This window comes from Triturus cristatus, chromosome 4_2 (assembly GCF_964204655.1).
Source record: "Triturus cristatus chromosome 4_2, aTriCri1.1, whole genome shotgun sequence".
Classification (NCBI taxonomy): Eukaryota; Metazoa; Chordata; class Amphibia; order Caudata; family Salamandridae; genus Triturus; species Triturus cristatus.
This window is the reverse complement of record NC_140586.1, coordinates 733,279,454-734,432,886: the sequence shown is the minus strand read 5'-3', so window position 1 is coordinate 734,432,886 and position 1,153,433 is coordinate 733,279,454. Positions and strand designations below refer to the sequence as shown.

The 1,153,433-nt window shown below is 45.9% G+C and overlaps 1 protein-coding gene across 4 annotated transcripts; it reads right to left on the bottom strand.

Annotated features, from left to right (window-relative positions):
- Window positions 1-216,273: 216,273 nt before the first annotated feature.
- RAB3B (RAB3B, member RAS oncogene family) lies at window positions 216,274-1,078,453 on the bottom strand. Of its 4 annotated transcripts, none has more exons than XM_085602629.1 (5): window positions 900,574-900,722; window positions 895,913-896,140; window positions 343,018-343,136; window positions 323,293-323,417; window positions 216,274-220,053 (listed from the first exon to the last, which is right to left on the bottom strand). In XM_085602629.1, the coding sequence occupies exons 2-5, from the start codon at window positions 896,138-896,140 to the stop codon at window positions 219,866-219,868; spliced, it is 660 nt and encodes a 219-aa protein (XP_085458755.1). In that variant the 5' UTR covers window positions 900,574-900,722; the 3' UTR covers window positions 216,274-219,865. The 4 variants fall into 4 exon arrangements, with proteins under 4 accessions (XP_085458755.1, XP_085458752.1, XP_085458753.1 ...); XM_085602626.1 differs by lacking the exon at window positions 900,574-900,722 and adding an exon at window positions 899,086-899,456; XM_085602627.1 differs by lacking the exon at window positions 900,574-900,722 and adding an exon at window positions 1,078,234-1,078,453 and having other exon boundaries at window positions 216,275-220,053.
- Window positions 1,078,454-1,153,433: the final 74,980 nt, after the last annotated feature.

The following is a 1,153,433-nucleotide window of genomic DNA, read 5'->3' as shown; positions in this document are numbered from 1 at the left end:
CTGGATGATGAGTATATTATTTTTGGAGGGGACTGCAATCAGGTTTTTGATCCCATATTAAATAGACACTCTTCTGTTAGATGCATTCCCAATTTACTTCTGCAATACGACGCAAATCCTTGGTTGATATTTGGAGACTTTGTAACCCTGATACTCGAGAATACAGCTTTTACTCTCCCGCTCATCATTCTCAATCCCGAATAGATTACCTCTTTTTTAGTAAATCCTTATCCCAACAAATTTCTCACTCTGAAATTGGAAACATTCTAATTTCGGATCATGCCCCAGTTTTTGTTGATTTTGATTTGTTACCTTCTACTCCGCATACACGCAGAAGGCGATTCAACAATACTCTGTTGTCTGATCTCAACTTTACAAGCCAATTCAGCTCATTTGCCTCCGAATTCTTTTTCCTCAATTCTGTTCCAAACTTTTCCCCAGTTATGATTTGGGATTCTTTTAAAGCAACGGCCAGAGGTTTTATTATAAATTTTGTATCCCGCAAAAAGAAATCTTTTGAAGCTAAAACTTCTCAAATGCTTACAGAAATTAAACAACTTGAATACAATTATTATCATTCAAACTCTGAATCTTCATTAAAAAAACTTATTGACGCAAAATTCAAGTTTAATAAATCATCCACTGAAGCTGCTTCTTCCTATCTTTTAAAGAGCAGTGCCCGTTATTATGGAGGTCAAAATAAAATGGGGAAGTTACTGGCAAACTATTTGAAAGTACGACGTGATCGGACTAAAATAGAATCCATAAGGAACAATACTGGTATCTCCTTATTTAAGGATAATGACATTTTAAACAAATTTGTTTCTTTTTATAAGAATTTATATACTCCTGAACAACAACCAACTTTAACTAATCTTCCTGCCTATTTTGAGTCTATTGAACATCTTCCATCTCATGACACTGACTTTTCCTCTTTAGAATTGGATATCACTCTTTCTGAAATTACTCATGCAATTTCAGTACTAAAAAGGGGAAAAGCTCCCGGTCCAGACGGATTTACGATTGAATTTTGTGCGCAGTTTGCTAATTTACTTCTTCCACATCTTCTTTTACTTTTCAATTCCTTTATTACAAATGGCGCTTCTTCTGGTACATTTCAGGAAGCCTTATTATGCTTAATTCACAAGGATAGCAAAGATCCCACTCTTTGTAAAAATTACCGCCCGATTTCCCTAGTCAATCTTGATTATAACATTTTTGCTAAAATTCTTGCTCTCCGCCTCGACCCTATCTTACCTAATTTGATTGGACCCGAGCAAGCCGGTTTTGTAAAAGGTCGTCTATCCTCCGATAACTCTAGAGTCTTTTTTAACATCCTAAGTAAAGCTCCTTCTCTTGAGTATCCTATCGCTGTCATAGCGCTGGATGCAGAGAAGAGCATTTGACAGGATTGGATGGGATTTTATGTTCCAAGCTCTTAAATGGATAGGGCTTCCTTCTAAATTAATATCCTTTATTTCGTTATTGTATTCAGGTCCTAGAGCTTCCATTTTTGTTAACGGTAAAATCTCAGACTATTTTCCTCTTCTGAGAGGAGTACGTCAGGGTTGTCCCCTCTCTCCTCTTTTATTTATAATTGCTTTAGAACCCTTCTTAACCAAAATTAGGCAAGATGCTCGAATTACCGGTTTCCAGCTTGATACCTCCCATGTTAAAATGTCTGTGTATGCGGATGATATTCTTTTATATTGTTCTAATCCTTCTACATCCATTCCGTCTTTTTTACAACAGGTTAATACGTTTTCCCACTTATCCGGCTACCGGCTTAACTCAGACAAATGTGAAGTTCTTCCTTTAAATATGCTTTGCATTAAGCAAGATTTTATTTCTATTGGTTTTTCTTGGCGAACCTCTAAGATAAAATACCTAGGCCTGTGGTTTTCTTCAAACATACCGGAAACACTCAAACTAAATTTTGATCACATAATTAAAACTCTATCTGATTCTATCGATCGTTGGCATCCACTTTTTCTCTCTTGGTGGGGACCACTAGATTCCATTAAAATGATGCTCTCTCCCATAGTGTTATATATAATTTTTTCATGATTCCTGTACATATCCCTGGATTTTATTTTAAAAAAATTGATACTCTTCTAATGAAATTTCTTTGGAAAAACAAACCTCCTCGAATAGCTTTGTCCTCTCTAAAGAAGGTCAAATCTTCTGGCGGCCTTAAATTTCCTGATTTCAAACAATATCACTATGCGTTTTCATTTAAACAATCTTCCCGGTGGCTTTCTTTTGACCAGACTACAACTCCGCCCATTTGGTTGAATATAGAAAATTCCTTTGTATCACCTTTTCAATTTCACGAATCTCTAACCTTTACCGACAATATCTCATCCTTTCGAACTCCAGTCATCTCTCATACTCATAAACTTCTTGTTCCATTACTTCCATCCTCTTATCCCTCGTTTTCCTCATTGAATCAACAGCCCATCTGGCATAATAGTCTATTACGGATTAATAAGCTTACTTTTTACTGGAAGTCTTGGAGAACTAGAGGTCTGCTTTGGATTTCACAATTAGTACTTAACAACACCCCTCTATCCTTTTCGGATCTTCAGACACAATTTTCCTTACCATCTTCCGGTACAGCTCAATATGATCGTTTATATCCTTCGCTCTGCCAATATCTTCTTTCTTTACCGACTACGTCTTCCCCTTCCTCAAGTTGCTCCAAGCTTTATCCCTTACTATCCAGTTCCTCTTCAGCCTCTGCTCTCTATAATTGCCTGTCTCTTTCCTCTGATAGGAGCAAAACGAAAGTTGAATTGGCTTGGGAGAAAGATTTTCTTGAATGCTGGACAATCCCTCTTTGGGATAAGCTGTGGCTCAAAATTCATAAAACGTCCAGAGCTGCTAATACATCTCAAACCCTTTATTATATTTACCAACGCCTCTTATTTACTCCCGCAAAATTGGCCTCCTTCACTACAGATGCCTCTCCAACCTGTTGGTCATGCTGTGCCACAAATGCTGACTTACTACATATGCTTTTTTATTGCACTTCTGTTAACCGTTTTTGGCAATTAGTTTGGTCTCAAATTAACAAAAATTTTAAAACAAACATTCCTTTTTCCCCCACTAATATCTTTCTAGGCTCTCTTTCACCACTCTGGCCCCAGTCGCCTTCCAATTTTAAGTTGATAGATTTGTTATTGGCGATAGCTCTTCACTTAATAACTTCTAACTGGAAACAAGCCGATAAAGTTACCTTTAGAGCATGGTGGAATGCAGTTTGCTTTCACCACAGACTTGACACCAATTTCAATGCCTGTGTCTCTGTATCTATCAAAAGAGACCTTTTATGGCTACCTATCTCCACATATTTAACTTACATCGCCTCAGACAACACTCCAGTGGTTCTAACCTCTGATGAAGTTCAGAAACCTCCATGATACTCTTGTTGTCTTTTGACTAACTTAACAAATATTTTTATTGATATTCCCTTTGATGTTTTCTCTTATTGCAACTTGATTAACAACATTGTCTTTTTCCATTTACAGGAATTTTTCATGTATACTGTTTTTCTTGAAGTTTATAATAGTGTTACAGTCATAATGGTTTTTCTTCCCCTTGCTCCTCCCTTTCCTTTACCCTCTCCCTCCCCCCTTTCTTGCCCCTTTTTATTGCTTCATTGAATTGTTTTTATTGTTTCTCATTATCACTTCCATGTATTATATCTTATGTACTTGCTGTTTTCTTGCCTTGTATTACATTGGAATTTTGATAAATAAACTTACTGTAAAAACTTTTTTAAAAAAAACAACAACAAAAAACTAAGTGAATACTAGCTATTCGTTTGGAAATATTTGTCATCTATTAATCCCTGAGACATTCCATTACTTGGACACCCAAACATTTAACCAAACTCTTTGCACTCTGAAATGGACAGATATTACTAACTGCTCCCTCGCTCTCCATTAATGACATTATGATTGAACATCTCTAATACAGAACATTATACCTCATTGGAAGCCCCTGTTGCTAGAAGCACCTTGCAGCTATGATCGCTGCTTTCTTCTGTCTTTTGTCTAGAAGTCAGCTATGCCTTAGATCAACACACTTACCTCTGACCATCGCGAACCAATATAAATATCTGGGCTGCTGGCTGCATAACAAAGGAGGGCACCTACTACATCTGAATTCATTAAAACCAAAATTAGCCTCGCTGCATGGTGCTTTTCGAACAATATTCAAGGTCACAAACAAGTTCTCTTTTGAGGCACTGTTGAAAATAGTCTCTGCAAAATTAGTGCCAACACTGTCATACGGCTCAGAAGCCTACACGGGAAAACTGGGGACTTTCTTAAACAGGGCACAGAGCGCAGTGTTCAGGTCTTTATTCCGACTGCCAGGCAACATGTCACCAGCTCAAATCAGAATGGAATTCACACTACCGGATCAACTGCTTGTGCAAAAGGCCTGCATAATAAAATACTTGCATTCCACAAGATCTGCTGAGCAAGGATTGTTAAAAAATCTCATCTGGTAGGGAACTGCATGTCATGACAGCACGAATCATACGAACACCTGGTCGCAAGCCCTAGACGAAGCGCTGACGCATATTGGATCAAGGGAGCTCTGGAACTCCAAATCATCTCATTTTCAGTTTAAAACAGCCCTGAACAGAAATATAAAAATGATATCACGGAAATCTGATCTAAGAGCATTTGCAAAAAGAAAACATGCTTCCCTGGTGCTCAGTAGCTATGACAGAAAAGCCCCACAAACATACATCAATGAAACATTTTCCTCCCAATATAAGATGAAATTTCTGCAGCTTTGTATGGGCTCATCTGTGTCATTAGATCTGTCACCACCATGGGTGGACACACTAGAGTCAAAACTATGCAGACTATGCATCTTTCGCAGTAGTCACTAACTTATCTGCTTTGCATATGCCCTATACTATTGGCAGACCGCAGAAGATTGCTTAGGTCCCTATGGATCAAGGAGGGGACACTGACTTTACCATCAGCCGTCAGTTTCTTATTGAACAATGAGCAGCCGCAAGTGATCACAAAACTGGTAAAATGTCTAGGTTGTGTGGAGAAGCAACTCAAATTAATTACAGAAGCCCAAAACGAAGAAGGGGTGGATTCCTGAATACCAGCAGTCCTAAAAACAAATAGCTTCAACCAGACGGACTGTACTGCATCTCTTTTTTTTTAACCAAAGGCACTTTTATTAAGTTGTTAGCCTTTTATTGAATATTATTTTAATCCATTTTTACCTGTGAGGAATACAAAGGTTGAATTATGAATTGCCTGCTAAATGATTGAGACCTAGGAAAAATTGGAATTACAGCTATTACTCTGATTTTATTTGTAATTGTAGGCACTTCGACAGACTTTATTGTCTAAATAAAGTATTTTTTGATTTGATGATTTGAACACACTCACCTCTGATTTCTCTGCAAACTCAGGGGGCATTCTGGGCTATTGAACACACATGTTGGACTGGGTGATTGACTTCACCGTTCCCTATTGACCTGATTGGAGTTCTACAACTTCTGGACCCATCAGAGAGAGTCCTGCAGCCTGCAGGTGTGGCTCTTGTTTATTGCAAGCTCGCTCTGTGGCCCTACCTCACCTCGCTCCTTCTTGCATCAATGTGGTGCCTCACCAGTTTCCATCTATCTTTCCATCTATCTCTCTTGGGGGCATATCATCAAGGGCCTTATCTCTGCTTTTTTTGCTTTAAAAGCCAGAAAAGCGGAGATAATGTTTTCGCCCTATTAACAAGAGGGTGCTAACATGCATAATCGCATGTTAACACCCTTTTTCCCTACGCCTCCCTTTGCATCTCTAATGTGATGCAAAGTGGGCGTTCCTTCCCAAAATATCTGGAGAAATGTCGCTAACCGACATTTCTCCAATTATCAATGGGCACGCTAACAAGCATAGTGATAAGAAAAGTAGCGCTAACCGCGGTTATCGCTACTTTCCTTACGCCAGCTTTTAGTTTGACCTAGCCATGATATCCAATGGAAGGTGGATATCATGGTTAAGTATGCCCTTCCCTATCAACAACGTAGCACCAAACCTTGTGCGATTATCGCTGGAATCCCAGCGATAATTGCACATTTGGCAGCTAACTCGGTTATTTTTATCGCTCTGGAGATAAGCGTCGCTGATAGCTCGCTATCTCCGCGATAAAAACAAGCGATAGCCGGCGATAATTATCCTAGCGCTAAGTGCGCTTAGCGATAACTATCGCCGGTTGTTGATGATATGCCCCTTAGTGGGGAAGGTGTTAGTTAGGGTTGCCCACTCACATTTCTGCTGCTCACATGTCACAGGTGATCCTGCCCAACAGCCATACATAAATGCAGCCTGGTCCGCCGGCTGTCGCTTCAATACTGGCATCATCCCGCGATAATGTCCTAGCATTGCTAGCACAGCACACCATGCAGGAAGGGGCATTCCCCCGAAATATATGACTGCCGTCCCCATCTCAAGCTCTCTTGGAGTCTTTTAGTGCGTTGAATGTTGCCTGTGTGTAGCATGTCCCATTTCCCTGATTTTATTAGTATCTCATGAAAGGTCCAGAGAGGGCCTGGAAATTGAACTAGAAACATCAAAAGGTCTTGGCCCAGCCTATCGCTCGCTATTTAAGCCAAGGTTTGTGGTTTGCAAGGCATTCTGGTTAAGGAATCTGAGGTGGAGCCATGCAAGTCACACCACCCTGAACAACTGAATGCTGGATTGTTGGCACACAATGAAATATAATTCTAAGCTGCAGCAGCAGTTGGCCTTGGGTAGACCATGTCTTTGTACAACCAACAAACACGTTAGATCAGTGGTTCCCAAACTTTTGACTCCTGAGGACCCCCATTGACTCACAACTGGCAGCCGGGGGACCCCAAGCAATTTGTATGATTTAAATTTCAAACTTTAAAAGAGTAATTAAAAAAAATAAACAAACATGTGCACACAAAAGAAATACTCAAATTACTAAGGATTTAGGTGCCGATTACGATCCGGCAAAAACCGGGTACGAACCGTCGGACGGAGGCTTTTTTCCGTCCGACTCGTACCCGGTCGTAAAACTTTACAAACATGCAAGTACGATTCGCACGGAAACACCATTTCCGTACGAGTCGTACAAAACACCGACCGACGAAAAGATACATACAAATGGGATCCGGGGAATGCGCCGACGTGACGTCGGGACGCTCTCAGGCCGCGTTTCACGACCCAGGAATTACGATTCGAACCGACAGCAGTCCGGACGGCAATATTTTTACGGCACCCAAAAAGTGCCGGAAAAGCGAAGTACGGCGCGAAACGACCAGAGTAGGTGGCCCGGTAAGCGCCGTACCCCCCCCAGCCCCCGCACGTACGCGCTGTACCCCCCCCAGCCCCCGCATGTACGCGCTGTACCCCCCCCAGCCCCCGCACGTACGCGCCGTACCCCCGTGTATGTACACCCGAGTACGTGTCGAACCCCCCCGTGTATGTACACCCGAGTACGTGTCGAACCCCCCCGTGTATGTACACCCGAGTACGTGTCGACCCCCCCGTGTATGTACACCCGAGTACGTGTCGAACCCCCCCGTGTATGTACACCCGAGTACGTGTCGAACCCCCCGTGTATGTACACCCGTGTACGTTCGAGTCGTACCCCCACCCGTGTATGTACGGTGCGTACCCCGGGTACATACACGGGGGGTTCGACACGTACTCGGGTGTACATACACGGGGGGGTTCGACACGTACTCGGGTGTACATACACGGGGGGTTCGACACGTACTCGGGTGTACATACACGGGGGGTACGGCGCGTACATGCGGGGGCTGGGGGGGGTACGGCGCGTACATGCGGGGGCTGGGGGGGGTACGGCGCGTACGTGCGGGGGCCGGGGGGGGTACGGCGCGTACCGGGCACCTGTTTGGACGTCTCCATGGTTGCTATTGGAGTTCGGTGCGGACGGTCTTTTAACCATACGGTTGTACATTCGGACGCCCGGGACGGATCGTGATTCCCCGGTCGGACTTCGCTTTTCACGTTTGTACGGTAAATCGTCTGAGGACGTGTCGGACACATTTTCCGACCCGAGGACGTGTGGGGAATAATTCCCAAGGCGGTTCGTATGGACTTTTTACCATGCGAATCGTGATTGCCAGTTTGTACGGCACTTGTACGATTCGTACGGTAAAAAGACCGGATACGAGTCGTACGGGAATTTTTTTTACCGGATCGTAATTGGCACCATTTTTTTTTTATTGAAAGAGTTTGCAAAAAACTGAAAATTTTAATGGGAAGGTTGGTGCTGCATCTCTGTGATTAACTTTTAAATGGTTAGTTTTATTTTGCAGTACAAGGCTCCTGCCAGGAAACCCAAAGCAGCCATGGCAAATGGTTTCAGACCAGTCCCATACAGTGCATACCAAGTGCAGTGAGTGAGCCAGACCAATACAAAGGGGGCTTTAGGAGGCTCGCCCCCCCCAAGACAATTTAGGATACAATGGTGCATTCTACAACACATTAATCATTGCTTAGCTTATAAAGAATAGTAAATGATGACCTTACTATGCACCAGGATACAACAATCTTTGTTGGGGTTCTTCAATGATTCCCTTATTATCACCCTTCAACAGTGCCTCTCATTTCTCCATAGCACATCTGTTACATGTATTTCATTTGTTTTATAGCATCTCTCATACCATTGTAGGATGTCAGAGTACTTTATATCACACACATATAGAGACAATGAATCATACTTGTAAATCAGTGTACAGAAAATGTTACATAAGGCAAAGGGGACTACAAGGTGTAGGATTCACATGTCTTTCATACTGGTAGGCATGTTTAAAGAGTGCTTGGTCTGTAAAAGCACAAACTCAGCCGCATCAGGATAATGAAAGACTGGGGAAAAACATACGTTTCTAACTTGTACCAAGCAGTGTGTAAGCAGCTCCTTGATGACAGTTTACAGGTCACTGTGCTAGATTAGGATTGTCTCTTATGAGCTGCAGAGTAACAAAAGAATCTCTGTGACAAAAGCAGTAACCCACTGACCTATGCACATAAAATACTGTTTTTTTAAATGCATGGCACACGCTCATTGCAGCAGGCATATTAGCCCTCTGTGCTACATTAGATAATTCAAACCTGCCACTGGACAAAACTCATCTCTCTCCCGCAGGCACATTAATCACTGGTGTTATCTTGACACTTATTGTTGCTCGAAAACTACTAATTCTACAAGGAACTTTGCAGTGCTTTTAAAACTGGGAATGTGTCACAGACACCTGGGGGTCCACGGGCCCCAGTTTGGGAAACACTGCATTAGATCCCTGCGACTACAGTGGTCTGAAAAGATGCAACTTTACGTTTGCAAATTGGCCTTCAGGCAAACAATTTCGGAGGAGGAAAATGATGTTACCTGTTTTAATTTTTTTTCTCCAATTTTTAACCTTCTTTTTTATTTCAAGAATTAGTTTATGTGGGAAAACCATGATCGATTTGCACAAATTACCCCTTACTGAATTCAAAGTTTTGTCTATCTTTAAAAGAAGTATAGCTTTTCAGATTCGCCGATAGGTTTCAAACCTGTTTCCACACCAAACTCCAAGCCAGAGAAGGCACAACAATAATTAAAATTGAGTACCAGTTAGCAAAATGAAAAAACTGTGATTTGTTTACAATTGTACTTATTCCTGAAAGCAGGGAAGATGGTTATCTTAGCAAAGCAAATCTTTGATTTTGCCATTTTTAGAAAGATTCTCTTGCTGGCGCAGGACTTTTCCCCCCATTTTTCTAGCAAAACCCCCTCAACATTTTGCTATATTTTGGCTATTTTTCCAGCACCCATCTAGAGGAATCCATCAACGCTGGGTACCTTTAGAATCCTCAAAATGGGAGAAAAGGGACACAAATGTGTCCTAGACGCCTTTTGTGGAAAAAAGGTTATGAAAGCATGAACGCAAAGTGTCTGAGACATTAAAAAAGGCTCAGCAATGGGGAGGGAGTTGACCAGGGGCAGAGGGGACGGTTTGGCGCATAGAGGGTTGACGAGAGCAGCCACAGCAACTAAGGAGTTCATATTTTTCACAGTTATGTGGTGTTTTATCGGCTAGTTTGGTGTATGTTTGAGTGTTGTAAATTAGAAAAGTGTTTTAAGTTTGTTGTATGTGGAAGTTGACCCTAACTGTGTGAGTTACGTGTGTGCAAACATAAGGGGTATGTGGAACATCCATGTTGAAGTAGGTTGCAGGCTCTGTGCCCTGGGGTGCTGCGGTTTTATGCACTTTTTTTCTGTGTGTGTGGTCTGTTTGTGAGTGTGCAAACTTGTCGTAGTGCAAGCGTTGACGTTCAAGGGTTCCGTGAGGCTTGCAGGTCTTGGGCTGTTGTAAAGGTTGCGATTCACAACTGTTGGTTGCCTTGTGGTTTATGTTCTGCCATGAGGTTTGAGGAGCCACTTTGTCGTTGAAGGGTTGCCAGGTTTTGCGTGACCTGTTGTGGATTTTACCAGGACTGTTTCTTGTCTTAGTGGTCTGCGGGATTGTGAAGGAGACTGTGAAGGTGTGTTGTTGTGTAGCCAGTGTTTTATGATTAATCGATATGTGATCAAACACACCCGGTGGGATTTAGCGTTACCTGAATACTTGCGTTGTATAGGTAATGTGTAACTCAGGGGTGCAGCCATTGGTACAGCAGGTGCAGTGGCACCGCGGCCAATAGCCCTGTGGGTCTACTGAATCCTGTAAGTTGCTTCATTTTACTATCCCAACAGCAGTCAAAGGGACACTTTTTCTTGCTTGCACCAGGGCCCCCGCCATCTTGCTACACTACTGGTGTAACTACGAATAAACTATGTGGTACCTGAACAAGGGAAGAAGGCTTCTTTCAACCAATGAAAGATCCCTGTTATTTCCGGAAGTGAAGGCTGATGCAGTGCCAGATCCAAGCACTTTGGAAGTGCAATTTAAACCTAAGAAGCTTTAAAACATGTACCAAAGAACTGGATGAGGATTGGGGAGGCCAAGACAATGTGTATTAAAAAACTGCCTGAGATCCAGTCTAAAGAGCTCTTATCCAGGAGCTAGGCCCGTTTGCTAAATATATCTGCCTTCCTTTTATGCCTGATGTCTGCTTTCAGCACAAAGCCCTTCATTTCGATTTCCCATGTTCAGACCTGTATTCACAGCACAGCATATGCGCCAGACTGGCATTGTTCTGCTAACAATGGCCTGCTTTATGCAACAAAAAAAGCAGAATAAGACGCAAGACAATGGCCATGTACAATCCATTCAATTAAAGTTGTGTCAGCAGCTTCTGCTGGGAGAATGGCACTGACAAAGATAGTGATGCAATTTAGTGACCAGGGTCCTATACTTGTTTAACTCATAAAAGTGCTACCGTCATTCTGTTCTTATCTTTGAATAACAAACATTTGAATGCAGTTCATTTTCCTCTACGACCTGTAACATCATTATTACTTCAGGCTCATACATTGTTTGCCTGTACCTTTCAACACCTTCAGCTTTGAATTTCTGGATGTATCCATGCATGCGTTTATGTCAATTATTACTTTGACAATGATTAAACATCTAGGCAAAAAATTGCAATTTACTGACAAAGGATCAGCTACAAATAGTTACTCCTGGGCCGTGGTGGCTGGTAACCAGCCGAAGGTTGTCTCTATTCATTAGCTAGTCGCTTCCTTAAAATGCATACGCTCATGTTTTGTTCCCATCTCATCTCAGGGTATCACAGGAACGGGCATGAGATGTTAGGGATTTCCCGTTTATGCCAGCCAGAGCGAATAATCTAGTGACATATCAGAGAAGCCTACCAAATGCCAGGATGGATGGACCCCACATGCCAGGAAAGTCCACACGTGCCAGGGATGCGCAACCCTTGTCAGGCCTACAAGCAGCAGAGTGTGGGGACCATATTTGAGTGATACGTGCAAAATGTCACTGTTGGCCACCATATGTCAGATATGGTCACCACATACTAGGAATGGCCATCACATGTTGAAAATACCCAGCAAATATCACATACCGGGGATTCCTACCATATGCCAGGGGTGGCCATCTTACTTCATAAAGGGGCAACGTGTGTCAATATTTGGTTACACTATGCCATATATGGTCACCTTGTATCAGGAAGGGACATGTCAGGGAGTTCCTTCAGGTGGAAGGAATACCCACCATAATCAGACATGGCCAACAGCGACACTCTCACAGCCGTTAAACATATGCAGTCAGGCACAAATATATGAAATACTCACATTCACACTTTAACTCACACACAGACATGGATGCGCATACTCGTGTGTGTGCGCTCACACACGCGCCTCACAGTCTGCAGTTGTTGCGATGCTCTTATTCAGCTACAGTGCTTGGCCTGGATGGAGGAGGGCTTAGGACGGGGCACTGTGCAGAAGAACTTTCATATATCTAGGGAGCAGAGAGCTGCAGGCTAGCTCGTTTGTCCACCAGGCCTGAGTCAGGAGGGTGGAGGAAGGCAGGAAATAGGAAAGGAGCCCTGGAGTAACATCAGAAAGATGAAGGCAGATGTGAGGATGGGCAGAAACAGAAAATCTCTTCACCAGTACCTAAGGGCTCTCCCTCCACCCCTCAGTCAGTCAGGCTACTTGCCAGGCTCAGCCAATGAGTGACGGCTGTGAGGGATCCATAGTGTTGACAATGCTGGGGGGAGAGGAGACTCAGTACCGCCCAGTGTTGCTAAAATGATTATCCCTAACCCTTAGGGCCCTCTTACATGCACATATTGCATCTGGACCAGGATAACTGACTGTGCCACCAGACAGAGCATGTGCAGTGGGCATGCAGTACAGTTGGCAAAGATTCAATACAAAAGTACTAAGAGACTAGCTACAGTGAGGAAAATGCTTTGATCGTGTTGTTGTTTCCCTAAGTGTACAAGATCAGGTATTCTCCTGCTCATCCATGATGGAATTGTATGTTCTGGCCAGTATCACCTATTCTATTTTAGACTCATTGTAAGCTGTGGTGAGAAATGCTCTATTTTGCAACCAATATCTTGGGGTTGTTGAATGAGGGGCTTGCTGTGCACACCATCAACATACTGAAAGATTTTATGAGTGCCCTTTTAGAACCTTTTGCTTTTTAGCAAATGTATGTTAACATTATTTGTTATAAAGTACTACTAAGCCCATATTTTTTTCTCAGAATTAGTTTGTGTAGAGAACTATGCTGGACCTCACCCTGCCCCTCCCCCACGAAGAGGTTGGGCTTGCTCGCTGCCTTTCGGCTGGATATTTATGCTAAACTGCTTCCAAAGACCACCAGCTGCCAGTGTGCAGTATGTACTGTTCATTGTTTAATAAAAAAGCAATGTAAAGCAACACACATACCAAGACAAACCAACAATAAAGTCCAAGGTGCAAGTAGAATCGGTTGGATTGTTCTTTCTTGTTTTCAGGTCTCGCCTAACAGCGCGCGTGTGCCGTTGCTGCAAGGGGTATTATACAAAGTAAATGGCGTGGAGCTCGCCTATTACTTACCATTTTCCGGCTTGATTGTCATTCTTTTTATCTTCCTCTTAATTGACCACCATGTGCCTCACGCCACCTCCTTTAAGTTCTCCGGAGCATGGAATAAGTACTTATTGATTTCATTTGATTAGTTTCCTTCCACTGCTCGCACTGTGATTCGAGGAACTTTTTTTTCATTTTCTGTGGGTTATTTTTACTTCCATGTTAAACAATTGGGTCGCTTTTAACTTCCTTCCTACAGGTTTGTTTGTTGTTGACATGATTTGTTTTGGATTTCAGCGCTTCCTTTCACAGCACCAAACAAGTAGCACGGATTAATAAGGCAGTTTGTGACTTTGTTTTACAGTTCGGCGCTTCCCTTTTATAGCATCAAACAAATAGCATAGAATATTAAAGCTGTCTGTGTGACTGCATGTGTTTGGAGGCTGTGCCTTTTTCTGCGCGTACAAAGTGTTTGTCTGTTTTGCAGCGTACACTAGACTGAGACTAGACTCACATAGTTGTACCAGACAAGCAGCCAGTCACATGCTTTAGGCTGGGCTGCACTAACAACATAAACATTTTGGACACCCCCGTGCTTTTTAAAATACAATGTAAGTGGCCTTTTAAAGTGCCTCAATTTTGCCGGTGCTGCAGATAACCTATTTCTCCTTATCCTGTGTCCTCAGTATCATATGTATTCCAACTCTTCTTTGCACAAAGTATGTGTCTGTTTCAAGCGCTTCAGCTTTGTGCAGCGCAGCAGTGACTTCATTTCGCCTTACAACCTGTGCCTAAGTCCTCATTCTTATTTGCATTCCACCAAATGCGCTTCCAGGCACCCTTTATGCGTATGCACTTAGGTGCAAGAGATGTAGCCTAATGGCCACAACTACACTCAAATCTACCCACTCCACTCCAATCTACCCCAATCTACTCCAATCCCACTGCAATTTACTCCAATCTACCTCCACTCCAATCCACTCTACCCTAATCTACCCCACTGCAATCTAATCAAACCCAATCTTCCCCACTCCCATTTAACCCACTCTAGTCCAATCTACCCCAATCCACTCCACTTCAATCTACCCCACTCTAGTCCAATTTACCTCAATCCACTCCACTCCAATCTACCCCACTCCACTCCAATCTACCCCATTCAACTTCAGTCTACTCCAATCTACCCTGCTCATTTCCAATCTACCCCGATCTAATCCACTACACTCAAATCTACCGCACCCCAACCTACCCTACCCCACTCAACGTCACCCTAATCTACCCCATCCCACTCCAATATACCACACTCCACTCCAATCTACCCCAATCGACTCCAATCATCCTCACTCCACTCCAATCTACTCCGCTCAACTCCAATGTGCCCCACTCTATCCCACTCCAATCTACCCCACTCCGCTCCAATTTAACCCTCTCCACTCCAATCTACCCCTACCTACCCCTTTCCCTTCAATCTACCCTCCTTCACCCCAATCTACTCCACTCCAATTTACCCCACTCCACTCCACTCCACTGTAATATGCTCCACTCCAGTGTATCTGAACTTACTACACATCACTCCACTTCATTCCACCCCACTCCATGTACCCCAGTCCACTCTACTCCAATCTGCCTCACTCCACTCGACTCCGATCTACCCCACTCCACATCATTCTATCCCAACCCGCTCCACCCCAATCTATCCCACTTCAATCTACCCCACTCCACCCCAATCTATCCCACTCCAATCTAACCCACTCTACTCCAATCTGCCCCATTCCGCTCCAATCTACCCACTCCACTCAAATCTATCCCACTTCACTACACCCCAACCTACCCCACTCTACTACACCCAAATCTACCCAACTCCTATCCATGCCAATTTACCCCACTCACCCATACCCCAATGTACCCCCTTCAATCTATCTACTCAAATCTACTACACTCCACTCTAATCCACCCCACCCCATCCCAATGCAACCCAGTATACCCCAATGCACCCCACTGCACCCAACCCTAATCTACACCATTCCATTTACCTCACTGCAATCTATCCTACTCCGCTCCACCCCAATCTACCCCATTCCACTCCAGTCTTCCCCACTCCACCCCAATTTACACAAATGTACTCCACTCCACTCCAATCTACCCACTCCAATGTACCAAACTCCACCCCAAGGTACAGCACTCCACTCCACTTCAGTCTACCCCACTCCACTCTACCCCACTCCACTCAATTTCACTCTACCGCAATCCACCTCAATCCAATCTGTCCTATCTACCCTCTCCATTCAAATCTACCCCAATCTACGCACCCCACTTTAATATACACAAGTCTATTCCAATATACCCCACTCCAATGCACCCCACTCCAATCTAATCTACCCCACTCCACTGTAACCTACCCCACTCTACTCCAGTCCAATCTGCCTCACTTTATTCTAATCTACCCCTCCACTCCATTATATCCCAATCTACCACACTCCACTCCAATACCCCACTCCACTGCACTCCAATCCTCCTCACTCCAATCAATCTACCCCACTCGACTCCAATCTACTCCACTCCAATGTACCCACTCCACTCTAATCTACTCCACTCCAATCTACCCCAATGTATCCCACTCCACTCCAATCTACCCCACTCTCTCTAATTCACCCCACTCCAATCTGCCCCATTCCACCTCAATTTTACCCTCTACATTCCACTTCAATCTACCCTAATCTATCCCAGTCCACCCCATTTCCCCAATCTACCCCACTGCAATGTGCCAACCTCACTCCAATCTCACGTACTCTATCCCAATCAACCCCACTCAACTCCAATCTATCCAACTACACCCCAATCTACCCAACTCCACTACAATCTACCCCAGTCTAATCTACCCCACTCAAGTCTACCCCACTCTAATCCAGTCTTCCCCACCCCACATTACCCCAATCTTCCCCACTCCAATCTACCCAGCTCCACCCCACTCTACTCCAACCTAACCCACCCTATTTCATGTCAATATCTTCTAGCCATGCTGAACAGCAGGCACTCTGGTGTACAACATGGCTAAAACACATAGTCAAAGCCAATAGTTCTCGTATAGGCGAGAGCTATTCACTTTGCCAATGCTTGTTCATTTTGGGGCCGAAAGTCCACATTCAGGCAACTATAACCAGTGCATGCTTATTTGTTTATTTCATTCCAGCATTCGGGCCCAATTAAAATGATGTCAAAATCTTAATTCTAAATGACTGTATCAGCCTAGAAGTTGTTTACCTAAAGCAAACATACCTGAAGAGAGATTAGAAATATGCATTCTAATTTTTGAAATATGACAATTGGACATTTTTATATTTTTTCAGCTGGGGATGGAATACAGAGATAATTAGCAATCAGGGGCTAAAGGGAACTTTATGTAACCTTAACTATCACAGATTAATTTCTCTGCTTTGTTCACTTCATCTCAATTTCAAAAGCTAATTGAGGGCAAGGGCGGGAATAATAGAAAGAGCTGCAAAGAATGAATCTTGCTGTGCGAGCCCACGGTGGGTGGGCGATTTGTATCCAGGTGTTTCATCAATGCTGTCTCCAAGGCCCACTAATTTCAAAGATGGCGGTACCTTTCTTCTTTTAGAGGGCTCGCTTGGTTTCTGTGGGCGCGGAAAGGGGAGGGTTCAAAGTTAGGTGAGATCTCTTTTTTAATAAGAATTCCGTCTGCTATTTTTATTGTATGGTGAGACTTGCCGAGCCTCCAGCAAATCTCACAAGTTTTTTAATGTTTTAAAGTCTTTCTGGGTGTGAGATAGGATTGTTCCCCTTGAGTATGTCAAGCTTTAGCAGCAAGGTAGCTAAAAGAGCAGCCTCTACCAAGGACCAGATTGAAGGGATGAATTTTCAAGGTAGTGTCCAATGCAAACCATAGACAGTGGTCTGGATTATCCATCTGCACCCTATGCTAGGGATACAAGGGTCTTGCTTCCTCGATCGCCTGATAAACAAAGCATGAGGCAAGCACGTTATCAGTTAGGCCATACTGGAGAAAACCCGGAAGGGTGGGTTGAGGCAATTGGTGTAGGGCAGAATTAACTGCTAATGGTGGGCCTGAACTTTTCCTTAGGTGCTCTTGTTCAGGCATTAACCCTCAGATTAAGACTTGAAGGACTTTTGAAAATTACGTGGAAAAATATATGCAACAATTAAATGTTCAAAATAAAATGGTAATAGAAGCAGACAAGTGAGTGGAAAGGATGCAATGAGAGTAGAGTGGGGTAGAGTAAATGTAGAGGGGTCAGATATTGAGTGAGTAGGCTAGCACGCCAGCATAAAATATGTTTGAGTCAAAAACTGAACAGTAAAATCAGTAGTGTGTCACCTGAGGGTCTCCATTGGAAATCTTTAGATAGGGCAGGAATTATGCGGGATAGGGAGGAGATGCATACAGCATACAGAAAATGGAAAGACATCTTCACCTGGTGGGGCCAACTTCACAGGTTGTGTCAAGAGTAGTTGCTGATACTGTGGAAGGATATCAAAGCTCTCCTCATCTCGGGCTTTGGAGCTGGAATGTTAATTGTCTGAGCAGAAGATTGGAAAGAAAAGGTTTGTTTGAACATGTGTATCAGAAAGGAGGATATTCCATTTTTACCCAATCACCCTACTTAGCGGAGGTGGAAACCTATAAGTGCCTGGTTCGATTGTAGGCAGAAACAATTTTTTTTCCTGCACAGGCAGGGGTGACAAGCGGTTCTGCTTTTTTGCTCAGAAGGGAGCAGGGTCTCAAGATTTGGAAGAAAGCCGCAGATCCATCAGGGAGGTGCATAGGTGCATAGATTGATGCTCAGGGTTTCCACATAACATTGGCAAGCATTTATGGTTCAAATATACAAGTACCATGACGGTATGAGAAGATGTTAGTATTGGCAGAGTACACATCACCTTACTCCCTGGCCAGAAACTCTAACAGGGTTCTGGATGAGTGACTAGATGGAGCCATTTATAGAATCCGCTCTAGAAAGACCAAAACTAGACCTGCATTAAAAAATGTCATGTACAATCGTAATTAAGAGGTATTTGAAAGAAAAGAACAGGAGACACGAGAGGGTGCACCTTTTTACTTTACTAGACACTGCCTGTATTAGACTTTTTCTCATTGAAAACATTTTGAATACCTGGGAAAAATAACCAATTTTGCTGCTTGTTTAAACGTCAGCTGCAATGGCGATTGAAATTAAATTTGTTTAAAAAAGTGTGAATGGGTAGATAATTTTTAACAGAGGAAGGAATTTCAATATACTTACAACAATCTGCTCATCAATTTTTTAACAGACAATTTGGAAACCGCTCAGGAAAAAATCCATAAGTGCATATTGGCTATGGCAATCCGGATGAGCAGGAACTGGCTCAAAGTAAAATGGTGAAAAACAGGGTTTCTCCTCTTTGGCAATAATCTCCTCTTGTGGTCGCATAATTGGTGGCCAATTGAACGCGGTCAACTTCCTATGATATTCTCCTCAGCTAAAACCTAAGTACTTGGATGAACAACATTCTCTCTTTTTCCACGCAAATCTCCAAAGCTCTGGCAACCTGTTTTGGTCTATTAAGATCACTCAGGAAAGTATTGCTTCTCCTTCATAACTCCTCTCCAAGACAGTAGTCCAAACTCTGCTCATGTCCTGCTTGGATTATAGCAACTGTTTCTATCTTATTTAGTCAAACTCTCTCATTAACTGTCTTCAAATCATTCAAATGCCACAGCTAGACATCATCTCAGCATCCTATTACCAATCTATCTCCAGCCACCTGTCAGTTTCCATTGGTTGCCTATTTTCAAATGATCTAAGTTAAGGTACTCTGTTTCAGGTAGAGAGCTCTACATAGTTTTGGCCCCAGATACATGTGCAACATATTACAAGCTCACCAGAAGACTGTGCTCTTCTCATGGCAAACTGGTCCCTGAGGTCTTCAGGACCAGATATGGGGGTAGCATCTTCAGCTCCCTGGCACACAGGCTCTGTTTGACATTCACCGCTCCACACCAGAAGCCATCTTTAGGGAAAAAAGTGAGCTGTTCACCTCAAAACCTTCTCTTTTCCTTTTCACAGTTTTTTAGGTCAGCACCAGGATGCCCCAATGTGGGTAGCAGAGCATTTTTATAAACTCATATTTATTCATTCATTATTCAGGCAGTTTAAACATTATATACGAATAAAGTGGAGGAAGACTTCGTAATGCTAGAAGACTGACTATTGAGGCTGTAGTTAGTGACTCTGATGTAGGAGGAGGCTGTGGGGCTAGGGGGTGTATTTTACAGCAAGTTGTGAGAGATTCTATTCAAAACCAGAAACCTAGGAAGGCAGTTGGCCTGGATGGGCTGTTTTAGGAGATTTATAAAAGTCTAAGAGAAAGTTTAATCCGACAACTAAAATGTATCTTCAGTAAAGGTTTTATTTATCATTGATCACCCACATGTTGGTCAGAAGCCGCTTTCTTAAATTTTAAAACCAGGTAAAGATAGCAAAGAGGCTGTAAAATGTAATGCAAAACATAGTATATATGGACTAGAATGGGTTCATTCAAGGAAGTCATTGAAGGGAGCTAACTCAACATATGATTATTGCAATGCATGTACCTACATCAAATAAAGCCCCCTTGGCTATTTATTTGTTTGATGCAGTTATGGCTTTTGGCCTAGAGATTCAAAATATCTGTAGGGAATTGTGTCCAGGAAGGGGTTCCCAAAACAATTCCTTGGAGCAATCCAGGGCTGCTGCTCGAACTAATCAGGAGCTAACAATGGAGTTTAGCGAAGAATGGGAAATGAAGCAGGAATGCTGCTTTTCCTCCCTCATATTTAATTTATATATATTGAACCTCTGGCATGTCAATTCAGAGTGATGGACAAAACCTCCCTTTAACAAAATAATGGGTTTGAAATCAAGGTTGCTCTTTATACAGATGATCTTGACTTTTTTACAACATTGCCTGAAGTGAACATTTCTAAATTAGAAAATGTAATAGGAGAATGTTCGTATGTGTCAATGTATGAATAAGGAGGAATCTGCGATTATAGTCTGGAATAGTCATTTTTCTCCATGCAAATTGAAGAAAAGGGTTAGATACCTAGGGGTGATGATTATTTCAATTGAGGGTGGAGTGGCACAGGTTTCTCTTATCAAAGGAGACAAGACATTCAGTAAAGAAATTAAGTGGCATCCCTCCGATGTTAATTTTCTGAATAAACATAGCACAAATGATTATCCTCCCTACATACAGGTATATAAGACTATCGCATTGCATTTTGACAGGAAAGAAGCATTGACAGCGCGTGCAACAATGAACATGTTTCATTGGGAGGCAAGTGCATCCGATGGCCTGGAGGAGATGAACTAGGTCTTTGTGGAAGGGGCTCCCCATTCTGCAGTTGTACTGAGATTCAGGTAGGGTTTGCTCCTCAGCCCCTCTAGTCTCTCTGGATTTTCTGGACTCTTCTTCTGCCACCTACAAAAGCGCCTTGTTGCCCAGTTTCGCGCACTTGTCTGTGGATGCATCCATATTTCTCTTGCATCTATGGGGTCTGGTTCTTCTCTAGACCTATGGCCTCTCTGCATCCTGTCTCTGGCCTAACATATTATCTGCCAATTCTTGCTGCACCCTTCAATATGTCCCTCTGTTCTGCTTGGTACCTGTCAGTTGGAAACATGCCTTAGTCATACTGCTGTTAAAAACACACGGCTGAGACTTAGGCAGTTATCACCTCATCTCCTTACTACCTTTACTCACTAATCTCTCGGGAAAGGATGTTAACAAGCAGCTATCTTGCTATTTAGAATCCAACTCTCTTCTACACCTGGCTCAGTCTGGCTTTCCATCCCTCGCACAGGATCAAAACATTCCATACTATCAGTGACTGACAATCTTAGACTAATTTTAAATCGAGGCTGCTCCACCCACAGGGTCCTATTCCATATTTCAGCTGCATTCAGTACTGTCTCAAATACAGCTCTCCTTTCCAGCCTCTATAAGTTAGGTATCTGTAAGCAAGCCCTCAACTGGCTGTGTTCTTTCCTTCCCACCAGGACTCAGTCTGTTTCACTTTTACCTTTTAGTTCATCATCAGTTCCTATCACTTGCATTTTCCCACAATACTCCCCATTAATCCCAATTTTGCTTAATATTTACACTACCCCTATGGCATCCCAGGTGCATTCATTTAGCTCTGAGATCATGTCATATGCTGATGACACTCAATCATTGCCTCCATCTCTCATCATTTGTTTGTCACTCAAGATATGCTTCACTCATGTACGTCCTCAGTGGCCACTTGGATGAAGGAACTGCCTCAAGTATTCCAGTGATGAGACTGGCACTTCTTTTTCTCTTTTGTGGCACTCTGATTTAGGCCTTACCACTGCCTCTGTTGAATCTGCCACAAACCTTTGCTTTTGGAGAAATCGTAACCTGGCACTGTTCTCACAAGTTAACCAGGTTGCTGCTATCTCTTTCTCTATTTTTAGAATGTTGAGGAAAACTTTTCCCTTTCTTACTTAACTTGCCATTGAGATTGGCATTCAAGCTTTGATCACTTCTGGACTTTCTTTTACCCGGGAATACTACAGCATTTACCATTGCTTGCAGATTTTTCAGATTTCTGTGGCCCGCTTGATCCTTAATATTCACGCCTGGCGCGTCTGTTTCCCTTCCTCTTAAGGAGTTACATTGAATCCTGTCCTTTTTCACAAAGTTCTCAACAATACTGATCCCATCTATCATATATGACCATATGATGGTCAGTCCACGTTTCAAACATTGTCACATTGGCAGATGCTCATTTTCCTACTTCGTGAGCAAACACTGGAAATCTTTATCCATCTTAATCCGTCAGATCTTCTGCCAAAGTCAGTTCTAGAAAAAACTAGAACACTTGGCACTTCCAGCAAGTGTGAAGATTCCCCTGCAGTTGCTTCCTTTTCATCAGCATGAGAATGCCCGTTTTGGGCAATATATGACGGTACAACGCATGCAATTACACAACGCATGTTTTTACAACGCAGTCTTTACATCGCAACAACCATTACATTGCATGATATTACAACGCATGCCATTACAACACATTTTTAAAAACTACCAGTACAGCACATTTCATTACAATACATACCATTACAATGCACACCATTACAACGCATAATACTTTTAGGGCAACAGAAGGGTAAGTGTTGGATAGTGTAGGGGTAAAAATTACTATTCCCACTCCAGTGAGTGCAACAGTAGGGTAAGTGTTGGATAGTGTAGGGGTCAAAATTACTATTCCCACTCCAGTGAGTGCAACAGTAGTGAAAGTGTTGGATAGTTTAGGGGTCAAAATTACTATTCCCATGTACCCCAAAATCCATACCCACCCTAATACTAAAAAACTCTATTACTTACCTTATAATAAGTTGTAATGGCATGCGTTGTAATGGCATGCGTTGTAATGGTATGCATTGTAATGGCATGTGTTGTAGTGACATGTGTTATAATGACATGCATTGTAATGGCATGTGATATAAAGGCAGTTGCATTGTAACAGTTGCGTTGTAAAGGTAGGTCGTTGTAATGACTGCGTTGTAATGGATGTTTCCCCTTCTGGGTATCAGTTACGCTTTACAAATTTGATAACATAACATTTTAGAACATTACATACTATTGGGCATATAATATCAGCCAATTTGGATAATGTATTACTTACTGGGGAAAGATAAACCTCCTTTATGGGTACTTAATATGGTTTCCCCTGAAAGGTAGAGAGTCTTTGTGAACAAGTTTGCCACTCCTAAAGATTTTCAAAAAATGTAGGCTGAAGATCCGCAGTGAAATAGCCAAGGCATGGTTAATAATACTAAGGTGAATTGGATCCCTAGACTGCAGACTTACGTAATTCCCCCGATATTCCCAAATGCATATAAGACAGTCTTGTGAGATGGATTAAGCCACGCCCTATTTACAACACTAAGTTAGCATAACCGAGATCATGGTTAGCAAGAAAGCTTGTCGTTACTGCTGCGCTGCACACGACACTGTTGTTATGTGTTATTCATTTTAGAAATGCTGACTCGACTTTGCCTTACAGGATAATAAACTGTTGTTGCACATTCTTAACCGTGAAATGTGCCCTTGGTCTGCACATCATGCAAAGAACGCGTCTGGGTCACTAGACGGTACAGAGTGTTGTGTTTAGATTGATCGTACAACTTGTTAGACATATCATGCATACAGCTGCCAATATTTGAAGGACAAGCGTCTTTAATATTGCAGAACAGTTTGGTTTTACATTCATTCGAACAAGAAGAGCTGATGCATGCTGTGAGAGCTGATCCTTTGATGTGATTCTACTAAGCTGATCTATACGGTATGGGGTCCCCCCCCCCGTTAGCCTAAGAGACCTTCTAATAGTCTAATAATAATGTATTCGATTATAGTGAAAGGAGTGTGGCCGTATACCACTGTCATTAATAGTATGATTGCTCCTTTCATTTTATATGGTATTGTAATAATGCTTATGGTTCTGATCTGTACTGTTAGTCTGCTAGTGTTAGCCAAAATACTGCATCTTAGGACGCGAGGTTTATAAAATAAACTCTTTAAACTTTACCGTGTCTGTATTATTATGTTGTGGACTAACAAATAAGCACGAACAGGTATTTCGGATTCCCACCACTCCTGAGAAATATCTAAGTCGCTTGTTCTGGTTTGTCTATACATTGGGACCGCCTAGCTAGATCTAGGCTAACGAATGGGATACTAAGCTAGTCGGATAAGGGGTTCTGGGTTCTGAGGGGAGTTTTCTGGTACACCACAATTCTCCTGCGCATAGTTCTGTGCAAAAGCAGAATCCCTGCAACAGTCTAAGGCTTTCATTGCAAGTAGGAGTAATTTTAGACCTAATAAATCAGGGGAGTTTAAGTCATGGGAGGATATGATGGAGGGAATATCTGGGGGCACTTACAAATTCAAATCAGCTCTGAGGATAGTTGTGACCTAACGAAATCGGAGAAACATTTACTGGTCTAATGGACTTTGAGGAGGAGGTAAATATTGGGATGCCAAATAGGAAAGAGGTTACAAAGTAGTATTCACTACTACAAGTTGTGGATGAATCCAGCCTGAAGTCCACATGTGTAATCTGGAAATGGAACTGACAAAAGATGGAGGCATCAAACTTTGGCAACAGATGATATTCATATTGTTTGCAGCTGGCTGTGTGCACTGAAGGATTATTTTTGTTTGGCACCTTTCCTACATGGTTCTACTGACTTTCAATTCCTTTTCTAGAATGTTCTGCAGTGTTGAAGAACTCAGCATTGAAACATTTAAAACATGTTATGGTCTTCTCTGCAAACAAATCCGCAGCAAATAATTCAACGACCCCATATTATTGACAAGCAGGGAGATGAAAAAGTGGGGTGAACGAAGTAGTGCGGATCACCAAGTAAGGATGTGGAACCACAAAACTTTCTCCATAACCAATAACAAAAAGCAAACACATCCATAGTTCAGGCTTAGTCTAGTATAGTCCATTAACTTTCCTGGCTGGTGACAATGAGGATCACAGCAACAACAAAAAAACAGCTCCCACATTGTGCTCACTTAAACTCCATCTTCTGCAGGATTTCTCGACTACATTGTATCCAGAAATGTTCCTGCCGCCTCCACTTTTGCAAAAACATGATTCTTGCCTAATATGAGACCCACCACATAGGAGGATACATAAGGTTGATTTGGTGGGGGTGCACCAGGGGAAGAATCTCTTTATTGTTAAAACTCTGTATTGGGGATTGCAGTGACATCACCACCACCTGTCGCCAAACCCTAACAGACAGATGCTTGCAGCTCTTGCTCTGTCCTCCACTCAAACTAAGACTCCAGCTAAAGCACAGATCTTATTGAGCAGTCTTTGAAACCACTGTGAGCCTTGTTTGCCATCTCCATTGTCATCAATAAAGCTACCAATGTTACCACACATTCACCAACAATATCAATTCCTCTCTGTTAAGGCATTTTTCCATTGCCTTTAAAGTACCTCAGAGGAAATTAAAAAGAAGGTAACATTATTTCAGTTTGCTTTGAGGTCCTTTGAGGGCTTGGAGAGACAGAGCGTCACCTCCATCTGAGTTACTACTCCCCATCTCCACATGAAATTTTGGGCATTTTCTCCCCCATTGTCTTGGGATGAGGGCCTTGGCCTGAAGAAATCTCATTTCTCAGTCTTGTTCCTGCACTTGTCCTCCTTCGAAAGTGTCGCAGCCTCAAGAACAAAGCTCCCGCACTCAGAGGGACTCACCAGTAATTATGTGAGCAGCAGGCTATCGATAAGCCAGTCCAGACCAAGGGGGTTACTTACATCTCTCCAGTGACTAATATAACAAATACAGATGTGAGTAACTGAAAGGTGTCCAGTCAAACATTTTTGTTAAAATCTACAGATTATGCAACACATAATAGATTATGTAGCAAATGCAGCAAATTCATAATTAAGTGGAAAACGCTGTCACACCAGAAATGCATAATTCCAGTGGTCTCGCATACAGGAAGTGTGAAAAGAAATACTGTAGGATGTCAATTTAAATTTGTTTCTAATTCACAAAATTAAAATACCTGTGAATTAACCCAACATATAAGATTTTATTAGGATCAAAATAAATCTTGAGGATGCATAAATTCTAAATATTCTATTGTATTCTATTGTATTGCACATTTGTATAATGTTTACTACTCCTATGTGTTACACTGTATAGCTTAACTACATGGGCAGCAAGCTATGCCACTTAGGGTGTTGTGTGGTTAGAAGGGTGTTGTCTTTGTTTTGTGATCCTATGTGAGAAGTGTTTCTATGTAGTGCATTATGACCACTGAGGTGTGGTTATCGTAGCAGTGTGGTGGGCGGTGAGGAGTGACAGACACAAATTGGCAGTCTATGGTTTTTCAGTACGCTGGCAGCTTTAAACAGCTCTGCAGGTCCCATCATGGTATTGCTTATGATTATAGTCAGCTTAGCTGGTTACTGCACTGGGATGTCCTATCAGAAATTGTGGGGCAGATTTAATATATTTCACACAACGCAACTTACTGCGTTGCATGAAAGGCAGACAGCAGAGATGTGCCACATTTAGAAAGATATCACACATTTCTGATGTCTTCTAGCACTCGTGCACTCTGTGCTGCCTATCGCCAATGCAGCCACCTTTAGCACCATGATGCAATAATGGCTGTATTATAGATAGGGTTGTGTTTGTGCATGAATGAACACCTTCCTGACCAAAAACAATCGTTCGAGGTATATTCCTCTTTCTATATGCGCTGCAGAATGCAACACACATGTAATGAGCAAATAAGAAGAAGAAATAAAGATATTTCTCCCCATTATGCCTCACAGGGGAAGGTGCAGAATTTTGATGCATTCCTAGATTTAATGGCATTAATACACCTGTGAATGTGCCAAAATCCATGTGTAGATGCATGGGAATGCCCATTCTCCATCTATGGTACGCCTTCACGATGCAAGGTAATCCAAGGCACTGATACCTGCTGCCTCGCATTACTTTGTATTTACTAAACTGCACAAAGCCACACAAAGTGACTTTGCATGGCTTAGTCAATACCAAACATTATGTGCTGGGGCTGCGTCACAAACATGAATCAACCCCGATGGAAAATCTTATTAAATCTGCCCCTAGTGTATAGTTTTGGACCAGAGCTGCCTTTGTTGGAGGGCGGGAGAAAGGCATAGATCATCTGGGATGAACATTGTTACTGTCTTCTCGTATCTGAAAGCCATTGTGAAATGTAAAGAAGCAGCCATAGTGCATAGATATTTGGGAAAGGAGCTGTAGAGGGATAAAGCGCAGGTTGCCCTCCACTCAAAATATATAATCATAAATACAGAACCTGCTCTACACCGGGACATACATTGTGAGCACTCCCCAACCCATATCTTGGTTCTAATCGTTAAGTACCAGCTACTTAATGCTGTACACACTGGGTGCTCCTATCCCTAATTTAACAAAATGTGTCTGACCCCAATTTAGAGATGGGCTTGTATGTTTCTCACACTCAAAGTTTGCACATCACAATAAACAAAAATGTGTGAGGGTGAAGGAGGCACCTCACGGAAACACCACCATGGGAGCTACTGATAGGTTCTCATCAGTGTGCTCCCATTTTCATCACTGGCAGCCTCCACACCCAAAGAAATAATGTGAAAAAAATGTGCACAAATAAATTGAAAGTGTGAAAAAGGTAAAACACGCACTACGAACAGCATTCACGTGCCAACCAATCCTGACCCCCTACTATCAAAGCAAAACATCCCACTCTTTTTTGCTCTTACAAACTAAAAACGAGCTAAAGAACTGGCACAACCATCAACTTTTAATCACTGCCGTGTGTTTGCTCAATTTAAAAACAGGACTTAATGTCGCACTCCATCATTTCTTATGGAAAGCCAACATGTTTCATTGTCTTTTCAACAAATTTACGCGAATTTCTTCAGGGCTATGGGTCAGTCGTCGTCACACTGTTAATTCAGTAATGTACCTGGGGACAATAGATACAGACAACGCATAACACAAAGTTAGGCACAATGCATGATTAAAATCACTCTGCACAGCGCGTATTTTCATGACTTACTGCTCACATATACAGAATATTTACCCAGTGGTTGCCCACACCTTGCATACGGGCAGCCACCTTTCCGGGTGATGTGTACGCGTCCACACCACCACAACATAATTACTAGGGTTGCTATGTGTCAACCTAGAAGAAACATAGACCGTAAATACTGGTGAATTACCACAGGTATCTCATTCACAGTAAAGTCCAGGATTCACTCCGCTCATATATCAGACACAACTGGGGTGATTGTCTACATGAATATGCCTGTTTGAACACAGACCCCATTTCAATCATCCACTTTCATGAGGAAAAGGCTATAACTAACGTCCCTGTTCCCATGGAATAAGCCTAGCTCGTACTTACACCCTCCACCATGAGTCTGCTCTCCTCCCCGCTTACCGCTATCTTGTTAGCATCTGGCTTCAAAACTCCGCGCTCACCGATTCTGATTCATCTGAGTCTATATACGCATCGTAGCGGGCGCGAATCCATGTCTGCCCTCTTCCGGTATTGCACGGTCACGTGACCTATTTGCATGGGCGCCATCTTTGAATGGGGAAAATATTGCTGAGAATCGATTTTAAGAGACATTCAGTTCTCCCGCGTTATAAAAACGGGGACCAAGCCAAAGTGTATTTTAAAAAAAGACATTTGATTAGTCTACTCTCAAATATTTAAAACACCTTTATTATAGAACGTGCAATATCAGCATTACTCTACCAGGGGTTAACCATAGAGCTTTCTGGTTTACCCATGCATCTCTCATAGTGTGACAGCTCTAGAAGGTTGACTCTACCATTGTGTTCCATCAGGTATGGTGCCGGAGACAATACCAAAGTATGTTTTTACAAAACATTAAATTAGTCTGTATATGATGAAGTGAGCTAAAGAATGATGATGGATTCAATCCAGATCTGTAACTAGGGGTGAGTCTTTGAAAGGTTTCAGCACTCCGTCCATCCTTTCCTTGTGTATGCTTTGTTCGCCCGAAGTTGGCAGGCTATGACCAGACGTGGGTCCTTTGCTCCGTTTGCCACTGGATTCAAGCTAGCCTGGCTGATGAGAGGTGTTACCCCGAAACAGGTCCTAGGATGCTTGTTTCCAATCCAGAGAAGACATGGCTTGGCAGTTCGGGCTGGACTGTTCCCTTGAGGCACAGGGTCAAGACTGATATGCATATAGCTTTGTCTGAACTGGGGTGGCGAAGTGAGCTAAAGAATGATGATGGATTCAACCCAGATCTGTGACTGGGTGTGAGTGTTTGAAAAGTTTCAGCACTCCATCCATCATTTCCTTGTGTTTGCTTTGTTCGCCCTAAGTTGGCAGGGTATGCTCAGACATGGGTCCTTTGCTCACTTTGCCACTGGATTCAAGCTAGCCTGGCTGATATGGGGTGTTCCCAAAAACCGGTATCAGGATGACTTTTTTCTGGTCCAGGGAAGACATGGCTTGTCAGTTTGGGCTGGACTGTTACCATGAGGCATCGGGTCAAGACTGATTTGCATATAGATTTGTCTGAACTGGGGTGGGGAAGTGAGCTAAAGAATGATGATGGATTCAACCCAGATCTGTGACTGGGGGTGAGTGTTTGAAAAGTTTCATCATTTTGTCCATCATTTCCTTTTGTTGGCTTTGTTCGCCCTAATTTGGCAAAGTATTCCCAGATATGGGTCCCTTGCTCACTTTGCCACTGGATTCAAGCTAGCCTGGCTGATGAGGGGTGGTATCCTGAAACCGGTCCCAGGATGCTTGTTTCCAGTCCAGGGAAGACAGGGCTTGGCAGTTCGGGCTGGACTGTTCCGAATGAGTAACAGGGTCAAGACTGATTTGCATATAGCTTTGTCTGAACTGGGGTGGCGCAGTGAGCTAAAGAATGATGATGGATTAAAACCAGATCTGTGACTGGGGGTGTGTGTTTGAAAAGTTTCAGCACTCTGTCCATCATTACCATGTGTTTGCTTTGTTTGCCCTAAGTTGGCAGGGCATGACCAGACGTGGGTCCCTTGCTCACTTTGTTACTGGATTCAAGCTAGCATTGCTGATGAGAGGTGTTACCCCGAAACCTGTCCTATGATGCTTGTTTCCGGTCCAGGGAAGACATGGCTTGGCAGTTCGGGCTGGACTGTTTCAATGAGGCACAGGGTCAAGACTGATTTGCATATAGGTTTGTCTGAACTGGGGTGGCGAAGTGAGCTAAAGAATGATGATGGATTAAACCCAGATCTGTGACTGGGGGTGAGTGTTTGTAAAGTTTCAGCACTCTGTCCATCATTACCTTGTGTTTGCTTTGTTTGCCCTAAGGGGGAAGGGTATGCCCAGACGTGGGTCCCTTACTCACTTTACCACTGGATTCAAGCTAGCCTGGCTGATGAGTGGTGTTACCCCGAAACCGGTCCCAGGATGCTTGTTTCTGGTCCAGGGAAGACATGGCTTGGCAGTTCTGTCTGGACTGTTCCCAAGAGGCACAGGGTCAAGACTGATTTCCATATGGCTGGGTCTGAACTGAGGTGGTGAGGGGAGCTAAAGACCGAAGATGGATTCAACCCAGATCTGTGACTTGGTGTGAGTGTCTGAAAAGTTTAAACGCTCCATCCATCATCTCCTTGTATTTGCTTTGTTTGCCCTAAGTTGGCAGGCTATGCCGAGACGTGGGTCCCTTGCTCACTTTGCCACTGGATTCAAGCTAGCCTGGCTGATGAGTGGTGTTACCCCGAAACCGGTCCCAGGATGCTTTTTTCCGGTCCAGGGAAGACATGGCTTGACAATTCTGTCTGGACTGTTCCCAAGAGGCACAGGGTCAAGACTGATTTGCATATGGCTCGGTCTGAACTGAGGTGGCAAAGTGAGCTAAAGTGAGCTAATGAACGATGATGAATTCAACCCACAATAAATGTGACTGGGGGTGAGTGTCTGAAAAGTTTCAGCGCTCCGTCCATCATCTCCTTGTTTTTCATTGTATTGGAAATAGCCATGTTTTCAACTGTCTTCTGAAGTATATTCACTCCCTGATGCTTCAAATGCTGGCTGGCAGGCGGTTCCAGAACTTGCTGGCTTGTACTGAGAAAGCAATGCCTCCTACAGATTTCTTATGGAAAGGTGGTATAATAATTGCCCTAATTTGTTTGTATTGCTTGAATTCAGCTTAAAGGTATAGCGGTCCTTTTCCTTGAAGGCTCTGTCAACAATTCAAAGTGCCCTTGTTGCTATGGGTAGCCAGTGGATTGATTGTAAGACTGGAGCCATTGGTTCTCTTCGATGAAGGCAGAGAAGAAGTCTTGCATCAGCATTTTGGATAAGTTGTATTTTACGTATGATGAATGCGGGTGCACCAAGGTGTATGCTGGTGGCATGGTCAAGCTTGGAGACTACAAGTGTGGGGATGGCTTGCAGTTACTGTTGTTATCCAAGGTACGATAGGATGTAACATAGTGTTTTCATTGTGCAGAAGTCGCTTTGCTTTAGGTTGTTAACAAGTAGTATCAAATATAGGTCTGAGACCACCGTTACCCCTAGGCTTCTGACTTCACTTCATATTGTTGGAGAGGCCGTGTGTTCCTTAGGCGATATTTCTTTGCAGTATTTAGCTTTAGCTGTTTATTTAACATCCATGTGTTTATGGTCCGAAGACAGTCATCAAGATTTAAATTGTAGAGGTCTTCCAGACCGTTCACTTTTTTAAAATGATTTGGGTGTCATCTACATTGTTGTAACAGGGTAGGTTAAATGATTTAATCAGGTTTGGTAAATATGTTGGGTAGAGGCTGAATAATAGATGTGCTATGATGGACCCCTGTTTGATGCTAAAGTGTTGTCTGTGAGGAGCTGATATGAAAGGTGGTATCAACACTAGTTCCTTGTCACAGCTGAGAGGCCAAATATTTAATGGGCATTGGCTGAACTCCCTTTTCACCTTTCACATATGGAACGGCAAGCAAGAATTTGCTGTGTGAAGAGATTTCATAATTGTACAGTAAGTTATGTTGTTGTTAAGCCAGCACCTTTCTTGACATTTCCTATTCCTGAGACATAAGTGGTTGTTACTACCTAAACCTACCAGTCATTCAGATGCAATGTCCAGTCAGGAAACTCCAGATTCAAATATGGCACGGTGCTTTCATTAGCCTATTGTGCTGGGGCAGAGTTATCACAAGTCAGGTATGACTTACATTTGACTGACATTGCTACAGCCCACACTGGCCTTTTGTGAAATATAGCCTGGTGAGATAATGTTCCTACTCTACAGATTGCTATTTTCTTGCAGGAGCCAGATTGTTTGTTAGGTTAATGTGCCTGCTGCACGGGGCTGCAAACACCATAACTAGCAGTAATGTGAATCTGAAATGACCAAATATAGCCTGCCATGCCACAATGGGCTGCTAAAACAGACTATCTTTCAAAAATTATTTAATATCTAGATAGACCTGCCAGGGTCAACACACTGAGCATTCATCGCCTTAGACCAAATATTGTGAAAAGCATACTCGGAGCACCTGCGGCTGGAAGTATTAGTACTATGAGCTCCAGACATCGCTGCAGAACATCGACTAACATTAAGATTTTTGTATATTGTAATTTAAGATCTGGGTATGAATCTCCTTTTAAATTGCATTGACTCCTTTGAAATTCTGCTTTATCTTCATCTAATTTATGGTCATAGCAAATAAATTACTGGTATGAGGTCTTACTCAATGAATGTACTAAATGCATAATATTTGGTGAACATTTGGGGAAGTCCTTTTATTGAGAGAAGTGTGAGAACACTAGATGGTAGGAATTTTATGGATCCTCACAGATTTCAGAATTTTCTTTCACAGAAATATGAAGAAAATCTGTGATTTAGCCAAATTCTGGTGTTTGCAGGGCATTTTGTGAAAAAAAGGTATTGGAATCCACAAAAGCTACACCACCAAAGACTACCCTAGTTACTTGGTTTTCAGAAATATCTAGGCCTGGCAGGTTTCCCTGGGTGCCGACCGAGCCCTGGCCAAATAACCCAGATACCCACATTGCCAGAGTTGGTCAATTTGCAGGGCAAAATCTGGATCTTTTCATGTGTCTTGTGGGCCTCAGTGAGCCTTTCCTTTCACAGGTGATAGCTCAGTCACACAAGTAGGGTACTATCGCTATTGGGAGAAATGCAGGAACGCTATGTGGTAGGACACTTGTGGATCTTGCAGATCCTATTAGTGTGGTCTGCTTTCAGTTTGTTTTGCTGTGTGCTGTGCATAGAGGGTGTTCCCCCAGTCCTACTTGAGACAGTTGGCTTTCATCCAGCTAGCGGCTTCTGTCATGCAGACGGTGAACTTGTTTCTTGTGTTAGGGTTCTTGTCCGAGAGGGAGAGTATGAGTTGCGTGTGGCTACCTAGCAAGTGATGCTGATGTTATGTGTGGGAATGACACTGGCCAGAGGGATCATGTATGCATTGAAGAGTGTAGGGCTGATCGATGAACCTTGAGTGACTTCGCAGATGAGTTTGTCTGTGGCAGCAAAGAGTACTTTTTCTGTTCTGTGGTTGAACCTGAACCCAGACTGCGTTGCATTGATTAGTTAGTGGTTACTGAGGTGGTTGCTAAAGCATTGGTTGATCAGTTTCTCTAAGACCTTTGCCTCTATGGTAGGAGGGAGATGTCTGTAGTTGGAAAGCCTGGCTGGGTCAGCAGAGGCATAATGGTGGCATATTTCCAGGCGATTTGGAATAAGTCGATGGAGGCATTGAGGATGGGTGTTAGTGCTTCATTGACTGGTAGCAGTCCTTTGGTGAGGGTGTATTGGGGCAAGGGTCAAATGAAGACTCTCAGTGGATGGTCTTCATGGTAGCATCAATTTTGACAGTGGTGATGACAGGCCACGAGGTCAGGGTTCGGTCATCGTCTGTGTTGGAGAGTTGATTTGCAATGATAACGGGGTACGGTTGAGGGTCGAAGCTGCTGTATATGGTGGTGATTTTGTTACAGAAGGATTATGAGAGCTTGTTGCAAAGGTCTCGTGAGTGGGTGACGTTGCTGGAGTTGACAGGAGGCATGGTGAAATATTTGATGATGGTGAAGATTTCCTTGCTGCTGTTAGTGCTGGTGTTGATGTGATCTGTGGTGGTAGCGTTTTGAGGCTGATTTGAAGTTGTCTTTATCTGTGGTGTCTTGACTTGTTCTCCATTTGTGCTCCAGTTGCTTTCAGTGGAGTTTTGTAAGCCTGAGTTCCTCCCATTTTAAATCCCTCTAAATTCAAAATTAGATTGCGAAAAGTTGATTGAGTGTGCCCTCATATGCGCCTTAAAAAATTCACATATTCCTTCTCAAAGAATCACAGTGTTCACCTGAATATTGAAACCAAAATATTGATGGCATAGAATATTGAGGACAGAATATTGAAATCAAAATATTGATAAGTCGGTAGATATAGTCCTTCTATACCGTTCTCCACATGTATGTATCTACGCAATCTATATCATGAAGTTATGTAGACGTGGAGTTAGGAAGGGTAAATCTATAGTTCCCTATATGCACTTACCTTTCAATATTCTGGCCTCAATATGCTTGTGCCATGATATTCTGGGTGTCGCTATTTAGTAGTGCTATAAGTATTTGGGAACAAATGCACCTACAGAGCACAAATGCACCTACAGAGCACAGCTCTAATGCTTGGTCATAGCTGAGGGCTATGCCCCTCTAAAAATATACTTCTGGCTACGGATCAGCATATAATGTTAGTCGCAAAACTCACATATGTTATAAGACGTTGTTCACCCACCTGATCCAGTTTGCAACATACAATTTATATGCTGTTTACCATCAGACCACCAAAAGACCAATGTCTTGCCTTGACTTTTTGATGATTATCATCGAACGTGTTACTGCTGTAGAAGCAGTAGCCTCTGCTTCATCTGCTGTGGAGGACGTTACAAGGCTGCAGGATTGGCACTTTGCAGACCATGCTCCTGCAACAGAGAGTAAGACTTTACCATGTCGTTGTTGCAAAGTCTGTCTATGTATGTATATCCTACCTTTTTAGGTATTCTACCTGATTGGAAATCTGAGTATAATTGCTCCCCCTTTTTTGAAAACTAGAAAACCTTTTCTACCCTTTTAATGGTTTAATTCCTCACTCCATAATTAATTGTATCTATATGTGTCCTCAACATTATAGGATCTACCATGTGCTATGAATAATCTCCCTGTCTGGATGATGACCCTGGAATGATCCAAATAGGTTGAAACGCCGTCGACACTACATGGCAAATAGGCTTCACAGAATTATGATGACTATCTAGGAGCTGATCTGACTTCTGCTAATCAATTGGACTTGGATATGCTCTGTTGGAGTATTAATAACCTGTTTAGTGCGGCTGGCCGCACTACCTCCCCAGAATGTCCATCGGCCATTGGCTGAGATGGGGGAGGCATTAACAGGATCCTCTGGTGTTTGCACTTGAGGATTCTATTTTTTTTTTTTTTTTTAAAGGCTGGGGGTGAAGGAGAACTGCTTCGTTTCAGCCCCTGCCTTCCTGCCCATCTGTGCCTTGCAATGCGCTGTCATCGCGATTCCCCACTGGAGCAGCAAGGGGAAAAAGGTGAGTGTTTTCCACTGCATCTGGTGGGGATTTTACCTCTAAGGCTGCCACCCCAGTTTTGAGGGAGGCCTCTCTAGCAAGGAGAGAATCTCCACATTCTAGCAATGCTTTTCTCAAAACATGTCCTGCTTGCAGGAACCACTACACACCAGAAAGTAATGTCATTTTGGGGGTCACCACCCTCAGACATGGACCAACCCCACTAGGGGCACATTTTGCAAATTTGAGGATTTGTATGGTGAGCACCCCAGGTGTAAAGGTTGGAGGCACTAATGTATTTGTTTTGGGGATCATAGGACAGTATGAGTGCTAAGCCCGATGAGGGGCATTATATTGTATAAAAAATACGATTTTTCCCCCTGGGGGTGTGAACGTGCCCCCGTGGTGAGTGCAATCGTGCCCCCCAGGTGAAAACAAAATGGCGGCCTTGAATTGGGGAATCGGCTCCCATTTGACATGGGCTGACCCCCAACCTCTGGGGCCTATAAATATATTTCTAAATGAATGTATTGTTCCCCTGGGGGGTTTTAATGCACCCCCCTGGAGGGAGCAATGGCACCCCCATGGTCAAAGAAAGTGGCTATGGATAGCTAGCAAGGTTCCCAGGTCCATGCGTGATGTGCTAGTCCATTCCAGGTTTTTTCCTGTGAATTTGAGACTTGCAGTATTGTTTTATAATTGAATAAACAAGACTAAAACTCCCAGAATTCAAAGAAAACAACACGACTGGAGCAGCACATGGACCTTGAAAACTTGGTGAGGCTGCGTATCTGTACGCTCCCTAGTGAAAAAAAAATGTTTGGGTGGGAGGGGGCACGATTGAACACCTGAGGAGGACATGATTGCACTCCGAGGGGAAAATAATGTTCACTAAAAGAAAGAGTGTCCCCCATCATATAGGTAAAAAAGAGGGCCACATTTACAAATTAGGGCAGTTTTGAACTGAAAATGAGACTCTGTGTAAGTGTTTTGCAAGGTTTTGCCTGTATGGATATGTGATTACTTGTGGTAACATCAGAGAAGTCCAAAGTAAAAACCAGCCCAGAAACTGAAAAATACCAGTCCACATACTGACCTGTTAGACCACTCCTTCGGACATTGCCAGATTATTCTACAGGCCAGTTGATGGTATCACTCCCACATCCTGGAGGTGGCCATTCCTGAGGCACATGCCCAAACCACTGGCGGCAAATATATTCTTCAAAATCGTTGTTTTACCCTGGGCGGGGGGCGCCAATGATGTTGCAAATCCTGCTCCCCAGAGAAAATGGCCCTTTATCCACTGGACGCTCAGGGAGTTTGTGGACCCATGTAATGGGAATGTTGAAGTGATTATTTCCCTGTTTTAGGCCAAATATTGCCTGCAGTAAGTACAAATGCATACAGTCTTCTACACCTAATCTTCTTGTCTTCGCCTGTGAATGGTGCACATCATGCTATGAGCAATCCCTGTGCTGCGGTGAACACACATCACCGAGGACACCGCACAAGGCTGGTGGGAGACTCCACTACCTGGCTAAAAGGGGATGATATTGGCCATTGGTGGCAGGGGGTGCCAGGGGCACGGGGTCGGTTTGGGCCCAGGCCCTTGGGCATGCAGCTTGATTCACCATTACTCGCTGGGGCACTATTCCTTATTGGACATGCTCCTTCCACAGCACAGCCCGTCTGGTAACTACTGCTGCTGTCTCCATCTGCTGCTGCTGGTTCCTATGACCCGGAGGTCAGGATTTTGAGGCCCTCCTCCACCCACAGACTCCTGCCTGTACCTCATCCGTGGTGGTCCAGTGGTAGAGCGTCACTGTTCTGCTGTTTGACTGCCCTCCTGTCCTTCTTTTCTGCAGTTTCTGTCCCTCTTTCTTCATTGCTTTTCTGACTCTGACGTTTGGCTTTGTATTATCCTTTTTCCCTTGCTCCTGAGATTCCCTGTGGCCCCTCCCCCCTCCAGTGTCCATTCCCGCTCCCACGTTTTTCGCCTCCTAGCTGTCCAGCACTCCCTGCAGCACTACTTAATGGCAGCCGCTGTTCGGCCGTTTTGCGCCACTGGCGCGCCAAAGACAAGCCCATCTGTGTCTGACCTTGCCCACCGCCAGGGTCCCTGCGTCTCTGAGACGGCACCGTTGTGACGTTAGCACCCACCTCAACTCTGGACACCAAGCTACCTGCCTTCTAGCATCACTGAAGAATACCCTTGGACCCTTCACCTGCCGAAACTGCAACTGCACCTTCTGCCACGCCAACACACCAGCTCCTCTCGCTGCCCAGCCGACCAATAGCGCACCCCGACCTGCTCAATTGCATCCTCCTCAGTGTGCAGTCCCTCAAAAAATATGCCATAGAGATTTGGGACCTTCTCGATGCCACCTCTCCAGACATTGCCTTTTTCACGGAAACTTGGACCAACCTCTGCTCCGGATCAGACATCGCCCAGACAGCTGCAAAATAAACCGCAAGGACCATCCCGACCGCCCGGAAGGAGGCAGTGCCAACGTCCACAAAAGCACACTCCGACTGACCACGCACTCTAATGACCCAACGGTGATCATGGAACACCTCCACTTCCAGATCCAGACGAACCTCCACACCACCCTCCGCAGCACCCTCGTCTACAGGCCCCCGGCCCCTGATACCCCTTCACTGACGCCACCGTAGACCTCACCGCACCCCAGGCTCTCGCATCCACCGACTCCATCCTACTTGGAGACCTCAACTGCCACCTAGACAAGTCCAGTAACCAGAACACCACCTCCCTCCTGGAGAACTTCGCCAACATCGGACTCAAGCAGCTAGTCACTGCACTGAGCCACATAGCCGGACACATGCTCGACCCCGTCTTCTCGGCCAGCAGGAACTTCAAATACAGCCACACCACTGAACTCTCCTACACCGACCATCATTTCGTACATCTCGCCTTCACCATGCCCACCGTACACCACCACCATCCTCATCCCCCTGTCGCAGCTGGATCAAGGCCACTGAAGAACTTCTTGTCAACTCCCTCAGCACCACCACTCCGCCAACGCCCACTGATGGCAACAGCACAGCATGCAACCTCCACCAATGGATCTCCAACTGCGCCGACACCCTGGCACCCCTCAAGAAAAGACCAGGCAAACAACACTCCAAGAAGGCCAGCTGGTTCACTCCCACCCTCCACGAGTCCAGACGCACCTGCAAATATCTTGAGAAGAGATGGAGGCAGATGGAGGCACAACAAAACCCCGGAAACCCACGCAGCCTTCAAATCCACCGTCAATGCACACCACCTCTTCCTGAAAACCACTGAGACAACAGCCCTCCAATACAGAATCAACGCCAACGCACATAACAGCAAGGAACTCTTTGCCATCGCCAAGGAGTTTGCCAGGCCCAACAGCAAGAACACACACTTGCCCTCCTCCCAAGACCTTTGCAACAAACTTGTCACCTTCTTTCATCACAAGATTAGGAAGATCTACGACAGCTTCGACACCCCAAATCCGGCTACCACGCCCACCACCATCGTACACAACCAAGCCACACCCCAACAGACCGTGCTGTGCTGGACTCCGCTCACAACAGGGGACATGCATCCACTCAGGGGCCCCAATGGATCCTTGCGCGTACCCAATTTTCAACAGCACAGCCTCCGCCATCACCCCCCAGCTTTCCTGCGCCATCAACTGCTCCATCGAAACCGCCACCTTCCCTGATGACTGGAAATATGCACTGTTCAACCCTCTGTTGAAGAAGCCATCCTCAGACCCGACAGACCTCAAGCATTTCTGACCGATCTCACTCCTCCCCTTTCCAGACAAGGTCATAGAGAAGGCCATAAACGCCCAAGTCTCAGAGTTCATCGAAGTGAACCACAAGCCTGGACACCTCCCAATCCAGCTTTCAAAGCAACCACAGACAAAGACTGCACTTCTCGCCACCACAGATAACAACAGTTCCCTCCTAGACCGGGGCGAGACCGCAGCCCTCATCCTACTAGACCTCTCTGCCTCCTTCGACACCATCTCCCACCGCGACCTAATCACAAGACTCCCACCGCCGGCATCCGCTAAATAGGCTTTGGACTGGATCCACTCCTTCCTCACCGACTGGACCCAGCGAGTCAGAATACCACTGTTCCTCTCAGAACCCATGGAGATCTGCTGTGGAGTACCCCCGAGTTCCTCTCTGAGCCCCACCCTCTTCAACAGCTACATGGCCCCCCTCACAGCCTTAATCAAAAGCCACGGACTCAACATCGTCTCCTACACCGAATACATCCAGCTGATCCTCTCCCTCACCAATGAACCCACAACCACCAGAACCAAATTCTGCAGTGGAATGAAGACCACTGCTATCTGGATGAAAGACAGTGCCTCAAGCTCAACTCGTACAAGACTGAATTACTCATCCTGGGACGAACTCCTTCAGCCTGGTAAGTCTCCTGTTGGCCAGCCACTCTGGTATCTCTCCCCACTGCAATGTACCACGAACGCAACCTCAGCATCATACTGGACTCATCACTCACTAAAAACCGCCAAATCAACCCAGTTTCCTCAGCCTGCTTCCACACGCTCTGCCTGCTTCCAAAGTGTTGGACCCGGCCTCGAAGAATGGCCCTCCGTGCCCCCGCACCACCGAAACCTGGCGCCTGCAGCCCAAGCACGCGGCCCAGCCGGCCCTTCCCACCAGGACACCCGCAACAACCCCGGACATCCCCGTCCATGGCCTCTCTCCTTTCGGCCACCCCGGGCCCGCGTGCCCACTCCATGCAACAAGATGGCCACCCGGCTCCAGCGCGACCCGGGCCTCGAGGCGCCACTCCGGCTGGAGGACATCACGCTTCCAGGGGATGAGAGAGGGAGGAGCAGTTTCTATCGCACCTCTAACTCCCCTGGGACGATGGGTTTCAATCGGCCCTCCGGCCTCCCTGCGGGCTGGCTCCGTGCCTGCTCGGTGTCTGGGACTCCTCCTGACCCGGCCCTGAAAGGATCAAAAGACAATAGCAGGAAACCCCGACAAGCGGCCCCCAGGTGACAAGACCCCTGCCTGCACAGACTCCGGACATCAAAGCGGGGTCGACCTATAACAAGGGGTGCTCTGAGACTGTCCGGCAGATTCGACGCTGGAACAACGAGAGCTGCCGACGTGGTCGCGGCTCCTGGAACTTGAACCCCACTGAGCCCTGCTGAGTGACTCGCGGCTCCCTGAAGATCGTAAGACCTCCGAACTCGTACCTGAGCCCTGCTGAGTGACTCGCGGCTCCCTGAAGATCGTAAGACCTCCGAACTCGTACCTGAGCCCTGCTGAGTGACTCGCGGCTCCCTGAAGATGGTAAGACCTCCGAACTCGTACCTGAGCCCTGCTGAGTGACTCGCGGCTCCCTGAAGATCGTAAGACCTCCGAACTTGTACCTGAGCCCTGCTGAGTGACTCGCGGCTCCTTGAAGATCGTAAGACCTCCGAACCTGTACCTGAGCCCGCTGAGTGACTCACGGCTCCCCCAGACTCTCACGGTCCCGCCGGACCCCGACTCCGACCACGTATCCCCCGGCTCGAGGATTGTGAGCTGTGCGCCGGATACGTCCCTGCTTTGAACCGTTACCAGAGACAGTCCCGCTACCCCCTACCTTTCCGAGACTCTTGAGCCCGTGCTCCCCTTGTACATATTTGCAGTGATACCTATTTGATAAAGCTTGTTTTCTGAGAATACCCAGTGTGGTCTCTCTGTGTCGTGTGGTGCCAGAAGTACGATCCTAGTTGCGAGATTCCTCCCCCTGGGGAATCTCTCGCCAGTGCCCGGCTACAATACTACACGGGTGGGACTCAGGGAGGTCAGGACCCCCTTCCGGGCTCCTCTGAGGTCGCCGTCTAACATTGGTGGCAAGCGACGGGATTCGGGCCCATCACCTAGAGATCGTACAGAGAACAACGGACGCACGACCAACAAAAATGGCAGAAGGAAGCGCCATGAGCTCCGCAGAAACCAACGCCAACAGAGTGTTCCAGGTGGAGCACCTAGAAGAATACACACACAAAGAGCTAAAGCAATTTTGCAAAGAACTTAAAATCGCTACCACTGGCCTCAACACTAAGGAAGACTTGCAGAAAGCACTGAAAACTTGGGTGGAGACCGGGGCCTCCCGCCCGGAAGGCACGGGGGAGCGCCCCGACGAAGCCGAACCCCCTCCAAGTGAAAGCAGCGACAATCAGGTGCGAGGCATTGTACCAGACGGGGGCCTATCCCCGGAAGAACTCGCGGACAGAGAGAGAAGCCGCAGTCATGAACTCGAGTTAGCCAAACTCAAAATCGAGGGCGAATTGAAGTTAGCGGAGAAAAAGCTAGCGGTAGAGCAAATGCGCGTACAAGGCGAACTGGAAGAAAAGAAGCTCCAACGGGAGCACGAAGGAAGGAAGCTCCAACTGGAGCACGAACGCAGCTTAAAAGAACTCGAGCTCAAGGCCCGAAATGAGGACGGGAGGCCCTCGGGAAACCGAGAGACGGCCCCTCCAGCGGAACAGAAGGTCCACATCCCCAAGGATGTGGTCAAGGAATATTATAAAAACGATGACATTCAGCAATGGTTTCGGGCCTACGAGGTCGCCATGACCTCCCATCGGATTCCACAGAAGGACTGGGGGGCGGGGTTGTGGGGGCGGTTTCTGAGCGAAGGAAGGGACACCCTGCTCGACCTACCCCTCTCCCTGCAGACCTCCTACAGCCACATGAAAGAGGCTCTCCTCACAAGATACGGCCTCACCCCAGAAATGTACCGCCAACGGTTCCGGGACTGCAGGAAGATCCCAGGCACCACCTGGGTGGAGTATGTAAACTTTTTCAGTCGGGCTTTCGATGGGTGGGTCAAGGGCAGCAAGGTCACCACCCTTGCCGAACTCACTGATCTCATGCTATGGGAACATCTGGCTGCGAACTGCTTCATAGAGCTACGTCAACATCTGCTGGATAGCAAGCTCACAGATCCCCGGAAGCTGGCTGTGGAGGCTGACCGCTGGACCAACACCCGGGTCTCCCGGGGCATGGTAGGAGAGTACCCCCGAACCAGTCAGGGACCACCCCGCCAGAGAGGGGGAGGGAACCAGGGAGGGCCGAGAGAGTCCCAGCCTAGCCCCCCGAAGACACCACCTCCACCTTTCCCGGCGCCCCCCCCCACCAGTAACAGGGCCCCCTGGGAGACGAGGACACCGGGTGACCGTCACATGCTTCCGTTGCCAGAAACCCGGGCACTACGCCAATGACCCAGAGTGCCCCATGGCCACCCAAGTCACCCCGGCGAGACAGATAGCCAAAGTAGCCCTGGGGGAGGAGGTTGAGGAAGCCGAGGAGTGGGAACCCGCCGCTATGGCCCTAGTATCCCTGGGAGATAGGGAAATGATCCCTGGTAGCCTCCTACCGTCCAACACACAGAAATATGGGCAGCTCGTCAAGATCAATGGCCACCAGGTAGAGGCCCTGCGGGACACCAGGGCCAGTATCACCGGTGTCCTCAGGCACCTAGTTCCCGAGGAGCAGATCCTCCCCAATGTCTTTTGCCCCGTAATATCCGCAGACAATAGGGAAAGTATGTGTCAGGTAGCCCTGGTGCCATTTGAGTGGGGAGGGGTGATAGGTAAACTCAAGGTGGCCGTAAGAACCTCCCAGCCGGTCGACTGCCTCTTAGGGAACGACCTGGAGAGTTCTCCCTGGAAGCACGTAGAGCGCAAAGCCCACCTAGGAATGATGGGACTCCCCGAGTGGGTGTGTGCCACCACCCTATCTATGACAGCCCGACTCACTCCCCGGAGAGAAGTCGAGGGCACCCCGGTCGAAGAAACCCGTACCGTCCCCGCCGAGGGTCCTCCCGTTCCCCCATCGGAAGGGTCCGTCGCCAGCGACGAACCCGCACCATCCGACCCCGCCCCGGTCCCCGAGTTGGGGGATCTACCCGAGTTGGCCCATTGGCGCCACGAGGGCGGGCCCACCCGGGAAGAATTTTGCCGGGAGCAAGCCACCTGTCCTTCCCTGATCGGGCTGCGGCGCCAGGCCGAGGGCCAAGCCGCCGGTGACCAGACCGGAACGCACCGAATCTATTGGGAGAATAACATCCTGTATAGTGAGCAGAAATCGGTGGAGCTGGGATCCGGACGGGTACTGGTGGTACCCCTCCGCTTCCGAGATTTCCTCCTGGACTTAGCCCACGATGTCCCCCTCGCCGGTCACCTGGGTCAGGACAAGACCTACAGCCGTCTCGTGACCCATTTTTTTTGGCCTAAGATAAAAGCAGCGGTAGAGGCGCACTGCAAGTCCTGCCCCACGTGCCAAGCCAGTGGGAAGAGTAGGGGGAAGCGCAAGGCTCCCCTCCAACCCTTCCCAGTCGTCAGTACCCCCTTCGAACGAGTCGGAATCGACATCGTGGGGCCACTGGACCCCCCCACCTCCCAAGGTCACCGTTTCATCTTGGTCCTAGTAGACCACGCCACCCGCTATCCGGAGGCTATTCCCCTGCGCACCATTACGGCCCCCGTGGTGGGCCGGGCCCTGATGGGGATCTTTTCCAGGGTGGGTTTTCCCCGCGAGGTCGTGAGCGATCGCGGCACTAATTTTATATCAAGGTATATGACGTCCCTGTGGCAACAATGTGGGGTGTCCTATAAGTTCACCACTCCATACCATCCCCAAGGGAACGGCCTAGTAGAGAGGTTTAATAGGACTTTGAAAGGGATGATCGCTGGCCTAGAAGAGCCCCTCCGGCGTAAGTGGGACGTCCTGCTCCCTTGCCTCTTGTTCGCTTACCGGGAGGTCCCCCAGAAGTCCTTAGGATTCAGCCCGTTTGAATTACTCTATGGGCACCCCGTCCGAGGTCCCCTCAGTTTGGTTAAGGAAGGGTGGGAGGCAGCACCCCAGGCCACCCCCCGAGATGTGTTCCAATATGTCCTGGCCCTCCGGAACCAGACCAGGAGGTTCCGAGAACTGGCAGAGGCCAACCTGGAGGCGAGTCAAGAAGAAATGAAGCGCTGGTACGACCAGAATGCTACTCTGGTCGAGTTCCAGCCGGGCCAGCAGGTGTGGGTCATGGCCCCCGTGAAGCCTGGCGCCCTCCAGGACCGATGGACTGGGCCCTACAAAGTGGTTGAGAGGAAGAGTCAAGTCACCTACTTGGTGGACGTCCAGTCGCCTCGGGATCCCCTCCGGGTCCTGTACGTGAACCGCCTCAAGCCTCACTTCGTGCGGACAGAACTGAGCCTCCTGCTGGCCACCGATGACGGGGCCGAAGATGAGTCGGATCCCCTCCCGGACCTCCTGTGTGTCAAGGAGCAGGATGGCTCCGTGGAAGGAGTGAACCTCTCCCCAGCACTCACTGCCCAGCAACAAGCGGACTGCCGCCAGCTCCTCAGACAATTTTCCGACCTCTTCTCCCTGACCCCCCGGGTCACCAACTGGTGTGTTCACGATGTGGACACCGGGGACAGCCCGCCGGTGAGACACCGAGCCTACCGGGTTCCTGACCGGGTCCGGTCCTGCATTCAAGCTGAAGTCTCGAAGATGTTGACCCTGGGGGTGATCGAGCCCTCTGACAGTCCCTGGGCCAGCCCCGTGGTCCTGGTTCCGAAGGCAGCAGCCCCCGGTGTCGCCCCCGAGCTCCGGTTCTGCGTGGATTACCGGGGGCTCAATGACGTTACCCGAGCCGATGCCCACCCCATTCCACGAGCCGACGAGCTCATTGACCGACTAGGGGCCGCCCGGTTCCTCAGCACTTTCGACCTCACCTGCGGCTACTGGCAGATTGCGCTCACCGAAGGGGCCAAGGAGCGGTCTGCTTTCTCCACCCCCGATGGGCACTACCGCTTCCGCGTGATGCCCTTCGGGATGAAAAATGCCCCGGCCACTTTCCAGAGACTGGTAAATAGGGTCCTGGCCAGGCTAGAACAGTTCAGCGCGGCCTATCTGGACGACATCGCTGTCTTCAGTTCAGAGTGGAGTGAGCACCTCCAGCACCTCCGGAGAGTGCTAACCGCCCTGCGCCAGGCAGGCCTCACCGTAAAAGCCAGCAAGTGCCAGATCGGGCAAGGATCCGTAGTCTACCTGGGGCACCAAGTCGGGAGTGGCCAGGTCGCCCCTCTACAGCCAAAGATCGACGCCATCCTGGCCTGGGACCCACCCATCACCCAAACGGAAGTCCGAGCCTTTCTGGGACTCACGGGCTACTACCGCCGATTCATTCGGGGGTATGGCAGCCTGGTCGGCCCTCTCACTGAACTCACGTCTAAAAAACAGCCAAAGAGGGTGCAGTGGACGGCTGCCTGCCAGGAAGCTTTCGATGCTCTAAAAAAGGCCATGTGCACTGCCCCCGTCCTCCAGGCTCCCGACTACACCAAGGAGTTCATAGTCCAGACCGATGCCTCCGAGCATGGCATTGGGGCCGTCCTGTCCCAAATGAATGATCAAGGCCTAGACCAGCCCGTCGCCTTCCTCAGTCGGCGGCTGCTACCCCGAGAACAGAGGTGGAGCACCATAGAGCGCGAAGCCTTTGCCGTGGTCTGGGCACTCAAAAAACTACGACCCTACCTGTTCGGCAACCATTTCAGAGTCCAAACTGACCATCGGCCCTTGCGATGGCTCATGCAGATGCGAGGAGAAAACCCCAAGCTACTGCGGTGGTCAATCTCCCTCCAGGGAATGGACTTCACCGTAGAACACCGCCCTGGTACGGACCACGCCAACGCTGACGGCCTCTCCCGGTTCTTCCGCCTCAGCGAAGAGAACCCCCCAAGGTGATGGGCAGTTCTCTCCGGCTTTCAGCTGGGGGGGACGCGTGTTGGACCCGGCCTCGAAGAATGGCCCTCCGTGCCCCCGCACCACCGAAACCTGGCGCCTGCAGCCCAAGCACGCGGCCCAGCCGGCCCTTCCCACCAGGACACCCGCAACAACCCCGGACATCCCCGTCCATGGCCTCTCTCCTTTCGGCCACCCCGGGCCCGCGTGCCCACTTCATGCAACAAGATGGCCGCCCGGCTCCAGCGCGACCCGGGCCTCGAGGCGCCACTCCGGCTGGAGGACATCACGCTTCCAGGGGATGAGAGAGGGAGGAGCAGTTTCTATCGCACCTCTAACTCCCCTGGGACGATGGGTTTCAATCGGCCCTCCGGCCTCCCTGCGGGCTGGCTCCGTGCCTGCTGGGTGTCTGGGACTCCTCCTGACCCGGCCCTGAAAGGATCAAAAGACAATAGCAGGAAACCCCGACAAGCGGCCCCCAGGTGACAAGACCCCTGCCTGCACAGACTCCGGACATCAAAGCGGGGTCGACCTATAACAAGGGGTGCTCTGAGACTGTCCGGCAGATTCGACGCTGGAACAACGAGAGCTGCCGACGTGGTCGCGGCTCCTGGAACTTGAACCCCCCTGAGCCCTGCTGAGTGACTCGCGGCTCCCTGAAGATCGTAAGACCTCCGAACTCGTACCTGAGCCCTGCTGAGTGACTCGCGGCTCCCTGAAGATCGTAAGACCTCTGAACTCGTACCTGAGCCCTGCTGAGTGACTCGCGGCTCCCTGAAGATCGTAAGACCTCCGAACTCGTACCTGAGCCCTGCTGAGTGACTCGCGGCTCCCTGAAGATCGTAAGACCTCCGAACTTGTACCTGAGCCCTGCTGAGTGACTCGCGGCTCCTTGAAGATCGTAAGACCTCCGAACCTGTACCTGAGCCCGCTGAGTGACTCGCGGCTCCCCCAGACTCTCACGGTCCCGCCGGACCCCGACTCCGACCACGTATCCCCCGGCTCGAGGATTGTGAGCTGTGCGCCGGATACGTCACTGCTTTGAACCGTTACCAGAGACAGTCCCGCTACCCCCTACCTTTCCGAGACTCTTGAGCCCGTGCTCCCCTTGTACATATTTGCAGTGATACCTATTTGATAAAGCTTGTTTTCTGAGAATACCCAGTGTGGTCTCTCTGTGTCGTGTGGTGCCAGAAGTACGATCCTAGTTGCGAGATTCCTCCCCCTGGGGAATCTCTCGCCAGTGCCCGGCTACAATACTACACGGGTGGGACTCAGGGAGGTCAGGACCCCCTTCCGGGCTCCTCTGAGGTCGCCGTCTAACACAAAGACATTCAGATGGATTCCAACAGAATCCAGAAAGAAGGACACCCACGCACTCATCACCACCAGACTTGACTACGGCACTGTACTCTATGCCGGCGTCACCCAGAAACAGCTCAAGAAACTACAGAACATCCAAAATGTTGCAGCCAGACTTATCCTCAACATCCCCCACCGCAGCCACATCATGCAACACCTCCGACAACTCCACTGGCTCCCAGTCAACAAGAGAGTCACTTTCAAACTCCTCACTCACACCTACAAAGCTCTACACGGCGAAAGACCAGTGTTAGACCTGGCTTTTTCAGCAAGTTTATCCCCAGACCTTTTGCCCTTTGGCCTCCCGTTTCTGACCTGTTTTTGTTGGTTTATGACTCTTGGCACTTAACCAACCACTGCTGATCAGTGCTAAAGTGTATATGCTCTTCTTGTAAATTGTTGTTATGGATTGGTGTTTCTATGATTGGCTGATTTGATTTACTAATCAGTCCCTAGTAAAGTGCACTGTGTGTGCCCAGGGCCTATAAATCAGATGCTGCTAGTGGGCTGCAGCACTGATTGTGCCACCCACATAAGCAGCCTGTAAATGTAACTCTGGCATGCCTTTGAAGAGCCTGTGTGCAGTCTAGTCCTGCTCGTGCCAAGCTACCAAGGGGGTGAGCAAGGGTTATTTTAGAAGTGTATCCCCCTTACCCTGACTAGAAACCAGGCTCCCTACTTGGACAAAGGTACATACCTCTGCCAACTAGAGACACCCATTTCTAACAACCAGCATACCTGAACCACCACCTCACATTTGACGTACTCTCTAGACAACTCCGATCCACCCAACTCACCCTCGCCTCTGTCCCCAGGATTCACAAGACCAGAACAGGAGGAAGGTTGTTCCCCTACCTCGCAGCCAAAACCTGGAACACCCTGCCCCTGCACCTCAGGCAATCTGCATCACTGACCCAATTCAGGAAGGACCTCAAGACCTGGCTCTTCAAATGATCCTCCACACAGTCCGACCAGCAGCCCCCAGTACCTTGGAACCCTCATGGGTGAGTAGCTACGCTATAAACGTCCCTGATTGATTTACCTCGGTGCCACCCAATGAAAGTTCCTGGCTAGCATACACCTGAACGGAGGAGAGGGGCCGGCTGGACACACTGCACTGCACCACATGTCATACATAGTGACAGGGCGTCTGGATCAATGATGTGCCGCCTGCACATGGGAGCGGCATCAACACCTGAGCACTCCCCCGTGTCGGTGGACTGAGCAGCTGGGGGTCAATGGCCACCGGGGTAGGTGACAGCAGACACCCTGGACTCCACACTAAACTCTGTACTCGCGGCTGTGGAGAAAATAGGTACCTCCCTCAAATAAGCGTGCACTTCCCTTGACGGCCGCATTGACAAAATCACAGTCGACTTTACGCTGGAGCATCCAGATGATCGCAAGCTGACTGACACGACACACGACATTGAGCAAGAACTGCCCGAAGTCAACCCTATTACCCGGAAAGCAATGTTGGGGGTACAGCAGCTAATGACAGGTGTGAAGTCACTAGAAAGAAGAGCGAAGGATGAAAAGGGATGCACCCGGCAGAACAACATGAGGGTCGTGGATCTGTCCGAGGAGCAGAAGGAGCTGATGCAGTGGCATATACTGAGACATGGTTGCATGACCTACTGACAGCAGGTGCACTCTGCCCATTCGTTGTTGTGGAGCGGGACCATTGAGTGCCGGCGAGCCATCCACCTATGGGGACAGGTCCTAGACCCTTTCTCTTCTGCCTCCTACAGGGATTGTGACACTGTCCTGAGGGAGGTATGCAAGCTGGAGGAGGTGAAAGTGGAATGCTGCAGCAGCAACAGTGACTCCACTGCAACGTGGCCATCCGGTGTGGAGTCCAGGGGGCCCCCGGATGTGACTCCTCAGACAGCAGATGACCTAATTTAAGGTTGACTGGTTGTGCGTCTCTTCTTCTTCCACAGATCCAGACAGCTTTGGAGGGTCTCTGGCTTTTTGCGGTTCCTGGTCTCCAGCTTCTTGTTGCTGACGTTCCAGTCTACCGAGGTCAGCACTTAGAGGGGATCAGGTCCAGTCATCACCCAAAGGGAACTGAGCAGTTGTTCAGGTCAGTGACGCATCACAGGGGTGGTGGTAGTGGTCTCCTTGGTGCTCCTAGCTGGAATTGCAGGAGGTCCATGGCGTTGTTGACCTTGCCAAGGGTGAATTGTGGGAATTCTTCTATTGTCCAAGGACATGAGGCCCTAGCGGCACTTTTGCACCCTGGAGTGCCACTTTTTTGATGTTGCGGTGGTGCAATGTGCCACAGCAAAATTTGCAAGGCCACGTAAACCCACTCCATGTGGCTTTTCATCGCCTTGTAAATATTTGCCCCTTTCACACATGAAGCGGTGTTCCCACACAAAGCCCATGTAATCTGAAGCATTCCCAGATTTACGAGAAACCAGAAACTTTGGAATGCGTCAGAATCTAACACAACCCTAAGGGTGGCATTTGGGAGGCATGATGAGGATGAATGTTTTCATTTCTCCACTTTTTTCCATTTTTCATGTGTGCAGCATTCTGCAGCACACATAGAAAGAGGAAAAAGCCTGGATTGAGTGATTTTGTGCAGGAAGGTGTACCTTCCTGCACAACATCAATCAGCTCTGCAACGTAGGCACCCGTGTGCATTGGCGCACAGAAATGTTAGGAAAATGTGTGTTTTTAGCCAAATTTTGAGATTTACATCAGATTCTGGGTAAAGAAAAACAGGTGAGAGTCACACAAAGCATGCCATCATGGACTCCCCTGGCTGCCTAATTTTTAGCAATGTTCAGGTTTGGTTGGTTTCCCCAGATGTCGGCTGAGCTAGTGCCCAAAATCCACAGCTACTCAAATTGTAAAAAACACGTCTGGTTTTCAGTGGAAAAAGATGACGTGTCCATGTTGTGTGTTGGGCCCTTTCCTGCTGCGGGGGCTAGGCCCACCCACACAAGAGAGATACCAGTTTTATCAAGAGATGCGTGGGAATGCTAGGTGCTAGGACATTGTTGTCTTCCTGCAGATTCCAGAACTTTCCATAACAGAAATGTGAGGCAATGTGTGTTTTCAGCCAAAGTTAAGGTTTGTAGGTGTTTCTGGGTAAAAGAAACCTTGTTAGAACCACACAAGTCACACCTCCCTGGACACTCCTGGGTGTCTAGTGTTTAGAAATGTACTAGGTACGTAGGATTCCTTGGCTCCCGGGAGAGCTAGAGCCCAAATTCTGCAGCCACCTACATTGCAGAAAAGGGGCAGTATTTGTGTCAAAAAATGTCATCTAGCCATGTTGCAGTTTGAGCCTTTTCTTGTTGCGGGCGCTAGGTCCACTCACACAAGTGAGGCACTATTTTTAACAAGAGACATGGCAAAATGATATTTGTAGCTTCCCGTAGCTTCCTGTACTTTCCCGACCAAAAGGGTCTAGTAGAAGTAACAGTATATTGCTTTTGTAATTCGGTCATTGTGACAAGAAGTTATGGATGAAACTTTTGCCAGAAAAGGTTGTTTTTACCTTCTCATTTAAAATATTTTTTAATTCAACAGTTAGTTTCTCTTGGGGTAACCTTGAGGGATGTGCACAAATGTGATGAATTCAGGAATTATGTCTGCTTTTCGGCCATGCATAGCTAATGTAGGCATCACCAATGTTATGTTATTTTATGTTATTTCCATTTATAATACGCGCAGATACTAAAAGGGTGTCCTGGCGCGAACCTTGAGAGATAGAAAGGGCCAGATTAATTGAAAAGGAATGTTTTCAAATTTTTTTTTTTTAAAAGAGTGGGGTCCTGAATGCTACGGAGGGCAAACAGCAGCGAGTTCCAGGCCAACGAGGCTTTCAAAGCAAGTGAGCCACCCCCGTCCTCTGCAATCGGAACCGAGGGACATTGGCCAAATGTTGGCGGAGTGTAAAGGAAGAAACGTTTTTGGAGGTAGATTGATCCCAGGGCATGAAGAGCGCGGTGAGCTATAACTAGGATTTGAATTTCACCCATTCTGCTACGGGCGGAAACTTTCCGAAGAGAAGGATTTCAGATTTCTCTTCGTTGCATTTGAGTTGCGTGGAGGACAGCCAGTGGAAGACTGTAGTCAAGCATTTTTGTGCGGCATCGGTGGAGCCCTCATTTTTACCCCAAGTAAACAGGAGCTGTCAGGATGTGAGAGTGTTATGTTATGTAGGGGTCATACACTGCAAGTGATGTGTCATTAACCATCTTAGATAAAGAAGGAGGTGCTAATTGCAACAACCGTTGTCCGGAAGCAGAACTGAGTATGTTGGGAAGGGGGAGGGGAGAGTTATGACTATTTTAGGGCTAGTTACATGTAAGGGATAGAGCTATGCAATACAATAAGATGATCATAATAAGTTACATATACGAACAGAGATGACCAGAAGCTATTGCAATGTCTTGGTTCGCATATGCAAATCTATACAAATATGTAAGCAATGGTGTATTTACATTTCTATCTCTGTAAATTACTCACTGCATAACATATTTATCATATTACCAAAGATGTTTACATGTAATGATAACCTCAGAGAAGTTGTAGTGACCATAAAGTCAATAAAATATGTTTTTAAAAAAAAGTAAACAGGAGCTGCATATCATCAGCGTAAGCAATGATTTTGTGCTCCCATGTCCACTGCCAGTTGAACCAGGGGAGTAATATAGATATTAAAGAGGAGAGGACTCAGGGAGGATTCCTGTGGGACCCCAGTAGACACTCTCTGAGGTAAGGAAGAGGCTGGAGGGAGCCAGACCTGTTGCGTCCGGTCCTCCAGAAAAGATTTAAGCTAGCCACAAGGAGAGCCAGAAATACCAATCTCAGCCAATCGGGTCAGCAACAGTAAATGGGGAACCATGTCGAATGCAGCAGAGAGGTCAAGCAAAATCAGGGCTGCCCTCCCGCCGGCATCCAGACAGTCACGGATGGCCTCGGAGACTTCAACCAAGGCTGTATCGGTACTGTAATTGGCCCAGAATCCAGATTGAGGCTGGATGTAGCAGGCCCGAGCATTCTATACACTCAGTCAGATGTCTTGTCACCACTTTTTTACACACCTTAGCCATACTAGGCAAGAGGGAGATAGGGCGATAGCTCCCTGGGCACATAGGATCAAGAGAGGGCTTTTTAAAAAGAGGAAGAATCTTGGCCTGCTTCCAGGCTGCCGGGACAAGAGCCTCCTGAAGGGACATATTGATAATTTCTGGCTTAACAGTTTCCGCAACGGCAGCCAAAAGCCTGGCAGCACACAAGTCTGATGGTGAGCATGATTTCAGGCCCTTAAGGATTCTAAGTGAGCTGGATAAGTCAACGGGGGCAAAGGCAGCTATAGTTTGAAGGGAAGGGGCGGGTGGAACCCCTGAAGCCAGGGGGATAGCTGTATCCTTAATACAGGAGGAAATAGACAACCATTAAGTGGGTCGCACACCGCTCGTCATACTAGCAAGTAGCCCCATAGGATTCTGGACAATGAAGTAGCAGCGGCGAGTACACCTATGCTACGAGTGTTAAATAAATGCCATCCCTGGACACGTGTTTCGAGGTAGTTGCCTCTCGTCAGCAGGGAGCAGGTCTGTATGTGGGGTGCCGATAGACTGCCAAATATACAAGGTTAAATACCTTTCACGGCGCGCGGGTCCAGGGATGGCATTTTAAACTTTTTACTCGTGGCTTAGGTGTACCCGCCGCTGTCACTACATTCTCCAGAATCCTATGGGGCTATTTGCTAGTATGACGAGCGGTGTGCGACCCACTTCGCATTTTGTATTTAAAGCTCCCTGAGCTATGGGTTGACGAGCCCGGATCCCGCACCCGCGCGCCGTGAGAGGTACTATACCTGATAATTTTTGGCAGTCTACAGCACCGCGCATACGTACCTGCTCCCTGCTGACGAGAGGCAATTACCTCGAAACACGTGTCCAGGGATGGCATTTTAAACTTTTTACTCGTGGCTTAGGTGTACCCGCCGCTGTCACTACATTCTCCAGAATCCTATGGGGCTATTTGCTAGTATGACGAGCGGTGTGCGACCCACTTCGCAGGAGGAAAAAGACGCTCGAATAGTGATCAGACCAAGAAACCGGGGTGGGGAGTCTCTACCGGATGGGAAAATTAGAGTAGATAGGGTCAAGAATATGGCCCTCTAAATGCGTCGGTAGGCTCACCCATTGGGTGAGCTGGGCGAGGTTAAGTGTATCTAAAAACTCTAAGGTATCTCCCGCAGATGCCTCGTCAAGGTGAATGTTCAAGTTCCAAAAGAACAATATAGGGGGAGAAGTGGAGAACCCGGGGAATGATGTCATCCCCCAGAGCCTTAAGAAAAACCCCTGCCGGACCTGGGGGTCTGTAGATCAAGGAGCTGTTAAATGGTAGCGGCAGTTTCAGTCGATAACCTTTCAAGTATTGCCCGGCGGTAATCGCCTCTCATACCATTCGATAATTTACCAATGAAAGAGGCAGGCGCCGGAGACTGGAAGGCAGGAAACAAAGTTTTTATTCCGTCGGAGCAGAACACATCAGATCAGACAGCAAGGTATCGTCACGAGGTGCTCTAACTGCATCTCTGAGGCCTGGCCTCTTATACACAGGTTTATGACTTTATTGCAGGTTTATAACACATGACACATTCTTGAGATTGTCTTGATACAAGAAAGAACTTCCTCAGAATCCCCACTTCGAGCTCGTTCCCACACATATCTTCAGTGGGAGTCCCCACCCCTCCCACAGTAGGAGATGGCTATCACACAGCTGGACATTCCGCCAATTCCCGTGGGTGTGTGCAACCGGTCGGGTCTCAGGGGGTAGGGGCTTTGATCTGCTGTAATCCCTTTTGATGTGGGGTGTTTTCCTTTCAGTAGGGGCAATAGACTGCATCTGTAGGGCTAGGTGATGGCCTGGGATCAGTTCGGACAATCGGGCGCGGAGGATGGGGGTTATCAGGAAGGATGTATGACCATGTATGGGATGAAAGGAGGTGTTGGTCAGGCACGGGGTGTGATTCCATGGCAGGGTCGCGCAGAAGGAGAGGGTTTATGGCCCGTGTATGAGAGAGCGGGGGTGGCCGGCGCGCGGGGGATGCTTGCAGCGCCAGGGGAACGCGCTGGCGATCGACAATGAGCGGGGGAGAGAGTGGGGTGCCTAAAATGGCGGCCGTGCGTTCGCTGTGCGTGGCGCTGGGGAGAGGCAAGATGGCGCAGATAATGTTCAGTTACAAGCTAAATTTCCACAGTCCTCCCTTTTAACATATCTCGCCAGCTTGCCTGGCCGACATTCACCTTTGTTAACCCTTTAGCTATAACACCGTGAATGTTTTTCATGCATTCCTTAAAGGTACAGAGTTTTTAGGACAGGCAGGAGTAATCTGACACATTTGTACATAGTTACATACAGTTGATAAAGTAGGCGAGGAGGTAGTACATACAAAATTACATCAGCTGTGCCGCATGTCAGGCCCAGGGATAGGAGGAGGGGAGCTTGTTTGAGCACAAACATGATACTGTAAAGCAAAAAAAGAGAAAAATGTTTCTGGCAAAACAAGGGATATTTTGTACATTACTTAAGGCCCAGACTTCGTGTGGATCAAAAATAGTCAGTATAGTAGTGTGCATGGCTGGTGTTGTATGAATGTCATTATACAAAGTTAGATTTTCTTAACTTCTCAGTGTACAGTCGGAAGTGACTGACGCAGCATCATGAAAACTCGATAGGAAGATAGTTAATATAAAAAGGTGGTTGGGAGAGGAATTCAACTTAACAGGAGTTCTTCTTTCCAGTGTCCTATTATAAAGAGCCATCATTGGTAAGCTCTTGTTGTTGTTCTTCTTTTGTTGGCACTGTTGAGCACCGGCGGTGGAGCTAAGGTCCAGCTCAAATCCAATTTCTCACGTGGCAGGGTGTGACCATTCGCTGTTCTCCGATCACAGTCCTGTTCCCTAACACAGTTCATCATAGGTACTTTGAGACAGGGCACCCGCTTTTTGTTCTTCTGTAGTTAAGTCAAATTCAAAATCCATATAAAAGAGGGAGAGAGAGAGAGAGAGAAGGGTGTGACGTGCTTCGGGATGCCGAGGGAAGAGGGGGTGGAGTGGGATCGGATCAAAATGCGGACCAAGGAGAGCAGAATCTTCCAGCACTGGGCCCATCAATCGGGCCCGACGGGTTGGGACTTCAGGCACGCTGGTCAGCGAGCAGGGGGCCTCGAGATAGCCCTTCGTTCTATCGCTTATCATGCTGATAATGGTGCCTCGTCTCACGCCCCTTTTGCTTCGTTGCTTCCCCCTTGGTCGATGCCATGGATGTTCCATGGTTCGCAGCCAGGCTGTGCGTCACGTCCGACCCCTCTCTTCCGATGGCCTCAGGTTATCTTTGAATGAGTACAAGAAACAAAATCTTAGAGAGTTGGCAGGGAAGACATTTACACACTTCATCCTCTCTCCCAACCACCGAGTAGTTGGGGAAATGCTTTTATCGGTTGCTGCATGATTGATGTCTATTAACTCTTACGTCGGTGTGTGTTACTAATCTATTAATCATTGCTGTGGTGCAGGTTTCTGTGGGTGTTCCTGTTCATCGTCTGGCCTGCTAGGTGTCGATTCCTATGCCCTATAATCGTTGCAGGAAGCCTGACATCTGTTGACTTTCTGGTTTATCAAAAATTCGAACCGGCTTCTCCGGTAGAGACTCGTTCATCTTAACACAAGTTCTGTTAATACACATTTTCCTCCGAGGACTGCTAAGTTTATGAAAAGAAAAAAAATGCGAAGTGCTACTGTCATGGGTTCACAGGTATCTATTTCGAGAAGGGACATAAGCTAAACATTTTCTTGCTGGAGACAATAGGTAACCCCCATCAGTTTAGGCAATGTACCTTTAGAGAACAAAGTCATCAGTTGTTTTGCTCGAAATACTCTGGGACGGCTAGTACAGAGCTGGGGTGATTCTGGGAGAACGGGTGCTTGGACATTCTAGTTCGGGACAATTGGGCGGGGGCAGTTCTGGGCGGTGGAGATGGTGTCGTTAAAGCTCTAAGAACGCAAACCACTGACATATAGTCCCCGTGATGAGGGCCAGATTGGGAGACATCAGTCGTCTTACCTGTCCTTTCTTTCTTAGTCAATTAAATTCAACATTTTGCAGAAAGGAGAGGTAGTAACGTGGTAAAGTACGGTCGTTTTTGTTTCTGTCAATTTGTTCAAACACCGCCGTGTTTCAGGCCAATTATACACAGACTGAGGAGGTATGTGTCGTGTAATTTATTCAAAAAGGAAGAGGGCAAGGAAGCCTTCAGTGAGGGAGGGAGAGAGAGAGAGAGAGAGAGAGAGGAGAGAGAGAGAGAGAGAGAGAGAGAGAGAGAGAGAGAGAGAGAGAGAGAGAGAGGGAGAGAGAGAGAGGGAGAGAGAGAGAGAGAGAGAGAGAGAGAGAGAGAGAGAGAGAGAGAGAGAGAGAGACGTGCGCATCAAGTAGGCTATTTGGCATATGTACGACACAAAACGAGAGAGAGAGAGAGACATGTGCACGATAATAGGCTACTTGGTGCGCACACAACATGGAGTAGTATGGGTCGGTTCTATGTAAGAAAACACAAGTGGGGGAAAGACATGAATTCGGTGATCACGTACACACAAATACCGGATAGGGTGTGACAGTACATGCATCAAGCGCAGAAACTTAAGACGGAGACTCAGGGCTACGTTGAGTATGGGGACCTCTCCTTTCCTGTCCTCTTTCCTATGTATGCTGCGTATTTTCAGTATTTTTTGTAGTTTATCTTGGGGAGGGGTGTTGGACCTTTTACTCCCCTCCCTTTGATCGATGGACGAGCACTTCAATCATACGATGACGCTCTCTTCATGCGACCCAAGCATGAAATGCATACACATTCATACCGCATAATCGTAGCACACACGCACAATCATACCATACAGCTTTTCATGTTCCCAATGGTGGTCTGTACTTTGCGCATTATCCCACAACGTTTGTCTATGTTTTTCCCTATATTGAACATGGTGCGGTCCATGTCCACTCCATTCTTCAGTCGGAACTTCGTCGTGACCTATAGAGGGGAAAAAGAGGGGAGGGGATGTGCAGTATTCAAAGTACATTAGCGCGCGTAGACACGAAAAAGTTCTACTTACCGCGTACCAGGCTAGCCGCAGGAGTGGGTAGTACCACAGACCTATTATTCTTTTCTTCCGAGAAAAAGATGCTCTATTTCATTCATCTCCTAAATTCGGGTTCCCTGGTCGTACATGCATTTCTCAATCGGTCGTGTATTATGGTGCAAGATACCATACCTTGCATTCGGCATATACCTTAAGCTATAGTTGACCATTTTCTGACAACTCTTGGAAAAAGACAGGTGTGACGGGTACAAATTCCGTTAATCAAAAAGATTCAGGCAAATGGGGTCTGCATTATCTGTTTTCTATTGATTGGGAGTAACAATCATTTATTCAAAAGAAAAACCTTTACCAACCTAGATGATTTGTCATGACACTGATTCCGTAATTCCTTTAAGAAGCCCTTTATTTAAAACAATGTCAGTATACAAATACGGGCCTACAACCGCTATAGGCCGGCCACGGCGTGAGAGGCATCGAGTATCATGAGCAACACTACTTTAGCATAAAATCGGTACCCTCCCCGTCCCCCCGACCATCATGTGTGGAAAAATCGCATACATATCTCTTTTTTTTTTTTTTTTTTTAACATAAATGTCAAGTAATCGGGACGCCATAAGGAGCTGCAGGCCCCTCCTACATTGGCGCCATTTTGGGGCGAGGTCGGGTGGGTCCAGTGCACAGTCTTTCCACTAACTAGCTGCTGGACCAGAATCTCTTTCGGTAGTTCGAGAATTTTTCGTTAGCGTCAGATTGCGTCAGCATGGCGTCACCGCGGTTTTGTAGCGATGCCGTGGTCCGTCCTTGGGGCGGGGTCAGCAGGCGGGTTCTTCCGCCGTCGCCCTGAATCAGTCTTTCTTTTACGGCACCAAACGGTGGCAAGATGGCTGCCGCCCGGGGCAAGGACAAGTTATCGTGGAATAATCAAGAAGAATAGCGGCGATTGTCCCCACCGGAGGCCCACGGGAGTCGAATGTCAATGACTCCCGTAGAACCTGCAAAGCTGAGAGGGTGTTTTTCAAGGGGTGGGGCCCTCGCCCGAGCAGACAAGCCTCCGAGTCCAGGGCCGTCTCACGGTGGGCTAGGCCTGGATCCGAAGAACCGACCGCCGGAGTCCAAAAGCAGCAGCAGCAGCAGCCCTTCGTTATAGCCACTGGGGTGGGTCCCTTGATCCCTCGGCTGCGGGGGCCCATTTCTCGAGTGGAACGCTGATGGCAATCTTAGTGGATCCGCGCCTGAGTGGCTACCCGGCAGGCAAGACTTGAATGGCTGTCCCGTTGCAGCCGGTCGGTGAGCGCAGGGGCGCCCACTCATCTGGGCGGCGAGTGAAGTGGCTGGGTGCAACTCAGCTGGCCGGCGAGTAAAATGGCAGGGTGCAACTCGACTGGCCGGCGAGTAAAATGGCTGGGGTGCAACTCAGCTGGCCGGCGAGTAAAAATGGCTGGGGTGCCCTCATCTGCTGGTGAGCCTCCACCTGGGGAGGCGGGGGAGGCCCGTCCGCGTCGCTTCCCCCCGCCAGGGCACCCTTCGTTATTGAAGGAAGAAGAAGAAAATGGGAAGATCCGCACGACGTGGCAGACCCAGCTTGGCGTTGCCAGGGTCTTGGCGCCGCATGTGGCTTCCGGACTATTCGCACAGTTGTCCGCCACTGATATCAATGGATTTTTGCATGGCTTTTATAGCCCAAGGCCGACTAAAAGGACCGCCCAAAACAGGCCAATGTTGCAACTTCGAGGAAGGAGAGTCGAGGACGGTGTCACGTGGACGTAAATGCTTTGGGATGCAGGTCGCAGCAGACTGTCATGTAAATAGTTGTTTAAAACGTGTTTTAACCTGTTCATCTTGTCGGAATGTTGTTATACCTATAAGTTATTAAAATGTTTAATCATACTACTTTGTTGGAGTGTTGTACATATTTGCAATCTAGTTACAGTGTAATCGGAAAATGGCATAGTCCAATTGTGCGTGATCCTAGTCAAGTTCGGTGACGTCGATGGTGGGTATCAACAGACTTCCGGTTGTGTGGGATTTCGGTCGTGTTTACTGGGCGGGGTGGGTGGTAGGGCAGACATGTTTAGGCAGCGAGAGCAATGGAGCCGGGCTACCTCGTGGCCGTCTTGACCGTGAGCTTGGCTCCTTCCCGTAGTTCCATATATCCCACAAAGGGCTATTTCCTAGCGTTACTTTAGTTTTGTAGGGTCAAAAAGGATCCCACCAGTGGCCACTGACTCTCGGGGTCCCCCTTTGTATATTTTATGCCATAGCTTGCTACAAACTACGGCGATTAGTTCGTATTTAGTGAACATGTCCTTATTAGGGGTGCCTTCCAGAGGAGCCGGATGGTTCACCTCTAATAAGCGGTCCGGGCAGAACCAACTACCAATCAGTGGGGAGAAGATAGGCATGACGGGTTTCAACGGGGACAAAAGTCAGCACTACCTATCCTTTCACTGCTTGCAAAGACTAGACAGAATATCTCTATTCCTCGTTATTTGTAAGCAGAGAATACCTCCAAAGAACCAATATCGAACAACTAGTGTTCGGACAATCAATCAATCAATGGGGAGATAAAGATAGGTACGACGGGTTACAATGGGGACAAAAGTCTGCGTTACCTACCCTTCACTATTTGCAAAGACTAGACAGAATATTTCTATTCTACGTTATTTGCAAACAGAGAATATCTCAAAGAGCACTATTCTTCAAAACAATCAATGTTCGGACAATCAATCAGTGGGGAGATAAAGATAGGCACGACGGGTTACAACGGGGACAAAAGTCTGCGTTACCTACCCTTCACTATCTGCAAAGGGAGAGAGAGAGAGTATTTCTACTCCTCCCCGTTTGTAGACAGCGAATATCTCAAAGAGAACAATCAATGAGCAATACTAGTATTTCAGTCAATCAATCAATTATTTCGCAATTTGTCGTGTTTCACGACCTTACCCGGACCGCGTGGACAGTTTCTCGTCTTCCGCCTCCAGCGCCCGATCGTCCTCTACTCTCCGTATTTGCCACGGCACTCCTGATGGTTCCCAGTCAGGACCGTAGATCACTCGAGAGAGGTCTGCTCAGAACCAGTGAAGTTCGGATGATCGGCTGCCAGACGAGGGTCTGTCGGGCAGGAGCTCTCCCGATCGTTGCAGTCGTTCACTCTGTCGTCGGGACCTCTCCCACTGGATCCACGTGTCGCTGATGGGCCCCACGCTTGGGACGCCAATTGTTAAATGGTAGCGGCAGTTTCAGTCGATAACCTTTCAAGTATTGCCCGGCGGTAATCGCCTCTCATACCATTCGATAATTTACCAATGAAAGAGGCAGGCGCCGGAGACTGGAAGGCAGGAAACAAAGTTTTTATTCCGTCGGAGCAGAACACATCAGATCAGACAGCAAGGTATCGTCACGAGGTGCTCTAACTGCATCTCTGAGGCCTGGCCTCTTATACACAGGTTTATGACTTTATTGCAGGTTTATCACACATGACACATTCTTGAGATTGTCTTGATACAAGAAAGAACTTCCTCGGAATCCCCACTTCGAGCTCGTTCCCACACATATCTTCAGTGGGAGTCCCCACCCCTCCCACAGTAGGAGATGGCTATCACACAGCTGGACATTCCGCCAATTCCCGTGGGTGTGTGCAACCGGTCGGGTCTCAGGGGGTAGGGGCTTTGATCTGCTGTAATCCCTTTTGATGTGGGGTGTTTTCCTTTCAGTAGGGGCAATAGACTGCATCTGTAGGGCTAGGTGATGGCCTGGGATCAGTTCGGACAATCGGGCGCGGAGGATGGGGGTTATCAGGAAGGATGTATGACCATGTATGGGATGAAAGGAGGTGTTGGTCAGGCACGGGGTGTGATTCCATGGCAGGGTCGCGCAGAAGGAGAGGGTTTATGGCCCGTGTATGAGAGAGCGGGGGTGGCCGGCGCGCGGGGGATGCTTGCAGCGCCAGGGGAACGCGCTGGCGATCGACAATGAGCGGGGGAGAGAGTGGGGTGCCTAAAATGGCGGCCGTGCGTTTGCTGTGCGTGGCGCTGGGGAGAGGCAAGATGGCGCAGATAATGTTCAGTTACAAGCTAAATTTCCACAGAGCCTCCCAGTGTTAAGTGAGCTGAGCTGTTGATACTAAAATCAAGTGATTCACAATCTCCCCACAGTGGGTTTCACATCTCTTTTCACCACAAGCTGGAAGTATGTTGAAAGCACCAAAGATAGTAAAAATAGACTACCTCTTATAGAAATGCTAAAACTGTGTAAAAAAATGTTTTTAGATACAGCTCTGCATGTTCCTATAAGTTCGGAAGATGGTGATCCTAGCACATCAAATTGTTAATGTCATTTTTAGATAGCAAAACAGCACAGCACTTTTTCCCATTTTCCCCTAATGGATATTTTCTCAATGCTCTCCAGGGGAGTCCGGAAACCCTTGGTACCCTTAGAAACCCCCATGATGTTGTTAGAAATAAAACATGCAAATTTGGCGTAGATATCTTATATCTGGAAAAACAAGTGACGGAGGAGTAGGCGAGAAATACCCCAAATAGGCAAAGAAAGGCTCATCACTGAGGTAAAAAAGACTCAACAGTTACGGGGTTAACAACTTCTAAAATGCATGTGCTTTGGACAACAACTTGTTAGGGCTTATAGGGCACACAAACTAGTCGATCTGCAGGCGAACGCCAAACTCGGGCATTTAACGGCTGAATTTTTTAACATAAAAACCGAGTATCTCTTTGAGTCTTTTTGGATGACATACAGCCTCCCATGGCGAGTAAGCTGTATGTCCAGTTCAGAACAGAGACCCTCCCGGTCAATGCTTTCATGAATAAATGGTCAAAAGATACCTTTGTTGGTTGTCCTGCCTGCAACAGCCCTGACGAGACCGATATTCATGTTCTTTGTTTCTGCCCTGGTTATAAATCTGCCAGACGGCGTTGGCTCATACCATTATGCAGAAATATGGGATGCACACAGTGTTTGGAGGTGTAGAGAATGTTAAGATCTGATACGCACCCCCCTATAGTCTTTGCTGTGTCCCGTTTTCTTAATCCTATGTGGCACAGGCAAAGGGCCTTTTTTAACACATTTCAGCGTACTCGTGTCATTTTTAGCCTTAAATGTTAATTGTTTTTATCCGAGTTTGATCATTCTTGTTTGGTATAAAGACACTGGACATGCTAAAATGTTTTTGGGGGATATATTATGTAATATACAATCAATGAATTGTCAAAATCTGTATATCAATGCTATACTTGTATATGAATTTTTACTTTTTATGGCCTTTTATGACCGAAATAAAGTTTGTTGAAATGGAATGGAAAAGACACACAAACACGTGCACGCCTACACACGCCCTTTTTCTTGCCTTTTGTTATTTTCCTAATTAAAAAGAATTTACTTCTGTATATTTCTCTAACAAGGGACCCAATTACACCTTGAGCACGTGTCCTGGGTCAGAACTCCTGGGCAGCAGAGAGCACTATCTGTACCCAGCGGTGCTCATTGTCATTGTCACTTTAAATTCAAGGTATCAAATGCCTGCTCTTAAAAACTCACTGGGTGACAAGAGGGAGACATTCCTTTTCACGTTTCCAACAGAAGAAACATATTAATTTTTTAGGCAGATGTGGTGAGTGCCGAGGACAGTGCAGCGGGCTCGACAGAAAGGGCCGTCCCTGTACACAATGGAAGAGAGCGTGCAGGCAGCGTGCACAATGGAAGAGCGCGTGCAGGCGGCGTGCACAATGGAAGAGAGCGCGCGCAGGCGGCGTGCACAATGGAAGAGCGCGCGCAGGCGGCGTGCACAATGGAAGAGCGCACGCAGGCGGCGTGCACAATGGAAGAGCGCGTGCAGGCGGCATATCGTGAAAGGGCTGGTATCCTGGCCTTTCAACCCTCTAATCCTGTGCTGACACACGCAGATGGCTGGTGGCCCTCTCAGCAGATACTCCGTGACTGAATGATTTCTGCATAGGAGGCCAGTCTGGTAAATGTCAACAAATCATCAGTGCCAGTGGACTTCTGAACGCAAAGCGACACTGCCAGCCGGAGCTGGACTAGGAACCAACAGCTGCCCTGAAAAATGTTTTAATATCAGCCTTGTACCGAGTGAGCAAGCACGTCTGACGTTCTCCAGGATGAATTAAGGGTGGCTTACCAAACCACCGAGCCACCTAAGAAAATATTTGGAAAGAAAGAATGGCACTATTTATAGGTCAAATGTCTTTTGTTTTGGCTAAAACTGCATGGATTTTACTGAAAGTTCCGAAGAGACACCAATCAAGCATTGAAATAATTCAAGGCTTGGCACAGTACACAGGAGCACATTTTCTCTGTAGCAGCAAATCATGCATGCACCTATAAGAATATTGGATGTGACTCCCTAGGAGCGGCATTCAAGACTGACCGGGATCGGGGCCTCTCCACCGATCCAGCTTCCAATAGTCCTGTATGGCCAGTCCTGCCCTACAGGGAGACAGTCCCATCCTCTTTTCCAACATTCCTTAAAAAATAGATTTTGAAAAGCCAATAGGTCTGCCACTGGCTAGCACCAGTCTTTTGGCATTATCAATGCTTATTTTATTTTGTTGGCCGGCTTTAGCAAGGTAAGTGGCTTTTTTTTTTGGTCCTGTCCCTGCTCCCCCCTCACTCCCCCTCCCCACCACCCGGGTCCGGTAGCAGCCGCTACTGGTGTACTGACCTACTGCCTCATGCTGTATGCTGCAGTGGATGGAAGACAAATGGGAATGACCAACTAACAGACCAATGGGTGAAGAGGGCTGGATGAAGGGCCCTCCATGGAAGTATAATATACATATAATAAAATAAAACAGTCTTCGCTAACATCAGACCCAATGAGCAAAACAAATTTGGAACACAATCGCTGTGATAGCTGGTCGTTGCGGTAATCTTTCCATGAATACGTCTTTAACTGTGCATGGGCATGTGTGACCATTTTTTGGGCATATGATGAAGCACGCTGTAGAAAAGAATAGACTGCAAAAGGTTTGAGGGGTATTTGGGTCCAGTTTCTGCCTTACCTTTAATTAAATAGGTTTGTTCTGTTTCCGGTTGCTCTAGGAAATGGGAAGAACCCCTAACCCATTTATTTTAGACACTTGTGAAAGTAATCCTGAGCAATGGATAGTATCATATTTAAGTATTTTGTTGGTGAGATCCCTGGTTGTAGAATCTTTCAAAGTTGGTCATATGAATTTGACGCCGTTTAGTACTTTAATCCATATTTAATTGTATAGGTGACAATGGAGAACTACTTCTACGTAGCTCAGCCAACACGTGTTTCACTCCCTTATGGCCTGCAAGTCGGGGCTTTCTCAAGACGTAAGTAAATAATTACGGTATGTTGTTTCCTAGGTATCAGTGCTTCCAGTAGAAAGGAAGTCCTCAGATAGTTCTCATAGTTCAATTTGTGTTGCATCCGTCTGCCTTCTGATTAGGTCATCTTTTTAGTCGTGTTGTAGTCTGGTGTCACATTACTCTGTCAGACGTATGTAGAAACAAATGGAGTCTGCAGGCTCAGATGGCATTTTTGATGTAGTGACAGCAAAAAATGGCATATGGTCTCCAATCACCTGTTTTGTACACATACTTAAAATACACTAATTTTGCATTACCACTTCAAATTGAACTGTCACAAGGCACTCTATGTCACTGTCCCCTCATATCTCAACAACAAAAACTTGAAATCTGACTTCCATGCATTGGTTATACTCACTGCCAAGATCCCATATTACCGCCTGCACGACTGAGCTGCTTTCTTTAACCAGCCCTAAACCAACTTTTGTCTAGTAGGGATAACACATTGGACTGAAGGAAGCTCTACCTCAATATAAAACCCTCAAACCAGATATGCTCTTAACTTCATTAATCCAAAAGACCAATGTAACCTCAGCAGAACAATTGTCGATAAATACACTTCAATTATTTTAAGGAGTAGCTAACTTCTAAAGTTCCCTCTTATCATCTTCCTTGAGATGAAGCGCAGAAGCAGCATCCTTTATCGCAGGCTTTACACAACTTGACTTGTGCATTCTGAATCCAGTAGTTTCTACAATTCATGTGAATTGTTATTTGTTCATATATTACAACTTGAGATAGTAGTTGTCTCAAGTTTAGGGTCACATTTTATGTAACTTTGCCTACACTTTCAAAACATTTTTGTGGTGGTGTTAGGGGTTGACTAATATTAGGAAATGTGCACCATGCTTACAGAGCTGACCTCCTACTAAGTTATGAAAATCATGATTACAAATACATAGGTTTGGTGCTATTGCATACAAAATAGTAATATGAAAATAAATTATGCCTTCTAAGGAGGAACTTATTGCACTCAGTTTGAGGATGGTTTATCTCTCACTTATCTTTTCTTCATAAAGCTGCTAAGCGCTGCGAACCAAGAAGCATGAGACAACCTCTCTGGTCACTCATGTACAGCATTAATACATTTATTGTACATGAACATAGTAAAAATAGAAACATTCCAACAAAGCGCTACCACACGGTGTAGCATGTTACCTATCTGATGATGCACTTCTTCGCCCTGCAATACGGTATGAAGCAATACAGACATTCAAATATTACTCCTCCTACGACGTATTCTTCCTACAGAGATTGCTTGACAAATAACTCAATTTCTGATATCTCATTTCTGGCTAATCTAACACCCACCAGAAGGAAGAAACATTTCCTTCATTCATCCAGCTTAATATATCTCAACACACCAGATGATTTACCCTGCAATATTTTCATTTATTAATTGAACATTAATTGAAGAAGCAACAAAGATAAACTAATCTGCTCCTTCAAAGATCTACTAGAAGAAATGATGTTGCAATTGTCTACTTACCATGACGATTGCTAAACATGTGTGTAAGAAAACAATGATACAGACTGGGGAGAAAATTAAGGGGCTGATTACGATCTTGTTAGGAAGGTCTCCAAATGGGTTCTGGAAAAAGTAAATCTGATTCGCAGCCTATGTTTCTGACTGAATCATCCCCCTTTCCGAACGACCAAGTACAACGCGATTCAGTCAATCCGAGTCATTCAGAGTCAATCCGTGTAGCTCAATGGGGACGGTTTCCGAACGAGCGAGTACGATGACCGATTTTGATACCCGTACCAACTTGGTTAACCCGAGACGAAACGGCTGTGGAACTCCGAATTTTTTGTTTGTTTGTTTGTTGCTACCCTTAAGCTGCCCCACGATTTTTAGCGTACACCAGCCGCTACTGCCATCTTGGTATGTTGGGACCCACTCTGTGGTCTATCTTTCCCCAGGATGGGCTCTGCTTGGCAGGGGGAGCTGGGCAGATCTAGTGCTAAGTACCCACCATTTCTCACTTTGGTGTCTGCAACACTAAATGACAGGTCACTGTCTCAGCAGTCCAAAATGTGATCCACAGAACCAGGCAGTGGGTTTCCCCACAGTCTCCAACAGCTATTAGCCAGGGCCCCCCGGCAGCAGTCTCCCGGGGAGTCTTTGGCAGGGAGGGCTCAGGTTGCATTGTACCTAGACCAATATGGTGGTGCAGGGCACGGCTCGTTTCCTGCGAGGAGCACAGTCCAGACTCAAGGTGAAGTAAGGTACTGATGCCACTTTTCTGAAGCAGATCTCCCCAGTGGGTGAGGGTCAATGGCACCCGGTCAGCCCTGGCCTTTAGGGTCCAAACCAGCTCCCTCCACTCGCTCTGCCAGCCTTTACCCTGTATCTTGGTAGTCTCACGGGTTTGTACCCAGTCGCCAGTGCCAGGGCCCCACCTCCTGGTGTAGGCATCTATTAGCAGCAACCACCATCAGCATCACCAGCCGCCTAGACTTCAGGGCCCCAGTCTGACTTTCTCTCGGGCCCCCAACACCAGCTCACCTCTCTCTCTGCATCATCTGTAGTCCTAAATCACATGGGAGCCTCGTCTTCGGGCGTGGGGATTGCGTGGCACTTCTCCACAGTAACTCCACTCTCTAGCACCACTCTCTGCCTAAAGTATTGTCTGGTGGGCAGGCAAGAGGTGTTTACCTGCTGCCTGCAACAGGTTGCTGCACCGTCAGGTGCCAGGTAACCCCCGGGAGCAGCCCGATATAAGTGGTGCCGATTTTATCATGCCCTCAGGTCCCCACTGCGGCATGGCACTCCCCTTTCTCCACTGGCTCCTCCACTTATGAGTTAGTCCGATGGCATGTGAAGCATCAATGCCCGTTCCGCATGTGTCTCGTTTCAGGCTATCCCACAATCCCCCATACTCAGCTGTGAAGATCCTAATCACCCACACCTCAGTTGCAGGGCACTTAACCAGGAGGGGCCGGTGAGCAAACCAATTGAGCAAAGCAGTGGGGCCCCCCCACGCACTCACCAATAGTCAGAGTTCTATTTCTTCTGAATTCATACCCCAGGGCCTCCAAAGAAATGTCTTCCCCCGGGGATCTTCGTGCCGGGCCGGAATGTCGTAGTGGGGAGGGGGTCAAGGGGTTGGGTAAAGGGAGGGATTAGGCTGGGCTATAAAGGTGCAGGAGAGGAGGTCTCAGCCTCTTCCTGATACCTGGCACCACCGGGGAGGGATAGTTTAAGTTTCTTATTTTCTGTTACCTGCGTAGCTTAGATAAGGTGGTTTGGTGGGCTTTCGGCAATAGACAGTATTTCAATAATCGGAAGCGCCTACCTGCGAGGATCCAGCAGGAATGGCGATGCCCGATCATAACACAGTAAGGGCCGTGCTGCGGGTGCTCGAGCAGGTGGGTCGCGAAGACCTGTTGCGGCTCGGGATTTTGGACCAGGCGTGGGTCGACACTGTCCAACCCCTGCGGTCGACTTCTGCTGGGGTTGCGGCAGCAGTGTTCCAAGAAGACCCGCCACCCGCAAGAGAATGCAGCCGTTGTAGAACTAGTGAGCTGGGGGCAGGGCAGCTTCCACATGAACCGGCCCAGCAGAGTGCTGGGGCCAGTATGGGGACAAGGGTAGAGGAGCCACAGAGAGAGGATGCCCCTATGGATCTATTGTGGAGGCCTCTCCCTGGGAGCCTGCACAATGGGACAAAGGCCGGCCTGGGCCCCGTGTTAAAGAAGGCTTAAGGGGCGGGGGCCCAGGTGACAGCCCACATATTAGAAGCGGTAGGTAGGAAGGAAGACGGCCGGGTTCCACGTGGTGGGGGGTGATTCTCCCCCCCCCCACCCCGTTTTGCCCAGGTGGGAGGGGCTAGACCTGGAAGCAAAAAACACAGAATAATCCAGGAAACAGAGCAAAAATGGGAGCTGATGTGTGAAGCCAGGGAGAGGAAGGAGGCCCTGGGTTGGGGTCGGGCCCCCCTTGTGGGAAGAAGAAACAGATATAGAACAGGACCCCGAAGAAGAGGCTGAAGGGGGCAGGTAGGTGTGAGTCAGGGACCATCAACAGACAGGGAGGGACAAAGGGACAGCCGGCATGGCGGAGAGGCCTGGTGGTGCTGGGGACCCCTCAGGTTGAAGCAGCCTAAGGGGGGACAAAACCGGCAGGGGAGGCCGGTAGGAGTGGGGTGGTTCCAGTGGGGTGCAAAACATCCCCGGGACGCTGGCCAGAAGCAGCAGGGGGGTCCGCAGCGGTCTACCCGCCAACGAGGGATCGGGCGTCATCGGTGGTGACAGAGGAATACAGTGGTTTGAGTAGAAAGAATGTGAAGGGGCAGAAGAGAGCAGTGCACGAGGAGGTGTAGACGCCAACAGAGAATGAGACTGAACTACTGTTGGATTTCGGGGATGAGAGTGAGGAGTGGAAAGAGGGCGAAGTGCGTGATGAAGAAAATGTGAGTGCGGGGGGCTCTGGGGCACCAGAAAAGGCAACAAAGAAAGTTGGTGTTTGACAGGAGGCAAGTGCGGTTAAAGACAAGTCGAAGACAATGGAGAAGAAGAAGGACAGCAGGAAGGGCAAGAACAAAGATGTCCAAGGAGGTCCAGATGGACAATGCGGAAGGAAGTGAAGGGAAAGAGGACAAAGGGGACGAAAAACACCACAAAAAGCTGCCATACATGGGACTGGCAATGCCTTTGGGCTCGCATCTGTCTGACAAAACAAAAAATAGGATATAGAAGCATGAATACGTCGATGTGTTCAAGTTGCTCCATAGGGAGATTCAGGCAAAGGAGGGATCAAAAAAAGATGAGTGGGAGCTGACGAGGAGACCAAGGGTTCCCATTAATATGAAGAACTGGACCTCAGCTTTACTAATATATGATAGCATTTACTGCGAGAAGCATTTGGACAGATTGATTGCCTTACTGAAGTATATGGATATTATACGGAAGGCACATATGCACTTCGGGGGTTTCGCATGGCTGAGTTATGATGAGCAATTTAAGGCTAGAATCAGTGTCAGGGGGAGGTGGATCAGGAGTTGTGGATGCAGTGGATGTCATCCACGCAATACTCAGCATCCATGCATACGGCCAGCGGCCTGCCTGTGACGTACCAGTCCTTTCCAGAGTGTCCTGCTCAGCCAGGGGTGGGGGGATCTAGTTTTGGGGCGGGAGGAGCAGGAGTCACACTAAAGCAAGTGGGAGTCACCACGGGGGCATGCTAGAATTTCAACAAAGGTTTCTGTTCCAGGTACCCTTGCAAGTTTAAGCATGAGTGCTCCAAATGTGGGGCCGACACCCGCTAACGCAGTGCTTTACCCTGTCCACTCCAGCCGATCAGTGGAGGGCCACTAAGGGCCGAGGACAGTCTGGGCCAAAGGTCTCCTACCCCGGTTCGGATTTTTTGTGAGGAGCAGCGGTCATCGGTATGTGTCCGAATACCTGGAAGACTTTTTGTTCATAGGGGAGGGAACCTCAGGAGACTATGTGAGGGTGTTGCATAATTTTCAAGAGTTGGCACAGACATTTGGGGTCCCCTTAGCCCCGGAAAAAACAGCTCGGCCCAGCTGTAGACTGACCTTTGTGGGCATTGAACTCGACTCGGGCCAATGGGTGACAAGGCTGCCTAGCGAAAAGGTGACAAACCTACCGGCTTTTCTCCAGTGGGTGGTTGGAGAGGAGAAGATTGACCTGAGAACAGTACAACATTTTGCATGCCGAGTGGTGAGAGTGGGGAGAACGTTTTGTCAGCGCCTCTGCATAGCCATGTCGCGGCAGTGCTTCCACACCACAGAGTGAGGATTTCGATGGGGGTCAGGGCAGATTTGAGAGTGTGGCAGACGTTCTTGGCAGATTTCAATGGGGTGTATTTGGATTTTGTGCAAGACAATACAATCTGGCAGGTCCAAACTTTTTTTGACGCAGCAGGTGCATTAGGTTTTGGACTATTTTGGGACGGAGGTTGGTGTGCGGAGCAGTGGCCGGCACACTGGCTGAGGCAGGGATGGAGCAATGCATTTTTGGAGTTTTTTCCACTGTTGGTGGCATTGGCGGTGTGGGGTGCCGAACTGTAGAATAGGACAGTGCTGTTTCATGTGGACTACATGACTGTGGTGGAATTGGTGAACATGCAGAAGGCGGGGGACTTGAGGGTTTTGCGGCTTTTGCGAAGGTTCATGCTGAGGTGTTTGAGTTTGAATGTGATTTTTCATGCCAATCACGTCCAAGGGGCAAATGACATTGCGGATGCTTTGTCTCGTTCGCAGGTTTTGAAGACTGGCCCCCTGAGTGGATCAGTGCAAGACAGACCTGCCGGACGACATCTGGGCCTGGGGGGAGTGAGAATGGAAGGCCTAGTCGAGAAGTCTTTGGCAGAAATCCACAAGAAGGAGCTGAATTTGGAGGTTTAATCGGACAGTCTGTAGCCGCATTGAGCATGGCGAGACAGGACACAGCAGGGAGTGTTGTGTTTTGTTTTACGTTGTATTGACAGGGGTTTGTCGCAGATGACAATAGCAGGAACACTGGCAGGGATATCCTTCTGTAGCTAATTGTATTTAGGTTTTGATCCCGCCAAAGATGAGATTCTGAGCAGAATGTTGAAAGGGTGAGGGTGTGAATGGGAGGTGGCTGGAAAGGGTGCTCCAAGGGAGGCCATAACATTTGAATTGCTACAATGCTTGTTAGGGGTGTTGCAGAGTGTTGTTATGACATATTTGAGGTGTTGGTATTTAGGTTATGTATGATTTGGATGTTTTTTTGAGCTTTTGGGAACAATACGGCAGGCAGGAAGGTCCTATGAGGAGGTGAGACTGGATCAGGGCCTCCTTGGGATCTGGCTAAGTCAATCCAAGACGGATCAAGCTGGCAGGGGTAGATGGGTCTGGTTGAATGAGAGTGCTTGCAGTGGTGTGTGCCTGGTACAGGAATGGTGGGAGTATTTAGTAAGACCAAGACGAACATTAATTGGAATGTTTTACCATGCGTCAGGAGACCGGGTGAAGGCTTTTCAGCTGCTGGCTGTCCTGCGCAGGGCTCTAAGATGTTTGGGCAGGAATCCAGCACGGTTTGGAACTCATTCCTTCTGCATTGGTGCTGCTACAGCGGCGGCAAGTCTAGGATGGTCTTGGGGCAGAATCCGCCAAATAGGGAAATGGAGGTCTAGGTGCTGCAAGAGATACACGCGTAAATAAGGGAGGCCGAACCAAAGAAGGGCGGGGAATAGGAAGTACTAGTACACGGGTAAAGGGGGAACTGTTCGTCTTTATACGCTAATCTATTCCTTTATATCACAGGTTGTGTGAGCGGCCCAGGAGCTAAGATGGTTACCTGGATCGTGGCACTTTTGTTTGTGCATTGGCCAGCCAACTACGCAGATCGGCAGGTGTATCGTCGTAACCTAGGTTTGAGGAGCAGCCACCATGAAGTGTGTTGGTGGGGAAAAGGACGGATGCGATGGAGGGCTTTATTGCCATGGTTGACGAAAATGGTGCTGCAAAGAGGCTGCCCAAACATGTTGGTTCTACACTTGGGTGAAAACGATTTGGTACGGCTATCAGGCCTGACAATATTGCAACACCTTCAGAGGGATTTAGAGGCGATAAAACGCAACCTGGCTGGAACATGCTTCATATGGACTGGGTTTGTGCCTCACAAAGTGTCAAAGGGGGCTGTCAAGCATGCAGCCACTGAGAAAGCTTGCAGGAAATTGAATAGGGCAATTGGGGTTTTCTGCCAGGTGAGAGGCATACAAGTGATTTCTCATGTGGGGCTAAAATTGAAAGAGCCGTTATTGTTCAGAGATGATGGGGTGCACTATTAGCAAATGGGAAATGCCTACTATATGCTGGAGATGCGTGATGTGATTAGTAGGTTGTGTAATGAGTCTATCTGGTGCCACACAAGATACAGAGGGGTGCACAAGAGTTGTGTAACGCCCTGAACGTCTCAGGATCGTTTAACAGACACGATAATGAGAACGCAACCACTTGTGAAGGTTTAGTTATTTTAATGAAGGCAAAAATAATACAAGGAATAAACAAAGGTTATAGTCACTGGAATCCTCCAGGCTAAGTACGTTACCAGCCCACAGCACGGATGGTCCTAACCGTCCTCTGCATATACGCCGATCCCGGCGTATGCTAACAGAGGGCAGAAATGAAATGGCCGACAATGCCAATCGGTAGGCTGTGAGGGGCACGAAGAGTGTTGGGGAGAATCGAGGAGTCAGGGAAACACCCAGCCGGGGTCTCTACCTGAAGGGAGCAGCCGCTCAACCTCTTCCTCAGACTGCACCGGGACGCGGAGTCACCTCCTGGTGATGCGTCACCGATACCCCAATCACAAGCAAAGAAGACTGAACCGAGAGCAGCCGCTCGATCGATCCTGTGGACTTCAGAGTCTGTAACGCGGCAAACACCTCCTGGTGTGCGTTACAGCTGGCAGTCCCTGTATCTCTGGTCGGGCTGGGAGTTACGACTCCAACCAGCAAAAGCGCCACTGCGCTTTGACTCAGCCGAGTCAAAAAGCGAAGCTCAATGGTTATCCGGTAGAGCTTCCGGGTCCTTCACAGGTGACGATGGGGCAAGACACGGCCCAGGGAGTAACGACTCGACCTACCTCCGTTCTTGCCTTACTGGAGCACCACTCCGGAACACTGCTCTTCACTAAGCAGGTACGTCGGTGTAAACACAATATCCGACAGCGTTGTACCTCCCGGTTCCTCCCTTTATAGGGCGTGTTTTCCTTGAGTTATGTAACAGCTCTCCTGTTTACATAAGGGCGTGTTTTCCTTGAGTTATGTAACAGCTCTCCTGTTTACATAAGGGCGTGTTTTCCTTGAGTTATGTAACAGCTCTCCTGTTTACATAAGGGCGTGTTTTCCTTGAGTTATGTAACAGCTCTCCTGTTTACATAACCTCTCAACCGCTAAGCATCCTGGGAGATGTAGTCCGTTTTCGCTGGTTACCGTTTTCCTCCCCTCGCATGACAGGAATTCTTGACAGTACATCCTCCCTCTCAGCGGCTCCCCACGGGTCCAGCGCTGGCAGGAAAACGCCGATGGAACAAGGAGACCAAGCGCGGAGCATGAACCCCTTCAGCCGGTTCCCATGACTGCTCCTCCGGGCCATAGCCTTTCCACGCAACCAGGTACCACAGCTTCCCCCTGCGCCATTTGGACGCCCGTATGCCCGACACTTCATACTCCACCTCCGACTCCACGCATACCGGCCTAGGTGTCCCAGACGGCTTGGAGGGTGCTGGTTTGAGCAATGATACATGAAAGACAGGGTGTATCCGCAATGACTGGGGCAAGCACACCTTCACGTTCACGGGACCCATACACTTGGTAATTCGATAGGGGCCCATGTACTTGGGATGGAACACACTGTTCTTTCGAAACCTCATGTTTCTTGTGGATATCCAGACGTAGTCTCCAGTGCGGTACAGTGGCCCGGGCCTTCTCTTCTTGTCTGCCGCAGCCTTGTATCTTCTCTTGGCCTCTATTAGGACAGCCCTTGAGCGCATCAACGTGTCTTTTATGTGTGCCACCCTGTCCGCTGTGGCGGGAATCCTGTCCTCTCTGAACGGATGTAGAAATGGCAAGAACCTGGGATGTTGGCCATAGTTGCTATAGAACGGAGATGACTGTGTGGAGCTGTGAGTGGCGTTGTTATAGGCTATCTCTGCAACCCATAGCAAGTCGACCCATTCTTCCCTGCCCTGGTCCACAAAACATCGCAGATACTGTTTGAGCGTTTGGTTCAGGCGCTCGGTTTGGCCGTCCGTTTGAGGGTGGTAGCTGGTGGACAGGGCGGTCTTAACATGCAGCGCAGTGCACCAAGTCTTCCAGAATTGCGCAGTAAACTGCGACCCCCGGTCCGACACGATCACCCCAGGTAATCCATGCAGTCGTACCACATTCTTTAGGAGTAGTGACGCCAATTCCCCGGCCGTAGGGACTCTCTTGCAGGGGATGAAGTGCCCCATTTTCGTCAAGTAATCCACCACCACCAGTATTGCCGTCATCCCCTGGTCTACCGGTAGGCCCACCACGAAGTCCAGTGATATGCTATCCCATGGTCTATCCGGGGTCGGAAGTGGATGTAAGAGCCCTTGGGTTCGGCCATGGTCGGCCTTCATGGTAGCACACGTAGGACACTCCTGTCCCCACCTCCTGACATCCACTCTCATGGTTGGCCACCAGAAATGCCGTCCCATGCTAGCCACCGTTTTTTCAAAGCCCAAATGACCTGCGCATGGAGAGTCATGGCACCAGATGAATGCTTGTTTCCTTAGCCTAGAGTGGGTATCAATAGGCACCTGCCCTTCAGGGGTATCCCGTCCTTCAGCTGCCATTCTCTGTGACTGAGGAGCCACCTCCGCCATGCGAATGACCTGATCCCTCTCTTTATTCCCCTCAGGAAAGTATCCGGTTGGATAACCCCCAATACCATCCTCGGGGAAATGATGGAATGCTCGGTCGCAGGCAATGGTTCCTTAACTGCAGATTGACGGGACAGGGCGTCCGCCTTCCGGTTTTCCGTCCCCGGCCGATATGTGATGCGGAAGTTGAACCCCGCAAAGAAGATCATCCACCGCAGCTGTCTGGGAGAAAGGTGTCTTGTGGCCGTCATGAACTGTAGGTTCCGATGGTCCGTGTACACCGATACCACATGTCTTGCCCCCATCAACCAATGCCTCCATTCGGTGAAGGCGTCCTTGATTGCGAGAAGCTCCTTCTCTGCAATATGGTAGTTGCGTTCGGCGTCGTTGAGTTTGCGGGACATGTACGCAACGGGATGAAGCACCCCTGTGTCGTGGTTGCATTGGGACAAGATAGCCCCCAGCGCCACATCCGATGCGTCCGCTTCCACCACGTAGGGGAGATCCGGATCGGGGTGAGCCAACACCGGCGCCTTACCAAAGGCGCTTTTCAGGGCCTCAAAGGCTTTGTTCGCTTCAGGGGACCAGACAAACTCCTTGGACTTCCTCAGTAGCTGTGTGATTGGGGCCACCAATCCTGAAAATCCATCTATAAACCGCCTGTAAAAGTTGGCGAAGCCAATGAAACTTTGGACGTCCTTCACGCTTTGGGGCACCGGCCATTCTTTCACCGCCTTGATCTTTCGTTCTGCCATCTCCTGTCCCTCTGGACTCAGCATCACTCCGAGGAATTCCACGGATGTGACGTGGAAGTCACACTTGCTGAGTTTACAAAACAGCATGTTTTCCCTCAGCTTTTGGAGCACAGCTTTGACGTGGTGTACGTGCTCCTCTACACTGGACGAATAGATGAGGATGTCGTCGATATATACGACCACGTAGATATCCAACTCCTCTCTGAATACCTCATTCAAAAAGTACTGAAAGGCTGCCGGGGCGTTGCAGAGACCGAACGGCATGACGAGGTACTCAAAAAGGCCGAACCTGGTCTTAAAGGCGGTCTTCCACTCGTCTCCGTCCCTCATGCGCACCAGATGGTATGCCCCTTTCAAATCCAACTTGGTGTAGATACAAGCTTTCTTGACCTGTTCCAGAAGTACACTGATGAGAGGCAAGGGGTACCGATTCTTTACGGTTATCGCATTCAATGCCCTAAAGTCCACACAGGCTCTCAGCTCCCCATTAGCCTTCGGGATGAAGAAGAGTGGCGAGGCGGCCGGAGACTTGGACGGGCGGATGAATCCTAGCTTGAGGAGTTTATCCAGGTACCCCCGGAGATGCACGTTTTCAGGCTCCGTCAGGGCATACAGCCTGCCGCTGGGAACGCTGGCCCCTGGCACCAGGTCGATCTGGCAGTCAAACTGTCTATGTGGTGGTAGCACTTCCGCCTTCACCTCATCAAATACATCCTCAAAACTGTGATAAGCCTGGGGGAGAGCCACATCTTTTTCCGCCGCTGTAGCCACCGTCTGACTCCCGCTCTCATCTGCGTCAAGGGATTCCGTTCTTATTCCACAATGCAGGATGCAATACGGTGACGTCAGTTCGATGCGATGTGTTGGCCAATCCACAGAGGGGTTGTGTTTCTGTAGCCACGGCAATCCCAATATGACGCCATATTGGGGCGCTCGGATGATGTTAAAATCGATTTGTTCCAAATGGTTCCTCCCACATCTCATCTGAAGGACCCCCGTGTGCTGCCCGATGGGCCCCGTCACCAATCGCCTTCCGTCTACAGCATAGACGTCTTCGGGTACAGCTTTGGGAAGAAGCACTAGCCCTAGCCTGCATGCCTCGTTGTGGTCCATAAACATGCCAGGGGCCCCTGAATCCACCATGGCCACAACGGGTATCCACTGGTCATGCACTCCCACGTGCACCGTGAGAAACAGGTGTCGTTGTCCCTTAGTGACCGAGTTGGAAAGTGAAGGGATGGATGAGTGACTCCGAGATGCCCCTTCTTTGGTCTGGGAGTCCTCTAGTTTTCCGCCGGTACGTCCACCACGGCTGTTACCGACCGGTTGGCCCGATAACGTGACGTCTTCGGTTTGGCAGGGCATTCACGTACGTAGTGGCCTTTTTTGCCACAATATAGGCACAATCCTTTTTTACGGCGTGACTCTTTCTCCGTGGCTGTGAGGCTCGCTCGTATTGCGCCGATGTCCATGGGTTCTCCCTTGGATGCGGTGGAAGTTTCAGGACTTCCCACTGTCACATAGGATGGAAGGGATTTTCCTTTTCTCCCATGATCCCCCTTTCTTTCACTTAGCCTATGCTCCAGCCGTAATACCAGGTTGATAAGGCCCTCACATGTCTTGGGTTGTGGGTCAATATGAGCCACGGCGTCCTTGAGCTCATCGCACAGCCCGTGATGGAAGAGCGCCGTCTGTTTAGCAACAGGCCACTTGGTTTCCGCAACCAGCCTTCGGAACGCGTTGAGATACTGCACCAGGTCGTTGGATCCCTGTCGCAACTCAAGCATTTCACGGTCCGCCGTGTACGAGTCAGCCCTTCTGTCGAAGACCTTCAGGAATTCCTCGCGAAAAGCACCCCAATCACATAAGATGGGGTCGTCCCTGCTCACCAGAGGTACGGCCCATTGTGCCGCGTTTCCAGCCAAATAGGATATAAGGAAAGCCACACAAGCCTGACTCGTGGGGAACGCCCTTGGTTTGCACGATAAATGTAGCGCCACTTGTGTGAGGAATACCTGCACTGTGTTAGGATCCCCACTGTACCTCTCTGGTGTTGCCAGGGGGACGGCTACCGGCATTTCCACTACTACCGCAGGGGTCTGGTTCGTGAGGAAGGTGCTGGGCGTGAGCGGGTCCAATTGGATAGCATCCAGTCTGGCTTTTACATCGGCTGTTTCTTGCCTGGAGGCAGCCAATTCAATTTGCACGGTCGCTAAAGCAGCCAGCACATCATCAAGTGTTGCCATGTCTGTTATCGACCGGGAGACAGTTAGTGTTATTAAGGTCGGATATTTTGTAACGCCCTGAACGTCTCAGGATCGTTTAACAGACACGATAATGAGAACGCAACCACTTGTGAAGGTTTAGTTATTTTAATGAAGGCAAAAATAATACAAGGAATAAACAAAGGTTATAGTCACTGGAATCCTCCAGGCTAAGTACGTTACCAGCCCACAGCACGGATGGTCCTAACCGTCCTCTGCATATACGCCGATCCCGGCGTATGCTAACAGAGGGCAGAAATGAAATGGCCGACAATGCCAATCGGTAGGCTGTGAGGGGCACGAAGAGTGTTGGGGAGAATCGAGGAGTCAGGGAAACACCCAGCCGGGGTCTCTACCTGAAGGGAGCAGCCGCTCAACCTCTTCCTCAGACTGCACCGGGACGCGGAGTCACCTCCTGGTGATGCGTCACCGATACCCCAATCACAAGCAAAGAAGACTGAACCGAGAGCAGCCGCTCGATCGATCCTGTGGACTTCAGAGTCTGTAACGCGGCAAACACCTCCTGGTGTGCGTTACAGCTGGCAGTCCCTGTATCTCTGGTCGGGCTGGGAGTTACGACTCCAACCAGCAAAAGCGCCACTGCGCTTTGACTCAGCCGAGTCAAAAAGCGAAGCTCAATGGTTATCCGGTAGAGCTTCCGGGTCCTTCACAGGTGACGATGGGGCAAGACACGGCCCAGGGAGTAACGACTCGACCTACCTCCGTTCTTGCCTTACTGGAGCACCACTCCGGAACACTGCTCTTCACTAAGCAGGTACGTCGGTGTAAACACAATATCCGACAGCGTTGTACCTCCCGGTTCCTCCCTTTATAGGGCGTGTTTTCCTTGAGTTATGTAACAGCTCTCCTGTTTACATAAGGGCGTGTTTTCCTTGAGTTATGTAACAGCTCTCCTGTTTACATAAGGGCGTGTTTTCCTTGAGTTATGTAACAGCTCTCCTGTTTACATAACCTCTCAACCGCTAAGCATCCTGGGAGATGTAGTCCGTTTTCGCTGGTTACCGTTTTCCTCCCCTCGCATGACTGGAATTCTTGACAAGTTGGTGGGGGCAGGTAACCACGCTACGGTGGTTCCCTGGTTGGCAGTACTTTGGAGGGATAGTGAGTCAAATATGGGCAGATCCACCACTTGGGGGGGGGGGACAGGTTACTGATGGTGGGGTGTGGGATGCAAAGAGCAACGGAGGAAATTCAAGAGAGGGTGTTGGAGGGAAAGTGAAGCGGAGATTGGGGAGTTAGAGGAGGTCGCAGAGTGAAAGGGGAGGAGTGAAACAGGTGTGATGGTTTGAGGATGGTTTGGGAGAATGAGGGGTATGATGTTAAAGTGTTATACTTGCATTGATGTTTTTGGTTAATAAGGTTAACTGTAACAACCTTGTACTAATAAAATGTTCTTTTACGCTTCAAGTACCAACGTGGAGTGTAGTCATTGCGCGATGGGCTGTGGCAAATCCCAGAAGAGTCATCCGTCTTTACTAGGTGAGAGGCGCAGGATCAATCCCAGGGCCAGGGCACCAAGATCTTCCCAGTCGGTGTCAGTATATGGGTGCAGCAGGCGCGGGGACCTGTGTCAAACAATGCCACCAGTCTTGCAGGCCGTCGTCCCTCAAGTCACTCTCTCAGGGTGCAATCCCCATACTGCTGTGCTGCACATCGCTCTAATGCCTATCCCCACCTCTGGTGCGAGGCAGCCACGTTCCTTGACCTGGAAACCACGCTTCTGCTCTCACCCATGGTGCTGCACAAAGATAAGCAAGCTTGGCCTCCAGAGTGGATTCCATGCTGCTTATTTCACCGCAGCAGCCCCCAGTCCAAATATCAGCTGCTGGGGCCAAAGAGCTTCAGCCCCCACCTATCATGTGTCTCAGCCCGGGCTGCTGGTGTGGGCTCGGCTGTGCGGAGTCTTATCTCCGGTACGCCAGAGTTTTTCTCAGGTCTTTAAAAAACTTTGCATATTCACATACCTATGTACACTGGTTATCGAGGCTTAGTTTTATTTTCTGGTTCCAGTACCCCCTAGGCCCCCACTCTGCCTATTCCTTACATTTGTATTTTACATTTATTGCCGTAGTGTGAGAATGCATTTCATGAAAAGAAATATAAAGTAAGGTTGCCAAAAGAAAAATACAAGCCAATTATTGTTTACAGAGCCTGCAAAAGCCTGGTCTTGACACTAAGGGGCCGATTCCGATCCGGGTCAGAAGGGCACGAACGAGATCCGGCCGGAAAACTATGAGCCATATGCGTGTTTTCCACCTGACTCGTACAGCTGTACGAGCGAGCAAGTACGATGCGAGCTACGTGAAATTCACCGACCGAGTCGTTTCCGGGTCCGAACCGTTCCGTAAGTCTCGGCCGTAAGCTAACTGTGGCGTAAAATGGATGCGATTTACGACCGAGCCAGTACGATGTATGTGTCGGACAGCCGGTGCGAGCCGGAGAGTCCGACTCGCAAAACGTCCGGGAAGTTGCCTTTGGGGGTCCGCGTCGGACCCCCTGTCACCCTCAGCCCTACGACTCGGACACAGGCATGTACGGTGCAGATGTGCGAGACTTACCCATTCAGTCAATGGGAGCCCATGTACGCGTCGTACCGACCGGATCCCATTGACTTCTATGTGAGTCCCACCGAACCAAGTCTGGCAGCATACGGCCGAATTGTACTCGCTCGGTCGGACTGCAGGACTCTGGCTCGGTCGGAAAACACTCTGGACCCGGCTCGGTCAGAGAGCTTTCCGACCCGGATCGGAATCGGCCCCTTTATAGGATTATAAAGAAAATCATATGTATTCTTTTGTAATGTGACTTTTCTGTCTTAGTTCACTTTAATTATCAGTCATGGATCATTTAGGCAGCCCTAGAACACAATTAAAAATGCTTTCTATTTATATTTACTGTTCCAAGTATGCACAGATAAGCGCTGAAAACAGGCTTTAGGTGACTGCTTATTTTTGTAATGTCTGGGAGCTCAATATATGAGCTGGCAACCCTAATCAGAAGACTGGGGGTCATAATCTCAAGAATGTGTGAGAACCATCGCAAAATTAGCTTAACGCAACTCTTCACATCGCAGTCTATCATGGGAAAATAACTCTGTGTTAACATGGTATTCTCAAGCCGGCGTCACCATGCGATAGTCCCACGATATTGCGTCAAATGAACGCATTAAAACCAACGCGACGCCGCAAAAATGTGAAACACGAACACGAAAAAAGTAGGGATGAGGCCAAGCGCGATACAAAAATCACAGATAACCTGCGACAGGCCTGCAATTCCCACGCGTCATGCGGGAAAATGCACTATAAAACAGAACAAGAAAAACACACCAAAAACAAAATAAACTGCGTAGCAACATGGATGCACCCGGACCGAGTGCCCAGGACAACGCAAACCCCACAAGCCCCACAGACCACCAGCAAGGAACCTCGTGCTCGAGGAAGGCCAAGGAAAAGAGGAAGAGGAAGATGGGGTACAGTCCGCATGACAACCGGATCGTCGTCACGGAGGTGACAGAACACTAATGACAACTGTCCGTCACCTCCGCCGTGTCATTGGCAACACAGATGGAAAAACGGCATTCCATCGTGAATGCAGATGGAGTGTCAAGGAGACCAAGATGTGCTGGCATGATGTGAAAAGCCAAACCAAGCAGAAACCTGCTGACAACTGGAAGGCAGCAACGGCGAATGGAGGTGGGAGTCCCTTGCCACAGGAGGAGCTGGAGCAAATGGCGGCCACAGTCATCAGTGTGGAGACGGTGCAAGGAGTCAGGAGCCCGGACACAGCTCGACATGACCTGACACAACATCAACAGGTTGAGTAACGAACAGGGACTGGGGGACGGGGGGGGTTACGGGCACAATGGCACACATGCACAATGACGTGTAGCACACCGACACCCACAATGACCCTGGGTCATGTCCCTGATCCCCGTGGCACACTACAGCACACATAGGCCCCCGTCCACCATGTCCCCAAAGGGGTCCCCCACACATCACCAATTCCACAACACACACATGCACCCATGCGAAACACAGCAAAGATGCGTATTTGTGAGCCATACCGACAATGCAAGTGACACTACATGACGAGCAGCATGGCTGGAGTACAATCACCATGACATTGTGCACGCCACAAGACTGAGGTGGCTGAGTGTGGACCACATCCGGAAAGGAGCAGGTCACACTCTGACACATCCACGTGCACCTACAACCCATGACGTCAAAAACACATCTGCAGACAAACAATGCACAAGAGTGCAAAAACCATCCAAGAGCACAAATGACCCAAGTTGCCAACATCATAGGACCTTAAAAGTCAAAGGCACACTGCCTCCAAGGGATATGGGGCAGCAAAATCATAGCTACAGGGGTGACTCTCCCACAATGCAGCACACACACATAGCAATAACAGCACATCCACATGGACGACAATGTGGTACCCAGTGCAACACTTACACTGCAGAACAGAGGACACAACTGGGTCCGCTTGTGCGTAGAAAAGGGCCAATCACATCTGACATAGCAGGAAACTGTGACATGAAAATGTACGTGTAACAACCTCACCTACGTCATGTAGTCCAAATGTCCACTGTCCCGCATCAAAAAGTCAGCTCCTCCCAAACAGTCACAATGCACATTGCCATGCAGTCTGTATGTAAACTTGAACAATGCGTCAACATTCATGCCAACACAATGTCAACAAGCGTCTCCCCTTCACATTGCAGAGGGACAAACAACACATCCAGCAGAGCAGACCAGACAACTCTACAGTGATGCTGAAGAGGACCTCCACACTTCTGACACTGACGCCCTAGAACAGTTCATGGACATCTTAGGCAATCGACCTCCAGGAGTAGGGCAGCCCAGCTGCATCGAGGATACCTCAGCCATGCACAGACCACACAGCTGGACGCACCCACCACCACGGCTGCCCATGGAAGCCAAACTAGATCACATACGTGGGTGTCTAAGTCCCATCAGGGACTACCTACACTCCCCAACGGAGACACACACTGCGACAGAGACACATGCCTTTGCACATTTCCAGCACTGAACCACACACAGAGCCACAGGATAATCATCCACACCCCCCCGCTGAACTGGCGTATGCCGACCCAGTTCGCCCCTCTTACATATTGAGAGGGGGACTACCAAGCTACATGTGCAAGGTTACACCCGCTGCCTGCGGTGATATGGCTGCATCCGCTGTACACGTCACAATGTAACGTTGTTGGGCCCGGGGGCCTAATGCATACATCATGAGCACACGGACACACTCATATAGTTCGCTGAACTGGCTACGGGCACGTGCGCTCGACACCTTTAGTGCCAGGGTCACATTTACAGTGAAACCTTTGCTGTATGCGTGTGGGGTGAGTGTAAGCCAGCCCTCATGGAGTCATTGGTGCTGGCAACAACTTGAACAGTGATCACAATTTAAGCAGAAACAGAAAACACCAGCATAACAGAAACAACTGTGAAGCATCAAGGTGGTAGCCGAAGAAAGTACAGTGATCACCCAATATGCAACCAGAATGGTCCATGAGGTGTGGTGCACTGAGTTAGTGGCACCTGAAGAGCTGAGCAGGGTATCAAGCTGATGATGGCACCCATGACAGGTGTGAGCAACTCTGATAGTCTGGCAGTAAGACACCTCCGACTCTGGCACCTGTTGTTTGGAGTTGGTCCTGGCGTTGGTGGCGCGTGCATCCTGTGGTGATGCGACGTCCAGGCAGGTCAGGACTCGATTTGATGTATGAGCCCAGGTGGACCGCAGTTGAGGCCGGAGGCAGCAGACAGCGCTGGGCCACAGACACATGGCGTTGATGTGCCCCAGGCCATCAACATAGAGGCCATCCAATATTAATTTAGAAAGAGTCCATGACTTGAGCTGCACAGAGTTAGTGGCCCCGGATGCACTGTGGCCGGCACAGGCATACCGCCACGGGACCATGACTTGCGGTGCAGTGAGATAGGGCCACGCGAGCTGAGCGGGCCTTGCCGATGTCCAAGGTGAATGTAGCGGCGGTTTGCGGGGAACAGTGGAAGGTGTCCTCCAGGGCATGAGGCAGAGGGAAGAAGCTGGCCACAAGCGGCAAATAAAGGAGTGGAAAGCTACAGCCTCGTTTTTGCCACAAAGTCAGTACCACCGACATGATGATGAAGACAACCCCCAGTCCATAGACTCAGTTGCCACCAAAGTTCAACCAGAAAGTGTCCATGAATGTCGGGGAACAGACTTAGTGGCACCGGAGCTGAAAGGGGATGCAGTCTGCGATGAGGCCAGTACAATGATATAACCTCTGCCCTAAATGAATCAAGGCTCAGATCCAAATGTTTGACATACTGGACCACAGTGTAGGCCGGAGGAAGCGGTCAGCATGGGCCCCCAGCCACATGTCGTTGGCTTACGATGCACAGAGTTAGTGGCACCAGAGCAGGTGTTGGTACTGTTCGATCACCTCCATAACGAGAATCCTTTTTCCCTCCGGACTTCACTACGTCTTCCTCTTACTCCTCGCCTTGCATACAATGATATGAACCCTGCCATACACAAATCAAGACTCAGTTCCAACTTTGTGACCTACTCAGCCGCAGTGTAGGCCAAAGGCAGTAGTCAGCAAGGGACCACAGACAGGTGTCGTTCGGATGCAAGGCACGGAGTTGGTGGCACCACATCGAAGGGAGTACAGTGCCATTAAAGCTACCATAAAGTGTGTACTCTGCCATTGCATAATCAAGACTCAGTTCCACATGTGTGACCTATTTGACCACTGTGTAGGCCAGAGGCAGCGGTCAGCGCGGGCCAACCACTGTTCGGCAAGCTCCTCCTAGAACTCTGACACACGACGTTGAAATGGCATGTGTGGATGACTTGGGGTTGCCGGAGGTAGAAGCAACAGAGCTGAGCGGGTGTTTAGCCAGCGAAGATGCCGTGTCCTGCCTGGTACGGACTGGATTGGGTTGGTGTGAGGCTTGCTGGACCGCATTGTAGGCCGAAGGCATTGTCAGCAAGGGGCCACGGACATGTGTGGTTGCAATGCTATGCACATCGTTGGTGGCACCACATCGGAGGGAGTATAGTGATTTGAACTCTGCATTAACATGTGTACTCTGTCATTGCATAATCAAGACTCAGTTCCAAATGTGTGACCTACTTGGCAGCTGTGTAGGCCGGTGGAGTATGTCAACGAGAAAGGAGTACTGCGGGCCTGTGTCGTGGAGGGCCGTGATGGTCTGAGAAGGCTGCCAAGGTCACGGGTCTCGGGCTGGGGCTTGCGCCGGCTCGTGGTAGGCCCTCTTTGACACACGCTGGTGTCGGCAGGTGAGCAGTGAGGCCTGGGTGCGCAGAAATGGGCAAGACAGGTTCGGGGACCAGCGGACCGGGGTGCAGCAGGCGCACAAGATCGCAGGCAACACCGCTCACGGCGTTGGCCTCATGGTGGGCTGGGTGGCACCGCACTGGCAGACACGTTGGGCATTTCGGAAGAGAACCACACCAAGAGCTACATGCTTTTTATTCACACCCCTACGCTGGCCTGGTGTATGCCGGGCCAGCCCACTCCGCACACGCTTACAGGGGGGACGTCACAAGCTACATTTCCGGGATCTTCCCCACTGGCTGGGACAACATGTTTGCGTCCACTGTCCACTACACTCCAAACACCAGCAGTGCATGTAGACATGGATATGTCTGTGGTCTGCATACTGCAGTCTGTCCAGCACATCCACGCCACACTTGTACATGGCTAGCCCAGGTTGCCCCAGTAAGTTGTGCTGTCGTGTCTGGTGGGTGGGCATGTTGTTTGGCATGTTGAATGTGAGTCTGTGACGTGTGCATTTTCAGAGTTGTAAGTTGCATGATTGTGGAGTTGCGGGGTGTGGTGTGTTCAGTTGGTACTTACCAACGAGCAGGGCATTTCCATAGGTGTCATCCTGGAAGCGCCGGTTGATGATGGACTGTCGGAAGATGTATGAGGCATGCACACTGCCTGGGTAGTTGGTGAGGACATTGGTGAAGATTCCCCGGTGGTCCACTGTTGCCTGCACATTGATGGAATGCGTGTGCTTTCTGTTGCGGTAGTTGTGTGCAGTGTCGGCAGGGGACACAAGTAGGACATGTGTGCAGTCGATTGCCCCCAACACTTGCGGGAATACAGCTATGACGTAGGAGCCATGCTTGGTCTCCAGATGTTCCTCTGCATTGTGGGGGACGTATAGGTACTGGGGTACCAAGCTGATGATGGCATCCAGGACAGGTGTGAGGAACTTTGATAGGGATGGCTGAGGGACTCCTCCGACTATGGCGGTTGTTGGTTGGGAGGTACAACAGGTGCAGCACAGCCAGCAGCTTTGTCTGAGGTGGGCTGTTGGATGTCCGCTGTGTTGGTACCGTCAGCCTGTGGGCAATGATGGTCAGGTTGCGGAGGATGGTTGTCCTTTTGAGCCTGTAGTGGGCAATGACATTCTCTGGTGTTGGGTCTGTGAGGCTGGTGCGTTTCCTGAAGGTCTGCTGTCTTGTTCTGCGCTGCCTATGTGGGTGTCCGGGGTGTGGGGGGGGACCTGGGGGTGGTGGCGGTGGGTGTTGTGGCCCTGTTGCGGCTCTGTGCTGCATGATCAGTGGCTCCATGGCATCTGTTGGTCTTCAGGTGTGGCTCTGGGCTGGGCTCCCTTTTCTGGTGCAGGTTGTCATCCGACTTTCCACCAGGTCAGAGCTGGTGTTAATTTCCTGCTGCTAACGCGCCTTATCGCCTGTTTCGTGGTCTTATCGCCGATCTGGCTGGTCGTTGAGAATGTTGCGGTGTAGTGTGGTGTTGCGGCTTTTTGCTCAGGAACGCCTACTCTGCATCTCATTAGCGATAGTTGCCAGGGTCATCTGTGGCGATGTTTATCGCGATTTTGGCTGAGATAAAGTGCCGTTAACTCGGCGATAGATTCTTGAGAATATGCCCCTTGAAGTTTGTTGCAGGATGAGCATATATTTATTTCCTCCACCCTCGATCCCTGAACAGCACCGGACTAGGAACGCAAACCGGCCTTGCCAATTGAGTTGGACCGGATGCGGGGGTGCAGGGTTGCATGGAAAACACTGCAGCTGCTTTTGGTACAGGGGCCGATATTGCAGCACTGCTGCACAACCGGCCCCCTGTACCAAACACGGCCCCCACCGGTCCAAAACTGGCCACAACCCTTACGGCCCACCGAGAAAACGCTCGGTGCTTGCTACGGCCAGTCCGGCCCTGTCCCTGAATAATGCCATAATAGCAATAGTTTAACTTATATCTTAAACCCTACACCAACCATCAATAACCTGCTGAGTAACTTCAAGTGTCTGGGAATGCACCCTGCATTCAGACAACTCACTCCTCATTCTCGCCTTTCAATTTCACACTCGGCCGGCACTCACAGCGATCACAATGCACTCACACTGATCACCATGCACTCACACCATTCACCCTGCACTCACAATGACCACACACCACTTATGCCACTCGCCATGAACTCACACCGTTCTCTCTCCAATTACCCTGCAGTCACATGAGCACACTGCTAACTCTGCACTCACAGTGATCACGCTACACTCACAATGCACTTGTGCTGTTCACCCTGTACCTCACCCTGCAATTACACAAGTACACTACTCACCGTGCACTCATGGGACACTTCACTCACCTGTCCCCTCACTGCTCACTCTTTAATCTCACTCAAACAAGCCCATCACTAACCATACATTCATTCGTCCCACTTTGCACTTACATCCGCACCCAAATTCATATGGTCACATCACTCACCCTGCAGTCACTCCTCTCACCCTACTCTCACACTGTTGCATCGCTCACCGTGCAGTCACATGGGCACTCCTGTCACCCACACAGCGCAGAGGGTTAATGTGCCTGCTACAAAGAACGTGTACCATGCAGATCACAGAACTGAGTGTGGGTAAACTACGAGCAGCGCTATAAAAAATGAAATGTTTGTCAGAAAGAGGAGAGATGAGGTGCATTGCTGGCGAGTGGTAGTGAGGGAATTCATGCAGAAGGAGGAAATGGGGGAGGGGTGCCAAAAAAGACTGTTGCACTGTGCGGAACTAGTGCTAGGGCCAGCCCTGGTTGAGAGTCTTAGACAACCCTCCCCCTGCCCCCCCCAAGTGTCGGGTCTAGTTGCGCTCCTGCTATAGAGCAGTTAGGTGGCCTATTTAAGGGTTTGGCCCTCCAAGGCTCCACTCCGTTCGGGCGCGACATAGGTCCTCCAAGTCTTATCACCGCATCCCTGGTGCAAGGTTGCCTCTCTCACCGGCCTGGGAACCTCGTGAACAACCCCGCCCGTGGCGCCGCTTCACTGCTGCTGCCCCTTGTTGGGCTCACCTTCTGGGGGATTCGGCACACCTGGGGCCTTCAAAATCTCGTCCGGGTGCTGCGACCACTCGTCTGGCAGGGGCGGTGCGTCCATTAGGGCGCTGGGGTGTTGTCCCACCAGCCGCCCGGGCCGCGCCCCCGCAGCTCCCTCGGCGGCTGAAGTAAACTGACAATACATGTCAGTTAGCATGACGCCTGAGTCATGCTGACTGACATGCATTGTCACTGTTAGGCCAGGGCGTGGCGCCGAGCGCACAGCAGCACAAGTGCGCATGCCTCAGTTAGGTCGGAGACTTTTTCTGACCAGCCCAGTCATGCGCACTAGTGTTAGCTGTGGCTGCGCATTAGGAGAGCGAGGATTGATCAACATGGCAACCCTCGGTCTCCTAATGGGCAGGCGTGCGTATAGTAGCCCTGCCCTGCCTGCTAAGCCAATCCTGGCGCTGCTGGAGCAGCGCCAGTATTGGCTGAGAGGGGTGTGACGTGGCTGTTCTCAGTTCCTGTTCAGAAGGCGCCATCGCAGACCCAATCAGGTAAGTTTTCTATTTGTATTTTTTTTTTAACGCAAACTCCCCTGCGCGACCTCTCCTCCCCCACCCCACCTGCGACCTCTCCTCCCGTCCCTACCCCCCCCCACGAGTAGTGCGACTGCGAGCCGTGACTGAGGCAAAGTCTGCCCACAAAGTGCACCCCAAGCCGTATACATTGGACGCCGCGCTCCTCACCGGACTGCCCTCATCTAGACCTTGCACACAGTGGTGCACCCTCCCCAGCAACATCCCAACAGTTTATAAAGTACCGGGCATCTGCACTGGATTAAAGCCCGGAGAGGCACCTCGAGAACCAGAAGCGGGAGAACAGAGGTGCGTCCCTTCACCGTCCTTTCTATCCGATGGCAGCCCAGAAGCTGGAGAAGCAGATGCTGGGCAAGCTGCACTTCTCCACGTGACGCATGCACCGTCCCGTGGTCACCGGTGCCGGTCTTTCCAAATTGCCGGTCAACTGTCATAGCGGGCATCCCCGGACGTATTCTTGCCCCATACTCTCCAGCTCCGGGAACCAGACCTTCTCTCGCATTCTGGTTTTCACTTTTTTTTTTTTTCCAATCTGTTTTATTATTTTCATGTTAACATTTACATTTACATCAACTCAAAAGAGAGCTTGTCGTTTTACCGCATATAATACGGACATATCAGTGCAATACAGTCCGGTTCGGAGAATGGACAGTTAAACAGCCAGACAAAGGTCAGTGTAATGTGCCCGTATACGGGCCTTGGAAGACACGTTACAGGCCGCGCTGCTCCGCGGCGGATAACACACCCAGCCCACGTCAGTGCCTGGATTGGAGACCGCGCCCCCGAGCAGGCGGCTCCTTTTATTATTAACCCCGCAGGCCACGCCTGGCCCGCGGGTGAGGTGTGACGGCCTGACAACCACTAGACCGTGAGATGTTACAGGTGTCATGTTTTTTCCACTGAATAAGGAACCGATTGCGGTTTCACCTTTTGTCGTGGTCAGAATTCAGAGGAATTGATGGCGCAAATGATTAGTCTTTGTGCTTAGAGTACAAAACAGAAACCTGCCAATCAAAACATTATGCTTTCATAGCTAATGATTGAGAGCATTTTATAATTCGTTCTGTAGCGATTTATGTGTAGCCCTTTACTTAGAACTTTATTTTGTATGAACATAGTACTTGCTAATGTTAGGTATTCATCAAGTTCGTAAGAAAGGCTGAGTTGACCTTGCCGGGATTTGAACCCCTGACCCGTAGGTCACATCTTGGTGATCGGCCATGAACCCTCCGAGTTTGATTGAAATATGCATGCTGTCTTCCATGGCAAGATCTCACGTGGCACGTGGCACGTGGCGACCAGCACACGATTCGTACACCTAGAAGCCCAGTCCTAAAGGTTCCTAGGTGAATACACAGCACACCGGACTGTCATGGACTAGATAGAAGCCATGCCCCATCTATATGCTAATTAGCCCCCTTGTGTTTTTTAGGTGCAGGTGGAAATGTTTTGGGACTGGTTAAGTGACACGTGGCTGGATGAGGATTATGTGTGGCGGAATCACAGCTTTGTGTCTGTCATGGTACGTGTCCACCTGTGGCATGTAAAAGATAAAGGGGGTGGGGGGGCTTTGTAAGCTCAAGAACTGTAACTAAGAATCTTGTCCTAGAGGCGAATCTTTGTAATTGAGGGCGTGGCTTAAAGCATGTAAGCTAAAGTAGTGTGCCTCACACATCGTGTCACCTGACAAGTGTTTAGGTATCATTCTGTGATTTTACTTTATTGCATCCAGGCCTATAAAACATAATGGATATAGGTCTAAAACAAGGCAGGCTTATTGGCTTTGGCAATGGCTGTTATCAGTATGAAATAAATGAAGAGCAACAATGATGTTGTGGTAAATAGTTAGGATTGACATATGTTTCAGTTCTGAAAATACGAGATTAAATATTAGACATTTTAAGGTCTCTGGGAGGGATAGTGGTCCTCGGAGATTCTCAATTACTCCCGTTATCACCGTTACATCACTTTCCTCTGTGGTCTCTCACTTTGTTAGATACTTAATACCCTTTTTTCCCCACACATCATTCTGAACTCCTCACTGCATCTTTCACACACCATCTTTCTTCAGCACTGTATTCTCTCACTCTCATTCTACTTGTACGACCACCTATCTCTTCCATTCAACACCCCCTCAGACAGACCCCCCCCACAACTCTCTCCTGTAAGCACCGATTTTCTTTTCTTGGGTGCTGTTAATATTTCGACAACTACTTACCTCTTTCCCACACTTTCTCATTTAATCACAATTGTAAATGGCACATATGTATTGTAGCCATTGCACTCTGCAGAGAGGCCAATGATTGGATGTGCACTTTAGTCTGAACGCTCTTATGACCACTGAAAAGTTGTGAGAAACTTGCACTGCCTTCAGACTGACCTCGAGTTTGCAATAGTGCCCTGTCATAAATACCCACCTACAACCTGAACTCACACCAGACACCTACAAGTGATTCAATTCACAATATGTTGCATAAAAAAAATCAGATAAACAATATCTGGAGAAAGCACATTTGTTTGGGTTATACAAGATGAAGCAAAACATGAATTGAAAACAGGGACTTCACCGCTGCCGTGGATTTCCTCAAATGTTTTTACCGTCCTACATTGGGCTTAAAAAGGACCAATTTCAAAGTCAATTCCTAACTACTGCTGGCTCTAAGACACTGAAGGACCCACCACACTTAAAGTCCTGGCAGGCAGTGAACACTGACCATTCTTTACCAAACTTGAAACACTCTCAGCATGTGAAGGTAAACCCAGGGCTTAATTTGAGCCAGTGGTTTTCCGGTGCGCACTGGCACTTAATTATCAACACGAGCGCTTTTCATGAGCACCAGTTAAGGACACATTTATGTATTTATTATGAGGAGATTAAATGCCCAGAATCACTGGAAGTTGAGCCGACGCCGAGACTCTAACCTGGTTACCCAGCTCCGAAGTAGCCAGCTCTGGCCATTACGCCACATCCTTCCCCACTTTCATCGTTAGTAGTTGGTTCTGTTTTAGGCGGCGCTAACAGGAGAAATGGGATGGTGCAAGGTGCGTCTTGATGAGAGCCGAGGCACTTATTCTTAGACAAATTAACCGCTGGGTAAAATCCACATGAGGAGCACAGCAGCTGATCTCAAGACAGGTGTAAGAATGTGTGCTCCACAGTCGGCATTTACAGTTCCTGGCAAAATTTTCATTACACCGGTATAATCTTACATGTGACTTCTGGCATTTCACGTTATGCTTCTTACAGATAATTCACAAAATTACACCACGCCGCATAATTTCAAATCTGTTAAGGTAAAAAATCTTTCACGGGAGTATGGAAATGTAACCAAACATAAGCAGCTGTTTGCGGCACTTGTGTTCTTGCGCTTTTTTCTGTTTTGTACACACATAAATTTCACTGTAGAATGTAGTGCTAAATGCTAGATTTGCATTTTATGTAACATGTCAATAATTTTGCAAAAGGAAATTATGCAAATTTTGCACACCGCTACCCATGGCTTGGTTGTTGGTTGTAAACTCTTGGTCAATTAGCGCAGTGAAGGTGTGTGCTGCATACACTACTCTAGGGATGTACATTTGGGGCCTGATTTAGATATTGGTGACACGAAGGTGACGGATATTCCGTCTGCCTAAATACAAATCCCATAGGATATAATAGGATTTGTATTTCGACGGATGGGATATCCGTCACCATTGTGATGGAGTAACCAGTCTAGCGCTTATTAAGACTTGTTTCCTAATAATACACAGAAACACTGTGTGTTTCTGTGTATCGAGGACTTTTGATTGCCATTGTCTTAATAAACTAGTTCACATCGCTAACTAGTGTTTTCTATTGGAAAGGGTAGAGCCAAAGCAGTCTTGCTATGTACCCTAGCCCTCTTCAGCAGTCAGACTTGCTTGGCAACCCAGACATTCTCTGAAATAATGTATGAGTTTTCTTTTATAAATGCCTAGATGAACTGAATTTTTAGTCCATTTATCACAGAAATAGTGCTGAAAATCGCACCAAAAAGATGGCAATTTGTAAAAAATTTCTTCAAGAGGGAGAACCCCCCTGTACCCCCATATTGCCGTAGGGGTCACTCGCTGCGCTCGCTCACATACGTTGATTCGTTCTGCATACGGCTCACTAGTTTCAAATTCCACCAGCCGCCACTGCTGTCTGGGCCCAGAGTGCGTAATGCTCTCTGGGTTCTATGAGCTGGCTGCGCCTCGTTGTATCTGTAGGATGCTATTAGGTTGCCATCGCAGCTCATGGAAGCAGAGCTTTGCCATCACCCCTCCTGGCAGCTACAGGCTCTACAGAGATCATCACAGCAGTGGCGATCCTTCTGGCGGCTCTCTGGGTGGCAAGAAGCACGATATTGTATGATTGCCACGGGCCAGGTCGGAGCTCAAAAAAGCTAAGTTCTAGCGGCCATGTTCCCAGGCAAACTGTGTTCATGCTATTTGACAATATTTTAGGGTTGAGAAGTAATCTACAACATAACCACAAGCTTTCTCTCCATGCTGTAATGCTCTTTTTTTTAATCTTTAAAGCAGGGGTCTACACAGTGTAGCTTAAGAGCTACCAGTAACTTGCCAGTTGCCAGTAAGTACCTTGCAACTTCAAGCTCAACTCAGTACATCATTCAGATGGTTTGCATGTTAGCAGAGCTGCCTCTTGCAGTGAGCAGACTCAGAGTGCGGCAGTCAACCAGAAAAAAAACTGAGCAAGTGGTGCTCACACAGCCCGCTACAGGTCGTCATAGCCCGCAGATGCATGATGTGGATACACCGTATGTCCAGGGGCCAGCCACTATATTCCCCTCTACTCCCCCTGGTGGGTTTCCCCCAGCGGAGCGGGTACTACACTGCGAGGGCCCTCCAAGTATGGACGGACCATAACATCACAGAGGTGGAGGCGTTGTTCCAGGAGGGGCAATGGAGGACATACGCACAGCTGGTGGAGTGGTATGACCTCCCCCAGGGACAGTTCCTGCGACACAGGCAAATACTGGAACGTAGTAGCCACTTCTGGAAACTACGTGATGGGGAACCCCCGACGCATCCGGTGTTGCACACGGTGCTGAGAATGGGAGCAGGCAGTCACCTAATTACCTGGCATTATAAAGCGATCCGGGAGCTGGCGGACGTCTCCCTGGACAAAGTCCGGGAAACGTGGGAAGACGATGCAGGCCGAGTATTCAATGACGCAGAGTGGCGCAAAGCTCTGGAATTCCCAAAAAAGGTGTCCAGGAATGCGCGATTCAAAAATATTCAATTCAATATCTTACACCGGGCGTATCTCACTCCGGACAAGCTCCACCGGTTTTACCCCGATACGCGGTTCGAATGCCCCCGCTGTCTACTGGTAGACGCCGACTTCAAACATATGTTTTGGGCCTGTCCATCTATACAACGTTTCTGGGTTGGGGTGCACCAGGCCGTTTGATTTACAACCGAAATCCCGACTGCCGCCACCTGGGAGGAATGTGCGCTGGGGATATCCCTGAGGAAGAAAACCGCGAAGGTGCAATGGAAGTTCATGTCATTGGCCATTCTCCCCGCGAAGAGGAACATTGCGATGCATTGGAGGACCCCAGCGGGGCCGTCGGGTCCGGCATGGGCGGGTGCATTGCTCAAATGAGGAGCGGCAGAAGAAGAGCTGCTGAGGGAGGAGGAGGCGAAGGGTGCCCGCAAACACCCGATATCTATGGAATGGGCACAACTCCTCATTCTTTTTAAGCAGAAGTATGCAGCGGGAGACATTCAGGACACGACACAACCCACCCCCCACGCTTCTTCTGCCTCCCCCGATCACCCCGGACCAATAGAGGACGCGGACGGCTCAATAGGCAGGTAGCACACCTAGATGCGAAGGGCGAGTGCGGACCCCGTCTCCTGCAGCGCGTCTAACGGTAGACCTGCCCCCCTCCCCCTAGTTCGCCCCAGAGCGCGCCAAACGCACTTACCATCAGTCCATGCACAATCCACCACGGGAACTTCCTGTTCGTCAGCCCCGCACCCTTCCCCCACTTCATGATTCACTCCCTGCTTCCCCCTTCTTTCCAGTTTCAGGCTCCCCCCCCTCTCTAGGACCCTTCCCAAGCCACCCCGAAGGTGGCAGTTGCTCCCGTTGGCAGTTCACACGCCGTTGTCCTAGTTGCATGACCTGACGGTTATATTGGGAGAGAAGGGAACGATGCATAGACAAAATTGGGGAGACAGAGCTGACCCCGAACGAGATGGGAAATATAGGCACTACTGCGATGATATGCACAGGGGTCTGTCAGAACACACCTGTGGGAGACATGTTTTTCGGGTCATAACAGGAGGATTCAGTGGCTAATGGACTACGGTACCCACCCACTACAGGCTAAGCAAAGGTTCATGATGATGTGCTAAAATGATTAACTTTTATACCTGTGAAAGTTTAATGTGGTAAAATGCATGCAAAACCCTAATAAAAAAAATTTCAATTAAAAAAAAAAGTGGTGCTCACACAGTGTGACTGGTGGCACCAGGCAGGCAGTGTGACCAATCACCCTGTAACAGAGCTGTCACCTTGTGCACGGGGAGGTCATTACTGGGAATCCTGCTTGGTGTGGTCATTATTGAAACTTGTCACTGTTGTAAAACAGATATCTGTAAGTAGCTTAGGCAGATTTGTTATTGATCTGAAACAGCTTTCATTCTGGAAAAGGTTGGAGACCACTGCTCTAAAGCTGCATTCAAACAATGAATCTGTGGATTCACATTTAAATACTAGAAAGTGGCTCTACTATTTTGTTAGGGTCTCTTCTTTACCTACTTCAAGCAGATACTTTGAGTAATTTATCTTCACCCTGCATTTTAAAACTATGCGTTGCTACTACATGCAAATGAGCTAAAGAGTTTTAGGGATCTGGAGGGGGGAGGCAGTGATTTATGCATAAACAGGTTCTCTGTGGTGAATACATTATGGTCTGTTTGATGGAGAACTGAGCAGTTACTTCTAAAAACCAGGAAGCCCTAGAGCCACCTCCAGCTTTGACTGATGAGAACAGATGAGGAACCCATTAACTGCTTTGCATACTGTTCCAGTGCATGTGAGGGTATAATAGCGTTTTAAAATTCAATAACAGATATATTATGGTTTAATTGTAACAAAGCATTATGGAATTGGCAGCAGGGGCAGTAGGACAAATGCTAACAACAAGGCAGTTTATGTCAGATAGAGCCTCCATAAATGAGTCTAAATGTCTGAACAGCAGGAGGGATGTTTGGGTCCTCAAGTTTGGAGGCAGAGGATTCCCAGAAGAGACCGACGCTCCTCGAGTGGAGCTGAATCTAGACTCCTAAAGCTGTAGATTCTTCTTACTTCTAAATCCTCTGTGTCCTCTCGAGGTATCAAGAAGCTTGACCAAAGACAATGGCGAGTTCAGATGCATGACCTTGTAGGTTGGACAGCTCTGTTTAAATGTACGTTTTTTAAACTTTATTTTGAGGTTTACATCAAACATACAGCTTAATATGACTCATTGTAATGGACACGGCTGCGAGCACAATCATACAGGCAAAGTGGAGGATAGAAAGCTGTAATATTTACAGTCAGGGGGACTAGGCTTTCCACAATAGACACATTTCCATTGGTAAGTACATAACTCGTTATACTGTAATATAATAATCCAACTCCCACGGGTACCCGTAGGAACCTGGATTTACAGCATGAATTTCTGACAGTTGGACCAGAGCCGCAAACTGCCTACAGACAGCTGCACAGCAACACACCAGTAACAATACTGTAAGGGAGAGGCATACTGAGTCCATCACTCATCAACTACATCGGCGGCGGTCTCCTCCGCTGGCCCCGTCACTATGCTAGATAGGTGAGCCTGATAAGGACCCCAAAGATCTTTAGGGCGACTCTGAGGCAGGAGCATCTCTCTGTAGGTGTCAGACTGCGTGTTACAATAGGCCATGTCAGCATGCCAGTCATGCAAGATTGGGAGTGGGCCACGGGCCCAGCGCGTAGCCACCGGGCGCCCCGTGAGCAACAGGCTATGGCCACTAGTCGCCTAACGGTCTACTGATCTTCCCTGCCATATCCCAACATCACCAACAAGGAGGTAGGCTCCAGCGCCTCGCCCGTGATAACGTCTAGCGCCTCGAAAACACCCTGCCAGAACCCCTGCACTCCAGGGCAGAACCAAGCCAGATGTGCAAATACCACTACCCCCCTCGCCGCAGCGCTGGCAATCCACTCTATCACACAGCCCATATTTATAAAGGCGAGCCGGGGTGTAGTACGTATTGTTGATATACTTAAAGTGCAAAAGTCTATGTCTGCTATTCAGTGAGAAAGATTTAACTACTGAACAGCAACACTGCCATGGCTTATCACTGAGGACTACCCCCAGGTCCCTCTGCCACTCGAGTCTAACCTTAGAGATTCTAGGCCTACGTGCCTCCTGCACAAATGTGTAAATTCTAGTTTAAATGTATTTTTGCTACAAGTGGAATCCAATGCAAGTTGAGAGGACAAGGGTCATAGGATTGAATTTCTTGGCTGAGGAAAGAAATTCAGTTGTGGAAAAAGAATTTTCCTTCATTTTTAGGTTGTCTACCTGATCTTGTTGATCATCCAGCATTAGGTCAGTCCTCACCATGCTCTCTGGAGACTCCTGGGTGCAATCATCTGACAGTCTATCTCTTATGCACCTCCAAGTTCCTTCAGGCAGCACCCACTTGGAGTTTAGGCTGATGCCTTGAGATTATTTCCTAAATCAGTATGGTCAAACCAAGGGGAATCTCTGTTCTTGACAGCTCTAAGGCAATAGGAGACAACAGATTTTCTAAGCTCATTTGTCACTGTAGTTTCAACTTCCTACTTGCAAGTGTCTCACAACAGACCATTGCATTTTGACTCAGCACTAACACAACAATCACTCAACATGATCACTGTTACAAAGCTGGTCATCAGGCAGAAGAAGTACAGACTCCAGATGGGTTCAGGTAAGCTTTATTCACAGTCTTCACTGCTCCACTCCTTTCACAGTCAAGGTGCCTCACAAGCATATCTCAACATTCTAAGGTAACCTTGAGAACCCACAGTGGGAATGTTCCACTTAACAATGGAAGGGAGAGGATGAGGAAGATACCAAGTGGGAAGAATACACTTACAACACATCTTTCCCCTTAGGGAAACAAAAGGGGTAGAATAAATAAGGTGCACTGGAAGGAAGAAGGAGGGCAAGGAGAGAAAAGGAGAAAAACGGTAAGATAGCCATAGAGAAGACTGACATATCTGAAGGAAACTATTCAGGTGTCCATGACATAGTCTTTATGCCAGACCGGCATTTTGGTTTCTTGGCGAGTCATGATCTCTGCTATGGAGGCATGACTCCCTCCCACTTGAAGAACTCTCTCTGGAGGGCAATTGACGAGGGTCATGGCGAACCAGTCTGTCCATGCTCCAACATTGTCCATTATCCATTATGGCTACATTTAGTTTAGTTACAGCAGTGCGCATTGCTTGAGAGAATTTGGACATTGACCCTTCACGGCCGATAGGCCTGTTTACATACACCCAGTCTCCTACATCTCATAGTTGACTCATGGTGACATGTTTGACATTGTATTGGCTTTCATACTTGGCTTGGTGGAGTGCAATTTTGTCTCTGGCCAGGTTGGGATCGTGAGTAACTCTATCCCCCCACCCAACCAACCCGGAAACATTTTAGTACAGGGTTTTCTTCCCTTAAGGGCCGTAAAGGGTAAGACTCCACATACAGAGCTGGGAGTGGTATGGTAAGCCCACAACATTTCCTACAAAGCATTTCCTACATCCAAGTGGTTTGCGCAGGCTAACTGGATGCATTCCTTAACCATGCAGTTGATTCTCTCCACCAGCCCATTGGCCCTGGGGCAGTATAAGGCAGTCTTAAAGTGGGAAACATTGAGATGAGCCAGGAACTCCACCATTGCAGAAGACGTAAATTGCACTCGGTTATCTGTTACAATAGTGGTTGGAATTCCTTCACAATAAAAGGAGTCTTAAAGAAACTTTATGATATGCTCAGTGGTGATTTGGTGAACCATTTTTGTAACCACCCAGTGAGAATTGTAATCTCCAATGACTTGAGTGTAGCGTTTGGTCACCCCTGCCCTATTATTAGGACCAATGATGTCTAGGGATACGTTTTCCCAAAGTTTGTTGGGTACCTGTACTGGTGATATGGGTGCACGATGGATAACCTTAGTTTTGTCACTGTTAGCACATATTGTGCAGTCTTTCACCTTGGCCTCGACCATTCTGTCCATACCCGGGAACCATAAGCGCTTCCTACCCGTGATTTGGTGAGGCTTCCACCCAAGTGTCCTTCATGTGCAAGATTGATAACTAGGTCCCTTAACCTTGCAGGGGGTATGATTTTGTTATTCCTGAGTATTAGTTTATTGCTGGTATTTATTTTGTGTCTCACATTCCAAAACGCTTTCACCTCTTCTTCAAACTTGCTCCTGCTTTTAGGCCATCGCTACAGAGCATACGCTTTGACTTTGGCCAGCACACCATCCTCTGAGATAGCTGTATTTCACTCTTCATCAGTGAGGGCCGGAAGATTGATGGCCAAGATCAAGTACTCACATGTTTTGAATTCTTCCATTTCCTCTAAGGGGGATCTGGAGAGGAAATCTGCAGCCTTGTTTTAGTTAACTGGGACGTATTCCAGTTTGTAGCAAAAACTCTCTAGACCTAACACCCATCTAGCTATTGTTGGTGTGCTGTTGTAAGATCCTTTAGTGGAAAACATGTGCATGAGGAGTTTATGGTCTGTTCTGATGTCAAATTGGATGCCCCACAGGAAAAATTTGAAATGTTTGACTGCCCAAAAGCATGCAAGGGCTTCTCTCTCTACTACAGAGTAGTTAACTTCTGATTTCTTTAGGGCACAAGATGCAAAGGCCACGATTCGCTCCTTACCCTCAATGACTTGTGAGAGGGTAGCCCCCAGGCCCTTGCTGCTGGCATCTGTGGTGAAAATCATGTTCCTGCTATGCTTGAAGTTACATAAATATGTGGCAGAAAGAATGGCTTTTTTGATGTTCTCAAAGGCATTTTGATGTTCCTCCGTCCAATTGAATTGTGTATGGTTCTCCAGAAGTTCTGTTAGGTAATGAGAAAGATCTGAACATTTTCGAACATATTTTGTCATGAACTCTGCAAGTCCTAAGAAGGACTACAGCTCCTCCTTGTTTTTTGGAGCGACTGCCTCTTGAACAGGCACATTTTTGGCTTAAATCCGTCCTTTGAAATAGAATAACCCAGGTATTCTACTGTACTCACCCCAATTTGGCATTTCTCTCTACGTAGCATGAGTCCCGCATCTCTGAGTTTACACAGGACCTGTCTTATGTACATGTCATGTTCTTCCTCCGTGGCCCTGTAGATTAAGACATCGTCCTCGAAGCAAAGAGTTTTAGGGATTCCCTCCAGGATGCTTTACGTGATTTTTTGGATCACTGGAACACTGCGGCTGCAGACGCAACATGAAGGATCCCATCGGTGTGGTGAAAGCTGTTAACCACCTGGACTTGGGATGCAGTTCAACTTGGTGGTACGCGCTGGATAGGTCAAGAACCGAGAAGCACACGGCATCGCCCATGGTGCTCAACATTTTGTGGATCCGAGGAAGTGGGTGTCTGTCAATCCAAATGTTACGGTTCAAGTCACGCAGGTCCACGCACAACCTGATCCCTTTACCCTGGTCTTTCTTGGTGATTACAATGGGCGCCAACCAGTCAGAACTCTCAACCGGTTAAATAATTCCTTGACTCTGTAGCCTGCATAGTTCCATCTTCAACGGCTCATTCATGAGGTGGGGAATAGGTCTGGTCTTGTGCACAACTGGTTTGGAGTCTTTTCTGAGTTTCATTTTGGGCTGAAACTCTTTGAGTGGACCAAGTCTATCATTGAATATTTCCAGGAATTCTTCACAGATCCAGTCCCCTGAAATGGATAGACTGATCGATAGGACTTGTTCTGGGTTGTTGGGATCTAGTTTGATGCCCAATTCCTTTTGGTGTTGCCACCCCAATAGGATGGACCCTTCATGGACCACATAGACTTTGCCTACGGTAGAGCGATTTTTAAAGGTGATAAGGGATTTGAACATTTCCTTCCTTGAGTGGAATGGGGTTGCAATTATACCCACTAGTAGCAATGTCCAGGGTTTGAAGACCTTCCTCCTTGGCAATTCTCATCTTGTTATAATCTGCTGAGTTGATGAAGGTGTAGGGAGAGCAAGAGTCAGCAAACACTTTGATGGGATTACCATCTAGGCTGATGTCACAGACTGGGTAGTTGACAGCATGAATCGCTGTGAGGTCTCCCACTTGCAAAAAAAAATTCTTGACCGATTGAGTGACCTCCTCCAATTCTCTAATTTCATTGTGTTTCTGTTTGTGGAAGGAATTCCTGCAGACTCCCGAAAATCCCCCTTTTTGTTGCACTTCCTGCAAGTGGCGGACTTGGCCTGACAAAATGGAGAGTTGGCAAGGTGATTGCTACTCCCACAGCGGTACCATTTAAGTTTACTGTGCTTGCTTTCGCTTTTAGGTCTGACAATACAGTGCAGTGTCTGACCAGTGTGCTATGCTGAGTATCACATAGGCTTACTCACTTGCAGAATGGCATTACATTCACAATTTGAACATTCATTTAAGCAGCTTTTTCCACAGCACGGACACATCATGCGGGGTTAATGCTTTGTTATGTGTGACTCTCAGAGACAGCCAGCAGCATTAACACCAGATTCTAGCTCTCTATCCACTGCTACAACTTCACAGCAGTAGGGAAGGACGATTGTTTACCACTGCTGTGACGCCATTGCTTCCACTGTGCCAAGTGGCACATTCCTTGTCAGGATGGATCGCTACAGACCTGCACTGCGGGGCGATCTTCAAGGCTGCCCTGCTGGGTGGCAAGAAGCAAGGGATTTGTCAATATTTAGGTGGGGGCTAGGGGAAGGGGAGGAATATGCGGAAGGAACACCAGCTTTTCTGGTTTGGATGCGAATAAAAAGCAGGGTATTGTGGCGGTGAGTGGCAGGACGCTACTTATTCTTTTGTATTTAATATTTGGGAGTCGAAGGTACTGCTGAGGATGGTGTGGGAAGGTTGCAGAATGCCAGGTACTATATTTAAAATGTGGGTGTTGGAGGGGAAGGGTTATCCTGGATGGGTTACTGTAATGCTCTACAGGGGCGCTGTCTCAAGAAGCGCGCTCTTTTATTCATCCAAACATACACATCGGCTGGTTTGGGGCTTATGCAGATGAGATCATGGGGATGAAGCCACTTTGGAACTTCACTGGTTGCCGCTGGTCTTCAGAATCCATGTTGAATTGGGATGCTTGGGACACAAATGTCTTCATGTTTGCGCTCCATCTTACTTGAGGAACAAGGTCAACCCTCGTGCGCCTACCAGAACCTCGAAGCCAGCAGGTCAACAGCTGATGGTTAAACCAAAATAGAAATTAGAGAAGAAAAATGGGGTGTTCTTCTATCTAGGTAGAAAAAATAGGGATGCCAGATCTGTTGAAGTGTGTATGAATCAATCGAGTGTCACAAACAGCATGTGCGCAACGCCCATTGGGTTCAAAGGGCTTCACCCCCCCCCCCTCGTCGTGTGTGTCCGCCCGGCTGAGACAGCTGCACCCGAGTACTTCACAGGTCTTTAAAAGACCATTTACTTGCTAACCAGTCTTTCTTGTCTTTTCACCCCTTCTTAGAGCCCCTGCATCTCCACTCTGCATATTGCCGGAAGAATCAGCCCTCCCCCAAATTTTTAGTAGCCCTCCCCCCCCCCGAAATTTGGCTGTAGTTGTGCCTCTGGCAAACAGCACTTAAAGACAGGCTGGCATTGGGAAGGAGCTCGCATTTAAGATCAGTGCCTGTAGAGAACCACCCGGGCTCTCCTCAACAATGTATCAGGCATGCACTCCTTGGGACGGGCTCGACCCGAGGAGATATAATAAACGGCGAGGGACCGCTCTGGGTCTTCCTGCCAGCATAGAACAAACGGTGTGGTGTGTCTCTGTTCTAGCCCTGCGTAGACCCTGTCACTCCCAGGCCCTGCCATGCTACATTGGCGACGAGGCCGGTCGAACTCCGGTGCAGTTCCGTGCTAGCTGCTGTGTGCGTGGAGCCCACCCACGACACTCCTTCACCTGAGAGAAGCTGCAGAGTGCGCGAAGCCCACCCGTGACACTCCTTCACCCGAGGGAAGCTGCAGAGTGCGCGGAGCCTACCCGCGACACTCCTTCATCCGGGGGACAGTGGAACACCGCCCCCTCACGTTCCTACTGTCAGCGGCCTGGGCTGCATCTCCAGTGCCCTGCGCTGCCGGTCTACTGTGCATCCCTTCACCTCCGGCTCGCCTGGTGTTGCCCTGACCCAGCCGCAGTGGAGTCTGGCCCCGTGATGCCGCATTCCAGCCACAGCTCTGCATCCTGCCCTGAGCGGCATCGTCTGGCGCATTCAGCACCCTGCAGGCACGCTTCCCAAAGACGACGGGGAGCGTGCTTGAGTCGGAGGTGCGTGCCCAAGACACGACGCTACACACATGCTCGGGTGAGTCGCCGTTGCAGCGCACTGCAACACAACAGGCCTCAGGCGCCCACTACTTCAGCAGAAGTTGCCCCATGTGGCCGGTGCCCCATAATCAGTGCAGCAGGGGATAGTCAAGCGCCACAGAGGGAGCAGCAGGCCTCAACTGCAATAATCAAGCAAAAAAAAAAGAAAAGATGGCGCTCAGCACACCTTTCAGCATACACCAAGGGGAGCCCTCCAGGCCCAGCAGGCTCCACATTACCCGCACAGCCAGCACACTGCCACAGCCCAGGGGAAGATCACGCAAGGAGACACCCCCCTTATTGCCACACAGCCTACAGAGTTACAGTGCCACCTCGCCCAGGAAGGAGGGACCCCTACATCACACTTCCTCAGGCCCACCAGTCACGTGGCTACACGCCACTTCACACCAGCGGCCAAGGCCCCTAGAGGAGTCGCCGCGCCACCGCAACTGCACCCGAGCACACTGACGCCATGAGCACGCAGTCCACAACAGGTGCTGATGGCCAGCAGTCCGGAGCTAGCGGACCACACAGGGATGATGACGGCCCACCACCAGGTCACAGCCACGTGGTTGTTTCACCACTACAGCCTTTCAGCGAGAACGCTGACCCGGCCACGGCGGCCCGCGATGTAAATCGTGGTGCGGACGATTGAACCACTATTTTAGAGGGCACCAGGGAGACAGACGGCACGGTGAAAAGGTCGCTGCTCATATTCTATGGCGGCGCTGAGATCTACGATCTGTTTGAGACATTGCCCAACACAGGGAATGATGATGACTATGAAGCGGCGGTCGCCACGCTCAACAGGCATTTCGATCCCCAGCTCAACCCTGACTTCGAACGTTTTAAGTTCAGACAAGTGTCACAGTCAGACACAGAGTCTGTGGACATGTTTTATGCACGGCTGCGCAGGCTGGCATGCATGTGTGCCTTCACGGACCAAAGGGAAGAAATACACGGACAAGTCAACCAGGGATGCCGCTCAGCGCTGCTACGGAAACTGATCCTTCGACAGCCGGGGATCTCTCTTGACGAGATCCTTATCCTGGCCAAGTCCCACAAACTCACAGATGCACGGGCGGGCAAAATGGAAGCTGTCCTGCATAGGACCGCTGCAGCGCCACATACAATGAAGTACGTGCCCATTAAGGAAGAGAGGGTCGAGGCCATACAACGACGCCCGAGTACGGCTTGCCCTGCATCGCGGCCATCTACGAGTGGGGCGTGCTGCAACTGTGGGGAAGAACACCCGTCAATGGCAGTGTGCAGAGCAAGGGGGAAGACGTGCTCCCGCTGTAGAAAGGTGAATCATTTTGCCATGGTGTGTAGAGGCGGTTGGTCTCAACAGACCTACACCAGGCCTCGGGGAATGACGCAACGGCTATATCAGGTGCCGTTCGACGATGCACAATCACAAGATGACGAAGCGGCGCGGGGCACTGCCTCGCCCTCGAAGATGACGAAGAGGTGTTTGTCATATGCTTCATCAGCAGATCAGACAAACACCAAAGGCCGCCGCCGATGTTCTCTGTCCTGGTAGGAGGGTCTGCCATCCAGGCTCTCATCGATACGGGCGCATCCGTTAACGTCATGGACTCAGAGCAGTATGAACGACTGTCACCACGACCCCCTCTTGCACCTACTAATGGAGGTACGCACCCTCTGCCCCTCAGAGGAGTCATCGAGGCTGAAGTCACCAGTGATGAACACGTCATGAGGGCCCGATTCTACATCACAGAAGGGAGAAAGGTCACCCTTCTCAGTTGCCACACCACAGAAGACCTCGGTCTGGTCTTTTTCGCTCGTTAAGTCCACGACTCCCATGCTGACGCCATCTTGCATGAATTTCCGGCACTGTTCACAGGGCTTGGCAAGCTGAAAGGGAGGCAGTTCAAACTCCACATTGACCCCACCATGAGGCCTACAGCCCTGAGACACCGGAGGGTGCTGTTCAACCTCCGCCCGCAAGTAGAGGCAGAACTGAAGAAGCTCGAGGACCTCAACGTCATTGAGAAGGTGTCTGGCCCCACACCGTGGATGTCCCCGTTGGTCGTGGCCCCCAAGCCGAAACAGCCAGGTGCCATACGGCTGTGTGTGGACATGAGGCTCCCAAATGTGGCAGTTAAAAGGAACGTCATCTCACCCCCACCATGGATGACATCATGGCGGACATGAACGGAGCCAAGTGGTTCTCCAAGCTGGACCTGAATGCGGGGTACCACCAACTGGAGCTTGAGCCTGAGAGCAGGTACATCATCACATTCTCTACCCACCTCGGCCTTCGGAGGTACAAGAGACTGAGTTTTGGGGTGTCGTCTGCAGCCAAGGTCTTCCTGAATGCCATCCAGGAAGCACTGTCCATCCTGCGAGGCATCATCAATCTGAGCGACGACATCCTGGTGTTCTCGAACACCTTGAAAGAGCACCACACTCACCTCTGAGCCACCCTCCAGCGGCTAGAAGACTGCGGACTGACCCTCCACAGGGCCAAGTGTTCCTTTTACCAGGAGTCAGTCGACTTCTTCAGCTACATCTTCACCAGAGACGGTTTGAGAGTGAACCCCAAGAAAGCGATGGCCATCCGGGTGGCGAGCACCCCAAAGTCCCCCACAGAGGTCCACAGTTTCCTCGGCATGGCCACCCACTGTGGCAGGTTCATTCCGAAACTGGCCTCTCTGTCAGAGCCACTCCGCGCCCTCACCCGCAGTGACCATCAGTGGGAATGGACTGTAGCTGCCAACACAGCATTCAATACCATCAAAACAGCCCTCATGGACAAAACGGTGATGGCCTACTTTCTCCCGGGGTGACGCACAGAGCTAGTGGTAGGCGCCAGCCCAGTAGACCTAGGAGCAGTTCTCCTACAGGAATATGACCGGGAAACATGGAAACAAGTCGCATACACCAGCCGGGCGCTATCAGACACTGAGACCAGGTACGCCCAGATCGGGAGGGAAGCCCTGGCAATAAAGTGGGCGTGTCAGCATTTTCACCTCTATCTGTATGGACAGGGATTCCAGGCAGTGACGGACCACAAGCCTCTGCTCCCACTCTTTGCGGGGTCATCAAGACTATCGCCTCCCAGAATCGAACGGTGGGCCATTCAGTTACAGGCGTACAACTTCAAGGTCGTATTCCGCCCAGGGTCTCATAACCCGGCAGTCTACCTCTTGCGGAACCTCGAGCTGTCGGCCACTCGGGCCCCGCCTATAGATGTAGCATACTCGGAAGCATTCGTGCAGATGGCCTTGTATGAGGCGTGCCCAAAAGTCATGAAGTTGGAGGAGATTGGCCTAACAACGGCAGAAGACAAAACGCTCGCCAGGGTGAAAAATGCCCTACTGAACAACGGGTGGACCCAGTTCCTGGATGGGGCGTAGTCGCTCCGGGTGGAAGATAGCCATGCTCGACAACAGCTCTGGCAGATGCGACATGAGCTGAGCGAAGGAGAACAGGGAGTTGTCCTGAGAGGGCATGTCATTGTGATCCCCAAAGCACTGCAGAACCGCATCATCCAGCTGGCGCATGTGGGGCACCAAGGGATGGCAAAAACCAAAACTGGCCTACGAAACAAAGTCTGGTTCCCGGCGATAGATACCCGAGTGGAGGACATGGTGCGTCAATGTCACTCATGCATCATCACGGGCGGCGACCCGGCACCAGCCCCAGTCAACACTAAAGAGCCAAGCGAACTCCCATGGTCGAAGGTCAGCATCAACTTTGAGAGTTTCCCTGATGGCCGCCACACGCTGGTGATAGTCGACTCGTTCTCAAAATTCCCGGTGGTGGAGGTGGTGGCATCAATGGAGATAACGCACGTCAGGAAAATCCTGGACAGGACATTCTCCCTCCTAGGCTTGCCAGATGAAATCCGTTCGGACAACGGTCCCCCATTCCAAGGCCACGAATTCCAGGAGTACCTGGAGAGCAAAGCGATTCGCCACAGGAAGATCACCCCTCTGTGGCCTCAAGATAACGGGGAGGTGGAATGCTTTATACGAACCCTCAAACACGTTCTGTGAATCGCCGTGGATTGGGGGAAGATGTTGAGTTGGCACTCAACCAATTTCTAAATGCATACCGGAAAACGCCTCACAGCACTACCAGGTGTGAACACCTGCTTTTCAAAAGAGCCCCGAGGGACAGCATTCCAGCCGATCCAGCGTGGAATCCTCCCGAAAGCCACACAGGCTAGGAGGACTGTGACCAACCAGAAGGCGAGTGCTACCAGAGGAGCAAAAGTACCACAGCTGAAAGTGGGGGACAGCGTCGTGGTAAAAGACAGACACCTGGGCTGGAAATTCAGAACGTCGTACAAACCGGAAGAATGGACGGTCGTCAAGGTGCAAGGGACCATGGTCACAGCGCAAAGAGGACAGCAAGTGGTCACCCGGAATGTATCTTGTTTCAAGAGAGCCTGAGGGCTGGACACTGGCTCTGGGGAGACAGAAGATCTGGATAAAGCCCAGTGTCACACGCCCGTCAGCTAGCCGGAACTTGTGACCTTCCCACCGAGACACCCGCAGACAGGAAGCGGAGAAGCTGGGACTGCTGCGCATAGGCCCAGCCAAGACATTGTGACTCAAAATCCCCCGCACACCCAGGCAGATGCAGTGGCCAGTTCCAACTCCCGGAGCCAGAGGTATGGTCGCCGGCTGAACCCTGCACCCAGCCAGAAGCTGAAGGACTTCATGTGCACATCCTCCTAAGCATGCAGACTATGGTGGACAATCACTAAAGAACAGGAGGGATGTAGAGAGCCCCCTGGGCTCTCCCCGACAATGTATCAGGCATGCACTCCTCGGGGCGGGCTCGACACGAGGAGATATAATAAACGGCGAGGGTCCGTTCGGGGTCTTCCCGCCAGCATAGAACAAATGGTGTGGTGTGTCTCTGTTCTAGCGCTGCGTAGGCCCTGTCACTCCCAGGCCCCACCGCACTACAGTGTCTAGAAACGTTTTTGAAGATAAGATACACAGCAGCACAATGTCTTCAATTAATCCCTCAGTTTTCCTCAGTATTTGATTCTGAGGCCTTTGTTCTAAAGGGACACTTTTTCACGCACCCTTGGCATTTTCATGGGTTGGCAAACATAGTCATGGCAGTAGCAAAGCAAGAATGCCATGAGCTTTGGTGCAAGCGAGGAAAATGGCCACTTTAGCTGCTGTTGGGGGTAGTAAGATACAGCAATTAGCAAAATTGGACGGGCCCCTGAAAGCTGTGGGCCCGGGTGCGTCTGCACCGGTTGCACCAGTGGTAGCTACGTCCCTGAGGCATGGGCTTTCTTGATCTGCAGTGTTTGAATGTTAGCTTCAGTCTTCTTCGTGACACCAGTCAGGATTATAAATGAAGTACACGCCTCCCTTCGGGAGCAGAGCGCCCTCTAGTGGTCCTTTCTCACTCAGCCATAACTTGCCTCAGCATTATTCTGCTCTTCCCTGTCCCAGACATCTGGCGTGCAGAAAATGACACACCACTGTGTGTATGCAAGTATCTGAGCAATGAAAGGAAGGACGTACACCGAACGGTGTGACCTGCCCAGACGTCCCCATGGAGATTAAGTGCATGCGAATAACTCTCAGAACATCTCGTTCTGACTTCATGAAGTCTAGACGGGCTTTGAACTCCGTGCCCTAGATGTTTCAGTGCCCTCTTTGCCCTCCAAGACCAATGCAATAGCGCTGGTATTGTTTTGCGATGTTCCACAGTGTGCCGTGTTCGCATCCTCGGCCCCTTATTTCGTTTCCACACACATTTGAGTTGCTTAATTTTTCATGTTCTAAAAAGTTTAAAAAAAGCAAAAAAACGATTTCTTATTTCAAAAGTAATAATATCAAAACGGTAACAGTGATGCCTGATAAGCAGGCTATATTATGTCTTTGCAATAACACGTTATGCCTCTTTTTATCACGGATAACAAACCCTCTTTTGATTGGGGGGGCAGGTACAGTGCAGGACGGGTGGCTGCACCTTGCCGTGCTCATCCATGGTTCCGCTCACAGGCGCTCTTAAGTTTTCCCCTCTCTGCTGTAGCCCCACCACAGACCCTACACTCATTCACACATTCACCAGGTTAAAAATACTCCTGTGCGCCACCTATAGGCACTCATGCTATACTCACTCAGTCTGCCCTAGCAACCGAAGATGCTAGAGCCCCTAAGCGACAAAGGCAGGGAGGGGTCTGCACCCTGCGTTTTCCACACGCCGTGAACGCGCCCAGAAGCCAGCTCATGTCCGTCGTGTCTGGCTCAGCCCTCGCAGGGCCAAGGCAGAGGCGCTGAACTAAAGCAGCCATCTTGGTAACCTGAAAGGATGATTACACTCTGAACCAGCCATCTGAAGGTAGGTGAGTGCTAGGGCATGGCCACCCCAGGAGTCAGGGCACCCAGGGACATGAGCAATTGGGAGGGATAGCTATTACCCCAAGCTCTAATTCACGCTGTGTCCTTTTTCAACTTTCGGGGACAGCCGGCAAATGTATCGATCGAGTAAAGGAAGCTGATTGTGGTCTGAGTGCAGATAATGCAGAGGGAGAGGTGTCAGCCTCTTACTCCCATATGATTCTCCTGGTCTTAGAATCCCTCTAACAGACCTTCTTCCATTTGTAAACCCCTGGCCCGCTCAGCGATAGACACTGCAAGGACTCTGCACACACAGCCTGCGCCATTTCCCTCCTTCCTTCTGCCCTTCTCTCCCTGTCAGCCACAAACAGGACCTGTTTCTTCCACAAATAAGGAAGTAAACAAGTGTGTTCCCGGGCCCAGTCCGAAGGCTGCGGCAGCTTGCACCGCCTCTTGACACTGCCAGTGACAGTAACCCTCGCACTCCTGCAAGTGTGGCGAGTCAGGCCATTCCAGACCCCCGGAGCTATAAGAATGGCTTGAGCGCCAGGTATTATTCATTAGAATTAATAAACAGCTGTGGTTGTGCCCATCTCTAAATTAGATAAACAGCACCACCGTCTGGCAGACTGTCATAAGTGTCGGTGTTGACAATTAAGTGCTGGTGCCAAGCACCAGAATCCACAGACTTAACTTAAGTTTACTTTGTGACCATCACTCCTTGGTCCTTAAGTGTGATCAACTAGTTTCTGCCACGTACCCCAATCCAGTGTGTTTTTTCAGGATCATGATGTCTCTTTTAATACCCTTTTGGGAAAGGGGGGCTGGCTATTTATTTAATCATTCATACCATGCCACACACATACACAGTGCACTACCGTATTAACCATTCTTGGAAGTGGGTCCACTTATTTAGTGGACGCCTGGTGCCCCATAGGGATCTCCGGAGGGAGTGTGCCCAATACTCACACAGTCATCATGGGTCCCCACTCGGCCCAAGACCTATTCACCGCCTCCGGAGCCCAAAAATACTGTGTCCTAAATATCTTTTACAAAAATATTGTCCACTGGAGTTAACATTAGAAAATATACACCAATGAGATGATGTTTAGGGCACAATATTTCTGTTGGGCAATATGTTTGCTAATGCCATTCTGACACACAACCCACAAGAAGCAACAAGAGGGCTCTACATTCCAAATATTTAGGCTAAAGTATAGTCTTGTACTTAGGAAAGGTGGGTGACCGAAAGGCAAATTGTCCTTCTGCCGGGGACTCTTAACATTCTTGCCAGAATCCTCCACATGATGACACTTGAATCATACCACTTGGGGCACAATATGTTTTTCTGTGTTTACTTACCCATTGCTATCACTTGGGATTATTCAGTGAGTAAGAACTGGACTCTGCATACATTTCAATCCAGCTGGTGTTCCTGGTCAGATTTTGTTTCTTTTCTGAAAGATTCTTTTTGGTTCTGTAACTGAAGCATTTTTGGCTTGATGGATACTAGGAATCCTTGTGGCTTTCTGGCAGGCTTAAGGAACCAAATATAAAAGTTTCTGCTACAGCATGAAAAGTAAACAGTTTATTCGTCAAAGCGAAATGCTTGCAGGATACAACCTCCCCTAGGTCATGGCATCTAATATTGCGTACTAGGCACAAACTCAAAGAAAACCGCATATCATTGTCAACTATCTATGAGCCCTTGATCCTATGGCACACATCTATGTAGGAGTATTTCTATAGTGCAAACCTAGATGGGACGCTTTGGAACCTGCTATTACTGACTAATCAGTAAGAATTTATTGTCCATGTTGACTGACATTTTGCACCACACAAAGGTTGACTCACGTGCATTTTTATGGGCTGCATTAGCAGGCGGGACCAGTACTAGTTCCTTCTTAGAAGACGAGAGGAGAAATAGATTCACACTCAAATGTGCAACTGGTGAATCCCACATTCAGGTTCAGGAACATGAGCAAGATTTACAATCCCTCTTAAATTAATGTAGGTGACCCCAACCCTCTCCTCTCTTTCCGTTGATTATTGTAGATTAAAAGATTTCCTTTCTCATAGCTGTGCACCACCTCACTATATTGGAAAACTTTTTTTCATTTTGTAAGTCCACAAATGTAATTGCATCATAGCTATTGTAGTAGTGATCATTTTCAAGTGACAATTAATTAGGGCCTTAGAGATATTACTTGGCTCTTTATTAATGACAGTTTCACAATCCAAAATTGTACTTTCTTATAATGTGGAATAAGATGCATTTTTCACTGAACTGAAAATTACAAAATGTCATCAGATATGAAATGTGACAATTATGTAACATAGGGCAGAAATAGCACGTAATTAGATGGATTTATTTACTCATGTATCTGTTTCAATCTACCAGTATTCCAATTAATTTCCTTAAAGTAACCTTCTTGTATTTTACTTATAATTCTGTTATCTGAAATTTCTTCCTTTGAGAACTACATTTAAAAAAACGTATCAATGTATTTTGAAATCTCCACTTTAATACATTGACCTCATCAACAGGCATATGTCTTTTGTTTTCTGATCTAATTTTTTTGTACTTTATAGTACTTTATATCACTTTTACAGGTTCAAAAATGCCTCAACTACATGGAAACTGTTAGAAAGGCGCTCTCTGGGGAGTCAGAGGGTGTCGGACTGACCACCCCGAGAGCCACTGTTCCGTAGGAAAAATAGCAGAGCGCCGCTGAGAAGCCTCCTGGGCGAGGTCCTTCTCCTATGACCGTACCAGCCAAGCAACCCCCCCACCACAAAGGGACAAAACAAGGGTATCAATTCTCACAAGTCTTTATCGGTATTTAAAAGGCATGTTTCTGTGGCAATATTTACAGGCGGATCGAGGGATCCCAAAGAGTCTCAGGGTCGTTCAGGGACGGGGTAGCGGGACAGTCTCAGTACCAGCCTGGTACGGGAACACCCTGCGCCCAGCTCTCAATCCTCGAGCTGGGGGGTTTCCGGGAGCCGGGGCGTCGTCCGCAGGGCTCGGAGGGTTGCCTCGATGAGGTCGAGCCGCGACGAGGTCAGCAGGGCTCCGATGGTTACTTCTGCGAGGTCGAGCCGCGACGAGGTCAGCAGGGCTCCGATGGTTACTTCTGCGAGGGCGAGCCGCGACGAGGTCAGCAGGGCTCCGATGGTTAGCTCAGCGAGGTCGAGCCGCGACGGGGTCAGCAGGGCTCCGATGTTCCAGGAGGGTCTTCTTATCAGCGAGGGGGAGCCACGACGCAGTCAGCAGGGCTCGAGTTCCAAGTTCCAGGCAATGAGTCTCTCTCCGTAGGGTCAGCCGCGATCCGATCAGCAGGGCTCTCGACTCCAGGATACAACTGCCGTCCTGGCTTTGGGCTGCCCCAGATATAGGTCTGGAACCCTTTGATGTCCGGACCCTCGTGCCTGGGGAGGTCGGAGGGGCCGGGAGAAGAGCGTCCAGACTGAACGAACGCCCAGGGAGGCCGGAGGGCGATTGCAACCAGGCATCGGGGGACGGCTGGAGGCCCCATCGAAACTCTCCTCCTCCGGAATCTGTGGAGTGGCCACTCGACCCCCTCCGGTCTGGTCTTGGTGCCTTGAGGTCAGGGCTTCGCGGGGACCGAGGCCGGGGGCGGGTCGCGCCGCGACGGCTGGAGGGTAGCAGGATACAATCCAGGGGGACCCCGAAGGGTTCGGGTAGCCCCCGTTTAGTCTGGTAGGAGGGTTCGGGACCACGCCACGAGGCCGGGTCCAACAGGCGTCCCCCCCAGCTGAAGGCAGGGAGAGTCACCCATCGTCTTGGGGGTTCTCCTCGCCGAGGTGGCAGAAGCGGGACAGGCCGTCGGCGTTGGCGTGGTCGTTGCCGGGCCGATGGTCTACAGTGAAGTCCATCCCCTGCAGAGAGATGGACCATCGCAACAACTTCGGGTTCTCGCCTCTCATCTGCATTAACCACCGCAAGGGTCGGTGGTCGGTTTGGACCCGAAAGTGGGTGCCGAAGAGGTAGGGCCGGAGTTTCTTGAGTGCCCACACCACGGCAAAGTCCTCCCGTTCAATGGTGCTCCATCTCTGCTCCCGGGGCAGCAGGCGCCGGCTGATGAAGGCCACCGGCTGGTCAATCCCCTCAGAGTTCACTTGGGACAAGACAGCCCGACTCCGTACTCCGAGGCATCCGTCTGTACCACGAACTCTTTGCTGTAGTCGGGGGCTTGTAGCAAGGGGGCGGTACACATCGCTGTCTTGAGGGTCTCGAAGGCCGCCTGGCAGAGGGGCGTCCAGTGCACCTTCTTTGGTTGCTTCTTTGAAGTGAGCTCCGTGAGGGGGCCCACAATGCTTCCATAGTTCTGAATGAACCGCCTGTAATAGCCCGTGAGTCCCAGGAAGGCCCTCACAGCGGTTTGGGTGGTTGGGGGCTCCCAGGCCACGATGGCGTCGATCTTTGGCTGGAGGGGAGCCACATGGCCGCTCCCCACTTGATGTCCCAGATAGGTTACGGATCCTTGGCCTATCTGACACTTGCTGGCTTTTACGGTCAGTCCGGCCCTTTGGAGGGCGGTCAGGACCTTCCCGAGGTGCCTTAGGTGCTCGGCCCAGTGGCTGCTGAACACCGCAATATCGTCCAGGTAGGTGGCGCTGAACGCTTCTAGGCCGGCCAGTACCTTATTCACCAGTCTTTGGAAGATCGCCGGGGCATTTTTCATGCCGAAGGGCATCACTCGGAAGTGGTAATGGCCATCGGGGGTGGAGAAAGCGGAACGCTCTTGGGCGCCTGGGGTGAGCCCGATCTGCCAGTATCCGGCGGTGAGGTCAAAGGTGCTAAGGTAGCGGGCTGCTCCTAGGCGGTCGATCAGTTCATCTACCCGAGGAATGGGATGGGCATCGGTTTTGGTGACGGCATTCAATCCCCGATAGTCCACGCAAAACCGGAGCTCCGGGGTGGTGCCGGGGCGGCAGCTTTCGGCACCAGGACCACAAGGCTGGCCCAGGGACTGTCAGAGGGTTCGATGACCCCCAGGGCCAACATCTTGGCTACCTCGGCGTGGATGCAGGCCCGCACCCGTTCGGGGACCCGGTAGGCTCGGTGTCGCATGGGGGGGGCTGTCTCCGGTGTCAACGTCGTGGACGCACCATCAGGTGACTCCGGGAGTGAGGGAGAAGAGAGCAGCGAAGTGATGCAGCAGTCCTTGACAATCTTGGCGCTGCTCTGGAGTCAGGGTGGCGGAGAGGATGACTCCCTCTACGGAGCCATCCTTTTCTGAGGTTTTCAGGAGGTCGGGCAGGGGCTCGGAGTCGTCTTCGGCCCCATCGTCTGTAGCCATCAGCAGGCTAAGTTCCGTTTGGGCAAAGTGGGGTTTGAGCCTGTTGGCGTGGAGGACCCGGAGGGGATTCCTGGGGGACTCCAGGTCGACCAGGTAGGTGACGGGGCTCTTCTTCTCGACCACCTTGAAGGGCCCGGTCCACTTGTCTTGGAGGGCACAGGGGTCGACGGGCGACATGACCCAGACCAGCTGGCCTGGCTCGAACTCGATGGAGGAGGCGTTCTGGTCATACCAGCGTTTCATTTCCTCCTGGCTGGCCTCGAGGTTGGCTTCGGCCAGTTCCCTGAATTTCCGGGTTTGGTTTCGCAGGGTCAGGAGGTACTGGTAGACATCGGGGGGAGCATCTTGGACGGTGGTCTCCCAGCCTTCTTTGACCAGGCTGAGGGGGCCTCGGACAGGGTGTCCGTACAAGAGTTCGAAGGGGCTGAACCCCAGAGACTTCTGCGGGACCTCCCGATAGGCAAACAGGAGGCAGGTCAGCAGGACGTCCCATTTGCGTCTCAGGGGCTCCTCCAGGCCTTTGATCATTCCCTTCAATGTCCGGTTAAATCATTCGACTAGTCCGTTCCCCTGGGGGTGGTACGGGGGGGTGAACTTGTAGGTGACCCCGCATTGTTGCCACAGGGACCGCATATACTTGGAGATAAAGTTTGTGCCTCGGTCGCTCACAACCTCCCGGGGGAAGCCTACTCTGGAGAAGATTCCCATCAAGGCCCGGCCCACCACGGGGGCCGTCACTGTTCGGAGAGGGATGGCCTCGGGGTATCGGGTGGCATGATCGACCAGGACGAGGATGAAGCGATGTCCTTGGGAGGTTCGGGGGTCCAGGGGCCCCACGATGTCGATCCCCACTCGCTCGAACGGGGTGTTTACTATTGGAAAGGGCTGGAGAGGGGCTTTGACCCTTCCCCCACTCTTCCCGCTGGCTTGGCAGGTCGGGCAGGTCCGGCAATGATTGTCCACGTCCTTCCGCATTCGGGGCCAGTAGAAGTGAGTCACCAGGCGGCTGTATGTTTTGTCTTGCCCCAGGTGCCCGGCGAGGGGCACATCATGCGCCAGATTGAGGAGGAAGTCCCGGAATCGGAGGGGGACCACCAGCACTCGGCTGGCCCCCAATTCTGCGGTCTTCTGCTCGATGTAGAGGAGGTCATTGTCCCAATAGACCCAGTGGGTCCCCGTCTCGTCTCCGGCGGCCTGGGCGGCTGCTTGCTGTCGGATCCCTTTGAGGGAGGAGCAGGTCTTCTGTTCTTGCGGAACTGCTCCCTTGTGGGGCCACCTTCCTGGCGCCATTGGGCGAGTTCGGGGAGGTCGCCGAGCGCGGCGACCTCGTCCGGGGCGAGTTCTGGCGGCCCGGACTCGGCGTCGGCTTCTTCTTCGACGGAGGGAGGTGGTGGCTCGGGCCACTCCGGCTCTTCGGGGGGAGCAGCTACGCTCGGTCGGATGGCCCGGGCGGTCGTGGACCGGGTGGTTGCGCAGGCCCACTCGGGCAGTCCCAGCATCCCCAGATGCTCACGGCGCTCGACGTGGGCCCAGGGGGAGCTTTCCAGGTCGTTCCCAAGGAGGCAGTCTACGGGGGCGTCGTCGCGGACGGTCACCTACAGCATGCCCGACACTCCCCCCCACGCGAAGGGGATCCGGGCCATCTGGCACAAGCTCTCGGTGTTGTCTGCCGACCGGACGGGGCACAGTACATTAGGCATGATCTGTTTGGGGGTCACCAAGTGGCAGCGGACGGCTGTCACGCTGGCTCCGGTGTCGCGGAGGGCTTCGGCCCGGCGTCCATTAATGGTGACCCACTGTTGGTACTTCTGGGTGTTGCTCGGGATGGGAGCCCGGGGCACCATTTCCCGGCTGCCCAGGCATATCAAGGTCATGGCGGCGGGTTCCCACTCGGTTGGCCTGGCATCGTAGTTCTCTTCCTCTTCTCCCCCTTCCCCCAGGGCAGCGGCCGCCAACTGGCGGGGGGGTGGCCCGGTGGTCCCAGCTCGTCGGTTCACGGGGCAGTTTGGGTCACTGGCATAGTGCCCTGGCTGTTGGCAGTTGTAGCACGTTACCGTCGGTCGAGGTCCTGGTCGGGCTAGGGGGGCCCCTCTTCGGGCGAGGGTCGGGGACGTGCGGTTCGGGGGCGGCCCCCGGGGAGGACTCCGGGGCGGCCCTGCTGGGAAGTCTCTGTTCCTGTTCGGTCCTCCTCCGCCACGCTGGCGGGGGGGCCCCGTGGTGTTCCGTTGGTACTCCCCCATCGAGTTCCGAGGGACCCGGGTGTTCACCCATCGATCGGCCTCGGCGGCGAGCTTCCGCGGCTCGGTCAGCTTGCTGTCGAGGAGGTGCTGTCTCAGCTCGATGAAGCAGTTGTTGGAGAGGTGTTCCCATACAATGAGGTCGAACAGCTGTTCGTAGGAGGTGACCTTGCTGCCCTTGATCCAACCTTCCAGGGCTCTGCTGAAAAAGTCTACGTATTCCACCCAGGTGGTACCGGGGAGCTTCTTGCAGTCCCAGAAGCGCTGGCGGTACATCTCTGAGGTGAGACCATAGCGGGTGAGCAGGGCCTCCTTCATATGGTCATAAGAGGTCATCACCGCGTCTGGGAGCTGTAGCAGGGTGTCTCTGCCTTCGCTGAGGAACCGTCCCCATAGGCCGGCACCCCAATCTTTTCGGGGTACCCGATAGGCGGTCATGGCGACCTCGTAGGCCTTGAACCATTGTTGGATGTCGTCGTTCTTGTAGTACTCTTTGACGACATCCTTGGGGATATGCACTTTCGCCTCGGCCGGCGGGCGGGTGTCCCTGTTTCCGGGGGTGCCGGTCTCCCCATTCTTGGACTTAATTTCAAGTTCTTTAAGGCCCCGCTCATGCTCGAGGGTTAGCCTCCTCTCTTCCAGTTCTCGGTGCCGCTTTTTCTCCTCTATTTCTTCTTGCAGCCGCAGTTGCTCTAGGGCCAATTTCTTTTCGGCTAGTAGGAGTTCGCCGTCCAGGCGGAGTCGGGCGAGCTCCAACTCGTGGGTCCTGACCCTCTCCCGTTCTCGTATCTCTTCCGGGGAGAGGCCGGTCTCCATGCTGGTTCTTCTCCCATCTGCCGGGGCTGCGGTTGGTTGCCAGTGCATGTTTGGCACCGGGTTTTCTTCGGTTTGGCGGGAGGCCGCTTTGACTCTACCCAGGCCTTTAGGGCTTTTTGCAGGTCCTCTTTTGTGTTTAATCCGGTGGTCGCGATGCCTTAGTCTTTACAAAACTGTTTTAGCTCCTTATGGGTATATTCCTCCAACCGTTCTTGTTGGAACTCCGCGGTTGGGGTGGTCTCTTGGTTGCTCATGGTTACTCTGTGTCTGGGTAGGTAGTGGGTGAGTTACTCGCTGTACGATTTGCGTCGGGTTCCGATCGCACCGCTGGCCACCAATGTTAGAAAGGCGCTCTCTGGGGAGTCAGAGGGTGTCGGACTGACCACCCCGAGAGCCACCGTTCCGTAGGAAAAATAGCCGAGCGCCGCTGAGAAGCCTCCTGGGCGAGGTCCTTCTCCTATGATCGTACCAGCCAAGCAACCCCCCCACCACAAAGGGACACAACAAGGGTATCAATTCTCACAAGTCTTTATCGGTTTTTAAAAGGTAGGTTTCTGTGGCAATATTTACAGGCGGATCGAGGGATCCCAAAGAGTCTCAGGGTCGTTCAGGGACGGGGTAGCGGGACAGTCTCAGTATCAGCCTGGTACGGGAGCACCCTGCGCCCAGCTCTCAAACCTCGAGCTGGGGGGTTTCCGGGAGCCGGGGCGTCGTATGCAGGGCTCGGAGGGTTGCCTCGATGAGGTCGAGCCGTGACGAGGTCAGCAGGGCTCCGATGGTTACTTCTGCGAGGGCGAGCCGCGACGAGGTCAGCAGGGCTCCGATGGTTAGCTCAGCGAGGTCAAGCCGCGACGGGGTCAGCAGGGCTCCGATGTTCCAGGAGGGTCTTCTTCTCAGCGAGGGGGAGCCGCGACGCAGTCAGCAGGGCTCGAGTTCCAAGTTCCAGGCAATGAGTCTCTCTCTGTAGGGTCAGCCGCGATCCGATCAGCAGGGCTCTCGACTCCAGGATACAACTGCCGTCCTGGCTTTGGGCTGCCCCAGATATAGGTCTGGAGCCCTTTGATGTCCGGACCCTCGCGCCTGGGGAAGTCGGAGGGGCCGGGAGAAGAGCGTCCAGACACCCAGCGGGGGGTGGAGCCAGCGCCCAGGGAGGCCGGAGGGCGATTGCAACCAGGCATCGGGGGACGGCTGGAGGCCCCATCGAAACTCTCCTCCTCCGGAATCTGTGGAGTGGCCACTCGACCCCCTCCGGTCAGGTCTTGGCGCCTTGAGGTCAGGGCTTCGCGGGGACCGAGGCCGGGGGCGGGTCGCGCCGCGTCGGCTGGAGGGTAGCAGGGTACAATCCAGGGGGACCCCGAAGGGTTCGGGTAGCCCCCGTTTAGTCTGGTAGGAGGGTTCGGGACCACGCCACGAGGCCGGGTCCAACAGAAACTATCTGTTATCCATGGTGTTCCTGCTCACCTTTGGTGTCACTGTCTTTTGCCAGATGCACAGACAGGTTTCAGAGACAGGAATAACCTCCACTGAAGGGAAACATCAGCTTCGAGCAAGCCCTGGCAGCTGGGGACGAGAAGGGGGTAGGACCTTGAGTTTTGTAGGGGCAAAGCCACCAGAGAAGGGCACCTTAATGGCAGAGGGAAAAGGAGGGAGAAGAATGTGATAGACAGTTTCTATACCAGTGCGGAAGGGGCGGCACAGAGAAAGAAGGGGTGCGGGGCCTGGTGCTATGTAATCTAGGTTTCTAACAGTGGATATCGATATGGACCAGCACGAGGCAACACCTTCCAGGTGGAAGGTGCTAGAGCCAATGAGGAATTAGAGGAATACTGGCGGTGACAGGCCAGGATGACGACCCAAAATCCTGTAGCTCAAGGGGACCCCGGGCGCCATTCAAGCACTCGGTAAAAGTTAACCCCAAGGAAGTCCGAGCTCAGAGTTTGGGAGTTATCTACTGGGATACAGAAGTAAGACTACAGTGACATCCCTGGCTGTAAAGATTAAGAGTGCGAGGAAAAGACTCATGAACAGGGTATACGCCATAAAGGGGGTGAATCAGTTCATAAACCTTAATAAGCATGTTTGTCCTATCGCTCAGCCTGGCTCCAGGTCTGTCATTGGCCATTTTCCCAGTGAGATGCTGGAAGAGGCGCGGTCCTGTCCACTAGTGGGTTCCCTCTCTGTGCTAAGGACTTACAATGCACCTCTGGGCTATCAAATGCTCAAATGTTACTGGGGTTTTTTGCATTCTTGTTCAGAGGGGGTGTGACCTACCATTTCAGAATGGACTATTCCACTTGTGGCAGAGTTAAGAGTGGTTTGCATATCATTAGTCCTCTTCTGTATTGGCGTACAGAGCAAAAAAAATAAAAAAATACATGGATTGGAATGTGAGCCAGAGGTTCAGATTAATTAACAAATTCCCCCAATCGTATGTTTCTTTTTTTACCTACACTGCCTGCCATTCATTTCTGGGGTATCCTTCCAGCCCTGCTAATAAATTCAAACACCTAAGAATGTAGATTTTCTCAATAAGTTATGACGGAAAGTCCTTATTTTATTAAAGACACGGAGGCGAGTATTATGCTTTCCAATCTTGCTTTAATGTATTAGCAGCCAAGATAAACTTATAAAACTACAGTTCCCAGAAAGCCAATCAACAGGTTGACCAATGGGAAACTATGGAATCAACAACAACAACCAATGAACACACGGCCTCAGGTATAACGACAGCTCTGACTGCGAACAGCCCTCTTTTCTTCAGTGAGCAGATTAAATAGTGTCCATAACTAGAGGAAAAATAGCAAAAACAATACATAAGCCTAAAGTCCAAGTAAAAAGATCTTGACTTAAGTCCAGCAAGGTCGTCCTAGAAGCAGGAGCGAGGGATGGAGGATCACCAATTAATGACGAATCACTACGTAGAGGAGCAAGATCCTTATGAGGATGCTCGATCCGATCAGGAAGAAGCGGGTGGTAAAGCTGGAGTCGCTGTAGGGAGGGAGAAAAACACATATTAAAAGGTGTTGCGGCGGGTTAATACTCACCTCCGTGTCTTTGATAAAATTAAGACTTTCCGTCATTAGTTATTAGGAAAATCTACATTTTATGTCAAGACCGGAGGCTCATATTATGCTTATTCAAAGCATTTCAACAACTAAAGAAGCAGCAGAAATGACAGGTTTGCAATAAAACATTCAAAATACATTGTCGTTGGACCAATCCGCCGATCTCAGAATGTCCTCCAACCTGGAGCCTGCCCATAAAGCTTTGGAGGCAATGGCTCCTCTAGTGGAATGGGCCCCGAAAACAGAAACATCAATACAAGCAAGGGACATAACCCAGCGAACCCAACGGGCTAAAGTGGCAGATGAAACAGGATTATGAGGTTTGTGGAAAGAAACAAGAAGCTGGGAATGGGAGAACGTTCTGAGATCAAAGGTCCTTTGTTCGTACACTTTGAGGCATTGACCTACACATAGTTTAGGTTGAGCAGGAAAATAGGGATAAAAAAACAGTGTTCAAATTAGTTTTTGTACGTCTATTAATATGAAACAACACACCAGAAGGGGTAAACTGTCGAGAGGAAACATCCATAGCCTTGACATCAGAAACAGGTTTGATAGAAACCAGGGACAACAGCATAGTTAGTTTGGCTGACAGCATTTTCAATGAAAGAACTGCATTATCTAGCCAATCAGAAAAGAGCTTGAGTACTAAATTCACGTCCCATAACTTAGAGTATTTTGCTAAAGGAGGTTTAGAAAAATTAACGCCTCTTAGAAGACGACAAATTAGGGGGTACTCACCCGCTGGTTTGCCCTCAATAGGACAGTGGTTAAGGGAAATTGCTGAGCTATACATGTTAACTGTTCTGTAAGACTTACCTGAACTGGCTTCAGAAGCCAGAAAAGTTACAATGTAATTTCAATGTGCTGAAAAGGGATCCATACGTTTTCCCAAACACCAGCTTGCCCATAAAGACCATGCTGACTTGTAAGCTTTAGTTGTTCCTGGGACCCAAGCTCTGCTAATGAAGAGAGAATGAGGTGGTCAGAGTGGTTAGTCCTGAGACCTTCGATGAGGACAGAACGAAGGAATTGTCCAGAATGAGATTGTGTGGTTGACCCAAGGGGTCCAAGAGGAGATTGCTGCAAGAAGAGAGAAGGACCGGGAAGTCAACCGTCATCTCCAGAAGAGATGGAAATCAAATCTGGGACTGCCAGAAGGGGACCACAATTACCAGAGAGGCAAGTTGGCGTCTGATCTGAGCAAGTACCCTGTTGATCATGACAAAAGGAGGAAAGGCGTAATTGAGATGAGTAGACCAGTCTTGGAGGAAAGCGTCTGTGGCGAGAGCCAAAGGATCCGGACGCCAACTGAAGAAACGTGAAAGTTGGGAATTGAGGCAAGAGGCAAAGAGATAGATGCGCAAAGGGCCACATTTAAAAAAAAAAGATTGAAAGACGGATGGAAGAAGCCTCCAATCACTGGAGTCTCGTAGATAACGAGAGTGCCAGTCTGCTATGGAATTGAGATTGCCTGGGAGATATTCCGCACTGACGGAGATCTTGTTGAGAAGACAGAATTTCCAGAGGCCCTTTGCTAACTCCGCAAGGGACTTGGACTTGGTGGCACCTAGATGGTTGATGTAACGTACCGCAGAAACATTGTCCATGCGAAGGAGGATAGAACAGCATACTTTGTTCTTTGCGAGGCTTCTGATCACAAAGGAGCCTGCAAGCATCTCTAAAAAGTTTATGTGCAACTTTGACTCCTCTAGAGACCATGTACCTCCAGTCGAGATTGTGCCACACCGGGCGCCCCAACCTGTCAGGCTTGCACCGGATTCTAATACAAGATCTGGGGCTGAGGCAAAGATGGTTCTGCCGTTCCACATATCTAAATGGTCTATCCACCATTGAAGTTCTAGATGGAACTCCTGATCTAAAGAAATAAGGTCGGAGTAAGCCAGGCCTTGACTCAGATGTTGAATTTTTATGCGCTGGTTGGCCCGATAGTGAAGAGGTCCTGGAAATATAGCCTGAATAGAGGTGGACAAAAGACCTACGATTCTTGCAAGGGACCTGAGGGAAATCGAGGCGTTCCGAAGTTCTGATTTTATAGCTGATACCTTTGACTGAGGGAGATGAAGGGAAGCGGTGGTAGATTCTATGAGAAAGCCTAAAAACTTGATTCGTTGAGAAGGAATGAGCATACACTTTTCAGAGTTTAGAAGAAAACCCAGGTCTGAAAGTAGAGATTGAGTGATGCTCAAATGAGATAACAGAGTCTGTCTGTCCAAGTTCATCAACAGGATGTCGTCGAGATAGATAATTAATCTGATCCCGAGAGACCTCAGATAAGTCACCACCCATTTCATAATCTTTGTAAAGCACCAAGGTGCCGACGACAGACCGAAAGGGAGAGAGCAGAATTGGTAATTCACTCCTAGCCATTGAAATTGGAGAAATTTCCTGTGGGCACGATGAATCGGAATAGTGAGATAAGCGTCCTGTAAGTCTAATCTGACCATCCAATCATTTAAACGAAGGGAATCTCTGAGATGAATGATGGTCTCTATTTTGAAGTGGTGATAAACCACAAACTGGTTGAACCATATTAGGTTTATGATCGGACGCATTTTCTTGTTTTTCTACCGAACCAGAAAGATGAAACTGAGGAACCCTGAAGGATCTAGAGGGGCAATCTGTTTCTGGAGAAGTGATTGAACCTCTATTGAGATAAGATTTGACATATTGTTTGCGAAGACGAGAGGAGGAGGGAAAACTGTCAGGAAAGGTGGAGCGTAAAACTCTATAAGATAGCCTCGGATGGAGTTTAGGACCCAAGGGTCCGCAGTCGGGGTACGCCATTTTGGGAGGAACAATTTTAGACGGCCCCCAACGGGGGGAGGAAGTGAGGGACTTACCTTGTTAGGAATTGTTCCTGAAGTTCTTCTGTCCACGGCCGCTGAAACCTCGGCCTCTTTGGGGGTAGAACTGGAGATGAATTCCTGATAATTGGCATTGGAATTGAACGAACCTCTGGAGCCTTGGTTCTGGAATAAATGGCCGGCAAAGCGACTCCTGCCTCTGCCGGCCCTCCAAAAACACGTTGGGAGAAAACCTTTTTTATAGATTGTTGAGCCTTGTCGATAGATGCAAAAGTTGTGACAAACTTGCTAAGATCCTTTACCAAAGAGTCACCAAACAACTTACCATCTGCCTTAATGCCGCAATCTAAAGTAGCCAAGTTAGCCAACTTGGGATCCAACTTTATTAGGCGGCCCTTGTGACATTCGTGGGTAATTGCTGAGTTGGCATTACCAAGGAGACAGAAAGCCCTTTGAACCCATAAGGAGATATCATGGAGGTCCAGATCTGAGCCATCTAAACGAGCAGATCCGCCATGTCAAAAATACGGGCTAGAGGACCAACAACGTCCAACAACTTGTCCTGACAAGTAGACCAAGCCTTATCCACACCCTTACATGGATCTTTGCCAAATTTGGAAAAGAAAGTTAACAAAGGCTGATCAATAGTCGGAGTACTAGTAATGTTGGAAGAAATGGAAGGTTTAGGGCATTCCGACTTGAGTTTGGACCTGGTGGATTTGTCCAAAGGTAGACGCAGTCACCAACATGGGAAGTGGGAAACCATTCCGTGGAATTTGGATGGTGAATAGAGGTAGGATCAAACATGGGAGTACCCTCCGCATCCAGAATGGGATTGGAGAAAAAAGAATCAGTTTAGCTTTTTTAGGTGGAGGATCATTGGCATCAAAATTATCAAACAAATCATCTACATCACCAAGGTCATCATCAGTGTCCAAAATCTGGGAAATTAACAATTTTTCAGGTACCTCAGTGTGTTTTGTTTTAGATTTGCGTTTGCCATCAGAAACAAAATCTCCTTCTCAGAAGGAGGCCAGGGAGGTACTAAGACCTCAACCTTGCAAGAGGAAACCTCATTCGACATTCGTGGCGCAATGGAAATATCACCATTAGTGCTGGATGGTACCAATTTCCTCTTTCTGCTATCCCCTGCAGACTGGGCCAATGCTTTGGACATAAGTGACAACATTGAATTTGCCATATCTTTGGAAAAACGCTTCATAGATGCCTCAACAGCATGTGCAATAGATACATTTATGAAAACATTCAAGTCATTCTTAAATGCCTTCCCTTTTTCGTTTTGCATATCTGAGCTCTGAGAACTGTCAAGTTCAATAACTGTAAATTATAGAAAATGGAAAAGCAGGCAATGAAGGGTTAAAATAGAGCCTGAAATGAGAACCACCCAGTGGGCGTGAACTCAAATGAAACTAGCCGGGTACACAGAGAGCCACACCCCAAAGGGACAGGACGCAAACCAGAGCAGACGCGTCCACAGAAACCGATAACTGAAAACGCGATGAGGAAAGCGCTTCCGAACGGACACAGATGATGTGACCGAAAATCAGCAAATGGCCGCCTCACGTCCTGTCGAGTCAACCGTCGATGGCTGGGAAATTTCAAAGCTGGGGGGGAACAGCACGAAAAGCGGGAGGTGAGATAGAGGCGCAAAGCGCAACTGAAGGCAACGGCAGTAAATACAATACTGTAACCAAACTAATAGATAAAATCAATAGTACAAAATAATAAAAATAGCAATAACGATAGCGTGTACTTATCTTGACTGCGAGCAGCAAGAAAAGAGTGCTGTTCGCAGTCAGAGCTGTTGTTATACCTCAGGCCGTGTGTTCATTGGTTGTTGTTGTTGATTCCATAGTTTCCCATTGGTCAACCTGTTGATTGCCCTTCTGGGAACTGTAGTTTTATAAGTTTATCTTGGCTGCTATTGCATTAAAACAAGATTAGAAAGCATAATATGAGCCTCCGGTCTTGACATAAAATTACCCTCTCCGGAGCTACAAGGTCGATTCATCCTTCTTCACTACATTTGGGCCCTAATTACAAGACGGTGAACTGGATTTACAAACTAGAATTCCGACCCGCCCAATCACAAGCGAGCCAGCGTTCCCGCACCTAGTTTTCCCAGGTGTGGTCATAGTGGACCTGATTTTACTGGCTGGAAATAACGGCTGATAAAATCACTTGAGGTTTTAGTTGCAATAGCAACTAAGCCTCATTCCCCAGTCAGTCACCTGGTAAAAGAGGGACCACAGAGTTATTCCCCATTTCACCTGGTTTAACTCATAATGGCACAGTACTGGCAGGGTGTTATGGAATGGTACTGATAGTTTACATACTTCTAGTACCTCGCAACCTGTTATGAGGGCCTTGAAAGATTAACAAAATTGTGTTTTTACTGTCGCTATTCTGAACTTGATGCTCTCAATCCACATTTTGACTGTCATTCACAGATAGATTGATTTGTGTTTAACGCTATTTACCATTCTAGTTCAAGATGACAAAAACTGAATAAGCAAGAGATATGAATAAGACACTTATTATGAGTGTCGCTATAAAATGTGGCATAACATGTTGTGCTTGTTGCTTTCTGCCTTCAAATCTGATATGGGCATTTAACCCCGAAACACATCGCAGGTATCACCTGCTGATATGTACCTGGAGAAATTACGGGGGTGTAAACTTCATGACACCTAGTAACTACCAGGTGCAGTAAAATCTGTGAAATGTATAATTCCGCAGCTGGCAAAAATCTTGGTTTGCACAGGATTAGGAATTATACGGTCCATTTATAATCAATTAATTTGGATTTGAAGTGTGTAGATAATCACCTGCGAGGGTCTCCAGGCGCTATGTTTTTGCTGGGATCAGTCGAAGAGCCAGTCTTGAGCCCCTTTCTGAATTCCAGGAAAGATTATGTTGTACGGCAGTAAAGGAATAGGTCTTTGCAGGATTTGGGGACAAGGTAGGAGAAGGATCGTCCTCCACTTTTGCTTTGGCGGATGCGGGAAGTGTGAGCGAGGGAGGCGGAGTGCAAGTGTGTAAAGGGTTAGTGGAAGTTCAGGAGGTGGCTGATGTAAGCTGGTCCTGTAGGAGAGTGGGGTCTGCAATCCTATGATCACCCCAGATTTTTGCTTTTTGCTTCATTGGTTTACGACTTTCCCTGGCTGTGGGCCTGCTAATCAGACCCACAGCCTACCTGTTCTCTCTCTAAATTGACACACATGTACCTTAGGTGCATTTACTAATTGGAACTGGGCCACCTTATCAGTCCCTGTATCAGCATACCTTAGGTATCCAGGGCATAGGTGTACCCAGGGCCTACCAGGGGCTGCAGCATGTATTATGCCACCCCTGGCTGGCCACCCAAATCTGACACAACTGGCTGCACGACGGCTGGGGCAAGGTGGTGTAATCACCCTTTGCTTTAGATATAGTATTCCTATATCTAACCCTAAAATGGACACATGTATTCCTATCAGTCACTCCTATGGCAGGCCTTATCAATCCTGAAGGCAGAGTGCTTGGAATTATGTGAGATGGTGCTCTGGCATGAGCTGAGCCCGTCTGCAGCTTGCGGAACCAAGTCCTAATAGCTGTTCCAGGATAACGCGTACCATATACTCTTAAGTGCACTATTATCCTCGCGGTTATTTGCTAACTTTGGTATTGCATTATCAAAACATGTCGAGTAAGGTGTCATACGAATTGGAATACTAACCCCTCACCAATTCTGGCGCCGGGGTTAGCATTCCACCCTTCTAGAGGGACACGACATGTATGTAACTGTGAACCCCGGTTAAAATTAACTCGAGCCTCAGCATCACAAAATGGATGCCGCCACCACAGACACAAGTCTGACCTCCTGCTGCTGGGAGTCCTTCCAGCAAGGAGAGCTTGGACAAAGGGTTTCCTGTCAGGGGCGGTGCTAGCACCATCCCAGACAGGATTTTGTGTATCCCAGGTAGGCAGGGCTGAGAGGAAGGTGACTGCAAGTGGCACCCCGGTGCCCACTGTGCATAGGCCGGCTCAAACCAGTTTCAGGGGCACCCCAGCCCCTGAGCTGGGAAGAGACCGGACAAAGGAGAGGGGTGTAAACACCCCCCTCCTGGTCCCACCCATAGGCAGGACCTAGTCACAGGCCAGCCCCTTTTCTTAGAATAAAGGTAGGAGCGGGCCCCCTTCCCAAATTGGATCATTCTAAATCTTGAACTACTTTCCACGAAAGGAACTCTTGACTATTCTGAAGACTCTCCCTTGTGGCTAAGGAGTAGCCACCCTGCACCAGCAGGCACCACCTAAGCGCTTGCGGTTTGCTGTACGTCTGTCCTCCGTATCAAGACTGACCAAGCTCGACGAGACCCGGATTCCCTGCCACCTCTGACCTCTACCTGCATCATCAGCCCAGCTGAGATTCGTGGGTGTGACGAGACCTGCGGGACCGGCCATCTTCTGAAACTGCACGACGCTTATCCAGCACGACCGCCGAGGGATCCTCGAGTGAGTGCTTTTTGGGGTTTGAGAAGCCCTAACCCTGAGCAGCCCCAGCACCGAAGTCCAGCCCCCCCCCCAGCATCCACGAGAACTCCGTGGGGGCCCTTCTGCTCTTTGCTGCTCACCGCGTTGTCCGGTCACTTGCCGTTGGCTAGTGGCCCTCCTTACGATGCACCACGACGTTTTCCCCGCTGGTCTGGCTGCTCCAGACTGGCCCTTGCTCCCCTCCAACAGAGGAGCACCCCGGACCCTCCTGGTCCACTCCAGACGCCATCTTGACTCCACCGCGTGGGCTTGCCTTTGCCAAGGCTTGTTGCTCCAATCCTGGACCCAGCATCGCCGACAGCAGACACCTTCGTGGAACAGCTCGCCCCGCCAGCCTGGTCGCCGACAACGCCTCCTGGTCCGAGGGACAGCAGAGTCCAGCGTCGCCCACTCACCTGGCCGAGGTGACTTCCTCCGGTGCCATCCCGGTGCCCACACAATCACTAGCTAGTGATTAAGAACTGAGTCCCCTCTGCTTTCAGGTCATCTCCAGCATCGATCCAGGCTTGGATCCCTCCGAATATCTTCACTGGTCACCTGCCAGCAACTACTTCTTTCAGGCTCCAGAGACTTCAACGAGGGTTCCCGACGTCTTTTGAACCCTATGCAGCCGCAGCCCCTGGGCTAGGTAACCCGAGCATTTCGGTGCTCCAACGTAGGTTCACTATCGAAGTGTCCAGATCCTTTTTCATTTTCAGTCTAGCTGGTCGGATTCATCCGAAAACAGTAACTTTAGAAACGCTAGCGTCCATAGACTTCTTCCCGCATCCCGCGTGAGAGTGCACACTCTGCACCCGATCTCCCTAGGCCTCCTGCTCCTAACCTTAAAGTTCAGTAGTGTAGTCCTAGCGATCCTGAAGCCTCTGGATCTGGTTACTCACCTGCTAGCATTTCGCATTCCACTTTTAGTGTATATGGTTTTTCGTGACCCTCGGGCATTTGTGTAAATTGTGCAACTTGAAGTATTTCCTTAAGAGTTTTGTATTGTGCTTAGCTCCCTGACTCATAAAGAGCCAGGGTAGTCTTGTTATAAATAAATATCCTTTATTTTCATAACAACTTGTGTGGTGTCCTTTCACTTGGTGTTCAAGGGGTAAATATGATGGTAAAACAGCTGGCTTAACACGCCCTCTAGAGATTAGTTTAAAGACTGCTCTTGTCCATGCTACTAGGATAGCTGGTCTATAAGGTTGACTTACAACCAATCATCAATAAGGGTCGTTTGGTATGATACACAGTGATCACTAGAATAGTGAGCACTATATATCAGGCCAACTTCTCACAGGTCCTATGCCATGGAGGGCCTTGTAGGCATCAGTAAGCATCTTGAATTGGCATCTTTGATGAGTCTGGCAGCTGAGTTCTGTATCGTCTGGAGTCTCTTCAGGAGTTGGGTGGCGATTCCTGTATAGAGCATGTTGCTATGGTCCAGCTGGCTGGTGGCTGGCTGGTGACTAGGGCTTGAGTGACGGTTTTTCTGGTTCTGACGGGGATCCATCTGAAGATATTCTGGAGCATGCGGAGGGTGTGGAAGTAGGTGGAGGAGACTGCGTTGATCTTGCGTTTCATGGTGATATTGCTATTCAAGATGATGCCAAGGTTGCAGGCTTGGTCTGTCGGTGGGGGTGTAGGTCCGAGTTTGGAGGGCCACCAGGTGTCGTTCCACCCGAGCGTGTTGTTGCAAAGAATCAGCACTTCTGTCTTGTCCGTGTTGAGATTCAGGTAGCTGGTCTTCATCCATTTGGCGACGCTCATCATGCAGTTGAGAAGTTGCTCCTAGTGGTGGCTGGGTCTTTGGAGAGCGAGAAGATAAACTTGGTTTTGTCTGCATTGGATATGATGTTGAGGACATGGATTCTGACGATATCAGCCAGAGGTGTCATGTAGGTGTTGAACAGGGTGGGGCTGAGGGATAAGCCTTGAGGGATGCCACAGATGGTGCTCTTAGGTTCCGAGGGGAAGGGTGCTAAGTGGAATCTCTGGGATTGTCCTGTGACGAAAGATGCGATCCATTTGAGGGCGTTTCCCTTGATCCCGATTTGGTGGAGTATCTTGATGAGTGTGTGGTGGAATACGGTGTAGAACACTGCTGGGAGGTCGAGCAAGATCTGGGCCGCTGTTTCACCCCAGTCGGGGAGGGTTCTGATGTCGTCAGTGGCAGCGATCAGGGAGGTCTCGGTGCTGTGGTTGGCATGGAAACCAGATTGAGAGGCATCCAGCAGGTTGTTTCTCTCCAGGTGTTCGGTGAGCTGGTAGTTGATGGCCTTCTTGAGGACTTCGGCTGTGAATGGGAGCAGCAAGATGGGGCGGTAGTTCTTGAGTTCACTGGGGTCAACAGAGGGTTGCTTGAGGAGAGGTCTGACCTTTGCGTGTTTCCATCCATCAGGAAAGACGGCCATGGTGATGGATGTGTTAAGGATGACAGTGAGTTGGCAGCTCATTTCCCTGGTCCTGAGTCTGAGGAAGTGGTGGGGGCAGGGGTTCGTGGGTGCTCCGGGATGAATGGAATTCATGATGGCTGTGCTGTTCTCAGTGGTGAGCTGTTCCCATGCGCTCAGCTGGTGGTTGTGGATGGTGTCCGTTGGTGTTAGGAGGTGGTAGAGGTCGGTGGATTGGGGCTTAAAGTTACTGTAGATGGTGGATATCTTGTTGTGGAAATAGTCCGCCAGGGTGTTGCAGAGTTCCTGGGAAGGGGAGATTGTATTCTCAGTGGCTGACAGGCAGGAGAACTCTGGTGAGGCTGAAGTGTTCCTTGCTGTGGTTGGAGTTTGCTTTGATGAGGTCTGCCGGGACGTCTCTTTTCGTTCCCTTGAGACATTGGTGGTATTTGTTGAGGGCTGACTTGAAGGTGGCTTAGTCTGTGGGAATTCCACTGGTGCGTCAGCTCCTTTCTAGTTACTTGCAGTTGCGTTTTATTGTCCTGAGTTCTGATGTATACCAAGTGGCTTGTATGGTGGAACTGCTAGTCTTGGCTGGCTTGATGGAGGCAAATCTGTTAGCACACTTGGTGATCCAGGTGGAGATATTGTGGACAGCCTGCTCCAGGTTGGTTGCAGCATCAGGCTGGGTGGTGGTGAGGGCGTCCATCCATTGGGTTTCTGTCACTTTGCTCAAGCTGCTGTGGGAGGAGCTGGGGGGCATGGTGGTAGTGCATGGGGACCGTGGTCGGTCCAAGTGAGTTTGGTAGTATGACTGAACTCTGCTGCTGATAGTGAAGATAGGGTCAAGGGTGTGTCCTGCGTTGTGTGGGGTTGGTGACCAATTAGGTGAGGCCAATGTTGCTCATGCTCTCAGGAGGCTGGCGGACTTATCGTCTTTGGGGTCGTCGAGGTGGAAGGTGTGGTCGCCGAGGAAGATGTTGTGGTTACACAGCTTGGCATATTATACACGGAAAATTGTCTTCATATGCTACATTGATATGAAATAATAATAATGCATTTTTATATCTGTTATTATTTATTGAGTTCAAGCCATACCATAAAAACAGTTTCAAGGCGATAAGCAAAATAATAACATTATAATTAACATTCTCAATCAAATATCAAAACAAAATTTAAAAAATCGGATTGCAGAGCAAAGTACAATAGGAAGAGAATAAATCAAATCTGGTGTAAAACAGCTCATCCAAAATTATGAATTCATCCCAAACGTCTGCCGCTTCTAAGCGCTGTAAATAACATCTTTGTGTTATCCAATTTTTATCGTTCGGTGACATCTAATGAAAGGTGTACAGAAAGAAGAGATGAGCACACACAGGCGCGCGCTCCAAAGATGTGTTATGCCTTGAGTGAGCGGCTTCGCGCCCTTTTGCCACGTGCGTTTCCCTGGCCACCCCGCTGTCCCTTGAGTTACCCCTTCCTGTGACCTGAACCTGCAGCGACTCCAGGCGCGCACGTTAGAAGCTAAAAAGCCGGGATGCACAAGCTCACGGGTTTGTCAAGTCCATCTTCATTAGTGCTTCACACTGTCTCGTAATTAAGTATAAAAATAGCCTCCATTGCCTTAGAAACATCTCTCCTCTGTCCAGAGTTGCAAAGGCTCTGATTGAGCGACTTCTGAGCGCGCGATGACTCACCTCAGCCAGGTACCGCGCTTTCGGTAAAGGCGGAAGCGATTAGCCCAAGAGGGGTAATTAGGCCCCAAAGTGTCCATCAGTAGAGTGAGATTACAGCAGCGGGACGTGATCGGAGGCACGGTGCATCCAAATTGGCTTGTGCTGCCTCCGTCTGATGTCAGTTTATGTTTTTAAAAGCTCTAGAGTGCTAGCTCTCTGCAGAGATGAGGGCTTTTAAAGCAGGCTGAACCCACCGGAAGTGCTGGAAACTTGGATCCAATCCAGATTTCCGGGGGACTACTGACTAGTAAATGATTCCTAATTAGGTCTTTAGGGCCCATTCGTTTTTGGTGTTAAAAAGACTTCCACAGCTGCTCGTTTTACCCCAGCAAAGCATTCACAAATCGTGATTTTGCAGGCTAAACTCCATTTACTCCAGCCTAAATTGCCCAACTTTTTCACGACACTACGCAGGCGTAAATCCCATGCATGGAGTGAGGAGTGGGCGAAAGGAAGGTCGAGGTTTTGACAGTTTGTGAACCCCACAACCTGGGTCGGATTGGGAACAAGATTAGGCCCGGGCATGAAAAGAAAAAGTGGCCCACATTTGTGGATAATGACCTTTCATGAGAAGTTGCTTAGTATTGGGAGTGATTTTGTAAATTAAGCTTTCACAGCTCATGGGGTCAGTAGCATTGGCCAAGACTAGACGAACTACCAGACTCACCATTGTTATGTTATGTCAAAAATTATTTATAGAGTGGGCGTTCAACAATTGGTTTCTTGGCGCTTGGTCTAGGATATGCTGGAGCTTTGTTAATCTGTCATGCGCTTGATTTAATCATAGGCTTGGGCAAATAACCAGGTCTCAAGACGCTTTCTGAATTTCATGAGGTCCGTGCATGCTCTGATGTTTGATGGAAGAGAGTTCCAAAAGCCCGGTGCCAACACTGCAAAGCTACAGCCACCTTGTCGCTTTAGTTTGTAAGCGGGTGTGGTTAGCAGGTTCACATATGTTGAGCACAAGTTGCGAGTAGGTATATGCCTTTAAGTGAGATTTGAGATGAATTTAGGGCATGGGCCATGTAGGGACTTAAAAATCAAGCAGCCCACTTTAAAAGCAGAACGTTGTAGAATGGGGAGCCAATGTAGCGCCTCATGAGGGGGAGACGTGTTCCCACCTGGGTTGCTGAAAGATCAACCTAGCTGCCTGATTCTGGACGAGCTGCAGTCTCTTAATGAGATACAGTGGTATGCCAAAGTACAGTGAATTGGCATAATCCAAATGAGAGATCACCACGGATAAAACAGCCTGTATTAGTGCTTCTCTCGTGAGGAATCTGCTGATCTTCCTTCTTTTCCTTAGTTGATGATGGCAGGTCGAAGTTACTGATGTAATTTGGGATTTCATTGATAGGTCGTTGTTTATTATCACCCAAGACGTTTTGCTGAGGAAGATGGAATGGGGGGAGCACCCAACTCGTTTGGCCAGAACCGTGGACTCCTAGGGTTCTTGGTGCCTCCTAACAGAATAAGTTCTGTCGTATTCGGGTTGAGTTTCAGCTGATTACTATTCATCCATGCAGCATAGTGGCTTGAAATTCTAATGCCGAGTCAGGGGAATTATTAATGGCAAATATAAGCTGTAAGTCGTCCACATAGTTAAATGTGCACACCTTCCTTTCTTTTAAGGACTGAATCAGTGGAAGGAGGTAAAGATTAAATAAGTGAGGGAACCCTGAGGTACTCCGCAAGTTACACTCCTTTTAGGTTCTGTGAAGTCAGATAAGCGGACTGACTGGGAGCAGCCCTCCAAAAACGACCCCATCCATGTGAGAGCTGAACCCTGAAGACCGGTGGCATGGAACCGATCAATCAGAATGTCATGATCGACCGTGTCAAATGCCGCAGATAGGTCCAACAGCACCAGATCCATTGTCTATTTTGTTCCGGAGTTTGTCCAGGACGGTCAGTATGACTGTCTCGGTTGAGTGGGCTGGGCGGAATCCTGCTTGGTGTGGGTTGAAAAATTCTGACTGTTCGATGAAGGCACATAGACATCTTGCTACATGAGATTCAAGTACCTTAGTCAGGTACGGGAGCAGCAAAATTGAACAGTAGTTGGTCAATACCTCGGGGTCAACCCCTGTTGTTTTTTAAGAGGGGGACAATAATAGCCTCCTTTACGATTGTCGGCACGATGCCCTGAGTCAATGACTCATTTAAAAGAGAGAGTGCAGGCTTAGGAAGTAAAGAGAAAACCTCTTTTAGAACATGAGGTGGGCAGCTGTCCTTCAGGGATCCTGATTTTACTTTGGACAGAAGGTCCAAAAAGTCCAAGCTATCGATCGCTGGAAACTGCTCAAGGGAGTGGGGGTTTTCTGATATAGATGAGAGTGCCCTGGGAGTGGTATGCTTTAAAATACTGTCCTTGATTGAGACGTATTTTATCTACAAAAAAGGTACTGAGAGAGTTACACAGTGCTTGAGATGGTGTGGATTTTACTGTGGCCATAAATCCACTACAACTGACCCAGAGGTCTCCTCAGCTGGTCGTCACGCCAATATATTTCTCTGTTTTTGGAAACAATGGTTCAGGTGTGGCCTAAAGGTCCACGCAAAACTGGCCCTGTGGGGGGGGGGGGGGGGGACTATGATTGAGAGTAGGAAGTTAATTCTTCAAAAAAGAGGGAGCGACAAGTAATATAGAGAGGGACATGTAGGTCAGTATATGACAGAAGTTTATTCCAAAACAATAGTATTCAGGTGCTCACACAATAAGTGACAATTAGCGTGGCGTGCAAAGTGAGGTTGATATTAAAATAGAAACATCGCATTGACAACAGTAGCAGAAACTCCTTTAGAAGATTTTTACAGAGTAAAAGGAGTGCACGTTGTAGTTGGTCAACGGCGTTTCGAACTCCATTATGTGGAGGAGTGTGGCTCAATGGTTAGAGCGGCAGACCCTGAAGCAGAGTTCTGGCCAGGGACCAGGGTTCGATTCCCGCCTCGGCGGGGCTCGGGCTCAATTTCCTCGGACCTGTCTATTCTCGCCTCGGTGCCTATTCTAATCATGGGCCCCACGCTGCAACTCTGGGCAATAGCTTGCTTAGCCTCCACACCGGCCCCAACAGCGCTAAGGATGCCTGGCTTCACCCTGGGGGTGCCCAGGAGTGGACACTTCACAGGGAAAGCAGGAGGGGTTCCACAGCGGTATGAGTATCAGCGCCAGGAAACCGCAAAGGCGACACCGCAAGGTGGCCGTCTGGTGACAGTGCGCTCTATAAGTACCTTGACATTTACATTTACATTATTTGAGTTCATCTTCAGGACATATATAGGTGAGCAAGCTGAATTAGGCTGGAATGCTGTTAATAGGCATCCGGAGTGGCAAACGCCGGTGGGACGCTGCGCTCCTTGTTATTGTAGGAGATTTTGATGCAGAGTCAATTCTGGTAGTGCAGCAGGCCTCTGTATGGCATCGATCAGTGCCTATTAGTAATTTAAAGAGAACACCGGGCACTTAATTAAGACCTGGAGAGGAAAGGCGGGACGGGTCCTGCTGCTGCTGTAGCCTGCGTTGAGTACAGGATTTTGCAGGATTTTGTTAATCACCGATTGGTCCATGTCTGTGCCTACCTCCCCACCACCCAAAAGATGCCTGAATGTCCTGTATTATATCAGGCCATGAGTCAGAGAACCATGTGCATCCTTCATGTCCAGTGGCGTAGCAAGGGGGGGCGAAGTGGGCAGTCCGCCCCAAGCAGCACAAGTCTTGGGGGCGGTGGTCGGCCCCCCACACCCCTTACTTGTAGCCGTCGCAAGGGGCGGCGGTGGCGGAACCACCAGCACCCCCATTTTACCTCCCTCTTAGATTCGACTGCCATGGGCAGCAAACGCAGGGGTTGCCCCCGGTGGCCTAAGGCCTAGCTATGCCACTGTTCATGTCTAGAGGTTTCTGTTCACCCTCAAGGAACCAGGGGTCTTTCACTTTTGGTTGTCACTCAGGAGCCTCTCTGCAAGCGATGTCTTAGGGGATTGAATTCAGCTTCGTACATAATGTCTTTTGTATTGTGCGTAGGTACTGGATTTGAACCTGGAAAAGCTGCAGGAATTCATTCCAAATGCCTTTGTTTCTCTCTGTCTCTATACCCCTTTCTTACTTGCTGTGTACACCTCTCTCGTTCCCGCTGCCACTTTTGTGCCCCGCTCTCTAGTTCTTCCCTTTCCTAGCATACGCCACTTCTTTTACTCTCCTGAGTGTCTGTCATTCTACCTATGTCCTTCACTCAGTCTCTCACATTTTCCTGCTGTATTTTTCTGTCTTTCTCTCTCGCTACAAATACCAGTCTCTCTCCCACTCCTGTCTCCCCTGTAGGCACTTTCTTCAGTTATTTTTATATCTCCCATGCCCTTATTTCTCCTGTCATTTTGCATCTCTCCTTGAAGTTTTATTTCATTTCTCTATTTTGCAAACCTTCCACTTTTCTCCTGTCTTGCTCTCCCCTAGTAGCCCTTTGAATTCCTTTGTACTATACCTAATGTTATATTCTCATGAGTCCCCTTAATTGCTTTGCTGCCGCCTGTAACGGAAAGTCCTCCTGTGCCTGGAGCAGTGTTTAAAACAAAGGAGAAGCCACAAGTGGAATTTCCTTTACCATTCCATCTCTTTGATGAAGGAAATTCCACTGGTGGATTGTAATCTACATTTAGCACTACCCCTGGAATGCCAACAACCTCTAAGCTAAGCGATAGACTGCTGGAGAGAATTAGGATAGTGCATGTGAGTAATAACCATACTTCATTTTTTCTCATAGACCTGGAGATGTTGGACACCCTCTGCTGCTTTCCTCTCCTTCATTTCCTTTATCATTCACTTTTTAGTTGTAGTTTGATATAGCACAAACACTACCCAAAAGTCTCTTCCCTTTGTCATTTTGTCACAGAATGAACTTTTTTCGCAGTAGTGTTTTTTACAAAAAATAATTGTTTTGTTTTGTCAAAAACATTTTTCTTTTTGCTCATTTTGGTTGTTAGCGTTGTTTTTTATTTTCTTTCAGTGGTGAACAGTAGTCACTTGCCAGTTTTTAAGATGACACGGTGGGAGCGGGCACCTGTGGCTCGTCTGTCTGCTGCTGGAGACAAAAGTAGAGCCTCTTAGATGGGCATAATATGTAATCTGTCTGCTTGCACAGCCCCCTTTTACCTCATCCCCAGGTAACACGTGACGCTCAAAAAAAGCACAGCCACTCCGGGTAGCCTCACTGTCACGCTGAGAGACTCGGGACAAGAGGAGACCCCCCACATGCCGTGCCTGCTTAGTTTGGCCCGTTGTCCTACTGCACAAGACAACGAGCCAGCCATTCTCTGTACTTAGTTATAATGAGCTCCGATCTTCCCTCTAAGGCGAAGCACCAGTGGGCAAGACATCCCAGGAGTCTCTGTACTTGTGGCGGAATCTCTGCACTCAGGATGGAATCCCCGCACGGCGCACCGCAATAGTGCGCCGTGCAGAGATGCACTTGTGGTGGAATCTTCATACTTGGGGAGAAACCTCTGTACGGCGCACTGACGAGAGTGCAGCATGCGGAGATTCCACCAGAGGTGTGGAGATCCTGCCCCGAGGGCGGAGACTCTGCACTGGTAACTTTACTACACATACGTCCCTTTGTGAATCGGGCCCATAGTTCACGACAACAATTTTTGTTTGCTCCAAATTAAAGAGGGCTATGCTTTATTTTTAGACCAGGCCAATATAATTGAGCTTCTAGGCACTACAAGAATTCAAGTTACAGCACCATACATCAAATGTTAGTGAATACTAAATATATGTAGAGCAAGATGGCAGATTTGAACAGTGATCATGCCAGTTTCTTCCCACATTTGACCGAGTGTAAATGGGGCTACATTCGAGTGTTGGATTATCTATGCCACCAGGAGGGGGGTCTGAGAACGCGTTAGCAAAACAGACCAAGGGCCCAATTACAAAAATAACTTACAACTCCTCCAAGTTATATCTATATCTGTGCTTATGTTCGAACAGTTGTAAATTATGCCTGTTGGGTAAGGGATCGTTACGAAACACCCCAAACTGCCTAGCTGTATAGAATTACTTACAAAAAACACACAACTTTTTTCTTAGTTCTAAATTGGCTTATTTCACACACTAGTAAAATCCACTAGTTTAGGAAATTTAAGACATTGTCAAATATTTTTTTAATCCTTTCTTCTCAAATTTTAAATACTTTCCCATACCTGTCCCTTTTTCCTCCCCGACCCCTATGAAAATTGGGGTCATTGGTGCTTCCTCCTATACTTTTTTCAGCAAATATGTCGGTACCTCCCACTTGTAACTTAACTGTGAAGTGTGGGAAGTTTCTGGTAAATACCAAAATAGTTACACCTATCCCTATCATGACATACACTTGGGGACACCTGCAAAGGACACTTAAGAAAACATTTAAGTTACACACACCAAAATTACACTATTTTAGATAACTGATTTATCCCAATTGTTTGTAACATTTGTAAATATGGTTTAACTAATTGAAGCACACATTATGGCCATTTAAAGTAAGTCAATCATAACCTTGAAAATATTCTTTGTAAATCAGGCCCTAAACTCACAGCGGATATCCGGTTGAACTTTTAGAGGCACCGGAGTTGATAACGCGCGTGAAGACACTTTGCGAGTGACCATATCTACATGTTCATATCATGATCATATCTGTGTTGCAACAGCCGGGTTGGAGAAAAGTCAAAGGCTTCCTGTGCCTGAGTGAGCGTCAATTCAGCCCTGTCAGGCCAATCATGGCACCGCTCACATCCGGGTATTACCAGTATGAGAGTAGCGCCAGAATTGCTTCCTGGGAGCCTGTGCAGCTTGACCAGCGGCGGAAGAGAATCACCGAGGCAGCAAGCGCAGGACCAGGAACGCTAAAAAAAATATATATATTTTTCCCTCCCCCATCCCCGCGCCTTGCTTCACCACCCCAAAATTGGAGCAGCCGCCACTGGAAAGCAATTTTCTTTCCCTTTGGTTCACTATCAGACTAGGATATCATTGAGCATACAGAGATGGGTTGAACAAGCGAGCATGACAACTTGATTGAAAGTTTCTTACGGCGTTCATTTTTTAAAGACATTTTAAGCTCCGAGATTACTTATTAACTATGGCATTCAGCTTCTTGTGTGTCAACAGATTCATATTCAAGTGTAGTGATAAACCCAGCCTCACAGCTTCCTTGTTCTATTGGATTGCACAGTTGGATTTAGGCTGCATACAGGAATGTTCATTCGATGCTTGGTCCGCAAGGACCAAACCATCCCTGATAGGAGCTATCGGCCATGTAATCTCAATGGAAGAATACAGGGCCGGCTTTTGCACTGGTGGCGCCCAGTGCGACAATGTTTTTTGGTGCCCCCCAATGACCACCTCCACCATGGATTCCCTCCTCACCACCCTTTAACAGTCTCCCTTAACACTCTCAGATGCATTTAATTAATTTTATAGCGTTACTCATAAAAGTGAAGGGTGTCAGAGCACTTTACATAACACACACATTACACAGAGACTATCGATCATAGGTGTGTAGATCAGTGTATAGGAAAGGTTACATAAGACAGAGGACAACAAGGGGTGGATTCGCATATCATCCATACAGGTTGGCAGCATAGTTGAAGAGTACTTGGTCTGGAGAAGCACAAACTATGAATCTAAAATGTAACACAATGGATTGGGGCTCTCTTTTATAACAAGAACTGATTTGTACCCAAATGAATCATGTTTGCACCATTAGAATAATGAAAGTCTGGGGGAAAAAATCCAAACGCTCAAATCTATACTTTGAAGTGTGCACGCAGTTCTTTGACAGTTAATAGCTCACTGTAAACTGCAACTAACAAAAGAAAGTCACTGACAAAAGCAGTAACCCACTGACCTGTTTACATTACATTCACTTTGTGATCTGCATGGTACATGTTCTTTGCAGCAGGCATAGTGACCCCCTGCGCTACCTCACCATGAATCAAAACTTCCAGGAGTCAAAACTACTAGACAAAACTCCAATCTCGCCTGGAAGAACATTAATCACCGGAGATTTCTTGACATATTAATTGTTGCCTGAAAATTGCTGGAGGCCAGGAACGGAGCAGTAGGTGCTTTTAACTACAATATAAACTAGCAAACAGGCGCCCCCATGCAAAGTGAGCACCAGGTGCTGTGGCACCGGCCGCACCGCCCTAGAGCCAGACCTGGAAGAATAGCCAATGCACGCTTCCAACGCCGCTGTAGGGAAACCTGTTGGCAGTTTGAGTAATGATTTCCAATTTTTGTTTCTAACAGCGTCCCAGGCACTCTCTTGTCTTATCAAGTCCCCATAGCTCTGCTCCATATGTGATTTGACTTCCAACCTTTGCTTGGAAAACTTTAGCAAAAAAGTTGGAAACCTATTGTTATGCTTGTGCGCCATCCCCAGAATTGCATTTGCCGCAGCTTCTGATTTGCTTATCGTGATTTGTATGTGGGTTTTCCAATTTAATGTTTTGTCGGTTATTTCTAACCCTAAGTCTTAAAGGCTGCCACTTCCTCCAACGTCTCGTAGTCTATGAAAATGTAACTTGTTTTCACGCTTATTCCTGAAGATCATTATCTGGGTTTTGCCGGTGTTAATTACTAGGTTATTTGTTATACAATAGGTTTCCATAGCTGAAAGGTGGGCTTGCAGGTTTTGGGGGTTTTTGCAATTAAAATTGAGTCATCAGCGTAATGAAGGGCTGGGATCTTGAAGCCGTTGATTGACAGGACATCATTGGCTGCTTTCCTGACTTCTTGATAAAAGCAGGTGATATAGAGGGAGAACAGAAGAGGTGCCAAGAGGCAGTCCTGCTTGACCCCTCAATTGGTAAAGTTTCCTGCTGATGTGTCCTTCCTGGCTATGTCTCACCTGGGAAGGGGTTCCTGTGCACAGCATTTGGATTAGTGACAGGAGCCCTGGCTCTATGCCCGTCGTGCACAATTTTTTCCCAAGATGGATTCTTGAAACCAGATCAAAGGCTGATGAAAAGTCTAAAAATGCCACATATAGGGGCATTTTTGTTACTGTGCTGGACTTATAGATTAACTGTCAAAACGTGAATATCTGGTCTATCGTGGACAGTCCATCTCTGAAGCTTTCTTGCATAGGTGAGAGGATGTTTCCATTGGTTACCCACCTGCCCAGAGCCGTCAATACCAGTTTGGAAAATATTTTACAGTCTATATTGCTGAAACGTATCGGTCTGTAAGACTTTGGGTGTCTTTACGTCCCTTTTTAGGTCTCTGCTGCGACGGCTGCGCTTGCGCAGTCTCGCTCCGAGATTTAATGTGTTCAGAAGAGGGGCTTGAACCCGCCCCTCTTCTTCCCTCTTCTCCATTGGCTGGCCTCTTAATTGCTGGTCAGCCATTGGAGAAGAGCTTTGTCTCTCCAAAGAAGCCCCGTCTTTTTCGGATTCGGGGGCGTGTTTTTTACTTTCTTTCTCTCCTCTGGAATGTAAACATTCCAGCCAATGGCAAGAGGAGAGAAAGAAAAACACGCCCCCGAATCCGAAAACGCCGCTGCGTTTCTCCGAGGCATTTCTGCTTGACCTCGGAGAAAGGCGGTGGTGTCTCCGTATGTTCTTGCTACACCACTATCTGGATTGCTGGAGTGAACCCCCGTGACATTTTCTGCACAAGCCCCCCCCCCCCGTGACCCTGCAGGGCTCAGGATGGTACCGCAGGGCGGACTCTCGCCAGCTGTTGCTGGCCACGCGAATCTGAAACCAGCTGTGCGGAGTCCCAGCTGCTCCTCGGCCTGTCCTTGCTGGCTGTGCCTGTTCTAACGTGCCTATACGGGCCTTTGCGCCGACAAGCAAATCAACTATGTCATATAACGTATGTTTATCAAGAACATGTCGATTGTGAACGTTGGCTTAAAAAAATTGTATTCTATGACGGATGAGGTTTTAACTTTTCACACTCCTCGTTCGTGTAGACGGAGGTTTTCTTTAGTACTCTTTCCGTGTCATTCATACTATGGTTCCTCTAATTTGCCATGCGGGTTGCCGACGAACTGACCCTCGCCTCGCGCTTCCTTCTCTCGATGCATATTTAATCACGTGATGAGGGTTATGCAGACTTCTTCCGGGTGGTGGTGTGAGTTGGGGAGCCTGGAAGCGGTGGGGTTCGGAAGGTTTGGGGGTCCTAGCACAGCGTCATGGTGGCGGGCAGCAGCAACTGGTTGTCGGGAGTAAACGTGGTGCTGGTTATGGCGTATGGTAGTTTGGTAAGGAAAGAACAAAATAGTGGGGGTATTGCAATGCTTGAAAGTTCTTTTCAGGGGAAGAGTGGGTTTTGTAGGTGGATGCACAACATTGTAAAGGCGTTAATGTGTGAGGGAGGGTTTCTCTTCTAGAGATGAGTGTGTCATTAAATTGGGGAATAGTGGTATGAGGTGGTAACGAAGTCAAGTATGTATAGTTTGAGAAATGTGATTGTAAAGGTTAAGGAGTATGAACAGGATTAAGGGATTACCTAGCATGTTATATGTGCTCAATCAGAGAAAGAGCAGCGCAATGTTGAGCTTTTGTACTTCTTGTAATGGAATGAACACGGTGAGGTGTGTTCTCTGTCCTGCAGGAGACGATCAGTAAGGCTGCTGGTTTGTGAGCCGTTGTCATTTGTAACCCCACCATTAAATTATTGCTTTTTAGTCTAAATCACTTTTCATTCCTTTTTGAAACATGATATTAATAGCTAAACTGCAAGTCTCATAACATTGTGCTAGGACACCCGCGAAAATATAATGAACATGAGGAGGGGCGTTCCTGCACTGCAGGAGGCGGCCAGTAGTAATCAAATCATGTCATGTGTAACTCCATTTATTTCTTGCTTTTTAGCCTACATTACTTTGCCTGCTTTTTTCACAAATGATGTTATTATTGAAACTGCAAGTCCCATAATAATAGTGTGCTAGGACACCCACGAAACATTGTTTGGGGCTGCACTGCATTGTGTGGCCGATTAATGCTGTCAGATGTCCATGTAAATGTACAATTGTCGTATGTGTGAATGAGAGGGCTTGAGACTCATATCGGTGCTTCACCACTAGCATGGCCACGGTACTTTAAAAGTGATGACTAGCCTACCTATTGGAGTTATAAAATCGTGATTACCCCCTCTCCCCCGTCTAAACAAAACCCCTAACTGCTAACTAAGTACATTTGGTTACGCTACATATTTCTGTGTGGAGGAGTTCAAGTGACACTCCATATTTATGAGTGTTAAGAGAGTGTTTTTGTCAGTTAAATTAGTGCCTTATTAGCTATTTACATTTTAGAAAGTGAGCTAATACTACTGCATTTTTTTTTTTTTTTTTAATAAAGTTACAAATTCTTGCGAGGTAACTCCTAATCAGCCCTTCCTTTGCCAGTTGGTGTCATTAGAATTATTTTACAAGTAGATCTACTGTTGTTCCTGCTTGATCTGTAGTGTGTTGAAAGCATGCAACGTTTCATTCACATGAATGACGCTTGATGACGAGTGCATTGGTAATTATCAATCCCCTGCGCAAATACGATTTACACGGGTCAAAATTACAAGTTGGTCGGAGTTTACAACGCCCAGAAATTACAGAGTGCAATAATGTCCACATCCCTGGGAAAGCATGTCGAAATTTACTTATCGCTGTAAATGCCTGGAAAATACAAGGCAAGCTGGTTTTTGGTGCGGAAACCCAAGTTTCAGGTACATGTTCCAACTTGCTACGCATTCTCAGGAATGTTTTTCCTTGATTCCTACTACATGTGTGCAAAACCATAGCCCTTGTCCTGATTCCAACTTGCCTCAGCTATAGCAATTCCATCTACTGAGGCCTCCCAGGTTTCCTCCTACGTCGCCTGCAGGTCGTACAGAACTCTGCAGCTAGCCTTAATCATCTTCCCTCCTGTGCATCTTTCTCAACATCTGAGAGATGTACACTGGCCTCCAGTGACAAAGCGCTGCCATTTCAAGGCCCTCTTTTTGATTCATCAGGCATTCCACGAATCTGGGTCCACCTATCTTAAGGTTATGTCCTGCTCTCCCTCCCAGATCATCTTTGGCCTTTCTGGTCAAAGACTCTGACTATATTTATTAAAAACAAAACAGTGATGGTGGGGGTTCGGGGGAAGGAGGGACTTGTTTAACAGCAGCTAAATTTTGGAATAACCTTCCAGCGTCCATAAAAAGATCGCAGAACTTTAAAACATGGCACTTCTTAGGTCTCGGCTGCGAAGGCTGCGCTTGCGCAGTCTCGCTCCGAGATTTAATGTTTTCAGAAGAGGGGCTTGAACCCGCCCCTCTTCTTCCCTCTTCTCCATTGGCTGGCCTCTTAAATGCTGGTCAGCCATTGGAGAAGAGCTTTGTCTCTCCAAAGAAGCCCCGTCTTTTTCGGATTCGGGGTCATGTTTTTTACTTTCTTTCTCTCCTCTGGAATGTAAACATTCCAGCCAATGGCAAGAGGAGAGAAAGAAAAACACGCCCCCGAATCCGAAAACGCCGCTGCGTTTCTCCGAGGCATTTCTGCTTGACCTCGGAGAAAGGCGGTGGTGTCTCCGTATGTTCTTGCTACACCACTAACTGGATTGCTGGAGTGAACCCCGTGACATTTTCTGCACAAGCCCCCCCCCCCCGTGACCCTGCAGGGCTCAGGATGGTACCGCAGGGCGGGCTCTCGCCAGCTGTTGCTGGCCGCGCAAATCTGAAACCAGCTGTGCGGAGTCCCAGCTGCTCCTCAGCCTGTCCTTGCTGGCTGTGCCTGTTCTAACGTGCCTATACGGGCCTTTGTGCGCCGAAATGTTATCTTTACCGCACAGTCAGCTGTTTATGCGTAGGTTTTACTATTAACAGTTCAGCGGCACAGTATGTGGGTTTCACTGTGAAGGGAATCCTGCCTTAAATTAAGCCCCGCCTCCCCATTGGATCCCAGGAGCCCGGCTGGGTGCTGATTATAAAATCCCATTCCACATATAGCGCTATGACGGCCTGTCAGTAAGCACTCTGTATGGGGTGAAGTACACCCTACTGCACGTAATGAAAACACTGCAAGGCACTGCGGAGCTCCATAACCGAGTAGGGTCATAGGGCAGACACTGTATGACTCGAAATATTCACTCTACGCACGATGGGGGTACTTTGCTTCTCATAATAGATAGTCATGTGATGAGCTCCGATCCTTTCTCTACATTTCTACATTTGCAGGGACATTTAAACCACGAGCTGTTTCTGTGTATAAAAACATCTGGGAGTCAGTTACACAGAAACCAGGTACTGGGCATATTTTTGTCAATGGTTTTTACATCTGGAGTCCAGAGCGTGCAGAGGGGGAGGGGTGGTGAACGGGGGTTGAGGGTAATGATCACAGGGCACGGAGTTAACGACGCGGCTGCTGGTACAGGCCGCTAATTAATTTGTTACACACGTCACCCTCCTCCCCCCAGTCTGATGAACTCCCCCGCCTCCCTCCTAATTCAGATACTCTCTGGCCCCAGAACTGGAGCGCCAAAGTCCCCCCCAACGTTTCGTAGAGCTTGAGCAGTGTGTGCGTGATGCATACGTGTGCGTACCGTTGGGGTGCGTGTCTGTGCATATGCAGGTTTGTGTATGCACGAAAAATCTGCAAAGAGAGAATTACCGCGCGTTTTACCAAAAAAAGAGGGGGCATTTTATCAAGCATTTGGATGTAGTCATCGGATTCATGGCTGCTCAATCCGACGCATATAGGCCGAGTGATTTCACAAATGCCCGCCACTGCCTGCCAGTTGTACATTTTGAACTCAGACTGCATATTGGCATCAGATGTTTGCTACCAAAGCCAAACCATATGTCTTCGGACAAATACAGATTTGGGTCTTGGGCAGTTCCAAAATGGGCTCTTTCTGCACATTTTTAGTTCAAGGGAGTGTCCATACTAATTTGAGAGTGATTAAGCTATTGACATTGTAAATAACAATGCCGTTTCTTTAAATGTTTTAAAAACAAAAACATAAACAAAAATAAAGTCATGAGCAATGCCAATAGCTCGAACTTTAACAATGCAGAGACCGTTGCATTGTAAATGCTTGTTATATAATGGTTCAATTGTACCATTTAAACCATGAGTCGGGGCAGCTATGGGTCGCTGCTATTAGCTTGAACACTTCTGCGAGTGTTTCCGCCCACTAGTCTACATCACCAAGACATATCCCGGTGGAATCATGTTAGGACCTGGTGCCTTGCCCTTGTGGAGGCCTTGTATAGCTGCAGTGGAGCACAGCTTGACAACCAACGATCCCCTGTGCACTAAAAATGTGTCCCCTTGCTGAATGAGTTGGGGCTATTGGTTTCCACCATGAAACTATAAGCATTGTGCTGTACAGGCTGTGACACTGCATCCTACACTGCGAGATCCTGCAGGATCCAATCATCCAGAAGGAGAGACGGTGAGGATAACATTCCCTCCTGCACTTTGGGATATAGCAGGAACTCCAACCTTCCTGCAGTAGAAGCAGCGCAGAGGACACTACCCACTGCATTGTGAGATCTTTCTCAACATTCCTGCGGTAGAAGCACTGAAGAGGACACTACCCACTGCATTGTGAGATCTTTCTCAACATTCCTGCGGTAGAAGCACTGAAGAGGACACGGCCCCACTGCATTGTGAGATCTTTCTCAACATTCTTGCGGTAGAAGCACTGAAGAGGACACTACCCACTGCATTGTGAGATCTTTCTCAACATTCCTGCGGTAGAAGCACTGAAGAGGACACTACCCACTGCATTGTGAGATCTTTCTCAACATTCTTGCGGTAGAAGCACTGAAGAGGACACGGCCCCACTGCATTGTGAGATCTTTCTCAACATTCCTGCGGTAGAATTGTAATTGTAATTGTAACTGGGTTTTGTATCGCGCCAACTCACCGACAGGTCTCAAAGCGCTACTGACCAAGTACAGAACAAAGATGGAGTGAGGATATATGGGTATCAGGTCTAGCAACCGACTATTGAAGCGGGAATGCGTCTTTGAAGAGTAAGGTCTTCAAGGACTTCCGAAAGTGGAGAAGGTTGGGCTCTCTACGGAGCACCTCCGGTAGCTTATTCCAAATGATAGGAGCCTGCACTGAGAAGGATCTGCCTCCTTTAGTTGTTAACTTAAAGCGTGGTCGAGACAGTAAGAAAGATCCGGATGATCGCAAGGCGCGTTTAGGTTCGTGGAGTTCCAGCCTTTCTTTTATATAAGCTGGTGCCTGTCCGTGGATTGCTTTGTGGCAAATACACATACTTTTAAACTCCACTCTCTGCACCATGGGCAGCCAATGTAGTCGGTGGAGCAGGGGGGAAGCATGGGTCCTCCTCGGCACTCCAAAGATCAGGCGTGCTGCGTCGTTTAGAATGACCTGAAGACGGTTGATGGAGTTCTTCGGAAGGCCGAGATACAGCGCATTTCCATAGTCTATTCTAGACACTATTGTGGCTAAAACAATGGTTTGCAGCATTTTCCTCGAGAGCAGGGGGGCGAGTTTACGTAGTTGCCTGATCAGATTGGTACAGCAGCTAACTACAGCGGATACTTGGTTGGCCATTGAGAGTTCCTGATCGATTTTCATCCCAAGACTCTTGACATTGGGGCATGGTTTTGGAGTAGGTCCTAGTTCTTGTGGCCAGAACAAGTCGCTCCAGGGGGAAACAGAAGTTGAAATGACAAGGACTTCCGTTTTATCCGGATTAATTTTCAGCAAATTGGATGACATCCAATTCACTGTAAATCGTAGGATGTCTTGAGCCACTGATTGTGCCGATGATGTATTATCGATACTCAGCAATAGCTGAGTGTCGTCGGCATAGTTAAAAACTTTACACTTCATGTTTGCCAGTGACTCTATCAGAGGTTGTAAGTAGAGGTTGAATAGGAGCGGCGAGAGCGCTGACCCCTGCGGGACCCCACAGACTAACATGCCCACCTCTGACACCTGGTCTGCCAACTGGATCTTCTGCGTCCTTCTTGTTAAGAAGGCTGTGAGCCATTTAAGAGCCTGACCTCCCATCCCAAACCCAGCCAATCTGTCCAAGAGCAGTGCATGGCTGACAGTATCAAACGCCGCTGAAAGATCTAATAATATCAGCGCGCTTGGCTTTTTACTGTCAGCCATGCATCTTAGCTCATCCAGTACCGACAGCATTACTAGTTCTGTGCTATGGTGGGCACGAAAACCAGCTTGCCGCTCCTGGAGAAGATGGTGAGATTCTAGGAGGGCTGACAGGGACTTAAGTACGTGCTGTTCCAGTACCTTTGACAGGAATGGCAGCTGGGAGATTGGCCTATAGTTCTTCAGGCTAGTTGGATCAGCTCCAGGCTTTTTTATCAAAGGTCTAACACATGCCTCTTTGAAGGTAGATGGTAAAGATCCAGTGGCTAATGAGATGTTTAAAAGGTCTAGGATCTGGTCTTCTAGAAACGGTATTGCCATCCGAAAGGTGTCAGGCGGACAGGGGTCAGCGGGGGAACCAGATTTGGTAGACGCTACAAGTTTTCTCAGAGTACTAGAGTCAATGTGGGGAAAGCTGGTGAAAGTTGGAGTTAGAGAGTCTGGGAGGGGCAATTGTTCGATGTAAGGGGCTGGGTTGTTCTTCTTGATATCAGACAGGATAGTCGCTACCTTTCCCAGGAAGTATCCTTGAAAGGTATCGCAATCGATCGTGATATCTGTCTTTTCCTCTTTCTTACTTAACTCTTTCAAAATTTGGAAAGTCTCTCTCTGGATGTTTGTGGCGTTATTGATACGCGTCTCATAGTACTCCTTCTTGGCTGATGTAATAAGCTTTTTATATGCTTGGAACGACGTTCGATATGATTCCCTATCAGTATCCTTTTTAGATTTCCTCCAGCATCTTTCGAGGTAGCGAAGCTTTCTCTTTTGTTCGCGTAGACCTTCAGTAAACAAGGGGGCTCCTTTCTCTACGCCTTTTATTTTTTGTACCTTTTCAGGAGCTAACTCATCAATAGATTGCCTAAGGATGGTTGTTATCGTATTGTACTTTGAATCTAGATCGATACTATCAGCAGGGAATATAGAGTTCTGTATGTACTTGGGCATGGTTTTGGCTAGGGTCTCAATATTCACCTTTTTCCATTGGCGCACTTTTTTAGTTTTTAACGGTAGTTTGACCTGGCAGATGTCTTGCGATAAGTCATATGAGATAAGATGGTGGTCTGACCAGAGACAAGGTAAGATACTTGTAATGACCGCTTTTGGTGTCGAAGACCAAATAAGATCTAAAATATGGCCTTTTATGTGGGTTGGAACTGCCACAAGTTGTGTCAGTCCGAGGGTGGTCATGATGGTCTGTAGTTTCTGGGCTGTCGGGTCTTGATTACTTTTATCCCAATGGACATTAAAATCACCAGTTACCAGGATGTTTTTATAACGTGTGCATAGATCTGATATAATTGGATGGAAGAGATCATTGAACACAGGAGTACTTTGGGGTGGGCAGTATACTGTTAGAATAATGAGACAGGAGTTGTTCATGGTAATTTTTATCCCCAGTAGGTCGACAGTATTTGTAGTCTCAGCTAGGATCTTTGTTACCATAAATTGCTTTTTAAAGATCGTTGCTACCCCGCCACCTCGAGTCCCCTCTGGCCGATTGTGCCAGACCATATCATACCCACTGGGAAGGGCGGCGATGATATCCGGGGAAGAGGCGTCGCTCAACCATGTTTCGGTGAGTGTCAGGATATCAATGGTCTCATCCTGTAGCAGGGTGAAGATCTCTAAATGATGTTTCTGCAGTGACCTGGTGTTAAGGGTAGCTAGCTTCAAAGGGGTTAAGTGGCTTTAGTACTTACAGCTAGAGATGTGCAGGATGTTATGTTCCTTGAGTGTAGCACATATACTCGGGGATAAGATATACCTGTCAGAGTTCAGTCCTAGGAGGTCCGCTGAGGTATAGCAGGAGCGTGTGCCAGAGTCCCTGAGCCCTGCGCCCGGTCGTGCGCGGACGGGCGCAGACGGGCAGGACTCTGGCACGACTCCGCGCACGACCGGCGCGTCCGCTGATCGCGTCCGCTGCGCGGAGCCATCCTTGTCCGTTTTTATAGCGCTGACGATGTCCTCACTCACCCAGCCCGACCCAAGATGGCCGCCAAACTCGACGCCCAGCGCTCTCGGCGTCGATACTCAGCCGAGAGCGGGACTGGAGCTGGAGGGAGGGGGTAGGGGTGGATTCTAGGCGCTGCTAAGCGCTGAGGAGTTACAGCACACCAAATGCAATCAGGGTATAAAATTCACGAGAGACAAAAAAACAACAAAAAATAAAAATATCAAAAGTAAACTGTTAAAAAGCGATTTGCGAACAAGAAAAGACAGGAGACCTCCCGGCTTCCGCCTCAGGAGGGAAAGGTGCGTACAGTGTCAGAGTTACTCGTTCCCAACACCTGGCGCCTTTTATAGCGCTGACGATGTCCTCACTCACCCAGCCCGACCCAAGATGGCCGCCAAACTCGACGCCCAGCGCTCTCGGCGTCGATACTCAGCCGAGAGCGGGACTGGAGCTGGAGGGAGGGGGTAGGGGTGGATTCTAGGCGCTGCTAAGCGCTGAGGAGTTACAGCACACCAAATGCAATCAGGGTATAAAATTCACGAGAGACAAAAAAACAACAAAATAAAAATATCAAAGGTAAACTGTTAAAAAGCGATTTGCGAACAAGAAAAGACAGGAGACCTCCCGGCTTCCGCCTCAGGAGGGAAAGGTGCGTACAGTGTCAGAGAAGCACTGAAGAGGACACTACCCACTGCATTGTGAGATTTTTCTCAACATTCCTGCGGTAGAAGCACTGAAGAGGACACTACCCACTGCATTGTAAGATCTTTCTCAACATTCTTGCGGTAGAAGCACTGAAGAGGACACGGCCCCACTGCATTGTGAGATCTTTCTCAACATTCCTGCGGTAGAAGCACTGAAGAGGACACTACCCACTGCATTGTGAGATCTTTCTCAACATTCTTGCGGTAGAAGCACTGAAGAGGACACGGCCCCACTGCATTGTGAGATCTTGTAGGAACTCCAACCTTGCGGCAGTACAAGAAGCAGTCGGCAGTACAAGAAGCAGTGATAAAAACACTGCCCACTGCAGTTGAAGATGCAAAGAGGACACTGCCCACGACACTGAGAGATCCAGCAGGAACCCTAATCCTGCAGGAACTTCAACCTTCCTACAGTAGAAGCAAATGAGAGGGCACTGCCACCTGAAATGTGAGATCCTGCAGGCGTGTTAGACCTGGCATCATTGGCATGAGTCTCTCCTCCATTTTTTTCTGTTTGCCTCCTCTGTTTACGATGTTTTTGCTGGATTATTGCTTTGGGCACTGTGCCACTGCTGATCAGTGCCACAGTGCAAGTGCTCCCTATGTTAAATTGTTACATTGATTGGTGTTACCATGATTGGCTTGGTTGACTTACTGTTCAGACCCTAGTCTAGTGCACTGCGCGTGCCAAGGGCGTGTAAGTTAACTGCTGCTGGTGGGCTTGCAGCACTGGTTGTGCCACCCACAGAAGCAGCGTGCAAAATGTGTCTCAGGCCTGCCACCGCGGCGCCTGCGTGCAGTCCCCGACTGCCCTGTCGACTTGGTAAGGAAACCTACTTACCAGTCTCTAAACCTTCACTTTGCCACATTTCAGACACCTCTATGGTAGGCCCTAGGGCAGGGTGCATTGTTGGTAAAAGGTAGGTCATGCCCTGATGTGTGTGGCATGACCTAATAGTGAATTACAGCCATTTTCGTTTTTCACTATTGAAGGGCTACCTGCCTCCAATAGGCCAGACTGGGCAGACTGATTATTAACTCCATTATAATCTATCTGACTCAGGGAGCATGGTAGCAAGTCGAGTTTAGTATCCCTGAACTCAGAATTTAATAACACACCCTTTAGGATGGATGGTTTTTAAATTCTATGTTTGAAAATAGCACTTTTAGAAAGTGGCTATTTTCTTGTCCAACGATCTACCGGTCTCTGCTGGTTTGGTGTGTGTGTCAGGGGCTGGGTGGCTCCAGAGGTCTGAGTGAGTCAGTGTGGGGTGAATGGGGCGTTTACACGTAGAGTGAGGGAAGAGTAGCCTGCCCTGCCAGTGACAATACTGGCTCCGCCTCCTGCTGGGCGGCTGAGGACTCTGCCCTGCTCAGTGAATAGGCCAGGTGCCTCTGCCTGGCAACACCCACAACAAACCTGAGATGGTGGGAATCGCCCTGCTTGGACAAAGGGAACAAAGGGAAAAAGGGGTATAAGAGAAGGACCCCTGAACCAAGAACTCAGATCACTTCTGACAAGGAAACCTGTACCAAGGACAAGAAGCCTGCTGATCTAAGGACTTGCCTCCCCTTTCTGCCAGAGTGCTGTTTTGCTGTGGAGGAACCTGAAAGCTGCTTCTTTATTTTTGCCAAGGAACAAGGAGAGAGGAACTTGGTGTGTACTCTCTGAACACTTGCTAGAAAATCTCCAAGGACTGGAAGAGTGCCAGTCTCCTGTTGAAGTCACAGGGCCAAAGGACTTCACCATCTACTGAATTGCTGAATTGCTGGAAAGTGTTGTTTCCAGTACACAAGGGAAAATCTGCAGTCTCGACGCCGCCGGGCCCGATCGACGCCAGCAGCAACGCCAGTGAGGAGTGAGTATCGGCTCTACCTCCAAGCGACCCCGTCCCGACGCCTCTGCTGATCGCATCGACTCGACGCCCTTCACGACGCCGTGAGCGCTGCTCCGGCCCGACATCCCTCGACGCCGCTGCGGATTGACCCGACTCCGAGGCACGATCGACGCCGACCTCGACGCCGACATCTCGACGCCGTGGATCGTCGTTTTCTTCGTTTCTCAAGGTACTGTACTTGTGGGGTCTGTTGCGACTCCAGGCTCGACGTAGCGCTCCTCGCGGTCGACGCCGAACCTTGGGAATCTTGTAGACTCGACGTCGTGTGACTCCTGTGGGGGTTACATTGTTGCCAAAGAACTGTGCTCAGAAGAATACTTTGCTAAAGAACTATTTGCCAAGAAGAAACCTTACTTGAACTATTATTTTTCCTGCCAAAGAGTATTTATTAAGACTGTGGTATATTTTTGTCGTTATTTGGTCTTGTGCTAAGCCTTATATAAAAATACTATTTTTATAATAACTTCTGTGTCGTGTCCATCTGTAGTGTATTCACTTTATTACTGTATGTGGTCATAAATGCTTAACACACTGCCTCTGAGATAAGCCTGTCTGCTCTGCCAAGCTACCAAGGGGGTAGCAGGGGTTATCTGAGTGTGTAATCCCCTTTCCCTGACTAGAGTTGGTAGGTCCCTATTTGTCAGAAGTGTATACCTCTGCCAACTAGAGACCGCCGGTTCTAACATTGGTGGTCAGCGGTGAGGATTTGAACTTTGCATTTATGACTCATGTGCAGTGATTAGTGTACGCTACATAGTGAAAGCAGACCATAACGCAGCCACAGTCTGTTTGGTAGGATTGCCTATTTTTGTTCTCCGCTTTCCTGGAGCTTATTTTCTTAAACACTGCCAGTTTTGACCATGGAGAATGCCGGAGCTGCTACACCTGTGGAGAATGTTGTGGGGGAATTCGATAAGGAGAAGATAGATTCCTACACGCTAAAAGATCTAAAAGGTTTTTGCAAGCAGTTTAAAGTTCCTACCACAGGTGTCTCAAAGAAAGAGGGCTTCCTCAAAGCGCTGAAGGCCTGGTTAGAGGCCAGAAATCCCTCTGATCCGGTGGTGGTACCGGAAGAGGAAGAAGAAGAGGAAGAGGAAGAGCCCACAGGTGGGCCAGTGTCATCTCCAGGCAGTAGTGCGTCCTCTAGGAGCCTTTCCCCCGAAGAATTAGAAGACAGGGAGAAGGAGAGGGGGTACAAGTTAGAAATGGCAAAACTTAAATTAGGAGGGCAGTTGGAATTAGAGAATGCGAGAAGCAAGAGAGAAGCTGAAATGGAGAGCAAAAGATTAGATTTTGAGAGAGAGAAATTAGCGTTTGAACATGAGAAGATGGTGAGGGAGATAGAGCTTAAAACTAAGAGTTTAGAGTTGAATCCCTCTGGTGGCAGCACTCCATCCGTGCCTGCAGAAAGTAGGTTTTATTTTCCTAAGGATGTGATCAAAGATTACAGTAAGAATGAAGATATTAGCCAATGGTTTAAAGTGTATGAGTTAGCATTGTTGGCCCACCGGGTCCCTGAGAAGGATTGGGGAACGGGGTTGTGGAGCCGCTTTACAAACGAGGGGAGAGATACCTTGTTGAGCCTTCCTGCTGAGGATAGGATGTCTTATACTCATATGAAAGATGCTTTAATGCTGAGATATGGCTTAACCCCAGAAAAGTACAGACAAACCTTTAGAGAATGTAAGAAGTTGCCTGGTACTACGTGGGTTGAATATGTGTCTTTTTTCTGCAGAACCATGGATGGTTGGATAAAGGGTAGCAAGGTTGATAGTTATGATGCTCTTTATGATTTGTTTGCTTGGGAGCACTTGTCTAATAACTGTTTTCCAGAGCTACGCCAGCACCTTGTTGATAGCAAGCTATCTAACCCTAGAAAACTTGCTGAGGAGGCGGACCGCTGGGTCAGTACCAGGGTCCACAAGGGTCCAGTGGGAGACTCAGCCAAAGGTGGGCAGGGTCCCCAGCAGAAGAGTGGGGGGGACAGGGGTAAACAGAGGGAGTTTCAGAAAGGGCCCCAAAGTAGTCCCCAAGGGAACCAAGGGAAGGGTTCCCAGCCTCCCCCTGTAAAGAAGCCAGAGGCCCCGACAGGTAAACCTGTTCACAGGGGCCCCATGACCTGCTATGCCTGTAAGCAGGTGGGACACCGTTATTATGATCCCCAGTGTCCCATGAAGGATTCAAATGCACCGCCGCGTGCACCCCCTCGTCAGGTAGCGAGTGTAGCCCTGGGAGGGGAGGAGATGGGTGCCCCCGGTGGGTGGGGTCCCGCAGAAATGTCCCTGGTCTCTTTAGGAGACGTGGAAATGGTCCCTCCAACCCCTCTGCCTAGTAACACTAAGAAATATAGGCAGTGGGTGACCATTAATGGCCATAGGGTGGAAGCTCTCAGAGACACCGGAGCGAGTGTGACAGCTGTCAAGTGTCACTTGGTGTCCAGAGAGCAGGTGGTCCCTCATGCATTCTACCCCGTTGTAGCTGCTGACAACTCACAGAGTAAGTGTGAGGTAGCTCAAGTTCCTTTTGAGTGGGGGGGGTCTCAGGTACTCTTCAGGTTGCTGTGAGGCCCGCCATGCCTGTTGATTGTCTCTTGGGCAATGATTTGGAGGACTCCCCTTGGGCTAAGGTGGAGAGAAAAGCGCATCTGGAAATGTTGGGTCTGCCTGAGTGGGTGTGTGCGACCACCCGGTCCATGTCAGTCAGTAAGGGTGTTGATGGGGGCCCGGAGCCTGAAAGTATGGCCCAGGTCCCAACCGTGAAGAGAAGAGGCAGGGGGCGCGGGAAACCGTCCCCCATCGTTCCCGCGGTCCAGGAGGGAGCAGACCCTGAGGGGGATGCCCTGGAACCGACAGGAGAACAAGTGGCCGAACTGGGAGACCTGCCCGAGCTGACCCATTGGCAGCAGGATGGTGGTCCCTCCAGGGAGGAATTTTGTGCTGAACAGAAAGTGTGCCCTTCTCTTGTGGGTATGAGGCAGCAGGCCTCAGCCCAAACGACAGGTGATCAGTCAGGATCACATTGGGTCTACTGGGAGAACGACCTCCTGTATAGCGAGCCTAAGGCTGCTGAACCTGGGTCAGCCCGTGTGCTGGTGGTACCCCAGCGCTTCAGAGCCTTCCTACTGGGGTTGGCTCATGACGTTCCGTTAGCTGGACATCTGGGGCAGGACAAGACCTATGACAGGCTTGTCACCCATTTTTATTGGCCTCAGATGAGAAGGGATTCAGATATCCATTGTAGGACCTGCCAGACTTGCCAGGCAAGTGGGAAAAGTGGGCGGAAGCAGAAGGCTCCCCTCCAACCTTTTCCCGTCGTCAGTACCCCCTTTGAGCGAGTGGGAATTGACATTGTGGGGCCACTGGACCCCAAGACAGCCATGGGCAACAGGTTTATCCTGGTCTTGGTGGACCATGCCACCCGGTACCCGGAAGCCATCCCTCTCCGAACAGTGACGGCCCCCGTGGTGGGACGGGCACTGATGGGTGTTTTCTCCCGCATGGGGTTCCCCAGAGAGGTGGTGTCAGACCGGGGCACCAACTTCATTTCGAGTTATATGAAGTCTCTGTGGAAGGAGTGTGGGGTAACCTACAAGTTTACCACTCCTTACCACCCTCAAGGTAATGGGCTGGTTGAGAGATTCAACCGGACCCTAAAAGGCATGATCATGGGTCTTGAAGAACCAATGAGGCGTAAATGGGACGTCCTCTTGCCATGCCTGCTGTTTGCTTACCGTGAGGTGCCACAGAAGTCTCTAGGGTTCAGCCCCTTTGAGCTTTTGTATGGTCACCCGGTAAGAGGACCTTTGAGTCTGGTCAAAGAAGGCTGGGAGCAATCTCCCAGGAAACCTCCCCAGGATGTATATAGTTACATGCTGGCCTTTAGGAACCAGACTCGGCGCTTCAGAGATCTTGCTCAGGCAAATCTGGAGGCCAGCCAGGAAGAGATGAAGCGGTGGTACGATCAGAATGCCACTCTGGTTGAGCTTCAACCTGGTCAGAAAGTTTGGGTCATGGCCCCTGTGGAACCTTGTGCGCTCAAGGACAGGTGGACTGGACCGTTTGAGGTTGTGGAGAAAAAGAGCGATGTCACCTACTTGGTGGACTTGAAGTCTCCCAGGAACCCCTTAAGGGTCCTGCATGTCAACCGGTTAAAACCCCACTTAGAAAGGTCCGAAGTGGGCATGCTCCTTGCCACAGATGCTGGGATGGAGGAGGAGAGTGAGCCTCTTCCTGACCTCCTGTGTGCAAAAGAAAAAGATGGGTCAGTGGATGGTGTTGTCCTCTCTGACACACTGACCCCTGAGCAGCAGCAAGATTGTCGCCATCTGTTGGTACAATTCCCTGATCTGTTCTCCTTAATCCCTGGTGTCACTCAGTGGTGTGTCCATGATGTGGACACCGGGGACAGCACTCCTGTGAGGCACAAGGCCTACAGGGTGACTGACAAGGTCAGAGCATACATCAAGGAGGAGGTCTCCAAGATGTTTGCCTTAGGGGTGGTTGAGTCCTCTAGCAGTCCTTGGGCCAGCCCAGTGGTCTTGGTCCCAAAGGCTGCAGCGCCTGGTGCTTCACCAGAACTTCGGTTCTGTGTGGATTACCGAGGACTCAATTCGGTCACCAAGACTGACGCGCACCCCATCCCCAGAGCTGATGAGCTCATCGATCGGTTGGGGGCTGCCCGGTACCTTAGTACGTTTGATCTAACGTCTGGGTACTGGCAGATCGCCTTGACTGATGGGGCAAAAGAGAGGTCTGCATTCTCCACACCAGATGGGCACTACCAGTTCCGTGTGATGCCCTTTGGGATGAAGAATGCCCCTGCCACATTCCAGAGGTTGGTTAACCAGGTATTGGCCGGGCTGGAAGATTTCAGCGCCGCCTACCTGGACGATATAGCAGTGTTCAGCGCCAGCTGGGAGGAACACTTGCGCCACCTCCAGGAAGTGTTGTTGGCCCTGCGCAGAGCAGGCCTCACAATCAAGGCTAGTAAGTGCCAGATTGGGCAGGGTTCAGTGGTGTACTTGGGGCACCAAGTAGGGAGCGGCAAGGTGGCCCCCCTGCAACCCAAGATAGATACCATCCTGGCTTGGGAACCGCCCAAAACCCAGACTCAGGTGAGAGCCTTCTTGGGTCTCCCGGGTTACTACAGGAGGTTTGTCAAGGGGTATGGCAACATTGTGCACCCCTTGACCTCGCTGACTTCCAGGAAGCAGCCGAGACTTGTGATCTGGACTGACGCCTGTCAGAAAGCCTTTGACACCCTGAAAACTGCAATGTGTACAGCACCGGTCCTCCAGGCACCCGACTTTTCAAAAGAATTCATTGTCCAGACGGACGCTTCAGAGCATGGTGTGGGGGCTGTTCTAGCACAGATGAATGAGGAGGGCCGAGACTTACCTGTAGCCTTCATCAGCCGGAGGTTACTTCCCAGGGAACAAAGGTGGAGTGCGATAGAGCGTGAGGCATTTGCTGTGGTCTGGGCGCTGAAGAAGCTAAGACCCTACTTGTTTGGGTCTCACTTCCGGGTTCAGACGGACCACAGGCCCCTCAGATGGTTAATGCAGATGAGGGGTGAGAACCCAAAGCTGTTGAGGTGGTCCATTTCCCTACAGGGGATGGACTTTACGGTGGAACACCGCCCTGGTACAGATCACGCCAATGCTGATGGTCTGTCCAGATTTTTCCGCCTTAGTGATGAGGACTCCCTGGGTGAAGGGTAGTTCTCCCCACATTTCAGCTGGAGGGGACACGTGTTAGACCTGGCATCATTGGCATGAGTCTCTCCTCCATTTTTTTCTGTTTGCCTCCTCTGTTTACGATGTTTTTGCTGGATTATTGCTTTGGGCACTGTGCCACTGCTGATCAGTGCCACAGTGCAAGTGCTCCCTATGTTAAATTGTTACATTGATTGGTGTTACCATGATTGGCTTGGTTGACTTACTGTTCAGACCCTAGTCTAGTGCACTGCGCGTGCCAAGGGCGTGTAAGTTAACTGCTGCTGGTGGGCTTGCAGCACTGGTTGTGCCACCCACAGAAGCAGCGTGCAAAATGTGTCTCAGGCCTGCCACCGCGGCGCCTGCGTGCAGTCCCCGACTGCCCTGTCGACTTGGTAAGGAAACCTACTTACCAGTCTCTAAACCTTCACTTTGCCACATTTCAGACACCTCTATGGTAGGCCCTAGGGCAGGGTGCATTGTTGGTAAAAGGTAGGTCATGCCCTGATGTGTGTGGCATGACCTAATAGTGAATTACAGCCATTTTCGTTTTTCACTATTGAAGGGCTACCTGCCTCCAATAGGCCAGACTGGGCAGACTGATTATTAACTCCATTATAATCTATCTGACTCAGGGAGCATGGTAGCAAGTCGAGTTTAGTATCCCTGAACTCAGAATTTAATAACACACCCTTTAGGATGGATGGTTTTTAAATTCTATGTTTGAAAATAGCACTTTTAGAAAGTGGCTATTTTCTTGTCCAACGATCTACCGGTCTCTGCTGGTTTGGTGTGTGTGTCAGGGGCTGGGTGGCTCCAGAGGTCTGAGTGAGTCAGTGTGGGGTGAATGGGGCGTTTACAAGTAGAGTGAGGGAAGAGTAGCCTGCCCTGCCAGTGACAATACTGGCTCCGCCTCCTGCTGGGCGGCTGAGGACTCTGCCCTGCTCAGTGAATAGGCCAGGTGCCTCTGCCTGGCAACACCCACAACAAACCTGAGATGGTGGGAATCGCCCTGCTTGGACAAAGGGAACAAAGGGAAAAAGGGGTATAAGAGAAGGACCCCTGAACCAAGAACTCAGATCACTTCTGACAAGGAAACCTGTACCAAGGACAAGAAGCCTGCTGATCTAAGGACTTGCCTCCCCTTTCTGCCAGAGTGCTGTTTTGCTGTGGAGGAACCTGAAAGCTGCTTCTTTATTTTTGCCAAGGAACAAGGAGAGAGGAACTTGGTGTGTACTCTCTGAACACTTGCTAGAAAATCTCCAAGGACTGGAAGAGTGCCAGTCTCCTGTTGAAGTCACAGGGCCAAAGGACTTCACCATCTACTGAATTGCTGAATTGCTGGAAAGTGTTGTTTCCAGTACACAAGGGAAAATCTGCAGTCTCGACGCCGCCGGGCCCGATCGACGCCAGCAGCAACGCCAGTGAGGAGTGAGTATCGGCTCTACCTCCAAGCGACCCCGTCCCGACGCCGCTGCTGATCGCATCGACTCGACGCCCTTCACGACGCCGTGAGCGCTGCTCCGGCCCGACATCCCTCGACGCCGCTGCGGATTGACCCGACTCCGAGGCACGATCGACGCCGACCTCGACGCCGACATCTCGACGCCGTGGATCGTCGTTTTCTTCGTTTCTCAAGGTACTGTACTTGTGGGGTCTGTTGCGACTCCAGGCTCGACGTAGCGCTCCTCGCGGTCGACGCCGAACCTTGGGAATCTTGTAGACTCGACGTCGTGTGACTCCTGTGGGGGTTACATTGTTGCCAAAGAACTGTGCTCAGAAGAATACTTTGCTAAAGAACTATTTGCCAAGAAGAAACCTTACTTGAACTATTATTTTTCCTGCCAAAGAGTATTTATTAAGACTGTGGTATATTTTTGTCGTTATTTGGTCTTGTGCTAAGCCTTATATAAAAATACTATTTTTATAATAACTTCTGTGTCGTGTCCATCTGTAGTGTATTCACTTTATTACTGTATGTGGTCATAAATGCTTAACACACTGCCTCTGAGATAAGCCTGTCTGCTCTGCCAAGCTACCAAGGGGGTAGCAGGGGTTATCTGAGTGTGTAATCCCCTTTCCCTGACTAGAGTTGGTAGGTCCCTATTTGTCAGAAGTGTATACCTCTGCCAACTAGAGACCGCCGGTTCTAACAAGGAACAACAAACTTTCTGCAGGAGAGGAAGTAAGGAATCTCCTCTATGATCAACAAGAACTCGCTGGATGTTAACACATGAAAGACTGGTCTTTAGTTAATTTACAGTGCCGAGGTCTAGAGCCTAATAAATAGCTCAGTTATTTTGTAGTTTTTTATTTTATTTGGGCTTTTGAAAAGTGCTACTAAGCACTTTGAAGGGGCATCACAGCGCTTTGTGATACGAGTACTGTACAAGCTGGAGTAAAGAGTAGCAATATAGTACAATTGCCAGAGTCTAGTGGTGGATAACTGATGAATGTTCCTGCAGTGATGGACAGCGCCTAGAGATGACCAATCCACCATCTAGGTCCCCAACACGATGACAAAGCCTTGAAAGATCCGAGCCCTGAGAGCCTGTGTTAAGGCATCAGAGCAGAGAGGTCTGCTGCATAGACTAATGTGGGATGACTGCAAAGCAGAGGGTTGAACCAGATGAAATACCTCAGAGGTTTATTGAACTTGATGCACAGATCAATGTGAAACCAGCAAGACAGGTCTGCAGTTTACAGCGTCTGCTCACATTTCTTGTTATTTTAATTACTATAGCAGTGAGTGTACCATGTGCATGGCTTCGTAGCGCCTCTAGTAGTCTGGGAGCGATAAGCACGATGATAGTGTTAACTGTATTAAGTTCCTAGGCACAATTCATGTTGCAGGGTGGGCTATAGAAATTGTCACTATAACTGTGTTTGTTTGGGCGCTGTCTCATGACAATGCACACATTGGTAGCTTCTGTTATTCAGCTCACATCAGAGCTAAGCTTTGCGCCCACACAGTACTGTCCAGTACCAGAGTGAGGCGGTTAACAGAGAAAGGTGATGATGCAGGTGAGTCACATGGCACAGGCAAGAAACAAAATCTAGACCGAGAAAGGTAACACAGGAGGCGAGTCACATTGCACAGGCAAGAAACAAAACCTAGACCTAGAAAGGTGAAAGAGCAGGTGAGTCACATGGCACAGGCAAGAAACAAAATCTAGACCTATGAAGGTGAAAGAGAAGGTGAGTCACACGGCACAGGCAAGAAACAAAATCTAGACCTAGAAAGGTGAAAGGTGACACAGCAGGTGAGTCACACGGCACAGGCAAGAAACAAAATCTAGACCTAAAAAGGTGAAAGAGAAGGTGAGTCATACGGCACAGGCAAGAAACAAAATCTAGACCTAGAAAGATGAAAGAGAAGGCGAGTCACATGACACAGGAAAGAAACAAAATCTAGACCGAGAAAGGTGACACAGCAGGCGAGTCACATGGCACAGGCAAGAAACAAAACCTAGATCTAGAAAGGTGAAAGAGCAGGTGCGCGAAAACCCCTAATATCACACAGCCGACTACGGTACAAGCCCACGCAGGCGGAACCCCCCCCTGACAGTTCACACCTATCCGGGGACTGCTGGGCTCCCGCACCCACCATCCCGATCCATTCACCTATACTGCAAGCCCGTCTGTGCACCCATGTTCTCGGTAGGGGGAGGTAATCGTACCGCTACTTAGTTGCCTGAGGGACCATACGTACCCTAGCCTGACTACACCATCTGAAAGTCCATGACGACCCCTAGTTTGATTCCCACCCCCAGTTTGTTCTTTACTTGGCAAACACCTGCTATAACGCATACAGCATCCACATGAAGTTGAAGTAATTGTAAATGCCTATAATGATACTAGCTGATTGGACATACATGTTTCATGTTAATGTGGTCAAATATCAATATGTAACACCTGTAATAATAAATGCCAATAAAAAGAAGTTTAAAAAAAAAAAGGTGAAAGAGCAGGTGAGTCACACGGCACAGGCAAGAAACAAAATCTAGACCTAGAAAGGTGAAAAAGAAGAAGAGTCACATGGCACAGGCAAGTAACAAAATCTAGACCGAGAAAGGTGACCCAGCAGGTGGGTCACATGGCACAGGCAAGAAACAAAACCTAGACCTAGAAAGGTGAAAGAGCAGATGAGTCACATGGCACAGGCAAGAAACAAAACCCTAGACCGAGAAATGTAAAAGAGAAGGAGAGTCCCATGGCACAGGCAAGACATAAAACGTAGACCTAGAAAGGTGAAAGAGAAGGTGAGTCACACGGCACAGGCAAGAAACAAAATCTAGACCTAGAAAGGTGAATGACAAGGTGAGTCACACGGCACAGGCAAGAAACAAAACCTAGACCTAGAAAGGTGAAAGAGAAGGTGAGTCACATTGCACAGGAAAGAAACAAAACCTAGACCTAGAAAGGTGAAAGAGCAGGTGAGTCACACGGCACAGGCAAGAAACAAAATCTAGATCTAGAAAGGTGAAAAAGAAGGAGAGTCACATGGCACAGGCAAGAAACAAAATCTAGACCGAGAAAGGTGACACAGCAGGCGGGTCACATGGCACAGGCAAGAAACAAGACCTAGAAAGGTGAAAGAGCAGGTGAGTCACACGGCACAGGCAAGAAACAAAATCTAGACCTAGAAATGCGAAAAAGAAGGAGAGTCACATGGCACAGGCAAGAATCAAAATCTAGACCTAGAAAGGTGAAAGAGCAGGCTAGTCACATGGCACAGGCAAGACACAAAACCTAGACCTAGAAAGGTGAAAGAGCAGGTGAGTTACACGGCACAGGCAAGATACAAAATCTAGACCTAGAGAGGTGAAAGAGAAAGTGAGTCACACAGCACAGGCAAGAAGCATAACCTAGACCTAGAAAGGTGAAAGAGAAGGAGAGTCACATGGCACAGGCAAGAAACAAAACCTAGATCTAGAAAGGTGAAAGAGCAGGTGCGCGACAACCCCTAATATCACACAGCCGACTGCGGTACAAGCCCACGCAGGCGGAACCCCCCCCTGACAGTTCACACCTATCCGGGGACTGCTGGGCTCCCGCACCCACCATCCCGATCCATTCGCCTATACTGCAAGCCCGTCTGTGCACCCATGTTCTCGGTAGGGGGAGGTAACCGTACCGCTACTTAGTTGCCTGAGGGACCATACGTACCCTAGCCTGACTACACCATCTGATAGTCCATGACGACCCCTAGTTTGATTCCCACCCCCAGTTTGTTCTTTACTTGGCAAACACCTGCTATAACGCATACAGCATCCACATGAAGTTGAAGTAATTGTAAATGCCTATAATGATACTAGCTGATTGGACATACATGTTTCATGTTAATGTGGTCAAATATCAATATGTAACACCTGTAATATTAAATGCCAATAAAAAGAAGTTTAAAAAAAAAAAGGTGAAAGAGCAGGTGAGTCACAGGGCACAGGCAAGAAACTAAATCTAGACCTAGAAAGGTGAAAAAGAAGAAGAGTCACATGGCACAGGCAAGTAACAAAATCTAGACCGAGAAAGGTGACCCAGCAGGTAGGTCACATGGCACAGGCAAGAAACAAAACCTAGACCTAGAAAGGTGAAAGAGCAGATGAGTCACATGGCACAGGCAAGAAACAAAACCCTAGACCGAGAAATGTAAAAGAGAAGGAGAGTCCCATGGCACAGGCAAGACATAAAACGTAGACCTAGAAAGGTGAAAGAGAAGGTGAGTCACACGGCACAGGCAAGAAACAAAATCTAGACCTAGAAAGGTGAATGACAAGGTGAGTCACACGGCACAGGCAAGAAACAAAACGTAGACCTAGAAAGGTGAAAGAGAAGGTGAGTCACATTGCACAGGCAAGAAACAAAACCTAGACCTAGAAAGGTGAAAGAGCAGGCTAGTCACATGGCACAGGCAAGACACAAAACCTAGACCTAGAAAGGCGAAAGAGCAGGTGAGTTACACGGCACAGGCAAGATACAAAATCTAGACCTAGAGAGGTGAAAGAGAAAGTGAGTCACACAGCACAGGCAAGAAGCATAACCTAGACCTAGAAAGGTGAAAGAGAAGGAGAGTCACATGGCACAGGCAAGAAACAAAACCTAGAACTAGAAAGGTGAAAGAGCAGGTGAGTCACACGGCACAGGCAAGAAACAAAATCTAGATCTAGAAAGGTGAAAAAGAAGGAGAGTCACATGGCACAGGCAAGAAACAAAATCTAGACCGAGAAAGGTGACACAGCAGGCGGGTCACATGGCACAGGCAAGAAACAAAACCTAGACCTAGAAAGGTGAAAGAGCAGGTGAGTCACACGGCACAGGCAAGAAACAAAATCTAGACCTAGAAATGCGAAAAAGAAGGAGAGTCACATGGCACAGGCAAGAATCAAAATCTAGACCTAGAAAGGTGAAAGAGCAGGCTAGTCACATGGCACAGGCAAGACACAAAACCTAGACCTAGAAAGGCGAAAGAGCAGGTGAGTTACACGGCACAGGCAAGATACAAAATCTAGACCTAGAGAGGTGAAAGAGAAAGTGAGTCACACAGCACAGGCAAGAAGCATAACCTAGACCTAGAAAGGTGAAAGAGAAGGAGAGTCACATGGCACAGGCAAGAAACAAAACCTAGAACTAGAAAGGTGAAAGAGCAGGTGAGTCACACGGCACAGGCAAGACACAAAACCTAGACCTAGAAAGGTAAAAGAGCAGGTGAGTCACACGGCACAGGCAAGAAACAAAATCTACACCTATAAAGGTGAAAGAGCAGGTAAGTCGCATGGCACAGGCAAGAAACAAAACCTAGACCTAGAAAGGTGAAAGAGAAGTAGAGTCACACGGCACAGGCAAGAAGCATAACCTAGACCTAGAAAGGTGAAAGAGAAGGAGAGCCACAGGGCACAGGCAATAAACAAAATCTAGACCGAGAAAGGTGACACAGTAGGCGAGTCACATGGCACAGGTAAGAAACAAAATCTAGACCTAGAAAGGTGAAAGACAAGGTGAGTCACACAGCACAGGCAAGAAGCATAATCTAGACCTAGAAAGGTGAAAGAGAAGGAGAGTCACATGGCACAGGCAAGAAACAAAACCTAGACCTAGAAAGGTGAAAGAGCAGGTGAGTCACACGGCACAGGCAAGACACAATACCTAGACCGAGAAAGGTGAAAGAGCAGGTGAGTCACAGGGCACAGGCAAGAAACAAAACCTAGACCGAGAAAGGTGAAAGAGAAGGTGAGTCACATGGCACAGGCAAGAAACAAAATCTAGACCTAGAAAGATGAAAGAGAAGGCGAGTCACATGACACAGGCAAGAAACAAAATCTAGACCTACAAAGGTGAAAAAGAAAGAGAGTCACATGGCACAGGCAAGAAACAAAATCTAGACCGAGAAAGGTGACACAGCAGGTGAGTCACATGGCACAGGCAAGAAACAAAACCTAGACCTATAAAGGTGAAAGAGCAGGTGAGTCACATGGCACAGGCAAGAAACAAAATCTAGACCTACAAAGGTGAAAAAGAAAGAGAGTCACATGGCACAGGCAAGAAACAAAATCTAGACCGAGAAAGGTGACACAGCAGGCAGGTCACATGGCACAGGCAAGAAACAAAACCTAGACCTAGAAAGGTGAAAGAGCAGATAAGTCACATGGCACAGGCAAGAAACAAAACCTAGACAGAGAAAGGTAAAAGAGAAGGAGAGTCACATGGCACAGGCAAGACACAAAACGTAGACCTAGAAAAGGTGAAAGGGAAGGTGAGTCACACGGTACAGGCAAAAAACAAAATCTAGACCTAGAAAGGAGAAAGACAAGGTGAGTCACACGGCATAGGCAAGAAACAAAACCTAGACCTAGAAAGGTGAAAGAGAAGGTGAGTTACACGGCACAGGCAAGAAGCATAACCTAGACCTAGAAAGGTGAAAGAGAAGGAGAGTCACAGGCAAGACACAAAACCTAGACCTAGAAAGGTGAAAGAGCAGGCGAGTCACATGGCACAGGAAAGACACAAAACCTAGACCTTGAAAGGTGAAAGAGCAGGCGAGTCACAAGGCACAGGCAAGACACAAAACCTAGACCTAGAAAGGTGAAAGAGCAGGTGAGTTACATGGCACAGGCAAGAAACAAAATCTAGACCTAGAAAGGTGAAAGAGAAAGTGAGTCACACGGCAAAGGCAAGAAGCATAACCTAGACCTAGAAAGGTGAAAGAGAAGGAGAGTCACATGGCACAGGCAAGAAACAAAACCTAGAACTAGAAAGGTAAAAGAGCAGGTGAGTCACATGGCACAGGCAAGACACACAACCTAGACCTAGAAAGGTGAAAGAGCAGGTGAGTTACACGGCACAGGCAAGAAACAAAATCTAGACCTAGAAAGGTGAAAAACAAGGTGAGTCACACGGCACAGGCAAGAAGCATAACCTAGACCTAGAAAGGTGAAATAGAAGGAGAGTCACAGGGCACAGGCAATAAACAAAATTTAGACCGAGAAAGGTGACACAGTAGGCGAGTCACATGGCACAGGCAAGACACAAAACCTAGACCTAGAAAGGTGAAAGAGCAGGCGAGTCACAGGGCACAGGCAATAAACAAAATCTAGACCGAGAAAGGTGACACAGTAGGCGAGTCACATGGCACAGGTAAGAAACAAAATCTAGACCTAGAAAGGTGAAAGACAAGGTGAGTCACACAGCACAGGCAAGAAGCATAATCTAGACCTAGAAAGGTGAAAGAGAAGGAGAGTCACATGGCACAGGCAAGAAACAAAACCTAGACCTAGAAAGGTGAAAGAGCAGGTGAGTCACACGGCACAGGCAAGACACAATACCTAGACCGAGAAAGGTGAAAGAGCAGGTGAGTCACAGGGCACAGGCAAGAAACAAAACCTAGACCGAGAAAGGTGAAAGAGAAGGTGAGTCACATGGCACAGGCAAGAAACAAAATCTAGACCTAGAAAGATGAAAGAGAAGGCGAGTCACATGACACAGGCAAGAAACAAAATCTAGACCTACAAAGGTGAAAAAGAAAGAGAGTCACATGGCACAGGCAAGAAACAAAATCTAGACCGAGAAAGGTGACACAGCAGGTGAGTCACATGGCACAGGCAAGAAACAAAACCTAGACCTATAAAGGTGAAAGAGCAGGTGAGTCACATGGCACAGGCAAGAAACAAAATCTAGACCTACAAAGGTGAAAAAGAAAGAGAGTCACATGGCACAGGCAAGAAACAAAATCTAGACCGAGAAAGGTGACACAGCAGGCAGGTCACATGGCACAGGCAAGAAACAAAACCTAGACCTAGAAAGGTGAAAGAGCAGATAAGTCACATGGCACAGGCAAGAAACAAAACCTAGACAGAGAAAGGTAAAAGAGAAGGAGAGTCACATGGCACAGGCAAGACACAAAACGTAGACCTAGAAAAGGTGAAAGGGAAGGTGAGTCACACGGTACAGGCAAAAAACAAAATCTAGACCTAGAAAGGAGAAAGACTGCTACCTCTGCCCTTGACCAGCCAGGACACTTTGCAGTTGCGGGAAGAATCGGCGAAGAGGCACAGCAAACGGGACTGCGAGGTCCAGGGTGCACGTCTCCAACCTTCGTGAGCACACCTGGAACCTCTTCCCTGCCCCTGCCCCGCCTTCGCTAAGCCCACGCCTCGCGGCCCCCGCTTCGCGGGTGCCGCTCGGAGGCTTTGACTATTTATTGACTGCTCCTGGAAGAACGTGTTGGGACTGCTACCTCTGCCCTTGACCAGCCAGGACACTTTGCAGTTGCGGGAAGAATCGGCGAAGAGGCACAGCAAACGGGACTGCGAGGTCCAGGGTGCACGTCTCCAACCTTCGTGAGCACACCTGGAACCTCTTCCCTGCCCCGCCTCCCACACGCCCCCTCTCCTATAGTAAGGACCCAGCCCACACGCGCTAGCGGTACGCGCGCGGTCGCAGCTCGGACGAAGACCGGGCAAAGAGCGGGCCGTTTGAGGCCGTTAGAGGACGGGAGAGGTCGGGCCTGGGCCATTCTCCCTGGACTCCCCAGCCTATCATTGGACGTAGAGGATCGCTACTGGCACGTCCCTGCAGGGATGTCGCCAATTGAAACCAGAAGCAAAAGCGCCACGGCCGTCGCACCTACTGCTAAGGGTACACTGGATAAATACTTTGTGAAAGCCGGGTCACTGCTAATAGAGGACATCACGCTCCTGGAAAGACGAATATCCCAAGAGCTGGACTGGGTGCGGAGATCGTCCATGGGCCCCTTGGCCCAGGCAAAATCTCCTGTGGTAAGCTCTGAACTTATTGTGTTGGACACAGGGGTGGATGGCATGAACAATCTCACTGGGTCCCTGGACATATCAAATTGTACTTCACAGTCAAGCAGAAAGGATCCTAGTGATTGTGCTGATTTTAGCATGTTAACTCTCCCGCCTGCTCAACCCCACCCTAAATCCATTAATTTAAGTCCCACGACAGATACAGATAATATCAACTCCAGAGTCGCTAAAGCGAATAAGCGAAAGGGGATTTGGGAAGGAGCTATCCCTAAAAAGAGCGGAGGACCCAAGACCAAGGGTGTGCGCAAATTAACTACCAAAAAACATTGCACAAACCCGTTAACAAGAAGCTCCGATCTGAACGATAGGGAAAAGTTCCAAATGGGTAGAGCTGGGGCCATCTGCCCCAATCTACCAGGGGAGACAAGCAACCAACCCGACTTAAATTCATGTGAGCCTGCTGAGGAGGATATCACCCTTGCTGATATAGGTACCCTCATAAGAAAACTCCTTAGTCCACTGGAGGAAAGGCTAATAAAAATGGAAGCTAGGTTAGTGGTCATTGAAAAATCTACAGTCCAACTAGCTGATAGTCTGAAATCAGCCAGTAAGGGTGGAACAAAGGGTCCCGACAGGGTTACAAAAACAGGTCCCTCACAGCCTAACAATCGGGCTAAAAGCCCCGCACACATAATGCAGCAGGCATTACCCACCTTGCCAACAAATATCAATACAAAACCGAGGGCAGATGCGCAAAAAAACCACACGGACCAGTTTAATCATTTATCTTCCCCTCCAACTAGGGCAGACCAAATTGGGCAAAGTAACCCCGTCCCTACTGACTTACTGAATAATGTGGAGCCAATGGCAGAGGGAGTAAAGAAGAGGCCAAACCCTGGACCAATAAACCTCCTTCCAGAGGCAGCCCCATATACTGTTGTTCTGGTAGGAGTGCCAGAATTGAATGCTTCCTCCAAAGAATCCACTGCCTCCCTTAAAAATAAGGTGATCAATTGGTTATGCACCTATAGACCACTTCCTGAAGGCATATCAAGCCCCGTTCTTATGGTACGAAGGGTCCCGTGGCTGGGCAGTCTAACCAAATCTATTAACGGTGACTGCGTTATAGCTAATTTCAAAGACCCAAGGACAGTCCGTTATATTAGTGGATGGGCTGCAAACGAAGAGGGAACTACCATTCAATCCCTACCCCTCTCCTTCTTCTACCCCCCACGAACACACGACAGGGAAGGTGAGACTTGGGGGACTCAGATGCAAAGATCGGTTGGGTGGGGAGCCCAAAATAAAAGGGGAGTCTTCCATCACCCTAGTAGACAACACCAAGGGCATCCCGACCTCAACACAGTGCACTCATACCCAGAGAGATTGGGCGGGGGTCCACCTAGAGGTTGGAGAGTATCACCCAACCCTCGAAGAGAGGAGTCAGCCCATCATACCCCCAACATGGCTGAAGAGGGCTGGGAAATTTACCATGGGAAAGGAGGCAACTGGGGTGTAGGCGAGTATAATTATCCTTCCTGGAGGCCCCACCAGCAATTCCATCTCCCAACCTGGAATAGCTATAGTATTTTAGACATGGTCGATTGACTGCCCACAGACCCCAGTGGGAAGTCTAATTCTGTAGCACAGGAGATCGAGGATGAAACAAATCAAGAAACAGAGTACCCCACCGACCTGGAACATTATGTGCCCCTGAGCAATGCCACCAGCAACACATCTCAGAATGCAAAGGGGCAAACAAGTATCCCCCTGTCGCACATAGAGACCACGATTAGCAACAAAGAGAATGCTTGCACCCTCAACACCTCCTGGAGTGATAGGTCCCTGCCACTAAAAATATTATCGTGGAATGTGGCGGGTTTGGGAAATAAGTCCGATTGCAATGAATGGACTGAATACATTGATTCCAAAGACCTTTGTATGTTCCAGGAAACCTGGGAGAGAGAGGAGCATGCGAGGCAGGGCTTCGCAGTATTCTCTATCCCCGCCAAATGGGGGGGAAGGGGGCGCCCATCGGGTGGTCTTGAAACATGGGTCGCAGCCCACTTGGGATGCAAAGCAACACACTTCCCAGTGGCTTCAGAAGATATACTAGTGGTTTTATTGGAATGGTCCTACCGCTGCAGACTAGCGGTGGTGAATGTCTATTCGAGACCGGTTGCCACCTCGCAGGAATCCCCTACCATTGACAAACTCACAGATCTTTTAGCTGAACTGCCCTCGGGGTTCCCATTTGTAGTGGGTGGGGATTTGAATTCACACTATGAACCCCTACCTGGTCTTTTAGATGGGGCAAGTCTAGAGGAAGAGGCAAGATGGCAAGTACCACCGATTGAATCCATTTCGCCAACAGCCTGGAGCCCGCTGGCCGTACAGATTACTGCCCTAACCTTGAGACATGGAGTTAGGGCCTGTAATGGGCGAGCCAAGTCTGATATCCCGAGCAAACCTACATTTAATCGGAAGGGCAGGGAATCAAGACTTGATTACATCTTAGTGCAACTCTCTTTATGGTCACATGTCGTTGATTTTAAGGTCACCGACAGAGAAGACAGCGACCATAACGCCCTAGAATTGGACTTTCTCCTCCCCGGTCGGGGTTGTGGGGAAGCAGAACATCACAAGACATACCCTGACCTGGTTGTAGAAAATAACAGGAGAAGAATTAAGTGGGAAAAATTAGTAACATGCGCAGATAAACTGCCCCGGCTTTATAATAGCCTCATTCCCACTTTGGAAAAAATGGCGCTTTTGAGTATTGAACCTAGTACAGGGGCCAACAACAATCAAATATGGCTGCTCCACGAAGAACTTGTAAAGACCCTATCTCCGGAGCTATTCAATAATGGTCCTAAGAGGGGTAGAGGAAGGAATCAGTCCACCTGGTACAATGTGGCGTGCCGTAGGGCAAGGAGAGATCTCTTGTCGAGTATCAAGAACCGCAATAGCAGGTCGGAGATCCAAAACAAGAGACGTGAATACAAGAAACTAATTACTAACGCTAAGATCGACTGGGATCAGAACAAATGGGAAGAACTTGCCAGTGCTCTAGCCTCCATGGACTCGCGGAAGTTCTGGAGAATTGTCAACTCAGGCTCCGAGGAACTTGTCTCGGCAATAGAGCCAAATATTTCTTCTAAGGCCTGGCAGGAGCACTTCCAGTCTCTGTATTCAGAGGTGCCAGGCCACGGTAGCAGCAATACTATCCCGCTGGTCCACAATTGCAAGGAAGGGGATCCATTCACTATAAGGGAACTCCGGCTTGCTATAACAGGGTTGTCAGCGGGAAAGGCACCCGGTTTGGACGGTCTCCCAGGTGACCTTTTCAAGCAGGAGCCAGATATATGGGCCCCCTATTTTATGGTGCTGTTTAATGCGATTCTTAAGGGCATGGAAGTACCTTGTACTTGGCTGGGCGCAGAGGTGGTCCCGATCTTTAAGAAAGGCTCGCCTCTGCTCCCATCCAACTACAGACCCATTAGCTTGATAGATGTGTCGCAAAAACTCTTTGGGAGGGTTATTCTAGACCGTCTGCAGAATTGGATAGAGGAGACCGCTACTATGAGCCCTTATCAGGCTGGGTTTAGAAAGGGGGTATCCACTATCGATCAAATTTTCCGCCTTAGTCTTATTTATTGGAGGACGGCGCTTTTGGAAGGGGGCAGCCTGTACACGGTATTCGTGGATTTACGGGCTGCCTTCGACCTGGTGCCTAGATCAAAACTTTGGAACGTCCTGGGCGATATGGGAGTCCCGCCAGACATCCTAGCCATACTGATTAAACTACACCAGGACAATTTTGCGCAGGTCAGGTGTGGCCGGATGGGGGGCTTAACAGAAAGATTCCCCGTTGATAGGGGGGTGAGGCAGGGATGTGTATTAGCACCTACCCTGTTCTGCCTCTTTGTCAACGGGGTAATCGCCCATTTGTCCAGGTTAAAAGACATCGACGCTCCCAAATTGAACGGCAGCAGGGTGCCTGCTGTAATGTTTGCAGACGACACCCTGCTGCTCTCCAAATCCCCCATGGGAATCCAAAGGATAGTGGACGGGTTTTTGGAATTTTGTACTGAGAGGGGTCTAGAAATTAATGCCTCTAAGACAAAGTTCATGATTTTGAACCCAACACCTTCAACACGTCCAAACCCTCTCTTAGGCAAGGTGAGATTGGAGAGGGTCTCAACATTTGAATATTTGGGGGTTACCCTGAATGAGAAAATGACATGGGGGACCCATTTGACTAGGGCAAATTTGAAACTATCGCAGAAGACGGGGGGAATCCTAAGAATGGCGGGCAAATCTATATATCGCCCATTGGGCCCTATGATACAGATCTACAAATCTCAAGCTCGGGGCTCAGTCGTATATGGGGCGGAGCTCTGGGGCCATGTATCTGCAGATAATCTAACAACAACTGAGAACAGGTTTCTCAGGCAGTTAGTGGCCCTTCCTTCGAGTACCCCATTGCTTCCCCTGAGATTGGATCTAGGTCTAAGGCCAATCGCCGAGGAGCTAGGGCTGAAGCCCCTGGCCCTTTGGCGAAGAATATGGAGTAGCCAGGATCTTGAAGATTACAGAAAAGAGCTCCAAGAGTTCATGGCTCTACCAAATATTTCTAACATTCCTTGGTTAAAATATATAAGGAGTACATGTGAAAGCCTAGGTCTTTCCGAACTATGGATCGACCCTGCTAACTCATGCAAGAGGACCTCTCGAAAGGCACTTTCACAATCCTATTATCAGTTGAAGCTGACAAATAGTATAGTTAACACACGGATGGGATCTTTAACCCACATATTTATACAATTGAAAGATTCCTACCAAATGGAAAGTGTACTGGATGGAATGGGTCCTGTGCTGGCAAGAAAATTATACTTACAATGGAGATACGGATCTCTCCCTTTGAGGGCCTTTACGAGTTCTTGGTCCAAGCCCTCGGGGGTAGAGCTGTGTCCCGCCTGCACATACCCTCATGAGAATGATTTACATGTGGTTCTCTTTTGTAAAGCTTATCAAAGAGCGAGGAGATACTGGCTTTTACCTATTCTTAAAAACATGGGCTTTAGGAACTATCTGCCGGCGTTCAGAATCCTCAAAACTGATCTGTCACCCCCGATCGTTTTTGCACTATCAAAGTATCTAATGGCTATGTGGTATGTTCGATCTCGCATTTTAAAAACAGGGGCCTTTGTTTAAAGTTTTAACTCATTGGTGCATTTTTTATGATTCTCTTAATGTTTTTTAAATGCTTTGAATCATGAAATTTTTGAAGGTTATTGAGTGATTGAACTTGCTTAAAACATTGTTAACTTTCAAAGTTTTCTTCTTAAATAATATATTAAATGTAATGTATTTTTATCTTTGATGGTCCAAGTGACCGAGAATAAAGATTGAAATTGAAAAAAAAATTGAAAGACAAGGTGAGTCACACGGCATAGGCAAGAAACAAAACCTAGACCTAGAAAGGTGAAAGAGAAGGTGAGTTACACGGCACAGGCAAGAAGCATAACCTAGACCTAGAAAGGTGAAAGAGAAGGAGAGTCACAGGCAAGACACAAAACCTAGACCTAGAAAGGTGAAAGAGCAGGCGAGTCACATGGCACAGGAAAGACACAAAACCTAGACCTTGAAAGGTGAAAGAGCAGGCGAGTCACAAGGCACAGGCAAGACACAAAACCTAGACCTAGAAAGGTGAAAGAGCAGGTGAGTTACATGGCACAGGCTAGAAACAAAATCTAGACCTAGAAAGGTGAAAGAGAAAGTGAGTCACACGGCAAAGGCAAGAAGCATAACCTAGACCTAGAAAGGTGAAAGAGAAGGAGAGTCACATGGCACAGGCAAGAAACAAAACCTAGAACTAGAAAGGTGAAAGAGCAGGTGAGTCACACTGTACAGGCAAGACACAAAACCTAGACCTAGACAGGTAAAAGAGCAGGTGAGTCACATGGCACAGGCAAGACACACAACCTAGACCTAGAAAGGTGAAAGAGCAGGTGAGTTACACGTCACAGGCAAGAAACAAAATCTAGACCTAGAAAGGTGAAAAACAAGGTGAGTCACACGGCACAGGCAAGAAGCATAACCTAGACCTAGAAAGGTGAAATAGAAGGAGAGTCACAGGGCACAGGCAATAAACAAAATTTAGACCGAGAAAGGTGACACAGTAGGCGAGTCACATGGCACAGGCAAGACACAAAACCTAGACCTAGAAAGGTGAAAGAGCAGGCGAGTCACATGGCACGGGCAAGACACAAAACCTAGACCTAGAAAGGTGAAAGAGCAGGCAAGTCACATGGCACAGGCAAGAAACACAACCTAGACCTAGAAAGGTGAAAGAGCAGGTGAGTCACACGGCACAGGCAAGAAACAAAATCTACACCTAGAAAGGTGAAAGAGCAGGTGAGTCAAAGGGCACTGGCAAGAAACAAAACTTAGACCTAGAAAGGTGAAAGAGAAGGAGATTCACACGGCACAGGCAAGAAGCATAACCTAGACCTAGAAAGGTGAAAGAGAAGGAGAGTCACATGGCACACGCAAGAGACAAAATCTAGACCGAGAAAGGTGACACTGTAGGTGAGTAACATGGCACGGGCAAGAAACAATATCTAGACCTAGAAAAGTGAGAGCCACATTTCGTACGAAATGTGGCGTGCGAAGTTTTACAATGTATTTTATTTGGAATTCAGCTTCTATTGTATAAAATCGTTGAGGAAGAAACAATTTGGGATGAAAATTTGGCAGCCTATGTTGCAACATATGGAGATGTCGATTTAAAATTTCATTGTTTTTTTTTTTGTCTATTTGTGTTCCCCCTTCTCGTTTGCTGTTTTTTGCTATCTATGTTTTGGTGTTATCACTTGCAATTGTGTGATATTCCTACATTATTGATTTAAAGGATTGATGTATAAATCTTATATGCTATGTACTGAATAATAAAGTATTTTAAAAAAAAAAAGACAACGCCAATAGCTCTCAAATCTGTGAGACATAATGGCTTTGCCAAAGCTTTTTCTAAAAAAAAAAAAAAAGAAAAGTGAAAGAGCAGGCGAGTCACACGGCACATGCAAGAAACCAAACTTAAACCTAGAAAAGTGAAAGAGAAGGTGAGTCACACGGCACAGGCAAGAAGCATAACCTAGACCTAAAAAGGTTAAAGGGAAGGAGAGTCACATGGCAGAGGCATGACACAAAAGCTAGACCTAGAAAGGTGAAAGAGCAGGTGAGTCACATGGCACATGCAAGAAACAAAATCTAGACCGAGAAAGGTGACAAAGCAGGCGAGTCACAAGGCACAGGCAAGAAACAAAACCTAGACCGAGAAAGGTGAAAGAGCAGGTGAGTCACGCGGCACAGGCAAGAAACAAAACCTAGACAGAGAAAGGTGAAAGAGTAGGTGAGTCACATGGCACAGGCAAGATACAAAATCTAGACCAAGAAAGGTGACAAAGCAGGCGAGTCACAAGGCACAGGCAAGAAACAAAACCTAGACCGAGAAAGGTGAAAGAGCAGGTGAGTCACGCGGCACAGGCAAGAAACAAAACCTAGACAGAGAAAGGTGAAAGAGTAGGTGAGTCACATGGCACAGGCAAGAAACAAAACCTAGACCTTGAAAGGTGACACAGTAGGCGAGTCACATGGCACAGGCAAGAAACAAAACCTAGACAGAGAAAGGTGAAAGAGCAGATGAGTCACACGGCACAGGCAAGAAACAAAACCTAGGCAGAGAAAGGTGAAAGAGCAGGTGAGTCACATGGCACAGGCAAGAAACAAAACCTAGACGGAGAAAGGTGAAAGAGCAGGTGAGTCACACGGCACAGACAAGAAACAATACCTAGCCTGAGAAAGGTAAAAGAGCAGCCGAGTCACATGGCACAGGCAAGAAATAAAACCTAGAACATCAAAGAAAATAAAAACCTAACACCAATCCTAATTCCATGGGGACATATGTGTAGCCTTGCATGCCAAAGACAATCTCCCCGGTGAAATGTGTGTAAACAAACTCTCATGGTAGCAATGCCAGTAACTCAATCACCGCATTAATAATAAGAGCACGTGCTTCTTCCAGTCTGGAATACCCGCCAAGCTGAGAAGCTCTTTGATTCTCCTGCGGTCTTGAATCTTCATTTCATTTCTACGAGTGGCCCTCGACGCCCACTATCCGGAAGGCAGCCATGCCAGTCTTCATTTGCATAACATGGATTCCCTGTGCTGGAATCGCACACTGGTGCTGTTTCCCTCTTTTTAATGGTCCCTTATTCTCACAAATGTTATATCTGAGAGATGTGAGTTTGTTAAGGCACAAGGGTGGACAGTGAGTCATCTGTGTCTTAATCTGACATTTTTTGGGAAAAGAGCTTTAAATATTGCCCCGTCTAGTTGCTGTCTTGTTTCACTTAGCACCAGGCATCTTAGGCGGTAAGGATAATTTTGAAGAGCGTGTGTGAGTTTCGGGAGGGGGATCATCTTGAACATGGGATCTCTCCGTGCTACCCTGAGTGGCCCTGTATGTCCTTCTGCACCGGATCAACCATAGATGCATCGTGAGGCTCGGCACCTCTGAGCATCCATGGAGACATCAACTCCAAGGTATATAAATCTATCAACAGCTGAGTGAGTACTCTCAATTCATCTCTCTATTCCACCATACCGCCCCAATGGAATTTAAGCAGGTTTGTCCTAGTTAAATAGTAGCTCACAAGCCCCCCTATGTACCTTTATCGTGTGTTTTTTTTTAACACAAATGACCAGCATTCACTATACACTTCTTAAAAAATAATTATACATTCCATATCATCTGAGTTAAATAATGCACAGACTCCATTCAAGTTTGTTAAAAAAAAGAGATTTTCGGAATCCTTTATTAGTGTCCTTTTTCACCATATTTTCCTTCAGTGTAGGCAATGTAGCCAACCCATTTCGGGGCATATTTGCAATAGGCAGTGATAATTATCGCTGACCTTGTATACCGCATTTTTTCTATCGCTGGAATATTTCGCCAGGCTAGCGTTGTATTAACAACGCTTAGCGCCATTGCGAAGTATATTCCAGCGATAGCGCCCATTTCCATGGAACATCGCTGGTTTTCCAGCGATGTTCCATGTAAAACGGAGATATGCTTGATGATACGACCCTGTGGTCGTATCACATGAATCCACCTCCCATGTTAGGTATGCCTTAGTCAGGAATTTAACAGACGTTAAATTCCTGCGTTAAGGCATACTTAGCGAGATCGAAATAATTGCTTCCCCGCATTGTAAATATCGCGAAGCTGCCTTCGCGATATTTACCCATGTTGTTTCCACAGACACGCCCACTTTGCATCCCATTAGCGATAAGGCGATAAAATTATCGCTGCTTTTCGGATGAAAACGGCCGCAAAAGCGGCGATAAGTTTTTTATCGCCGCATTGTTAATATGCCCCATCGTCTCTTCCCTGAGACTTCTTCAGGGCTTCTCAGTGTCCTCACACCTGTACTTGTTATGTGTGAATAATAGTATATAGTGAGTGTTGGTCGAGTCCCACTTGTTATTGCAGATAATATACCCACCCAAGCTGATAGGTGTGGTTTAGAAGTCTCAGCCTCATTTCGTAAATCACCTTAGCATGTGTATTATTCGGGTCATAAGAATCTCTGGCTTCTGTATAAATAGGAGCAGATCATCCACATCAAAGGTTGCTATGTCCTCCATGCTTTCATTCCAATGGAGGCCCCTTGCCTATGCGTCTCGTCTAACCCACTCGGGCAAAAGCTCAATGAGCAAGGTGACCAACAACTGTGGCAGGAGCTATCCCTGCTGGATAGAAGAGGATAGGGTTCCATTGACTCGTATTTAGGCCCAAGCAGATGTGTATAACGTTTTGACATACCTATGGAAGTGGTGGATAAAGTTCACCCTCTTTGGTACTTGATAAAGGAAAGGCCAGCTCACTGAATCAAAGGGCATCTCCAAGTCAACCATGATGAGAGCACTGCGCCCACCAGCTCATGCGCACTGACCACAATCAGAAGCAGGTGTCAAAGGTATTGACGCACACTATCCCCAGCCGTAAGTCTGTTCTGATCTCTGGGCACTAGCGTACACACCCCTCAACCCAGCTTTCTGACAAAGACTTTGGCAGTCTCGTAACCTCAATATTGATTAAAGTTATGGGGCAGTACAATGCACAGTTGCCTGGAGGTCTTCTCATCTTTGGGTTTACTGATATGAGCGATCCTCCCAGACCTGGCTGTACACAGACCTGTTTGGGTGGCTTAATCAAAGGTAGCCAGCATGTGAGGGGCCAGCATAGATGCAAACTTCCTATTATGCCCAGCAGGACATCCTTTCCCGGTGGCAAGCATCTAAATGCATCAGTGACCTCTTCCAGAGTGAGTGGAAGGCCCGTTGTCTCCCGATCTAAGCTATCCATGGTGCGCACACATAAGTCCCAAATTATGGGCTGTTCCTGATCTCGGGATCTGTCTGGCTGAGTACAGCTGCTTATACTATTCTGCAAATGTATCAGCAGTCACGGGGGAATACACTATTTCTGAAACTGCATGGGTGGGGGGGTCTGAATAGCTTGTATAATTCTAAGGGCTGTGTCATTAGTTGCTATCCAATATAGCAGTGTGCCTGCCTTGTCACCTGTTTCATAAACCCTAATCTGTGATGCCACCCAAGCTACTCCTGCAGCATCCTTAGACACATGCTGGAATTTAAACCTTGCAGTTCCAAGGGGCTAAGCACATTTGCGTCCCATGAGGCTAGCAGAGGTTTCTTTAAGCCAATTATTTCTCCCTACATCTCTAGCATGGCCCGGTCTGCTCTTTGGTCTTACTATGGACCCATGCCAGGACCTTTCAGGGGATCTGTCCCTTGTAGGCTCCTGAAAGCACAGCTGCCGACTGACATGTTTCTTCCTGACATGATCTGTAAAGTCATTATCTAGGAGTCACCAGGTACTTAGGTGCCAAATACCACTCGGTCCCCCTTCACAATTTAAATTCATCTCTATTGCGGAGTGACCAGAGAGGTCACGTGGGAGGATCTGTGCCTCGGCCAGGTCACCCAGCTCCGCTGTCGGTAGGTAGAAGTGGTCTAAGCGGGAGAAGCAATCTTTAAGTAGCTTGCAGCCTCAAGATGCTTTTGAGTTCGGTGTTCAGTTGAGTGGACATACAGTAGATTGTACTACTGAATGGCGACACCAACAATATCGAGATAGATAAATATCGAGGACAGAATATTGAGAGACAAAATATCTGAAGGTACCTACATATAGTGAAGTACATATTTACTATTCTTAAACTCCCCATTTATGTACCTCGAAGAGGTATGTACCGTGTAGGTACATATATGTGGAGTCAGGTATAGGAAATCTAAGCTTACTTACCTGTCAATATTTTATTTTCAATAGTCTGTGCTCAATATAATGTACCATCAGTATTGTGGTTTCGATATTCAGAGTGCACACCCATACAATGTAATATCCTATTCACTAACATGCTGGTTAAATTAAAATGTGGTCGCAGATTGCCTTTCCTACTGACTTCCTGAAAGAGTATTTTCAAAACAGACAATATTCTTCCGTCAAAGGTCTTTCTTTTTAATCTGATGTACTTAACACATTTAGAATGCAAACTAAAGATCTTTAAGAAATGGAGAAGATATAAAGCCTACAATCCAGAGGAGTGATGCGTTATTATTCTATCTGAAAAGATTTTTTATACACACAGATGATCTTTTGTCGTGTAGGGCCTATAAATCTATATAGGTTCTGCGCGTTTAGACAACATACACTGTGGGATTGGTGCCCAAACTGTTTCCAGACACCCCCACCGAGTATGTTCGCCTGTATGCCAGCTAGCTCACAGAGCCTCTAGAAGCCCCTCTTACCAAGGAGAGAATAGTTCTTGGCAATTATCGAACATGACAACTCTGTCCCATCAGGGATCATGGAAACAGTGCGATACGTTTCGCTCAGTCACTCGTGCTCATTTTGTCTCAGAGAAATACACAGAATAAACAGTGGGGGTGTTTTCAATAAGCAGATATTGAACCAGAGTCATTCTAGTGTGAAATAGGTGTGCTGGCTGAAACAACCATTATACAGAAACAGATATGAATGATTATAAGCACCAACAGAGTAAAATGATAGTAGATTTCTACCATAGCGCTAAAATGATGAATACAGGCAGGTATAAAAATACAAGACAATAAAATGCGTACTCCTACAATGTGACCCTAACGAGATGTACCTAGCATGTATGTAGGTGTAAATCCAAGAATCCCTCTAGGATAAAGTCAACCCCATTACCTAAAGTGAGAGACTACTGGACCCGGTCTTGGTCTTGAGATGGACACCGCGCAAGGGATGTCTGACCACTGCGAGCTGGAGTGTCTGCATGCAGGAACCTCAGCATCTCTCGTCAGTGTGTCAGCATGGAAGTCCTTTTTCTCTTCTCCCTGCCTCAGCAAAGATATGGTGTATTAATACCCAATGTGGTACCCCCAGGGGTTCTATCTTGCTGTGTCATGTCGGACTTAGGATGACGAAATGAATTACCCTTATACATAGTTATTATACAGGAGATGGAAGTCCTGCTGAGTTTTCAAGAATCTTCATACATAATGGATGCAGCTAATTTTCAAGGAAAACCCCATGTTCTGTAAGCAGCACTGTAACTAGTTAAAAGGTCAGTTCCAAGAACCGGTATGTAGTGTAATGGTGGGGGAGAATATAGGTGAAAGGTTAGGTTGCCTATATTGGGGTACCTATATGGAACATTACAGTTTGTAGTTCCATTATGATGTTGTGTCATGATTCCCTTACTGCTAATCATAGAGGAGCACGCCTGACGAAAGTATCCAAAGGAAGTTCTGGTGGCTATCCCTGTAAAACGATGTTTGAAGATATGTGGATTCATGGCACATTTGTGCTCCGAGGAAGACTACCACTCAGCGTAAGGCCAGGTTGAAAATGAATGCAAAATGACATTCAAAGTTCCAGTGCGTAGGTGCCAGGGGCAGTTCAAGAATCCAACAGTAGCTTCACAATCCAAACAAATAAATCTAACTCCTCTTAGATAATCACTAACCTGAGGCTTCTGTGGACAGCAAGAAAGGGCTGGAAGCAGTTGGTGAGTACCAAGGATACAAGGACATTCTATGAAGAGTCCCAAGGCTGAAGGAATATCTTTGAAGTGATGCTGCACAAATTCCAAGATGTGCCACAACAGGAAAGTTTCTGAGGTGATGAACTCAGACAAAGTTTGAAGTTTCTCTCAGATGGAGCGCCAGGAACACAGGCGAGGAGCAGAACCTAAGTAGAGGAACACATGTGGAGAGCGAAGCCCAAGGAAAGGCTTCCTCTCATCAATAGGGAAGAAAGCCACGCACCTGGCCAGGCCCAGTGCGGATTTATACTTAGAAGGATCCTCAAATCCTGCAGTAGATCCAAACATCCAGTGGTACATCCCCAAATCATGCAGTCGATCCACAAATCCCATTGTAGTCTGACACATAAATAAAGTATACCGTCACAGCTTTTGGAGTAGCTGCATGGGGACAGGTTTGACGGAGCTGGGATGGACGGGTCATAACTGGGCAGCACACACATGGCAACCACAGTCCTGGTCAGAATGACTCCTGTCACTCCTCCTCTGCAGATACTCTAAGCAAGGGGTGGAAGGGGCAGCCGAAATGCCCATGACTAGATGCGAATGGGACTGGGGGCGGGGGCGGGCACGTGTGGCAAATAATGACAACAGGGACACTAACACAAGAGTACTGACGGGGGCACAATACAGGAGTAATGTCCTGTGGTTACTGCAGTAGTTAATTTGTACAAAAATAAGGGCTCTTGTCAGGAGGCAGCTTGCACCAGCCCATTTTCTGGTTAGTGCTGGCTAAAACAGAAGCAACTACTAACCATGTAAACCATGTAAATGTTTTTTTTAAAACTAACCTTGTCACCGCGGTGTTGCTCCTCCGTGTCAGGACTCAGGAACCAGTAAGCAGGCAAGCTCCTCTGACCAATCACAATGCTGCAATGCAGTATTGTGATTGGTAAGCACCTAGGCTCCCCTAACCAATCACAACTGCAATGTAGCATTGTGATTGGTTCGCCACTCAGCCAGGAACAGTGAGCTTGGGCATGTTCGCACGCAGGCTCTAATGCAGCCTGCATGGAGAACAGGGAAAGTGCGCATGACTGGCCATCCCAAGAGGACCAGCCAAACAGTCATGTACACTTAGTAGGGGGCAAACCACTCCTCTCCTGCCCTTCTCCGAGAGCAGAGCAGCCCTGACTGCAGGAGCAAATAAAATGATAATAACGTTCAGTTATTATCATTTTATTTTTTCCTTTAGTTACACTACTTACAAGCAGTGGGGTGAGGCTCCCGCGCCACAGCGGAGGAGCCGCCACTGATCTCAGCTCTGTCTAAAACCAACCCCCTGCAACAGCCAATGTTCATTTCCAGAATGTGTCTTTTCAGTTTCTAGCACTTTGGAAAGTCACATGCTTTCTGGTTTCACCTTGCAGAACAGTGTGGCTTGAATTAATCAAGAACTGCTGTATGCGTAGAAAAGGGGGGGTCTCCTTCCTCTTGATAGTTGAGTATTTTCCCTCATTTAAGATTAAGGCTCCCTGTTTTCCATTTTTACTGATTTTTACAGATGAATACACACAGAAAACATTCATTTTCTGGTCTGTATTTATTTTTAAATGTGGATAAAAACGGAAATTGGTTTGTTTTTTGAGTAATTCCAAATACCATCTACCATAAGTGTCAGGCCTATAAATGTATGGATTGCTAGAGAAGGGGGTTAAAAAAGAAAGGAATTTTAGTAAAGAGGCTTTAACAGCAGTAGAAACCTGGCAGACATTCAAGTATGAGCACATATTTATAGGTTAAATAAATGTGGAAAAATCCTAAATTCAGCTTACTTTTTCTACAAAACCCAAAATAAATATGGATAAATACAGATAAAATTTTCTAAACATAAATATGGATAAATACAGACGAAAATGTATGGGGGGTGGGCGGCAGATGTTTTGGCCATTCAGTTGGGTGAGAATTACTTGGTGGGAGAGAAGGGTTTAGCTTTGTTGAAGGGCATGAAAGGAAATTTGAAGGAAATATCCAGATGCTGGGCAGAGGCACACATTATGTGGACGGAGGTAGTACCCCGTATGGAATGGCATGGGGCAGAGTGGTCAGCTGCCATAGTTAAGGTGAGAAGGAAAGTTTATTGGGAGTTTAGAATAATTTGTAGGGCGGAAAGTGTGGGTTGGATTGTTCACCAGGAATTGAAGTTTGAGGCAGTGCAATTCTTCAGGTGAGATGGAGTTCATCTGTCCTCAATGGGGAGGGATTTGTACTTATTACACTTACGTGAGTGAACCTTTGTCAGAGGCATTGGGGATTAGGTGATGGTCATTGGTTTGAAAGAGTTTCAGGAAATTCCCCATTTTGTTGCAGGGTCGAAGAAGCTGTGGGGATGGCGGGGGAGGAGGGGCAGAAAACCGCTTGTATAAGTTTTACAGAGTAGGGGTTTGCGGAGATATTTTTTATGGTTTGAAGTGGTTTTATTGCGGCTGGGGTAGGTGATGCAGTTTGAAGTGGTCGGGGTTTGGGTGTAAGTTTACACTGGCAGAAGGCAGGAAGTTAATGGTTTGCAGTTTTAGGAAGAAAAGTTATTTAGTTCAGGATGGTGAGTATAGCTACGGTGACAGGTGGTCTGGGGAATTGTGAGGGGCACAGTTAGGGGCGGGGGTAGGACAAACAGGTAGGGGTTATTGATGTATATTGAAGGGGATAGTTTTGTGTACCTGATCCAGTAAAGCAACCTTTTTTCGCACAAGTTGTCAGTGGTCTGTGTTGTACCCTCTTGCCCAAAAAGGTCTTGGGAGGCAGCCGGCAGGGGACACGTGCCCCCGGGCTATTTTGGGCGATTGGTGCAGTCCAAAGGACTGCTAGTTGGGCTTTTTAGTAGGCGAGGCAAGGCAACATATTGAAGGTGGGTGCGATTGGGCTACCAGCTGCCATTTTCTGTGGGTGGCACTGTGGCTGGTAGTTTGAGGAGGGGTTAGATTTTGAGCTGCTCGCCCATCCCGCTTTAAAAGGGTTCTAAATGTGTATTTGTGGAAAGGGACAGATGCGGATCAGGTGCGCGAGAGGGCGGTATTTCTAAGAGTTGCTGCTGATGGCAGGTGCTGATGTTTTTCATGGTTTTATAGCGGTTTTATTGCAGTTAGGGGTAGGCGACGCAGTTTGAAGTGGTCGGGGTTGGGAGTAAGTTTACACTTCCCGAAGACATGAGGCTAAGGGTTTAGTATTAGAAAAGTTATTAAGTTCAGGATGGCGAGTAGAACTATAGTGACGGTCGATTTGGAGGAATTGTGGGTTCGGGGGATTAAGGGTGTGTGGGAGGACACACAATAGGGGTTATTGATGTATACTAAGGTGGATTGTTTTGTATGGCGAATCTTGCCAAGGGTGTGCACCTAATCCATTAGGGCAGCCTTGTTCACACTACAATTTGTCAGTAGTCTGTGCTGTACCCCCTCGCCCTATATCTGCATAACCTGCACTCACTCCTGAAACAGTGCTTGCACAGAGAGAGAGACAGAGAGAGAGAGAGCGATAGAGAGAGATAGAGGGAGAGAGAGAGATAGAGAGAGAGGGAGAGAGAGAGAGAGAGGGAGAGGGAGAGAGAGAGAGGGGGGTAGAGAGAGAGAGAGAGGGAGAGAGAGAGAGAGGGGGATAGAGAGAGAGAAAGAGAGAGAGAGAGAGAGAGAGAGAGAGAGATAGAGAGAGGGATAGAAAGAGAGAGAGTGGGAGACTCAGAGAGGCAATTTACAGAAAGAGCTAAAGAGGAAAATTAGAATTGACACAGGAAGGATAAGAGGTCATATATGGGGGAAATAGAGGGGAAAAAAAGACTAACAGGGATAGAAGGCAGGGAGATCAGGGAGACTTGCAGGAAGATGAAAGAGACAAGGAGGGGAAAGAGTAATTTGCACATAAACAGTGCATAGAGATGTTAAGGTGGAGAACCAGCAGTCTAAGCTATGCACCAAAGGAGCTCATAAAGGAATATATACTTTTCATTGACAAACTGAAAGTATCCTAATAACTCCCAAGAGACTTGATGATGCTGTTTCTTGTATCTTCCTGTTATGGTGGTAAATTAAGAAACCACCTGCCATGCAGCACATAGAATTATGAGGTTAATGCACCTGCTGTGGTGAACTGTGGCATCAAGCACATTTCACTGTATAATACTAGTAATATAGCTTAATTAACTAATGCCCATATAGCAAAACTGTGAGCAGGCCACTGTTCACATATTTCAAACAGTATAAATACTTCACATAGTTGACATGTTTGCTGCAGAACTCTGCTGCAACCAGGAAGTCACAAAACAGCAACGGTGTTCGTTTTTCAGTGAGTTGTTATGATATTATTATGTTAATTAGTCATTTTAAAATCCTACTGCTCTTTGGTTACCTAATTATGGCCTGGAATGTATTAAGAAAAGAAATACTCCAGAATTAATGCAGTTGCAAGAACCAGCATTGTAGAAAGAAGGACGAGCATGCATTCAGTCCTGTTGCACCAATGCAAAGTAAATGCTCTGAAAGAGTGCAGCTATGTAAGCAGGGCCGGCTCTAGGGCAGTGCGACCGGTGCAGCCGCACTGGGTGCCGACCTATGGAGGGGAGCGCTGACTTCAGGGAGGTGCTGTGTTTAGCAATAACCTATGATTGGAGAGATGAGGGGCACTTTTGCCCCGTAGTAATGAGAGAATCCGGGGAGGCAGACATAGGGTGGCAAAAATGATTGCCACATCGGGTGCCACCAGCGCTAAAGCCGGCCCTGTATGTAAGTAAATGCGCATGGTTATTTTTTATGGAGGAGTACTGCTCCAGAGCAATCAATCTGCATTAGAGCAACAGGAATGAATGCTTACTGTAGCCAGGGCCGGACTGGCCGTAGTGGGCACTGGGCAATCCCCCAGTGGGCCGCACGGGTGGGGGCCGGTTTTGGGCCCCTGGGGGCTGTTTTTGTTACAGGGCCGATTTTGCAGCACAGCTTCAAAATCGGCCCTGTAACAAAATCGCCCGAAAACCGGCCCTGGCAAAGAGCTCGGCGGCACCCCCAAACCCCCCGGGGGGGGGGGCAGCCGAGCACTTTGCCAGGGCCAGTTGTGGTTCCCAGTCCGGCCCTGACTGTGGCCCAGTGCTTAGCCCCTTTCTTAAGCATGCCCTCATTGATGGTTACTGGATGGGGCAAGGAAAAGGTATTTCCAGCCACCAGGGAGGAATCCTCTGTATTTGGCCAGTAGTGTGGTTTGCTCAGTTTCATTTTTCAGAGTGTTTTAACATTTTTGTTGTTTTCTTTTTTTTATTATACACACAGAAGTTCATTGTTTTATTTGAACTAGGGTAACTACGAACATGACATAGCTTCACAAAGCATAGCCTTTTCCCCACCTGCCAAACCAGACCACAGCAGTACTTCAATATTTCTCCAATGTCTTTTGGAGAGCTCTTTTAAAGCAAATGTAAGGGAATTTAGGCTGTAAAATGCACTACTTGACCTCATTGTTTCCAAACCCCACCAAATCCACCTTTGAGTAATACAGGCTTGCTCCCTGGCTGCTTGATACCCTGCACTTTGAACATCGTACATGGAGGCAGTGGGCGCTACTGCAAAAGTAGGCAACAGTAGTGAGGAAAACAGGCAAATCCAGTGGCAAAAATGGGCTGTGGCTTCTTCAACAAAACTTTGGGTACCTACACTTAGTTCTTTATTTTTTTTTTGTGCAAATTAAGCACTGCCTCTGACCTGAGTGCAGCAAAAATGGTGAAAACCAGAGACAGCATGGCAATTGTGTGGGTCACGGCAGAGGGGCGTGCAGACCTCAGGTCGTGTAGAGTCCCTTAGGGCTGCCCTCTTTACCAAGATCTCTGATTCAAAAAAACAGTGAGTTTTTTTTCCATTTGAAATATAGAACCATAATAACAAACAGATTCTGCATCAGTCACAGTGGCTATCAGTGACAATCTGCATTACCCACACTCTTCACCTGTCACACTTTGCCTCGTTCACTTAATATACAGGCCAAATTGACTCATGGACAAAACAATTGCCCAGTAATGTCTGCAAGTCTACTGTTGTGCTTGCTATTAAGACACAATCATCTGCATACAGCTGTACTGGAAGTTGCCTAGTTCCCACTTTAGGAATGACAGCCCCTACTTGCATTAACGAATGTTCAGGCTAGTTAATATTAAGGGTGGGCGGAGTTGGCGGATTGCCACAACCCGGAGCTCCACGGATTCCAGTTACAGGGCCTCGCAAGAGTCCTGTATAGTTATTTTACGTCACTACCTCCCCAAGTCGGGAGTGGGTAATTTTCACGCCTGCTGCCTTCCTTGGATTTGGTAGCTGTTTACGGTCTCCCATTCCGGAATCAAACACTGATTTCCTGTTACCTGTGGTCACCACTGTAGACACGGGAAGTACCATAGAAAGGTGATAGGCAGACATTCTAATGTATCATCACAACCACGGGGAGGTGCGATTGGCCCAGGTTTATCTAAAGACACCAGAGTGGCCAGTCAAGCCTGGATTGGTCTTCGTCTAATAAATGCATGCATCTCAGGTGGTCAGGCTCTTCGGCATGTATTAGCACTAAAATTTCCATAGATATCCAGGTAACAGATAGAGCGATCAAAGGAACCATAACTGATTTAATGAGCCACTCACAGTTTCACAGTGCCAGCAGTGTGCACTTAAACATGCATGGCTTAATGTTTGAGACAAACATATGCTACTGGCTGAATCAACAAGGTAGCCGCACCTGCAGGACGAGATGAGCTGCGCGCTTGTACTGGACCAACCTCTACACCTCTCAGGAGTCTGCTGCAGGATGCCCCTGTTTGCCGGCAGGTGTCTGGGGTGGCCAAAGGGTCGCATGGGCACCGACAAGCTCAGCAACAATGGAAGGGAGAGATGGACCATGGCACAGTCTGACTGAGACACAGGCCTGTATGGCAGGGACACCCCACAAAACGGTTGTTCCAAGCTGCTACAGAGTTCCACTGGGTGTAGAAGGGCAGCGGCGTAGTGTGATGAGGCCTGGACCAGCATGCAGCAGCTGGAACTAGAGTCATCTAACCCCTTCTACTCTAATCAGACCACTAGGAGGGGATGGAATGCTGCCAGGCTGCTTGGCCTTTGCTCTGCTGGGAGGAAGGGCCTATGCCAAAGAAAGACTCTCAAGTTGGACGGTCCCATGCGGGGTGGCTGGATGGACTGTCCCCGAGCAGACCGCCTTTCACAGGGATATGAGGTCTTCTGGAAGGCAACTCAGAGGAAAGGCCCTTCGGACAGAGCTGAAAGGCAGCAGCAGAGCTGGGCAGACAGGGACCCTAGGTTCTTGTCCAAACTAATCCAGAAGAAAGCTTCCTACCTTTCTTGTAATCCGTGTATACTGAGTGACAGAAGGGGACTTTTGAGTAAATGTATTCAACCTCCTAGAGCCCTGACTAGGTATGAAGAGTCAAATGAGCCCTCATCGGGACTTCCAGAACAGCCTTGCAATCTGGGTGCGCCGTTCATTCCTATAGCATGTGCAACCAGATGGCCAGGCTAAGAGTGAGCAGATGGCGGGGCTTGAAGGACGGCCATTTGGTCACACCGTTTCTTATGAATCAAATTCTGCTGCCCTTTGAAAGGGCTCCCCAGGTGGGTTCATGGAGCCCCAGCTAGGCCTCAGGCATGGGGAATGTGAGGAGTCATCATGGAGCTCTGACCCAGGGCCTGTCAGAGCTTTTTTTCCTAGCCAAGCAGGGAAGCCCAGTCTGGACTTGCAGGACCCTGTCCCGGGCTCGAAGTGCCACGGCGGGCCAGAGAATGGAGCCCGGGTCTGAGGTTTCCACCCTGTGGCCAATTAGAGCTCTAACCTGGGACCCCTTCAGAGCTTCTTAACCCAGACAAGTAGGAGAGACCTCCCTGGGCTTGTGGGAACCTTTCCAAGGCACTTTCTGACCAGATGGTTGGAGAACGGAGCCCAGTGCCGGGGGCCTTCACCCCCAAGCCTGCTAGAAGTCAGAGCTGTGGCCCGGTTAGAGCGTAACCAGGGCAGGCAGCGGATGCCTTCCTGAGCCTGCAGAACCCCGTCCCAAGCACTTTGAGACATGGTGGGCTGGAAGGCAGATCCCACGACTGGGGGGCTTCCACTTCACCAGCTGCTCGAGCTCTGACTCGGGCCCGGTCAGAGCTTCTTAACCCAGGCAGACAGTGCAGACCTTCCACACCTGATAGACCCCATCATGAGCTCCAAGTGACACAGTGGGCTGGTAAAGGGAGCCCATCGATGGGGTCTTCCAACAGCAGCATGCCGGAGCTCTGATCAGGGGCGTAACACAGGCCCCCGCAGCCCCCGCGTTGCGGGGGGGCCCCGCGGCTCCAGGGGCCCCCTCAGCGGGAGCCATCAAGCACTACATATCGTCAGGTATTTGCTAATGAAAAATGGTTACGTGCATGGCAGTCGTTCGTTGCACCAGCACCTGGTCCTCGCAGTGGCCTCTTCATATTGGTGCGCGGCGCACACACACGAATGTCTCCGCGGCTGCGCAGTATTCTCCCTTAGGGTAGGGCTGGTCTGGTGAGCGGTATCATGCGCATCGCGCAAGCGTGACTGGTGAGGCGAGGCATCACTGAGTGAGATGACAAACTCTGAAAGGGACCATGCAGCCGCAGGCCATAATTTAATTATTTCTGCCCGCAGGTGAGTCTGTCCATGCATCCACGTCCAAGAAGCAAGGAGTCCATGTTAGAGGGTAGACTGGAATGGGATGCATGGTGGGGCGGGCGGTCGGGCTTAAAAGTGAAACGTCATATAGGCGTTGGTTCCGTTCTGCCAAGTGGAGACGGAGACCGTGAAGATTGCTCCAGTGCGAGTTTTTATTCATGAGGATTCAAAGCTGTCAAAGTTTCAGATTGCTGTGTGTGACATTTTCATAATATCTTTGTAAATATGATTGAAATTTCAACGACTATGCGTGACACTTTCTTACGAGCAAAATTAAGCAATGACGACAAGGGAAATAGATAAATATCAGAAATTACACAAAAAAACTCTGTCTCTTAGATGATCGTGTAACTGCTGTAAAGCACAAGACATGCAAGGGCGCTAACCTGCACCTGGCAGGTCATGAGGTTGAACACAATTGTTAGTCTTACTGTATTTAAACTCAGCCAGCACCGGGAGGCAGCAGCAAATCCCGGGGCCCGGCTGCGGGCATTAATTTTAAATAATTAAATACTTCGTGCCTCCTCAAGCAGCATCACGAAAGTCTGTGATCGTCTGCCAACATAACACCAGACCGGTGAGAGGCCAGGGGCCAGAGGCTTCAATAGAGCATGGAAGTAGCTAGAATGTTTTGTGTGATTGACACTACCCGCCATTCGTTCATCATGCTTCTCCAGCGGTAGAATGTGAAGTCGCCAAAAGGTCACTGACACTGGGGTTGGTGCCAGTTCCTTGCTGGAAAGCAGCAAGTCTGGGAAGGTGCCATCCCCGTCTAAGCAGTGGCATGGACGTTCTGCAGGCCACGTCACTAGGGCAGTCACAGACTGAGGCAGCCAACGAGGTGAGGTCTCAGCTGCTAATGCTGTCAACTGAGACCACTGTGACAAAGTGCCGTGCTGGTGGTAGGCTGTAAAGCGTGCCTTAAGTTCTTTGCAAAAGAAGCAAGCCGTCCTTACCTCCGGCCTCTTCAGGAATTGCGTTGCCCTTTAATTATACCGATTCGCCCCTGCACTGCCATTCTCTGGTGCATTGGCAACTGCTGGAGGTAGCTATCCTTGGGTACTTCGCTAGAGTGACAGTGAGTGGGTTCAAGTGCCTAGCTCCCCAGAAAGGGACTGACACTGTGACACAGTGCCGCAGGCGGTGGTGTGCTGCTCCGGGGCCAACAGGGGCAGAAATTCCGTAATGTGCCTGTCCTGTTCAGAGTTGCCCTGCCGCAGGAACCAGCTGTGCAAGCCCCACTTCAGCTGCCCCAGCCCTCATCATTAGCTGCTGTAAAGGCATCTTTGACGTTTGCAGTCATTTCCCTGCTTTACCCTCAGCGCACAGGTGGTCAGACCGTTAGTAAAGATGGTAAATAATGCATTTCAATGCGGTGATGCGGACCACCACATTAAAATGCGTTACTCTAACGCCTGATGCGTGGTGCTTGGCAGGATGATTAAAAAATGTGATTTAATGCAGCCACGCAACGGTGCAAAGCCGCAACCATAATCAAAGGTGAGAGCATATTATGGGCCTCCAGTCTACAAAGTAATGGGCGGCCGCGTAGTCACCAAAGAAACATACCTTACAGCATACATAGATAGGGGCCTGTGCATTGTGACAATTTCTCTTGTTTTACCTGATTACCGATGCGATAGGCTTACAAGATGTAGCTCTACATCTTCCCTTACTGTTCTGGAAAAAGCCTTTCTCTATGATTTTTGCATTTTCGTGCTCAGAAAAAATAGAATGTGTAGGACTGGGATATGTTCAAAGCCTCATACAACCTTAAAAGTTGGGAATTTTATGTGCACTTTCTTACACTTCTGAGACCACTTGTGTCTAATACATGCCTTTGGTGCCTTGGTGGGCTCTGCGATTGGAATCGCAATTGAAATGTCGCACATCAGCAATCTTAAAAAGTTGGCTGCAATGCCGCAGGTACGTAAGTACATGGTTTCAAGCGCTTGTTGGCAAATGCAGCCGGCTTTCTGGCAGCCGTGCTTTGTTTGTATCTTGGGGGTAATAATTTAAAACGAGTGGGTCTCTTCTGACAGTCATACTAGCTGTTGGTTTTGCCGTGAGCTTACTGCACAGCTCCTGCCTCAGCCTGAGGATAATGCAGTATGGTGCCTGTCCGTGCGCGAGTCAGTGTCACACTTGGGCAGCTAAGATGGATTTGTGTGTTGTAACTGTTCATGTTGGGGCTGCCTCACATCCTGTTGGGTTGGGTCCCACGTGGACAGAGAGGCCCTGGAGTCCTGGTGCTCTCCTGAGTGATTGCTGGCAGGGAGGGGGCCTGGTGTGGGCAAAGGCTGGCAATCTTAGGGGCGCCTCTGCAGCAGGCAGCAAACTTGTATTTCATAAAAGCACATGGGAATGTACAGATTAAGTATCAGGAGGTGTTTTAAATATTCCTTTTACCCCCACATACAACATGGGGGTTTTCATACTGATCATGATGTGTACCACAAGCCATTTCATGTGCTTAAACCGTGTTCCCAGCAGCAATTTGTGTTATAAAACACTCCTAATAACTTTTGTCAAAACACACTTCCGACCCATAGGTTGGCAAAAACCTTTGATTTCTGTTTCCCGGCATGAGGTTTCGGTATGTGTTTTTTATGATGCTTGGCCCCGGAAGTTAGTTTGTATCAAGGTGGTTCTACGTTGCCAGCACTGTGCCCTGTGTATTGCGGTGCAGTTTCAATGCCCTGTAGGTGTGCGTCTTCAAGGATGGCACGGCTTGGAAATGGCCCATTGGCCTCTGTGGAAGGGAAAGACAACACGCACAGTACATAACCATCTACTATGCAATGAGAGGCCATACTGTGCCATTCCATGACTGAGTGCCCTTCCATTTCTGGTGCTTTGCACCATTTCTGATGTTTTACGATCTTCAAGTTTCTTCTTGCTCAAATGGGTGTAATTTCTGATATTTATATGTTTTGATTGTCTTCGTTTCATCATTTTGCTCGCAAGAAAGAGTCACTCATAGTCGTTTAAATGTCACTCATAATTACACTGAAATTATGAAAATGTCACACATGGCAATCTGAAACCTTGGCAGCTATGCCCGCAGCAGCCCCCGTGTTCCAGCCTCCAGGGGCCCCATCAGTGCTGTAGCGCACACAGGCAGCGCTACACTCTCTCGCTGGCGTTGGTTGCACCAGTGAGTTGCCTCATAACAGTCCTGCCTCATAAATTAAATGGTGCGTGCCACGTGTGGTGGGTGCAGGTGACCTGAGCTTCCAGCCCCAGCAGCAAGGGGGTTGAAGGCAACTGCCTTGAGGCCAGAGACCATTTGCAGATTTACATACCTTTGTAAACTGGTTACAGAGGCTTAGTCTTTTTCTGGTTCCAGTACCCCCTGGGCCCCCACTCTGCCAATTCCTTACATTTGAAATTTACATTTACTGCTGTAGTGTGAGAATGCATTCCATGAAAAGGAATATAAAGTAAGGTTGCCAAAAGAAAAATGCCAGAAATGTGTTGTTTAAAGAGCCTGGAAAGACCTCATATTGACACTAAATAGGGTTATAAATAAAGTAAGTATTGATTTGTAATGTGACTATTCTGTCTTTGTTCACTTTAATTATCAGTCATGTATCATTCAGGCAGCCCTAGAACACAATTAAAAGTGCTTTCTATTTATATTTGTTGTTCAAAGTATGCACAGATAAGTGCTGAAAGCTTTAGGTGACTGCTTATTTTTTCCCCGTCTGGGACATCAAAATAATGAGCTGGCAACCCTAATCATAAGACTGGCAGTTTGTTGCAGGATCAGCACATGATTTATTTCCTCCACCCTCGATCCCTGATTAACGCCATAATAGCAATAGTTTAACTTATATCTGAAATCCCTACGCCGCTATCAATAACATGCTGAGTTACTTAAAGTGTCTGGGAATGCACCCTGCATCAGACAACTCACTCCTAATACTTGCCCTTCACTTTTACGCTCACCCTGCACTCACAGCAATCACAATGCACTCACACTGATCACCATGCACTCGCACCATTCACCCGCTCACCCTGCACTCACAGTGATAACTCTGCACTCACAATACACTTGCGCTGTTCACCCTGCAGTCACACAAGCACACTACTCACCCTGCACTCATGTCACACTTCACTCACCTGTCCCCTTCACTGCTCAGTCTGCAATCTCATTTAAAAAAGCCCATCACTAACCATGCATTCTTTCATCCCACTCTGCACTTACATCCGCACTCAAATTCATATGGTCAACTCACTCACCCTGTCATCACTCCTCTTACCCTACTCTCACACTGTTGCGTCGCTCACTGTGAACTCACATGGGCACTCCTGTCAACCACACAACTCATAGGGTTAATGTGCCTGCTACAAAGAACATGTACCATGCAGATCACAGAACTGAGTGTGAGTAAACTATGAGTAGTGCTATAAAAAAAATTAAATGTTTTTCAGAAAGGTGCCATAGAGAGATGAGGTGCATTGTTGGTGAGTGGTAGTGAGGGAATTCATGGAAAAGGAGGAGGAAGGGCGTGCCAAAAAAGACTGTCAGATGCCATCCAGAGACTTTTTGAGGCATGGGCAAAGTGGGCTTTGGCCCGGGGTCCCAGACTTTCAGGGGGCCCCCTGATAGAACCAGCTCTGTTCTGTAGAGCCTTGCCCTGATGGCACTAAATGATTTTTGAACAGATTGTTTTAAATACAACTTTCCTTCACTTTTTTTCAATATTGGTGATGTGTGTCTATTACAGACATTTTGTAGAGGAATGTTTTGTTTCATGCAAAATCCCTAACATTTTCTTTTGGATCAAATCAGGACCTCACACATATGAGAAATGGGAGAGCATCACAGACATTATTTGCAATAATATGCTGCTGTGTTACAATATTGAAAACACGCATCACTATCCCTGATTATTACATGTAAACATATTAAGAATTTGGACTAGTGTGTTTGTGCACTGTCTGTGACTCACCCAAAGGGAGCATGAAAGAGCTGAAATAGGATCATAAATTCAAAACTGTTCTTACAGGGGTCCCCAAAATATGTTTGGCGGTTGGCCCCTAATATCCTTAAGATGTTCCTGGTGTCATCTGCGAATATGATGGCCCTAATTACCACATGGGCTGGCACGTCTAGGTCCATGGAAAAGATATTTATGTATGCTGCTGCTTGCTGTACTTGTTATTGTTTTACAAGTCACTTTGAAATATTTGCACCTTCATACACAAGCACAGACCAAAAGGTCATTGGTTGACTAAAGTGGTTTGATTTTTGTATGTTGCTGCCTGCTGTACTTGTTACTGTTTTGCTAGTTACTTTGAAATATGTGACACTTCAAAAAGGAAATTGTTAGTTAAAAGTGGTTTGATTATTGTATGGTGCTGTAGTTGTTATTGTTTACCAGTTGCTTTGAAATATATGTGCCTTTATGCACACACTAAACGGGGAATTGTTTGACTAACCTGGCCTCATTTTTGCATACTGCTGGACTTGTTGTTGCCATGTACTTTGAATGTATTTTCATTTTGATGAAAGAAAGAAAGTTAATTGTTTTACTAAACTTGCTTGATATTTGTTTATTGCTGGACTAGTGATTGCTTTATTGTGCACTTTGAAAGTATTTGCACTTTTCTTTTGCTTTACCAACTACAGTTTGTATTGATTGTCATTAGGTACTTGCTGATATGGTTTGTTTTTATTCTACATGCAGTGTTATTTATGGTGTTGCTCGCACATGTCTGTAATCTGTGTGCCTTAAATCTTGTGTCAATTCTAATTCAGACCCTTCATGGTTTTTCTACAGCCTTAGGCAGTTCCTGAGACAATAGGACCGCTCTTTGTCATTGTTCTGATTGCTGCCGTTCCTGAGACAATAGTACCGCTCCTTGGCATTGTTCTGATTGCTGCCGTTCCTGAGACAATAGTACCGCTCCTTGGCATTGTTCTGATTGCTGCCGTTCCTGAGACAATAGTACCGCTCCTTGGCATTGTTCTGATTGCTGCAGTTTCTGAGACAATAGGACCGCTCCTTGGCATTGTTCTGATTGCTGCCGTTCCTGAGACAATAGGATCGCTCCTTGGCATTGTTCAAATTGATGTCGTTCCTGAGACAATAGGATCACTCCTTGGCATTGTTCTGATTGCTGCCTCAATTAAATAATCTCCTTCTGACATTATTGTTACAAATGGGGTACCTTATATGTTAAGAGGGTTTCCCACTTCCTAATTAGAACTTTGAGAAAGACTATATAGAGGCATTTCATTTAAATGTTGGAGGTTTCAAATCAAAATATGCCAGATTTTTGGGCGGTGGGGCAAAGTGGTAAGAGGTGAGCCGGGCCGCCGGGTGGGGGCCCCCTCTCTGTGTTTTGCAGGGGGGCCCCCTCAAGTTTCGTTACGCCACTGGCTCTGATCAGAATTTCCTAACCCAGGCAGGTGGGAAAGACCTCCCTGGGCTTGTGGGACCCCTTTGAGATACGGTGGGCTGGAGGACAGAGGCCAGGACTGGGGGCTAACACCCCGAGGCCTGCCGGAATGCTGACCAGGGGCCCATCAGAGCTTCTGACCCCAGACATTGAGACATGGTAGGTCAGAGACTGGAGCCAGGAACAGGGATGATTTTCACCTCAGGCCTGCTGCAGCTCTGACCCATTGCCCAGTCAGAGCTTCTTCTCAGGCAGGCAGGGGAAGCCGCTCCAGGCCTGCGGGACCCAGCTCCGGGTACTTTACGACACAACGGACCGGGGAAAGTGGTCCAATGAAGGGAATTTCTACCTTCGGCCGACCAGTGTTCTGACCCGGGCCCAGTTAGAACATTTTAACCCGGACAGGGAGGGGAGACCTCCCATGCCTTGCGGGACCTGTCCCGGGCACTTTGACACAGGTTGAGTAGGAGAAGAGAGCCCTGCACCAGGGGTTACCACCCCAGTGGCTACTGGAGCTCTGACCCAAAAACCAGTCAGAGCTTCTTAACCCAGGCAGGCAGCAAAGTGCTTCCTGGTCCTATAAGACACAGTTGGCGAGGAAAGGTAGACCAGAGCCTGGGCTTACACCCCATGGGCCAACTGGAGCACTGACCCAGGGCCCGGTCAAAGCTCCTTAAACAGGGCAGGCAGGAAAGATTACCACCCCAGCTTGCAGGGCCCTGTCCCGGTCATTTTGAGACATGATGGGCCGGGGAACGGAGCCAGAGCTTGGGGCTTCTACCCCTTGGCATCTTAACATGGGCAGGTAGGGGAGGTTTTCCCGGGCACGCGGGTCCCCGCGCTGGATACTATGCAAAACAGCAGCTGGAAAAGGGAGGCCAGGGCCTTTTCAGAGCTTCATTACCCAGTCAAGCGGGGGAGCTCTCCCAGGCCCTGCGAGAGCCCAACAAGGGCATTTTGTGACACTGCTTCCTGGAGAAAGGAGTCCAGGGCAAAGGTTTCCACCACAGGGTGAGCTGGAGCTCTTACCCTGGACCCGGTCTGCACATCGAGTGACAAAGGGGGAGATTCAAGAGAATGTATCCAGCCTCCTGGAGCCCCGTCTGAGCTTAAAGCTTCAAGTAAGGCCTCATTGGGACTTCCAAGGCTTCTCAGAATACTGAACAACGAGTCACAAGAACCATATTAGAATGTGCTATTCTGACATTGAGTCGGTGAGATAGTGTGGCACGGAGAGCCACGAACTCAGGATTTTGTATGTTTGGTGAGCTGTGCTTATTTTCCTGCATTCACTCACTCACACGTCCATTCTCTTTCTGGTGCATGTGTCCGTGTCAGTGCTGCTAAGGCTTTACTTTTAAAAGTGAACCTCACATCCTCCCAACCATAACCCGCACAGGTCCTTTCTCCCATCACATAGATTAGTGGAGATGATCTAGTATTCACAGTTCCTCATGCTAGGAGCTGCAAGTGTCCCCACTGGCTACATGTATGTTATGTAGTTGCATGTGTTGTTGCCACCTTGTGTGTGTGATATCTGGCCATGGTTTTATATGTGCAGGGTATGTTTGGTACTAGTGCGGATGTGCCACATGGAAGTCTACGTTAAACATGTTACCTGGGCAGAAAAGACGGAGTTAAGTAAAGTTATTGGCTGAGCAGATAGGTTTTTAAGGATTTGCAGAAGGCAGAGCCAGTTTCTGTGCTTCTGAGTTGGAGGGGGAGGCGGTTCCAGATCTTGGCAGTGCTAACTAGGAAAGAAAACCCACCACGTCTGGGTTTTTTAAAATAGGGGATACCTATGAGGTGAGCTTGCCGGAACATAATTTCTACAGGGTTGGTACTCGATGATTCTTTTATCCAGGTACCGAGGGCCAGCATTGTGCAGTGCCCAGTGTGCTAGCCTAGGGTAAGTGCCTTTAAAGTGACCCTTATTCTGGGAGCCAGTGCAGCGTGGCGAGGAAGGGTGAAGCAGGAGCGTAGCTTGGTAAATAAAATTGGGGTGTGCGAGCTTCAGATTTTCCAACAATCAGGCTGGCATATAAAGTTTAAATACATTATAGCATGGTGCATGAGATGCTTCTGGGGGGCAGTGGAAAGGGAGAGGAATGCATATTTGTAGGAGTACTAGGAGAGAAAACACACTTTTTTGTAGAATAACCAATATTTTTGAGGACTTTCAAAAGAGAGAGTGTGTGTGCGTTTTGTCTGTGTATATGTAAAAATTACCTGACATCTCACAGTACCTGACTGAAAGCACTTATATTCAACTATTTATCAGAAAATGCATTTATTTAGGGGGTAAAACACCCCCCTTGGGTGAAGTGGGGGTGCCTTTTCCCAAGTTGAAAAGAAGGCGCGCTGCCTGTTTTGAACCACTTGCAGTCGCCCAATGAGGTATAAGGGAAGGCCCAGGTAAAAGGTGTTTGCGTAGTCCAGTCGGGAGAGAATTGTGGCACAAACTACCGTTTTGCCGACATCCTTGTGGAGGAGGGGGTGGGATTTCCGGAGAGCCTTGAGGGTCCACATGCATCTTAATGTGGATTCTTTTGCAGCAGAGACACAACGACGGGTCGCTATGTTTTAGGCTATTTTTGTGGCCCATGTTGATGCAGACGGTGCCAGGTCGGGGCAGAAGTGTTTGTTCGGTGAATAGGACAGCAATTTCAGGCACTTCTAAAATGCCGCTCGTTGCACTTTATATATATATATATATATATATATATAAAACAATATTCCACGCCACCGTTTTCCAGTAAATTCTGCACGTATCCTCGCCTTTTAACGAGGAACTCCGTATTTATCATCTGCACTGAAAGAAACTAGAGCGTAGCTTCGTCTGTGTGACCCTTATCAGCAGGCGCACCATTTATTTGTAAAGTTTCAGTGAGAAGACAGAGGCCCACGCAAGAGACACCGTGCACGGGGAGCTCACACTTCTACCGGCGCCCTCTGTAAATGGCTGCAATCCTGCGGTGCAATAAAGTGATGATTAAAGAGCAGTAAACACGCTTCCGCAGAGCACCCCGAAGCAGGCAGCTCTGCGCCTTCTGCGGGATGACGTCACCATTTTTAAAAATAAGCCTCGTTCTTTTTGTTTCCAAGGTGAAGGAGAACCTTTGAGTCCTAAGTATTCAAATGAAATCAGCCTTGAGTGAGACAAAGTGCTTTCTAGCGTGAAACTAACTAGAGGCGCTTTATTTAGAAACAGGGGTTGGCAGCAGGTCAAAACCATTAGCTTCATCTAGTGTTTAATTTGTATAATAACAATAATAATAACAACAACAGGGGCCAAAGTTTCATTAGGAGTCGCCGCCAGCATTAACAAATACGAGGCTGCTTAGTCTTAATTCCGTCTCGTGCTTCCTTACTCCCCTTACACTTCCTGTCTCTTTATCTTACCCTTGCAGGTTCTTTCATCCCTCATTTCTCCCTTTCTCATCAGTTGAAATATTTCTCTTATTCTTCCTCTCTTTTCTGTCTTTCTCTCTCTTGCTCTGGGCCAAATGATTAAAATGAAGCCCTGATCCCCAAAAATAAGGGTCTTTGACCACCACCAGCAGCCCCCGGCACAAGTTAAGCACTGGAATCATTCTACCTGCCAGTATGGTACGTTTGATACACTTCCCCTGCATGGACGAGTGTCTGCCTCGGTCTCCTGTGGACGTTCCAGGGCCTTGTTTTATTATTTACTATTTTGAATCCTCTACTTCAGTTAGGAGGCGGTTTCATTATTCATTCCCTCACAGCACATTTTCGGATGTTAATGCTGTATACGTGAGATGGTGGCCAATTATTTCCTAAACTCCTGCTGGTAAAAGGCTTCCTCTTGTCTTATGTTTTCAAAAGTCTTTGTCATCCGCTGATTATCCCGACTTTCTTTCAGCAAATACTTTTTTCTTAACGTTTGAACCTCTTCTCGTGTAATTTGCACTTGCTTGGTTTGTCTGTGGGTTGTCCCGCTTCTGTCATCTTCCTTGGCAGAACCCCTTTCACAAGGCCACTGGGCAACAGTGGCTACTGGGCCCAATCGTGGGGTTTGATGCCTTTTACTCCTGATGTCCCGGGGTCCGACCTACTATCGATCTGGGGCAACTGGGCCAAGTACCCCTTCTGCACTTGACTCAGGATTAGGGTGGTTCGAACAGTCCAAGGCTCCCTCTGGGGAGAGGTGGATACAGGGTAGTAAACATCGGATCAAAACTCATCGCTCTAGTTATAGTGGTTATCCCCCATTCACTCTTAGAAACATCCAGGGTAAGCCCCACAAGCAATCGGAGTCTCGAGAGTCCACTTTCACTCTAGTGTTTAAGCGCAGCAGCGCTAACTAGCAGTAGGTTCCCCCAGGGCTGACAGGCCCCAAACCAGCTTCACCCGCACCATCAGGCGTGAAGCATTTGGAGTTCCTGAGTAAGCCCAGTCTGTGGGAGCATGCCACGTCTGCAGATGAATTCAGATGAGTCGGCTGCATGTGGCCCAGGCGGCTGCACCCACCGGGTGCGGAGTCTCTCACTCACGGACACGCTCCCGAAACAATGGAGGCTCCTGCAGCTCCTACTGATGGGTAAGTGTCTGGCTCTTTTCCCTGTGGGGGTTGGCTGTGATGATCCCTTCTTGGGTCCCTTGCCTGGGTGATGGTGTGCAGATGCTCCTGCGGTTTCCTCTTTTCTCCCCATCGGCGAGGGGGGCAATCAGGTGGCAGTTCATCATGCTCTCAGTGACCCCCTCAGGAATACTGGATCACTATTCCTCACAGCACATGGGCTCCCGCTAGATCAGCACAGTGAAATCCTTTGAGGGGGCCCTCCTGGCATACAGGGTCACCACCTACTATTGCACAAGGCTACGGTCCTTACAGCATGACAGTCTTCTTCATTGCAGCTCCTCATGGCACACAGGGTTACCGACTTGGCACTACCCTTGGGCTCCGGCCTGATTGGAACAGCGCAGCACACGGCTCATCTACGGTGGCGCTCCTCTGGCATACAGGGGTTGCTGACATTGTTCTACACATGACAAAACCAAATGGGATGATGGACGGAGTGTTGAACATTGCAAGCACTCACCCCCAGTCAACTGATCTGGGTTTAAACCATCATCATTCTTTAGCTCACTCCGCCACACAGCGCACAGGGTCAAGACTGATTTGCATATGGCTGGGTCCAAACTGGAATGGCATGTTGAGCAAAAAAAAACGATGGATTTAGGCCCAGATCTCTGTACTGGGGTGAATGTATGACATTGCTCTGCATTCTGTCCATCAACAGTTCTTTTTGCATTTGTCACCCCGAGTGGGATGGGTATGCTCAGACGTGAGTCCCTTGCTCTCTATGCCACTGGAAGCAAGCTATCCTGGCTGAAGAGGGGTGAAACTCCGAAACCGGTCCTAGGATGCTTGTTTCCAGTCCAGGGAGGACCTGGCCTGGCAGTTCGGGCTGGACTGTTCCCATGGGGCACAGGGTCAAGACTGATTTGCATATGGCTGGGTCCAAACTGGAATGGCATGGTGAAACGATGGATTTAGGCCCAGATCTCTGTACTGGGGTGAATGTATGACATTGTTCTGCATTCTGTCCATCAACAGTTCTTTTTGCAATTGTTCTGCACATGAGCAATGACCCAAGCGGCACAGCAGCCATTTCCAAACACCTCACAAATGGAGCCCACTCGACAGGGTTTGCCACTGGACCTTGTTCACTCCAATGCTCTGCTCTTCCTCACAGGGCACACTGGTCTTGGCAAGCAGGCAGGCACTGGCGCTCCAGGGCAGGTTTTCTTGGTTTACCTGGCTGTTGTCCTCTCACCCAGCGGGCCGTCAGTCCTGGTCAGAGGTAGATGTCTTGCAGAGCTCTCCTCCTCACACACGGGGCCGGACTGACCCTAGTGGGCACCGGGCGTTTCCCCGGTGGGCCGCTAGGGTGGGGGCCGGTTTTGGGACCCTGGGGGTCCATTTTTGTTACCGGGGGCTGCCAATATTGGCCTCCTGTTACAAAATCGGTCGAAACCGGCCCTTGCAAATAGCTTGGCCGCACCCCCTCAGCCAGAGGGGGGCCGGCTGAGCAGTGTGCCAGGTCCGGTTTCGGTTCCCAGTCCGGCCCTGCTCACACAGCCCATCTGGCTGCTTGGCAGATGACAATTTTCGGGGTCTCAAACTCCCCTTCATATAGCTAAATTTCAAACACCAAATGTGATATAGGGTCTGAGTCTTTGAAGTTTTAAGTTGAGGCTCTGCTTCTTTTGAAGTACCCACTCCTCTGCCTTCTTCTTCCTCTGAAAAGCACCCTGTCCCAGCAGGAGCAACTCCAAAGCTGATAGACCCACAACAAAGGCCATGGGAGTGACTAGAGTTCACACCTTGAAGTCAGCCACAGTGATATGTGCATCAAAAGGTCAACCTGTGGCTCCCAGCCCCACTCTTTGTGAATCGCTTATCAGCCCCATCTCCTTCCTGAGATGGGCTCAGGACCCTTACTTGTGACCTCTCACTGAATCAAATAGCACCCTTTGAAGTCTATAGAGAAAGCCTGGCTCTCCCTCCCCAGTGTGTGCCCCAACCCATCTTACAGGAATGCATCAATGCACAAATGTGTCGGGGGGGGGGGTTACACTACCACTCTACTTCGATGTTTTCACCATGCAGACCTGGGTCTCCCAAAATGGAACCCAGGTTCCTTCATGCAATATACCATCTGCAGGCACACTTATACCTAGTGCATGTATAACACATACCCACACTGCACAGTACAGTATCCTCCATGTACTGTACCACTCATAGGCACACATACACCTAGCACATATATTTACCATGCATGCACTGTGCAGCACTGTATCTTTCAAGGGTTGTTTATTTATTTTCAGAGTTTTAAATAGCACTGGCTAGACTCAGAGGTATCAGAGCGCTTTACATGAATACAGTTATTGCATAGTTACATTAGTTACAAGAGCAGAGCATAACACAGAAAAACAAGTCCTAATAGAGCACAGAAGGTAGTGGGGATTAGGGGGTAGAGTCAAGGGGCTGGAAAACAGATAAGATCTCGCAGACCGGCAATGGTAGAAAGTACTTCAGGAGGCCCACAAAAGTCAGAGTTAACGAGCCCACAAATAGGTAGGGGTCACAAAGTCACAACATCCAGTGCCGGATTGACTTATTGTGTCAGATCACCTTGGCAATGGAGCGGGACCACAGGAGGGGGCGGAAAAGGGTGTCTTGCAGGAATCATTCATGGCTAGGAGGGTGTAGGCGTCCTAAGGGGGGTCAAATTGAAGCAATGGGCAGGCAGGCGACAGAAGACGTAAAACAGCGGCAACCAGCGATCGAAGAAAACGGTCAAGGCAGTCAAGATGGAGGACCCAGATCACGGTCACCAAACAACCTCAACACAAAATGGCGGGCCCATAGATCCACAGAAACCCAAACCAAAAACCGTAAGGAAATCCAACCTTCAAGGAGCAGGACTGGATGAGGGAGGCAATCACAGGATCGAGGGGAAGGAAGGCTGGAAGTCGCCGAGCTCTCTCAGGTCGTCAAGAGAGAAAAAAACATCTGGTAGCAGTATCCCGACCCAACATGCTGTAAAGTCAGGGGATATCGGCTTGGGTGCCCAGATAGCAGCCCTGGAAGAGGAAGGCAACCACGGGGTCAAGAGGGCGCGCTCACTCAGATTCCCAAAAGACAACAAGCTCGGGGGCACAGGGCGGCAGCGGCGCTGCATTCTCGTAGCTGCTTTGTTGGTGTAACAAGACACACACGTCCGAGCAGCAGTCCCGGAAAGGCGTAGTGGGATGCCAAGCAACCAAGGCCGAGCCCAGAAGGTAGGTAGGTGGCAGACGGAGGGGTGATCCGCCAGCTCATCTCCTCTCAGCTGCGAAGGCAGTTCAACCGAAGCAACGACCATATTGCAATTGGCTCCACTAGTGTCCATGTAGCTCTCACAGGCACACTGCCAAGAGTTGTTTCCCTCCTGTATTGTACCACTTCCGGGTACACATACACACAGCAAATGCATCCAACATGCACACACTGCAGAGCAATATATCCTTCATGTGTTGTACCATTCACAGGGAAACATAAACCCAACATATTCATTTAACATGTGCGTTCCACATACACACACTGCACAGTACTGTTTAATAAATCACTCATTGGCGCACATACACCTACCACATATATTTACCATGCATTCACTGGGCAGCACTGTATCCTTCAAGTGTTGTGACTCTAATAGGCACACGTAGATCCAGCACATACATTTAGCATGCACACACTGCCTAGAATTGTATCCCTTGTGTATTGTACAACTCCCAGATACACATAAACACAGCATATGCATCCAACATGCACTCACTGCGCAGCATTATATCCTCCATGTGTTGTACAGTTCACAGGGAAACATACACCCAGCACATGCATTTAACATGTGCGCACTTCATAGTACTGCATGATCCTTGTACTATACTCTTCCCAGGCACACACACACCCAGCGCAGATACACCACTCTTGCGTTGCACAGCACCACACACAAAACCTATGTATGTAAAGAGGTGAGTTAAGCACACCGCAGTAGGGGTGAGTTAAGCCCACAGCAGCAGAACTTTAAAGTGAGTGAGCCTGTAGGCTTCATTCCAGTGACATAGGTTAAAAAGGACCTGTTCACTCCTACTGATCACTACAGGGTATGCTGCCACCAATGCGCTTGCGCTGCTTAATAGCTGGTAAAGGCAGTAGCCTTTCACCACCATGAGGGTAGCACTTTGGGCACCCCTCCTGTTCCAACGAGACCATTATCTGCGAAACAGGCCGATGTCATGGTGCACACACATGATACGTGTTTGCTTATGTCAACAGACCTCAGTAGTCCCAAAATGTATTCTGATAACTTTGCCTTCAGTCATGAGCACAAAAACCTTTCTCTATGGCAGTGGTTCTAAACCTTTTGTCTTCTGCAGATCCCCACTTAATCATTACAGGAACAAGGGGACCCCCACTAAATACGGACCTCAGCTTAGCATTTTTGATGGTTTGAACTGCAAAACAATACACGAAAAACACAGAAACAAGAATTAATCAAACACATACACAAATATTTTATTTAATTCACAAACACATTAAAAAACAACATTTTAATGGGAAGGTTGGAGCTTTTCTAAATTCATTTGAGGTCACTCATTGTCCATACTATATGCTATTTGCACTGCTCCCATAAATCAATCTGAGCATAACAACAACTTAACAGCCTCCAATTTCAAATTCCACCACATTTAGAGGGCGTTTAAAAAAATGCAATTTTATATGTTACTTTTCTTTCTTTATTTACTCTTTATTAATGTCATTTAATGTTTTAAGCATTCACTTACCCCCAAGAAGATTTTTCAGACCCCCAGGGGTCTCCAGACAAACAGGTTAAGAAAAGTTGCTCCATGGGATTCACCTACTTCAAGACATATGTTTACTCCATGGGATTCACCTACTTCAAGACATACCTTTACTTTGCTCCCTCCATGTCCCTGTCACATAGTTTTGAAATTTCAAGGATATCAGGTACATAAACCAACATTCTATGCTCCTACTTCTGCTTTAGGACCCTACCACCCATCATCCAACGCTCTTATGGATTGCTGCGCATGCCGTGCACCTGGTGTAACAATCATTAAACTAAACTACAATTATTGCTGATTTTCCACAAGTCATTCAACCTCCTCACGGAACACCAGCGGCGGCTCCTCTGCTAAGGCGGAGGAGCATTGCCTTACCTCTTTAAAGCAGGGCAAAGGAACAAATAAAATGATAATAATGCAACGTTATTATCATTTTATTTTTAGGTTTGCAGTTGCCGCCAGGTTAGGGCGGGGCTGGGCTCCCCGAGTCACAGGGAGGAGGAGTGGCTGCTGTTGCATATAAAGTGCGCATTACATTTTAGCTGGCCATCTTGGGCAGGACAAACACTCATGCACACTTTGCATGTTCTCCACCCACGCTTCCACTCCCTCTCTGAGCGCCGAACCACAGTGCTCAGACCGATCACAATGCTGCTATCAGCAGTGTTGTAATTGGCTAGGGGAGTCTGGAAGCCTGGGTGCTTCCTGTTCCTGCTGAGAGGCAGCGGCTGACGACCAACAGGTAAGATTTCTTTGTTATTTATTTCCTAACCCCCCCACCTTCCCCTGCCACTGTCCCCAACCAGCCACCACTACCTAACACTAACCTTTCCCCACAATCAAGGCAGTCACATTTTACGTCAACTAGAGGCTTTCAGGAGGAGCTCAGTGTTATCTGATAACTAATTACTACAGCTTTAATCAACTGTTCAAAAACTTTCCTTTGTGACCTCAACTTTGAAGGCGAGTTGCAACTCAGAGCATCAAAAAGCATCTGTCATCATTTTGAATAACACCGGCATTAGATGACATGTCACACCAAAAGCAACACTTTGGACAGCTTCTGCTCTTCCCTGGCCTTTCCCCTCCACCACCCTAGATTGGGCAGGCAATGCTCCCCCCCCCCCTTAAATGTACTGTATACCAGTGTATCTCATTGCGGGAAGTCAAAGCATTCTAAGCATCAATTCTACTCCTTCAAAAACGTGCCCATCAACACACTACACCAAGACTTGACAACGTGGATCCCATGCACCAATGAGGACCCACTAATAAAAAGCCAAGTTTCCCTGGTCCGTGCATGGTGTCCTGTTCTAGTCCAGATTTTTTTTCTTTGCATTCTGGGACCTGTAGTTCTGCTTTATAAAGGAATAAATAAAATTACAAATCTCAGAATTCAGAGGAAAATCCTGGACTGGAGCAGCACATCAAGCATGGAAGTGGGGAACTTGGCACGAATGATGCAGTCCATAAGCGTTCCGATAGAGCAAGTGTGTCATCAAGACGCAAGAGAAAATGTAGTAAGTACCACATCTCCTGTATGACCTCGAGGAATTGAAATGAAAGACAGGTATAGCAGCATTCACTCCTCCAGTAGGAGTTCAGCTCTCACTCTGTAACCTCCCCTCCAGTACTGATGGGCCAGAGTTGCCTATCTGTGGCTGTGCCCAACCTGCCCTCAGTGGCCATAGGCAATATTCCCTTAGACAAAGGCGAGCCCCACATGTGCGGCTTGTACTTGCCAAGACCCACTGGAGCTCTTACATCACAATGTCACCACTTAGAACAATGCAAGAAGCCTGAACGTGCTGCAGGAACGGTGCAAAGTGCCGCACGTCAAGTCTTTTCGTGGCCCCTGCCTGGTCACTATGGTAGAATTTATTTTTTAATTAGAAGTATATGTGCTTACTAATATGAGTCAATTTCAACTGAAATTGAATCAAATCAAAAATACGCTTTATTCGATTTAAAAACAATTAAATCATAAAAGCACATCATAAAAACAAAGACTTAAAAACATGATGTATCAATCCATGTAAGAACATCAAAAATACAATACAGATTTCTATAAACATCCCTAACGTGAATAAAATCGAGAATCAGTTACGCTGGGCGCTGATTACATCGAGTTTCTAGATTTACCCACCCCTTTTAAAAATATAGCTATATGGCCAGTACTGATTTCATCATCCAAATATTGTAGTTTAATGAATGCAGGTCGACACTGTCTCAGACCATGTGATTTTAAAATGGGTATGATCCACCTCTTCCTGATTATGATGTAAAACTTACAGAAAAATATGACATGTATTGTCGACTGTGGGGAGATGTCATCGCACGGGCATGGGCACAAAAGATGTGACCAATCATTAATTTGGGGGAATTAAACCATGTTATGAAAATTGCCTAGACCCAAATGCGTCAAAAGCATCCTAGCGTATATACTCAAATTAAAAGACAAATAAGGTTGTAACCCTGGTTCGGTCTGGAGCAGTTGATTAGCACTGACCGTTGATTTCATAATGTTAAAGGAAAATCTAAGCATCTCCAGATGACTAAAACATAGGGACTTTAACTCCTTCCTCGTAATTGAAGTCAAACGGTCAGATTTATCAAAAAACTCGGGATGACCCATGTCATACAGGCTTTTTTTGACATACACCAACCAGGGAATACGTAAAACCCCTTGTAAATTCAGACAGTCGTTTATCACATCCCGGTTGAGACTGGTGGAAATACCATTCCAGACTTTATGCCACAATAATATTGGCTGTATTTTTATTAAGTTCACACATATGGTAGTCCCAGTTCGGCGTGACAAACATACGTAGCGGTGCTGGCTGGGACAGCTAAAAGACATTTTAAAAAACTGTTCTCGATTTTCTGAATAGACTCTACACTTGCATAGCCCCAAATGCCAGCTCCATACAGTGCAGTTGAAATGCATTTGGCCTTGTAAATTGTCAGTAGATCTTTAATGGGACACTTGCCTAGCTTCCTAGCAAAATTTAAAAGAGCTCCAACGGCTTTAGCAAAGAGCAATTTTCTGGAATTGATAGCTGGAGCCCACGAACCCCTATTTTCAAAACACAATACCCAAATAAGAGAAGGACTTGGCAAATTCCAACCTGTTGTTACCAATAAAAAATCACGGCAGTTCGTAGAAGGCTTAGTGCATTTCATTGTAAATGTTTTGGCGATATTTACAGTTAGGTCTAAATTAGACACATACAACACAAAACTCGTGACTAGTCTCTGCAGGACTAGTGGTGTACGAGCTATTAAAACTGCGTCATCAGCATATAAAAGTACGCCAATAGACCGTTTGTCAACAATGGGTATATCTAGACAATCCCTAGCTAGGGTATCCCCCAGGCTATTTATATAGAGGGTAAACAGGAATGGTGCTAGTACGCACCCCTGCCTTACTCCCTTTCTGACAGGGAAATTATCACTGAGTTCTCCTGTTCTCCCATAGCGAACCCTACCCCGGGCATCAAGGTATGATTGTTTTAAGAAATTAATTAAAGGGGCTGAAATTGAAAATACTGTGATGTGCAAAACATTGTTTTCCTGGCCCAGACTACCTAGGCCTCAACTACGCGTTGATTGCATTTTTAAAAGAAGATGGCTGCTCTGCTGTTCCATAATATTCATAGTGTGTTTATATTTTCCCATTGACACTGTACGCAGTAAAAGGTGCACTATTTATTTTGTATGACATGTTGCTGAAGAGCTCTGGCTTAAGCCTTTAGATCCTCTCACGGCTCTTCCTCCCCGCATGCTGTATTGCACACACTAATAAATCTTGTCATTGTTTATGTAACTAGTTTGTTCTAAAACGTCCAGTGATATTAGGTCAGAAAGGCCTCATTATTATTCATGCTTGGGACAGTGCTAGGATGGTGGTATTATATGACGATTTACAGTGGCGTAGAGGGCAAGAGGGGGGGGGGGGCAGGGGAGGCCGCTGCCCCCAAAACTCATGCTGCCCCCACCCCCCCTTGCTACGCCATTTACGATTTATAATGTAGAAAAGTGATTTGCTGTAATGTCAATACTTTTTTCTTTTATCTGTTTTTATTCGATTTTTAAACATTTTTCAAGCATACATGAGCAGTGCATTTGTTCAAACTATTAAGTTACGTAGTTGCTTGTACATTGAATTCCTGGTGAACATTTCGACATTATACATACTTTTCACAGGTTCATAATCAATTTGCCAATAAATTTGCAATCCCGGTTTGCATCGCTCAATGCCATTCACAAATAATAAACTACAGCATAGAATATCAGATGAACACAACCTTACTGAGGTTGTTAAGGCGTATGTTGCACATTCGTGTTTCGGTTGCATACCGCTCGGTACATCTTTTAACTGTGGAGGCGGGATATAACGGAACAGTGGTAATGTCGATCCTTTTGCTCACACCATGCAGACTATGCAGTCTCTATGACATCCTATGGTAAAAGATGTTATAAAAACCCTCAAATCTGCGAATGAGCCAGACCTTTTGGGCCTGTACTAGGGATGGGGTCCGTTTCTCACTCGATTTCCTGCACATTTTGATCATACTCTTTTTCAGAGTTTGCTCATGGCTATCTCTATTTAAACTCTGAGAGGCTTCAAGGCAATTGATTTCTTTGTCTTTTAACTGATACATAGTCACAACTATATTTTTACCTTTCATTATTGTACTTTAATAAACCTTCATGGTTTTTCAAATATTCTGATCTCAAACTCTCTGTTGAGTCCATGATTGATTATTGACTGCATTTTGAAATTCTCTTTGAATCTCATCACTAGGGACCAATTGACTCATCTATTCTTGAGGACAACACAATCCCGACCCCGTGTCTGAGCACTATGACTATCACACAGATTATCTGCGGGATTGCACCCACACTGTTACCACTGGGTAGAGCTCTGTAGGGCCGGAGGCCATCACCTAGCAGAAGAAGAAAAAGTGTGAATAACTTCTTAACGTTCTAGAGTAATAGCCAAGAATAGCGGCAGCAGAACTGGGGCAAAAAGCCTAAGGTAGTGAGTCTTGTGACCGGTGGCATGATAATAACGCTGTGGTTGTGTGTGTAGACTGAGGCTCCATTCCTCTCATGTGAGGTGGTAGTGTAAGATGTAGGTTTTTCAGATTTCCGAAGCTCCGTACCAGGACAGGCTATTGACATAGGACTACAACCCACCCATCAACTCCAAGATAGGACTTCATGTTTACTGTGGAATACAAAGCCTTGGCAAAGTTTGGCTGAAATCCGAGGGTTGTAATAGTTGTTCTTTGACAGATTATGTAGTCCTAGATTGCAGCACACCATTGCTGTGACTACATACCCTGCGTGGCACACTCACCCAGTGCTAACATTTTAGCCAACAGCACTAAGCCTCTTGGGGGGGCAATACTTTTAATGGAAATATAAGATATATAAGTCCCAAATTGCAATTGCTGCCGGCTTAAAAGCAGGACTAGCTAAAGATGTAACACATGACCTGGGACAACATGGGTGCAGCTGGATACATGGACGGTCAAAGATCCTTTATGCTCCATTACATGCCTTGCGCCTTCAGGCTCAAAGTCCACCATCGTATGCTACAGATGCTTCTACTGAGCTGGACCAGGGAGAGACATAAACAGACCCTTACTAACTGTAATAAGTATCTATCACCTGTGGGTTAACAGCCCACACATTCTAATCTCTGGAGTCTTAAGTTTTGCTGAAAAACACAATTATGATAAAGCATCCACTTCACCTCATATCTTCTCAACTGTTTACAATGCGCACGTCTTAAAAATCCAAATAGTAGTTTGGATTACAACCCCTTTGTGAGGATTTGATCATTAAATTGCTCCTTGTTTCCTATGTTGCATTAGCATAGTGTGTGTGTGTATATTATAGCTTTTACTCCATGCTGCTGAAAGCATGCATATGACTGCTGCAGTGCCCTGTGCATTTTAAAATTACACCCTTCATATCTGACTTTCAGTATGCACTGACCCCTGCAGCAACAGCTTTCATATGTGTGTTAACTGAGTCCTCAGCACTACAAGTCTGGGATAGGTTCTAGTGAGATATCCCTGCTCAGACCCCTGGTGAAGGCTCATTCCGCTCCCACTTTCCACCAGGGCTGTTGCATGTCCTTCCGTTCTCCTATTTTACAATACAATACAATTTGTAAAGCACACCGCTGCCTCTGACGAGGCATACCAGCGGTAGCGGCTTCATATTAAACAAGCATTGGCATAGCCAATAGGTCTCGCCTTTGGGACCTTATAAGTGTTTAGCCATGCAACACTTGATGTTGTTGCACCAAGGATATTGTATCCCAAAGGCGAGACTTATTGGCTATGCCAATGCTTGTTTTTTTAAAGGAGGTGCCAAGATCATTTTCCAATAATGGGAGTATATTTCTAATCTTTTCCAGGATAGGAAGTGGTTGGACATCAATTAATGACTACCCTTTAAAATGCATGTTTATGGGTGTGCACAAACACACAGGTAGTCCCATCCCTTGAACTACCACTTCACAGCTACTTCCATACCCTGTAAATAGATTTGCTCACCCAGAAAAATGTTAATGCAAACAAATCCTTTCACGTGTGCAAAACCATGTTTTGCAGGTCTATGTCAAACTTACGTAAGCGCATAGAGTTAAAAATCAAGCCCCTGACATTTTGACTGACAGGGTCTTGCTCAACAAGATGTAAAATGTACACCAGTCACCTTTGATCTAGAGCTTGGATTATGCTCACAGTTATGGCAAACAGGAAACCTGAGGCACAGTGAGATGAAGTGATTTAGCCTAGTATTATGGCAATGTTGCTCAGTGCAGCAGATCAGATTGTGAGCAGTCTTGTTGATTCTTAGCTCGCAATATTAGCACTGGACCACAAATGCAGTCTGGGTTTGTTTACAGTAAACATTTTCTTAAATCGAGCAAATGTTTCAAAAGATGCCCAAGCAATTTAAAATATGCGTCTACAGAAAATAAAGTCAGTAAGGATTTAATAACATGAGTACAACAAGATTATATTCTGAACTTTAGAATAATCAGAAGTCTGACATAATTAAGGTGCTGGGCTGGCACATACAAAGTTCTACAGTAATCAGAACACCGGCCTAAACTGACACTATTAATAAACAGGGTTTCGGCATACTCAAAATCTTGTGGATATTCAAAGATTTCACATGAAAAGAACCCTGGTATGTTCCAAGTCTACTATAATCATAAAGGCGGCATAACAAAAGGCTAGCTACAATACAAACCAGGACAAAACATAATCCCTGGCATAAACCTAGACTGTTATCAAAGTTCTGATATAATGAAAACGGTATCATCACATATCACCTCTTTACATGACACCAAAAGGAACATGTGAAGTTGTTTTATAGTACAAAATCCTGTCACTTGGCCAAGTAAATATTTTAAGAAATTAAACATAAATGCCTTCTCTACAGCTCCTCCTCCAGCTAGAAAACCCTCCCCACAACTGCTTTCCCGGCTATAGAGGCCAGACCAACATCTGCTCAGCAGGCTACAAAGTTCTTCTTTGCAGTTGCTTTCCGGTCATATAACCCATCCCCGTAGCTGTTATCACACCTATAAAGCATGGCCAGTAGACCCTGCACCAACTACAAAGCCTGCATGTCCCCGTAGCTGTTACACCAACTACAGAGCCTTCACTCCCGCACCAGATATCGATCTTACGCCCCCATAGATGCACCATCTACATATACAGTCTGCTCCCTTCTCCTCCTCACTTACTACCCCAGCTGAAATTACCCCACAGCTGATGCCCTGGGGAGCTCCTTCCCAATACATACAGTTCACACAAATGCCACCTCAACTACAACTCTAGAGCTGCTATGAGACCATAAGAGCGTACCGAAAAAGCTAAGCAAGTTACCACACACCCTTGCTGTCCCTGACAATTTTTCCACCCTGTTGCCCTTGCTACAGAGGTTTGCCACAACTACTATCTGACCGCACGTTTCCCACACCTAAAGACAAGTATGTAGAGCCCGCTTGGTCTTCTGACCCATGTTCCACCTACTGCTGTCTTCCTTCTTCCCACAGCTGATGCTCTCACATGTTCGCCTCTTAGCCCACGACCACAGGTGCTGGACTTAGTTTACCCTTCTCCCTTCTGTTGAAAACCCGCTCAACTCCTGTGCCCTCGGTCCATGCCCTCCACACCCCGCTCGTAACTCTGCTTATCCCTCCACCCTATACGTATTACAAGCCCGGTGCGAGCACTTTCTCACATCTTGCTGCCTGGTGCCGCCATGCTTGTTTTTCCTTTCCTGCAGCGTGCGTGTCATACACTTCCGGTTCAACCTGCCGGTCATAAGGAGGGGCGTGGCTTAAGGTGGACAGAACAGAGTTGACTGTGCGAGCCTCTCACAGAGAACAGTAGACTCATCAGTCGGTCGGGCTGCAGGAGATTGTACTTATTTATTTATTTATTTATTTAATACGTTTTTACATAGCGCTGACTTTACCCGAAGGTGTCAGAGCGCTTCACAATAGGAACAGCAGCGTTACATGAGGAGAAAATTACAAGTGAGCATGTTACAAAAGCAAACGTTACATTACATGAGGCAAAAGTGACAAATGTGCATGTATCAAAAGCAAAGAAAATACAAGAAGAGGTAGCAAACTATACGTTACAAGTGGAAAAAGGCAGGGCAACGTGGTCCCGAAAGAGAAAGAGAACCGCGCTGCAGCCGATCTCTTGTCTTTATGGGGCCATATGTTTGAAACACATGGCCCCATAAAGATAAGAAAAGCTTTTACCACAAACGTAAAGCAACCGAGCCAGTCCAACTGGGACGGCTCTAAAAGAGAAAACTGTACATCACTAGACGCTCTTTTCCAATGGCTGGCCACCGTTTAGCATAAACAGTGACGCCAGCCAATGGAAAAGAGGGGCGGGGCTTAAACCCCGCTAGTGAAATCTACCCTAACTCATTAAATCTCGCCAGCGAGACTGCGCATGTCTGCGCAGTCTACGTCAGGCGAGACCTAAAAAAGGAGTTGCAACATTCCCAGACCATGAGGCGCATATATCAAACAGATGGGTCTTCAGGAGTTTACAGAAGACCTGATTCGGTGATCGCCAATTGTCTAAGGCAAGGAGTTCCAGAGTTTGGCAGTGAAGAAGAAAAAGGAGCGACCACCTCTTCTTACCTTGCAGACACTAGGTACTTGTAGAAGTGTTTGTTCATTGAAGCGGGGAGCTCTCCTGATGGTAGGGGTGCAATCTTTTCCTTAGATAGCAGGGGCCTTTTTCTCGCATGCTCTGTAGGCGAATTTTAGAGTTTTAAATTTGATGCGCCTAACAATGTGCAGCCAATGCAGACTGTGCAAGGAGGCCACAACAGAAGAGGGATCCGTAATCTTCAGAATCAGCCGAGCTGCAGCGCTCTGAATAATCTGCAGGCGGTGAAGCAGGTACCAAGGTAGACCTAGGAAGAGGCTATTTGTGTAATAAAGTTTTAATGTTACCAAGGCATAAATGTTTTTTTAGTTTTCCCCAGGATTCAGGTGGACCATTTTCCTGACTGATTTCAGTGTGAGGAAGCAGCTGGCTGACACTGCTCTAACCTGGGGTTCAAAAGATAAGTTGGAGTCAAACTTGACCCCAAGATTTTACTTACTCCAGGTGAAGGAGTGGGCGGAGAGCCTCGCTCCGTGGTCCACCAGTTGTGGGCATCAGGGTGACTGCTAGTGCTAAAAAAAAAAAAAAGAGTATCTGAGTTTTGTCAGAGTGTTGTTCAATTTTGTTATCGTAAGACAAAATAACCCTCGTATAGAAGTAGACTTTCTCCCAGTCCCCTATTTCTCTGTCAGATAAGGGGTTTGCTCACCTGAGGTGGGAATGAGAGCACAGAATAGATAATGAAACCCATTATGACAGTGATTAGAATTACGTATTTCTGCCCAGTACCTAGGACATCAAATAAGAAAAGTTTGAAGTTTGATGAGCCACTGAAGGAACACAGTCTTGTCCATGATGTGAAATGAGCAGGAAGACATTAGACATCATCAAGGCCCACTGAAGCCCATTCCAGCTCTCTCTTCTGCCTCAGTTTACACACTCCTAGTCCATTCAAGGGCCTGGCTCACCTGTTTTTATGATGACTTTGCTCGTCGTCTGTGTGGGGTATCACCCAATGATGTGGTAGATTCGATGTACTTGTCCCTCCTAACTTCAAGGCCAATTCTCACATAGGAACAACTGCCAAATGCATAAACCCATTTGCAAGATGAGAGCTTGGACCAGCTGCACTCGTGGGAAAAGGAAAGATGGTACCCACTGGCTTAATGACCACCAACATTTCCAATCCAATGTGCCCCACCAGCATAAACATCACTGCCACTGACCCTACACCGGCAATCTTCATTTGACACCACCTACAGCAATCAAAGCGGCATAAAGGACCCATTAATGTCAAAACTCCTCTGGAACGTCTAGGTGATCATCACACCAGACTCTTAGGCATTGAGTATATTTTATTCTGTAGTCACACATTTTAGAACATACAATGCAGTGGGCATATCCACCCTTTTGGCCATGAAATCCAAAGTGATGTGAAGATCAAGCAACGCAAACCATGACTGGCGTCTCCGGAAAGGCCTCTCTCTCCTCTTCTCATTTCCCAGATATTTTCTTTATCATTGTATCAGGAATCCAGCAGAATGTTTTCAGCCCAGAGAGTACCTTTAATTTAAATTTTCCCCGAAGAATCTCAGTCTCAGATTATCTCTGTATGTTGTGGAAAAAGGGAGGGAAGCAATTTGGCTCCCATTTTCCAGGCTAGACACCCCACAATAAGTACTATTATTATAGCATCTGAGAAGACTGCAACCATTTATATATCCTGAGCATTTTAACATTTGAATACATAAGAAATATGTTCTGAAGTACTTCCACATTGAGTCTACATTCATTCAATCAGTTTATTGTGTGTTAATCTGCGTATTCTCCAGAAATTGCTTTTATTTTTTTAACCAAAGCACTCTAATACGATTTTTACATAACAGAACTCTCAAGTTTTCCAGTTCCCTGCATGAATGAGACTCGTCCAATCCAGTTTTTTTTAGGGTCAGGCCTAAAGGCAGCTTTGGCTGTCTCACCAGCCTCAGGTATTCTAAAAAATGTCACATTAAAAAAAAATGCATACACCTATGTTTATGTACTGAGGCTTCTGTCTAGCCCACTTCATTCATTGGTTTGTTCAACTCTCATTCACATGTTGCTTCAATCCACCACAGCCTACAGCACGGGGCAATGGATCAGTCCAATACAATCCACTGGCTATACTCACTATGAGTAAAGACATTTTCCTCTTGAGACATGTGCACATCCACCTAAAAAGTAGTCCACTGGAGCATCATGGCTGGAAGGCCAATCTGCTTTCATTTTGTTTTTATAAGTAATGTTTGGAATGGATTATTTATTACATACTTTTTGTTTCGCTAACACATGCATTACACTGTTCGGCGACAATATATATTTGTTTATGATTTACCATACTTTTAATGTTTATTGCTTATGCTCTATCAAAGCAGGAAATAAAACAAACATTGCAGGCTTGCTAAAGGCAGAACCATTGGCTTAGTTAATGCTTGTTTCTTTTATATTCTGCTACTTATAATACTGTTTTAATAACTAGATATAACCTCAAGCCTGAGGATGGAAAGCAGAAATCTGGACTGGAGGAGCTACAGGCATGGGCAAAGGAGACCTGAGGCCTGTGAGTGACATTACTAGAGAGAAAAGTCTCAGATATTACAGTCATGAATCACAATTTTCATTGTGACACAAAATAGAGTTTATGGTTGTACGACTAAGGACACTCCTTTACAACATCATCCAAGCAGAGTTAAAAAAAGAACACAATCTCAAGGACATTTATCACATACATTTCACCATATACAGCAAGTTACGACATCTCTGTTGTAGAGAAACATCTGCGATCGATGGTGCCTCCTGTGAAAGGTTAAAGGTTGGTGCGCTCGGGTGGAAAGTTCACGGGGTGAGGGGTCACTAGCATGCGCAGTTCTGCTGTAATGGCGGCGCGTTCTCTATAAAGCGCAGGTTCTTGCCGCCGCTTCCCATCGGGTGGTCTGAATCGATGCTCTCCGACATCTTCTCACAGATGATATCGACCAGGCGCTCAAAGACCTGCCTCACGTGGATGTTGTCCTTGGCGCTGGCTTCAAAGAAGTCGAATCCTACAGAAAGAAAGATTACTTCAAAACGTGACTTCAACATCATTTTTCGACAGAGTGATTTTGTAATGTCAGGGAAGGTCTGGTTCGTTGCTTAAATGGAATAGAAAAACAAGCTATGGTATACACAGAATCAAACAGTTATGGACCGAATCTGTCCAGTTTTACGAAGTATATTTTGTAAGAAGATTTCATGAGAAGCAATGCAAGCGTGTGCAATAGAGCAAGGCTGAAATCTGCGACCACTAATATTTCGGATCACACAGGGGCAGCACATAATAAAATCCAAGCAGCGTATTCCTGGTTTATCTTTGTCATTTCACTCCATTGTTATGTACGTGTCATAGTGACACCCTATGGAGTGAATACCACATTCTGAATCTGGTTACTCACCTCCAAGACCTAACAACAGTGGTTCCACCAAGAGAAGCACTCGATTTTCCTAAGGTCTCCCACCTGGCTTGGGTTTTCAGGAAACTTAATCAAACAGCAGAATTGCAGAGGAGGGTATTTCTTCTCACCCACCATAGTGACCATGGAAGCCAGGGTGGTGCGGTCCCCCAAGGAAGGGCAGTTGGCCCCTCAAGTAGCAGCACATATATTATTAGGGGGAGGCAAGTGCCATTCTTTGGGGCCACCATTTCTAGAGCCCGCCCTGATGCGCCTTCTCCCACCTCTCGTGTCTCCGCAGACACGTGTGGTGTTTCTGCCGCTGCCTTCGTTGTGAGCTATGCATCTGCCGAGACCTGCAAATGGCAGGGCATCCCAAGTCGTGCTGACAGCAGCTCTCTGGTACGCACCGGGAGTGTGGCGGCTCTTCTGGTGCACAGCCTCAGGTGGGGTGGGGGAGGAAAGGCACAGAGTTGTTGAAGTAGATGGCGGTATACCAGGGACTACTTTTTTCATATTTTGGAGGGGGAGGAGCAATGACGAGAGGGTGGTGGGGTGGGTCAGGATACCAGGTGGTTGTAATTTGGCTTTAACATCCTGCACGGGGCACAGGAACTGTGGCACACCAGCCATGTGATATACCTTCCCTATGACATACATACCCAGCGTTTCTGGGTAGAGGATTTGGGTAGGGGGCATACGTGATCGGCATTTGTAGGTGGCCAACTGGGAATAAGCTGTTGTTTTTAACTCAGGTTTTTGGGCGACATCATAGACAACTCAATCTTCGCTCTCAATGTCTGTTTTAAGCCACTCACCACCTGCTGGCGAAAGACATCACTCCTATGCATAATTACTCGTCTCTAATTGCTTAAATCATCCTTTGACACCTGTGCTGACTACCTATAGAAGAGAGGATTAATTTCAGTACCTACTGCCTAACCTATAAAGCCACCCACCCACCCACATACACATCCCTGTGTGGCCAATCTACTTATCACAATGCGTGGACAATTTGGCATTTTCTTTGGAATGACTCAGACCTCTCTTTGTTCAGTATATTTAGTCTCACTGATCCTTGTAACGCGTCTAATTCTGTCTGGTTCGGTTGTGCTATAGAAGGCTGTTTGACAAACACATAGGTTAATCTTGAAAAAATACCGATCAAGAACCTTTGTGCACGTGCACTCCTCCGTATAGTACCCATGATGCTGCTTCACAAAGTTGACTCATCAACAATGGAAACACATATTGTGAGTGTGCCCCGCAGCAACACACTGCATGTTGGTCCAACTACAAAGAATATCAATTCATTTTACAACACCACTCAAGTCAAGTGTGCCTTACGAAGCCCTGTCGAATATAATATTCCACTGTCAGCCATTTATTTTGCAGTTTATGTGTTTAAAATAAAAAGAGATATTCTATGCACAATGGACTGCATTCGCAAAGCCAGTGCAATTGCTTTGAGAATCGAAAGTATTGAGTTGCAATGCACAGTGCTTTGGGATTCACAACTGGCCTTATGAATGCCCTGCAGACATTGCTGTGCCTATCACAATGGAAAGGGGGCAGCCAAGTGGCGTTCTTCCCCATTGCGACTCTCCATTGTGTCCACCCATGCTTTACCACTGCCATGCGAGAGAATGCAGTGGTCATCAAAAGCCAGTGGAAGGCAGTGACCAGCCACAAAGTGTAGTTCCCAGACAGCCATGGGTGTAGCTTTGGGGGCTGGGGGAGGGGGTCTGGGTTGGGGTGTTACACCTCCCTAATAAATGTATTCTCAAGTAAATAGTATAAGACAGCTGCTTTCAGTAAGTGAAATGCCTGTCGGAGTTTCTTTTTTACCACATCACACCTGCCCTCAGCGGGAGCCCCTCCATTAGGGCGGAGAAGCGCCACCACGTGAAAAATAAAACAATAAAATGGGGTTTAAACCCGTTTTATAATCATTTTATTTTAATCCCCCCGGACCCGCCCCCAGGACTCTGACGAGTCTTGGGGCGGGTCCAGAGGGATGACACTGTGGTGGAGGAATGGTAGCGCACTCCCTTGTCTCTTCCTGGCGCATGAGGGTTTGGCCAGCCTTTTCAGATCAGCCAAACCCTCATGCGCAGTGAAGCTTTCTCCAGCCCCAGCGACATTGCTGGGGCTCAAGAAAGCAGGCTCAGGCTCCCAGGCTGCCCGGGAGCATCAAGTTCCAGCACTCAGGCCAATCCTGACGCTGCTTTGATGCAGCGTCAGGATTGGCTGCAGTGCATTCTGGGAACCTGTTCCCAGAAGAGCAGATGGCGGCGATCAAGTAAGTTATTTTTCTTTATTAATATTATTTTGTACCCCGAGCCCCTCCCCTTCTCCAATCTCCATCTCCCTTCTCTGGCCGACCTCACCACTTTGGCGGTAAACGGGTCATTACTGTGTGCCTTGCCCTCTGACTTAGAGCCTTACTGTTTTGCCTGATTGTTTTTTATTCTCACATATTCTTACTATCGTTTTTGTAGACTGTTAATTGTTGTTACAGCTGATTTCCTCTGTTTTGCCTTATTTTTTTCCCCTTTTGCGCCGTGCCTGCCTCGCCGCTCTCCCTCTTGATTTTTCCGACATTTCTTTTCCTCCGCTTCCTGCCTGCCCCGCCCTCCACCTTAGCACCCCCTCCCTTCTCCCAGGACCAACAAAATGGAGGGTGCAGCGCTGCCATGCAGCGGATGCTTCGCCAACACCCGAAAGGCAAGCTTGTCTGCACCCATCCTGGCCTGGACCACGCCCAACGCCAGAAAAGGTGGCTCTCCCACCCCCCGAAGTTACTCCACCATCGAGCTCCTAGCCCTGGACCCCAGACAACAACTGTTGCCACACATCGCCCTGGTCGACAGTAGGACCCTTCAGTTGCTGGCACTGCTGCTTCCCCTGTAACACTGTAGCTCCCACACGCACAACAAGCTCAACCACACTGATCTGGACTACCTCCGAGCAACTCCACTGCCTCCTGCTCAACACAAGATCTTGCTGCAAAAAGGCCACAGAGACTTGGGACACCATTACCTCCCTCACCCCAACACCATATTACTCACTGAGACCTAGCTCAACCCTGCATCCGCTCCCAACATCGCATCAGCAATGCCTGACGACTACAAGAGAGTACACTGTGACTGCATCAATAAACACGGATGTGGAATCACCATCATCCACTAGGAAACCATCCACTGACAACCACCGCAGACTATGTCAGCCCGATCATGGAACACCTCAACTTCCAACACCTAACCGACGGCAAATCCACCATCAGAGTAGTGGCAGCCGCTGGCTCTGAGCCAGTGGGGCGATGCTCCTCCGCCATTGCGTAGAAGCTGCCACTGAATCAGAGCCACTCTTGTCTACAAACCTCCAGGACCTCGCCCCACTTTCTGCGATATCACTGAATTCATCACACCCCTTGCCATTAACTCCAAACACTACATATTCATTGGCGACCTCAATTTTCACCTCAACGACCTCAGCACCGCTAATCTCCTTGAGAGCATGAACAACATCGGTCTCACTCAACTTGTCACCTACCCCATACACATTGCAGGACACACACTTGACCCTATCTTCATGACCAGAGACAGAGTCAAGTGCAGCCATGTCTCCGAGTTCACCTGGACGACTACACTGTTGTCCACTTCAACATCTCGGGATCCCCCAGCACCGCCCCCAAGCTGCCTAGCACTTTACACCGCAGCTGGAACAAAGTCTCAGAAAGCCCGCCCACACACCGCAACCAACCTGATACAGGCTGGCAAGAACTTCTCCACCTGGCTCACCCACTGCACCGACAGAGGCACCCCCATTAAGCACACCAAACTCAAGAGGTCCTCCAAACAATGCCAGCTGGTACACCACAGAACTAAGACCATGAAGCACAACTGAAATGACTCGAAAGGAGATGGCACACTAGCAAGGAGTCCACAGACCGAGCTACATTCAGGACATCCCTCAACCAATATTAGCAACTCCTAAAATAGACAAAAAGGAGAGCAATTGCCAAATACATTGAAGCAAGTTACAACCTAAGCAACAAACTCTTCAACATCGCCAGAGAGTTCTTCAACCCCTCAGCCACTAAAAATATCATCACCCCTTCCCAGGAACTCTGTGACACCCTGGCCGTCCTCTTTCAGAAGAAAACCTCCACCCTTTACAGAAGCTTCGACCCCAACCCACCACCGACGACATTCTCAGCCTTCTCGCTCCCATAAATGAAAAACCTGATCACCTGCTCACCACCTGGGACAAGCTCACCACATAAAACACCACAGCCATCATGAGCTCCATCCTCTCAGGAGTGCCCACAGACCCCTGTCCCCACTACAACTGCAACCTCGGGAGATAGAAGATCAGCAAAGAGCTCACAGCCTTTTTCAACACATCCATCACCACGCCCTTCTTCCCCGAAGCATAAAAACACGCAGAAGTCAAACCCCTACTCAAGAAACCATCCCTCGACCCCAACAAACTCAAGAACTACCGACTCATCTCTCTGCTGCCCTTTTACACCAAAGTCCTTGAAAAGACCATCACCCACCAACTTACAGAACACCTGGAGAACAAAAGCTTCTGGGCACTTCTCAGTCCGGATTCCGCATCAACCACAGTACCAAAACCGCCCTCATCACAGCCACAGAACAACATCCCTTATTGACCAGGGAAAATTGTGGGCCCTGATCCTCTTTGACCTTTTAGCAGCGTTCAAAACAGAATCTCACCACATCCTCATCAAAAGGCTTCACCACATTGGAATCCAAGGAGAAGCCCTCAAATGGATCGCCTCCATCACTGGAAGAATCCAGAGAATCGGCCTACTTTCCTTCACCCCGGAACCCAAGAACATCATCACCGGCATCCCTCAAGGTTCGCCCATCAGCCCTACTCTGTTCAATACCTATATGACTTCCTTGGCAAATATCATCAGAGCACATGGACTAAACATCATATCCTACGCTGACAACACCCAGCTCATCTTCTTGCTATCAGAAGACGTCTCCGACACACTAACCAACTTCCGCAGGTGCATGACGAGCGTCGCCGACTGAATGAAAGACAACTGCCTAAAACTCAGAACAGACAAGACAGAAGTTATAATCTTTGGGAACACCATCTCCCCGTGGAACGACTCCTGGTGGCCTTTACGCATTCACTGAATTTAATAGTCAACATAGCTAAATCACATACAATGACCATGGGACAGAGACCAAGAAAGCCTAAATCTTTCTATTGATAAGGCGTAGAGATGACTAAGGTGACCTCTTTCACCTATTTAGGGGTACTATTTGATGAAAGGGGCTCCTGGGTCCCCCACCAGAAAGCAAAAAAAATCGCGATGGCTAGGTCTACAGCTGCCATGCATAGTTTTGCTCAGCGACTTGGGGCCAGGCCGATCGCAGCTATGCTTAACATTTACAGGTTTAAATGCATAGCCATTGCAAGGTACGGGTCTACTATTTGGGGTTATAAGTCGGTGGAGGGGTTACAGACAGTTGAAAATAAGTTTTTACGCTCTCTTTTGTCAGTCCCCTAATCTACTCCCACTTTTGTAATACATCAAGAGTTAGGCATTACCTTCATATCAGATTGAATAAGGCTGGCTCCGGTGGTATGTTGGCTTAAGACCTGGAGTAATACAGAATTAACTCTGAACCATGAGGTTGTCAGGGATTGTGTTACCATGGAGAGAGTTAGTTGTATCCCGTGGATACAACATGTCAAGCTATTTTTATATAAACTAGGGCGCCCTGATCTCTTTGATTCTCCGGAAAAAATAAGAAAAGAGGATCTGGTGTGGGTAAAGACACATTCTTTGAATATATTCTCTGTAGAGAGAGAGGCTATTGAGCTAATGAAACCTTCAGTAAAAGCATATGTTTTGCTAAAAACCTCTCCCGATATTGAACCTTATATGACAATTGTCACTAAGCCCTTCCATTGCCTGCTCTTAACTAGATTCCGTTTTAATCTGATTTATTATTTCCTAGCCGACTCTCAAGGGTGGAGCAGGGTGAGTGACTTAGGTCCCTGTACATGCAACAACTTTTCAATCCAGGACACTATGCTCTTTGTAATGTTTGCGACCATTATAGTGTTATTCGTAGCAGGTTTTTACTCCCAATTTTAAGGGGAAAAGGTTTTATAAAGGTTAGACCTACTTTACTTTATCTTCAGATGCTGAATGATCCTTGGGAGATTTTTAATATCGCAAGCTACTTAGTTGCTGCAATTAGAGTTAGGAAAAAACGGTGTCCCTTGACATGTGCATCGATTGTACCTGTATGACCAAATGATTTCCATTTTAATGTTGGCACTTTGTCGCGACCTGTTTTATAATTTGTAGTTTTAGTTGCTAGTTACTATGTGTGTATTAATAGTAAGCTAGGGTTTTAGTGTATCTATGAAATCTGACTATGAAATGTTTTTTAGGTTGCCCATATTTATTGATGAATTGTATTTTAGATGTTATTATCGTATGTTGTTATATGTTGTATGTGATGTACTTTTATGGTTTTTATTAACCGAATGACGTGGTTTTCACTGACTGCCTCCTGGTGGCCTGCCAAACTAGGACCCTCACCCACTCCGACCGACTTCGCTCTCAACCTTGGCATCATCCTAGACAGTAAGCTCACTATGAAAAGACAGATCCACACAGTCTCAACCGCCTGCTTCCTCGCCCTTCGTATAATCTGTAAGATCTTCAAGTAGCTCCCCATCAGCATCAGATGGACCGTCACCCAAGCAACGGTACAGTACACGCGAATAAAAAAAAAAGCTGAGCAGAACAATGAGGGCTGGAGAAAGCAACAAATGATCTGAGCGCTAGGAGAGCAACACAAAGAATGCTGTTCACAGGGGGCGCAGGGGCGAGAGAGCAAAAACACACATGAATTCCCATGGAGTGCTGAAAGCAAAAGAAAGAAAGTAGGTCCCTGAATGTAAGCATTGGAAGGATACAAGCCATCCATTAAAAATGGTGGATAGGAAGATATTCTCCAGGGCAGGGACAAACACAAGAAGAGTAAGCAAAGCCACTGAATAAAAAGTAAGCAAACAAGATAGCCCACTTTTGTGAATTGGCACTGTACACAATAGATCTTTTGACTCAAGACAGCTGAAGCTGTCTGTAGGCAAGACTTAGGTCCTGATTTAGATCTTGGCGGACAGGTTACTCCATCACAACGGTGACGGATATCTTGCCCGCCGAAATATAAATCCCATTATATCCTATGGGATTTATATTTTGGCGGACAGGATATCCATCACCCTTGTGACAGAGTGACTCGACCGCCAAGATCTTAACCAGGCCCTTAAATTCTTAAGGCATCCTATGCTGTTGACTTTCTTTGGCAGCAGAGGAACAGCAATGAGTAGGCCGAATTTATACTGTGTACATTTTAACTATGCTCCACTAAGTCTGATCATACAACAGTGCTGCTGTTACATAGTAGCTAATAATTACTCAGTAGTTACGGTTGAGTTATTTAATAGACATACATGCATTGCACTCATGCACACAAACACACAACTTTGCAGGTCTGTAAAAAAGGCTGTTCGGTTGTCATTGCCTTAGTAATTGCATATCATGCTGATGGTGTAGATGGTTTTATATTAGACGAGGCAATAGCACTTTTGCTATTATGGCTGAGGTGGTGTATATTCATCACAGTGCTCCTAACTCTGACCCAAATCTAAAATCCACACTGCTACAAATACAACATGCATTCAGGATTTAGCAGAGGACAATGCCTTTCCATGATACCACTTGGTTCATGTATGTCTGATTACGCTAAACAAAATGTTACAAAAACTAAATATTTTCATCTATGTTTGATCTTGGAAAGTTGGTTGAATATTTGTCAAGGTTGAATTTATAGATATTTCTATAAGTTGCATTTTTCCACTGAACTTCCCAAATGGGATTCCTAGGAAGCAAGAATGCAAATAAGGTAACCCCAATCTAATAGCTCAGTGAGGTCTACGGGAACTGGTATTTAGCACAAACTGTGGCCTTCAGCTAATTGCTATGCCCAGTTATATTGTGGGCAGTGGTGCTAAGCTAAGAGTCTATCAACAGGCAAAACACCTCTGCTGAATGCCCACTGTACACAGCATCAATTAATGTGATGGTCAAGGCACTGGGCATACCTTGTCCTCAGTGCTCACACAGCACAGCAAGGGTACATGCCAAGTAGATATATGGCTGGAGTATTGAGCACAAGGTGTGACCAAAGGCTGTGTATTACGCAATGTCCATAACGAATGGATGAAGGTTGCTTCCAGTGGGTTCTGAAGCTAACCACCTGGGTAAAGAGTAGGCCTGGGAGGAGTTTGCGCAGTTCTGCCAAACAGAACTCGGCAAAGTGCCAAAAAAACTCCACCACGCTCTGTGGAGTTTAGCAAGTGGTGGAGTGCAGTAAGTCACGCTGCTCGCAGTGATTTTTAGCACCGGAAGTTTGTCACAGGCTGTAAACAGTGCGAAGGGAACCTTGTGTAGCACAAGAGGGCGCTGCTACTTTCTGCACTTGAGTAGATGTTCTACTCGAGTGGCAGCTTCCTCAACACGAGCAGCAGGTTTCTCAACGCGAGCAGTAGTGACCTTCCGTGACCACCAATGTTGAGAAATCTCACGGGAGGTGATCTAGTGTATGATTTCCTCACTTGTGCACGCTAACTTAAAGTTGGCGAGCCACGTGAGAGGAAAAACTCCGCTCCGTGCCGCTTCACAGTGTTTTTCAGAACTTCGTGCTCTAATGTGGAGCGCTTGAGTGGGCAAAACTCTGCGAATTCCACCGGCAGAGCGGAGTTTACCACCCACCCCTCGTACAGATTATGTCCAAAGCCCATACTCTATGCCCACTGAGTGCTAAGGGTAGGGGGTTAAATTCATCAGTTATTGTAGTATATCACCACAAAACCCGCAATCATCACTGAAAACAAAATTAATAAAGGAATGTTTTGCCGCCTACTAATTAATTTTATAAATAGCATTAAAAGTTCATTAGAGGTCATGAAAAAATTTGGTTTTTAAGGCGTTTTACGTTACGAATCAAGTCCCAAAAAACTGTGGATTTCCCCAGTAACGATGAGATGCTCCGCCTTAGTGTGACCGAATGCCATTATCTCACAAATAACATCGCAAGGAGCATCTTCGATGGTATCACTTGGGACGCGTCTTTGATTTGGGACGCGTCTTTGATTTTAGTAACCGCTTCATCCATGACATAAATGAAGCCGTAAAGGTTAGTACATTTTGAAATCTGTTATTTGACAGAGTACATACGGTTCCTTTCTTTCTTTAAAGCATCCCTATGAGGGAACCTAGATGTTGGCAATGGTACAGGACATCACAACTATTCTGAATCTGTTCAACAATATCATTTACGTGCAAGAGTAACTGCAGTAGCCTTTAGTAGAGATACATTTACAGCGAGGACATCTAGTTGTTGATAGTGGCACTGTAGCCTTACATTCCATGTGAAAGATGGTGAGCATATGTATTGCTTCTCAGTGTAACTGCAGCAGTCTTTTTTCTATATTTAATCTCGGAGAGGTCATCTGGTTTATGACAGCGGTGTATAGGCTCTGTGCAGATCACAAGCTGCTGGTAGAATTGATGACGATGGAAGTTGCTGGAAAAATGACACAGTGAATAGCTAAGTGGATGTTTATGCTACAATATTTTGTTTTGCAGAAGGACTAAGTATCTGGTATGCATAAAGGGGCATCTGATTGTTTGTTACGCCTTCTTCTTCACCTGGATGCAAAGGAGGAGGCTGGGGAAAACATCTGGTATCCAACATCCAGGAAGTATACGACATTCAGTGTTCCTGGCAAAGTGAAGAAAATAGGCGAGCATGTACAGACATGCTGGCCTAGGAAGGTATATTTAGATGAGAAACAGAAGACTAATTAAAGCATCAAATGGGAGTTATTTCTGTAGAATGGTGTTCTGAGGAGGAGTGAAACATAATTTGTACCAGTTAGGTTTTGGAAGAGGATGATGGAGTAAGGTCTTGGGGGCCATATAGAAAAGATTGTCATGAAAATGAAGTTGAGAGGGAATTGTTTGCGACTGTCTTTAGCCCGTGGAGTAAGATTGCGCTCCGCGTCATGGCTTATTCCACATATTAGGTTCGGATTCTATGTTTGCAATAGTGGTATTGGATTATTGCTCTAGTTGGCCTGTAGTGAAATTCGTGAGGTAAGTAGAAACGAAGAACACAATTGAGTTTTTAGAGGGAACCCTGTGAGGAAGGGTGTTCCCATGAAACTGGTCAACGAAAAAGGGGAATGCACTTCTAGTAGGATTACGAGCTCTTCATACTAGTAAATCAATGCATTACCCTCAGATCAGTGGCCTAGTGGAGAGGTGGAATTAAGTGTTGGAAGAGGGTATTGCAGCCTTATATTCATCTGCATTTATGGTCTTTAGGCATAGCACGGATCTCAGAATCTTTTGTAAAGCACGGGTCAAAAAATTTTTGGGGGACCCTCAAACTTAACACAGTTTTTCACTAAGGAATTTTTGGGGCAAAGTGAGCATTTTAAAACACATTGGCTGAGTAACATTTGCCAGATCTGAGTAGGCTCTAAAGACTATTCTACAAAGGGCTCTTGGGGCCTACCAGATGGAATATTTTGAATTAGTGACTTTGTTTATTTTAAAACACACTTGTCAATAACATGCAGCAAACCTGAGAGAATTTAAAGAGCATTGGCATGGGGGCATTGTGTTTTTTGTAAAATAAAAGGTAAATTGTGCATTATGAAGAATGGATGCAAATTAGTTATCAGCAGAGGAATTGTCTACTACCCCTGAGTTGCCATTTGGTACCTCTGGCATGACCCTTGCTACCCCTGGTCTCACGGATCAAGAAGGTATTGGAAGTTACAGAAATTAACAGAGCTCTTATGATTTGTTAATATCCTGTAATTTCCATTTTTTGACTTCCATATCCCCTTGGAGGCAAATTGAAAGCTGTTGAGAGGTTCAGGGAGGGAGGGAGGGAAAACAAGCGGAGGGTCAAACATTTAGATGACGTTGGGGGTTAAAGGGTGCGCGATTTCACTACTACTACATCTGGTATTTTGGTGAATTGTATCCATGATTTTACAGTCCATTGATTGATACAGTTTCTAGAATCCCACTTTGCTGAAGGGCATGGTATCCCACCCTTAATTGAAGAAAATTTGGTGAAATGTGTATTAAATGGCCAATGTTAAAATACAACGTGTCGAAAAACTCAAACAATGGATAGGTATGAAAAACAACTCTAAATGTAACTTAGTGCAATAGTGTTTAAAATTGGTATCAGGTAACTGCATAGTTATAATTAGTAAGTGTGACCAGATCTTGAGACGACCAGAGGTATCAATAGCAAGCATCTCAGACAGTGGCCTTGTTTGAGATTACTTTTTGGAGCAGCTCCATATGGAATACTATAATATTGACACATTTTTACCTACACCCATGGGCAAATGGGTTGGTTTAGCTACAGCCTCATGCCTCAGAATAGCCGGTAGGAATGGGGAAAGACTGACATCTGCATTAGTGAACTGATGCTCGATATGTGACAGACCCTGTTCCAGCCCCATTAAGCAGCCTTTACTAACCGTTGTCTGTTTCCCCGTAGATCAATGGATGTGCTGCTGGAGAGCCAACACAGCACACATATTTGACATGAATAATAAATCAGTTTTAATTCGCAAAAATCAACGTCAACGCGCCAGTTTGAATGCAATTTCTTAAATATAAAAAGTCAGTATTCCCAGGGAAGTGTTTGTGTCTCTTGAACTTCTTGTGTCATGTTCAGATAGACATTACTTGATCTGACACAATTTTAGCAGATATCTGGTGTCTATTTTTACGACATAGTTTTTTGTGTTAATCTTAGAGTATTTACCTGGAGATGGGCGCAGCTCCAGCGCTTGGGTGGGCAATGCTAGTAAGCACTCTAGGTGATAGTTAAAATGTTTTAAATATGAACACGCTGAATACTAATACTGTAGGATTTTGCCTGAAAGATACGACTTTGGGATTTAACAGCTGTCCCCCTTCTTCCCACCCAGCAGGGAGTGGAGGATGGCTTTTTCTGAATTGGATCTCCTTTCTTGAGGGATGCTTAATAGGGACACGGCCTCTTTGTTTTTACTGCACTACAGTCATGACCCTTTATATAGGTACCTGTGAACCCCAAGGAGGCAGTTTCCTGAGGATATGCTTTTTATTGTAGACTATTATTATGCTTAGGAGAACATGAACTGACCTCACAAAAAACAGTCCTATCCTCTCAATCGTATTTCAGTAGCAGGGTAAGGAGCATGAACCATAATGGGCCCAACTAGCAAGGAGCATCAATGGCCTCAGGTAGTAATGAGCAACAATAGAGGCCAGGGAGAGTATTGAACATGAATGTCCACAGGCAAAAAAAAGAATCAATATTCACAGAGATTAATAAACATCTAAAGTTCATGCAGTAATGATTATTAATGACCCAAGGTATTAAAGAGTGTTTATGTTCAGGAGGAATAATGAGCCTAAGTGAACCCAGTCAATAATGAGCTCAATGGCCCCAGAAAGTAATAAGCTCCAGTGGTCACAGACTTTAACAAACATTAATGTCCCATGCAATAATGATCTTCAATGGCCTGAAACGAAATTTGCATTAATGGCCTCTTGCAGTAATGAACCTCAATGGCCCCAGGTACCTTGGTGTGTATTGGGGACATTCTGACACCCAACCCTAAGCATTTGGAAAGGTTTGGGTATCTCATTAGTGGGGACACCACACAACATCCATGATATGGGGAACAAGTGCAGATACACGCCTCACTCTGGTCCTTAAGCAAGGCCAGGCGAGCATTGGTGTGGGTATAGTAGCGAATGTGGAGGGTAGGAGCAGCAACACATTTTCCTGTGCAACGCTGGGGAGAATGTATTTGTGGGAGGTAGACAACCATGATAACCCTCTTTAGGCATTAATCAGACACACTGCGGGATAGAATTAAATGGGGGTATCTACATCCCTTCTCAGAGAGATCAAAAGAGTCGGGGTTTAGAGTAAGAGGATTTTTACCCCTTCACCGTGTCTTGGCTAAGTAAGCCGTGTGGGTTTGGATGAAGATCTTTCATTCTTATCTGTCCCTGGCCTGTAGGACAGGCAGAGAGAATGCATACGTAGGCAGGAAAGTGTCCGCTTTCCAGATGTGCTCTATCATTTTATTTGTTTCTCCCAATGGTTGTGAACATAGGTAAATATATATAGGTATATATATTCAGTGAAAAAACAAAAGATTACAGTAACATTATAGTTAGGTGAAAATGTCAGAACAGACCGTTTTAAACGAAAATAATCACTGAAATTCATTAGTTATAATAATCTCAACTATAACTCATGCCCTAAGGTAACTCTAACACGCGGACCACATTGCACAGTTTTGTCATCACTGATGTAATTATAAACATTACAGTACTATTATCAATGATGTCATAGAACATTTCACAAGTGATGTAATATGTGGAGTAATTAGCAGTGCATGGCAAGGGTTACCTTAGGGCACGGCTAGGCCCTACTTCAAACTCCTCACAGGCAGCCAATTCCCTGCTGTGCACGGCCTTTGGACGGGCATGTTGTGGAGGTGTTCATAGAGCCTGACCTGTGGCCACGCCTTGCATCCACACGCCTGTGGATAGCCAACTCCACACTGCGCCTGGCCTCGGCTGCACTGGTTAGCTAACCCTACATGGGTGCAAGCGAGAATATTTTGAATATTGGGGAGGGGGTGCATGTCTCCCTCTTCGAGCCTTTAGGGCCCCGGGGACCCCATTCCCGGGGCCTTTTTATTTAATTAATGGAGGGGAGTGCCCAGCCTTCCCCCTGGAGCATCCTTGGACCCTGTGGACCTCATCCCCGGGGAGTTTTTATTTTATTTTAAGGGGAGGATTCACATGGTCTCCCTCCCAGCACCAATAGTGGCCTCAAGGAACCCATCCCCAGGGGCCTCAACATATGGGGAGTGGGGCACACGGCTTCTTCTCCAAGCAAATAGTCGCCCTGGAGATTCCATCCCTCAGGACTTAAACATATATTTAAAGGGGCGAGGTGCATGTGGATCCCCTCCCCAAGCCACTGCAGGAGCCGGGAACTTCATCTCTGGGGCCTTCATTTTTTTTACAAGTTTTGTGTAAAGTTCTAAATCACATTGTCATTTATTGTATATGGTTCTTTATCATGTTTGCAGTTATTATTTAATGCTAATCTCTAACAGAGTAGTGAATAAAAGATGATTACACATACCATAATCCACTATAATGGTTTTTCTTAAGCTTTTATTTTAGCTTCATTATTACATTCATAACATCTGCTTCATTTGTGTTGCTTTATGGTTGTTTTAACCAGTTAATAGCACTTGCACTGTAGTAACACACACTATTTTCTCTCTTTTTACAATCAGGATCGCCAAACTTTAGCGAGATCAAGCAAAGACCACATGGCAGGGTCACTCAGTACCTTCAATGCAACTTTCATGAGACTCTTGCGGGATTGTACAAAAATGTGAAAATCAGCCAATAGAAAAACTCATACTATTTACCAAGTGATGGTGCACCATAAAAACAGCAGTTGGTCACAACCTAGCCTACTTTTGTAGCTGCCAAAAATCTACCGATTACATTCACAATTGTCACTCTTCCATTTTTTCTCTCCTTAAATAACTCCATATTGCTCCTGAAGCTTACTCATTCTGCTGAGCACTCCTTTTGTGACAGAGATCTCCATACTGCACCATGGATCACCTCTGGATTTTGGGACACAGCTTCATCCACTGGGCTAGAGAATTTGCCAATAATTGTGGCATTGACAAAAATCTTGGATTTCCTCGTTTGGACGTAACTAGAATTGGTCAGATATGAATGGAGTGGCATCAATTGTTACCAATGATTGAGAGCATTTTGAATTGTGAGCATCCTGACCTTATGATAGAGCTCTTTTGTGGAAATGACTTAGGCACAATCACTTGAAATCCAAATGAAGAAGACCTTTTCGTAATTGAGGTCGCTCTTTTCTCACACTGCCTCGTATATTTTAATATATGTCAAAGGCAGAAGTAGCAATGGTCAAAAGAGATTTGTCCTAAGATTGGGAAATCGTGAAAGCATGTCAATAAAATAGTTTGTGCATTTCTTCGTGACCATGACATGGGCTTTATATTTCATTACAACATCCGGTTTGATAAGCCAGGTGTCTATAGGCGAGATGGAGGACACTTCACTGCAGTAGGGAACAGGATCTTCCTTAGTAACATAAAGGAATGCATCCAGTTCTATGTATAACTGAACATTACACAATATAAACACAAAGGCTTTTGTCAGAGCCAATCTACTGCTACATTATGTGATTATTTCACGGTGTAAATCCCTTTTTAGGTAAAAATAATGACACCCACAAGAGTCTCGTGGGAGCACACAAACCACTGCTTTCATTGGTATATTTCTTCCACTCTTGCGAGCATCTCGCGAGCTCAACCATTCAAACTATATTCAATGCATAATAACTATGTATCATAGGGTGTCAGTATTAGAGTGTGCAAACACACAATCCTCTGTGTACTGTAGCCTTTCTCTTGAGAAAGATTTTCTACACCCAACTACGTTTTTTTATGTGATCCCAAGAGGGTCTCGCAAGAGCATAACATTTTCCACTTTTTTTCTTCCCCACAGAGACTGAGTTCCTCAGTAAAACCTCTACACAAGTGTGTATAGTAGAGTGTGGGGAGAGAAAGTCTCTCCAGTTACACCTTGAATCAAGATTGTGTATACCCCACTACTTGTTTTAGGATCCCGCAAGAGTCTTACAAGATGTAAACATTTTAGAGGAAGAATTTACACTTTCCTTTATTACAGTTCTTAAGCCTTACAGTCCCCATTAGTAGTGTGTGGGGAGAAAGTAGACTCTCCAATAATACCTTTTCACAGTATGAAAGCAGTGCATAGTAGTGTGTAAGAGACACTGCAATCTCACTGACACCTCTCTACAGTCTAACAACTCTCACCATGAAGCTAACCAGTGTGTAGAGTAGGGTGTAAAGATACACTGCCTTCCCACTCACAGCTTTCCCAAGGCTCAGCAGTGTGCACAGTAGGGTGGGGAAAGTACACACCTCACATGTAAGACCATAGTTAGTATAACAAGTACTGGCTTCTCCACTGAGACCACTTCCTAGGAAAATAACCATGTCCTCCCTGCTAACACCCCTCTCTCTGATAATAGGTGTGCATAGTAGAGTGTGGGAAGAGACTGTACTTCATTCACAACTCTAACCAAGCCGATGGGCATAAATAGTAGACTCTGATAAGCACAGTCTCCAGTAATAATCCTTCCTACAGTAGTGTGCATACTACAGTATATCTAAAGATCACCTACTCCTTTCTACTTTTCATAATCCTGCAAGAGTCTTGTGAGATTGTAACATTTTTTAAAATAAATATTAACCATCTGCTCATTACAGCACTTACCTCTTACACACTTCCTCTCAAACAGGACTACAATATGCATTCCTAGAAATAGAGCGCACTGAGAACTCATCTCCTAGTTTTTACTATTCACGATCCTGTGAGAGTCCTATGAAATCGTAAAAATTGGTTACAAACAATATACACTTATCTTCACAGTAGCTGTCCCTTAGATACCTCTACTCTAAATCTAGGAGGACAGCATGCCTTTTTGCTGCTCCCTGATGTAGCTTTTTTGCTTTCTTTCCACAACACCTACAATTTTTCACAATAAATAGTAATGGTGGCTATTTAATGTCGAGCCAACCAATCAGAGCTCTATCTCTCACTCTTGCACAAGGGTGAAGGCTCACAGGGAAAACAGGCCTCTTGGCTAATCACAGGACTCCATTTGTGATTTCCCACTCTCGTGGGAGTCTCGCGGGACTCTCGCAAGCCCTACTGCCAAAATATACAAATTATTTTTCACCCTTAATTTCTCAAAAACATCCAATCGCAAAAAGTACAATCTGCGAACCACTATCTAGCTTGCTGGTGAATTTGGCATAATTCCATTCAGCAGTTTTTGCTGTAGCCCTGCCTAAATAAGTCTATGAAAAATGCATAGATATTTTACATTTTGGGACCCCTCTTTTTTCCTGCTCCTGCTTGACGGATCACGCTGAAATTTTCCAGAAAGATGCTGAGGTGGATGAACTTTTATTTTGGAAAGTTTTGTGAAGATTCATCAAACAGGCCTAAGTCCTTAACAACCTAAAAAAAAAAGCTCTTTCCATAGAAAGTCAGACCTAAGTATAACTTCCTACTGGTGAGTCTCAAAACGAAATGTTAAAAAAAACACAAGGGGGCAGGGTAGGAACACCCTGACCACCTAGACATGGTAGTGCTGTCCCACGGGGACCCAGCAGGGGACAATTTTTTTTTTTTAAAATGGATGCAAATTAGTGGTTGATCCGTGGCAAAAAAACTTTTTTTCAAACAAGCGCTGTTTTCATGCTGGTTTCCCCCCCCCCCCCCCCGGGTGGGCCAGGTCCAGGTGGAATTAATGATGCCGATTTTGGCCCCAGGGACCTCATCAGCCAGGGTCCCGCCTTCTTAAAACTGAGAGAGGGACACACAGGCCCCATCCCAGGCCAATTTAGGCCCTGGGGACCCCAAATCTAAGGAGCAAGGGCAAATTTAAAAGGGGAGGCAGCAAGCAACCACCCTCCACGGGTTGATTTCGGCCCCGAGTACTCCATCTTCTGGGGCCCTGCGAAGACAGTAACAGGAAGGGGTCACGCTGCCTCCATTTCCGGGCTGATTCTGGCACCAGGGACCCCGAGGCCCCACAGCCAAAGCGAAGGGGAGGGGGGCAGTGCAGTCCTCATTCCCACGCCATTAATGGCCCTGTGGACCCCATTTCCCAGGGCAGGCTCCTGCTATGTCCCAGGGTGCCTACCCCGGGACATAATGGTTTCCCTGTCCACTGTGGCACATGCAGGGAAACCAGTGTTTGCTCTCTCTTGGCGGGGCAATTTGAAAGCTCCAGCCAAGCAAGAGCAAACACGAAGCTCACTCCCAGCTGGTGGGCACTTTAAAATTGCACCTGCCAGTTGGACTTCAAATCGGTTTCCCTGCCCGAAGTGATGTGGTATTAAAATTGCTCTCACCCACAGGGAGCAGCATTTTTAGCTGCTCTCTGTGGGTAGGAGCAATGCCGACGCCCACTGAATGCTGGGGGCCAGCTTGGGGCTCTCCCTGCAGCCCCCAACGAGGATATGGTGGGTGCCCTGGGTGGGCATCAGGGCACCCACCCTGTAGTCATTGGCTGGGCCTTGGCAGATGGGGTCTTACGGGACAAAAATGGCCCCAGGAGGGAGGCCATGCACTCCCTCCCCTAAAACATTGCTGGGCCCCAGAGGATGGGGTCCCTAGGGCCAAAACGACGCAGGGAGTGGCTGCGTGCCCCCCTTCTGGGTAGGCTGCCTGTGGCCAACCCCCTGCTGCACCTGGCAAAAGGCCGTGCGAGGCTTTGGGGTTGGCTGCACGGCCATGCGCAGAGCTGTTGGATTAACGTATGGTAAATGAACATTAATTTACGTTTAAAAAACCTAGTAAATCACTTTACAGGGACATTATACTTAGGAAATAGCATTAAAAATCTTTAGAAAAAATTTAATTGGAAACTGGACTTTAACCATTACTTTGCCTTAATTTCAGGTTTTTTACTTGTCTTATACCACATCCAAAATATCTGTGCTCCCAAACTTTGAGTGGTCCTCTCCTGCTGTACACTGCCTCAAATCTGGCAAACCTTTAGCATGTTTTTTTATTCTTGGTATGTCAAGTTTTATGAAGAAGAAAATAAGTTGATGGTGTCTGGGATGAATCAAAAAAGGAAGCTGATGGTGCCGGGCTATGTTAATTTATTTTTGTTTTGATTCCGATTCTAAGTGCCAGAGTGTGTACATTGGGTAAGGGGTGGTTTGATGATATCTGTCTTCAGTTAGCTAAACTCAGATTTCAATGTCTAATAAGGAGAGTTTGAAGTTGTTTTCCCTTAATGTTAATGGTTTAAACAATATTAAGAAAAGGCGTGCTGTGGAATTCTGGTTAAAAGCTGAAAATCCTTCCGTTATTCTGCTACAAGAGACTCATATTCCCTCTTCTAAGTTAGATGTGTTCTCAATGTTCAAATCGTGGGCTTTGTTTCGTTGCTTTGCATCATGTGATGAATCTAAGAGAGGGGTGGCGATATTTTTCAATAAGAATATATATCCTGAAATTATTCATTCAGAAGAGGGAGGCTCAGGACGTTGGTGCTGGATCTCATGCAGAGTCAAAAGTAGACAAAGACCCTTTATTTTTGTATGCTGTTATGGACCTTTAAATTATGATTTCAATATGTATGAAGATATGTTCCAATCTTTATTAATGGTGTCAGGCGATATAGTGATTGGTGGTGATTTCAATGTCTTGATGGATCCCAAATTGGATTCATCGTCTCAATTAACAAAACAACTTAAACCTAAAGTTTCACAAACCATTTTTAATTATATAAGATTATTGAATCTCTCTGATCATTGGCGTTTAGATAATCCTTTTAAAAGAGAGTATACTTGCTGGTCGGGTAGGTTTAAGTCCTCTTCCCGTATTGATTTTTTTCTAGCTTCTCGCAAACTTAGGCTTGGTTATCATAATACGGTGCATAATGTATTTTCCGATCATGCTATGCTTATCAGGGAATTCATTCTTGGGGATACTAGAAGGTCCCCTAAAAGATGGGTTCTCAATAAAGTTTATCTTAATGATGAAAAATGGGTTTCCGAATTAAAAGTAGAGATTAGAGAATTTATAACTCGCAATACTGGCACCGCTCCTCTTAGTATCATTTGGGATGCTTTAAAGGCTTTTATTCGTGGAATCTTTATTGGAAAAGACGCTGCCACATCGATCATGGCTAGGGCTACAAAAAAATCATTAGAACATCGTATACAGGTTCTTAGTGTTCAAAGACAGCAAAATCCTTCCAGAATTATTAAAGATCAATTAAATGAAGCCAAACAAGAATTTAGTTCATTTTTATATGAGCAAGGAGAGGCATTCTTTCGTAGTCAATACCAGAAAGTTTACGAAGAAAGCAATTTTACGGGTAGATTCTTGGCCTGGCAAGCTAAAGAACAAGTAGCTTTCAATTTAATTCGGGGGTTAAATTGTCCAGCCACGCTTCAATTTACAACTGACCCGGATGAGATAGGTAAGATAATGCATTGTCATTATCAAAAAATATATAACCATCAGCATAAAATTGACCAGTCTAAATTGAACGCCTTTTTGAGGAAGGCTGCGATTCCTTCCCTTTCCCAATTCGAACAATTAAACATGATGGGTGGATTCTCTCTGGAAGAGGTAGAGTTCGTAGTGAAAGAACTTCCTTTGGGGAAAGCCTCTGGCCCAGATGGGTTACCCGCCAAATTTTTTAAAGTCTTTTTTCCTGCCTTTTCTAATTTTTTTCTAGAACTTCTTAATTCTATGTTGGCAGGAGCTCCTATTCCAGACTCATTCCGCGAGGGTACCGTGGTTAGCTTTTTGAAGAAGGGGAAAGATGCTAGAGATCCCAATTCATACCGTCCAATTACCCTTTTAAATTCTGATTATAAGATAGTTACTAAATTATTGGCTATTCGATTTAATCATATCTCCACGGATTGGATTCACGAAGATCAAAACGGCTTTATTGCCGGTAGACAGCTGATGACCAATACCCATTACTTGTCGGAAGCTTTGGATTATTTTGAGACACAGAGGATTCCCGCACTTATTCTTTTATTGGATGCGGAAAAAGTCTTTGATTTGGTGGTTTGGGAGACACTTTTTATTATTTTGTTACACTTTCATATTCCGCCAAATATCATTAATTTTATTCGTAATCTCTACACAGGTGCAAAAGCAAACATTATTATTAACTCACAAATGGTCGGGTCAGTTTCTGTTAATCGGGGAACACATCAGGGCTACCCCCTTTCACCAATTCTTTTTGCTTTTTTCATCGAACCCCTCGCAATTGCAATTCGGAAGTGTGCTGAGATCCTACCTCCGATTCCTTTAATGTCCAAGATAAAACTTTACACTGACGACATTATGTTACTTATTAAATACGATCTACAGTCTCAGGTTTCTGCATTTCAACTTTTTGAGGAATTTGAGACTTTTGGGGGTTATCGGATTAATAAAAAGAAGACAGAAATATTGATCTGTGGTAATCATAATCCTGAATTATATCCGGACCTACGGGGCAGTGTTAATAATAAACCTAAGGGATATCTCGTTTTTTTTTTTTCATCTTCAGTTAAAGATCTCTACCGATCGAATTTTGATCCCCTTCTTCAAAAAGTTCGCTCAATGTTAACGCGCTGGAATAAACTACCGCTATCAATCTTGGGCAGAGTCGCTTTGATAAAAATGTCTATTTTACCGCTGTTTAATTTTCTGTTTTCAACGATCCCTTGCTTTCTCTCAGGCACATTCTTTACTAAAATGGAATCTTTATTTTCTTGTTTTTTGTGGGCACATAAAACACCTCGTATCGCAATGAGTACTCTTTTTGAGGATTTAGATAATGGAGGCCTTGCACTTCCAAATATCAGAGATTACCACAGCGCTTATTTTGCTCAGTATCTTACCCAATTTAAAGTCCCAACTCTAAACCCAAATCTATACATTAGCTTTATCTTTGACTTAATTTTTTCGGAAAGTCAAATACCCTCCCCTCTTCAAGTACCTATATCTCCTAAATTGGCTAGGTATAAAATAATTGCATGGTTTTTTAGGAAGTGTACCGCTATGCTTAAAAAGATATTCTCTCTCTCTTTTTAATTCCTCTTCTTCGCTTTCTATCTTACTTTCATTTAGTGGGCGGGGCCCAGGCTCTGACTTAATGGCCTATTGGACTAAAGCAGGTTTTAGCAAAGTGGGCGATTTTCTACAACAGTCAAGGTGGATAACCCCGTCAGAGATGCGATTATTACTCTCGGGAAATTTTTTGTTAGTCGGGTCTTATAAAAAAATCTATCAATCCCTGCTGCAGTATGCTCCCATTTCGCTTTCTCAGATCTCCTCATTAAATAATGATCTTTTCTTTAATAACACTCTGATACGGAAACCCGGAGAGTGGAAACGCTTTCTAGCTCAGTCTAGACAAGGTGATCTGAGTTCTAAAGCTGTCAAAAAATGGTGGGAACAAGAAAATCATGTTTTAAGTTTGAGCACATGGCGGACCATTAATAAGTTTAATTTTTCTACATTAAGGGGAGCCAATTGGCGCAAAATGTTATTTTTTGGCAAGTGGCTTTTATATCGCACCCCGGCGGCAATCGCTAAAATGTACAGTAATTATATACCCAATTGTTTCAGATGCCTAAACTTTGCCCCAGCTAATTGGACACACGTAATAATTGACTGCAGTATGGTGAAAGCATTTTGGGAAGACATTTCTGCCTTCTTACGCTTAAATTATCATATTCAGATATTCCTAAATGTTAAACTGATGCTTTATGGTTTCGATCCGTATCTTAATTTCTCTGTATCACTTGCTAAATTGGTTTATATTTGCATGGCAGTGGCTAGATCGCTGCTATTACAGAACTGGCGTACAAATCAGATTCCATCTATGCATGAATGGCTACTCAAAATGCGTAGAGTAAAGATAAGTGAGCGAAGGTATGCTTTGAGGATTGGGGGGGGGACGAAAATTTGAAAAAATCTGGGGGAATTTTGTTTGAATAATTTATTACTTTCTTGTCTTCTGATTTTGGAAACATGTAAATTAATCATATGCCTATACTAGCTGTTGAAAGCAGGGTCTCCAGTACGAGATGCTCTTTGGTTTTTTTACATTTTGTATGTATTTTGATTTCTAATCATGTTTGACACCAATCAATTCCAATAAAAAAAAAGTTTTATGAAGAACAATAAAAGAGGAGCACATTTAAAAGGGTGGTTGCAAAGTTTTCAAATGGTAATAACTTCGGTGCATTATACTAGATCTGCACAAAGTTTAGGAGGCCCTTATCAAGTTAACCTTATACTTGATATATTGAGTTTAATGCAACTCCATCAAGGAGTGTCAAGGTTAAATAGGAAGGCTCAAACTACTATTCATTAGCAAATTATTTTCCTGTGACTAACAAATCTGAAATATATTTCATAAGTTGTTAGCTAGCTGAGACCAATGCAGAATCCAAAATTCAGGCAGATCTGACGCAGAGGCAAAGTTAAAGCAGGGGTCAAATATTATTTTATATGGTAATATCTTTGATGCAGATTCATTGACCAGTATGGAATTAGGCAGAACCTTAACATATTTACCTCACCTTTAGTATGTGGCACAGGGCGCAGTTACCGGCAGGTTGTGAGCAAAAAAGTGTTCATTACTACTAATTTGCTATATTGCTGTCGACTACCAACCACTAATGCGCACAACCTTCAAACATGCATAGCACTCGTGGTAGTAAAGTTCGAACTTTGCGGCAAGTTTGGATAAATCCATTTAGTTGTTTTTCTGTATGAAAGAGCAAAGAACCATCTAAAAATTAAAATAGAAATGTTACTGTTTGATTCTTCGAATGGCCCCAAAGTCATTAAGAAAACAGAATGCCTTCCAATGGAAATTGTGACTCAACCATAACACTGCTTAAGCAACTCGAGTCAGTATAATATAAACTCATATATTACCCAGTGTTGGGTGCAACTGTGTAGTTAGGACCACGTTTCCAAGGAATTTTTTTTTTTTTTTGCTAATAACTTTGGTGCTATATGACGATTCTTCACAGAATGTTCTAAGAAAGTCTTATCCACCTCAATTCCTTCCTGGAAAGTTTTGGGGTGATCCATCAAGTGGGGGGCAAGTCAAAGGTGAGGTCTCAATACACGTTGTCCCCATGCAATTTCCCCAAACCGTGTTCTTTTTTATTTTTTATCTGTGCAGAGGATCTGCAGATATGCAGTAAAAACATTTTAAAAGGCAGGCTCATACCCTTTTGACATAAAAGCCTTCTGGGGTGGACCTGGGCCCAGGGGGCTTTGTGCAGCCTTAATTTTAGGAGAGGACAGCATGTGGCCTCCTTCCCTGAACCATTAAAAGTCACAGGTACCTCATACCCCAGGGCCAATTTAAATTTTACATGGAGGGGCCCACATGCCCCCCTCCCTTAGCCATTAGAAGGCCGCTGGGACCCTATCCCTGGGATCAGTATTATTTTTATGGGGAGGGCGGCCCATGGCCCCCCTGCCTGAGCCATTTTAAAGCCCTCGGGACCCCATCCCCTGGGGCAGGCTCACAGTTGGTTTCCCGAGGACCCCATACCCCGGGAAACTTTTCCTGTCTACAAGAGCATTGTCAGAGAAGACTTCAGAGCTCCCACCAACTGAGAGCTGAAATGATTCTCCATACCTTGGATTCGACAGATGACCATGAGGGAAAATTAAATAAATAATTAATTTTTCCTTGTCGTTTTCTGCTGAAATCCCCCCTATGTGGCTCCACCGCCCCACCGCTCTTACCTGCATGGGCCGCGGGTGCACTGTAGCTTCATGTTATAGTTATTTCAGGGCTCGAGTTATAGTTGCTTCAGTAAACTGGTGAACTTCAGTGGGTTTTTTGGTTTAAAATATTATGTTGCAATTGACATCTGACTATAACATCACTTTAACCTTTGTTTTTTCAGTGAAAGTGTGTGTGTGTGAGTGTGTGAGTGTGTGAGTGTGTGTGTGCGTGTGTGCGAGAGAGAGAGAGAGAGAGAGAGAGAGAGAGAGAGAGAGAGAGAGAGAGAGATAGAGATGCACAAAAAGCAGAGAGGCAGTATAATTCTCAACAGGCATGCATAGAAATAAGGCTGCCATTAAACAATGTTTAAACAAGCAATCATTTGTGGCTTCAATGATGTCATCAATGATGTCATGGGTGATTTGCTCTGTGACATCAATAAGGACATTGATTATGTCATCTGTGACATAATGTGCAAGGTCACGAGCAGTGCATTGGGAAGTCATGTTTGCAAAGCTCTCAATCACTAGCGAATTTCAGACGTTTTTTAGGTTTATGAACAACCATAAAGATTTAACATCACTGTCTTGCAGACAGGTAGCTAGTGTAGCTGGTGAGATGCAGGGGTGATATGGTTCCATTCTTTTTCATCTTTTGATCAACCTTGCTGCTACATAGTGAATGAGCTGGAGGTGTGCACAAAATGCTCTCACCAAGTATCCACACCTGGTGCATAGCCTGCATGCCCCAACCCTGAAGGACACTGTCTTTGGCTGAGTGCAGTGGGCAATAGAGACAGGGCCATGCACTGCACAAAGTCTGTAATGTAAGACCTCGGAAGACACACACTCAAAGCTCTGGCCCCAGAATAAGGCCTTTGGCTACCACCACCCTATACACTAGGTCCCCAGCCCTAGAACACTGCAAAGCATAGCCTGTGGCATACCAGCTTTGGCTGCAAGGCATTGCTTTTAGCTACACCATCAGCCAGTTCACCTGTCCTTACAACCAACAGAGTCCAGCCATTGGCCATGTCCAGTTAGCGAAGCATGACTTCTAGCCACACTAAGTGTCAGGACCCCCTGCTCCCGGATCTCATAGGGAATGGCCATTGGTTATACCCAGTGAGCTCCCGCCATAGGGCATAGCCATTGGGCCTGTCTTGCATTCAATCACCTGTATCAAGAGCTTCCAGAGTACAACCAGTGACCAGCAAGCTTTTGCTACAAGGCATGGCTTAAGCCACACTTACACCTGGATTCACTACCCAGTGCCTACAGGGCATTGAGCTAAGCTCTGGAAACATGATGTGGTCGTCGGCCATTTGCTGCACCTGCCAGCCATGACTAAAACTGCAGGGCATAGATGTGGTTTATGACATTGGGAAATGTCCTGAACCCATTTCTCTACCATCCGAGCCCACTGGGCAGGCACTGAACGAAAAGACCACATCCTGTTAACTTCCATCCGTGGTCATCCCCATCTTGCTAGGCCCAACAACTTCGGTGCATAGGAAGTGGTCTTCAGGATCTCTGAGCATCAGGTTTCCTTGTCTCCAGAGCACTAAGGGCATTGCCAGTGTCCTATTAAGAGGGTCTTAGCTTTGATCTTATCTTTTACTGGGCCCACCTGTTTCCATAGCTCACAGGGCATATGATGTGACCTTAAACGACCGTCTATGCCTGGCCAAAACCCACATGGCATGGCCCTTGGCTACTCACAGCTATGATCAGGTGTGACATTTGGCCCCGCTACTACTGCCCCAGTGACCTAGGGCAGGTCAAAGGACTGTGCCCAGAGACTAGGCTCCCCCAGGTTGATGTCCAGTCAAGTGAGTATGAATTTGAACGGTGTGAGGACCCCTTAAATCCAGCAAAGTCAAGACAAAAAGTGAACTGAAGATATTCCTTCAAATAACATGATCAGTTTGATGTTATTCGAAACATACAGCACAAGGCCCTGAACTGAAACATTCTTAGCAGATAAATGTCAGGAAGCACCAGCATAGGGTAAGGCTTGCCGCTGACGGCTTGGGGGCGACCGAAGCCATACCCCAAACCTGCTCAGAGGCCATCTGAGGGAATTACGGGCAGGAGGTCCCCCAGGGTATCAGTGGGACGCTTTGCGTGTATGGAGAAAGCGCTGCACGTCAGCACTCTGAGGACCATCTACATTTCCTGGCATTCACTGAACATCCGGGTTATTTCCAGACTGTCTGACTTCCAGGCATGACTTCTCTCATGGTGCACAGTGGACTTATGAAGCCACCGAGGGGAAAAGGTTGCTGCAGCCAGCAGGTTGCGTTGCGGATTCAGGATTTCCCTTTACAAAGACCAGTTGCTTCCTTTGGAGTTAGTTGTAGGACAGTCATGAATACAGAGAAGGAGCTCGAGAATCAAAATGTGATCAAATGTGAACTATTTATTGAACATTTTATACTGAACTTTAAAAACAGACTGTAACGATTGATGCATTTTACTTGGGTTGGGCCCTGTGACAGAACAGGACAAGTTCTGGTGACAGGATGTTTTACATGATATGTATTTATGATTATGCAGAAGGTATTAAGAATTCCTAGTAAGGAAAAAATGAATCACGAAGATGAGATTCAAAGATGATTCCAGCTGTTCGTGGCTTCTCAGCGGCAGTAGGAGTCAAGGAGGGGCTGAGCGCGTCTGCCATACAGAGGGCACTGCCTGTCTATACCCACTGCGGCCGCGGCCGCGGTACCCAGCCGAGTGAGGGGATGTTGGTGCCCGGAGTCTGTTTTCTCTCTCGTCCTGCATCCTTCCCTCATCCTCCTGACAGTCCTCGCATAGGTGTATGCCTGTTGTGAAGGGGTGGGGGGGGGGGGGGGGGGGAGACAGAAGGTCGCTTCGCCCCCGTTGATCCAGAGGACGGGGTTCATGCCTTCTGACAGTAAAAGAAGCTGCCAGAGTTTGAGGAAGTCCAGCTGACATGCAAACCTGCCCAGCTGTAAACCCGCGTCTGGGACGGGGACAACAATTCCAAGGCAAAACAGGCTGTGCAGATGATGTGGTACCGAGGCTGAATCTGCAATGAATGTGACTTTAATGTATACACTGATGAAATCTGAAAGACTACAATGGCCAGGACACCCTTGAACGAACTGCCAAATAACCAATGAAACATCTGAGCCAAAGGGCTCCGCTCATCGATCGCTAGAAACATGTCAATGCCATGGCGTAAAAACTGCTTACTTAACCGTTTCGAATTCCTTAATGATTTCTCCTTTTGATGCATAGTTGTTTTTACAAAGTATGTAACTGCCTTGATAAGAACTCTAACTGTAAAGAGGTTTGGGGCCAGGACCCGCGGCTTTGTATATTCAAACACACGCTATTAAAATCTACCGAAGGAATGGGTCACCATGATAATTTGAATTTTTCAGCTAAAGAAACTGCGTGGAACCTGTAGAAGGTGTATCTGCAAATTAGTCGTATGTTTTGTCTGTATGGATAAAAATTAAAGCTCATGTCAACTTTTGTAGAACACATTGCTATGTAAACATAAAGAACCCTTAATGTATAGTATTATGGCATTTTACGTGACAAGTACGGAGCACAGCTGCCCCTCTCCTCCTGCTATTTAGAGACAAAGTGGCCACAACATGTGGAATTCATGCATGGAAGTGGCACGGTGGGTCATGTCCAGACTGGCTTTAACGCTGGTGGCGCCCAGTGCAACAATGTTGTTTTTTTTTTTGCGCGTCCTCCCATGACCTCCTTCTCTACGGATACCCTCACTACCACCTTCCAACAGTGCCCCTCATCTCTCCATAGCTCCTCTCTCACATGCAAGTTTTATAGCGCTACTCATTACAGGGTAGGGTGTTAGAGCACCTTACATTACACACACATTATACAGAGATAATGAATCATATGTGTGTACATCAATCTAGAGGAAATGTTATATGACAATAAGGATTCCAAAGAGTAGGAATCACGTCATCCATACTAGCAGAGAGTATATTATAAGAGTGTTAGGTCTGGAGAAGCACAAACTCAGGATTTAAAGCATACCACAGTGTTTAGGGTTGCTTCTATCAATAAGAATGTATTTCTACCCAAACAAAACCTTTTTAGCAACATTAGAATAATGAAAGACTGGGGAAAATATAGCGTTCTAACCTATACCATGCCGTTTGCATGCAGCTCCTTGATGACAGTTCTTAGGTCACTGTGCTTTATTAGGTTGTAACTTATGAACTGCAAGTAACAAAAGGATCTCTGTGACAAAAGCAGTTACCTACTGAGCTATCTCATAAAATACAGTTCTGTGATCTGCATGGTACACGCTCTTTACCGCTGGCACATTAACCCTCTGAGTTACTTTATGATGAGGCAGAACTGCCACTAGACAAAACTCCAATCTCTCTCCAGCAGGAACATTGATCACCAGAGTTATCAACATTTTTATTGTTGTCTGAAAAGTGCTGGGCACACAAGGAACTTTGCAGAAGGGGGCTTTTAAACTCATAGGCTATGTGGGACCGGCCTCATGGCGTGGACCCCCCTGACCATTAGTCCCCCCCAACCCGACTCATGCAACCCCCCCTGATCCCTGGTCAGAGACCCCCGGCCACCATGTCCCGATGTTCCGATGGCCGACCCAGGGCCCCAGCGAAACCTAGACCTTAGACGCGCCATGCCCGGCCAAGGGAGAAGATACCCCCCCAAGCAAGACAGGGAAGAGTAGTCTCTGTCACACTTCTGACCTCCTCTCAACGGAGGGTTTTGATCGCCCTCCGGGCCCCCAGGGAGCTGGCTCCCCGCATGCTGGGTGTCTGGAGTCCCTCCCGGCCCTACTTCAAAGGATCAAAGAGCCGAACGAAAGGAAATCCCAACACACCGCCCCCAACGCCAAGACCCCTCTCTGTGAGGACGCTGGACTTCAAAGGGAAGAAGGCGTATAACAGAGAGTGCTGAGGGGACTGGGCCAGAGAAGACCTGGAACTACGAGAGCCCTTCGGACCTGGTCGTGGCTCGACGAAACCTGACGGAGAGACGCTACCCGATCCCTGGAAATATCCTGAGCCCTGCTGACGCCATCGTGGCTCCCGAGAACACTAAGAACACTGGAGCCCTGCTGAGAGACTCGCGGCTTCCCCCGACCCTAAAACCATCGAAGCCTGCTGAGAGATTCGCGGCTCCCACCAACTCAAGCCCGGCTGAGCCTGCCAAGTGAATCGCGGCTCCCCGAAGGTCACCCGATCGACAGTTCCTTCCCGCCAGAGCCCTGCGGACGTGGTCGCGGCTCGAGAGCACACTGGTCCGGCTGGACCCGAGACTGCACCGTGTCCCCCGGCTCGAGGATTGAGAGCTGTGTGAAGGATATTCGGCATTGACTCTGAACCAAGAACTGTCCCGCTACCCCAACCAGAGGCGCAACTAGAGCCAAATTTCGGGGGGGGGGGGGGGCTGAGCAAAAATTTCGGGGGGGGCTGAACTTTAAGCAATTGGCAGAGTGGAGCTGCAGGGGCTCTTAGAAGGGGTGAAACAACAGCAAGGCCTCATTAACATGCAAATGGTCGTTTAAAGACCTGTGAAGTGCTCGGGTGCGGCTGCGTTTTTGCCCGGGAAGGTGTCTCATCCTGGGCTGCCGCACACGACGGGGGGGGCTGAAGCCCTTTGAGTCCAATGGGTGTTGCGCGCCTGACCCCAACCCTCCTGTGCAAGAATTACCAAGCTTATTGTACCGACCAAAGACTACCTTGCGGATCATAAAGGTCCAACGAATCTTAGATAAAGATCTTCGTCTACTGAAACCTACTGTGTGGTGTCTCTTTGTCAAGTAGTGCAAGCTCAGCGCGTGCGAGCCTAAGTACGAGACCCCCCTTCCTGAAGGGGCCTCACCGCCGGTGCTCGACCTGGTTCTGGGAGAGGCGGGTCACGAGGTGGTCAGGAACGTGTTCTGTAACCCCCCTGGGATCGCCCTTCCAACAGGCTATTTTTAAACACTGCCCCCCCCCCAGCTCAACGTCAGGTGCTGCTGCGCTGGTTTCACCCCCCTAAAGCCGGTCCAGGCTCATGCGGTTGCTGCACTAACTTGCCCTTAGGCTGCTGCTACAGAACACAGAAAAGCTGCTCATACATTGCCTACCACAGTCAGGAAAAAGAGTAATAAAGTTGATCTCATTATTTAAATAATAAATAAATACATTTCAGTGTAAAATGTCCATAATTAATATTGGTCTGAAACTACTAAAAGGAAATAGTTTATCACATGAACACCTCAAATTAATTGTTTATTAAATATTAAAATAATTTAAATATAATAATTTAATTTGTAAATATTGATTTTAAAAGATTTTTTTCATATTACCTACCCTCACTAATATTTTTATTTCATTTGTAGTAAATTTGGTTAAAAGATGTATTTAATGAATTTGTTTAAATCAGTGTATTTCATTTATGTGGAAATGATCTCTATTATTAAACTTAAAATACTCAAATGTATCATTAATTATACTTTTGTTTATTGTAACCTTGGTAGTGTAGTTTGTGAATTTTAATGGCCTTGCTCTTTTGTGGGTTTGTGTTTCGTATTATCATGTCTATCCGAAACCCCTCCTTAAATTTCCCTTAGTCCCACCCATTTTTGAGGAATTATTATCCATTGTCCCACCAGTCACCTGGCACTGCCCACATTTAATGTAGAAATGTATACCTACATCTGTGGCGGTCCCACCTCCATGATGGAGATCTCAGCACAGAAAAGATATCGGCGGAGGTTGAGATCTCCACTCGTAGGTCTGTGAATTGTATTTTGTAGTAAGTAGTAAACATGCAGTTTGTGAATCGGCAACATCAGTGTGACAGGGCCAACTCAGCTTTTCATCCTTCCGAGATGGATTGTGTACGACTACATTGTAAAAAATGAGACCTACTATTTATAGCACTTAGAAGTGGCAAAATTGTCGTATGAAGGACTACATAAAAATTAATTATATTAAAGGTGATGGGTCTTCTGCGGAATTTATGTTGCTTTTTCACTTCATCAGGATCCTTTATATTTTAGTCAGGACCTAAAATGCAAGCCAGGTCAGTTGACTTTGCCAATTCTTCTTCTTAACTGTTGCTCCTTTTAGAAGAGCTCTGAATTTACATCTCTGATTATCAGATCTGCAAAACATATCCCACTGGGAGAAGATGTTGGCGGTGTATGGAGATGTGACAACAGCAAGAGCGTGCTTGAAGGTGGGGGTGCTTGCATGTCACATCTACCAACCTAAGACCTAATTATTCAAGTTGTGAATTGTGTTCTCACGCATTACAGGTCGCTGCATTTGGAAAGTGTACAACTTGCTCCCGCCTCCGCACTGCGCACCAGGAATGGGAACTTGTGCATGATTAAATCCAGGATGGTGGGGTGCAAACTGCAGCTGTGATTTGCAGCAGGTTTTTCATGGTTCAAATTACAGGGACAAACTCCTGCATCTGGTTCAAAATGGACCCAAAATGTAATCCTGTTTCTGGAGGAATTAGGAGTTTGCGCGCAAAATGGGATTTACAGCCGAATGTTAGCAGGGCCTCCGAAAATACACGAGCGATGGCAAAGCCCCCCAAACTTCAAACCTCATTGTGGGCAACAAGGTATACTTAATCCTATGTTGAAAGCGTATCCGAAGGCATGATACGCTGAAATGAAAAAGAAACGCGTAGAGCTGTGCTGAGTTAAGGGGACTCTCTGATACTAAAATGATCATCTTTTCTTACTTTATGGCGACACCTAGTGGCCACTCACCCTTATTGAAAATATATCATGAAAGCAAGCCGAGACTGCTCTCCGATATGTTAATAGAAATTTGCAGTGGGCTTCAGCACGTGCTCCTAGCTGCCCATACCCCCCAGTTATTGCCCTGGTGTTAGTGCGAGGCAAGGTTGTTGCCAAGGGCGCCCCCCAGCGAGTGGGGATGATTGGGCCCATTAGGGTGGATGTGGCTAACCCCGACAGATTGTTGCACGAATTCCCCAACGTTATCTGAGGAAAGCGGACGCAAAATGCCAGTTCGCTTCAACTATTTTCCATCACAGCACCAAGCGCGCCGTTCCTTCTGTGCACAGCGGGTAAATATGACACAGGTCCGCTTCAAGGTGCACCAACCGGTAGAAAACTGGACGTGGCGGCTTTATGTTATTTCAAATTAATGTCGTTTCTATAGCGCTTATACGGTCAGTAGAATATATGTCGTTACTACGCATTCCGTTGCAACGCATGCCTTTACCACGCATGCGTTACAACGAAATGTTTTTTTCTTCGCATTGCCCTTACCTCGATCTTGCCTTTACCCCGCTTTTTCTTTTTTGGGGGTGAGACCCCCCCCCAAGCCCCCTCTCTTCTTTTTTTTCTTCCTTTTTCTTAGGTCTTCGCAGACACTAACGAAGGACTGACGCTTTTTTTCCGACCAGGAAGACGTTTTTCCGTGATGACGTTGCTTGTGTGCTAAAGACGTCGTTGAAGCATTACGCGTTGTGAAGACTTTTACGAGGTAAGTGTACCATTGTAACCGTAACACGTAGAAAATGCTTCGTGGTAAAGGCTGTTTCCCGGTCAGTATGGTCTCGTGGCGCTGTCTGCCGCCCTTGTGAGTGTTCACTTGAATACCTCGCATTGCACGTAAACAAGCAAAGCTCAGGCTAACCTCGGTTGTGTTTACACCTCCTCCATCTTGTACCTGCGTCACAAAATACCACGTGATGACTGTTGCTGTTAACCCCTTCAGCGCGGCGCGGATTTCCGCGCCACGCTGAAGATTCCGTGCGCGGGCGGGGCCATGACGGAACGGTTCCGTCATAAGCACAGCCCAACCGACGTGCATGACGGAACCGTTCAGTCAAGCGCGTCGAAGGGGTTAATAAAGAATCGCGAAGCTCACACTTGTAAACACAAGAGTGTTCCCAGAGACTCTCGCACTGTCTCTGACCTTTCACCTGTCCCATGCTATTGACAGACAATGTATCCAATGAAACGCTCGAACTCCCTGTGTGAAAGTCTGAAAATCCAATGTATGATCACTATGAGCCAATCTTTGAATGTATGCTGCAGTAAACGTTCTTCGAGCTCGTTCCCTATTGGTGCATATCCTGAGAACCATGTCCTTGCGAAGAATGTATGAAAGTCTTTGTCTGAAGTCCTATAAAAGGGTATGTATTTTCTGCACCGCGGAGCCCCCTCACTCCCCACCTTTATTAAGCAATCGATGCCAGATTTCATATAGAACTGCACAGTTCCAAACTTATGATTTGTACGCTTTGCTGCTAAACTTACTGATGGCATATTTCACGTATCCTGACTATTAACTCTTTATATAAAACGTAAAACTATGACCAGCGTCTGTCATTCTTACAAGAATGTTTCAGCTCAGAATGTATTAAAATTGAAACAGAGACGGGTCCGGCCAGGGCCAGGAGCCCCAAAGTCCGTACAGGGACTGCGCCGCCCCCTGTCCCAGCCACTGGCGTGCGCCATGAGCTGGAATTAAGGCGCGCCAACACCTGGATACATCTGTTTCTGTTCTCGCTTCATCACTGCCATAGAGAATATTACCAGGGGTGCCGTGCAATGAAGTTAACTTCTTTTTAATTAAAAAAGGTTTGACATTTGTGTAAAAAGCCTCTAATACCCGCGCCCACGCCTGCAGCGAGTGGGCTCATAAAGGGCGCAGTTAACCCTGGAGCCTCTTTAAGAGGCTCCCAGCCGTGGCAATATTTTGCAGTCTGTCGCAGTGCATCTGCTTTCAGGCGCTTATTGCTCAATTTGTCGCTTCTTGTGTTAGCCTACAAGCCCTAGATTACATTATATGTACTTGTAAACAGTCACCAGTATGCAACGGATCAATTCTGTGTGTACACAGAGCATGTGGAGAGTTATTTGAAAGTAAGAGCGATGTCTGGACGTAAGTGCAAACCCTCAAATTCCAACAGGCCAGGTTTCAGTACAAGTACTTCCAGGCCCGATTATCCACTTTTCGACTATCCCTCTCCTGTGTATCTTATCTCACAGCTGACCTTCGGGCCCCAGCCCCATATCAGCCACCATCCAGCTCTACTTCATTATTCCCGTAAAAAACATTAGTACAATAACCTTCAAACTTAAAACATTGAATATAGCAGTAAATATAATTAGCACACACTTTCAAATATGTTCCACAGTTGCCCTAATGACCTGATTGCTAATTAAATAAAAACAGAAAGGCAATGACAGGGACGGTTTTATCGCTAGTGCAATAGCCTTTTTTGGCGCCGCACCAATGAACATTTTCTCCGCAGATACCATTACTACCACCCTCCAACAGTACCCTTCATGTCTCTGTAGCCTCCTCTCATATAAATTTCATTTGCTGTATAGCGCTACTCATATCAGTGTAGGGTGTAACAGTACTTTACATCACACACACATTATACAAAGACAAAAAATCATACAAGCATGTAATTTCGTCTACAGGGAATGCCACATAAGCCAATGGGGATTACAAGGTGTAGGAAACACATGTCATCCATACTGGTGAGCAGTATATTTTAAGAGGGTTTGGGTTGGGGAGGCACAAACTCAGGATTTAAAGCATACCCCAGTGGTTGGGGGTTGGCGTTACTAATAAAAATGTATATCGACCCAAACTCTTTTTAGCAACATTAAAATAATTAAAGACTGGGGAATTTCTAACTTTATAGTAACACAAAAAAAGTGGAGTTCTAACTATACCATTCATGTTTGAATGCAGCTCTTTGATGACAGTTCATAGGCCACTGTCCTATTTTAGGATTGCAACTTCTGATCTGCAAGTAACACAAAAATCTCTCTGACAAAGGCAGTAACCCACTGAGCTATCCAAATAAAATACAGCTTATCTGCATTTCAAAACTACCAACAGGCAAAGGACTACTCTCCAGCAGGATCATTAATCACCAGTTCTCTGGACATGTTTTATTGTTGCCTTGCAGCCATGGCCATGATAATGATGTGCCTTGCAGGGCCTGTGCAGATTTTTAAAATAAAAACGAACAGTAACACATTCTCTTACCTACTTCTTGTGTCACAGCCTGATCTGATAAGCAGCTGCAGGAGTCAGGAAAGGTGAATCAGAATAAACAAACTTATTTTCTCAAATGCTGAACAGAAATGGAAATATCCACGCAGCAGCACAGGACGGTAAGCAAAAGTTACTCGGTGTCAAATAAAGAATTTGTTCCCTTCGCCATACCCCTATTGTACTTGCACGACACAGCCCACCGGAGCCCAGGCCCAATAACGCATCTCCCAGAATATGAAGAAAAACAACGTTCGGAGGAACGTTTTAAATTAAAGTACCCATTTTCTATTGGCCTTCATATCCTCACTGCGAGGGCCAAGGCACATGTTTGGGTGGGCCAGGCTCATGCTTGGGTGGGCCTGGCCCACCCGGCCCACCCTCTAGAACCGGGCCTGGTACCAACATAACACCTAGACATCGCACTCCTACAAGTGTGACAATTCAGACTTTTTCAGGCCACACACAGCTATACTAATGGCATGAGAGGCTAGTATGATTCATTTTCAATGTATATTGACTTAATAAACACAGTGGTTGTGCTCATCTCAAAAACACAGCGCCACTATGTGGTGGATTGTCATTAGAGCCAGTGCTGACAATTGAGTGCCGGTGCCACGCACCAGAACCACCAGCACAAATTATGCCCTGGTAGTAGCACTAGCTTTTAAATATTAAGCACCTTTACGGGGCTGGCAACCTTATCATGGATTCTAGTTGACAGCACGTTGCATTCTGGGACTTGAGGTTTTGCTTTTCAGATTGTAAATATTGGATAAACAAACCTTGCACAAAAGGTGTTGTGGGCTAGTAAGCCAAAACTGGATGAAAGTGTCACGTGTGACACGGGGTCACTTGGCAGCATTGGACAATGGCTTAGACCCATCTTTTTGGGGACATACCATTCCCCCGTCTACATAATCTTGTCTGGCCCTCAACTCATCATATTTACCTGAATAGTTTCATTATGTCAATTGCAATAATATTTGGCAACATTTGCTAAAGATTAAATAAAAACTAATATATATGGGGAATGTTTAAGAACATTTTTAGAAAGCCATGTAACTGCTCAACTGAAAAATAATTTATACTCAAAGAAGTTGCTAACACAGACGCAAGCCAGCTTCTGTCTTGCTCACAGCACATTAGAAGTCCTTAAGGCTCCAGTTGACGGCTTGAGAATTGAGAATAATAGAGACAACATAAATGCATTAATTTTAATGGACCTGTTTGCAGCTTTTGACACAGTCAACCAACCCATCCCCGTGAATCGGTTAAGCGCTGCATGCATTTCTGGCATTGCATTGACTTGGTTTACATTGTTTTCAAAAATGTGTTTTCAGGTTGTTAGCATATCTCCATCCAGAGCCTATAAGTACATCTCAAATACGGTGCACTACAGGGAGCTGCATTATCACTGTATATATATAACAAATGCATGCGCTCTTTTGCAAAACTTCCCCAGGTTAAAGGAATGAGGGGCACATTTCTCCATATGTTATGCAGCACAATGCAACAAGCCACTTGACTGCGCTGCGTGAAAGGGAAGGGGCAGGAATGAGCTGTATTTAACGTCTTATGGCAGATTCCTGCCTTTTCCTTGTGCTGATGCACTTCAGGTAGCCTAGCGCCAACGCAGGCACCCTAGCACCATGGTGCAAGGGGGCCTGCGTTGTAAGCAGAATTGTTTTTGTGCAGGAAGGGACAACTTCCTGCACAAAAACAATTCTTGAGGCATCTTCCTCTTTCTATGTGTGCCGGAGAATGCAGCACACATAGAAAGAGGAAAAAACGAGGAGAAATAAAGGTATTTCTCCTCGTTAAGCCTCACTTGGAAAGGTGAAGCATTTTGATGCACTCCCAGGTCTACTAGCAATGGTAAATCTGGGAATGCACCAAAATCAGAGTAACGCAACGCAGCGATTTGCACTATGTCACTATGGATTTATCAAGCCACACAAGGTGACCTTGCGTGACTTGAGAAATCTGACTTAGTATTGTGTCACCTTTGCGTCCCTTTGCATGACGCGAGGGCGGCGCAACTCAGTGATAAATAAGCTCCTAAATCTGTACATGTATGTGGATGATGTAGAGCTGCTTGCACGCCTAGAATGTAAACTTATATCCGGTCATCAGTTTCAGCAATGTATGAAATTCATATGGGAATTGTAGGACTTGGCCTTTTGGGCTCAAGTTCCCCAAACATTTTGCTTTCCCCCTAGACCATTTTCCTGACATAGAGTTGCCAATTTAGATGCTTTGGGTACTTTGTCACTGCTGATCAGTGCAGGGACATCTTAAGGATTTGGGGGGCCCTGGGCCAAACATATTTTGGGGGCCCCTGTTCAGGACACCTTTGAATTTATGATCTAATTTGAGCCCCTTTTTCCCACGCAGTTTCCGCTTCCTCAGCTGCACTAGCGATCCAGTTTGCATCATAAGCATTAGCCTATATATTCCCGATGTAAATAGACATGTGCAGCTTACAGGTGTAGGATTCAGGGTTTCCTGCCCTGCTACTACGTTTTTAATACTTTTTAAATTGTATATGTGTAGCTGAATTACTCTGTGCTTTTTAACAATTTCTCCTACCTATGCGCCCTTGCACTTTACTTGATTCTGCTTGCCAACACCTCCTTAGCTGCTCCGATTCGCATTTCGGTTTTCCTCCAGTCCTGGTCCACTGCTGCTGATACGCCGATTGTGTGGAGGGCTGGGGCTACTATCGGGCTACTCACTTCCGCCCACGCAGTTTCCACTTCCTCAGCTGTGCTAGCGATCCAGTTTGTATCATAGGCATCAGCCTATATATTCCCGATGCAAACGGATGCGCGCAGCTGATACCTGTAGGATTTAGTGTTTCCTGCCCTGCTACTAGGTTTTTATTACTTTTTAAATTGTATATGTGTAGCTGAATTACTCTGTGCTTTTTTATAATTTCTCCTACCTATGCGCACTTGCACTTTACTTGATTCTGTTTGCCCACACCTCCTTAGCTGCTTCGATTCGCATCTCGCTTTTCCTCCAGTCCTGGTCCGCCGCGGCTGATACGCCGATTGTGCGGAGGGCTGGGGCTACTATCAGGCTCCTCACTTATGCCTATGCAGTTTCCGCTTCCTCAGCTGCGTTGGGGATCCAGTTTGCATCATTGGCATTAGCCTATATATTCCCGATGCAAACGGACGTGCTAAGTGGACGTGCACAGCGGGCGCGCAGCTGGCGCCGAAGGTAAGCCTGTCTGCGCCCGGAGGCGTTCGGCGCCGGCCATGCTGCCCAGTTCCCCTCCGGTGAGTTTCTTCCACTATATTGCAATAGGGAAAAACTGATTAGCCTTAGGCGGCTACCATTATGTCACTGTACAGCCGCTGATCCGAGGTTGGAGGTAGACTTTCGATGCAATAAGTGCAACTGGACTCTCCTTCAGCCCAGGAAACTCGCACCCAATATCCTCCCACGCAACAATAAGTGTAAAAACAATAAGAAAACAGAAGACTTAAAGGCCACCCTTTTAAATTGTTCCTCTATACAAAAGCATGAACCATACATTTATGGCCTACTTTTAGACTAACAGTCTGATCTTTTATTTCTCACTGAGACCTGGCTGTCTGAAGCCTCCAACCCTACTATCACCTCGGCCATCCCTACGGGTTATAACATTCTTAGGAGGGACCGATCGACTGGGAAGGAGGGAGGTGTTGCCATAATTTACAATAAAAAACTAGACTGCTTAGGCTTCTGCTGTACCTTATCCCCCCATTATAGCATAGCTGGATTTCTGATTTACAGACCTCCCAGTGCTATTGGAAATGTTATGAATACGCTTAATATAGCCACCACCTCCCTGGCCTTAAAATACAACTGCCTCATTCTGGGATATTTCAATATACATATGGACAATGGAAAAGACCCTCAAACAATTTCCTTGTTGGAGGCGCTGCAGGCCTGCAACATGTTTCCATCTGTTTCTTTGGCCACCCATGAGAAGGGCCATACCCTAGACCAAATCATTCACAACTTTGACATATCAGTAAGCCTACCTCTTCCCATTCCCTGGTCTGACCACCTCCTATTAAAATTCATCATTCCCAACTCTGCCACAGCCCCTTGAGCTAACACAGGGCAGAGGGTCTCTAATTACAGGACGTTCCATAAAATATCCATCCCGATGTTAGCAGACGCCCTCGGTCGTTCCTCACCAGAGCTGTCTGGCTGCCCCGACTCGGACACCCTCTCAATAGATTCATGGCTCCGAACCAACATTGATGCAGTGGTACTGGTTGTTTGCTGCTCCTCAAAGAGGTCAGCCCCACCAGCTCCATGGTTTAACGATTCCCTTAAATCTCGCAACAGAAATTGTGGAACAATTGAATGGAAATGGCGTAAATCCTATCTACCTGAGGACAGGAAGGTGTATAAAGACACCTTAAAAGCTCATTACATTCTCGTGAAGGCAGCCAAGAAAAACCTCTTTCAAACCAAGATAGAAAATGCCCAAAATAAGAGTAAGGAAATCTTTAGCATAGTTAAATCCTTAACTGCCCTGAGAGCCGGCACAAAGGAAGGGCCATGCACTGAAGAATGGTCTAAGTAAATAGTTGAATTCTTCCACAAAAAGATATCCATGATCCAACAAGCCTTCACTAACATCTCAGAGGAAGAACTGGCCTTCTACCTTAGTTCTAATAGCAAATTTCACCTCTTGGATCCTACATCTTTACTAGCTTTCCCTGAGTTTCAGCTTGAAGAGTCACTGACCCCTCTCCAAAGCATTAAGTCTGGCTCTCCTACTGACCCATGTCCAGGGAATATCTTGAACCTATTAGCTCCCACCATAAACCCCACAGTAAACCAGCTTTTTAATGCTTCTCTCTCCTCAGGCAACTGTCACAGGAGAGTGTAGGCACTAACCTTAAGCCGGATGCAGCAGGAGCGATGCTGGACGTAAATAACCTTTTCCCCTATTTGTGTGTTCCCACCAGAGAGTAACGAGATTCACCTCTCCAGGGAAGACCACAGAGAAGGGGGAAAGGGCAAAAAGGGATAAACGAAACAAGAATGCGGTGGCTGCAGGAATCTTGGGAAGACTTCAGGGAGTTGTATCATTCACTCTCTATCGTCCTTCGTTCCTGCAGAAAAGACACACAACAAACTATGAGTGTGGCCCTATCCCTCCCACAACTAAGCCATACCTGTCTCCAGAAAGAATTCACGTACCTTGTGATTCTGCCCCATGCATACAGGTTAAGTAGACTGTGCTCTCCTCTTGCAAGCAAGGACCTGGAAATGGCACCCTCCATTCGAGTACTTCCCCCATCGGGTGTTTGTCAAAGTACTGTTATCCGAGCCTTTCAACGGCTCCTAAGGAATTAGCGAATAACAGAAGTAGCGCTCCTGTGCGCTCGTGTGTTGCCAACCGCCACGTAACGGTATTTGTGTGTGAGTCTGAGCTTCTCACCAGCTCTCTATTGTCTTACAGAATTTAAACAAGTACTAAGCGCTCCTGCGCGTATGGTTGACTCCTCCCGCTATGACAGTGTTTCGAAAGCAACTTGAGAGCCTCTCACAGCTCTCCGTGTAACTGAACTCGCACTCCTATGCGCGTTAGCGGGGAGGGTAGGCGGCCTGAGAGCCTGGGCGTGGATGAATACCCGGCTCCGCACTCTGCTTACCGTGCCTGGGGGCCGATGAACGGGCGGCAGCCCGAGGTATGCTAAATGAGCTTACTCGTACGAGCGGAGATGTTGCGGTATTCAGAAGCCTGCTCCTGCCGATGGAACCTTCAGGGATGTGTCGCGTTCTGAGACAGGGCAAGACCCTGCTTACCGTGCAAAGTTCTTTGGTCGTGCTGGTGTTCGGAATCGCTGGAGACTGGGCTAGTCGGAATCCTGCAACTGACGAGGTCATCAGGTGACGAGCCCCGTGTTCCGGGAGGGAGGTGATTACATAGGGAATCAGCGGAAAGAGAGGTAGGACACCCACTCTCATCAGTGGCAGGCATTCTGGGAGACGTAGTGCAACATTCAGTCCCCCAAACTTCCCTTCTCACCTACGCGCTGTGACAGCAACATGCAGAAATTATGGAAGAATGCTAAGATTCTTCAACTGATAAAAAAGGCTGATGCCAAACCGACGGACCCTGTCAACTACAGGCCAATCTCCCTTCTTCCGACCCTCTCCAGAGTACTAGAGAAGCATGTAAACAAGGCCCTCCAAAAACACATTGAAGATGGGAAGTTCCTTCATGAGTCCCAATCCGGTTTTAGGGCTAACTACAGTATGGAGTCCGCTCTGCTGGAAGTGACTGAATTTCTCACGGGTAAGCTGAACCAGGGAGGCAAGACTGTTCTGATACTGCTCGATACGTCGGCGGCCTTCGATATGGTCCCACATGAGAAGCTCCCGGAGAGACTTGCTAACATCGGTCTGGGGGGGGGGACCGCCTTTACAATGGATGTCATCCTTCTTGGCAAATAGATCTCAGGACATCTGGCTCCCCCCTTTCTCATCCCCAGTTCTGGCCATGAATGTAGGTGTCCCTCAGGGCTCCATTCTCAGTCCCACCCTTTTTAATATATATCTATCCCCCTTGCATTTCTGGTAGAGGAAGAGGGCGCCAAAATTGTTTCCTATGCTGATGACACTCAGCTGATTTTTACGTGTGAAAAAGGAACCGACTTTGACGGGGCAATGATTAGGTCTTGCCTCACAAAGGTTTTTGAACTGGCTTAAGATCAATCAGCTGAAGTGCAATCCTGACAAAACTGAAGTTGTTTTCTTTGGTAATCCATAAACGCCTGACTGGAGCACTTGGTGGCCAAAAGATCTGCCGCCCCCGCCCGCTGAAAAGGAGAAAGTCAAAAACGTAGGAATTGTCATAGACAAGACACTCTCCATGTGCTTTCAAATTCAAAATCTAAATGGCACATGCTTTGGCATACTCTGGATGCTAAAAAAAACTCCTGCCACTGTTACCGCTTGAGAGCAGAAAGATCGTGGTGCAGACTCTGGTGACATCAAAGCTTGACTATGTCAACAGCTTGTACCCTGTCTTCCCAAATCCCTTATCCAGCGCCTACAAGTGGTACAATACGCGGCGGCCAGAGGCATCCTGAGACCTAAACCCAGATCTAGTATGACCCCTATTCTTAAGTCTCTCCGCATAAAAGAACGGATCGGCTTCAAAGAGATGACCATCTTCTTTAAAGCTTTCCATGGCTTAGGAGCCGGCTACATAAATAAGCGCGTTAATCGCTACACAATAGCTAGACCCCTAAATTCTTCCAATGCCAACCTGGCCATCATGCCTAAAATATGCAGTGCCCGCATTGGAGGCAGATCCCACGGCTTTCTAGGCCCAAAATTGTGGAATAGCCTCCCTGAGTCTCTGAGACTAACCACAGACCTACTCTCTTTCATGAAAGAACTTAAAAACCTGGCTTTTTGATAACTGATGGGTCTTTTACGCATGTTTTCCTCCCACTGTCATGCGCCAGGACTCTCTAGTCTGAGTAGATGCGCGCTTTATTAAATACACAATTTCATTTCATTAGGTCCCTGACAGTGCACAGGATCACTCGTCCAAATTCTAAGCGCCTTATTTATGAGGCTTTGCTTCACTTTTATGCCGCTGGTGCGTCACTTCTTGTGACGCACCGGCAGCATAAAATATGTGCAATGTTACGCCCTATTTACAAAGTGATGCATCTAGCCAGATGCGTCACTTTGTAAACCCCTGCACCGCATTATACCTGCGCCAGGCATAATGTATGCAGGGTGGGTGTTGCCCCGCAAAATGCCTCGTAGAAGTGGCGCATTGAAATCTATGAGAACTCAGTGCGCCACTTCTAGGACGCCATTGCGTCAATATCTTACACCTGCCACACAGCAGGCATAAGACTGATGCAGGCCCTTTCACTTGGGGCTTGCCCCATGTGAAAGGACACATTGCTGGAGTTGCGTCTATTTTCAGACACACCCCAGCAATGCATCACTTTTGCGCATACAGATTTGTCAGAAATACTGACATATCTGTAACTCCTTGCGACATGATGCGTCATACAGTAAATATGACACATCCATTATGTCGCAACAAGGGTGCACTAAGAAGTGACGCATCCCTGTTTTCACACAGCGATGCATCACTTCTCATAAATAAGGCCCTGAATGTGTTTACATCTAATATTCAGGGATAGTTATGTGTGTTTTCAATATTGTAACACAGCAGCAGCTCACCAATATTACTGCAAATAATCTCTGTGACGCCCTCCCATTTCTTTTATGTTAGGCCTTGTTTTGATTTAAAATAAACGTTTTTTATGTATATTGCATGAAACATAAACACAAAATTTCTCTGCAAAATGGCTGTACTAGACTCTCACACATCAGGTACATAAGAAATAAATGAAAGGAAAACAGAATTTAAAACAAAATGTTTAGGAAATATTCAAGGTCATTAGGGCAAAACTCTGGAGAATGGAGCTGACTGTCAGGGGGCCCCCCAAAAGGCTGGGGCCCTGGGCCAGAGCCCACTTTGCCCATGCATTAAAACGTCTTTGGATCAGTGTCAAAGTACAAGTGTTCCCTGTGTAAAGTGTAATGGTAATTGGTAGGCCATGATTGGTATGTTTGCGTGGTTTGTGTGTGCCAGGGCTAGTAATGCAAAGGTGCGTGGAGAAGGGAACTCTGGCCTGCAGTGTAGGGCCTGTGCGCAGTTTGCTAAGTTAGCATGTTGTCCTGAAAAGTGCAACCACTTGTCAGGCCCTACTTTCCCTTTTGCATACCCAGTGGACACCGCTGTGGTAGGTCCCAGGTAACCCCTGGGCAGGGTGCAGAGTAAGTAAAAGGCAGGACATATAATGAGGTGTGTGCTATGTCCTGACAGTGAAAAGCAATCCATTTTGTTTTCACTGGTGAAAGGCCATCCTGCCCATAGGACAGAATGGGGGAGGCTGGGTATTGTGTTTGTTAGCCTAGCTTCCCATAGGTTTAAAATGGAGAGGTGAAGTTTATTATGTATGAACTCACAGTGTCATAACACATCTTTCTATGAAAGTGGTTTTGTCACTGTGCATTCAGAAACTACCCTTTTAGAAAGTGGCTGAGTTTTGTGCTTTAGGCCTTTCTGTGTGTCTCTGCTGAATGTGGATTGACTGTCTGGATCTGAGAGGTGAGAGGAGCTGGGGGAGGTCTTGACCCAGAGAGGGGTTGAGATGGCACCAGGCTGACCGGCATCTGGAGAGTAGGTGCTGGAGAAGCCCCGGGAGGTGAAGAGGCCTGGGCTGCTGCTATAAAACAATTGACCTGTTTCCTGCTGAGTGATCAAGGATCCAGACCCCCAGTATCAAAGGGAGAAAGGTGACACTGGGAGGGAGACACCCGGAACTGATTTAGGCAGGGTTCAGGGACCCCTGAGCACAAACGAACTTCAAAGACATTTAGGGGTATAACTATGAGAGCTGATACCCGTGAATGTTGGAATGGAATAGAAATGGATTGAGACTGAAAAGGCTTGGACCCATTCCGTGGTCAGGAGGAACCTCTGCTAAGGAAGGAACAACTGAAGAGACTGCTGGTGAAGAACTGACCCTTGCTTCGTGATCTGGGGTTATTCTGCAGTTTGCTGTTTTAACCAAGGAAGAGGCTGTTGGGACTGTGCTCTGTGCGCTGGGTCCTCCTGCATGATGAAGACTGTGCTTTGTGCTGTGTCTTGTAACCCCAAGGGCCCAAGGTGAGCTGGCTCCCTGTTTGGAAACACAGGAACATAAAAGTTTCTGGAGACGTTTCAAGCGACCCGGTGGGCACGTGTTATGGCAGCTTGAGAACCTCGGAAGGTGTGTCCTCTGATCTTGGACACACGGAGGAGGAGTGAGACTCGGACAAGCTGGGTGCATGTTGTGGTGCACAGGAGGCGTTGGTGAAGAGCACTTGGTCAACGTGTGCATCGGAGGTGAAGCGAGTCTTGGACGCGCTGGGTGTGTGTCGTGGTGCACAGGAGGCATTGGTGAAGAGCGCCTGGTCGGCGTGTGCATCGAAGGTGAAGCGAATCTCGGATGCGCTGGGTGCATGCCATGGTGCACTGAAGGTGCTGGTGAAGAGCGCCTGGTCGGCGTGTGCATCGGAATTGGAGTGAGTCTCGGACGCGCAGGGTGCATGTCGGGGTGCACCGGAGGCGCTGGTGAAGAGCGCCTGGTCATCGAGTGCACAGGAAGAGAAGTGAGGCTCGGAAACAGTGAGCGTGTCGCGGTGCGGCCGAAGGCGTTGGTGAAGAGCGCCTGGATATCGGGGCACCGGAGCTGGAGTAAGTCTAGGTGAAGCAGTGTGCGTGCTTTGGTGCAACCTGGAACTGTGGAGGTGATCGGCTGATGATCGCGTGCACCGGACGAAAGTGAGTCTCTGCAGCGAGGTGTGCGTGTCTTGGTGCCAACTGAAACAACAGGAAGGAGTGCCTGGTGAATGTGCACTCGGAGTCGACGTGAAGTCCCATCAGCGTTGTGTGTCTGGCTTCGTGCCAGAGGAGACCCAGAGGGTGCTGTGGTGAACTAGCACCTGGAGTAACGTAATCTCAGGGGTGTGGTGGGGTATGTGTGCCCTGCGGCCGCCTGAGACCTTCCTAACAGTCGCGGCCCGGCAGCCCCGGAGGAGCTGAGCTGGCAGGCCGAGCCGCTGAGGCTCATTGAGAAAGTTCTACACGGAAGGCCCAGTTCACTGACGGAGGAGAGGAGAGTCGGGTTGCGCCCCCAGGTAACGTGGATCACTACCTGGTTGGGATGCGGGCTCGGAGGGACACTCTCTCGGCCTCTCATTCCTGCTGGCGACGTGAGCCTTTGCTTTGGCTCAGATTGGGGCCCGTACTGACCCAAGGAGTGGCAGTACTGGGGCCCGAGTGAGAAGCCGTACTTTCTGTCATCATTGATACGTGTGGGGGCAACTGTTATCAAAGAGACTGATTGTCATAATACACATTGCCAATATTGCTGCTAATGAACTGCCGGACTGTCTTAGGAAGCCTGACATTATTTCTGCATAACGAAGTACACGATTGTAGCGCTACGCATTGCATTATTTCTCCATTGCAAAGCACAGGATTGTAGCGGCCCGCATTGCATTAGTCCTTCATTGCAAAGTACATGATTGTAGCTACGTATTGCACTATTCCTTAATTGCAAAGTACATCATTGTAGCGGCACGCATTGCCTTATTTCCTCATTGCAAAGTACGTGATTGGGGTGGGACGCATTGCCTGATTCCTTCATTGCGCAGTACATGATTGTAGCAGTACACATTGCATTATTTCTCCCATTGCAAGGTACCGGGGTGTATCGTTAAGCATTGTATTATTTCTCCTGTGCCCAGCACAGGATTGTATCGTTATGCAGGGCACTATTGTTTGTCCATTTCAACGTGTGTGATTCTAACCTTACGACCAGCATAGCGTTTGGAAAGCGGTGGTTGGGATTTGAACCTACCAGCCAGCCGGAACGAATATTACCCGTCATTATATGTTGGCTTTTGTATTGTGTGGTCTGATCGTATATCTTTTTATATAAAGTTTATACTCATTTTATCAAACTTGTGAGGAGTCCATTTGTGGTGTCACCAGTGGGTAGCTGTGAGCTTGGTTGCACATACTGTACACTCGTGCCTTGGAGATAGGCCTGGCTGCTCGTGCCAAACTATTAAGGGGGTGAGCAGGGCTATCTCAAACGGTGTCCTTTTTTGGCCGAACGTTGAGTGAGGAGTCCCGGGTCTCGCATTTGATGACAGTGGTGCGGGACGGGGACTCCGGCTTCCAACAGGAATGGACGTGAAGCAACTTAAAACTTAATGCTGAAAGCCCTAAAAGCTTCTACAGGGCCATATTTTCCCTGTCCGGGAATAATTGAGAAAAAACGATTAACTTCACACGTTAGGGAGGAAAGGCCTTGTGCATCAGCTTTTGGGAGTTTGTTTGTAAAACAACAAAAAAGAATGTATACAAAGTGGAGCCTGCCTGGCTTTTACTTCTGGTGACAGTGTTCCTGCCTTGTTGGCGGGAGTAGCTTTGTCATAAATTGATGGCATATGCAGAGGGGTACTAAAAAAGACTTCACACTGCTGAAGCTCAAATGTACTGTAGTTGTTTTTTTATTTTTATTTTAACAATACCTCCACGAACAGAGGACAATACATATCGGTTCTCCCGCATGTATTCCAAGTTTGTATATAAATACAAAATCCTAACATCGGGAGCGTTTCCCAATGGAGAATATTACCAAGAAATGAAATAAAACAGCGTGACTTAAATCCAGCCAAAACATATCCAAAGCATTCAATGAAGAATCAGTCATGCTTCCATACAAAGAAATCCAGCTGATGGCACTGCTGACGTCACAGTACTCACCTCAGTCACAAGCACCCTGATTGGGCCAAACCCAAAGAATTGGGAGGATTAAATTGAAGACTGAAGTGTCATGCTTTGTTTAATTAATTATACATTACCCCGCGTGCATTCTTATTTTTCTTTGTAACCCTGCTTCCATTCCAGCTGCTTACAAGTGGAGGGGTCTGGAGCTTTTAGCCCGGACACTTGAAGCGGCTGGAGTGGAAGGAAGGGCATCTAGGCTTGAGGCTTGTATTGGTGTTTCAAGATATTTACTTGCAAAGCTCCAGACTTTATACGAAGCCTTGGAAGAGCGCGTTAATGGTAAGTTTATATGAAGGCAGTGCAGGGGCGCCATTGGCTGGTGGCTGCAGGACGTGTGCATACTTTGAGGTATTATTGGTTCACAGTAGGTCCCAGGCCGCTACTGGGCCATAATGCATGATAGTGTGAAGAGTGACTATAGTACCTGGACCCCAATGCCCCACTGCAGGGCCTCCTAGTTGGGCCCTCAGTCTGAGCTGGCCAGAACGCTCCATTCTATTGGTGAGGGGAGATTACAAGTAATGCGGTAAAACCACACTACGAATGTCCCCTACAGATGTTCCATCGGCAAAGTCAAAGTGGAATGTGGAGATAGAAAACGACCTAAAAAAAGAGTTACTTTGGGAATGGGGCAACACCAATTTCCAAGTTCGTTTTCTATTTCTGAGGGTATGATTCACAATAAATGCCAAGAAATACCTCGAAACCGCAGTTCCTCGCAGTTTCAGTAATTCCAATGCTAGAACATTGCATTGGTATTCCCACGCCAATCAGGTGTATACCCACTGCTTAATTTGTGCCGGTGTTGGCGGTGTTTGGAGCCTGTTCCTATTTCTTAACATTAGCAGTTTTTTTTTACAGTCTGCCATATAGTTGCACTGTCTGCCTATTTTTGAACACAGGACATGAGCACAGCGTTTCTCAGTTCACTTTACATTAAATACATTAAATATTCTTACAACTTTTGGTGACTTGATTCAGGCTAAATGGTCACATTTATAGGAGTGTTTTGACATTTGACAGGGGCATTGAGTGGTGCAAACTGCAGTAGCCTCCTGTGAAATACACTGGGCCCTGCGATTTTGTGGTCTACAAATTAAGCACTGAATAAAGTAATTGTAAACCTCTGGTGGCAGCTCTACTACACCATCAGCTGACCAGGCCCCTGACAGTATGGAAAGCCTCAAAAACAGCACCTCCCAACGCTGACGCGGTCTAAAGCTGTAACCCAGATGGAAAAAGCTATACACCCATTCCATACAAAGTTAAACTACACTTAAGCAGATGAGAAAAACAAATGTCACCTTTTAATATTAAGGTACAGTTGTTCTTGAAAGAGGGCAAATCTTTTTCAAGAACTTGAATTAATTATAGAAACAGATTTCAAATCATAGAAACAGATTTCAATGGAGAAGGCAAAACCTCTTAAATGCAGAGAATCCTCTGGCCTAAAAAGAGGAAGTGAGATGATCGAGGTAAGAAATTACCACATCAGATTGTTTTTCTGTTGCCTTAGTACATTTAACATTTGTCTTCTACATCCGCTTGTAAACGTTTTGCAATCATGAAGTAAAGGTTGCATTTGTAATTGGCAATCTGTGCACAGGTGCGCTGGAGTCTACACAATCAATCTGAGCAATCCAATAAATAGTTTTAGGAGATGTTTGCTGAGAAGTTCACCACAGTAACTGAAAGGCAGAATTGCTTTCCATCCACCAAGGAACTCTAAGCCTGGTTGACCAGGTGCCATGGGTGTAGTCGTCCTCTGGTCAGAAGGCGATTCAACATGAACCGAAAGAAAACTGCAATAGATTTTCAGATCAAAACAGTGAAATGACTGTGATGCTTTGCATCCTTCGGGATTGTAATCTCTTTAACACAAAAGGCTTCAGTACCACCAGTGTGAGCCATACTGGTGCTTGGTCATAAGTCCTTCCATATATTATATATGAGTGAGTGCCAGATGTTTCATAGCGTAGCATTTATGGCTAGTCGCTTTCTTCCTAAACCAGACACGACTAGTGCCAAATTGGCCCTGTCGTCTTGTATTTGATTCTTATTCGCCTCCTCTCTCCCGGTTCTGAAGTGGTTGCTATGCGCGTGTTTCAGGGCCTTGGTGGCTAGCATTTTGTACGACTGAGTCAGATATTGTGTTTGAGTCTCCCTGATCTGCTGTTTCCTATTTCTTTGTGCCCATGCCTTTGGGTTTCTCTGCTCTAATACCTTTTTGTTTGGCAATTATTATGTGTCCTGGCTCCCTGTCTCTTGAGACTGTCTCATTCTATTGGTCAGGATCTTCCTGTACCACATCCATGACTCTCGTGTCGAAAAAGGAAGTACCTCGAGCCACCGTATATACAGATGGATATCAATGGTTCTATTTGAGAAAACTTCGACCAATTTCAAATCCAATTCAAAGCAATTACTGAGTTACAATCGGTGCTTAATTTCTAAAAGTATAAATGGCTGGGCCCAAAGTAGTGTTTAGAAGCCCACAACTGGTGCTATCAAACATCGGGGTGCCAAATCCAAGTCTGCATAGTCTTGATAACACTTCATGCCTCTTTCATCCACAACAAAACCTTCCCTGGCCTTCATATCACTTATGCAGGTTCTTTGTCATCCCTAATTTCTCCTACCATCACTAATATTCCATCATATGCTTCCTTTTCCCCCTAATCTGCCTTTCTCTCTCTTGTTCTTGGTCAAAGGTTGCCGATGACAAGAAAGTCCCAATAACCCAAAAGAGTGCTTGTGGGCACCACCAGCTCAAATTAAACACTGCCAGGACAAGCCTATTAAGTACTGCCAGGAGAAACACCCACTCCAAAGACTCAAAGGCCTTCTCAGCATCCAGAAAGACAAAGACTGCCTCCAGATCCGGCCCTATCCTCCACACGACGGCCAACAGCGCCTCTGATTATGTTAGGTACCTTTGCCGGGATGAAGCCTGTTTGATCAGAGAGGATCAATGTACCCATTAGTGACTTGAGCCTATTTGTCTAAATTCAGCATGGATAAATGTTGACACGATATGCATAACTCTTCTTCTTGCCTGGCTCTAACCGTGCTGTTTACACTGACCCTTGTGTAGTATGTGGCCGGCAGCCCTGCTCTAGAGCCACATTATACTTCTCTGGCAATTGTGGGGCCAGTACGTCTTTATCTTCTTTATAAAATGTGGCTGTAAGACCATCAGACCATGGGGCCTTGAAAGCAGCAAATCTTTTTGATCACCTCTAATGCAATTGGATTGAGCAGCAAACCCGTGAAGTCGCCATCTACCCACAGTAGAGCTATCTCATCCAGGGAGAGTTTGAGGGCCTCTTCAGATGGTGTGCCCATAGCCGACCATAGTGATGTGTAGAAACGTGACCTCATGCAGGATAGCTTTTATATCACAGAGTCGATCACCACTGCTTGCTCGGATTGCAGTAACCCGGAAGTTCCCCCACTGGCTGATCACCGCATCAACTAGACTAATGTTCTGTTTGATCTATCTTGTTTTCCATATCTTCTTGCCATTTAAAATACACTTAAATATTGCACGTCTTTATCGGCCTGGTCTGTAGAGGCTAGCAAAAAACGTATTATCTGATTTAGTGTTTCAGGGTTTGCAGTTTCACTATGGAGTTTCCGCATTGTGTCAATTTGATTCAAGGTGTTGCTACTGCAATCTATTGGACTTGAGGACGCCAGAATGCGTTGACATGGCAATGTTTCCAATACAGCCCTCAAAGTCCTCCCATACCGTGAAGTAGTGTGGGACAGATCCTATATTGGTCCAAAAGAATCATGTGGCCGCTGTGCGTATTTCTTCTCAGAAAACATTGTTTATTAGCGCCTCAAATGGGAACCTAAAACCACGTTTCTGAGGTATAGAGGTCATGACCCTCTATCCTCGGATCACCGGTGAATGGTCAAAGGCAGATAACTAAGCATCTCTGCCCGAATAAGTATATCCAATAATTAGTGTACGAGACGGAATTATGAATGGGAGAGTAAAAGAAGTGTACTCACTCTTCGTCCCTGGGTGTCCTCTAGACAGCAACTATATCAGTCAAGTCCACAAGTTTCTGCAGAGCAGTCATGGCCCTAGAGGTGGGAGGTGGCTCATCTGCAATCTGGAGCTCTCAAGTGTCATGTTCAAAGCCATATTAAAAACCCCATAGGACAGTTTGGAGGCCCTGTGTTTCCCATACAATGTCAGTATCCCATCTAAGAATTTTGGGGCGTGCATATTGAAGGCATATATGTTGACAAGTACAACTAAAGCGTCAAAGCAGGCACACATGACCATCAATAGTCTACCACCTGGATCTGCGTGCACATTTTGGAGGAAAGAGAACACATATGTTTAGATTAAGACAGTAACACCCCTAACATACTGACTATAGGAATATATAGAGGTTTGCGGGAAGGTGTGCCGGATGATTTGAATAAACATAGTCTGAAATGGCAGGATGGGTTGGGAGTTGAGGATTCTTGCTTTATGAGATCATTAGAACTGTGGGACACTGTACTGTGCTCTGCCAATCTGTGGGCTCAACATTTTAAGACTTTATTCGATTTATATATTATACATGTGAAAATTGTTAAATGGGGTGGTACTGAGGGGACCTCTTGTTTCAGATGCTCAACATTCAGGGCTGTTTAGTGCATAACTTTGCCACTTGTCCCTGTATAGAATCTACTGGTCGCGAAATTATAAGCTTTTTACAACAGATTCTTAATGTTGATGTTCCTTTGACACCACAGCTGATGTTATTAGGGGTATATGATTCAGCTGGCAATGAAGGGGAAGAACTTATTTTTATAGCTATGGCAGCTCTCAGGTTATGTGTTGCTTCAGCTTGGCATGATCCTCAACCCCCAACCTTCCAGCAGTGGAAGGGACGATTTTTACATATATATAATTTAGAAAAGGCACTTTATGAAAGGAGAGGCAGAAAAGGCAGAATCAAAGGGGATAGGATCTGGGGCCCTTTTTCCTCCTGGGTGGCATCCTTTTTACAAACTGAAATATCCTCCTTAAGCCGATCCTAAAAAATGATGAGTCGAATTAGGTTGCTCTCTAACTTATGATATTTTGGTTATTGTGCATAATGTATCACTCGATTGTTTTCTTTTGAGCAAATGAAAATTAATAATTTATGGTTGGAATCTATGTACAGGTAATCAATGCTGCAATTACACTGTTTTTTTCTATATAATAAAAAAAATTATAAAAAAAGAAAATAAGGAAGTAGGAGTGCGGGGAGGGGGGTGGTGTAGCGTCCCCAAATTAAATGTGCTGAATTTCAGAATGTGAGTGAGCAATAAACATGCCTTTAAATTTTGTTTTATGTTGTTTCATTTGCAATGCCTTCAGAGACAGAGGTCAAATGTCAGGCTAGGTTTTCTGAGAAATTTCTACTTATTCTTTTAACATGTAGATTGGTGGTTTATTTGTCTGCCTGCAAAATTAGATGAATTTGTACAGTGAACTTTCAGACAATGTTGCTGGGGTACAGAGAGTGTGAAAGGAAAGGACACAACATTTTAATAACTGTCAATGAACAGTACCAATATTTAAAAAAAAACAGTTATGAAAGCACAAATGAAGCACATTGTTTCTGTAATTCTGAAGTGTGATGGAAACAGAGATTGAATAGGATCAAAACAATTTAATACAATTTACGTGGTGATACACATGATAAATATTTGCTGCAATCAGATTTCCACACATTATGGTTTGTGCACAATATAGCTTTATCAGTAAAACTGCACATCAATGCAAATTCTGTTGCCATTTCAATGGAAAATATGCTGTCTGTAAATGACAGTGCGCTGTCGCGTCATGCTTTAGCAATATACTTGCAACAGTGTGTTCCAAAATGCACCACAAGCTACATACCACACTGTACCACCCTCCTGCTGAATGGGAGCAGCTCATTTGCTCTACTAGCTCTATGTGTGAAGTTTGGAAGATTCCCCTTTGGGAATGTGTACGGCGTTCCCGCATGGGGGCGATTGGTCTGGGCTGGCCGTTTGGGAGGAGCTGGGCGTACAGATGGTGGGTGACTTATTCAGGGAGGGGGTGCTGCTGCCCTTCCAGGAGTTGCAGGACTCCTACGGGCTCCCACGTGGGGACTTTTTACTCCACGCGGCCCTTGTAGCGAGCCTTCAGAGACACTGGAATGTGGGGCTCTCGGAGCCACCGATCGCTGCAGGTTGCCAATATGTAGTGTTGGCGGCGGGGACGTCCAAGGCCATTACTTGTCTCTACCGCAGACTGTCATCGGAAGGCCTGCTGCCCCTTGCCGCCTTGAGGGGCAAGTGGGAATTGGACCTTGAGAAGCCGATCCCCGAGACTACATGGACCACGTTGGTGCGGCGGGCCTGGAAGGGAACGCGCAATGCCCGGTTTCAGTTGGTTCAATTTTTTACGTTGCACAGGGCGTATTTGACGCCGGTTAAGATATTGCAATATTTTGGGGGTGCGCACTCTCAATGCCCGCGGTGCGGGGGAGAGGGTGCTGATTTTCGTCACATGTTTTGGTCCTGCGTTCAGTTGGGTGACTATTGGGCAGAGGTTATGGATTGCCTGAATCAGGTGACGGACCGCGTTATCGACCCAGACCTGGGGGCCTGCTTACTACTTTGGTTCCCACACACCCGCCGGACGAAGGTCACTAGCAAGTTTTACGACTTAGGGTTGATAATGGCCAAGAGGGAACTGACTATGCACTGGAAGTCCAGGGCGGGGCCTAGCTTCTTGCGGTGGAGGGCGGCGTTTGCGCGATGGGCGGGGGCAGAGGGTACGCTCCGGTTGCAATTAGCTCTTCGGAGGGATGACAAGAAGGCGCTGGCGACGGCCCGAGCGTGGGAGGCGCTGGTGGTGGAACTTCAGGGGCTGATGTCTGACACCGGGAGAGAGGGGGACACCTCTGGCAGGCAGGAGGAGGCGTTGAACGGGGAGTAGAAGGGGAGTAGTAGCGAGCGCTGGAAGCAAGGGTGTGGCTAGGCACGAGGGAAAGCCATGGTTCCCTAGAGGAGGTTGAGCACCCATGCCTGATTTATAGCAGGGAAGGGGCACATCAGGAGCGAGGAGGAAGGTAGGGGGCACACTGACATGGGGTGGGGAGGGAGGGGGGGGGGCCCGCATGGGCTGGAAGTTCATTCTCCCGGATATTGGCTGGTAACAATGTATGTGAAATACCTTCTTTGACGGGGGAGGTAGCGGGGTTTGTACTGAGTTGATGCTATGAAAACAATAAAAAATGTTTCAACAAAAAAAATGTGTGAAGTTTGGAAGTTTCCCACTCCCTGTGACTTCCATGATGTAACATTGATGGCAGCACCCCCAGTCCGAAAATTGTTTCAGCATCACTGCTTAAACATGGGGTTGTAATGTACCATCGGCCTTACTCTTTTGGGGCCATATGTAGATAGCTAAATACCGGTCGGTAACGGCTGAAAATCGGTAATTTTCCCGTTACCGACCGGTATTTAGCCCTTTCTAATGTAGATGGCAGGTTTTAAGGATTCGGTAATTTACCAAATCGGTATTTTAAGAAATCGGTAAAATACCGAATCGGTAAATTACCAAATCCTTAAATCCTATGTAGGGAGCACTCATGTGAATGCATTTTTGGTTTAAGGATTCGTTATTTACCACCAACTACAAGTTGATGGTAAATATCGAATACCTTTTCAAAAGCAATTTTGTGCTTTTTTAAAAGTGCCATGTGGCAGACATACATGCCCTTAGGGCATGTATGTGCGCCACATGTGCACAGATGCACGATTCAGTGGTGCAACAGGGTGTCAATGTGACACCCTGCCACCCTTGAAAATGCTCCCCCTATTACCGATTCGGTATTTACCGAATCGGTAATAGTGAATGGCTTCCCATTCATTCCTATGGGCCTCAAGGCCCATAGGAATGAATGGGAACGTATGCCTTATTACCAATTCGGTAAATACCGAATCGGTAATAAGGAATATTACCGAATCGGTAAAATTTACCGATTTTTTTACCTACATTCTATTTACCGATTCTTAAATACCGAATCGGTAAAATTCGGTATTTAGGAATTGGTAAATAGAAATTACCTACATATGGCCCTTGGTACCTTTGTCTCTGTTCCTTTTGCCCATGGATTCAGGAATCACAAAGGCAGCGCGAGGACCAGAAAGCAAGAGGAATCTAGGAACCATGTGTACTGTATGCAGTTCCATTCCTTGCCCTCCGCCAAAGCCATCAGCTGCAGAAAGGAGACTGTTGAAGGGGTTAGGTGGAAAAGAAAACCACCCTTAGAGGTCAAAGAGAGCATGATTTAATGTCCACACCCCCTGGCATATCGCTGAATCAGCATTGATGTAAAATCAATAAAAGTCAAGTCAACATCAACTTGAAGGACATTAGTTTGAAGCGCAACAACTGTTAGCTAGTAAATTCAACTCTGTCGATGCAAGATGCCAAATTTGAGTTGAAGAAAATAATCAACATTTAAATTGATCCTAGATGCTCCGAACATTGACCTAGAAATTGTTTTTCGAAAAAGAAAAGTGTGTTTTTTATGAATTTCTCTTTGTAGTGCTCAAAATACGTGGCGCATGAAAACAAACTATTTAAAAACACCGTCTGAATGCAGAGAAATAAATGGGATGGAAGAGTTGATCGATAACACAATAGTCATTCTCTAGAATTATATTTCAAGTCGCCCACAATAAGATCTACATTTGTTCATTTTCTTTTGCCACTCTTCCAATATTAAGAAAGGAAGATTGGATCTCTTGCCCACCTGGCACAGTTGCTGCCCCGCGCGCGTCATTCCTAAAGCCCATCCATAGATGCTTCTGTTTTTCTTGTGTGCCGCATGGTTTCTCCCATTCCCACCCCTCCTGCTGTCTCGTAAGTAGCCCTCGTCTGTCTCCTCAATGTTATTCTGCACTCCCATCACTCAGGGTGACAACTAACATGTGGTCTTTTCAGTTCGCCCTGGTACTCTGGCCTCTGTGCCTGGGGCATCATGCTACACATAAACTTGTGCCAGCCCCCTCACCATCGAAGGGTAGTGCCCGAGGCGCAGCCTTTTCGGTGTAAGCCCCGAGGCCTCAGCGGTTTCCACATAGCTTCTACTTGAGTGTGGTTTCCTGCTTCTTGAAGCCGGTGGGACACTGCCCTCTTCCCATTGCCAGTCTGTGCCAGGCAGCACACCTGGCGTCTTTTCATCCCTAACAGTCCTGGCGTCCTCCCTGCGAGGGATGCCCACCGTTTCAAGTCTCTGGGGCTGTCCTTCCTGGGGCTTTTTGTTCTTTCCAGCGTTTCCTTAATCTGAGCCTCCGAGGGGGCACGCCAGCTGTCTCTCCCTCTGCAGCCATTAGTCTTTCCTCTATTTCTGCTACCAATGATCCCTTTCTTCTGGTCGCTCTTTCCATCCTTTTTGTTCATGTCCTTGGTCCCACTCATCCTCACAGGCTCCTTCATAGACAAAATTACCTGTTCTCCCAGGGTGCCCTCTTGCTATGCCCTGCCAGTACTCATTGTGCAGGGCCCCTCAATAGAGGGGCCTGCACCGCCCCACTCATTTCACTGGGACCTGGGGTGCCTCATCGCCCCCTCAGTGGTATCCCCTTGTGCTCCTCCCTGTGCTCCTCCCTTGAAGAGGAGCTTTAAATGCTCAGCTGCTACCACCGTAGACGCTGCCCACTCCAATGTCATGGGGGTAAACTGTATAATCGCCACACTCCACTGGCATTCCCCGGCTAGTTTGAGAACCACAGGGCCCCTGAGATGTCAGTTGTAGCCAGGGGACAAGCCGGGGGTACACGCAGGTACACAGCGTCCACCCACCCTTTTCTCAGGGTGGACGCCGTCCACCCTGACAAGAAGTTGAGCCCCATAGACGTATGTTGAGCTTGTCCCGGTGTAATTTTCAGACACCGGGACACATTCAGCAGCGCATGTGCGTTCTCTGCTCCCCATTCCCAGAAGCAATGTACAGGCAGGAGGGGGGCTTTTTTTCACCCCCAGCAGGGCTGAAGTTAAGGGGCCATCAGGCCTCCTTTTGTTTGAATATCGTGACTGGAGGCGGCCTGGACCTCACACCTAAATGTAAATGCCATGGAGGGGAAACAAAGGTACACAGCCTGTTATCTCTTCACAGGTACTTCAGAGAGACATGCATTGGACTTTGTTCAGTCCCTGTTTAAAGTGCATGCACTGTGAGAATGTCAGATGTGTTGGTTTGTCCCAATATTTACACAAATAACAATTTCTATAGCACTGTTTTAATTCTTCTATAGAGCTACCCATCCCAATGCAGGGTGTCAGAACTCTTTACAAAACATACACATTATACATGGACAATAAATCATGTAAGTGTGTAAATCAATGTACAAGATGAGTGACACGAGACAGGATTACAAGGTGTAGGAATCACATGTCCTTCATACCTCGCTGTGGTCTTTTAGAAGGATTACAATTTATGAACTGCAGGTAACAAAAGGATCTCTGTGTTAAAAGCAGTAACCCACTTACCTAGCTACATAAAATAAATATCTGTAATCTACATGTTACATGATGTGCTTAGCAGGAGATACATTAACCTTCTTCACAAAACACAGATCTCTCCCACAAATGTGTTAACCTCCAGAGTTATCTCATCATTACAACCTTTCCCTAAGATTTACTGGGCACCTATGCAACAGATGCCGTAATCCAATCAAATATACAATACTATAGAAACTTTGGGCCATATGTATGAAACGTTGGTTTTGCGATTCTCAAATAGCAATTTTTAGAGAATCGCTATTTGAGAATCGCAAAATGCTATGTATGTAGGATTTGCAAATAATATTGCGAATCCTACATATTCCTTAATTGCGAATTGCAATTCGCAATTAAGGAATACCTCCCCATTCATTCCTATGGGCCTAGAGGCCCATAGGAATGAATGGGAAGACATTCTCAATTTGCAATTCTCAATTAGAGAATCGCAAATTGAGAATGAACTTTCAAGTGTGCCAGGGTGTCAAAAGGATACCCTGTTGCACCCCTGAAATGAGCATGGGTGCACATGTGGCGCACATACATGCCACATGCCACTTTGAAAAATGCAAAAATATGCATTTTTGAAAGAAATCGCAAATTACCACCAACCTGTAGTTGGTGGTAATTTGCGATTCCTTAAGGCCACTTTTTTGGTGCTTCTTACATTGCATTTAAGTGGTATGTATGAAGGCAAATCTGCGTGCAAAATAAGGAATCGCAAAATTTGCGATTCCTTAAATACAATTGCCAAATAAGGAATCGCAAATTTTGCGATTCCTTATTTTGCACGCAGATTTGCCTTCATACATACCACTTAGCAAAATTGCGATCGCAATTTTGCTTGATACATATGGCCCTTTATTGTTTCAGTTAAAATAAAAACCATAACAATCTTCCAAAAGACGATTAAATATCAAATAAAATATTTTAAAATGCAGACTTTCCTACCAATTACGCAGAACAGATCTACTGCCATGCTTCTCCTTGTTACCAATATCTTTGTGACAGGATTTTTTAAAAAAAAGTATCAGTTGAGGTCCAGATTTTGAGTCAGGATTGCACCACTTTTTTAGCACAACCCGAATGCAAAACCTCATTTGTTAAATCGCATAATGTGCTTAAATGTACTCATGATACACATATGTGTGAGGTCTTAATATCTGATGTCACTTCTTGTTATGTCACTTCCTGTGATGTCACATGCAATGTCACGTGACATTATGCACTGTGATGCCACGCGTCATGCTTTCCCTTGCATACTATCTAACTTGGTTAGTTCCCCCACTTTTGATTTTTAGGACTTGTGCCCTGGTTGGAGCTCTTTCTACAGCTACATTTTTGTAAGCGCACGGAAGTGGATGCTCTCATAAGGAGCTTTGCGCTGACGTGACAAGCACAAGGTCATCCAATCGTTGCTCCCGCCATGCCTTCCTGCCTGCGCAGGAAATACCCTAGGCAGCAAGTACCCGAGCCAGCAAGTGTGTTCCCTTCTCATACGCCCGGGGCCTGCCTTCTCTGCAAAGAAACTTTCAACAAAGCAAACTCGCCCTCTCACACTAAACACCCTCAAGATAGGCATGCAAGTGACAGACAGAAAATCACACCAGACGGCAACCAGTGGTCAACCATACCCTGAACACGTGCATTCGGAAGAAGCACCGCAACGTTTCAAAACATATTATAATACTGCGGCTGAGCTCTTTCTGAGAGGATACGTTTTTCAGGCGGTACCTACCCCACTAACAGTAGAGGAAAAAATAAATCCTTTTCTTGATGGCAGCCTCTTGTTCATAGGTGAGGGGGCAGCTCAGTTCGGGTAAGCAAGCTTCAAGGTCGGACAGTGGCGTGAGCCACGGCTCACCCACTGCATTGTGGGAACTCCCATGCATGGCGGGGGAACGTAATAAAGCTCACTGTGACGTGTTCACTGAAGGGAGCAAGAGAAGTGTCCACTACATGAGATTAATAGGCTACAATTAAATTGGAATAGCTGAGAGAAATATACATTAATTTTCAGAATTCCCTTGACTCTCCTTGGCGCTTTATTCAGTCGAATGAGAGGCACGTCATGAATTCAGGCTGTTAACTAAACACAGGATTATACGTATCTTGGAAGCCAGCTTGGACTCCAGGGTGACAGGTTGGTCGAATGCCCCCATAGCTGGGCATAGTGGATCGGGCGGCCTTGAGGTCGTTATCCCATGCACAGAGCGATGTAGGCGACACACATAAAGAATTTAAACTTGTGATACGTAAAACGAAAATATCTTTACACTAAGTGCGATTAGAATTGTATGGAGGAGATAGTGAGTCTCATTAGGAATACCATGTCCTCCTTTCCATCACCCCGCATAACCTGTTGCGAGGAAATGGGGTGTATTGAACGGTATGGTAGTGTCACCTCACCGTGTTAAACACCTTTTTTACATTTTAATATGTTTCACTCTGCCTTAGGACTCGATAGGCCTGCTGCAGGGGTGACTTACACACATTAAAAAGAATGGATGATGGAGCAACTACAGCCTTGACTCTTTTGGACCTGAGTGCATCTTTTAATACTGTGGCACATACGGGGCTCTTTAGAAGATTGGCAGACTGTGGCATTCAGGGCACAGCTTTGATGTGGCTTCACTCTTTCTTAGAAGAACATTCTTTTCAAGTGAATTCTAAACCTTTTGTGTCCTCAGTTAAGCTGCTACCATATGGGGTTCCTCAGGGTTCCTTGCTGAGCCCCACATTGTTTCATATTGATGTCCGTCCTTTGGCAGCCTTAATAAAAGTTTATGGCCTTAATTTGTTCTTCTATGCAGAAAACACTCAAATTATTGTCTCTCTGCACTCGTTGGACCACTCCATCCAACTTGAGTAACTGCTTGACGGCGGTTGCACAGTGGCTGGGAGGAAATTGTCTTAAGTTTAAAGACAATAAGACGGAAGTGCTGGTTGTGGGAAATCAGTCCAACCTATGGAGCCTGCAATGGTGGGCCACACATTTTGGGGGCTCTCCCATCTCTATCTTGAGAAGTTAAAGATCTAGGCTTCTGGCTTGATAACAAACTGACTATGGAATTTCAAATCAATAAAGTAACCACTGGTTGCTTTGGCCTATTAGGTGTCTAAGGAAGGTGCTCTTGATATTGCCAGTTGCCTTCAGGTCACCATCGTGTAGGCCTTTATTATTTCACGCCTTGACTATGGTAATGTCTTATATTTAGGAGCTACCAAGCCTGCTGTGAAAAGACTCCAGGTTCCAGAGAATGTGGTGGCTCGCCTACTCTGTCATATTCCAAAATTTAAATCAGTTTTGTTGCCTCTCCAGATGCTTTATTGGCTCCCGGTTAATAAGCGAATCATGTTTAAGGCTCTTTGCTACTTGTTAGCGAGCTGGCCCATCCCTATTGTCCAGCACGATCCTTGCGCTCAGCAAGCCATACCTAGCTGTGATCCTCCAATACAAACAGGTAAGGCAAGGGAGTCATTCTTTTGTCTTTCTAGGACCCAAACTTCGGAACTCTCTTCCTCTTAAGCAACTATTGAAAACATGGTTCTTTTAACAACTGTTGCTTGGTCTCGTCTTTTGCTGTAGTAGCGTGGGGAAGCTCAGTCGGAGCAGCCATGCCCTTTATCATTTAATGAAATTAAATTAAAAAGAGAGTTTGGACTTTGCCATTGCTTTTAATGGGAAAGTCGAGTTAGGAGTTTTTCAACTGCCCATACATGCGCAAGTGGCAGACTGGGAGCCATGTTTAACCTTGTCCCCCTCAGGTTGGCACAATAAGTGCTGCAGTCCCTGAAGGAACACTCTAACTTACAGGCCCTGAGTACTCCTGGTACCTTATAATAGGCCAATCAAGCATACAAGTTTAAGGGTCAGGGCACTGCCACTGAGGTCTGGTTAGCAGGCCTCAGTGCACTCTCAGAGTCGAAAAACCAGCACCATCTCTTCAAAACATTGGGGGTAACCATGCAAAAGGCACATTTCCTTACATAGCCCCCTACAGATGAAAGGTGATGAACAACTAACACGTATCCTGGTAGTTCTCATCATCTAAGTGGAAGAACCTGGAAAGGCCATCTGCATTGGCATGGTCATTCCCAGGTCTGTGCTACACCATAAAGTCCATACCCTGGAGGGACGTTGACCACCTCAACAGTCTGGGACTCTCTCCTCTCCTCTGCATTAGCCACCTGAAAGGTCTGTGAGTTTTAAATCTGAAGTGAGTCTCAAACAGGTTGGGTCTCTGCGTCTTCAGGGACCAGAACACAGCAATGGCTGCCCACTCACTGGCACTCCATAAAAAAGGTCTAAGGAGGAGTTGCCTACTGATGAAGGCAACTGGTTGAACCTGTCCGAAATCACACACTTATGACAACACTGGCCCAATTGCATGTTCAGAAGCATATGTATTGACAATTAGCTCCTAACTAAAATCAGGTTCCCTAAGGACAGGTGCTGAGCACAGAACTTCTTTGAGGGTGTCAAAAGCTTTTTGGCACTGCTCAGTCCAGATAGCATTTCTGGGTTGGTTCTTGGAGTTCAGTTCTGTTAGTAGTGCCACTATGGTACCATAATCTTTAACAAACCTCCTGTAATACCCAGTCAGGCCAATAAAGGCTGTGACCTCGGTCTGAGTTTTAGGAACTTCCCAGGGCAGAATTGTCTGGATTTGGGCTGAGAGGGCTGTAAATGATCCTCATCCACTTGGTGGCCCAAGTACACAACAGATCTGTGTCCTATCTGGCATGTACTTGTCCTCATAGTAAGGCCTGACTGTTGTAGGGGCTGAAGCACTTCCTTGAGGTGGACCAGGTGATCCTCCCTGGTGGCACTGAATACAGCAATATCATCCAGATATGCTGCACTGAAACTTTCCAAGCCTGAAAATACTCGGTTCACCAACCTCTGGAAGGTGGCAGGTGTATTTTTCAACCCAAAGGGCATCACTTTGAATTGAAAGTGACCGTCCGGTGTACGAAAAACAGTCCTCTTCTTGGATCCTGGTGTGAAGGCTATCTGCCAAGAACCTGAAGTCAGGTCAAAGGTGCTCAGATATTTTGGAGTCTCCAGCTTATCAATCAGCTCTTGGTATGGGGTGTGCGTCAGTCTTGGTGACTACATTTAGGCCTCTGCAGTCCTCACAGAACCTCATTTCAGGTTTCCCGCCTTTGGGATTGGGTTTGGACAATAGTACCACTGTGCTTGCCCCTAGGACTACTACAGGGCTCTATTACTCCCAACTCTAGCATTTGGCCACCTCAGTCTAAATGCTGGCTTTGACCTGATCTGACAATCTGTAAATGTTGTACTAGACAGGCAAGGTAACACCGGTGTCCACATTATGGGTACACCTAGTTTTCAGACCTAGGGTCAGTGAAAACAACCCAGCAAACTGCTTCAGTAACTGGTTGCAGTCCCTCCACTGCTGGTCAGTGAGAGTGGAGGAGAGAACTACTCCTTCCATCTTACTATTTTGGGCATTTGATAATCTTAGATCAGGGAGATGCTTGCTTTCCTCTTCTTCCACTCCATCTGTCACAATGAGCAATCTCCAGCTTGAGCCTGGTAACATGGATGACCCTATAAGGGGTGCTTGGGGTTCCTAGGTCCTCCAGAGATATGACCTTCCCCTTCTACTCTAGGATAGGCTATGTCGCAGTCCATTTGTCCTGAAGTGCTCTGGGTGCTACTGGCTCCATGACTCACACCAACTGTCATGGCTGAAATTCCATCATTGAGGACGTTTGGTCACACCAGTGCTTCACAAGCTCCTGGCTGGCATCCACGTTTTTGTTTGCCTTTTTCATGTACTCAGCCATTCTGGGACGACGGCCAAATATAGTCTACTATGTCTTGCTTGGGCTCTATAGTGGTCTCTCCCAACCCTCTCACCAAACTTAAGGTACCCTTTACAGGATGTCCAAAGAGTAGCTCAAAGGGACTGAAGCCTACTCTTTTTTGGGAAACCTCCCTGTAGGCAAACAAGAATGTTCCATCGCCTCTTGAGTTTTTCAGGCAAACCCACAATCATGCATTTTATGGTCTTGTTAAATCTTTCAACCTGACCATATCCTTGGGGGTGGTGAACGTATATGTCACACTACTTTCAACCCATATTGCTCTCATATAAGCAGACATACTCTCTATCTATAATTACCTCCTTAGGGAACCCAACCCTGGTAAACATTCCAAGGAGGGTTCCAGCTAATGCAGGATCCGTGGCTGTCCTAAGTGGAACAGCTTCTGGTTATCTGGCGGCATAGTACACTACCGCCAAGAGTCTAGGGGACCAAAAAAGTAAATCCGTACCCTCTCAAAGTGGTCCTCACCACAGGAGTTGGTATCAGAGGAGGTTTTAACGTGCCTTCTGCCTTACCACTGTCTTGACAGGTGACACAGGAGCAACACAACCCTCTCACCTTCTCAGCCCTCTAGGGCCAATAGAAATGATTGACCAGCCTTTCCAGGTCTTAGTATGCTCCAGGTGCCCCGCTAAGGGGGTGTCATGGGCCAGGTTAAGTAGGAACTCTCTGTATTGTTGAGGGACCACCAGTCTCCTGGTTGCCTTTGGTTTGGGGTCCCATGCCTCACTATACAAGAGGCCTTCCTGCCAGTATACCTTATAGGTACCACTGGCATCCCCTAATTCCTGTTTTATAGATAACTATTGCATGTCGTCGAGAGAGGCACACGTCCTTTTTCCTTGCCTCAAGTCCTCTCTGGAACCGTCTCATATGATGCCAGCCAGTTGCCTATGTCATCACCCTGGACATAGCTAGGGGCAATCCCTTTAGACAGCCTGACCCCATGGGCATGCCTGTCAGATACCTCAGCCTCCTTGCTGCTCCTACAATTCTCTCTGGGCCTCTTATTCAGTTTGGTCCTCCTCTTCTCAAGGGCCAGTCTTTTTCCTGCTAGGGCTAAGGTCGTCTCATCCAGTTCTAGGGTTCCTATCTCCTGCTGCTCAAGGAGTTTCTCACACTGATGGCTCTGGAGGCCTCCCCTAGCTTGGTGTTAGGGGCGAGGGCATCATCCTTCCCCTCTGCTGCCTCAATGACAGTTCTGCCATCCTCTTCAATGTCTACCCCACTACTTTGGGATATTTTCTTCTCCACCACAGATGGAGCTCTGTGGGCCTCCTCCAAAGCTGTGAGGGCCATGATCAGCTCATCCTTCCTCGCTTTAGGCCCCATGATGATCTTCCTGTCTGTTCACAGTGCCCTCATCTCATCTCTTTTGAGGGTGGACATATTGACAAGGTAGAGCTCCATGTTTTGTTTGCTCAACGTGACGTCCAGAAACTTCTAAATAACTTTTTGACATTTGTAGGAAGCTTGCTCTGTATATACTATCCCAAAGTAAGGTATAGTGTATACAGTCCAGTGGATCCCCAAAGGCTTACAGAGGTAAAAGTAGATAATACCCTACTCTCTATTTGTGGTTGTGTGGGCGAGCAGCAAGGCTTTATCAGAGAGTGGTGTTAAGCATTTATTGTACAGACTCAGGCAAGAAATGATAGCACACACTCAAAGACTGAACTCAGACCAATTGTCTTGTATACAAATTTTAGTTGTATTTATTTTCTAGAACCAAGCAAGCCTGGCACAGGTAAGTGTAAGTGGTACTTTTCAAGGCAGGTTGAACAATACAAGCAAGCTGCATGATATTACTTTGATACAGGTTTATAAATACTTTGAATACAATTGGAATTACTGTTAGAATACTTCTGATTACTTTACAGATTACTTTTCAAGTTACTTTTTCTACTCCGTGTGATATACCGAAATATCACACTGGGAAACTTCCTAGAGAAAAGGTAAGTAAATCAGTTTTTGTACATATGCAATTTCTTCAGGTTTCATACAATCCAACTCCACACTTAAAACAATTTTTACAAGAAAGCAGTCAATGCAATCCTATGGGAGAAAACATGGTTATTGGTTTAAGTGTAATTACTTAGGTTTGGGAGTTGGTTTTCTGGGGTTAAAAACAAGGGTTCCCCCAGGGTCAAGGATGCACTCTCAAAGCACCCTCAGTGGCTCTCGGGCGGCTGGGTGCAGAGTGCTGAGGCCCAATGTTATCCAATAGGGTTAGGGGGCCTCCAGTTGGTGGCTGCTCACGAGCAGGCCACAAGGTTGTGGGAGCAAAGCTTCTGGACTTAAGCTCAGGGCAAAGGAGGATCCGATTTAGCACACAAGGTGCACCCTCAGCGGTGCAAGAGCAGCCAGGTGCAGGGTGCTGTTTTGGCGTTGGGTGCGCTGTTGTTTCAAATAGGGATTCTCTGGTTGGAACTAAGACTATAGGCTCTGGGACGAAGATCTTCTGGAGGTGACCACTGAATATAGAGGTAAGTTGAAATGTCTTGGAATGTCGGGACACCGTCAGTTGGGCCACCCAAGGCCGTGGGAAGTCAGGTGCAGGGGTGACTTTTGGCGTCAGGTTTCTCTTACCAACTCCGGTCGCGGTTGGGGGGATTCTCCAGAAAGGGGCTGCAGGCGTCAATTGGAGACTTGAGGCAGGTCAGGGATCGGAGGGAAGACCTCCTTCTGGTGTTGGGCCACTCAAACTCGGGCCGTGGGTGTCTGGTGCAGAGTGGTGTAGACTTATGGATTTGGCCGGAGCCAGAGTCTGTGGGTGAGCAAATCCGGTGCTCGCGGGAGACAAAGTCTGGTTTGGGAAGCAGGGCAGGTCCTCCGGGTTCTTGGGGGCTGCTGGCTGCAGGACACAATGGGATTTTGCTGTAGTCGGTCGAGGTCAGGAGAGGCCTGTAGGGCTGGGGACAAGTTAGTGGCTGTCCTCCTCTTCTTCTTCAGCACGGCTCTTCGGTCCTTCTTTTTCATGTTTCTTCTTGTCTCGGGAGGCAAGGGTCAGGATTGCCCCAAAATTCTAAATTTAGGGGCTTTACAGGTAGATACAGGTTGGGACCAATGGGTCCCTTCCTTGGGGTGGGTACACCCCCTATCATTTTGCCGTCCAGTGGGAGGAGGGCATAAGCCTCACTCTGGTTGGCTGGGCCCCCCTATCTTCAAGATGGCGGGGACTGAGAGTTGTGCTTCACCTCGACTCCCCACCTGAGGAGTGGGGTCAGCAAAGTTGGGCACACCTCTCCTCCTAACTTGGTTTTCCTGCCAATTCTCCTGCCCACAAGGGGGTTAGAACTGGTGGGGCCAGTTGCTGGGAGCAGCAAATGGCTGGGTCAGCTAACAAAGGCGGCAAGCCTTTGAAGCTTCCCCTTCGTGGACCATTCCCATCCTGGGGGAGGAGGCTAGGCATCTCATCCCAGGATGTGCTTTGTTTCAGGAACCCGAGAGAGGCAGCTTCTCGACCCAGGAGTCCAGAAACATGTCTGGTGGTGGCAGCTGGCGAGCAGCCACTCATCCAGGACACCAGAGTTAGGTCGCTTTACAGGGGGCATCTCTAAGATGCCCTCTGTGTGCATTTTTCATTAAATCCCACACTCTCATCAGTATGGGTTTAATTTGCTGAGACGTTTGATACCAAACTTCCCAGTTTTCAGTAAAACCATTATGGAACTGTGGAGTTCGTAATGACACTCTCCCAGACCATATACTCTTTATGGCATTTCTGCACTTACAATGTCTAAGAATGGACTTTGACACTGTATGGGTACAGGGCTCATGCACCTGTACCCTCACCACTGGGATAGTGCACCCAGCTAGAGGGGTGGCTTACCTAGGCCAGGGCAGTGGATTGTAGGGATGTGTGCCATGTCGATTATTCACTTTGCTCTGCATCAAAACACGCAGCCTGCAATGGTAGAGTGTGTGTAAAGGTACAGGGCCTCTGAGGGTGGCACAATAAGTGCTGCAGCCCTTAGAGGCCTTCTTTGGTAACAGTGCCCTTGGTACCTATGGTACCTTCTACAAGGAACTTATATGGTGCCAGAGAGTTGCCAATTGGGTTTTGCAACATTACCATTCAGGGAAAGAACATAGGCCCTGTGTACCTGGTTGGAAGGAACCCAGGGCACACTCAGTCAAAGTACATCAACATTAGGCAAAAAGTGGGGGCAACCATGCAAAAACTGGCACTTCCTACAACATTTTTTCAAACTTTTGAAAATCTTGGAAAACTTCATCACAACTTTTAATTCTTCTTTAAAAGTTAGCAACTCCTTCAAAATGGTGACTCTGAGGACTTTGGAACTCAACTACTAGTTGGAAAATACAAGGACTACTTTGTAGGTGTCTTCCTGGGCAGATTCTTTATAGTTTCCATCTCTACCAACTGTATGACATTGCTAAACACAAGTTCTGAATCTCAACGATAGGCACAATGTGGAGAATATGGTGTGGTTGTGTGACCTCACCATGTAATACACTACCAACCCCTTTAGGGGCAGTTAGGTTTTGTTGGTTAAACGCTGGCTCATCCCTGGGTAGCTGTGGCTCTGAACAGTCAGGCTTACACAAAGGAACAAGTGTAAAGCATTTAAACAGCGTGAAAACAATTGAAGAAGAAAGAAACTCAACACTCAAGAAATCCAACACCAATTTTTTTAAATAGAGTATATTTTTATGAATTTATGGACAAAAAATAAAAAGATTCACCACAGGGTTCTGGAGATCTAGATTCTATATGAAAAGATAAATCAGGGCTTTTCACCTAACTGCAAGCAAGAATTAGCAAATTCAACTAATTTGACACTTAGAAACTTTTTCAGGAAAAACGTTTACGGTTGATATGCGGTTACTTAGAGTTACTTTGGGTGACCAACTCTGGCAGAGAGCCAGTCAAGGGGACCAACAGAACAGTTGCCTTCTTAAGGAAAGCAGTCTTCATTCCAGTTCCAGCTTAAGTGGATGCAGGATGCTGAAGATGCTGTGCAGTCGACGGGAGTCTTCCTGGGGATACTGGGTCCTAGTATGGTGATTTTGGACACTGGGGTCTATGTCCTCGAAGTTCTCTCGGGATCAACAGATGTCCAGCTGCCACTGGGCTACTAGTTGCCAGGGGAGATTGCAGTCATTAGCCAATGGGCTACTAGGTTACCTCCCACCTGATGACAACATTCTGTGAAGTGGCATCCAGCTATCGCAGAAGGCTCCAATCTGTCCACTCGCAAGATGGCAGAACGCCTTTTTGGTCCCCAAGAGCTCTGTAGCACGCCCTAGAAGTGTGGCTAATTATAGGGTACCCACCAATGACAAAACCGGTTTGGCCAATGTTTCCTCCTCTCTGGTCCTTGCCAGTCTGCCTACCTGAACAAAAGAGCAGCCCTTCTTGAGTGTGATTAGCAGTTGTCCTTCGAAGACAGCTTCCCCTTTGAAACTTGTCTTTTGGGTAGCACACCATGCGGCTTCTTTCTAGGAGGAAATAACACCTTTTCCAAAGGCAGGCCTCTATTGTTACCTATTGTGGGAGCCGCTTACTTGTCTCCACAGGTGCCCAGAAGGCTGTCTCCTGACCAAGCTCAGTATATGGCCGTTGGGGAACTTGGTCAAAAGAATATCAACTTTCTAAAAGTTGCATGTAGTAACAAGTTACATTAATTTAGACTTGGGCACCAAGTGAGGCTTAATGTAATGAGCCATTGGATGCCTTGAAGTACCAACTTTGGGAGTCCATTCAGACTCTGTACTCATCAATGGGGCTACCAATCACTCTTGCTGCAAAATTGCCTGTTGTAGAGGTGACTCGCACACACTAAAAGGGAGTTTGGGCTTCGCCTACTCACCTCTCAGACAACACTGACCCAATTTCTCCTGGTGACGATAGCTGGGGAAAAATTAAATTGTCTGTACACTCAGTTGCCATGGTGGTATCTCAACGCTCCACTGGCATCCTTCCCACTGCTTTGATGACCACTGGGCCTCTAAGATGTCTGCTTCCGTGGGAGCTCTTTCTGCACCTCCACTTTTGGAAGCACATGTAAATGGATATTCCCTCAGCGCATGCGTGTATACCTAGTTTAGCACTGATTTGACAGCCGCACCATCACCAAATCATTGCTCTCACCTTGTCTGTAGTGCAAACATCTTGAGCATGCCTTCTTCTCCCCTCTAACTTAGGCCAGCAATTTCTCATCAGAGTAACTTTCAACGAAGATAATTCTCTCCCTCTCTCTCACTCAAAACATCCACAAAATAGGCATACAAATAACTAACCGAAACGCACACCAGAAATCAAGTCATGTCAGGTGCTTTTAGAATCAGCCATTCAGGTACCATAGAAGAGCTCATTCACCCCTGCCAATATGCTTTCATTCTGCACTCAAGTCACTGTTGACATTGCACTCACTGTGCAACACACATAATCTCTGTTAGCCAGCCTACATAAGCACACAACAAGCATGAGATGGTGCCCCATATCCCAAACAGAAACTCTAGGAACTACTGGAATCTACTATGACCTCTGCCTTCAGAGGAGACATTTCTTTCTAGTTCATTGCACAAATAACTGAGTATAGGTATTCCCAACTCAATGTATCAAAGGGAATCTCCATGTCAAGGGAGAAGACCAAAGACAAAGACTCACCCTCTATTGGCATCCTTGCCATTGGATGGAACAGTCTTCCGAGGATGGATGAAGTGTTACAACCAGAAACAAAATCGCTCGGTGCAAGGTGTATTAAGGAAGCAATGCGCTCATCATTCTGGTGGCCTAAAGATTTTTAAGGATTTTATAATCCACATGTATCATGTAATATAAGTAACCCTTTGCATTGTAAAACTTACTAGCAGTCTATCCAAGCTAGGAGTGTTGCTCCAGGTGAGTAATATTATGGCTGCTGTGCCTTCAGACTTGGTTATTAGTCCCTCTGGCTATTGCTTTTTACTTTACCAGCAGTCTATGGAGGTAGACAAAAAGTTAAGCAATGGGTTTGCGTGTGGAGTGGGAGGTTGCAAACAGTGAAAGGAGTAATATTCCATAAATATAACATTAACAGTCGAGGCAGGAGAGAAAGTTACATAACTCCCCCTACGTATCGTCAATTATGACTTGGAGGAGTTCTTGCTCAAAGGCCATGAGAGCAACTTCTTCACCTTATCGGCCTCTGCATGCTCTCTGGTGGTTTAGAAATTGAACCTGAGACAGCTCAACTTTTCCTCAAGTGCTGTTTTAACAGCCCTGCATTTCAAAAGTCAAACATCAAGCACAGGCCTTTCACAAACCCAGTCTCCAGACCATGGACGCTCTTCTCTAATCTAGCTGAGTTCCTCAATACCACTTCTTAGGATCACTGACAATACAGATGAAAGCCCTGTGAACCACTAAATTCCATGCCTTCCAGTCAACACGCACTGCCATGAAGTCTTCATTCCTTTTTGGAATAGTCCTTGATTGCATGCATTCTCATCCCCTAAGCTCCACATCCTTCAAACCCATCCCTTGCAAATACCATGGTGGAATACATGTGAGATGCGTACTTGTGTATAGTCAGCAGCAGTTTATGGTTAGAGAGTGTTCTGCACAATCGTTTGGTGTGTGTTGCCAAGCCAACAAGGCCTGCATTTATTAGGAATTTGACAAGTCTTGTGTTCAATGGGCCCTATAAAGAGATGCTCTTTGATTAAGGACTTGATAAAGGTAAGTGTGTGGAGCAAAGTTGATGCAGCAGAGATGAATATCTTTTTAATGATCTTGCGAATTGCCTTCTCGGGCTCAATGGACATGGATGACGAGCTTTTTCACATTTGGCTACAGGAGTTGGTATCAAAACCAATGCCTACCAAAAGAAGCATGAAACAAGCATTGGCATAGCCAATAGGTCTCGCCTTTGGGACCTTATAAGTGTTTAGCCATGCAACAGTTGCATAACTAAATACTTATAAGGTCCCAAAAGCGAGACCTATTGGCTATGCGAAGCGGACGTGCGGCCGCGAAAGTGATCGCGATCAAACATCAAAGCGGCGCGAAAGTGAAAGTAATTGCGGTCAAGCGCGGTGCGCGTGCTCGAGCACATGCACTGTAGCTCTAGGCTGCCTGGTAGCACTTTTTGGAGCCCTCTCAATAAGTCTCGCCAGATCAGCGCATGCGCTGGGTCAGGCGAGAACTAAAAAGAGGCCCTAGTGCACCTTGGTTTTCACTTGAACTTACAAACTTAAGGGAGCATTGCAAACAACTTGAGCGTAAGTGGTGGCGAAACTATAGTCCTAGTAGCTTGGTTTGTTATAAACTGACTGCAAAAGAATATCATTACGTTTTTCAAAATGCTCAATGTTCCTTCAATGCCTATCGCATTCCTGAGGCAGAGAATTCATCAAGAGAGATTTTTAAAATTCTAACATCATATTTGAACCAGATGGCGCATAATTCAACAATCCCGGTTTCCACTAATTTCTGTGAGAATTTATCTTCTTTTTTCAAAAATAAGATTCTTAGGATTCATAAGGGCTTCTTTTCTTCTGCCTCTGTTGTAGCTTTTCTGGGAGCAGACGTTATAGGTAGAAAATCATTTGTGTTGTACTCTCTGACTAACTTGGGGGCTACCTCTCTGGTTCAGTCTTAGCAGGCTCTGCCACAATGCAAATTGGCTCCCACACATATCCAGGCCCTCCCAGTCTATTTATTTTAGATGCAGAATCTACTGCTCCAATTCTTAACATGCTTTTAACTATCAATTAGCATCAGCTGAGGTTCCTGCTTGCTGGAAGAGGGTTAAATGTATTCCTCTTCTTAAAGAACATGTCTGCTGGTCATTCCATTCTGTCAAATTATCACCTTAGCTTTCTGTTCCATGCTGTTGCTAAAATGCTGGAAAAGTTTGCCAATATTCAGCTTTTCAAATACTTGGAGGAGAACAATCTCCTTTACCATTCTCATTCAGGCTTTCGCCCACAGCACAGCACTGAAGCGGCCCTTCTTGAGGTGATGGAAACAATTACATTTGTATTGGATGAAGGTAAAAGTACCACCTTGATTTTGCCTGATCTGTCTACACTACGACCTTTAATACCGTGCTTCAGTCTGTCCTATTTCATTGTATGGCTGAGCTGGGAATTGGTGGTTCAGATTTGTGCTGGTTTGAATCCTTCCCAGAAGGAAGAGAGCAAGAGATCTGGGTTGCACCCCATTCTCCGTCCAGGAGGAGGCTTGGCTTTGGAGTGCCACAGGGCTCTTCGCTGGCCTTCATCCATCAAGCCTTTTATAAGCGCAGTCCTATGTATGTGATTTCCGGGACTATATACAATAATTCTTCTACAACCCTCTGCTCAGCAGCAACTCTGCTTGTAGAGGTCCCTAGCGCTGCTTGTAGAGGTGCCCAACGCTGCTTGTAGAGGTGCCCAACATTGCTTGTAAAGGTGCCCAGATTCCATCGGGCGAGGTCTGGTGGGTGTTCTTTCTTGGTACTCGCCAGCAAAGCATGGAAACAGCTTCCACTATCATTGCATGTCATTTTATAAGAATCTCTATTTAGGAAATTTCTTAAAACCCATCTCTTCTCTCTTAGCTCATTGGTTGTATATACAAATCCTCTGCACACGTTTAAAAGTAAATACATAAAGTTTCATAAAATATCACAATGATGCTTGTCTTTGTATTTTCAGATGTCTTTCATTCAAGATCTTAAGCTTTCTTAGCCAACACGTGTTTCGCCGCTGTTACAGGGGATTACCCCGCGACTTCTTCAGGGCTTAGTTCAGGTGATAATTCCAACCCTGAAGGAGTTCCTATAAGTTCTGCACCAGGAGAGGTAGACTATTTAGTCTTGTGTCCGAATATCTTAATGTTCTTCCAAGTTTAAGGGAGTTTCTTTTAGAGGGTCTGCCCCATCTGGCAGTATTAGGTAGAACCCCTTGGATCACCAGGCCGTGGCGTGTTCGCCGTGCAGATCAGCAGTCTTTCTTAAAACCCACCTCTTCTCTTTTAGCTCATAGGTTGGCCTACAAGTTTGCTGGTACAGCTGTAGTGCTAGGACACTCTCTGGAATAGCTGTGTGCTTTAGAAATCGTTTCACTCGTTCATTCATTCATTTATTCAAAAGAGGGTATGTCCTGTTCCCGTTCATGCAAAACACCACCATTTTGAGGTATTCAGTCCCTATCAATACAGAAGGTCCTCAGGTTGGAGAGCCACGTATTGAAAATTATGATAGGCTTTACGCACTTACAAGCTTATGTACCCTGACGAGCCTGCACCGTCACAGAAACTTATTAGCAACCCATTCACTAACTGTGAGTGACCGACACAGGAATATTTTTTTTTACCATGCACACACAGCAGATTGAAGCTATACATAATGTAACATACCTATTATATTTGCCAAAGACATCCTCATTATATTTCTCAGCCCCAGACAGGGTGTAATTATCGGGGAGCCTGAAATATTAGGTTTTCACTATTGTACTACTGAATATCGACACCAACAATATTGTGACATGCTAATATCGAGGACAGAATATCAAAGGGCAGAATATCAAAAGTTAAATGCATATTTAGTTTAGATTTACTATTCGTAACTCCATATCTACATACCTTGAAGATATATGTACCACGAAGGTACATATATGTGGAGTCAGTTATAGAGAATCTAGACTTACTTACCTGTCAATATTTTATTTTCTATACTCTGTCCTCAATATTTTGTCCCATTGATATTGTTGAGTCGATAGCCAGGGGGGCACACCAGTTTTCCCTACAATGTACGGGTAATCAAACGTCTCCATCGTACATTGACCAGATGACACAACATGAAATAAGAGAGAGACACTCTATTTGTCAATAAATTTACTACCAACACACAGGAGAGTCCTGTAATATCTATACAGGGTGAATGTGTAAATCTCAATTTCTTATACTTTTAGGTTTAATCCGCGCTAATCTGTAATGCGAAAGTCTGGCACTGACTCCAACATGAATGTACAACCCTTGGCAGGATTGGGTTTTGCCATGCGTTTCAATATAAGGGCAGAGTACACTGACAGAAAAGGTCCTCATTTTCTTGCTCACTGTTCTTCCCACAGGTTAAAGAAGGGAGATGCCAAATGGTGACAAAAGCGACCATAGACCCTCAGGTGCTGATGGACTTGGCAAAAGAATCTTGATGGTAAAACATGCTGGCCTGTCAATATAACCATGTCTCAATATGACATAGTATCTTTCGCCATGTGGTAGGTGACACATCAATTAAAACATTGAAGCACACCTTACACACATTTTTAATTTTCAGGTCCAAGACAGTAATGGAAAGACGTCAGCCTACACAAAACACTACAGACTAACAATTAGAGGATGTTATGCCTAGTTCCTAACAAAGGGGCCCGATTTGCAAAGAATAGATGTTCGGCCGTTCCCCCTTTTACTACTCCAGTTTATTGGGGGCATACCTGTGATGATAAGCCCGGGGCACTGAATGATCTTGTCAGTGTCACCCAAGGTTGCTAGTGCTGATGATCTCTTTAAGCCTCTCAGGAACACCTACAACTACTGGCTGGGGTCATATGCTTATTTTACGTAACCTCCATACCTAAAAAGAAGGGAAGAGAGTAAACTACCACAGAGATGGCAACTGAGGTGTGTAAATGGGGCTTGATGAATTAATGACCTGTGAATGGAAGGTGATCCATTTACTTTCCCTCAAGACTATTTGGTGTTAAAACATTAACATCAAACACAACAACAAGATATAGGCAGGAAGGACCTAATAACAGAATACAGAACATGCTCAATTTCCTTCAGCCCATCACAGTGTTCCAGTGACAACTACAGGGGACTGCCCCCTGCAGTCACCGTGGAGAAAGCCACAGTGATATCCAAAGAGTGAAGAGCTTAGAGGGACCTTAGATAAATAAAGACAGATAGCAAGAATACGGAATTGAGAGAGGATCTCCGACAGCCATGCATAAGCCACCATGCCTATGACATACATGCATCATGGTTGAAAGGAATGGAAGAACCCGTAGGGATGAGTGCTCCATGTCCTCCTACAGCTTTACTAATTCATGTTTCCACTTCCGCTTCAGGGATGACTCAACACAACATCCAGCCAATCATTAATGATAAGACTATCTCCTTAGCTGTCGCAGGTGTAACAATATATGGGCTAGGACTTTCAACACAATAGCGCTATCAGAGTTCTATCTGATTTTTTTCCAAAATGTAGGCTGAGTCTCTGTTGAGAATTGGGGTCCCAGGCCATTGCGTGCATCCACCTTGACTTTGGGTTCAGTGTGTTCATTAACCTTTTGCTTCTTTGGAGGCCTCCGTTCCCTTCCAGGTTGCTGTCTGCTGCTGGCCCTATGTGGTCCCCTCTCCAACAAAGATTGGCTCAATGCCCCACTGATTGATGCCCATGAGTCCAGCCATTCACATGCCACAGATGCCTCAGTGAAGAAATGGTCACACCATGTACAAGCGCCGCCACCTTGGCTGGCAACAGCAAAATATATTTTAACAGCGGGTAAGGCAGCTTTCTTTTCACTGTTATGAATGACTGCTACTAGGCTTGAACAGTAGTCAGTAAATATCACATGGGCATTCTCAAGCCAGAGTGGCACCTCTGTTATGCCCTTTGAAGGATAAGAATACAGTCCCTATGGTTCAAGGGTCAGGCTCTGATGGTGCAGGGAAGGATCCCACATGGAGGTGCACCACTGCCCTGTGCCGAAGGTCCTCTGTGAAGAATGTTGAGAGGCCATTTGGTGCCGCTGCCTTGGACATGCAGTAAAGGGAAAGGTCTACACTGGACCCTTCTGTGAGTCTCTTTATCTGGCCCAGTTTTCAAGCTGGTACTCCAGGTACAGAACCCTCTCCTGAAGATCCATTACATGTTTATGCAGCCCTCTGATGCCAGGTTTTATAGTCACTAGAGGTGCCTCAGTGCTGTGGTCATGATGTTGTGCACAAAAAGGTGGCGCACTGTCAGTGCATCCCCTGAGGACAACCCTGTGGAGGGGACAAAGGGGGTACACTCAGTGCAGTCATCTACAGGGGGATCTTTGTCCCCTCATTAAAGTGCAGGAGGGAGCCCCCTCCAAAGTGAAACATGGAATGGCTATTTAAAGCATCTGCTCTGTACTTCACTGAATGCGCTGCCCCTAGGATGCCCCCAGTTCAGGGTTGCCCTGGAGGCAGTGAATTCATTCTAATCAGGTGCACTGTTCATGTTTTAACCCTGGCGAATCCTTTTAAATGTGCGGCATGGGGCGAACATCAACAGTGCTCCTTATATAATACAGCTCCTGGTAGAGCAGATTCTATTATGACAATGCTGGACAGGATTGCTGCAAATACCTCACAGCATTTACCTAAAGTGCATAGAGAGAAAGGAGGGAGACCGCCCACTGTGGTGTACAGTGGATGCTGTATGTACATCCTTTATATAACAAGCACTTGCAATGCAATAGGTCTCGCATTTGTGAGAGTTTGAGCTATTTGCATTGTAAATGACAATGCCTTTTATTTATGTGTTTTAAAAACTTGCAAGCAGTGCATAAACACACACTTTGTACTAATAGTTGTTGCTTACAAGAAACAAAGCTGGATGTAACTGCGCCTCTTTTGCTGTCAGCTTTGCTTTTTGAAAGCAAAGATTATAAGTACAAAGTGCGTGTTTACGCACCGCTTGCAGGTTTTGAAAAAAACACAAATGAAAGGCACTGTCATTTACAATGCCAATAGCTCAAACTTTTGCTAATGCAAAACCTAATGCATTGCAAATGCTTGTTATTTACTCTTGACAAGACTAGACAACTAGTGGATATTCCAATCAAGATTTGCTGTTCGGATTTAATATGAATTAGACCACTAATAAAGATATTTTGCTCTACCCCACCAAAGAACAAACTGTATTTAAATGTTGAATGTGTTGGCCAAAGTCATTCTTGGCAGAGATGTAACTGAACTGTAATTAAAAGCACAAGATAGGTAGATGGCCGAGCAAAGCCAAAGCCACAGGGGCCGACTTAAAAGAAATGTCATTGATTTTCTTGCAAACTGCTGCAGAGAGCCTAACACAAGATTGGAAAATCAAATTTGTTGCGTACAATACAACATATGCATGCAGCTTTGAGCCTAGCTACAAGTCTGAATGTGTCTGGAGGTTCAGCATGAAAATGAGTGATCAGATTCCTGATCAGGGGATATTCTAGGAATGTTCAAGAGAGGGCAATGAATAAGACTAAGATAATTTCAAGAACAGAAGCCCTTGCACCTAAAAAGCCCATTCAACCCAGTGACAACTGTATTACTAACAATGATCCACCCAGGTTGATCTTAACTTACAACAGGCAACATTTGGCCTTGCGTAAGTTAATCAACAAGAATTGGGTAGTGGTACGCAATGATCCAGTCATAGGGGAATCTTGTCCTAAAAAACCTGCTATTACATTTAGCAAGGCACGCTCCATGAGCGATATGTTGGTCAAGAGTAGCCCTGAAATAATAGCTTCTAGAACATTTCTGCAGGACATAAAAGGTTTTCGCAAGTGTGCTGTATGCAAAGCTTGTAAATATGGCAAAAATAAAACAACTTTTATCAGTCCATTCAGTGGAACTCCTACCACCATTTCGAAAAGATTAACCTGTAAGACAGAATACGCCATTTATGTGCTGGAGTGTTCATGTGGCCTGCAATATGTGGGGAGTACCAAGTTGCAGGTCCACAAATGGATACTCCAGCACATAAGGGCAATCAACAACAGTGATGCGGCGTATCCTGTCGCCCGCCATTTCAAAGAATGCCACAATAACTGTCTTGACCACCTCAGTTATTACGTGATCGATACGGTATTACCACTCAGACGAGGTGGTAACCGAGAGGCAATTCTTAGAAAATTAGAGACCAGGTATATCCTGGAGTTGGATTCCAAAGTGCTCAATGGGCTCAATTCCAGTGAAGATCTCTACACTTGTTTATAAAGGGACTATATATGCTTTCTGTAACAATTGATTATGGATTTTTGATTTAAACAATGAGTTTCAACCACCTCCTCAGCTATTTAAATTTTAACATCATGTTTTTTTTTTATGTAGTAAGTGAGTTAATATATAGCTTTAAAAATTGTATAAATAGATTTTTTGCACATTTACACTTATTTTGAAATTTTGAAATTATGGGTTCTTTCGACAACGATTTATCTAATGGCTGAATTGTATACTGCAATCTCTGTAACATACAAAAGATACATATTCTACTTTAATATTACCTTATAGAATGTAGGGATACCACATATAGAATGCATTGGAATAGGGACGCCTTGGTGGATGGCATGTTTAACACATGGCGATTGGTCAAGTGAGATACAACATGATAGCCCACTCGGGCTGGATTGCAGCAACATTGATTTAAGACATCCTCATTAACTTGAGAGGTCCATCTCACCGGTGTGTCCATAAAGACTAAACATTTTTGTCAATAATGATGATACAACACAATATAAATTCATATGATTGTTGTTAATATTGAATGTTAATCTGCATTTAAGTCTTTTTGTGCATTCTATGGGCGGCTGATTGACCAATGTGGTCTTAAACTTACTTTCAAGCTATGACAAAGGATTGAGTTTAACGTGTTTTTTAATTATAATAGACACTGTTTTAAATCCTTGCAACTTTGCACACAATTTGCAGCTATTTGCACATATGCAATGTATATTCAGGATAGCAATATACAAATGTCTAGGCTTCTGAAGTTCTGGTTTTTAACGTGTTTATGAAGTCAATAAACAGGTATTTTAACCAATGCGAATTTGCACAAACAAGAGCAGCATTTTGCACATTTATAACACAATATTTGCACTAGGCAACTTTTATTGTAGATGTCCATAGACCTATAATCTTGGTTTCTGAGGCATTCTTGGTTAATGTATGCAATTTTGCACGAAGAAAAACAGTGATTTGCACATTTGTAAAACTTCGAAGTATTTTGTCGATGTCTATGTACCCATAATCACATGATTGTTGCACTGGCACTTTAAATTCTATGGTCACTCCTCTGGGCGTCATGTGATCAAGGCTTCTTTGAAGCCGAAACGCGTCATGGCGGCAGTGCCGGTTTGAATGAAATAAAATAATTAGCACGAAAATCTGGGTCCGTACCGTCTCTTGTGCAGCGCCTGTGAAGTGGAGTACTGCGACGGATTGCTTGGGCGTCTGTTAACTGATCTGCTTCGTCAGTATCTTACGGACCCCTCCTGAAGTTTTGGGCCAAGCGGCAGGAAGCATTCTTTCGTTCCCCGGAAGAGACTGTGTGTTCCCGTGTGGTTCAGCCGCGGTTGCCCCCGGACAGCTCGACATATCCTACAGAAGTTACAAGGCGATACGACGCGTACTGAAAGACGCGAGCAACGCTGGAAGTTACTATCGAGGTAGGAAGTAAAAGCTTGAAAGTCCAGGATTGGAGTGTGCGAGTGGCACAAGAAGGGACATTGTTTCTGATTGTTTGTGCTTAACTCACTATCATTGAACTTAAACCACTATTGCACTATGTCTGCTGACGTTATGAGGGGTCGCGAGGAGGCGACCAATGAAATGTTCAACGACTCGCCCGTGAGCGAGATAACAACACCTGTAAATCTAACCAATCAACCTGCAGAAAGCACCAGTCTCCGGGAATTGTTCAAAAAATTGGAAAAGGTGATGCACAGCGAGCAATCAAAGTGGTGGGAGCACCGCTCTTTGTCTCGATACTTGGAGGTTGGGCGTATCCCGCGGGGGCTGCGCATTATGCTGGCCACTAGCTTCGAAAATCCAGACCCCAGGATGTTATCCGAGTGGGCGGAATGTAATCTGGAATCCTCCTGCAAACTGGTTAAAACTTTAGTCAAATATGCGGAGAGTGATCGTCTGGTCCTACAAGGAAAAATAGATGACCTTAATGTGGACATAAACAGTCTGGGTCCATCAGATAATGAGAAAAAACTATGCAATGATATGCTAATCAGTTTAAAGAAGGAGGAAGATATAATCAAAAAACGGAAGGCCTTTAAATTCCAGAGGGATAAGCTCGATTATCAGAATGGTCAGGTCTTTACCTTTGCGAAAAAATTTCAATCATTTAAAGGGGCAAAGGAACAATTGGGCAGCACCAGCAGAGCCACTCACCTGATTCAATCATCTACGTCCATATCTGATCTTAGTTCCGTTCCTGGGAGTGAATCAGAGGGAGAATTGGCAACAACATCAGCTAATTTGGGGTTTACAAAGCGGTCCTTGGCGCGGGAGGTGGATTGCCTGCGCCAGGACAGAAGGCAGACCCTAAGACCAAGAATTCAGAAATCATCCAAAGACGGCAAAGACGCAACCACAAGCGTAAGGAACGACGACAAAGCCACAGAAGTAGTAAATGGTGGGAAACCAAACAACAGAAAACCCTACAAGAAATGGAACCGCAAGTAAATGCAGCCATGGAAAATAACCTATTATCAGTCATCAATCTTACAGATATGAAATTAAACGACAATGAACGTAATATCCTAGCATTGGGGTTGTCTCATAGCCCTGCCAGCGATTTCAACTACGTGCAGACGGGCATTGACATATATAAATTTACAAGGAAATTGAAACTACGCAAATTTCATTTGTTGCAAAAGAAGGGTCAACCAAATAAAGAAATAACCACGATTCCTGAAGTAACCAGTCTATCCATACTGACAGTCAGAGATATGGAGCTCCTACAAGATCTACAGGAACTGCGTGAAAAAAGTGCCAGTTCACAGTGTTCCCAAACCAGTGGCAACCCCATGACAGCAACCGCTGGTGTTGCTGGTTTAACGCACTTTAAGGCCAAGTCGACCTTCAATCCAATCATGTTATATGACAACCTGGATGTCTTTAATGAATTATTGACTAACCAGTTGAAAAAACTGTATATCTCCACGCTAAAATCACAGCGCACAATATCAAGGGGCAACAACTGCTATGGTCAACTGGTACTAAAATTACAATTTAAAGACAACATAATTGTCAGACAGGCTGATAAAGGCGGCAATGTGGTCTTATGGCCACGTGAGATGTACTTGGAGGAAGCCTATTGTCAACTAAAAGACAGAGACTGCTACAAAATCAGTGATATAAAAACAGTCAAACAGGCTTGGAGTGACTTCTATATCAAGCTGGTAGGATGGAAAAGTGCTGGTTTACTCAGTGGGGATGAATTTAAGTTTTTAGAAAATGATTATCCAGTAATCCCGGTCATTTAATTCATCCCCAAAATACATAAGGATGCCAACAAACCTCCTGGGCGGCTGATAATTTCAGCCCGTAACAGCATCCTAGAGAACACATCCAGATATGTGGATTTTTTTCTGCAAGAACATGTTAAACACCTGGCATCATACATACAAGATACCAGTGACTTTTTACGGAAGGTCCATGACATTGTGTGGCAAGACAATTATCTTCTTATCACCTTAGATGTTAGCACGCTGTATACTAGCATCCATCATCGTGACGGCATCAAGGCAGTCGATTATTTCCTCAGCAAAAGACCATTATGCATGTTGACCCACAACAGGATGTTGTTGAATATGATTTTATTCTGCCTGACTAATAACTTCTTTTTATTCAGCAATCAGCTTTATCAACAGATGAGAGGAGTTGCGATGGGGGCTTGCTTCTCCCCAAGTTATGCCTGCCTGCATATGGGCCTTTGGGAGGAGCAAGTCCTCAGTAACAAATTTGCGAATGTGATGGCCAATAATGTAATCAGATGGTATCGTTACATAGATGACTTATTCCTTGTGTGGAAAGGTAATGCACAAGATGCCTTGACATTTATAGACAATATCAATGACAATGAGCTTAATTTGAATTTTGTCGCACATGTGAGCAAGGAAAGAGTCAACTTCCTGGATGTAGAGGTTTATACCAATCATGGTAATTTGGAAACTACTCTACACCGTAAGCCAACAGCAGGCAACACAATACTCCACGCATCCAGCCACCCTCCTGAACATCTGATTCGTAGCATTCCTTATGGGGAAATGCTGCGAATCAGAAGAATCTGCAGTGTTGAGTCAGAATGTTCACTAGCACAGACTGAGAGTATGAAAAGATTCCTGATCAGGGGATATTCTAGGAATTTTCTAGAGAGGGCAATGAATAAGACTAAGATAATTTCAAGAACAGAAGCCCTTGAACCTAAAAAGCCCATTCAACCCAGTGACAACTGTATTACTAACAATGATCCACCCAGGTTGATCTTAACTTACAACAGGCAACATTTGGCCTTGCGTAAGTTAATCAACAAGAATTGGGTAGTGGTACGCAATGATCCAGTCATAGGGGAATCTTGTCCTAAAAAACCTGCTATTACATTTAGCAAGGCACGCTCCATGACCGATATGTTGGTCAAGAGTAGCCCTGAAATAATAGCTTCTAGAACATGGCTGCAGGAAATAAAAGGTTTTCGCAAGTGTGCTGTATGCAAAGCTTGTAAATATGGCAAAAATAAAACTACTTTTATCAGTCCATTCAGTGGAACTCCTACCACCATTTCGAAAAGATTAACCTGTAAGACAGAATACGCCGTTTATGTGCTGGAGTGTTCATGTGGCCTGCAATATGTGGGGAGTACAAAGTTGCAGGTCCACAAACGGATACCCCAGCACATAAGGGCAATCAACAACAGGGATGCGGCGTATCCTGTCGCCCGCCATTTCAAAGAATGCCACAATAACTGTCTTGACCACCTCAGTTATTACGTGATCGATACGGTATTACCACTCAGACGAGGTGGTAACCGAGAGGCAATTCTTAGAAAATTAGAGACCAGGTATATCCTGGAGATGGATTCCAAAGTGCCCAATGGGCTCAATTCCAGTGAAGATCTCTACACTTGTTTATAAAGGGACTATATATGCTTTCTGTAATAATTGAATATTGATTTTTGATTTAAACAACAACTTTGAAATGAGTTTCAACCACCTCCTCAGCTATTTAAATTTTAACATCATGGTTTTTTTTATGTAGTAAGTGAGTTAATATATAGCTTTAAAAATTGTATAAATAGATTTTTTGCACATTTACACTTATTTTGAAATTTTGAAATTATGGGTTCTTTCGACAACGATTTATCTAATGAGTGGCTGAATTGCATACTGCAATCTTTGTAACATACAAAAGATACATATTCTACTTTAATATTACCATATAGAATATAGGGATACCACATATAGAATGCATTGGAATAGGGACGCCTAGGTGGATGGCATGTTTAACACATGGCGATTGGTCAAGTGAGATACAACATGATAGCCCACTCGGGCTGGATTGCAGCAACATTGATTTTAGACATCCTCATTAACTTGAGAGGTCCATCTCACCGGTGTGTCCACAAAGACTAACATTTTTTGTCAATAATGATGACACAACACAATATAAATTCATATGATTGTTGTTAATGTTGAATGTTAATCTGCATTTAAGTCTTTTTGTGCATTCTATGGTCGGCTGATTGACAAATGTGGTTTTAAACTTACTTTCAAGCTATGACAAAGGATTGATTTTAACGTGTTTTTTAATTATAATAGACACTGTTTTAAATCCTTGCAACTTTGCACACAATTTGCAGCTATTTGCACATATGCAATGTATATTCAGGATAGCAATATACAAATGTCTATGCTTCTGAAGTTCTGGTTTTTAACGTGTTTATGAAGTAAATAGACAGGTATTTTAACCAATGCGAATTTGCACTAACAAGAGCAGCATTTTGCACATTTATAAAACAATATTTGCACTAGGTAACTTTTATTGTAGATGTCCATAGACCTATAATCTTGGTTTCTGAGGCATTCTTGGTCAATGTATGCAATTTTGCACGAAGAAAAACAGCGATTTGCACATTTGTAAAACTTTGAAGTATTTTGTCGATGTTTATGTACCCATAATCGCATGATTGTTGCACTGGCACTTTAAATTCTATGGTCACTCCTCTGGGCGTCATGTGATCAAGGCTTCTTTGAAGCCGAAACGCGTCATGGCGGCAGTGCCGGTTTGAATGAAATAAAATAATTAGCACGAAAATCTGGGTCCGTACCGTCTCTTGTGCAGCGCCTGTGAAGTGGAGTACTGCGACGGATTGCTTGGGCATATATATATATATATATATATATATATATATATATATATATATATATATATATATATATATATATATTCACTGAAAAAACCATAGGTTTCACACACGTTATAGTTAGGAATTAGCATTTAAAAAACCTTGCAAATTCACTGAAACAACCATAGGTTTCACACATGTTATAGTTAGCTGGACATTTCACTCGTACAAAACCATTGAAATTCCCCCGTTATAGTTAGTTCAGCTAACTATAACTCGCGCGACCGCAATCCACTGCTGATGATGTCACATATTACATCACTCATGACATCACTGATGCGGATGCTGTTTTCAGAATATATTGAATTTCACTGAAAATAGTGATATCAATTGTATTCATCACTTAACAGCGGGCAAAAAAATAAACAATCTGAAAGATTGTTTAAAAAAGCCCTGAATCTATCCTCACTAAAACATACCTTGATAGAAATGTAACATATATATTAAAAATATCTTCTAAGAACAATAACTATTTGCAATAAATAACGTCTGTAAATCTTGTTGCTTAAGCACATACAACAAAATAATATCTGTCAAAGAAGTCCACAATAGAAACATTTACCTTTCCATGAGGCCAAATGGTAATTTTTAAATCCTTTTTAGGTGAAATATCAAATGGTAATCCTATAAAATCGAAATAATGGTTTCTTCAGATGCTGCAATTTGTATCTAAAATTTTGGTTTTAGAAAAATTAAGTAGGAATTTGGTAATTCTGCAGGCAAACATTGCTTGAAAATCAATTGAGAATCATTACACAGTGTCCAGCCTTTTTCACATTTTAGATAAACTGTGTAATGACCAGAAGTTATAGAAGGTTCATCATGGAAAATTATTGCAACTGCAACAAAAGTCTTTCCTGATATTGATAATTGATTTCCTACAAACTTCTTTATTAAAGAGTCCAATTTTGTTCCATCAGCTCTACAACGTTGCATCATTAAAATTATATACTGTCCATATTTCTTTAAAAATAACATTGATAACATTTCTGATTTACATTGAGAACATTCCTTGTTGTGATTTGCATCTTTAACTATTTTACTCTCTGGTAATGTTAAATGTATGAACCTTTCAGAATCAACATTAGTGCTGCATGTTTTCATACAGTTTTCACAACAGTGTTCCCATTTATAAGAGAGACCAAACATATTTTCTATTTCTACCCCTTCATCTTCCAGTACCATAAGCATATACATTAAGAATTCCTGTGCATCTTGCTGGACATTTTGTGTAAACTGTGTACATCCAGAACATACATCTAAAAGATTTCTAACATCAGAAGCACTTTCTATTTTAGTTTTATCATTACTCAACTTCTCATAAAGGAAACTAAGCAGAGAACAAAATCTTTTTTCATGATTTAGTATTATCTGCTCTTGCAAACTTTCAAGATAAAATACAACATTCAGCACTACATTAGCATAGCAGTTGACACCAGAGCTATTTTCAAAATGACAACCAACAACCTCTCCAACATTGTCCTTTTTCTTTTTGCTTGCAATCATATCACTCTCTTTTTGTTTTCTCCTCTGTACATCCTCATCACAGATATTCTCAATTCTCCTTTTCCGACAAACAACATGTTTTTCAAACACAGGATACTGACCTAAATGAGGAGCATAGCTTCTTCTTAATCTATTATACTCCTTTACACAATTTGCATCAGCACTAACTTTTGAGTCATCAAATTCTATCATGAATAAACCAGATAGTTTTTTCACTCGTGACAAAGCAACATATGCCATATCTTCTTTAAACACACTAGATCCAATGTTTACAAAAGCACTATCTACAGTTAATCCTTGAGATTTGTGAATAGTTACAGCATATGCTAGAGAAAACGGAAACTGCTTCCTACGTACATATAAGTCTTTCACAAGCGAAAAACAAACTGAACAACGACTAATGTCTTTAACCTCTTCAATCTGATAAAATTTTATTTTTAAAAATTCAATTCCATCTTTTTTCTGGTAATTAACAAAACCCACAACTTTCCCCATAGCTCCATTCACTAAACCTTTTTCTACATTCAAATTACTTCTTAAAATTACTCGACAGTTCATACATACATAAAGATTCTTTTCTAAACCAGCGGTTTTCGATATGATTTTCTCTAGAGAATCCAATTTAGTTTTCAATTTGCCTGTCAATATAATAGTTATTCCTTCATGCTGTATTTTATCCACGGCTTCCATTTTCATAATCTCTTCATTTTCCAATTTCAAAAGTTCTTCATTGAATATAGAGCATTCATGTAGTGTTGGCATTAAGCAGATTACAGTATTTTTTTCAGCAATTTTCTTGTATATTTTCTCTGGAACTATTTGTTCTGTTGGAAACAAATTACATAGCAATCGACTCTGTAAAGCTTTTCTGCCATGTTCTGTGAGTAGTCCAATTCTGATATCTTTGAGAATACTTGCATAATCATCATCATTTGCTTGCCGCATATTGGTAATGAGTTATTTGTACTCAAAGTATGACCAAATATTCACATTACCTATACTTCCTAATGACTTTTTCGTGTCTTCATGTGCAAGAGTATTAAATACTGGTTGTCCTTTAACTGGAGTGAGCTGCAGTAGATCCCCAAAAACTATAACATGTTTTCCTCCAAATAACACGTCATAGTCTGTCTTTAGAATTTGCTGCATTCTTAAATGCACAAAGGCAAGCATTAAGTTTGATACCATGCTTACCTCATCAATAATGAGACCTTTCATTTTCTTCAACACTCTTGAAACTTCAAAACATGCTTCTCCTGTTAGCTTGTGGTATTCTATTTTGTTCTCATGCTCTACTGGTAACATTAGCAAACGATGTAAGGTAATTCCTTTTATGTTATATGCTGCTAACCCAGTTGGAGCAGTAACAACACAAGACAAAGTTGAATCAGTTTTTTTCTGTAGGTAGCTTCTAATTACTTTAATTAAGAAACTTTTTTCAGTTCCAGCTTGTCCACTCACATACATTCTGATTGGTTCAAATGATGTGCATGAGCACTCTTTATTTTCATGTAGTAATCCATGATCAATTTTTTTTGTGACTTCTTCATAAATTTGTTGTTGTTCATCATTCAGTTGTTGTTCCAAATTTGGTAAGTCTATTAAATCTTCCTGAGCTTGATTCATAGCTGTTTCCACTTCAGTCATGGCTATTGCAGCTTCATTTTCTACGATTGGTTGTCCTAGGGGATCTTGACTGAGCATACCAGAACTTTGACTGTCTTGAGAACTGTCTCTAGCTACTTCAGCTGCAATTGTAGCTTCTTGTTCAATTTCTTCATTTAACATTTGCACATAATTTGTGAAAGTACTGCATTCTATGCTATCTTTACATGCATTAAAGGAATCTTCATAGCTCTGAAAATCTCCAAGTAATTCATCCTCTGAACGCCATGGTTTAAACAGCTGTAAAAGTGCTAAGTAGTAAAATTCCTTTTTGTCAGTAGTGTCGCAACTCAGCTTCCTGTGATTAATCAAACTTCCTTTTGTGTGTTTCACCAAACATCCTTCCTCACCAATGACTTTATATTTTCCATTGTTGATGTCTTCTGTGGCATTCCGTGTAAAAATTTAGTTCTGCAGAACTTCATAGAGACACATGTTCTCAAGATGATGACTTCAGTTTGGGTAATATGTGTCCAACATATTTGTTTTCAAAATGTCTGTACTTTCTGGTTCGTTCTCTGCTAAATATTCAATTTCTCGAATAGATTTTAGTACCCGATTTCGCATTCCTGCAAGGCCTAAACTTACCCAAATTATTCTTCTGGATTTGGAGTACAGACTTGCAGATGATAACCTATCTGAGCATTCATATGACCCAATTTCTCGATGCGATAACCTCTTTAAACTGAAACTGTATAGCTTTTTACTGACAGTCTTCTCTTCCCACATTTCTTTCAATTCCGTTTTCTCAGATTTAGTGATGCAAGATGTGACATACCGAGCAACGGCAATAGAATTGTCAGCTTCATACTGAATATCCATGTTAGCATTCCACATGGATAAAATGACTGGGTTGTAGTCATATATATATTTTGACTCTTCTTTTCTTCTTAGGTTGTAGGTATTTTTCAGAGATTTTCTTGTAAGGGTATGTCGCACAGCTGACATAAAACTGTTTACTTTGAAAGAACAGGTCGTGGAAATCCAAATCGACATTTTGTGTAGAATTTATCTTTACTCTTGTACTTTCGTCGACAGTATTTTCCACACCGATGACTTTGGAAACGTAAAACTTGCTCTTTTAAGTTTTTTTCTTCTGTGCTTTTAGGTATAGCACATGTTGCATATTCTTCAATGAAAGATAAAACTGCATCATCAGAATCTGTTCCAAATTTTGGGGCATCCTTGATCCACAACAGCATACAGCATATGAATATGAGGAGCACCTCTTGCTTGGTACTCTTTTCTCCAAAAGAAATCCACAACTTCTCCAAGAGGTGGATTTTTTTTATTGCAGATGAAGGACATCATAGCCTCAAATCTATGATTGAAATATCTGCAAACATTAACCGGATCCAATTAGCACAATTCTCCTGCTGTCTTGTATTAGATGTTTTCAATATTTGAATTTGCCTCTCGAAGAAAATCCAGTAAATCATCCCAAGCGTACTCAGCACAGCTTAGGGTAAGGAACCATGTAGGAGTTCCTAAATTCCATAACATACATTTCAATTCTCCATGGCGTCGGTACCAATATTCATTAGTTCCACGCTGACAAGCCATCAGATTAATCAATTGAGATTCCAAATGATCATCTCGCTGTTGCACTTTGTTCATAAAATCCTTTGCAGACACATTATGTAGATGTACTCCAGTTTTTAAAATGTGATTTACTGCATAAGATAGTGCAGACAAGTCACTTTCAAATAAAAGATGGAACAAATAAGGAATACTTTGACGAAATCTTGGATCTTCTGCATATAATCTTGTAGTCCGATACTCAGAAGCAGGAATCTGTACTGGACGTTCATCATATCGTCCACCTTTTCCTGTAGGAAACAGCTGGGGAAAACAACGAGCTTCCAAGCTCTCCTCCCATACACTCACGGGAGTTCCTTTTGCTTTTTTCATCTGAAACAGATCAATAGTGTTTCCCATAACTTCTTTAGAATGAAGAGGATGTATGCTGAAATGTTCATACATTTCTTCTTCTTTTGACTTATCCACTTTTTCAATTTGCCCAGTTGGTATTCCTGTGTCTGCTAGTAAAACTTCTTCATCTTCATCCATATAAATTGATTCATAGTACTTATTATTTCTTTTCAAATATAAATTTGCTCTTTGTACTTTTCATACATCTACTAGCTCCTGCCAAATTTTCTTATTCTTTGTAGGTACACCATTAACCAGAATAACTAATGGTTCAGTTTCCAAACTATCTGCATCAATTGTTCCAATATTTTTTTTCAAATCTAATGGCAAATAGACAACTCTTCCTTTTAAACCTCTTTGTAAATCTGAAGGAGGTAATTTACCTGTTTTGGGCTCCATACGAACCATAGTCTGAAACGGATGGACACATTGAATGAGTATAGACTCATACGTATTTAAATCACTAAGTTCTGCAGGAATATCAACCAATTCTAAATTATTATGTACAGCTCTAGCTGGCATTTTATTTTCTTCTAACTTGTTATAACAGTATTTACAAATACGCTGATCTTCACCCAAATCAAAACAATTTTCCAGAAACAAATATGTAGCAAAATCCTTCCACTCATAATTATTTTCTTTTTCACTTTTTTTATAGAGATCAACATTCCTTGTTTGAGTTTTATAATGGCTTCTCCGGCAACAAATATAAGTAATATTTGGTCTTTCATTAGAGATGATAGTAAATCTTGTCATTTGATCTTCAACATTTTTACTAACAGTGGGTTCTACATTCTCTTCCACATTTTCTTCAATAACTGTGTCATTTCCTGCACTTTCTTGTTCTGGACCAAAGTAACAAAACTGAATATCATCAGTAACCTTCTCTACATCTGATACAGATCCACGCAACAGAGCACTATTCAACTCATTTAACTTTAGTGCTGGACTTTTAGCAAAATACAATCTTCTCACAAACTTTCTCATTTCAGTATGATGTACTGCCAGCATCCTAAAATGGTGAAAAACACTTTGACAAACTTTCCTAGAAAGACAAGCCAGAGAATGTCCTTGCAAACCAGTATTCTTTCTCACTCTGCATGGATCTAGTCTTTGAAGCACCATAATCTTCTGTTTAACACTTTTTTTTACTATATTCTCTTAGAAAGTCACGTAATTTATCAATAGATTCTTGTCGTACAGTACAAATACTACTACAATTCCAAGTGTACACTAGGGCTTTAGGACGTTTCCCCATAACCTCATCAGCTAACACTTCTTCCTCATTTCTTGGAACCATTTTCTCCTTTTCCATTACACAACCATCTTTAACTTCATAAGTTCGACCACTGGTGTCAACTGCATGCATTAAACTATTACTTTGAAGATAACTCTCTTCATTAAAAAATGGTTCAGTACTTGAACTATGCTTCCATTCTCCTAAGAACACATTACAAAAGTTATTTTTTTTCACTACTCTTTTCCTTTTGCTGTTTGACTTCATTACATTGACTATTTTATCTAATGTACGGATCCTGTTCAAAATTAAAATGAATAGTTTTCTTTTTAATTCCAAAGCCTTTGCAACACTTGATTCAATATGTTTCTTTTTCTTATAAAATATTGCTTTCTTCCTATATTTTTTCACATCCTTTAGCAAATTGAACACCACTCTTCTCTGAAACATTTTTTTATGAATGTTTTGAAATTCTGTTTTTCTTTTTAAGTCATTCTTTCTTGTTTCTGATTGTACATTAGCATTTAGTATTTTCTTTCTATTGTCTTGTTGTTGTCTTCTTGAAACACTATTTGCAGTGGACATACTTTGTACATTTTTTCTATGTTGGAGGACATTTAAAAAAAAATCCTTAGTCTGCTTACCATAAGAATTTTTCTTTTTTCCAACATGAGGTTCTTCAACTAATGTTTGTTGTCCAGTTGTCTTCAAATATAGATGTTTTTGCTGTTCTTTTCTCTTTCTTGATTTAATAGGCATGTTTAATTTATTTCAGTGTTGTTCAGCAATACCTAAAGGAAACTAAAAAAAAAATGCCTTTATGTAATTTAAATATATTACTATATTTTTTTGAGCTTTTCAAATCCTATCATATGAGCTGCCCCTTTCCTACGAGTGCAAGTCTTACAGAACAAGAGCAACATGAATTAAATCTCTGACAACAATTCCTGTGTGCAGACAGACTCATGGTGTGATTCTAGGCAGAAAACGATATTTGATTGGCAATTTCAAAGCACATTTACTACTGTGGTAGAGCAAGTGATAATTACTGTAACAGCCTGACACATTTTCCTTATAGTTTAGAGAGGCAGAAAAGAGCACATGTCCTAACAGCTACTTGAGACCATGAGCATGTGGAACCTGGGTGAGTGCTTAGACTAGAGCAAAGGAAATGAGCCTTGGTGATGTTGAATGTGTTAGCGTTACACACTGCTATCTGAAATACCACACAGTGCTGAATAGTAAGCATGGGTATGCAGGAGAAGCAGCTGCCTGTGTGCTAAGAGTGTGTTTCTGGAGACTGTGTATTGTCAGGTGCAAGAGAGATCTGCATGGACGCTTGCACAACTGCAGGAAGACTGCAGAGATGTATGAAAGAGCACATGTGGTAATGGTTAATTTGGCTTATGAACATGTAGGAACTACCTCACTCATTACAGTACTGCAAGGAAAATCTACCCTGCTGTTTTCAAATGTGTTAGCATTTGCCTCTCATCTGTGAGATGGTGATGTGTGCTGCATGCTAACCATCACAGTTCAAGAAAACAAGCTGCCCCTTTCCTACGAGTGCAAGTCTTACAGAACAAGAGCAACACAAATTAAATCTCTGACAACAATTCCTGTGTGCACACAGATTCATGATGTGATTCTAGGCACAAAACAGTATTCCTGAGTGATACCAGTACACCTTAACTTATGGTGTAGACATACTCCATAATATTTTACAAGTTCAAGGCAGTTAAATATCTTCCAAAATATAAAATGTAAAACACAACTTTAAAAGAAGAAACACATTTCTATTATTTATATCAAAATGCACCACATACATCCCCTCTCAAATTCATAACTCACCTTTAAAAGTAGTTAGTTGAGAAAGAAATGTGCCACTCACACAGCAGATTATCAGAGCCAGAATCTCTGAGCTGTACTCCTCTCACCAGAACCACTAAATGGCAAAATGTCCCTCTCTTTTTTCACACATATACATGTTAACTTCAAATCACACTGCTTCCCACATTTTTTTAAATGGAAACACACATTTCTATTGGTTGCAAATTTCAACCCTTTCCAAATGATTCCTACCCCCAACATGACTTCTGCCTGCTACCATAGCAACCGATCATGGAACACTGGTGTGAGCAGAGAGGTCATAAGTTCAGCACACAATGTTTTCTAATCCAAAGAGCAAGAGTGCTTGACTTTTTAAACAGCATATCCAAAGTAATCTTCTGTGGGAACACATTTTTCTGAACCAATACAAAACATGCTTTTAAAAATTTAAACATACAGCCTAGTTTTTAGTGTTGAATGGTCTGAAACAGCCAATGAGTTCTTTTTATTAAAAAAAAAAGTATGTAAGCCTCCATTTTACAACTATCTTTCTTTTCATATTGCCATTCTACTGAAAGACACCTTCTGAGTGCATCCAGATCTCCTTGAAAGATGTTCACAGTGTGGATTGTAGGTCATAGCTATGTCCACTGGAGTGAAAAGTATGCGGAAAAAAGAGGTATTGTGAAAGACCTTGCTTTGCCAAATGTAGACATTAAATGGATTGGTCAGAGAGGGTTAAAGTGGCACCAATTAATGCCTTTGGTGAAATCCTTTCTACATCTCCCACAGCCTGACTTTATAATTGTGCACTGTGGTGGAAATGACCTAGGCACTTTAACTGGGGTAGGTCTGGAAATGCTTGTTAAGGACACCTTTGTGCAATTGATGTCACTTTTTCCACAAACTACCTTTGTATATTCTAATATATGCCAAAGGCAAAAGTGGAACTGGTCCAACCAATATTGTCCGCAGATTGAGAAAGCAAAAAAGCACGTCAATAAGTCTGTTTCTGCTTTCCTCAGAGACTATGGTATGGGTTCTATATACCACAACAACTTGCGTTACAACATGCAAGGCATTTATAGAGGAGACGGTGTACATTTCACAGATGAAGGGAACAGAGTCTTCCTCTTGAACTTTAGACTCTGCATCGGTACTTACTTGTAGGTACAAAAAAACACTCAATGAACACAACGGCTCTTTTTAAACCCAACCAACATCTAAACACTTAAACTTGATTTTTAATTCTATTTTTTGCTGAATTTTTTTTGGGGGGACCTTAGGGGTCTTTCATGGTCTCCCTGAGAAGGCCTAGGGGGTCAGGGACTCTCTACCCTGCCCCCTTTTCACGTTCTCCACTTGTGTTTTTAGCTCTCTTCTGCCTCTAAAACTCAAAATGGCGGCTGGGGGGTGCGCGCACCGTGCGCACACCCCGCGATTTTTTGAAAAAAAAGACAATGTTTTTTTCACCCTTCGGGGTCCTTCAGGGACCCCCTGACAAAGGCTAGCGGGTCAGGAACTCTCTACCCTGCCTCCTTTTCACGTTCTCCACCTTTCTTTTTCACTGTCACATACAAAATGGCGTCCGACACTTCCTGATTTCGACCGATTGGAATGTTGACTGACATCTAACCACCACTCAGAATTACGCTCGCAGACATTTGGTGCGCGCCCCTTGCGTGCACCGTGCGCGCACGATGCACGCATATAGATATTTATGTACTTTTAACTGCAATTTTCTCAGGAACTACTGAACAGATTGACACCATATATGCAAAAGGCACATGCCTGACCTGAGGACTACCTCTTTGCCAAATTTCAAGTAATTCTGTTCAGCCGTTTGGGCTGTACCTTCGACTAAAGGTCCTATGGGAAAATGCATGGGGAAAACGCGTTTTGGACCCCCCTTTTTTCTCAGCCCCTGCTTGACGAATCACCCCGAGACTTTCAGGGTAGGAGCTGAGCGGAGCGCCCCATTAGTTTTGAAAATTTCACGCAGATAAGTCAACCGGCGCCAAAGTTATTCAAAATAGAATTTTCAGATTTCCTATGGGAACTCGGTCCCAACTATAACTATCTACTGGCGACCGCCAATAGATAATATATATATATATATATATATATTTCTGAAAGTTATTAACATTTGTAATAGAACCGGTAAGGTCTTACAACACATAATTTAGGAACCAAGCATTTATGCAAATTACTAAGTTCTGATTATGTTATTGTATATATATGCATTTTACAATAAGGTGTTGTTAACTGAGTTTTATTTATATTTATATATTTATACTCTATGATTGTTAGCTTTATGACTTTTTAAGCATTTATGCCTTTATTGTTTAAGTTTTTGAAACATCTTGCAAACTATTCATTGTTTGATGTTTTTTATGTCTATGAATTATATGATTGGATGCCGTCACTTTAAATAGACTAAGCACACGAGGTAACGCTGTCATTTGATCAAGGCAGGGAGCTGTAGAAACGCGTCATGGCGATATTTCTAAAGGAATAAAATAGAAAACGAGCACTTATCTTGGGTCCACTCTCGCTTGTTTGTCTGAAACTTTGTGAACGAGACTGCTGCATATATATATATATATATATATATATATATATATATATATATATTCACTGAAAAAACCATAGGTTTCACACACGTTATAGTTAGGAATTAGCATTTAAAAAACCTTGCAAATTCACTGAAAAAACCATAGGTTTCACACATGTTATAGTTAGCGGAAATTTTACTGATAAAAAACCAGTGAAATTCCCCCGTTATAGTTAGTGCAGGCAACTATAACTCACGCGACCGCAATCCTCTGCTGATGCTAATACTGTATTTAGACACTTATTTGCCCATGTCTTCTTCCATAAATTTTTAGCTATACATATATTACAAATTTTTTTTTTTCATAAAGACACATATGTCATCAGCAGAAGATTGCGGTCGCGTGAGTTATAGTTGCCTGCACTAACTATAACGGGGGAATTTCACTGGTTTTTTATCAGTAAAATTTCCGCTAACTATAACATGTGTGAAACCTATGGTTTTTTCAGTGAATTTGCAAGGTTTTTTAAATGCTAATTCCGAACTATAACGTGTGTGAAACCTATGGTTTTTTCAGTGAATTTGTACGGTTTTTTAAATGCTAAGTTACTTTACGCCATTCGTGGCGTGCGCGCCCACTTAACGCAGTTCGTTCCGTGCGCGCACGGTGCGCTTCGCGCACCGTGCGCGCACAGTGAGCACGCGGTGCGCTTCGCGCACCGCGTGCCCACTTTACGCAGTTAGTGCCGTGCACGCACGGTGGGCACGCGGTGCGATGACAAAGCAAGAAAGCACGTCAACAAATCTGTTTCTGCTTTCCTCCGTGACTATGGTATGGGTGCCATTTACCACAACAACTTGCGTTATGACATGCAAGACATTTATAGAGGAGATGGTGTGCACTTCAATGATGAAGGGAACAGAGTCTTCCTCTTGAACCTTAGACTCTGCATCGGTACTTACTTGTAGGTACCACTAAAAAATCATTTCATAAACACAACGGCTCTTTTTAGAGCCCCCTAATATCTAAACACTTAAATCTGATTTTCATTTTTTTTTTTTTTCTACCGTACGCTTACCGTAAGCTTACCGTACGCGTACCCCGTGATTTTTTTTAAAATCAATAAATGTTTTCTTTGTACTTTACAGTCCTTCTTTGACCCCCTCACAAATGTAAGGGGGTCTGTAACTCTCCTCATTGCCCCCTTTCCTTGTTTTCACTCTTTTTTTTCAGAGTGAAATACACAAAATGGCGGCCGCCGCTTCCTGGTTTCGGCCGATTCGAATGTTTACTAAGATCTAAGAGCCAATCAGAATCGCGCTCGCGCACGCCACCGTACGCTTACCGTAAGCGTACGGTAAGCGTACCGTAAGCGGGCTCAGATATATATATTGATTTAAAGGCTATTTTCTCAGAATCTACTGAACAGATTTACACCAAACCTACAAAAGGCACTTCCTTGACCTAGGGACTACCTCTCTGCCAAATTTTGAGTAATTCTGTTCAGCCGTTCGGGCTGTAGCTCGTTCTAAAGGTCCTATGGAAAAATGCATGGGAAAAACGCGTTTTGGGACCCCCCTTTTATCTCAGCCCCCGCTTGACGGATCCCCCCGAGACTTTCAGGGTAGGAGCGGAGCGTAGCGCCCCACCTATTTTGAGAAATTCGCGAGGATTCGTCGACCGGCGCCAAAGTTATTCAAAATAGAATGTTGAGGTTTTCCTATGGAAACGTGGTCCTAACTATAACTACCTACTGGCGACCGCCAGTAGGTAATATACACATATATATATATATATATATATATATATATATATATATATATATATATATATATATATAGCCGTGCTCAAATATTTAAAGGCAAACTAAACTTTGCTTTTAAGCACATGGACTATAAATATTACCAGTAGAAAGGTGACTTTAAACCACAATCAAACCAAGGGATGGGGTTGCCAATTATTTCGCTCCTATGCGTAGGACGTTGCTATTGTCTATACATACGTGTTATAGATGGGAATAGTATAAGTGATAGTCTTCCTTCATGTTTTAAAAAGTAACTTCCCTCCCAATTAATCAGAGATGGGACATTGTGCCACCCTGTGACTCAGCTATTCACTCGGGTAGGCATTATATATCGCTGACACATATAAATCCCGCCAGAGTGGTGATTGTCAAAGCTGCTTCCTATGTCATCCTGGGAGGAGGTGGCCAGCATTCAGTGTCCGTGTGAGCTTCCCTTGCAGTAGCAGTAGTGTCAGTGCGGCGACGTATGCATTGCGAAACCACACATAGCACGCTGCAAATGCAATCCAAAACAAGATGACCCCCGACGTCCACAGACCCTGCAGGGAGAGGAGGGAGTGCCTCGACGACCCCTGACATCCACAGACCCTGCAGGGAGAGGAAGGGAGTGCCTCAGGAGGTACCAGCGTCGGGGCACAGGAGCAGCTGCAGCCCCTCCCTATGCCAGAGACCTGGAGGTGATTAGGAAGGCGAGGCGGACTCAGGCGCGAGCTGAGGGGAGCGCGCGCCTGCCCTAGCAAACACAGAGTGCTTGTGGCAAAAGTGTATTGTAAAAAACAGAAAGAGCGTGGTGCCCACTTCAGGGACACTGCGCTCTTTCTGTTTTTTGCAGTACAATTTTGCCACAAGCACTCTGTGTTTGCGAGGGCAGGCGCGCGTTCCCCTCAGCCCCCGAATTAAAGTATAAAAACAAAAACGAACGGAGCGCGGTGTCCCTAAAGCGGGTGCCGCGCTCCGACATAAAGCTGAAAATAAATAAATAAACAGAGCGCGGTGTCCCTAAAGCGGGCCGCCCGCCCAACCCATCGTTTTTTGCCCAGCATTCTACATCAGTTTGGACCCAGCTATATGCATATCAATCGTGACCCTGCTCCTCATAGGAACAGTCCAGCCCTAACTGCCAGTTCAGGTCCTCCCTGAACCAAAACACAAGCAACCTAGAACCAGTTTCACCCTAGTAAGACTGATTTGCATATGGCTGGGTCCAAACTGAAGAGGCATGGTGGGCAAAAAACGATGGATTGGAATGTGGCCCAAGTGATTGTCAGTGGTTGAGATTAATTCAAGCATTGCATCAATCACCTTGTTGTTGCAGTTGACTCTCTAAGTGTGATGGGTATGCCCAGACGTCAGTCCCGCACTCACTGTATCACTGGAATCAAGCTATACCTGGCTGAAGAGCCCATCATCATAAACCAGTCCTATGTTACTTGCATTATGGTTCAGGGAGGACCCGACTTGAGAGTTCAGGCTGGACTGTTCCCATTAGAGCAGGGTCAAGACTGATTTGCAAATGGCTGGGTCCAAACTGAGGTGGCATTGTGAGGGGAAAACAATGGATTGGAATGCAACCCAAGCGATAGCCAGTGGCTGAGATTAATTCAAGCATTCCATCCATCACATTTTTGTTGTTGCAGCACATCATTAACATAGCTTTGAGGCAACATTTAGATAATGAGGCAACATTTAGATAATGTGGCATTGATAAGCCAACCTGTGATCGGTGGGAAAATAGTTGTTCACACCTGGGGGGTATGCAGAAGAAACTGAAACTGGTGGTGGGCAATCTACTGCATGTATAGGAGAGACATGAGGGGAAGACCCAGGAAGGGTAGTCCAGGATACCTAGTGAGACAGCAACCCTAGGAAATGAATCTTCTCATTGGTGGACATAAAAGATACATATCATAAGAAGATTATAACTATAAGCAAGCTGGACCCAGCCAAGACTGAATCCCCTGGTGCAGAGAAGCCCATGAGGCTCAGAGAATGAGGCTTTGATATTGACTGGATTTGTGGGCAATATTCCTGGAGATGCATGCAGCTAGGGAAATACTTTGAGTTGATAAGGTGACAACTGTATTATGTGGGAGACACCCCGCCGAACTGAGAGGCAAATTAGAGGAAATATAAGGCTACTATGTACCCAGCTGGCTTATGTACGGCGGAGTACATGCCTGACCTATAGGTGGCCCCCTTCAACTATTACCAGTTATTGCTAAGTATAGATAGTTACTGTGATGCCAAGAGCTGTCTAACATGAGGACTTAAACCATGCTCTACGACACCACACGCAATCCGCGCAGTTTGCACAATACTCCTTCTCTCCTTACCATACTCAAGTGTTCTCGTCTCTGCTCCCTGATTATCCTAACTATTCAACCATGGAGTCCATCCACAACAACACCTTTCTGAGATGTTGGTCCCTTCCTCACAATCTTTGATAAACTCTCTTTTAAGCTTTTTCTGAGTTAGCTCCTCCGATACTTCAGCTGCTCATAGCCTTGATCATAGACAGACACCCCAGGACACACCTCATATGGGAGCCTAAATGTGCTCCCCTTTTCAAAGGGGAAGGGCATCCAAATGAATGACAGTCTACCCACACATCTGACCACTATCACTGCAGACCGACTCCTCTGGATGTCTACTCATGGTGTTCTATATAAAAATGTTTGGGGTTTTTGCTTCTTTTTTTTAACTGGTCACCTCATGGCTGTTTAGCTTGCCTCAAAACTGTACCATAATTTAGTGGTGCAAGATAAAACCGAATAAAATTAAAATAAATAACCCACTAGACCTCATATTAAATTCAGGAATATCATGCAAGCAATTCCAGTTGTGAATATAGTGACAGATATTGCTTTAATACCATTTCAGGATAAAAAAAAAGTAACAGATATTGCTGAGTGAACTAATTTACAGAAGAAATAAGCATTTTCAATGCAATAGGTCTCACATTTGTTAAAGTTAGAGCTGTTGGCGTTAAAAATAAAGTTTTTACCTTTTGTTTTTTATTTACAGTGAAGTTATTATATTTACATAGCACTATAGCCAATGGTATATAAAAGAAAAAGTAAAAATTGTTGTCATTTTCAATGCCAACAGCTCTAACTTTAACAAGTGCGAGACCTATTGCATTGAAAATGCAATTGGTCTCGCATTTGTTGGAGTTGGTGTTATTGGCATTATAAATGCCAGTGTTTTTTACCTAGCCGTGTTGCAGGGTGCAGTACAATGTGTGGCCAAAAGAGGTCCCATGGGACCTCTTTTGGCCACATATAGTAATGCACCATGCAATGTTGGAGTTATTGGTATTATAAATGGCAATGTTTTTTTACCTAGTCATGTTGCAGGGTGCAGTACCATATGTGGCCAAAAGAGGTCCTATGGGACCCCTTTTGGCCACATATGGTACTGCACCCTGCAAAGTTGGATTTATTGGCATTATAAATGCCATTGTTTTTACACCTAGCCATGTTGCAGGCTGCAGTACCATATGTAGCCAAAAGAAGTACCATGGTACTGCACCCTGCAAAGTTGGATTTATTGGCATTATAAATGCCATTGTTTTTACACCTAGCCATGTTGCAGGCTGCAGTACCATATGTAGCCAAAAGAGGTACCATGGTACTGCACCCTGCAGACGTAATGGTAAATCCACCCTACCCATAATGCATTGCATGCAAGCCAGTACCACAAGTACATTCAAAGAGCTATGTCCATATATACAATTAGTAGCTTTGAAATGTGACAAACAAACTATTATATTAATTCTGGATTAGGTTGTACTCTGTGTGGAGCTGATGAAGGGAAACTAGGCCATTTGTAATGCTCGGTGATCAAAACAATCCTTATCCCTCACTGAATGGGAACCGCAAGTCTTCGTAGATCCCATCAAATGAGGGCTGGAACCGTAAATCTTTACAGACCCAGCTCAGTGGCCTAGAGCAGCAGGATCCGTGGATCCCACATACCTCCTCGAAACACTTTTTTTTAAATAAAAGAGATAGATGTACCTGCAGGCGATAGTTGTACTTCTTGAGGCCATACTTCTTTGAACATTTGGAAAAAAGGAAAGAGTTTTAAAACTGGTGCATGTATAAGGTCTGAGATATTTAGTGTTTTGAGGACAAAACAACGGGACTCTCATTAACAGAAGTATCATGTTATTGTATGTGTCTTGCAAAGACAAGATGATAGTATTCTGTTTCCTGGGGCATTGCAAATGGTATCAGCACTGGTTTTTCTATAAGTGCACAAAGTCTGATCCTCCGTGCACCTCAACATTCGAGGACCAGTCTTAGTCTCATTTGTTGCCCACTTCACCTCATTCCCTTGTTTCTACTATCCGTATTCTAATTAGATTTCTTGTGTTTGGATTTTGCTAGTCTTTTCTTCTGTGCTCTAGGTGGAATTCCTATGTTAGGCTTTAGCTTGCTTATTATTTTCCTACTGTTGCTTGTGCACCGTGTAAAGGTTTTTTGTGCAACCTTTTTTGCTTTTTCCTCCCTTAGGTGCCTCCACGTTGTCTGTGCCATCTTGCAGAACTTGCTAAGTGCTTAAGTGCTTTGCTTGGTGTCTCTTCACCTTCCGCTCCATGAAGAGGTACATCACCCTTTTCATCCCTCTGTCAAGAAGAAGGTGAAGCAACTGGGACCTGCAATTAACAATCTGCCGTGTGGGGCAGAAGAAAGCAAAGATGGTGTAATACCGACAGTGAACAAAATAGCCTGGTAATTACCTAACTGATCAGCCAGGTGCTTTCCTTTGTCGGGCGAAATGACTCTCTCATCATCCATGTCGCACTTGTTTCCAACCAGAATCACCTGCGCATTGTCCCACGAGTAGGTTTTGATCTGCGTGGCCCTGGAGTAGAAATCAGAGAAGGATGAGACCTCTGCAGTGTGTATGGGATGAGCAGAAGAGATGGCAGTGAATATACATCTGAAAAGAAATCCCCTGGTGATCCATGGAGAAACTCACCACACCAAATTCACCTGAAATGTAGACAACCATCCCCAGTATAGCCGCACTGTGGATACCTCGGAATGCAAATGAAACTCAGCAAAACCAAATACTTATGGAGAAACTCAACAACACCAAACAAACTCCCATTAAGAAAGATGTTAATGTTTTTAACAAAGGCCCTGTTTTTTTGTTTAAATCTGTTTATTGTATTTTTTTATCATCATTTTAATTGCTAAACAGGCAAATACAGCATAAGTATCACAATACATAAAATCTTCGGCAACAATTATTACTAATACATAGTGCAGGAAACTGAGTGACAAGCCTAACCTCCCAGCTATTGTGTGGCCCGGGTGGGGCCATGAGTCCTCAACCAGCAGGGGGCGACCCGTGGCTTGTTGTTGATTGTCATAGGGAGGTTCGCCTATTGATGGAGTGTGCATGTATTACTATTCTATGATAATGATGGTGGTGGGGGGGGTAAACCATCGGGGGTAACTGAGACTAACTAGGTTAGGGTATAGGTTGGCGGGCACCTCCAAGCAGCCAAAGTGATAGTCGTTGGGTTGTGATGTTTGCTGGGGCTGGCATGCATTTGTTTGCGTGGCGTGTATGCTCTGCACAAAAGGCCCTGTGAGGTGGTTTGCTAAGTTCAGGAAGGCATGTGTCTTTTGCTTTCATTTCCTCTGATTGTCTAGGGTTGGAACGATTAGTAATAAACCATATTCCCAGGTATTTACAGGTGGCAGCTAATTTCATTATCTTATCGTTTATGTGCCATCTGTCCTTCCTGCTGAACCTATTCCCTATGTGCAAAGCATTAGATTCATTGAAGTTCATTGTTAAGTTGTTATTGATACAATAAGATTCAAGCTGGTTCAGTAAATGTTGAAGGCCAATTCCTGTCTGATCAACGTTTACAGTATCATCCCCATATCTTAATGGTTGGATCGGCATCTCACCTAGTTTCGTGGCAAGCTCAGTTGTTGTGCATGTTGATGTCCCTGTCTGCCACATGGACGTTAAAACGTAGCGGAGCAAGAACACAGCTCTGCCTTAATCCTCGTAGTACTGGTTAGTTGGCGAGATCCCATCCCCCTTTTAACTCTAACCCACATATCCGTGTATAATGCCTCAATGGCCCTCGACACAATGTTGCTAATGCCCTTCCTTTCAGTTTCAGCCACAGTTTGTCCCGATCCACTGTATCAAAGGCAGTGCAAAGGTCAATGACGCATGCGAATGGGTCTGGGCTGGTGGAGGTCAGATGCCTTTTGGTTAGCATAGAGAGGGCCATTATGTTTTCAAACAGTGGCATAATGAAACTTGAGGAGGCCACCCTGCAAAGTGCATGGAGAAGGGCTTCCTGACCCAGTCAGGAGCTCTCAGACCAGGGGCCTGTCGCCCCTGCACAGTGCTGGTCAGTGCGCGGTGCATAACTGTGGGTGCAAGCATCAAACATACTGGTCCCAGAACCGGCCAGTGTACTGTGCTTAAGGAGCCCACATGGAGCTCTGCTTCGCCTACCCCCACACCGCGGGGGTGATGTTACGCCACTGTTGTCAAGTTTACCGTGGCTACCTCTAAATCTTGCTTGAGTCCAGGGGATTGATTCACGTTGTTCGGCCCAGATTTTAAGATAATTCAGTAGTAAGTTTGCATACTGTTTGACTCTGTATCCAGCAAGGTGATCATACTGTAGTTTGTTGTACGTTTGTGGGAGCCTTTTCTGAGCAGAGGATAGACCCTAGCCAGGATGGGGGAATCAGGACAGAGAAGTAGCAGGCATTAACTAGTGGAAGCTGCCAGTGGGAACAATAATCTGCATTCAGTTTGTATTATAATTTCACGGGCAGTACATTTGGACCAGGGGCCCCGTCAGATCAGACTTTTTGATTCCAAAGACCACTGGATGTCTTGTGCCCAGGGAAGTCAACTCCCCGAGAGTGACCAGGCCCGATATACGTTCGGCACTGGCTTTCTTACAGGGGTAATTGGGTGTCTGATTGCATCCTTCATTTTGACTGTAAAGAATAGAGACGTGGTTTCCGTGTGCTGGCTAATATGCTGTTGCCCAATTTTGCAATTTCCTGTGAACATAGAATTTATATAGGCCTATAATATCCTGGGGTATTTCTTTTGCATACCCTGAATAAATTCTGAAAATTATTTGCCTCTTTGCAAGTGTTTCTGTTCCCAAAGCCTTTTCTTTTATAGCTACCAACAGGATCTGTATGCTTCAGTAGAACTGAGATTGACATCAGTTCTCATGGCTTTGTACCTTAGGGTAATAGTTCTCTTCTCAGTTGTTTCAACGCTGGGGAAAGTCATAAGTTCTTCCCGTCTTTTGCGCTCTGCTGTGGCTTTGTTGCCCATTATCCATGTTATAGGGCATTAGAGGAGAGGTTACCATTCTCCAAATCAAGGCGGAGAGTTTGCCTCTTTTGGGTGCTTGAGTACCTGCAAGATGGCGTCCTGGAAGTGCCCCATCCTTGTCAGACACTGCATCACTTCTGGTTTGTCTACTTAGGTTGCTAGTGCCTCCCATGCACCATTTTAGCCTTTGTAATCCTCGTAGACCTGAACATTCATCAGTGTGTGTAGTTCTGTTCTTGTGGAGGAAGTCTATTGCCAGGATTGCACTCACTGAAATGGTCACTGTCAAGCAACTGTAGGATTTCATAGTCCCTGATGGATCTAAATAGGGAGTTGTCTGCAAAGGTTTAGTTCAATGTTCTTGCACTATGTTTGGGGAAATTTGTAGGTCTGTCTGACTGAAATCCCCCTTTACGCCATCACACTCCAAAAGTGAACAGGAAAGTTAATAAGTTTGTACTTAAGTGTGTGGTTTTTTGACTCAAAGAGAACCAGTCGGGGATTCCGTTGTGTTGAATTTCAGTGGGCTCACCAGAGAGCAAGCGTGCAATGCCCATAAGGATCAAAGGGCTTCAGCCCCCCCCCCCACATCGTGTGTGATGCCTGGGCTGAGACAGCTTCCCAGGCGCACACACACACAGACAGTTTTTGAGCTGCTGTAGGCTGGCTGGTCTGGCGTCCATCTTATTGCATCCGCAGCCGAGTACTTCACAGGTCTTTAAAACACAATTTACATGTTAACGAGGCTTTGTTGTTTTTCACCCCCTCTTAGAGCCCCTGCATCTCCACTCTGTCTATTGCTGGAAGAATTAGCCCCCCATCCCCCAACAAATTTTCATTAGCCACTCCCCCCCTACCCCCCCCCCCCCAATGGGTCTCTGGTTACGCTTCAGGCTAAAATCTCATGTAAGTAGTAGTTTATCTGCAGCGTATGAGGCCATCTGCTTGCTCAGTTCTTCCATGGTTTTTCTTGATTTGTGCTGCTGGACTGATGTACATATGTATAATGATGATTTGCACCAAGCAGGATTTGTATTTTGTCCTCTTGATGAGGGTTGCCTCATTAAATGGCTGGTTTATCGCAATTTTAGTGGCAGTAATGTTTAGTGAAATGGCGATGAAAGTCGCTAACTTAGGATCTCCTCCTGGGGTGCTGGGGCAAGGATATCCAGCATTGAGTGCATACGTGTCTCCTCCCCCTTGGGCTAGAACATGCCCAGAGTGAAAACATACACTGCCTTTATGTTTCATCTGGAGACCCACAGCAATCACTTGGTACAACATTCGCACATCATGAGTACTTCTGAGTCAGGTAATAAAGACCTTTCTTTATGAGACCCACATGTCAATTTCGTTTGTGAGGTGTGCTGTAGCTATACAGCTAATGCCACTGCCATCCCAGTGGCAAAAATATAAATTAATATATTGTCAGTAATAAGGGTGCTTTACTGATATGAATTACTTACTTATAGACCCTCAGGCAATAATGCAATAAAAGCTCATTGAATGAGGGAGGGAGGGTACTTCTCTGAAGAGGTCAAACATGGTGCATCCCCACAATCATCTATACAGGCTTCCCTTGTGACCCACATGCACTGGGGCCTTCTTTCAGCCTGTCATTAAATAGTAACTATTATTTAGTAGTGATACCCTATTCTGATATCTGAAACTTCTAGCTATTGGGTTTGACTGTTCTCATTGGCGCAGGGTCAAGACTGATTTGCTTGTGGCTGAGTCCAAACTGAGGTGGCACGGTGTGTAAAATAACGATGGACTCGGATGTGGTCCTGAGTAATTACCAGTGGATGAGATTAATTCAAGCATTCCATCCATCACTTTTTGTATACTTTAGTACTATGGTACTCATAGTGCGGCCCGCCAGCAGCCTGGCATGCCTTCCTTGGCGGCCCGCAGACCTTGCAGGTAACGTACCCATGGCATCCAAGCTTTTGTTTAGAGAGAGAGAGTGGAGAAAGAGAGAGAGAGAGTGGGCAGAGAGAGAGAGGGAGAGAGAGAAAGTGGAGAGAGAGTAAGTGGAGAGAGAGAGTGGGGAGAGAGAGAGGGGGGAGAGAGGGAGAGAGAGGGAGAGAGGGGGAGAGAGTGAGAGAGAGAGTGGAGAGAGAGTGAGAGGGAGAGAGAGTGAGAGAGAGAGAAAGAGAGAGTGGAGAGAGAGAAAGTGGAGAGAGAGTGGAGAGAGAGAAACTGGAAAGAGAGAGAGTGGCGAGAGAGCGACTGGAGAGAGGGAGAGAGAGTGGAGAGGGTGAGAGAAAGTGGAGAGAGAGTGGAGAGAGAGATTGACTGACTGAGAGACTGACTGGGAGACTGACAGAGAGAGAGAGACTGGTAGAGACTGACTGACAGAGCGAGACTGACTGAAAGAGAGACTGACTGAGAGAGAGACTGACTGACTGACAGAGAGAGAGAGAGACTTACTGAGAGAGAGAGACTGACTGAGAGAGAGGTAGACTGACTGATAGAGAGAGAGAGAGACTGAGAGAGACTGACTGACTGACTGACAGAGAGAGAGACTGACTGAGAGAGAGAGACTGACTGACGGAGAGAGAGAGAGAGAGAGAGAGACTGACTGCCTGACTGAGACAGACTGACTGACTGTGAGAGAGACTGACTGATCGACAGAGAGAGAGAGTGACTGACCGACAGAGTGACTGACAGAGAGAGAGAGAGTGACTGACAGAGAGAGAGAGAGTGACTGACAGAGAAAGAGAGACTGGCTGACATAGTGAGAGAGACTGACTGACAGAGAGAAAGTGACTGGCAGAGAGAGAGTGACTGACAGAGTGAGTGAGAGACTGACTGACTGACTGACTGACAGAGAGAGACTGACTGACTGAGACTGACTGACAGACAGAGAAGGAGAGAGAGAGACTGAGAGAGAGAGAGAGAGAGAGAGACTGACTGACTGACAGAGAGAGAGAGAGACTGAGAGAGAGAGACTGAATGACTGGCAGAGAGAGAGAGACTGACTGCCTGACTGAGAGAGACTGGCTGACTGTGAGAGAGACTGACTGACAGAGAGAGTGACTGACTGACAGAGAGAGAGAGAGAGACTGACAGAGAGAGAGAGTGGCTGCCAGAGAGAGAGACTGACTGACAGAGAGAGATACTGACTGAGAGAGAGTGGCTGACAGAGAGAGAGACTGACTGACAGAGAGAGAATGACTGACTGACAGAGAGAGAAAGACTCAGAGGGAGACCGACTGACTAACAGAGAGAAACTGACTCAGAGGGAGACTGAGTGATCGAGAGACTGACTGACAGAGAGTGGCTGACAGAGAGAGAGTGACTGACTGAGAGATGACAGAGAGAGAGTGAATGACTGAGAGATGACTGAGAGAGAGAGAGAGAGAGAGAGAGAGAGAGAGAGAGACTGACTGACAGAGAGAGAGACTGACTGACTGAGAGAGAGAGAGACTGACTATCAAAATGTGCTCTTTGTAGTTACATCTGCTTTTGAAATACAGCATTGTCGCATCGTCTGTTTTGAAACAGGGTTTTATTTTTTTACTGTAGCCCTGCCCCCCCACTGACCCCACCCCTACAGGTGCGGCCCTCGGCCACAAACCAAACTGGAATTTTAGCCCTCGACAGAAAGTTTGTGAGTACCCATGCTTTAGTATGTCACCCAAAGTGAGGCAGGTATGCCCAGACATGGGTGCCATGATCACTGTGTCACTGGAACCATGATATACCCGGCTGATGAGTCCATAATAAGGACTAAACCGATCCGGTTCAGGGAGATCCTGGCTAGGCAGTTCAGGCTGGACTGTTCCCACTAGAGCAGGGTCAGAACTGATTTGTATATAGCTGGATTCAAATGGAGGTGGCATGCTGTGCAAAATAACGATGTACTGGGATGCGGTTTCGAAAGAAGAGGACTGAACTTTGTGTAAAATAATCACATGAATTTCAAAACAGATGAAATTATAGGGTGTAGATTAACATTTTTAGGTTTAATTTTGTTTTTATTGACATTCTGTATCAGAGAAACAACGTACATTACATTTAAGGCCTTCTCGGCTTCTGCAAGAGAGCCCCTTTTTACGCAAACCTGTGAACATTTGCCAAAAAGCTAGTAGGTAACACCCCTCCATGCCTCCCCCGCTGTTGGAAGGGGTTCATAAAGTCTCTGAAATGTCCGTTGTCCGCTGAGACTTTGATTAAACAGCAATGTCAAGAACAAAGGAAGAACAAACCTAGAACCCATTCCCCCCTCCCCTTTCTCACAACTGGTGTGCTTAAGACTCCGTTCGTGTCTGGTATCTCTATCCGGCCGGAGCGAGTGTGATGATCATTCTACCGTGATGGGCCCTGCTGGGGCCGTGAGTCGGAGGAGGCAAAGGTACCTTGGGCATGTGACCTCATTCATTTTCTGCTCCAACAGAGAGACCATCGTTTGCCAGACTTCATTGAAGCTTGTTGTGGAATTGGAGAGGGACGCTTGAATCCGCTCCATCCCTAAGATGTGCCGGCCGCATTTGTGTTCCCCAATGGGACAAGATGATTTGGAGTGCTGCTCCCATTACCAGTCCCATCTGTGTCCCCCTCTTGGACCGTAAAGTGTATGTCAAGGGATTGGGGAGGCCTAGCACCCCGTAACTCTGAAACCTTGGAATCTGTGTCTCGAACTGTCGGGCCACGTCGTCTAGGACTGCCGTCCAGTAGCCTGCCAAATCCCTACATTCCCATTGCAGATGCACCAGGGAGCCAGCTAGTCGGACTATGGTCTGGGGTCCCTTAGTTTAAACGGGCTGGCGTCAGGTACCAGTACGTGGCTATCTTGACCGCCGTCTCCCTGCTTACAGTGTTGCGTGCGGTATGATTAGCCCTATAATAAATGTAATTCCATTCTTTTGCTGTAAGGTCCAGACCCAGTTCCTTTGCCCACCACTTCTGGCTGGCCACTGGCGCCCTAGGAGCTTAAGAGCGCAGCATATCATATAGTTCAGAGATCATTTTCTTATCTGTAGTCTTTGTTATTAACCAACGTTTGTATTTGGTCAATTTCCTGCTTACCTGTGGGCGAAACTCAGAGTGGAGGAGCCAATGGCTAGCTGCAAGTAATAGAACCTCTCAGTTTCAGGAATGCCATAGTCCTGGCGCAGATCATGGAATGAGATAATCTCCTCCCGGTCGAAAACTTGGCCCGCTGCGTTGCACCCCGTTCTCCGCCAGCCCATGAACACATTCTCATCCCACCCTGGTGTGAACTCCTTTTTATCTAGTAAAGGAGTCATAGGGGAGGGGAAAGAGGAAAGGCCTCTCTTCTCAACAACCCCATCCCACACCCTTAGCAGGGTGTGTGTTATGGGATAGCCTCGAAGATTTTCGTGCCTGTCCGCTCTTTTTAGGAAAGGGACCTTCCACAGGGATAGTTTTGCTAGCACCCGATCCTGAAACAGCCACCTCTTTTCGGAATCCGGCCTACTCCATTCTACGAGATATCTGAGTTATGCTGCTCTGAAGTATGCCACCATATTCGGGATCCCTAACCCTCCCTCCTCTGGCTGTAAGAAGCCAATCTCCCTACGCATCCTGGGACACGGCCCCAGCCAAACGAACTGCTGTAATGCCTGTTGTATTTTGTGTAGTGTACCCTGAGGGGGCCACACCGGTATGGTCTGGAAGAGACACAGTGCTTTTGGGAGGATGGACATTTTAATTGCTGCTACCCTCCTTAGTAGTGATAGATGGTGGTGTTTCCACGGTTGCTGTTCTTGGTTAATCTGCAAACCATTCTCCTGAGGCGGAGAGCCGGGAGTAGGCTGTGCTTGTTATCCTTTTAAAACTTGTGTGTGCTTTTTAATAAAAACCTACCTGACTGGATCTTGACTCGCCTGGGGTCACTGTGCAGCGATTCTAGCGCTGACCCCGCCGCCATCACCAGCGAGGCCGTTGGCCACGCCCCTTTCGAGGCCACGCCCCCCGCCTACGGTATTTAGCTTCGCTGAAACACGAGCGCCTTAGAAACCATTCTCCTGAGGCGGAAAGCCGGGAGTAGGCTGTGCTTGTTATCCTTTTAAAACTTGTGTGTGCTTTTCATAAAAACCTACCTGACTGGATCTTGACTCGCCTGGGGTCACTGTGCAGCGATTCTAGCGCTGACCCCGCCGCCATCACCAGCGAGGCCGCTGGCCACGCCCCTTTCGAGGCCACGCCCCCGCCTACGGTATTTAGCTTCGCTGAAACACGAGCGCCTTAGAAACCATTCTCCTGAGGCGGAAAGCCAGGAGTAGGCTGTGCTTGTTATCCGTTTAAAACTTGTGTGTGCTTTTTAATAAAAACCTACCTGACTGGATCTTGACTCGCCTGGGGTCACTGTGCAGCGATTCTAGCGCTGACCCCGCCGCCATCACCAGCGAGGCCGCTGGCCACGCCGCTTTCGAGGCCACGCCCCCCGCCTACGGTATTTAGCTTCGCTGAAACACGAGCGCCTTAGAAACCATTCTCCTGACGCGGAAAGCCGGGAGTAGGCTGTGCTTGTTATCCGTTTAAAACTTGTGTGTGCTTTTTAATAAAAACCTACCTGACTGGATCTTGACTCGCCTGGGGTCACTGTGCAGTGATTCTAGCGCTGACCCCGCCGCCATCACCAGCGAGGCCGCTGGCCACGCCGCTTTCGAGGCCACGCCCCCCGCCTACGGTATTTAGCTTCGCTGAAACACGAGCGCCTTAGAAACTATTCTCCTGAGGCGGAAAGCCGGGAGTAGGCTGTGCTTGTTATCCTTTTAAAACTTGTGTGTGCTTTTAATAAAAACCTACCTGACTGGATCTTGACTCGCCTGGGGTCACTGTGCAGCGATTCTAGCACTGACCCCGCCGCCATCACCAGCGAGGCCGCTGGCCATGCCCCTTTTGAGGCCACGCCCCCTGCCTACGGTATTTAGCTTCGCTGAAACACGAGCGCCTTAGAAACCATTCTCCTGAGGCGGAAAGCCGGAGTAGGCTGTGCTTGTTATCCGTTTAAAACTTGTGTGTGCTTTTTAATAAAAACGTTCCTGACTGGATCTTGACTCGCCTGGGGTCACTGTGCAGCGATTCTAGCGCTGACCCCGCCGCTATCACCAGCAAGGCCGCTGGCCACGCCCCTTTCGAGGCCACATCCCCCCTTACCGTCCTCCGTCACTTATAAAAATGTGCGACCTCAAGAAGCGCAGCGGACGAGCGCAGCGGCGCGCCATTTGCGTGCCGAAGGCGCGCCTAAGGCAAGCCCGTCTGCGCCCGTCCGCGACGGGCCGGGACTAGGGGCTATGACCCCTGGTATTACACTTTCTGGTCTACCTCACACTTACTCTAGGGAGGCTCTTCTTAGCCTCAGGCCATCACAGTCTTCTCATTGTACTACTATGAATCCTCATTGTGTTCCTTTAACCTGCTCGGTTTGCTTTTTCCGCCTTACTTCTTTCCCTTCCCTAATCAATATAGCCTTATCTGACTTTCCGCCATCACGCCCAAAACCTTCATCTATTGACCTGTCTCAGACTTGGACGCTGATCAGTTTAAACTGTAGATAATTAGTTAAACATAAGAGAGAGATCTTTGATCTACTCGTCTCGGTGGAACCCGCAGCTTTATTCCTCACTGAGACATGGCTAAAAGATTACTCTGGCCCGGATATCGCTGATGCTCTCCCTGACAATTATACTTATGTTGGTAAAAACAGATTAATGAAGGATGGTGGAGGAATAGCCATAATCTATAATAGACTGTATTCCTGCAAATGGGAAGATCTTGAACTTCCTAACAGTGAAGCCGGTCTCTTCAAACTTTCGCTATCCCCTAATTTCACTTTCTCTGGGATGCTCATTTATCGCCCCCCAGGCCCAGCGAGTTCCTGGGCCACCACCTTTCCTGAGTACGTAGCACCTTTAATTCAGTATTCAACAAACTTTTCAATCATTGGTGATCTGAACCTGCACTTGAACGATCCCTCCTGCTCTACCAGCAGCAATCTTTTACAGGACTTGGCTGCTCTAAATATTATGTTACTTAATTCTGGTCCTACTCATAAAGCAGGGAACCTGCTGGACCCCATTCTTTCTAATTTAGACACCATCACATGTGAGGTTCCTTTACCTATTGTATGGTCTGACCACTATATGGTGACTTTCTCTGTCACTATTGGCTGTTCACCGAACACCCTCCCTAATTTTATAGAATCTAGACTATCCAGAAATTGGAACAAATTGGACGTTAAGAAACTCAACTCCTGTCTAGAGAATTCTAGACCTTTCACGGAAGTCACTAGTATTGATGCAGCTGATGCTGTTAAGGCCTGCTTGGTACATGCTGCCGATGCCTACATACCGCAGCGCATGCAAGGACACAACCCTCACCACCCTCCTGCACCCTGGTTTACAGCTGCGTTAAAAAAAGAAAAAACCATCTGCAAAAACCTCGAGCGCAAATGGCGTACAAAATATGACCTGTGTTCTAAGCAAATTTATAAAGCTGCCTTAACTAAATATCATTCTCTATGCAAAACTGCTAAAATTGAACATGTCAACCTAACTATTCTTGAGGCACAAAATCGCCCTAAAGCACTTTTTAAGGTAGTACAAAAACTTTCGGGTGCACTGTGTCAACCCAAACCACCTTGTCTTGATACCGCACAGTGCAACTCTCTGGCTGAATTCTTTATCACCAAAATTGATAACATATACTCTGATTTTGAAAAACTTGCCCCTCCTCCTTTTCTGTCTCACTTACCAGCCCCTATCACATCCTCTGACCTAGTGACTTTGGATGATAGGTCCCCTACTCCTGCTCAACAGACCCCCCCCCATAGTATCCAACCTTACGACTTCCTGTGATTCAGGGGTCCCACGAGATACCTGTCCTCCTGCTTCACAGTTGATTGACACATGGGATCCTCTTAATATCAATATTTTTTCTGATATTATCAGTAAAATCAAATCCGGCTCCCCATTGGATCCTTTTCCCCCTCAAATATTAAAAATGCTGGATAATTCATCCCTGGAACTTATTATGGACCTTCTTAACTCCTCCCTTAGAGAAGCTACAGTACCCTCTGCATGGAAACATGCGATGATAGTGCCTTTGTTAAAAAAGGCCAATGCCGACCCTAATATTCCATCTAACTTCCGTCCTATTTCACTTCTCCCAATTCTCTCAAAACTTATGGAAAAACATATCAACTCTCAACTCTCTTCCTATGTTGAATCTAGGGGAATTTTACATCCATCACAATCCGGTTTTAGGTCAGGTTTCTCGACGGAATCGACTCTATTGGGGGTCTCTGAAAACATACGTTGCCGAGTGGATAGGGGGGAAACCGTGGCACTCATCTTGCTTGATTTGAGTGCCGCATTTGACACGGTTTCCCACCCCATTCTTATTAATGCCCTTAGATCATCTGGCATCACCGGCTCAGCCCTCAACTGGTTTGTTAGTTTTTTATCAGATCGTACCTTCCAAGTTTTCTCTTCCTCATCTGCTTCTCAAACCTTTAAATCGGCGTACGGTGTTCCGCAAGGTTCCATTCTGAGCCCCTTGCTCTTTAATTTGTATGTCAGACCTTTGGCTGCTATTGCGGAGCAAGCTGGGCTCACTATTTACTCGTACGCCGATGATACCCAGATCATCTACTCTCTTTCTACGGGCTCTCACTCCTCCCCCTCTTCCCTCTGTACAGGACTCAGTAACATTGCAGCTTGGATGTATAATAACAAACTGAAACTGAACGGGGGGAAAACAGAGCTTCTTCTGTTTGGCCATTATACCACCTTATGGGGACCCCAACACTGGCCCTTTCAAATGGGCACTCTACCTACTCCATCTAAAACAGCACGCAACCTCGGCGTCATTTTTGACGACCAGTTATCTATGAAAAACCACGTGGTCAAGACTTCGTCCACTTGCATTACTATCATTAAGTGGTTGCGTAAGATCACCTGGATGCTCCCCCAGGATACTCAGGAAACCGTGGTCCAGGCCTTAATCACCTCCAGACTGGACTACGGGAACATTCTTTTCCTGGGAGCTTGCAAAGAGGTGATTCGTAAATTACAGACAGTCCAGAATATGGCAGTGCGACTGCTCTGTAAACTCCCCAATACTTCCCCTACTTCCTACTCTCTACGCACTCTGCATTGGCTCCGCATTGAAAACCGTACAAAATTTAAGGCCCTTTGCTTCATGTACAGAATAAACGCTGGCTTGGCCCCACCCTATCTTAATTCCTTGGTACAACACTACTGTCCCCCCCGCACTCTACGATCATCTAATCAATTTTTGTTCTCGGTTCCTAGAATCAAAAGATCCAGAATGGGTGGCCGCTCCTTCTCCTGGCTGGCCCCCTCACTCTGGAATTCCCTTCCTCTTCGGTTGCGAACTGAACCTTGCTACCTTAAGTTTCGCAGATAGGTAAAAAATTGGTTATTTAACATGTAATAGCCTTCCCTCTGACTCTCCCCTTTTCATTTGGTTTTAGCGCCGGGAAACCTACGGGTAGCTGAGCGCTTTATAAACTTAAATATAATAATAATAGTTAATTTGGAGTAGTTAAGCTTGACCGTTTGCAAGACGGACGGGGCTATCTCTATGCCCAGATATGGGATGGATGGCCTGCTCTGTATCCCCGAGTAGGGGCCCCCTTCTGGTGTGGACACTGCCCTGTGTTGATTTAACCAGAGAATCATCGATTTACTGACATTAACTCGGAACCCGAAGACGTGGCCAAAGGCCTCCATCTCCTTTAGAAAGGCCGGGACCGAGCGATCAGGGGATTCCAGGGAGGCAATAATGTCATCAGCATACAAACTGATGGCATGGTGCTCCCCTCCAAAGGGAATGCCCAGAATATCCGGGTTATCTCTTATCCTTTGTGCCAATGGTTCTATGTACAAAGCGAAAAAGAGCGGCGTGAGCGGTCAGCCCTGTCTAGTACCCCTCTGGATCTCGAAGGGGCTATAGGATACCTCGTTAACTCTGATGGTCGAAGTGGGAGCACTGTAGCAGCTTGATACCCATGCCCTAAATTTTTCCCCCACTCTGAAATAAACCAGTGTACTATCGAGGAATTCTCAGTCCACCTGGTCAAATGTCTTTTCGACATCTACCGATAGCAGGAGAGCGTCCATATCTGTACGGTGCGCTTTGTCAACCAAGTGTAAAATGCGTTTAGTGTTGTCACTGCTCTGTCTGCTATAAATAAAGCCTGACTGGTCTGGCTCTGTGATGCCCGGCATGAAAGGTCCCAGTCTGGCTGCTAGCACCCCGTTAAACAATTTCAGGTCCACATTAAGGAGCGACACCGGACAATGGAGCTGCATTGTGTTTCCCGGGTTTTGGCAGCACCACGATGGAGGCCGCCAGCATGTCTGGAGGGATCGCTCCAGGTCCTGTGAAGGAATTGAAGAGGCGTGTGAGGAGCGGTGCCAAGATCTGGCATTAAGTTTTGTAGAACGCAGCTGAGAAGCCGCCGGGCCCTGGGGCTTTCATTAGCTTGAGGCGCGAAATCAGCCCTATCACTTCCTCCACCCGAATCGGAGACTCCAACAGTTTTGCGTTTCCTGGGGCTAGGGGCTCTGAATTCACACTCTTGAGATAATCAGTGATGGTTGGGCCCCTGGGGGTTTCCTGCCGGTATAGTTCAGCATATAATGCTTGGAAGGCCATCCCGATCCCCTCGTCATCCTCTACTGTCCGTCCATCTCTCATCCATAGGGACTGAACCTTCATGTGTTGCATGCGTGCTCTCAACTTACTCGCGAGCATACGCCCTGTCTTATCGCCCCCAATGTAATATGAGTGTTTGTGCCTAAGTGCTGCGTAATCGGCTCTGTCTAAACCCAACCCTGCTAGCTGGACCCGTGCCGCTTTCAACTGGCGCCAGACTCTTGGCGCCCCCATCCTACTGTGCACCCTCTCCAGTTCTAGAACCTGTGCCGTTATCTGGTCCCGTTTAGCCTTGCATTCTCTATTTTAAGCCGCTGAAATGGCTATTAGTTCCCCACGTACCACAGCTTTAAGGGCCCCCCACAAAGTGGACAGGGAGATAGTGGGAGAGTCATTCAGTTCCAAGTAATTAGTTATGCATTTGTGTTTCTGGTCCCTTACCATCGCCATGTGAAGCACGGTCTTCCGCAGCCTCCAGACTCCAACCCTGCCATGAGGCTGGGGTACCCCCAAGGTCACCGTCACCGCGTCATGGTAAGATAGTGCCGCCGGGGTCATGGTCACATCTCGCACCAATGCATTCAATTACATTGTACCTAGCATGTGGTCGAGCCGAGCGCAAGTACCATGGGCGTGTGAGTAGAAAGAGAATTGAGAGGTATGTGGATGAGCCACCCTCCAAATGTCCACTAGCCCCCAAGTTTGTAGCCAGTGTTTCCCCTCCATGGACAATTCCCCTGTTTGAGAATACCATTGGCTTAATCTGTCGGTTGCTGTGTCCATCACTAAGTTGAGGTCTCCCCCCACGAGTACCCACCTCTCTTGTGCACTCAAGACCTCCGAAAGGAATTTCTCTTGCCCCATGTTGGGCGCATTAATGGATCCCGCCACCATAGGTGACCCCCCTAGCCAGAATTTATATGCTAAGAGGCGCCCCTTCACGTCCACTACTTTTCCCCACACCCGCCCAGCAAAGCGCCTTGCTACTAGAATGGCTACCCCTGCTTTTTTGTCTAATGTGGATGAAAAAAATTGTTGGGGAAATGCCTTGGACCTCAACCGGTGCCAATCTTTGGGGAGGAAATGGGTCTCCTGCAGAAGACACACATCCTGTCCCAAATTCTCTAAGTAGGACACTATGGATTTCCGTTTATTCGGGCTGTTCAAACCCCTTACATTAAAGATGGAAAATTGTAGCGTGGAGTGTGTCATATGTTGCGAGTTACGGCTGAGAGCCATGTCTGCAAAAGACCCTGCCCCCCTGTGGTCTTGTGCCCCTCTCCGCCCTCTCCCTGGGCTTCCCCACCACTCGCTCACTGAGCTGGACCCCTGACTGTAGAACACCAGTTCCCCCTCCCCCTTCCCCCACACCCCCATGCCCTAGTACTCCCAACTCTGTAACCACGTAGCCCTTCCCATAGAGCCCAACTCCCCCCCAGCCCCCTCCCTAACCCCAACTTAGAGCCCCCAAACTCCCCATATTTTCCAGTGCCCGCAGGGCCAAGTCACGTGCCCCTGGAAGAAAAGGTTAGTTGGGACATAGCATGGTCGAAAACACACAAAAAAAACGCCTCCCCGCTCCTGACAAACACCCCATGTCCCTCTCAGCCCTTATGCTCGTCACCACTCCCCAGAGATCTTGGGCTGCCCTGTGATGCTGTGTCTTTGAGGACTGACTCTATTGTGGCCTGTCGCTCCTGTGCCCTTCTCAAAGAGTCTGGTCGCGGGGGTTCCATTCAACCGGAGCAGCCGCCCGATCCTCTGCCACCCGTCCCTGTCTGGTCGGCGCCCTTGGTCAGTCGCTTCCTTGGAACTCCGGTACATCAGTCATGGGACCCTGCAGGCCTCTTGCTGAGATCTAAGCTGATGAAGCTTTCCTTCCCATTTGAAAATCAAACAAAAGGGGTAGCCCCAGGAGTATGCCACCCCATTGTCTCTGAGGTGTGTGGTCACATCCCTGAACTCTCGCCTCTTCTGTAACATTATGGCCGCTAAGTCTTGGTACAGGGCTATGGAATGAACCAAATATTTGAGTGGTTGCTTCGCTCTAGCCTCCCGGAGGATGCGTTCCTTAAGGGGGAAATCGGGAAGGAAAGCTAGGATGTCCGGTGGGGGCGCAGGAGCACGTCTTTTCACCCCCACTCTATGCGCCCTGTCAATGCGGATTTCAAAGTCCGGGGGAACCCCCAGGATGTCCCTGAAACATCCCTTGTAGGTACAGCACAATGTCCGCTCCCTCCGCCTGTGATGGGGCTTCTCTCACCCTTATGTTGTTTCGCCGCAAGCGTTTTTCTAGATCTTCCGCATGGGAAGACGCCCCTGTTTTCTGCACTCGCCTGCAAAGGACGCCCCCCAGCCTGGGGCGAGTCCGCTTTCACCCAGCCAGAAGGTCACGAGCCCCGCCGGTCTACCTCCACCTCCTTCTGTCCGTATGGGGGGGGGGGGGAGTCGAGTTTCGCGTCACCAGGCCTTGGCCTTCTATGCCTGCCGCGTCGGGCCTTGCCTCTGCTCCTGGCCCTCTGGCTTTCTCTCCCCCTGCGCTCAGGACGGACTCCGGGCCGAGCCCCCACACGCTCCTTCCTCTGGGCTCCTCACCCACCAGCGCCAGTCGCTACTTCTGGCTGGCGTGCTGTTGGGACGGTCAGCCCCCTCTCGGGCCTGTCCGCGCTGCCACGTCTGCTAATGCACGGGCCCCTCCTGCCGACCTAGGCACAGACTGCTCCTTTGAGACCGCTCCCTGTGGGGACAGGATGCCGCTCCTTAGGCCACCCAGATGCCAACCGATTATGTGGCCGATGTCCCTTGCGCCGCAGCTCTGCGCTCCGTTGCCCCGCCATGGTCCGGCTCAGTCACCCCGCTCCGAAGTCCCGGGCTGTCCCCAGGCCGCACTCCCCTTTCCCCGCCAGGGTGGCCGCTTGTCTCCTTACCCCGCTGGGCCCAGCACCGGGCACTGCCTGGGGCCCCTGTCCCGCTCCGCTGCTCCCGCTGATCACTCGTGTGCTGTCCTCGGGAGTGTCTGCGCCTCTCAGGCTCTGCAGTGGGGCCCGACTCTCTGCTTCATCTCGGCCATCCGGCTCCAGGCGCCATTTTCTTCATTCTGGGCCGTGGCCGCTCCAGGTAGAAACGGCTTTAGGCAAGCCCCCAGCCACTTCGTCGCCTTCTTGATTTGCGCTGGAGGGTGTCTCCCCTCGACTTCTGGGCTCTCCGGCAAGGGCCGGTGCTATACAAAGCTATTACAGGCATTCGAGAGCGGGGAGACGATACAAAGCACGTCTTACCCGCTCTCCATCTTGGTCACCCCCCCTAGATTAACATTTTTAAAGCAGAGTTGTGATGGAATAATGAGTATTATAAAGAACTACAAGTATTCGGATAGGTTTCATTGAAAGGTTTCAGTTTTTCAACAATGTAAAGGTAAATTATACATGGGAATCACATTGTAGAATAGGCTAATCAAAAAATTAATTAGTTGGTCTGACAAAAATATTCTCTTGATTGTCAATTTGAAATAATTTGAGTACAAGTTAATGTGTTTCCAACCTTAAAAAAGCAAATAAGGTCGCACAACACGGTACGGCTGGGTAGTACACTTGAACAATTGAAAAAGTAGGGTTGATTTCTTTAGAGCGTCAAGGAGGACTCGGTGGATATAATTTGTGACACATTTTGAACTTTTAAATACAAAGGTGTCTCTTTTTGAAGATCACTTTTCGGCTGTTTCTTATTTCTGTCTGCAGTGTTGCTGGTTCTACTTTAACAGTCTAAACAGTGAAAAATCACAAAAATTAAACATAAGGATGTTGAGCTGACTTCCAGTGTGTTAAATGAGCAGAAACCCCTGAAAATAAGGCAGTGGTACTGACCCTTCGTGCTATCTATTCTTAAAGGATGATTGTCAGCGAATTCATTGAATTCCACCAGTCCTTTCTCCCAAGAGAAAGCAGTAGCAGCGTCCCCCCTCCCCTAGCGCCTTGAGACCCTCACGGGTATGTAGTGCGCTTTATAAATGCTATGATTGATTGATTGATTGATTGATAGTACAGATCCCTCCCAGGGAACCTGCGTCTATGCTCTGACACATTCCCCTTCGGATGCTGCACTCAGCCTCCGGGGGATCCCCATCTTTGATCCTCACCTGGAGGCAAGCTCTGCGGCCACATCTCCAGCCACAATGATGACATCTAGTGCTCATGACGCCTGAAAGAGGATGTTGCCCCAGAATGAGCACCTTCTCATTTTGACATTTTTGAATAGGCAGCAAATTGATACTTTTCAAGTTACCTTTTGATGTGTTGTTATAACTTTCGTGAGACACCATTGCTTTAATTAGAGGGAGCGCTTGACCTGATAATTCCCTATTTCACTTTTTCAATTCTTCTAAGAGTGTCTAGTAGACTTTCTTTAAGGTATTTTTTCAAAATGACAGATCTATACAAACATTCTCGTGCACAAATAAGCTTCCGATTGCTATAAACTATTTCCTGCCTACAACAGCTATGTTCCAAACCATAATTTTTGTTATGTGCAGTTATCAGGCCGATACATTAACCAGCAGGCTTCCAGTACAGGCGTCTCCAATGAGTATCTCATGAGCCAGTGGTAGCTCTCAAGTCTCCTGTGTGAAAACCAACCCACCAAATGAGAAGCGTTTGCTTGGTTGAAATAATATATGTATACCAAAATTGAAACGCATGTATTCTTGACAAAAATGTATGTATACTCAGAACTCATAATCTGAAGTTTTTTTAGAAAAATGGTTGAATTTCCAAAATATATTTAAAGCAGATATTTGAGTTATAAATCATGGGGCATTGGGGAGACCCATTACTGATGGTATTACCAGGTGTGGGGGCACTGGCTATGGCTCTTGTGTATTCCAACTGCTATGAGCACACCATTTATCACCTGTTTTTACCTGGAATCAAGGATATCCATATTGACAGTGCCCGGTATCGCTCACTCTGTATGGTTATTTCCCACTCCAGGGAGAACACTCACAGTTGTTGAGTTTTGGTGAGAGGATGCTGGCAGGAATTGGAGATTTGCGCCCTCTTGAATCCCGCACCAAAATGGGCACTCTGATAACAAGGGCCAGAGTGGGCATACCTCGTCTGCCATGTTTTCTATTCAATCGTATTTTGGAATATTTGAAAGAGACAGTGATGATTTTTTAAAGACTACGACCAAATTGAAATATATAATGAATGAGCCTCGAACTGGATTTAATTTTGGGATTGATGTACAATGATTCATTGCCCTCTTTTTCTCTGCAGTACAAAGTACACAGGGGCTAGCTTGACACCACAAGTTTAATCACTTATTTTGGTACCAGAATGTCGATGACGCCATCTAGGACACAGCAGCGATAGAGGAGACACACAGCATTTGAGAACCAGTGAAGCAGGGGCAGGACTACTAGAAAAGGTGAGTGGCAGGTACCCTTCAATGGCAATGGCATCCTTACCAGTCTTGGACTGAGGTGAAGGATTCTTCATTGGTGATATCATACATCAGAATGAAGCCCATAGCTCCTCGATAGTAGGCTGTAGTGATGGTTCTGTACCGCTCCTGGCCAGCCGTGTCCTGAAACCAAAATTTACATCATGAATACCCCGCTGCAGTTCAATTTCAATGAATAAAAGATGGAACAGTTAGTTGAAGCAACAGGATTACCCAAACTGACTATTGTCGTCGTCCACTAAACTGTTTACAGTCTTTCTTCACTTTCATGACATGGCATAGCCAACTCTATTCTCTTCGAATACAAAGTGGTCCATAGTATGTGAACCTCTTGCAAGTATTTATGATGCAAATGAATATGAAGTAATATTACGTTACTCCAATGGTTGTTAATAAGTGGCAGACAATCATTTTTATGGAGGATAAGCCCCATGCCCCCTTTTACACATACATATACACACGCACACTTTTTTCACTGAAAAAAACTGAGGGTAAAGTAACGTTATAGTTAGGTATAGAGATAAGATCATAGCTTACATAAACTAAATAGAAATTCACTGGAAAAAACAGTAAACGTGACGTTATAGTTAGGTTTTCAAATCAGATAAAAGCTCAAATTTACCCACAACATGCACTGCTTATGACCTTACATATTACATCACTCATGACATATTAAATTATATGACTGATGACATCACTGATGATGTTAGCAATGACATTTCAAATGACCTAATTTCAGGCCCTGTGCTCAAGCCTGCCATGGGCACCCAAACCTTTGCTGCACACGGCCTTTTCCTGTGCACAGCAGTGGTTTGGACATATGACCTCTGGCCAGGCCTTGAAAGAAAACCCACCGCATGTGTCCAATACCCTGCTGCACACGGTCTTCAGCCATTTAATCAAGGCAACCCCCGCTGTGCATGGCCTTTGATGTGCACAGCGGGGGTGAACACAGAACAATATATGTGTGCACTTCTTTGGCTAGACTGTTACCTGGGACACTGCTGAGTAAAGAGTAAGAGAAATGGGATGGACAGGAAATAGTAGAGGGACAGAGATGTAAAGAGACCAGTATAACGAGAGACATGAAGTAAAGGGAGAATGAGTAGAGCTAGAAATTAAGTAAAAAGGTAGGCAGAGGTTTAAAGTAACTAGAGAAAGGTAAGTTGGGCAGGAGGAAAGCTAAAGAGAAGTAGAAAAGGGAAGGTTTTAAAGTGTAGTAGAGAGCTAGAGACAAGGAGAGGGCAAGGTACAGAGAGATGAGGAGGAGTACAGAACTCTAAAGGGTGAGGCAGTGAGAGAGGTGTAATCTAGAAAAAGAGGTGATCTAAAGCGAGGTAAAGTCAGAGAGATGCGAGGAATAACAAGGAGATGCTAGGAAGAGAGCGCAAAAGAGGTTTAGAAAAACGAAAAAGGTAAAGTGGGCAGTGGGAAGAGGGAAATGAGTCAAATATTTAGGATAAGGAAAGGGAACAGAGGTAAAAAGAGAGAAAGTAGAGTTGAGAGGTCAGGTGGAGAACTAATGGTGAAGTAATTGAGAGGTTAGCTAGTAAGAGGGACAGCGGTGGGGTAGAAAGACGTGAGGAGTGAGGGAGATGTGAGGTAAAGAGAGGTGAGGAGGGAGTGGTGGGGTAAAGAAGGTGCTGAGTGCGAGGGGGAGAAGGTAAGGTAATCGAGACATGGGGAGAGAGATAGCGAGGTGCGGTAAAGCTAGAGATGAGGCTGCGTGAGAAGCGAAGTATATGGAGGACAGATACAGGAAGCTTAGATGGAAAAACAGTGGGGAAGTACCCTTAAATCGAATCGAGAGTGATAGACATAAATGTAGGCACAAAAAATGACAGAGAGGGGCAAGGTCATGAGTGAGAGGTAGAGGGGGATTAAGTTGAGTGAGATATTGGGTATATTGAGAGGAAGGCAAAGGTGAGGTAAAGAGAGCTGAGATAGAGAGAAAGGATGAAGGAACATAAAGAAGTAGAGATAGAAAAAGAGGTTAAGAGAGAGAGGGTTAAGGTAGAAGAGGTGAGATTCACGGTGAAATAAGAAGATAGAAACCACACAGAAAGATTAATTTTCAATGTCAGTGTCACCAGCTGCCTGAGAGTGGGAGGACCAGGGCTGGGCAACTAAGGGGTAGATGTATTACTCTTAGTCCAACGCAGCACAGCAAGCAGAGTTGCTGCACAGCATTGCACAAGGAAGAAAAAGCAGTGCAGAGGCACATTTATTAAAGTGGACTGTAGCTGCTCCCTGCTCCTGTGCTGGTGCACAAACAGGTACAAACAGGCTGCCCAGCATCTTGCACAACCTTTGCACCATGATGCAAAGATATCTGTGTGCTTTCTTGCATAGGATTTCTACTGGTGGAATATCCTGTACAAAACACGGTGCCCTCGCAGGCTGCCAGAAAATACCACCTTTGAAAATGTGGTCTGAAATCAACCAAGTACAACCAAGACCAGAGGCAGATCCAGGACATCACACCTCAACACAATCCCATGCTTCAGCAACAGCTTTCCATCACTCGTACACAGTTGCGCATACAAGCAGACCATGGCCTTCTGAGAATGGCACACCATGCAAACATGAGATACTCCTACAGACTTTCCACATTCCCTCCAGGGGAAGCGAGCTCAAATGATGTCCATGCTGAATCTCAATCTTCGTAGACATTCTGGTCGTTTTAGCCGTGGAGGGTTGCTCTTTGCATCAACCTTGTTTTCTGGTGGGCTGTCCACATTCTCTCATAGGTATGTGCACCATGCATTACATGTCAAGGAGGTAAACCTGTGCTTGCAGGCCCTTTAGAGGAGCATTGGGAAGGGGCTGGTTAATACCGCCATCTGTGCTATTAGGCAGTCTGCAAGGTTTGCAAGTTTGTTTGTGTCAATGCAGGTCTGTGTTTGAGTGTGTGTATCATCCTTTGGCCTAAGGGCCAATGGTTGCAAGGTTGGGGTGTTCCTAAATTTGCTTGGCCCATGATATTCTGCCAGGAGGATCTGTGAACTATCAGAAGTTCAGTCTTATCCCAGAGCAGTCAAAGATATTTATTGGAGCACTAACAGACCCACGGAAGGGGCAGGTGTTCTTGCTGGATAGTGGGATTCAATCACTGCAGACAAGGGTGCTCCAGACAGTGTCATTACCAAAGGCGACAGACAGTTAGTGGTTGAAGACCCAAGGTTTGATATCAGCAACTACAGCCTTGGTTCCTCGGGCGCGTCACTATATGAAACTGGTGGTTTATCGTCTGTTAGACAATTGGTCCCCAGTGACACAGGAGTTAGAGCCACTGATTCCAGTGTTCAGGGACATAAACGATGGCCCATAATGGTGGTTGGACTGGGGGAACGTGAGAAAGGGAGCACGAGAACAGAGTTGGCAAAGAGCCCTTTGGACATTTTTACGTAGGTAGAAGGTCACCTCTTGCATTGATGTTCATTCCAGACGAGGAGAATGGTCGAATATGAGACGTTATTTCGCATGCCATTACTTCGCATGCTATTACTACGCGGTTATTACTTAGCAATAACCGTTACTACGCAAGTTTTTACTTCGCATACCATTACAATGAAAGTGTTAATATATGCGAAGTAAAAACTTACCTAGTAATAAGAATGGTATGCGGAATAACGTGTCATACTACCTTACACCTCTAAAACACTACCAATACACTAAAACACTACACTACCCTATACTACCGAAACACCTCTACACTACCCTAAACCCTAAAGCACTACCCCCTGCACAAACATACACATTCCCCTACTCCTGTCCCTACACTCATTCACTACCCATCACAACCCCCCGACACTACACTAAACCCTAAAGCACTACCCTACACTTCACTAACCCCACAACAATACCCTAAATAAACCCTAAAACACTAACCCCAGCACGACCCTGCCCCTACCCCCAATCTGTTCCCTACTCCCAAACACTACCATTTCCGACCCCATACAATACACTACACCCAAATACACTACTTTACACAACCGTACACACAGCTTTACTTACCTCTCATCAGTAGCGCCGACATCAGTACGGAAGAAAGTGGGGAATTGGGAAATTCACTTTCTTCCGTACTGATGTCTGAGCCACTGCTGTTGGAGTAATAATAATCCACATTTGTAAAGCGCGAACAATCACCCGTAAGGGTCTCTAGGCACTGGGGGCTGTCGGGAAGATTAAGCAAGCTAGTGCCCAGAGTCACATGCTGCTGGGCTAATCTGCCGCCGGCACCGGGGATCGAACCGTGAACCCCATATTCCGGAGACAGTCACCCTGGCCGCGGCGCCACACCTCTTCCTCAAGGAAGTACATTTACTGTAATCACTAGTCTCATTACCGATCACAAGTCAGGTAAACTTACGGTGCGATTACTTTATGCCTTACTGACTTCTTGGTTTTGCTTTGTGATTGAGTCTGAAGCAAGTAATGCTTCTTGTGACTTCTTATGACTTATGGCATTGTTTGGTGACTTGGGAGAACCATTTTCTAATGTTGGGTGAGCCCCATGAGTAATATCTACTGAGCCACCCTAGTGGGGCCACATTTATTTATTTTTTAAGTAGCTTCCCATGTGGATACTTGCCCCGTGCGGGAAATGATGGCACATGTGTCATTTCAGGCATGGAGGGAGGGGGGCTGCGAAGTGTTAGCTGACCTCTATCCGGGTGAAACATTCATCACATATGAGCAGGCGTGTGGGGGCTTACAGCTGGGTCAGGGCCACTATCTACATTATACTGGTCTGACGGGAATAGCCAAAGTGACCTGGCCCATATACCCCGATATCCCGCAGACCACCCACACCGTAGATATATTGCTCACCTGTGTCTCTGGGCATAGACTGATCTCTCTCCTATACAATGCAATGAGGATAGATTCAACTGGCCCCCCTCCTAGGTCAGGGGCAGCATGGGCGCTAACTTAGCCGAGCCCCTGGGTGACAAGGCTTGGTCAGCCATAAGTGCACTTACCCATACAGTATACTGTAATGCGAGTTTCAAACTGGTACACTACAACTTCATACACCGTACCTGCAAGACACCAGTTAAAGTTCACCGAATCATCCCGACCCGCTCAGATGCTTGTCCACAGTGTGGTGAGGCAGGGGCTGATTTTCTACACTTAGCATGGAGATGTCATGGGGTGAGCCTGTTTTGGCCCCATAAGATGGGGCTGTGCCCCAGGCTTTCATGTCGATGAGGTGCCACTACACTGTTTATTGGGACACATCGAAAATACCAAGAAATGCAAAATAGCATGGATGGATCAGCGTGCTCCAGATGTGGATGCATGGGATAGGGATGTGCGTGAATGGACACTGGCGGAAGAAGACCATATGAAGTTAAGCTGTAGCGATGACAAGCTGCAAGAGGATCTTGGTGAATGGCGGGAGTTGTGTAATGTCTTTTTGAATCCTGAACTAGATGCGAGTGAACCCCATGAGTCAGACACTAGCGGGGGCACGACTGAAGGGGAGGCGGAGTGAAATGCGCAAAGTGTGAGACTTGTAATTACCATTACAGTAAAATGTACTGTCATTTACTGCTCCGATCCTATTGTAAAAATATTTTCTGCTGTGAACGATCATTTGCTTCGACCTCTGTCAATGTATTATTGCTGCGATTTTGTTAAAAGCGGAAAATAAAGGTAATTCATTTTTTTAAGCAATAGCCAATTCTTTCTTTTGGTGTATTTTTACATTTATTCACATTGATTTATGAAGCATTCTGTGCAGAGTGTAATCATGGCTATGATTAGCATATTGGCATATGGTTATCCTTTATCAGAGTTATTCGGATTGCTGTGGTTTTACTCGTTTGTGATATGCTCACATGATACGTTTATACATTGCACTTTCGGACAATTAATATCTCTTTTCACGTGTTGACATAGGTCTGGTTTGCCACACATAATTGTTTATTTCTCGTATTTGAGGCATACATACCAAAGTTATATTTTCTTTTGTCCAGACTCCACAGGGTTGTTTAACTGTTATCTCAGCAGAGTCCTGGTGATGATCTCACCTGTTAACTAATCGAGAGACCAAAACACGTCGATGTGTTTCCACTACTTGCTACCAGAAAATATTCGATCGGATTTGTTTCATCTGCTGATGTATTTATTAAAGGATAAATCGCTACTAAAGAAATTTGTTTTGGCAGGAGTGGCTCAGCATTCACCTGACTCTTGATCAAAGAGCTGTGTCTAATAGAACGTATTTAGGGTCACCTCAATGTTGTGTGCTAGAATGTATTTACCCTTCATCATCTACTGGATTGGAAATATGTCATGCAATTTTATTGGCCAATGCGGTTTGTTATAATCTGTTGTAATCAGTAAACATTTTTATTTTACATGTTCTCCTCAGGATACTTTTTCCTTTATCTAAATGATTTAACATGCAATCCTATCAAGAAGTGAATGAGTTGTAGATGCTCAGTTCTGTCACAAAAAACCTTTGTATGAGTTGTGATCCCCTTGTTTGTATTTTTTGTTATTGTTGTGTTTTGCAGGTGAATCCTCCCAAAAGGCAGTGGCTGAAGTTGATGTCAGCATTCAGAAGTATGAGCAGGCCTCGAAAAATCATTAAAATGTTACTAGACCTGCAGGTCTAGGGACTTAAATGATCTACTCGACCTATTTGTAATGCTCTTGACCCATAAACTAGTTTCATATGATGTGATTGTGGGCAAATAATGTAATTCATTGAGCCGCCATTTTCTTCAATATCACACATGAGAGCACCGTCAAATGTGTGAGTTCAGCATCTCTGCTGTACGGACAACTCTTGTGATTTAATAGACTAAGGGCCACATGCATCAACGAGAAAACTGCTCGCAAACGGGCAGATTAGCAGAATCTGCCCCTTTGCGACCGGTATTTTTGCATTTGGGATGCATCATCCCAAATGCAAAAATCGCTATTTAAAGAATCTCTAAATAGCGATTCCTTAAATTGCGATTGCATTTAAGGAATCCCAAATTGAGATTCCTTAAATGCAATGCATGAAAGTTTAAAAATTAGCGATTTCGCTAATAGGGGGAGCAAATTACCATGAAGTTGAACTTCATGGTAATTTGCAAAAACTTTGAAAAATGCACTAAAGTGCATTTTTCAAAGTTCCGTTTTACACACACACATGCCCTTGGGGCATGTGTGTGTGCAAGATGTATTCATATGCAGATTTCAGGGGTGCAACAGGGTGTCTTTTTGACGCCCTGGCACCCTTGAAATAGCATGAGCAATTTGCGATTCTCTAATTGAGATTAGCAAATTGAGAAAGTCCTCCCATTCATTCCTATGGGCCTCTAGGCCCATAGGAATCAATGGGGAGGTATTCCTTAATTGCGACTCGCAATTTGCGAGTAGCAATTAAGGAATGTTTAGAAATTGCTATTTTGTAAGCGATTTCTACATGCATAGCCTTTTGCTATTCCTTATTAGCGAATCCTTATTTTTCGCTATTAAGGAATCGCAAATGGCATTGTTGATGCATGTGCCAGTAAAACTTTTTTCTATAATTAATACAAATCTAGCCACATATAGGATACACATGACCCCTGACTTGCCTCTTAGTTCATTAACAGCATTTTCATCAGAGCAGGGGCAGGAAAGGTTCCTCAAAACATGTTTAATAACTATCACTTAATAAATTCACAACTAAAGCATGAAGTGGTAGAACACTGTAATTTGTAATCAGCAGATTTTACATTCAAATGGCCACAAACGTTCCCACTGACATGCAGCTTTACTGATAAAACTATATAGTGTACAAATAATAATGTTTGGAAATAGAGTTTCTGCAAATATGTGCCATTTGCACATCACCAAGTAAAGTGTTCTGGTTTGTTTTGCTGCTATTCAACTCTCTGTTTGCATCACACTTCTTAATTATAAAAGAAGTGCTTTTGTAATTCCTGATATATTTTGAAATATTTGTAATATTCATTTACAGGCCATTTATATAAATGTTATGTGTTAGAGAAAAATAACTAAGATCTTCAGACAGCTCACTTGACAAAAACCTCTAACTCTAGTAAGAGACAGAAAAATAAACCTCACTTTAAAAGCAGCAAATAGTTAAAAGACAAACTGACATTTGACCTCTTTCCTTGAACAGACAGCAAACGTGTCTAGATAAAAACAAGATTTAATGGCATCTTTATTGCTCATTCACTTTCTGAAGGAACAGAACACCTGTTCCTTCCCAGCCTTAGTCTACTCCCTGATGGGACTAGTGGGTGCTAAAAATAGCTCGACCTGATAAAGCTTTACTCCCAATTGCTAGTGTGCGAGTAGATGTTTCGAGGCCTGATGAGGGCATAGTCATAGTATACTCACTCACAGTCACGGTGCCACATTCAGTAGAGATCTTGCTTACCAGCACTCGTACACAACACCTGACCAACAGTAGACTTACAAAGTACTAGCAGTTTATACTTGCTGCTGAAAACATTACTTTGTGGAGATGTTCTTGTCCTAATCCTGCTACTTTGATGCCATTGCCTGCTAATGATGAAAATGAGGACGAATTTGACCATGACTGCCTCGAAGTGACCCCGTTATGTACCAAGCCAAGACCCAATATCCAAGATAACCCTCTGATAGAGCATGATTAAATGTTTGTGGGTGGTACTTGTTTAGGAGATGAATGAGGGATTTTGAACGCAGCATATGCCATTTGCACCTTAGAAGGTATCATGGAAGCCTCCTGTTTGTAAAATATAACCTCTGCACAGGTGGGTGAACTGTTTGCTCTTACTAGAGCCTGTTGTGTCTCGTCAATTCAAGGGTCACCACCTATTCTGATAGCACAGGTGTGACGTAGTTCATGACTTCGGGCAGTTGTGTTCCCAGAGAGGTTTCATGACCTCATCTGGATCCCCTATGAGGAATGGGCACTGTGTCGTGGAATTTCTTGATGCATTGCAAATGCCGGCTGAAGTCGTCTTTGAGAAGTGTGCAGCACATAAAAGCAGGAACGAGTTTGTTACAGCTGGCAACAGATATGCCAACGAGGTTGTCAGGTATTGTGCTCTTGGGCCTTGCATCTTCAATGGGGATTGTTCAAATGAGTTTGAGCATATTAGGTAGATGAGCCTTTAGCTGACTATTGCTTATACAAAAGAAGAGGAAAGGAGATTGCAGGAAGAGGTTCTACGCTGTGACCAGGCGTCCTGGGTCAAGGCAAGGAGTACTAACAAGGAGGATGTAGTTTGGGTCTTTGCAGATGGTCGTCCTGTGTTGTCCACTTCAATGTTTTCCCAATGGCAATTTATTTCCATGGTGCTATCCACATAGGCCAAGACGCAATGGTTCATCTCTTTTGCACATATTAATTTAACCCCAATTTCCATATAGTTGCAGCTGAGTTTTGTCACAAATGTGCCACATGCCAACAGATAAATGCAGGAAAGAAAACAGCAGTCCTTACTAGCCATATAGGTAGATCAGGTTGTCCCTTTAACAGTGTACAGCTCAACTTTGGCGAGATGCCTGTGTGTAATGGGCTCTGTTACATTTCGTGTGGTTTGTCGGTTTCCTGATGGGTGGAGGCATAACCCATAAGTCTTAATCCGTCGTTCAGAGAATTAACCCACCTGGTTTGTGATCCTGGTTTCTCTTTAATAAGATCATGGCACTCCAAGAATGAAGTGATGAACCTTCTGTGTGCAGCTTTGCAGGTGGATCAGAGGTTCCACTGTAGTAGGAGACCTGAGTCTTCAGCCATTGTGGAGCAGATAATGGGGACACTGAAATCCCATCTGGATAAAGGGTGCACATCCACATCTCTAAAGAGGCCAGATTCTCTTCCATTTGGTGCTGAAAAGTTTGAGAACCATTCTGGATCGGAGAACAGGACTGTGCACCTATGAGACTTTTATGGGCAGAGCCATACTGCTGTGCCTGCGACTGCACTTGTAAGTATTACGGATGATTTGCTTCTAGATTGCTGCAAAGGCCTGGTTGATTTGGTGTAGTCTGTGTCTCACCAAGTTGAATTGGCAACTTCACTCCCAAGGCAGGAGCAGTGCCATGACCTCAGTACTGGTGACTGGGTCATGGTGAAGAAGCATGTGATGAAGTTGTGCTTAAATCTCAGATAGCGTGGTCTCACTAGGTGATTCTGGTTACAAACACAGCTGTTAAATGCAGAGGCCTTACAATCTCGATTTATGCACCGCACACTCAGAGAGTGAGACACGCTGAAGAAGATATTGTGATGGCCACTACTGAGAGGCAAAGGCCAAACTCAGTACAACCTGAGAGCTCAGAGGGAGAGGAAAGAGAGTGCGCTCAAGTGCCTCCAAGTCAACACGAGACAAGTGCAGGGCCTGTAGTGAATGAGTCACAAGTAGCCACAATACACAAACTGAAGAAGCTGTACGCCCAAACTCTGAGCTTAGAGATGGTATAAGCAGTGTGACCACAGGGGAGACCAAACACGAGAGGTGGCCGAAGAGGGGAGAAAGATGGAGAGTTTCTGTGTCTGAAGAATGAATTCCAGAAGCCATCATTAAAGAAACAGAGACAAGTGGGCAAAGTGACAGTGAACAGCCACAATTCAGGAGATCAAAGAAAATTCAGTGCCTGGTCGAAGGTATTCAGTTCCTGAGTGGACATATTTTGCTTAAAAGTGAAGTGGACGGGAGAATACATGAGACTGATGACCTCCATCATTAACGTTGCTACATTTTGACTTTGACTGAATTTTGATTCTGACTGAACTTATGTCAACTGACACTTCTGAATGGATGAAATTTACAGTGAACTTTAAAATACCTTTAGGGCCCAGGCTTCTATAGAAGAATAGGGATGTCTTTTTAGAATAAGATTGATGTAGGATTAGGGAATGACATTGAAACCGATGAGTTTGATATTCTCCGTGGACAAGTCAACAGTTTTACAAAATTCTATCCACGAGACGGAGACACTTGTGGACTGCTGGTTTGTATTATTTTTTAGTTTTGCTTTCCCCCTCCAAATATCCCCTCCTTTCACTAAACCAGTGTAGAGCAATAGTGGTCATAGTAGCACTAGTTTGCACTATCCTAATGATATGTTTATTAATAAATTTGAGTTCCCCTGCAGTGTCAGCTATTCCTGAGACTCAATCTACTCCTGCCCTTGTAGAAGAGAGGCATCGATTAAATGATGTAGAAGAGCAACAAGAGTTTAATTTACAGCTTCTGCCTGGGAAACGGTCTGAGGGATATTTTTCAAATAACGTTTTCTTTACATTTTTCCATGGTTATTCACAAGTAATAGACACTAAAGGATGTTTTGTGTGTACTTATGTGGCAACGTCTGTTGCTGTTGGAATGAACTCTCATCAGATTCCACTAACTTATCCCGTAACTTGTAGTATTATCATTTGTTTGTTTTATAGGCGAGATAGCTTAGGTTATCATATTTCGAAACCTATACATAAGGTACCTATGTTTAGGCCATTGATTCCATATGTTGCAGATGGACGTGTAAATGAATGGAGATGCCTCCCTGGATGGTAATATCTCGCTGTCCTATAACAAAGGGAATCTTAGTTGTGAGATGAACGGGGATGAAAAGGATTTATAAAATAATTGGAGGCAAGAATGGAACAGATTGCTAAGGATTCAGTCAATAGCAAAGCTACTAGTTGGGCGAAGGAAGAGCTAAAAGAAGTCAGACTACATCCGAGATTGATTCTGGGTATGGTAAAGTAATTGAAATTAGATTTTATAAGAGAGAAACAATGGGTTAAGGATATACTAGAGGTAAGATGAAGCAGGTGTGTACCGAGAGTATTAGTTAAAAATTGTTGGACTTGGCCCTTTGTGGCTAAAGTTCCTTAAACTTTTTGCCTTCCTCCTAGACCTTTTTCTGACATTATGTTGCCGACTTAGATGCTTTGGGCATTTTGCCACTGCTGATCAGTGTCAAAGTGCAAGTGCTTCCTGTATAAAGTGTTATGGTAATTGGTTGTCCATAATTGGTATGTTTGCCTTACTAGTAAAGTCCCTAGTAAAGTGCACTATGTGTGCCAGGGCTGTTAATGCAAATGCTACTCGTGGGCCTGCAGCACTAATTGTGCCACTCACACAAGTAGCCCTAGAGAGAGAACTTAGGCCTGCCACTGCAGTGTCTGCGCGCTGTTTGCTAACTGCCATGTTGTCCTGACAAGTGCACCCACTTGCCAGGCCTTACCCTTCCCTTTCCATGCACATCAGACATCCTTATGGTAGGTCCAGGGTACCCCCCTAGGCAGGGTGCAGTGTCTGTGAAAGGTAGGACATGTACTGAGGTGTGTACCATGTCCTAACAGTGAAATACTCTCCATTTCATTTTTCACTGTTGTGAGGCCATCTTGCCCATAGGACAGAATGGGCAAGGCTGTGTAATATGTTTCCTGCCTATCTTCCCATAGGCTTAAGATGGAGAGGTGAAATTTAGTGTTCCTGAACTCACAATTTGATAACACATCTTTTTGTGCAGGTGGTTTTTGCATTGTGTGTTTAGAAACCGCGCTTTTAGAAGTGGCTGGTTTCTTTGTTCTAACCATTCTGTGTGTCTCTGCCTGGTTGTGGATTGACTGTCTGGATTTGAATGTGATAGGATCTGGGAAATGTCTTGACCCAGGGAAGGAGGTGAGACAGCAACAGGCTGACCTGCATCTGGAGTGTAGGGGAGAGGAGTAGGCCCTGGAGGTGAAGAGGCCTGGGCTGTTGCCATGAAAGAATGTCTCCACCTCCTTCTGAGAGATTGAGGAACCAGACCCTCACTAATCAAAGGAAGAAGGTGTCACTGGCAGGGAGGCACCCAGAACTGGTTTGGACAGGGGTCAGTGCCCCCCTGAACACAAAGAATTCAAAGACATTTAGGGGTATAACTATGAGAGCTGAAACCCCTGAACATTGGACTGATTAAGACTGAAAAGGATTGAAACTACTTTGTGGTCAAGAGGAACCTCTGCCAAGGAAGAACAGCTGAAGAGACTGAAGAAAAGGACTGACCCTTGCTGTGTGTTCTGGGGCTGGCCTGCAGTTGACTGACTTAACCAAGGAGAGGCTAAGGGACTTTGCTGTGTGCTGTGTCCCCCTGCTTGAAAGGACTTTGCTGTGGGCTGTGTCCTGAAGTAACTTGTCCCCAAGGGTCTGAGGAGAGCTGGCTCTCTATTGTGGAAACTCAGGAACACAAAAGTTTCCAAGTGTGTCTCAGCGGCGCTGTGTGTGTGTGCTTTTTGCAGCCTGAGACCGTCGTAAGCATTGTCCTGGGACTGTGTGGCTCGGAACCCAATCGAGTCTCAGCGACGCTTTGTGCGTGTGCGTGTGCAGCCTGAGACTGCGTGTGGTCTGTGGTGCTGGTTGGAAAGTGCCCCGTGACTGCAGTGGCCCCGCAGCATGAATCATCGTCCACGCTGCTGTACATCCGTTTGTGGCACAAGCCGTCAACGTAATGGAGGCTGCAGATCAAGATCGTCGCAGCCGGCCCAAGCTGCAACGTGCTGAAGGATTTCGTAAAGCTAAGGAAGTCGTGAGGTAATCGTGATCGTTGTTTGCAAGAGGAATTTGCCCAAGATCGTCAGCAACGGAGAAAGGCAGCGCCGTAACATGTCCGGCTACTGCGTCGCCTTGCATCGGAGCTGCGTCGTTATCAGGAGCGCTCCAGCAGGACGTCCGACGAGCGGGGAGAGAGAGAGAGCGAGGCAACGCATTCCCCAGGTAAGGCTTGGACTCCGGTCGGGAGCCGCAAGCGTGTGGGGCCTGGGGAGGCACAGGAGGAGTACAGGAGTGCTCCCGTCTCTCTCCTGCTGCATCGCATTAGATGCGCTGAGTCCTCGAGCGGCACGGACCTGCCCAGCAGGACCGGGGCTGCCCTAGGTAGTTCAGGACTGTTGTCTGTGATTAGGGCCTAGTGGTGCCCGCGCTAATCGCATCGGTATGCCTGGTATTATTCCTGCATTAGGAGCTGCCTTATTACTTGCATTAAGGAGTGCGTTATACTTGCATTACGAACTGTCTGATTATGTGCATTGAGGATTGCATTATCCTTGTATTACGAACTGTCTGATTACGTGCATTGAGGATTGAATTATTCTCGCATTACGAACTGCCTTATTACTTGCATTAAGGAGTGCGTTATACTTGCATTACGAACTGCCTGATTACCTGCATTGAAGATTGCATTATTCTTGTATTACGAACTGCCTGATTACGTGCATTGAGGATTGCATTATTCTTGCATTATGAACTGCCTGACTACTTGCATTGAGGATTGCATTATTCTTGCATTACGAACTGCATTAGTCTGACAATATGAACTGCATAACATTGCATTAGGACTGCATTTGAAGACTGCTCATTAATACCACAAGAACCTACAAATGTTTGTTGGTCTAATAACCGGCAAAGGGAAATATTACGAATACGCATATGTTGGATTGTTATCGTTTGGTCTTACCTTCTTTTTCTTCTTGATTAAGATACCGCTATTTTTATACATCAGTGTGGTGTTCATTTGTGGTGTTATCACTGTGTCACTGGGAGTGTTGTTGCAAATACTTTACACATTGCCTTGAAGATAAGTCTGGCTGCTCATGCCAAGCTACCAGGGGTGAGTGGGGGTTATCAAAGAGGGTGTCCCTCCTTTCCATGACTAGAAACAAGGGTCCCTATTTGGACTAAGGTGGCTGCCTCAGCCAATCAGAGACCCCCCCAGTGCTAACAAAAATGAATATATTCTGGCTGGAAGAGAACTTGCGGTTCCTGGAGTGTATTATATATTTGGGATTAATGCTTATTTCTAGCTTCCATCTAATTGAGCGAGTAGTTGTTACATGGGCTGAGTGTTTCCAAAGGTATATCATATATATGAATTGTAAGACAAGAATGAAGTCAAACATTTTGAAATCTGTTTGTAGTGCATCACAAGTAGTGGGTGATATTTTTGGTGCTATCATTCCTACTGTAGATGTGATTTAAAATGATGTGAAAATTAGAAAGTTGTCCACTTTATCACAGGTGCCTTCAATGCCATAAATTCAGAATTAGTAGCAATGAGAGCCATGGTTCTTCAGAACAGGTTTGCTTTAGATATTTTGCTAGCAAACGAGGGTGGAATTTGTAACGTTTTGCATGTCTAACAATGCTGCTTTTATGTGTCAGATAAGAGAAAGGCAATCAACAAGTATGCAAAGAATATCACAGATCTTTCAAAAGACTTGAAGGAGTTGAAAGAGATAGGTGCCTGGCAAGCAACTTGGAAAGGTTTTTTTCTGCTGTAGGCAAATGGCTTAGTGGGCTTGTAGGCGCTATATTAGAACCTGTTTTGATTATTGGAGTTTGTATCATTTTTTTTATGATATAGGAATTTAAAATGATGAAGAGTGAGAAAGGTTTGAATAAGAAAGGTGGAAGGAAATCAGCTGATGGTAAGGGAGTGAAAAGAAAGAGGGAAGAAACAGACTTGGAGGAGATCCAGTGTGAGTCTATTATGAGTTGGAGGATCTAGATGTAAGCAGCAAGTGACAGCAAAACGTTTCTGAAAGTGTTATGAAGGAATGTGGTAGATGTTTGAGTGATGGCTCCGAGAGCCATCAAAGAGGGGGAAATTGGTGACGCAGTGCCACCGTCTTTTATTTGTGCTTAATAAAATGTTACCTGCAAAACGCATAGCCATTATTTGTCTGTGTGTACATATTTCTTTGCACTTAGATTTAGAGAAATTAGTGATATACATACTTTTTTTAACCATAGTCAGGGTATATGCATTTTAACATTGACACAAGCAAGCCTAGGTGCCCTACCATATTTTGAAGTTAACAGTGTATTTCTGTTTGTTGTGCATATAACTTTCTGTCTGTTGCAGACTGCAGAGTCACTGTGTTCTTGGTAAAATGTGTTTCTTGTTACTTATTGTATGAAAGTCATGTTTACTTTGTATACTTGGTTTGACGATGTTTCTCAGCACCTGCACAAAGGAGGTGAATACTCCTTTGTGTCATTTTGTGAAGGTAGAGGCGATGGAAGAACTTGGCATTGCATTGTCCGTAAGAAGGAGGCTGAGACCAAATAGAGAGAGAACACTGAGTTTTGACTGGTTCTTGTTTGGTGGGAACTGGTGCAATGTATCACTTTGATGAGATTTTATGTTTTAACTGCGTGAAGTTAGTTGGTAAGTTAGAACACATGCCCCTGTCCACCTTTGCAGGCAGACGTCCATTCCTTCATATTGAGACAAATTCTCCCAATTTTTCAGCCAATGGAGTTATTCCCAAGAGCAAGTACATTCCTTCTAATTCTAACCTGAACCCAAATTTGGTTCTCAATGCTATATCCGTTGACACCTGCTGCTTTTGAAATTCCTCCACTTGTCCACCACCGTAGCTTAGTATTAGGGAGTTTCCTTTATGAGAACAAAACATTCAATTTTATTTGCATATGTTGCATTTAACAAATTGTGCAATTGCTAAATTAAATTACTTGAATAATACTCAAATATGCCATATTCAGATGACTATTGCTTTAGCCTTAATTGATTTGATCAGAGATTGTAACTTTAATAGTCTGTTAAAAACCTTTATGGTTTGCAAACGTACTCCTCTCTGCAGCTATTGTGGGGCAAAATCTGCTTCACTATCATTGATATAATGCTGAATATATGATTTTGCCTCGATCCGAGATTAAGGTCTATCAGAGTGGACTAAGAGGAGTCTCAAGTTTGCACTGTGCAAATACCACGCCTAGCTATCCCGCTTGCAATACTAAGCAGTCGAAAATGAAAATCAGAACTCTTGAGCCCCTCTTGAACTAGAGATCTGTGTACAATGGCATCTCGGCCCTAAACAATGTAAATCTCCTTCCTATAGTGTTTGCCAGAAAGTTAACAATGTAAAATCCCTGTAATATTTGCCAGACAGCTCCCAATGTAAATCCTCACCCTAATGTATTTGTCACAGGTTTAAAGTATGCAAAGTCTCTTGCAACTGGGTTTGGCGTGGGGTCTGCCTTACATGTCTCAGTCAGTTATGAGCAATGGAACTTCGCAGCAGGCAGACTAACAAACACAACTGCTGCCCAATCAAATGCCCAGATCAGAACGAAGATCAACCGGCGGGTGGAAGGAGGATCCAGCCAATCAAATGCCCAGAAGGCAGATCAACCTGCGGGTGGAGGGCGGAACAGCCATCTCTAGATTGGTTTTGAATTATTTTTTGTGTTTACTGAGCGCTTTTAAAAATCTAAAGCTGTCATTAGCAGACCTGATAACACATTTTCTGGCATGCCCCAGGAAAGAAAAATGAGTTCACCATTTGGCATGAAGAAGCTACCTGCACACTCATTATTTTCATAAGTATCGGATAACCAGAAGGAAACCTTATTTTAAGCAATTCCCAGGACTCTATACTTGACAATAAAATAATGGGAGTAAAAATGCACTCCAGCAGCGACGCAACCAATGGTAACTGTTGACCTTGATAACAGAAGTCTTCTTTTTTCTGACCTGTTATGGGATGCCAGCCAATATGATTTCGCGGGACAGGCGTGTAGAGAAAAATGAACAAGAAATAATGCTAATTGTCCGTTTTTATATTACAAGCACGCAAGAGGGGAGCGCTGATGCACCAAGGATCAGTTCAATCGTTTAGTGAGTTCAAAGGTCAGCTAGAGGGGGCAGGGGGGTCAAGGCAATCAGAGAGCATCGGCGTCCACGTGCGTTAGAACTCTCCCTTCTGTTCCACGGCCAAAGGCAAATCACTCACATGTCATGGATCCAGACGTTATTATGCAAACCAGGTTATGGTGTGAAGGAAAACGACGACCTCGGGCTCTGCAACTGAAAGGCTATCTGATGGGGAAAAGAAAACATGAGGTGCGGGGTGAAAAAACTCAAAGGCATTTCTGACCCCCGGTGCCCTAGATGTTGTCAGCTCGATGAGAGGTGGAAAGTAACGAGGCAACCTCTACAGTGAAACGGGAATCTGTTGTGATCCGGCTTGAGTGCTTCTAATCAGCCGTTCTTTCACCATGAAATCCTGCAGACTTAGTTGAAATCAGGGCGGATGGCCCAGGTCTGCCAGGGTCTTGCAGGCGGGTGCCATCTTAATTCTTTGCCGCCATTTTGTTTTAGCAGGTTCAAGGAGCCCGGCCAGTGGGCGGGTGTTTATTTACAACACAGGGTCAGTTAAGTATCCTCTTGTCAGTGCTTGATTTGTGCAGGTAGTGGGCCCCGGAAACTCCTTTTTGGGGGACTTATTTTTCATCATCAGCATTTGATCCAGAGCAAGAGAGATAAAGGCACAAAAAAGAGAAAGGGAAATATAGGAAATTAGTGGTAAAGGAAAAATAAACTGCAAGAGAGAGTGTAGAGGTGAAATAGAGACATGAAAACGAGGAGACTAGCCAATTGGGATCCGACAACCCTGGTATTCAGCACCGCCCGTAGCCTGCTCCTAAAACAAACTGTAGGGTCCTGCACTTATTTTTTGCTTACAAATTAAGCTCTTCATTTGGCCGTATCAGAATCAAATTATTCACATATTCAACTGGATCTTTACGAAACAGTAATCATGTTGTCTGTAGTCACTGTCCTTCCACAGACCATCTTTACTACCCCGCCCTGGGTATCACTAGGGTTGGCTTTCCCTCATGTTAGCATATAGACAGAGTCCATTTGGGAGGTGTCCGGATCAAACACAGAGTAGACTTTAACCATGTAATATACTCATTCTATTCCACAGTACATACAGGCCCGGCTCCAGGAATTTTTATTTGGGTGGGCCAAGGGTGCATTCGGGTGGGCCACTGCGGCAGTCATGACCAGCATGACTCACAGGGCGGAGTAGTGGGATGGGCGGGGCCCGGGCAGGGACGGTTTAATTTATTAACATTTATTTTAATAAACCAGGAACAGGAATCCGGCAGCCAGGCTCCCTCCCCTAAGCCACTCACAACACTTAAAGCAGCACTGTGATTGGTCAGGACACCGCACAGCCAGAGGCTTATGTGGCCAAACAGTCTTCGCGCACTCAGGATTGGGCACACCACTCCTTCCCTGCCCTGCTCGCATGTACAAAAGCTATTGTGCAAGACGGTAATAGGAAGAGGTATTCAAAGGGCGTCCCTTCCTAATATCGAGCCGCATTTGTATGTATCATTGTTTTGCGACTGCAATTGCAGTTGCAAAACACTCGCAGTTTACCACCTACTTCAAGTAGGTGGTAAGCCACTCTGGAAGAGGAAGGGGTCGCCAGGGGACCCCTTTCCCTTTGTGAATGGATGCAAAAATATTTTTTAAGAGCAGGCAGTGGTAAAATGAAACAGAAATGCTTCATTTTTCTTTTTGGAATACATCCCATGTAAGGTCCCTTTGATGGGAAGAGGAGGTTTCTGAGGTGGGACTATCAGGCAAGTAACACTACTCAGCCTCCCTCGTTGCCAGCCATCAGAAAGAATCTCTCTTCATTGCTATCTCCACCTGACCCCGGACTCTGCAGCACCCTCCCTTCCAGGCCTGATTATCCATTTTCTACCATCCATGTCTTGTGCACCTTATCTCACAGCTGACCTTGGGCCCCGGCCCCATATCAGCCACCATCCGGCTCCTTTTTCATTATTCTCGGTAAAACAATTAGTAAAATCACCCTCAAACTCAAAACATTGAATATAACTGTAAATATAATTAGCACACACTTTAAAATATGTTCCACAGTGGCTCTAATGACCCGACTGCTATTTAAATAAACAATAACAGAAAGGACATGACAGGGCCGGCTTTAGCGCTGGTGCGAAAGTCTTTATTGGTGCCCCACCACTAACCTCTTTCTCCATAGATACCTGTACTACCACCCTCCAACAGTGCTCTTCACCTCTCTGTAGCTTCTCCCCCTCGAGACCGCCTCAGACTCCCACACTACGGGCCCGATTCACAGAACTAACTTAAGACAAAATTCTAAACTTACTACCATTTTGGTATTCACAGAAGGCACTTACTCATTTTGGTATTCACAGAAGGCACTTACTCAATGAGTAAGTGCCTTCTGTGAATACCAAACAGAGTAAGTGCAAAATGTGAATATCAAAATGGTAGTAAGTTTAGGATTTTGTCTTAAGTTAATTCTGTAAATCGAGCCCTACCACCCTCCACCAGTGCCCCTCGTCTCTCCAAAGCCCTCTCATGACCTCCTCCTCAGATGCCTCACTGCCACCCTCCAACAGTGCCCCTCATCTCTCTGTAGCCTCCCCTAAACACCATGACCACCTCCTCGGATTATGTAATTGACACCCTCCACCAGTGGCCCTCATTGCTCCATAGCCCCTCTCCCATAACCCCCTCCTTGGATTCCCTCACTACCACCCTCCAACAGTGCACCTCATCTCTCTGTAGCCCCCCCTCATGATCTCCTCCTCAGACTCCCTCCCTACCACCCTCCACCAGAAGCCCTCATCGCTCCAAAGCCACACTCCCCATGACCTCCTCCTCTGATTCCCTCATTGTCACCCTCCAACAGTGCCCATCATTTCTCCGTAGCCACTCTCTCATATACATTTCATTTGTTGTATAGTGCTACTCGTAGTGTAGGGTTTCACAGTACTTTACACCACGCACACATTATGCAGAGACAATTATTCATACAAGTATTTAAATCAGACTGTAGGGAGTGTCACATAAGCCAATGAGGATTACCAGGTGTAGGAATCACATGTCATCCATACTGGTGGGCAGTAAGTTTTAAGAGGTTTAGGTCTGGAGAAGCACAACCTCCGGGTTTAAAGCATACCCCAGAGATTGGGGGTTGGCTTTACTGATTAAAATGTATATCTCCCAAACAAACTCTTTATAGCAACATTAGAATAATGAAAGAAAGACAATTCTTACTATATTGCAACAGACACAAACAAGAAGTTCTAATTATACCATTCAGGTTTGTATGCAGCTCTTTTATGACAGTTTATAGGTCACTGTCCTATGTTAGGACTGTAACCCCAGAACTGCATGTAACAAAGGGATTTCTGTAACAAAGGCAGTAACCCACTGAGCTATCCACATAAACTACAGTTTATCTGCATTTTAAAACTACAAAGGAACAAAAGATTGCTCTCCAGCAGTATCATTAATTACCACAGTTCTCTGGACATTTTAATAGTTGCCTTGCAACCATCGCAGAGCCAGTCATGATAATGATACAAACGATTTAAATGAAATATACATGGCTTACACAAAGTATGTTTCTTGCAAGGCCCTCACAGATTTAAAAAATAAGAACAAATAGCCACACATTCTCCAAGCATACACGATGCTCCCACTGCACCGTTGGAACTCTGTGTCATAGCCCAATCTGATAAGCAGCTAATGGGTCAGGGAAGGTTAAACAGCATAAACAAACTCCTTTTCTCCAGCACTGAATAGAGAAGAAAATGTCCATGCAGCATGCATCTGTTACACAGTGCCAAAGAAAGGATTTGCACCCTTCACCATGCCCCTATTCTACCTGCACGAGTGGGCGGGGACACAGCTCACCTCTAAAAGGAGATGTGTGATTGGGGGTGCCTGTGCGGAAGAGCCCAGGCCCAATCACGCAACTCCTAGAAAAAGAAAGTTCAGAGGAACGTTTTAAATTATAGTGCCCATTTTCTGTTGGACTTCTTGAGGTTGCTGCGTGGGCCAAGGTTCATGTTTGGGTGGGCCAGGCTTATGTTTGGGTGGACCTGGCCCACCCGGCCCAACCTCTAGAACCGGGCCTGAGTACATAGGGTGGATCATTCAATAAAGGTTTTTCTAAGGCAGATCAGGCACATTCACAGTGTTCTAAATGGGTACTCTAGCACAAATTAAAAATCCTGTTCTCTATATCCAGTCCTGCATCAGAAAACTCACATAATTGACTGACCAATCACGCTCAAAATGTTTTGTAAGTAACACCCTGGTCTTCTGAAATGTGCTGCAATGCCCACTAGTGGCAGACTGTGTGTCCTCAACAATAAGACTACGCATTCTAGAATCTGCATGTATTTGATGCTGTGAGGTTGGGTTTTTAAGCCTACCGTGACATCATCAAATGAATGCGCACCCCGCCCCTTAAACTGTTAATGCAGCGTATCCCAAACTGCGAGTCAAAACTCACTGGTGGGTTGCAAAACGAGTTTTGGTTGGTTGCAAAAGTAAGAGCAATAAATAAATAAAAATGCATTTAAATTCTTTGTTTATCTTGTCACATTTGTGGTGTCTCAAATACAGATGTTACATGTCAGTCTAAGTCTCCTGACAAACTGCTGCTTATTCTTTTAACATGGGGATTGGTGTTTCTTTGTATTTCTCTGACCGCAAAGTTACAGGAGCGTTTAAAGGGAATTATATGACAATCTTGCTGGAGTACAGGGAGTGTGAAAAGAAACACCTTTTCTATTCTGAAGTGTGCAGTAAACAAAGATTTTAATAGGATCAAAACAAATCAAGTGACTTTACTAGGTGATGCAAAAAAAGATAAATATTCACAGAAATCCGATTTCCACACATTATCATATGTGTGCTATGTAGTTTTATCAAGTGCAAATTTAGTGGTCATTTTCAATGGAAAATGTGCTGTCTGTAAATGACAAAGCGCTACCACACAATCGCCTGCTTCATGTCCATTAAAGCTAAGTGGGTCGCAAAAGCTTGTTGTTCTAAAAATTGGTTCATGGTTCTGAATAGTTTGGGGAGCACTATGTTAAAGTATTGCTACCAAGCAGCAAAATATTTTTTTACCTTTATGCTTTTTGAGTTCTTGTGTGATGCTTGGTGAGCTCTAAAGATTAGCTGGAAACAAAGTTTGGGAACCAATACACATCCCCCAGTAGCATTGGCCAGCTCCTTTAAATTTTAGATGTATTCCACTAGTTTCACCCCATCTTCTCCACTTCAGAGGCCCAGTAATAGATGTACATCCTAACTAGAACGACAGAAGGGTATTTGTTTCTACCTACCAGAGCATTCCTTACAGCCGTGGTCCCTGTAGGTAACATTGGTGGGGCTGTGGGGCCAGGTAAGGGGGAATTTCTAGGGATGATGCAGAGGGAAAACTATTAATTTATTCAATTTTCTCTCTGCATCGTTCCTCGAAATCCCCCCTTACCTGCCCCCCCCCCCCCCCCCCCCGCCGTTACCAGCAGGGACCGCGGCTGATTCCTTATCTGCTCAGTTACACAGTTTCCTTTCGCCTTACTATCAAGACTTCTACCAACAGTAGGTCAGGAAACTAGGCATAATAGAAGTGCATCTATTTCCTAATTATAATATGGGCCATTATACCAATTAAAAATCTCGATTAGACTCATGGACCTGAAAATAAACAAGAATTGAACCAGGACTTGTTTGTGGCAAGGGGATTTGCCCAGCTTGCTATGCTTCCACATTGTGACGGGAAACCTTTAACAAGACCCAAGACTAAACCCAGGTCCTCAAGATGTTTCCTGAGCAGCGATTGATGGAGTAACTATGCACCTTTCCTCACTGGATATAGAATTTACTTTGGTTGCATATAATGATCAGTACTTCCTTACCGCACCTTTACCCAAGTTTTGGTGTATAAAGATGGTTGTTAAAATTAATATATTCTGGTCCGATGGCCTTACAAACTATATAACAATTGCAGAGAGTATTGCAATATTGTAAAAGTACAACATGGTTACAAAAATGTAACTTATAGTAGATATATGTGATCTCCGCATTGGTGTGCACGAGTGGGCCTCTTGCCACATCTCACACCAAAATCCTACACTGGAGCTCAGTGGATAAGAAATGCTGACCTTAGAAGTAGATGGACAGCTGTTTCTAGTGCCTATTAAAAGTGTGTAACAGGATGAAAAATTAACCTTAACTTAAAACTTCCTATTGTTGCTGCTTTTCCCTTGTCTTTAAAATGACTCTCTCCTTTCTTCTCACACCTCCTTTCTCTGAGCACAGCCATCTCTAAGTCTCATGCATCTTTGTCTGAATGTCTACTGTTGTATTTCTGGACATTCCCCTTTCCTCTCCCTCTTTGAATGGTATATGCCTGCAGCATAACAATACCTACCCTCCTCTAGCTCATCACATAACCCCACCAATGAAGCTGCAATTACTCCCATAACTCTCCTCGCCCCCCCTCTACGATCAGACCTTAATCTACCACAAAGAACTGGAGTTGGCTGAAGTATTTACTCGCAAAAGTTTCATTGAGAGCACAAGACTAACCTCAGAAGGCAACAATAATAATCCATAATCAGTGGATTCATCACTAACCATGGGTTAGTGCTGCCCAGTGTAAAGCGGTTAGTGCCTCGCCAAGGGTAGGATGCGCTATATAAATGCAATTACCATACATGATCAGCATGCACACCGCCCAGCAGCTCTTCAACCTACACGTGTCTGAATGGTGAGGTCTAGACATGTCCCACCAGTGAGGATGGGTAAGTTCTGTGCCTTACTAGTGAGAGGATATGACCATTTGTTCTCTGGCACTCCACTGCTAGACTGACTGATCCTCACAACCACCGTACAGCTAGCACCACTTTCAAAAGATGACAAGTGTTGATAGACACGGAATCATTGCAATTATTTCACTCAGTTGGTACGCGGTGGCGGCCAGTGCAAAGCCCCATCACTGCTCTTAAGAATGTACCAGTTCACCAGCACCCAAAGGACACCCTTCATTTACACCTGGCCCTAGGAGTGATTGAACCAGCAGCATGCTGCTTGCCTTTTGCTGAGCAGTTGTTTGGGATTATTGCTTCTTTTGCATGTTCTCCAGTCCATCCCTCCACCACCACCTGACGAGTACCTTTCGGTTAACGATCTTTATCGAAGTTATTGCTATAAGAGGTACATGGCATGAAATAGTCAAGTAAAGAAATTCATCGAGTGACACACAAGTAGCAAACACGCAAGTACAGTCATGATAATTGGATAGAAATGTGAATGCCAACCAGAGGCTTGAGGTATCAGACAGAAGCCTGCATGGTGCTATACCTCGGTCGACAGCAGGTACGTCCAGTGATTCATTTGTAAAATAATAACTTCTGGGCCCAAATGTTTGTTCAGAAGCCTGTGGCTAGTGTTATCGAAAGTCGGGGATACTGAATACCAAAGCTGTGTAGTCTTGATTCCACCTCATGCCTCTTCCAGCCAACACCAAACAATACCTGCCACTCACTCTTTCAGCTTCTTTCTCATCTCTGCTTCCTTTCTTTGTCACTGCTTTTCGGTGTTTCTATTCCTGCTTCTTTCCTCATTTCATGTTTTTCTCAGCCGCTTGCTCTGGGTCAGTCTGATGAGGAAAAATAAGTGTTGGTTCCCAAAAAGGAGTGTTGCAACCACTAGCTCAAATTAAGTACTGGGTACCGCATGCAGATAAAAAAACCCTCTCTCTCACTCCACGTCCCATTAGAGAACCCTGGTGCAGCTGCACTACTTGCACCACCGTAGTCACGTACCTGGCCTGGCCAGTTGCCCCACCTCAATCTTCCTCAAGTACTCTTTTCTTGTTTGACTCCCCTTCACTCCTCTGCACCCCCAATGTCCCAGGCTTGATCTCTCTGACAATAATATACAGAAACGCAATGATGTAGCAAGACAGGTGCAGCTACTCTGTTAATGCGGAGGGGCGTTGCCCCCAGTGGTGTAGCTAGGGGGGGGCGGTGGGGGCGGCCCGCCCCAGGCGGCACTATTTTGGGGGCGACAAAGGCATTCAGATAAGGCTCGGCTTGCTTTCGTGGACATTCGGGAACGGGCAGAGAAAGAATAGGACTCGGGCAATGTCCTCTTCTTTTTTGTGCTGGCAGCTGTCCCCCCCTCTCTTCCTATTATTCCCTCTCTTTCTGTCTTGCTTCTCACTTACTGAAAACCGTAACTTGAAGAAACGGTTCACAACCTCTCTTTCCTTCTTTCATTTAGTTGCTTCCCTGTGAAATGGACCCAAAAAAGAAAAACACTCTTGCGGGAAATGCCCTTTTTCTGACATTTTTCTATTCCAAAGTGCAGCGGGATGGAGAGAAATAGAAGGTTTTAAATATGAAAAATAAATACATAACTAAATAAAGCAAGACAGAGTGGTTGCAAAGTGGCCAGATTGGTTTTATTTACATCCAAATACATCAGCCTCACTTTACAGAGTTTGCCAGTGAAGCGCTACTTTTGTTTTCTCGTCTTTCTTTGAACAGCATTGTTGTCCCCAGGTGGGGAAGTGCACCATTCCTGGAGGTACTGCAATACCTGGTTGATGGGTGGATTGGAAAACAAAATACGTACCATGGCTCTGTTTATGGATGAGGTCTTTTTAAACCATACTGCTTACGTTTTGTAAGGATATAAGCAATGGACATTCAAACGGTTCCCTTCAGGGCCCTGTAGTCATGGCCATAACTTTTCAGGTAAAACAACTCGCTGATTTCTGAATAGTGAGTGAGAGATCGTTAAGGTACCCATGGTATTTCTGCTTACATTTCACATGCTTTACTTAATCTTGCACTCCCTATAAGTGTTTGCTTTTACTTTTTTTTTTCAGGTAGCATATTACTCTTATCAAGTGCATAATTTGAATTGAGCCACATCCAGGGCTGGACTGGCCGTAGCGGGCACCGGGCAATGCCCCGGTGCGCCGCACGGGTGGGGGCCCTGTAACAAAATCAGCCGGAAACCGACCTTGGCAAAGAGCTCGGCCGCACCCCCAATCCCAGCAGGGGGGGGGGGGGGTTGAGCACTTTGCCAGGGCCGGTTTTGGTTCCCAGTCCGGCCCTGGCCACCACATCCAAGTGTTTATAGCGGGCACAATTAGGTTGTGTCTGAAGGCAGTGAGAGTTTCTCTCAGTGGGGCAGTATGGTGTTCAGTGGGGGAGAGGATGTGGCACTATGGCCAGAGCTGTCGAATTTGGAACTGGGGATCTGGGTTCAGCCTTCATCACCAGTCCACCAGACCACTCTACTGAGGGAGCACATTCCCATGCTAGACCTTAGAAGGCCCCACTAGACCTTAGAAGGCTTGATGTCTTAGCACAAGCAGGTGTACCCTAGTGGTGTCAATTGTGAGTTAACCTTGAAGGCCTGTCCACCACAATCCATACTGAAGTTCAGCTCCAGTCTTGCGGGCAGGCCTAAGAAGCAGCACACCCTAGAGCAACAGTGATCCAGTCACTGTGACTCGGTCACTGAGGTCACATGAACTTTGAGCAGGTTAGGGCGGTGCGAACGGTGTGACCGCACTGGGTACCTATTTCGGGTGGGTGCGTAGTGTTTGCAAGTATATTATGGTTTAAAAAAAACTTGCTGCCTCCTGCCTGGCCTCCAGCAATTTTCTGAAACAATATAAATGTCATGATAACTTCGGTGATTAATGTTCTTCCTAGAGAGAGATCCGAGTTTTGTCTAGTGGAAGGGTTGACTCCTGGAAAGGTAGCACAGAGGGTTAATGTGCCTGCTGCAAAGAACATGTATCATGCAGATCACAAAGTGCACTGCTTTAATGGGGGGACCATGATGAATGGTCATTTAATATAAGCTGTAGATGATGGATCCCTGAACAGTGTCATGTATGTGCATGTTTGTATTGTGCTGAGGGGATTACCAGGTAATTGTTCACGCAGGTCTCGTGATGGATGTCACATGCGGTTTTTCTGAGTCCCCAGATAGATCATGCAGTCTGTGTGTTCTCTTTTGTACTGCCAGTCACTGCCAGTCACCGGTGTATTCAACTGTGTAGCCTTGGACCGTGTCATGTATGTGCATGTAACTTGCATGATTGAGGTAACTATTAGCGGCGATACTACTTGTCTCTCGGTCCTCTTTCAAGTGCTTGCCGTCCTTTTCCCCCAGCAACCCCCACCCCCAGGGGCAGCAATCTGAGGGATCGCCCCGGGCGCCACAAGCTCTAGCTACGCCTCTGGTTGCCCCACAAAACAATTACCCCAGAGATGGAAAAATAAAATGGTAATAAAAGTTCATTTAGAACCATTTTATTTTTCATAACCCCAACCCAAGGCAAGCATCGGGGGAGGTGGGGGGCTTTCTGATATCTGCTGCTGCCAGTCAGGCAGCAGTAGAAAGCAGTGATAGGCACGGCACTTGAGTTTAAAGTGCGTGTGACTTTTTGGGAGGCCATGCATGCGCTTTTTAAACTTCTCTAACCCAGCTGTCTAAGACGGATGGGTTAGGGACAACATAGGACTCCAGTGTCCTCAGGAGGGGTGAGAGAGGCCGCTCCCTGCAGTCCTGGCGCCGCTCTCATGCAGCATGAGAGCAGCGCCAGGATTGGATACTTCAGTTTCCTGGAGCCTGTCTGCCTGGAGAAGACACAAGCGAGGAGGACGTCACTACAGGAAGGTAAGTCTTTTTTTAAAACTTTTTTTGTCCTTCCCATTCCTCCCTTCCCCCCACCGCCTTCCTGTAGCAATGGTGTCATGGGACCTAGCAGGATGCAAGGGAATGGGTCCCTGGGCCGCTGTTTGAACTGTCAAATACAGCAAAAATCAGGGTTCGTGGTCACCTCACGCCTCTGGGCCTCGGTGCCACTGCGCCTGCTGCACAATTGATAGCCACGCCCACGCCCCTGGTGGGGCCGCCCATCCAAGATGAGCCCTGGGCTAAGCTCCTGTCTGGAGCCCACTCTGAAAGAAACCCCGGTCCTTGTTGCCCACCCGCAGCACCCCTCTCACAAAGCCCCCTCGACCCCCCCTGAAGCTGGCCCTCCAGCTGCCTGATGTAAAGTGGCTTTTGGATTTCGGTGCTGCGGGCGCCTCACACAGGGCCTTATCTTCAAAGCACACCCCGGCCGGAGCGCAATCACCGCTCTAATTATGACTGCAGATGAGCGCCTTTTCCTGCTTAATCACTGCGCCCTGGCACCCGTATCATCTCTGAAAGGCATTTAACTCCACGCGTCTCACATATGATTAACTGGATGCGATTTTCTTTCAGAAGAAATTCTAAAAGGCCCTCCTTATCGGCAGTAAAAAGAGGCCTGAAATGATTTTCTGCAAAACGAATTTTAAGCAAATCTTAATTCCGTGCGCTTTTTTCATGGGTACATTTTGCATATGTAAGAACTTTTTCCAGTTAAAAAAACCCCAAATAGTGCAGTTTAATGCCACCCATCAGAGAAGCTCTCAGACTGACAAGGTTAACGTGACTGATGCCTTCCTTATATTGAAACCCGTCTTTCATCTGAGTACTCCAGTGACATGCAGTGGACTGCAACCATATTTGGGAAGATCACTGAAAGAGAGGGTGCCCTGCCAGTGGCAAGGGTTACATGTGAGGCCATTGCTGGCAGCTGCCTTACACTGCGAACAGAACAAGGAGGCTGCCAGGAGTGTATGTGCAGGAGGTAGGGTACCAAAGAGGAGTGTAAAGTGTGCATATGTAAGCAGAGACAGGGGCCTGGGTGTGTGTGTGTGTGTGTGTGTGTGTGTGTGTGTGCCTGCGTGTGCGTGCGTGTGTGTGTGTGCGCGCGCTTGCTATTGTGCGTGTGTGTGTGTGTGTGCACACTCAGCAGTTCAATAGCTTCTACTACTTTCGGCATGTTAACTTGATATATTGCAAGTGATGTTGAAACTGAGAAATTCATGGTTAATGTCATAAATGACGTCATCAGGGATAGTATGAGTAAACATGTAACAAATGTATTGATCCATGCATTCCCCTGTTGATCAAATGTAAATCAGTGGGTAAATTAGTTGGGTGCCGGTGGGGCATCTCTCACTGATCTTGAGTGTCCTCTAAACTTGCCGACTGTGGACTGTACCTGGAATGTCTCCCCTCGCGCTCCTTTGAGTTCCAAATTAGGATTAAACAATTATTTCTCTTCTGAATTAACAAAAACCTATGTCCATGAAATATGGTTAGTCATCATCCATTTAATTTTTCTTCAATCAAAGTCAACAATATTCATTGAGGAAATTGATAATCATCCAACTTTAGAAATTCTCAATGCGTTTCGGACCGGTGGTCCTTCATCTGGAGATCACTGTTTTCTGTGGAATGAAAGAAAACTAATATTTAAATATACATGAGTAGCTAATTATTGACTTTAAACCCGAAATTAATTGTTGAATCCTAATTTGGAACTCAAAGGAGTGCAAGGGGAGAAACTGCAGCATTCCAGGTGCAGTGCACAGTTGGCATGGTGTGAGTAAAATAGATAAAGAAAAAGGTACCCCCTAATGTAATTTAAGGTCCCAGAGGAGGGGGAAAAAAGGGCAAAACCTCTATCTGACCTATATTTCTTTACTATCTTATACAAAATATGCTGGACCCCTTCTACAAATTAGAACAATTATTCTGAAGAAATCTTAGATGAAATACATCCATTTTTGTAAAAAACATATTTTTTATTTTTTCATTTTTTACTCATTTTCTAAGTTCATTCATGAAATACATTTTTTTTATATATAAATGTTCATAATAAGGTTTAAAGAATCAATAAATCAACATAATGTGACTAATAGAAAAATATAAAAAATTGTACATTTTTCTAATGAAAAATCAAACCCCTACATACTCAACCGTTAAAAACAACATACCCACTCCATAGCATACCTATCATTCATCCTGTCACCCACAAATGTAAATTAAAAATGTAGCTTATATAGCACATGGAAAGGAACCGTACATGAAATATCTCAACAAACAATTTAGGGGTCGATTCCGATCCTGTATTTTTTTTCCCGTACGACTCGTATCCGTAATTTTTTCCGTACGAATCGTACAAGTCCCGACCGACCCGTGAAGTATGATTCGTATGGGAAAAATACATACGGATCGGCCCGATCCGTACAAATCGTATCGGGAAAAGTTGTACGAGACAGACCCGGACACTTTTCCGTACGAATCCTAAAACTACTGTCCGACCGTACAAGTACGATCCGGACCGGATTTCCGATTTACTAATCGTACGGAAAACGTCCCGTACACGGAGAATGACTTTACCCGCTACGAAGCGAACTTTGTACGACTCGTATTCCAGAAAAAGTTGTTTCTGGGGTGCGAGTCGTACAGGGGTACGAGTCGTACAGTTTCCCCCATGCATATGTACGCACCTTACAACAACATCGCGTATGTACGCACCTCACAACATCGCGTATGTACGGTGCGTACCCCAACATCGCGTATGTACGCACCTTACAACAACATCGCGTATGTACGGTGCATACCCCAACATCGCGTATGTACACACCTTACAACATCACGTATGTATGCACCGTACATACGCAATGTTGGGGTAAGCACTGTACATACACAACGCATGGGGGTGTATGCCTGTACGTCTCGTACCCCTGTACGACTCGCACCCCTGGGAACGTGTCGGAGTATGACTCGTACCGCGGAGAACGTCGCGTATGACCGAGTCGGACACACAAAAAAACAGAAACAAATACAACGAAACGAGTCGTACAAAACCACGGACACTGTAAAACAGCACAAGGAGGGTCTATTCGAGTCGCACAACACCACAAAACACGTCTACAGTGCACAAACATGGAAATGACTGACCTGGCCACATCCAAACAGGCAAACGGAGGGGCAAACTCACAACCACACCTTATAACACACCCACCAAAAATTCAAACTGAGGCCCACCCACAAATGGACCAATAAAAAGGGCGCACACACACAAACCATGAGCCTTTGCAACAGACTCACTGCAGCTAGAGAGCACACAGCAACAACTGCACCCATCCACCTTAACATATACACCTTCACACAACCTCCTTCACACATACCCCCTCTTCACATTCCGACCCACACCTTCACATTCAGACCCACACACCCACAACCATCCACACCCTCACCCCACACCATGCCCACAGACAAGAATCCAAAGTTCACAAGGGAGGAGCTGGAGATCCTTGTCAATGAAGTCATCAGAGTCGAGCCACAGCTGTTTGGAACATTGGTCAGACAGACCAGCATAGGCAAAAAATCACGCCTGTGGCAGAGGATCGTCGATAGGGTGAATGCTGTTGCACCCATCAGAAGGACCAGGACTGAATGCGAAGCCAGGTGGTACGATCTGCGGAGGTCAGTCAAGCGAAAAATGAAGGACGACTACGCCCAGAGCAACATCACTGGAGGTGGTGGGCCCCGCAGACCAGTACATTTCCATCCCTGGGAGGAGAAGGCGATGGCCCTGCTTCCGCCGGTGGGAGTACATGGACTTCAAGTACTTCCAGAGCCTGGTGAGTACACAAACAACTTATGTAACATGGGGGTAATGGCATCCTCACCCCAACTACACAAAATGCACGCAACTACCCCCAAGCCCTCACCGGCCAGAACCACAGTCAAAAACAACGCTAATGCCATTAACATGTGTATGCCCCATTGAGAAAGCAAGGCTATGCTATGTCCCATGCTACACGAAGCACTACCCCAAGAATGGATGTCCAGTATGCTGGGAGGGTGGGTGTCACAAAACACATTGTTGAACTCCAAATCAGACACAATTGCCCTCATGCCATATGGCCCAGGTACATACCCATGCACCATGCGCAATGCACAGGGACTGGGAAAGTACTGACACTTGGCCCTGGTGAAGGCAGCACAAGGCCCTCCTGTGACCAGTGCAAACACAAACACCAAGACAACAAGGTCAGATATCTAGGACAGGAACTCACACTCACTGTCATGGCAGCATGCTCCATGGGGGGACAGCTACATCACCTGGGAGCCCCAGTGCCAAATCACACTACACCCACCAGCAGGCCCTGTCACACACACCCCTTACACAAGCAGACACCCCCGGGACAGGCAATGGATTTACCCACTGTCACAATGGACATGTAACACAACAAGACCAATACATAGCCGAAGAAGCATCCAAGCCAAAAATCTACATGTCAAAGACTCAGGAGAACATATCAATCTGTCCCCCGCAACATACCCATCCACAAGTGAACATTAAGGAGAGTGCTAGGCACATACAACTACCTGGAGGAACAGTGCCAACTTGAATGTGTATGAAATTTGGATGTTGCATGAAACAGCATTAACATTGTCTGTCTCTCACACACAGGGCAACGTAATGAATCTCCCCCCAACAATGGGGGCGAAGAATCACAGTCCCAGGCTCGGGAGGAACCTGATCCCACCGGCAGCGACGCCTCTCAACACTCCGCGGATGACCCCAACCGACCTGGACCCTCTGGTGTCCAAGCCCCTTCAGCACCTGGTTCAGGAACATCTGTGCCAACCACCACCCCCATTCCTGCCACATCCCAGGAGACACCGAGGAGCCGTGCCCGCAGTGATCAACTGAGCCAGTCTGACTAGGAGGGACAAGGTGCGCCGGGCACCCAGGAGGAGGCAGACAACATCGCCACTGCCATCCCTCAGGGGCACCGTAGACCCGATGTGCCCACAACAGCAGCCCAGGCTCGTGTTGGCAGGGGTGGTGGGAGTGTAGGCAGGTGGAGGCGAGAACCTGATCAGCCAGCTGAAGGTGACCGGTATGTCACACATACACAACATCATGGACGCATAGCGGCGTGACACCAGGGAGTTCAGCCAGGGAGTGGGGACCCTCACAGAGATAAAGGGGACCATCACAGAGATGAAGAACCAGCAGGCCGAGCAACACGCCAGTCAACAAGAACACCAAGGACGGATGGAGGCAAGACTGGTTGAGCTCCTGGCGGTGCAAAGGGACATAAGCCATTCACTCCGTCGGATCGCCGACAACATGGGCAACCCTCCCTGTGCCACCAGGCGAAGACCACCACCAGCCACAGGGAGGGAGGAGGAGGAGGATTCGTCTGACAGAGAGTCCCAAGCATCGTCAAGGCCTGCATCTGAGGGTCCACCGAGGAAGGTGGGTCGTCCACGGAAAAGACCGTGAGAGACAGCGGCCCATCCACATCTCCCAAGTCACCTGGCCTGGCACCTGGCCTTCATGTGCGACAGCATCACCTCATTGACTGACATTATCTGCCACATGGACTTGCTGGTCACAGTCTGACCAAACACTGTGGTCTGGACTCTGCTGACTTCAAATGCCAAGGATCCCATCTCCCCCTGTGAACTTTGGATTCTATGGTCCCTGTATTGCACCTTTTTCTTTGCACAAATCACGCCCCAGACCTATAATACAAAAAAGAAGAATTGAAATTATATGTTGCAGTCATTTAGCATGAGTCCACAACATACATGTGGGGATATGTCAAAGTATACCTGAGTGTGGAATTAACTCCAGCCATCCATACACTGGGATCTGAGTCCGGTCGAGGACACACATGGGTCACAATGTATCATCAAATACAGACATGGAGCCCAATACTCACCCGTGATGGCCTCAAGCTGCTGAGGGGGGGGGGCTTGCAATACTGCTTGGACAGACCAATTTGGAAGAGTATCATGAAGGCGTAGAGGTCATGGGTCATGTGGAGGTGCCCGGGGAGGGAGTCCCAGGTCTGTTTGGCGAGATGGGAGAACTATCTCCTGCATGCAGTTGTTCTGTGGATGTAATGAATGGTGGCCAGGGCAAGGTTGGCTGCACGGAGTTGGGCCAACGGGGTGTTGGATGACAGGCGTCCAAGGTCGGTGTTGGGTCTGGGCTTGTGGACTGCCTCCTGAGTGTGGTTGAGGAGTCTGAAGGTGATCCTGTAGCAGACAGTGAGCCATTGTAGTTATCTCAGGTGGACGGTGATGTGGCTGAGGCGGGGGATGTTGAAGATGAGGTGTACGGATGCACCCTGGAAGTGGACAAGTTCTCCTGCAGTTTTGCTGTTGTTCCTCCGTAGAGGGCGGTGCTGTAGTTGACCCGGCTGTTGTCGTGGACCTGGGGGACGGTCTGTCGTGCCTTGGAGTGGATCTATCTGTGGATCATTTGCAGCATGCGGAGGGTGTTGCAGCATGAGGTACAGATGGTGTTGAGTTGCATGGTAATTGTGAGCGATGAGTCCATGATGAACACCAGCTTGCGTGCGTGGCCACTGGGTGCTGGTGCGGTGCCCAGGCCGGTGGGACACAAGGAGTTGACACAGCCGTAAGGGGACAATCCTCAGATGATGACCTCAGTACTGCCCAAGTCCAGCCTCAGGTGACTGATGTTCAGCCATTCGTCAATGGATCTCATGCCTTCTTGAAGGTTGGATCTGGCAATGGCTGGGTCTTTGGTGTGGGTGAGGAGCAGCTGGGTGTCAATGGCATACGAGATGATGATGAGGTCATGTGCGCATGTGATGGTGGAGAGGGGTGTCATGGAGACATTGAAGATCGTCACGCTGAGAGATGAGCCCTGGGGCATGGGCCAGATGACCCCAGTGTACTACATGCTGAAGGGTGGAGGCCGACTCCCTGGGCCTTGCTGGTGAGCTACAGGTTGATTTAATCCTGGGCCCTCCTCTGGATACCAGTGTTGGAGATGTGTGAGCTGACAGTGTGGTAGCACATGTTGTAGAATGCCATTGAGAGGTCAAGGGGGGTGGTCTCACCATTGTTGAGCAGGGCAAAGTTGTCGTTGGTGGTGGCAATGATGACGGTTGCAGTGGTGTGATTACTGTGGAAGATGGTCTGGTGCCGGTTGCCTGGAGCTGTTTGCGTGGAGGAAGTTTGTCAGTTGCTCGTTGAGTGTCTTCTTGATGACATTTGCTGGGTAGGGAAGCAGGGTGATGTTCCAGGAGATCCTGCGGTACTGCCGTCCGTTGTTTAAGAAGGGCCTGGGTCTCTGCATGCCTCCAGCTCCCATGGAATGTGGCAAACTCAAAGGAGACATTCATGATGTGCTAGACGTGGGCTTCAAGGATGGGGAATGATGTGGTTGAGATGTTGTGTGGGAAGGGGCCTGATGGAGAGCCAGAGTGAATGGTGCACATGAGCCAGGTGGTGTATTTTCTGCTGACGGGAGTCCAGAACCTGAGGGGGGTTTGTCCCGCGGATAATAGTTCTGTCTGCCTCTGTGTGCCAAGGCTGTCGTGTATGTCCATGAGCTTGCAGTGGTAGAAAGTTGCAAGGGATTTGATCTGCCTTGCAAGGGTGGGGTGTCTTTTGGATGGAGAGCTGCTGTCAGTTCACTCACAATGCTGATGAGCTCCTTGATGTCGTGTGTTTAGGTGCCTCAGCCCTATCTGAAGGATCTCCACTTGTCCTTGCTGATGATATGGTGATGGCTGTGTGTGGCGTTTTCCAGGGCTGTAAGGTAACTGATGGTTCTTTGTGTTGCAAGGTTTGCACAAGAGTCCGGCTAGATCTGTATGAGTCCAGTAGGTCTGCCTTGTCCAAGGTGGCTTAACTGTTGTTGTGCTTCACAGGAAAGTCCGTTAATGTGGCAAGATTGTTGGATCAGTTGCTGATCCTGTGTGTGAGGTTGCAGGGTGTGGCGGTGGTGTTGGTTCGAGTGTCCCACACTGCTTGTCTGTGGTGACTTACATCAAGCATCTTTGGGGGATCGATAGCGGGGTGGGGGCAGTGTGTTGCTTGTCGGAGACGTGGATGCAAATGTTGATGGACCAATGATGGATGGTGGTGTGGTTCTCCTCCAGCAAGAAGTTACTTGCCCCCAGCCACATGTAGCCTGTGGAGGTGAGGGCGTGCAGGCAGATGTACGTGTTGATGGCTTAGCGGAATTGTGGATGTAGGCCTGGAGATCTGTAGATGAGTGTTACTCTGAGGGTTGCCAGGGGGTTGGTGCAAAACCGGATTTGTGACTATGAGGGTGTACTTGTGAATAAATTGCAATTCTTCCTCCGGGATTGTTTGTGCCGTCCCTGCGGGTGATCTTGTATCCGTCTGAGATGGCAATGAAGAAGTTGTGTGCTGAGGATGCTTTTATCCAGGTTACTGTCATGTAGGTGATGTGTGGGGCTGTTGTGTTGAGGAGGTAACAGAGTCCAATGGCGTGCTGGTGGACGGAGCGGGTGTGGAGTAGGAGGCACATGGCCTGGTTGTTCTGACAGGGTCTGGTAGGTGGGGCAGGGCTGTGTAGGCAGTTGGAGTTGCACACTCAGCATGCGAAGGTGTCGTGTGTGTGCTTAGGGGTTGCCTGATAGCAGGAGGTTGATTGTCTGGTGGACATTGCTTGGAGGGTGGCTGCAGCATGAGCCTGTTGTGTGACGTGTGTCATGCAAGGACCAGAGGGTCGTGTACTGTGCACGTTGCAGGTGCTGACGGTCCTGCCTTTGGCACGGCGTTGGCGCAATAGTGGCACAGACAAGCTGCTGGCTGCATTAAGAATGGGTGGAGGGGGGAAGGGAGGAGCATTTTGGAGGCGTGTGGGTTGCAGAATCAGGGCACTCGGTGGGGCGGTGCCGCAGGTGAGGCAGCAGAAGGCGGAAGGGGTGAGAAACTAGGCAAAAAGTAGCACACAAAGACAAGGAGGTCAGAAAGGCACAGTGCAACAGGTGTATGTAAAGGAAGGAGTGTCAGGTTACTCATGGGTCATTCCGAGAAAATGGATGAACAATCACCAAAAATGTCGGCCACAGGATCAGGCAACAAAATGCCGAGCTGCGCACAGGAGACACACCGCCATCAGGCGTTGACGTCCCGTTGTGGGGAGCAACCTGCACAAATACATACACAACCAGTTACTTCATGCACAATAGAGATTATTAGCCATGAAGAAATGCATGCATGTTGCCGAAGTACACATACACTCATATGCTCAATCTTTGACAATTATGCCATAGATGACGCATGCAAACTGGCAAGAGATCTGCAGTGACAGAGATGAGACACTTTGGATTGTGCTGAACACCTTTATTACACAAACTCACACAAAGGGAAATGCATCCATATGAACAGACTCACAGGTCAGTTGACATAACATGTGGGACATACGCTGGACCCCCCCTTCACAACACGGATGTTGTAAATCCCAATGAACTGGCACACAAGTTAAGGGGATGAGCCAAACACATCCTGCTGCACACGGAGAGGCTGCAATTCCCCTTAGAGCCTGTTGTTGTGATGTCCCAAACTATGTCCACCCGTAGCATCCGCAATGTTTCAGAGGCAAGGTTTACACACATTGATGCCTTCATCAGACTCCACACTCCACTACAGATGACTGTCAAGAAGGGTGGCTATCATGTCATGGGAGTGATGCTACATGTTATATGCTCCATGGTGAGAAGACATGTATGCATGGTACCACAACTTGCATAGAAGCAGTCCCCACACGTATTCCCAACCCGTACCACCACCAAAAAGCCTTGCTGCAATCCTTACCCAAACTGACATTTCCACATGTCCGTGCATGGAACGCTGATTCAGCACACGTTGCAATCCTCATGAGGAATAGCAGGAGGGCAAAGATGACACGAGCAGACAACAGGCGCAAAAACCTGGGAATGACAGACACACAAGAAGTCACCTAAAACACTTCTCACCGCACACATGGTCAGTTACGAAACATGAACAATGTTGGACACATGCAAATTTCAAAGAAAGTCTCTCCGCAAAACTCTCACTCGAGTGACACATCAGAACACACATCAAAGTCACTTTGCATTCAGTCAGCTGGAAACACACATTGCAACACATGCCACTCAATGCTACAAGCTTGCACACTCATACCCAGTGACTCACCATTATGAGAAGAAGTTGCGTATGAGCAGACTCCGGATATCATCCTCCTCCTCCTCCTCATCACTTGCCTCGTGACCAAGCCCTTGATCCTCCACGGGTGGATGTTCCTGCTCATCTGGATCCAGGATGAGTGGCACTGCCTTCTCAACTGCCATGTTGTGCAGCATGCAGCACACGATGAAGATTTTGCAAACCTTCTCCGGTGCATATGGGAGGGACCCACCTGTCTTGTCAAGGCACCGGAATCGGCTCTTCAGGAGGCCAAACGTCCTCTCAATCACTCGCCTGGTCTTCCCATGTGCATTGTTGTACCGGTGATCTGCAGCTGTTCTTGGGTTGCGGAGAGGTGTCAGTAGCCATGGCATGTTGGGATATCCAGAGTTCCCTACATGGAAACATCATGTAAATAAGTGGGTCAGGAGATGCCGTAAGAGCCAAAGATACGGCAACACATAGGACTAACAGAGTATACCCACCAACAAGACATGCTCGTTCGTTGTGCATCCGCAGCATCATTTGTGGCACCCTGCTACACCTCATGATGTAGGCATCGTGTGCTGATCCTAGAAAACGTGCACAGACATGGGAAATCAGCATGTTAGCAAGACACACCACAAGGGCATTTATTGAGTGGTAATGTTTTCGGTTGCGATAGGCTTGCTCCTGTGCCTGTGGTGGTACCAAAGCCACATGTGTCCCATCAATGGACCCAATGACATGGGGCATCCCTCCCAGGGCATAGAAATCACCCTTGACATCTGTCAACTCCTCAGGAGTAGGAAATTTGATGAATTCATCAAGGTGCTCCAACATGGCTGCCAAAACATCACACAGGACACGGCTGAACATTGTCTATGCCATGCCACCAACATCAGCTATGGTGAATTGAAACGTACCTATGGCAAAAAAATGTAGGGCTACCATTACCTTCATCTTTGGGGTCAGCGCAGTAGGATACCTGTGTTGCGGTTGGAGGTGTGGTGCCAGCCTGTCGGTCAAGTCCTCAATCAACTGTTGAGTGAATCTGTAACGTAGGATGCAGGCACGTTCCCTCATGGCAGCCAAGTCGGGAATTGGTCTTGGGACAGGCGGTGCCCTGCAGGACATTGTTAGGAATAATGAAGATTGCGAGTCTGCCAAAGTCAATGAACATAGCACATGCTAAACTGCTACTAAACATCAGGTAACTATGGAGTCTGGTGTGTGCAATACATCCAGGACACATATGCCAGCTTGCTGGCACTCCTACGAAAAGCCAGATATACCTGTTGATTGTCAAGTCTACATGACATGCCCTGAAATGAGCTGGGGGCAAGTCTGAGTGAACAGCCAGAGATATCACCGGAGTGACACACATGCACATAGCTGCATTGGAAGGATGTCATCTCATCCAGACAGCTGACTGCAAGGCACACGCACAGGTCACATATAATGTCAAATGTACATATCAAACACATTGGGATGAAGGGGTACACGTGACAACAAAAAAACACAGCCATTGAGACGACACAGACATATATGCCTGGGAAAATATGATGTCTGATGCACACAGACCCTACAGCCGTGGGAATCCACATGTGGCATGGTGTGCGTAGATGTGTGCCATGCCCATCTGCACACAGACCCATGTTGGATGCACCAACAGTAGATGCAGTTCACAGAACACTAACAGCAAGCTCATGGGAACACATGACACACACCTGACATAGTCACATAGGGGCACGCTGATCGTGACATGTCAGTTGATAGAGTGTCCCTGTCCCTGGCATCAGGAGACAGGTGCGGGTGGTGATGACTGTGCCATCCCACTGCTGCTGTGCATGACACAGTTGGACTACAGACACACATGTGGCAAGTGTCAAGGTGATGTGTGCCATATAGTGCCCCATCACACATGACATGTGTACACAGGTTATCACACATCAATTGTGCAACTAGATGAGATGACCTGTGCAATATCACTGGCTGACACACCTAGGGCCTGCACATGAAAGTATGCAATGACAAGTACTTGATGGACATCCTTGTGCGACTCGTAGCCCTCCATTCCTGGCGTGTGTATGCCTCGTATCACCATTGTAAGCGTGTGAAACGCACCGTACCCCCGCATTCATTGCGTGTGTATGCCCCGTATCACTATTGTACAGGTGGTGTAGGGGTACGTGTGAAACGCACCGTACCCACGCATTCATTGCGTGTGTACGCCCCGTATCACTATTGTAGTGGTGCCGTAGGGGTACGTGTGAAACGCACAGTACCCACGCATTCATTGCGTGTTTATGCCCCGTATCACTATTGTAGTGGTGCCGTAGGGGTACGTGTGAAACGCACCGTACCCACGCATTCATTGCGTGTGTACGCCCCGTATCACTATTGTACTGGTGCCGTACGGGTACGTGTGAAATGCACCGTACCCACGCATTCATTGCGTGTGTACACCCCGTATCACTATTGTAGTGGTGCCGTAGGGGTACGTGTGAAACGCACCATACCCACGCATTCATTGCGTGTGTACGCCCTGTATCACTATTGTAGTGGTGCCGTAGGGGTATGTGTGAAACGCACCGTACCCACGCATTCATTGCGTGTGTACGCCCCGTATCACTATTGTACTGGTGCCGTACGGGTACGTGTGAAACGCACCGTACATGTGTGTGGATTTCAAAATTACATAGGGGACACATAGGGGACAAGTATTAGGCCCAAAATGCATGCTGGTTGTCATGGATACAGATTTTTCAGTTGCAATGTGTCCATCAGGTGTCCTGGAACAGTCAGTTGGCAAAAAAATACAATGTTGCAAAGTGGCTGTTGACTTGACATGATGCTCAAAATTTGAACGATGCGAATGCTTGTAATTGGTGTATGTTTAAAGGGTTTGGAATAAACGTACGATGCGAATTGGTCTGACCAATCACTATGTACTCCTCTAAATGAATGCCCCTCAGCAGGACAGATATAAGGCAGCCAGAACCCATGAGAGGGCACTTGCCTGCACAATTTTCGAGTTGACCACACTGCTGCTGTCTCTACTTCCTCTGGACCATGTCGCCTACTGTGGAGAGGGCCCAGCCATTCACCCTGGAGGAGAATGAGGCGTTGCTGGGCTGCCTCCTCCCACAGTATCCCAAGCTGTATGGGAGACCAGGGGAGCAGGTGAGTGCTGACTCCACTACCTTTGCCTATGCACCTGTTGTGTGACTGTCAATATTGTGTCCAGGTGGGACAGACATGCTATGTGAAACGAAGCGTACACCTGCATTTATTGCGTGGTACGCATCGTACCCATGGTGTCGGTTAAAATCGTATCACTGTTGTAATGTTGCCATAAGCGGTGTAAAACACTACCTTTGACTGTGCACCAGTTGTGTGACTGTCACTTCTGGCATTGTGTCCCGGTGTGACAGACATGCAATGTTGTCTAGAGTGGGTTCCAGGGGGGGGGACATGCTTATGTCTCTCATGCAGAGCATGATGTAGTTCCTGTGTGCACTCCTCACTTGCATTGTGCTTACTGTGACATTCACTGCATAGTGCATGACACATTCAGCCTGGCAAATCCTTGGTGGCTTTTTTTCCTATTGTCCTGAGGTGATTCAGTCGTCCCCCCGGTGTGACAGGTGACTGTACCCACAGATGTGTATGAGTTGAGTGGACGTGTGGTGAGAGTGTCCAAATGATGTGTACGACCTCATGGACAATGATGTGTGTGAATGTTCCTTGTCATGTGGGTGAGTGTCTATGTGAAGTGTTGCACCACAGCTGCATGGAGGAGGCAACAGCTCTACCCATCTGATGTGACAAGTAAGCTGCGCTGTGTGTCTGACTTGCAGAGCTAGCACGACACCTGTGACACCCCACAGGCAAGTGACACATGTGCAGAGTGAGGGTTGTATCCGCTGTTGTGACTGACAGGCGAGTGATCTGTGCCCGGGTGTGTCTGTCTAGTCTGCTGAGGGTGCGTCAGTGGAGTGGGACATGTGACTGCTTGGCACGTGCTGTCCATCAGCAGGGTATGCTCAGACGTGAGTCCCTTGCTCACTTTGCCACTGGATTCAAGCAAGCCTGGCTGAAGACGGCTGAAATGCCAGAAACCGGTCTTAGGAAGTTTGTTTCCGGTCCAGGGAAGGCATGGCTTGGCAGTTCGGGCTGGACTGTTCCCATGAGGCACAGGGTCAGACTGATTTGCATATGGCCATGTCTGAACTGGGGTGGCAGAGTGGGCTAAAGAATGGTGATGGATCAAACCCAGATCTGTTGACTGGGTGTGAGTGTTTGATTGGTTCTGATGCTCTGTCCATCACCACCCTCTTTTGTACCGCTTTGTTCGCCATAAGGTGGCAGGGTATGCTCAGACGTGAGTCCCTTGCTCACTTTGCCACTGGATTCAAGCAAGCCTGGCTGAAGACGGCTGAAATGCCAGAAACCGGTCCTAGGAAGCTTTTTTCCGGTCTAGGGAAGGCATGGCTTGGCAGTTCGGGCTGGACTGTTCCCATGAGGCACAGGGTCAGACTGATTTGCATATGGCCATGTCTGAACTGGGGTGGCAGAGTGGGCTAAAGAACGGTGATGGATCAAACCCAGATCCGTTGACTGGGTGTGAGTATTTGATTGGTTCTAATGCTCCGTCCATCACCACCCTCTTTTTACCGCTTTGTTCGCCATAAGTTGGCAGGGTATGCTCAGACGTGAGTCCCTTGCTCACTTTGCCACTGGATTCAAGCAAGCCTGGCTGAAGACGGCTGAAATGCCAGAAACCGGTCCTAGGAAGCTTGTTTCCGGTCCTGGGAAGACATGGCTTGGTAGTTTGGGCTGGACTGTTCCCATGAGGCACAGGGTCAGACTGATTTGCATATGGCCATGTCTGAACTGGGGTGGCAGAGTGGGCTAAAGAACGGTGATGGTTTAAACCCAGATCAGTTGACTGGGGGTGAGTGCTTGCAATGTTCAACACTCCGTCCATCACCACCCTCTTTTGTACCGCATCTGATAATGATGTACACCCCCCCATTTCTCTGTCCACTGCTGGGAGTCCTCTGCACCCACCTCCATGTCTCTGTCCACTGCTGGGAGTCCTCTGCACCCCTTCCCATGACTCTGTCCACTGCTGGGAGTCCTCTGCACCCACCCCCATGTCTCTGTCCGCTGCTGGGAGTCCTCTGCACCCACCCCCATGTCTCTGTCCACTGCTGGGAGTCCTCTGCACCCACCCCTCATATTGCAGGCCACTGCTGGGAGTCATCTGCACCCACCCCCATGTATCTGTCCACTGCTGGGAGTCCTCTGCACCCACCCCTCATATTGCAGGCCACTGCTGGTAGTCATATGCACCCACCCCCATGTCTCTGTCCACTGCTGGGAGTCCTCTGCACCCACCCCCATATGTGTGGACACTGCTGGGAGTCCTCTGCACCCACCCCCATATGTCTGGACACTGCTGGTATTCATCTGCACCCACCCCTATATGTTTGTCCACTGCTGGTATTCATCTGCAGCCACCCCCATATGGCTGGACACTGCGGGTATTCATCTACAGCCACCGTTATATGGCTGACCACTGCTGGGAGTTCTCTACAGCCACCCCTACATGTCTGGACACTGCTAGTATTGATCTGCAGCCACCCCCATATGGCTGGCCACTGCTGGGAATCCTTGGCACCCACCCACCCACCCCCTTGGAGCAGTACACTGCTGGCAGTCGGCTTTTTTACTAATCTTTAGCAATATTGCACGATAAGAGATGCATCTAAATTAAGCTTTGAACACCCTAAGAGCATAAAATTTTTTTTAGCAAACTATGTTCCTTTTTAATTTTCTCAAACATGACTCATGCATGTTCTGGCCCTACAAAGTGAAGAACAACATTTTGACAAAATGTTCTGTCACTCAACGAATTCTATTTTCCATTATGTTCACAGATAATCCCCCGTCCTACTCTACATTAGCACTGTATAAATTTTGGTCCTGAAGAAGGTGGCCTAAGCTTTCTTTTTTCACCGAAACGTACGTCGACCATTGACTCTAAGGAACCGTTTTACCGGGAAAAAAATCTAAAGAATAAAAAGCAAACCTTAATCTCTAGATCAGGCAACTAAGAAGAGAAATAGTGTTTGTCGGATTTTGATAAAGTTGGAAATTTTCAATATATGCTTATAACATTAAATTGTTTGTTGAGATATTTCATGTACGCTTCCTTTCCATGTGCTATATAAGCTACATTTTTAATTTCACATTTGTGGGTGACAGGATGAATGATAGGTATGCTATGGAGTATGTTGTTTTTAACGGTTGAGTATGTAGGGGTTTGATTTTTCATTAGAAAAATGTACAATTTTGAATTTTTCTATTAGTCACATTATGTTGATTTATTGATTCTTTAAACCTTATTATGAACATTTCTATATAAAAAAAATGTATTTCGTGAATGAACTTAGAAAATGAGTAAAAAATGAAAAAATAAAAAATATGTTTTTTACAAAAATGGATGTATTTCATCTAAGATTTCTTCAGAATAATTGTTCTAATTTGTAGAAGGGGTCCAGCATATTTTGTATAAGATAGTAAAGAAATATAGGTCAGATAGAGGTTGTACATATGGTGTGAGTAAAGCCATTAGTAATGTGATATGTGTAGTCACCACTCATGCCCCTATTATATCCTTGAAGATGTCCCAAGTGATGTCACCTGTAATGTCATATGCAAACTTAAGAGCAGTGCATTAAGGGTGAGGAGACATCCTTAACTGGGGTTTTGTTTTGTGACCTTAACATCACCTCAACTAAGGGTTTATAGTGTGTATATAAGAGGAGGGCCTGACCCAAAAGAGATAGAGCTTTGAGTGGATCATGCTGTCCCTCCCCACACTCAACAATGGAAATAAATAGCATGTTATATTCTGTGCATCTGCATATGTTGCTTATACCATGGCATTTTTTCAAGTTTGTTTTAAAAATATGTTTAACCTGAAAGGAGTTAAAATTGTGCCATAATGTAACATCACATTGAAGGGCCTCTCTAGTGCCACTTATTTTTTTTTTTCCTTTGTAAAATAACTGAAACTTGTAAGCTATGAGGCAGTAAACTGTTTTTCTGTGTTCAGTCCCTGGGTTTTGACGATGCTGGTGTCTGTCATCATCCATTAGAGCACTACAGATATACTGCATTTTCACCACTGCCAACCCATACAATATATACACTGCACGCGCTGGGACACTCCTTGGAGTAACTATCGCGCGTTATAAATTTATCTAACATAACATAACATAACACGTGCACTCTTGATACACGTCCCCTGTACCCTAGCCAGAGCCACATACCTGAAATGTACACAAGCAGCTTACAGTACTAAAAGTTAGGAAGTTAGGAACTACAGATTACCTCTCACAAGTTAATTTAAACATAGCATGTAATGTATGAGATTGCATCAGGAAAGCTTACCACAAAGCTGATGTTTAAACACCATAGTGCCTTAGAAAGCCAAACGATAGAAAAATGTCCTCTAATTCGTGAAATCTCCTAACAGGCAAAGGAACCCTTTCATTTGAATAAATGGTATATGCCCACCTAGGCTGGACTTACAGTTTAGCCTAATTATGCTATGATTTTGAATATTTATAAAGTGACTAATTATCAATCTAAGGAATTCGGACTTTGAGGGAAATTATGCTATGTAAAAATCTTGAAAAAAAGTGACATATATATATTGTCTGTGAATGGGGTTTTTAAATTTATGTAAAGGACAATCGGGTCCCACATATAACCGCGAATCCTGATAGAAAAAAAATGGCCTTTTGTGATGGGACCGGACTACTTGTGCTAAACTGGCTGTTGAATAATCTAGGTAATTGACATGTGTGTGTTTTACAGATTGGGTGTTGGATAGATCCTGTATGTCAGTGGTTCTTAATCTTTTGATTTCTGTGGACCCCACTTCACCATTACTGGAACTTGGGGACCTCCATTGAACCATTATTGGAATCTGGGGGTCTCCACGGAGTCCTTATTTTAATCTGGGGCCTAAGCAATGCTCAGAAATATGGAAACTAGCATTAATCAAACACATACACAAAAGATTAAATATTTTATATAATTCAAAAACAAATATTTAAAAATCCTTTTTCTTATATTAACGGGAAGGTTGGACCTTTTCAAAATTCAATTGAGGCCACCCACCTTCAATATATTTTGCATTTGATGCACTTACACTGCTCCCACAAATCAATCTGAGGATACTATCTTCATTTCTAGCCTTCAATTTCAAATTTCTTCACATTTACAGAACATTTTAACATTTTCAATTTTGCTTATTTATTCATGTACACTTTATTAATCTGTGAATATGATTTATTTCTCTAAGAAGTTGCGGACCTCCTGAGTTGGTGTCGCAAACCCCCAGGGTTCCCCAGATCACAGTTTAATACTACTGCTGTAGGTAATTACAATTCACATAGAACAGACAGTGAAGGCAGATGGCACCTCCCCTCTTGAGGCTAACTGTGATTGAGTGATTTATCCATGTAGCCGATATGCATGGGTTTTGGGCAACAAGGTCTTGTGTATTGCCGGCAACCTGGTGGCAATGAATGAAATGCAGTTGTATCCGAGCATGATACCAATGTGTCGATATATTTTTCCCTGTCTACACAAGAGTTTTTGCCCTGGAGCACATTGGTTAACTGCATGTTTATGCCATGCTAGTGAAAACATGGCCCAGTAAAACATGTTAATTAAAGCAAATGTAGTAACACACCTAAATTCAGACATTAGTACTACAGTGCAAAGGTGAATCCCATATTGTGTCATGGATAATCATATGCCTGATTATCACTGCTTGACACTATGATGCAAAAAGAGAATCTGGGCTCAGGTACGTTTTAAATACCTATGTCTGTAATTGGTGAATATGAAAGAACAGAATGGTTACACCATATATGCAGATACCCAGAGGTGTTATATTACCATAGTTTTGGGAGCAGAGGGGCATCTTGGTTGACTCAAGACATTGTCTCGCATGAGTCATGAACCCTCTCCACACTTTGCAATGCTAATAAATAAACTATTTCACTCTGCAGATATGATATATATTACATGTATGTATGCATTCCCATATAAATTGTCAGTTAAAGAACACTTTTGTCTTTAAATGTAAAAGCCAATGAAATTCACCACTTAGCATGAGCAATTCAGCCATAACTCACTCATGTTTCATATTTCTCCATTCCTATAGCAGTCGCATTACTTTAGTATTGTGTGAAGTTTATAATTCAATACAATTAATATCACAAATCACATAAAAATCTAAACACGGTATACAGGTACTTTTTTTTTTTTAATGTAAAAAACAGTGTAAATGCATACATTATACAAGAGCATGTGAAGTCTACAATTAGCGAGTCTTAACATACGCCACAGTTGACACCTTTTTATAAAATCTATTTGTTGTGTCCTAGATTGCAAAACTCTGGCTTCTTGCTTAGAGCTACTAATGTTTTAAGTCTGTTGCAAACCAAGTCCAAAACGGTTGTCAAGTTTCCAATAAAACTGTTGCTAGCGATGGTTTCCTAAAGGACGGCAGCAGATATGTTCTACGTACGTCACTCAAGCCTGGGCAGATTCACAGGATGTGCTCTTAGGTTTCATGACTAGAATTACAGAAACGCAGGTTTGCGGCTGCCCGCGGCCCCCATAGGGGGCCACCCTAAGCGGGCGGCCACCCTTAGTCACATTTGGGACTCCCCCACTAATACGGGGGACTATAGGAGGAGTCCCCTGGCCAGACACGTCACTTCCGGCACAAAGAGGAGGGGGAGGTATTTATGCCTCCCCCGGCCATCTTGGCATCCTCTTTTGCCCCCTGAAAAGGGCGTGAGTAATAAGGGACCAATGTGTCACATGATCCAGTAAGGGGATCACCCGTGATCCAGTAAGGGGATCACCCCCCATAAGGGTAGCGCTGATTGGTTTCTCCACAGTGCGTGGCTCATCAGGCGGGCAGGGCAGCATAGGTTTATACTGCTGCCTGCCCTTGGATCGCCCGTAAGATAACCCACCATATTGCATACTTTTGTATGGAATAAACCTGCAGCAATATTTTTCCCAAACAAAAGTTGTGTTGTGTATTTATTTATGCATGCATACTCTGTTGTGGTAAGGGTGGGGCCTGGTGCCACAATGGGACTATTTGCGGGTGTTTATTACTCCAAGACCCCTCAGACTGTTTCAAAGGAATATGAAGAAGATGAAATCTTGAAAACTTTTGCTTTATTGAAGCTCCCACATTAGAATTGATGGACAGCGGCCTGGATTCGAAGTAGGAATCCTGTAGATTGATGGGATATAGAAGGGCACATCCGCCGAGTCCCTCATTCAAACCGAGGTGTGGCGTCCCTTTCTGTTGACACTTTTGCAGTTGAATTTCGAACTTTTCAACGATCTTCTAAATAAGGTAAGGTATGCTCCTTGATTGAAGCTTTGACATCAGAAACAGATCATGGGGAAGAATCCAAAGAATTCTTTTCGAGGTCGTGACAAATTGTACTACCCATACTTGAAGTGGCGCACTAACAGAAATAACGTTTTTTTAAATTTTTTATAAATGGAACATTTTGACAGAGGGGCGGTTGAGCTCTAAACAAATCATCGAATCAGGTGTCGAAGTGCAGAGATTGAATAGCGCTCTTTCATGTTGTGTATACATGGTTTCCAGTTTGTTTAGATTCTTTTCATTAAGCGAGATGGACGCACACATTAAAATCAGAACGAGTTTTCATTCGGAGCTCGGATTTTGTGTTGGTTTCTTGTCAGCTGTATATTTGTGCAAACCTCCTTATGGCTTCGGTTACCATAGATGATGTCATCTTTAATTTTGCCAGGTTTACCTGCTTCAGGGGAACAACAAGCAGAAAGACTGCTGACTCCAAGAGGGCCCAACTGACTAAAGTTGAACAGCCCTGCAGGAGACCTGGCTGAAGAGAGACTTGGGGCCCGGAAGCTTGCCATTAGGAGTTGGGGGCTGCAGGACTGACCAGATTCAGCCTGATTTAGAATTCGGCAGATGTGGTTACTTTGTTACAAAATAGACAGATATCACATCCGCCGTATTACAAGCGCCTTATATCCAATGGCACCTGTAATGCCGCAGACAGTATATTCCTCAACTTTGTGACGAATAACCTGTCTGCCGATTTGTAGCTCAGTCCCTAAATCTGAAGGCAAAACACTTCACTGGGACAACCCACTTGGTGTATCTCACCTCCGCCCCTTCGCGGTTGGCCTGAAATTACACCCAGGTCCCAGTCCACCAATTGGTGCTTTTCAATACTGTTTGAATTTTTCTTCTCACTTTTTGCCTTGAATCTTCAAAGATCCAGGTCCCCATTACCTATTTTGATGGTCATGGTGTTTTATTGTTAATATATTTTTCTCTTTTCTTAAATTAATTTGGAAATGTTGTTTTCTTTACTTTGAAATTGCTGGTACCGCTTGAACATGGCAAAAACAACAGTTGATGGACAGAATGCAGAACAATGTCATACATTTACCCCAATGCAGAGATCTGGGCCTAAATCCATCGTTTTTTTGCTCACCATCCCGTTCCAGTTTTAACCGAGCCATATGCAAATCAGTCTTAACCCTGTGCCTCATGGAAACAGTCCAGCCCGAACTGCCAAGCCAGGTCCTCCATGGACTGGAAACAAGCATCCTAGGACCGGTTTCGGGGTTTCAGCCAGGATAGCTTGATTCCAGTGGCATGGAGAGCACGGGACCCACGTCTGGGCATACCCTTCCCACTCGGGGTGACAAATGCAAAAACAACAGTTGATGTACAGAATGCAGAACAATGTCATACATTCACCCGAGTACAGAGATCTGGGCCTAAATCCATCGTTTTTTTGCTCACCATGCCGTTCCAGTTTGAACCCAGCCATATGCAAATCAGTCTTGACCCTGAAGAAGGGCGACACACCCTGAAACCGGTCCCAGGATGCCTGTTTCCGCTCCAGGGCGGACCTGGCCTGGCAGTTCGGTCTGGACTGTTCCCATGGGGCACAGGGTCAAGACTGATTTGCATATGGCTGGGTCCAAACTGGGGTGGAGTAGTGGGCAAAAGAACAATGGATTTAACCCAGATCTTTTGACTGGGGGAGAATGTTTGCATTTTCAGCATTCCGTCCATCATTTTTTTGCTGTACCGCTTTCTCTGGGAACTGCCTACTGCGTGTGCCACAGCTCCCAAGGATTGGGCAGAGATTCTCTCTGGACTGTGATTTTACCCAACTAGAGCTGGTTTATGGAGTTGGTAGGGCTACCTGTCCTCCGCAATCCCTGAATTAATAACCCCATTTCTACCATACGATTCACTGGGGGAAGGTGGAAACATAACCACCAGGGGCACAATTACATGCTTAGGTGCATAACAAAGCTCTGGAGACATGTATAGATAAGGGTAAGGATAACGAGTGCTCCACAGCCACAAATGTATGAGCAACTGTAATTGCAAACGCGTGAGAAGGAAGCATTTTTACACAAAGGTGAATGTACAGGTAAACATGAGCAGGCACTAATCCAGATTCTTTGTGTGCAAAAAAATCTCGAGCTCCAGGGGGAGAAATACAGCTGGTTCATATGCAGGGAACTACGGCTGCGAAGGCAAATAGACACATAGGTGTCAGGACCCAAGTTTCCTAAGTCCATGCGTGAATATCTCTGCCATTCCAGGTTTTCAAGTTGCATGCTAGGACTTGTTGCCCTGTTTAACCCTTTACAAACCAGGACTGAAAGTTAGTCAAAGAATTCAAAGAAAGTAAATGGAATGGATGGGCTGCTCGAACATGGAACTGGGAACCTGGAGTACTCAGAGAAAAAGCACACTTTTGCAGAGCAGATGCACATGTTGTTGGATGCAATTACTCTTTTCTTGGAGAGCCAAACTGTGTATACTGGGTAACACTTGTTGAGAGCCTGGAACATAGAGGTCTGAGAGCACTCACCTGAAAATTCGACCAATCTGTAGTTTATGGGTACAAAGATGAGCACCGTATTTACTACACTGAGGCTTACTCACACGCTAGCATCTGTTATGTTTTATAAGGGCAAGGGACTTTGGCTGCTTCAATCCCTACCAAACCCATCCCAGAGAAATGATCATCAAATCCACATAGACTCATTCTTCACAAGTCAACCTATATAGATATGGACATATATGTTCACCTGATATGTACCTGCCAACACCAGTTTCATTCTAGGGTCGGATTACCACTAGAACTTCCTCTAGGCTCTGATTTTGAAAACTGCTTAATTAATGTTAAAATAGATAAACGCCAAACCAGTGTGGGGTACACGAAGGGGATACCCCTCCCAGTCTACACTCAGAAACTACACTCTCAGATTCTGTCAATGGCACATTTCTTCAGGTGCCCAATATTAGAATGGGCACACAATTTTTTGTTGCCAATTCCTATATGAAGATGTTTCCTCTTCACTCTTCCAACTGCCTCTACATCAGCAAATATCGCAGATTAGTCCACGGCTGGCTTACCCAACAGAAAACAATTGAATCTTTGGAGTAACCTCTGAGTAACATTTAACACCCATGATCACTGCGCCAAGACATGAACATGTGACATAGCAAGAGGTGGCACGTTATAATGGGTGCTCCCTCCACACCAGACCCCCCTTTTCAAGGGTGAGGAAAAGGTCAGCCTGACAGACACTCACCATGCAGGGTCAGGCATCCAGGCACTTTACATGTGCAGACACCTTGCAGCCTGAGCCAAGGGTTGAAGGGGCTGAATATCCCATACCCCTGAAGACAGTGACATCATTAGCCCAGCAAAGCCCCGTGAGGATCCGTCGCCTCATCACAAGGGGGTGCGTCTCTGATAGAGTCGGCCAGGGTGCTTCGGGTTCAAGCCCTGAAGTGCACAGGGCTGACATCTCATATCACCCTTCCCTAACTCCTCAAGGAGTGGGGTGGGATCAGCAAGTCTTCCTGACCTCAGTCCACTCCGTGATGAGTTTGGGAAGGTTCTCCTCTCATTGGCTAACCCTTGATGAGGTTATCCGATGAGAAGAGGTGGCAAGATCTGGCATTTCTACCTTTTCCTGGCACGGCGTAATTTAGTGCTTCACTCATAATCATAAATCTTTATTCGATCTCTTTTTAAAACAGACCATAAAAGCACAATTTCATCAAAGATCATAAAAACAGTATTATAAAACAGCATATAAAAACAGTTATAAAATAAGCAAGATTTTGATGGGATTTCTAGGCAGTAACATCGGTGTGCCCTTGACCACTAAAGATGATACATTTCCGTTTGAAAACCCTTTTTAAAAAACAGTCAGAGTCTTAGTGAGTTTTTAGGGCGCTTAGGGGAACCTCTCTTAAATATGACCCCTTTCGTAATGTTACAACAGTTTCAAAACAACAGACCAGTGGAGCAGTGGAGGAGTGTGGCTCAATGGTTAGAGTGGCAGACCCTGAAACTGAGCTCTGGCCAGGGACCAGGGTTCGATTCCCGCCTCGGCGGGGCTCGGGCTCAATTTCCTCGGACCTGTCTATTCTCGCCTCGGTGCCTATTCTATTCACGGGCCCCACGCTGCAACTCTGGGCAATAGCTTGCTTAGCCTCCACACTGGCCCCAACAGCGCTAGGGATGCCTGGCTTCACCCTGGGGGTGCCCAGGAGTGGACACTTCACAGGGAAAGCCAGGAGGGGTTCCACAGCGGTATGAGTATCAGCGCCAGGAAACCGCAAAGGTGACACCGCACGGTGGCCGTCTGGTGACAGTGCGCTCTATAAGTACATTTACCCCGGGTCTTCCTTTTTCTCACACAGGCCCACAAGTAGCTTCCTACAGCGAAGCAGACATAGGGTTCGTATAAAGCCTGTGGAAAGTAAAGTGCCACCCTACATTGTGCGAAATTATAGCGCCTTAAGAGTGGAAGGTAGAAACTACAAAATAATACTAAGTGTAAATCTGGCTGAGGCGAGTGGTTATCACACGGGCAGGTAGACAAGTCTGAGTGTTTAAACCTCTTCTCAGGGAAACCTAGCATCAATGGCATAAGGTTCCAGCGGAAGCGCAGTAAAATAAATCTATGCTGAACAATAGTGATGTGAGAGAGGTACGAAAATCTCTCCACTACTCTTGTTGGGATAAGATCATATGCGAGGGACGCCTTTTGATGATGGTTCTTTTCCCTCCGTACCGAAATAGCCCTCTGCATATATAACTCAGTGATTTGCTGTTTTGAGACAGTCCTGCAAGACGAGGGGTCCCTAAATACATTTTCCTGACCGATTGCAATCAATTCAGCCCCTACGTATCTGAGCCAGCCAATCTTGTTGTAATGATCCAGTTTCAGACAGTCACCAATAATGCGTTGTGTTAAATTTACAGTGGGTCTACGCCAAATCGAGAGACACAGCAAGATTGGTGCCAGCCTTATGGAATCTATCAGATTGGGTAGCCCTAATTTCAGATGTAAAATATAGTTTGAAAATGAATGGGGTACTGATACCCTATTTTTAAAAAAAATGTCTTCTACAGTCTGGAGTTTATCCGTGTTTGCCATCCCCCATACACCTGCATCATACATTGCCGCTGCCTTTGTTTTTGCTCGATAGATATTTTTAATCGTGTCCAAGGGACTGGCTCGCAACTTCCTGGCAAAACCCATTAGAGCTTGGAGGCTCCGTTCCATGCCTAGTGCTCTTGCTGTCACCAGGTTTGTCCAGGAGGGTTTTTTATCAAATAGGACTCCCAGGTATGAGGAGTCTACTACTTCGATTTTCTTAGAGGCCAGATGGAAAAGGGGGAATTTTGGTCCTCTACCAGCTCCCGCAATGATTATGAAAGATTTTGATTCATTTGCTCTAAGATCTAGTGAGGCCATAAATTAAGCATATGATGTAAAAGGCTTTGGAGGGCAATCCTTGTCCTCGCAATTAGGACTGCATCGTCAGCATAGGCCAGTATTGGAAGAGGGGGGTTATCAAATGTAGGCACGTCCAGTGGTGAGCCAGTCATGGCCGTCCCACCCCATTTGTACAGATGGAAAAAAGAAACAGAGTTAGAACACATCCCTGCCTGACTCCCCTCTCGATCTTAAATGAGCGCGTACATTCCCCATTTGCCCCGTACCTCACGCAAGCGGTGGCATTGGCATATTGATGTTGATTGAAGCAGATTATCAGTGGATCCACCCCCAACCCTTCCAGCATGGGCCACAGCTTCTGGTGGGACACACAATCAAAGGCTGCTGACAGGTCCATGAAGGCCATATAGCTCTTCCCGCCTTTTACTTTGGTATACTTATCTATGCAGAGCGATAGGTTAAGGAATTGATCTACCATCCCCTTACCCCTCGGAAACCCATATTTCATCTCCATCAGAATATTATGTCCTTGGGCCCAATCTTCCAGTCTAGCTAGTAGGAGCCAGCCCATGACTTTGGCAGTGGTGTCCAAGAGGGAGATGGGGCGGTAGTTCTTCGGGCTGGCCCTGTCTCCTTTCTTGTAAATGGGGACTATTACGCTCTGGTTCCAGGATGGTGGGGGACCCTCATCTGCTATGGCATTGAAGACAATTGTTAATAGGGGAACCCACATTTCGTAATTCTCCTGGAAGAGATTGATCGGGACCCCATCTGGGCCCGGGGCCTTTCCTGCAGCACAAGCCTTCAACCCTCTTATAACTTCAGGGAGAGAAAATCTAAGACTACCTTGGGGTAGGAGGGCTTTCTCTGCAGATAATGGCACTGGCGAGGCGTTGGAGCCAAAGATACTTTCAAAATGCCTCACCTAAGCATCCTCATCTATGTGTGAGTCCAAGGGGGGGGGTCCTTGTCGTCTTTAAAATAAGAGACTTTTATAACCTTCCAAAACTTCCTGCTGCTGCCTGAGACAGCAGCTTGCTCCAGATCATCCCAGGCATTCGCCCTGATATCCTTCTCTCTTTTCCTTCTGGCCTGCTTATATTCAGTGCGTAGCAATCTTATCAGTGCTGGGTCTCTATTGTGGGCCTTTAAGGCATTGGTAAGGGCTTTCTTTGCTGCGGAACAAGATTGATCAAACCATCGGCTGGTTTGAATAGAATTTGCCGGCTTGGTACGATTGAGTGCTACTTTTAGTTTCCTTACGAGAGCTCTAAAGTGGGTAACTAATTGCGGAGGGGCCAACCCCTCGTCTAAGCAGTGTAGAATGTCTTCCCTCGCTTGCGCTATTATTTCTTGTACCATTTTCAGCTTCTCGACCTGTACCCATTTTATTTGGTAGCCGGTCTTCCTAGTTAGGGATATGGTATCCACTAGAATTGATTTTTATTCTCCTTTCTGAGAAAGCTTAGGTGGATGAGTATTATAGCATGATCGCTAAAGCATGTAAGTTGGTTGTCAAGATGGGCCACATTCCCACTTATTGTGGAAGAGACTAAAATGAAGACAATCGTTGACTCATGGTTACCCCGTCTAAATGTTTTCCATAACTGGCCTGCTTTTATGTTATTATTTCCAAATTACTCGTAAGTAGGAGGCTATTTAAAGTGATGCCATATTCATTGTGTGAAAAATGGGTGAAGGGGTTGCCCTGACAATCTTTTAGGCCACACACCTTAACCTCTTTATGCGTGCATATTAAAGTCCCCCACCCAGATAATATTAAGTAGGCCCTTTTTTCTGGGTACATTAATTTTCCTTAGTTCTCTGGTTAGATCTTCTGCTGGTACCTTCATATTTCTCCCAAATTCATTGTTATAAAAATTAATTAAAAACCAAGGATCTTCGTTTCTGTGCGCGAGTTGAAAAACCTGGAAATGGGTATTTGGCGTGCCAACCTGCCTCACTTGTCAGGGTGTGGTGTTCGAAATTAAGGTTAATAGTCCCCCCTTCGCTCTGCCTGACATTGATGGCACTGCAGGAGTATGGAAAGTAGGGAACCCTGGTAAAAAATCGTCTCCTTGGCCCATGTTTCTTGGAAACAGATAATCTCCAGGGATTGCCAGAGATTATGCCATTGATCGTCTCCTACCTTTAACACAATTCCTGCCACATTCCAGGATGCTAAATTAATCTTATCTTTACCTGCTATAGTCCGCGGAGTTAGGAAAGTAGGGGTTACCTGCATTCCATGTACTGGAGTAAGTGGTGTGGCTACTCTCCCAGCGGATGGAAGGGTAAGTGGTGGTAGACAATCGCAGGATTCCAGGTCTGAGAGGGGAGCGTATCTATTTGGCAACCTTACCCCCGGAGTAGCATTGGGGCCCTCCACATATCGCGTAAGCGAGTGGCGTACCCTTGGCCTCACACTGTGTCCCATACCTGGCGCTATACCCTGCTTGTAAAAATGCTCTAAAGCTAAAGGGATATTCTGGGTACTCCTAAAGTGAGGAGGTTGCTTAACAAGAGATGGCTCACGTATGGGTTAGTGAAATTTATCACCACACAATCTCCCACAATGGCCTTTGCTGAACCACCCAACCAGCCCACTCTCCTAGCCATAATGATTTTATTTGCCAGCTGATGGTTCGTCAGTCCAGTGCCCTTGAGTTGGTATGAAAGCCAATGCAAGCATTTGTCCATCAGCTGGGTCGTAGATTCAAGCTGGTTTACCCGAAGAGGGGGAACATTGGCGAGGACCAGTACCAGGGGAGGCTGCTGGTGGAGGATGGAGAACAGGTAGAGAATGAGCATCTACCGTCATAGTTGATATGTCTTGTGGGACCCGCCTTGTTTCCTCCCTCGTTAAGGGTACCTGTTGTCGTGTTTCCCTTATGCCTGTGACTTTGGAGGTCTCAGCCTCCTGCTGTACATTGGCATAATCAATGGTTGTAGAAGGCAACCCGCAAACCCATGTGGCCGTACTTGTTGAGGTGCCCTGCGCCATTAGGGGAAGCAAACATTGATCCTCTGTGGCGTGTGCTCGAGTTCCTTCCACAGGTAGACGTACCAGATGAGTTGTGGAGGGCTCTATCCAAGATCGGGGTGGTATCTTAGATAGTTCAAGACCGCTTAATTGCTGTTCTATCTGTGTTAACTTGGTTAGGATAGGGTCCAGTAGTATCGACATTCTTTTACTTAGTTCTGCCTTTGCTAGTAATGAGGGACTTGCTGTGGCCACAATGTGGTGTACACCCCTGGTTTTGGGAACACGGAAAGGTTTAGTTTGCTTGGGCTTGGCGGTCGCACAGGCCCTGCGCTGCTTTGTTGGGGGATCATTTGTGGGATCGATGGATGGGGCAGAAAAGGTAGGAGGTGAAGGGACAAGCTCCCTTCTAGAAGTCTCTGGTGGAGCTATCCATGGCAGCGACATTTCGCGTTGTCCCGGTGGGAGGTCGCAGGATGTTATGAAATGGGGTGAGTGGGTATGTGGGAAAACCGTATAGTCGCTCCCTATTTGTTTCCGCGTAGAAAAAAGGAGGGGTTCAATTGATAGGCACCTCTCTGGTAAATCGATTTCATGGGTGATTACGCTCACTGCTCTAGATAGGAACACATCCAGCGTTACCACAGTCCCTCCTCCCTCTCTTATTGTCCCACAAATAGAAAACAGATTACCTTCAATCAAATGCAGGATGTTAGAGGGGGGCCCAGCCTCCTCCAGGCTTGGACGGGCTTGGACGGGCATGGACAGGCATGGACGGGCCCGCCCTTGGCCCGAGCGCGTCCCCGCGCACGTCCAGTGCCACGGAAGCGTTGCGTGCTCACGAGCGCGAGGGTAATGGTGCAGGGGCAGGCTGGGAGATTGAGTTCCTCTCCTCCGGTATGCAGCAAAACAAAGTGGTGGTGGTCCTCACCCCTGGTCAGCAGGTTTGCGGTGTGCTCCACCCAGTTATATGCAAATTATATACGCAACTCGTATTTAACAATATTAATTTGTGTTCTTTTTTAATAATCAACAGTAGTAGGTGGCTATGTTTACTTTAAAGAGAGCCAGCCATATATCTAATTGAATTATATTCAATGTACTCACATTAAACAGTACATTATATACCTTCCTTAAATGTAATTAATGTATTTACTCTTACAAACTGCACTTGCTTGGAAGCCATTTTGATGTAAAGTTAGCCTAACTTGTAACCAGGACTGTGTAACATGAATGTAATTTTATTAAATGTTTTGTCAGTGTTTTGTTTTCCTCTGCAGGTGTTTTATCGTGTGCCTTATTAGTTAGAATAGGCTTATTGTTTACTGTATTAGACTGATAGGTAACTGAAACTTAAATGGGATTTGACTTGGAACATGGATGGTGGGAGAGGTCCTCCAGTACAAGGCAGACTGGACCGATATTACATCTAAAGTTGCATAGATGGTTGCTTCTTTGTTCAGCGCTGTGAAACTTGGGATTTTTCTGCTTTCAGAGAATGGTGGTTTTCAATTGGTCCTTTTGTTGGAAACTGATACGGAGAGTCTTTCAGAAGTTTCTTTCCTGTTTTAATTACGTGTTTCTAGGAATCGGTTAGCAGATCCTGTCCTGACTTCTCTGAGAGAAGACCTCTTCTCATTTCTGCTGATTTCGAGTGTTGAGCTTCATGCTTGAGTACTCATACTTTCCCCCCTACACCCTTAAAGTTGGTTCATCTGATGCTGACACCTTCCTCATAGAATTCCCCTTACCACTCTCGATGCTTTATTTAAAGTAGGGAAGCCCCTTTATTGAACCTGCTCATTTGATATTTTGCTTGCTGTATGTCGTCATGTTTTGTATCTTTTTCCTCATAATATACAAATTCAGATTGCAGGATCTGCAAGATCATATTAATTTGTATGTTCTTACAATATATTTTCTGCAATTTTGCTGAATGATTTAACTTGTAACCTGAACTAAATTGCAAATAAAACCCCTAAGGACTGGACACCATCCCCTCTGTCGTTTCTGTGGAGCCACATTGGTTTCAGTGTAATTGCAATGTATTGCTGATGTTGGCGCCTTCTTTATGCTTCAAGTCGACAATCAAAGGTGCATACGACCAGTGGGGGATTGTCCTTGATGATTATACTAAGAGAGTGAGATTCAAGTATCCCCGCTCCATCACCTTCCTGAAGCATCCGGCTCCTCATGGGCTGTCGTGCTTCTCTCTCCCATCACCCGCAGGTCCTGCCATCACCGTAGCTGCCCCGTACGTGCCGTATTTAAAGTTTGGGTGCGTGTGTACATGTATGAGTATATGTGTATTTGCGAGCGTGTGCTGTAAATGAGTACAAGTGTGCGTGTGTCTGTGCTTATGAATGGGTAGGTGCGAGTGTCTGTGCATATGGGTGTTTATGAATGGATGGGTGTGGGTTTGTACGTGAGTGTGCGCTTGTGAATGGATGGGCTTGAGTATGTGTGCTTGTGGATGGGTGGAAGTGAGTGTGCATGTGTGGGCACGCCCTACTACTGCTGAAGGTTACCAGCCGACACTAGATGTAGGTTTTAGTACCTTCTTTCTACTGATTCGAAGCATACAATGTGTCTTTTGCTTACATTAGTCAATCTTTTGGCCCCTTGTTGCGTTCTATAACACACCTGGTGCTTTGTGGATCTTTTGATCAATTTCGTAGACATTTAAGGCCACAGATATTCGGATGGACAGCTAACCAATACGCTTTTATTATCCACAGAGTTACTCCAAAGGAACCATTCATTTCTGTGGGATCCTTACCCAGGTTACAGGGAATATAAAGCTGTCCCATGTTTTTCATGCATTCTGGTGACATCACTTCCAAACTTTAAATATCCAGAGCTAATCGTCCTGACCTTTGATCTCTGTTAATAGCAGTATCATAGACAGTTAGCAAGTCTGCATCAATGGTGTGAATCCTCTGGTAACGCCTCTATCCTAATAACTTGACACATTGCTGCTTATGCTACAACTCCCTTCCCAACCACTCTAAACTACGACCATTTTCTTCCAGTGACCCAGCTGTAACCCTACAGTGTGCCTTTTCACACGCTGGCTTGTCTTTTTAAAGATTGTGATGCCTGGCCTCAGACCCTCCGTTCTAGCTCTCGTCCCAGTGGCAAATCTCAAAGCTGTCAAAATCACCCGCCAAAATTCTCAGCCCTGACAAAATAGACCAGTGCCCACTAGCTGCTTCCTACCCAACGAATCCCGCAGAAGCCGTCTATATTCACATACTGAGTGATGCCCTGTGCCATGGGTACTCGCAAACCTCCGCCCAGGGGCCACAAAGAACGGTCTGTGGTATGTCCGAGGGCCGCACTGATGCCCGCAGTTTGGCGGTAGGGGGCCTGGCTGGGTCAGGGACTGTGTAAGACGGTCTAAAAAGGTGTTAAATACACGGGACAGTATTTATTTGCAGGTTAATAAATGCTTGTCCGTTTATTTAACATGTTTTCTGATTAGAGCTCAACAACTAAACATCAGCTCGGGCTGCTGTTCACCAGGGGGGCCGCATGTAAAGGTCAAGAGGGCCGCAAGTGGCCCCCGGGACGTCCTTTGAGTATCACTGCTCTATGCCCTAATCTCCCCAAAAGACCCTGATGTGGAACCTCACGGTGCAGCGATTCCCCTCTGCCGCCTCGTCCTTTTATGCCTGCCTCTGTCTTTCACTGACACACACTCCATCCGCTACACTTCCAGGGCCGGCCTTAGGCATGGGCGAGCTGGGCGGAGGCCCAGGGCGCCGATCTTCATAGCTGTCTGCATTGAGGTCATACAGACAGCAGAGTCCCCGTCGCCTGGCTCCAGTGCTGCACGCGCCGTTTTTAACACCCCATCAGCCTCCTTTCTTCCCTCCATCTTCCTCTCATCCCCTTCTGCCACACACTATTCACCCCACACCCTCCAGCAAATAGCTGGGCACTGTCTGCGGTGCTGAGAGGTTTGTGTTCAGAGGCTGTCACACTTCTGACACAGACAGACAGACGGCCGGGGGACTGACCTCTGAATACAAAAGGGGCTCATTTTATTCACAAGCAGCAGTGAGGCCACCAAACTCTTTACGCCCAAGGCGCCCCCCTGGCAATGGCCGGCTCTGCTTGAAACCCCATATTTGCCAATCACCCTTTCTCATTGTAAATTACATCTCAGAACCTTTCAGTGTAAATATTAAACCCTCTACAGATGTAGACCCCGCTGACAATTTCCACTTCCATCGACATGCGTCCTGCCGCATACATGGACCTTCTCCAAAGGAAGGCCCCCAAAAAATGACTCCAGTTGATTCGGAATGACAGGACACGCGCCAAAAGGCCCATGTGACATCTTTGACTGGATTTCATTTTATTTCATGTGACTTCGATGTGAATTGACATAAACATGTTGATCACTTGGCGAGCCTGCGTGAGATGTGTGCCTAGCCAGTACAGTGGCTCTGCTTCTTTTAATTAGGTCGGGGTTGAGTAATTATCTTACAATAATTACACTAAGGCCCTTTGATGGCTGTCTTCTGTTGTGAGTTACCAGGCAACCAGAGGAAATGTCAGCACACATTGACGCCGCTGGGATGAGCAGACGCGGTGGGTTCACATCCGAGAGGGACTTGGAGGGCCAGAGGGCCTCCCTCCTTCACCCTAAGGCCAGCAGTGTACCTATGTATGTGTATGGTATTTCTATAACGCGCGCCTAGCCAAAAGGCAACTTACAATGTACAGATTACAGATGACGTTTGGACCACAGGTAGTGTTACCGATACCCAGGGAAGAGGATCCCTTGGCTATGGGAGGGGAGTTTACGCCAAGGTAGGGACGGCTCCTTCCTAGCCTGACAGTCTCTCATACTGCTGAGCATGGCCTCCTGGTGCCTCCCCCCAGATGATACTTTAAAGGAACAGGGGTGGGTCCCTTACCCATGAAATATCATAAACCATATTACATAGACATACAATTAAATCTATGCCCAAAATCCAAATGGGAGTTAAATTGCCTTTATTAAAACATATAGTGGATCAATGAGGTGGGAAAACACATAGAGAGTAAGTCAGAAAACTTCTAGGTTCAGACATTTTTCACGTGACTACAATAAGGACAAAAAAGTCAAGTCATATATCCTATAGTTTATCCAAATCAAAGTACATAATAGTCATGTGCCAAACAATTTTATGCTGAGTGTTTCAGGGATATTTTATTTTGGTACAAGATGGCTGGATATGGGTGGTGCTTATTGTGCAGCTCTGGTTCTCCTGCCATCTTTTCTACTTAAAAGTGTCAACCATTTTGAGCTTAAGATCTGGAGCTCTCCTTTTCTTCAGGTAACGGTGCAGCCAGTGCGACAAGATGGCAATACTTATCCATCAAAGTCACGAAGAAGCCCAGATAGAAGAAAGGGTCCGTCTTATGATGGGTTCCAGCATAGTTTCTTATCAGAGTTAAGCTTCCCTACTGTGCATTAACTATCTTAGCGTGGAAGCTAGAATAGTCACAGGACCTCTGCAATGGCAGAAATAGGTCAACTAACATTGTCCAGGACTCTGGAAAGTCAAGCAGTTGTTTAACATTTCCTCACTCACCAGTCAGAAATGTTGTGTCCCAGACAGGGCTCTCATCTTCCTTAGTGGTGTAGCCTGGCAGCAGATCCTGGCAGCTTGCACTTGGCTTCGGGGAAACAAAGATGATTGGTCTTTAATCTTTATGAGGCACTCCAGCTAAGGAGATTTTAAGTCTTCTGTAAACTTGAGAAGACTCTTCAACATTTATGAGGAGATGCATCTCTCAACGGAAGCCACAAGTAGATGTGGTTAACGTCCTCAGAATCCTGCATCTGTTGTAGTGGTTATTGTGGTTAATGGTAAATGCCTCCGAACCCTACATCGGTTGTAGATATGTCAAGTAGAGGTTAGCGCATCCCTTAAGTCCGTAAAGCCACCAACTAGAATTTCAACTTTCCATGTCATCAATGAACTCAGAAAAGAACGAGAGAAACCTCATGGGAAGCGTCATTTGGTGCCACCGTGTCCTGGAACAAAGACAATGCGTATGAGGAATCTAAAAAGCTGGTGAAGGGAAGGGTCTGTTGGCAGGGTTCCAAAGTGTTCATGCAGGGATCCAGAAAAATTCTCACCCTGGGACACAGTTCACAAGTAAAGTTAAGGGGGGAAGGGGGTAGAAAAGAGAACGTTGAATCTGAGAGCGAGGGACTCATATATTCACCACCTGAATACACGCAAAGATGAGTAAACATATGTGAAGCACTTACTATAAATAACATGTCACAGAAAAAGAGCCTTCACTACTACAGTTAGACACAGAGAGGGAGAGCGCAAGTGCACTTTGTTAAATGGTTGAGGAATGCAAGCTTGGAACAAAAATCTTATGAAAAGTGGAAAGAATATCAATGAAGAGGCACATGGACTGAAGATAGAATTCTTATCATAATATGTACATTGTCCTTCATCCCTGACCCACACAAATGCCATGGTCAATCATTCTTTACTGCTACCTCTGGCCACACAATCACTATGGGGCTCTTGGTAGTTACTCATCCAGATGCACTTAATGATTCTTTGTTATTATGTACACGTGCTCCTGAAGAAGAACCTGAAAGTGTGAAACATTGTGTTAAGAGATGCTTGAGGGGGTAAAGCATTGTTAATACATGTTGCTTAAATATACGAAATAAATTCAATATAAAACAGGTAACAGAACTGTTGAACTGAATTGTTTTATGAAGCCACAAATAAACCCCGTTTAATATAAGAAAAAGAACAAAAATTCGTTACAATTTGGGAAACAAAAGTGATTTTCACAAAAAGATGCTCTAGTGCACAAGATTGTCTGGAGGAATTTTTTTAGATGTATTGTCGAATAAACCTTTGACTTACTAAGAGTTGAGTATTACAATTGTACCTAGTGTTAACCCACAAACATATATCGGCCCTCCAGAAAATACAAAGAAAGTCTGACTGATCACAAAAAACCCTCTGTGATTCTAACATTCCATTAGCAACCAACCAAAGCCAGAATATAGGTGAATGTTGGATACATACGTCAAGCGTGCATAGAACAAAATAAAACCATGCCTACCTTTCTACACTCTACGTTTCTTCCCATACTGCCTCGTAGAGGTCCAAAGAACTCTTCTCCCTAATCTCCGGTATGAAACTCCTCACCTATTCTCCATTTATTTCTTCATCCCTTTCTAACCCCACAAAAAATTAAATATTACTGTTCTAATCTGGATCACAATGCTGATGTTGCTCTGGCTGGTGGCATCTCTTACAGCCCGGTGCGGTCTGTGCAAACTTGGCAAGTCTCTGGGGCGTCCAATACAGATATATAGACAGACATATGTTTATTGATTGTCTGGGGGTAAAAGCATGCTGGGAAGCCGTAACTCAAACTCTTGGGGAGATCATGAATCAAACAATCATGAGAAGCCTTAGCCGGATTCTAACGGGGATCGATCCACTTATCAATAGGTGGTTCAGGAAACCTCAGCAAAGACTAGCGCTCAATTTAATAGTGCTAGCAAGGAGAGAACTTTGTAAAACATGGGGGTCTGCAGATCCACCATCAGCCACAGACTGGAATAAATCGGTGGACAATGTGTGTCAAATGGATCTTGCGTGTGACCTGAAGAGTTTAGATTTGGTATGGAATGATTTTTGGATATGGTATTCTGTCCGATAATCACACTTAAATGCTGTGGTGCTTGAGGTTAATTCCAGGCTGATCGATTCTATACACCTCCTGTGAACAACTGGAGAGCCTCACTGATCATGGAAAGTTATTGATGGTTCGATCGTAACCAGTGCTGATGGTGAAACGAGGAGAAAAAAATATTAAATGCTGATCTTGCTATACACCATCCATGCAAAGGGTGTGGACGGCACTTCTTTGTGAACACTTATGTTTACTCATTCTGTCGAAAGGAATGACTGTGATCGTTCCTCTAAAGCGCTTAGAAGGCAGAGTGGAGGCATTATGGTTGGATGGTTTATTTTGTACAGAAATGAATTCATAACATAAAATGAGAAAATAAGTAAAGCCCAAGGGCTCTGTTGTCTTAACAAGAGCTCCAGCCAAATTAGCCTTGGCCAGTGGCAAGAGAGTGAGACACCTTATTATTTTATATTACATAGGAACCTGCAATCCTTATATAAAATCCCTTCTCAAATGTTCTTATAACAGGCAACTTGTAACACACCTAGTCACCTATACTAAAGAAATGATGTAGTTGCGAAACTGTAAGTTATTACAGTTAAGATCTGACCTGAGAAAACATGCTGAAAGAGCCAGCAGCCAATGTGAAAGGTGAGACACAGAACAAAGCTGCAGTTTAAAAACACAAAAACAAAACTTCTACTGTGTTTTTCTAGATCAACAGTGACCAGCAGAAAGGAGATATGTATGACAACATATTTATTTTTTCATGCCCTAGGGAATTACAGAAAAGACAGAATCTCTCAGCCACTGTGTTATTATCTGACTTTTATTAAACTGATTTTAATACCTTTTGCAACAAATATATACAGCTTTTTTGGTGTGTTTAATTTTGCACAAGAGATTTTACTTTTCTTCTTCATCTTTGGAAACATGCCGTCTCTTTCACATGAAAGATCAATGCACCAAGGATGTAAGTCGCTTGTGGGAAAGGTGATGGTGTGACCCTGTAGGATAAGGAATAATGTACCCCCTGTCATGGAACATGGAACACCTCACGTTCAAGAAAACCTCGGCCTCACCAAAAACATTACCGAACCTACCCACACCGCTGAACACCTATTGGACTCAATTTTCTCCTCAATCAGCAACATCACAGTCAAAAAGACAGCAATTATGACCTGGACAGACCACACCCTCACCAGGACTCGGCATACCCATCTCGTTCCACCCCAGACCTACCACTACCAAACTTGCCCACCACAGATGGAAACAAATCACAGAAGAGAAGTGAGCATCCACCCTATCTGCGCAACTTGGAGATCCATGATCTTACAAAGGAACTCTGCCTTCTACCTGCTTATTCTATGTGGTCACAGAACTCCACAGTGACTTGCAATATTCTTATAGTGTACAGCAGGAGGTACTTTATCCCATATATGTTTCTGAACTAAGAGCTATAATAATCGAGTTCATAGTGAAAGAAAAAGAGGAAGTAGTAGGTGAAGTATTTGGCACCGGGTTAAGTGCCACTTAATACTATATGCAAAGTAACTTTTACACGTTTGCAGCTCACTCATCTCATGAAGGCATCCCTTCCACGCTCTCCCATCCTCAATGCAAACATGACAATCCAAGTGCCAATACCTTCATTTCCAAGCTCCTTATTCATTGTGGAAATGACAGTAACTGCTGGCAGGGTGTCAGTGTGGTGTTCCCATTCTTGGGAATCACCTCCTACTTCACGCCATTATTCGTGTGCTACGCTGCACCCACTTTTGGCTCTACTCCTTGACTGGTGGTCATTTGTTTCCACTAACTGATAATACAGGAGACCTATCAGCCTGGGGGGAAAGGTTTATGTTGATGAAATTTCGGAAAATCCGAGATTTTCCATTATACAAATTTTGAAAAAATTCAAGTGATTTTCAATTTTCGGAGACTGGGTTAAGCATAAATGTTTTATGGGAACAGTAACACTGCGGCTGACAGACGTTTTCTCTTTGCACCAACCCCCCGCTGGTATTTTGTGTAACTTTTGAAACCAATATATGCCTGCACATTGTTTTCATGCAAGATACTGGGTAGTACATTTTGTTAAATTTCAAGTATTTTTCATGAAATTTCCTAAAAGAATCACGATTGTTCCAACTCCTAGCAACAAACCATTTCCCCTTACAGTCCCTCAGATAAAACACACACACAAACATGCTCATGTCCCCACCTGGTTAAAAGACTACTGAAATGAATTGGTATGGACTGAAATATGTTACCGTATGATAGCCATGATGGCCTGTGATATATTTCCCTCCTGACCAGTGACCACTCTCCTGTACAGATGACTGTTTCCTGACACGTCCACATCCCTTCCGTTTGCAACATGAAATTGACTGCTTTTACATTGTGTAATTATGTGCATATTTGCATAAAAAATAATCAATTTGATACTAAAATGGTTGGACTTTTAAGATCTGTATAAACTGATATTATTATTAGACCAATGCAGTATGATTCCATTCTTTTAAAGTCACAAAAACATGTAGCAGAATTGACAAGTGCAGTCAGAAATCAGTTGTTTCAATCCGCATAAGAGATTTGTTAACCCAGAGGGACCCAAACTGCTCGTCAACATCAGAAATAATGCAAGGCTAAGGGGGATCTTTGAAGTCTAAATGTACAATGTATTTCCCTTTCTGAAAAACAGTAGCTATTTCTAGGTCATTGAGGTAGGAAATGCTGTACATAGAAACCGCTGTGTTGTGGATCTTCTCAGAATGATGCTGGCGTCTGCCCCAGCACAGAAATCAAATGCACCAACATCCTCATTGCGAGTATGCCATTATAATACCCTAAGCCCCCTACTCAAGTCCCACTAACTCAAAGATACCATCAGCAACACCACCTACACTGGCACACCCATCAGCTACAGGGAACACCTCACGTTCAAGAAAACCCCGGAGACCTCGGCCTCACCAAACACGTTACCGAACCCACACACACTGCTGAACACCTATTGGACTCAATTTACTCCTCAATCAGCAACATCACATTCAAAAAGCCAGCAATTATGACATGGACAGACCACGCCCTCACCAGTCTCAGCATACCCATCTCGTTCCACCACAGACCTACCACTACCAAACTTGCCCACCACAGATGGAAAAACATCACAGAAGAGAAGTGAGCATCAACCCTATCTGCGCAACTTGCCGAAAGCCATCAAGAAGCTCAACAGCTGGACCACCACATGCGTCAATATCCTGGCTCCCTCAAGTGCAACCCAACCTCTAGAGCCTGACCACATGCCAGCTGGTACACAAAGGAACTCATGCTGATGAAACGCCACTGAAAGCAACTGGAACGCAACTGGAGAACAAGTCAAAACACCAAAGATAAAGACTACCATACCTGGCAAGGTCTTAGGGAAACTAATCAACTGATGCTTCACGCACCACCCCAGCGACTACTAGCTCCTTGACGCCACGCAGTCCAGATTCAGGCCCAACTACAGTACAGAAAAATCATTAATCGCCTCCATGGATGACATCCACATGATCCTTGACAGAGGAGATATGGCAGTTCTCATTCTCCTAGACCTCTCTACAGCATCTGATACGGTCTCTCACCCCATCCTTATCCGGCGCCTGTATTTGCTCCTTCTTAACAGATGGAACACATGCTGTCAGCCTGTCACCTTACTCCTCAGAGGTCTACAAACACATCTGTGGAGTGCCTCAAGGTTCAGCTCCATCCTCTTCAAAGCATATATGATCCCTCTGGTCAACATCATCCATGCACACGGCATCAACATCCTTTTCCTACGCCAGTGACACGTAACTCATAATCTCGCTCTTGGACAAGACCCCCCCCCAATACGACAAATAAGTTCACTGCGTTCAGGCCCGAAGTCGCTAACTGGATGAGAGCCACTGTCTCAAGCTTAACACAGACAAGTAGTTATCTTCAGCACTTCATCATTGGACTAGAGCTGGATGCCGGTCGAACTCGATCCCCCACCCACATCCAGCAGCCATGCCAAGAACCTTGGAACCATCATCGATAGCAAACTGGACATGACTGCATAAGTGTACCCCATCACTGCAGCGGTGGAAGATTTTAAAATGACTCCCAAGCAACACTAGAAAAACATCCACTCATGCCCTAGTCACCAGCAAGTCGTACCAAGGAGCACCCTCTACACCAGGATCACCAAGCAACTTATCAGATGACTACAAACCATCCAGAACTCGGTAGCCAGGCTCATCTTTAACCACTCACACAGAACTCACATCACACCACACCTCAGGAAGCTCCACTAGCTCCCAATACACGAATGCGCTCATTTCAAACTCCTCACACACACATTCAAGGCACTACACAACTTAGGCCCCTCCTACCTGAACAAACACATCTCCTTCCAACAATCACTCAGACAACTCCGCTCCCCAGGACTCCTACTCGCACTCATCCTACGCATACACAGAACCAGCTCAGGAGGATAGGCGTTCTTTTACATCGCTCCTAAAGCATGAGACGACCTCCACTCCACTCTTCTTGAATTGTGCAAGAAGCTGAAGACCTGGCTTTTAAATTAACCAACCTATCATAGGCAGGGCAAGGCACACACACCTGCTGAGCACCAGAATACCCTCATGGGTGATAGTGGTTTTTACAAATACATATAACATAACATTCCTGAGGGTGTGAAGGAATAAAGAATATTATGAGACTTGGAGGAATACTTACTTTGCGAGTTCCACATGTCCCCCCCATTATTTGCATCTGTGCAGCATGTAAATTCTCCAGGCAAAATAGTGCCTACATTCAGTGTTCCCACATATCTTATTATTGTAAAGGGGCCAATTATGTGGTCTACCATAATATCATCTCCTTATTATTGACTACCAACATATTGTCAAAGAAAGTAACTGCAGAGTTAAGAAGAGTAAATCGTTGTTTCCCTATTTCTACTTATCTTGATGATCTGTCTGTACATGATGTCCTGGAGTTGATATATGTGCAGGTCAATATCAATGACCTTGACACTGGGACATATAACCACCCAGTAACCCCCTTTACTGGCTGGTTGTTTGTTGTTTTAGTACCTCTCAGGGGTGTCTTGGGAACACCTTTCTGTGATGATCTTGTTCCTGATGGTCATACCCTTTGCAACATAGCTGGGTGACTTGTGTTCTCTTCTTTTCAGCACATTTTCCTCCTGAATGTGTCCTTACAGGTTGGTTCTTAGACCCAGACCAGTGTTTGGTCCTATGAAGACATCATCATTCTACTTGTATCAAGAGGTTGCAGTTTCTTCCTTTTTCGCAAACCAATCCTTGGTAGAATACTTTCCTCAAGACTTGGGTGTTAGACATACCTTAAAGTATGAGGGCCTGGTTTAGATTATGGAGGACAGGATACTCCATCACTAACATGACGGATATCCTGTCTGCCTTAATACAAGTGCATTATATCCTATGAGACTTGTAATTCATGTTTTTGACGGAGTATCCTGTCCTCCAAACTGTAAATCAGGCCTTATTTTCTAGGTCTGCATCCTTCAGTCACTCAAAATATATTTGTCAACTTTGGGCAACCAAAAATGGTCTTAAACCATCCATCTACTGCTACCACTAGCAGGTAGATGAAGAGTCTACCTCCTTGTAATGTCCAAAACCATGCAAGTGACAAGTGCCTACTTACTTTTATGGCTCTTCTCTGCATGCATCCTTTGTGCTGGTAGTTAGTGCCTCCATTCCACTTTTACTTTCACCAACAGGCATAAAGATAGATATGCAGAGTCGTGTGAATTTGACTTCAGGATTCTTACCTCTGTAATGTGAGGTTAAATACATCTGTGCTGCATTTAAATGTTGGTTTGGTGTAAATGTGTTTCTTTTGGTTGTGGTAAGAGCATGCCACTTTGGTGTATCCACATGCAGTACGCACGGACGAAGAAGAGGACGCAGAAGTAATGCTTTGATTACTGTTGATGATGATTAATGCTGATGCCCCACTACCCCAATTCCCTATTTCTCAAATAAGTTCTTACTACTCACCCTGTTGTGCAACTATTGACTCAACAGCTTCACTCTTCTGTAGTTTACAGGTGGAATGGTAGATTTAGTATTGAGGAACAAATGCTCGCAGAGCCGCAGATTCATCTAAAACTGCATGCACTGGGAAGAGTAGGAAGTAATCGGAGTAATGATCAGTGCTTTAAATGGGCTGGTACTGTCCGGTACGGAGTACAGGCACTTTTTTATTTTGAGAAGGAGAGTACCTGCACTTCTCAAGGTAAACAATGTTTTTAATTGGACAATACTGACACTTCTCAGAAACAAGCAGGTACTCTGGGGCAGAGTACCTGCACTTCTATTTTCCCATTTCAGCCACTGGTAATGATGATCAACAGCACGTAATCAATGCAATGCCAGTTCTGGGCTGTATGTCGTTACAACGCATTCCGTTGCAACGCATGCCTTTACCACGCATGCGTTACAACGGAATGCTATTTCCACGCACAACCTCTACCACGAATATTCCTTTACCACGCATACTTGCATGGTAATGGAATACTCTTGGTAAAGGTTATACCCCTCCCCTGTACCCTTACGTGACCACCCAATCATTATTATTACCCCTGCCCGTTACCCTCAATCTATATGTATATATATTTATAATACTTTTATTCTCCTTACCGCTTCACGTCTTCTCCTCGATCTTCTTTGCTTACGTCCTAAAACGTAAAGAGGAAGCGTCATTCCGTTTCCTCTAAAACAACGCCGATTGTCACCACTTCCCTTCGTTTTTACATGTTCTTTTTTTTTTGGGGGGGGGGAGACCCCTCAAGCCCCCTTTTTTTCTGCATGCATTTTTTTTTTTGGGTGGGGAGTCCCCCCAAGCGAGACTTATGTAGGGGCTTCCGAAAATGCTCCCAAAGGCTTCCCAGGCGGATCGGGTGGCTGTTACGCGCACAACCACGCGCATTCCATTTCCCACCAGCTACTTCCTGCGCGTGCGCCGCCTCATGCATTCAGAGAGATTTAGTAAGGGGCACAAGACCTTAGGAATGAGGTTTATGGCCAGGGCATTCAAGCGCGAAGCTGGCATCTGGCATCGGACTTAAAAGCAGCAGACGGCTTTCGCCAGAACTTTTGTTATAACTCACACCCCATATGCTCATTCCCTCCCACCCTTCTTTTGATGTCCGCTTTTCTTGTTGTTTACAAACCACGCCACACACTGCTGCACGCCACACACTGCTGCACGCCACACACTGCTGCACGCCGCACACTACCGCAAGCCACACACTGCTGCGCACACTGCTGCATTACACACTGCTGCACGCCGCACACTGCTGCACGCCTCAGACTGCTACACGAAACACTGCTGCACGCCTCACACTGCTGCACGCCACACACTGCTGCACGCCACACACTGCTGCACGCCACACACTGCTGCACGCCAAACACTGCTGCACGCCAAACACTGCTGCACGCCAAACACTGCTGCACACCGCACACTGCTACACGCTGCACACTACCGCACGCCACACACTGCTGCGTACACTGCTGCATTACACACTGCTGCATTACACACTGCTGCACGCCACACACTGCTACACGCCTCACACTGCTACACGAAACACTGCTGCACGCCTCACACTGCTGCACGCCTCACACTGCTGCACGCCTCACACTGCTGCACGCCGCACACTGCTGCACGCCTCGCACTGCTGCATGCCGCACACTGCTGCACGCCGCACACTGCTGCACGCCGCACACTGTTGCACGCCGCACACTGCTACACGCCACACACTGCTGCATGCCACACACTACTGCACGCCACACACTGCTGCATACCGCTGCATGCCACACACTGCTGCACGCCACACACTGCTGCACGCCACACACTGCTGCATGCCACACACTGCTGCACGCAGCACACTGTTGCACGCCGCACACTGCTGCACGCCGCACACTGCTGCACGCCACACACTGCTGCACGCCACACACTGCTGCATGCCACACACTGCTGCATGCCACACACTGCTGCACGCAGCACACTGTTGCACGCCGCACACTGCTGCACGCCGCACACTGCTACACGCCGCACAATGCTACACGAAACACTGCTGCACGCCACACACTGCTGCACAGCACACACTGCTGTACGCAGCACACTGCTGCATGCCACACACTGCTGCATTACTCACTGATGCATGCTGCACGACACTGCTGCACGCAGCACACTGCTGCACGCCGCACACTCACACTGCTACACGAAACACTGCTGCATGCCACACACTGCTGCACACCATACACTGCTGCACGCCGCACACTGCTGCACGCCTCACACTGCTGCATGCCTCACACTGCTGCATGCCGCACACTACCACACGCCATACACTGCTGCGCACACTGCTGCATTACACACTGCTGCATTACACACGGCTGCATGCCGCACACTGCTGCACGCCTCACACTGCTACACGAAACACTGCTGCACGCCTCACTCTGCTGCACGCCACACACAGCTGCACGCATCACACTGCTGAACGCCGCACACTGCTACACGAAACACTACTGCACGCCACACACTGCTGCATGCCACACACTGCTGCACGCCACACACTGCTACACGCCACACACTGCTGCACGCCTCACACTGCTGCATGCCGCACACTGCTGCACGCCGCACACTGCTGCACGCCGCACACTGCTACACGCCACACACTGCTGCACGCCACACACTGCTGCACGCCACACTGCTGCATGCCGCTGTATGCCACACACTGCTGCACGCCACACACTGCTGCACGCAGCACACTGCTACACGAAACACTACTGTACGCCACACACTGCTGCATGCCACACACTGCTGCACGCCACACACTGCTGCACGCCACACACTGCTGCACGCCGCACAATGCTACACGAAACACTGCTGCACGCCACACACTGCTGCACGCCGCACACTGCTGCACGCCACACACTGCGGCACACTGCTGCATGCTTCACGACACTGCTGCACGCAGCACACTGCTGCACGCCGCACACTGCTGCACGCCGCACACTGCTGCATGCCGCTGCACGCCACAGTGCTGCATGCCTCACACTGCTACACGAAACACTGCTGCACGCCACACACTGCTGCACTCCGCACACTGCTGCACGCCACACACTGCTGCACGCCGCACACTGCTGCACGCCGTACACTACCGCATGCCACACACTGCTGCGCACACTTCTGCATTACACACTGCTGCATTACACACTGCTGCACACTGCTGCATGCCTCACACTGCTACACGAAACACTGCTGCACGCCTCACATTGCTGCACGCCATACACTGCTGCACGCCACACACTGCTGCACGCCTCACACTGCTGCACGCCCCACACTGCTGCACGCCGCACACTGCTGCACGCCACACACTGCTACACGCCACACACTGCTGCACGCCACACACTGCTGCACGCCACACACTGCTGCATGCCGCTGCACGCCACACACTGCTGCACACCACACGTTGCTGCACGCCACACACTGCTGCACGCCACACACTGCTGCACGCCACACACTGCTGCACACTGCTGCATTACTCACTGCTGCATGCTGCACGACACTGCTGCATGCCGCACACTGCTGCACGCCGCGCACTGCTGCACGCCGCTGCACGCCACAGTGCTGCATGCCTCACACTGCTACACGAAACACTGCTGCACGCCACACACTGCTGCACGCCACACACTGCTGCTAGCCACACACTGCTGCACGCCGCACACTGCTGCACGCCGCACACTGCTGCACGCCTCACACTGCTGCACGCCGCACACTGCTGCACTCCACACACTGCTTTTATGCGAGTTTATGCTACTGACATTGTAAATGACAATGCCTTTTATTTGTTTTAAAACCAAAACATAAATAAAAGGCATTGTAATTTTACAATGACAATAGCTCAAACTCCTATAAATGCGAGACCTATTGCATTGCAAATGCTTGTTCTATTTTTACCTTTGAACACACGTCTTCGCCAACATCAAAAACGGACTGAACCGGACGAAGATGAGCAGGATCCAGTGCAGCTTGCGTGGTAAAGACGTTAGTGGAAGGCATACGCGTGGTAAAGACGTTTACGTGGTAAGTGTACCGTTGTAAACATAACGCGTAGAAAAGCCTTGGTGGTTAAGGATGTTTCCCCCAGTTCTGGGATTCTGGAGGCACAGCTGGCCTGCTGTGATCTATTACAGTGGCTCTGTGAGAATTCAGAGCCAATTGGCAATTCATTTAATTGCCTAGTAAGATAAGTTGGCAGTTAGTCAACCCACTCAGCTTCCTAAGAGGACAGCGTAAGGAAGGTTCCAGAACAGTCCAGCGAGTTCAGTAGAAGGAAAGAGAAGTCCCTCCTAGGTAATGGAAGTGTCAGCTACAATGCTGCGTGTTTTACTCAGCCTGACAACAAGTTGCCATGAACAGGCAGGTGTGTCAGACTTCATAAACAGGAGATTGTGCCAACAGACCTGAGACAAAGCTCACAATTCGAAGACCATATTATCAAGGCATATTGTTTTCCCCTATTCTCGTAATGCAGTCTGCGAGCACGCGCCGGTTACCATGGCGCTGCCCGAGGTCCCGCCCGCACTATCCCCGCGAGAGGTGAAGAGTTCGCGCGCGCAGTGATGCTCCTGTCACTCAGCTCAGCCGCCGCATTCATCTACTCGGAGGCCGCGCCTTATCAGGCGCTACTGCCTGGAGATGGCCTTTTATCAGCCGCCACCTCTCTGTTTACTATTCAGAGGCCATTTCTGCTTTTGAAAGAAGAAATTAATTATCAGGCTCCTCGTTCGTGGAGGCACAGCTCCGAGGAAAGAATCAGCGGCCAGGATTACCTCGGCGCGCTAGCAACTGACTAAAAGATGATAAGACATGCATTGCCGTGGTTCTTGTTTCTTATCAAAGCTTAGCTAGCAATATCACATTTGTGCACATAGCAAAAGTACAAAACAAGGGTAGTGTAGTGTTTATCCACAAGTGAGACCAGGACCGAAAGAAAATCCAATCAGAGGTCTTCATTAGGAAACCCGCCTTTCTGCCGTGGCAGCATAGGACAGTATAGCGCCTAGAGGAGGTGCGTGTCTGAGAGCTTTTGGACAAAGTGATCCCTTTTCAGTGGTGGTAACACAGACGCTCGGGACTGTACTACTGGTGCTGCAGATAGGCTGTGCCTGAACGCCCTAGGTGTATTGTAACTGCCTTTGAATAGTGCTTTATACCCCTTAGAAAGCGTTGAAGCATTTTACACCGAGGAGTAAGCATCTCCGGAACCTAAGGTTAGTGGTTAATTCAGTGGTTGTTGGTTGTTGGTTTTGGGGGTGAATCTTGTGCGCTCTTGAAAACCATGCCATGCATTTGTTCCATTGTGTGGTATATTAACGTAATATAGATCCTTCGTGGGATCAGTGCGAGTTGATGCAGATCATTGGCAGGATTATTAGACAGGCTAGAAGAGGGTAGGTTTTAATAATAATAGAGAATACGGCAAACATGTATTTAGAGAAGGCTGTGCTCAGAGAGAGGAGCCATGAATAAGATGGACAAAAAGTAGAGGGCCGTTAAAAAAAAAGGAGAGACAACAAACAGAAGTTTTAAGTCCATGTCAATTTTTCATTCCGCGTTTTAAAAAATATAGAGAAGCCTGAGGGAAAGTGTACTTTCTACAGCACTACATTTAGTAGGAAAGGTAAATCTGCTGCTATCCGACCACTAGACCACCACTTCAGCAAGAAACAATGATCAGCTTAGAGGTTTGAAGCGTGTTCCAGGGATCTATAATGTGCCCAGACCTTTTCCCCATGTCAGAGAAATTGCCATCTGGTGATACTTCTCGTGTAAAGTTCCACCCTTTTGTGAAACCGAGAGCCTGGCACTGACATCCCGTGTGCGTGTCAACAGTGGCGGCTCCTCCATGGGGGCGTGGGGGAGTCGCCCCCCTGCTTTCTCGCAGTACGAGAAGGCAGAAACATAAATGGTAAAACTACCAGAAACATAAATGGTAAAACTACCATTTTATGTTTCTGCCTTCTCGCACTGCGAGAAAGCAGAAGTGCCTCTGTGCCTGGTTGTGGGTGGGCAGGTGGGCGGTCCTGCTAGAGGGCAGGGGGGAGTGGCTTACCCACTGTTGTGGGTACAGACTGTTTCATCGGCCCCAGGGCCGAACAAAGCAGTCATGCACACTCCCCCTTTTTCTCTATGTAGGCTGCTGCATGCAGCCTTCATAGAGAAAATGGCCCAGCTGGGGCGCCCTCTGCTGCGCCTTACCAATCACTACACTGCGCTGCCATTGCAGCGTTGTGATTGGCGTGGGTAGGGGAGGGAAGCTTATAAAACCTACGAAACAATAGACTGGGGGTCTAGGAAAAAAGCACAATAGGTGATGTATGTACTAGTTGAATGATAGCTATTCTATCACCCCTGGCAATCAGAGCCGAGCAGGATTCCCATCAAATTACTTCTTGTAGTAGAGCTGAAGTGTCAAGCTCTGATGATCAATATTATCACGTGGTTATCCGCCACCTCCAAAAGGACAACCCTTTGATCATAAGGATTACCTCTGTGGCAAGCTCATACGCTCTCAAAGAATGCCCCTCCAACCCGAGGCAAACAATAGATGCCAAGAAGTGTTTTAGAGTGATGAAAAAACTAGTGTGATGCAGTGCAAAAAACATTAAAAAGATTATGTGGAAAGACTAGAACATCTAGACAGTATCTCTCTCCTCACACCTAGTAAAAAAGGAAACGAAAAGAAGCAGTGAACTTAAGTCGCCGCTATTGAATCATAGCAGTAAACACAGTGACTGCTAACACATGGTCAACATGTTTCAGCCTAGTTGGAAATTATCCAGGCTTTCTTCAGGACCTATACTCTAATAGCTACTGCATGTTTGCCAATCTCATCTTGCATAAGAGCAAAAAAAGTTAAGAGAACCATACAACCTTGCTTGATGCGAAACCTTCAATCACAGGATGTAATCATCACCTATGGAGATATAAATCAATTATCGTGCTCTGTGCTTGAAACATAGTGAAACATATAGACATAAAGGTATGCCCAATAGAACTGCAATGCTTTGCTTACCCTGCATGACTAAGGCCCAAACCTCACCTCCCTGGAACCTTCCTCAGGTAAAGATGAGGCCCCGTTCTACAGAGAAAAGGGGGGGAAAGAGGGCACCACATAAATCGCGCAGAAGGAATGATAACGACCCTGCCCCAAGTACAGTTTCGTTAGGCATAAACTAGTATACCCAGTGTGTATCCTAAGAATACACACTGACCTACACCTCAATTCTTAAAAAAGACCATACCAGTTCTCGGTCAAGAAAGTCTTAAAAGCTAACAGTGTACATAGCTGGTGGTAGATGAAGTTTGATCCACAGCATTATGTAGAGGCAGTGGTACAAACACAAATTACTGTGTGCATATAGCCCCAGTCTCAATATTAAAGAACACAGTGTTAATGCATTGTATATATGAACCCTCGATATAACAATGCCGGGGCGCAGCTCTTAGGGAAGTATGTGTGAATGTCTTGGTGAAACCTATCACCACGTGCTCATGACACCTATCCCTCCGGAACAAAGATTGCAAATGCCCGGGTGAGTGGATTTCAACAAATCTCAGGCAGCGTGGAAAAACCAAAGGACGCGGCATTAAGTCAAGGCAGAGGGGGATAGAACGCACAACTTCAAGAACTCCTAAAATGAAGTCAGCGAGTAACAGGCCGCTTACATGCCCTAAAAGTATTTGTCTAAACTAGTGCCCAAGTGGCATAGAGAATGTAACCGAATCTAGAAGTGCATAAACATTTACATGGCATTATGTGGTATATAGCGCCGAAGTAAGAGAATTCCACCCCCATCACAAAACGGTCATCGTGCAAATTTCAGGCAGCGTGAAAGAGCCAAAGGATGCGGCCTTGAGTCATGGCAAAAGGGATATAACGCCAAACTTCAAAAACTCCTGCAAAACAGTCAGTGAGTAACATGCAGCTTAAATGCATTGGAAGTGCTAGTGACCAAGTAGCATGGAGAATATGGCCAAATCTAGGGGAGCGTAAGCATTTACACAGCATTGTGTGGCCAATGTAAGAAAAAAACACCCCCATCGCAAGCAGTTATCGCGCCGGAACTAACCTGTCCGTCGGTACCTCTGTGTATCGCCGAGTCAGGGAAGGAGGCACCGAAGGAACAACTTCGTGGATTTAAATACATTCGACCATCTCGTTTTCGTGAAAGTGTTTCCGGTGCCGGATTCGCGCATCACGTGCATTGTCAGGGACACCGTAAGCACGTAGTACTACAACGTCACGTCACGCGCCAGACTTTTGTAGTTCAGAAAGCAAACATTACCGATCTACTTGGTACGGCTGCAATGGTTAAATAAATGCAGTGCGTAAGTAACCAACCAACCATACCGAGTCTGATTAATAAACAAAATCCATCGGATCTTGTTAAGTTCTCAGGTGTCACCCAAAGCGTTATAACCCATAATCACTGCTAATTAAACAATCCATCGTCAGACACTCAGAGAACTATAGTTACATAAGCCTCCCAATTGAGGTCATTCTCTCGCTACTTGGTATAGAGTAGTCGTTCAAAGATTATTCATAGTAGCGTCAAAAGACTGTTATGTCAGCTACTCCGATCAAACTAAATATGTATGCCTCGCATCATACAAACACTGAGCATGCTCGAATCCAGTAATGCTGAATGTCTGTAAAAATGCGTCATCCATCTGTTTTCAGTATTGAACGTAGTATGTTAATATAGTGTACTTATAATGCACACAGAGGTGCATCTGGTGGCATCCATCCTCATAATAGAGATAGCACTCGTATAACCTTCAGGTCCAGGGTCCAAAAGATACCTCCCTCTAGTTGCAGAGGGCAAACCCTACGCCACAGGTTCCAGAAACAGTAAATGTCTAGTAGGAAGCTACTGGTCAGTTGGAGAATGGAGAGTTGCCAAATTAGAGACTCACCCAAGGTATGTCATCGTTAAGACCCAGAGTATCACTATGGAGCTTGTATACCCATCTTTGCTCTTTAATAAACAGATATCTGGAGATGTCACTAACAGATAGAGGTATGCTAGGTTTTTCCAGCACTGTCCATTTGAAATCCTCTGGTCCATGGTGTTCAGAGAAATGTCTCATGAGTCTTGTGGTTAGCTTTTTGCACCTAAATGTGCTTTTATGTTCTAGCATCCGCGCCTTGACTTTGCGAGTGGTCATCCCTACATAATTTATCCGGCACGGGCAGGTGATTAAATAGATCAAATTACTGCTATTGCAGTTGGTGAATTGATATTGAACCCATGGTTTACTGGTTCCTATATCAATCGATGACAAATGGGAAGTCTGTGGACAAATGGAACACTCGCCACATGGATGATGACCTGTGGCTGCTGGTAAACCCCAGAGTGTACCTAGCTGTCTCGGTAACGTTGTCTTGGGGCGTGTATGTACTAGTTTGTCCTTAATGTTGCTGCCTCTTTTGAAAGCAAAAAGTGGCAAAGCAATCTTCTCCTTACTGCAATTTAGCAGGCGCCAGTGATGTCTGATACTCTTCTGTATCTGGTTTGATAATGTACTGAATGTATGTACAAAAGTCAGTCTGTCTAAAGGTGGTTTCTGCATTGGTGGCTCAAGAAGAGCCTCTCGGTGGTTATTAGTGGCTCTCTTTAGACCACGCCTCACCAGTCTGCGGGGATAATGTCTCTCCAAGAGATGGGTGGTCAGCACCTTAGTGTGTATATTGAAGCACTCAGAGGTGGAGCAGTTCCTCCGGACACGAAGGAATTGTCCGTAGGGTAAATTGTCTCTGAGTACTTTAGGATGCTGACTGTCATATCTGAGAAGTGAGTTTCTCGCCATGGGTTTCCGATAAATCTCACTTTCCAAGCCATGTGGTGTAGCGAAAATAGACAGGTCGAGAAATGCCAATCTGGTCTTACTCGACTCAAGTGTGAAATTCAGGAATTCATTCTGTGCATTCAACCAGTGATGAAAAGCAGAGATGGAGTCTTGATCCCCCCCGCCAAATAACCAACACATCCTCAATGTATCGCTTCCACAAGCGAATAGATGAAAAAAGGGGTTGGTGGGAGCTAAGACATGTTCCTGTTCGAATACATGGACATATAAATTCGCCAAGCTGGGCGCGAAGACACTTCCCATACTTGTCCCTGATGTTTGCAAGTATAGGGAGTCTTCGTATTTGAAATTTTTTTCTTTCATTGCCAATCGGGCAAGCGCCATGATGAAGTGAACAGGTGTGATGGAATTCAACTCGGTAGCCTCCAAAATTGACATAACAGTCTCCAAGGTTTCATCTTGGGGAATCGAAGTGTAGAGGGATTGAACATCGAAGGAGACTAAATAGTCTCTCTCCGTGTCGAATTCTATTGTAGGTAGTAATCTTAATACATCCTTTGTATCTTGCAAGTATGTCGGCATTTGTTGTACAATAGGTCTTAAAAAGTAGTCTACAAAAGTCGACAGAGGTTCCAAAATAGAGCCCTGCCCGGAAATGATAGGTCTTCCGGGAGGAGGTCTTTGGTCTTTATGTACCTTTGGAAGAATGTAGAAGTAGGGAGTGATGGGAAATTGAGTTCGTAAGGACTGAGCTTCCTGTGCTGTAATCCACCCTTCGTTGAGTGCCTCTTCACTACATTCCAAAATAGTGTTTTTAAGCCTGTGGGTGGGGTCCTCATCCAGAACTCTGTAGGATTTCTCATCATGAAGCTGACGAAGACATTCAATCCTATAGTCATCTGAATTCAAGATGACTATAGCCCCGCCCTTATCAGCTGGTTTGATGACGATGTCATCATATTTGGCTAAGGCTTGGAGAGCCAGGCGCTCAGAACGCGGTAAGTTATTATAGCTGGTATTCTGCTGAGTGCACAGATCAGTGATCTCCCTCCTTACTGCATTCTCAAATGTCAGAACCTGTGGTGGAACCACATGATCTGGAGGGTTGAACGTAGATTTTATTCTCATACCTGTTGTGAGACCGGCCTCGTGGCGTGGGCCCTCCCGACCAGCAAGTCACACTACAAACACGCCGAACCTCGTGGGCACGGCCTTCCGGCCTCCGTGGACCAACATCCCGAGGGCCGACCAGATCCCCAACACGCATGCCCGGCCGAGGGAGAACGAAACCCCCCCCCCAAACCAGACCGAGAGGCGCCGACTCTGTCACACCTCTGGACTCTTCCCCGAGGGAGGTTTCGATCGGCCACCAGGCCCCCGGTGAGCGGGCGCCTCTCCTGCTGGGCTTCTGGGGTCCCTCCCGGACACATCTGAACAGATCAAGGGGCTGAGCGACAGGAAACCCCGACACCTCGCCCCCCAGGCACGAGACCCCTCTCCGCGAGGACTCCGGACTTCAAAGAGGAGGGGGAGTATAACAAGGGGTGCTGAAGGGACGAGAGGCAGAGAAGACCTGGACTGACGAGAGCCTGCGGACCTGGTCGCGGCTCGATCGCTCACCGAACAGAAGAAACACTATCCGAACTCTGAAACCATCTGAGCCCTGCTGACGCTGTCGCGGCTCCCCGAACGCTGAACCATCTGAGCCCTGCTGACGCCGTCGTGGCTCCCCGAACGCTGAACCATCTGAGCCCTGCTGACGCCGTCGCGGCTCCTCGAATTCTGAACCATCTGAGCCCTGCTGACGCCGTCGCGGCTCCCCGAACGCTGAACCATCTGAGCCCTGCTGACGCCGTCGCGGCTCCTCGAATTCTGAACTATCTGAGCCCTGCTGACGCCGTCGCGGCTCCCTGAACTACGACTCTCCGGTGCCTGCTGAGTGACTCGCGGCCCGCTCCTCCAAGAGAATCGGCAGAGATTGCCGAGAGAAGCAATATCCCCTCAGCTCGAGGATTGAGAGCTGTGCGCCGGATACCTCGCAGAGACACTGATTGAAAGACTGTCCCGCTACCCCTTTTTCCCATCATCACAAGATCGCTGCCGCTTGTGGCATTAATTCTGCACCTGCCTGCCGGATCATAAAGATCCCTGACAACTACTGATAAAAGCTTATTGCCTTATAACGAACTACTGTGTGGTGTCCCTCTATCCGAATAGAGAGTAAGCGCAGCGCGTGCGATCCTAGGTGCGAGACCCTTCCAGGAAGGGCCTCCCTGCTCTTGCTCGGCCTAATTCTGGGAAAGGTGGGCCTCAGGGTGGTCAGGAACCCATTCCGCAGCCTCCCCGGGGAACGCCTTCCAACATTTTGTGGCAGGCGACGGGATCCGAGCCAACACCTAGAGCTCGTGCAGTAGACGGCTTACGCACCACCAAGAAGAATGGAAGGAGAAACTTCCCTAGGTGCCGCAGGCACCAACCCAAGCACGGCATTTCAAAAGGACCAGTTAGAATCGTATACGCACCGAGAACTGAAACAATTTTGCAAAGACTTTGGAATCGCTACCACCGGACTAAGCACGAAAGAGGACTTCCAGGGGGCATTAAAAACCTGGGTCGAGGCAGAAACTCCCCGGTCACAAGCAGAAGGAGAGCACCCCAACGAACCACGAAGCAGCCCGGGGAGGAACGGCGCCCCCGAGGGGGGCCTATCCCCAGAGGAACTAGCGGACCGCGAAAGAAGTCGCAACCACGAACTGGAACTAGCAAAACTAAAAATCGAAGGAGAGATAAAACTGGCTGAGAAAAAACTGGCAGTAGAACAGTTACGCCTACACGGAGAACTAGAGGAAAAGAAACGACAGAGAGAACACGAAGAAAAGAAACTCCAACTAGAGCACGAACGTAGCCTGAAGGAGATCGAGCTCAAGGCCAAGCGGGCGGAGGCCCGACCCTCGGAAACGCAACCCATCTCCTCCACCGTGGAACCGAAGGTCCACATCCCCAAGGATGTGGTGAAAGAATACTATAAGAACGACGACATTCAGCAATGGTTCAAAGCCTACGAAGTCGCCATGACCTCCCACCGAGTCCCGCAGAAAGACTGGGGGGCTGGGCTGTGGGGCCGGTTCCTGAGTGAGGGGAGAGATACCCTGCTGGACCTGCCCTCCACCGTGATGAACTCCTACAGTCACATGAAAGAGGCCCTGGTAGCCAGATATGGGCTCACCCCTGAAATGTACCGGCAACGGTTTAGAGACTGCAAAAAGATACCCGGTACTACGTGGGTGGAGTACGTGAACTTTTACAGCCGGGCCTTGGACGGATGGATCAAGGGCAGCAAGGTCTCCACTTTTGAGGAGCTGTTCGACCTAATCGCATGGGAACACTTGGCCGCTAATTGCTTCGTAGAGCTGCGCCAGCACCTCCTGGACAGCAAACTCACAGACCCACGGAAACTGGCCGTCGAGGCTGACCGGTGGGTGAACACCCGGACCTCCCGGGGCCCCGTGGGAGACTACGGTCGTCACAATCAGGGACCCCCCCGCCAGAGGGGCGGAGGGAACCAAGGCCGGCAAAGGGAGCTCCCGGGGGGATCCCCGCTCAGCACTCCCAGAGGACAATCTCCGCCCTTTCCAGCTCCGCCTCCGGCCAGCACCGGGCCCCCAGGGAGGCCGGGACCCCGAGGGAGAATCACATGTTTCCGCTGCCAGCAGACCGGACACTATGCCAGTGACCCTCAGTGTCCCCTGTACCAACGGACCACCACCACAACCCCGCCGGCTCGACAGATGGCCTCTGTAGCCCTGGGGGAAGAGATGGAAGACTCCGAAGAATGGGAACCAGCCGCCATGGCCTTGGTCTCCCTAGGGGACCGGGAGATGGTCCCCGGAACGCCCCTGCCCGCCAACACGAAGAAGTACCGACAGCAGGTGACGGTCAACGGTCACCGCATCGAGGGGCTCCAGGACACGGGGGCGAGTGTCACGGCGGTCCACTGTCACCTGATTTCCGAGGATCAGATCCTGCCTGACGCCTTTTGCCCCGTCATCTCATCAGACAATTCCGAGAGCCTCTGCCGGATGGCCCTAGTCCCCTTCGAATGGGGGGGAGTCACCGGCAAGTTAAAAGTAGCGGTCCGAACCTCCCAGCCCGTGGACTGCCTCCTGGGCAACGACCTGGAGAACTCCCCGTGGGGACAAGTGGAACGAAGGGCCCACCTCGAGATGATGGGCCTACCCGAGTGGGTATGCGCCACCACGCGCTCGATGACTCTCCGGGCGCCTTCCTCCGAGGGGGGAGAGGCCATGCCCCTGAACACCGCCAACATCCCCGAGAGCCAGGATACACCACCAGAGGCCAACGACCCCCTTCTGGACGAACCAACCGCTCCCGGCGAAGAATCCGGGCCTTCCGACCCCGCAACCCTGACCAAACTCGGGGACTTGCCAGAACTGGCCCCGTGGCCCTGCGAAGGGGGCCCCTCCCGTGAAGAGTTCTGCCAAGAACAATCCACCTGCCCGTCCCTCATTGGACCCCGACAACAGGCCAAGGCCCAAGCAGCAGGCGACCAGACTGGCACCCACTGGGTATACTGGGAGAACGGACTGCTGTACAGTGAACAGAAGTCGTCCGAGTTGGGATCGGCCCGAGTACTAGTAGTACCCCTACGCTTCCGAAGTCTTCTCCTGGGCCTGGCCCATGATGTACCCCTGGCCGGACACTTAGGCCAAGATAAGACATACCAGCGACTCGTCACTCACTTCTACTGGTCCAAGATGCGAGCAAATGTGGAGGCCCACTGCAAGTCCTGCCCCACGTGCCAAGCCAGCGGAAAGAGTGGGGGCAAGCGCAAGGCTCCGCTCCAACCCTTCCCCGTCATCAGTACCCCTTTTGAGCGGGTAGGAATCGACATTGTCGGACCACTGGACCCTAAGACCGCCCAGGGCCACCGGTTCATCCTCGTCCTGGTGGACCATGCCACCCGTTACCCCGAAGCCATCCCTCTCCGCACCGTAACGGCCCCCGTGGTGGGCCGGGCCTTGATGGGGATCTTCTCCCGCATGGGGTTCCCCCGCGAAGTTGTGAGTGACCGGGGTACGAACTTTATCTCCCGATATATGAAGTCCCTCTGGCAGCAGTGCGGAGTATCGTACAAATTCACCACCCCGTACCACCCCCAAGGAAACGGCCTAGTCGAGCGCTTTAACAAGACTGAAAGGGATGATCATGGGCCTCGAGGAACCCCTACGCCGGAGGTGGGACGTCCTCCTCCCATGTCTCCTGTTCGCCTACCGGGAGGTCCCCCAAAAATCCCTGGGGTTCAGCCCATTCGAACTGTTATATGGACACCCCGTCCGAGGACCCCTGAGCCTGGTCAAGGAGGGGTGGGAAGCAACCCCCCGGGGGACCCCTCCAGACGTGTTCCGATACATCGTGGCGCTCCGCAACCAGACCCGAAAATTCAGGGAGCTCGCAGAGGCAAACCTCGAGGCCAGTCAAGAAGAGATGAAGCGCTGGTATGACCAGAATGCTACGCTGGTCGAGTTTCAGCCGGGCCAACAAGTCTGGGTCATGGCCCCGGTGAGACCCTGCGCTCTCCAAGATAAATGGACTGGGCCCTTCAAGGTGATCGAGCGGAAGAGCCAAGTCACCTATCTCATCGATGTGCAGTCCCCGCGGAACCCCCTCCGGGTTCTCCACGTGAACCGCCTCAAGCCCCACTTTGTGCGGACCGAATTAAGTCTACTCCTGGCCACCGACGATGGGGCCGAAGAAGACACCGAGCCCCTCCCAGACCCCCTGGGGGCGAAGGAAACCGATGGATCCGTGGAGGGAGTGAGACTGTCGACCGCCCTCACAGCCCAACAGACCGACGACTGCCGCCAGCTACTTGGGCAGTTCGCGGATCTCTTCTCCCTGACCCCCGGGTTCACCAGCTGGTGTGTCCACAACGTGGACACCGGAGACAGCCCGCCAGTGAGACATCGGGCCTACCGGGTCCCTGATCGGGTCCGGACCTGCATCCAGACCGAGGTGGCAAAGATGTTAGACCTTGGGGTGATTGAACCCTCCGACAGCCCCTGGGCCAGCCCGGTAGTCCTGGTTCCGAAAGCGACTACCCCGGGTGTTGCCCCCGAGCTGAGATTCTGCGTGGACTACCGAGGCCTCAATGCGGTCACCCGAGCAGACGCTCACCCTATCCCCCGTGCCGACGAACTCATTGACCGCCTTGGGGCCGCCTGCTACCTCAGCACCTTCGACCTGACCAGTGGGTACTGGCAGATTGCCCTCACCGAGGGAGCCAAGGAGCCTTCTCCACCCCGGATGGGCACTACCGCTTTAGGGTGATGCCGTTCGGAATGAAAAATGCCCCGGCCACCTTCCAACGGCTGGTGAACAGGGTCCTGGCCGGACTAGAGGGGTTCAGCGCAGCATACCTTGACGACATAGCGGTCTTCAGCTCCCAATGGACCGAGCACCTCCAGCACCTCCGTCAAGTCCTGCTGGCTCTACGCCGGGCCGGCCTCACCATCAAAGCTAGTAAATGTCAAATTGGGCACGGCTCCGTAACTTATCTGGGGCACCAGGTGGGGAGTGGGCAGGTCGCCCCCCTCCAGCCAAAGATCGACGCCATCTTGTCCTGGGAACCCCCTACAACCCAAACGGAAGTCCGAGCCTTCCTGGGCCTCACCGGCTACTACCGAAGGTTCATTAAAAACTATGGCAGCATCGCAGGCCCTCTCACAGAACTAACCTCCAAAAAACACCCCAAGAAGATACACTGGACTCCCGCCTGCCAGAAGGCGTTCGACACCCTAAAGGCCGCAATGTGCCCGGCTCCAGTACTCAAAGCACCCGACTACGCCCAGGAGTTTGTGGTCCAGACGGACGCCTCGGAACACGGCATCGGGGCAGTCCTCTCACAATACGACGACAAAGGCATAGATCAGCCCATAGCCTTCATCAGCCGAAGGTTACTGCCCCGGGAACAGCGGTGGAGCACGATTGAACGTGAGACATTCGCCGTAGTCTGGGCTCTCAAAAAGCTACGGCCCTACCTGTTCGGAACACACTTCCGAGTGCAAACAGATCATCGACCCCTGCGGTGGTTGATGCAGATGCGAGGGGAAAACCCCAAGCTGCTACGCTGGTCCATCTCTCTCCAAGGGATGGATTTCACTGTGGAACATCGCCCCGGGACTGACCACGCCAACGCGGACGGCCTGTCCCGATTCTTCCGCTTCAGCGAGGAGAACTCCCAAGTGGATGGGTAGTTCTCCCCGCCTTTCAGCTGGGGGGGGCACGTGTGAGACCGGCCTCGTGGCGTGGGCCCTCCCGACCAGCAAGTCACACTACAAACACGCCGAACCTCGTGGGCACGGCCTTCCGGCCTCCGTGGACCAACATCCTGAGGGCCGACCAGATCCCCAACACGCATGCCCAGCCGAGGGAGAACGAAACCCCCCCCCAAACCAGACCGAGAGGCGCCGACTCTGTCACACCTCTGGACTCTTCCCCGAGGGAGGTTTCGATCGGCCACCAGGCCCCCGGTGAGCGGGCGCCTCTCCTGCTGGGCGTCTGGGGTCCCTCCCGGACACATCTGAACAGATCAAGGGGCTGAGCGACAGGAAACCCCGACACCTCGCCCCCCAGGCACGAGACCCCTCTCCGCGAGGACTCCGGACTTCAAAGAGGAGGGGGGAGTATAACAAGGGGTGCTGAAGGGACGAGAGGCAGAGAAGACCTGGACTGACGAGAGCCTGCGGACCTGGTCGCGGCTCGATCGCTCACCGAACAGAAGAAACGCTATCCGAACTCTGAAACCATCTGAGCCCTGCTGACGCCGTCGCGGCTCCCCGAACGCTGAACCATCTGAGCCCTGCTGACGCCGTCGCGGCTCCCCGAACGCTGAACCATCTGAGCCCTGCTGACGCCGTCGCGGCTCCTCGAATTCTGAACCATCTGAGCCCTGCTGACGCCGTCGCGGCTCCCCGAACGCTGAACCATCTGAGCCCTGCTGACGCCGTCGCGGCTCCTCGAATTCTGAACTATCTGAGCCCTGCTGACGCCGTCGCGGCTCCCTGAACTACGACTCTCCGGTGCCTGTTGAGTGACTCACGGCCCGCTCCTCCAAGAGAATCGGCAGAGATTGCCGAGAGAAGCAACATCCCCTCAGCTCGAGGATTGAGAGCTGTGCGCCGGATACCTCGCAGAGACACTGATTGAAAGACTGTCCCGCTACCCCTTTTTCCCATCATCACAAGATCGCTGCCGCTTGTGGCATTAATTCTGCACCTGCCTGCCGGATCATAAAGATCCCTGACAACTACTGATAAAAGCTTATTGCCTTATAACGAACTACTGTGTGGTGTCCCTCTATCCGAATAGAGAGTAAGCGCAGCGCGTGCGATCCTAGGTGCGAGACCCTTCCAGGAAGGGCCTCCCTGCTCTTGCTCGGCCTAATTCTGGGAAAGGTGGGCCTCAGGGTGGTCAGGAACCCATTCCGCAGCCTCCCCGGGGAACGCCTTCCAACACCTGTGTTCAGTTCAGTGTCCTCTTCTGTAGTCAAATCCTTAAAAAAATAGTGAAGCCTTATTTTTCTAAAGAATTTGGCAAGCTCGCACTGTATTAGAAAAGGGTCGCCTTCGGAAGTTGTGACAAAGCCAAGACCTCTATTCAGTACTAGCTCCTCATCCTTAGATAAGGTCCGTTTACTCAGATTGACTACTAAGTTTGATTCAGGTTTGTCCCTGCCTGGGCAGAGTTCTTCCTTGTGTTGCTCCTGGTTCCTGTATGTGGACCGGAGGTCTGGTCCCAGTGGACTTGGGCCTGCTGATTTCTTCTTCTGCCTCTGGATCTTGGTGGGTCATAGCCTAAAAAAGACTGGTCGTCATATGTTGATTGATAAGAGGTCACAGGGGTTTGAAAAGGTTGAGGTGGAAAACCCGATGGAGGTGGTTGCCACCATTGTTGAAAATGTGGAGTGTATATGCCTCGTTGATTGTAAGGTCTCATCCCCCTACCTCTGCCTCTATATCTAGGACGTTGGTTGTTGGATTCATCGGTATCACTAGAGGTGTCATCTGAACTGGAACCGGAATAAGTGGATCCGTATCTTTTGCCATTGCTTTTAAATTCTGGTGGTGAATAGTCATCACTAGTGTAGGGATAAACTCTGTCGTGTTTAAATTTAGCTAGGTCTTTTTTAAATTTCTCAATTTTGGTTAATAAAATTGAGTCTTTGAACTCTTTGTTACTCTTATTAGATTCCTCCAAGTTTTTCTTGAATAGGGTTGCTGTTATAGTAGTTTTTATTTGTGCCTCTAGAACTTGTATCTCTACCAGAATAGAGTCAGCAACTTTCTTAGCTGTGCTAATTATTAAAATTAGCCAGTCTCTTGTGCACCGCCAGGCTATCAAAGACCAGTCTTTGCGGAAGGTCTTATCCTCAAGAAATAATCTTGGTGCGTTGGTTACTATTAGCCCTGGGGGGGGGCACAATTTGCCCGTAAATATTCAGCCATTATAGCGCCATGTATTGAGGACCGTGAGTGAGATTTTTTTAAAAGAAGAATTTTACCCCACTCATTGCCAGTGTCTGGCACAGAGGTGCCGGCTACATCCAATATGCTTGGCATATTATCCAAGATTGCTTGATATACTGTGTCATCGTATGCCAAGCCACTAAATTCTGCCATTTCTGCCGCTCACAAAGAACAGACCATTAACTGAGAGAGCTAGATAAAATCTAGAAAAGGGAAGAGGCTGTAGAAAACGTTCCACTGCAACAGTGTGGAGTGGAATGATAAACAAACTACCTACTTGTGTAGTTCTAAACACAGACCCGCAGCTCAACAGCTGCTCAAGAACATCAACAAACCGGTGAAGAACAGGGTCTAAGGGAAACTATATTTAATGACCTGCCCAAGTCCTAATCCCCTACTCCAAACTTATAAAACCTACGAAACAATAGACTGGGGGTCTAGGAAGGAAAAAAGCACAATAGATGATGTATGTACTAGTTGAAGGATAGCTATTCTATCACCCCTGGCAATCAGAGCCGAGCAGGATTCCCATCAAATTACTTCTTGTAGTAGAGCTAAAGTGTCAAGCTCTGATGATCAATGTTATCACGTGGTTATCCGCCACCTCCAAAAGGACAACCCTTTGATCATAAGGATTACCTCTGTGGCAAGCTCATACGCTCTCAAAGAATGCCACTCCAACCCGAGGCAAACAATAGATGCCAAGAAGTGTTTTAGAGTGATGAAAAAACTAGTGTGATGCAGTGCAAAAAACATTAAAAAGATTATGTGGAAAGACTAGAACATCTAGGGGAGACGCAGCGCCGGTCAGCGGGGGCAGAGAGCAGCACAAGCCCAGAGGACCACAAGCCCCAGGAGCCAAAGGGGCCTCGCAGCATTCCTGGTCCCGCTGTTGTAAATTGAAACAACGAAGTGATTAAGCATTTACTAAAGACATTAATTCCTCTGTTATAGATCGTGTTTTCTCTGTTATGTTGACCGAAGCTTGGACTCCATTTTGTATTGTCATGCTTCCACGTGTTCCCCACGAGAAGAGTCCAACCTCTGTGTCAGTTGCTCTTGTAATCTGCCCAGTAACAGTCTATAAATAGCTCCTTTGTCCATCTGGCGCATGCCCAGACTTGACCACATCTGTTATCAGTTAGCCTTGCTTGACCATGTTTTCGCGGGCTCAAGGAGTGCGTTAGCTCCGCCCACATATTGATTCAGTATCGGAAATGACCATAAATGGTAATGTTCTTCGTCTTCATGTTGTACCCACCCACTTATGAGCCCCTCTACTGTGTATAAAAGGGGACCATGTACGAAGGTTCTTTGTGCTACTCTATGCAATACTGAAGAGTGTTGTGTGGATTGTAGGACCACCCTTAAGGGTTAATAAATGCTGTCTTTGTACTTTGCAGTTTCCGTGCCAACTTCCTTATAGATTCCATTACAGGAGAGCGAACCCTTGTGTCCTGCGGGCCTAGCTGGGGCCTGTATTCATCAATTGGCGCCCGTCACGTGGGGCTCATCGGCGACTCGGATGCTCGAAGGATTGGTCGCGACGAAGGTGAGGAATTGGGCCGGGGACGTGATCACTGCCAGCGGCGTCTTAGCCCTGGCATCCCAAGGTTTTTCTTCCTTCCCTTCCGAGCTGACCGTCTGGGTGGCGCCGGTCCTCGACTGAGACCTCTTCTGTCGGTCTTGCCGTGAAAGCCGTTTGGGCGATTGTGGAGCTTGGCAGTTGGAATCTGGACTCTTGATTGGTAAGAACCGGTGTACGGTACTTGCTCCGAGTTTTTGAAGCCTGATCTGGCTATTTGAGTTTGATTTGTGATGACTAGTCATATTTTGGATTTGTCTTTGTGAATATATATGCGTTGCAACACATATAGGCAGGTAATGTGGAGAGATTTCTCCAGAGCTGTGTAACTTTGAACGGCGCAACGATTAAGTGCCATTTTTTATAATATTGCATATTTTGCATTATTTCTGAGCATGCCTGCTTTCAGCGCACTCCGTAAGTGGTGCTGCTGTTTCGGAAACCGGTTGAACCTCGAGGAATCTGCTCCAGCTCCCCCAGAGGGGACTCCTAATAGGGATATGTATGTGAAGCATGGTCTTTCTTCCATAATGTACAGCACAGTATGGAGGAAATATACAAAAAAAGATCCTGAGTTGCGATGGCCTTTGTATGGATCGTTTGATATACGTAAGATTGAGTATGTGGAACAGTGTATGTGTAAGCGGCGTGCTCGTCAGGATATTTTTGAGTGTGTGCGGTTGTGGGTGAAGGAGGTGCGTGAACGAGAGAAGCGTGAGAAAGCGCTGTTTGATAAAGAACAACGGAAGAATGATCATGTGCGAGCACAGGAAGCGAAGCGTCGGGAGGACAGAGAGCAGACGGACAGGCAAGAGAAGGAGCGTAGGCTACAAGTTTCGGGTCAATACGTTGTTCGGCAGCCACTTTATCCTGTCCTTAATAATTCCGATGATGATTTTTCTTTACTAGATCGCCCTCCGCCCCCTTATGTCGGCGCATCTGCTCCGAGGCCGCAAGATTCTGGCCCGGGTCCGGGTAAGGTAGATACGCGGTCTATGTTATCAGCCGACCAAATGGCTGAGCTTCGGCAAATTTCCTTCCGTGCACTTAACGGCAAGATATCTATAGAGGAATTATTTCATACTTGGGGGTCGTGGCAGGAGAGAGATAAATTGTATTTTCTGGGTCATTTCGCGGATGAAGTGATTGATGCTTTCCGGAAACGTTCTGGTGTTTTTGAGCCCGACGAAGTATCATCGGATGCTAAAGCATTGCGTAATGGTGTTTTCTCTTTTTCTAAGGCTCCAGATACGGTTCGGCGGCTGTTCGCCTTGCGGGACGAGGTGCTGGTCTATAAAGAGAAAGCGCGCCAGCGAGCAGGGAAGGAGAAGCAGTTGGATTCGTGCACATCAGAGGGCCACTCATCCACCTCCCAGTCAGATAAGGATGACATAGTGCATGTTAAACCAATGCGAGAGGCGGCGCCTTTGTATGTTCCTCCTAAAGGAGCGGGGACTAGCTCGGACATTACCTCCGCCGATGCTAAGGGATATTTCGTGTATAATTGGGTTTACACTCCATGGCATAGGGCTGATGTTATGGCTTTAAAGAATGCGCTGCCTGACCCTCGCAAGAATCCAGCGGCCTTCTATGAAGAAGTCGAGGGGGCCTTGAATTCTTGCGTCATGACTTTAGCAGACATAGATTTGTTCTTTGGGCTTATTCTACCACCAGACATGTGGCGATCTGTGCGGAAGGTGGATGATGCTGCCACTTTTAAGGCTCGATGGTCTGAACTGGAGGATGAGGATAGGGAGAGGAAGCCTGCGCAGAAACCGCCCCAGAATATTTTAGATCTCCCTGCTGCTATTGTGGCTAAGTTGAAAACAATTATCCCCCCTAAAAAAATTGACTGGAATATGTTAGCTGCATGTAAACAGAAAGTTGATGAGTCAGTTGCGGACTTCTTTACGCGCTTTGAGGAGACGTTTCATGATTTTAGTGGACAGTCGCTTACCGACGATACGGGGCGCCACCTTTTTGCGGATAAATATGTAGCTAATCTGCTGCCGGCAGTTGCGGCCCGTCTGAAAGCGAGTGAAAGTTCTTGGTCCTCCGCTACGCCGACGGCCCTCCTGACTATCGCTCAGTATTATGAGCGTCAGGAGCAAGAAGCAAAGGGCCAGGAGGAAAAGAAATCGAAAGATTTGAAAACAAAGGTGATGTTGGCGCAAGTCTATGGCCCGCCTCGACGGGGTAGTAATAGAGGTAGGGGAGGATCTTATGGTCCTCCCTCGGGCCGGTCTGATTTGAATAGGAATCAATGTGCGTATTGTAAGCAATCGGGTCATTGGGCTAGGGACTGCCCGGTGTTGCATGCATCGCGCCAGGGGCACACCCACGGTGGCCCGCGAGGTAGAGGGGGTTTCTCGAACTTTCGAGGGAATTCTAACGAACAGGCTCGTCTTGAGTCTGCTGGGCAGCACCGAGATAGATCAAATGTTTTCGATCGCCAGCATCAGTATCAAGCATCAGGAATTGACCGGTCGGGGTACCATGACTCTCAGCATGCATAGGATTGCGTTGGATGGGGGTTAGAATCAGTTGAGGTGCCGGTCGATCAGAAGGGCCCTTATGTATCGGCTGAGGTTTTGGGCTCTACTGATCAGTTCCTAGTGGATACTGGAGCGACACGTAGTGCGCTATCAAGCAATTGGTTCCGGGGGCTCCCCCATCCGGCTTAATGGTCACATTGGTAGGGTTTGATGGTACACTCTCCCGAAGCCCTCTTTCACAGCCCCTCATGTTTAAGGTTGATTCTTTTTCTGCACCCTGTCCGTTTCTGCTTGCCCCGTACACACCGGACAATATTATGGGTCTTGATATGTTAAAGCACTTTAGGGCTACTATCCGCTGCTCCCCTGCTGGTGTGCGGGTAATATTGAATGACAATTACCCCCGATCTGAACGGATGTGTACGATGTCAGAGGATGCGCTGTTAGCTACCCTCCCTCATGCTTTGTGGGCAACTTCGGATACTGATGTGGGACAAATGGTGATTCCGCCGGTCCACATTAGCGTCCAGGAGGGGGCGGTGTTACCACGCCTCCCACAGTACCGTATTTCCCAGGAGGGCGAGGAGGCTCTCATACAGATAGTGCAGGATTTGATAACGGTTGGGGTAGTCGAGGAAGTCCCCTACAACATTTGTAACAGTCCGATTCTTCCCATACTGAAAAAGGATACGGATGCCAGAGTTTATCGGTTTATAATTGATTTGAGAGAAGTGAACAAGATCGTGATACCTCAATACCCAGTGGTTTCCGATATCACGACGTTGCTTACCTTGGTCCCGCCTACGGCGACCATGTTCTCAGTGATTGATTTGAAAAATGCTTTCTTTTCCATTCCCATTCACCCTGATAGCCGATATCTTTTTGGGTTTACACTGAATAATAGATCTTATCGTTTCTGTAGGATTCCCCAGGGCTATACAGAAAGCCCTAGCATTTACAGTCAGGCTTTGAAACGACAATTGGATTCCTTTGTCCTGCTCGAGGGTGTCGCCCTCATTCAATATGTCGATGATATCTTACTGGCGGCTGACACCCTGGAGTTATGTGAAAAAAGTACGTTATCCTTACTTTCCTTTCTAGCGTCCCGCAATCATAAGGTATCTAGGAAGAAATTGCAATTCTGTAGACCAAAGGTGACTTGTCTGGGTCACCTTTTGTCTAAGGAGGGACGTGCACTCACACCGGATCGTATCCAAGTAATTTTGGATACACCGAGACCATCCACACAGAAGGATGTGCGTGCATTTTTGGGCCTTGTTTCTTTTTGTAGACAGTGGATATTGGGGTTCTCGCATATAGCTAAGCCATTGTTAGCCCTTTTGACAAAGGACACGCCTATCCCAATCCCTTGGTCAGATGAGTGTGATACTGCTTTTCAGCAACTACGACAGGCCCTTTGTTCAGCACCAGTGTTAGGAACCCCTGATTATGCAAAACCCTTTTCGTTGTATGTGCATGAGAAAGATGGATGTGCATTGTCAGTTTTAGTGCAGATGCACGGTGATAAGCAGCGCCCATGTGCATATTTTTCGGCTGTACTTGATCCTGTTGCCCGAGCATTACCAGGGTGTTTTCGCTCGGTTGCGGCGACAGCTGTGTCAATACGCCAAAGCGAGGGAATTGTGTTATCTCATAAGCTGTTGGTATTAGTCCCCCATGCTGTTGATGCCCTGCTTAATCAAACAAAGACGCAGCATTTGACCAGTGCCCGTTTAACGGGATATGAGTTGATGCTTTTGGCTCCTCATATTACGTTGAAAAGGTGCGTAACGCTAAACCCGGCAACATTGCTGCCATACCCCGAAACCCAGCCTGAGGCGCGGAAAGCGCATGATTGTATTCTCGTGACTGAGGAACAAACAAAGGGTCGTATTGATCTCCAGGATACGCCCTTTCCAGATGTAGATGGAGAACTGTGGGTGGATGGATCCTGTCTGAAGCTACCAGATGGTACGACTTCAGCAGCATACGCAATTACCACATTACAAACGATAGTGGAGACAGCACGCATACCACAGAAATCAGCTCAAGCAGCGGAACTGATAGCATTAACACGAGCATGTGAGCTCAGTACAGGATTATGTGTGAATGTTTATACAGATAGCCGCTATGCCTTCGGAGTAGCGCATGACTTCGGCCTACTCTGGAAGGAGAGAGGGTTTTTAACGTCACATGGAGTACAGATAATGCATGGAGAGTTAGTTCATAATCTTTTAACTGCATTAACATACCCAAAGAAAATTGCCATCGTTAAGTGTAGCGCCCATAGGAAAGTGGTTGATAAAGTTGGAGAAGGGAATGCGTTAGCGGATCGAGTAGCACGGGAGACTGCGATGCAGCCCGGTACTACTGCCATGTATGTAGTGAAGTCACAGGTGGAGAGATGGCATGATGCGAAGGAGGAAGTGCGAGAAATGCAAAGGACCGCTTCTGACAAAGAGCGGGAACTATGGGCTAGCGAGGGGGAACTGGATGACGAGGGTTGCTGGAGAAATAAGCAGATGGATAGATGGAAATTACCCACGGCCTTTGTACAACCTATGGTTCAGATGGCACATGGGCTAGCACATGTTGGAGCTTCCGCAATTGTGAAATTGCTTACCCAAGTCTGGGAGCATCCAGAGATTGCTAGCACAGCAAAGAGGGTGGTGCAGACCTGTATGATCTGCCTGAGGTATAACCCAGGAAAAGGTACTCGAACTCCAGCAGGAGGATTTGTGACGCCCACTGCACCCTTTGAGGTTCTGCAGATGGATTACATCCAGCTTGAGCGCTGTAATAATTTGAAGTATGTTCTAGTAGTGGTCTGCGCTTTCAGCAAATGGGTTGAAGCGTACCCTACGAAAGACAATACTGCAATGACTACTGAGAAGCTGCTGCTAAAGGAGTTTTTCCCCCGATATGGCGTTTGTAGACTTCTGTGGAGTGATAATGGCCCTCACTTTGTAGCGGATGTTATAAAGTATGTCTTGAAGGGCCTAGGCATCACTCAGAAGTTCCACGCCGTGTTTCACCCTCAGTCTGCAGGCCTAGTTGAGAAGTATAATGGTACACTGAAGCTTAAGATCGCCAAAATTCAAGCTTCGACGTCTTTGACTTGGCCAGACGCTCTGCCACTGGCGTTATTGTCAATTAGATCAGTACCGCACTCTCGAACTGGCCTTACGCCATACGAGATCGTTTTTGGACGCCCAATGAATATTTGGGGTCCACCAAGACCTAAGGCTGTGTATGATGTACCTTGTGTAATGATGAGCGATTATCTGGCACAGTTAACGGATAACTTGGTTTCTATCCATCAACAGGTCCGAGAGGCGCTCCCTGATCGGTCTACCGGCGAAGGACATGGTCTCCGGCCTGGTGACCATGTCATGGTGAAAGTCTTCGACAGAACGAACAGTTTGGAACCGAGATGGGTGGGCCCTGAGCAGGTCCTCCTCGCAACGAGGACGGCTGTGCGAGTCTCCAATCGAAAGAATTGGATCCACTCTCTGCACTGTAGGAAGGTGCCGCCCGGACTGGTGGAACCTGCCGTGCTGGAGGATCAACGAGAAATTTTGGCTGCAGAGACAGGCCGTGTTGCGGAGCCAAATGCCATTGAGGAGCTCTTTCCGGACCACGCGACTCCTGGAGGAAGGCGATATCATCTTCGACCAAGGAAGTGAGTTTTCCAGTAGCGGGACATACTGTCAGAACGGCCCTTGGGTTAGTGAAACGGAGAGCCGATGAGGCAAGGGGGGGGGATCAGCCCTGCATTAGTGTAGCGACACCCGTCTTGGCCCGCTGGTGAAGAAATCAACCGCTGCCCAAGGGGAAGAGTTCTGACAGACTTTTAGTTACAGGAAGATATTGGGTTTTATTTTTACCTTGATATGGAGAAAAAGAAAATCCTTTGTGCATTAGGGTTCATGTTAACAGTAGCCATTGTTGGGATAACCACATGGTTCGTGGAGGATGTAACTCCCGCTCGGAAGATTCTTGTGTTGACAACTCCGGTGCCTGAGGAGCACTATTTTTATACATTACCGTATCAAGAGTTGAAGCATCGACAATCTTACTTGAATAACACTTTCATCCAGATGCTGCATCATACCCACGTTGCTACGAATGCTACGAACTGTTGGATATGTGGGATGATGCCAGCTCATTAGAAGAAAGGAGGAACGCCATTTATACCCCTTCCTTTCTCTCATAATGGCTCTTGTAGAGCATGGTATACTTTGCTTTTTGCCACTCGGAAACCGACAGTGGGACGATTGCTTTTTAGACTTAATAAAGAATGCCATCAAGACAAGAATGGGTATCCACAAGCGAATGGGACAATTTGGGAGTGGGAAGAGTACCGACCAGACAATGAATCCATTCCCTACATCTTTACGAACACAAGAGACACTGTGGGAAAAGATAAATTTGTAATTCAAGTAGCACAAGCTCAAGCGGACCTGTGTGTCCAGAGTGTGGGTTTCATCCCTGTTGGTGTCAGTGATTGCATTACTGTTTTGAATATTGATGGGTTGAACAATAGTACCTTTTTAGCCTCCCATAATACGTACTTTGTGTGTGGAAATAAAGGTTATTACCGTCTGCCGGCTGGGTGGTCTGGGGTATGCTATGTATCATTTCTATTACCTCCTGTATTCTTAGCACCCGCATCTTATCATAAGGATTTGAAATTATTAAATAATGTGACTGTAAATAGGTATAAACGTACTTTATCAATTGATGATATAGATCAGACTGACACCAGTCTGCAACAGTATATTGATTTTAACCTAGGACTGTTTTTCTTTGTTGGAGCTGCCCTGAACAGTAGGAAGATCCGAAGATTAACAAGAGTGGTAGAAGCTGTGACAAATCAGACTGCTGCTGCTCTTGGGAATCTTACGGAGGAATTACAGATCACTAGAATTGTTGCATTGCAGAATCGTATGGTATTAGACGTTATGCTAGCTGACAGAGGAGGAGCATGTAAAATTATTGGAAGTAGCTGTTGTGTGTTTATTCCTGATCATATGCCATCAGTTTATAATGCCATCAATAAACTGCATAAAATTGCAGCTGAGATCCATACAGAAAACGGCACTTGGTCTTTTTCTGGATGGTTTTGGGCGTTAATTACCGCCTGGGGATGGAAGGTTCTAACTGGTCTCTGCATTATTGTAGCGGTTCTGTTTTCATGCTGTATTTGTATCCAATGTGGTCCCTTACTCTGCTCATTATGTGTATCATTCTGTATCCCTGATAAGAGAGCTATTGCCGATGTTGCCCACCAAAAGCGTTTAGCTAAAGAAGTTGAAGAAATGATGACAATTGATATATATGATGATTATCCTAACAAACCGGATGTCTTCAGTAAATGCTGAAAGGGTCGTCTGTTGTAAATTGAAACAACGATGTGATTAAGCATTTACTAAAGACATTAATTCCTCTGTTATAGATCGTGTTTTCTCTGTTATGTTGACCGAAGCTTGGACTCCATTTTGTATTGTCATGCTTCCACGTGTTCCCCACGAGAAGAGTCCAACCTCTGTGTCAGTTGCTCTTGTAATCTGCCCAGTAACAGTCTATAAATAGCTCCTTTGTCCATCTGGCGCATGCCCAGACTTGACCACATCTGTTATCAGTTAGCCTTGCTTGACCATGTTTTCGCGGGCTCAAGGAGTGCGTTAGCTCCGCCCACATATTGATTCAGTATCGAAAATGACCATAAATGGTAATGTTCTTCGTCTTCATGTTGTACCCACCCACTTATGAGCCCCTCTACTGTGTATAAAAGGGGACCATGTACGAAGGTTCTTTGTGCTACTCTATGCAATACTGAAGAGTGTTGTGTGGATTGTAGGACCACCCTTAAGGGTTAATAAATGCTGTCTTTGTACTTTGCAGTTTCCGTGCCAACTACCTTATAGATTCCATTACAGGAGAGCGAACCCTTGTGTCCTGCGGGCCTAGCTGGGGCCTGTATTCATCACCGCCCTCTACTTGCTGGGGGCTATTTGAAGACCTCGCGCCTCCCGCTTCGCGGGAGACGCAGTGCTGGTCAGCGGGGGCAGAGAGCAGCACAAGCCCAGAGGACCACAAGCCCCAGGAGCCAAAGGGGTCTTGAAGCATTCCTGGTCCCGCCCTCTGCTTGCTGGGGGCTATTTGAAGACCTCCCGCCTCCCGCTTCGCGGGAGACGCAGTGCCGGTCAGCGGGGGCAGAGAGCAGCACAAGCCCAGAGGACCACAAGCCCAGGAGCCAAAGGGGCCTCGCAGCATTCCTGGTCCCGCCCTCTACTTGCTGGGGGCTATTTGAAGACCTCGTGCCTCCCGCTTCGCGGGAGACGCAGCGCCGGTCAGCGGGGGCAGAGAGCAGCACAAGCCCAGAGGACCACAAGCCCCAGGAGCCAAAGGGGCCTCGCAGCATTCCTGGTCCCGCCCTCTACTTGCTGGGGGCTATTTGAAGACCTCGTGCATCCCGCTTCGCGGGAGACGCAGCGCCGGCCAGCGGGGGCAGAGAGCAGCACAAGCCCAGAGGACCACAAGCCCCAGGAGCCAAAGAGGCCTCGCAGCATTCCTGGTCCCGCCCTCTACTTGCTGGGGGCCATTTGAAGACCTCGCGCCTCCCGCTTCGCGGGAGACGCAGCGCCGGTCAGCGGGGGCAGAGAGCAGCACAAGCCCAGAGGACCACAAGCCCCAGGAACCAAAGGGGCCTCGCAGCATTCCTGGTCCCGCCCTCTACTTGCTGGGGGCTATTTGAAGGCTTCGCGCCTCCCGCTTCGCGGGAGACGCAGCGCCGGTCAGCGGGGGCAGAGAGCAGCACAAGCCCAGAGGACCACAAGCCCCAGGATCCAAAGGGGCCTTGCAGCATTCCTGGTCCCGCCCTCTACTTGGCAAGGACTTGATTAGGAGCACCTCCTCCACGCCACGCGGGACGCGCGCGGGCGGCGCCGGACAAAGCCCGGGCAAAGGGCGGGCCGTCTGTGGCCGTCCGGGGCCGAGAGAGGCCGGGCAGGGCCATAGCTCTTGGTTCTGCGTTCCTGAGGAGCATCTACTACGCAACTAATGTACACGTGAGACACTTTTATATTGTGGACCTTTCTTGCCTTCTTGCTATAGCAATTACTATTTGTTTAGCCTGGTATTTGCCAAGGTTAAGGCATCTCGATTGTGCTGTTGCCCCCATTAGTCCTATTATTTTCTGCTAGTTATAATATTTCAACTGTGATCATGCCTGTTGGTAAACCCGACAAAACTTTAGCTGGGGCAGGTCTAATGGATAATTATCTGGTCAAAGTGGTTAACAAAATTAATAATGACCGGAGAGCCTCACTTGGTAAAGGGGGCTATCCTGCCCCTTCTGATACTATCTTCAATCCTGCGGCTGGAAGTTCAGGAGAGGATATTCCTGGCATGAGCATTCAACCAGTCACAATGATTGAAGCTCAGGTCCACCCTGAGCCCTTGGTGGATCCTTCGGTTATACCTAGTATAGACCTAGAGGAAGTTTCACCTAGCCCCAGACCAGTGAGAGCCTGTAGGAAACAACCTAGCAAAAGGGGGGGAAAGCACATTAAAAAAAGAGTGGAAACTTTGAAACAAGTACTAAATAGTACGGCTCATGGAACTGTAATGCAGGAATGTAACAGCTCAGCCTGTATCAGTTTATCACCAGATCAATTTGCACTACTGGTATGTACCCTAGAGGCCAAATTTGAGGCTAAGTTAGCCGAGTATACCCAATCTCTAATACTCCAGATAAATACGGCTAACTCGGAAGTTAAGAGGCTTGGTGACCTTTTAGAGAAACATTTGTCCACAAGTGAAAGAGCTAAGGCATTAGCTATGGGTCCTGCTGTTGTTTCTCAAGGCACACCGTGCGATTCTCTACAGCAAACCATCCAGTGTCCCGTTATACCGGAAATTGTTCCTTTTGAGTCTATACCATTAAATGGTGTCTCTGAGCGATCTTCCCCGGGTCAAAGGGGTCCATCAACTTTTGGTCAGGGAATAAATATAGGTTTTACTAATCTTCCCCCAGATTGCGCTCCATACGTGGTTGTCTTGACAAATGTGCCTCCCTTAGAAACACGTTACAACAAACAAATGATGGACGGAATGCTGACAATGCAGACATTCTCCCCCAGTCAAGAGATCTGGGTTAAATCCATCGTTCTTTTGCCCACTACACCACCCCAGTTTAGACATGGCCATATGCAAATCAGTCTTGACCCTGTGCCTCATGGGAACAGTCCAGCCCGAACTGCCAAGCCATGTCTTCCCTGGACCGGAATCAAGCATCCTAGGACCGGTTTCTGGCTATCAGCCGTCATCAGCCAGGATAGCTTGACTCCAGTGGCGTAGTGAGCACGGGTCCCACGTCTGGGAATACCCATCCCACTTAGGGCGAAAAGCGTTACAACAAACAAATGATGGACGGAATGCTGACAATGCAGACATTCTCCCCCAGTCAAGAGATCTGGGTTAAATCCATCGTTCTTTTGCCCACTACACCACCCCAGTTTAGACATGGCCATATGCAAATCAGTCTTGACCCTGTGCCTCATGGGAACAGTCCAGCCCGAACTGCCAAGCCATGTCTTCCCTGGACCGGAATCAAGCATCCTAGGACCGGTTTCTGGCTATCAGCCGTCATCAGCCAGGATAGCTTGACTCCAGTGGCGTAGTGAGCACGGGTCCCACGTCTGGGAATACCCATCCCACTTAGGGCGAAAAGCGTTACAACAAACAAATGATGGACGGAATGCTGACAATGCAGACATTCTCCCCCAGTCAAGAGATCTGGGTTAAATCCATCGTTCTTTTGCCCACTACACCACCCCAGTTTAGACATGGCCATATGCAAATCAGTCTTGACCCTGTGCCTCATGGGAACAGTCCAGCCCGAACTGCCAAGCCATGTCTTCCCTGGACCGGAATCAAGCATCCTAGGACCGGTTTCTGGCTATCAGCCGTCATCAGCCAGGATAGCTTGACTCCAGTGGCGTAGTGAGCACGGGTCCCACGTCTGGGAATACCCATCCCACTTAGGGCGAAAAGCGTTACAACAAACAAATGATGGACGGAATGCTGACAATGCAGACATTCTCCCCCAGTCAAGAGATCTGGGTTAAATCCATCGTTCTTTTGCCCACTACACCACCCCAGTTTAGACATGGCCATATGCAAATCAGTCTTGACCCTGTGCCTCATGGGAACAGTCCAGCCCGAACTGCCAAGCCATGTCTTCCCTGGACCGGAATCAAGCATCCTAGGACCGGTTTCTGGCTATCAGCCGTCATCAGCCAGGATAGCTTGACTCCAGTGGCGTAGTGAGCACGGGTCCCACGTCTGGGAATACCCATCCCACTTAGGGCGAAAAGCGTTACAACAAACAAATGATGGACGGAATGCTGACAATGCAGACATTCTCCCCCAGTCAAGAGATCTGGGTTAAATCCATCGTTCTTTTGCCCACTACACCACCCCAGTTTAGACATGGCCATATGCAAATCAGTCTTGACCCTGTGCCTCATGGGAACAGTCCAGCCCGAACTGCCAAGCCATGTCTTCCCTGGACCGGAATCAAGCATCCTAGGACCGGTTTCTGGCTATCAGCCGTCATCAGCCAGGATAGCTTGACTCCAGTGGCGTAGTGAGCACGGGTCCCACGTCTGGGAATACCCATCCCACTTAGGGCGAAAAGCGTTACAACAAACAAATGATGGACGGAATGCTGACAATGCAGACATTCTCCCCCAGTCAAGAGATCTGGGTTAAATCCATCGTTCTTTTGCCCACTACACCACCCCAGTTTAGACATGGCCATATGCAAATCAGTCTTGACCCTGTGCCTCATGGGAACAGTCCAGCCCGAACTGCCAAGCCATGTCTTCCCTGGACCGGAATCAAGCATCCTAGGACCGGTTTCTGGCTATCAGCCGTCATCAGCCAGGATAGCTTGACTCCAGTGGCGTAGTGAGCACGGGTCCCACGTCTGGGAATACCCATCCCACTTAGGGCGAAAAGCGTTACAACAAACAAATGATGGACGGAATGCTGACAATGCAGACATTCTCCCCCAGTCAAGAGATCTGGGTTAAATCCATCGTTCTTTTGCCCACTACACCACCCCAGTTTAGACATGGCCATATGCAAATCAGTCTTGACCCTGTGCCTCATGGGAACAGTCCAGCCCGAACTGCCAAGCCATGTCTTCCCTGGACCGGAATCAAGCATCCTAGGACCGGTTTCTGGCTATCAGCCGTCATCAGCCAGGATAGCTTGACTCCAGTGGCGTAGTGAGCACGGGTCCCACGTCTGGGAATACCCATCCCACTTAGGGCGAAAAGCGTTACAACAAACAAATGATGGACGGAATGCTGACAATGCAGACATTCTCCCCCAGTCAAGAGATCTGGGTTAAATCCATCGTTCTTTTGCCCACTACACCACCCCAGTTTAGACATGGCCATATGCAAATCAGTCTTGACCCTGTGCCTCATGGGAACAGTCCAGCCCGAACTGCCAAGCCATGTCTTCCCTGGACCGGAATCAAGCATCCTAGGACCGGTTTCTGGCTATCAGCCGTCATCAGCCAGGATAGCTTGACTCCAGTGGCGTAGTGAGCACGGGTCCCACGTCTGGGAATACCCATCCCACTTAGGGCGAAAAGCGTTACAACAAACAAATGATGGACGGAATGCTGACAATGCAGACATTCTCCCCCAGTCAAGAGATCTGGGTTAAATCCATCGTTCTTTTGCCCACTACACCACCCCAGTTTAGACATGGCCATATGCAAATCAGTCTTGACCCTGTGCCTCATGGGAACAGTCCAGCCCGAACTGCCAAGCCATGTCTTCCCTGGACCGGAATCAAGCATCCTAGGACCGGTTTCTGGCTATCAGCCGTCATCAGCCAGGATAGCTTGACTCCAGTGGCGTAGTGAGCACGGGTCCCACGTCTGGGAATACCCATCCCACTTAGGGCGAAAAGCGTTACAACAAACAAATGATGGACGGAATGCTGACAATGCAGACATTCTCCCCCAGTCAAGAGATCTGGGTTAAATCCATCGTTCTTTTGCCCACTACACCACCCCAGTTTAGACATGGCCATATGCAAATCAGTCTTGACCCTGTGCCTCATGGGAACAGTCCAGCCCGAACTGCCAAGCCATGTCTTCCCTGGACCGGAATCAAGCATCCTAGGACCGGTTTCTGGCTATCAGCCGTCATCAGCCAGGATAGCTTGACTCCAGTGGCGTAGTGAGCACGGGTCCCACGTCTGGGAATACCCATCCCACTTAGGGCGAAAAGCGTTACAACAAACAAATGATGGACGGAATGCTGACAATGCATTCCCTTAGAAACACAGCACGCTCAGCCCCATGAGGAATCATATGAGTCATTAAAAAATAAAACATTGTCATGGCTCAATAGAAGATGTGGCTTCCCGATAAACTTCGCAGACCAAATTTTATCCACTAGAAGGACGAAGTGGGTTGGCCCGTCTCGAAAAAACTGTAGTGGGGATTGCATTATAGTTAATTTTAAATACCCCCAACATGTTAATACAGTCTTGTTACTTGCAGCTTCATTGGTCGGTGATGCTAATAGTGTTTGTGCGCGGCCTCTGGGTTATTTCTATACGAATTCAATAAGACCCTTGAATTGCGTAAGACCTAGACCTTCTATTTTTAGGGAGCTCCAGACCCCTGTAGTCCCCCAAGCTTATAATGTTAACCATCATTGCGGGTTCGGATCGAACATCACTACCCATAATAGATTTGGGGCACTTTCGGACCTGGAGGCTTGCGATTGACGTGAGGTTCCTGAGACACAGGGAAGTGTTAGCCCGGCAGCTCTGGGGCATCTGGAATCTGTACAATCAATAATGAGACATGGAAACCTCCAATCTAATTTTGATAGTGCTGTAATTGAGCTAGGGGAAAAGGTAAAACTGTTAAGCTGGAATATTGCGGGCTTGCGGTCAAAAAGGAACGATAGTGACTGGATAAATTTTCTAAAACCATATGATATTATAGCCCTCCAAGAGACTTGGGATAAGGACTGTGACTTTTGGATTGATGGTTTTACTTCCTATTTTGTTCCTGCTCTGAGTTCGATAGCAGGAAGAGACAGGGGTGGTCTCATGTTTTTGAACTCAGTAAATATCATAGGAAGAATCAAAAAGGTTGCATGTACCTCACATAATTGTCTTATATTGGAAGTATGCTTGACAAACAACATTAAGTTAATTTTTGTTAACTGTTATAACTCGCAGCAAGAGGAGTCCCCTAACGAACATATTCATTGGCTGTCGAAATTTTTAGAATCCTATAAGGAAAATCAATCCACTTTTTGTTATTACATCCTGATGGGTGATTTTAATGTGCATTTATGTAATCTAAATTGCCACTATAGAGATAAGGATGGCCCTCAATTCACAACCCCTCAACATTTTGAACATAGCTCCAAGGGGGAAGCTCTGGAGACCCTTTTGTCTAATAATGAATTGTATGAAGTAGGGTTCCCTGATAAGAATAATCGTGTCCCCACGTATGCTGCTAGGGATTGTGAATCTATAATAGATTACATATTTTTATCTGCAGGGCTTTTAAGACATGTGATTTTTTATAATGCCATACGCTCTTATTTTAGTGATCATAACCCGGTGGCAATGGTATTGGCCAATGACTTTTCCCTCATGAACAAACCAGCTCTGTCTCTTGCTCTAGTCAATGTGAAAGTCAAAGATCAGGGGAGGAGATTGAACTGGAGCAGGGTAACTCCTGAAGATTTTTTTAATTCGATTTCCTTAAAGGTTGGTTCACACCTAAACATATGTGCTGATTTGCTTTCTCAGGGTAGGGATGTTATAACGTCATTTGAGGCTATTTGCTCTCAAGTGTCTAACGAACTCACTTTGAAAGGCAGGGTTGATAAAAGTAAATCTGCCTGTGGTTGGTTTAATCATAATTGTTCCTTAGCCCATAATGTACTCAAAAAAGCTCTTAATAGTTTGCTCCTCACTTGACCGCCATGTTCGTGGAGGCGCGGAGGAACGGGTTTCTTCCACTCGATCAACGGCTGGCGACGATCGTGGTAATACATAAAGACTGAAAGCCCCGGGATAGGTGTGGCTCCTATCGGCCGATCTCGCTCCTCAACGTCGAGCCGAAAATCCTTGCCAAGATTCTCGCGAACCGCCTGGTCCGGGTACTTGGCGACTTGATCCACCCGGATCAGTCGGGCTTTATCCCGCACCGTAACACTGCACTAAACCTTAGACGCCTCCACGGAGTGATTGCCAGGACGGGTACGATATGAGAGCCGGCTATTGTGGCGTCCCTTGACGCCACGATGGCCTTTGACACGGTAGAGTGGGCATACTTGTGGGCGGTGCTGGCCAAATTCGGCTTCGGGCCTGGATTCGTGGGGTGGGTGAGGCTGCTCTATGAGGGGCCTCTTGCAAGCGTCGTGGTGAACGGGCGGGCGTCGGCACCTTTCGAGCTCGGGAGAGGCACCCGGCAGGGTTGCCCCCTGTCGCCGTTGCTGTTTGCCCTTGCTCTGGAGCCGTTGGCGGCGTGGATACGGTGGCACCCGGATATACATGAGCTTCGCTGGTCGCCTGACCACGAAGACCGTATTTCACTCTACGCTGATGACATTCTGTTATATCTTGCCTCGCCTAAGAAATCTCTGATAGTGGTTTGTGACGTCTTGACATCTTTCGGTAGAAACTCGGGCCTAGTCATTAATTGGGGGAAGTCACACTTGTACGTCCTGTGTGGGGATGTCCCGCCTGTTCCGCGTAACTGTTCGATCCAGATAGCCCAGCAGGGCTTTTTGTATTTGGGGATCTATATTTCCACCTACCCCATCTTGCGCTACGAGAAGAACTTGCTCCCTCCCTTGGTGCGTCTGCGGCGGGAGGTGGCGGGCTGGCGGCGATTGCCGCTCTCCCTCCTTGGCCGCGCTGCACTGTTTAAAATGATGTCCCTTCCCCGTTTCCTCTATGCCCTGCAGAATACTCTTGACCTGGTCCCGGCCAGCTATTTCCGTGAGATCGAAAGCCACCAGCGCGCGCTCTTATGGGACGGGCGTCCGCGTATCGCAGTCGCTAAGTTGACGCTTCCGTGGTACGACGGTGGTATCGCGCTTCCAGACATTCGACGTTATTACTGGGCCACCCAGTTGAGCGCGATTAACCATGGTGTCTATGGTCCGGCGCTCAGCCCTGGCTTCGCCATGGATCGCTGGTTGCTCCGTGGGGGTAATTACCACAGAGCGTTGTATTCGAAATCGTCGGACCTCACCCTCACGGGGCCCACCAGAGTGGCCGTCCATGTGTGGAAGGTGGCGACGGACTCGCTGGGATGGAGGGGTAAGCTTACCCTTGCCACCCCTCTGTTCGACTCCGAGATTCTGGGGAAGCTTTGGCGCACAAAAGGGTTCGAGAAATGGGATTTGATCGGCATATCCAGGGTTGGAGACCTTTTGGTTAAGGGTAAGATAAAGTCGTTCGAGGAGCTGCAGAAGGAATACGAGCTGGGGAGCACGGAGTTCTTCCGATATGCACAAGTGCGCCACGCCTTGCGGTCAGTCCTTGTGGAGGGGGAGAAGGTGCCCGAGTCCTCCCCGTTGGAGGATCGGATCCTGGATGGTCACATGCCAGAGAGCACGATTTCGCTCATTTATAAGAAGCTTATCAATGTTCGGGCGGATCTTCTCCTAGGGTTGCGCGCCCAATGGATAAGGGACGGCCTTGAACTAGATGATGAGGATTGGCAGTACGCAGTTTCTTCTCCCAAAGAGGTCGCTATCCCCGCGCGCCTGCGGCTGGTGCAGCTAAAAATACTCCATAGGGTCTACGTGACGGGGCCCAGGTTGGTTCACATGGGTTTTTCTGAGGAGGGCCTATGTAAGAGAGGCTGTGGTACGGTGGGTACCTTCCTCCATATTATTTGGGAATGCGGTGCGATTATGGAGTTCTGGAGGCAAGTCCATGAGGTGATGGGGGAGGTGACAGGAATTGTTATGCAGCCTGAGGCGCGATGTTGTCTCCTGAATGTCTGGAGTCCTACTGACCACAACGCGGCACAGACTCAGTGGGTGACCCTGGGGAACATGGTAGCCAAGCGCGATATCGCTCGGCTGTGGGGCTCCGATAGGCCGCCCACATTGACAGCGTGGATGGAAAACATGGACTGGAGCATGTTTAGGGAGAAGACAGTGTATTGTGCTCGGGGGCGCCCTCGGAAATGGCATGCTGTGTGGGGGCCATGGAACCAGTACAGAGGGGACATATGCCTGCCCCCCGACCCGGATCCGCCTGAGGAGCAACTTCCCCTTAGTCCTTTTCCGGCTTTGACTTTCCCGCTGATATGTGATTGTTTCTGGAGTCTCTGCCTTTCCCTCCTTTCCCTTACTATAGATCAGTGCCTGTTGGACGTGATGGGGCTCGTCCCCCCTGATGGGAACCTCTCTGGGTGTTTACAGTACCTTTCGCCTTGCTTGTGTTTAGGGTTGTATTTATGTTTATGCAAAATAGAACCTTTGGCTCTCCTGTCAGGGATATGTGGACGCAAGCATGAGTTGAATCTCTAAAGCTGCCGTACCTCCGGGATGTCGGCTGAATAGCTGTGTCACTGATATAAAATAAAGGTTTTTTAAAAAAAAAAAAAAAAAAAAAAAAGCTCTTAATGACAATCCTAGAAATAAAGGGCTAGTTGTACAGCTAAGGAAAGAGTATTCACAGGCAATTCAGGCTCAAAAAAGGGAAATTAAACAAGATGCATGGGTAGCTCTAATGGATAAAGCTACATTGAAAGACAGCTCAAAGTTCTGGGAAATCATTAATTCCCCCCTGCTATCTGGCTCCCAGAACTCTGCACTAGAATTGAATATTTCAGAGGAGGACTGGTTAGGCCACTTTGAAAAAATCTATGGGAGTAATCTTGAGCTGGAATCATTTGAGGTACCAATTTCCAATTCTTCTTTCCCCCCTATTAACTTTACTATTGAAGAGGTGGAGAAAGCTATTGTGGGGACGGCTGGGCGCAAGGCACCAGGCCCAGATGAGGTACCGTCTGATTTGTATAAGGCTAACCCTAAGTACTGGGCTAAAATATTGTTAAATGTTTTTAACTCTGCGGCCGTAACTGCCTCTCCAAAGTCTTGGTCCCGATCAATCATAATCCCTGTGTTTAAGAAGGGTCAAAGGGGAGACCCTAGATGTTATAGGCCCATATCCCTGCTGAATTCTTCAATTAAAATCCTAGGAAAGGTTATTCTAGCCAGGATATCAAACTGGGCTACAGAGAAAGCTATAATTTCCAATGCCCAGTATGGATTCAGATCTGGGAGGGGTACAGAGGACCAATGCCTTAACTTACATCTAATTGTCGCAAAATATACGAAAGCTAGAGGGGGCTCGATTTTTCTAGGTTTTATGGACCTGTCCACGGCTTTTGACCTGGTTAACAGGTCTAAGCTATGGTCTATGCTTTTGGATCTGGGACTTGATAGGCCCCTTGTGTTTTTGGCGGAATTACATAAAGATCTGAAAGCCGCTATAAGGATGACTCAGGAGGGGAAATGCACTGCTAGTTTTAAATCTGGAAGAGGGGTGCGTCAGGGATGTATCCTTGCTCCTATGTTATTTACATTGTATATAAACTCCCTAGAAGATAATCTGTTAACTGCTTCTCTTGACATTCCGCGAATGGATGGTACTCCTATACCTGTACTCCTCTATGCGGACGATACAGTTCTATTGGCCCGGACTCCGCTCGGGCTTCAAAGATTATTGGATTCTTTTGGGGAGTTTATGAAATCTTTGGACCTTGTGGTTAACAATGGTAAATCACATATTATGGCGCTGGGCAAGGGAAAAAACCACATCAAAACCTTCTATTGCAGTGGAGAAGTTATTACTAAAGTGAAAGTGTTCACCTACTTGGGAGTTGTTTTCGATGACAAAGGAAACTGGGCGCCTCAACTCTCTACCAAGGTGAATGCGATACGTAGCTCTTCAGCTGCAATATTGGGTTTTGCGAAAAGGTTGGGAGGGAAGCCTTGTGAGGCTATTTTAAAAATATATCAAGCTAAAACTGTTTCAATAGCCAGGTATGGGGCTGCAATATGGGGGTATACTGAAACTGATCCCATACAAAAAGAAAACAAATGTTTACGTGCCCTTCTCGGGCTCCCTCAGTCTACTGCGACACACGCGGTCCACCTTGAATTGGGGACAGGATACATCTCTGACATTATAAAAATAGCCCCTATTATGTTATGGATCAGAACCTGGTTAAATCCGGATCTTCTGTTGAATCATAGTATCCTGAGAGATTGTATCAAATTAGATAACATGAAGGAAATCCAGTGGTTGTCCTACATTAAAATGCTACCTAAGAAAATTGGGCGCCCAGAGATTTTCTCCAATCCTGAATCTTATTAAGCACTGTGAAGCTGAGCGAGAATCACAGGAGATAAGCAAACCTACAGTAAGGGCTCATTTCTTGCTCAATCTATCTTTGGCTATGCACCCTTATTTGTCAATAGTTACGAATTCTTATCATAGATGGCTATTGACTAAATTCCGTTTTAACCAGATTCATTTAGTATTAAGTGATCCACATGGTTGGTCTAGGCCGGAAGATGCGGCCCCATGTAAATGTGATGACTTTTCTCCCCAAGATACCATGCATTTTATGTTTTTTTGTCCCTTGTATCTTGAAGCTAGGAAAAGGTTTATTGTCCCTATTCTGAGAGAGAAAGCATTTGTACAAATTAAACCTGCACTATTGTTTTTACAACTAATGGAATCCCCTGTAACTATGTTTGGCGTTTCTAGCTTCCTCGTTGCATCTATTAGGTCAAGGAGGAACAGACAGGTAGCCATATTGGAGGAAATTAATTAGTTTTTAGAAAATGATTCACCGAGATAAATTATTTTTTTACTTATGAATCTGTTAGAGCGTTTTTAAATTGTTTAATCATGTATTGTATACTTTTATGATTTTAAATAATCGAATAAAGTGGTTTTGATCTAGAACATCTAGACAGTATCTCTCTCCTCACACCTAGTAAAAAAGGAAACGAAAAGAAGCAGTGAACTTAACCCCTTCGATGCTGCGCAGATTCCGCCGCTGTGCTGGCGGAATCTTGCGCGGGCGTGGTCATGACGGAATGGTTCCGTCATGAGCACAGCTCAACCGTGGGTCATGACGGAACCATTCCGTCATGAGCACCGAAGGGGTTAAGTCGCCGCTATTGAATCATAGCAGTAAACACAGTGACTGCTAACACATGGTCAACATGTTTCAGCCTAGTTGGAAATTATCCAGGCTTTCTTCAGGACCTATACTCTAATAGCTACTGCATGTTTGCCAATCTCATCTTGCATAAGAGCAAAAAAAGTTAAGAGAACCATACAACCTCGCTTGATGCGAAACCTTCAATCACAGGATGTAATCATCACCTATGGAGATATAAATCAATTATCGTGCTCTGTGCTTGAAACATAGTGAAACATATAGACATAAAGGTATGCCCAATAGAACTGCAATGCTTTGCTTACCCTGCATGATTAAGGCCCAAACCTCACCTCCTCACTGCCTGCTGGCTGCTTCCTGCTTCCTGTTCCTGCAGCAGGAACACGCAGTAGTGGGACCCGGCTGCACCATTACCCCCGTGACCGGCCAGGAGCGGAGGCGGCTCGGTAACTGGCAGAAAGGTACTTTTTATTTTTATTATGCCCCCAAAGTCTGTCCTCGTGCACTGCGATAACGCCAAGTTTCTGTACTATGTAATTGGCCTAAGTGTAGACAGTAAACTGCGCAAGCCCTCTATGAATACATGGAATTATGTATTGTTAATTCCACAGGTGGCTGGTGGAAGGGGGCTTCACGACCAGAGACTCTCACCTCGAAAGGACAGGGACACCTGCCTGTCATGTTGCTAGGGTAGGTTAGCGACCTTCTTCAGACTAACGCTCAGTGCCATGGTGCCAAGGATACCAGGACCGTTGTGCGACTGCCCCTCTGTGCCGTACTCTTGTAGCCCCTGTCCGCGGGCAGCAACGTAGTTGCTCCTAGGTCAGTGTTAGAAGTGGGGGGGAACGGAAGGGCACGGCGTGCCCCTACTTTTAAAAATTATGCTATTCCGTTCCCCTACTTCTTGATTTAAAAAAGCGTCCCGGGACTGCCCTAATTCAGGCCCGGTTCTACCGGGTGGGCCGCCGGGCCCACCCAAACATTAGCCTGGCCCACCCAAACTGGAGCCTTGGCACTTGCAGTAAGGGCTTGAAGGCAGGCGCAAAACGCCATGGGGCTCAAAGTGCTTCAAAGCCCCCCGCCCCTACCACAGTTAATTACCATTTTCATATCTGGCTTTCAATCTCGGATATTTAGGCATCCGTTTGACAAGAATTTCCGAGCTGCGGCCTTCTGCTACTTTGCCCGCATTTGGTGTTTGTTATTGTCAGTACCAGCCCATGGGCGCCTCTCTCCACTTAACATCTAGATTGGACCTGGAATGTTCAAATTGTTAAATAAAGCCGATCCTTTTCACAATGCAAGTGTAAAGGAATGTCTTCTTATCACTACCAATATGATCGCCATTCGTTAATTATTTGACACGTCTAGGTTAGCTGTGACAGTCCGTTGTTATATACAGCTACTCACAGCATAATGATTCAAGAAGGCCCTTTCATTAGCATTCACCAACTACTTGGCCTGCCAGCACACTCTAGTTACTTAAAACCAACAATGAACCTGAAAAGTAGCTCAATATTTATTATATTTTATGGCATTTTGCTGTTGAGTGAGTCACAAACACGAATATACTTGGTGGCATGTTCAAATTAAAAATGAATGTATAAGAAAAAACAGCTGTGATGTAATATTGTGTCCTGAGTTAGAAAAAGCAAGTGATATGACTGTAAGATTGTGTGCAGTCTAGTAGCTAGGGGGGCGGAGTATCCGGGTAGGGGGGAAGAGAGGAGCAACGGTTGAGGCGGGCAGTTAGAGTAGGGACAGGGAAGAATGAAGACAAGAGAATAAAGCTCCGTACAAAAGATTACTGTGTCGGTCGTCATTGGGGGGTAACACGACACGACAGCTGGCGACGAGGGTGGGATGAGCGGCATGCTCTCCCCTGAACTCGAAGAGAAACGTGGTCTGTCCCTGAGCACGGTGCGGAGAAGAAATTTGAAGATAGCGCTGTTCGCGCCGAACTCCGGGCTCGTGCCGGATCAAGTGCCCTGAGAGAGCGGAGGAGTCGTGGGTGGGAGTGAGACCCTGGCCCCCTGCTGCGCGGACTGGAGCACCAGCGTCGGTGGAAGGCGAAGAGTGACTCGCCGTAAGCAATTAACCCCCCCACCTCCAGTGCGAGGTCGGAAACACGTGCGTGCCAGGAGGAGCTGAAGCCATAGCACGTGCCTACCCTGAGATTGTCGAAATCCGGTGGAGCTGGTGAATGAGGCCTTCGATGCAGCGTGGATCATGTGGGGAGGATTCTGAGAAGCAGCTAAGCCTCGTGTCAAGCCCCGTGTGTGGTGTCGGTCCGGCGGCCATCTTTGAATCAGACAGCTGCAGGAAGACACCCCCGTTCGAATTGAGTAGGCGGCCATCTTAAAGTCAGGCACCCAGGAGTCACCAGTGAAAGTAAACAAGCCCAGGCAAAGGCAAGAAAGAAATTAAACAAGCCCAGGTAAAGGCAAGAAAGAAAACAAACAAGCCCAGGTAAAGGCAAGAAAGAAAACAAACAAGCCCAAGCAAAGGCAAGAAGGAAAATAAACGAGCACAGGCAAAGGCAAGAAAAAAAAAACACGAAGGTGAAGACAATAAACGACACATATAAAGACTGTCAGTACCATTCATACTAGAAAGGTCAACAAACAAGCACGAGCAAACACAGGAAGGGAGCACAGTAAGCCAAGCCATACAAAGCAAATCGAGATGTCAAACCCCGGATCGCCCGCACGTCAGGAGGTAAAACCCATCGTGATGGGACTGTCACACTTGCGCCCTCCAGAGCCCCTGGCGCTCGTAGCTGGGGGAAGCATGGGGCCCCGATGGGAGGAATGGATCGAAGATTTTGAAGACTACATCAAAGGCTCCAAGGTAATCGGTGATGAAGATCAACTAATTGCGCTCCGCAATCTTGTAGGAAAAGACATCAGCCAAATGATCAAGGAGATTCCGGCTGCAGAGGCAGGGACGTATGCCGAGGTTCGAGAAGCTTTAGACAAGAAATTTCTACACAAGAAAAACGTAGACTACGAGAGGTACGTGTTCCAGCGGGCACATCAGGAAAAAGACGAGATGATGAGTGCATACATAACTCGACTACGTCGGTTAGCCCGCCGCTGCAATTTCGAAGCGTTCTCAACAGACGATGCCATCCGGTTGCGCGTCATCGATGGTTGTCTGTCTGAGACACTCCGGAGAAAACTGCTGAAAAAAAGCCACAATCTTGAGGAAATCGAAGAAATGACGAGAGTGCACGACCAGGCCGAGGAACAGGCCAAGAACATGGAAGCAGGACGTACTGAACGCAGAGAACAAGTCTGTCAAGTGCAAGCTAGTCGCCCCCGCCGAGGTCCCAGAGAGCGTGGGCGGCACTCCCGGCCATCGTCGCGTCACCGTCATTCTGGATACCGTCGGCCTGAGTCGGGGAGGAGAGGCAAACGCCATGACCACGCGAGAAAGGCACCCGTGAGAAGATGCTACAGGTGCGGGTATGATTTCCCACATACCGGTGCGTGTCCAGCTATGGGACAGCAGTGCCGCAAGTGTGGGCGGAGCGATCACTTCGAGGCCATGTGCGGAGAGTATCGCCGGGAGAAGGAAAAGAGCACACATGGGACGTCGCGAGGTGACCCCCGCCGGCACCACGCGCGAGCGGTGCATGATCGCCCAAAGTCCTCGTCACGATCTTCTCACTCCAGCAGGGAGTCGCGGACATCGCGATGGTCGAGGAGGTCACCATCTCGAGACTCCAGATCAGTATCAGATGAACGAGAATACTCGGTTGAATATGCGAACATGATTGCCGACCCGGATCAACTTAAGAAATATCCCCGACTGGACATCAGCGTCGGTGAACATCATACAAAATTTGTGATGGACAGTGGTGCGTCACTGAACTATATTCCGGTGACGGAGTTCAAAAAAATGAACCCTCTTCCTCGTCTGGGTCTACACCTGGATGTCCAGGAAGCCACTTCCTTGCCTCGGAAAGTTTTCAACTATGCTGAGACACAAATCAATGTCAGTTCCCGCTGTGATCCACGTCATAGAAGGGCCGGAGGCTGACTGTCTTCTTAGTCTGCTGACGGCCGAACGACTGCGACTGGTGGAAATTCTGTATCGTGTCAGCGACGACAGTGACATTGTCCACAAGTTCCCAAAACTGTTCCTGGGACTTGGCAAAATGAACAGGGGTCAGATCCATCTACACATCAATGACCAAGTCCAGCCGGTCGCCCAACATCCTCGGAAGGTGCCATTCCATCTCCAGCAGGCTGTGGAAGATGAACTGCAGGACCTGCTAGCGGCTGACATTATCGAACGGACGGAAGGTCCCACACCATGGGTGCCACCAGTGGTAATAGTTCCAAAGAAAGGGACTCCTGGAAAGGTGCGGTTGTGTGTGGACATGCGGATGCCCAACACCGCCATCGAGAGGGAGCGTCACCCAGGTCCCCACTTGAGCGACATGATAGCCGCACTGAATGGCGCTCGAGTGTTCTCCAAACTGGACCTCAACAAAGGGTACCATCAGTTAGAACTTCATGAGAGCTCTCGGTATATCACAACATTTGCAACGCACCTGGGGTTGTACCGACATAAAAGACTAAATTTCGGCAGTTCTTCAGCCGCTGAAATATTTCAGGAGGCCATTCGCCTGACCATCCACCACATCCCCAACACACTGAACTACAGGGACGACATCTTAGTGTATGGGGCTAATGTCCAGGAGCATGACACCGCTCTAGACAGGGTCTGCCATGCCCTCCTGGAAGCGAACTTAACGCTCAACAAAGATAAATGCGAGTTTCATCAGTCGAAGCTGAAGTTCTTTGGGCACGTCTTCTCGGGGGCCGGGATGAAGCCCGACCCTGACAAAGTAAGCACGTTAAATGACACCAAGAGCCCACGAGACGTCCACCAGCGCCGCCGCCACCATTACGGTGTTGGACGAAGTCTTTGCAGCCTGCCCAAGGAACTGAAAACAGACAATGGTCCACCTTTCAACAGACAGGAATCCAGTGACTTTGCAAAACTAATGAATGTCCGGCACCGGCGAATAACGCCTTTGTGGCCGCAAGCCAATGGCACCGTTGAAAGGTTTGTGGCCACCCTAAAGAAGACATTCCAGGAAGCTACGCTCAATAAACGGACTTGCAAACGGCTCTCAATGAAGTGCTTCGAGCATATCGAACAACACCCCATGCTACCACGGGCAAATGTCCGGCTACACTCATGCTGGGACGCCCCATTCGGACATGGATACCCACCTGGGAGGGAGCTCTACGACCAGTGTCTCCAAGTCGTATCCACCAAGAAGTAACAGTCGCTGATAGAGCCGGCAAGGAGAGCATGAAAGTATATGCTGACCGAAGGAGGCGAGCCAGGTCTCTCTCCTTTCATGAAGGAGACTGTGTTGTGGTCAAGCAAGAACAAAGCAGAAAGACAGACTGTCGGTTCAGAGCGGAGCCCCTGACAGTCACTCGACAGAAGGGCACCATGCTGACAGCGGAGTCGGAAAACAGGCACATCACGCGGAATGTGTCTCACTTCCAAAAATCCAGTCCAGCCATGCAAGAAACACTTGTGTCGGGGCCCACGACGTCCGGAACTGAGCGCTGTGAAGAACGTGTTGAGAATCCCACAAATCAGGAATGGGATGCTGGAGGCAGCTCTGGAACTGTGGCTGAAGGCCGGTCTCTCAGGCCGCGACAAACAATTCAACGGCCTAAACGGCTAATAGAAGAGATATAAATCTGTGTCACATGTTTTGTTAACAAAGGGGGAGATGTAAGATTGTGTGCAGTCTAGTAGCTAGGGGGGCGGAGTATCTGGGTAGGGGGGAAGAGGAGGAGCAACGGTTGAGGCGGTCAGTTAGAGTAGGGACAGGGAAGAATGAAGACAAGAGAATAAAGCTCCGTACAAAAGATTACTGTGTCGGTCGTCATTGGGGGGTAACACGACACGACAATGACAATTCTCGCAATATAAATTGGCAATCCAAGTTATTTGGTTTGTTGCTTTATATAGCCAAAATTGTAAGATCACTTGTTTTTTCCGCTTACTCCTCGTCATTATGGGATCATTTTCGGTTGTTTACGGATGAACTTTCAGCTCCTGGAGCATTCATAAAAGTCCTCGCTTCATCATCCAGAAAAGAAAAAGAAAGCGCTGCGACGTGGAGCTTTAAGAAGGGATGAAGTAGGTAAATATGCCAAGACTTGAGAGCCTATCTTTAAACAGCAGAGAAATGGGCTCCTGCGCTGAGGCCAGGGTATGAGGCTGGTTTCAGGGACCGGGAAGGGTATTCTGCCTGCATGGTGTTGAGCTGAGTGCAGGCATGCATCGTGTTCTGTAAATCTTTAATGTAGCCTGGCAGCCTCTCCTAATCAGGCAGGCGCAAAAATGTAGTTATTACTCACTTCCTCCTTTACTTTATGCCCCCACGCAGTCGGCAGAGTGGCCAGAGACTCCTAATGGGGTTACAGGCAATGGCACTGTGCAAACACAGTCCTGTAATGTGAAGTCCCTTAATGATTTTTGTGTGCACGTCTTGCAGCATGAACCAGCAACATGTGTGTCGCAGTGTCAAATGACTTGTGGCCTGGATAAAACTGTTGTTTGCAGAAGGCTGGTACTGTTCTGAGTTCTGCTTCGGATTGCAGCTTTTTTCACCTCTTTCAAAATGCAAGCACTTTCAATTCAAACCAATTGTCAGGACAAAGCCATGTGACTGATGGCTGCATTTGATGGGGTGGGTGATGGGAATGTTGACATAACATATAGGCTCCCCTCCGGTAGTTAACTTTGGAGATCCCAGCCTTGACTTTGTGCATATGGCTCTTGTGTCCATGGGGTTAGCAGGTGTGCAGCTTCCATTCCGGCCTCTTGAACACATTTAATACAGTAAGACATGGGGCAGTTTTGAATGTATTTAAAAATGTAATGACTACATGTGGACAAGAGCTTTATAAACCGTCATGCTTTTTCAAATTTGTTTTAAAATACACCATTGGCCCACTCTTCTTTGGGGAGAAACCCCCCTCAAACCACTCCATGTCAGTCAGGCTTGCTCGCTGGTAAGGTAACACCTTTTCAACTTTTACGCCTCACCACTTTGAAATGTCACCAGCCACCACTGAGTGAGTATGTGGTGGTATTCCTAGTGCTGTAGGCGGAAGGGGAAGCTTATGCAACGCTCGTTGCAGCCCACTATATCTTCACAAAATGTAATGTTGCAAAGGTCAAGCATTCCTGCTAAAACTACCACTTACTACATCTCAACCAGAGCCCTTCACTCAAGATCTGCCTGTCGGACCAACCAACAATTCTCAGAGAAAATGAAACCTGGCGGCAGAGCTCCACGTGTGCAAGAGCGATGAATTTGGAACACCCTTGACCCCAAACTAATAGCTAGGTCCAACGACACGAAGATCAGGACACTCGAAAAATCAGAACTCTACAGACTTGCCTACAAATGATATCAACATGGAAACTGGGCCACACTGAAGAATGTTGGATTGATCCTGCCTCACCCCCTCCAGCAATCAAGCTATTGTTCCCTAACAGCCAGCGCTCTGCAGTTACTGAACGAGAACACAAAGCGCTATACAAAATTGACCATTACAAATTCTGCAATAATCTGTCTCAAGAATCTTCCAGAAATAATGACGCATGCTCTTATTTGCAGAAGAACAGCATTACATCTCAGGCCTGGTATAACAGACCTGATGAAGTGAAGTGCATGCCAAATTTTTTAGGCATGTTCCAATGCAGATTTGCTGCACATGCACTTTGACCAGCTCAGTGGTGCATCGTGCACCATTACGGTCTCATTACATATAAGAATTTCTCCTTCAACGTTACTCTTCAGTAACAGGTTGCTGTGCACCACGGGCTGTGGCATATCAACACTGCCAGCACTGCCTTACAGCTCCATTGCATGATGGAGCCCCAGTCTTGAGACACAGGATTAGGATCTGAAGAACAACAACAACACACAAAAGCAATCCAAAGAAAAGTCAGAAAATCAAATAAAAAAACATAAAATCAGATTAAAATAACTGCTTGCCTTCTAAGCATAACGTACCTATAGAAACGGCATGAACATGGACAGAAGACACACATAGCAAGGTTCGTGGGGATTTCTGACGGATTTGGTCCTATCTCGTACAGGAATATGCGGAATCGGGCATTTTGAAGATCTTGATTTTTGTCCGTGTCATTGGACGAGATCTGAATTTGCATTGTATTGAAAGGATGTGACCTTATTGGCGTTACTTAGTTGATATCTCCTTACCCTTCAACCGGCAGTTTTATTTTGTGAATTGTCATTGAATGGTGTTCTTGAAATTGCTACGAATGTTAACATACACCGATATATTACTGTCTAAGCCCTGAAGAAGTCCCAAGTAGGACGAACGCGTCGGCTGTTATGGCTGTTTTTAATGTCTATATTATAAATGAAAAAATAAAGAAGAATTTTTGAAAAGAAAAAGCATCAAGTACATGGACTGATTTAACACGTTCTACATCTGTTGAAGTGGTGCACCTTTTGTTGTTTGTTCACATATGCTCCGGAACCCGGGGAAGCATTGTGCTGGCGGGTGCTATTCAAGAGTGCACATGTGGAGTGAATTTAAAATATCACCAATCAATATGATGGGTTAACTAAAAATCCGGTGCTGTCCTAGAGGGATACCGCTAGCTCTTCTGTTTACTGGCATGCGTTTATTGTAGTAAGTTTATCGATTTTTTTAGATTAGTTTTTTTTATACTATAAATGATATTTACTTAAATATACGTTTTGTCAGACTATAGGAGTTTATTTTGGAATACTAAGCATTGCGGCATAAAGTTAAGAAACAGCGGATTCTATTGGTGTAATATTGATGAAAGATCAGGCATTATTCGGATGACTCGGAATACAGAGATTTGCCATACAACTTCTATGGAATACTTTATTTAAATTTGGTTTTTTTCCGCGAGGGATCTATTTACTTGTTGTCAACCTGTACTTATGGTAGGTTAATGTATTAAACCACTGGCCATGTTTCAGCATTTGAGGAAAGGGAGAGGCATTTCCGTGTTTCTGGCCCTCTCTCCCCACCATTCTTAAGCCCAGCCCAACTCCTCATCCACTTTACAATGTTAGGCCCTATGCGGAGCACTGACTGCTGAGGCCTGCATGCCCTGCTACAACCTCTACACATTGCGACGCTGCTCTTTTTTTACAGAAAGATAAATAAATTGTCAAAGCCAAAAAGTCTGGCATTAGCTTTACAGTTGACCTGCTTTGTTTTTTGAAAAACTTTATTGTTGATGAAGCTGAAAGCCCAATCCAATTTGAAAAAGCAAACAGTGGTTAAAAGTAAAAATATTTGTGGTCTGAAAAAAAAACCATTACCGCAGTAAGTCCTGTCACTGAAGCAAACAACTTTGTATGAGGATGTGTTCCTTGTGAAAGGGCAGAATGACATCACTCACAATGAAGTTAGCAAATGGCTCAAGTGGGCGACCCATTGTCCCAAGCTTACTTACTGCATGGGGCGGAAGGCAAATGTGAATGGCATACCAACAGACCAATGAATGAAGAGGGCTGGCTGAAAGCCCCTGTGAGGAAGTATATTATACATATCATTCTAAAAACATAGAAAGGTCTTGGCTAATGCCAGACTAAATAAAACCATTTAACTCTTTCTGCAAAAAAAAGACATCAGTATTTATCATGTTTTTGTTTCCTTCTTTAATGCTGCTCTGCCTCAGTGATTGTTCACCTTCATTTTACTTTCCAAGTGTAGATCAAAGAAAGCGATCCTTGCCAACTGATTGGGCATTATGCGTTATAACAGTATAAGTTTATAGAACGTTGACTAGCTGACTTTTTAGGATGTGTATTCTAAACAAATCTGTACTGCAGTTCAATGATACAGCCTATCACAAACATTGACATATGTGCAAACTATGTAAGGAAGTATGTGGTACTCATTGAATAAAGGCCCCTCGGCTAGGGGCTGGGAGGAATGAGAAGAAGAAGTCTGCTGCGGATTGCACCCTGCAAATAACAATTGCTACATAACAAAAGCAATCCAGATCGACTGAGTGGTGCCCCAATGAAAATATAGCGTATGGACCCTTCATCTGTCTCATGTGTGTGTGTTCACAGGGTGTATGTAATATATTTCAAAACATGTTAGGCGAGCATTCACACACCGCCCTGGGTGTCATGCTCTATCATAGTGCCGCCTCATTTGTCAAAAATGATTAGAATGGCATGCGGGCTCCCCACGATTAGGGTCAACACGTTTCAGCCAGGTAATGGACCCTATGGATCATTGGCTTTCATCAGGACGAAGATGCCTGCCTAATGTTGCATTCATTTCCACTCATACTACAGACATAGTTCACTCTTTCATTGGTACCATGCTATACCAGTCAGAATATACTCGTTTTTTGTGATCTCCTAGAAGATGTAATCCTAGAATTGGACATAAAATACTAACAAAGGTGAACACACATACAGAATAAATACATACAACAAGCATTGAAAATGCACTAGGTCTCGCCTTTGATTAAGTTAAAGCCATTTGCTTTGCTAATGGTATTGTACAGCAAAGCAAATGGCTTTAACTTAATGAAAGGCAAGAACTATTGCATTTTTAATGCTTGTTTTAAGGTCAAGGGAGAAAAAAGGGAGGGACAGGGCAGGGGATGTAAGAGAAAGTGAGGCAGGGAAACAGAACCCGAGACAAAAAGTGTGAGGGAGAGAAACAGAGAGGGGTGGGGCAGTTGCTGCCATAATAATTCTACCTCTTCCTGTATGTCTGAGTCCAATGTGCACTCCGGCAATAGGCGCTGGATTATTACTGTACAATCTCTGTACAGTGCCGCAATGCCCCTCAGGTCTGGTTAGTGCTGGAGACTCTCTTGCGTGAGATCTATGGGCAATCTGTGCTCACCTTATTCTTTTACAATTCTACACAGCGCCTCGATGCCCCTCAGGTCTGGTTAGCGCTTACACCCCCGTACAGAACGCCTTTGGCCCTGTGCTTACCTCTCGGAGTGCAGTGAGCACTACGCTATTCTTGTATAATCTCTATGCAGCGCCTCAATGCCCCTCAGGTCTGGTTGGCGCTTGAGACACCCTTACTTACATAAGACCCCGTGTCATGTGCTTACCTCTCAGGGTGCAGAGTTCTGCTGAGCCTGCAGCAGCCAGTCCCACAGGGTGGATGTCCCCTAGCACAGGGCCCCCACCTAGAAGCGGGCCCCGGGATAGGGAAGCGGCTTCTCCCAGCACCCCGCCTCCGTCCCACTCTCCATTTTGAGGAAGCACTTATTTAATGTTTGTCACCGTGATGCTGTTACCGGCGCCGCCGCTGACCCCACCATGCTCCTCGGCACTGGGTTCCCTAGTGTGCCCCGTGGTCGGTGGGCAGTGGAGCTGCTCCCTTGGTGCCTGCTGCTCTGCCCCGGCCTCTGTCCGGTGAATCCACCGGGAGCGAAACTGAGACCAAAACCGAAGTGGCGGCCAGCAGGGAGCAGCCGCCGCCAGCTCTGTGCACAAGTCCACACATACAGACTGCACAGGTTGTGGCAAACATCCTGTGCAGGAGGGACCGTTTTGGTGGTGTGGCACATGGCCGTGCCGAGCCTCGCTGGACAACACCGGAGTAGCTCTGGACTCATAACCGGGCAAAACACAGAGGCTCAAAAGCTGGATCACAGCCTGTGCCAGGGGAGTCCACCTGTGCCATAGGTGCGAGGGGGCAGCATCAAGCGTGGAGCACACCGGGGGCAGCTCTGTGTACATACCAGGGCAGAACATGCAGGCTAAGGGGAACACAGCCTGTTGCAGGCGCAATCACATGTACAATAGGTGTCAGAGTGCAGCACAGAGCCCCGCCGGAGAACACCGGGGCAGCTCTGGGCACATGCCGGGGCAGAACACAGGCTTAAACTGGAAACACAGCCGGTCCAAAAGAGATCACCCGTGGCATAGGGAGAACAAGTGCGGTACCGCAAAGGCAGCCGCGTGTTTATTTTCGGATCGCGCTTTCACTTTAAGTGAAAGCGCAATGCAAAAATAAACACTTTAGACACAAAGACGATAAAGAAGCAAGTGACATTGATGCGAAAATAAACACTTTAGACACAAAGACGATAAAGATGCAAGTGACATAAGTGGTTTCTAACACTGATAACAAGATGTGCGGCGTCAATATTTATTATGTAAATAAAAAAAAACAACGAGGTGGCCGAGTGGCGTGGGATAAGACTTGCAGCCGCCATTATAAGTAAATAGCAAGTAAAACAAGCCAGTACCGCAAAGGCAGCCACGGGTTTATTTTTGCATCGCGCTTTCCCTTTAAGTGAAAGCGCGATGCGAAAATAAACACGCGGCTGACCTTGCCAAAGCCGAATGAGAAGAAAAAAGTGCGTACCGAGTAATGAAGGAGAGAGTGTCACACCGCCAGTAAACGATCCAATCCCGGTGGGCGGGGCCAAAAGTGGACAGGGTGGTAACTAGGAGGGACTAAGAAGCCTCCTTTACAATAGAAAGCTAGCGTTTAGCCTGAAATATGACGCTAGCCAATGGGAAGAGGGGGCGGGGCTTCAAGTCCCCTTCCTCAACTGTATTGATTTCAAGAAGCTCTCGAAAGCCGAGAGCAGCGCATGCGCGCTGCTATCGCCAGCCGAGACCTAAAAAGGGGCACATAGTGTATTGATTAAGAACATTACATTATATGCAAACTCTCAAGCGTCACTGAAAAAAAAAGCCTTCGGGGGGAAGAGCACAGCACACAGAGGTGGCAAAGAAAACTCTTGTTCATAGTCCAAAGTTATATCACATACATAAACCATTCTATCCCTCTATGCAGGGTTACATGCCCCATAGTTGCACATCTGCGAAATATTCACTACAGATGCATACATTATGCACATGTGAAATGAGGCTGGGATCCCCACACGGTGACGAACCAGCTCCCATTTTGCAGGTTTATCCTGCAGTCGTGACTCCTGTTCTGCCGCCGGCACAGCGGCAACGCAAGGCGCCCTCTGCCCCACATTTTGTCCCTCCGCCCCCACTTTTATCCCTGTCAAAAGATAACCAACTCTCACTCTTTCAGCCCTTTATGAGCTATGAAAGGTACCTTTCAGAGGCTCGGAGGGAGGAGGTGCAGCACAGGAGGGGTCCTGCATAATGCAGCTTCAGGAGCACGTTTATCTCTTGAGATTCAAATCCAGCCACCTGCCCCTAACCTGTTCTGAATGTGTTAATGTGTTAATGAATACCATTCTAGGGCCTGCCCTGGGAGTATGGCCTTGATATTCATTTCTTATGTTAAGCACGTTTCAAAGTGCTGACGTTGTCAGATCAGCTACAGAGGCACAGGGAGAGTATGGTTTGCTGAGGATCAAACAGTTTGTTAAGTAGCAGATCTGAGTTTGCATGGTAGATACTGATATTTGCCACTGGTGTTTCAAAGCTGAACACTTGTTCTTTCTGTTTGGATACAAGAGCTGTTCATGTTCTGAACTCTGTTCTCAACAGTTGCAATAGCCAGCAGTGAAGGCTTACTCCAGGAGGTGCTAAAGGGATTAGAGCTCAAACAGGATACAGATAGCAATCATTCTCGATAAACTCAATCTACGGCCGAGGTTAAGATGGCCTGATTTGTGGGATGGTGATTTAGAATGAAACTCCAAAAATTACTCTACACGGCTCTTACTTCCCTTGCTACTCAACAAACATCTTCTGATGTCTACGCCTGCATAGAGTGCCTTTGTGCACACAATGTGTCTCCATGCATGCACAACGGCGTGCACAACGTCCTGCAAAGTGCTGATAGAAAGTTGTCAGTGTGTCAGAGGAGTGGCCAGAAAAACACTATACGGATTAGTTTACTACCCACATAATTGTAACTTTATGGGCTTCATAGACAACTACTCATGCACATGTCAGAGCACTTCACCTACACCCAAATGGGTCTGTTGTAAATAGTCATAAAGGGTCAGCCCATTTTTCCATGGTGAGTAGGAAGGGTGCAAGTTAAGCATAAATATTTTTACATTAAACAGGCCTGTCACTTTATTCCTAATTGTACAAATGCAAATAGGACACAGTGTATAAAAACTTAGGGTTAGAAAAGAAAGGCATACATTATGGTTTACATATATACCATGCACTTCTACATGTAATGTACAAATTTATACTTCGCACCTATGCGCTACTGACATATGCCGAATTGGCAAACCGCTGTAATTTACGCTCATGGCATGCACAGGCGTAACACACATAGTGCATACATTACACACATACATACATAATGCCGTTTTTCCTCAGCTAGCGTGACTCGGCCGATTGCATTTCAGGCTGCAGGTGCTGTCCAAGCTCTTAATGAAGAACACAGAGGAGGAGGAGAAGGCAGAAAAATGCAATCTTACCAGGACAAGCCGGCATCGATCCTGCACAATAAATGTGCACAAGGGCCAGATTGAAAACAAGGATTTTTAACTCCTACTTCTGGCTGTGGGAAAGCCCCCTGGATGTTTTCAGTGGTTGAGAAGGTGGGCTGGGTCACAAAACCTTTTGTGACGCTATTTCTCCTCTTCGGTGGTAAGTTAAGGCGGCACTCTTTGCTGAGGGCCATGTTGTGGTGGTGGCTGTAGGAAAGTAGGATCTGCTTCTCATAGTTACCCCCACTTTTTGCTGATGTTTCACTAACCAGGACCCCAGCCTAGCTGCTTCCTCTCTAAATTGATTACCAGTACTTTAGGTACACTCCAGATTGGAATCTGGGGTACCCTTATAAGTCCCTAGTATATGGTATACTATGTACCCAGGGCATGGGTACCCCAGAAGCCTACCAGGGGCTGCAGCATGTATTATGCCACCCCTGGGAAGCCTTCCAAAATGACACAACAGGACTGCTACAGCAGCCTGTGTAAGGTGGTGCATGCACCCCTTACTGAGATATAGGTTCACTATATCTCTCCATTTCACTGCACATATAAACCTATCAGACACCCCTATGGCAGGCCTTACCAATCCTGAAGGCAGGGTGCTGGGTTTTATGTGAGAGGGTGCCCATGCATGAGCAGAGTCCCTCTGCAGCACTCGGAACCTTTATTCCGGGGTTGTTTGTGATGAGGCCAAACCATATACTCTGAAGTGCATTATAACCAAACGGTAAATGCTAACATTGGGATGGCTGCACGGAAACATGTTGTGTTTGGTGTCAAACACCTTGGAATCATACCTCCACACCAGTAACTGGTGTGGGAGTATGATCCCACCCTTCTAGAGGGAGAGACATGAAAGCACCGGTATACCCGGTACCCGCTAACAGAGCCCTGGCATCACAAAATGGATGCTGCCAGCCACAGACATGAGTCTGCCCTCCTGCTGCTGGACGAAACTCCGGCAGGGGAGGCCTGGACAATAGGTTTCCTCTCATAGGGAGGTGTCACCACCTCCCAGGCAGGCTTTAGTGTATTGGGGCTGGGTGGTTGCACTCCAAGAGTGCTTTGAAGTCTGCACTGGGGGCACATTTGGTGTCCCTGAGCATAGTCCAGCTCAAACCGGTTGCAGGGGCTACCAGCCTCTGCTCTGGTGCAAAACTGGACAAAGGAAATGGGTGTAGCCACCCCTCTTTCCTGACCCTCCCATAGGTGGGTCCCTAGAGTTTGTCCCACCACTTCCTTGGGTATAAGAAAGGAACCCCTGGAAACAGGACTTTAGATTACACCTGGACGGAACTCTGATCCAGAATCCTGGAACTTCGATGATCTACAAGGAGCTAGATGACTGAGGAACTGAAGAATCTCCGTTGAAGTGAAGGAGTTACTCCCCTGCAAGGCAGGCAGCTAAGACGCATCTGACCGGTTTGCATCTCCAAAGCTCCCGCCGGACTCCGAAGAATTTGCAACACAGGAGGTGGGTTCCCAGTCTTCTCAGAGGCTGACCCAAGCTCCCAGCAAAGCTGAGACCCATGGCCCTCGTGGAGACCGTGGAACTGGAACCGCTGGACACCGTGCACATTTGCAAGTGCATATGCTTCTCATCAATCGTTGAGGCTGTGCTTTGGGCTACTTGTAGTCCAAACCCTGAGCAGTGTCTCCACCGAAGATTACTGGCCAACACTCACCGAGTGACCCGTGGGCTGGTATTGTGTGATTCCTCTCGAGATCCCTTCGCGATCCCTGGTCCGTCGACTGGTGGGTCCCTGTGAAGGTAACTGCAACTTTAATTGGGCTTACCTGGTTGCTCCAGACATGCCCTGACTCCATTGCTTGGGGAGTCCCCAGAACCTTGCTGGTCCGCACCGAAGCATCTTTTCTCTTCCTGCATGAGTTGCTGTTGCCAAGGCTTGTTGGGTTCAATCTGAGCACCGACACCGCAGCACTCGACATCCTTCATGGGACAGCTCAAATCCAGATCCTAGTTGTCGTTGACACCTCCTGGTCCACGTGGCTGCAGAGTCAAGCTTCACCTCTTCGCACCTGAAACACCCGACAACGGTGGGCATTCGTCTATCGTGCCCCTGGTCACTGCCAAGTGACCCAGACTCTGTCCCCTCTGCTTTCAGGTTCTTATGATCTTCGATCCAGGCTTGGATCACACCGGACACTTTTCCTCTTCCCGGCAGCAGCACTTTGCAACAGATCGCCATTGAAATCAATGACGATTCCCGACACCATTTGACACCTATGCACCCGGCTTCCTTGGGTGAGGTAACTCGAGTACTCCGGTGCTCCCGTGGGTGCTGGCCCTAGAAACCCCTAAGTCTAAAGGGGTTTGCTCAAAGTCCTCTCCTAAGTGTCCTTAATTTCTAAAAATCCAACCGCGACTTTCCCATAGAATAGTACGGGGCTCGCGCGCCTGTGTTCTCACACTGCACGCGTACCCTGTGGGTCTCCTGTGTCACTACCTTGGGTGGTTCCTTGGGGTCCCAGCGATTCTACGTGCTCTAGGCACTGTGTCTAGTCAAGTCATGGTTCTTATACCACTTTCTTAATATATGGTTTGGCTCGCCCCTAGGGCCCATTGTATATTGTGCTATTTACTGTCATTTTAGAACTGGAATATTATGTGCCGTGCTCTCTAACTTCAAATAGAGGTTAGTTGAGAGTGTTAGAAATAAATACATATATTTTATATATATCTTGTGTGGTTCTCTTTTCCTTTAGTGATTCAAGAGGTTATAATCTGGTAAACCAAGCTGCTTTACACTCCTTCAAGACTTAGCTTGAAGGCTGCTCTCCATAGCTACCACTAGGATAACTTTCAATAAAGGTTGTCTTTAAACCTATCATCAAGAAGGGTTGTTTGGACTGGTACAAGGTGCCCACTATAACTAGTGGACAGCATATAGCAGGCCAACTTCTCACAGTGGCCAGGCCTTCTTTTGTTTGAGCTGCTGTGTTTTTGTGCTGCATTATTGTAATGTGATGCTTTGCTACAGTTTGGATGTTGTGTTGCGACGTGTTTTTGTTGTTGTTGTGCCCTGTTGTGTTTTAATTGTGTGTGTTGTTGGGTCATGTTCTGTGGTTTACTTTGAATTTGTCATCAATGATGCTCCATTTCCAGCCACGTTTTGACATTATAGCAGCAGTCGATACTGTAGAAACGATATTGTTGCAGGATATTGTAACCCCCACCGCCATTCGCATCATTGCACCACAGACTCTTTTGCAAGTTGTTTCATCACTCATATACAGGGGAATGTACCTTGCCAGGACTGGCTGTTCAGAGCCTTATTTTCATATAAAGGAAAATGGTACCCCTGTTTATTTATGTTTAATTCTGGGTTTTTCTGATGTTATTGATGCACCTATGGGTCAATTCAGGCTTCCTGGGTTGCAGTGTGCACTCACCCGTATAGCGTCAAATCCTGTTCACTGGAGTTAGCGCTACTTGACTTGCATGGAAAGTTCCACTTGCCCGCTGCATGTATTTCTCAGACGAGCACCAGCAGGTGCGAATGACATATTTTACAGTAACCATATTATTTTCGCTTTCTTCATAAAGGTGCAGATTTTTCTCTGTCGTCGCATTAATTAACAGATTGGGGACAGCGTGTCCTTAACATCTCCAGATTAGCATGGAACCAGTCGCGCTCCATCCCTCTCTTTGTTTCTTTCCAACACTTGTCTTGTCCTTCGAATCCCTGTAGAACAACCAGCCTGTACTGTCACAGGATTCACAGGTCCACCTCGCCCACCAGCTCTGCATACAGAAATACAACTTTTGGGATACTTCCACAAGCGCTCCTAGATGTTCCACCCCCCTTGCTCCTTAGCACACATGTGCCTGTTGTTGGAACCGATTGTCCTCTTTATGGTTTACAGTCGTGGTCCCCAGTCCTGAGTGCCCGAATAACTGTTTCTAGTCTCCTAATGATTAATTTTGGCCCTGGCTTCATGCTAATTTAGCGTATCAGCACAGATGTAGGCCTGTTTCTTGATATAAGTAAGGTCCCGATATGTCCTTTGACCTGGAGGGGTGCACCAAGTGTGGTGTGCCATCACTGACAGACAGGCCACTACTGCCCTTGAATGCAGCAAACAGAGAAAGAGGAAGTAACGAGGAGAAACAAAGATATTTCTCCTCCTTATGCCTTTATCGGAAGGCATAGCATTTTGATGCATTCCCAGGTTTACCAGTTGTGGTAAATCTGGGAATACGCCAAAATCCATGTGTGGATGCATGGGAAAACCCACACTGCATCCATGGAGCGCCTTCCCAAGGCAGAGTAAAGCAAGAAGTAAGGCAGTGACTTGCACTGCCTTGCGTTATTCAAGATTTACCAAGCAACGCAAGGCCAGGCAAGTTGATCTTGTATTGTTTGGTAAATTTGACTTAAGTATTGCGTTGCCCATGCAACACCATGCATGATACATGGGCAATGTAATACAATGCAATACAATGATGTATCTGGACCCAACTACCTCGATTTCAAAGGACTTCACAACAACGACTTATTTACTGTAAACATTTAACACCAGGCGAAAATAAACTTCAAAAGGTACTTGGCCTATGGACTGATAATTCTGAGTTTTTAGATTGCAACATATGAAAAGCATACAGAGGAAGTTGATGGTGTGTGGAGACCCTTAAAGGCACTGTTATTCACTACATGCTAATGGTTGGGTGGTAAATCCACAAATACAATTACTGTTGTTTGGTGTATCCCTTCACAATTTGATTGCAATTACATTTGGTAGGCCAAAATGGGGAATAACATACAGGATGTGAAATTACTGCCCCTGTTTATACGTTTACCTCCATTACCAAATTTTGGCCAAATATCAAACACATATTCCACCTGCTATGGTGCTATGGGTGGGTGGAACAGTGCCCGGGTTTTACCTCTCCTGGTAAATCTGTGTGCAATAAAATGGTGCCATTTATTATCTCCCAGTTTTGTCCAAAAGGGATTACTATGCAATTCCTGATCCGGTCCTTAGTGGGTTAGTTCCAAACAGTGCTTCATTTGTAAGAAAATAAGTGCCGAGGTTCTCATCAGGAGACCATCGCAGTTTGCACCACACAGTGCCACTTTACTTACACAACTACTAACCATCACACTGCTACAAGTGTGACAATTCAGATTATTTGAGGCCCCCAAAGCTTTAAGAATGGCTTGGGTGGCTGGTATTAGTTGTTTTTAATGTGTACTGAATTAACGGACAACAGTTTTTCTGCTCATCTTTAAATTTCACAAAGAGCGCCACCATGTGGCAGCTTTCATAAGTGCAGGTTCTGGCAATTAAGTGCCGGTGCCGAGCACGGAAACTACTGTCTCAAATTAAGCACTTCTTTGAGTGTTAGAAGTGATTCTAATCATGAACTTGGAAACATTCATGTGCCTCTACCACTGCCCTGACAATGATGCTATTAGTGAAGAAAGAGGTAAGCCAGTTGTGTTTTGCCCCTGTACGTAACCTAGGGTGTTACTGCAGATTGACTGACATTATAGTCTTTTGCTTTTGTGCAGCGCGCACCCTGAAGTATTTAAAGCTACTTTCAAGTGATGATGAAGGAAAGGAGACACTGTGGAAAAGGTAATTGCTTAGGATCACACAATGTGGTCAAGTGGAAGCAGGATTGACACAAGGTTCCCTATTTTCATGGTGTGATATTCGGTCCCTACATGATTATATCTTTCTCTCTCTCGTTTTAGATGAAAGCTTAATGCTTTGTGTTGAATTCTTTGATGTGCTAAATCGGTGCACTGGGTTAAATACATCCGGGCTATGCATGTTTCACGAGGATCGTGGTAGTAGTGTTTGTGAAGAGTGGTGCTTTAAAGCGGAGCTAAAATGGAAACCAGAGTTCCCACCCAGTGAGCATTAAGGGCATTTACACTGTGTAGCTAAATGTTTTTATTCATTATCATCTATTCTTGAATTAATTGATCAACCTACTTCTCACCCATTCAACTATTCATTCATTCCATGCACCTACATCTCCAGCCTACATCCATCCATTAAATGATTATACAAGGTTCTGTAAGAAAAATGTGCTGTAAAATGCACCACATTAGCAATTGTTTTCAATGCTTTCTTGAAGGTAGAGCCCCAGCAAGCCCCACTGGCCGTGGTCAGGCTCGCTTGCTGTGCTCACTGCCTACATGCAGTATGAGGGCTGGTCTAACAAAATTGCTAGGGTTGCTTTTAGTTCCCAGTCCAGCCCTACAGGGCACCCTATCACTAAGAACAATCCAACATTCCCACTGAAAGTGCAGATGGACTGTTGTGTACAATACTAGTGCTACCTGCACACACCCCAACAGGCCCAATTCAGACAAGAGACTCCAGATCAAAAATGGCTTTAATTTAGCATTCTAACACCTACAATTGTCCCCACTTAAGTCCAACCAGTGGGGAAAGTAAATACCCCTTATTATTTTTTTTTAATCTTCCACTTTCTGCTTTCCAAATGTTGATATGTATGTCCCGGTCACAGGGGTATAGTTGTCAATGGTGCAGCAGGTGCAGTGGCACCAGGACCCACTGTATTGGCTCCCCTGCTTTTCTGATGTAGCTGCTCTTCGGGGCAGAGACCTTTGGCTTGGGGTCTGACAGATAGGGTGTCCACCTGGCTGGTTATTTACCATATTGTTAAGTACAGCCTGGTAAAATGTTTCTAAAAAAAGTGAAATCCAATCAGTGCTTAATTTGTAAAATATTAAGTCCAGGTGCTCAAATTTTTGTAGGAGGCCACACCCACTTCCCCACCTCCACTTGCTTCCTATACTGGCTCCACCCCCTTCCTCTATTGGCTCCACCCACATCCTCAACTGGCACTGCTGAAAGCCAGATGTAATACCACCGTCCATATCAAGAGCACCACACACCAGGAAGTGTAGACGAACACCAGCGGAGATTTACGCCCTTAGCAGCAGGGACCGGGCTGCCGCATATTTGTAGACTGAACCGAATTAACTAGTTAGACAAGTCACCAGAACCACAGGATCCAAATTTCAAGTCCTAGCAGGAGATTGGTAAAGACCTCGCCAATGTGGTCTCGGCTGGAGATGCAGAGTGGGGCATTCGCTGCTGCCAGCTGCATCCCACCTACTGCACAATTATGTGACTGTACAAACAATTTACATTGTTAAACGTGTTCTAGTCAATTCCTCCCTTTCCCAGCCCTCTTGTTTCCTTTTTTAAGGCTCTCACTAGAACCCTCATTGCAGTTTCTGATGTCTGTATCGCTTTCTCCACAGATGGGGAAGGACCTTGCCATCCCGTTGTTCCCACTTCCAGATCTTTCTGTTGTTTTTTGTTCCTCATTCTTCTGTTTTTGCTGATAAGTACTTGGATGCATAAGCACTCTGTCTCAAGCAATATGCTGCTCACTGACTCACCAGAACTAGGCACAGCTATCACATCAACTACCATATGGCCACGGCTTGTGCACTCAGGCCTAGGAGCCCAGGCACAGACATTGTGGGTACCACAGGCGGGGTAAAGCGATACTCACACACTTTCTTTCTCATCATGGTTTCCCAGTTTGCACAACACACCAGGGCTTAGTGTAACATTTCTTTCAGCACCTTTATAAACCTTTCCATCACACTATTACTTTCTTTCTCATCATGGTTTCCCAGTTTGCACAACACACCAGGGCTTAGTGTAACATTTCTTTCAGCACCTTTATAAACCTTTCCACCACACTATTACTTTCTGGGTGGTATCGAGCCACCTTCTTATGTTTTATACCTCTTCCTTTCAGAAACTCCTCAACCATGCCAGAAATACATTGAACACCATTGTCAGAAAGCAATGTTAACTGGTAGCCTTCTTTCTCAAACAATTCTTCCAAGAGTTCCTTGATCACTCCAGACTCAACCGAACTCACAACATTAATCTCAGGCCAACTGAGAACATGTCCACACACACAAGAACATATTTGCCATCGGACTTAAATTTCACAGGACCCAGGATATCTGGAGCAATATCAGTCCAAGGACCACTTGCCTGCTCCCTCAACACCATATGATTTCAACACTTTGTCACTATGTGAGCAATCCACACAATTCCTTACCTCTCTCTCAATAAACAAGTCCATGGCAGGCCACCCAAAGCAAACACAACAAGATGATGGATGGAGTGCTGAAGCTTTTCAACCACTCACATCCAGTCAAGACATCTAGGTTTAATCCATTGCTCTTTTGCTCACTATGCCACCCCAGTTTGGACCAGCTATATGCAAATCAGTCCACCAATAGCCTTCTCTGTCCCCCTCTTTGTATTTGGCAATACTCATTAGCCTTGCGTGATCGTTCTCAACCAAATTCTTTCTTAGCCTACCTGGGGGAACAAGCTTATTATCCCTCATAAGCACACCATCCACGACAACCAAATCCTATTTGACTTGCTAGAATCCTTTCACATTAACCCCACACCTTTTTTTCACACCAACCAGAAGAGACCATCCTCATGACCTCCTGCAAAGCACTGTCGTCCATCAGACCTTCTCTCCAGTCTTCTTAAACAATGCCCTCAATGATCGAACACACATTGACCTCTTCTTCATGATCCTCTCAACCGAACCAATCACCCACTTCAGAAATTTCACACTCGGTGTCACCCAATATAGATAAACAGTCTGCTAAAATATTGTAGGCTCCAGATAAATAGGATATATCAAAATCAAATTCTCGCAAGGCGACAACCCACTTGCGGATTCTGTGAGAAACAAAATGTATGCCCTACCTTGAAAACACTTCCGTAAGGGGCTTATGATCCATTTTAATTTCATATTTCCTTTCCCCAAAACACTTCTTCAACTTACGCACTACCCATAATACACCTATCACCTCTTTTTCCCCCTCAAATGGTGAGCGTATCAAGACACACTCAAATCCACATTCGAGCTTCTCCTTTGCCGAAAGAAGCAAGGCAGTGTGGCCGGCACTCAGCGTGACAGTTTTGAGCAGGTTGTCAGGCAACAGGGACACTGGCATGCACTGGTAAAGGCAGGTTGCCAGACAACAAGAAATGCTGGCACACCAAAGGCCAAGACCAAAACACCAGCGCCTCCGCGAAGGTCGCTGAGCAACAGCAATCGTAGTCACATGCCAGTCATGTGCACAGCCACCATTGATTTCTCGAGCCTTCTTGAGACGGAACGAGTGCAGAAGCACAAAAGCCAAAATACAATCAGATCGGCATCTGTGATGGCAGTAGCAGAGGTATATTTCCCTCTTCAAATGGAGTACTTCAGAGCAAAATTTGTACCAAGTGCCACCAGTAGTGTTGATATCTCCACCAAAGTAAAAGTCCATCCAAAGTTCAAACTGACCCAAAATGGAGTGGCAGGGTTTCAAGCACGTCACTCGTCGCCAAATGTGAGATCCAATGATTAAGTCACAGTGTCCATATGATAATGATCTTCTTTATTTAGACTGTATCTGTAGAAACCCCATCCAGATGGAAGTACCAACACAACTGACATAGAATCCCACCTACCACATTCCACATTAGCAACTACCCCACATTCCAGATCTTACCATCATTACATAGATGCAGAACACCACACCCTGATTGAGCACTCCCACAACATTCAGTCAAAAAAATCAAAATATCAGTGCAGGAAAGTTCCCCTTTTTGACATGGTCACCCCCACTTTTTGCCTGGTATTCGATGCAATTTTGACAGAAGTGCACTGGGTTCAAGCTATCCAGGTCCCCTTCCCTAAAACTGTACAATTGATCCCCCAATTGGCAATACGTTTAGCACCCCCAGTAAGTCCCCAATAAATGGTACCTGTGGTACATAATGCACAGAGACTAAAGAGGATCCCAAAGGATGCAGCATGTATAATGCCACCCTAAGGGACCCCTCAGCATAATCATGCAAACTGCCAATGCAGGCTGAGTGACATGGTGCAGAGGGAAGTGATGATATGACATGGCACACCTCCTGTGTGCCATGCATTGAGATACGGCATATAATATGTCACCCCTACAGCAGGCCTTACAGCCCTAAGGCAGGTTGCATTATATTACATGTGAGGACATATCGGCATGAAGAGATATGCCCCTGTGATGTCCAAGTCAATTCTTAGATATTAGAAGTGAACAAGTAAGCCATTTTAAGTACATGTGCTGGACACTGGTAATTATGAGTTCCCCAGCTACATGATGGCTTCACTGAAAGTAGAGATGTTTGGTATCAAACATCTCTTATTAATAAGCCCGCACGGATTCCAGTGATGGATTAATTAATACATGCACCTAGAGGGCACCTTAGATGTGAAAAGTAACTACTAGTGTACTGGCTGACTGATGTAGACCAGCCTGCCACAACAAACAGACTTCTGACCCCCTGGAGGTGAGAGCCCGTGCTCTCTGAGGGAAGAAACAGTGTTTGCTCTGGGTGGTGGTGTTGGCACCTCCTCCAAGCAGGAGGGCTAAGTAATCAGCATATCCAGGCAGAAGGCTTCAAGGCCTTTGTCGCCTTTGATATGTGACCCAAGGCTTCCCCAGACGGGAAATGCCACCACCTGCCCCTGACACATTTAGCACCAGGACAGTCTGGAAAATTAGGTAGTCAGGAGGCGTGTTCCCCATCAGGCTTGTTTCACCCCTAAGGTGGGCTACCTGCTGTGAACATGAAACATTTAATTCCACCATCTTGGTTTTGGTGGAATTAGGCTCACAGGGTCAGGGTTATGCCCACTTCCCACAGGAAGTGGTCATATAGGGGGTGTAGTCCGCTTAAAGCTAAGTAGCCCATTGGCTACTATCTGCTATTCCCCTTAATGCCCCGAAATTTGAGTATTTAGGAGGCACTCCTAATGCCAAGAACTTAGATTCGACAGATCCAGAAGAAGAGGACAAATAAGAGCAGCAAGACTGCACCAGTCTCGACGATTGTGACCGACTAACTCATCCTGCAGCTGAGCAACTACCAAGAACCCCAGTAGAATGCAAGCCCTTTGCAAATTGCTAGCAATCTCCCTTGGAGTAGAGGAGCTACTCCCCTGTAGTCTGCAGGCACCAAAAAAGCAGAGTCTGGTTTATCATGCTGCCACTCCAAGGCCAGCCCGATGCAGCAGTCATCCACGGAAGAAGGTACCTGTGAAGGTCAGATCTGTCTCCCTACCAAGTGAGAGGACACCAGGACCGACTGGAGCCGCACAGGACCAATACCCAGGGTACTGGACACCTTGCAGCAACCAGGGCCTGTTTAAGTCCAGTCGGGACTCTACCAGCACAGAGACTGAGCAGCCATTGAGGTACGTTAGCACCACAGAGACCCACTTCCAGAGTAGCCCAGCTGTCCTGATTTTTGCACCCTTAACCGGCAAGACCGACATCCGCAAGGTCCTAGAACGCACACAGCCCAGTTGACCTTAACATTCTGCACCCAACCGCCCCACCTCGGGTACCGATGAACCAGCTGTGCCCCAGGACCCTGATGACCCCCCCCTGCAACCTGTTTCTAAGTGGCCCCCCTTCTTTTCACCACCATAGCGCCCAAAGCTACCAACCCGACCAGCACCTCTGCAACTGGATGCCCCAAAGCAGGTAACAAGTAACTGTTCATTCTCTTGTCGGGCCTCGCTTCGCGAGGATATTGGTTCTCCAGCTGGGTCTCCACAGTATTTATTTAGCAACCTAATGCGCCAGTGAGGCTGTGCTTGGCTCTGCCCCCTTCCCGGACATCGGAAACGGCGACCAGCCGGGCCAGAACTACAACTCCCAGGCACCCCTGGGCTAGGACGCTATCCTGAGCACGCGCTAGGCGGCGCATAAAGCCCCACCTGGTGCAGAGCTCCTTGATTCTTCATTCTCTTGCCGGGCCTCGCTTCGCGAGGATATTGGTTCTCCAGCTGGGTCTCCACAGTATTTGTTTAGCAACCTAACGCACCAGTGAGGCTGTGCTTGGCTCCGCCCCCTTCCCGGACATCGGAAGCGGTGACCGGCCGGGCCAGAACTACAACTCCCAGGCACCCCCTGGGCTAGGACTCTATCCTCAGCACGCGCTAGGCGGCGCATAAAGCCCCACCTGGTCCCTCGCCCTGCGAGGACGCGCGTGGGACGCGCGCGGGACGCGCCGGGCTAAGCCCAGGCAAAGGGCGGGCCGTCTGTGGCCGTCCGGTGCTGGATGTGGCTGGGCTGGGCTACCTCCCCTTCGTCGCTTCTCTAAAAACCGTGAGACTATCATAATATTCGTTTAAGAAATTGAACTGCTGTTTCGGCTATTCTGCTTTTGATTTAGGGTCCTGGAGTTTATTGTTTGCGAACTGTAGTGCCACTCATCTATCTAGGTTCACCTTATCATGGCGCTGTGCCTTAGAAATGGGAGGAAGATTGCACCAACTAGCCTCGGGGGGTCTGTATCTGGAACTTTGGATCGGTTTATTACTAGAGCAGCAAATGTTCTTGAAAAAGAAATTGTATATACAGAAAAAGGCTGTCCCTAGAGCTGTTGTCTAAACGCTCCTCTTTGGGTACTATCATGTCTGCAGTCACTCCTGAGCAACCCCGGTCAATTGACGCCACTAGCTTAGGATCATGTGTGGAGCGAGTAGGAGAGGGTGGGTCCACTGTCATATCAACTAGCAACTCCCTCGACTCAATCTTAGATAGCATATCTATACTCCCAAATAGTCCTACCGATCCCAACGTTTTGGCTGCCCCTACCATGTCTCATACAAATGCGTTATATCCTCCCCAAACCGGGAAAACCAATCAATCCCAATATATCGCTGGTAAAAGAAAGCGAGGGGGAGGGACTCAAAAGGGTAGAAGTGCCAAGCTAACTAAAACTATCACTGTAAATGCACCCTCCATTTCTGCCTCTCCTTTAATGTCACCTAAGTTAACACCCTGTTGCCCCGATGATAACCAACCCTCAAATGGTATTCTAGAAATTTTAGAGCAACTTCTCAGATCTATGTTGCTTCCCCTACTTGAGAGGGTAAAACTCATAAATGATTCTATGGTAAAATTGGATAGTGCCGTAGCGTCAAATACTACATTCCTCAATAAAATAGTGGAGCTCTCACGAGCTACCGGGCAAGAACAACCCAGGAGTGTGATCACTGACCCCCAGAGTGTCATAATAGGAACTCCCGTGGAGGCATTAATTAGTTCAAACACTCAGTTACATCTTAAACCTTCTATAAATGCTTCACTACAAACCCTCCCCATCGGTCATACTAGGGAGGGCGCCGCCAGAGAAGATAGAGATGGTGTGGAAAAGCTAGCGCACACAGTGTGCGGTGGTCGCCCACTCTCTAGAGAGAATCGGAAATCAGGGGTGGAGGTACAGCGAGCTAAGCTTCCTTGTATTAACCTCCCCCCGGAACCGCACCCTATACCGTTATCCTGGCTAATGTCCCCGAGATCCAACATGACAAAATAGAGACTCATGGGGATCTAAAGAACAAGGTGATCTATTGGCTAAACAAGAATCGTCCACTCCCACAAGAAATAAATGCGGAGATTTTGCACGTGATAAGGGTGAGCTGGTTGGGTAGGAGATATAAGGACCTAAAAGGCGATTGTATAATTGTCAATTTTAGGGATCCTAGAGTGGTCAGGCATATTTGTTATGAATGGGAGATGCGGGGCAAAGTGGGAATCCAATCTCTAAGCTTGAATTATTTTTTCCCAAGTTTTCACTACAGTCATCTTCCTGTCATGCATAATGGGTGGGATACAGCACCTAGACACCAACATATTGCCCCACACCAGGATTCCTTCCCTCCCCGGGCAAACTGTTCTGAGTCCCCCAGTGGCTTGGAGGGGGTCGATTGACTGGGCTCTAGAAAAAGGAATGGTACTGCAGGCTGGCACAAGGCCAATGAGGCTGTGGTTCATGCAGCGTCAACAAACAATATTAGCAATAGTACTAACTGGGTATTTTTGGGGGATAGCCGCGCGGTCCCCTCCTTAGCACCTTTTCTGCACCCACCTATTGCTCAAAGAAAGACCTTTACACCTACTGCTGTCCCTATTGTGGATCCCAAAGTTCCAAACCCTTCCGACTCACCTACACTGTCCCCCGTGATAGGGGCAACCATCCAGGTTGTGGAGAAACCCTGTGGAGTATTTATGACTGAGGATACTAGTCATCGCAAATTAGGCTGCCGTAATTTAAACCAAATTGGTTTTTATCGCTCCCCAACCGGCATTGCCTCTCCTTTCTACTATTTTTGGTGGTGGCACCCATTTGCATTCCCTGGTATCCTGGAATATCGCAGGCCTAAAGAGTAAAATCTCCACTGCAGACTGGATTGATCTGGTGGACAAACATGACATCATGGTATTCCTGAAGACCTGGGCTGCAGAATCAGTACATCACTCGGGGTACCTTAATTTTCACAAAGTTGCAGTCATTGGGACAAAAGGCAGACCGTCAGGAGGTTTAACCATTTGGATCAAACAATCTATGAACCTCCAAATCAAGGAACTATATGTGGGAAGCCCAGACATTCTAGCCCTTAAGCTGCACCAGTTAGATGGTTCAGATGGTTCAGAGCTCTATATAATTAATGTGTATAATAGAGCCAAGCCTGGTGGGCGTGGCTCCGACACTTTTCCAATATTGGACTCCTTTTTGGACTCCCTTAGACCTGACAGCAATATAATAATCGTAGGCGATTTAAACTGTTCGTTCGAGCCCCTAAACTCGGACGGGGAATTTCTCATGACAGAGGAGGATGCCGTGTGGAGCATCCCCCAGTTAGACCTTACACCCATTAAGAGATTGACAGAATCAGCTCTGCAGTGGATGGGTCTCTGCCTTGAATGCGGCTTTAGGGTTGCCAACGGGCGGTCTGCATCAGATAAAATGGGTAGGGCCACTTTTGACAATGGCCGCTGCAAAAGTAGAATCAACTATGCCCTTATAAAAATTGAGTACTGGTCCATATTAAATGACATGGTGATTATGGACCGCCCAGAGAGTGACCATAATCCTCTTATATTGGGACTCCTGCTAAAAAACGGTGGCAAGCATAAGTCTATAGCTAAGGTTGCAACCGCTGACGCCTTGCTTAATAACAACCTTCACAGGGTGTGTTGGGCTAAGATTGCCATTGACCCTGAGGTCTTGGATGAGATTTCTATTAGGCTAACTAGGACTCTGGGGGTTTTGCAGTCACTCCCAACTCAGGAAGATATAAACAGAGACATAACTATCCTCCATGATGATCTTTTTAGTGGCCTCAGATTGTATTTTTCAAAACCTGATATACCAAAGAAGACTCATAGCAACCCACTGTGTAAATCATGGTATAATAAGTTGTGTAGGGAATCCTATCGTAGATTGGCTCTTGCTTTCAAAACTAAAATAATTTCTAATATTAGGATAGCAAGGCTAAACTACTATAAAGCTAAAAAAAGGCCAAACTTGATTGGGATACCCAACACTGGCAGGACCTTTTAGCAGCCAGTAAACATAGAAATCTAACAAAGTTTTGGCATTTAGTCAAATGGGGTAATGGCATTGTTTCACAGGTTCCTGCAAATCATGTACCGAGAGAAGTCTGGGTTGAACATTTTGGGTCCCAGTTTTCTGGGGATACCTTGATCGATATTAATATCATTCCCACCCCTACCCTCGAGGTCATTGTCCATGATTTGACATTTGTAAGCAGTGAAGTTGAGGCGGCACTAAAAATGATCCCTAGCGGCAAGGCACCAGGTATTGATTGTGTCCCTGCCGATCTCTTCAAGCATGACAAAGAAAACTGGATCCCTTATATAGTCTATCTGGGCAATGCAATAGGAAAGGGGGCTATAATCCCCGACTCCTGGCGTGGAGCTGAGATTCTCCCGATCTATAAGAAGGGGGATCGTTCCAGCCCGGAGAACTACCGACCGATCAGCCTGATCGATGCTATACAAAAAATCATCGCTAGGATGGTTTTGATACGAATTCAGAGCTGGATTGAATTGGAGGATATATTATCACCCCTACAGGCAGGGTTCAGGTCTAGTATTAGCACCATAGAGCAGGTCCTTAGATTCCAATTGCTGTACTGGAAAGTTATTAGTTTAGGCGGAGGAACTATTTACGCTGCCTTTGTTGACCTAAAATCAGCGTTTCATTTAGTTCCCAGGGGTAAATTGCGGGGGGTGCTAAGGGCTCTAGGGATGCCCCCAGAGCTCTTGAACATGGTAATTAAATTGCACGAAGCAAATTTTGCACAAGTTCGCTGGGGCAAGCAAGGGCAGGTCACTAGAAGATTCGCTGTGTCCAGGGGTGTTAGGCAGGGCTGTGTATTAGCACCAACCCTGTTTTTGTTATTCATCAACGGGGTGGTGCAATACTACTCAGCCCATCCGACTGATGCCCCCTCTTTGGGTGGCATTAAGTTTCCGCTACTCATGTTTGCGGATGATACCCTTTTGCTATCGCAGACCCAGGTAGGTTTACAAGCGGCATGTCCACATTTGAGAAATTTTGTCTTGACTATGACCTGCAGGTTAATATTTAGAAAACTAAATTTATGGTGTTCACCAAAAGCAGACCCGCGGTCGGCCTAATTAAAATGAATAACAACAAGTTAGAACAAACAAACATTATGACTTACCTTGGGATTGTTTTGGAGAGTAAAATGAGTTGGAAGCCCCAGATTGAAGCCTTATCGCACAAGTTTGCCCAGCCATGAAGATTTACAATGCCAAGATAGGTTCTGCGATCCTGTATGGTGCGGATCTCTGGGGTTTTGCCGACCTGTCTGTTCTGGTAAAAACTCAGAACAAATTTTTAAGAAAATTGACAGGTCTTCCCTGTTCTAGCCCTACGACACCCTTATTAATGGATCTAGGCTGTCACGCAATAGATGATTTAGCCCATTTTAAGCCAGTGGCTTTGTGGAGGAGGCTATGGACCACCCCCGAACTAGCGGCCTACGCCAAGGCCACTATGGATGTAAGATCTATCCTGGGTTCGGGTAACATCCTCTGGTTCATAAACCTCAAACTAACACTTGAGTCAATGGGCTTGGGTAACCTGTGGTTAGATCCTGCTAACAACTTATTTCCCCCCAAAAAAGTTTATAAAAACATCTATTGGGCAATGGTTTACCAGAAACACGCCTGCCAGATCTCATCTACATCTCTGTCAGGAATGTTTCTGGATCTTAAATCTTTTCCGGCCCTAGAAGAATATTGGAACACAGTAACAAAACCCAGTGATAGAAAACTGTACCACCAGTTAAGGGTTGGCTCCCTCCCAACAAGACTGTTTGTAAAAAAATGGAAAGGTCAGGTGTCTGATCGTTGTCGTAGATGCCCAGAACGTAAAGAATAGACTGCCCACATATTCTTTGAATGCCCTGTTTATGCAGCTCCCCGGGCCAAATGGCTCAAACCAATTTGTCGAAACCTATCAATAAGGGTTGGGTCTGAGGCCCTAAGGCTTCTTAAGTCGGATACAAGTGAACCAATTGTTATTGCTGTATCAAAATTTTTGGGCTGGGCGTGGTTCCTGAGGGCTAAACAGGACCTAGTGGTAGGTGTCCCAAACGATTTGTTCTGATGGCTTTGTAATTAATCTTGGCTTTTTATCCTACCTTTGCTGTAGGTTTTATACTCTATTTTTATTGTTGGTTTTTTTATTCTGATTTTATATTGGTATTTGTCTTAAAATTAGGTTTTTATGTATGGTAATGTCTTTTATGATGAAAATTTCGAAATAAAGACGTATTGAACTTGAACTTGGCACTTTGGACGTTGGCCCCCTACAACCCTAGGTCCCAAAGGAGACCCCAGAAACAGACCGTAAATAAATATATGCAACATATGCCTTTTCTCCTATGGGGAAGCATTGCTGCGTAAAGACACATTTAAGTGAACTGTTAACTTACCTGTGAAATTCAATATTTAAAAAGTGATAAAGTTCTTGATATCAAAATGTATATAAAATTACGACTTACTTTTCTAAATTGGCCTCTGATTTATTCTTGAGTGTGTGTCTCATTTATTGCCTCTGTGAGTTCAACAGATACTTGGCACTACCCTCTGATAAGCCTAAACTGCCCGCCCACGCTACCACAAAAGAGAGCATTTAGTGTTATAATTTTTGCCTCTGTAAACCAATAAGGGTTGCCTGGATCTTTACACAGGGTACCTCGTTTCGGTCCACTATCTAAACAGCCAGCCTTCAGCAATCAGCATCCCGACTCTCAAATGAATGTGGTTATGCTGCAGGAAATGCAACTTACCCTCTTTCCACTGTTTATGATGCCTAGAAAGAGCCCAGGCGTGGTATGAAGCACTACTTGAAAAAATATAAATTATTTCCAAACTGTCTTACTATGATTGCAACCTGGGGTCTTGAAACAAAACATTTCTGCAGCAACCACGTTAACAAACCAAGCAACATTTGACAACAGACTGTTGCCACTGGAAGGGCAGTAGGGCTGGAGCAGCATCAATTGAATGTAAAGCACAGCTTCCTAGTACCTGCCCCTTCCTCTGCCCTAAGGGAAAATCAAAGTATAATCTTGTATGGATATCTGAAATGTCCCTATTGTACATTGCCTGTGAAAGGCAAGTATGACCTGGACAGTCAGCCACCTACTTACTCCTGAGGATCTGGCTTAAGAACACCATCACTAGGTGTGCTGAACAGCAATGCAGTCTTTGAGTATTGCAAAATAGTGCTTATTGTTACTGATCTGGAATTTGAGGGGGAGTTCAGACTAGGGCCATTTATTACTTGGCCTTCCAGCTCTGACTGCCAAATAGTACTGGCACTATCCCATCTAAAGTGGAGCACATCTTTTTAGAAGTATTATTAAATACATTGCAGCCCCAAATGAAAGATGCCTGCTGAAAGCTGCTTTTACAGTCTCTGCGTCTTTGCTGAAGTGCTGGTAATGGTGCTTGAAAAAGTATAGCAGCACTGCTGAGATGTGCTATTCACCCCTTGTCCCCTGTTCTCCCACCCATCAGAGTAGCTCTTACCGGTCATTTCTGTCCAAGAATGCAAAGGTATTAGGGGAGGGTGGACACACCTTAACCATACAAAACATGGCCTCTCTAACGGAGACTGCCAAGTAATACCAATGTAAATATTAAGGGTCTTGGCAGTTGCAAAAGCCATGGGGCATCCATACCGCCAAGACTTTGGTCCAACCACCTGATTTAAATGTGGGCGGACCTATGGTTTAATCACAGCGGAGACTAGTCCATTATCAAACCCCTCTGACGGCCCGACAGAATAAGGGCCATTGGAAGGTTGACCTCTAATTCCAACCACCTAATTTATCATGGGCGGAATTAGAGGCCAGTGTTCACTGTCCGTCACCCCCAGGAAAACCGGTCAGTAAGGGGCAGTGAAAATTACAAAAGCTCCCCTTGACATGGGAGAGAAGTCCCATGATGAAGAGAACATTTTCTTTTTTTATTTTCAAAAAGAAAATCCTGCTTTGGGATTTTCTTATTTAAAAGAAAAAAGAAAACAGTTTGATGTACAGTTCTGTCAAGCATGACGTTTTGGTGGGCAGCAGGGCCGGACTGGTCGTAGCGGGCATCAGGCGTTTTCCCAAAGGTTGGAAGGTTGGGGGCCGGTTTTGCAACAGTGGGGCCGTTTTTTTGTTACTGGGCCGTTTTTTTGTTACTGGGGACCGGTTTGCGGCAGTGCTTCAATATCGGCCCCCCGGACCAAAAGCAGCAGTGCTTCACACTTATGCACCCGCCCACCCCCCCAGGGCTGGTTTTACAAACTAGCCAGGGCGGCTTTGAGTTTCCAGTCCGGCCCTGGTGGGCGGAGGTGCAGTCAAGGTGACGGATTAAATTACTCTGTCTCCCTGACTGCCAAACCTCAGTCGGCCAAATAAAAAAAAAACACCTCTTACTTATGTGCATGGTGCTTCAATACAAACCTGTTTCTAAGCACTTTGGGTGTTATGTGATATTGGAATTGTGTCACGTGATGGTAGTGAACTATCCAGGATCCAACAATGTAGTCAAACCGGGAAGCAGGGATTAGAACCCAGGCAGCCAACCGAATCACTAGATCACACTAACATATCTCTCTTGCACGCAATCGTGCAACACTTTAATCACATATGCTAGTTAAACATTTTAAAAGAAGGGCCAGTCGATTGTGTTAGTGGTGATAGTTGCTTAGTGACCACACCGTCATCCGTTCCACTCAACATGTATGCACAGACGTCACCCAAAGATTACACTGGCACATTTGTTATGGGTGAAGAACTGCTGCAGGTTTATTTCATACAACATAAGTATGACGATAGAGTGGGTTATCTTACGAGCGATCCAGGGCAAGCAGCCACTCGCTGCTCCGCCCGCCTTGCGAGCCAGCACGCACGGTGGGTCGATGCCCGGCAGTGCGGCACATTCTTTTCAGATCCTCCTTTGGATCACGTGATCTGTCTAATACTCCCGCCCCTTTTACGAGGGCGGAGCGTGTTATGGCACACCCCCGGTTGGTCAGGCCCCCCAACCACCCAAAGGACTAACGGGGCGCCGTCGCGGTCTTCCCAGAACCTTCTTCGGCTCCCGGACCTTGGCTCGGGCACCCTTACTGTGCCGGACAGGGGTACCCTTACTGTACCGACTGTCGCAGAGGTACCCTTACTGTACCCTTCTGCCTCCAGATCGCCCTGTAACTCCGCCACAGCTCTGGGGAGGCTCCCGTCGCTGCCAGAGCCCCCCCTTCCTCCCTTCGCTGTTATAGGTGCCCTGCCCCTGCGAGCTGGCTTTAGTGGGCTAAATTATGGGTTCTGTTCTGTAACCCGTAAATAACAGCAATAATTTGCAACTTACTCAGAAGCACAGGGCAGACTCACAAAGGCGATTTCTACAAGCGAATTGACTTCAATCCATCTGTGCCCTTCATTCCTTGAACATAATTTTATAAACAATGGAAGAATATGTTCTCTGCAGGTAAAGGTGGGTGATTTTTGGAAAACAGAGTTTCTTTCCTAGCACGAAGCAGGTTTCCTTTTCCACTTTGTCTGAAAAGGTGCTGTATTGATAGTGTTTATGGTCCCCGAATTCTGCTGCTTCGATGTTTGCATGATTTCTAAGCAGGGCCAAATATTTAAAGCCGACTGCTTATATGGACGCCTTTTTCATGACTCCGGATAAAGCCCATATTACTGGCTGATTAAAAGTAGTGAATTTGCTTCTGAAGGATACATATCTTTCAGCTCGGGGACCAAAATTCGTGAACGTTTCAAACTCCCTAGGCTACAAGGAAAGACTGAGCGAAACAGAGCAACACCTAAATCTGTTTTTTAGGCTGGGAAATATGGCATGGGTAACAAGGCATTGGTGAAATTGGCGTTTATGGGCATGAAATCCTATTGTGATTTTTCAATTGGGCCACATTAGGGTCCTTTCTGGCTTAGAAGTGTGTTTCCAACAGCTACAGCACAATAACAAGGTGAAGGTACGTGTGAGTTAACTGCCGTCCCTGCGTTTGTAAACACAAGCTGACATCACGGGTATCTACTGATGGGATGGGCCCTTAAAAGCTGAGAACATCAGACAGTATGGGGGCAACAGCCTCTGTCTTTGTACTCTCACCCAGCACCCGGAAAACCTATGCTCACTGTCCCTGGCTGCTTCATGTCACTGTCTCCAAATGGTGAATGCCACAACCTTAGCTAGTGACAGCATTATTGGCAAATGATTCGTTGAGACATTCTCACCTTCCTACAGCATGCTAATACAAATCACTGAAAATCGATAAAACTGCTAACTCTGCCGTATTTACCTTTTCGGCCATTAACTCCCTACTTTTGCTTCCTTCCACATTGTATTAATATCCTATTGTTTACTTCAGAATGACCACTATCCCAGCAACATCTCCTTGTTTTGGCCTTTCTGCTGCCAAAAATGACCTAGCAATCCGGGGATCAATCTTAACTAACCAGAAAATACAGGTTTTATTGAATATTTTTGCAAATTAAGTTATATAAAATTAGATGATGGAGTCTTATTCTAGCCGCGTTGTTCAATGGTTCATATAAACTCAAAATATTGCAATATTTCGGTTCCTTCCTGCCGTTTAATTTACTTAAAACAAAGTTTATCTCCTGAAGACGACATGTAATTTGAACAAATATTTGTTGAAAAACACTCAGCTTCAATAATTAAATTGACTCAGCACCTCCTTCCCTAGTTCAGAACCTAATGCTAACCACAACAATTATGAACCTATGTGCAAACGCACAGAAATTATTTATCGTTTGTTTAATGTTTGTTATATAATGTTGTTAGTTAATGTTATTGACTGATACAAATTGAACTGCAATTTCTTAGAAATGATTTCGTAAAACGAGGTAACCTTATCTCACCTTTAACCATAACTATTAGACCCAAATATCGTTAAACTTGTTGACTTCTGTTTAATTAATCTCACAATGGTGTAATTTCTTTTCATAATTGTTTATTTCATCAGTATGGCTTGCTGTCACCTTGTGAAACATCCTGTGTGGGTCCACAAGCTCTGTATTCGAATCTCTCAGTGGTGCATAAACACATTATGTTCTGCTCCTAAAAGATTATGAAATCCAATCCCACCTTTGTTATGTTATGTTATACTAAATTCGTAGGGCACACGTATCAGATTGGTTTCCTGGCGCTACTCTGAAACCGGTTAGAGTGGTGAGTTACTCACATGCCTGTCTAACTGGCCAAGTTTAGGAGTTTGCGGGAAGTCATGGGGTCTGTGCAGGGCCTACTCTCTAGAGGTGGGGGGTTCCAATGTCTGGGACCTAGTGTGATAAACCTTGTTCCACCAAAGTGTTTCCATTTAAAGGATCCCTAGGGAACACCACATGTAGTTCTAATCTTGGGGTCGTGACGTGGCCAAGGTGAACACTTCACGTCAACCCATTTATATCGTAGATAAAAGAGAGCGTTTTTTTTGGGTTTTTTTTGTTTCCAAAACAAAATTACTTTCGAGATTTTCACCATAACCACTTGATGTGCCATTGGCTTGACTATTTGGCAATGTCCTTTTCGAAGGAGCCCAGCTCTCAGATATCATTCACCCAACACAGGGCATCTATGAGCGACACAAATATTTACCGCTCCTTGTGTTTACTAAAATGGACCCGATCCTTAGTTTCCAGAACACAATGCACTTAAATGTCATCTGGCCCTGGTGCCTATCAAACAATTGTGATCGCATCTGTCACCGTCATAAAATAAATACACAAACTTCAAAAGGTCGCCGAAGAGGCAAGCCAGGCTAAGTCTCGGTAGACCATGTCACTCTGGGCTTTACCTTGCCTCCCTGTGGAACAGGGAGAATAACCTTAAAGATGTTATGTATGACACACAAACCCAGGCCTTCCGCTTGTCTCCAAACAGCTCAGGCTGATGACTTTCCTGTATAGACTAGCTGCCACTATGACTGTGAGTTGAAGAAAACATTACACCAGCTGTTTCCGAATAGCAAGGCTAAAAATGAAAGGCAGCAGCATCTCTTGACTTAAGCGTGGAACTCACAATAATAAATACCTTCAAGATGTTCTGTATGACCCACAAACCCAGGCGAACCGAATCACTAGATCACACTAACATATCTCTCTTGCACGCAATCGTGCAACACTTTAATCACACATGCTAGTTAAACATTTTAAAAGAAGGGCCAGTCGATTGTGTTAGGGGTGATAGTTGCTTTCTCCCACGTCTACTTTCTTTCTTTGTTTTCCCTGGTCATATTAAGTGTCTGGGTTTGGCCTGAAAGGGGCTGATAATTTTGTTTCTTCAGCTCCCAGAAAATCGAGAAGAAATGAAAAATCGGAACAGAAATGCAGACATTCAAAAACGAAAACTATTGTGTACTGGGCCAAAAGGGTTTAACTGAAATAATTCTAGTTCTGGCAAACAATTGCCTTTAGATCAAAGGGGGGCACTCTGCATGTCCTTGTTAACTCCTTTGATATACCCTGTGAGCAGGCAAGGCTTGTGTTTTGAGTGTGCAGTGTTTATTACAAAGTAAATGAACTTAAATTTGAAAGCACAGCATTTTAGTAGAAACTCTGCCATCTCCCAGACTCATTTTGAGGTTGAAATATCATCAAAGGGTGTCCCGCCCTACCTCCCCGTGGCTACGGCTTTGTTTTTAGGTCTCGCCTGAGTGAGGACTTCAAACTGGGACCACACTTTTTCACGCTATTGGCCTTTGCGTGCGTCTTTCTAAGAAAGACAGCACGCAATTGGCCAAATGTGGGTGCATGTCCCGCCTTCTCTCTCCCCTGGCCTAGGGAGCTTGGGAGCGAGCAGCAGCTCCATATGTTTCCAATTATCGCGCCCGCGTCTCGCGGTCGCGTTAATTGGAAACAGATGGCAGTCGCGCTGGCCCTGGTGCACTTGTGCTCCAAACGCGGCGCTTTTACTTTCGCCGCTGACTTGGCACGTGCAACTGCAAAGTTTTAAAATTAACTTCACAAAGTTTGAAATAAAATTCTTTGCCATCTTTGCGTCACACACACACCTTATGTCCCCTTTTGTTCATGGCTGCTTAGTGTAACATGGAGATAGTAATTAAACATTTGCATGGTCACTTTTAATTCTCAGATCATTCCTGCTCCCAGAGGCGTAGCAAGGACGCCTTCGGCCCTTGAGCAAGCAAGGAAACTGGCGCCTCTGATTGCTGTTGCGGTAGAAAAACACAGCACTAATCAGGGTTCATTTGGCTCCTTAGGGCTCTGGGCCTCACTGCCACTGGACGTACTGCTCCTGTGGCAGCTAGGCCCCGCCTACTCCTTGCCTGCTAGAGACTGTGTGCAGAGACCAGTGAGCAAAGCACCTTTGTACTGCCCCCTTTACATTAAATATCCCTTGCACTGTGCTGCTTACCATTTACCAAATAAGCCCCAAATAAAAAAGTAGGCAGTAGACATCCCTTATGCTGCCCTGGTAACCACTTTTTATAGAGCAGCCACAGGGGGCAGTAATCGTCATTGTGATTGACGGTGCAGCTTGAAGGAGCAAGGCTCACAGCTTGGCGCGGCTGCCGAGGGTCTTAAGAGTGGTGACGAGGGAGTCCAGGAGGCTTGACTGGCGCGTGAGGTAAAACCCCAGGCAGCTTGGATCCTGCCCGCCTCCCTCAGCGCCGCCAGACATTCCTTTCCTGCGCACGCGTCAGGCTTTGTTTTAATTCTGTTCTATGGAAGCCCGCCGGGAATCCCATCCTGACTCAGCAGGCACATTAAAATCTAATGTTACATATTTCATTAACCTCAAGTAACTGAAGCCTACACAGTGAGCTACCAGATGATGAGGTTACGTGTGTCTGCCATGTACAGCGAACAGTGTACGCACATTAGGTGGGGGAGCCTGAAGCTAGACAATGTGTGAGAAAAGCCGAGCCAAGGGTCTGTCTGGCTTGGCTTTAAAGCACGAACCAAGCCAAAAAAAGAAGGTTCCAACATGTCTGCCTGCTATCACTAAGGCACCAATATAGCAGCCTTTTTCTCAAACTCCAACACTTACTCTTTCCTGTCTAACACACTATCTCTTATTATTGTTCTTTCCCTCCCATTTTCTCTTCGCCATCCCCACAGTCTCCTTTTTTGACTTCGCTTTGCCAAGTATCTCTCTTTTTCTCTCTTTCTCACTCTCTCTTTCTCCTCCCTTAGCTTATGCTCTATTCTTTCCCTCCTAGAGCCATGCAAAGTTAAGACAAGCATTGACCATGACAATAGGCCCGGCCTATGAATGAAAGTGCATTTAGTTTCATTGGTGGGTTTAGGCACTCAGTCAGTCATCATACAAACACATTGTCAATTATCTTTATACTAATGCATACATTTATCCATCCATCCATCCATTGACTCATTCTTGCATTCATCCTCTGACACAATCATAATAAAATACACACAAGCTCAACAACGTTTGCAAAATAATTAAAAAGACTACAAGTAGAAACAAGCATTGGCATAGCCAATAGGTCTCGCCTTTGGGATCTTATAAGTATTTAGTTATGCAGGAGGTCCCAAAGGCGAAACCTATTGGCTATGCCAATGCTTGTTATGGTCTGGTTTGAAAGTGAAGCTGTCACCATATAATTATGTGAGCATCATTAGAAAGGTGCTTTAGCTCCGCCCACATGTTGAGAGCCAGAAGTACATGTTTTGATTGAGCAGAAGTCGTGTTGTTCCACAAAAAAAGTGCCTGGCCTTCAACGGCTGGGATGAATTTGTTTATTTATACAGCTGGATGAGTTTGAACTTTCAGGAACACATATGTGACATTGTAATGCATTGTAATGCTATTAAAGTATCTTAGATTACTAGATAATTTATGGTGTTGTCTTTCTCTGGCAGTAGCACAGATGGAAGGAGGGCTGTCATTAACCTACATAGATGTTTAGGTCTGGCTTGACAGTACAACTGTCACTTGACCTTTTAACCTGCACCAATATTATTCTACAGTTCATTACTTCCACACAAATACATATTCATTCCCATGATATTTACTTGTGATCAGTGGCAGCTCCTCTGCTAAGGTGGAGGAGCGTCACCCCACTGTTGTTAGAGCAGTGAAAAGGGGTAAAATAAAATTATAATAACAAGGTTATTGTCGTTTAATTTTTGGTGTCTGTGGGCTGGGTTAGGGCGGGGCAGGGTAGGGCTGGTGGCTCAAGGTGGGAGGAGGAGTGGACTATGCACACTATGGGCCTCATTAGTATGGCGGGCGGACTTTGCCCGCCCGCCATAGGCCCGGGAAATGTGACCACCCACTATGCATGTGGCGGTCCTGCATTGGGCATTAGGATGCCCACGTTATACTGGCAGGCGCATCCCGGATTCCTGACATTGTGGTGGGCGGGGCTTTCAACAGCACCCTCCGCAATGTCAGAAATGCATGTTGAGCATGTGCATACACAACGTGCCAGGCACCGCGCAGTGCCTGCCATGATGCGCATGCACACGCAGGCGGTACCATAGGTACCCCCCATGTGCACCCCCCACCACCCCAACATCCCTGGGGCCTACAACGGGCCCCCAAGTTCAAAGTCCGCATGCCATTCTGTGACGGCAAGCCGTCACGGAAAGGCTGCCCCCCGCCTGCATCCTGATATGGATGGCGGTGTCTAATAGACACCACCACCATATTAAACCCTTTTCCGCCCAGTCGACTCGTCGACCGGGCGGAAAACCGGCAGACGGTCTTCCCGTCTGCCGCGGTCCCCTCCGCCATACTAAAATGGCGGGGGGGAAATGGGTAGGGCGGTGGCGATCTGCCCCACATCCTAATGGGCCCCTAAGTGCGCATGACTGCTTGGACGGCCTTTTCAGCCGCTCAAGCAATCATGCGCACTTTAATGGACAGCCTGGTAGGGAATATGCACAGGCTCCCTGTCCTGATCTGAGCGCCGATCCATATTGCTCAGACCAATCACAATGTTGCATTGCAGCATTGTGATTGGCTCAGGGGACCCTGTGTGCCCGGGAGCTTCTGCAGCTTCTTCCAGACTGAGGTCAGGAAGAGCAGAGAAGCAGAGGAGCGATGCGGCAGGCAGAGAAAAAGTAAGTACATTAAAAAAAAAATATATATATATATTTTTTTTTTATTTTTTTCAAATCACCACCCGTCGTCTCCCCCGCCCTCCCATTCCCTACCAGCCGCCACTGCTTGTGATGCTTCACATTACCATACAATATTCCTTTAAAGCCAGACCAATTGGCACTGCAAATGCTTGTGACAACTTCTCATCAACACGAACACTTTATTCATTTTACAAAAGCACTCTTTGTGAAGCTTTCTGTGACATCCATGTTGTATTGGTCCACAAATGTTGTCTTCTTAATGATGTGCCTGCCAGGCAATATAATGACAGTGGAAAAATCCAGTTTCTCGTTCTTCACTGAGGTCCTCATTTCAGTCCCCTTTGCCCCATCACCCATTCTCTAAAGAGGGACGTGGAGGACACCTGGTAGTGGCTGTCTGTGGTGCATGCGTTTTAATGTTACTTGACCCATTTCATGCCTCTGTCCTCCAACCACCAGAAGGCCTCTATGCTTCCCTTCATTTCTAATCACCTGTGCATTAGGTTCTATGGGACCCTTGCATGTACAGATCCTAAACATCCTGATTATGGAGGGGAACACATGCCTGCAAGGAGTAGTCATCAGTGCCCCTTCAAGGTCAACATCCTACTTCTTCATGGTAATTAAATGCTTTCAGCGATGCACAAGGCAGCTTACCAATTCTGTGCATTATATCACAGGTGAGACAGAGTTAGGACCCCCTTGCCAACATAGTTTCTTCCACATCTCAAGTGCTTTTGTGTGGTCTTGGTGCTTCTAATCAATTTCTTCTCCTTTTCTCTTATGTGCCGTTGCAGGGTTATCTTCTCGTGATCAAACACCTTTTTCTCTTCAGACACTTGGCACCTCCTCCTCACTTCTTTAGCCTCCACTGTCCATTAACAGGCGCAAGCTTCATTCACCACAATGCTTCTCACATGTGCTCAAGCTTCCCTGTGGTGTTGTCGCAGTGATCCAACTTGGGTCGGTGCACTCTTTTCTTAAAACGCCAGTCACCTCAGAGTGTCCACTCTTTAGACAGACACAAGTTAATTAAACTATGAATGCTACAATGCCCAGCCTCTACACCTGGCCCTCATAACAGCCTTCAGCCACGAGTGATCCCTTCTCACTTTCTCCCCTCCTCGTGTCCCCCAGAGCATGCATTCCTCTTTGTTCTGAAGGAACAGGACCACTCCATGCTCATCAACCATGGGGTTAGTGGGGTTGTGTGGCAGATTACCTCGAGGCGCGATCTGTGCCTCCACTGGGGTGTGCCAACAGCAGTGTGGCAGTCCCTTCGCGATGGCATTGCTTCTGCTGGAAATATGACGCCTGGGCAGCAATCCTCTCTTTATAACCCTGGTTGCCTTTGTAGCACCGGGTGAGATTTTGGTGGACCCAGGTGATAAGGAGCTTGGCATGATTTGTCTAAAAGTTAGTAGGTTCTCAACAGTAATGTGCAATCAACATGTAAAACAAGCACTGGCAAAGCCAATAGGTCTTGCCTTGACACATTTGTAATGTCTTATTTATTTACTTTTGCAATAGACATTTAAAGTGTAAAAGTAATAAAAATGAAACCGTGTTAAAATGGTGTACAATGTTTGCAACAAAAAAAAAGTAAATAATGACTCACTGCAAAAATAAAAATATAATGAAAGCAGTCATAGTCCTATGAGCTCCGATACTGACTTTGAAAATGTTTGAGGTGAATGTACATAAGCAGAATCCGGTTAGCTGATTTGGACTGACCCACTTACCCATGCTGTATGATGTGATGGTTGGAAGGAAAATTTCAATGACACTTGAACATACCAACGGATAAGGGGGAGGGTGGGGGGGGACAGACAGAGAGAGAGAGAGAGAATATATATGTATAATTTATTCGTCACTCTATGCCTGAAAGGGTATTGTTTTGACTTATACTGGGTGCTCTCTTGTGTCTGGAAAAAGCTATGCCTCTCTGAAGAGCTCCAATGAGAGCAAAACAGGTGTCAGGGGTTTCTTTTATTCATTTCATGTTGGCTTGGGTGGTATTTTTCCAATCCAAAGCTGTAATACTGTGCCTGGAGTGGTAAAAGGCTTTGGCCGTTTTACAGCTGGGCATGGATAGCACTGTGCTAATCCTATGCTTAAAGACTTTGCTGTAGAAATGGCAAAAGACTTTGTTCCTTTCTATCTTGGCATAGATGGCACTGTGCTAATCCTATGATTAAAAACTTTGATAAAAAAAGCAAATGTTTGAGGTGAGCAAATTTAGAATGTTGCTGGTGCTGAGAGTGCTCTAAACTGGAGCTGCTTAGCACTTAAACTTGAGAACTACCCAAAGGTCTCTGCTTCTTCTTTTGCATATATATGTATATATATATATATATATATATATATATGTATATAAATTAGCATTCAGCGTGCGATTGGGAGGGTGCGCGCTCCGTTCTGGGAGGGTGCGCTTACGGTGCAGGTACGGTCCGCGGATCCTCCGCGGCCATAGATATCACTAACTTTTTTACCCTAATTTTCTCAGGAACTACTGAACAGATTCACACCAAATATGCAAAAGGCACGAGTCCGTACTGAGGACTACCTCTTTGCCAAATTTGGTGTCATTCCGTTCAGCGGTTCGGGCTGTAGCTGCGACAACAGATCCTATGGGAAATTGCATGGGGAAAACGCATTTTGGGACCCCCCTTTTTTCTCGGCCCCCGCTTCACGGATCACCGCAAAACTTTCAGGGCAGGAGTGGAGCGGAGCTGGCCAAAAGTTTGTAGAATTTCGCGAAGATTCGTCAATCGGCACCAAAGATATTCCCAATAGAATGTTGCGGATTTCCTATGGAAAATAGGTCCTAACTATAACTATCTACTGGCGACCGCCAGTAGATTATATATATATATATATATATATATATATATATATATATATATATATATATATATATATATATATATATATTTGTATTTGTATATTTGTTTTGTAAATCATGAGATCTACAAAACAGCTAAACTGTCTTCAAGTCAGTAGGTCAGCTGTAAAAGCTGAGCTAAAAAGCTTAGCATTAGGTGGAAAATACCTTAGAGCCAGTGGTAGCTGCTGCTAATAAAAACTGGTAGCGCAGCGGAGGGGAGTAAGGGGGCAAGTATGGCCGGCGCCACTCCCCCGTACTCTTCTGTTCCAAACTCGTGATAGCTCACAGGCTCCCAGACTCCCCTAAGCCAATCACAACGCTGCTGTCATGCTGTTACTAGTATCACCTGCTTGATAGCAGCATCGTGATTGGTCTGAGCAGCCTAATTTGCCACTCTGACAGTGCCTGGGAGCCTGGGACTGTTCTCCACCTAGCTGTGCTACACAGCCGGGTGGAGAAATGCTAAATGAGCATAACGGTTTGGCTGTCCTAAGATGGGCGTACAAACTTTCATGCCCACCACTCCTCCCTGCTGGCTGCTGCTGTCCATCAGAATAGCACAGCACCGTCCCGTCCTGGCTCAGCACTGAAAAATAAAATTATAATAACATTGTGTTATCGTTTTATTTTTGCTTTTTGCCCTGCTCAGAGAGCAGTGAGGCGACGCTCCTCCGCCTTTGAGGACGAGCCGCCACTGATAGAGCTTGAGGTTTATGTATCTCTATAACCTCCTTTTCATCCACCATCCTACGTGGGGGCAGAGGAGGTCTGGACCACAAGGGTAATGGCGCTCTGAATACACTGTTGAGGGGTTAATTCCTGAATGGACCAGATCCACACGAAGCAGAAACCCTGTAACCTTCTTCTGGCTGCACGCTGCCTTCACAAATATGAATCCGAAGATAAGCAGGTTATCACGGAAATAATGGCTGCTCGGGTGTCATTTAACATTTGTGTCAAACAATGAGGCTGGGAAGGCCTCAGCTGGCCGTGCAGCCACTGTATATGTAAATGCGCGGACACGGCAGGCGCTGCCTGCAGAGGTCTGACACAGAGAGGAATCATGTTCACTTCCCGGCAGCCTGCAATCTGTGGCCGAGGCGCAACAAATGCGCCCCATTGTAAAGGCAGAAGTCCCAGCGTTTCCTATTAGTGTCTCCGAGACGAGGACAATCATGGCGCTGCTGCCAGTTTCCAGTTATAGCTCAGAATAAATGAAAGAGCGAAGACGGTGTCAAACTCGGGCATTCCGCATCTTTTTGTTGTCACCTACCTTTATCCCAGGCTTCTTCTTCTTGCCTCCTTTTGTATTTAGCAAACGCGCTATTGCTTCCTAATACCATGCCTGAAGCCTGATGCTAAATTATTTGACTCTGAAATAAATATAAAAATGGCCATCCTTTCATGGTTGAAGGATATGAAATACTTAATGTAAAATCGGTGTTTCGCGGCAAAACTCTCAAAATACTGAAATGATGTCTGAACTTGAGAGCTCTATTTGAGTTTTTGTGGTAGAGTAGAGCCCTGGTAGCCACACCCCGTCTATTGGTAGCCACATATTCAATCCCCTCTTGTATTCAGCATTGTGCTTACTGCAGTCAGGTGGAGTACCCTGAACATTATTTCAATCAGAAGTAGGGAAAAAGAAGAAGCTGTGATCCAAACGGCTTCCAGCTAGTCATTAATAATCAAAAGGAATGGACCACTTGTTGCTGGCACCAGGGTTCAGGTGACTGTTTCCGATATAGGTAAAAAAGTACCCTGAACACCAGTGCATTAAAGTACCACCTCTGTGTCTATCTGAGCCCCATCGCATACACTGCAGGAGGGCAGACGGGGATGCAGGAGGGCACGGCACCGAGCTGGGTGGTATTGTGCCTGGACCTTGGTAGAATAGGAGCCGGGTATTGGCCCCTTTCACAATCCCACATGTGTCGGTGATGACCTGCCAGGGCTGTCACATTTCAGGAGTTGACCTGACTTGCTCGGGTGTAATTACTAGAGACATGCAAACCCTACTCTTTGAACGGGTCTCCCTTCCCAGCGGTATACCCAGGACTGGAAAGAACACCACCACACTCCCAGGACAGAGAGGATGGAGAAACAAGACGCCCCCGGGGAACAGAGCGACTGAAAGTCACACACGGCGATCTAGAAGGTTGGAAGAAACAGGATACACGTCATCATACAAATCCACCAATATCCGTCCTCACCATCCCTTCATTTACAGCTTCTCGCCTAGAACTGATTACCTCCACCCTATACCATACATGCCAACATTTCAGAAGAGCAAAGTGGGAGATTTTTTTTAAAAATGGGGCCTTGAATCGGGTTACTCGCATGTATGGGCTTTGGAAATGTGCTGCTGCAGGGCCGGACATTTGAAACGCAAAATGCATGTTTTTTTTTCTTACCTTTCAGAAGCATGGAGCGCAGTGGTAGGAAGCTGACGGCCATTACAATAAAAGATAATGTCTTTCTCATGTCTCTCTCTTTATTTCACCACTCCTCTTCCACCCTCTCTAATGGTCTCTACATCTCTCACATGCCTACCCTCTCTATTAACTCCCTCCACCTCACGCATGTCTACCTCACCTTTCTCTCAATACACTTATCTCTCCCCGCCTCTCTCTATCTCACTTTGACAACCGCACTGCTCTGGCGACCACTCTCTGTGCCGACCTCCCTTGCAGCTCAGCTTTACAGTGCATTACAGGTGCTATCACCCGACTCAGCAGGAATGTCATCAGCTTTAGAAGGATGAGAGGCTGAAGTGGACAGGACCAGATTGGAACATGTGATCTTCAGAGGGTTTCAGATTGCTGCAAACGGGAATATTAACGTGCGCAGCTATTTCAACACTAGATCTGCAGTGGGGTGGCCTGGCGGGTTAAGGCGTCTGCTGCACACACTAATCCTATTGTTGGTGAAGGTTTTAAAATATTATTTGAACAAGAATCCTGGAGGCAAATTACAGATGTTTTGCAGTGGTATTTAAACATAGTCGTTGACACCAGTTCTGCTGTTTTAGGGATTTGAAATGCAGCAATTAGTATTTGATTTACTCAAATAATGTCACACTCTTTTTGCTATTATGTAACAAGAAGTTGATGAAACAGGGAATCTCTTCCGGTTTTTAAATGTGAACTATGGATCAGTGTTTGATGCAAAATCAGTTTTTTGTTTTTCTAAACATAAATAGAAAAAATAGTGCACAAATTCAGTGTTGTTTAATCTTCCGAAGGGTTGGACAAAGATGTCTTTTGTTAAACTACACGACTTAAAATGGCGCGGAAGCAAAAAAGCGTTACATACGGTTTCACAATCTGTTTTCTCCATTTTGCATTCATTGATGACTTTGTCCGTCTATAAAGCTCCCCGTGGACTCTCCAGAGCCGGGTGTCCACAAACCTTCTCAAACTCATGCCTGGAAACGCTGAATTAATTTTGCAGTCCAAACAATACAAACCCATTTTCAGCCAAGAATGATTATCTAAACAGCATATTTACTGCATTACACCTAACTGAGGAGTAAATCCATAAACTACAATCCTTCTTGATCCATCCATATTGATCCCTCTAAAAAAAACTGCAAGTACTCCATTCCAGGCCCTAAAAAATTAGAAACCATTTCGGTGAAAAACTTACTATCTCTGAGATGCACTGGATGCAGTGATCTCGCATGACAGATGCATTCAGGGTTGCAGCCAATGAGAGTAGACTTAGTCAACAGGCAGAGATAACAAGCACAGCCACCATTGGCTCACAGTGCAACCAATGAACGTCATGAAAAGCAGGGTCTCACTCCTGTGCTGTCTTTCCAGTTCATGAGTCTTCTTACCCCAACTGCAAATGTGCCCGCTGCACTCTAATAAGGATATGGCTGTGTGCTTCTTGGTACAGGTGCTCTAACTAGGGTGTTGTTGGACCACACTTGTTTGAACTGCCATGTCATAAATACACACTCACAGAATACACATGCAGATGATTACCATTGTTGAGTGTGAGAGGGGCCACGATTCATACGGGGGGTGCAAAAATATAATATGCCGTGGGAATATTCGCTCTCAGATAAAAGGTATTGCATGAATTCACACCACGCATAGCGTGAAGGCAGAGCTTGTACCAGAATAAAAACAATTTTGGATTGGAGTCAATCTGATCAGTACCTTGAAAACAGGTAAGTTAAATATTGAACTACACTGTTTGGTTTTCCTTAGTAAAATATACAAATCTCCAGTTATTCAGTAGGAGAGGAGTGTGTTAATACTTTAGTTGTTGTATTGGGAAGCACACTTTTCTGTCGAGGCGAGATGTATGAAACAACTGCAGATAGACTGTCCAGTTAGTGTTTACCTTCCATGGAAAATTGCATATTGAATAAAGGTCAAAGGGGCAGACTGGGCAGAAGGTTGTGATGCTTTCATTACTTACATGCAATTGCCTGGTGAGAAGGAAAGCAGAGCTAAACTAGGCCATGAAGTTATGAAACCATAATTCAGGGAACGAACGACATGCCCTTGAAGTATGAAAAATTTCACATGAACATGACCTCATATCCTTCAAATATGGTCTACATAGTCATTGCTTTCTGTGCAATAGGATGTGTGTTAGGGTGTGTGTTGAGTGTGGGTGTGTGTTGAGTGTGTGTGTTAGGGTGTGTGTTAGGTGTGTGTGTGTTAGGGTGTGTGTTCGATGGTATGTATGTTTTAGGGTGTGTGTTGGGGTGTGCGTGTGTTAGGGTGTGTGTTGGGTGTGTGTGTGTGTTACGGTGTGTGTTGAGTGTGTGTGTGTGTTAGGGTGTGTGTTAGGTGTGTGTGTGTTAGGGTGTGTGTTCGATGGTATGTATGTGTTAGGGTGTGTGTTGGGGTGTGCGTGTGTTAGGGTGTGTGTTGGGTGTGTGTGTGTGTTACGGTGTGTGTTGAGTGTGTGTGTGTGTTAGGGTGTGTGTTAGGTGTGTGTGTGTTAGAGTGTGTGTTCGATGGTATGTATGTGTTAGGGTGTGTGTTGGGGTGTGCGTGTGTTGGGTGTGTGTGTGTTACGGTGTGTGTTGAGCGTGTGTGTGTTAGGTGTGTGTGTGTGTTAGGGTGTGTGTTCGATGGTATGTATGTGTTAGGGTGTGTGCTGGGGTGTGCGTGTGTTAGGGTGTGTGTTGGGTGGGGTGTGGGTGTGTGTGTGTGCATGGGTGTGTGTGTGTGTGCATGTGTGCATGCATGCATGCGTACTTGTGTGTGTCTCATACTAGTATACCCATAGCCTCAGTGATGAATCCTGAAGCTTTATACGCAATGATGAGCCAATGGCAAATAAAACCAAGCATTTAGTATTTCAGTTTGTGCACGTAGTGAGAAAACTTTAGGGTACTTATAGGAGACCTGTATATATTGAAAACCAGGGTGAAAATCTATAACATTCCCTATAATACCACCAATGATTCCCAATTTATTGCTATCATTGAGATTTTAAAGATTAGATGGATTAAGTCAAGGGCCGAGAAGTTAGCTCTTGAGAAACAAAGATTAAGCGACGATGATGCCTATCTCTTTAGGCGGACCGCCCTGAAACAGTATTGGCTTGACGGGTTAAGAGGGATGGGTCTGGTCCATTACATCTGTAGAGGGTGAAACCGGGAGGCCAGTGGATGGTCAGTTAGCATTTCTATTATACTACAATGAAACACTCAAATAATGATTCTGTATATAAAACTAGTTGTGTGAACTGCTCCTGACACCATCAGAAACTCGAAGAGCAGTAAAGTAGAGGCCACTCTAGCCATTTTGGGTATTCTCTGTCAATTCCAGATGGGCTGCAAGTGAAAAGGCTGCTTTGAGAGGTGAGGCCAGGAAATACCCCTGAGAGCCCTTAGACAACACATTTAAATATGTTGTTATAATTTGCACTATTTTGACTCAATTTTACTAAAGGTTTCTGTATGGAAGAGCCCCACCCTCACACCCCTGTAGCAGCTGGCATCTATCACTATCTAACCCAACTGGAGGGGTCAGGCTTGCTTGATCACTTCACCCGCAAGGTGCCGTGTGGGGCAGATTTGAACATTGTTGGCAGGATCGGTTTTGGTTCCCAGTCTGGATCTGATTACAGAAAGGCCAGGCAAGGTCCTGGATCTAGATGGAGTACGTATAGTATTCCAGATGAAAGACAAAAAAAATGATATATGTATAACGGCACCCCAGTTCAAGAGGTTTACAAGAAACCCAATCTTGTGAGGGGAACTGCCTAACACCGTAACACATGCCACTTTTACTTATGGCCCAACCCCAGTAAGGCATAGAATATAAGCACGACCATGCCCCTTTCAGAGGGCTCTGGGGAAAGCAGGGGTTATTGGGCCCAACCATGGGGGCTCAGGCCTTTTACGCCCCAATGTCCCAAGCCCTGCCCTAGTATGGATTCTGAGCAATGGGCCAAGTACCCCTTCAGCACTTGACTCTCAGTAACAGCGTGGTCCAAGCAGTTCAAGGCTCCCTCAAGGGAGTGGGGAATGTGGGTACAGAAGGGTGGACATGTGCTCAGAACTCACAGCCTTTCACCACTATGAGGGCAGCGCTTTGGACGCACCTCCAGGTCCAACAAGACGGCAATCCATGAGACAGGTCTATGTCATGGTGCACAAGCATGATACGTGTTTGCCTACGACAACAAAAATCAACATTAGGGTTCCAGACATCAGTACTGTTGGGGCACGGGTGCACATCTGTTACCATGCAGAGGACTTTTCCGTCTCAACAATGTAGATATATAAAATTAAAAACAAACAATTAAAAATAAAGCTCTCTAAACATCGCAATACCTGGCTGTACTTCTCGTAAGGTGATGCCTAAGAGTTCTGTAACTGTAAGTAACAGCACCAAACGACTCTGTATATGAGTGTCAGTGCGTGCTATAAAATGCCAAATATTAAAAAAATAATGCAGTACAATTCACGATAAAAGCCACAAAACTGAGTAATTACAATCTTCTTGAATACACAAAGACCAACTTAATTTAACGTTAGATAGTGCCACAGAGAACAAGCTGCATGAATGGTCTAGTTTTGGGACATGCTTGCTTGTAGTCATTAGTGTGAATGCCAGTAAGACTTTTAATTCCTCATTGTAATCTTTATGTTTCTAATTCTAAGGAAGATGGGAGTTGGTCCATCCATCATTACCATGATTTGTTAATTATGCACCAAACCGAGTGCCAGATTATACACAAATGGGTACATCTTACTGGTCTCTTACAATAATGTGGCACTTCACAAATGTGGACACTTTGACAGTTATTCAAAACATTCATGGCTGAGATAATAAAAATATCTGTAACCCAGTTCCCAGTGTTCACCGGGAATTTCTTATGGTGACCCTGAAGTATCTGGACTTTTAGTATCAATATCTCAGGCTCTAGTGAATACAGTTTAACATTTCTAGCTCTGGTGGCTTATACATTATAATTCTCTTGGGCCTGCTAAGATGGCAGGTTTGGTAGCTTTAAACAACTTTCTCGCTTGAACCATTTCTTCCACTCAAGATGCACCAATGGTGAATGTTTGGTGGAGACAAAAGCCACATGCTGACTTAGGGTCGGTCTCAATGAGGCTGCAAACAAAGACCGATCATGCCCGGTAGATGTTAGCAATGCCCGGTGAATCGCTGTAGGCCCCAGATGGAGCAATCTAGGATACAGATATAAACTATTAGGATGAGCTCTGACCCTTAGATGCAATTTGTTTGTTGGACACAGGGTAAACATGGCACAGGCAGGACCACATGTTCCATGTAAATGATCTAGCACATGGGCGCTGAACCTGCGCACAGTCAGGCTCCCAACTAAGGCTAGGAAATAAGGTTCCCAGCACCCTAGCCAGGCAGCCTAGAGTTCACTGGGGATGGGGCAAGTTGGTGTTCCCACTATAAGGGTTTGGGCAGACGTTGGAGAAAAAAAAAGCATTCTTGCTAGTCAGACTCACCACGTCAGCGTAAGTTCCCCTGTACTTGGTGTTTTGAGGCTCATCTCTGGTGAGGCACATAGAAGGTCCATGAGTGCCCTGAAACTGGTGATGCTAGGACTCAATCTCTGGAGCACTTCACAATGGCAGGTAACGACAGTCAGCAGAACACCCAGGAAAGCTCAGACTTCGGGCCTGATTTAGATCTCGACGAATGGGTTACACCGTCACAATAGTGACGGAGTAACTCGTCCACCGAAATATAAATCCCATAGGACATGATGATATTTATATTTCGGCAGATAGGATATCCATCACCGTTGGGATGGAGTAACCAGTTAGGATTTAATGGGATTTATATTTTGACAGACGAGATATCGGTCACCGTTGTGATGGAGTAACCCATCCGCCGGGATCTAAATGCGGCCCTTAGTCCTGGACTTCACGAACTGGACAGCTCACAGATCCAATGCTACTAAAGGCCTCAGCAGCTCTATCCAAAGCTTGTCGAGTGGAGGTTCTTCAGGCATCTCAAGGTTATACTCGCAATCAGGGGCATTTTGGCAGCAGATGACATCCAGTCAGTATAAGTGTATCTTGCGAATTTGAATTTGCAGCCCACCGGGCAAAGTTTGTTTATTGCTTCCGCTCACTCTGAAAGTGTTCAATGGACAGAACAGACCTGTCTTACACCTAGCATGCATTGCAAGTCGTGACAGCTATGTCGCAACAGGGAGGTAACACTTCAAGAGGGCTGGCCTGGATTACGCATCCCCTCCAGACAGCCCTTGGTGAAGCAGAGAGGAAGCCATGGTCGGTGTGCTGTGCTGTTTTTAGGCTTTCTGTTCTAAAATGCCAGAGTCACAGTGTGAGCATATATTTATCAGTTAAAAAAATATTTTAATATATAGTAGCTGCAGCTTTCAACCACCAAAAACAAATATGGATAAATACCAAAGCTAAATATGGATACATACAGACAGAAATGTAAAAAAAAATCATTTATATATTGAAAAACCGGGAGCCATAACTATAACCTGTCAATATTAAAGAGGAAACAGACCTTGTGCCAAATGCTCTGTTAAAAAAGATGGCTTCCCTGGTGAAGACGTGCTGTCAGTAGCGTAAGTGTGTCTGTACCTAAAGTTAGTTTTGCTGCGGAACATACACTTCATGGTTTAGATGGGAAAAATGAATTGATTATACACATGGTGACCAGAGCGTACAACAAATGGATTCGGTCACCTTCCACCCTACAACCAGCCAGAATTCCAACGCTACCGAAGACGGGTTGCTGTAAGAACATGGTGCTAATTTATTTATTTAGAGAAGTTTGTAAATTGCTGACATCTCAGAATGATGGGTGTTGGTAGGTACAAACTTGGGTCCAGTGAACTCCAAGAACTTAAGGCGGTTGTGGTGGTTCAGCCTTGATGTGGACATCAAGGAGAGATCGGACTATGTGTATAGACGGGAGTCCACCGATTCGATCATTTGATGGCAAGGCTCAAGTAAGAAAAAAAGGCAACGCAGAACAAAGGCTGACCAAATATTTTTTATTTATTTATTGACTTTTTTAACATAAGTAGAACATGCAACAACAAAAAGACTTGTCATAGCGTGCATCTACACAATTATTCAAGTGCTGGAATATGTTCAGTAAATGCATGCACGTGGTGTTACCCTTGAACATTTAAATTATGGCTTGTGGGCAGTTAGCCCTAACCTCACCCTCGGCCTCCCTCCGCCATCCCCAATCACACGTGGGGCCAACAGCCGATCCATTACCCTCTTTCATAACAGTCGTTTATCCCTTAGTGCGACTCTCCCCTCAGCTATGCCTGAGGCGCTGTTATAGAGTTGCACTACTGTTGTTTTATTATAAAGTGTGTAGTGAGTCGCGTGCTAGCTACCACGCGACTCGTGTTGTTTTCCTTTATGTCTTCACTAGCATTCCAGAGCGCTGCTTTCCAATCGTGAAGATTCCTTTCTAACGCCACTCTGGACGTTGGATTCTTCGCGGCTGGACGGCTCCGGTCGTGGGTGCTATACTCCTGCAATAAACCACGCTTTCGACTCAATCTCCTTTGTCGAGTGCTTAATAACTTGGCGACGAGCGGGATCCTTCTCTGCACCCACCACCAAGAGTCTACTCATCAAGGAGGCTTCCCTCCTTCCGAGCAGCTGATCGTTCCTGAGCAGCCAATCACCTCCGAGTGGCCTGCTCCCTTTCAGACGAAGCTACTCCTGCTCTCCATCAATCTACATGACCTCATACTTCTACAAGGTCGTATTAACCTAATTTTCACCACTTTACCTGTGTGACAGTTGGACCCCAGCCGGCTCCTCGCGCTTCACTGTGCGTTTTCCTAAAGCTCCATTCACGCACACCCGCCCTCACACGTCCTACATCACAGTGACTGCCCCGCGCTTTGAAACAAGGCCACTCACCGCAGAAAATTACGCTCAACTGTAACCATGGTTACAGCGTCAAGCGGCCATTTTTAACAACAAAAAAAAAAGCGAAGCTGCCTCCTGCCTACAGCGATAGGCACGCTTTATCACAGACTTTGTCTTTTGCATGTTAGCTAGAAGTCACACTTTGATAACTGCTTGACGCCTGCTTTCAGTTTCAATTGTCAAGTTTGATTTTGTCTACCTGCAAATGGTCACGCAGCGATAGGCACGCTTTCATCATTGCCTATTTGCATTTGTTCATTTCACGTTTCATCGTTCTGCCTACTTGCTATTCATTTACTCAGCGATATGCATGCTTTCACCTATGGTTAATTACAGTGCATGTCTTAACGAACTGTATTCTTTGCTACACACCCAGTTACAAGCAATTTCTTTCTCATCTATTTTGCCTATTTTCATAGTTATTACTACGCTTCCACTTTATCATCAACAATAGGCACAGTTGTTGCATTGTTCCAATTGTTCCTCATTTTATTTTTTTGTTTTTTTGTTGTCATGGCTTCTTCACAACAATTCCAAACACCAGCTCCATTTTTTACAAACGCCCGGTAAACCACCTTTGGCATGGCGTAATTGGTTAAAAGGTTTTGAAAACTATTTGGTTGCCATTGATGCTGCCAAATATCCTCCGGCTCGCAAAGTTGCCATTCTATATGGTTGTCTGGGAGTTGCAGCACAACAAGTTTTTGAAAACCTTCCAGCATTTCCTCCTCCTCCAGATTCAGGTGACAGTTGGAATATATATCAAGAAGCTCTTTGCCGTTTAAAAAAACAATATGACGATGAACCTAGCATTGTTTTAGAATGTCATAACTTTTTCAAACGTAAGCAAAATGTAGATGAAAGTGTGGAAGACTACATTGCCCAACTCAGAATCTTAGCTTCCACATGCGAATTTGGTCCAAGTACAGATACTTCGATTAGAGACCAATTCATCTTTTCAAGTTTTTCAAAGAAAATTCAAGAACGCCTGTTAAGTTGCAAAAATCCCACATTAGCAGAAATAGTGGATATCGCTAAAGGCATTGAACGTGCAACAATATCTTCAAAAAGTTTACAAGAAAGCCTCTCTCAAGTTAGTGTTCACATGATTAATAAAGCTTTTTCTTCTCCCTCTGCTACCTGCTCTGTGAATCTCGTCAATAAGCCTGTCAGACAATCATCAAAGAAAACCACCATTTGCTAAAGGTGTGGCTCAAGAAGTCATCTTGGCAATTCCCCTAATTGTCCTGCATCTGGAAAAAAAAACTTCTTTGTGCAAAAAAATTGGTCATTTCCCATCTGTTTGCAGAGGTGGCAAAAGATTCACCAGAGTGAATAACATTGAATTTAATGAGAATCTAGAGTCGTGTTCAACCAGACTTAACGATGTATTATTGTCTATTGAGTGTGATTCCATTGATTTTTCCAAAGTCAAGGGTCCTTTGTGTGAATTAATTGTTGGTACAATTCCTTTACAGGTCAAAACTGACTCCGGTTCACCCATCACTATTTTATCAGATCTGACATTTCATACAAATTGGGGTAGCAGTGTGTCTCTTTTTGAATCTGATGTCAATCCCAAAGCCTATGGCGAAAAAGATATTGATATGTTAGGGTACTTTCATTCAAAGGTTGAATGCCTTGGTAGAAAAACTTTCACGAAAGTCTATGTTGCCCTCAAGGGCAGAAATATTTTGGGTTGGTTGGATCAAGCTAAGATGGGTTTAATTCTCAAACCCGGTTCAGATCAACCCATTGCTTTGGGTGATATTCCAGATGATTATTACGCTAATCTAGAACTTGAGAACATTAATGTGGCTGACTTGTCTGTGTCAAATCATAAAGTTGATAATCTACTCAATCAATTTCCCAATGTTTTTCAGAACAAAGTTGGTACAGTCTTGGGCTTCAAGCATGAAATTCGCCTCAAGCTCAATGCCCAACCAGTGGTCCACAAAGTTCGACCTCTTCCTTTGAGTGCAAGGGATGAATTAAAGAAAGTTTTGAAAAACCTGTGGGATGAGGCGGTTATTACACCTTGTGATTCATCCGAATGGGTTTCTCCCATAGTTTTAGGGCGCAAAAAGTCTGGCGAGGTCAGATTATGTGCCGACTTACGCTCCTTGAACAACAATATCATTGTGGATTGTCATCCTTTACCCAAAATTCACGATCTACTTGCTAATGTGGGTGGGGAAAAGTATTTCTCCCTTTTGGACCTCAAGTCCGCATATCATAAAATCCCCTTGTCTCCAAAGTCTCAAGAATTAACAACTTTTGTAACGCCATTTGGAGCGTACAAATACTTGAGACTTCCCTTTGGCTTAGTCTCAGCCGCTAGCATATTAAAAAAATTAATGGATAATCTACTACGTGACATTCCTGGGGTACAGGCCTACCAAGACGACATCTTAATTTTTGCCAGCAGTACTTCAGAACATGATCAGATTCCAGCCAAGGTGCTAGGAGTTTTGGAGAAAGCTGGAATGACGGTTAGGCACGACCAATGCAAATTTGCTGTTCAAGAATTGGACTATTTGGGTCATACACTTTGCCCTAATGGTATAAAACACAAATGTTCATTAATAAAAGCTATGAGAGATGCCACCCCTCCCAATGATAGGGATTGTCTTCGCTCATTCCTTGGCCTGGCAGAGTACTATGCCAGATTTGTTCATAGCTATGCCCAAATTGTTGAACCTTTAAGGGCTCTTCTGAGAAAGGGAGTAAAGTTCAATTGGTCGGACAACCTACAAAAAGTTTTTGAGCATGTAAAGAAGCTCATTGAAGACTCACCAGCCCTACATCCTTTTTCGGATGGTTCAAAATGTTTTATTACGGTCGATGCAAGTCTCACTGGTTTGGGAGCTTTCTTAGGACAATGGGTGGATGGTAAAGAACATACCGTTGCTTTCGCATCCAGAACACTTCTACCAGCCGAAACTAGGTATAGTACGATTGAAAGAGAGGCCCTAGCTTGTGTTTGGGCCATACAAAAATTCAAACCATATATTTGGGGTCGTGAGTTCGAATTTTACACGGATCACAAACCACTCATGCACATGCTTTCAGACAGCACGTCAAACAGGGCTTCTGCAAGACTTGTTCGACTGCTGTCAAAACTTCATGAATTCCACTTTATCATCAAACATATTTCTGGGGGCAAGAATTTTAGAGCAGATTGTCATTCAAGAATGTCTTTAAGGGAAAATTCTGTTGTTGATGATGATGTTGAATGTGTTGTTGCTGCAATTGATGCCATTGCAGAATGTTCACCTATTTCCGAAACCGAATGGAATTCAGCATACCACAATGATGTCACACTTTCCAAGGTTAAATCTTTTATTGTTAACAAATGGCCTGAGCGCAGGACTCTATCTCCAGACTTAAAAGCCTTTGCAAATGTATCTGAAGAACTTTCTTTAGTTAACAACATGATTATGCGCCATGATTTATTTGTTCCACCTGAATGCTTACGAAATATAATCATTCGCTCAGCTCATCAAGGACACCTTGGTGTTGTCAAAACATGTCAACGCATCAAACAATTTTATTGGTGGCCCTCCATGGATGCACACGTCAAGAAAATGATTGACAATTGTACACAATGTCTTCTCTCTGATAAACATTGGAAGACTCTTTCCACTCCGTTGCATCCTGTACCATTTCCCGCAGGTCCATGGGACAAAGTAGGGTTGGACTTTTCTGGTCCTTATGATATTTTACCAACTGAAAACAAATTTCTGATTGTTTTGATTGACTACCATACTAAGTGGCTGTACTATTCTTTCTGTAATGCAGCGTCAACTGATAATGCCATCAAATTTTTGCAAACGATATTTGATGTTGAAGGTTTTCCCAAAACCATTGTTACTGATAATGGGACACAATGTGTCTCACAAAAGATGTGTTCTTTTCTCAAAACCCATGACATTTCTCACTTTAAGGTTGCGTTGTATTCTCCCTCATCTAACGGTTTGGTTGAGAGGAGCAATCGAATAATCAAGGAAGGCATTCAGACTGCAATATCTGCTAGATTAGACCCTTTGTCCTTCGTACATGATAAAGTCTGGGCATATAACACCACTCCACATACCACCACTGGCATTGCACCTTTTACTTTGCTTAGAAAAAGAAAAGTGCATACACATTTCAATCCCAGTTGGTTACATAAAAATGATAGTTTTTCGTTTAAGTCTGATTCCATCCAAGAACATGTTAAGGTAAAACAGAATGCCATGAAATCACGCTTTGATGCAGGTAAACACTCCTTAGACCAACCCTTACAAAGAGGGGATTGGGTACTCATCAAAAATCCCCAAAAAATGCTGAAAGGGCAATCAAAATTCTCTTCTCCAACGTTAGTTACACACGTCAGTAGAGGTTCTGCCCTTCTTGATAACAAAGGGTGGTGGAATAAGAGAGCTCTTGTTAAGGTATCTCCTCTTCAGGCTGATCTCATTAGAAAACATACCTCTTCAGAGTCAGAACATTGTGACTGATTTGATTTGATTCACGAGAAACCTTCTTCTATTTGCACTTCGGTACCACTTGAAACACAAGTCACTCAACCCATTGTTACTGACAATTGTGCTTTGTCCATACCTCTTTCGAGTCGGGTTTTGGAATCACCTGAAAGTCAACTCACTCAATCCATTGCCTCTGACCCTTTGCCATTGTCTTCGGAGACCCAAGTTGTGCAGCCCAGTGCTACGGAGAGTGGTGAATTGTCCGAGGCAATGGCAAAAAGAACATCACGTCTCAGACGAATTTCTTGTAGATTGAGAGACTTTGTTTTGGAAGAAGTCATTTTTTATTTTTTTTCTTCTTAACTTTTGTACTTATTTGCTTATGTTGTTGCCCTTTAAAGAGGGGAAGATGTTATAGAGTTTCACTACTGTTGTTTTATTATAATGTGTGTAGTGAGTGGCGTGCTAGCTACCACGCGACTCGTGTTGTTTTCCTTTATGTCTTCACTAGCATTCCAGAGCGCTGCTTTCCAATCGTGAAGATTCCTTTCTAACGCCACTCTGGACGTTGGATTCTTCGCGGCTTGACGGCTCCGGTCCTGGGTGCTATACTCCTGCAATAAACCACGCTTTCGACTCAATCTCCTTTGTCGAGTGCTTAATAGGCGCCTGTCCGTCTCCATCTCCGCCGTCGCTTCCCTTAGTGCACAACAAGGGGTTCCCAGATAAATGCTGACCAAATACTTTAACTAATGTAACTTACCCTTAAAGAAATCTGCATGGCCGCCATTAGAATTTGGCCCTCCTGTGTAGGAGGTTAGGAACCTGGGGGCAAATTCGACAAGGAGCTGCCTTTTGCTCCACAGGTGAAGGCAGTAGCATGGGTTTGTTTTGCCCTTTTAAAACGCCTAAAAAATGTTTTAAGGCTACTTCCTGAATTCATGAGGCAGAGCATTATTCATTCCCTAATCACCTTGTGTTTGGATTCTACTGAGATCTTATACCTGGGTCTCCTAGACTATCTCTTGAGCTGCTTACAGCTGATCCAGAATGCTGCTGCTAGGCTCCTGTGAGGTCTTCCCAGACAGGAATCTATCTCAGAACACCTGAGACACTTTCATTGGCTTCCAGGGCAACTACACACTCATTTTAAATGCCTTTCTAGGACCTTCAGAGCACTTCATAACAGAGGTCCCCTTTATTTGAAGTATAGAATTCGAGTATAGCAGCCTACAAATGCTCTCAGGTCCTCTAGTCAGTCCCGACACTACGATGGGCTCGTCTGGGGCCGGTCTTTCTCATTTTGAGGCCCCTCGGCTCTAGAACGCCCTTTATCTTAAAATTTGTATGTATGAACAAATCTTCAAGGCAACTGAAAACCTGGTTGTTATAGTCAATTAACCCTGTTTCTCTCCTAATTTACAGCGTACGTACGTAGCGCCTGGATGTCTGTTAGACAACTGTGCGCTCTACAAATGATTCATTCATTCATTCATCCTCTGGAAATGGATCAACCGCATTGACTAAGTGAACTGCCGTCAGTCAACAGGACCTTGGACCAGTATTTCTCTTGGGCATGTAACTGTCAGATGTATATTAGTATAGAAATATGACCCGAATCATGTTAAAAGTCATTCCTGTGCGTTATGTCAACAATGGTAAACCAGAGTCCCAGCGCCCCTATTGACATATTGCAGAAATTCTCTTTTAGATGTTGACTTTCTTGCCAAATGGAACCGTATTGCGAAAAAATTTAGCAAATCTACTGTACGCCACTGCTACATGAATATAAAGGAATGTACTAAACGGGGTTTGCGCCAGACTTTGTCATGGAAAATGACATTAAGTTTTAGAGTAGACCAGGCCACAAAATCAAGCAACTTATTTTTAACATGACAAATTGTAATACATTTTAGCCAAGGTTAGTTTGTCTCTGCCACGAATATGTCAGTAAGGAACAGCGGAAAATCTTTTTACTCCATTATTGGATTGGTGCAAAATATTTCTATGATATGGCCTGTCAAACATATCTAATTTTTCATTCCTTACTGTGCAGTCAGCATAAATAATGCAACGTAGTTGCTTTTCATTTTTGCACAAGTGCAATTTGTGAAAATATGTAAGGTACATAAATGTATTTATTCAGAGGGTTGCTATAGCGCTGTGAGTCACATTTCGGTTACTTTAGGGAACTGTACATATGTATACAGCTTTTTGTTTGCTCCTTTAACTGGTGCATGTGACTTCCTGACGAATATGGCACCCTTCAACAATGTGTCCCCTGTTTTTTCGTCTAATTGTATTCCCTCAGAATTACCCTGCTCTGCTGCACACACCACTCGTGCCAGGATACTGTATCCTACCCATTTCCACATTGAGCTGTTAATGTAAAAAAATCAATATATAATATTGAATATAAAAAAGTACATATCTCCAGCAGTCCTGCCAAGTATCAGGCATCAGGCGTTAGTGTAACGCATTTCAGTGTGGTGATCCGCATCACAGCACTGAAATGCATTTTCACGCATGATAGCACCTTCTCAGCTGCTACGTGGAGGGCTGCTATAATGCACTTGATGGACAGAGCTGCAGTGCCTGTAATCGTGGTGTGCACTGCTCCCGGCAGTCAGAGGTTAAGGAAGCTGGCTAGGTCTGTTTTCTGCTCTGCGCGTTAGTACCGCTACAAAGTAATACATTGTAGTATTCAAGTTAGACACACTTCCGGGCCGGACTGACACACGTGTGGGGACTGGGGCTCCGAATTTAAAGTGTCAACGTCACTGCAGTTAGTGCCCAATGATGAAGTAGACTCACAATAGGCTATGTGCGTCACGTCCGACGGTCCTCCTGCTCCGCCCGCATTTCTTTAACTTAAAATGCGCAGCTTCTGCTCCTCCTGAACTCGCCGCTACGACTGCAGCGGGGAGGAGGTGAGCGATTTCAGACAGTAACTGCGGCCAGCTGCGGCTGATTTTCACCGTTGTCAATGCAGGGCAAGCCAGGCCGAAAGCTACTGACGCGCACTGTCGACCGTCTGCGGTAAAGATGTCTCATGGTTCCAATGCGGTATCGGATCCCACCTGCACCAGTCAGCCAAAGACAGGACCAGAGAGGCAGGCTCACGAGTCAGGGTCACAGAGGCAGCGCCGGGGGGCCAGTCGCAGTGAGAGTGGGTGCAGCACGCTGCTGTGCTCACTGGTTGCAGCATGACGGATGGCAGGCACATCGGTGGCGGTAATACATCATGCGACTGGGAGAGACTAAGCCTACCATGCCGCATCCGGGCGTGACGAGCATGAATACATTATTAAGTGCCTGAGAGAGCAGGTAATCTATTAACTAAACTGTAATTCTCAATTACATCTTGTTAAACACTTCTCCGCGGCTGCCGTGCATAGATTGCTTACAGTTTTGAGCTATGTGACTAGGTTAGTGTAGTACTAGTACTTCCAATTCTTATTTCCTCCATCAGCCCGGGCCCTCACTAATTGTTGCTGTCGACACGCCTGGCAACTCTAAAACTCTGCTCTGAGTCTGGGAGAGCCTGAGCTGGCGGTGTTTAGGGCAGGCGCTCTCACATTGGCAGAGCTGTGCCACCGTGACTAGATTTGCATCCAGAGCTCCTCACAAGCGACGTGACTGGGGGCAGATTAACATCGCTACTGGCTGAGGCAGTGAGTGTAACAGACATAGCACCAGCAGAAGGCAACACTCCCCACCCCCCCCACAATAGCATGCATGTTCTACGCATAAATAAAACACACCACACAATTTTTGTTTGGGTAAGAACTGCTGCAGGTTTATTACATACACCGTTATGTAATATGGTGGGTTATCTTACGGGCGATCCAAGGGAAGGCAAACATCTGGGCCGCCTGCCCGCCTGATGAGCCAAGCAGCACTGGGGCGAACCCCATCTGTGCTGCCCCTTCGGTGACCCTCTTCCCGGATCACGGTCCCTTATTACTCACCCCCCTTTCAGGGAGGAGCGTAGCAAGGCAAGCCCCCGGTTGCTCAGGCCCACAACCGCCCGAAGGACTAACGGGGCACCGACACGGTTTTCCAGGAACCTCCCATGAGGCTCCTGGCTCTGGCACCCCCTATAGTGCCGCGCAGAGGTACCCTTCGGTACCCATTTGCTTCCAGATCGCCCTGTAACTCCGCCTGCATCGAAAAAGAAGAACATTACAACATTCGATGCCTCCCCCACTGCTTCCACGCCGGGTAAGCGGTAGGGTGGGAGACGGCGTGTCCAGGGCGCCAAAGAGGAAGGCCAGTGGGTGGGGGAGGCCTATATACCCCCTCCATTCCTCGTGCCCCGGAAATGACGCGCCCTGCGCACCGCAGCCCCTGGCTGCCAGAGTAGGGGGGACTCCTCCCCGAGGGGTCCCCACACTTGGAAGAAGGTGGGTGGGCTGGTGCCTTGCTGGCACTAGAGGCCCGCCCTCCAAGGGCACCCCGTGGGCACCAGGGCAGCCGCATAGAGACACTTCTCAAGGACATCGGAGCTGCAGTATTATTTTTTCCCCCCTACTTAGGTGCACCAGTGTAGTTTTGTGACTTTACTAGAGATAGAAGTATTAGTATAAAATGAATGCTACCACAGTGATTTCGCACAGAGGAGAGGTTAAATGTCCCTGTTGAAAGCACTTGACTGTAACAATGATGCACTGCATAGTCCCAAAACTACGATAAGTTTACAAGGGCACTTTCATTTCTGTGATTTGGAGCAGTTTTAAGATTTTCTTAGAGTTTCTTGTTGCTCCAATATGTGTGTCATTTCTAATGTTTATATACATTTCCCTCGTCATTACTGCTTGATTTTGCTCGAGGGGAAAAGTGTCACTCATCGTGGTTGAAATATCACTCCTAATTACACTGAAATTATAAAAATGTCACACATAGCAATCTGAAACATTGGCAGCTATGTCCCAGGTGTGTCCACTCTCAATAAACATGAAAAGCACCTGTTCATGGACGCACTTCCGGAAATAAGGTAGACCACGCGGCAAAAATCTGATTTTAATTGCTCTTGGTGCCTGTAGCTTCCTCACTGACCTTTAAATATGCAACGCACAAGCGCGAGCTCCTTCATCTCGCGCAGGCCGCAGCGTGAGGGGGCGGGGCTTTCTTATCAGCTGCTGTGCGTGAGAAGGGCGCCCACTTTAAAGATCAGCCACATTGATTCCCTTTTATTTGGCTGATTACATCCAGTTTCTTCTTTGTCATCTGCAGAGGCAGAGAGGGTGGCTGCAGCGGGGGTGGCTTCAGCGGGGGAGGCTGCAGTTGGGGTGGATTAAAGCACAGAACGTGCACACAAGCTCTGAATCTCGAACCGGCCACCCAGGACATTTCAAATTCAAAATGCATGCTTCTCGGAAGAAATGTGTGTGTTTTTTTTTTTTTTTTTGCAATGATGTAATGATGTTGGCTGGAGGGGGCCACAGAAACCTCGCTAAAGAAAGTGTTAGTCCCCGTTCAAAGAAGGAGCCTGGGAGAGAGGACTGATGTGGCCGTAGGTCCAGTTGAAACCTCCTTGGAAAGTTTGTTCACAGACCAGTATGAGAGTGAGGCTTAGGGGGCGAGAGGTGGAGATAGATGGTCGAGGTTTACTTCTCAGTGACCAGTGCAGCCGTGTATTAGGGGTTTCGGTACACGGTGAATGGGTGAAACCACACTAGCTACAGAAGCCATTCGTTAGGACCAGTAGTGTTCCACACTTAGCAGCAGCCCCAGCTTCTGGGCGATGCCATGTGGGCCAATGCTAGGTCGGAGACAAGGGCTTTACCTTCGGGAGTCCCTCTGGGCTTAGTGTTAAGCCCTTTGCTTTTTAATATTTACGTACGCCCACTGGCAGATGTGGTAGAGAGTTGTAGTCTGACCTTATGCAGATGACACTCAAACCATTTCCCTGTCATCTGCACAGGGTCATGGACCGTCCAATCTTAACGTTAGCTTGAGTCGTATTGCTTCTTGGATGAACAATAACTCTCTCAAGTAAGTGGTGATAAAACGGAGGTCATAATCCTGGGCAAGAATCCCCAACTCTGGGGCTGTCAACAATTGCGAGAATCCTTAGGGACTCTCCCTGACTTGTCCCCTAAGGTTAAGAATCTGGACTTAGAATCTTTCCATGGACCCTCAGGTGATGAAGGTTACCGCCACATGTTTCACTGTGCTTAAGAGGTTGAAAATGATTGTCTGAATGATTACCCAATCAGCCCAAAGGACTGTGGTCCAAGCCCTAATCTAAGTCTAGATTGCACTATGGTAACATCTTGTACTTAGGAATAGATCTAGCATCCATCCGACGCCTACAGATAGTTCAGAATTCAGCAGTTAGACTTCTGTACCAGCTACCAAAGCAGGCCTCGGTCTCTCACCTTCTCCAAGAGCTCCATTGGCTTATGGTTTCAAAGCGCATTCAATTCAAAGCTCTGTGCTACATATTCAAAACTGGAGCAGGCCCACGCTACATACAGGATCTCGTGGTGCCGAATCAGGTCACACCCACGCTGAGATCTCAGAACCAGGCCTTTTGCATTGTGGCACGGTTTCGTTTGGCTCGCGTGGGAGGGGGGCTCCTTCTCTTTTTTGGATCCAAAACTTTGGAACTCCTTTTCTGAGCCCCTGAGAAACTGCACTCCCTTACTTGCATTCTGTAAAGGCTTAAAGACCTGGCTGTTTTATGCTGTTGATCTGTCATCCTCTCTTTTGCTCAGCGCCATGGAAGCCCTTTTGGGTAGCTGTGCACTTTACAAGATTATAAATAAATAAAATAAATGTGGGTGCAGGCCATGAACGACTGCCTCCCAGGCAAACTGACACCTGCAGCACAAAAGTCAGTACTAGAGGGAGAAATGGGCAGTGTCAGAGACAAAAAGAGTGGAACTTCCAATGAAGGCAGGGTGGCAGACAAAACCTCCGAACAGTGTTGGAATCAAAGAATAAGGCAATTGGGCACAGGGCTCGTCAACAAGGATAGGCATGATGGGGAAGGTTCAGAGGACAGGAAGTGATGCTAACATCATGTTGTTGAGCTATCTAGTACAGAACTGGAAAACAATTTGAGTTGCAAATATCATCATCAACAAACTTTATTACGATCACACAGATCCTAAAAAGTATACAGCACAGATTGATTGTCCTTTAAAAAAGATAGGTCAACAATACAATTAAAAGGTATAAATTAAAAAGAGAATCCTTAAAAACATTTATACAAATTCAGAATTAAAAAGGGCCCCCAAAACATTTGAAACAAGCATTGGCATAGCCAATAGGTCTCTCCCATGGGCGAGCTTTTGACTTTGGCAATCGGGTAGGAGTGGCGAACGGGAACGGGAAGTAAGAAACAGAGACAGGGAGAATGAACAATGATGTGGGGATTGGAGGAGACATCACTCCCATGATGCCCTCGTCAGACTTTGAAGTGGAAGGGGCAGTTATCAGGCCCTCTGTCGCAGTGTAGTTGAGGAACTGAAAGGCTGTCTGCAGAGGTCTTAGCGAGGCAATCCAAGAACGTGGCGTGAGAGCTCAAGGGGGCTTTGTGGATCTGTGTGCCCGGGCTGTTATTACACACCCAGGGCTGCGTCTAAATCATTAAGTCAACAAACGACATGTTAGCACACGCAGGCAGAGCATTAGCGCCCTCTGGTGGATATATTACGATGTAGCAATTGCATTTATTAGACTTGATGCGATCGTCTGTCCTGTCTGAAATGGCTCACATAATTTCGCTGTGTGCATAGATTTTTACTTCCCGGATGTTCATTTCATGTTTGTTTGGCTTCTTAAAACGAAAACAACAAATAGACGAAAAGAAGAGTGGCGTTGAGAGACATCGCGTCCATTGATTTAGTTTCAAGTTGTTTTAAACGTAATGGGGAGCCTGCAAGGGATGCGCGCCACTAAACTAAAATGCCTAGGATTTGGCTGGTACAACAATCACAAAGACAAGCATCCGATACACACCCTCCCCTGTCACCACCTCCTCTTTATTATCTTTGTAGTTTATACAGCGCGAGCTGCACTCGGAGGCATTGGAACGCTTTACATGAGCACCAGTTACATAGCACATTTTTGGCAGGTAAGGGAGATTAAGTGATTTGCCCAGAATCACAGGATGTTGAACCGAAGATGAGACTCGGACCTGGTACCTCCTCTCTCCCCTCTATAATGTAAACACTGTTCCTTTGCCTTTAGCGAATGCTGCTAGAGCTGAGACGATGCTTTGAGCTGTGGTTTAGTGCATGCTGCTTTCGGTTTCTCTTTTACATGTGTATGTTCAGCGTTTGGTATTTCCTCTCTTTTGCAAGTGTTGCTGCAAACATCTAAGTGACAGCAGGAATTTCCGATTTCAGCTGCTTCCCTCGCTTGCCGCCCACCCCCATCCCATTATGCTGCACAGACTTGTTACATTAGATGTCAAACCCATTAGGATTTGTCCTATCGACTTTTTGGCATCTCGTATATGCAACCGAATCCCTTGCTCGCTGCAAGAAGAACAAGCGGCACTGAAAGCGATCGCAAAAGCAATCGCCATCGTAAAAAAAAAAAAAACACGCCCGCTAGTGGTGCGCGCGCGCCACAGCGAGCCATATGTTTTCAATTATCACGCCCGTGTCTGGGCACGATAATTGAAACCTCATGGGCTTTGGTGCGCGTAACAGACACCAATAGGCCATGGGCGGAGCAATGCGCCCGCCTTTGGCCTATTGCGTGCTCTGTTTAAAAAAACACGCACTCAAAGCCCAGTAATGAAAGCCAAAACTAAAAACACACGCACAAGCGTGTACAATTCCAGGGTCCGTTTCGGAACCCCGGACGAAAGGACTCTCGCTGCGCGAGCAGTGCTGCGCACTGCATTGCTAGGCGCGAGACCTAAAAAAGTGCCACATGCAGAGGCAGCCAAATGTATGATAAAGATTACGATGCTAAGATCTCGTATTTACACAGCCATTAGTGGACAATTACATAAGATTCAGGTCTAGCATCACTTTTCAAGGCGAGGTATCTTCCATACATATTTTCCGGCGCCTAATCCAAAGGGCATGTCAGAATCTAGCAAGACCAAATACTGTAGATCGACGAGTGTCAGTACACAAAAAACTTAGAACCTCTAAGTAATGCCCCCGACCTGCTAGGAAACATAGCGGAACAATCCATTTTTTCCTCAAGGAGTGGTAGCTCGGGCAAAAAAAGAGCAGGTGGGGTATGAATTCTGGACTACCTTAGCATGCGGGACAAAGATCAACCAAGTCATTACAGCTAGTCCATTTTGAAAAAACAGTTTGGTAGGAAGGGATTTATAGCGAAACTGCAGAAAGAGTTTCCGCGGAACAATTTAGTCGATGTTGGCTCAAAGTGCAAATAACATTTAAATTAAAAAAAGTCTTTGGTCAGGGTGGATTCCCTAATATCGTGTCAATAATATTTTTAAAACAATACTATTGTGTCAGTATATTTTTGTCAAGAATATTGTTTTCTTAGTTATTTAAAATCATTTTAAATAATATTATTTTCTTTAATATAGTTTACTTAAATACAATTGTAAATAATATAATTTTTACATTATTTTAGTATATGTTAGTTGAAATAATACTTTAAGCTGTTAATGTAGTTAGTATAATTATCTTTTTTTAAATTAAAGATTGAAGTTATATTTTTAAATGTATTCTTTTAAGTTACAATAGCAATTTATAATGTAGAGGGTTGTTGGGCTTGTAATGGAATCAAGTGGGAAGTAAATTACATTATAGTTAATTTTATTTTATTGTTAACTTATTTTGTAATGTAAAATGTTGTGTCTTATAATTATGTAAATTGTTTTACTAATAGTCATGCTATGTATATAAGTTTATTTTTTTTATTTTGAACATACATTTAATATGTACATTTTTCGGTAGTTTTTTTAGTACCTGGTTTGTAGGGGAATAAGGTGGAAATGTTATTTAAATTAAATATTTTTATACTCTTCTTAAATATTTTTAAATTGCTAGTTTTGTAATTGCCAATAAATTATGCAATTTTTTTTATACATTTGTTCAAATTATTACATTCTTGATATTTTGACTTTTTCTATAAGTAATTGATATTTCAGCAATGGTGTGTTTGTTTATAGGGGTACAGAGTGGTAGGTTATTAATTTTAAAATGTGTACTTTATTAATTAATACTTCATTGATTAATTGTTAATAATATATTTTTGAATGTACAAAATATTATGTTCCTATGAGTTTTTTAATTTTTCATTAATTTATTATTGTTAACTGTTTTTGATCATTTATTTGAAATGTGTTTGCAATATACTGTACTTAAGAAGTAGGGCCTTATTATGAGTTTGGCGGTGCTGGAGCGGAATCTCTGATCCCTGACGGTTGCAGAGGTCCCAGGGTGGTCTGACTGCCCTGGTCGTAATGGGGCAGTCGGAAGACTGCTACCACAGCGCCCCAGCGAGTCTGGCAGTTCGTTGACCGCCAGACTCGTAATTGAGCCCTTAATGTTTTTTTATTTTCAAAAATATATTTGTATTGAAGTTCTTATAACATTTTACATTTTCAGGTGTTTGCTGTCTGTTTAGGGATTTTTTAAATTGTATTTCAAATTGAAAATATTTATATATGAAACGTGTGTTTATTTTGCATATTTTATTGAACGCGTGAAATAATTTTTTTTTTATTATGTTGTTAATTTTTAAATATACCTATTTGTATTGGATATCTAAAAATCTGTTTTTTTATTTTACTATTACTATTCCTACATAATATTTTTTTAATGTTTTGTCTAGTCTTGTTTTATTGTTTAAATGTATATATAAATATTTATTCACTGAAAAAGTTAGAGTTTGTAGGGACGTTATAGTTAGGCTCAAATTTCACACGTACAAAACCATAGAAATTCAGCAGTTATAGTTACCTGAGCTAACTATAACTTATGCCCCCACAATGCACTGCTTATGACCTTATGGTCAGTGACATCACTGATGACATCTCAAATGACATCACTGATGACATCATCTAGTAAGGGTTTTCTAAGAGCTTATGGTTGTTGAATATATATTAAGCTACTACAAATGTTAAATTAGTAAACTTTGTGTACTACTAAAGAGTGAGACTATTTGTAACATATTATGTGAGTGGCTGGGTGACTGTGTGTACCATGTGTAAGTAGGTGTCTAAGTGGCTGTTTGGGTGTGTGAGTGGCTGTACGGGTGAGTGAATGGTTGTGTCAGTAGTGTATGGGTGTGTGAGTGGGTATGTGAGAGGCTGTATCGGTGAGTGATGGGGTGTGTGAGTGACTGTATGAGTGAGTGGGTGCATAAGTGTTGTATGGGTAGTGAGTGGGTGTGTGAGTCACTGTATTGTGAGGGAGTAAATGTGAGAGTGGCTGTATGTATGTGTGTGTGTGTGTGCTTGTGTTAGTGACTATATAGGTGAGTGAGTACATGTGTTAGCATATGTATGAGTGAGTGGGTGTGTGAGTGACTGTATGGTTGAGTGAATAGGTATGTGAATAGCTGTGTGGGTGACTGACTCAGTGCGTGAGTGTTAGTATAGATGAGTGAGTGGGTGGGTGGGTGCATGAGTGGGTGGGTGCATGAGTGGCTATATGGGTGAGTTAGTAGTTTTGGAGAGACTGTGTGAGTGGATGTGTGAGTGGCTCTATGGATCAGTGAGTGGGTGAGTGACTGCTTGTATGGGTCTGTGAATGGGTATGTGAGTGGTTGAGTGGGAGTATATGATGTTCTATGGAGAGTGAGTGGGTATGTAAGTGGTTCTGTGGATGATGTCATCAGTGATGTCATTTGAGATGTCATTTGAGATGTCATCAGTGAAGTCACCAGTGATGTCTGACCAGGTCATGAGTGATGCAAATTGTGAGATCATAAGCAGTACTTTGCGGGGGCGTAAGCCATAATTAGTTCAGGTATCTATAACTGCTGAATTTCTATGGTTTTGTACGAGTGAAATCTGAGCCTAACTATAACGTCCTTATAACCTTCGTTTTTTTGTGTGAATTTCTGTTTTTTAAATATTATTAGCTAACTATAACATCCCTGTAACATTTGGTTATTTCAGTGAATTTCTATGTTTTTAAAATGTTATTTCCGAACTGTAATCTTTAAACTTGACAATGGGTTTGTGAGTGGCTGCGTAGGTCAGTGATTGGGTGTATGAGTGGATGTATGGGTCTGTGAGTGGGTGTGTGAGTTCCTGTTTGGGTCTGTGGGTAGATGTGCGAGTGCTTTTGTGGGTCTGTGACTGCGTCTGTGATTGGCACTATGGGTGTGTGAGTGGCTGTGCGAGTGCTTGTGTGTTTCTGTGTGTGGGTGTGTGAGTGGTGCTATGGGTCTGTGAGTGGGTGTGTGAGTGCTTGTGTAGGTCCGTTAGTGGGTCTACAAAAGCCCATGTGGGTCTGTGACTGGGTGTGTAAGTACCTGTGTGGGTCTGTGACTGGGTCTGTGAGTGGTGCTATGGGTCTGTGAGTGGGTGTGTGAGTGGATCTGTGGGTCTGTGAGTGGGTGTGTGAGAGCCTGTGTGTGTCTGTGAGTGGGTGTGTGAGTAGTGCTTTGGATTTTGGGCATTTGCATACTTAGGTTATTTAAAAGGGAGAACCATGGACTCTGCTCTCGCCAGGAGATGACAAGTAAGAAACCACTTGTCACAGCCACCACAGATCAGATTGCACTCCATTAGATCAACAATGCATTCACCTCAGATCGTTTTTCAACATGGAATAGGAGAGGAAGCATATCTGATTTGCCTTCAGCAAGCCCAAGAAGTTATGTGCGTTATGTGTGTCTGTGGAGGTTCAACTGGGGCACCTGCTATGTTTATATTTGTAGGTACTTCCCGCTGAGGTTTAATTTCTGTGAAATGCGCACCAGGGCCAGACTGGAACGTCATTTTTTCCCAGAAGAGTCCTCAGTTTTGGCAAAAACATGTACCCAAGTGGAGTACTTTCATCTGGTTAATTAGTGCTACTTTGTAAATGTCTCATGGATATTCTGTACTAAAGCTGCATAAATTACCCTGGGATAAGGTCTCCAGTGACCTTATGTGCATGTAATTTCTCTAATGTGATTGTTCCTCAAGTGTCTTTATCCATAAATCTGTGATAATGTGAATCCTTGTCAAGAGAAGACGACGCGACTACAAAGAGGTGAATTTCTGCCAAACAAGTGTACTTCCTCTTGACCAAATAAAGTTAGTGCTTCTTTATTTGGTGGACATGTCCTCTCATTTCTCTGCATCAATAACGCATCACGAAAATCTTGCCTTAATATGTATATTAAAGACACATACATATCATCTTGGAACATAATTTTTTTTTGCGGGAGTCGCCCACCCAGGGCGCCCCAGCACGTATATGATGTCACGCGGGACACGCAAGCGCGCAAACATCTTGTACCGTAATGCGCATGTGTCGCGAATGTGCGGGAGCAGGAGTCGCAGACTGGTCGCATAGCAATCGCGCATATCACGTGATATTAAATGTATATGATGTAACTGAAAAACACGCAGCCGTCGCACACCATACGCGGATCCTTCATGACTTTTCAAAAATGGTGGCTAGAATGCGCGCACCCACCGTGATGTGTACACTTTGAGTGCGCGACTGCGAAATGTTTTTTTTTTTTTTTTTAAAGAAAATGATATAAATATATTAAAATAAAAAATGAAAACAAGAAAATTAATCAAAATTTCAGTTTTAATTAAAAAATGTTTTTTTGCAATTTTCAGAAAAATATATGTTATTTAATGAATAAAATATTTATAAATAAACCGTTAAAAAACTGTAGAAAATCAGTACAAAAAAATAGATATAACTACTATCACACTTAAAAGTTAGCATTTAAAAAACCTTTGAAATTCACTGAAAAAAACATAGGTTTCAGAGACGTTATAGTTATAAATTAGCATTTAAAAAACCTTAGAAATTCACAGAAAAAAACCATAGGTTTCAGGGGTGTTATAGTTAGCTGCCCATTTCACTCGTACAAAACCATAGAAATTCCTTCGTTATAGTTAGTTCTGCTAACTATAACTCACGCGCCCGCAATGCACTGCTGATGATGTCACATATTGCATCATTCATGACATGGTCAGTGACATCACTGATGACATCACTGATGACATCACTGATGACATCACTTCAGCGTAATTTGTAAAGTATGAAATATCTTTGAATTAATTATAAATAAAGAAATAGTAATTCCCTGAGCAATCTTCGCACATATAAGACTTCAGTTACAGTTCATAGAAGTTTCTCAGAATCAAGAGTTTCTGTGTAAATAATGTTCAACCAAATTTGTGGTATATGCAATTTGGTGCAAGTGTTTGAAGATATATATTGGTAGTACCATTAGATGTCTTAAAGAAAGGATGACCGAACATTTTAGAGCCCTAAAGAACGTACACCTCAGGTATCCCCTTGCAAACCATGCCAAGGATTGTCCAAGCCAGAAAGGTAACTTTTATTTCTCTTTTCATGGCATTGAAAATATACTGTCTGACAACCGTGGGGACAACAGAGAACTTAGAGTCCGCCAATGTGAGGCAAAATGGATTTTAAAATTGCGGGCTGTGGAACTGGGGCTTAACGTTGACTCAGAGTTGCAATATTTCCTGGGCTGTTAGGCTTTTGAATGTATTACCAACATTGTTTTGCTATTGAATTGGACTCCTTGAGTCAAAAGTTTAACCCCTTGTTATGATTTTAAGGGGTTTCATAGCTAACAATTTCATAACGAATATGTTGTTCATCTAACTGCATTTATAACAAATACAGGTATTATAGGTGTTACCCATTACAGAATGTCATATGCTACTGTTATCCTTTGTTGGGTCTGTGCCTATTCCTAAATATATTTTGTGCTTCTGTTGGCACTATTGAGCTAGTTAGCGTAGCGTCTCTCTGTTCTTTTGTCCTTTCTCCTCTCGTATTCCTCTTTAATTGCTCTCGTAATATCAAACGCCACTTTTTTATGAATTATTCTGCACCCGGGTTCAATCCAAACCAGCAATCCTAGGCTCATGCATAAGTAACTGATTAGAATATTAAGATCATTTGAGTAAGGAATTAGCAAGTTAAATGGCCGCTTTTGAGTCTCCTTTGGATCAAGGGCGTTATGAATAAAATATAGAATTTATTGATTGACAACTACTGATATTTGTGGTTTTATTTTGTAAGTAAATGTTTTTATTGAAGGCTAATGACTTTGGGTGATTTTTTGTTAGAGACTTACTTGTTTCATGATGGGTTAGAATTTAACTTACAATTCGGACATAGTAACATCTTTTCCGTTTACCCACTCCAAAATGGCGCTGATTAAGTGAATGGCTAGAGGTATGAGTACTCTCGTTAGTCCCTTTTCGGATTCAAAGAGCACCTGCCTTTAATAAATATATAGAAAAAACATGGCGCTGTCGCTAGACGCCAGTATAGTGTGGCAGGATACGCCTCTACCCTCTGCCTCGAATTTGGAGGTAAGGATTTAACATATAGATTTCGAGTACCCTTATGCGCCTTCCTTTATTTTTGATACAATAAATTAATATTCGTATGGGATGTTCTGAGTGCTAAACAACTTGAAGTTGATTATTGGTTAGATTGATAAGGACCATTTTCGACCTCATATCTCTTTAAATAATGTTGATGTTGTCGTTTGGTTTATGGGTAGGAGTATATTGGTTTTATGAATGTACTTAGAATAATTTTAAGTATATATATATGTTTTTTAGGTAAAGGAGCACTTTTCAAACGAAGAATTCTGTTGGGCGGGCTGTTATATAATTTGCCAACCCTTTTCGCAATTTTCTATTAAAGAAAACCGCTATTTGGAACTTTGGTGAGTGACCTATAATTTTGACACTGGCGTTTTGTGACATATATATATATGTTGTCACTCATATTGTACTTAAGAATTGTTTAGGATTAGCGTTTTGTTTTATTTTCTACTTCTATTGTGATTTTGATTTTATAAGATGCCCTTATTGGGTGTTTATCTTACACGTTACGGAGTATTCAGCCTATGGTTTCTTGCTGTTTGGTATTTCTTTGATGGTTTCTCGTTTATACAGTTGGCATCAAATTTGGTGTTATTTAACTTATTCTATTGTGGTGGTTTGGGTGACCCTTACACATTACGGTTAGTCTTGGTTCTTTCAAGAATCTCTTGGGTTTTTGTTTTTTTAATCTTGGCCTTTCTATAAACACTGGTTTTTCTTCTGTTTGGTGGAGGATTATAACTTATTTAGTTTGAGATAGGTAATAGTTGGTAATTGTGTTTATATCTGTTTATTACAGCCCTGAGGAAGTCTTTTGGAAAATTTACCATAGACGAAACACGTGTTGGCTGTATGTTTCAAAGATCGAATGAATTAAGTATAGAACCTTTTGCTCAATACAAGTGATTCGAAGAAAATCTCCTTTATGAATGGACTTGGATTATTTCTCGTTTTTGAAAATTAAGCTCTTGCTTAAACAAGTCTTCTAAGGACAATGATAGAAGTTGCAAATAAAGATTGTGAATGAAGATGAAGATTGGACAATATTTCCATCTATTACACAGAAACTCTTGATTCTGAGAAACTTCTATGAACTGTAACTGAAGTCTTATATGTGCGAAGATTGCTCAGGGAATTACTATTTCTTTGAATATTTACAATTGCTAGCAATTGTAAGCTAAACCGCGTTGGGTGGTGGCTGTTTTTTTCCCTTTGATGCATAATTGTGATAACTTTGTTCTCTTACTGTTTTAACCACTATATGCTTGCGCAGGTTATACCTCACTACCTGCTATTAAGTTGTGTAATTATAAATAAAAGTTTTCCTTTAAGTGTTTGTCTAAATTTATTAATAAAAGTATCTTTAAAGTATTATTTTCAATATAATTTCGACTAAAAATTATTCGATTATTATTGGATTCGGAGGTTAGGAGGGTTTTTGCTCGATCTGTTTTGCAAGATTATTTGGTCTAGTCGGGTGGACACCCTCCTCCGGGTGAGGTACGGCTTGAGGATTCCGAGCAAACCGCTATCATTACGAGACTACACCAGGGCTTTTTGTGGTATGAACAATATAGGGGAGTGTAGTCTCTAAAAGGGGCATAGCCAGGCAAGTAGCTTACTTTTGTGCAGCGGGGTCCAGAGGACTGAGGGGCCCACTGAATCCTGATTACTTGCTGTAACCCTGACCCCTGACTCCTGAGGCTTGAGCCGGGAGGCAGTATCGGGCTGAGTGTTGTGTGCTGCGTGGCGCTGTATGTGTCTTCACTTTTCTGTCCGCGTTGTTTAGAATCACATCTATGCTTGTGAGGCTGATTTTATAATAAGAATCGTGCTAGATTGTTATAAAAATAAATACAATTCTTTTAATCTTACCTTATCTCCTGCTGCATCGTGATATCTGCGAGGGGCAGCGAGGTTCGCTGATGGCGGAAGAAGCAGGAGGGGCTGGGAGGAGGTCAGGCGCCATCTTGGCTGGGTGAGGGTTGATGGGCTAGTTGTTGTGCAATGCGGCCTTAAAATGTCGACACTTCTGTAGCTGCGCAGCAGCCGCGCGCAGCGGCGCGCCGAAGGCACGCCTAAGGCAAGCCCGTCTGCGCCTGTCCGCGCACGTCAGTCGCCGGTCGCCAGGCACCCTGCCCGAGTTCCCTCCGATCTCATCAGTTATTCGCGTGCGGAACTATTGGGGCTGGAGGTTAAGTGCTCTGCGTCTTGCTGGGAGCCCCAGGTTGCCTCTTATAAGTGTAAGTCCTGTTTATTCCAGCTGAGGGCACCTTCTGCACCTGAGGCCACAGAGTACAAGTTTCTTAGCTTGAACTGTTGATCCCTCCTGAAACATCATGCGGAGGTGTTCGACTTATTAACTGATGAGGCCCCAGATGCCTTATTTTTAACTGAGACCTGGCTCACGCAGGACTCAGTGGCCGTACCATGGCTTGCCCTTCCTCAGGGATATGTGCTGAAGACAGTTAATAGAGAGGTGGGGCGTGGTGGTGTTATCGCAATAATTATTAAAGATGTCTATAACTGTAGTTTTATTAAAGAAACTATTGCGGAATGTGAAAGTGCAGCGTTTAAAGTCATGCTGACCTCTAATTTCACTATGTCAGGCCTTTTAGTCTATCGGCCCCCGGGTCCCGCAAGCGGCTTCAGGGAGGACTTTTTGAGTAAAATTGCACTCTATGCCGGCAGGGCATCGAATTTTACTATTTTAGGGGATCTCAATTTTCATTTTGAGATGCATGAGAAAGCGGTGATTTCGAACCTACTGGCAGATTTGGAATCCCTTCAGCTGTTGCAATGCGTCCTTGAGAGTACTCATGGGGCAGGGCATTTACTGGACCCTATATTCTCGAATCTACATCCTTTACAGGTCTCCTGTCCAGTTCCCCTTAGTCTCTTTTGTGCTGCGACTGCAGGGAAAAGCTGAACCCTTACGCTCTGTCCCCGTGCTGAAGCGTCCTTGGCATGAATTAGATCTCTGCCAACTATCTTGTTGCTTGGCTGATAATAGGCCTTTAATGCCCTCTGACATGGAGGCAGCAATTTCTTGCTTCCATGAATGGGTTGCTCTGGGCCTGGATACTTGTATCCCGGCCCGTCTGGGAGCAAGAAGTAGAGGGTCTTCCAACTCTTGGTTTGACACATCGCTTGTGTCAGCCAAAAAAGGTTGTAAGCGGCTGGAACGTGTCTGTAGACGTTCTTATGACGTCTCAGCTAAGTTAGAATATCGGGCTGCCATTAAATAGTATCACCGACTTATCCGGAAGGTGCGAGCTGAGTATGTGGCTAAAGAAATCTTGGCAAGTACTAATCCGGCCAAGTCGGTATTTGCCCTGCTTAAAGGTATGAAAAGTACAGGCTCGGTGGTATCATCGCCGATTGTCTCCAACCAACAGTGTAGTGAACTGGCCCGTCACTTCCTGAATAAGGTTGAGCGGATCCATTCCAACCTGCCGGCGGTAGTTCTGTGTGCTGGGAGTGAGTCTTCGATCACATCTGGCCTTATGACGGGTAGTAGCTTGGTATCCTTTCCATCTCTATCTTCCAACGAGTTTGACGTACTCTGTTTGAAGATCAAGTCTGGATCTCCAGCTGATCCCCCTGCCTTGTTTCGTCAACTCCGCTCTGTGATCGCTCCTTGGGATGTGGGCTTAGTGAATGTATCCTTGTCTTCTGCAGTGGTTCCCAGGGTTTGGAAACATGCCAAAGTTGTTGCTTTACTTAAGAAACCCTCCCTGGACCCTGTGGAACCGGGCAATTATCGGCCTATCTCCCTGCTCCCGTTTCTGGCAAAGATGACGGAATCCTATATTAACTCTGTCCTCTCGGAGTACATAGAAAAAAACTCCATTCTGGACCCCTCGCAACATGGCTTCCGTATGCGTCATGGGACAGAATCTGCACTGTTGGCAGTGTCGGAAGCTATTAGGGATAGTCTGGATAGGGGAGACTCCGTGGCTTTGGTCCTTTTGGATCTAAGTGCCGCCTTCGACGCCATTTCACATGCAATTTTATTAACTCGTCTGGAGGAAATTGGTGTTGAGGGTGAGGCTTTGGGCTGGTTCCGCTCCTTCTTAGAGGAAAGGTCCTTTCAAGTCTCCATGCCTCCGTTCCATTCTCAGGAGTTTGCTCTGCATCAGGGAGTACCGCAGGGCTCAGTTCTGAGCCCGCTTTTGTTTAACATCTATGTTCGCCCCCTGGCTGCGGTAGCTAAAAGCAGAGGGCTTGTGTTGGTGTCATATGCCGATGACACCCAACTGTTGATCTCCTTCTCTAAGAACTATGATGCCAATTTGGGGAAATTCAAGGAGCATCTTCTAGCAGTGGCGGACTGGATGGCGGCTAACTTTCTGCATCTTAACGCTAGGAAATCAGAGATTTTACTGTTCGGGAAGGACCGGGAACTATGGTCCGAACAGTGCTGGCCTGAGCGTCTTAAACCTGCACCCTCTCCCAAAAAGGTTGTGAAGAATCTAGGGATATGGTTTGATCAGGGTTTGACGTTTGAAGCGCAATCCAAAACAGTGGCTGGGGTGTGTTTTTGGCTTTTACGTGGTCTTAGACCCGTGATCGGCTTCTTTCCCCCCAAAGTGCGTCAAACCATAGTCCAGGCCCTAATTCTGTCTAGGCTGGACTATGGTAACGTACTATATTTGGGCGCTAATAAGGCCAGTATCAAGCGTTTGCAGAGGGTCCAGAATGCCGCTGCGCGGCTGCTGGTAGCACTACTCAAGTCTAACTCAGTGGCCGCTTTGCTCCCTAAGCTACACTGGCTGCCTGTAGAAAAACGCATCCAGTTTAAGGCTTTATGTGTGGCGCATAAAATCCTGTCTGGTCAGGCCCCTGTGGGCTTGTACAACTTACTCAAGCCATACACCCCACAACGCAAAGCAATAAAAACCTGGCTCTTCTCTGGCACGGCTAAATCTCTATATGTCTAGCTCTTATTTTGCTTCTGTCTCCGGGACGTTGGTCTTGGTTGGGGTCGCGCTGGGACGCCCCGTTGCTGGGGCAGCCATGCGCGTTAGAAATTGGACTAATAATAATAATAATAAAAGGTGAGGAATCAACAGGCAGAAGTATCCATCAGAAGGGCAAGTTACTTACCTTCGGTAACGCTTTTTCTGGTGGATACAGTATCTGCCTGTGGATTCCTCACTGTCCCCCCCCGCCTCCCCATTGTCCACCTGTTTCTACCAAAAAGATGCTTTTACTGTTTGGCATGAATGTTTTTCATGTTTCTTAATCATGCTTATGTTTTAATAGTGAGAAATGTTTGATCTGCTATTTCTTTATGCCTTTATTGGTTATGCATTTGTATAATATATATATATATATATATATATATATATATATATATATATATATATATATATATATATATATATATATATATATATATATATATATATAGTATACTATGTATACATGTGAAAATGTGTCGGTCCACCTGTTTACCTCAGTGGCACGGAAGAAATGGGTGGAACGGACGTCAGCACGCTGACGAGGTCCTCTTATGGCTCCTATGACGTCATACAGTGTCGCGAACAGAGCCGTGTTATTATGACATCGTCATCGACGTGGCAGAGCTAGGAAAGAATTTCCGCGGAATGCTGGCGCAGGGGATATTCACCTAAGTGTTCAGGCTAGTCTTTTGGGAGCAACTGTTTATGTTGCCACTCCAGAAACCAAAAGCAGTGATCCGAGGGCAGTGGCCTTGCAGATATCACATGAGGTGGGGAGCCCAGTCGTGTGCACCGGTGGGGCAGCGAAGTGACAAGCACCACTACTCACAGAAAAGGTAACGAGGGCACTGAATAACACAGGATCTTCTCTTTGTATCTGGCCGGAACAACAAGGTTAAAATGCCCTAGTTCCGAAATGTAGAATTAGTGCTACAACGGTCTTCAAGAGGACCTGCGATGGATACCGCTTCTGCCTTTCCCTACACTGGATCACGTGGTACGGTCATACTAAGGTGGGACGCACACTCGTTGACCTCTCATGGCATTGGCTCCACACTTCGGGGACAACGCTTTCCATTAGCTGTGTTTGCTGATGACGTGTCTCCTTCCTCCTAATTTATCAAATAAACGACTCACTGAAGAACAGGGGCCAGCTTCGATCGGTAAATTGCCGTTACAATGACTTTTTTACTTCGCGAGACCATTACAACGCATGCATTACCACGCATGCGTTGTACATCGCGAAGTCATTACTATGCATTTTTTGGAAAGCACGGTCATTTACCACGCATACCTTTACAACAAATTTTGTTGTAAAGGTATGTATGGTAAATGACAATGAGTTCTAAAAAATTGTAGACGATCCACGTCGTAAGGAAACAGAGGCTGTTCCGTCTCCTCACAATGACGTGCACCGCCCCTCAGAGACGACATGAAGCAGGAACCACGAGGAGAGAGGAACCACGAGGAGTGAGAGGTAAGGGGATTGGGCATGGGGTGGTGGTTACATTTCTAGGGTTTGCGTAGTGTAGGTGGTCGTGCTGGGTGGGTGTTTCAGGGTTTAGGGCAGTGCAGTGGTGTTCGGGCACTGTAGGGGGTCGTGCAGGGGGGTGGTGTTTCAGGGTTTAGGGCAGTGCAGTGGTGTTCGGTCAGTGTAGGGGGTCGTGCTGGGGGTGGTGTTTCAGGGTTTAGGGCAGTGCAGTGGTTTTCAGGCAGTGTAGGGGTCATGCTGGGGGTGGTGTTTCAGGGTTTAGGGCAGTGCAGTGGTGTTCGGGCAGTGTAGGGGGTCGTGCTGGGGTGGTTCAGGGTTTAGGGCAGTGCAGTGGTGTTCAGGAAGTGTAGGGGGTCATGCTGGGCTAGTGTTTCAGGGTTTAGGGCAGTGCTGTGGTGTTCGGGCAGTGTAGGGGGTCGTGCAGGGGTGGTATTTCAGGCTTTAGGGCAGTGCAGTGATGTTCTGGCAGTGTAGGGGGTCGTGCTGGGGCTAGTGTTTCAGGGTTTAGGGCAGTGCAGTGGTGTTCGGGCATTGTAGGGGTCGTGCTGGGGCTAGTGTTTCAGGGTTTAGGGCAGTGCAGTGGTGTTCAGGCATTGTAGGGGTCGTGCTGGGGCTAGTGTTTCAGGGTTTAGGGCAGTGCAGTGGTGTTTAGGCAGTGTAGGGGTCGTGCTGGTGCTGGTGTTTCAGGGTTTAGGGCAGAGCAGTGGTGTTCCGGCGGTGTAGGGTGTCGTGCTGGGAGTGGTATTTTAGGGTTTTTGGCAGAGCAGTGGTGTTTGGGCAGTGTAGGGGGTCGTGCTGGGGGTGGTGTTTCAGGGTTTAGGGCAGGGCAGTGGTGTTCTGGCAGTGTAGGGGGTCTTGCACAGGGTGATGTTTCAGGGTTTAGGGCAGTGGTGTTCGGGCAGTGTAGGGGGTCTTGCTGGGGGTAGTGATTCAGGGTTTATGGCAGGGCAGTGGTGTTCAGGCAGTGTAGGGGGTCTTGCTGGGGATGGTGTTTCAGGGTTTAGGGCAGTGCAGTGGTGTTCGGACAGTGTAGGGGGTTGTGCTGGGGGTGGTGTTTCAGGGTTTAGGGAAGTGCAGTAGTGTTTGGGCAGAGTAGGGGGTCGTGCTGGGGCTGGTGTTTCAGGGTTTAGGGCAGTGCAGTGGTGTTCGGGCAGTGTAGGGGGCCCTGCTGGGGCTGGTGCTTCAGGGTTTAGGGCAGTGCAGTGGTGTTCCGGCAGTGTAGGGGGTCGTGCTGGGGCTGGTGTTTCAGGGTTTAGGGCAGAGCAGTGGTGTTCGGGCAGTGTAGGGGTCGTGCTGGGGCTATTGTTTCAGGGTTTAAGGCAGTGCTGTGTTGTTCGGGCAGTGTAGGGGTCATGCTGGGGCTAGTGTTTCAGGGTTAAGGGCAGTACAGTGGTGTTTGGGCAGTGTAAGGGTCATGCTGGGACTGGTGTTTCAGGGTTTAGGGCATAGCAGTGGTGTTCGGGCAGTGTAGGGGGTCGTGCTGGAGGTGGTGTTTTAAGGTTTAGGGCAGTGCAGTGGTGTTCGGGCAGTGTAGGGGGTCCTGCTGGTGTTTTCGGGTATAGGGCAGTGCAGTGGTGTTCGAGCAGTGTAGGGGGTCGTGCTGGGGGTAGTGTTTTAGGGTTTAGGGTAGTGCAGCAGTTTTGTGTAGTGTAGGGGGTCGTGTTTTAGGGTTTAGGGTAGTGCAGTGGTGTTTGGGTAGTGTAGGAGGTCGTGCGGGGTAGTGGTTTAGGGTAGTGCAGTGGTGTTTGTGTAGTGTAGGGGGTCGTGCTGGGGGTAGTGTTTTAGAGTTTAGGGTAGTACAGTGGTGTTTGGGTAGTGTAGGGGGTCATGCTGGGGTAGTGTTTTAGGGTTTAGGGCAGTGCAGTGGTGTTTGGGTAGTGAAGGGAGTTGTGCAGGGGTAGTGTTTTAGGGTTTAGGGCAGTGCATTGGTGTTTGGGTAGTGTAGGGGTGTGCTGGGGTGGTGTTTTAGGGTTTAGGGCAGTGCAGTGGTGTTCAGGCAGTGTAGGGGGTTGTGCTGGGGGTAGAGTTTTAGGGTTTAGGGAAGTGCAGTGGTGTTCGGACAGTGTAGGGGGTTGTGCTGGGGGTGGTGTTTCAGGGTTTAGGGAAGTGCAGTGGTGTTTGGGCAGAGTAGGGGGTCGTGCTGGGGCTGGTGTTTCAGGGTTTAGGGCAGTGCAGTGGTGTTCCGGCAGTGTAGGGGGTCGTGCTGGGGCTGGTGTTTCAGGGTTTAGGGCAGAGCAGTGGTGTTCGGGCAGTGTAGGGGTCATGCTGGGGCTATTGTTTCCGGGTTTAAGGCAGTGCTGTGTTGTTCGGGCAGTGTAGGGGTCATGCTGGGGCTAGTGTTTCAGGGTTAAGGGCAGTACAGTGGTGTTTGGGCAGTGTAGGGGTCGTGCTGGGACTGGTGTTTCAGGGTTTAGGGCATAGCAGTGGTGTTCGGGCAGTGTAGGGGGTCGTGCTGGGGGTGGTGTTTTAGGGTTTAGGGCAGTGCAGTGGTGTTCGGGCAGTGTAGGGGGTTGTGCTGGTGTTTTAGGGTATAGGGCAGTGCAGTGGTGTTCGGGCAGTGTAGGGGGTTGTGCAGGGCGTGGTGTTTCAGGGTTTAGGGCAGGGCAGTGGTGTTCGGGCAGTGTAGGGGGCCTTGCAGGGGGTGGTGTTTCAGGATTTAGGGCAGTGGTTTTCGGGCAGTGTAGGGGGTCTTGCTGGGGGTGGTTTTTCAGGGTTTAGGGCAGTGCAGTGGTGTTCGGGAAGTGTAGGGGGTCGTGATGGGGCTGGTGTTTTAGGGTTTAGGGCAGTGCAGTGGTGTTTGGGCAGTGTAGGGGGTCGTGCTGGGCCTGGTGTTTCAGGGTTTAGGGCAGTGCAGTGGTGTTTGGGTAGTGTAGGGGGTCGTGCAGGGGCTGGTGTTTCAGGGTTTAGGGCAGTGCAGTGGTGTTTGGGCAGTGTAGGGGTCGTGCTGGGGCTGGTGTTTCAGGGTTTAGGACAGAGCAGTGGCGTTCGGGCAGTGTAGCGGGTCGTGCTGTGGGTGGTGTTTTAGGGTTTAGGGCAGAGCAGTGGTGTTTGGGCAGTGTAGGGGGTCGTGCTGGGGGTGGTGTTTCAGGGTATAGGGTAGTGCAGTGGTGTTCGGGCAGTGTAGGGGTTCGTGCAGGGGGTGGTGTTTCAGGGTTTAGGGCAGGGCAGTAGTGTTCGGGCAGTGTAGGGGGCATTGCAGGGGGTGGTGTTTCAGGGTTTAGGGCAGTGGTGTTCGGGCAGTGTAGGGGGTCATGCTGGGGCTGGTGTTTCAGTGTTTAGGGCAGTGCAGTGGTGTTCGGGCAGTGTACTTGGTCGTGCTGAGGCTCGTGTTTCAGTGTTTAGGGTAGTGCAGTGGTGTTTGTGTAGTGTAGGGGGTAGTGTTTTAGGGTTTAGGGTTTAGGGTAGTGCAGTGGTGTTTGTGTAGTGTAGGGGGTCGTGCTGGGAGTAGTGTTTTAGGGTTTAGGGTAGTGCAGCAGTGTTTGTGTAGTGTAGGGGGTCGTGTTTTAGGGATTAGGGTAGTGCAGTGGTCTTTAGGTAGTGTAGGGGGTCATGCGGGGGTAGTGTTTTAGGGTTTAGGGTAAGGCAGTGGTGTTTGGGTAGTGTAGGAGGTCGTGCGGGGTAGTGTTTTACGGTTTAGGGTAGTGCAGTGGTGTTTGGGTAGTGTAGGGGGTCGTGCTGGGGGTAGTGTTTTAGGGTTTAGGGTAGTGCAGTGGTGTTCAGGCAGTGTAGGGGGTTGTGATGGGGCTGGTGTTTCAGGGTTTAGGGCAGTGCAGTGGTGTTTGGGCAGTGTAGGGGGTAGTGCTGGGCCTGGTGTTTCAGGGTTTAGGGCAGTGCAGTGGTGTTTGGGCAGTGTAGGGGTCGTGCTGGGGCTGGTGTTTCAGGGTTTAGGGCAGAGCAGTGGCGTTCGGGCAGTGTAGCGGGTCGTGCTGTGGGTGGTGTTTTAGGGTTTAGGGCAGAGCAGTGGTGTTCGGGCAGTGTAGGGGGTCGTGCTGGGGGTGGTGTTTCAGGGTATAGGGTAGTGCAGTGGTGTTCGGGCAGTGTAGGGGGGTCGTGCAGGGGGTGGTGTTTCAGGGTTTAGGGCAGGGCAGTGGTGTTCGGGCAGTGTAGGGCGCATTGCAGGGGGTGGTGTTTCACGGTTTAGGGCAGTGGTGTTTGGTCAGTGTAGGGGGTCATGCTGGGGCTGCTGTTTCAGTGTTTAGGGCAGTGCAGTGGTGTTCGGGCAGTGTAGGGGGTCGTGCTGAGGCTGGTGTTTCAGTGTTTAGGGTAGTGCAGTGGTGTTTGTGTAGTGTAGAGGGTAGTGTTTTAGGGTTTAGGGTAGTGCAGTGGTGTTTGTGTAGTGTAGGGGGTCGTGCTGGGGGTAGTGTTTTAGGGTTTAGGGTAGTGCAGCAGTGTTTGTTTAGTGTAGGGGGTCGTGTTTTAGGGTATAGGGGAGTGCAGTGGCCTTTAGGTAGTGTAGGGGGTCATGCGGGGGTAGTGTTTTAGGGTTTAGGGTAAGGCAGTGGTGTTTGGGTAGTGTAGGAGGTTGTGCGGGTAGTGTTTTAGGGTTTAGGGTAGTGCAGTGGTGTTTGGGTAGTGTAGGGGGTCATGCTGGGGTAGTGTTTTAGGGTTTAGGGCAGTGCAGTGGTGTTTGGGTAGTGAAGGGAGTCGTGCGGGTAGTGTTTTAGGGTTTAGGGCAGTGCATTGGTGTTTGGGTAGTGTGGGGGTCATGCTGGGGGTGGTGTTTTAGGGTTTAGGGCAGTGCATTGGTGTTTGTGTAGTGTAGGGGGTTGTGCTGGGGGTGGTGTTTTAGAGTTTAGGGCAGTGCAGTGGTGTACGGGCAGTGTAGGGGGTCGTGCTGGAGGTGGTGTTTTAGGGTTTAGGGCAGTGCAGTGGTGTTCATGCAGTGTAGGGGGTCGTGCTGGGGGTGGCGTTTTAGGGTTTAGGGCAGTGCAGTGGTGTTCGTGCAGTGTAGGGGGTCGTGCTGGGGGTGGTGTTTTAGGGTTTAGGGCAGTGCAGTGGTGTTCGGGCAGTGTAGGGGGTCGTGCTGGTGTTTTAGGGTTTAGGGCAGGACAGTGGTGTTCGGGCAGTGTAGGGTGTCGTGCAGGTGGTGGTGTTTCAGGGTTTAGTGCAGTGGTGTTCGGGCAGTGAAGGGGGTCGTGATGGGGTGGTTCAGGGTTTAGGGCAGTGCAGTGGTGTTCAGGAAGTGTAGGGGGTCATGCTGGGCTAGTGTTTCAGGGTTTAGGGCAGTGCTGTGGTGTTCGGGCAGTGTAGGGGGTCGTGCTGGGGTGGTATTTCAGGCTTTAGGGCAGTGCAGTGGTGTTCTGGCAGTGTAGGGGGTCGTGCTGGGGCTAGTGTTTCAGGGTTTAGGGCAGTGCAGTGGTGTTCGGGCATTGTAGGGGTCGTGCTGGGGCTAGTGTTTCAGGGTTTAGGGCAGTGCAGTGGTGTTCAGGCATTGTAGGGGTCGTGCTGGGGCTAGTGTTTCAGGGTTTAGGGCAGTGCAGTGGTGTTTGGGCAGTGTAAGGGTCGTGCTGGTGTTTCAGGGTTTAGGGCAGAGCAGTGGTGTTCCAGCGGTGTAGGGTGTCGTGCTGAGAGTGGTATTTTAAGGTTTTTGGCAGAGCAGTGGTGTTTGGGCAGTGTAGGGGCTCGTGCTGGGGATGGTGTTTCAGGGTTTAGGGCAGTGCAGTGGTGTTCGGGCAGTGTAGGGGGCCCTGCTGGGGCTGGTTCTTCAGGGTTTAGGGCAGTGCAGTGGTGTTCCGGCAGTGTAAGGGGTCGTGCTAGGGCTATTGTTTCAGGGTTTAAGGCAGTGCTGTGTTGTTCGGGCAGTGTAGGGGTCATGCTGGGGCTAGTGTTTCAGGGTTAAGGGCAGTACAGTGGTGTTTGGGCAGTGTAGGGGTCGTGCTGGGACTGGTGTTTCAGGGTTTAGGGCATAGCAGTGGTGTTCGGGCAGTGTAGGGGGTCGTGCTGGGGGTGGTGTTTTAGGGTTTAGGGCAGTGCAGTGGTGTTCGGGCAGTGTAGGGGGTCCTGCTGGTGTTTTAGGGTATAGGGCAGTGCAGTGGTGTTCGAGCAGTGTAGGGGGTTGTGCTGGGGGTAGTGTTTTAGGGTTGAGGGTAGTGCAGCAGTGTTTGTGTAGTGTAGGGGGTCGTGTTTTAGGGTTTAGGGTAGTGCAGTGGTGTTTGGGTAGTGTAGGAGGTCGTGCGGGGTAGTGGTTTAGGGTAGTGCAGTGGTGTTTGGGTAGTGTAGGGGGTCGTGCTGGGGGTAGTGTTTTAGAGTTTAGGGTAGTACAGTGGTGTTTGGGTAGTGTAGGGGGTCATGCTGGGGTAGTGTTTTAGGGTTTAGGGCAGTGCAGTGGTGTTTGGGTTGTGAAGGGAGTTGTGCGGGGGTAGTGTTTTAGGGTTTAGGGCAGTGCATTGGTGTTTGGGTAGTGTAGGGGTGTGCTGGGGGTGGTGTTTGAGGGTTTAGGGCAGTGCAGTGGTGTTCAGGCAGTGTAGGGGGTCGTGCTGGGGGTGGAGGTTTAGGGTTTAGGGCAGTGCAGTGGTGTTCGGACAGTGTAGGGGGTTGTGCTGGGGGTGGTGTTTCAGGGTTTAGGGAAGTGCAGTAGTGTTTGGGCAGAGTAGGGGGTCGTGCTGGGGCTGGTGTTTCAGGGTTTAGGGCAGTGCAGTGGTGTTCGGGCAGTGTAGGGGGCCCTGCTGGGGCTGGTGCTTCAGGGTTTAGGGCAGTGCAGTGGTGTTCCGGCAGTGTAGGGGGTTGTGCTGGGGCTGGTGTTTCAGGGTTTAGGGCAGAGCAGTGGTGTTCGGGCAGTGTAGGGGTCGTGCTGGGGCTATTGTTTCAGGGTTTAATGCAGTGCTGTGTTGTTCGCGCATTGTAGGGGTCATGCTGGGGCTAGTGTTTCAGGGTTAAGGGCAGTACAGTGGTGTTTGGGCAGTGTAGGGGTCGTGCTGGGACTGGTGTTTCAGGGTTTAGGGCATAGCAGTGGTGTTCGGGCAGTGTAGGGGGTCGTGCTGGGGGTGGTGTTTTAGGGTGTAGGGCAGTGCAGTGGTGTTCGGGCAGTGTAGGGGGTTGTGCTGGTGTTTTAGGGTATAGGGCAGTGCAGTGGTGTTCGGGCAGTGTAGGGGGTTGTGCAGGGCGTGGTGTTTCAGGGTTTAGGGCAGGGCAGTGGTGTTCGGGCAGTGTAGGGGGGCCTTGCAGGGGGTGGTGTTTCAGGATTTAGGGCAGTGGTTTTCGGGCAGTGTAGGGGGTCTTGCTGGGGGTGGTTTTTCAGGGTTTAGGGCAGTGCAGTGGTGTTTGGGCAGTGTAGAGGGTCGTGCTGGGCCTGGTGTTTCAGGGTTTAGGGCAGTGCAGTGGTGTTTGGGTAGTGTAGGGGGTCGTGCAGGGGCTGGTGTTTCAGGGTTTTGGGCAGTGCAGTGGTGTTTGGGCAGTGTAGGGGTCGTGCTGGGGCTGGTGTTTCAGGGTTTAGGGCAGAGCAGTGGCGTTTGGGCAGTGTAGCGGGTCGTGCTGTGGGTGGTGTTTTAGGGTTTAGGGCAGAGCAGTGGTGTTTGGGCAGTGTAGGGGGTCGTGCTGGGGGTGGTGTTTCAGGGTATAGGGTAGCGCAGTGGTGTTCGGGCAGTGTAGGGGGTCGTGCAGGGGGTGGTGTTTCAGGGTTTAGGGCAGGGCAGTGGTGTTCGGGCAGTGTAGGGGGCTTTGCAGGGGGTGGTGTTTCAGGGTTTAGGGCAGTGGTGTTCGGGCAGTGTAGGGGGTCATGCTGGGGCTGCTGTTTCAGTGTTTAGGACAGTGCAGTGGTGTTCGGGCAGTGTACGGGGTCGTGCTGAGGCTCGTGTTTTAGTGTTTAGGGTAGTGCAGTGGTGTTTGTGTAGTGTAGGGGGTAGTGTTTTAGGGTTTAGGGTAGTGCAGTGGTGTTTGTGTAGTGTAGGGGGTCGTGCTGGGAGTAGTGTTTTAGGGTTTAGGGTAGTGCAGCAGTGTTTGTGTAGTGTAGGGGGTCATGTTTTAGGGTTTAGGTAGTGCAGTGGTCTTTAGGTAGTGTAGGGGGTCATGCGGGGGTAGTGTTTTAGGGTTTAGGGTAAGGCAGTGGTGTTTGGGTAGTGTAGGAGGTCGTGCGGGGTAGTGTTTTACGGTTTAGGGTAGTGCAGTGGTGTTTGGGTAGTGTAGGGGGTCGTGCTGGGTAGTGTTTTAGGGTTTAGGGTAGTGCAGTGGTGTTCGGGCAGTGTAGGGGGTTGTGATGGGGCTGGTGTTTCAGGGTTTAGGGCAGTGCAGTGGTGTTCGGGCAGTGTAGGGGGTTGTGCAGGGGCTGGTGTTTCAGGGTTTTGGGCAGTGCAGTGGTGTTCGGGCAGTGTAGGGGTCGTGCTGGGGCTATTGTTTCAGGGTTTAATGCAGTGCTGTGTTGTTCGCGCATTGTAGGGGTCATGCTGGGGCTAGTGTTTCAGGGTTAAGGGCAGTACAGTGGTGTTTGGGCAGTGTAGGGGTCGTGCTGGGACTGGTGTTTCAGGGTTTAGGGCATAGCAGTGGTGTTCGGGCAGTGTAGGGGGTCGTGCTGGGGGTGGTGTTTTAGGGTTTAGGGCAGTGCAGTGGTGTTCGGGCAGTGTAGGGGGTCGTGCTGGTGTTTTAGGGTATAGGGCAGTGCAGTGGTGTTCGGGCAGTGTAGGGGGTTGTGCAGGGCGTGGTGTTTCAGGGTTTAGGGCAGGGCAGTGGTGTTCGGGCAGTGTAGGGGGCCTTGCAGGGGGTGGTGTTTCAGGATTTAGGGCAGTGGTTTTCGGGCAGTGTAGGGGGTCTTGCTGGGGGTGGTTTTTCAGGGTTTAGGGCAGTGCAGTGGTGTTCGGGAAGTGTAGGGGGTCGTGATGGGGCTGGTGTTTTAGGGTTGAGGGCAGTGCAGTTGTGTTTGGGCAGTGTAGGGGGTTGTGCTGGGCCTGGTGTTTCAGGGTTTAGGGCAGTGCAGTGGTGTTTGGGTAGTGTAGGGGGTCGTGCAGGGGCTGGTGTGTCAGGGTTTAGGGCAGTGCAGTGGTGTTTGGGCAGTGTAAGGGTTGTGCTGGGGCTGGTGTTTCAGGGTTTAGGGCAGAGCAGTGGCGTTCGGGCAGTGTAGCGGGTCGTGCTGTGGGTGGTGATTTAGGGTCTAGGGCAGAGCAGTGGTGTTTGGGCAGTGTAGGGGGTCGTGCTTGGGGTGGTGTTTCAGGGTATAGGGTAGTGCAGGGTTGTTCGGGCAGTGTAGGGGGTCGTGCAGGGGGTGGTGTTTCAGGGTTTAGGGCAGGGCAGTGGTGTTCTGGCAGTGTAGGGGGCATTGCAGGGGGTGGTGTTTCAGGGTTTAGGGCAGTGGTGTTTGGGCAGTGTAGGGGGTCATGCTGGGGCTGGTGTTTCAGTGTTTAGGGCAGTGCAGTGGTGTTCGGGCAGTGTAGGGGGTCGTGCTGAGGCTCGTGTTTCAGTGTTTAGGGTAGTGCAGTGGTGTTTGTGTAGTGTAGGGGGTAGTGTTTTAGGGTTTAGGGTAGTGCAGTGGTGTTTGTGTAGTGTAGGGGGTCGTGCTGGGAGTAGTGTTTTAGGGTTTAGGGTAGTGCAGCAGTGTTTGTGTAGTGTAGGGGGTCGTGTTTTAGGGTTTAGGGTAGTGCAGTGGTCTTTAGGTAGTGTAGGGGGTCATGCGGGGGTATTGTTTTAGGGTTTAGGGTAAGGCAGTGGTGTTTGGGTAGTGTAGGAGGTCGTGCGGGTAGTGTTTTATGGTTTAGGGTAGTGCAGTGGTGTTTGGGTAGTGTAGGGGGTCGTGATGGTGGTAGTGTTTTAGGGTTTAGGGTAGTGCAGTGGTGTTCGGGCAGTGTAGGGGGTTGTGATGGGGCTGGTGTGTCAGGGTTTAGGGCAGTGCAGTGGTGTTTGGGCAGTGTAGGGGGTCGTGCTGGCGCTGGTGTTTCAGGGTTTAGGGCAGTGCAGTGGTGTTTGGGCAGTGTAGGGGTCGTGCTGGGGCTGGTGTTTCAGCGTTTAGGGCAGAGCAGTGGTGTTCGGGCAGTGTAGCGGGTCGTGCTGTGGGTGGTGTTTTAGGGTTTAGGGCAGAGCAGGGGTGTTCGGGCAGTGTAGGGGGTTGTGCTGGGGGTGGTGTTTCAGGGTATAGGGTAGTGCAGTGGTGTTCGGGCAGTGTATGGGGTCGTGCAGGGGGTGGTGTTTCAGGGTTTAGGGCAGGGCAGTGGTGTTCGGGCAGTGTAGGGGGCATTGCAGGGGGTGGTGTTTCAGGGTTTAGGGCAGTGGTGTTCGGGCAGTGTAGGGGGTCGTGCTGGGGGAGGTGTTTCAGGGTATAGGGTAGTGCAGTGGTGTTCGGGCAGTGTATGGGGTCGTGCAGGGGGTGGTGTTTCAGGGTTTAGGGCAGGGCAGTGGTGTTCGGGCAGTGTAGGGGGCATTGCAGGGGGTGGTGTTTCAGGGTTTAGGGCAGTGGTGTTCGGGCAGTGTAGGGGGTCATTCTGGAGCTGGTGTTTCAGTGTTTAGGGCAGTGCAGTGGTGTTCGGGCAGTGTAGGGGGTCGTGCTGAGGCTCGTGTTTCAGTGTTTAGGGTAGTGCAGTGGTGTTTGTGTAGTGTAGGGGGTAGTGTTTTAGGGTTTAGGGTAGTGCAGTGGTGTTTGTGTAGTGTAGGGGGTCGTGCTGGGAGTAGTGTTTTAGGGTTTAGGGTAGTGCAGCAGTGTTTGTGTAGTGTAGGGGGTCGTGTTTTAGGGTTTAGGGTAGTGCAGTGGTCTTTAGGTAGTGTAGGGGGTCATGCGGGGGTATTGTTTTAGGGTTTAGGGTAAGGCAGTGGTGTTTGGGTAGTGTAGGAGGTCGTGCGGGTAGTGTTTTATGGTTTAGGGTAGTGCAGTGGTGTTTGGGTAGTGTAGGGGGTCGTGATGGTGGTAGTGTTTTAGGGTTTAGGGTAGTGCAGTGGTGTTCGGGCAGTGTAGGGGGTTGTGATGGGGCTGGTGTTTCAGGGTTTAGGGCAGTGCAGTGGTGTTTGGGCAGTGTAGGGGGTCGTGCTGGCGCTGGTGTTTCAGGGTTTAGGGCAGTGCAGTGGTGTTTGGGCAGTGTAGGGGTCGTGCTGGGGCTGGTGTTTCAGCGTTTAGGGCAGAGCAGTGGTGTTCGGGCAGTGTAGCGGGTCGTGCTGTGGGTGGTGTTTTAGGGTTTAGGGCAGAGCAGGGGTGTTCGGGCAGTGTAGGGGGTTGTGCTGGGGGTGGTGTTTCAGGGTATAGGGTAGTGCAGTGGTGTTCGGGCAGTGTATGGGGTCGTGCAGGGGGTGGTGTTTCAGGGTTTAGGGCAGGGCAGTGGTGTTCGGGCAGTGTAGGGGGCATTGCAGGGGGTGGTGTTTCAGGGTTTAGGGCAGTGGTGTTCGGGCAGTGTAGGGGGTCGTGCTGGGGGAGGTGTTTCAGGGTATAGGGTAGTGCAGTGGTGTTCAGGCAGTGTATGGGGTCGTGCAGGGGGTGGTGTTTCAGGGTTTAGGGCAGGGCAGTGGTGTTCGGGCAGTGTAGGGGGCATTGCAGGGGGTGGTGTTTCAGGGTTTAGGGCAGTGGTGTTCGGGCAGTGTAGGGGGTCATTCTGGAGCTGGTGTTTCAGTGTTTAGGGCAGTGCAGTGGTGTTCGGGCAGTGTAGGGGGTCGTGCTGAGGCTGGTGTTTCAGTGTTTAGGGTAGTGCAGTGGTGTTTGTGTAGTGTAGAGGGTAGTGTTTTAGGGTTTAGGGTAGTGCAGTGGTGTTTGTGTAGTGTAGGGGGTCGTGCTGGGGGTAGTGTTTTAGGGTTTAGGGTAGTGCAGCAGTGTTTGTGTAGTGTGGGGGGTCGTGTTTTAGGGTTTAGGGTAGTGCAGTGGTCTTTAGGTAGTGTAGGGGGTCATGCGGGGGTAGTGTTTTAGGGTTTAGGGTAAGGCAGTGGTGTTTGGGTAGTGTAGGAGGTTGTGTGGGGTAGTGTTTTAGGGTTTAGGGCCGTGCATTGGTGTTTGGGTAGTGTGGGGGTCATGCTGGGGGTGGTATTTTAGGGTTTAGGGCAGTGCATTGGTGTTTGGGTAGTGTAGGGGGTTGTGCTGGGGGTGGTGTTTTAGAGTTTAGGGCAGTGCAGTGGTGTACGGGCAGAGTAGGGGGTCGTGCTGGAGGTGGTGTTTTAGGGTTTAGGGCAGTACAGTGGTCTTCATGCAGTGTAGGGGGTCGTGCTGGGGGTGGCGTTTTAGGGTTTAGGGCAGGGCAGTGGTGTTCGGGCAGTGTATGGGGTCGTGCAGGGGGTGGTGTTTCAGGGTTTAGGGCAGGGCAGTGGTGTTCGGGCAGTGTAGGGGGCATTGCAGGGGGTGGTGTTTCAGGGTTTAGGGCAGTGGTGTTCGGGCAGTGTAGGGGGTCATTCTGGGGCTGGTGTTTCAGTGTTTAGGGCAGTGCAGTGGTGTTCGGGCAGTGTAGGGGGTCGTGCTGAGGCTGGTGTTTCAGTGTTTAGGGTAGTGCAGTGGTGTTTGTGCAGTGTAGAGGGTAGTGTTTTAGGGTTTAGGGTAGTGCAGTGGTGTTTGTGTAGTGTAGCGGGTCGTGCTGGGGGTAGTGTTTTAGGGTTTAGGGTAGTGCAGCAGTGTTTGTGTAGTGTAGGGGGTCGTGTTTTAGGGTTTAGGGTAGTGCAGTGGTTAAAAGAGCTACTGAAAATACCAGCTCCTCCATCCTCTAACACCCCCCCGGTAGACCGAAGCAACGAACTAGCTACCTACTTTAATGACAAAATCGCCCGCATTTTAGCATCCCTTCCCCCTCCCTGTCTATCAAGCCACATGGACAATGAAACCCCCATCAGTCAGACAGGAAACAGCTTGCGCCCCCAACTAGCGACGTTTAGGGCAGTAACCAGTAACGAGGTAGATGTAACCATGGCCAAAATGAAAAGCGGATCACCTCTGGATCCCGCACCTATTAGATTTCTCAAAACCGTAGCCCCAGTCATCGTACCAACGATCACGGAGCTTATAAACAGTTCGCTCGCCCAAGGCTCTGTACCCGCTAGCTGGAAGAGTGCAGTAGTTAAAGCACTCCTAAAAAAAAACCAGCTGGACCCAGCAGATATGGCAAACTACCGGCCAATCTCACTCCTCCCTTGCATTAGCAAAGTAGCCGAGAAACTGGTCAATGGACAACTGTCACATTTTTTCGAGGTAAACAACATCTTACGGCAATCCCAAACTGGGTTTCGCCCTGGCCATGGCACAGACACCGCCCTTCTTGCCGTCATCGAGGAGGTAAGGCGCATTTTGGATTCAGGAGGGTCAGTGGCAGTGATCCTCCTGGATCTTAGTGCAGCCTTCGACACAGTCAACCATCGTGTCCTTCTCCATCGGTTGGCGGCAGCAGGGCTCACTGGGGCGGCGCTCAGGTGGATAGAGTCCTTCCTTGCTGGGCGTTCGTTCCAGGTATGGGATGGCAATCACCACTCGACCATCCTCCCCCTCACGAGCGGGGTTCCCCAGGGGTCGTCTTTAAGCCCCACGCTTTTTAATGCCTATATGGCCCCTCTCGAAGATGTGGTGACCCCCTTCGGGATCAATATAGTGAGTTATGCTGATGACACACAGCTGGTCGTCTCTTTATCCCAACTGGACGACCACCCGGACAATCTGGCAAATTGCCTCACGGAAATTCACAGTTGGATGTGTGAATCATCACTTAAATTAAACAGGTCAAAGACCGAAATTATGCTCATGGGAAAGCAATGGGCGACTATCCCCCCATCGGTCTGGCCAGACGTGTTCGGGGAAATTCCCACCCCGAAACAAGAAATCAAGACCCTTGGAGTCTGGCTGGAACCCGAGCTTTCAATGAAAACGCAAGCGTCCAAAACAGCAGGTACCTGCTTCGGGCTTATGCGCACCACCCGCAAGATTCTCCCCTTACTCCCGCCCACATCTAGAAAACTCCTAGTCCAAGGTTTAATACTGGCACGGTTGGACTACAGCAACATGGTTTATCTGGGAGCCCCAGAGGCCACCATGGCTAAACTTCAACGCACACAGAATGCAGCAGCCCGACTACTTATGAACCTTCCCTCCAGAGTATCAGCCAGACCAGCAATCAGGGCCCTGCACTGGCTGCCAGTGCGCCAAAGGGTGGAATTTAAGGCCATGTGCACTGCACACAAATTGATGAATGGAGTTGGCCCTATGATCCTCAGCGACCTGGTGACTCCTTATAAGGCCCCCAGATCCCTTCGGTCTGAGTATGAGCGACTGGCCAACATCCCCAAATACAGAAAGACACGGACTGGAGGCCGACGCTTCTCCGTGAAGGCATCTGCCGGGTGGAACTCCCTCCCCCGCACCCTTAGACTGGAGCCCAGTTATCTGATCTTCAGAAAAAAACTGAAAACGCTTTTATTCCCAAAATAAAGTCCCTTCTCTTTCTTCCCCTCTCCTCTGGATAATACAATCAATATAGCGCGGGGATGCCTTCGGGTCACCAGGCGCTCTACAAATCGTTAAATAAATAATAAATAAATAGGGGGTCATGCGGGGGTAGTGTTTTAGGGTTTAGGGTAAGGCAGTGGTGTTTGGGTAGTGTAGGAGGTTGTGTGGGGTAGTGTTTTAGGGTTTAGGGTAGTGCAGTGGTGTTTGGGTAGTGTAGGGGGGTCATGCTGGGGTAGTGTTTTAGGGTTTAGGGCAGTGCAGTGGTGTTTGGGTAGTGAAGGGAGTCGTGCGGGGTAGTGTTTTAGGGTTAAGGGCCGTGCATTGGTGTTTGGGTAGTGTGGGGTTCGTGCTGGGGGTGGTGTTTTAGGGTTTAGGGCAGTGCATTGGTGTTTGGGTAGTGTAGGGGGTTGTGCTGGGGGTGGTGTTTTAGAGTTTAGGGCAGTGCAGTGGTGTTCGTGCAGTGTAGGGGGTCGTGCTGGGGGTGGTGTTTTAGGGTTTAGGGCAGTGCAGTGGTGTTCGGGCAGTGTAGGGGGTCGTGCTGGTGTTTTAGGGTTTAGGGCAGGACAGTGGTGTTCGGGCAGTGTAGGGTGTCGTGCAGGTAGTGGTGTTTCAGGGTTTAGGGCAGTGCAGTGGTGTTCGGGCAGTGTAGGGGGTCTTGCAGGGGGTGGTGTTTCAGGGTTTAGGGCAGTGGTGTTCAGGTAGTGTAGGGGGTCTTGCAGGGGGTGGTGTTTCAGCGTTTAGGGCAGGGCAGTGGTGTTCGGGCAGTGTAGGGGGCCTTACAGGGGGTGGTGTTTCAGGGTTTAGGGCAGTGGTGTTCGGGCAGTGTAGGGGGTCATGCTGGGGCTGGTGTTTCAGTGTTTAGGGCAGTGCAGTGGTGTTCGGGCAGTGTAGGGGGTCGTGCTGAGGCTGGTGTTTCAGGGTTTAGGGTAGTGCAGTGGTGTTTGTGTAGTGTAGGGGGTCGTGCTGGGTGTAGTGTTTTAGGGTTTAGGGTAGTGCAGCAGTGTTTGTGTAGTGTAGGGGTCGTTTTTTAGGGTTTAGGGTTTAGGATAGTGCAGTGGTGTTTGGGTAGTGTAGGGGGTCATGAGGGGGTAGAGTTTTAGGGTTTAGGGTAAGGCAGTGGTGTTTGGGTAGTGTAGGAGGTCATGCGGGGGTAGTGTTTTAGGGTTTAGGGTAGTGCAGTGGTGTTTGGGTAGTGTAGGGGGTCGTGCTGGGGGTAGTGTTTTAGGGTTTAGGGTAGTGCAGTGGTGTTTGGGTAGTGTAGGGGGTTGTGCTGGGGGTGGTATTTTAGGGTTTAGGGCAGTGCATTGGTGTTTGGGTAGTGTAGGGGGTCGTGCTGGGGGTGGTGTTTTAGGGTTTAGGGCAGTGCAGTGGTGTTCGTGCAGTGTAGGGGGTCGTGCTGGGGGTGGTGCTTTAGGGTTTAGGGCAGTGCAGTGGTGTTCGGGCAGTGTAGGGGTCGTGCTGGTGTTTTAGGGTTTAGGGCAGGACAGTGGTGTTTGGGCAGTGTAGGGGGTCGTGCAGGTGGTGGTGTTTCAGGGTTTAGGGCAGTGCAGTGGTGTTTGGGCAGTGTAGGGGTCTTGCAGGGGGTGGTGTTTCAGGGTTTAGGGCAGTGGTGTTCAGGCAGTGTAGGGGGTCTTGCAAGGGGTGGTGTTTCAGGGTTTAATGCAGTGCAGGTGCGTTCGGGCAGTGTAGGGGGTCGTGCGGGGGTGGTGTTTCAGGGATTAGGGCAGTGCAGTGGCGTTCGGGCAGTGTACGGGGTCGTGTGGGGGTGGTGTTTCAGGGTTTAGGGCAGTGCAGTGGTGTTCGGGCAGTGTAGGGGGTCGTGCTGGGGCTGGTGTTTCAGGGTTTAGGGCAGTGCAGTGGTGTTTGGGCAGTGTAGGGGTAGTGCTGTGGCTGGTGTTTCAGGGTTTAGGGCAGAGCAGTGGTGTTCGGGCAGTGTAGGGGGTCGTGCTGGGGGTGGTGTTTTAGGGTTTAGGGCAGAGCAGTGGTGTTCGGGGCAGAGTAGGGGGTCGTGCTGGGGGTGGTGTTTCATGGTTTTGGACAGAGCAGTGGGGTTCGGGCAGTGTAGGGGGTCGTGCTGGGGGTGGTGTTTCAGGGTATAGGGCAGTGCAGTGGGTTTCAGGCAGTGTAGGGGGTCATGGAGGGCATGGTGTTTCATGGTTTAGAGCAGGGCAGTGGTGTTCAGGCATTGTAGGGGGTCTTGCAGGGGGTGGTATTTCAGGGTTTAGGGCAGTGGTGTTCGGGCAGTGTAGGGGGTCATGCTGGGGCTGGTGTTTCAGTGTTTAGGGCAGTGCAGTGGTGTTCGGGCAGTGTAGGGGGTCGTGCTGAGGCTGGTCTTTCAGGGTTTAGGGTAGTGCAGTGGTGTTTGTGTAGTGCAGGGGGTCGTGCTGGGTGTAGTGTTTTAGGGTTTAGGGTAGTGCAGAAGTGTTTGTGTAGTGTAGGGGTCGTGTTTAAGGGTATAAGGTTTAGGGTAGTGCAGTGGTGTTTGGGTAGTGTAGGGGGTCATGCGGGGGTAGAGTTTTAGGGTTTAGGGTAAGGCAGTGGTGTTTGGGTAGTGTAGGAGGTCATGCGGGGGTAGTGTTTTAGGGTTTAGGGTAGTGCAGTGGTGTTTGGGTAGTGTAGGGGGTCATGCTGGGGGTAGTGTTTTAGGGTAGTGCAGTGGTGTTTGGGTAGTGTAGGGGTCGTGCTGGGGGTGGTATTTTAGGGTTTAGGGCAGTGCATTGGTGTTTAGGTAGTGTAGGGGGTCGTGCTGGGGGTGGTGTTTTAGGGTTTAGGGCAGTGCAGTGGTGTTCGTGCAGTGTAGGGGGTCGTGCTGGGGTGGTGCTTTAGGGTTTAGGGCAGTGCAGTGGTGTTCGGGCAGTGTAGGGGGTCGTGCTGGTGTTTTAGGGTTTAGGGCAGTGCAGTGGTGTTCGGGCAGTGTAGGGGGTCATGCAGGTGGTGGTGTTTCAGGGTTTAGGGCAGTGCAGTGGTGTTTGGGCAGTGTAGGGGGTCTTGCAGGGGGTGGTGTTTCAGGGTTTAGGGCAGTGGTGTTCAGGTAGTGTAGGGGGTCTTGCAAGGGGTGGTGTTTCAGGGTTTAATGCAGTGCAGGTGCGTTCGGGCAGTGTAGGGGGTCGTGCAGGGGTGGTGTTTCAGGGATTAGGGCAGTGCAGTGGCGTTCGGGCAGTGTACGGGGTCGTGTGGGGGTGGTGTTTCAGGGTTTAGGGCAGTGCAGTGGTGTTCGGGCAGTGTAGGGGGTCGTGCTGGGGCTGGTGTTTCAGGGTTTAGAGCAGTGCAGTGGTGTTTGGGCAGTGTAGGGGTAGTGCTGTGGGTGGTGTTTCAGGGTTTAGGGCAGAGCAGTGGTGTTCGGGCAGTGTAGGGGGTCGTGCTGGGGGTGGTGTTTTAGGGTTTAGGGCAGAGCAGTGGTGTTCGGGGTAGAGTAGGGGGTCGTGCTGGGGGTGGTGTTTCATGGTTCTGTCTTATAGTGGGCCAGCTGTTTCAGCTTAGATTTGCCAACATTTATCCTCTAAGGTAATATCCACTGACAATTACTTCCGATGTATAGATTACTGCATTTGCTGGTGTAACCCAATGATTAGTCTATAGGGATTGTTCTTAACGGCTCTCTCGAGTATTAGTTAGACTGTAGCCCTTCACTTCTCTGGCATACATGAAGTTCGGGTTTGGATACCTGAGTTTTCATCATCACTCTATTAATTGGTTAGTTTTTGAAAGGCAGTTGTTTTGTTACAGTACTGGTATATGTCAAAATGTAATAAATCATCCTAAAAAATCCCAGTAACATAAAGTGCTAGTGCAAAAAGTGTCAAATTTACAAATGTGCAAGTTATATTTTGCTCATAAAAACACCCTATCAAAAACCGTGAATATTGTGCTAAAAAGTGGGGTTTTTAATATATATACACACACACACCTTCACAAAAAAACGAAAGGTTAAAGTAACGTATAGTTAGGTGTGATTAAAAGATCTGCTTTTGTTTTAAATAAAAACCTTAGGAATGAACTGAAAAAACCAAAGGTTAAAGTGGAATTATAGTTAGGTGAATATGTCAGTGACAACATTAATGTTTTGAGCTAAAAACACAGAAATTCACCAGTTATAGAACTTGCGCCCAGGCCATGCACTGCCTATGGCCTCAGATATTACAACACTCATGACATGTTCTGTGACATCAATGATGACTTCTTGAAAGCCTTTGAGCCTTTGAGCCCCGGGGACCCCATCCCTGGGGCCAAATACAATAACAAATGTGAGGGGTGCCATGTGGCTCCACTCTCTCAGCCTTCTTGGGCTCCAGGGGGCCCCATCCCCAAGGGCCAAAATCTAAGTAGAGGGAGTGCATGCAGCCCCCCTCTCTCAGTCTCATTAGGCCCTGGGGATCCCATCCCCGGAGCCAAATCAATAGATAAGGGGAGGTGGGCCAAGTGGCCCCCATCCCGAGCCTCATTAGGCCCTGTTACTCCATTCCCCAGGGCCTTATTTTTTTTTAAGAGGAGGGGGGCCGCATGCCCCCTCCTCCCCAAGCCTCATTAGACTTTGGGGATCCCAAGACATTTGTAATGCACACTATTATTCACAATGTGTCTCAATGCTGATGTTGCATGCCCCCCCACTCAAGCTTTAAATTAAATACAGAAATGGGGGATGGGGTCCCCAGGGCCTGATGAGCCTTGGGCAGGGGGGTCACGCTGCCCCCTTCCTCTTGAAATATATTTTTACTGTCCTGGGGAATGGGGTTGCCAGGGCCTAATGAGGCTCAGGGAGGGGGTCACACACGGGTCCCCTCCCCTTTAGCAATAAATAAGAGCTTCAGGGATGGGTTCCCCAGGGCCTAATGAGGCTAGGAGAGGGGGTCATGTGGCCCCATCCTCTTAAAAAAAAATACAGTGGCCCCTTGGGAATGGGGTTCCACTGTGCTTATAGTGGCTCGGGTGGGTGTGCACACCCCCTCCTGTCAATAGTAACCAATGACCAGGCTCCAAGCCACTGTTTGTTCTTGGTAAGTTCCCAATATGTTTTGCACCAGACAACACACACGTTGTCTAGTAGGCAATACCTAGAAACGAGGACAACAGTCTGTACAGAAATGAATATACGTGCAATGCAACAGTTTTGTATTGTGGTGCTATTTATTGTAGCATTATCTCCTGCAGGCTCGGCCCATCTTTTCATTGGAAGGCACAGGGAGATTGGTAATTATGTAGTTACAAGTAAATAATGAGTCACAGTTACCCTGCATTGACTGTAAAAGCCTGCAGTGGCGTAACGAAACTTGAGGGGGCCCCCCTGCACGGCACATGGAGGCCCCAGTGTGTGAGTAGGGTAATAGGAGTGACTGCAGGGTAAGTGAGGTGACCATATGTAAGTGCAGAGTTGGACGAAAGAATGCATGATTGGTAATGGGCCTATTTGAGTGAGATTGCAGATTGAGCAGTGAGGGGGACAGGAGAGTGAAGTGTGACATGAGTGCAGGGTGAGTAGTGTGCTTGTGTGACTGCAGGGTGAGGTACAGGGTAAACAGCGCAAGTGCATTGCGAGTGCAGAGTAATGACTGAGTGCATGGTGAGTGGGTGAATTGTGTGAGTGCACGGTGCTCAGTGTGAGTGCATTGTAATTGCTGTGAGTGCAGAGTGGGCCTAAAAATGAAGGGCAAGAATGAGTAGTGAGTTGTCTGAATGGAGGGTGCATTCCTGGACACTCGAAGTAACTCAGCATGTTATTGACGGCAGCGTAGGGTTTCAGGTATAAGTTAAACTATTGTTATTCTGGCATTAATAGGGATCGAGGGTGTAGGAAATAATGTGCTGATCCTGCAACAAACTTCCAGTCTTACGATTAGGGTTGCCATCTTATTATTTTGATTCCCCATACAGGACAAAAATAAGCAGTCACCTAAAGCTGTATTTTCAGCACTTATCTGTGCATACTTCGAACAGCAAATATAAATAGAAAACACTTTTGATTGTGTTCTAGGGCTGCCTGAATGATCCATGACTGATAATTAGAGGGAACAAAGACAGAAAAGTCACATTACAAATGAATACATACATTTTTATTTACAACCCTATTTAGTGTCAAGACCAGGCCTTTGTAGGCTCTTTAAACAACACATGGCTGGCGTTTTTCTTTCGTCAACCCTACTTTATATTCCTTTTCATGAAATGCATTCTCACACTATAGCAGTAAAGGTAAATTTCGAATGTAAGGAATAGGCAGAGTAGGGGCCCTCTTTTTTTGGTCACAGCATGCCTAGGCTTTCGGGTGCCATCCTGCCTCAGACCCATGGTTTGTGCTGCCTGCGCTCTCTAGTCATGCCTTGCCTATGCGCTCCTATTCCCACCTACCTGCACTCGTTGGGGCTACCACGGTTGTACAGATGCTGTATCTTTCATGTTCGTCCACGGCATTACCCTACATATGTCCCAGAAATCAACATGTCTATTCTCTCTCTCTCTCTATCGCACCTCCCTGTCTCTCTCTCTCTCTCTCCCCCCTCTACCTCTCACCCCCCCCTCTCTCTCTCTGCTCCTCCTATCATGGTATCACCTTGCCTGTGTTACCCATTTTAATGTGGATTGCTTGCTGGCCTGAATGTCTGCATGTAGAGGCCCCCTGTTCTCACCACATTAAATGCCGTCCTTACCAATGGATTGGAGTCTTACTAAAGTCTCCCAAAGTGACTTCCTGTACTTTACTGCCTCCGGTTATGAAGGTACATATTGTCTCAGCGACTCCTGTTGTCATCCAGCGTGCCCTTAATTGTTCATAGATTGGCGACACACGTGCTGCTCAACACATGCGTTGAACTAAGTGAAAACTAATGGCAGCAAACTGCAGGAGCAGCACGCAACGCCGGTTATGATTTTGGGCAAGGCAGCCACAGTTAGGCTCTGTCATTGTGAGGCACACACTGGTTGCAGGCTGCAGCCCACTGGCAGCCTCGAGCCTGCGTCCATGCCCGCAGCCCAGGGGAGAATAATGCATATTCGCTGTTTGTATATACAAACAGCGAATATGCATTATTCTCCCCTGGGCTGCGGGCATGGACGCTATGAGCTATAGGCTATTCAGGCACAAATTCCTTTTTTGGTAGCACGAAGATTTCTGAAAGTTAACACACAATATATTAACTCACTGTGAAACATTTTGAAAGAAATGTGTTTGGAATAAAATACGATGTGTTAGTTCCAGTAGAACTTGTTAAAGTCAAAGGTAGAAGAGACTGTTTGGTTCTTGAGGGGATTGTAATTGGAAATCTTTTATTATGACGTGATCTGTTGGATCCGGCATCAGCCTCGAACTGTTAGAGCACGTGCATCGTGGATGCGTGACCACGTGACAGCAGGTCAGGAGTGAGGTGACTTGACCGAGCAGAATTCGGCACTGAACGTGGGGGTCAGAACTGAGATACCTTGGCAGAGCAGCATATGTTCCGTCTGCTGGAAACTTTAGAAGTGCAGCAAGTCAAGACTGAGGTACACTGGCAAAGCTGTGCTCAGTTTTATTATGAAACAGCTGGGTATGTTGTGGTCTGTACTGAATTACACTAGCACTACATCATCCCAAAACAATTTTCAGCCTTAACATTTTGTTAACAAATGAAGCACTAGTCCTGGAAGTTGTCTGTAGTCTTACACATAGATGCCAAGTGTCGCTATGACAAGTGCACACCTTCAGCCAGTCCTGACTTTATTAGCCAACAACCCTTTGCATACTAGGATTTCTGAGCCCTACTACTAAAGTAAAATAAATAGACTATAAGTCCCAGAATGCAATTGGCTGTAGTCTATAAAGTCAGAGATGGCAGAAGGTGTTACCTATGACAAGAGGCAACTGGAGAGCTACGGTTGTACTTCACAGCTCTGCTTTCACCATCTCTGAATGCTATGTTGCTGCTCAGCAGCATTTCATGCCAGGCAGACAGGCTTGGGAGTCATTCACGTGATTGAATAAACTACAGTCTGTATTCTCTAGTTCCTTAGTTAGAGGCGTTATGTAGAGGTTAATTAAAAAGGTGATGGGGCAGGTTGGACACATGGGGCACCCCCACATTTCACCTGCAATGCAGTGGCATTGAAACAGACCAAGATGACCAGCTTGAGTACATTATCCACGACAGATTTAATACACTCAGGAGCTGGGCAGTGTGGCCGGCAGCCCACCAGCCCCGCTCCACCAACAATGTAAGGTTGATCATGTCGACAGACAACCACTGATAGATCCAGCAGAACCAAGGCTTCTGTTTCTCCTGCGACCCCCGCGCAGCTCATTTCATCGAGTCTGGGTAACATGGCCGATGTAGGTGCTGAGGGTTGGCCGAAAGCCGGCCCATGGAGGGTCAAGGAACTTGGGCTCCTGTAGATGGCAACATATTGTGTGTGTCACACGGTCCTCCATAACGACAGGGGAGAGATTGGGCAATAGTTTTCCTGTGCAGAGGGTTTAGGAGAGACTTTAAAGGGCTTAGAAGTTCAGGGAGAAATAGTTTTAAAATGCTCCGGGAGCAAAGAGTGAGGGGTGAGCCAGATCTCACTGCTCCTTCTTGATAGCGTACACAGTAGTGGAGTTTCTATCGAAAGATTGTGGTGAAAAGCAACGGCCAGTATTTCAGTGCATTTCTATGAGTTTTCTGTTACTGCATCCACACAACCATGAACGTAGACATAAAAGAAGCCAGAGTTATTGGTGTTGCCACTGCTTGTTAGCATGTCAGATCCATGAGTTGTGCGGCAGTCTGCCTGGCGCAGGTCTCCAGCCTCCTGTCCACCTGACAGAGCCCATGAGTTATAACGTTGATTTTGCTATGAATAACTAGAATTGAAAATGTCTCCATTCTGTGAATATCAGACTATGAATTTAATCTTATGAGATCTGTAGAACTTTCAGAGTGTCTCATCACTCCTGTCCTCCCTTTCAGATCTCATTTATCTGCAGCCTCTCTCTGATACCCTCTAGCGCCTTCCCCGTTTTCTTTCTCTCTCTCCCTCTCTCCCTCTCTCTCTCTCTCGCTCTCTCTCTCTCTCTCTCTCTCTCTCTCCCTCTCCTCCTCCTCCCTCACCCCCCCCCGTGTCCCTCTCCCTCTGTCTGTCATCCTCACCAGCACTTCATTTCCTTTTCTTGAGTTTGGTGCCGTTAGTATTTCAATAGTGGTCCAATACCCATTTCGGACAAAAGGGTAATTACAATTAGTTCCAGGGCGTTAAGTGGGCCGGGTCTCGCCGGGTCTGAGCACCGGCAGTTTTTTAAAGGAGGCCTCGAAACGGGTCTCTATCGGGCAGTTTTTTGCCCTGACACAGGCGCTCCGTTTTTTCCGGACTGCAGTAACAGCCAATAGTCCTGGCTTGTTGTAGGTGTAATGTTACTTGTATCATATATCTGAATGCAATAACAGAAACAGCAAAATACACGTCGGGCAGCACACTATGCTAAGCACCGATTTTTAAGTTATGTGTTTTTAAGCCACGCCCTTACCAATGTCGACCACGCCCCTTTGGGAGACCCCCCAGTTTGTTCATCCCACTTAAAGCCCTGATTAGTTCTCATGTGACAGTTGATCTGTGCCCTCTCCAAAGAAGCTGCAGTTTGGATGGACATTAGTCAAACACCTTTATGGCCCAGCAACAGAGAATGTGAGAAATCTTTACTTATTTATTTACGTGTTTTTATGTAGCCCGTACTATACCCGAAGATGTCAGAGCGCTTTACAATAGAACCAGTTACATTACAAAAGGACTTCAGAGTACATGAATTACATATAATATACGAAACAGATACATGCGTTTAAACACAAAGAAAACATTACAATGGTGTGTACGATAGATATGCAATTTAAACAACTGGGTGCAAGTCGATTCCCATAGCAACCGGACACCTCTCTTTGACCCGGGCCCAGCAAATTTTAACTGCCTCGGGGCAGCACATAATAACTTCCTGGGGCAGCACATAATAACTTTCTGGGGCAGCACATAATAACTGCCTGGGGCAGCACATAATAACTGATTATGGCAGCACATAACTGCCTGGGGCAGCACATACTAACTGCCTGAGGCAGCACATAACTGCCTGGGGCAGCACATAATACCTTCCTTGGGCAGCACAGCAAGCGCACTGGCTGCTGTGTTTATCTAAAGCCGCAGCGCTTCAGCACCTAGAGGAGCTATAATTTGCGTGACATTAGCATTTTAGTGTGGGAATGCAGACACCAGCACTAAATGCGTTAATATAACCCCTGATTCTTTGTACTTAGCAGGACTGCTATCAAATCACCCAAAGATGTTTGCCAGGAGGACTCCCAAATCGACTAACTTGACTTTTAAACCTGTGGAATTGTGAGCATCATTACTAGTCCAATGTGCTTCAGCACGCATAATTTACCACTCATTTTACCAATATCCCTGGTATCCAAAAAGCCAAAACTCGCTAGAAATAAATCCAAAAGAAAGGGGGCCAAAAGAAATGATCACATCTCACCTATACTGTTTTCTCTTCGATAGCTTCCCATTCAAGCAAGGTCAGTCTACAAGACTGCCTGTATCACCCACAAAGCTTTGCACACTTCCTCCCCTCGATAACTGGCAAATAAACTTAAAATCCCTGTAGGCTCAAGACCTTCATGTAATGCTGAAAACTTACTGCTTGAGCCCCCTACCTTCAAAAGAGAAAGATCGATGCCTCAATCCTTCTCAGGCAATGCAGTTAGAATCTGGAACTCGCTTCCTCCATTTCTCCGTACCACCCCCCTACCCGGACTTTTAAAACAGACCTCAAATCTCTTCTCTTCCAAAGACACTTCCAGAATTAATACATACTGTTAGACCTGTCAGCCCTTTGGGTGGTCCCTCCTCATCATTATTTATTTTGTCCCACTTTTGCCTCAAACCCTGTTTGAATTTTTCCTTTTTGGGAACCACCAGACTTTTTCGTGTTGCTACAGATTCAGGGAGCCATTTTAGCTACCCCTGAAACTTCTGTCTGAGGGCCTGAAGCACAAAATGGTGGCCACCTGTGACATCACCAGCATCCACTGGAACCTACCAGCACCTTCCAGAACATTCCAGGAGCTTCCAGAACCCTGTGACCGTTGGAGGCGGTTTAGAATGTTGGGAGGATAAGAGAGGCAGTTGGCAGTTGGAGCTGGCAGTTGGCACCTGACTGGTGAAGAGAGAGGAGCACAACAGTGAAGGAGGAAGGAGTGAAGCAGCAGGGGTGGAAACTTGTGCCTGGAGTGGGGTCCATAAACCCACCCTTGATACTTGTCCCTACTGATGGATCCCAGCCTATAGCCCTGTGTGGGAAGAAGACAGAAGAACACCATCCTAAGGACCTGGACAGCAGGAACAGGCCTTAGAACCAAGAAAGCAGCAAGATTCTGACCTGAGAACTGGTTTCCCTGGAGCCTGGCGTCGAGTAGCCGAAGACCTGGAGCCCGAGGTGGAGAAGCGGCGCTGACTGAGGTAGCAGACGTCGTACCCGGAGCCGCCTGAGGTCGTAAGAGGGCGCCGGCGGAGGTCGAGAGGAATACCAAGGGTCGAGAAGGAGGTGAACCGAGGTCGAGTGAGCGGCGTCATCGGAAGGGTGAAGTCCGCCCTCCGGAGTCGTCGGAGACCGAGGTAGAGGAGCACCGGAGGTCGGGAGTGAGGATCGCACTCCGGAGTCGCCCGGAACCTGTGAGGAAGAGCACCGGAGGTCGGGGGTGAGGATCGCACCCCGGAGTCGCCGGAAGTCGACAGCGAGGCCAGGCCGGCCGACGTCATCGGAGCCGAGAGCGCCATCGGACCGGAGCCGCCCGAAGTCGACATCGTGAAGAGACTGCCCGACGCCATCGAATCGGAGGTCGAGATCGAACCGAGGCCACCGACATCGGACCGGAACTGCCTACCGGCGTCGACAAAGAACTGACACTGTGCCGAGGCCGCCGAGACCGAACCGGAACCGCCTCACGGCGTCGACACGACTCCAGCGGCGTCGGAACATCAGAAAAGGGCAGTAAGTGGAGTAGAGGGCGCCTAAGGCCCTGTGGAGACCTGAGAGACTACTCTAAGGGGCTAGGGAGGTGCTGAAACCCACCTGACTGTGCCTGGGGTGAACTGGGACTAACCTAGAGAGGTTGTGTGGAGAGGAAAGCCAGGGCATTGGAATTCCCCCCTTTGATCTACCTCAGTTTAGGCCTCAGCCTTTGCCTCAGCCAGGGAGTAGGACCCCCCAAGCCTTCCACACCCTACAATCTGTGCCTGGGCCAAATCAGCCCTTAAGTATTGAAGTGTCATCTGATTCATGAGTGTTACTGTATACTTCTAATTATTTATTGGGGAAACTGTATTTATTAAGTTCTTATCTATTTAATGCTGCACTGTATTTATAGGTCCACAGGACTTGTTGGTGTACAGTATTTATTGGTACAGTATTTATTGGTACAGTATTTATTACCTCAAAGTATTTAATGGTCTGTATATATTGCACTTGTATTTATGCCCTGTTATTTATGATCACCCCTATTTATTTCAGCAAACAGCAAATATTTATTTGACCTGCTCTATTTAAGAATTTGTATATTGTGATTGTTATTTATTTTCCCAATCAGCAACTAAGAGAAAAAGATAAAGAAGAATATTTTCATAATTTTTACGGTGTAGAGTCGTTTTTGGAACGGATGCACGCATGGTTATTGTATGGGTATATTGTATGCTTAGCACTGCGCCTGTTTCCTGACCACTCGAGCCAAGCTACCCCATTGTGTCGGGAAGGCCCTCCACCACCCTGCGGAGTGGGAGTGGGGCTGTTTCCAACATAAATTGGTATTCAGTGGTGGGATAGAGCTGTGCCTACATATACTCAACAATAACTGTGGGTAGTCCATAGGCCTACACCGGGAGTTTTCTCACAGCGGCCTTCCAAATTGTGGGTTTTTGTTTTTTCCAAATTTACTCTGGTGGTGGGAGGAGGTATTACTAAAGGTACCCCCCTACATTGTTACTGCACAAAACCTGTCCTCTAACCTGAGTGGGCAAGATGGAGTTTGTTCTTGAAAATCTAGACACGTACACCGTGGCCCAACTCAGGGAGTTTTGCCAGCGAGAGGGGGTGTACTGTCCCCCAGGAGCAAAGAAGGGTGCACTTCAAACCAGCTTAAGGGCTTGGGGGGAGGCACGCAGGGAAAGCAAGGCTGAGGAAGAAGACAGGGATGGAGAGCCTGACCCCGAGGGGGCTGAGATGTACCAACCTGAGGTGGGGAACCTGTCCGCAGGGCCCAGGACACTTTCTAGGGGGGGCAGCCGTGCCTCTAGCGGGGGCTTGTCTGAAGTGGAGTTAGCAGACCGGAGGGAGAAAAGACAGCTCACATGGGACTTAGCAAAGCTGGAGAAGGAAAAGGAGGAGCAGAGGATGGCCCATGAATTGCGCCTGAAAGAAATAGATCTTCAGATTTTGCGAATCGGGGCACAACCTGTTCCCAATGGTGGCAGCCAAAACCAAGAGTCCACCAGGGAATCCAAACCTTACCTGCCAAAGGACATTGTAGCGAGCTATGGGGCAGGTGACGACATCGCCAAGTGGCTAGCAGCCTATGAGGTCTCATTGAGGGCCCATGGGGTTCCAGCGAAGTATTGGGGAGGGGGACTGTATAAATACATGCCTCCAGCTGGTAGGGATGCTTTATTGGCCCTCGAAGAGGATGAGCAAACCCACTACCCCACCATGAAACTGGCGCTCATCAGGAAGTTTGGACTTACTCCGGAAAAGTACAGACAGAAGTTCAGGGGTAGTCACAAACTGGGCACACAGAATTGGGTGGACTTCCTGGACTATGCAAAGAAGGCACTGGAAGGTTGGATTCAGGGCAGTGAAGTAAGGAACTACGAGGAGCTGTTTGACCTAGTGTTGAAGGAACACCTACTCGAGAAATGTTTCCCTGAACTGCGGCAACACCTGGTGGATAGCAAGCTGACCAGTCCCCGGAAGCTTGCTGAGGAGGCGGACATTTGGGCTAGTACCCGGGTGTCCACAAGGGGGACTGGAGGGGATACTCAAAAGGCCGGACAGGGCGCCCCCCAGAAGAAAGAAGGAGGGGAAAAGAAAAAGGAGTTCTCCAAAGGCCCCCAAAATAACTTCCAAGGGAAGGGAACAGGATTCACCTCTAAGGCTAACCCACCCAGAAACCCTAATCCTGGCCAGAGTCAGCAGCCAAGGGTTGTCCATTGCTACGAGTGCGGTGGCGTTGGACACTATAAAGGAGATCCGAAGTGTCAGAAACGCTCACCCCCTCCCACTGGAGGAAAGCCCCCCGGAGTAGCTAGTGTAGTGCTCGGGGAGGAGATGCCCTTAACTAAGGGAAGGGAGTGGGCGGGTGTCACTTTAGTGTCCCTGGGAGAACGGGAGATGGTTCCTAAGATCCAGGTGCCCGCAAATACTGCAAAGTATGGGCAGTGGATCACCATCAATGGCCAAAGAGGGGAGGCTCTGAGAGACACAGGAGCCAGTATGACTATGGTACGTAGCCAACTGGTGTCTCCAGAGCAAGTCATTCCCGATGTACTCCACCCAGCCGCGATGGCTGACGGCAGAACCGGCCACTATCCCGTGGCTGAGGTTCCCTTTGAATGGGGGGGGGTTGCAGGTTCACTTCGAGTTGCCGTAAGCCCTGCCGTGCCAGTCGATTGTCTGCTGGGCAATGACATGGAGCACAACGCTTGGAAGGAGGTGGAATACCGGACTCACACCGAGATGCTGGGTACACCTGACTGGGCCTGTGTTAGCACAAGGTCCGTGACTACCCGAAGAGGGAGTTCATTCCGGCTGGAGCCTGGAACAAAGGCCCAGCCAGCTGCCAGTCAAGGGAAGAACCGAGGACAGGAGGAGCCTGCCTCGGCGTCTCCACCCCGTAGGACGGATAGGCCACCGGAGGTGGTGGACCAGGAGTCTGCGGAGGGGGACGTTACCAACCTGGAGGACCTACCCATCCCGGCCGAGTGGCACGTGGAGGGAGGCCCGTCCAGGGAGGAATTCTGCCAGGGCCAGAGGGAGTGCCCTACCCTTGAGGGGCTGAGGCGACAGGCCGAAGCCCAGGCAGCAGGGAACGTTGAAGGGAACTACAGTGTTTACTGGGAGGATGGCCTCCTCTACAGTGAACCCAAGGCACCCCTACATGGATCGTCACGAGCCTTGGTAGTTCCTCAACGTTATCGAGCCTTCCTTTTAGAGTTGGCTCACGAGATCCCCTTGGCAGGACACCTGGGGCAAGACAAGACCTTCGCCCGTCTTGTCCCACACTTTTATTGGCCTCAGATGAAAGTGTCGTCCGATACCTACTGCCGGACATGTGTGTCTTGCCAAGCCAGTGGGAAAACAGGGGTGAAGCTGAAAGCTCCCCTGGAACCACTTCCTGTCGTTAGCACCCCCTTTGAAAGGGTGGGCATCGACATTGTGGGTCCATTAGATCCACCAACTACAGCTGGTCACAGGTTTATCCTGGTCCTGGTGGATCATGCCACACGGTACCCAGAGGCAATACCTCTGAGGACCATAACAGCACCTGTTGTGGCTAGGGCCCTGATGGGAATCTTTACCCGAGTGGGTTTTCCCAAGGAAGTTGTGTCCGACAGGGGGACCAACTTCATGTCAGCATATATGCGGGCAATGTGGAAGGAGTGTGGAGTGACATACCGGTTCACAACTCCTTACCACCCCCAGACCAATGGTCTGGTGGAGAGGTTTAACAAAACCTTGAAAGGCATGATCAGAAGTCTGCCTGAAAGCCTGCGGAGGAAATGGGACGTCCTCCTACCCTGTTTACTTTTTTCCTACAGGGAAGTGCCACAGAAGGGAGTGGGCTTCAGCCCCTTCGAGCTTCTGTATGGGCACCCTGTACGTGGACCTCTCAACCTGGTGAGAGACGGATGGGAAAGAACTCCCAGAAAGCTTCCCCAGGATGTGGTGAGCTACATGCTGGCCTTCCGGAGCCAAATGGCTAAGTTGTGGAAGCAAGCTTCTGACAACTTGGAAGCCAGCCAAGCAGTAATGAAGGCGTGGTATGACCACAATGCTCACCCGGTGGAGTTGGAGCCTGGCCAGAAGGTGTGGGTGATCGAACCGGGAGAGCTTAGTGCCCTCCAGGATCGCTGGTCAGGACCCTTTGAGGTGTTGGAGAAGAAGGGTAAGGCTACCTACTTGGTGGACCTGAAGACCCCTCGTCAGCCCCTGCGGGTGCTGCATGCCAACCGCCTCAAACCCCACCACGAGAGGCCCGAAGTCATCTTGATGATGGTGACTGACGGAGGAGAGGACGTGGAAAGCGAGCCTCTCCCTGATCTGTTTGCGTCTCAAGAAAAGGATGGGTCGGTGGAGGGAGTGATTCTCTCCCCATCTCTAACTCCTGAACAGCAGGAGGACTGTCGCCAGGTCCTGGGGCAGTACTCTTCGTTGTTCTCCCTTGTCCCGGGTAGGACTCACCTGTGCGTCCATGACGTGGACACAGGGGACAGCCCACCTGTGAAGTCCAAGATCTACCGGATGTCAGACAAGGTGAAGGCCAGCATTCATAGTGAAGTCACTAAGATGCTGGAGCTAGGAGTGATTGAACCTTCTAGCAGCCCCTGGTCTAGTCCGGTGGTGTTAGTACCGAAAGCTGCACCACCGGGTGCCCAACCAGAACTGAGGTTCTGTGTGGACTACCGGGGACTGAATTCAGTGACAAAGACTGATGCACATCCGATCCCTAGGGCGGATGAATTGATTGACCGGCTGGGAGCTGCCCAATATCTAAGTACCTTTGACCTTACTTCAGGGTACTGGCAGATCTCGTTGACTGATGGAGCAAGGGAAAGGTCAGCCTTCTCCACGCCCAATGGCCACTACCAGTTCTGTGTGATGCCCTTTGGGCTCAAGAACGCACCTGCCACGTTTCAGCGCCTGGTAAACCAGATCCTCACCGGAATGGAGAGTTTCTCTGCTGCTTATCTGGATGACATAGCCGTCTTCAGTAACAGCTGGGAGGATCACTTGCGTCACCTGCAAGCTGTTCTCCAGACCCTGAGACAAGCTGGATTGACGATCAAGGCCAGCAAGTGCCAGATCGGGCAGGGGTCGGTAGTGTACCTTGGACACTTGGTGGGTAGGGGAACGGTGCAACCCCTCCAGGCGAAGATCGAGGCCATCATGGCCTGGGAACCCCCCAAGACACAGACTGAGGTCCGAGCATTTTTGGGCCTCACGGGATACTACCGCCGCTTCGTGAAGGGGTACGGTACCATCGTAGCCCCCCTCACGGAGCTCACGTCCAAGAAACAACCTCGACGGGTAGTCTGGACGGAGGCCTGTCAGCAGGCCTTTGTGAGATTGAAGAAAGCCATGTGCGAGGCCCCGGTCTTAAGGGCCCCAGACTTTTCCAAGGAGTTCATTGTCCAGACAGATGCATCAGAACATGGCATTGGGGCAGTGTTATCGCAACTCAACGAAGAGGGTCTGGATCAACCCGTGGTCTTCCTATCCAGGAGACTACTTCCCAGGGAACAGAAGTGGAGTGCAATAGAGCGTGAAGCCTTTGCAGTGGTATGGGCGCTGAAGAAGTTGCGGCCATACCTGTTTGGAACGCACTTCCTAGTTCAGACCGACCACCGACCCCTTCGTTGGCTGATGCAAATGAAGGGGGAGAACCCCAAGTTGTTGAGGTGGTCTATTTCCTTACAGGGGATGGACTTTCAGGTGGAACATCGGCCTGGAGTGGACCACGCCAATGCAGACGGTCTCTCAAGGTATTTCCGCCTTAGTGATGAGAACTCCCAAGGGGTTGGGTAGCTCTCCCCACTTTCAGCTGGGGGGGACGCGTGTTAGACCTGTCAGCCCTTTGGGTGGTCCCTCCTCATCATTATTTATTTTGTCCCACTTTTGCCTCAAACCCTGTTTGAATTTTTCCTTTTTGGGAACCACCAGACTTTTTCGTGTTGCTACAGATTCAGGGAGCCATTTTAGCTACCCCTGAAACTTCTGTCTGAGGGCCTGAAGCACAAAATGGTGGCCACCTGTGACATCACCAGCATCCACTGGAACCTACCAGCACCTTCCAGAACATTCCAGGAGCTTCCAGAACCCTGTGACCGTTGGAGGCGGTTTAGAATGTTGGGAGGATAAGAGAGGCAGTTGGCAGTTGGAGCTGGCAGTTGGCACCTGACTGGTGAAGAGAGAGGAGCACAACAGTGAAGGAGGAAGGAGTGAAGCAGCAGGGGTGGAAACTTGTGCCTGGAGTGGGGTCCATAAACCCACCCTTGATACTTGTCCCTACTGATGGATCCCAGCCTATAGCCCTGTGTGGGAAGAAGACAGAAGAACACCATCCTAAGGACCTGGACAGCAGGAACAGGCCTTAGAACCAAGAAAGCAGCAAGATTCTGACCTGAGAACTGGTTTCCCTGGAGCCTGGCGTCGAGTAGCCGAAGACCTGGAGCCCGAGGTGGAGAAGCGGCGCTGACTGAGGTAGCAGACGTCGTACCCGGAGCCGCCTGAGGTCGTAAGAGGGCGCCGGCGGAGGTCGAGAGGAATACCAAGGGTCGAGAAGGAGGTGAACCGAGGTCGAGTGAGCGGCGTCATCGGAAGGGTGAAGTCCGCCCTCCGGAGTCGTCGGAGACCGAGGTAGAGGAGCACCGGAGGTCGGGAGTGAGGATCGCACTCCGGAGTCGCCCGGAACCTGTGAGGAAGAGCACCGGAGGTCGGGGGTGAGGATCGCACCCCGGAGTCGCCGGAAGTCGACAGCGAGGCCAGGCCGGCCGACGTCATCGGAGCCGAGAGCGCCATCGGACCGGAGCCGCCCGAAGTCGACATCGTGAAGAGACTGCCCGACGCCATCGAATCGGAGGTCGAGATCGAACCGAGGCCACCGACATCGGACCGGAACTGCCTACCGGCGTCGACAAAGAACTGACACTGTGCCGAGGCCGCCGAGACCGAACCGGAACCGCCTCACGGCGTCGACACGACTCCAGCGGCGTCGGAACATCAGAAAAGGGCAGTAAGTGGAGTAGAGGGCGCCTAAGGCCCTGTGGAGACCTGAGAGACTACTCTAAGGGGCTAGGGAGGTGCTGAAACCCACCTGACTGTGCCTGGGGTGAACTGGGACTAACCTAGAGAGGTTGTGTGGAGAGGAAAGCCAGGGCATTGGAATTCCCCCCTTTGATCTACCTCAGTTTAGGCCTCAGCCTTTGCCTCAGCCAGGGAGTAGGACCCCCCAAGCCTTCCACACCCTACAATCTGTGCCTGGGCCAAATCAGCCCTTAAGTATTGAAGTGTCATCTGATTCATGAGTGTTACTGTATACTTCTAATTATTTATTGGGGAAACTGTATTTATTAAGTTCTTATCTATTTAATGCTGCACTGTATTTATAGGTCCACAGGACTTGTTGGTGTACAGTATTTATTGGTACAGTATTTATTGGTACAGTATTTATTACCTCAAAGTATTTAATGGTCTGTATATATTGCACTTGTATTTATGCCCTGTTATTTATGATCACCCCTATTTATTTCAGCAAACAGCAAATATTTATTTGACCTGCTCTATTTAAGAATTTGTATATTGTGATTGTTATTTATTTTCCCAATCAGCAACTAAGAGAAAAAGATAAAGAAGAATATTTTCATAATTTTTACGGTGTAGAGTCGTTTTTGGAACGGATGCACGCATGGTTATTGTATGGGTATATTGTATGCTTAGCACTGCGCCTGTTTCCTGACCACTCGAGCCAAGCTACCCCATTGTGTCGGGAAGGCCCTCCACCACCCTGCGGAGTGGGAGTGGGGCTGTTTCCAACACATACCTTTTCATGTCCCTCAAGGCCGCATGGCATTCTCCCGATGTTCTAAATTCTTACAAAAATGTAAATATGTTTTCTATGCCTGTACTAATTTAATCCCAACGATTTTTAGGTCTCGCCTGAGCTAGCGCATGCGCTGCTCTGGCGAGACATTTAGTGTGTGGGCTTTAAAAAGCCAACCACAGTTTTTTGGCTGGCATAGAGCGTGCGGTTACGCGCACAATGATGAGCAGAGGCGCCATCTGACTTTCCTCTCTCGTCATGGCGCGTGCACATTGCACACCACTCGCCAGCCTGTGTCACTTTTGCCGTCGCGCGCGCACCACACGCGTCCTTTTTTTTTCCTTTTAGCGCACGCTTGCACACAACTCCCGCTTGTTCTATATTCTCACTACATTTCTATTGCCAACTGCGTTTTGCGCTGCTGGCAGTGCGTGGTCTTATGTTTATTTAATGACAGCGTGTGACCTCTTGGCTTACAATGTGGTTATCGAGTAAATTCCATCGAGGGAAGTTTGGATGTAGTTAAATTCAACAAATTCCTTTTAATCAGTAACACACCACTGACTTTGTCTAATAGAGCTTTGCGCAAGATTCCAATGTCGTATACATTTTTTAACCACTTCATTAATCTATCTTTGGGCTGATCTGCTTAACCAATATCAATTAAACAAAGTTTTAGAAAGTGCTGGTCTATTCTTACTTCTAAATACTCGTACATTCATCCACTCACCCACATATTATCATCAACCCACGCAAGCATATATCCATCCACTAACAAGCAAACACTGATTTATCCACGGAGATCCAAGCATTCATCTATTCACTCACTCTTTTATCCACCCAGCAATGCATCAATGCCTTTCGATCTACACATCCTTCCACCAACCATCGCATACACCCCCAGCCAGCTGTCCATCCCTCTATAGCACTTCACAGCCATGGTTTTGAGCATTTTTCCAACCAACATCCACCTGCGTCTGCATGTGCTGCTACGTGTGCGGTCCGATTTTGTGTACATGTGCGTTCAAGTGCACATCTGGGCCGTGTCTGTAGGCAAATGAGCACCTGCACTTGCAGTGTTTGTCAATGCATTCAACATAGAACCTGTGCAAATGTATCAAGACAAGACCTATTGGCAAGGTTGATTACTTTTTGACTTTCATTCTTACTTTGCATATATTTGTATATTCTGAGACATTACTAAAGTGATGTATTTTTATATAAAATAAAACCCTCGCAGGAAATTCCCAGTGTATTGCCGCTGTGATAAATATATATCACCACTGCACTACCCCTCTTCTACCCCTCTTCTACCCTTAACTACCCCTCTACCTCTCTTCTACCCCTTTACCCCTCTTCCACCCTTCTACCCCTCTTCCACCCTTCTACCCCTCTACCACCCCTCTAGCCCTCTACCACACCTCTACCGCTCTACCCTTCTACCCCTCTACCCCTCTGCTACCACTCTACCCCGCTTCTACCCCCTACCCCTCTTCTAACCCTCTACCCCTCTTCTATCCCTCTACCCCTCTACACCTCTTCTACCCCTCTACACCTCTTCTACCCCTCTACTCCTCTTCTACCTCTTTACCTCTCTTCTACCCCTCTTCTACCCCTCGTCTACCCATCTACCCCTCTTATACCCCTCTACTTCCCCTCTACCCCTCTACTACCCCTCTAGCCCTCTACCACACCTCTACATCTCTACCCTTCTACCCCTCTACTACTCCTCTACCCCTCTGCTACCCCTCTACCCCGCTTCTACCCCCTACCCCTCTTCTAACCCTCTACCCCTCTTCTACCCCTCTACCCCTCTTCTACCCCTCTACCCCTCTTCTACCCATCTACCACCCCTCTACTACCCCTCGACCCCTCTATTACCCCTCTTCTACCCCTCTACCCCTCTTCTACCCCTCTACCCCTCTTCTACCCCTCTACCCCTCTTCTACCCATCTACCACCCCTCTACTACCCCTCGACCCCTCTATTACCCCTCTTCTACCCCTCTACCCCTCTTCTACCCCTCTTCCACCCCTCTACTACCGCTCTACCCCTCTACCCCTCTTCTACCCTTCTACCCCTCAACCCCTCTTCTACAACCCCTCTACCCCTCTTCAACCCCTCTACCCCTCTTCAACCCCTCTACCTCTCTTCTACCCCTCTATCCCTCTTCTACCCCTCTTCTACCCATCTACCCTTCGTATACCCCTCTACTTCCCCTCTACTATCCCTCTACCACCCCTCTAGCCCTCTACCACACCTCTACCGCTCTACCCTTCTACCCCTCTACTACCCCTCTACCCCTCTACTACCCCTCTACACTTCTACTACCCCTCTTCTACCCCTCTTCTACCCATTTACCCCTCTTCTACCCCTCTTCTACCCATCTACCCCTCTTATACCCTTCTACTTCCCCTCTACCCCTCTACTACCCCTCTACCACCCCTCTACTACCCCTCTACCCCTATGCTACCCCTCTACCCCGCTTCTACCCCCTACCCCTCTTCTAACCCTCTACCCCTCTTCTACCCCTCTTCTAACCCGCTACCCCTCTTCTACCCCTCTTCTCCACCTCTACCCCTCTTCCCCTCCTCTTCTACCCATCTACCCCTCTTATACCCCACTACTTCCCCTCTACCCCTCTACTACCCCTCTATTACCCCTCTTCTACCCCTCCACCCCTCTTCTACAACCCCTCTACTCCTCTTCAACCCCCCTACCCTTCTGCTACCCCTCTACACTTCTACCCCCTACCCCTCTTCTAACCCTCTACCCCTCTTCTACCCCTCTACCCCTCTTCTCCACCTCTACCCCTTTACCCCCTTCTACTCCACCACCCTCTTCTACCCCTCTTCCATCCCTCTACCCCTCTATCACCCCTCTACCCCTCTTCTACCCCTCAACCCCTCTTCTACAACCCCTCTACTCCTATTCAACCCCTCTACCCCTCCACTACCCCTCTACCCCTCTGCTACCCCTCTACCCCGCTTCTACCCCCTACCTCTCTTCTAACCCTCTACCCATCTTCTTCCCCTCTACCCCTCTTCTACCCCTCTTCTAACCCTCTACCCCTCTTCTACCCCTCTTCTCCACCTCTACCCCTCTTCTACCCCTCTTCCCCTCTTCTACCCCTCTTCTACCCATCTACCCCTCTACTTCCCCTCTACCCCTCTACTACCCCTCTACTACCCCTCTTCTACCCCTCCACCCCTCTTCTACAACCCAACTACTCCTCTTCAACCCCCCTACCCCTCTGCTACCCCTCTACACTTCTTCTACCCCCTACCCCTCTTCTAACCCTCTACCCCTCTTCTACCCCTCTACCCCTCTTCTCCACCTCTACCCCTTTACCCCTCTTCTACCCCTTTTCCCCTCTTCTACCCTTCTTCTACCCATCCACCCCCTTATACCCCTCTACTTCCCCTCTACCCCTCTACTACCCCTCTATTACCCCTCTTCTACCCCTCCACCCCTCTTCTACAACCCCTCTACTCCTCTTCAACCCCCCTACCCTTCTGCTACCCCTCTACACTTCTACCCCATACCCCTCTTCTAACCCTCTACCCCTCTTCTACCCCTCTACCCCTCTTCTCCACCTCTACCCCTTTACCCCTCTTCTACCCTTCCACCCTCTTCTATCCCTCTTCCATCCCTCTACCCCTCTATCACCCCTCTACCTCTCTTCTACCCCTCAACCCCTCTTCTACAACCCCTCTACTCCTCTTCAACCCCTCTACCCCTCTGCTACCCCTCTACCCCTCTTCTACCCCTCTTCTACCCCTCTTCCACCCCTCTTCTACCCCTCTTCCACCCCTCTACCCTTCTTCCACCCCTCTACCCCTCTACTACCCCTCTACCCCTCTTCTACCCCTCTTCTACCCTTCTACCCCTCAACCCCTCTTCTACAACCCCTCTACCCCTCTTCAACCCCTCTACCCCTCTTCAACCCCTCTACCCCTCTTCAACCCCTCTACCCCTCTACTACCCCTCTACCCCTCTTCTACCACCCCTCCACCCCTCTACCCCTCTTCTACCTCTCTACCCTCTTCTACCCTCTACCCCTCTTCTACCCCTCTACCCTTCTACCCCACTACCCCTCTACCCCTCTACCCCACTACCCCTCTACTACCCCTCTACCCCTCTTCTACCCCTGTACCCATCTTCTGCCCCCTATCCCTCTTCTACCCCTCTACCCCTCTTCTACCACTCTACCCCTCTTCTACCCCTCTACCCCTCTACTACCCTGCGGTGGACTAAGTGCCAGCTGGAGCCTGATAGCACAGCTTGACCTTTTAAAAAAAAAAACATTGTCATAGCCAATAGGTCTCGCCTTTGGGACCTTATAAGTGTTTAGTTATGCAGCACAATATCCTTGGTACACCAACATCAACTGTTGCATGGCTAAGCACTTATAAGGTCCCAAAGTCGAGACCTATTGGCTATGCCAATGCTTGTTTGTTTTGTTGCTCTGATTGCCACCACTTATTTTATTTTATTTTTTAAACTATCCCGTTTGTATCTGTAACGTGTAAGTTTGTAAATCTCCTCATGTAACGTACTTGGTTCTATTGTAAAGCGCTCTGACACCTTTGGGTAAAGTCCGCGCTATATAAAATTGCATAAATAAATAAATAGAACATGGCCTTAAAATCTTATCACTGTTTCAACAATGTTCCTGCCCTAATAGGCTTTAAATGAATCAAAGGTCACTATCAACATTAAGAATGAATGACAACAGGAGTTTGTCAAGAAATAAGTGGTACACAGCTGTAAACGTCGTAGAATGTAAAAATAAAACAATAATAACTCTAAACAGTTACAGACCAATGAATGGCCAGATCACTCCACGCGTCATCACGTACAGGGTTTTCAGCCCTGCGCTTCCCGCCTAATCAGATGTGTTACTCTAACATTGTCAATGGACACAAACCTAGACTACAATACCTGCATCCGGTGTCACACGAAATGATAGGAATGAGATGGCCACCTTAATCCGAAGAGGAGGCATGGGAAGTGGGTGTTGATACATACTCGAGTTGGACAATCAAGAAATGCAGTACTTTGTCGGCCATTGGAGGGATAATAGTCCCTCCCCCTGCCACAGACTAGTCATCATAATATGTCAGTGACACATCCCATCTTTTGATTTTGGAAATCTCGTCACCCTATGTGCAGCCCTTGCCAGACAGCTTTCTAAACTCACTTAACAACCTTGAGCCGAACTCACCTTAAAATATATCCCTAAACCTCCCAAAAGGCAGGTAGGGGTTAATGCAGTGCCAGTTATATGTCGGGCAACCCTGGCATGTGACTGACTGAGCCCCAGGTCTAACAATCTTTCAGCGACATGGAAGAGGTTATGGTTTTCCTAGGCCAGCCTAGATACATTCACTCAATGTTTCGAGGGTGTAGGGGCTCTGTAACCACACAGCTAGCCTGCCTTCCTCTCTCTGGGGGTCCACCCTGCACTAACCATGGTTAGCTTTCCCACATGGATTGTGAGTGGCTCTATTTGAACAATTTTTTAAAGCAAAAATGTAACTCCCTGCTGACCAGGCATGTTCACTTTGGTATTGGGCAGATTTGGGGCGTCAAATAACTGAAGGGGGGGGGGGGTCTACACTGAATGAAACAAAGCTCCTCGCCCGTTTGACAAACATCAGCAGGCTTCTTGCTGCTGGAGGGACCTGGATTCGTAGGAGACCGATTGATGCACAGTATAGCGCCTGATGGCACATGCATACGTTCATGGTTGTTCAAGACACCCAGCTGCCGAAGGAAATCATTGTTCATGAACACAAATGAAACACAACAAGTTCAAGAGCCATTATAATTACAATTATTCATGAACACAAAGGAAGATTAGATTTATTCTTCTGGACACCAGGAACCATTTTTGAAGGTCCGAGTGGCTACGATTTTCTCCACAGTGGTGGAGTAAACGTCCAAAAACACAAACTCGTCCCATACCCCAGACCAGAAAGGGAATGGGACATTTTGTGCGCGCCATTCCTGAACCCATGGCCTTTTGCCAAACGTAATCGAAAAATGCAGCATTTTGTCACACGTTTTTAAATTAAGTCCTCCCCTGAGCGCCTTGAGGAAGGGAGCTTTGCGTGCTCGCTGCAAGCCAGGCCAGGTATCACCCCATTTCAGGACTGCTTCCATGGAAGTAGCAGGCAGTGCCAGTGAGAGAAGTGGGCAGCGCCAATGGTGAGAGTTGGCAGTGTTAGTGGTCGAGGTGGGCGGTGCCTCCTAAAAAAAGTGAGCACCTACACTTAAGTTTTTTTTTTTTTTTTACAAAGTAAGCACTTCATCTGCCAAAGAATAGGAAGAGTCTGCCTGCTACCGCTGCAGCAAGGACGTGTCCACTCAGTGCACTGCGCATGCAGCGGCCTCCACCTACCATAGCACCCGCCTTTCCAAGTGCTTGCCTGAAAACCATGAAATCATTTTGAATAATTGTCTTACCAGAGTCAGGCTTCTTAAATATTTTGTATCCTTTATTAAATTCCGATTCACAACGAGTACATTTTACTCACACTTTTAAAGACAATAAAGGTTGCTATTTATTTTACTGTTGTGCTAACAAATTAAATGTAAAAACCGAGCCCTGGTCTTCTAGGCCGGTTTAACCAACCAAACAGATGTGTTCGCCCTCTGGTGAGGAGCTGTCTCATTCTGACAGCTGCTAGCATCCGCTGCACAAGAACCTGTCAAGCAAGGGCTATTGAAAGGGTACCTTTTTATCACAATGGATAAACCCTTTAAGAAGCTTATGGCTGACAGATTTAATCACCTTTATTTTAATCCTCCAGGCAGTAGCTTCACAACCATAATTTGAAAAGGCGCCGGCTTGGACAGAGCGTCTCGGAGTGCACCCGACACAAGGCCGCGGCGAGGAAATACCAAACTAAAATGGCAAAAACTTCCCGCCAAAAGTGGGTGGGTGGAAGAAGGTCATGGACAGATGTATGGGGGCTGAGATTGCTGTCGATCCGGCACGGGGCTGCCTGCAGAAGCACAGGAAGATTTGGTCTGGCGGGGCGACATATCGGGGTATCGATCTACCCCCTCTGCCACAAACCGACCCTTCATAAATTCGCCTGGTACTATGCCCAAACTACTAAAATATCTAAGATGAGTAACTCTGTCGTCAATACATATACACCTAGTCATTTGCGTGCAAGGGAATTTCGTGATGATCTGTGCTATATTTCAGTTGTTAGGCCAGCTGTATGGCAGGCCAGTGTAATGAGGTTTCCAAAAACATGGTACTTTCTACATCGAACTGTATTTACAATGTACGCTTTGGGCACTGCCCACCCTGTACCTCGGAAAAGTAATAAAATTTGTTTTGAAAAAAAATGGCAAAAACTGCAGAGAGAGATACCGGTTTCTTTTTACAAGTCCAATTACTGGCAAATGTCTAATCAATATGTTATTGTATAGAAGTCTTCTAAATTTGGTGCAGTGCACTGGGGATTGGTGGTCTTTAAAGGTAGTAGGGCAGAATACTTGCCACAGATTCCACTCTTCGAGGGAAGCGAAGGGAGCTCAACTTTCTCTAAGAGGGCTCAAGCCTGTACTGCCACATGAAAAATTGGAAAACAATGTTTTGAAATAATTAATTTTAAAGCATAATGTTTACATAAATCTGCCAGAAAATTAGTAACAAGTCAATGAAGCAGCTGAGCCTATTTTTAAATGAAAGTTGGTGCCTCCAGTTTGTCAAAAATGACCTCAGTTGTGACAGGGTCAGCATTTTGTCATGGGTGCGCCCATTATGCTATTGGTGCTCCTTTACGCCCAGGACCATGGGTGATCTACAAGTCAAAAACTATCCCTCGTATGTTAGGGCCAGCATTTTTCTAAGGCTGCCTGCTTTAGCTATCCCAGAATGTCATTGGTGTCCACCCTAAAGCCAATAATGGCCTCCAGTGTGCCAACACCAACATATTGTTAATGGTGTTCCATATGCCATGAATTGCATTTAGTATCCCAGTGCAGGCGTTTTGCCAAGGTTGCCCCTTATGTAAAAAATACTTCCAATAGGCTGGTAGCAGCATTTTGTCATGGATTCGCCATATGCCAAGAATTACCTCCAATATGCCAGTGCCTGTATTTTGCCATGGGTGTCTTTTAAGCCAAGAGCTTTGTAAAGTATGGATGTGCCACAATTTTGCCACAGTTTTCCCACATGGGCAGAATTACCTTCAGAGTGGAAACTCCAGCATTTTGCCATGTGTGGTCCTTATGATAAGAATTGCATGTAATGTGCGAGTGTGATCATTTTGGCCAAAGTGTCCCTTATGCTAAGAATTGCCTATAATGTGCCATTGTAGGCCTATGGAAGCATTTTGCCACGGGTAGCCCATATGTCAAGAATTACCTCCAGAATGCCAAAGCCAGCGACAGACTCACAAGTCTTCCACTTGCGTTCACTCATACTCACTTACATTCACTCATCCACACACATTCAGTCACTCCGTCACTCTCTCACTCCTTCTCACTCACTCAAATTCATGCCTAAACTCTTTCTCTCACTCAATGTCACTCTCAGTTTCTTATTTTCAGGCAGCCACGCCAGTGCCCGACTGCCACACCTCCAAACTCCTCCCCATACTGTGGGCCAGATTACGAGTTCCTTCGTGGTCTGGCGGGCAGTGCTTTGGTGGTCCCATGGCGTTGCCTTTCATAGGCTCATATCTGAGCTTTAGAAAGGCACCTTCATGGGAGCGCAAGGGCAGGTTCTTGCACGGCATGGACTGCGTAGTCGTGCAGGAACCATGGGTGCATACTGACAGGGGAGCACATGCACCCTTAGGCCCTCACCGCAATGAAAACTGTGGCAGTGAGGAAACTCGTCATATGCTTGGCAGAGATATTGTGGCTTCAGACCGCTGCAAGACTGCCGAGGGATCACAGATCCCAGGCAGTAACAGCGGTTCTATGCGGTCCGACTGCCAAACTCGTAATATGGCGGTCAGACCGCCAGCGCGGTGGTAGCTGCACTACCACAGCGGGTTTGGCAGTCCATCAGACTGCCAAACTCTTAATTAGCCAGCCATCAGAGAGATTCACAGCTTCTGCTCAATATTCACTCTCAGTGAGGGTCAGCATATTTTTTCATTATACCAATTAGCCAGATTTAGTTTAATGCACCTAACTCTAGTTTAAACAAGCTACTCCTTTTTAAGCTTAGATATCTGTAATGAGATAATAATATTTATGAACCTATAACAAATGAGAATAACTAACAGAATATAACATACATTAGTTCATACAACTATATCAATAAAAAAGAATAACATTTGAAAAGCTTGCGTAATGAAGACAGTAACATTATTAATCTTCAATATGTATAAATAAATGTTATGTTACAGGTATGAATTACATTTTTGTGGAATCAGACGTGTTAATGTATCTTATAATATAGTAGAGAAGTTTTTTAAAATATATTTACATTAAAATAGCATGTCAATTAAATATGCATGGAGGGGGTTACAAGACCAGCAAGAGATATTAGCAGCATTAGAGAAGCTATTTATTTTGTTTAGAGTAAAGGGAAGTCTATTATAAATGAAATACAGAGTTGGAGTAGTGTTAACTGTTCTTGAAGTCTTAAGTACTTTAGTCAAAATGTTATTCCCTATTTCAGATATCTAAGAGGATTGAAAGTGGATTCCCATACTGACTCAAATTTTTTAGTTTAACTTTAGAATAATGGATTTTATATGATCCTATATAAATAAAAAACTACAGCTTCCTGTACAAATAAATTCCTGTATATAATTGTTGGTTTTAAAGGACATAGGTTTTTATCAATAATATTAGAAGAAGACAATGGTCCATGGATTAGAATTAATTCAAGGTTAAGAACTATGGGATCCATTAGGTAAATTGAAATGGGTTTGTGTTAATAAAAGTTACAAAATTACCATTAGAACATAGAAGATACCGTGTATTTAATACCAAATGGATGACAGAAGGTGTTTTAGATTTCAAAGAGAAAAGCTATTTAATAAATCATGCAAGAAATGTAATATAGGTGTTTTAAAATCTGAGCAGTTGGATAAAATAATTTTTTTAATGAGAGTAAAGTTCAACAATAATGGCTTTTCTATAGTTATCCACCTTTCAGGGGAGATGTCATAAAAATCATGCAACAAGTTTGTCAATGGAAAACAAATTCTAGACTTTAAAATTTGGGAATGTAAAACCACAATCAGATTTAGGGGCCATGGGCCAGATGTACAAAGCTTTTTTTCTTTTGCAAACATCCTGATTTGCAGAATAGGGCCGTTGGAATGCCAAATGGCATTTTTTAATGTTCAAAGTATTACCAAAATGCAAATTGGGTTTGCAGTTTGGTACTCTGTATTAAGAAGGGGCGTGTTGAAGGTGCCCCTTCCTAATGCCCAAATCGTAGTGGAATGTGTGAATGTTTTGCGATCGAAATGCAGTCATATAACATTCGCATTTTACAGCCTACTTCAAGTAGGTGGCAACCAATTTGCAAATGGGATCCTGTTGGAAACCCACTCCCACACTAGAAGGGGTGGTGGTGGTCTTCCGAACACACTGTGGTAGCTTGGCTCGAGTGGTCAGGAATCAGGCTCCGTGCTAAGCATACAACATACCCAAACAATAACCATGCGTGCATCCGTTCCAAAAACGACTCTACACCGTAAAAATTATGAAAATAACTTTCTTTATCTGCTTTTTCTCTTAGTTGCTGATTGGAGAAAATAAATAACAATCACAATATACAAACTTTTTAGAAAGTGCAGGACAAATAAATACTGGCTTAATGATTCAATAAATAGGGGTGATCATAAATACTGAAGGCATAAATAAAAGTGCAATACAGACAGGCAATTAAATATTCTGAGGCAATAAATACTGTAACCAATAAATATTGTGCATCAATAAATACTGTGGACCAATAAATACAGTGGAACAATAAATAGGTTAAATACAATAAATACAGTGCCCCTAATAAATACTTAAGAGCTGACAGTGACACTCATGGAATCAGATCACTTTTGATTCCTAAGGGCTGATTTGGCCCAGGCACAGCTCGTGGGGATGTGGAAGGCTTGAGGGTGTCTACTCCCTGGCTTGGTCAAGGCTGAGGCCTAAACTGAGGTAGATAAAGGGGGAAATACCAGAGTCCTGGCTCTCTCTCTCCACACAACCTCTCTAGATTAGTCCCAGTTCACCCCTGGCACAGTCAGGTTGGTTCCAGCACCTCCCTAGCCCCTTAGAGCAGTCTCTCAGGTCTCCACAGGGCCTTAGGCGCCCTCTACTCCACTTACTGCCCTTTTTCTGATGCTCCGACGCCGCTGGAGTCGTGTCGATGCCGTGAGGCGGTTCCAGATCGACGTCGGCGGCCTCGGCACAATGTCAGTTCTTTGACGACGCCGGTAGGCGGCTCCGGTCTCGATGTCGGCGGCCTCGGCTCGATCTCGACCTCCGATTCGATGGCGTCGGGCAGTCTTTACTCGATGTCGACTTCGGGCGGCTCCGGTCCGATGGCGACCTCGGATTCGATGACGTCGGCCGGCCTTGCCTCGATGTCGACTTCCAGCAGCTCCGGAGTGCGATCCTCACTCCCGACCTCCGGTGCTCTTCACAGGTTTCCGGCGACTCCGGAGTGCGACCTCCACTCCCGACCTCCGGCACGATTCTCACAGGTTCCGGCGACTCCGGAGTGCGATCCTCACTCCCGACCTCCGTGACCCTTCACCTCGGTCTCCGACGACTCCGGAGGGCGGACTCCACTCCTCCGATGACGCCGCTCACCCGACCTCGGGTGACTTCCTCCTCGACCTCTGGTATTCCTCACGACCTCTGACGGCGCCCTCTCTCGACCTCTGGCGGCTCCGGGTACGACGTCTGCTTTTCCAGTCAGCGCCGCTTCTCCACCTCGGGCTCCAGGTCTTAGGCTACTCGACGTCGGACTTCAGGGAAACCAGCTTCCAGGTCAGGTTCTTGCTGTTCTCTTGTTTCTAAGGCCTGTTCCTGCTGTCCAGGTCCTCAGGATGGTTTTTCTGACTTCTTCCCACACAGGGCTCTAGGCTGGGCTCCGTCAGTAGGGACTAGTATCAAGGGTGGGTTTATGGACCCCACTCCAGGCACAAGTTTCCACCCCTGCTGCTTCACTCCTTCCTCCTTCACGTTTGTGCTGCTCACTCTTCACCAGTCAGGTGCCAACTGCCAGCTCCAACTGCCAACTCTCTGTCTTAACTCCCCAACATTCCAAACTGCCTCCAACTGTCACAGGGTTCTGGAATGTTCTGGAAGGTGCTGGTAGGTTCCAGTGGATGCTGGTGATGTCACAGGTGGCCACCATTTTGTGCTTCAGGCCCTCAGACAGAAGTAGCTAAAATGGCTCCCTGAATCTGCAGCAACACTAAAAAGTCTGGTGGTTCCCAAAAAGGAAAAATTCAAACAGGGTTTGAGGCAAAAGTGGGACAAAATAAATAATGATGAGGAGGGACCACCCAAAGGGCTGACAGGTCTAACACGCGTCCCCCCCAGCTGAAAGTGGAGAGAGCTACCCAACCCCTTGGGAGTTCTCATCACTAAGGCGGAAATACCTTGAGAGACCGTCTGCATTGGCGTGGTCCACTCCAGGCCGATGTTCCACCTGAAAGTCCATCCCCTGTAGGGAAATAGACCACCTCAACAACTTGGGATTCTCCCCCTTCATTTGCATCAGCCAACGAAGGGGTCTGTGGTCGGTCTGAACCAGGAAGTGCGAGCCAAACAGGTATGGCCGCAACTTCTTCAGAGCCCATACCACTGCAAAGGCTTCACGCTCTATTGCACTCCACTTCTGTTCCCTGGGAAGTAGTCTCCGGGATAGGAAGACCACGGGTTGATCCAGACCCTCTTCGTTGAGTTGCGATAACACTGCCCCAATGCCATGTTCTGATGCATCTGTCTGGACAATGAACTCCTTGGAAAAGTCTGGGGCCCTTAAGACCGGGGCCTCGCACATGGCTTTCTTCAATCTCTCAAAGGCTTGCTGACAAGCCTCCGTCCAGACTACCCGTCGAGGTTGTTTCTTGGACGTGAGCTCCGTGAGGGGGGCTACGATGGTACCGTACCCCTTCACGAAGCGGCGGTAGTATCCCGTGAGGCCCAAAAATGCTCGGACCTCAGTCTGTGTCTTGGGGGGTTCCCAGGCCATGATGGCCTCGATCTTCGCCTGGAGGGGTTGCACCGCTCCCCTACCCACCAAGTGTCCAAGGTACACTACCGACCCCTGCCCGATCTGGCACTTGCTGGCCTTGATCGTCAATCCAGCTTGTCTCAGGGCCTGGAGAACAGCTTGCAGGTGACGCAAGTGATCCTCCCAGCTGTTACTGAAGACGGCTATGTCATCCAGATAAGCAGCAGAGAAACTCTCCATTCCGGTGAGGATCTGGTTTACGAGGCGCTGAAACGTGGCAGGTGCGTTCTTGAGCCCAAAGGGCATCACACAGAACTGGTAGTGGCCATTGGGCGTGGAGAAGGCTGACCTTTCCCTTGCTCCATCAGTCAAAGAGATCTGCCAGTACCCTGAAGTAAGGTCAAAGGTACTTAGATATTGGGCAGCTCCCAGCCGGTCAATCAATTCATCCGCCCTAGGGATCGGATGAGCATCAGTTTTGGTCACTGAATTCAGTCCCCGATAGTCCACACAGAACCTCAGTTCTGGTTGGGCACCCGGTGGTGCAGCTTTTGGTACTAACACCACCGGACTGGACCAGGGGCTGCTAGAAGGTTCGATCACTCCTAGCTCCAGCATCTTAGTGACTTCACTGTGAATGCTGGCCTTCACCTTGTCTGACATCCGGTAGATCTTGGACTTCACAGGTGGGCTGTCTCCTGTGTCCACATCATGGACGCACAGGTGAGTCCTACCCGGGACAAGGGAGAACAACGAGGAGTACTGCCCCAGGACCTGGCGACAGTCCTCCTGCTGTTCAGGAGTTAGAGATGGGGAGAGAATCACTCCCTCCACCGACCCATCCTTCTCTTGAGACGCAAACAGATCAGGGAGAGGCTCGCTTTCCACGTCCTCTCCTCCGTCAGTCACCATCATCAAGATGACTTCGGGCCTCTCGTGGTGGGTTTGAGGCGGTTGGCATGTAGCACCCGCAGGGGCTGACGAGGGGTCTTCAGGTCCACCAAGTAGGTAGCCTTACCCTTCTTCTCCAACACCTCAAAGGGTCCTGACCAGCGATCCTGGAGGGCACTAAGCTCTCCCGGTTCGATCACCCACACCTTCTGGCCAGGCTCCAACTCCACCGGGTGAGCGTTGTGGTCATACCACGCCTTCATTACTGCTTGGCTGGCTTCCAAGTTGTCAGAAGCTTGCTTCCACAACTTAGCCATTTGGCTCCGGAAGGCCAGCATGTAGCTCACCACATCCTGGGGAAGCTTTCTGGGAGTTCTTTCCCATCCGTCTCTCACCAGGTTGAGAGGTCCACGTACAGGGTGCCCATACAGAAGCTCAAAGGGGCTGAAGCCCACTCCCTTCTGTGGCACTTCCCTGTAGGAAAAAAGTAAACAGGGTAGGAGGACATACCATTTCCTCCGCAGGCTTTCAGGCAGACTTCTGATCATGCCCTTCAAGGTTTTGTTAAACCTTTCCACCAGACCATTTGTCTGGGGGTGGTAAGGAGTGGTGAACCGGTATGTCACTCCACACTCCTTCCACATTGCCCGCATATACGCTGACATGAAGTTGGTCCCCCTGTCGGACACAACTTCCTTGGGAAAACCCACTCGGGTAAAGATTCCCATCAGGGCCCTTGCCACAACAGGTGCTGTTATGGTCCTCAGAGGTATTGCCTCTGGGTACCGTGTGGCATGATCCACCAGAACCAGGATAAACCTGTGACCAGCTGTAGTAGGCGGATCTAATGGTCCCACAATGTCGATGCCCACCCTTTCAAAGGGGGTGCTAACGACAGGAAGTGGTTCCAGGGGAGCTTTCAGCTTCACCCCTGTTTTCCCACTGGCTTGGCAAGACACACATGTCCGGCAGTAGGTATCGGACGACACTTTCATCTGAGGCCAATAAAAGTGTGGGACAAGACGGGCGAAGGTCTTGTCTTGTCCCAGGTGTCCTGCCAATGGTATCTCGTGAGCCAACTCCAGAAGGAAGGCTCGATAACGTTGAGGGACTACCAAGGCTCGTGACGATCCGTGTAGGGGTGCCTTGGGTTCACTGTAGAGGAGGCCATCCTCCCAGTAAACACTGTAGTTCCCTTCAACGTTCCCTGCTGCCTGGGCTTCGGCCTGTCGCCTCAGCCCCTCAAGGGTAGGGCACTCCCTCTGGCCCTGGCAGAATTCCTCCCTGGACGGGCCTCCCTCCACGTGCCATTCGGCCGGGATGGGTAGGTCCTCCAGGTTGGTAACGTCCCCCACCGCAGACTCCTGGTCCACCACCTCCGGTGGCCTATCCGTCCTACGGGGTGGGGACGCCGAGGCAGGCTCCTCCTGTCCTCGGTTCTTCCCTTGACTGGCAGCTGGCTGGGCCTTTGTTCCAGGCTCCAGCCGAAATGAACTCCCTCTTCGGGTAGTCGTGGACCTTGTGCTAACACAGGCCCAGTCAGGTGTACCCAGCATCTCGGTGTGAGTCCGGTATTCCACCTCCTTCCAAGCGTTGTGCTCCATGTCATTCCCCAGCAGACAATCGACTGGCACGGCAGGGCTTACGGCAACTCGAAGTGAACCTGCAACCCCCCCCCATTCAAAGGGAACCTCGGCCACTGGATAGTGGCCTGTTCTGCCGTCAGCCATTGCGGCTGGGTGGAGTACATCGGGAATTACCTGCTCTGGAGACACCAGTTGGCTACGCACCATAGTCATACTGGCTCCTGTGTCTCTCAGAGCCTCCCCTCTTTGGCCGTTGATGGTGACCCATTGCCCATACTTTGCGGTATTTGCGGGCACCTGGATCTTAGGAACCATCTCCCGTTCTCCCAGGGACACTAAAGTGACACCCGCCCACTCCCTTCCCTTAGTTAAGGGCATCTCCTCCCCGAGCACTACACTAGCTACTCCGGGGGTCTTTCCTCCAGTGGGAGGGGGTGGTCGTTTCAAGCACTTCGGATCTCCTTTATAGTGTCCAACGCCACCGCACTCATAGCAATGGACAACCCTTGGCTGCTGACTCTGGCCAGGATTAGGGTTTCTGGGCGGGTTAGCCTTAGGGGTGAATCCTGTTCCCTTCCCTTGGAAGTTATTTTGGGGGCCTTTGGAGAACTCCTTTTTCTTTTCCCCTCCCTCTTTCTTCTGGGGGGCGCCCTGTCCGGCCTTTTGAGTATCCCCTCCAGTCCCCCTTGTGGACACCCGGGTACTAGCCCAAATGTCCGCCTCCTCAGCAAGCTTCCGGGGACTGGTCAGCTTGCTATCCACCAGGTGTTGCCGCAGTTCAGGGAAACATTTCTCGAGCAGGTGTTCCTTCAGTACCAGGTCAAACAACCCCTCGTAGTTCCTCACCTCACTGCCCTGAATCCAACCTTCCAGTGCCTTCTTTGCATAGTCCAGGAAGTCCACCCAATTCTGCGTGCCCAGTTTGTGACTACCCCTGAACTTCTGTCTGTACTTTTCAGGTGTTAGTCCAAACTTTCTTATGAGCGCCAGTTTCATGGTGGGGTAGTGGGTCTGCTCATCCTCCTCGAGGGCCAATAAAGCATCCCTACCAGCTGGAGGCATGTACTTGTACAATCCCCCTCCCCAGTACTTCTCTGGAACCCCATGGGCCCTCAACGAGACCTCATAGGCCGCTAGCCACTTGGCGATATCGTCGCCCACTCCATAGCTAGCTACTATGTCCTTTGGCAGGTATGGTTTAGGTTCCCTGGTGATCTCTTGGGTTTGGCTGCCACCATTAGGAACAGGTTGTGCCCCGATTCTCAAGATCTGAAGATCTATTTCTTTCAGTCGTAATTCATGGGCCATCCTCTGCTCCTCCTTCTCCTTTTCCAGCCTTGCTAAGTCCCATGTGAGCTGTCTTTTCTCCCTCCGGTCTGTTAGCTCCACTTCAGACAAGCCACCGCTAGAGGCACTGCTGCCCTTCCTAGAAATGGTTCTGGGCCCTGCTGACAGGTTCCCCACCTCAGGTTGGTACATCTCAGCCCCCTCAGGGTCAGGCTCTCCATCCCTGTCTTCCTCCTCAGCCTTGCTTTCTCGGCGTGCCTCCCCCCAAGCCCTTAAGCTGGTTTGGAGTGCACCCTTCTTTGCTCCTGGGGGACAGTACACCCCCTCTCGCTGGCAAAACTCCCTGAGTTGGGCCACAGTGCACGTTTCTAGATTTTCTAGTACAAACTCCATCTCGCCCACTCAGGTTAGAGGACAGGTTTTTGTGCAGTAACTATGCAGGGGGGTACCTTTAATAATACCTCCTCCCACCACCAGAGTAAATTTGGAAAAAACAAAAACCCACAATTAGGAAGGCCGCTCTTGAGAAAACTCCCGGTGTAGGCCTATGGACTACCCACAGTTATTGTTGAGTATGCGTAGGCACAGCTCTATCCCACCGCTGAACACCAATTTATGTTGGAAACCCACTCCCACACTAGAAGGGGTGGTGGTGGTCTTCCGAACACACTGTGGTAGCTTGGCTCGAGTGGTCAGGAATCAGGCTCCGTGCTAAGCATACAACATACCCAAACAATAACCATGCGTGCATCCGTTCCAAAAACGACTCTACACCGTAAAAATTATGAAAATAACTTTCTTTATCTGCTTTTTCTCTTAGTTGCTGATTGGAGAAAATAAATAACAATCACAATATACAAACTTTTTAGAAAGTGCAGGACAAATAAATACTGGCTTAATGATTCAATAAATAGGGGTGATCATAAATACTGAAGGCATAAATAAAAGTGCAATACAGACAGGCAATTAAATATTCTGAGGCAATAAATACTGTAACCAATAAATATTGTGCATCAATAAATACTGTGGACCAATAAATACAGTGGAACAATAAATAGGTTAAATACAATAAATACAGTGCCCCTAATAAATACTTAAGAGCTGACAGTGACACTCATGGAATCAGATCACTTTTGATTCCTAAGGGCTGATTTGGCCCAGGCACAGCTCGTGGGGATGTGGAAGGCTTGAGGGTGTCTACTCCCTGGCTTGGTCAAGGCTGAGGCCTAAACTGAGGTAGATAAAGGGGGAAATACCAGAGTCCTGGCTCTCTCTCTCCACACAACCTCTCTAGATTAGTCCCAGTTCACCCCTGGCACAGTCAGGTTGGTTCCAGCACCTCCCTAGCCCCTTAGAGCAGTCTCTCAGGTCTCCACAGGGCCTTAGGCGCCCTCTACTCCACTTACTGCCCTTTTTCTGATGCTCCGACGCCGCTGGAGTCGTGTCGATGCCGTGAGGCGGTTCCAGATCGACGTCGGCGGCCTCGGCACAATGTCAGTTCTTTGACGACGCCGGTAGGCGGCTCCGGTCTCGATGTCGGCGGCCTCGGCTCGATCTCGACCTCTGATTCGATGGCGTCGGGCAGTCTTTACTCGATGTCGACTTCGGGCGGCTCCGGTCCGATGGCGACCTCGGATTCGATGACGTCGGCCGGCCTTGCCTCGATGTCGACTTCCGGCAGCTCCGGAGTGCGATCCTCACTCCCGACCTCCGGTGCTCCTCACAGGTTTCCGGCGACTCCGGAGTGCGACCTCCACTCCCGACCTCCGGCACGATTCTCACAGGTTCCGGCGACTCCGGAGTGCGATCCTCACTCCCGACCTCCGTGACCCTTCACCTCGGTCTCCGACGACTCCGGAGGGCGGACTCCACTCCTCCGATGACGCCGCTCACCCGACCTCGGGTGACTTCCTCCTCGACCTCTGGTATTCCTCACGACCTCTGACGGCGCCCTCTCTCGACCTCTGGCGGCTCCGGGTACGACGTCTGCTTTTCCAGTCAGCGCCGCTTCTCCACCTCGGGCTCCAGGTCTTAGGCTACTCGACGTCGGACTTCAGGGAAACCAGCTTCCAGGTCAGGTTCTTGCTGTTCTCTTGTTTCTAAGGCCTGTTCCTGCTGTCCAGGTCCTCAGGATGGTTTTTCTGACTTCTTCCCACACAGGGCTCTAGGCTGGGCTCCGTCAGTAGGGACTAGTATCAAGGGTGGGTTTATGGACCCCACTCCAGGCACAAGTTTCCACCCCTGCTGCTTCACTCCTTCCTCCTTCACGTTTGTGCTGCTCACTCTTCACCAGTCAGGTGCCAACTGCCAGCTCCAACTGCCAACTCTCTGTCTTAACTCCCCAACATTCCAAACCGCCTCCAACTGTCACAGGGTTCTGGAATGTTCTGGAAGGTGCTGGTAGGTTCCAGTGGATGCTGGTGATGTCACAGGTGGCCACCATTTTGTGCTTCAGGCCCTCAGACAGAAGTTTCAGGGGTAGCTAAAATGGCTCCCTGAATCTGCAGCAACACTAAAAAGTCTGGTGGTTCCCAAAAAGGAAAAATTCAAACAGGGTTTGAGGCAAAAGTGGGACAAAATAAATAATGATGAGGAGGGACCACCCAAAGGGCTGACAGGTCTAACAGATCCCTTCCCATTTGTCAATGTTTGTAAAAACATTTATTAGAGCAGGTAGGGGTCCCACGTACCAAATCCTACGCTTAAAAAGCAAAACTTTTCATTTTTCTCAATTGAACGCATCCTCTTTTCCTTTAAGGAGAATGGGCTGTAGACAATAAAAAATGCTTTATTGAAAAGTATTCACAGACATGGTGGCCCCAGATGTACGTAGGAAATCGTTTCTGATTACCCAATAGCAAAATTTTATGATTCGTTATTTGGCAATCATGAACACCAATGTATAAGTGTGTCTTTGACACATTTTGCGATTCCCAGTGGGTGTCAAATAGACCTACCTCATTAATATTCATGAGGTAAGTTGCAGTTTGCAACCCATTGGGAAGCTCAAAAATCAAAGGGATGGTAGACAGCTGGAGTCATTACATCTGCTTTTCAATAAAGCATTAAAAAAAATTATGTTTTCAAAAAGAAAAATGTAAAGTATTCAATTCATTTTTCGGTCTAGCCTGGGCAGCACTTGCGCTGTCCCTTCGAGACATGCTGTATTCAGGATATGGGCATAAATCTCCGCCTACTTTCCACCCATCTTTTTAATTGGCTCCTGTCCCTGTCCTTTATAAATGGTGGGTTTTTCATTGATCATTAGGCTTAGTAGTCCCTCCATAGTACTGCCATGTCTCTTCTTCTAACCTCCCATGAGGAAACCCCCCTGAAACAAGTGTTGTTACGCCCTAGGTTTTAATTACAGCCTCAAGGCACTATTTTCTTAAAGGTGTTCAGACAGGACACTAACTTGGTCCTAAACTAGGTTGGACAGTGGTTACTTTACTCGCTAGAACATCTCACATTTATATTAGACCTTCTATTAATTTACCTTCATCAGCTCCACATAGAGTACAACCTAATCTGGAATTAATATAATAATTCTTTTTATATATTCCAAAGCTACTAATTGTATAAATGGACATAGCTATTTGAATGTATTTGTGGTACCATCTTGCATGCAATGCATTATGGGTAGGGTGGATTTACCATATCTTCTGCAAGGATCAGTGCCATATGTGACCAAAGGTTTATGATGCTCACTAGGGACCTCTAGGAGCAGCTTGTGGTACTGCACCTAGACAAGCTGTGCTGGCCCCTTGCTCACTAGGGACCTCTAAGAGCAGCTTGCGGTTCTGCACCTAGACATGCAGTGTTCGTGCCTTTATCAGTAGGGCCCTCTAGGAGCAGTTTGCAGTACTGCACCTAGGCATGCAGTGCTGGTGCCTTGTTCACTAGGGACCTCTAGAAGCAGCTTGCAGTACTGCACCTAGACATGCAGAGCTGGTGCCTTGCTCACTAGGGACCTCCAGGAGCCACTTGCGGTATTGCATTCAAATATCCCTTCATCAGCTCCACATAGAGTACAACCTAATCTGGAATTAAGATAATAATTATTTTGTCACATTTCAAAGCTGCTAATTGTATGGACATAGCTATTTGAATGTACTTGTGGTACTGTCTTGCATGCAATGCAGTATGGGTAGGGTGGATTTACCATATCTTCTGCAGGGTGCGGTACCATATGTGACCAAAAGTTTATGATGCTCACTAGGGACCTCTGGGAGCAGCTGGTGGTACTGCACCTAGACAAGCAGTACTGGTGCCTTGCTCCTTAGGGACTTTTAGGAACAGCTTGCAATACTGCACTGAGACATACAATGCTGGTTCCTGGCTCACTACGCAAGCATTTGCAATGCACTAGGTCTCGCATTACTGAAACTATGAGCTATTGGCATTGCATTATTATTTGCAACGCCTATACCTCAAACTATCAGTAATGCGAGACCTATTGCATTGCAAATGCTTGTTTAAGAATAGGCCGTGGTCTGTGGGACCACTGCCTTCTCTTAAAAAATATTTTTATAAATATTCACGCAGGGAAAGAGGCCCCTTGGGGAGCTCTGCTGATTCGCAAATGGGTTGCCACCTACTTGAAGTAGGTGGTAAATTGCAAATGTTCTGCGACCACATTTCGGTCACAAAACATTCACACACACCACTGCGATTCTGTATTATGAATGGATGCCCTAAACACGCCCCTTCCTAATACCGAATTGCAAACCCAATTTGCTTTTCACAAATAGGTTACCAATCAGCAAATTGACCCTTTGTACATTGAAAAATGCCTTTTTTCATTCGCAAATGTCCCGATTCTGTTAAGTGGGCAATTTGTGAATGAAAAAAAGATTTTTACATTTGTCCTTAGTTGTTTTTAATTTTTTATGAGCCATATGTGGATGCTTATTATTCAACAAAACTTTGGGGAATAATTTGCACAAATTACTGAACACTGAAAACATATTTTGGTAGTTTAAAGGGTAGGATTGATAATTAATTTGAATAATACTATAGCGACTGTTAGAAAAACACACTCCCACACTGAAAGGGTGGTGGTGTTCTTCCGGACACACTGTGGTAGCTTGGTTCGAGTGGTCAGGAATCAAGCACCGTGCTAAGCATACGACATACCCAAACAATAACCATGCGTGCATCCGTTCCAAAAACGACTCTACACCGTAAAAATTATGAAAATATCTTTCTTTATCTTCCTTTTCTCTTAGTTGCTGATTAGATAAATAAATAACAATCACAATATACAAACTTTTTAAATAGTGCAGGTCAAATAAATACTGGCTTAATGATTCAATAAATAGGGGTGATCATAAATAATGAAGGCATAAATATAAGTGCAATACATACAGGCAATTAAATATTCTGAGGCAATAAATACTGTAAACCAATAAATATTGTGCATCAATAAATACTGTGGACCAATAAATACAGTGAAGCAATAAATAGGTTAAATACAATAAATACAGTGCCCCTAATAAATACTTAAAAGCTGACAGTGACACTCATAGAATCAGATCACTTTTGAATTCCTAAGGGCTGATTTGGCCCAGGCACAGCTTGTGGGGATGTGGAAGGCTTGGGGGTGTCTACTCCCTGGCTTGGACAAGGCTGAGGCCTAAACTGAGGTAGATCAAGGGGGGAATACCAGAGACCTGGCTCTCTCCCTCCACACAACTTCTCTAGATTAGTCCCAGCTCACCCCTGGCACAGTCAGGTTGGTTCTAGCACCTCCCTAGCCCCTTAGAGCAGTCTCTCAGGTCTCCACAGGGCCTTAGGCGCCCTCTACTCCACTTACTGCCCTTTTTCTGATGCTCCGACGCCGCTGGAGTCGTGTCGACGCCGTGAGGCGGTTCCGGTTCGATGTCGGCGGCCTCGGCACAATGTCAGTTCTTGACGACGCCGGTAGGCGGTTCCGGTTCGATGTCGGCGGCCTCGGCTCGATCTCGACCTCCGATTCGATGGCGTCGGGCAGTCTTTACTCGATGTCGACTTCGGGCGGCTCCGGTCCGATGGCGACCTCAACTTCGATGACGTCGGCCGGCCTTGACTCGATGTCGACTTCCGGCGGCTCCGGATTGCGATCCTCACTCCCGACCTCCGGTGCTCCTCTCCTTAGGTTTCCGGCGACTCCGGAGTGCGACCTCCACTCCCGACCTCCGGCACGATTCTCACAGGTTCCGGCGACTCCGGAGTGCGATCCTCACTCCCGACCTCCGGCACGCTTCACCTCGGTCTCCGGCGACTCCGGAGGGCGGACTTCACTCCTCCGATGACGCCGCTCACTCGACCTCGGGTGACTTCCTCCTCGACCTCTGGTACTCCTCACGACCTCTGACGGCGCCCTCTCTCGACCTCTGGCGGCTCCGGGTATGACGTCCGCTTTCCAGTCGGCGCCGCTTCTCCACCTCGGGCTCCAGGTCTCAGGCTACTCGACGTCGGACTCCAGGGAAACCAGTTTCCAGGTCAGGATCTTGCTGTTCTCTGTTTCCAAGGCCTGTTCCTGCTGTCCAGGTCCTTAGGATGGTTTTTCTTGCTTCTTCCCACACAGGGCTCCAGGCTGGGCTCAGTCAGTAGGGACTAGTATCAAGGGTGGGTTTATGGACCCCACTCCAGGCACAAGTTTCCACCCCTGCTGCTTCACTCCTTCCTCCTTCAAGTTTCTGCTGCTCTCTCCTCCCCAGTCAGGTGCCAACTGCCAGCTCCAACTGCCAACTCTCTGTCTTAGCTTCCCAACATTCTAAACCGCCTCCAACTGTCACAGGGTTCTGGAATGTTCTGGAAGGTGCTGGTAGGTTCCAGTGGATGCTGGTGATGTCACAGGTGGCCACCATTTTGTGCTTCAGGCCCTCAGACAGAAGTTTCAGGGGTAGGTAAAATGGCTCCCTGAATCTGCAGCAACACTAAAAAGTCTGGTGGTTCCCAAAAAGGAAAAATTCAAACAGGGTTTGAGGCAAAAGTGGGACAAAATAAATAATGATGAGGAGGGACCACCCAAAGGGCTGACAGGTCTAACAGCGACTATCATAATTATATTAGCATATTACCCAACATGAAAGATAAAAAGGTGACCACACAGTTGGAATAGATTTTCTATTACCTAGTAAGTACTGATAGAATGATCATTAAAGTAAATGTATCCTCCAATGTAACCTAATTAACTAAAAATTGAATTTTATGTGTGCTGCATTAAATATCAGCATTGTCAACATATTTTTCAAACAAACTGTATTGAGTTTGAGAGCTTCAGTTTCATTCAAATTTCCAGATACTTGAGAATATAAATTCATCTCCTGTAGAAAAGCTGCTGAAGAAGAATCTTGATCAGACTTCTAGAGTAAAACACTGTAAACACAGACAGATATTGTAACTTCAACCTCAATTAAAAAACGTACCTGGAATTAAACTATAACATCAAAAATCATCAAAAAGAAGGTTCTAAGCAGAGAATAAATGGAAATCCTGGTCTCGTACCATGCTGCACTATAAAGTAATGAGACACTGGGCCATTTACCTCTAGGACTAAAATAAAAATCACAGTAGTAAATGTAGGGCCAAAACCAAACCAGAAAACAGAATGAATTAAAAAAAAAAAAAGACCAGTTAACTGTATCAAAGCATTTTTAGCATTAGACCACTATGAAGGGTCAACTCATATTGTAAATAATTTGATCTTGCCGTGATCAAAATTACTCTGTATTATTTGGTTTGAAGTTTTTACCTGATGTATGTAGGGTTACTATGCCACTTGTACATTGTGTTTGACTACAGATGCCATACAAACAATACTGTAACCATTTTTAGGCTTTAATAGGATGAAGTTGACTCAAATGAGTCACCATTTCAGTGTGTGTTACTACAAATACTCATGCATTTTTTAGATGGTTCTCAAACAATGTGAATATCCTAGAATAAATATTTTACAGTAACAGAAATTCAAACCAAATAATACAGAGTAATTTTGATCACTGCAAGATCAAATGAATTACAATTTGTGACATACATATGTTGTTGTCTAATACTCATTTATTGTGATTTCTGGACTGAGTGAGACACATCAAGGTAGCACCCAGGGCGCAGGATTGAAAACCTGTCTAAACATTTTTCTTTCGCTTTAGCAGCATCTAAAGATACAGTCGCTACTGGTACATTTAAAAAAGGTGCTTTTAATAGAATGTTAATGCACATTCTAGCATTATTAGGTGCAAGTTTGCTTTTGATGAATCCAGATTGGTCTGATTTGATAAGTATGGAGATGAACGTTCTAATCACCAAGAATTTGAGTCCACAATTTACAGTCAGACAGGCCTCTACATTCTACAGTATCTGTGGGCTCTCATTAGGTTGTGGAATAAGAGTTATTAAGACTTTTACAACAGTGTCTCCAGCTTTCAAAGTATTTAGAAACAAACTGAATAATTCTAATAGTTTAAGAGCTAAAAGATCAGCAAAAGAATTAGAACGGTCTATAGGCACACCATCAGGTCCCGGAGCTTCAGAACTTTTCAGAACGGCTATAACATTCATAACTTAGGGCCCGATTAGGATGGCGGTGAGACTGCCACGACAGCCCGTCGCTGTCGGTCCTACCGCCGTCAGTGAACGAATCACAGCTGGACACATTACGATGTAGGAGGTGCATTGGCGGTCGGAAAGACTGACCGCCACGCATCTGACGGGCTCCTTGAGCCCGCCAGTGCGGTGGAGGGGCTCCGACCATAGGGATCACAATGTCCCTTTCCGCCCGCTTGTTCATTGTGGTTAACTCACCATGAACAGGCAGGCGGAAAGGGACTTTGGGGGCCTGTAGCTGGCCACCCTTCCCCCCTGGCCCTAAGCTGTGGGCACGGGGGGCACCTATGGTGCCCCTCTACATGTCCCTGCACCATGTGGCGGGCACTGCATGGTGCCTGCCACATAGTGCAGGGATAAGTAAAGTGTCCCATTTTTGCATTGCAGCGTGTGTTGCAATAAGCAGCACCCGCCGCAGTGCAAAAAATAAGCACTGCGACCGCCGTGGGGGCAGTCGCATCATAATGCTTAGTGATGGACAGCCGACAGCCTGTCAGGCGGTCCCGTCTAGGATAGGGTGGCGGGCGGACTTCCTAATTGGGCCCAAAGCCCAAGTAGATATCTGTTTCGAACTCTTAACAGTTTAAAGTAATATTTTTCATTTTAAGTACTGTTTCAAAGTATTCATTGGGAAATGAATTTGAAGGGTGAACAACTTCAGAATCTAGGGATTTATTATATACTTGAAAAGTGTTAACTATATCTCTGTCATTTACCGAGATCCACTTGCTGTTGGTATTAAAAATATCTTTAATCATTTGCATTCCTTTTTATTTTATTAAATAGCTATCCAGTAGCTTACCCAATTAGATCTGTTCCTCATAGTATTTTTCTTTAACCTGTATTCATACATTAGAGATCTTCAATGTTGCAATTCAGTGTTTACAAGTGTTCGCATTAACTAAGTAAAGTAGCAGATTCATGGATTTCCTTATAAAATAAGCGTATTCAAATAACTTAATTTAATGCTGGCTGGAAATACTTACATTTATCGTTGGGAGAAGATTTCTTGTATATTCCGAATAAATAATAAATGCTTCAAGAACTGCTTTATAATTATTCCAATAATTTGATGTGGGAGAAATATTAGTATAATTTACAGAATCCTCCTCTGGTAAAAATACAAAACTTTTCCTTAAAATATCACCTGTTAATAGATAATTAATAAATCTCAAGCTATTATTTGGCTTGCAAGTTGTGATAGAATCAAATAATTTACCCTCAAGATCTAATATGGATATAGCTTGAATCTTAAATATCTCATCAATTCTGGTTTGGGATTTGTATAGAGAAGAATAAAAAGAGAATTCTCTAAATTCAGGATTATAGATTCTCCATGTGCCTATTAGAGAACATGATTCAATAGTTGATTCAGTTATTTTATAGGTTTTTATCAGGATTGAATCTACATTTGAAACATTTGTTGAGATAAGGATCATACATTTGGTAACAGTCTCCAGGTACTAAAATAATATCACTGCTGCATGCAATTAATTTTAGCTTGCTTAGTCACCAACATGAAGGAATGAATTGGACAGGATCATAAATATGAATTAAATTTAAAGGTAAATTATTCATTTGAATATCTAACAAAATCCATCAACCTTCATTAATATACTAAGATATCATTTTGGCATTTAATGATTTAGAAACAAGATAATTCCTGCCTTACGAGCAACAGTAAGAGAGTTTAAGGGAGTGATCCTGGTTGCAGCGTGTTTCTTATAAGAACACAACTGATGTATTTAATTTCAGCTAAATAAGTAAAGACTTTCTGTCCTTTAATAGAGTTTTACAATCTTTTGATATTCTATGAAGTAACATTAAACATTATGAAGGTGTTTAGGAATATTTAAATCAAATATATCTACAAAGAGGAATGTCAGTAGTAAATGGGGGGAGCCAACTAAAGATAATACAAAACCTATTCTGTGAAGAGCATGCATGAGTGAAAAATAGATAAAGAACAGAATGAGAAAAGAAAGGTACATGTGCAGGTGAAAAAAGAAGTTCAACTCAGGAAACAGAGTCCGAGCTGAGACATGAATATGTTGACAAAAAAAACAACATGCAAATGTCATAAGACAACACACTAATGGAAGAATAATATTTAAGATACATGGTATCAGGCGCCATATGAATAATAGCAAAGTGCCAGTATTTTCAACACAACATTCTTGCTGAATCTTCAAAAGATAACGTTTTTGTTAAGTGTGATTTTGAAGGTACATGAATGAACAAGACCATAACTGATATTCAGTTGTTTAAGAGAACGCCTTATGGTCACAATTCTTTATATCTGTTAAGTGTGACATCAAATAAATGTTGAGAAAGTTATACCTTATTACTTGACCATTTACCAAATATATTTTCTTCTGCAGGTTTATTTGCACATACCAAATCAGTATATTCCAAAAATAATATGAATATTTCTCTAGGCTTAGTTTATTAACATGCAAATGTAGGCTTCTTGCCTAATTGATGTACTCTTTCGTTGTTAAGTTCAGGTGAAGCATCTAAACCTACCAGATACAGAGTAGCTTTGTTTTTAAAAACCAGAGTGTCATCTCCCTCAGTATCTTCACATAAACCATATAGCCTGAGGTAGTTTTGTTTAAATTCTGTTTTCTAAATCTTCAGTGTGTTATTGAAACAATAAAATATAATTTTCCATTTTGGGTATCTTCATAGATAGCTAAATAGTTCAAACTTCATACAATATTTGCCTAATGTAAGAGTAGACAAGGAAACAATCAGGCAAGGAGTATAATTTATTTGCCCTTTGGTTTTCACAAATTTTTAACATTTATGGAATCTGACGCCATGGTGTATGGAAATGAAGATTTATTTTCCTGTAAGGCTTAGCAAAGTCTGTGATCAGATTGGTTTGTATATAGTTTTGAAAGCCAGAATACACAACTACCAGATCATTTGTTAGCCTGCTGTATGAATTAATGTGGCTCCGATATATTTCTTTCGTTATGTATATTAATAACAATTGGTCCATAGACCTCTAAAGAAAATGCTACAGCTAACCTTCACTTTTAGAATTGTTTCAGGGAGTTACCAACATAAATAAAGTGGTAATTTTTTAATTATAAACATTTCTCCAAGTAATTGAAATCTGTACTAATGAATTGTTGGAAGGAATAATGCATATTGTGTCAAGAGTTGTACAAATCAGTCTCTGTAATTGTTATTGGATCTATTTAAAACAAAATGGCACCTGTGATGATGGTGAAAATCAAGACTCCCTCTTTCTTACTCAATGTGTGTAAGAGCCACAAGCCAGTTCATTTTCAAATTAAAAAAGAAAAAGCTGCTAGAACTAATTTCAGGGATTATCCTTTGTTAGGGAAACCAGACCGTACATGGATAACCTTGCCAGCCAAACAGAGAGGCAGCTAGCCAAGGAAAAGGGGGATGGTCTTCAAGATTGGGAAGTTAGTCAGTGGAACATTGTGTGCCACAGATAACACCCCTAACATGGACATGCAAGGCAGACTACTCACAACTGGGAAAAGGCAGGAAGCATGCTAAGCTGAGCACTTGAAAGAAGTCTTGACCCTGTACTAACAAGCAAAGAGGTAATTTAAGACGTGGAGGCGGACTTGGATGTGAACACTGCCCCACCATAGAAAGAAGAAAACGTCATTGCCATCTGATCTCTCAAGAACTGAGTGAACAGACAACCTGAATGAGGGAATGTTCAAGACAGACCTGGAAATATCAGCCAAGATCCTCCAACCACTGTTTACACCAATTTGGGAGGGAAAAAAGCCCCAGATGACTGGAACCAAGGAATCATTGTCAAAGAAAGGAACATTAACCAACTGTAACAACTGGCATGAAATCACCCTTCAATCAATCCAGAGTAGGTTCCTGGCAAAAACATTTATACAGAGCATTTTTGATGCATGGTAAAGCAGTTAAGAAAAGAATAGGCTGGGGTCCGTACAGTTTGTGTCAATCAGATCCTTACTCTACGCAACATCATCGAGCAGTGCACGGAGAGGCAGAGACAACTATACATCAACTTCATTGATTCTGAAAAAGCTGTTCACAGTATCCATTGTGACAGCCTCTGGTGCATACTGAAAGCTTAAGGTATAACTGAGAATATAGTTCTCATTCATAAGCTTCTGTGATAATTTTACCTGCAAGGAGGCAGATAGGAGTACAACTTCAAAGTCAAGACCGGTGTGAGAAAGGGATAAGTGATATCAGGGCAGCTCTTCAACCTAGTTATCAACTGGGTGATGCGACACACAACAGAACACCAAGCCAGAGACGTCAGTTGGACCTTATTCTCTTTACTGAAGAACCATGACTATGTGGATGACCTAGCCATACTCTCTCACACATGCCAGCATATGCAGGACAAGACGTCTCATCTTAACAGCTATGCAAAGCAAGTGGTCCAGAAGATCAACATGACGAAATAAGAAGTCATGTCACTTAACATTCCAAACCCTGCACCAATCAAAATGGATGGAGAGGTCATAGCCATGACCTAAAAAAGTTTTCCTACCTAGGCTGTACTATGAGACATGATTGAGAGGCAGGCGGTGGCATTAAGACCAGACAGAAGAAGGCCTGTAATGCCTTTAGGATGCTGAACAATGTGTGAAGGTCACCTCAGAACTGCACTGTCCACACTCTTGCATGACTCAGAATGCTGGTGAATCACCAAATTGTCAGCTTTCCACATCAGTAACATGAGAAGAATCTTACTCATCTGCTGGCTGTGAAAATCTCCAACCAGGATCTACTCCCCAGATGGAAGCAAGAGTGCATAGACACCATCAATATGAAAAAATATGGAGAGGACTCACCATCAGAAGACTCCATCACAAAAACAGCTCTCCACTGGACTCCAGAAGACAAATGGAAGAAAGCAGACCAAAGGACACCAAGGAGTGAACTGTGAAAACAAATGAGGACCCTGAACTACAGCTGGGGCACTGTACATAAATCTGTCCAAGACAGCCAGAAGTGGAGATCTTTTGTTGCTGACCTACATGCCTGCTGGCAGTAAATAAGAGAAACCAGAGAGTTAGAGAGATTTTGCTCTGTTCAGGAGACGCTGTAAAATCAAAATGGTGGGTAGGTTTTCAGAAGCGTATGTACATAACAGATGTATTCTGCAAGTGTCTGACAAGGACTTTAACAGTGAAGACATAATATTTACTAAAAGCTAGTTTACCATCAAATATAGAACAACAGCCTTATTTAAAATAGCAAAGAACGTTTCTAACTATACTATATCTCCAATAGTAAAATGTGAAGGGCTAAATTAGTCAGTGCAGCCCTCTATGGGGTCGATCTATGGGATTGTTAAAAAGCTCAGAGGTTAGTCATAAGTGAAAATAAATTCACAAAGTAACTATTAAAGGTATCTGAGAGTGCCCTCATGATCCAGATATTGCTTGATCTAGCAATAAAACCTATCTCTAACACATTATGAATTTAAAGCGATTAATTTACTGGACGAGTGTTTTGGCACCAGTTCGGGCTGGACTGTTCTTATGAGGCACAGGGTCAAGACCGATTTGCATATAGCTGGGTCTGAACTGAGGTGGAGAAATGAGCTAAAGAACGATGATGGATTCAACCCATATCTGTGACTGAGGGTAAGTGTCTGAAAAGTTTCAGCGCTCCGTCCATCATCTCTTTGTGTTTGCTCTTTTATGTAGAAGCTGGGTTTGAATCCTTTACACTGAGTGACTGAGTGACTACTGGAAGAATCCAACAAGAATACCCAGAAACGCCTCAGAAATTGTCAAGACCAGATACTGGCAAGCCATTGCTGGAACGTGGTTTATAGTGAACGTGGGAGTCGAATGAATAGTTGTTTCAGAATTTAAGTATGATCCTAAATTTGAAGACTTTTTTGGATTACATTAAGCCTGCTAACACAAGAGAACTTTGTTAAATTTAGGTTGGGTATCCTTCCATTGGCAACTTTCACTGAAAAATGGCCTAATAATACTTTGAAGTCCCCCATGTGCGCTTTGTGCGAGAGTGAGGAGCAAGTGTTACTTTTTGCAGAGAATATCATAAACTGAGATGCAAGTGGATTATTCCACTGTGCAGGCTTCTGGAGGTTAGGCAAGGAGGAACAGTATGAGAATATGTAAAGCAGATACTAGTTGTCGTGTAGTTTTGGCAGTCTCGAAGCATCTGGAGTCGGTATTAGAGGGAAAATGTTGATAGAATTATTAATTTGACTTTTTTTATTCTGTGTCTGTGCTGTTGACCTATCTTATTAAATCGAAATCAAGCAGAATGTTGTATATAATTTATGATATATTTTATGATTGTTTTAATTGTTGGTGGATTTTTTGATTCGATTGAATAAATAAAAAAAAGGTAATCAAGATAAGAAATGTTTGCTAAATGTCATTGGTTCTGGCTGCCCTCTTAAAATAACTGTTGCTTCAAAATATTGCTACTCAAAGATGAATGTGCATCAACAATAAAAAATAATTTTCATGACTACATTTTATAAATATTTCCATCCTGTATTAAATGCAATTAAATGTTAAATATGCCTGCTTTTTAACACACAAACGCACTTCCCCCAATCCACCAAGTGCTAAAATATACGACAAGCAAAAGATGACCAGTTAACGTTTAGGTGCTGGTTGCCACATAAAAGTCTATATGTAGAATCCTTTCAAGCGTAGGTCTATTTGATCTAGAAACAAATTGTTAGGTAGTAGGAATCTGTAGATTATGCAGGAGATGATGGATTGACTGCAACCCCAAAATGGTCATTGGTTAAAGAAGAGAGTGTGTAGTCTGCCAAGACAAACAGAAAAACCTCACTCCTCACAATATCCCACCTGAATAAAGACTTCATTTTCTGATGGGCGGATTCTATACGTGAAGGCCCATGAGCCTCCATACACAAGTGTCCCCACACTGTTGCACTGAGCCGATGATGCTTCTCTTGTGGTTCTTTTTTCCTTAGTGTGGACTGCAACTGTGACTGCTAAACCACAGATCCTCGGTCTACAATCAACAGGTCAAGACCGGTGCCTGGATAATGCAGTAGCCAGTCACGGCAAGCTGAAAAAGATTGAATAAGGTTGAACTGCAGGCCTATGCTCATTCAAATCAGTTACTGCACTCTGGCCGGAGTTCTAGGTCATGCTGCACAAAATTCCCATTCACAAAAAAAGTGGTTGCAAACTGCGCACCAACTTTTTGCAAATTGAATAGTATTTTGCAAACTGACCTAGGTGCAAATAGATCAATTCGCAAAATACCGAATTGTAGTGGGTCGCAATCCAACCTACCTCATCAATGCTGATGAGGTAGGTCATGAATTGCAACTCACTATGATTATATGTCACACAGGGACCATCATGTCTGTGATCAAGTTTTAATAAATAACCTTTTTTTTAAATGCATCCCGTTATCCTTAAAGGAAACAGAGAACATTTTAAGAGAAAAAGTTTAACTTGTTATAAAGGTTTGTATGAGAGTTGGTAGTCGTGGTGCCCTAGACCCCTACCTACTCCTCAACCAACCTTTTTTTACATTCACAATGTTACCACCTCAACTCTGGAGTAACTTTTCAATATTTTGTGACTGAATTAAGGTCATAGAAACTGATACATCCTCTTACAAATCACAATTTGAAAGGGAAGCCCTAAACACAACCCTTCCAAATAGCGATTTGTTGTGGGCTTCTAAACCCTATTGCGATTCGGTAACCTGTTACTGAATCACAAAATGGGTTTAGTACATAAAAATAGGTATTTTGCAATCTCAAATCCTGTGATGTTGCAAATTGCAGGCTTTGCAACTGTAAAACTGCTTTGTACATCAGCCCCCTAATTGTTAATTGAAACTGTATTCTTACTGTGAATGTGTTCAGAACACCCAAGAGCACAGGCTAGGATACAGAGTATTCACAAGCCCTTACTTAGAAGATTTGGCAATACAATAAAACAATAAATGGCCGTCTAGCTTCTGTCAGCCCCGGGAAGCCCACCTTTAATAGACCAGGGCAGGCTTCGATCATAGATTACATATTGGTCAATATTAGATCATGGCATAGGGTGCTTGATTTTAAGATCTCCCCTCACCACGAGAGCGGTATAACGCTCTAGTGTTAGATGTCATTTCAATGTATGACGTTGGCTCCCAGATTACACCTCCACAACTTGACCCCAGTTTACAACTGGCCACTACAGGGAGGAGAGTCCGCTGGGGGGAGTTTTCGCAATCACAGGAGAAGCTGGCCTCCTTATATCAACAAATCACCCCCTTCTTAACTGTTGCATATCAATCCTTTTTGACCAGCAGCACTATAACTGCCCAAATTAGAATCACAAATAATCATCAAGATTAGATCTCTGTCCTGGCACCCCTCTTTCACACCAACAAGAAGACTAGATCGATTAACAAACCTCGGCATCCATGGTATAACGATCATTGCAAGGCAGCAAAGTTAGCTCTCTTAGCTGCCATTAGAACAAATGACAGGCCACAAATTAAGGAAGCCAGGGCGATTTATAAAATTGCAGTAGTTAAAGCTGAAGGTAGCCGGGGAAGCGAAAAATGGTGTGCCATCAAAATTGCGCTGGATAACCGCGATACGAGGGCATTGTGGAATTTGATCAATACTGGCACACCTGGTACGGGTTCGACGCCTGATTTATATCCTGGATGCGCCTGCTTTACGCCCACCCTTTGGCCCGAGTCACGGTGAATGGCAGCCGTTCTGATACCTTTGAGCTGGGTAAGGGCATGAGACAAGGTTGCCCCCTGTCACCTCTTCTCTTCGCACTGGAACCCCTGCCCATATGGATCAGAGGTGTACCTCTGATTCGTGGCCTGAACTGGACTCCGGAGTGGTCGTATAGAAATTCCCTCTATGCCGATGATATTCTACTGTATCTGGCCCGACCCCAGTCTTCAATTCATAGTGTGCTACACATTTTCGCCCTCTTGCAGCGATACTCCGGTTACACGATCAACTGGGATAAATCTCTGGTCTACGTTTTAAGCGGGGAGATGCCGGCTCTCCAGGCGGGATGCCAGGCCCAAATAGTCACCAAAGGGTTTGGGTATCCGGGGATATACATTACCAAGGATGAAGGGGTGTTCCATCGTCAGAATCTGATCCCTCCGCTCCAGCGGTTTCGCGCAGACGTGCAGCATTGGAAGGCTTTACCTCTCACTCACCTTGGTAGAGCTGCTCTTTATAAAATGATGGCACTTCCCCGCTTTCTTTACATATTGCAGAATACGCATTTCTTGATCTCTCCCCTCTACTTTCGTGGTATTGACTCCGAGGTTCGCTCACTGTTATGGAACAACAGAACACCCAGAATTGCCCTTGTTAAGCTTACTAAAAGCTTGTATGATGGGGGCATAGCATTGCCTGCCATTCAATATTATTACTGGGCCGCGCAGCTGGTGGTTCTTAACCGCTGGCTGCATTGTCCCATTACGGACCCAGCGTACACAATGGACAGGTACAATATGTCCTCGGGTAATTTTCTTAGGGCTCTGTATGGAGGTAAACAATACGCTCCTAAGTACACCCCGACCTCGACTACGGTTGCTTTATGGGGCATGGCCATGGCTGCGTTGGGCTGGAATGGTAAGATTACTAAGGTTACACCACTGTTTGAATCTCTTCACCTGGGTAGGCTCTCAAGGTTTCCGGGGTTTGATAAATGGGACTTGATAGGTCTCTCAACGGTGGGGGACCTTTGGCAGAAGGGGGGGGGGAGTTGTTCCGTTTGGTGAGCTGCAACAACAGTACCACTTACAGGAGAGGGAAACCTTCCGGTATCTTCAGGTGCGAAGTGTACTGCAGAAGGTGTTACCCAGTGGTTCAGAATTGCCAGTTTCCTCATCGTTAGAAGATCGGTTAAGGGATGATTACCATCCAGACCGGGCAATCTCTCTGACATACCGTAAGATTCTCAACAATATGCCGGACTCTATGGGTAAGATACGGGCAAAATGGAATGACGAGGTGGGGGAGCTTGACGAAGAGGAGTGGCGGGAAGCCCTGGCATCACCACGGGAGGTAGCGATTCACTCCCGTTTTAAGTTGATGCAACTTAAAGTGCTTCACAGGACATACTACACCAGTTCCGCACTCGTTAAGATGTGCCTTTCGTCCTCTCGGGAATGTCCGGGGGGTTGTGGTCAGCTGGGTACCTTTATACTTAAGTGGTGGGACTGCCCCGCCCTCCAGAAATATTGGGGAAGGGTTGTTTCCACCATGTCCAACTTTTGTCATAAACCAATAGCTCTAGCCCCACAACTTTGCCTTTTGAATGTGTGGGAGGCGACTGATCTAAACAGGTATGAGTGTCTCTGGGTCACACTGGGTTGTATGGTTGCCAAGCGCAACATCGCTAGAACCTGGAAGGGGAGAGTTGTTCTTAAGTATGCGGAATGGGCATCGGACATGGACTGGTGCATGCAGGCGGAAAGGGCGGTGTACGAAAGTAGAGGATGCCCGGGTAAATGGACTAATGTGTGGGACCCGTGGAACAAAAGTAGAGGCTTTATTTGTACCCCCTTTGCAGAACCGAGTGACGTTGTTAATGATATGACACCATAGGCTGACGATGGCTGGGGCTGATGGCAGTAGAGTGTTTCCCTTTTTTCCTTTGACCCAACGTACTATATGGTTTCATTTCAATTTTCGGTATTCCCTCCGTATTGTATTATGCCTTGTAACTGCACCATTATTGTGTTTCTTTGTTTTATTTTTCTTTTCAATAAAAATAATTCTGCTATATCGCCAAATTTAGGGAAAGAAAACTGGAGAGCCCACTTTAATTCCTTGAATGCTGTGACCAATGAGGAAGCCGGGCGGATGGTAATCCTCTTCCATATCCAGAGCCCTCTCACTGTGATACACCTCTATTCTCCTTAAAGGAGATCACAGAGGCCTTAGGCAAGATCTTACCAGCAAAGGCACCAGGGCTGGATAAGATCCCTGGCGACCTCTTCCGCACTGAGCCTCTGGTTTAGGCTCACCACTTAATCCTGCCAACTATCACCCCATTAGTCTTTTAGACGTTAGCCAAAACATATGTGCACGTGTACTTCTGGGGCATCTTCAGGCCTGGATTGAAGAGAGTAATATTCTTACGCCCCTCCAAGCTGGGTTTAGGGCGAAGACCTCCACTACTGATCAAATTTTCAGATTACAACTCCATTGGAAAACTGTGACATTAGAGGGTGGCAGCCTCCATCTCACATTCGTGGATCTCAAATCTGCATTTGATTTAGTTCCAAGGGATAAGCTGTGGGCTATACTATTGGATATGTGAGTTTCGGAGAATCTTTGTTATCAGCTGAGACGCCTACACCAAGACAACTTTGCTCAAATAAGATATGGGAAAAAATGAGAACTTTCGGCCCCTTTCCCTGTAGAAAAAGGGGTACGCCAAGGTTGCGTCTTGGCTCCAACTCTTATTTCTTTCTTCAAAAATGGCCTAATGGAGTCCCTACTGGCTGGGAAAGATATAGATGTCCCCAAGCTAGCGAATTGAAGAATACTTGCTTTAATGTCCACGTATGATACCCTCTTACTTTCGAAATCCCCTCTGGGTATGCAAAGGGTTCGCAATGCATTTAGTGTCTTCTGCAGGAGTAGGGGCTTGGAGATCAATCTTCAGAAAACTAAGTATGGTCTTCAATGCAAATACCACCAATCGCCAAAACCTTTGCTTAGACGGTAGGGCCCTAGAGAGGGTGTCCATCTTCGAATATTTTGGGATTACTTTAACTGAAAAAATGGATTGGGGGGCACAAATAAAGAAAGCTAGCTTAAAGTTGGCCCAGTCCACGGGGGGCATTGCTAAGGTATATAAGAGCTGCACGCATAAAGTGATTGGCCCTGTGGCTGAACTCTAAAAGGTACAGGCCAGGGGTGCCGCTTTGTATGGAGCAGAACTATGGGGTCATTGCTCAACTACTCCTCTATCGCTCATAGAGAACTCGTTTGAAAGGCAACTCTTGGGCCTTCCCTCTAGCTCTCACTTAACACCCCTCAGAATGGATTTAAGGATCAGTTCTATTGCAGATGTAATCTCCTCTGGACCCCTCTTATACTGGAGACGCCTTTGGTGCACTCCAGAACGAGTCTCATATAGAGATGAGCTGAGAGCAGTCATCAGTCTACAAGGAGCAGGGAAACTCCCTTGATTGGCTTACATTAGGAACATCTGCCAGGCCCTGGGGAGGCAGAACTTGTGGACCTCTCCTGAAGTAATCTGTCCTACGATCCCTAGAAAGGTACACCTTGAGACCCATAGAGAAGATAAACTGGTTCAGCTGTGGAGGGGGTCTAAGTCTGGGTGCCTAACCCTTAGGTTTATGGAAGTAAAATCCCAATACAAACTAGAAACGGGGCTAGACTATATCCAGCCGCTCATAGCGAAGAAGCTTTTCCTTCAATTCAGACACGGGGTGCTCCCGCTTCGATCTTTTACCAATAAGTGGTCGGGCACCCGTAGCCTGGATTGCCCAGCCTGTGTGTACGTAGAGGAAATGGAAATGCATGTGCTTTTCTTCTGTCCCGCATTTAGGAGGTCAAGGTCTCGCTGGTTACTACAGCTGTGTAGGAATATGGGGTCTAGACACTGCTCTGAGGCCTTTAGGCTCCTCAAGTATGACACTGATACACCCACCGTATTTTCCATCTCACACTATCTGTATTCAATGTGGTGCATACGCAGAGCAATTCTAAAGAAGACACCATAGGTCAACCACGTGCTAACAATAACTATTAGGTACTTTGATATAGGTACCCTCTCTTTTATATTGCTCGAATGCAACTATAGTCTCACTGATGTATCTGTTTTCTTAAATTATTTATTGGCAAAGGTATTTTATAACATAATGAATTTCTACTTTGTTATTTTTATCTTGGCATAGCCACCACATTTTAAAAGAGTCAGTCTTTTTTATTCTGTATCTGGATGGCTATTATAAAATGTATTCTCTATGCGCCCTTGCAAATACTTGAATTAAATTGTCCTTTCCTCACATGCACTCCTTGCTCCTTTTTGTGTGGTTAATATAATGGACAAGTTTTGTATGGACAGTGTACCACCCTTGTCCTGAGGGTTTTCAGAAGAGATGGACTTGCTTTACAAGATCTCAGATGCGAATGTGTGCAAAAAGTTCTACTCAAGATTTATACTCCACACAAAGCTGCTACATTGTGTATATTCTGTACACAATGTGTTTTTATCTTATGTGCTTTCATGGCCCTCGTGGCCGAAATAAATATTATTGACTGACTGACTGACTGAAAACAATAAAACTTCCATAAGCTGCTACGCTTTTGTAGATAAGGTGAATACAGTCTTTTTTATTTTTCAATAAAATAACACAGCCTGCCTAAAAGTCTACCGCACAGCACCCTCCAAGAGCAAATCTTGATTGTCCGACCTTAGTCATCTTGCTACCCCATGAAAGCCAAAAACAAAAAAGGGATGCTTAGCAATTCAGTGAGCCTGAAATGTCATGTGGGTTTTGTGTATCCAGGAGCAGTGGCAATCCTTGTCACAACATTTGTCTACCTGTTCTTAAGTTCTAGAAGCTCTTGAAACACTGACATATAATGTTGTCATTGTAGCTGGGTTTTTTAATCAGGTATTTTACATTTTGAAGATTATGGTTTTCCTTTTTAGGCTTCTCCAGACAGCCCTGCTGTTGCCACAACTTATGTGATAAACAAAAAAAAGATCTCCATGAAACACTACTGAAAGAGGGACTTTGGCTCTGCAGCCTTTATTTGGACCGATGTTGTGAGCTTCCTCTGAAAAGGAGTGCTTGTATTGCACTTTTTGCCCCATGAGACAGCTTAAGCACAATACATGCAGCTGGACCGGGCGGATTATGGTTATACGTCAATAATCAAGGATTTACTTCTACTCGGTGTAATAAGAGAAGTTGTGGCAAAGGAAGAGGCCTGGAATGTTTACTGTGAAGAGCATCAGTATACAGATATTTTGTGACATGGAATCTCACACTGTAGTATATAAGAGTTTTGGTGTTGGTGACCCCCTCTGACAAACCCTGGGAGTGGGAGAGTCGCTCTGTGAAAAGGAGGAACTGTACATTGTTTTGCTAACTGTAATTCTGTACACATTTGGCATTTTACCACTGCCTGCTTGATGTTTGCCTAGTGGAAAGTTTATGCTCAGTACAGGGTGGTATTGGTAATGATCGATTTTTAAGTCTATGAGCCGGATTGGTTCACTGAGAAAAGTTACTTTCAGTACCATAGGTCTGATTTGCTTCTATACAAACGTTACACAAACAGCAGTAGGCCTGACTTATTTACTATGAAAAGCATATGTTTAAACCAGCGGAACCATAAGGGTGGGTTGGTAGGACACTGTCTATGGCTTAAAGGCTGCAGACAGGGACTTTATTACATATAATCCCAAAGACTATCTTAATAGGCAAGGATTTTGGTGATGGTTACCCCCTTTGACAAACCCCGGATGCACTGTGAAAATCTTTGCTAGGTCCTCTTAGGAAGGCTTGGCAAATTTTGTTTTATAACAAGCTTTTGTAAAGAAGAATTCCTACACAATACATACATGCATACTTTGATGGGCTTTGGATCAGCCCTCTTCTTCCTTTGGCTTGCTCACATTCTGCTTCCATCTATGACAGCGTACAGCATGAACAATGGATCAGCCCCCTTCAGCAATTGGGTCCACTGCCCTGCGAGTAACAGTATTTTGCCTGATCACATATGCCTGAATATGAGGGTGCTTCAGTGTCAAGGATGATGGGCCAGTAATTTTTTTTATAGGTCGTCTTTAATGACTTTCCGTCTCCTTTTTTTTTTTTATTATGGTTGTTTTTAGCAAATCCTGCAGCTCCCTTCCCTACATAACATTACCCGGCTGCTTGCTTGCTCCTCATTTAATATGTAGTGTGCCACACCTCACATGACCACTGCTTCTAAAACAGGAAACCATGTTGGAATGGGGTTATCTGTATTTTATTATTTTTTTACTGTTCCAAGATGGCTGCCACGTTCAGACTCATTATGTCCGCCATCTTGATCAGTTTAGCAATGATTCACTATGCACAGTACCATTCCAAGATGACAGCCCACTTTGATGTTTACTGAGCTGCTATCTTGGAAGGATATTGAGCATAGTGTATCAATGTTTCGCCATTCCAAGATGGCCTACATGTTGCTCCAAACATGGCGCCCATGATGGAGTTTAAAACAATGATACACTATGTACACTACCATTGCACGATAGCCATCGGTTCTATATTTAATTGACTCTTTTATTGCAGGTGTACGCATGCCACATTTAGGCGGTGACATGTTTCCATTTTTTCTCCTTGTATTCTTTTAATTTATTTTGCGCATGCTGATTGAGCTTGTGTGTGTTTTATTATGAATGGGTGGGAGGATGAATGCAAGAATGAGCCAGTGAGTGAATGAATGGATGCATGAGAGCAAGGATGCATGGGTGACTGAAAAGATACTTTCAGTTGTAAGCCAGTCCTAACAGCATTGGCAATGCTTATTATATACATGTGCTTGCCTGTCTATTGTTTACTTATGTCAGGTTACGTTTTGCATAAATATCTTTTTCCTGCAGGCAATGTTCCTGCTATCATATGCTTTAGAAATGAGCTCTCAATTTTGATCAGGAGTTAATAGACTTCTTTCCACTTTACAAGGACGAAAATCTATCCAGATAATTCTGAAGTGTAGCCCCATAAAGAAAATCCGAGGAGACATGAGCCACTTCACTAAAGACACTGAAATATAAAATATGCCACCCTGCCTTTTAAACAAGCCGGTTCTTCATTCTTGATTAGATCTGGAGGGAACACATCTCAGGCCCAGATAGAGAAGAACAGAGGCTGTTTAATAATTAAGACCAAGCTTCTCTTCCCAGCCCTTGTGTCAAGGTTGATGCAATCATCTGGAAGATGCAGACCCACAGAATTAGCATAAGTACTTTTCATTTCCAGAAGCCATCACAACAGTCTGCCAGATAATCTTTTAGCTTTGTTAAATTGACATCAGCGCCGTTCAGAGTGTTATGTCTTCGCTGCTGTCTGCGTTCGCCTAATTTGATGACATAGGTACAGTACATTAGGTATTCATCACTGAATTCACAGTTTTATGCCTGGGACTGTGAGAAGTAGATTCAGAAAGTAAACACAAAACCCCAGAGACTGAGCAGGCTGAGAATTGCTGTGCCTTTGAAATTGCTGTTTGCCCACAGCTTCTAATTTTAAATAGTATCCATGCAATAAAACCATATTTGCTTTCACCTGACAAGCTAGCTTTGTGGGTTAGTGTGCATGTTTCAGGGTCATCCTTGTGACCATCCTCAAGTGTGCAGGATAAAAAGTCAGAATGCTGGCTGAGCATTTCGTTGTCTAAAGCTGAGTAAACGTATTTGTTGTACTTGGTACTTTGTGCAGGGTCATCCCCAAACATTTTGCCATTACCCTCCTGTTTTCTGAACCGGTTTTTGTTGTTTTTTAGTACTCTGCAAACTGCCCACCCGTGCTAAAGTGCTTGTGCTCTCTCCTTAAAACATGTTAGATTGGCTTGTACCCAATTGGCATATTTAATTTATTTCTAAGTCCCTACTTAAGTGGCACAACCTGTGCCCGGGGCTACAAATAAAATGCTACCAGTGGGCCTGCATCACTAATTGTGCCACCCACTTTAGTAGCCCTTTAAACATGTCTCAGGTCTGCCATTTCAGCCTGTGTGTGCAGTTCTAAACTGACATATCGACGTAGCAAAATAAACTTTTTGCCAGGTCGAAACCTTCCTTTTTCATACATGTAGGCCACCCCTGAGAAAGGCCCTGGACAGCCCAGAGGGCAGGGTGCAGTACATTTAAAAAGTTGGGCATGTACTTTTAAGGTTTACATGCCCTGGTAGTCAAACACTCCTAAATTACTTTCTCACTACTCCAAGGTCTATCTCGCCCACAGGATAACATCAGAGTTACCTTATTACATTTAATATGCTGTAACTTCCAAACGGAGACAGGTGACCAGTTCATGTTTGGTGTCTTTGGAATTGTAATGAAGAATCATCTCCTATGGTAAAGTTGGATTTTAAATTACTAGTTTGAAAATGACACTTTTAGAAAGTTGGCATTTTCCTGCCTTCACCATTTAGTACCTGTAGCCTGTTCTGGGTCACTTTACTGGGTGTAGCTGACTGTGGGGCTTTTTGTATTCCTACTAGGGTGCCTCACACAGTAGAGCTTAGGTGTGACTGGATGGGTCATCACTAGCAGGATGGGACAAGAGGCTGGGCACAGCCCTACTTACATTTCAAGAGGCTGTGTCCTGCCTCCAAACAAAGGGCTGTATACCCGCTGTAGTTAGTCTGGGACAAGGGCAGGGGACGCAGGAAGATTGTGCATTCCAAAGGGAAACCTCTAGATGCTTCTCCCACTTCAAAGGAGGCATTTGGACACTCCTTTGACACTTCTGGAGCTGTGGAAACTCTGCCGGGAAGAACTGCTGTGATTCTGAAAGGACTGCCTTTCTGCTGGACTGCTGCCCTGCTGGACTACTGCCTTCCCAGCCTGCTGCCTTCCTGGACTGCTGCCCTCCTGCCTGAGACAGAGGGATTGTACCTGCACGTGAACCCAGGACTCTCAGAGTGACTGCAAAGGCTAGTCTGCTGGCCTCCTGTTCAGAGCCACAGGGGCATAACAGTCTCCCAACCACTTGCACCAGCGCCCAGATCCAACGGGAGCAAACTCCTAATCGCCAAGTGGTGCCCCTCAGGTCCTGGACCCTTGGTGTGACCTCAGAAAGGCTGAAGTGAACTTTTTGGGCTATTTGCGACCGTGAAAGGGCCTGGTGATGCAAAAACATTGTCACTCGCACAGCCCGCCAACACGAAGTTCCGTCAGCCCGACCTTTCGCACTACTGCATCGACTACTTGTGAGGAGCATGATCGCGAAGCACTGGCCCGACCGTTCACGATGACAACAGGATCTTTACGCTTCAGCCATTTCCGTCAGCAACGCCAGGCTTACTCTTCGCGCTACATCGATGACCGCCAGTGATGCTTGCCTGCTCCTTGCCTCTTCCTTGCACCACGAACAGGATTCTTTGTGCTGGAATGAGAAGGTAACTTTTCAGCGGGACTCACCTGGCCCATGTATCTGACCCACGTTCCATTGCGGTTGGCCTGAAAATTGACTTTCTCCCAGTCTCGCACGACCAAATAGCCACGAATAGCACTTAGGGCATTTTGGCGCTATTTTTACTGAAATCTTTAAAATGACATATCTCCAGTTCTACTAATTGTTTTTTTTGTGTCATTTTTGTCTTGTATTATTTATTAAAATGTACTCTAGTGTGCATTTTTCTATGGGGTATTTTAACTTTATTTTAGTTTGAAGTGTTGCATAAATATTTTACACATTGCCTCTAAGTTAAGTCTGGCTGTTGCATGCCAAGCTATTAAAGGGTTCAGCACAGGTTAATGTGGGGTTTGCTTGTGTGGGGAGTGGATTGTGGTTGCTGCTTGAGTAGGGTTTCACCCCCCAACCAGTAACCCAATTTCTCACAGTCTTCATGCTACAGTCTTTGCCTCTTTGACTCTAGTTTTAGGTGCTCCATAATCACAGCGGTTAGTGTGCTATTTTGCAAAATGTCATGAACGAGTTCCAATGGAAATCTATAATTGCTATGACTCCACTGAATACCTCAAGTGAAAAAAGAAATAAAAGAAATCACGTTTTTTAATAACTGTGTACCACAACTTCCATTAGCAACTTTTGTGCATTAACTGATGCAAATGAAGCAGTGAAGCTCTGCAGACACTGATTGTTTGCCAACTGGGAAAAACGTAATACACTTAAGTGGAACTGCCTCATACAGTGGATTAAAAGTGAGTGTAGCATAGTTGTTATCAGTATCAGTATTTACGCTAGCCTGTGGTGGAGCGAGACGCTCGAGATGCACAGGTTTGAAGTTGGGCGAGGTCACCTTGGAGGAGATAGGTCTGGACTGACTGAGACATACCATTATGAGTGTTATATATGGCATACCATACAGTAGCCATGCACCTTATAAGGTTACTCACACTGGAACTCGAAGGTGGCTTTGAATATAATTATAAATGCAAAGGCAGAGGGTGTCTTGTTCCTTAATAAATGTGGGTGTTTCAACTAGAGGCACTCCAAGTTTGGTGGGGCAGGAGATTCACCATGCTATGGCAGTGCTCCCTTTCTGCCAAACTCCAAATGAGACCCCTGATGTTTTTTAAGGGGTGGGTTCTAATCAGTCTTCAAGTTTCACAAGCAGCTCATTCAAACCATGTTTCTTCCTATTTTCTTTCTGGGACTTCTAGTTTTGCTTTAATAATGAGATAAAGAAAGCCCACAAATGTCAATAATGCAAAAGCATGTTTTCGAATATCTAATCACAAATGGGCATACGGAACAGCAGAGCTCTGCCCGATTCTCCTTCCTTCTCCCCTTTCCCTGGATAGCTTGTTTCACCCTTGATTAGGTCTGGGACTAACTTGATTTTGTTTCCTGAGCCGGAGCTCCAGGCTAAGGTGCTGTATATGGGAGTCTGTTATTTTATTGCCCACCTACTTGTCCGTTTCAGTTCCTGCTCTGACTTCCAGCTATCATCTTCAGATACTACATTTTGTGTTTAAAATGATGGTGCCGTGTGCAAGAGAACCAGGTCGACCCTCAATCATTAATTGAGACATCCCAGAAGGAGTATATGTGTTTTGAAACTGCTGCTGGACACAGAGAAAATTGAGGTCTCCCTCATTTACTTGTTAGATAAAGTACTCCCTGCCATGCTTTATACGAATATTACAAGCCATCAAGTAGTACGTGAACATATACAGGAATTACACCTAAGGCCGAGTTCCTCTGTATTGTCAAGGACCTCCAAGGTGATTTACAATATCCTTTTAAAGTATCACACAGGGTATTTTATGCCTTATAATACATGGCCACAACAGCACTCTTCCCACAAACCTCTAAAATCCGGTGACCTTGTTCTTTCAACTGAAAGAGACATTTTAGGTACGCGCATGAAGGATAAAAGTTGAATTTGAAGGGTGAAATTAAACACACGAAATGAATAGCAACATGCAGTGAGATTCTTTCTTCAATGTAATGAACTGTGTGCAAAAAACAGACATGTCATAAATCTGTCCTTTCTACTTATCACTGTTACTTTTAGAAATCACATATCTTTGTTTAAATTGCAGCAGCAATTAAGCTCCATTAACTGGTATTTTATTTAATTTGGCTGCTGGGTCTAGCAGTGGGCATTGTGACCTCCCAAATCACCTGTAATGAGTTATTACAGTTGAGCAACTATGTCATTTTCTTTTGATAAGTGACTAGAGACCTCACAAGTCGTCTGTAAGAAGGACATTTGAGACACATTTGTATACCTAGATGTCAGACTGAATGGTATCATGAATAAATATTGTCTTTAGCTGAGGGACCTCACCGCCTCTAATAGCCACAATTTAAGTTTCCCTGAAGATGAGACAAGTTCTTCATATTGCTGCAGATGCCTGTTATTTCAGGCCTGCATCTCATCATTTTTGTGACTTCAGGCCTGCAGCTCAGGCGGCCTTCTCGCGTCAGAATGATACAGCAAGGCACAATGTCAACACCCTGCTGCCAGCGTACGGGGTTTTGAAAGTGCATTGCTTTATTTTATTAACTTCATTTCAGCTACGTGCAATAAAAGTGGAACAAATAAAATTACAAAGAATGAATTAAACACCATAAACTAATAAGAATCAAATAAATACAGTATACATTTCACAGATAAAACTGGTTATTAATAGTTAAAATAAAGAAGGATTTAGGGGCACATCTTTTGCCTAAATCTCCAAATTGCGATTAAATAATAGTTGGTAATCCGTGCCACGGCCAAACACGTTTCACTAATAATCGAGAGGGGCAGCATAACTGGGGATACGAGATAGTATTTGCAGGTATCCTTCAGTTACACTTTCCACACAATATAACTCATTTGTAAATGAGAACTGAGCTGCCCCCTTCATTCCTTTTTTACTCACAGGTGTATATATCGCCCTCAAGCACATACAGTCATATATTTCGGTTCCAGAGCTCCAGTTTCAAATAACCTAAAGTGACCAACGTCTAGAAAGTCAATTTAAATAAAATAAACTACGTTAAGGTAAAGGTCTTCAAGACAGCGTTCATAATCTTCCCCTCATTAATTGGTAATTATTTTTGATGCTGTCATTACCACACTTTTATGCGCGTCAGTCCGAAATACTTCTAGTCACTGAGCTGGTCGGGTTCACATTAACAATGAACCAATAAGGTTTACGCTTTCGTGTGCCAAAGATTAGTTATTTCGTTTTCGATTAGCAACAAGAAAATCGAAATAAAATAAAAAAAGACAGAAATTATAGATTAGCATTTTCCGAAATATAATGATGCAGATTGGCAGATGGCGTGCACAAATATTTTTGCTGTCGCCCTCTGCTGGCGAAGCAGGGAGGTGCAGAATAAAAGTACCACATCTGTAAATAACTAACCCCGGGCGGAGACCTCTGCTCCGCCCGCGGAGTGTGCAGAGATTTGCCTTCTCCACGTTCTGCCTAGAACACGGAGAAGGCAAATCTCCGCACAATCCAGAACGGAGCGCAGTTGGCCAGCCCCCGCCTCCACCCCCACTATTAACAAGTAAGTAAACATTAAAAATACATTTAAAACTACTTATCTCTGTATTGCGGCGTCCCGGGCTGCCCTCCTCCTCTTCCTCACCCTATTGCGCCCGCTCATGCGCATTTCTCTTTTACAGCTGGCATGTAGTCTTCTTGGTGTTAAAGCAGACTGTCACCTCCTCAAGCAGAAAATGCATACTGCAGGTGATGTACCCTCACCTTTGTGAGTCTGGCTGTTAGGCAGACACCCTGAGCACTCCCTTCTTTGGTCTTGAAGGACTTGGAACTGAAGCAAAGTGGTGTGGTTAGTGTCCTACCTTTTTACACATTTACTAAACAGGTGATGTGGATTCACTGTCTAAAACATCAGAACCGGTTTGGCGTGTGTTAGACCCGGGATCCCTGGTTGGCTGAGGTAGGTACCTTTGGCCAACTAGGGACCCGCGTTCCGTCAGGGAAAGGAAGGTCGCCTTCTTAGATAGCCCCGCTCACCCCCTCGGTAGCTTGGCACAAGCAGCCAGGCTTATCTTCAAGGCAAATGTGTAAAGTATTCGCAACCACGCTCACAATAACGCAATGATGACACCACAAACAGACTCCAAACAAGTTTTATAAAATGAGTATACTTTATGTAAAAAGACATACAATAAGACCACACAATATAAAACTAACATATCAGGTTGTGTAATTTTTCTCCTGGCCGGTTGTTCGGCCAGCCAGCCCTTGTAAATTCTGGCAATGTCAATGAGCACTTCTAAACATTCACCTGTACTCCTAATATCATATCATACAGTTCGTAATGCTAGAATCAGGCACTTTTGCAATGTAAAAATACTGTAATGCGCAACGTAGCAATCAGACACTGCAATGAAAAGAATGGAAAGCGGAACGCAAAAATCTGCACTTTGCAAGGTAAAATAATGCAATGCGCAATACAACCACCAGATATGTCGTTCTGCGAAAATAAGGCAATGCGTATACACTAATCAGGTAATTTGTTATGCAGGAATAATGCAATGAGCAATACGCTAATCAGGTAGTTTGTTATGCAGAAACAAGGCAATGCGTCATATGACAATAAGGTAATTCATTATACAGAAATGATGCAATGTGTAATATGTCCGTCAGGTACTCCGTTCTGCAGAAATGGAATACTACGTAGTACACTCAGGCCCCGATCACAGGGCCTTAGGTGGTCTCTCCGCCTCTCCTTCTGACCTTCAGTCAGCCTCTCCCAGTTGCCCCCAACACAGTACGATGTAATCCCAAAGTGCTGCTTCGCACTCCGGCCCATGTACCGCCACTCCCTTGGCAATACGGCCCGCAATACGAGCCAAAGCAGAGGCTCGCGCTGCCAACACGAGAGCGAGGCCGAGAGCGTCTCCCGTCGAGCCCGTGCCCTGCCGCAGGAGTCTACACACGTTACCTGGGGGGCGCGAACCCACTCTCCTCTCCTTGTCAAGCGGCTGGGCCTCCAATGCAGCTTTGTGAAATGGCAACGGCGGCTTGGGCCGGCAACTCAGCTCCTCGGGGACTGCCGGTCTGGGCTGCTTCACTTACGAAGATCTCAGGCTGCCACAAAGTACACGCACACAGCGTCACTGAGTCTTCTTTCACTCTGTGTGCACGATCACAGGTCTCAGGCTGCATGAAGATCACACGCACAGCATAGCTGAGCCTCACTTTACTCCGGTGTGCACAATAACACAGCAAATCCTCACGAAAGTCTCCCGGTGCACAACGCACCCATACACAGCGACGATGAGACTCACTTGGATTCAGGTGCACACGATAACAAGGCAAATCCTCACGAAGGTCTCCCAGTGCACAACGCACCCGCACACAGCGGCAATGAGACTCACTTGGATTCCGGTGCACACAATCACTGGACAATCCTCACAACGGGGTTCAGGTTGCACAAAGCACACACACACAGCGTTGCTGATCCTTGCTTGGATTCCAGGTGCCCCCGATCACAGGCCGATCCTCCTGAAGATCTTAGGCTGCACAAAGCACACGCACACAGCATCACTGAGACTCACTTGGACACCAGGCGCCCACGATCACAGGGTAGTTCTTACAAGGTTCTCAGACTGCAACAGGCAAGCTCACACAGCACCGCTAAGACTCTCCTGGAAACTTTTGTGTTCCTGTGTTTCCAAACAGGGAGCCAGCTCACCTCAGGCCCTTGGGGATAAGTTACTTCAGGACACAGCACACAGCAAAGTCCTTCAAGCAGAGGGACACAGCACACAGCAAAGTCCCTTTAGCCTTTCCTTGGTAAAAACAGCAAACTGCAGGCCAGCCCCAGATCACACAGTAAGGGTCAGTCCTATCCTTCAGTCTCTTCAGTTGTTTCTTCCTTGACAAAGGTCCTTTTGACCACAAAGTAGCTCCAGTCTTGTTCACACTTGATAAAGCCATTCTCCAAAGTTCAGTGGCTTCAGCTCTCATAGTTATAATCCCTCAATGGCTTTGAAGTCTTTGTGTTTCAGGGGGCACTGACCCCTGTTCAAACCAGTTCTGGGTGCCTCCCTGCCAGTGACACCTTTCTTCCTTTGATTAGTGTGGGTCTGGATTCCTAATCACTCAGCAGGAGATGAGCCAATTGTTTTATAGCAGCCACCCAGGTCTCTTCACCTCTAAAGGCTTCTCCTCCCCCTACACTCCAGTTGCAGGTCAGCCTGTTGCTGTCTCACCTCCTCCCCTGTGTGAAGACATTCCCCAGATCCTATCGCTTTCAAATCCAGAAAGTCAATCCACAGCAAGGCAGAGACACACAGAAATGTCAGAGCACAAAAACTCAGCCACTTCTAAAAGAGTGGCTTCTGAACACACAATGCAAGAACAACCTTCATAAAAAGATGGGTTATTACATTGTGAGTTCAGGCATACTAAACTGCACCCTTCCATTTTAAGCCTTTAGGAAGAGAGGCTGGAAAACATATTACACAGCCTTCCCATTCTATCCTATGGGCAAGATGGCCTTTCAACAGTGAAAAACGAAATGGCAATTTTTTCACTGTCGGAACATGACACACACCTTAGTATATGTCCTACCTTTCACATGCACTGCACCCTGTCCAGGGGGTACCCTAGACTTACCATAGGGGTGTCTGATGTGCCTAGAAAGGGAAGGGTAAGGTCTGGCAAGTGAATGCACTTGACAGAACACATGGCAGTTTAACAAACTGCGCGCAGGTCCCGCAATGGCAGGCCTGAGTTCCCTTTTTAAGGATACTTGTGTGGGTTTTACAAATAGTGCTGCAGGCCCACTAGTAGCATTTGCATTACCATCCCTGGCACACATAGTGCGCTTTACTAGGGACTTTACTTAGTAAGGCAAACATACCAATCATGGACAACCAATTACCATTACTTTATACAGGGAACACTTACACTTTGACACTGCTTAGCAGTGGCAAGGTGTCCAAAGCATCTAAGTTGGCAACACCATGTCAGAAAAAACGTCTAGGGGAAAAGCAAAAAGTTTAGGGACTTTAGCCAAAAAGGGCCAAGTACTACAGGGTGGTTCTGCTTCAAACGTCTTTCTCAGGGCTGCTCTCCAGACACAGCCTTTGTGTAGAGTGATGCTTCTCACAGTAGGTATCAATGGGGCTATCTCCAGAATGGAGCACCCATAACTCGAGCACAATGAGTGGGATGTTTTTGCACATGGCTGCCATTAGCTTCTCTCTGAAGCAGTAATCAGAGATAGATAAAAGAGGAGGCCTGACCTAGAAACTCCCTCACCTTGCACAACACACGCTGCAGTCCTGTCCCTCATTCGCACCACCAACCAAATGGCAGTGCTCAGGAAGAACCAATAACCGGTTCATGGTCAACAAAAGTCCTCATGGAATTTCTAAAGGAAGTCCTGTCTCTATCCTCCACACTTCAAACGGGCAATATTCATGGTTGGCATAATATATCCTGTGGCACTACTCAATAATCTGTCAACAATGCAGTATGGGTTGAAAAACGGACATGGACTGGTGCTGCGCTGCAGAGAAAACGATATATGAGAGCCGTGGTTGCCCAAAGAAATGGGAAAAGGTATGGAATCAGAGGGAAATGTACAGGGGTATGTGAAGGAAGTCAGGAGGCAGTGGCGGGAGGGGGTGGGAGATCAAGATTGATGCGGGGACAGCTCGCCTGGAGTCCAGTCCAATCACAAGAGATAATATGTTCCGGAATGTATCATTTGCTGCATGATGTGTACTGTCAAGATTGTTCTGTGGAAATGTTGTCTGCTAACACTGCTGATGTTTCAATAAAAATAATTGGGAAAAAACAACAATGCAGTATGGGTAAATCCTGCAGGATTATCTTGCATGGTTATGCACCTCGGCTGGCGCTATAGAGAACTGAATTTAGTACAACCACAAAAAACAAAAGCTACAATCTAGTTCAACACACCTAACCCTTATGACCTGATCTGTTCTTTACAGCTGCTTTTGGTTATCAAACTTCAGCAGCATGATGAAATTGTTTGTAGGTTATTTCCTGTAGTATTTAGTTATTTATTGGCCGCTTCGATGTACTTATTCTGATGGAAATAATAAGCTAACCAAGAGAGCATGCAAGATATCACATGAATAAAGCAGATAAAAATGTTTGAAACGAGAGGGTTGTGTTAACTAAATACTTTAAACACAACTGGATCTTTCACTCAATGGGACCTCAGTGAATCTGAGCTCTCGCCTTTAAGTGGAAGCGCTTTGATGCCGGGATCCGGAAACAAACCAACGCATGGGTGTCACCAGCATGCGCTAACTCTCACTCGGAAATGTGACCATGGTGCATTCATATAGATTCTGACTTGAAAAGAACGAATTTCACACAGTGACAAACTGTCAAGGAAGAGGTATGAAATGGTGATGCTGCTTATCATCGTGTGAGATCATTATTTATCTATTTGAAACAAATCTGCTAAGAAGTCTGCTGAACTGAGACACTAATTGAACCCATACTCCTCTCCAACTAATCAGGAATATTGATTTTGTGTGGATTGTTCATTTTCTGTTAATCATGTTACCTTTCGCATCAAGATTATTAATAAACATGCAGACTTGTAAAATCCAAGACAGAATGAAATTATTGTGTGTGGCACAGATTGGCGGGTAAAAAGAGCTCCTCATTTTCATTTAATTTTCAGAACAATACATTGATTGGCAGAAAAAACATGTTTTTCAACTTCTTTCACCTAATTCTTTGGAAAATTAAGATTATTAAAAAGACTAAGACTTTTTTAAATGTTAACGATGGTCTGATTAGCGGGCGTCAACAGGATGGTTGAATTTATCTGTCGGGTTTCTTAATGTAATTTGGATGTAATCGTTTCATCACCCTTGTGACAAACCATAACCTCCCGGGGAAAACCTCCTATAAGCGAACAAACTATGGAGGGCGGGGTCAAGAAGATGACATTTAAAGAATAGATCAAGAGGAACATTTACGAATAAGTCTGCTCTCCTGCACGCGGCTCCTCCCACCGTGCTGATGTCATTGATGACAGATTTGTATGGATTCAGGACTGTATGTCAGTTGGGATACCTGAAAGTACCAAGTAAGGGTAAATACTTACGTCTCCTCTGGGATCGGGGTAACGTTGGTTTCTATAGAGTAGGACAGTGCCGGATGCATATCTGGAAGCAGGGCAGATGAGTATTTAACCTGATATGGACGGGTTTTGGGTGATTGGGACAGAAGGACAACTAAAAACAGATAGGAAGTCATGGTGCAGGGAGCGGCCATGTCTGATGGTGCTCGATTTGACTAAAAGCCCCTGATATGTAGTGATGCTTTTGAATTGTAACCTTGAATGGCAAGCAACACCCAGATGAGGACATCCGAGCTGCACCGCATGGTTGAAGGCTCAGGCTGAGGCAGCAATGCACCTGCTGTTATTCTGCGCAGAGGGGGCGTGGCCTGGCTGTCCCAACCAGTCATCTCATTTTGGGGCTGGTAGGTCTAATTTGTATGTTTCTGATCTTCACTCACGCAGGCTCCCAAGAGTGTTAAACGAGTGATGGAATATGGATTACAACTCAGAGAGGACATATTTAGTAACCGATGAAGCACAGCACCAAACAGTCTCTTCACAACTTGGGAGTTGAATTGCTAGCTTGGGGGGTGGAGCCCTCACATACACACACATATGCCTTTTGCTCTTCTCTCAACCGGAAACAGTACACATTACAAGCACAGCTTCGTGTGCATTCATTTGCACTTAAGAGAATCCAGCTAGCAAAGCAAGCCTGAAATAAAATGGATTTAAATTAATCAATTAATTCAGATTAATTGGCTGTTCTTTCTTTTCTGCAGGGCCAGCACCCTGCAATGAAAAAAAGTCAGCGGCTGCACCAAGTACTGGACGCTGACCAATGATGGCTGTTTTTCTACGTTGCAAGCAGAATTACAAATCTTACAAGAGTATTCCAAGCATTGATAGGCTCACAGCACGTCTTCAGAGGGACAAAAGTGTAAATGGGAGACTTTCTAGAAAGAGGTGAGGAAATCCAAAAGAGAATAATGGTAACAATTTGCTAGCCCGCCTGTGGTGTCTGTCTCCTTCCCTCTTTCTACTGTGTTTCAGATGTTTGACCTCATCACCCACACCTCCTGGAATGTGCTGGAGATGGAACTCCTGAGTGACAGGCGGAGAGTGGTCTGGGGCGGAGTTAGAAAAAAGTATCTTTGGTCCTGAGCTTACCTGCGTGTCTCACAGTCCTCACAGTCACTGGATTTTTTACACTTCTGAATACACGCCTCCTCACCCAAGAGCGTGCCGCAAGAGGAACCGAGGTCAGTGTCAGCAGACAAAGTGTTCATGATGTGATGGAACCAAACTCTACACAAGAGTGATGGTGACAGTGGCCTAGAACAGAGCTCCCTAGTGCAGTCACCACCAAAGAGGAGTCAGCCTTTCACATTGCCTTTGTTATGATGATGTGTGAGCCAGAACTGCCAAAATGGTTATTGCACACATCAGCCTCCAAAAACAGCTATTTCGACCCAATAACCCGATCAAAACTGCTGCACAAGAGCGCCCAGACTGTTGGACTCAGCCCGATGCCATGTCAGGACACAGGCAACGCCAACTTCCCTGAGACGTTCAGCTGCTTCTGTGGTGGAACAGGACTGCCGGCACTGAGGAAGAACACATGATTGAGATTCCAAGCTCAGTGCGGATGCAGAGGCCATGAAGTACTTGCTGCAGGCACGTGCCAACATAGCTACTCACCACAGCCCGAGAAATGAGGAGGACCTTCAAGTGCTTAACACCTACTCAACACTGTCTCGGGTTGTCAATGGACCATCCTATGGGTCCGCTGCCGTCCACGGGACAACACATGCCGCATGGCAGAGGTGCCAACCCCCAAGGCCAGTCTAGCCATTCGACCACCCCCATGGGCTGCAGGCTAGGGGGCTGCCTTCAGGGTAGGGTGGGCCGCTATGAGCCAACCATGACCTTATTCTTTTAGTCTAATCGTTCCCTCCTCTAATGTGGGACTGTTTTGAAAACAAATTGCCAGGGTCATTATGGTTTCCAGTCCTCCCTATTACCCAGACATGCTACTGTCTCTACCCCATCCCTACCACCATTTTTTGAAGATAGGTTAGCCATCTGTCTGCCTCTATTACAGCTTATAAGGGTTGCAGAGGTGACATGCTTGCCGTTCCCTCCGCCTCCCAGAAAGGCAGAGTAGCCATCAGGGTAACCCAGGGTAAAACCATTAGCAGAATTTCTTTCCTGAAAGCTGTACATGTGGAGTTGAAATGAGTTGATAGTTATTGGTTGAGTTTCCTACACCTTTTGGAGTCGAGTATGCTGTGTCCTTAAGTCTCATTTTGGAAATTACGATACAATTTCATTTTTTATTGATCATGAGTATTGTGTCGCATCCTGCATGTCCAACTGATTGCCTAGCAACGCCAGAAGCCAGCTTTACCAGCCGCTGAATGCGATCAGCAGGACCATGGCATCCAGCCAAGATTACGCTGTTTCAGTGCTTATCTGCTGCTCAGAGACCGGTTGCTACTGTGAAAGATTTTGTGTATTAGAACAGCTCCACATGACCCTATAGATGCCCCAAAGGATGCCTGAAAACAATATTGGCTAGGATTCAGAAACAACCCTTTTCACTTTTCCTTTGTATTTGCCATGTATATTTCATTTTTGGCACTTTTTACCAATAGCAACGTGTGTAAATTGCAGTGTTATATATGGCTTTGACAGCAAGCGCAATCCACAACAACCAGATCGAAATCCAGTTATTCCTTACAGTGACGTCACAATAGTGGCTAACCAAAGGAGTTACGCACTAGTGTGACGTCACCTGGGGAAGTGCATGTTTCCCCCTTTGTTCTGTTGTCATGGTCAAGAAAACATCAGCAGTAGACGTCTTGTACAGTTCAGGAGTTTATTCCAATGTTTTTCCACCCGACACACGGAGCGTCCTGTCAGCCAGCCGTCCGGATAGCAACCGTCAGATGCTACATGAACCCTACACCGACAGACGCTCCATGCTAGAGCTCGGAACCACAATTAAAAGAACACATCAATGTTATCAATGTAAAACAAGTATCGCGCGCAGGCCGCGTGGAAGACGCCACCAGCGCGCGAGGTACATAAGCATCACCAATTACAGTGATATAACTATTACATCACCTTCCCCCTTAAAAGAAAACGAAATAAACAATTAACCAAAGTAACACATAAGTTATTATGAACAGAATCAATACCTAATAAAATCCTCAAACCATTTTGGAACATTTATAGTGCGACCCCTGGAAGAACTAATGTTTCCCTTACTATTGACAGTTTGAGAGGGAATGCTAACACCTACCTGGCTAGTACTTGTGACTTGAGGTGAAGAAATCTGATCACAAGAACTAGTCGATCCCTCAGAGACTAACCAGTGCCCCCAATCAAGTTCATCCTCAAAATTTCTTTGTCTCTCTTGTAATATTCTAGCTTGTTCGGGAGAAACTTTAACAAGTTGTCTCTTGTTCCACCAACCTTTATTTCTGACAAATGCAGCTCCCTTACTGACCTTGAATACTTGTTCAGGATTCAAAAACTTCGACTCCCCCTTTCTAACTTTGGCAGGTTTCTTAATTAGAACCCAGTCGCCGACTAAAACATCCTCACCATTCGAACGACATTTCTTGTCAAAATTCTCTTTCATATGTAACTGCTTAGTGTGAACTCTATGACAAATATCCTCAAAATCAACCATTGGACCAGTAGACATGTCCCTTAACCAAGATGGAAACAAAATAGTATGAGCCTCTCTACCCCTCAACAATGTAAAAGGGGGTATTCCAGTCGTTTAGTGAGGGGATGTGTTATAACTCCAAATCTTTTGAACAATAAATTTGTCTACATCCAACCCTGTATATATGTATGTATTATATTCTTATTGAGCGCGAACTGCCACCCCAAGGGTATCCTGGCGCTTGACCTTCAATGGTTCATCAGATCTAATACACTACATTGCTCTAGGAAAGAGAAAGGTCTTCAACTCTTTTTTAAAGGAATTTAGATCTTGCTTCCTCCTTAGCGACAGCGGAAGGGTATTCCACCACTTAGCTGCTGCAAAGCCAAAAGCGCGGCCGCCCATCCTCACTCTGACAAATTTTGGAACATTTATCAGGAACGCCGAGGAGGATCTTAGGGGTCTAGCAGCCTGATACCAAGAAAAAAGGTTTTGAAGTGGCAGAGGTCCCATTCCATGCAATGCCCTGAAAACAATGCATGCGGCCTTAAAAAGAATACGCTGCTGGACAGGCAGCCAATGAAGGTCGGATAATGCTGCTGAGGATAACGCGGAGCGTGGTCGGGCTAGGGCCAGTTTGGCTGCCATGTTTTGAACCCTCTGCAGCCTAGCTACCAAAAACTTGGGAGCCCCCAGAAGCAGTGCGTTACAGTAGTCTAGTCTACTGAGTATCGTACTACGCACCACCTCTGCTCGAGCTTCCCGAGGGAGCAATGGCAGGATTTTGCGTAGGGCTCGAAGTAAGCCCATACAAGTTGCTGTGGTCTTATTTACAGAGGTGTCAAGCTGCAGACTAGATTCAACCCTGAAGCTATCGCAGTCTGAATACCTTCTTTCACTACTTTGTTACCCCGCTCAACTAATCCGTTAGATGTGGGAGAATATAAAGCTACTTTAAGGTGTTTTATGTCTAATTTGTCCAGAAATTTGCACATCCTATCAGAAACAAAATGTGTGCCATTATCTGTCACGATGATTTTAGGAGAACCCCTCCAATGAAAATATTTTGTTTAAAAATGAAATTGTAGATTCAGTATCAGGGGACTTAACAAAACAGTGGCACATCCATTTTGAAAAATAATCGACTGCCAGTATGACATATTTCTTATCTTGGCCTAGTGTTGAATAAGGACCTGAAAAATCCAAACCAATTTTTTCCTATGGAGCTTTAGGAAAGTCAGTAGGGTGCAAGGGCGTCTTTAAGGTCCGCCAATGCTTATCAGACAAGAGGCATTCAGGGCAACTATCAATAACACTCTTAACTTGTGAGTCCAAAGAAGGCCACCAATAATGAAGTTTAATTTTCATTATGGTCTTAGTGGATCCTAGGTGTCTAATGAGTGCTTTGTTAATGATCGAAGGTCGAACCCCCACGGGAGGAACAAACTTATCATCCCGACGAACGATACAGTTTTCAATGGATAGCTCGTCCGACACCTGAGTGAAAACGCGCAAATCGCCACTCAGACATCTAGATTCAGGCCAAACATGAGTTGAATAATCAACTACTTTTTTTAAAATTTCATCATTCTCACAAGCTGTTTTCCAATCACCCTCAGAATCAATCACACAGAATCATATTCTTGAACTGCGTCCACTACTGCTACGCACTCAATATCCTCCAATAGAAAATCCTCTTCATCATCTTTGTCCATAAGTAACCTGGACAAACAGTCCGCTCAGAAATTTCTCCCACCTTGTATGTGTTTAACCACAAAGTTATATTCCTGCAGCTTTGATACAAGTCTCATTAGTCTGGCAGACATACTGAAAGTGTTGACTTTGTTAAAAATGTACACCAAAGGTATATGGTCTGTTATTAACTCAAATTTGCGTCCCCAAATATACATCTTAAACTTCTGAACAGCCCACGCGCACGCTAAAGCTTCACACTAAATCGTGCTGTATTGTTGTTCAAAATGTTTAAGAGCTCTAGACGCGAATGCCACAGTGTGCTCACGTCCCTCCACTCTTTGCCTAAGCACTGCACCAAGACCAAACACACTTGCATCTACAGTTATCATGGACCTACAGTCGTCTCTAAAAGCATGAAGTGCTTGAGTAGAAACAATTAACTTTTTTACATTCTTAAATGCTGTTTCTAAATCGTCAGACCATTTAAAACTTTGACCTTTTCTAAGTAATACTCTTAAAGGCTCGACAGCTTGTGCATAACATGGTACAAACCTTGCATAATATTCTGCTAGGCCGAGGAAAGAGCGTAAAGCGTCTTTGTCCTTAGGCGCTTTTGCGTCTTCAATAGCTCTAATCACTGAAAATTTCGGTTTAATCCCTTGACAAGATACAGTATGGCCTAGGTATTCTAATTCCTGTACTGCGAATTTGCATTTATCAGGTCTCACTGTCATTTCTTTAGATTTTAAAATTGTTAGAACACGTTTAAGAATGTCATTGTGTTCCTTAAATGACTTAGCATAAATTAGGATATCATTCAAATATTCCTGAACACCCTTGATGTCGTGAAATAGTGTGTCCATGCTAATCCGAAGGGAAGGCGAAGAAACTTGTACGCTCCAAAAGGAGTGACAAATGTAGTCAAATCTTGGGACTCTTTAGACAGTGACACTTGGTGATATGCTGATCTCAGGTCGATCAAAGAGAACCACTTAGAACCACCTAAATTTGCTAATAGCTCATGGATCCTTGGCAGTGGGTGGCTATCCACCAAAATGTTCTCATTTAGTGAGCGCAAGTCCGCACAAAGTCTGACCTCATCGGACTTTTTTCGTGTGACTACGATGGGTGCCACCCACTGGGAAGAATCTGTGGCTTCGATGATGCCTTGATTGCTTACATTTTTTAATGGGAGCTTGAGTTCCTCTCTTACGCTCAAAGGAACCGAACGTACTTTATGTGAAACAGGTTGTGCACCAGGAACCAATCTGATACGGTGTTCCACACCTTTGACTCTACCTACCTGATCGCTAAATACAGGTTTAAATTCTGAAATTATTTTGTCTACTATCTCTACATTCATTTCAGAATCAGAACAAATAACATTACATACAGATAGCTCTCCCACTTTGATCGGGTTTTCATCACCTGGGACTAAGTATAGACCCATGCGAGCTAAGTCTTTCCACCCAATAATATTTTTTCCTTTTTCAGCTACATAAATCATGTTAATGTCCTTCTCCCCAAATGCTTTAGGGTATACATCCGAATGCAGTAATTATTTATTCTTTCAAAGTTCGTAGAATGTAGTATCTCGTAGGATAGTAATAGGCGAACCAGAGTCTGCCATGACCTGTAGGCCGATGTTATCTATAGACGCTTGGCACAACGGACCTTTTATCGAAATAGCATCTCCTTCACAGTCCAAAGTCACAATGATATTATTAAGAGAATCAGTACATGACTCTACCTCAGTATCAATATAGCGAACATTGACTGGTTTCCTAGCATTCCTGCACACCCCTTGAAAATGGCCTATTTTTTTACTTATAATGCAACGCTTGTTGGTCGCAGGGCAACCAGGATAATTTCAAATATGGTTCTTTCTGTAGCAGAAAAGGGGTTGCCTCTTTTGAGGAAATTTAGGTTTACTCTTAACATTTACAGCTGCTAGCGAGTTCTCATGATCATAGTCAGTTGAAACGACAGAATTAACTCCAGGTTTACTGTCCTCCTGCATAACCGTACTGGAAATTGTAGAGCGTTCAATACTCAAGGCTAAATCGATCACCTCAGATAAAGGTGGTGAACCCTACACCAACAGATGCTCCATGCTAGAGCTAGGAATCACAATTAAAAGAACACATCAATGCAAAACAAGTATCGAGCGCTGGCCGCGCGGAAGACGCCACCAGTGCACGATGTACATAAGCATCACCAATTACAGTAATATAACTATTACATACTCCCAGGTTTCCAGGTACCAAAGCGGTTTGTGGTCTCACCCACCTTCTCCCACCCTCTCAAGCGTCTCCACATACCTGTCAGACGTGGGAGAACACAGGAGCGCCAACCGTCTTCTCAGAACAACCTGCGAGGACAAGCAGCTCGCACAGAGCCGTTGTGCGCGTGCTGCTGGTTCTCCGTCCTCAATGTGGGAGTGGAAAGTGTGGCTTTGGGCATAGAGGGACGGGAAACTGCGGACTGTGGTGGAGGTGGGTGTCAGGTTGGCCAGGTATTTTTAATATATAGATTTGGGTTTGGTGGGCAATTTTCAGAGGTAGCTGTGGGTGGGTGGCAGGAGGCCAGGTGTTTATTTTTTGATTTGTGGGGAATTATATAACGAGGTCTGGGTGGATTTCAGATGGTCAAGGTTTTTTAACATTTTTATGGGCAAGCCATGTTATGTATGACTCCTCCATCAATCCTCTGCCCATGCATAAACATGAGACAGATGATTTGGGGGCCATATATAACAAAAATATAAAAGACTAAAACAGGAACAACAGTGATGCTTTTCACCTTGGGGCTCTGAGTGACATCCTAGACAACTCGAAGGGCCCCAAGGACCAGTACTCATGATCAAAGCCTCTTGAGTCCCCTACTGTTTCTTTGTAACCCAGGCTTAGATGAAAGTTCCAAAATGTCCGGATTATGACAAGTCCAGCTAAAGTGACCCTGATAAAATATTATCCTGATGCTGACCAGATTCTCTTGTCATATTATTAGGAGAATCGCATTTCTCGCTCCCACAGCTATTGTAAGGCAGAGACCGAGGGCCTCATGGCCTCATAAGTCATGAAGGATGCAGCCAGCAGCAGCAGGTGCCGGCTCAATAGGGATGATAGGATATCTGCAAAAAGACCTGCACTTCTCGATTTTCTTTAGACCCAGCTCTCCTGCCAAAATCAGAAAAAGAAGTGAAGTGGGGTGAAAACGTTTGGAAACAAGTTAATAAACATGGGTTTGTGTGGTCATTCCGCATTCAGTTCATGAACATTTGGAACAGTGTTGGAACAGTGTTGCAAAACCACGGTATCTGCTGTATACCACAGTGATGGTAATCGCCTGTGTGATAACACTGATGCATTGTACCCACAAGTTGTATAACAAAGGCCTCACTCTAGTCACACAGACATCCTGCAATAGTGAGAAGTACCCATAGAGAGACTGGGGCCACCTGATCAAGGCAGACTTTGTCCCTCCTGTTGGGGTGCACTATCACCTCTGGGGTTAATGTTAAGATGAGAGGAATCTGCTGACGTTGGTATTTTATTGCTAGTAGTTTACAAGGACCCCATAATGCTCTAAGAGTAGATTAGGTACTATATGCCCACAGCAGGATAGTCTCTTCATTCTCTTTGTGAGCAGAGTCTGGAGAATAGAGGGTCTCTGGCATCAGGCATTCAAGTGATAAACGAAAATCAGGGTTGTAGTTTCCAACTGTTACATACAAACTTCTTACTCTGGTACTCAGAGCCCTACACCAACTATTCCAGGCTACCCATCATGAATGATGAACAGACTCACACTCTACTACCAAAGAACCTCTCGAGAGCTTCACAATTGTGGTGATTCCGGCTACTCAATCTTTACCGCTGGAACAGACTCCTAGTCAAATGATGCTCCATTTCAATTCTTGCCACCTCGAAAAGCGAATTAAAGTGCCACCTCCGAAAGCTGGCAAGTGGCCTCAATTAACCCCTGGATTCTGTCGCGGTGCCTCATGGGCCTCCCTAGAATACCCTAATTTGACTACGTTGAAATGTGTATATTGTTCTGGCGCTGCGTTGCGTGACGGGGAGCGAGCAGGAAAGTAGCACCGTATCTGCAGAGACGTGGCATTCGCCTCCTCTCCCCTAGTGCTGGCTCACATTTAGGCTGCCAAGCGCCACGAACACACCTTTGCACCACCGTGCAAAGATGTCTATGTGAGTCTAGCATAGGTTGTGAACTGGTACCCTTCTTATACAAATGACTGTGCTTAGACTAACTTTACAACTTTTCCCACTTTGGATGTGGGCTGTGCAGCGCATCACACAGGCAAAGTAAAAAGAGTTAGGAGAAATAAAAGCATTTCTCCTTTTCAACGCCTGCTTCAAAGTGGCGTCAATTGTTTGTGCAAAACAAATACTACTATTGTTAGTAGATAGGGTTTTGCTCCAATACAAATGGGTGGAAGCATCGGAACGCCCATGTACCACCCATGGAATCAGTGGCAGCTGGCAGGGAACGGGGGTGGAAAGACGGGGACAAAATATAAATGAAAAAAAAATACTTGGCTTCTCAAGGGCGCCGTCTCTCCTGAGCTTTGCACAGGTTAGTGTCACTTTTGTGATGCAAACCCAGCACAAAATGTTTATGAATCTAGCCCCATATGCAGCTACGCGTTAACCCAGCACAAAATGTTTATGAATCTTGCCCCATATGCACCTACGCATTATTGTCCAAATCGAAACTCCCCAAGTACCTTATTCACAAAATTCTGTCTACCACTCAAACTGTCTATGACCCTGTGCGCTGCAGTTCTGTTTGCGCTTGAAAACTTTGCAGATGTTTAGCGCCAGGTGCATAAAGTGCTACATAAGTAGTGCAACCGACCACCCAGGAAAATGCTTTAGACCACACAAAGGGTATGGAAGGTGCAACATCAGCACCAATACAATACAAGGAATCTCTTGTTAAAGTGTTTATTCCAGACAAAATAAATAAATAAATAAACAAATAATTCACAAAGGAAATCCACGTATGGATTTCCTGAATGGCATAGACTATACAGGCGCTTCTAAATTCAATTGTTGGTCTAAAATGATATATGTTACTAACCAGATCCAACCGGAAGAAGCGTGAATTGAAAATGACATTCTCTCGCTGGGTATTTCATGACATTCGAAATGCAGGAGTCCCAGAAAGGAATTCAACTAAAGTAGGTCAAGGTAAACTCTAACCCTGCGTTTCACCTATTTGGTATCTTCCACAGAATTAAGTTAGCGTTCTAGTGTACGAGAGGTTACCAGGCAGGCTGCAGGGACGTGGCTGAAGCTCAGAAAGAACGAGGATACGGGATACCCAGGCTAATAAACTTGCTGCTTTACAAACTGCCGTGTGTTGTTGATGCAGAGAGAGAGGCCTTGTCCATTCGCAGTTCCTTTTAAATTGGCAGGGTGGAGGCCAGTGGCGTAGCAAGGATGCCGTGGGCCCTGGTGCAGGCAAGGGCAATAACCCCCTTTTGTTGCAGTAGTAAACTCAGGTGATAATCTGCGGTCATTGGGCACCTGTGGGGTCTGGGCCCGGGGCCTCTGCACCTGCTGCAGCAATGGCAGCTACTCCCCTGGTACAGGAACTAAAGCTGAAATGCAAATGGCATGAAATGACATAGGATCATAATGTACTCAGATACATTGTCACACACAGCTCTTCTTACTAGTGAACTCCGATCACATATTTCAGACTGTATGCAATGCGTATCAGTGCCATCTGACCTGCCCAGAGCACATCCCAAGAGACTGTAAGCATGGCGCTTAGAAGAGGGGTGCAGTGCTACGCCACCAGTAAGTCACCCGAACCCACTACCCAGGCACAGCTCTCCAAAGAGCTGATAGGCTCAAGCACTTCTCATGCGGGAGTCTATCGACACCTCACGGGAAGGGCAGTCAAACCCGTGTGGGAATCTTTCTATGGAGTGGGAGAACGCCAGGAGGAGTGGCTGTCAGATTGTTTCAATAACAGAGGACACAGCACATGCGACAGGCAGGGGGTAGTGCAGCAGGTGCAGTGGCACCAGGGAGGGGCGGCTCCGCCACTAGGGCGGAGGAGCGTCGCCACACTGCTTTCTCGCAGTGAGAGAAGCAGATACATAAAATGGTAATAACTACCGTTTTATGTTTTTGCTTCTCGCACTGCGAGAAAGCAGAAGGGTTTGGTTGCTTGGGGCTGCTCTGCGAGCAGGGCTGGGCAGGGGAGGAGTGGTGTGCTCATTCCTGAGTGCCCATGACTGGTTTGGTCGGCCCTGTGAGGCCGACCAAACCATTCATGCGCACTCTGCCCATAGCTGGGTCATTAGTCCCTGGCTGGTCGGCGTCCTGACCAATCACAATGCTGCTCGCAATGTTGTGCTTAGCTTAGGGGTGGGACTGGAAGCCTGGCCGCCTGCTTCCTGTTCCGGTCCCTGCCGGAGAGGAGCAGAGACGATGCGGGACGCGGCTGGCGGGAAGGTAAGTTTATTTATTTTTCCATTAATAAATTAAACCCGTCAACCCCATGCGCGACCCCCCTCCCTGTGCGACCCCCGCCCCTCCCCCACCCGCGAGTCATGCCGGCTGTGACTGGCACCAGGCCCATGCGTGTCAGGGGCCCACTTCACCCCAATTAGTAGCTGTATTTTTTTTATTGCTAAACTAGTGGTGATTAATTTCCTTTCACGCATTGGGGTTCGTGGTACCCGTGGTGCGCACCTAGGATCCTCTGGGGTGCTGGATTGCTTGTCCCAAAGCACAGTGAACAAGCTCCCTCTCAGCTGAGAGGCCAGGCACCGACGGTGAGCTCCACAGCTCACAGCGATCTCCACAGCTCTCGGCGAACTCCACTGCTCTCAGCGATCTCCACAGCTCTCGGAGAACTCCCCAGCTCTCGGCAATCTCCACAGCTCTCGGCGAACTCCCCAGCTCTCGGCGAACTCCCCAGCTCCCGATGGTCTCCACAGATCTCCATAGCTCTCTGTGACCTCTACAGCTCTCTACAATGTCCACAGCTCTAGGTGATCTCCACAGCTCTAGGTGATCTCCACAGCTCTCGTTTATCTCCACAGCTCTCGTTTATCTCCACAGCTCTCGGCGATCTCCACAGCTCTCAATCTCCACAGCTCTCAGCGATCTTCACAGATGTTGATTATCTCCAAAGCTCTCGGCAATCTTTCTCGGCGATCTCCACAGTTCTTGATGATCTCCACAGTTCTTGATGATCTCCGCATCTCTCGGCGATCCCCACAGCTCTCGGCGATCCCCACAGCTGTTGATGATCTCCACAGCTCTCGGCGATCTCCACAGCTCTCTGTGAACTCCCCAGCTCTCGGCGAACTCCCCAGCTCCCGATGGTCTCCACAGATCTCCATCTCCACAGCTCTCGGCGATCTCCACAGCTCTCTGTGACCTCTACAGCTCTCTGTGACCTCTACAGCTCTCTACAATTTCCACAGCTCTAGGTGATCTCCACAGCTCTAGGTGATCTCCACAGCTCTCGTTTATCTCCACAGCTCTCGGCGATCTCCACAGCTCTCAGCGAACTCCCCAGCTCTCGGCAATCTCCACAGCTCTCGGTGAACTCCCCAGCTCTCGGCGAAGCTCCCAGCTCCCGATGGTCTCCACAGATCTCCATCTCCACAGCTCTCAGCGATCTCCACAGCTCTCTGTGACCTCTACAGCTCTCTACAATCTCCACAGCTCTAGGTGATCTCCACAGCTCTCGGCGATCTCCACAGCTCTCGCCAATCTCCACAGCTCTCGATCTCCACAGCTCTCGATCTCCACAGCTCTCAGCGATCTTCACAGATGTCGATCATCTCCACAGCTCTCGGCGATCTTTCTCGGCGATCTCCACAGTTCTTGATGATCTTCACAGTTCTTGATGATCTCCACAGTTCTTGATGATCTCCGCATCTCTCGGCGATCCCCACAGCTCTCGGCGATCCCCACAGCTCTCGGCGATCCCCACAGCTGTCGATGATCTCCACAGCTCTCGGCGATCTCCACAGCTCTCGGTGACCTCACCGGATCAAAATTAGGCCCGGGCAACTTCAAAAAAGTGGCCCCCTTTCACTGTTCACATCCTTTCGGAAAACATTTGTTGGTCCGTGTCACATGGTTAATTGTTGGAGATAACTAGGGTAAATTAATAAAAAAAATAATAACCTGCTAATAACCAGTAAGATCAGGTGATGAATACTCATCTCACTGAGCTATCTCTTGCGCCTACTGACAGATAGTTTGATAGCTGATGTGTGTTAAGCATAATAGAGCCAAAAATAGTACTATTTTTAAACAAGCTGTTGCAGTATTGGAATGCCTCTGCTGTTAGTGAGTCCAAATACTTCACAGAAGGAACACATAAAACAAGTCACACCATTTGACTTTACCAGTGTTTATTAGCACTGGTTTTTATTCAATATCATGTAAATGAGTATTCTTCCCTTCACATCTCTTTCCACTGCAGTCTCCCTCTCTGTGTCAGTTGCTTGCACTCTTTTCTCATCACATCTTCTTCCGAAGTCTATCTCAATCTGCATGTCTCACACTTCATCTTCGGCCTTTCTTTCCACTTTCTCCTGCTGCATACATTCTTTTGTCACCCCCACTTCCCCATCCCCTCTCTTACACGCACATACACAGAAACACTGCATTTCTGTTCCTTCAGTGCTAATGTTTTGACAGCAGTATTTGTGTACCAACTTTACGCACTTTCACCTAAAATGATAATTCAGATTGACAAATAAACAGCAATTGCCCTGTGCTCTCAGCAGAGAGGCCAAGAATTGGATTAGTATAACACCCATGCGACCCACTGCCAGGCACTAAGAAAAACACGCACTGCCTTCAGACTCCTCTCTAGAGCTATGACTCGTGCTCCGTCCAGAACACGCACCGACAACCTGAACTCACCCAGACATGAGGACTCAGTTGACAGAATGCACTATGAAGAGTCGTAAGCAGGGCCACCAGAATCATGTGGCAAGAGAAAGCAAAGTATGTGGCATGATGTGGCACATTTTGAAGCAGTAATGCCTAACTATTTTGCATTTTTACACATGTAAACACTACAGGAGCAGAGGTCAAAACTTAAATACAGCTATTAGCATCTGAAAAATGGCCTGCCTCTGTGATACAAAGGGTCTGCCACTGAGCTGGGACACGTTAGAGCGTTTTTAACAACTTTTGATCTGTTTGAGCTAGAAACAATTTATTTTGGTTAAAATCTGTAAATTATACAGGAGATGATAAAGTATGGGATAAGTGCAGCAAATCAATAACTATGCGGAAAACTCCAAAGGCCAGTGGCCCTGGTTGCTTGAAAAACGAAACTACAGAATTGCACCTGGAAAAAGGAAATAGGTTATTGTACAAATAAAACCTGTGAAGTATGATAGGGTCTGCCTCAGTGACCTCGACTACTAAGGCTTCTCCCATGTCGAGCACGAGATCAATGTTTTGCAATGTAAAGTGAATGACTTATAAATTAGGCCTTGTAGAGACCCCTTTCACTGTCTTTTTTTATTGCTACTGATCAGCTCAGCCATTACCCTGCTCCCATTGAAGGAAAACCTTAAAAATTGAATGGACGTCCGTGCCTTTAAACATAGAGTGCGGATAAAACAAAGTTTAAATAACATCCGATTTCTCTTCCGTGTGGGCTCATGTATGGCCATGAAAAAGAAGTGAGTGAGGACACTCTGGCTCGGCCATTAATGAACCGACCAGAAGGGAGGAGTGGTGACAAAGACCAACCTGGTCTCTGCTTTTGGTGTCTGGCGAGGTCACTCAACCACCCCCACCCCTGCCTACACAGTGGGTAGGGGAAGGACACAGACCATGAGCAGTTCATCTTCCCCAGAAGGACCCATGAACCCCCGGCCCCAATCGCCAACCAGCCAAGATGTCTTCCCTTTACTGCAAGCATCTAGACCAGCCCTATTTTCCAGCGGGCCTGAGGTCACCAGACGGACCTTTGGTGTAGGAGAAAAGTGCAAAAAACTGCACTAACATTGGTCACCACAACTCACAAAAAAACAGTCCACAATTGACCCTCATGCACCGGCGCATCGCTCCGTGCCCATCTGCCCACCTTCCCATTCCGAGGCCGTGTGGCACTGCTATTTCCATCAAATCATTTCTTCAAGGGGCAATCCAATTAATGATGCGACAGCACAGCTCACAACCCAAGCTGATGTCATCAAACAAAGGAACATTCCAGAAGGGTTATTGTAGGTGATTGTTAGTAATATAAACCTGGGCAAAGAGAACATTTTTACTTCTACACCGGATGCCCCCTTTAAAATGTTGGCCCGGACCAGCACACCATCACAGCTGTGGCCTAACACAACATGAGGAAGCCACCCTGGAGAAAATTGTGAGGGGTCCCTAATGCTCCTGTATCTCATGGACATTCATAGGCTGTGTGCTGAAAGGAGAGCCCCCCTGAAGGGTGGGGCAGCAGAAGCTTGCGTTACACCCCTGCATCATAGATCTAATTATTCCATCCCTCTGGCGGGGAGTGGTGGCCTTTGCTCCTTGCGGCAAACATATACTACACATAATCACACATAATTTATCACAAAGATTTGACATCAATGTCCTTTATTTTGTTTACTTCAAATGTGGAGGAGACATCACACATCCTCTGTCCTCCAAAGGCATCACAAGTCTGAGCCCCTACCCCGTCCTTTGGTCTTCCACTGCCTTCTATTTGCTCTAAAAGGCCCTAAGAAACGACAAAGAGAGTAAAACACAGGGTTTCAATTCAGTTTCTAGACTTGGGTTGGTTTAACCCTTCCATGAGATCTAAAGGCAGGACATCCCACTGCTTGGGTCCATGAATACAAGGGAATCTTTCGCCCTATCGGGCACAGCGATGCTTCGGAGTAATATACTATAACCAGGATGCCCAGTGTAAATTGAGCTATGGAGCATATTTAGTGGAAAGCTGGTGTAAAGGATCAGATAATTAACACATGCTATCTAAAGAGATTTGTTGTGGAAGAACATAGGTCCAGATTCAAGTAGATTAATCAAGTAGGTTTATTCAGGATAGATGTTACAATGTAGAGAAGCCCCACCAGCTGCTCAGCCCATCCAGCAACGGACTCTCTCACTCACCAACATTCCACTGCCACCTCAAGCACCAACATTCCATCAACACAGTCACACTGGCTGAGCAGCAGGTATAACACATCTCCTTTCTTTAAATAAACAAAGATAACATTGCTACTACAACATGTATGACCCACGCGTCAAGGTAATGAACGAACATGAGGTACATGTTGACATATTAAATACAAAGATGGTAAAAGACACTGCATGCAACTATGAAATACATATTAAATGTAAAGATTGTAAATGTCAACAAGAGAATGCAATGTAATACATGTAAGGATGGAGGAAATACATGTATGCAAAGATAACGATAAATAACTCAGGGAAAGAATCAACACACCACGCAATCCACAACTTCTCTAAACACAAAAGCACTGCTACACTCACCACTTCTCCCTTGCCACCATGCAAACAAAACGCAGACTCTACCGCACCCTAACCCAACTACCAAACCCCTGTACAACTCACATACCAGCTGGCCAGCCTAATACACAAGTGGTGAAAAAAGAAACCAACCACAAGGCGCGGTAGGGAACCGACCATAACAAGAATGTGTGGGACACCACCCCACACAAACCATGTGGCATCTAACTGCCCTTCACCCTTACCCGTAATAAGGGTGGAAAGTGTGGTACAACAGTTCACATGAACCAAAAAACGAGAAAGTTCTACATCCAATCTCGTATGTGTGGGACACCACCCCACACAAACCATGTGGCATCTAACTGCCCTTCACCCTTACCAGTAGTAAGGATGGAAAGTGGGAAAACAGTCCACACAAACCAAGAAAAGAACGACATAGTTCTACATCCACTCTCGAAGTAAAATGGAAACAATAACTTGTGATGAAACACTCACACCGCAAAATAAGCCCTTCACCCTAACACCAGAGGCTGAGTCGAAAAACACTAAAATCCTGGGTGCTGTGGTTTCCCACTTCCACACAACACTAACGACATTAGACATCTCCACTGCCCTTTACCCTTACCCGTAGTAAGGGTGGTAAGAATATCTGAAAACACCACACCTTCAATCCAAATAATCTGAAACATACATTAAAGGTGGATGAAGTTGGTGCATCATCCCACAAACACCACAGAAGGAGGTACTAGTACACCATCCGATGAACACAAGAAAACAATAGAATTGAATGGCTACAACAGGTGATGTCATCTCAAGCAAACTCCCAGTAAAATACAAGATCAACTGTAAAACACATTGTAGGAAAGTAGGATCTGCTTCTTATGGTTACCCCCACTTTTTGCTTGATGTCTTACTGTTTTTGACTAGTCTGACTGGAATCCTGCTAATAAGGATTTCAGTCTATCTGCTTTCTCCCTTAAATTGACAAACATGTACTTTGGTACACTCCAGATTGGATACTGGGGTACCCTTATAAATCCCTAGTATATGGTACACCATGTACCCAGGGCATAGGTACCACAGAGGCCTCCCATGGGCTGAAGCATGTATTATGCCACCCATGAGAAACCATGCAAAATGGAACTCGAGGTCTGGTACTGCAGCCTATACAAGATGGTGCTTACACCACTTACATTAGATATGGGTTCACTATATCTAATTGTCACTACAATTAAAACTTATGTCATCCCTATAGCAGGCCTTAACAATCCTAAAGGCAGGGTGCTGGGTTTTATGTGAGATGGTGCCCCTGCATGAGCAGAGCCTCTCTGCAGCCTTCAGAGACCATTCTCCCAGGTTGTCTGTGAATCAGCCGGACATATAGGTAGAGGTGCATTATAACCTTGCAGTAAATGCTATCTCGAAAACGGCTGCATAGAAACATATCGAGTTTGGTATCAAACACCTTGGAATTATACCTCCACACCAGTAACTGGTGGGGAGGTATGATTTCACCCTTCTGAAGCGAGCTTTGTGGGGTCACTGGTCTTACTGGTGCCAGCCTTCTCGACCCGGACAGCACAAAATGGATGCTGCCTACCAGAGAAACATTTCTGCCCTCCTGCTGCTGAGCCAAGCTTGAGCAGAGGAAGGCAGCACAATAGGCATACTGTCACAGGGCAGTGTGACCACTTCCCAGACAGGATATAGTGTATTGGGGCCAGGTGGGTGCACTCTGAGAGTGCCTGAAAGTCTGCACTTGGGCCACATTTGGTGTCCCTGTGCATAGTCCAGCTCAAACTAGTTCTGGAAGCCATTGGCTCCTGCTCTGGCGCAAAACTGGACAAAGGACATGGGTGTAGCCACCCCTCAGTCCTGCCACTCCCCTAGGAGGGTCCCCAGAATCTGTCCAACCCTCTCCTATGGGTACAAAAGGGCTTACCTGGCTGTAAGACTTTAGATGTTACGTGGACAAGATTCTACAAGAAGGAACTACTGACCTTCGACCGTCTGGACACCTTAGACTTCGCTTGACCTCGACTGGGCTCGACTTCGTACCCCTCTCCGTCCAAAGCTTAGTATGTGCCTTTGCTCCATACAGGCTCTGTGCAGGACCTGTGTTGCACTTAAGACAACAGAAGAATCTCCCTTGGAGTGAAGGAGTCACCCCCCTGCTTCGCAGGCACCTAACTGCAACTGACGGGTCTGCTGCTCCTGAGCTCTTGCAGACTCCGAAGATTTCAGCAACACAGGAGGTGGGTTTCCGAAGGTCCCTGTGGTTGATCTGCCCTCTCACCGAGTTTAAGGCCAGTATCCCTCATGGGGACTGCATAACCCGAACCCCTGTGCACCGCATCCATTTGCAGTTGCATATGCTTTTTTGTAATTCCCGAGGCTGTGCATTGGACTCAGTGTAGTCCTGACCCTGTGCATTATTTGCACCAAAGAACTTCGGCCTCCTCGCACAGTGTGCTTTGTGGGCTGGTACTTTGCAATCTTGCACGAGGTCCCCTCGTGACTCCTGGTCATTCGGTCTCTGGGTCCTCCTGGGGGTCATCTTGATTTGCTTGTGGGCTTTCCTGGTTGCTCCAGACGTGCCCTAACTCCCCATTGCTTGGTGAGTCTCCTAGATCTTGCTGGTCCACAACGTAACCTGCTTGACCTTCCTGCGTGGGTTGCTTTTGCCAAGGCTTGTTGGTGCTCACGCCGGACACCGACCCCTCAGCACTCGACATCCTTTGTGGGAAAGCTCACCTTCGGCTCCTGGTTATCCTCGACATCTCCTGGTCCTCGTGGCTGCAGAGTCAAGCATCCCTTCTTCGCACCTGAAGCACCCGACATCGGTGGGCATTCGTCTCCCGAGCCCCTGGTCACTCTGAAGTGACCCAGACTCTCTCCCCTCTTCTTTCAGGTTCCTTCCTTCCAGAATCCAGTCTTGGATTCCAACAGACCCTTTGCACCTTCACGGCAGCAGTACTTCTTCACAGCCTTCCATTGAGAACAACGAGAGTTTCCGACGCCACGTCAGACCTATGCACCCGGCTCCTCTTGGATAGGTAACTCTGGTACTATGGTATCCATGGGTGGGGTGGCTCTTCAAACTCTTAAGTTCCAAAGGGTTCGCTCGAAGTCCTCCTAGAAGGGTCCATATACTTTAAAAGTGTAACCGCGACTTTCCCATAGAATTGTATGGAGCCCGCGGGCGTGTTCCCACACTGCACCCGGCCTCTGTGGGGTCCCTGTCTACTCCCCTTGGGTGGTTCCTTGGGGTCCCAGCGATTCTACATGCTCCAGACCTTGTCTTTATCTCAGTCGTGACTGTTATAACACTATTTTAGTATATGGGTTGGTCTCCCCCTGGAGCCCATTGTGTATTGGGCTACTTACAACTGTTCTATTGATTTCATAGTATGTGACTTGTGTTCTATCCTCATGTAGAGGATAGTAGAGAGTGTTATAATAATAAATACATATTTTTTATATAACTACTGTGTGGTTCTCCTTCATTTAGACATTCAGGAGGTGATATTCTGGTAAAACAAGATGCTTTACATTCCCTCAAGATTAAGCCTGAAGGCTGCTCTCCACAGCTACCACTAGGATAGCTTTCTAAAGGTTATCTTTGACTTCATGCATCAAAAGGGTGTGTGGATTGGTACAAGGTGCCCACTTTAATTAGTGGACAGCATATACCAAGTCCCCTTTTCACACACATACCCCTGCCACACTCAAGTTAAAATACACATAAACAATCCTCTCAACAATGCTACCATTGAAAGATGAAGGGCTGCAACCACAGAGGATAAAACATTGACTCTAAAAAAAAAACTTAAATTACAATAAAACAAACACAGCAGCCTGGCGCTGCATGAGAGCTGTTACTTCAACAATGGAAAAGAGCAATGCTTGTCCAAGGGGTTGTTACATTGCCCATACCCCCAAAACACTTGAACGTTTGCTGCTGTTAGAATTAAAAGAACCCGTTAGAATTAAAACACCTCCTCAATGCCAGCACATTACATCCAGCCATTTAAACAGTAGTCTTCAGGAAGGAAGATCACTAATGTCTCCAATCCCCAAATGCAAGAGCAGGTAGGGGACCCTTGCACGTTGTAATGATGAGTGCTGAGGAAACCATAAATCAGGAATTTGGAATGCCTCACCAGTTTCTTCATACGAAAAGAGTATGCTCACAGGTCCGTTTTTAATCCATCTCGGACTCCGACCGAGAAACACAGCGCTGCAGTGCAGCAGAAAACTGTGCATCAAAAAACTGGACATCGCCGCTGGTGCTAAGGCTCCTCTTCGCAGCTGCTCGCAAGCTGACATCGATGACGTCAGAAGAATGTCCTGTCATTGTTGTGGTATGTTGATATTCACATGTACATTGCTATAGTTACTGTTGCTAGATGCCCATCAATGTTCTAGATCGTTGTGGTAGGCATTCAGTTACAGAGGGAACCTGTCAAGGAAGGATGTACCTGCTTACTCCAATAAACTACTTTACCTACTAAACCTTCTTTGGAGCATTACCACAAAATGGCGATTTAGGATTGGATTTGAACCCATATCAAGAACTCGTTAAAGAAAAGGATTCCATCCTTTGATTTTTATATGGAGATTTTCAACGAGTTGCTGATGGGAATCATAACAAGAAGGAAAGAGGGATTTTGAAACCCTACATGAGCGGATTTGTCGAATGGAGTAAGCAGAAAAAGACCACTCAATCAAAGAAGACGCTTTTGCTTTGTGTAGCTGATATTTAATCTCTATGCCAAGAGAATTTACAAAGATTGTATTAGGGAACTTGACACAAGTCTAAAAAAAAAGGGTTTGCAACGTGTGAATTCAGTGGATTGTACTTATATTAAACACTTTCGGAAGTTACGATCCGGGTCACCGTGATAAACAGGATAAATTGCAGTTGACAGTGTGGCTGCATCCTTTGAAGACGGGGACGTAGCAGCTCCAGTGGTTCAGCTCACGTGATTCGGCGAGAGTGAGCGAGGAGAGCGCTCGTGTGAAGCGGTTCCAGTTCCAGTTGTCCGCTCGCGTCTAGTGGATCGTGGCTCCTGATAACTTCTTCACTGAGGAAGGAACGTCAACGTCAGCACGCATCGCGTCATCGCGTAAGGTCACGCAACGTGACCTTATGGACCCGCCATCTTGAATTCCTTCTACTAACCAGGAAATACACGCACAAGAATACCGGACAAGCTGGAAGTAGGAAAAGATACGCCAGCTCATCTAGCGGTATAAGTAGCATGCCTATAAATATGTTTCTGTGTTCCTGAACTTTGATGACACATCAGCATAAACGTGAGACTAACATTGATTTTATTAGTCTTTCTGTTACTCAACGGACAAAAAGACTATGCTCATGGTGGGATGCACACCTTAAATTGCTTGTTATTCCTTTATGAATACTTGACCAATAGTCAAATACTTTACACATGTGCCACCTTGTCCTTATCCCCATAATAGGAGTCATTTTCTAAGTACATTATCCTTTATGCATATTATATGTGCACAATTCATCTGAAAGTATAGGTAGTCCAGCACTTATAATATTTTCTTGCACTCAATCTATTACTGCAAATGAAAATGGCAAGCCAAGGATGTGGACTTGGACTTCCAGTTCCATTTTTGACTCGTCCTGGTGAACCGGCTTTAAAAGGAATATTTTTTAAACTATATTTCTGCTTTGGAAGTAGAAAATGAGGATGAATTCACACCTTCTAGAAAGAAGAAAATGCTCTTACACAGTTTAGGACCTGAAGGGTCAAGAATTTATTACAAAATGGAAAAAAAGACTAGACCTAGTGAAAATTCAAATGTATTTGTAGATGCTTTACATGATTTGGATGCTTACTATCAACCCACTGTATACGTGGGAATTAACAGGTATGAACTTTTTCAACGCAAAAAAAAAAAAATGAATCTGTGGAAGATTATGTTTCTGCGTTGAAAAAACTTTCTGTTAATTGTCAATTTGAAAATTTACATGACAGTTTCATTAGAGATCAACTAGTAATGCATTCTAATAACAATGCTATACAAGAAAAATTATGGGTCTGCGGGGATTTTCCCCTGAATGAAATCATTGCCATTGTCAAAAAAGGTGAAATGTCAAAAAGATGTGCGCAGATGGCCTTAAAGAAAAATGAAGATAATAGTGTCGTAGGCAAAATATCCTCCATTAAAACCAGCAACAAAAGTGTAGAAAAGAATAGTTACTGAGATGTCAATAAAAGAATTGCTAGTCATAACAAAAGCGATTATGAAGACACTAGACCAACTTGTTACAGGTGTGGATATAAGGGTCACACTGCCAGAGACAAGTGGTGCCCGGCCATAAAATCTAAATGCAGTTATTGTGGGCTTATGGGTCACTTCCCTAAAGCTTGTAGAAGAAGAATCAACAAAAACAGTAAAAGAAATGTTAATTGCATTAATGATATTAAGAATGTGGAGAATGATGAAAATGTCGGTTCTAGTGATGATGAAATTCTATGCATTGATGATTTTGAAGGTTGTGACAACGTGATTATGAATGTGAGTTCAAAAAAGAAAAAGAAACCGGTATGTGAAATAAATATCGGTGGTATTGATTTACAAATTGTCCCAGATTCAGGTTCACCTTATACCATCATACAACGAGCAGTATGGGAAGACAAATTTGGAAAAGTTATTAGTCAAGAATTAAAACCCCCAGATATCCAGATATACAACCGGTAACGTACACTGGTGAAAAAATTCCAATGGTAGGCTTTGTAGAGCTGGTGTTCAAGTTCAAGAACAGAAGCACCACAGGAAAATTATACGTCGCGGAAAAGGGTCCATCTGTTCTAGGTTGGATTGACCAGGGTGAACTCGGCATTATACTCAACCCCAGTACTAAAGATCAAGTCCTGCTATTAGATGAATCAGAAAAAGGCTTGGTAGATGACATGATAAAACAGTTCCCAAAGGTATTTTCGGTGAAATGATGCTATACCGGTCATGCATAATGCCAGGAACATTCCTATAGGTATTAGAGAAGGGGTAATGAAAGAACTAGACCAATTAGAAGAAAAAGGGATAATTGTGCCAGTAGAATGTGCAGAATGGATTGCTCCCTTGGTCGTCGCGCGCAAACCTGACGGACGTTTGCGTTTATGTATTGATCTAAGGGATCTCAATAAAAATATCGTTGTTGACAAATTCCCATTGCCCAGAATTGACGAATTATTAGCCCAATCGACAAATATAAAATATTTTTCCACAATTTACTTAACATCAGCGTATCACCAGATCCAGTTACACGACAGCAGTAGAAGCTTAACCGCTTTCATAACTCCTTTTGGTTGTTATCGTTTTGTACGCATGCCTTTTGGATTAGCTTCTGCTGCTGCCGTGTTTCAAAGGCTAATGCACAAACTGTTTAAGGGATTAAAAGGTGTCATATACTTCCAAGATGACATTCTGATAATGGGACGAGACAAACAAGAGCATGATGTAAGACTTAATACTGTACTATCGAAATTGGCGGAAAAAGGTTTGACAGCTGAGATTAAAAAATGCAAATTTGGGATGAAGTCTATTACCTATTTGGGACATGAAGTTGGTGGTGATTGTATATCACCAAAGAAGAGTCTGATTGAAGCAATCAAAAGTGCTCCCTCTCCCAAATCAAAAGATGATTTAAGATCATTTTTGGGGATGGCAGAATTTTACGGAAAATTTGTAAGGAACTTTGCCACCAAAACTTACAATATGAGGCAGTTGTTGAAAATTAAAAAGAGTTTGTTTGGAACAGTGATTTGGAAAGTGACTTCATTAGGGTAAAAAATGACCTGTACTCTGCCTTACCCCTTCAAGTCTTTGATACCTTGGCACCAACTATAATCACAACTGACACCAGCGGAAAAGGACTAGGAGCAGTATTATCTCAAATAGATGATAATGGTGAAGAAATAACCATTTAATTTGCTTCTCGTTCCCTTTCACCATCTGAGGAAAAATATTCCGTAATAGAAAAAGAGATGTTAGCAACTATATGGGCAATGGAAAAATTCAGACAGTTTATATGGGGTTCCAGTTTTATATTGCGTACAGATCACAAACCGTTACTCAAAGTACTAACCTCTGAAGGCATATACAAAGCCACACCCAGAATAGCCAAAATGAGTTTGAAGCTTCTTGACTTTAATTATGATGTAGAATATCTACCTGGAAAAAGGAACCAAGTAGCAGACTACTTGAGCAGATCTCCATTACCATATGAGAATTTTGTACAAAATGATTGGGATGAATTCAATGTAGCAGCAGTGTATGATGAAACTTGTGCCATCTCTAAAGGAGAATGAGACTGTGAATATTAGCGAGATGAATGTTTAAAAAAAAAACTGCACAGTTCATAATCAAGGGTTGGCCTGCCAAGAACGATAATCAAGGTGATTTAAGAGCATTTTGGGAAATACAAAGTGAATTGTCTATGGATGATTCAGGGTATATTTGCAGAGGAGATAGAATTATAGTACCCTTAAACTTGAGATCCAGAATTTTAGAACTAAATCACGAAGGTCATCTCGGCCTCTCTAAACTAAAAAGTAAATTGAAATTATCTTACTGGTGGCCAGGTATTGATCGAGATTCAGAGAGATTTGTAAGAGTTTGCTTTATCTGTCAAGATGCAGATAAGTCACTTTGTGTATTAAGACCCACCCTAGGTACCAAATCATTTCCAAATGGGCCATGAGAAAATCTAATCATAGATTGGCTGGGTCCTATTGAGGGAGATGATGGTTGCCATGAGTATATTTTGGTTGTTATGGATGACTTTTCGAAATGGCCATGTGACACTAAACATACCATTAAATTTTTGGAAAACATATTTTTAAGAGAAGGAATTCCAAAAATGATACGCAGTGACAATGGTCCACAATTTTCTTCTGACAAGTTCAAGAATTCTTTGGAAAGGAACGGAATTTGTGAGAAGAAAACACCTGTATACAATCCTGCGGGTAATGGTATTGTAGAAAGATTTAACAGGGTCATTATGGGAAGTGTACAAGCCTCGTTAAAAGCTGGTAAGTGTTAGAAAAGAGAACTTTTTAGTACGATTTGGGCTTATAGAATCACTCCAACTGGAACAGGTTATAGCCCTTTTAGAATATTATGGGGCAGAGAACCATTTTGTAAAGATAATGTTGCATGGCCCAACATGAAAACTTACGGGAAATGGTCACCTGCATTGGTTAGAGCCAATCTAAGAAAAATGCAAGAAAATTACAAGATCAATTTTGACAGAACTCATAGTACTTCTGATTGTTCACTAAATGTTGGTGATTGGGTCAAAGATAAATTGGCTACCAAAGTAAGAAAAGGCCAGAGCAAATTTTCTACACCTTTACAGGTACTCACCACGTATTCTAGATCTGCAAAGTTAAGTGATGGGAAAATTTGGCATTACAATAGACTTTCAAAATGCAGTGTTTAAAAAAAAAAATCAATGATACTGTAGGTATCAGATCAGACATGAAGTGGTTGTGGGATGAAGTTCCTGATCTTAATGTTAGTGATAGTAGTAGTAATTTGACACAGTCAAAAAGTACATTCTCTAACGTTAGAGCTGGAACCTCAGGTGAGGTGATGAGAACAACACGTGCTGGGAGAGCAATTATCATGCCGTTGAAATATCGAAATTATGTGGTTCATAATGAAAGAAGGGAAAAGGGTTGCTCATGAAATCTGTTAATTATAAATCTACTTTTCCTTTGTTGGTCCACACTTATTTTATTGTCTGAATTTCTGAGAACAATACTTTGCATAATTTTTCCTTGCATTGACATGTTGTAACTCATCTTAATATTTGCTAAGTTGTTCTGTAAAAGAGGGAGATGTGGTATGTTGATATTCACATGTACATTGCTATAGTTACTGTTGCTAGATGCCCATCAATGTTCTAGATCGTTGTGGTAGGCATTAAGTTACAGAGGGAACCTGTCAAGGAAGGATGTACCTGCTTACTCCAATAAACTACTTTACCTACTAAACCTTATTTGGAGCATTACCACAATTGTGGGATTCATACCTCGTTTTGATTACAAAATGGCAGCACACGTCTACGTCGGACGAGCCGTTTGGCTTTAGTCACGTACCAGCTGCCAAACTTCTCGTGACCTCAGAGGGCTGCGCGTGAGAGACAGCAGAAGCAGAGCACGAGCGCCGCCCTCATAGCTACAAACTTGATAACAACACCGCTCTCGTGACAAATTCGAAATCAAGTGCAGCAACAGTCACCTTACTGGTTAGCACGCGTGCACAACTTCTAAGCGCGTTAAGGCATACCAGAATACTTTCAACGTGAAGTAAATCACAGAGGTCCAGAAAGCATCATGTGACACGGGATAAACATGGCAAAGTTGCCCAGGCTCCTCACCATCCATCAGGGAACGGGAGACCGATTCACACATGCCACCAAACTAACAAGACGCGTGAAGAAGGAATTCAAATGTCACACTTCCAATAGACATGGTACTTTAACACAGCTGTGTCACCTAAAAATAGAGTAGATCACCACTGTGGTCACGAAGCGTAGTTGGTGTAGGCAATCAGCACCTCTAAATTGTAATCCAACTCCTTGCAGGTGTTGATATAATTCACAAGAAATGTTCCCTGAACAGCACTATGACAATTTAGTAGACACAGCACGACTGTTTAGAATCCAAAGGGCAAACTATTAGGCACAAGAAAGTCCTTACTTGACAGAAATGCATCCTGCTGGGCTGACCGGTCTTAAGGTCATTGGTTTTAAGAGTTACTCAGTTCTAATCTTCTCAGTTTCTGATTGGATTTTCTTGTTTCTTGTGATATTCAAGCTTTAATTTCATATTTACTGCAGTCTTGATTTACTCAAAATTTCGTTTTTCTCCAGCTCAATGCGTAAATTCCTTTAAGTTCCATTAGAATTCTTCTTACAGTCTATTTACACATGTAGGTTTCTCTGTTATCCACTTTAAATCATCGCCAAAACATGTTGTGGAAGTACATAGGTCCAGATCCAAGTAGATTGATCAAGTAGGTTTATTCAGGATAGATGTTACAATGTAGAGAAACCCCACCAGGAGCAGCCTTCTGGCTGCTCAGCCCATCCACCAACTGACTCTCTCACTCACCAACATTCCACTGCCACCTCACACACCAACATTCCATCACCACAGTCACACTGGCTGAGCAGCAGGTATAACAAGATTCTTTTACACCGCAAAAAATTTCCAAGACTAACTAAAATGGGCAGCTGTATTTTCGCTGTACAGATGTGTGTTTAGGATGCTACCCAGTAATCTCAAGCATACTGTGTTACATAAAAAACAAGAAGGCACACGTATGTATTGCCACGATCTTGTGTGACAACATCAGAAAGGACAGATTGTCTCAATCCTCAAAGGAACTGGAAGCCTGCTTTATTTATAGCTGAAATATGAAAAATAAGAGATAGATCGGGATCAGTTGGAACTCCCGGGTTCCTTGATTGCCATTTATAACAGGACCTTCAGGTGGCCAGAGAGACCCATTCCAAGAACTGTGAGAGAACCTCATCAAATCTTGTGTTCATCCATGCATGGACAGCCTCCAGGGTCATGGGGAGTGACGCAGAAGAATCCTTTCCTTCACTCTGGGTGTTTAGTAAAATCTGAGTGTCATTTGCATACATGTGCAAGAAAACCCCTAATCCATGTAGCAGAAGGAGTAAGGGACAGATTGAAAAAAGGGGAAACAAAGCAGAAGACTGTAATACACCCCACAACGCTGATTTGGGCTAAGATAAGTGAACCAGGTTAGACAGCTTGGTTTTAGCCTGATGGAACAGAAGTGATCTGCTCGAGCAAGGTGCCTAGGAGGTTACATCCAAAAAGGCTGGAACTTAAAATTTAAATGTAGAACATGTCAGATGCTGCTGACAGATCTAACAATCTTAACATTCCGATAACACGGACAACCGTGATAAAATGTACCTCATGCAGGATGAATAATAAGATTGCGGACACCAATCACGCTTGTATGAGTGGAAGCAATAAATTAGCTTCTGCAACAGACTGGTGCTGAGCCATATAGCGCCTATCGCAAGAGGTTTGAGTCAGACTTTTCCAGGCTCATTCGGACCTAGAGAAGGATTTTTAATAATGAAGACACAACAAAAAATGTAAAAGCCTCCGGAGCACACCCAAATTAAAGAGGAGAATTAACAACCTTGAGTAAAGAAGGTCCTAGATCTTCTCTTTACACATAGTTACATTTCACAAAGGGGTTTACTCAGAAGATATTCTATGGTTTTTCTACTGGATAGTAGCCCAGAAAATTCCAGGGTTGTTAAAGGAAAAACAAGGAAGAAAGCCTTACAAATGAGTCAAACCAGTGACCATCAGTATCCATAGCAATTTCAGGTGGTTTTAGAATGTGTGCCTGTGTACCTCTTTGCAAAGCATTGGACTTTATTATGGAAGAGGTTCGCGTAGGTCCGCTTTTATGGTTACCCCCACTTTTTGCCTGGTGCTAAGCTGCTATTGACTAGTCTGACTGGGATCCTGCTAATCAGGACCCCAGTCTCTCTGCTTTCTCTCTTAAATTGTTATGTTCAGTACTTAGGTACATCCCAGATTGGATTTGGATGTATGTTCATACATCGCAAACAATTCCAACGTGTGCTTTTACCACGCGTGTAATGCATCGCAAACACCGTTACACCGGCAATTTTCACAACGCAGATACAGTGATTCTTATGGGCAAGTACATGACATCGCACACTGCAAAAGCGCAAGTCAATACAACGCATAAAGTCCGTGTAAGCAAGGCATGACGGCATGTTCTTACACCATTCTCACTAAAGAGATTGCTAACAGCTTTCTGTGCGCTGGTTGCAAGATGGGAAATATGCTTAACATGTGCAAGAAAGATTCATCCCGCCATTGACACAGCCGGCATGACGGGAAGGTTGGTTCTGGGGTCCATGGGGGCATCGCATCCTTTGTTGGTAGCAGGCCAAGTCTTAATGCTAAAACTCTAGATTTATCCACAAGCCTTTGATGCTTTTGAAGGTGTGAAGGATTGTGTAGGTAGCTTGGAAATCAGCTTGTCGCCCACCAATTGCAGTATTTGAGGTCTAACAAAACGAGAAGAATAGCATGAGATGAGCATATTTATTCGTATTTATTTACGAAATGTCAGGGGGAAGCCACTGCAGAGCACGCAGGCTGGAGGTCGGATCTCAACTGACAATACAATCATAAGACAACATTCTAGCATCGTACATGACATCGCACACTGCAAAAGCTCAAGTCAATACAACGCATAAAGTCAGTGTAAACCTGTTCTTTGTGCGTTGGCTGTCCTACCACAGTTTCTGCTTATTTTTTGCCAAAAGCGTGATCCCGCCTCTAACCACCGGCCCCCACTGCCAACGCACAAAGAACGGGTTTACATGGACTTTATGCGTTGTATTGACTTGCGCTTTTGCAGTGTGCGATGTCATGTACGATGCTAGAATGTTGTCTTATGAACATTGTACACATGACTGAGGTGTAACAGGTTGTGCAGGTGATGGGCATAAGGGAGAGAGGCATAGATAGAAAGATATGGGCATTACTGGTGACAGAGAGGATACAGACCATATGGAAAATAAGTTCATGGGAGGCAGGAAAGAAGAAAGGTAAAGGTAAAAGCATATTAAGTATAATATTTGCAAAAATCCTTTGTGTTCTTTCATGAAAGCTAAATTATCATTTTGACCATCCTCAGCAAAGTAGTACTATTTTATTTAGGCCCTTACAAACCAACTACAGAATTTCTCAGACTCATAAAAGTGAAGACCATTAATTTAGCAGGCACGGAGAGCTGAATGAGGCAGAGGAGAACAATCTGACAATGTTTCGCTGGGATTAGAAATAATCATTCTGAGATTTTTCTGAACACAGGATAATTCAATTAATCACATTTGCATACATTAATGGAAATTAATATAGCTGGCACATGGTTGAGGGCCACTTTATTTTTGCTTGAATTAAAGTACACCAAAGTATCACACTTGGCAAATTTGGTGCACTTTTATTCAGCCTTTTAAAAAAAATCTACATCTAAACTTGTCTAACCTGATTTCCATGTTATTTGGAAAATACAACCAATAAGCACCATATTGGGTAGGATGATATCCTGGACTGTGTACTGTTTTCCCCCACAATTTGGTATAAATGATATCAGATGCGTTGTACAAAGAATGTCCTAAGTGAGATTGCAATCACCTGTTGTATTAGTACAGAAAACACATACAAAACGAAAAGTATAACATATGCTCACACCTTCTTGACTAATCTGTGTATTTTTGTGTTACACTGAACTGGCTTGTTGATTGTACATGTGATTCCTGGTGTAAGTGGACAGAGGGCATTAGGGTGACTGCCTCACTCCATGTCATCACACACTCAGGTTCCAGACCTGGGCCTTTATGTGTCAGCCTAATACACTCTGGCTTTGCAGCCATGGTTTGCTTCCATTGTACTAATACGACTGACGCACCCGATAGCAATCATTTGTATGTGAAATGTTGCCTTATCTGTGATGACATGGAGTGAGAAAGGCACACCTGTACAATTTGAAGTGTATTTGACTACTCATGGATGTCTCCTCCAATTTACACAGCTATTCGGAGCACTCCTGGACTTTTTTCTGTATTCCAAAATGTTAGACATATACCCAAAACACAATATAAATGTATTGGGGAACATTTATTATTTTGCTCTATGGCTTCTTTGAACAACGGGCCGGTTACAGCTGGATAATGTAACTTTGTCGGAGAAAGAAACATTCATGATGAGAGGTATTTAAGCCAGAGAACATTTGTGAAAAGTTTAAACCGAATACGTTTTACAATTCTATAATTGCGAGTTTCCCCCTTTTCCAATTCCAGCATCACATTCCCAGCTTACTTTGAGTGGGTGTATGCAGGAGGGATCTTCTAGCACTCATTTTTGGTAACCTGCACTTTTTTTTCATCATCAGTCTTTAACCCAGAAAAAAGAGAGAGATGCAGAAAAGAAGGAGAAAGAAAGTGGTAGAAAAACATGGACAAAATGAGAATTCAGGAATGAAAAAGAACTAGCAAGAGTGAGATAAATCGTCAGGGAGTGCGTGGTGGCTGATGAAAGAGACTTGAGTGGGGTGAAGGCAAGACAGCCGTGGCATCTGGTGACTCTCTCGGTAGGCATTGCTGGGCAGGAGCTTCTGAGAATAACTTTGGGGCTCGGCACTTGTTATTGTACAAACTAAGCACCTATTCAAGGAAAATACACCGAATCAGTCTGGTCCTAAATCAAAAAGAAATGCACCAATGTAGCCATCAGAGACTTATTATTTGCGTAGATTAACATATTTTTGATAATTCACAAAATTCCATAGGAGTACCCAAGAAAATGTACAATAATCGAAAAGTGCGCCTAGTTTGCAATGTCCAGTAAAATTGATTTTCTGTACATTTTTTCTGCCATCATCAAAGAATTTTTCACAGTGGAGAAAGACCATTTTCTATGCCCTTTGGAACAACAAATTACTTCTGCTCTTTGCAGCAGTAACTTCAGGAATGTGAAATGATTACGCAAAACCCTTCCGAATTGCCCTAAAACGTAAATGTGTATTGGCAGTCACTAACTTTTGCGGTGTCACCTCCAGCCTCACAGAAATATGGCCACTCTCACACCCTTAGCTGCACAAATACTGCAACAGTCATACGTGTGGAATTGCCCACTGTAGTCGGCAGTTGAGAATGGCCGCTAATCCCAGGATTTGGGGGATTTCTGCCCACAGATCAGTTTTTGTTCAGATATAGGTTTAGTGATCACTATCTAAATAGAGCTCAATACAGAAAGCACGTCAGATAAATAAGTGTAATTTGTCCTACATTACTTTTTTAAATTCAGGAATACACTTTGCGCAGATTTCGAAATACTTGTGATTTCATGTTCAGCAGTGTTTATTTGTGGGGTTAAGTCGTTGCTGTTCTGCATGCAATGTAAAGCTAGACTCTAGTTTGCTTGAGGAATCATCACAGCAGGGCTCTGAAATGGTCCAATTAAAATCTAGTTTGCTTTGACTAAAATAGTTTATACCAAAGAGGTGTTTCGCGCGTGCATTAATTCTCCATCAAAATGTAACTCCAGAATGGTTATGTGGTATTGGCGAACACCCATTACGGATATACTCACAACGCATTTAAACAGTGGATGGACATTTATTAACGGATATACGCACATACAAACAATGTTATCGTGAACATTTATTAACAAATGTAGTGTTATTGTAAACATTTATTAACAAATGTTCAGTCCATTAAATGTTCACAATAACACTGTTTGTATGTGCGTATATCCGTTAATAAATGTCCATCCACTGTTCTAATGCATTGTGCGTATAGCGATGTAACAGCATGCGCGATGTAAAATCCCCGCGATGTGTTAAACCGCGATGTGACAGCATGCGCGATGTAAAAGCTTGCATTGTAAAGGTTCCCACGATGTAAAATGTGCGTTGTAATGCACCCGCGATGTTCTCTCATCGTTGGAATGGGTGTTCACCATACTGGGGTATCCTTATCAGTCCCTACTATATGGTACTAAGGTACACAGCGCGTAGGTACCCCACAGGTCCCCCATGGGCTGAAGCATGCATTATGCCACCCATGGGAGACCATTCAAAATGGAACAACAGGCCTGACATTGTAGCCTGTGTAAGCTGGTACTAGCACCACTTACTAAAGATATAGGTTTCCCATATCTAGGGTTACTGCACTTCAAACCTATAAGTCACCCCAATAGCAGACCTTTGCAATCCTGAAGGCAGGGTGCTTGGTTGTAAGTGTGAGGACACCACTATAGCCTACGGAGTCCATTCTCCCAGGTTGTAAGTGAAGCAGCCATATACTATATAGAGGGGCACCACGTAATTACGCGATGACCATCTCGAAATTGACTGCAACAATTCCTATAATGTTTGGTATCAAGCGCTCTATAAGGCTCTCAGTGTTCCCGGTACCAGTCTTCTAGACCCGGACTGCAAAAAATGGTTGCTGCTAACCAGAAAAATCTAAGAGATAGGAGAAGGACTCCTTTTGAATTTTTTTTTATAAAACTTCAACCTCCTCTACTACCTATATTTGAGGCGTGCTACAGAGGAGTCATGTTTGTCTAGATCGTGCCTAACAGCAAAACCAACCTAGCACAAGTCACATTGACTTGACCCCTGTGCACAATTGCTTATTGGTAATTACCACCAATTTCTTAAATCTACTATTCTATACAACCTTCTTGGTAAGGTATCTTTTGTCCAACCCGGAGAGCCTGGTGAGTCCCAGATGGGAGCCATTGAACTGTAATATGGTATCTTTAGAGCCTTTCTGACCCTGTACCAGGTCTCTGCCAGGCCTTTTAAGATCTTCAGCCTGACTTTCTTAAAGTATTTGGGGTCAGCATATTTAAACAAAAAACCCTGACTGGCTCCAGGCTCCTGTCTTGACATAGCATCTAGCAATCTTCCAAGTTCCGATGTTGTGGGGGTATTAAACAATATTTTTCAATTTTTTAATAGGAAAGCCCATGAATAAAATAATAAGTCCGGCAAAGCTAGGCCACCTTTATCTACCCTCCGTCTCAATTTCTTCCAGGCTTTTCTTGGGCCTCTGCTTGACCAAATAAAACGACTTATTTGGCCTTGCAATTTTTTAAGTGCTTCACTTTCAAATGTGAGGGGGATGGTATCAAACAGAAAAGATAATTTTGGGACAATCATCATTTTTATTAAATTAACTCGGCTTAGTAGAGTAAGCTGAAGATGTGCCCAGATTTTTAATAGCCCACTAATCTCTTTTTTTAACTTCTCAAAGTTTATTTTTGTTAGTTTAGAAATATCTTGTGGAATCGAAACTCCCAAATATCTCATTACCTCCTTTTGAGCACCTTCCCCCACTTCTAGATTCCACGACATAATTTCGGTCTTACTTCTGTTTACATCATAACCCGATGCCTTCCCAAAAAACATTGTTAATGCGTTGATACGGTCTATAGTATTATGCAGATTAGTTGTATGAATGAGAATATCATCTGGATACAGGCCCAGTTTCTTATTCCAGCCTTGAAATTGGAAAGGTGTGATCTCAGAGTCTTCCCTAATTCTTCTGGCCAGGGGCTCGATATACAGATTGAACAGGAGCGGCGATAAGGGGCACCCCTGCCTCGTGCCTCTACTAATAGAAAGTGGGTCTGTCAAGGAACCATTAATTAGCAATCTAGCTTTTGGCAAAGTATATATAGCTTCCAATGTTCTACAGAAGTTTAGACCAAGATTTGCAGATTTTACCGCTGCTTGTAGAAAGGCCCAATTAACTCGGTCGAAAGCTTTAGTGGCATTTAAAGCAATTACCGCTAGTGGGAGCACATAAGTAGATGCAAGGTCTATTGAGCCTATCAATGAGTAAGTTAGTTCCTTTAGATACCTTCCACGAATAAAGCCTTTTTGATCTGTATGAACCAACTCTGTCATGGGACCATTTAGTCTGTCGGCCAATATTTTAGTAAAAATCTTGTAATCACAGTTTAATAAAGAGATTGGCCGATATGAATCGCAGTTTGTTGGATTTTTTCCGGGCTTCAGAATCAAGGAGATATTGGCTTCGTTCCATGATGCTGGCATTTCGGCCCCGTTGACGAAAAGATCATTAAAGATTTCTACAAGAAAGGGTATTAGTGTAATTGCCAAACCTTTATAAACCTCATAGGGTAATCCATCTGGGCCTGGGGCTTTGGCCTTCTTTCCTTGTTTTAATGCAAGCTCAACTTCGCCTTCCTTAATCTCATGATTCAGAAGTCTGGATTTATCAGCTGTAATCTTTGAGCCTTGGCGCAGCCATACCTGAACCTGTTCCTGAGTGGGTTTTAGATCTTCTTGATAAACCTTGCTATAGTATTTGTGGAAAACTTGCTCGATCTCCTCGTTGCTACTAATGAGGGCACCTGTACAGTCGCATTTAATCTGGTCAATCCTATTCCTCACCTGTTCTTTTTTGGCCTTCCAGGCCAGCAGCTTACTGCAGCCTTCACTGTATTCAAAGTGGGCTAATTTGCTGGCTTCCCACTTTTTTCTGACCCTGGCATATAAAATTGTTGACATTTTAGATTTTTCTCTCAACACCTCTCGGAATAGCGTTCCCCGGGCTTCTTCCTCCATCTTAGGGTCAGAAAGATCTTTCTCTAGGGACCGAACCTTTCCCTCGATTGACACCTCTTTATGATAGCTATGCCTTTTCTCAGCCGCTAATGACCCTAACCTACCTCGCAGAAAGGCTTTGTAGGCGTCCCAGATTACACCATATGTGGCTGAACCCTTATTAAACAGGAAGAACTCTTCTGTTTCTCTAGTGAGAGTGGCTACAATATCATCATCCTGTAGAATCGTGCGGTCTAAGGTCCATCTTGATTGGAAAACTTTCTCATATAACTCTAAATGTATAACCACTGCCGAGTGATCTGACAAATGGGCACCCACATGTTCGGCCTTTTGAACCCACCTGGTTAGATTGCTGTCGGTGAGGAAATAATCTATCCTTGACTGGTGTGTATATTTCTGGTTATAAAATGTAAAACCTTTTCTTTTGTTTCCGGCCTTCAGCCTCGAAATGTCACGAAGTCCCAACTGGGTCATTATTTGTTTAATGAACGTTGACATTTTTGGGTTTACATAGGCTCTACTACGAGAAGACCTATCTAGAGTGTGATCTAAGACAGCGTTAAAATCACTGGCCATAATGATTGGATCAGAGGAATCCACCAATTCAGCTACTAAATCACCCGAAAGGGAAACATCGTCGTTATTGGGGCCATAATATCCCACTAGCGTGAAAGGGTAGCCTAAAACCTTTGCCTTGACCACTAACCATCTACCTGCTTTATCTGAAATATGGGCACCGAAAACCACTTGCGACCCTCTTTTAGCCAAAATCGCTACCCCTTTTGTAACAGCCGACTGAGATGAGCAAGCTACTACGAAGATCCAACTTTGGCATCTAAAGAGGTCCAGACCCTCCTTTTCTGATAGGTGGGTTTCTTGTAATATAACAATCTGGGCTGGGCAGTCTCTTAAGTATTGTAAAATGTTATGTCTCCTTCCTCGTACCCTGAGGCTGTTTACATTCCAAGACAGAACTTTTATTACAGCCTTGCTTCTCTCAACCATCTCTCTTGGAAACTTTTAAAACAGCACAGAGGTAAAAAATAGCTAATCGATATTAATAATATTTCAGAGGTTCTAGAGGATCTTTTTTTTCTTCTTTTTTCCCACTGCTCCCCACCCTGTGCCTCCCCCCTGCCCTCCCACCCCATGGAACCACCCCGCACTTCTACATGGCTCAGTGCCATATGAGTGCCCCCCCCCCCTCGAAACGTACACGGTAAAAATAAAATATAGTGTCATTCTTGATTAAACACCTGAGTGAGTTTGCCTATAAAAATTTTTGTATTTTGTGTTTTTATTTTTTTATTAATTAATTGATTAGTTAGGTTTCATTTGCTTAATTTTCACCTTAATTTTGAATTCGCAATATAATTCACTTTTCCCTTTTTTTTGTCTGGATGGTGTAGTACTGTATCAGAATTAATAGCTAAAGGAGAGAGAGGTAAAGGCTAACTCCCTGATTGGAAACCTTTAATAAAGTCCTCCAACTTATCCACAGAGTAGAAAATATGCATTTTATTGTTCAGCATAACCTTTAAATAGGCTGGAAACCTTAACTGAACTGAGGCACCCAAGCGTTTTAAACTCTCAATCCTTTGCCCCATTTCCCATTGCCTATTAGAGGTGGTAACAGAGACGTCCGATCTTATCTCATATCTAGCCCCATCTTCCTCAATTGACTTCACCCCCAAAGCTTTTGAGAGGATTTTCTCTTTTAGTGAATAAGTTAAAAAGTTCAGTAAGATTTTCCTAGGCTTGGACCTATTTGTATTAAGTCTGAAGGGATCTCTATGAACGCGTTGTATATCTTTTGCTAATTCCTCTTCTGACTCTTCCAACTGGAGCTTATTTTTAATCAATTTTACAACGTTTGATTTAATATCATCGCCTTCTCTACCTTCAGGCACCTTCAGGATTTTTAGATTATTTTGTCTCTGGAAATTTTCTAACCTCTCAACTCTATCCATACTCTCTTTTTCTGCGATCTTTAGCTTGACAATTTCGGCACAATTCGCCTGGACCGTCTCCCTAAGTTCCGTGACCTCTCCCTCTAGTGATGATGTTCTACTGCTAAGATCATCTATCTTCCTTTCCATAACCTCGCAGGCCTTTTTTATCTCGAGCTGATTGGACTCTGATATTTCAAATCTGTTCTTGATTTCGGCTACTTGAAAGAGGCAGGCCTAATTAGATGGAACCATATTCTGCCTGAAGCCCAACTAATAAGCTGGGATATATGTTATCAGCTGTCGAACCAACAAGTATCCAGATTTAAGTATATTCAAATCCAAAGCTGGTGTCAAGATCTTACTACGGTGATAGGAAAGCAAAATGATTTGGAAGATAGACTTATGGAAGAGGCAACCATCAAAAAAGAGCTGGCATTGATCTATTGGATGATGGTTGAGTTGGAGGATGGAACTTTCACTTTACCAACAGAGTTATGGGGAAGATGCTTGCCGGGGCCCTTGTTGGAAAATAAGTGGCAAGTATCAATGTCTATGCTTTTTAAAATAGTCAAATCTGCACATTTAAGAAGAAATCACCTTTTCTCCATCCATAGAGCCTATTGGACACCACAGAGGCTGTCAAGGTTCGGAAGAGGAGGCGATGTGGCATGCCCTAAGTGCGGGGGTTCGAAAGAAGATGACGTACATATGTTCCTGGATTGTCCTGAGATCCAGTCATTCTGGAATGACGTGAGTAGGGCATTGTCTAAGATGCTGGATATTGCTATCAAGGTAAGCATTCTGTCAGTTATCTTTGGTTGTGTTGACTCCTCTGAAGAAGTCACAGAAAACAAATCCAAGCTGTTTTTCTATACCATGCTGCTAGCATGCAGAGAGATCTGTAAGCAATGGATATCCACATTTCCTCCCAGGTTCTCTGACTGGGTGCTCTCTATTAAACATGTGGCCAGGCTTTATATGAGAGCTTTCAAGAATCATAATTTCTGGTCTCCCGCTCTGGAGTGGTGTGAGCAACAAACGAATATTAATATCCAATGATTATGCCTGCTATGCCTCGTCCAGCTATTCTGGTCTTTCTCCATTTATGCTTCCCAATCTGTGCTTAGGCTCTTGGGGGAATGCAGTGGAGTGATAGCGGGTAGGTGGAAGAGGGTTGTGACGTTCCATGAAAATCTGGGCCACAAAGTCTTGGAGCGAATCACCTCCCCCTCCCCTCCCCTTTTCCGGTTTTTCCAGCACATAGGCACAGAGGGACGCGGTACTTCCGTTTATGTGTGCAAATGGAATCTGGTCTTTTTCAGAGGCAAATGAGGATATAAAAAAAAAAAAAAAAAAAAAAACCTTCTTGGTAATCTATTGTTTTTAACTCAATTATAAACAATTTTACAAAGCCAATCAAACAGCTTTCAAATCAGCGTTACTTCTTTAACATATTTCATCATGAATGGTATACAAAATCATAGAAAAACAGAAAACTTGATTCATTCTAATCTTTCGATTTTGCCCTTGCCCAATGCATTTCAGGCCATCGGCCCTTCTTCAGGGGCATTGAATCTACAAAATACATGAAATACAAAAACATTTTTAGATATTCAAAACAATCAAATGATCTTTCAGTGCAAGAGAATGTTCATTCAAAATACATACTAGTGTAACAATCCACAATTTATATCTGAAAACACTTCCCTTAGGTTACATAGTGTTGAAACATGAAAAAAACCGAAGAAACAAAACCAGGTGGTGAATAAAACAGAAAATAAAGGCGGAAAGTTTTGTGCCACAAAAACTAGCTTCTAAACTACAAAAACCCATTATTACGGTGGTCTGCTGATCCTGAGTTCTCCTGGACCCTAAAAGGTTCTGCAACACAGGTGGTGGTTCTCCACAACTCCTAAGGCCTGCCCTGAACTCTCACCAAGCTAGAGGTCAGTATACCTTGTGGGAGCCGCAGGAACCAAACCTCTGAGCAACGTGTCGACTTTCAGTTGCAAAGGTTTGCTAGCTTCATTCCACCAAGATCTTTGGGCTCCAAGTAGCCCTAACCACAAGCATCTCCAGTGATTAAAGTCTTCATCCACATCGCATCATTTGCACTGTGGCCTACATCTTTTGGTTAGCTGCTCGAGGTCCTCTTGTGACTCCAGTGCCTCCGGCCTGTGTGTCCTGTTGAGGGTCATCTTTGCTTCTTTTGGGCTCCCCTAATTGCTCGGGGCCTGCCCTGACTCCCCTGCTTGTGGCGAGTCCCCTGGACCTTGCTGGTCCTGACATTGCACCTTCTTCGACTTCTGTGTTGGTTTCATTCATTTGTTGGTGCTCCCGTCGGACACCGACCCCTCAGCACTAGACATCCCACAGAGGACAGCTCGTGCACGGCTCCTGGTCTTCCTCAGCATCTCCTGGTCCTCACAGCTGCAGAGTCAAGACCATCATCAACTCTCCTGCAGCTCCCGACATCGGTGGGCATTCGTCTTCCAGATCTCCTGGTCACTCCTGAGTGACATAGACTCTGTCCCCTCTGCTTGCATGTACCTCTCAACTAGAAACCACCTTCGGATTCCACCGGACACTTTCTCCTTCTTCAGCAGCAGCACTTTTCTGAAGTCCTTCATTGGGTTCAAAGGTGTTTTCCGACACTACTTCACACCTTGGCACCCGGCTTCCCAGGTGTAGGTAACATGGGTACTAGGGTATCCATGGGTGGGGTGGCTCTCCAACCTTCTGTTTTCCATGGGGTGTCTTCAGGGTACGCTATGAAGGGTCCTTAATCTTTAAAATTCCCACTGTGACTTACACGTTGATTGGTACGGAGCATGCGGTTGTGTTCCCACACCGCACACACTCTCCGTGGGGTTCCTAGTCACTCACCTCGGGTGGGTCCTTGGGTCTCCAGCACTTCCACATCCTCTCTACATCGTCTTGACTCAAGTTGTGGTTCTTATACCACTTTCTTAGTATATGGCTTGGTCCCCCCTGGGGTCCACAGTGTATTTTGTGCTATTTACTTGATTTCTTTGCAAAGTATTGTGTGCATTGTGCATATCTCTGGGTGGGAGATATTTGTACGTGTTAGAGAGCATAATTATTTTAATATACTTTTAATTTTTTATTTTATAGAGTTTTATATAGCGCGAACTTGAACCGAATCGGGTATCAGAGCGCTTTACATAGCACCAGTTGCATTCTATAATAAATACATATTTTTATAAACACCTTTTGTGTTTCTTTTTTTCTTTCTGGTAAAACAAGCTGCTTCTTCTGGACTAAGCCTGCAGGTTGCTCTCCCACAGCTATCATATGCCTGGCCAGCTTCTCACAGTGGAAGCAAGAAATTAGGTTCTGATACAGAGTGGAGCTGAGCCATTACGGCTTTCGCAAGAGGTTTGAGCCAGACGTTTCCAGGCTCATTTGGACCTAGAGAAGGATTTTTAATAATGAAGACACAAGTAAAAATGTAAAAGCCTCCAGAGCAAATCCAAACTAAAGAGGAGGGTTAACAACCTTGAGTAAAGAAGGTCCTAGAGCCTCTTTACTCATAGTTACATTTCACAAGGGGGTTTACTCAGAAGATATTCTATGGTTTTGCTACTGGATAGTAGCCTAGAAAATTCCAGGGGTTGTAAAAGTAAAAAGGAAAAACAAGGAAGAAAGCCTTGCAAATGAATCATACCAGTGACCATCAGGATCCATAGCAATTTCAGGTGGTTTTAGAATGTGTGCCTCATTAACATCTTTGCAGAAGCATTGGACTTTATTATGGAAGAACTCGGAGAGGTCCGCGTAGGCCGTACCTGATCTGAGGTTGTGCTTTTTCCATGACCCTAAAAGGACAGAGGGGTGTTTTCTGCCTTGGAGACTTTTTTAAGGAAATATTGTCTTTTAATCGCTCTGGCCAAATGATTATATGTTCTGCTGTAAAAATATTTTCTTATTCAGCATAATGATTCATCATTATCATTCTAAGGAATTGGGATCATCTTTCTCCATTTTCAGGGCAGGAGTGACTAACTTAGCTGCTTGCGTTTAGTTTTAGTCAGGATGGTTTTCAAAGGTGTCACTTCATCTCACCCTTCAGACACAATGATGTCAAGCGTCTTAGGAGATGTGGCGGGGTCCTTACTTGTTGAATTGTCATAGGGGTTTCAGTGGAAGGTAAAACTATTTGCAGTGCACAGTTCACAGGCAAAATTTATTCCAAGGGGAGTGCCATGCAGGGGCGACTCCTCCATTAGGGCGGAGGAGCGTCGCCCCATTTTAAATACCATTTTATGTTTCTGCTTCTTGCGCTGCGAGAAAGCAGAACGATATGCCTGGTTGGGGGCGGGCGGGTGGTCGGGTCGGGGAGGCGTGACTTGCCCAATGCTGTGGACTCTGACTGTTTGGTCAGCCCTCTGGGGCTGACCAAACCAGTCATGTGCACTCTGCATTTTCTCTATGTAGGCTGCATGCAGCCTACATAGAGAAAATGGCCTTCTACAGGCGCCCGGCTGGACGCCGTTGTAATATCTGTCTTTCCTTTTATTTTATTATTCTCTCTTCCTATCTGTACCATATCTTTGTTTCCTTTCTATTGCTTCCCTGTCATTCTATTCCCCATCATTCTGTCTTCTGGAATCTGTACTCATTCTAACTGTTCTTCTGCTGTGCTTCATGCTGAACAGTCACCTGGCTGTGGATCTTGTTACTTTGTATCCTGTTGATCATCATCTTATGACTAAAGAAATCATCGGATCAACTTAAAGGCTACTTCGCTTCCTTCACGATCGCCACAGCCGCCCACACCAATCACAACGCTGCTAATGCAGCTTTGTGATTGGCTTACGGGAGGGGAGGGTGGATGCCTGCTTCCTGTTCTTGCGGGAGGCAGAGCAGCAGGAAAACATGGGACCGACCAGGAGTGGAGACGGCGTGGAACCCGGTAAGGTACGTTTTTTTTTTTTTAAATACCCCCTCCCCCGCACGAACCCCCGCCCCTCCCCCCCCCCAACCGTGAGTCATGCCGAGCACGACTGGTGCCATGATAGACGTAAGTCATCTAGACCTTAATTTAACATTTTCCAAGAGTTATCCGATTTTGAAAGGAATAAGGAAATGCCCAGACCAGAGAAAAGGAAGCTGTGGGTCCACTTCGAGTCTGGCCGTCGAGCTAAACGCAAGAGCTAGAGCATGGCCAACATCAGGAGAAGGGCCCATTACACCTTGGACTAAAATAAAAAGTGGCCATGTTGTGCGCCAAAACTTTCCTCAGTCAAATGTTAAAATCTACAAACAGCCATGTTCCTTTAAAAGGGATGCGGGGTGAATTAGACGTTCAAACAGAAACTGGATCTTTAATGATGGGCTTTTTTTTGCCTATTCTGTCCGTTCTGGTTCAGTATTAGCACTAAAAAGCACCACGAGACCTTCTGGGAGGACAACAGCTGCCTTATGGAAATTGTGGGTGGGTGGATGGATGGATACGGTCTCCCTTTCTTTTATCCCGTTCATTTTCTCCTGAAGTTTGATATGATGTAGCTCAGCATTTCAACACCAACACGTATTTCCCCACTTGTCATGTTTGGTGTTCTGCCCTGTCATCTGCCCAGCACTCCTTGACCTCTGTGGCTATATTCTGATAGCCCAAAGGACGTATGCTAAAGCATGTTGGAATAGGTCATGTTTCTCAGACAGTTCTGTACATTAAACCTCACACCATATGTCTCAGCGATGATACAATGTCAGTTGCTTCAGTGATCAGAATGGTCTGGGCTAACATACATCGGGTTTATACGCTGTAACACGTTATAAAGTGGCCATCTGGTGAATGATGTCATAACAGGTCTCAAAGCCCAAGCAGACGTCATCAAACTAAGGAACATTCTAGAATGTGTATTGCAGCACATGGTAAAGAGGCCACGCTGTACTCCTAAGCTACTTCAACATGCAATCAAAGAAGTAGTTCTACGGCGCAGGTAGGTTTTCTTTTGCATTGGTTCAACTGGCAGTGATTACTGTGAGTGCTGGATGAGTAGGAAGCATTTCTGAAGTCACGCGGGATTTTAGGTTCAGTCAGTATCCTGTTTGCTGCAGGCAAGGATGCCTGCGTGCAGTTGTTTATGTCTATTATTGTGTGCTTTTCTTTGTTGTTTCTTCTGCAGGGTCCACGTTATGTATGTGCGTGCGGAGTCGGTCAATGAGTCACACGTGCAGGGACAGCAATAATTCACACTCTACCGGAGTTCAGTCAATCCCTTCACCCAGGGACTCACTTCCGGTATCTGGCGAAGAAAAGCGGGACTGTGACTGACGGCTGTTCTAAGGAATACATACCTAATTATCTGTCCAGTGCCGTGCATGTCAGGATCATTATTTTCTTTAATTAGTTAAAGACAATAACACGCCGCCTTACACGTCGTTGGCATGCTTCAGATGAAACTTAATTAGGAAGTGGCCAGATGTGCGCCTCCTAAACTCCCAGCGCGCACAACATGTTGGCGAGCGCTGATTTGATTTCCGACCCCTTCCTGCTTCCACACTCATGCTGAATTCACCTTCACTAACTGGTAATGCAATTAATTAGGTAACATCCTGACCTTAATTAGAGGACAAACAATATGTTTAGGCGCGCGTTCCAAAAATCAAATGTATTTTTATCCCTCTGAGAATGTGCATGCCAGGTATCTGCGTTCACAGACCGCTCCAAGAAGGGCACATGACTGAACCGTAGCTCTCTCAGAGGTGGGAGGTGCTGCCCAGAGTCAGCGCTGATGAGTTACACCACAGAGCGGGTCTTGAGTGACCATGACACAAGCTGCCCTATGACGCTGGGCTCAGCTGCAGTAAAACTGTGGCCCTTCTCTGCTGGCCTTGGACCGCGTCGCCACAGCAGGCGTCCACGTCCCTCCTTATTAGCAGCTCTACAAGTACATGTGCTTCATACTGGTAGGGTGACAGTTCAGAGTAGGGTTAGATTGACAGCTACGTTTGAAGCTAGAGTTGGAGTGAAGTCAAAGGTTTATGGTTAGGGTTAGAGTTGGTGATGAGAATAGTGTTAGGGTAACAGTTGAGAACAGAGTTCAATCAATCATGACTTGTAAAGTGCAACAAATCACCCCTGGGGGTAACCAGATGCTGAGGATCTTGTTGCGGAGGCTCAGTTGAACAGCCAGGTCTTGAATCCTTTCCTGAATTCCAGTGGGTCAGGAGGTAAAGAGAGTGATCGTTCCAGGATTTGGCCACAAGGTGGGAGAAGGAAGGACCTCCACTGCAGCTTTGACGTATGAGAGTGGTGTGAGCGCGGTGGAGGGAGGCGGAGCAAAGTTACCTGGAGGGTTGGTGGAAATTCAGGTGATGATTGATGCATGCTGGTCCTTTGTTGTGCAGGGTTTTGTAGGTGGTAGGCAGTGATGTGGGTCCGCTTGGGGAGTTCGAGGATTAGTCTGACTGGGTTATGTTTTTAGCTAGACTTGGAATCAGAGGTATATTTCTTGTCAGTGTAAGGTTTGCGATACGCGTTACATTTAGTGATAAGAATAAAGTTAGAGTTATAGTTCAAAATAGGGTTAGGTGTAGAGCTAGGTACGGATTTAGAGTTACAAGTCACGTTTAGTATTAGAGTTGGATTTAGAATTAAGAATAGTTGTAGGATTACAGTTCACAATACAGTTATGTTTCTAGCTAGGTTTGGAGTAAGAGTTATGGATCCTATCAGTTTATGGATTAATATCAGGTGTAAGGCTAGGGTTAGAGTTAGTGGTAATATTAGGTTACAATTCAAAATAGGGTTAAGAATCTAGCTATACTTGGATTTAGAGTTACAGGTCAGATTAGATTAAGAGTTAGGGTTAGATTTAGTTATTAGAATAGTATTAGGGGTTTAGTTCAGAACAGCGTTAGGTGGGTAGTTAGGCTTGGAGTTAAGATTATGGTTAATGTCAGTGCACGTGTTATGGTTAGGTTTAAGGTTAGAATTAGAGTTAGTGATAAGAATAGTGTTAAATTACAGTTTGGAATAGGGTTAAGGTTGCAGCTAGGCTTGAAGTTAGAATTATGGTTTATGTCAGTGTAAAGTTTATGGTTTGTTAGAGTTAGTGGTAAGAATAGTGTTTGAGATAGGGTTAGGTTTGTAGCTAGGCTTGGAGTTACAATTGTGGTACACATCAGTGTAAGGTTAATGGCCAGGTTTAAGATTAGGGTTAGAGTTAGTTGTTAAAATTCAAAATAGGGATAGCTGTATAAAATGTCTTTTGTGTGCTTACTTATTGCTCTGAAGTGTGTCTTTGCCAAGGTGCTGGCTATAACCAGTTTGGTGGTTTTTGCAACATTGGTGCTTAGTAATGTTATTGTTACTTATTTTGTTTTTTTGATAATCAATTTTATTGAGTTTTCAAAGTAACCAAACATACAGCACCATTCAGAGTTACATCACATGGGAATAGTCCCGGGTAAGCACATTTCACATTGATATAAAAAGTAACACACATGTAAATCAAAGGCCCATATCCCTAGAGGCATTCCGTAGATCCAACCGACCCACCTTAAAACTCTATCACTCCCACCCACTTCCCCCACATTCGGCGAAATTTCCTGGGGCATCCCCATGCCACATAAAGAGGTCGTTCCTGGGCGACACACCAGTCCACCTCTCTGCGCCAACGCGCCAATGTTGGTGCTGTAGCCGTCAGCCAGTGAGCAGCGATATCCCTCTTTGCTACCACCAAGGCCGTGTTAAGAAAAAGCTTTTCGGCTCTGCTGCCGTCCAGTCCATCAGGTATGCCCAGTGGAATACGCGTAGGAGCCAGAGGGACCTCCCAGCCCAAAACCTCCGTAAATTCTCCTGTTAAGGACTCCCAGTACCTCTTTATCGCAGGACAAAGCCACACCATGTGATAGAAGTCTGCGCTGGAGTGGGAGCAGCGGGGGCAAAGGGCATCCGACCGGAGCCCTGCGCTGTGGAGGCGCAGCGGTGTAAGATAGGCAGCATGTAGGAAGTAAACTTGGACCAACCGAAGCCACGCCGAGACCGTGATTGTTTTAGGGCCCATCAAGGCATCTCTCCAGTCGGCATCCTCTAGAGCCCCAAGCCAGCCCTCCCACTTATCACGGAGGTGAGAGAGGGAGTTGGGGTTATTATTAGTGAGTGATCGGTATATTCTGGAAATCCCCCCTTTCCCCAAATCACCAGTCATAATCTGTGCCTCCAGCGGGCTGTACTCCGGCAAGGAAGTACCATCTGGGGTTTATGAGCGGAGGGTATGGTGCAGCTGCAGGTAACGGAAAAGTTGGGAGGGGTGGAGAGAGTGCCTGGCTTGCAGGTCTTGAAAGGAGCGCAAGTGGGTACCACTCCAGACATCGCCCAGCAGGGATATCCCAATGAGGTCCCACTGCCGGAACCCTGCCAAGGACGCCACCTCCTCGAGCCGGGTACCACACCACAGGGGGTATATTCCGACAGCCTGCCCGACCAGCGGGTGTGGCGCAATGAGGCCCACCAAGCCAGGAACACTCCACGAGTAACCTCAGGGAGAGCCCGAGGGACAGCCGCACCATAGAGCATCCCCTGGAGGGAGGCGAAGCCCAGAGTGTGCAGTTCCAGGCGATACGCCGGATCGGACCATCCGCCGTTAAACCAGTCGTGAAGCGTGAGTAGTCGGGTCGCTAAATAATACAAATAGAAGCTCGTCAGATCAAGACCTCCGTCAAAAAGTGGAATACAACACTGGGTCAGGGCCAGCCTGGGCATCTTCCCCCCCCATAAAAACTTTTTGATCAGACCATCCATCTCCCGGAACCAAGACCTGGCGAACAAGAGGTGTGTGTTTTGAAGCATGTAGAGAAAGTGAGGTAAAATCATCATTTTGAAAAGGGCTATCCTTCCTAAAGGGTTTAGGGGCAGAGTACGCCATTTCGAGAGATCCGCACATACCCGCTTGACCAGCGGGGTGACATTGAGCGACCATGCAAGTTCGGGGAGAAGGGCCACCCAGATCCCCAAGTACTTGAAGGACTGCCGTCGAAGGGGGATCGTTGACTGCCAATCAAAGCACTCCCGCGATATGTGCAGGGGGACCAAAATGGACTTAGCCGGGTTGAGCCGTAAGCCAGAGGTACATTCGAAGAGGCTAAGCGCTTGGAGGCATCGGGGTCCCGACCGGGCTGGATCAGCCAAAAACTGCAGGACGTCATCCGCATAAAGTGCGATTTTGTCTTCTTCAAAGCCGGGCCACCGCCAGACCGTTTGGGAGTGGTCACCACGAATAAGGCAGGCAAGGGGCTCCATAGCCAGGGCGAAGAGGATCGGAGAGAGGGGGCAACCCTGTTGCGTACCACAGCGAATGGGGAAAGGGTGAGATAAAGTTCCATTGACTAGGACCTGCGCCCGGGGCCGCTGGTACAGCGTCTTCACCAGCTTGCGGAAGGGAGCACCATAGCCCGTCTGCTCCAAGACAGCCTCCAGGTAACCCCAATCGACCGAATCAAAAGCCTTCTCGAAGTCTACAAGCAGGAGAGACAAATATGGGGACAGCAAGTGTCGGTTTGCAAGAGCAAGTTGAAGGCGTCAGAGACAGTGTCTAGTGCCTCGGAGAGGCATAAAGCCACACTGGTCCGGATGAACCAGTGTGGGTAAATGGGGTCGTATGCGGTTGGCCAGGATGGAGGCAAAGATCTTAAGTTCAGTGTTGATGAGCAAAATAGGACGATAATCCGAACAACAACTCGAGGGGGGTTGAAACTTTGGGATCACTACAATGGTCGCCAGGTCTGTCTCCGGGCGAAAGGAGCCACACTCCACCGCTTCACTGAACATCTCAATGAGAGGCGGGACCAAAGTATCCCGGTAGGACAAGTAGAATTCTTGGGGGAGCCCGTCCGGGCCCGGCGTCTTACCAGCTGCCATGCGGGAGATGGCGTCCGTCACCTCTTCAGGGGTAAGCGGCAGATCCAGGTCTGCCGCCGCAGAATCACTAAGACGCGGAAGGGGGAAACACTCTCGCTGGAGGAGCTCGTGGAGGGAAAGACCAGGCGCCTGCGCCGAATATAGGGTAGTGTAGTAGGTAGCGAAGCACTGAGCCACCGCCAACCGAGCACGTTGAATCCCACCACTCGCATCAACTATTTCCGGTATTATACGATTGGCCAATGGGTAGGTGGCTAGGCAATGGAGAAGTTTCCCATTTTTATCTCCCAAGCCGTACACTCGGGCCACTGAAGAGCACCAAAGGAGTTTGGCAGCTTCCATGGAGGTTTGCCTGATCTCGTCTCTCAGGAACGTAAGCCTCCTATCCTGGGCCTCATCCCTGTCCTCGGGCTGGAGTGTCTCAAGCTGGACGGCCTGCGCTTCAAGAAGCATGACCTGGGATTCCCGGGCCGCACGGGTGAGCTTAAGCTGGCCCTTCGCAAATCCTTGGATGGTGGCCTTGCCGGCCTCCCAGAGGGTACGAGAGGAGGACACTGAGCCCTGGTTTGTAGTGAAATAACATTGGAGCTCGGCACCAACGCTATCTCTGAACTCACCGTCCTGGAGGAACCAGGCGTTGAGCCGCCAAAATGGGCGGGAGGATGGGGGAGGGCCCCTACACGGAGCATCACCGGAGAATGATCCGAAAGGCCCCTGGGAAGGATAGAGACCGCTTGAGTCACCCGACAGTCCAAGGCTGGCAGGAAGATATAATCTATGCACACATGGGTGCGGTGTGAAGCTGAGGTGTGGGTGTATTGCCGCGCAGTCTGGTGCCAAAGTCTCCAGGCATCTCCAAGCCCCAGGCCGGCGGCCCATGTCGAGAGGAGGCCAGATTGGGCAGTTCTGGAAGCGGAGGAAGGGGATGTGGAGTCAAGGACAGGGTCCATAACAGCATTAAAATCACCTCCCACCACGGTCAGTCCCAGGGGCATGGCAGCAATCACAGGGGTAAGCCTATGGAGCGTGGCAGCCAGCAGGGCGGGGGATGAATAAACCACTACCAAATTAAGGTGACGGTCTCCGAAGGCCCCTTCTAGAAGAACAAAACAACCCTGTGGGTCGCGCATCACTTTACGCGCTACTAGGGAAAGAGCGCGACGCGCCAGGATAGCCACCCCTCTTGAACCTCTATTGAATCCAGAATGCCAGACTGCTCCGAAGCCATAGCGTGCAAGGAAGGGGCAATGGTTGTCTAATAGGAGGGTCTCCTGAAGCAGGAGCACATCCACGGCCTGACGCTGAGCGTATTGCAGGACGGCAGCGCACTTAATCTTGTCCAGTAGGCCGTTGACATTCCAGGACATGATATGGAGTGAGGACGCTCCGCTAGATTTGCCGGACATGAGAGGACCGTGCTGGAAACTGGGCCATCAACCCGCATGGTGGAGCGGGTGGGGGCAAGCCGAGCTTAGAGCCAGTGGACTTGGGGTCATGACAATGTGCGGGATTCGTTCACCCAGATGTAGCGTGCCAGAAGTGGAGCAAAGAACAAAAAAAATAAAAACCAGAACAAACGGGAGCCGCAGCTCCAAACCCTCCCAACCCCCCACCCTTCACATCAGGAACGGAAGCATCTGTCGCCCAACAGTAAACAGGGAAGCAAAGAACCAAACTAAAATGCCTGGTAACAGGGGGAACATCGTGGAGGACCCCTCCTCATAGTAGGATGTACATGTCAGTAATCAGCAGTAATCAGTGAATCATAAGACTAGGTGCAAGCAATTAAAGACATCTTTCCGCAGCTGGAGCAAGGGAGGCTGACAGACCCACATGGACTCAGTCCGGCCCTGGGAGGAGCGTCGGGCTACGGGACAGATCAGTGTCTGGGAGGTCCAGCAAGGATGGGCGAGGCGAGGCGGTCTGGGAATCAGAGCGGCCCAGAGAGCCGGAGCGCCGCCCAGGAGGAGCAATCTCCCCAGTTGGCTTCGGTGCGCGTCCCTGCTGAGGACCCACCGGAGAGTCGGAGCGGGCACGCCGCTGGCCCCTGCGCCTCCCGGAGCGCCGGCGCCACGGCCGGAATGTCCTGACGAGTGCCCTCTCTGCCACCGGACAGCGCCGGGTCCCGGGCAGTCAGTCTCATCGGCCGCTCCTCTGTAGCCCTTGCCCATGCCTCTTCAGGCTATCGAAAAAGAAGGATTTGTTCTGGAAAAGCACTCGCAATCAAGCTGGAAAAAGGAGCCGATACTGGATGTTCAGCGAGCGTAACTTTTGCTTGACCTCTCCATAAGAGCGACGCTGGGACTGGACCTCTCGAGTGTAGTCGGGGAAGACCATTATCGTCAGGTGTTCGTACTTGAGAGGCTGCTGTTTCCGAGACTCCGTCAGGATAGCGTCTCTGTCCTTAAAGTTGAGAATGCGCAAGATGATGGGTCTTGGAGGTGCGCCCGGCCACGGGCGAGGAGCAAGTGATCTATGCGCACTCTCAATTGTAAACCAAGGGGAGAGAGAGCCCTCTGGCATCCAGGAGCATATCCAGCGCTCCACGAAATCCGCTGTCTGGCCCTGCTCCACGTCCTCTGAAAATCCAACAAGGCAGAGGTTGCTGCGGCGGGCTCAATTCTCAGCGTCCTCAGCCGGCGGTGCAACGCCTGCGTGCAGGATTGAAGTTGGGCCATCTGAAGTTTGAGCTGGTGAACGTCCTCCTCCACAACAGCGACTTGAGACTCGGCCTCCGTAATCCAGGCAGTGGCGTTGCGGAGATCCTGCTGGATCAGGGTCATGTCCACGCGGACCTCCGCGATCTTCCCCTCACCTGAGGACTGAGACATATGGATCGCCTGAAGGATGGTAGAGAGGTCTGTTGCAGCCGGAGGGTCCTTGTCTGCGGGTCCACCCGTGGCCCCAGCTTTGGCAGTGGAGAAGCGATCCATCTTAGTTTGGGTGGCGGGCGTCTTGGGTACCTTGTCTCTGGCCATGGCTGCCTGTGGGCAAGGGGAAGGTAAAGTGCGGGCTCCGGGGCCAGAGCGGCCGGCAGGCAAGGGAAGGCAAGTGAAGGAAGGAGGGGGATACGGCACGTCCAAGCCACAGCACTCCACTGCATACCAAATAGCTCCGGTCCGGGGCCCCTCCGGATAGCGGGCCAGGGCCAGGTATGCCGGTCCTCAGGGGGTGGGAGCAGTGTCTTCCGGATCAAGCAGAGCCGCAGGCCCTAGGTCCGCATCCAGAAGGCAGAGGCAGGGGCTGCCGAAAGCCCGGTTCAGGAGACCCTCCACAGGTACCAGCAGCACTTTCCCACCGGAGCCAAGCAGTGACGCAGTCTCAGCAATTTGGGAGACAAGGCCCCAGGGCCCGGGAGGGCGGATCCGCAGCAGACAAGCCAGGAGGAGGCAACAGGTCGCTCATCCGCAACATCCTCGCCACATCCAGCTCGCACGCAAGCCAGGCGCACGGGGGGTGGGTCGTCCCACAGCCACACCAAGGCCCCCCATGCGCCTTTCACCTTGCAGCTTCCTTAGCTTCAAGAAATCCTTTAGCACGTTGCAGCTCGGGCTGGTGGCGGCTATCCTTACTCACAGCCTCAGTTACGATGACGGCTCAGGCCACAAACAGCAATGCAGCAGCATGGACGATATTTCACGCTGCGGGGGCAATGCCGTCACGGGGCACCTCGTAAACAGTACCACATACCACACGGCAGTCTCAGGCCTGCCAAAAGCACATGCACCAAGCGTCGCTGAGACATGGTTGGAAGCTTGATGTTCCTGAGTTTCCACAACAGGGGACCAGCTCTCCTCGGGCCCTTGGAGACAAGTTACTTTAGGACACAACACACAGAAAAGTCCTTTCAAGCAGGGGGACACAGCACACAGCAAAGTCCCTTGTCCTCTCCTTAGTCAAATAAGCAAACTGCAGGCCAGCCCCAAAACACACAGCAAGGGCAGTCCTTCTCTTCAGCTGTTCTTCTTTGGCAGAGGTTCCTCTTGATCACAAAGTAGTTTCAATCCTTTTTCAGTCTTGAGTTCAGTCTTGAGTTCAGGGGTTGCAGCTCTCACATTTATACCCTTAAATGCCTTTAAAGTCTTTGTGGTCAGGGGGCTCTGAGCCCAGTCCAAACCAGTTCTGGGCGTCTTCCTGCCAGTGCACACCCTCTTCCTTTGATAGTGAGGGTCTGGGCCTCAGACGCTCTGCAGGAGGTGGAGCCATCCTTTTGTGGCAGCAGCACAGCCCTCTCCACATCCAGGGGGCTACTATTCCCACCACAACAAATGCAGGCCAGTCTTTTGCTGTCTCACCTACTCCTCCCTGGTGTCAGGACACCTCCCCCGACCCTGTCACAGCCAAACGCAGACAGTCAATACACAACCAGGCAGAGGCACGCAGGATGGTTAGGACAAGAAACCAGCCACTTCTAAAAGCTTGGTTTCTAAACACACAATTTAAAAACCATCTTCACAAAAAGATGTGTTATTAAATTCTGAGCTCAGGCACACTAAACTCTATCTCTCCATCTTATGCTGATGGGAAGATATGCTGGAAACATGTTACACAGCATTCCCCATTTTGTCCTTTGGGCAAGATGACCTTGCAACAGTGAAAAACAAAATTGGCAGTATTTCACTGTTAGGACATGGTACACACATCAGTACATGTCCTACCTTTCACATACACTGCACCCTGCCCGGGGGGGGGGGGGGGGGTTGGGGGGGATAGGGCCTACTATATGGGTGTCTGATGTGCATAAAAAAGGGAAGGGTAAGGCCTGGCAAGTGGGTGCACTTGTCAGGACAACAAGACAGAGATCTCTTTTTAGGGCTACTTATGTTGGTGGCACAATTAGTGCTGCAGGTCCACTAATAGCATTTGCATTACCAGCTCTGACACACATAGTGCACTTTACTAGGGACTTTACTAGTAAGACAAACATACCAATTATGGACAACCAATTACCATAACACTTTGTACAGGGAGCACTTGCACTTTGACACTGATCAGTGGCAAAGTGCCCAAAGCATCTAAGCCAGCAAAACAAAATCCATCACAGCATCAAAAATAGAGGCGGTAGTGGCAAATAGTCTGGGGTAACCACGCCAAGAAATGCTAGGTCTAGCAGCACTCCTTCTCCCTCCTCGCGGCCAAGGCATGGAACTCCCTCCTTCTCTACCTCCGACAGACTGCATCGCTCCCTTTACCCTGTTCGCCCACTGTAATTCACTTCTTGCTATTTCAGCAGCACAGAAGTCCAATATTATAGATTTATGGTTGCAGTTCAGAACAGGTTTAGGTTTGTAGCTAGGCTTGAAATAAGAGTTAAGATTTATTTCAGTGAAAGATTTATTGTTAAGTTTAAGGTTATGTTAGAGTTAGTGGTAAAAATAGAATTAGGGTTACAGTTCTGAATAGGGTTAGGTTTGTAGAGTTAAAGTAAGAATTACAGTTAGGTTTAGGCTTATGGATTGAAACTAGGGTATGTTTAAAAGTAGGCTCGAAGTTAGAGCTATGTTTTTGGTTAGCTTGAGTTAGGTTAGGTTTATGGTTATAGTTAGGATCTAAGCTGCAAGGAAGTTTGAGTTTATGGTTACATGTATATCCAACACAATCCTGCAAAAGCTCTTCTCTCCAACGTTTCAATTGTGAGCAGAGTGCATTGCACAATTGCATGTCCTATCAAATGCCACAGCTCACACATGTGGTATGTGCAGTAGGAAGGTGTTGTGGAGAATTAGTGAGCAGGAATAAATCATGCACTGAGGCAACATAATATTAGCAGTAATGAAAAATCTAGTGCTGTGGTTTTCAGATGTGTGTAGAAAGTAATAAAACCAAAAGCTACCTAGAGGAACTTCTAGTGGTTAAGGATTGGCTCAGGCATTTAAGACAATCACCTTTTGTTGTCTCTGTGTTTTTGCCAAAACCATTGTCAGGAGAATTCAAATAGGTACTCAGTAGTACTAGGAATAGGAGGTAAGGTGCAATACAGAGTAGCGAGATATGTAGCAGTGTCACACTGAATGATCAATGGACTATTTGCAGGATGAAGAGATGGAGAGAATGGCAGAGGAGACGTTCCAACTAGCCGTCAGTAATCAAAGCTTAAAACAAAGACCGTTTCTAGGTTGGTTGGTGAAGAGGGAGCATAGTAGTGAATTGGCTCTGATCTGCACTGTGCAGGCAGGTATCTTTCCATGGCACAGTAACCTTTCTCCTAGCCGGGAACGGTGCCAGCGCACCCTGCCAGCGAGTCGCAAACCTCCATGCCATTCGTAGTGAGCTCGCTTTCTATTGAGAAAGTGACTCTGGTGTTTTGTTCACTCTGACAGCTAAAAAATCTCACAAGGAAGAAAACGTGTCCAAGTGCAAAAGCATGCCTGGGTGTGTTTCTGTGCAGTTGTTCACAAATATAACTGAAATATATGGGGAATGATTACAAATAAACTTGTAGATTAGCAAGTAGGCTTTGGGGTGCCAATGGTGGCAAATCACCTCGAGTGGTCGGTAAGCACCTTTTTTGGACTGCGGTTCATCTAGGGTGACCAACTGGCATGCCTGCAAATTCAGGACAGTAAGTGTAAAAATGTAGGACAAAGGGTCAAGACTCAGGACGAAAATGGAGGACAGAAATTCAAAATTCAGGACCAACTTTTGAGACAAAAGATAGATTTTACAGACAAATCAGAGGAAGTCATGCAATAATATATGAGTAAGTAAATAGACAACCAACATAAGTACAAATCAAAATAAGTTTATATTAGGTTGAGATAATCGTGCATTTCACGGTTTTTCAGTATGCACACATGTTTGAGTGACTGTGCAGGTCTTTTTGTGGTATTTCATATAATCATAATCCATTTATATAGTTACTGCACTGGGTTGTCCAGTCTGATATTTTGTTCACAGTTCATGGTCCTGAACAGGCATGTTTGGGAAGAAAAGTGGTCGGGAATATCTGCTTGGATGGACTTTGTAACTAGCATCTCATATCTGAGTGCCATTGTGAGATGCTAAGCAGCACACATAGAATGTAGCTAATCAGATAATAGAGTGCAGTCCTCCGAGTGGGCAGCGTTATGTGTTAGATTACATCAGATATTCCGTGCCTGTTCAGCTGGTGATTACTGGTTATGGGGCTGGTACAGTACTGAGTGATGGATAGGAGCCATAGCGAACAGGTCTTCTATGAGGGTAAGAGCATTAAGCAGGAAAAGGGAGTTATTAACCAGCCAGTAAGGACTATAATTGGCTGCACACTGCTGAGTGTTCTGCTATTATTGTGGGACAGAACGGCTAGATAGGAGTTGACATTACTATATAATGCCCTGGCTAGCCATATATCAGCCCTCCTTATGTTATAGTATACTTATTGGGCTGTTTCATTTCTGTGGGCTGTAAACTGCAGATTTTCATTGATGCACAGAAGTGTGCTACAGACTAGAAACTGTATATGTAGATGAGCCATTATTGTAGGTCAACAGGAGGACTGTCTTTTACATATAGAACATTTTCCATTGAAATGGAAGCAAAATGCCAACATGTAGTTTTACTGATAAAACTATATAGCACATAAATAATAATGTGTAGAAATGTGGTTTCAGCAAATATGTATCATTTGAACATCACCAAGTAAAGTGTCTTGATTGTTTTGATCCTATTAAAACTTTGTTTCCAGCACACTTCTGAATTACAAATAAGTGGTCCATTTGTGATTTCCTAACTGCTATGTTTTGAAACATTTTCAAAGTTCATTTGCAGGTGTTAAAAAGGTTGTTGTGTGTTACGAAAAAATGGACAGCTTACAGCCTTTGTTTTCACACGCCCTTTACCACCAAAACAAAACGGTCAACTAGTCCACTTTACTATTCTGTCTTTGAAAAGTTAGAGAATTTTGTAAACGCCAACCCACACGTTAAAGGAATAAGCAGAAGTTTATCAGACGATACCGCCTGACATATGCCCTCAATTCTTGAACACATAGCACTTGTGACAAGCTGAAAACAAAATTTAAAGGCATCTTTATTGCCCATTCACCTTCTCAACTCAAACTCATGATAAAGAGATGTGAGTTTCTGATGTGCCTCATATGTCCAATTTAAACTGTAGTGAAGACAGGGTTTTGATACATTGCTATGTTGGCATAAGCGTTTAAGATGTTAACGCCATCTTGCCACTTTGCTGCTTTTGCACACGACACTACAGGTAGCTGGTATTATAAGTAAAACTGCTTGTTTGCTTTTTCTTCACATGAAAACGGTCTGTTTTTCACATCCCTTGACGTGCACCGCGACCTTAGTCTGAACACTGTGCAGAAATCGTCATGGTCAAATAACAATGTATGCTGTTGAATTCAGGTTCATCGGCCCACGCTCTAGACACAACAAGCACACAGCTGCAAATATCTGAAACTCGGGTGCCTTTAATATTGCATTGCATGCATGATGCTGGCACTCTTGGAGAAAACCTTTCCAGACACAGAGAGCAGTGCTGATCCTGTGATGTGATTCACCTAAGCTGATCTTTGAGGTATGGGGTTCCTCATTCAAACCTAGAGACCTTCTCTTATTATAATAAAACTAGCTTACCATCCAGGGGAGGGTGGTTCACAAGGTAAATAATAGGACCTGTTTCCACTATCATTGTAATATGATTTCTCCCTTTGTTTTTTTATGGAATTGTAACAATGCTGATGGTTTTATTCATCATTTGTTTGCTTATGTTAGCCAAAGTACTGCATCTTAGAGCACGTAGTTAAAAATAAACATTTTAAACTTTTTCCGTGTCTCTGATTACTCATGTTGTGGAATGGAATAACAACGAAAAAGTGTTCTTGATTCCCACCATTCCTGAGAGTATTCTAAGTCACTTGTTCTGGGTTGTCTAATCATTGGTAGCTTCGATATGATACGGAGAACGAATGAGTCACTGATGCTAGTCGGATAGGGGTTCTAGGTACTGAGGTGAGTTTTTTGGTACACCACAATTCACAGAGGTCCTGGTTTCCTGCGCATAGTTCTGTGCATGAGCAGAATCCCCGCAACAAAACATTCAGACACCTTATTTCCAAATTGTATAAAGTTCCTCCTATACAATCATGTTTGAAGGGAAAGGTAGAGTGGTTTTAACTTGCGGATATTAGCACAGACACTGCAAGTTATTTTGATATGAAAGATAGTTAAGACATCTGTGTACTTGGCTATTTGTTTAGATCACAACAAGTTTAAAAGGGCTTTCATCAAGGACACTTGATGCATACTCATACACCACTGAAGGTTGAACATCCTCAGTTGGGGGGAGACAATTATCTCCTTTCACAACAACAACTATTTAAAAGTATGACACATCCATGAGTATTCCTCCAGTCCATCATGTCCTATCTTAAGCAATCCACTATGTATTGCAGTACCCAGATCGTATTTTATTCTTGTCACGCCAGCCAGAGTCTACTTACCTGTTAATTCACATGCTCCTTCATGAGACTCTCCCAAACACTGATGTGCTTAAAGACCTCCCTTCAGTATCTATGTTTTGTATTAACCCTATTATTGTACTGCGGGCTACCCAGAGGATGTCCTAATACAATTCATTTTAGCCTTAACTACCCATCTCCAAGACAATCTAGGCCAATTTAAATGCTGCTTCTGCAAGTGCACTCCATGTTAGTGCAAATATGCACTTAACAGCCTCCTAAATAGCCCCCAAGCATTCTCCAAGGAACACTTTTACTCTGCGTGCCAATACCCTGCAGTTTTTACTCCGCAAAATCTTTTACAACTCAGGGCTTTACACCGCAAACTATTACAACACATTCCCCAAAGTAACGCCACGGTGGAGTTAGAATAGTAAATTGTGTTGCAAAGGGGAATGCGTAGTAATAGTTTGCGATGTAAAGCCCTGCATTGTAAAAGATTTTGCAGAGTAAAAACTGCGAGGTAATGGCACTGCAGAGTAATGCATGTGGGGTAAAGGATGTTCCCCCTCTCCAAGCTATACTAAAGTACTATGTGCTGGGCTAGCTCAAAACTTATTTAGGCATAACTCAACCAAGACTTGGCACATATGGAACATCAAGCAGCAGCCTACCCATAAAAGTGGTCAGAGTGACAGCAGAGTTTGCTTGCAATAGCAGCCACATCACACTGCCAGCCATAATACAGCCTGGTCACATTTCACCATCAGACAGCTCACTAAGACTAAGTAAGCCTTCGGACAGAAGCCAAGTCACACCAGGAAAAATCATAAAGTAGCCTTGACAGACAGAGAATCATCATATACCAGCCGATCAAACCATGAATCATCATTCAGCAGCTTGAACACGCAGTGTACCATTTCACAGCAGCCTCGACACAGAGTGAACCATGAGACAGGATGCTAGACACAGTAAACCTCGACATCACCCCGGCCACTCAACCATTCATGTGAGAGTAGACTTGCAACACTACTGACCAAACGATCATCAAGAATCACCAGGCAAAATAAAGCTGGTGGCATGGGGAGACATGAAAATGCAACATGAACATACAGTGGACATGAGGGAGAGCTCAATATCATGCAGTTCAGGAAAGGTAGATTCAAAGCCTGATTTAACCTTATAAAGAAATGTACTTTTGCATCCATTGCGGAATGCACCAACATTTCATAAATTCTACTCTACATAAACTATTAAGGCAGTGGTTAGGTATTTCTTAGAGCAAAATAGTTTGCAGAGTTTTCTGCAGCCACGCATACAAAAGTACTCCAATCCCTGGTCCCTCACCAGGCTAGCAGTCATATTTAAAAAACAAGACTGGGGGGGGGCGTGGCTTGGCGCCAGCGAAGATGGCCACCTAGAAGCGAGCTCCGCCGGAGCGGAGCCCTAATTCCCCTGTAAATCCGGACATAATCCTGCGGACAGCACATTTCAGAGGGGGCACCGCCCCTAGAGTGGGAGCGGCGCCGAGATCTGAAGCGCGGAGGCTCTGGCACGCCTCCCTTCTATCGCGGTGCCTGGTGCTGGCGGTGGTGGCTGGGGGAGCCGGAGACACAGAGGGTGAGACTCCCGCCGGCCGCCTACGCGACACCCCGGCATTTGAGCCTGCAGCGGTGCCTGTCCTTGCCGGTGCGACCGAGCCTTGGCGCCCCCCCCGCTGGATTCGGCTGCAGCGCCGCGGGGGAGCCGTGTCGACGGGAGGCGGCCCCAGTGGAAAAAAAGTGACGGCGATTGGGACGGAAACGCGGAGGCTTGGGGACGCCTCCGCTGTTGTGTGCTGCCCGGGACCCGCGGCGGTGGATTGGTGGACCGGCGGGCGGCTGCGAGGCATTCCTAATTACCGCACACAACGGAAATCTGAGCACTAGACCAGGTGGGGGTGCCTGCTCTCGAGGAGGGGGCCTGCCCACGGCGCCCCCATCCACCCCACCACAACAACAGCATACAGGGGTCACGAGGGGCACTGTGGCCCAGACTGCAGATAAGAGAATTTGCACAGCCTGAAGTGAAGACCTGAGAGGCCTGAGGAACAGTACGTCTTTGGCTACAATTGTGGTGAGGCGGGCCACGCCTACACGTGGCCGCCTCCCTGTGCCCCGGTGCCCTGTGGACCTACAGACCCTTTCTCGGGGGGAAGAGAGCCCCTGAGCTTCTTGGACATTGTGCAGCACAACCAAGGGTGAGTTCCTACCGACCCATACACCGGTGGGTCCGGGTGCAGAGGAGGGACAAAGTGTGGGGCTGTTTGAAACGTAGAAAGTGACCGGAGTGACCGTTACTGGCTGCACAGGTCTCTGGGTGCATAGCCTCCTCGTAGAGGGAGGGGGCCCCAAAAACACCACATCTATTGTCCCCTCTGGCTGGCCAAAGCGCGGACCGGGAGCCGGTGGCGAAGAACTAGAGACCCAGTTGGCGGGTGATGGCCACTCGTGGCTGGGGGGTTGGAGTTTGCGGGTTCAGGTGGACGAAGACCCTGCTGAGTGTTGGACGAGACCGTGGAGGAGGGTGGCGCAGTGACGCCAAAGGGTGACAGGACGCCCGAGGATTGAAACTAACACTGGTCTGCGAATCTCCGTAAAGCCCAGCTGGCGGCGGAATATACTGCCTGGACAGCAAAATGAAACCAAAGGGTGCTGCAGTTGCCCAGACAAACAAGCTTGACAAGTATGCGATCCCGAGGTCAGCCCCGCAGAACGAAGGGGCGGCGGTGAGCCAGCCGGCGAAGGCTGAGCCTTCCTTAGCCTCCATAATGGCGGCCATACAAACTCTAGGGACCACCCTCAAGATGAAAATCGACAAGATGTCCATTGAGATGAATCTCATATGTGCGGATCTCAACAAAACGTCGGATAAAGCCAGGACCAACGAAACGGAAATCAAGGAGCTTCAGGCTTCTTCCAAGAAGCTTGAGCAAAGGGTTAATGACCTTGTACACCAGCACCGTCAGGTGGCCCTGAAGCTCGAGGATCAGGAAGGGAGGGCCCGACGGAACAACATTCGCATGGTGGGAGTTCCGGAAGGTTCAGAAGGGCCTAGTATGGACCTATTCCTTGAAGATTTGATCCTCAATTGCCTAAAACCGTAACTGCTCTCCAAAATCTTCACCGTTGAGAGGGCACATCTTGCACCGGTCCCCAGGCCCAAACCTGGAGCCCCACCGAGGACCAGCATTGCAAAAATCCTCAACTATAGGGATCGGGACGCTATCTTGCAGGCCGCCAGACAGATGGGAGACCTACAATACGAGAACGCAAGACAGGTTTTTCCCTGATTTTACGCTCAAGGTGCAGCGGGAGCGGCGATCCTTCGACGGGGTAAAAGCGGTGCTTCGGAGAAAAGGCATTAAGTACATGATGTTCTTCCCTGCAAAGCTCAAAATAATCGATGGCCGCAAGTGCCTCTTCTTCAATACACCTTCGGAGGTGCAGGACTGGCTAGATGGAGGAACATCGCGGACGCTAGCGCCTACCACGGAAGGCGAGTGGAGGGACACCCGGGCCAAGTCGCCAGGCTCACTGGATGGCAGGTCAGACACTGAAAGAGTCAGCGTTCATGGCGATCGAGATCTCGCAGTCCTGATATGGGCGAGGCTCAAGGACGCTAGTAGACTCGTGTGGATTGGAGGAACTACATTGTTCGGACCTCTGCAAGCAGTACCGTAATGTATACATTTCTGTTATGATAGTGGGTATTGGACCTCTTAAAGGGTTGCAATTGGGAGGAGCGATGTACTCACAATGCCGGGAACGGGTCTGATCTGGGTGGCGGGGGCCGGAGGCACTCCCTGACTTCACTTGGCTGCATGTCACGGGCATGCTGCCCGGCCAGCCCTGAGACATTGGTAACTGAATTCAGTAGGGGACCAGATGTAACTGATGGTACTGTTAGAATTCATGCGCAATATATGTGCCTATGCATGACAAGTTATTAACGGTATGGGGAAGGGCGCTCAGCAGCTGGAGTTGGTGCCGGCGCATTTCCCCACCTAAAAGTTTCTCTGGGGGAAGGGGGAGGGTTTTCTCTCTCTCCTTTTTAGGGCGAAAGGCGCTCTGCTAGTTGGGGATGTGGGTCGTTGTAAACCTGCATTGCAGGGTTGCAGGGTGGGGGGGCAGTGGGGGGGACAGCGGTTTAATTGTTCTTTATTGAATTGGTTATGTTTGGGGGGTGGTTGGAGGTTACGTTGGTCTGGAAAGACATGTACTTATGGAACGTTGTGGTGTTGCAGGAGCTTTGGATTGCATACTCAGAGGGTCTCCAGTGATGGCTACAAGGTGGGACAAAAGTCTTAAGATCCTTAGTTGGAACGTCAACGGGTTAGGGGACAAGCTCAAGAGGAGTATAGTTCTTCAATTTGTTAAGCGACACCTCCCAGATGTTGTCCTCTTGCAAGAGACGCACCTCATCGGCAACACTTGTCACGCACTCAACAGATGGGGATATACATTGGCGATACATGCAGGCTTCACTTCAGGGTCCCGCGGGTGGGCATACTGTTGCGCCGGAACCTCCCATTTGTCACCGAACGTAGTGCTCTCGGGGAGGTGGGAGGGACGCATTCTCAACTTGGTGACGGTCTATATCCCACCAGGTCTCCAAACCCAGTCATACCTTGATCTCGGTAAACTCCTCCTTTCTCTCCCTGAGGGGCAGCTTCTAATTGGTGCGGACTTCAATGCAGTAGTGTCGGGAAGACTAGATAGGCATCCACCCCGAGACATGACGACAGGACACATGTGGCTATCCAACCTCCTGGAGACGTTCGGACTAGTTGATCTTTGGCGTATGCGCCACCCTCACCTACAACAGTACACATTCTTCTCGGGACCGCACCACACTTTTTCTAGGATAGACTATATCCTTACGCCGTTGCAGCATGACACTACAGTTCGAGAGATTAAGCAAATGGCACGGGGTATAAGTGACCACTCACCTATATGGGTGCACCTCACTACTGGAGAACAGAAAGTAGGCTGTGTGGCGCCCATCAGCTCCTGGCACTTACGTACTCCTGAGACCAAGAAGATCGGCCGCTCGATAGACCAATACTTCCAGGAGAACGTTGGGATGGTGGAATCCCCTGCTGTCCTCTGGGAAGCATTTAAGACTGTATTGAGGGGTGAAGCCCTCTCAATAATTGCCGGCCAGCGCAAAGAAAAGGAGACCCAAATGCTTAACATCGAGCGTGACCTCCTCGCTCTGGAGGGGGAAGCGCAAGTTGACGGGAATCCGGGGGCTCGGCATAAGATGCAGCTCAAGGCGGCCGAATATAAGGAACTCGCCACCGACGCCGCTAAAACCATAGCAAGGGACAGAGACAGCCGGCTGTATGACCAGGGGGACAAAGCGGGCAAATTAATAGCCTGGTTGGATAAAAAGCAGAAAGCGCAGGGGGTGGTATCTGAACTTCAGACTGAGGCGGGCGCCTTCCTTACTGAGCCACAGGAGATAATTAGCGAGTTAGCATCACATTTTAAATATGTATACAGTAAGGGATCTATGCTGCCGGAGGAAGCTTCCTCTGAGCTTTTAAAAGATATTGGGCTACCCACCCTTTCGGACAATGATCGGGAGACTTTGGAAGGTGTACTCACCTTGGAAGAACTGACCAAGGCAATCAAGGACCTCCGGCCTGGGAAAGCTCTAGGACCCAATGGTTTCCCTCTCGAGTTGTACAAGCTCAAACCAGACTGCCTGGGTCCACACCTTAAGAATATGTTCGAGGACAGTAAAGCTCTGGGGAGGCTGCTGAGGGACCAGCGTATCGCCACACTGGTGGCCATCCCTAAAGAAGGGCGACCCAGAGAGCTGTGCGCCTCCTATAGGCCAATATCGTTACTAAACGCTGAACCCAAAATCCTGGCGAAGCTCCTGGCAAATAGGATCAAGCCGATCATCACCACACTGATCCACCCAGATCAGCCGGGCTTTATGCCGCACCGAAACACAGCGCTCAACTTACGACGACTCCACGAAGTGTTGGGACGCAGCCTTACGATCCAGGAAGACGCAGTTGTAGTATCGTTGGATGCCGTTGTGGCATTCGCCACGCTCGAGTGGCCCTATATGATGGCGGTCCACAAAAAGATGGGCTTCGGTCCTAATTTCATCGGGTGGGTACGCCTCCTCTACACTGAGCCACTAGCCCAGGTGGTGGTAAATAACAAGATCTCAGAGGTCTTTACTCGACCTCTGCCCCCTCTCGCCCCTGCTCTTCGCCCTCTCCCTGGAGCCTTTCACGGCCTGGGTACGACAAGATCTCTCACTTCGGGGGCTTAGATGGACAGATGGGTGGGAGGACCAGATCTCGCTCTATGCGGACGACATCCTCCTATACCGCGCCTCCCCCTCCAAATCGCTAAGAGTCGCACTAGATATATTCGCCAGTTTCGGGAGACATTCGGGCTACAGCATCAACTGGGGGAAATCACTCTTCTACGTCCTTCATGGTGCCCCCCCTTTAATACCGCGTGACTGCCCGATTAAGATGGCCACGGAGGGGTTCAAGTACCTTGGAATCTTTATCTCCACAGATATAATAATAATATAATAATAATCCACATTTGGTAAAGCGCGAACAATCACCCGTAAGGGTCTCTAGGCGCTGGGGGCCGTCGGGAAGATTAAGCAAGCTATTGCCCAGAGTCACATGGTGCTAGGCTAATCTGCCGCCGGCGCCGGGGATCGAACCGTGATCCCCAGATTCCGGAGTCAGTCGCCCTGGCCGTGGCGCCACACAGATGTAGCGACTCGCTACGAGAAGAATCTCCTACCACCTCTACAGAGGTTTAAGAGGGACACCGCCATTTGGAAGAGGCTCCCGCCGTCCCTGCTGAGTCGGGCAGCTCTGTTAAAAATGATGGCACTGCCGCGTTTCTTGTATCCTTGCAAAATTACCCAGATTTAGTCCCACAAAAGTACTTTGCAGTAATCGAGGCCACTCAGAGGGATCTACTATGGGCTGGAACACCACGCATATCGCTTCGAAAACTCACACTGGGGTGGTACGATGGGGGTATAGCACTTCCGGACATTCAGAAATATTATTGGGTGGCACATCTCTCAGCCATAAACCAGGGCACGTACAGTGGCGGAGATGATCCCGGATATGGCATGGACAGGTGGCTCCTCTTGGGGGGGGGGGGGGGGAACTTCGAGGCGGCGCTCTACTCTAAACCTAATAAGTACCCACTCACAAAACACTTGGTCCAGCTTTGGCATATTGTGAGCCGCAGACTGTAGAGCAAGTGATAATGTCATCTATGCTGCTTATAGGTATGGCTCACTAGTCAAAGGAAAGACAAAGGTTATTCAAACGAGATAAGAAAAAGGCTGTCTTTTTATCCAACAATAATATCTACAGACACCCACATGTGGTAAAAAGTGTAAGAAAGGAGTGATGGCGCCTCACGGTAGCAACACCACAGAGGATAAAGCAGGAAGGTACTCGCCTGCTACCTCAAGATCTCATCATCAGCTGCCACCACTCCGCAGGAAGAAAATGTGTGTGAGAGAGTGTAAGCAAGAGACTGGGTAATGACCCAAAACGCAATGTGCTAGGGTGTGTAACAGAAAGAAGAAAAAAGCTGTGCAGAGAACCGTGCACCGTAATAGACCCCACAGTGTATATACACCAATTAGAGTTGGTTCACACTGGCTTTTTACTTTTTATTCTATGCTGTGTGACCACTCATATATAAAAAATGCCGACATGTTTCATTGCCATTTGGAAAAACTCACGGCAACTTCTTCAGGGCGTGGGGTATTATCATTTCACCCTTTAGCCTTGCTTGATCAATTAAAAACAGTTCGGGATATTGCCCATCATGGGCATACCTTTACCCTCGAGCTTTTGTGTGTGTGGCGGCGATCACTTGTTCAAGGCTCATTCCCTCGACTCCTATCGTGAGTCGATATATCGACTCACGATAGGACTCACGATAGGACTCACGATAGGAGTCGAGGGAATGAGCCTTGAACAAGTGATCGCCGCCACACACACAAAAGCTCGAGGGTAAAGGTATGCCCATGATGGGCAATATCCCGAACTGTTTTTAATTGATCAAGCAAGGCTAAAGGGTGAAATGATAATACCCCACGCCCTGAAGAAGTTGCCGTGAGTTTTTCCAAATGGCAATGAAACATGTCGGCATTTTTTATATATGAGTGGTCACACAGCATAGAATAAAAAGTAAAAAGCCAGTGTGAACCAACTCTAATTGGTGTATATACACTGTGGGGTCTATTACGGTGCACGGTTCTCTGCACAGCTTTTTTCTTCTTTCTGTTACACACCCTAGCACATTGCGTTTTGGGTCATTACCCAGTCTCTTGCTTACACTCTCTCACACACATTTTCTTCCTGCGGAGTGGTGGCAGCTGATGATGAGATCTTGAGGTAGCAGGCGAGTACCTTCCTGCTTTATCCTCTGTGGTGTTGCTACCTTGAGGCGCCATCACTCCTTTCTTACACTTTTTACCACATGTGGGTGTCTGTAGATATTATTGTTGGATAAAAAGACAGCCTTTTTCTTATCTCGTTTGAATAACCTTTGTCTTTCCTTTGACTAGTGAGCCATACCTATAAGCAGCATAGATGACATTATCACTTGCTCTACAGTCTGTCTAAATTAGATGACAACTGCAATGGATATATGAACTAAATGCTCACTGTGTGAACAGGTCCTTTATTGTATACAGACTTCTGAGTGGGGGATGACCTGTTCTCTGCCCCTCCAGCTCCTTTTTGTGATTTGATATTGTGAGCCGCAACCTGGGATGGGCTAACAAACTTACATTGGCCACCCCGCTCTGGGTCTCTGAAAGGCTGGGTGCGTTGGGGCGTAAAAAAGGGTTCCGTAATTGGGATGTGATAGGGATCTCCCGTATAAAAGATCTATGGGGGCCCACGGGGATGGTGACTTTTGCCTCACTACAGCAAGCCTACGACTTAGCGCAAACTGAGTACTTTCGGTACTTGCAGATCAGGCACTCACTCCAGTCTAACATTCCACCCGGTACTACGCTCCTGGAGTCCTCCCCCCTTGAGGACAGGCTGCTTGATGGTCATTTACCCGAAAAAGCTATCTCCCTCACATACAAAAAACTCATACACCACACCCCAGACCCCTTGTTGGCACTTAGAAGGAAATGGGAGGCCGACGGTCTAGAGATTGAGGACGAGGAATGGAGAGAGGCTCTTTCCTCCCCCCAAAGAAGTAGCGATATCGGCGAAACTGAGACTGATACAACTAAAAATACTGCACCGAGTCTATGTCTCGGGTACATGACTAGTACTGATGGGGAGGAGTACAGACGGGCTATGTAGGAGACAATGTGGGGAGGTGGGGACGTATCTTCACATAATTTGGGAGTGCCCTATAATACAGGCATACTGGAAGCGGGTGCATGACTGTATGCGTACAGTCTGGGAGGTTGACTTGCGACCCGAAATTAAAAGGTGCCTCTTGAACATCTGGGAGCCCACTGACCTATCAGCAAAGGGCAAACTATGGGCGACGCTCGGACAAGTAATTGCAAAGCGCAATATAGCACGCCTATGGGGAGCGGGCACACCTCCAACGCTCAGTGAGCGGAAAAAAGATATGGACTGGTGTATGCTGTAAGAGAAGACAGTCTATGTGGACCGGGGTGTCCCCAGAAATGGGTGGCAGTTTGGTCAAAATGGAATGAATACCGTGGAAACTTGTGTGAACCCCCCGTGATCCCCTCCCTTGACGAACCATTAACGCCGTAAGGACCTCTGTACTGTCAACAGTATGTATAATATGACATCTAAAGTGATATGTTTTGTATAAGAATCTGTGATTGCCACAATGTACGAAATGTGATTATGTATGTGTAATGACCAACAAGTTGATTTTTTGCAAATAAAAGAATTATAAAAAAAAAAAACAAGACTGGAACTGAAAAATATAGATCAAGTCACACGTCTTTTAAGGCTGACAGAGCTAACTTAACTCGACCAAAACACTGGCCTTCAGTTTAATATTCTCAGCCATTTGTTTGCTAAGGGGACATAAACATACTATTGCAGCGCATGTAAAGATTAAACAAACTTGCATGTAGATTGAGACACAGTTTGAAGGGGAGGTGGGCCCTAGGAGTGGGAACCAGAAGAGAAAGAGAGGTGATGGTCCACATATGATACAGAAACAATGGAAGCCAATGGATAGGACATGTTACCTGCTGAGACCAGGGCCACTGGAATTATTCAACTGTCCAGCTGTGGCGAATTTTGCATAATTATAGATTTGCTGCATTTGCCACATAATCCATCATCCCCTGCATGTTCAGCAGATTTTAGCTCAAATTATTCAAAAGCAGTGGTGGCACCTCCATTGGGGTGTGGGGGCGTAGCCCTACTGCCTTCTCGCAGCACGAGAAGCAGAAACATTAAATGGTAAAACTACCATTTCAGGTTTCTGCTTCACTCACGGGGAGAAAGCAGAAGTGCCTGGAGTGCCTGGATGGGGGCGGGTGGGCATTCATGCTCGAGTGCAGGGGAGGCGTGGCTAGCCCACTGTCTTTGGTGCTGACTGTTTGTTCGGCCCCAAGGCCGACCAAACCAGTCATGCGCAGTTAAGCACTCTCTCTTTTTCTATATGTAGGCTGCATTCAGCCTACATAGAGAAAATGGCTCCCTGGACTACAGGCGCCAAGCTGAGGTGCTCTCGGCTGCGCCGCACCAATCACAACGCTGCCATTGCAGCAATGTGATTGGCTTTGGGGAGCGGGAGGGAGGCTGCCAAGGTTAAAAGCAGGCCCGGCCGGGAGCAGCAGGAGCTGAGGCAGTGGCACGTGACCCGGAGGAAGCAGTGGGAGGAAAATACGTTTTAAATTGTATTTTGATTGCTGGTCCGCTCCCCCCTCTGATCGTCTCTGCACCCTGTCTCTTATCCCAGAAAACATGTCTATCTCTCTTCCCTTTCCCTCTAATTCTCTAGGGGGCCTTGGAGGCTTGGGTGTACAGTCCTCGGGGGGCACAGGCCCTGGGACGCAGGCATCGCGGGTACAGAGAAGCGTTTCAGCCCAGCGTGTTCCGCCCTCAGTGATGCGCTTCATGCACCTGCTGCTCCTCCAGGGAGTGTGCTCATGTGTGGACAAGACATCACACAACCCGCCGATCCCAGCACACATGTGCTTCCGTTCATTTGGAAACAGTGTATTAGCTCAATAACAGGCGTGATTTATTTGTGCCCAATGAAGGATACTCGAGGGATATGAACCAGCTTTGATATAAATGATCCATAATGAGGTTTACTAACATTACCCCTCTGAGGACCTGTGGAACGGAAAACACCAGGGGTGCGTGAGTAATCACAAGTCTCAAGTGTGGGGTGCAAATACTTACACGAAACCTGCTTGGAGCCACAAATATTTCCACGATTCTAAACTTAGCCAACCGCATGTGAAGTACTCGCCAGACCTGCTGGGCCAGGGGTTGAGTTGTTGACCTGCTGTCGTCACTCTGAGCTCATTGTCTCAGCAGTTGTGACCGGCAGCCCGGATAGCAAGAGTCATTCTAGAGAACACCAGCTTTCTGTACATTTCCTTTAAACACAACCGTCTAAACAGAAAGGTTACGGCACTTAATTACAATGCAGTGGGTTCCTGGGGTCACTTCCACACACACTGTGCCTTGCTGTAGTACCAGCTCCCTCCAGTGCCTTCCACTAGGAGAGTCAGGAGTAGGGATTGTGATGCATGCCTGCATGTAAAGAGGCCCTCTGCAGGAGAAGGAAGACCTTAACAAGGAATTCCCCAGTGACTCTCTCTGCCCGCACTCTCTTCTCCGAAAATACACCTTTCCCTGCTCACTTTCACGTATCCCTCTGCTGCACTCTCTCTCGCTCTTGTCTCTGCTACACTCTCTCTAATCCCGCATCTTCTCCCAGAGTACACGTCTCTCTCTCTTCACTTCCCTCTCTGATTCTCTCTCCCCCCACTCTCTCTTTTCCCAGACTGCGCATCTCCCCTCTCACCCTGACACTCTCTCTGAACCCTATCTTTCTCAGCTGTCTCTTCTCCCAGATCACGCAGCTCCCTTCTTCAACACCTCTTAATGTCTTTCTTAAATTCCTGAGTAGGCGCTTTAACCAGAAGCCACCCGACCCTCCATACCCCCCACAGTATAAAGGGAAGTTTTACAAACAGGGCAAAGTTGAGAGCTCTGTACGTTTTATATTAATCCGAACACATGGGGCCAGGGTTTCCACCAGATGTGATCCAGAATAATCTCAAGAGGCAGTAAACAGCGTGGTTGTGCATGGACCGCATGATCCTCGGACATACAGTCCACGTAAATGCATGTAAACCACCACTGCACTGATGGCCGTTATTTAACACGCTTGACCTTTCACATTTGTGCCAGTTGGCTCTAAACTTTAGTTTGCCTCCTTCCTTGGAAATATGTGCAGACACCCAGTACTGTGTGATGTCAGGGAACCAGGCCTTTTTGGTGTATTTATTTCAAGCTGGGCTGTCTGACATTCAGTTGCTTGGCACTGATTGACAGAGTTAATTTGTTAAATCCAGCAGCAACATTTTGCATTCCTGGTTGCAGATTACAGTAGCTGTATCCTCTCTCTAGGCGTGCCTAGGATGTCAACAGAACAAGCGATAGACAGTTTTGCCAGTCACTGTCTTTGTTGGAACAGATTCGCAATTACTTTATTAACCTTCCTGCTTTCTAAAATTTGCTTGCAAATGCACCATTTGCCCACTCTTTTTTTCTTGGGGGGAGTACCCCTCTCAAACCTCCCGTAGGCGGTTCGGGCGCGCTCGCAACGCTCGCTAGCTGCAGTGCTGTAAGGCACTTGTTTTACGTCTCACCACTTTCAAATGTCACCAGCCACCACTGTTCAAAGGTTACTAAAAAATGCAGCTACACGATTCCACTCAGCGGAAGGCCCTTTGCAAAGGGTGACTGGTCACCTTTCTGTTGCTTATTGCTATATTTTAGTGTTAAACAGGTACTAATGAGGTGCAACCCATGCCCGGACAGTGTTAACAAGTTTTAAAAATGGCAAATAATTAAGTAATGCTGTTGCAAAATGTGCTGCATTATGCAACATATTTTGCCTTATCTTGCTGCACAATTTACTCCACCCTGCCTCATAATTTGGCCCTCCTTGGACACATCATTTTAGTGGCCCTTCTTAAGACAATGAGAACTACAACGTGTAGGAGTCACATGTCATCCATAATTGTAGGCATTATATGTTAAGACTGCTTAGTCTGGAGAAGTACAGACTCAGGATTTAAAACAGAACACAGTGGTTGGGGGTTGTCTTTACTAATAAGTAACTATTATTATCAAAAGGAACCCTATTTATCAACCTTAGAATAATGAAAGATTAGAGAAAAACAATAAGGCTGTAAACCTGTGCTTTGCAGTTTCCATGCTGCTATTTGGTTTTGATTCATAGCTCATGCTGCAATATTAAGATTGTATTGTATTAATGCAATTGACAAAAGGGTTCCTGTGACAAAAACAGTAACCCACTGACCGGTCTACATTAAAACAAAAAGTTGTATCTGCACGTTACACATGCATCGCTGGAGACACCCTGTCCCACTGCGCTACTTTATGACAAGTCAAAACTCAGCCGAGACAAAACTCAGATCTCTCAAACAGATCCATTAATCACCAGAGTGAAACAGACGTTTTAGACTATAAATTGCTGATGCACAAGGTACCGGAAGTCTGTGCATTTAACCCTGTAAGAAGTGGCAAAATAAAACCCCTTCCCACCTCCCCAGAGCTTGACCCCTGATGAGGTGACACCAGTCCCTGAACAAAAGCAGAATGCCATGACCTAGGCTGGGACAGTAGGAGGCCCAGCACATGCTGTAACTGCAACAGTGGGCCCATTATCATTCTGTATGTAATAATCACCAGCAACCAGAATGATAATGGGCAGATAGCAGTCTGTGCCAGGTCGGGGAAAGGCTGTTGCAAGCCCTTGAGTTCACAGCAGGAGTGCAAGCCGTCCCACCAGTGAGAGCTACATAACTCGGCTGCTTGCAGGGGGACAGTGCAGCTCGCTCCAATGTCCAGAATTATGGACAAAAGGCATCCGTAAAAGAGATCACGGACAATGGACAAAAGGCCTAAATAATGGATGGTCAGTGAAATTTACGGATTGTTGGTCACCCTAGGTCCATCCTCTCCCACTGTGACAGACAAAATAAACGAGATGAAATGAAGCCCTCCAGTGGCAGGGGAGGGAAAAAGAAGATAGCCCACCTCCATTGGTAACAGTAGCGGATCTCATCTCCTCGGCGGCGCATGCCACCAAGGTCGTGTGATTCAGCGGTCTCACCAGCCAGACAACGCTGTACAGAATATAATCTAGAGGATGGAATGGGGCGCTTCCTCAGTATCAACCTCGGGAAGTGATAGGAGCACAGTAGGAAAGACTAAGAGAAGACAGCCCACCCTGTAGTGGCAACGGTTGGCCGGCATAGCTCAGGTACGATGGTCGTACTTCCGTCACATGGACGGCGCTATTGGCACAGAACAGTAAGTGAGACTACCTTTGTATGTGGGACGGGGGCGGAGAAGACTCTTATTGGTAAATTCTACCAGCTGGAAGTACCAAGGAAGTGGTAAAATGATATTATGGAAGGAGACAGCCTGGAGGACCAATACCAAGTCACAGTGGTTGTTGGCCTATAGCTGTGGATGCACTTAGAAATCCCACACACTGCAGATGTTCTCGCATCCGCATGACAGCTTAAGGACAAAGCGCAGAGTAAGGCAGGAGGAGGCCTCTGACAGGAACCGGTAGTTGGGGACATATTATGAAGGTTTTTCCTAAAGCCTAGATACTTCTCTTTATTGTTGTCATCGCTCTGTATTCCCCATTCCCAGGTCTACACTTTTCTACCCCGACTCTTCTTTTTGGGGCTGACCTCCCTGGACACCCTCACGATAAACAACACCCAAATTGTGGAATTCGGTTACCTAGAATCCATCTCTCTCTCTCTCCAGTCATCTTTTTTTACCGTGAGTAAACGCTGCCCTTTTCTAACCCACCCTAAAGCTCGTGGATCGCTTCCTCCGGCATGTTTAATTTATTTTCTGATTTTTGGTAAATCTCTCGCTGCGGGTCCAGAGCTATATAAATCAATAATCACTTACCTAAGTAAGTGATTGCATTGAAGGCGGCTGGTTTCTGATGATAACCGATGCGCCGTGGGTCGCCTGCCTGCGGTGTGTCCAGCCTGGGCCTCCCTGCCAATCATTGCCAATCTCGACGGCCATCACTGTGCGCACTTCTTTCATTGGATGCACGGCTGGAAGCCTGCGAGGAATACGGGAGGTGAGCGCGGTCCTCGACCTCTCATCCGTCACTTAGCAACCGAGCAACATGGAGTCAAAGAGGCTGACATCTCACCTTCAGCACTGACGCAATCCTACCGGCCCGGAAAGGCGCGTGCTAGGAGCTCGCGCAGAATCGTAACAAGGTAGCGGCGGCGGAGCGCGACGAGTGAGTGCGCTCGTGGGCCTTGTTTTTCTGCGCCTCGTAAGCAATACACGCCATGACTATTTCACATAGTACCTGCGTGTGCTTTGGTTCTCGTGGCTTAAAATTCTAATTGTATTCCATTCTGTCAGTAAAGAATTCCAGAACCTCAAAAAACTTTATGAATCGGAGCCAGCGTCATTCTGATCCACCGAGCACGCGATGCTTCTCAAGACATCTTTCATACCACAGTCCTACCTTACAGAGAATACAAAAAAGTGGTGAGTAGAATGTATGAATTCATCTCAGCAACTGGTAATTGCTAGAGGCCGAATCCCAGCCCATCGTTTCTTTTACCCACCAAGCCTCCCCAAGCCATATGCAAATCAGCTTTGGTCCTGCTCCAATAGGAAAAGTTAAAATCTCTGGTGAATACTGATCCGACAACTCTTTCTCATCATTCCATTATATCATTGATGCACCCTTTCACATTGTCTTAGTAGACAGATGCAGAATTAAATAGGCTATTACATTTATTTATAGATTTTGTAAAGCGTCAACATGTCACCTTCTGGGCACTTTACAGCGTTATGGTGTCTGGTGGTGCACACCTGCACTTACTTTGGGGGACCGCACTTCATTTTTCACACCAGAATTTGATCTAGAGCACGAAAGAGGAAAACACAAAAGGGGGAAAGAAGGAGGAGAAAGATGGAAAACAATGACAAATGGAGGAAGCAGAGATGAAAAAGAGGGGAATAATCAGGCAGGGAGTGTCTGGTGGTGGATTAAAGAGACATGAGGTGGAATCTAGGTTCTGCTGCCTTGGTGTTCCTAACTCCAACCTTCGATAACACCAACTGCTGGGTTCTGAGCAAAAGCTCAGCCCGTCAATTATTCTTTTACAAATTAAGCACTGATGTGGGTCAAGATCACGACTTCCTTGATGCAAAACTGGATCGAGTCTTTGCTTCAAGCGGTCTATCTGAGCGACAACAGTTTGTGGAATCCTGCTCGTTGTTCAAACGTTTGGGAGGTTGTTGAGTTTAATTAAACAGGCTTGAGACATAATGGGCGAGTTAGAACTCGGTTTATTAGAAGCAAGTAGTATTTAACAAGGATCAACAGGGGAAGGTGTTCACTGCAGCGAGTGCGGGTTTCCAACTTCCGATTCCCTGAAATCCTCAAAACATTCCAATTTCACCACTGTACCACTAGTCACGTGCATTCTTCACACTTTCAGAAAACTCAAACTTCAAATACCACCATGACACTTTCAAACCAGACACCAATGTGGGTTTTGCAGAACAGCACCCGATTCACTTGCCTGAGTGAGGAACTTTACATGACATGACAGAGATTTGTAACCAAAAGAAGCTTAGAGACATAGGGATTTAGCATGCCAAGGGCCCCAGAATTTATATTTGATAAGACAGAGCTGACTTACTGCCAATGGAGTAAAGCCGCTTCAAGCAGCATTTGTTGGCTGATGACATTCATGCGCTGTTGGACCTTCCTAATGAGTTCAGAAAGGCTGTCAGCATAATGTATGGAATACGGCTCATTGGAAAGGTTTTAAGTAACTAACCGGATAAAAGATTTGCTAGATTTGCTAATGTGTGCAAACATCATGTTGGCATGGGGTGAGAACACAGAGTCATGGTAAGGCACAAGATTGGCGTCAAGCATCTCGGTGGCAGAACTGTGATCACGCCACAGGCTATCTGGCACTGGGAACTGGCAAATAAATAAGCCTAGCGAATTGACTCTAAAAGGGGGTTAGATACCAGGAGAGGGTGAATAAGATGATATAAATGGGGTAGGGGGACCTAGTAAAAGTAAGTAAGCAGGAGGGTATCCGACCTATGGTAGTAAAGAAAAGAAATGGGATTTAAAAGGGTGAAGGTAGTTGGGGGAGAGGGCATAGGATGTGGAAATGTAAAAAGGGCAGGGTAACTAGAAAAAGTAAAATAAAAAAACTGCTGTAGGTTAGAAACATATGTGCATTAAAGAAAGGGAGGTGGGGTAAAAGAAAAGAAATGATTATAAGGGGGAAGTGAACAGGGGAAGGGTACATAGGATGGGGAAAACAAAAATGAGGTTGGGGAGGTAGTAAAAATAAAAAAGGAGTAAAGCAAGAGGGTATGAGGCATATGAGTATTAAAGAAAGACAAGGGGAGGTGACTTTGTTTAAGCGGGAACCCCTTAGAAAAGAGGGGGGTTAAGGGAAGTGAATCCCCCCAAAAACAATGAAAATAAAATACATAAGATACATGTCTTCAAAAATAGTTTTCTCCAGCGTATTATCGTCAGATTGGAGAGAATCATAATAAAAAATTTTAAAAAGTGAAAAAAGGTTTTCGCTGTCTTTAAGTATGTCTTTCGTCAGAAACACATACAATCGTGGCCTACAAGCAGCTTTAGCGGTCTAATCTAATATATATGTAAACAGAGGGTCTTTGGGTCTCCGTCCATTGATCTTTTCGACGGTCTTTCACACTTTGCTTCTGCCCACCACACACATACAACATGGGCAAAGAATCAACCCACTCCAACCATTGTCTCTTGCAGGAGAGAAACAACAGTTCTCAGGATTAGGTGCAAACTCATCTAAAAATAAGTGCATTTCAGCGCCGGGTTTGGTGGGTCAATACTTTACTTTTCCATTGCTATTCTCTTTCCATTTTTATTCCTAATGCATTTTTAAGTTACGCGTATATTTAAAGTAAGTCATCGGGTCACAGTAATTCAAAGACAATCGTATATTTTCTTTGTGCTAATAAGAATCACATTTTCATGTGAAGTGCATTCAATCTAACAAGCATTTGCAATGCAATAGGTCTCGCAGTTACGCACATTTGTACAATCAGATGAAGCAGAAGCACAGCACTGTCCTTTTACAAGCACATGAAGTACAAACACAGTGCTGTTCTATTACAACCACATGAAGCACGAGCACAGCGCTGTTCTATTAAAACCACATGAAGCACAAACATAGTGCGGTTCTATGACAATCACATGAAGCACAAACACAGTACTGTTCTATTACAATTATATAAAGCACGAGCATAGTGCTGTTCTATTACAATCAGATGAAGCAGAAGCACAGCGCTGTCCTTTTACAACCACATGAAGTACAAACCCAGTACTGTTCTATTACAATCACATAAAGCACGAGCATAGTGCTGTTCTATTACAATCAGATGAAGCAGAAGCACAGCACTGTCCTTTTACAACCACATGAAGTACAAACACAGTACTGTTGTATTACAATCACATAAAGCACGAGCACAGCGCTGTTCTATTACAACCACATGAAGCACAAACATAGTGCTGTTCTATGACAATCACATGAAGCACAAACACAGTACTGTTCTATTACAATCACATAAAGCACGAGCACAGTGCTGTTCTATTACAGATGAAGCAGAAGCACAGCGCTGTTCTATTACAACCACATGAAGCACAAACACAGTGCTGTTCTATGACAATCACATGAAGCACAAACACAGTACTGTTCTATTACAATCACATAAGCGCTGTTCTATTACAACCACATGAAGCACAAACACAGTGCTGTTCTATGACAATCACATGAAGCACAAACACAGTACTGTTCTATTACAATCACATAAAGCACGAGCACAGCGATGTTCTATTACAACCACATGAAGCACAAACATAGTGCTGTTCTATGACAATCACATGAAGCACAAACACAGTACTGTTCTATTACAATCACATAAAGCACGAACACAGTGCTGTTCTATTACAATCACATGAAGCACGAGCACAGTGCTGTTCTATGACAATCACATGAAGCACAAACACAGTACTGTTCTATTACAATCACATAAAGCACGAGCATAGTGCTGTTCTATTACAATCAGATGAAACAGAAGCACAGCACTGTCCTTTTACAACCACATGAAGTACAAACAGAGTACTGTTGTATTTCAATCACATAAAGCACGAGCACAGTGCTGTTCTATTACAATCAGATGAAGCAGAAGCACAGCGCTGTTCTATTACAACCACATGAAGCACAAACACAGTGCTGTTCTATTACAATCACATAAAGCACGAGCATAGTGCTGTTCTATTACAATCAGATGAAGCAGAAGCACAGCACTGTCCTTTTACAACCACATGAAGTACAAACAGAGTACTGTTCTATTACAATCACATGAAGCACGAGCACAGTGCTGTTCTATTACAATCACATGAAGTACAAACACAGCGCTATTCTATTACAATCACATGAAGCACACACACAGCGCTGCTCTATTACAATCCCATGAAGCGCAGGCACAGTGATGTTCTATTAAAATAATATGCAATGGTTATTTTTTTAGTTTATTTAAATAATTATCTAACTCCAAGCACATGGCCACAGCTTTTAGGTGGTGGCATCATTTCTTGATTCCCCTCTTTTGTAGCATATGCTTGCAATAAAAAAGTCATGCCTGCTCGTTTTGCTAATGCTTATGTACTTTAAATTTGCCAAAGTCCAAAGGGTATTTTTCCTTTGTAGCAACTTTGTCCCACTGGAGAATGTCTTGCCTTTCACCTGTAACAGCCCAACCTGAGTCTCACTCCATCTTTGTTGAAACATATAGCTGAATAATTTTTCAATCGTGTAGAAAATACATAACAAAACACAGCCACTCACAGCCATGGACGTGTTCAGCCGCACGGCGCAATTACCCCGCAAGGCCAAACAGCGATGGAAATTCGCTCCAGTGCTTTAATCACTATAATTGCATTAGACTTAATTAATAGGTAAGTATGTGTGTCTGCACATTGTGTTCTTTTGGACAATGGATCTGATTAGATAAACAACATCCATTTGCTAATAGTAGATAATTAGAATCATTGATATGCCGACACATGATGCTGCTTCCAACAGCCTTTGGAACAACACAATCTAAGACACATACAGAGACGCCTTCGGACACACCCAGTGTAGTCTTCTCTTTGGAGCATTTCTGTATTCTGCACAAGGAGTCAATAGCTAATAGTATCCAAAATAGGTTCTTGAACCATACAAAACAATTAGGATAAACATTGACTATTACATTTCTTTCAACTAATATTCATTGTATGTACATTTATCCTATGGTATATCCTGCATATGTGGCATGAACCTACCACTCCTATACCTACATTGGTCTATACTGAGAAAGGTGTTATTTACTGTTATTAAATATCTCTTTATCATCCTATAACCTATATATATTGTTCTGAACTGATGGGACCTCTGTCTCCCCTGTTCATACACACTGCAAGAGACTTAGAGAGCTGGTTTGATGCAGAGTTGTCCTTTGAAGTTCAGATGGATGAATGAATGAATGAATGACTGTATTTATAGAGCGCACGGCTACGCAAGAGTGTCCCGGCACTAGGTGGACTTTGGCCGGTTCTCACCTTCTTACTCAACCCTGCTCATGTCCGAGGGGAGCTTACATTCCCACCTCTGGATTACCGTGTGCTCTCTAGTTTGGGCTTCCAGCTTACTTGATGGCAAAACTGAAGGGGCTTCAGGTCATGACCATACAGCTGGTTTTCACAGGACTGGCCCAGCTTTTCTGCCAGACTTCAGGACGCCTCACACTTATTTTATTCATTGAGTTTTATATAGCGCAAACTTGACCCAAGGGCATCAGATCACTTCACAGAGTTAGCACAAGCAGCGTATACTTGAGATACAAATGGAGTAAATACAGATACACAGTGACAGAACGTGATGAGGTATACGAGGAGTTGCATAGGCAGCAAATCCTCATATACCTGTCATGTTCTTAAACCAGCTTCTTGAGATCTGGTTGGTTGGTTCTGTGAAAGGTTCCCCGCTTCAAGTGTGATGACTGCAGGGGTAGGGCTTTCCGAGCTCTGGCTCCTCAACTCTGGAACACCCTTGCATTGAACCTTCGCTCTGGCTCTTCAACTCTGGAACACCCTTGCATTGAACCTTCGCTCTGGCTCCTCAACTCTGGAACACCCTTGCATTGAACCTTCGCTCTGGCTCCTCAACTCTGGAACACCCTTGCATTGAACCTTCGCTCTGGCTCTTCAACTCTGGAACACCCTTGCATTGAACCTTCGCTCTGGCACTTCAACTCTGGAACACCCTTGCATTGAACCTTCGCTCTGGCTCTTCAACTCTGGAACACCCTTGCATTGAACCTTCGCTCTGGCTCTTCAACTCTGGAACACCCTTGCATTGAACCTTCGCTCTGGCTCTTCAACTCTGGAACACCCTTGCATTGAACCTTCGCTCTGGCTCTTCAACTCTGGAACACCCTTGCATTGAACCTTCGCTCTGTTACAAAAGACTCTCCTTTTCGGAGAAGCCTTTGAACCTTCCATTTCTGGTGGCCATCTTCCCTGCGCCTCATCTTCTTTTCGTCTGGGGCGCCTTGCTCCAAGATTTACTTCCTTACTCCACAATGCTGCAGCAGAAGCTGCAATTAATTTCAAGAGATTTTTGTTCGCGTAACACTGTTCAATGGCGGGGCCTTTGTCTTAGAGCAAAATTTCACGGCTCGCCCCGTTGTGCTAAATTACAAGGTGCCTATCAGTCAGACACAGTAACGAGTCAGTGCCACACACATGGAGTCTAGAAACACCGAGTTAACAATTCTATGGCAGTTTTTAGCAATTTCAGAAATATCGACCAGTTTTAGTGATGTTTCTGGATTTGATTGTCGCCCTACCGCATTTTCTCAGAGTACTAGACCGCTCTCTTGCCAAAATGCGCAGTGCTGTTGCTACAGCTCCAAGATCAGCCTCCCCATCAGCCATCTTGGGCGTGTAGCCTTTCCTTCATCAATGTTATTTACAACGGTGGGGAGCCCCGCCCCGGTCTGCACCACGGCGCACCTTTAACTCAGCGTGGCGAAGCAGCCCCTGCAGGCGCGGTAGGGCATTAGTGAAAGGCAGACTGACTGATGCAGCCGCTTCGTCTTTCACTGTGCAGGTGGCGACCATCATGAAATGAACGGGGGGGGGGGGGGGGGGGGGGTGGTAAAGATCCCTCTGAAGCCAGATGGAGTAAGTGACTGCTCCTGCCTGCTGAGGGATGTCGGGGGCAGTCAATAGGACTCACTATCCTCTCTCTCTCTCTCGTGGGTGCTCTAGTCTCAGGGAGCCCACTGACTATCTGCCACAGTCAGTGCGCCCTGGACAAAAGCCTCTGCACCCGTATGGGGGCAGAAGCAAAGTGTCTTCTTCTTTGCATGGGCCATGTGCCCATGATCCTGAGTAAATACCCCCTTGAGATCACGCCAGTGCTGCATGTGTGCCAGCAGGCGATCTTTATTACAGAAGGAACCGCATAAGCGTCTGCCGCCCTATCTGTAATAATGAAGTGCCCTGAGGCAGAGAAAGAAGGCACACATGCCTTTTGCATCACAGGTGCACTTTGTGTAATTCGGCCCCTTATGGTAGAGTTAAAATTGGCACAAATGGTATTTGTACCTTACATCCGTAATCTTTCTTAGGCGCAGAGCGCTAATTATAATTAGTCTTGTTTTGAGCTCGTTACTTATCATCGTCGCTTTGATTGTGCTAAAAACAAATACAGCCATTGCAAATAGAGTAATAAGGGATGCAAAATCGATCACTAAAAATGTTTCCACGTGTTATTCTTTATTTTTCCTCAAGAAATATATCGGGTGCCAATTCAAACCAAAGAATTTTGCCCACAGATACTCCGTCAAAACATAGTGAATATCCCGTCCATAGTGTTACAAATGCATTACAGTCAATGACACACTAAATACAGCAGACATGACAGCTGCACCATTTTGACAGAGTAACTTTTCAGCCAAACTCTAAATGAGGCCCCTAGCCGACCCTTTCCCCCATATTGAGGAGGCAGTGGTAGCCTTACTTCTTGATGATGATGTTGACGATGATATATATTTGTAGAGCGCACTGTTACCCCAAAGGGATTCCTGGCACTAAGGGAAAGTTTAAAGAGGACAAGAGACCGTGCAGGTTATTATCTGGAAACAAGATAGGTCTTGTGGGATTTAGGAAGATTAATAAAACTCGATTGTGCTACTAAACAGCAAGGGAGGTAGTTCCAAAATTTAGGACCAAAAATGAAGAAGGATCTCAGACTTTGCGGCAGTAGCTAATAGCAGTAACAGTTTGCGCTCTAAATACAAGGAGCCACAACCATAAGAGGCCGTGGCAAAAGCAAAGAACCTTAAAAGGCATTTTTTTCAAGAGGCAGCAAATGCAGAGAGGTGAGTCTGGCTGATTCCGAAGACACGTGAGGGATGCTCCACAGAAGCATGGCAGTGGTGTTTTGAATCCACTGAAGTCTAGCCATCAGAAATTTGGAAAGGTCAAAACAGACAAAGTTAGATTAGTGAAGCTAAGAGATGATAAACGCTTGAATGACTGTCTTGTATCAATTTTCAGGAAGATAAGCAAGAATTTTAAGGATTGTCAGATAATAGAAACAGGAGAAACTAGTTTTGTTGAGTTGCAGGTAAAAGATAGTTTAGAACTGAAGATGTTAAGATTTTTATCAATACCTGTGCGTGCTGGCGGAGAACCGAGCTCAGAAGGCCACCAGGTAGACGTCCAGGGGCCGATGGAGCAATCAAATTTCAGTAACTCCATTTATTCTGGGTTAAGTTTGGGATAATTGACCTTCATCCAAAAAGATACATACAAAAGGCAAGAATGGAATGAATTGGCTGAGAAGGACAGATGAGAATACATGTGAATTGCAATTTGCGTGTCATTGGCATAGGCGGCAAAGGAAAGTCCAAAGGACTCCATCGTTCATGGCAAGAGAAGCTACATAGACATTAAAAAGAGTAGGGCTGAGGGCGGACGCCTATTGGAACGAAAAGGTAACATCGCAAAAAGATGCCTGAAAAAGAGCAATGTGGATGGTCTGATATCAGCCAGTCAAGAAGATGATAGCCAAAACAGGGCTTGGCCAGTCAGTCGATGTGTCATAAGATGGTGTAAAAGAATGGAGTAGGAATCAGTAATAAAAATAACAGATACCTTGAAGGAGGATCAGGACTTTTTTTTCTCAATTTTTTTCTCAACTTTCATCTACATGTCAGACAATTGCAGCCATTATATCTACAAATGATAGAAGCAGACGAGTAAACTTCTGCCCCTCTCCCCCCCTTCCGTACTAACATCCCTTTTTGCAATAAAAAAGGCATTGGCAACTGTGGACAGTCATGCATAATAAAACTTTGAGTTGAAAAACATCTTCTCATTCATTTTATTCAATCAAATGTAAAGTTGGCAGTATCCTAACACCTGCAGCCACCCAATATGCAATACTCCTTTACATTCATTGAAATTCAAGGGTTTACTAGCGGTGATTATTGACTCAGTTGAAAAGAAAGGTTAATGTGATACTTCCACTTTCATCGTGACCAATCTACGTAACACCTCCTATGTCACCCCATTTAAAAAATCTATGCGATTCTGTGAAGGAGAAACGAAGGTTATCAGGATCTACATGTCTCTATCCATGATCCTCCACCTTAACCCCTTCTAATTCACTCACAAGAACTGCCTGTGGAAAGCTGCAGAATGTTAGAAAATCGAGATGTGGACAGTGGACCAAAAAGCAACATGTGCAGCACCTGTCCTGTGAGTTACCAAAAATTATAGAAGCACAACAATCTTGTGTGCAAATTTCCAAATGTGCCCCCTGTCCAGAAGCACCTTCCCACACAAGGGGATGCAGAACAACAAAACTGAATTGGAGCTGCACCACTAATCATCAAAAATGTCCATAAGTAATTGTCCATGAGTATTGAGCAATCATGGTTCAATGAAGAGAGTGGCTGAAAATACAAGCTGTATAGTAATTTCTTCTTTATTATTTAGTTAATAAAAAACCATCAGCCAACGCGTTTCGTCCTTTTTACCTAGGACTTCATTAGGGCACTATCATTAAGCGGCAACAACCAATCCGCTGGGTTGTACCAACGTTGTGGGAGATATCCTGAACAAAAGCAGTTGCCTGATATCTGTTCCAAGCTTCGAAGTTGTGATGCAAGTAGAGCTATATAAATGAGTTGGCAAAAACGGCCGTTTTGGAAAATGAACCACTCCGAGAGACACTTCTTGTAGCAGTGCATAAGGTAAAGTGGATAGTCTCCATTCTTATGTGCTAATCACACTTGCACCTGCACGCCTAACACCGGTATTTGGCTAGAATACCATGCGCTTCTTTTACCTTGATATTTCTTGGGCATTGGATTTCACCAACTCATTTATATAGCTCTACTTGGATCACAACTTCGAAGCTTTGTACAGATATCAGGCAACTGCTTTTGTTCAGGATATTTCCCAAAACTTTGGTACATCCCAGCGGATTGGTTGTGGCCGCTTAATGATAGTGCCCTGAAGAAGTCCTATGTAAAAAGGAAGAAACGCGTTGGCTGATGTTTTTTTTATGAACTAAATAATAAAGAAGAAAATACTATACAGCTTGTATTCACAGCCACTCTCTTCATTAAACCATGATTACTCAATACCCATGGACAATTACTTATGGACATTTTTGATGATTAGTGGTGCAGCTCCAATTCAGTTTTGTTAAGCTGCAGAATGTGCCCGTCTCCCTCCATGAACAACCCTAGACTGACTGACTAGTATTCTTTCATACCCAGTGCCTCCACACATCCCTTCCCACATCTCTATTCTAGAATTGGCAAGAAATTTGTTCAACATGCGTTTTTTCATCCTTGGAATGGGCAAGTCAGGGTCCTACTCGTTACAACTTCCAAGTTGATTCCTGCTTTTATTTTGTTCACTGCTTCCCAACTCTTACATGCCCTTGGGATCCTCTTCTAGGACCCTAGTTTCTGCTAAGTGCAACAAGGCTGTGGGAAGATGAGAGTTGACCGTATTAAGGACAAGGCAACATTAGGGTCCATCAGAAAGTTTTGCGGACTTTGATTATAGCCATGCTTCTGTTTTGTTCTTCTGTTTCCATTTTTACTTCTCTCACCTCCTTTCTCTTCCTCAGATCTCTAACTCAGGAACAGTTTTCATTTTCTTGAAACTTCTTGTTTGGATGCTATTCTATAATGAGATGTGTAATGGCTCATCTTCTGTGTATGCAATGCTTTGTCTCAAATGATGTTTAGATTGCAAAGCTCTCTAACAAGTTGGTAGGGAATCGCTGTATGGAAATGTAAATAAATAAAAAGTAGCCTTTATGCAGATAAGTTGCACACACCCACATGGACTGAACCGTTGAATGTTATGCAATCTCTACAGCATGGCCCAGAGTGGTGTAATGTCACACGTTGGTCTGGCCCAGACTATGGGCTACACATCTCAGGACTGTTGTGGTCTCAGTTCTGGTACTTTGGGTTCTGGTGTCCTCCAGATTACAGCAAGGAACACTTTCAAGAAGCAACCGGCCTCACGAGTAGATCTACAATTTCAAGACAAGGATTGTTGAAGGGTCTGGTTCTACCAAATATCCACAACTGCAGGCACACTGATCCATACCTTGGTCACGTATGGCTTATATCGGTGTGCATCCATAATTGTTTTGCAGTTGCCTATGATCTCTTTAGAGCAAAGGCATACCCCTCTATATAATTTTCTCCATTTTTGTGGAGCCTGTCCATAGGGTCATAATATCAGCGAAGAACGTGTAACCCTATGAGGTAACCCTCATATCCACCAATGGGGCAAAGAGAGCTTCCATCAGGAGGTAACATTTTTACTTGCTATAGAGAGAGGTCTCCAACCTTTTATGTAATAAGAGATATATACGGTCAATAAAAATCATCCCTAGCTACTCATTTTTAGGTCTCGCTAGAGTCAGCGCATGCGCTGCTCTTGCGAGACATTTAGTAGCTGCTTCAAAAAGCGCTACCTTGCCGGCCACCAGCTTGCTAGAACGCGCACAAGCGTGCGACGTGTACAGCACTTTTTCCCGTCGCGTGCGCACAACTCGCGTTTTTTTAAATATTATTTAATTTCGCGGCCGCTCTGCGTTACTTTTACGGCCACGCGGCCAATGCTTGTTGTGATGAGTTTTTGCCCTATCCTGTCTTCCCCAACCACTAAATGTTCTCCCTGCCCAGGGCTTCCTTCTCATTTCTCCTTAACTATTTCCGTCTAAGTTTTTTTGTTCTCGCCTTTCTACATGTTCCACCTTCCTGCTCCAGTCAGGAAAATAGTAGATATAAGAAAATGGACACCCATATTCAGGCTTGCTTGGTTTGATTTTACACATTCCTGTTTACATTTCTAACACACGAGGAATTTCTACCATGTGATGAATTTCGAGAACTAGTGTCTCTTGTATGAAATTTTTTCCAGTTCAGACCTAGAATTCAGTACTGGGTCCAGAGCTTTTTAGTTGGAAAACAAGGTTAATTTTTGGCAATTATATTTTAAATGTATTTAGTTTGACGGCCTCGTCTTCGAGATACTTTCAGTTAAGTGCTCCAGATAAAATGTTGTTTTGTAGATGTTTAGGATTGCTTAGGAAGATAACTTCATTTCTTTTGTTTACCATCTTCTGCTTTTTCCATCTTTGTAACAAAAATCAAGCCGCACTTTCAGCACATATTTGTGTGCTTAAAAACGTTCCTACTTTCCCCACCTAACTAATTAGTTATTCAATATCGGCTCGTTGTACTGGTATTTTGTTTCTCAGTATGCTATTCACCTGATTGGCATAAGTGTGAAACACTTTTATGGACCCATTTGTTGACTTTCCTAATTTTGTACAAATAATAAATGGCTTTATGGATAATGTGCCTGCCAAAAGCACAGTTTCCACAGGTGTGGTCCTAGTTTGTGGATATGGCTAATAAGTGTCTCCGTTGCCAGTCATCCTGTATTGGGTAGTTTTGCTTATGCCAGAATATGCTGTTTGGGGCTAGGCAAGTGGTTAGCCAATGCATTCTTGAAATTGTTGTCTTATATTTAGCATGACTTGTGATTTCATCTGAAATGCATGCCACCAAAAGGCTGCATCATTGTGAGATTGTGCCGAGAGACTAGTTGGATTTGCAGTTTACTGAGTTTTGGAGTGGCGCAGGTTTACACTTTCGCTGTATATTTTAGAAACAGTTTTATTGGTGGCATAGTAAAGTGAAACAACCTTGTACAACAACAGGACTGCATTTTAACCATCTTAACATTTGATCATAATCCCACAGGGTACAACCAGTAGTGTCAGTTGGTCACAGTAAAGTAATTGGCCTTCTAACCTTGAGAGCGAAATATTAAGCAAGCGTGCCACAGTATTTTATTAGCACAACCCAGATATTGTGTTTTCCTGGGTAGAACAAGCTTCATATATGGACTTTTCCAGGATTCTGCATCTGTTTTCTATTAAATCAGACTGTTGTCGCCTTCCATTGCAGCACAATATCCCTTTTGGTGATAACCAGGCGCAAACTCATACGACCAACTGAACCTGTTCAAATTTAAGTTGCTAAGTGTTAAGAAAGGTCTGCAGGGGTGCCAGTGATTTATTGACCTGTAACATCTGACAAGACCCTTCCCACTGCCCCCCAAACCCTTTCATGACCCCACTCTTTGTGGAGGCAATCCCCATTCTTGGCGTGGCGTGTCAGGCAGAGGAGAGGAGTCTTGTCCCATTGCCAACCCTTATTTAAATACTTATGGTCGAGTAGTTGCGTTTTAGGAGTCTAGAATGCGTCTTCAGCTTTTTCTATAACAAGAGCCTCTTATGTTCAATGATTATCACCCAGAGATACTTATATTATTAGTGTTGTACTAGTGACCACATCAGACACAAATACATTAGTGGCCACTATATGCCTGATTACTAGGAGTGATCATTTCAGTGCCTCTGACCGGCTTGCCAGCAGTAATTTAAACAAGCATTAGCATAGCCAATAGGTCTCGCCTTTGGGACCTTATAAGTGTTTAGTTGTGCAGCACAATATCCTTGGTGCAACAACATCAAGTGTTGCATGGCTAAACACTTATAAGGTCCCAAAGGCGCGACCTATTGGCTATGCCAATGCTTGTTTATGGTGCACTTCTGACCACATCAGACAAGATTATAATAATGGCCACCCTATGCAAGAATAAATACAGTGACCACCTCAGTGCATAATGCAGGGTTGATGGCAGTATTGTAAAAAGTCTGTTTTAATTTGAAATGCCTCTACATCGATTAAACATAGCCGCCTTAGCTGTAATACCCCTGGCACCGATGTAATAAAATGTGTAATAAGTCTCACCAACACTGCAAGATTTATCAGTCAAATATAGTGTGAGAAGTTGGCCTGGCATATGCTGTCCACTAGTTATAGGGGACACCTTGCACCAGTCCAATTCGACTCTTATGGTGATAGGTTAAAAGACAACCTTTAAAGAAAGCTATCCTAGTGGTAGCTGTGGAGAGCAGCCTTCAGGCTAAGTCTTGAAGGAGTGTTAAGCTTATTGTTTAACCATAGATATCCTCTTGAATAACCAAGTGAAAGAGTAGTCCACACAGGTATATATATAAAATATATGTATTTATTCTAAGAATAATCCCACTAGTCTCTTTATGAAACTGGAGGTAAAGATACAATTCAAACAAGCATTGATAGTTACAATAGATAGCACTGGAATCATAGGGCCCCAGGGGGGGACCAAACCATATATTAAAAAAGTGGTATAAGAACCACAACAATTCTACAGACAGTGCCTAGGGCACTTAGGGTCGCTGGCCCCTTAAGAAACCACCCAAGGTAGTGAGGAAGGGGGCCCACGGGAGACGCGTGCAGTGGTATAAACTACTGTTGGGATCTCTAGTAAACCCTATGGAGAATGTCGCGGTTGGAAATTGCAAGAATTAAAACACTTCTAGCAGGAGTTCAAGTTCAGCAGCTTAGAGTTAAGCTCTTGGAGGGCCCACACCCACACCCACGACAGTACCGAGGTACCACTGTTACCTGCCCCTGGGAAGCCGGGTGCATAGGTTGTTTTCGATGTCGGTCGCGATCTCGTTTTCAATGGGAAAAGGTGAAGGACTGCTGCTGGCGTGAAGCGTCGTCGATGTCGTGCAGATTGAAGATGTAGATCTTGAAGGTAAGGTCCTGAAAGCAGAGGGGACAGAGTCTGGGTCACGGCACAGTGACCAGGGGGCTCAGGAGAAGGAGCCCTTCAATGTCGGGTGCTTCCAGGTGGAAGATGGGTAGCTTGGATCATCAGCCACGGGATCCAGGAGGCTTCAAGGAAGGCCAGCTTCTGGAGGGCGACTGTCCCACAAAGGATGAGGGTCTCTGCAGTGTTAGTGTCCGGATTGGATCCACTAAGCCTTGGCAACCGCAACCCACGCAAGAATCACAAAACAGCTACTGGTGCAGACCCACGAGATCTGAGCAAGGTCTCCAGCAAGGAGACTGTAGGGCAGGCCTGGAGCAACCAGGGGAGCCTTTTAAAGTGAGGATTGACCTCCGCTAGGGCCCACCAGTCGAGAGACAAGGGACCGCGGGCAGCAGCAATTTAGCATGCGTAAAGATGCGCCCACGGGTCGCTGGAGTGGGCTAGGGCGTCGATCTTTGGCACAGATGATGCTGAGAGGTTGGCTCAATAGTGGACCAAAGCACAACTTCCCAACTGGTCGGGGTCGTGTGCTGTGCAAGAGGTGGCCGGTGCCCTGGGGTATTGGGGATCTCGGCACCCACAGGGTCCACGGTGCTGAGCTTTGCTGTGCACACTCACTGGCCTCTGGGATGCCTGGAAACCCACATCAAGGTAAGCAGAAGTCTTCGTTGTCCGTAGGAGCAGCGGAGTTCCAACTGGGTAACTTGCAGTGTTTCAGGTGCCTGCCAAGCAGGGGGTAACTCCTTTATTTCTCTATTCAGCTGTGCGGCAGCAAGTCCAAGGTTCAAGTCTGTGAAGTCCAAGATTAATCTGAGGCTCTGGGGACCCTGTATTCACCTTTATCCAAGGATTAGGGGAGTGTCTAGATCAGAGCCCAACAATGAGAGTTCAGGCAGGAAAGGGTGGCTACACCCTCTCCCCTTTGTGTGGTTTCCCGCCTGGGCAGGGGACAGGATGCCCCTGAACCAGTCTGAGGCGTTGTATGCAGAAGTAGGCACTGGAGAAGCCTACGTGCAAGTCTGAAAGACATCCTATGGTGCACCCACCAAGTTCCAATCTATATAGTCTGTCTGGGGAGGTGGGAGCACCTCCCTGCAACAAGATCCCTATTGTCCAGCTGTCGTGGCTGGAGTTCTGCCCAGCAACAGGCAGCCAGAGTCGTGTGGGTGGCGGCTAGCATTCATTTTGTACTACGTGTGCACTTCTAAATTGGTGTCTAAAATCTGCCGCTTTTACCATATTGCCCCTCTAGCAGGGGGGAATCATGCCCTTACTCCCATGGTTGGATTGGGGGTATGATTCCTACATGTTTGACACCAAACACGACATGGTTCTGTGCAACCACTCTCAAGTTATCACGCTATCGCGATTACTTGTAATGCGGTTAAGAGTATATGGTATGGCTGCACTACAAACAACCCAGCAATCATTTTACGAAGGTTGCAGAGGGGCCCTACTCAGGTAGGGGTTCACCCTCACACATATCTCAGCACCTGCCTTGTAGGATTAGCAAGGCCTGCCTTAGGGGTGACCTATGAGGATATATGTGTTGTATGGAGTGGGATACAGGATACCTATATCCCTGTAAGGGGTGCAAGCACCACCTTACCCAGACTACAGTAGTGGTCTGGTGGTGTCAGTTTGTATGGCTGTCCCAGGGGTGGCACAATAAGTGCTGCAGCCCCTGGTAGGCCTCTGAGGGACCCATGCCCTGGGTACATAGGATACCATCTACAAGAGGCTGATAGGGTGTCCTCAGTATCCAATTGGGATGTACCTAGGGTACTCACATCAGTTTAGAGAGGAAGCAGATAGGCTGGGGTCCTGGATAGCAGGGCCACAGCCTGGCTAGATTCACAAAATAGTCAAAACATCAGCAAAACGTTGGGGGCAACTATGCAGTCGATGCCACTCTCCTACATATAGGATTAAAATATATTTTCGAAAGTCAACCATTTTTCTCCAAACATCAGGTTATGAGTTCTGAAAATACAGACATTGTCGTTTCAAATACATGCTTTTCATTTATTAATGCAACTAACCAAAAGCTTCTAATTTAGTAGGCTTGGATGCCCACAGGGGAGCAATACACAAATAGCTGGAGAGCTGCCAGTAGCACACGAGCTACTCGTTAGAGAAGCCTACTATACACATTCATTTGTGCATTTAGGGATTCATTTCACAAATAATTTTAATTTTAACATTTTTAAAAGAGTATGGAAAGCTGAGCAGAAGGCTTCTTAAGCGGCATCAAGGAGCAGCATCAAGCCATTACACAGGCATTCAGTAACAAAGTCTTTGGTAAACGGCAGAGAAACTCTTCAAGATTAGGAGGTCCCATTAGGTCTAAATTAAGAGTGTATGGTTCTTGCCAAGACACAGGATCCACTCCCACTGGCATGCTGGCTTAGTACTACCAAAATCTAAAGGAATTCAATTCATAGTATTGGTAAAACAGGCCATTCAAGCACGCGGTTCTCATATTTAAAGTCATCTATAGATGATAGAGGCCATTGCTTCGCTATAAACAATTCTCAATCCATTGATCCTGTGCATGGGAAAAAGACCATTGAGATAAAGTATCTGCAAGTGTGCACAACTAAGTTTTTGGGATGGGAAGCATTTGTCCCCGGGTTACCCAACAGCAAGTCTCTAAGGTATGTTGAAAATTTGTGACCCGCTGTTCAACAATCATGTGTGTGTGCAATGACTCAATTTTAGTGAATTGTACTGAAGACCTAAAGCGGGACTCTGTGGACTAGAGGTGTGCACCAAGCATACCTTCCTTGGACACAAGACTACAGTCCTCATGTCAGGTGACATAAGCGTAGTAGTTGTGGCAGCATCATTTTGAATCATGGAAGCAGGGAAGGCTTTTTTCGGTTCCCTGTATTGGCGAGTGGCCGACTAGACTAGTCTAAAATTCTTCGCAAGTTATGTTATGTTATGTTAAAAGACATTTATTCAGCGCACGTTCACCAAACGGTTTCTTGGCGCTAAGCAGAGTCAGACAGTTGCATAAAGAGAGTAGAGAGGGAAAATACGTTTTTAATTATGAGCTTGAATGAACAGCCAGGTCTTAAGAGCGGACCTGAACTGAGCATAAGAAGGGGATGAGGGAAGATCAGAAGGAAGGGTGTTCCAAAACTGAGGCGCCAGGAATGAAAAACAAAGACCACCGTGTTTCTTGCGCTTAAAGGAACAAGGCGTCAGAAGGTTCATGTTTGAAGAGCGTAGTACACGAGAAGGGGTATAGCGTGACAGTCTAGACCTAATAAAAGTCGGGCCAAGATCCCAGAGGGCTTTAAAAATGGTACATCCTAGTTTGAAAAGGCAACGTTGAAATACGGGAAGCCAATGAAGATCCTTCAAAAGGGGTTTCACATGATGAAATTTAGGCTGGCGTGCGGCTTGGTTCTGTACCAGCTGAAGTTGATGTAATTGATAGGCGGGAATGCCGGCGTAGAGAGAATTAGCGTAGGCAATACGCGACATCACCAAGGCAAGAACAGCCTGAGTCCGAGCCTCAAAGGTCAGGAATCTGGTAATTTTGCGAATTATTCGAAGATGGAAGAAACAGGCGGATGCCACAGATTTAATCTGTGCTTTCATTGAGAGATCGCTACTGATTACAATTCCCAGACTCTTGACTGATTTCGCTGGAGATGGAGGACGACCCAGGGAGTCAGGCCAAAAGTTGGAATTCCAGGGGTTCCCTGAGCCTCCCGTGAGGATCAGCTCAGTTTTATCTGGGTTTAGCTTAAGCTGGCTGGCACTCATCCAGTTGCTAATAAATAGCATTGACAGATTGAAAATTTTCAATAGAGGAGGGAGAGGAGTCAATGTGAAAAACTAATTGGAGATCATCGGCATAGTTAAAAACAGTCACCCCTCTTTTTTGGAGGGCCGAGATTAAAGGGAGAATGTACAGATTGAAAAGGAGGGGGTGGAGTGCCGAGCCCTGGGGGACACCGCATGTCAATCTCTTTTTCTGAGCCAGAAAACTGGCCAGACGAACCGCTTGAAAGCGGTCACAGAGAAATGAGGAGATCCAATCCAACGGGGGAACCCGAATCCCGGCGCTCTCGACCCGATCGACCAAAAGAGCATGGTCGACCGTGTCGAAAGCAGCCGAAACATCTAAGAGTACCAGGGCTTGCGTGGAACTCAAGTCGGCCCCTCTACGAGGTTCATCAAGAACTGCCAGAATAACAGATTCCGTAGAGTGTTTGGGTCTAAACCCCGCTTGATGTGGGTCTAAGTAAGATGACTGTTCAATAAAAGTGCTGAGACAGTCAGCAACATGGGTCTCCAAGATTTTGCCCAAGAAAGGCAACAGTGAAATGGGGCGGAAATTGCTGAGGATGGAGAATCAGAAACTGTTTTTTTTAAAATAGGAACCACCTCAGCACATTTGAAAAGATTGGGAACAATGCCCCGAGAGAGGGAATTGTTAAGGAGTCATAGGGAGCGCCGGACAGGAAAGATAAACTTCTCGAAGAATGGAGGAAGGACAACTATCTGAGGGGGATCCTGACTTCACTCTTTTGAGTAGAGAGAAAAAGGCTTCTTGCGTGATAAGAGGAAAACAGTCCAGGCAATAGGGGTTGATGTTAGGAACAGAAAAGGCCACAGAAGCAGGAGGATGGTGAATGCTTAATTTGATGTTAACAATTTTCTCGATAAAATAATCATTAAGTGAGTCACAAAGAGATTGGGAAGGGGTGGGTTTGACAGCAACACGATCAGGTGTGACAAGTTCATCCACTATTGCAAAGATGTCTTTGGACCTATTGGTGGATGCCAAAATTTTAGATGAAAAATATTCAGATTTAGCATTAATGATAGCGTTTTTATAATCCTTAAGTGCGGCAGTGAATAAGAGCTGCTTGTGGGGACAGTACTCCGGTCTCCACTTACGCTCAGTTTGACGCAGAGCTAGTTTCATGGACTTCAACGTGTTCGAGAACCAGCGCTGTGCGTCATGAGCTCTTTTATTTTTGATGGTGCGGAGCGGAGCAATACTATCTCTAGCCGATTCTAACCAGGTGTTGATGTTTTCTGCCTGGGAGTGAAGAGAGGATGCTGTGCTACAAGGTTGGGATGCATTTAACAGGGAGCTATAATCTTTGATGTTAGCCTGACTCCAGTTTCTGGCCGAGAATGAAACTGTAGGAGAAGATTTAATAGTGGGAAAGCTAAGAATGGAAAAGGTGATAAACGAATGATCTGACCAAGAACAAGGAAAAATACTTAGTTTTCCCAGTTCCAGATTAGATGTCCAAACCTGATCTAATGTATTACCCTTGCCGTGAGTAGGGACTTTAATGTGTTGATAGAGATTCAGTCCTGTCAGCAAGTCTGTGAACTCACGTGAATGAGGACCTTCCTGTGAGCTATTAGGCCAATAGTTAAAATCGCCAACGATCAAAGTTAAGGGTCCATTTGCCACATTCTGTGTTCTTGATTAGTGTACATGTATCATAAGAAGATGGTAGTTATTATGAGCCAGGGTAGTGGACTGTAAGAGTATCTGTCGACGGAATACATTTTAGATTCATGCTCACTGAGTGCTGCACAAGATGGAGGTTGGATCTAGCCTTCCAATCTAGAACCGTTTATCGCTAGCATTTTTGAGGCTTTTGCGAAGCAAAATACTCTGAAATGCAAAAGGATGGTGACAGAGCTCTCCATAGAAGTGCATAAGTGATCATTTGGTGGATACCTGTCTTTTGTCCCTTCCTGGGAGTACTCCCCTTAATCTGGATGAATGGTGTGGGAAGGTGGAGACAGCAGTCTCTTTTGTATGAAATGAAGACTTATTCAGGTGAGAGCCTGTCTTTTGTTCCCTCAGAGGTGCTCCTTCCAAAGGGGTAGTATCTTTCAGGTGTGAGGGCTTCACCCCTCTTTGTGCTAGAGTTATCAGTGTTCTTCTTGGAGACTCTCTTCACAGGCCCCAGTGGCTGCTCTATCATCTGAAACCAAAGGCTGTCTTCACTGTAGAGAAGAGTTATACACAAAGGTAGGGAACCTCCTTGAACCAGTTCTAGAAGACAGCGAAGGGAAACAACAATCCATTTCTGGGAAAGCACTCTAAGAGGAGGACTGAACCAGACAAATGGTTCCCAGATTTCTCATTCACCAGTACAGGTGACACTCCTGAGTGTCAGGGAAGCATCTGAGATCCAGGGCTGGTGTCACTGACAACCATTCACCCAGAGGTGAGGGGACTTCACCCGAAGAAGTCTAACTAATTGCAGGAGGAGAACTGTGGGTCTGCCTTGGAAAGGAATCTGCCTGGATTCCTGAGACGGGGGTGTAGATGGCAACCCTGCAAGAGAACGTGTGTCCAAAGGAGAAGTACATCTATAGTGGCCCGATATGGGCACTGTCAAGAAAAGAACTGAAGTTTACACAAGCCAACTTAAGTCATTAGGGCAGCAGGAGCTGAGGCAGTGGAATAGTACTTGTTACAATGCAACCATTTACTACGCATGCCTTTACAATGCAGTTTTCACATCGCAACATCCATTACAATGCATGATTTTATATTGCATGCCATCACAACGCATTTTTAGAAACTACATTTACAACGCATTCCATTACATCGCATTATACCATTACAACGCAAACCATTGCAACGCATACCACTACATTGCAGGTAAGGTAAGTGTTGGATAGTGTAGGGGTGAAAATGACGATTCTCCAATTATCATACAGAGAGAATCTTGATTTCATTAAAGACAACGGAGGCTGACATTATGCAATAACTTTTATTGCGCCGCTCAAGATGCAGCCCTTTAAAGTGTAACAAAATACATCATAGTAAGAACATTCCAAACAAGGCAACAGAGTCCCATGGTAACCGCAAGACTTCCTCTTAGAGCTGCGAAGAAAAGGTAACTGTAGCTTAAATTTCTTCCATGAAGAACAAATGATTATAATGAAGCAGAATCTGAAAGAAAAAAGCAAACGGGGTAGTACTGATCATAAGAGGTGACAAAGTTCACATTAAAAAGGTACATTACATCAAGAGAAATAAATAATCTCAAATACAACATTAATAAAACAACCACCTGGGAGTGGTGGGAGGGATAATGTCAGCCTCCGTTGTCTTTAATGAAATCAAGATTCTCTCTGTATGATAATTGGAGAATCGTCATTTCATTACAAGACCGGAGGCTACATTATGCAAGTTCAAAGCTCCTCAGTGCAACATTGCTTACATGTTCAACAGGTTTAAGATAAAATTTAACAAAAGTTGAAGCGTTAGACCAATCAGCTGCCTTAAGAATATCTGAAAGTGATCCTCCACCCCAAAAAACCTTACTTGCCATAGCGGCACGTGAGGAATGTGCACCGAATTTGGACAAATATATACCTGCTTCAAACATGACAGATCTTACCCATCTAGCAATAGTTGCAGAAGAAACGGCTTTGAAAGGTTTAACATAAGAAATCAATAATTGCATTTCACTGCGAGGCCTAAAGGCACTCATCATCTGTTCGTAAACTTTCATGCAACTAACCACACATAGTTTAGGAGAGTCAGGGAAAAGGGGATAAAAGATGTTCTCTGACATGGTTTTAGTCCTTTTACAAATTTCAAAAATTACTCCATCAGGGGAGTAAAATCTATGACATATTTCTAGGGCTTTAACATCAGAAACTCTTCTAAAAGAAATAAGACAAAGTAAGGTAGCTAGCTTAGAGGATATTTGCTTTCTTGTAAGAAAAGAGTTGTCCGGCCAGGATGAAAAAAGGTCAAAAACCAGATTAACGTCCCATAATGAATCATATTTGGGTTTAGGAGGACGCTTGATTTTAATACCTTTCATAACTCTTCGGATTAAAGGATCGGTACCGATAGAAAAATCGTTTAACAAGGAATGTCCTGCTGAAATAGCAGATCTATAGCAATTAACGGTTCTAAAGCAAAGACCTGAATTAAAGAGATCCGCTAAAAAATTTGCTACTTCAACTACAGGTGCTTCCACGGGATCCATATTCCGTTCCATGCACCAACTACAGCATCTTTTCCAAGCACTGGTGTATCTTTTCCTGGTTCCGGGGGCCCATGATTCATCCAAAAGGCTCTTAGCCTCTCCTGAAAGACCTGAGTATCTTGAAGATTCCCTGAAATCTTCCAGACAAGAAGGTTCATGTTTCCTTCTAAAAGAAGAGGGTGTAATTCTCCTTCCAGTCCCTGTAAAAGATCTAAATTCCCTAGAACAAGACGAGGAACTTCCATGGCCAATTCCATCACGCCTGGGAACCAAATTTGTGAATTCCAAAAAGGAGTGATTAGAACAATTCGGCAATGATCTGAACGAACCTTCAGAAGAGTCCTCTGGATTAGAGCAAAAGGGGGGAAGGCATAACAATTGAGATTGTTCCAAGGTTGGAGAAGTGCGTCCACCGCTAGAGCGAGAGGGTCTGGTCTCCAGCTGAAAAATTGATCTAACTGGGACGTCAGTCTGCTGGCAAAAAGGTCTATATCGAAGGGGCCCGATAGTTCCTGAATCCTCTGGAAGACTAAAGGATTCAATTTCCAATCGCTTGAGTCCCTCAGGAATCTTGAATTCCAGTCTGCCCTTGTATTCAGATGACCCGGAATGAATTCTGCTCTCAGAATTATCTTTTGACTCCAGCAGAAATACCAAATCTTTTGAGCAAGATCCGCCAAGGTCATAGATCTCGCACCCCCCAAACGATTGATATAAGAAACGGCTGTAAAATTGTCTATTTTTATCAAGACTACGCTGTTCCTTAGTATAGATTTGAAACTCATGAGGGCATTCAGACTGGCCATCATCTCTAAGTAATTTATATGCAAGTTCATCTCCTCCCGGGACCATTTCCCACCTGTTTCTAGGGTACCTAACCTGGCACCCCAACCTGAACTGCTTGCGTCGGATTCTAAAATGTGATCCGGCGAATTCCAAAATATAGCTTTCCCGTTCCAGCTCTCTAGGTTGTTCCTCCACCAAAGGAGGTCGGTCTTGGCTTCTGTGGATAAGGGAATATGGTCTGAGTACCAAAGACCATTCCTGAGACCCGAAGATTTCAACCTCTGAAGGGCCCTGTAATGAAGCGGTCCTGGAGAGATTGCTTGAATGGATGAGGAAAGAAGACCTATTACCCTCGCTAACTCTCTTAAACTCACCAAGTCTTTTGAAAGAACATAGGAAACTTCCTTCTTTATTTTTGATAATTTCTTTATAGGAAGTTGTAAGAGAGCCGAGGATGTGTTTACTTGAAAACCCAAAAACTCCAGATTCTGTGAGGGAGTCATGACTGATTTTTCTATATTGATGATGAAACCTAATTTCTCCAGAAGGTCCACTGTCCATTTCATATGGGTTAATAATTCCTCCTGGCTCTGAGACATCAAAAGGATGTCGTCCAGATAAATAATCAAACGGACCCCTCTCTTTCTTAAGGAGGCTACGACCGGTCTCAAGATCTTGGTGAAACACCAAGGAGCTGAAGAAAGACCGAAAGGAAGGCAACGAAATTGATATGTCACTCCCTTCCATATAAATCTTAAGTATCTCTGCGAGTCCGAATCCATGGGGACTGTAAAATATGCGTCTTTCAGATCTAGCTTTATGAGCCAATCTTTTACTTGGAGAATATCTCTTAGGAGGTGAATTCCCTCCATTTTGAAGTGCCTGTAAACGAGAAAAGAGTTCAGGAGTTTTAGATTTATTACCGGGCGCCAACCCTTGTCTTTTTTCTTCACAAGGAAAATAGTGCTCACAAAACCGGGAGCAGTGTTTGAAGCCCTGAAAATTGCCCCTTTGTCTATTATTTGGCGTACTTCTAGCTCTACGAGGGCGGATTGATCCTGATCTAGAGCAAGTTCCCTTGGAATTTTCCTCTGATGAGGAATTGAAGTGAATTCTATTTTGAATCCTTTTACGGTTTCTAGAACCCATGGGTCGTTTGTAATTGATAACCAATTCTGGATAAAAATAGCAAGTCTTCCCCCTACCTTTGGGGAGAAAGAAACAAAAGGAGGAGTAGTAATTACCTTGATTTCCTTGACCCTGGAATCTTCCGCGACTGTTTGTACCTCGGCGGAAGTTGCGACCTCTTTGGGGAAAGAAAGAGTTGTTCCCTCGGAAGGACCTTCCATAGCCACGTGTGTTTTGGTAAAAATAGGACCTGTTGTAACCACGGCTGGCAGCCGGTACTCCCCTGTCAGCCCTTCCAAAAAATCTTCCTCCGAACATACGTCTCATGTTGCTCTGTGCTTTATTAAAAGCTGAGAAAGTAGATACATACTTTCCAAGAACCTTGATGAAGGACTCCCCAAAGAGGAGGCCATTAGGATCTCCCTCAACATCCTTATTAGCCAGATCGCCTAGTTTCGCGTTCATCCGCATCAAGATGCCTCTTCTTCTTTCAGATGTAAGGCTAGCATTAGCATTGCCGAGGAGGCAAACAGCGCGTTGACTCCAGCCTCTTAAGAGTTCTATGTCAACTGGGGTACCTTTCAAGGCGGACTCCTCTGCTAAGTCCATGATTCTGGCAAGAGGGCCCAACGTGTCCAAAAGCTTGTCCTGACACGGTTTCAGACAGCGTTCAAGGCCCTTACGAGGGTCTCTTCCTGTTTTGAAGAGGAAGGTTAGTAATTCTGGGTCCAAATTAGGGGTCATGCCTGCCTTGTTATCTAAAAAGGGTCTAGGGCATTCGGATCTCAACAGATTACGTGAGTCCCTTTCGAGTGGCTTCCTTATCCAGAATTTAATAAAGTTGGCCACGTGGTCAAGAGGCCACCAGTCATAGCCTCTAGGGTGAGAAATTTTTGATGGATTAAACATCTCCATCCCAGCAGGATCCTTAAAGGAACCTGAGGCTGTGGGTTGATTAGAATCCTCATCAAGGAGGTCGTCCAACTTCTCTGAGGGGTCAAAGACATATTCGTCAGGCTCGTCGATATCATCATTTTGTGAAAAATTTTCATCATCATCAAAAGAGATGACGTCTTTTGTGCCGTGAAGGACACCATGTCTATTTGTGCCGCGAGGGACACCAGAACCTTTTGCGCCAAGAAGGCAGCTCAATCTACTTGTGCCGCTCGGGACACCCTGATCTTTTGTAGCGCAAGGGCTACCAATAACTATTATATGATCGCTTGATACGCGAACTTTCTCTTTATTTTTTAGGTGTTTTGTCTTTTTCAACACCTTACCATCCTTTCTAGGAGGGGGCTCCTCCTCACTTGAAGAAAGGGAGTCATCCTCAGGAATATTCCTCTTTCTTTTAGTCAATGCCGCTTCAACTGCTTCCTTTAAAGACGACTTAAACTGTTTATCGAAGAGACTCATTAATGAGCTCTCAGTAAGGCTTTGTACATTGTTAGACATGTCAATGTCATTAGTCTCAGTCATTCTCTCCTTATTGTTGGTTATTATGAGCTTTAAATCCAAATAAAAGCTTCTTTTAAAAATAAATAAATAAGTAAGCTCAAGTAGAGACGAGCTACACTTTCCCCGAAATACTTAAATGAGTAAAAAACCCAGATGTTTTATAGAAAAGGACTTCGCCGAGAGAGAAAGGCTCTTGTCGTTAGCTTCGCGCTATGCGTTGTCATAGAAACCCACAGCGCGAGCACAAACGAGCCCTTCTTCCTTCAAGCCAAATTTATGCCTTGTGGGTCACCCACGAAAAACGCGTGAGGGATGTGACCGCTCATTTTTGCGAGCGGGTCACAATCCTTAACGCGGAAGTAGATCGCGCAAAAGAGGATTCATTGCGCGCTACAGAGGAACGTTGGCGGCACGAGGAGTTTCTTTCTAAAAGTAAATATGTCTACATCTCTTATGTTATTTCTTTGAGGGAGAGAGTGTATAATAAAAGATGCGGTGTCAACCCGCTTGAGACCCGTTTCAATCTCAAATCGATTCAGATTTTAAAGCTTATTATTTCGAAGCGGTGCCAGTTCGCTTTTCAGGGTTTTCTGAAAGTTCAGCTAGGCATCTCAAAACATGTAATCTAAAAGCCTAAAACTTTGATAAAAAAACGAAGAATAAGCCCCAACCATAAATTGGAAGGGTTTTGAAGGAAATAAACTTACCTGGTAGGGTAAAGTAAGTAAAACCTTATGGGTATAAAGATACTTACCTTGAACTAAGGTAAGAAAAAAGGTTAAAATGTCTGAATAAACAGTCCTATTACAATCATAAATGAAATAAGGTAAGAATAAAGTTAAAATATCTGAATAAACAGTCGTATTACAACCATAAAATGGGAGAGTAAGAAAGATATACTTAACTGTCCTGAGCAGCGAATAAAAGAGGAAGTCTTGCGGTTACCATGGGACTCTGTTGCCTTGTTTGGAATGTTCTTACTATGATGTATTTTGTTACACTTTAAAGGGCTGCATCTTGAGCGGTGCAATAAAAGTTATTGCATAATGTAGCCTCCGGTCTTGTAATGAAATTACTATTCCCACTCCAGTGAGTGCAACAGTAGGGTAAGTGTTAGATAGTGTAGGGGTAAAAATTACTATTACCACTCCAGTGAGTGCAACAGTAGGGTAAGTGTAGGATAGTGTAAGGGTAAAAACTATGCGTTGTAATGGTATGCGTTGTAGTGACATGCGTTGTAATGACATGCGTTGTAATGACATGCGTTGTAATGACATGCGATGTAAAGGATATTGCGTTGTAATGACTGCATTGTAAAGGTAGTGAGATGTAATAACTGTGTTGTAAAGGTTGTTTCCCGAGGCAGTGCCATGCTGCCATAGTGTAGGCCTTGAGTAACATTCATCGGCCTCCAGTGTGCCCAGTGTCACCCAGAGATCATGTTCTGATTCTAAATGAGGTACAAGCACAGGGGACCAACCTACTGGTCATTGATACAATAACCTGCACCTATCCTCTACCTTGAGTCTACACCTAGGAATTTCCTTCTGTATATTATTTTAAATATCTTCTCTGTAATACCGTAATTAAACTGAGTTCCTCGCACCTATTCGTTTGTGGTGCATTGTGTAATTTGTATATTACAGTACTTTTTCTTCTCAAAGTAAAAGCAAGGGCTAGACATTTGTTACTAAGAGCAAAATTGTTGAATGTTGAGTCCAGAGTCTCTAATCCCACATCACCTCTCTGAGTAAGCCTTAGACTGCTTGCCTTGCTACCTCGAGAGTCAAATGGGTGTACTTGGTCCTCAGTGGTCATAGTAGGTCAGGTCCATGGGCATCTATGGCAAAAGGACTCAACAGTTTATGCCCAGTAACCCTTTGTGGCCTAAAAGCCCCAAGAAACGTTCTAACAACAGCACTCCTTTCAGTGTACCTGGAAACAAACACAAGTCAAGAGGTAGACAGTAGCCTCAAACTCTGCTGAGTCCAGCATACCCGTCTCCCACAGTGGAAATTTGCCATTTAAAGCCCATATGACAGATCTGCAGCTTATAGGGTGCAAACAGTGAAGTGGATCACAAATGCAGACTTGTGGTTAACACCGACTTTGGTTCTTGCAATAACGAGTCTGGCTGTCCCTCTTACATGCGGTTTATTCTTTAGCAAAACACTTTTTCTCATAGAACCTCAGAATTTCATCTGTGGAGAAGTGTGGCTCAATGATTAGAGCGGCAGACCCTGATGCAGAGGTCTGGCCCGGGACCAGGGTTCAATTCCCGCCTCGGCAGGTCTTGGGCTCAATTTCCTCTGACCTGTTAATTCTCGCCTCGGTGCCTATTCTAATCATGGGTCCCACTCTGCAACTCTGGGCAATAGCTTGCTTAATCTCCACAACGGCCCCGACAGCGCTGGGATGCCTGGCTTCACCTTGGGGGTGCCCAGGAGTGGACATTTCACAGGGAAAAGCCAGGAAGGGTTCCACAGCGGTATGAGTACAGCGCCAGGACACCCTAGGGTAACAGTGTGCTATACAAGTACAACACATTAACATTTACATATTGTAAATGCTAAATGCTTTCAGTAGTTCCCAGTACAAACGTACCAAAGGGTCAATTATTGAAGTGATCACATTTAATTAGATCTCACAAATCAAAATTCATGCTGTGTCTAGCATGAATTCTCATGAACACTCCTGTGGAGCTTGTTTAATATACTATGGGTTGTGAGGACTCTTACAGCTGCAATGAAATATTGTTTCCCATGCTAAAGATTTCGTTACTTTTTTACAACAGACATAAGAGGAAAGGAGCTCTTGTATGTATGAATGTATGTGATATTTCTGTAGTGTGAACCTAGCCAAAACCACTACTCCTTCACCAAAGAATCCCTGCTTCATCCAGCTTCCTGATCAGCACAGATGAGCAGAGCCCACCCAGAAACTGGCACACTAGGTGCAAGCGGGCCATATCGGAGGGGCGTTTGGCATAAAGCGAGTCCAATAAAGGGTGATGTTTAATCAGCCTTTTGAATTCCATATTTTCAGGGAGTCTACCTCTTGGTAAAGTCAATCGGTTTCATATGCTTTCAATGTTTTTTGTGTAATTCACTCCTTCTTCAACTATTCACTGCATCTAAACATATGCTATGAGGAGATCTTCTAAAATAAACTCCATAACACAGACCACACCACCCTACATAAATCCCTCAAACTAGCCTTCCAAACCCATTTCCCCACACCCATACCTCTGCATGGCGTCAATTAAGAGCTGAGTTAACCTCAATTTCTATGTAGAATCTCAACATGATTTGACCACTATTCTTGCACACAGGTTACACCAGGTGTGGGCACAATAGATGATTTCATTACAAGACCGGAGGCTACATTATGTATTAATCTTTTAATGCAGATCACAAGCAGCCGCACTACATCACAAAGAAAACAGTTCTAGAATGCAGTGAGCCGGAGATATAAAAGACATGAGTAGCAAACAGACTGCCTCTTTTAAATGCGGCTCGCAAGCAGATAAGTAACACATCTCTTCTTGTATATATTTAAGTAATATGTACCATACTTTGTATTTTGAAGGATTATCTTCTATCTATTGAATCTCTCCTTAGCGCTTCTAGCTTTATGGCTTTGAGCTTTGGTTTTGTGGGGTGATCCCGGGTTTTCTCTCCCACACTTTCCCCTCCCCCTCCTCCCTAACGACTTTCTTTTGTGGTCGTCGGACCTCGCCTGCCCCTTCCTGAAGGAAGTACCTCTTGACGGGCTCTCCTTCTCTCTCCTCCGTCGAGATGAAAAACGCCAGCTTGTTTTCCTTCCTAACATCCAGCGTCAGCATTGCGCCGACTTGCTCTTGTTTTTAATGGGAGATGATATTTACTGCCCATTTTCAAAGTTTGTTAGGATTTATACGTTTTATTCGACAATTTACCGGCGCGCTCGCTCCGTGCTCGCGAGCGCGTCTACACCACAGAGAAAAGTACCTTAGGAACGGTGCCGTCGCGTTGCCCTACTCACAACGGCCTTTCCTCTAATCTCCTTCTCTGGCAGCAGCTGAGCTCGAGCGAGGGTTTCAGTTACATCGCTCTCATTAGCTGCTGCCGGAGATCGCTTTCTTCACTGATAAAAAAAAAAAAAAAAAGTGGGAGAATTATACAAGGAACTTTTGAGGCTCAAACAAAATATATTAGCCCTTGCCACCCCTGCCCATTAACATAAGGCAGATTACTCTGAACCACCAGAGATTAACCACCTCTTCAAAGGCAAACTAATTTAAAAATCTATTATAACAACATATCAAGGGAGACCATAACATATCCTTATCAGTACTAACATGTCGGAATCTGACTCAGACGACGCTACTGCCAGCTCTCCCAATCATGCCAACGATTCCTTTAAAGACTTCTTGCAGAAAGAAATGAGATCTTGTATGCTATCTACTCTTAAAGAAGTGATGTCTTCTAAGAGATCTCTCTCCTTCGATCACAACGATCTCCCCGACGAGGTCACTTTTCGTGGTAAAAGGAGCAAAAAAATCAAAACATTGCGAACATCCTTCTGATTGCACTATGGGAGGTCATAGCACCTCAACTGATTTGGGAGGTCCTAGCACCTCATTGTTGATGGGAGGCCCTCGCGCCTCAAATGCTACTGGTGTCCCTCGCGGCACAAATATGATGGGTGTCCCTAGCGGCACAAATATGACCGGTGCCCCTCGCGGCACAAATTTGAATAGTGCTCAGAATGATGCAGACACTGACTCTGAGGAGGAAGAAAGTTTTAACAACCCTTACGACAAATTCGTACTGGATTTAGATGACCAAGACCTTTGAATTTAATAACCCTGGCGATGTCAACTCGCCTTCTTCCTCTAAAAACGTTATCCTCAACCCTCTAGGAGAGGAAATGTTCTCCCCTCTCAATATCTCCCACCCCAGTAGCTCGAAAATGGTTACCTCAGGAACATGTTTCCAAATTTATTAGAAGATGGCTAAGAAACTCTCTAGAAAGAGAGACTAGGAACACATTTAAATCCGAGTGCCCAAGACCCTCCATTCAACATAAGGTTTCTCAAACCCCTAACCTCGACCCTGATTTGATTAAATTCTTATTTAGACTGGGGAAGGCCCCTAGAAAAGGTCTAGAGAGAGTGCACAAGGGTTGCCAGTATTGCCTACTTGACATCCTCAGCCCCCTCATTAGGATTCTAGACTTAGCCGAAGAATCCCACATCTCCAACACCCCTCTCGACATCAACCTCATTCGAGGCTGGAGCCAAAGAGCCATCGTCCTCCTCAGCAACGCAAATTCAAGCCTCAACATTGAAAGAAGGAGAACCAGCCTTACCAAGATCAGCCCTAAACTGCGTGATCTAGCCGAAAAAGAACCCTCCGATAACCCTAAGGGTCTCCTCTTTGGAGAAGACATGATAAAATCAATAGGAAAGTATGTCGCTACCTTTACTGCCCTTGATAGGGCTCAAGCAAATATGAAATGCGTCTTCAACACCAACCTTTTTGGACAGGCTGGAAGAAGGGGCCGCTCTTCCGGACGTGTTAACCAATGGCCCTTCTCAACCTTCAGAGGAACAGGTAGAGGCTTCTACCCATCCAACCAGCAATTCTATCCTCAACGAGGGAGAGGAACACGAAACAGAGGCTACAGATCCCGTGGAAATCCCAACAACACCAACCTTCAAAGTAAGTCTTCCTCTTCCTTCCTCTTCTTCCCCCCCAAAAGTAGGGGGCAGACTAAAATACTTTTACCATGTATGGGAATCTCTAACTCAAGACCCATGGGTTCTCGAGACTGTTCAGGGTTTCAAAATAGACTTCATAGACACTCCCTTTCAATCACAGCTCCCAAAACCCTTAACGCTTTCGGAAGAACATCAGAAGATTGTCGAAGAAGAAATTCCTTCGATGCATCAAAAAGGGGCTATCGTACAAGTCCCATGGTCTCTAAAAACATTTATCAGCACTCTTTTCCTCGTTCAAAAAAGGAAAAAGGTTGGAGATCAGTCATAAACCTTCAGGAAGTAAACAAGTACCTAGTTTACAGACACTTCAAAATGGAGGGTATTCACCTCCACCGGGACCTTCTTTTGAAAGGAGATTGGTTGGTGAAGCTGGACTTAAAGGACGCTTACTTCACCATCCCCATGGCACAAGAACACCAACGCTTTCTTCAATTCATCTGGAAGAAGCGTCTTTTCCAATTTCAAGCTCTTCCTTTCGGTCTTTCCTCTGCCCCTTGGTGCTTTACCAAGATCATGAGGACTATTGTCTCTCTTCTGAGAGAGAGGGGTATTCGCCTCATCATTTATCTAGACGACATCCTCGTCATGTCCCAACTCTACTCTCAAATCGTGAAAGACCTCAATACTACCATGGAGCTTATAGAAAGTCTCGGCTTTAATATAAACAGGGAAAAATCTATCCTTACGCCCTCCAAGTCCCTGGAGTTCCTCAGCTTCACTGTAGATACCTCGAGCTGCCTTCTCCTTCTCCCTACCAAGAAAATCTCCAACATTCGAAAAGAGATCAGGTGTGTTCTAAAACAAGAATCTCTAGCCCTACGAGAGTTAGCCAGACTTCTAGGCCTCCTTTCCTCCTCCATCCAAGCTATCTTCCCGGGACCTCTGAATTACCGTGCCCTTCAGAGATTAAAAGGAAAAGCTCTCAGGTCTAGTCTCTGATACGGAGATACTGTGACCTTAGACTAGGAAGCCAGGTCAGAACTCTCCTGGTGGCTGGAGAATTTGGATGCCTGGAATGAAAAAGCAATCTTTGGTTCTGCCCCGGAATGTGTTCTGGAATCAGACGCCAGCCTCCACGGTTGGGGTGCTCGCTTCCTCAAGCAAAACACTGGTGGCGCTTGGTCTCTTGCGGAATCTTCCCGTCATATATATATTTCTTAGAACTTACAGCAGGTTTATACGCCCTAATGAGCTTCAAACACTCACTTCAAGGCAGATCTGTTGTTCTGAAGATGGACAACATCTCCGCAGTCTCATATATCAACCGCCTTGGCGGTACCAAATCAGCAGACCTATCCGCTTTAGCCAAGAAACTCTTGCTTAGAACACAAGATTTCTCTTAAGGCAGAATACCTTCCCGGAAAGTCAAATCTTTCTGCGGATTGGAACTCAAGATTCCTCTCAGACTTCACCGATTGGAAACTCAATGTGAATGTTTTCAATGTTCTTTTTCACATTTGGGGTCCACTGGATGTGGACTTATTCACCAGCAGATTGACATTCCAAATGCCGAAATACTTCAGCTGGATGCCAGACCCGGGTGCTCTAGCGGTGAACGCCTTTCTCCAATGCTGGTCCAACCTTCAGGGTTACGCCTTCCCTCCCTTTGCTATGATCCAAAGGGTCCTACAGAAGGTCAGAAAAGACCAATGCTCTTTGGTTCTGATAACCCCATTTTGGCCTTCTCAGGCATGGTTCCCGACTACTCTGGAACTGTCCTGCGACATCCCCTTCCTCATTCCAGCGACCAAGGGTCTGGTTTCAAACGCAGACGGAGAAGATCATCACCCAATTCTTTCAGGGAATTTGAACCTTCTTGCTTGGAAAGTGTCAGGCAATCCAACAAATTGTCTGGACTTTCGTCATCAGCTCTCACTCTCCTTGGAGAATCATGGGCACAAGGAACACACTATAGATACAATAACATTTGGAAAAAATTGTTTTGTTGGTGCATGGAGAGGAACCTGGATCCCGTGGAAGCTCCTATCGTCAATATAGTTAATTTCCTTGTCGAACAATTTGACAAGGGCCTCTCTTATAGATCTATTAATTGCTATAGATCAGCCATCTCCGCTGGCCATTCCCTCGTCAATGGTAAAACGGTAGGTAAGAACGTTATTATTTGTAGAGTTCTGAAAAGCATTAGATTGAAAAGACCTCCTCGACCTAAATACCAATCCATGTGGGATGTTAAAGCTATTTTAGACCTTTTTACTTCTTGGCCTGATAATGCATATCTTAATAGAAAATGCCTCTCGATTAAACTTGCTACTCTTTTATGTATAATCTCTTGTCGTAGAGTTTCCGATGTCAAATGCCTTGATATTTCATATAGATCTTATGATATGTTTGGCGTTAAGTTTGAAATCTTTAGAAGGACTAAAACTATGTCAGACTCTATTTTTTATCCTCGTTTTGATGATTGCAAAAGACTTTGTGTCGTAGACTGTATGAAAGATTATGACTCGAGAATGAAAGATCTTCGCCCTGTAGACGCTAAACAACTCCTTATCTCTTTTGTTAAACCCTTTAAACCAGTTGCTTCTTCCTCCATAGCTAGATGGGTCAAGTCAGTTATGAACCTCGCTGGTATTGACCTTTCTAAATTCCAAGCCCATTCTCTCAGAGGTGCTATGGCAAGTAAATCCTTTTGGTCTGGCGGTAAGTTGGATGATATCCTTAAAGCGGCCGATTGGTCCAATGCTTCAACTTTTGCTCATCACTACTGTAAACCTATTGAGCATATGTCTGATGTAGTCCTTCAGGGCTACCAACATGCATAATGTAGCCTCCGGTCTTGTAATGAAATTACGATTCTCCTATTAACATGACCAGAGAATCTGGATTTCATTAAAGACACGGGGCTATCATTATCCCACCCGTCCCTCCCTTAGACGGAGTGCTTTTTGCACTGTTTATTACTGTATGCATATGATTATTTTTGCCTTTAGCGCTAGTTTATGACCATCTTATCATTCTCCTCTTTCTTTTCAGATAACTCCACCTGATGCCTTGCTCTCATCACCCTCGAATTCTCCTCACTTCGTTCCCTCGCTTCGGAATCCTCTCTCTCTTCACTTTCAAGATCAAGTTGGATCTCTCCTTTGTTGAACATTTGTTGGTTCGATTCATTTAAAAGAGGCAGTCTGTTTGCTCCTCATGCCTTTTATATCTCCTGCTCACTGCATTCTAGAACTGTTTTCTTTGTGATGTAGTGCGGCTGCTTGTGATCTGCATTAAAAGATCAATGCATAATGATATCCTCCGTGTCTTTAATGAAATCCAGATTCTCTGGTCATGTTAATAGGAGAATCGCAATTCTTTTCTCCACCAGAAAATCTGGTTGGTAAAACTCCTTGGGAAATGGCTGCATTGTAGCCTGGACCCGTTTCTTGGTCCGACCCTCCCTTCAGACGAAGCACAGAGAAGCATGTAATACTGTCCCATGCCCGAGATCCTTTTCTTCTTTGCCCACACTCCTTACCCCCTAAACCCTCTGCCTTACACAAGCCCTTGCACACATTTACCACTTGCTCAGAAAAGGCTATAAATGTTAAATCCTGTGAAAAAGGGAATACCATGCAGAATGTCACCTGGTAAAATCAGTTCTGCACAGTTATTCTCTGTTCCATGGGGAATCACTCTTAATTCCATGGTACTGACATGGTGTTACTGCACAGTACCAAAAATTATGGGCAGTAATACAGTACAATCCCTAAACGGGGTCCATGCATCTTTTGCTGCAGTCAATTTTATGGCCAGAATTTGCAGGTCCATAATTGTTTTTGATCGTCTTACGATTGCTCACCACAGAACACAAAGGGGGATATGCTCAAGAACGTGTGATAACTATCGCAAAATTTGCCTAACGCAACTTTGCACATCGCAGTCTATCTCGGGAAAATAACGCTGTGTTAACGTTGTATTCTCAAGCCGGTGGCACCATGCGATAGTCTCACGATAATGCGCCAAATGACCGCGTTAAAATCAACGCGATGCCGAAAATGTTGCGATGTCCCAAATCGCGATACAAAATTCAGCGATAACCAGCGACAGGCCTGCAAAACCCACGCCTCATGCGGGTAAATGCACTATAAAAGCAGTGCAAAACAAATACAAAAACAAATAAAAGGCGTGGCACCATGGATGACCCACACCGAGTGCAGAGGATAACGCCAAACCCACAAGCCCCACAGATGACCAGCAAGGAACCTCGGGGTCGGGTAAGGCCAAGGAGAAGAGGAAGACGCGGTTTAGTCCGCAGGCAAACGGGATCATCGTCACAGAGGTGATAGAACACCAACAACAACTGTTCGTCACATCCAACGTGTCATTTGAAACAAAGACACAAATATGACAGACTATCTTGGACCATGTGAATGCAGATGCAGCGTTGAGGAGGACAATGGAAGAGGTCAAGAGGCACTGGAAGCATGTGAAGGCCAAAACCAAGAAGAAACTCGATGCCAACATGAAAGCAGCAACGCAGATTGAAGGTAGGGGTCCAGCGGCACACCATGAGCTGGATGACATGGAGAAAATGGTGGCCACAGTCAGCAGTCGGGACACAGTGCCAGGAGTTGTGGCACCGGACACTGCTCAACATGACCTGACACTACATCAACAGGGTGAGTACCGACCAAGGACTGGGGGAGCTGGGGGGACGGGGGGAGATAGGCACAATGGCACACATGAACAATTAAGCAGAGCACACTGCACACCCACAATGACTCTGGATCATGTCCCTCACACCAGTGGCACACCGCAGCACACATACAAACACCAAGTAGGCCCCCTTCCACACCGTGCCCAAAGTGGTCCCACCCCACACATCACCAATATGACAGCCAACACATGCACAAGTGTGAAACCCAGCTAAGAATCGTATTTGTGAGCCACACCGACAATGCAAGTGACTCTACGCGACGATTAGCATGGCTGCAGTCCAATCATCATGACATTGTGCACGCCATGACACTGAGGTCAGTATAGTCTTAGGGTAACACCCAATCTACCCTTGAGGGCTTGGGCAAATTTAGTTGCAAAAGTAGTGTGCCAACAAGGGATTTTGTTTAGAGAAGTTAAGTTTCTTTGTACAAAGCAAATTAATTCTAGATGAGTTCAAGACTGATACTCAACCACATATTATTTGATTGAATTTAATCAAAGATATGCAACACACACGGGGTATCGTTTTTAGTGAAAGAATCACTGGATTTTTATATATAAACAATCAATAAAAAGGAGTACAATGTACAATTGAATGTGAAGTGTAACATGAAAGGAAAAAACAACCAAATATTATCCACAGTTCATGACACAAAAAATATCCAATCCAGTAAAAAACACAGAGATCTATCTCATATTTGGAGAGCAATCAACTGTACATATATGATGTGGAAATGGATAATGTAGTCGACGTTTCGGTCTGTGAGGGCGTCAATCCGTCAGACCATCTTCAGGACAGTAGAGATTTCAAAAGGGGACTCCTGTGTGAACATAGTGTCAATTAATTACAACAACTGAAACATAAAATTCTCTTCATACTGGATAGAGAAAAGAGGGATAGCCCGTGTGTGAAAGAGCGATCATTTTTAATAAATGTTGTGAGAGAGACACCACATTCCAATGGTTGTCGCAGTATTTATAATTGCCGCATGGTTAGGTGAAAGAGTGCAAAGCATGCATGTTATTGATGGTAGCTCAATAGAGTCTAACATTCAGATACTATGCTTACTTATGAATCATTACATTAGAGGTGATATCATCTCCTCATCGATTTTGGTTGTGCTCGTTCTATAAAGCAATAAACAAATACAATATAGTGATGAACTTAGCTATTGGAAAAAATGAGAGCTCGTTTATAGTTCTCTTATTAGGACCTACCCGGTCTTAGTTGTGTAATAGTGTTCCTTTTTGATGTCTATGAAGGAATAGTACAGCACTGTGAGTCAGTATTCTGAATATACTGTTCTTGTGCGTCAAAAGGGGCCAATTGGTCCTTCCTGGATTGAAGTTCTTAGTTCAGCGTAATCTAAAGAGCGGAAGAGCAACATGATGTCAGCTAAGTGGGGCGACAAATTAACTGCCACAAAGTGAAAACGTTTGGTCCAGCACCGAGATATTCATTAATTTAGATCGTGAGGCGCTGTATCAACGAGTTTTGAAACATAGTTGCAAAGGGAGATTGTAGTCTTGCGTTATGCAATCAAAAGACAACATTTTGTTATTATTGTCATGGAGTTCAAACTCATTTCGAGTGAACCTCGGTGCTATGTCGCCGATCTTAGAGACTGCCGCAATGTTATGACTACAAAACGAAGCAGGAGGTCTGAGAACAAATCACTAGTGGTGCTGTTCCAAAGAACGACCGCTACCACTTAAACTAAACGGTATGTAAACCTTATCTCATCTAATAAGGGCCAAGTCTGTTCATTATATTACTCACGTTTTTGTCAGAATGGAAACGAATTCAAATCCCGTCCGCCAGTGGGAACTCGAGCGGCGTGTGAGGTTATGGGCGTTTATTTAAAGGCATTATTGAGCTGCCAAACAGCTGTTTGCAATTAAAACGAAAATTAGGTGGAGCGAATCTGCCGAGGATGAGGCAGACATCTTGTAAGGTGTTTTATAATAGGGTGAATGTGCCTGATGTAAATGATAATGTGCTGTCCCAGGGTTGCACGAAAGGCAATTACTGACCTTACTACAGTATTTTCACTATGTTATAGTATTCTATAATTAACGTTGACAATATCGACGTTACAGTAGACATTGCCGAAATCGGCGGCCATCTTGGAACAGTGACTTGCGTCTAATCTCACAGTCGACTTGTAACATTGTGGCGGTTCAAAATGAAAACTAGTCGTGGCTAAATAATCAGATAAATACTACTCGAAAGATTATGTAGTTGTATTTTGTGTAAGTAAAAGAAAGAGACAGAAAATGAATTGTGAAGGTCACAGTTTACATATCATACTCGTTAAAATACATAGTACATGTAACATTGCGAACTTAGCATATGTCAGTATATAGCATGAACATGGCATGTGAATCAAAAGGTATCATAGTTGATACATCATGCTGCTTCAACCCATTGATAAATATGAAATCATATATCTGGAGTTGTCATTGTACCATATATTTCTATAAACAGAAATACTATCATAGGACAGTTTTCTATGTCTTATTGTGGTTCGATTTGAAGCTGCTGTTAATACATTTAAGCATTACTATGAAACCACTAACACATTGTAATTTTGTAATACATATTTAAAGGTACAATTATACAGAATAGACAACAATTTTCGTGCAGTGAAAGAAGATGTATTTACAGTAGAACCAGTTAAGAAAGGGTGATTTTTGGCTAGAAGGGTACAGACTTAAGTCAGGCATGCCAAGGTATGCCATTCCGTTGCCGTGTTTAAACCCTTTTTGATATTATCGCTTTTACAGATCCATTGGTTTTCTTTGATCGTTAGTGTGTGATCCACATTAGATTGTCTGATTGTGGGTCTAACCACTTCTATGACCAACCACAGCATCTCTTTCTCTGTGTGTCCAAATCGTGTGTAATGGTCAACAAGTGGGGCATTTTCAACTTTGCATCTAATTCTAGATTGATGTTGTAAGATACGGTTTTTAACCATTTGCGTTGTCTTTCCTATGTAATTCAATCCACATGGGCATTGGATACAATAGACAACGTTTTTAGTGTTGCAATTAGAGAAGGATTTGAGTGACACTGTTTGTCCATTAAGGTCAAAAGATTTCAGTTTAGTGGTACTTGGGCATGCTGCACAGTTACCACATTTGTGGTGTCCCACCAGAGGTATTATTTGTTTCATGTTGTCAACAAGATGTTGTTGTGGCATTTTATATGCATGAACTAGCCGGTCTTTGATGTTTGGCCCTCTCTTGAACGAAAATAGTGGTTGATCTGACAATTCAGGGAGGGATGCCAGAAGAGTCCAATGTTTTTTTACAATTTTTTTGATTTTATTTGTGGCAGTCCCATATGTGGTGACACAAACTAGCATTGGGTCTGGTGTCTTTTGTTTGACTTCTAGTAAAGCATTCCGATCGTTGTACCATGCTCTTTTTAAAGATTTCTTGAGTAGTTTGTTGGGGTACCCTCGTGAATGCAATTTTTCTTTCAGTTTCTTTGCCTCAAGAAAATAGTCTTCTCTTCTGGAACAGTTTCTCCAAACTGTTCCAGAAGAGAAGACTATTTTCTTGAGGCAAAGAAACTGAAAGAAAAATTGCATTCACGAGGGTACCCCAACAAACTACTCAAGAAATCTTTAAAAAGAGCATGGTACAACGATCGGAATGCTTTACTAGAAGTCAAACAAAAGACACCAGACCCAATGCTAGTTTGTGGCACCACATATGGGACTGCCACAAATAAAATCAAAAAAATTGTAAAAAAACATTGGACTCTTCTGGCATCCCTCCCTGAATTGTCAGATCAACCACTATTTTCGTTCAAGAGAGGGCCAAACATCAAAGACCGGCTAGTTCATGCATATAAAATGCCACAACAACATCTTGTTGACAACATGAAACAAATAATACCTCTGGTGGGACACCACAAATGTGGTAACTGTGCAGCATGCCCAAGTACCACTAAACTGAAATCTTTTGACCTTAATGGACAAACAGTGTCACTCAAATCCTTCTCTAATTGCAACACTAAAAACGTTGTCTATTGTATCCAATGCCCATGTGGATTGAATTACATAGGAAAGACAACGCAAATGGTTAAAAACCGTATCTTACAACATCAATCTAGAATTAGATGCAAAGTTGAAAATGCCCCACTTGTTGACCATTACACACGATTTGGACACACAGAGAAAGAGATGCTGTGGTTGGTCATAGAAGTGGTTAGACCCACAATCAGACAATCTAATGTGGATCACACACTAACGATCAAAGAAAACCAATGGATCTGTAAAAGCGATAATATCAAAAAGGGTTTAAACACGGCAACGGAATGGCATACCTTGGCATGCCTGACTTAAGTCTGTACCCTTCTAGCCAAAAATCACCCTTTCTTAACTGGTTCTACTGTAAATACATCTTCTTTCACTGCATGAAAATTGTTGTCTATTCTGTATAATTGTACCTTTAAATATGTATTACAAAATTACAATGTGTTAGTGGTTTCATAGTAATGCTTAAATGTATTAACAGCAGCTTCAAATCGAACCACAATAAGACATAGAAAACTGTCCTATGATAGTATTTCTGTTTATAGAAATATATGGTACAATGACAACTCCAGATATATGATTTCATATTTATCAATGGGTTGAAGCAGCATGATGTATCAACTATGATACCTTTTGATTCACATGCCATGTTCATGCTATATACTGACATATGCTAAGTTCGCAATGTTACATGTACTATGTATTTTAACGAGTATGATATGTAAACTGTGACCTTCACGATTCATTTTCTGTCTCTTTCTTTTACTTACACAAAATACAACTACATAATCTTTCGAGTAGTATTCATCTGATTATTTAGCCACGACTAGTTTTCATTTTGATCCGCCACAATGTTACAAGTCGACTGTGAGATTAGACGCAAGTCACTGTTCCAAGATGGCCGCCGATTTCGGCAATGTCTACTGTAACGTCGATATTGTCAACGTTAATTATAGAATACTATAACATAGTGAAAATACTGTAGTAAGGTCAGTAATTGCCTTTCGTGCAACCCTGGGACAGCACATTATCATTTACATCAGGCACATTCACCCTATTATAAAACACCTTACAAGATGTCTGCCTCATCCTCGGCAGATTCGCTCCACCTAATTTTCGTTTTAATTGCAAACAGCTGTTTGGCAGCTCAATAATGCCTTTAAATAAACGCCCATAACCTCACACGCCGCTCGAGTTCCCACTGGCGGACGGGATTTGAATTTGTTTCCATTCTGACAAAAACGTGAGTAATATAATGAACAGACTTGGCCCTTATTAGATGAGATAAGATTTACATACCGTTTAGTTTAAGTGGTAGCGGTCGTTTTTTGTAACAGCACCACTAGTGATTTGTTCTCAGACCTCCTGCTTCGTTTTGTAGTCATAACATCGCGGCAGTCTCTAAGATCGGCGACATAGCACCGAGGTTCACTCGAAATGAGTTTGAACTCCATGACAATAATAACAAAATGTTGTCTTTTGATTGCATAACGCAAGACTACAATCTCCCTTTGCAACTATGTTTCAAAACTCGTTGATACAGCGCCTCACGATCTAAATTAATGAATATCTCGGTGCTGGACCAAACGTTTTCACTTTGTGGCAGTTAATTTGTCGCCCCACTTAGCTGACATCATGTTGCTCTTCCGCTCTTTAGATTACGCTGAACTAAGAACTTCAATCCAGGAAGGACCAATTGGCCCCTTTTGACGCACAAGAACAGTATATTCAGAATACTGACTCACAGTGCTGTACTATTCCTTCATAGACATCAAAAAGGAACACTATTACACAACTAAGACCGGGTAGGTCCTAATAAGAGAACTATAAACGAGCTCTCATTTTTTCCAATAGCTAAGTTCATCACTATATTGTATTTGTTTATTGCTTTATAGAACGAGCACAACCAAAATCGATGAGGAGATGATATCACCTCTAATGTAATGATTCATAAGTAAGCATAGTATCTGAATGTTAGACTCTATTGAGCTACCATCAATAACATGCATGCTTTGCACTCTTTCACCTAACCATGCGGCAATTATAAATACTGCGACAACCATTGGAATGTGGTGTCTCTCTCACAACATTTATTAAAAATGATCGCTCTTTCACACACGGGCTATCCCTCTTTTCTCTATCCAGTATGAAGAGAATTTTATGTTTCAGTTGTTGTAATTAATTGACACTATGTTCACACAGGAGTCCCCTTTTGAAATCTCTACTGTCCTGAAGATGGTCTGACGGATTGACGCCCTCACAGACCGAAACGTCGACTACATTATCCATTTCCACATCATATATGTACAGTTGATTGCTCTCCAAATATGAGATAGATCTCTGTGTTTTTTACTGGATTGGATATTTTTTGTGTCATGAACTGTGGATAATATTTGGTTGTTTTTTCCTTTCATGTTACACTTCACATTCAATTGTACATTGTACTCCTTTTTATTGATTGTTTATATATAAAAAGCCAGTGATTCTTTCACTAAAAACGATACCCCGTGTGTGTTGCATATCTTTGATTAAATTCAATCAAATAATATGTGGTTGAGTATCAGTCTTGAACTCATCTAGAATTAATTTGCTTTGTACAAAGAAACTTAACTTCTCTAAACAAAATCCCTTGTTGGCACACTACTTTTGCAAATGACACTGAGGTGGCTGAGTGTGGAACACATCCGGAAAGGAGTAGGCCACACTCCGACACATCCACGTGCACAAACCACCCCTGACGCAACAAAACATCTGCGGACAAACCATGCCGAAGAGTCCCAACTCGACCAAGAGCCCAATAAACCCAAGTCCAATGCATCCCAGCACTGTAGAAGCACAGAAGTTAAAGGCACACCACCTGAAAGGGATAAGGGGCAGCCAAATCTGAACTGCAGGGGCGACTCACCCACGATGCAGCACACACACATAGCAAGAACAGCACATCAACATTGACGAAAATGTGGTACAAAGTGCAACACTCCCACGACAGAACAGAGGACACAACTGGTTCTGCCTGTGCGTGGAAACTAGCCAATCACATCTGGCATAGCAGGAAACTGTGAGATGAAAATGTACGTGTACAACCTCACATCCATGATGTAGGTCAAATGTCCACTGTCCCGCATCAAATACTCAGCTCCTCCCAAACAGTCACAATGTACATTGTCATGCAGTCCCGAGGTAAACATGAACAATGCGTCAACATACATGTCAACAGAATGTGAAAATGCATCTCCCCTTCACATAGCAGAGGGACAATAAACACCTCATGCAGAGCAGACCAGACAACTCATCAGTGATGATAAAGAGGACCTCCACACCCCAGACACCGGCGCCATACAACAGCTCATGGAAATCTTAGGCAACCCACCTCCAGGAGCAGGGCAGCCCAGCTGCACCCAGGAGAACTCACCCCCTGCACAGACCACACAGCAAGAAGCACACACCACCACGGATGGCTCCCAGCACCTCAGCCAAAATACACATCGCATACCACAGCCAGGTCTCAGACTGCCAGGAGGTGGCTGAACAGGTGCGGTTGGGGTTCTAAATCATGGCAGCCGAACTCAATTACATACGTAGGTGTCTAAATGCCATCAGGAACCACTTACACTCACCAATGGACAAACACGGTGCGACCTGGCACACACATTTGCACATTTCCAGTACTGAACCACGCCCAGAGCCCCTGGACAAACATTCACACCCCTACGCTGGACTTGCGTACGCTGGCCCAGTCCACTCCTCTTACGTATGAAGGGGGGACGACAGAGCTACATGTACACGGTCTTCCCCACTGCCTGGGGTAACATGGTTGCGTCCATTGTTCACTACACTCCAAACACCAGCAGTATGTGTCGACATGGGCATGTCTGTGGTCTGCATACTGCAGTCTGTCCAGCACATCCACGTCACACTTGGCATTGTGTACATTCTCGTTCATGGGTCACTTGCCTCCTTCGCACATGCCTGGTTCCCACCTCTCCCCACATTCCGCTATTGTGTGGCTGAGGTGTCAAGCCGTTGATGGCTTGTGTACATGGTTTGCCCAGGTCACCACAGTAAGTTGTGCTGTCGTGTCTGGTAGGTGGGAATGTTGTTTCGCATGTCGTGTGTGAGTTTGGAACATGTGCATTCCCAGAGTTGTGAGTTGCATGATTGTGGAGTTGAGGTGTGCGGTGTGTTCATTTGGTACTTACGTACGAGGACTGCATTCCCAAGGGTGCCATCCTGAAAGCGCTGGTTGATGATGGGCTGTCGGAAGATGAAGGAATCATGCACACTGCCTGGGTAGTTGGCGACGACATTGGTGAAGAGTCCACGGGGGTCCACTATTGCCTGCACATTGATTGAATGCGTGTGCTTCCTGTTGCGGTGATTGTGTGCAGTGGCAGCAGGGGGCACAGGGAGTACATGTCTGCAGTCGATTGCCCCCAACACGTGTGGGAAGGCAGTTATGGCTTAGAAGCCTTGCTTGGTTTCCAGCTGTTCCTGCGCAGTGTGTGGAGAGTGAAGGTACTGGGGTACCAAGCTGGTGATGGCATCCAAGACAGGTGTGGGGTACTTTGATGGGGCTGGCTGTGAGACTCCCCCGACTCTGGCAGGTGTTGGTTGGAAGGTCCCAGAGGCAAACATGTGCAGCACAGCCAGCAGCTTTGTCTGCGGAGGGATGTTGGTTGTCCACTTTGTTGGTGCCATCAGCCTGTGGGAAATGATGGTCATGATGCGTAGGATGGTTGTTCTTTTGAGCATGTAGTGGGCAATGACATCCTCTGGTGTTCAGTCTGTGAGGCTGCTGCGTTTTCGGAAGGTCCTCAGTCTTTGTCTGCGCTGCCTCTGTGGTAGTCCGGTGGGGGAGGCGAGGTGGAGTCGGGGGGTGGCGGGCCTGTGGGTGGTGGTGGTGGGTGTTGTGGCCCTCTTGGGGCTCCGAGCTGCTTGATCAGTGGCTCCATGGCATCTGTTGTTCTGCAGGTGTGGCTGTGGGCTGGGCTCCCTTTCATGGTGCAGGTTGTCGTCCGACTTAACACTAGGTAAGAGTGGGTGTTAAATCCCTGCTGCTAACGTGCCTTATTGAATATTTTGTGAACTTATCACCGATCTGGCTGGTCGTTGAGAATGTTGCAAAGTGGTGTTGTTGATGCTTTTTGTACGGGAACATCTACTCTGCATCTCATTAGCGTTAGTTGCCGGTGTCGTCTGTTGCGATGTTTTTTGCGGCTGCTATCGCCGGAAAACTGGTGATATCGGCTGTTAGCACCAACTTGTGAATAGTGCAATTAATTTATCGCCACTTTGGCGGCGATAAAGTGCCGCTAACTCAACGATTGGTCCTTGAGAATTTGCCCCAAAGTCTCTACACACCTTCATACTATAAAGCACCTCTTGGTTCACCATATATAGATTCTCACAGTGCACACTTCACAGAATCAGGACACAGAAGGATAAGCTGCAACCCAGCATTAATTCCCATACAGAACATTGGATTGTCACTTCCTCAACTTACTGCATAAGGACAGAGTGAATAAACCTGGAGGTGAAGTTGCACTGTATTAGAACCCTTTCCTCGTTGCATCCTTTTCTTCAAACCTGCTTAAATAAGGCACCTAAACAATCATGTGTCCTCTTTTCGCAAATAAAAGAACCAGTCCTAGAATGAGCTATAAGCTGTACTCACCTGGCCAAATTTCAGTTGCAAAACATTAATATTTTACCAGCACCTTGAAGGAGGTGGTAACACATTTGCAAATAGGAAGGGGTCCTGTGGGGACCCCTTTACCTTTAAGAATGTCTTCTACTACTCTTAAAAAATTTAACTTGAATGATTAATTTTCTTTTTTTGTAAATGCACCCTGCTTTCCATTAAGAAAAACGTGCTGCATTTTTAATATATGGCTTTACTTGAAAGCAATCACAGACATGTTGGTCTGCTGACCCCAGCAGGTCACCATCTCTGTGCTGGCACAGATTTCTTGTAGGTCACAAATTGTGACCTATCTCATTAATATTTATGAGGTAGGTAGATTTGCCACCCCACTGGAAATCGCAATTTTTTAATATTTGCTTCAGAATTATGATTTCATAATTGCGATTCGGTAAGAATCCCAATTTGACAATCGTAATTCCAGATTTTTGCACATGTGGCCCCAAGTGTCCTTGGTGGAGTTCAGGCTCCTAGAGTATATTGACATTTGCAGATAGTACAGCCTACCTTGCCTCCAAGGCATCGACCCTTAGCGCTCCCATGTAGTGCAGAGCCTTTGATTGCATTGCTATGTAGGGAGCACAGTTAGACCTGTGAACGGGAGACAGGTCCCAAACATGCTCATGTTTAGAACGGAACCTGGATTTATCTGAACTTTGCCCTCCATGAGGTTTAATATTCCTGGCTCTGACAACAGCGACGACTTCCTGCTGCAGGATGTGCGTGGGTGGGACATCCAGCGTGACAGTACCCCAACCCTCCCTCACATCACCAAATAAAAGGTGCAAGGGAAGGGGACACGGGATGTGCCTGGATGCAGGGGTTGAGTGATGGACATAGAACGGGCAGGATTCCCTTGTATGGAGCAGCGGGGGCTGAGGGGGAGCGGTAAAGGGGCTCTGGAATTTGATTTGGGTGGATTCCCAGAGCAGTACCTATGGGACATCTGTCAAATGATGCCAGTTTGACCGCTGCCACCGAATGACCGTGAGCAACAAAAGGAAATGTTTCCTGCTCCTGAAGCTGGCCCTTTATTAACTTTGCCCTTCACTAATTTTAAAATAAAATTGGCGCACCCCTAGTTTGGATACAGATGCAGGACATTAGTTCTGGAAAAAAGGATTAGATCCAAGGAGACAAAAGGATGCGAACTGTGAGACGTAAGTTTACAGCCGAGACTCAATACGTTAGCTGGAACACAAGAGCCCAGAGTCAGGCCTGGCTCCAGGAATTTTTATTTGGGTGGGCCAAGGGTGCATTTGGGTGGGCCACTGCAGGCTCGATTTGTCGCATATATGTCTGGGCAGGCCTGCTTCAGGTCCCTCCTTTATCTCTCCTTAGTCTTACACGGCCCAGTAAAATGCACTCTTTTCCAAATCTCTTTCTAAATGTTATCACTCTCAAAAAGTGTTTTTTCCATGTAATGTTCCTTTGATGGGAACAGGAGGTTTCTGAGGTGGGAGTATCGGGCAAGTGACACTTCTCGGGCTCCCTCTGTGCGAGCCTTCAGGGAGAAACACTCTTCATTACTACCTCCACCTGACCCCTGACTCTGCAGAGCAATCCCTTACAGGCTTGATTATCCACTGCTCCTCTCCAGTGCACCTTATCTCACAGCTGAACTTGGGCCCCTGCCCCATATCAGGTACCATTGGGCTCCACTTTCATTTTTCCCGGTAAAAACATTAGTAAAATCACCTTCAAACTGAAAACATTGAATATAGCAGTAAATATAATTAGCACGCACTTTAAAGTATGTTCCACAGTAGCCCTTATGACCCGACTGCTAATTAAATAAACAAAAACAGAAAGGCCATGACAGGGCCGGCTTTAGCGCTGATGCGAAAGTTTTTTTGGCGCCATACCAATAACCTCTTTCTCTGTAAATACCTTTACTATCACCTTCCTACAGTGCCCCTCATCACTCCTTGTCCCCCCCCCCCTATTGACCTCCTCCTCGGATTCCCTCACTGCCACACGCCACAAGTGCCCCTCATCTCCCCATTGCCCCTCCCCCTTATGATCTCCTACTCGTATTCCCTCACTGCCACACTCCAACAGTGCCCCTCATCTTTACGTAGCCCCTATCTAATATGCATTTCATTTGTTGTATAGTGCTACTCATATCAGTGTAGTGTTTGTCAGTACTTTACACCACGCACACATTATACAGAGACGGGAAACAGCCTTTACCATGAAGGCTTTTCTACGCGCTACGTTTACAACGGTACACTTACCTCGTAAACGTCATCACAATGCGTATTGCTTCCACAACAGTCTTTACCACGCAAGCAACGTCATCACGGAACGTCTTCTTCCTCATCCGAAAAAATGCGTCAGTCCTTTTTTAGTGTCGGCGAAGACGTGAGAAAAAGGCACACAAAAAAAGGAAGGGGGCTGGGGGGGGGGGGGTCTCCCCCCCAAAAAAGAAAAAGCGGGGTAAAGGAAAAATCGAGGTAAAGGCAATGCGTAGAAAAAACATTCCGTAGTAACGCATGCGTGGTAAAGGCATGCGTTGCAACGGAATGCGTAGTAACGACATATATTCTACAGAGACAATGAATCATATAAGTATGTAAATCAATCTGCAGGGAATGTCACATAAGCCAATGAGGATTACAAGGTGTAGGAAAAGAAAAACAACTAGTAACACATTCTCTTGCCTACTCCATTAGTCAAACCTTGTGTCACAGCCTGATGTGATAAGCCGCTGCAGGGGTCGGGAAAGGTGAATAGGAATAAACAAACTTATTTTCTCCTGCGCTGCATAGAAAAAGAAATATCCACGTGACGCAGCAGGACAGTAGGCAAAGGTTACCCTTGTCAAAGAAAGGATTTGTCGCCTTTCGCCATGTGGAGATGAAGGGGTGAAATAAAACAAAGCCTCGTTAACATGTAAATGGTCTTTTAAAGACCTGTGAAGTACGCGCGTGCTGCTGCGATAATCTCAAACGCTGTCTCAGCCCGGGCGCACACACACACAGACAGCCCTTTGAGCCCAATGCCGTTGCGCGCCTGCCTTCAAGCCCTCACTGCGAGGGCCAAGGCTCCTGTTTGGGTGGGCCAGGCTCATGTTTGGGTGGGCCTGGCCCACCCGCTCGAACCGGGCCTGCCCAGAGTCGAACCAGATCCTGAGGTTTCATTGTTTTGATGCCCTGGCACTAAACACCCAGTCTCACTTGAGATGTTCATGGGGATGGGGGAGCGGGCCCTCCGTGTATATTGAAGTGGAGGGGGGCTCAAGTTTCGTTACGCCTCTGCCCCAGGGTCATGGTCAGAGAAGCAGCTGCCTGTCCTGTTTCTATGGGTCGGACTGCTCCTAACCCAGCCTTTCCTCCCTGATGAAAGACAAGCTCCTGCTCTCATGTTGCTTAACTCGCCAAATAAATTAGGATAGCCATGCCAGCTGTTTCAGCTGTAGTGACTTGGTAGGCATAGCATAGTTCAACAGCAGCAAAGCAGCAAAGGTGTCTAACTGTGACCTTGAGCAGAGGACAGGGGGGCATGGAGGGCTGGAGGTAGCAGAGAGTGGGGACCGCCTCACCCTGCCCGCTCTTCACGTGTTCACAGAAGTTCACGTGCTCAGCACCACGAGCGCTAATACTATCTTTTATTGCTAACAGCTTCCACCTAAGAATTGCAAGACCGGGTGATCCTCGGACTCGGCTCAAAGTCTTCCGCATACAATTGAGGTACTTAACTTCCAAGAACCAATTGCTAACGTACTCTATTTCGATTTTACTTCCCAATTTGAAAAAACTTCTTATACTTTCCTACAGTTGGCGAGAGACTACATTGCTAATATCTTGGCAGTCATAGCCGGATTAAACCAGTTATGACACCCTAACATTTCAAGCCAGCTCCAGCCCTCAAAACAATGAAAACTTAATGTAAGTCAATTAGGAATGAATGTGTGATTGTCATGCTAAACCCAACCTTTGAACAGTGCCAGAATTGTTAAACACTGCCACAATTCCGGCTTATTTTTCATTTTTTTCCTAATTTCAGACTCACTGCTAGATAGATCGGCTGATCTTCTCTTCATTCTACAGAGGTAAATCAAGTCATAATTAAGGTGTTTAGGTGCTCTGAGGAGGTTTTTGGGCGTCCCCCTTACTTACAAAGGTTATTTGTCATTTTTAACTTACAGGTCCTGATGAGAGCCCCAGAAACTAAGGGGTTTCGAAACGCGTAGACCTTATGATTTGACCACAAGAATTTTGAATTTTTCAAAAAAGAAACAATACAGAGACCATTTAGTTTAGTATTCTTCTCTGTGGTTCAGTGAAAAGAATTTTACTTGTGTTTTCAAATGAATCTTTGTAAATTCAGTCTTTGTATGTTTTTTGACGGACAGAATTCGACGAGCGAATGGTTTGTGATATCAGTGTGTTTGGAGTGAATAAATGAATGGTGTCAAGAATGTTTGGAATGAATTAATGAATGATGTGAACAATTTTGTCTAAAATATGTCTCATTAATGTTAGGTGGAACTTTTTTGAATTTTTGGAAAATGGAAGGTTTATAATGTAATTTGAAATAAATAAATTCATAGATTTATTCGACGAAAACAAAGGTCTTGGACGCATTTTGTTGTCTCCCAAAATGTGCCCTCATAAGTGAAATTGAGGTTCATGAATAGTTGCAGTATTAGCGTATTTGTTGTTATTTCTCTCTTCAGCACCATGAGTACAGCTCCCACCGGGCGTTTCAACCATTTAACAAGTCGGACAGGCCCAATCACTTTAAAAGGGTTGCACCTTTCTTAGAAAAACAATTCCGGCCATTTATGTACGTTTTGCTTTTGTGGAACGGCCCAGGGGTGTCAATAGGTAAACAGAATCTGTGAAAAATTGTCAGGGTCATTTGCAACAACCGCAATTATCCCCTTGTTTGCTCTAAGACAACTCTCAGATGCTTTTATCCTGATTTCTTTATGTGTTTGCTGTTCTGGGTTTCTGTTTCGTTAGGGAAACATCCCGGATTTCACTTCTTTTAAAAACATTTCACCATGCTGGACTTAAAAATGCAGGCCAAGATGGTAAAAAACCAGCCAGGTGGAACCCCTATGTGTGTATTTTGCTCGCACCCCAAGCCAAAGGTCTCTGCCACGAACAGCAGCTACATCAGCGAAGAAGGGGAGCTGATACAGGGGGTCCTGGTGCCACTGCACCAGCTGCCCCATTGACAGCTGGGACATACATAGCAACATTTGGAAATTAGAAAAAAATAATAATAATAATCAGGAATTTATTTTCCTTACTGGCTTGTACTGAAGTGGGCCATTACTAACTAATGGGGTAACCCAAATGGCCGAAGGACCGGGGTATAGCTCAACAGTATCCCTACTCATGTAGCTCAGGTCGAGGGATACTATGTTGCCAAAGGCTGAGAGGCCCTTCTTGATTTATTCGAGTGCTTGGGCTTGACATCTGCATTGATTATTTCTACGTAATGAGCATTTCTGACACCCTTTTTGTTTTTATTCCACACATTACTACAGTCAAGTTGGAACCCTTGAAATATTGAGTTCTGGACAAGGAGCCTTGGCTCCTTGTACGGTTGAACTAATTGTGGATCCCGTATCAAGTCCTGCTAATGCACCACTGAGGGTCCCCCCCGCCCCCTTTTTCTTTCTTCCTGATGAAGACCCGCATGTAAGGTCCAAATTTATCTGACACAGTAGTCGGGTCGAAATCTCGACATACTTTCCTAAGTCCGGATTGATCCTTATGGAAGGCATGCATTCATCATAGCGACCTATTTCTAACATAGATATATCTTGAGTAATAGGAAGTGTTCTCAAACAGGCTTATCACAGTGGCCAGTCAGACCTGCTGTGGCTATTATTTTTTATGTATTTTTGATATTTATTACTCATTCTTCCTTCATATCACTTCACACATGAGCACCCCTATGATATTCAATAAATGCATGCATTACTGATTTACTAAATAAAATAAATTGACTTTATTTTGCAATTTCTATGTGTGGTTGGTCTGTTTTCTCTCGCAGTAATCAATTTGTGTTGATTGAAATACGTTAATCAAAATCGTATATTCCTTTTTAGATCAAGCCCAGGTGCGCATGTGCTGCTCTGCGAGGCATGCTGTATTCAGATAGAGACTTGAAGCTCTGCCTATATTTTTCATTGGCTTATTTCATTGTTCACTGTAAACAGTGGCTGTTCATTGATCAGTAGGCTTAGTAGTCCCTCCTTATTACCGCCTTGTCTCTTTTTGTAACCTACCATGGCGACACCCTTGTTACGTGTGTTGTTACTTGATAGGCTTGAATTACTGCCTCCGAGTACTATTTTCTCTAATAGCTTTGTCCTACCTGCTGTTGCAGCCTGCTGTAGGGCCAGACTGGGAACTAAAAGCAACCCTGGCACGTTTTGTCAGACCAGCCCTCATACCGCATGTAGCGAGTGAGCAAAGCAGCGAGCCTGACCACGGCCAGTGGGGCTTGCTGGGACTCTACCTTCAAGGAATCTTTAAAATACAACCTATTTTGTGTTATAGAACCATGTCCAATCATTGAAAGAATGGATGGAGACTAGAGATGTGGCTGCATGGTTTAATTAATGAATGAATAGTTGGATGGGTGAGGAGTGGGTAGATAAATTAATTCAACAATAGATAACAATGAATAAAAACATTTAGCTACATGGTGCAATGGCCTCAGTGCTCAGTGGGTGAGAACTTCTGGTTTTCATTTTAGCTCCTGCTTTAAAACATCACCCTCCACAAACACTACTACCACAGATAGCTGTGAAACAAGCATATCTCGAATGTGTTTAACCTGGTACGCTGATTTAGCACATCAAAGAATTATACATAAAGCATTAACCTTTCATCTAAAACATACATGAAAGAGAAAGACATAATAATGTAGAGACCCAATATCACACCATGAAAGCAGGAAACCTTGTATCAATCCTGCTTCCACTTGACTACATTGTGTGATCCTAAGCAACTACCTTTTCCACAGTGTCTCCTTTCCTTCATCACCACTTGAAAGTAGCTTTAAATACTTCAGGGTGCGCGCTGCACAAAAGCAAAAGACTATAATGTCACTCTATCTGCAGTAACTCCCTAGGTTACGTACAGTGGGGCAAAACACAACTGGCTTACCTCTTGGTTTACTAATAGCATCATTGTCAGGGCAGTGGTGGAGGCACATGAATGTTTCTAAGTTCATGATTTTTTTTTTAAGTTCATGATTAGAATCATTTCTAATACTCAATACAATGGAGTGCTTAATTTGAGACGGTGGTTTCCTGTGCTCGGCACCAGCACTTAATTGCCAGAACCTGCACTTATGACAGCTGCCACATGGTGGCGCTCTTTGTGTAATTTAAAGATGAGCAGAAAAATTGTTGTTTAATTTAAGTACAGTGGCATTGTGTGGTGCAATCTGCGATGGCCTCCTGACTAGGGCCCTAGCTCTTATTTTTTTATACAAATTAAGCACAGATAATGTTTTCATGTAATATACTAAACTGAAATGCATTGCAACGGTCAAACTATAAAGAAATACAATGGTTTGAATTTTGAAGAGTCTTTATCATATGTACTGGAATCTCCGAGACAAGCAACAGCAGACCCTGCACCACCTCCCCCTAAAGCCCAGAAGGTTATGCTGCTTATGAAGACCCTGCAGGAGACAGGAACAAAGCAAATGCAAAAACAAATGGTTTTGAAGTGAGCATGGTCTGACCGGCGCAGTTTATAACCATTCTTTTTGCATTGTTTGTAAAGGGCTGAATCCTTCTAGGCTGGAAACATGACTGGCCCAGCCCCTAGGACTAGGGTAACCAGGTATCCCGGATTTGCCCGGACGGTCCCGGTTTTTCAACAGTTGTCCCCGCAGATTTCGGTAAAAGTAGCTCATGTCCCGGTTTTTTGAGAGGGTAAACTGAAAACAGTAAGAAGCACTTGTTTAGGTGTTCCAAAGCAGGGCTAATAAGCAGCTGTTATGAGTAAGCTATTTAATTAACAGGTATGATGCTGGTTTTAAAAATTATATTTTAATATTTTCTTAGGTCTTCTTCTGTGTTTCTATGGGGATGAGGGCTGTCATTGTTTGCTACTTTATTGATGTAAATTTGTAGTCCTCCCTCTATTTTTGCGAAATGTCCCGGTTTTTGGGTCGCACGATCTGGTCACCCTACCTAGGACCAAACTGGCCCTTCGCCAGCAGTAAACTTGACCCCACCCCGCCAGCCCACTGGAACAACGCCTGATGCCCAGTACAGCCAATTCAGACCTGGTGCTGTTTTTTTGCACAGCAAACTGAAAGAGAGCAAACATGGTCTTCAAGAAGTTTCAAAGTCCGCCTTCTGCCTGTTTCTTGCAGGTTAGTCAGAACATTTTGTGGGACCGGAGGCAAAACACAGTTATGGGGTCCTCTCCGAAGAAAGCATACTTTCCCTGTCTACCCAACGTCTTCCCTTTGTAGATAGGTACCTTTCACCGGTAGAGTGGGCCAGATTCTCAAAGATATTGTCAGATGTTAGCGTACATTTATGGCCGAAAATACGTCCATTTTTGCCTGACAGGATTCCTGGCAGATGTAAATGGATTTACTACTGCGGATTTCTCTGCCAGAAGTGCGGCAAAATCCACAGTAGTAAATCCCATTGAATTGGCTGGAAGTGGGCGTGAGAGGTTGTGGTTTGCATTGTAAGTGTGCGGATCTCCACAAACATGCACATTTCTGATCATTCACAAACTGATATCCGACACTTGTCCAACCTGAAAACGGTCAGAAAGTTAAGCACCACCCAGGACGGGAAGAGAGGCGGATCACCCCCAGATTTGATGGGGCTGAAGGAGAAGAGCATTCTCCATTGGGAAAAAGGATTTTCCTGCAAAGAAAAAAGGAAAGAGAATGTGCATTTGCACATTTGGCTGCTTTCCCCACTGTACAGAATTGAACCTGCACGTAATAGGCTTTCCAGGCACAAGATTACACTTTTGGTGAATAGCAAAAAAGTATATAAGTACTCTTAGCTGGAGCTGCACACTTTCACCTGTACTTCCACGTTTTACACTTACACGTTTTCTTTGGTTTGGCCAACCAGACCCAGTAATGCTTTTGTGGATTCGGCCACAAAAAAGCTACTAAAGCAAATAAATATATATATCTCTCAATGCAAAGTCATTCAATGAGGCTTTTGTCTTTATTATGTGCACTTACTATCTTTCCTGTGACTTCCTCTTTCTAATGCGTTTTTACCATGTTTGCTGTGGCTTCCACGAGCATATAGTCTTGGAAAGAATGCCAGTGCACTACAGTTGATCACAGCCTGGGCGCGGGCCCTCTATATGGAGCCTGGCCCTAGGAGCAATGCCGCGGCTGCCCTCCCCTGGTCTCCGTGCTGCAGGTGCAGCGGCAGTCAGGTTTTACAACTGCTCAATTCAGTGCATCATTCTCAGAGGTAAGAAAGAGGGCTGGGATTATGCAAATTTACCAGGAATGGAAAGTTCATTTCCTCAAAGGACTTCCAGTCTTACAAGAGGCCAAACAACTCACCAAGTGCTGGTCATGAGATCATGATCCCTCTTCAGTCTCTCTCATACCTTCCTTCCCTCTCCTGCTGCCCCTTCCAGATCTTCATCCCTCCATTTATGTTCCTGGTAGGCCTTTGAAGCAGTGGAATAATGACAGTAAACCCTAACAAAGCTACCTAGATCCGCTTGTCTCCCCAGAGCAACCGGACAAGCATCCTAGGGTGACGGCTTGAGCTTTCAAAGACCCCTTTCAGGCTACATTAGCCGAGGAAAAAGGAAGGGGTACGCCTATATCACTGCATGGATGTCTTCTCCCTGAGCCCAGATGCCTCGGTCTTCCCTATGTTCTCGAAGGTCTACTAGATCTGTAGGGCAAGTCCCGTGCACTCATACAATAATCAGTTACACAAAGTTAGTGTGTCTTGAATTTGACATGAAGATACTTCAGCGTAGCTATCTTTGTATTTTCTTTAATAGGTCATCAAACAAGAGCAAAAACAGCCTGCCGACACGTGTTTCATCAGAGTAAATGTAAAACTCTGACTCTTCAGGGCCAAAATGAACAGCAAATAATCCACCACAAAAAGTATATGCATTCAATAAGATAGACCAGAATACGGCTTATTCAAATCACAGCCTTGCCGGTACACAGACTGGAGCTAAAATTGTATTCAAAATTCTCATTTAAAACAGGATTTAATCCAGGTAAATGACGCCAGTACAAAAACGAACAGCAAAGATCCTTCAAATAATCATAATTACATATCTCAGAGAACAGGGTTCCTTATTAATCACTTGGAAACACGTGTGTGTGCCATCCAAGACTCCGCTCCGCTCCGACAAGTGTAAGCATCCTGGCGTCTGTGAGTCCAAATGATCTGTAACCTCTCAGCTGCCCTTCAGCTCTGGTAGGTATCGGGATCTAAAAGGAAGTGACTTGCATGAGAGGTCTGACTATGGACACTGTGGACGGAGAGAAGCAGGTAGCAAGCAATTCTCTCCAGTGTGCCCTGGTAGCACTTTCACAGGTCTCCATGATTCCAAATTCAGTGGGATCTGTATTCCTACCACTGTAGCACTTCCCTTTCCTCCCTTGACAGCTGCAATTCTCTCCAGTGTGCCCAGGTAGCACTTTCACATGTCTCCATGATTCCAAATTCAACAGGATCTGGATTCCTACCACTGTGGCACTTATTTCTCCCCCTTGACGGCTGCCTAGTTTCCTCTCCTGACAGCTCCCTTAATCCACCCTGTTCCCTCTCTCCATACCTTGAGGTCAATGCTTAAGGACAACTGCCTATAAGCCTCATTATTCCTTCTAGCTAACTGTAAGGGGATTGGGTAGCACACCTCCATTCAGGAGGCTCCTTCAGCACTCCCTCGCTCTTCTTCACTCCTTTCCTCTATTCTCTCTTTCTATCCCTCTGACGTGTCAGAATCATAGGGTGGCACACACCACTATACAAACAACCAACATAAGAGAGTTAACATACTGGTAAAATTTTACTGAAGCATCTCTGGGAAATAAGGAACTGCAGAATGAAGGTTTCCTTTGAAGGAACCCCCCCCCACCACTCACATCCTTCTGTCCCTCCCAGTACCATACCATAGGTTGAGTGTCACACCATACATTCTCCCTCATGCGAGGCATCTCCCAGACCGACAGAGCCCTGGTAAATCATTCCCCATGTACACTGACGCATTTGAGGGAGCATTGGGAGGGGTCGCTGGCCCCGATAGAAGAGGATGAGTGGAGAGAGGTGGGCGTGGCACCATGGGCTTCAGCCATTACAGCCAGCTGCGTCTTGTTCAATTGAATTACCTCCACTGCACCTATTACACACCCAAGCACTTGTGGAGAGTCCACAAGCTTCCTGACCCCGCCTGCACTAGAGGCAGGGTGGATCTAGGCGACTTATCACATAGTTTGGAAGCGTCCCATCATCCAGAGGAACTGACTGCATAGGTTTGCTGCCTTATCAGCAGTTCTGTGCCAGAGCCTGGAGGCATCACCAGGAGCTGCACTGTTGTGTCTGGTGGACGACATAAAGGCCCAAGGAGGACAGAATCCTGGGCGGGGCGGACCTGGGACATTCTTTGCGCAAAGATATGTGGCCTAATACCGGAGGTCACCAGAGGCCCCGACAACAGAGTGGAGGGCGGGCATGGACCGCTCTGCAAAATTGGAGGAAACTATTTAGCCCAAGGCTGCCCCAGGAAACACCAGAGATATGGGGGAAATGGTGGGCATACTATGGACTAGATACTACAACTGGGTGTAATACAAGGGCAAGGGGGTCGAATGGAGGCAACCTCCAGCACTTTATAATAGAACTTCTGCAAGGGTTTGTAATGTGTGTGACTACTATGTGCCTATAATAAAACCAACAAAGTGTTATTATAAAAACAAAAATCTCCCTCATGCAATTCCATATGGGCCCTTCCAGGGGGCACGCTTCCTCCCTTAACATTTTAACCTATCTTTGATCTAGAGTCCCTTCTCTCTGTTGTCCAGGAGTAAGGAGTAAACACCTACATAACTGAACTGATCATGCATGGACATAAATGGAGGCCCTCACTCACCACAAACAACCATACATGGCAAGATATGGAGCAGAGATAAAGCTTTGCTAGGCTCATATGTTCAGCATTTCTTCCTCGGATGTTTTGGCCTTTTCGACATTGGCCCCTTGCATCTCAAACACTATCTCCTTCAACATCAGACTCTTCCCCTCACTTTGGTCTTGCTTGGTTTAGTGAGACTTATAAAATCAAGACACCCAAGACCAGGTGTATGTTCAGTCTGGTCACAAAAGGTGGACAAAAATTGCTCCCTGACGTTTTGCATCCAGTCCTAAATTTTGCAATGCAATTTATCTACTGACAGGTCGAATTGCAAAATCACCAGTCACAAGTGGTCACAGATTACTTGCTAAATGAATGTTAATAGGGCAGGTCGGTATTTGGACCTCCCAAAGAGAGGTGTTTCAAAATGCTGGTAACATTTTAAGGTTCTGCAACCACACTTGCAGTCACATCTCATTGTGAATCAAAAATAAGAGGAGCCCCCCTCCTATTTGCGATTTAAAATGTGTCAAGCCAATTTTTGCATTTGGAAAGGCTTAACAGAATCACACTATGGGTTTAATTCATGTCAAAACGCCATTTTGAATGTTTCAAACACTGTGAATTTGTGACTTCGACAAATCCCTGCTGGGCACGATCTTCACCCTGTGCATAACCATTTATGGAGACTTCACTCCCTTCAGACACTCAAAACCCATGAGGACACCAAGCATGTTGTGAAATCTTACACCCATTAGCAGTACAGAAGCTATTGATAATTGGGCCTAGATATAACTCGGTGAATACCTTCTGTATAATAAGCTTGTAGCAAAATGTCACATCCATTGGATGATGTCATCAGTGATGTCATCACTGATGTCTACAATGAAATCCATTTTTCGCCAAATGTTTAGCTCAGGAGTTCTGAAAACACACACATTTTCACAGTGAAGACACGCGTTCCAATTTTGATATACATATGTATATATCTGTGTTCTGAGAAATCATCCTAATTTCTCAATTGAGATGTATTAAGTGTTGTTATGACCACTATGATTTGACACAGTATAAGTGATGAGAAATACAAGGGTATAACCAATGCATTGAGAAGGCGAGAGTTATAGTTAATGTAGTGTGGCGAGTTAGATAAGAACACTGTATATGTAGGTACGTGACTCAGAGTAATTTGAAGGTGGTGTATAAATTCTAAATGTAAGTTTTAACTAGAACTTTAACATTTATAGTGTTTGTGTAGTTTATGTATGGTTTGTATGGGAAGATTAAATAAAGTTTTCCTAGCTATAACTTATCCTTCATTTTTGTTTTACCCTAGGAGATAGACAGACAGACAGACAGACAGACAGATAGATAGATAGATAGATAGATAGATGAGCTACTTCCGGATAGTTGGAGCGCTACCAGCACCTCAAGAGCTACTCGTTGGAGAGGCCTGTTATGGTTAGTGTTGCTGTTGATTTACAGTTTGGGTAAGGTGCTGTTATTTAATGGCATGTATATTGTGAGTTTTTGTAAACGGGTATCGGTAACCTGCACACCTTCAAATTAAAGGAAAATATTTTTTGAAAAAGTAAGCCTATCTACTAAACGTACTTTACTGTTTTTTATTGGGTGCTGCCCTCAGTACAACCCGGCTGGCCCCCACCAGGTAACATAAATACTTCAGTGTCAAACATCACCTGTCTGAGCCGGAGGGCGCACTTTGCACCTGCCCTAAAATGGTGCTTGATGATTCAAATCACATCTTATTACAAATAAACAATGTGCATTTCATCATTTCCAACGAAATCTCAAACTCCTCAACAGTGCATAGAGTGGTAATACAAAAAGTTTTATCCAACATTAATTTTTTAACCAAAAATGTAAAGCAATAATTCTAAATATCCAACAGTAACAATTTGAAGCACTGTGTTTGTGTTTACTTTCTTTTCTTGTTCATATCCTCATTGATTGATAACATCAATTGGTAGACACGATTCCCAATGCATTTCGGTGTAGCCACCTTCGTCAGGGGAATACTGAAACAATATATATAACAAAATGTATATATAATATACAACCAACTACAGAAGACAATGTTTTCCAAAAATAATTGCAGTGTTATCTTTTAAAAGTATTATTCAATACAGTTGCTTAAACAAGAAAACCAAGAGTATACAGGCCAAGCCCGAAAAATGGTGACATAAGTGAAAGAATTGTAAGAAAATAGTGATTGACCTCACTCCGACAGTTATATGTGAAACATTGAAATGAAAAAGTTTCAGGTGTTTATAAAATGCGGTGTTTGTAAAACACGCAGAGTGAACTTATACCCTATGTGCTAGTGGAGCCTTGTTCATGATTCACCACCATGTGAACGCACTGAAAAGAAACCGTGTTGGTATCATGCCTTTGAATAGCGTCCAAAATGGACTCACCTACTTGCGTGCCGTACGGCTGAAATCGGAAAACATCCGCATACCCGATGCTATAAAAAAAGTGGTATAAGCGTTCAAATGAGCAATCAAATGTATTGGTAGTAAAAGATTAATGCTGCGAGAATCCAGATTCAAACACAAGCATCAAACTAACGTACCATAAGTTATTCGGTGTATCCACTCTCTACCACGTTGCCGGTTCTACAGTATCACTGGACGCTGTTGACTGCAATATGCAAGAAACCTCATTTGGATGGCTTGCTCTATTTGCTCGGGGATCTTAAAGTTGAAATCAACACCGGGTTCGTACCTTGAATATCAGATAATAGACGAGAAAGTGCTCCTCACTCCCGCGTATGCGTTGTGCCCTGTCGTGCTTGTACGTATGTATTTTAAACTTCCGCGTTTGACGTCAAATGTTAATCAAAATCGAAAATGGAACAATATCACAAGACGTATCGGAATAGGCAATGCATGAATGCCTGCTTGGTATGGATCCCCGTGTTAGTGTCTCAAACATTTAAAAAACATTCAAAAAGCAATGGGAAATCTGTAATTACACATATACTATGTCTAAATATACTGTGCAATCTGTGATGACGTGGTAATGCAGGCCCATGAATAGTAATGAGTTTAAAGCATCTGAATGATATCAGTGTCCCATCATAACAAACAGGCCCAACAATAATGCGCATATAACAATGAAAAAGGACTGTGCGACTCAAGTGGAAAAATTCAAATGAAAGGCAAGGACGTGAGAAGAAATGTGCATAAAAACGTGTGCAACCGTGACATGAAAGTGAAGGAGCTCTCATAGTCCTATGTGCAAAAGTGTGTTGCTGAACCCTCTGCGTGTATTACAAACATAAACAAACTGTATGCAAGTAGTTAATCCTTACAAAAATTATAAAATTTGATGAGAATATCATAGTATTTAAATACAATGTACTGATGTCACCTATTAACATAGTGAAACAATCAAGTTGTATTTATAAAAAGCAAGTAAATTCAATTTTGTAATTCAACCCACAAGGGCTCATGGTGTTAAGAAAGCGAATCCAAAAGGTTTCTCTTTGAGCCAGTAATCTAGTAACATCTACATGTGTTGTGACTGACACCTGTTCAAGTACTGTGAAACGTAATTGAGGTATGGTGTGTTTTTTTTCTGTCCAATGTACTGCTAGATTTGATTTAAAATTAGCCGTACGGATCATGCTTTTGTGTTCGGTTAACCTTGTTTTAACCTTCCTTGTGGTGCGGCCAACATATACAAGACCGCACGGACATTTTATGGCATATATAACCATGCCTGTATTGCAATCAGATGTATGTTTTAATTTGATTTGCTGTCCTGTATGTGGGTGTGCGAACTTGTCACCTACAATCACATTGCCACAGTGACCGCAGTTGTAGCACTTCTGCATGCCCACAGTCATGGTGTCAGTGCTTGGTGTTATGTGTTTTTTTAGTAATTCTTTAATATTCTTAGATCTAGAATAGGCAATAATTGGACAACCCTTAAACACTTCCTTAAAATCATCTTCCTGTTCAATAAGTTCCCAGCGTTTCTGAATGCTGCGTTTAATTGCTGTGGCTGCTGTGGAATATTTTAGAACACAAATTTCTCTGTTAGATTCAGGTTTAATGGATTTGCTCAATAAGTCAGTTCGATCAAAGCTACCAGCTTGACATTTGGCCACTTCTACAACTTCAGGCGGATAACCTCGTTTTAGATTTTGTTGTGCCAATTCCTCAATGCTTGTTCTGGCCTGAATAACATCAGAACAAATTCTTTTTGCCCTGATAAATTGGGATAATGGTAAGTGATTTTTAAGAGTAGTTGGGTGAAAGCTGCTATAGTGTAAGGCATTATTTCTATCTGTGGGTTTCTTGTAAACCCTTGTGACTAAACGGTTGCCCTTCTTTTCAATCAAAATATTCAGAAAGTTTATAGTGGTAGAGTTGATTGAATAGGTGAACTTAATTTGCGGGTGGCAGTTGTTTAATATCACTAGTGCATTTTCCAGTTGTAATTGAGTACCTTTCCATAGAATCAAAATATCATCCATGTACCGTATATACAGTATAAGATGATTTGTCCATGCTTCGTTGTGTAGAATATGTGTGTCCTCGAACTTTGCCATAAAAGTATTTGCATACGCTAGTGCCCCAGTAAAGCCCATGGAAGTGCCAGTTTTTTGTAGATAAAATTGCTGCTTCCAAGAAAAATAACTGTGGTACAAACTGAATTGAAGTAGTTCCAATAATAGAATATTGAGTGATTCTTCATAATTGTGTCGTAGTAATAGCCATTCGACTGCTTCAATTCCTTCCCCATGTGGGATTGATGTGTACAGTGCTGATACGTCAATGGTACCTAACCATATTTCTGCATGTTCAGGGATAATAACCTGTTGCAATTTGTTAAGACAATCCGTAGTATCTTGTACGTATGTGGTCCACTGTTGAACCAAAGGTTGCACACCCACATACAGGACAGCAAATCAAATTAAAACATACATCAGATTGCAATACAGGCGTGGTTATATATACCATAAAGTGTCCATGCGGTCTTGTATAGGTTGGCCGCACCACAAGGAAGGTTAAAACAAGGTTAACCGAACACAAAAGCATGATCCGTACGGCTAATTTTAAATCAAATCTAGCACTACATTGGACAGAGAAACAACACACCATACCTCAATTACGTTTCACAGTACTTGAACAGGTGTCAGTCACAACACATGTAGATGTTACTAGATTACTGGCTCAAAGAGAAACCTTTTGGATTCGCTTTCTTAACACCATGAGCCCTTGTGGGTTGAATGACACAATTGAATTTACTTGCTTTTTATAAATACAACTTGATTGTTTCACTATGTTAATAGGTGACATCAGTACATTGTATTTAAATACTATGATATTCTCATCAAATTTTATAATTTTTGTAAGGATTGACTACTTGCATACAGTTTGTTTATGTTTGTAACACACGCAGAGGGTTCAGCTTTACACTTTTACACATAGGACTATGAGAGGTCCATCACTTTCATGTCACGGTTGCACACGTTTTTATGCACATTTTTTCTCACGTCCTTGCCTTTCATTTGAATTTTTCCACTTGAGTCGCACAGTCCTTTTTCATTGCTATATGCGCATTATTGATGGGCCTGTTTGTTATGATGGGACACTGATATCATTCAGATGCTTTAAACTCATTACTATTCATGGGCCTGCATTACCACGTCATCACAGATTGCACAGTATATTTAGACATAGTATATGTGTAAGTACAGATTTCCCATTGCTTTTTGAATGTTTTTTGAATGTTTGAGACACTAACACGGGGATCCATACCAAGCAGGCATTCATGCATTGCCTATTACGATACGTCTTGTGATATCGGTCCGTTTTTGATTTTGATTAACACTTGACGTCACACGCGGAAGTTTAAAATACATACGTACAAGCATGACGGGGCACAACGCATACGCGTGAGAGAGGAGCACTTTCACGTCTATTATCTGATATTCAAGGTACGAACCCGGTGTTGATTTCAACTTTAAGATCCCCGAGCAAATAGAGCAAGCCATCCTAATGAGGTTTCTCGCATATTGCAGTCAACAGCGTCCAGTGATACTGTAGAACCGGCAACGTGGTAGAGAGTGGATACACCGAATAACTTATGGTACGTTAGTTTGATGCTTGTGTTTGAATCTGGATTCTCGCAGCATTAATCTTTTACTACCAATACATTTGATTGCTCACTTGAACGCTTATACCACTATTTTATAGCATCGGGTATGCGGATGTTTTCCGATTTCAGCCGTACGGCACGCGAGTAGGTGAGTCCATTTTGGACGCTATTCAAAGGCATGATACCAACTAGGCCTGGGCAAAAATTTCGTTCCGTTCGCGGAAATTGCGATAATTTGACATTTTTGCGTTCCGCGGAGAGCGCGAAAATGTCAAAAATTCCGGTTTCCGCAGCTTGGCGATAATTTGTTTCTTGCTCGCGCTGTAAAATGATACATTCTCGCGCGCGCGCGATCGCCTTACCTGAATCCCTGCGTTCGCCGACAAGTTTTCTTGATCTGGTCGCATTCTCCATGAGATGTTGTATTGTTTTTAGCCATTTGCGCTGTCTCGCGACAGTTCGCGCCCGCAGTGACGTCATGCGTCGCGCGATCACGTCTTTCTTCTCGCGATCATGCACCGCGAGAACAACTCAAAACAAGATGGCCGCGCCCGCAAGCAACCACATGGGTAAGTTGGCGACCCGCAACCATGCAGAAAATCTCGCGAACATGCCGGAAAAAAACTTCCGCATCTTTGCGATATTTCTGCTTGTTTGCGATAATTTTAAACATTCTCGCGATAATTTGCGAAGGTTAATTCCGCAAATTCCGCCCACCCCTAATACCAACACGGTTTCTTTTCAGTGCGTTCACATGGTGGTGAATCATGAACAAGGCTCCACTAGCACATAGGGTATAAGTTCACTCTGCGTGTTTTACAAACACCGTATTTTATGAACACCTGAAACTTTTTCATTTCAATGTTTCACATATAACTGTCGGAGTGAGGTCAATCACTATTTTCTTACAATGCTTTCACTTATGTCACCATTTTTCGGGCTTGGCCTGTATACTCTTGGTTTTCTTGTTTAAGCAACTGTAGTGAATAATACTTTTAAAAGATAACACTGCAATTATTTTTAGAAAACATTGTCTTCTGTAGTTGGTTGTATATTATACATACATTTTGTTATATATATTGTTTCAGGTTCCCCTGACGAAGGTGGCTACACCGAAATGCATTGGGAATCGTGTCTACCAATTGATGTTATCAAGCAATGAGGATATGAACAACAAAAGAAAATAAACACAAACACAGTGCTTCAAATTGTTACTGTTGGACATTTAGAATTATTGGTCTACATTTTTTTTACACCCATAGCTCTTTTTGGTTCAAAAATTAATGTTGGATAAAACTTTGTGTATTACCACTGTATGCACTGTTGAGGAGTTTGAGATTTCGCTGGAAATGTTGGAAATGATTAAATGCACATTGTTTATTTGTAATAAGATGTGATTGGAATCATCAAGCACCATTTTAGGGCACGTGCAAAGTGCGCCCTCAGGCTCAGACAGGTGATCTTTGACACTGAAGTATGAATATTGTGAGGTCATTAGCATTGTATTTGGTGTGCAAGTTATGGTTTCCATGGCTATTGTGTGAGCTATGGATTGTGGTCCTAATCATAACATCCAAATTTCAGTGTTTTTCCGATTTTGATTCATAACCATAAATGCACTTTAACTGTCACTTTTAGGTTAATTTCTCCGTTTTTTTTAAACATACATATGGGAAATTATTATCTTTTGGGTGATATCCTCCCCAGATTTTTGCCCTCTGTAGTTCAACCCATTTTTGTTGACTCCTTGCACTTTACTCCAAATTAGTGGTATTGTGATTATTCTCTTTAAACTCGTCCACTAATAAAACACTTTATTACAATATGTTAGTGTGTTATAAATAAAGCTAACTATAACCTAATTTTATCCTTTTTTCAGTTTAGTGATCATATACCACATGCAACAGATCCCTGTGCCCAACCAACCATGAGCAGGTATACCCTTGTGAGCATGGTGTTTGGCCGTGCATAGTGCGGGTTGACCAGAAGGATTTCCCTGTGGCCTGAACCCTCAGCTGGCAGTGAACACCCACTGTGTACAGCTTTTAGCCCTGAATAGTGGTGGCGGTTCACAGTGCTTGGTCCTGGGCCAGACATAAGGAGGTTGAAATGGGTCTGGAGTGGCTTGTGTTCCTGTCTGGAGGGAACTTGGTCTGGGATTTCGAGGTCGACTGGTCCTATTGGAGCAGGACCAAGACTGATTTGCATATTAGTGGTCTCGGTCAAGAAAGGATAGTGGGATGACAAAGGATGGATGGGTTGCAGCCCTAAGCGGTTGCTAGTGGCTGACATTAATCCAAGCATTCCATCCATCACTTTGTTCTTGTTACAGTGGATCACCTAAGTGCAACCGGTATGGTCAAACTTGTGTTCAAATTTCACAGTGCGACTGGACTCAAGCTGAACCTCACTGATGACACCTAAGTAGGTTGTAGCAGGTCTGGGTTTGTTTGTGTTTGCGTCTGGAGGAAACCTGGTCTGGGAGTTCCGGCCAATCACGATGGAGTGTGGGCTGGATAAAGAAACCAAGTTAAGCCCGCTGAACAAAGTACCTTAAACCCTGGTTGTGGAGAGTTGTGAGGTTAAAAACTACACCCACAGGCTGCAATGGCAGGCCTAAGACATATTTAAAAGGGCTACTTAAGTGAGTGGCATTTTAAGCGCTTCAGGTCCTCTAGTAGCATTTAATTTACAGGGCCTGGGTACATGTAGTACCACTCTACCAGGGACTTACTTACAACTAAACTAAATGTGCCGATTGGGTGTAAACCAATTTTACCATGTTTTCAGGAGAGAGCATAAGCACTTTAGCACTGGTTAGTAGTGGTGAAGTGTGCAGAGTACTAAAGGACAAAAAAACAGGTTCAGAAAACAGGGGGGTTAAGGCAAAAAGTTTGGGGATTTACCTGCAGAGAGGGCCAAGACCAACAATGCAGAACCCTGAAAGCAAAAATGTATACTGTACCACATTACACTTTATTTTCTTTCTTTAGCAATGCCCTGTCAAACTAACTGTATAATGTCAAAGTACTCCAAAAGAAAAGCACATTTTAGAATATGTTTTTAATTTCCTTTCAATGTGCTTCGAAGTTAAAATATGACATATAACGAATAAGAATCACACAAATTGTTGCATAAAACATTTTAAATATTACCATATTATATTACCTACTGGTGGTCGCCAGTAGGTAGTTATAGTTAGGACCTAGTTTCCATAGTAAAAGCATTTTTTGTTTTGCCAATAACTTTGGCGTCGTTTGACGAATCTTCCCAACATTTTCTAAACTAATATGACGCTCAATTCAGCTGCTATCTGGAAAGTTTTAGGGTGATCCGTCAACCGAGGGGCCGAGAACAAGCATGTTTTCACCATGTTAATTTCTATAGGACCTTTAGAGACAGCTACAGCTCGAACTGCTGAACGGAATTACACTATATTTGGTGTGTGTTCTGATTTTCAGGGTTGTTGCGTATGGTATGGATTGCAGAGCTAACCATAACTGGCACATTTAGGTGCTTTTTAGGTTATGTTATGGAACCATCACTTTAAAAACACAGGAACAATTAATTTCAGAGGTTTTTGTTTTAAAAAAAAAAACATTATGCTGTTCTAAACAATCTTAATCATAGCATAGACATATCTAGATTGATAGATAGATAGCTTTTACTTTTTTGATAGAAAGACGGACGGTTGGATGAATATACAGATATTGTGCACACTTTGACAGACAGAGGGACAGATAAAGGGATAGTGTTCCTTTCAGTTCTTTGTTGCAAGGTACACTTATCCCAGTCCATTTCATGGCTTAGATGAACAGCTGAAATATTCTTACCCATTTCAGCCAGTGAGTCATAGCAGGATAATTGTTTAGCTAATGCCTCCTGTGGTGAAAGTCTTAGCTGTAAGAAAAAGCGCAGTTACACAAATGTGATGTTCCTTTGCTGACATCAATCAGGTGCAATCTATGTGTGCTGGTTTCAAAAATAACACATTTAGGTGGCATTCAGCTGCTTTCTGGAATGTTTCAGGGTGATCCGTCAAACAGGGCTGAGAACCAGGGGGTGCTTAAAAGCGCGGTTTCCACATTTAATTTCCATAAGACCTTTAGAAACGGCTACAGCCCGAACTGCTGAACGGAATGACACCAAATTTGGCAGGAAGGTAGATGTTGGTTCAAGGAAGTGCCTTTTTGCGATTTAGTGTAAATGAATTCAGTAGTTGCTCATAAATTTAAAGAAATTCCCAGTTGTATATATAAGAACGTGTTGGATCCGCGACCCCTCCTGATCTCATGCTGGGATCTGATTAGCTACCAAAACTTCAAACCAGGAAGTGTTGGCAGCCATCTTATGACTCGGTTGAACCAAGCCACAAGAAAAAGCTTTGAAAAAAATAAAAGGGGGCAGGGTAGACATACATACCCAAGGGCCAAAAAAAGCTTTTTTATAAAAACTTTTTTGGCAGGAGTCGCACTAGATCTGCGACTCCCACTGAATTGTTTTTTTACATGAAAAGCTGTTCCCTGAGGACGGCCACTTCCCCGGGGCTTGATTAACAAAGGAGGGCTGCCTTCATGGCCCTGGGGACCTCCACCCCACAGGGCCGGCTCCAGCAATGTCCCAGGGTGCCCATCCCTGAGACATTGCAGTTTGTTATGGCTTTGCGGGAGCACAGCTCCTGACAATCCATAGCAAACACTCTTCTTTCAGCAAGCGAGAGTTAAAATCCTCTTTCTTGCTGAAAGCTGAGTATGCCCGTTTCCCCTTCCTGCTGTCAAGCGAGCAGGGAAGCAGACATTGCTTTGTGATCCTGGGTGCTGCATGTGAGTAGCTCCCTGGGTCTCAAAGCAATGCCAGCTCCGAGGTCTTCAGACTCCTCCCCACAGTCCCCAACATTTTAAATGTGGGCCCCCTGGGAACCAGTGCACCCACACTACAGGCCGGGTCCCGGGAGATGAGGTCTCTGGGGCCAAATTGGCCCCCCTTTACTTGTTTAAAAAAAAAAGGGCTGGGCCCCAGGGCTGGAAAACACCCGGGTTAGAACGGCCTCCCTCACCTGTGGCCACCTCGTTTAAAACATTTTTTTATAAAGGAGCAGGCCTCAGGGGATGGGGTTCCTGGGGCCTAAAATAGCCCAGGGAATGTGGCCCATGCGGCCCCCACCTTAGTTTATTTTAAAAAACTATAACAAAAAATGAAATGCCAGTCCCTGGGGGATGGGGTCAGACCCCCTTTTTAAAATGGGGAAGGCCTCGGGGGATGGAGTCCCCGGGACCCAAAACAGTCCAGGCTAAGAGGTGGCCCAACAACCCCCTTCTTAAAAATGTGAAAAACAAAATTTAAAAAAAACTCTGGCTCCTGGCACACTGCTGATTGGGGGATGAAGTCGCCTTGGCTGCTGAGGGTCCTTATGGGCTACCAAGACCTCCTGTTACCTCCAGTAAGCCCCACACAGTGGGATTGCTGAGAGGTGGTCGGAGGCCACGCCCCCTTTCTCCACCACTTTGCAAAAGCACCCCTCGGCACAGTGCAGGTGAGAGGATGAGGTCCCCATGCTTCCTGAGGGCCTCAGGACTAAAGTGGACTTTTACCCCCAGCAGCAGTGCACCAGGAAGTAGGTGTGTTTGCAGAGTGGTGGAGAAAGGGGTTGTGGCCTCTGACAACCTCTCAGCAATCCAGCTGTGTGGGACTTACTGGATGTAACAAGAGGGGTAGTAGCCCCCAAGCTTGTCCTTGGGGGCCAACTACCCCTCCTATTATCTACAATAAGACTCACACAGCAGGATTGCTAAGAGCTCTTCGGAGGCCACTTCCCCTTTCTCCACCACGCTGCAAACTCGGCTTGTGGTGCACTACTGGTTGTGAGATAAAGTCCACTTTACTTATGAGGGACTTTGGTGCCAAGAAGCCCTCCTGGCAACTCCTGTAAGTCCTACAAGTCCTACACAGCCGGTTTCCTGAGAGCTGGTCAGAGGCCCAGTTCCTTTTCTCCACCACTCTGCAAACGCGACCACTAGTTAAAAAAACATTGAAATTCATTGAAAAAAACAAAAGTGACAGGGATGTTATAGTTAGGAATTAGCATTTAAAAAACCTTAGAAATTCCCAGAACAAAAACAAAGGTTACAGAGACGTTATAGTTAGGCTCAAGTTTCACTCGTACAAAACCAGTGAAATTCAGCAGTTCTAGTTAGCTGAGCTAACTATAACTCGCACACCCGCAATGCACTGCCTAGGACCTTACATATTATATCACCCATGACATGGTCAGTGACTTCCCTGAGGATACTACTGATGATATCTCAAATGACATCATCCACAGAATCACTGATGTACCCATTCACAACCCCATAGAACCTTTCATATACCCACTCCCACACAACCATTCACAAACCCATACCAGTACTTACACACCCACTCACTGATTCATACATCTACACACACATCCACTCGCTCACCCATACAGCCACTCAGTCACTAATACAGCCACTGACATATCCACTCATACACCCATATAGCCATTCATACGCTGAGTCAGGCACCCATACAGCTACTCACACACCTAGTCACCCACCCATACATTCATTCACACAGCCACTTATTTACCCATAAAGAAACACCCCCACCCACTCACTTACTCATACACACACTAACACATACTCACTCACATATAGAGTCCCTGACACAAGCAGACACTCACCAATACAGCCACTCTCACATTCACTCACTCACCTATACAGTCAATCATACACCCCATCTCTCACCTGTACTGTCTTTCACATACCCATTTAGTCACCCATGAACCACTGACACATGCACTCACTCACCCACACTGCCATATACACACTCACTCACACAGCCTCTCATACACAGACTCATTAACCTATACAGCCACTGGCTCGCCCACTCACCCATCCATACAGGCAGTCACACACACCCTTACACACCCAAACAGACACTCTGACACACATACAGGTACTCACACAACCAATCACTCACCCATACAGCAACTCATGTACTAAATCACACACCCACACAGCCACTTAGACAACAACTGATAGACTGAGACAGACATTCACAGAACCAAGCACTCATACATTCACTGAAACACCTACTCACTCACTTATACAGTCAGTCCACTCAATCATCCATACAGGCACTCATACATCCTCTGGCTCACCTATACACCTTGGCATATATATTTTACACTCAAACGTTTGTTGCATTTTGTGTGTGTTATGATGTTCATGGTTGTTGTGTGTGGTATGGATTGCAGAGCCAACCATAACTGGCACATTTAAGTGCTTTTAAAGTTTTGTTGTGGAACCATAACTTTTCCTGTGTTTTTAAAGTGAATTTCAGAGGTTTATGTTTAAAAAACAATTATGGTGCTCTAAACAATCTTAATGATAACATAGAGATAGATAGATAGATAGATAGATAGATAGATAGATAGATAGATAGATAGATAGATAGATAGATAGATAGATAGATAGATAGATAGATAGATAGATAGATAGATAGATAGATAGATAGATAGATAGATAGATAGATAGATAGATAGATAGATAGATAGTAGGATGGATATACAGATATCGTGCACACTTTGACAAACAGACAGAGGGAGAGATAAGGGGATATTATTCCTTTCAGTTCGTTGTTGCAAGGTGCACTTATCCCAGTCCATTTCATGGCTCAGATGAACAGCTGAAATATTCTTATCACCCATTTCAGCTAGTGAGTCATAGCAAGATAATTGTCTAGCCAATGCCTCCTGTGGTGAAAGTCTTAGCTGTTAGGAAAAGCGCAGTTACACAAATGTGATGTTCCTTTGTTGAAATCAATCAGGTGCAATCTATGTGTGCTGGTTTAAAAAATATAACACTTTTAGGTGGAAATCGAACAGCATTTACTTGGAAGCAACTTAAGCCTTATACAACAGAAATAAATTGGCATTTCTTTACATTTATGATTGAAGTTATTCCATATAAAAATTCAAAGGCCCCTACTTAAAATGAAATCTCAGTATTTTTTAGAGGTATAAAGTTCAAATACCCACTTGAATGTCCTCAAAATGTTTTTCACACATATATATCATATATTTTTTTGTGTACATGCATTTATATTTGGCACACAAAGGGGCTTATTATGACTTTGGCGGTCTCCGAGTGAGCCCCCACTAACCCGCCCTGCTCAGAGACCACCAAAGCCATTAAAGACCACCCGCCAGAGTACAACTTATTAGGTCTTGCCTAGGCAGCGCATGCGCGGTCTCGTTGAGACATGCAGTATATGCTTTAGTGGGGGAGTCCCTGCCTCTGTTTTCCTATTTGTTTTTGAGAGTGTCTTTCAAAATGTCCTACTTGCTATTGGGTAAGAGTGTTTTATGTCCCTCCTTTTTCCCTGTTGGGCACGCCTATGGCTATTGGCCCCTTTACCGGTATGAATGCATTTTTGGGGGTTTGTTGTTTATCGGGGATCTCCGTTTTAGGTTTTGCCTAGCGTTGCAGCGCATGCACTGCTCGGTTTGCGAGGTATGCAGTATGCACTATAGCAGGGAAGCTTCATGGCAGCTCCGCCCACTCTCCGCTCATCTTTTTGATAGGCTTAGGTCCTAAATGCAGCCTTCCCATTGGTTCTAGCCTTGTTAGACCCGCCTTATGACGAACATGTCGTTTTTTGTGTCCTTCTATGGCTACCGGCCCCTTCACTGCACAGACTACTGTTCTCCTCCTCCCCTCTCCCCCTCTCCTGCAGTCCAATGCCTTCTTGCCGGCCCCTCCACCCCGTACCCCGCCCCCACTTGTGCTTGTCACCCGCACGCATTGCAGGAAATCACTTCATTTATTTCTGGTTGAAAAAGTGTGCAAGGAAGGCTCCAGTAGTCGGATAGAACATCGCTGGGCATTGATAGAAAACCATAATTTAAACAAACGATTAACCAGTTGCCGCCCGACCTCTCTGAATCAGGAATACTTCAACTTTATTTCCGGTTGGAAAAGTGCGCACGGAACGCTCTAGTAGTCTGATAGAACATCGCTGGGCATTGAGGGAAAAACATAGTTTAAACAAAAGATGAACCTTTTTTCCTCACCTTATTATGGTCTTATAAGTTTTTCAAAGATAGCTACCAGTTTAACTTCCTGTCACTTGTTGGCTTCCTAGCAGCGTCTCACCCGCTCTCCTACCCGTACTTCCTGTCGGTAGGGCAAGGAGGGGAAGTGACGTGCCTGCTGCATGGGACTAGGAGAGAGAGGTCGGAATCGGAGAGGAGGAGATAGCTACGGAGGGTGTCGCAACCCGGAATCTTTTCCAGAGGGAGGCTGGCCAAACTAATGAAAGTTTGCAAGAGAGAGGGATAATGTTCAGGAATTTTTGTTTTAGTCCAAAATTCAATTTGTCAAGAGCACAAAAAATAAAGCCAAAGTCTATGGTCTTTCAGGGGTCCGAACTCCTGGTTGGAAAAGGTTCCGTCTTCACCAGGTCTTCCCCTGGACTAGGGGTTGGATATTCGGTACGTCACCTCCCAGCTTTGATGGAAATGGCGTGGGTGGATGGGGATAAAACAACAAAAGAAACAGACCGGAGGGAGTTGCAGGGAAAAACTGGCGTTTCTCTCTCAGGGAAGGGGAGAAGTCACCTTCGACCGGCACCGAGTGAGCCCCGACGTGACCTCCCTCCTCACAACGTCCTTCCCCCGTGTCCCGTAAGCCCCTATAGCGTTGCCCGTACCTTAGTAAGCCACCCTCCTCCAGGGGGGTGGCTGGGCGAAACGTAATCCTGTTGGCCTCCCAGCTTGTCATCTCTGCACGCCACAGCAGTACTTGCTTCGGTCTCTTCTTTGGCTCTGCTTCTTCTCGCTGCTATTCCGCCTCCGCTGTTCCTCTCTGTCCACGCCACGACTTCTCCTGCTCCGGGGAAACCCGCTTCCATCTCCTGAAAGAAGGACGGCCCTCTTGTTTGCGCCCGCTGCTCCTCTGATAGGCCGCTTGGGTATGACATCGTGGGCCACGCCCCCAGAGATTCCCTTAAAGGGCTCTTGTCCTTCCTGCACAAAGGGTGAAACGACTGGGTCAGAATCGAAGGGCAACAAAGTCCGCAGTGCATTATCGGACTCGTGACAGAGGGGTAGGCGTCTCGGAGACAGAAACACAACAGAGATCAGCTAACCCGAATTTGCTCTGCTCTAGTGAGTTCCGATCTAATCATGGCTTCCCAGAACATGGACCCCACCACTGCCACCAACTCCGCCACCACCCGAAAGGGAACCGAGCCTGGGTTCAGCGCCGCAAGCAGGGGCTCCATCAGCAAAAGGTAGAAGGAGATGGGGGGGTTAGCAGTGGAAGTTTCCGTCCATGGTTTTTGGTGTGCTGAGTGAGAGTCCTGTAAGTGGGGACTGTGAGAAAGTGGCTCTGTATATACTGTTCCCAAATAGGTACAGTGTGTACAGAGTCCACAGCCCCCAGAGGTTTGGCAGAGGCTATAGTTAGATATAACCTTACTCTCTAAAGTGGTAGCTTGGTCGAGCAGTAAGGCAGTATCAGAGGACAGTGTAAAGCATTTTGTTGTACACACTCAGTCAGCAAATGGTTTCACACACTCAATAACTGAACTCTAGGCCAATGGTTATATATAAAAAATATATCAACAATAGGTGTTAAAATATACTTTCTCAGAATGAGATGCTTTAGGTAAATACTTTTGCAATATGCAATTGGCTTTTGTAGATATTTACAAGTTGTTGCAATAGGCAACACAATTTTAAACACAATAATGCATTGAGTTCAATGGAAGTTTCAGATTATTTGCAATAGATTACTCTCAGGATTACTTTTGTAATTCCAGGTCTGGATCCTAGATTCAGTCCTGGGATAGTTCTTAGAAACAAGTGATAAAAGTCGACTTAGTTACTACTAGGATTTTTAAGTAGTATTTTGCTATTTTACAAACAGTCAATGATTCCCTACGGAAGAAAATTCAAGTTGCAGGTATAGTAAGTTCTCGTTACTTTTGTAATCCAGTACTGGGTGCCTAGACTCAGTACTGGGACCTTTATCCAAAACAGGTAAGTAATTACGTTTTCACAATTTATACGATTTTTAAAGGATATTTAAAGTTTGCAAAAATCGACACAGAAGAAATTTCACAGAAAAACAGTCAATGATTTCCTATGGAAGAAAATTCGGTTACTGGTAAGTACGGTTATGAATATTTTTCAGGGTCAGTGCTGGGCACCAAGATCCAGCACTGGGAGCTCACCTAATAGCAGGTGAGTATTTTCGTTTTCGTTACTCGGATGATTTTTGGTGAATATTTAAAGTTTTGAAAACTCCACACGTAGAAGAAATTTCAGAAGAAACCAGTCAATGTTACCCTATGGAGAAAATTGAGTTATCAGCTTTAAGGTAAGTACTCGACTGGCAAAGTTAAGGTTCTGGGCACAGACTCGGGGGTCTCCCAGGGTCAGGTAGGTACAGTTGTTACACCCTCAGCGGCAATGGGGCAGCCGGGTGCAGAGTGAGTTAGGCCCAAAGTTATCCTATGGGAGGCAGCGGGGCCTTGGTTGGTGGCTGCTGACTAGCAGGCCACGCGGCTGTGGGAGCTGGGCTCCTGGTCACTTGCTCAGGGCAAATGGGGAAGTAGATAGGTGTAGAGGTTACACTGCCAGGGCCACTCAGGCGGCTGGGTGCAGGGTGCTTTTGAGCCTTCGGGCGCTCAATTGATTTCAATGAGAAAGCTCTGGTTTGGAAAAAGACTGCAAGCTCGGGGACGAAGATTCTTCAGGTGCCACCACCACTTCAAGAGGTAAGTTGGGTAGTTGGAGGATAGGTAGGTACCCAGGAGTTGGGCACAGGGGGCCGCAGGGCGCCGGGTGCAGGGGTGCCTTTTTGTCTTGGGAAATCTTACCCTCTGTTGATCGCGGTTGGGGGGTACCTGGTTCTGAGGCTGCAGGCGTCATCAGGAGCTTCGAGGGAAGTCCTTGGGTGCCGGACTCGAGGTCACAATCGCCGGGGAGGGGGGTGTCGTCCTCGTGGTCTCTGTTCATTCCGGCACAGGCCAGGCTTGGCGGGTGCAGAGTGTGCAGGGTTCGCGGTTCCGGGCTGATGCCAGGGATTAGAAGCCGATTTTGAGTAGAGCCTCTACTCATGGGAGTCCCAGGTGCTTAGAGCCAAAAGGTAGCCAGGTCCTCCGGGGTTGGTGAGGTTGCTGGCCACAAGAGGTGCCGGGTTGTAGCAGGGGCAGGTTCGAGGGTCGACAGGCCGGTAGGGCTGGGGCTAAAGCAGTTGGTGTCTTTCTCTTCTTAGCAGCTGCAGGGCAGGTCTTCTTTCTTCTTGCTCTTCTTTGTATTTCGGAATCTGGAATCTGGGGAAGGAAGGTTCAGGGTGCCCCTAAATACTAGATTTAGGGGCATTACAGGTAGGTGAAGGGCAGGGACCAATGGGTCCCTGTCCTGGGGGGTACCTCCCTATTCTGCCACTCTCTTGTGGGTGGGGGCAGTAGTCTAGTCCTGATTGGGTAGAGCCTCCCATCTTCAAGATGGCGAGCGCCCGAGATGTGCTTCACCTCGCCTCCCCCACCTGTCCTTATTTGGGGTTTTCGGCCAAGCTTCCCGCCAGAGTGGGGGTTGCAAGTGGCCTGGGGAAGCTCACAGAGGCGACATGCCTTTGAAGCTTCTCCCTGCCCATCCTGGGGGAGGAGATCCAGCACCTCACCCAGGATGTCCATTGTTGCAGACCCAGGAGAGCAGGGGCTGTCCTACCCCGGGGTCCAGCAACATGTCAGCTGTGTGGCAGCCTAGGCAGCCTCTCAGACCAGACGTGGATTGTAGGTTAGGTTTCAGGGGGCCTCTCTAAGATGCCCTCTGTGGTGCTTGGTACATTAAATCCCACACTGGCATCAGTGTGGGTTTAATGTGCTGAGCAGTTTGATACCAAACTTCTCAGTCTTCAGTGTTGCCATTATGGTGCTGTGGAGTTTGTGTTTGACAAGCTCCCATCACCATGTACTCTTAAATGGCAGCACTGCACTTACAGGGCCCAGGAATGGACATGGGTACTGTAGGGGCACAGGGCTCATGCTCCCATGCCCACACCACTGGCATAGAGCACCCAGCTAGAGGGGTGGCTGATGTATGCCAGGGCAGTGTAGGTGTTGGGCATGGCACACAGGGATGTGTGCCATGTCGACTCTCTGTTTTGTCCTGTACCCAGACACTCAGCCTGCAAGGGCAGTGTGTGTGTGTTAGGGTACAGGGCCTCTAAGGGTGGCACAATGAGTGCTGCAGCCCTTAGAGGCCTTCCCTGGTCACAAGGCCCTGGGTACCTAGGGTACCATTTACCAGGGGTTGACATGTGGCCAGGGTTTGCCAATTTGGGTAGGAGGTTTTAGTTTAGGGAAGGAACATAGGCCCTGGGCACCTGATTGGCAGGAGTCCAGAGCATACTCAGTCAAAGTACATTCAGCAATTCAGCAAAAAGTAGGGACATACCATGCAAGAAAGATGGCACTTTCTCACAGGGACTATGTTAAGGGCTGTAAGGAGGGGCTAGGTTGAGCTTGCCGCAGTACTTCAAATGGAAAAATAGAAGTGCAGGTACTCAATACCAGAGTACCTGCTCGTTTCTGAGAAGTGCCGGTTCTCTCCAATTAAAAGTATTGCATTTCTCTGGAGAAGTGCAGGTACACTCTCTCTCAAAATAAAAAAAAGTGCCGGTACTCCTTACCGGAAAGCACTGGCCCATTTTGAAGCACTGGCTGTAAGTAAAGGGTCGGCTGTGACTCACCCATGTCAGAGGTTGTTTTATATCATACATATCTACAGTTTTTGGACGGCCGCTGAGTTTGTGTGGCGAAGTGTGAGTCCTGGTTATGTAGTGGTGGGAAGTTTTCGGAGTTTGCGTGGACATGAGTGGCTGAAGAACGAGGGGATGCTTTAAAACTGTAAAGTTGCGTGGTACTCCGGGGAGTGGCGAAGCAGATTTGTCCAAGAGTTACCAAAGAGGTAGAGGTCAAGAAACTGCAAAGATGTGACTGGGGAGTAGAGTGTTGGGTCGTTAACCATTGTGAGGGCGGTGGGAATGTTACACTAAACTCTCATCTGAGGTGTAGATACTACGCAAGTGATAAATTGTATTCCAGTTTCCCAGTATTTTTGGGAGTAGGCGATGGGATTTCTGAAAGCTGGAGATTTGTTTTTGATTGTATTTAAAGGCATTCATAAAAAGTATTACACATTTAATTCTAAATAGGTCCTGGGCAGTTACTGCAGAATTTTGAAGCCTTTATTTCTGCCCATTTCCGGCAGACAGCGACAGCCTGTAGAAATGATCAAAGAGTAAGTAACAGTGACTAGGACAAAGTACAAGGAGTTGCAGGGGCAGCTAGCAGCATAGGCTCACTCTTTGAAGTATTCACTTATGACAACGGTTACTCCCCTGAGGTTGTTGGTGTGGGCTGGGCCTAGGCAGCTTGATTATAAGTGTGTTTGAGTATGCTGCCCAGCTGGAGTTACTCAGTCATCTAGTTGTGGGATTGTTCTGCCTCCTGTAATTTAAAGTGAAACACGGATGCAGAATGACTCTACGTGGCACTGGATGATGGAGAGACTCCCCTAGCAGTGTCCGGAAACCTAGAAAGCCCACCAGTGGGTTCAGTGTGATACAGAATAGGGCTTTTACTAGGTTGCTAATTTCATTAGCGGAGAGATCCTTGCGCCTGGGGATAGCAACAGCGCAAGCCTTCAACGGATGGCAAAGCGGGGTATGGGAGGAGGCATGCGCCTAAGAAGGAGCCTTGTGTGAAGAGCCGCCTTGCCCGGTGTACACCCGAACCGCTGCCACGGAGGCCAAACAAAAACTGCAGTTGGTCTACCAGGCCATGCAGGCGCTGTACCACGACCCCAAATCCAGTTGGGGAGCTTCAAAAATCGGTGAGCGCTGCGGGTTGGGACCCGGGTACAAGGGTTTTAAAGGAAAGGACACTGTTCTGTAGAGTTTTTACGAGCATGTCACATCCCATATGTTGGCAGTACATTGAGTTAAGGGAGAACCATGTGAAACTGGGCAAGTGATTAGGGGCCGTTTTGGGTGTGAAGTTGCACGCGTCGGCATCTTGGAAAGTTTTAGTGGGGGGGTTCGGGAAGTTCGTCAGGACAGGCCCTAAAGAGCTAACTCTAGGGAAAATAAAGTCGAGGTCGCAGGCAAGGCACAAGGATCAGGAGGCTGAGGCTCTTAAGCCAATCATATTACTTTATTTTAAGATATGGACTTGAATCAGCCAATAAGTTAATGTCATTTCTGAAGGGGCGGCAATCACAGGGCAGTGTAAGAGGAGAGTTGCATCTCTAACGAATGGTTTATTTTTCCCCGTTGTTTCGTTTTTCATAGTTGGTCAGAAAGGCATCTTATCATGCCATTGATAATGGACAAAAATTGACATGATCTAGAAATCGCGTACAATGATTCTTCCTAAAACACTGCTTGGTTCGAAAATCTTGAGATTCTCTGCATGACTGATTCAGAAATGCCATATTTATTTTATCTTCATTTAGAGTAGAGTTGGACGCTGCAACAAATTAACAGAGACAGCCGAGGTTCGGATCTTAGAGCCAGTGCATGAGCCCTGACTAAATTTGCTATGTTAAATCATACAACAAACACCACTCAGAAGCCTGACTAAACAGTACTGTGTAAATATTTTGTTGTATTTTCTCCTATTAGTAACTGCAAATTAAATAATTGATCTAACTACACACTTAGTTGAGAAACATAGTTGATTTCTTAGATAACCATTGTTTACAATCAAACACGTTTTAATCGCTGGTCAAAGAATGTTCCACTTTTATCAGTGCATTGCAGGGTTAGAGCTATCATACTAGAAAAGATAAGTGTGAGAAACTATTAACACACAACTCTGTAGTAAGTGTGTTGACCTACAGGTCTATTCTTGTGCCTAGAATCTTTAGTCAGTAGGTCTCATATGCATTCCCCATATGCATTCCCAATTGAGCTGTCTTATTGGGATTGGAATTTGTGTCCTGCAGGATACGCAGACATTTCCGAATAAGGTGCATTCACTCACCACAGTTTTCTGAGTGGGCTAACAACAGGGTCGTATTGGGATCACAATTAGGCACTCCTTAAAAAAGTGGCCCAATTTCCCGGATCGTGCCATGTTAAAGAACAGTAAATGTTTCAGCACCCAGGCTAATGGTCCCAAAGGCGAGACCGATGGCATTGCAAATGCTTGTTTTTACTGTGGCGGGTGGTTCTTTGGGAGTCCCATTGCGGTGCCTTTGAAAAAGGCATCGCAATGTGAGCGTCAAAGGCGGTTCCTGCAGGGCATGGACTAACAAGTCCGTGCCCTGCAGGAAGTGGGAGTGCATGCACACAGAGGGGCACACCCACCAACATACCCCCCTTAGCGCAGAGGTATGGACCCCTCTGTTTCCTCTAGGCCACACTTGTCATGGTGGTTGTACCACCATGAAAAGTGTGGTGGTGAGGAGACTCCTAATATGCACGGTGGGGCTGTAGAGGCACCACCAGCATATTAGGGGCCTCAGACCGCTGCACCACCACCAGGGATTGTGGATCCCTGGCGGCAGGCGCGGTCCCATGGCGAGCCAACCTCCACAGTCCTAATGCAGCTGGTGGACAGCCACCACGGGTTCGGTAGTCCATTGGACCGCCAAACTCGTAATAAGAGCTAAAGACAAATTAGGCACAGGAGTTAATGCTAGTCTCACAGACTTTATGATTTTACTTAATACCCAAAGATGTCAAAATATCACAGGTCCTGGTATTGGAAACGCATGATGCCATGGAGAGAAAAGACAACAAGATGACGACAAATCACCATCACTTCATAAAATGCCTTATATAAAATACACTGCCCATGTAGCATTATAGCGTAGGCCAAACAGCCAGACGTGCCGAAAAGGAGACTCAGCGAGGCCTAATGTATGAATTGTTTTTAAGAAGAAAAAAAAAGTCGCACTAATGTGGTTTTAGAAAATATATTCCAAAACTACTCACAGATGGAGATAGACAAAAACTCTATTGTACAACACAATTGTGTAAAGACTTTTGGTAGATTAATGGACTATAAAGTTTCAAAACAAAAAAGATGAATAGACAAATTGATATGTGTGCTTTATACATGAGCCTGGCTGATCACAAGAGCAACAAGGTTATACAGGTCTGAAGATCCATCATCAAAAGACTCGTGAGAGCCGCAGCAGTGCACATCGGATTATAATCCTCAAACAACAGGACAGTGAATCTGGCTGCCTTACTGAGAGCATGTCAAGATAGTAGAAAGATGTGTCAAACCTCCCAAAAATGCCAGTTTCCTGCTTCCAGGTCAAAGTGACCATGAGGTGACCACGTGGGATGGCAGCACGTTAAACTGCAAGACAAGGCAGTGCAAAGCAGAAAGAGAACTACAAGTTTAAGACTTTTTAAAACACAGGTTAACACAATACTGGATTAATTTATTTCTCACATACTTTTCTAATTCGGTCAGAGGAAAGCAGTTAAATCTTTTGTGGTTTGTTGGTGATCATTCGAGACGTGAAATTTGAGTAATAAGATGATGTCTGCAAAGACTTTGATGACATTCAAGGAGTGGCTGCTATAAGCAACACCGGTTTCTGTGCATGAGGCATCTTTCTGATGAAGGGATGCATATTAGCCTGAAATGCACTGGATAGTCACATCTTTCTGATGAAGGGATGCATATTAGCCTGAAATGCACTGGATAGTCACATCTTTCTGATGAAGGGATGCATATTAGCCTGAAATGCACTGGATAGTCACATCTTTCTGATGAAGGGATGCATGTTAGCCCGAAATGCACTGGATAGTCACATCTTTCTGATGAAGGGATGCAGATTAGCCTGAAATGCACTCGATAGTCACATCTTTCAGAAATATGGCGGCCTAAAGAACATAAAGTATTATTTTTTTCCCAAACCCAAATTAAGGGTGAAAGTTCGGCATCAAGACACGAGCAAGAGCCGGAACTCAGATGCAGCACAATATTCAGAAACGTTTGAAGATCAGGTTTTTTGTAGTCAAAAGAGCCATTGGAAGTTTGAATACTTTCATTCTCTTTGCAAAATATTCATTGAGGCCAGAATGAACACCATTTGTGCCGTAAATGAGCAGTTGGTGCTATTCTAATCGTCACCATGTCTTTACAAGTGTGGAGCATGCACACAGCAGCGCACAGCATGTGCCCCTCTGCATATATCCCCAGGCCCTGGCGCAACAGGGGGCCTGTCGGGCACGCTTAATTTCCTCACCACCAGCATTTTCATGCCATGAGTACCGCCACGAGGCCGCTGGGGATGGGGAAACTCGTCATATGCTTGGCAGTGCTGCAGCGGCAACACGGAGCATATTGTGGCCTCAGACCGCCGCGCCACAGCCAGGGATCGTGTATCCCCAGCGGTTGCGGTGGTCCGACTGCCGTAGTCATAATACGGCAGTTGGACCACTGGTGAGGTGGTCCCTGACAGCCACCGCACCTACACCGCGGGTTTGGTGGTCAGATGGACCATAGTCCATATTCGTGATGTCTTCCAGAGTCTGACTATTCATTATTGAGGCAGTTCCACAGTACTTCAAACTTCAAAAGTCCACTGATAGATATTACAACTTAACTCATCGGGAAGGTATACAATGACAAGTACATAATAGAAATCAACTCTGTCAAAGGTGGATCAATACACCAAGGGACTCTACAGTGGGCGCTTGTCATTTTTAAATTGAGCATTCAGGGCTTCAAGCATTATACCCCATCTATAAGTAATAGGAATTGTTCGCAGTCCAGCACATTCCTCCAAATGCAAGTGCTTACTTTCTGCCTTTAACCAGTTTATGTTTGTATTCAGCTATTTAGTAACAAAAGGAGAAGAGGTGCTCTCCAAGTTAAGGTAACATTAGGCTTATCCAGAAGTAAAGCAAGATCCACAACCTACCCTGCCAAGGTCAATGTGAAGAAGCCCTCAGAAAGATGTGTCAGATCTTACAGGTGCTTAAGTAGGGTCTTTTCAGAAGAGCATATATTTAAATCGTGTATTCCCCGAGAGCCTTACTGGACATTGGAGGATCTTCCCCTAGTCAGAGTCATTTAACACTCTGGATAGGTCAGCTTACTACTGTGCGCAGAGTTTAACCCGCAGCAGATGTACATGATGTAGATGGGCTCCATAAAGCCATCTAGTCACTTTTTTGTTGTTATCCATGGTGTGCAGAGTTTGTACTCACATCATGCTATCGGTGGTTCCAGAGTATCAATATGCCCTATGCTTCACAAAGCTAATTATTTGCCCATAAGTAAGAAGTTGCCCCCTTAGACTATTGCAATCTTCTGTTAGGGTATATAAGTCCAATAAAGTCCCATACCTAAATAAATCCTCAGTGGACACCCCCTTCTCTATACACATTTGGAACTGGCGTTCCTGAAGCCATTCTGAGTGTGCGGAAACTCAGCAATGGGGTAGCAGGGGTGAAAGGGAGTATATGCTTAGTTAGAGTGTAACTATGTTTCAGATAGGCCAATGCCATATGGGGGATTGGCTTGATGGGTAATCACTTTGTGGGGAACATCAGTCTCTGTAGTGTATCATCAGTGACTCTGTCCACAGAGAGGCCGGTTTCTCCCAATAAATGGCCAGCTAGCCATCTGGGCACCTGCTGGAGTTGTGTAGCAAGGTAGTATTTTACTAAGTGTGGGAGTCCCAACCCTCCCACTTCTATAGGCAACTTCAGTGCTATGAAAACTTTAATATATTGCTTTGAAACTTCATGATTTCTGTTTGTTTACAGTATTAGAAGGGTCGCTGCTGATTTATGGGTTAGAGTATTAGGATTATTAGGCCAAAAAACAAACCCAATTGGGACCTGGGTGAATTGTAGTACCATGCAACAATGTCTCAACAGGTAATAGTTACAAAGAAAGGATTTTGGAAATAAATTATTTACGGAAATGAAATGGAAACACCAAACAAATGTAGTTCGTATTTTCAAAGTATAAATTAGGAAATACTACTAGACTGCATCAAAGTTTTTTAAGTAATGTGCAGTGAAAAAGTAGTGGCCACATAGTGCTCATGGATAAACCGTGAACGGCGCATGTGACAACAGATAAGGCAATTGGGAAAAAAACAAGTAGGCATCAATTTAAACTCATATAAAACATTTAAACGGAGGTAACAAATATCTCTTTAGAATCATGTAATAGCTCAAAAGTCATGAATCCACTGATTGGTGTCGACAGAATTTTGCGTCATGTGGAAATGAATTGGAGGAATAGAGCATCACAAGTCGCAAGGAAGTCAGACTTACAAGTGAGTTAAATAGGTCACTTGTACCCAAAAAGCCCAGGGGGGGGGATGAATGACTCCACTGTAGTGGTTCAATTCGTTCCCTAAGTGGATAAGAGGGCGGGAGCCTAATAGGATTCAAAGTGTGCCAGCCAGTCATCGTCGTAGAGTACTACAATTTACCCTAACTGGGAGAGATTGTTGAGGCTGTTAATTCATTATGTCGTCTAGAGTAGCGCAAACGATTCCGATGATTACATAAACAAAATAATTTGCGATCCATCACCACTTTCTAATTCCTCTACCCCTTCTATTCCCACAGTTAACACTTCACAAGCACTACTCGACAGATTAGATAAACTCAAAAAGAAACAAATCCTCACTTGCCTACATGCCCGTAGGCTCACAGACTATCTAAAAGCCAGTGGCATTCCATTAGGATTTCAAATTTGAAAAACTCAAGTCCTCATTACTGAAGACTCTAGGTTTCGCTCCGGCTTTAATCACCTAGCGACAACTTGCTCAAGACACTGGATAGTCCTAGAGATAGACACTGCTCTTGAGCATAGCCAGAAATAACTGGAGGAAATTGCCGGATAAGCTAAAGTAGTTATAGAAAAAAACACTATTACATATGTCAGAAAAGTTCTCGATAAGATCACCACCACAATATCCACATTTAACAATATCAGGAAAATAAATCAATAAAATCCAGAAAGACATAAAAAAAAACTACAGCAAGAAAGGGACTTACCCCTACTTGTGCAAAGAATTCTACAACACTACATGCCAGTCCCCTAGGGAATGCCATTGGGGCAGATACACAAATCACCACTCAGTGACCTTTTTGGAATCCTCAAACACCTCTGCAGAGGATTCTGGACCTGGCGAGGGTCCCAGCTCCAATCCAAATCATAACAGACCTCCACCTCAACCTACCTGCTTTTTAGCAAAAGGCCACGGCAGGGGGAACTTCCATTACAAATACCCAGGGGAACGACAGACCCGCCGGAAGTTCTATCAATGGGGACCCCCACAGTAGACCAATCTAACACGTTTCCCAAATGGGGACTAATTTACAAATGGAGATTATTCAAATTTTCAATTTGTCTAGCCATATATGGTCATCACAAGAAATATCCCTTTTGAGCGGAGGACCGTCCTTTATTCCGAAGGAATGCAGTAATTTCTTTAATCTACATGAAGATCTTCCTAAACTTTTTAGAATCATTAGACTAAGACACTTCTTTTGAAAATAAACCTTCAGACCAAAACACCAGCTGCTCACCATTCTATCCCCCTTCTACTTTTCTCCCTTCTGCCTCCAAGCAACAATTTTGATTTGTTCTGTACAACCTACCATTGACTGAAAAACGAGCTTTAGAATCACTCAAAACCAATCGTGACTTTGTCATGAAATCAGCAGACAAAGGGGATGGAATAGTCATAATAGATTCTGACAAGTACAGTACTGAGATTGAACAACAACTCTCCAATTCTGACCTCTACTGTCCACTACCCTCCAATCCCTTACCTGACAAACGATCACGTCTCAAGACAATGGCAGACAATGCATTGGAACAGGGCATTTTGATGGACAAAGAACACAGTTTTCTCAATAAGGTTCATCTACGTACCCCAGTGATATGTATGTTACCTAAGATACATATGGATGCTAACAATCCCCCGGGACGGACGATAGTCTCACGATGTGGTCTTGTCCTGGAGCTTCTGGGGAAAAAACATTGACACCAAAATAAAAGAGCTTGTCTTTCTCCCAGACACATACATGACAGATAGCATGGACTTGATTTGTCAAATTTAAGCTAAAACGTTCAACCCCTACATAGACTTGATGGTGGAGCTTGACATTGAATCATTGTATACCAACATCCCCCAGTTAGAGGGTATTGAAGTGATTAGATGCCGCCTTAAATCACAACCTCCTAATCCAATTAAGATCTCCACAGATTTTGTAATTGAACTCCTATGACTCACCCTCTTGAACAACTATTTCGCGTATAGAACACCTTCTGTTTACAGAAGATAGGCATTTCTATGGGTGCATGTTTTGCCACTTATTTTGCTATCCTTATGCACACAATTTAGGGAAAACCAAGATCCTCACACAGGTCAACTCATTTCGCAGCCAGATTAATTCCTGGATGTGTTATATAGAAAACACCTTTCTCATCTGGCACAGCAGCACTGACTCTTTACACCTCTTTGTTGAAGGCTTAATAAAATACAAGAACATCTCAAATTCACTTTTGAGTCTAAACAAAACAATTTACCATTCCTTGACCATAATGTCCAAATGCATGATGAGAAAATAGGGGCCTCACTCTACAGAAAATCCACAGAGAGATACACGCTTTTACTCTACTGAAGTACCCATCCAAGGGCGCTGTATGATGGGTTACCATATGGACAATTCCTCTGCTTAAGGAGGATGTGCAAATGGAAGAAGAACTACTTCTGGGAGGCAGCCAATATGGCTCACAAATTGACCACCATGGGCTATCCATGCCATTTGGTTTTACATGCAGTTGCGGTGCAGGTAAGCGCGGTGGGGCGGGGGGAAGTCAACAGATGACGGAATAGGTTTTATTTATTTATTTAATTTGACCTATTCAGTCATATGTCGACTCCACCTCCCACCCTGCTGCACCCCATCGCGCTTACCTGCGCCGGCCTCCACGGTTCACATGCTTTAAACTGAGCCTGGTATTGCCCTAGCGAGGCACTACTCACCCCAAGAGTCAGAACTCCTAACAAACGCATACCATTTGTTTCCAACTTTTGCCCTTCAAGCAATAGGGATAAGCTAGGTGATAAAAAAGAACTGGGATAGCCTAAGAACCCAGACTCTTCTCAGTGAAATCCCCCTTTATTCTTACAAAAGAGGCAACAATTTAGGAGACCACCTGGTACATGCAGTTACTTGGACACCTTAGAATAGCATGAAGCAACTTCCTGGGGCTTACTACCAGTCACAGGACATTTTAAATGCCAAAATTGTATTGCATGTCCACTAACATACAATACACATACAATACAAAAGACTTCTGTTTCTGCACTGAAGTTTACCCTTTGAAACAACTTGGTAATTGCCACACCTTCAATGTCATCCGCGCTATACGTTGCCCATGTGAATTAATCTACATCGGACAAACATCAAAGATTATTAAAAATGATTAAAAAATGGATTAGCCAATACAAAAGTCGCATAAGATGCAAAGCTGAAAATGCCCCCTTGGTCGCTCATTTTACAGCCTTGAATCAGACAGAGACTGATTTCACCTGGCTGGTGATTGGTCAACCCATTGTTCCACTGGGGGGAGAAGACCTCTCGCAACTCTGGGCGCGTTGCGAATGATGCTGGATCACACATTGTAACTCTGTAAACTATGGCCTTAGTACACTGGAAGAATGGAACGTATGGTCACAACCTAATTTCTTTCCACTCACTGCAGAGATGAAACTAATGAGCATTAATGATCCCTATCCTAAGCGCTCTGTACTGAACCAATGTTGACTATATATGTTAAATGTAATCACCTTCTGTACATTTGTATATATCATGTAAGCCTGGCTCAGACAACAATGTATTTATGTATATACAACCTTTTTTTAAATGACTATGAGGCATTAATAGATTGCACACCCTTCTCGCAGGGTCACCCATGTATGTGTCTTTTTCACCCCTTTACTCGCTTATTTATTTTCATCCAAACTTTTTCATTCTAGTTGAGGCCTTTGTTCCCAGTTTTTACCAAGGACATGACTCCAGAACCCCCAGGGGCACTGCTAAGCCCCGTAAACGTTCCTTCGTGGTTTACGGTCTAGGCTTTCTCCCCAGTGAGAGAGCTGCCTCGTGTCTTCGTTTGCTACCGGCAGCGGCCGGCTTCGGTTCATGCGTGCGCATTGAATGAGTTAGCCAGGTTAAGTGCTGCTCCACCAGGGCTCCAGGTTTATCCTGCACAGCAAGCCCATCCCGCTCTGCAACATGCTATCCTCATGTAACTGTTTTTAGGATGGTAATTCATATCCTCCCGTTTTTAGGTCTCGACCTTGCTATCGCGTAAGCGATCGCAAAGCAAGACTATAAAAAGCGGGTTTGAAAAGTGCTCCCAAAAAGCGGATTGCATGGCTAGCACGCGCACAATCACGCGCATTGTGCCGCCATGCAATCCGCCTTTTGGGAGCACTTCAAAGGGTCCGCTCCCCCGCCCCCAAGCGCGCACGCGCCATGCTCCGCCGGGCTTGTCTTTCTTTTTTTTTTTTTTAACTTCAAGCGCGAGGCGCGCGTGCGGCCAATGCTTGTTTTTCATGTGAATAACAGGCAATGGTGGCTGCACGCCTTTATTTGCCCTTCTCTGTTTCAATCAGTGGCAGCCCTGTGAGGCAGGGACTGCCACCAATGCTTCTTACTTGGCCCAGAGACTGCAGAGGCGGCAGCAGTAACGTACGCTTCTCCGCCTGTTGAACGCCGAAGTTCACAAACTCTCTGCGTCTGCTGGGGGTGGAGGAGAATCTGGGGCTCTGCTCATTCCTGGCGGTTCATTGTGGTTGTTCCCAATAAGACACTGTGCCTCGCGTAAGCTTTCTAAAAATATAATATGGTCTCATACATTTGCTGTGATTGTGACGTCTGGCACGATACAGCCCTCTGTCACGTTCGACATCGTGCACTATTGAAACGGCACTTATATTTGCACAATTTAGGTATTTCTGGTCATACTATACATTTAATCATTTTACCTTCCATTAAAATCATGCCTACTGTCTCCCCGTTCTTCAACACTACAAACAATCTCTCCCAACCCACACACTCCTCCAAATACTGCAGAGCGTAGCCCCCACCCTTCACTCAGTCCCATCTCGATGTCCACATCTCCCATTCAATTCCTCCCCACCTTCCACCCTCGGTCACCAACTCTCGCCGCCCTCCGTTGCAAAACCAACGAGACCTATATACATCAGGAATTGCCTAGTTTTAATTATATTTCGGAAATCACTTTATCTCCCCGTTCCGTCCTCCCACCACCCACACATTTATTTGTTTGATCGATTTCCTTCTGTTTCAAATTAGCATGCGCCTTGCTTTTATTTAATCATTTAATCCATTTTGCAGGCTATGAACTCTGCCGTGAGGGACCCGTGACGTGATTACTGACAGTTGTGATGTAGAAGTGACACAACGCCCCAGTAGTCTCACTGTGCCTGAAGGTTTCCACAATCTAGCAGTCAATTATGCATACAGTGCAGATTGCGGACCCCCTGCACCCACCATTCCCTCCCTTGCCCCCTCTGTCCCAAGCTGAGGCCTCATACTTGCATGAGTTCATGAACCCTTTCATGCAGAGCGCCAAGTGGTTACACAAGCATCTGTTGCAGTGTCAAGACTGCTATCTCCTTTCAAGGCCCAAGGACAAAAGGGAGGGACAGCGTGTGCAGCAGCACCTTGAAAAGCTCCCCCCCCCCCCGACACTCCCGAGGGAAGCCTCAAGACCTCCCAGACCCCACCCATCAGGACAGCAAACTCTCACTTGTCAAAAGGGCCTGTACGGGGTGCGGTGACATCGTAAGGACGATACCAAGCGAGCGCGTTCTTTCGCAGCACACGATCTCGCCTCGCTCCAAGCCTTCAATAATAGAGGCGAGGCATAAGGCGCTTGCTCTAAAAAAATAGCCATATTCACTAGAGATGGTAGCTGCCTCTCACGCCAGACCATGTACCTTTTGTAACTGCCTCTAATTGGAAAAAAAGTGCGCCACAGGAATACATGGTAGGGCACGAAACCCACCCTTTCCCAGAGTACAGAATCGGGCTACAAAGTATATAAAGCAGTCGGAGTCTCCATTATGCGAAATAAACGCTTTGTAGTAAGTCTACCCCGGAGTAAACCACGCCAAGTTCTGGAGAAAGGCAACTTCTCGCGGAAAAATGTTTGTAAGTTTATTTTTTTGCAGTTTTCATATTATATAGCGTGAACTCGACCCAAAGGTATCAGGGCGCTTTACCAGTTGCAGCAGGACACATTCGGTTTTAAGGCACGGGGAAATTGTTTGCCCAGAATCACAGGATGTTTGCGCCGACACCAATCTCCAACCCAGTTCGCCAACTTCAACGTCGGCCGCTCTAGCCGTTAAGTCACATCATCACGATTGGCAGGTCCAAAATGTTTAACAACAGACTTCAGCACTGACAGGTTTCACCTACCTCAACCGCTTACCCCTTCAACACAACTTCTCACACCTCTAGAGGTTACAACAGAAACATAGAACTACAAAACCCAGAATGCAAAGCTCGGTTCGTTCAAAGTGAACAGATACTCAACAATGTAAGCATCATTGTTTTATTGTAAAGCGCTCTGGCACCTTTAGGAAATGTCCACTCTATATACAATTGCACAAAAACACATAAATACATGCAGGGCATATCACAGTTAGCACATGGCTAGGTTGTGGGCAGGTGCGCACAATTTTTAGCGGAGAAGAAAACAGAAGCTCAAGTTGGTAAAACAAACGCATTCCAGGAAAAAAAAATGACATTGCGAGTAATTAAAAAAACTAAAAGACGTGGAAACCACCCACCATAACGTGAAGAAAGTTGTTTAGTAGCGCAGGAAGGGAGAGAAACACGAGCCATTTGACCTTTTGCCCTTTACGGGACTGATGAAGGAAGCTATAATTCAGAAGGTGCATCCTGCTGATAAATCCCCGCCTGCTGTCTCATGCCAAGGGCTATCAGCGATTTAGAGGGTATTAATTCATTGCCCGTTTTAATCTCTTGTGCTTCCAGGACCATCCATCCATTCATTCCTTTAGGGCCTCCCTCATCTCCTATCGCTAAGGTATAACTCTCAACATTTACAGTGATCAGATCATGAGTGCATGCTGGTAGAAGCCTCGCGTTTCCAGTGCTGGGCTTTCAGTTAACACAGTGCACTCTGGGAGTTGTAGTCTTAGTTTAATTCCATCGACTCACTTGGACTAGAGCATCAGGCGACTACAGAGTGCAAAATGATAGCCATGGACAAAAACCCCGTGGTAATGCAGTGACGGGATCACCTGCCAACCACAAAACCGACCAGAACAGTTCCACACCCCCAAAAGTGCCAGTAATAATTTCTATCTCATCGTATGTGCTATCTGGTTATTATCAATTTCCACTAGTGAAACAAAAGTACACGTTTAATTAATGGCATAAGATAATACAAGCATTGAAAATGCAATAGGTCTCGCCTTTGATTAAGTTAAAACCATTTGCTTTGCTAATGCTATTGTATAGCAAAGCAAATGGCTTTAACTTAATAAATGGCGAGACCTATTGCATTTTCAATGCTTGTTCTAACAGCTCCCGAGCAACATTGTTTGGGTTGCCTGCAGCCTGCTCCCTATTGAACGCGGAGCAGCCCCATGGGCAGCTTTGAGTGACTCAAACCTCACATGCTTCCTGGCTGGGCTTTAAAAAATATTGTGAAGTATTATTATCCATTGGTGAGCTTTTGCCCAATTCTATTTTTCTTTTTGTTTCTGAATAGAGGGGTGTCCCTTTCCAATCTCATTTGTTGTGGATACTGCTTACTCCACAGTCAGGTTGGCACACTTTGAATCTTATTAGGATTCCGCCCTCTCCTACCCTATTGGACCTAATTCAACCAGTACATCAGAGTCATTCATCCCCCGATCTTTGGGGGTACCAGGGTCTCATTTAACGCACATGTAAGTTTAACTTCCTTGCGACTTGTGGCACTCTATTCCTCGAATTTGATTCCACAACAATCTGGCAATTTTGCACTGATGATGACCTGACCTAACAAAGGTCGAAAAGCCGTCAACACCAATCAGCGGATTTACAGCTTTGACTTATTACATGATTTTAAAGAGATTTTTCATACCTCATTTTTCATGTTTTATATGAGTTTAATTGAATGCTCTCTCACTGTTTTTCCCTATTGCCCTGCATGTTTTCACATGCGCCATTCACAGTTTATCCACGAACACTGTGTGTCCACTATTTATTCACTGCACATTACATAAAAAACGTGATGCCGTCTACTAGTATTTTCTGATTTATACTTTGAAAATACAAATCACAGTATTCATTTGTTTGGTGTTTCCATTTTTTTCTGTAAATTAATTTTTCCCAGAAACCTTTCGTTGCAACTATTACCTGTTGAGACATTGTTCTATGGTAATAAGAGCATTAGAAGGCACACTTATCAGTGACACCTTCCTGAATTCACTGTTTTGCTAAGGCTTATAAATAAGGAGCTTTCCATGTACACATTTGCTTCCTGCCTTTCAATTAACAACAAAGCAGTGGTGGCTGTTATCTATGGGGTAGGAGCGGTGGACGCACCCACGCAAAAATAATTTAAAATAAATCTTACCTGAAGATGAACATGACGTCTTCTTCCTCCGACTGCGGTCCAGCCAACAGGAACCTCCCTTTGCCAATCCTGGCGCTGATCTCACCGGCATAGGATTGGTGGGAGTAGCCTGACCCTGCACTCAACAGCACTGTGGAGGCTTTGGCTTGCTTTAACCCAGGTGTCTTAAGACAGCTGGGTTAGAGCGGTCGAAAGTACGGCTGTGTGGTTGGCGGTCGCAAAATGGCCAATCAAAAAGAAATGTGCACTTCAAACAGTGCAATACCAGCCCACCCTGCTCCCTGCTGCTGTCAGTCAGCATCAGGCCCCACCTCCGTCTTGACACACTGTTCGGAACAGGGCAAGAAAAATAAAATCGTGATAAATCAACATTTTATTTTTCATCTCTGCGGCTTAGAGGGGTTTTATGTAGGCCTGGCCCAAAATTTCGTCCCGTTCGCGGAAATTGCGATAATTTGACATTTTCGCGTTCCCCGGAGAGCGCGAAAATGTCAATTTCCGGTTTCCGCAGCTTGGCGAGAATTTGTTTCTTGCTCGCGCTGTAAAATAATACATTCTCGCGCGCGCGATCGCCTTACCTGAATCCCTGCGTTCGCCGACAAGTTTTCTTGATCCAGTCGCGTTCTCCATGAGATGTTGTATTGTTTTTATCCATTTGCGCTGTCTCGCGACAGTTCGCGCCCGCAGTGACGTCATGCGTCGCGCGATCACGTCTTTCTTCTCGCGATCATGCACCGCGAGACAACTCAAAACAAGATGGCCGCGCCCGCAAGCAACCACATGGGTAAGTTGGCGACCCGCAACCATGCAGAAAATCTCGCGAACATGCGGGAAAAAAAACTTCCGCATCTTCGCGATATTTCCGCTTGTTTGCGATAATTTTAAACATTTTTGCGATAATTTGCGAAAGTTAATTTCGCAAATTCCGCCCACCCCTAGTTTTAAGTGGGGCGACGCTCCTCCACTCCAACGGAGGACCTGCCCTGCAACAAAGAACATGTCCATACTAACACCCATAATAGAGTACCTGGTAAACTTATTGTGAAAGTGATACCGACTTAAAAATTGACAGTTTTTGCTGGTAGAAGTCTAAAAGACATGTTATTGGTAGTGATACTCTTTTTAAAAAAAAAAGGGAAAAAAAGATAAGAAATCCAAAAGGGTTAGACATAATGACCTTCATTAATTTTTTATTGAGTCATCAAAATTTACAACGACAACAACTACACATGTACAGAAGGATATAATACTATTTAACAGTATGCTATTAATACAGATATTCATCTGCAATGGTTGGGATAGAAGTCCATACATGGCTGGTAAGGGCATGCCACCCCTGTGATTGACTATGTCAGCCTTGTCTTGTCTTCTATCAGAAAACGCAACAATCTATGCACCTGATTCACAAAGGTAATGTACATTTTTTGAGTGATCTACACTCTTGTGTTAACTATTTTTGTCACTTCACAAGGTCCAAAAGCAAGTTACTACTGATAGCGCGATGCTGGGCCCTGATATAATTTCAAAGGGTCATTTAAATCCAAGTTGAGCCCACCTTCCAATGCTAAGTGTCTTTCTTCTTCTGCAATGAACCTTTGAATTGTGTTTTAGGAGTCAAGGAGCAGATTAGACATCTTAAATAACAGTTTAAGATCAGTCAATGAGAGTTGTATTGTCTTTTTATAATTTTATTTTCTCTTTAAGAGATTAGTATGATCCTTCTTTATTTTTGGTCTTTATTCATAAAGTCCATCAATCAAATAAGAATACAGAAATTTCATCAAAAAGAATATTGGTTAGAGCGAGTCGTCATCAGAATCAAATGCATTTAAGGTTGTTCCATAAAGGAAATAGGTTCTCTATTCCGTAGAATCAGTATCAGAGTTTTAGTCTATTAAGAACTCACAAAGAGTTCAAAATCAAATAGAAAAAAATGAAATCAAGGAGCATGAAGCTTCGAAATAAAAATTCAATAGCAGAATTACCCATAAAGAGTATTTTATAAGACGCAGGCGGGTCTTAGATCAGCATACAGTCACAGTAGCAATCTGCTGAATCTGAGTAAAGTCAGATAAGGAGGGAAACAGTAGCAGCAGTGGCTGCCACAGTCAAAGTTTTGGATCCATCCTCCAAGCAAAACGCATAGCAGAGTAGAGCTCCAGCTACCAATGAACACGCGCTAATGGAAGTCAAGAAAACCATTTCGAAAACATTGTTGCTGACTTCTTCCACGCGCCAATGAGAGGACAGGGATCTTCGGTAATCAAGTCCAGTTCCTCTGTTCTCACGGAAATACATGTAAACTAAACTTTTTATCACGTCGTTGGCTATGTACAGTTGTGCGATGTTAGATTCTGGAAACATCAGGCATAGTTCTCATAGGCTTCTCACATTTATTGACCTCACAAACCTCTAGTTGTTTCATTACAAAAACAATTAACACTAACTAAATAATAAAATCACTACTAGGTAAGACATTCTTTCATATTAAAGAACAGTTAATTATTGTCTAAATGTGCAAACTTTCTATACAAATATTATAGGAAAACATAAGTATGTAGGAAGTTCAGGACATTCATGAATAAAATGTTGCATAGTAAATTAATAAATTTTGTTAAATTCACCAGCTATGACAACATCTCTAAGCATCATTCTAAGTTCAAGCTTCTAAATCACATTGTGCACATTTCAGCAATATTGACTTTCTTCTTTAGCTAACAAAAACGGCTGTCATGGTTCTTCTGCAGCCTACATGAAAAACAATGAGTGCCTAATGCGATTTTGCACATTTCAAATGTGAGTTAGTTTTAACGTTAGATTTACCTTCTTTTCAGCACATTTAGCATACTATATTAAATAATCTTCTTGTCCTAATTTTAGACTCTATTAATACCAACAAAAAAAACAGTAATAAGCTCATTACTACACATGGTCAACCACTGGTACTGCAGCACTCTCCCATGGAAAATAATGGAGGTAGGGAATTAAAATTGAACCTCACAGGAAATAATGTCAAACCAAATTACATTATTTAAAATAGTAAAAAATAGAAATCTATATCATTTAACATGAAAACTATATAAACATAGTACATATATATTATTTGATATACAATAAACAAAGAATAAGTATATTTATATAATTTCAATAATTAAAGTTACATTGATTTCAAAATTAACTTAATAGTGCTGTATGATTTTAGGTATTTTGTTACACATTTAAAAAAAAAAAATATATATATATATATAAAATGCATTTATTTGAAATTAATTTATTATTTATGGTTTAAATCATTTTATTGAATTTTTTGCAAGCATTAACAACATGCCCACCTACAACCACTGTCCGGCGGGGAACAATGTAAGCATCAGTGAAGTTTTAAAGAGAGGAAAGACAGGGAGGAATAAGAGGAGGCAGAAAAGGACTTGAGAAGACCGAGAGAGAATACTGACAGAGATCTACCCACAACCCAATGTACGACATGGTAGGGATATAGGCCTCGCGCGATGGCAGCTCCTCCTGGGGTGGCAGCACGTCAGCGAGGGGAGTAGTGGGAAACCGCAGGACCCTTAAGTAGCAGGGGCAGGTGAGTTCAACAAACTCAGAGGATAAATATGCCACAGTGGACCCCCAAGTCTTATCAAATTTAGGCAACGTGCGTTTAATCCCCTCAGTGATCCTTTCCATCCCCACCACTTCCCACAATCTATGCAACCAATATAATTTAGTTGGGATGTCCTCCGTGCCCCACTTAGCTAGTAGAGCCTGCTTAGCTGCCCCCAGGGCCAGGGGGATTGCCCTCCCCCTGCAAGACCGGAGAGGGTACGTAAGGGGGTTTGGAAGCCCCAGCAGGATATAACTGGAGAGTCAGGGGAGTTCTGTCTGCTATATGTGGTCAACCAAAGGTAGGATAGCGTCCCAGTAGGTTTTTATCTTGGGGCACTGCCATAGAATGTGGGACAGTATGCCTGTCTGGCCGCATTTGCGCCAACAAAGATGGCTGTTGCGTGGTTTCCACTGGGCGACACGTGCCGGGGTATAATACCAATAGTGCGCAATTTTCAGGAGCATCTCCTTCCCCGAGGTACTGCACGATGAGGCCCGAGCTCTGTGTACGATGTCAGCCCACTCCATCAGGCAAAACTCTCCCCCCAGTAACGATTCCCACCTACGCTGCGCTGGGGATTTAGCGGGGTTCTTAACCTTGTTGAGGAAACCATAGGTATCTGACAAGAGGTGCTTATTGGACATGCGGGTGACATACCAAATCTCAAACTTAGTAAGGAGCTGACCTGCGTGGACGCGGACTTAAGGCTGTGTGACCCAATGGCGCAGTGCCAGGTACTACCAGTACGCTTCTTTGGGGATCCCATAGACCTCAACCAGTTAGAGAAAGTCCATGATTCCCTGCAAATTAAAGCGGTCGCCCAGGTGCTTACAGTTTGCTTCCTGCCATTTGAAGTATGCGTTCCCTACAAGAGCCGGAGGAAAGTCCGGATTACCAATAAAAGGGGTCAAGGGAGATACAGCAGTGGACAGTCAACATCTCTCCTGTACCTTATCCCACACCTTCATCGTGGAGCGCAGGACCGGGGAGATGTACGCGCCCAGCGGGCGATGATGTTTCGGGAGCCAGGGAACTTTCCAAATGTGGATTCCTGCCGCACCCCTATCCATGAAGCACCAGTGTTTTTCTGATTCTAGCTGGTACCATTCCACCATCCAGTGCAGTTGCGCTGCCTCATAGTAGCACCCTAGATGTGGGACCCTGAGTCCCCCCTCTTCCTGGCTCAGATACGCGAGATGATGTGCCATACGCACTTTCTTTCCCCCCCAGATAAAGCCGTCGAGCAGGTGCTGCAGTTGGGCCAGGATCGTGGGTGGCAGACATAGGGGGAAAGTATGCATTATATAAAGAATGCGGGGCAGGATTGTCATTTTAACAGCCGCTATCTTGCCCAGCCAGGAGAGGACATGCTTCTTCCAACTGTTCAGTTCTTGACCAACCTTAGCCAGTAACTCCGAATAGTTCACCTGGGCAATCTTTGTGGTGGTCGGAAAAACCCAGATACCCAGGTAGTTGATGCCTCTAGTGGCCCAGGTAAATGGGAAGTGCACCATCGGCCGGCATCATGAGGCAGAGTGCTTGGGTCTTGTTCAGGTTCATTTTAAATTCCGACACAGCACTGAAGGCACCGACCTCCGCCAACATAGGGGGAAGAGACAGCAAGGGGTGCGTTAAAAAAAGCAGCACATCATCCGCGTATGGTGAAATCTTGTGCTCCCTGTCTCCCATCCAGATCCCGGTGACCATGGGGAGCTGGCGGACCCTTTCCACAAAAGGCTCCATATAGAGTGAGAATAGGAGAGGGGACACCCCTGCCTCATGCCCCGCTCGATCCGAAAGGGACCGGATACCACCCCATTGACCCGGATGCGGGATTGCGGACTACGTTAGACGCAGTTCATCCAATTCCTGAATCTCTCCCCTAATCCAAACCGGCAGAGGACTTGATGTAAATAAGGCCAATGGACCCGGACGAAAGCCTTTTCGGCATCCACCGATAGGAGTATCGCCGGGGTCTGGCTGCGCTGCGTCTTGTCCAAGAGGTGACACAATTGACGGGTACCGTCGCCACAATTGCGATCCGGGATGAATCCCGACTGCTCTGGGTCTACCAGGCCCTGCATACGAGGAGCGAGCTGGGATGCCAAGATGCTGGTGAAGATCTTCAGATCAACATTAAGCAGAGAGATGAGGCGGTATGACACGCACTCATGAGGGTCCTTCCCCGGTTTGGGAATGACCACTACCTCAGCCATGTACATCGATGGGGTGAGTATTCCTGTCGACGTGCCAGGAGAGGGGCAAGGTCTGGGGCAAAGATTTTATAGAAAACGACTGGAAAGCCATCTTCACCTGGGGCCTTCCCGACGGGAGGTCCCTGAATGGTCCGCAGGACTTCATCCAACCTGATATCCGCCTCCAAGCTGGTCGCTGCTGATACCAGGAGCAGAGTCACCGATGCCGCTTGCGGTACTCCATGGCCGCATGAGAGTCCAGGCGTTCGGCTGTATACAAAGCAGTGTAGAAAGCCTCAAACTCTGCCGCAATGTCCTTATCCGCCCTAAGGATCTCTTCTCAGCTATCCCTAATAGCCGCAATCCGGCGTGCCGCCCTCTCAAGCCGAAGAGAGTGAGCCAGAAGTTTCCCAGCCTTGTTCCCCCCCTCGTAGCATCGCAGCTTAGTGCGGAGCAAGGCGTATTCAGCATGATTGAGGTCAAGTGCCCTTAGCTGCTTCCGCACCGTCATAAGTAGGTGCCGTGTTTGGACCGCCCCGTGCGTTGATGGACCCCCTCCAGCTCCTTGATTTGATCCTCCAGCTCTCCCCGCTTAGCCCAACGGTCCTTGTTCAGGCCCACCACAATAGCATTACATTGGCCGCGGAGGACCGCCTTCAGGGCATCCCAAAGCATATCTACCCCGACCGAGCCCGTGTCATTCACCTCCAATTAGGCTTTACTTGTGCCCCACAATGTAGTAACACTAGCGTCGTCAGTGAGTAGTTTGTGATTCAAACATCATGACCCCTACAGAGGTGAGTCTCCAGGGAGGAGCAGCGTTAAAATGATCGGAGAATGGTTGGAAAGCAACGCCACCCCAATAGATACATTCTCAGTGGACGCTGTGACTCTAGGCAAGGTCTAGATGAGCATACGTTTGGTGCACTCCCGAGAAAAAAGTGTATTCCCGGGCCGACGGAAAGCGATGACACCAGGCATCAGTAAGACCAGCCTCCCCCAATATTTGGAGCATCGTGTCAGAGATCGATCCCGAATGTCCCACCCTCAGCGCTGACCTGTCCAAGTGTGCATCCGGGACTAAATTAAAATCTCCACTGATTACTAAGTCTTTGTCGGGGGACTCAGGAGCAGGCTGACCGCATCCCGTAAAAAGACCTCCTGACGGTCGTTGGGGCTTTAGACCGAAGCTATCGTGTGGACACGCTCTCCTATTAACATCCGTAAGGCCAAGAGGCGGCCCGCTACCACTGTGTGGATCCCCATTACGGTCCTCTGAAAGTGTGTGGTGAGGAGGATCGCCACCCCCGCCTTCTTTCCCAGCCCCGACGAGAAGTACTGCCTATCGAACCATTTAGACCCAAGCCTCTTCCAGTCGGCCCGCATGAGGTGGGTCTCTTGTAAGAGACAGATCTCGCATTTAGCATCCTTCAGCAAGGCAAGAAGCGCGCACCACTTTACAGGCGAGATAGGCCCGAACATTGAAGCTCATAATAACCACTTTAAGTTTTGTCATGGTGTGTAGTGGGGGTGTATGTCTGTGCACTTGTCGATCGCCTCGTGCACATAACCAGCAGCAACAGGGTACCTGCTCCCCCGCATCCTGCAACCGGACAGCCCCCCCAATCCCTCCAGCCCCCTCCCGCAGAACCACACAGTCTCCCCTCAGCATGACTAAGCAGATCCGAAGTGTATGTCGGTGTGTAGGACTAGGGCGCCAGGCCAAGCATCCAGTGCCACCCTCCAGGGACAAGGCAGAGAAGATTCACAAGCAGTGCGCCACCCACAATTGCCGCGGCCCCGTCTCCCGTCCATGTGGAGCCCGGTCCCCTCCGATCCCTTGCGCCGCACTTAGCCTCCAAAATCAAAGGGTAACCCTACCTGTCCGTGGAAGGGCCGCAGATCTCTCGTGGGTAGAGAAGAAAAAGGAAAGGGAAGAGAGAAAAATAAAGAGAAGAGCAAGAAGGTGAAAAGCACAAGGAGACTTCAATATCGTCTTCCAACAGGAACAAATCGCACCAACGTGCAAGGGTAAATGAGTCCGACGGATGGTCATCACCACTCTGGAGGTGGGGCTCCACCCACCAGGACTGACATTCCCAGCATCTGAACTCGAACCAAACAACCTATCACCAGGTCACTGGAGAACTACATCGAAGATCAGTCAGTGGCCTGTTCACCGGTGCCCTCCCGGTCTTGCATCTGTCGCAACAGGGCTTCTCGTTTCTTTTGGCGCTCTTCCTCCGAGGGCTTCGCCTGGGTGCCCCTCCTAGGGCCTCGCATCCTGCCCGCTCTCGATGGCTTCCCCGATGGACCTCCCTCCATCGCATCTGAGTCATCGCCTACTGCCAGGGCATCCCCCAGCACGGCCTTCGCCTCCTGTAGATTCCGCACTCCGTGTGTTTCTTTATTCCAGACGAAGGACAGTCTAAATGGATGTCCCATCTTGTAGCGAATGCCCTGCTCGTGGAGGAAGGTCGTAGCTGGTCGTGGCTCTTTGCGCCTCTGAAGGGCGAGGGGCGAGAGATCCTGAAAAAGTCCCACCTGGAGACCCTCGAATTCCACCGTTACTCGATCACGCGTGTCAGCCATAATAATCTCCTTCTGCCTGTAGGAGTGCAGGCAAGTAAGGATGTCTTGTGGTTGGCCGGGGCCTGAGGTGGGTTGTCCAGCATGGTGAGTGCGGTCCAACGTGATCTCCTTGTCCCTCAACTCTGGGGCCATGTGTTTAAAGAAGCGAAGAACCCAGTCCTCCAGCTTGCCGCCATCCTCTTGAAGTGGCACACATTTAATGCGAATGTTGGAGCGCCTCGAGCGGATTTCCAAGTCTTCCAGTTTGAAGTAGAGCTCTTCATTTCGCTTGCGGAGATCGATCAGCTCTCGGGCCTGCTCAGTGATCTCTTCCTCTCTGCGGTCCCCGTTGCGCTCCAGGGTATCCACTCTGTCGCCCACTTCATGGAGCTCTGTGCGTAACTGCTTCATATCGGAGGACACTTCTTGACGCAGACCCACAAAGTCCTCTCTGAGGGAGCTGAACAGTTGCTCCAAAAAGCCCTTTGTGATCGGATCTGCAGTATTCCCCGCGGCCGGGTACACCGTTCCCTCGCTCAGGTGAGACCCCAAAGGATCAGTTCCAGGCCCCCTCCCGTCTTCTTTGTTCGCTGTGTCTTTCTTGGTCCGCTGCGTGGACATGGCTGTTGGTCTGTTAGGCGCGTGCCGGTCCACTGAATACGTAGGCGCCCAAATGTTCAGCCCAGGCCGTGTCGCAGCTGAGAAGACAAATCTGGGCCTACACCCTTGGGGTGGTGCAAAGTGGGGATTGAGCAGTAAGCCAGACCCGCGCTCACAGTGCAGGGAGGTCGTGTCTTGCAGTAGGCCTTCAGGCGTCCCAATGCGGCTTCTAATGAAACACCGGGCCCTGTCGTAGTGGTGCAGCGCTGCTGCTGTTCCAAGCTGCAGGGTCCCAGTGGTACTTCTGAAACTGTGATCCTAATGGGGGGACCCCTCTATTTCCACGCCCCTGTCTCTTGTCAGCAAGATGTAACTTCAAGTATGTGGCAAGGGTAGAGCCACCGACGCAGTGTTGGGGCATCCCTGGTCGCTGTAGAGGGGGGGTAACACCGCGGGCCCTGCGCAGGACAAGCCCCGGGTCTGCTACACCCCCTCCCGGCGGCGCATCCAGGCCTCACCTACGCTTCGCACCACACGGTCCTGGGCTCCGGTTCGCTGCGGCACCCGAAGGCACTGTGTCACGGCCCAATTAGGCATCCCTCAGCTGCGCCACCTCTCCGTTACAGAAATGCTGGGAATCTGATGTCCGCCGCAGCCGCGATCCGTACTCTGCACGGCCACTGGGTTACGTGGTGGTGTCGCCGCAGTCACCTGCCCACCGATAGCAGCCTTGGTACGCGGTGGGGTTCTACACTTCCGAGGTCTCAGGGACTGCCAAGTCTGCGCGGGGGGGGCCGATTCCAAACTGGGCCCTGCGACTTCCACCTCACGTCTCCCACCTTCACCGCTTTGGGGGCAGCCCACTCACTTCCTACAACGGGGACCGCGCTGGTCCAACAGGCCCCCACAGGGCCGCACCTCTTCGGGCCTGCCTCCTCAGCGTGTGATCCCAGCCGCAGATCTCCTATTCAGGGGACGCGTGCCGCCGCTGTCCCGCTCTGTTTTTCGGCTGGAAGCCTAAACTGCTGCACCACTGCCAACGGCGCGGTCACTAGACCTCACTGCCTCGTGGGCTTGGGTTCCGCTGCAGGATCTCCATGGGGACTGGACGCTCCTCGTATCTGGCGGGCCCAATGCCCCTCGGAGGGGCTTCTCATCTCTAGGGCTCACCGCAGCCCTGTGAGCTGCCGCCACTGCGTCCCTCCTTCAACGGCCTGCTCCTCGCTGCGGCCTCTGCGGTAGCACCGTCGCCGCAGCCGCGGATCTCCCGGTGAAGGTGTAGAGCTGGCGTTGACTCTTGTGCTCCGGACAGGGCACCTCTCCTGTGTTCCGGACGCTGTAGGCTCGCTTTCCAGCGCTTCACCGGTCACGAGGCTGCAGGTGGAAGCCTAACTATCGGTCACGGCGAGCGGAGCCCCGGAGAAACGACGCTACTCTGCCGCTATCTTGGCCACGCCCCCCTGAATTTATTATTTAAAACAATATTTAATATATTGTTTAATATATATATATATATTTTTATTCCTTGGATTCCTTGTATTTTACCATGTGGAAACTCCACAGTCGGAATAGAGAGCTCTGCATGGTAAAGTATAGGGGGAAATAAAAATGGGTATTATTATGTTCTATTAATTATTACAACGATGTATGGAGTTAATTTAAATGAATGTATTTATATTTCAAGAAGTATTGTTATATTAATTGTTAATATCAAAATAGGGTATTAAATTTTTTATAGTTAAATAATATTTATGCACTATTTTTATATCTTCTTTTAACATTAAATAAATGTATGTATATTTTTAACCATTTTTGAATAACATAACTTTATTTTCTATGAGAGGGTAATGCAGGACCATTGGTTGGACAGGTGTAGTAGTATGTGAATATAGGTATGCGTAATGGGCATGCGGCATGGTGTAGTTGGTGCATCCAGGCCCTCCGAGTGTCCTCCCTTGGTGCTGTGGATCTACCAGACTGGTTGTAAGCCTGTCTGCTCAGACACATTTTTAAATGTTATTTTTCAGAAATTGTCTTCTGCTGCTCCATAGTTGAATGGTAGTTTGTGGCCACATCACTGTTCTTCCTACTAACATAAGGTTAGGCTGTAAATACATGCAGTGTCCACTGCTTTGTAATGATTTTGAATAATCGTCTACAAGATTTTAAATAATCATATACAATTAAATTCCTCATCCATTAGTGCAAGACAAGATAGGCAGCAATGGAGTGTAGAACAGCTGGCAGGAGCACAGGAGTCCAGTTGTTCCCGGCCCTGGAAGTGGCTATGGGAAAGGCCTCTCCTCTGATTTCTGATGGCTTCCGGTTTGGTGACATCCGGCTGCTGGAGTGCTGCTGAGTGCCCGGGGTGCCTTCCTAATGGTCTGGTGGGAGATTCTCCAATAACAGTGATCTGTACTCTTGCTATAGTCGGTGTGTAGTGTTGCCGTGGTTGTGTTCAGGGAGCTGCATTCACCTGCGAGTGTTGGGATTTGTGAGAGTGTGTGTAAGACGTGTTGCTGCGGTTGCTGCATCTGCACAGTAGTTATTGGGAATGACAGAGGTGCCAAGTGTTGACACACTATTTCTTTTTGTGATATCCTGCTTTATCGAATTGTTTGAGACTGCGTCTGCTTTTACTTTACTTCGAACATATATATTGAAGGAACTGTTAAAGTATTATTCTTCTTATACAAAATAACAACCAGGGCTAGACATTTTACCTTTATTGTAACTGTAATAACTGTGCTATATTGTATCTAGTCCAGTGCTTAATTTGTTTAAAAAAGATAAGTGCCAGGGCCCTTGTGACGCGGCTACGGCAGCTTGCACGGCCCAATGTTCCTGCCAGCATCACCAATGACTGGACCAACACAACTAATAACCCTTACACCCTACACGTGTGACAATCAGACTATTCCAGGTCCCCAAAGCTACGAGAATAGCTTGGACGGCAGGCATTTGTCATTTTTAATGTATATTGAATTAATGAACAACAGTTGTGTTCATCTCCAATTTAGATAAATACTGCAACCACGCGGTCGACTGTCATAAGTGCTGGTGTTGACAATTAAAGGTCAGTGCCGAGCACTGAAAACCACCAGCTCAAATTAAGCACTCGTCTAGTCTCAAACATCTCCTTGGAGACAGGCCTCGACTGCTTAACTAATCTATCTCACATAGTCCAGGAGACTGGCGGAGGTCCACGTTTGGCCTCAGAATGAATACCCGCTGCTGTGGAACTGAGGGAACATTCATATCTCTTTTGATAGTGTTGAGTGGTCTCTATGACTTTAAGAATCACGCGAAAAGTCTGGTAATTAAGGTTTAGATTAAACTTGGCTTTGGGGGAAGGCTTAGCCGCCTTTTGTTTAGAGTTTGGTTTCAGCTTTGGGTTAAGTAGGTTTAAGATTAAGGTTAGATTTACATTTAGTGTATGGTTAGACAAACCACTGTACTTACCTCATTCAATACAGCAGTATCCTCAGTACTAGTCACTTTGATACAGTGGTTCACGTGGCATTCTATGCAGTGAGATACAACCACATTCGGAACACTGTGCAACCTCCACAAACCCCACACGAACATAAACCCTTGCCTAGACCAAAACCGTAAAATGATCAGCTTATTTGCCACCACAAGATGCAACTGCTTCTAATTTTCCAACCAAAAAAGACAAAACCAGGCCCAGAGCTTTCTATGCATTAGCAGCCCTGAACTGTGGGCTCTCTGCCAGACCTCTTAACAACCCCAACCCTTCCGGCATTCATCCGGAGTTAAAGGCCGTACACTTTGGTAAGTTCCTTCTGCAGGTCTGAACTCAGTTTCACCCGACTCCTAACCGCCCCCACCCTGCCATCTGCAATCCATGGCTTATGTGGTACATACTGTAAAAAAGCTCATACAAATGGAAAATAAATGATGGATGCGTCTTTACTCTAAATAGAGTGTAAGGATGTGACTGTGCACTCCATAACCTCGCATGAGGTTCCCTACTCTTTTCACTTCTCCCTTTTTTTAAACCTCTCCAGTCCCTGGGTAAATGATGGTTGGGGCACTTATCTAGAATTATTTGTTTCACTTCTCCTCCCTACTGCGTGGCTCGAACCTCTCCAGTACTGGGCCAATGATGGTTGGGCTATTTATCTCTCATTATAGGTTTCACTTCTTTTCTGCTGTTTTCAAACATCCCCAGTCCGTGGTTGGCCCAATTATCTGAAGGAGTTGTTTATCAGGCCTTCGAATGCCAGATTCACACATTATCTTAATTATTTGCTTACCAGATCTCAGGACGCCAGGTCCACACATTATTACTTGTTAATGTTGATAGCTTAGACTGGTTATTTTTGTTTACAACTTGTGTGCAACGTTTCGGTCAAAATAATAAAAAAAAGTCTCCATTTATGACTTCAATCTGATTTAGTTCTCTGGACCACCCCGCGCCACCTTCCCTGTGGCCACCAATTATCCACCCAATCCCTCTTTCCAATGGTAGCAATTAGTTGTGGCTTCCAGACCCATGAGAAAGGCGAATAATATGAAGCATCATATTCCACAGAAAACCCACATTACACTTCACTGAATTAATTCTCTATTTTGAAAACCATAGCAGAGGGATGTATGGTAGTATGTGGTTTATATGGCACAAACCAGCTACTACACAGTAGAGCACTATACAATAGACGGGGCTATCAAAGTGGATATGAGCACGAGCATATGTGGTGCGTACTTGGAGGACGTAGAGAAGCAAGGCAATAGTGATGGACTGGGAAACATAGGGGGAGGGTAAAAAAAGTGAGGATACAAAGGCTGACAGGAGGCCAGGTGTGAAGGTGGATTCCAACAGGCAGGAGTCTGGAATCAGGGGGTAATACAGGTGTGAAGGTGGATTCTCACAGGCAGGAGTCTGGAATCAGGGGGTAATACAGGTGTGAAGGTGGATTCTCACAGGCAGGAGTCTGGAATCAGGGGGTAATACATGTGTGAAGGTGGCCCCTCACATGCAGGAGTCTGGAATCAGGGGGTAATACAGGTGTGAAGGGGGATTCTCACAGGCAGGAGTCTGGAATCCGGGGGTAATACAGGTGTGTAGGTGGATTCTCACATGCAGGAGTCTGGAATCGGGGGGTAATACAGGTGTGAAGTTGGATTCTCACAGGCAGGAGTCTGGAATCAGGGGGTAATACAGGTGTGAAGGTGGATTCTCACAGGCAGGAGTCTGGAATCAGGGGGTAATACATGTGTGAAGGTTGATTCCAACAGGCAGGAGTCTGGAATCAGGGGGTAATACACGTGTGAAGGTGGATTTTCACAGGCAGGAGTCTGGAATCAGAGGGTAATACAAGTGTGAAGGTGGCCCCTCACATGCAGGAGTCTGGAATCAGGGGGTAATACAGGTGTGAAGGGGGATTCTCACAGGCAGGAGTCTGGAATCCGGGGGTAATACAGGTGTGTAGGTGGATTCTCACATGCAGGAGTCTGGAATCGGGGGGTAATACAGGTGTGAAGTTGGATTCTCACAGGCAGGAGTCTGGAATCAGGGGGTAATACAGGTGTGAAGGGGGATTCTCACAGGCAGGAGTCTGGAATCAGGAGTAATACAGGTGTGAAGGTGGATTTTATTTCAGGACCGGAGGCTTCCATTATGCATATTTCTTTTAATGATAACTCCAAGTAGCCACTTAGAAGCAATAGATCTTAAAGTGAAACAGTTCTAGAATAGAATCTTCCAGATGTATAATAGCCATGCACATAGGATAGTCTGCCGCTTTTAAATGCTGCTCCAGGGAGAGAAGTACATTTTCTATTCACTTTCATGCATGACCAGTATCTTAAAGAATGAGCAGTTACATGTGTATGTATGCTTTCTCAACTTAATTTGTATAACTTTCTGAATAGACTTGTGCCCTTTTCAACTTAATTTGTATACCTTTCTGAATAGACTTGTGCCTCTTTGACCTCAAACTCTTCTTAAATCTCGGCTCACACCTAACTGATTTCCAATTTACGGAAATCCTGCTCCCCCCCCCACCCTCTTCGCCCTCACCCTGGAACTCACCCTGCTTTTCCACCCGATCACGGGCCACCCCGAAATACAGAAAAGTCGGGAACTCCAATAACAAAATTACAAAATGCATTTTTTTTTAAAAACCTTTACCCCTCTCGCACTGGTTCAGCAAACAGCATTTAATTGAGTCTCCTCCTGGCACTTCAGCAATAACATTTCAGGAGAAAACCTGAGAAAAGTCCCTTAGCAACGGCCACACACGCAGCGCACGGAGAACACTGCGGTCAAATCCAGTGCAAGCAACACCACTGGAAGCTGAGAAAAGACCCTCAGCAACACCCTAATTTCACTCCTGATGCGGCCGGAGGAGACTATTAAATGAAAGTGTTTCAGGCAATGCCTTCATAACATAACTACACCTGGGCGCTAATTAAAGTGTTTCCCAGGCAACCCCCTGTAGTTGAGGGGCTGCCTGGGCAACATAGTAAATCAGCAGCTGATCGCTCGCGAACATATCCGATGTCAGGAAGTCGGCAGTTGGACGCTCACGTGATCAGCTGCTGACTGTGACTGCAAGTACTCAAAAGCTATTTTTACACCAAAAACCTCACTTTACAGTAAAGGAGCATTACATTTAAAAGACCTGATGTAACAAAGCCTTAATTTACAAAGGCTTCTCTAACAAAGCCTTAATTTACATAAGCTCCCCATACCTTACTAATAAATCAGGCTGCCTGCCTTCTAAGCCATATATATTACTAAGTGCTACAACCCGTAAAGGTTGTAGTAACATGTCTGATGTAGAACCATATGATCTTGAGGTACCTACCCCTAAAATCAATAATGCAGAAATTAAAAAGATTATTCAACAAGAGATGCGCTCCTTCATGCGAGAAACACTCAACCAGGTCATGTCAACCAAAAGACTCTTAATTGAGGAAGAAGATGTCACTATTGAATTCCAGAAAGGCCAAAACGGGGAATACAATAAAAGAGGTGGCAAAATATTAAAGAAAAACAACAACATTGAATGAACAAGCCCCATGAGCACATTGGGAGGTCTAAGCACCTCAAATAATTTGGCAGGTCTACGCACCTCAAAAGTATCAGGTGTCCTAAGCGACACGACCTATCAAGGTGTCCAAAGCGGCACACATATCTAAGTGCTTGTCATGATACACAAGATTTTGAAATTAAACCACAAGGGGACCAAAACATGAACTCGCTGCATGAATACATCCTTGATCTGGACTTCGAGTTTCCCCTATCAGAGGAAGAGCTCCCTTTATCCTCTACAGAAATGATAACCAAACCACTGGGTGAGGAGATGTTCTCTCCACATAACATCAGACACCCGAGGAGCTCAGAATGGTGACCCCCAAGAACACGTAGCCCAATTCATAAAAAGAGATATTAGGAATCCCCTAGAAAGAGAAGCACAAAATATCTTAAGGGCAGAATATACCAGACCAGTGGTTCAAGAAAAGGTATGCCTGACACCCAACCTCTACCCAGAATTAATCAAATTCCTGTTCAAACTGGGTAGAGACCCCAGGAAGGGTATGGAAACGTCACTGAAGGCCTGCCAGGATCGCATGCTTGATTTTTTAGGCCCGCTGACTAGAATAATTGAGATGGCGGAAGACAGCCACATTAACAGTACACAGTTAGACGTAGATCTACAAAGAGGATGGAGTCAGAGAATCCTGATCCTATAGGAATGCGAATGCAGGGATAAATGCAGAGTGATGAAGAGTAGTCCTTACCAAGATCAACCCTAAGCTGAGCGTGCTTCATTTGTACAGTACTTGAAGCTTCAGATCTGCGACCCTCATGGTTAACATAGTCCCCTGCCTCGGACATTTACCTAGGCAAGGCTAACACTGCCAAAAGAGTCGACAAGTCAAGATGCCGGGCCTTTCAAAAACCCTGGGCTGGTCTTGCATAGCCATGGGAAGGGGAAAGGGTCCATATCCCCAAAGATGTGGATGTGTTTGACGTTGAGTACCTATGTCAAAATCTTTGCTACAACCGGTCACATATAATCCTCAACCCCTCTGCACAATCCTCTTTTTAAATATGCATACACTTGCAGTCCAACATATCACTGTCTAGCAGAAACATGTACAATAAACATAAAATGGTGTGTCCAACTTAGCCAGAGCACAATTTGCACCGGATTCGAAGTTCGACAGCCTACAATGGGAAATAATGCAGCCATCACTAAAAGCAAACCTACAATCACTTACACTCATACCTGGACATATATACCCCTCAAAAGCAACATCTAACAAAAGCCCAATACATTCCTTATCTATACACTTTGCATACTACAAAGTTTTGAGTAGATTGGTCGCCTCAGCTGGGGAAGGAGGGGCTGCAGGCCTGTTTCTCAAGCCTGCTGGGTTTACATATAACACTTTTGGGGACATCTGAAAGGGACTGAAACCGGATGCTAAAACAATTCTTGTTTATACACTGTCTGGTTGCAGGAAAACCATGCTTTGTTCTACCAGACATCTTACTCTGGGATTAGTATGGGTACAGTGGCTGACCCAAACTGGAATTTAGTATTAGCTGTGGGTGGAAACTAGAATGACCATAGTACACTCCCCACACATGCTCAGAGTCTAAGTTCAGTGTGGTCAAAGAATTTTGCCACCTTAAAAATCAACAAAGTGGGTAGTGTTGGCCACAGGAACGTTTACACTATTGGGGAGTACATGCCTAGGAGTCATTCCCACCCACTAACTCTTGAATGTTGCATCTCTTGGCACACACTTCAGAACACTCCTGGAGTTGTGGAAGATCAGAAGAGGACTGAACCTTTTGTCTACAATCTGAAAAGAGTTCTATAGGACTGGACCTGCTCTCCCTCTTGTATTCAATAGAATTAATTGGACTCCAAGGGTCATAAGGCTGACCTCATATTCAAGCTACAGGGATACAAGCTACAAGAGGCTTTTCCTGCAACTGCCCATGTAACCATTGGCAACTGGACCTGGCCTGAAACCTACGTAGTTGACTTCTCCTAGTTCCCTTGATGTCATGGGGGCTTTAGAAGTGTACTCCTATGGAGGATCAGGATTTAAAGGACTAAGTTAGAGGGTGAAACCATTTGCCCAGGATGAACCTGGATGGTATACCTGGCCCACACTCCTTTGTGGTGAATGTCAAATTACATCTAGGTCCTGTTCTACTGCGACCTTTGACTATCACATTCACTTTCTGCTTCCTGGTGCCATTTTTACACAAAACTTAAAAAATTCACCTATCTGGTTTCCCATATTAGATATGTCATTTTGGAGTCATTTTATTTACTAGACCATACTATATTTTTCTACTTTGTTTTGGGATTTTTATTGCTTTGAATTTCAGCTTTATTACTGTTTTGGTACTACATAAATACTTTGTATATTGCCTCAAAGATAAGTCTATCTGCTCTGCGCTAAAGCTACAAGGGGCTTGAGTTCAGATGTATTTACAGACTTTTGTAATTCTCCCTGACAAGGATTGCGATTATTATTTGAGGTGGGCACTGACCACCCTCAACTCAAAACTCTATTTCTTACACACACTATAGAGGATCACTTGTCTTGTTAAGTTCTAACACTAAACTCACAATGTGTAGTACAATGGCTTTTATTTGTACTCAAATGTAACCTTGACTTTTTATATTTGTACTTGCTTTTTGTTAATTTTTTTAGAGCCGTATTGTTGTCCCATCCATCAGCTGCCAGATCATCGACTTATGCTCGTAGCACTGCACCAAAACCTAAGCTGTCTCCACACACCATATAGATGTTTACTGTTTTGCCTTTGCATCTAACCCCTTTATGATCGACAAGGTATCTCTATGTTTTTTTTCACACATCCCTACTATGCTGAATATGTAATGCCATTGTTTTCGATATAATATATGGTCTTATAAAATTGCCCACAGACAATTTAAGGGCAGCACTACGTGATGTGTTAGGCCTTGACTTAACTTGCCGGATAACAATCTTTGTGGGTCTCAAAAACTAGAATCTTCTTATATGATTTATGATGACTTACTCCTCTATGCATCTCTCTCTCTCTCCTGTCAGCTTCTGTCATTCAACAAACTCTGCTGTCCATCTTGAGAACATCACCTATGATCACAGGGGACATCCTGGCAGCAACTACTAGGCTCTCCAGTATCCATGGGTCAGGTAAGTCTGAAAACCTATGATCCTACCTTTTACATCTCATAATTAGACTTTCCAAAAATTAAATAATCTATATTTTGTAAGTACATCACATTTTAAAAGTCTTTTAATGGCTGTGTTTATTTTTCTTTCTTGTAGTATTGCTAATGTGTCAGCAGGTGTGGTCAGGATAACTTTTATAGATTGAGAACATCCACTGGTCATAATTCTTTTCTCTTTAGTTGCTGGGTCTGTAAATACTGTGAAAACACAATTAAAAAAAACTGCGTCTAACTTTCATCTGTGTAGAATGTTTAATGTTACATTTACTACAAAAGAAAGTGTCATGTATATTCTGTTCTTTGTTTACATTAAAAGTTCAATACATTTAGAAATTGCATTCTGGTTTTGAGATTTTTAAAGCATCTTCTAACCAAATAACAATTTTGTTTGGCTGACAATAGATTAATCGAAAAATGTGCATGCAGCAAAGAAAGACATTAATGTTTATTTTCACACGCACACACATATATATTCACACACTAACACACATAAACAAACACACACACACACACACACACATACACACACGTATATATTCAACAATAATGTTTTAGTAAAAATTGCATCAGTTTGGGGTAAATGAAAAGCTGTTCTTGGGAAGGGCCAAAGCTAAAGAAAATGGAATCTTGAAGCAAAGTGTACATGGTAACTTAGAGGAGGGTGGAGAAATAATAGACACGCTTCAGGAAACGTCAATGGAAGTAGTCTATATGCAAAGGGTAACAGCCAAGGCAATAGTCCACATAAAGTCCAAAAACAAGGTCACTGTCCCAAACGTCGTTCCCCCAAGCCAGAATCAGTGTCTGCATCATGATCCAGGCTTGGGGGCTAACGTCCATGGCCATCCTCACTCTCTGTTTCACCACAATGATGTTGATGTCTTTTTCTAATCTGGATGTCAAATGTCCGGCAGTGGCAGGACCAGACACCCCACGTAAAGAACGAAATATGGTATAGCGGGGAAAACTGGGAGATGAACTGGGAGACTAGACAACAGGAGGTGGGGCGGGATGGGGAGACAGACATGACTTAAGACCAGCTTTGAAGGAGTTTGTGAGGCCACATTAAGTTCGGAGCAGTTCCGTGACCATCTCTCGGAGTATCTGGGCCTCTTCAGCTAATTCCAGAATATCCTGAGCGTCTGCTCCCTGAACCTCTCCGCTTGTCCTTCGGGTCACCTTGACAGAAGCCAAAGACACATATTTCGAGGGAAAGGAATGGGCTGCTCAAGAGGGCTGTGGGGTGTCAGGGGCTGAAGTATCCCACCACTGTTGGTTTTAGTTTGGGCAGGCACTGGGACAAGGAGATGATGCCGGGGCAGTGGGTACACTTGTTGGCCCCGATGGAATGGGGGACTCTGGAGTTAAGGGGGGTGAAGGCTCAGATGGTGGTGGGCATGCTCTTTGGACACTACAGGTTGTTGTTTCTCAAGGCCAGGAGGGGCCCCAAGATCTTCATCCTTCTTGCTGCTGTTGTCCACATGCCCTGCCCCCCAGTTACTTTCTTCAACCTCCGCCTGTAGTCTTTTGGTGACAGATTTGGTATGTTTTGGGGTAGGCACACCACCCCTGTTGGTAGTGCTTTGTGCCTCCTCACTGATGATGGAAAGTCTCTGTGCCCACCTCCAACTCTACGATCTTCTTTCTGTACGAGATTCTGCTGGGATGAACCTCGGCCAGACCGGTCTGCTGAAAAGGAATGTGACAATAAGCGACATTTTAAATTCCTATGTTCATTAATGCTTATCAACATAACTTTAGTTGAAAGTGATAATTTCTCCTGCAATACAAAAGCTGAGATTAACAAACTTGTCATTATCCTATGCTTTAATATTAATATGTGTGCCCTTCTAAGTAGTTAAAAATTATATTTTCTAAAATATCTTCGAAATTAGGCACTCAAAGGAGGAAAATGGGTTAGTGATAAGAGGATTTCTTTGACTAATCTTGTGCTTTCAAAAACGACGTTTTTGAACATTTTCCACACATTGGTTATCTGAGTTGAGAGTGTCTTTGTACAAGGCAACAAAGCATTGTACTGGATTTCCAAAATTATTTCACATATTATTAATTAATTTGGGAATGATGAATGTAATGTGTAAATAATATATGGTGGCTAGAGAATACGTTAAAGGCACACAATGTCAGCATCACATAAAGCAACTTTGGTAAAACAGAAATGTACCAGGTAACAAAAGTATAAGATGGTTTGTAACTTGTATGACTTTTAAGATAATTTCCATATTGTGAGGATCGGATGATTAGTCATCCCAAACAAAACTACTACTATACATGCATACTAGCGATGTTATGCTTTGAATCCTTTCTTAACTCACAAATAACACATGTTAAATACAACATGGAAGGTTAGATCAAAACTAGAACTGAACAAATGACAGGAAAACACTCCCAAAATGCATGTGCATGTAGGTGGATTTTCAATAAATAGACTTACAGTCTCTCTCCTGCTCAGCTCATCCAGCCCAGCATGGAAAGTCCGCCAGACAGCTCTCGGGACCCTCCTGTACAGTGGCGTCATGTGGAGGTTCCATGAATGTGGACACATCCATAGTGTACTGGGCACTTAGTCAGGCCCAACAACGAAGGCCCTCCCAGTGCTTGCTGCAGAATTCTTCCCGCTGGGTGGGCACAGCCACTGCAATGAAGAACATGATGATGTCATGCCAGAGGTGAGCCTGTGCTGCATTACTCTGCTGGGTCTCTGGACCCCACACAAAGCTGAGGGTACTTTTGAATGACCTCACTAATTATTTCTAATTCCTGGTTGTTGAATGTGGAGGCCTTTTTATCAAGTCAAGTCCCTAAGCCATGCTGAGTGTTAGATTGTTGCAAGGGGCAGCAGGATGGTGGAGGATAGTGTTGTGGTGAAGACAGGATGGCTCAGAATGACCACAAAATTGCTGACTTTCTCTTCCTGTATGCCATTTCCTATTGTTGAGGTAGGCAGAGGTCCTGCCCCAACTGCAGAGTCTCCCCCTGCATGCGCTGCTGAGACACCACAGTCGGTCCTCTGGATGAAGGAGGGAGCCCTCCCACATACATGAGAGAGGCTCTTGCAAGTAGCAATAACACAAAAAATTGGTAGAATCACAAAAATAATAGGAGGGATTGTTTTTTACACAAATGATAAGTGTTAAGTAGGGATTTTAGTAGGTTTGCCCTAAAACGCAAGTGTACTATGTGAGATTTTGTGCTGCTAATTTTAAGTGTTTGAATGTTATCAAAAATAAATATTCCACTTATTTGTCACTAGAGGAAAGAATGTTAGTTGATGCTACATTATGTGACATAAACAAAGCTATCTTGCGATGGTATATGCGAACAGTGTGGCAGTAGTTCAGAATTCATCATAGAGAAGAGACTGTCCAACCACAAAGATGCAGCAGCCGTAGCAAAAAATTTGTTTACTGGCCGATCCTATACCTCCATTCTGTACCCCATCCTAGGTACCTCTATCTGGGCACAGATCAAGATGTATATGTAAGCCACATCACATAGCAATGTTCTGCATCATACATCAGACTACAACAATCTTGTTGTATACAACTTCTCAGAAGTACACCAGTACCCGCCCAAACCATTAGGTCATCTGAATTGCAACTTGTGAATCCCAAAAGTGTGTTCAATAATAACTCATGTACGTATATGTGCCCTATTGTACTTCTGTTGAACGTCTGTAAGGTGTGAGGAGATGGCAAAAATGCACACCCGACATTATCTCCTTCAAAGGCATGTGAAATATTTAAAAAGGGGCCTCTATTCTACATTCAATACATCACACCTAGAAACATGTAGTGAACGTGAGGGTAATGTATATGTATTGATTCTTGAATATGCCCCTGCCCTCCATGGTGCCCTCATGCACCCAAGTAATGCTGCTCTGTTGGAGGGAAGCCTTGCGTCTGATTCTATGGACCCACCGCCTTATAGATATGACACAACTGTGGCGAAGCACCTGGCTGAAACAAGTAGCAGGTCTCATGGGCTTCTCCCACTGGAACCACATAGGTATTAATTACCTGAGGGACATTCGCCACCATGGTCTCTGATGTCCTTTCAGAAAATATCCAGCGAACCATTGGTCAAAGATTTCTGCTGGCATGGCCAGCATAGGCTCAGTTTTCACAGATCGATGGGTCATCTGCCTTGCCTCTGATTGAGTACCACACCTTCCAGTCTCTAAATGAAACCATTAGGTTTTTAGTCTCAAGATGCCCTGGAGTCTCAGACATCCCTCTGAGAGTCCACAGTGTTAAGGGATTCTTCACATAGTGGAGGTCTGGGAATGTTCCCATTATCACTGGGAACCCAGCACCTCACACCGTTAAAGGCGCTCTCCTTGAAACCTTTTGATAATCTCCTCCAGGCTATTACTTTAACCCTCTGATGTACTTCGGTGACCGAGCAACCTTGAGCTGATGACCGGTGGAGTTGCCCTAAGCAGCTATTGAGGAGCTGGCTCTGGTTCCCCCCTTGGCCATCACCTACCCATCCGATCGTCAGACATTGTTTCTTCTCTTGTCTCCCCCTTGTGTTTTCCTACCTCTCCTCTGTCCTCTCGCACTCCTTATCTTCCTCTTCTATTCCCTCCCTCTCATCACCAAATCTCTCTCCCCTGCCGTCCTTTCCCTCCCCATACCCGAGCCATCCCCTTGTAACTCTTGTATCTCCAGTAACCACGTACCTGAAACTGTTGTAACTATGTAACTATGTTTTAATGCAATTGTACCTCCCCATGTAAAGCGCTCTGATACCTCCGGGTTTAGCCAGCGCTATGTAAAACTTTTCAAATAAAATAAAAATAAAATAAAGAAAATAAAGACCCTGTATGGCCTATCTCATATGCAATTCTTCCTCTATCTCCAGCTACGTCATGCCCTGCTGACTCATCTCCTGGCAAGCGATTGGGCAAAGGAGCGATCTTGGTGCTCTAATGCTCCCTAGTGATTAACACGCCAGACTTTCTCCTTCCCCTCTGACGCAGATGGGAGTCCTGGGTGGGTGAGTTGAAAGATGAGAACTGGCAGGAGACATGCATGGCCCGAGGGAGCTGGAGTTTTTCTTGCACCTGCCGATGGTCCATGTTAACTATCTACATGTGATATACATATCCCCTCAACGATTGCTGCGGATGGGCCGTGTGGACCAGGTTGTGTGCAAGTGGCCCCACCCGTGCTGCTGGTTTTTACCATAAGGTTTGGTCATGTCTAGCTTTAACTTCATTCTGGAGTGGGGTGGGGCATGAGAGCTCAGAGGTGATGGTCCACCAGGTTGAACTGGACCCCCAAGAGGCGCTCCCGAGTCTATTGGGGGGAATTGGCGAGTCCCACTACGAAAGGATTTTTATAGGGGTGACATCCCTGGTGGGTAAGCGAGAGATTGCTCAATTCTGGAAGCCTCCTGAAACCCCCTTCCTGATGGCGAGGCATTGACTGGTGGGCATGCCAGGGGCAGTCAATTTACAAGGCCCGAAGGGGGTCCCAGCGAACATGAGAAAATATGGGGCAGATGGTGTGCTTACTATGGACTGCCAATGTAAAATGCAAACAATGCTAGGTGACTGTGAAGGTTCAAGGCTACGTTCCAAATTTATTAATATGTAATTTGTAGGTAAATATCAGTGGATGATGCATTGTACTGATTCTTGAATATGTTAGAGATGACACACCTAGATGCCCATGTATCCCCAATTAAGTACCAGTGAGCCAGAAGTCACTGAAATCAAGTGAAGTCAAGGAGGTGACTGTCGGAAGATGTAGCTAACGTGAGTGCTTCCTGGAAAGGCACTGTACACATCAGTGACCTAGGCCCTGGCATCGCAGAGAGCTCGCACATTGATGGAGTGCTACTACTGTCTGTTGCAGAAAGGTATGCTGTATGGTGAGGTGGCTGAAGTGCCACATGGGTGTAGTCCATGGCACCAAGCACCTGAGGGGATTGGGTAAAGGTATAGAATTATCTCGCCACTGCTTGCCTTTCCACTAGTGATTGTGGCACAGCATTCTCCTGTTGATGCATTTTGGTACCTGATGCAACTGGCTTGCTTGTAAGATGCCAGTGAATCAACTCTCATTCTGCAACAATATCAAGGATTACATCAAATGAGTAGCAGCATCTGGAAATAACACCTTCCTTGGACACCTCAAACATGTTGATCCTTTGCCAGTAAACCCCATCTCTCCAACTCTTCCTCAAATAATTATCCCTTAAAATGAGGGGTAAACCAGCAAACATGTTCACCGACTTAGTGCAGGCAGAAAAAGTTGATTCGAGTGTGAGGTCATTCTTATGTGGGCAGCCCGGCTATGACGGATTAGTGATGAAGTGTGATTCAGCTGTAGCAGGGTGACTGAGTTGAGTAGAATCATTCTTTTCATTATCAGGTACTTTGCAAGTGTTGCAATCCAGTTATATAACTCTACAGCATTTGCTTTTCAGGAAAAAATAAATACATTAAATAAAAAATTCTTTATACAAAAAAAATGTGAATTGATATAAAATTACACTAGATTTTCTTTAAAAAATATAAACATATTGGATAATGAAAATAAAATAATTATTATTTTATACAGGATTTCATTAAATGAATTTGGATAATAAAAAAAACAAAAAAGTAAACATTCCTTTATTTTCCTAGTCCTTTTCTATAATTAGTTGTTGGCTGCTTTATTTTCCATGGAGTGTATTGCAGTGCCAGTGGTTGGCCATGTGTGGTGTTGGGCTTACTCCAAGGCTGAGTGGGAGTACTACTGCTTTGGGTCCTTTTGGCTGTAGTAACTTTAGAAGTGGAGTTTTAAATAGCAATGTTCTCTTTTTTTGATGGGTCTTTGCCCCTCGCTAAACCCCAAATTACCACTTTCTAACCCCATCCCATTTAATAGTAAGCATTCACTATTTTCTAGTCACTCCTCCTGTCCCTCCCACAGTTACTAAAAAACATATGCATACGTGTGTCGTGATCTCCGCAGTTGGCGGAGATCTCTACACAGAAATGATGGGAGAGAGGGAGATGGAATCCTCCACACGAACTAATGGAATAGTATTTTGTAGTGCCGGAATAGTACTATTAAGTAGTACTACTAAACATGCTTCAACGCGCATTTTGAAAATAGACCCCTCTGTTGGGACATAGGCAAAAGTAAAGCAGCAACCTTTGCACACTTCGCAAAGGGAAATAATCAAAAAAGTAGCAGCACTTCACAGGAAAAAAATATTCTTTGCACGCCATGTCATATGGCACTTATTTCCTTAGGAAATAGTTAACTTTGAAAGATCTTTTTCTTTAGACTGGATAATTATATTAATCATTCACCAAACAACCACCCATTGTTCAGAGACAAAACACTTTATACATTGCGCTCACTGCTGAAAAGATACTATGGGGTGGCATACAATAAGTCTGCCCTTCAGGTAACTGGAATAACACACTGTACTTCAAGCATTGTAGACAGCCTATATTACAGTTTGCCGTAATTACATGCAGTTTGATACTGTTCTATTTATAAAAGCTCTAGGAACGTAGCTTCCATTCATAATCTCTCCTTGTGCTGCATGGGGATACAGCTCCATTACAAAACACCTGTCCCTTCTGGAAAATAACACATTTCAACCTGTACGCCTCTTCCGGGCACACTGAGCCCCCATTGTGCATAAGCAATGGTTGTCGGATACTGCTGAACGGAGAGCATCACCACAGACTGGAGACCAGCCAGTTTGGCTAAGAAGGGTTATAGCTGACGGGGCTCTCATTGTATGAAAGGCATATGTGGGTAGAGTACTTTGAAGAAAAGTCATTTGCTTACGCACTTCCATAGTAAATTGGCGGCTCAGCAGACCCAATGGCTAGAAAACAGATGTGGACAACTGGCTAACTTGCAGACTTTAGGATCTAAAGCAGATATAAGCTCTTTTAGGGTGCTCGACCAGACGGGACCTTGGACATCAATGTCACTGGTGTCGAGGCAAGAGAGGTTGAATGAGCCTGCCAAGAATGCCAGGGAGACAATGTGGAAAGATCATCGCCCCACGAGGCATCATCGACCAGAAAGGAGGGGGTTAGATGGGATTTACAATCTGGAGAGGAAACTGAGCTCCAAGACAGCTTTCTCGTGAGAGAGACACATCCTGGCAAACACCAGGGTAGCATTTCTCTGTGCCCCCATCAAGGCAGCAAACAGAGGTAACAAGAACCTGTCAGGTAAACAAATTTTCCAAAAACCTGCAGCCAACAAAACCAATATCCTCAAAAACAGTAAGCAAACTAAATCCCCAAAGGGTTCTACTTACACAGTGGCTACAAAGGACGAAGACACACCCATCACCAAGAGGTACATGACTGACCTCTTCCAGAGCCTTCATGCCTCTACAACACAACAAAAAAAAACAGGGCATATGTGATGGAAAAAAGGACTCCATGGGGAGGTGACAACAAAGAGGACTATGTTGAGACTTATTTGAACTTTGCTCCGCTTGCATGGGTTGGAAATATTCTCTTAGAAAGAATGTATTGGACTGCAGGGGGCACATCCAGTGGCAACAAGATACCAATCATTCTCACAAAAGTAATTTCCTCCCATCAAAAGAAAAAACAAACCAGGTAGCACGAAGCAATCACAACTTTGAAGCCAGCCAAGTCTGGTTCTATAAAGACAATAGTCACCCTGTAGAAGTAGAGACCATATAAACCAATGGTACAGTTCCTAAAAGCACATGATATAGACCATAGGTGAGGCTGCCCTTTCCACCTCATCTTGACTTGGCAAGGGGGGGGTGAGCATTTGAGGAAACCAAGCAGATACAGTATCCGTCAGTTCCACATGCTGATTCTGGGCACAGACCTTCAGACCCCAAGAAATAGATGGAAGACAGTAGTTTAGATGGAAAGAAAGTAAGGATGCCACCATGACAAAGAGCAGTAACCCATAATTTACCAGATCAAAATTGAAACCGCTCATCAGATGTGGATGGACCCAGAAAGCTGGTGACTTTGACAGAAGGGAAGATGCCAGTGTAGGGCTGCACTTGGCAGCAGTAGGATAGAAGGGAGGAGAGAAGAGCAGTACTAGAGGGGGAACGAGGATGGGTTGAGCATGTGGGGTTCACCTTTTACTAAATGAGAACATTGACAATAGGGGATTATAAAAAGGGAAATAGTTCTAGGGTAGGGAAGAGAGAGTTTTTGGGAGGCGTGCGGGGTACAAGGATAGGAGATCTAGAAGGCTACTGCGGCAGACAAAAGAAGATTTAGAAAGGACAGGATCATGCCCAGAATGGAAGATCTTGCTAGAAGAGAAAACCTTCACATTGAAGCACACAGAGATGACTAGTAATTGGTAAAACTTTGAACTGCATCCTATGTAATGTCAGGGAGCTCAATAACCCAAGAAAGTGCCTAGTAATGCTCCAAGCCCTCAAACAGGTTTTCAAACTTTGCATTCGAGAGAGACTTCTGACAAAGGATATGCCACACTACGGAATATCAAAAACTATGTCCATGAAGCACGCCTTAAGGGCCTAGGGGCAGACGCAGGGAACTCCTGGAGTTATCGGTGTCCAGAGAAGGGATGATAAAGATGGTAAAAGGTCTACAACCTCATAAGTCCCTAGGTCCTTGAGGCTCTGGGCTTACATTCTACTAACAGTTGTATATGAACCTGTTAGACAACCTACGCTGGACCTGCTGGCTCTAAGGATCCAGTAAATGTGCCAACATGAACCAGAAAACCAGTTGGAATGCAACCCATACACAACCCATTGAGCAATGTTTACGTAAGATGTGTTTCAGGCAATAACCAGCCCCATGAGACATGACGTGGATAGTTGGTGGAACACCAAATCCTTTTTCCTTAATGAATGCCAAACTTAAGGATCGCAACAAAACTGTATATGAATTTTAAATGCTTATTTTAAAACTAAACCCCTAATGTAATGCACACAATATGAATTGTAATCACAAAGAAGATAAACATTAAGGCAGCCAAAATGTTTACAAAGTATGTAAACAGCTAATAGTACCCCAATATTATTGCTATATATTCTAAAAACTTTACCACCATCATATGCTATTTCTAGGCATTATTCTAGTTCTAGCACATTAACAAATAAAAGGTCTATTCTGAGTTTCAGAGATGGTTCACACCTGCATATCTGTTTTTAGAACAATAAGTTCAGTTACTTAGCAAGCCTGCTACTTTCAGCTTACAAAGGCAGCTGTGTGTGAGTGATAATCACAGCCAGCCAGACACCCAGCGAAGGCTGATTGCCTCCCAGTATCCTTCGGTTAAAATAGGGGATTTCTTTTAAATGGAGCAGTTCTTCAATGCAGGTACCTAAACATACAACTAATGGCAAAATCAATGAGATATACATGGCCAGCTTTTCACCACTGTTGGCTGCAGTCATGAACGACCTCTAACAAATGCCTGACCACTCAATATCTTGGGTGTATAGCAACAGTGAAAATGTTAATCCTGCCCAAAATACGGTTTTCATTCCAAACCCTCATGCTGAGAGCGACAGATGATTTGAAAGCAATCATAGCCCTCTATGGGGGACCTGGGACCTGGGTCCAAGTTAAAATAAGCCCCACAGCCTTATCATCAAGAGTCGAAACCAACAATGTCCTGAAGCAGGGTTGCGACCTGGCCCCATTATTATTCAATCTTTATACTGCAGATATGGGGAGTGCCCTGAAAGAGGCCATTCTAGCTCCCCTGAGATTGGGCATGGTGAGACTGGCAATCCTCCAGTATGCTGACAATACAGTAGTGATGGATCACACCGTGGTGGGTCTCCAAAGAGATTTAAATGAGCTGGGAAAGTAAAACAAGGAAAACTGCTTGACAGTCAATCAGAGCAAAACAAAGATAATGGTATTCGGCAGATATACCCATAAAAAGCAAGCTACTTTGAAACTGGGAGACCATCAAATTGGAACAACAGCTTCTTATAACTACCTTGGGGTCTGGCTATCTGACAGGGCTACTTCGGCAATACACACAAAACATCTAATTGCCAAAACCAACTGCGTGAGCCTTACACTGAGACGCTTAAGCCAACGCCTGTCAAGCCCGACAGCAGATCCTATGCTGAGGGTCCTCAAGGCAAAACTAATACCGGCAATTAACTATGGTCACCTGGCCTTTCCGGGGGCCTTTGACAAACTCATAGCAGCCACTCAGGTCAAAGCCCACAAGAATGTGCTGCAAGTACCCAGGCATGCAAGGAACACTAGACTACGACTGCAATTAGGGCTTTGCAGACCAGATCGTACCCTTCAGGGGGACTTAATTAAGTATTACATCAGGGTCCTCAAAGCCTCGAATAACACCCTTAAACATCACTTGGAAACAATCTTTAGGGAAGCGGACTCCCCTTTGCACAGTAAACTGGGCAAAGCACTAGGGAGGCTAAACAGTGAAGCTGACAGTTTGTCTCTACCTGACATTCTGCAAAAGGCCTGGTCAAATGCCATGAAGCGGCAAGTCCGCTCCATCTCGTATGAAAAGGATCGAGGGGCACTCCGCCACAACACCATCACGGTGGCACAGGATAAATCCTATACTTTGGGGAAAGCCCAACAGTACTTACAGGAAGCACTAGGGGCTCAAGCTTGCAGGAAAATTCTTTTTATGAGGCTCATGGCCCTCAAAATTTCTGACTTTAACCCAGCAAGGGCGCAAGAAGACAGTGCAGTCTCCTGTCGGATATGTATCTATCAAAGGGAATCCTGGCATCACCTATTATGCTGCTGCCCTAAACTGGTCGTTCGAACGACAAAGGTTGCTTCGCCCCATTTTAAGAGACCTTGGCATAAGGTTGTGTAAGGAAGCGTCAGACTGGTGTTTCTCGGAAACAAAAACACATATTCTCGCAAGAGTGGAAAAGTTTATACATTTAATTAGACAGGCTTTAGAAGCGAGTTTATAAATGTACTATCACAAAGAACGGTTGTGTAAACTCATGTGCTCTTAGAACTTCAGAGACTGTTAATCGGACTAAAAGGGACTGGCAATCACATCATTGGGCAAAGGAAAGACAGTCACTTTTAATGGTTTTTTTTGTGATACTGGTATAACATGAAATCAACCCCCGCTCGATGGCAAAAGGGAGCTCGCAACAAAAGATTGACTGTCGGAAATAGGGGTCCAGGCAGATGGATGACCCGAGGAGGGGGGAGGCAATGGGGGGTGGGCACTGCTTTTAGTTGGTTTTACTGTAAAGATTTTAAATAATCGAACGGCCAATAAATTGCTTACTTACTTACTAGTCCACGGAGTAGTGCAAAACACGGTGCCTCTGTCGAAAGGGGACAGAAGTTGTGGGGCAGTGTCAATGGTGTCCTACCTGTTGAACATAACAATGAATTATATATAAATAAATTAAACTCACTGGTGATCGTCAATGGGTAGTTATAGTTTGGACCACTTTCCATAGGAAATAGATTTTTTTGGTTTGATGAATCTTCACAAAAAATTCCCTCCCCCCCCCAAAAGAAGCTCATCCACCTCAACTTCATCCTGGGAAGTTTTGGGTGATACATCAAGAGGGGGCTGAAGAAAAGGGTGGGATTCCAAAACTTGTTTCCCCCATGCATTTCTCCATAGGAATATTTAACAGCAATACCGCAAAAAAACAGAATTACACCAAATTTGGTAGAAAGGGAAATTTTGGTGCAGAAAGTGTGCTTTTTGTGATTTGGTGTAAATCAGTTTAGCAGTTTTTGAGAAATTAAGGTTCAAAATGTATGTACATTTTGTGTGGAGGATCCAAGATAAGATCTGATTGCCTGCCACCACAACAACAAAGAGGTAATGGCAGCCATTTTAGGACTTTATGACTCGGTCCCCTGTCCTCATATTTTGTTTGAAAAACATAAGGGGCAGGGTATGGTTACCCCTCACCTCCAACCCTGCTGTGCGGTCCCTTTTTAAACATCTCCCTCTCCCCCCCAGGGTGGCCAGGCCCGAGGGGTCAGTGCAACATATTTTTGGGGGGAGGGGACATTTGGCCCACTTCCCTAACAATTTTTAGGCACCAGGGGCCACATCCTTTGGTGCCGATATCGGTTACTATGGGAAGGGGTGCATGTGACCACCCCCCCTGCTGGCCCCGGTGACCCCTTCTCTCTGGTTCAAAACATGATTTTTTGTGGGTAGGGGCATGCGGCCCCATCCGAGAGACAAAGTACGATCCTGAGATACGATACCCTGTGGCCTAACCCTGTTTTTTGGGGGGTTTGGGTGTGCGCACCTCCCTGAGCCAAAGTATGGCTCCTGGGGCCCGATCCCCCGGGGCCAAATTCCTTTTCCTCTTTATGGAGGGGTCGGGCCCCTTCTCCCTGAGCTGTATTACAGCACCAGAGACCCAATCTCCTGATGCCCATGTGCTTTTTTTTTAGTGGAGGGGGCATGTGCCCCCCCTCCCCCCCCCCCCGCCCGAGCTGGTTTGGGCCCCTGGCCCGCAAAAGGCTCCCGCAGGACGGGAGTGAACATTTTTTTCTTTTTTTTTGTGTTTTGGTGTTGCATTATTCCATTGGGTTATGCTGTGGTTGCTGTATTTTTTTCCGTTTTTACTGGTTTGTTGTAGTGTGACCCAATATGTCTTTGTGTTATGTTACTGTATTGTGTTGCACTGTGCAGCTTAGGTACTTCAGAGATGTCTATAAATGATGCTACATTTCCAGTCAATGAGGCATATTCCTTCACAGTTGCAGTGACCAACAACCGCGTACTGCTTTCTCCAGTGGTTCACACTGCTGCTCGAGTTACTTAAGAAATGAGTAAGCCCAAACCTTGGCAGAAACCATGCCATAAATGAGCAGTGTTCGTGTGGGGAGTGCCCTAAATGTGTCGAGCTTGGGTAAAACCATCAATTCTATATTTAGATTCTCCAAACGTCTGTTTGATATGTTGTTAAAACACACCAATCCCATAATATGAGTCCCAAACAGGAGGTCGCCTGCTCGTCAATGCCCCCATCCCCCTCCCCGCACCCCCAGACCCACGAAGGGCCCCTTGGGGAGTAAGAGTTAAAACTGCGAGCAGTGCCAGGAGGCTGTAATTAGATAAAATGTTATCAAGATCCCACGCAAGATTTATAAACTGTTACAGACAGGCATTAATTATACTTCAGAGCTAATTACAAATTACTCTTCAAAACATTCTTTCAATCTTCCTGTTATTTTACACGACATGTCATTTAAATGGTAATTATGTACAGAATGTTTTATGCTGCCTGAAAATGAACAAATGCAAGTGATTCACAAACTCTTAAAGCACAACTCAAGTTTTAGATGGGGGCTTGGGGAGGTGAGGGAGCCTGAGCTGTGGTAGTGCTGCTGCTCCCACAGTCCCTCTGGAAATCTGCAGTTGGGGGGGGGGGGGGCTTCAGTTGGCATTGGGCGCCACTCTAGGGGGTTGGTTGGTAGGGAGTTAGGTAGATAGTTAGGGCAGAGGGTTGGAGAGTAACAGTTTGGCTTGATCACCCAGTGCCAGGAAGCCTCGGTAAACCAAGCGCTTTATAAAACCTCTAACTAACTAACTAACTAATCTAACTACGGTAGGGAGGTACGTTGAGCTAGAGGGAGATTAAGTAACTTGCAGTGGCGGCTCCTCCGCTAAGGCGGAGGAGCGTCGCCCCACTGCTGTTCATCAGTGCAAAGAAGGAAAAATAAAATGATTATAACACGATGTTGTCATCATTTTATTTTTTCGTGCTGAAGCAGGTTTTGTTGCGTGTGGGGTTTGGCTGTCTTCACAGCCAACAGGGGGAGGAAGAAATACGTGCACTTAAGTGCGCATGATGGTTTGCCCGATCAAACAGTCATGTGAACTTAGCATGTTCTCCAGCAGGCTGCAATGCATAGCCTCGATGGAGAACATGCACAAGCTCCGACTGCCTGTCTGAGCACTAAACCACAGTGCTCAGACCAATCACGATGCCGCTGTCATGGTGACACCAGCGTCATGATTGGCTTAAGGGAGCCTGTGTGCTTCCTGACTCCAGACCCGAAGGGAAGCAGACGAGAGACGACGACGGAGTAGAGTCAGGGGCCTTACAAACGTAAGTGGGATTTATTTTTTTTAAACCCCCCTGCCACTCTCGTTCAGTCCCAGCCGCCACTGGTGACTTGTCCACAGTTACACCATTTCAGTGTCTAATCTAGGATTAGAAACAAGGCCCACAGGCTCCTAAGTCAACAGCTCAGTCACTAAACCCAAGCTCCCCCAGGGGATGGTTCATTGTTGAGTGTTGGCCACACCAGTGCCAGGTCTACGAATTCAAGTAATATTGACCATAAAAGGGTCTTATTTTTTTCTTCCAGGTTATATACCTTTGGTGATCTTAGATAAGTGGACATTGCCAAAGAGATGTATAAGGATCTTGCTGCCCATCTGTCCTTCACCACGGAATGCACCCGGGGGAGCTTGCGGTGACTATCAGACCCTCTCACCCATCCCGAATTCGAGAGCTCTCAGAGGGAACCGTAATGAGCCTCAAGAAGGCAGCATGGAGACATATGTTGAGTTATACGAGATTTCACGTAAAAGCGTATTGACAGAAAAACAAATCTGGGAAAACATTTAACGGAATTGTTTAGTTGAAATTTTCAAGAAGATTATCGGTTATCTTTTAGTAGAAACTAATTGGTAGAATGCCTTTTTGCAGTTGCCTTTTACATACTTTTTAAAGGTGTTAATGCAGTTACATTTGGAAACAACTATAGTTTTTGAATATATCATTGTTTCCCTTTGCCTCCTTTCCTTTCACTGGCCATTCAGTAGATGTTTCATTTTAAAAAAGAAAGATTGCAGTAGCCTCAAACCCTTTTTCCCCTGTTCTACTGATTTTTTTTTTACTTTCCGTGTTAATTCGCCCACTCTTTCTCTTTCCTCTCTCTCTCCATGTTTATGTTTTGTGGGACACCAGCACGAACCCTCCTCTTTAACTCATCTTTAAAATGATTTTCCTCTTCCACTATGCTCCTCCGTTTTGCCACTTTTTTGTTTTGTCCTCTTTCCTTAACCTTACTTCTCCTCCTAACCCACCCTGCCGTCCTCTACTTTTATCTTATCACCGTTTTACAGATTTAAGATTGAATTCATATTTATTCATTCATGTAGAATGTGTTGATATGGAAACCTGTGTCCCTGGCCATTTGTTTTTCTTTCTGTTTTTAATAAATTAACATTATGTTTTAACTATTCATGGGATTTTTTGGGGATTTCTTTTGACTCAACTCTTTTTCAATTAATTTGTTTTTCCCCACTAAATCAGTGACAGATACTCCGTTAAGGCCGAGGAGTGTCACCCCACTGCTTTTAAGAAGTGCAACTAAAAGAAAAATTAAATGATAATAACTTTAAGTTATTATCATTATATTTTTTCCTTGTTACAGCAGCTTTGGGGCGGGGTGGGGGGACTGCTCTGCTGACACAGCAGAGTAGGGGAGGAGTGGTTTGCACCCCTTAAAGTGCGAATGAATGTTTGGCTAGCCCTCTCGGGCCAAACATTCATGCACACTTTGCATGTTCTCCACCCAGGCTACATTACAGCCTGGGTGGAGAACATGTCCAGGCCCCCAGCCCCCGTCTGAGCGCCGAACCACTGCACTCAGACCAATCACCACGCTGCATTACAGCGTTGTGATTGACTCCGGGGAGCCTGTGTGTGTCCTGGGTGCTCTGTTCCTGTTCTACAGATGGCGGTGGAGAGAGCAGCAAGATGCAACAAGGAGTTTTTTTTTTTTTTAATACTCTTTGCCGACCCCTCCCCCGCCCTTCGCCTTCCCATCCCCGATCTGTGCAAGCCGCCACTGCGCTAAATTGGGTTTCAAGTATTTCAGTTCTAAGAAAAGGATTTCTATAATTGTTTTCTATGAAGTTACATAATCCAGTGTTTTGCTGTGTCCCCTTAAGTGTCTTCTGTGTGAAAAATGTTCTGTGGCAAATGGAATTCGACTCTGCACTTGACAAAGTACTTGAACTGACAAGCATGTGGCTGCGGTATTCGTTTGTCGCATGAAGTGAAAAAGCCAAAGCAATAGCAGTTATTGTTTCACAAAGAAAATAAAATGTCAAAACAAACCACAGTAACTAGTTCTTATACAATTAGCACAATCACTGGGCTCTAATCACCTCACCAAACAGAACTGGTATGAAGCGTGCTAAAGAGCAACATGCAGGGAGTACATCCATCGCATGATCCTTTTAACAAAGTTTACTCTAAAGAATAAAGGGCCATATGCATGAACACATTTTCCAATAGACACAGAATGGGCAAAACCCTTTGATGCATCTGGCCCTAAGTGCCTAAATCAATACTTCGCACAAATCGAGTTTTTGGTACAGGGCAGCGACCTTGCAAGAAGAAAACAGGTCCAGACCTTTTGATCTAAAGAAGCTTTTTAGAACCGTGAAAGTCTGCATCAATCATGGCTCGGAGCAGGTATTGAGCTCAGGACAATATCACCAAGTAATTCTTTCCCCATATGTTTGGTGTGTGCATTTTTCCTCTTATGCCATATTCCAGCCCACTCTTTATAATACCTTAAGCAATAATACCAATGTTATTCGATACATTACTGTTATAAAGCTGTACTGGCTCCAGTGTGATCAATTGAAACAACTATCAACTGACAGAAGCATACAACAACGCAATATTGGCACTAGATTATTAGAGCCAGAAACACTTCTATGATTGTCAGTGCTATAAGCAAAAAATAATTTAGACAGCTGGAGCGCTCCCCAAGCCTTGAAAAAGGATATGGTGCGACCTTATTTTACTAATTTGGTTACAACACTAGGTGGCGCCAAAAGGCTGTTGCCTTACCTCACTTATGATAGCTCTGGCTCCGAATGCATTGCAGTCCACATTACTTCTGTCAGGGGCTGAGCCCAGGCGCCTACCGAAGATACGTTAGGACCACAACTCCCAGGATTCTAGGCGGGAAGGAGGAGTGGCCACTGTGGTTAAGTACGGGCGCCGAGATCCCGCAGGTGCGCGTAATACTGCCCATTGGATTCACTGTTAGTGGAGACTAACCTGAGGAATCGAGAAACGTCGGAGCTACGACGAGCAAGGGGAAACATCCTGCATACCTCGCTGTAATCCGGATTGGTCGGGAGGGATGGATGGACAGAGCCTTTAGTTGCCAAAGACTGAATTCGCGGAACGCTGACGTAAGCGTTACCGCGTTTGCCGATTCTGGGGAAAACAGAGTTGGATGCACTCCGTATCGCGGGACGCTGACGGAAGCGTCACCGCATTTGTTGTTTCGGGGAGAGACAGAGCAGAGGTCGCGGAACGCTGACGTAAGCGTTACCGCGTTTGCCGAGTCTGGGGAAAACCGAGTTGGAAGCACTCCGTATCGCGGGAAGCTGACGGAAGCGTCACCGCGTTTGTTGTTTAGGGGAGAGACAGAGCAGGAGTTCACCGTGCTCACGGAACGAGCAGAAAAGCAGTGTCCCTTCTCCGGACCGAGTGAGAAAACAAGAGCCGACGCCAACTACCACAGTGAAGGACAGGAGCGGGTTGACCTTCGGCAGTCCAGGAACAGCTGGAACACTCAGGTAGCTCACCCAGGGAGAACTGCACTGTGCGGGACACTAGATTAGTGGTTGTAGAAACCACGAGTGTAGGGCACGGGGGGACAGAGCGAGACTGTGACTGTGCTCACCAGGCACTCGGTGCTAAATTCGTATGAGCATATTCTTTTGTACATATAGAGTAGGTTTAGGTTTACTTGGACGGGGAACGCTAGTAGTTCTCCATTACGTTAAAGGGAACTCGTGGGGGGCTTATACAGAGTATTGTTCCTACTGATGTTCTGGTGCTTGGAGGGGGTTTGACCCTGGGGCGCATATTGTTTGTGAGGCATGATTATTAATGCCGGAGTATGAGTTGTGTGGACACATGGATGAGGCATACCTAGCGAGACCGAATGAGAGTAGGAAGCCAAATTACTGTACTATGTGTTATGTTTTCATTATGTTACAGGTATCCTAATCCCCGCAGTTCCCATCCTAATTCCCTTTCCCTCGCCTGATTGCCCTGGTACTCTGTATTTCATATTCAGAGCCGGGGACGTCGGGAGGTGGACCACTTGTGCTTCGCTCGACTCAACGGAAACACAGGGGATCGCGACAGAATTACGCGCCCAAGAAATATTCCGTTTGGGGGTCGGGTCAAGCACAAGTATGGCCTCGCTAGACGAAGTGTTACAAGCCCTCCTGGTGGTACAACAGGAATTGGCTGCTTCAAAAGTAGAAACAGCAGCACTAAGAGACAGGCTAGAACGTCAGGGGCGCAACCCGTTTGACGCCACGCAGTCGTCGACACCTATACAAGTGAACGTATCACCACCCATACCCCTGGCGAGCCCGGAGAGGTTCTCGGGAGACCCCCTCAAAATCCAAACCTTCCTGACTCAAATAGCCCTGCACTTTTCATGCAAACCAGCCTCCTTTCCGACTAATCATTCACGAGTGGCGTTTGCTATATCATACATGACGGGGGACGCTGCCAACTGGGCAGTCCCCTTGGTCAAATACAACGACCCTCTGTTATCGGATTGGAACGCTTTCAGAAGCGAGTTTGAGCGGGTGTTTGACAGAAGGGCCACTACTCTGTCAGCAGACAGAGAATTATTGGGACTTCGCCAGGGTAAAAACGATTTAGTAACGTATCTAACTCAGTTCAACCGGCTTGTAGCGGAAACAGCGTGGCCAGAAGAAAAGCGTATGTCCCTTTATTATCAGGGTTTGAGAGACGACATGAAGGACGTGCTGGCGCAAATTGATCCGCAGCCTACTACATGCACCGACTTGATGAACCTTACGCTACGATTAGACCATAGATTAGCTGAGCGGAAGGGAGAGAGGGTTTATGCGCACGTCGAGAAAGCGGAGAGAGGACCTAGAACCGCAGCGGCATCCCCTGACTCCCAGACAGAACCCATGGAAGTGGGAGCAATCAGAGCCCCGCTATCAAGGGTCGAGAGAGAGAACCGCCGAATCGCCGGTCTATGCATGTATTGCGGCAAGAAAGGTCATTATGTTCGTGAATGTCCCGTCAAACCTAAGAAAGGGGGGTACGCAGGTACGAAGAAAGTAGCAGTAGTCACAATACAGGCGGCGCCATCCGACGAGCGGGCCTCAGATCCATTGGATAAGGAGCCCGCGCAGCGGGTCTTGCAGTTACCCTCGTTAGCTGTGGTAGAGTCAGTTACCTCCGAATCTCACGTTGTTTTGACAATGAAAGTCACGGTGGGAACCAGGGAGCACGAGATAGGAGTGATGGTTGACTCCGGAGCTACCGGCAACTTTGTTGACAGTGGCTTAGTACAGCGGCTGGGGTTAAGGCGCATCCCGAGAATACATCCCGAGATGGTGTGGGCGGTGGATGGGAAGCCTCTTAAATCAGGGCCCATCACCGAAGTAACAGACTCTCTAACCTTGACCAAACCAGGGCCCTTATGGGATCATGTGGAACAGGTAGTGTTGAATATTATCGAAGCTCCGCAATATGAAGTGATCCTGGGCATGCCTTGGTTGACAACCCATAACCCCTCGATCAATTGGAAACAGAAAACAGTGGAGTTCGACACAGAGTATTGCAAAGAGGCGTGTGTCAATACTCATCGAACTCACCTTTTGGCACTCACTCAGGGGTATCACCTTAGTACCGCAGCAGAGAAAGAGACGATCCTCCCAGCAGCATACGACAAGTATCGGGAGGTGTTCAGTGAAAGTAAAGCCGAAAGCTTGCCACCGCATCGCATGTATGATTGCCAAATAGACTTAATCCCCGGGGCTGTATTGCCCTCTTGTCGAGTTTATGCCTTGTCTGACCCAGAGACTGAACATCTGAGAAAATATTTGGAACACTATGTTGAGATAGGGTTCATCAGACCTTCCCGTTCTCCGGCCGCTTCACCCCTTTTCTTTATAAAGAAAGCCAATGGTGACTTGAGAACGTGCATCGACTATAGGGTATTGAACAAAAACACCGTCCGCAATCGCTACCCTCTTCCTCTCATCCCCGTCTTGCTGGACCAGGTGAAGGAGGCAACCATATACTCCCGCCTGGATTTGAGAGGGGCGTATCACCTGGTCCGGGTAAGGGAGGGGGATGAGTGGAAGACGGCGTTTAAGACGCGGTACGGCCTGTTTGAGTACAGGGTAATGCCCTTTGGATTGTGTAACGCCCCGGCCGCGTTCCAATTCTTCCTCGATGACGTCCTCAAGGAGCTCATTGATAAAACGGTGGTAGTATATATCGATGATATATTGATATATTCCACAGATCCCAAAGAACACATCAAGCACGTCTCACAAGTCCTACACAAACTAGGAGAAAACAATTTGTTTTGCAAGTTGAGCAAGTGCGAATTTCACGTAGAACGGGTGGAATTCCTAGGGGTGGTCCTGAGTCCCTCAGGGTTGAGTATGGCAGAACGAAAAGTAGCAGCAGTACAGGAGTGGCCCATACCGAAGACAGTGAGAGATGTGCAGTGTTTCCTGGGCTTCTCTAATTATTATAGAAGGTTCATCTCTCACTTCTCCCAGCTGGTCTCGCCTCTCACTAGGTTGCTACGCAAAGGTCATCCGTTTTCCTGGACACCTGAGGCCATGCAGGCCTTCCGCGAGTTGCAACGAGCCTTTACCACGGCACCCATCCTGCAACATCCACAATCTGGAGCACCTTTCGTGGTAGAAGCAGACGCTTCAGACATCGCGGTAGGGGCCGTGCTTTCACAGAGAGAGGCTTTGACGGGACAATTACATCCGGTAGCCTTCCTGTCCCGGAAATTAACAGCAGCCGAAACCAACTACACGATCGCCGAAAAAGAACTACTGGCCATCAAAAAGGCGTTCCAGGAATGGAGGCACTACCTCTGGGGAGCTAAACACACAGTAACGGTGTATACCGATCACCGGAATTTGCAGTACATGAAAACTGCTCGACATCTCACACAACGACAGATGCGATGGATGCTTTTTTTTGCGGGCTTTGACTTCGTCATTACGTATCGACCAGGGTCCGCGAATCAGAAAGCGGATTCTCTATCGCGTCAGGAGGGGGGACAGGAACGTCGTCCTGAGGAGATCAAGGCCCTCATTCCCTCGGAAAAGGTGATCTGTGTAGTGCGGGCCGACAGCTTTTTGAACTCCGTCAGACAGCATTGCACTCTGGTACAATGGCTTCAATGGGAGGACCAGGAGGCGGACAGACACATAAAAGAGGGGTTACCCTTTTATCGGGATCGCCTGTTTGTTCCTTCGAAGGAGCTGCAACGCCAGGTATTCGTTTGGTGTCATGAGTCACTGACAGCTGGGCACCCCGGCCGTACCAAAACACTACACCTTCTGCGACGACACTTTTGGTGGGCATCCATGGACACGGATATCCGTCGATGGATCCAGCAGTGCGAGGTCTGCGCTCAGGCTAAAGGAGAACATTCGAAGGCTAAAGGCAAATTAGTCCCTCTGCCGACTCCCGCTGGGCCCTGGCAAGCCATAAGCATGGACTTTGTGGTGGGTCTACCCATAGACCAAGGGTGTGATGCGATCATGGTAGTAGTGGACAGTCTCACCAAAATGGGTCATTTTGTCCCGTGCAAGAATCTCCCCTCTGCCGGTCAAACGGCCCAGCTATTGTTGTCACACGTGGTACGACTGCATGGTTTTCCAGGGGTGATAGTGTCGGACAGGGGCCCGCAGTTCGTTGCCCGATTTTGGAAATCTTGGTGTAAGGCCTTGCAAGTGGAGGCGGCCACGTCCACCAGCTTCCACCCACAGACGGATGGCCAGACCGAACGTCTTAACCAAACGCTCAAGACGTACCTCCGTTGCTATGCTAAAGAGGCAAGTACGTCATGGGTGTCTCTTCTATGGTTAGCGGAACTCTCATACAACAATGCCTGGCACAGCTCCATCAAGGAATCCCCTTTTCGGGCTAACTACGGTTATCATGCCAAGACGCTCCCTTTATCCTTCCCGACGGCCGTGAGCGCTCTGCCTGCGCTTGAGGACCAGTTACAAGCCTTGGGGGACATACATCGCCGTCTGAGAACGAATCTTGAGAGGGCCAAGAGTCTGTACAAATCCTGGGCGGATCGTCGTAGACAAGACGGACCCTCGTATCAACCGGGAGACCGAGTGTGGCTGTCCACAAAGTACCTTCGTTTTAAGATACGCAGTATCTTCCATCCTCGATTTATTGGTCCGTATTCCGTGGTGAGGCGAGTGGGAGCGGTGGCATACAGGTTGGCCTTACCGGCCTCTTTGCGAATCCATCCAGTGTTCCACTGCAGCCTCCTGAAACCGGCACTGGGGGCTAGGAGGGTGGCTCCACCGCCAGTGATCAGAGACGGACGGGAGGAATACGAAGTTCGGAAGATCCTGGATTCAAGGTTGCGGAGGGGTCGTCTGTGGTATCTCATCGCCTGGAAGGGATACTCGGCTGAAGAGGATTCCTGGGTTCCCTCCTCGGAGGTACATGCTCCCGCTGCGATGCGTGTCTTTCACGCCCGTTTCCCGGACAAGCCTGGTTCTAGGAGGCGCTTGGGCGGGGGGCATACTGTCAGGGGCTGAGCCCAGGCGCCTACCGAAGATACGTTAGGACCACAACTCCCAGGATTCTAGGCGGGAAGGAGGAGTGGCCACTGTGGTTAAGTACGGGCGCCGAGATCCCGCAGGTGCGCGTAATACTGCCCATTGGATTCACTGTTAGTGGAGACTAACCTGAGGAATCGAGAAACGTCGGAGCTACGACGAGCAAGGGGAAACATCCTGCATACCTCGCTGTAATCCGGATTGGTCGGGAGGGATGGATGGACAGAGCCTTTAGTTGCCAAAGACTGAATTCGCGGAACGCTGACGTAAGCGTTACCGCGTTTGCCGATTCTGGGGAAAACAGAGTTGGATGCACTCCGTATCGCGGGACGCTGACGGAAGCGTCACCGCGTTTGTTGTTTCGGGGAGAGACAGAGCAGAGGTCGCGGAACGCTGACGTAAGCGTTACCGCGTTTGCCGAGTCTGGGGAAAACCGAGTTGGAAGCACTCCGTATCGCGGGAAGCTGACGGAAGCGTCACCGCGTTTGTTGTTTAGGGGAGAGACAGAGCAGGAGTTCACCGTGCTCACGGAACGAGCAGAAAAGCAGTGTCCCTTCTCCGGACCGAGTGAGAAAACAAGAGCCGACGCCAACTACCACAGTGAAGGACAGGAGCGGGTTGACCTTCGGCAGTCCAGGAACAGCTGGAACACTCAGGTAGCTCACCCAGGGAGAACTGCACTGTGCGGGACACTAGATTAGTGGTTGTAGAAACCACGAGTGTAGGGCACGGGGGGACAGAGCGAGACTGTGACTGTGCTCACCAGGCACTCGGTGCTAAATTCGTATGAGCATATTCTTTTGTACATATAGAGTAGGTTTAGGTTTACTTGGACGGGGAACGCTAGTAGTTCTCCATTACGTTAAAGGGAACTCGTGGGGGGCTTATACAGAGTATTGTTCCTACTGATGTTCTGGTGCTTGGAGGGGGTTTGACCCTGGGGCGCATATTGTTTGTGAGGCATGATTATTAATGCCGGAGTATGAGTTGTGTGGACACATGGATGAGGCATACCTAGCGAGACCGAATGAGAGTAGGAAGCCAAATTACTGTACTATGTGTTATGTTTTCATTATGTTACAGGTATCCTAATCCCCGCAGTTCCCATCCTAATTCCCTTTCCCTCGCCTGATTGCCCTGGTACTCTGTATTTCATATTCAGAGCCGGGGACGTCGGGAGGTGGACCACTTGTGCTTCGCTCGACTCAACGGAAACACAGGGGATCGCGACAACTTCTACACAGTGCTTCACTCTGTTTTTTCCAAGCAATAACATTCTGTCCTGGTTCTAATGAGATCTAAAGTAAATGAGAGCAAGGCTAATGCATCTTTTCACTCTGAAAGCTAACAACATCTGAACCAAAGAGCTCAATGTCGCTTTTGAGGACGATGAGGAGGAAAATAACTTGGTATCAAGTTGGAACAATAAGGGGCTTATTTACAAGCCCCTTGCGCTGCCGGTGCGTCACTTTTTATGATGCTCCGGCGACGCAGACTGCAGACCCATATCTGCGAGGCCACGCAAAGCCACTTTGCGTAGCTTTTCATGGCCTTTAGAGATGGTGTAAGGCAATATAGTGCAAGTCGCTGTGTTGCCTTACATTGCGTCAGGTAGGTGTTCCATGGGCGTTAAGGTGGGGTTTCCCACGCATCACCCATGGGTTTTGACGCATTCCCAGATTTACAAGGATCTGAAAACCTGGAATACGTCATAACCGCCCTCACCACCTCTCAGCGAATGGCCTGGTTCAAAATTGCACTTGGTTGGCTCTCCTTGAAAATGCATTTGCATTGCTAGTACTACGTTCTTATTATGGAAATCCAGCAGTTGTAGTGCCGACTTTGCCACATGGGCAGAGAAGCACTTTCCATGCAAAACGAGAAAAAGAAAACTAGGAAAATAAAAGAGCATCGGGTAATGGGAAGAGGCGAGGAACCATTTGTAACCGCTCATTCGAAAGGCGGTGCGAAAGCAGGTGCTGTAATAGCGCCCCCCAATTTAAGATACCGCGGGGTGCAGTATTCTCCGGGTGCGATATTGCCTCCACATTCCGATTTGCACACCTTGAAATGGGAGATAAAAAACAATTGCACATTTTTCACCCATTCCAAGATGCAGAAACTGAGAATGTGCTGCTTGGCTGTATGAGTTTGCCAGGTGTTCCTGGCAGCAGGCCTTCCCCACCTGTGCACCCAGGACTGGGAGCTCACGTGCCCGCGAGGACGGCACCCGAGCTGCTCCAGTTTAGGAAAGAGGCGAAGCCCATGCATTAACCGTCCACAAAGCACTGCGTCACCCATCACTCGTGGACGGATGCTCCGCTGCCCTTCGGCTGGGTTCGCTCTATAGAAATACCACACACACAGGAATACATGATTACAGGCAAAAAGAGCCGGCTTGCTGTAATTCTCAAGAGACGTGTAACCCTGAGTCAGGTGCAAACTCCCCTTGACCCTTCAGTCGTGATTTGCATATGGATCGTAAAAAGCGCCCCTGTCTTTCAGGTGATTCCTTCAAAGATGAGTTTTGAGTCTTACTGGAAAGCGACCATATCCTAATAGAGGTTTTGAGGTAGGCTATTCCAGATACCTAGGGGCCCATTAGGATGGCGGGCGGATTGCCCCCGCCGGACCAGCGGTAGTCACCGCCGGCCCGGCAAGGGCATCCACCTGCCATCCACACAGCAAAGACCCACGCCATATTATAATGCTTGGGGGGTCCGCGGCGGACGGAAAGACCATCTGCCGCTTTTCCGCCGGTCGACTCGTCCGCCGTCGGAAAAATTGCCTGCTTATGGTGGCGGTGTCTGAAAGACACCGCCATCCATATTACAATGCTAGCAGCAACGCCCCCGTGGAAAGGCATACGGTCTTTGCTTTGGGGGGCCGTTGCGGCCCCCAGGGTGAAGGGGGGTGGGAGGGTGCACATGGGGGTACCTATGGTACCCCCCTCATTGCCATGCACTATGTGGCAGGCACCGTGGTGCCTGCCATGTAATGCATGGAAATCATGTGCACAGTCCTTTTCCATTGCGGGCGGGTCTGCAGCCAGCAGATCCACCCGCAATGGAAAAGGCACAGGATACGCCCGCCAGTGTGGCGGGCGCATCCTAATGTGCATGGCGGGACCGCCGCAGCTTCGGCTGGCGGTCCGCGCTCTGTTACGGTGCCGCCCGCCATCGTAATAGGCCCCTAAGAGTAAGGTTGGAACAGGCTGGATTTAGATGTCTTTTTTGCTTTGGAGGTTTCCAAGGGGCCGTCCGGTGAATGAGTTCACAATATAACTCCAAACCCCAGCAGAGGTCATCAAACCACACCATCCTAGCGTGTCCTGTCTGTTGAGGATAGTTAGTGACGCAGAAGAACTGAGTAAAAGGAACGGTGTGTTTTTTTTTTCTCTTTACTTGGAGGCCCTATTAAGACGGTGTAATACCAAGTCAGAGAAACAATGTAAAATAAAACAACGCGCACTTCTTTCAAATAAGGCAGAGTACGTTTGAACACTGAGGCTTTGTGGGTCAATGTTGTCACGATTTTCATTCACAGTAGGGAAGAACTACCTCTTCCCGTCGGGCCCTTACCTGTCATCAGAGCTCCCTGGAAAATATTAATATCTAGGGGGGCCCCAGAGGCTGCTGGGACACCGGCGAATAGACAGCGTTGCCACCAGCGGCGTTTCATTCATGAGCTTAGACACCGCCACGCCCCTCCCGACTCTGTCGGTACTCTGAATGGTTGCTAAGCAACGGCAGAGTATGAGGCAGCAGCTGAGTGTGTTTATAGAGCATTTACTGATCTTGCTGGGTGCTTTATTATCTACATAATGAGAACACACCTGTAGCTCAAAATAGGATCCTCGCCTTCCTGGCGGATAATTAGCATCTCTGGGAATAAAGGCAGATCTACAGCGAGTTTCAAGAGCTGCAGTCCGCAGGGCAGGTGATCAGGTACACGTACACGTGCGCACATGCGCACACTGCCTGGTCAAGCCGCATGCCAAAGACGATCATTTACCCTCAGATCTAAGATGACTGGACAGGCTCATCTTGAATGCTGACTGCATCGTTATGAATCAATTTTTGGGGGAAGACATTTATAAAGGTTTAGTATGATGCACGTACTTCAGGGAAGTCCCTAGCAGAGACAAAAAGCTCCCAGTCTATGCCGAACACGTGCTTATGCATGGTTCTGAGACTGTCACAGATTCCTACATTCCATCCTTCTCTCAAACTATGCCATCTTGGAGACCCTGTGCTGAAATGAGGTATGAATCCCTCATCTTTCTGTACAATGTGGTCCACCCTACCCACCCAGGAGATCCTCCTGCCTATCCAGAATCCCCCGTATGTCCCATGGCGCCTCACAGCGATCGACCCCGCTGCTGATCCTCTGCAACATGTAGAAGAAGCCGCCTGGTGTATCCTCGATCGCCGCAATCTGGTGGAGATATGAAAAGGCGATGAAGAACAAAAGCTGGGTCCATGCATGATCAGGAAGCTGCAAACTGTCTGAACATGTCCAGAGGCGGCTGCAACAAACTAGGTCGGCTCCGATGCATCGGAGAGAAAGACCCTGGTCCTAGGCCCTATGAGCCCCAGTTTACTAACATTTAAAGTTGCTAAAAACTTGTATATGATGACTCGCCCTTCCCACCCCAAACTCTCACAGAAGAGAGATGGAAGCTTGTCCTATAAGCCTCAAGGTATGGCCACGACAAAACAGGACTTCTACTATTTGCTTCTCAGATGGGCTGTTTCTAACTCACTATATTTCCCTGGTTGCCACAGTACTATAGTCTAGCCTCAACTACTATGAATAAACATATTCTGGACTACCTGGAATGGTGCCTAATAGAATACACTGAAACAAAAGAAGTTACTTAGTCGGTAACGCTTTTTCTGGTGCATACTCTATCTAACCGCGGATTCCTCTTCTTGTAAATATCCTCAGGTGCCATACTGAAGATTTGACAGCACCACGAACCAGCAGGTGGCATTATTCAGTTCTGCACAATGCCACAAACAAGTTACAAACAAGCTGACATCTTTCTTTACTCAGTTCATGCCCACGGATATGGGGACACCAATGTGGAGGTCTCTAGTTTGGGACCTTTTTAAATGAGAAAAGAGAGCATTCCACAGAACGGGGAGATGGGAGGGCATCGAGGAATCTGCGGTTAGAAAGAGTTTCCACCAGATACAGATTGTTACTGCAGGTAACTTTTTCTTCTGATTGATCCTTTTATTCCAAGTTTTCTCACATTTAGAACAGATCAAAGCAGTACCTCCTATGGTGGAGTGTCTGTGTATTGGCCCAGACCAAAAAGTCCTGCAGGACCGAATGGGTAAAATGTCCTTCCCGTTAGACCTGGCCATTGAGGTAGTAATACTTGTGTAACCTGTGCGCTCATATCCACAGTGCAGCCTACAATTGTCGAAAACAGGCACTCCACATGCCCATGCAGTGGTAGCAGTCTTGGCCCTGCTGAGAGAACCCTTAGTTCTCCTGGAGGCTGCTTCTTACCCAATCACGGCAGGTTTTAATTCAGTGGACTGTCCACCTTGAAAGATTCCTTTTCTGCTCGCCTTACTTTTCTTTGCCACAGAGAACCCCACAAAAAACTGATCATCCACACAATTGTTTTTTGGTGCGATCAATGTAAAAGCTCAAGGCTGCTTTAGGAGTCATGCTCATGGAGCCTCTTCTCCCCTTTCAAAGGGTGAGGTGGAGCAAAGAACGTTGGGAGGGTGATGCGTTCACTAACAAAAGGAACACTGACTTTAGGCAACAAATCCACCCCGTTCCTGAACTCTAGTTTGTCTAGTAAAAAGGTGGTGTAGGTGGATTGCACCGAGACAGCATGAAGCTCCCTCATGTAATGAACTGAAGTAATTGGGATAAATAAAACAGTCGTCAGATTAGGAACAATCAACTGTGCATCAGCTTGAAGGAAGTACAAATGAGGAAAGACGGGACCAAACCGAGATCCTACTGAGGCACCACAAAGGCTATGGGGAGAAATATATGTGGTATATTTTTTATAAACCTCATCACAGCAGCCGATTTAAACAGGCTGGAAGGGGCTGACAAATATCCTTTTGTGGTGCCCACTGCAAGTCCTTGGGCCAGATATAACACAAATAATAAGACATCTGACATCTTGGGTTATAATTGGTTCTGAGGACTCCACACCAGGCCATAAATGTGTCCCAGCGCTTGCCATAGATTGATTTTGTAGAAGAAAACATCCATAAGTTCGGTGGTAGATCAAACACAGTCAACGGCTGCTCAATCTCCATTCTTGCGGTGTAGATTGCATAGGTTTGAGTGCAGAATCGTGACCTGCTGCTGCGACAGAATACCCTCGCAAATTAGTAGCTCAATCAGATGTCAGATGCTCAAGCCCAGAAATTCTGGGTACCACACGCTCCTAGTCGACACTAGAGTCACTAGAATGTTTTGGGCCCACTAGCTATTGATTCTCTTCAGAGCTCGGTGTAGGAGATGCAGGGCAGAAAGACATATAGGAGTCTTGTGCTTTACTCTAACCAGAATGAGTCACCTAGAGACATTCTTCTTGAAACTCCAGTCTGCAAAGTGTTAACACTGCATTTTCTCGATGGGTGTGAAAAGATCGAGCCATGGTTATCTCCATTGGTTTTTTTATAATTCTTTTTATTAACAAACATCGGCAAATCATACATTACAGAGGATCGGGCGAATCAGCTAGCACATTTCACATATTCGAAGGGTCAAGCATTAATTCCAATCTCAAGGAACGTTACAGGGAGTCAGGGTCTTCCTGGTCCTCAATACAGGGTGGTATACAAATCTCTCTATAGTCATTCCATTGGCCCCAGACTCGCGACCACTTCTTGGGGCATCCCCTTGCCAGATACACCGTTTTTTCTCTAAACATGCACCAATCAAGATTTCTTTCCCAGTCCTCTAGGGTGGGAAGGTGTACTGCTCCCCATAGCTGAGCAATGTTATGTTTAGCTTACATAAATCCAAGAGTGGCCCACTGAGTTTGCGAGGTATTTAAATCTGTATGCTCCCATATATTTAGTAGGCATCTCCTTGCCTCCGGTCGGAGAATGATGTGTAATATCGCTGGAATCGCCACTACTTTGGGAGAGGATATCGCCGATTGCCAGTCCTCATCATCCATTTCTATCCCATCCTGCACCCACTTTTCTCTCAGTGATTGAAGAGGATTCGCCATATGATTGATCAACTTTTTGTATATTAGAGAAATCGTTCTCTCGGGGAGGAGACCATCCAGAATCCTGTCCTCTAGCGGGGAGGCCTCCGGGGGGACCACCTTCTTAAGTAACGCGGACTTGAGCGAATGATGAACCTGCATATAGAGGAACCATTCCGCGTCTGCCAGCTCGCATTCAGTTTGAAGTTCCCGGAAAGTCTTGATCTCACCATTCCCCCACATATCTTTGATAACAGAAATTCCAATGAGATCCCACCTATCAAATCCCTTCGTCTTCCTGAGATTGCCCAGCTTCTCTGCATCCCACAGAGGGGGGGCTAAAGTTAACTTGTTTCTCCATCCCAGGGAGTTTGTAGCCTCATGCCAGATTTTAACTGAATGTTTTGAGGGGCCCGACAACTGAAATCTCCCGGGACGGGAATAAAGAGCTCTATTGTAGTTCGCACCCGGTAGGATCCATTTATCCATGGCGCACCCCGGATCATCTATGCGGTCGAACATGCCATGGTTAATAGCTGCCAATTGGGAGGCCCAGTAGTATTTCCTAATATCCGGGAGACTAATGCCCCCGTCATACCAGCTTAACGTTAGCTTGTTTAGTGCGATTTGAGGTCTTCTGTCCCACAGTAGGTCTCTCTGCAGGCCCTCGATTTCCCTAAAATAGGCTGCTGGAACGACATCTAGTGTATTTTGCAGGACGTATAGGAATCTGGGCAGGGCCATCATTTTGAAAAGGACGGCCCTACCCAGGAGCGAGATGGGGAGCTTCCTCCAATTGGCAATGTCACTCTTGAGTTTTTGGCGGGGGGGAGCAAGTTGCGAGCATAGGTTATCTCCATTGTTGGATGATTCCCTATACCACCTCCCAATACAGCTGTCATTCGTGGCCCACCAAGCATCATCGACTGAGCTTGTCTGCCCTTGATCCACTATCAAATAGATGCCCTGACTCTCCAGCCAACTCCAGAAGCATAACTCCTCTTGGCATTGAACCCACAACCTCACACTATTTAGCTTGTTGCATTATTACGTTGGTGGTGGTGTTCGTGAGGGCCTGTCTTTGAAGTACAGTAGGAAGACCTTCAACATGGGGCGAATGGCCCAAAACACAAACAAATTGATGTGGAGTTAGAGTTCTGCCAGAAACCAGAGTCCTCAGATCTCCACCTCTCACAGATCAGCTCTCCTACCCAGCAGAAATGCTGTCACAGCTGGATAGAGTAGGGAGTAGGGAGAGGTGTCTGCTGTAGGTCCAATTGCGATGGAGAAGCCATCACTGCAGGTCTTTTGCAGTCACTTCCAAAACCTGGATAGAATCAGGCGGTTCCCTTAGTTGCCTTTACGACAGACCTCTGAAGTGCCCCTGAAAGGGATGAAACTGCTGAAGAAACTGCCGAGCAGGAACCCAAAGGCCCAAGGAATGCACCTTAGCCAAGCTCTCTTTGAAGTGCAGCCTTTTCACCAAATAGGAGAAATCTGTTCAAAGACATGTCAATAAGGGATGCCTGCAAGTCCCCTGAAAATCCTGTTGATCTCATCCATGTCTGACAATGAAGTATCACACTGCTACCAACTGCTTGGCCCAAGCGATTAGTGGTATCCAGGACAGATCAGATTACATATTTTGCCGCAGTATGACCACTTTGGGTGGTTTGAGCCATGGAAGCATAAAATTCCTCAGGAACTGCAGGCAAGATCTTGCTATGTCCCAAAGAGTGTGTGTATATCGTCCAAGCAGATTGCCAGCACTGGCCGACTTAATGGTTTGGCCGATGAGAACATCTATTTCCCGAGTGCCCCAATTCTCTTTGATCTTTGTCTAGAGTTGTAAGGGGGGGGGTCATAGGGAATACATTGAGGTTGACCTAGCTGCTGGAGGCTTGCCCCACCAGACGTTCTGGCACAAGCTATTGGGTCAAAAATCAGGGTCACCTGGCTCTGGTCGGTGGTGTCTGGCAACCGGTCTGTTCACCTGTGGGCAAAAAGAAGGCTTAGACTAGATGCCCAATAAAGTGTGCTCCATCATCTCAATTGTCATCTTCAAGGCTGTCTGACTTTGATCAGAGTCACAGCCGGAAACGTGGTGGAGCACGGGAGGACGGTTCAGTGGTAAAGGTAGTATCTTGTCTAAATCTGAAAATACAGGGACCAGGTGTGTCAGTGTACATTTAGGATGCATTATCGGGTGAGGGTGAGATGAATATGACAAGAACTCATATACAAGAATTGGCAACTAGTACTTCTACAGTGCCAGTGGCATTGGGACCAGTGAGGGTGGCATTGGGACCACTGTGGATTTTGATGCCGGAGTGAAAATCCATTCCAAAGCCAGTGTGGTACCAGTGATGGATTTGGGAGGCACAGAAGGTGGCAAGAACGGACCCAGCAGTAGGGATGACAACAAGACCTGCAAAAATTTGCATAGGAAAACATAAAAGCAAGATACGATGTAAAAAAACGAGCACAAAGCTACTGAACCACTTTTTGGAGAAGAACCATGCCCCGAACAGCCTGAGATGGACCATCATCGAATCCAATCCCAATTGGACCCAGCACCCTATTTAGGCAGGAACAACGTTGGGTGTTCAGACTGAAATGTAACACACGGGGATTAAATGATGAGATACCATGGGCTGAACTTACCACCTAGAGCATCAGGGAAAGTGAACCAGATACCCCAGGAGTGAGTGAATTTTACGACACTGTCCCTTGAGGAGCATAAACCAGAACAACCCCCTACCACACCATATCCACATGGTAGAGTACACTCACATTGATATATTCTGAAGCAACTGCTGGTTACAGGTTTTGTGACTGAGGTTAATGGGGCAGTGTCTGCATATCACTAACACATATTCTTTCCAGAATAGCCACACCCACAGCTGCAAAATATGGCTAACAACGTCCTCTGATATGGTAAAACATGGTCCTCACTTAATGTTAGTCTAGGACAATCGCCGACCACACTTTTTTTCAGTATACCGATATGGCATAGTACACCTATATTGATATATTCTGATGCAACTGCTGGTTGCAAGTGTCATGCCTTAGGTTGATGGGGTACACTCCTATACACCTCAACATCATTACTATATGTGCTCTTCTGAACAGGCACACTCACAGCTATCTCAAATGATTAACAACATCCACGGATACAGTCAAAACATGATCTCCAAGTAACTTCAGTCAACTTGGCTCACATTAAAAAATCCACCCTGTGTGCTTAGTTCATCATTAACATCCAATGGCGTGACCATCCAACTTTGTAACTGACCCCTAGTTTAGCTCTACACAATTATGCCCACTCAACACCATTTAGTGAGTTTTGTCCGTTACAAACGATCAATGACCTTATTTTCCGTATTTTTAACTGACCCAGTGTAACGAGTATAATGGTGTATACGAACTACGACCATTACGATAATCTACTTACACATCCGTGTAGATACACAGAACATAACCCCAACATGGACGCCTTCCCCAGCACGTTTGACGTGCTAGTTCTTTTCCACTACGTCCAGTAACGTCGACGTAACCACGCTCAGAGGCGGAGCTATGTCATTTCCGCCCGGGACAGAGTCTTAACCGGCCAGCCGCTCGCTGGCAATCCTCCGGCATTCACCCAGCGGCGGGGCAGGTTTAAGGCCAGATCGAAGGGGCGATTTTGTGAGTATTGCTCTGCTGATTTTCTTCACAAACAGGTATGTCGTAGTACGCTTAGAGACTCATGGAGGTTTTATCATCCTACAGAGATCCCCCCTCGAGACCGTTGAGGCACTCCCTTCTTGTGAAGGGGTAAATGGCTGTATTACTTTGGGTGACAGTATGAGTCTTTCTTTATATATGAATACGGAGTCACGTAATGCTATATTTACAGAAAATGTTTTGCAAAACGTAGTAGCGGTAACGGCCTGCCTCTATGCACAAGGGCCACCTTGCCCCTTTGTTTCGCTACATCTACGAATCTTGCTTTGCTTATGTTTTAACCATTGGTGGCCACCATGACTCAAACAAATGATTTCGAGTCACTCACATGGGTTAAAGCACAACATGAAAAGTCAACTTGAGGACTATGTATGAGACCTCTCTATAACCCACAGATATAGACAGATTGCTCTGTCAATACATGTACAGGTTGCAGTATGAGAAAATGAAAAGGTATGTTTTTCCACAATTGCCGCTACAAGATGCATGTTGTGATCTATATGCAGCTGCTGAAATGAAGTTAAATGTGGATATAATCGTATTCACTGTAACTTAAGTTTGTCTCTATATGTGTGTCTCCAACTCCTGGTGTTGTTTTTTTCCTTCAGGTAATAATAGGAACACGAATGAGATGTTCCCATGAGTACTATAACTCACTCAGAACCTTAATAGAGGTATCATAGGAATATAGGGTGTTTGTTTCCCTGCTCCTATTTTTATATTCACTTTTATTCACCAATTTTTACTGCACGGTCCTGACGAAGCACACTAGGATCCATTAGGGACCTTTATTCCAGCACGAAACAGGTCGACCAGGATTCACATTCATATACATACACGGGCACTGAGAGCAGCAGAGTAATATCTCGCCCTCTATCATATTTGCTAATAGAGGTGCCTCATCTCCCCTGGATAATTCTTTTACATTTACCTCTCAGACCTACGAATAAAAATTAACTTCAGGGTACCGGTGGGGTAATTTTAATACACTTGCACCATTTCCTTTTAAGCCCACACACCCACATACACAACTGCGGCGTCTCCTAAAAGATCTCCGGCAAAGAGCCCTCTCGCGGGGGCCATGGAGGACAGCAGCGCCACCCCCACAAGGAGCAACGCCCGATGAGGAAGCATGACACTCGCAAGAGTGTCTGAGGGCACTAATTTCTAAAGGAGAAATTCCCCCATCTTCATCAGACTGGAAGCACATATAGAGACTATTTTCTAACTTCTTTTTTATGTAACCAAGTAGGTTACAGTCTTTTGTCTAGGAACAGTCACCAACCAGTGAGTACATACTAGTTCTTGGGAGCAATGGTACTGGACCTATTACTTTCTTTAACACTCCCTGTCCCTCCCTCTCTTAGTGTTTTGTGGCTGCTAAGCAAGCCACAGATGCACTGTAAAATTATTTTCAAAGCACGTGAAGCAATATATGAGGGCAAATTGGGTATTGCGCAAGGGTGCAAATGTCCTACCAGCCTGGTGAGGTGCAAACATTATAAGTAGGTGCCCTGCAATTATTTAACAGAGGAGGGACAGTTTGGGCATGGCTTACTAAACTATGCAGCATAAAAGGCAAATCATGTGTAATTATGAGAAACATTTCGTGGCAATTTTATCCGGCTATTTTGTCATTTTAACACATATTGCTACAAAAGGGACGTCAATACTACACAAAATACAACACTTTAAGATAAAAAGTATGACCCTTCACCTGATGCTTCTGTAAATGTTATTCACCAACAAATATAATTTTGTTTTACATTGAAGCACAGGAACACAATTTTAGGAACATAATCCCATCTAACTTCCAGGGTTAATAATTTGTGTAAAACGTACAATGATGCACTCAGTAGAACACAAATCTATAAGCACACCTTTGTGTAATTAATGGTCTGGGGCGTAGCCACCATTGGTGCAGCAGGTGCAGTAGCAGCGGGGCCCTGAGGCGCCCATTGAACCCTGATGATTGCTGTATTTTATCATTCGAACAATAGGCAGGGTGCCATTTCCCTCACTGGACCAGGGCCCATAGCATCCTTGGCACGCCATTGTTAAAGGTGTGCTTTTTTTGATTCTGTTAATCCCAGTTACGCTGTTGCTTTAGTCTGTGTATACACTATACATTTATAATGTAAGTGTCTCGCTAGGAGACACTATACGATTCAAGACATCAGACTTTAAAATGAGAAGGAAAACGTTCGGGATATTTCTCTACTCTGTGTAGCCTATAATTGCTATTTCGAGAACAGTGCTTGTGGCAAAACATGAATTTGTATAAATAAGTAAACAAAACAATTTCATGACAAAGAAGCAATCATTATTTCCACCTAGTATGAATCACATTTAAATAAGTAAGGATTGTTTTGTTCATGCTACAGACACAAGCCACTCGCCAGTCTATCATTTGGGGACGTTGACACTGTCTGGGCAGAAATCTTCACCTCATCAGTACCAGTATAACACCTGCATACAGCAATCAACAATGAAAGGTGCAAAATTGCAAAATTGTTGCAGCTGCACTGTACCATGTCTGATACATTTTGATTAGTAACATTTGATCTATTTTGAGCTAGAAACATTTTTTGTTGAAATCTGAAAACTATGCAGCAAGGGGTACTGTGCCGACTGACGAAAATTCAGAATTTGCGGAGAACACCCCAACGCGTTCTTTCAGTTGTCTGATTTTAGGGGAAATGTCACTATGCAGGCAGGGCTCTACAGCCTGAAACTCATTTACATAACAAAGCTGACTTTATGAAGGCACTGACCTAGTAAAGTAGATGTGGTCCTTATTGCAAGCAAGAAAAATGGGCTTCTCTGCCTACTGTTTGGATAGGAAAAGGCTGGTATTATTGCGGTATAGTCAGAGGCGTTTTAAGGCATGGATAAAGTGGCCAATTTCCCAGTGCCCCCACCTTCTAAAGGGTCCCCTTGTTAAATGATCTTTGTCAGTTTCTTTCACTCCATCTCACTTTTATTGATTTTTCGATCAGAACCTCTCGCTTCCTGCCTCTACCTCTGACTCTGTCTCTCTACACCTAGTGACGTTCAGGGACCTTTTAAGGAGGAGGCATTGGCCAGGGCCCCCATTTTCCAAGGGATCCCCTGTGAAGGTAAATTTTCCCTCTATTTGAACTTGGCCTCTTCTATTTCTCTATCATAACCTATCGCCCTCTCTCGGCCTACCTTTACCCATTACTCTGTCTTTTTCATCCCATTGTCATCTTAAGGATTTTCGGTTCACTGGACGAGACAAATTTCAACTGTTTTTATGTGATCCGGTTTCTGAAATTTTAATATATATTCAGTATTGTTTGGCATCACATAGACTTAAAATAGCAGGAAATGGTTAATAAAATTCAAAGTTGTTCTGAACATGGGCTCAAAATGTCTTGCCCATGGCCCTCAAAATCCTTAAGATTACACTGGGAATAGTGGCACCTCACATGCCTAGGCCCCAGTGCAATGACACCTGCTGCACCAATGATAGGTTTGCCCCTGCATGGTTACCAGAAATCTTGGAAAGACTCCCAAAGGACTGCATTCTATTCAGTCATCCAAACCGCTCAGTCTCAATATGGGCATCCAAAATGTTTCTCTCTCTGTGCTAAAAATCCACTCTCAAACTCCACCGTTATTCAATTTGTCAATCATCTTAATATGTGAAACCGTATTTGTCGAATTTGATGGCAGAGTTTTTACAACATGAGCTGGCACTGGTTCTTAAAGGTGTGGAAGTCTGATGTTGCTTTAATGTTCTCTCTACCTCAATGTCATCTTCTGCGTAGTGTTGCACAAACCACATGGACAGTTTATAAAGTAGATACAAAAATCACTGTCACAGTTTGCAACCTTCCCTAACTTGATTCCCTCTCCAACAAGTGGGTGATGAACGACTTCCCCTTTTATGGTACTGGTTTCAATGACTGGATAGAATACAAGAGTTAAAATGGAAAAATTACAATGGGGATAGAGAAAATGTGGATATCCTGTCCACCTTATTACGAGTACATTAGGATATAATTAAGGCTCCCAGTTTTCAGTTTTTACTGATTTTTGCAGATAAATACAGACCGAAAACAATGTGTTTACTGTCTGTATTTATTTTTAAAAGCAGTAAAATACAAAAAGTTGTCTATTTGTGAGACACTATCCAAGCTGCCCTTTATGAATTCCAGGCCACCCGGTGAGCAGATAGCATAGGGAGTTAAAAAGCAGGATGAGATTCCTTAAATATAGGCATTTATTAACATATTTTTGTATACAAATCTAATATTTATCTGGGGGTGTAGTTTTGTTCAGTGCATATTTATCAGTTAAATAAATATGGAAATATGCAATTCTGCGATTCCACTAATTCTCAAAACACTAAATAAATATGGATAACTGCCAATTAGATGGCCAAAAAATAAACATGGATAAATACAGACGGAAATGTTAATTGAAAAAAATACCATAACCGGGAGCCCTAGATATAATGCGCTTGTAATAAGGCATCTAGGGTATCCATCATGTTTATGATGGCGTGTCGGGCTGTCAAACCCTAATCAGGCCCTAAGAGTCCGTTAAGAGTGGCGCGACTACAGAACTGAAATGTGAAAACTTCAACCGATATAGTGAAAACACGGAGTAAACCGATGGTAGCCTTATTTAAATGTTTAAAAGGATAAATAGGTTGGTCATGTAATCAGTTTGTTCTTTCTAAAAATAAAATTGGGGTTCTGTGGCCGCTGGAATGCAATCAGTAAGTAATTTATATGAAAATGGTTCAAGAAAATGCTACGTGAAGATATCCACTGTGAGAGATGTTACATACAAAACTTACTAACATATGGCCTGATTCAGGGCCAAATGTACGACCATTGGAAATTGCGACTCGCAATTTGCGCTTGATTGTGAGTCACAAATTGCGAGTCGCAATTTCCAATGTACTACAGTGTCTGAGACACTGTTTGCGATTCTCAATGGGGTTACAAATTGCATGCCTCATGAATATTAATGAAGCACTAAACAATTTGCGACCCCATTGAGAATGGCAGGCCCTCCCAGGTATGGTGGCCTGCTGGGCTCAGCAGACCTCCATGTCTGGGACTGCTTTTAAATAAAGCAGTTTATTTTTTTTTTTATTTTTTACATGCAGCCCATTTTCCTTAAAGGAAAACGGGATGCATTTAAATTTTTTTTAAATGAAACGTTTTTGTTTCCTTTTTTTAAGGGCAGGTAGTGGTCCCTTGGACCACTGCCTGCCCCTAAAAAATATTTCCCCCTGCTTTTGCAAGGAGGAAGGGGTACCCTGGGGAACCCTTCCCAATTGCGACTGCATTACCACCCTCTTGAAGAGGGCGGTAAATTGCAAGTGTTTTGCGACCACAATTGCGGTTGCAAAACATTCATACATAGGGCTGCAAGTCGCAATTAGGAAGGGACACCCTTGGAACCCCTGCCCCCCCTAATTGCAAGTCACTAAACACTATTTTGCGAGCCGCAATTTCTTGCGACTCACAAAATAGTGTTAGTACATGGCCCACATGGATTTTGCATGTGCAAACGGGTCGCAACCCCGTTTGCGCATGCAAAATCCCATCATACATCTGGACCCTAGAGTTTTGTGAATGGATTACTCCAGCACAAACATGGCAAATATCCTGTCCTCCATGTTACAAGTGCATTATATCCTATGGCGCTAAGAAAACGGCGGAGAGTACATCTGCCACATTTGTGATGGAGTACCCGTCCTCCAAACGCTACATCAGGCCCATAGTAGCTTATGACTGTTACATATTTTGTTACTGTTATTTTCAAATAAAAAGTGTGGTCATATAATTTGTATGCTTTCAAAAATGTATTTTTAACATTTTCGAAATACAACCAAGTAAGGTTCACATGGAAATCGTCATGAATATAAATTGGCACACAACCATTAGAAAGTCTGATGAAAATATGAGCAGATCAAATCACTAAACAAGAGTAAGTAACTTACATTGCAGCATTTTGATACAGAGATCGGTTTTCATCAATAACGCATGCCGAGAGAAAAAAACTAGGTAAGTGATCCATTTTACTCTGCAATGTAAAATCAATCAAGGACAAAATCACATGGGCATATGTAGTTTTGTGTAAATGTTGAAAGTCAAGGGAGAGAAACTATCCCACATCAAAGTGGCCTGTCACATGCATTTAGATCAACCTGAGGTAAGATGGTGTCCCATCCGTCAAGTCTACCAGTCTTCCTCAGAGGAAGCATAAAATGTGGTTTGTAGCATTCTTGACACATACCCACTTATAAAGTTCTGACTTCCATTTATGCGTTTCAGGTACCTGAGACAGCTTCCAGGTGATGGCTATCCCCTGCTTGCCTGTCAACAATGCCAAATCTAAAAAATCTACATGTTCTTTTTTTGTGTTTGGGGCATGGCAGAAGGGAGATCTTAGGATCTGAATAATTGTCACCTACCCTTTGAGTCTGAAAGGAGATCTGTTATTTTACTCCATTAAGTCATGATTAAGGAACATGACCAGGCCATGTGTGTGAATGTGGCATCAGGGTTTGCACATCTTGGGCACCTATCGGGTACTACTGTAGAGAATATTTTGTGCAGTTTAGCTGAGGAGAGGCAAGTACGGTGAAAGTAAATAAATTGTAGAAATCTTAGGCAGACATTTCTTGAGACTCTCCTATATACCTAATTGGGTTTACCCATTCCGTATCTGTAAATGCTATTCCTAAATCTGTTCCCCAGCTAATTTTAAGGCCCGAGAGTCTTACTGAGTAAGCGGCATGAGAAGACCTATAAAGAAGAATCACCATGTGGCTAGGTAGGAGTGACCCAAGGTGCGATCCACCACGAGTTCCTCATTAGAGGGCCCAGTTGGACCTGACAGCATGCAGTACGGCAGCATGTGTCAGGAATTGCCCAGGAGGTATCAACGCCTTCAGTTGCAGTTATCTAAAGGTCAAATATAATTTGTATGCTTAATGCTCCTGAAGTGAAACAGCACAAAAAGCACAGAGTATGATATCACTTAAATTTGGGGGAAATTAATTGAGAATAAAACGGACATCAATTGGCATGTGAGCTGTTCGGAGTTATTGTGATATATATTATTGAAAACTATGATAGGAAGTGATATACAATAGTGGAAACCCAATTGGTGTGTGCAACATGACCTGAGGCAAAGTTTCACATACCAAATCACACACAAAAAACACATCCGATCTTCATCTTAAGTAACTTACTAGAGTGATGATGTTTAAAGACATGCACACATTCTACCTAAGAATATCATCTAACAACATATTCACATAGAAATAGTTATGAAATATGCATATCCTAAAATGGCATGGAAAAATAATTCTTATGAAATTAAAGAATTATCTTGCACCACAATCTTTCTTTGGCCGTTATCATAAAAGATATAATGAAAGGTTGCATCGAAAGAAGACATCTTGTAGCCCGGATCCACATTGATTGGAGTAAGACGTTTCTATCATAGTGATATAGATGGGCTTAACCTTGTATCCCTCAGATAAATTATGTTGAATTGGAGCCCTGGAATGTTCTCCTTTCTCTGGTGGCAATTCCAGATGGCCTGTTAAGAACATTATCTCATACATCCAATAATAAATGGGTTTTCATACATTGGATTCCATATGCACAGTAGAAAAATATATGTGAAATTCTATTGGTTAAATAAAACCACCAACTGAAATCAATAGCCAGCTTTAGACTTTAGTAAAAAATTCTAAATTGTAGCTGTAATTACCACATTAGCAGTTAACTAGATGTCTCGCAATGCACATGCTTACAGTTAGAACCAGGAGAAGCCATGCACACCTGGAATTTCCACCATAATTCCGAATCCTTCTGTAATCTTGGCCTTAATTCTGTGTTGTACATAACACTCGCTGATTTCCTGTTTTAATAGATTTTCATCATGTTTATCAAACATATCTGATAGTTGAAACAAAGAACATTGTTGTAGATGAATCTCAGGACACTTCTAGTTAGTTACATGTAGGTTTATTGTAGACAAAGCTGAGCGCACACCTCGCCAGCTGACCAGACCATCAACTGACAAGAGTAGAACACGCCCGTACAAGTTAGAACACACATAGGTATTCTGTGAGGCTAAGGAGGTAAGAACACAAAGGAAGGGCTAATGACCACTGTCAGCCATGTTACATGAAGAACTAATTTACAACAGACTTCTTATAAGACGACCGGGCTCATAAAACGTTTTGAAATAATTCCTGCAAACTGTTGTACCTTGATACCTTCAAACTCTCTCTCTGCCTTTCACATCACTCGCTGCACCATCTTGAACTCCTCAGCCAATGTTTCAATGAAGCCGTTTATTGATTATTTTTAAGTTCAAGTAACATCAAACAAACCTCTAGAAATATAAGCTAGGATATGGTTGTATTGTGTTTAACGTACTGCTTAGAGGCTGAGAAGTATTCCTAATTCTGAAACATTCAATTTTGTATCCGTTGAGGTCCCTCTGGGTCCCTTCATCCATTCCCTCTGCTTACTTTGGAACTTTTATACTTCCCAGAAGATGATCTTCCTTCTCTTTCAGTCAAAGCTGAAAAATGAGGACGGGTTCTACAAACACAACTCTTAAGTTTTTCAGATCCATGCGCAACTCATCCCGCTCAGTTTTTTCTTTGTCGTCCCAAAACGTAAAGTAAAAACCTGGACTGGAACAACCCCCAGGCATGGATGTTGGAAACTTGAGCGCTCTAAGTTTGAAGCACATTTTTTTTTGTCAGGAAAGTAATTTAGCCCCAAAAATGGAAGCACCAAAGTGAAAGGACTTCAAAACTTTATCCAGGTCTTCCTTTCCCAATAATGACGCCTGAAGCGTCTTTTGGCAGCAAAAAGGAGCTAGATAAGCATTTAATAAATAAATGCTAAAGCTGTTCTCAATAGCTTCATTCTTTCCACCCCTAATAAACAGCCCAGTTTAAATTCACCACGTCACTCTTCTTTACAGGAAAAGTGGAAGTCGTTTTTTGAAAGTAGTACATAAAGTGAACTTTTGAAACAGTTCAGGAACATCAGCCATTTCTGCAAGATTCTCGTGTTTTCTGTGGACACAGACCAGTAGACCGCGGCCTGTTCCATCAATCTTCGTGTCTGCCATCACAGGAGCACCTCAGGAAGGTAATGCGGATAAACAGATTGCAGAGGAGGGCCGCTTTCGGAGGATTAGGCCGCTCGGACGCACTCTGCGCCTCTCATCCTCCCAGCCTGAGATGCTATCAGCTGCCCTCCTGCACCTGTTCCGGCTCCTGCCCACGTCATTCACCCCAGCGGCTTACGTCTACGTCCGACGGGGGAGCAAATAGGCCAAAATAGACAGGTGCGTGCGTGGAGGAATTGAATGGCGGACAGGGCCAACGCGAAGTCTCTGATCAGAGCCCAGAGCCTCAGGATATCAAAATGTGCTCTCAGGGGCCGTGAAATGTTATCTCAGACAGCCAGCTGCCCAAGTTCACAAATGACTGAACATTACTTTTTCCCTTCAAAAGCACCATGGGAAGCAGCTCTGCCGCCATAGCTTGCACTGCATGACATGCTCTGTGCGATGCATAACCAAGGAAGGGTTCTTTGGGCAGAGGACCACCCAATTTTGAAAACAGAACAGCACGCCGTGCTATGCACAACACACAAACAGAAGTTTAGCTTTTCTACGCCAGTGGGCAATGGAGCAATAGCGCCAACTCAATGGGGGTGTGAAAAAACAGAAAAAGATCTTCACGCTGGTTCTCTAGCCTTGTTAGCATACTTCATATTCATATATTCACTGTAAAATTCTCGTTCAAGGGAAGTTATGATTCTTTTTTTCATAAGAAGAAACTAATGTTGTTTGTGATAAAGAAACAGAAAATATCCCAAAAGCCTCAGTAGAAGGGATGTTGTGGGTGAGATGCAACACCTAAAAGGCATTAACTAATACAGTAGGTTCTGGGAGAGGGGGGGGGGAAGGCATGGCCTGCATGGGCAACATGGTGGATGTGTTCCGAGTTCGCTCCGCTGTATATCCCCATAATCCATGACATGTATCTGTTTAAACGCGGTATATGTAGGGAAAAGCTGCAGCAGATTGCTCGGTGGACCTCCCTGGGCGCCTGACAGAGCGAGTTGATCGCTGAAACCTGCTCAACTGAGACGCCGGAGGCAAGCCCTGTTGCGTTGTGTGAGGCCTGGAGGCGGACTGATGCATACCTGGTGAGCGACTGCGCTTCCGACCGTAGAGGCCGACGGTGGTTGCCGAACTGTTCGCGGCCCACGCATGGTGGAGAGGTCACCGCAGCGCAGCAGGAGAGGTGAAGCGGCTAGCGAGACTGCGAGCCCTCAGCCTAGGTGTGGCCTGGGGTGCGTCTGAGCTTGCATCCATGTGTACGGGCAGCAGGCGTGGTGTGCCGTGCCGCCTTGGCCAGTGCTGGTGCATGACCTGGGTGACCGTGGTCGACCTTGATGAGGCCTGCGGCCACAGAATACTGTGCCTTAAATACACAGCGAGATCTGTCTACGCGGAGACAAGCTGGCTGGCGTGACCTGCCCATAGTGATTACCATCACGCTGAAACGGCCTGCGGTGAGGTGCGATTTCTCTGGTGAGGTGTAGTGGGAGATGAGCGGCGCTGCTCGGTGAGGACAGATAGCGTGGTGCGGCTCGGACCGAGGAAGGCTCCGCGATTGTTTTTGGCACATGCGAGGGAAGCCCAAGGAGCAGCAAAGCTGCTTGGAGGGCACTGGACGCATGCAGGAGACTCTTAGGGATGGGCATATTGTGGAGACACAGAGGTATGTTGGTCCAGATGAAGTCTCCTAATAAACAGCTCCCGGCAACCATGGAGAGGCCCTGAGGTAATACCAGCTCCGGTGAAGAAGCCCTGAGTTTCCTGGAGGAGACCATTACAGCCCCCCGGGGTGCGATATGCCCAAGGGGGTACACAGTGTTGTCCCTGAAGACGCACAGACATGCATCCAGCTACAGGACAGTGAAAACGTGTGTCTACATCAGTGGCTTTCCTTGCTCTGTGAGTCCCCATATAGAAGCTGAATTGTGGAAGGTGCTATTGGTGGGGTCCTGGTGTTCGGGCAGAGAGGTTCCCGGAGGTACAGCGGTGTCATTCACTGGCTTGAGGAGAGGCCGCGAGTGACTAGATGCAAACTGGTCAGCCTTCTCATGGGAGAAATGTGCTGAGACTGGCCTGCTAGGTATGTATGATAGTGCTGCACATACTACCGATGTTGCCCTCCTGGGGAGTGAAGACAAAGGAATTGGACTTAGGGCCACTTTTGAGGTCACCTACCATCCGGTAGCGGAGATTGGCTACTACATCATACCGCATCAGGGTGCGGACAAAAAGCGATAAGACTGTATAGCACTGTCTGAGTCTGTGCAATAACTGAAAGATACCATACACGGCATCGTACAGCTTACCCACAGTGTGCCACTGGGTCTGGCTGCTGACAATCAGTCACCAAAGATCTGTAATTTCTAATTGAACAGCTGTGCCGCACTAGGAGCACCGGGTCTAGGACCTCCTCACAGAATACATGTCCTATGGACGTAGATCAAACACAGTCACTTACGCTGCAGGAACCCCCAGATAACCGCGTTGATGCCATTCTGAGGGCTATAGAACGATCTAGGGAATCGGTGTAGTCCAAAATTGATAAAGTTGCGCTGGACCTCACAATACTGCACGCAGAGCAACACAAATTGAGTGAGTGAGTTGTCACGGTGGAGCATGATATCGCAGAACTGAAACCAGTCATGGACTTTCTGGAGAAACAACAAAATGCTCAGGAAGCCTGAATAAAATACTAAGAAGAACGAGTGGAGGATGCGGAAGGTCGCTGCAGGAGAAACAATATACGCTGGATAGGATTGCCGGGAGGGTCGGAGGGCCAGGACGCGGTTGGCTACTTGGAACAATGGCTTAAATATAGTCTATCTTCCTCGCTATTCTCCTCGTTCTTCTCTACAGAACGGGTGCATCATATCCCAGGCAGGAAACGGGCACCAGGTGCAGCAGCACAGCCGCTTATTTTAAGATTGTTACACTACAGAGATAGGGATATGATGCTACAAGAAACCAGGAAACTGTCTGAGGTAAAATTTGAAAATACAAGGATATTGTTCTTCCAAGACTACACGATAAAGGTCCAGAGACAACGGGGATATTTCTTGCAAGTTAAGCAGAAGCTTTGGCAACTGGACATTTCATATTCACTGCTCTTCCCAGCAAAACTGTGTGTGATCTTCGATGGGAAAACTAGATTTTTCGTCACGTCTCAGGATGTCTGGGACTGGCTGGAAACGACGGGCCGATTCTCGGGACTGCGCCCAATAGGCCTTATTGGCATCAGAAATGGCAATGCCAGCAGAACCGGGAATCGGCGTTGACGTCCTAGGAGACAGCACCTTGGTCTTCTAGCAGCACCGGGACCGGATCAAATTCAACAAGAGAGGCGGAAAGAGGTACAAGTAGCGGAGCAGATGACTGAGGCGGACGAAGCAGTAAGTAAAGAAGGCACCCCACCACACTCTTCAGAAGATGAGGGCTTGTCCGCAGCTGGACTATCAGATGCTGTGTCATTGCTAATGCCTGATGTTACGCCACACACTGCAGATGGTATTGTATGATAACTGAAGGGGGGGATGTTTCCATCACAAATACTTCAACAGGACTGCAACTGGTGGACATTTAGTGTAGTAAAACTTGCACTGTTTTATAAGCTTTGAATTATGAATGCGGAGTATTGTGTCCAGGCTCATGGGAGGAACTAGTGGGTTATTCTCTGTTACATGCATCCTTATATGCATAGACATGATTCATCTAGGGATATCGCAATGACTTGCCCCACACAGTTACACCACCCTCTTATTCTCCCTTGTACAGGGAACCAGTCTATTCTTAGACACTAAGTGCTTTGCTGCCATTAAGAGTATATGGTGCTGGGAATTTGTCATTACGAACTCCACAGCACCATAATGGCTACACTGAAAACTGAGAAGCTTGGTATCAAACTTCTCAGCACATTAAACCCCCACTCATGCCAGTGTGCGATTTAATGAAAAATGCACACAGAGGGCATCTTAAAGATGCCCCCTGGAAAACACCCAGCCTCTGGTGGGTTCCCTACCTGGTACACACCAGCCTGACACCACAAGGCATGTTTCTGGACCCCTAGAGTGGGAGCCTTTGTTCCCCGCGCCAAGAAACAAAGCCTTTCCTGGGCGGAGGTGTTCACCCCTCCCCCAGGCCAGGAAGAGCCATCTGTGGTAGGGGAGCTTCAAAGGCCTGGCAGCCTTTGTAATGGGACTCCCAGTCTCTCCTGCTAACAGGAGCAGGCCCCCTTCCTGTCTCCCCTCCTTTTTGGCAGGAAGACAGGCTGGAAAAACTAGCCAACCCAGAAGGTGTGCCCACCGCCACCAACTCCACCCCCCAAGTGAGGGAGGCGAGGTGAAGCCCAATCTACAGTGCCCGCCATCTTGCGGATGGCAGGCACTCCCCAATCAGGATTAGGGATTGTGCTCACTCCCCCACGTGGGGTGAGCACACCAAGGGTGTAGTCACCCGAAGGTCAGTAGCCCATTGGTTACTGACCCTGAGACCCCTAAAACACCCCCTAAATACAGTATTTAGGGGGCATCCCTGACCAAGAAAGCAGATTCCCGCAACCTAAGAAGAAAAAGGATGAAAGAAGATGCCCAGCAGAGGAGACTGCAGAAAACAACTCACTTGGCCCCAGCCCTACCAGCCCGTCTGCAGTTTCCGGAGATCCTGTGCCAAAAATCACCTTGTTCTGCAGCCAGTGACCTCCAGATCCCCTGGGAGGACTGACTGCCTTCAACAAAGACCATATCTCCTGTGAATAGCAGCCCTGTTCAAAAGAAACTCCGAAAACAGATTCTGAGCCTGCTGAGGACAAAGAACCCCGATGCCTGGAACTACCACTGCACCCGTCACCTATGGCCAGAGTTCGAGTGGCCCACTGGTCCCAGCAAGGTCCCCCATGGCTCCAGAGTCTGAGTCCAACATGGGTTGACCCCTCCAGGACTCCCCGACGTCACCTGCAGCCTCTGCACGGAGACCTCACCCCAACAGCGAGTGGCCCGATATGGTGAAATCCGACCTCAAAAGACACCCGTGCATCCAGCCGCCCTGCCTCCTGGAGAAAAGAAGCCGAGGTGCACCTATGTACCCTAGCCCTCCAACTTACCTGTCCAGCTGTTGGTTCCTCCCGGAAGTCTTCCTGGACCGAGCCTGCAGCTAAAAAACAAAACCGAAAATCCCTTTTGAAAACAAATGGGCACCCGACGCCAAAACAGCACCCTGCACCCAGCCACCCCTGCGCCGCTGCGGGTGCACTTTGTGTGCTAAACCGGATCCTACTTTGCCCTGAGCCTAACACCAGGAGCTTGGCTCCCACAACAAAGTGGCCTGCTTGTCAGCAGCCATCAACCGGAGGCCCCCTATCCCCTATTGGATAACATTGGGCCTCAGCACTCTGCACCCTGCTGCCCTAGTGCCTCAGAGGGTGTAACGAGAGGGCATCCTCATGAATGCATGATGGCAGTGAGTCGCTGGATGGCAGAAAACTGCTTGAAGCTGAACTCTGATAAAACAGAGGTCATCATTTTTGGAAATACTCCCAATTTTTGGAATGTAAATTGGTGGCCTGTTATTATGGGGAATATCCGGCCCCGGTTCAAAAAGTAAAAAATTTGGGAGTAATTGTAGACGATAAGCTGAATTTGGGGGCCCAAATTAATTCAGTGTCCTCCTCTACAGTTTTTGTTTTGCGGACAGTGAAAAAAATTCTGCCTTTCCTGCCAGCAGGGAGTCAGAAAACAGTGGTCTCTGCCTTGGTGCGGTCAAAGCTCGACTACTGTAACAGCTTCTATCTAAACATCCAGGAACGTTTCCTGAACAAAGTACAAAGGCTTCAAAATGCAGCCGCTAGATTGCTTACTGGGGTCCCTAAGTTTGCGGCTATCTCCAAGGAAATTCAGAAGCTGCACTGGCTCCCAGTCAGGAAGAGGATACTTTTTAAAGCATTGAGCACCGTTTTTAAAGCACTCCATGGGATTGGTCCAGAATATCTACAGAATCAATTTAAGTGGTACACACCCACAAGAAATCTACGTTCTTCAGGTGCTAAAACGGTGACGGTCCCGAAAATAAAAAAGGTTTCCTGGGGAGGCCGAAGATTTGTTTTCGGTGCAGCTAAGGCGTGGAATGATCTCCCGGCTCAGCTTAGAAATATGCCGGACCTGTTGTCCTTCAGAAGGGCACTAAAAACCTGGCTGTTTATTCATTAAAACTGCTCAACTAATCAGTCTGACTCTTCTTGGTAATTGGCCAGTAGGAATAGGTAACCAGCGCCAGGACACCCCAGGGGAACCGTTGCGCTTTACAAATTAATTAACATAACATATCATCCTTGACCCTGGGGGACCCCTGAGTCTACCCCCAGAACCTCAACTCCCACTACCAAATACTTACCTTAAAACCGATAACACTATTTTCCTCCATAGGATAACATTGACTGTTTTCCTTGGAAAAGTGCGGAGTTTGAAATACCTAAAGAAATTCTTAAAAATTGTACTATTTAACACAAACGATTTTACTTACCTGTTTACAGGAAATGTCCCAGAGTAGTATCTAGGTATACTACTCTGTGTTAGAAAAGTAATCAAAAAATTAACTGTCAGGAAGAGTCCAGATGGGGACCGAGTGCCGCATACCCGGGGGCTCGACCCTCGCCTGTGGAGGAGAAAGGGTCTGGTATCCGCAGGGTTAATAAATTCCTCACACCCTCTCCTCTACAGGATGATGCAGGGAGCATCTGTGGGGACGACAAATCAAGGCTGAGTAAGGTGTGGAAAAGGGACCTCTCGCGAGAGGACGGGGCAAAATCGGAAGCAGCCGAGGACGGAGGAGGATCTGAGGATGCTAAGGAGCGAAAGCAGGAAGATTCCTGGATGCCGAGCAACTCTGAACAGCTGGACCCGGAAACCCCAAGGGCTGCCACGCTGAAGCCGCTGAGGATCCGGAGACGTGGAGCGAGGACTGGTGGATACCCCCGGGAGACGCAAACTTGCCGCCGTAACTCAGGAGAGTTACGGCATTGGCGGTGAGTAGAAAGTAACAGGGCAATCTGGGTGAGAGGAAGGGGGTGGACGTTTGGGCCGGGGCGGACGTCTGTTAGTGACAGAACAGTCCCGTGTGATCTCCTTTGGAAGCTGTGGTAGAACAGTTCCATGTGATTTACTTTGGCTTTTGTGCTTCATTTACATCTCTTATACTTTATGGGTTTCTTGCCTTTTTTCTTTGCTTATGCCTTGAGTTCCTTTGTGCCTTGGAGTGGCTAAGACCATACACCCAAGTATCTCACTAGCATAAAAGCCTGAACGACCCTTTTGGGATCCCAGAAACGCTAGCCTTCTTTACTTTCCCCCACCCTTTTTTGACCCTCTTCACCCCTGCACTTCCTTCCCCCTCAAATGGCACACCGTCGTTTATGCTGTACAACACCGTCAGCACTCGGGAACGGTGAAGGGTACCAGAAAGAAAAGTGCTATAGAGCAGAGAACTTACCGCCACTTATTTCTTGTCTTCCCTTTGAGTATCCTGGGAACCACCACCGGCGAGGAAGGATTCAAGACCCCGAAAGTGGAAGCTCTCTACTCTCGATCGGTGAATCCCCCCATTCCATCATCTGGATGAACTGTACACTGAACTCAAGACCCCTCCGGTGCATAAACCGTTTCCCACCATCCCTCAACCTGTACGGAGTGTAAAGAAATAAATTCCTTATCACCATTGCTCAACCTATACGGCCTCCTAGCTGTCATTTCCGACCCTCCTTCCGACAGTTGGTGTCAGAAGTGGGATCGCCGGAAATGGAGGCCGCTTTAAACAGAATGGCTGAAAACCAGGAAAACTGGGTCAAGTTATGGAGAGGTTCCTCACAGTAGCAGAAGAGGACCGCGAAAAGCTCCACAAATCCCTTACAGAGCAGAGCCAGACCCTGGAGACAGTGATAACGAGACTGGCTGAAACCCTAACACAACAGAGGCGACATCCTGCCCTTTCCTCAGTGGTACTGCAGAAATATGTTACCGGGGAGGACCCAGATTTTTTCTTTGCTAATTATGAGCGAATTGCCCAAGTGGCCGCATGGCCAGAAGATAAATGGGGCCAATATTTAGGTCCCCTCCACTCAGGAGAACTCCAAGCCGCCTATCAGGCCGCAAACCCCCTTGGGGTAACCCCATATACTGACATCAAAAGGACTATTCTTGAACGTATGAGTCTAGACCAGGAAACCTACCGGATTTGTTTGCACCAGATCAGGGAAGGACCCCCAAGAGACCCAGCGTGCGCTGTATTACAGGGTATGAGATATGACGGACCGATGGTTCAAACCGGAACAGTCCACGAAAGAGGAAATCATGGAAAAAGTGTACCTCAAACAATATTTGACGTCCCTCCACCTCCTATTCAACGGTGGGTCAGACAGAACACTGACCTCACCTTGGAAAAGGCTGTGAAGATAGCGAGTGCGTACAATCGTACGCAGGAGATCCAAAAAGGGAGGGATGAGGGCAGTTGAAATACGGAGGTGGGAGCTCTAATCCTCCTGCACCTAAACCATCACCTGTGAGGAAGCCAGAAACCGTGACCATGTTACCTGGACCACCACCAACTTCCTTTCGGCCACCAGCTCCCCTAGGTCCTCAATGTTTTCACTGTGGTGCACATAGACACATCGCACGTGTCTGTCCCCAAAAGGAAGAACCCATGGAGGTTGGGCTCACTCGGTCTTTTGTTTGTAACCCCGTCCCTCTTGGGTTTCTTCCATATCATAGAACAGTGAGGGTGAATGGTGAAAAAAGGGGAGCCCGCAGACACAGGGTGCTTACAGAGCGTCATCCAACCACAGATCATCCCAGGGGGGAGCAAGTCCGGGAAAGGCACGGTGACCATCCAGTGTGTACATGGGGACCAGAAGCCCTATAACACCACCGAGGTATACATTCAACATGACCCGGATGTAGATCCCGTTACTCTCAAAGTGGGGCTCATTCCCCAGTTGCCGGAGCCCTTTGTACTAGGGAAAGACTATCCCCACATGAATCACTTGATTCTAGAAACGGTACCAGAGGAACAAGAATGGAGGCAAATAGCACCCTTTTCACAAGTGCCTGATCAGGAACTATGCCCCGGGAAATCACGAAAAAGCAATATACAGAGAAGAATAGCGAAGAATAGAGAAGCATCAGTTGGTCCCAGTCTCTCTAACACAAACCGCCACCACCAAGGTATGGGAACATGATCAGGACTTTAGGGCAGCTCAAAGAGACGATCCCACGTTGCATGAAGCATGGAATAGGTCCTCAGAGCAGGAATACCCAGATCGAGTAGGTCCCCAATTTTTCAGGAACAAGGGTCTGTTATATAGGAAGGGAGGGAACGATTCGAATCCCCAGCTATTGGGTTCCACAGTCACACCGAGAGAAAGTCCTCTATCTGGCCCACAGCCACCTCTTGGGCGGCCATTTTGGGGGAGAGAAAACCAAAAAAGCAATCCTTGAAAACTTTTATTGGCCGGGGTTGTATCATCAGTTTCGGAAATATTGCAGAGAATGTATCATCTGTCAAAAAAACAGCAGGCTATGCCCATACGGGTACCTCTATGTCCCCTTCCGGTGTTTGAAGAACCGTTCTCCTGGATAGGGATGGACATCATTGGTCCCCTACTTCCCTCCCGCACCGGGTGTAGATATGCCCTGGTTTTAGTTGACTATGCCACCCAATTCCCGGAAGCCATAGCCTCAAGACAAACCAAACGCTACTCAGATAGCAAAGGCAATGATTAATATCTTTTCCAGGGTCGGATTCCCCAAAGAAATCATAACCGACCAAGGCACCCCCTTCGTGTCGAACTTAATGAAACAAGTTCGACACGAATATAAAAAACAGAACAGCCGCATATCATCCCGAGACAAACGGTCTATGCGAAAGATATAACGTGACATTAAAAACCACCTTAAAAAAGTTATTAACGCTAGAGGCCCGGAACTGGGAGGAAATGTTACCCCCTGGCTCTTTTCGCTCTCCGCTGTAAACAGCAGAAGAGCACCGGTTACTCTCCGTTCGAATTATTGTACGGAAGGCAGCCCCGTACCCTTCTAGATATGATGAAGGAGGAATGGGAGGAGGAACCCGAGGGGGCAAAACCTCTACCTGATTATGTCCTGGGGTTAAAAACCAGACTGTACAAAATCAGAAACATAGTGAAAACCTATCTGGAACAGGCCCAAGAGCAGCGAAAGAGACAGTTCGACAAAAAAACAAAGGAACGAAAATTGAGTATAGACGATTTGGTGCTGGTGAGGAAACCCACTTCAGAGCATAAAATGTTGGGTCAGTGGCAGGGCCCCTTCAGGGTCCTTGAACAAATAACCCCGGTGACATATCAATTGGAGCTAGACCCCAAAGAGAAGAGAAATACACAGATCTACCATATAAATCACCTAAAAAAATGGGAGGGACACAGACCGGCCTTCATGGTCACACAGGGTAATGGTGATCCGCTGTTTGTACAGAGCATAGACCACGACCTACCCCTTTCCCAACAACAAGAGCTGAGAAATAGGTTGACGCCCCTCGAAAGGGAGTTCTCCCTAACCCCAGGAAAGACTTCCCTCATCAGTCATGCCATTCACACTGAACCCAGGAAGACGATACGGTTAAGTTCATACCTAATACCTGAGGCCAGAAGGGGAGCTATCGAGGCAGAGGTCCAACAAATGTTAGACATGGGCATTATTGAACCCTCCAAAAGCGAATGGAATTCTCCAATAGTCATCATGCCTAAACCCGATGGATCTATTCGTTTTTGCATTGATTTTAGGGAAGTCAAATAAGACCTCTCGTTTTGACGCATACCCTTTACCCCGAGTAGACGAGATGATCGAGAAACTAGGGAAAGCAAAATATATCAGTACCCTACACCTGTGTAAGGGGTACTGGCAGGTCCCCCTTAGAGAGTGTGATAAGGAAAAGACTGCTTTCTCCACCCTGGGAGGGTTGTTCCATCTTAAAATGTTACCATTTGGTCTGCATGGGGCCACGGCCACTTTTCAGCGCCTTATGAATTTGATCCTCAAGCCCCACCAGGAATATGCCTCAGCGTATATAGACGACATCGTCATCTACAGCGATACATGGAACCTCCACTTAACCCATCTAGAGAAAACTATTCAGGCATTAGAAAAAGGGGGTCTCACCATAAATCCCGCCAAAAGCCATCTGGCCGCTCGGTCAGTAAAGTACCTGGGTTATCTTCTAAGAGAGGGGTTTATCAAACCACAAGTAGAGAAAATAGCCGCAATATCACAATTGCCGTTCCCCACAACACGCCGGGATCTCAGGGCTTTCCTGGGTATACTAGGATATTACAGGAGATTCATCCCTGACTTTTCTGAGGTAGCAGCTCCCCTGACCGATCTCCTAAAAAAAGATGTGTATACAGAGAAAAGGCTAAAGAACCCCCTCCCCCAGTGTCCTACAGGCTTTTACACACCTAAAGACCCTCCTCACCACCAAGCCAGTCCTCTTAGCCCCGATTAAAACCGGCCGATCATTTTACAAACCAACGCCTCCGAGAAAGGACTCGGGCGGTTTTGTCACAAAAAGACTCCAAAGGGCAAGAGAAACCCGTAATCTACATCAGCAGAAAGCTGTTCCCCAGAGAAATCAAGTATGTGGTTAAAGAGAAGGAGGCCCTTGCTATTAAATGGGCTGTGGAATCATTGAAATACTATCTAGAGGGAAACAAATTCATTCTTTATACGGATCATGCACCTCTGGAATGGCATGCCAGAAACAAAGTACACAATGATCGCATCCTACGATGGTTTCTGGCCCTCCAACCATTCCATTTCACTACCCAACATAGAAAAGGCAAAGACCAAACAAATGCAGATTACTTCTCTAGGTATCCTCTTGAACAGTATCCTGCTAGCAGGAAAGTTAGGGTGGGGGAATGTCAGGAAGAGTCAGGATGGGGACCGAGTGCCACATACCCAGGGACTCGACCCTCGCCTGTGGAGGAGAAAGGGTCCGGTATCTGCAGGGTTAATAAATTCCTCACACCCTCTCCTCTACAGGATGACGCAGGGAGCATCTGTGGGGACGACCAATCAAGGCTGAGTAAGGCGTGGAAAAGGGACCTCTCGCAAGAGGACGGGGCAGAAGCAGCCGAGGACGGAGGCAGAGGATCTGAGGACGCTAAGGAGCGAAAGCAAGAAGGTTCCTGGACGCCGAGCAACTCTGAAGAGCTGGACCTGGAAACCCCAAGGGCTGACCACGCTGCCGTCGCAGAGGATCCGGAGACATGGAGCGAGGACTGGTGGATACCCCCGGGAGACGCAAGCTTGCCGCCGTAACTCAGGAGAGTTACAGCATTGGCGGTGAGTAGAAAGTAACAGGGGAACCCGGGTGAGAGGAAGGGGGTGGACGTTTGGGCCGGGGCGGACATCTGTTAGTGACAGAATAGTCCCATGCGATTTCCCTTGGAAGCTGTGGTAGAACAGTTCCATGTGATTTACTTTGGCCGTTGCGCTTCATTTACGTCTCTTATACTTTATGGGTTTCTTGCCTTTTTTCTTTGCTTATGCCTTGAGTTCCTTTGTGCCTTGGAGTGGCTAAGACCATACACCCAAGTATCCCACTAGCATAATAGCCTGAATGACCCTTTTTGGATCACAGAAATGCTAGCCTTCTTTACTTCCCCCCCTCCTTTTCGACCCTCTTCACCCCTGCACGTCCTTCCCCCTCACATGTCACACCGCCGTTTATACTGTACAGCACCGTCAGCACCCGGGAACAGTGAAGGGTATCAGAAAGAAAAGTGCTATAGACCAGAGAACTTACCGCCACTTATTTCTTGTCTTCCCTTTGAGTATACTGGGAACCACCACCGGCGAGGAAGGATTCAAGACCCCAAAGGTGGAAGCTCTCTACTCTTGATCGGTAAATCCCCCCATTCCATCATCTGGACGAACTTTACACTGAACTCAAGACCCCGACGGTGCATTAACCGTTTCCCACCATCCCTCAACCTGTACTGAGTGTAAAGAAAAAAATTCCTTATCACCATTGATCAACCTATACGGCCTCCTAGCTTTCATTTCCGACCCTTCCTCCGACAGTAACTCACCTGGAATTTTACTGAATAGCCCATTCAAGTCTATGTACTGTATTTACAAAGTATTGCATTTCTGTGCAACCACACTGTAAGTCAAAACAAAGTGCATATGCAATTACAATTCAAACTGTTTACAAACTGCATTACCACTGTAAAGTATTTATTGCTTACCTGTGCCAGGCTTGCTTGGTTCTAGAAAATAAAATAACTAAAAGAATATTTTTATACAAAACACAATTGGTCTGAAGTTCAGTCTTTGAGTGTGTGAATTCATTTGCTGACTTAATGTGTACAACAAATGCTTAACACTGTCCTCTGATACTGCCATACTGCTCGACCACACTACCACAAATCAAGAGTGAGGTGCTATCTAACTTTACCTCTGCCTACCTTTGGGGTTGCACTGGACTCTGTGCACACTATACCTCACTTTGGTATAGTATATACAGAGCCAGCTTCCTACAAGTATCACTGAATTATTACCCAGTTTGAAGGGGGCAAACTGGTCTGCGGAACTAGACTTTCTGCCTATTACCAATTTGAGTAAGATCCAGATTCGAGACATCTCACTGAGTTAGTGTCACCATTTGGGACATACTAATACTGTTGCATGCCCTCCAGGGTTGGCATTGGTAATTCAACAAGTGATGTGTCAAATGCTCGAGCGGATTCAGGGTCTTTTTATTTTTCAAGATGACGTTCTGGTCTTTGCTTCAGATTGTGAGACTCATGATTAGATGTTGGATAAAGTGTTGATAAGGCTACAAACCCATTAAGTTTTCCTTAGAAAGGATAAAAGTGTGTTTCTGGCAGACAAAGTTGAATATTTGGGTCATGTGTTTTCAAGTCAAGGAGTGGAACCCAAACCCAAGATAGTCAAACGCGTTATTGAGCCAAACCACCAACAAAAAAAATGGTTTGAAATCTTTTTTGGGGTCTGTGTGAGTTTTATTCATGATTCATACAAGATTATGGGTCTCGGTTAAAACCATTGTCTAATATGGTAAAGAGAGGGGTCCGATAGAATGGGATTCTGAATGTCAATGAGCTTTTGAGTGTGCAAAAGAGCAGTTGATTTCTCCCAGTGCACTGACACATTAGTATCCAGATCTACCAGGTTCGTTGACTGTTGATGTTGATACAAGCAATGTTGGCTTGAGGGCAGTGTCTACCCAGAAGAAGCATTATCAGGTCTATACAATGGGATATGGTTGATACAGAATAATGTTATTCTGTTATTAGGAAGGAACTGTTGGCTTGTTGGTGGGCCATCACAAAGTTTCGTAATTGCCTCTAAGGCAAAATATTTGTGATTAAAACTGATCACAACATCTTATGTTCGTTTTCAGTGTAAAGAATGTGGTTTTACTCCAAGGATAGCCAGGCTTTCTACCAAAGTACTTCAATTTGATTTTAGTCCAGAATATATACCAGGTGGAAAGAATGTGTGTTCTTGTTGTAAACCTTATTGTTTAGTTAATAAAAACCAGATAAAATCAGATGTCTATTAAAAACATCTAAAAGTACTATGTGCAAAAGACTATGCACAATTAAAACAGTCAGTGCATTGCATAATAGTTAGGTGTTGAGTGCTTAGCAGTCCAGCCTCCAAGTGTCAGGCCAGCACATTAAAGCCTCAGGTTTGACATCTCCAGTTAACTATTCGTTTTCCATCTCAAGAAGTAGAATATTTGAAGGGTGATGATGATGATTGCATCATGGCTGCAATTGAATTGCCTCAAGTTGGTACTTTCCCTGAAGGAGACTGGGTTTCAGCTTTCGAGGAAGATGTCACACTTCAGGCTGTTTTGTATTTTGTTAAATCAGGATGGCCACCACAAATTCTTCCTCAGCATGGATAGCAAAATGGGTCAAGGGGGATAAAATATTGCATACTGATGAAAGTATTCGAGATAAAGTTGAAGTTACTCAGAAAAGCAGAAGGAGTATTATGACGAAAGGAAAAGAGTGAAAGATGTTGAGTTTGAGGTAGGTGATTTTGTACGACAGTCAATACCTACTCACGCGTGGAAAGGCAAATCTAAATTTGGTCCAGCAGTTAGGGTACTGAAACTAAAAGTAGTGGTAACAGGAATAAGGTGGACAATGGTGGAACATTGAACATGTGATGAAGGTTGGATTCAAGAAAAATTAAGGAAGTAGTGCTGTCCTTTCATCTTCAATCAATCAATCACATAATTTGTAAAGCGCACTTCATACCCGGGAGGGTTTCATGGCGCTGGTGGGGGGGGGGCCCAAGTAGTTCTCCGGATGCGTGGGACCATGGCCAGGGCGAGGTCAGCGGAGCGGAGTTTCCTGTTGGGTACGTAGAAGGAGAGTCGACTGTTGAGATAGGCTGGGCCGGTATTGTGGAGTGCCTTGTGTGCGTGGATCAGGAGCTTGAAGAAGATTCTTTTGTCGATGGGGAGCCAGTGCAGGTTCCTCAGGTGGGGGGTGATGTGGTCGCGGTGCGGGACGTCGAGGATCAGGCGTGCAGAGGCATTCTGGATTCTCTGTAGTCTGTTGATGAGCTTGGATCTTGTAAGTTCACTTTGACTAAGAATTCAGCCTTGATTGGTCATAGAATGAATTCTACTGATTTGGTTTCTGAAAGTTCTTCCCAATCGGCGTCGATTGTGAGATGTAGTAAAAGATCAAAATCTTTCCCTCAGAATATTTCATGACTAATATTAGTAAAACAGGATTCTATGTGTATAAGAGTTGTGTTTTGTGTTCTTTTATTGCTGTTATAAAAGAAGAGTACAATTTTGTGCTTTAAAATTTACTAATTTTAATTGCAAGTTTTGTTTTGTATTTGTAATGTGTTTTTGGTTGAGTACATATTTTTCCTTTTGTTGTAAAAGAGGGAAAGCGGTGTAGCTTGGAGGGGATGGAATACTGCACTGAATGTTCCGTTACTGCATTGAATATTCTAATTGGAATGCTGGGTTTCAAGCAATAGCCGTCGGTTGTAAGTCAGTGTGCCACCAGCAGCTCTGGTCCGTGACTTGGAGAAACTTAACCTTAAAGTCGTTGTCTTTGTGTGCCGACTCTCTTGTGGGACTACTACAGAAGTAAATTTCAACATGTGACTGACTCTCAGGAGTTCAGATCCAACTACAGGCAGGCTGTCACAGTCAGGACCACTAACCACATTCCATAACTTCCAGTCAATCAGGCATATGTTTGATACAGATTCACAACTAGGACATTAATTGACATATGATATTAAATAGCTGGATAAAATAAACATGTATCCTATGATTTTTCGGAGTGTTATTTGTAGCACTGTTTATATTCTGTGTTCCATGGTGTTTGATAAAATGAGTACATTCCATTATGTTTTGGAACTATCTATGTGTTTTTAGTGAAAGTTAAAATTGTTTCAAAGGTTATCTGATAGAAACTCTTTGACTGAACATTTGCCATTAATATTGCATAGTACTCTCGAGTGAAATTTGTGGAACAAAAACATACGACTTTGAATGTAGATAATCTCTTCCCAACAGTGTATAGATTAATTACTACTTTAACTCCAATTCGAAACTATTTGGGGTACGTGTCGAAGATCATGGACAAATTACATTTCAATATATCATAATGTATATTAAAAATACTATGCTGAGTTTAACAACACTGGGGTAGTTCTGCAACAGTTTAACTAAATACTTTTCTATTTCACCTCATTCATAAAATAGTTTGGTGCTTGTTGGATAGGAGCCTTAAATAGAAGCATGGTGTGTAATTAAATATTACATTTAATTATTAATACTGTGATGGATTTATTATTGATTCAACACAAATGATTTCTCTAAAAATGGATTTCTAGCAAACATTTTCTAGCAGTTTGTGTCGCAACCAGTATCATAAAACCAAATACTCTTTTGGAAATATACTGAATGAACTATGGTCTCTAATACTGCAGATGGAAATATTTATTATAAACCCTTAGGAATGGCTTATCCAACACTGCAAGTCACAACATTTAGTGATCGGTACCAGACCTCACTTTCTAGTAAAGTGTTTAGAGGCTCACATATCTCAGGGTGGGGAAAACATGAACAAATCGCATTGATGGTCTTGCTTCAGCTGCTGAGGCGGATTCACAACTAGGAAGTTTCACACTGTATCAGAAATAGAGCCTGTTTACATTCACAGCTGTTTACATTATCCAGGATGGTACTTTTGCAGCTTTAAAATGTCAAGAATGTTTTTCTAGTGGTCTTCTGCTGTACAAAATCAAATGCTAGATTTGAGCTATTACATGATTTCATATTAGAAATGATAATTAGATTTAATTTTAGTTCAGGTTTGGCTCAGTAAGGTCCAAGCATGGGGTTATAACTCTCACTCCAAGACATCCAAAGGAGTGGTAGTGTGTACTCTCTCCAGGGTTGGGCGTAGCCATAGTCGACGTGAAAGAGGGGTCATAGGTCATGGGGAATGATGATGAAAGGAGATTGTTCTCCTGGAGAAAACGTTGACCATATTAGGGTTTTCACAGAACGAAGTTCTGAGAAGCCCGATTGGATGGGGTCTAGAAACGTGTGGATGAGGTCCAAGGTACTCCATGTGTCTTTGAGAGTCAGAGTGGGTATATGTTGGAGTGTGGTATGAAAGGAGTTAGTCAAAGAGTGCATGCTGTTGATGATTTCTCACATTGAGATTCAAGGCTCAATGGATTATAAGGGGAAGTAGATGGTAATAAGTCCTCACTAGAGCTTAATTCTTTGAAGAATTAGTCAATCACTCCAGATGTACTGGAGTGTTCTTCTATGAAAGCAGTGAAAGGAACAACAACAACAACAGTAATAGCAGAAGCAAAGGCAAACTTTGCCTCAGAACTCTGAGGTGCAGTGTACAGCTCATAATGAACCTGGCCTGTGAAAGAAGGCATGAAAGAGGGCTCAAATTAGGGTTGACCGGTCAATATAGGTACAAAAGGGCAGTGTTCCACAAGGGATGTAGAAGGCATGAAGAGGAGATCGACACGCCGGTTGGCTCCATCCACGCCAAGGAACACACTGGCCATGTAGAGACAGTGACTTCAGTTTTGACTGAATCGTGCACATGCATTCTGCATCTGAGAGGCTATTATAAGGGCAAACAAGCACTGTCAAAACCAGCCTTCTTTCCAGGGTTCCAGGAGAGATGATTGCTCACACGTATGGCCTTACATCTGCTTATGCAAGCCTCTAGATTCCGGACTCGCCTTCTCACTGCAAATGGTCAGTCAATGAGAGGAGAAAATGAGACTTGGCAGTGACACAGAGTGCAAAACAGCCACTGCTGACTGCCTGCATCTCTGCCCCTGTTCTTGCTGTCTCGCTCATGCAGGGCCTGCCATTTGAGCACCATAGACTCTCTAACCATTGGCGTACTGTCATGTTGCTCGGCCTCCTCAAAGCACAGACCAGGATACCACAGGTGCTCACTGCGGGAAGTTGCTGCTTCAGGGACTGGATCACATGGGACCCTGAGGGTTCAAATAAGCACAGAACTTTACATGAGAGGGGTCAGAAAGTTTTCTTCTCCCTGACAAAAAGAACAATGTCAGAGAAATATTGCCACAACCTCTTTGCCTGATTCATTCATGGCCTTAGGTAGGCCTATGCCCAATATGCGGGCACACTTTGTGCGCTACTCCAGATCTCAGTACAGGTTCTGGACCGTGCATTACCAGGGACAGGCTTAAGCCTCTGTGCACACGCTAGATGAGAATGATGCCAGGGCCAAAATAAAAAGTTTGTATACCCAGTTTCACATACAGTTATATACTCAGGGCAAGGACCAGGCCGATTTACCATGCAAGGAACAGTCCCGTCCCAAAAGCGGGTGTGTGCACTTGTGAATAAGTGTGTAGCTGTGCGTGTGTCTACCTGGCTCACACCCCACCAATTCAAAAGATTACTACCCATAGTGGATCTAATATGGGCCGCTAGTGACTTATTCTGATGTTTACTGCGTTTCTCTGGTCGTTTGGTTAGTTAACCAACTTAACCTGCTTGAGATCCCAAAGCATGTGTTGTGGAGGATGTGGGAACCTGTTATGATAACTAAGTGTTTGCTCTACTGTTCGAGGTTGTCCCATCTTACCGTACCACTCACCCCTTTCTCTCCCCCTCTGTCCATTGTTTGGTGGAACTTAGGTATTTGAATTTTACTGTGCAATATTTAGATAGTGAAATGATGGTCTTGGTTGGTTCTTTTTGCATGGTAATTGGATGCGATATTTCTAATGTTATGGCGTATGACAATTTGTGCCTTCCAACATGGTTTGACACGTGTTCTTGTAATAAGTAAAGCTTTGAAACCTAAATATGCATATTAAAACTTTACTTCTTTACCCCATTACCTCCATTCCATAGTACAAGTCTTGCCCCATTTTCATAAGTTTTCAAACCTGGTAACAGTTCTGCTTTTACCCATGTTTCGCCTTTTTTACTTGTTTTATGGTGCAACATTTGTCTAATGTATTGTATTACCATTGTAGGAGAGTAGGGTCTGCTATCCTATGGTCACCCCAAATTTTTGCTTTTTGCTTCACTGGTTTTAGACATATTGAGGCTGTGGGCCTGCCAATCAGACCCCCAGCCTGCTGTTCTCTCTACTAAATTAAAACTATGCACCCTAGGTGCATAACCAATTGGAAGTGGATCACCCTGTCAGCCCCTGTACCAGTGTACACTAGGTACCCAGGGCATTGGTGTACCCAAGGCCTGCCAAGGGCTGCAGCATGTATTATGCCACCCCAGGCTTGGCCTAACAATTTGACACAACTGGCTGATCACTCAGCTGGGGTAAGTTGGTGTAATCACCTCTTACTTAGGTGTAGTATACCTATACCTAACCTTAAATGGGACACCTGGTAACCTATAAGTCACTCCTATGGCAGGCCTTAACAATCCTGAAGGCAGAGTGCTTGGTTCCATGTGAGATGGTGCTCTGGCATGAGCTGAGCCTGTCTGCAGTGGTCGGAACAACTTCCTTCTACTGTTTCCAGATATCGTCATACCATATACTCTTAAGTGCATTATGAACCTCGCGGTTAAATGCTATCTTTGGTTTGGCCTTATCAAAACATGTCGAGTAAGGTGTCATACGAATTGGAATACTAACCCCTCGCCAATTCTGGCGACGGGGTTAGCATTCCACCCTTCTAGAGGGACACGACATGTACAGTACCTGAAACCCGGGTAAAATCAGACATAGCCTCAGCTCCACAAAATGGATGCTGCCACCACAGACACAAGTCTGCCCTCCTGCTGCTGGGAGTCCTTCCAGCTTGGGAGGTGTGGACAAAGGGTTTCCTGCCAGGGGACGTGCGTGCACCACCCCAGACAGGATTTTGAGTATTGGTCAGGTAGGGCTTGAAAGAAACCAGACATGCCTGTGGCTCACAAGGAGCCTCGGTGCATATGCCAGTTCAAACCGGTCCTGGGGCACACCAGTCCCGGGCCTGGGGCGAGCTGGACAAAGGATTGGGGGTGTAACCACCCCCCTTCCTGGTCCCACCCATAGGGAGGGACCTAGCAGGTAGTCCGGCCCCTAGAATCCGCTTAAAGGTAGGAGCTGTGTCCTAAGACTTCAGACATCCTGGAATCAACTTAAAACTAAGAAGAAGACGGGAACTTCGACGCTCTGCTGCACAGAGGACTGAAGCCAATCTCCCCTGTGGTCAGGGAGTGACCACCTTGCTAACGCAAGCACCATCCAGCGAATCAACGTCTGCTTTGCCGCCGCCTCCCGCCGGAGCCCGAGCCCAGAGACTGACAAGACCTGGACCTCCAGACCTCTCACCGCCCGATCCACAGTCCCTGCAAAGAGGAGACCCGTGGAGGCACCGAGACACGTGGAGCCAGCCATCTTGAAACGACTACGACAAGCTGACCAGTGCAACAACCGAGGCTCCCTCCAAGTTGTGCTTTGGGTCCTGAGAAGCCCAACCCTCGAGCAGCATCTGCACCAAAGGTGAGCCCTCCAGCATCTCCACGATCTGCGTGGGGCCCTTCTGCATTTTGCCACTCGACGCGCCTAACCGGTTGCTGGCCCGCTGGCTAGTGGCCATCTTGGCGACGAAATCTACGACAAACACCGCTGGTCTGGTTGCTCCAGACTGGCCCTTGCTCCCCTCCAAAGGAGCAGTTCCTCTGACCTTGCTGGTCAGAACCATCAGCTTAAACTCCTTGCCCACAACAATTGCTTTTGCCAAGGCTTGTTTGCTTCGATCAAGTCGCCGACACCGCCGACAGCGAGAGCCGGCGTGGGACAGCTCGTGACTCGACTCCTGGACGTCGTCGACCTTCAGGGACCACGTGGCTGCAGAGTCAAGCTACACCTTCCTTCCTGTTTGCACCCGACATCGCCTGGTACCCACCTGGTGCCACGCTGGTCACTGGCTAGTGACTGTGAACACTGTCCCCTCTGCTTACAGGTCTTCAACATCTCCGATCCACTCTTGGATCCACTGCATATCTTCCCGACCGACCGCCTGCAGCACTTTTGTCTACAGGCCCCACGGAACCGATAGAAGAAACCCGACGCACTTCGAGGCCTATGCACCCGCTTCCTGTGGGTGAGGTAAAGCTGGCACTCCTGTGCCCAAGTGTAGTATTACATCTCTAGTGCCTGTGTTCCAAATCTTAAGTTCCTAGGTCATCCGGAAGATTCCTTTTGCAGTAACTTTGTACTTTTTACGCACCCATTGAAACCTATGGGAGCACGCGTGTGACTATTTGCTCTGCACACGCCACCCGTGGACCTCCTGGTCACTAACTGACGTTAGCTCCTTGTAGGCCCAGCGATTCTAGAGGCCCTAGGCCTTTTCCCTTTTCTGTTCGTGGTACTTATACCACTATTTTAGTATATGGTTCGAGTGGCCACCAGGGCCTATCCATATAAAGTGCAACTTCTGTGTATTCTGTGATAATCTTGTTTGACGATTTGTGCTCCTGTGCTCATAAAGAGACTAGGGGTTACTTTGAGAAATAAATACATATATATTTTGAATATATATCTGTGTGGTGTCCTTTCATTGGTATAAAAGGGGGTTGCATTTGGTAAAACAGCTGGCTTAACACGCTTCACGAGTTTAGCCTCAAAGACTGCTTAGCCTACGCTACCACTAGGGCAGCTAGTCCGAAAAGGTTGACTTACAACCACACCATAAGGGTTGCTTGGCATGGTACAAGGTGGTCACTTTAACTAGTGAACATCATATACCAGGCCAACTTCTCACATTGGTGAGCAGCGGTTGGATTTGAGCTTGCTGTGTTTTACCATTGTAATCTCTTGGTTACCAATTGAAAGATCACATAGGTACCTGTAGGTACATATAAAACAAGATTAGATATACTTAAGTTCTACTGAACTTAGTTGTTGTAGAGCAAAGGGAGTAGCACACCCTGACTACAACTACTAGATAGGTTTAGTAGGTAAACCCAAGTGTAGGTAGATTGCAACACATCCACCCACACTTAAGAGCAATGGCTGGGGCAGAGGGGTCCACTGTACCCATCTCTGTTGAGAGTGACCCCCCGAGGGCACCATCCATCTTTGCTACCCTTAATCAGAATGAGCTCAGGCAGTTGGCAACTCTTAGAGGCCTTAAACAGCCCAAGAACCCTACCTCTGCTGTGCTCAGAGCACTCTTGCAAGATGATGAGAATCAAAGAGAGCTCAAGAGAGCTTCCCAGTTAGCCCCCTTAGGGACAGGAACAGGAGGCCCCCCTTCTGAAGATGCCACTGAGGTACCCCTTTCCAATAGCCATCCCTTAGATGAAAACCATACTACAGAGGAGGAAAGTGAGGGGGATACAGACAGTGGTGAGGATGAAGGGAGAACTAGCCCAGTGCCAAGTGTTATACTTGGCCCAGCTAAACCAAGGCTATTGGGGACTGACAGTGGGTTCACCCCACTGGATCTCCCCAGTGGACTTAACACAGGGCTTGGAAGGCAAAGGAATCGCTCAGGTGACTCCAATGCTTCCCATGGCTCTAGAGGCTCTCAAGGTCACTCCAGGAGAAGGATGACCACCCCTCAGAGGAGGGAACATGAGGCCAAGATGCAAGAAGCCCAGCTGAGGATCAGGAAGCAGGAGCTAGAAGTAGCCCTGATGGAAGAGAAACTGAGCAAGGCTAGACAGCATAAAGAGAGTGGGTCTATACCCACTGGTGGCAGCATTGTCCCTAAGGACAAAGATAGGGTTTTCGATAATAGAAACCTGTCTAAGGTTGTGCCCCCCTACAAAAGTGGGGATGACATCCACAAGTGGATAACTGCTCTTGAGAGAGCCTGCAAAGTACAGCAGGTTCCTGAAGACCAGTGGGCAGCAATCCTCTGGCTCTCCTTTGAGGGAAGAGGCAGAGACAGACTCCTCACTGTTAGAGAAGAGGATGTCAGAAACTACAGAGTCCTGAAGAGTGTTCTAGTTGATGGGTTAGGCTTAACCACTGAGCAGTACAGGTTAATGTTCAGAGACACCCAAAAGACACAGACTCAGGACTGGTCTGAATACATTGAATGTGCCACTAAGGCTTTGGAGGGTTGGTTGCTGGGAAGTAAGGTATCTGATTTTACAGGATTGTATAATTTGATGATGAGAGAACAGATTTTAAATAACTGTCAAAACCAGCAACTGCATCAACACTTGGTTGACTCTGATCTGACCTCTCCCCAAGAATTGGGAAAGAAGGCAGACAAATGGGTCAGAACCAGGGTTAAGCAAAAGAACCAGAACCAGGGCCAAGGGGGTGATCAGAAGAAAACAGACCAAAAGGGTGGAGATCAGAAACCTAAAGACCAGAAGTCTTCAACAGGGCCCCAAACTACTGCTAAGGAGGGTGGGTCCCAACAACAGTCCAAAAAGAAGAAAGAAGGTCAAAAGAAACCCTGGTGCAATCATTGCAAGAATACAACTCACTGGACTAGTGATTGCAAAAAGGGTGGAGCCCCCAACACTGTTGCCCCTAAGGCACCTGCTCCCAGTACTACTGTTAGCAGTGTTGGTCCCCAGACAAAGGGTGTAGTGGGAATCACTATGGGAACTGAAGGAGATTCTGACTTAGACAGAACCCTGACACAGGCAGTCTTGATCTGTGATGGGGACATTGATTTGTCCCTGACTGTGAGCCCCAGTAACCTGGGCAAGTACAGACAGACTCCCTTAATTAATGACAAAGTGGCTCAAGCCTACAGGGACACATGTGCCAGTGTCACTATGGTGACCCCAGGCTTTGTGGACCCTGGACAGTACATACCAGGTGAGAACTACCTGGTGACCAATGCCAGCAATGCCACTACTTCACATAGTGTGGCAGTTGTTAACTTCTCATGGGGAGGGGTAACTGGCCTCAAAAGGGTTGTGGTTAGTGCAGACCTCCCAGTAGAATGTTTGTTGGGCAATGACCTAGAGAGTTCTCTATGGTCAGAAGTGGAGTACAGGACTCATGCAGAGATGTTAGGTATATCATCACATGTCCTTGCTGTGACCAGGTCACAGGCCAAAAAGTGCCTCACTGAACCACAGGTCTTGGATCCTGGAACAATGGACCAAGCACCTACCAAGAAGAAGAACAGGAGGGTCAAGGCTGTGCCTTCCCCCCTGCCTCAGAGTGATGATCAGCCTTCCCAGGAAGCTGATCTAGAGGACCCTGAAGGAACTGTCCCTGAAGAGCTTGAACCTGACCAGGTTGAGTTTCTGGGGACAGGGGGACCTTCAAGGGCTGACTTGAGGCAGGCTCAGTTATCCTGTCCCTCTCTTGAACCCCTCAGACAGCTGGCTGCTGCTGAGGCTGCTGGGAATGCTCAAGGTACCCATAAAGTGTATTGGGATAAAGGGCTCCTTTATTCAGAGGCTAGAGACCCCCAGCCTGGTGCAACCAGGAGGTTGGTTATACCTCTGCAATTTAGGGGCTTCCTTCTTACCTTGGCCCATGATATTCCTTTAGCAGGACACCTAGGCCAGAACAAGACCTGGGACAGACTTGTCCCTCACTTTCACTGGCCTCATATGAATGAAGATACAAAGGAGTTTTGTCGCTCCTGTGTTACCTGCCAAGCCAGTGGCAAATCAGGTGGCACAACAAAGGCCCCCCTGATACCACTACCTGTGGTGGGGGTTCCCTTTGAAAGAGTGGGAATAGACATAGTGGGTCCCATGGATCCTCCCACTGCATCTGGGCACAGATTTATACTGGTGGTAGTGGATCATGCCACCAGGTATCCAGAGGCAATTCCCCTTAGGACCACTACAGCTCCTGTTGTGGCCAGGGCCCTGCTGGGAGTATTCTCCAGAGTGGGGTTTCCTCAGGAGGTAGTATCTGACAGAGGTACCAACTTTATGTCAGGATACTTAACAGCTATGTGGAAGGAATGTGGTGTCAACTACAAGTTCACCACCCCTTATCACCCACAATGCAATGGGCTTGTTGAGAGATTCAACAAGACCCTAAAGGGTATGATCAAAGGATTACCTGAAAAGCTCAGGCGAAGATGGGACATCCTTGTACCCTGCCTTCTGTTTGCTTACAGAGAGGTCCCACAAAAAGGAGTTGGCTACAGCCCCTTTGAATTGTTGTTTGGGCACCCTGTGAGAGGCCCACTGTGTTTGGTGAAGGAAGGCTGGGAGTTACCTCTCAAAAAGCCTAAGCTAGACATAGTGGACTATGTACTTGGTCTCCGCTCCAGGATGGCTGAGTATATGGAGAAGGCATCCAAAAACCTTGAGGCAAGCCAGGCCTTACAGAAAGCTTGGCATGACCAAAAGGCTGTCTTGGTTGAGTTTCAGCCAGGACAGAAGGTATGGGTGTTGGAGCCAGTGGCCCCAGCAGCACTCCAAGACAAATGGTCTGGACCCCATACAATCCTGGAAAAAAAGGGAGAGGTCACCTACTTGGTCGACCTAGGAACTCCCAGGAGTCCCCACAGGGTACTCCATGTTAACAGGCTTAAAGCATATGTTGACAGGGCAGACATGGGCTTGCTCATGGCTACAGATGAGGGACAGGAGGAAGAGAGTGACCCTCTCCCAGACCTGTTGTCTCAGAACCCTGAAGATGGCTCAGTTGAAGGAGTGACCCTTGGAGGCAACCTCACTGCCCATCAGCAGACTGAATGTAGACAGGTTCTACAATCATTTTCACATATGTTTTCCTTGATACCTAGTCAAACTGACTGGTGTACCCATGTGGTGGACACTGGTGACAGTCTGCCTGTAAAGAACAAACTTTACAGACAACCTGACCACGTCAGGGACTGTATAAAGGCTGAGGTACATAAAATGCTGGAATTAGGTGTCATTGAACCCTCAGAGAGCCCCTGGGCTAGCCCAGTGGTTCTGGTCCCCAAACCTCACACCAAAGATGGCAAGAGAGAGATGAGGTTCTGTGTGGATTACAGAGGACTCAATGCTGTCACCAGGACAGATGCACACCCTATTCCAAGGGCAGATGAGCTCATAGACAAACTAGCTTCTGCAAAGTTTTTGAGCACATTTGACTTAACAGCTGGCTATTGGCAAATCAGATTAGCTGAGGAGTCTAAGGCCAAAACAGCATTCTCAACCCCAGGTGGGCACTACCAGTTTGTGGTGATGCCCTTTGGTCTGAAGAATGCACCTGCCACCTTCCAAAGGCTGGTGAACCAAGTCCTTACTGGGTTGGATGACTTTTGCGCAGCATATCTTGATGACATTGCTGTCTTTAGCTCCACCTGGGAGGATCACCTGATCCACCTGAAGAAGGCTCTTGAGGCTCTGCAAAGGGCAGGCCTCACTATCAAGGCTACAAAGTGCCAGATAGGGCAGAGTAAGGTTGTATATTTGGGCCACCTTGTAGGTGGAGGCCAAGTTCAACCACTGGAGAGTAAGATACAATCCATCAAGGACTGGTCCCCTCCAACCACCCAGACTCAAGTTCGAGCTTTCTTGGGCTTGACTGGGTACTACAGGAAGTTTGTTAAGAACTATGGGTCCATTGTGACTCCTCTTAATGATCTGACATCCAAGAAGATGCCCAAAAAGGTTCAGTGGACAGTAAGCTGTCAAAAGGCATTTGATGACCTGAAGGAGGCCATGTGCTCTGCACCTATCCTGAAAAGTCCTGACTACTCCAAAGAGTTTATTGTCCAAACAGATGCTTCTGAGTTGGGTGTGGGAGCTGTGCTGTCACAACTTAATGTAGATGGTCAAGACCAACCCATTGCTTTTATTAGCAGAAGGTTGACCCCCAGAGAGAAGAATTGGTCAGCTATTGAGAGGGAGGCCTTTGCTGTGGTGTGGGCCCTGAAGAAGCTGAGGCCATACTTGTTTGGCACTCACTTCAAGATTCAGACCGACCATAAGCCCCTCTTGTGGCTAAATCAGATGAAGGGTGAAAACCCCAAACTGCTTAGGTGGTCCATTTCCCTACAGGGGATGGACTTTACAGTGGAGCACCGGCCAGGTACTGACCATGGGAATGCAGATGGTCTCTCCAGGTACTTCCACTTAGGACATGAAGACGAGACTGGTCAAGGCTAGTTTAATGTCCCAGCGTTTGGGGGGGGTTGTGTAGGAGAGTAGGGTCTGCTATCCTATGGTCACCCCAAATTTTTGCTTTTTGCTTCACTGGTTTTAGACATATTGAGGCTGTGGGCCTGCCAATCAGACCCCCAGCCTGCTGTTCTCTCTACTAAATTAAAACTATGCACCCTAGGTGCATAACCAATTGGAAGTGGATCACCCTGTCAGCCCCTGTACCAGTGTACACTAGGTACCCAGGGCATTGGTGTACCCAAGGCCTGCCAAGGGCTGCAGCATGTATTATGCCACCCCAGGCTTGGCCTAACAATTTGACACAACTGGCTGATCACTCAGCTGGGGTAAGTTGGTGTAATCACCTCTTACTTAGGTGTAGTATACCTATACCTAACCTTAAATGGGACACCTGGTAACCTATAAGTCACTCCTATGGCAGGCCTTAACAATCCTGAAGGCAGAGTGCTTGGTTCCATGTGAGATGGTGCTCTGGCATGAGCTGAGCCTGTCTGCAGTGGTCGGAACAACTTCCTTCTACTGTTTCCAGATATCGTCATACCATATACTCTTAAGTGCATTATGAACCTCGCGGTTAAATGCTATCTTTGGTTTGGCCTTATCAAAACATGTCGAGTAAGGTGTCATACGAATTGGAATACTAACCCCTCGCCAATTCTGGCGACGGGGTTAGCATTCCACCCTTCTAGAGGGACACGACATGTACAGTACCTGAAACCCGGGTAAAATCAGACATAGCCTCAGCTCCACAAAATGGATGCTGCCACCACAGACACAAGTCTGCCCTCCTGCTGCTGGGAGTCCTTCCAGCTTGGGAGGTGTGGACAAAGGGTTTCCTGCCAGGGGAGGTGCGTGCACCACCCCAGACAGGATTTTGTGTATTGGTCAGGTAGGGCTTGAAAGAAACCAGACATGCCTGTGGCTCACAAGGAGCCTCGGTGCATATGCCAGTTCAAACCGGTCCTGGGGCACACCAGTCCCGGGCCTGGGGCGAGCTGGACAAAGGATTGGGGGTGTAACCACCCCCCTTCCTGGTCCCACCCATAGGGAGGGACCTAGCAGGTAGTCCGGCCCCTAGAATCCGCTTAAAGGTAGGAGCTGTGTCCTAAGACTTCAGACATCCTGGAATCAACTTAAAACTAAGAAGAAGACGGGAACTTCGACGCTCTGCTGCACAGAGGACTGAAGCCAATCTCCCCTGTGGTCAGGGAGTGACCACCTTGCTAACGCAAGCACCATCCAGCGAATCAACGTCTGCTTTGCCGCCGCCTCCCGCCGGAGCCCGAGCCCAGAGACTGACAAGACCTGGACCTCCAGACCTCTCACCGCCCGATCCACAGTCCCTGCAAAGAGGAGACCCGTGGAGGCACCGAGACACGTGGAGCCAGCCATCTTGAAACGACTACGACAAGCTGACCAGTGCAACAACCGAGGCTCCCTCCAAGTTGTGCTTTGGGTCCTGAGAAGCCCAACCCTCGAGCAGCATCTGCACCAAAGGTGAGCCCTCCAGCATCTCCACGATCTGCGTGGGGCCCTTCTGCATTTTGCCACTCGACGCGCCTAACCGGTTGCTGGCCCGCTGGCTAGTGGCCATCTTGGCGACGAAATCTACGACAAACACCGCTGGTCTGGTTGCTCCAGACTGGCCCTTGCTCCCCTCCAAAGGAGCAGTTCCTCTGACCTTGCTGGTCAGAACCATCAGCTTAAACTCCTTGCCCACAACAATTGCTTTTGCCAAGGCTTGTTTGCTTCGATCAAGTCGCCGACACCGCCGACAGCGAGAGCCGGCGTGGGACAGCTCGTGACTCGACTCCTGGACGTCGTCGACCTTCAGGGACCACGTGGCTGCAGAGTCAAGCTACACCTTCCTTCCTGTTTGCACCCGACATCGCCTGGTACCCACCTGGTGCCACGCTGGTCACTGGCTAGTGACTGTGAACACTGTCCCCTCTGCTTACAGGTCTTCAACATCTCCGATCCACTCTTGGATCCACTGCATCTCTTCCCGACCGACCGCCTGCAGCACTTTTGTCTACAGGCCCCACGGAACCGATAGAAGAAACCCGACGCACTTCGAGGCCTATGCACCCGCTTCCTGTGGGTGAGGTAAAGCTGGCACTCCTGTGCCCAAGTGTAGTATTACATCTCTAGTGCCTGTGTTCCAAATCTTAAGTTCCTAGGTCATCCGGAAGATTCCTTTTGCAGTAACTTTGTACTTTTTACGCACCCATTGAAACCTATGGGAGCACGCGTGTGACTATTTGCTCTGCTCACGCCACCCGTGGACCTCCTGGTCACTAACTGACGTTAGCTCCTTGTAGGCCCAGCGATTCTAGAGGCCCTAGGCCTTTTCCCTTTTCTGTTCGTGGTACTTATACCACTATTTTAGTATATGGTTCGAGTGGCCACCAGGGCCTATCCATATAAAGTGCAACTTCTGTGTATTCTGTGATAATCTTGTTTGACGATTTGTGCTCCTGTGCTCATAAAGAGACTAGGGGTTACTTTGAGAAATAAATACATATATATTTTGAATATATATCTGTGTGGTGTCCTTTCATTGGTATAAAAGGGGGTTGCATTTGGTAAAACAGCTGGCTTAACACGCTTCACGAGTTTAGCCTCAAAGACTGCTTAGCCTACGCTACCACTAGGGCAGCTAGTCCGAAAAGGTTGACTTACAACCACACCATAAGGGTTGCTTGGCATGGTACAAGGTGGTCACTTTAACTAGTGAACATCATATACCAGGCCAACTTCTCACAACCATCAACTTCAACATTTTAATTAAAATATTTTGATTTAAAAAAGCAAATAAATCACTCTGAGTTTAACATTACATTAGATGTCTAATAGTTAATATGCCACTGACAACTCCCTGTTCTTCTCTACCTCTGCTTCAGTACACGCATCACTATTGTGCTTATCAAGTATCCAAGAAGGTCCACAACCCCAATATGACAACCTTTAAAGAACAAGCCGCCAAACTAGCAGATAAAAGAACTCCGGCCCTTCAGCCCTCACCCTTGTATCTCGTCCAACACCAGCGTAGTAAAAATTGGGAAACTCCTGCTCACTGGACACTATTCTTCGTTAAAGAAGATCCTTAATTCTCTAAACACAGCTCTTGACTCAATTAGATCAACCTTATTCCTTAATCTTTTTTTCCATACTTCAAGCACACCCTCACATTCACTTTACACTCACCTGTTAGCTACCCTAACCAGCTCCCGGCCAATGATTTTGCATCCTACTTCTCCATGTTACCTGCAGTGGCATCACACTACAAATCCTCCTCACTGCCTCCTTCGCTCTCCTCTACTCTTCTGCCCACTTTGCGGAACTCCTCTGCTTCTCTTCCACCTCACCCCCTGCACTCATTCAATTACTCCGGTCTACCATCCATCCAGTGACACATCCAACCCTTTCAGTCCACAAATCATCAAACCTCTGGCCCTCTTGTAAAGAATCCTGTCCTGCCTCTTCTCCATTCAGTGTTCTCTCTTCAGAACAATGCATGGTTTTTTTTGAGTAAGCCATAATACTGCCTCCCTTGAAAACCTCTACAGGTTATACCACATCACCATCTACTTATTGGTCAATGTCCCAACTCTGATATATCTATAAAATCTCAGCACACCCAGAGTACAACCATTTTCATTCCTTCAAAGTCTACTTAACCTACCTCAATCTCTGGGCTTCATAAAAATTACATTTCTTTGCCTACCGCAAACACTTACCCACTGTTCCCATCCGCCTCTTTCTGCCAGCTGCTTTCAACACTACTAATTACACATTAAGGGTGTAGTTCTTAAACACCTATCCTCCTACCACTCAGTTTCTAACTCCTGGTGTGGATCACTCTCTAGTCTACACTTTTACAAGTTCATAGTGTCCCAGTGTTCAGTCCTGCATGCCTTTCTCTGCTCCTTTTGCGTCACTTCCATGGGTAATATCATTTCTTGCGTTGGCTTCTCCGGTCATCTTAGTGTGGATGGCAACCAGGTGTTCAATAGCTTTAAGTCATCATTTCTCAACCACCATGTATCAACACCTAGGGGCATATGTATCAACATCACCATTTGCGATTCTCAAATAGCGATTTTTAAAGAATCGCTATTTGAGAATTGCAAAACGGGATGTATTTAAAAAATTGCAAACTTTTTGCGATTTCTTAAAATTCCTTAATTGCGATTAGCAAATTGCGAAATCGCAATTAAGGAATACCTGCCCATTCATTCCTATGGGCCAGGAGACCCATAGGAATGAATGGGAAGTAATTCACAAATAGCGAATCGCAATTTGCTAATCGCAATTTGAGAATAATTTCAAAGGTGCAAGGGTGTCATGATGACACCCTGATGCACCCCTGAAATTAGCATGTGTGTGCATATGGCGCACACACATGCCCTAAGGGCATGTATGAGCGCCATGTGGCACTTTGTAAAATTCAAAAAAGTGCTTTTTGAAAGGAAATCGCAAATTACCACCAACTGGAAGTTGGTGGTAATTTGCGATTTCTTAAGGATAATTCGCACAACTTGGGTGCTTTTTACATATCATTTAAGAAATCGCAATTTGCGATTTCTTAAATGCTTACGCAAAATTAAGAAATGGCTAAATTAGCAATTCCTTAATTTTGCGATGGGATTTGCCTCATACATCCCGATTACCGATTTTTTAATCGCAAACGCTGTTATTTTGCGAATCGCAGCGTTTGCGATTAAAAAAACGTTTGATACATATGCCCCCTAATCTTTAAGGTAAAATAAAGATTTTATGTACCATCATACATCATTGTGTACAGCCCTTCTGATAAAAAATAGTTGATTATGCAAATAAACACACAGAAAAAACCAAAGAACGCAAAAGCATAAATCTGACAGGATAGCAAAGGAGTACTAGTTGTTTGCTAATTACATGTTTTCGAAACAATACATTCTTAGAAAGATTTCACATGGTAAACTTATAAAAATTTGTGCATAACCCTTATTTCAGGGGATAAACAGAAGACTTACTTATTTTATACCATGGGTGCTCTCATCAAGTAAGGTTTACACACTTGTGGTGCTTTTGCCTAATTCCAAAAGTTCAATGCTCAATAAGCATCTTTCGGCCAGTGCTAGCTAATTCAACCATCATGTGTCTTCCTTATTTAATGCTAAGTGGTCAATTCAATTTAAAGCTTTTATTCGATTTGTACATACAAATCATACAAGCAAAAGAATACATAGTTAAAAATGTGTAAAATCGCCATATGACCACTTATAAGAAACAATGAGAAGACGTTATACAAAAGGCTAAAGTGCAACAATTAAGGAGTAATCTTGCCAGTTTGGGTCAACGTACTGTTATAGAAGCAAAACGTACATGAATGAACAATCAGGTGATCAGTGGGAAGTACTCAATAGGCCTATCCTGGCAGCTGTACATCAAAATTTATAAATAGTCATAAAATACTGTGGACATCAACAAAATAAAAATAATACCCTAATTACAAAGATGGTATAAAACTTGAGACATATATATACAAGCAAAAATGTAAACAGTAATAGCAGCATAATACAATACCTGGCAGCTGTATAACATAAGTACAGACAGGTAAGTATAAAAATCTTATAGTACAATACTTTCCCTGGCAGCTGTACATTTCAAGATAAAAGTAGCCAGGAAAAAACAAATCTCTTCGTTCTCTAATGAGAATAAAAGTATCAGTGCTGTTTCTGTGGTACGAATATTATATTTGATAAAAATTGGCTTAAGGTATTTTAACCTAAGAGAATGATAAAATTTACAAAGAAGTAAAAAGTGGCGACTATTCTGTCGGGAAATACTATCGCACGGACAGGGTATATCTGAACTGGTTCTTGTGTTTGGAAATGCAACCAGATGGTGAACAATACCCAATCTGACGCGTGTTAAAACATACTGATGAGAGGGACGGGTCACATACACAAGATAGGATTGGAACCCCGAAGTTAAATTTAAATCTTTATAAAATTTCACGGTAACAAGATTGCCAGAAATTTTATCTCGCTCTGCCTTTCGAAAATTTTAAAACGTTGTCTTGATTTCTTTTTTTGAAATAGAAACAACCTCTTCTGGCTCGCGGAATACATCTATATTAAAAAGAAGGAGATACCAACGGTGGATGTGTCTCAACCACTGTATGCGTGAGGAGTGATCCAGGCCTATACAATCAAGAATGATATCCTGAGTAAATCGGGTCTCTGGTTTAGCCCAAATAGAACGCCACAATAAAAGTGGCCGGACTGCTGCTAAATCCGAAATAAACTCGATCCCGACTTCTTCATGAATCAGCAGAGTGGAGGCAGAAGGGGGAACACATAACAACCTCCTTAAGAACTTATTTTCCTCCTTCTGCAGGGATGTACCCACACTATGGCCCCATACACCTGCCCCATACAGTGCAGAGGAGACACAACGAACATTGTATATGTTCATCATGTCTAAAATGCTTCGTGAGCCAAGTTTAGAGGCAAAACGAAAAATGCTGCCAGTAGATCGCAGCATTTTTAGTCTTATAGAATCAAATTCCGAGGTCCAAGACCCGATATTATTAAATGTAATTCCTAGATAACAAAAGGACTTGACAGGAGTCAACTTTTCCTTATCCAGAAAAAAGGTATGCTTTACCTGCTTAGCTGCCCGACCGCATGACATAACATACGTCTTAGTTTTATTCACGCGTAGCCGCCTAACTTGAATAAAATGCATAAAATTATCGATTAGGCGCTGAAGGCCCAACTGTGTACGGGATATGAGAACAGCGTCGTCCGCGTAAAGTAACAGCGGAACAGGTTTACCACCAATCAAGGGGGCATCTGCTGGGATGTCAACCAGAGAACGGTCGACGTCATTAATAAAGAGGGAAAATAGCAACGGGGCCAAAACGCATCCCTGGCGTATGCCCCGAGACACTTTAAAAAACGGGGTACATTCGCCAAGGGTGCCATAGCGGACCTTGCAAGAAAGTTTTTCGTAAAGTCTAGCTAAAAAATTGACTATTTCCCTCGGAGCCCCTGCGTCTAGCAAAACCTCCCAAAGAATAGTGTGGTTAACCAAATCAAAAGCACTGCTCAAATCAGCAAAACATAAAAAAAGGTTGCCATTTTTAGCCACAGTATATTTATTAAGTAAAAGGTCCAAATTTACACATTGGTCCAATGTGCCCAGGCCTTTCCGAAAGCCATATTGGACTCTAGTTAAAATGTTAAAATCAGCTGCCCAATCTTCCAGCCTCTTGAGCAAAATCCTACTCATCACCTTCACAGAGGCGTCCAATAATGAAATTGGACGATAGTTAGAGGCCTCTGATTTGTCACCTTTCTTATGTAAAGGAATAATGACTGATTGACCCCAAGTGGGCGGGGGATTAGTTTCTGCCGCACAATTAAATATCCTCGCCAGGATGGGAGCCCATAAAGCTGGTTCATCTTTGTATAAATCCAGCGGGACCCCATCGGGGCCAGGGGCCTTACCTCCTTTGCTTAAAGAAATTGCTTCATGGCTTTCTTCTAATGTAATTCCCAACGAGAGGGGTAGCCATGAGATAGACTCAGGTAACATTGGCTCAAGAGGTAACCCTTCTGGATTAAAGATTTTGGAAAAGTGACTGACCCAATCGCTACATGCCACATAAGATGTTAATTCTGGAACATCTTCCTTATTGAGAAACGGGCTGTTAATGGTTTCCCAGTACAGTTTGCAGTTTTTGGTCTCGGCTGCTTCCTTCAACTTATCCCATGCCTCGGTCTGTAATACCCTTTTCCTGGTATTAATTGCTATTTTATATCTTGCCCTAAAAAATTGTATGTCCGTCTTAACGCGTGGATTAGTGCCTAAGGCATTCTTTAAATCACGGAGGGCGACTATACAGGTCTTATCGAACCACCCCTGCTTCGGACCGCTATTGGATAGCGAGGCCTTAGTAAAAATACCATCAATAATACTATTCATGGAGACAAAGTGAACTAATAAACAACCTAAGTCACAATCATCCTCCAAACAGGAACTAATTTGGTTCTTACATCTGGTGAGAACCTCCTTCTGCTTAACCTTGGAATTTAGTCCAGTCCATTTGATCCTTAGACCCTTCGGTCTAATAGGTACTAAGTCAGTAGAACATTTCCCACCTGAAACCGTCGAGGTACCATGCCTCAAAAGGGTAACACGAAGGCTATTATGGTCACTGAGACTTTCTTCATTTACATGCAGATCGGTAAAACCTCCACTGCTAGACAACAGAATATGATCTATAAATGATCCTGCATCTCTGCCTGTAAATGTAGGGCATATATTTGCCTGATTGTTTGTGTTACAATTTAACAGGGTCATGTCTAGTGTGACTAGCATATTATTTAATGTGGAACCATAACTGCAATGTTGGAAGTGAGGAGAATCCTCCCTCACACCCAGACCCCCCCAGTGACTACTCATTGCTGCACCAAAACCACAGATGTTCCCGTAGGACAAATGGCAGGGTTGCAGATTAAAATCCCCTGCCCAGACAACCTCGGCCATTCTTTTCGAAATACCAAGGGCTTTAGTTATTTCCCTTTCTAGAGGCGGTAGAATATCCCCTCTAGTAGCATCAAAGAGATTGTTATAAAAATTTATCACAACTAAATCGATATTCTTCTTGCACTCCAACCTTATAACTTGGCTATGAGCCCCAACTGTCGTGCTGTATTTAACTGTACAATCGCACAGCTTGGTAGATATAAGCAACAAAAGGCCCCCCTTTGCCCTACCCGAGCTAGATTTGGTGGCTCTGAGACAGTAGGATATGTACCCTTCGATGTTAATAGGATCCAGACACCAAGTTTCCTGCAACAAAATTAGGTCAAATCCCTCCCCCAAAAAAACTGGTCCAGAAGGGTGTACCTAGTTTACTGGCAAGGCCAGCTATGTTCCAGGAAACAAGGGAGAGTCCTGCTGGTTTGCCAGAATCACCAACTACAGATGGCTCTGGCTGAGTTGCTCGTAATAGAGTAGGACCATCTTCCCGAGAGATGATATCTGGGCTTAATCTGGAAATAGCAGTATCTGTACATGCATCATAACTATCCCTATTTTCTAAACACGAGAGGGGTATTACTGATGACACCATTGGGGATTCGGGGAGTGCGATTAAAGGTGTAGCAGGAGAAGCACTCGCCATATCTAAATGGGACAAAGAGATGTTTAAATCCAAAGCCTCAGTAGAGATCAGTCAATCTACCTCATCCAACACAGCATATCTGTTAGGGTGAGCAAGTTGTGAATACAAGGAGTCTTGGGAAGGGGGCAGGTTCTCCCGTGTTTGTTGCCACTGGGGTTTAACTAGTTGTAGTGGCTGAAAGGGTTGCTGCCACTGATGGGCAGACTGAAATAAGGGTGGTGGAAAATGGGGAGGATGTGACCAATGAGGATTAACATGGTGCTGGGGAAAAGATGGAGCATGTAGTGGCTGCTGGTGAAAATTAACATAATGTGGAAGAAAAGAAGAAGGGTATGGTGGTTGCTGCCAGGGTTTAGTAGCATGTTGCGGGGAATACACAGATCCTCTGTTACTTTGAAAAATAGAACAAGGAGGGTTTGGTCTTGAAGGCATCGGTAAAAAGTAAGACAGGGGGAGTGGGTTAATTTGAGTCGCAGGACCACTGTTGGGAACATTACATATATAACTAACTGTCCCTGTATCTCTAAAATTAACTGTAATTACATCCCCTACTATTGTTTTCTTGCTTCTGCCCACCCAATCCCCTCTACGTACATTCAGAATTTCACCGTTCATACTGTTGGGTAGAGGTTTATGTAAGTGGAACCATTGAGCACATTTGTTTCTTAGCTCAACATGACTTTCTTTTACTCCCTCCTTCAACGGGGGGACTGCTGTCAACACGACCACAAAAGGGGAAACCTCTGGTGGTAAATTGATTGACCTAAAACGTGCCTGCTTTCGCTTAAGACCTTCAGGTATGTTCGTGGAAAGAGGAGGTACTAAAGGGGTATTAGATTTCCCTACAACATCTTTTACTTGTGTAGTGGTGGTATTGTTATCAACAACACAGTGTTGAGAAGTCGAAATGGGACCCACCACCCTCGGAGTGGGTATAGATGTGGGTTGAGCAAAATTACTCCCGGTTTGCAACAAATGAGGTATAACTGGGTTCCCAGGGGCTACAGTTACTTGAACGTTAGTTAATACATCTTTAGGGGGCTGGATACATGGTGAACATTTAGGGGCTGCTTCTGTACTCCCTTGTGGCTGATCAGGCCCTTGCCCATTCGTTTTTTGTGGCCATTTCGAATGTATTAAAGACGTAAGCCTATCCAGTTTGGAAATTAGAGGCTTGATTTGTGCTGCTATTGTAGCTTCGAGGTCCAGTTTTAAATCTGTTACCAAGTTTTGCACCCAACAAGGAATACCTGAAGTCATTTGTGGGGTAGGGGAAATCAAATTATGATTCCTAACTGTAACTTTAGCTTTGCTTTTACTCTTAGATATAGCCTTTGGGAAACTGGTGGCCCTTCCCCGAGAAGCTATAGGTACAGGAGCTGTTACCACATCGTTAGACCCGCTCAGACATGGAACCGCTGTACCGGAAGACTGACAGGCCTCTAGGTCTGGTGTAACCTCCAGGTCCGCAAAAGACGGGACCGAGTCTGATAGGGCAACCGATAAATCAACAGTATTTGGTACAATCGGAGCACTATTAGTGGGTATGGTTAAGGGTAGGGAGCAGACATTCGAAGGCTGCAATGCGGGTGATTTGGCATTGGCAAGGGAACCCAAGGATGAGCGCTTAGCATTTGCAAGGTCCATGGAGACTCTTTTTTCCAATACAACAATGCTTTGATCAATAGTCTCATTTACACGGGAAATGAAGAGGTCTATAGGTCCTGTCACCTGTGCTACCACCGTAGCTTTTTTCGCACAACTTCTAGTTCTATTGCGCATGGCCGACATCTGAACACGAAGTCAACAGTAAATGGTGTAATAGGTGGCGGCCGTTAGTATTGATATGCGAAGATACAGAACACAGTTCCGCCTACCTTAGACGTTAGGTGATGAATATAGGCGAAAAGGCAGGGGTTCAGGGCCAGGGCCGTCCTCAAACGGCCTTAAACGGCACGCTCTTTGCCCGGTCTTCGCCCCGGGCTGCGTCCCGCGCGCGTCCCGCGTTACGCGGTCCAGAGCGCGCTCTTTAAAGGGTAGTAGATTGTGGGGGCGTGGCGCTGTGAGGGGGCGCGGCTCACACGGGAAGAGGACCAGCTAAAGCTGTGGAATGCTGGTCCTCGCAGTCCCGGGGCCTGCGCCTCACCCTCCTCGGCTGCTGGGCAGTTGGTGCCGGCGTCCCAGCGGCTCCTCCGGTGCAAAGTGGAATCGTTGTGCTACTCCAGTAGCGTGATGAGGACAGCAACGGACGTGAAACAAATTGAAGCGAGTGGCACCCGCGAAGCGGGTGCCGCGAGTTGTTGTAGGGCTTGGCTGGGGGCGTGGCGCTGTGAGGGGGCGCGGCTCACACGGGAAGAGGACCAGCTAAAGCTGTGGAATGCTGGTCCTCGCAGTCCCGGGGCCTGCGCCTCACCCTCCTCGGCTGCTGGGCAGTTGGTGCCGGCGTCCCAGCGGCTCCTCCGGTGCAAAGTGGAATCGTTGTGCTACTCCAGTAGCGTGATGAGGACAGCAACGGACGTGAAACAAATTGAAGCGAGTGGCCAATTCTCCTAATCATCTCTTCTTCTGCCTTAACCCTTAGAGATGAATGTCTAACAAATGTAAGTCTATAGTCACAAAGGCTACGGTAAGTGCGTTGCTCTATAGTCTTTATGTCTGCAACCAAAAATGATCTGTCACTCTTTTGTAAACTATTATGTTTGTAGACACACATAACCTTATCAATGTCTAAGAAAGACACATCTTCTGGTCCTAACAGTCCTTTGCCAAGAAGCAAATGTCCTTCCCTTATCAGTACCCATTAGGACTCTTACCTAATAAGATGGGTTAAAAACTGCTTCAAAGTGCCTTTCAGTGCAATTGATATAACTTCAGTGGTAACGCACCGTGCAACAATCACAGTACAAAAAAAGAGACTTTTAGCAAAACTCTAAGTACATCGTTCCATTAAACTGAATTAGACATTTATAAAATAAATCTGATAAATAGTGGGTCATAACACGCTAAACATTTCAAACAGTTACAACCAAAAAAGGAGGACCAACATCTATCACCAATACTCTGGTCTAGTTGATTGTGGGTGAATAGTTTTTAAAATAACTTCTTACTCAGACAAGAGACAAATATGTGGTTACTGCGTGGGCAGATGAAGTTTGGATAATTAAAGACAGATTACACAAATATTCTTCTTCTGGATATAAATACCAAGTTCTTGTCTTCCGTAAACCACATGCCAAGAATTAATACCCAAAACAAACCCAAGCTTAGCATTACATTTATTCACTGGAACTCTTAGATACGCGTCTGATTCAAGTTTAAAAATATGACATCCATATGTCTAACAGCATGATCCCTTCAAGTTAGAGTGGGCTCTGGGAATGCTGATACCCTCAATATTAGTAAGACAATGTCAAAGTTTGTGCATATCAATAACTATCATCCATGATTGCGCAAAGAGTCATCAGAGTGTGTAACTAGTGAGACCAACTCATATTAGAAGGGTACTTCAAATAGTGGTGGAATATCCCTAGATGATGCCCGGAAGCCTTTATTTGTCAACTCAATATTCCTGTTAAAATTGATGTTCATGACTTTGCCATGAATAAAAATTGAAAGAAAGATCATCAAATAGGTGGATTGCCGATCGTTAGAGAGAACATTACATCATTCCAAATCAATGTTGCGTATGAATCTTCACTAAGGGGAAATTTGAATTACATTGCCAGTAATAATATCTCTTATAATATAGCATACTTCTTTCATGATTTTCACAACAAATCACTGTGTGTAAAATAAACACCTAGTGAAAATAAAATAGATGATTTGCTCATTAAATGTATTGAAAGGACAGATACATGGGTTTCAAAGTCAACGTTATCAGCCAAGATTTCAACACAAAAGTCTACCTAAATGACCCTACTGCCAATGTTGTACATTAACCCACTGTACCCAATGTCATGGGCACCAATACTATACGGTCCTAAGTAAGTCACCAACTGAAAAAGTGACAAATACAAAACAAACTAATATTATATGATATGTGTCAAACCCAGTAGTACTCACCCAGATTTGCAACTTCACTCTCTTATCGTTCCTATACACAGTCTTTACTTTGAAGTCAATGCCCACAGTACTAACGAAGGCTGGCGTGAAGGTGTCATCAGCATATCTGAAGAGGAAGGACGTCTTTCCCACGCTGCTGTTGCCAATGATTAACAGTTTGAACATGTAGTCAAAATTTTGATCTGAAGCATCTTTATGCCCAAACCTGGTGTCAGTCACTGATGCCATCTATGGAAGAACAAGTATGATTTTATTAGGACCAGGTGTACAACACTTATTTTAACGTTACTCAAGAAATATTTATCTGCAACTTTGTACCTGTTAATGCAAAAACCTTAATCTTTCATATGCTCTGTTCCAGAAGTTGAAACTTTGAAATAGAATATGTGTCCATCCAGAAAATATTTACCTAGTTCACCCGCTACATTATTTTGATATCATTTCTCTTTTAAATTCTGTGATGAAAAGACTGTGCAGTTCACTAATAAATGTTATCTTTAAAGAGGTATTCTATAGAAGAAGTGTAAGTGGAACTCTGTCTACTACGTCTTCTGTAGAAAATTCCCCAGTTCATAGGCTATTGAGGTATCCATGGGTAGCAGTCATAAAGAGCGTGTTTTCATTTGAAGGACTCTTTGGGATAGGATGTTAGCAGGAACAGGAAGAGTGAAGTATCTCCTCTTGTACATGGCATAAGCTATTGTTACATTGTGCTTGGAAGGTAACCAGGTCGCCTTGATTCTCTAGATCGTTTCGAGCATATGTTCAATGAAAGCTCAGCTCTCCGTCTTATTTTCACTCCTTCTATCTCACACCACCAACCAACCCATGATCCTTTTTGATGAGTACAAGGCCCATCAATAAAGAATGTGTTCTCTAAATGGTTTAGAGCGCACGGCCAGCTTTAGGGCAGTGCGACTGGTACGGCCGCACTGGGCGCTGACCTGTTGAGGGGGTGCCGACCTGACTGAGGGGCGCTGTGTTTAGCAGTAGCTTATTATTATAGAGATGAGGTGCACTTTTGTCGGGTGGTACCGAGAGAATCTGAGGAGGAGGTCATGTGGTGCTGGGGCACAAAAAAGGATTGTCGCACTGGGCGCCGCCAGCTCTAAAGCCGACCCTGTTAGAGCGCTTGGGGTCACTCTGCAGAACACTGTCACATGATCTGTCATTTGTAACAGGAGCCATCACTGACCCAGAAGAACTGGAACATAAAAATGAAAAAGGTCACAGCAAAGCAAAGAACACATTAGAGGCTCTTAACTGGAGAAGGGTCTTGGAGTGAACCTGCAACATGTCAAAAGTAGAGGGTGCGGGGCCAGACCAGGAACAATTACAAATATAAAGAATGGAAGGATCACATAAAGTAAGGACGGATGAAGAAAGTACTATTCAAGAAAAACAAGCATTGGCAAAGCCAATAGGCCTCGCCTATGCGAGAGCTGTTGGCCTTGTCAATGTGTTTTAGTCATGTTGTATAGTAGCGTCTGTGCTGTGCAGCATGACAAAGTAAACAAACAGAAAAACGCTATGATGGGGTCGGCGCTGGGCTTGTCAAGGCACTTTTTTAAATTTATTTTCAGCCATTCTGCTATACAACATGGCTAAAACACACGGACAAAGCGAAGAGCTCTTGTACTGTTAGGGCCTATTGCCTTTGTAAATGCTGGTTAACATTTCAACTATGGGATCCAGAGTCCCCCGGGTGCAATTTACTTTTGGATAAAGAAACCAGGCCAGGCTAAAAGTGTCTCATAGGCCATGGGTCTGTTTAGCAGCTATGAGGATGGCTTCCTCTCTGTGGCCTGAGCATGGTATTTATTGCACCAAATACATCCCAAACAGCTGCGGGGGATAAATAACTCCTGATGCAAGTTTTTGAAGGTAAAACAACTCATGATATGCAGATTCAGTATTTGTTGTACCGAAATCTGCATAGTTCGCATTTTTATCACACACTTTACACCAGCACATTTTGTTAGGTTTGACCGGTCGAAATCTAGCAGGGTAAAGGAGCGGGCTGTGATAACCTCACAGTTTGGCCGTCCCACATGCAGGGAATAGATTTATCTCCAACCCGGAAGCAGATATGGCTTATGCGTAGGGTACGTACACATCCCACTGTCCACTTGTGTCCTGCTGGACGGCAATGCTGCAACCTGCGAATGTTATTTCTGGGTCGGATTTGGGATCCGGCCGACGTGGGGAAACATGCTGAATTTGTCCTGGTGTAATTTCCCAACATCTGACATAATTCGGCAGAGCATGCACATTGTCTGCATTTGTTTGGAGCAGCAACCTGCAGGCAGCTAGTGGGCTTTCTTATTTTAAAATCCAGCTGGACCCCAAACAAAGGCCGGATTTGAAGTGCCATCAGTCCATCGTTTGTTCAAGTATCACCCTGGCTGGGGGCTATACGGAGCCTGACACCTGTGCAGTGGAATGAAACAAAGGTGCACAGCTTACCACTTCACAAGTACTTAAGAGAAACTATTGGAGACAAGTTTTTTAACTGAGTAATTACAAAAATATTTATTTAAAAATGGCACCTACTAATTTTTTTAGTTTATTCCTATATAGCGCTACTCATCCCAGTGTAGGATGCCAAAGCACTTTACATCACAAACAGAGGCACAATAATTCATAAAAGTGTGTAAATCATTGTGCAGGAACTGTTACATAAGACAATGGAGGTTATAAGGTCTAGTAATCGCATAGCAGCCGTACTTCCAGATGTCAAATGTTAAGAGTGAATGGTGGAGAGAAACACAAAGTCAGGATTTAAAAGGTAACACAGTGATTGCGGCTGTTTGTACTGCCAAGACTTTATTACTTCTCAAAGGACCCCTTCTTGGCAATCTCAAAATAACAACATATTGAGGAAATATCAATAAGGAACAAAACCCATGGCTTACAGTTTGCATGTAGCTCCTTGATGCCGGTGAATAGATCACTGTGCTATATTAGGCTTGCAACATATAAACTGGAGTAATAAAATGACCTCAGTGTCAAAGCAGTAGCCCACTTACTTATCTTGATACAATACTAATCTGTGATCTGCATGTTACACGATGTGCTTTGCAGCAGGCACATTAACCTTCTATGCTACTTTATGAGTCAAAACTGTGAGTGGACAAAACACAGAACTGTGCTAAACACTGGAGTTGTCTCACCTCCATTATACTCGTCTCAAAACTGCTGTGCTCACAATGATCTCTGCAATAGGTGCCTTAACCCATTAAGAATTTTAAAAATTCAGCCTCTTTGTGGCCAGTTAAGTAATGTATAACAGATTTATGGTCACATATGTCCTTCTTGCCAATTTACTTGCAGCAGATTTAAAATATAAATGTATGTTAACTCTCAGACTCCGGTTTTCAAGCTCCGCTCTTCGTGACTCCGCCCACTTTCCTCTGCTACACCTTGACACCAATTTATGGGTTCCGGGGCCAAACGTTTTCCTATTCCACCACTACAGTCCACAGAATCCCGTCCCGGGCTGAAATACGTGCAGCGAGATAAAACCTGCCGACAAGTAAGTCAACCCCTGATTCCGTCCTCTAGTGGCTTCTGCACTGAGCGACACTCCGGGGACACACGTGCTAGGTGTGTCAGGGTCGGCAGGACACTCCCTACCCATCCAGTCCCTAGCCTCTATTTTACAAACCATTCATATGGTGCATTAGTCCGGTTGGATCAATGAAAGCAAAGCAAAACTACAACTCCCAGAAATCACTGCTATCTTAATGAAAAGAATGCGGCTTGAAGTCGCCAACGTGAAGGGATACGTCAACGGTGCTTCGAAACCTACATCAGACATTAAAAACGCGCGAGGGAAGTTCCGGCTGGATCTTACCTGCTTTGCCCAGTCTCTGCAGCTGGCTACCGCTCCGTCGACAGGTGAGAGTCAGCGCCCTGAGGGCAACTCACAGGCTGACGCGGCAGCATAGACAGGTGTTGCATTACTCAAACTCCTGCGTTGTGCGTGTGCAGAACACGACTCACGCTCGCTCACACAGGAGGCCGGAGACAAAGCCTCACCAGGGGTGTCCATTTCTGGCCGTCATCCCTCGAAAAATAAGGGCCTCGCGACATAGCTGTCCGATGTCACGTGTGAGTAAAGCCGCCGGATCACTCCAAGGGCACTGAGCTCCCGACCCATACTTTTGGACAATTTAGTTTACAGGTGTTTTAATCCTTTTAAAAAGACTGCAGACTACAAATCCCAGAATACATTTCTTTAGTGAAAGCTCAGGCCTGAGGGGCTCCCAACCCGCTGTGTGAGAAGAAAGTCCTAGATGTTTTTTTTTAGATTTCAAAAGTTTTAATGTATGTTCAGACTATAAGGGAATGCGAAAGGAACAGACAGCTTTCCGCTCGTTACGGTCCAAATCCCATTCAACAGGTGCGCGGCGGCCTGTAAACAGCCATTCCGAGCGAAAATCAGATGACTCCTTGAGCTAAGCAACACGTTATGAAAAAAACATTTAGGTGCCAGAGGTGGATCGGAATAAACACAGGAGGCGAGCTAGAGGATAAGAATGTAGAACAAAGGTAAACACCCACGACGAGATTCAGTGACGTGCCACGTCACCTAATCCCACGTCAGTGCTATTATATGTCTGACCTGGGGTTCAACGCAGCAATGAATCAGTACTTACTCTATGCTCCACTGAAGAGAGAAACGCATGAAGAGGAAGTAAAACCCATGCACGCTGACCAATGAGAAGCAAGAAAAATAAAGTGAAGCCAAAGCCAGTCAATGGTAAGAAATGGGTGGGCTAAAAGTCCATTGCTCTGCTGGGCCTAATGTGTGGATCACAGCTCGAATGCACAGTATCCTCCTTTTCCTAAACATTCAGCCGTTGTTCTGTGGTGCTGCTTTTTATGTAGAGTATAAGCCAGATTCATAAAACCCTTACTGGCTTTGCAGGGGCGGCTCCTCTGCTATGGCGGAGGAGCGACGCCCCACTGCTGAAACACAGAAGGCAGAAGAAAAATGAAATGACAGAACTATTTTATTGTCATTTTAGTTTTGACTTCCAATCCCGCGAGTCTAGTGTGGGCAGGGCCAAGTCGCGTCAGCAGCAGGGGGGAGTGGTAGTAGGCACTGTAAGAGCGCATGTTGGTTTGGCCAGCTGTCCGCGGCCGGCCACACCGACGCGTGCACTTGGATATCTTCAGGCTGTTCCTTGGAGATATCCCCAGGACTCAGGGCACAGGCTCCTAGTCCCTGCTGGAGCGCAAGACTGGCCCGGTCCGCCCAATCCCAGCGCTGCTCTCATGCTGGGAGTAATAGCTTGAGAGCAGTGTTGGGATTGTGTGGGGAGTCTGGGAGCCTGTGCTCCTGGGTATTGGATTGCTAGGAGCAGCACGGAGCGGCACGGGAGCAGAAGATCGTGGTGGCCAGCAGCGAAAGGTAAGTGTGTTTTTAATTTTTTTTTTTTTTTTTTTTTTATTCTCCGCGCAGCCCCTTCAGGTCTTATTGGCAGTAGCCGTCGCTGGCTTTTGGAAATACTTTCAAAAGATTCCAATGTTGAAAGGATGTCATGTCAGTGGGACTGTACCCTCTCCAATTCAGCACAAAATCATTATTTATTCTTATTGATTGGTTCTTATATGTAACTTCTTGAGATGGCAGCTCCTTTTGCTTCTAATAGCTAATGCCACAGCTGTGGCACCACTCCCCAAAAAATAAATAGTCTGTTGTAGTGTGGGCCTAGGCACTCCAATACAGGGAAAAATAAACAAGAACATCAATCAATCAAGGATTTATAAAGTGCGGCAAATCACCTGTGAGGGTCTCAAGGCGATGGAGTTGCTAACTGTTTAGTGGTGATCTGTTCATTCGAACAGCCAGGTCCGGAGTCCTTTCCCAAATTGCTGGAGCGATGGAGGTCTTGAGGTGCAGGGGGAAGGTCATTACAAGCTTTGGCCGTCAGGTGTGAGGAGTTTCCTCTGCTGTTGCCTTGGTGGATCCGGGGGTGTCTGCAAGGAAGAGGGAGTAGGATCGTAGATGTCTGGTAGGTTAGTGGAGGGTCAGGCATTTGTTGATGTATGCTGGTCCTTCATTGTGCAGGGCTTTGTATGCTTGGGTCAACATCTTGAAATGGCATCTCCTCTGGATCGGGAGCCACTGTAGCTTCTTGAGTTGGGGTGTGATGTGGGCCCGTCTGACGAGGTCGAGGATGAGTCTTACAGCTGAGTTTTGTATAGTCTGTAGTCTCTTCAGGAGGCATGCAGCGATTCCCACGGAAAGTGTGTTCCTGTAGTCCAGCCTGCTGGTGATGAGGGCCTGTGCCTAGTGGTCCTCCTGGTGCTGACTATGAGCCACCTGAAGCTCTTGCAGAGCATGCATAGGGTGTGGAAGCAGGTGAATGAGACTGTGTATACCCATGTCTTCACAGACTTCTTGCTGTCCAAGATAATGCAGAGGATGCAAGCGTGGTCTGTCGGGGCGGGGGATGGGTGGAGGTCAGCAGGCCAACATGCGTCATTCCATGGCAAGGTGTTGCTCCCAAAGATGAGGACTTACATCTTGTCCGTGTTGAGCTTAAGGCAGAATATGAGCCAATGGACCATGAACAAAGAAACGAAAGGAAAAACACACTGTGCTAAAATTTAGGAGTCACTTTCCAGTGTGCACAAAATAAAATCAGGGCGCCCTAGAGGTGGTATTTCCACGTTTAATAGTTAAAGGGGATGTAGCTTTGGGATAGAAAGCATAGAAAGTCGCATAAGAGGAGTGTGTTGAGTGAGGCAGGGTCTCACAACTGCAGAATGTAAAGTAATGGGATAAGGAATGTGGAATCGGAGTAATGAAGTTTACTGATATTTAATCTAAACATTAAATGTCTGAACCCTGCCACCGGAATCAATTTTATATTTCAGGTATATAATCCCTCACAATGGTCACCCTAAGGGAAAAGAAGGAACTTAAGTATTGAATAAATCTAGATGGCGCAGATTTCGCACATGTAGCGTGGTACAGCATTGAAGTACACCACTTTTGGCTTGCTATATTTCAGGTTTAGCAGGAGATCACTGGGGAGTCGTTGACAATCACTCCAATGATGCCCTGTTGGGCCATGATACAAGCCCCAAATAATTATTGGCACCTGGTAGCCTTGGGTTTACTTCTAGCATGCTGCAGGGTGGCAATGCATTGGATGCAAGGTCCGGTTCACTCACTGAAGGAATGGCACTCAGGCTAAACCTGGGCAATGAACTCTGCTCCGTTGCGGAGATTTGTTAACTACACGGAATTCATGCAAAAACTCTGACTCCGCCACGTAGAGGAGTTAGCTATTGCACCCACAAACCTTTGATAAAACAACTTTACCTTTACATGCTAAAAAGCATATAACCAATTCACAAAAGTGAACTTTGAAAAATATCTGGCAATGAGAGAGGTGATGATTTTGGGGTCCCCCCAACCTAGGGGGAGGACCAAGCAGATGCCTTGAACACAAAGAGCATATCATGCTGAACGATTCGGTGGTGGTCTCATCCTCTTAGGACCACTCCAAGCAAAGTTATGGACAAAAATACAATGCCAGCCCAATGCCCAGCAAAGCACATGGGGCGAGATTCTAGAGTGCAGTGATTGCAGTGGCATTGTACCCGTGTCACAATGGTATTCTCTTTTTAATTGTTTGACTGTGCCAAATAAAAATCAAGTAAAAAAAAAAAAGTAATTAATACATCTTTGATTATAACATTTCATATAAAATAATTAATTTTATGATTGATGTAACCAATTGGAGGGACTCATTTCAATGGATTAAAAAATAGGGGTACAATTAACGCCAATGAAAGTTTCTATTGCTCATATTACGTAAACTGGGGCTCCCAACAAGATTTACCTGGACTTTGCATACTCTAGCACAGACTTTAGCTCAACACAGACTTTAGCAGGTTGTGAACATCTTCGGCCAACTTCCGAAACGAGCGTCAGCTTTTTTTCTGTCAATTAGAATGTACACATTATAATGTTATCAACATCCAGATATTGAGTATTTAATTCTGTGTATTGTGATGTGTTTATGGTGTGTAATTATTATTTTGTCCTATGTTGCATACTGTTTTTCTGATGATTTGTGATTGTTGTGATTAGTGTCTTGTGACTCACTATGTGTGTTTTTTCTGTGCTTGTGTAGTATTATATTTTTTTTTATATGTATTCATCACTTGTACTTGTGGGTGCTCACAACTACATTACTGGTTGTACCTTTGCTCTGATGTGTGTATGTATGTGTGTGTATATATAATACTTGTGTAATAAAACTTAGTCACATCATATCTGAGAGAGCGTGGTTTTTGGACTGAGAGCGCACTTATTTCGGTCTTTTGCACAGAGGATTGCCAGCACGCTCCGCTGGCGTGTACGCCACTTTCCATGGGTGCCAGCTGTCCGGAAGGGGCTTTTTCTTTGAGGATATATATATATATATATATATATATATATTGATGAAAATTCCACCGCAATTGATCAAAGGAACACTCGCACTCCAAGGTCCGGTATTTCAATAAAGTTTTATTGGCAACGCGTTTCGAGCAGACGCTCTTCTTCACTGGCCACAAAAAGTATAACACTCGTCCTCCATTTAAAACATGAATAAACATAGAAAATGGACCAAGTGTGGCTCGCTATTCGAGCAGTGTAATAGACAGAAGACTTCAAAGCCCTCAAAATGGGCTGCTACATTCATTTTCTCATAGTAAACAATTGTTTAGTGATTTTGTTTTTTACTCACAAAAAACTTTTATTTGATGGGACCATGTGTTCAATGGTCACATGACCAGTGTTTACCAGAGTGTTCATATGGAAATAATTGCCTGTGAAGAGTATATTTGTTATCTCTCCTAGTTTAGAGCCACTTGGCTTTTTTGTTATCATTTACACTCTTTTGTTTACGCACTTGCGTTTGTAAACTTTAAGGATTTCGTTCTTCCTCATTTTGAGGGCTTTGAAGTCTTCTGTCTATTACACTGCTCGAATAGCGAGCCACACTTGGTCCATTTTCTATGTTTATTCATGTTTTAAATGGAGGACGAGTGTTATACTTTTTGTGGCCAGTGAAGAAGAGCGTCTGCTCGAAACGCGTTGCCAATAAAACTTTATTGAAATACCGGACCTTGGAGTGCGAGTGTTCCTTTGATCAATTGCGGTGGAATTTTCATCAGTATTTACCGGGACCCGAACCCGGGAACTCGCACCGACCCCGAGAGGAGTGGAGCTGACAGTGTCGGGATTCTTTCTACCACATATATATATATATATATATATATATATTCACTGAAAAAAACATGGGTTTCACACACGTTATAGTTAGGAATTAGCATTTAAAAAACCTTAGAAATTCAATGAAAAAACCAAAGGTTTCACACATGTTATAGTTAGCTGGACATTTCACTCGTAAAAAACCAATGAAATTCCCCCGTTATAGTTAGTTCAGCTAACTATAACTCGCGCACCCGCAATGCACTACTGATGACGTCACATATTACATCACTCATGACATGGTCACTGACATCACTCATGACATCACTGATGACATCTCAAATGACATCACTGATGACATCATCCTTGTGATAGAGTGGCAGACCTCCTCTTCCCCTAATATTACATCCAGTGAATGTGTGTTTTTCTAAAAATTAAATATGTTTTATATATGTATATCTCAAGGTCAATGGAAGAATAAATGGGTATATAAGTGTCTAAATGGATGATTTGTTTTTGAAAAATTGATAGTGTAACTGACTGATTAAGTGTATCATAGTGAATACATGGCTTACTGAGTAATGTTTAAATATGTAAATATCTGTATCAGTCTCTCACTTTGTGTATAAGTGGCTGCATGGTTTGGTGAGTAGCTTCATGGGTGTCTATATAGGTTATTGGTTGTTTTTTTGAGTATCAGTCTGAGTGTCTGCATGGTTTGGTGGGGGGTATTACGTAGTGCATAGGTGCATGAATGAGTGATTCACTCTTTGTATGTGTTGAAGACAGCATGTGTGCAGGATTGTATGGGTGGATGAGTGTGTGTATGGGTGTGTTAGTGAGTGAATGACTGTCTCAATAGTGTCTTTATGAGTAACTACATATCTTTTAAACTAGTATATGTGACTATTGGTGTATATAAGTGAGTATATGTGAGAGTGAGAGATTGAAAGAGTTCCTGTATGAATAAGTATGTGTTTCTATAAGTGATTGTTAAAAAGACTAAGTATGTGTAAGTTTCTGTAGAAGTAAGTGTGGTGGTGTGTGTATAACTGTATATGCAGGTAAACAGATGTTTGATTCTGTATTAGCATGAGTGACTATGTGGGTGAGTAACTCTATGGATGAGTGGCGTTGTGTAACAGGATGTATAGGTGTATGAGTACATATGATGAGTGAGTACATGTATGAGTGACTGTATAGGACTGTTGGTGAATGAGTGGATGTGTATGTGGTTCTTAGAATTACTGAAGAGGTGGTTGTAACTGGTATTGGTATGTCCATTGTTTTGAAAATTTTAGTCTCTATTTTTGAATGTGTGTTTCAAAGGTAATATTAGGGGAAGAGGAGGTCTGCCACTCTATCACAAGGATGATGTCATCAGTGATGTCATTTGAGATGTCATCAGTGATGTCATGAGTGATGTCAGTGACCATGTCATGAGTGATGTAATATGTGACGTCATCAGTAGTGCATTGCGGGTGCGCGAGTTATAGTTAGCTGAACTAACTATAACGGGGGAATTTCATTGGTTTTTTACGAGTGAAATGTCCAGCTAACTATAACATGTGTGAAACCTTTGGTTTTTTCATTGAATTTCTAAGGTTTTTTTAAATGCTAATTCCTAACTATAACGTGTGTGAAACCCATGGTTTTTTCAGTGAATTTGCAAGGTTTTTTAAATGCTAATTCTTATATTTACCTTTTTTTTTTTTTTTTTTTGCAATGTTTTATACATATTTTTTTTTAATTTTCTATCATTTTTTTAAAGACTATGGTTAAATTTTAAAAATTCTACAATATATTTTTTATTTTTACCTTTTTTTTTAAACTAAACTGGTAAGATTTATTAGTATAACATAGTGTTTTTTAAATTCCCCTTTTTTTTTTTTTTTTTAGTATTTTTTTAACGTGCGCGTACGGTAAGCGCACGGCTTGCTTTTATTACGTTAGATTTCTACGCTGTTTGCGTTCATTTACGCAATTTGCGTAGACTTGCGTCACGCGTACGCAGCGCGTAACGCGTACGCTGCACGCGGATGTTGCGCGGAAGTGAAGGGGCGTGCCTGTTTTGCGCATGCGCGTATCTTTTATACGCGCATGCGCACTTTTGCCGTAAGCGCACCGTAAGCGTAACGTACGCGCACGTTGGGTCATGTGATCAAGAAACAACACTTTTGATTGGTTTTTACTACTTTCAGTTCTAGAACTCTCCTACACCACACCCATTCCCCTCATTTCTGCTTGTGATCCCTTAGGAGAAGGAGCTGGGTTGTCTTTGTGATACGATGGCAGAACAGCAGAGCTCTTCTGAGAGTGAGCCTAGCAGCACTACCTTGAGGCAGAGAAGGAGGAAACAAAAGACCTCTTTCATATGGGAGTATTTTTCTTTTCCAGAGGACAAGAAAAAGGTAAATGCACCCTTAGTGACTTGTAAGCTTTGTGGCCGTGTACTTTCAAGAGGGAATCCCAACAAGAAGTATTCCTTCGGGAATCACACCATGTTGAGACACCTTAAAGATGTACACGGTAGGACACATGCTCGACATACTGAAGGTAACCCTTCAGTAAGTCAACCAAGCACATCCACAGCAGCTCAGCCTGGTCCATCATCTGCAGGGCCGAGTCCATCTTCGGCAGGTCAGGTGAGCCCTTCATCTGTGGGGGGAGCATCTCCTTTTTCTACTCCTCTGGAAACAAACCATCAGTTTGCGAGGGTTGAAATACGGTGCGCCACTTGTCATGATCTAATTTGTCATAGGGAGACCAGTGTTTCCCTAGTGAACAATAAAATAGATCAGCACATTTGTCGTACCGACTAATATTCCCATTCTTTCTTTCCTCTGCCCCTGCATGAACACAACGGCTCTTGTAAGAGCCAACCTTACCTTTCAACTATTTTTTATATATGTTTTTAAAACTTATTTTTTTGATTTTTTTTTTTTTTTACCGTACGCGCACGGTACGCGTAATTTTTTTTTTTTTTTTTTTAAAAAAACACTAAAAATCAATTATCACATTACAAGATCCATGAGAGACTACAATGAAACACTGAAAATGTGATTGTGGAGAACTGGAAAAAAGGGACCATGACATTTCTGACTTACCATACCCACTCAAAGATTTATTTATTAATTAAAATTTAATTTTAATTGCTATAAAAATGGTTCAAGTTTTCGTAAATTTTCTATCTCAATCTGAAAAAAAAGAAAAGTATTAATATTTAATAAAACATTTTATAATACAGTACACATATTTACATATTTTCAAAAAACAATTTTTTGCCTTTTTTTGCTGTTTTCAGAATATATTGCATTTCACTATAAATCATGAAAGCAATTGCATTCATCACTTAACAGCGGGCAAAAAAAAAATAACAATCTCAAAGATTGTTTAAAAAAAGCCCAGAATCTCTTCTCAGTTAAACATAACATTATCCAAATGCAAAATATTATTCATTAAAAATATCATCTAATAACAAAAACAATTTCTAAAAAATACCGTCTGACAATTTTCTTACAGAAGCATAATCTCAAAAATAATATATCTCAAATAAATCCACAAAACATCTAGTTTCCTTTCTTTTAGGCCAAATGTTAATTTTAGAAATTAATTTTTGATTAAATTTCCAACGATAATCCAATAAAATTCCAAAATTTAAATTGTACAGATGTAACCGATTCTCAATAAAATTTTGGTTTCTGAAACATTAATTAGGATTTAATTAAGTCCACAATACAATTGGATACCTTTCCTTTAGGCCAAATGGTAATTTTAAAAATCTTTTTTGATTAAATTTCCAACGGTAATCCAAGAAAATACAAAAATTTAAATTGTACAGATGTTACCGATTCACTCTAAAATGTTGTTTTCCGAAATATTAATTAAGAATTATATAAGTCAACAATATAATTGGTTACCTTTCCTTTAGGCCAAATGATCATTTTTAAAATCTTTTAATTTGAAAATTCCAATAGTAATCCAATAAAATGGTAAAATTGTTTTGTACAGATCTTGCCAAGTTTCTCTAAAATTTTGGTTTCAGGAAGATTAGATAGGAATTTGCTAAATCAAAAGGCAAACGTTGCTTGAAAATCAATTGTGAATCATTACACATTGTCCAGCCTTTTTCACATTTAAGATAAACTGTGTAATGTCCAGAAGTAACAGTAGGTCCATCATGGAAAATTATTGCAACTGTTACAAAAGTTTTTCCTGAAATTGATAATTGCTGTCCTGTAAACTTCTTTATTAAAGTATCTAATTTTGAACCATCAGCTTTACATCGTTGCATCATTAAAATTACATACTGTCCGTATTCCTTTAAAATTAACGTTGAAAACATTTCAGATTTACACTCACTGCATTCCATGCTATGATTAGCATCTTTAACTAATTTAGCAAAAGTGACTGTTTTACACTCTGGCAATGTTAAATAAATAAACCTTTCAGAATCCACATTAGAGCCACATGTATGGAAACAGTTTTCACAACTATGTTCCCATTTATAAGAGAGACCAAACAAATTTTCAATGTGTACCCCTTCTTCTTCCAGTACCTGAAGAAAAAACATCAAAAATTCCTGTGCATCTTGCTGTACATTTTGAGAAAACTGTGTTCGTCCTGAACATACATCTAAAAGTTTTCTAATTTCAGTAGCACTTTCTATTTGAGTTTTATCATTACTCAGCTTTTGAAAAAGGAGACTCAACTCAGAACAGAATCTTTTTCCCTGATTTACTAATATCTGCTCTTGCAAACTTTCCAGATAAAATATAACATTCAGCACTACATTAGCGTAGCAGTTGACACCAGAGCTATTTTCAAAATGGCAACCTACAACCTCTTCAACATTTACCTTTTTCTTTTTGCTTGCAATTACATCACTCCTCTTTTTTTTCCTCCTCTCTACATCCTCATTACAGATATTCTCAATTCTCCTTTTTCGAGAAACTACACGTTTCTCCAACACAGGATACTGACCTAAATGAGGAGCATAGGTTCTTCTTAATCTATTATACTCCTTTACACAGTTTGTATCTGCACTAACTTTTGAATCATCAAAGTCTATCATGAATAAACCAGATAATGTTTTCACTCGTGACAAAGCTACATAAGCCATACCTTCTTTGAACACAGTTGAACCAATGTTTACAAATGCACAATCTACAGTCAATCCTTGAGACTTGTGAATAGTTACAGCATATGCTAGAGAAAACGGAAACTGTTTCCTTTGTACATACAAGTCTTTCACAAGCATAAAACGAACTGTACAACGACAAATGTCTATAACTTCTTCTATCTGATCAAATTTTATTTTTAAACATTCAATTCCATCTTTTTTCTGATAATTAATAAAACCTACAACTCTTCCCATAGCTCCATTAACTAAACCTTTTTCAACATCCAAATTTCTCCTTAAAAATACTCTACAGTTCATGCAAACATATAGATTTTTTTCTAATCCAGCAGTTTTGGAAATGTTCTTCTCTGGTGAATCCAATTTATTTTTCAGTTTGCCTGTTAATGTGATAGTAATTCTTCCATCCTGAATTTTGTCCACTGCTTCCAATTTCCTGATATCTTCCTTTTCCAATTTCAAAAGCTCCTCATTGAATATTGAGCATTCACGTAGAGTTGGCATTAAGCAGATGACACTTTTCTTTTCTGCAATGTTCTTGTATATCTTCTCTGCAACTATTTCTTCCTTTGGAAATAAATTATGTAGCAACCGACTCTGTAATGCTTTTTTACCAGCTTCAGTGAGTACTCCTATTCTCATATCTTTCAGAATACTTCCATATTCTTTATCGTTTGCTTGTCTCATATTAGTAGTAAGTTCCTTGTACTCAAAGAAGGACCAAATATTTGCATTACCGATGCTTCCCAATGACTTCTTTGTGTCTTCATGTGTCACAGTATTAAACACTGGTTGTCCTTTAACTGGAGTAATCTGTAGAAGTTCCCCAAAAACTATGACATGTTTTCCACCAAATAACACGTCATAGTCTCTCTTAAGAAATTGTTGCATTCTTAAATGCACAAAGGCAAGCATTACGTTTGATACCATGCTCACCTCATCAATAATGAGAACTTGCATCTTCTTCAATACTCTTGAAACTTCCAAGCATGCTTCTCCAGTTAGCCTGTGGTATTGTATTTTGTTCTCATGCTCCACTGGTAACATTAGCAAACGATGTAAGGTGATTCCTTTTATGTTATATGCTGCTAACCCAGTTGGAGCAGTAACCACACAAGACAAAGTTGAATCCGTTTTTTGCTTTAGGTAGTTTCTGATGACTTTTATTAAGAAACTTTTTCCAGTTCCAGCTTGTCCGCTTACATACATCCTGATTGGATGAAATGATGTGCATGAGCACTCTTTTTTTTCATGTAGTAATCCGTGATCAATTTTGTTTGTGATCTCTTCATAAATTTGTTGCTGCTCTTCATTCAGTTGTCTTTCCAAATTTGGTAAGTCTATAAATTCTTCTTGAGCTTGATTCATAGCCATTTCCACTTCATTCATGGCTATTGTAGCTTCATTTTCAACGATTGGTTGTCCTAGGGGATCTTGACTGAGTGTTTCTGAACTTTGGCTGTCTTGAGAACTGTCTCTAGCTACTTCAGCTGCAATTGTAGTTTCCTGTTCAATTTTTTCATTTAACATTTGCACATAAGTTGTGAATGTACTGCATTGTATGCTGTCTTTGCAAGCATTAAAGGAATCTTCATAGCTTTGAAATTCTCCCAGTAGTTCATCCTCTGTACGCCATGGTTTAAACAGCTGTAAAAGAGCCAAGTAGTAAAATTCCTTTTTCTCAGTAGTGTCGCAACTGAGCCTCCTGTGATTTATCAAACTTCCTTTTGTTTGCTTCACCAAACCTCCTTCCTCACCAATGACTTTATACTTTCCATTGTTGATGTCTTCTGCGGCTTTCCGTGAATAAATGTAGTTCTGCAGCACTTCATAGAGACACATGTTCTCCAGATGATAACTTCTCTTGGGATAATATGTGTCCAACATGTTTGATTTCAAAATATCTGTACTTTCTGGGTCATTCTCGGCCAAATATTCAATTTCTCCAACAGATTTCAGTACCCGATTTCTCATTGCTGCAAGGCCTAAACTTTCCCAAATTCTTCTTCTTGATTTAGAGTAGAGACTTGCAGAAGATAACCTATCTGAACCTTCGTAGGATCCAATTTCTCGATGCGATAACATCTTTAAACTGAAACTGTACAGCTTCTTACTGACAGTCTTCTCGTGAGAAATCTCTTCCCACATTTCCTTCAATTCTGTTTTTTCTGATTTCGTAATGTAAGACGTTACATATCGAGCAACAGCAATGGAATTCTCAGCTACATACTGTATATCCATGTTAGCATTCCACATGGATAAAATGACTGGGTTGTAGTCATTTTATATTTTTTGATTCTTCTTTTCTTTTAAGGTTGTAGGTATTCTTAGGTGATTTTCTTGTAATAGTATGTCTCACCAGATGACATAAAACTGTTTACTCTTCCATTTGAAAGAACAGGTCTAGGAAATCCAAATCGACATTTAGTGTAGTATTTATCTTTGCTCTTGTATTTCCGTCGACAGTATTTTCCACACCGATGACTTTGGAAACGTAAAACTTGCTCCTTTAACTTTTTATCTTCTGTGCATTCGTCAATGAAAGATAACACTGCTTCATCAGTATCTGTTCCAAACTTTGGGGCATCCTTAATCCACAACAGCATATGAATATGAGGAGCACCTCTTGCCTGGTACTCTTTTCTCCAAAAGAAATCCTCTACTTCTCCAAGAGGTGGATTTTTTTTATTGCAGATGAAGGACATCATAGCCTCAAATCTATGATTGAAATATCTGCAAACATTAACCGGATCCAATGAGCACAGTTCTCCTGCTGTCTTGTATTCGATGTTTTTAATGTTTGAATTTGCCTCTCGTAGAAAATCCAGTAAATCATCCCAAGCGTACTCAGCACAGCTTAGGGTAAGGAACCATGTTGGTGTTCCTAAATTCCGTAACATGCATTTTAATTCACCATGGCGTCGGTACCAATATTCATTTGTCCCACGCTGACAAGCCATCATATTGATCAGTTGTGTTTCCAAATGATCATCTCGGTGCTGCACTTTCTCCATAAAATCCTTAGCAGACACATTTTGTAAATGTACTCCACTTTTTAAAATGTGATTTACTGCATAAGACAATGCAGACAAGTCGCTTTCAAATAAAAGATGGAACAAATAAGGAATACTTTGTCGAAATCTGGGATCTTCTGCATATAGTCTTGTAGTTCGATACTCAGAAGCTGGAATCTGTTCTGGACGTTCATCGTATCGTCCACCTTTTCCTGTAGGAAACAGCTGGGGAAAACATCGAGCTTCCAAGCTCTCCTCCCATACACTCACAGGAGTTCCTTTTGCTTTCTTCATCTGAAACAGATCAATAGTGTCTCCCATAACTTCTTTTGAATGAAGAGGATGTATGCTAAAATGTTCATAAATTTCTTCTTCCTTTGACTTGTCCACTTTTTCAATTTGACCAGTTGGTGTTTCTGTGTCCTCCTCCTCCTCCTCCTCCTCCTCCTCCTCCTCCTCCTCCTCCTCCTCCTCCTCCTCCTCCTCCTCCTCCTCCTCCTCCTCCTCCTCCTCCTCCTCCTCCTCCTCCTCCTCCAAATTTGCTCTTTGTACTTTTCATACATCCACCAGCTCCTGCCAAATCTTCTTATTCTTTGTAGATACACCATTAACCAGAATAAGTAATGGTTCACTTTCCAAAGTATCTGCATCAATAGTTTCCATATTGTTTTTCAAATCCAAGGGCAAATACACCACTCTTCCTTTTAAACCTCTCAGTAAATCTGAAGGAGGTAATTTACCAGTTTTTGGCTCCATACGTACTATGGTCTGGATGGATGAACACATTGAATAAGTATAGACTCATATGTATTTAATTCTGAAAGTTCGGCAGGAATAGCATCCAATTCTAAATTATTATGTACAGCTCTGGTCGGCATTCTATTTTCTTCTAATTTGTTGTAACAGTATTTACAAATACGCTGAACTTCACCCAATTCAAAACAATTTTCAAGAAATATATATGTGGCAAAATCCTTCCACTTATAATTATCTTCATTTTCACTTTTTCTATAGAGATCAACATACCTGGTTTGTTTTCTATAATGAGTTCTGCGGCAACAAATACAAGTAATATTTGGTCTTTCATTAGAGATTTTTTCAAATTTTGTTATGTGATCATTAAATGTCTTACTTACAAATGGTTCTACATTCTCTTCCACTTCTTCCTCATTTACTGTGTCCTTTTCTGCACTGTCTTGTTCAGGACCAAAGTAACAAAACTGAATTTCATCAATAACCTTCTCTACATCTGATACCGATCCACGGAACAGAGCCCTATTCAATTCATCTAACTTTATTGCTGGACTTTTAGCAAAATACAACCGTCTCACAAACTTTCTCATTTCAGTATGATGAACAGCCAGCATCCTAAAATGATGAAAAACACTTTTACACACTTTTCTAGATAGACAAGCCAGAGAATGACCCTGCAAACCAGTATTCTCTCTCACTCGGCATGGATCTAGACTTTGAAGCACCTTAATCTTCTGTTTTACACTTTTTTTTACTATATTCTCTTAGAAACTCACGAAATTTATCAATAGATTCCTGACGCACAGTGCAAATATTACTACAATTCCAAGTGTACACTGGGGCTTTAGGACGTCTCCCCATAGCCTCATCTGCCATCACTTGTACCTCATCTCTTGGAACCATTTTCTCCTTCTCCATTATACAACCATTTTTCACTTCGTAAGCACGACCTCTGGTGTCAACTGCATGCAGCAAACTATTACTTTGAAAATAACTCTCTTCATTAAAAAAAGGTTCACTACTTGAACTATGCATCCATTCTCCTAAAAACACTTTACAAAAGTTTGTTCTTTTCACTTCTCTTTTCCTTTTGCTTTGTGATTTCAGTACATTGACCATTTTATCTAATGTACGCATCCTATTCAAAATTAAAATGAATAGTTTCCTTTTTAATTCTAATGCCTTAGCTGCAATGGCTTCAATTTCTTTTTTTCTCTTATAAAATTTTGCCTTTTGCTTATATTTCTTCACATCCTTTATCAAATTGGACATAACTCTTCTCTGAAACATTTTTCTACGTATCTCTTTAAACGCTGTTTTTCTGTTTAAAAAAATCTTTATAGTTTCTGAAGGTATATTTGCATTAACTAAATGCTCAATTTTTTCCTTTTCTTTCCTATTTAAAACATTCTTTCCAGTACAGACATTTTGTACATGTTTCCTTCTTTTGAAGATGTTCTTTAAAAAATCTTTTATTTGCTTACCAGAAGACTTTCTTTTTTTCCCAACATGAGCATCTCCAGGTAACTTAGGTCCTCCAGTTGTCTTCAAATATATATTTTTTTCTGGTTTTTCCTTACTCTTGATTTTGTAGGCATCTTAAATTTTGTTCACTGCTCTTCAGCAATACCTGAAAAAAACAAAAAAAAAAATCTTTATTTTATTTAAATATATTACTACATTTTTTATGATCTTTTCAAATCTTAAAATACTAAGTACCCCTTTCCTACAAGTGAAAATCACAATAACAACATCACAAATTAAATATCTAAAAACAATTCCTGTGTACACACAGAGTCATGATTTGATATTAGGCCGAAAACGAAATTTCTTTGCCAATTTGAAAGCACACTTCCTACTGTTTTTTTGGCAAGTGATAAGTACTTTTACAATCTGACACATTTCTAATCCACTTTTCAGATTCTCAAAAAAGCACATGTCCAAACAGCTTTTTTAGACAAGCAACATGTGTAACCTGGGTGACTGACTTCACTCCAGCAAGGGCAACCAGCCTTAGTGATGCTGAATGTATTTGCATTACTGACTGCAACCTCAAACCCCACTCGGTGGTGAATACTGTGCATGATTCTACAGGATAAGCAGCTGGGTGTGTGCTAAGAGTCTGCTTCTGCACCAAAAAAATAGTTCCCCCTTTCCTACTTATGCAACTGTAAAATTACCAGAGCAATACGCAATAAATCTCTGCCTGTAATTCCTCTTTGCACACAGTCATGTTTTCATATTAGTCACAAAACGAAATTTCTTTGCCAATTTGAAAGCACACTTACTACTGCTTTTTTTGGCAAGTGATAAGTACTTTTACAATCTGACACATTTCTAATCCACTTTTCAGATTCTGAAAACAGCACATGTCCAAACAGCTTTTTCAGACCAGCAACATGTGTAACCTGGGTGACTGACTACACTCCAGCAAGGGCAACCAGCCTTAGTGACGCTGAATGTATTTGCATTACTGACTGGAACCTCAAACCCTAAAAGTATTCCTCATTTTTAATAATACACATTATTTTATGGTGAAAACATAGTCCATATTATTTTACATGTTCCTCACATTTAAATTTCTCCCAAAACACAAAATGATAAACACAACTTCAACAAAAGGAATTCCAATGCTATTATTCATTTCTTAATTTACCATATACATCCCCTCTCAAACTCTTAACTCACCTTTATAATTAGTTAGTTGTGATAGAAATGTGGCACTCAAACAGCAGATTATGAGAGCCAGGATCTCTGTTCTGTACACCTCTCTCCTCTCAGCAGAACCAGATAATGGCAAAGTTTCCCTCTCTTTTTCCACACATATACATGTTAAGTTCAAATCTCAGTGCTTCCCCCTTTTTTTCAAATGTATTCACACATTTCTATTGGTTGAAAACCAACCCTTTTCCAAAAGTACCCTTCCCCCAACTTGACTTCTGCCTAGCACCCTTCCCCCAACTTGACTTCTGCCTGCTACCATAGCAACAGCTCATGGAACACTGCTGTCTACAGTCAGGTCAGAAGTTCGCCACACAATGTTTCATTTTCAAGGAGCAAGAGTGCTTGACTTTTCAAACCTAACAGCAAATCCATAGTACTGTTCTTTGATAACACATTTCTCTGTACCAATACAAAACATGCTTCTATAAATTGACACACACAGCCTAGTTTTTAGTGTAGAATGATGTGAAACAGCCAATGAGTTCTTTTTATTTTAAAAAAATATGTATGCCTCCATTTCCAAACTGTCTTTCATTTTTTTTCCCATTCTACTGAAATACACCTCCTGAGTGCATCCATATCTCATTTGAAGATGTTCACAGTGTGGATTGTAGGGCACAGCTATGTCTTCTGGAGTGAAAAGTATGCAGAGAAAACAGGTATGGTGAGAGACCTTGTTTTGCCAAATGTAGACATTAAATGGATTGGTCAGAGAGGGTTAAAGTGGCACCAATTGATGCCATTGGTGAAATCCTTCATGCAAATCCAACACCCTGACCTCATAATAGTGCACTGTGGTGGCAATGACCTAGGCACTTTGACTGGGGTAGGTCTGGAAATGCTTATGAAGGAGACCTTTGCACAACTGTTTTCACTTTTCCCTAAAACTGCCTTTGTGTTTTCTAACATATGCCAAAGGCAAAAATGGAACTGGTCCAATCATTTCTGTCCGCAGATTGACAAAGCAAGAAAGCACGTCAACAAATCTGTTTCTGCTTTCCTCCGTGACTATGGTATGGGTTCCATTTACCACAACAACTTGCGTTACGACATGCAAGACATTTATAGAGGAGATGGTGTACACTTCAGTGATGAAGGGAACAGAGTCTTCCTCTTGAACCTTAGACTCTGCATCGGTACTTACTTGAAGGTACCACTAAAAAATCACAATAAACACAACGGCTCTTTTTAGAGCCCCCTAATATCTAAACACTTAAATCTGCATTTAATTTCATTTTTAATTTTTTTTTTTTACCGTACGCGTACGGTAAGCTTACCGTACGCGTACCCCGTGATTTTTTTAAAAATTAATAAATGTTTTTTTTGTACTTTTCTGTCCTTCTTTGACCCCCTTTCAAATGTTGGGGGGTCTGTAACTCTCTTCCTTGCCCCCTTTTCAAGTTATCACCCTTTTTTTTCTGAGTGAAACACACAAAATGGCGGCCGCCGCTTCCTGGTTTCGACCGATTTGAATGTTTACTAGGATCTAACAGCCAATCAGAATCGCGCTCGCGCACGTCACCGTACGCGTACGGTAAGCGCACCGTAAGCGCACCGTACGCTGGCTCAGATATATATATTGATTTAAAGGCTATTTTCTCAGAATCTACTGAACAGATTTACACCAAACCTACAAAAGGCACTTCCTTGACCTGAGGACTACCTCTCTGCCAAATTTCAAGTAATTCAGTTCAGCCGTTCGGGCTGTAGCTCGGACTAAAGGTCCTATGGAAAAATGCATGGGAAAAACGCGTTTTGGGACCCCCCTTTTATCTCAGCCCCCGCTTGACGAATCCCCCCGAGACTTTCAGGGTAGGAGCGGAGCGTAGCGCCCCATTAGTTTTGAAAATTTAGCGAGGATTCGTCGACCGGCGCCAAAGTTATTCCAAATAGAATGTTACGGTTTTCCTATGGAAAGAGGGTCCTAACTATAACTACCTACTGGCGACCGCCAGTAGGTAATATATATATATATATATTCTTCCCAGATTGCTCCTTCTGTCTCCCCTCGCCCAAGGCAGGCAGGTCGTTCGGTGTCGGCGGAGCGCGCCGACTTTAAGATTCCCAAATTTATTAAGTGTAACGACCACCACCGAGCTTTTCATTCACCAGGTCTTTTTATTTTTGGTAATGCGTTTCGCCTGACACAGCAGGCTTGATCACACAAAGAGTTGTGGGACGTATACACGTATATACTTTCAGGGAATCAAAACAAAAAACGGACTGCATACAAACTAGTATCAACCGTGTATGTTAGTTTGGCGGCCATTTTAAGCTAGTCAAAGATAGTAACAACAGCATATGTTCAGTCTAGTGCTGTATAGGTCCTTATACGTATTATTCTTAATATCTGAACTATTAAATTCATAGTTCCAGTCAGACCTATAATTGGTCCTCAGTGTTACACATGTTATTTCATATTCATTATGCATAGTAACAAAAACGATAACCTGTATTCAGTCTAGTGCTGTGTAGGTCCTTGTACATGTTATTCTCCGTATCTAAACTGTTAGATTCATTTCAACCTATTTTATGTCTTCAATATATACTATACATAATAGTTCATTATTCATCAAGCATAGTGCTCTTTGATAAACATACACATGAGGCAATATGCTGTTATGCACATAATAATTAGTTTAAGCTATGCGAGTTCATGACACAGTGTCAGTATTATTGTCCGCTGTAGGATCATTCTCCTTAAGTACGTGACATAATTTTATCCCCACTCAACCAAAAGATCCACACCCAAATCAACAAAATTAGAATTCTGTGCTACCTTTACCCTATATAGTCTATACATTACAGAAAAGAACTAAAACATATCATTAGGAATATGAAGGTTCTCTTATCTGTCATGTGATTCAATTTTCATGTTCTGGAAGAAAAGGGTAGGGGTATGTTACGATTCCCTTACGGAGTCGGCCCCTTCCTTTCCTCCTAAAATTAAAATTACAAAGTTATTAGATTCCACTATTGCAAATTAAAATTGTACTAAATTACCTCTTAATACACAAACGTACAGATCAATTAGATATACAGAATACACCATCAGATGAATCTTATTCTCGTAAATGTACACTCAATTCTTCGTCCTGATTTAATCCTCCTGGATATTTACTTTGTAAGTTAATGATGTGCCAAGACTCCCTCTGTCTCAATTGTAGTTCTCTGTTACCACCCCTTCTATTGTACTCTCCTGCCTCTGTTTGGGTAATGCTTCTCTGTACCTCTTCTTCCCATCCCCCAAGAAAAAGATTTGCAAAACTTGGGGACTGCTATGGGGACTTGTTTTGCCCCAAACCCCTTCCGACATGCGGAAAAAATACAGTACACCTGTAGGTGAAAAGAATATCGAACAATTCCTCACATGTGGAACCACATTTGTCATTTATGTTCTCGAATGTCCTTGCCACTTAAGATATGTGGGAAGTACCACTCTGGCAGTAAAAAAGAGAGTGTTGGAACATATGCGAGCTATCAAGAACAAAGATCCACACTACCCAGTGGCAAGACATTTTGCCAAGTACCACCTATCCAACAACTCACTCTTATCTTTCTTTGCAATCGAACAGATAGAGTACAATAGAAGGGGTGGTAACAGAGAACTACAATTGAGACAGAGGGAGTCTTGGCACATCATTAACTTACAAAGTAAATATCCAGGAGGATTAAATCAGGACGAAGAATTGAGTGTACATTTACGAGAATAAGATTCATCTGATGGTGTATTCTGTATATCTAATTGATCTGTACGTTTGTGTATTAAGAGGTAATTTAGTACAATTTTAATTTGCAATAGTGGAATCTAATAACTTTGTAATTTTAATTTTAGGAGGAAAGGAAGGGGCCGACTCCGGAAGGGAATCGTAACATACCCCTACCCTTTTCTTCCAGAACATGAAAATTGAATCACATGACAGATAAGAGAACCTTCATATTCCTAATGATATGTTTTAGTTCTTTTCTGTAATGTATAGACTATATAGGGTAAAGGTAGCACAGAATTCTAATTTTGTTGATTTGGGTGTGGATCTTTTGGTTGAGTGGGGATAAAATTATGTCACGTACTTAAGGAGAATGATCCTACAGCGGACAATAATACTGACACTGTGTCATGAACTCGCATAGCTTAAACTAATTATTATGTGCATAACAGCATATTGCCTCATGTGTATGTTTATCAAAGAGCACTATGCTTGATGAATAATGAACTATTATGTATAGTATATATTGAAGACATAAAATAGGTTGAAATGAATCTAACAGTTTAGATACGGAGAATAACATGTACAAGGACCTACACAGCACTAGACTGAATACAGGTTATCGTTTTTGTTACTATGCATAATGAATATGAAATAACATGTGTAACACTGAGGACCAATTATAGGTCTGACTGGAACTATGAATTTAATAGTTCAGATATTAAGAATAATACGTATAAGGACCTATACAGCACTAGACTGAACATATGCTGTTGTTACTATCTTTGACTAGCTTAAAATGGCCGCCAAACTAACATACACGGTTGATACTAGTTTGTATGAAGTCCGTTTTTTGTTTTGATTCCCTGAAAGTATATACGTGTATACGTCCCACAACTCTTTGTGTGATCAAGCCTGCTGTGTCAGGCGAAACGCGTTACCAAAAATAAAAAGACCTGGTGAATGAAAAGCTCGGTGGTGGTCGTTACACTTAATAAATTTGGGAATCTTAAAGTCGGCGCGCTCCGCCGACACCGAACGACCTGCCTGCCTTGGGCGAGGGGAGACAGAAGGAGCAATCTGGAAAGTATGATTAATGGAGTCTCCCGAGGCCGGCGGTGAAAAGCTCAACACTATTAGGATTTTGGGAGATGGAATGCACATCGACTACTATATTCGTGAGATCGGAGAATCAGAAAACTGCTAATAGCGGCTCTAACAGCGGCTGGGTACGAGTACACGGCGAAAACGAGACGACGATATTCAAACTTGGCGCTTAAAAAACCAGCGACAACATACTGGCATTGGTTTCCAGCTCCGGACTGAAAAGCGTAGCAGTGCACCGGAGGATATCGAGGAAAATTGTGGACAGACCAAACGACGTTCCTCCCGAGAGGTGAGTGCTCTGGCGCGTGGTGTGGACGGGGGGGTCAGGGGAGTGGAGCGGGTCGGAGGAAACGCGCCTGTCTCCTTTTCTACCGCACACGCTACTGCGTTTCCTCGAGCATATTCATCCGGATGGGAAACGAACTGTCCAATGTCCTGAAAAGAATAAGATGGTATTAGATCGATAACTTTGACAGTGAATTGGTTATTGTGCCATCTATTACTGATTTTTCACTCGCACTGCCTGCTAACTACATGGCTACTAGCATAAAAGATTAACAAGAAAGTGCACGGGACCGATACTATTCTCTGCACGTCTATTTCCTTTTCCTTATTGATGATCTCTGTTTAAACTTAATACGAAAGAAGTGCTTTCCCCTCCCAAATTCATCCCAAATTCATATGTGGAGCTCCACAATTAAGTCAAAGAGATCGTGCCAGTGGATATATATAGGCACGCATAGAGTTTGACCTGCAGCAGGATTTTTTCCTACAGTAATTGGAAAAGACCTGTGCTTTTCTTCTCACCCTAACAATTAATTTCGGTAAACACAAGTTGCTGCCTTGTGTACACAAACAGATCATTGGGCTATACGGATGATATCAGCAATGGATGAAGAAACTGAAAGGAGAAGTGCTGCGCAAAATCTATTTGCAAGAGCCCCTAACAAAAATAAAAATGTTAATAAAGAAATAAATGCCAAAGACAGTTCTCTGCAAGATAAACTGAAACGATTTGAAAAATTAAAAAAGTCTGAGACTTCAAAATGGTGGGAGGCCATATCATTGGAAGACTACGTAGAAAAAGAGATGGTACCTAGGGGTCTTCGAATATATATTACACCCAGCCATGAATCCCCTAATCCTTCAATGCTCCAGGAATGGGCAGAAAACTCAGCTTCAAGCTCTAAACGCATGTTGATGATCCTAATTAAATATGCCTGGGAAGACAGAGAGGCAATAATGAATGAATTGAAAACTTTAGAAGAAGAAATAATGAAACATAAAGAACAGGAAGCCGTGAGCAAATTCATGACAGATCTTAAAGGAAGATTAAAACGACATGAAGAAGATATAAAGGCAAGAAAACAACGGAAGCTACATCGAGATTGCTGTGACTATGAGAGTGGGAGAATCCTAACGTATAGTCACAAATACGACCACATGTACGAAATACTTGCACAAGGAGTAACAATTGAGGAGGTAGCCAGAGTCCCAAGTGCCACTAGTTCTATAACTAGCAGTGATCCAGAAGGAGAAGCACAGGAAGGAAGTACCAATGAATCAACAATTGTAATAAGACAACAGACTAATTTTTTAGAGGAATATCGCCTCATTAGAACAGGGAGGCAGATTCAGAGAACAGTACAACCACCGAAAACGAGAGGGAGAGGTCGAGGACTCCAAACAAGAGGAAGAGGAAGAAACAAGGAAGAAACTGGCGAAGAAGACCGCGAATCCGACAGAGAATCAAGAAGAGGGCGAGGACGTGGATACAGACTAATGGGAAACAAGAAGAGTGGTCAAACACAACAGAAACAATGAAAGATACAATGGTAAACAAAACTATTGTGAACTTATCATATAGACCACTTAGCATGGAAGAAAAAAGAACACTATGCCTTGGTCTTTCATTTTGTCCCACAGGTAACTTTAACTACCCAGAAACTAGAATTGATATTTTTAAATTTATACGCAAGCTGAAGTTAAAAAAATGGCACAACAACAGATGGGTAAGACCACCTAATGAAAGTAATAACAGCACTATGGGAATAGATGATATACCTTATACCAACATAGGAGACCTTAACACTTTGACAACGTTAGTGGATCTGTATGATGATCCTGAGTGTATGACAAATGTAGAGGAAGAAATTGTTACTGATTGTCCAGCTAAAACAGGATTTAAACCTAAATCAGTTTTCTATCCCACGACACCGCACGACAACATAGATGCTTTCCACGAAACGGCAATGAAAGATCTAGTTACTTTCCGCATGCAAACCAAGAAACCCTCTTACAAGCAACCCAAAAAGAATTTCACTAAAAACCAATGGGAATTTGTAAAATCACTAGCAGTAGACGACAACATAATAATTCGTCCAGCAGACAAGGGCGGTAATATCGTCTTATGGGATCGCAGTCTGTACATTAAAGAAGCACTCAAGCAATTGAATGATAATAACTATTATGTGACAAGTAATATGGAAGAATATAATGACAGCATAATAAAAATTTGGGCAATGTTAATGGCATGGAAAGACCAAGGCCTCATACAATGGGAAGAATTCTGTTACTTGAAAAAAGATTATCCCAAGTTACCAAGTTTCTACCTATTGCCTAAAATCCATAAAAATGCCACTTTACCGCCAGGGAGACCAATAGTATCATCGATTGGGTGTGTTTCAGAACATATTTCTAAATATGTAGATTATTATCTACGAGAGTACATTGTAACTCTTCCTTCATACACTAAAGACACCAAGGATTTTCTTGGCAAAATAAATGATATTGTGTGGGAAGAGGATTATCAACTGATTACAATGGATGTAAATTCACTCTATTCCATAATTGACCATGAATTGGGGTTAAAATGTTGTTTTCACTATTTGAAAAAAAGAAAAATTTGTTTTTTGGACCACACCATGACATTGCTAGAAATGATAAGATTCTGTCTAACACATAATATTTTTATGTTTGACGGTCAAATGTTTAAACAAGTCCTCGGTACTGCTATGGGGACTTGTTTTGCCCCAAGTTTTGCAAATCTTTTTCTTGGGGTATGGGAAGAAGAGGTACAGAGAAGCATTACCCAAACAGAGGCAGGAGAGAAAATAATTAAATGGCTTAGGTACATTGACGACCTCTTTATTATATGGAAGGGGGATGAACAATCAGCTATTGCATTCATAAACAACTTGAATGTTAATGATTACAACTTGAGATTGACATATAATATAAGCAAGGTAGCCATTGAATTTCTAGATGTTACTGTGGAAATCCGCCAGAACAAAATCTGCACCAAACTACATAGAAAAGAAACAGCAGGGAACAGTCTTCTTCATGCCCTGAGCAGCCACCCTGAAACCTTGAAATGGAGAATTCCATTTGGAGAACTGCTCAGGGCAAGAAGAAACTGCAGTACCATGGAAGATTTCTGCATAGAACAGAATGTGATGCTTGAAAGATTCAAAGAGAGGGGATATCCCAAATGGGTGCTAGACAGAGCGGTAGAAAAAGTGAAGAACATCTCGAGAGAAACAACTCTGGTAGAAAAACCCGAGGAAGAAAAAGAAGGAGCAAACCAACCGAGGGTTATCCTCACATTCAATGCAGAATCCAAAAACATTGCCAAAATTCTGAATAAGAACTGGAATACGCTGAAAACTGAACCCAGTTTGGTAAAGGATTTACCTACACGTCCATTAATCACCTATAGGAAAAGCAGAAATCTGAAAGATATTCTGATGAAAGCTGATATTTCCAAACCCCAAAAAAGCACACGCCTTAATTTGAAGGGATTTTTTCCGTGTGGTCACTGTAGAGCGTGCCGCAGCAGTCACATGCGGAAAAAATACAGTACACCTGTAGGTGAAAAGAATATCGAACAATTCCTTACATGTGGAACCACATTTGTCATTTATGTTCTCGAATGTCCTTGCCACGTAAGATATGTGGGAAGTACCACTCTGGCAGTAAAAAAGAGAGTGTTGGAACATATGCGAGCTATCAAGAACAAAGATCCACACTACCCAGTGGCAAGACATTTTGCCAAGTACCACCTATCCAACAACTCACTCTTATCTTTCTTTGCAATCGAACAGATAGAGTACAATAGAAGGGGTGGTAACAGAGAACTACAATTGAGACAGAGGGAGTCTTGGCACATCATTAACTTACAAAGTAAATATCCAGGAGGATTAAATCAGGACGAAGAATTGAGTGTACATTTACGAGAATAAGATTCATCTGATGGTGTATTCTGTATATCTAATTGATCTGTACGTTTGTGTATTAAGAGGTAATTTAGTACAATTTTAATTTGCAATAGTGGAATCTAATAACTTTGTAATTTTAATTTTAGGAGGAAAGGAAGGGGCCGACTCCGGAAGGGAATCGTAACATACCCCTACCCTTTTCTTCCAGAACATGAAAATTGAATCACATGACAGATAAGAGAACCTTCATATTCCTAATGATATGTTTTAGTTCTTTTCTGTAATGTATAGACTATATAGGGTAAAGGTAGCACAGAATTCTAATTTTGTTGATTTGGGTGTGGATCTTTTGGTTGAGTGGGGATAAAATTATGTCACGTACTTAAGGAGAATGATCCTACAGCGGACAATAATACTGACACTGTGTCATGAACTCGCATAGCTTAAACTAATTATTATGTGCATAACAGCATATTGCCTCGTGTATGTTTATCAAAGAGCACTATGCTTGATGAATAATGAACTATTATGTATAGTATATATTGAAGACATAAAATAGGTTGAAATGAATCTAACAGTTTAGATACGGAGAATAACATGTACAAGGACCTACACAGCACTAGACTGAATACAGGTTATCGTTTTTGTTACTATGCATAATGAATATGAAATAACATGTGTAACACTGAGGACCAATTATAGGTCTGACTGGAACTATGAATTTAATAGTTCAGATATTAAGAATAATACGTATAAGGACCTATACAGCACTAGACTGAACATATGCTGTTGTTACTATCTTTGACTAGCTTAAAATGGCCACCAAACTAACATACACGGTTGATACTAGTTTGTATGCAGTCCGTTTTTGTTTTGATTCCCTGAAAGTATATACGTGTATACGTCCCACAACTCTTTGTGTGATCAAGCCTGCTGTGTCAGGCGAAACGCGTTACCAAAAATAAAAAGACATGGTGAATGAAAAGCTCGGTGGTGGTCGTTACACTTAATAAATTTGGGAATATATATATATATATATATAATGAAAATATACATACAGCTTGTTTAAAGAAATTATTTTTTTTATACTATAAAATTAACTATTTACAATTAAAAAAAATAATTCTATAAGATCAATAAACTATAAAAAATACCAATCTGATCCCTGGCTTTGCATATATTGTTGATGTACTGCATGTGTTATATATAATATTTTGGAGAAGTTCTTGTTTTCTTTACCTTGGTACATTGAGGAATAACAAGAGGGCTCAGAACCATAATTACAGATTCCTCTGGTGACATCTTATTTCTCAGCGGACCGCCACAGTCCCACATATAATGGCCCTATAATTGTGCCTGGATTTACTGGCACACCCAGTATTGGTAACTCCAGGGATATTTCAGGAGCATTACCAGAGCCAGGGTTGGATTGGGATCAAAAATAGGCCCAGGCATGCAAAACAAAAAGTGGCCCACATTTGCGAATCGTCTTTCCGCAAAACACTGCTTCGGCAAAGTTTTATGAAAAGAAGGGAGGCGGGGGACCCCTGACGGGGGCATGTTTTCTTAACTTCACTTACATACAAAAAATGCACGGATTAGTTCACACTGGTGAAACACACCTGAATACAAGTGTGTCACTTCTGCCAGGCCCCCTACCCCCGCTCAATTTGCATACATTAATAGGCCGGCCCAGCGAGTGAAAGGAAATGACACCTCTGCCCGTTGATAAAAGGGAGGTAATGGACGCCCATTTGCCGCCAGAAAGGCCACTCCGGCACCTGCTGGGCCGCTGGTGGTATCCAAACAAAGCAGACACAGCCCAAATTGACCCCCGCAGGCTGCCCAAAAAAGCAGCACACAGCTGGAACTCTGATACAGGCACCTGGGTCATTGCCAGAGTGCCCGCCTTACCAATCCAACCCTTATCAGAGCACCTTGCTACACTGCTAGAATCGTGGATGGGGAAACCAACTTTTTTGGCAGATTATGTTTTACTCTCCACCTCTAAACGAGGCCAATATTATTGCCCAGGCATACCATGCCACAGAGAGGAGCACCTGGGGTGCTTGTCATTTATCAGGTCAAGGAAGAGCACAACCAACCACTGTACAATACAAGTACATGTTCTACATAATACATTGATGGCATATAGTGGCCATCAATTCCTAGCTTGCCCATTCCCCTACCTTTTAAAACAGCACTCATTTGACTTGTATCTCTCTTCTCAATACAAGGAGTGTCTATGGACCTCTCTAGAGCATTATTCAATTATATTTTAGTTTTTTGCTTGCATTGTTTCTCCTAGGAAGAAATACTTGTTGTAACCCTTCCTTAGTTTCATACCTTCAGCCGCCATCTTTAAGCCTCCTTTACATTTATAATTACTCTTCCCCTGTACTTTACTTAATCCCTCAATATACATTCAGACAGCTTTGATAAAATCAGTAGTAGTAGTAGTAGCAATTCTTGATTGCGTCCATTGATAAAATCCATTACATATATAAATGAGTGACACAAAGTGCAAAGCAAAAATTGTTCTACAAATGGAGTAATACAAATCTCTAGAGGTATGCACAACACACAAAAATGCGCCACGGATGATTATGTTTCAGTGGACTGATACAACGCATACCTGTTGACAAAAACTTCAAATATGGGTCCGCTTTGTTCACAGGGAACTTTAAAACCACCGCCTGTGCCACTTATCTTTTTTATATTTGTCTCAGTTGCAGGTCCAGCTAAAAGAGGCCTTATTGATCAGTATCAACATTGTGCGCACATGCACGTATTTTCATGCGTATGTGTCGGCGACATGAGGATTGGTATTCTGCACATTTATTTTCTTTAAGTAATGGGGAGGGAACGGAAATACTTGAAAATGCTTCTCTATATTTCTAAAATATCTATTAGTAGAGAACACCTTTCTACACACTTGTAGACAATGGATTCCTCTACTGGACTTTGTTAAATAAATATCAAAGCATGCATACATTGAAGCAACTCAATAAGTGCTTTAGAAAGATCATTTTTGTGGCATTAGAACAATAAAGAAAGCAACAATGTTCCAGATAGATTCATTTATGAAAATAGATGTTGAAAATGGCCCTTTCTGCACGCTCTTCCCAAACTTTTTCCCGCCTCCTCCCCATTTTAGGTCGAGCCTACACAGCGCTTGCGCAGTAGGCGAACTGTTGTATCTACTTTGTGGAGTCTGACTCCTCCTTTGCTTACGATTGGCTTATCTGTCTGTCCTTTAAAAATGCGAGTGTGGTAATGGCTGATGGGTGTTTCATGTCCCACCTTTCCATAGAAGTTAACTCCCATGGGGTATTGCTGCGGGGTGGAGCAGGGACGAGCACGCTGTGCGCTCGCTGTTTCATTTGTAAAGTAGGGCCATCTCAGTAAAGGACTGCAGAAAAGGGCTCGTTTTGTTAGGTGCTGCTCACTGGCATGCAGCATTTTGGCAGCCACACTCCTTACTTATAGCGCGGCTGCCAAACCATTTCTGTAGTGACAATTACACTTTCTAAGGCAGCAGCACGTTGGCTTGTTGTTCATGGCGGCCGCCCGCTTACTCCGCTGCTGAAGCTGCCTCCTTCCCCAGCCCCTCAGGAGAGAGGGCTGCTGCTTGCACTGCCATTACAGGCTGCCTGCCTGCGGCCAAGTCGCGCCCCTCTCACCAGGGGACAGGAGAAAGCCGCACCCCAGCTGACGGGAGAGCAGACGGAAAGGATAATTCCCCGCAGGTATGGTATGTGCATCGAAGAGAGGCAGGGCCCTACGTACAGGATGCCCCTCCCCTTCAATGTCTGCAGCTCTTTGCTGCAGATTGTGCATTCTGCGCAGGGTTAGATTGGTATAAGAAGTCGGCCCAAGCATGCTAAAAAAAAAGTGTCCCACATTTGCATATTGCCTTTCCTCAAAACACTGCTTCAGCGAAGTTTTATAAACGCCTGAAAACAAAAGAGGCCACTTCTGCTCAGGCCCCCTGCCCCCGCTTGGTATGCATACATTAATTGGCTGGCCCAGCGTGAGAAAGGAGTGACACCTCTGCCCGTTGATAAAAGAGTGGTGATGGACGCCCATCTGCTTCCAGAAAGGCCACTCAGGGCCCCACTGGGCCGCTGACGACATCTGAACACACCAGGCACAGCCTAAGTCGGCCTCCCAGGCTGCCAAAAAAGCAGCCCACAGCTGGAACTTCGATACCGGCCCCTCGGCCATTGCCCGAGTGCCCGCCTTACCAATCCGACCCTGATTATGCGTCTGCTCCTGGGTGTGTTTAGCCTTTCATTGCATGTTAAGCTGTGCACAGTGTGCAAGGCTTGCATCCGCTCCACACCCGTAAGCCTTCCAGTGCCATTCGTAGGTTTGACTTTTAATCACCTCCAAACGCGGAGAATCCCAGCTCCCCCACTAACCATGAAGTGTGATCCTGAGCACATATTCCAATACATTCTTTCCTCTATTTACAAAGATAAGGGGCTTACAGGGATAGTCTCAGAACAGGCTGTAAAAACAGTGCAGCCAATATTGGGCCTCATATAACAGGCTGGGAGCGTACACGGCCTTCTGCACAGTTGTGTGCCTGGCGGTACCCTTTGTAATGGAACTGCCGTCGTGTGTGGGGCAATGAAATGCCTCTTCGTTTTCTTTTATTATAGTAGCAGGGGCTTGTGTGTCTATAGAATGCACAGAACACGGGCAACAGATACCGGCCCTACCGGCCCTAGCACCAATTGCACTGTTCAGAGATAAACAGCTGGTTTTTATATTTTTTTTAAGCCAGCTCAGACCTCGTTAAAAATTGTAAAGTATTTCAGGCGCACTGGACCCAGCGGGTTAGCCATAACGATGACACCTCCGCCCCATTTAACAAGTTAGCACGTTTCCTACAAGTCAGTTCCTTTCATTTTTGGACACCAAATGTACCCACTTGCTTTGGCTGCAGTGTGTTCATATGTACCTTTGACCACAAGATCCTGTTTGTGAGACAAACCTGCGAGCTGAGTGGTAGCCCTGGTTTTCCTGTTTGTTTAGCTGAAGAAGTCGTCCGCAGTTTTATTTTTGTTGAAAAACACTCCGAAAGGAACCGAGGCACTAATAGCACGTGTCAAAATACTATCTCACTGTCCCGTTTCTGGAAAACCCTTTTGTTTACTTTGGTGTGTTTACTTGGCATCATTTATAGCGCCGCGATGCTGCGGTTGGTCTTTGTGGTGGTTTGGCGAAAGCGCTCTCGTCGAAGCTTCTGTCATGATTCTGACTGAGACTGGTCACAGACAATGATTGATCGGGCACGCGCATCACTGGTGACTTACATTATCGTGCGTTATCAATATTTTACAGTCGCCTTATTACTTTCCAGTCAACCTAATGATCCTGATTTTTCTATGTTCTCAGTGACAAAGAATTTATAATTCTTTTTAGCAAACCGTTTGTCATATCAGTTGGTGTATTATGACAAATATTTTCTACCTATTTCCCTTTATTTTCATTTTACACACTCGTCAATTCTCAGTGTAGAAATTAATTTAGCATACATTCCCTTGGTGACCCAGACATTAAACAATGTTAAAATGTTGCAGCTTACATCCTTTCAAAGTCAAACAGACCTGTTCTTCCGATGAAAACAAACAAACGTTCCAAAAGGTACAATAAACAAGCATTTGCAATGCAATAAGTCTCACATTTGCGAGAGTTTGAGCTATTGGCATTCTAAATGACAATGTCTTTCATTTATGTGTTGCTTTTCAAAACAGATAAATAAAACACTTTGTCAATTACAAAGCCTATAGCTTAAACTCTCGCAAATGCGAGTCCTATTGCATTGCAAATGCTTGTTGCTGAATTCGTTTTTGTTGGCTTTAGGACTCCGTGCAATTTGTCACTGCTAAAGTGCTTGTGCACTCTCCTTAAAATATGGTAGAATTGGCTTATCTAAATATCTAAAGATATGCTGTTCCTCAGAAAGTGATATGGAAAAAGGCCTATAATGATATGTGAGTCAGTAAAGTCAGGAGGAGTTACCTCCTTTAGGAAAAAGACCCTCACACATCCAGCAGTCTAGATGTCATACTTCGTCATCAGATAACCCAGATGTCATGTTTCATCATCAGGTCTGCTCCGAATCGGGGCGGCGCTGCAATCCCCGATCGACGACCTTTGTGGCGCCTTTTAATGGAGATCTTTTTTCCTTTATCTGCCGGTTGGTGTTTTGCGGGTGAGGGCCCTAAAAGCAGTGTGTAATAAGAGATATTCTAAAATAAGTAGTGGAGGTCCTAACTGACAAAAGTTTAATAAAGAAGGTCCCACTCTTAATTAAAAACAAAAATGTGCGTAACCCTACAGTGAAGGTGTCTAGTTTACGCTACAATGGTCAATGGTCAACATGTTTCTTGCATAGGCTGAATTAACCGCAATTCATCAGGACCAGAAAAGGGAAGAAAATTCACACACTTACTGGTAGTGGTAGCAACTTCTAAAGCACTTACCACTATTACAGCACCCTAATAAGTGGTTACTTATATGGATTAAATTCAAAGCACCTGTAGGAAAAAGCAAAGGAACAAGTATACAACTCAAAATCATGTTACTAATCAAATCTTAGTAAACAGCCTTATATGCTGCAACAATGAGGTGTCATGCAGCACTCGTGAAGTAATGACAATCAGTAGTAATAAGAAGGAGCCATAAGTGTGGCACACGTACTTACTGGTGATTAAAGGAGGGGAAGAACCCGACAGTACAACAAACAAAACTGCAGAAACCACATGTGTTCTAATAAAGACGGACCACCACGCCTCATTAAAAGGGACGCTCGAAAGGTAACCAACAACAGGCATACAATAGTCATGTCAACACAGCTCACTAATCGACTCACCCTATAGTGGTGTATTGTGGGTGTCACCGAGGAGGCGCTGGATTCTGACACTGAATAGTGCAGTGTTCTGTTAAGGTACAAAAAGGAAATTACTAGTGTAGGTCTTGCGAACATATGTACATGACCGTAACGACCGTGAGGTATTGTAAGGCAAGCACTCCGAGTGAGAGTTTGTCAAAACGGGTCGAGATCCCTGTAAAAACAATGTTAGAGACACCAAAATGGTCGACTCTAAGAGCGCAGGTTTGCATAAGTTAAGTAGGTAACTTACATCTGTCCTCAGTGTGGGATACTTCGAATCCTACCCTAGGTCCGCGCCGACTCGGGAGACATAGTCAGAAACGGACGGGTAGTATAAATCCAGAGCAGGAGCCAATCAGTAGCGGAGATCAATCATCTCCTCCGATGGAGGAATAGAGCGCGAGCTGCACTTCCGGTGACGCAGCGCAAGTCACTCTTCCGGAATCGTCTACGTGTGTAGAACGTGACACGTCAGTGGATGTTAGTGTGTAATAAAAAAGCTAGCGCGCGAGCTCACCTCCTGAAAAAGAGGATATAGCGCAAGCCCCCCTTCCGGGATCGTCCACGTTAGCATAACGTAGCGTGTAGAGTGGAGTACGATTAAAAATATCATGTTATGGGGGCAGGACTTATGAACAATAAGGTCAACTATACAATAAAGGGCGAACAATAGCCGCATCCTGGCTGGCTAGGGACTTAAGCATAGGACATCGCACCAAACTCAGAAAACCTCCCCATCTATGTATCGTGAGCAGAGCCCTACACACGGGCACCCACTCAAGGTAAAGTGCCGCTCTTGTCAAACAGGTATGTCGTAATAGGGGAGTCTATTGTCATCCAAACCCATAGCTCAGGAATTCAAAAGACTACTCCAGGGGATTTCCTCGTTCAACCCTTCCCTGTGAGACGATAATCTCATCACCCACCTCTGTTCCAACAAAAATAATTTAGCTTTATTAATGTTTTTGAAGGATTAGAGAATAATCCAGTGTAATGAATCAGGGGAGTGTTGTTTTTCATAAAAGTGTGTCGTCATTTTAGTATTTACTTTGTTACACCGAAAATTACTCAGATGTTCAATGATCCTTGTCTTAACTGGTCTTGTCGTCATCCCTATGTAAAAGAGGTTACATGGGCAGGATATTAAATAGATGCAGTTCGGGGTATTGCAGTTGGTATGCGTCCTGCTTTCCCAGGTGAACCCATCGGAGAATTTGATATTTTTTGTGACTTTAGTTAGGGGCAGACCACACAAGAGCCACAGGGGTAGTGGCCCATTACAGGGGGGAGATTCCACAGAGTAGTTTGTTTGGTACCCTTGGATTGTTTGGGTCTTGTGTGTATGCGTCTCTCCTTTAAATTGGTGGTGCGTTTGAAGGCAAATCGCGGGGTAGTTATTGAGAGACCCCCAGTCTGTAGGATGCCCCAATGTTTTTTGATGATTCTCTTTAATTGGAGAGAGTTAGGAGTAAAAGTAGACACACATGTGAGGGAGTCATCCGTGTGATGCTCACTTGGTTCGAGTAGTCCCTCCCGGCTGTTATTACGGGCACGTTTATAAGATTTTCTAACATCCAGACTATGGTAACCCCTCTGGAGAAGGTTAGTAGTAAGGATCCTAGATTCCTTTATGAAATCAGTCATGGAGCTACAGTTCCTCCTAATCCGGAGGAATTGTCCAAAGGGGAGATTTTGCTTAAGGGATTGAGGGTGGTAGCTCTGAAAATGTAAAAGACTGTTCCTGTTGGTGGATTTGCGGTGAAGTGTGGTACTTATCTTATGATCGTCTAATTGGATTAGAAGGTCCAAAAATGGAAGTTGTTGATCAGAGACTGTGCTGGTGAACTTCAGATAGGAGTTCAGGGTATTTATCCACAAGCAGAACTCCTCACAGAGAGCTCGATCACCTTTCTAAAGTATCAGAATATCGTCAATGAATCTCTTCCAGAGTAAGATGTTAGCTCTGTACGGGTTAGTATCACTCTGGATGGCTCTTTCTTCAAAGGCAGCCATGTAGATACCGGCCACACTTGGGGCGAATGTGCTCCCCATCGAGGTGCCCTGTATCTGGTGGTATAGCTGCCCCTCAAATTCAAAGAAATTCTATGTCAGAGCTAGAGATGCACACTCGAGGATAAAAGGATGTGGGGTGGCCGATTCCCAATCTAGCCCACTTAATACATCCTCTATTACATCTAGGGTTGCCCTTTGTGGAATATTGGTATAAAGGGCCTCAACATCCAGGGTGATGAGGAAATCAACTTCCCCCTGGTGCTGAGTACCCTCTAAAAGCCTGAGGACATCTGTAGTGTCTTTCAGAAAAGATGGAGTTCTCTGTACTAATGGTTTCAGGAAATAGTCCACGTATCTAGACAGGGGTTCGAGAAGGGAACCGATCCCGGAGACAATAGGTCTCCCTGGAATCGGAGTGGTACCCTTATGTATTTTAGGAAGACAGTAAAAATACGGGATTCTCGGTTCACTGGTGACTAGAAATGTTGCCTCTTTTGTCGTGATCCAACCCTGGGTCTCTGCGTGAAAAACAATGGTAGTGATCAATGTGCTAAGTCGAGTGGTGGGGTCTTCCTTTATCGGAGTATAATATCTCCTATCACTGAGCTGGCGCTCGCATTCAATACGATAATCAGTAGAGGACATAATTACCGTTGCGCCCCCCTTATCTGCTTGTTTGATGGTGATTAAAGGGTCGTCATTCAGTGACTGTATTGCTACTTCTTCCTCATTAGTGATGTTGTGGAAAACAGTAGCGGGTTTAATGTGTTTCCAATCCTTCAACACTGCCTGCTCGCAGGTCAAAACTTCGTTAGGAACCACCCCACTCTGTGGTGTGAACGTGGATGGTTTGTGAAGGCCAGAGTCCTCACTAAGTTCCCCTGGTTCGTCATGGAAGTAAGCCTTCAGGCGTATTTTACGAAAAAAGGCCTGTATTTCACACATTTCCTTGAAAGCGTCAACTCTTGGCGTTGGTACAAAGCCCAAGCCTTTTTGGAGTACTCGTCTCTCTGTTTCCATTAGCGGTCGGTGGGAGAGATTTACAATTAGTGTCTCTTGTTCTGGGTCTGGCTCCTGGTCTCCATTGAGGTTGAGGGTTGGTCCTGCCAGTGTACTCTCTTGTTGTCTCCTCTTCTCCGCCCTCTTCCTCTGCCCCAACCTCTGCCTAAAAAAGGGGGCCCTGGTTGGTAGAAGGGAGGAGGTGGCGGACCTGGTTGATAATTGGGATATTGCCAGAATGGAGGGGTTGGTTGATACTGTCCCTGGTAGGGAACCAGTGGATAGGGTGGGTAGTGTGGTTGTCCCTGTCTGTTACGATTATTCGAGTAACCACCATTACTTGAATCGCTACTCGTGTTGGAGTTTCGTCTAGAGGTGTTAGATTCCTCATCTGAGGAGTAGCTGTTAGTCACTGATGTGTAGTCTGCCTTTAGGTATGGGTAGACCTTCTACTTATCGAATTTTTTTTATGTCTTTTTGTAATTTGGATATTTTTTGTTTCATCAAAAATTCCTTATATTCCGCTATCTCATTGTTGATTTCAGATAGTTTGGTTTTGAATACTGCGGTGGTCAAAGAGACTTTGACAGCACCCTCAGCATTTTGAATTTTGATCAAAATAGCGTCCGCTAATCTTTTGGCCGTGTTAATAATGAGTATAAGCCAGTCCCTGGTGCATTTCCATGACACCAGGGACCATTCTTTCTTGAAGATCATATCTTCCAGGAAGAGGCGGGGAAAGTTCTTAACAATGAATCCGTTAAGGGGCGATGTTGGCCCTAAGATACTCCGTCATCATAGCCCCGTGTAACGTGATTTTAAGCCACTCACGTTTCAGGGCAGTGAGGGTCAAAAGGTCATCTGATTGGACTCCAGAAGTGGAGCTGTTGTCTGGCCCCAATAAAGAGGGTGCGCGTAAAATTTCTGCAGCGATTATCGTCACCAAAATTCAAACCATGGCATTCGTCCATGGTAAAGGCTCACGATAATGCGAAAGAGGAAGGAAAAATGTTATTTACTAAATATAAAAGAGGAGAGGTCCCAGAATGATCCTCTCATGATACAAATGGGCCAAGGCTTCACGATGGTGAATGTCCTTGGTATCCTATTTAGTTCCTACGAGGAGTCCCCGTGCTAAACATATTACAAAAAAGGAGAAGGAACAACGGGCTATCTTGAACAGGTCCAGCATACACAGCCCAGTCACAAATATAAATATCTAAAGATATGCTGTTTCTAAGAAAGGGATATGGAAAAAGGCCTATAATGATATGTGAGTCAGTAAAGTCAGGAGGAGTTGCCTCCTTTAGGAAAAAGACCCTCACACATCCAGCAGTCTAGATGTCATACTTCGTCATCAGATAACCCAGATGTCATGTTTCATCATCAGGTCTGCTCCGAATCGGGGCGGCGCTGCAATCCCCGATCGACGACCTTTGTGGCGCCTTTTAATGGAGATCTTTTTTCCTTTATCTGCCGGTTGGTGTTTTGCGGGTGAGGGCCCTAAAAGCAGTGTGTAATAAGAGATATTCTAAAATAAGTAGTGGAGGTCCTAACTGACAAAAGTTTAATAAAGAAGGTCCCACTCTTAATTAAAAACAAAAATGTGCGTAACCCTACAGTGAAGGTGTCTAGTTTACGCTACAATGGTCAATGGTCAACATGTTTCTTGCATAGGCTGAATTAACCGCAATTCATCAGGACCAGAAAAGGGAAGAAAATTCACACACTTACTGGTAGTGGTAGCAACTTCTAAAGCACTTACCACTATTACAGCACCCTAATAAGTGGTTACTTATATGGATTAAATTCAAAGCACCTGTAGGAAAAAGCAAAGGAACAAGTATACAACTCAAAATCATGTTACTAATCAAATCTTCGTAAACAGCCTTATGTGCTGCAACAATGAGGTGTCATGCAGCACTCGTGAAGTAATGACAATCAGTAGTAATAAGAAGGAGCCATAAGTGTGGCACACGTACTTACTGGTGATTAAAGGAGGGGAAGAACCCGACAGTACAACAAACAAAACTGCAGAAACCACATGTGTTCTAATAAACACGGACCACCACGCCTCATTAAAAGGGACGCTCGAAAGGTAACAAACAACAGGCATACAATAGTCATGTCAACACAGCTCACTAATCGACTCACCCTATAGTGGTGTATTGTGGGTGTCACCGAGGAGGCGCTGGATTCTGACACTGAATAGTGCAGTGTTCTGTTAAGGTACAAAAAGGAAATTACTAGCGTAGGTCTTGCGAACATATGTACATGGCCGTAACGACCGTGAGGTATTGTAAGGCAAGCACTCCGAGTGAGAGTTTGTCAAAACGGGTCTAGATCCCTGTAAAAACAATGTTAGAGACACCAAAATGGTCGACTCTAAGAGCGCAGGTTTGCATAAGTTAAGTAGGTAACTTACATCTGTCCTCAGTGTGGGACACTTCGAATCCTACCCTAGGTCCGCGCCGAATCGGAAGACATAGTCCGAAACGGACGGGTAGTATAAATCCAGAGCAGAAGCCAATCAGTAGCGGAGATCAATCATCTCCTCCGATGGAGGAATAGAGCGCGAGCTGCACTTCTGGTGACGCAGCGCAAGTCACTCTTCCGGAATCGTCTACGTGTGTAGAATGTGACACGTCAGTGGATGTTAGTGTGTAATTAAAAAGCTAGCGCACGAGCTCACCTCCTGAAAAAGAGGATATAGCGCAACCCCCCCTTCCGTGATCGTCCACGTTAGCATAACGTAGCGTGTAGAGTGGAGTACGATTAAAAATATCATGTTATGGGGGCAGGACTTATGAACAATAAGGTCAACTATACAATAACGGGCGAACAATAGCCGCACCCTGGCTGGCTAGGGACTTAAGCATAGGACATCGCACCAAACTCAGAAAACCTCCCCATCTATGTATCGTGAGCAGAGCCCTACACACGGGCACCCACTCAAGGTAAAGTGCCGCTGTTGTCAAACAGGTATGTCGTAATAGGGGAGTCTATTGTCATCCAAACCCATAGCTCAGGAATTCAAAAGACTACTCCAGGGGATTTCCTCGTTCAACCCTTCCCTGTGAGACGATAATCTCATCACCCACCTCTGTTCCAACAAAAATAATTTAGCTTTATTAATGTTTTTGAAGGATTGGAGAATAATCCAGTGTAATGAATCAGGGGAGTGTTGTTTTTCACAAAAGTGTGTCGTCATTTTAGTATTTACTTTGTTACACCGAAAATTACTCAGATGTTCAATGATCCTTGTCTTAACTGGTTTTGTCGTCATCCCTATGTAAAAGAGGTTACATGGGCAGGATATTCAATAGATGCAGTTCGGGGTATTGCAGTTGGTATGCGTCCTGCATTCCCAGGTGAACCCATCGGAGTATTTGATATTTTTTGTGACTTTAGTTAGGGGGCAGACCACACAAGAGCCACAGGGGTAGAGGCCCGTTACAGGGGGGAGATTCCACAGTAGTTTGTTTGGTACCCTTGGATTGTTTGGGTCTTGTGTGTATGAGTCTCTCCTTTAAATTGGTGGTGCGTTTGAAGGCAAATCGCGGGGTAGTTATTGAGAGACCCCCAGTCTGTAGGATGCCCCAATGTTTTTTGATGATTCTCTTTAATTGGAGAGAGTTAGGAGTAAAAGTAGACACACATGTGAGGGAGTCATCCGTGTGACGCTCACTTGGTTCGAGTAGTCCCTCCCGGCTGTTATTACAGGCACGTTTATAAGATTTTCTAACATCCAGACTATGGTAACCCCTCTGGAGAAGGTTAGTAGTAAGGATCCTAGATTCCTTTATGAAATCAGTCAAGGAGCTACAGTTCCTCCTAATCCGGAGGAATTGTCCAGAGGGGAGATTTTGCTTAAGGGCATGAGGGTGGTAGCTCTGAAAATGTAAAAGACTGTTCCTGTCGGTGAAGTGTGGTACTTATCTTATGATAGTCTAATTGGATCAGAAGGTCCAAAAATGGAAGTTGTTGATCAGAGACTGTGCTGGTGAACTTCAGATAGGAGTTCAGGGTATTTATCCACAAGCAGAACTCCTCACAGAGAGCTCGATCACCTTTCCAAAGTATCAGAATATCGTCAATGAATCTCTTCCAGAGTAAGATGTTAGCTCTGTACGGGTTAGTATCACTCTGGATGGCTCTTTCTTCAAAGGCAGCCATGTAGATACATGCCACACTCGGGGCGAATGTGCTCCCCATCGAGGTGCCCTGTATCTGGTGGTATAGCTGCCCCTCAAATTCAAAGAAATTCTCTGGCAGAGCTAGAGATGCACACTCGAGGATAAAAGGACGTGGGGTGGCCGATTCCCAATCTAGCCCACTTAATACATCCTCTATTACATCTAGGGTTGCCCTTTGTGAAATATTGGTATAAAGGGCCTCAACATCCAGGGTGATGAGGAAATCAACTTCCAGATACAGGGCACTGCTGAAGGACTGCCACTATGCTGGACATCTACTTTGCTGGACTCCTGCTTTGCTGTGCTGACATGCTGGCCTCCTGCCTTCCTGCCTGGGTGAGAAGAACTAGACCTACATCACTTGACCCCAGGACCCAGAGTGACTCCAAGGGCTAGTTGGTTGGCCTGCTGATATGAAGCCTCAGGGACATAACTTGCTTCCAACCACTGCACCACTAGGACTCTGCCATCTGTTAGTCTACCCTGCCAAGTGGTCCCACTCCAGTCTTGGATCCTTGGAAGTAGGCCTAAGGTGCTTGCCAGCGGATCAGACGCACCCCTGAGCGGAGCCGATGCATCTCCTCGGCTGAGCGGCGCATCCCCGGGCAGAATTGACACATCGCTGCTGATGCTTGGATTGGACTCATCGTAAAAGACTTGCACCGCCGCCGCAACCCGCATCTATGGACCGACACATCGCCTTCGAAACTGCCAGTGAACGACGCTTTTCCTGGTGCAGCTCCTTGCAGCTCTCATCGACGGCAGCCTCAATGACTATGCCAAGACTCTGCATTGCAGCCTCACTGCTCATCAGAATCAACGTATCACCTCATCTGCTTATCGCAACTCCAACACTGGACTTCACATGTCAAGCTCTATTGACAAGATTGTCGACGCAACAGGACCTCGCACTGCATCTCGGAAGCGACGCATCGTCTCAGCTGTGCAACGCATCTTCAGTGTGGATCCATGCAATGCTCTGCAACCAGGATTTAAGGTACTATGTTCATTGGACCTAACTGGGTCCCTGTGAGAAGCTGGCCTGGTATATGATGTCCACTTATGTAAGTGGGCTTCTTGCACCAGTCCAGACAACCCTTATAGTGATTTAAGGTCTTAGACAACCTTAGAAAGCTCTCTAAGTGGTAGCTGTGGAGAGCAGCCTTCATGCTTAGTCCAGAAGGAGTGTAAAGCAGCTTGTTTTACCATAATGCAATCTTATAGTATATATTAAGTGAAAAAGAACCACACAAGGTATTTATAAAAATATGTTTTTATTATATAATGCTCTCTAACACATACAAATATCTCCTAGCCAGCGATATGCACAATGCACACAATACTTTGCAAAGTAACACAGTAAATAGAACAGAATACACTGTGGACCCCGGGGGGACCAAACTAAATACTAAGAAAGTAGTATAAGAACCACGACTCGGGTCAAGACTAAGTCGAGAGGACGTAGTAGTGCTAGGGACCCAAGGAACCACCCAAGTTGAGTGACTAGGAACCCCACGGCGAGCGTGTGTAGTGTGGGAACACGACCCCGTGCTCAGTACAAACCTACATGTAAGTCGCAGTTGGCTTATTAAAGATTAAGGACCCTTCCCAGTGGACCCAGAAGAAACCCTGTGGAAGACAGAAGGTTGGCGAGTCACCCCACCCGTGGATACCCTAGTACCCACGCTACCTACACCAGGTAAACCGGGTGCATAGGTGTGAGGTGGTGTCGGAAACCACAGTCGAACCCAATGGAGGACTTCAGGAAAGTGCTGCTGCTGTGGAAGGAGAAAGTGTCTGGTGGAATCCGTAGATGAGTTCTAGATGAAAGGTACCTGCAAGCAGAGGGGACAGAGTCTATGTCACTCAGGAGAGACTTGGAAGACGAATGCCCTCCATTGTCTGGTGTTGCAGGAGAGATGACCTTGACTCTGCAGCTGTGAGGACCAGGCAAATCTGAGGAAGACCATGCATGTGCTGTCCCACGTCACATGTCGAGCGCTGAGGGGTTGGTGTCCGACGGGAACACCAATAAGCCTTGGCAAATGCAACCAACACAGACGTCGAAGAAGGTGCAATGTCGGGGCAAGCAAGGTCCAAGGGACTCACTTCAAGCAGGGGAGTCGGGGAAGGCCCTGAGCAGTCAGGAGAGCCCAAAAGAAACAAAGGTGAACCTCAAATGGACCCCCAGGCCGGAGGCACTGGAGCCACAAGAGGACCTCAAACAGCTCACCAAAAGATGCAGGCCAAGATGCAAAACGATGCGGTGTGGCCGAAGATTCTGGTCCCTGAAGATGCTCGAGGTTGGGGCTACTTGGAGCCGGAACATCTTCTTGAGAGGAAGCTAACAAGCCTTTGCAACTGCAGGTTGACGCAGTGCACAGGGGTTCAGTAATTGCGGCCCCAACGAGGAATACTGGCCTCAAACTTGGTGTGAGGGCAGGTCAGGCCTCGAGAGCTGTGGAGAACCACCACCTGTGTTTCAGAACCTTACGTAGTCTGGAGGAGCTCAGGATCAGCAGACCGGTCGACTTGGATGCGGTGCCTGCAAATGCAGGGAAGTGACTCCTTCACTTCAAGGGAGAGTCCTTCAGGTGTCTTTGATGCCCACAGGCCTTGGAAGGTTCCTGTATGGTGCACAGACGATGAGGCAGACTGAAAGGGGGACGAAGTCGAGGTCAAAACGAAGTCCAGAGTGCCCAGACGGTAGTAGAAGTGGTGTCTGATCTGAATCTTGTCCCACAACGAATCTTGTATTGTATTGTATTGTATATCGATTTGTAGAGCGCGATTGCTGCCCGACGGGCGTCCAAGCTAGGGACCTACACTCAGGTAAGCCCTTAAGAACCCTAAAGAAAGGGTTGGGACAATTCAGGGGACCCTCCCAGGGGAGGGTCTGGACAGGGGGAGGTTACTTCCATGTCCTTTCTCCAGTTCTGCACCAGAGCGGGAGCCAACGGCTCCCAGAACTGGTTTGAACTGGACTATGCACGGGGATACCAAACGTGCTCCTTATGCAGAGTTAGTGGCGCTGGCAAGCGCACCAACCCGGTACCAACAAACTATATCCTGTCTGGGAGGTGGTCACAACTCCCTGTTACAGAATGCCTATTGTTCTGCCTTCCCTTCAAGCTTGGCTCAGCAGCAGGAGGGCAAATCATGTCTCTGGTCGTGAGCATCTATTTTGTGCTGTCTGGGTCTAGAAGACTCGCACAGGGAACACTGAGAGCCTAAAGGAGGGCTCTTCCAGTGCTTGAATCATACCTCCCACACCGCTTATGGTGTGGGGCATGATTACAACATGTTTGATACCAAACATGATGGGATTCATTGCAGCCAGTTTCGAGATGGTCATCGCGTAATTACACGGTGCCTCTCTATTTAGTATGTGGTTGCTTCACGTACAACCCAGGAGAATGGATGCTGTAGGGGTATCCTGCTCATGCAGGGGCACCCTCACACTTATAACTAAGCACCTTGCCTTCAGGATTGATAAGGCCTGCTGTAGGGGTGACATAGGTTTAAAGTGCAGTGACCCTAGATATAGGAAACCTATATCTTTAGTAAGTGGTGCTAGCACCAGCTTACACAGGCTGCAATTGCAGGCCTGTAGTTCCATTTTGAATGGTCTCCCATGGGTGTCATAATACATGCTTCCGCCCATGGGGGACCTATGCCCTGGGTACCTTTGTACCATATACTAGGGACTGATAAAGGTACCCCAGTATCCAATCTGGGATGTACCTATATTAACAATTTAAGGGAGAAAGCAGATATACTGGGGTCCTGATTAGCAGGATCCCAAAGTCAGGCTAGTCAATAATAGCTTAGCACCAGGCAAAAAGTGGGGGTAACCATAAATGCAGATCCTACTTTCCTACAGTCCTGTAGCCGACAAAGCTCCTTCGCAGTCGACCTGAACTTAGGACTTTGTCCCATTCCGGCGTGACCAGATAACCCCCAATAGTGCTTTGAGCTTTTAGGCACTATATTTCACTCATTTAAATTTCAGTAACTTCAGTTCTACTCATTGGATTTTTGTCGTTTTGGTCTTGTTTTATTTATTAAAAACGATTCCGCTTTTTTCAAACCTGTTGTGGGCTCCTTTGGTGCACTGTTTTCCCTGTTTAATTATATGAAGTGTTGCACAAATACTTTACACCTTTTCTCTAAGTTGAGCCTGACTGCTCTGTGCCAAGCTGCGAGAGGGTGAGCACAAATTAATTTAGGGGCTGCCTGACCCTTAACCTGACAAGGATTGTGGTTGCTGCTTGTCCAGGGCTTACACCCCAGTCAACCAACAACCCAATTTCTTACCTTGATGGCAGCGGTGGGATAGGACTTGTTTGTGCAGTGCTATACAGAAATTTTGTGTTACACTACAATCCCACGTAAATAATTTAAGACCAATTCATTTTTCAAGTCACCATGATTGGCATTTCTTGGTTTTCCAAATTATCTCCCGGACAGTTGTGTCTAAAACTACACCTTCAGGAATGGAGTTTGAGCTGACCAACATGGATGTCTACACTGTGGCCCAGCTCGAGGAGTTCTGCAAGGAGAGGGGACTTCTGCCAAGAGCACCACCAGGAAGGTGGAAGTGCAAAAGGTACAGAGCGCCTGAGCAGAAGCACACCTCACATTGGTTGAAGCCACAGGAGAGGATGATGAGATGGATGGGCCTGAGGAGGGCCTTTCTAAGGAACCACATACAAAATATGGGGAGGATTTGACCCTGAAATGGAGCCCCCTGCCAGGGCAGAAGACATTGTCTCTTCCTGCAAATTGTCCCCAGAGGTACTGGTGGAGAGGCGGGTGGAGAGAGAATTCAAGATGAAAATGGGCAAATTAAAGATAGAGGCAGAGGAGAAAAAAGCTGAAAGGGCCTTGGAGGAGAAAAAAGTTGCTATTGGCTCATGAGCTAAGTTTGAAAGAATTGCACATCCAGGCCAGGCGGGCAGAGTCCAGCAGTGATTGTGGCAGTCTCAGAAGGGAACGAGAAGGTCTGCATACCCAAAGATCTGATGCCCAACTATGTTGTAGGGGATGATGTAGACAAGTAGCTTGCCGCATATGAGGGAGACCTAAAGGTACACAGGATTCCAGAGGAGTATTGGTGGGGTGGTGGGAGTGGCTCGTGGAAACACATGCCTCCAGTGGGGAGGGACACACTGCTTACATCAGAAGTGGAAGACCGAACCAGATATGCGCCCATGAAAGCCATCCTTGTCACCAAGTTTGGACTCATCCCAGAAAAATACCACATCAAGTACAGGGATGGCCAGAAGATGCAGAATCAGTCGTGGGTGGACTTCTTGTATTATGCCAGCAAGCCAATGAACGGTTGGGTGTGGGGCAGCAAGGCAGAGGATTATGTTGGGCTGTACAACTTAATTTTGAGCGAGCACATGCTCAGTACCTTTTTCCAGAGCTGAGCCAGCCCCTAGTTAACAGCAAGCTGACTGACCCCAGGAAGCTTACTGAGAAGGCGGACCTCTGGATCAGCACCAGAGTGTCAAAGAAGGTACCTGGCAGTGACCCTAAGAAGGGTGGTTCAGGTTCCCACCAGCAGAGTGAGGAGGAGGTTAAAGATGACCCAGACAAGTCCCAGAGTAAAGGGGTAGGGAAGGGTTCCCATGCCCCATCTGAGAAACAGGGGACTGGTTCTGGTGGGTGGTGGCCCTGGGTGCTCCATTTTCAATCCTGCTGCTTTGAGTGCTCCCAGTTGTGACACATGCAGGGGGACTCTGTCCAAGGAAACCACCCTCTGGTGGGCCCTCAACATGGGAGGTCAATATGGCCTTGGGGTAAGTAGTCCCCTGGGGCAGGACATAGACCATGCTATGATCTCCCTTAGTTGAGGGGTAGACCCAAAGTGTGAGCTTGTGATCCCTGAGACTGGGAGTCGTCCCGTCCACCAGATGAAAGAGAATGGGGTCCCAGTCACTGCTCTGAGGGATAGTGGGGCTAGCCAGACCATGGTAGTGGAAAGGCTAGTTACCCCAGAGTAGTGCACCGGGCAGGTGTGTAGGGTAACTCAGACACATGGGAAGGACTTGTTCCACCCTATGGCCCTGATATCCCTGGAATGGGGTGGGGAGGTGACCCAGAGGAGGGTTCTAAGTTAGTCCGCATATACCTGTAGACTGCATTCTGGGGAATGAGTTTCCCCAGATGGCAGAAGAACTGAGAGAGACGGCTGCTAAGGGTGCCTTGACAGTTCTGTTTTCTGGGGGTACCACTCCCAAGCAGAGGTTACGGGAGCCCAGTTGGAGGGGCAGGCTGAGGGGGGATTCACACCGGTCCACTGTTCAGCCTATGGGTACAGGCCCTTGGCTGAAAGACCAGTTTCAGAATACCACTCCTGAACTTGTGGGAGGTAGGCTGGAAGTAGGGGGCAAGACACCCAGGGCTACTGCCCCCCACTTGGAGGCACCTCGGAGGTTAGAGAAACCTTAGGAGCCCATAAGGAACTCTTTGCCACCGCCTAGGCTGGAAGAGAGGCCTACCCAATATCCACACTTAGATTCTTCGTCTGGCTGGTGATGGCCTGGGACCTGGCTCCTGACAATGACAGCTGTCCGTGACCTCTGTTTGTTACTGTCCATACGGGCATAGTTGTCCTTGGGTTGGGAACAGAAGTCTGATCCACGGGGTGGAATGGGCCACATCACTTTGTTGGCCATGGTGGTACTGTCTGCCTACTGGGATGCATCTGTGAGCAAGTTAAGGTTAGGTGCTGCACAGATGGGGTCCACAGATGAGGAGAAGGGTTCCCCATGGGTCAGTTCAGTGGCTCAGGAGCGTATAGACAGAGGGATCCAACTGAGTTCAGAGAGACGTAGAACTGACAAGTGCCCCTGCAGTAGAAGGCCATTGTCAATGATCTACCGCCTAAGCAGGAAAGTCTATCAAGGTATTAATTTGTCTCCCCTGGCTTTAGGCTGGAGGGGATTGAATTGGAAATGGCTCTTTCTGCAGGTCATCCACAAACATTTTGCCTTCTCCTCCCCTTTTTGCTGAATTTGTTTTTGTTGACTTTAGGACTCTATGCACTTATCTAGTGCTAACGACATTCTTCTTAAACGTCTGGAGATGGCCGGTGTGTCTGGCCTTGCTTTAACCTGGTTCCGCTCCTTTTTCAAGGACAGATCCTTTCGGGTGTCAGCCCCCCCTTTCCTCTCAAAACCTTATCCCATAACACAGGGAGTTCCCCAGGGCTCAGCGTTGAGCCCCTCCCTTTTCAACTTATACGTTCAGCCTCTTGCGGAAGTGGCCAAAGAGTGGGGGCTTACTCTAGTATCGTATGCCGATGACATCCAGTTGGTCGTCACCCTCACTGAAAGCCCTTCCATCACGGCGTCCAGGTTCAGAAATGGCCTGGCAGCAGTGGCACAATGGATGACGGACAATTATCTACAACTGAACGCCGGGAAAACCGAGGTGCTCCTCCTTGGCAGAAACACCAGCCATTGGAACGAGCACTGGTGGCCGTCATCCCTTGGTACCACCCCACTCCCTAAATCCAGTGTCAAAAATCTGGGAGTCTGGATGTACGCCACTCTCAGCCTCCAGACACATACCAAAAAGGTGGCAGCCACTTGTATAGGTCTTCTGAGAAATCTTAAGCCCATACTTGGCTTTTTCGATCCGAAGGTTCGCCAGCTGATTGTCCAGGTAACTATCTTATCACGCCTGGACTACGCGAACGTCCTCCTCCTAGGTGCAAACAAAGCAGAAACTGCTAGATTTCAACGAGTGCAAAACGCGGCGGCAAGAACGTTGGTCGGTCTTCCGCGCAGATGCTCAGCCAGAGCCACCATCCGCAAACTCCACTGGCTGCCCGTTGAAAACAGAGTAAAATTCAAAGCCCTCATCACGATCTTTAAAATCTTCAAACAGGGAAGCCCCACTCTCCTACAAAACCTCATCTGCCCCTATGTTCCTAGCCGTGAGTTGCGCTCCTCCAACCAGCTCCTTCTGAATGTACCCCGAATAAAGCTCTGTCGCACTGGAGGTCGCCCCTTCAAGGTCCTGGGACCCAAGCTGTGGAACGCTCTACCTCTTCACATACGTTCCATAGACAGCCTTTCTGCCTTCCGTAAGACAATCAAGACCCTCCTATTTCCTTCCGACTAGTGCTGCTCCCTTTCCCCCCCCCCTTCCTCTTCCTGGTAGGTTCTGTGACTTCTCTCAGCGCCGGGACGCCCCATTGCTGGGGCAGCTGTTGCGCTTTACCAAACCCAGAATAGAATAGAAAAAGTGCTTGCACTCTCTCCTTAAAACATGGTAGAATTGGCTTATCCCCAAGTTACATATTTATTTACTTATAAATCTCTAGTAAAATACACTACATATGTCCAAGGTCTGTAGATGAAATGTTACTAGTGGCCTGCAGCACTGATTGTGCCACCCACTTAAGTAGCCCTTTAAACATGGCTCAGGCCTGCCATTGCAGAGCCTGCATCTGCAGTTTTAAACTTCCATTTTGAGCCGGCAAAATAATTATTTTTCCCAGGTCCAACCCTTCTTTTTTAATACATATAAGGCACTCCTAGGGTAGGCCCTGGACAGCCCAGAGGCAGGGTGCAATGTACCTAAAAAGCAGGACATGTACGTTTTACATGTTCTGGTAGTGAAAAACTCTTAAATTCGTTTTCCAGTACTGCTAGGCCTATAATTCTCATGGTATAACATTGGGATTACCTAATTACATTTTATAGGTATAATTTCCAAATGGGAAGATATAACCGGTTCAGGTTTGGTGTCTAAGGAATACTACTTTAAAATCCTACGTATGGTGAAGTTGTATTTTAAATTACAATTCTAATGCCACTTTTGGAAAGTTGCCATTTTCTTGCCTTAGCCATTTGGTGCCTTCAGCCTGTCTCTGGTCATATGACTGAGTGTAGTTGGCAGTTGGGCTTGATGTATTCCCTCTAGACAGCCACAGGCAATGGGAGTTTAGGTGTGACTGAATGGGTCATCACTGACCGGATGGGAGGGAGGAACTGGACCAAGCTTCACTTACACCTCAATAATCTGTGTCCTGTCCCCAAACAAAGGGCTGTATACCTGTAGTTAGTCTGGAGCCAGGGATGTAGGGGCATAATGCACTTCAAAGGCTTGCCTCTAGGCACAACTGGGTCTAAAAGAAGGACCTTAGACACCGCCACTTTAGTACACTTCTGGCCCTGTGGATACTCTGCCATGGAGGACTGCTGTGCTGCTGAAGGACTGCCACTTTGCTGGACTTCTACTCTGCTGGGCTCCTGCTGTGCTGGCCTGTTGCCCTCCTGCCTGGGTGAGCAGTACTGGACCTGCATCACTTGACCCCAAAACCCAGAGTAACTCCAATGGCTAGTTGGTTTGCCTCCTGATCCGAAGCTTCAGGGACATAACAGGCTTCCAACCCCTGCACCTAGACTCTGCCATTCGTGAGTCCACCCTGCCAAGTGGTGCCAGCCCAGTCCTGAACACTTGAAAGTGGGCCTAAGACGCTTGTCGGCGGAACTGATGCATCTTTTCTGCTAATTGACGCATCCCCAGGCAGAACCGAAGCATCACCGCTGGTGCGTTGATTGGGCCGGTCGCAAAAGACTCACATTGCTGCTGCAACCCACATCTTGGGACCACTGCATTGCCTTCAGAACCACCAGGGTGCAGTGCTTGCCCTGGCACAGCTCCTTGCATCTCTTTGATTGCAGCCTTGACGACGATGCCAAGACTCTGCATCGTCACTTCACTGCTCATTAGAATCAACGGATCGCCTCAGCTGCACATCATATCAACGTAACAGGCCCTCGCACCTCAGACCCAACGCATTGCCTTGGCCGCGCGATGCATCTTCGATCCACATAACACCCCGCAAACAGGTGCTGTGTTCAGCTGGCCTAACTGGGTCCATGTAGCCGGCCCACGCTCTATCACGGCCAGCCTGTACTTATGGCTTTGTCCTGGTCTGCAAGGCCAGATAACCCCCAATTGAGCTTTTTGGCACTATACGTCCCTATAAACTTTAAAATTCAATAACTCAAGTACTGTTCATTGCAATTTTGTCATTTTGGTCTTGTTTGATTTGTTAAAACTTACTCTTTCTTTCTAAACCTGTTGTGGGCTCCTTTTATGGTGTGTTTTCACTGTTTTACCATATGAAGTGTTGCACAACTACTTTACACCTTGCCACTACTTTACACCTTGCCTATAAGTTAATCCTGACTGCTCTGTAGCAAACTACAAGAGGGTGAGCACAGGTTAATTTAAGTTTTGCCCACCCCTTACCCTGACGAGGATTGTGGTTGCTGCTTGACCAGGGCTTACACTCCAGTCATCCAACAACCCAATTTCTTACAATATAATTATGAACATAAGTTATCTATTATCTGACCTATTCACAAACTGCATTGTGTAGTACTTGAGTAGGACTACAATAGCACTACTCATGTGCTACAAAATGTTATTCACTAACCTACGTGCAGATGTTTCTGCCTCCCCCTCCTCTATCTTTTATGTATAGAGATCTCCGTCCCGACTGCAGAGCTCTCTGCACCCATACACCTAAGTTTTAGTAGTAAATGTGATAGGGACCGGGAGAGTGATTTTAAAATGGGGATAAAAGTGGTTTAGGAGGGACTAAGCAGGAGCTTAGGGAGGGACATACAGCCACCTACAAAAGAGTAACCCCTTTCTTATTCACAAACTGCATTAATAAAGTTACTACTGGTGCAATGTACCCAAAACAGTCACAAATGTACCAACACAGATTTGGAGTATGTCCAGCACCACACATCGCCAACCACTCGTACTACAACATCCTCCTATAGAAAATAATGGTGGCTGGGACTTAGAATAAAACCCCCAGGAAATTATGTTAAAATTAGTTTCATTATTTCGACTTGAATTTTTTTTTATTCTATAAATTTAAATGATGATCGCCCATGGATGGGGAGGAAACTAGATGCTGATGGAATGGTGTCCTCAAGAGCATCGCCCTTTGTGAACTCTCTCAAATAAATTTTGGGGAAGCATTTTAGGGGCAATTTTTTAAGGAAAGGATAATCCCTCTTGCATCACCAGCTCCCCCAGTTTCTTCCCTTTCCCTCTCGGACAGGAACATGGCAGCGCTACAAGAGTCTCAAATCTTACTTGAACAAGGGGTAGATCACCTGGAACCCAGGTTATCATCATCATCATATTTGTTACTGGTGGGGGGGTCCGGGGAAATAGGCTCCCATGCAGGCAATTCTGGGATATTACGTTGGAGTCAAGAGACCCAGGACTTGGATGAAGCAGCTGCTAATGTTATAAAAGCTTCTATAGCGCACGAATCACCCGGGGGCATCTACCAAAAGTTTTTAATGTTCCAGTCTCTAGTCTTCGGAGTGACTCTTGGGGGGTCCTTGTTAAGCCTAACAAATACGCTGCAGCAGGAACTCCCTTCCACTTTAGCACCTGATTTAGATATTGCATCAAGCTCCTCTTCATCTATGTTGGCTGTTATCATCTTAATGCATAAAAACCTTGCAGGGCATCTTTGAGGCTGTGGTTCTGAATACTGACACTTTGAAATCACATACGTTTACTTGCAGACTGTTGCTTCAGAATTAAAACAGATCATTTGCTGTATGGCCAAGCTAGTAAGACCTATTGGAGGGGGCGATGCAACACATGGTCAGTGCACGTGGGTAGGTGATGGGTCAGTTGAGAGAAAGATAGCCAAGAACTCGCCCATCACCCCAACCTCTGAGGTGTTATACTTGGTGTATATATCCAAACAACCGATGTTAATAAAGAAAAGGGGTAGTTACTATAGTGGCTATCCCTCCAGCTTGGGGTGGTTAAGGCAGAAGCAACAAACAAAAAATGGGGTCAGAGGCTGATACCCAGGGTTAGAAAAATTAAAACCCAGTGTGCTAGATGAAACTCTCAAACCGGAGCGAGAAGTACGGAGGTGAGGAAAGAAGGGGTTGTAGGTAGCATCCAGGTTGAATGTAGTCTACCCACCCCAGACCCGGTTAACCCGGCTAGCTCCAGTAAGCAAAGGAAAACATGTGCCCCGAGGCTCAGCAAACTTAGTCAGCTGGTTGGGCACAGGAGGGGTGAAAGACGCAATTAGGGCATCAGTGGGGTCAGAATGAGGGTTCCAATAGGAAAGGAACCACTAAGATGGAACCAAGTGTGGGAAGAAAAGAACCAAATGCATGCATTCCTGAGATTAGATTTATCTCAGATGTGGAAAAAAGCCCTGATAACATGTTTAAGGTGGGAGTTTCCATATTCAAAGGATTAAGAGGACCTGAGGGAAACTCTCAATAGGTATTCTTAGAACCAGCCCTAGACAATATGGAGGGGAAAAGATGAAAGAAGCTAAATCCTTTAAACAGGTCTCGTCTTCTTGAGTTATTTTCCTCCTGCCCAATCCTTTGCTGAATTTCTACAACCAATTTGAAGTAAGTGCGCTTTTTGGAAAATAAAGATGGCAATGACATAACAAAAATCCTGCTATATTCAGGGCTGGTTAGAGATACCCTTCTCAAGGCGTAAATCGAAGTCCCAGGTATTGAAGATATCCTAAGAAATAGACTTAGATGAGCACGTCTTCCCAAGTCGGGGCTTCCTGGAATGCCTTGGCGGCCTCCAGCTAAATCACGGATATACACAGGGATCACTCTATGCACAGGCACATAATGGAAAGCAGAGAAGTCAAACTTCAAATTACTCTGCCCCAAGGGGAAGGATATAGGCCCATCCCTTTTGATCAAAACCAATATGATTGCATGGGCTGGGATGAAGACATGGGTGATGGATGGGCTTACCTAAGTAATGTAGGTTAGGGAAGAGAATCTTTGCACAGCATCATTTTGTTCTCCTGGAACACTTATGGGTTAAATAATTTAATGAAAATGCTAATTTTTAAGAAAATAACAGATCAGTATTAAATTTTGTGCCTCAAGGTGACATGTCTGTGCAGAGAACACCTGTAAATAGATGGGTTTTTGAAAGTCCACCAGATGGTGTTAAATAACGCACCAGGGCGTCCCTCGGGGGGCGGCTAACGTTGGTATCTACGAAAACAGCTTCTAGGGTATGGAGAGTTGAGACACGCTGTAAATGGGGCCTTGCCTGTTCAATGTCGGAAAGGGCAAGGAATGTGTCATTCTTTTTTATATATATAATTACATGCAGGAAGTCTCCTCAACTATAATGTAAATATGGAATTGTTTAAAGAAGATGTGGTCAATATGTGTGCACAGTACCCTCGACACTTGTTAATCTTAAGGGAGAGCTGTAATCATACATTGGTTTCTGAAATGGTGGACCAAAGGTATGAGGATTTTGTAGTGGCTTTTAATATACAATGTGCTCAATTCCTAGTAAACGAAGCTACAGGAAGAGATGTAGGCTTGTTAGATTTTCTTACATCAAAATGGCTTGTAAGCTGAAACGGACGTGTGTCTGTAGACATCCGAATAGATTGTGTGTTTGCAGGCATGGGCCTTCAATTTATTTAGGAAATTCGAGGTTCTACAAATGTAGGCGAGTGACCACTATCCATTAAGCACAACCCTTAGTCTGGACATTGTTACAAGACAGACAAAGGTTCTCCCTATAAAGGTTAGATATCCAAAACGCAGAACAAGAATCTCTGAGAAACATTTAAGTTTATTGAAAGCACTCCAATATAAATATAGGGAATTCACACCTGAAGAGGTACCCTCTGACTTTTTACTGTGGTACGAGGATATAATTAAAGAGGTTGTAGCATGTATAAAATCAATCTAACAGTTTTTAGTAATACCCAAGATAAAAATAAGATTGTGAAGCAGTCTGGGAAGAGCTGGTTTGATAAAGAATGCAGACACTTAAAATAGAAAATAAGGAAGCTTGTTAGATATATAAGGTTTTCTAGAAACAAAATGGGCATAGTATGCCTTTATAATCTAAGAAAAGAATAAAAAAACCTAGTAGGAATCAAGAAGTAAGCATTTAAAGTAGAATGTTGAAAAGCAATGCTCAACAGAATAGAGTCAAACAATGAAAGGAAATTCTGGAGGCTGGGGCAGAAAGAGATGGGTGAAGCCCAGGGCAAACTAACAGGCTCAGTGGGAGAGGATGCTTGAGTAGAAATCCTAGAGGAGGTCTAAAATGAAGATCCCACAATCGCCCAGGGCCCAATTGAAGTTCTTGTTAATGACAAAACAGAGGAGAGGTTTTCTGCACCAATAATTAAGAAAACAGGCAAAATGTTAACACTCCCAAAGGCAGCGGGACCAGATAACTTACCGGCAGGAATAATAAAAACTAATATTGCCTGAGGGACCAGTTTGCTCTACCTTCTTTTCCAGAAAATTCTTCTGACAGGAAAATTTACTGGATAGTTGGAAGGAATTAGTAATTATACCTATATGCAAAAAAGGCGAATATTCCCTCCCTGCAAACTATCGGCAAATAAACCTCCTAGACGTAAGTGGGAAAGTCTTCTCAAAAATCCTTTTAGGGTGACGGTAACTTCTCTCTTGTCATTTAGGACTGTCCGTTGATCCAGACTTTCTGGGAGACAGTGGTGACATGTATGAATGCTGTATGTGGTAGTGATCAGCAATTCTTCACTAAATAGTGCCTTCTTAATGTGTGGGAGGCCCCTGACTTAGGTCGAATGGAACAAATTTGGATGATGCTGGGTATGATCATTGCTAAAGCAATATATAGCTCGACACTGGGGGTCGGTAACAAAGCCACTTCTGAAAGACAGGAAAAGAGACATGGATTGTTGTATGGTAGCTGAGAAGGTAGTTTATGAAAGTTAGGGTTACCCGGGGAAATGGGAGAAGGTCAAGGGAAAATGGAATGTTTATAGGGGAAGCCCCTGCGTTCCCCCGTAGTGCTAAATGTGGAGGCCACCATTTTTGGAGATGGTATATTTGTCATGTGGCCAGGAGTGAGAAAATATCATTGTGACGGTACAATACAATATAATACTTTACAAATATTTAAAGGTAGAGCTACTGGTGTGTATTAGTTTATTTCATGCCTGTTGTAAACATAATAAAAATATGTTTAAAAAAATAATCCTTTTGGGGATGCTGAGGGACTGGGCAGAAACAAATACAATCATCCCACAAGAGCAAGGATTTTTTAAGGGGGATGGGGGCATTCGACGATCAATAACTGTTTTAGTCTATGGGCCATTGCTAAGAAATCAATAGAGCAGTGTGGAGGATTGTCTTGTTGTTTTGTAAATTTAGGTTCAATGTTAGATTCAGTGGATCGGGTTTTTTTATTGGAGGCATTAAGAAGTTATGGAATCCCCAATGATCTACTCTTAATTTGACAAGAACTCCATAGGGATAACTGGGCTCAAATAGAACTAGATCTCGAGAGATCTCTCTCCAAGAGGATTGATATAGGAAATGGCCTGACCTGACCATATTTTCCCTATTTTTGGTGGACCTTCCTAAAATACTCAGCCAATCAAACAGTTTCAGCCCCAAAAATGATTGGCAAGTATGTAAGCTGTCTCTTGTATGCGGATGATTTTGTAATTTTTGACTTGACAGAAATCGGCCTTCAGAGAAAATTAGATGTATTCTCAGGCTATTGTGAGAAGAAAAAACTAAAAGTTAATATGGGAAATGAGGAAATATGAATTTTGTGATCAGTTATGTCCCCTATCGTAGACCCCAACGGCTCCATGTGCATGCTATAAGTACATGTATTTTCCCTCCAGTTCCAGTTTTGAAGACGCAAATACATGTGCGTCCACCGTCAACATGTCCTCTTTCAGATCCGCCATGAATGGGTCAGATATTCCATTCCTAAGTATGAAAGGCCACCGACTTTATGTGGTTCACTTTCCACATTTTACAGATTCAGGCGAGTAGGCCCAGAATTCTGCTATCAAGCCTTTTCCTGCCTTCTGCCTCTGAAAGCTCCAGTCTGAGCCTGCATCTGTATCCATGAACTTTGTCCTACTCCCTGCGCGGCTAACGGTGCCTGATCCAGCCTGTCGCCTGCCAAAAACTGTATTTCACCTTCAAGATTATCTACTCCGCTCCTCATCCGATGCATTCCTGTCTAGTAGTTTAGGTAAACATTCCTCCAGCTACCGTGCAAAGGGCCAGGCCTCGCTGTCCTCATGCAAGTAATTCATAGCCCCGTTACCATGGAATATTCCTACCCCCTCGCATCTAGTGTAGACACTTAGACGCTTGTACACGCACTAACAGTCAGTATAGAATAGATTCTATCCTAGAGACCTCTCCTTTTGGATAACACAGTTCTTTAAACATAGGATATTAGATATGATTTGGGATTAGGTTGACATGACCCCCAGACTTCTGTCTCCACATGTAGAGCTAAATGTCAAGTCCCCTTCACCCTCTAGTGGCACGTCAATCACACGTCATGCGGCTGCGCGCGCATCTCTGTCAAATATTTCTGCTGACATTGCAAGATTCTCTTATGGATCCACCCACTTGTGACATCATGTATGATGACGTTTATTAAATTACGCCCATACATCCGCCTCTATTAGTTACGTATGCACCTTTTATCTGTACTATCAGCTGTTACGCCTCTTGCATCTGTTTCACTGTAATGTATTTTCTATAAAACTGCCTATCTGTCAATAATGTATGCCCTTCCTTCCTGAACTTTCGTGGTGATGGAATAGAAAGCCTACAATTCGAATTGTATTCCTTTGTATAGGAATAAAGCCTTTTAAAACCTCTAATACCACGGATTCTGCCTCTTATATTTACTGAGTTATTCTTAATAGACTTTACCGCATAAAAAATAGTACCGGTAATGAAATATTTACCACATAAATTGGCGCCCGAACAGGGACACTTTCTCATCTCACGCGCCGGCGGTGCGTTGCAGGCCCGGTCTCCTGCCACAGCTGAACGGACAAAAACGCGTACCTGCAGGATTTCCTGTATCTCCCTCCGGCCAAGCGGGGACGACTGAGGCTGCGATCAACACCCAGACGAGGCGGTGAGAAGTGCGAAGTATCCCGACCAGAGCCTAGCTGAGAGAGCAAGGTCCGAGGTATACAGAGGCCCACCAGGTTCCGAAGTTCCGAGTCCAGTCGAGTCGAGTCCAGTCCGGTCCAGTTTCAGTTCCGTTCCGAGGCCTTCCGTTCCGAGCTACCCGGTGAGTACCATTACCGGGGAGGCATTTAACGTGCACATAGTCTGTGCCGGCCAAGACGGGTTTGGGTACACAAATCCGGTCTGCACTGTTTTAGCAGTGTATCTGTACTGTTTAGCAGTATATATAGTATGTCTTGCATATCAATAAATACTATCTAGTGTCAGTATTATGTCAGTAACTAGTTTTCTATTAGTTATCATTGTTCGTAAAACTGTTAAGTGTTAAAATGTTTTAAATGCGTTCTATATATTGTGGTGTGAATGACTGTTCATTATTGTGTTTTCTTGTATAAAGTGTGTTCTAGTAATAAGGTCTAAAAAATGCCGCTCTTTTCAAAACTAAGACAGATCAAAACTAGAAAAGGTGTACTCGAAGAAGCTGTTCCCATCCCACCTAGGGACACTCCAGGGTACTTTATGTATCATAAGCATGGCCTAGATGCCGTATTATTTCTTGATTTATGGGTGGACTACACCAAAGAATTACCAGAGAGTCAGAGATGGCCCGCAGCGGGGACCTGGGATGCAGATTGCATCATGAGAGTAGAAGAAGAATTATGGAAAAAGAAAGCCAGACAGTCACAGAAAGATGCCATTGAATTATGGCGTAAAGAATCATATAGACGTACAGAAAAAGCACTCAGACAGGAAGAGAAAGGTAGAGCGAATTCAAATAAAACCCGAGAAAATCTATTACTTGAGGAAGGTACCCGAGTAAAATCAGAACAAGTAGATAGACAAAGAAACACTCTTATGAATGGTATGTATCCTCTTCTGGCCGAAGGGTTACCTAAGGCTACCCCGGAAATACCAAAAGACTTAACTCCTCCATTGCTCCCGATAAAAGCACATCCCAAAACACATCCCAAAACAGCAAAGGACGTTTTCCTTTCCTCCTATTTAGATGACGCAGCTCCCGAGTATGCTGATGCCATACCACCCACACCGCTTGCCGATGGTGTTCAACACCAAGAGCATTCGTCTGTATCCCCGCAACTACAAACTCCTACACAAGTTCCAACAGGCCCGTCCGTTTCTACAGTTTTTCCCGCATCTACAATCTCTATCCTACGCCCAACGAATCCTTTCGTGCCTAGCACCTCAGATGGTGCTACAGGAGGTACGACAGACATGTTTGCCATACCGCCGCGAAATAAACAGACCCTTAGAGATTTAGCACTCCAACGTACACCCCAACTAGCGACATCCGACATGTTTAAAAAACAGCTTGTGGATTGTAGATACGACCCAGTACCAGGTAGACAGGATAAATTGCTCATATCATCACTACGTATACGACGAGCTACATTATATTTAACAACGATACCAGGAATGGTTGAACACCTAGACGAAATATATCGCTTTGTCCAAACAGGGCGAGGTCCAGAAAGTATTAACGAAGCTATGGAATACCAGAAAGTGGATGTCCAAAGACAACTACTACGTTTTTTCATAAATTGTGTAATTAGGAATCAAGACAGGCCTGGGGCAGATCACGATACCATGCAAAGACTTGCCAAATGGGGTCAGAACATATCAGAAGAGAAACATGATAGACAGGCGTGTATAATCGCCATGTGTCGAAAGATCCGCAAGGAAGTAGAACGAATACATAAAGAAAGACGAGAAACAGACAGAGTAGAATCAGAAGAAGAGGAGGAGCAAGAATCAGAGCAATTAGAAACGATAGCTTATGTAGGTAGAGGAAGACCTCATAATAATACCAGAGGTTTTAACGACCCGATACGTCCAATACGTCCAGAATATAATAGACATTTTCCAAACCCTATGTTAAATACAAAATCCCCTGAACACCTATTCCAAGCCGCTGATAAAGTACTCCGAGATCGAAGGGGGTACCACATGCTCGATTCCATGGACGAACAAGAATTAGCCAGGTCAGCAGTACAATGGGCTGACAGTCCCGGCGAATACAATGATGATGTACTTGCACACACGTTTCTGAATCTTGACCCATACGAACAGCGTTTAGCTAGTATATACATGATTCAACACCTCCTTATATTATATAAAAGCCAACACTCCGATCCAGGACCTTTACCTGACATATTGACAGAACTACTCACGAACTTATGGAGAGGGTCAGGTACTGATTTGATTAAGGAAATTCTAGAATCCCGAAACCAATATTTAAATTTCGTATTCCCAGAACACGTTCCAGTTCCCATCATGGGAAGAAAAATGTATCACATAGATAGACAGAACCCGTTACGCGAAGTACACCCAATCAGAGGTGACGGTAATAATTTTACACGCGTGTTTGTGTACACGCCTATAACTAAACAGGAATTATTAGAAATTAAGAAAGTAGTACCCAGCCATGACAAGGACCCAGCAGGTTTCCACCGTGAGATAAAAGACATGTTACTCATGGGAGAGTATACCTACTCCGACATTATGAAAATATTAAAGGTCCTATTACCCGCCGGTGTTTATGAGAAACTCAAAGAAAAGGAATGGGAGGTGGGAGACCAAAAGATAGATTGGACAGCATTGGAAAACGAAGAAAGGGCCCGAACTGCAGGAGCAGGGCTTGGGGAAAAGACTACAGCACTAGCAGGGCTACTAGTACAGGTACTGCCACGTTTATTAACTACGAAAAAGGAAGACTGGGGTGCAATCTCAGCCTGTAAACAAAAGCCAGATGAAGACACTAGTGATTTCTATTCCCGATTTGAAAAATGTTTTGGTATAAATAGTGGCATAAAAGCCAGTAGTGAGTCATATCCACATCTGTTTGTGACAAAATTAGTTGAAAATTCTCTGCTGCAAATCAAGAATAGAGTATTGAAATTCGAAAGTACCTGGCAAGGTAATACCCCATCACAGATGTTACAGATGTTACAATATCACCACAATAGAATTAGAGAAGAACAAGAACACGAACAAAGACGTATGAAAGATACAAAAATGAAAATGCTTGTTGCACAGTCAGTTCCAGCCGATGGTCATTAAAGGGGTGATTCCGCAGGTCCTGCGAAAGGGACATGCAACTATTGTAAACAACAAGGTCATTATATACACGATTGTCCAGTCCTGAAACATAATATTGCCACAGGTAGAACGCAGGAAAGACCACGTCCACCTAGACAGGATCAGAATCAACAACAAATCCCTCAGCATGCACAACCTAGGTTAGCTCCGCAACAACTAGCTCCACAACAGGCAGCTCCACAACAGATCGTAGCACCACCACAAGCGCAGCCTATTGCTGCAACACAAGCAACCACACAACAGATGTATCAGTATGCACAAGCAGATTATCCCGATTATCAGCGATACACATGAAATAGCCTAGAGAGGGAAGTTGGCTTACCCCTTATTGAGGTTCCTGTAGACCAAGAGGGACCTTATGTACATAGTGAACTATTAGGGGAAGACAGAAAGTTTTTACTTGATACAGGGGCAAGCAGAACAACTATAAGACGAAGTGAAGTTTCAGGGGCACCCCTCTCAGGCTCACAGAATATTTCCCTTGGATTCTCAGGAAAACCCATAATTAATGACGTAACACAACCTCTTCCACTTACGGTCGGTCCATTGACATGTACTACAGATTTACTGCTTACTAAATCATGTCCAGAAAACTTGTTAGGCATAAAAACATTGAAAGCTCTAGGAGCCATAATATGTTGTTCCCCGGAAGGAGTACGACTATTTTTACGTGACTTTAAAGGTCACTACGTGTCCAGAGACATGGATCACCGACTGCAGAATTTACCTACACATTTATGGGCACAAGGCCCCACTGATGTTGGTTGCATGAACATTACACCATATCGAGTTACACTGAAAACAGGAATAGTACTACCACGAATGCGACAATACAAGTTACCACCAGATGCTGTAGTGGCTTTACTGCAAATCATTGACGAGCTCATTGCACAAGGAGTGGTTGTCGAAACCGACTCCAATGTATGTAATTCCCCGATAATTCCGATTCTTAAAAGAACGGATCCAAAAGCATCACCCGTATATCGATTAGTTATTGATCTACGCGAATTGAACAAATGTATTGTACCGCAATACCCTGTGGTCCCAGATATCTCTTCATTACTCACAGCTATTGACTCAGAAGCAACGTTCTTCACTGTAATTGATCTCAAGAATGCTTTCTTTAGTGTCCCAATCGATCCGGAAAGTCAATATCTGTTCGGATTCAGTTTAAATGGACGAAGTTTTAAATTCACACGCGCGCCTCAAGGGTTTACAGAAAGCCCCAGCATCTATAGCCAAGCACTGAAACGAGAACTTGACAGTATCCACATGCCAGTTAACACTGCCTTGCTTCAATATGTCGATGATCTGCTGATCACCGCCCGAAGCGAATCTGAATGTGAGACAGCGTCACTGACGGTTTTGAAATTTCTGGCCGACAAGGGGCACAAGGTGTCCCCTTCTAAGCTGCAATTCTGTGTCCAGCGAGTTGTTTACCTTGGGCACTCGCTGTCCAAGGAGGGAAGGCAGCTTACACCCGACCGCATCCAGTTAATTGCTAACATGCCACCACCCAAGACACAAAAGGAGGTGCGGGCTTTTATAGGCCTCACTTCATACTGTAGGCAGTGGATCCCTCAATATGCATTTCTAGCAAAACCACTCATCCAGTTGACAACACAGGAGGCAGCCACATCGACTGTCCTCCCTTGGACTCAAGAACATACACACGCCTTTGAAAGCTTAAAGAAAGCTTTATGCCAAGCACCTGTTTTAGCAACACCATGTTACAATAAACAGTTTACACTCTTTGTTACAGAACGCGAAGGTACTGCCTTGTCAGTACTCACTCAGGAACAAGCAGGATCACACAAACCATGTGCTTATTTCTCTAGTACATTAGATCCAGTAGCTCAGGCTCTTCCTGCGTGCCTGAAATCGGTGGCAGCAACAGCTTTAGCTATCAGACAAAGCGATGCCATAGTGTTAGGACACCAATTGACAGTACAAGTACCACACGCAGTAGAGGTTCTTTTGAACCGCACACAAACACAACACTTGACTATAGCGAGACTCACCGGTTACGAATTGACATTGTTTCAGCCACACATAGAAATCAGACGTTGTAATACGTTAAATCCTGCCACACTGTTACCAGTGGGCGGAACAGATCCATTGGCACATGATTGTGTCGAAGTCATTACTATCACGACGAAACCCAGACAAGACTTGACAGATATCCCTTTGTCAGATCCAGACTTGACATTGTATGTAGATGGGTCATGTATGAGAACAAGTACAGGAGAGTTAGTGGCCGCTTACGCAGTCACAACAGACACTGGAGTCATTGAAACAAATTGCATTAACACTTTGTCAGCTCAAGCAGCAGAGCTCATCGCTCTGACACAAGCCTGTATTCAAGCCAAAAATAAGAAAGTCAACATATACACGGATTCACGTTATGCATTCGGAGTCGTCCATGACTTCGGCGTACTGTGGCGAGAGAGAGGTTATTTAACTTCTCACGGTGCCCACATCCAACACGGACCCCTCATTCAAGCCCTATTAGACGCGATTCATCTACCTACTGCAATATCACTTATGAAATGCAAGGCCCACACAAAAGTTACCGACATCATTTCTCAGGGTAATGACCTAGCTGACAGAATAGCTAAACAGACTGCTCAGAATCAGACTCACATAACTGACATGACAAAGACAATAGTTCCGACACCAACACATTGCATGACAGTTAAGGATCCCGCCCTTGATGTAATTGACATACAGACACATGCTACACCAGAAGAAATAAAGAAATGGACTGAATTAGGAGGGATCCAAACGGATCAAGGATGGATGACGAAGGAAAAATCTATATGGTTTCTTCCCGACTCAATGGTTCAAGTCATCATTAACACTATACATAGTCCAGCGCACCTAGGAGAAAAAGCTATGCTAGACAGCATTCAACACATTTGGTTCAACAAACACTTGCGAGCAGCAGCTAAACAAAAAGTTCGTACCTGTATGATATGTTGTCAGTTTAATCCAGGTAAAAGCATCCCCGTAGAGCAGGGTGGATTTCAACCTCCCGATCATGCTTTTGAAGTCCTCCAGATGGATTATATCCAGATGGAACGATGTCGAGGATTCAAATATGTTCTCGTAGTTGTTTGTGCTCTTTCCCGTTGGACAGAAGCCTACCCGGTTCCAGATTACACTGCCCCGACTACTGCCAAACAGTTAGTTCGAGAATTCTTCCCACGGTACGGTTTACCACGTGTTGTCTACTCAGATAACGGCCAGCCGTTCTCATCCGAACTAATGAAACACGTTTCCCTTTTGTTAGGCTACCAATGGAAATTCCACTGTGTCCGGCATCCCGAGGCAGCAGGTCTCGTGGAACGCCATAATCAAACTCTGAAAATTAGATTGTCCAAAATATGTAGGGAAAAAGGTGTCGATTGGATAGTAGCCTTACCAGTTGCGCTCTTTTACATGAGAATGGTAGCACATTCTCGAACAGGGCTATCCCCGTACGAGGTGATCTTCGGTAGACCACCAAATATGTGGGGGACGCCTATACCTCGCAAAATCACTGATGTTGACTGTAATATGCTGACAGATTACCTGGCTTCCTTGATGTCTGCACTACAATCTTGTCGTTCACAGGTAACCGCAGCTTTTCCCGATAATACTGAGGTGAAGCCCCATGACGTGGTTCCTGGTGACCTGGTTTTGGTCAGGAATTTCGACCGGAAGACCCAACTGGAGCCTAGGTGGAAGTCGCCAAAGTTAGTTCTACTAACTACAAGGACAGCCGTGAAGATCGAGGGACGGAAAGGGTGGTTGCACTCGAGTCATATCAAGAAATTTTATGGACTACCATCTAGTGTGAACGTTCAGCCCTGCATTCCCCCACAGACAGACTCAAAGCTCCCCTTGGCTGAATTAACAAACTCAGAACTTTACAAACTAAAATTAAGGTCTAGTAAGTCAGACAATTTGATTGTTTAAGTCCTCTCCAAGGTGAATCGGTTGAATTTGTCTCTGACATGTATCCTCTAGACCGGAATAGAGAAAGAAATCATCTGATGCAGCTTAAGAAGCATGCGTATTGTAAATCATTTCGTAGTCACTGCACAGTAACATTATTAATTTTGTTTTTTCTAAGTCTTCTGATCATCATTGTCAGCATACTATTGCACATGTATTACCCTATTTTTAAGCGTGCTTACAATGTAACTGCAGAACATTCTTTTAGCGAATTACCTCCGCATGAGTTGTCCTATAGATTTGCGCTGCGCAACAACACATTCATTAGTATGTTACATCATTCCCATCAAACCAGCAATGCCACAAATTGTTGGATATGTGGCCGACTCCCTCCCTATCAGAACTATAAGGGAGTTTTGCCCCTCTTTCCCTATCCGTTCACACACAATGGCTCCTGTGGAGCATGGTTTAGTTTGATTAATTCCCTAGATTCAAATTCCGCAGTTTATCAAGACAACTGGGTATGGGGAAACCTGAACTTAGTTTTGCTTAAAGTTTGCTACCCTAACAAGGAGGGACTTCCCAGAAGAACAGGAACTGATCTAGAAAATGAAGTATATGGATTAGGTAATTTTACACTTAACCTTATGATCCTGAACGTTGAATCTGAAGCTACACCAATCTTGCCCGCCATGTCAGTATTCCCAGTAAAAGGGGAATTATGTGTAAGAAAGAATGGTTCCATACACATGGGCCATAGTAAATGCACCACTGTAATAAAATTCAGTGATCAAGGCAAGTCTACATTTAGAGCTTCCCATCATTCCTACTTCATATGTGGCCAGACCGCATATATATGTCTACCTTTAGATTGGGATGGTACCTGTTACATAGCATTCCTTCTGCCACCTGTTTTCCTAGCTCCTCCTGATTATCACCGAAATACCCATTTAGTACACAATAGACAGCAGAGAGATCTCCCAATTGTCGATTACACTGAAACAGCATGGGAAAAATACACCGATTTCAATAAAGGTTTCTTTCCCTATATAGGTACAGTCACTAATAGTAAGCTGATACGTAGATTAACCAGAACCCTTGAAGCAGTAGTGAACGAAACTATTTCCGCCTTAGGCAATTTAACAGAAGAGCAGTCTGCTATGCGGATTGTTGTGCTTCAAAATCGTCTTGTCCTTGACGTCATCCTGGCCGATAGGGGCGGAGCTTGTAGGGTCATTGGATCAAGTTGCTGCATTTTCATACCAGAAAATTCACCGTCAGTATATAAAGCCATAACTCGCCTTCATAAGATTGTAAGCCAGATACACCAGAGTCCAGGCACCTGGACTTGGTCCGGTTGGTTCTGGGGCGTGTTGTCAGCCTGGGGATGGAGAATCCTATCCTTCCTAGGTATTGGCTTTCTCATACTATTCAGTTGCTGCTTATGTCTACAATGTGGGCCAGCGATTTGTGGTCTGTGTGCCACATCGTGTATCCCACATCCAAGTTTTCGTTCAAGATCCCGGAAGAAGAAAGAAGAACAAATGATGCTATATGAACAGATCGATGGATTGATGAAGATCGATATCTCCTGAGGGTCCGTAGGGGACAAGGAGGGAATGAGGAAATATGAATTTTGTGATCAGTTATGTCCCCTATCGTAGACCCCAACGGCTCCATGTGCATGCTATAAGTACATGTATGTTCCCTCCAGTTCCAGTTTTGAAGACGCAAATACATGTGCGTCCACCGTCAACATGTCCTCTTTCAGATCCGCCATGAATGGGTCAGATATTCCATTCCTAAGTATGAAAGGCCACCGACTTTATGTGGTTCACTTTCCACATTTTACAGATTCAGGCGAGTAGGCCCAGAATTCTGCTATCAAGCCTTTTCCTGCCTTCTGCCTCTGAAAGCTCCAGTCTGAGCCTGCTTCTGTATCCATGAACTTTGTCCTACTCCCTGCGCGGCTAACGGTGCCTGATCCAGCCTGTCGCCTGCCAAAAACTGTATTTCACCTTCAAGATTATCTACTCCGCTCCTCATCCGATGCATTCCTGTCTAGTAGTTTAGGTAAACATTCCTCCAGCTACCGTGCAAAGGGCCAGGCCTCGCTGTCCTCATGCAAGTAATTCATAGCCCCGTTACCATGGAATATTCCTACCCCCTCGCATCTAGTGTAGACACTTAGACGCTTGTACACGCACTAACAGTCAGTATAGAATAGATTCTATCCTAGAGACCTCTCCTTTTGGATAACACAGTTCTTTAAACATAGGATATTAGATATGATTTGGGATTAGGTTGACATGACCCCCAGACTTCTGTCTCCACATGTAGAGCTAAATGTCAAGTCCCCTTCACCCTCTAGTGGCACGTCAATCACACGTCATGCGGCTGCGCGCGCATCACTGTCAAATATTTCTGCTGACATTGCAAGATTCTCTTATGGATCCACCCACTTGTGACATCATGTATGATGACGTTTATTAAATTACGCCCATACATCCGCCTCTATTAGTTACGTATGCACCTTTTATCTGTACTATCAGCTGTTACGCCTCTTGCATCTGTTTCACTGTAATGTATTTTCTATAAAACTGCCTATCTGTCAATAATGTATGCCCTTCCTTCCTGAACTTTCGTGGTGATGGAATAGAAAGCCTACAATTCGAATTGTATTCCTTTGTATAGGAATAAAGCCTTTTAAAACCTCTAATACCACGGATTCTGCCTCTTATATTTACTGAGTTATTCTTAATAGACTTTACCGCATAAAAAATAGTACCGGTAATGAAATATTTACCACAGAAAGACCAAAGTTCTTCTAGTAAGGAAAAAGTGTATAAGGTTGGCCTGGGCCATAAATAAAGTCAATATTGAGGCAGTCAGAAAATATAAATACTTAGGGATGTGGTTCTCTCCTGACATACGATGTGGTTCTCTCCTGACGTACGATAGATCACCTTGCTTCCATAGAAGCCAAGGAACTTTCATCTGTAGGGGATGTAAAGAAATGTGATAATCGCTATGGGGGCCCTACCCTACGACCAGTGCTGGCAGGGCATGATGAGGCTGCTGTTCCAGTACAGTGCGAGGGTGGTTTGCATCGAAGGTAAACTAAGCTGGGACCTTGAAGAGGAAACATGCCTAAAAGAATTACTTTCTCTCCCCTCCCCCCCCCCCCCCCCATCTGGAATGGTGCAGGCAGTCAGAGCGGAAACAAGTCTGACATGATGGATTCACTTAGCATATGCAAAGATAATTAAATTCTAGATAAGAATATAATATGGGGAGAATTCCAAAATCTCATTGCTATGCATAAGCGAGATATTCCAAAGTGAGTTAACCTGGGCACGAGTAGTTAGACGTAGGATCCTTAACTGCTGTAGGCAATAAAAAATAGAAGATGTTATTGATCGGGTAGGGGTAAACAAGGCTGAGCCCAGAAGAGTAACAAAACAGGTCTCTAGAGAGGAGGATGTTATCTACCTAAAGAATAAGAATCTGTTTTCCAATTGATGAATTCATGGTTGAGAGATGAGACCTTGCCCTACCTGAAGAAACTCCTCAATGTACAGATGCGTCAAAGTTTCACGCACAGTACTTTGCTGAATGAAGATAAAACCTGTAAATGTGGCCTCAACGTGATGGGAGACTTAACACATCTTGGTAGTCCACCAAGATGTGTTAAGTCTGTAGTTTTTAGCTCAATGGATATCCCTATTAAAATCAGTTTAAAAAAAATGTGCTATTAAGGCTAGGGGGGAAGCAATTAAATTACTTGTTGAAATTAGATTCCTGGATGTAACATGTGCTATGGGGCAATTTTTACTGTCTGTAGATACATTTCTTACAGTGAATTTGACTATTTTAGGAAGGATGACTGGGGTTTTTAACAAACTTCTAAGGAGCGCAATTTATATTATCTGTGTAAACTACAGGATAAGTGGACTCTTCTACGATAGGATGAATTGTGGTTTTAATTATGTTTTATCACGAGTGTTGTCTGATTTTAACCTTTGATTTTATTTGTCATATATGTGTTTTAGGAATTCTTGTTTAGAGGACCAAGGGCAAAATAAACGTGTTTGACTGACAAATGAATGTTACAATAATTAATATAAATAAAAACAAAATGTCATTTTATTAAACATTATTCTAATAACCCTTTTAATTACAAAATAAATGTAACTTCAACAAAATACATTCGTTTTAATTAATTATATGGCTAACTTTTAGTCATTTTTAATACACAATAAATAAATATAAACATTTTACTTAATGTGGGGATCTTTCAAAGTACTCTTTTACAAAATAATGTTTTAATACATTTAAAATGACTAAATATGCATTTCAAAATTAAGTTAATAATGCTGTAGCATTTTTATTTTGTTCTAGATTTAAAAGAAATATATAAATTACATTGAAATAAATATTTAAAAAATGTAAAAACATTTTTTTGGTTAAATAGCTTTATTTAGATAACAAGTATCATAAAAGCATCAATCATTCTTACAAACATCAATAAAAATACGAGTTATCTTTAAAACGGTAGTGATAAAAATATGCAAAGCCGTCAGAGCATAATAGGTTGTCACATTGCCATATCAATAACAGTAACAAACTATATCGGACAGGTCCTTAATTTGAAAATAAAATTTATTTGGTTCCTGCCTTCGATATTAAAATAGGACATTTACATTTAAAATAGTTATTTAAAACGACGGTGCATTATAATTTAGACAAGCTATTTGCACTCAAATAAAAGATGGGATAAAACCATGATGTTTCATCAAACCGCCCTGCATAGGATTTATATATAATTATCCGGACGCAGCTTAGATACTTAGCCACGCCACAAGCAAAGAGAGTTCCTGGATCTGACTTCAAAATACGCAAAGCAACGCAATGGTCAGAAGTGCCCAGTTGTCAGGAGATGGGTTTTAACCATCTGGATCTTGCTAATTTATATGCTGGGCATGCAAACATGAGATGGGCCACACTCTCTATCGATGCCTCACAACAGGGACAGCCCGCAATTGTCTGATAGGGGGGGCTCCACTTTGCAGTTAATTCGCGGACCAAAAGTGAGCCTACCCTGAACTGTATGTAAAGCGCCCTACCTTGTGGTGTCTGGATGAAATCCAGATATGGTTCCAAGCATATGTACTGCTTATACGAGTAAAAATCTTCTGTAAGCCTTCCTGCTTTGGGATTGCTGAGCTCCTGCATGTCAACCCAGGCCCAATAGAGTATTTTCAGCTCAACCTTGCAGGGAGGGTTTTGACTTTCCAACGATTCCTTAAGGCCAAGGGCGATAAGTGATTTATTGACATTATTTATCCAGCTGACTCTTTGATTACCATCTAGGTTCATTACCTCTGTGAGCGCAGCGGCATAGTTAGAAAGTTCAACAGTCCGCCGTAGGGGCGGGCCCAGAAGAGCAGAGGCCGCAGCCTAGCAATGTCTTTAAATGAGCGTCTGCCCATGTCACTCATCAGGGGTTACAGTGGCACATTGCGGGGAAGCATCACTAGGTCTTTCAAGAACTTATGTTCAGATCTGCAGATTTCTTCCACACTGTCGAAACCCCATAGTTCGGCACTGTAAAGGGCTGAGCTAACTGCCTTTGCAGCATAAATCGTGAGAGCCGGGGCACTGGTCTGCTCTGCGAAGAGTGATGTTCTCTAGCTAGTGCCTCGACCGCACGTTTATGGTTCAAAAGCATTTTATCAATGTGAGGTCTCCAATGCATTTTGCAGAGAGTCAAATACCAACGTAATCGAACGTGCTAACTCTCTCCAGGCGGATTCCATCCAAGGTGAGGTTCTCTCTAAATGATCTATAGGGGTTAAATGTCATAAGCTTGGTCTTGGAAGTGTTAATGACCAGCCCCCTAGATTTACAAAAAAGCTGAAATCTATCCAGAAGTCTTTGTAACCGCGCCGGGGTCTTAGAGATCAGCAGGGTATCATCTGCAAACAGGAGAGTGGGTACCCTATCTCCTGCCAGGGCTGGGGCATCAGCTGGAACCTCCTGGAGGAAGCTGACCACCCCATTCACATATAGAGAGAACAGGGTGGGTGCCATAACACAGCTCTGGCGTATTCCCCTGTTTACTGGGATCCTGTCTGTTTTCTGTTCTTGGTACCCCCACCTCACTTGTGTGTAATCGAATCAGCAGGTTGAGGCTCAATGGGGGTTCCCCATCTGACCCAGTATTTGCCACAGCCGTTCACGGGGGACCAAGTCAAAGGCAGTCCTTAAGTCAATAAAGGCGAGATAAAGACTGCCCTTGCCAATCACAACTACCTTCCAATAAAGGAGAAGCAGCCTGCATGCCTGGTCGACCGTCCCTGTGTTGGCCCTAATTCTCGCCTGATATTGAGAGAGGACGTTCTCGTCCTCAGCCCAACATAAGATTCTCTGCAACAGCACCCTGCCAACTACTTTCTGAGTAACATCATCAAACTGATTGGTCGGTAGTTGGCAGGGTCCCTTTTTAAAAATTGGTACCACCTCAGCAACCTTCCACGATTCAGGTACTGGGCATCCTTAAGCAATGGAATTAATTAAAAACATGATATAACTTGCCCAATTATGGGGATCTGCAAGAAGAAGATCCCCCTGTAGACCATCTGGCCCGAAGCTTTTGCTGGGACTATTCTCTTTATAGCCGCTTCTACTTCGTTTAGGGAGAAGAGGTCACAAGTATTTGGAATAAAAAGGGTGCTTAGTTGATCATGTGGCCCTTCTTTGTGAATTACATCTGTCCCAGAATACAGTTTCCCAAAATGATCATACCAATCTTGGCTTGTGATATGGTTGGGAATTAGATCAGGGTCTTTTCTATCCTCCTGTCTGACAAGGTTCCAGAAAGAGTTGGCATCTCTAGCTATACTGGCGTCCTTTAGATCCTGCCAGTGGGATTCATCCCACTTCAGCTTTGCATAGAGCAGAGCTGCTTTATATTCCTTTCTAGTTGTTTGGATCAGAGGACAATTTTTACTTTTAATTGCTAGTGCTAGGGCCCTTTTTTATTGTCTACATTCCCTAATGAACCATGTCTGACAGCTTTTTGGCGCGCACTTGGTTTGCTACAGTTATTTGCTATTTGGAAGAAGGACCCTATCTGATCTATCATTCTCATATATATTTCTGGGACCTTCTCCAGACCATCTTTTTCACGAAATGCCTCCTGTAATTCAAGATTGTTCTCACTCGGGACGTGCCTGATGCCTGCCATTTTTGATTCTTGGGCAACAACTTTGGGCCATTTGAGATACCTTCTACAATTAGAAGGGACCACTTCTTTGGTCGTCATGGAAGAGCCAACACTATGAGCAGGGCAAGGGGGAGACCATGGAACCTTCATGATCAGACAAAGTGGGTTATGGGACCACTTCCATGTCGATCATGATTCTCCAAAATCTAACGTCTATTAAGATGTAATCAATACGAGAGGGGCAGCTGGCTCTATTGTATGTATTAGCCCCTATGGCATCTGATGAAGTTCTACCGTTGGCAGCCCTCAGTCCAAATTCTAAGGTGAGTGCGTTAAGCTGAATTATTACCTGAGACCATCTTTTATTAGGGTGTATATTTAGAAGTGGAATACCCCACCTTGAATTATCTTCCTCTACCCCTAAGATGTCCTCAGAGCTTAGAGGCTCAAAGGTGCAGTTAAAGTCTCCTGCAACCCTAACATAGGAATCAGACGGGCAGCCAGATAACTCCTGTTCCAGAGACGTAACAATAGATGAAGATTTACACCCTGGTGTCCCCCTTATATAGACGTTGAACAACTCGAGAGTTTTGCCTCCTCTACTCCCCTTAATTGTAAGCCTCATTAGATCTGGGCTCGCACATCGGTGTTCGATAATTCTACAGCCCATGGCAATATTCACCCAAATGATAAGGCCTCCCGAAGGCTGCCCTCTCCCCCTAGTAATAGCTGGTGTGAAAAAACAAGTGTAACCCGACTTAGAGTGGGACTAGGCTCCATGTTTCCTGGAAAATACAGATGTCATGTCCCTCAATCAGATCGTTCCAGTCCGGCAGTAACAATTTACTATGGAGCCCTGCAACATTTCAGGAAAGGATCTTGAGCTGGGAAGGGAGGGGGGAGGGGGGGCAAATAGGAGCTATATCGCATAGAGGGGTTTGATGAATAAATGTATTGGGGCAGAGGATAAAGCAAAATTATCAGAGGATAAAGCAAAAGTATCAGTGGATATTGCAACCCTTTGACCCCTCAGATTACAAACAGGATGGCTACTACAGTAAATAGATCCCAAACTAGTTGATGGTTGTTCACAGTCACTGCATGATTGCATAGTATTAGGAACACTTTGATTATTAGCTAAAGGATAGATTGTGATGCCTGATGTAATTTGGAGTCATATCGTAGTCAGTCAATAGCTTCCAGTGAGGTCCCCTCTCCTGTGGGCAACATTAACACACTATCCTGTGCCCTAACAGAAGCAATTGATGGAACACGCCTAAACTGAATGACTGAAGAGTCCAGAGGGCAGGTCCGGTACTTTAATGCCAAAAGGTTTTCAGCCAAATCGGGCTTAGTCAGGGTAAGTTCGATGCAGTCCAAAGATTGGTTATAGGACGTGCATCTCCGTGCCCTGACTATGTCTTCCCTTATCAATGAGCGACATCCCCTGACATGGCGTATCCAGTGTATGGACTTGATTTTCAGAGTCTTCATTTTCAAAGCCGCCTAGTGAATCAAGCTTAGGGACGTTGACCATGAAGAACTGGATTGTTTATTCAATTGGAAGTGATCTTTAGTACACAAGCGTGTTATCGCTAATGTATTATTAGGTCTTCTGTAATTTTTAATAGCTTTGGAAGAAAGTTATTTTTGCTGAATATTAGGCGTATTAGCTTGAGGGGGGCCTGACTGTCTGGAGTTGGGAACCGTGGGGGCCTGTCGGAGTGAGGCTATAGGAAGGGGAGACGAACCATTGCCTGTTGGATCTCCTTTTTTATGGGCAGATATAAGAGTCTGATGAGGATAGGAATTGGGCGGCAAACAAGCTGCTGGAATGTACATTGTATTTTTTAGGGCCAAGAAGTTAACAGTGGCCAGAAGCTCCTCAATCATCAGCTCTGTCGTACCTAGCTCCACCCTGAGTGAATTAATAATCTGAAAAAGAGCTTGAGGTGATGATGCACAGGTTTCAGCTGACTCAATAGGACTCGGAATTGAAGGTTGGGGCGTCGCTTCACAGAACAATCGGGCGCATCAGCCAATGCTGCAAATCTATTTGAGCAAATAATAGAAGGCTCAAAATGGCCTGCAGCATCATGAACTGAAGAATTAGGGAGCTGGGGAGGAATGCCTTCCAGCTGCACCCAATTGGGTTCTAGTTGGGTGGCCTGCTACAACCTGAAGCATCTTTGCCTGGAGGTTTCTGAAACATTGAGGGTACAATAGTTAGGCGGAAGGGGATAGTACTCTTTTCAGGCGAAGAATTAGTCTTATCAATGGGGGCTGACAGCTCAGCTCCTAATAACCCTTCGCATTCTGTGATGAGGGTGTCAATTCTGTCCATCACACAATTGTTAGTAGCGTTCTTAAGGGCTTTTCTTGCCTTTTTCCCCTTGCCCGCCCCCGCCAGTAGGACCATTAACCCTCCCTCCATAGTTTTCCTTTTGCCCATTATTAGGCCTTCAATAGATGCTTACGGTCAGTACTTTCTAGAGGCCTACCCGTGGCTATTTCACCCAGAGGAAAATCTTATGATGAGCAAATCAAACACAAGGATTTAAAGGTGTAAAGTTTGTAAAATGTCATTAGTCTGAAAGGGAATTTTTCAAGGAAAATAAAAAGAGGGATTGCCAAAAATCGGTACAGTACCTTATTCAGTTACAGATGGCTCCACACTGTTTGTCCAACGCATAAAATGAAAGAGGGGTGGCCCTGACCTGCCTCTTCCTGGCAATGACAGGCAAGGACGGGCCCGCCCTTGGCCTGCGCGCGTCCCGCGCTGCAGGGGTAGAGGCAGCACTTTATGCGCAAGAGGACCTAAAATGCCTCCCCCCTCGTTAGCGGCAGGCGGTAGTAGCGATGTTTACCCTGGGCCCAGAGGTCCACATGCAAGCTGGTTGATGGCAAGGCCTGGGATGGAGCAGGCAAGAATGTCAAGTTCGCTCTTACACCTGGAAGAGCTGCAGGAATCCCTGCACGAAGACAAGCGGCAACAACCCCAGGCAGTAAGCAGCAAAACGTGCGCTAAAGAGCGCAACCACATTTTTTACATTTTAATAAATTTTTCAAATTTTCCCTATACTTTACTGCAGGGCGATAGCGGTCCAAGGGACGCAGATCCCGCCTATGTGTGAAAAGTTACTACTGGTAATTTTAAACTTGTAAATTTGACTCCACCCCGTTTCAAAGGATGGTGACATTTAAGTCTGCACTTTGTAGTAAATTTATACTTGTAAATGGTGAATAAGCAGAAGTGGTACATTTAATACAAAGTGAAAGTGTTAGTTTACTCATTTTAGATTTACTCACATGTAAATGTACCTTTATGAAGGATCAGTGGCCATAAGTGATTTCATTGCACAATAATTGCCTCTTTGTCCATCCCTCGCTTTATTTGTTACAAATGAGGTAAGTGTGCCTGTTCTTCTGTTCTCTAACCTTTCAATACCAAAGTAAATCCGCATATAAGAACCTATTTTCCCCTCATTACCTACTAGTTTGCATGTCTTCCTCCCAAACTTTGATCTCAAGAGTTGGGGTTGTACCCATTTTGCTGCATGTGGGGCACCAGACGCAGCCTTGTTGATTATATTCTAGGTAATCTTTAGTGACCTTACACCAGTAATTGTAATGCTGCATTTTCGTGGACCAGAAGGTCCTATATTACATCTAAAGTGTTACTGAAGGTGATGGAGCAAGGCAGGACTGCTTACTTTCTCATCCCGCTTCTACATCAAAGAGGGCAGAAGGAGTCAGGCGCGTTCTCCAAGACACGCTGTAAGGGGAAGGAGTAGCAAGCTGTAATGGAGCCAGAAAGCTCTTGAGCAGAGACCTGACCAGTCCAGGGTTACAGCAGGCGAACGTTCAGGGACTGCAACATGCAGACTATGCCTTGCCCACTCCTTGGAAGTTAATGTAGCAAGAGATCACTTCTCTTGGAGGTTTGTTGAGTATTCAGCGGACAGGTAACTCATTTCTAGATACTTTAGTTGCCTTATATATGCAATTTAAAGTGTGGTAACCGGAGGAATGCTTTGACCTTGGCAAACACTTAATGCAAATGTCCACCACGTTATAGGTAGCGTTTATAGCTGTGGGTAGGGGAATGGCCCTGGCACATGTTGGGTATAAAAAGAGAAAACAAGAACCTAACATTTTGGCTCTGGAGGTAAAGGTGTCAGAGCTTTTTTTTTCTCTTTTTTTTGAAAAACCTTTATTGGTCACAGTCAAATCTTACACAGCTTATTACCTACAACCTGAATGAACAGGCCGGTAGCGGCAATGCAGTATCATGAGCAATAAACAGTATCTAACTAGGATCTACCATTTAACACAGCTCAAACGCCTACAACCCTTAAGGGCCAGCAGCGGAATAGGAACACAAGCTGCTCACGTATGCAATGATGCGTAGTGACAAAGCAATGTAAAGTCAACAGCAAGTAGTTGAGGTTTCGTGTATCTGTATTAACCAACTTAAGAACCACAAAACATCAAGCATCGATTCCCTCCCAGGATGTGTCCACCATACACAGTATGTGGCATAAAGGACTGATCGGCGCGGAGCCGCTGTACGGCGAATCTCACTGCAGAATGAATTAGGAGCAAGGAGCGGCGCAGCTCCGCCCCGGCTAGCCGGTCCAGTGCGCTGGGAGGGTGTAGTATGAGCTAATCAGGGAACCAGAAACTTGGTGCTACTATCTAGGATGCCATGCTGTACGCGCTATCAGAGAGCTAGGGCCTCCCTACCCAGGATTCAGGGGATTCATAGAACCACCGTCCACCTCTCCTGAGTGTCCGGCTCGTGGTGTGTAAGCACATCAGAAAGCGTGCGGCAAGTCAGGGCAAGTCAGAAACGCTGTGCGCGGCATGCGTTGAAAGGAAAAGGTGCAAGTGAGGTGAGGAGATGCATCAGCCATGGACGCCAGTGGGGGCAGGCGCAAGACAGCGTGTAGTAGGCGGACCATCTCTCTCCGAGACACCGTGCAGCTCCCTCCCTTCTTCAGTCGAGCTCTGAGATCGCAGGAGATATGCAGTGAGGGGTCCCCATAAGTCTTTGGAACGGGATCTGTGAGGCAAGAGGTCAGCATAACTGTGAAGTTGTTCCTGCCAGGTTGTCATCGTAGCTAACCAGGTCTTGAACTTGGGCGCTCGCCCTCGTCCCCATCTGCATGCCACATGGCGCTTAGCCAGTAAAAGTCCCAGCGCGAAAAATTTCCGATGCGCCTTTAACGCGGGGCATGAGCGGCCCAGAAGGGCTATCATAGGGCAGGGTGGTATATCCACCCCGACCATTACAGAAAGGGCCGCGAACACCGCAATCCAGTACTTAGCCACCGCCTGGTATGACCATGCCAGGTGCATGAAGTCCGCTCCTGACTTTCGGCATCGCAGACAGCGATCATCGTCCCGGAGTCAGAAGCGGTACAGTTTAGCCGGGGTGGAGTAAAGGCGATGTAAGAACTTAAAGTGTACCAATAGGAGGCGGGCATTGCCCGTCACTGCAGTAGTGTGACAGCAGCTTTCTTCCCACTGGACATCTGACATTGGGGCACCCAGATCGCTGTCCCAGTCAGTCCGCGCCTTAAGAGAGGGGGGGGGAGGAGCCGCCTATACATGTTTATATAACATCGAGACCACATGTGTCGTGGTGGTCGTCTGGAGCAGGGCATGTAAAGGCGCCATGGTTTCCGGCTCATCAGGGAAGTTAGGCGTGACAGCCCTAATATTTTGCCGAAGTCGGGTGTAAAGAAATGTATCCATTACAGAAGGGGCGGTGTTCCCAAAGAAGTGGGATGCAGCGCGAAAGCTCCCCTGGTGATATAGGTCGCCCCATGTGTGAATCGCCAGCCGCGCGAGCAGCCTGCTTCCAAGCTCCTCGCGGGTAACACTTAGTCTGGGGTCATGTGCCAGAATCATACGGGGAGAGTACAGATATTTTACTTCCATATAATCTGCCATGCGTTTCCAGGCCTGAACAGTGCAATCAACCGTGGTGGGGTCACGAGTCCCCATTCGAGCCTCTGTGTACAGATACCCGGAGGGTTTCTCAGGCCTCATAAACCCATCTTCCACTGCCAGGTGAGCCATAAAGGGGGTGGGTGGAACCAGTAAACCGCAAAGTGGCCCTGGGCGCAATCATAGTACCCTCGAAAGTTTGGAACATCAAGCCCACCCTGATGATAGGGCAACATAAGTGTCCGCAGTCCAATCCTGGCCTGCTTCCCGCCCCAAATAAGTCGGGACAGCTGGGAATTGAGGGTCCGGAAGAAGTATGCCCCTGGGCTATATGGTATATTGGTAAAGAGGTATAACAATTTGGGAAGCACTACCATCTTAATCAGGGAGATGCGTCCCGCCATAGACAGCGGGAGATGGTTCCATTGCGTGATTTTATCGGAGAGCTTGTCTATGACAGTCCCGTAGTTCACTCTAATAAGGGCTTCCCGGTTCCTGGTCACCCTAACCCCCAGGTATGTTATCTCGTCTGCCTCCCACACCAAGGGGTAATCTAACGGGAACTGTGCAGTATTGTCAGTCAGCGGGAATAAAGCAGACTTCGCCCAGTTTATTTGTACGCCCGCTATAGCGCCGAATTTAGTCACCTCCCGCAATAAGGGGTTAAGATTCTCTTGCGGCTTGTGGACGTACAGCGTCATGTCGTCCGCATATAACGCAATGAGTAGTTGGCGCTCCGGATAAATAAGAGATCGGTGCTTGTGGTGTTGCCGAAGTTTGGGCGCCAGCGGCTCTATAGCGATAGCGAATAGGACTGGAGAGAGAGGACATCCCTGACGGGTGCCTCTGTGGATAACGAAGGGGGCAGAGCGGGACCCATTGAGTAGGACCGCGGCTTGAGGTTGGCGGTACAACAACCGGATCCAGTCCAGGAAGTTGAAGGGTATTCCCATCCGCTCCAACAAGGCCAGAAGGTAATCCCACTCAAGTGAGTCGAACGCCTTAGTGGCGTCCAGGAAAACCGCCGCGGCCTCGCATCGGGGATCGATGTCCTGGATCACCGCCTGCAGGGTGCGCAGATTGTGGGAATTTGACCGGTTCGGGCAGGAACCCGGCCTGGTCGGGAAGGACGAGACGTTCCATCAGAAGATTAAGGCGCGTTGCTAGTACCTTCGCCAATATCTTACTATCCGTGTTCAGCAAAGAGAGGGGCCTGTACGAGTCACAGTGCTCCGGGGATTTACCCGGCTTCAGCAGAGATGTGATGAGGGCTTCGCGCATCGTCCCCGGTAGGATACCTTCCTCAAGGGCAGAATAATACACTTGCTTCAGTTTAGGGGCAAGTACATGGATAAAGGCTTTGTAGAAGTCTATCGGTAAGCCGTCCGAGCCCGGTGTCTTGCCCGACTTCATGGACATTATCGCGTCCTTGATCTCATCAAGTTCCAGTTTGTGATGCAGAAATTTCTGCTGGGATGGGCCCAACCAGGCTATTGCGGTGTCATCGAGATACTCATGCAATGCAATTGGTGTCGTCCTACGGGAGGTGTACAAACCGATGTAATGATCAGTAAGGACTCGGAGCTGGGCCGCAGTGTCCCTCTGCGGGACACCGTGTCCATCCAGCAGGGAGGACACGTAATTTTGGTACCTAGACGGCCGTACCGCCAAAGCCAATGCTCTACCGGGTCTGTCACCTTCGCCATATATCCGCGCAACATAAGGCTTCCCCAGGAACTTGCACTCTTTAGCAGCAGCGTCTGTATATTCATTCAATTTCTCTCTAAGACGTGCTGCGACCCCCTGATCATGCGTGTTCCGTGCCAGCTCGTGCTCTAGTAGCAACAGTTCAGCCTCCCGCCTGCGCACGTCTCCGCGCAGGCACTTGAGGACCCCTCCGCCCTTCGCTATGCACAACCCCCTCACAGTAACCTTGAAAGCTTCCCATACGGTAGTAAACTTGGAGACTGAGTTAGTATTACGGTTAAAGAAGTCTGTTATGTCGTCCTCTAATTCTGCCAGAAATACTGAGTCTGTGAGGTGCGCAGGGTTGAGGCGCCAGTTCAGGTATGGGGACACATCAAGGGGAACGCGCAGCGACAGTAATACAGGGGAGTGATCAGAGAATGTTCGTGCCAGGTGACACGCCTTGACCAGCCATGGGGCAAGGCCAGCTGACAGAAATATATAGTCGATGCGGGCCCAAGTAGAGTGTACAGCAGAGTGATGTGTGCCTTGTCTGAGTGAGGGGTGGAGATGCCGCCATGCATCAATCAGCTGATGCTCGTCCGTTATGTTAACCAGAGTGCGTTGGGTATGAGAGTAATGAGACGGCTGAGGGTGTGATCGGTCCACAACGGGCCGAAGCGCGGTATTGAAATCACCTCCCAGGATGACATGAGAGATGCCTAGTGTCTGTATCTTTCCCCACATGTTCGGAAGCGTCGCCGGGTCATCTACATTGGGGCCGTAATAGCAAGCAAACAGTATTGTGTGAGAGTGCAGCTTCCCCCAGATCATGCAATATCTGCCACAGGGCCCCACCTCAGTTCCCGCCGGTATAAACCCCATCCCGCGTCGCACCAATATGGTCACACCCCTAGCATACGTTGAGTAGGATGAGAACACCCTGCATGCAGCCCAGCATGACGCGAAAGAGGGGTCCCCCCCGGGCCGTAAGTGTGTCTACTGAAGCATGGCAATAGATGCTCCCTGCCTATCTAGGTAACCCAAGACCTGTCGCCTCTTTCTCGGGTCATTTAACCCACGTACATTCCAGGAGACCAGCTGAAACTGCTGCACAGGTCCCGTGTCCCTTGCGTCCCCCATTGATCCCGACCCAGTAAAGCTTTGCAAGTATTTACAGCATGATACAACACATAGCAGTCAGTGTAGCAACCAAAAGGGACCCCCCAAGGAGCCATCCCATTTTCCCCTTTCCGCTCATTCGTTACGCGTGATTCAGTGGTTTGAGAACAACAACATCGGAACTTATGCCCACCCACACTGGCTACCCCAACTGGCCGGGAATATTGATCCCACCCGTCCCTCCCCATCAATACCAACCCAACAAGTGAAAACTGTAGAACATCAACCCCTACCCCACTGGGGGGGGGGGGTGCAGTGGGGCTCACCCATCGGGGGGATAATGTCTAGGGGTGCCCAACCTGCCACCCAACTCCCTACTTACACCCACAAGAACCCAGACGTCATGTCCGGCTTCTCAGTGTGGGACGGAGGTGGGTGACCGAGCACAGAAGTAAACAGTTACCATTTCGGGCATCGATAATAGTAGAGGGTTACTTCACCGGGAAATGCAGTAGCGTGATCAGGGAAGTTCTGCTACGGCATGTGCAAGTGGCCGTGTCACCACCGCAAGTGCGGTCAGTCCTGCTGTCCCATCGGCGAGGGCGACCTAGAGCGGTGTGGCGTCGCCTTCTCTCGAGCCATGTCCTTCCTATGCTGCTTGAGGAAGTCTTCAACCTGCTGCGGCTGCTGAAAAAAGAGTTGTTTGCCTTGGTGAGTTATTTTCAATTTTGCAGGGTAGAGCATGGCATAAGGAATCTCCTGGGCTTGTAATTTCTTTTTGACTACAGCGAATTTGCATCGAGACTCCTGTACAGATGCAGTGAAGTAAGGGAAGAAGGATAGCGTCGCATTGCCGTATCGCACTGTACCTATCTCCCGTGCACGGCGCAGGACAGCATCTCTATCCCTGTAGTTCAGGAATCGCGCAATGATGGGCCTTGGAAGGGACCCAGGAGGAGGGCGGGCAGCTAAGGATCTGTGCGCTCTTTCTACGATTAGGTGTGGGGAGAAGGAGTCTTTCCCAAATAGCTCAATCACAAGGTTCTCAATGAAGGCCTCCATTTTCCCTGTGTTGGTGGACTCCGCAAGGCCTAGAATGCGAACGTTATTGCGACGGGACCTGGCTTCTAGGTCCTCATTCTTGTCCGCAATTATTTTAAGGAGCCTGTCCATTTGAGTCATCTGTTTGCCTGCGGAAGTGGCGCCATCTTCCAGGGAAGAAATCCGCTCCTCAGTCTCCTGAATCCGGATGTCGTGTTGATCTAGTTTAGCCACGACCCCGTCCAGTCGGGCATTCATGGTATCAATCTTGGAGTCGATGGTAGAGAGGCTTTGCTTCATGCCCAGTAATAGGGACTTCCAGTCCTCATCAGGGGCCTCGGCGTTCGGAGGCCCGCTCCCCGCGCCGGGCGTCGGCGGGGGGGGGGGGGGGTTTCTTGGTCTCGAATGGCAGCCTGGACTGGCGAGTGTCGCTGCGGCCCATGGCGCGGCCAGGGGGCAATTCACCGTGCCGCCCGTAATCCAACCAGAGGGGTAAGACCAGTCGGGATGTGAAGGGGCTCTGTCTCCGAACACCACACGGCAGCAGTCCAACTGGAGTCGGGTCCCAGTCCTCAATCCACAGGAGGTCGGCAAGAGGACGAGTTCCACGGGACCAGGTAGGTTCCAGCCCAGGTCAGTATCAACCACAGCAGGTGAGAGCGACCAGGAAGGTGTCAGAGAAGTGCGGGGTCGCGGAGAGGATGTGGGGCAAACGGGGCACCCACCAGCCAGCCGGCAAGATCAAGGCGGAGTCGGCTCCCCGGTGCCCCGGCCGCGCGGCCCAGAATCGCGCAGCGGTCCCCCCAGCGACCTCCGGCCGCGAGTCGAGAGCCAGGCCGCAAGCGGTGCGGGCAGTAAGGGCGGCGGGGAAGGAGGGCAGAGATCCACAGGCCGCAGCAGGGCCCCAGCGAAGGCCAGCCCAGTCGCCAGGCGTCGGGGGTGCTCCGCAGTGGTTCGGCGCCGCAGTCTCCCCACCGTAGGAGCGAGATCAGGCCCGGGAGCACACGCAATTCGCCGCAATGGAGGCCACAGAATGTCAGCCGGTAGCAAGGGTGGCGCCTACCGCCCCCCAACGCGGAGGGCGGCGGAGGGCTCCAAACGTTCAGCGGGACCCCCAGAGGGCAGCTCCAGCACGCCGTCAGGCCAAGGCCCCAGGCGCCTCCCAGCTCCGGAGCCCCGCAGCGCCGCTAGTCCCCACAGCCGGTATCAGGCTACAGCAGGCAGGCGGCCAGCTCCCCCAGAGCACAGGGCAGCCCGAAGCATAGAGGAGCCGCGGCGTCCGTCAGGGTCCCAGCGAGGTATGCAACGGCGCTCTCCAGCTCGCACAGCGCCCGCAGCCCGGAGCGGCAGTATCGGACAGCCCCAGCCCAGGGCAGCAGGCAGCAGTCGATCAGGGTCTTCGGGGCACGCTCCCTCCCCGCTCCGTCTTCCCCCGCAGCCCGCAGGCGATATCCCGACTGTGGGGCAGACGCACTCACCCCCGAGACGCGGAGCTCCCAGCAGACCACGGCGTCCACAGGTCAGAGCAGGCCCCAGAGCCGCGGAGTCTCGTAGCGCGCACAACCGATGGGCCTCAGGTCCCCCACAGGCAACGTCCTCCGCCACGTAGAGCTGCAGCCGGTAGCACGGCTCACCAATGTACGAGCGCGCCGATCTTTACACCGCTGTAATCAGCAGACTCTTGCGGGCAAAGCGATGAGGTTTTTTTCCAGAATGGCATGGTCAGGATAGCATGCAGGATGATGGAAGTGCCCGGTCGGGCAGGAGCCTCACTATAGTGCGGCCATCTTGGTTCAGCGCCACCTAGCGCCCCAAGGTGTCAGAGCTTTAACAACGGGTGCATCTTTCTAAAAAGATGCCTCCTCTGAGATAGTCACAATAGCGCAGCTGAATGACCAGCATGATACAGCCAGGTGGCACTTATGGGTGGTGGTGCAAGTTAGAGTATACAAATCAAGGGGCAAGACAGGCAAATTCGTATATTGGATGTCCATCAGTGAGATGACTTCCTAGAATAATACCAAGCATTACAGATGTGGAATGCAAGCTGGTGTCTGTCTCAAAAAGCATTGCAGACACCTTCATAGCAATCAACAGAACTCTATGTCCCCATCCAAAGAAAGCCAACATAAATAGTCCTTTGTTTAAATCAAAAACCTCAGACCACGAGGATCTTCAATTACCTTGTAACAAAAAAATCTGAGAATGGAAAAATACTATGTCCAAATGGTATCCCAGTTTAATTCTTCCAAAAATTCCTCCCAATAACTTATCTCCAATCCTTGTTTGAGGAAACGGCTCAAAACTGTCTGCTGCCAGAGGACCTTTGGGATGCCACAATAGTCATTATCCCAAATCCAAGAAAACCTCGGGATCTTAGACTGTCATACCAGCCTACGTCTCTCATACACACACAAACAAAAAATCTTGCTAAACTGGTTGGTGATCGTAATAACGTGCCTGATATACACAGATCAAAACATCTTCAGGCCAAGGTGGGGTAACAGAGAGGGCTGCTGGACTTGTAGTCAACTGGGACAAATCAGCCATGCTGCCGCTGGGAGACAGAGGTGAAGTGGTGAAATGGCACCTTGGGCTCCAAAACATCATCTTGAAATACTTGGGATACACATAACACTAATCCCACAGTGAGCATGAGATCTTAATATAATTCCATTCATGGTTCAAATCAACCAGAGGATACGCAAATGGGTGACCGTTCCCTTCAATATGAAGCAGGATCACGCTGTTCAAATCAGAGTCTTATGCGCCTTGCAGCATTTCCCAAATGTCATTCCACAGGAATTCTTCTATAGGATGATATCTACGGTACAGGGATCTTTATGCATGAGCAAACGACCAAGAGTATTATTTGCTAAATGTGTACAATTAGAATATGATGGCGGTTTGGTAATGGGGGACGCTCAGCTTTACTATTTTGCGGCTCACCTTATCACTATTAGCGGCTTGCTATTTGGAGAAACAGACGACTCCGCACATTGACTACAGTTAGACCTATTTAATGCGCTGTATATGTCAGAAAGAATTGGTGTATGTTATACATCTTTACATATTGTCAATATTTTAGTAATGTCTCTTCAACACAGTTTTAAAATCAGTGAAAATGTTATGAAAAAGAAAATGCTTAAGGAGGTTTCACCCCTTATTGGATTTAAAAAGAGTGAATACGTGGGGTCACAACTGTACATTTCAGAATGGAGACTCTGCAGAAGGTCATCCCAGTGGTTTTCCAAAAAGAATATATGCTCACTCTAGATTTGTAAGACACATCTATATTTTCCCCTTAATCTAGACCACCAGAAGTCATCTTCGGTTCAAGGTCTTCCCTTAGGTTTAAGGTTGGCTCCAAGAGTTTTGACACAAGTCCTTGCTTCCATCACACAAGCCCTTGCTTCCTTGGTAGCACTGCTCTACAAGAAAGAGTCCTCATTCATCCATATCTTAAGACTGGGTTCTACATTCCTCATCAAAAGATCAATTGGAGAAACATACAGAAAGAGTCATGCTTGTCTCAGAAAACATGGATTGTTTAATAAATGTGGAAACATCACCTCGGGTCCCATCACAAGATCTAGACTTTATCAGGCAAACGTTTGCAAGTCTGGGCATGGTACATCTACCAGAAAACAAGTGATAAGGAATCTTCTGTCTAGAACCCCACCAAATCCAAGGTCTTGGTTACATATTTATGGGGACACGGTGGGACCCTGTTTTTGTAGTGCCTATTGTATTCAGAAAATCACTAGACATGTTCTTCTTTATTGGAAGCCGTTGAGTCAAGACTACAATCTTGGGATTCCTTTGACTCCACAAATAAGAAAAGAACTGGGTAGTGGCTGAATCTTCAGAACTTACTGAAAGGGATTCTTTCTTTTTTATTTTAACTTATAAACAACTGCTTACAATTGACATATGCAAGGCATACTGTACATGGCGAAGACCTGTGCACATCTCTACCCTACTAAATGCATAAACCCACCTGTTATGATTTTTCCACCAACCCGCCTTGTGCTGCTTGTGGTGAGAGGGCATTTCCAGTTTCGGCATATAGTCATATGAGAGGGCTACCTGCGGCTGACTTCTGATTTGTTAAACATCACCTGAAAGGGCCATTGTAACAATGGATGACGGAGGGAAAAGTTGGTGTGCTTGGATGAAGAATCCGGTTTTGCAGGAAACTTGGCCACAGCATCAAAATACCCTCTTCTCCAACTGGAAGAGGTTAGAGGTGATTCTCCTGGCTCTGATGGGGTTCTCTACACATTTGATCGGAGAAGGTCTTACTGTCCGAATTGGCAATATGTCTGCAAAGAATTATGTCACCATATGTGGGTGGAGGGTGAAGGGACTCAGTCAATATCTCTGTCCAAAATTTCAGATCAGATTTTCAGTTGGGCAGTGAATATGTTATCTCCCTCTCAGCAGTTCACATTAAGGGAGTGATGAATTCGATTGCAGATTCTCTAAGCAGAAGTATTCCTTCTTCCCAGAATTTTTGTTTGAATCCAATAATATTTTCACTTCTTCTTAAGATTTGGGGTGAACTTGTTCTGGGTGTGTTTACCAGTTGAAGGAATTATCTTCTTCCAAATTTGTGCTTCAAGGAAGAGGAGGAGGGGAACTGGATGGTGGATGTGCGCTCCTACCCACGGCTTCAAGGTCTCCTGTGCACCTGCTGGAGCAGAGTTTTCTGTTGAAAATTTATCGAGTTTTAAGCTCCAGTTTTGTCTATATGTTATGATTTTAAAACACTAATTAGTAATGATTAATTAATAGTTTGTTTTGTCTGGACTAATCAATATTACTAATGAGAGAAACTACACGTGGGATGCATATATGTTGCTTAATAATAGTGTGCGGTTTATTCACAAATGCTATTTGTTTTGTGTTTTGTGCGTTTAAAATAACGTGTACTAATGCTTTATTGTGTTGCAGAAGGCTAGATAAGTACATACACATAAGGGTATTAGAGGGGTTTAACACTGTACTATCATTATGATGTGGTAACGTTGTTTTTGTCTCTTTTAATTAAGATGGTCCGTTTTGGCCTAGATAAAGATGGCTGCCTTTTACAGCCTGCGCTCGAGTGATCGATTTTTGATGAGAGGCCTTGCTGAACATGGTCGAGAGTCACCTGACCACAGCCTTTGCCTGGTTTGAAAGTTTTCCGTGAGGACAGCAACTCCGGGAACGGGTCCAATTGCCCTTGGACAAGGATAAAGTCACAATGAACAATGACAATGCTGCGGTGGCTCTGCTAAGATATCAAGGAAGAGTATTTTCGAAAGAAACATTTGCAAACTCGAGTTTCCTTCTTCCGTCTTTTTATTTTTGTGATTTTTCCTGAGCAGAGATTTTCTAAATGTATCTAAATATCTATGTAATGTATCTAGAATAGGTAACTATGAGAATAACGATTTTGCTAATGATTGACTTTACTTTTGAATTAATTTTAGATAAACAAGCTTTTGTTTGAATTACAGTGTCGGGTGTTTATTGTTTGTCATTTATTGAGTTTCAAATGTATTTCTTATGTTCAAAATCATGACTCAAGGCAATGTCATTAAGGTCGCATTGACCTCATTGTAGATGCAGATTGGTCTAGGTTTTCCCTTCTATATTCAGTGTGGATAGAGTAATAGCGTGAATTTAGTGATATGGGCCCTAGCGTATGATGTGTGACTGCGTGTGTGACTGTAGATTTACTCTGTCCGTGGAAGCAGGGAGAATTTATATGCGCCGATCTGCAGCAGTTTCCTGGTAGCAGTATGATGGTTGTGATCATTGTCTTGATCTGATTAGATTGCTTGTACATAGGCTTTGATTATTGATTATTGATTAATGTTGGTATATGTACTAATACTATATGTTGAGGTTATCGTGTTGAGTTCTATGTAGTGTGTGCGGCTTCTGGAACTTGGGAGCTGGTGACAGTTCCGTAGTAGGGCAGAGGGAAGTGAGTGCTGCTCTCGGGAAAAACGGGATTGTTGGCCCTGTACGTATGCGGGGAAAAACGTGTGACAATTGAAGTTGCACGTCACATTGTCTGGGTTCGGAATAAGTGACATCGTCGTGTGTTACTATTAGGGACATATTTTCGGTATAAAAGGAGTGCGTATGGTAGCGAAGGTTATCTGTGAAACTTTGGTCTTAAGTCCCAGGGATCCGTAAGGTTCGCCGTTAAAGCTTACTGCTGGAGAAGTAATAGGTATTCTCTGAGCTTGTCTGAAGGACTGGGCAGAGGTAAGCGCTGCTTGGTTAATGTGTGTTATAATTCTGTAGCGGGACAGATTGTTCGCTGTTCTCGGGAAAGGCAGGATTCTGTGTGCATGTTCTATATTTTCTTGGTGTGGAAGTGCGTGAATGTATGAGCATTTAATTGATTGTAAGACTCTTTGGAGCAGTCCTAGAGGAAACAGTTAATGGATGTATGTTAGAAGGGCAGAGTAGAGGGATGTGCTACTGTGTCAACGAAAGTGATTATGCCGTGGTAGAGCAGAGGTAAGCGCTGTTCTAGAGAGAAGCGGGATTCTTGTGAGAAAGATTTTCTTTACTATTCTGTGGTTAGCGAAGCAGACAATGGAGATGTTTATATGTTGTAACTAATAGATTTTGTAGAATCTGAAACGAAGTCTACTAGAAGGGCTTTGTAAAGGAGGGGTAGACGAGTGACAGGAGACAGAGCAGAAGCGACTGCAGCGACTGCTGACGTCATTCAGACCGCGCTGTGATTGGATAGTGACTCAGAATAGTGCTCGCGCTAGGATTGGTGCGTTGGTGTGAGCCGCGCAGGGATTGGAAGGAGTACAGAGTGACGTAGACGCTCCAGGATTGGTGCGTTGGTGTGAGTCGCGCTGTTATTGGGTAGAGATTCGCAACTGTACGGAAGGGACTAGAGAATATTGGTAAACGTTAAGATGTATTACCAATCGGAGGAAAGGAAGAAAAAATCTTTGTTCGGTAAAATAAAAAGGTGGTTCGACAGAGATAAGAATGTGATAACTAGAGAAGGTGAATTGCTACCTCCGACGAGAACTCCTGCATCCTTCATGGTTGCGAAATATGGGTATCATACCTGTATATGGTTGGATAATTGGGCTAAGTATACTAAGGAAGATGGTGTCCTAGCATTTCCGGAATATGGTTCATTTAATCTGGCCGTGTTGAGAAATTTACGAGAGAAGATGATGTGTCTAGAGCCTAGACCAAGGCCAACACAGTTTGAGGCGTTGGTGGAATGGGAAGATGAGGTGCATGAGCGAGAGAAGCAGAGGAGTGGAGGCAATTATAGGTCCTTTTTTGGGAGGAAATATGATCGTGAAACTCATCATGATCGAATGAGGAGATGGCGAGATGCTAGTATGTCAGAGGGATTATATCCTATGAGGACTGTTGATGAAGCGGAAGGGAGGAAAGGTGCAGAAAAGGTGTCTGATGCAGAAGTGAGAAGGTACGGAGTTACTGATTATGAGGATGAGGTCTTGGATGACATGATTTACAAGAGACCACCTCCGTATAGACCAGAACCAGAAGAAAGTACGCCAGTTTCTACTCCTGTAAGAGATACTTTGCGAATTATTAAAACTGAGGTTGTGACACCTGATCTGAAAAATAGTAGCTCTTTCATGGAAAGGGAGAGAGAGAGAGAGCGAGAGAGAGAGAATCGAGTCAGTGAAGAGAAAACAAGAGAATTAGCCAGAACTACATCTGAGCTGACTGAGAAAATTCGCGAGCTGACGAAAAATCTTGAAGCAGTTACAGTGCCTGTAACTATTGGTCCGGTTGTGCCTATTTTTGATAAACAAAGAATGGGTGAAAATAATTTGACAGTTCCTTATGTTGGAAATGGTTTGGTTGGTACTTGTACTTTGGAGGAATCAAGAGTGAGAACAGGAGGAAATGATTCAAGGCAGTCGAGACATGACACATGTAGTGGAGGATTAGATGTGCAGCCTAATTCAGGATTGAATACTGGTTGTTTGGGAGGAACAATTTTGGAACCACAGAGGATGACAGAACAAGTGGGTGCAGTGAAAAAGTCTACTGAAATAACAGCTGAAGATTTGAATGATTGGTTGAAAGTTCTTCAAAAGAAGGATAAAGATTCACAGGCAATTGATGTAGCCAGGTTGCGCATGGAATTGGAGGAGCTTATTGCAGGGACAATTCCTACAGACATACTCAAAAACCATCATGATGGAGAATTGTTATTTATGTGTAAGAGCATCACCTGGAGGGCTAAGAATACACATGACAGGTTAAGAGCAATAGCGAGTGAACAAGGGGTTGACATGGATAAGGTGAAAGCTTTGCAGAAGCCTTACAGGGTGGATTTCTCTGATAAAGATATTGAAAATCTAAATGGTGCTGGCAGAACAGGACAGATCAAGGAAATGATTGCTTTATTGCGAAAATGGGGTGATGTAGAAAAGTGGAAGGATAGGTGGTACAAGAAAAGGGAAGATTCAGTGGACAGGACTTACTCAGCTTTCCCTGTGAGAGAGAAAGAGAAAACAGTGGATGCTTATCCTATGAGAGAGATTCCTGGAGGAGGATATGTACATGTCCCATGGACTAGACAGGATATTTTATAATTTACGAATGATTTCCCTCGACTGAGAGAAAAGCCCGTCGAGTGGTATAGGCAGGTAGACAGGTTTGTGAAACTGTCAAAAGTGCTTTAGATTGACCTGATTAGTCTGTTCGATATAATTGTTCCAGCAGACTTGTGGGCTGAGTGTAAAATTGTTGTAGATTGGCCTGCTAAGGAGTATCCAAGAGATCCGAAAACAGGAGCACCAGATCCAGAGGTCATGAAGAAATATGATCAGGTAATTGTTTTCCTGAAAAATAAAGTACCCCAAAAGAGACAGACTGGGTTAAGATAGATCGGACACATCAGGAAACAAAAGAATCAGTTCATGCTTTTTACGAAAGGCTGATACTGGCTTTTAAACAGTTCAGTGGAGATGAACACCTGGGTGATAAGGATTTGAGTCATTTTGTTTACAGGTTTGTATATGGCCTGAGACCTGAAATTAGTGAAAGAATACGTGAGCATACGGTTGACTGGCAGAGTAAAAAGATTGATGAAATCTTGAGACATGCAAAGTACTTCAGTGATGAGATTGAGGCAAAACAGAGAAAACTGAAAGAGAAAGCAATGTGGGCTCAGGTGAAAGTTGCTGAAAGACAAGAAGCACAGCTGATGGAACAGGCAAATAATCCAGGAATTAGACCCAGATATGCGGGAAAAGGAAAGGGTAATTTAGAGGAGGCTAAAAAGAAATTCCCTTGTCACAACTGTGGACAATTGGGTCATTGGAGATCCGAGTGTACCAATCCGCCATTAGTGAGTAATGAAAGTAAACCCTTAAATCAACAGGTGCAGAACGAGGGGTGTAATCAACAGCAGCAACAGCAGAAGGTTGTCAGACAGCAGAGTCAAGAGCCAAAACCGCCCTTGCCGCAGAATAGAGGGTCCCAAAAGTATAACCAGGACTCGGGATTCTACAATGATGAGCAGGTAAACAAACCGAGACGTTCTAACCTGGTACAGCAGTACTGGTTAAAGAATGAGGGGAGTGAGTCTGAAGGGGACTATTGACGGTGCCGAAGAGAGGAGGAAGAGTGCATACTTGGTGCAACTCTAGAAATAGACCAGGCAGGACCATTTGTAGATGGGAAAATAAATGGGGAGAGTGTTACTTTTTTGGTAGACACAGGAGCGACGAGATCAACTGTCAGGTCAGCAGATATTAGAAATCTTCCTCTCTAGGATGAAGCAATCCAAGTAGTTGGTGTAGCCAATACACAGATTAAGACTCGTCTTACCAAACCAGTAAGGGTAAGAATAGGGAAATTTTCAGACATGCACAGATTTGTTGTCTGTGACACCAGTCCAGTGAACTTGTTAGGTAGGGACCTATTGTGCAAGATGAATTGTACAATTTTCTGTACTCCGGATGGAATAGCTTTTGAGACACCAGATGAGGATGTTTTGTACCGGATGACTCTAGATAATAGAGAGAGTGAGATTGTTGGTACATATGCTGTGTTTAATCCAGATGATTTACCTCAGGAGTTGAGACACACAGTGAAAACAGCTGTTTGGGATTTTACTGGAGAAGATGTGGGATTGATGAATAATGTAGATCCAGTGAAGATTTCAGTGAAAGAGGGAATCACTTACCCTAATATTCCACAGTACAGACTGACACCAGAAATAATTGAGGGAATAACTCCTATAATTGACAAGATGATTCAACAGGGTGTTTTGAGAGAGTTACTGAGTAGCCCGTGTAATTCACCGATAATGGGCCTGAAGAAACCTAATGGAAAGTTCAGGATTGTACAGGATTCGAGAAAAGTTAACAAAATTGTGGTGGCATGTTGTCCCATTGTGCCAAATCCTTCAGTGATTTTGTATCAGATTCCTCATGATGCTGAGTGGTACACAGTGATTGATTTGTGTCATGCTTTCTTTTCGATTCCATTGCATCATGACAGCCAGCCGATTTTTGCATTCCGGTTTGGCCAGCGTATTTTAGCATGGTGTCGTATCCCACAGGGGTATACAAAGAGTCCTTCGATATTCAATCAGTTGTTGAAAAAGTCATTGGAGAGTTTGATCATGCCTGAAAGCTCAGTGCTAGTGCAGTATATCGATGACTTACTTGTGGCATCGAAGACACGTGAAGCTTGTGAAGTAGATACCATAGCTTTACTGAATCATCTGGCAGATGGAGGGTTAAAGGTATCTCCAGCCAAATTGCAATTTTGCAAAAAAGAGGTGCATTATCTTGGACACAATATTGAAAAGGGTCTGAGAAAGGTGACTGATGACAGGATCAAAATTATCAGAGGAATGAGAGCCCCGATGACCCAGAGAGAAGTGAGGATGTTTCTGGGGATGGTGGGTTATTGTCGTCAGTGGATAAGTAATTTCTCTCTGATAGCAAAGCCGCTGATTAAGTTGACCAAAAGTGAGGTGAGAGACCCATTGGAACTAAATGGAGAACAAATGGCAGCATTTGAAGAGCTGAAGAGCAGAATGTGTGAAGCCCCTGCTTTGGGAATGCCAGACTATGAGAAAGAGTTTCAGTTGTACTGCAGTGAGAGAAATGGGTGTGCACTTTCAGTGTTAATTCAGAAGCACGGACAACTGAGAAGGCCGATTGCGTACTTCTCATCGACACTTGACCCCGTAGCTGTGGGTTTGCCAGGTTGTCTGAAAGCAGTAGCTGCTACATGCAGAAGCTTGGAACAGAGTGAGGGTATAATAATGGGATATCCTGTAAGGGTGTTCGTACCTCATGATGTGGCAATTCTTTTGACAAGAAGCAGGACTCAGTACATGTCACACAGTCGGCTGACTAAATATGAGAAAATCATTCTGGGAGCATCAAATGTGACTCTTGAGAGATGTGTGAATGTGAATCCAGCAACGTTGTTACCGGATGCTGACAATATGAATGTTGGAGATGATGTTGATCATGATTGTTTGGATGTGCTGGACTATTGCCCAAAGCAAGACCAGACATAAGAGATTTACCGTTGCCTGAGAGTGATCATGTGCTGTTTGTGGATGGATCGTGTCTGAGAACTGATGATGGTGTGTTGAGTGCAGCATATGCAGTGTGCAAGGTTTCAGAAGTTATGGAAGCTTCGTCTTTGAAAGGAGTGAGATCTGCTCAAGTGGCTGATTTGGTGGCGTTGACAAAAGCTTGCAAAATTGGGAAAAATCTGAGAGTGACTGTGATGACTGATAGTCAGTATGGATTTGGAGTCGTTCATGACTTTGGCCAGCTTTGGCTACAGAGAGGTTTCTTGACGTCGAGTGGGACTCCAATAAAGAATGCTGAAGTGATTGGGAAATTGCTTGAGGCAATACAGCTGCCTAAAGAGTTAGCAGTTGTGAAGTGTGCTGCTCATGGACAAGGAGATGATTTTGTTACTCTTGGTAATAGATTTGCCAATGACATAGCACAATATTGTGCCAAAAACAATCATTCGATTAATAGGGCACGAGAGAGGGAAAAGTCTTTTTGTTCTGTGATGTTTACTAATGTCCTAGAAACGTGGGATGAAGTGAAACAGTTGCAGGATGAGGCAGGAGATGAGGAAATGAGAGATTGGATCAAGGCAGGTTGTGCCCCAAGAGAAACAGATCATGTTTGGATCTACAAAGATGGTAGACCAGTCATGCCTAATTCAATGTTGTCGACAATGGCAAGAATGTATCATGGCCAGGGACATTTGGGTAGGGATGCGATGATCAGGTCTTTTAAGCAGACCTGGTACAATGCAAAGTTCAGATTAATTGCAGAGAGCATCTGTCAGAGATGTTTGATTTGTCAGCAGTTCAATACTGGGAAAAAGACAGCAGTGAGTCTAGGAACAATAGGCAGAGAAGGAGGTCCTTTCACAAGAATGCAAATAGATTTCATTGAAATGCCCCAAGTGAACAAATTGAGGTATGTTCTAGTGGTAGTCTGTTTGTTCTCAAGATGGGTGGAGGCCTATCCGACTAGGAGAAATGATGGAATAACAGTTGCAAAATTACTGTTAAGGGAGTTGATTCCTAGGTACGGGTTCCCAGTGACCATTGAGTCTGATAGAGGTGGACACTTCTATAATGAGCTCATGGGTTTAATTTGTGAAGCATTGAGCATACAGCAGAAGCTACATTGTGCATACAGACCAGAGGCTTCTGGTGTTGTGGAGCAGATGAATGGCACAATAAAAAACCGAATTGGTAAGATGTGTTTAGCCACTGGAATGAAATGGCCTGATGTCTTGCCTCTAGTGCTGATGACCATTAGGTCTACTCCAGATAGAACCACAGGTTTGAGTCCGCACGAAATCTTAATGGGACGTGCCATGAGACATGCATTTGTGCCTGTCAACAAGTTGATGACAATAACTGATGACATGATTTTGGATTACTGTAAAGGCCTGGCTGACGCAGTTCATTCTGTGTTTCACCAGGTTGGAGGAGACGCTACCACACTTGAGAAGAAGCAAGCCCATGATCTGAGTCCAGGGGACTGGGTGAGGATTAAGGTGCACAGGGGAAGAAATTGCTTGGTTCCAAGGTGGGGAAGGCCGAGACAAGTCATTCTCACTACGACAACTGCAGTAAAGTGTGCTGGTGTGAAAAACTGGGTGCATGCGAGTCATACTTTGAGAGTTCCAAATCCAAAGGATGGGACTGGTAAGGAGTATTTTGAAGAGTCAGATTCCAGTGATGATGCAGAAACTGAACCAGTGAGAAGGGGAAGAAATCCTGAAAGAGGTGAAGGTGAAAGAGAGTTGAGTGATTCTTTTCCCTTTCCAAGAGAGGCTTCAAGAGAAACATTAAGAGTCTCAGAGGAGAGATCGGATTCTGTAAGAGTGCCTGAAGTTCCAACAAGTAGTAGAAGAGAAGGGAGCAGTTCCACAGAGATTACACCTGAATCAGATGAAGAGGTTGAAAATCCACTTGAGATTACACCTGAAGAAGCAGGGTCAGTAGAAGATAGAGAGGGACAGATTGCGGAAGACCCCCGAGGAGGTGTAGGGAACATTCCTGATAAGCAAGGTGAAGGGACAAGTAGACAGCAAGAAGATTGCGTGTCGGAGACCCGAGGAGGGACAGAATTAGGGAAGTCTCAATCGGTAGTGGAAAAGACTGTGGAGCGAAAGAAAATTGTTGAAGAACAAGAGGCAAATGAGACAGAATCAGATGAGAGTGAAAATGAGAAATCAGAGGGTCGAGTTCTGAGAAAGAGAACTTGGATCGGAGAAAGAAATAATAAAGAAGTGAGACCAAAAAGGGTTGTAAGAGGAGATCTTTGGCCCAACAGAATAAAGAGGTTACGATACAGACTGACACGAGCAAGTTCATCGAAAGCTGAACAAGTGAACGAGGTGTCTAGTCAGAATCAAACAAAAGGTGAAAAACAAAAGGTTACAAAGGAACCAGAGGAGATCAAGGGAATCAGAAAACCTAACCAGAAGTATAGGTCACCGGAATGGACGTATGTGGCATTGTCTGAAGGTGAAGAGGCAGAAAGTCAAGGAAATCCAGAGGGGACCGTACGAGAAGTGGTTGAGGAGAAAACTGTTGGAATTCTAAAAGTTATTCTGACTGACATTGGAGAAGAGTCGGATGCACAGGATGTTGTTGATGATCTGATACAATTTGATGTTGCTGAAGAAGAAGTGAAAAGTGATGTTAATCCAAATTGAGTGAACTAAAGGAGTCACTTGGAGAAAAGTGAAAAGAGAAAATCTGAAATTAGTTGTGTGAAAATAATCTAGAGTTCTAAAAACTCAGTAGTGGAGTAGAAGAGGCTAAGTCAAAAGACACTGCCGAAGTAGTAAAATGGCTAACACAGAGAATAATCAAAGTAGATGTGCCTTTTTGAAAAGATGGTGTAAAATGTGCTGCTGCTGTACTGGATTATTAATGCTATTATGGGGAGTTTTAGCTTTATTGGTTACTTTTAGAGTTACAATAGACGCTTTAGGAATACATACTGAAAATGTGACCAATGTAGAGAAAAGTTCACAAAAAGTAGTTCCAACTAGAATTAGTAACACTTATGTGCATAAGGATAGGTCAATTAATGATTTTTCTAGTAATGTTTTTTCAAAGTTGTTGTATGAATACGTAAAGACAATGGAAGTTAGGGATTGCTACGTATGTATGCAATTACCTGCATCTGTTTCAGAGGGTGTTACTTATCACCATTTACTAGCTACGTATGGAATTTCTTGTAGTGTGCTAAGTAGTGTTTTTTATTTGTTAGGGAAAATAGATTATGAGATGTCTAACAAAGATAACATTTTTGGGCAATTGCCTATGGATAAAAAGCTGAATCCGGCTAAAGAAGCTAACATTTTTGGTGAGATTTTTATTGAAAAAGAAGAATTAACTTTAGATTACATTTTTAGAAACAATTTAACTTGCAGTCTGAAAGAGGAGGAGAAAGCTTTCCTAAACATGGTAGAGGAAAGGAGAAAGAGCATGCATGAGAAGGCAGGGAAATATAAAATGAGTGAGATAATTTGGGACATTGAGATGGGAAAGGAGTTGAGAAATGGAGCTAGTCCGACTTTGGCTTTAGATGCACCACAGAAGGGTAAGCTATGCATTACCAGGAGGAAATCCCAATATAATACATATTTTGTTGGGACTAGTGAGTGTCATGATACATATTTTATTGCAACAGGGTGGGGTTTTAAAGGTGGTGAAGATCCAGTTTTCCCAGGAGTGTATTATGTTTGTGGGAACAAGGCTTATTACAAGTTGCCTGACCATTGGTATGGCACATGTTATGTGGGCCTGGTCTTTCCAAAGATTTTTCATATAGATAGAATAGAAGATGTAGAACACATTAATTTACTAACACGTTTTAAGAGAGAAACTTGGTCAGAGATAGTGGGTGACATTTTTGGTGCTTTAATTCCAGCAGTGGGAATTTCTTTGAATGCATATGGGATTCGGAAACTGTCAACCGTGGTGGATCGTTTATCGACAAGTACCGCTGGAGGGTTTCTCTTGGTGAATACGGAAATGATTGCCGTACGAGCCATGTCTATGCAAAATCGACTTGCCCTTGATATTCTTTTGGCCAAAGAGGGTGGAGTTTGTGGAATGCTGAAAGTTCAACATTGTTGCACTTACATTCCTGATGAAAGCAGAGACCTAAAGGTCTATATCAAAAATATTACTGATTTACATGAAGAATTAGTACCACGTGAAACTGAAAGTGTCTGGACTAAAATAGCTAATAAGATAATTGCTGTTAAGAGTTTTATTGCTAGAATAGGTAGACCATTATTGGTAAAGTATTATTTCCTTTGACATGCATAATTGTTGCTTTGTTGATATTAAGATTGGGGTGTTTGTGTTGTAAAAACAGGGGAGGGAAAAAGAGAATAATTAGAAGCAATGCTGAAAAAAGACAAAAGAGGTCAAGGAGAGATCCACAAGAAATAGAATTAGAAGAGTTGAGGGAGAGTGTGTACTTGGAGTCAAGGAGGGATGATGTGAGAGAATCTGGTGTTTAATGTTGTGTCATAAAGACATTTCCAAGTTCTCCTAAATTTGGGACTAAATTTTTATATTTTTTTGGGTGGTTTTTGTGGTGATAAGATATCACCAAAGGGGGGATTGCTGGAGCAGAGTTTTCTGTTGAAAATTTATCGAGTTTTAAGCTCCAGTTTCGTCTATATGTTATGATTTTAAAACACTAATTAGTAATGATTAATTAATAGTTTGTTTTGTCTGGACTAATCAATATTACTAATGAGAGAAACTACACGTGGGATGCATATATGTTGCTTAATAATAGTGTGCGGTTTATTCACAAATGCTATTTGTTTTGTGTTTTGTGCGTTTAAAATAACGTGTACTAATGCTTTATTGTGTTGCAGAAGGCTAGATAAGTACATACACATAAGGGTATTAGAGGGGTTTAACACTGTACAATCATTATGATGTGGTAACGTTGTTTTTGTCTCTTTTAATTAAGATGGTCCGTTTTGGCCTAGATAAAGATGGCTGCCTTTTACAGCCTGCGCTCGAGTGATCGATTTTTGATGAGAGGCCTTGCTGAACATGGTCGAGAGTCACCTGACCACAGCCTTTGCCTGGTTTGAAAGTTTTCCGTGAGGACAGCAACTCCGGGAACGGGTCCAATTGCCCTTGGACAAGGATAAAGTCACAATGAACAATGACAATGCTGCGGTGGCTCTGCTAAGATATCAAGGAAGAGTATTTTCGAAAGAAACATTTGCAAACTCGAGTTTCCTTCTTCCGTCTTTTTATTTTTGTGATTTTTCCTGAGCAGAGATTTTCTAAATGTATCTAAAGACTTCCTTTCCTGCTCGCTCTGCTCAGTGGCTCAACGGATATCTAACATTTGTTTGTTACCTTTGTTTGCAACATATACTATAAGTATGTTAGACTAGAGAGGGTCCATGTTCGTTTGCTGGTTCATTCTTTCATCGTGTTTGGACGTTTCCTATGCTGAGGACGGCGGCTCGAGAGACTTTACCGAGAGACCTGTCCTGTCCCATTTAGCTAGAATAGGTAACTATGAGAATAACGATTTTGCTAATGATTGACTTTACTTTTGAATTAATTTTAGATAAACAAGCTTTTGTTTGAATTACAGTGTCGGGTGTTTATTCTTTGTCATTTATTGAGTTTCAAATGTATTTCTTATGTTCAAAATCATGACTCAAGGCAATGTCATTAAGGTCGCATTGACCTCATTGTAGATGCAGATTGGTCTAGGTTTTCCCTTCTATATTCAGTGTGGATAGAGTAATAGCGTGAATTTAGTGATATGGGCCCTAGCGTATAATGTGTGACTGCGTGTGTGACTGTAGATTTACTCTGTCCGTGGAAGCAGGGAGAATTTATATGCGCCGATCTGCAGCACACCCTTCCCCATTTCCCTTTGATTTTGACAAAAGAGAGCGCATCCTTAGTCATGATTGGTCCAGCATGGGTCCCCTCTTCCTGATGTGCACTCCTTATTCTCATGAGATCCAGTCCACAGATATTCCTGCAACATCTCCATCCCTTCTAGACTTTCTGTTCCTTCATTAGGATATACTGTAATGGCTCAGCTTAGTGGTTTGGCAACTGAACAAGTTGGCTTAAAGAGGAAAGGTCTTTCTGATCAAATATTGACCAGTGAAAAAGAGTGGGGGAAATAGAGATAAGATTCAAAAGACCACAAACTTATTATAGTGCCTACCGTCTTGCACTATTAAACCAAGCAGCCCAAAAAAGACTTTGATTGATGCTTATGTATGATTTTGATGAATCTTAGTGTTCACACCTTTAGTGGCTTTTTGAAGATGTATCTCCTGAAGAACACATACTTAAACAATTTGATCAGTTAATTAAAGCAGTGCTAGTTTTCTTTTCTTATTTGCAAGGTCAAAAGACCTATTTTGCTTCGCGACTTTATAAATTCCTGTGTCACTTCATCAGGACCAAAACATTTTATAAAACATAGATATTTGAATTTAAACTAATCAAATACCAAAACAAAAAAGGCAAACCAAACATCTATTTAGAAAGTAAAAAAACATCAAGAAGAATGGACAGAACAATATTGATGATCAAAATTGAAAAATATAGATTTTTAAATGCAAATTTTTCATTAACATTCATTAACTGTTTAACATCTACATGCCACCGCTTGGCCACGTCGCCCAACTGCATGACCTCAACATCATCTCCTACGCCGATGACACCCAGCTGATCCTCTCCCTCACCAAGGACCCCCACACCGCCAAAACCAACCTCCACGAAGGAATGAAAGCCTTCGCCGAGTGGATGAAGAACAGCCGACTGAAGCTAAACTCTGACAAGACGGAAGTCCTCATCCTCGGATCCACCCCCTCAGCCTGGGACGACTCCTGGTGGCCGACCGCACTGGGAACAGCTCCAACACCCACCGACCACGCACGCAACCTAGGGTTCATCCTCGACTCCACCCTCACCATGACAAAGCAGGTAAACGTCGTCTCATCCTCCTGATTCAACACCCTCTGCATGCTCTGCAAGATCTACAAGCGGATCCCCACCAAAACGAGAAGAACGGTCACCCAGGCCCTCGTCAGCAGCAGGTTGGACTACGGAAACGCCCTCTACGCAGGAGCCTCGGCCAAACTCCTCAAACTACTTCAATGCATTCAGAACGCCTCTCCACGCCTGATCCTCAACATCCCTCGCCGCAGCCTCATCACACCCCACCTGAGAGACCTGCACTGGCTCCCCGTCAACAATAGGATAACCTTCAAGGTCCTAATCCACGCACACAAGGCACTCCACAACACCGGACCAGCGTACCTCAACAGACGACTCAGCTTCTACACCCCCACCGCCAGCTTCGCTCTGCCGACCTCGCCCTCGTCACAGTCCCCCGCATTCGAAGAGCGACCTCCGGCGGCAGATCGGCCTCCCACCTCGCCGCCAAGACCTGGAACACCCTCCCCATCCCCCTACAGCAGACCCTAGACCTGCTGATCTTCAGAAAACTCCTCAAGACCTGGCTTTTTGAGCAGTAGCAGCATTCCAACCCCCCCCCCCCCCCCTGGCGCCTTGAGACCCTCATGGATAAGTAGTGCGCTTAACAAATGTTCTGATTGATTGATTAAGGGAATTGTGAAATGTGAACGATCCTAGAGATTTAAGATATAGTTATATCAAGAAAGTCACATGTAACCCAAACGATGTAGTAAAAGAACAGAAGAAGAAAAATGAGGAAAAAAGGAGAGGGGGTAAGACCTCTTCAATTGTTTCAATACAAAAGTAAGAAGGGCACAAGATCAAAAACCAAAGAGGAACTAATCAGTAATCAAACTAAAAAAATAAGGAGGCCACAACCTCAAGAGGCAAAGACAAAAGAGTTAATGAAATCAAGTCACCAGAGTTCCAAGACCATAGTCCACCAAAGAGGTGCAGAATAGATTTCTACCTTTTACTTCAGTAAACATGTTATATATAGTATAGAGAAGCTGACTCCCCCTTGCAATTACGCACCAAGTGATTAATTTAAGGAACAATTTGTGGTGCTCACTTAATGTATTGTACATATTTGTTCAATACCTTTTACAATTGAATTTATAAGTGGTATTTGAAAAATTGACCAGGATCAAATAATTATTTTCTCAATGATCTTCTGAAAATGAAATATGATAAAGTGGAGTATGAATTCAAGTGAGGTGAATATTATTTCTAAAATGCTCTTCATTACATTTCAATGACATCTAAATAATTATTAGTCCAATGTTTCAGGAGAATTGTTATGATATCACAATCACACGGAGCTGGAAAATATATAAATATATATTTGTCACCGAATCATTGTTGAGTTTGAAATAGGTTTTTTCATATTCTCAAGCTGTGACTGACAGGGTGTTAAACAGACTACTTTCTGTTGCTTTGCTAATGTGAAATGCTGTTAGCTAGATGTCTGATAACTAAGTAAAATCTCAAACAGTACATAAGACAGTTCTCATCTTAAGTATCTCAAAATTCAAATATCACTTGCAAAAAGTTTCCACCTATTATAATTGAGGATGAGAATTGTTCTGAGACCGGGCCATCTTTTTGTAAAATTTCTTCTCTATTTAATATGAAACAAACTTGAGGCAGATGGGTGAGATATTTGATTGCTTTAGCTTAAAAGTCTTAAAGGTCACCATGGGTGAGCTCTTTGATTGCTTTAGCTCACGTCGTCAGCGGCATCTTCTCCTTTGCAAAATTCAAGGTAGATCCACTAGAAGAAGTCAGCAGCCTGGTTGGAGATTCAAGGGGCCTCTTTGGCAGAGGTTTGTAGAGCAGCAACATGGGCCACACCATGTACATTTAGTAAGCATTACAGAGCGATGCAAACCTGCTGTTGGGCAAGGTGGTGGGTCCGAAGGTTCTCTCTTCTATGGAGTAGTTGGGAGAGTATTTATCATGTGGTTTTGGAATAAATGTTCAGCTACAAATGATCTTAAGTCACCCTTTGTTTTGCTTTGCTATATCTCATTTGCAATGAATTAAGAGAGGGAGTGACAGTTTTAATCTTTCAATTACTTACTGGTAATTGCTTTTCTCGGAGTCCATATTCTCTTTCACTTTGTTCAACACTACCTCCTTCCCTCCCAGTCTTTTTACAGGCCTACTTAAGAAGCATTTTGAACTGGACTCTAGGGCTTGGTTAAAAGTCATAAGTCAATGGGAGGAGAAGTTATATACACTGATTTTCTGTGGTATTGGTTGGTTTAAGAGGAGGCGGGCACGCCTCATTTGGGAGAAAAGAATCAGAGTAATGTATTTATTGGTATGCAATTGAAACATTAGAGTGACGCCTTTTTGAGATCAGTGTAAATGTCATTTAATGTGAAGCCGTACATGATACTTAAAGGCGAATTGGGTCCTATTTCGGGGAAAAACGTATAAACATGGTCAGAGCTTTACAACTTTGCCTGAATGTACTTTTTACTTTTATGATTTTTTTCTATTCATTCAAATGCACATTTTTTTCCCTCTACAGGAAAAACGGTTCTTCTATGCTTTGAGTTGGATAGTACTGCATAGTTTTTGACACCTGTTGTGCAGAGATCCGCAGTATTAAATCTATGTGTGCCCGTCAGGTATCTTTTTGTACATTTCCGACCGCATAAATTAATTCATACATTTCAGTACTTCTGTTTGGTGCCACAACTAATACACTTGCTAAGCCACTACATACCTACATCACACTGACATTTTAGGAATATGGATGGGTAAGAGTATTTTATAATTAGGACCCTGGGAAATATGCGATTCTGAGAACTCTGCGGTTTCCACTTCATTAATAATTGCAGCACTTTTTTTCTGTTCAAACATCAACATTTACAAAAAGAACCACGCGCACAAATGCTGCCACACACAGTGGCAGGCCTTCTGCAAAGGTTCGCTGGTCGTCTTTCAATGCTGACTGCTGTACGTAGGTGATAACGTGGTAGCAGCTTGGTGAAAGTTTGCCAAAACAATAATAATCCGTGTTGAAATCGGCAAAAGAGCGAAATCCATTGCCAAAGAATGTGATGGACTAAACCGCATCCATACTGTGTTTTACATAACAGCATAGTTCTGAAAACCCTGTGGCAAAATGTGGTCCTCCTTTGCCACATAATTCCACTGGCCCTGCTTTAAATTACAGGAAAAAGGCAGAAGCATGATGCTCGTGTATAAGAGTAATGAACACGGATTACTGCAGGCGCTCACGTGCGCAGACCCCCTCGGAATACAACCGGAAGCAGGCAGCGGCGGGGAGACTAGGGGAGCAATTATGGCCGCCGCCGGTGTATTGCGTAACCGTCGTTCATTAACTTTTGGATCACGCCAAGACCAGAGGGATGAGGCGCGCGCCCCACCGCTGCTGCTGCCGCCCGCTCGTCTCTGTAATAGGCCGTCCGAAGCTCGCTTAGATTGGAATCGAGTCAGCCATGTCTCTGAGAGGAGTCCCCAATCTATCTCCCTTTCAGCTTCGATGTATCTCCCGTCCCGTCGGTGACAAGACTGACGGGTCTCACATTTCACCACAGAGTGAAGTGAATATTTTCCTAGAGGCACCTGAGCCCGGCTCGTGCCCTCTCCGCGCTTCAGTCCAGCTCACCCTAATCTCACTTTAATGTTAGGGAATGTACAGGTTAATAAAGTCCTCACAGAACCATTTGTAGCCTGACTCAATATTTCTCATTTAAGGAATCCAGTCACCAAACCCGAATGGGCTTTTAAATGACTTGTTGTCGAGGAGATGAGATACAAAGACCACGGTGACATGTCTACACACAAATGCAATTAATTATGTCGCTGGCCAGTCCATCTTTGTCTGAAAGCCTTCTGTGAGACTGCTATGCCCGGAATGAGCTGTCTGGGAGGCCATTAGCTCTGAATATAAGCAAAGCACTCCATTCATTCACACATATATCTGACAGGAACCAAGGACATTGCACCGGCTTTCATTCTGCCGTCTTGGACATCTAAAGTCAGTGAAGATTTAGAATTATCTGAAATCAAACTCTAAAATAATTGTGTACTGCTGTAAATGAAAATTGTGGAGGACTAACGAGGATTAGTTGACACGAAGTAACAGTTACTGTATTTATGTAGAATTTAACTTTTTTCATGATCTCACAGGACAACACGCTGCAATTTTAAAAAACTTCCACTATGTGCCACAACTGTAACATGTATATTCACAGAAAAACAAATAAATAGAAAGCCTTTTCTGAAAACCTATGTAGTTGAATAACAAATTAATATGAATACAGACAGGAAAAAAACAAGACAGTTAAATATGATATCCCTTCATCCTCGTTCCAGTCATTACATTAGAGATGTTTCCATCTCTTGTGTTAGTAAGAAACAGGAATAGGGCTCATGCCACCCTTACAGCATCATAAAGGAAATGTCGGTCAATGTACCCGTTCCTTTCTCTTGCCTATGACTGGAGCAGGAAGGCTGGTCCCTGCTGGGCTTGGCTCTGTACAGCCACACCCGGGATCCGTCTGTGCCTGGAACAGAATATGAGCGAACAACGCAGCACAAGTCCAGTTACCTCAACAGGAAGAAGTTGCCCTCAGCAGTAAGTAATGGCAGTCCTGCAGAGGAGTGCGCAGTACCTGGAGGATCAGTCCGGTACCTGGACACCGTTCCCAGTAAAGTTTTTGTCATGGCCTGACTGGCAAGAAAATTTGTAACGCATGCATGCAGTGTCTTGGTATTCTGCATTGCGTCTTGATAAGTGTACTATTTTCTCGAATGCGCGGTGAGCTGCTCGTTTGGACGCATGCACAAGCTATCCTATATAAACAAGTAAGTAAGTGGGAAAAAAGATGCTTGACCTTCTTCTACTTCTTAGGAGAAAGGACAGCAGAAAGAGACAATCTAACTCTGGTTTGCCGCCAAAATTGTCTTTAAAAGAAGACGTCAAACAAGGACTTCATTTCCCATCATCCAGCTGCACAGGAAGTAAGTAAAGAATTTCTACAGCGCACAAATGCCGAGGCATCTTGCAGTGACATCACTGGATTGCCGATCATCTGCACAGGAAGAGAGATCACTGGATTTCCTGTCATCCATCTGCACAGGAGGTGACATTTCTGGTTTCCTGCCAAAACAGTCCTTGGTGGAAGAAGCCAAGCAAGAGGACTTAATTTCCCATCATCCATCTGAACAGGAAGTGACATCACTGGATGTTCTATCATCCAGCTGCACAGGAAGTGATATCTCGGGATTGCTGCCCAAAACGTCTTTAAAATTGGAAACCAAGCAAGAGGACTTAATTTCCCATCACCATCTGCACAGAAAGTGACATCACTGTATTTCTTATCATCCATCTGCACAGGAAATGTCATCTCTTGTTTCTTGCCCACAGCACCCTGTGCCTACTTAATGGTGGCTGCAGCGCAGACATGCTGCTTGCGTGCCAACGCCTTCCTGCTCCTGTGCACACCTTGAGCATGCCCAGCGCCAAGAACCCTGGTTCTCCCCTTAGCCACCTCTACCTGCCGCAATCCTTGGTGCCCTCATCCCAGGTCCCCATTCTCCGCACTACTGCCACTGCACACAACACAGGAGAAACATTCACATCAGCATCCTGCAAGTTCTCATACACCTTCCTACTGCCTACACCCACCACTCCCGCACCAACAGCACCCCACTCTGTCATACCCGCATAAACCAGCCAACTGCTCGCTCATGCTCACACAGACCATCCACCTCACAACATGCCTCACTCGCATGCAAGCTCCTCAACACCCGCTCAGCAAACACGCCACAGGGATACAGGACTTTCTGCATGACCGCGCTCTGGACCGGCTCCTCATGAAAACATGGCTAAACCCAAGATCTGCACCGGACATCGCTAGAGCCATCCCCACAGGCAAAAAAAGATTGCCAAGAAATTCAGCACAAGCCCAGAGTCGCCATCAGCTGCACCACCTACAGATACACTCCCACCAGCTACATAGAATACCTCACATTCAATATATTCATCAGTCAACTTCTCCATGAACAGAACCCTTGTATACAGACCACCAGGACCCCACACCAATTTTGCCAATGACATCATGAAATTTATTGACCCCCCCCCTCCCTTATCATTAATGCTAGCACCTTTATCCTCCTCAGAGAATTTATTTTGTCAGGCTGTGCAAAGGTCCACCTGACAGACACTCTTCATTGTCAGGGCAGGCAGTCTGGAGCAAGACATAGGCTTAATACACAGGCTCCTAGGTGCCTGAGCTGAACTTTGCTGGCCAACAAACTTTTATATCTATATTACCACATGTGCCAGCACCTGGCTCCCCTAAACCCAACCTCAATAGCCCAACCACAGGCCAGCTGGTACATAAAGGAACTCAGACTGATGAAAAGCAACTGGAATGTAAAGGAAGAACCAAGTCAAGACACCACAGATAAAGACCTCTTCAAATTAGCCTTAAGATGTTACTACCTGCACATACAGTGCATAGCTCTTGCAGATCGCATTGACGCCGGCACTAATAGAAGCAAGGAAATATTCCCCATCACCAAAGATTTCACCTCCCTCCCTCCCACCTCCAGCAACATCAACCCCTCACAAGACCTTTGCAACAAGTTTCTCAGAATTCTTCTGTAACAAAATCACCTCCATAAAAGGCAACTTTGACCCTCATCTGAACCATGCCACCATCGCATCACAGCCGAAGAATGAACTCTGACCTCCTGGGCCACCATACTCACCATAGAAACCACCATAGAAATCAATGCTATCACGAAGACCATCTACTTAGGGGCCCCATCTAACCCTTGCCTCCACTTGTCTTCCCCAAAGGACTCCTACCAATCAGCGAAGTACTAACACCCATTCTCAATGCCTCCTTCAATTCAGCCACTTTCATTGGCACATGAAAACATGCCACCATCATGCCCCTGCTCAAGAAGTCCTCTGCTGACCCAGCCACACTTTCCAACTACAGACCCATCTCTCTCCTACCACACCCAAAAAAGGAGTTAGAGAAACTAATCAAATGATGCCTCACCGACCACCTCTGCAACCAGAGCTTCATGACACCACGCAGTCCAGATTCAGACCCAACCTTAGTACAGACACAGCACTCATCGCTGCCACAGACTACATCCGCATGATCCTTGACAGAGGATACACGGCAGCCCTTATTCTCTTGGACCACTCTTCCTTCAACATTTGACACAGTATCATACCCTAGCCTCATCTAGCGCCTATACAAGATTGCAGGAGTGGCCCGTGCAGTTAAGAGCAGTGAGGTAGGAGTCGATAGATGAGGGGAAAAAAAGAAAGTCCGTTACCTTGCGTCTGTTGATTTGTCCCCCTCCCCACCTCTCTTACCTGCACGGGTCGCTCATGCAAGATTGGCATCCAAGGACTCGCTCTCACTAAATCTTGTCCTTCTTAGCAGAAGGAACACAAGCTGCTAGCCTAGCACCTTACTCCTTGGAAGCCTGCAAACTCATCTGCAGAGTGTCTCAAGGTTCAACGCTCAGCCCCACCCTCATCAATGCATACATGATCCCTCTGGCCAATGTCATGCGCGCAATCAACATTCTCTCCTATTCCGATGACACACAGCTCATGCTTTCCCTCAGACAAGACCCATCCAACACAAGAAACAAGTTTGGTACCTACATGAGCATCTTTCCTAATTGCATGAAAGTTCACTGTCTCAAGCTCAACACTGCCAAGACAGAAGTAGTGACCTTGGGCAAGAACACCCCATCATGGGGATCCAACTCGTGGCTAGCTAAACTCAGACCCACACCCGGCACCCTCGACAGGAACCTCAGAATAAACAACAACAAACTGAACATGACCCCACAAGTCAACGTTGTCACTGCACCGTATTTCCACACCCTGAAAATGCTGAGGAAGCTCTTCAAATGGCTCCCAAGTAGCACTAGAAAACTGTCACTCATGCCCCCATCACCAGCAACTTGGACTACAGAAACTCCTTCTATGCCGGGATCAACAAGCAACTCCGATAGAAGACTATAAACCATCCAGAACTCGTCAGTCAGGCTCATCCTCAACCTTCAACACAGAACTCGGATCACACCACACCTAATGAGGCTCCACTGACTCCTGGTATGCAAATTTCAAACACCTCACACACATTCAAGGCACTACACAAATTAGGCCCCACCTACCTAAACAGTCGCATCTCCTTCACAAACCACTCAAACGCTGTTGCACCACAGGACTCCTACTCACACATATCCTACACATGCACAGAACCAGAACAAGACAACTTATGTTCTTTTACATTGCTCCTAAAGAGTAAAGCAGCCTCCCAGTCCATATCAGAGACTCCGCCTCTCTTCTTGAATTCTGCAAGAAGCTGAAGACCTGGATATTCAATTAACCAACCTCCCATAGGCAGGGCTAAGCACACACACCTGCTCAGCGCCAGGATACCCTTGGGAGTGATAGTGTGCTTTACAAATACACAAAACATAACATCTAACTCTGCCATGGCTGGTCCCAAGCCTGGCTGCGAAAAGGAATGCATGGGGCTAGTTATCCCACCATTTATAAGAATCCTAGCTACAGAAACGTCCACCAAAAGAAATCCTGGTCTTGAGGAGACAGGAATCTCCTTCATGGAGAGCAGGGGCATAACACAGGCCCCGCAGCCCCCGTGGTGTGGGGGGGCCCCAAGCTTCAGGGGGCCCCCTCGGCACCGCACTCTGGCCAGAGAGCTTGTGATTGAGCTTGGAGGGGGCCCCTCTTCGTACCGTGCAGGGAGGCCCCCTCAATTTTCGTTACGCCAGTGACGGAGAGCTATGATGCCTTGTAGTGAAAGCAGAAATCCCTGGAAGCCGTAAAGCAGATCCACCTGCCTGGGATCAAGACCATCACCAGAGGAACAGTGTAACGTGAGGACAATGTACAAGACAGGCAAGACAGCCAAAGTGGCAGCGGAGAAGAAAACTACAACCATGTCATGCTTGGCATCAGCTGGATCAGATGGGCACAGTCCACACAGAAAGTCTGGCTCCAGGAGTAATGCTGCTGTATTCTGGACACATGGAAGAGAACTCCCACACACACAGGGAGTAGCACTGCTGCTTACGCCAGCAGCCAACAGAGCTCTGATTGGATGGGAAAGCCACGGTCGCAGAATACTTACAGCGACCTTCCACACAAAGAAAAAGAGGATCAACATGAATGTTATCCAATGCTAAGCACCTACAAATGACAGCAAAGAAGAGGAAAAATAATTGTTTTACAACAGACTGCAGTCAATCCTGGGGAAATGCCTTGAGAGAGACATCACCATACTGATGAGGGACCTCAATGTCAAGATTGAAAGCAACAACCCTGGGTACGAAGGAGTAATGGGCAACCATGGCCTTGGCGACATAAATGAGAATGGGGAAAGGCTAACAGATCTCTGTGTCCTGAACAATCTGGTGATAGATGGTTAGGTATTCCCACAAAAAAAAATACACAAGGCAATGTGGGTGTCACCAGACCATTCAACAGAGCATTAGATCGACCATGTCTGCATTGGCAAGAAGTTCCGGAGGTCCCAGCAGGATATGAGAGTGATGAGAGGAGCGGACGGGGCATCAGAGTGAATCCTCATTGACCCTCAGTAACAAGTTCTAAGTCTTGCAAGAACTACCAGATGACAGAGACCTAGTAGGAAGTTAGTTGGAGAAGATCAAAGAAACAATTGCATCAACCTGCCAGGAGATAGAGGATCCCAAAAAACACTAGCATAAAGAATGGACCTCCACTGAGACTATCCTCAAAATTCAAGAGAGAAAGGAAAAGAAAGCTACTGTCAACCCCAGCCAAACAAGATTAGAAAATGTGAAAGTTCAAGGCAAAGACACCAAAACCAACTAGGAAACAACGAGAAGTTTAAGAGCTGACAAACAATAAGATAATTTATGGCCTTGCCCCAGAAGCCAAGGAATCATCAAGCAATCAAATCTTGAAAGAACTCTACGACATAACAAGGAAACCCTCTGGCAGATACAGCAAGTCAGAAAGACCTGTTAAAGACCATGCCAAGAAGACAATCATGGGTAATGAAGGCCAACAAAAAAATGAGTGGAGCACTTTGAAGAACAGCTGACCATCCCGTGCCACAGTCTCGACCATACATACATACAGCCAGCTGACAAGGACTTGCCAATCAACTGCAGCAGACCAACCAAGGAAGAAATACGGCAAGCCATCAAACATCTGGGAAATGGAAAGACAGCAGGACCTGAGAACATTTCTGCAGAGGCCCTGAAGGCAGACATTGAAACATCAGTAATATCCCATGTTTGGAAGGATCTGGGAAGAGGAAGGGTGCCATCAGACTTGAAGGAGGGATACCTCATCAAGACAGGTGTCCTGAATAACTTCACAAACTATAGAGGGATAACTTCAATAGAGTAATCCTGAACAGAATTAAGGAACAAGTCGACGCTCAGTTGCGAGACCAGCAAGTCGGCTTCCGCAAAGATGGATCCTGCACAGATCAGATTGCAACACTGCGCATCATCATTGACCAGTCAATGGAATGGAACCACCATTTATGTTCGCTTCGTTGACTATGAGGAGGCATTCGGCAGTGTGGACAGAGAGACCCTTTGGAAATTCCTCCACCACAAAGGTGTGCCAGGTAAACTCGTAAGATTCTTCAGGAACTCTTATGAGGGAATGACATACAAGATAGTCCATGGAGGACAACTCACAGAATCCTTCCAACTGAGGACAGGAGTCCACCAGGGTTGTTTTCTCTCGCCTTTCTTTCTTCATGTTGATCATAGACTGGATCATGAAGACATCCAGAGCAAGGAGAATAAATGGGATCCAATGGACACCTTGGACGTAGCTCGACGACCTGGACTTTGCTGATGACCTGGCCCTACTCTCCCATACCCATCTGCAGAACTTTAGGAGGGTATTCCCTGTAAGAAAAAAGTAGTGGGATCACACAAATCACCTTTGGCTTCCCTGGATATCTAGTTTTCATATATGTCTGGGGTGAGATGCTTTCCCTGGGTGCCAGCCGATTATGGGACCAAATACTGCAACTACCCACCTCTGCAGAAATATTCACATTCCAAGGAAAAAATCTCGATGTCTACACACTCCATTTTGGGAGCTTTCCTATCCCTGGTTATGGGCCTACCCACACCAGTGAGGTAACAGTATGAGAATAATGGGTGCTAGCACTTTAGCCACTCTCCAGAACATTCCCTTTCAGAAATCAGAGGATAGTATGATATTTTAGCGTAATTTTGATATCTGCAAGGTTATTTTGGGTAAGAAAAAGTGTTGTAGTCCACGCAAGCCACATCATTCTAGACTCCATGATCACACTTTGGGTAAGATTACAGAATTGTCTCAGGTTTACACGAGGGAAAGTTCCAAAATCTACGGGAAATGATAAAAGTCCTAAAGCCCAGTGTTCCCACACTTCTCTTGATTAGAATGGTATCCACTTGAGTGGATGGGCCTATCCTCCATGACAGGAAAGACCCCAGAATGAAACGTGGAACCATTAATTTTTTTCCATTTAATTTGAATCATTGTGAAAATGGATAGCTGCATAGTTTGGTTGGCACCAAGGAAACATGATTACTCTAGACATCACTGAAAACTAGACACCATGGGAAATCTAGGAGATATGACTTTCACATTTCTGTGAGGGGAATAGAATAGTCCTACCATCCAGCTTTCTGAAGTGATATCCAATCCTGGCTGTTGTGAAAGCAGTTTATTATTTAGGAAACAACTACATACATGAAGCTCCCTCACCTGCCTGGCAGCAACTGTCACCTCCACTCCAGAGTATTCCATTCTACCATAGAACCCTTAAGTCACATTGGCAACAATCCCAACATCGATACAATCACAACATATAACCCTCTTCTATATATTAACATAAAATACAAACACAATCAAATCATATCCATAACACAATGAGGATTACAACATAACTATATCAGTAAATTACTTTAATAGATATCCTCAAAGTAACATAATCTGAAAATGAAAACACAAACATTACAGTAGAAATCCCAACAATATCCCAGTTGAACCATGAACCATTCCCCACCCTTCAAGTCATTAGAAAATCTTGAAATCTGTCCGGAAAACAATGTTGCCTGCGTCCTTCAACTCTCGAATTATCCACAAACACTTCCTTTTATGGCCATACTTCTTCTTCTACTCATCATTTCAATTTCACTTACTCCACTCCTACGTGCCTGACATCTTGCCCTAGTGGACTCTGGCCCAACCATATTGGCATCTGCCATCACCATAAAACCACTGCACCTCTATTCTCCAATATCCTTTACTTCTCACACTTTCCTTACTTCATCACTTTTCTTACAATAAATCAACACCCTCCTTTTCTTTCAACTCTGTCCATTCTTTAAGACAACATGCCACTCATACACTTTCACCATTTTCATGGGATCTGAAACTTTGTTAATTCCGTCCTGTCTCCTTCCCAATTTTATTTTAAGGTAATCACCCGCTCCAATCTTTCCACCTTTTGGACCTGACCATACTGCTCTCTTTCACCATGCAACTCTGCATCAACCATTGAGGAGCCAGTTTAGTTTTGGCTTCTCTTCCTCTGTATTGTATGTCCATACCGTCCACCGCTCTGGTCACTACCTTTCTTCACCTTAGTCATTTGAATCATGCCCTTGATAAGGCGATTAACTTGGTCTGCTAGACTGTTACCTTGGGGATTATACAAAGACATGTGAACATGTTTAAAGCCATGTTTCCTGAGACATCTTAGTATGACCATGGACGTGAAATGGGTGTCATTATCTGGTAGAATGATTGCCGGACAACCATCTCTCATGAATACTTTATCAAACACATTCACCACACTCTGTTGTTATGTTTCTTAAAAGGTCAAACATCACCCACCTTGAAGACACATCTACCATCACTGCTGCAAACTATTCAGAATCATACAAATAGGCCATTGGATCAATACAATCCACCCACACTTTCTTCCAGGCACCCTCGCCATCACACAATGATTCTATACCATCCCCACCTACTTTAAATAATTTCCCACTCTCTATGCATTTAGTATACTCTTCCATCCATTCCTTATCATTTTCCTAACCTGGCCACAAAAAATTTCTCTTTCAATCGTCTTTTAGTCATATATTGTCCCAGATGACCTTCATGCACTAACATGATTTATCTTTTCCTTACTCCTTCTGGCGGTACATATATTTCTCCTTTCATTGCCAAAGAATCATTGGCACCTCTGCTCATTTCGCCTTGCAATTTTGCATAACGGTGCAAAGGAACACAACGTCCACTTCCCTTCTCCAGCCATCCTGAATACATTTTGCTAACTCCTGAAAAATGGTATCATCTTGTACAAATTTCTCCCATTCTTCACATGAAACCGCCTCGTACTCCCTTTTCACTGCATCTTCAAGATTTGCCACGACACAGACTACTTTACCAGACTCCCTTAGTGTTTTCTGTTCATCACTCACCCTCAATGGCATCGTTGACAAGCAATCGCTTGTACATTTTTCCACCAAGCAAAATCACAGAATTTTCTCACCTTTCTGTGATTGAAAGTTCTAGAATCTGCAGGGATTGACAAATGCTATTGAAAGTCCTACCCTTTAGCATATCAACACTTCTCCCAATAAAAACAGCAGCTCACTTTTGTGGGTGGAACTATCACCTGAAACAGGAACTGTCAAAACCATGTGAAGTCAAAATAGTGTCAATGTGGTCGTCACATGGTTACAGCTTTGGTCATTTAATATGTCATGGCTTAGGTAACCCAAACATGAAGGGTATCATTTTCATTGAGAGACGTGTGGAATTCTAGCATGGATTTTGGCTGCAAGTGCCTGAGATTTCTGTCACATAAATATGGGGAAATTGTGTTTTTTTGACCTATACTTTGACATTTGCAGGGCATCCTGGGTAAGAAATGTGCTGGAATTCAGTGCGACACCCCATCCTGGATTTCCCAATGTTGCTAGTTTTCAGAAATTCCCATTATTGTTAAGGTTCCATGGGAGCTGGCAACCTCTGGGCTGACATGTTTCAGCTATCACCGGTGGAAAGAGATGAAAATTGGTTGATTTAGGTATATTTCTGATGTTTGCAGAACCCCTGGGTGCCAGTGGGCGAAATGCTGCAGCTAAACCTGTAGAAAGAGAGAAAAGTGGGTGTAGTTTGGGATATGGGCTGATAGAGTGGTAGTGAACCTCCAGTCTGACTCCCCTTGGGAGCAGAAATATTGAATGGTACCTGGAGTGGGGCCCAATCCTATAGCGCCTTGCTCCTCACAATATTCCCTTTCTCACTTTTTTGTGGTAGCCTGATGGGCTTTCAACCTCATTGGGTATGCACATGGGAGCGTTTACTCCCTATCTGCCCAACCCAGTAGGGTCAGAAATCCTAGCAGACTATCACAGAAAAAAGGTGAGAAACAGAAGGGGGCAGGGGTTTGCCTATCCTGGAATTTGATTGGATCTACTACCCTAGGGTGCCAGACAATCTTTCTACCCCTTAGGTGGAACTTTATAATGTGGGCCTCCTATCTTCCTGCCGTACAGGGTAGAAATCCCACTAGGCACGAGGGACTAGGGTCCAAAAATAGGAAAGGTGGGGGACATTGACTCATCTTGGCATCGGGTACTATCCTTGGCAAACAAATAATCTTCCTCCCACCCCAGTAGAAACTTGGTGGTCACCCATTTCTCTCCTTCCAAGGAGCGCCCTAGTTCAGTGCACAAACTGTGTGCCATCAGTGCACCTCATGACATCTGCAATATAGTGCAAAAAGGCAAAGTGATCCCTTATTTGCATGGGGCATGCCCCTATGCAAAGGAGGGAACACCCTGTTGTGATTGCACCAGCAAGAGATGTGCACTGAGTGATCCATATTATAGAAAGGGACACACAAACACCTGCAGCCCCTTCTATAATATCAAAGTGCTCCTGAAGTGCAAGGAACAGACACAATGACCCACTGGGCCCAACAGGCACTTCATGTAATAAGCCGTTTAGTGTCTAGTGTACTTTTATGCCACCTGAGAGGCCAGATTGATGAGTAAAACCCCCCAATTAAGGAGGATTATTTTGGCTCTAGATGCGTAACACGTGGTCCCATCACAGGATGGGAAAGTCCGAACTCTCTATCTGCCCTCCCCAGGGGGGTATGAAAACCTGGTGGGCTCCAGGGGTGGGTGGTGTGATCCGATACCAGGGCTGGCAGCCCTCCTTCATACTTTTTTAAAAATCTCTGTGATGTACTGTGCTTTCAGCACCCCTTTCGGAGAGCAAACTGGGAGCTAATCCCAATCTGCCTCCTTTCAGGGAGGCAGAACGACTTGGCTCCAGAGGTGGAGGACGCAGTCTGATGTCAGGACAGGCCAGTCCCCCTCATTCTTTATTTATTTTTTTAAATCCATTGTGTCTAGATTGATTTCTGCCCCCACCCCCTCCACCAGGGAGCCAATTTAAGGAATCGCCCAATCAGCTTCCTATGGAGGGCAAACAGACATTTTGGGCTTTAAGGGTGGGGAAGTGGCCCGATGCCAGGGTGGCCAGCCCAAACCCCAGTCTTTAAAAAACAAAAAATACTACCTCGTTTATGTTTGGGCTTTAGGGGTGGGAGGAAGGTTGCGGCTAGTGTGCTCATGCCTCCCTGGGGAGGGCAGATTAGATATAAATACCCCAGCTGTATGTGCTTCAGGGGTGGGGGGTACAGTCCGATGTGAGGGAGGGCCAAACCCCAGCCCATTCTTGTATTTCTATACCAAAACTTTGTGTTCATGAGCTTTGCCCCCTGGGATGGGCAGATTGGGAGCACGTCCCACCAATCTGAGTTTTGAATGATTTTTGGGAACCTCAGTGGGCGAGGGAGCAACTGTCCATGCCTGGCGTCTGCCTCATTCATCCAACTTCCTGTGGTCCAGTGGGTGGATCCGTGATTGGGCAGTGCGCTCCTGTGGCAATTCTTGATCGAGATCCACTAGGGAGCGGTACCATTGGATATGGTTGATTCTGCCCTTTTCAATGGTACCTTTTCCATTCTGATCGCTGTTCAGGGGCCTCATTCTACTTTCCCTTTCAATGCTGATCGTCATTCACAAAAATAAAATCCTCAGGCTATTGGGAAATTCTTCCTCTACAGGCAAGGTGGGGGCACTAAAAGGTATCCCTCTGATACGATCACCAGAGCGATTTCCTACCCTTTTTGGGATGGTGTGATGTTCATGTTCTCCGCGCTGTGAACGTAGCACGGAGGACATGAACATAAAATCTTCCACACTAAAGGGGTCAAAAGAAAACATATTGTGGACCCGTAGTAAATCCCTGTTAAAGTACATAGTTTTACCATTTAAGTGAAAAAAGAGAGGCAAGGAGACAAAGACAGAGGCAGGCAGAGAATTAAGAGGAGGAATATGGTTACAGAAGTAATAAAAAATAACATGCAAAGAGAACGGGTAAATACACTCATTTTAAAATGCATGAGGGAGAGGTTTAGGGTGTTTCATCCGAAAAGGTGGGGAAGATGGAACGAGAGAAGAGCAATGTGCGAGAAAAAATAAGTAGTAGAAAGAGGGAATAGAGGTTCAGGGAGTAATCCCAGGAAGAGAGATTTAAACAACACAATTTATGTAAAAGAAAATGGAAAAGAAGGGATAAAGGAAAATACTAGCCATGCAACGCTTGCAGGAAAACCAACAGACAAAATTATTTTTCTAGATTAACAGCATTTTACAGGAAGCACATAACGGCCTAATTTGAAGAAAAAAAGGGCATTGTGTAAACTAGTTTAGACCAAACAGTGATTGGCATTCATCTTGAACATTTTAATTCAGCAGTTTAGGTGAAATTGTTTCTCAGAATATGTCCGTTTATTTTTCTTTGAAATCACATACACCCGGTCAAAACATGTCCATATTTGCATCCTGCGGTTCTGTAGCTCCCTATTTCGTATTGCATGTACAAGCTCGGCTGCAAGCCTGCTGCAACATATTTGAAGCATGCCTCCAAACGTCACGTGACACCAAACATAGGGCCCAATTTAGAGTTTGAGGGACAGGTTACTCCGTCATAAATGTGACGAATATCCCATCCGCCGTATTACAAGTGCCATTAGATATAATGGATTGTAATAAGGTGTAGTAAGGACATGGGATTAACTGCAGACATTTCTAAATTAGCATAAATTAGTATATGTTTGGCTGCCATTTTGCCTCCTTTGCACACGGTCCTACATGGCTCTGTTCTCGTAAATACTCTGCTTGTGCTTTTTCACATGAGAACTGTCTGCCATTGAAACATCTATCTGTACACTGTGCTCCTCATCTGCACAGCGTGTTTAAGGTGAAAAAACAATGTATGCTGTTAGTTCACTTTGGTCAGTCCCACTCCCATAGACATAACATAGAACACAGCTGCACTACTGAAACTCGGGTGCTTTTAATATGGCATTGTATGCCTGTAGAGGCACTTGGAGAAAATCATTCCAACGAAGAAGAGCTGTTTTTGTGATTGATGTAAATCCTTGCATCTAACCCTGGAGGTATGGGGTCCCCCGACAAAGCCTAGAGGTCTTCTATAATTATAATAAACTAACTCTTAGCACGGGGAGGGTGGTAAGGCGCTGTAGTCCTGTTTCCACTGTCATTATAATATGGTTTCCCCTTTTGTGCTTTATGGGATTGTAACAATGCTGATTATATTGTTCTTATGCATTTTGCTGCTAGTATTGGCTCGTGTACTGCATTATAGAGCACGTTAGTTAAAATAAACATTTTAAACTATACTGGGTCTCTGTATACTCATGTTGTGGACAAGTATGAGTGTTTGGACGAAAGAGTGGTCTTGTTCCCACGATTCCTGAGAGGGACGGAGTGACGTGTTCTAGAATGCCTCCATACTCTGCCCGGTACCCACAACCTCACCTGACGACTCACCTTGCAGCATGATATTAATTCCCCTGGGGTATATATACCCTTCCGAGGACTGTATCCCTTCTTGGAGCAGTCATGGCCGGACACCAAATGTCGCCTTTGCATCTACAGCCAAGAAAGCCTGCTTCATGTGTTGTGTACATGTTCACCCCTTAAGTGAAAACAGTAACGCCCCCTTTAAGGGCCCTGCACACCAGGTCTGGTCGTCCTGCTGTAATAACTCTTCTGAACAGAGACAATGTTCAGTTCGCGTGTAAGACAACTAGGTTCTTGCAGCTTCCACAGTACATTATGACCTTTTCCGGTGCCCCTATGTCTGCGTCCTGACGTATGACGCATTTGATCATTGTTTTTAAACTGTGCTACCTCTGAGAACGTGTTCTAAAGCTGTAATAGGGTCATTTTCTTTTTAAATGCACTGCAGCCACTTTCCTAAAATGCTTCTGTTGACATAATACTCGCTTTGCATCCTGCAATGACTTCAGTCAATTGGTAAAAAAAGAATTATTTATTCATCATTTACTTAACTTGCCACAGTACTCAAGAAGCACTCAATATAGGCACTTTGCACCGTTCATTTGCACTTTTGCACGTTGTTCGTTCTTAGTGTGCCACAATGGGTTGTTTCACTTGTCCGATAGTCCAAGTTGATTTTCTGCTCTGCGTGCAAGGGGTTTGAATGGATATAGCGTACTATCATTTTAGTCCTTTTATCTTTCTTCTTGGTCTTTTATTGCATTTTAATGTGTTTTATGTATATGCAATGGTTTTAATTAACTTGACATGGTAGTAAATACATTGAAAATATTTTAAAAAACTTCTAAACCTACAGACATCACAGTTTGTTGGTTTGGCTCGCGGTAGAGAAATAAAGGCTGGCCCACATATAAAGAGGGGGGCACACAGGCTTCAAATGGTATATGTGTGATGAAAACAGATGGGGAGAGAGATGAAACCAGAGAGAAAGTGCGAGGAAGACAAGGGAACAGAGAAGAAAGAACAGAGCAGCTTAACGAGGGGGCGAGAGTGCGGCGGCGGAAAAGAGAAAGGAAAGGAGTGCAAAAAGAGAGGGAGAGAGCTGAAGAGCGTGAGGAAGAGGAGTGAAGGAAGATGAAGAGGGACCAGAGAAGTGGAAGTGAGGAAGGAAAGAAAGAAGGACATGAACAGGAGGTAGAAGAGAGGGTAGTAAGAAAAGAAAAGGAAGTGAGTAAAAAAGGGAGAAGGAAAGGAGTAAGAGAAGGAAGAACTGACAGGACGAAGGACAAGGAGCCGGAAGGGGGGAAAGATGGAGGACAGAGTCGTTGAGAATAAAGGAGGAAAAGGGCGGGAGAGCCATTAATAGGTGAAAAGAGCTGACAGAGTGTGTAATATAAAGGAGGCAAGAGGAAGAACGAAAGAGAGAAGAGTTTTGAAGGGAAGAGCCCAGTGGCGGGGTGCTCTCATGTCTGAGGAGCTGTGTGAAGGCTTCTTGGCACCTCTCACTTCCGATTCGCTGAAGCCGCTCCTGTCTTTGGAGCGCGCCTCGGTCCCTGGCAGACCGTCCCCCTAACAAGACGCCTGCTTCCTGGCCCCGTCTGCCTGCCACCCTGTGCGCCACATTGTGCGCTTCGCTCCTGCTGCTCCGCGCGCTGCCAGCGTGCCAATGTATGCTTCCGCCCCGGGCTGCCTGGACGCAGAGCTCTGCTGCCCCGGGCTACTGTGGGTTTTACCCTGGGCTTTAAGGGGGCCGGGTCCTGCTGGTGCAGCTACTGGCTTTCTTTTAACAACCAAATGCATTCTGGGAGTTGCGGTCCTGGTCCTAATCCTGGTTACCACGAGTCGTTTCCATTGAACTACCACAGCTGAAAAGAATCATAATATAAGAAAAGAATCATCCGATAACCTTCCTCCCTGTCACACGAACAGAAAATCTGTCGTAACTTTCTGTACCGAGTCGCTGACGAATCGTTGCAACTCACAAGTCACTGACCTGCAGCAAATTAACTGTCCACTTCATTACCTTAACAAAGAGCAGCTCCATCTCCTGAGATATGATGTCGTCAAATGCAACCTTTTCAGATGCAGCAGCCGAAAGGATAACCTATTCTAATAGTATAAGCAAACTCCCATTGAAGTGCATTTCAGTGTGTGAGGCAGCACGTACACTTTACACGCTTTCTTTCCTTCTGTGCAGCGCACGCTTTGCAGAGCCGACCTGCGTCGATATCAGAACAAAGAACCAGCCAATCGCGCCACGCGCTAGATTCTGTCTATACGAGGTGTGACGTTTGGAGTGAGGGCGTGTTCCTGCATCCTGACGGTGAGTGAGGGCAAGAGTGGGTGACCCGTGGTGCAAAGGTAGCTCGGAGAAACAGCGCAATCGCCCTGAACACCACCGCCTTTCTCCGAGGCGAAGCAGAAATGCCTCGGAGAAAGGCAGCGGCGTTTCCGGATTCGGGGCCGTGTTTTGCTTTTCTCTCCTCTTGCCATTGGCTGGAGGAGATAATCAGAAAAGTTGGAAAAAACACGCCCCCGAATCCGAAAAGGACGGGGCCTGTTCGGAGTGACGAAGCTCTTCCCCAATGGCTGGCCAGCATTCAAGAGGCCAGCCAATGGAGAAGAGGGGAGAAGAGGGGCGGGTTCAAGCCCCTCTTCTCCAAGTCATTAAATCTCGGAGCGAGACTGCGCAAGCGCAGCCTTCGAGCCGAGACCTAAAAAGAAAAACGAGAACATGTGGTGACCCCCAGTCAGTGCTTTAAACAAAAATATAGAAGTGCGGGTACTCACTCTTTGGAATACCTGGAATCCCACGTTCATTTTCTCTTTCTCTCCATCATTTTATCTGTTTCTTTCTCTTGCTTTCCCTCTCTTTCCTCCCCTTCTCATTTTTTCTCCCGCAATCTGTTCATATTCTCTCTATTTCTTCTCCCTTCCCATATCTTCCTCTCTGCATAATTGTCACTACTTCACTTGTTTCTTTCTCTTTCATTCTCTCTCGCTCTCTCGTTTTTCTTTTCCATCTTTTCAATTTATCTTACTCTTTAACCTTTCGCTGTCCTCTTTTTTTCTCCTTTTTCTCCTCTCTCCTATTTTTATCTTTCTATCTCTTGCACCCTTCTATTTTATTTCCCCTTGTTCTTTTTCTCTATCTTTCTCTTCTTTTTATCTCCCATTTTCTTTCTCTAGTTCCTCCTCCTTTCTACTCCCTCGTTATTTGTCTTACCTTTTCTTTACTGCACTCTGTTCTTTTTCTCTCTTCTCTTCCTCTATTCCTCTTTATCCTCCTGCTTTGCTCAGTCTTCTTCTCCTTTCCTCTAGCTGGACTGTGAATATTTCAGTCTTCTCTACATCTCTATAGATAGGTGCTGCGTGTGTGTGCGTGTATGCTAATAGTGTGCAGTATATCAGTGTTGTCCCGTATTCCTCTCTATTTCGGTGCACGTTTCTGTTTGTGCCTGTGTTAGTGGTATCTATCTATCTATCTATCTATCTATCTATCTATCTATCTATCTATCTATCTATCTATCTATGGTTTTTAGTACTTAAAGTTGGCAGTCAACAAACAAGCATTGGCATAGCCAATAGGTCTCGCCTTTGGGACCTTATAAGTGTTTAGCCTAGCAACAGTTGTTGTTGCACCAAGGATATTGTGCTGCATAACTAAATACTTTTAAGGCCCCAAAGGCGAGACCTATTGGCTATGCCAATGCTTGTTCCACTTGTGTAGGCAGAAGGATTGCAAGATTTTCTCATGCACAATCGGGGCAGATATGGTACATGCATCAGCAGTATAAGCTTCCCTTGCGTAATAACAACAATCTCTTGTTTTTATGTGGTATTTTAACCACATTTCTGCCATTTATAAGCACTGTAGACAATAGTTGTTATTTATTACCCAAATGTAATGGTACTCAATTTACTGACTTCAGAATGATGGAACTCCGAGTCAGCCTTGCCAGGATTAAAACCTGCCACTCAGGTGTTTAATAGTATACCTGATCCCTAGAAGGAAAAAGAGGTTAGCTAATAAAACACGAGAGGTTGGACCACTATCGACCTAGCCAATGAGGCAGACCTCACGTGCATACATATTTAGTACGCTTTTTGATAAGTGATCAAGGACAATTAGTTGATTGGTCAATATACATTCTTTCTCACCAACCAAAACGAGAACAGTTTTAGGGATCCCAGTCTATAACACGTTTGTGAAAGAGGTGGTAGTGCAGTAATCTTTAAAAATTATGTCCAAAACAACCGTACATGATCTAATCACATAGTGACCATGGAAAATAGACACAACTATTTTCAGGAAACAGAACACAATTGGTTTTAGACTTTTAAGTCCGTCTCCACAACTTATGATTCTGAAGTCATAATTCAGTTGTGGAGACTGACTAAAAAAAGTCTGTTTACATTTCTTTTGTCCAGCTACCCTATAGAGAAATAATGTTAATTTCCGCTTTTTATGTCATATTTCATTGTAACAAGCAAAACATTGTATGTAAAAGGGGTGCAGGTCACAGATTTCACCTGTCATCTCATGCTGATTTATGTTTTATTTTTGCATCTTTCCTGTGTATGAAGCTGTATTTGTTTGATTGTTTTTAAAATTCTGAAATTTAAAAATTAATGGAGAGATATGTATATCTACAAATGAATGCAAATTGATCAATCAGCTAAATGTCTTTGGTCACTGCTCAAAAATCGTACTAAGTAAGTATACATGTGAGTTATTTCTCATTGGGTAGGATACAAGTGTTTAAGACACCATGCCATCCTGCTGGCTGCAAAATATATAAATTCTAGCACAGACCGCGTTAGTGCAAGCGTCCCTCAAATAGATAGGATAATTAAAGAAACGGTACAGCAAACTCTTCTCGCAAAGGGCTCAGGAATAGCATAGGCAGCAGTGCAGGCTTCCCTCACACAGAAAAAGATCAGTGCAGGTGTGTAAGTATACATAAGAAAGAAACATCATATGCAAGAATAGCATGAGTTTCCCTCACACAAACATGTACAACACTGCCACCTTCAGAGCAAACCAGGAGCGGCCGGTATGCTGGACGAGCAGGGAGGTACGTGGGCGGGAGGGGGGAGGGGCACAAGGGGTCACGGGGAACAAAATAAAATAATTTTTAAAAAGTACCTGCAGCCGTCCCCATCGCGCTCTTCTTCACCTCCCAGAATGCCCTGCAGCCAATACTGAAGCTCCTCTCGCGCGGAGAGCAGCTTCAAGATTGGCCTGAGCGCCCTTAATTCCTGCACCAGGACAGACTGTGAGTCTGTACCTGCTCTGTCCAACCCAGCAAGCGTTGCTGGGTTGGAGAGAGCTTTCACTGCGGATGATGGTTTGGCCAGCCTGAGATGGCCAGCCAAACCATCATGCACAGTGATGGGAGTGCACTACCACTCCCATCAGTGCCGGTCACCACCAGGCCCTGCCCCCAAGAATCTGCGGAAAAGGAAAAATAAAACAAGTGCTGTTTTATTTTTCCTTTCCTGGCGTTTTGGGAAGGGAGGGCGACTTGTAATTTACTCTTACACTTTTGAGTGATTTTATTACTTTTGTCTATTCACAAAATCTGAGTTTGAAGTTGTTCGAAAGCGTAAGAAACAATTACAAGTGTAAATTACTCAAAGGTGTAAGATACCTTTGTGAATAGCTCCCAGGCCCTTCAATGTGCTGAGACATATAAGTTACACTTTTGGAGTAAATTTACACTTGGATTTTATTAACAGTCAAAAAGTAGTAAACTTACTCAAAAATGTAAATTACTCAAAAGTGTAAGTTACTTTGTTGAATCGGGCCCTTTTAATGTATGCGTCTGGGCAGAAGAGAGAACAGATTCTATTGGGCTAATTGTTAGAAGAATATAACTGTGCAGAGCTTAAAGCTTGCCATTCCAACTTACCTGCATACACGCCATGTAAGTCTTTGGGTGTGAGGAGGGTGTGGAGCTCGGTTGTGATGAAGTTTATGTACGCCTACCCCCTCTTCAGTGCGTTCCGAGTGGACTGGGAGAGATGTTCAGTCGCTGAGTCCAAGAATCTATCCCACATTTGCCGATGTCCCTGCTCCACTCACCCCCTTACCTCCGATTCAACCACAGCTGCCTCTTTCGATGAATGTTGGGAGTGCTTGACATCCATGCTCCATCCTGGTGGATTTTCATGAGTTGTATTTAGAGTTGGAAAATTCCTTAAATCCTGCAAATCAGGATTTGAGGAATTCAGACACTAATTATATTTGCAGTTGTATTTTCATTTTATTACTGTTTACTCTTGTATGACAGGATTTGCTCTCTGTGTATTTGTTCCTCTTTCTAATTCATAAATTCATTTTTGTTTTTATTCTTACTTATTTTATGGATGTTCATGGAATTTTGCACATTCAATCTTGTACAGTCCTAGGAGACACATCTGTACTATCTTTGTGCTACAAAAAATAATAAACGTAATCCACCTTTATTGCACAAAGGCACTGAATAATACATTTTTCCACAATGCCCCTAACATGTATAAATACCCTGCATCATCTTCACAGTGTGTACTTTCTTCCAGTGCTTGAAATGGATATTGCAGAAGTGCTGGTTCACACTATGCAGGAGTGCCTTTTTTCTATGGTGAAGAAGTGCAGGCACCCTCCCATTAAAAATGTTGGCACTCTCATTATTGCAGTGTTGTTTGAGTTTTTAATGACTGAACCCTTGAGGCTCCTGATGGATGTCTGGAACTGTGACATAAGCATTAGAGCATCGTGAACTGAAGGCAGGTTTAGAATGTTGAGTTTGCGGTTACACAGAAGAATAAAGACGTGTTGTACTAAGATCCATGTGTTGCGTAGTCCTTGATGAGTACCTCGGCTATGGGGGACACTTCAACTGTCGACAAGATAGGGGATAAATAACCCAAAGATCGACGGTCCAGCAAACTGCTCATGCATGCCACATGTGCCTCAGGCGAAGTGCGGAATTCGATGTTTGGCGTATGTGGAGTCAAAGAGCAGCCCCAGTCCATATAAAGCCTCTGAAGACAACGAAAGCTTCACTGAGAAGTCCACACATCATTGGCTGAGAACTTGCTCGGAAGGCTGCAAAGAGAGATACTGCGCTACTAAGCAACTCAAAGCTGTACATCATGCGGAGTGATAACGCAATAGGTGGATGAAACCAGGTTTTGGAAGAGCAACAAATTGAAAGATAACACTACGAATAGAAGCGCTGCGAGGCAGAGATCAACCAGGTGTCAGACGGCACAAAGAGATGTCTAAAGGCAAAGAGATACAAGAAAGTCATCTGCTTACCAGTATTGATTAAAGAGAGTCATCAAACCACAGCGCTGGAGGGTGTGACACCAGAGGAATCTCCTGGGGTTGTGCTTGTGGTGCCATCCATACCCGAAGCAGCACCTCACCAAAGCTGCAGGATGGGGCCCAGAACACCTCCAAAGGTCTCCGAAGTTCAGAAAGCTGAGAGCAGTGATTGGAATCATGAAAGTTTACTTTTCCAATGGAGACCAATAAGAGGTCATGATTCCTGTCATTATCAAAGATGAGCCGGAGCCCAGCATGTCGCAAGGCCTGATTTCCATTAACAAGATCACCAAGCAGCATCAGAAAGAACTCTACTCTACACATCAGTAAGTTCCACCAATGGTTACAATGCTGCTGCTTTCTTGAAACCACCACCAACATTTGATACCACCAAGAAGCTGCATATTGGCAACAGATGGATTGGACAGAGACATTTGATGCTTTCATTGATGCAATGGAAGAAGCAGATAACAAGAGGATTATCAAGTACATTGCTGGCGAAGGTGTAAAAGAAGTCATAAAGACAATACAGCGAACTGATGAAATTACATACAGTCAAATCAAAGCACCCTTGAATCTCAAATTCAATCCAATGCAAAATGTAGATTATGAAAGGTACATCTTCAGTCAAGAACAACAGAAAGCTAGTGAGACCACCGTCAAATTTGTTGAGAGACTGGATACGCTCATCAAACACTGTAAGTTCAATGAATGATGAGGAAGCTATACACCACAGAGTGATTGACAGATGCCTGTCAGATTTGTTCAGACGATGAATGCTGAGAAAAACTCTTCGTCTGGAACGAGTTCTCATGGCTGCCAGAGCTGAAGAGCATGCTGATCTACAAACTGCTAACATGGAGGCTGGAGGTGCCCAAAGTGAGTAAGTCATGAATGTGAAAAAGTAAGCCAAAACATAGGCCGAGGAATGCAGAGTAATTCTCCAGAAAAAAGAAGTTGTGCTTCAGGTGTGGATTTTCATTTCCACATGAAAGTAAATGTCTTGGCTCTGGGCAAATCTGGAAGTGCTATGGAAAAAAGAACCATGGCAAGGCGAAGGAAAAAGTAAGTGCATCACAACACAAAGCAAAATGGCCACCAGAACGTTCCGGAAGATACGTTTGAAGCAGTCCATAAGGTCAGCCGGCCATATCAGCTGAGACAAATCTACACCAAATTAGGTCAATCGACATCTAAATCTTCATCAAACAGTTCTTCAGGATCAACAGTCAAGTGAAAGTGATGAAGATGGTTGTGCCATGTTGATGTTTACCTTGGAGAAATGTGCGTATGTTGGACTGGCCGCATGTGAGGAAAAATACTGGTCCAATAAAAGTCAACACGACAAAGCACCAAAGCCAATTGAACATTGTTTGAAAATCACACTAAAAGTCAACGGTTGTTCAAAACCTTTCATTATCGATAGTGATGCGTCAATAAATATTATGCCTGAGAAAAATTATAATGAACTATCTCCATTGCCCTGACTTCCACCATTGAAAACTAAAGTGTATAAATGGACTGAATTAACGGCACTAAAAAGTCCAGGTTAATTTCTAGCAACAATGAAGCATAAGAATACAAAAGTACAAGCACCCATTCATGGACTTCAAGGTATGGCGTCAAGCGCCTGTTTGCTCAGCTTCAGCACAGCTGCTGATATGGGACTGATATAAGTGAAATATAACATGAATGCTCATCAGAAAATGGCAAGTCGATTCCCTTCATTGATTCATGGGTTGGGAAAACTCAAGACTATGAAAGTCCAATTATACATTAATAAGGACGTCTGTCCTATTGCTCAAAGACACAGACAAATTGCCTTTCACTTGCAGGAAGCTATTGAAAAAGAACTTGAATCCTTACTCAAACATGATATCATTTAGCGTTCCACTGGTCCGACTCGAAGGGCTTCTCCCATAGTGATAGGACCCAAAAAGGACAGTGAAGGCTGCGTGGATATGCGTCAAGCAAACAAGGCACTTGAAAGAGAACGACATCCAGGTCTGCATATTGCCGACATGACAACCATTAAATAATGCGCAGGTATTCTCTCACCTTGAACTGAATACAGGATATCACTTTAAATAATTTCCCACTCTCTATGCATTTAGTATACTCTTCCATCCATTCCTTATCATTTTCCTAACCTGGCCACAAAAAATTTCTCTTTCAATCGTCTTTTAGTCATATATTGTCCCAGATGACCTTCATGCACTAACATGATTTATCTTTTCCTTACTCCTTCTGGCGGTACATATATTTCTCCTTTCATTGCCAAAGAATCATTGGCACCTCTGCTCATTTCGCCTTGCAATTTTGCATAACGGTGCAAAGGAACACAACGTCCACTTCCCTTCTCCAGCCATCCTGAATACATTTTGCTAACTCCTGAAAAATGGTATCATCTTGTACAAATTTCTCCCATTCTTCACATGAAACCGCCTCGTACTCCCTTTTCACTGCATCTTCAAGATTTGCCACGACACAGACTACTTTACCAGACTCCCTTAGTGTTTTCTGTTCATCACTCACCCTCAATGGCATCGTTGACAAGCAATCGCTTGTACATTTTTCCACCAAGCAAAATCACAGAATTTTCTCACCTTTCTGTGATTGAAAGTTCTAGAATCTGCAGGGATTGACAAATGCTATTGAAAGTCCTACCCTTTAGCATATCAACACTTCTCCCAATAAAAACAGCAGCTCACTTTTGTGGGTGGAACTATCACCTGAAACAGGAACTGTCAAAACCATGTGAAGTCAGAATAGTGTCAATGTGGTCGTCACATGGTTACAGCTTTGGTCATTTAATATGTCATGGCTTAGGTAACCCAAACATGAAGGGTATCATTTTCATTGAGAGAAGTGTGGAATTCTAGCATGGTAAAATTTTGGCTGCAAGTGCCTGAGATTTCTGTCACATAAATATGGGGAAATTGTGTTTTTTTGACCTATACTTTGACATTTGCAGGGCATCCTGGGTAAGAAATGTGCTGGAATTCAGTGAGACACCCCATCCTGGATTTCCCAATGTTGCTAGTTTTCAGAAATTCCCATTATTGTTAAGGTTCCATGGGAGCTGGCAACCTCTGGGCTGACATGTTTCAGCTATCACCGGTGGAAAGAGATGAAAATTGGTTGATTTAGGTATATTTCTGATGTTTGCAGAACCCCTGGGTGCCAGTGGGCGAAATGCTGCAGCTAAACCTGTAGAAAGAGAGAAAAGTGGGTGTAGTTTGGGATATGGGCTGATAGAGTGGTAGTGAACCTCCAGTCTGACTCCCCTTGGGAGCAGAAATATTGAATGGTACCTGGAGTGGGGCCCAATCCTATAGCGCCTTGCTCCTCACAATATTCCCTTTCTCACTTTTTTGTGGTAGCCTGATGGGCTTTCAACCTCATTGGGTATGCACATGGGAGCGTTTACTCCCTATCTGCCCAACCCAGTAGGGTCAGAAATCCTAGCAGACTATCACAGAAAAAAGGTGAGAAACAGAAGGGGGCAGGGGTTTGCCTATCCTGGCATTTGATTGGATCTACTACCCTAGGGTGCCAGACAATCTTTCTACCCCTTAGGTGGAACTTTATAATGTGGGCCTCCTATCTTCCTGCCGTACAGGGTAGAAATCCCACTAGGCACGAGGGACTAGGGTCCAAAAATAGGAAAGGTGGGGGACATTGACTCATCTTGGCATCGGGTACTATCCTTTGGCAAACAAATAATCTTCCTCCCACCCCAGTAGAAACTTGGTGGTCACCCATTTCTCTCCTTCCAAGGGACACCCTAGTTCAGTGCACAAACTGTGTGCCATCAGTGCACCTCATGACATCTGCAATATAGTGCAAAAAGGCAAAGTGATCCCTTATTTGCATGGGGCATGCCCCTATGCAAAGGAGGGAACACCCTGTTGTGATTGCACCAGCAAGAGATGTGCACTGAGTGATCCATATTATAGAAAGGGACACACAAACACCTGCAGCCCCTTCTATAATATCAAAGTGCTCCTGAAGTGCAAGGAACAGACACAATGACCCACTGGGCCCAACAGGCACTTCATGTAATAAGCCGTTTAGTGTCTAGTGTACTTTTATGCCACCTGAGAGGCCAGATTGATGAGTAAAACCCCCCAATTAAGGAGGATTATTTTGGCTCTAGATGCGTAACACGTGGTCCCATCACAGGATGGGAAAGTCCGAACTCTCTATCTGCCCTCCCCAGGGGGGTATGAAAACCTGGTGGGCTCCAGGGGTGGGTGGTGTGATCCGATACCAGGGCTGGCAGCCCTCCTTCATACTTTTTTAAAAATCTCTGTGATGTACTGTGCTTTCAGCACCCCTTTCGGAGAGCAAACTGGGAGCTAATCCCAATCTGCCTCGTTTCAGGGAGGCAGAACGACTTGGCTCCAGAGGTGGAGGACGCAGTCTGATGTCAGGACAGGCCAGTCCCCCTCATTCTTTTTTTTATTTTTTTAAATCCATTGTGTCTAGATTGCTTTCTGCCCCCACCCCCTCCACCAGGCAGCTAATTTAAGGAATCGCCCAATCAGCTTCCAATGGAGGGCAAACAGACATTTTGGGCTTCAGGGGTGGGGAAGTGGCCCGATGCCAGGGTGGCCAGCCCAAACCCCAGTCTTTAAAAAAAAATATATATATACTACCTCGTTTATGTTTGGGCTTTAGGGGTGGGAGGAAGGTTGCGGCTAGGGTGCTCATGCCTCCCTGGGGAGGGCAGATTAGATATAAATACCCCAGCTGTATGTGCTTCAGGAGCGAGGGGTACGGTCCGATGTGAGGGAGGGCCACACCCCAGCCCATTCTTGTATTTCTATACCAACACTTTGTGTTCATTAGCCTTTTGCCCCCTGGGATGGGCAGATTGGGAGCACATCCCACCAATCTGATTTTTGAATGATTTTTGGGAACCTCAGTGGGCGAGGGAGCAACTGTCCATGCCTGGCGTCTGCCTCATTCATCCAACTTCCTGTGGTCCAGTGGGTGGATCCGTGATCGGGCAGTGCGCTCCTGTGGCAATTCTTGATCGAGATCCACTAGGGAGAGGTACCATTGGATATGGTTGATTCTGCCCTTTTCAATGGTACCTTTTCCATTCTGATCGCTGTTCAGGGGCCTCATTCTACTTTCCCTTTCAATGCTGATCGTCATTCACAAAAATAAAATCCTCAGGCTATTGGGAAATTCTTCCTCTACAGGCAAGGTGGGGGCACTAAAAGGTATCCCTCTGATACGATCACCAGAGCGATTTCCTACCCTTTTTGGGATGGTGTGATGTTCATGTTCTCCGCGCTGTGAACGTAGCACGGAGGACATGAACATAAAATCTTCCACACTAAAGGGGTCAAAAGAAAACATATTGTGGACCCGTAGTAAATCCCTGTTAAAGTACATAGTTTTACCATTTAAGTGAAAAAAGAGAGGCAAGGAGACAAAGACAGAGGCAGGCAGAGAATTAAGAGGAGGAATATGGTTACAGAAGTAATAAAAAATGACATGCAAAGAGAACGGGTAAATACACTCATTTTAAAATGCACGAGGGAGAGGTTTAGGGTGTTTCATCCGAAAAGGTGGGGAAGATGGAACGAGAGAAGAGCAATGTGCGAGAAAAAATAAGTAGTAGAAAGAGGGAATAGAGGTTCAGGGAGTAATCCCAGGAAGAGAGATTTAAACAACACAATTTATGTAAAAGAAAATGGAAAAGAAGGGATAAAGGAAAATACTAGCCATGCAACGCTTGCAGGAAAACCAACAGACAAAATTATTTTTCTAGATTAACAGCATTTTACAGGAAGCACATAACGGCCTAATTTGAAGAAAAAAAGGGCATTGTGTAAACTAGTTTAGACCAAACAGTGATTGGCATTCATCTTGAACATTTTAATTCAGCAGTTTAGGTGAAATTGTTTCTCAGAATATGTCCGTTTATTTTTCTTTGAAATCACATACACCCGGTCAAAACATGTCCATATTTGCATCCTGCGGTTCTGTAGCTCCCTATTTCGTATTGCATGTACAAGCTCGGCTGCAAGCCTGCTGCAACATATTTGAAGCATGCCTCCAAACGTCACGTGACACCAAACATAGGGCCCAATTTAGAGTTTGATGGACAGGTTACTCCGTCATAAATGTGACGAATATCCCATCCGCCGTATTACAAGTGCCATAAGATATAATGGATTGTAATAAGGTGTAGTAAGGACATGGGATTAACTGCAGACATTTCTAAATTAGCATAAATTAGTATATGTTTGGCTGCCATTTTGCCTCCTTTGCACACGGTCCTACATGGCTCTGTTCTCGTAAATACTCTGCTTGTGCTTTTTCACATGAGAACTGTCTGCCATTGAAACATCTATCTGTACACTGTGCTCCTCATCTGCACAGCGTGTTTAAGGTGAAAAAACAATGTATGCTGTTAGTTCACTTTGGTCAGTCCCACTCCCATAGACATAACATAGAACACAGCTGCACTACTGAAACTCGGGTGCTTTTAATATGGCATTGTATGCCTGTAGAGGCACTTGGAGAAAATCATTCCAACGAAGAAGAGCTGTTTTTGTCCGGTGATGTAAATCCTTGCATCTAAACCTGGAGGTATGGGGTCCCCCGACAAAGCCTAGAGGTCTTCTATAATTATAATAAACTAACTCTTAGCACGGGGAGGGTGGTAAGGTGCTGTAGTCCTGTTTCCACTGTCATTATAATATGGTTTCCCCTTTTGTGCTTTATGGAATTGTAACAATGCTGATTATATTGTTCTTATGCATTTTGCTGCTAGTATTGGCTCGTGTACTGCATTATAGAGCACGTTAGTTAAAATAAACATTTTAAACTATACTGGGTCTCTGTATACTCATGTTGTGGACAAGTATGAGTGTTTGGACGAAAGAGTGGTCTTGTTCCCACGATTCCTGAGAGGGACGGAGTGACGTGTTCTAGAATGCCTCCATACTCTGCCCGGTACCCACAACCTCACCTGACGACTCACCTTGCAGCATGATATTAATTCCCCTGGGGTATATATACCCTTCCGAGGACTGTATCCCTTTTTGGAGCAGTCATGGCCGGACACCAAATGTCGCCTTTGCATCTACAGCCAAGAAAGCCTGCTTCATGTGTTGTGTACATGTTCACCCCTTAAGTGAAAACAGTTACGCCCCCTTTAAGGGCCCTGCACACCAGGTCTGGTCGTCCTGCTGTAATAACTCTTCTGAACAGAGACAATGTTCAGTTCGCGTGTAAGACAACTAGGTTCTTGCAGCTTCCACAGTACATTATGACCTTTTCCGGTGCCCCTATGTCTGCGTCCTGACGTATGACGCATTTGATCATTGTTTTTAAACTGTGCTACCTCTGAGAACGTGTTCTAAAGCTGTAATAGGGTCATTTTCTTTTTAAATGCACTGCAGCCACTTTCCTAAAATGCTTCTGTTGACATAATACTCGCTTTGCATCCTGCAATGACTTCAGTCAATTGGTAAAAAAAGAATTATTTATTCATCATTTACTTAACTTGCCACAGTACTCAAGAAGCACTCAATATAGGCACTTTGCACCGTTCATTTGCACTTTTGCACGTTGTTCGTTCTTAGTGTGCCACAATGGGTTGTTTCACTTGTCCGATAGTCCAAGTTGATTTTCTGCTCTGCGTGCAAGGGGTTTGAATGGATATAGCGTACTATCATTTTAGTCCTTTTATCTTTCTTCTTGGTCTTTTATTGCATTTTAATGTGTTTTATGTATATGCAATGGTTTTAATTAACTTGACATGGTAGTAAATACATTGAAAACATTTTAAAAAACTTCTAAACCTACAGACATCACAGTTTGTTGGTTTGGCTCGCGGTAGAGAAATAAAGGCTGGCCCACATATAAAGAGGGGGGCACACAGGCTTCAAATGGTATATGTGTGATGAAAACAGATGGGGAGAGAGATGAAACCAGAGAGAAAGTGCGAGGAAGACAAGGGAACAGAGAAGAAAGAACAGAGCAGCTTAACGAGGGGGCGAGAGTGCGGCGGCGGAAAAGAGAAAGGAAAGGAGTGCAAAAAGAGAGGGAGAGAGCTGAAGAGCGTGAGGAAGAGGAGTGAAGGAAGATGAAGAGGGACCAGAGAAGTGGAAGTGAGGAAGGAAAGAAAGAAGGACATGAACAGGAGGTAGAGGAGAGGGTAGTAAGAAAAGAAAAGGAAGTGAGTAAAAAAGGGAGAAGGAAAGGAGTAAGAGAAGGAAGAACTGACAGGACGAAGGACAAGGAGCCGGAAGGGGGGAAAGATGGAGGACAGAGTCGTTGAGAATAAAGGAGGAAAAGGGCGGGAGAGCCATTAATAGGTGAAAAGAGCTGACAGAGTGTGTAATATAAAGGAGGCAAGAGGAAGAACGAAAGAGAGAAGAGTTTTGAAGGGAAGAGCCCAGTGGCGGGGTGCTCTCATGTCTGAGGAGCTGTGTGAAGGCTTCTTGGCACCTCTCACTTCCGATTCGCTGAAGCCGCTCCTGTCTTTGGAGCGCGCCTCGGTCCCTGGCAGACCGTCCCCCTAACAAGACGCCTGCTTCCTGGCCCCGTCTGCCTGCCACCCTGTGCGCCACATTGTGCGCTTCGCTCCTGCTGCTCCGCGCGCTGCCAGCGTGCCAATGTATGCTTCCGCCCCGGGCTGCCTGGACGCAGAGCTCTGCTGCCCCGGGCTACTGTGGGTTTTACCCTGGGCTTTAAGGGGGCCTGGTCCTGCTGGTGCAGATACTGGCTTTCTTTTAACAACCAAATGCATTCTGGGAGTTGCGGTCCTGGTCCTAATCCTGGTTACCACGAGTCGTTTCCATTGAACTACCACAGCTGAAAAGAATCATAATATAAGAAAAGAATCATCCGATAACCTTCCTCCCTGTCACACGAACAGAAAATCTGTCGTAACTTTCTGTACCGAGTCGCTGACGAATCGTTGCAACTCACAAGTCACTGACCTGCAGCAAATTAACTGTCCACTTCATTACATTAACAAAGAGCAGCTCCATCTCCTGAGATATGATGTCGTCAAATGCAACCTTTTCAGATGCAGCAGCCGAAAGGATAACCTATTCTAATAGTATAAGCAAACTCCCATTGAAGTGCATTTCAGTGTGTGAGGCAGCACGTACACTTTACACGCTTTCTTTCCTTCTGTGCAGCGCACGCTTTGCAGAGCCGACCTGCGTCGATATCAGAACAAAGAACCAGCCAATCGCGCCACGCGCTAGATTCTGTCTATACGAGGTGTGACGTTTGGAGTGAGGGCGTGTTCCTGCACCCTGACGGTGAGTGAGGGCAAGAGTGGGTGACCCGTGGTGCAAAGGTAGCTCGGAGAAACAGCGCAATCGCCCTGAACACCACCGCCTTTCTCCGAGGCGAAGCAGAAATGCCTCGGAGAAAGGCAGCGGCGTTTCCGGATTCGGGGCCGTGTTTTGCTTTTCTCTCCTCTTGCCATTGGCTGGAGGAGATAATCAGAAAAGTTGGAAAAAACACGCCCCCGAATCCGAAAAGGACGGGGCCTGTTCGGAGTGACGAAGCTCTTCCCCAATGGCTGGCCAGCATTCAAGAGGCCAGCCAATGGAGAAGAGGGGAGAAGAGGGGCGGGTTCAAGCCCCTCTTCTCCAAGTCATTAAATCTCGGAGCGAGACTGCGCAAGCGCAGCCTTCGAGCCGAGACCTAAAAAGAAAAACGAGAACATGTGGTGACCCCCAGTCAGTGCTTTAAACAAAAATATAGAAGTGCGGGTACTCACTCTTTGGAATACCTGGAATCCCACGTTCTTTTTCTCTTTCTCTCCATCATTTTATCTGTTTCTTTCTCTTCCTTTCCCTCTCTTTCCTCCCCTTCTCATTTTTCTCCCGCAATCTGTTCGTATTCTCTCTATTTCTTCTCCCTTCCCATATCTTCCTCTCTGCATAATTGTCACTACTTCACTTTTTTCTTTCTCTTTCATTCTCTCTCACTCTCTCGTTTTTCTTTTCCATCTTTTCAATTTATCTTACTCTTTAACCTTTCGCTGTCCTCTTTTTTTCTCCTTTTTCTCCTCTCTCCTATTTTTATCTTTCTATCTCTTGCACCCTTCTATTTTATTTCCCCTTGTTCTTTTTCTCTATCTTTCTCTTCTTTTTATCTCCCATTTTCTTTCTCTAGTTCCTCCTCCTTTCTACTCCCTCGTTATTTGTCTTACCTTTTCTTTACTGCACTCTGTTCTTTTTCTCTCTTCTCTTCCTCTATTCCTCTTTATCCTCCTGCTTTGCTCAGTCTTCTTCTCCTTTCCTCTAGCTGGACTGTGAATATTTCAGTCTTCTCTACATCTCTATAGATAGGTGCTGCGTGTGTGTGCGTGTATGCTAATAGTGTGCAGTATATCAGTGTTGTCCCGTATTCCTCTCTATTTCGGTGCACGTTTCTGTTTGTGCCTGTGTTAGTGGTATCTATCTATCTATCTATCTATCTATCTATCTATCTATCTATCTATCTATCTATGGTTTTTAGTACTTAAAGATGGCAGTCAACAAACAAGCATTGGCATAGCCAATAGGTCTCGCCTTTGGGACCTTATAAGTGTTTAGCCTAGCAACAGTTGTTGTTGCACCAAGGATATTGTGCTGCATAACTAAATACTTTTAAGGCCCCAAAGGCGAGACCTATTGGCTATGCCAATGCTTGTTCCACTTGTGTAGGCAGAAGGATTGCAAGATTTTCTCATGCACAATCGGGGCAGATATGGTACATGCATCAGCAGTATAAGCTTCCCTTGCGTAATAACAACAATCTCTTGTTTTTATGTGGTATTTTAACCACATTTCTGCCATTTATAAGCACTGTAGACAATAGTTGTTATTTATTACCCAAATGTAATGGTACTCAATTTACTGACTTCAGAATGATGGAACTCCGAGTCAGCCTTGCCAGGATTAAAACCTGCTACTCAGGTGTTTAATAGTATACCTGATCCCTAGAAGGAAAAAGAGGTTAGCTAATAAAACACGAGAGGTTGGACCACTATCGACCTAGCCAATGAGGCAGACCTCACGTGCATACATATTTAGTACGCTTTTTGATAAGTGATCAAGGACAATTAGTTGATTGGTCAATATACATTCTTTCTCACCAACCAAAACAAGAACAGTTTTAGGGATCCCAGTCTATAACACGTTTGTGAAAGAGGTGGTAGTGCAGTAATCTTTAAAAATTATGTCCAAAACAACCGTACATGATCTAATCACATAGTGACCATGGAAAATAGACACGACTATTTTCAGGAAACAGAACACAATTGTTTTTAGACTTTTTAGTCCGTCTCCACAACTTATGATTCTGAAGTCATAATTCAGTTGTGGAGACTGACTAAAAAAAGTCTGTTTACATTTTTTTTGTCCAGCTACCCTATAGAGAAATAATGTTAATTTCCGCTTTTTATGTCATATTTCATTGTAACAAGCAAAACATTGTATGTAAAAGGGGTGCAGGTCACAGATTTCACCTGTCATCTCATGCTGATTTATGTTTTATTTTTGCATCTTTCCTGTGTATGAAGCTGTATTTGTTTGATTGTTTTTAAAATTCTGAAATTTAAAAATTAATGGAGAGATATGTATATCTACAAATGAATGCAAATTGATCAATCAGCTAAATGTCTTTGGTCACTGCTCAAAAATCGTACTAAGTAAGTATACATGTGAGTTATTTCTCATTGGGTAGGATACAAGTGTTTAAGACACCATGCCATCCTGCTGGCTGCAAAATATATAAATTCTAGCACAGACCGCGTTAGTGCAAGCGTCCCTCAAATAGATAGGATAATTAAAAAAACGGTACAGCAAACTCTTCTCGCAAAGGGCTCAGGAATAGCATAGGCAGCAGTGCAGGCTTCCCTCACACAGAAAAAGATCAGTGCAGGTGTGTAAGTATACATAAGAAAGAAACATCATATGCAAGAATAGCATGAGTTTCCCTCACACAAACATGTACAACACTGCCACCTTCAGAGCAAACCAGGAGCGGCCGGTATGCTGGACGAGCAGGGAGGTACGTGGGCGGGAGGGGGGAGGGGCACAAGGGGTCACTGGGAACAAAATAAAATAATTTTTAAAAAGTACCTGCAGCCGTCCCCATCGCGCTCTTCTTCACCTCCCAGAATGCCCTGCAGCCAATACTGAAGCTCCGCTCGCGCGGAGAGCAGCTTCAAGATTGGCCTGAGCGCCCTTAATTCCTGCACCAGGACAGACTGTGAGTCTGTACCTGCTCTGTCCAACCCAGCAAGCGTTGCTGGGTTGGAGAGAGCTTTCACTGCGGATGATGGTTTGGCCAGCCTGAGATGGCCAGCCAAACCATCATGCACAGTGATGGGAGTGCACTACCACTCTCATCAGTGCCGGTCACCACCAGGCCCCGCCCCCAAGAATCTGCGGAAAAGGAAAAATAAAACAAGTGCTGTTTTATTTTTCCTTTCCTGGCGTTTTGGGAAGGGAGGGCGACTTGTAATTTACTCTTACACTTTTGAGTGATTTTATTACTTTTGTCTATTCACAAAATCTGAGTTTGAAGTTGTTCGAAAGCGTAAGAAAAAATTACAAGTGTAAATTACTCAAAGGTGTAAGATACCTTTGTGAATAGCTCCCAGGCCCTTCAATGTGCTGAGACATATAAGTTACACTTTTGGAGTAAATTTACACTTGGATTTTATTAACTGTCAAAAAGTAGTAAACTTACTCAAAAATGTAAATTACTCAAAAGTGTAAGTTACTTTGTTGAATCGGGCCCTTTTAATGTATGCGTCTGGGCAGAAGAGAGAACAGATTCTATTGGGCTAATTGTTAGAAGAATATAACTGTGCAGAGCTTAAAGCTTGCCATTCCAACTTACCTGCATACACGCCATGTAAGTCTTTGGGTGTGAGGAGGGTGTGGAGCTCGGTTGTGATGAAGTTTATGTACGCCTACCCCCTCTTCAGTGCGTTCCGAGTGGACTGGGAGAGATGTTCAGTCGCTGAGTCCAAGAATCTATCCCACATTTGCCGATGTCCCTGCTCCACTCACCCCCTTACCTCCGATTCAACCACAGCTGCCTCTTTCGATGAATGTTGGGAGTGCTTGACATCCATGCTCCATCCTGGTGGATTTTCATGAGTTGTATTTAGAGTTGGAAAATTCCTTAAATCCTGCAAATCAGGATTTGAGGAATTCAGACACTAATTATATTTGCAGTTGTATTTTCATTTTATTACTGTTTACTCTTGTATGACAGGATTTGCTCTCTGTGTATTTGTTCCTCTTTCTAATTCATAAATTCATTTTTGTTTTTATTCTTACTTATTTTATGGATGTTCATGGAATTTTGCACATTCAATCTTGTACAGTCCTTGGAGACACATCTGTACTATCTTTGTGCTACAAAAAATAATAAACGTAATCCACCTTTATTGCACAAAGGCACTGAATAATACATTTTTCCACAATGCCCCTAACATGTATATACCCTGCATCATCTTCACAGTGTGTACTTTCTTCCAGTGCTTGAAATGGATATTGCAGAAGTGCTGGTTCACACTATGCAGGAGTGCCTTTTTTCTATGGTGAAGAAGTGCAGGCACCCTCCCATTAAAAATGTTGGCACTCTCATTATTGCAGTGTTGTTTGAGTTTTTAATGACTGAACCCTTGAGGCTCCTGATGGATGTCTGGAACTGTGACATAAGCATTAGAGCATCGTGAACTGAAGGCAGGTTTAGAATGTTGAGTTTGCGGTTACACAGAAGAATAAAGACGTGTTGTACTAAGATCCATGTGTTGCGTAGTCCTTGATGAGTACCTCGGCTATGGGGGACACTTCAACTGTCGACAAGATAGGGGATAAATAACCCAAAGATCGACGGTCCAGCAAACTGCTCATGCATGCCACATGTGCCTCAGGCGAAGTGCGGAATTCGATGTTTGGCGTATGTGGAGTCAAAGAGCAGCCCCAGTCCATATAAAGCCTCTGAAGACAACGAAAGCTTCACTGAGAAGTCCACACATCATTGGCTGAGAACTTGCTCGGAAGGCTGCAAAGAGAGATACTGCGCTACTAAGCAACTCAAAGCTGTACATCATGCGGAGTGATAACGCAATAGGTGGATGAAACCAGGTTTTGGAAGAGCAACAAATTGAAAGATAACACTACGAATAGAAGCGCTGCGAGGCAGAGATCAACCAGGTGTCAGACGGCACAAAGAGATGTCTAAAGGCATACAAGAAAGTCATCTGCTTACCAGTATTGATTAAAGAGAGTCATCAAACCACAGCGCTGGAGGGTGTGACACCAGAGGAATCTCCTGGGGTTGTGCTTGTGGTGCCATCCATACCCGAAGCAGCACCTCACCAAAGCTGCAGGATGGGGCCCAGAACACCTCCAAAGGTCTCCGAAGTTCAGAAAGCTGAGAGCAGTGATTGGAATCATGAAAGTTTACTTTTCCAATGGAGACCAATAAGAGGTCATGATTCCTGTCATTATCAAAGATGAGCCGGAGCCCAGCATGTCGCAAGGCCTGATTTCCATTAACAAGATCACCAAGCAGCATCAGAAAGAACTCTACTCTACACATCAGTAAGTTCCACCAATGGTTACAATGCTGCTGCTTTCTTGAAACCACCACCAACATTTGATACCACCAAGAAGCTGCATATTGGCAACAGATGGATTGGACAGAGACATTTGATGCTTTCATTGATGCAATGGAAGAAGCAGATAACAAGAGGATTATCAAGTACATTGCTGGCGAAGGTGTAAAAGAAGTCATAAAGACAATACAGCGAACTGATGAAATTACATACAGTCAAATCAAAGCACCCTTGAATCTCAAATTCAATCCAATGCAAAATGTAGATTATGAAAGGTACATCTTCAGTCAAGAACAACAGAAAGCTAGTGAGACCACCGTCAAATTTGTTGAGAGACTGGATACGCTCATCAAACACTGTAAGTTCAATGAATGATGAGGAAGCTATACACCACAGAGTGATTGACAGATGCCTGTCAGATTTGTTCAGACGATGAATGCTGAGAAAAACTCTTCGTCTGGAACGAGTTCTCATGGCTGCCAGAGCTGAAGAGCATGCTGATCTACAAACTGCTAACATGGAGGCTGGAGGTGCCCAAAGTGAGTAAGTCATGAATGTGAAAAAGTAAGCCAAAACATAGGCCGAGGAATGCAGAGTAATTCTCCAGAAAAAAGAAGTTGTGCTTCAGGTGTGGATTTTCATTTCCACATGAAAGTAAATGTCTTGGCTCTGGGCAAATCTGGAAGTGCTATGGAAAAAAGAACCATTGCAAGGCGAAGGAAAAAGTAAGTGCATCACAACACAAAGCAAAATGGCCACCAGAACGTTCCGGAAGATACGTTTGAAGCAGTCCATAAGGTCAGCCGGCCATATCAGCTGAGACAAATCTACACCAAATTAGGTCAATCGACATCTAAATCTTCATCAAACAGTTCTTCAGGATCAACAGTCAAGTGAAAGTGATGAAGATGGTTGTGCCATGTTGATGTTTACCTTGGAGAAATGTGCGTATGTTGGACTGGCCGCATGTGAGGAAAAATACTGGTCCAATAAAAGTCAACACGACAAAGCACCAAAGCCAATTGAACATTGTTTGAAAATCACACTAAAAGTCAACGGTTGTTCAAAACCTTTCATTATCGATAGTGATGCGTCAATAAATATTATGCCTGAGGAAAATTATAATGAACTATCTCCATTGCCCTGACTTCCACCATTGAAAACTAAAGTGTATAAATGGACTGAATTAACGGCACTAAAAAGTCCAGGTTAATTTCTGGCAACAATGAAGCATAAGAATACAAAAGTACAAGCACCCATTCATGGACTTCAAGGTATGGCGTCAAGAGCCTATTTTGCTCAGCTTCAGCACAGCTGCTGATATGGGACTGATATAAGTGAAATATAACATGAATGCTCATCAGAAAATGGCAAGTCGATTCCCTTCATTGATTCATGGGTTGGGAAAACTCAAGACTATGAAAGTCCAATTATACATTAATAAGGACGTCTGTCCTATTGCTCAAAGACACAGACAAATTGCCTTTCACTTGCAGGAAGCTATTGAAAAAGAACTTGAATCCTTACTCAAACATGATATCATTTAGCGTTCCACTGGTCCGACTCGAAGGGCTTCTCCCATAGTGATAGGACCCAAAAAGGACAGTGAAGGCTGCGTGGATATGCGTCAAGCAAACAAGGCACTTGAAAGAGAACGACATCCAGGTCTGCATATTGCCGACATGACAACCATTAAATAATGCGCAGGTATTCTCTCACCTTGAACTGAATACAGGATATCATCAGTTAGACCTCGAGGAGAATTGCAGGTACATTACAACCTTTTCTATACATGTTGGTCTGTTCCGTTACAAAAGACCACGTTTTGGCGTGTCAACAGATGCAGAGCTATTTCAAGATGTCATTCGACGTATCATACAGCCTGTCATGAATGCTTTCAATTATAGTGATGACCTATTGGTTTTTGGAGCTCCACAGAAGAGGCACAAAAAGGCTCTCATGCAAGTGTGCCATGTGCTCGCTGTTGCAGGTTCAACTTTGAATGCTGAGAAATGTGAGATCCATAAGACAAAAAAATAAATATTTGGCCATATCTTTTCTGATGGGGGCATCACACCCAATCCAGCTAAAGTGCAAGTGCCGTCAACTTCCAATCCCCCACAAGATGTTTCCATGTTGCATTCTTTCCTTGGCATGGCCAGCTATTGCTATACATACGAGACTGCCACTGTCAGTACGCCATTAAGAGACTTGACAAAAATGAATGTTTCTTTTCTTTGGCCCTATGAATGCGAGAAAAGCGTCCAGAAAATCAAACCAGCTATTGAGCAAGCTACTGAAATAGCATACTTTGATCCAAAGCTTCATACTGAGGTTGTTGTTGATGCCAGCCCTGTTGGGTTAGGCACCATCCTTGCACAGCACAGTGAACACCCAAATGCTCAAAGACGCGTTGTGACATATGCAAGTCCAAGTTTGTCTTAAACTGAACATTCACAACCTGAGAAAGAAACCTTAGCAGTGGCGTGGGCTTGAGAACATTTCCAAGTGTTCTGTTATGGGAAGCCCTTCACGCTTGTGACAGATCATCAAGCATTATTTACTATCTTTGGCAATTCACAGGCAAAAATGCCTCCTTGCATTGAACGTTGGGATCTGTGATTGCAAGAATACAACTACACTATCCTGCATCATTCAGGGAAAGGTCACAATCCTGCCGACTACCTCTCACAAGTGCCTCTAAAGTGCCCTGCCACCTATTCTAAGACATCTGAAACCTACATAAATTTCATTGTGAAATCAAGAGCTCTTGATGCTATTTCTTTGGAACAATGTGTCTCTGCCACCAGTCAAGATAGTGACATGCTAAAACTGAACGACATTATTACACATCAGTCTTGGTACCAGCACTCTCAACCTCTTACCAGTCACAATGAATACCAGTAGTTCAAAAATGTCAAAGATGAACTGTCCATGACTCAGGAAGGTATTATTCTAAGAGGTTCGAGAATTGTAATTCTGGAGAGTCTACAAAAACATATAATTGAAGTGACCCATGAAGGACATTGTGGAGTTGTTGCCACCAAACAAGCTCTCTGAGACCGAGTCTGGTTTCCACGCCTCTTCGAGAGAATTTAAGGCCTTTCATCTATGCAAATGCCAGTCATTCAAAACCACTCAACACACCTTAAACATGTCTGAGTTGCCAACCCATGCATGGGAAAGAATTGCTATTGATTTCTTTGGTTCGCTTGACAAAGCACATCACCTGATGGTGATCGTTGATGAATACTCCCATTTTCCATTCATGGATCTCTCGTCTATCACTCAAGTACCGGTCATTGAGAGATTAGACAGCATCTTCGCAACCTGGGATGTTCCTGCAATCTTAAAGCTGACAACGGCCTACCTTTCAACAGTCGAGAATTCAGAGACTTCCAGTCATCTTCATGTGAAGTATCAGAAGAGCACACCTCTTTGGCCACAGGCCAATGGCCTTATCGAATGTTCCATGAGTACTCTGAAGAAAGCTATCCAGCGTTTTGTATGGGAAAATCTGAGCTTACTGTTTGACCCCCTCACTCAACCACAGGTGAAAGCCCTTCAAACTTGATGTTCGGGAGGGCCATGACGGCCAAGTTAACTCAATAGATCAACAGAAGATCAAATACTGAGGAAGAAACCTGCATGAAAGACTTAGATCGTAAGAGGAAAATGAAGGCCTATGCAGACCAACGTTGACATGCAAAGGGCTTTAAGCTCACTAGAGGAGATCGAGTGCTTGTTTGTCAGAAGAGGAAACAAAAATCTGATGTTTTTTTCGATGCCAAACTATTTCATATTGTGACCAGCAAAGGAAACATCGTGACTGCCCAACGTCCTGAGAAATCCAGTATGTGAGATTCTTTGCATTTCCAACAGGTGGCTCATCACTCGTCAGGCACTGATGTCAATTTAAAGACTGGGTCTGAAAGGACAAGTGAAGACTTCCCAACTGCTGCCGTTTCTACATCAATCACCAACGCTGGTCATGGGCACTTCTACTGCCTAGCCCCAGTTTCTGCAGAGACGGTCAGGACATGCAATCAAGGTGCCATGAAGAGTCATTAAAGAGCTACAATTGTGTATATATTTGTGAATGTTTCTATTTTGAATTTAGCAGAGGGGGAGATGTAGTGTCATGTGAGTTTGTAAAGACGGAACCCCTTATGGCTCCTGATGGACTGTAGAACTGTGATGTAAGCATTAGAGCATAGTGAAGTAAATGCAGGTTTAGAATGTTGATTTCGCGGTTACACGCAGAAGAATAAAGACGTGTTATACTAAGCTTGGTGTGTGGCATAGTCATTGTCTAGTACCCAGGCTAAGGAGGAAATACACCTATTATATTAAAGAGTTGCAAATTCTCCGTACCTGACAGTAGGTGCCTGTTTAAATCACTGCCAACTCAGCTCCATCGACAGTCACAGTATGGCCCCACTTGCTAAGTGCAATGGACACAATTGGCAAAGCAATGATTTTACACGCAGACAAATTAGATACTCAAGTAGACCTTCTAAATATTCTTGCAATTCATGTCCAGGGGGTCGAACAAAAACTGCAAAGCTTCAATGAGATGATCCTGAAGGTTCAGCAAGATCGGGAAACCACCTTTCAAATGTGCCATTGCCATTGTACTTGAATAATTGACAAACTAGCCTTAGTTCCAACTATACTTACTGAACTCCTGAATACAACAAGGGAAGTCGCAACTAAGCCTACAACTCCAATTAAGAATGATGTAATAAATAAATCGGAGCAAGAAAACTTAGCCCCTAAGGGTTCTAACCTAGAATGTCTCAATCCTTCCGTAGGCCTAAAAAATAGTGCAATAGAATAAACATCCATAAAGATTAAACTCACCGAGTCAATAGCACCCATAAATAACCTACAAAGTGTTCCCGATAATCCAAGCACCCAGGATTTTTCATCTCAAGAGCAACATAATACAACACTGGAAAGTCAGCTAAAAGTCCCCACGATCCTATCAAAACGGGAACGTAAACGACTGAGAAAATCCAGAAAGCGCAAACAACTAAGCAAGGTATTAGACCAGTCCCTGGCAACATCAATCCAAAATGGAGCATCGCAAGAAGCAACTACAACCCATAGCAGTACGGAAGCAGTAACCCCCAAGGAGCAATCAACCTTTTCCCCAATTTCACCAACCATCCCTAATACCTCGAACCAAAATCTAAGGGATTCGTCTACGTCAAGGAAATTATACAGCTTATTCAAAAATGGAGCTGGGAAGGGGAAAAATAACCCTAAAACCCAGGCAACACAAGCACCAGTGAGTTGTCTCAAGTTGGCAGAAAGGAAAACAAATCAGGGTGCGTACATCTCGGCAGAAGAAACTGGCACAGTCGTAAGGCGACTTGCGGAAACAAACGGGGGTGGCGCAAACAACCAACAAAACAACAAACCAGAAACTCGCGATCCACCTCAGATCCTACGAGAACCAACGGTAGTGAAATATACGGAAACATTTTTGGATAATGAATTGGAGTACGATCCCCCAGTTAATAATAAAGTCGTCTTCAACCCACAATATGTTTCAAGGGGGTTGCACGACGTATTAAATAGAAATGTCTTGCTAAAATTATTCAAAGCTCTCCCATCCTTAAACAATATAAACACCAACGACATCGAAAGCATTGAATTCAAACAAAACCTGTGTTCCACTGGTCAGGAAGCTACAATAGCTACATTTACTAACAAAATGCATGTTGACCTCATCTGACAGCAGAAGGACATATTTGGCAAATGGGGAATAGAGCTAAAAAAGTTAATTCCCCCGCGTTATCCCAGTCCATTACAACCACCCTCTAATACCACGAGTCTCCTAAAAGGAGCAAAAGGCCCAGATTATCAAAGTCAAACGAGGGATAAAGAGCACCAGGCCAGGAAAATTACTATCACTCTTGAGTACCCCGAAGCCGGCAAACCTTCGACACCCTGGGTATTAAAAAGAGAAGGCTCATCCCTGGGACAAGCCTCCCAATCGCATCAAGGATGAACCATTTGCTCCTGGAACGTGCACGGTCTTCACCCAAAATCAGAAGACCCAGATTTCATGAATTTTATTACACAATATAAGATTCTCCTTTTTCAAGAATCCTGGCAGACAACTCCATCCCCCATAACAGGCTTTAATGAATTTCTGAATCCAGCTAAAAAAGCCACCAGACATGGAAGAGCAAAAGGAGGACTCTCTACTTTCATTTCCACAGAAATTCCATGGCAGGCTTCCATCGTAGACTTAGACTGTTCCTGGATGTTGTGCGTTAAAATAGATGTTCCAGAGACCTTCACCCTGCTTATCCTCAATATCTACATTCATCCTGCATCTAAAAAAAAGAAGATAAGAATTAAACAACTAATTACCTCAATAAAAACATTAAAACTCGCCTATCTGGATTCCAAAATTATTCTGTCGGGCGACTTTAATATGAACTTACTACACAAAAGGAGTAATGGAACAAAGGGGCCCACACAAGCCCCCAATCAACAGGACACTTCTGGCAAGAAATGCGCATTTCGCTTGAAAGACCTCTCAATGTGCATACTTAATGGCCAAGGTCCTACTGATCAGCCCGCTGCATATACTAGGGTTACACAAAAAACACGTTCCATCTTAGACTATACAATTATAGATTGTGACCTTCTCCCGCACATTACGAATTTTCAGATAAAAGATCGGGCTGAAAGCGATCATCAGCCACAATCCTTTACATTATTATTAGCCTTTAAAATTTCAGCGAAAGTAAAGGCGCTATCATCTCTAACACAATGTTATAATTTAAAACGCCTTCGCTGGAATAAGAACAACATCAAGGCCATCGAAAACACCTATATCAGTCTTTTGGAAAAATCCAGCTCTGAAAACACTAACCATAAAAGCTTGGGAGTTTTTTATTTTTGAAATTAACAAAACATTTTCTAAAAATACTCATGCTCACCAAGCCGGAAATTCAAAAGGGGCTGTTTGGTTCAACAATAATCTGAGGAAACAAAAACGACAACTAAATAAATACCTCAGACAATTACGATCTCGGGGTCCAGAAAGCCATCAGGAACTTCTGCCGTTAATTGCAAAAACTAGGAAAACAGTTAAAAGATTATATAAAACGTACAAAAAAAGAGCATCAAGAACATATCTGGGCTAAACTCCATCATGCCTGCAAATTGGGGGATTCCAGGCTTTTCTGGGAACAAATAAACCAACTAACCAGTGGCCGGAATCAACATCTCCATTCGGAAATACTGGAGGCCACATGGAGAGCCCACATTGAACTCCTTTACAACGAAGCTGTACCCCGATCTGCTCCAAACCGTGAAGAACAAACTGCGAAGGAGGCAGGAGGCCGAGACCAAGTTAACGGCATTACTAACCTCGAACCACCTGGGGCTTCAGTGCTATTCACAGAAACTCAAGTGCTAAAAATAATAAAGAATCTAAAATCTGAGGGAGCCCCAGGTCCAAACGGCCTACCAAACGCCTTGTTCCGACATGACCCTGCATTCTGGTCCCAAGTTTTAACTCCCTTTTATTCCAAAGTCACAGCAGATTGTCTGATCCCCGAGTCCTGGAGAGGAAGTATCCTTACCCCAATCCATAAATCGGGCCCACGTTGATCGCTTTAATAGATGTAGAGGCGAAAATTTACGCATCTAACCTCTTAGTAGAACTAGAGGACTGGGTTAGTCTAAAAAACCAAATACCTCCAACGCAAACTGGATTTCGGGCGGGGATGGGCACCTTGACGAATATCTCCGCTGTCACTCTCTTAGCCAATCAGGCCTTCGAAAAATCAAGGCCCCTGTATGCCTGCTTCGTGGACCTTAATGCGGCCTTCGATAAGGTTTCGAGAGCCGCTCTATGGGTTAAGATGCAGGCCTGGGGGGTTCCGCCGAGACTCCTGGAGGCCATCATCAACCTGTACTCTAACACCTGGGTGCAAATTAAGAAAGGAGACCGGTTAAGGGTCACCGGTAAGATTTCAACTCTGAACGGGCTAAAACAAGGTTGCGTCTTAGCGCCCTGCTTGTTTAATATCTACACGTCAGATCTCGACAAATTCCTTCAGTTAATTCCAGCTGACCCTCCAAAACTGGGCAAAATCCCAACGCCATGCCTTCAGTACGCAGACGACATAGTACTACTAGCACAAACACCAGCTGGCCTGCAGAAACTGATCACGGGACTAGGAGCCTATACCACCTCCAACCAACTTACGATCAACCATCAAAAGACAAAAGTAATGCGTTTTTCAAAACATAACAAAACCTCGTCCAGGTACTCCTTTTCCTGGAAATTGGGCGAACAACGATTGGCCTGCGTAACTTCCTAATAAATATCTAGGCTTTCTGCTAGATAACAAGTTAAACTTCAAACAACACATGGAACAAGGAAGTATAAAAGCAAAACAACTGCTGTTCGCCTTTAAAGTCTTGAAAAGAAAGCTCACAGGTTGTTCTACCAGCCACCTGCTTCAAGTGATGGCTGCAAAATTTTTGCCCTCCATCTCGTACGGTTCAGAAATCGTGAACACCAAAAATGCAACTACCCTAAATACAGTACAATCCGTATTCTTCAAAAGATTGTTTACATTTCCGCTACACATCTCACAAGACCAAATCCGTCTAGAATTTGGATTAAAAAACCAGAGCATGGCCAGACAAGGTGCTTTAGTGAAGTACTATTGGAGGATGAGGGAGGCAGAAGATAATACCCTAGCTAATGGTGGTTGGGTTGAGATCGAAAGTAAAGCTAGACAAGCCAACTCGACGACGAGAACACTGCAGGAATCCTTGTCGGCGTTACAGCTAGAGGAGGTCTGGTCAATACCAGTAACGTATTCTAGATTTAAAAATGCGGTAAATTCCGCAATCAATAGGAACTCCCTACTAACTGACAAAAAAATCTTTTTCCCAAAAATATCACGCCTGGTCCGTGATTCAGACATACCAGAGGCTAAAACCGCAACGGTATCTGACTGAACATATTTCTTACTATAAAAAGCATTACTTGATGTTACTCCCCTCAAAAGATTTAACCCCGCAATGGAAATACGTATGGCCATCGAAGGAATGTCGCCTTTGCTGTCAAGGGGAGGAGTCACTATTACACTTATTATGCATATGCCCTATTTTATTGAAAACACGTAAATCTATTCTTTGGGAGATTTTAAAGAAAGAACAGATCAGAACATGTAGAGTTGCGGTCATCAGGTGTCTTGGATGGTTCTCAATTCCACTCTCCTGCAGCGCTATAAAATTTTGGAAAGCAGCAGCAAGATAATTGGACAAAATTTCTTCATGATAAGCAAACCTATAACTCTTTGATGGACTCTTTACTGTGATCATGGCTTCCTTTTCCAATGATTTCTTCCAGATCTATGTTTCAAAATGATACAAAAAATAATAAGAATAACTTTTTTTAATGATTATATCTTTTATATACACATGTTTACATAATGTCTAGAACTAGAATTTTATGATGGTTTGCCATCCTTTTATGATTTTTAAAGAATCAATAAAAGTATTTTTGACTGACAGACACTGCCTTCGCCTGCATAAAGTACCCACACAACCACAACTTAACATATAGCACTACATGAAAACAAAATAACACAGCAAAAGGACAGTTCCTCTCAACAGAGAAATAATTCTATAAATGTAAGTGTATTTTGTTGTTTTAGTACTGATTAGGTTACATGTAATGACACAGAAGAAAATAAGGCAACCAAAACAGTAGCAGTTGTTCACAGAGGAGTGATAGAAACATCACCAGTTATTAGTAGACCACTGACCCTAGCCACCCCTTGGTATATGCCATGTCGTTCAGCTGTAAATCGGTGCCAGGAAGTGAGAGAACATTTACAATTACTTTACTCATATTATAGGAAGTCATTTCCATTCCAGTGAGAAGAAATAAGATCAACCCTGACTGACCTGTTGGACAATGGGGGGGGTGGGGTTCTACATACATTCTGATGAGATCATTCGCAGCACACACTGGGACATATATCACAGTGATGAGAGACACTGGACAGAAGGAGAAAGAATTACACCATTCACATTCTCTCTCAGTGACTCTCAAATTACAAGGAAAGGACATGTCTTACTCGGGGGTATGTACATGGACTTCAATGGCAAAGTCCCCTGATATCTCTTCACAAGCACTTAAGAATGATTTGGGCACCCTGGTCTTTCAGCATGGTGTTGTCACTTCTGATTTCTTGCTTGGTTTGTTGGGGGTTTCAGATTCCTTTAAACAATGTAAACATGATTCAGTTTATCTGTTTAGTGAATTAGTTAGAAAGGGGCATAACGCTGTTATGGGGAAACTGCAATTCTGTTTACTGTGTGCTCAATTTATAGGTTACAATATCTCAGCCAGACAGAAATATTGGTCTGATGATCAAATTGAGATTGTCCATAAGCTACTCTGACGTATCACCATCTCCCGGCTTTTGGGGATAGCTGGGTACTGGTGACAAGGGAGTTTGGGTTAAGCTAGCATTGTGAAACTATTACAAGATTTTATGAAAAAGAATACCCCAGGACTGCCGCCCTAGTCCATGCAAGAAGAACAAGACTTTGTGAATTTCAAACATGCATTGTCCTCCATCTCTGTTTTTGAATTTGGCCAACTATAACAAAAGTTTCAAGTAATACTGTCATAAGAGGGAGGGCTTTGCCCTCCCAGTGTTGGTACAGGACCATGGTGAGAAAGAAACTGATTGCTTTTTATTATTCTATACATGATGCTTTAGCGCCAGGACTGCCTCCATGTTTTTGCTCTGTTGCGGCAGCCGGCCACCTTGTCAAAGTGTCTGAAAATATTGTTCTCGACTCACCCCTTACTGTTGCAGTGACTGCGCTGTAGTTAACGGTCTAAGACATAGTACATTTCAATATCCAGATATTCTACATGTGAAATATGCTCACTGTTTCCCATATTACTGTGGTACGCTGTCCTGTTTTGTATCCTGCTTTGTTGTTTCCCACTTTCTTGGTAGGGAGCCACGTGACTGCCCCCTGAGAACTGCCCGCATCACCTCGTAGAGTCATGCTAATATCAATGCTATGCCACTGCTCAATTTCGATCTCGCAGGATACATTGATGTTTCTTACCAGAAAATGATTTGCCGGTTACGCAGTTTGTACCTTATATCAAAATGTTGAGAGTCAATGTTTACCTCAAGTGCATTTCGCCCATGTAGTTGCACTAATTGGTCTCACCCATGCTTCAATTCTAGTGGCTCAGAAAAGTTTAATTATCTTTACTGATTTGAAAACATATTTGGGGTTGCCCATGAGTTTGAGCCCTTCTGTATGCAACAAGAGTTTACCCACTTCTGTAGGCACCCTATACAAAAAGGGGGCTTTTCACCTGCAATTGAAAGAAGCTCAAGTGAAGTTCCCTGATCATCAATTTGCTCAAGATAAAGTGTTCAGATTTCAATAGTATTATTCATTGAAACACATAACATATGCCCAAGGTTGTAGTCAACAAAATAATACAAAAGGTGTGCAGTTCCTGGGGTGAGGGAAGGAAGGATCTAAGTCAGGGAAACTGAGACAACAGATCAGGGGATCTGATTGCTCTGAAGCAAGAGCCCTGACACATACGTCTAGGTGTCCTGCTTCACCATCGGGCAGCTCCTCTTTGGGCTGGTGCTGCAATGTCCAACGGCAAGAGATACCGATGTAGGTGCTCTAGGTGTAGATTGTGTAATGTGAATTTGTGTTTTTTTCCCCCAAAACAGCTAAGAGATACCCAATTATAATTATTAGGTGGATTCTCTTGTTATAATTAAAAGGCAATGGGTGGCTGAATGTGGAAGGAATGGTCCTATCAGCTCATCAAATAGTGCGTGTAAGTCAATATATTGCTTGCCTGAAGTGTCGCTATTGATCTTGGCAATTCTTCATGACTGAAAAATGAAACCTAATCTACTTGTGGTTAGGGAAAATATATGTAGCATTATCAAAAGGTACCCCAATCATACAACCAAATCCACACCGTAAAATTTACCTGGGGATATCTAAAACCCGACTTAAGTTCGGTAAGCTACTGACCCCCTAAGTGATGGCAGAGACCATGCTAGCTCCAGTGTTGGAGAGAAGGGGTAGGTCTTCCTTCTGGCTTCAGTAGTTCACTGACCCCCAAAGGGAAGTGTCAGTGGATGGGAACCATTCGCCAGCTGCAGCCGCTGCAGGTAAGAGCGGTGGGGCCAGGTGAGGGGGGATTTTGAGAGACGACCCCAAGGGGAAATTGATTATTTATTTAATTTTCCCTCGTGGTTGAAATTCCCCCTCACCTGCCCCACTGCTCTTACCTGCAGGGGCCGCAGCTGCCATCCGCGGGAGCACACAGAGGATGCCGCCTCTTGGGCCCCAGCCTGCCCCATCCCAAGATGATGTGTTTAAAGGTAATGTTTTTGCTGATGGTGCTGCTTTATCTCCTGACTCCGATGCAACCGTATATTTATCTCAAACTATTGAACCACTCATGCCTGCTCTCCAAGACCTAGCTAAATTGCAAGCACCTGAAACAGCACCTGAAAATGTGTTTATGTCAAGATATGGTTTACTAAGGCATTCAGATGAGTTGTGGCATGGTAAGAATGGAAAACATGATGCTCCCAAAATAGCGCAGCCACTTGGGTCCCATCTATACCCCTGGATTGCACACATCAGGAGAGATGGAATGATCCATGCTATCATCCTGGCACATCCTGTTTTTCATCTCATTTTCCCTCCATTACTCCATGTTATGGCCATTACTGTCATGCATATGCCATTGGTCATGCCTTCACTGGACAGGACAATGACACAAGGCTTTTGTCCCTAGGTTTAGGATCCCGTTCGAGATCGGAAGTGACAATGGAACACATTTTGTGCCTTTCCTAATGCAGTAGCTATGCAAAGCTTTAGGGATTCAACAACACTGACATTGTGTGTATCACCCCAAATCTTCAGGGAGAGTAGAGGAGGCCTATTTTGTACTTATTTTAGTTGTACTGCAATAGTACTAGTGATAATGTATTGTTATTGTATAGAAGTAACAAAATCTCAATTACAATATATAGTACAATGTCATAATGTGATTTAAAATCATAGTTGAAATGTTCACCTGAGCAATTCTAGTAACAGCCTAATTGTACGCCACAACATACTGGATGTAAACATTTCGCCAATCTGCCTATATATTGGCAGTCTTGTTGAGAGAGGCAGTATCTTACTGCTTCCTTTATAGTGCAACAGTTGGCTACAATAAATGTCGACTTTAAATATGTTTTCCTCCGATCCAGAGGGGTCGAACACAGACATATGATGGATTCGATGCTTTGGACTGACGTCGCGGCCCACGCTTTGAAGACCCCTGTTAGAGAGTCATGTGGCTAAGCAGGGGTACATACAACGAGTGACTGTGTGAGAATTCTCAGTTAACTAAGCAAAGTATACATGTCCCTCTAGAATAGCTCCCCTAAGCATACACAGATTGCCCCACAGGGTAGCAATGGCAAATCCAATCTCTGGTTCCTGTTGTGTATGTGCTCTTTGTTGGAATGCAATGTCATATATTCGAATGCACAAAAAGGAAACATTCATAAACAGACAATGCTACAACACGTTTAACCACAACCATGCACACGCTTATTTTTGTTTTGAATTACATTTGCACGTGTGTTTGATGTTTGGTTGGGGAGGGGGGAGGGTGTGTGTGTGTTAAAATGAACACATTTGGTGTTTTTTATGCACACATTGAGGAAACTACGTAAAGTTAATATACATTGGAACAGTGCACAATTTTCTATTACAGAGACACACATTTCGCAAGAATAGCAGTTTTTGTCAATTGAAGGAATTTCAGCGACCCATAACCACATTTTTCCGAGTTGCATTGAAACACACAGGGAATCAGTGTTTTTATTAAACAGGCTCCAGACACCAGCCTGCAGCTTATATCTGTGCCCAGCTTGCCCAAGTGTAAGCAGCAACCTCTTTCCATCTCCCACTGGAATGCGTCGTATGACCTAGTTTCCAAACTTTAAGGCCGCCTATCAGGCCGTGCATTATACAAAATGGATGGTGTGAACAGACGGCTGCCCCAGCTCTTGCAGGGTCCAAAGTTCTAACCGGTCCTAGTCAGACTTCCAACCGACCAGATGACTGAATTGCTCTGGTAGTCTTAGAACGCTCATTTGAAGATATTTGCCCAGTTTGGGGTCCATGAGGTCGAACACATTTGGTCAATTAGCCCCCTTTGTCACCCAGGGTCCACAGGTCACATGAAAGCCCCCCACTGAGAGAACCCTGAAGCTGCATGGATTTAGGGGCATGCCCCTTCTCCCCGGTGGCTTGCTTATCCATGGCACGGTGCCATCAGACCAGGGTCTGGGGCTTTTCTGGGGCTTGGGGCTCAGACAAGACAGCAGTGGGAGCTCAGTGAAGCCTGCATGAATGCCTGGGGTTCGCCCCTTCACTCCCTTCGGGCCAGGGCTCTGACACTGGCTCGAGCCTCAGTCCCTACTGAAGAGCTGAATCTCGCCAGTCTCCCAAGTTTGCCAAAATGTGAACACATCCGTGTGTTACGGCTTGTCGGCTTTGAACTCACATTTTGCCCAAAACGTCACCAGTGACGTTTGCGATACTTCCCATTCGTTCTCAAGGCAGATCGGTCCCATGGCCAAGCAGGCGCATGGAGAGGGTGTACATGAACCATGTGTTCTTCTCATATACAAAACACCAGCCACGCAGACATAATACATTTTGCAATCCCTTATCTGTTATCATACCTCCTCCCACCAAGACCTCACGGCACACACTACCTACCACTGAAACAAAGGCATGGACTGCCAGTGCCTGCCCGAAGAAAAAAGCGAATAAAATGTGTACAATAGACGTGAGACAAGTGTTATTCTTTTAGTGCTCCAATGCCAGATAGTGAGATCATGTTAAAATAAAATTAAATGAGAGCAAAAACAAAACTGCAAAACCCGTTGTTAGGTAAGGAAGGCCCATCATGGTCTGTAGAATGTCCAAGATGAACATGTATGTATACAGTTGCGTGTGCTGATGAAATGCATAGAGTGTTAATGTGTACTCGCTTGAATCAGAGTGACTTTTGGCTCAAATCTTCATCCTTCTGGTGTGCATAATAACTAAAAGCCGGAGGGAAAGGAGGCAAAGGAACCCAAGGTGTACCTAACAAAGAGACAGCAGAGCAATACTGACACTATACAGCCTGTTCGGGGGAGGCGCTTGAGGAGGGCATATGTGCTGAGGATGATACTGATGTGTATCATAGGGAGGGGGACCAGATAACGCAAAAATAGCTTATTAATTGCTATTGGAAAAGTGTAAGTATTTCTACCACTCATTTGTACACACGGCCAAAGGCTGTGCTGGGATTGGCCACCCATGGAGATTAGGTGCAGGGCTAGGCTCCAGGCCAGGTCCTGCGGTTAATCCCCTGCCGTGCACGACCAAAAACTGAACTCAGAGGGAGAATTGGATGACTCTTAATAAAAAAACAAAATTGAAAACCAAGAAATTCACTGACAAAACCCACAATGGTCGAAGTGATATTATAGTTGGATATGGTAAGAACATCTTGCTTTACCTCAAATTTAAAAAAACTTGAAATTTCGTGAAAAAACAATGGTTAAAGTGATGTTATAGTTAGGTAAGGTAATACAAATTTTAGCTTACATTTAAATAACCCTAGAAATTCACTGACAAGAAAAATAAAGGTTAGGTGGTGTTCAAATATAAAAGCTAATATCTAAAAACAAAAGAGCCATTGAAATTCACTAATTAGGTCCTGATTACGAGCTGGTCATTATATTCCGACCCAAAGTTGGAATTACGAGTTGGTAGGTATTTAACACATCCAATAATTATTACGTTTTAAATACCTCAACCTCTGTTAAATGTCAGCAGTTCAATCCTGCCGAAATTTAACAGGGGAAAAAGCATACAGTATTTATCATATCATGTAGCTTTTAGTGCATTAAACACACAAATCGCATGTTATTCCGCACAAACTCATAATAAGTGTTATTCTATAGCACACGATGAATAACGTACTCCTTGGTATCGTTATTTATCAAGGGCGATAAATAATACCTAAAATGGTAATCAAGCCCTTATAGTTTACTGAGCTAACTATAACTTGGGCCGCCCGCCATCCCTTGTTTATGACCACACATATTACATCACACATGACATGATAAATAGCATCACTCCTGACATAATTGAGTACATCATCATTACCACAATAGTCCTATATAGCACAAAGTTACTGAGCGTAGCCGTGTGGCTCCACAGCCTGAAAATTGCGTAAGGCCTGGAGGCAAATGTGATTGTACATGTTGAAAGTTATGTGGTGTACCTTTAACAAATCACAAGGTTTAGAGTGTAAGCATTACTCGCCTTCTAAGATTGCGTATCGCTGTGCCCACCTTCGGAGAGTGTGTACTACATTTTACTAAACTATAGAGGGTTGTCCATAGGGATCCCCACAAACCCTAAGGATGGTGTCCCAATGATTGTATGATGTCATCAGTAATGTCATCAATGGGATAATGCGAGATGTCATCATGTCATCAGCAGTGACATCAAGGTTGTCATTTAAGATGTCAAGAGTGATGTTATGATATTTTGGGTCATAAGCATTGCATGTCGGGCGCAAGTTACAGTTAGCTCAGTAAGTTATATCTGGTGAATATAAATACATATTTATGAATATTTCTCTATGTACCTACTTGTGTGTGTATTTATGAGGTAGTTGTATTTATGTTTTTGAATTCATTGGGTGAATGCAATTCTCTTAATATACTTGTTTTGTATACATATATGTATTTATACATACATAAACATACAAAAAGATGAACAAATGCCTTCAATGCATACAAAAAACATATATATCACAAAATTGCATGCACCGAATCAATTCAAAATACACATACATCTACCTAATATATACACACCAATAGGTACATACAGAAATATTCACAAATATGTAGAGGTGCATATGCATACACTTATAATGATAGCTACATAACCCGCTTGTAAACAGACAACTACATCAAATGCATTTACACAAATAAATGCATGCATCTGAAGAAATATAAAACATATAAATACATAAGCATAATTGGATCCACATCCAAACGCAGATATATACACACTCATGCAGAGATCACGTGTACACATAACAAGCAGGGCCGGCTCTAGGGCGGTGCGACCGGTGCCACCGCACCGGGTGCTGACTTTGCACGGGGCGCCTGTTTGATATTTTCTAGCTTATATTGTGCCTAAAAGCACATGCTGCCGCGTTCTTGGCCTCTAGCAATGTTCAGGCAGCAATTAAAATGTCAAGAAAACTCAGGTGATTAATGTTCTTCCAGGCGAGATCGGAGTTTTGTCTAATAGAAGTTTTGACTCGAGAAGTTTTGAATCTTGGTGAGGTAGTGCAGAGGGTTAATATCCCTGCTGCACAGAACATGTACCATGCAGATCACAAAGTGAATGTAATGTAAAAAGGTCGGTAGGTTACTACCTTTGTCAGACTTCCTTTTGTTAGTTGCAGTTTACAGTGAGCTATTAACTGTCATCAAAGAACTGCAGCAGACTTCAAGGTATAGATTAGAGCATATGGGTTTTTTCCACAGACTTTCATTATTCTAATGTTGCGAAAAGGGTTCACTTGAGTACAAATCAGTTTCTTGTTATTAAAGAGAGCCCCAATCCATTGTGTTACATTTTGAATTCAAAGTTTGTGCTTCTCCAGACCATGTAGTCTTCAACTATGCTGCCAACCTGTATGGATGACATGTGAATCCACCCCTTGTTGTCCTCTGTCTTATGTAACATTTCCTCTACACTGATTTACACTTCCATGATTGATCGTCTCTGTGTAATGTGTGCATTATGTACAGTGCTCTGACGCCCTTCACTTTTATGCAGAGCCGGACTGCCTACCGGGCGTTTTGGCATGCTGCCGAGATGGGGGCTGATTTCGTTGATGGGGACCTGTGTGTGATGAACGAAATTCGTTTTGCTTTGTTTATTTCGAAGCACACGCGTCAACGAAATTAGCCCCCACCGCAGTGACATCAGCCCCCAGCTCGGCAGCATGCCAAAAGGCCCGGTAGGCAGTCCGGCCCTGCTTTTAAGAGTGACGCCATAAAATGTATTAAATGCATCTGAGAGAGAGTGGTTATGGAGACTGTTAAAGGGTGGGGGAGGGAATCCGGGGCTGAGGTGTTCATTGGGGGGAGGGGCGCCAAAAAAAGCTGTCGCACTGGGCGCCACCAGTGCTAAAGCCGGCCCTGATAACAAGCCAGCATAACCTAGTTCACAGAATGGGATGGCAGAGAAGGGATCCGGGCTGGTTCCGTCCTGTCTGCTGCGCATGCACAGATGCTACTAACGGAGAAAGTGTCACGCCTGGGCCCTGCCTGCACCGCATGCACAGATGCTACTAACGGAGAAAGTGTCACGCCGGGGCCCTGCCTGCACCGCATGCGCAGATGCTACTAACGGAGAAAGTGTCACGCCTGGGCCCTGCCTGCACCGCATGCACAGATGCTACTAACGGAGAAAGTGTCACGCCGGGGCCCTGCCTGCACCGCATGCACAGATGCTACTAACGGAGAAAGTGTCACGCCTGGGCCCTGCCTGCCTTCTTCTTAAAGGATCAACAAGGTGTCCAGTTTCTCCTTGGTCATTCACTACGGGTGTTTTATTTATAGATATCAAACGTGACTGTACAATGTAAGTCCGAGTGTTTGTGGCTTTCCTATTAGTCGGAAATAAAAGCCATGTGTGACCACCTGCCCTGGGAACAGCCTTTGAATGACTAACAAACTGTGCTTGGCCGTGGAGTCTGGGAGCCCGCTCGTAATCACACGAGGCCAGCTCTAATACGAGTGCATTACCGCCAATTACATAAAGCCCGCTCACATCATTAACACTGTCTGCTCCTTTAAACAGGCTCCTGCAGTCGGGGGGATTACAGCAAGGTCAGGGTTTAAAATAAACATTTTACGGACTGAGCCGGGACACCTGCCCCCGCCGCTCCCCCTAGCCGCGGCTTCACGAGGGAGGACTTCCTCTCACAGGAAGTGACGAGGAGCGGCATCTCTTGTCACAGGCTTCTACCTCGACCATGGAAACGTCGTTCACTCTAGCCGTGGAGTCACGGAGTGCCACCCCCAACCAGGGCTTTAAGTGGGGTGAAAAAACTGGGGGGTCTCTTAAAGGGGTGTGGCAAATGTAATTAAGAGCGTGGCTTAAAACAGGTAAGCTATAAATCTGTGTTTAGCATAGTGTGCCGCCTGACTGGAATTTTGCTGTTTCTGTCATTGCATCCAGATATGATACAACAAGTAACATCATACTTAAAAGTCAGGACTTATGGCCACAACAATGTTGCTGCTCCTGAGTTTCATAAAGAGAAGGGAAATTCAGAGAGAAAATGACTCTCTTTAAAGGATTTCCCTTCCCCTACAACGCTCACCTGGCATGACGCCATGCTGTAACTTCTCCACTAGTGAGAAGTGAGCAGTATGAGCAGGCGCACATCGACGTGCCTGCTGTCACTGCAGTCTGGGGAAAAGCGGACCGCCTGTGCCAGGCACAAAACAGAGCCCGATAGAGACCCGTTTCGAGGCCCCCTTTAAAAAACTGCTGGTGCTCAGCACCGGTGAGACCCGGCCCACTTACAGCCCTGCCCCCAACCATGCCCTCGTCTCTTCTCCTTGCTATGGAATCACACAGCCTGCCACTCCCACCATGCACACATCTTTCACACTAGCCGTGGAGCCACGGGGTGGCACGTCATGCCATACGCACAAGGCATATCGCGGCCTCAGGCCCACATTTTGCCACCTTTGTACATCTCTCATCTCATTCAGGCAGTGGAATTAGGGTCTACCTTCCCCAAGCATGTGCACATTTCTTTTCCTGGCAGTTAAGAACTAAGACTTCCACCTCCAACCATGTCTTCATCTCTGATCATAGCCGTGGGACCACATCCTGCCACTGACCACCAATGTGAATATCTCTTTGTCTGATGTTGGAAAAAAGCCTGCCATCACTAACTATATGCATATCTCTGATCCCGGCTGTGTGCCACATCGTATGGTGATCTCTCATCCAAGATGGCTGTGGTATTAGTGTCTATTATGAAGAGGCATGTTATGTTATGTTATGTTAATCGTTTTTATAAGGCGCGCAGCTGCCCCAGCCAAGGGGCACATGTCTTCTCCTGGTGGTGGAGTCAGAGCCTGCCATCGCTAACTATATGCAGATCTCTGATCCCGGCATTGGTGCCGCATCTTCCACTTCTAGTCGTATGGTGATCTCTCATCCAAGATGGCTGTGGAATTAGCATCTCCTCAACACGCACATGTACATCTCTTCTCCCGGTGGTGGGACCACACTGACCATATGCACATCTCTCATACCTGTGGAGTCATAGAGTGCCATTTGAAACCACATGCACAAGGCCTATCCTGGCTGCAAGGTCACGTGGTGCCACATCCAGCCATGTACACATCCCTCTTCCTGGCTGTGAAATTAGGATCTACCATCACCTAACGTGCACCACCTTCATCTTGGCTGTGGAATTAGTATCTACCATCACCAACAATGTCCACATCCTTCATCCAGGCTGTGGAATTAGGATCTACCATCACCAACCACGTGCACAACCCTCAGCCTGGCTGTGGAATTAGGATCCATCATCATCCACCATGTCCACATCCCTCCACCAGGCTGTGGAATTAGGATCTACCATCACCTACCTTGTGCACATCCCTAATCCAGGCTGTGGAATTAGGATCTACCATCACCTACATTGTGCACATCCCTCATCCAGGATGTGGAATTAGGATCTACCATCACCTAACATGCACATCCTTCATCCAGGCTGTGGAATCAGGATCTACCATCACCAACCACGTGCACATCTCTCAGCCTGGCTGTGGAATTAGGATCCATCATTACCTACCGTGTGCACATCCCTCATCCAGACTGTGGAATTAGGATGTACCATCACCAACCATGTGCACATCCTTCATCCAGGCTGTGGAATTAGGATCTACCATCACCTACCATGTGCACATCCCTCATCCAGGCTGTGGAATTGGGATCTACCATCACCAACCATGTGCACATCCCTCATCCAGGCTGTGGAATCAGGATCAACCATCACCAACCGTGTGCCTATCCCTCATCCAGGCTGTGGAATTAAGATCTACCATCACCTAATGTGCACATTCCTCATCCAGGCTGTGGAATTAAGATCTACCATCAGCTACCATGTGCACATCCGTCATCCAGGCTGTGGAATTAGGATCTACCATCACCTAACATGCACATCCCTCATCCAGGCTGTGGAATTCAGATCTACCATCACCTACCATGTGCACATCCCTCATCCATGCTGTGGAATTAGGATCTACCGTCACCTGCCATGTGCACATCCCTCATCCAGACTGTGGAATTAGGATGTACCATCACCAACCATGTGCACATCCTTCATCCAGGCTGTGGAATTAGGATCTACCATCACCTGCCATGTGCACATTCATCATCGAGGCTGTGGAATTAGGATCTACCATCACCAGCCATGTGCATATCCCTCATCCAGGCTGGGGAATTAGGATCTACCGTCACCTGCCATGTGCACATCCCTCATCCAGACTGTGGAATTAGGATGTACCATCACCAACCATGTGCACATCCTTCATCCAGGCTGTGGAATTAGGATCTACCATCACCTGCCATGTGCACATTCATCATCCAGGCTGTGGAATTAGGATCTACCATCACCTACCATGTGCACATCCCTCATCCAGGCTGTGGAATTAGGATCTACCATCACCTACCGTGTGCACATCCCTCATCCAGGCTGGGGAATTAGAGTCTACCATCGTGTACCATGTGCAGATCCCTCATCCAGGCTGTGGAATCAGGATCTACCATCACCTACCATGTGCACATCCCTCATCCAGGCTGTGGAATTAGGGTCTACCATCACCTACCATGTGCGCATCCCTCATCCAGGCTGTGGAATCAGGATCTACCATCACCTACCATGTGCGCATCCCTCATCCAGGATGCGCAATTAGGATCTACCATCACCTACCATGTGCATATTCCTCATCCAGGCTGTGGAATCAGGATCTACCATCACCTACCATGTTCACATCCCTCAGCCTGGCTGTGGAATTAGGATCTACCATCACCTACCATGTGCACATCCCTCATCCAGGCTGTGGAATTAGGGTCTACCATCACCTACCATGTGCGCATCCCTCATCCAGGATGCGGAATTAGGATCTACCATCACCTACCATGTGCACATCCCTCATTCAGGATGTGGAAGTAGGATCTACCGTCAACTACCTTGTGCACATCCCTCATCCAGGATGTGGAATTAGGATCTACCATCACCTACCCCGTGCACATACTCAGCCTGGCTGTGGAGCCAAAGTCTGCCCTTCCAATCCTGTACACGTCTCATCCAGGCTGTCAGACTAAAGGCTTCCAACTACAATCAGGTGCAGGGCCACAGCTTGAAAATTCCATCCATATTCAAATGTCCTAGTGTGGTCCCTTGTGGACCAACTATTTGTAAGTGGGGCTGCAGACATCCACCAACCCACAGCCTGCCTCCTCCAACTATGTGCACATCTCTTTTGCTAGTCGCGGGGTCACAGCTTCCACCTCCAGCCACAGACACATTTATTTTACTAGACTTGGAAAGCAGCCCACCACCTCCATCCACGTGCACCTCTCTTTTTTTCGGGCTGTAGAGTCACATCCTGACAGTGAGATCAAAGGCTGCTCCCTCCAAGCACGTGAACATCTTTTATGCTCTTTGTGGACTCGCAGCCGAACACATCTAACCACATGCATCCTGGACGTGGGGCCACATCTGCTACCCAGGATCATGTGTGTACATCCTACCTTGACTGTGGAGTCACACCTGCCTCCTCCAAATATCTACACATTTCTTACCCTGGCTGCGGAACTGAACCCGCCACCATCAACCATGTACATATCCAGTGCTTGAAGTGGGATGAAAAAACTGGGGGGCGGGAGGTCTCTTTAAGGGGCGTGCCCGATGTAATTAAGGTCGGGGCTTAAAAACACGTAACATAAAAATCTATGCTTAGTATAGTGTGCCACCTGACTGGTAATTTGCTTCTTCTGTCATTGTATCAAGACATACAATACAGCAAGTAGCATTACACCTACAACAAGCCAGGACTATTGGCTATGTCAATGGTTGTTAGTTGCATAAGATTAAAAAAGCAGCCATATATAATATTGAAAATGCTTCAGTTAAAAAATGACGAGAAAGAACTATAACAAGTGTCTTTCAAGTTCTCAAAGGCAGTGAAGAGTGGTACTGCTGCAGGGTTAAGATTTTTTTCACTCTGAGAATGAGGGCAAAAATGGAGAGCTCGATAGCGACCTGTCTCAGTACCCGCTTTTTAGAACAGCTGGTGCTGAGCACCGGCAGGACCCGGCCCACTTAACGCCCTATACAAATCTCTTATCCAGGCTACGGGAGTCACACCCGGCCCAATCCAACCATGTGCGCGCCTTGTGTGGCAGCTGCCCTAACACAGCAACTATTATCCATGTTCTATTCACTTATTCACTTATCCTGGTCCTTGGCTCACAAGCTGTCCAATCACTTAAGTGCAAATAAGGCAAAGTCTTCCCGCCCCCAAGCCTGCCACCTCCAGCCACGTGCACGTCTTTCCTTCTGGCTGCTGGTCTGTGTTCCCAAAAACCCGGGACCGTGGCAACTTGCCAGGAATAACAGTGAACATTCTGTAGAGTCCTAAAACGAGTAAATGTAAACACTTGTGAACTTGTAAGTCTTGTACTTGTAAGTCTGTGACTTGTTCATGAATCGCACCCAGTGACTGCGACCCATTGTAAAAGAGAATGCGGCAGGCAAGCAAGGCTTGCTGAAGTTTGCAGCATACCCTCCAGACTATTGTATTTTCGAGGCTTTTTTAACTGCTGCATTTACCTCTTCATTGCATTGCACCTTGAAGGTCACGGGTCTCGAGTGCACTCAGGCCAGCGTATCAGTTACCATGACACCCGCACGCGGTGGCTCATTGATGCAGCTCTTCAGGATCAATCTTGTAGGACTTTGATTGACAGCGCAGCATTGGAGGGGAGGGGCAACGGGCCCACGGTCGCTGCTGTCTCGAGTCTGCTGTCTAGATACGAAATGTCAAATTTGGCTGCAGGATGTGGAAATGTTATATGCATTTATTTATGAGAGAGTGTGTGTGAGCAAGAGTGCAGGCATGTTCTTAAGAATAGACGAACAACTGGAATTCAAAAGACGTGGGGCAGGCACAGAGGGGTACACCAAGACAGAGGACCTCACTACAAGAAGGGCGAATAATTCTTTGCATACATCTGTTTGTGCTTCTGGCGGGAATGTATCTGTATGCCTCATCGTCTTTACCTGATGCAGTGGGTAAAACATGCTTCTTACACTGGGTCGAGGTGTATTCGTCAATCTATCGTGTGCGTGTACTGTTTGTATTAAAACCAATAAACTTGATTATAAAAAAAACATCTGTTTGTTCAGCAGGCGGAATTACGAGTAGTGCAGAGTTTATTGCATCTGATAATTAAATGTAAGAATATCACGTTTTTAATATTATGCGACCATAATACCATATCATACATCGGCAAACTCTCGATAAGGTAAGTATGTAGTGGCAAGGGTAGATTCACTATTCCTAACTCCACATCTATGTACCTTGAACATGTATGTATTGGCGAGGTGCATATATGGAACTATGTATAGTATACTTTGGGCCCGTATATATTTGCTACTAACTTATGTTTGCAATTATAATAAAGACTCAATGTTATGGTGCCATACCAATTACCGGGTACGATAAAGTATACACCTAGAAATTCTCATGAGATACACACTTGTCTGTTAGACCTGTCAATATTTAGTGGAGGGGGGGGGGAATACTGGTGTGAAAATCACTCAAATCTGCATGTTATGCCCCACACTTTGAAGGGCAAAACGTGTAATGGGGCATAATTATTGCATCCTATTCCTGTGGTATTGGACTTAATGAAGTGGGTAATTATTGTCGCTCTCTGAAGGGCTCTCGTAATACAGGCCGGAGTTGGAAACGCGAGGCCCTGAATACAAGTGGGTGACGGGGAGTAACATTTGAGTTTGTGCAGAAATCAGATTTCCGAGTATTGTGGTAAACACCTCACCCTCACAATTTCTTCTGATAAATGTTGTCAAGTCAAGTGTGCCAAAATGTACAAGGAAAAGCATGAATATCCGAAAGGTGTAGAATTTGATCTAGAAAACCCTCCTCTTCTGTATTTAATGCCTCGTTTGCCAGAGGTAAATGTGGAATGTGAAGTGTTTGCCACTCCCAGTAAATACCACAACCCGCAGAAATGGCACTCATTTTATCCACCGCGTCCTGGATTACTTAAACTGCGCGGTTGATCCTAATATACGAGGGCAGTTTACATATTTCGAGGGTGTACTATTTTGGTCCATTTTTCTATTGAACAGCAGAAAAAAAATCTTTGTTAGTATTTTGTCTATGTAGAGAAAATAGGCACATACATGTTTGTTAGTGCACAACAGCCCTGACCACTGTAAAGAGACGTGGAATAATACAACTCCTTGTGATAGTAAGTGTTATGGTGTTAAGTAGCTCCTTGGCGCAAAACAGCACTACCTGGGGAGTTTATGAAACCCGGTCCCAGGAACGGTGAAGGCTGAATGCAGCTTTTTTGGACTTCAGCTCTTAGTCCTGGGTTCAGTGACAGCCAAGCATCTATAAAGAAGGCATTGTGGAGTACCCAGTCAGCCAAAACCAAGAAACCCCTCGGTGGGATGTGAGCCAGCAAATGAGATCTCCATCCACCCACAGATGAGACACAGCCTTTCATCCCTATGTGGACAATAACATGTTTGGGGCAATGTTAGAAGCGCCATTCAAAGGTTTTGTGTGACCTCATGCATCTGCCCGCTTGTGCGCAACAAGCTTTGCATTTACTGATCCTTTTAGTATTGCAGATAGTCCGATCAAAAGATCTGCCTGGCAGCCATCTTTGGACATGCTTTCTTAGTTGAAAGTGGCTGCCATGGGTCACAACATCTAAAAAACCAAACGTTGCAGTGAACTAAGGGTTAAAAAAGATGTTTGTGTGAGTGTGACTTACTACTGAGTTACTCCTAAATAACCAAGAATAGCTCACACCAGGAGACTTCAGGAAAGTCACCTCTACATATGCCCGCGCCCGTTTCAGACCTGGATCCTCCAGAGACAGGCCGCAGATACGTTTCTACCTGTTTCCATCAGCGCTGACCAGGCTTCAACAATTGTGTCTGGCCTTTGAAGGCTTCTATTGGCTGGTCTCATACAAATTATGAAGGTAACCTTAGGCACAGTACCAGGTACAGCTGCTTTTTCAGATGCAATTCTTGTTTTTGGGAGGCACTGATAGGAACACAGTGTGAATTTAGAGAATGTTCTTCGAGCTTTCGAGAGAAGCCGCTTAACCGCGAAACTCGAGAAATGCACATTCAGATTTTACAAAGTGTAGTATTTATGTCACAACGTTTTAAAGCACAGCATTGGACCCAAAGGTAGTTATGTCAAAGCTTTTGGAGGTTCCAAACTCAAACCCAAGGATACATTCCTGTCACTTTTAGGGAAATTTGTGAGCAGTTATTCAATGAAGGTAAAACCATTAAGAGTTTTGTTGGACAAAAATGCAAAATCTGAAAGGGGGCGTTTCAAAAGGAAACATATGAATCACTTAAACAGTATATTGTGCATGCCCCTGTTTAAAATAGTTACTTGTGGGTAAAAATGTATAGTTGCCATGGATGCAAGCGCTTTCAGCATCGGTGGGGTATTCTAGCAATGTATGGATTGAGTGAATGGATTGTGGCTCACAGATGGAGAATATTACGTCAAAGTGAGAGACAATATTCAGTGATTGAGAGAGAGTTATTGGCGTGTTTGTGGGCCACAGAGCATTACAGACCGTTTTGCATAAAACAAAACTGTATTAGGAACTGCTCAACTCCTAATGAATGTGTTTTCAGAGGGGAAGGACACATTTCCTGCCAGACATGCTGTTGGTAGCCAAGTTGGAAGCTTTTCAGTTTTATAAAGAATGTGCCAGCAGAAAACAATATTCATGCAAATTGCAAGCGTCATCTACGTCATTAGATAACCAAAGGTTGCATTGGCTATTTTAGTGTGAAATGGCTTATACTTGAAGATGAGAGGGGGGTGAAGTATAACACCAGTGTACTTGTAGAGACCGAATGGAGAAGAGCGCTGGCTTCACACGCCACCAGCGAACTCATTGTAAGTTATGGAGTGGTTGGATGGCCTGAGAGCAGACGCTTCAGGGGCGGTGAAACCCTTCATGTCCCTATTTTGTGTGTTTCTCACTAAGGGGTGAAGGTATGTGGTGATATATTATGCTTTCTTTGTGCATGTGAGCATGAATTCTGTGTACTGGTACATGCGTGGCGCGTACGCATGTTAGAATGAGTGACTATGAGAGGGCGAATGTTGGATGTATGGGTGCATTTGGATGTAGTGGGAAAGCTACTCATTAGCTATGAGTCACCTCAAACCTCCTTCACCTCGTCCCTACTGACTTAATAAATTGATGTTGAACCGACCTTGAGCCGGCAGCTTCAGCCTTACAACAGAGACATCTGAAGGGAGTAAGCCTCAACCTCAACAAGGTATCTCTAAACATAGGAGTCCTGTTAAGTGCTCGAAAGCCTACTTACCATACCCTTTGCACAATATTCCAAACTTCCAACGTTCTCCAAATGTGGCCTCAGTGTCCGAGGACCATCACCTGAAGGTGGTCTGGTTCACTGAGCGCTACGGTTATCATTCTGGTGCCCAGAGGGGTCTGGCAGCGAAGGCTGTAAGGCTGAGAGGAGTTCGTTCAGGATCTCCCAGCAGGATCTGTCTAAACATCGAAGACTCTCCACGGGGTCTTCCAGCGACAGTCACATCTCAGTCCATGTCCCCGAGGACACCCGGACTGTGGGAAATGTTCTGTATAATCAGGACACCCACCAACACCCTCTACTGTTCATACCTGCATACAATCACACTTTCTCTGCATCCATTCAAAGCACGAGAAGTTTGGGTATCTGGCCTTGGTTCTGTATGTTGATCAACTAGTGGCTTTGTGCTCTCTGAATCTTTCTTCTCGTCTTCCTCCCTACCAGGCTTGCCATTTGTTAACACACAAGTTTTGTAATCAACGACTACACCAAAACATGGCACACACAAATTGTAGATCAACACGGTTGCCTCCACATGTTGTTGCACCTTAGAACAGGTACACTGTATGCACCCCTCCCCATTTGACACCCTTTTCCCCCTCCCCATTTGGCACCCTTTCTCTTAGGCTCATTTGGTAGCTGCACGTCTGTTCAGCTGGCCCATGGTTGGGTGGTACGCCCAAGGATGGAACAGCCTGTCTGGCCCATGCATAAAAAGAGCCTTCTGTATCCGCCACATTTAGGCTCCTGTGCGGTACTCAAAGAATGTAGCATGTTGTGCTGCACATCTATGTTGATATCCCCTAGTATGCTCGATTCCAATATACTAAAAAAACAGAAACTGCAAAAACATATACTCAGAAACATCTACTACCAAGTACTGACCATACACATGTATACAATCAAAAAGTTGGACCACTTTTTACATTTCTTAATCCACCCAGACTCACATCTTACCATTCCGGGGAAGTGCTTCACAGTGAGTTTTACTGCAGAAATACTTGGAGTGATATTTTTGGCGGTAGATGTTTCTGAGTCTGAGGTTTTCTGTCTTTGCTTTCACATGCTACCAGATACAGACACGCCTTGTGGGGATATCACAGTATCACTTACTGAAGATTTTGTTCAGAGAACAAGTAATGTATTTAGATAAAGCAGCAGTTACCATCTTAAGATAACTTCAGAAGATTGATGCTCACTTTATGAAATGTATGACTGCTAGTGTACCCATAAGCATTGCATACTTTTGTGTAGCCACTGGGTTTTCCGTTTACTGTTACACATTCCACTTTTCGGTCCTACAAAGTCCCCATATAAGATTATATTAATGCACACAGCTAAATTGTTTCAACCAGGATGGTCTTCTGCCATATGTAATTGTTTATGGGTTGTCACCATCATTAGTATAGCGCACCTCTGCCATTGGTTAGGCATCGTACCACGGTGGACTGCCTGGAGTACGCGTTTCCACCAAACTCTGGGGTTTCTCACAAACTGGAGTTTGGATGAAACAGACTGTTGTTTTTGGTGCACTATGACTACCTTGTGAATTGTACATAGTTTCTACACATGCATCTTTACATCCTAGAATCCAAAAATTTGCATTGTACAGTGTTATAAACATGCAACTTTGTATCTTAGAATCCACGCCTGTGCATTGTACAGTGTTTCTAAACATGCTTCTCTGTATCCTAGAATCTACACGTGTGCATTGTACAGTGTTTTTACACATGCATCTTTGAATCCACACCTGTGCATTGTTCAGTGTTTCTGCATCTCTGTATCCTAGAATCCTCACCCGTGAATTGTACAACTTTTCTACACATGCATCTCTATATCCTAGAATCCAAACATGTGCATTGTACAGTGTTTCTAAACATGCTTCTCTATATCCTAGAATCCACACCTGTGTATTGCACGGCGTTTCTACACATGCATCTTTGTATCCAAGAATCCAAACATGTGCATTGTACAGCGTTTCTAAACATGCATCTTTATATCTTAGAATCCAAACATGTGCATTTTACAGTGTTTCTAAACATGCATCTCTGTATTCTAGAATTCACACCTGTGCATTGTACAGTGGTTCTACACATGCATCTTTGTATCCTAGAATCCAAACATGTGCAGTGTAGTGTTTCTAAACATGCACCTTTGTACCCTAGAATCCAAACATGTGCATTTTTCAGTGTTTCTACACATGCATCTTTGTATCCTAGAATCCAAACATGTGCATTGTACAGTGTTTCTAAACATGCATCTTAGTATCCTAGAAACCAAACATGTGCATTGTTCAACGTTTCTAAACATGCATCTCTGTATCCTAGAATTCACACCTGTGCATTGTACAGTGATTCTACATGCATCCTTGTATCCTAGAATTCACACGTGTGCATTGTACAGCGTTTCTACACATGCATCTTTGTATCCTAGAATCCAAACATGTACATTGTACAGCGTTTCTACACATGCATCTTTGTATCCTAGAATTCACACGTGTGCATTGTACAGTGTTTCTATACATGCATCTTTGTATCCTAGAATCCAAAAATGTACATTGTACAGCGTTTCTACACATGCATCTTTGTATCCTAGAATTCACACGTGTGCATTGTACAGTGTTTCTACACATGCATCTTTGTATCCTAGAATCCAAACATGTACATTGTACAGCGTTTCTACACATGCATCTTTGTATCCTAGAATTCACACGTGTGCATTGTACAGCATTTCTACACATGCATCTTTGTATCCTAGAATCCAAACATGTGCATTGTGTAGCGTTTCTACACATGCACCTTTGTATCCTAGAATCCAAACATGTGCATTGTGTAGCGTTTCTACACATGCACCTTTGTATCCTAGAATCCAAACATGTGCATTGTACAGCGTTTCTACACATGCATCTTTGTATCCTAGAAATCCACACCTGTGCATTTGACAGTGTTTCTAAACATGCATCTTTGTATCCTAGAATCCAAAAATGTACATTGTACAGCATTTCTACACATGCATCTTTTTATCCTAGAATCCAAACATGTGCATTGTGTAGCGTTTCTACACATGCACCTTTGTATCCTAGAATCCAAACATGTGCATTGTACAGCGTTTCTACACATGCATCTTTGTATCCTAGAAATCCACACCTGTGCATTTGACAGTGTTTCTAAACATGCATCTTTGTATCCTAGAATCCAAAAATGTACATTGTACAGCATTTCTACACATGCATCTTTGTATCCTAGAATTCACACGTGTGCATTGTACAGTGTTTCTGTACATGCATCTTTGTATCCTAGAATGCACACATGTGCATTGCATCTTGTTTATAATCTTCCTTCTTTGTATACAGGAAGACACGTGTATTGCAACATAGAATTCACACTTGCAATGTATATTTACCACATGACTATGGCTTTGCAGCCTTAAATGTACAAGTACATTTTAGAATATTGTTTACAACCACATTTCTTTATATCCTAAAATAAGTTGGTTTATTATATAATGTAATTTCTATGAACACTTTTATCCTAGACTATACATGAGGTTTATATATTGTGCATATGCACACTTCTTTGTGTCTAATAATGTGCATATGCATTGTGTATTATTTACTTGTATCCTGGAATTGCATGTGCATTGCCTATTGTGACATGCAAACGTCTTTGTATCATACAATGAACATGTGTGTTGCTTATTGTTACATTAAAGCTTTTTTGGATCCAAGGCTCCACATGTTACACAATAGCGTTAACATGAAAGCACTATATAATGCAATTGTGTAACATTTTTAACATTCATGCTTCCTTGTGTCTTGGACCACAAAAGTATTTTGTGTATCGTTTCCATGCAGGCTTCTTTGCATCCTAGTATCACGTGGGTTTGTGTATAAGTTTACAGTCACACTTCTGTGCATTTTTACATGCATGCTTCTTTGTGTCTCATCACACATTAAACATGGTTTACCAGCACACGTCCTTGTATCCTAGATAGCATATGTGGATTGTATGATATTGTTTACTATCACACTTTGTATCCTCCAATGCACATGTGCGTTGTTTTTTTTTACATGCATGTTTTGTTGTATGTTAGAATGCAAATGTTTACTTAATGCTGTCACATGAATGCTTATCTGTATCCTGCATTACATGTACATTGTATAACATTATTTGTATGGGCATTGAATATGGTTTACAGGCCTACCTTTTGTATCGGATAGGAGATGTGGTTTGTGTAATTATAATTTACATGTACGTTACATATTGTTTACATTCATTGTCTCTGTATCTTAAAAAGTAATGTGCATTGCATATTGTTAATATTTCTTTGTATCCTAAGTTACATGTGCCTTATGTGATATGGGTTAAATGTGCACTGCTCTGCATCATAGAATGCACCTCCTGATTATATGATCTAATTTATATATTCACTACTTTTATCCAAGAATGCGGGAGTCAGTAATGTAATATTGTTAATGTCATGCTTCTTTGTATTTAAAAATGCAGCGGCACATTGTATATCACGTACATGCATGCTCCTTTGTGTTCTAGAATACATTACGAATTGTAATTTTTTTTGCATACATGCTTTTTGTATCCAGGAACGTGCATGTTGTGACAGGAATGCCCATGCATGGCAAATGGGAATGGGCCCAGCCTCCTTCCCTCCCCCCACCTGAACCAACTAAATTTGAAACAGGTATTCTTACTTTTTAGGTTGAGCCTAGCAGCAGTGCGCATGCGCTGCTCGCTCTGCGAGACTGCCATAGTAGAGTATGGGAGAGAAGCCGTGCCCACACTCCTCTCATATTTTTCATTGGTTGAGTAATTGTCTTTTGTAAATGCTGCCTTCGGATTCGTTAATAGGCTTGTTCGTCCCTTCTTAGTACGTACGGCCTTTTCTTCATTTGTAGCCTCCCATGGCGACTGGCCCTTTTACTTCAGTTGTTCCGTGGGACCTGTTATTTAGTTTGTAAACACTATTTACTTATGGAGTTTCTCTTACTGCAGGCCGGCCATGCGCTGCTTCAGCTGAAACCGCTTGTGTTTTTTTAAGCAGCACGGCCGCCCCCGTAACACAGGTGAGTGCCTGCTTTCAATCACTTTAACCCGGCATTATCTGGTGTCTGTTTCACAACCCCACTCCCAAGTAAAATGGATTTCGAAATGATAAGCGAATTAAGTCATGTGAATTCCAGGTAGCACATAATCCTGTGCTAATGAGCTGAAGCTGACAACAGCACATCTGTGTTACATGTCGTCTGTAATAAAGCCATCTGACAGGTTGTTTTCAAAAGCCTGTTTTATTAACACCACCACCACCAAAACCACCACCACCAATACCACCACCTCCACCAATACCACCACCGCAACTACCACCACCAACACCACCAGCACCACCACTACCACCACCAATACCACCCCCACCACCCATACCACCACCACCACCTCCACCAATACCATCACCACCACCAATACCAATACCGCCGCACCCAATACCACCACCACCAATACCACTACCACTACTGCCACCAGTACCACCACCACCGATACCACTACTACCACCACCGATACCAATACCACCACCACCAATACCACCACCACCAATATCACCTCCACCAATACCACCACGAATATCACCACCACCTCCACCAATACCACCACCAGTACCACAAATACCACCACCAATACCACCACCAATGCTGCCACCACCACCAATACCACCACCACTAGTACCAATACCACCACCACTAGTACCAATACCACAACCACTACCAATTTGACCACCACGACCAATACCACCACCACTAGTACTAATACCACCACCACCAATACCATAACCATAACCACTACCAATACCACCACCACCAATACCACCACCACCAATACCAATACCACCAATACCACAACCACCGCCAATATCATCACCACCAATACCACCACCACCACCAATAACTCCACCACCAATACCACCACCAATACCAATACCACCACCACCAATACCACTAGTACCACCACCACCACCAATACCACCACCACAAATACCACCACCACATATACCACCACCATCAATACCATCAGCAATACCACCACCACTCGTACCAATTTCACCACCACCAATACCACAACCACTACCAATACCACCACCACTAGTACCAATTCCACCACCAATACTACAACCACCACCAATACCACAACCACTACCGATACCACCACCAATACCACCACCACCACCAATACCACCACCACCAATATGCCACCAATACCACCACCACTAGTACCAATACTACTACCAATATCACCACCACAAATACCACCACCACCACAAATACCACCCCCAATCCCACCACAAATACCACCACCAATACCACCACAATACCACCACCACCAATGCCACTACCACCACCACCAATACCAGCACCATCCCCACCAATACCAATACCACCACGACCACTACCAATACCAGCACCTCAGTGCCTGTGGCTTACTAGTAATAGCAGGGGCTCTTTATGAGGCTGGAGCTGCAGCCAAGACCATCCCTTCCTCCCTCCAAGCCTGCCATAAAACACAGCCCGCCCTGCACCAGGAGGTGGAACCAGGGGCCTACTACAGCTGGGGGTGTTTTTATTAGGCCAAAGATAGCAATAATGTTATGCAATTCCACACTGCACACTCAAATCACGGAGAGGGCAGGAACTAGCCCATCCCCACCCGCTCTTCCTCCTGAGCCGTGACAGTGTAATCACAGAGCGAAAGGTGTTGGAGCGTTTTGTTAGTCTTTATAGCTCGGATCATATGTAACTATCACTTCACACTTTCTGTCTGTGTAATTTACAACACTTACACATCTTCTTCACTGCACTATTTATCACTACTTTGAAGATGTAGCAGGCCAGTCTCTTCCTCTGATATTTACAATCTAACAAGCGGTCGAGAAGGCCCTTTATTGCATGCAATAGGTTTTGCATTTGTGAGAGTTTAAGATATTATTATTGTAAATGACAATGGTTTTTATTTATGTTTTAAAACCCAAAACATAAATAAAGGGCATTGTCATTTACAATGCCAATAGCACAAACTTGCGTGAATGCAAGACCTATTGCATTGCAAATGCTTGTTTTATTGTGATCCTGGCATCACACTATTGCAGCGAGTGCACAGAGCCCCAGGCATGTCCCTGCTAGTGCAAGAGAACCTGTTCTGTGATCTGGAGGGGTCACACCAAGAGTGTCCTCATAGTGGGGCTTGGAATACTGTCCATGTCCCGAGCGTATCATATAAAGTGGCGGTGGCAGCATACCATGTTTTGTGAATCATTTGCGTCACCAGACCTCTTATTCTGTATTGTGTATCAGGGAGAAAGGCCCCTAGTGGTCTCTCTCACTTAAAGTTCCAATGGTTTGTGCAATCCAGACCTTTGCACAAACATTACTTTTGCATGTTGAGTGCAAGTATATGCTGGGTGTGTTTACCACATGTAAGATAGCAGGACTCTGTATGTTGTTGGAGTTTGTATAATGGGTCAGTGGGATCCATTTGGGATTACCCTGGTTTAACTAAAAGGAAATTGCCTTTTTAGATCCTGGCTTTTCAGTACTGTCGTTTTAGGTTTTTTATATTTTTGACCGGATTTTGCACTTGCCATTCCCTCAGGCTTCTGTATCTACTTTGTAAATGGCGAGGGAAAAATGGGAGGCAGCATTACCATGATATTTAAGGCCTCGTTTCTGGGTTCCTTCATCACACTGATACTGTAGGGAATATTGAGGGTCTCATTGTTACTTTTAAGTTGACTTCTTTCCTACTCCTTTTCAGGTGTTCTACCAGACTGTCCAAATCATAATCTTTTACTGCTTCTTGATACAATTGCCCAACACTCCCTTCAGTATTCAAATGTTAGTTTATGCAAATTTAATATGCACATGGATGATCATAAATGTCTTCCGGCCGTTCATTTTACCCTCGCCTGCGCGGGCATGAATCTCCCCTCGTTGGTCACCACTCCTACGCATAAAGCAGGTCACATTTTAGATTTGATTTTTTCTAATCTTCTTGTCGCAGACACTCATCTGGTTGGATCATTTTTAGTGCCTTTCACTTTTAGCTGTAGAACTTGGCAGAAGAAATCTGGTAAACCTCCGCCCCTCTCTAGAGAATGGTACAAAATTTCTGAGGCATCAGTTCTTCTTATGACTTCTTCCGAGCCCTCTTTTAAAAATAAGTTTAAAACTTTCCTCTTTGATGAGACCTAGATCATCTCGTTCTTCTTATCAGCAGGTTAGTTTCTCTTGTTATTAGCGCCCGGACGCCTCTTTGGAAGCAGTTGTGTGCTGTACAAATGCAATTTGAGTGATAGCATGGCACAAATTGGATGATGACCGCTTCACCAAGATAACAAAAGTGTAATGCCTGCATACCTGTGGCCGCAGGGTGGAGACTCAGACACTGAAGTGAGGGAGGATGGAAAAAGGGCAAGCACTGGACAATATGTTACGTTGTCTGTTTGATGAATGTTAAGTTCTGAGCTCTTGTCCCCCACACTACCTCCCTGAGAAGCCGTTGACTGCCTGCTCTTGCTACCCTGAGAGGCAAGCGCAGGAAGGTTTGTACTCGGCCCAGTTTGCAAAGCCATAGTGGGACAGACCCAGGACACCAGTGGCAAATGACTCTGCTAACATGGTTGGGGCACAGTAATCTGCCTTGCGGCCCCCAAACAGGGTCTGATAACATGTGCCTTGCATGATATTTACATGCATGCATCTTTGTATCTTAGGCTGCGCATGTGCGTGTTAATAGATTTGTTTATGTGTACTTGTATCCTAGAATGTACATTTGTGTTGTAAAATACCCACAATAATACAGCTTATTCTCACACTTCTTAATATATAAGAAAGCACGGGTATTTGGGCCTTGTATGTACATGATATAATGTTGCTTACATGAACACCTCTGCATCATAGAATCCAGTTGTATATTATAGTTTAAATATACACACTTCGCTGTATCTTAGAGTACATGGGGCCATTGTATATTATTTACATGCGCTCTTATTTGAATTCTAGAAAGCGTCTGTGTTTGCACACTGTCCGTGCACATTTGCTTGTATCTTGAGAGGCGGGTATGCATTGCATATTGGTGCTTACTCGAATGGTTCCTTGCATCCTCCAATGCATTCGTGCATTATATATTGTTTGCATGCATGTTTCTATGTATTAAGGGGCGTGGCTATCATCAATGCGGCAGTGCAGTGACACCGGGACCCGTGGGTTCAAGGGGACAATTGCGCATTAATTATAGCTGTATTTTACTACCCAACAAGAGGCCCCTTTCTACTTCATGCATTAGGGGCACTGCTTGTATCCCATGATAAAGATTTAATGCACGCGTCTTTCCATCCTTGAGTGCACTTGTGCACTTTGTTGACATGCGCGCTTCTTTGCTTCCTTGAAAACACGTTAATATGGTTTGAGCCTTTGATCCTTTCAGATAACACCTGCGTGCTGCATTAACATTGATTAATTAATATGCATGTGCATTTTCATTTACAGACTAGTACACGTGAACGTTAAAAGCCACTGTTTACATGTACGCTGTCTGGTAATCTAGAATCGTGTTTAATAATGTCGGCATACACGCTGCGTTGTGCCAGATGTGCATCGAATGTGTGAACAATATGGACCTACACTCTCGGCCCTGGCGTAGAGGACACGTGTACTAAATAAGACCGTGTGTTTTCTTTGAGCATACGGTGTACATTGTTTCCGTCGTGTGTACGCGCCTTCTCGCTGGAGTGCTCGCACGCGGCGTTTTACACAGACTGGTTACACAGTTCCTTTCACCCTGTCAAGCACCACGTGCGTAATCTCATGCTATGTTTTCAGTCAGCACCAGGGACAGCGACCTGCCGTCACTGACAGCTTCAGAGAGGAGCTCGCGCGCCAGCCCTGTGGCTAATGTCTGTGGTCAGCGCGCCCGGCGGGAAATAAACGCCTCCTTTCCAAGTGCCGCATCTGTTGATCCGGGCAGCAGCACACAGGTGCAAATACAGAACATTGTCTCAGCCTTTGCCAATAGCGCGCACGCATCAGAACACTGAATGCAAGAACATGAAGGAATACATTAATATATATGGGTGATTGGGTGGATTAGTGAACTGGGAATAAATACCTGGCTGCGCGAATGAATGAACAACTAAATGGACAGAGCACGGATAAGTAAAGGGTGCATGAGCAAAGGAATGGTGGATGAATGTATGGATAAATAGATGAATGGATGAAAGGAGTACATGGAGGAATCCCTGAACAGATGGTGGCTTGCCAGGCGAAGGACAACCACACACATGAATCAATGGCTGTGTAACCCCAAGTAACTTCTTTTTAGGACGGCGCTTGAAATGTGACAATCACTGCTTCCCGTTCGGGCAAGTGCTTTGGCGCCCCGCCCATGAGTAGGAAGCGCTAGATTCTATGCTACAGTACAATATAACATAATGCAATCTAAAATTACACGAATAAAGGAATGAACGGATGGGTACGTGAATGAATGCGTAATTCAAATGGATGAGTGAATGATTGAACGACGGATAAATAAACGAACACACAAGGACGATGATCAGATGGATGGGTGAGTGAGTGGATGAATAGATGGGTGTTCGTAGCAAAGACCAGTCCTTGCTGTATAAACAGTGCATACATACAAAAGACTTGCATTGCGCAGTTCTGCTCACAGGGTCGTTTCGAGATGATTGTAATCAAACTTTTCACATAAGCGCAAATACCTAAATTAACAACCACAACAAAAGAAACAAAAAAACGGGTAAAAGTTGAAAACACAAACACGTGCGGGTACCTCAGTGTCGTTGTGACTCCGATTCCTCAGGTGTCAGCCGTGAGACTCCAGTAAAGAAGTGCCAGAAACGGGACAGATGCAAGTGAGTGCGAGGAAGAGACGACGGTGCCTGAAGGCAGAGTGGAGAGGCTTGGCCCGTGCTGCTCCCCAGCCCTCTCGGCGAGTGACTGAAGCTGCTCCCTCTCTGCACCGATCAGCCCCGGACCTACAGACGCGACCGGCTCAGAGCTGCGCACCGGGTGAGCCTGGACAGAGAGCCCAGGGGGCGGAGCCTGTGAGGCCACGCCTTGGGGCGGGACTGAGCGAGAACCCGCTCCCCTCATTTGGCTGAGCTTGTGGTGGCGTCACTTACTTCAGCAGCCCGCCCTTGTTAAACACGACCACTGTAAATTCAAACCGGATCGGTTGGTACTGTACATCTCTCACACTTATTTATCACCCCGTCCCCGCGATTTGAGTTCCTAGCACTAGAGTTGAATGATATAACGCGACTGGCATGCTGATTATAATTGTTTTAATAAAGGCATAACGCCAGCCACACGTCACACTGTGCGGGTTTCCGCCACGTCCGTGGAATGAACTGAAAAGCGAGTTTTTCTCTCGTACATTCGTTTCAAGTGAAGGGGACCCTGTAATGCATGATGCAGCACGTTCCTTCAGAGAGGGTGGGCAGCAGTGGCCCTGGTTTCTGTCATTACGCCAATTGCTGCATGGTTAATTCGGAAAAAATGGGCCATGGGGTACTTTTCTTTATTTCTCACTTAACTAGGAAATGCTCTCAATGCATTTGTGTCATTTTACTTGTTTTGCTCTCGGATTCTTTCTCAAGATTCTTCTGTAGATCTCATTTTTTCCTTCTACTCAAAAGTTCCGTTGTATGTTTAGCTTGATGACACAGGGGCACGGGCACCTAACCGAAGCCCCTCCAAAACCCCAAATCTGATGCCCTCAAGGGACACCCTTGGACTGCCTTGTAGTGGGAAGAACCTAAAGTGGGGTTTCCACCTCACACATCTGCAGGGATTATACCCTTTGGTGCCCTGACCATAGGTACTGGCATTTTTGGGTGCAGAAGCTGCAAACATATGTGCTGCCTACTGCTACCTCGAGTAGTTCACAACCGTAGCCGCTAGTAAAATGGACGCCCTTGGTAATGTTGGGGAACATTGTGAAATTAGGTTCCTATTCATGATTGAAAACAGCAGAATGTGTGCAAATGAGGTTTTGCAATTGTCTCCGCTCCACCGTTCAGTAAGGTTACCTGAAGCTGATCACACATGTCCGTCTCTGCAAATGGTGTTTACTTGGCAGGTCAGGCGATCTTTTGGGCAGAAAGGGCGCGGCTACTTCTGTGTGCAGCATCCACCCTCCATCATGTAAACACAGGGACGTCATAAGGATTTTGGGGGCCCTGGGCCAAATATATTGTGGGGGGCCAGGTCAGGCGATCTTTTGGGCAGAAAGGGCGCGGCTACTTTTGTGTGCAGCCTCCACCCTCCATCATGCGTGGAGAAACCCGGGGCTATCTCTGAGTGGTGGTACACAGCCGCCGGGACCACAGTGCATGCTGGGAATGGGGCAAGACTAGTGACCAAGAGTAGGAAAATCTGGCCAAACCGGAGTGGCTACCCTGCAAAACAAACCTGAGAGTCGATTTTCTGTCAATAAAGAGCATTAAGAACAGAGCTTAGGATGACTTTAGGTTGTGTTTACACTGTTTTCCACCTTGCCTCAATGTCACACTGTATCACGACGACTGCTGTTGATTCTTGCTCTAAATAAAGCGTGTCTAGTGTTTACTTGAAGTAAGCAGAAAGTGTTCTAAGAGAAGTTTCTCATTAGGACAGTTTTCAGTGTCCCAGGCTCATACTAAAACAATGTATCAGCGTAACTGGACCACCAAGACTGTGAGAAGGGTTGAATCTCAATGCACTTCTATCATGAGAGAATCCGCGAATGTATTCAACAGTGAAATGGGGTGGGTCTCCCTCTTGCTCCCTGTGCCCAGGACGCTACGCTGCTGTGGGGCCCTTGGATCGCCTGAAACAACGGGACTGCGAGGACCGGGGAGCATTGTGCTCCGCTAATCCGGCTCACCTGCTCCTCTTCCCGCTGGTCACTTTGCCGACGCCACGCCTCGCGGCCCCCGCTGCGCGGGACCCGCTCGCAGGCTCCACCACCATCATTTAAAAACTCGGCTGGTGCTTTGAAGGTTGGGTCTCCCTCTTGCTCCCTGTGCCCAGGATGCTACGCTGCTGTGGGGCCCTTGGATCGCCTGAAACAACGGGACTGCGAGGACCGGGGAGCATTGCGCTCCGCTAATCCGGCTCACCTGCTCCTCTTCCCGCTGGTCACTTTGCCGACGCCACGCCTCGCGGCCCCCGCTGTGCGGGGGCCGCTCGCAGGCTCCACCACCATCATTTAAAAACTCGGCTGGTGCTTTGAAGGTTGGGTCTCCCTCTTGCTCCCTGTGCCCAGGACGCTACGCTGCTGTGGGGCCCTTGGATCGCCTGAAACAACGGGACTGCGAGGACCGGGGAGCATTGCGCTCCGCTAATCCGGCTCACCTGCTCCTCTTCCCGCTGGTCACTTTGCCGACGCCACGCCTCGCAGCCCCCGCTGCGCGGGGGCCGCTCGCAGGCTCCACCACCATCATTTAAAAACTCGGCTGGTGCTTTGAAGGTTGGGTCTCCCTCTTGCTCCCTGTGCCCAGGACGCTACGCTGCTGTGGGGCCCTTGGATCGCCTGAAACAACGGGACTGCGAGGACCGGGGAGCATTGCGCTCCGCTAATCCGGCTCACCTGCTCCTCTTCCTGAAGTCCCGCCCCCCTCATTACTTAGCTACGTCCACGTGAATCCGCAGCGCGGATCGCAGCGCGGGCGAAGCCCGGGCCAAGGGCGGGCCCGTTGTAGCCCGTGAGAGACCGGACCGGGCCACCTCTCTTTCACCCACGGACTAACGCGTATGTGTTCATTTTATGTCACTCCTATTGCACTTGGTTTTAACTACCTTTCATACTGATTTGTGGAGGGTACATTGTTGCTATATTACTTTAACTGCCCACTGTGCTACATCTTAATCGAGCATGGCAGCCAAAGAGGGTAGGAACCATGCGACCAAAGGCAACCTCACCGGTACACTAGATCAATTCATAGTAAGAGCTAATTCGGTGATTGATCAGGGTATTGTCCTCATGGAGCGCAGAGTCTCGCAGGATTTGGCCCTAGCAAGAAGATCTTCTTTGGGCCTCCTTGCATCTGCACGCACCCCAAATGGTACTGGTGCGAGTAGTAACGTCCTCCCTCTAACCCAATTTGTTGATGACACCTCAACCAGTGAACTTTCGAGTGATAATGACCCCACGATCAACCTAAGAATTACATCCCCCCCAGTGACCAGGTCGGGACCGATCCTGCAGAAAAAAAGGGTTACTAAGGAAGGGCTGACAACAAAAACTAAGCCAAAAGCTATCAGGCAAGTTAGCTCCAAGCCAGGGGGAGCTAAATCTGCACAACAAGGCGCAGCTTTAGTGGCCGACCCGGTGGCTAGAGATGGACAGGGCAGCTGCACCCTCCCTCCAGCTTCGACTTTTTCTAAGTCCCCTGGGGATCACCCTGTTCAGGTACCAGCTTCTCCCTGGGGATCACCCTGTTCAGGTACCAGCTTCTCCCGCATTTATGACACAGCCATCTGGGGACGTAATAGCTCCGCAGCAATTAGATTTATTGCTGCGCACGTTATTGGTACCCCTGGAATCCAGGTTGGAGGGAATAGTGACCCTTCTTACTAAGCTCGAACAACAAATTAAGGGTCTAACTGAGGGTGCTAACAATAATAAAGTACTCCCCCCATGCTTTTGCAATTGTCACTGTACCACTACAGCCGGGGTCTTACCAGTCCCCACGGCCCAATGTACAGCCTCACGGCCACCATCCGTCCCAACAGCTACATCACTGGCAGTTCCAGCCACACTTAACACTCCCTCACTAGTACAGCATGAAGTTAGGTCCCTCACTGATCATCACATAGATAGCAACATCTCGGGAGAGGCCCCCTTGGGTAATAATAGTGACAACGTGAGGACAGCGAGAAAGCGAACCCAGGATGAGGCTTCCAGGTCGATTTCTAGAATAGACTTGCCCCCGGAAGCTAGTCCCTACTTGGTTGTCCTTACAGGGGTCCCCGAAATTAATGACCACAGCATTGAGGAGTTCTCCAACCTGAAAAATAAGGCAATCCATTGGCTTTCAAATCACAGGCCCTTGCCACCGCAGGTTAGTTGTGAGATCATTATGGTTAGAAGGGTGGGGTGGGTAGGGCACACCCCTAAAAATTTAACCGGCGATTGTGTCATAGTTAATTTTCGGGACGCCAGGACAGCAGATTATATCTGCAATTGGGAAAAACCCCGTTTAGACACCAAAATTGGGGTGCGTCCCCTCTCCTACTTTTACCCAAATGATCACTTGAGGACAGAAGTGAGCGGTTGGACCTTTATCCCGCATTTGCTAAGGGGAGGTGGTGGGAAATTAAGACATGTCCCCTCTGACGCAGAATGGGCTTATCCTGTTTGCTTAAACAGGTTTAGCTGTCTCGACCAGGTTGATTGACTGGCTAAGTCAAACTATGTAGCTCAGGGCTTTATGGGGGGTAGTACTTTAGGTTTAGAGCCCATTGAGTTGCCTAAGGAAGGGAATTTGACTCCTGATACCAAGGGGTGCACCTCTATTACAGTGGGGACTAGTAATAGTAATACTATTAGCAATCCCCAAGTGCACTCCATGCAGTCTTCTGCTCCCCTCCTAATGCCAGCCACCTTCCATAGTGCTAGTTCCACCCCTACTGGGGAAATTGATCCCCATCAGCAGAGTAGTACTTCTTCTCTACCAGATCCCTCATCTCATCACACGCTTCGTCCCCAATGCATGAACTTACTATCATGGAATGTGGCAGGCCTAAAAAACAAGCTAGCATGTCCTGCATGGGGCTCTTTTGTGGACACTGCTGATGTGATTTTATTGCAGGAGACCTGGGCCAGGGAGGAGGTCCATAGAGCCGGGTTCGCGTCCTTTAACATCGCAGCTCGGTGGGGAGGCAAGGGCCGCCCTTCTGGTGGTCTGACAACATGGATAGGCGTACACCTGGGTTGCAGGGTGGATTTGATTCAGACTAATTCGGATGATATCCTATGTGTCCAACTGTCCTGGCCTAACTCATACAAATTGGCAGTTGTGAATGTATATTCACGTCCTACTGCTATGGCTAAGGAATCTAACACCGTAGGGGAACTATCATCCCTTCTTGAATCCCTGGACCATGATATTCACTGTGTGATTGCAGGAGACCTCAATTGCCACTTTGAGCCCCTCCAAGGGCTGGGTGAGGGGGCACTGCAGGATGAAGATGAGTTCTGGGGCATCCCGCAGTGCAGGACCACCTATGCAAAGGCATGGACCCCATTGGCTATGCAGATTATGACTTTAACCCTGCAATTTTCAGTTAGGGCGGTTAATGGTCGGATGCCCTCGGACATTCCCTCCAAATGTACCTATAACAAAAAAGATCAAGAATCCCACTTGGACTACTTCATGGTCCAGACCAGGTTGTGGTCCAAAATCGTGGATTTGGAGGTTGTGAATAGAAGGGACAGCGATCATAACGCCCTGCTGTTGAGAATGGAATTGCCAAAATCTGCTAAAGCCCACACGGAACCAACCGCCGACCTAGGATTGGTTCTCACTAACAACAGGAGGAGGGTTAAGTGGGAAACCCTGTGTGAAAGGCGGGATGCACTGCCAAGCTTATACTCATCTATTCTTCCCCTGCTCAAAATGGCAAGTGATATCTGGGCCCAAGGGCGGTCCAAGGATAATTCTGCACGTCTCCTCACTGTCCATCGGGAATTAATTGATACCCTTGCAGGCTTTTTAAACCCTATTGTTCCCACCAGGCAACCCAGGACTATCCCCCCATCCTGGTACAATGCCACATGCAGGAGTACTAAATCTGCTTTGATTAATGCCATCAAAACTGGCAGTGACAAGCTAACAATCTGCTCACTCAGGACTGCCCACAAACAAGTTTTAAAACAGGCAAAGATAGATTGGGATTGGGAGAGATGGGAAAATTTATCATCTGCTCTTGCTAACAAGGAACCGAGTAGATTCTGGGCCATTGTGAATTCAGGGTGTGCGGAACCCCGCAATGCAATCGAAGTTAATCTTGATCCGGGGGTGTGGGAATCCCACTTCAAAACTCTTTACGCTGCCACCTCTGATTTAGATCTTTTGCCCTTTCGGCTACCCTCTGCGGGGGACGCCGAAGTTTTGGAATTCACCGTAGATGATGTTACGATTGCCATAGGAAAACTGGCAACGGGTAAAGCACCTGGTATAGATAAGATACCCGGGGATATGTTTAAAGATCAGCCTAAGATATGGGCACCGTACCTATGTGCACTCTTCAACTCAATTTTGCACGGTACAGAGGTCCCGGGCTCTTGGTTGGGAGCGGAAATTATACCTATATATAAAAAGGGTTCCCCCCTGCTCCCCGCTAATTACAGGCCCATTAGTCTCATTGACGTCCCACAAAAAATAATGGCAAGACTTATTTTAGATCGCTTGCAGGACTGGATCAATGAGAACGAAATCCTCTCTCCCTATCAGGCTGGTTTTAGAAGTAAAACATCTACCATGGACCAGATCTTCCGTCTAGTAATGCTGTACTGGAAGACTGTGGTATTGGAGGGTGGCAGCCTCCACATGGTATTTGTTGACTTACGCTCTGCGTTTGATACTGTTCCTAGGGGAAAACTTTGGGTTGTTTTACGTGATCTGGGTGTACCCAATTCCCTATTGGGTATATTGGTGAGGCTGCATACTGAGAACTTTGCTCAGGTCAGGTGTGCAAGAGGAGGTGTATTGTCCGACAGGTTCGCTGTAAACAAGGGAGTTAGGCAAGGGTGTGTCTTGGCCCCTACTCTGTTCTGTATATATGTGAATGGACTGATAGCCAGTCTGGATGCAGTCCCTAACAACGATGCACCCAGGTTGGCAGGCAGGAAAGTAGCAGCTATAATGTTTGCTGATGACACCCTGCTCCTTTCCAAGACACCAATGGGTATCCAACGTATATTGGAGGGATTTAACAACTTCTGTAGAGAGCATGGACTACAGATTAATGTAGATAAGACCAAATACATGATTTTTAATCCCCCTTCACACACTAGGCCACCACCTACCCTTGATTCAGTTGCACTTGAGAGAGTTCACACCTTTCAATATCTTGGTGTCACTCTAAGCGAAAAACTTTCCTGGGGCCCACACCTTGCCAAATCTCAACTCAAACTGACTCAAATAGCTGGGGGAATTTTAAAAATGACAAATGCCTCCACTTACAAACCCATCAGCCCTAGTCTTGAAATCTACAAAATGAGGGCCAGAGCGGCTGCATTATACGGAGGGGAACTTTGGGGGCACGTCACTAGACCGGGACTGATTAAAGCTGAGAACAACTTTCTGAGACAGCTGCTCGCGCTCCCCCAAAGCACACCTTTATTACCGCTGAGGCTCGACTTGGGTATACTTCCCATTCAGGAGGAATTAGCTATCAAACCTCTCAGGTTTTGGAGGAGGATCTGGCTGACCCCCGAGCTAGAGCAGTATAAAACTGAGCTCCAAGAAATACTGAGATTAGGCAGGGCAGCACATATCCCTTGGCTCTCCTACATCAAAGACGAACTTACGAATTTGGGTCTTGCAGATATGTGGGCGAATCCAGCAACAGCTTGTAGTGAGATCTCAGGGAATACATTCACTGAGCTATACAGATCTCGATGTTCTAACGCATGGCTCCATGATTCGAAGAATGGTACCATGGTAAAAGCATTTATAGAGATCAAATCTGTTTACTCATTCGAAGATTTTTTGGATGTAATTTTCCCTGTTATGGCTAGGAAGTTATACATACAATGGAGGTTTGGTGCACTCCCCCTAGCGTGTTTAACAAGCAAATGGACCCCGACTAGGTCCTCACACTGTCTTGGCTGTGGTATGAATAAAGAGGACGAAAGCCACATTCTTTTTTTCTGTCCTCTCTACAGTAGAGCAAGGCAGAACTGGATTGTACCTATCTGTAGGAACCTTGGATTTAGGAAGTGCTCAGACGCACTAAGGGTTTTTAAGACTGAAACTGCAGGACACATTGTATTTGCTCTAGCTAAGTATCTGCATGCTTTCTGGATTAAAAGGAGTTTTATACTATCAAATACTGCCTAGTAGCCGGGCATATATTTTGCTTGTGTAATCCCAGTTATTGATACAATGGTGTGTCCTAACAATGACTTCCATTCCTGATCTGTATTTGCCTATGTCATCTTAGATGTTGTCTTAATATTGTAATTTTAATGTGTATAATACTTTATGTACTCTTTTATGGCTGAAATATTGCCGAAATAAAGATTGAAAGAAAGAAATGTTTCTTCTAGCTTGCTCCCCGTTGTGCAAATCCTGGGAACCATGTATTCTCATAGAATGTAGGACAGTGTTTGTCTAAAGCCTGTGGATTTCTGTGACTTGAAACACACCCTTTTCCCCTCCTTAGAAGGTGAATCTATGTTAGATTTCACTTAGAACTGTACTGAGTTCTTTGTACTTTGATTATATGCTTGCTGATATATTTTTCTATGTTTAAAACTTTTTATTGAAACAAAACAAACCATGGGGGAGGGGGATAGGAGGCAGGATACATGGAATACAGTCAAAGAAGAGGGGATGTATCTCCAGAGGGTTGGCAATAGGTGGCGCGGTGGCTCAGAGGGAAGAACACAGTGACTGAACGCTAGAATTGCAAGCTGTGGAATCCCACGCGCGTATCCGAGACCCCAAAGCTGAGCAAGAGCATCCCCCCCCATCAACACCTCAACAGAACACCATCCCCCCCCCCCCATCCCCCATCCTCCCATTAACAAAACAACAACCCTCCCCCCTCCCCCCCGTCCTATGGTCCCGCATCAAAGCAGCCCTAGCCAGGAGCCCCGCACTCCCCCCCCCTCCCCGGGGGTCCCCATCTCACATGTAAGCTAGTCCGCCGGGGTCACCGGCGGCCTCAGCCTGAGAAGCCTAAGGTACCTCGGGCAGGTGAGCTCCCGGAATTCAGTGGACAGCAGCGCTAGAAAGGGTTGCCATAGCTCTTCAAATTGGTCTACCTCCCCCGCAACCGTAAGCGACAGCTTCTCCATCCCCAGCACGTGCCAGAGCCTATGCAACCAACCGGTGATGGAGGGGACGGTGGATGTGCGCCAGTGGACCAGAATGTTCTGAACCGCAGACCCCAGCGCTATTGCAATCTGCCTACCCCTGCGGGACTTCAGTGGGTACATTAGGGCATTGGGGAGGCCCAGCAGGACATACGCCGGGAGACGCGGCAGCTCTATCCCAAAGTGCTCATCCACCTCGTCCAAGACTTCTTTCCAGTAGGCGGTCAGCACTGGGCAATCCCATAGAATGTGTGTAAGGGTACCTTCCTGCCCGCAGCTCCGCCAGCACCCCTTGTCAGTGTGTTTATGCATTTCATACAGTCTCTCCGGGGTGTAGTACCAGTATGTGGACACCTTAGTGAATGTCTCCGTAAGGCCCGTGTGGTATGCAGAGTGCCGAGCCCGATACGCAATTTGGTCCCATTCCTTGTGGCTGAGTGTCCTACCCAATTCCCTGTGCCAACGCTCCCTCCCCGGGTTGTAGTAGTGAAACGGCGGGGGTTGTAGGTGTTTATACAGATCAGTGATCAGTTTAGCGTCGGAGGTCCGAGTAGCCAACCACCGCTCGTACGGTGTAATTGGACGGGCAGCGGTGGCACGCACCTGAGGCTGGAGGGCCCAATGCCGAACTTGCATGTAGCGCAGTCTGTCCAGCTCCGTCAGGCCGAACTCCTGGCGGAGTTGCTGAAAAGGAACCACGCCCTCCGGACCATAGATCTGGAAGAGTGCCCTGCAGCCCGCCCGTACCCAGTGGGAGAAAACCCCCGGCTCCATCCCCGGGGAGAAGTCCGGGTTGCCCGCAATGGGCGAGAGCGGCGAGGGGAAGGTGGTGAGGCCCCGGGTTTCGCAGACCGCGTCCCACACACGCAGGGGGACCCGCGTAACAAAGGAGGCGTAAAGATTAGGGGGGCGGTGCGTGCGGCGCAAGAATGGGACCTCTTGTAAGGTGCGGCCCGCCACTGCCTGGTCTTGAAAAAGCCAATGTTTGTCGGACTCCCACCTGCTCCACTCCACCAGATAGCGAAGCTGTGCCGCCTGAAAGTACTTACGGAGGTCCGGAATGCCGAGGCCCCCCGCTTCCGGAGCGAGCGTGGAGAGGACCCTCTTCATGCGTGGCCTGCGGCCCTGCCAGACAAAGCGGGAGATGTCAGCCTGCATTTGTCGGATCCAGCCCACCGGGGGCTGGAGCGGAAGGGCTCGGAAAAGATATAGTATCTGGGGCAGCACCGTCATTTTGACCGCCGCGATTCTCCCCAGCCAGGACAGCAGGCCTTTGTTCCATCGGCCAAGCTCGTCCTTGATCTTCCTGCTGAGGGAGGCATAATTGGCCGTAACCATCTCCGATAATGTAGGCGCCAGCAAAATCCCCAGATACGGCACCGTGGACGAGGACCACTGCATGGGGAAGAGCCGTTGAAGATCCCTCCTGGTGTCCGCAGCCAGGGACACGTCTAATGCCATCGACTTGCTCATATTCATTTTGAAGCCGGCCACCCCCGCAAAGGCGTCCAACTCTCGGAGGCAAGCAGGTAGCGACCTCCTAGGGTCATCCAGAGTCAGCAGGACATCATCCGCGTAGAGACTCACGGTGTGGACGTACCGGCCCATCCGGACCCCGACAGCATCCGGATTATTACGGATCCTCTGAGCAAACGGCTCCATGTAGAGGGCAAACAGGAGCGGCGAGAGAGGGCAGCCCTGCCGCGTGCCGCGCTCGATGGCGAAGCCACCAGAGCTACACCCGTTTACCCGCACCGACGCTGAAGGATGCTTATAGCAATTAAATACCATGGTGCGGAACTTATCGCCGATTCCCAGTTTTGTGAGGACCCGCTCAAGATACGGCCAGTGAACTCTGTCGAAGGCCTTCTCCGCATCAACGGACAACAACATCCGCTCCCCCGAGATCCTTGAGGCCTTCTCCAGAACATGCACCACTCTCTTGGTGTTGTCAACCGTCTGTCTACCGGGCACAAAACCAGCCTGGTCCGCCTCCACCAAATCGGGGAGGTGTGGACCCAGCCTGGATGCGAGAATCCCCGTGTACAACTTGAGGTCGACATTTAGGAGCGAGATGGGCCGGTACGAGCCGCAGAGGGCCCGATCCTTCCCAGGCTTCGGGATTACCGCGACCGTCGCCCTCAGGAGATCCGGAGGGATGGCTCCCGGTTCGGAGAAGGAGTTAAACAGCCGCGTAAGGACAGGGGCCACGGTCGTGCAAAAAGTCTTGTAGAAGAGCGACGTGTACCCGTCCGGGCCCGGGGCCTTGCCATGTTTCAGCCGCGCGATAGCCGAAATCACCTCCTCCACATGGATGTCCCGCTCCAGGTGGTCAGCCTGAGCCGGGTCCAGTACCGGGAGGGTCACCGACTCCAGATAGCTATCGGCATCCCGTGGCGGGGAGGGCTCCTCAGCATATAGCGCCTCGTAGAAGCCGCGGAAAGTCTCCGCTACCTCCACGTCCCCGGAGACAACCCCCCCGTCCGCACCCACCAGTTCTTTCACCACGCTGCGCTGTTGCGCGACCCGGAGCCGGTGTGCTAGGAGCTTGCCACATCTGTCCCCCCCAGTGTAGTAGGCATGTTTCAAGCGTAAGGCGGCGTACTCCGCCCTATCAAGATCCAGAGCCGAGAGGAGCTTCCTCGCTGCCTGCAACTGCCTCCATACCCTCGGCGCTCCCGTACGGCGGTGGACCTGCTCAAGCTCCCGGACTTGAGCTGTCAACTCATCCCTCTTCAGTTGCCGCTCCTTATTCTCGGCTGCAGAGATAGAGATGAATTCCCCCCGTAAGACGGCCTTCAGTGCCGCCCATTGTGTCGCCTGCGAAGTGTCAGTGTTGCTGTTGTGAGTGAGATAGTCCCGTATGACCTCCCCGACGCGTTGTACCACCGATTTTTTGTGTAGAAGTGTGTCCCGGAGGCGCCACGCCCCCCGAGAGGGGGAGGCCGCCGGCCACCGGAAAACGCCGGTGACTGGAGAGTGGTCAGACAGGGACAGGACCCCGATGTCCGCCGCCGTGGCAGCGGCACGCATCGGTCCACTCACCAGGAGGTAGTCCAGCCGTGAGTAGGTGCGGTGTGCGTGCGAGAAGAAAGAGTAGTCCCTATCCGTGGGGTGCAGGGAGCGCCAGAGATCATGCAAGTCCATTTCCGCAATCCGGGCCTTCCCATCCTGGGACAGCTCCCCCGTCTGCGGGAAGCGCTGGGCCGATCTGTCCATCCCAGAGTCAAAGACAATGTTGAGGTCTCCGCCCAAGATAATGTGTCGGTCTGGGGAAGCAGTGACATCCACCAGCGCGGAATCTAGGAAGCGCTCCTGATGCTCGTTTGGGCTATAAACGGAGCCAACTGTAAATGCTATGCCTCCCAGGCGCATGCGATACGCAAGGAGCCTCCCCTTCTGTTCAGCACACTTATGCAACACCTCCCCCCGAAAGGAGCTCGCTAGGAGAATGGCCACCCCCGCTGTCTTGTTCGCTGCCGAGGAAAAGAACTGGGTGGGGAACTTAGCTGATCGCATCCTATGGCAGTCTCGGGGCAATAAGTGTGTCTCCTGCAAAAGGCAAATGTCCGCCTGCGTCCCCTCCAGCAACGACAGGATCGCTCTGCGCTTCACCGGGTTATTCAGACCCTGAACATTAAGGGTCACTACCTTTAGGCCCGGCATTCCTCACAGGGATCGGGAGCGCCATGCAATGGGTAGGGAATCAGCGGGCGGGGCGCGCGGGGCCGCAGCGCGGGACAAGCCAAAACAAAACGGGCATAGACAACATCGGACGGGACCTTCCCAACCCCAAAACAACCCCCTCCCCCACCCAAAACCCACCCTCGGCAACTAGCCATCCCCAAACTCAAACACCCCATAGTCTCAGTCAAGCCCCAAAGGGCAAGTCCGTAGAGAAGAGCAAAGTGGACGTCCGGCCACTCACCTCCCCCCGCTCCCCCCAACCCCCCCGCCCCGTGCCAAGCATGTTAAGAAGCTAAAGACATCTCCCCCCGGAGTGCGTGTTAGGCCGTCAAGGCCACGCTAGAGGAGCCGGTTGAGTCCCCGGCCGCCGCCCTCAGGGCGTCAGCCCTGTCCGCCCTAATGGTAGGGGAGTCCGGGCGCCCTGCACTGGTCGCTGAGCGCCGCCTCGTTGACCTCCGCCGATTCCGTCCCTCCGAGGACCTCCACGACGGCGTAGCTCCCTCCTCCTCCGCTGCCGTGAGCCCCAGGACACCACAAACGTCTTGCAAGGAGCGTAGCTGGTGTAATACTCCGTTCCACCGAAAAATCAGGCGGAAGGGGTGACCCCAAGAGTACGGCGTCTCATGCTCGCGCAAAAAGTCAGTGGCAATCCTAAAGGACCTGCGTTTCTGCAGAGTGATGGCGGAGAGATCCTGGTAAAGCGCCACTGGCCGATCCCGAAAGGTCAGGGGCTGTTTCCTGCGGGCTTCAGCCATAATACGCTCCTTTAGTGAAAAGTCGGGCAGGAAGGCCAGAATGTCCGGCGGGGGTGCCGATGGCTGGCGCTGACGGCCAACCCTATGCGCCCTGTCGATGCTGATGGGAAAGTCCGTAGCCTCCCCCAGGATCTCTCGGAACAGGGCCCGCAGGTAGCCCCCCAGATCGGACCCCTCATCCGCAGTCGGCACGCCCCGCACTCGGATGTTGTTCCTCCGAGATCTGTTCTCAAGGTCCTCAGAGTGGGCCTGGAGCTCCACACACTGTTCCCGGAGGCGAAGAACGTCCTGCTGGAGATGGACTATCTCCTCCGCTCGCTGTTGGCCCTCCGTCTCCGCCGCTTCCACACGCTCACCTAGGCCCTCCACCTCTCTGCGCACTTCTCGGACCTCGCTGGCCACCTCCCGCTTCAGTGTCTGAAAGTCCTCCCTGAGGGAGCTAAACAGTTCCTCCATAAAGGCCCTCGTGACGGGTGGCTCCCCTCCAGTCACATCTGCCGGAGCCCGGGAGGGCCCCGGTGAGGGCTGTGCCCTGTCCCGCAAGTGCTGGGCCCTGCCAAGCATGTCCGGTAGAGTACGGTCCCCTTTCTTCGGGCCTCCTTTTCCAGACATCGCCAGCTCCGCAGTCGGGCACTGGTCCAAGTGCCCCAGGGAAGCTCAGCCGCCGGCTAGCACTCGGCCCGGGTATCCCCCACAAGTGAGGTCGCTGCGTCACAGGTGACAAAATGGCGGCCTAGTCCGGTCACCGGCAGCCGCAAGAGCTAGCGGGAGACAACCAAGGAGGCCGCAGCGGAGGGGTCCCAACAGCTCATCCCTCCGGTAGGCAGCCCAGCAATAGCGGGAGGTCGCCCGCCGCCAGCAGCCAGGACTTCAGCGGAAACCGCCACCACTGCTCCTTCGGGGACAAAATGGCGGCCGGTCGGAGCAAGCCAAAACGACTAGGCCCGGCGACACCTCTGGGGCCCCGAGGCACCCCGCAGTAAAATAGGTACCACCCCCGGCTCCCGATTGTCACGCACAGGGGGCCAGATGGTCCGACCCCATCAGAGAGTCCGCCGTACCTCGGCTAGGGGTCAGGGCTTCCGCAGTGCAAGGTGTCGCCATCACCAGCCCGAGTGCCGGGGCACCCGTCCTAAGCCGTCCACACCGTTGGGCCCCTTCCTGCCAGGCTCCTTCAGTCACCGTCAAGCGGCGGGCCAGATCCCCTCCAAACCGCAACTTTCAGCACCAGGCCCAACCGAGGCGCCCGGACAGCTCTTCAATACGCTCCGCCCCTCGGGCTCGCCGCCGTCGTCCCTTGATCTCGGGCGAACTTTTGGGGGGGTTCCCCCGGGGCGATCCGGACAAAAACAGCACCGGTGCATGCCCCTGATGTTCCGCCACGCTCCTCTCCCGCGCTGAGCCTCAGCGGGGGGAGAGAAGCATAAGAAAAGGGCTTTAGCTTGGCCGGGCCGGAGGAGCTACGGGAGGAAGCGTCCGCTCACCCCGCCATCTTGGCCACGCCCCCTGATATATTTTTCTAATGGGATTCTGTAACCTGTCCCTAATTCTTTCTATAAAGCTTTGAAACAACAATTCTTGTCTGTCATTTTTATAAGAATGTTTTAGCTTATTATACAGAATCTCTTAACTAACCAAAGAGATGGTTCCAGTCGGTGAACACCAAAGACCGTATCGGGACTACACCGCTCCCAGTCTTAGCCATTGCCACGCCCCATGAGTTAGAATTCAAAACCAATTTGCACATCAACAGACCTGGTTGCAGAGTTGAGGGTTTTGATTGGAGCCGACCTATAAGTTTGATAAATTAATTGGCTGTAGAACCAAGTACATGACCTTTATGGTCCAGATAGTTTATCCCAAGATCTAAATTGAAGAATCCCCAAACCAATCCTGATTCGGTAGAGACGAGGTGAACGGAGAAGAACAACGAGAGTGGGTATCGATAGGGACTGCATGCGAAATAAGGGAATGTAGTAAGTGCGACGCAGTTCATATTGGGACTTGTAGTAAGTGTAGAACGAGGGGATATAGTGGGGAATAATCGAGAACAAATACTATGTGACTTTGATTGTCGGATTTATTGGAGCAATAGTTATTTTGGTTCGGATGAAGTTGTTCAACTTTTGAAGAAGGTCCCTCAAGTTCAATATTGAACTGGTAAACTTACCTGATCGGAGAGGTATACTGTGAGGAGCTTTCAGTTACACCAAAAGTAGAAACTTAAAAAAAAAAAGTTATAAATTCAATTTAGAACAACAACTGTGTGGTTGTACACAGACTTCAGCAGGACTTAATCAACATAAATTCCATAGGGTAGCAGAATCCAGTGACCCATTAATCATGAACATCCGTCAACAACAGCATGTTATACGCGTATCATTCTAGTAAATATGAGGCAGCCATACACCATGCAACATCACGTTACAATTAGGTCCTTACTCTATGTTCCGCTATCACTATCAGTGGATTCAATCTGACCAGTTCCATTTCCCACTGGGTTAAGAAGTTTCCTACATAGTTCTCCCAAAAGTGGAAACTTAATTGGTTCTTGTGTGAGTGTACTAACTGAGCTTGGTGACGGTTTGCTCCTAATGCATGGGAGGTGGACGCACTAAGTGCAGTGACTTTCGCTGGTCGAGGGTTCATTATTGTACAGGAGAAGGTAGCATTCTCATTACTAAAGAAAATTTTCGTAGTTGAAGCAGGCAAATGGAGAAAAGATTGAAAAGGAATTTGGAATAGATTGGATTCGCCGCGCAGTGATTGACTGGCAGAAGGCGAAACTGCGCTGTGATAGGGTCACCTTTGGCAGAGAAGCGCTGGGATTGGTGGACAGAATACAGTGATTGTTGATCCCAATTACAGTGTTATGTTATGTTATGTTATGTTAACTAGTCTTCTATCGCGTACAGCTGCTCCAAGGAGTGTCCGGGCGCGAGCATAGGGAAACTGAAAGCATAACCAAAAACTCAGACAAAAAGGTAAGTTTTAAAAAAAAAATGGAAAGCTACTGGGTCTTCCATACTGCGAAGCGCCAGCGGTAGAGCATTCCAAGCCCAGGCCGCAAGAATGGCCAGGGAGGCACCACCTAGTCGGTGCCGGTGGAAACAAGGAACCTTTGCCAACCTGAGTGCAGAGGAGCACAGTAGCCTCCCTGGAACGTAAAAGGAGAACCGTTTCTGCAAATATAGTGGCCCCAGACCGTGAAGAGCACGGTGAGCTATAGTGAGAGATTTAAACATCACCCACGCCTTTATAGGAAGCCAGTGGAGAGAGCGAAGATAACCTTGCACGCTATTCCTTAAGGGAATCTCTCGCAGAAGGAGAGCCGCCGCATTCTGCACCACTTGGAGTTTATTAAGGGAATAGGCCGGGATCCCCACATACAGCGCATTGGCATAATCCAAGCGGGAGAGAATGAGCGCACGTACCACTGATTCTTTCGCCACCTGAGGAAGGAGAGGAAGAAATCTTCTCAGGACTCTAAGGAGGCCAAAACAGCATCCCGCGAGTCTCTTAACTTGAATTGTGAAAGAGAGATTATCTTCAAACCACACTCCAAGGTTCTTTGTCACACAGCTGTTAGACGATGGGGGAGGGAACTCCGATGGCCAGATCATATCCCTGAACCCAAGGAAGAAATTCCAGAACAAAAGTAACTCAGACTTATCTTCATTACATTTTAATTGGGCCTTCGCAAGCCACTTGAAAACCAAAGATAGGCAGAGCTGAACAGGGGCCACGGCTTCCTCATTTTTATTCCAAGCAAAAAGTAACTGGGTGTCATCGGCATATGCGATCACCTTAGCCCCAAAATCCTCCGCCAATATGACCAGAGGAGTAAGATAGATGTTAAACAAAAGGGGGCTAAGAGATGATCCCTGTGGAACCTCCTGTGGAGACCCGCTGAGGTAAGGATGCAGCTGGAGGAAGCCATACTTGCTGAACCCGGCCCTCCAAAAAGGACTTAATCCAACCCCAGGCAGATCCAGAAACGCCAATCTCCGCAAGTCTGTCCAGCAATAAAGAATGGGAGACCGTATCAAAAGCAGCCGACAGGTCGAGCAGCACTAAGGCTGCTCTCCCGCCGGCATCGAGACAGTCCTGAATCGCCTCAGTCACTTCTACCAGCGCCCCTTCCGTGCTGTAAGAGGAGCGAAAACCCAACTGAGCCGGATGCAGGAGCCCCTCCCTCTCCGCAAATTCAGACAGTTGTCTGTTCACTATCTTCTCACACACCTTTGCAAGGCTAGGAAGAAGAGAAATGGGCCTATAATTCCCAGGAATCAAGGGATTAAGGGCAGGTTTCTTCAATAGGGGGAAGGATTTTTACCTGCTTCCAAACACTAGGGACACAAGCATCCAGCAAGGAACGATTAATAATACTGTTCACCTCGGAGTTCACCACCTCAGCTACTGATGCCAATAGTCTTGCAGAGCAGGGGTCCACAGGTGAGCCAGACTTCAGTCCCTTCAAAATCCTCAACGTACAAGATAAGTCAACCGGGGAGAAATTAACCAGGGAGTGACTAGGAGAGATAGCATCGGAAATGGATGGAAAAATAGAATCGGTCGTGGATGGCAGGGGTTTAGAAAGAGGCAGTATAAAACTATCTTGTATCCCTCAAATTTTATCCCCCCAAAAATTAGATAGCGTGTCACACCAGGCATCCGTCACTGGCCGGGCGCTAATCTGAGCTATAGGTGACATAAAGCTCTGGACAATAGTAAAGATCTCCTTTGAGTTGTTATGCGCCTGGTCGATACGCACCGCATAGTAATCCTTTTTTGCTAGTGAGATCGCCTTATAATAGATTTTCTGGCTCTGCCTAAGCAAACCCTTAGCCACCAAACAGTATTTACTGAGGCGCCAAGAACGTTCCAATTTTTTGAAATCCTGCTTCAAAAGTTTCAGCTCAGCTGTGAACCATGGTTTGGAAGGAGACTCCCTAGAGCGCCTCCTCGAAGTGGGGATGGCGATAGTAGTCATGGTGTCCTGAATTCAATTAGAGAAAGCTAAAAGACTCCCATCCAAATCCTGCGGAAGAGGCGGCCTGCTGGCAGATAAAGCCATAGTAAATTTGGCGGGATCAATTCTTTTAAAAGGTGGTTTATGGCAGACTAAAGCCCTTGAACTAGGTAAGGCCACCCCCAAAGAGAAGAAGGTCAAAAAATGATCCGACCAAGAAACTGGAAGGGGGTCATTGGCTTTGATGGAGAAGTTAGCAAAGATGGGATCAAGAATATGGCCCCCTTGATGGGTCGCCTGAGTAACCCATTGGGAAAACTGAGCTAGTTGAAAAATATCGAGGAACTCTGATGTGTCCCTAGAATCTCTCTGATCCAGATGTACATTAAAATCGCCAAGTATCAAATAATGAGAAAAACACAAAGCCCGCGCTGTCACAGCCTCATCGCAGGCCTGAAGAAAGGATTTCGCCGGGCCTGGAGGACGATAAATCAGAGAGACCCCCAACGTGAAAGGAGCCGAAAAGCGAATACTAAAATCAAGGGCTTCACACCCACCCCAAGTACTAAAGTCAGACTTGCAAAGCTCCCACTTCTCTTTAAAAATAATGGCCACCCCACACCCCCTCCCCAAAGGATGGTCCAGTCTACATATTTTATACCCCCAGGAGTAGTCAGAGGGACAATTAGATCAGAAGAACTATCCAACCAAGTCTCCGTGATAAACAGAAGATCCAGAGCGTTATCAACCAGTAGCTCAAACACATCAGAATGATGTTTCTTCAGTGAGCGAGCATTTATCAGCGCCGCTGAAATAGAAGGCACCCTCGACGACCTACTGATGGAATTCGAGTCAAGACAGAGATGAAACCCACAAATCAAACACACAAAATCTTGCTTCCCCAACAAATTAGGATAGGCTTGATGGTCGCAGATAGTTCCCCTTAACAGTTTTAAAGACTCACTGGAAAAGCACTGTCGAGTCGGCACACAATTAGACTGAGGGACAGCATAACTGGCCCCGGCCGCCGTCGGAATGCTGACGGGCTTGCCTTAGGCGCGCCAGCGGGGCACCCGCTGCGCTTGTCTGCTGCGCGAGTGCGCAGCGTGCATTTTTGTAGCTCCGGTGGCCAGAAGACTAGAGAGCGCCAAACCAAAACAAAATGGCGTCTCTCGCTGGCACACCGGCAAAAGCAGGAAGTGAGGAACCCCGATCAGCGGAGTACCACGGAGACAGGTAAATGTGGCAAAAAAATTCTGAAAAAGCCCATCTAGTGTGCAAACACGCAGTAAGATTAAAAAGACGTTAAAAATAACACACAGACACAATTAATAAAACGTAGCAGCAGAGTTATGGCAGCGTCAAGGAAGTAATGTGCAAATTAGGTTATGTCAGTCCCCTAAGCACCTGCGGATGCGCAGCGCGCGTTTTTTTAGCTCCGGTGGCCAGAAGACTAGAGAGCGCCCAACCAAAACAAAATGGCGTCTCTCGCTGGCACACCGGCAAAAGCAGGAAGTGAGGAACCCCGATCAGCAGAGTACCACGGAGACAGGTAAATGTGGCAAAAAAATTCTGAAAAAGCTTATCTAGTATGCAAACACGCAGTAAGATTAAAAAGACGTTAAAAATAACACACAGACACAATTAATAAAACGTAGCAGCAGAGTTATGGCAGCGTCACGGAAGTAATGTGCAAATTAGATTATGTCAGCCCCCTAAGCACCTGCGGACGCACAGCGTGCGTTTTTGTAGCTCCGGTGGCCACAAGACTAGAGAGCGCCCAACCAAAACAAAATGGCGTCTCTCGCTGGCACACCGGCAAAAGCAGGAAGTGAGGAACCCCGATCAGCGGAGTACCACGGAGACAGGTAAATGTGGCAAAAAAAAATCTGAAAAAGCTCATCTAGTATGCAAACACGCAGTAAGATTAAAAAGACGTTACAAATAACACACAGACACAATTAATAAAACGTAGCAGCAGAGTTATGGCAGCGTCAAGGAAGTAATGTGCAAATTAGATTATGTCAGCCCCCTAAGCACCTGCGGACGCGCAGTGTGCGTTTTTGTAGCTCCGGTGGCCAGAAGACTAGAGTGCGCCCAACCAAAACAAAATGGTGTCTCTCGCTGGCACACCGGCAAAAGCAAGAAGTGAGGAACCCCAATCAGCGGAGTACCACGGAGACAGGTAAATGTGGCAAAAAAAAATCTGAAAAAGCTCATCTAGTGTCCAAACACGCAGTAAGATTAAAAAGACGTTAAAAATAACACACAGACACAATTAATAAAACGTAGCAGCAGAGTTATGGCAGCGTCAATGAAGTAATGTGCAAATTAGATTATGTCAGCCCCCTAAGCCAGTGGTAATATCCACAGGATAGGAAGAGGTAGGGGATATGCAATAGAGGTGAACATAAGTGCCCCAAAAGAAGATTATCCAGTGCCACATTTGTAACAGGGTAGGGCACTGGAACAATCCAGACCAAGTTGTGACAGAACCCTACTGGATGACTACCCAAGGACAGTGAGAGTTTCCCCCAGTGCCTAGAACCCCTAAATTCACACAGAAAGTCCCAAAATCCGGAATTTTGCTCAACACCGTTAACCCTATGCAGATGCATGGAGTGTCCACCCCTTCACCAAATGACAGAGTTTTCCAAAATCCAATAAAGTTGCAAAGAAATCCAGTCCCCATGATGTTTGAGACTTCCATTGATCAGGATCAATGATGGTGCCTGACGGGGGAGAAGGAGTGCGCACTTGGCGCAGTCCTAGAAGTGGATCAGAGTGGACCTTATGAAGATGGAGAGGTTAACAGGCATCCAGTTTCTTTCCTAATAGACACGGTAGCGACTCCTTCAATGGTTAGAACTGCTGAGGTCCCCAACCTACCTCCCTCTCAGGAAAAGAAGTCAAAGTTGTATGCATTACAAATCAACAGCACACTAACTAAATTACTGCCACAGTGCCAGTAAAGATAAGAGAAGTTAGAGAGCAGAGCTAGTTTGGCCATTTGTGATTCTAGTCCTGTAAATCTCCTAGGCAGATCTTCTCTGCAAGCTCAATTGTGTTATATATTGCACACAGGACGGGCTTGGGATTGAAACCCAAGCAGTGGATGTAGAGTTCAAATTACAGTCACTGGATCCTGTTGTCAGGCTATATCCAGTTCTCACCACTGAGAATTTTCCCATAGACTTAAGGGAGACAGTTAAGGAAAAGGTCTGGGATTTTACCAGAAAGGATATTGGGTTAATCAAAGTTGCCAAGCCTCTAAAGATTACCCTCTGGGCAAACACTATTTACCTGCATACTTGCCCATACAAAATGACCCCAGAGGTCATTGTAGGTATTACCCCTGTCATTGTGAGCATAGTAGAGCAAGGAATCCTGAGGCAAGTTATTGGGAGTCAATGTAACTGCCAGATTAAGGCTTTATAGAAATCAAATAAAAAGTGGAAGGTCATTCAAGATCTCTGAAAAATTAACCAAATTGTCATTCCATGCTATGCCATGGTTCTGAACCCTGCCTTTATTCTATTCCAAATCTCACCATAGGCAGAGTGGTTCATGGTCACTGATCTTTGTCAGTGATTTTCTCGGTCCTGCAACATGAAGAGAGACCGTTTCCTTTTTGCATTTTGATTTCAAGCGAAGACCCTCGGGTCGTGTTGCGCCCCACAAGAGCATACGGAGAGCCCATCCCACCTCAACCAGATTCTTAAAAAGAACATAAAGTCCTTGCAGTTACCATGTAGTTTGACACTGATCCAAAAAATATACAATCTCTTGATCGCCTCATGACTAAAGAAGCTTGCAAACAGGATACTATTGCCTTACTCAACCATTTGGCTGAAAATGGGAATAAAGTCTTACCAGAGAAACTACAATATTACCAGAGGGAAGTCATGTATCTGTGACATCAAATAGAAAAGGGAGTGAGGTGAGTGTTTCATGAGCTTTTAGTGAGACTTCTCAAAATGAAGTTCCCAACTACTCAGAGGGAGGTGAGGTGGGGGGGGGGCATGGTTGGCTACTGCCAACAATGAATCCCAACCTTTTCCTTGGTGGTGAAGCCTTTGATAAGGCTGATGCATGCAGATGGCAATGGGCTGGTACCAAAGGATGATAAAATCATGGAAGCCTTCCAGGAGTTAAAAAGTTGCTTTGCAGCACACCCGCTCTTAGAATGCGACTGTACGAAAGACTTTGTGCTCTTTTGTCAAAAACGAGATGGGTGTACACTGTCTGTACTAACACAACCTCATGGAGACACCAAGCATCCCATTGGCTATTATTCAGCTACTCTTGATCCAGTGGCCGCAGTGTTGCCTGGTTGTCTCAAAGCGGTTGCAACGGTTATTCTTAGCATACAGCAAACTGAGGAGATTGTGATGGGCTACCCCTTGATTGTGATGGTGCTGCCTTCTATTGAAATCCTCATGACGAACTACAACTCAGCATTTGACAAAGAGCTGCCTATCCCGCTATGAAAGAATCATCTTGGCCAATGTTTCCATTCAGGGATGTAACACACTAAACCTTGCTTCTCTCTTACCAACCCCAGAGGGAGATGATGGAGTGACTTTGACTATGACTGTGTTAATGTGACTGAGTTGTGCTCAAAACCAGGTCCTGATATACTCGATGTCCCGCTTTCTGAATCTAACCATACCCTCTTCATTGAAGAGTCATGTCTGAGAGACCGACACAGCATCCTCAGAGCTGCCTATGCTGTATGTACTATAAATGGGGTAGTGGAAACTTCTTACTTGTACCATGTAACCTCTGCACAAGAAGCCAAATCAATTACCAGAATCAGAACTTGTGTACCTCAAGAGTTACAATTACACTGACAGCCAGAATGGATTTGGAGTTGTGCATTACTTTGGTCAGTTATGGTCACAGCAGGGATTTTTGACTTCGACTGGCATCCCTATAAAGAATGGGTTACATGTTTCAAATTTGCTACCTGCTCTACAATTGCCATACGGAATAGCAGTGATAAAGTGTGCTGCACATAAGAGCAGCATTAACTTTGTCACCAGAGGCAACGATTATGCGGATGAAGTTACCCAATACTGGAGTCCAGCAGTTTCCACCAAGACAAACCATGTAACTTGGAGCAACACACTGCTCAGAGATAGAAAAGGGAACGAATGGGGTGTGTGAAAGACGCTTGTGACATCGGGGTATCCAATGAGGTAAATACAGTTTTTCCAGATTCACTTCTGCCTGCGATGGAGAAGTACATGCACAGACCAACTCATGTGGGAAGAGATGGGATGGTATCTACTTTCCATTCTCACTGGTTTAATCCTCATTTCAGAAGATGTATCGTTTGTCAAAAGCAAAATGTGAGCGAAAGAGTTACAGTGGAAATGGGTCACATTTGAAAATCTGATGGTCCCTTTAACTGCCTTCAGATTGAGTTGGTGGAAATGCCATGATTTAGTCAGCGAAGGTACATCCTCATCATTATTTGCCTATTCCTGCGATGGGTTGAGGCCTCTCACACCTGGAGATGTGATAGTCTGACAGTTGCCTAGCTATTGTTACAGGAGTTTTTACTGCGATTTGGGATGCCAGCTCATCTTGAATCAGATCAAGGAACCCACTTTAAGAGTGAGGTCATGCGGTTGAAATGTACAACTCTAGGGATTAGCCAAAGGTTTCACTGTAGCTATAGGCCAGAAGTGTCAGGAATTGTAGAAAGACTGCACAGGTCATTCAAGGCCAAAGTGGCGAAAACTTGTGCCTCTACATTGTTTAAATGGCCTGACACCTTCCTTTACTGCTCATGATTATCCGAGGTACCTCTTGTAAAGGAACTGGATTATCGCCCCATGAAGTGTTGATGTGGAGAGCTATGCGAATACCATCGGTTCTGGCAGCTGCCCTTGTGAATATCACAGATGAAATGGTCCTCGAGTACTGCAAGGGACTTTCTGGCGTGGAGTGTTCTATTTCTCATCAGGTGGACATTGCTACTCCAGCTGTCCAAGAATTCCCAGGGAAAGAGTTTGAACCCTGATGACTGGGTCCACATCAAGAAACACATTCACAGGTCCTGCCTGTAACAGCCCTGCGTGGACTCTAATAGGTGATCCTGGTTAGAAACACTGCCATCAAGTGTGCTGACCTGCCGAACTTGATACACTCCTCTCACAGAAATAGGGCAAGGTACGAAGGAGAAGAAGCAAAGTCAACATCTGCTAATTCCTGGCTTCGCCCTAAGTTTGAAGTGTCTGAGGCTTCTGGAGAACCAAATCAGAACCACCAAGAGGAAATTTATCCACAACAAAATCCTCGCCAACTCCACCAACTCCAAGGAACTCTTCAGTGTCATTCAGGAATTCACCAACCTACACAGTGAAGCCACAGACATCACCCCATCCCAAGACCTCTGTGACAAACTTGGAACCTACTTCCACCTCAAAATCAAAAAGCTCTACGACAACTTCGTCGACCATCCACCAGATGCCACAGCTGGACCCATGCCCCCTAGAGACACCAGCCAGCCCACCATCTCCAACTAGAAACCAATCACGAACGAAGACACCACCTAGACCATGAAAGGCATCCACTCGGGGACCCCCACCGATCCCTGCCCTTCTCACATCTACCACAGAGCCGCGGCCACCATTTCACCCGAACTACAACACACCATCAACACCATCTTCAAAACAGGCACCTTCCCAGATGACTGGAAACGCGCAGAAGTCAGACCCCTGCTAAAGAAACCCACACCGGACCCAACCGACCTCAAGAACTACCTGCCCATCACCCCCTGCCCCTTTACAGCCAAAGTTGCAGAGAAACCAGTCAACAAGGAATTGACACGATTCATCGAAGAGAAAGCCGTCCTTGACCCCTCCCAATCCGGATTCCGAAGCAACCACAGCACCGAGACTGCCCTACTCTGTGGAAATATGGATTTTTATGGTCGGTTATGTCCCCTATCTTGGACCCCAACGGTTTCATGTATAAATCACAAGTACATGTATGTTCCCTCCAGTTCCAGTTATGAAGACGCAAACACATGTGCGTCCACCGTCAACATGTCCTCTTTCAGATCCGCCATGAATGGGCCGGATATTCTATTCTTAAGTATGAAAGGCCACCGGCTTTATATGGTTCCTTTATCCCATTTTACAGTCCAGGCGAGTAGGCCCTGATTCTGCCACCAAGCCTTTTCTGCCTTCTGCCTCTGAAAGCTCCAGTCTGAGCCTGCATCTGTGACCATGAACTTTGTCTTACTCCCTGCGCGGCTAACGGTGCCTGATCCAGCCCGTCGCTTGCCAAAAAACTGTATTTCACCTTCGAGATTATCTCCTTCGCTCCTCATCCGATGCATTCCTTTCTAGCAGTTTAGGTAAACATTCCTCCAACTACCGTGCAAAGGGCCAGGCCTCGCTGCCCTCATGCAAGTAATTCATAGCCCTGTTACCATGGAATATTCCTACCCCCTCGCATCTAGTGTAGACACTTAGACGCTTGTACACGCACTAACAGTCAGTATAGTCAGTATAGAATAAGATTCTATCCTAAGAGACCTCTCTTTTTGGATAACACAGTTCTTTAAACATAGGATATTAGATATGATTTGGGATTAGGTTGACATAACCCCAGACTTTTGTCTCCACATGTAGAGCTAAATGTCAAGTCCCATTCTCCCCCTAGTTGCACGTCAACTCACACGTCATGCTGCTGCGCGCGCATCTCTGCCAAGTATTTTTGCTGACATTGCGAAATTCTTTCATGGAACCACCCATTTGTGACATCATACCTAATGACGTTCTTTAGTTACGCCTAGTTACACCCATTTTGGTTACGCATGTATGCCTTTATCTCTGTTATCAACTGTTACGCCTCCTGCATCTGTTTCACTGTAATGCCTTTTCTATAAAAATGATTACCTGTCAATAATGTATTGTTCCTTCCTTCCTGAACTTTCGTGGTGATGGAATAGAAGGCCCATAATTCGAATTATGTTCCTTTGTATAGGAATAAAGCCCGTTCTAAATCTCTAATACCACGGATTCGGCCTCTTATTTTATTGAGCTATTCTTATTAATTTTCCGCATCAAATTAAGTCCCGGTAATTAAATTATTTACCACATATATGGCGCCCGAACAGGGACACTTTCTCATCTCACGCGCCGGAGGTGCGTTGCAGGCCCGGTCTCCTGCCACAGCTGGACGGACAACAACGCGTACCCACAGGATTTCCTGTATCTCCCTCCTGCCGAGCGGGGGTAACTGAGGCTGCGATCAACACCCAGACGAGGCGGTGAGAAGTGCGAAGTATCCCGACCAGAGCCTAGCTGAGAGAGCAAGATCCGAGGTATACAGAGGCCCACCAGGTTCCGAAGTTCCGAAGTTTCGAGTCGAGTCCAGTCCGGTCCGAGTCCAGTTCAGTTCCATATTTCCACATTCCAGCCTCACTTCATATTGTAGGCAGTGGATCCCTCAGTATGCATTTCTAGCAAAACCACTCATTCAATTAACAACACAGGAGGCAGCCACATCGACTGTCCTCCCTTGGACTCAGGAACACACACTAGCTTTTGAAAGCTTAAAGAAAGCTCTATGCCAAGCACCTGTTTTAGCAACACCATGTTACAGAAAACATTTTACACTCTTTGTTACAGAACGAGAAGGTACTGCCTTATCAGTACTCACACAGGAACAAGCAGGATCACACAAACCGTGTGCTTATTTTTCTAGTACATTAGATCCCGTAGCTCAGGCTCTGCCTGCGTGCCTGAAATCAGTGGCAGCGACAGCTTTAGCAATCAGACAAAGCGATGCCATAGTGTTAGGACATCCATTGACAGTACAAGTACCACACGCAGTAGAGGTTCTTGTGAATCGAACGCAAACACAACACTTGACCATAGCAAGACTTACAGGTTACGAATTAACATTGTTTCAGCCACATATAGAAATCAGACGTTGTAACACATTGAATCCTGCCACACTTTTACCTGTAAATGGAACAGACCCACTAGCTCATGATTGTATTGATGTTATTACAATAACGACGAAACCCAGACAAGACTTGACAGATGTCCCATTGTCAGATCCAGACCTGACGTTGTATGTAGATGGTTCATGTATGAGAACAGGTACAGGAGAGTTAGTGGCCGCTTACGCAGTCACAACAGACACTGAAATTGTTGAAACCAAGTGTATAAATACCTTGTCCGCTCAAGCAGCAGAGCTCGTCGCTCTGACACAAGCCTGTATTCGAGCCACAAATAAAAGAGTCAACATATACACTGATTCACGTTATGCATTCGGAGTTGTACATGACTTCGGCGTGCTGTGGCGAGAGAGAGGTTATTTAACTTCTCACGGTGCCCACATTCAGCACGGACCCCTCATTCATGCCTTATTAGATGCAATACATTTACCCACTGCAATATCGATTATGAAATGCAAAGCTCATACGAAAATTACTGATATCATTTCTCAAGGCAATGATCTAGCTGACAGAACAGCTAAACAGACTGCGCAAACTCAAACATCCGACATGACAAAGACAATAGTCCAGACACCAATACATTGCATGATGGTTAAGGATCCCGCTCTTGATGTAATTGACATACAGACACATGCTACTCCAGACGAAATAAGGAAATGGACTGAATTAGGAGGGATCCAAACGGACCAAGGATGGATGACGAAGGAAAAATCTGTATGGTTCCTTCCTGATTCAATGGTCCAAGTCATTATTAACACTGTCCATAGTCCAGCGCATCTAGGAGAGAAAGCTATGCTAGACAGCATTCAACATATTTGGTTCAACAAGCATTTACGAGCAGCAGCGAAACAAAAAGTTCGTACCTGTATGATCTGTTGTCAGTTTAACCCAGGAAAAAGCATCCCCGTAGAGCAGGGTGGATTTCAGCCTCCTGATCACCCTTTTGAAATCCTCCAGATGGATTACATCCAGATGGAACGATGTCGAGGATTCAAATATGTTCTCGTAGTTGTTTGTGCTCTTTCCCGTTGGACAGAGGCATACCCGGTTTCAGATTACACTGCCCCGACTACTGCCAAACAGTTAGTTCGAGAATTCTTTCCACGATACGGTTTACCACGTGCTGTCTACTCAGATAACGGCCAGCCGTTCTCATCCGAACTAATGAAACACGTTTCACTTCTGCTAGGATATCAGTGGAAGTTTCATTGTGTCCGACACCCCGAGGCAGCAGGTCTCGTGGAACGACATAATCAAACTTTGAAAATCAGATTGTCCAAAATATGCAGGGAGAAAGGTGTCGACTGGGTAGTAGCATTACCAGTTGCACTCTTTTACATGAGAATGGTAGCACACTCTCGAACAGGGCTATCCCCGTATGAGGTGATCTTTGGCAGACCACCAAATATGTGGGGGACGCCTATACCACGTAAAATAACTGATATTGACTGTAATATGCTGACAGATTATTTGGCTTCCTTGATGTCTGCACTACAATCTTGTCGTTCACAGGTAGCTGCAGCCTTTCCTGACAACACTGAGGTGAAACCCCATGACGTAATTCCAGGGGATCTCGTTTTAGTGAGGAACTTTGACCGAAAGACTCAGCTGGATCCTAGGTGGAAGTCGCCGCAATTGGTCTTGCTCACCACAAGGACAGCCGTGAAGATCGAAGGCAGAAAAGGCTGGGTACATTCAAGTCATATCAAGAAATTTTATGGACTACCATCAGATGTAAAAACTACACCTCGTGTGTCTTCACCCATTGACTCAAAGCTTCCTCTGGTTGAACTTAATAGTCCGGAACACTATAAACTAAAACTCAGATCTAACCCGTCGGGCAATTTGATTGTTTAAGTCCTCTCCAAGGTGAAGCGGTTGAATTTGTCTCTGACATGTATCCCTTAGATCTGAATAGAGAAAAAACCCGAAAAATGTTGAAACGACATGCATACTGTAAATCACTGCGTAGTCATTGCACAGTGACGTTATTAATTTTGTTTTTCTTAAGTCTTTTAATAATTATTGCAAGTATATTGTTGCACATATATTATCCTATTTCTAGACACGTTTATAATGTTACTGCTGAACATTCTTTTAGCGAATTACCTCCGCATGAATTGTCATACAGATTTGCGCTGCGCAATAACACTTTTATTAGTATGTTACATCATTCCCATCAGGTTAGCAATGCTACAAATTGTTGGATATGTGGCCGACTCCCTCCCTATCAGAACTATAAAGGAATTCTACCCCTTTTTCCATACCCGTTCACACACAACGGCTCCTGTGGAGCATGGTTTAGTTTAATTAATTCCTTAGATTCAAATTCTGCAGTTTATCAAGACAACTGGGTATGGGGAAATCTGAACTTAGTTTTACTTAAAGTCTGCCACCCCAACGAGGAGGGACTTCCCAAAAGAACAGGAACTGATCTAGAAAATGAAGTATATGGATTAGGTAACTTTACGCTTAATCTTATGATCCTAAATATCGAATCCGAAGCTACTCCAATTTTACCCGCCATGTCAGTACTTCCAGTAAAAGGTGAATTATGTGTAAGAAAGAATGGTTCCATACATATGGGCCATAGTAGATGCACCACTGTAATAGAATTTAGTGATCAAGGCAAGTCGACATTTAGAGCTTCCCGCCATTCCTATTTTATATGTGGTCAGACAGCATATGTACGTTTGCCTCTAGATTGGGATGGTACCTGCTACATTGGATTCCTTTTGCCACCTGTTTTTCTAGCTCCTCCTGATTATCACAGAAATACTCATTTAGTACACAATAGAGAAAGGAGAGATCTCCCAATAGTTGATTACACTGAAACAGCATGGGAAAAATACACAGATTTCAATAAAGGTCTCTTTTCCTATATAGGTACCGTTACTAATAGTAAGCTAATACGTAGATTGACTAGAACCCTTGAAGCAGTAGTGAACGAAACTATTTCCGCCTTAGGCAATTTAACAGAAGAGCAGTCTGCTATGCGGATTGTTGTGCTTCAAAATCGTCTTGTCCTTGACGTCATCCTGGCCGATAGGGGCGGAGCTTGTAGGGTCATCGGATCAAGCTGCTGCGTATTCATACCAGAAAATTCGCCATCTGTATATAAAGCCATAACCCGCCTTCATAAGATTGTAAGCCAGATACACCAGAATCCAGGCACCTGGACTTGGTCCGGTTGGTTTTGGAGCGTGTTATCAGCCTGGGGATGGAGAGTTCTATCCTTCCTAGGTATTGGCCTTCTCATACTATTCAGTTGCTGCTTATGCCTGCAATGTGGACCAGCGATTTGTGGTCTGTGTGCCACATCGTGCATTCCACATCAAGATTTTCATTCAAGATCCCGGAAGAAGAAAGAAGAACAAATGATGCTATATGAACAGATCAATGGATTAATGAAGATTGATATCTCTTGACGGGCAAGTAGGGGACAAGGAGGGAATGTGGAAATATGGATTTTTCTGGTCAGTTATGTCCCCTATCTTGGACCCCAACGGTTCTATGTGCATGTTACAAGTACATGTATGTTCCCTCCAGTTCCAAGTTATGAAGACGCAAATACATGTGCGTCCACCGTTAACATGTCCTCTGTTGATCCGCCATGAATGGGCCGGATATTCCATTCCTAAGTACGAAAGGCCACCGCCTTTATATGGTTCACTTATGCCATTTTACAGTCCAGGCAAGTAGGCCCTGATTCTGTCATCAAGCTTTTCTTGCTTTCTGTCTCTGAAGCTCCAGTCCGAGCCTGCATCTGTGACCATGAACTTTGTCTCATCCTCTGCGCGGCTCACGATGCCTGACATCAGCTTGCTGCCTGCCAAGAACTGTATTTCACCTTCGAAATTATCTGCTCCGCTCCCTACCCAATGCATTCCTGTCTAGTAGTTTAAGTAAACATTCTGCCAGCTACCGAGCAAAGGCCCGGCTTCTCTGTCTTTATACAAGTAATTCATAGTCCTGTTACTATGGAAGATTCCTGCCCTCGCATCTAGTGTAGACACTTAGACGCTTGTACACGCACTAACAGTCAGTATAGTCAGTATAGAATAAGATTCTACTCCAAGAAGGCCTCTCTTTTGGATAACATAGTTCTTTAAACATAGGATGTTAGATATGATTTGGGATTAGGTTGACTTGACCCTCCAGACATCTGTCGCCACATGTAGAGCTAAATGTCAAGTCCCCTTCACCCCCTAGCTGCACGTCAATCACACGTCATGCTGCTGCGCGCGCATCTCTGCCAAGTATTTCTGCTGACATTGCGAAATTCTTTCATGGAACCACCCCATTATGACATCATGCCTGATGACGTTCCTTTGTTACGCCCAATCACGCCCATTTTCGATTACGCATGAATAATGTTATCTTCCTTATCAATTGTTACGCCTCTTGCATTTGCTTCGCTGTAATGCCTATTGTATAAAAGTGATTAATTATCAATAATGTATGTACTTCACTTCCTGAACCTCCGTGGTGATGGAACCTGGAGGCCACGATTCCGAATCGTCCATTGGAATAAAGCCCATTCCGAACCTCTAATACCACGGATTCTGCCTCTTATTTATTGAGCTATTTTTATTATGTTCTGTATCAAATTAAGTCCCGGTAATTAAATTATTTACCACATTCCGAGGCCTTCCGTTCCGAGCTACCCGGTGAGTATCATTGCCGGGGAGGCGTTCTGACGTGCACATAGGTTGTGCCGGTCAAGACGGGTTTGGGTACACAAATCCGGTCTGCACTGTTTCAGCAGTGTATCTGTACTGTTTAGCAGTATATCTAGTATGTCTAGTATATAATTCAGAATTACCTAGTTAGTGCCGAGTATTATGCTTAGTGACGAGATCCCTAAATGGCCATCATTGTTGTTCATTAAATGTTAAATGTTAAATGTTTTAAATACGTTCTGCATATTGTGGTGTGAATGACTGTTCATTATTGTGTTTTGTTGTATTAAACGTGTTCAAAATTAGGTATCAGATCAGTTCTCAAAATGCCGCTCTTTTCGAAATTAAGACAGATCAAAACTAGAAAAGGGGTACTCGAAGAAGCTGTTCCCATTCCTCCTAGGGACACTCCAGGGTACTTCATGTATCATAAACATGGCCTAGACGCCATATTATTTCTTGATTTATGGGTAGACTACACCAAGGAATTACCAGAAAGTCAGAGGTGGCCCGCAGCTGGGACCTGGGATGCAGATTGCATCATGAAAGTAGAGGAAGAATTATGGAAAAAGAAAGCTAGACAATCACAGAAAGATGCCATTGAATTATGGCGTAAAGAATCGTATAGACGTACAGAAAAAGCACTCAGACAGGAAGAGAAGAGTAAGGAGAATTCAAATAAAGTCCGAGAAAATCTATTAATTGAAGAAGGTACCCGAGCAAAAGCAGAACAAGTAGACAGACAAAGAAATGCCCTTATGAATGGTATGTATCCTCTTCTGGCCGAAGGGTTACCTAAGGCTACTCCGGAGATACCAAAAGACTTGCCACCTCCGTTGTTTCCGATAAAAGCACATCCCAAAGGGCATCCCAGAACCGCAGAAGATGTGTTCCTTTCCTCTTATTTAGACGACGCAGCTCCCGAGTATGCTAATACCGCCTGCCGAGGGGGTTCAACGCCAAGACCCTCCGTCGGTACCTCCGCAACAACAAACTCCGACACAAGTTCCGGCAAGCACATCTGTTTCTACAGCTGTACCCACACCTATGGTTGCTATATCACGTTCAACGAATACTTTCACACCCAGCACCCCAGGCGGTGCTACAGGAGGTACAACAAACATTTTTTCCACGCCACCCAGAGTAAATAAACTTTCCTTTCAAGAATTAGCCCACCAACGTACGCCCAAACTAGTAACTCCCGACATGCTTAAGGAACTTCTAGTAGATTGTAGATATGACCCTGTGCCCGGCAAAAAGGATGAAATGCTGCTGGCCTCATTACGTATCCGACGAGCTGCAATATATTTAGGGAGGCTACCAGGAATGACTACACATTTAGAAAATATATATCACTTTGTCCAGTCAGGGCGAGATTCTGAAAGTATTAATAGAGCCATGGAGTACCAGAAAGTGGAGATACAGGGAGAACTGTTACGTTTCCTCATAAATTGTGTGGTCAGAAATCAAGACCGACCAGGGGTAAATCCGGAAGAAATGCGAATTCTTACCACATGGAGTCGGAATATATCAGAGGGGAGACATGATAAACTACTAAGTATAGTAGCTATGTGCCGAAAGATCCGCAAAGAAGTAGAACGAATACACGAAGAGAGATTAGAGGTAGACCAGCCTGAACAAAACGAGGAGGAGGAAGAATTAGAACTGCCCACGGGACAGTTAGAAACTATGGCCTATGTAGGTAGAGGAAGATCTTGTAATAATACTAGAGGCTTTACTGATCCGATACGTCCGATACGTCCAGATAATAACAGAAACTTCCAAAACCCTATAATAAATATAAGGTCCCCCGAACATTCGTTCCAAGCCGCTGACAAATTACTCCGAGAACGAAGGGGTTATCATATACTCGATTCTATGGACGAACAAGAATTAGCCAGGTCAGCCGTTCACTGGGTTGACAGTCCCGGAAAATATAGTGATAATACACTAGCACACACGTTTTTGAACCTCACCCCAGATGAACAGCGTTTAGCTGGTATCTACATGATTCAACAACTCCTTATATTATATAAAAGCCAACACTCCGATCCTGGTCCCTTACCTGATATGTTAACTGAATTACTCACGAATAAATGGAGAGGTTCAGGTACTGAGTTAATTAGAGAAATACTAGAATCCAGAAAGCAGTACATTCTTTTTGTATGCCCCGAACATGTCTCACTGCCCATCAAGGAAAGAACGACGTATTATATGGATAGACAGAATCCCTTACGCGAAGTGCACCCGATAAAAGGTGATGACAATCAGTTTAAACGTGTGTTTGTATACACACCCATATCTAAAATGGAACTATTAGAAATGAAGAAAGTGGTACCCAGTCATGACAAAGACCCAGCGGGTTTCCACCGTGAAATTAAAGACATGTTGCTCATGGGAGAGTATACCTATCCCGACATTATGAAAATATTAAAGGTATTAATGCCTGCGGGCATTTACGAAAAACTCAAAAAAAAGGATTGGGAGGTGGGAGACCAAAAGATAGATTGGACAGCATTAGAAAACGAAGAAACAGCTCGAGGTCCAGGTTTAGGGCTTGGGGAAAAGACCAAAATACTACCAGGTTTGTTAGTACAGGTACTGCCACGTTTATTAACTACGAAAAAGGAAGACTGGGGTGCAATCTCAGCCTGTAAACAAAAGCAAGATGAAGACACTAGTGATTTCTATGCCCGATTCGAAAAATGTTTTGGTATAAATAGTGGAATAAAAGCAAGTAGCGAATCTTATCCACATCTGTTTGTGACAAAATTAGTTGAAAATGCCCTGCCCCAAGTTAAGAATAGAGTATTGAAATTCGAGAGTACCTGGCAAGGTAACACTCCGTCACAAATGTTACAAATGCTACAGTACCATCACAATAGAATTAGAGAGGAACAAGAACATGAACAAAGACGCATGAAAGACACGAAAATGAAAATGCTAGTTTCCCAGACAGTTCCAGCTGACGGTCATAAAAAGGGTATGACACAGTCCAGTGTTTCAGCAGGTTCTGTAAAAGGGACATGCAACTATTGTAAACAGCCAGGTCATTATGTACACGATTGTCCAGTTTTAAAACATAATATCGCCATAGGTAATACAAAAGAAAGACCACGGCCACTTAGACAGGATCAGAACCAACAAGAAGCCCCGCAGCATGCACAGGCCATGCCAGCTCCGCAACAGTCTATGCCAGCTCCACCACCGCAGCCTATTGCTGCCACACCAACAATGACACGACAGATGTACCAGACTGCACAGTATGACTACCCTGATTATCAACGATACTCATGAAACAGCCTAGAGAGGGAAGTTGGCTTACCCCTTATCGAGGTCCCTGTAGATCAAGAAGGACCTTATGTACACAGTGAACTATTAGGCCAGGATAGAAAATTTTTACTTGATACAGGGGCAAGCCGAACAACAATAAAACATAGTGAAGTTCCAGGGGCACCCCTCTCAGGCTCACAGAATATTTCCCTTGGTTTCTCAGGAAAACCTATCATTAACGAGGTATCACAGCCTCTTCCACTTACGATTGGTCCCTTGACACGAACTACAGATTTATTGCTTACTAAATCATGTCCAGAAAACCTGTTAGGTATAAAAACATTGAAAGCTCTAGGAGCTATAATATGTTGTTCTCCGGAAGGAGTAAGATTGTTTTTACGTGATTTCAAAGGGCACTATGTGTCCCGAGACATGGATCACCGACTGCAGACTTTACCCACACATTTATGGGCACAAGGCCCTACAGATGTTGGTTGCATGAACATTACACCATATCGAGTCACACTAAAGACAGGAGTGGTACTACCACGAATGCGACAATACAAGTTACCACCAGATGCTGTAGTGGCTTTACTGCAAATCATTGACGAGCTTATTACCCAAGGAGTGGTTGTGGAAACCGACTCCAATGTATGTAATTCCCCGATAATTCCGATTCTTAAACGAACTGATCCAAAAGCCCCGCCAGTATATCGATTGGTTATTGATCTGCGCGAATTAAATAAATGTATTGTACCACAATACCCCGTAGTTCCAGACATTTCTTCATTACTGACAGCCATTGATTCCGAAGCAACATTCTTTACTGTAATTGATCTCAAGAATGCCTTTTTCAGCGTCCCAATAGATCCGGAAAGCCAATACTTGTTCGGATTTAGTTTAAATGGACGAAGCTTTAAATTCACACGCGCACCTCAAGGATTCACAGAAAGCCCCAGCATCTATAGCCAAGCACTGAAACGAGAACTTGACAGTATCCACATGCCAGTCAACACTGCCCTGCTTCAATATGTCGATGATCTGCTGATCACCGCTAGAAGCGAACCTGATTGTGAAAAAGCTTCACTGACGGTTTTACAATTTTTGGCCGAAAAGGGGCACAAGGTGTCCCCTTCTAAGCTGCAATTCTGTGTCCAGCGAGTTGTTTACCTTGGGCACTCGCTGTCCAAGGAGGGAAGGCAGCTTACGTCAGATCGCATCCAGTTAATTGCTAACATGCCAATACCCAAGACACAAAAGGAGGTACGGGCTTTTATAGGCCTCACTTCATATTGTAGGCAGTGGATCCCTCAGTATGCATTTCTAGCAAAACCACTTATTCAGTTGACAACACAGGAGGCAGCCACATCGACTGTCCTCCCTTGGATTCAAGAACATACACACGCCTTTGAAAGTTTAAAGAAAGCTTTATGTCAAGCACCTGTCCTAGCAACACCATGTTACAATAAACAGTTTACACTCTTTGTCACAGAACGCGAAGGTACTGCTTTGTCAGTACTCACACAGGAACAAGCAGGATCACACAAACCATGTGCTTATTTTTCTAGTACATTAGATCCCGTAGCTCAGGCTCTGCCTGCGTGCCTGAAATCAGTGGCAGCGACAGCTTTAGCAATCAGACAAAGCGATGCCATAGTGTTAGGACATCCATTGACAGTACAAGTACCACACGCAGTAGAAGTTCTCTTGAACCGCACACAGACACAACACTTGACTATAGCAAGACTTACCGGTTACGAATTAACATTGTTTCAGCCACACATAGAAATCAGACGTTGTAGTACATTGAATCCTGCCACACTTTTGCCAGTAAACGGAACAGACCCACTAGCACATGATTGTATTGAAGTTATTACTATCACGACGAAACCCAGACAAGACTTGACAGACGTCCCATTGACAGATCCAGACCTGACGTTGTATGTAGATGGTTCATGTATGAGAACAAGTACAGGAGAGCTAGTGGCCGCATATGCAGTCACAACAGACACTGAAGTCATTGAAACAAATCGTATTAATACCTTGTCAGCTCAAGCAGCAGAGCTCATCGCTCTGACACAAGCCTGTATTCAAGCCACAAATAAGAAAGTCAACATATACACTGATTCACGTTATGCATTCGGAGTTGTACATGACTTCGGCGTGCTGTGGCGAGAGAGAGGTTATTTAACTTCTCACGGTGCCCACATTCAGCACGGACCCCTCATTCATGCCTTATTAGATGCAATACATCTACCCACTGCAATATCAATTATGAAATGTAAAGCTCATACGAAAGTTACTGATATCATTTCCCAAGGCAATGACCTAGCTGACAGAACAGCTAAACAGACTGCTCAGAATAAAACTCACACATCTGACATGACAAAGACAATAGTTCTGACACCAACACATTACATGACGGTTAAGGATCCCGCTCTTGACGTAATTGACATACAGACACATGCTACACCAGAAGAAATAAAGAAATGGACTGAATTAGGAGGGATCCAAACTGATCAGGGATGGATGACGAAGGAAAAATCTATATGGTTTCTTCCCGACTCTATGGTCCAAGTTATCATTAATACAATACATAGTCCAGCACACCTAGGAGAAAAGGCTATGCTAGACAGCATTCAACACATTTGGTTCAACAAACATTTACGAGCAGCAGCTAAACAAAAAGTTCGTACCTGTATGATCTGTTGTCAGTTTAACCCAGGTAAAAGCATTCCCGTAGAACAGGGTGGATTTCAGCCTCCTGATCACCCTTTTGAAGTCCTCCAGATGGATTATATCCAGATGGAACGATGTCGAGGATTCAAATATGTTCTTGTAGTTGTTTGTGCTCTTTCCCGTTGGACAGAAGCATACCCGGTCTCAGATTACACTGCCCCGACTACTGCCAAACAGTTGGTTCGAGAATTCTTCCCACGGTACGGTTTACCACGTGTTGTCTACTCAGATAACGGCCAGCCGTTCTCATCCGAACTAATGAAACACGTTTCACTTTTGTTAGGCTATCAATGGAGATTTCACTGTGTCCGACACCCCGAGGCAGCAGGTCTCGTGGAACGACATAATCAAACTCTGAAAATTAGATTGTCCAAAATATGTAGACAGAAAGGTGTCGATTGGGTAGTAGCCTTACCAGTTGCACTCTTTTACATGAGAATGGTAGCGCACTCTCGAACAGGGCTATCCCCGTATGAGGTGATCTTCGGTAGGCCACCAAATATGTGGGGGACGCCTATACCTCGTAAAATCACTGACGTTGACTGTAATATGCTGACAGATTACCTGGCTTCCTTGATGTCTGCACTACAATCTTGTCGTTCACAGGTAGCTGCAGCCTTTCCCGACAACACCGAGGTGAAACCCCATGACGTAGTTCCCGGGGACCTGGTGTTAGTGCGGAATTTTGACCGGAAGACTCAGCTGGATCCTAGGTGGAAATCGCCTCAACTTGTACTGCTCACCACGAGGACAGCCGTGAAGATCGAAGGTCGCAAGGGTTGGATACACTCGAGTCATATCAAGAAATTTTATGGACAGCCATCCGATATAGAGACTAAACCCTGTATTTCCTCAAAGACAGACTCAAAGCTCCCCTTGGTTGAGCAATCGAACTCAGAACTATATAGACTAAAATTGAGGTCCAGTCAGTCAGACAATTTGATTGTTTAAGTCCTCTCCAAGGTGAATCGGTTGAATTTGTCTCTGACATGTATCCTCTGGACCGGAATAGAGAAAGAAATAATCAAATGCAGCTCAAGAAACATGCGTACTGTAAATCACTGCGTAGTCATTGCACAGTGACGTTGTTAATTTTGTTTTTCTTATGTCTTTTAATAATAGCTGCAAGTATATTGTTGCACATATATTATCCTATTTCTAAACATGTTTACAATGTTACTGCTGAACATTCTTTTAGTGAATTACCCCCGCATGAGTTGTCCTATAGATTTGCGCTGCGCAACAACACTTTTATTAGTATGTTACATCATTCCCATCAGACTAGCAATGCTACAAATTGTTGGATATGTGGCCGACTCCCTCCCTATCAGAACTATAAGGGAGTTTTGCCCCTCTTTCCATATCCATTCACACACAATGGCTCCTGTGGAGCATGGTTTAGTTTAATTAATTCCTTAGATTCAAACTCAGTAGCTTATCAAGACAACTGGGTATGGGGAAACCTGAACTTAGTTTTGCTTAAAGTCTGCTACCCTAACAAGGAGGGACTTCCCAAAAGAACAGGAACTGATCTAGAAAATGAAGTATATGGATTAGGTAATTTTACACTTAACCTCATGATCCTGAACGTTGAATCTGAAGCTACACCAATATTGCCCGCCATGTCCGTATTCCCAGTTAAAGGGGAACTATGCATAAGAAAGAATGGCTCCATACACATGGGCCATAGTAAATGCACCACTGTGATAAAATTCAGTGATCAAGGCAAGTCTACATTTAGAGCTTCTCGTCATTCCTACTTTATATGTGGCCAGACCGCATATATACGCCTACCTTTAGATTGGGATGGTACCTGTTACATAGCATTCCTTCTACCACCTGTTTTCCTAGCTCCTCCTGATTATCATAGAAATACTCATTTAGTACACAATAGACAGCAGAGAGATCTCCCAATTGTCGATTACACTGAAACAGCATGGGAAAAATACACAGATTTCAATAAAGATTTCTTCCCCTATATAGGTACAGTCACTAATAGTAAGTTGATACGTAGATTAACTAGAACCCTTGAAGCAGTAGTGAACGAAACTATTTCCGCCTTAGGCAATTTAACAGAAGAACAGTCTGCTATGCGGATTGTTGTGCTTCAGAATCGTCTTGTCCTTGACGTCATCCTGGCCGATAGGGGCGGAGCTTGTAGGGTCATCGGATCAAGTTGTTGCATTTTCATACCAGAAAATTCACCGTCAGTATATAAAGCCATAACCCGCCTTCATAAGATTGTAAGCCAGATACACCAGAGTCCAGGCACCTGGACTTGGTCCGGTTGGTTTTGGAGTGTATTGTCAGCCTGGGGATGGAGAATCCTATCCTTCCTAGGTATTGGCTTTCTCATACTATTCAGTTGCTGCTTATGTCTACAATGTGGGCCAGCGATTTGTGGTCTATGTGCCACCTCGTGTATCCCACATCCAAGTTTTCGTTCAAGATCCCGGAAGAAGAAAGAAGAACAAATGATGTTATATGAACAGATCGATGGATTGATGAAGATTGATATCTCCTAAGGGCAAGTAGGGGACAAGGAGGGAATGTGGAAATATGGATTTTTATGGTCGGTTATGTCCCCTATCTTGGACCCCAACGGTTTCATGTATAAATCACAAGTACATGTATGTTCCCTCCAGTTCCAGTTATGAAGACGCAAACACATGTGCGTCCACCGTCAACATGTCCTCTTTCAGATCCGCCATGAATGGGCCGGATATTCTATTCTTAAGTATGAAAGGCCACCGGCTTTATATGGTTCCTTTATCCCATTTTACAGTCCAGGCGAGTAGGCCCTGATTCTGCCACCAAGCCTTTTCTGCCTTCTGCCTCTGAAAGCTCCAGTCTGAGCCTGCATCTGTGACCATGAACTTTGTCTTACTCCCTGCGCGGCTAACGGTGCCTGATCCAGCCCGTCGCTTGCCAAAAAACTGTATTTCACCTTCGAGATTATCTCCTTCGCTCCTCATCCGATGCATTCCTTTCTAGCAGTTTAGGTAAACATTCCTCCAACTACCGTGCAAAGGGCCAGGCCTCGCTGCCCTCATGCAAGTAATTCATAGCCCTGTTACCATGGAATATTCCTACCCCCTCGCATCTAGTGTAGACACTTAGACGCTTGTACACGCACTAACAGTCAGTATAGTCAGTATAGAATAAGATTCTATCCTAAGAGACCTCTCTTTTTGGATAACACAGTTCTTTAAACATAGGATATTAGATATGATTTGGGATTAGGTTGACATAACCCCAGACTTTTGTCTCCACATGTAGAGCTAAATGTCAAGTCCCATTCTCCCCCTAGTTGCACGTCAACTCACACGTCATGCTGCTGCGCGCGCATCTCTGCCAAGTATTTTTGCTGACATTGCGAAATTCTTTCATGGAACCACCCATTTGTGACATCATACCTAATGACGTTCTTTAGTTACGCCTAGTTACACCCATTTTGGTTACGCATGTATGCCTTTATCTCTGTTATCAACTGTTACGCCTCCTGCATCTGTTTCACTGTAATGCCTTTTCTATAAAAATGATTACCTGTCAATAATGTATTGTTCCTTCCTTCCTGAACTTTCGTGGTGATGGAATAGAAGGCCCATAATTCGAATTATGTTCCTTTGTATAGGAATAAAGCCCGTTCTAAATCTCTAATACCACGGATTCGGCCTCTTATTTTATTGAGCTATTCTTATTAATTTTCCGCATCAAATTAAGTCCCGGTAATTAAATTATTTACCACAACTCGCTGCCACAGACAACATCCTCACCCTCCTGGACCAAGGCCACTCCGCAGCCCTCATCCTACTCGACCTATCAGCGGCCTTCGACACTGTCTCCCACCGCACACTAGTTGCCAGACTACACGACGCCGGCATACAAGGAACAGCCCTGGACTGGATCTGATCATTCCTCACCGGAAGAAGCCATAGGATAAGACTGCCACCTTTCCTCTCCGATCCCACAAAAATTACCTGCGGAGTCCCACGGGGTCGTCTCTGAGCCCGGCCCTCTTCAATATCTACATGGCCCCCCTCGCTGCCATCATCCAAAAACCCGGCCTCAACATCGTATGATACGCTGACAACACCCAACTCATCCTCTCCCTCACCAAAGACCCAGCCAATGCCAAATTCAACTTCCAGAAAGGAATGCAAGACGTCGCAGTCTGGATGACCAACAGCTGCCTGAAGTTCAACACGGAGAAGACAGAAGTCCTCGTTCTCGGAACCACCCCCTTGGCATGGGACAACACCTGGTAGTCGACTGCCCTCAGAAGTTCACCTACCTCCTCAGACCACGCAAAAAACCTCAGCATCGTACTCGATTCATCACTCACCATGAACCTACAGGTCAACGCCGTCACCTCCAGCTGCTTCAACTCACTCTGCATCCTCCGCAAGACCTTCAAATGGATCCCCCCGGAGTCAAGAAAGACAGTCACCCATGCACTCATCACCAGCTGACTGGACTATGGAAACGCACTCTACGCCAGCATCAACAAATGCCTACTCCGCAAACTCCAGACAATACAGAACACCGCCGCCTCCTAGATTAAGCATTGAAATCACCAAGAGTCATTATGCATAATACGATAGGCAGAGGGAAATGACACTGATCAGAAATTGGGATGGAGTGAATGTGAGCACAATTACTTAGTGAAAGGAAAGACTTTCTCTAATCTAGAAGTTAGCTTCAAGGATGTTTTTTGTGTGTGGTAAATCTGCCTATTTCCAGTTACCGCTCAATTGGGAAGGCAGTTATTATGCTGCCTTAGTTTTCCCAGGATTTATCATACTAACAAGCTAGATTTTCCTCTTGAGAAATATATTAGGTGTAGTGAGCAAAGCTGTAAGCAAATTCCTAGTGACAATTTTGCAGTGCGTCTATTGTTCGTAGTGATAGCTTTGAACGATGGAAAGATTAGGACACTATCCACTTTAGTCAACCGATTTGCAACTAATACTGTGGGTGCACTGACTGTGTTTAATAAAGAATTACTTGCAATGAAAGCAATGATTATGCAAAGTTGCCTTGCATTGGACTTACTCAGTGCAAAGAAAGGCGGAGTTTGCAAAGACATTCATGTTCAGGAATGCTGCGCATACATGCCTTGCATAGATAAGCAGTTTGGCAGCTATATTACTAACATTACAAATAGAACACATGAGCTAACTGAATTGGAAGACCTAGGTACCAGGGAAGAATTAGGATCATTCTTTGGATCTATTGGCAAGGGATTCTCTAAAATAGGAGAATGGCTAGATAGTGTAGGAGGAGGAATTTTCATTGTTACTAACTCCTGTCTTGATCATACTAATTTGAATTGCGCGTGTGCTCATTTTCTTATAAAGTTTTGCAAAAGAATTTCATCACCGAAAGGGATGAATTGTGGGTATAAGAAGCTGTTAGTAGCGAGAAGAAGAAAACAGAAATGACTTGATTTTAAATTTGAAGAGCTGCAAAGTGAACTCTACGACAAATTGAAAGGTCTAGGAGAAACTAATCAGAAGAATCTGAAACTGAGTAATGATGTGCTGTAGCAAAGATTTTGAGTGATGATTAAAATCATCAGAGGTGGGAAAGTGAGAGTCGATTTTCCGTGAATAGAGAGCTTATGCTAACATTAGGTTGTGTTTACACTGTCCTACATCTTGCCTGAACATAACAATGTATCACCTGACGACTACTGCTGATTCTTGTTCTAAAGTGCTGATTCTTGTTCTAAGTGTGTCTAGTGTTTACCTGAAGTAAGCAGTAAGTGTTCTCAGAGAAGTTTTTCATTGTACCGACTTAAGAATGGTTTTTACTGTCCCAAGCTCATACTAAAACAATGTATCAGCTTAACTGTACTGCCAAGACTGTGAGAATGGTTGAAACTCAATGTACTACTGTCACGAGAGAATCCTCAAATGTATTCCACAGTGAAATGTTTCTTCTAGCTTATTCCCCATTGGTGCAAAGCTGAGAACCATGTATTCTCATAGAATGTTTTAAAATCTTTGTCTAAAGCCCTATAAAAAGAACATGGATTTCTGTGACTAGAAAAACCCTTTCCCCCACCTTAGAAGGCTAATCTATGTTGGGTTTCACTGAGAACTGTATTAAGTTCTTTGCACTTATGATTAAATGCTTGCTGATCTATTTTCTAATGTGATTCTGTAACATGCCACTAATTCTTTACATAAAGGTTTTAAACATTAAAACTTGTCTGTCATTCTTATTAGAATGTTTTAGCTTTATTATACAGAATGCCTTATCCAACCAATGAGAATGTTCCAGTCGTGGAGCACCAAAGTATGTATCCGGACTACACCGCTCCCAGTCCTAGCCGTTGGCGCGCCTCATGAGCTAGAATCCAAGACCAATTTGCACACCGTCATGTGTGAGCTCTGAATATACGATTGTGCTTTATCCTAGCATTGGGAAGAGTGAGTTAAATCCAGACCTGTGTGTACCAACTGTGGTCTTCCTTAATATGGAGCTGAGTGCTGCAACTGTCCTATTGGCTTGCATTACTGCTGCTGACTCTGCCTGCATGGAATCCCCTTTACAGGCCAAGAAGTACAGAATCAGTGGCCCAGCTGTTTCTTACCCTCGCCAACCTGATGTCAGAGGAGGATTGCCGAAGATCGGCTGATAAGCACCGGTCAGCTCAGTGGTAACTCTCCCTGGTAAACATACACCGCCTCTACTCACATTTGCAGTGGGATCACCCTCTCCCCCACCTTGTCCTTCACCACAACTCATTAGACTATGTCCGGCATAGCGTTGAGCTTAGGCCTCACCTATTCTATCAGGCTTACACATACGTCTACCATTGAAGGCCAGGGTGACTGTTGAAGTGTTTCCAATCAACTCTTATGGGTCTTCTGACCCTGCCTGGCAGTGAAGAGGTCCAAAACCCCAATTGCTTGCTACTCTAATCCAGAACTCAAAAATATAATTTGTGATCAGGTTTTTGCTCTTTGCCTTCTTAGGCTCTAGATCCTAATTTCCCATGTGGGTGAGAACCCTGTCTGGCCTCTTTCAGCATCAACATCTGTCCTTTCAGGACATAGAGCTGTTGACCCGGTATTGTTAGAGCCTGTAGGTCATGAGATATCCTGTTACCAAGGTAATGTGGAGCAGTGGTGGCCGGGGAATTTTGAAAATGGTGGGGCATAAATAAATATCTTATGTTCAACTAATTGAATAAGAAAGTGAGCCTCATATCACCATGGAAGATTTGGGTTCTTTCCTCTGAGAATACTTTTGAGCAAAATAAAGCCAAATGGTAAATGTTATAGCACATGTGTATGTGATGAAAAAATAGAGAAATCTGAAAGGGCTATTAGCAAGGTGTTAATGTATGCATGGCTCTTTTTGTCTACTCGTGGCCATTGGCAGCCACGGTTTACAATTGTGGCCTTTGTGTGTACAGCAAATTATGCACTTCAAATAAACAGAGTCATTCTCTACGAGCTAGCAGTGCATACCTTGAACACTCTCTTGATATATCCAGTTTAAAGATGACAAGAGCACAGGTAGAATGCACTAATAAAGATGAAACTTAAAGAAACAGTGGGGTGTGGATGGTGCTAGATGGATGCACACCTGCTGGAAGAGAGCTCCCAGGTGAGCCCGAGCATGCTGTGACAAAGAACCACTACGCCACCAATCTGACCTATTCCAGAGTGCAGAGAGGTATGTAAAGCTGACAAGGTTGTAAATTCCAGCTCTACTACACCTCTAACCTCAAAAATTATACTTTAGAGCTGTGGTATCCCGCATCGACAGACGACAGCCATCTTAGATGGGGAGACTGATCGATAGCAGCCTGCAAAGCCCCGACCCACAGTGATTGCGAGCCCCACACGAGTGCGACTGGGAGTACGGGCCTGGCGCTCCTGTTGAAATCGACCATTTGGGATAGAGGGGTGAGATGGTTGCTGCACCAACTGCAAGGCCTGGCCATGGACGTACTCATCTTACCAGGGCCTAATTGGCTCACTGGAGCTGTGCAGCGGCCTCACAGGAGCGGAAGCCGAGTCAACAGTGGCGGTGCGTCCATTGGGGGCGTTGCCCCACTAAACCACATGGACGACCGTCAATCTAACATTCAATTTAGTAAAACAATAATCTCGCCAATTTAGTAAAACAATAATCTCGCCAGCGCACTGACTGAGCGCGCACTTGCAGTCTGTTCAACGCTCTAGCTCTGGACGGCACTGAAGGGTGTGGGGGCGGGGCTGCGGCAGTGAGTGACTGAGCACGGAAATAGCGCAGCAGCAGTGTGCGCATGTCAATTTTTGGGCTAGTCATTTTGATGACTGGCCCGAACATGCGCACACGCACAGTAGTACCTTCCCTCCTCCCCTTAATAGAGACTCGGACAGTGGCGAGGGACCCGAGGGCAGTTCTTCATACCGCAGCCCCCGGGTCTCATTATGGGCAGGGAGTAACCCTGCTCTGAGCCAATCCTGGCGCAGTGGTGCTGCTAATGTAGCTCCAGGATTGGCTGAGAGTCTGACACCGCGCAGCCTGCAGTATCGTGCCGTGCGTGGGTGGTGGCACTGCCCAGTGCCGCACTTGTATGGCCAATCACACTGTGGCTTATGTGAAGCCATGCAGTAGTGATTGGCCATTTCCTCTACGCTGTCGGCACGTCACCGCGCCTGTGCCACACGAGTCAGAGTCACAAGTCGTCCTACCTCACACAAACGGTAGACCTCGTGCTGCCGGTGTGTGTCTACACAGTACACAGTCAGTCGAGTGAGTCTACTAGTACACTTCCCGTCTTCCCATAACGTACGTTTTTAACACAAACAGTGACTGTACAGTGGCATGAATGATGTGAGTGTGTCAGGGGAAGTGCAAGCAAGGAAAATTGTCCGTGTATAAGCTTCCGTTTGGATATGAATTATTGAATTGCAAGAATCGTTTTTAAAAAACGAATGCTTCTCCAGTGGACCTTATTTTGATAACGCAGCACACCAGAGTCTTTTAGATTCCCTCATGAATGCCTGGGTGCAATTATTGAGCACAGCACAGTGGCGCTTCTCCTGGCGGAGATAATCTGCCTTGAATCATATGGGCCCTTTCAAGGGAAAAGAAGTTCGGGACCCTGGTGGTAAGGAGGACCATGCGCATCAGCGAGTCCTCCGGCTCCGAGAAAAGTTGAGTGTTTGGGCCTTTGGAGCCCTCCAGGAAACCCAAGAAATGGATGCTATTGTGGCGTGAGTGCCCCTCCCTCCGCATCCTCGGCCTTGGTCTGCAGCGTCTGCACCTCGACCTGTCAAGTCTTTATCTGTTCTTGCATGGCCCTCAGCGTCGACCTGAGCCATGTGAGAGAGGACTCTGTAAGTTTGGCATGGTCAGCCCTCAACAATCCGGTCAAAGCTTGAATCATCCCCAGCTGTGTCTCCTATGTAGTCTTGAACTCCTGGATAGCCTGCAGGATTTTATCAAACATCCCTGTATGTTTCTCCAATGTACTTCTTTCCAGTTGGCAAATTATGTCTGCCTGCGTCGGGCGGCAACCAACATGTCCATGATGGATTTCTGGGGCAAATATTTAGAAGGGTTGGAACCATGCCCTCACTGTCACCAGCCACGGAATCTCAGCCGATACACAACCCGCAGCTCAGCTCTCCATTCACATGAGTAGCAGGCATGAGTGCACGCGCTGGTGCTGAATCGTGCTGGCCCGGAGGGCATGGTGGGAGGAGGGGTTTGGGGAGGTGGGAGATTTTAGTAAATCAAGGCAGGAATGAGGGATATCTATTGCCTGACACACATTGGTTTTCCTCAAGGGTAAGAAGTTTTCGTGTGAATTTTGGCCGATGGACAAATAGAAATGCATTCAGAGAAAGATGCGTGTCCAAGCTTCTGCGGGCATCTTGAGACACACTAGGCCACAGAGCGCTGGAGAAGGTGCACCCCATTGAGCTACTCCATACACGGGCAATCACTTAAGAGGAAAGCAGCTTCAGTGCATAGATTTTCAAAGCACGATGCAATATATTTCGTTGTTTAAGTGGTCCCTTTTCCTTAGCAAGCAGGCCCATTTTTTCACCATTTCTTTTGCAAAGTAATGCCTCTTGTTGCCGTATTTTTTTTTTATGTAAGACAGCTACAGGCAATGATTGTAATTTAGCAGAGGGCCAGACACATGAGGAGGCTGCATGCAAGAAAACAGAGTCAAGAACCCTCTACTATTTACAGAAAGAATAGTGGTCCTCCTCCAGTGTGGAGCAAAGTAGTGCCACTAGTATACAACACACTTCCAGCATTCTCTGATAAGATGCTGAGGGCTGATGTGTTAGTTTAACTCCCTGTGCATCCCTCCCTTTGTGCTCCTCTTAACAGTTTTCCTCGGGCCGCATTCCCTGAGCTCTTTGTTGTCTCTTTGGGGGTGCTGAAGGTCGGTTTTGGGGGCCCACACGGACACTTGTCACTCCAAAAAAGATAGCTCTCGGGGATTACAGCTCTGTTGCACCAGTGGATCAAACACTGCGAGGTATAAAGAATAGCAGTGCAGTGGCGATTTCTTAGCAGTCTGTGGTTATACTGAATAAGCAGCTACCTATGTTATATGACATCTCTTTATTAATGTATTAACTGCACTTTCACAATTGCTTTATTAACCTTCCTGCTTTCTCAAATTTACTTGAAAATGCACCATTGTTCCACTCTTTTTTCAAAATTTTCTTGGGGGAAGAACCCCCAGAACCTCCTCTAAGTTGTTTGGGCTCGCTCGCTACGCTCGCTATGGTGCAGTATGCCAATCATTTTACGCCTCACCACTTGCAAATGTCACCATCCGCCACTGCGAGTCAACACCTATCGCACTACTGAAACCCCACCGGGGGCAATCCACGTTGAAGGGGAACCGACCTGCTGACCCTGTATATCCCAAGGGACCTCTGCTATCCATGAGGAAAACCTCCCTGTCAATAACTGTCGAGAAAGGAGGTGTGCAGGATACAGGTATGGGGGCCAGGGCTCGGCACCCCGAAAGGGCAGAGAAGCGCCCAATGCAAGTAGCAGGACTATTATAACGGGGAAAGGCGCAACATGTCGGACTTGCATGTAAGATAACATTGTTGGTGCCTGAGCGGTCCAGCAGGGTAGCGGGCCGCTCCAACGTTGGGGGTACTTGATCCTCCACTACCAAGTCAGGGGGTGTGTCGGGGCACACTGTCGGTGCCCTCCCCCTGTGATTGCTTCCCCAGCCCCATTAGTGCCAGTGTAATTGTCTTCACAGCTGCACCGCAGTTGCGGGCAGCTGCACCTTGGGGGGCATTTTACGGTCATAATAAGGAAGGGGTAAGAAGCACCCCCACGCGCCATTAGGCACATTGGTTTTGTAGAGTACCAGTGGAGGACTCAGGGCACAGGAGTGCCAGTGCCGTTTTTCCTTTGGGGGCATTCGTGAAGAGCAGGAGTGAGATACACTCCCCCCACGCCCTAGCGCAGTGCGCACTTTGCTTTGGCTGCATTTGCAGCTAGACCCTGACATTTCTGGACAAAGAGCGTTTTGAGCCCCAGTGATAGGCCAGTTGGTCTGGGGTTCATTGTGGATACCTGTGTGTTCATAGGGTGCCCAGCCCTAATGTGATTTATGCACCCTGATTTCTTCCTCTAATGTGATTTATGATTATGAGGTTATTGTCTAATATGCTTAGGCTTATGAGGTTGGCGTATAATGTAATTTACGCCTGATGTGATACTGTGCATAATATGTTGTATGTTGCAGGATAATGCTGAGTTCAGTGTTTCCCAGCAATTACTGGTTGTGATCTACGTTTATTATATGTTCTACATTTACCATGTTCACTTTGTGATGGTTCTGACAGTGGTCCAAACTGGCCCTGTCATGTATATATAATCCCCTGTAAATATTGCCTAGTGCCAGTTGGCACAGTGTATATTGTGTGATTACTATTCTAATGTGTTTATGGTAATACAAAGGCTATTTTTGATATAACCTTGTGTGGCGTTCCTTTTGTGGTGTGCCTAGTGTGTTGTTGCTGTGTGTGGGTTGCGCAAACACTTTACACATTGCCTCCAGGATAGGCCTGACTGCTCGTCCCAAGCTACCAAGGGGGGAGCAGGGTTTATCTTTGGCGTGTAACTCCCTTGCCCTGACTAGAGTGGTGGTCTCTGCCTGGCTTTGGCGCAAGCCTTAGCCAACCAGAGATCCCATTTCTAACAGAGACCTTCAGGAGTATAGGCCTCGACAGACATGTTGGTATAGACAATGGTTAGATTCCTATATTGGTACGTTGGGGGGCTTAATGTCCCGGTCAAGTGACGCAAGGAGTGGTGAGCCAAACATAATGGTTCTTTGGACATAGTTTGTCTACACGAAACACTTCTACTGGGGAAAAACACCAGGCTCATGTCTAAAAGAATCTACCCCACACAATATTTTGCATCCCTTACAGCCAACAAAGTCAGAGGGGTAATGGTAGTGGTTCATATACTCCTTCCACTAGAGATATAAACAAGGTATATATAGATTCATTATAAGGTCATTATATAATTATTCTGGGACTGAGGGCGAGATGTAATGATAGTTGTCTCCTATGCCTCAAATGCTAACCACGAGGGGTACATCCTGAAATTATTGGAAAAAGTGATGGATTTACCAAGGGGAGAGAATGTGAGGGTGGGAGATTTTGTTTTAGTCCCATGACTCGATCTGGATAAGCATCCACAAAATTGCCACACCGGAATGGAAATGTCCCAAGCTCTCTTGGAGCAATTATCCTCCTCAGGGTTGTATGACCTTTGAAGAGAGAGACACCGTGTGGATGAGGAGCTCAGCTTTTGTTCATATAGTCACGGGTCTTTCTCAAGGAACCAGATTTGGGGATGGCCTCGATGCTCTCTCATACTTTTAAAATAGACATAGGCCTCAAAGCGAAATCAGATCATACCTCAAAAAGGTGGGATTTTGAATGGAGGAAGAGGCATGAGGAGAGGTCCCTGGCAATTCGATCCAAATATTATAAAAGACAGACTTTATTGGAAAGAGCTCAGAGACCAAATCAAAGAATACTTTGCGACCAATCCGAACTCTGATGTACCTATGCAACTGATTTGGGATGCCTTCAAAGCAATGATAAGGGGGAAAGCTGTTGCGATTAGATCGCAACAAAAAAAGGACATGGTCACGGACAAAGGAAGAGTTAGAGGCTTAACTGAAGGGGGAAAAAGGCAATATAAAGACAGGAATTTGATTAAACTGCTGAGGGAGATGACGAATTACAAATATAATTGACATATGTCTCACTGAATAGTCAGAAAAAGCCTCACTGAGATAAAACCAAATATATTATGAAAATGCTAACAAAACAGATAAGCTCCTAGTGATGTGGCAGTGTCATGCAAGAGGTGCAAAACCTTTACCTGATGTTGGGTGCATTAATGGGTCTGTGGCAGAGACTGAACAAGAAAAGAAAGAAGCATTTTTGGGGTTCTATAGGTGTCTATATCAAAGCCAGCAACCTACACCGACAGGGATAGTGGACCTACTCCGACCAATGCCTGTTTATTCTGGGAAAACAATGTTAGAACTGGATCAAGATGATCGTTGCATGTTGTGTGTAGTAGAAGATATGTGTACACAGCAAAAAATCTTTTAAAAAAAGCTCTCTAAGCAGAAGGGGTGTGTCTCATCAAACGCTGTAGAGAGAATGACTAAAATGGGTGGGGTCCTCCAACTGTTACAATGGGAAATGTTATGAACTAATCAAATGCTTTTTTTTAAGGTCCCATGGCAATCACGCATCGAGGGTGCAAGGAGGCCGCACCAGACAAGATTTTGAGAAAATATATTTATCATAATATAAGTTTATTACAGTTAGAATGATATAAATGTTAAAAATATTTTAATTATCGCTTGCTCTCATATACAGTTTAAAGTTATTTAGATATAGTTTTGAGACATAAAAAAAACGAGGGAATGGTGTACTCGGCGTGACACCATACGTCTATGACGTAACACAGGGCCTGGCAGCTTGCACTCGTCGCATATGCAACGCGCAGCGGGCGCGACCCAATACGTACATGACGCAACGCGTGGCTTGGTATTGCGTACCTGTCGGATACCTATGTAGCAGCTGGAGCAAACTCATACGTATATGATGTTACGCGGGACACGGTGCCACGAATCCGTCGGATACGCAATGCGCATCCTTTACGAGTTTAGCAATATGGCGGATAGGATTCACGTGGTGATGGAGCTTGGTACACTACCGGTATGGGAGTGCAGTTTTCTAAAAAACAAACAAAACATATACACATATTTTTGGGGGAAGATATAAAACATTACTTAATTTCTAAAGTTAAAAAAAGAAGTATAGAGTTCCAAAATATTACAAAAAAAATAGAAAAAATATAGGTTTTATAAACATTAAAATATGAAATTAACATTTAAAAAACCTTCGAAATTCACTGAAAAAACCATGGGTTTTACAGACATTATAGTTAGGAATTAGCATTTAAAAAACCTTTGAAATTCACTAAAAAAAAACATAGGTTTCAAGGACGTTGTAGTTAGTTGGACATTTGACTCGTATAAAAACAGAGAAATTCGCCTGTTATAGTTAGTTGAGCTAACTATAATTCGCACGACCGCAATGCACTGCTGATGATGTTACATATTACATCACTCATGACATGGTCAGTGACATCACTGATGACATCTCAAATGACATCACTGATGACATCACTGATTACATCATCCACGTGATAATCTGATGCACATACTGATGCCCTAATATAAACTTTGATACACTCATTCTAAATTGCAGACTACAATTTTTGAAACAATACACACAACAATGCCATTTACTACATCCCACTCACTGTTTCCTAGGTCTACACACATCCAGTCACTTATACATGTAGTTACTCATCAATACAGTAGTATAATATGCACTCATACATCTATACATGCAGTCACACTCCGCCGCTCATCCATAGAGTTAGTCACACCTAGTCAGTAAAGCAAAGAATCAATCACATCTCCATTTACTCATGTATACAGTTATACACACCAAGTCCGTTATTTATAGACACACCATATCACTTATTTATAGAGATACTAACACATATTTACTGTCTTATACAATTACTGATACAAGCAGACACTCATTTATACACAAACTCTTCAAATAACTTACTCTCATGTATAGTCATTTATATACTCCAACACTCACATATAGTGCCTTAAAACATATGTAGTTAGTCACACATATACCACTGAGACATTCATTCACTCACCAACACACCCATACACACAGTAACTCATCCATAGAGCCCTTCCCAGATGCGCTTTTTAATCCATACAACCAGTGAATCACCCACTCAGACATCTATGCACAGAGTCATACACCCCCGACCCACCCATACAGACACTCAGGGATGCATACAGATACTCAGACAACAAATCAATAACCCATATAGATACTCATGTAGCTATTCAGCAACCCATGCAGTTGCTTACACACCAACTGAGAGACTAATACAGACTTTCACACAGTGTACTCACTAACCCATGCATTCAGTAGGACACATTCAATCACTCACTTATACATTCAGTCACGCACCTACTAAATAATCCCTTCAGGCACTTGTAAATGCATTCATTCTTCAATACACCTTGGCATAGATATATATGAAAAATATTTAAACTTTACAGAAACATACATTCACTGGATGATGTCATCAGTGATGTCACTGACCATGTCATGAGTGATGTAATATGTGACATCATCAGCAGTGCATTGCGGGCGCGCGAGTTATAGTTAGCTCAACTAACTATAACAGGCGAATTTCTTTGGTTTTATATGAGTCAAATGTCCAACTAACTATAACGTCCCTGAAACCTATTTATTTTTGGTGAATTTCTAAGGTTTTTTAATGCTAATTCCTAACTATAACGTCTGTAAAACCTATGGTTTTTTCAGTGAATATATATATATATATATTCACTGAAAAAACCATAGGTTTCACACATGTTATAGTTAGCGGAAATTTTACTGATAAAAAACCAATGAAATTCCCCCGTTATAGTTAATGCAGGCAACTATAACTCACGCGACCGCAATCCTCTGCTGATGCTAATACTGTATTTAGACACTTATTTGCCCATGTCTTCTTCCATACATTTTTAGCTATACATATATTACAAATATTTTTTTTTCATAAAGACACATATGTCATCAGCAGAAGATTGCGGTCGCGTGAGTTATAGTTGCCTGCACTAACTATAACGGGGGAATTTCATTGGTTTTTTATCAGTAAAATTTCCGCTAACTATAACATGTGTGAAACCTATGGTTTTTTCAGTGAATTTGCAAGGTTTTTTAAATGCTAATTCCTAACTATAACGTGTGTGAAACCTATGGTTTTTTCAGTGAATTTGTACGGTTTTTTAAATGCTAAGTTACTTTACGCCATTCGTGGCGTGCGCGCCCACTTAACGCAGTTCGTTCCGTGCGCGCACGGTGCGCTTCGCGCACAGTGCGCGCACATTGAGCATGCACCGCGCGCCCACTTTACGCAGTTAGTGCCGTGCACGCACGGTGGGCACGCGGTGCGATGACAAAGCAAGAAAGCACGTCAACAAATCTGTTTCTGCTTTCCTCCGTGACTATGGTATGGGTGCCATTTACCACAACAACTTGCGTTATGACATGCAAGACATTTATAGAGGAGATGGTGTGCACTTCAATGATGAAGGGAACAGAGTCTTCCTCTTGAACCTTAGACTCTGCATTGGTACTTACTTGTAGGTACCACTAAAAAATCATTTCATAAACACAACGGCTCTTTTTAGAGCCCCCTAATATCTAAACACTTAAATCTGATTTTCATTTTTTTTAATGTTTTTTTTTTCTACCGTACGCTTACCGTAAGCTTACCGTACGCGTACCCCGTGATTTTTTTTAAAATCAATAAATGTTTTCTTTGTACTTTACAGTCCTTCTTTGACCCCCTCACAAATGTAAGCGGGTCTGTAACTCTCCTCATTGCCCCCTTTTCTTGTTTTCACTCTTTTTTTTCTGAGTGAAATACACAAAATGGCGGCCGCCGCTTCCTGGTTTCGGCCGATTCGAATGTTTACTAAGATCTAAGAGCCAATCAGAATCGCGCTCGCGCACGCCACCGTACGCTTACGGTAAGCGTACGGTAAGCGTACCGTAAGCGGGCTCAGATATATATATTGATTTAAAGGCTATTTTCTCAGAATCTACTGAACAGATTTACACCAAACCTACAAAAGGCACTTCCTTGACCTAGGGACTACCTCTCTGCCAAATTTCGAGTAATTCTGTTCAGCCGTTCGGGCTGTAGCTCGTTCTAAAGGTCCTATGGAAAAATGCATGGGGAAAACGCGTTTTGGGACCCCCCTTTTATCTCAGCCCCCGCTTGACGGATCCCCCCGAGACTTTCAGGGTAGGAGCGGAGCGTAGCGCCTCACCTATTTTGAGAAATTCGCGAGGATTCATCGACCGGCGCCAAAGTTATTCAAAATAGAATGTTGAGGTTTTCCTATGGAAAAGGGGTCCTAACTATAACTACCTACTGGCCACCGCCAGTAGGTAATATATATATATATATATATATATATAAATTATCTACTGGCGGTCGCCAGTAGATAGTTATAGTTAGAACCGTGTTTCCATAGGAAATCGCAACATTCTATTTGGAATAACTTTGGCGCCGGTTGACGAATCCTCGTGAAATTTTCAAAATAGGTGGGGCGCTCCGCACCTACCCTGAAAGTCTCGGGGGGATTCGTCAAGCGGGGGCCGAGAAGAAAGGGGGGTCCCAAAACGCGTTTTCCCCATGCAATTTTCCATAGGGACCTTTAGTCCAAGGTACAGCCCGAACGGCTGAACAGAATTACTTGAAATTTGGCAGAGAGGTAGGCCTCAGCTCAGGGAAGTGCCTTTTGCAGGTCTGGTGTCAATCTGTTCAGTAGTTCCTGAGAAAATCAAAAGTAAAATCATATATATATGTGGGCGGAGCCTAACCACACATCTCATCCTGAGATCTGATTGGCTGTCAGCACTTCATCCAAGAAGTGTTGGCAGCCATCTTGGGACCAATATACATGATAGCACCTCATTAAAAAGCATTGCAGTTAATAGAAGGTTTTAAGACTTTAGTTACATTATAAATCATTTGTTGATGGTACCATACTCATTTTAGGAATTGTGGTATGTTCTAAGGTGATTTCACCATGTGAAAAAGCCTTCTGCTGGGATATCATGATTGAGAGAAAAATATTTTCTCATGCTTTTCCCACAGAGGTTTGGAAGGTGATCTATAAGCTAAACTGAGAGCTTATTTTCTGTAAATTCACATTATCTTTCTCAGTCATGTGAGAATGAAGTCTGACATTCTCAGTAAAACATGTACATCCAACAAGGGCAGAGACTGTCAGTTGATTCCTTTGTGTTCTACTGCAGCTTCCCAGAGTGTTCCAAAGAACAACTAGAGCGCTAACAGTCCTACTTATGATAAACGTATGGCACACCTGAAGCCATCATGCTTGGATTAAAGTGGTAACTCTTAAAACATTTAATTTAAAAAGGAACAAAATGAGGGGGTTCATTTTTCCATAAAAAGTATGATTAGTGCTGCAGAAAGAAAAATTAGGGCACATTTTGAGTGACTTCTCAAATCCTCTTCTATTTCATTAAAAAATTCTGACATGCAGACTGAAACATGCACTTTCAATACCAGCAGCAGTTTTCCCTGGTGAGCAGTAGCTTTACTACAGTGATCTAATGAGCAAAAAGAGTGCTAACATTCTGAATTTATGGCAAATGTGTGACACATCTGAATGCCTTCTTGATGGAATCAAAGTAAAAAACTGAAAGTATTTCCTACTGAGGAGACTGCAGTAAATGAGGAAATTAGGAAACTTCATAACAAATAAGTCTCCCAAGATGGCCACCAGAGACAAAAGAGCCCAAATGTAGCCCAAATATCACCCAGATGTAGCCCAAATATAGCCCAATGACAGAAGTGTGCAAAACACTTATTATTTTGTGATTTTGCAGTGTTATATAGTGCAGACTTGTCAGGTATTGGAGTGCTTTACATGAGCATTGGTTACATCACACAAGAACAAATTCATTTTGGTTGTAGACATGGGGAGACTAAGTGATTTGACCAGAATCACAGAATGTCGAGCTGAAGCAGAAACTCCAACCTGGTTCCCCAGTTGCAAAGTCTGCAGTTCTGGAAGTAACACCACATCCTCTCCCCTAAGTGCAACATTTAATCAAGTGGTCAACTGGATAAAAAAACATAAAGATAACAAATAATTTAAAAGTGCTTTGTCGCTATTTGAAAACTCAGAAAATATGTCCTTATTTTAGTCTTTTAGAGCACTAACCATAATTTTGATGCCAATAAGACCCTCTCATATATGTAATTTCTAAAGGAAATGCTCTAGGTATTACAGTTTTGATTACATCAAGATGACGTCAGGCGTTCCACACTTTTGTAATAAATATAGAATGTTAGCAATCTAGTTGTTCATTAGGATACTGTTGAGAGGCAGAGGCCAGGGGCACGGACTCTGAAAATTGAAGGCAGGTAGGAGGGTGAAAAGGCAACAATTTAACCACACTGAGCAGGCAGGAAGGGCCGTGGCAGCACAACAGACTATGGAGGGCAGTGGAAAGGGGGGCAGGGGCAACAAACCAACAATACAGGACTTGCAAGAGAGGCTGTGGCAATGTAATAGACCATTGTGGGCAGAAGGAAGAGGCAATGGTAGTACAACCATACATGCCAACAGACCCGATTCAGCCAGGAAACGTCCAATGTTTTTAAGCTCAAATGGGCTTTATTTGATCTGTCTCCTGTCTACAATCTCCTCTTTTTCAATGTAACTCAAAGGGGAAAATCAATACCCCAGTTTTTTTTCAAAATCTCCCTCTTACCAAGTTCAAAATGTTCGCAAGTATGGTACATTGGATCATGGAAGGAAATGGGGTAGGGACATGGACTTGGATAACAGAGGACAGGAGGGACATGGAGAGGTGCACCAAACTGACCCTGCAGGGCAGGCATCAGGGTTTGCAGCAGCACAATACACCACACAGGGCATGCGGGACGGGAGTGCAGCACAACAATCCATAGAAAGAAAGAGGGAGGGGACAGGACCATGCACATGGACAGCAGAGAACAGAGGGGCAAGAGGCAATGGTAGCTAGCTGACCATAATGGACAGACAGGAGAGAAAGCTGCAGCATAACAGACCATAGAGGGCAGGAGGGACGGATCAGGGACATTACAATGGAACAGACAAGCCAGGAGGGAGGGAGTAGGGGTCTGCACATGTAAACAGAGGGCTGGGGGCAAGGGGGCAGGGCAGGAGCAGCAAGATAGCCATGGAGGTCAGGCAGGATGGGCACTAGAAGCAAGACACACCATGAAGAGCAACAGTGAGACTGTGATGGCATACACACAGACCATGGAGGGAAGGTGGGAGGGGGTCAGGGGCAGCTAACTGACCACACAGGGAAGGTGGGAGGGGCCATGGCAGCACAGAAGACCATGCATGGCAAGTGGGAGGGTTAGTGGCAGCACAATGGCTATGATGGGCAAGAAGGAGGGTGCAGGGGCATGCACAAAGGACGATGGAGGATAGAAGGGAGAGTCAGGACCTGTGCACAGACAAGAAAGTTCAGGGGAAGGGGCCTCACAACAGATCACACGGGGCAGGCAGGCAGGAGGAGCAGTTGCAGCACAACAGACCAGGGAGGGCAGAAGGGTGTGGCAGTACAATGGACCATGTAGGACAGGAGGAAGAGGATAGGGGCATGGCATGTGGACAGGCAGGGTGGAGGTGGCAGGGACAGGTTACAGTCATCTGACAATGCTAGGCAGGTGGGAGGGGAGTGGCAGCTCAACAGAACACTCAGAGTAGATAGGAGTGGCAGGTCCATGGAACATGGTGGGCAAAAAGGATGGAGCAGGGGCATGCACAAAGGCATCGGAGGGCAGGGGGAAGGAGAATAGGGGCAGCAAGCTAAGCACAGAGTTTAAGCAGGAGGTCAATGATGGGGCATAGAATTGGGCAATGGAGGGCAGGAGGAGTGGACTGGTACATCATACTAAATTGAGGGCAGTGGCAGCACATCAGACCATGCATGGCAGGAGGGAGGAGGCTAGTCTATGGATTCACACAACAGAGGATAGGGAGGAGGGGGATGGGGCAGCAAGCTAACTGTTCAGAGAAGGCGGGTATTAGGAACTTTATTGTTTTTAAAACGTGTGTCTGTGCGAACTACTTAAAATATGAACAAGTATGCAGCATAATCTCACTTTTATTCAGGAAGAAGAGGACGTTTGTGACTGTGACTCCGGGCTCACTTGGCAGAAACACCCCCTGACCCTCCACCCCCTATCGCAAAATGTAATGCCCGTGAAAAGGGTAGGTGAACACAGTGTTATATAGAACATAGTCCTGAGAGCACGATTGAAAATGAAAACTAGATATAGTGTATGGTATAAACTATGCACCAAAAAGTGTGATATAAGATGAACCCGGCGTGAAATATAATATGCAATACATTGTGCGCAATGACAGATTCATTGGAGAGCGCGAGATGGCACAGGCACTAGCGCGTGCTATGCGATATGCGCCTTGGAGTGTAATATGCACAGGGCAGTGTTGTGTAACCTAGCTAGTCTCTAAAGTTGTAATATAAAATATGTGCTGGGGAGTGTAACGTTGCATATGCACTGTGACAAAGATAGGGATCCCAGATTGTAATATGTATGGCATAGCACTGTGCGTTATAGCATAGGCATCGAGGAAGGCACGTTAGATGGGGCAATATAACCCGTGCGAAGACAAGTGTGGCATGACATATTCACGTGGTGGTGTTACAGTGCACATGGGCTAGAGAGTGTCATAGCATATGCACTAGCTAGTGGAATACAACACAGAGGTGTGTGGCACTCAGCAGGCAATGGTGGGTGTAACACAGCATTGGGCTCTGCCAGGAGCGCGCTGTGACTCTCAAGTGATGTTCGTCCCCTTTCCAGAGAGTAAAATAAAAAGTATTACACATCCGGCAGTGGATGTGTGTTTTATTAACCGTGAGGGGGGTTTCTTGCATAGTTTTGGTCGAATTTTTGTCGAATCCCCTTTGAATGGCTTGGTGTGCATGTGTATTAAATGTGCCCGTCAATAGCTACCCATGTTTGTATAAATAAACGACAAGGGTGTCTACCGGGATTAGGCACGGTAGGGCATCAGACATGTCAGAGCTTCACTAGTGGTGTAAATACATTCCACGTGGATTCAATGTATGCATAGTCGCCTTTTAATGAATATCACGCAAATCATCATGGTGATAGGTACGTACGGTTTGTCCAGCATGTCCTAGGTGTGTCTATAAATATATATTTTTTAAAAATAATAAAAAACAGTGGCCGGCCCTGGGGATTGGGGTCAAAAAAATATAATTAGGAGACAGGCCCTGGGGGATGGGGTCATCAGGGCCAATAAATTAGAATAAGAAGGAGAACCACACAGCCCCCCTTCTTAAAAAAATTAAAATAAATAAAAGACTGGCATCGTGCCGGAGGCCACGCCCCCTCCTTGCAGCACTCTGCAAACGCGCCCCCTGGCGAGTTGTAAGTTGGGGAATTAATTCCTCTTCAATACTGAGGGTCCCTGAGGGCCAACTAGCCCAACAGGCATCTCCAGTATGCGCCAGGGTGCTGCGCTGCAGACAGGTGTTCTGAGGCCAAGCCCCTTTTTACACCTCTCTGCAACACAGCTCTGTGGCGCTTACTGGAGGTACCTAGTGGGCTAGTTGGACCCTAGGGACCCTCAGGATTCAAATGAACTTAATCTCCCAACTAAAAACGGACACAGGGCGTGTTTACACAGTGGTGAAGGGAGGGGACGGGGCCTGAGTTAACGTGTGCAAAAACGCCCTGTGGCCTGTTTTAAGAGTTAGTTTTAATCCCCCTGCCCTATTATATACTAGGGGCTTACAGAGGAGGTCATGCTAATCACAGGGGGACCCCAACGCATAATGTTCCCTAGTGTATGTAGGTGTTTTCACTGTATTCTAAGTGTCTTTTAACATAGCACTGGCTCTAGGACTGGTTAGTCAGACTCAGTTACCACCAGTATCCGTCTGAAAAAGTTGAGGGTACAGGATGATTTTGCAACAAGGCTTCTTTCTGCTCTTCTTTTTGTTCTTTCTGCACGTTATCCTTCTTCCTGCGGTTTTCTTCATCTTTGAGGACTTCTGTTGCTTCTTTCTGCACTTCTTTTTTTTCTTTCTGTGCATTTTTTCTTCTTTCTTCACATGTCCTATCTCTGTAGGCATAGTTAGAAATTAGCATTTAAAAAACCTTTGAAATTCACAGAAAAAACATAGGTTTCAGGCACGTTATAGTTAGGAATTAGCATTTAAAAAACCTCAGAAATTCACTGAAAAAACCATAGGTTTCAGGGGTGTTATAGTTAGCTGGACTTTTCACTTGTACAAAACCATTGAAATTCCCCCGTTATAGTTAGTTCAGCTAACTATAACTCGCGCGCCCGCAATGCACTGCTGATGACGTCACATATTACATCACTCATGACATGGTCACTGACATCACTCATGACATCACTGATGACATCACTGATGACATCACTGATGACATCATCCTTGTGATAGAGTGGCAGACCTCCTCTCACCCTAATATAACCTTTGATACACACATTCAAAAATAGAGACTAAAATTTTCAAAACAATGGACATACCAATACCAGTTACAACAACCTCTTCAGTAATTCTAAGATCCACATACACATCCACTCATTCACCAACAGTCCTATACAGTCACTCATACATGTACTCACTCATCATATGTACTCATACACCTATACATCCTGTTACACAACGCCACTCATCCATAGAGTTACTCACACACACAGTCACTCATGCTAATAAAGAATCAAACATACATTTACTTGCATATACAGTTATACACACACCACCACACTTACTTCTACGGAAACTTACACATACTTAGTCTTTTAAACAATCACTTATAGAAACACATACTTATTCATACAGGAACTCTTTCAATCTCTCACTCTCACATATACTCACTTATATACACCAATAGTCACATATACTAGTTTAAAACATATGTAGTTACTCATAAAGACACTATTGAGACAGTCATTCACTCACTAACACACCCATACACACACTCATCCACCCATACAGTCCTGCACACATGCTGTCTTCAACACATACAAACAGTGAGTCACTCATTCATGCACCACGTAATACCCCCCACCGAACCATGCAGACACTCAGACTGATACTCAAAAAACCAACTAATAACCTATATAGACACCCATGTAGCTACTCACCAACCCATGCAGCCACAAAGTGAGAGACTGATACAGATGTTTACATATTTAAACATTACTCACTAAGCCATGTATTCACTATGATACACTTAATCAGTCAGTTACACAATCAATTTTTCAAAAACAAATCATCCATTTAGACACTTATATACCCATTTATTCTTCCATCGACCTTGAGATATACATATATAAAACATATTTAATTTTCAGAAAAACACACATTCACTGGATGATGTCATCAGTGATGTCATCAGTGATGTCATTTGAGATGTCATCAGTGATGTCATGAGTGATGTCACTGACCATGTCATGAGTGATGTAATATGTGACGTCATCAGCAGTGCATTGCGGGCGCGCGAGTTATAGTTAGCTGAACTAACTATAACGGGGGAATTTCAATGGTTTTGTACAAGTGAAAAGTCCAGCTAACTATAACACCCCTGAAACCTATGGTTTTTTTCAGTGAATTTCTGAGGTTTTTTAAATGCTAATTCCTAACTATAACGTGCCTGAAACCTATGGTTTTTTTCTGTGAATATATATATATATATATATATACACACACACACACACGTTAATTATTAAAAATATATATATTTTCAGCCCCCATTCAAGAGGCCGTGGGGAAGGTTACCAGGTCACAATCTTAGAGGTTGAGGCCTTGTGCCACTGCTGTCCAGGGGCCTGTCTTAAGATGGCTTTGCCAACTGGACCAATTACAACTCTTTCTGCACCTGACTCTCATTGGTAGTGAGGGTGAGCAGTCACAGGCTTCTCAGGGGGTTAGTGTGTGGGTACCTAATTCACGGGACCAAGTATTTGCGCTCTTAGGGGCCTCTGCCGACTAATCCAATTACTCCTCCACCAGTCACTTTGTGGATTCTCCCCTTGCCTGGGTTGCCACCCCCACCAGGGACAGAGCTAGAGGTCAGGAGTATAGGAGCAGCTCATGCTCAATCCTTGAGTAGTGTTAGCACTCAGTCTCTCTGCCTCAGTCCAGTCAGTCTCTCACCCAGTTCATAGGAGCAACACCTAGCTGTATTCTGCCCTCCCACAGCAACGGGACCTCGCCAGTAGCAGGAAGCTTCCAGGCAACGTACAGCACTCTTTTGAGGGAGTTGCGAAACAGCGACCAGTGCTCCACGTCACTTAGAGAGCTGTGGCAGAAGCAAAAGCCTCTGTCGGTGGTCCTCTTCCAAGCAGCTGGCTATAGACAGTGGCTAAGTCCTGTAGGTACCTGACATATGGCACGGTTCAATCCAACACTCCATGAGTACTTGGCTCTACTTCTTGAATGCAGCAGCCACACAGGCACAGATGATGATTCTATGGCACAGCTGAATCCAGATTGTATCTTCAGGATGCACTGCCTCAAGGTGATGACTGCGATTCTTCAGAAGACACTCCAGGGGTACCTTTCTGGTCACTTGGTCTTTTGGACTAGTCCTGCCCTAGCAGCACACTTGGGCAGTGCTGCAGCCACACAGTTCACTTGTGGGGCACACGGGCCATCAACAGGTGCTTATCTCAGCTTCAATTGGACCTACCATTCAGTCACACAGCTCTAGGTTCATCCCTGCAGGGTTCTGCACTTCCTTCCCTTGCTCACAGGCAGGGTGCCCTGGCATCCAGAATAGTTCAGTAACCCCTCCTGGAAATCAGACTCTAGGCAATGTTCCCTCAGCTCTGGGGGGTTGACTGTCAGTGCGACACAAACTCTTGGCTGCATAGTAGTCCCTGAGTACTCTGCAGAGAACCCTCTCCTCAGTAGAAGAAACTCCTAACAATAAACAATGATGGTTCTATGACTCCCTGCTTTATACCAATTTCGAAGACAGAGGATGTGTAGTACTGGACAGTCGACAGACGACTGGATCGGTAAAATTAAATAAAAAAATAAATAAAACCACTTACCCTGCGCTCGCCGCCTTGTCGACCTGGCGATACAGGAAGTGCAAGGTAAGTGGTTTTATTCAGTCACTTTATATAATTTTACCTATCCCATCGACTGTCAACTTGAGAAATGTAAGTTAACACTTTGTATTAACTGCGCACTAGGAAATGGTGAACAGCTAAAGTAATAAAGTTATTATAAAGTGTAAGAGTAAATATACACCTATAGATTTACTCACATGCAAATTTACCCTTGTGAATAAGCTTCTTTGACTAAGCCTTCGCTATTTGGTATGCAGCATAGGATCAGCGTGTTATCCATTGTAATTTCTTTTCTGTCCGCACACATTTGTATGAGTGTGACCGTGGTCATCATACATGTGAACCTGGATCATCATAATACAAATAGGTTGATTTTGCATCAATCAGAAAAATGTGTGAGATTAAATGCTCACAGAACAGTAGAAGAAAAATGGTGAGCTGGTGGGCTGGGAATGAAACACTGGACCCAGCAGTCACCCTTCACCCGAATCTAGAATGACGTAGGCTTAATATAGAATATTCACTCATTAGCAAATCGTTAGAGCTGAAGAACTCTGTGTACATTGGAAAGATCCTCCCTATTATGTTTGGAAGCTCCTCTTGGGTGTTCATTTTGGAACACACCAAAGGTGCTGCCAAACAGAATAGTGAGGCCCTTTCAGAATTTGGGGGGAGGGTAGTCTCTGACTTGAAAGATAATGCATGTTTAATGTTTCAAATCTTACGCTGTTAAAGCTTTAAGCCAAAGAAAAGTAAGAATTATAGAATGCCAGTAATTTGGAACTCATCTACCCTGGCATACAATGTACCATTTTTCAACAAAACCTTAATAAACATATTCAAAAAATCAGAAAATGTGCATTGTGGAGGGAGTGCACCATGGGGTTCATTCACAATGGCATTATATGGTAAGTAGTTGCATGGGAGTACTCTTCGTAGTATCATTGCATGTCTTTTTCTGATTCCATGGTGAAATGACCAAAACCAGATTAGTAAAAGTGCAAAGAGGACACAGGCTTTTCTATTTGTACAAATTGTCTGTGAATATTACCTGAAAATTTCCTTTTTATACCGGTTTTCACAGTTTCAAGGCCACTTCACAAAGGCATTGAAGCGTACATAAAAGAGTACTACAGAAGTACTATTTACATAAGTAGCAGCTAATGTCGTTGAAGAGGGGCGAGTCGGAGGAGGAAGGGTTCGGTGGACGACATTAAAAAAAATCGTCGCCTCTTCTGCTACTCTCCTTTGCAGGCACAGGCTCCCAGACTCCACTGTGGCCAATCGTGACACTGCTCTCATGCTGCTGGAAGCTGCGTCAGGATTGGTCTGAACGCTCTGAATTTGCACTCCCAGTGAGACCTGCTGTCTCCAGCCCGGCAATGCAGCTCGGGCTGGCGGCAGCTTCTGTGCGCATGATGGTTTGGCCGCCCTGCGACAGCCGGCCAAACTGTCGTGCGCTGATCACAGTGCAGCCCACTCCTCCTGCAGCCGGTCATCTCCATGGCCCTACCCCAAAAGGCTCAGCAGGAAGGGAAAAATAAAACGATAAAATGTGTTTGAGGCAGCTGGCGGGGGGAGGGGAGGGGCGGGGGAGGAGCTGTCATTGCTTTACATACTTGTTAATGCCTTTGTGAATAGGCCTTACTGTTTCTGTTTGTTGAACTGGAAACGAAAGGTTGGCGATTTCGGAATTAAAAACTAAATTTCAGAGCTAAAAACAAATCAACAAAGCATTGCATTTATCTAGCCATTCCCACAGCCTGATCCAGTGCAGGAAAGCCATAAAAGGCTGAACGCACTTTTCTTTATTGTGGTAAATATGTTCAGCCTGCAAATATACTCTGAAATCCCTACAGCTATGAGAAACTCCAGGGGCCAGCAGGTTGCAAGGGAATTATTAGACGAAGCTTAACCCTGTTAGCCCGGCTTCACCAACCGATGGAGCCCCTGAGCAGACTGAATTCTACGGTTATCTTGACCTAAAAAAATCATTTCAGATTTTGGAAATTGGTATGTGCTTTGCGGCATACAAGAACTGAGTAAGAAAGGAACCTTTTAGAAAAGGCAGGACAGTTATTTAGCTAAAGCACTCCCGAAACACAAAAATGGGTAAACAGAGAATGTGCAAGAAATTGTAAATAGAACATTTTTGATTCAAGCCTATGAGGCTGCACATGCTGCCTGGTTACAAAATATTAATTGTGGGCTTACCAAGAACCTACAATGGACTTAAAGCCTGCCCACTGCTTACCATTGGCTGCCTTATTGTCACTCCCACGTGCTTGACTTGTATTGCCCTTCCCATCTTGTGTTTTTCCGCTCTCCTGGAGCATAGCCTCTTACTTGTATCTTTCCACTGCTCATTTTTAGAAAATTACTTTTTTCCTGTTGCTCAATCAATCTAGGAGAGTGCCTGTATTTACTGTGTGTGATTCTCTCTCCCTCTCTATGTTGTTATCTCTCGCCCGTGTGCTTCTGTCCCCGCACACTCTGTGTTACTTTCTCCCTTGTGTGCTTCCCCCATGTCCTCCATGTTGCTTCTCTCTCATGTGTTGTTGCGGCCGATTTTGTCACCGTGGCCGATATTGCAGCTATGCTGCAAAAACGGCCCTGTAACTAAAACGGCCCCCAACCCTGGCGGCCCACTGGGGAAATGCCCAGTGTCCGATACGGCCAGTCCGGCCCTGCCCCTATACAGAATTTCCAAAATGTAAAGGAAAAGCCAAAAGGCCCCAAAGGTCTGAAAAGTGTGAACTTTTTGTTGTGGTGGTGGGGGAATGTTATCACAATGTTGGCCTTCCGAAAGCTTCTAAAAACATGGCTTTTTAGGAACTGTATCTAACTCTTACCTGCTCGCCCATCAGCTGTGCCGTCTGTAGCGCTGGTAGGCCTCGGGGTAGCCATCGCGCTTTATAAATATTATTTCATTTCATATTTGATCATTTAAGAGGCGCACTAACAGTATGTTTTACTAGTTTTACAAGTAATTCTTTTAGGTTTTTAAATGCACCAGGACTAGGAAGCCACTATGGAGACTTATTGAGTCCAAGAAAATAGGCAGGCATATGTGAAAAAAAGGGTAGTGCATGGGCTCAAAAGATCAACTTCAACGGAGACAGACTCACAGATACAGCAAATTCTCATGCTCCAAGCCCCTGACTGATGGACCAGCAAAGCAAGACAGTTCAAACACATCACATCCCAAGAGAAGGTCCAAGCGCAGGCACCTGACGGCTACCGGACCGTAAGGTCAGCTTCAGCACCACGAAATCCTTGGGGGTGCAGACCTTGCTGTGATCTGTAATGTTTTCTGTGTTTCAGGTCTCTTTACACAGCTCTCTGACCCAGCTGTGTGTAGGGTCTGCCTAAGGGGTGGGACTGAAGCACGCTTATGGAGGGGTCTGGAATGAGACTATTTTTGATGCACAGAGGCCTGGGGAGGAATAGAGAGTGGGACCCTCTCCTGAACACTGTCAATGTGTATTCCAAGATGGCGGTGCTGGATCAATATGATGGCTTAACAGAGCCTAGACGTGCTAAGGTGTATGTTGTCTACTCAGGTGTCCGCAGTAAACTGTGAGGACTGTGTCTGTGGGGATCCCACAGCTTTAACTGAGTTCCATAGTGTTGTCAGAGCTCTGAGAAGGAGTGTTGCTGCCTGCTTTTGTGTGTGTGCACCATAGACAAGTATAAGCAGACAGTTTGGTGCCATCTTCTAAGCCCCACAGCTGATAAACATGGCCATCAAAGCATAGATCTTGGACTGAGCTTGTCAATACCCAAACTCTCAGATTTGTTTTCAATTATCGAGTGAATCACGGGAGCTACATCTGTATGCTACAGTGACCTCTAGAGCTCCCACATGTCATCCAAGGAATTCTAAGCACCCTAGGGACAAAAAAGAATTCTTCACCTACAGATCCTCTACAACCAGTGATGACAGCAACAATAAATGGATCCCGCCGACCCTGGTCACAACTCAGGTAAAACAGTTCTGTATGAGATGCAACAGGATCTAGAAGACCCTACACGCATTTTGGACACATTTTCAGCAGCGATACAGATACATACACACAAGTTAGTGCACCCGAACAAAATGTGCAGGTCCCCCTGCCTACACGTCGTCAAAGCATATGCAAGTTCAACAGCACAAATCTGCACTCAAGAAAGCCTGATAATGCCACAGCCTTTTTATCCTAAAAGGTTGTGAGCAGGCATCATAGTGTCACTCATGGACTATGAATATTCCTACATGTACTAATACATTTGCAGAGTATGCCATGAATTCGTACAGTGTGGGTACAAAGTAACATTATTTGGCCGCAGCACTGAATCGCATGACCAGGTTTGAGATTATCTGAATGTGGTTACGTTTGCCCGTACTATGGGAATTTAGGAGCGGGTGCAAAGTGATTTCCAATGCTTCAAAAGGTGCTGCAGGCTCTGTCACAGCTCAAAACGGAGGTTCTTGCATATTCTATATCTTTGAGGAGCTTTGGAAATGGACAGGAAGTTTTGGTTAAATTCCTATTTTAGAAGGCAGGAATGCGCCCTTGCAACAAATCTGTGCTATGTAGCCTATATATTAGTGACCTACAGGTTTTAGGGTGAGTCTTTTTTTATTTAGCAGTGAAAGGATTGAAAGCAATAATTGTGCTTTTACATTTTTCTTTGTGTTCTATTTGTAATTATTATCCAATGGATTTTTTACATTTCTATATTGCAGCGCCACTGAAATTGTTAAATATTCTGTCATATGCCTGTAACAATTTTAGCTAATCAAGATCTTAATGAGTATAACTAATCAATATTAAACTTTAGTTTTCAGTTTTGAAACTGTGTAGACCAAAATGGGGGATCAAGAGAATGCCGCAAGAGCCATACAAGTGAAAGTGCTTGGATTTCTTGTGCTCCAGATGGTGAGGATGTAAGGATTTTGCTACTAGAATTTATCAAAACAAGATCCTCGCAGTCACTCTGTCTAAACCACTGGACATCAATAGATTATCTAAAATCTCCTCCAGGCCACCAGCTACGATGAACAAGTTGGGCATCATTCTTGTGAAATCAAGCTCAGAGTCAGAGGGAGGAGTAAACGAGAGATACACATAGGAAGAAAGTGCTGACACTAGATGGGAGCAGGATCCATAGTTTTCTGGACTTGGTCATGTGACATCTCCACAAGAAAAACATAATCTCCAGTAGCATGGTGGCCTCGATCTTGTCAAACAGGTAAACTATGTGTACCACTAGATGGAGTGATCAATCTATTCACTGAACCTGAAACCGCAAAGGTGTTCCTGAACTCCACCCGGAACAAATTTAGTCTGGGTGGACATGTTCCTGGTGCATGAACCATCTTTTAGAGCCCTCTTGCTAAAGAGAATGATATTGCATGGGCATTTTGTGTAAGCCAAATGGGTCTCCTTCTTTTATGAACACTGCACCAGACTTTGCAATAGTCCCCTCCCTCTCTTTTCCTTTCTGCAGCATCATTTGAGGATGGGTCATGAAGAACAATAAGGCCCAGATTTGGTATCTGTTTCCTAATGTTTATAGAAGCGCAAACAGCAGTGCTGATCCATTTTTGCATTTAAAGCTTTCTTGCACCAAAAATTGATTCAAGAGCTTTATGAAAATTCCTTAGCTAAGTGGAGCACCAGCACCTCTCTAGTTTATGTACAGGGGCCATAACACAGTGAGAGCAGAGCAATCACCCATAGGATTTCACACAAAATCACATCCACTAGAGAGTAGTGTGACCTGGCATTGAGTGAAATCCTATAGCAAAGGAAACTGAGGCCCAAACAAGGACAAGTAGAATAGTGTGAGATAGTCCTACATGGAAGATGTATAATAGCTGTGAAATTACACAATTTATGTGGCTTTGCCTTGTGTTGACATTTTTACTGGAAGGTTTAGTTTCAGTACACATTCCAAGCAAAGCACAGCAATTTATATTGTTTGAATTGTACTGCAGTGGGACATTTCTCCACTCCTTGTTGTTTGACATAGTAAACAGGTTTAAAATTAAAAACAAGAAACTGATTCTGTACACCAGCAGCCTACTGAAAAGTGCTACAGGCAATTATTGATAACGATAAGACCTAAAATATTAAACATCCACTCTGCAAGGGGAAGTAAGTAAACAATTGGCCGGATGGAAGATGCTATGAGCAGGAGACGTTACAAGGCACAACCTTTCAATAAGAACAAGACCCATTATTAACAGAAAAACTCTTATGTCCACAATCACACACAGGACCTTTAGAACTGGGATAGTCAACAATAACTGGATAGTGAATATTAATGCTACTACACATAGTGGAACCAAAACCTTTCAAGCTATATACAAGCACTTCTTAGCCTGGCTACATGGAGGACTAGGTGAAAAGTGGAGTCTAAGTAAGAAATGTAATTCATGAAGGGAACTATGTCCAGTGGCTGGTTGAAGATGAAGCGAGTAAAACACATTTTGATTTTTTGTAAAAGACTGCAAGATGAGTCTACAATGCTAAAAGTAGTACTTGGAAGCAGTGATGTAGCCAGGGTGCCATGGATAATAATCCAGTAGAGAAAAATGGACCACTTTGTGCCTAGGAGGGTGGGTGTGGGAATTAAGGACAATCATAATTGTGTGTGCTGCACTAGTGGCTTTCCCTTTGAAGAACAAGCACCCATCCTTGTTTGTTTGCTTCCCTTTGCCCTTGGTCACTTCTACACTTGGCTGATACCCACTATCCATTTTCCCTCATTTGCTTTATTCTTTGTTTGTTGTTTTTTCACAATTTCTGACACACAGTAGTCCACTGTCCACTGATTTGATACCAGGTCATGTTTTATCATCAATCAATCAAGGATTTGTAAAGCGTGGCAAATCACCCGTGAGCATCTCGAGGTGCCGGCGCCTGAAGCGTCAAAGATGTGTTAGGAAAATGTTAAGGGTCACAGGCTGCTTTTCCATCTAGAGTTGCACAGACGGCATGGCTCAAGTGTTGCAATTGGCCTCCTGTAAGTGGCAAGTTGGATAACACCAGGACATTGTCATGGATACCCTGAAGGTGCTGATAGACAGTTTTCTTGATAATAACTATGGGAGACTTTAATTGTTACCTTGTTGGAGATGAAAGTTAACATCTGTGGTTTGCTACATGTACCGGTTCATAGGAGTGTCTGGATGCGGCTCTCCATATCATTTAAAGCAGAAATAGTAAGAGCCAGTGATGGTATAAACAATAAAATGCTTTACAAGTGTGTACGCTTAATAGACATTTGTCCAGTGATGGGTGATGCGCCACACAACCATCATACTCCAACATTAGCTATGTCAGCAAAATACATCCCCCCTAACATCATGACAACAGTGTGTAGTCTGTGACAAATGCCCACAACAGTGATTATGACTTCAAACATACAATGTAACTAACAGCACATGTGTGACCAACAAATGAGTGTGCCCTACACAAGGCAAGCATCACTATATCACTGTGTCAATGTAAAAAGAACACCACGTCACTGTGTAGAACAAAAGTTAAGTGTGGGGTTCCAAACTGCAGCAGATGTTAAGCACTGTGGTGATGGGGTCTAAACCCCCCCTCATCACAGTGACCAAAAGGTAAGTGTCATCATGGTCAAAGCTGCAAATAACAAACAGCATGTATGATCCCTGCTCCCAACACATTAAACACTTCTGGGGCAAAGTAGTGGTTGTGTCCCATACCCACAGAAATGTGGTGAGGCTAACAGTGCTTTAAAAACCTAACACACTCTCGGCCATGTGCAGACAAGCACCACCCATGGGGGCTGACAATGCAGACAGTGTACAATGACACAAGAGCAGAAGTGACCATCACAAAGCATACACACATGTCGAAAATAGACACACTAATCAAAACAACCTGTGTAGACTGTAGGTGTCAGCTCACAAACTCCCATTCCATGCCAGCAATGGCACCTAACAACCAGGTGCACAATGATGGGATATGACTCACAGCAGCAGCGGTGAAAATCACAGAAACAGCATCCAGACAAAGGCCCACAACAGCAATACCAATGCACTGATGCAGATGCAAAAACACAAACAGGCAACCTCACACTGCACATCTGACACAACATGTGTGTGTGTGTGTCTCAGTATCCCCAGGCAACTACACAACACATGAGGGGGGCTGAACCACAGTGACACAGATGTGGACACAGTGCCATACAAAAGTAAACCATCATTGGGACCCCCTTAGTGGGCAATCAGGCATTGTGAGATGAGAGGAGCACAACAGACACATGTGACACAAGCTGGAATGAACACAAACTAACACAGCAAGAGACTGACACACATCAGCGCTACCCCCAGGGACCAGACATTGGGGTGACACAAGCATGCATGACACCTCCACTGTGATGACAAAAGTAGATGTCGTACAAACGGTGAAACGGGAGCTAGGGGCCCATCCATGCAAACATTTACATCAGTCCACCCTCAACACCTCAAACCCTGAACTGCAACAATGTGCATCTGTGAAACCCACATGGACAGGTGACATTGCACATGCACCCATGACAAACACAGGAATGTTGGGAGGAACTAAGGTGCACAGACTCATCACACAAGGACAGTTTACAACCCTGGTGAATGACAGACATACTGCACAGGATGCGGTACATGGCCATGACGTCTAAGCTCACGTAACCTTCAGAATACCTGCCACAGTCACAGGACAATGCAGAAGCCAAGGAGAACCACAAGGGACACATGCTGACACCTGCCAACATTGCATCCCTGAATCCGACAAGTGGGAGCAGTCACACACACATACACATCTCAATCACTGAAAGGTACCACCTAGGGACAACTACATGATATTGCGAATATACAAGTGCCTTGGAGAACCCTGACTGTGTCCCATCTGTGTCTGACAACATCATCACCACTCAGAACTGACAAATCCCAATGATGAAACACCAATTAACAGGAGTGTGTCATGAACCCACACATCTGGTAGCCCATGGCAAAGTAGTGGGATGAATACAGTACCACTTAGCAAGCATCAACAACAGGAACATATCTAGGGAACACTGCCTGTGTATGAAAAGGGATGTGGACACACACACACACATGCTCATACAACACACACCATGGGCCCAGGCTGTCACAGGACAACATACTTACTTGAGGGGACCCAACTCCTGTGGAAGCCCAGCTGTGCCAAACATATTCACAGCACGTCTCACTCATGTCAGCAGAACACTTGGTCAGTCAGCCATCAGTTACCACACAATGAAGGCTCTGGTCACAACAGCCTGGGTAGGGGAGTCTCCCCTAAGTCATCGGCACATACTCAAAACATGTACAGCAAGTTGCACAGAGGACCCAGTTGCTCCTATACCAATGATGCCCACACCTGTAGGTCCAGTGGTGATGCGCACAAAGTCTGTGAAATTGACAAATTGGACAATGGGAAGCACATCATATGCGGATGGGTGCAAGCCAGAGATGTGACCATGCAAATGAAATATTCACAGAGATGTCCACAAATAGTTGATCATGACACACCCAGGTAGCTGCAATGGATGACATGGATACCCACCAGAATAGGACAATATCTCATGGACCACATGGAGTACCTCACATCAACACATCAGTATTCAACATAGGAAACCAAGCATTACAGGTGCAAGGGCATGTTAAACATCATCAACATAATGTACAGCTCAATCAAGTTCACAGGGATAAAGAAAAAAGCTTTATTCAGCATATTAAAAGTTAAACGTCAGTTCAAACAAAAGACCAATGGCCAGTCCATTTCCAAATGCCAAGGAGTGAACTAGAGTGACAACTGTCACACGTTGCTTGCCTGCACTGCTCAGGACAGGGGACATCCCCTTGGAGGGGCATACATGGGGGCAGGCCAGGCACCGCAGGGACAGGATCAGGGCGCAGCAGAAGGAGGCAGTGAAGAGGTGGTGGATGCAGGCGAGACACTTGCAACTGCAGTGGAGCTGACTGAAGTGGTGGGTGCAGTCACAACCGTGGGGCACAAGTCAGATGGGGTGGGTGCCGGCACAACTCCAGTGGGCAGGTCAGATGGAGTGGATTGGGTCCCCACTGCAGTGCCCAAGACAGACGGAGTGGTCATGGACTCCACTGCAGTGCCTAAATCCATGTGAGCAGAGTGGGGTGCAGGTGAGGTCAGCAGGACAGGGGGGGACACGGTCCCCACATCAGTGGCACTAACCATCTGACCATGTGTGGAGGAGCAAAGGGTAGGGGGGGAGGGCCTCAGCATTTTGGGGATGGTGTATCTGTGGGTGGGGGAACCCGGGCAGTGAGTAGCAGGGGAACCTCTGGAGTGGTGGCATGGGGGATGGAGGACAGAGACTTTGCCTTGGAGCTGCGTGGTGGCGGTGGGGTCTTGCACTTCCGGCTTTGGGGGGACTTGCGGGTGGGGGTCTCAGTCTGACTGCGCCTGGGGGAGGGTGTCCGGGT

What these genes read in the sequence shown, in the direction of transcription:
- RAB3B (XM_085602626.1), bottom strand. An exon ending in GAGTGAAGTTGCAAATCTGG is followed by an intron (nt 343,137 to 895,912) that starts GTGAGTACTACT and finishes TTTTGGTTTCAG; the next exon opens with GACACGGCTGGCCAGGAGCG. An exon ending in GCACCTGGCTGATCAGTTAG is followed by an intron (nt 220,054 to 323,292) that starts GTAATTACCAGG and finishes TTCTTTCTGTAG; the next exon opens with GATTCGACTTCTTTGAAGCC.